At 43.5% G+C, this 1,153,433-nt stretch overlaps 10 protein-coding genes, 6 long non-coding RNA genes and 1 pseudogene across 60 annotated transcripts; 7 read left to right on the top strand and 10 right to left on the bottom strand.

Annotated features, from left to right (window-relative positions):
* The first annotated feature begins 60,661 nt into the window (after positions 1-60,661).
* LAMA4 (laminin subunit alpha 4) lies at positions 60,662-203,095 on the top strand. Of its 2 annotated transcripts, none has more exons than XM_038554984.1 (38): positions 60,662-60,865; positions 99,304-99,405; positions 108,666-108,790; positions 114,884-114,964; positions 123,831-124,045; positions 126,211-126,285; positions 128,183-128,334; positions 130,545-130,655; positions 136,983-137,094; positions 140,050-140,217; positions 142,740-142,933; positions 146,747-146,863; positions 152,755-152,903; positions 156,464-156,605; positions 157,321-157,417; positions 162,270-162,386; positions 164,281-164,460; positions 167,748-167,887; positions 170,063-170,239; positions 171,031-171,176; positions 171,629-171,791; positions 172,638-172,771; positions 173,669-173,840; positions 177,316-177,447; positions 178,563-178,705; positions 180,290-180,428; positions 180,946-181,083; positions 182,970-183,103; positions 184,049-184,213; positions 185,038-185,191; positions 190,000-190,187; positions 191,403-191,592; positions 192,364-192,519; positions 194,018-194,177; positions 195,884-196,014; positions 197,447-197,540; positions 198,032-198,151; positions 202,377-203,095. In XM_038554984.1, the coding sequence occupies exons 1-38, from the start codon at positions 60,677-60,679 to the stop codon at positions 202,520-202,522; spliced, it is 5,448 nt and encodes a 1,815-aa protein (XP_038410912.1). In that variant the 5' UTR covers positions 60,662-60,676; the 3' UTR covers positions 202,523-203,095. The 2 variants fall into 2 exon arrangements, with proteins under 2 accessions (XP_038410912.1, XP_038410911.1); XM_038554983.1 differs by having other exon boundaries at positions 126,211-126,306.
* An 866-nt stretch (positions 203,096-203,961) lies between these two features.
* On the bottom strand, positions 203,962-224,162 carry FAM229B (family with sequence similarity 229 member B). 13 transcript variants are annotated; one of them, XR_005368166.1, is made up of 6 exons: positions 224,005-224,162; positions 214,928-215,087; positions 212,977-213,115; positions 210,482-211,556; positions 204,691-204,784; positions 203,962-203,976 (listed from the first exon to the last, which is right to left on the bottom strand). XR_005368166.1 is itself a non-coding variant. In XM_038554986.1 (4 exons), exons 3-4 carry the CDS (start codon positions 213,099-213,101, stop codon positions 211,439-211,441), a joined length of 243 nt encoding a protein of 80 aa, XP_038410914.1. In that variant the 5' UTR covers positions 213,102-213,115; positions 214,928-215,087; positions 224,005-224,161; the 3' UTR covers positions 211,333-211,438. The 13 variants fall into 13 exon arrangements, 12 of the variants coding, with proteins under 12 accessions (XP_038410914.1, XP_038410916.1, XP_038410925.1 ...); XM_038554986.1 differs by lacking the exons at positions 203,962-203,976; positions 204,691-204,784 and having other exon boundaries at positions 211,333-211,556; positions 224,005-224,161; XM_038554988.1 differs by lacking the exons at positions 203,962-203,976; positions 204,691-204,784 and having other exon boundaries at positions 211,333-211,556; positions 214,928-215,084; positions 224,005-224,155.
* A 74-nt stretch (positions 224,163-224,236) lies between these two features.
* Positions 224,237-239,423, top strand: TUBE1 (tubulin epsilon 1). The gene is given in 13 exon segments (XM_038554985.1): positions 224,237-224,319; positions 224,431-224,504; positions 224,709-224,761; positions 226,233-226,290; positions 229,521-229,636; positions 230,875-230,996; positions 233,253-233,440; positions 233,660-233,835; positions 234,651-234,712; positions 234,715-234,790; positions 237,386-237,526; positions 238,100-238,274; positions 238,589-239,423. Coding segments are annotated over 13 exon segments (1,425 nt in total). The 5' UTR covers positions 224,237-224,294; the 3' UTR covers positions 238,748-239,423.
* On the bottom strand, positions 239,309-257,749 carry CCN6 (cellular communication network factor 6). Its single transcript, XM_038555060.1, has 5 exons — positions 257,547-257,749; positions 249,602-249,840; positions 245,880-246,128; positions 241,886-242,079; positions 239,309-240,818 (listed from the first exon to the last, which is right to left on the bottom strand). The coding sequence occupies exons 1-5, from the start codon at positions 257,747-257,749 to the stop codon at positions 240,537-240,539; spliced, it is 1,167 nt and encodes a 388-aa protein (XP_038410988.1). The 3' UTR covers positions 239,309-240,536.
* An 890-nt stretch (positions 257,750-258,639) lies between these two features.
* LOC111098402 lies at positions 258,640-263,523 on the bottom strand. The gene is made up of 3 exons (XR_005367492.1): positions 263,413-263,523; positions 259,110-259,351; positions 258,640-258,811 (listed from the first exon to the last, which is right to left on the bottom strand). It is a non-coding gene; the product is annotated as an uncharacterized LOC111098402 (long non-coding RNA).
* Positions 263,524-294,584: 31,061 nt separating this feature from the next.
* On the bottom strand, positions 294,585-307,754 carry LOC106559589. Of its 2 annotated transcripts, XR_005368165.1 has the most exons (4): positions 307,625-307,754; positions 299,745-299,938; positions 298,397-298,631; positions 294,585-297,867 (listed from the first exon to the last, which is right to left on the bottom strand). It is a non-coding gene; the product is annotated as an uncharacterized LOC106559589 (long non-coding RNA). The 2 variants fall into 2 exon arrangements; XR_005368164.1 differs by lacking the exons at positions 294,585-297,867; positions 298,397-298,631 and adding an exon at positions 298,650-299,116.
* An 8,770-nt stretch (positions 307,755-316,524) lies between these two features.
* On the bottom strand, positions 316,525-328,074 carry LOC111098401. 2 transcript variants are annotated; one of them, XR_005367491.1, is made up of 3 exons: positions 327,748-328,074; positions 318,155-318,358; positions 316,525-317,765 (listed from the first exon to the last, which is right to left on the bottom strand). It is a non-coding gene; the product is annotated as an uncharacterized LOC111098401 (long non-coding RNA). The 2 variants fall into 2 exon arrangements; XR_005367490.1 differs by having other exon boundaries at positions 318,183-318,358.
* A 93,956-nt stretch (positions 328,075-422,030) lies between these two features.
* Positions 422,031-633,792, top strand: FYN (FYN proto-oncogene, Src family tyrosine kinase). Of its 3 annotated transcripts, none has more exons than XM_038554982.1 (14): positions 422,031-422,396; positions 450,416-450,455; positions 515,959-516,028; positions 575,987-576,244; positions 579,794-579,890; positions 588,183-588,281; positions 591,280-591,383; positions 592,379-592,528; positions 595,796-595,951; positions 598,563-598,742; positions 600,686-600,762; positions 600,861-601,014; positions 621,974-622,105; positions 632,160-633,792. In XM_038554982.1, the coding sequence occupies exons 4-14, from the start codon at positions 575,998-576,000 to the stop codon at positions 632,366-632,368; spliced, it is 1,605 nt and encodes a 534-aa protein (XP_038410910.1). In that variant the 5' UTR covers positions 422,031-422,396; positions 450,416-450,455; positions 515,959-516,028; positions 575,987-575,997; the 3' UTR covers positions 632,369-633,792. The 3 variants fall into 3 exon arrangements, with proteins under 3 accessions (XP_038410910.1, XP_038410908.1, XP_038410909.1); XM_038554980.1 differs by lacking the exon at positions 595,796-595,951 and adding an exon at positions 595,224-595,388; XM_038554981.1 differs by lacking the exons at positions 422,031-422,396; positions 450,416-450,455; positions 515,959-516,028; positions 595,796-595,951 and adding exons at positions 535,841-535,950; positions 595,224-595,388 and having other exon boundaries at positions 632,160-632,397.
* Positions 598,784-611,715, bottom strand: LOC111098400. 2 transcript variants are annotated; one of them, XR_005368162.1, is made up of 4 exons: positions 611,613-611,703; positions 607,124-607,260; positions 601,608-601,729; positions 598,784-601,322 (listed from the first exon to the last, which is right to left on the bottom strand). It is a non-coding gene; the product is annotated as an uncharacterized LOC111098400 (long non-coding RNA). The 2 variants fall into 2 exon arrangements; XR_005368163.1 differs by lacking the exon at positions 607,124-607,260 and having other exon boundaries at positions 611,613-611,715.
* Positions 633,793-667,119: 33,327 nt separating the features above from the next.
* On the top strand, positions 667,120-708,793 carry TRAF3IP2 (TRAF3 interacting protein 2). 9 transcript variants are annotated; one of them, XM_038554967.1, is made up of 10 exons: positions 667,123-667,256; positions 667,702-667,894; positions 680,182-680,982; positions 690,875-691,061; positions 694,804-694,982; positions 697,019-697,107; positions 701,255-701,323; positions 702,566-702,682; positions 705,942-706,016; positions 708,307-708,453. In XM_038554967.1, exons 3-10 carry the CDS (start codon positions 680,190-680,192, stop codon positions 708,451-708,453), a joined length of 1,656 nt encoding a protein of 551 aa, XP_038410895.1. In that variant the 5' UTR covers positions 667,123-667,256; positions 667,702-667,894; positions 680,182-680,189. The 9 variants fall into 9 exon arrangements, with proteins under 9 accessions (XP_038410900.1, XP_038410895.1, XP_038410896.1 ...); XM_038554972.1 differs by lacking the exon at positions 705,942-706,016 and having other exon boundaries at positions 667,120-667,256; positions 708,307-708,793; XM_038554968.1 differs by lacking the exon at positions 667,123-667,256 and having other exon boundaries at positions 667,600-667,894.
* Positions 693,455-784,617, bottom strand: LOC119874234. Of its 5 annotated transcripts, none has more exons than XR_005368159.1 (5): positions 783,811-784,212; positions 783,422-783,605; positions 718,990-719,155; positions 695,211-695,389; positions 693,456-694,218 (listed from the first exon to the last, which is right to left on the bottom strand). XR_005368159.1 is itself a non-coding variant. In XM_038554978.1 (5 exons), exons 1-5 carry the CDS (start codon positions 784,604-784,606, stop codon positions 693,916-693,918), a joined length of 627 nt encoding a protein of 208 aa, XP_038410906.1. In that variant the 5' UTR covers positions 784,607-784,617; the 3' UTR covers positions 693,458-693,915. The 5 variants fall into 5 exon arrangements, 2 of the variants coding, with proteins under 2 accessions (XP_038410905.1, XP_038410906.1); XM_038554978.1 differs by lacking the exons at positions 718,990-719,155; positions 783,811-784,212 and adding an exon at positions 784,464-784,617 and having other exon boundaries at positions 693,458-693,930; positions 694,113-694,218; XM_038554977.1 differs by lacking the exons at positions 718,990-719,155; positions 783,811-784,212 and adding an exon at positions 784,464-784,617 and having other exon boundaries at positions 693,455-694,218.
* LOC119874235 lies at positions 775,617-782,431 on the top strand. The gene is made up of 3 exons (XR_005368161.1): positions 775,617-776,145; positions 780,853-780,933; positions 782,136-782,431. It is a non-coding gene; the product is annotated as an uncharacterized LOC119874235 (long non-coding RNA).
* A 590-nt stretch (positions 784,618-785,207) lies between the features above and the next one.
* On the top strand, positions 785,208-962,327 carry REV3L (REV3 like, DNA directed polymerase zeta catalytic subunit). Of its 5 annotated transcripts, none has more exons than XM_038554964.1 (32): positions 785,214-785,447; positions 837,960-838,149; positions 844,032-844,106; positions 848,903-849,063; positions 856,868-856,964; positions 860,904-860,998; positions 861,566-861,670; positions 862,699-862,783; positions 862,866-863,017; positions 871,624-871,743; positions 875,354-875,591; positions 879,695-879,837; positions 880,911-885,078; positions 888,250-889,175; positions 891,205-891,284; positions 892,585-892,710; positions 897,409-897,601; positions 899,345-899,456; positions 906,111-906,226; positions 909,110-909,228; positions 915,985-916,103; positions 925,100-925,241; positions 927,286-927,530; positions 928,541-928,649; positions 930,466-930,672; positions 940,785-940,894; positions 946,259-946,373; positions 950,244-950,381; positions 951,914-952,104; positions 952,755-953,001; positions 954,700-954,909; positions 961,186-962,327. In XM_038554964.1, the coding sequence occupies exons 1-32, from the start codon at positions 785,309-785,311 to the stop codon at positions 961,324-961,326; spliced, it is 9,414 nt and encodes a 3,137-aa protein (XP_038410892.1). In that variant the 5' UTR covers positions 785,214-785,308; the 3' UTR covers positions 961,327-962,327. The 5 variants fall into 5 exon arrangements, 3 of the variants coding, with proteins under 3 accessions (XP_038410892.1, XP_038410893.1, XP_038410894.1); XM_038554965.1 differs by having other exon boundaries at positions 785,215-785,447; positions 862,869-863,017; XM_038554966.1 differs by lacking the exon at positions 785,214-785,447 and adding an exon at positions 794,675-794,802.
* Positions 819,610-819,702, bottom strand: LOC119874342 (annotated as a pseudogene).
* Positions 962,328-981,168: 18,841 nt separating the features above from the next.
* On the bottom strand, positions 981,169-995,143 carry MFSD4B (major facilitator superfamily domain containing 4B). Its single transcript, XM_038554963.1, has 4 exons — positions 995,064-995,143; positions 993,163-993,331; positions 991,522-991,638; positions 981,169-990,236 (listed from the first exon to the last, which is right to left on the bottom strand). The coding sequence occupies exons 2-4, from the start codon at positions 993,326-993,328 to the stop codon at positions 988,993-988,995; spliced, it is 1,527 nt and encodes a 508-aa protein (XP_038410891.1). The 5' UTR covers positions 993,329-993,331; positions 995,064-995,143; the 3' UTR covers positions 981,169-988,992.
* A 549-nt stretch (positions 995,144-995,692) lies between these two features.
* Positions 995,693-1,021,107, top strand: LOC111098398. Of its 10 annotated transcripts, none has more exons than XR_005368152.1 (6): positions 995,693-995,788; positions 996,276-996,488; positions 1,009,748-1,009,846; positions 1,010,732-1,010,777; positions 1,018,992-1,019,121; positions 1,020,766-1,021,107. It is a non-coding gene; the product is annotated as an uncharacterized LOC111098398 (long non-coding RNA). The 10 variants fall into 10 exon arrangements; XR_005368149.1 differs by having other exon boundaries at positions 1,018,976-1,019,121; XR_005368146.1 differs by having other exon boundaries at positions 1,009,748-1,009,998; positions 1,018,976-1,019,121.
* SLC16A10 (solute carrier family 16 member 10) lies at positions 1,019,890-1,131,198 on the bottom strand. Of its 2 annotated transcripts, none has more exons than XM_038554959.1 (6): positions 1,130,862-1,131,198; positions 1,066,205-1,066,349; positions 1,063,351-1,063,813; positions 1,035,348-1,035,491; positions 1,025,190-1,025,418; positions 1,019,890-1,020,900 (listed from the first exon to the last, which is right to left on the bottom strand). In XM_038554959.1, the coding sequence occupies exons 1-6, from the start codon at positions 1,131,196-1,131,198 to the stop codon at positions 1,020,668-1,020,670; spliced, it is 1,551 nt and encodes a 516-aa protein (XP_038410887.1). In that variant the 3' UTR covers positions 1,019,890-1,020,667. The 2 variants fall into 2 exon arrangements, with proteins under 2 accessions (XP_038410887.1, XP_038410888.1); XM_038554960.1 differs by lacking the exon at positions 1,130,862-1,131,198 and adding an exon at positions 1,128,371-1,128,773.
* Between the last annotated feature and the right edge of the window lie 22,235 nt (positions 1,131,199-1,153,433).

The raw sequence follows: 1,153,433 nt of genomic DNA, 5'->3' as shown, positions 1-1,153,433 counted from the left end.
GGGGACGAGGGACCTTCAGTGCTGACCCCGGGACTGTCCTGGGCAAATCAAAATACTTGGTCACCCTCGTAAGGCCAAAATGTGCAAAGCACCTAAAACATTGCCTAGTCCAATTGGTCTGATGTTTCAAGATCAAAGAATCTACAGAACCAAAATATTCACTATGTAGTGAATAAAAAAAAAATCACTAAATGATATCTTAACATGCTAAAAGGCTAATGCACCTTCAGGACAGTCTGTAAACGGCTGATCAAAAATAGTTAAGTTGAGATTTAAGGAAAAAAAATGTACATCAGAAATCTGAAATATTATATGGTTTTCAAATTTTCTAAAACAGCCAAATAAGAAAGAGAAGAACTGTCAAGTCAAAACTGTAAGATTTTTCCATTATTCATGTATCTCAATTTCTATGAGCATTTTAAGGGGTGATTTGTTCTGATTTATGATGGGCTCCACATATAAGTTCGAAATCAATCATATTTGTATTTAAGAGCTGATACATCTCTGTTAACTATATTAACTTATCAGAAAGAAAGGTTGAACTTACCTATTTTTTTAAAAATGTAATTATGGCTTGCTTTAATTATAAACACAAGTTAAAAAAATCATATGAGTGATTCCAAAAATCCAAATGCTTTGGAGATTTTTTGTGGGTTTTTTTTTCTTAAGATTTTTTTTTTATTTAATCATGAGAGACACAGAGAGAGAGGCAGAGACACAGGCAGAGGGAGAAGCAGCCCCCCCACCCCTCCGGGGAGCCCGATGCGGTACTCGATCCCAGGACCCTGGGGTCACGACTTGAGCTGAAGGCAGATGCTCAACCATTGAGCCACCCAGGCATCCCATATTTTTTTGTGGTTTTGAAACTTCTTTTTAGTTGTGTGTAACAGCTTTATATATATATATAAAAAAAAAAAAAAAAAAAAAAGGCTGTGTGTAGTCACCAAACTAGATATCTAGGTATTTTAAAACAGTCTTAGATGCTCTGAAATCCTGCCAAATGTTCCCCCTATAACTAAAAATCTGAATTGGTTCCATCATGGCAAATTCAGAAAAGCATTGAAAAATATTGAAAAGCATTTTTCAAATAGTACTTAGGACATTTACAGTTAAACCAACCTAAAGCATGATGGAATTTTGATGAGCTGCTATTGCAAATTGGAAAGCTTAATACTTTATTTTGGAATGCTTCTTTATACAGTTAAGTCAGCTCATAACAATTAAATTTTCTCTTTGAAATGATAATTTCACGGTAAATACTTTACATGCATTATCTGATTTAATCCTCATAACAATGTGAAACATTATTAATTTCATTGTAAAAGATGAAGAAACTGGGTCACAGAGGGGTTTAGAATCTATGGAAGCACAAATAGTAAGAGACAATCTGATTCAGAAACTCTCACTCTTAATTACGACCCAACGCTACCTCCAACGAACTTTTAAGTGATGATACTGGGAGGGAAGCCCCTATGGGAGAGAAGCACAGCCAGGTTGGAATGGAGAAGACCAGAAGGACGTAGTGTCGGAGAAACCAAGGAAATACAGAGAGTGTTTCTAAAAAGAGAGAGTGGTCAACTTCGCCAAGTGCAACACCCAGGCCCAGAAGCTAAGGAGCAGAAAAGGATCTTGCATCTTGGCCCCCAGGGGCTTTTGGTGATGATAGTGGAGAAAAGTTAAGGGACGGTGGGGACAAAAGCCAGATATCTGTAGGAGGTAAGGAAGCAAAGTTAGGGGTCGAGTCCACCCCCTCGAACATTTGAAATCTCAAAGAAGAGAGAGCCTTGATGGTGGCTAAAGAGAAACATGGCCAGTTTGCTTCCCTGGGAACCTTGGGGAGGGAAAGGCTGGGGAGGCAGGAGAGTGGGGCCATGACTTAGGAATGAGATGCCACCAAGTTCTGAGTGGCCTGGGGGCAGTGACATGGGTCGGGGACCTACCGGACCTGGACTTGAGAAAGGAGCAAGCCAGTCCTTGAGACCAGAAGACAGATTGTTGGAACCAGCGTGGGTATGAACAGATGGAGGCATGTAGGTACCTGGCTGGTGGCTGATGGAGGGCTTACCTGGGACCTAAACGTCCTCAGTGTAGGGACGGCAAGGTCGCCTGCTGGGGCAGAAGAGGGCACTGAAGGGGGTCAGAAGGACTTTGGTGAGTGTGGGGAATCTTTGAGGGACCTGGCCCACTCTGAGCAGTACAAGCATTGGCAGGAACTTCTAAGGACCCTGCTGGGACGGGAGACCAGTTGTCTGCAGTGTCTCTGATTTGCAAGCGATGCGCCTTTTCATCCGGTGTCTACACTCCTGAGCGTGGGAGCGGAGGAGGCAGAGACACTCCGCATTCAGTTTTGTGCAGAGGCACTGAAAGGATGCAACAAGCAAGAAGTAAGATGACTGGCAGTAAGCCATTAGGGTTCTTCACCATGTTCTTCAGGCCAGATATAGAATGAGCTCCCTGCACCAGTAGCTGGAGGTCCTTTCTCGCTGTTTCCTATTTTCCAACGCCCCCATTCAAGACCTAGGCAGCCAGAAATTAAATCATATGCCCAGGAAATCTCAGGATATTCCTGAGAGAGTTCAAATATTAGAGTAGAGTGTGGGAGGTTGACCTACAAACACTGCTCCTGGTATGTAAGGAAATGAACTTTTCAATCAGAACCTTCCAGCAAAACATCAGAAACCAAGAAATGTACACTAACGTCTACACATCCTGCAGAGAAAATGGATGGCTGTGACTCTAAATTCAAAACAATATTTGTAGTGTGGTCTCCAGAAGAATTTCTCTCCCCCTGACAGTCACATTTAAGAATGTGTCCAGGTTTGACAATCACTCTACCATAAAAAGCCCTCCCTTGGTTCACATCAGTGACAGAAATGTCACATTTCCTCACCTGAAAAAAAAAAAAAAAAAGGAATCTTAGAGTTAAGAGAGAGGTATAAGATCCTTTCATTCACTGCTTTTCATTTCCAGGGAAAGAAACAGCAGCCCAAGGGGGTGTTTTGTAGCAAGAATCAGAATGAGACTCTAACCCCACTCTTAATATCCCGCTATCCCTCGAGTTAGAATTTGACTTGTCTGTTTGCTTGTTTTCTTTAAAATTGTTTGGGGTCTCATTCTTTAAAACTTTAAAAATAAGCATTTTAAAGCATTTCAGAAGACATCTAGAGACATTTTTCGGGCCCTGGTAGGTTAGATGATGATTATACGGTGCAGGCTTAATATAATAAACAGTAGGGCTTTCTAGAGACTGTGTATCATGGACCAAAAACCTGCCCCAAGACTTACTATCTGAGCGACGAAATTATTAAGCTAACCTCTCTATATCTCTATTTTCTTTTCTGTCAAGTAGGTAAACTAATACTAGTTTACAAGGTTTTTATGAAAATCATCCACCAGGTACCTGACAGACAATGGGAAACGCAGGGAGTGTTTAAAAGAAAAGCTATTGTCACTGCTCTGAAAAGGCTTTGCTCAAATTCTCTGAGATTGCAGAGAAAACAAGCCATGTTGGCTCCCACAGCAGAAGCCGTCCTCGGGCTCTAGTTGGTGCCCCTGGGACCACGGGGACGCTGCCCCTCCCAGGGGGACAGCCAGTTCTTCCTGCTAGAGCCTCAAGGACAGCACATCTGCGAGATCTCCAAGTGCTAACGTTTCCATTAAAGGTGTTTTCTTTGCATCCTAACCTCCTGATGGTGGCGGGGCTCCATTCAGTTTGCCTCTGGCCCCTCTTTCAGTCCCCGGGGTCCAGAGCGGGGTGGGGGGTGCTCCCAGCCTGTCCCGAGCACCCCCGCCCCCCTTTGCATAGCACCTGCCTCTCTCCCTCAATACGTCCTGAACCCCTCAGGGCCAAGAAAAAATTCATCTTGCTCTTACTCATCTTTTTTAGACAGCTATTGCCAGGCCTTGGGCCGATAACAAATATTGTTGAGTGATGCGTCAATGACACACCGTCCACTTTACGGTTAAAACTCTACTCCTAACCGTTTCGTTCCTATGAATCTGAGCAAGAGACCAGGTCCTGCGCCAGCCCTGCCTGGTGCTTCAGCTCTCTGGAGCACTCGGCTCCAATTCTTGATTAGCTAGTGGACATATCCGCTAATGGAACTGGGGTGTCCTCCCTGCCATCGGGGAAGGGAGCAGACAGCAGGCCACACCACCGCCCACCCCCCCACCCCCCCACCCCCGCCTCTTTCCATGCAACACGTCCTGAGCACCAGCTCATTCTGTGAGTGTCCCCATCCAGGGAGAAGCAGCTTTGGATAAGAAAGGAATCATCAAAGAGTCCGGCTGCCTAGACACAGAGCCCAGGAAGCCTTAGCTGTTTATTCCATCAGGAGTGAGACCAAGTTGGCATGGAACTTGGCTCAAATTCCTCATGGTGCCAAGAGCCCAGGTCAGGAGGTACAGTCTGACTAGGTAAGTGAGCCAAGAACAACCCACCTTTCCCGCATCGATGAGTCCTGCACTTAGGGAAGCCTGCTCAGGCAAATTGGGAAAGGGGACACAGGCCTTGTGTAGGAATGGCTAGCCCCGCAACACAGGATGAAGGCTGAAGCTTCACTCTTTCTTGAGGAGGGAAGCCAGAGAGAAAGGAATCCTCGCACGTCATCCTACTGTCGAGGTGTGAAAGTGAGGAGAGGCGGGGGTCTCCACCGACTGCCCCCCGTGCTCATTTACAAGCTACCCGCTGCCCTGAGAATGGCCCAAAAGGGCAAAAGCTGCCAGACACCTGTGCCTGTAGGATTTAACCCTTTTCTGCTCTTATTTGGACCAAGTTTCACACTGGCCAGGTGGTGGTGGCTTGGAGATGACACAGCGGACGGGGGCTCCCAGGGTGGGGGAGGTGACACAGCTGGCTGAGCCCAAGTGAATGCACTGAACCAAAGGGCAGGTGGCCCCAGCACACACCGCAAGCTGCTGAGCTTGAGGTGTCCAGTCCCCTGCCTAAGAGCCATTGGTCTGGGCAGGTTCCTCTCAATCTACTTAGTTCCATCACAATCCCAATTTTATATTTACCCCTCATGAGTTCCTTTCTTAATGTCATTTTTGGTAGAGCAGATCAGGGACATTTCTCAAGGGCTGCTTCTGGAGGCCTTCTAGGATCTCTGAATTCTGGAATACGATTACAACAAGGAATTATCCCCCCCTCCCAATCCTTTTCCCCTCCCCACTTCTTTGATGAGAGGCTAAGTAGAGGCTTGCACACCGTCAATGCCCCAGATGGGGGCAAGTGAGGCTCAGGTGCTAAGACGTAGCTTCCCACCATCCTGCTTCTGTCAAAGCCTGTGAAATTTGAATCAACTACAAATTTCTGCTTTCCATGGCCTGACAAGGTAACTTGTGAGTGACAAAAACCTCCACGTTCAGCCTGCTAAGGCCCTTACATTTACCCAAATCCGCGTGGCTGTCTTTGTGGCCCATGTGTCAGATAAATGTCAGTATTTCTGCTCAGCTTGCTTTCTGCATCCATTTATTCATTAATTCATCATTCAAGAAACCACTGGTTGAGCCCTATGTATCAAACCCACAAAATACGAAATTAAATGAAACGAAACTTCTTATCCTCGCAGACCATGCAATATACTAAGGAAAGATAAATAAAAACGTATTACAAATTGCTGTGGGCCAGAATTGTTTTGTTTTGTTTTGAGGGCGGATATTTTTTTTGTTTAAGTCAGAAGCCTACAAACAAAGTAGATTCTAAGAACAAAATCCTGGACGCAAAGCATATTTATTACCCAGGAATCATGGTAAATTATCTTAGGGAAATTGAGAATAGGGAAGTGTTCACCTTGATGCCATTTTGTACTGATTTGCACCAACTCCCTGTGATGATGGCAAATGTGGAGAATGTAAATAACCAAGGTGAGAAGCTGACCTGAAACAGTCCACAGCCAGATGCTTCCCTATAATCAAATCACAGACAGTAATGTTCACACGTTTCCCCAGGACTCATTGCAATAAAACTCATCTGGTGAGATTCCTTTGTGAACTACTTTCCTAAGAAAATTTTCGTTATAAGAGTTCACAAAAAATTTACAGTGGACGTTTGTCTCTAGCTTAGAGCCAAAAGCTGAGAATACTACTATCTTGTGGTTGTGATAAAGGACAAATACAAAGATAGAAGTAGGACAAATTGTTATAATGACATACTGTACAGTACTTTAATAATAACAGCTTTATTGAGATATATATATAATTCACATACAGAGTATACATTTCACCCATTTGAAACGTGTCATCGTTGCTAGTTTATTCACACAATTGTACAGCGATCACACAAATCAATTTTTAGAACATTTGCATCACTCTTAAAGAAACCCCATGCCCGTCAGCTGTCACTTCTTATTTGCCTCTAACCTTCTCAGTCATAGGCAACCACCAACCTACCTCCTATCTCTACGGATTTGCCTACTCTGAGCATTTTATATAAATTGATTCATACAGCAAGTGATCCTTTGTGACTGGCCTCTTCCACTCAGCATGTTTCAAGGTACATCCATGTAATAGTGTGTATCAATACTTCATTTCTTTTGATTGCCAAGTAATATTCTATTTGATGAATACACATTTCATTTATCTATTCAGCAGCTGGTGGACATCAGAGCCGTTTCCATCTTTTAGCTATTATGAATAATGCCTATGAACATTCATGCATAAGTTTTTTTTGTGTGTCGACATGCATTTTTATTTCTTTGAGGTATTTAACCAGAAGTAAAATTGTTGAATCATATGGTAACTATGTTAAGTTTTAACGAAATGGTGAGGCTGTTTTACCAAGAATCTGCACCATGTTACATTCCCACCAGCAATCTGGACCCTGTGAGCGTCCTTATTTCTCCATATCCTCAACAACACTCATTCTCACTGATTTTTTTCATAGTAGCTATCCTCATCGGTGTAAAGTGCTAGCTCATTGTGGTTTGGATGACTAATGATGTTGAGCATCTTTCCATGTGGCTATTGGCCATTTGTATGTATTCTTTAAAGAAATCTCTATTCAGATCTTTGCCCATTTTTAAATTGGATTGTTTATTTTTGTGTACAGTACTTTTAAAGTCCACAAAATACTTGCATGTTTATTATTTTCAATATCTTGTACAAACTAGTGTTTTGAGTCTTATTATTATTATTACATAAGGTAGGAGAATGGAAACTCAGAGGTGTCAACTGGCTTGTCAAGGTCACTCACCTCTCAAGTAGCAAAGCCGAAACTTGAACCCAGCAGCGGTATATCCCCTGCCATAACTGTAAGGTCTGAAAAAGGAAGAAAGACAATTTTCCTTGTATCCTACCTGATACTGACTAGGCCACTCATGATGTTCTAATGTCATTAAAGCAAATGTTACTAGAATTTCTCTACTAAATATTGCTCCCAAGGAGACAGTCAAGCCAGACAGAGCATTCAATATGGATTGCATGGATGACCACCTAGGAATATTTCTTGATGAGAGTTTTTTTTCCCAAGGCTGCCATTAAACGCTCTGAGAGCTCAGAACATAAAAATACGTTTCAGAACAGTCGTCTTGCCATGACCATCACTAGCCTAAAAATCACACTGCTCTATGAGGTCTTACAGAAGTCCTGTTTTTTATTCTTTAGCTCAGAAAGGGAATTCTTCAACGTTTTCATGATTGATAAGAACTTCTAGATGCTTCCAGATGCAGTAGGTAAGTCATTTTATAGGATCAGTGGAAACCGTCATAAAAGGTTCCGACAGTCTAGAGAGTTCCAAAGTACCTCAGAACACAAATCAAGGACCACTGAGTTCACATGATAAGCTTTGTGTCAATTTTAACATGCACATAGTACAAAAGTTACAGAGTTGAAAAAAAAAAAACATCAAAAAATGAGGTAAGGTAGAGAAATATGGACCCTGGAGTCAGGCAAAGGAGTTCAAAGGAGGGCATCTCAGTAGCTTGAACTTTAAATAAGCTATTTATTTTATATGAGACATGTTTCTGGTTCTCTTCTGTATAAATAAATAAATAAATAAATAAATAAATAAATAAATAAATTCCTCTTCCACATTGTCACAATATTAAATGAATTGTGTATATAAAGTGCTGGGAACATCATACTCAATAATGGTGCCTGATTTATGAAAGTAGAAAAGAACATTTATAAGATCTTTGCAATGTCAGTTCCATTTGAAATTAGTAGCTCTAAAAAAAAGGAATACTTTTCCAGACCCATGTCCCAAAGGGCATATTTTAATATAGGAGGGGGGAAAAAAATGTTCAAGGCAATAAGAAAGCTCTTGGCAAAAAAAATAAATAAATAAATAAATAAATAAAAAAAATAAAATAAAATAAAAAAAAAAGAAAGCTCTTGGCAACGTGGTGTAAGACTATGCTCGGCGGCTCATGTATCACTGGGAAGATCTATAACTTTGAACCAAGAATACAGACTGACAGTATAGATGCAAAGCAGTGTTTAGATGGAGACGAAATTTCTTTCTTTGTTCTTCACCTTCTTAAACAACCCATCACTCATTCTTTCAACAGGACCTGACATGATTTTACCTGTAATTCTCAGATTTTATTTTTCATTGGATGGGAGATGGCAGATATACTTTATTAAAGGCGTAACTTGATATAAACATGCCTTTGCAAGCTAATGATATTTTTAAGATTGGTGTTAGGATGCACATGCCCCCATCAGATTCTGGGAAAAAGGAAAACGTATGCCCAGAGGATACTCTCAAGCAAGTACAGTGCAGACGAGGCCCACCATTTTGGGCTCAATATGAAGGACTCCAAGCAAGCTGATCAGAATTTTTAATGGAGCCTGTTCAAAAGAAGTTTAACATACTTCTGCAACATTTCAACAGGAAAAAAATGAGACCTAAAACTAGCCACTGACTTTATTAGCGAAGAAGAACATTATACATATAATATTTACATGTTCTCTTCGGTGATTTGTATGTTTTTGAACATATATGTTTCTGTGACTTGTAGGTTTTGTATGTTTGTAATATTTTCCCATTTTCCTATTATAGTGTGTATCTTTTTCAATGTTATTTAGAGGTTTTAAGATGAGGATATTAATAGGATTGTCAAATACAAAGCAAATATTTTCCAAGTTTCTGCTTGCCTTTCCATTTCGCTTTTTAAATTATTGATGTAGGGGCACCTGGGTGGCTCAGTTAAGCGCCCAACTTGACTGCAGCTCAGGCTGTGATCTCAGGGTCTTGAGACCGAGCCCCCACTTCAGGCTTCACGCTCAGTGGGAGAGTGTCTCTCTTTTCTTCCCCTTCTCCCTCTCCCTCTCTCAAATGCACTCCCTCTCTCTCAAATAAATAATCTTTTAATAATAAATTATTGATGTAGACATACATATCCTTCGTTATAATGTAGTCAAATCTGTCTCCTCCTTTGTGATCTCTTGCATTGAAATATCTCCCTGTTTCTTCAAACCGTATTTTACAACCCTAATGGCATCTAATGTGACAGAGAGGCCTGGGAGATAAGGGTAGTGAGTAGCTATTCAATCAAATAATTAGGATGCTTTGGGTCACTTTTAGAAAGCAATTTCTGTATACTTGGGAGTTTTGACCCCAGATCGCTAGAGTATAAAAGGTAAGTCCAGATGGATATCTCAAGAGCCTTGGTATGAACGCAAATAGGCACTATCAACGTCGACGGCTAGGGAAAATGAAGAGCTGAGTTGAAGACAGCGACCTCAATCTTTTACTCTGGCAGCTGTGATGTGCCTTCAGACACACAGTGTCCTTTCCTCATGATGGCTGTGATGCTCTTTCGTGATTAACTCTATCCTCAGAAAGAAATTCTATGACCCTATATTAGGTGATATTTCAGGAGGGAGAGAGGGAGGTTACGCATCATCATGATAGTGGTCACACGTGAGCTTGAAAGCTGTGAAGTGTTTCCCTACGTTATTTCATTTTAGCTTCAAGTATCAGAAAGGGATAAGTAGAGAAGTATCATCATCTCCAACTTACAGAAGAAAATGAATTCCACAGAGTTTAAGCAACTGACGAAGCCCAACATGGTCCCCCAATGTGAAATACCAGACCATAGTCTGCTCCCCATAAACACAGATACAGTGAGTGAGACAAGATAGAAAAGGGACAATTAAGGGCGCCCAAGAGAATACACCCTAGCATCAAACGAAATACCATAAAGTACTATAATGTGCGGAACTAGTAATAAATACCCAACGGGTAGCTGAGACAGGATCATATCCCCATTGCCTGATTATTAGAGAATAGTTGATGGAAATAGGAGTATTTCAAATGGGAGTTGGATTTTGACACATAGACTGAAAGAGAGCAGTGCAGACAGGGATGAAGAGACAAAGCGTTAGCGTAGGGATGGAAGGCCTGGGGTAGGGAAGAGAGGAGCAGGGAGGAGGCAGGCCAGTTGGAATAACCTTGTTAGGAGCAGATACTCGGCTGGAGAGGTAAAGTCCACGTTTAAAGGACCTAGAATATCAGGGTGAAACATTCAAAACTGAACCCGTCAGCAACGGAGAAGCATGGCAGGTATCTTCAGGGGGGAGGGAAATGACTAAAGAGGTGTTTCTTAGGAAGACTCGCGTGTTCAGTACACGCAGAACAGAGAGAAGGAAACAGTTCTGAGAGGCTAGGAAAAAAAAAGTTAAAAAGGCTAGAACCACCCTCCAGATGTGAAGCGACGTCTTTCTGATGGCATGAGGAGAGAAAAGCACGGGGGCAAACTCAGGGTCACAGACACTCAAGAAACATCGTCCCAAGAGCTCAGTCCCAGGGGGCAGAGATTTTCCGATGCCCTCAAAGGAAGATGGGCAAAGAGATATATTTTTATAACTTTCTGATCTCTACTGTTTGGACCCCCCTCCCCCACCGTGCCCAGGTAGCAGGTGCCCAGAAAACCCCAGTTGCCGGCTCCTCGTCCAGGGCCCTGGAGATGACACAGCCCAGGGGGTCATTTGTTGAGACACCGTAACTAGACTTGTGAAAACGGATGAGCCCTCGGATGCAACACAGATGGATGTTTTTAAAAATTAAAGGCCCAAGGAGGAAGATGGGCAGAGGGGTCACAGTTACCGGCTGGGAGAAGCTAACAAAGGGGGTCCAGGGAGCAGGGCGGAGAGGCAGGCCGCTGCGACAAGTGCACAAGGGCCTCCTGTGCACTGCAAACCTGTGGAGGGCGAAGCTCATGCAGAAAGCAGAGTTATTCTGCCGAAGAGACCCATTTGAAAGGGAAATAGAGGTCAGAACCCCACTCTAACGTGGAAATGGGAAACCGCCAGATGTTCCCAGGCTGTGGTATAGTTCATAAAGGGCGGAACTGGTGGATGATGAGCCGAGCCAGCTGGCATCGTGGAATTTATGTTCCCTGTGTTATGCGAAATGTACGATCATAACAGAAACATTAAAAACCTGAGTAGGTTCAGGGAAGGGCACGGAGCCGTGTAAATCAAAGTTTACTGTAATAAATCTAGCTAACAGCAGAGGGCCCCCTTCAACGCCTGGCAAGCTCTCAAGGCAGACAAACTCCAAGGGGAGGAGCTTTCTGTTTTCTGGCAACTTCTACTAGCAGTGAATATTTTCACAGGTTGGTGGTGGTGGTGGTGGGGGGGGGGGACCCAACTAAACACATATATTAAACTAAAGTAAAATAAATAAATAAATTGCAAACATTGTTTTTGGAACTTCAGGTCCTAAGATTCCTTTCTCTGATTTTTTTTTTTTTTTAACTGTGTCTTTTGTCAATGAGAAACTATCTGAAGTTATTAATGCAAGAATTCAGGGTGGTCTGGTTATAAAATGCCTGGAGATAGTAGAGTGACAGCAAGTTACAATCCAGAACAATAAAATACTTAGTGATTATGATACTGAATCCGCCAGTAGGATTTCTTTTAAATAAATATAAAGATCTCTAGAATGGTAATATGTGCTCAACATGGGAAAGAAGCAAAAATAGAAAGAAAATCAGTAAGCTTACCCCCCAGATCTATTAATTAACATTTTCTTTTTTTCAGTCTCTTTTGTGTATAACTTTGCATCCATGTCAATATGCAGTCAGATTGATTATCATATCATATACATACAGAATGTAGAATTTTCACCTTGCTTAAATAATTAACATTTTAATAAAACATTTCATATCCTGCTACAAAATTTAACTCTTAATAATTACATAATATGCAGCCTTATATGTCCTAAAAGGTACTTAACCAAATATAGTTGGGTATCTAAGCACCTTCTAAATGTTCTTTTTACATAAATATAGTAATATCCTTTTGCTTAAAATCGTTTTTCTGTAATTGTGACAACTCCTCAGGCTAGTTTTCAAGATAAAAATCCTTAAGAAGGGAATAGGAAATAAGTAGCCTGTTTAAACAGAGCTTCTGTTGAAGTGGAGCTGGCCACTGGGTGGGGCAAGGAAATGACCATTTTCAACCTCTCTGCTGCCCCTGAAAGACAACCGATAATGACTCCTGGGAAATAACCCGCGAGCAGCACAGAAAGCACGGAAGGAGGCACAACTAGGGTTTGATAATGAACGTGAGAAGCACATTGTGGCCACACCTATATTTGTGTGTTTTTATATGGCATTCAAATTTTTTATATGTTTTTACACTGAGCTGGGAAAATGGACATAGTACATTCTGCTGTGGATGCATAACTATTCTCTTAATTCATCATATTGTTGTTTTAAGATTCTGAATTAATGGAAATACTAGCTAATATTAAAAAGAGAGATCTGATCGGGACGCCTGGGTGGCTCAGTGGTTGAGTGCCTCCCTTCGGCCCAGGGTGTGATCCTGGGGTCCCAGGATCCAGTCCCACATCAGGCTCCCTGCATGGGGCCTGTTTCTCCCTCTGCCTGTGTCTCTGCCTCTCTCTGTGTGTCTCTCCTGAATAAACAAAAAATCTTTGTTAAAAAAAAAAAAAATATCTGACCATAGAAATACATAAAAATAAAAGAATGGATGGGTTGGGTCATTAAGAGAGAGGGAGAGAGCGAGAGGGAGAGGCAGAGCTCTATTGGAGGAGTCAGGCCCCTGGACCTGTGAAAATTCTGAGGCCTGGACTGAACAGACCTCAGTCTCAGCACCTTTTCACACAGGGTATCTGCAGAGCTGGGCTTTTCCTTTTGCAGCATATTCTGAAGTGTGAGTGGTGTGATGACTGAGCACAGAAATCTGCAGTCAGAGTCAGATGATGTGGGTTCAAGTTTCTCCCTGATTATTACCAGATGTGTGATTTGGGAGGCATATAGGAATCCTTAACATTCGCTTAGGGGTATTAAAAAAAAAAAAAAAAAAAAAAGACAGTAGAGTGATTTCTATCACCCTTCTAATGTATTTCAGACCATCTACCTGATGACACAGACAGCATTTCCGTAAAATAGCCATTTTTGGCCTATAATCCCCATATCCAAACGCACAAGCTAGAAACACAAGAGGGCTGCACTCTGCAACCAGGGCCCTTTAGCAAATTGGGGTCTGGAGAGAATGGACACCTGGTTGGTTAAAAACCAAGCTGTTTCAAATCAAATTAAAATCCCCTTTAAGTTTTTTATATTTTAAAAGTTAAGTATTTTGAATCGTTTACAAAGCACATTACTCCATGTAGTGGACTATAGTTTATCCATATTTTCACCCGGCTATTTTTAATTTTTTATCAAAAATATGGATAGACTGTCTCTAAATGTTGTCATTTGATTTGCATATTGCCCTTAGAAAGGATAATGATTTTTCAAGGCAGGTTTTACTGCTAGTCAGGGATGGCCCTCATTTGAATACTGATATTTTTATTTAAATACTTATGTCTGACAGCTTCCTTGGATTCACCAAGGTACATCACTAACTACACCATGAACCAGCAAATTCCAACCCTTCAACTCACCGGCCCAATCCAGCCAGCAGCCTGTTTCTGTAGAGCCCACAAGCTAAGAATATTTTTTAAATTTTTTAACAGTTGGAAAAAAAATCAAAAGAAATATAATATTTCATGACACATACATATTCTGTGACATTCCAAGTTTAGCATCCATAAAGTTTTGAATCTCTTTAATAGAAAATTTGTGGAAATTTGTTTTCTCTCTTGTTACATAAGTACTTGCATAATATCCTCAGTTTTGCCTCTTGGCCTACAAAGCCTAAAATATTTTATTTGCTATCTGGCTCTATACAGAAAAAGTTTGCCAAACCCTGAGCTATGCCAAAACCCAAAACCATTATTCAGTGCTCTTTGGGCTCTTTATAAATAATTAAAGGCTTTGCCTCTTGAGCATTAGAAGCAAACAGTCAAGAGCAGAGGTTCCCAAAATTATCTGCACTCCGGAACGACCTGAGTAGCTGCAGAGAACACTGATGTTTGTGTCCAACCCCAGAGACTATGACTTGACTGTCTGAGGTATGCCCTCTGTTTTGAAAGTTTTAAAACACGTACAGGTGATCCTAATATGGAGTTTAGGAACCACTGATTTGGTACTTGGGCAAATTCTAGCCACCCAACTTCACCTGAGCCTTCCCTCCTGCCGATTGCCCAACATATGGCCCATTGCAGCTGCCCTAAACCCTTCAGCTCTCCTGGAGCCTCTCCTTCTCAGGGCCCCATGCTCCACTTCTAGTAGCGTGGGCACAACCCAACTGAGAAGTTCAAGGCCAATTCATTACCAAGTTTGCCAAAAAGAATTGAAGTTGATTCTGTTCTGTCCAACTCTACTAGATAGAATGCACTATGGTGATTTAAAATAGGTCTTGAGGGGCACCTGGGCGGTTTGGCCAGTTAAGCGTCTGCCCAAAGGCTCAGGTCATGATCTCAGGGTCCTGGGATCGAGCCCTAGGTCATCGGGCTCCCTGCTCAGCGGCAGCCTGTTTCTCCCTCTCCCTCTGCTGTTTCTCCCGCCTGTGCTCTCTCTCTGTCTCTGATAAATAAATGATTAAATAAATAAATAAATAAATAAAGTCTTGAATCCACCTGAATTTCAGTTCCCGTTTCTTTATTTGTAAGATATGCGAGCCCAAACAAATTGTTTAATCAGTTTGACTATCAATTTCCTCACTCATAAAGCAGGATTAAGAATAAAACCTACCTCCTGGGGACCTTTAAGAGCACTCAATGAGATTTGCTGGCTAAAGTGTGGTCCTCGGGCTAGCATCGTTAGCATCTCTTAAGCACTTATTAGAAATGCAGAGTCTCACCTTCCACCCAGAACTTCCAAATCATAGTCTGCATTTTAATGAGATCTGATAGTGATTTGTGTATACATTTAAAGTTTGAGGATCAAAGAATGCTAGCAAGATTTTATTTCACCAGGTGGCCAGGCTGAGTTTCTTCTACAACAATACCCAATAAATATGTTGGTGATGCCCTTGAGGATGGCTTTCATGTACAAAAAATTTTAAAAATTCCTTAAAGTAAAAAAATAAAATAAATTGATTTGTCAGCCATGTACAAAAATAATTTGAAATTAAGAGAAACTGGGGTAGGGGCAAGGGATGATTAAAAAGTACAGGGCCACCTTTATACAACTTAGAAAAAGATACTCCCTCTGAGCCTTCATGACCTCACAGGTGCACACCTGGTGAGCTGACGGTGTCCTTGTGCAACTCCGAATAACATACTCCTCTGAGCTGCTGTCATCCTGTTTCAGACCACACGGCTTGCCAAAAGCAGCCAAGGTCTCAGCCAGTTGTCCTGGGGCAGTATGTGGCAACACTTCAGAGGTGAGATTAGATGAAGCCCTGAAGTAGGGTGTGGTTAGTTGGAATGGAAAGAATGAAAAGCAAAGGGTGGATCCCAGAAAAAATGCCAAAATTGTGGAGGGCCATGGGAAAGAGGTAGGGTGACAAATGGGCCCAAGTTTGTTAAGAAAGGGTTCTGGGAAGAGGCAGGATTGGACACAAATCTCAAGGGTTTATATAATCGAGGTATGAGGGAGAGGTGGAGGAGTCACATATTTAATATGTTACAAGCATGGACAGCCCCAGTGGCCCAGTGGTTTAGCGTCGCCTTCAGCCCAGGGTGTGATCCTGGAGACCTGGGATGGAGTCCCACGTCGGCTCCCTGCGTGGAGCCTGCTTCTCCCTCTGCCTCTCTCTCTCTCTCTCTCTCTTTGTGTGTGTCTGTCATGAATAAATAAATAAATAAAATCTTTAAAATAATAATAATAATAATCTGTTCCAAGCAGTATTGGATGGTGAGAGAGACCATGCTTGGAGAATGGCAGGATGAACGGCAGACAAGAAGGCAAATGGGGGTATTGAAAAGTCTCAGCTCATTAGACAATAAATAGAAAGCCATGTTAGTTGCTTCCAATAACTGTCCCCAACTATGCTGACCAAGCCCCCCCACCACCACGCCACACACACACGCACAACATCTCAGCCCTAGTCCATGGGTTTCACCACTCCATTTGGTTAAGTCTTAATGTTACATCTCATTCATCATATTCTTCTCCCTTTCCCCAGCCAGAGGCATGGTTATCAGGTTCCCCCTCTCCCCTCTTTCCTCAACTATCGCCTCTAGAGTTAGAGTGGGGCAGAGTGAGGTTGCATAGCTCCCTGCTTCCTTGTGGTTCCAACATGATTCTCGCTCCCCAGCCAGCATGACCCTCCGATCGGCAGCTCTGAGCAGGGGACATTCCTTGTTCACTCGGTCCACGTCTTTGGCTGACCCCAGCTAGCATTACTGTGTCACATGCTTTTGTTCTTCCCTGCGAGATTCCTCTAGAGACAGTTGCCGCCAAACTCATCTAACTTTCTTGGCCAGTTCCCAGGCTTGCAACAAGTACATGTGTATCTTGAAAAGGGGCGCATGTCGGCTGGGGGAAGTGATGAGAAGTCTTAGTGACCTCTTCACCTGATGGTCCCCTCCCCGACGTGCAAGTGCACGCCCATCACATCTGTAAGCCCCCCCACATACACATCTAGCAGCTCAGAGGCAGTTCATCAGCTCTGCTATCGAAGCAGACATTCAACCCGGGAATGAAGTGCCAGGCTGCCCTTCCTTGGCCACCCCCAAGTTTGTGAATAATTCTCTTGGACCTCTTTCTCTTTCAGCAGAGGAAAGGGAGAGAGAAAATGAACACGTGGCTCCCCCAAAAGGCTCCTCTTCTCAGTTTTGTTTTTTGTTTGTCTTAATATCAGCAAGGGTAAGAGATAATGGAGTAATAGCAGCAGGTCTGCTGGAATAATCCTCAGTAAGCAAGGAGACAGCAGGTCCCAGCAGCTGTGGTTCTCAGGGCTTAGAATTTGAGGTACATTCTCAGCTTTGAGTCTTTGATGATTCTGGGACGACATGGAAAATCCCACTCAGCCCCTGATGTTGCACTGTTGTGGATAAAGAAATTAATTCTCAGAGAAGGGACGATGTTTGCCCAATATTAAACAAAAGATGAGATTTAGATACCAACATCATACTTCTTCCACTAGATCTTGATAAATGCAACTTACCGATCCATAACCCAAAAGCTTTTGAGCTAGATGACTCCCGGAAAATAGGAAGGAACAGGCCCATTCTGTAAGCAGAGTCATCAGTCTACCGTGGTGACTACCTTTATGTGCTTTTTACAAATTGAGGTGATTAATCATAGTGCTGGATGCTGAGCTTAACTCACTCATCAGTTACAAGCATCTCAGTGTGGGATGTTGGTTTAAGAAGAAAATTATCCACTATAGATATCACCCCACAGATCTTGACTCGCTGAAGACCGGGGTAAATACCAAAGGCTATTAACACAAACAGCTAGGAAATGAGGAAGAACTTGCCTTGGGAACACTGCTTCTTCTACATCAAGATATTCCAATGTACAGCCAAGGACAGCTCTGCTGAAGCCAGGTTCCTGTGCCATCAGAAAGGTTAAGCTGGAGATCATTTTAACCAAACATTTACTTTTAAGTTAGGCCAGGTCTATATAAGCAAAGAGAAAGAATGTTCCACCATTAGCCAAAGCATTTGGTTCTTCTCGAAGGAGCAAACCAATATCATCCTCAGACATGTTTAGAAGTAGGACACTGAACATTTACTTAAATCTTCAAGTTGCTAAATATTTTTGTAATCTTTTATTTTACGGGGGATTCGAAGGCTTGCCCATATGGAGACACTACTCTGAGCAAGCTGATGAAGACTGCGCTCAAGAGGCCTGTAAATACTGCTCAGTCAGATGAAGGCAACTCAGAGGCGATTAAATCAAACATTATTTCAGCAAACAAGTATTTACTGAGCACCTGCTCTGTGCTGGGCACTGTTGCGGGGCTTATACTTCAATACTCAGTAGAAGTCCTCTGGGAGCCAGATATTTTCTGTCGTTTTTGTTTCTAAAGGTACAAATGTAGAGATATTCTGTACAGAGATACTCAATGTAGAGAAATTCTTGACTCCTCGTCCATCCCTGTTACTGCCCTGGTCCTTGCTACCTGGGTCCAAGATCTTCGGTGCGTTCTGGTTAGGATGACTGCTTTTCCCACATTGATGTAAAGCCTCTTGATTTGGCAACAGCTGGGAAATCTTTACTTGCTTCGCTTAACTGAGCTGTCAGCTGAGATCCCAGTCCAGATTGTTTTAAAGGAAAGGGAATGGGGGAAAAGGGAAGGAAGGAACTAGGGAGAGAAGGAGGGGGGAAAGAGGAAGGAAGGAAGGAAGGAAGGAAGGAAGGAAGGAAGGAAGGAAGGAAGGAAGGAAGGAAGGAAGGAAGGAAGGAAGGGAGGAAGGAAACAACCGCTACCTTAGGGGTAGTTTTCACTCGCGGCTTCTTGGGTTGGAATCAACATGCTGTTCTCCAGATGCTTCATTTCGTGGGGAAGAAGTTCTAGAGAAATGTCCAAGAATTGCTGTTAAACTGTCAGTAAATATCTCACTGGAGTTAGATGATGCAGCTCCCCCATTTGTATGTGTATCTTCTTCCCCGTGACAAGAGGTGATCGGTAAATATTTAATGGTTAAATAAAGAAATAAAATAAGTGTCCAAGGGCAACCTAAGTGCCTCCCCACAGGAGCTAACAAGCCATGACACCTGGTAAAGGGCACAAGTCTCAGCAGAGGGGTAGAACTACCCGGACACAACGTGATTGGCCAAGGGAAAACCTGCAGGTCTATAACCTGTAAAACATGAAGCAGAAACAGTAGAAGTTTCTATACCTAGAAGCCCTTTCTTATGACCTGTAAGAATAGAAATTTAACCAGCTTTCTTTGTAGAAGCATCTCAGTCTTGTTTGATACAAAGGACCAAGCAATCAACTATCGTATTAGGAAAGATCAAAAAAAATAAATAATGCAGGAAATAGAAGAGAGAAGACAGCAAGGGAGGAGAGAGAGAGGTGAGAGGAAGGGAGCGTGGAGGAAGGAAATGTGGGGAAGAGAGAGAGAAGAATGTCTTCCTTCAGAGCTACCTGGGAGTGTACGGCCACGAAATGACGAGCGTGCCTCTACTTGAAAGGTAGCACTGTGCTCCAATCAATGGCACACTGAAAACCTCAGCGTTCTGCTAACGGCTCCGAGGAAAGATGAAGAGCTTCCGATGGGTTGGGGCAGCCTACTGAGGGCTAGCAGGCTGCCATCTGCCCAGGTGACTTCAGAAATTAAAAAAAAAAAAAAAAATTATGCAAAACAACAAAATGTAAGTTCCTCTTGGTCCCCTCAAGCTCCAGGGGAGGTTAAGGTAGCGCTGTTCCCTCTAGTGCTTTGTTTTCCAACGTGGCCTTTGTGGATCCAAGGAGAACTGACACTCAGCTCAGAAAAATGTAACCATACATAATCCAACTAATGGGCAAAAGTCTAAAGACAATGGGCTCCAAAGTCACAGGGGTTCACACATTGTCCCTCTCATGGAACATGGTCGAAATATCTGTAACTCCTGCCTGGGAAATCCTGAAGGAAAGAGAAAGCCAGCAGCCCGCTCTGGTGGCAAGCACAGGAGGAAAAGCTGTTTTCAGGTCTGGGGTTGAGAGGAAACTCTGACCCCCCTCTCCCCCCCTTGACACTGGGTCAAAAGTCTGTGGAACTCAGGGCCCACATGTGGAAGCCTACGTACGGTCGCCTGCCATGGCTCATGATCCCTCTGCAGCCACCTCCCTCCCGTTGAATGTGGGGCAGCACCTGTGATCTGCTTCTCGTTAACAGGACACGGTAAAGGGGTTGGATGTCATTCCTTTGATGCTGTCCCTTGTGTGGAAAGCCCTGGAATGCCTCTCCCTAGATTAGGCCAAGATGCTGAGATAGTCGCTCCCGTCATTATGTCCTATCACATAAGACTCCCTTTGCGAACTGGATGGAGAGCTCCAGCTTGGGTTTTTTTGAAAGAGTAAGCTGCCATCCTGTCCAAGGGCCTGTGAGAGGAACAGATGACCAAACACAACTGCAAGGAGCATTTAGGAGCCGTAAGAAGCTCCGGGGTGACCCCAGGGGACCGGGAACCTCAGTCTGACAACCACTAAGGACTGAATGCTACCAACAAACACATGAGTTTGGAGGAGGGCCCCAAGCTCCAAAAAGGCACACGGTCCATCTGACACCTTACCTGCAGCCTCATGAGACCTGAGCAGAGGACCCGGACTCCTGACCTTTGGAAACGGAGATGATAAAAGTGTGTTGCTTTAAGGCACCAAGTTTCCGGTAATTTGTAATGCAGCAATAGAACACTAACATGGTAGCCCTAGGGGCCTGCCTGGAGCGCAAAGGGACTCCCAACAACAGGAGTCTGGGGGGTGAACACCTAAAACCAGAAGCTGATTGAGGGTTGGGGGTGGCCTGCCAAGGACAGCGTGCACCGCCCGTCCCATCAGAGGCCTCGATGATGGGAGTCCCCGAGGAGCTCACAGATGGTAGGAGGAGAGGGCAGCCGTCCCACATGGTGAATTCTCCATTCCCTAATGCAGTAGGGTGTTAGTAAGACAGCTACCGGCGGGGGGCGGGGGGCGGGGGGTGGGTCAAGGCCTGGTGTATACATCTGCCATTTCCTGTGGTGTAGACACTCCCCCCATGACTGATTCCAAGCTACCAACCATTTAACAGCTCGCTCATAATTTTCGTCATACATCACAGTTGGCTGTTGGGAGCCAGGCCTCTGACACACCGGGCTCCTCTACCCCATGGAGGGAGGATCAGCCAACCTAGGGGGGCGGGCGGAGAGCAGAAGCCCAGCCTTCAACAACAGGTCCCCAGTCCAGAGGGCTGAAGGGAAGTGTTGATTCACACCCACCAGGCCGCTTAGAGCGTGGAGACCCCGTGTTGGTGACTCAAAATAACGTGGAATTGCCTATTATCTGAGGGTAAATAAAGGTCACGGGACCTGCCCAGATTTTCAAACACACACGCACATGGGCACACGCACACACACAAGGTATAACCAGATAAATTAATACTCTCCGTGGGTGAACTATCCAAGACAGAAATAAACATTGCAGAGCTACCATTGTCTTTCTTCTTTTTTCTAAAACGAAGTCTCAATATATTCTCCTCGTTTCTCAAAATGCCTTCCTAAGTGACGGGGCTCGTAAGCTCCAAAGTTCTAAACAGACGAATGAACCATCAGATGACTGACCCGATTTCCCCAATTTCCCTGCTGTTTAGAAGTGCCATGGCCTGCTCAGGAAGGCCCTGCCTTCAGGGGGCTCCTCCCCCAGGGCACCCCACTGGGACACGGCAGGAGCCAGGAGCCAGGGAGAAACCACCAGGTCTTCCAAGGCCGTGAGAACTGGGTGGCTTTGCACACCCAGAAGGACCCGACAGCTACATGGGAAGAGCCACGGGGCTAAACATGGATATTTGCTTCAGGAAACTCATAGGGTGCAGAAGAGGAAAAACACTCTAAACCTTGGATGGGGACGCCTGGGGGGCTCAGTGGTTGAGTGTCTGCCTTCAGCCCAGGGCATGATCCTAGAGACCTGGGATCGAGTCCCACGTCAGGCTCCCCGCATGGAGCCTGCTTCTCCCTCCGCCTGTGTCTCTGCCTCTCTCTCCGTGTCTCTCACGAATAAATGAATAAAATATTTTTAAAAATACAAAATAAACCTTGGATGGAACTAGGCCTCCGGGGCCAAGACGAATCAGCCCGTGTTACCTCCACGGGATTCTACTAGGAAGTTCTCAGGTGAGTCATCTGAGAGCAGTTTGAGCAGGTGCCATGGGTAACCCTCCTGTAGAACATGGTCCGAGGGATCGAAGCCCTGCAGTTTTCACCCACGTATTTCGAGTTCTGGAAGAATATTGCTCTGGGTTATACATCCAACCGCTAGACACGAGTTGTCCGGGGCGGCTCTCCTTTGCACCCATTAGTGTGGCCCTTGTCCAGCCCAACCCTTGCCTCTGTTGATTCTGTTCAAGTGAGGCTCTGGCAAACAAACGCGGCTTCATAGAAGGAGCTCAAAAGTAACACGTGTCTTTGACATATTTATATCTTCCCAAAATTGGGGGGTTATCCTTGCTCTCAGCTCCGGACCTTAATTCTCACTCCACTGAGAAAATAGAAGCAATTAGAAGGAAATTTCCACAGGCTTCTCCCAAAAGATCTACCCACATTCTCCGCATTCCCACCCGCTCCAGAGATGACAAGTCCATTCTAGGTGTCAGCTCCTCTCAGTGTGTACCAGGCCCCGTCCCTCTTGCCTAACCAAAGCGCCAGTCCACCAATTCTATGTCCACACCATTAATTTTTTACTGTTGATTGAATCATTTCTATCAGGATTCAAACATGCTATTACTTGTTCCGTCTTAAAAAGGAAAAAAGTACTTGTTCTGACCCCACTTTCCGTACCAACTCCCTTCTCTTGCTCCCCCTGCAGCAAAGGGCTTGGCAGGGTCTAGTTTCCTTCCTCCATCGTGTCTGGAATGGGCTCAGTTGGGCTTTTGCCCTCACCCTTCCCCTTGACAAAGTCATCAGTAATTGCCGTGTTAGTAAATCCGAAAGGCAGTTCTCACTGATCTTCCTACTTGTCCTTCCGTCCGCTCGGCGTGTGACCAGGTAGGTCATTCACTCCTCCTTAGCAAAGCGTCTTTATCCTGGTTTCCAGGACGGTGCACTCCCAGAGCCTCTTCTTCCTCCCAGTCACCCCTTCCTAGTCTCCTTGGTTGGTTCTGCTACTTCTCCCTGAAGACTTAGTGTTGGAGAGTCCCACGCTCAGTCCTTGGCCTCTTCTCTCCCCCGTCCACCCTCCCTCCCTTAGAGACCTCACCAAGTCCTAGGACTACCTCAGCATTTAGGTGCTGATGGTTCTCGAACGTAGACGGCCAGTGCAGGCCTCCCTCCCACATTCCAGACACGTGTAGCCAACTGCCTCTTCCGTACCCTCACAAGGATGCCTAACCTCTCAAATTTAACAGATCTCAAACTGAACTCCTGGCCATCTCCCCAAACCTTCTCCACCTGCAGTCTTCTCCATCTCTTTGAGGGCAACTCCATCTTTCTATCTGCTCTGGAGTCATCCCTCCAGCTTCCTTCCCTGATGTCCCCCACGTAACCAGTAGGAAGATGGTGCTGGCTGTGCCCTCACAATATATCAAGACTCTGACCGCTTCTCTCTACCTGCATTGCTTCCAGAACGGCCCAGTCCGTTGTCTCTCACCTGAATTACTATAATGGCCTCCCCAGTAGTCTCCTGGCATCTGCTGTTGACACTGAGAGTCTTTCATCACACAACAGCCAGAGTGATTAATCTGAAACCTAAGCTCCTCTCCTCCCCTGTAGTCCTCAAGACAACCACCCCATGGGAGGCCACAGGGCAGGTTGCTCAGGGAGGGAGACCAGCTTCCTCAATTAGGGAGGAAAAGCTCCTTCTACTGGCAGAGAAAGCAGAACGTAGAGCTTCCATTTCTTTAGTTGCGTTAAATCCACCCGTGCGCTCCCAGCCCACTTTTGGGGTCCCCAGCCCACCTCCCAACCAACACCAGAACTTCAGTAGAAGAGATCGTGAGGGGAGTTGAGCTCAGTTTACTACTTCTGGGTAGCATATCGACTGTGTCACCTAGGTCTTGATACGCTGTGTTTTTCTTGTCATTAATTTTTCCCTAGTGTGTAATTAGGGTTAATATCCTTGTCAAACCAAGAGTTGTTTGAAAGAGCGCTTTTAAATTTCTAGATGTATATATATATATATATATATATATATATATATTTTTTTTTTTTAAATAATCTATTCTTGTTAACATCTGCCTTTTTTTTTTTTTTTTTTTGCCCTGTGGTGAGACAATGCATTAGGTACAGTTTCTTCTTTCTCGAGCGTGTTAAGATTTTACTTGAGGTCTAATGCATGGATGTTGTATGTAACTGCTTCCTCTGTGTTTGAAAAGAAATGCCTTTGGTACTTTCAGGGCTGGTTAATAAATTGATTTGGCTCAGCAAATGCCCTCGAGCCTCCCATCTCTTGTGTTGACTCCATCCGTCAACCTCTGATGAAGGTACGTACATTAAGGTTTATACTTATAAATCTATAAAAACGAAACAAAAGAGGGAAAAATACCTGGAGTGGCTCCCATCTCCTACAGAGAGAAAACCCAGGCCCCTCCTGGGGCTGCACAGCCCTCCCCGCCTCCACCTCTTTCCCTGCTGCTCCTCTCCTCTCTGGCTGCTCACATCATCCTTGCCAGAAGCATCCTTGCACCTCCTCAAACATGTCCTTGGTTCTAACTGTCCCCTCTGCCCAAAAAGCTCTTCTCCAGGATCCACTCGGCTGATTCCCTCACGTCCTTCGGATCTTTGCTCCAGTCTCAACTCTTTGATGAGAGCTTCTCTCTCATTTCATTTAATGGACAACCGCTCCCCACCCTTGATTAGCAGTTTCAATCCCCCTCATCCTGCTCCATGTTTTCTTTTTCCATAACATTGGTCTCACTCCCTAACATACTGGGCAACCTGCTTACGCTGTTTATTCTTTGTTGTCTACGTCGAACTGTGCCTGGCATGTAGTAAAGCTTTGGAGACACTTGACGAATGAACGACCTATTCCTTAGACCAAGGCTTCCATTTGGGGGAATGTTCATCACATTCTAAGACTGCTCTCAACTCTCTGTTGGGGAAAATCGGTATCTACATTAGCAAGGGCTCTTGTTATGAGATCGGATCACAGTGCACCTTTTCTTTCTTTCTTTCTTTCTTTTTTTTTTTTTTTGCTATTTGAGTTAAAGAGTCATCTAATTAATATAAAAGTAGGCTATTGCTTCTCAAAAGACACCCCCATGGTCAGTGTTTCTTCATTATTCTTAGCTCACTGTCCTCTTTGAGAATTCCCAGGAAAATGCACACACACACACACACACACACACACACATATATATTATTTTTTTGCTTCAATTTCAAAGAGTCCGAGGAACCCCAATACTTCCTCATGAATCTCTGGGTGAATATTCGTGGACTTCAGTAAAAAGCTTCCTGCACATATATACTCACAGACATATATTCACTTGAGATTGAATTTACAAGGCCTCTCTGATTTTAATCTTTTAATCTTTTTTTAACTGTTTTTTTTTTTTTTTTTCCAACTTTCCCCTACGTCTTACCAAGTTGGTTTGGGGTTTTGTTTTCATTGCTGTTATTATTTCTGTTTATTGAAATCACTTTAGAGTGTGTCAGTGTCACAAAAAAAAGCTTGCAAGTGCAGGACGGCCATATGAAAATCCTGCTAGAAATATATCTTGTGTAAATTTTCACTTCAAAGTAAATGGAATGCAAAATGAAGATGTGGAAAAAAATTCCTGGGTCCATAAATATTTAATAAGCTCTGGGGCTTAGGATTGATAAGTGGCCCATTTACAGTATACTGTATTTTGAAATAAAATACACAGATTCCATGCAAGTTTTTGAGTGGAAAGGTGTTCCATTTACCATATGCCTTACACACAGGATCATGTCTGTCTTACTAATTAGTCTATTCTTAACAGTAATCATAAAAAGCAGTTCTGGCTCTAGTCTCTGAGCACGTGTTTACTACAAATGTTCAAGTCTGTGTAGGGGCCATGTCACCGGCCGGCTCCGTGTGTCCTGCAGACAAGTGGCTTTGCAACCCCCACAGGGGATGAGAGTCTCCTGTGCCACTTTACAGTGTTGAGCTTCTCGAACTCAATGACCATCCCACTGAATCGGAATCTTCCAGGTAGAGCCCAGGCATGTCATTTTGAAAAGCTTCCAAGATGAGTTTTCTAAGACAGGAATGGCAAAGCAATGGAGAGCCATGTTTTTTCTTTTCCTTTTTGTTGTTTTGCTTTGGTTTTATTTTGGATTAATATTGGATTCACACAAACGTTACTAAGTTAGTATAGAGAGTTCCCATATAGCTTTCACGTAGCTTCCCCTAATCTTAACAGTTCACATACCCATGGAACAGTTGATCAAACTAGGAAATTAACCTTGATATATCATCATTAGTTAAGCTGCAGACTTCATTCCAACTTGACCTTTTTTTCCACTAATGTCCTTTTTCTGTCCCAAGAGCCAATCCAGGGTCCCAGACTATGTTTAATCATCGCCTTCCCTTGTCTCCTCTAATCTGTGAAGATCAGATCTAATCTGTGAAGATCAGATTAATCTGTGAAGAATCAGAACGCCTGGGTGGCTTAGTCAGTTAAGCATCTGCCTTCGGCTCAGGTCGTGATCCCGGGGTCCTTGGATGGAGCCCCCCATCGGGCTCTCTGCAGGGAGCCTGCTTCTCCCTCTGCCTCTCTCGGTGTGTCTCTTATGAATAAATAAATAAAATATTTTTTTTAAGTATTAATCTGTGAAGGTTTCTTAGTCTTTCTTGTTTTGTTTTTTTTTATGACATTGACACTTTTAAGAAGTACTAGCCAGATATTTTGTGGAACAGCCTTTAGTTTCAATTGGTCTGATGTTTTCTCATGATTTGGGGAAAATCTTCAGGGGTGACATGCCCCATTCATTACATAGCATGGGGAGGGGCCCGATGTCAAAATCACCTGTCACTGCTCCCACAATTAGGGTGCTGTCTGCCAGGATTCTCCCGGATGCAGGGACACTCTTCCCCCTCTTTGAATGAATTGTCATGTTCTTGAAATAACTTTAGAGTGTTCAGTTTCCCAAGAAGCTTGCAGGTCATGACAATTCATTAGAAGAAAGTTGCTAAGAGGCACCTGGGTGGCTCAGTCAATTAAGCGTCTGCCTTTGGCTTGGGTCATGATCTCAAGGTCCTGGGTTGGAGTCCTGAGGCTCACATAGGGCTCCCTTCCCAGTGTGGAGCCTGCTTCTCCCTCTCCCTGTACTGATCCCCCTGCTGGTGCTCTCTGGCTCTGGCTCTCAAGTAAATAAATAACATCTTAAAAGAAGAAGAAAAAGAAGAGGAAGAAGAGTTGCTAAGTCTAGGCTGCATGGAAGGAATTAAGCTCCATCCCACCCCCAGAAAGATTTGCCTCTTCTCCCTTATTTATTTATGATTCAATCAGTTATTTATACTAGAATGAAATAAGGTTTTGTTTGGTTTTGTTTTTCTGGAATTGTTTCACCTCTGGCCATTTCAAGCGCTTTCAAGTTGGATCCTATGTCCTTCTGACATGCGTCATCTTTCTTTAAGAAATGCATTTCCTTTCATTCTGGCACCACAATGCCCCAGGCTCACCTTGGATTTTCCCTGACCCAGGACTGAAATCAGACATCTCTCCAAGGAGACTCGGTTCCTTTTTGTTGGAAAATGACATCTGGAAACCAGGATCTAGGTGCTGGGTATGGTTGTTGCTACTGGAGTTTTACTGCTTCTATGCCCTCTCTAAGAGCAGAGCAGGGAAATGTGTACACGTATACTAACCTTATATACACACATATCTATAATTATTTCTGTATCTCTCTGTCCAAATAAGCTAAATTTCCAATTCTAATCTGGCACCACAGGGCTTCTTCTAGCTCCCTTATTTGTAACTTCAATCCCTGACAGTGGGGAACCTGGTTCCCATTATCTACAATGTATTTACACATGCATTTAGCCCTCCTGCGCTTGTAGAGTTACAGAACAGCAGACCCCTAATCCTGTGAGAAATGAATTCACCAGAAATGAACCGAGCCAGAGCTCAGTGTTTATGTGTCGTTCTTTTTGCTTTTAGTCTTATAGTTTCTAGTAAAAAACATTATTTTCTAAAGCTACTGAAGTCAGTTCCTTTTTTTACCCTATCAGTTTGTTTTTAAGTAATATTTTTGCCTTGTGACTTAAGTCACACATGCTCAGTACAGAAAATAAGAGCTAGCAAAAAAGAAGAAAATAGAACTCATCCCGATACCATGACTCAGCAAAAACAAGATAAGCCCTACTTTCATTTTGATGTAGTGTGTGTGTGTGTGTGTGTGTGTGTGTGTGTGTGTGTGTCTTTGGGTTGTTTTTACTAACATTGGGATTATTCCTTACATTCTGTTGTATGACTCTCCCCCCGCACCCTCCCCGGCCCCATCTAATGCTACAGATCCTTAAAGAACTACAGATAGGTTTGTAAACCGAGCCATCTCCTGATAAGATGCGGATTTGGAAAGCCCAACCTAGTGGCATAGAGAGAATACAGTGGGGTGAAGGGAAGGAGGGAGATACTGAAATCAGAAACACCAGCTACGTAAGTAGAATTATCCAGACTGAGAGATTATATGTGACATATTGAAAAGAATAACAATGGGAAGAGGGGAGAGTCAATGAATCTGAGAGGCATTTCAGGAGAGACCTGCCAAGATTTTGGTGGATGATTGGCTACTGGAGTAAGGTAGGGGAGAGAGTGAAGAATTCTGACATTTTAAGGAGAATGAATCATCAACAGTGATGACATTTACTCGCATCCGTATAGAACACAAAGCAAATGATGGGTTTTCCAGAGAAGAAGATAGTTTTATTTTTGTTTATGTTGAGTTTAAGGTGCTTGAGTTCCTCCAGCTGGAGCAGTTCAAGGTCAGCTGGATGGTTGTGTCCGGTGGCCAGGTAAGAGGATCAAGCAGGAGGCCTGAACTTGCAGAACTTCTAGAAAAAAAAGGCTAGACTTCATGCCAAGAGATTGGGTGGAATCATTCAGGGTGATTTGTAAAGCTGAAGAAAGGAACAACAAATACAACTTAGATACCATTTAGGATTTGGGCAGGGGAAGAAGAGGGATTGACTCCAAGGGACAAAGAGGGAGGAAAGTAGTCCAGGTGCTGAGGAGCTGGACGGAGTTGAAAGAACCCAAAGTAGGTAGTGGCTAGGAAGTAAAACAAAAGAAAAAAAAGGAAGAGTTCAGAAAATGCAGTGGCCAACCGTCTTAGCGCCGCAGTCCCGAGGAGGAGGCTTCCAAGGAACCCAAGAGGCAAGGACGTCGAGGAAACGCACGTCAACGCTCTTTGAAGAATGCGAAAGTGAGAAAAGCCAGACCCGCCGTGTGGTCTCTTGAGGAGAAGTCAGAGTGGATGAGGGAGGCAGCGTTTCCTCTCCTTCCCTCCTTCCGCAGGACTCGGGGGCTGACAGGCCCGGGGGCTGGAGGGCCCATGACTGCGCGGGTGGAGTCTCTTGGCATTTGCCTTTGTAGCCCTCAGGCTTAGTGAGGAATTACTGCAAAACGTGAGGAGTGGAAATTCTCGGTGTGGTTTAGGGGAGGGCCGAGAAGGTGGTGAGCGTGAGCCCTCGCGCGTCAGGCACGGAGGGCGCAGGGGACACGACGGGGAAGGTCAGCCACTTGGAGCGGTGTTTGAGGGGCCGTTGTCTACCCGGTTAGAGCAACCGTTAAAAACTCTGCGATTACACGAAGAAACCCCATAATAACACAACTGGGGGCTTTGTATCCACGGTACGGGTTTTCAACCCCGTCTGTAATGCTCAGTGGCTCAAGAACAACCATACAATGTGTTTCCTGAGGGTTTCAGGCGTGCAAGGCCCTTGAGCGTAGACGAGACTCCAGCTGACCGCTCGGTGCTGTGAGAAACCTCCAAACTTCAAAAGAAAAATCTACATGGAGCCCTCACGTGGGAGTAAGGGCTGCGGCGTCCTCTAAACAGACGCTTCACCTCCTGTGTCTGCCAGGCTCCGGGAGGGATGCCGCGAAGACGGCCCCAGCCCTGGACTGAAACAGGAGATGTTTATTGACCCAACGGCCCCTTTTGGTGTGAGCCCCAGAAGGTGACGGCTCCCTTTTGTAGCAGGGCCTGGAATTTCTTGTGATGTGAAAAAGAGGTACGATGATTTCCATGTAAAGTAAAAAGTTGTTTTTTTTTTTTTTTAATTTTTTAAAATGAAGCCCACTGACCCCAGTGGCTGTGGGGGCGGCCGGAAACTGCATGGCCTGCTCGTGCTAGGCCGCTGCCCCGCGGCCGTGGGCCCAGGACGGGCGTGGGCCGAGCAGCGGGCAGCAGAGCCTGGAGGCCCGGCGCTTCGGTGCCAGAGGGCAGGGCGTTCGCTCCCCGGCTGAAGCGCATCCGCAGATCTCCTTGGCTCCCACGTCCTCTCCCCAACACGCGGGAACCCGCTCGCGTCTCCGGAGAGGACGGAGATAAGATCTGACCAGGAAACTGAGGCCAAAGAGACGCACGGCCCGGCCGAGACCCAGGACGCCCAAAGAAGCGGAGGCGGGACAGGAACTCCTCGCCCAGGCCCAAGTCCCATCTCGGCTTCCGGCCGCCTGCCCCGGGGCGCCCTCCTCGGGCTCCTCATCCTCAGAATGGGCCACAACAGCCCTGACGGCTCAGGCTCCGCCAGGAGGCCAGGAGTGAATGAGCTGCCCTCAAGCTGCGGGTCTCGAGCTGCGGGCCTGGAGCTGCGGGCCTGGAGCTGCGGAGTCTCGAGTTGCGGGTCTCAAGCTTCGGGGTCTGAGCTGCAGGCCTGGAGCTGCGGGCCTCGAGCTGCGGACCTCGAGCTGCGGGGTTAGAGCTTCGGGGTTAGAGCTGCGGGCCTGGAGCTGCAGGTCTCAAGCTGCGGGTCTCAAGCTGCGGGCCTGGAGCTGTGGAGTCTCGAGCTGCAGGTCTCAAGCTGCGGGCCTGGATCTGCGGGTCTGGAGCTGCGGGCCTGGAGCTGCGGGTCTGGAGCTGCGGGCCTGGAGCTGCGGGTCTTGAACTTCGTGCCTGAGCTGCGGAAAGTCTGAGCTGAGGCGTCTCGAGCTGTGGGCCTGCAGCTGCGGGGGCTGGGCTGAGGGTATGGCGCGCGGGCCTGGGCGCGGAGTCTCAAGCTGTGGCCTCAAGTGCTGGTCTCGAGCTGCGGCTGGAGCTGCGGAGTCTTGAGTTGGCGGGTCTCAAGCTGCGGTGGTCTCGAAGCTGCGGGCTGGAGATGCGGGGTCTGGAGCGCGGGGCCTGAGCTGCAGGGCATGGAGCTGTGGAGTCTCGAGTTGCGGGTCTCAAGCTGTGGGGTCTCAAGCTGCGGGCCCGGAGCTGCGGGTCTCGAGCTGCAGGCCTGGAGCTGCGGTATCTCGAGCTGCGGGCCCCGAGCTGCGGGTCTGGAGCTGCGGGCCTGGAGCTGCGGAGTCTCGAGCTGCGGGTCTGGAGCTGCGGGCCTGGAGCTGTGGGTCTGGAGCTTGGGCCTGGAGCGCGGTGCCCGGCCCGGGGGCAGCCACAGGGAGCGGCGGCGGCGTCGGGCTGCGCTCCTCGCAGGCGGCGGGCAGGGGCTGCAGCGGGTCAGTCACGCACGTGTGCGCGGGACCCCTGATAAAAAGGCCCCGCCCGGGGGAGGGGTGCGGATGGGGGTGCTGAAGGGGCTGAGAACCGCGCCGTCGGAGATGCCTCCTTTGCCCCGAGCCCGCGTTAGCAGGCGCGCAGCAGAACCCCGGGGGGCTCGCGCCCCAGCCCGCGCTTCCCTCCCCTTCCCTCCGCCCCCTTCCCTCCTCCCCCTTCCCTCCGCCCCCTCCCCCTCCCCCCGCCCGAGGCAGCAGGGCCCTGGCTGCTGGGCCGCCCGCTGCAGGGAGAACAGATGAGAGGGCTCCCCACTAAGCGCTGCCGCGATCCTGCTCCACCGAGGCTTCGGGGACCCCCAAGACCCCAGGCCGAGAGACCCCAGCGCCTTGGGGGATGCAAGGGACCAGCCCGGGTCCTCGGGGCGAGCGCTTCACACGGCGGGGGGGCCAGTTGTGCAACCGTTGGCGGAGGCCGGCAGGGGCGCGGGAGAGCGGGCCGAGGGCTGGGCTGCCGGGAGCAGGGCCCGGGGCGGGGAGGGGGGCGCGTGGGGGTGGGGGTGTGCGTGCGTGTGCGCATCTGTGCGCGTGCATGTGTGTGCATGTGTCTGTGCGTGTTCGCGTGGGTGCGCGTGTATCTGCGTGCGTGCCTGTGCGTGTGTGCATGTGGGGGGATGGGTGTGCGCGTACATGTGTCTGTGCGTGGGTGCGCGTGTGCGTGCATGTCTGCATGTGTGCATGCGTCTGTGCGCATGGGTGTGTGTATGTGTGTGCGTGTTTGTGTGGGTGTGCGTGTGCATGTGTGTGCCTGTGTACGTGGGTGTGCGTGTATCTGCGTGCGTGTGCACATGTGAGTGCATGCATGTGTGCGCGTGCGTGTACCTGTGCACGCGTGTGTGCATGGGTGTGTTTGCGTGTGTGCGCGTGTGCGTGTGCATGAGAGGGCATGGCTCTCAGAATGTGCTCCCGGAGGGCCCAGGGCCCCGACCTTGGGGAAGGTAGCCGGCACCTATTCTGGGGAAGCAGGGCTCAGGCAGGGAAAGGGGACCCCGAGAGTCCGGGCAACCCCCCCGTGTGGGCTGGGGACGCAGGGGGAGCTCCCCCGGCCGGGCTCCCTTGGGCCTGGGCCCCACGTGGACGTGGACGTGGCCGGGGAGCGGCCCAGCAGAGGGCCCAGCAGAGGGGGGCAAACAGCCAGGGACAGGGGTGGCTCTCTCTTAAGTTTTTCTTGCAAATCATCCCAAACCCCTGCAGTTGTCATTATTTATTCACACGAAGTGATCATGCATACCCTGATAGAATGTTCTTTCCTCTTGGGGGGGGGGGCTGGGCAGGGAGGGGGGTGTGGATGAAGAAAGAGGAATGCTGGAATTCTCTTACAGCTCATCTCTAAAACCCGCTCTCGTGGGAAGGAAGCCGCGTGCCCAGAGGTCAACGAGGCCTGGCTCCATCACTTTCTGGCTGCATTAGGGGCAGCGGGTTAACCTTTCTTCTTTTTTTTTTTTTTAAAAAAAGAAAAAAAAAAGATTTTATTTAGGGGACATCTGGGTGGCTCAGGGGGTTGAGCGTCTGCCTTTGGCTCAGGTCCTGACCCCTGGGTCCCAGGATCGAGTCCCACGTGGGGCTCCCTGCAAGGAGTCTGCTTCTCCCTCTGCTTGGGTCTCTGCCTCTCTCTCTGTCTCTCAATAATAAATAAATTAAATTTTGTAAAAAGATTTTATTTATTTGACAGAGAGAGCACAAGCAGGGGGAGCTGGAGAGGGAGAAGCAGGCTCCCTGTTCCTGAGGGGGACTCAACCTCAGGACCCCGAGACCATGACCTGTGCTCAAACCAGAAGCGTCACCAACTTAAGACACCCAGGCGCCCCTGAAGTTTTCCTGAAAGTAACAATTACCAAATTGCTAGACCCTTTCTTTAAAAAAAAAAAAAAAAAAAAAAAAAAGATTTATTTATTTATTTTAGAGAAGGAGAGCGAGCACAAGCAGGAGTCGGGGAGGGGCAGTGAGGGGCAGAAGGAGAGAGAGGATCCCAAGAAGACTCCCCACTGAGTGTGGAGCCCAGAGTGGGGCTCAGTCGCACCACCTGAGGATCATGACTTGAGCCGAAACCAAGAGTCGAATGCGTAACAGGCTGAGCCACCCTGGTGCCCTGGAACCCTTTCTTTTGTTAATGTTGATTTATTTCTCAAATTATAGACTTGTCCTTTTGATTTTTTAAATGTCAAAAGTCCCCAACCCAAAGCCCCCAGATTGAACATTTCCGTAGAACACTGAGCATTACTGACGTTTCTTTAAGAAATCATGCCCTAGATAGAAACACAGTATTTGGACACTTGCCGTTAATATCTCATTAAAGCAGAACTATATGTTTTAGTTCCGGCCTTCCCGAAATCTATTCTTGGAAGGACACCCAGACCTGTTGCAAAAAGTAGAAAATGTGGTCTTCTGCGGCCCAGGAGAGTTTATGATTTAATAAGGAAGTTGGCTGTACACAGCATCACATAAATAAACGTAACAGAAGCACGTAAGCCAACATTTATGTGTAGTTGAGCACAGCTGCATAGGTTTACACAGGTGCTAAATAATATATCAGAGAAGGAAAAATCAAGGAGGTGGTGGTTATTACAGTGCTTGGCAGCTAGAATACCGGACAACGTGAGTTTTGAAATGGCGCAGAACTACACGTGCACGGTCTTCGTGTTGCTAAATGATATGTTGAGCTCAAGGAAGCTCAGAGATGAGTGAAAAAAAAAAAAAAGAATTCTAAATTTACGGGAAGAGCAGGTCTAATGGATTGGAAGTGAGTGGTGTTAATTGTTCTTGTTGTTGGCGATTACTTCTGACAAGCGTTTGAGCGCTTCCATTGCGCCAGGAATAGCGCTTTACATGAATCGCCTCGTGTACTTCCCACGACAACCCGAAAATAGCGTGTCCTTACTCACGTTTCACAGATGAGAAAACTGAAGCTCAGAGAAATTAAGGGACTTGACCCAAATGGGTATCTAGGTATCAACAGGTGCCTGTGCTGGAATTTGAGCCTGGACCTGATTCCCAGCCTGCCCTCTGAAGCTGCTACTCCCTTGCTGTCATCAACTGAAAAGCCGAGAGAGATACAAGGAATCATTAAAAAAAAAAAAAAATAGGCCGTGAGATGGAAGACTGTGTACAAAGCCCTGAGGGCCTCACGTGAAGAGCGTGACAGGACCCAGGAAAGGTCATAGCGGAGCTAGAAGAGCCTTGGAAGAGGAGAAGCCAGCCAGCAAGAGAGGGCACCGACGGCACACGTCCATCTGCCCTCCGAAGCATTCCTGGCAAACTCTTTCTTGATTCCTAAGCAAGTTGCTTTTCCCTGAAAACTTCGACTCCCCGACGACCACCGCAGTGGCGCGATACCACACACTAGAAAGCAGGCCACCCCCACGTGCGTGCAGGGAACCGGAGAGTATTGGCCAGCCACCCAGCCATCCGATGGCTTGGCCAATGGGTAACTGAGCTGAAAAGATATCTGCTTCCCCCCACGACCTCTCTACCAGACAGTTCCCTGCACGGCATTATCGGTTAACCACCCCACCCCACCCCACCCCACCCCCTGTGAGGAAAAGAGCAAGTCTCTAGGGAAGGATGGACCCAGAATTAAGTCCAGGCTCAGATAACTCATGGTTTTGTGGCCCTCGATGAGCTTGGTATGTCCCCTAGGCATCATCCCTAACATACACATCATGACTCTATCCTCCGGTCATAGAGCACTGGCTGAGGCCACACATGTGACACACTTAGGACGCTACTTGGCCCATAACCAGTCACTCAAACATATTAGCTGTTGTTATTAAAGGTGTCGTGAGACAGATAACGCACTCCAGAAACTCTTCAAAGCAGCCAGAGCCACCCTTTCTCTCTGCTACTTTAATCAACACGGTCACTCTCACCCTGGGACTAGAAAAATCTGCCATTTACCGCCTCTGTATGATCGAACACATTTTTGCTGTGGGAAGCACCACTCAACTCCTGCAGGACACAGATCTAGTTGAGCTCAGCGCTTCGGAGCTCCAGCTGTGGGCTCCGATAGCTGCGGTGGTCTGGGGGCCCCCGTTGCCGAACGGAGTGTGTCCTCTCAGGCTCCTGGCCTCCTTCTGGCTCCCCATGATGCTCACTCAGATACCACCGCAACCAGGGTTGGCGGGGCCGTTTGATCATGTTCCCGTTGCAGGAGGCTTTGTTTGGGTGCAATTTGGTCAAAATGAGGTGGGGGCAGGGGGAGTGCAATCTGTTGCAGCTGTTCGTCATTACCCAGATAAGCTCCAGAAGCCTCCCAATTAACCTTCACGTGTAATAAAGCCAATCAGCACATGAAAACAAGAATTTCTCATTTACTAAAATGATATTTGGCTTGTAATTGCTGTCTGGGAATGTTGAACCAAGTAGAAAACATTAAGAAAATTTGCACTCCTCCCCACAAATTTAAGTTTAGTGATTATTAAGGAGGAAAAAAAAAAAAGGCCAAGGATGTTGTTTAGTAGCGTAAGCTGTTTTATCCTGATTTCAAGGTAAGAATAGAAATGTATATTATGCCTTTTGATGTAAGATAATATACTAAAATATATTTGCAATTTAAAATATATGTATGGATCAAATAAATAGTTTCATCAGTCCTCAGGGCTTAGAAATCTAAATAGCAGAAATTAATTTGAAAAATGTACTTTCCTGCGTAATGTTTCATCTTTTCAGAGAAAGAAAACAAAGAAAAAGCAGTGTTTATATAAATAAGGGGTCTATCACACATCACTGTAAAAATTAAGAAGGCTAGCAAATGATACCACGTTTTGAGATCTCACTGTGCTAGGCTGGATGGACAATATAATATTAACAGTGAAAAGACTATAAAACTCATTAATTTTGCATCTAGTAAGCCCTCAGATGTTTGGAGAAATGGAGTTTAATTGCATTGAGCTATTACGTGGACTTGAATGAAGATGATTATGAGACACTGTCACTACACTTAAACCTCCAATCTATCCAAAGACTTAAAATATAAATGCATGACATTCTAAATAATACAACTAATGAGTAACAATACATAGCTACATTTTTTTTTGAATTTTAAAACAGTAGTAGCCAACAGGAAGTTGCAAAAATAGAACATAGAGTCCCATGAACCCTTTACCCAACTTCCATGGTGCCATCTTACATGACTGTAGACAAATATCAAGAAGAAGGAATTGACATTGGTACCATACGGACGCCTGGACTACAGACTTGATTCAGTTTTCATCACTTTTTACCTGTTACTCAACTGTGTGCTGGTGTGTGGATGTAGTTCTGTGCAATTTAATCCTCCCGAGGGATTTGCACAACCACCACTACAATTAGAACACAACGATTTCATCATCACAAAGGGACCCCTAACGTTTACCCCTTTGTAATCGCACCCATTTCCATCCCCGTCCTCTGGCGTGAGTCTTGTGTTCCCTATTTCTATTATTTTGTCATTTTAAGAGTGTTATAGAAGTAGAATCATAGAGTATGTAACCTTTGGCTTCTTCATTAAGTGTAAAGCCCTTGAGATCCGTCCAAGTTGTTGCGTGGGCCAACAGTTTGTTCTTTTTTATCACTGAGTAGTAGTCTACGGTACGGACACACCAGAATCTATACAACCTTCACCCGTCGAGGGACATTTGGGTCGTTTCCAATGTGGGGCCAATTAAAGCTGCCATGAACATTTGTGCACAAGGTTTTTTGTCATCCTACATTTCCACTTCTCTGGGATAAGTGCCCAGAAGTACAAATACTGGTGTATGGTAGTTGCATCGTTGGCTTTGTAAGAAATTATACTTTCCTGCCGACTGTGTATGAGAGATCTAATTGCTCTGCATGCTCCCCAGTATTTCGTTTTCCTACTTTTTTTTTTTTTTATTTTAGCCATTCTGGTAAATGTATACTGATATCTCATTGTGATCTCCAATTTGCTTTTCCTCAATACACAAGTATAATTTAGGAGATGTCACAAGAGAGTTGATTGCCAAATTGTACAGACCAATTTTCTCCTCTATTTTGGTTGTTCTCGGTTGTGACTTTATACAGAACCACCTGGGAAGCTTTAAAACCACCCAAAATCCAGGCCATACCAATCAAATTCAATTAAATTCAAATCTCTCAGGATAGACCCAAGCTTTATGGCCTTTTTGTTAAAATTACCCAGATAATTCTCATACACAGCCAAGGTTGAGAACCGGTGTCGAATCTAATTTCTACAGATGACAGGAATCCGATCCTACTTCGAGCCCTTTGCTGACTCCTCATAACCTGGACTGCAGATAAAACCCACGCTCACTGGCGCTTCCTCCAAAGCTTGCTCCCTGCCTGTTCTCCGGCCCCGTAGACCTCCGCTTCTGTCTCACATGTTATGCTCCAGCAGTAACAAGTCATTGGTAGCCTACCACACGTATCATTATGTTTCGTGCAAAAGCCCTGCAGTCAGAACCTGAGAATTCGCATTTTTATCAAGTCCTCCCACGGATCCTGACGCAAAATAACATTTAAGAGACACTTCCACTAAGTGCTAGGCGCTTTACTTCTCTGCTCATTCCTCTCATCTTCAGTTATTCATTCATCCAACAAACATTGAGCACGTAGTATGTGCCCGGCACTGGAGCGCTTTTGGTGCAGAGGTGGAAGGGCCTAGCCGACGAGCTAAAGTGTGACATGTGGGTGGGCACACAAAGGGGTCGGGGGGCTCACAGGAGTGTCCCCCACCCAGCCAGACAGATAATAGTAGATACAGCTCAGGGTTTGAAGAATGAGGGGGAATTAGCCAGGCGGAGAGGCAAAGGAAAGGATAGAGGTTTTCTTTTCCTTTCTCTTCTTTTCTTTTTTAAAGATTTTATTTCTTTATTCATGAGAGACCCAGAGACACACACACACACACACACACACACACACACACACACAGGCAGAGGGAGAAGCAGGCCCCTTGCAGGGAGCCTCATGCAGAACTGGATCCCAGGACCCCGGACCACGACCTGAGCCAAAGGCAGACGCTCACCACTGAACCACCCAGCTGCCCCAGGAAAGAGTTTTTCTAAAAGAGAAAACAGAATGTTTGAAGACCAACCACAACACGACATGGCCTGTTGGGAAAACTTCAAAATCATTGGTATGGCTGGGGCAGGAAGAGAAAGGAATAAAGATAAATGCCAAATATTCGACTGTTTTAAATATTTTAATGTCACTCATGAAGTCGTATCAAAAAATAAGAATCAAGGGCTGTGAATGGGTAGAGTCATTTCTCTTAAGCAAACAGTAAATTCTAATCGCAGCCTGAAGGGCTTTTGCAGATTCCGTGGGAAATGGCCCTCACCCCATTAAGCCCTATTAACAACCTTTCTTTTAAGCTTCTGACCCTGCCCAGGAGTGGTTGACCTCAACTCCAGAGTCAAGAGATTTGCTTCTGACCCTTATTTCGGATGCTAACTTTCATGAGAACTAAGCACTCTCTCTTAATCCAAGTGTTCATCTCTGATGGAGGAAATGGCTCTGCTCCCTAAATGACACTAACACTTCACTTTTCAAAGCCGTGTCAGCTGTGCTGCTGAGTGTCCACAGCAGATGTCATCGTGCCTCTGAAGCTGCTCTCCCAGCAACGTGCCTGTGTGTGTGTGTGTGTGTGTGTGTGTGTGTGTGTGTGTGTCTGGCAGGGGGCGGCGGGAGCAAAACCTAGGACCCACCTGGAAGGACTTGCTGAGGGTGCCACAGCGCTCCCCCAGAACCAAAGGGGGATGGTTCTTCACCTGAGAAAAGTCATTGAGAAAAACTGGAGGGGGGAAAAATTTAAAGCAAAATTTCATTTTCAAAGATTCCCTTTAAAAAAAAAGAAAAAAAGAAAAAAATAAAGGCAAGTCTCATCTCACTGGAGAGCTTTTCTGTTCCAGAATGATTTTAAGTTCACTTAGGGATATTTTAGTTTTATTCATATTTTGGCAGAATTTATGAGCTGCAGATCATTTCCTGAAAATAGGACAGTCATACAGTCGCTGCCAACGCTGGAGTAAATTTTACTTTATCGGGCAAGGCGGTTCAGGCTCACTGTTTTATTTTTATTTTATTAAAAAAATATTTTATTTATTTATTTGGTAGAAAAAGAGAGAGCACAAGCAGGGGCAGAGGGAGAAGCAGGCTCCCCGCTGAGCAGGGAGCCTAATGCAGGACTCGATCCCAGGACTCTGGGTCATGACATGAGCCGAAGGCAGCTGCTTAACTAACTGAGCCGTCCAGGCGTCCCTAGGCTCACAATTTAAATAAAAATTACCCAATGTTATGGAGGGATTCTCCTTCCTCTGGTTCTCTGAGAACAATAAAACCCAGGTGTCCTCTCTTTTGGGTGCAGCTCTGCCACAGGACACCCTGGCCTGGCTGTCCCCATTCAACAGCCTGAATTAAGACTCGCCACTGCCTTCATCACAGAGCTTTAACTACTTCTCTGAACACGAGGCCATGTAGACAGAGCAGCTACGGGGCAGGCTTTCTGATCTGTCTGAAGACATTTCAGGGGACCACAGAGCAGAACGTCTAAAATCAGGGTTCTCTTAGAAAATCTAGGCCATATGTGTTCACTGCCCCTACCCTCAACTGACTCACAACCCAAACCATGTTGACATGGATGAAGAAGAAGAGGCCAAAGGAATAATAATCCTTGAACAGGTAAGAAACGGGATTAAGAATTTATATTCTCAACCAATTATTATGATTATTTTTTTTTACCATCAGCAACTTGCAAATCCTTAGAAGGCTCAGAAGTCTGTAACAGAAGGGAACATCAAGGAAGGTCCCATTGGCTAGCTTCTCAAGCTCCTCATCTTCGCCACTTTATACAGCAAAACTAAAAATAAGACTCTCTTAACCAGAACTGAGGCTAGGGAGGGTGTGTGTATGGGTGTGTGTGTGCACGTGCACACACACACACAAACACTGAGAAAGGTGGGAGCTTAACTATGACACTAAGGGGATTATATCGTGCCTGTATTAAATATCTTAAGCCAATAATCGTTCCATTCATGCCTGCCCTCTTGGGAGGGTAACTCTGGGAGCAGCCAGCCCTAGAATGACAGCAATCCTGGCAAGTCCCTGAGGACCACCAGAGAGTAGCAGCGTCTTTCTTTCCTCCTACCCATCCGTCCATGCTCACCCAATTTTAGCCCTTTGGTCAAAGGAGCATTCGGTACAAAAATAAGTAAAAATACCGTCCAGATACGTGTCAGCATGGAGGCAACTGGACTTCCCCAAACTCCGAGTCTATGTGCCTCTTCCCCAACCGTCTCAAAACTGAAAAAGGACAGAGGAGCCACAAATTTCAAGCCATCATGCTCTTCCCTTCCTCATCCCCCTCCCCCAGCCCTTGAGTCTCTGTCCTATGCCCTAAAAATGTCTCGTTTTTTTTTTCTCCCCATGTCATCTGGCAGCCAAGAATATTGAATGTGGCTTGAAGAAATAACATCATATTATGGAAACATCCTTTTATTGAGACAGCTGACAACATATGTCACTGCATGTACTCATTCCTTAGATTGCTATGCCATTTTTAGGGCAGAGAGGGTTTGGATACAGACTTCATGCTAGTTTTCAAATTTCATGTGCTGTGGAAAAAAAAGAGAAAGCTTGCCATATTCCGTGTTTGTACGTTTATGAGGCTCAGGGAGTATTTTCTCCATCCCATGATTTAATAGGACTTTGAAAACTGCCTGTTGACTCCCAACGAGATTCCGGTGTTGTAAAGCTCTAATAATCTCTAAAAAAAGGAAGAACAAAATATAGCTAATTAACAAGGAGTCCTTTCAGGGACTGACATGGCACATTTCTAGGGTCTGGCTCAGCAAAGATGGGAAAGGTGATCGATCCTCACCAACGTGGCAGGTTCAGGCATGTAAGCGCCCTTGTCTCTCTGCAAGCGTGAGCGCTCTTTCGAGCCCACCTCTGAAAGCCTGGCATGCTCATAAAGCGTCTCTTCTTTCCTTGCCATTCCCTCCCTCTTTTATAACCCAAACCCTTCTCTTCCGTAAGAACTAAGCTGCCGGGTGGTGAAAGGAAATGATTTCATCTGGGTGGAGAAGAGAAAAGATAGAACTTTAGTCCCAGATCCTGTAAATCAAACGTGCCATACGAGAGAAACAGCTGCCAAGCCACAGGCTGAGTCTCCTTAATTGGCAGGGCCTGCTTCCAGCAGCCCCCCCAAGGGATGGAGCGGCACAGGACCGAGGCAAGGAAGGACATAACCAAAAGTCACATCTTAATAATTCTCTTTATCCCACAGTCCTTTCTTTTTATTTTAGCAGGAACATTTCTCCCCAGAGGCCTGGAGGGCTGCCCTGGCTATCATGACTTCAAAATATAACTCTCAAAAACTGTGGGAAGAGCTAAGAAGGCAACTAATTTCTCTACCTTGGATTGTGCAAGATGTCTATTCCTTAGATCCCTGCATGATGTGCTGACTTTTAAAACGTATCTAGAAATATATTCAGAAAGTAAAATGCCTTTTAAAAAACTTGGATTTCAGAGTCTCTTCCAAACCAGAAAAAGCACAGTTAATCCCCAGGGGGAAAAGTCTTGCGAGGCGTGTGCTAATTAAACTTGCTCTAGCTTATCAGGTCACTCTTTATCTCTGACATGCTTCAAAGAGGAGGATATGCAGCATGCATTGAAATGGCCTGGGTTTTAGGGTCACAGTCACACCCAGAATGGATGTTGGTGGGTTCCCAATGCACAGCACAGAAAAGGGAGTCCCCTTCCGAGTTCATCAAGCCAGTCCTCTGAAGAGCACAGCTGTGGGAATGGTTGTGACCTTACTACTTTAAATACCAGGCTTGTTTGCGTGTGTCGGTTAATCCTTTTGGGATGGAACTCTGAATATATCCATATATCTATGCCTTCAGGAAAAGAGAACATTTGAATTATTTTAATTTTTGATGACCTGGGTCTTTATTAAAAAGTTCACCATCTAACCCACTCTTCTCTCCCCATGTTAGCTCATTTCCTTTCTAACTCTTTCTCAAGAATGGAGGCCCTTGTTGGGACGCCTGGTGGCTCAGTCAATTAAGTGTCTGCCTTGGGCTCAGGTCATGATCCCGGGGTCCTGGGATGGAGCTCTGCTCAGCAAGGATCCTGCTTCCTCCTCTCCACCCACCCCCTGCCCCGCTTCCCTACTGCTCCCCCTGTCTGTGCGCTCTCTCTCTCTCTCTCTCCCTCTCTCTCCCTCCCTCTCTCTGTCAAATAAATAAGTGAAATCTTGAAGAAGAAGAAGGAGGAAGTGGAGGAAGAGGGGAATGATGAAGGTCCTTGTTAAACTGGCCCATCCGGTCATAGATGTTGCCATTACTAGGAGGCAGAGTTGTTGTGTGCTAACAGGCCCCAACTCACTCGCACCTCCTATGGCCTTTCTAAGGCCAGAAACAAATGCATTTGCTCTTTGATATCTTTGTCCATGTGCCTATTAAGAGGGTGCATGTAAAATCTACCAGCTGGGCACTACATATTCTACTTTATTAGATTTTATCATGAAACCTTCAAGGTAAACCATGGGGTATAGACTATTACTATTTTCATTTTACAGACAGGGGAAACTGAGTCTCAAGGAATGTCAGCAGCATGCACAAGGTAAGTAGAGAGCCCACAAGCAAAAAAAAATCACTCTGTCTCTAGCCTTTGCTCTTGATTTCTGAATGACACGGCATTTCATCTCTGCCCTATCAGGACACCCCGTAAGAGCACTGATAGTCCTGCCAAGGGTCTCAGTCCCAGTGCGATCAAAGTGAAGAGTCCCTCTGTAGGCCACGCACAGCTGTATTCTGAACAGAGGCAGGAAGAAGGCCACTATCTCCCTCTTGGTTTTATGTCTTGTCGTGGCTACCAAAGCAGTCATGCTTGGGTACTTGGTTTTTAAATTTCCTCATGAAAATAATCCTTCAATTCTTTAATAACCATCCTGTCTAAGGTCAAAGTGCACATCTGTAAAGCCAAGGAAGGGACCAGTGTCTGAGAAAGGCTCCACGCCCTTCCCTCCCCGCTGTCTCCATCGAGGCACCCTTGTAAACCCACCTCCATGGGAGCAAGGAGCATGCAGGGATGGTAGCTAAAGAACAGATTTCTTACAGATCGACTCCTGGAGACCTCACTTGCTCATTTACCAGTTTCTCCTCTAACCCTCCATTGGCCCTCCAGTACAAGGAATTAGATTCATTGTAGTCCTGTTTCACGACATACTCTCATCATTGGTCAGTGCATGTTCTGATTTTATGTACTGAATTAGCTACTTAATTGAGTATTTGAAATACTTTAATAAGCACCTATGAAACTACTCCCTCAAAAAAGCTAGACCTTTGGAAATACCTACATGTATCCATATGGTTCCTCATCATCCCCTTAGCCATCCCCCTCAAAGTAGCATCACCTAGAATCCAATGTTGATCATTCCTTTGCTTTCCTTTTTAAATAGTTTTATTATGTCTATACTCATTTTAAAATGTGTGTTTTAATTTTACTTGTTATTAACCGTAAAAAGAATATCATATTATAGGTAATCTTTTGGGACTTCATGTCTTTAACTTAATATCATATTGCTGAAATCAATCCATTCATTTACACCATAATCTCCCTTTGTATAGACCACAGTTCACCCTCCCATTCTCCCATTGGCAGGCATCTGGACTGTCTTCTGTTTTCCTTGTTGTGCACAGCACCACTACGAACATTCTTAAGCACATGTCCTGTTGCACATGTGTGGGAATTTCTCCTTCAAAGACATATAGGAGAGAAATAGTTGGGAAAAATATTCTGTAACTATGCATGGTGATGGATGTTAACTGGACTTAATTGTAGTGATCATTTCACAATATATATAAATATCAAATCATTATGTGGTACACATGACACTAATATAGGGTATGTCAATTATACCTCAATAAAAAAATTAAAACTTGCTACTGACACACATACACACCAAAGAAAAGACTAAATATTTTCCATAATTCCACATATTTTGGTCTTATTAGATTCTGGAAATATTCTTTAATGTGAAAAAAATAAAACAATGCTACAAAAGCAGTGAATATAGGTTCCGGGGCATAATTTCAGAGCTATCCACAGGCTAGGGTAGATATAACCAAAGTCAGTTTTAGGACCTAAAGGAAAGTATATTTGTTCATCTGAATCAATTAGCATTTTATAAAGGCTGAATTTATCAGTTTATTTGAAAAGTCTTGGAGCATAGTTTTTCCACTTGGTGATACCTAGAAATAATAGCTTTCAGTGGAAATTAATAGATGCCACTTAGAAGCGATATCTTTAATTAATAGTTACCACTTAAAAGACAATGCTTGGTAAACCCAAGAGGGACCAAATGAGAGACAGAGTAAGATGTCTGATGATCACTTAAAAGAACTTTGAGCCACGGTGCCTGGGTGGCTTAGTCAGTTACGTGACTGATTCTTGATTTCGGCTCAGACCATGATCTCAGTGTCATGAGATCAAGCCCCACTTAAGGCTCCGCTCTCAGTGTGAGTCTGCTTAGGACTCTCTCCTTTCCCTTCTGCTCCTCCCCCCTGTTCCTTCCCTGTTTGCTCGCGTGCTCTCTCTCTCTCTAAAATAAATAAATAAATACATACATACATAAACTCTTTAAAAAAAAAGAATTTTGAGCCAAAGTAATACTAAGTATGGAATTGATTTTACCCATTTATTTTTAATGCCTGTGCATCTGTGATTACTTTCACAGTGATTATGGAACTTGCCAGCAATAAACCACACAAATGTTTGGTTTCAGAAATCAGGGACAATGTCAGACAAGAAGCCCACCACCCATTCGGCATGGATGTCACCAAACTTGGCCTTCTCATGTTGCTCGCTTCTGAATGAATTCAGTGAAATGACACATCAAAACACTTTTATTAGATAATGACATTTTTTCCATGCATGCATTTAGCAGAATATATTCCTTAACTTTTAGAGAGATGTCAAGAGCCTTCTCCTGGAAACAAGTGTTCTTTGGGCTCACAAGTGGAGAAATGCATAGGACCTGGGATTCATAATGTAAGACTCTGAGAAGTAGTATTTCATTTCTTTAACCTTTATTTCTTTTTTTAAAGATTTTATTTATTTATTCATGAGAGACACACACAGAGAAAGAGGCAGAGAGACACAGGCAGAGGGAGAAGCAGGCTCCATGCGGGGAGCCTGACATGGAACTCGATCCTGTGTCTCCAGGATCACGCCCTGAGCCGAAGTCTGCGCTAAAACACTGAGCCGCCGGGACTGCCCTCTTTATTTATTTATTATTTATTTAAACTTTATTTATTTCATTTAACCTTTAACCTTTATTTCATCCTGGTTTGTGAAATACTGCTTTAGTAGATAATAAGGACATGGCAATGGATGGGAAATGAGGTTCAAAAGAGAAAAAAAACAGTAGTAAAAAGTATGCTGCCATTTGAACCTGAATAAGCAGTAGAATGTCAGTTCTTACAACAAGAAATTGTAAGCATGCAGAAATTTGGGGGTTGGGAGAGATGATGAGTTCCATTCTGAGCGTACGGAGTTTGATAAAGATTGCTTTTGAGGTATCACTGCCCATCAGTTGGAAGTTCAGGACTAGAGCTTACTAGAATGGTCCTGACCAGAAAGGAAGATTTCATAGGCACATACAGAAGCAGTAATTAAAGCCAGGGCAAGAGATTAGTTTGGGAAGGAACTGAGAGGAAAGAAGAAAGAATGGGAAAGGCAGGACATCTCCCTGTATTTAAGGAGCCATTAGAAAGTTGAGACGAGAACCAGAGATGGATGTTCCTATTGAATCCAAGAGAGCAGGGAGTCTCAACAAGGATGAAATGCTACCATCAAATAAAGTCATCAAATGTAGTGATTTGAAGTGACAGGGGACCTTGCGGAGAACATTGTTGGCCTTGTAGTAGGGATTTAAGTCTTAGGAAAAGTGTTAAGAATTGAGGGCATGCAGAGAGTGATGGCAAGGAGCACTGACTAAGTATGTCAGAGATGGAGGAGATGAGAAAGCTAGGTTAGTAAACTTAAGAAGTAGCAGAATAGAGGAAATCCTCAAGTTTCTAGGATGTAGGATTGTCTAAGCTTTCTTGCAGGCAAAGGAAGTAAAAAAGGGATAGTTGATAAAGCAAATTTTCAAAGAGCTTGTTGGACTAGCCAGGATGTGGGTTGCTATCGGTAGAAAATAAATCAATACAGCCTTTTTAGGGAGCAATGTGACAATATATTAAAATTTTAAGTGTGTATACCCATTGGCCCAGCAATTTCATAATAAAATTCTGTCCCACAGAAAAGTCAATGCAAGGATACAAGGATATTCACTATAATACTAGTTGTAATAGCAAAAACTTGGAGCGCTTAAACGTTTTCCAATGAAAGAATGTTTAAATAAATCATGATAGACCTCTTCTACAGAAAACAATACCAGAATTAGAAATAATGAACAAAATATGTATATAGTGAAATGAAATGAAGCTCAAAATATCTTTCCAATATACTATAAAAGTTCTACCGGGGCAAGAACCATGTCTTTTTTCTCACCCTTTTATACCCATGCCCTTAGCACAGAGCTTGACCCGTAGTAGGAGCTCAATAAATACTTGTTTGTTTGCTTGTTTAAGTAATCTGCATGCCCAGCATGGGCCTTGAACTCACAAGATCAAGACCTGAGCTGAGATCAAAGGTCAGATGCTTAACCCACTGAGCCACCCAGGAGCCCTTAAGTTTTACAAACACATTACAGAATAACATCTAAATTGATTATGAAAAGATTCACATTTATTTTATATATACATATATGTGTTTACATTTGTATATGCATAGAAGAAAATTCTGGAAGAATATTCAGCAAATTAAAGTAGTTATCTTTGGAGAGTAGGATTGGATAGGAAGTGGAGGAAGAGAAGCCAGTACATTTGTATTTTAAATAATTCCATCTTCTTAAATTGTTACCATCATGAATTTGTTTTACAATTTCAATATGTCAACAAAAGGTATAAAATCACTGGAGAAAAGGGAAGGAGAGTGCAGTAGGGTGGGTTAGTCTTGGTAAGGATCAATCCCCATCTTCCTGGAAGATAGTGGTGGATGATGGTGAAGTTACAGAAAGGAGGAAGAGCTAGGGAACCTAGTCATGTGTCTCAGTAAAGTAGTCGCCGGTGTCATCCAGTGGTCATGCCAGTGGTGACAGACTGGCACCTGAGGGAGGCTGAGAAGGTTCAAACATGAACTCAGTGTTAGAGCAGGGGAGACCATTCAATACAACCACCCACTTTACACAAGGCCTGCCACAGAAAGCACAGTTTGGTGCCAGTTCGATACAACGGCCTCTAAAAATATGCAAAAGAACTCAAAACATATCAATAAATGGGTTGCAAGATATTTGGGAGGACCCTGATAGGATGAAGAGAAAGGACTTGTGGTGTAAAGCCTGCACTATGCCATGGCATTCTGTGTCAATGACAGGCAGCCTGGGAGCTGGGGCAGAGGCGAGGAGGGGCAGGCTGTGGCAGTACGGGAGGTGGTGACGAATCCCAGGAGACTGACTATTGCATCGATGACAGACAGGCCTTTAGAACTGACTGATTGACTCAAATGAGTAGCAGTCACCTGGATTGTTCCACTTTCATCCAGGGAATCCTAGCTATGCCGGTGTTATGATTAGGTAAGTGGGTAAAGGTGTTGCCCCAGTTGTAAAGTCAGCAGCCACTGACTTAATAAAACATGAAGTCTCATCAGTGAATCAAAATGTCTGGCAGTTCCCAGAATCCGGGGAGTGAATCCTGACCTACCACTTTGTGCAGGTTTAGCTAGCAGCTCAGCTTTTCATTAAGGCAGTGGCTGATTAAAGCTAAGTATCTGGGCCTCTATCCCAGGATATTTGGGCAGCCTGCTGGACGCCCTATCAATATTTACCTTCTTCCTAGATCCAACCGACTCCTGCTGGATCGATGTCCCACCACGATGTTCAACCATAGTACAGTAATGGAATTGCCAGGACAGAGAGTAGACCACAGGGTATGGTATTGTCCTCCATCCCAAGGAGGGGTCAGAGGCAACCATGAAAGTTATTGAAAGTGGGAGGAGTAGGAGGAGAAAGCAAGGCACAATGTTCTTTGCATCTCCCTGTGACTGCTTTGTATTTTAATGCTCTTGGCTTTTTGTTACTTTGTTTGTTTTAAAATTTCTTTTCTTTGTATGATTTATCTTTATATCTATGTCACACATAGACCAGAAGGATAGAGTTTGTCTGTGTCCTACTTTGGCCATATGTGCTACTAAAAGCTACATAATGGTCTTAAAATCACTGCTGTTATATTGGGTTAAATATAAATGTTTTCCTTGGAAGACTGGGTTCTATTTAGTCTAAGTAGTAGATTGCATAAAATCTGTGAGTAAATAAGGCCTCTACACACCAAATTACATAATACCAATTCCCCATGTTCCTCATCATCCTGCAATCAAGCAGATGCTCCTTGTTCTCCTATACGGTTCAGCCAAGCTGGTGTCTACACTTGGCCTTGGGCATATGAATTTCATACGCATTTTGTCCATCGTTCATCTTTTGCTTTCTACCGATTGAGATTATATATTTAACATATTCACCAAGGGCAAGGATGAAATGATTCACAGCTAAGGAAAAACATGGGCTAAAGGAAAGGAATGGAATTCTACTTCATTGAACATTACAACTCGAAAAATGCTTTTTGAATGGCCCTGCAGGTGACCTAATAGCTGACAGCAATCCCCCTTTTCTGCCAGTAGAGTCACGATTTCCTGTATCCTGTGTACTTTGCCTGGTCTTTTTCCATCTCCAGCCCTACCGATTTGATGGCCTATTGTTCTAGGAAGTACACACCATCGGGCCAGTGAAGGGCTGTATACTAGAGGGGTGAACTGAGGACAGAAGACATATTTCTAAATTCTTTTCCTTTTGTGGTCTCCAGTGGCATTATTTCCTAGCCTGTAGTTCTGAATCTGGAAGAATTTAAAATAATAACTCACATTTCTCTTCCCTTTGTTGCATTTGATTTGTTACGTTAACTGTCCACAGGATTTCCTGAGGCACCTAAAATATGAGTCCAGTCACAAATTACCAGGCTCCGGGCTTAATTGTTCCAGCAAGGAAGGCCATGGGATCACCCTGTTAGTGTTACTTTCTAAGCCATCCGTCTGCTCCTGGCCATGACCAGAACAGTCGATGTCTGGGAATAGGTCCCTTCCTAGAACTTAGGAGCCTTGAAGCTGAGTGGGACCCCAGGTGCATTTTGTCTCACTTTTCATTTTATAGAGGGAAGGGGTGAAGGCCAGGGAGCTTAGAAGACTAGCTCAAGGCTGCGACCAGTGAGAGGCAGCCCTGGGATGGAAATACCAGGTCTCCAGCTCACAGTGTAGAGCCTTTTCTCCTCCCTGTGCTTTTTCCTAGGCCCACCAGGGAGCTGCTGGTCATCACTCATCATAACACCCGGAAAAAAAACACCACTCTAGACCGTTCCCAAAGGCTGTGCAGCTGAAATAAGGACAGAAATGTTACAGGCCCGTCTTCAGCAGCTAGCTGGAAGAAATAGCTATTCCAAGGTCACTCATACTTAATCATATGCACCCAGAAGAAGAATACAAGTGTGAACTATGGAAGACCCAATCTGTAAATTTTCTGTGCTCAGATAATGCATTTAATAAATAAAGAGAATAAGCCTTCACTTTTATTCAATGATTTAATGAGGAAATGTGTCTCCTTCCAAATATGGGCTCTTTCTCTCCTCTTACCTCATAACCACTTTTTTTGGTCATTGGTATTTTCATTTTTAAATAAATATTTATTTAAGAATGATAACCAGTGAATTGTTCCTCAAAATTTGATTGACATCAATCTTGGAAAACTTCTCTTTTTATGTGCTTGCTGCTCAGCCATGACCTCATTTGAGTTATACAAGTCAAAAATGTCAAAGACTGATGACTTTGGGAGCCAAAGGGGATGGGAAGGAATCACGCTAGGCTGAGTAGCTTGAAGATCAGCCTTTGGGTCATGGTCTGCTCTCACTGATGTTTCTATCTCTCCCAGGTTCAAGTTACATGACGGTGCATGCCCTACTGAGTTGCTGGGGGAATTGCTTTGGACGGTGTGACAGCATTTTGCATGCTCGCGACGATGGAAAATGAAAACCAGTGTAAAAATGCCATAATTCTAAAAACCTTTAGTAATTACAGAGTCTGAATTTGAATGCCTGAGAATACTAGACAAGAAATTGTCCCCTAAATTATGGTCTAGTTCCCTAGAAAAGCCTGTTCTCTTCTAGTCACTTATTCCCAGGGAGTTTAAGCACGTCTGAGTCTACAAATGAAAATTCAAATAGAGAACTGAGTCAATTAAAGACATGATTCATACTGAAATCACTTTGGACTCAAAGAGTAAAGTAATTAAGGATAGTGTAGTCAGAGCCATGAATTATCTGAATGGGGCTAAGGATTAAGATGGGACCTGTAATGAGGGGCTAGAGGTTGTCTTAGATGGATAATGAGACCAGAACCGTGGATTAGCCTGGGTAGCAGCCTCCATGAGCAAGGCCAGCAAATATTAAGTACTATGTTGTTAATAAAGCATCTGCAATGAAGTTATAGCTTCCCGATATTAAAATTACTGAGAGAAAAGTGCAAAATGGTTCTTGAGTTATGCCATAGATAACAAAGAATTCTATTAACTTTGTCATTATCAGCCTGTTTTTCTCATTTTCTCCAGAATGCGTTAGTCATATGACAACAGTGATACTATTAGTGTTATTAGTAATGATAATAGCAGCTAAGGTTTATTGGGCTCTCACTATGTGCCCAGCTGGGAAGTTTATGTGCATTATCTTATTTTACCTTCACAAAAACTCTGTGACAGGTACACTTTCCTCTTTATCTCTTAAAAGTGGCTTCCCTTGGGATTGCCAATGACTCCAAAGGGAACAAAGTCTCTCTTCCATATACAAGAGAAAAAAGCTGCCCACCTCTAGAAGCTCTCTCCAAAACATCCCAGGAAAACTTTTTTTCCAGGAGGCCCTAGCAAACCTCTCCTTACATCTGGTGGCCTGTTGGTCATATGACCACTTCTGACCCTACACTTAGGTGTTCCACTGTGGGATCAGATTCTAGTGATTCATTTACATCTGATCCAAATGCCCCACACCCAGAAAAATGAGACATTGGCACAGGTAATTACTGTGTGGAGAAAGTCTGAGTTCTCCATAGAAAATAGAAGTTGTTACCAAGAGCTCTTCCAATGTCCACTAGAGTTCCCATCATCTCTATGGTCCCAGCAATGTCAGGGTAAGAATTCGTTTAGAAATCCCAACAGAGAGATTTGGCTGTATTTAAAGGTGAGTACCTGGGGCACCTGGAGTGCTCAGCGGTTGAGCGTCTGCCTTCCACCCAGGTCGTGGTCAGACAAGGTGCATGATGGACAGGATCTCATAGGATTACCATCAGGTAACACCCTCCACTGGCAGAAGAGCCAATGTACCGTGGCCCGGTCAACCGGTGAGCACGTGCGGGCTCGGGAACACTGTCAATCCCTGCTTTCTTGCCCGGCCTACCAGGCCGTCTGACCTTAAAGTTCATTAGTTGCTGGCCCTGGGTCTACTTTGACTATGTTGATTACTCCCAAATAACCCACCATTAGTTTCTTCCTTCCTTTCTCCCTTGGGCTTGCTTTCTTGTCTGTTTCTTCTTCTTTGTTGTCCTCCCTCATTTACTTTCTCAAGAATCCTACATTGACTTTAATTACATTTATCTCAAGCTAAACGCATCACTTGTCTTCTTTATTTGATTAAAAAAAAAAAAAATCTTTCCAGGATGCCTGGCTGGTTCAGTGCAAACAGCATACACTTTCCCTCCAGCTGGAGGGGCTGATTCCATTCAAGCTGAAATTCAGCTCAGCTTCAAGGAAATATTGGTCTTACAAATTGAGATGTCTGTGTGGCATCTGGGTTGCCCCAGGAATGAGGAGTTGTGTTCGGGGGACACAGCGACAGTGCGTAAGATGTTTTCTGTTTGTCGCCTGAGGCCTACAATGTTATTGCAACAATCTCCAGCTGGTCCCGGGGACTCCAGTCTCTCCACTGCAGTGCACCTTCCTCAAGGTTATCTGATTCATCCTTTTTAACTCCCCTGTGATCCTCTCTCTCCTTTCTGGTAGTAAACTAGCAATCAGATCCATACCTATCGTTTCCGTATTATCTCGTGTTCTCCACCCAAACAAACTTTGCACAATGCTTTGGCTCACCTGCCCTTGATCTTACCTGAACGTGCATGTGATTTCCCGTTCCTATGCCTGTGCCTCTGCTGTTCCATTTGTCTGAAATTCCCTTCTCCGTGCCCTTCCTCCACTCACCTTCCCATGCCTAATTCCTCTGCCCATGGGGAAATCCAGCTCCAAGCTTCTTTCTCTTCTCATTTAGCTCAAAGTAGCCTTTCCTGCTCTAACTCCCAAGAGCAATGGAGTTGTGCCCATCTTGAACACCTACTGACGAGTTATAGGTGTTGCTGTTACCTAGATGCTATAAATCCCTTATTAGACAATGAGATAAGGTTATTGCGCAGTATTATACCCAGTGCCTTGCACTGAGCAGATCCTGGTTAAAAAACATGTGTGCTTCATGTGTCATGTATGATGAATATATAATGTTTTCAAAACCAGTCTTTAAGAAAAGAAATAGAGTGTAAGAATCTAAGAGGCATCTCAAAAAAAAAAAAAAAAATGATCCCACACTAAACTTTTCATCATCTCCATTCCTCTAAACGGCTCTTCCTTTCCATTTAGTAATGACAAATCAATCATTCAACTCTTCTCAGGCCAAAAAAGATGGAGGCCTTTCTTACTCTCAATCCCTGTATCCAGAGGGTCTTATTGGTTCTACATTCAACTTAGATTGAGTGGGGATCCCTGGGTGGCTCAGCGGTTTAGCACATGCCTTTGGTCCAGGGTGTGATCCTGGAGTCCCAGGATAGAGCCTGCTTCTCTCTCTGCCTGTGTCTCTGCCCCGCCCCCTGTCTATGTCTATCATGAATAAATAAATAAAATCTTTAAAAAACAACAACAACAAATTAGAGTTTGATGACCTCTCACTTCTGTTAACATTGTGGACCAAGCCCTCATTGTCTCTACCTGAACTATTACCATAGCCTCTAAATGGTCTCCCTGGATCTTCCCTCATCTCTCTCCCTCTACCCCTGCTCTCACATGGCAGATAAAATAAGCCTGCTCACGTTACTTTCATGCACAGAACCCCTCAAATACTTCCCATTTCACTCGAGGCCAAAGTTTTTATAATTATCTTACATAATCCATTCCACACAGCCCCTGACCTTTCAGACTATTTCCAGCTACTTTGCTTTCACCACTTTATTCTCTTCCTCAACAAGGCAAGCACCTTCCACCCTCTGCAACCTGCATGCTCCACCCCCCTTACCCTGCTTATTTTTTCCCCATAGCATTTTTCATTTGACATACAATATCCCATGCAGATGTATTTCTCTTGCTTGACGGTTTATTCTCTAGGTCTTTCCTATGCTTGCCTCAGTTAGAATATAAACCTCATGAAGGCAGAAATTTTTGCCTGATTTCTACCTTGCCCTATTCTCAGGGCTGAGAAAAGTTGAGTTGCCAAGTAGACATTGTAAAATATTTTTTTTAAATATTTGTTGAATGAATGGATGATGAATAAATCTTATTTAGACGTTAAACATTCAGGAGCTATAGGCCACCTAACAGATGTGGCAGGCAATGACCTGAGAATCTTTCTCCTAGAGGTTTGAATTTGTACATCTGAACTTTTGGAATCAGATGAGTTTCTCACTTGTTAGACAAGCAATAACTGTACCTCAATTCCAGACCGTAGAGCACAGCGGAAATTGGAGACATGATTATGGTTATGATCTAGTTCTGAGATTCTTTTTCCAAAACCAATTGATTTCTCAAGGTGAGCACATCCAGCATGCATTTTCTAGAGGACAATACAAGGGATACAGAGCTAGATGACAGAGAGCTCTTGAGTTAGACTCTTACAAACCAATTTCTGCTACTGCTCGCACAAAGCAGGTTAGAACACGCTTTAACCCCCTGCCCTGCTCATATACCCACCATGGTGACAACAGTCCTTCTCTTAAGGAATCTTCTCTTCCCTTTGTGGTGCTTTGGTTGGGATGGGTCCAGGGACACAAAAACCCAGTGTCTTGGGTCTCTTCTTTTGAATGTTGCCCAATCCTCCTTAATTGTATCATTTCATGATTAAATCCCAGGAGCTATTTTATGTTAATCTCATCACTAAGCCAATGGATGTTGACACTTCTGTTCTCCGTTGATTACATTACCTCTGAGCAGCGATCACGTCCCTTTAACCTGATGAAGTAATTATCCTGGTGGACCTGAGTGATGGCCACAGCCAAGGAGGTCGACAATCCTTGTCAGGACCATTCTCTCTCATCTGTTGATTTCACCTGTTTCTCCATCAGGCTGAACCAACAGGATCAGGATGTCCTAATTGCTGTTATCATTCCCCAGCCCAATCTGAGCCCTCCTCTTCGCTGTAGGGTCCCTGCCACTGAGGCTTGCAGAGCCAATGCAAGAAGAAAGGGCTTCCCAGCCTCCCGTTGGTCTCTCAGCGAGGCCCTCTAGTCAAGGTCCCATTCATACCTGAGAATCCTCCCCAGATGCAAATCTGAACACCATGAGTTCCTCACAGAAACATATTGAGGTTACACTGACATGGAGGAAAAGCTTTAAAATAGCATGTACATTGTGATTCATTTTTGGTTTTGTTTTGTTTCTTTTTTAAAGGTTTATTTATTTATTTTAGAGAGAGAGAGAAAGAGAGTGTGCATGAGTAGGGGTGGGGCGGGGGGATCTCCAGCCGACTCCCTGCTGAGCATGGAGCCCAGTGCAGGGCCAGATCTGAGATCCTGACCCGAGCCAAAATCAAGAGTCAGACCCTCAACTGACTGAGCCACCCAGGTCCCCATTTTGATTCGTTTTTGCATGAAAAAATAGGATATGTAAAATATATTTTACGCACATACAAAATATATATCAAATAGAATACATAAAATATTTAAAAACATGGTACAGATGCAAAAAAAAAAAAAACAAAAAAAACAAAAACATTGAAACAGACACAACAGAAGTCTGTAGGCATTTAGTCCCAAAGATGGCAGGAAGGAAAAGTGGAGAGTGGTGTCTCTTTTCTGCTGACACCCCGTCCTCTCGGGGGCTGTTTCCCTGTGGACCCCTCGGGAAGGGGAAGTCCAGCCACGGGAGCAACAGCAGGAGAGCTAGGGGACGGTGGGGCCTCCGAAATACCCTTCCCCAGGAGACCCTGCACCCATATAACAATACTGTTATTGGACATTTCTAAACCAGTTGAGAGGGTTCCTCTCCTGTTCAGTTCTCACCACAATGAAATGTAAACATTCTGTTAACTTAAAAGAAGTCGCTCTTCCTGCCGTTGGTTTCCTCGGGCTTTTTGTTCAAGACATCCCTGGGACTGGGACGAGCTCCTCAATGTTGAGATCCGCACCGGGGAAGGCCCCCGCGTAGCCTAGGGCCTGGGTGGAGGAAAGACCGAGAGACCCGGAGGAGGCTGGGAAGCCCTTTCTTCTCAGGCTGTTCCAGGCCTTGAAGGCCATGAGCACACGCCCTGACCGGGCACCCAAGGAGCCTTCGGAATCCCATGGCTCTCTCACCCCTCCTGGGGCAGCAAGTGTCCGACGTGATTGCTCCTCCACACGTGCCGCCTTTCCCCCTCGTCAGGGAGGACTCAGCGGGGTCGCCCCCTTCCTCGGGCCCGTAGAGTCGGGGTCAAGGGCTGGTTCTACACGGTTGATGAGCAGCTCATCTGGACTTGGCCTCCGGATTCCCGTTAACCGCTTGGCGCTCCTGCCCGGGTCCACGCGCGGTCGGCCTCAGCGGACTCTCAGTGCCTTGGGAGCCACGGTATGGTCTTACCATCTCACCTTCAGCAGCTCACCTGCCGTTCTGGAGTGTTCGATAGACTCAGAGCACATCAATGAATAAATGAAGTAAGGAAGAGCTGGATAAGGGACGGGTGCGTGGAAAGAATGCAGAAGGCGCGTGCTAGAAGCCACATGGGGCTGCGACCAGTGTCTTAGCCCAGAGAGGAAGCTGGTCACACAGGCTGGCCACATCCTGAGCTAAAGTCTGAGAAAACAAATGGGGGGAAGAATGGCTTTTAGGAGCCCCCGCCCCCTCGCCCCGCTCTCTTGCTGCTGTTGCTCCTTCTCCCCGGAGGCGTCCACAGAGGGCAAGTGGAGCCTGAGAGGACCCCTGAGAGGAGGGGGGGCCAGCAGAAAAGAGACCCCACTCCCCACTCTTCCTTCCCGCCCCTTGGCCGGCCGAGGCCTCACGGCAGGTGATAGCTGGCCCTGCTTCTCTGACCGAGCTCGCCACCGCAGCCGGCACTAGTGCACAGCCCCACAACGATCCTAATTATGTCCCAGATTAGCGCCTAAAAAAATCCAAAATAGCATCTGACGTGACTTTCTATTTACAGAAGGGCGTGTGGGATGCATCACAACACCCTTGCTGGGCCCTCCGATGTGTGGACGGGCCCAACGAGCAAGTGCTGAAGGGAGTGGGCAGCCCTGATATTTATCTGCGGATAACTGCACCCACCCGGGGACTCGGAAGGGAATTCCAGAACCTTCTTTTGATAAGGCCTCCAAGCCAGCAGATCTGCTGCCGCCAGAACTAAAAATAGTTGGATGTGGTTGGGAGTCGGAAGGTGTGGGGGCCTCGTCCGACTTAACTGGCCTGACGTCCTTGCCATTTAACCTGTTGGCCTCCCTACGGTGTGCGGTGTGCGGTGTGCGTGGGGATCGGGGCGCAGCCCTCCGTGGATCACGAGGCAGGTGGGAGGCCAGGGGGGAGACACGGAAGGTGCAAGTATGTGGCGAGTGCCCGGCCTCAGTGTCAGGAGAGGAGCGTGGGCCGTGCTAAGAGGGCGGGCCCACTCAAGACGCTCGGGCTGGGGCTGGCTGTCGTGGGCCACTGTCCCCGACGGGAGTCCTCCACGCTCTGGGCCTCGATAGCCTGGGGGTGGCCTGTTGGTGAGGGGATGATCCCCTTCGTGCTCTTGCCTCCTCCCGTGCTGTCCTCTCCTTGCCCGGGCGCTCTGTCCTCCGGGAGGACGGGCTAGGCCCGGGTGGCAGCCACAGATGTCAACAGCTATTCTCGGCAAACGGGAGGTTACCCAGGCCACAGGATAAATAAACGTGGTTACTTCTCCTCTTTAAAAATAGTTGTTCTGTTCCTCTTATTGAGACTCTGAAAGACAGTGCAGTTGAACCGTCTATCCTGAGCCCGACTGTATGGCGGGCTGCGTTAACGCTTGGCGTCCACTGCTTCGTTTACTCTCCATCGTCTCAGTGACAGAGGTCCCACTGACCCATTTTCCATGACAGGCGAGGAATCTGACATCCACAGAGACTGTCTGTGTGCTAAGCTCCCAGAACCGTAAACGGACCTATGATCTTTTTTTAAAGATTTTATTTTGTTTATTCATGAGAGACACAGAGGGAGAGAGCCACAGGCAGAGGGAGAAGCAGGCTCCACGCAGGGAGCCCGATGCGGGACTCGATCCCGGGACCCCGGGGTCACCCCCTTAAGCCAAAGGCAGACGTTCAACCCCTGCACCATCCAGGTGCCCCCGACCCACGGTCTTGTGTATTAATTATACTGTTTGGCCTCAAAAATCATAGTATCTGCAAAAAAGAAGATGAGGAGGAGGAATGGGAAGTACATATTTAATCAATAATCAGAAGTTCGTGGGTCTTGGACAAATAGACTCCCACCACCACCATTCAGGCCTTTCTTGGAACCTGACCGTGGCCTTGTGGGCAGAGAGAAGCAGCCCGAGGTCCCATACAAAGTGTGTGATTGATTGACAGTTAGTGAGGAGCAGGACACAATCTTTCAGAAAACAAGAGGGCTGAGTCAGAATATGATGCTTATGTTATTGCTATTATTACTATTTGATTAACATCACTTAAAGTTTTTAAAAGCAAGAATGGGACAGGATAATCGAACATCATCTGTTCCTCTTGGACTCTAGCCATCTTGCCTCCCAGTATCAGTCTCTGTGAGAACCAACCAACCAGATTTGTAAGTACTTTTCACTTAATTTAGTGGGTTATCCAGTTTACGGGGCAGATGCTCATATTAGCTTACTGGTGCGTTGCAATGTTATTTTTATGCCTTAAAATGAAAACGTTACAAATCCTTGGGGATATACTAGAACCGTTGGCTTCTACCAGCTTTGGCACTTTTGTCTCACGTCGTCTCATTGTTCAACAGCAATGGCCTTAAACATCAGATAGGAGCACTTTTGCTACCTCCCCATTCCTAAAGGTATGTGATGATACTTGTCTCCTGGGGGGACAGCAGGGACAAGATTAAATGAGATAACTTATGCAAACTTTTTGGCACATAGAAAGTACTCCAAAAATAAATAAATAAATAAAAGAGGGACACTTGGGTGGCTCAGCCCTTTGGAGCCTGTCTCCAGCCCAGGGTAGGATCCCGGAGTCCTGGAATAGAGTTCCACATCGGGCTCCCTGCATGGAGCCTGCTTCTCCCTCTGCCTGTGTCTCTGCCCCTTTCTCTGTATCTCTCATGAATAAATAAATAAAATCTTAAAAAAAAAAAAAAAGGGGGAATGCCATCTCCCCTACTCCGAATCTGTGTCCTTAATTTCAGGGGTTTAAGCGTGGTGTAGATGTGAAAGACAGTTTGCGGATCAGCGATGACCCCATGCAAACGTGCACTTAGCTTTCTACCAGCTGTGGGAGGTCGGGCAAATGCCTTCGTCTCTTGGAACCTCATTTTTTTTTTTTTTTTTGTAAAATGAAAATAATAGCCCTATTTTACAGGAATGCTGTGAGGCTTACAAATAACATATGCAAAGTAGGTGACATGCAGTAGGTGCGAAATAAATGAGCGTTTGTTGTTTCCTTAGCTACAATAACTTCTGTCCTACAAAACAGGGCTAAAGATTAGGGTTGATGCAAGTGCTTTATTGCATGGATCATTTCAAACATCTAGAGACTCACTTGGGTGTCATTTCATGGTGGCTCCATCTAATCCTAAGCCGTGTTGGGGTCTTGTGGGAATGTTTAAAGCCCCATTATGAAGCCAAGGGGAGCAAAGGTACCTCTCAGCCCCGGTGACCACTGACCCATCCGCAGGGGCGCCCAGGAGAGGCTACAGGACTCCCGCCGAGCAGTGGGCAGGCGCCAGGGCTGCGGGCTGTAGGCTGCCGGGCCCTTACACTGCGGGCCTTGTTCCGGACCCCTTACAAAGCACCTCTTTAGGGTGGAAACAAGATGTTCTTTGTAAATAAAAGTTCATGCATTTGCGTAATGAAGTCATTTTCCAGCGCTGCAGTGGAGGACACTCTTCCCCCAGCCCCCCGGGTGGGGACTGTCAGGAAGGAGACGCGCCGCCGGCCGGTGCCCCAAGGGTGGCCCCGAGCGAGGCTCCCGCGTGGGCGCTGGGAAGCCTCGCCGGTGGGTGCCGCCGCCCTGAGCCGTCCCAGGGGCGCTGCCCACCCCGGCTCCCGCCCCAGGAATCCCCTTCTCGCTCCCGGGGCTGCAGACGAGCTGCAAACGAGGGGCCCCGGCCCGGGCCCGCGTGCACATCCCAGGCCAGGGCCCCCCGGGCACCCCGACCCCACAAGTGAGCGACGCGAGGGAGCAAAGGCAGACGCTGAGTGTTCCCTGGGGTCCCTTGGAGAGGCCCAGGCGCCGGGGGGAGGGCTGGAAGGTGAGCGCGAGCGGGGCGCAGGGGCGCGGGGAGCGGGCGGGGCCGCGCGGCCTGGGATGCGCCCCCCTGCGTCCGTCCGTCCGTCCGGCCCGCGGCGGAGAGAGCGCGGGACCGCAGCGAGAGGCGACCGGAGGGGGAGGGGAAAGGAGGGAGGGGGGGGAGGGGAGGGGAGGGGAGGGAGGGGAGGGAGAAGGGGCAGGCCCTCCCGCGGCCTCGCTCACTCGCGCTCTGCGACCAGGGGGCTCGTCGGGGCGCGGCGGGGCAGGAGGGGAGCGAGCCGCGGGCGCCGACGGGGACGAGCGGCGCCGGGGTCCGCGGGGAGAGTCCGCGGGGAGATGGCCCCGAGCTCCGCGCGCCGCGCCCGCCTCCCGCTCTGGCTCCTCTGGGCCGCCGCCTGCGCCGCCGCCGGGGACCGCGATGCCCGCCCCCCGGACGCCGCTCCGAGCCCAGCGCGCGGCCCGCACCGCCCGCCCGCCGCCAGCCAGCCCCAAGGGGCTCCCGGGACGCCGCCGCCCGCCGCCCAGGTAGGGCGCCCCCCCCCCCGCGCCCCTGCGCCCTCGCCCCTGCGCCCCCGCCCCTTCTCCTGCGCCGTGCGCCCCTGCCACCCCACCCCTTCCCCTGCCCCCTGCGCCCCTGCGCCCCTGCGCCCCTACCCCTTCCCCTGCGCCCCTGTGCCCCTGCCCCCTGCGCCCCCACCCCTTCCCCTGCGCCCCTGCGCCCCGACCCCTTCCCAATCCCCTGCGCCCCTACTCCTTCCTCTGCCCCCCCACCCCTTCCCCTGCGCCCCTGCGCCCCCCACCCCTTCCCTGCCCCCTGCGCCCCTGCCACCCCACCCCTTCCCCTGCCCCCTGCGCCCCTGCGCCCCCACCCCTTCCCCTGCGCCCCTGCGCCCCCACCCCTACCCCTGCGCCCCTGCGCCCCTGCTCCTTCCCCTGCCCCCTGCGCCCCCACCCCTTCCCCTGCGCCCCCTGCTCCTTCCCCTGCCCCCCCACCCCTTCCCCTGCGCCCCTGCGCCCCCACCCCTTCCCCTGCGCCCCTGCTCCCCCGCGCTGCCGCCCCCTCCACCTGCGCCCCCCGCCCCCGGGTCAGCCCAGAAACTCCGCGGGAAGAGCTCGCGTAGCCGCCGCGGGGCTCGACGGCGCGGGCGCGGCTGAGGCTGGGAGCGCGGCCCGAGGGGTGGCGGAGGCGCAGTCCCGCCGCGCACCGTCCTGGGGCCGCAGCCGCACCTCCCGCCCCCCGCCCCCACCGCGGCCGCCCTGAGCGCGCGCCCCGTGCCTCGTCCCTGCTCCCCTGGGCCGTGCGGCGGCGGCGCGACACCGGGGACCAGCGCTTTAGGGAGAATCAGAGAGGAGGTTCCGGGCAACGGGGCCGGGGAGCGAGCGGACGCGGGGGACGGGGAGGGGGGACCTGCCGCGGGGGACGGGGTGATGAGGGACCTGCCGCGGGGGATGGGGTCCCGGGGGACCTGCCGCGGGGACGAGGTGATGGGGGACCTGCCGCAGGGGACGGGGTCCTGGGGGACCTGCCGGGAGGTCGCAGAGCAGACACCTTAGTAGCCTAGAGCCACTATAGTGCAGAAGCAGAAAGTGGGGAATGGAGCACATCCCCAAAGTTCAGGGTGTGCCCTGCTGACACGTGTCGGCAGAGAGCTGCTGTGTGAACACCTGACAAGAGCTTTTATGTTGAAAGCAGCCCGAGTGTAGAAACCGGGTGAAGGAGCATGAATCCACACTAAGTGATTTCAGTCTCCTGAGTCAAGAGGGACAAGAGCATGTCCAGTGCGTGGGAGATGCTAAGTAGGAGAAAAATGAAGTCACCTAAGTTCGTGGGAAAGGAAGGAGCAATTGACCTGACAACACACACACACGCACACGCACACACGCACACAGGCTGTAGCTATGGTTATGTCAACCACAGAACCAAAACAGTGATGCGGATTGACACCATTTCTAACAGAACCCAAGTCTGCATTATTGCTATTGATCCTACTAATCGTTAGTGTAACTGTAGTTCGTGATTATTACTGCCAAATAAGGTGCATGAAGATGGTCCTTCTCCAGGAGTGAGCCCCATGCACACCCCTCCCCCCCAAAAAAGAGGGAGTGTGGGTAGCCCCAGAGCATCCCAGCCTCCCGTTGCGGCCCAAAGAGTAACTCTGTGTGGAAGAGAGGGGCATGGCTTCTGCTCAGCCACGTACTGCCCAGATATGGGGACAGGCCAGGCCAGGAGAGACACGCATCGCTTCTCCTCAGGCTTGGAATTAAGCCCCTGGGAAGCATTATTTCCACCTGTTGCTTTGAGCATGGGATGTCTCAGAATGAAACGCTTGAGGGTGGGCTTGCCAGGTAAAATACAAGACATCTCACTGAATTTGAATTTCAGATAGCAACAAGTAGATTTTTTTATGTCTCACATATTGCATGGGATGTATTTATAGTAGAAAATTATTTATTTATTTGAAATTCAGATTTCCCTAGGCATTCTGCACTTTCACCTGCTGTGGCTTTTTTTTTTTTTTTTTAAGATTTTATTTATTTATTCATGAGAGACATAGAGAGAGAGAGGCAGAGACACAAGCAGAGGGAGACGCAGGCTCCATGTAGGGAGCCCAACATGAGACTCGATCCCGGGTCTCCAGGATCCCAGCCCGGGCCGAAGGCAGCGCTAAACCACTGAGCCACCCGGGCTGCCCCTTACCTGCTGTTTTAAAGAGATGGGCACCTGTAACTTTTTATAACTCATCCCACAAAAAGTAAGAAAATAATTCTCTGATTTCCCAGGAAGCTTAGAGTTATTGCTGAGACCCTGATTTCTTAGATGCTCATATGCTCAATGAAAGACTAGGAAGGCAGCACAGCAGAGTGTTTTGGATGCCAGGCTTTGCATTCTGATGGTCCCAAGCTCAAATTTCAACTTACCTGCTCCCTTACCTTAGGCAAATTACTGATGCCCGAATTACAGAGGAAGAAACTGAGGCTTAGAGTAAGTTTTGGTGCCTACTTCATGCTTCTTACAGTTACTGTCATGAAATTTTTAAAAATTTACAGAAATTAGATAAAATATACAGGAAAAAAATGCTTAATACAGTACCTGATATAGCATAAAATTCTTTTTACGTTCTAAGCCTTAAATATAAAGTCTTAAGTCTAAAATATGCAGATGATTGGATTAAAAGAAATCCTAATTTGGGAATACTTCTCAGAACGTTATTTATATGGTGCTATCTTACTTAATATTGCTATATCTCTGTTTGTCTCTATCTTTCCAACCAGAAAGAATGTTCTACAGTGAGTTAAATTTGTAATACTGTCAGAGTCTAATAGGTTCAGAATGTCAGTTGAGACTTTGGGTTTAGGGAAACAGAAAGAAGCTATTAGTCATTCCAGAAGGGTCAAAGTATATGATGTAGAAAGGGTGGGATTGGAGTAATTACGTTCCCACTGCATAGTTTCACATAATACCTCCAGCTAGCCTCGGTCCCACGGCGATCCCAGTGCCCCGCCTTTCAGATTTCCCATGCTCTTTACAGCCAGTAAGGAGACCATAAACCAAGTACATTCTGGAAATGTAATAACTTAGTAGAACCACTCTACTGAATTGGCTCGGGAGATTGTATTTACATCTAGAGACAGAGACAAAGAGTCCACGGACACGTAGGACTCCGTATTCATGGGAGGTTCGAGATGTGGATGGAGGGACGTTCTAAATATACATTCGTTTTCTTTGACTTGGATTTATGTGAATGGTTATTCCTCGATTTTCCTTCAATGTGAAGGAAGAAAAACACTAAGGCCAGCATGGAGCAGTGGGAGGTGCTTGGCCGATGGCCCTCCAAAGGCTCTCCCAAGCTCCTTGGCAGCAAGGTCTGTGCCCTCCTCACCCCTGGGTCCTTAGCCCTGCGCACGGACCCCGGTCTCCGGCACACGGTGGTGCTCAGTGTGAGTTAGGAGATCAAAGACACTGAATGCACACTGAATAAAAGGGTGAGGAGCACTGGCTGACCCAGAAAGAAGGCCCCTCCTTTCCTTCTCCAACAAGGCCAAACTTCTCCCGGGATGCAAAGAGTTTGAAAAGAGGAGCACCCACGGGTTCCTCTGTGCTAATTGGTAGGGTTTTCCCATCTTCTGCTTTTTTACAATCTCCTGAGTCCATTATTGCTGAGTTTATAGGGAGAGCAATGGTTCTTAGTAGGGGTGGCGGGCAAAGGGGAGACTCGGTACTTGCAAAAAAGCGTATTCACTGTTCTAGTATTTTACATTCAAGAAAAGAAAGCCTTGGGACACCTGGTGGCTCAGTGGTTGAGCGTCTGCCTTCGGCTCAGGGTGTCGTCCTGGGGTCCTAGGATCAAGTCCCACATCGGGCTCCCTGCTGGGAGCCTGCTTCTCCCTCTGCCTCTCTCTCTCTCTCTGTCTCTGTCTCTCTGTGTGTGTCTCTCTCATGAATAAATACATAAAATCTTAAAAAAAAAAAAGAAAAGAAAAGAAAAGAAAAGAAAGCAAGCTGATTTTATCATCCACACTCTAGCAGGTCAAAAGTCCTCTTAAGTAATGTGGATATTTGAAAGAACTGGAAGGGGGTACAGGGATGGAGACAAGAACAGTCCCCAAGGAGAGGGTATCAGAATGTCCTTGGCAGAAATGACAGTCTTATCTGTCAGAGAGCAGCAGGCACGAATAAGGTCAAGAATACAAGGCTAGAGGTTGACACCGTGTGGCTGGGAAGAAGCCCCCACACAGAGACTCGGGAGGGTCGGGGGGCTCTGCAGGAGGGGTAGGTGGGAGGTGGGCCGTGTCACTGCCTTTGGGAGGTGATGGAGAAATTAAGGGAAATAAATGACAATATTGAGCAAATTTTTCTCAGAGAGTAAAACAGGAATTTACCTCCTGATAACCTGACTGGGCTTCGCGGCTGCTGCTGCTGTTGTTGTTAGCTTCCCTCTAAGAACATCAATGTCCCATGACCCGCATGTGCAGAGGTACCCCACACGGAGCAAACTTGCTTGCTTGCTCTAAAAAAAAAAAAGAAAGAAAAAAGGCAAAGCATGATGAACCAGACTAATTCTCAGTGACTTTCCCTCTAGACGTTTTTTAATTGTTGCTGCGTGGTCCCGTGCTCCCAAATACCTGGTGCCCTGCCTCTAAAGGATCGCAGGATCTATCAACAGGCAGCTTAGATCTCTTTTGCTGTCTGGGTGCCTTTTCCCTCTCTCGGGCCCTTACTTTGCAAACGGCCCCGTGGAGTCACGTTGAGTCACTGGCCCCGTGGGCCTGGGCCTTCCTTCTGGACTGCTGTTCAGTGGCACGGTCAGGTAAGGAGCCCCTCAGCGTGCAGCCGCTCTTTCCTTCCCTTAGTATCATGCAACAGGCAGGTCAGGAGCCTCACCGTGGACGGAGCAATAAGTAGGCGCCAGGAAGGACAGAAAGAGGCAGAGTCACATCCCTGCCCTCAGGGAGTGAGCAATCTCAGGAAGGAAAATATGTGCACAGCCAGTCTAGACAGCAGAATGAATTAGTATTCGGTGAGTGTGGCTGCAAGCTAAGGGCCGGGGGGTAAAATGGAAAAGAAGAACTTTTGAGCCAGGTCAGTGGGACACAATCACCTACTCACCAAATACCAAACAAGATTCCTGAGAAACATTATTTTAGAAGGACTAAACCCAGTAGTGGCAGCAGTAATAATAATAGCAGCACGGCCGTGGCAGGTGCACATGCTAGTCTAAGCCTTCTCCATGCATTAGTTTTTTATCCCTCCCGACACCCCAGGGGGACTTGTATAGTTACGATCTTATTTTGCAAACATGAGGCACAGAACACTTGCCCAGGTACGCTGTCCGGTAAGGGGCACAGCGCGGAAGTAATTCAACTCTGCGGGAGTATCTGGGGAGAGTGGTTGGGTACAGGAACTGTCTGTAAGCATAATCGCCGTCAAAGTTTGGGCGGTTTCTTAAAATAAGGCATATAAAATGCCATTCAAAGACTGTTTGTGCAGTGCTTGCTCGATGAGCAGCATAAGTTGCATAAAACTTTAGGATTACCGAAGAATTGAGCTCACTTCCCTTTCCTGACCGGTCTAATAGCTACTTTTTAAACTACTCACATCAGAAAGACAAAAATCACCACTTACCGATTTCTACTATGTCCCATGAAACTCCATGTATTATCTTTTTTAATACTCAGTAGTGAAATTCATACCCATTTCATAGATGATGAAATTAAGGTCTGGAGATGATAAGTACCTTGCCCGAGGTTTCCAAATTCCATTCTCTTGCCAGCATATCACTGGGTGTCCCTGATAGATTTTTTTTTTTTTTTTGAACTCTAGTGTTTTCTTGCATCACATTTTCCTTTTAAAGGCATATCCTACTATGTTTCCTCTCCATGACGCTGTGGTCCACAGTAGGAGCTCTTGATTTAGATTAATAGGTAAAGAATTCAGAACAGCACCACCTAGAGGAATATGTGGCCCATCTTACAGAATTTAATATAAAATTGCTGGAATATAAAGAATTCCATGTGCTACATAGTTCCATAGTTCTCTGATTTAACCCCAGGTTTTTTGGTTGTGGTAAGATACTCGTGACATAAAATTTTCTATTTTAACCATTTTTACGTGGCATTAGGTACATTCACCCTGTTATGCAGCCGCCGCCACCCTCCGTCTCCAAAACTTTTTCATCTTCCCAAACTGAAACTCGGTACCCATTAAACAATAACCCCCCCCTTACCTTCCCCAGAAGGAGGTAATCATTCCACTGGCAAACACCACTCCACTTGCTGTTTCTATGACTATTACTACGTGGAACCTACAGTATTTGTTCTTTTGTGCCTGACTTACTTCGTTCACCATAATGTCTTCAAAGTTCATCCATGTTGGAACATAACGTCTGAATCTCATTACTTTTTACAGCTGAATAGTATTCATGTATTACGATGACAGCTTGTCTCCCCATTCATCTGTTGATGGACGTTTGGGTCGTTTCTACCTTTTAACTGCTATGACTGGTGTCGCTGTGTACGTTGGCGTAGACATACCTGTCTTGAGTTTCTGCTTTCCATTCTTTGGAGTCCATCCCCAGAAGTGGAAATGTCGATTGTGCGGTGCAGAAAAAAATTTTAGAATTGGGATTCTTGTAGAGGCCAAGCAAAAAATACCTGGGCAGTGAAAGGAATACATTCTGCGAGTGGGAAGGCCAAGGAATAGGGGAAGAGTTGTCTCTTCCAGAGAGGCAGGTCTTCTGGTTTTTTTAAAAGAAAACAGAATCTGAGTTCTTAAGTAAAATTGCTGACTTTTTTTTTTTTTTTTTTTTAATACCCTGTGGGAGATACATCTGAAGGCCCGATTCAGCCCAAGGGCTGTTTATGTACAGTCTCTGCTTAACCACATTCAAAATTCACCTTTCGACGGAGGTACAGTGTGGGCTTCCAGCCAGACAGATGTGCTGTGAATTCAGCTCCCCTACTTTCTAGCTGTTTGACTTTAAACAAATCAGTTCATCCTTCAGAGGTTCAGTTTGTTTGTAGAATGAATAATAATGTATTTGCCTTGCAAGATCGTTGGGAAATACTATATATAAACTGCCTGACACAGTCCCTCTCTCTTCTGTACCTCCCTCCTCTCCCCTTTTCTTCCACTATCTGTTTTTATTTATCTGCAGTTTAAGATTTATCAGTCTATTTTTATCTGCATTTTTACTTATTCTGGAAATTTGATTACTCCCAACTTTTCCTTACAAATGTGCCGATTATCCAACATCTGGAGAAGAAGGAGATTATAGTTTATTATAATCATTGTATCCCTAATGATTCTTTATTTTTTAAATTTAATTTTTTAATTAATTTTTTAAATTTTTAAAAATTTTATTTATGTATTTATTTGAGAGAGAGAGAGCGCTTGCGCCTGTGCACATGGAACGTAGGGGCAGAGGGAGACGTGGACTTCCCGCTGAGCAGGGAGCCCATGCAGGGCTCCATCCCGGACCCCGAGATCATGACTTGAGCCTGAGCTGAAGGCAGACACTTAACCGACTGAGCCATCCAGGTGGCCCCCTAATGATTCTTTAACCATGGACTTTTCCTCAGTGATGACAGGATGACCTGAGCAGTAAGGGGAAATGAAGGAATTTTCCTAAATACCCAAAAAAGCTTAACAAAAACCCCAATATCTTCAATACAACAAAGACTATATAACCTTTTTTTTTCTTTTGCAATTAAATTCTCAAATCTTACTTGTCATAGTTTTTTTGGAATATGTAATGCCCAAAACATGCCTCTCATTTTGGGGTTTTCCTTGCTTCAAGTGACCATATAAATATAATGATGGCCAGACGTTGGATTGATTAGAAACCATTAGAATCAGACATTAGCAGGACATTATTGAGTTCCAGAAGTGGGCATTTCCAAACAATTCCTTATTTGTTTTCTGAAACCAGTAAATCTGCTTGTTCATTGAGATGTAGTGACCACAGAGAAGGATATTTAAATATCTACTCCAGCATTTGCCAAAGAGAAGCATTCTTTTTTCAACTGTTTTCTTTTTTGCTCCTAATGTGGTAAAGTCAAATTCTGGGAAATGGCTTACTAAAGGGAAGCTTAGCCACAGATGTTTGTAATTCCAACTTAAGTTTCCCATCAAAGTCTTAATGAAATTCAGCTGCCAGCAGTTCGGCTCTGCATCTGAGTCTTTTTATCATGAGAAACTAGGGGAAACAGCATTCCGAGGCCGAACGGTAGTGGGAAAATGTCCATAGTCAAGCCCAAATCCGCTGCATAAAGAAAAAAAAAAAAAACACATAAAGAAATGAATTCTGTTTTTTAAAAAAAGAGGAGAGAGAGAGGGGTTGGTCAGACGTACTTTGAGTAATATGCAATATGACCCTCTACACTTCCAGGACTTTCTAAGCTTGTGTGTTCTGTCTTGGAAGGAGCTGGGGGTCCAGTGTTTACCCCCCTGGAGTGGAATACCTACATTTATGGCTCCGTGAGCAGGACGAGATGCACAGGCCTCACACCAGCAGCAGCTGCACCAGCACGCGGCCCCGCAGACACACCAGTATCCGTGCCGTGTGTACTGCTGCTCCGAGGACCCTCGGGTGCAGTGCGGGCTGCGCGCGTTCCCATTTATTTAGAAATCGTGCCCTCCGCGAGGTGAAGTGCCAGGACTGCTTTAGAGGAAGTTAGGGAGTCTAGAGAGCAGAGCGGTCTTCACCAAACCCCCTCGGAGCTGCCTGTGACGCACAGTGATGTTGTCCGTGTACAAAGCCAGTTGCAACGTGGCCTACGGTCTGTAAACCAGGTGTCGGCCCCAAGGGATGTATAATACAGTCATCAGCAGAGGGTGGGGGCAGCGCCCAGGGAGCTTCATGCTGCGGGGTACCAGGGCGGTGGAACCACCTAGAATGACAGCCAGAACCAGAGCTCAGATTCAGAATCTCGGGCTTAACGCTGCGGCCAGACTCTTCCTCCGCAGTGGAGGTGTTCACGATGCCTTTCAAGCTTCAAGGCCACACAGTGTGCCCCCCATCCCCCGAGGATCAGTGGTACAATCTGACAGGCCAGGGGTGCCCTAAGTGTAACCTCTCTTCCTGCTGATCTGCGTGGAGCAGCAGGGTGATTCCTGTCATCTGTGATGCGGCCAGTGCCCGGGTCACAGGTGAGGTGCTAAGTGTATGCGACCTGGGGACTGAACAGAGTCTGAATGCCTGGAGATGAGCCAGCACGTGCGGTGCAGGAATATCTGCCTCGGTCTATTGTCCCCTTGGGACTGTGCGTTGCGATCAACGCCAGGAGACACCCTGGAATTCCGTGTACGGGGGGCAAGCCCTGAAGGCCCTATTGCAGCACGGAATTCAGCATAAAGGAGGCCTGTGTCGATGCAGAGCCGGACGGCGCTTACTGTTGCACGTATGACCCTATTGCACCTTGCGGGGTGAACCGTAAGATCAAAGGGATCGTAGGACCTTAGATCTAGAGAGAGACTTTAGAGATTCAATCCTCCCATTTTGTAGGGAAGGACACTGAGTCTCGGGGTGGGAGGCGGTTGAGGACGCAAAGCTCATTCGTTCGCGCCAGTGCCAGGAGCTGTGTCTTCTGACTTCCGGCCTCATACTCTTTCAGGGCTGTCCCAACGGACTCCTCATACACACCGTAAGATGCACACACATCTTTAGGACAAAAGCTGCTTGCTCCTAGTGTACTATTCTTCACTTTCCCCTCTACCGTTTCCATCTACCGTGGAGTTGGATGATCTGTAGGAGAATCCCGTGGAATCCAGCAGAGTGGGCCAAGCACCGGAGCGCGAGAGTCTGGAACCAACTCTCCTGGTTCTTGGCGGTGCCACTGACAACCAGACCACCTCGCCTTGACCAGTTATAGGAACCTGGGCAAGTCCCTTCACCTCCTGGGTCCTCGGTTTCTAACCGTTTAGGAAGAATAAAGCAAAATAAGCAAAAAATAAATAAATAGATAAAAAACAAGGTTACTGCTAGCAATGCAGTTCTAGAATTGTCTAACAAACACATCAAACGTGATGCTACTTGAAAGGAAGCTGGTTTAAGGAACAGAATCGGTGCGAGGCCCCACCGCGGTCCTAGTTAGAACCCCACATCCCAGGGGCCTGGAGCCTGAGGGAAGGCGGGGTCCTGATGTGGGCGTGGGCCGGGGAGGCTCTGGTGGCCGATGTCCCTGCTCCCTAGCAACTGCAGGGCTGAGTCGGAGGGTGGCGGCAGGACAGGGCCTGCGTGTCCCGGGGGGGGGGGGGGACACACCAAGGGGGCTTCTCAGCAGTAGCTGCAGACACGTATGTATGCGTGTGCCCTGAACGTCAGGTTACAGCCTGGTTCCCGCGCGCTGCCACCTGCGCTCCCCAGACCCCTCGGGGTGACCCTAAGCTGCAGCTCTGGAGTCACCAGGGGGACGACATTGAGGCACACGGAGAGCCCCGAAGGGGCGGCCTGTGTCCTTGCCCCTCATCAAGGTTAAAGGACACGTGCCGGGGGCCAGCGAGAGGAATATACTTTCTACTCGGTGCAAAAGGAAGGGGAAGCCAGTGTCGGGTTATTGATTCGTTATAAACACCAACTGAGGGCAGCTTGGGGGGCTTGGAGGTTGAGCGCGGCCTGCAGCCCAGGGCATGACCCCGGGGTCCCAGGATTGAGTCCCGCGTTGGGCTCCCTGCATGGAGCCTGCTTCTCCTTCTAGGCCTGGGTCTCTGCCTCTCTCTCTGGGTCTCTCATGAATAAATAAATAAATCATCTTTAAATAAATAAAAAAAACCTATCAACTGAAACCGCTGCATTCCTGTGATCACCCTCACCCGAGACCTCGTGGTAAGGTGAAGAGGAAGCCCAGCTTGATAACCCGCTCCAGATTGAGCAAAACACAACCTTTGGAAGCAAAAAATTTTTTTTAAGATTTTATTTATTTATTCATGAGAGCGGCCGGGAGGCAGCAGGGCCCGGAGGCGGGCTCTGGAGGTGCAGGCCCGCAGGCCCGCCCCCCCCCCCCACGGTCTCTCCAACCAGCGGTGCTTGAATTTTAATGGACTAACAGGACATTGAGAATCCAGAAAAGGAAGCTTTGTTCTCGAAAGTCGGGGGAGGCCTAAGCTAGAGAGCCGAGCTCCTGCTCAGGTACTGGCCTCTGGCCTGCCCGCCGCCCCGCACAGTAAAACTCAAGTTCAAGGCCAAGGGCTGCTGCAAGGCTCGTGGGGGAGCTGAACCCGCGGCCCGCACACCCGAGGGGCTCAGGAAGGGGTTTTTAGGACGTGAACCCATAGGGAAGGCGGCCTAGTCCCCACTGCTTCCCTGCACCCCGCCCGGAGACAGGACCCCTGCAGATCCTGTGACCTTGAGGGAAGGGGGGAGCGGGCAAGAGTTTGCTGGTGGCCCCAGCCTCAGAAGAGGGTGTTGCTCAGACTCTTCAGGAAATCGAGGAACCGTCCTGTTTCCCTCGCTGCCCAGGGAGCCTTTCTAATTCCCGAGCATGTGTCTGGTGGGGGGGTTGAGGGGGAAGCGGGGTCTTGCCTGAGTCCGGAGGCCCGAGCGGTGATGTTCAGAGATTCGGGGGAGCTCGTTCTGCAGAAGGAAAACTGCCGAGGTGACCCCCCAGCTGGTGCTTTACCACGGGGCCAGGCCTGCAGGGACGAGCCCCGGGCTGCGGTCGCGCCTGCCCCACGAGGCCGGGGCCTCTGCATCCCCCCCCACCCCCGATGCCCCATCTCCGGGCTGTGCCCCGGCCCTGACGGGGGGGCTGTTTTGTAGCAGCCTGGAGCCCCTTCTAGGCAGCCAGCAGGCTGATTGCAGACATCCTTTTAGCTTTAACCCCTGGGCATTTGATGCGCACCTCGGCGTCCCGGGCCTGGTTCTGGGCGCGGCGTGTGTGCTCCTGGTTCACGGGTTCCTCATAGTGGCGAGGAAGGCACCCCCGTTAGTACCATTTCACAGACAAGGAAACTGAGTCACAAAGAAGTCGAGTAACTCATCCAAGATCACAGCTTAGAATCTTAGCTTCAGGCTCATAGTCTTTGTCCTTTAACGACCCTCTCACATCCGTGTTTCTAAATCCCAAAGTGGCTGACAGGAGCTCCACTAACAGGGGTCCCCAGGGTCACCCAGAAATGCCAGAGAGGTCTTAGTTGACGAGTCTGTAAAGAATATATGAATTACTGGTATGTTTATATTTTGGCTTTTTTTTTTTTTGGTACTTTTTTTTTCAATTTTTTGTTGTTGTTGTTTTTTGTTTTTTGTTTTTTAGTCAGAGAGTAAACCATCTTTGTCAGCTCAGTAGAATGAGAGGTTCTTCTTTGGACACAAGAGGAATAAAAATTGACATAATTTCTGAACGTGCGTTTTCGTGTTTCTCCAGCTACGCTAAGCATTAACCATTGCAGTGGGATCCTGAGTTTACTTTGCCAACCTATGACTAAAAAGAACTCGGTAGAAGGATAAGGCAAGAAAACCAAAATGTGGTAAAGCGAGACCTTAGAAGGAATGATTAGACCCAGTGTGTCAATCTTGGGAAGACCAAGCGAAGGTTTAGAAACAGTTTATCTTCTAAAATTTTTCTTTGTGAACGGCAATAGAAAAAGGGAGTTCAGCGACGGAAAGGATTGAAGTCAGACCCGAAAGAAACGTAGGCTATTAACTCCTTTTCTAGAAAACAGTATGTCTGAAAAAAGAGAGTTATTTATTCAGCACAAAAGAACTAAGAGCCACGTGCGGAGAAGCAGCCACCAAGGCTCTGATGGGTCAGCCTGGACCAGACCAGGTGGGCTCTGTCTTCCCGGACCCGGGAAGAGCTGCAGTGATGGTCACGGGAAGGTCACTGCTACCCTGGGAGAGGGGAATGTATTACACTAGCGGCCCCCCAAATCTTCATGCTCAAGAAGCTCTACTACGTCTCCTATTCCTCTAGCCTCATGTTTTCGAAATACATTGCCTATTGTATTAGTTTGCTGGGGCTCCCACAACAAAATGCCATGGACTGGGAGGAGACAGGACACGAATTCATTTCCTCCCAGTTCTGGAGGCTAGAAGTGCAAGATCAAGGGGCCGTCAGGGTTGGCATGGTGAAGCCTCTCTTCCTAAGTCACAAATGACCATCTTCCCTCTGGGTCCTCATGTGTCCTTCATTCTGTGAGTGGGCGGAGACGGAGAGAGCGCTCTAGTGTCCCTTCCTCTTGTGTAACGACACCAGCTAACCTTTATTACCTCCTAATGGGCCCTGTCTCCCCATACGGTTCCATTGAGCATTCGAGCTTGAACATAGGACTTTGCAGGGAGACCTAATTGAGTCCGTAACTCCTACCGGGAGAGGGGTGTTAGGCAATACCTTATTTTTAAGGAGACAAATCGATTAATAACTGCCAAAGAGAGCTTCTGATGAAATCAGGCAATCGGTGTTATCACTTTGCATTACCTTCAGCCAAAAGCAAAACAAACACAAAAATTTCACACTTCATTTTCATCGTACATTTCTTATGAATGCGTCGCAATTAATTTTAGGTAGACATTTTGAGATATGGAAGTAGGATGCAAGGCCCTCTACTGCCATCCTGTATCCCTTAGGTGTCCAGGGACATTTGATTGATGAGCATCAATATCTTTTACTCTCTTATTAAAAAAAAAAAAAAATCCTACTGCTTCAGTGAGTGCCAACATAGGCTGCAAAGCTCAATAAAACACAAAGAGATGAAACAAGTACAGCAGTAGTATAATACAACTGAACTGATACGTTATAAAAACTCTTAGAAGATTTAGAAGAAACGTTCACTCCTGGTGGGAAGCTCACAGGTAACTTCTTGGGAGAGGTGGCGTTTGAGGTAAATCATTAAGATTGAGAGACACTCAAGGTGAGGGGACAGGATGAGTAAAGACAAAAGACCTGGGTTTCTTCTAGAAAGAGATATAGTCCCAGGCGGTGAGACTAGACAACAGGGAACCATTGAAGATTTCAGAGTAGAAAAGACTCCGTGAGAGTTGTGCTTCCAGACCAGCCTTAATCTGGGAACGGGCTATTGGATGCATTGGGCAGGAGGCAGCAAGAGAGCCTGGAATCCGAGCGGCCTACGTCATGCACTGGTAGGGACTCGGGAGGGAGGAAGAAAGGCCTGGACTTGAATGGCGGCTGCAGTCTGGAGAGAACAGATGCTGGGATCTTTGCAGAGATTCTATCAAGACGACTTGCTGTGTGTTTGGAGAGCAGAGGTGAGGGAGAAGTCAGAGGTGCTGCTGATGTTTGTAAGAAACATGGTACATCATGGAGAAAAAATCTCTTTGGAGGGTTCTTAACATAAGACCTACTAAGTCAGTGACTTTCGAGCTGAGGCTTTACAGAAATGCCTTGGGCATATTTTGGGGTGAGGGTGGCTGAGCAACAGAAGTTGGGGCTTCGCTTCCTTCAACCAGAGCATCCTCTTTTTTTATCTGTTTCGTAGATGAATCCCACATGCTATTTCACGGCGGGGGGCGGGAGGAGGACCTCCACTCTAATATGTTTGAGAATCATTATGCTGGGGGTTCCCATGTTGATGATACTCTAAATCGTGACAGTTGTCCGAAACGTTACCCCAAATTCTGTTCCAACTGGTTTCTCCTATGCTGTTTGCCAGTGGCGCACACACCTGCCCCAGGACCAGGCCAGGCGGCCGCTTGCACAGAGCCCCCGATGCTCTGAGCACCTCTGTAGCAGTGCCAAACATGAGCTCGAAATCTCTAAACAATTGGTACTCCTCTGAGAGTTATTTTTATGCTTCCTGTTCCTTGTCTGAAGATATTTTTGGCCCTTTCCTAGGAAATAAGGAAATTCCACTTTTGTCTCGGTTATTACCTGGGGGGTACAGAGGACAACTAACAAAGGAGTTTTGGACTAAAGGATAGGGTGGTAGTGAGTGGACCAGATAACTGATGTCTTTTGATCCGTGCAGGAATGGTCAGATGTTTGCTTGGTTTAAAATTTTTTTAATCCACTTATTCCATCACCATAAACATCATCTTATCCCAAAGCTTATGCTAAACTACAGTTTTTCACCTGCACCTGGAGCTGAAAAGTTGGCTCCTAGTCTTCCTTTTCCCTCCCTCAACACAGTCTTATACCCGTATGTGGTCCTTTATCTCCAAAGCCCAGAATACTTTCCATGTAAGTGTGATGTCTATGGCAAGGGAGAAGGTAAATGTTAAAAATTGTGCTTTCTCTTTACTTTTTCCCTTGAATAAAAATAGTGACACCTTGGGGCACCTGGGTGATTCAGTCACTTAAGCTTCTGCCTTCTGCTCGGGTCATGATCTCGGGGTCCTGGGATCCAGTCCTGCGTCAAGGTCCCCACTCAGTGGGGAGTCTGTTTCTCCAGCTCCCTCTGCCCCTCCCCACCTTGTTAGCACTCTCTCTCTCTCAAATACAGACATACATATAGTCTTAAAAAATAGTGATACTTTAATCATTTCACAGCGTCATAAAGGCAACCTTCAGCTTGTTTTATTTTGCTTTTGACATATATGCAGAACACCGAGGAAGAGCTGATCTTCCAGTGAGTTAGGAAAGCTCTATCTGTCAACCCTTGGCTTGAAGAGTCCTGCTTTTAAAAAGCTATTGTTATTGGGGACACCTGAGTGGCTCAGTTGGAGGAACGTGTGACTCCTGATTTCCAGGTCATGAGTTTGAGCTTCTTTTACTAAGAAAAATAAACCTAAAAAAAGAAAAAAAAGAAACTATCGATATTGGACAAATGTTATTCACAGTTGCCAAATATTGGAATTTCCGATGACTACTAACTCCGTGTGTTAATATTTACAAAGCTCCCATGGTTTACCAGGTGTGCTCCTGCATATTTCCACCTTTGTTTCTTGCAACCACATTATAAACCAGGCAGGCCAGGCATTATGAATCCTATTTGTGGAAACATGGAGATGTCAAATGACTTTTCCAAAGTCTGACAGCGTGTCACCTTGATGAGACCACAGGAAATTTTATACAATTATGGACTGTTGAGATGGGAAGAGCCTAGGAATCACTGTGTCACTAATGCCATTAAAAGAGAAGGGAACTGGAGCCAAGGGTTTAGTCACTTCCTCAAGTCCCACAGCAGGCTTCTAGAACGGGGGCCAGAACCAAGTTTCCTGGCCCTCAGAGGAATCCTCTTGGCCTACATCACAGCATAGATGCCATCACCAGAACAAATAAGAGGGATGAGGAACACCTGATGACCAGTGTGTTGGGACATGAAACAAGCTGGAAGAGACAAAAGTGTATCCATGTTTATTTTCCTGTTATGTCTTATGCCACCATCTATGTTTAGTCCCAAGAAATTCTCTTAGTCTCTTGATCACTATATTTGCTCCAATTTTTAATTTAACTTAGAGCCACATCATTCATACCTTTTCTTTCATTTCAGAGATTTTTGGCGCTGGCCTCATGTGGCTATTGACTCCTTAAATCATACTTTTAGCACCTATACTTAGAAAGAAAGCTTTCAAGTACAATCAGATCTCAGAATTTCTGCCTAGGATTTCCTGATGGTCATAAAAAATAAACAACGCATCCTGGATCTTAAAAGGAAGAAGGAAAAACAAAAAGAGAGATCTGTTTCAAAGACGAACAATGACCCTTTTGTTTCAAAACCATTGAAGAGCTAATTATAAAAATTCCCAGACCACATCACGTCTGCCGTTCCCCCTGCACGAGATCATCATTCAGGTTTCCACATGACTTTAAGAAATCCCCCTGTCATGCAGCAGAACAATTGTAACACGAGACACCGATGAGGAACACGAAATGGGGGAGAGCACCAGAGTGGCCTCCCCGGGCGGTCATTCCCCGCTGGGACCGTCCAGTCGGCTCTGTAACCGTTCAGGGTTTCAGCAGCTTCACTTTCGCTAATACCTGTTTCTGGAATAAAATCTGCCAATGCCCCGCAGAGCTATAGTGAAATCCGGGGACTGCCCCATGACTAGCACCTGCTCAGGGGTGCCCTGAGTCTAATAATGAGCATTTCAGGGGGTTGGGGCCGCCCCCTGCAGTCAATCTTATGGCTACCGAGAGGGCCAGAAAGCCAAGTGTTTCTACCGCCATTCTGTTGTTCATCTCACTTTGGGCAAATTTGACCAGATAGCAGAATGAAAAGGCTGAAATAAATATATCCTCTTACTACAGTTGAATGACATTCTCTCATGCATATGATACTTTATGGCCTGTGGGAGGCGGGCCCGCCCACTGCTGCCCACCCAGTGCTCCGTTTCCAAATGGCGGCCACCGCCATCCCTTGTCCTCTCCCGTGGTCTCTGATGTGAGGGGATCCTCGTACGGTGAGAGCGATACTGCGCTTAGGGTGATGCAAATACCTTTGCAAGCTTAAAGGAATAATCTTTATGAGGGAAGTATAATGTTCTTTGTAGAGTATTTAGATTCCTTGGTTTTATTGAAAGGGCTGGATACTTCCTACTCTCAAAGAGTATCTGTGATTATTTTGGCAGATGCAGCACATTTTTCCCGTGACCTGTGTTTTTGGACTCGCAATCTTTCAGAATGTTCAGTGGAAATAAGCATTTTGGTGGTGGTTTTGTTTTTGTTTTTGTTTGTGCCTGTAGAACATCTTTTCGTCTGCTCTTCCATTTTAATTATTCTGAAAGCTAACTAGTGTGGGACTCTTTTTTTTAGGTCTAAGACATTATATCTTCATCTCAGATGCTCTAAACTGTGTTTTGATTTTCCTTTGATTACAATCTCTCTCCCCTTTTTTTTTAATCTGCTAGCATAAGCTCATATTCAACGAGAAAATTTGCTCTCCTCAAAGTCATGAGTCAGCATGGATTTCCTTCAAGCACAGTTCAAATCATCTAAGAAATTTGCAGACTTCAAAAAGAAAAAAAAAACACTGAAACAGTAGTCGAGGCCTTAAATGAAGATAGTTTTCTGCTCTATTTCAGCTGCTCAGAGACTGGGCTATTGACAATAGAGTACTGAAAACCAAATGTACCAGATTCTTGCTTTAATTCTTGACAATTATCGTAGGATCTCACTCATATGTGGAATTTAAGAAACAAAACAGAGGATCATAGGAGAAGGGAAGGAAACATAAAACAAGACAAAATCAGAGAAGAAGACAAACCATAAGAGACTTGTAATCATGCGGAATAAGCCGAGGGTTGCCGGAGGGCAGGGGATGTGGGTGGGGGACAGGGTAACAGGGTGATGGACATTAAGGAGGGCACGCAATGTAATGAGCACGGGGTGTTATATAAGACTGATGAATCACTGACCCCTACCTCTGGAACTAATAATACAATATATGTTAATTGAATTTAAGTAAAATTTTTAAAAAATAAAAAAAAAATTATTGATGGGTTCTAAGTAAATTAAATCAATCTTATAGCTACTGAGAGGGCCAGAAAGCCAAGTGTTTCTACCGCCATTCTTTTGTTCATCTCACTTTGGGCAAATTTGACCAGATAGCAGAATGAAAAGGCTGAAATAAATATATATCCTCTTTCTATAGTTGAATGACATTCTCTCTATGCATAAAGTATAACTTGAAAACTGTTGTCAATTCCAAACTTCCTAGGTTCAAAGCCACATAAGTGAGCGTCACTTATAGAGTTTTGATGACCACAGAGAATTATTGAGGCTTCTAGGCTTACTGACCACTACTTTGGGGTTTAGGGGAGGCCTCTAATATTATCTATGATGTTTGGAGACAGAGAGCAGTACCTCTGTGTGACTACGGCGTAAGCTAGAAGGTGGCTCAGGATGGCGCTTGAGTTTATTTTTTTATTTTTATTTTTTTTTAACTTTTATTTATGATAGTCACACAGATTGAGAGAGAGGGGTAGAGACACAGGCAGAGGGAGAAGCAGGCTCCATGCACCGGGAGCCCGACGTGGGATTCGATCCCGGATCTCCAGGATCGCGCCCTGGGCCAAAGGCAGGCGCCAAACCGCTGCGCCACCCAGGGATCCCATGGCGCTTGAGTTTAATCGTGATATTAAACTAATCTTTCCAAAGAAGGTCCCAGAAAGCAGGAAAATAACAGGTCCATCTGGTGCCCTTACCAAGGGAGATTACCAGGAGTGAAGGATGTCTGCATTGTGCAATAAAACGACAGAAAGAACAAAAGTTTGACCCTCTGTACCTTAGTGGTGGATGACTAAGTGCCCTGTGCTTTCCAGGCTTTCAGCTTCAGCTTCCCTTCTAAAAAAAAAAAAAAAATCCTCTACACAGCAGTCACCTCCTCTGAAGAACCCTTCTCCATGTATGTCCCTCCTACCCCCACCCCACTCCCATGTGAAAAGTCCTTTCTCCTTCTTCACGCTCTCAGCATCTCTGTACGTCTCCCGTTACATTATGATTCTATGGTAAGTCACTTAAGCCCCCCCTTAAACCCCTGGAGGTCCGCAGTGTCTGTGATTTATCTTCTAATTCCCCAGATCGCCTGGCCAAGTGCCTTCAGCATGAAGTGCTCAAAAAAAAAAAAAAAAAAAAAAAAGAAAAAGAAAAAAAAAAAAAGCTAATGCCTCCCTCACTCCTTAAACGCCTGCTTTGCGCCATACCCTCATCTGGGCCCCAGGTAGACAGGGGTCCGTGAAACAAAAAGACAGAATGAATAAGTGACCGCACCAGATGCTGACAACAGTGCTGAGTCTTTTGTCTGCAGCATCTGTACACTCTGACATAATTCGGTCTCCGATCCTCATGGCCAAACGGGCCTTCAGCTTAACATCAATAGTGAACCGTGGCGGCCCTGGCCTATTCATTCCAGGAGCTCAGAGCTGCGGGTGAGAATGCCTTTTAAGCTAAAAGCTTTGTCTTTCCCACTGTATATGGAAAAATTGACTACGCGGTTTCATAGAGAAGGTCTAGCGAAGAAATGTTTATATTGGAACAAGCCCCATCTCTAAATCTGGGCTTGTTGCTGAATGGTATTTTGTTTCCTTGGATCAGGGAAGGGGTCTGGAAACATCTGTAACTGAAGTATTGTTTTAAAATCAGCACAATTTTTCCCCCTCAAATGACAGATAACAGAATGACTTTAAATCAAGCACGCTCAGCCTTCCCCATCTATTTCCGCTCATAAACGTGTATTATTTTATTGTCACTAGCGTGGCCGCGCACAGAGCAGATTGTAGCTTTCGAGGCATCGCCCGCTCCTTTGCAGTCATTTTCTTTTCATGTTAGTTTGTATGCTCTACCTTCACGTTTATAACTGTGCTCCAACGGAGTAGCGTTCAGGATTACAGGAGCTACCTGGGGCCAAATTTTGAACGCTACAGATAGTATCAGGTTGTAAAGTGATGCTGGAACCATCTCCAAGATTTGTACTAAAAAGAAACATGTGGATTACTTGTGCCATTTACAAATGTAAACTGGAATGAAGTGAAGTTTTACATCAGGCAGGGTTTTTTCACTAAAATTACAAAATAACATCTTCAGAGGAGGGAAGTTGGGGGCAGGAAAACCATACGATACAGTCCCAAATAACTAACACGACAAGGGTGGCCATTCTCTACCAATTTTGAATATCATTCATGTTCTAAAAAATTGAAGTGGCTTATGGAGAGTTCATGATATTATAGTTAAAATTTGGTTAGTAGAGTTTCACCATGTGTTGGAAAAGTCCTTTGTTTTTTTTCATTAGCTCCCTACGTCATAGAGCTTAATCTTCAGGATCTTCTAAAAGTTCCCTCCCCACGCTTTCTACGAGCACTTGGTGTTTAATGTATTTGCTTATTTGTGGACCATTTGAAAATGGCCCTGTCATCAGAGTCCCTGAACAGACTTCGATCTTGCCCTGAAGATTCATTCTTCTGAGCCTTTTAGGTGGGTGACACACGGCAGAGACGTACAATGTTAGTTTGATGACTTCTACTGCTCGCATCTTACAAATGCACAAATAAGAACACCTGAGGGTAGAGTCCCATTGCCCTTTGTCTCAGAAAATTTGTCTCATAAAACCTAGCGATGGCAGTGTGTGGGTTCAACCAACAATCTAAATTTCACGCCCATCCCGAGCCCTCCGCGGGATGTAGCCTCCTTCATGCCGAAGGACAAAGGTGTTGGTTTCGTGACTCAGTCAGAATTATAGCCGTGGTATTTTATTAGCACAATTTATGAGCCATTGTCTTCCTGTTAGGGCCAGATGTGTCGAGCTGCCATACATTCTTCCTAACCAGACATCTGCTCCTGATCCGTTAAGGGGAAACACCTGCACACATGCTGCTGTACGTTACACAGAGGGGCATCCTTTCCCAAGGCCATTGTCAGATCCCCCGATGGAACAAGAGAGGTGTCAAGGACACAGCTGGATGTCATTCGACCAGCTGCTAACAAGGCCTGACTTCTCTAATGAGCTATCTACTCGATTTGCTGTCCCTTTCTAGCTGTGCTAGGGTAGAAACTGGTAGAAACTGAAACACCAGCTACAGAGGATTATATCTAAATGAATAATAGCTGCCCTCCGCCAAATCAAGTAATTACAGAGGGCTGTTGGGCAAGGTTTCCTATCTGGACCGAGCGCCACACGCAAAGCAAACCCGAAAGAGGCTTAAAAGCATCCCCTCCCATCACCCGCCCGGCCCAGCCCTGCCCCTTCACCTGCCCCGCCTGGGGAGTGGCAGGAAGACCTTTTGATGATGTTGGCCTTCACCTGTGAAACAAGAACGTGGTGCCCGTGCAATAGCTTTAATGAGACTCTTGACGAATCTGGATACCCTGAGCAGAGTTGATTTTTACTCCAGATATACCTGTGAAAGGCAGAGGAGGACGGCGTGGGCCGTCTGCAGCCCCAGAAGATGCGAGCTTCCACGGCCCCCCTGGGGTTCTCACCATGATTCTCTTCATCATCATCAAGAAGTGTGGCTTCGCGGAAGGTGCACTGAGGTCGCCTTGACACACTCTAGGCAAACGACTTCTGATAAGTCCCTTGCTTCTCTGGGTCTCAGTTTCCCCACATGTAAATGGGCTCGACAAGGTAATCAGGTAATCCTTGCAGCTCCCAGACCCTGTGATTCTGTGACACCAGCTTGCATGTAGTAGGTATTTAGGAAGCACCTACTGTGCAAGGCCCGGAGGCCACAGTGACAAATCAGACAAATCCAGTTTCTGTTCTTGGGCAGCTAAGGGTTCTGGGGAGGAAAGACAGTGACCCGGTAGCCCCGGCTGTCATTGCTGAGCCGTGTGCCATAACCGAAGAGTTCCAGCTCCCTGCGGGGCCACCCCCCATCGTGACACAGGCACGTGTGAAGGGAAGGGAGGAAACTACGAGCCATTGAACCCCTCGCCTGCCCTTCTGTTGCACTGTAAATGCACAATATTAGTTAATCCTCGCAGCTACTCTAGGGGGTAATATTATCCATTTTTCAGAAAGGGAAACTGAGACCTCGTGTTAAATAGCCTGGGTGGTCGAACTGGAAGCCAGATCATCTCGTGCTTTCCGCTACTCCAGGGTGTCTCCGAAGGACGTGACTGTAGGGAGTTATGGCTGGTGCGAGGCACGGAGGGCAGTGTATCACATCGGTGCCCGTGGGAGATAAATCAGCGAGGTCTGGAAGCTGGGGGGATCCCAAATGCAAGCGTATTTGGAGGAGAAATTGATGCACCCGCTCAACAAATACTAACCGAACGGCTGCCAGCCAGATCTAGAGTCAACCGGTGGAAACTTGATCATCCATACACATGTGTGCATTTCTTAAAATGCATCTATGCCAGAGAGTAGATGTGCATCACATTCTGACAAGTGGGGGTGCGAAATCTAGAGAAAGGTTACCGGGAGGTACGTATCTGCATGTAGGGAGAGAAGGAGAATTTGGAGACCGTTGGAAGAATAAGAAAGAAAAGAGAACACGTTGGAGGGACTTCCTTCCCCCTCCCTATGAACTGCTCTTAATGTCCTCGTTTAACAGTTGCTTCTCTGCAGTCATGGATTGCAAACCTATCAACATGGATTATTGAAAGGGATCCTACCTTTGAATACAAACTCTCACTTGGATTTCCTGGAAAATGTGCTCCAGCAACTGAAGGGGCGGCAAATGTCACTCTTTCCAGATTCTTATAAATTAGGACGCAAGGGGTCCAAACGCGACAAGTGCAGTCTATCCGGAGAGAGAACAGTTTCAGTCCCCAGATGGATAGAATTCAATTTGTTAGCTCATTTCAGGCTGTTACTAGCTATTCCAAAAATATATCTTGTAAGAGGGCGTTTGTATCCGTGCTTCTTCCTGCCTCTGGCCCCTGGTGGGACTACTTAAAAATCTGTTGTCACTGCCACGTTAATGTTTAGAATAAATATAGCTGAAAAAGACCTTTCCCCTTCAACAAAGAATAGTTCCCTCCTAAGAGCTGATTAAATTTTTATGAAATGTAAAGTTGAGCTCAGGATGTTGGAGGAGTTAATGGGTGTTACCATCGTTTGCCTGTTCTCAGAGGCGGTGGCTGAGGAAGGTGAGGAAGGCTGAGGAAGGCGAGGAAGGCTGAGGAAGGATGAGGGAGGTGAGGAAGGCTGAGGGAGGTGAGGAAGGCTGAGGAAGGTGAGGAAGGTGAGGAAGCAGAAGGCTGAGGGAGGCGAGGAAGGCGTGGAAGGCTGAGGAAGACTGAAGAAGACTGAGGGAGGCTGAAGAAGGTGAGGAAGGTGAAGGCTGAGGAAGGCATGGAAGGCTGAGGAAGGCGAGGAAGGTGGAGGAAGGCTGAGGAAGGTGAAGGCTGAGGAAGGCGAGGAAGGTGGAGGAAGGCTGAGGAAGGTGAAGGCTGAGGAAGGCGAGGAAGGTGGAGGAAGGCTGAGGAAGGTGAGGAAGGCTGAGGAAGGTGAGGAAGGTGAGGAAGCAGAAGGCTGAGGGAGGCGAGGAAGGCGTGGAAGGCTGAGGAAGACTGAAGAAGACTAAGGGAGGCTGAGGAAGGTGAGGAAGGTGAAGGCTGAGGAAGGCGAGGAAGGTGAAGGCTGAGGAAGGTGAGGAAGGCTGAGGAAGGCGAAGGCTAAGGAAGGCGAAGGCTGAGGAAGGCGAGGAAGGTTTAGGAAGGTGAGGAAGGCTGAGGAAGGCGAGGAAGACTGAGGAAGGTGAGGAAGGCTGAGGAAGGCGAAGGCTGAGGAAGCTGAGGAAGGCTGAGGGAGGCGAGGAAGGCAAGGAAGGCTGAGGAAGTCTGAGGGAGACGAGGAAGGCTGAGGAAGGCAAGGAAGGCTGAGGAAGGCTGAGGAACAGGGCCACCTAGGAAGGAGGCACACTGCTCCCCACCAACAGAGACGGCAAGGAGGGGGCCGCGAGGCAGGTGTGATTAAAAGGCAACTGGATATCAATAATCCTAATGTTCTGGCCTGATTTTACCCCAATTCACACAGCCACAGGAATTTCTGCTCTCACATTTAATACTTTTCTAACAAAAGCTGAGTTTCCTCCTGTTTCAGGGTCTTAAAACCATGCTAATTGGTCAATTAACATTTCCTTAATGAGCCTTCAAAGACTCGGTAAAAACAACTCGGTTTTTTGGAGGGAGGCCTTGGCCTGGGACCCGCTGTCACTGTCGTTTCCCGCCCCTGCTGGACCATCAACTGGCCCCGCGAGAGCTGGCAGGTCGGGGGGGTGGGGGGGTCTCCTGCTGCTGCCCAGGCTGGGGACACTCTGCCCCTGCGCCCCCGCCCCCCAGATCCTAGCTTGGCCCTGCCCGCCTCGCTCTGCCCCAGGGGCCCAGCCTTGCAGACTGGGGAGCCCATGCTCCCTTGCCAGACCCCAAAACAGGAGAAGGAGGGGTGGGGGCAGTTCTGCTCCGTCCCTCTCTGCCTTAGGCCTTGCCTCCTGGGCTGAAGTCTCAAGACATGGGCTTTCATGGTGCCTCATCCACAGCTCCAGCCTGACCTGGGTTAGTGGAACAATCTTTTTTTCTTTGTTTCTTACTCCCCACGCCCTAGAGGTGCTAGAATTTTGTTCCCATTGCTTCTGTTCCCATTCCTTGTGCCTTAACTTCCCCATGCTTCCTTGGAACCCCTGAGGTGGATTCTGTTTCCTGCTGGGCCCCTGACTGACTGACTGACTGACTGACTGACTGACTACATCAGCGGACAGGCTCTCTTTGGAGATTCATGGCTCTTTCTCTCCCCTTTCTGCTGGGGACAACACTTTCCAAAAGCATCTGCTGCAATGAGCTGTTTCAATTCACAAACTATTGGACTTTCATGTAGGGGAATAATGAAGAAGAGACTATATCAAAAAAATTTTAGCAGACTCTAAGAACATCGTCCTAAATTTCACGATTCAGCTTCCTTTGGTTTGAGTCATTGCTCCATCTTTCCCTATTCCCCTTTCCAATGCCAAGCCAGCTGGAGAGGCCAACGCTTGGCCCCAGCCAGTGGGTCACTCCACCATGTTCTGCCCATCTAACACCCCAGGTGGGTGGGACTCCCACTTACTAGCTGTGGTGGCCCCTGAGGAGACTAGGGTCCTCTGAATTTGGATCCCAGCTCCCCTTTTAGAACAGAAAAGCAGGCTGCAAGTTCTCCTACTTGAATTTTAAACTTTAGTTTCTTGGGCATTGGGAAATGAGAGTATTTTGCACTATCCCGAGACTCCTTTACCTCTGCCTTAAATGAGAACGTCCCAACTAGAATAAATAAGCCCTCGAAAAGTACTACAGGCTGCCCAGGTAGCATAGGACATGTAGCTTTGCTGCTGGAATAATTTAGTTAGTGGAAACCAAATTAAGAAGTCTTTTAAACATTTTAGAAAAACCTAAAAGCCGATGCCTGCTTCAACTGAGACAGACGTATAGACACGTGAAAGGCTTTCCCAGGGGATGATGTAGCTGCCAGCTGTAAGATGAAAAACAAAGGAAGAACAAATTAGGAAAGGAATGTTCTTATGCTTATTTTTTAAACTTTGTATAATGATCATGGTACATAGTGAATAACAAGGAAGTTAGGGAAATTATACACAAGCATCTGAATCTATTGTCAAGGCCAGATTAGTCACTTCCCAGAGATGATGTTTTAGAGACCTCACCAGGCCTAGACATGGAAAGCCAATATCCAGCCAGGCTAAGCGGGATCTTTTGTTCTTCCTTTCATTTTTTTTTCTTCCTTTTATTTTTTCATGAGCATTTATGTGCCCTCCATAGAGCGTAAGCAGTAAAATATTGCATAAATCTATATCTATGTATATCTCCTTCCTCAATCCCATTCCCGTCTTTCCCCCTTAAATGACTGATTTCTTAGATTCCCGTTCATATCTCATACTCTCCTTTGTATGTGTGTGTCCCTACACAACGTAGAGTATAATGTTATTTTTCATGTTTCTAAATGCAGTATAAATGTAGTGTTTCTGTTCTGCAGCTGGCTTTTCTTGTTCCTCAATATTTTATTTAAAAGATTCATTCATGATTAAAGATCTTCATTTGTGAGATTTGCCAAAATGCTCTCTACAGTTCCCACACTATCTGCCCTCATTTGGTTCATTCTTTACAGATTCAAATCTACTTTTTTCAACTAACACACTTTCAAAAGCTGCTTGCTATTTGCTAATGACTCTGATAGGTGATGAGGATCCAAAGATGAACAAGACACGATTCCTGTTCTCCAAGAGCTCACGGTCATTTCAGAGAGGCAGGAGTGCAAATTAAAAACTCTAATAGCTCCATGTGCACTAATGAGATATGTGCCGAGTGCCAGGGGGACACAGAGGAAAAGCGACTGAGTCTGGGACTAAGAAAAGGATTCGTAAGTGATGGAGGGGAGAAAGCCTGCCTAAGCCTCTTATGCAAATTCAAGGTGGTCAAAAGAATGGTAAATTTGGGAGAGGAAGGAAATACGTAGTTTAAGTAGAGCAGAGGGAGCAGAGTTTAAATTGACCCCAAGGGACAGGTTGGGGTTGGATTATGAAAAAGGAGCCTTGTACATCATGCTCAAGAATTTTATTACTCATGTAGGCAATGAACGAAGAGCCACCGGGAGTTTTGAAGCAGAAAAGTAGTATTATAAGGCTTCTTAAAAATTAATTCTGGTAATAAAGAATCAGCTGGAAGGGAGAAAGTCTGATGACCAAGAGAGTAGGGTGTAGATCATTAAAATAATCCAGGAGAGAAAGGCCAAGATCCTGAACTAAATAGTGGTACTGGGAACAAGAGGGAAGAGTCGTCTTGGTAAATATCCCAGAGGCAGAGTATAAACTCTCTGAAGGACAGCGCACAAAGGGTGGCAGGACATGGGAACGGTCTAAGCCAGGTGGAGGCAATGAGAGGCACATCGTGTAGAGAGAATTTTAAAACAAAAATAAAACTTGCCGAACCACAGTCTGCTTTTTATTATCCTCAAGTGCCAGCATTTCTAAACAATGTCAATGAGAAAATTCTCCTCCCTTAAAAAATCTTTTGTTGTCTAAGTTCTACGCAGTTGCTGTGGTTACTGTTGAGTTTAAATAATATAACAAATATGTAAGCTGCAAATTAGCACATTCCAATTACTTAACCTTTAGTAAACACTGCATTCTACACAGAAATTAACTCGGAGAACTTCCCATCCTCCAGTCCGCCTAATGCAGATGGAGATATTAGTTTAGAAAGTAAGTTTATAGCCGTTGAGAATTGTGTAAGGCCCTTTCTGACTTGAGACTCTAAGCTCTGTGGCACTCCATCTGTCTCCATTTAAGCCATGGAGTGGAGATAAACAATGATAGCACAGCGGTTGTGAAAAAGAAGAGACAGACCTTGGGTACTTAAATGTTATTCTGCGTGCAAACCATTTTCTGATCTTTGAAGAGTGCATTCTTTTGGAAGCATTTCCAAAAATCACATTACTGCCAGATGTATTGATAAAATTTAAAAGTATCACTCCAGTACTTTTTCCTTTCATGTTCCATCATCTTCCTCTGAGATATAAGAAGGAAAATAGATTAGGGAGAGACAGTAATAAGGTTACTGTGGGACACATTCAACTCCATGTGCCTACAGACCTGGAGATGGGCTCGTCTAACAGGCACTTGGAAACAAGAGTGTGGCGTAAGAGAGCGAGACGAGGGATAGGCAGAGGGGCTCGGGGGCATCAGAATACAGAAGGGGGTGAAACTGTGGGAGAGGTTGACATCACAAAGTGTGTAGATAGAAAATAGAGGTAAGGAGTGATCCTGGAGAACATCAATAGTGTGGAGGCAGTAGGGCAAGAAGAACAGCGCGTCCTTCCACCCTCTCTCCCACCCCTTGAACTACTGAGAAGGATAAGCAGGAGAAAAACTGGAAGAGTCATCCTGGAAACCAAGAGAAAGGAGAATTTCAAGGAGAGAACTTCAACCATGTTCAGTACTAGAACGAGAACAAGTAAGACTGGAAACGCAAAGACACAGAGACATCACCCGACAGCTCTATCAGCTCTGCCCTGGGTCCTCTGACAGCTCTTCGGTGGCACAAGGGAGACAGAAGCCAGGCGACGGGTGGAGGCATGGGTTGGCATGAAGAAAGCAGAGCCGGTGTGATTGAATTCTCTCAGTCGTGAAGTTTGGCTGAGCAAAAGAGGAGGAGAATGAAAGGGAAGGTGTTCTTGGACTCTGAGCCCCAGGGAAGAAGTCACTGCCCATCCAACACAGGACCCAGGACCTAATTGCGCTCTGCCTCTCCTCACTCCTGTGGGTGCATTTGACGGACGGTGTGTGAGAGAAGGAGGCCAGGTGGGTCTGGGGCACAGGGTCAGGGGCACGGGTCCCAGAGCACAGAGAGAGGGCTAATCTCTTCTAATAGGAGGAGTGCTCTCTCTTCTGAGATGAGCAGAGGAAATTAGAATGAGGCAAGAACAAGATGAATTTTGAGGAGAAGAAAAAGAGATTTTCCAGCCAATGACTTCTGTTTTCTCATCGAAAGAGGAGGCAAGATTGTCTACTGAGAATAAATGGGTACAGTAGAGGCTTGGGAGGTATTTATCCTTTCCTACTAATTCACAATAGTATTTCTTCCATGATGCATAAAACCCATGAGGAAGAGCAGAAGAGAAACAGGACTGCGAGTCCCTTTGTGCTTTGCATCTTGAGTGATCCAGGGGAAGGGGAGCACTGAAGGATTAGGAGTACTTCATGACAGAAGGGCCGCATTTATTAGCAAAAGAAACTGATGGAGCCCCTCAGCCCGTCACCCTGCCTGCCCTGGGCGCTCTGAAGGGAAGCCACTGTAAGTTCATAGACCATTAAGCACCATGGTCTCCTGGTGAAAAGAAAATTTAGTCAGACATTTGCAAGACTGTGGGCCATTAAGTGGTGATGACCAAATTGGAATGTCTATAAAAAGCACTTAACTCAGTGCCTGGTGTCAGCCAATAAATATTAGCTGTTATTATTTATAAAAACCCAGTTGAAGATGACAGAAATGTCTGTCATGTCACAACGTCGATTTCCTGCCAAGTGGTTAAGGAGTCACGTAAAAATCCCCCAAATGCCTGTAACTGAAGTCATTTCTCTCTACTTGTTCTTATAGCCCTCGTACACCACAGCTCTTCCTTTCTTGGAAATGTGTCCATGGCATTTGCACCAGTAAATTAAACTGAGCCAGTTTTGAGATATTAAAAAAAAAAAAAAAAAAAAAAAAACCTGGCAAAGGTTATGTTGTGTAACCGTAGCTTGGAAGGCGGGGAGCGAAAAGAACAAGCCAGTTACATGCGATGAAGTGACGAGGACCCAGAGCAGAAAGCCAGATGTTAGCAGACTGTTTTTTTCAAGAAAATCAAAGGGAAAAAGGCACCACTAACGCCCCATTACGTTACATAAGTGCAATCGCTGCTACAAATGAGCAACTCACAAAGTTATTTAAGGCAACTTCTCAAGGAGACAATTAAAGAAATTTTCATCAGTATTAATGAACATAATCATCCCCAAAGCCAACACTTCAAAAAGAAAATCATTCTGGCTTTAGGGCTCTAAACTTTCTTGTTTGATCCTTTTAGTCATACAGCTAAAGAGAGCCAAGGGTGATGAGTACTTCCTCACAGCCTGAGTCTTGGTGTCTAGGGTCCGAATGACATTTGAGCCAGGACACGGCTTGGGAATAGTTATTTGAGATCTTAAGGGGAGCACTGGTTTCCCTGCCCACTAGAATACTCAAAAAGCCCATAAAAGGTGCTGAGGCGTAGCCACACCAGTGTGACGGCAATGCCACGATGAACACCTCTCCACTTTACAGAATTAAGGGACCTGGCTTAACTCTGGTCAAGATGGCTCTGGGCTTCTCAGGATGCCTCAGAACCCAACTCCTTGTCTCTGTTTCACTGGCGACCACCCTGAGAGCTGGAGCGCTTGGCAGGCTGGCCAGGTAGGCACACAGGTAGCTCCAAGCGCCGACAAGGAGAAACTAGTACCACCACCCTACCCTGACTTTATTAGGCCAGCAAGAAGAAGAAATGCCTTTGGACTGGATAAACCTCAGAAGAATGTTGAAACCACTTTCCTAATCAAGCTATGGTGAAATCACTGTCAAAAATCTAAAAATTAACTTCACCTATTGAAATGTGGGGAATTTCAATTACGCAAACTAGAACTTTAAAGAGACCCAAGGGAGGAGACATGGATAATTCTGTCCACATTCGTAAAATCAATCAAAGAGTCAACTTCTTGCTAACTGTAATGCGTTGCCTAACGCCTTTAACTTATCTTGGCACTTGGAGATGGTTTTATATGTGAACCAACAGGGCATGGCAAGCCCTCCGTGAAGATATATAGAGCCAAAAATTATCAATAGCTTAATTCAGGACTGCTTTCCGTCCCAGATACTTTATCTTTTATTTTTATGGACACCGAAAAAAGGGCCTGTGAGATGCCTGCCTGCCCATGTAATCAATTCATATGTTCTCAGAAGTCACTCTTCCCTAGCCAAGGCTAAATTGATCTTTCCGAATACATTCAATTGAATTATTGGTCCCTATTAAAAGGCCTCTGAGTACTGACTCTTAAGTCTGCCCAAGTTTTAAGCAGACGGAAGTCAGCATTGCGCAAGGACCAGAGACTCCGAGGAAGGGCACAAGCTGTAGCTCCTAAGTGAGCACAATATTCAATCTTAACGTGACTTTTATTATTCACTAAAAAAAAAAAAAAAAAAAAAAGAATTCACTGAAACTAGAGCTAAAATCCTTGTTGCCTGGAAACAAGAAGAAAAGTGGACTCATTATATACATACTAAAGCCTAAGCAGAAAGAGGATTGGATGTGGGCTGTTAAATTTAAAGAATATTAATTAATTTGGAAGGGAGCAATGACTCTGGACACAAGTGAATGAATTCAGAGAATTTTGGTTTGGGGTGAGTTTTTCTTTTTGTTTGTTTGTTTGTTTGTTTTTAAATGCCTTCCACATCGAGACTCAGTAAATTAAAGCAAAAACTGGTGGATCAAAATTCTAGAAGTCTAATTCCGAAAGCAAGATGTGCCTCTCATGAATAAATAAATAAAATCTTTAAAACAAACAAAAAAAAGTCAGTAGCAGCCTAAACACTAAGTCACAATGCCCATGTCATTCACCGCACTGCATCTCATCACACAGGCATTTTTTTCATCTCACATCATCACAAAAGAAGACACGTGAATATAGTACAATAAAATATTTTGAGGGGATCCCTGGGTGGCTCGGCAGTTTGGCGCCTGCTTTTGGCCCGGGGCACGGTCCTGGAGACCCAGGAAATTTCGAGAGAGATCACATTCACATAACTTTTATTATAATATGTTGTTATCATTGTTCTAATTGATTATTAGTTTTTGTGGTTAATCTCTTACTGTGCTTAATTTATAAATTAAATTTATCATGGGTATGTATGTATAGGAAAAAGCATAGTGTGCATAGGCTTCAGTACTATCTTCAATTTCAGGCATCCACTGGGGGTCCTGGAAGGTATCACCACAGATAAGGGGGGACCACTGTATGACAGGTCAAATATTTTTTTTTTCTTTCAAAGATTTTATTTTTATTCATGAAAGACACACACAGAGAAAGGCAGAGACACAGGCAGAGGGAGAAGCAGGCTCCATGCAGGGAGCCCGATGGGGCACTTGATCCCGGGACCCCAGGATCACTCCCTGAGAGGAAGGGAGATGCTCAACCGCTGAGTCACCCAGGTGCCCTATAGGTCAAATCATATTAGAATAGGCACAGGTCTGTAGAATCTGCTTTTTGCAATGGACTTTTATTATAATTAATTTGTAGTCATTTGTTGGAGCTGGAGATTAGGGTCTGATTCTCTCAGAGAGATCTCAAGATAGGTCTTACAAGCCTCATGTGACAACTTCAGACTCCCTAAGTTTGATCAATTTTTGCCGTGGTTTGTTTTAATGAGTGGTTGGGGACCTCAGATTCCTAGAGAATGCTATTCGAGCATTTAAATTGTTTAGTCAATCAGGCATTTCAACAGAAATTCTGAAAGAAAGGTTCCAGAGATTCAATATCTATGCAGAAATCGTGACTTCGGGTCAATTAATTAGCTCCTCTGTGACAGTATTTGGAGAGCCCAGTGAGACTTTTGTGAACATTTTTAACCTAAAATGGTATTACTTAGCTTGCGTTTACTATGCCCAAGGGATGCAGACTGGACTGTACCTCAAAAAAAGCATGATTTCAGAATCTTAAGAAAATTCAAAATATGTTCTGTATGATGACAATATTGTTAGTTAAAGTCACTATTCTCAAGGGACTTTTTCATATGAGGGAAAAAACTATCAAAAACTGTATAAATGTTACCTTCTTTGTTAAGAAACAATCTCACTAGGTGGGTGGCTCAGCAGTTTAGCGCCGCCTTTGGCCAGGGCATGATCCTGGGGTGCAGGTTCCCTGCATGGAGCCTGCTTCTCCGTCTGCTGTGTCTCTGCCTCTCTCTCTCTCTCTCTCTCTCTCTCTCTGTGTGTGTCTCTTGTGAATAAATAAAATTTTTAAAAAGAAAGAAAGGAAAGAGAAAGAAAGAAAGAAAGAAAGAAAGAAAGAAAGAAAGAAAGAAAGAAAGAAAAGAAAAGAAAAGAAAGAAAAGAAAAGAAAAGAAAAGAAAAGAAAAGAAAGAAAAAGGAAGGAAGGAAGGAAGGAAGGAAGGAAGGAAGGAAGGAAGGAAGGAAGGAAGGGAATCTCACTTTGCTATAATATTATCTTATGAAATAATTAATATTGTGATAATATGATGGACCTCTAGAATTCATGCCTTCTGCAATGATATCAACATATACTGTCACTACTGTTCCTCTAAATATAAGTGGCATGTGGGTATACCATAGCAATTTCCTCCTAAAGTTCCATCTAATTCTAATTTCTATAAATGTAAAATTAGTCAAGTACACCCATATTGATGTTTACTCAATAAAGACATCATACTAATGATAACAAAGTAAGTAAATAAGTAAATGGCAATCTCCACTTTTATTCTTTGAAGGCAGAAGTAAATGTTATTAATCCAATCAGTGTTTAAGCAAGAGGCAAGCTGTAATAATATAGTAGCTAATAATGGAGAGCTGTAAAAAGTCTACAAATGGTTTAAGGAAAATAGATAATTGGGCTGTAATAGATTTTTAAAGAGTAGATATTCCCATTCAATGGTTTTCATATATTAATAGCTATTTATTTTAAGCATGCATAAATTTTTTAATAATTTTTTTCTGGAGTTTAAAGGAATGATTTTACATCTTTATTCATTTCAGCCAGCTTTGGACTGTTTGTAGCAGGAAAATTTTGGAAATAACCTAAATGTCCAACAAAAGGGGTTGAATTAATACATATTAGTGGTACACCAAATGGTTAAGAGCTCACACCCAGAAGTCAAAGGATCTAAATCCTAGGTCCACCATTTCTCATCTGTGTTAATGGTTTGCATACCAAATCCTGTAAGCTACAAAGACTGATCTATAAATTGTAGGTGACAGCTCTTCCCTTATAGGGCTACTGTGGGGTAAAATGAGAGAAGGATACAACAAGACCAACGCAGTTACTTAAACGGGGTCAATATTTATGTTCAATTAACTAAAGTTTCAATTAAATCAATTTCTTTCTTTCTTTTTTCTTTCTTTCTTTCTTTCTTTCTTTCTTTCTTTCTTTCTTTCTTTTCTTTCTTTCTTCTTTCTTTCTTTCTTTCTTTCTTTCTTTCTTTCTTTCTTTCTTTCTTTCTTTCTTTCTTTCTTTCTTTCTTTCTTTCTTTCTTTCTTTCTTTCTTTCTTTCTTTCTTCCTGTCTCTTTTTTTATGAGAAACAGCATGCTATAATAGAGAAAGAAAAGATCTAGATGAATCTGAACTCTTTATAAAGTTGTGTGACACTAGATACACTTTTTTTTTTATCTCCTCTGACCCTTGGTTTGTTCATTTCCAAAATACAGATACTGATACCTAATGCACAGAGTTATTACCAAGAGCAAATCCCATAATGTGAATGAAGCACTCCTCATGCTGCTTGGTACATAGGCCCTCAATAATAATAGCTATGTTATAATTCTCTTCATTATTACCATCATTATCCTTGTTATTATTATTAATTTTTGAAGCCTGGCCACCATCCCAGGCAGTTCAAGTCTTCTGAATGCTCTCTGTTCAGCCACTCACATGTTTATACAGTTGTATGCTATAGGTCAGGTCTTCTCATACGGGTAAAAGTGGTCAGTGTGGCATCTAAAAATTGATTGTGAGACTTCTCTCGCTGACAGAGACACATATAAACATAAACACCATCTTCTTTTAATAAATTCTAGAGAATATTTCAAAAGAAGTCAGGCAAACCTTTATTTTCTCTGTGGAAGACCACTCAGCTTTCAAATTCTCTAAATAATACAAGTCTTGGAATCACCAAGTCAAGAGATTACTAACCAGGAACAAAACTAAAAATGAGTCTGCTTTCATTCTTAAAATTATCTACCTTTCAATATTATAACGAAGGTCAATTTTGCCAGTTCCTATAGAATTTCAAGAAGAGACTTAGTAAAAATTAACAGAACTTTCTGGCGCCGTGATAGACATTTCCACATGAAAGGAACAGCATTATATGGCTCTTCCTTGAAGATACTCAAACTTCTCTTGAACCACTTAAGAATTTACCATTCCAAGAAATCCTCTAAGTCTCTACAACATAAATGGTCCAAGGTAGCCAGTACGTGTAGTGGTGGCAACAGGAACTCCCCAGGCCCAGGGTTTCCATTAGCCTATATGGTGCCTTTACACAAACTTAAAAATGGTGCCCCCTCTCTGGATAGATGAATTAGAGAATATAATCTTTCAGGTGTACAAAGCCTAGCAGGAAAGAAGTTGGCTGGGTTTCCGCCTCACCTAACCCTCTCGAAGGGGGCCAAGTGACTGCTCCACATGACCCTTCCCCTGCCTCCCTTTTTCTCCCCATCTCCCACAGTTTAAGAGACCGGAGCCAAGTCAATTTCACACAAGGTCAGAGCCTTCGCCTGGGGAGTGGATAAGTGGATAATAACAGGCTCTCTGGGTGAAGTCACTTCCTGAACTTGGCATAGCATAAAGATTTCATTTAGCACAGTCCACCCTAGGCAGTGGCTGCCTGGACTGTGTTGAGAAAGATTGCAGACCAAATCCAGCCCTAGTAGGGTGCAGTGGGTATATTAGCAGCATAAACCATTGGTTTCCAACAGCACATATGCTTCAGATTTCCTATCCTGGTCCAAACCGTTTAAATCACAAGCATTCTCTGAGCAATTAACATGTACAAGGCACTGTGAGAGATGCTTTAGAGCAATCCTTCCAAACCTGATCACACATTGGAATCTTCAGGGGACTTTTAAAAAGAAAAATAAAAAACAAAAATAGATCCTTGCAACCTTTCCATAAATCTAAAGCTATTCTAAAATACAGAATTTACCAAATGTTTTTATATTGTTATTTGGGTTTTTTTCTATGTTGTGCAATTTTTTTTTTAATGAATCTCTTGATTTAGCTAGGTCCTCAAGACATAAGGGATTAACTACTGTCATATTCAAAATGATGCATGTTATTTGCTTTGCATCTTCATTTTTTGTCTTCTTCAGAAGAAAGAGCTGCAGAAATACCTGAAAGACTTGAACTGATACCGGTTTAGACTACCATTACCGAAATTTGATACCTTGGGCCAGAGGAAGGTCCTCTGGTTGATGATACGTGTAGATCTTCCTATGTTCTGTTTCCAGGCATCACTTCTAGACTCCTTGCCACCACCAGCATGCTTTTATCCTCCTAATACACCTCCAGTCTCTGCCCCACTCAGTGGGTCTCACAGAAACAGACACCAGAATGGTGGTCACAGAGGCTGAGGAGTAGGGGAAATGGGGACAGGTTGGTCAAAGAGTACAAGCTTCCAATTATGAGATTAACAAGTTCTGGACATCTAATGTACAGTCCAATGATTATAGTCAATAATACTGTATTATTTACCTGAGAGCTGCTGAGAGAGTAAACGTTAAATGTCCTCATCACAAAAAACAAATGGTAATTATGTGACATGATGGAGATGTTAGCTAAAGCTATGCTGGTAATCATTTTGCAATATATACATGCATCAAAATCAACATGTTGTACACCTTAAACTTACCCAATGCTAAATATCAATTATTATTTCAATAAAGCCGGGGGTGGTGGTGGGGGATTGATTAATTTAAATAAATACTTTTTAAAATACAATATTTATTTTATAAAAAATACAGATTTTTTTGGCCTCACTGTCAGAATTCCTGAATAAGAGACTCCCCCACATGTCCATGCATTGGCCAATTAGAAAGCTCAGAAATCGCTGTTTTGGAGGCTACTGAGATCATTAATACCAGGCCTCTCGCTATTTGTATCCATTCCTCTGATAATTAAAACCCTCTTCATGTCAAACTGCAGGATGGGTCATCAAACTTATGTCTTATAACAAGAATACGTTTTTAAATAAAATAGAGAAGTTTAAGCTATACGGCACATAGGTTAATTATTGCTTTGTGTATCTTTTTCTGATATACCTGTATATCTTTAAGTATTTACATATATATATATTACATCTGTGTACTGCATCACCATTAAAACATGTACTTTTTTTTAAGATTTTATTTTTAAGTAGTCTCTATACCCAATGTGGGCCTCAAACTGACAATCCCGAGATCAAGAGTTGCCTGCTCAACTGACTGAGGCAGCCAGGTGCCCCAAATAGGTATTTTTTATAGTTTGAAACAAAACTCAAAAACACATGAACTTAGATGGTCTGAATTAAATACTTCCTGCTGTAGTTTTAGCACTTTCCCTCTCCATTGTTCCCTAGTGGAAATTGAGAAAAAGGCTTCCTATCAACCACAAACTCTCCATGATAAATATAATCCGGTTCCCTCTCAGCCTTACTTTTTCTCACTTAGAAAGATGGAAATTCTTCACCTTTTCTTCATGGACAAATGTCATGATTCTCTATTAAACTTCCTCCCAGTTGAATATATTAGATTTTAGTTTTCGGGCCCGAACTGGTGGTGTTTTTATACCGTGAATAGTGTCTAGTGGTTCTTTCTTTACAGAGAAAAAAGCAAGAGGAAATGGGGTTTGTTAGCAGTCAGAGGGACTTCAGCCAGATATAATGAAAAATTTCCTGGTGGCTAAGATAATACAAAGTACAATGAGTCGATGAAATGGTGATGGTGGTGGTGGGGGGGGGTGATGTGAAATCTCCTACTCTGTAAGTTTGTGGAAACAACCCAGATTCTTATCTGTCTGGAATTCCTTAGAAGTGAATCTGTCTGGTGGGCAGGGAGTGGACTTCCAGGTCTCTAATGCCATTGCTGCCTTGCATCCTTAAGACATTCTGAAGAGACGTAAAATACGTATTCACAACTCCAAGCACATAAATCAGGAACAATCTCGCAAAGTTTCTCATCTGAAGCATGAGTGACATTGGCGGGGGTGGAGGGCAATTCATCATTGTGCAGGTTGACTGGTGTGTCACAAGATGGTTTGACATCACCACAACCACTTAGTACCTCTGGGTCTGATGATTTCACAGCTAGCATGAAGGAAAATAGTGTGCTCCTCACAGAGCTATGATGATAAATGAAATATTTGGACAGCACCCACTCAGGACCTGACAAGTATGAGAGCTCATTAACGTCTCTACTCCTCCCTTTAAAATTTTAGGATCTGAAGAGAAAGAATCTTTTAAGAGCCCAAGCATGAAAGACACATCTCTAAGTTGTTATGTTACAGCCAGTAATTTCTGAAACCATAGGTCTTTATTTCGTGATGTGGTTTGGTTTGGTTTGGTTTGGTTAGAAAACAACACTTCTTTCTCCTTTACTGTTACCGAAAATCTGTTTATCCTTCCTTACAATATTAAGACAGTGTTAAAATGTTCCCATTCCCCTGAAAAGTCAAAAAAATAAAAAAGGGGGGGGGATATAACTAAAAAAATTAAATATACCTCACTGAACAGCAGTATAAAGAATTCATTTGAGTACATTTTGTAAGGAAATATGTACGTAGCTTAATAGCCATCTCTTCTTATGCTCCTCAGAAAATATTGACCAAAAGAAGGCTTTTCATTAAAGGAAATGTTTCTGTTGTGTCTGTTTCAGAAATGTGGTGCTGGATTCTTTCTCGCCCAGTCAGGAGAATGTATGCCCTGTGTCTGCAACGGGAACTCTGACGAGTGCTTGGATGGCTCTGGATTCTGTGTGGTAGGTCGGGGCTCCTGTCACTTTGTCTTTACTTCACTGGGCTTCTTCATCTTCAGCGGGGATCAGATAGTCTTCCCGCACATTTGAGCGCCCCAGGAAAGAGTTAGTCAAGCTCTCTTCTTGCCCTTCACCTTGTCCTTTGAAACGCGTCATAGAAACTACTGGTGATTGTAAGTGGCCGTCAAGGCATAGGTATGACCCCGTGGGCTCCTGGAGGTGACTGACCTACTGCCCTTGGCAGCTGGTTTCCTCCCACTGGCCCATGGTGGAGGGATTGGAAACAGTACACGAAGGAGGAAATCATCCACCCAAATGCCTCTGTGATACTATAGTTTGCCATATGTTTGGCTTCACGCCACATAAACCAGGAGAATAAAACAGTTGTTTCATAGCCTATTTTACAACCTAAGATAGTCAGGTCGAGAGATCAAAATTTTTAAAAACGGGGGTGGGGGTTTGAACAGAGTAGCTAATAAAAATGAAAGCTCTGGCCTTGTGGTCTTTGTAATTCTGTAATTCTGTGCTTCAGCCCCCAGAAGACATTGTTTCCCCCTTAAGTGGGACGAATTCCCCAACAAACTGTTCTTCTGTGACGTATCACAGGGACTTGGGGAGGTGACTGAGAGGCCTCCTAGCAAAAGGTGCTTGCTACGCCTTTCCCGTGTTCACTGAAGGGACAGCTTCTTGAAAATGGCTATTGAGATATTTACCAGAAATGGCTTTCGTAGAAGTCCTAGGAGGCGTTTTTAACAGACGTTTGCCCTAAGATGGCGTTTTCCTTCATGAGCTAGACCACATGGCAGGAAAATTAGATTCTTCAAGGTCCCGAGAGGCAGAAGAGGCTTTCCAAAACTGCAAGAGTATTTTTGCATAAACTACAAGAATTCTTAATTAAATACACCCTATTTACCTCAAAATTAGTATAATTATCCCTATTAAGCCGATCATTTTGATTAGAAGTTGGTCTCCGAGGTGTGCACATGGAGGCTGTTTGGCCCGTTGTGAAGGCACTACACTGAGATGCCAATTAGAACATTTCATCTACTCTGAACCCAGGGAGGGTGAGTGTGGTGGCAAACACTGGACGCTGCCATCTCTCTGTAGTATTTGTTTAGTCCTGGGGGGTCCGTCTCCCCCTTCCCCCATCTTCTTAAATAACCGTCACATCCAGGATGTCCTCTAGCCGCGTAGGCACCCGCAGCTGCCAAAGCCTGCCCCTTTCTAAAGCTTCCATCTCCGGTTTCCTGTTATTTTAATCCCACTGACATTTGAAAAGAAGATCCCATGGATGCACTTGGACTAATAATGTACATCTCCGATAACTTGACCAACTAAAGACTCTTTGTCATCTGGTTTATTAAAGTAGAAGACAATAGGGACTGGCAGGCCCATCAGCGGCCGTCAGGAGGCCAGTAAGATGGAAGGCTGAAATACAGGGGCAAAAAGTCCCTCCTGCTAAGTCCCTCCTGCGAAGAGCTGTGACAAAGCCTACTTGTCAGAAGAGGAACTGTCATGGTTTTATCTCTGAGCTAGACATGAGCTCTGAGCCAGACAGTCATCACATTCCTTCACAGCTCCCGGGCATACAAAGGTCTAATAAAAGTTTGGAAATGGACTGGGGTGTAAACTCTTATATATCCGTTCAAGGAAGCTGCCAATCTTCCTGCAATTACTTTGTTCCAAGACAGAACTATTTTAAAAAGAAATAGCCATCCTACTCATCCTGATGGTGAGCCCCCCCCCCAACCAATTCTACCCAAAGGGAAATGGCTTGTTTCTCTGAGTGAAGTAATAGGTGCCCAATGTAAAAAACAACCAAACAAAACAATACAGCTATATGCTGTACATGAAATTCAGAGTGAAATCACCCATAATTATATGCCCCCAGAGCTAAATATATATATATATGTATATTGTTATAAATTTAATTTAGAAAGACAAAAAAGGGATGCTCGTATTTAATTAAATGTTAGTAGTGAACAGAGAGGCTTGCCAATATAGGAAGAATATTTTGTCACTTAGGATGGTAAAATATAGGGGCACCTGGGTGGCTCAGCGGTTGAGCATCTGCCTCAGGCGTGATCCTGCTCAGGGCGTGATCCTGGAGACCCGGGATCGAGTTCCACGTCGAGCTCCCTGCATGTACCCCACTTTTCCTCCCTCTGCCTGTGTCTCCACCTCTCTCTGTGTGTCTCTTATGAATAAATAAATAAAATCTTTTAAAAAAAAGTAAAAAAATTAAAAGGTGGTAAATATATTGCCAATGGAGTCCCACTGGACTCAAACTCAGATTTTCCTGTTTCCTTTGGCATCCGTATTCTGGCCTCTTAGTGGAGCAGGGCCAGTTATCAGCTCCTGCCCTATAGCTCCACCATCCAGCTCACCCACTTCTCAGGGGTTCCAAAGAAGAAGCAGTGGCTCTGAGAAACACTTCCTTGTGGCCAATTCTGGACCTGAGGTTTTTTTTTTTTTTTTTGGACCTGAGTTTGAATCAGTTCTTACTGTTTGCTTGCCTCACTCATTTCTCCCATCTAATATACACAGCCCCAAATAAAAGGCTTTCTTTTATTTCATTTTCATTTTATTTTTATTTTTGAAGGCTTACAATGGCTCCCTCCATCTTGCCTTCCCCCAGTTGTTTTTAATTCTTCGATTCCAATGTCCAATTTCAATTTGACCTGATATTTTAGACTGATTTTTAAGGAACTAAGCCATTTGATAATAAAATGTAGAGTAGACAAGCTTATGCTACCATTGTAGACATAACAAGGAAGCTTAGAGATGTCTTCATAAGAGGGATGCTTACTCTTCAAGTGCAGAAAACTGGCTAAGTGAAAAGTGGCTTCGTGAATGAAATTCAACATGTCCTGGATGTTTCCAAAATGCTACCTTGCATCTTACCAGAATTAGAATGCTCTGGGAAGGGTTCTCAGCTGACTGAGTCAGCCAGACAGGGCCCCAACAGGCAACTCCAGCGGACATGGCTGACTTTCTAGGCAAGCTCCAGAAGGAGGCATGAGAAAGAAATTAGGGGAGCAAACAGGTAGAAGCAGATAGAGGGCTGGTGGTAGGAATGCCTGGTTCCGTGGGGAGCCTGATGCTGGACTGGATCCCAGGACTCCGGGATCATGACCTGAGGCAAAGGCAGATGCTCAACCACTGAGCCACCAGGGCGCTGCTGGAACCTATATTTATCCCAAGTCTATAGGTTAGATACAGAGAATTAAGAAGAGGCCTTGACTTAGGCCAGTTCCCATCTAAAGAATCTTCTCATCATTAGAAGAAAGCCAGGAGCCCGCTGACTAGAACTAGAGTGGAGATAATCTAACTTGAAATTTACTACAGAAACAGGGCTCCTCAGGTTCCTTTAGATTAAGGATTGGTTGGTCTATTGATTTCATCTAACCATTTAACAAATAAGCTCTTTTTTGTTGTTGTTTTTTTTAACTCCACTTATGTGCCAGCACTATTCTAGCCTCCAGGTTAAGTGGCTTCCATTGTATTGGGTTCCAGGGCTGTAGAAACTGAAGCACCTACTTGAAAGTGCTTCTGGACTTGACCGATGTAGTAAAGCTCAAGGTGTGAGGACCATGGAGCTTTAGAAGCACATGCAGAAACCCCTATCTGCTCAATGACAATCAAATGAAAAATTAAAATTTCAGGGTCAGGGCACCTGGGTGCCTCAGTCAGCTAAGGGTCTGCCTTGGGCTTAGGTCATGATGCCGGTGTCCTGGGATCAGCCCCATGGTGGGCTCTCTGCTCAGCGGAGAGTCAGCTTTACCCTCTCCCTTTGCCCCTGCCCATTTGCTCTCTCTCTCTCTCAAATAAATAAATAAAATCTTTAAAAAAAAAAAAAAAAAAGATATTAGGGTCTGTGCCAGCATTGGAGGAAAATTTTTTCTAAATCTGAATGAGAATATTCAGATTTAAAACCACTAAAAGAACGGCAAAAATAAAAAAAAAAGAAATTAAAAAAAAAAAGAACGGCAAAAATATTACTGAAATCTAAAGAGATGCCCATCAAGCTGTTATCTGGCTGCTGGAAACATGGATTTTTATTTTTTTTCTTCTCACTTTACAGTATGCCTCCCCAAATCCTCTACAACTGCCAGTAATAGTTTTATAATTAAAAAGATATTGATATTCAAATGGACTTCTACCCCGCCCTGAGCATAATGGAGTAATCCTGTATATTGAAAGCTAATGAATTTTTTATTATTCTCAAAGCCTAATTAAAACTTCATTCAGGAAAGCAAAGATATTACATCTCTAATTTCTGCAGACACTAGTCTTTTTCTCATGCTTTTAAAATTCTCCTTTATTATGTGTGTGAGACAGAAATCAACTAATGTAAGTTCCTGTAAAACTAAATATGTGTGATTAATAAACCAGCACATTCATTAGATGTCCCATAACAAGGAAAAAAACGAGTTATAGAGACTTCTTTTTCCTGTTTTACTTGCAACCATAAAGTTGGTATCGAGATCAAGTGCATAAATCTTACATCAAAATTTTGATAATTTTCCAGTATATTGCAAACTTGGAAAACCCCAAAATTTCGCAAATGGTGATGGATTGGGTTCCATGCTAACTGGAGTTTTGAAACAAAGTCAGAAAATTGTTATGTCCAGAGAATTTAGAGTCCTCTGTTGCTTTGTGCCCAGGCACAGAAGAAGATTATAGGAACCAAATGTAAATAAGTTCCCTATTGGTCATTTATGTTTCTTCTTCCAACCCTAACCGTGTTCCTCTTCTTTATTCCCCATCTCAATTAATGGCAGCATCATTCTGCCAAACCGCCATGCTAAGATGTCCCAGATGCTTCATCAGTTTCCGTTTCCTCTTCCCCAACATTCAACCCCCCTGGGGTGGGGGGTGGGCAGGTTTGGGGGAGACAGCCTCTTCTCTTCTCTGCCACCCCACTGCCTAGTTCACATCCACAGCATCTCTCCCAGACCACAGCCATGACTCTCCAATGACTCATGCCCTGCTCCAGACTTTCCCCTAATCTGTCTTCCTTATCAGCAAAGGAGGCATCTTTCAACCTAATCAAGGCGTTCGCCTTTCTAAAATCTTCCAGGACTTTCTAGGCCCACCCCACTGAGCTTCTCACTGACACCAAACCTAACTCTGTACACATTCTGCATCTGAATTACTGCTCCCCTGCCCTCTACCTGGGATTCCTTGCTTATCCTTCAAGGCCTAGGTCAAATGCCATCGCCTCCATTACATCTTCTGCAACTTTCTTGGAAAAAGCCAGATGTTTCCTTCCTCTTTGTCCCATAGTAGGTGCATACTTTATGCATACCTCAGCCAGAGCCCAGCACACTATTTTATTGTTTGTTTGCCTCTCTGTCTCCTTCACAAGCTTGTGATTACTCAAAGGCAAGAACCAGATCTTTTTCATAAAATGACACATAATGACAAAATGACACATAAATGAATCTGATCTTCTTTATTTTATTTTATTTTTTGATCTTCTTTATTTTAATAGCAGTCATGGCTCATCGTCTGTCATGATATCAGCTGAATCCCGGTTTGTTACATGAATGAATGAATTAGTATAACAAACTGACAAATGCAAAAACCTTTAATTTTATAATTTATGTGACTTTGGGTCACTCTTTGTTGCAGTAAAATATGTCTTTTTATGCAAGGTATTCAGGCTCAGGCTCAGCACTGAGCAACTAGCAAACAGTGTTTCTATTTAGGCCCTGGCTTCACAAAGTATAGTCTAGACCAGTAGCACTGGGGATACCTGGGAGCTCGTAAGAAAGGCCGATACTCAGGCCCCACCCCAGACATCCTGAATCAGAACCTGCATTTTCACAAGATCCCCGGGGCATTGGTATGTCCAATGAAGTTTAAGAAGCACTCATCTAGACAGAGCAGAAGTGCTCAAACGTCTCTTCTCATGACCCCCTCGCCCTCATAAGAATTATTTTATTCAAGTTGCCAGAGAGTTTTGTTTGTGGAGATTATATCCATCCACATGTACCACATTTGAAATTTAAAACCGTAAATAAATCTTTTTTTAAAAAGGAGGTGGGGCGCCTGGGTAGTCAGTGAGTTGAGTGACCTACTCTTGGTTTTGGCTCCGGTCATGATCTCAGGGTCCTGAGGTCGAGCTCCAAGTTGGTCTCCACGCTCAGCACAGAGTCTGCTTGAGGTTCCCTCCTGTTCTCCCTCTGCGCCTCTTCTCTCCTCCACTCTCTTTCTCTCTCACTCACTCTCACTCTCTCTAAAATAAATAAATAAATAAATAAATAAATAAATAAATAAATAAATAAATAAAAAATAAATAAATAAATCTTTAAAAAATTTTAAAACTGGAAGTTTTTCTGGTTTCTTCATGTTAATTTATTTGAAAATAATAATATTAAACCCATTACACATTAATGTAAGTAACATGCTTTTATAAAATACAAACATATTTTACAAATTAAAAATATGGTTCATGTTTGGCTTAAGAGAAGGCAGCTGGATCTCATATTCCATTTCTAACACTTACTCACTTTCCTGCCATCAACTGTCTGCATGTAACTTTCTTAACAACTGCCCAAAGATTCAGAATGCTTTTTTTCATTTTTAAGTGGGGTCAGTTTTATTAAAAAATAAAGTCTCCCCAATTCAGCCTCAACAACATACTTATTTATTGTTGTCATTTTTCTTTTTTGATCTGTAAATGGCAGAGCATTGCAGGTCTAGGCATACTTGCAATCTCAGAGTAAAAGTTTCAGAGCTACAAGAAACTTCACAGACCATCTCATCTGAATTCTCATTTCATGGTTAGAGAATAGAGACCCAAAAAGGTCAAGTGACTTGTTCAAGTCTAGAAAAGCTGGAAGCAGTAGGGAGGGACCTGGTCTAACTATCTCGGCCAGTCTTTCAGAATGTACATCACTGCCTTTTAGGGAATTCCCTAACAAACCCTTTTGAAGGAAGGCAGATGAGGAAAGTCAGTGTTCACACTCTGAGCATTGAGAGGTCGGACAGATTTGGTGGCCGTGTCCTTGAGGATAATTGGGCTCTGTGGCTGCTATGGCAAACTTAGAGCCCTAACAAGGAGTCCAAAGCACCCATCAAGCCATAAGGGCACAGAAAGGAATCAGCTCATTTTTGCAGCTTAATAGGCATTAGGAAGTATGACCTAATGTCTTCCAACAAGCCTGTTTTCTTCTGCACAGATGGGCTTCATCTGTCCAACAGGGACTCAGGGAAAGTTGATTCTAGCCTATGAGCAACTGCCCCGATTGCTTATGCCTTAGATTCCTGGTCGTTGGGCAAGGCTCGTTCGTTTTCCCTGAGATGGGAGATTGCTACCAATTTTGAGCTGATTTGGGTACATCTGATTTGGGTTAATATCCCTTATGTACTCCAGACACTAATTCATTAATTCACCCTTTCCTACTTTTTCTTTTATTTTCCCCCCCCCCACAAACCTTTATTGAAGAATGACTTAGTTCTAGACACAGTATTAAGAACTGGGGGGTGAATATATTAACAACCTGTTGTCTGTGCATCATACTTTATTTTTCGCTTTCCCATTGATGTGTCAGCACTCTGAACTGGCCTCTAAATTTTATTCTGTTAACATAATTCTAATCAAGGACCAAAGATTGTCCATACCTAATGGCGGACCAAATGCCCAAAAGGTGTTCAACCGTGATAGCCTGTTGCCCACATTAGAACTTTGCCCTTTTGATTTGAAGTCCAAACTGTACATAAAATGGTATGACACCTAACGTAGTCATTTTATGACTCTTTGGGGCAAAGAGCCTTTTGTCTATCACACTGGAGAAGTGGTGTAATATGAAAATTAACAGCCTGACCTCTGGAGCCAGATGGCCTGAGTCCGAATCCACTTTTGTCTCCTTCCACTCATGTAATATATTGGGCAATTTATTGAACCTCTCTGTGCCTCCGTCTCTTCATATGTAAAATGGGGTAAAAAAAATAGTAACTTACTTTAGAATTATTCTAAGAATTAAATGTGTTAATCCATGTAACATGTTTGGAGCAGAACCTCACTGTTATTCTATTTTGAACTTCAACATAGAACACAAAGACAGAAAGAGCTCCGAGTTCACCTTGCTGTATTGCTTCATCTTGCCTTTCTTTAGGTTCTTCCACAGAGCTCTGTTTGAAAACAGTGTCTGCTGAAGCTCTTGGGCATAGATGTTACTAAGGGAATGGATCAAGCAGGAGGCTGCCTCTTGGATGGCATTCTAATTCTAATGGCATCATTTTTCACTGAGAACCCTATTCAACTTTTATACACTCTGGTGAATGTAAAGATGAAAATAATCACAGTGCTAATGGCATTGCCTTGTGCAATCCAGTTCAGTCCTGTTGGAGGAAACTATCAGACTAGCATCACTGCCTCTTAAGTGGGAATTAATCCATGAACTTGTCACTGCGGAGTTGACTCCATCCTGCTGAGTACCTATTCCAGTTTAGGCAGCAGCAGCACAGTACTGAGAGGCACAAGGTGGCCACGGGGCTGCTGAGGCTGGGAGCAGATGATAGCAGAACCATGCGGATAGTGGAAGTGGGGGTGAGGAGGAGGCATCAGAAGGAATTCCTGGAGTTTTGAGGCCTCGTACAGATCCTGAAAGATGAACAGGGAACTATCAGCAGAAAACTCAGCCTATTTGGTGCTTTTCTTTCAGTTGTCTCCACCACAAATGGAAAAGCATACAGAAAAACTAGCGTATTATTTGTCATATGTCACTCTCCAGGTTACCAACCCATTAGCTTTCATATATATTAGATAGATTAGATGTTTTTATCTACCTTTTATTCCATTTATGCTTCAGTAAAAGTTCTTCCAAGCCCATAAATCCTTAAATTGTTCCCACTGTCATGGGTAAGTATCAGGGGGATTTTTTTTTTTCATTTCATATTCATTCCAAGTCAGTAAGCAGATGTTTCTAGAACATTCAGAGTTTGATCCTTCTGGTTATTATGTTGAATTGAAATGAGAAACTGATGAATTATCCCCTCTGCATGAAAACTCTGAATTCCTCAGGCTGCTGGTTCATACACGGAAGTTCAGGATGAAGTCATCCCTCCTTGTCCACACTTTCTATCGTTGACTGGGGCCAACCTGGCTCTTTTGTGCTGACCAGTTCTGACCACACAATCAATTCCATCAGCCTGACATCCCCTTTACTTCAAGTACTATCTGGTTCCCAGATATGTTGTGTATGTAACGTTTCTTTTGTGTCTTTGTCCATCTCCCCATCGTTTCCTCACAGCACTGCCAGCGGAACACAACAGGAGAGCACTGTGAGAAATGTCTAGATGGTTATATTGGAGATTCCATCAGGGGGCCACCCCGGTTCTGCCAGCCGTGTCCCTGTCCCCTACCCTACGTGGCCAAGTAAGTTCTGAGAGAAGATGTTCTCTTCTGCTGCTTACCCTCTTAATTATGTATTTTTCATTTTGCTCTATCCAGAGTTCTCAGGTTTTCCCACCTCAGTGAAAAGACTGAACACCTCATATGGAGATGAGACTGGAAAAGCTATCGGAAAGTTCTTTAGCCTAAATACACTTTTGGGGAAACTCAAGCACTTGCAGATGAGTGATGACTCTGTTCCCCAAATATTGGGTAGCATCATAAGGCCAATGGAGTCTCTCAGGTTTTAGAAGCGAGGCTAGTTTCTTGGGCAGCCCCTGACCTAGGGAGATCGCAACTGGTAATGCCAAGAGATTCATAATCCAGTATTTTCAGTAGTGATGTTTCCTCTGCCTCTCACAGAGTAGACGTTGTCCTACATGTGGTGGCCAATTGTTCAAGCAGCATCAGAACATAGATAAACAGGATGCATGCTTTAGGCCAGTCAGCTCATAAAAGATTTCCAAGAAAACTAATTTTCGCTTCTGAAAATTCAGAAGCCATTCACTTCTGGCTATGTTTTGACCTGAGTGAGAAGTCCAAGAGAATACATGTTAATGGAAATAGTAGAATTCTTTTCAGGCGCACAAGATGTATAAGTCCAATAGTCAAGTCATGACTGGCCACTTTATTGTCTTAACAATGACAGAGTGTAGAATTAAAATGGTGGAGTGGTGTCTGGTTTTCCAAATATCAACCATTTCTCTGATTTTCTGAAGCCAAGTGGGTGTCTTACAATCAGTTCACTTCTGACAATAACTACCTGGAGTTAGTCAGTTGATGGAGAAATCAGCCATAAACGGGGCCCTTAGGCTACTCACATGTCTGCTCAGCTAACTATAAATTCAACGTACCCCCCTCAGGTTCAATCATTCTCTACAATGGCTCACAGAACTCAGGAAAGTGCTGTACTTACAATTACAGTTTTATCCTAAAGGATATAACTCAAGCCAGACTGAAGAGAGGCAGGGCAGGGAGGGAGATGGGAGGGAGATGAAGAGGGAGATGAGGGAGGGAGGGAGAAGAGGGAGATGGGAGGGAGCAGAGCTTCTATGCATTTCTGGGTTGTTCACCAACCCGAAGCTCCACAAACCTCATTTGTTAAGAGCTTTATGGATGTTTCATTACATAGTCATGATTGATTAAATTATTGGTGATTGAAACTCAATCTCCGTCCCCTCTCCCCTCCTTGAGGTTGGGGGAAGGATAGGTTTGAAAGTTCCAACCTTCTAACCAGTTAGTTTTTTCCTCTGGCAGACCAGCCCCCATCCTAAAGCTCCTTAGAGGGCCCTGGAGAGTCACCTCAGTAACATAAACTTAAGTTTATGCTGAAAGGGGTTCATTCTGAATAATAAAAGACAATCTTATCACTCAGGAAATTCCAAGAGCTTTAGGAGCTCTGTGCCAGAAACTGGGACATAAAAACAAATATATATATATTTTTTTCTTAAACCACAGGTAGAAAGAGTATTGAAATCTAGGCTCTTATCACTGCTTTGGCACAAAATAACTGTATGACCTCAGGCAAGGTACTTTCTCCCCATGTCTCACTTTCCATGGGATTTGGAGTCAAGGAGACTAGATTCAGATCTTGGCTCCATTTGTTGATTTTTTTTATCTGCTCTGGATCTCAGGGGTATTTTTTTCCCTGAGTCGTATAAGGATCTGCCTCATAGGGTTGGACTAGGATAATATGTGTGGAGCATATGAATTGGGGCCTTCTGTAGCGGAAGGTGTTTGCTAGTTACTGCCTTTATTGAACACATACTTTGTATTTTTTCTAACACCAGTATATTGCTTACTCTGTGTCAGACAACATTTTAAATGTTTGGATGTAATATTTAGTTGGTATCTAGTATAAAGATTAAATTAAATAGTGCTTATAAAATAACTTTTAAAAGGCCTGAATATCACACACACACAACTTTTTTTAAGATTTTATTTATTTATTTATTTGAGACAGAGAGAGAGAGCTTGTACATGAGTTGGGGGAGAAGCAGATGGAGAGGGAGAGGCAGGCTCCTCGCTGAGCAGGGAGCCCAACATGGGGCTCCATCCCAGGACCCTGGGATCATGACCTGAGCCAAAGGCAGATGCTTAACTGACTGAGCCACCGAGTCACCCTCACTTTCTTGTAAGACAACCAAGATGACAGCCAAATCTCTCCCTAATTTTTTTCCTGAATTGAACACCAATATCAACTAGTATTTCACCTAAAATTTTGTGATTTGTTCAAATCCTCTGATGAGTCTCACAGTGAAGAAGTCAAAGGTTTTACAGCCCCATTTTTCTTTAGAAGCCACTAAACTGCTTCAGTCCTTACTTTGTGATTTTTTTCATGTCCTATGGTATCCACAATGTGTGCAAAATGGATGGTATTGAGAGGGAGAATAGAAACCTCAAGCATTGAATGTTCTGTTATTTTCACCCAAGTGTATCCTGATTTATGAGCTCCCTTTGTCTCATGTAGGTATATTCGTTAATTGTTCATTAATATTCTGCTCTCAAACATTAGTCTTAACCATATCTGATGAGATGTTCAGCTTGCTGCTTTCTTGCCATGCTATCGTTATTTTGTTAAAAATAACCTCCAACTTTCCAGTAACAGGTTCCCCTCATTCTCCCAAATAAAGGATGCTATGTAGCATCATCTGATCAAAATAGGTTAAGGAGCCCTGAGCTGCAGAAAGGCAATCCTCTAAGTTGTATCCTCTGACTTTTGCCCTTTTTGCTTCATTCGTGCTGATGTAAGAAACAAAGGCAAAAGAAAAAATTAAATTTCCTTACTACTTACAGCCCATTGACAGGTCCTTAAAACAGCAGAGGGAACTTCCTCTGGGAGCTCAGCTGTCTTGATGTTGACAAATGGCAGTCTTAGCTTAACTTTATCCCAACCCCCCAGGATCCTGTGAGTCTGCTTTAAACATACAGAAATTCCTTTGGATACTTCCTTTATCTCTACCCCCCAGATATATGTTAGCAATCATGCTCCAAACATATGGTCCACTGACATACATCTGAAGGGTCTCGTGAGTGAGGGCTTCCCAAACAGTAATAAATGACCTTTTCCTCACAATAGCTAGTCCCCTCAGGGTCCTGAAAACCTTGTTTCCAAAATTCCTTGGAGGCTTGTACTGTCCCTAACCCCCTCCCAACCTGAAAGTATATAATCAGTCACCCATCACAACCCCAGTGCAGTTCTTTCTGCACCATGTGTCTTGTCCCCATGTTTTAATAAAACCACCTATTTGCACCAAAGGCATCTCAAGAATTCTTTCTTGACTGTTCACTCTGGACCCCAACATTTCCACATGAGTATGACAAGATGTTATCTAAATTATGACATTAATGTTTTGAGATAAGAGATTTTTGGAACCTCATTCCTATGTACTGAAAAGTTTTCTCTACATGCAATTGACAAATATATATTGAGCACTTATTAGGTGCCAGCCATCTGCTCACTAATCGCTGGTCACAGTAGTGAACAAAACAGTCAGAATGCTTTCATGAAATTATGTCAAAATGCAGCCGCATTTTAAAGCGCCTAAAGCAAATGAGCTGGGTTATCCAGTATTTGAGTTGATCAAGAAGCTCTTCTGAAGGCCCTTTCAAATAAATAAATAAATAAAGGGGAGACTTGCCAACTAGGATGATGAGCTTCCTGCCTTGAAGGAGGCAACAGTTCCTATTGGGTCACCATTCCCACTCATGTTCTTTGGGTGTGTGAGCAGATCCTGGTTCAAAGAGCAATTGGAGGTCTCAAGGAACGAGCTCTGCAGTTAGGTACCTAGTCATAGATATGAAAACTGAGGCCTCTGAAGCACACATTTGAAGTTGAAAAACCTGCTGAAAATGAACACAGAAGCAAAAATACCCCCCACGTATAAGAACATTATGTGAGAGTGTGGAGGGATTGTGAGGCACCTGCTTTCTCTGAGGTGGCAACAGTCCTATTTCCCTATTCCCTTGGGGGAAGAAACTGGCTACAAATAGGGAGGTAGGGATGGGGAGCGGAGTATAATCTGTGGCCACAGAACAAGACAAATTTGCCTGGATCCTATAAGGTTCTAGCCTTTGACATGACCTTATTATTGATTTAGTTAACTAATCTCAAACATCTTATCAAAAATCAAATACCCATTTCCTGTTTCAGCTCCTTTAGAATTCATATTGCTGCTATCTATAAAAATTAAAGTACCAAGATTTGTATTTGAGCTCAGAAAGTCATGTAATATGGAATCCAAATCACACTTTAAGAGATCCTTTAATTGAGCCTCCAGACCAGGATTTGGGTTTCTAGTTACAATCGCCACATCAGAAAGCAACGAAATTATGCTTGAGGGAGGTCCACAAGCAAACGGTGCTGAGTCTATTTTTCTTTAGATACTATAATGGTTTCCAAGAACAAAAGGCTCCCTTCCACTTGGAGAGGGTGCCATGGTTGTTAATGTGGGCTGAGAAAGGCTCAAGGTTTTCATTTCCCAGGCCAAAAAAACAGACTTTACCCTAAGAAAAATATAAACAATTAATGCTGATAAAAAAAACAAAAAAGGAATCTCAATGGTTGGCACTGCCTCTGAGTCTCCCTCCACTGAGACCAATGGTCACGCAGCTATTCCCAGGAACCATTTGCACAGAGTTCATTTATTTATTTTAGAGTTGGCCAGACATCCTCCCAAACTACTAGTAGCTACGGTAATCGCTCCAATTAAGGAAAATGTCATCTCTTTGAAGCAGCAGGACATTAGCTAAAGGCAGAGGACTCCAGACATCCAGGCAGATGCTTCAGTCCTCCAAGCCCTGGACAGGCTGCTGGGAGACACATCTTCAAAGAAACATACACGAGGGTTTGTCTACGTTCTGGACTCTTAACTGACAGTGTTTTTTGAAGTGGGGTGAAAAACAAGAACAAGCAAAATGAAGAATAAAAGCCAAAGAAGTGTAATTTTGTTGAAATGTTTTTAGCCAAACTGATAGAAAAACTAAATTGTGGATATTGCCTTTCACTGCAAAGAATGTATTGTTTTCTGGATATTCTATAAGAATATATTGATTTTAGAAATGTCTTCAAACAAAGCAAACACATCCATTTGCATTGCTCCAAAGACCATTAGGGTAAAATTGCTAATACATGCAGGAATGTGAGAGCAGCAGGTCACACTCCACTGATGGCACAATCCCTAAGCCAATTAATTTGAAAGTCTTTAAAATTTTTCACACCCCTCTCATGTGGATGGATTTATGTGTCAATGTAGAATTTTCCAAACACATGGAAATATATTCCATTTCCTCCGTCTTAATAGTTGAACAATATTTTTATTGCTTTTCTGTCCTGTGTCCAAATTTTCATTTTCTAAAAAAACAAACAAACAAACAAACAAAACAAACCACAGTAATCCAGAGAAGGGTTCCTACAGACAGGAATCCTTTTCCTGTGGGTCCTATTTACCGCTTGTGTACTAGTTTTGTGATTTTGATCAAAAGAACCAGTCCCTGCACACTTTATTCCCCACTTTTCAGGTACACAACAAAGAAATTAAGGTTCAGTGGAGATCATATAGTTTAGAAGCAGTTCATGAAAAAAAATAAAATAAAATAAAAAAAGAAGCAGTTCATGACCTTGAAGAGTGGAAGAGATCTAGTGCAGAAAAAAGAGGGAGAAACTTTCAAACTTTCTGGGTATACACAGAAAATATTCATCAAAAATTACAGGTAGCACATTTAAAAAGCTGATTATTTTATTTCTGGCTCTGGGATATGTGTTTTGGACTTGTATTAAATAGATATATATTCTAGAAATCCCACTGCTTCCAGTAAAAATAATTAAGTGCCTCTGTGGCAAAATAAGTAAGTGGATCTGGGAAATGGTCTCACCAATGGATGGGCATTTTTGGCATTTTCTGTCTGGGTCTGCCAGTCTAAACTTTCCTGAAAGGAGGAAGATTTGATATAAATAAAGCAAATGATCACACCCATTAGAACTTGACTGGGACCAAGGCAGAGATGACCAAACCGAAAGTAGGACAATCTTTTCAATGATGTATGGAGTTGACTTCTAATATTCTCTTTTAATTCTAGTTTTGCAGAATCCTGCTATAGAAAAAATGGAGCTGTTCGGTGTATTTGTAAAGAAAACTATGCTGGACCTAACTGTGAAAGGTAGGCTAATAAAATTCACTCTTTTCTGAGTGTGTTGAAGGAACTTTATGTTTGTTGCACTCATCAGCTCTATCATGCTCCCATTGAGTGGGTCTTAAGAGGAGGGAATGGAGGATCATATTTCAGACCACCTTGGGGGAGCTCTCCCAAATCTCATGCCACAAATGGAGCTATGACAATATGCTCCCCCACAACTCCAGGTCAGGGCCATATCTCAGGAGAAATGGTCAGGCGAAGAGGAAAATGATACGTATACTTTGAAAAGATTCTCGAGATGGTTTTGGTAACACCCTTCTCTCTCTCCATCATTGGGAACCTGTAGTGTAATTAATAGAGAAGCTTCCTCAGTAGGGAAAAAGGGCGGGGGGGATCCTTTACTGACTAGTAAAGCCGTACACTGACCAAGGCACGAGCCTATTATTTAGTCCATTCTTTATAACATCTCCTTCCCTGAAAAGCCAACAAATGTCAGGAGAGTTTGGATTTCCTGAATCCCCGTTGGTATTTACACCTAACACTTTTTTTTATTGGAGTTCAATTTGCCCACATATAGCATAACACCCAGTGCTCATCCCATCAAGTGCCCCCCTCAGTACCCGTCACCCAGTCACCCCAACCCCCTGCCCAGCTCTCCTTCTACCACCCCTTGTTCGTTTCCCAGAGTTAGGAGTCTCTCATGTTCTGTCTCCCTGTCTGATATTTCCCACTCATTTTTTTCTCCTTTCCCCTTTATTCCCTTTCACTATTTTTTATATTCCCCAAATGAATGAGACCATATGATATTTGTCTTTCTCCGATTGACTTATTTCACTCAGCATAATACCCTCCAGTTCCATCCACCTCGAAGCAAATGGTGGGTATTTGTCGTTTCTAATGGCTGAGGAATATTCCATTGTATACATAGACCACAGCTTCTTTATCCATTCATCTGTTGATGGACACCGAGGCTCCTCCCACAGTTTGGCTATTGTGGACATTGTTGCTATAAACATCGGGGTGCAGGTGTCCCGGCGTTTCATGGCATCTGTATCTTTGGGGTAAATACCTAGCAGTGCAATTGCTGGGTCGTAGGGCAGGTCTATTTTTACCTCTTTGAGGAACCTCCACACAGTTTTCCAGAGTAACTGCACCAGTTCACATTCCCACCAACAGTGCAGGACGGTTCCCCTTTCTCCACATCCTCTCCAACATGTGTGGTTTCCTGCCTTGTTAATTTTCCTCATTCTCACTTGGGTGATGTGGGATCTCCTTGTGGTTTTGATTTGTATTTCCCTGATGGCAAGTGACGCGGAGCATTTTCTCATGTGCATGTTGGCCACGTCTATGTCTTCCTCTGTGAGATTTCTCTTCATGTCTTTTGCCCATTTCATGATTGGATTGTTTGTTTCTTTGCTGTTGAGTTTAATAAGTTCTTTATAGATCTTGGGTACTAGCCCTTTATCTGATAGGTCATTTGCAAATCTCTTCTCCCATTCTGTAGGTTGTCTTTGAGTTTTGTTGACTGTTTCTTTTGCTGTGCAGAAGCTTCTTATCTTGATGAAGGGTTGGAACAAATTATCTTAAGATTTGTGTGGAATCAGAAAAGACCCCGAATAGCCAGGGCAGTATTAAAAAAGAAAACCGTAGCTGGGGGCATCACAATGCCAGATCTCAGGTTGTACTACAAAGCTGTGGTCATCAAGACAGTGTGGTACTGGCACAAAAACAGACACATAGATCCATGGAACAGGATAGAGAATCCAGAAGTGGCCCCTCAACTCTCTGGTCAACTAATATTCGACAAAGCAGGAAAGACTATCCACTGGAAAAAAGACAGTCTCTTCCATAAATGGTGCTGGGAAAATTGGACATCCACATGCAGAAGAATGAAACTAGACCACTCTCTTACACCAGACACAAAGATAAACTCAAAATGGATGAAACATCTAAATGTGGGACAAGAATCCATCAGAATCCTAGAGGAGAACACAGGCAACACCCTTTTTGAACTTGGCCACAGCAACTTCTTGCAAGATCCATCCACCACGAAGGCAAGAGAAACAAAAGCAAAAATGAACTATTGGGACTTCGTCAACCTAACACGTTTTTTTACAAAAGCTGCTCTGGGCTTTGCTCAAATAAGAAAGACGTTGGCGACCAGAGATGTAGGCTTCCACCGCCGGACCTCCCGGCCAACCATTTCCCGTCCCCCCACCTGTAGTTACTCAATTCTCTCAAATCAAATGGCTTTTGCTGGAAGAGCCTCACAGAGCGGTCTTCTTATTCTGAACAGAAACACCATTACCGTCGGCCTCGCCCTCGTGTTTGGGCGGCGAGGTGATGTGGGTGCCCCAGAGACAGGCCGGGGGAGCCGGGGGACCTGGTGGCCTCTGCCCCCCCCCCCCCCGCCGCCTGCAGCTCAGAGGGGAGCCCTCAGGTGACAAGCCCTGGCCTCCCAGGGAGCTCCTGGGCCCCTCACACGGCAGCTGGGGCCCTGCCCGCTGGGGACCTGCCCACTGGGGACCTGCCCGCTGGGGACTTGCCCGCTCGGTCCCCGCCAAGCCCCAGCGCCCGTGGGCCCGAGAAACCCTCCAGGCAGGACGCACCGCGCCGGTGATGATTATCGACACAAATCGTAGATGACTCTTTCACTGGAGACTTCTTAAAGGGACTTTCCTCCTTCTGGCTACGAGGGAAGAGGGGAAGGGACAGCTGGTGGCGCACAGGAATCTCGGGGCCAACTGAGGTCGGTTCTCGGCGTCTGTGCCACGCGCGTTCTGAGCTTCCCCGGGGCCGAGCCGGCGACACCCGCTTCCCGGCTGCGAGAGTCCAGAGGCCGGCAGTGAGCCAGGCCCGGGGCCTTGGCTCCAGCAGGGTGACAGCTGAGGGGCGGTGGGCGCCCCCGGCCGGCCCCGCCAGCCCCGCTGCCCCCCGCCAGGCCCAGCAGCAGGTGACCTCTGGCCCGGGGCTCCGGCCTGCGAGGCTGCGCGGGGAGAGGCCCGGGTTCAGTGGGCCAGCGCGGGGTCAGGACGGCGGCCAGACCGACGGACAGACGGAGGGTTGGAGGGGCTGAGCCTCTGGGGATGTGAGCCTCCAGGGACGTGAGCCTCCTGGACGATGAGCCTCCAGGGACATGAGCCTCGGGGAGATGAGCCTTCGAGGACATGAGCCTCCTAGACCATGAGCCTCCTGGATGATGAGCCTCCTCGGCAATGAGCCTCCAGGGACGTGAGCCTTGGGGAGATGAGCCTCCTTCCAGATGAGCCTCCCGGCGATGAGCCTCCGGGGAGGCTGCAGGAAGGCTCGGGCAGCCCTGTGGCTCCGCAGGGTCGGGGCGAGCTCCGAGGGCCGCCCCGGGCAGGGTTGCACCTCAGCTCCAGTCCTTGCCCCGCCCCCAGCCAGGTGTTCGGGTGCCAGGGCCAAGCGCCCCAACCCTGGAATGGAGGGAATGAAGACGCTGGCTCTGAGGCGGCCCGAGGGGCACCACGAGGTGCCCAGTGTGGCCCGTGGCACCAAAGGGACGCTGGGCCAGAAACGGTAGCTTTGACCTGGGGAGCACCCCTGGGTCCTCCCTGTCTCACCGTCCTCATCGCTCAAGCCCAGAACCAGCTGAGAGGAGGTGGTATTTTGTCACACGGCAGGTAAGGAAACTGAGGCGAAGGGAGGTGACCTGCTAAGTGGGGGGCCCAGGATGTACACGGCTTGGCTCAAAAACCTGGATTCTTTCTCTGTGCCCGGACCGTCTCCCCCAGAGGTCTTCCCAAAGGTCTTCTATTTCAGACTTTGACAATTAATGAAGTAGATGATGTCGGATGTTGAGGAGACACACAGTCGATCTGCTGCCAGCCTTGGCGGGGAGGCTCTGGGGGGCTGGAGGCTGAGGGGGGAGGCTGCTTCCCCAGCCGCGCTGAAGAGAGCGTCCTTCAGAGGCCTGGATCACCCCGAGCGACCTTGTCTGCTTGTCCCCTCTCCCTTGTCCACCCGTCCTCACGCCCTGCTATTTTAAGGAGGGTGTACTGGGGCCTTTTACACCGCAGATTGGCCTTGCTCCCGGGGGACTCCTCCTCCAGCTGGGAACCACCACACAGGCACGGGATACGTCAAAGACATGGTCCCTTGTCCTCGATGAAAGCCAAGGCTGGAGCAGCAACAAAGCCACACACCATCCATCACAGGGGGAAAGAGCAAAGCTTCCCCAGGGGAGCAGTGGAAGGAGGAGCTCTTCCCCGCCCAGCGGCCTGGGTCGGGGGGGGGGGGGAGCCCCCACCGCTTCTGCCTTGTGTTTGGCCCTGAGACTGGTGGGGGTGTTTCGCTTTGAGTTTAATCACCAAGTTGTTGGATCGTCCCAGTTAAGCTTCAGTCTAATCTATATTTTCAATATATTGGTGACCTGGGACTTCTCCACAAGATGTTTTCAAGATATGCTGCTGACTCATGTGGATGCCTATTTCTTTCTTTCTTTTTTTTTTATTTTGTTTATTCATGAGAGAGAGAGAGAGAGGCAGAGACACAGGCAGAGGAAGAAGCAGGCTCCATGCAGGGAGCCCGACGTGGGACTCGATCCCGGGACCCCGGGGTCACGCCCTGGGCCGAGGGCAGGAGCTTAACTGCTAAGCCACCCAGGCGTCCCCGGGTGCCTATTTCAAACAAAAATGAAATCGGTCCAAACCGAGAACACACTAGGTGTTTCTGTCCTGAGAGATCTTTTAGCCAAGGGACGGTTTTCGAATCTGACTGTAGGGGAGTATTTCCTGGAAACCTTGGATTCCTGAACCTTCCCCACCTCCCCTCTGGGCCCCACTGAGAAAGAACCTCCAGGAGGGAGGCCCCGGGGACCTGTTTTAGGGCTCTCTGCTGGGCTCTTGTACCAATCCTCACTGCCTGCGACCCGCTGCTCAGCCCCCGATAGCGCACCTGCTTGATGTGGAACACGGTTTCTCAGGCGGTTCCTTAAGACCCGCTGGTGTCCTCGGAAATATTCGTGGAGGTTCATGAGTTCTCAGGGAATGTTCAACTTCAGTGATAATCTCGAGGAAAAAGTCACTTGAAACATGTTCTGGACTTTCTGTAGAACCACTTTATGATAAAGGGAGATCTGCCTCAAAGCAGAGGAGAAAGTACCAGCCGGGGGGGGGGGGGGGTGTCAGTGACACATGCCAGACAGTTGGAGGCCAAATGGCACGACGTCAAAGCAGACAGAGTCCTCACACAGCACATGGCGGGACGTGGGTGCGGAACTCGCACCATCCCCTCCCACGTCCTGTCGCAAGTGGCCATTCAGTTGCAACAAGACAACCTCACCCATTGTCTTGAATTGATGCTATCAGTTCGAATTCAGTGGTTTCACAGTTTTGTTTGTATTTTATCTGCAGAATTTACTTTGGTTTTCAAAATGTATAAAAGCCATAGGTGTAAGGAGTTTCTACCCAGTTTTCTGTTCGATCTACTTAAAGATTTAAAGATCATTTCGGTGCACACCAGGAGAGGTGTCCTATGAAAATGTTTTCCCTTTCACAGGGATCCGTGACGCACACGAGTTTGAGAAACATAGCTCTGCAGCACAGAACATGACCCTCTTACCAAACCCTCTTCCCTTCCCTTCTCTCTTTCCGTGCAAAACACCTCAAACGCCCTCGTCTTTATAATGAGGTCCGTGTTTGTAGCCTCCCCCGGCCCCTGGCGGGCTGGTTCCCAAAGTCCTTTCCTCACCTCACACTTCAACTTCTCCACGTGGGAGCTGCTGCTCCTCAGATCCTCCAGCCCAGCTGCGGATGATGGCCTGACCAGGAGGGGAAAAATAGCAACCTTAGGGAGGCTTACCCTGTGCCTGTGCCGGCGCCTTGACAGCACTTTACATACAATGATACATTTAAACCTTAAAAAAAAAAATCCTATGAGATACCATTTTCATCCTTATTTATAGAGTAGGAAAGTGAGAGACAGAGAAATTAAGCCACATGCTCAAAATCACACATTTCAGAGTTTTGGGTTTTTGGTTTTTTTTTTTTTTTTTTTTTTTTTTTTTTTTCAGTCTCTACTATTAAAGTAGAAGCTCCTCAGCAAAAGTTGCATCTCATTCATTTCTCTGCCGCTCTCCCCTCATCACAGTATCTGGAACAAGAAAGGCACTCAGTCATTTTTGCTTAAGTAACAGCCTTTTTTGATTTAATGAAAAATCAATGACGGTACTGTTAATGTTCCTTTAAAAAGGCACCTGTAGTGACAAGCGTCAGTCATCGCCTGCTCTGTTTGCTTCCCACTCCTCTTCACGCCCAGAAAATGGAAGAGGGTGACACCGAACTGAGTGACTCAAGACACTGCCTTCTGGCTGAATAGAGGTTGCAAATGCAAGCTAGCACCTGATGCAAATGATTGTAAAGCGTACAGGCCTCATAGACAGGAGTTTTGCGATTCTCATTCTCACCCCAGTGTGACTTTTGCTCTAAATAGTACATTTTTTAACCTCATTTTTTGTTAGAGGCAGAGAGAAAGAGAGAGAAAATGCACTTGAGCACATGCATGAAGTTCACTGCCTCTGAACCTACCACCAAAAGATGTTCTCGAAACTCAAAGTAGCTTGCCACTGGGACTGAGGTTCTGACTTGCAGAATGGAGAATGTGGTTTTTCTCTTGCGGGAGACCACGAGACAACCTAAGGACACCAGATACAGTGGGATTCAACGGAGAGAAGGAAGGAAGTGGCGCCTGACCTCTGGAAGCTTGGGCAAGGTCCTTTGCACCCAGACCCCGGGATTCCCTACTCCGAGGTGGCAGGTCTGAGGCCCCTCTCAGTGGGACCAAGAGTCTAATACTCTCTGGCTGGTGAACTGCGGCGAGGGATAGGAATTCAGTCCAGCCATGTGTTCCACAGAGGAATGGTTTGTGCTGGCTTGGGAACCAGAGAAGCCATAAATCAGAGGTGCAAAGACAGGAGTATGAATAACAAAACTCACTGAACATTTCCTCCTGGGGGTGTCTCTGTGGGTTGTGTGGCACTTAACATTCATCCTTATCTTGTTCATAGACCTCGATTCCTAGAGTTTATGATATTATGTATAATTGTGCTTGATTTGTTTCCTGTTCTTTCAGGGCATGGGCTGTGTGTTTTTCCTCTTCCCCTCTCTCCACACCCTACATAAAATAGACCTGAATTGTCCCTTTGTTGGAAGAATTCATTCATTCCTTTATAGCAGCAGCACTTGGTCCAGGGTGGAGTGAAGGAAAGAACATCAGGGTCAGAAGGTGTGGGTCTTGTGCTGGGAGTTCCTTGCTACATGAGCCTGGAAAACCAAAGTAGCCTCTCAGCCTCAGAATGCCAGGCCCGTGTGGCCTACCTCCCGGGTGTCTGTGGGAACTGAATAAACTCACCTCGGCGACACTATGAGACACGATGCAAATAAAGGGCACACAGATTGAACATACGTCACCATTACAACTACACCAAAAAATTGAGACATGGGAATAAAGCCTGGAGGAACTCAGGCAAAATATCGGACAGTGATTTTGTTAGGACCTTAGGATTACAGGTGATCTTCATTTCTCTATTTTTCAAATGTTCTGAATCATGCAAGCATTTAAAAAAAAAAAAAGAAGAAGAAGAAGAAGAAAGTAATGTCTTGTTATTATTGGCCAGGTCTTCCTGATTTCCTTGGAAAGTCCTCCCTTGCTTTCCTCCCCAAGGCCAACGCCCCAGCCCAGGCCCTCCACACCCCAGCCTTGCCTCCCCATTCCAGCCCGCAGCCCACCTGCATCTGAAGCCAACACCGGCTCCCCCCACCTCTGCTTTCATCATGAAAACCTCCCTTGGCTCCCTTTCTTATTCTCTCTCACATCAGAACCCACTCCTGCGCCTGACCTTCAGCTCCACGGAGGGGTGACTGCACATTCTTTCCAGCCACTCCCAAAGCGTCTTCGGCTCCAGTTAGCCAGTCTCGACACTGCGTTGGGGTCACAGCAAAGAGGAGGCTATAGCCAGCCAGAAACATGTGTAGTTTGGCTCAGACAGTTTCTTACAAAGCTTGAGCCAGCCCTTAAAAATCGTGTTTTCACATCAAAATCCAAACTTCAGTTTTTTTCTTTAAAAATAGAGAGATCTGGCAACACAGATCCTCCATTCTCTCAAGGCTACAATCTGGAAACAGTGGACAGGAGCTGAGTAGCTGCTCCCTTGGATGGGGGCCTGTGGTCCCACCACTCACAGTGGGGCCTCTACTGTCCCACAAGGCCCCTTTGGGAAAAGTAGGGAAAGGCATTTCTTCCCCTAAGCAGAAGCAGCCTCGCCCTGAAGGCACAGCTTAACAAGTCCAGCAAAGGCTGGATGGATTTTGGTCTCTATTCTCCAACGGAGCTGGGGTCTCTCATTAAGGGCCCAGCTGGCATGAGCATAAACACCAGCTCAGCCCTCACAACAAGGCAGTTAGGCGCTCGGCCTCTGTAGGCTCACATATTAAAATGTCCACAGTAATGGCCATCTGGGCTCCAATTCCACGTATCTGTGGTACTCTCAGCCCTGCCCTCCGCTTTGTGTCCACACCGCCTTCCCTCCACCACACGATGGCTGCCAGAGCTGAGTCCTACCTGCCTCTTCATTTAGCATGTCTGACAGCTCTCGATCATATACCAGCCATGCACCCTAGTCATTGGGGTGACCCACAACACCCACACACTAGTTATATCTAGACATTCGTGCACCTGAAGTTCTGACCAAACTAAATGGACTCCATCCCAATAGGGAAGAGTGGTTCTGTAATAGGAAGATGGAAAAGTGGGAATGAATTCTGGAAGGGCAATCCACGTATATTCACTATCCTTTCTCTTGGTAGGAAAGAAGATGAAAGAGAAGAAAAACCATGGCTGCTAAATTTTTAACCTGCGATTTCTGCCTTAGATGTGCCCCTGGTTACTATGGAAACCCCTTGCTGATTGGAAGCACCTGTAAGAAATGTGACTGCAGTGGAAATTCAGATCCCAACCTGATCTTTGAAGATTGTGATGAGGTCACCGGCCAGTGTAGGAACTGCCTCCGCAACACCACGGGATTCAAGTGTGAACGCTGTGCCCCTGGCTACTATGGGGATGCCCGGATAGCCAAGAACTGTGCAGGTACGCTACTGTAGATCCCAGCCAGTGCGCACACTGAATTCAGGTGGATCAACGCTGGGGAAACTGCAAGTGCCCCCTTGTCACTTTTCCAGGGCCATGTGCATTCTTAGGAATGTGCATCCCAAACTCACCAAGGGTAGATTACTATCAAGGCTACTGGTATAAGTCAGATCATGGGTACAATAAACCATGAGACAGTCACACAAATGAACCTTCACCTTATCTTATATTCTTCTGATTTTTTTTTAAGATTTTATTTATTTATTCATGAGAGACACAGAGAGGGAGAGAGAGAGGGGCCGAGACACAGGCAGAGGGAGAAGCAGGCTCCATGCAGGGAGCCGGACGTGGGACTCGATCCCAGGTCTCCGGGGTCACGCCCTGGGCTGAAGGCGGCACAAAAATGCTGAGCCACCCAGGGATCCCCATATTCTTCTGATTTTGATCAAAGAAGTAAAACAGACTTCCACAGATTATCTATCATTGACCAGAATTCTGAAGGGAAATTTGCAAGATTTATCTCAGTTCTCTTATTCTGGAAGCCATGTTCTTTTATCAGTTATGTTTGGTAAATTTCTTAGTGAAATAGATGAGCAAGCCAAGGGTGCAGTGTAGTCATCCCCCAATTTCCTCAAATTGTCAAAGTAAAATATTGCAGGGATAGTGTAAGAAATCTTCCTGGTTAAACTTCAGCTAGACTGAAATGCACACGTGTTACTCGTGATCTCTCTAATCCACTTGCTGCATAGAGTGAAGCGCTTCGGAAACAAAGGTAAATTGCCTTCTTCTAGAAGCAAAGGAAGGTTAAGATGGAATATTTCTTACTCTTTTGTGACTTTGAGAGGAAGAGGCCTTGTGCTCTCGCGGCACGCTTCTACTGGAATCCCCCTCACTGAAGCAGATTCCCACCTGAAAAGATTTTAAGGAGCAAAGAGTTTAAAGTTGGGAAGAAGGCACATAGGATCTGCAGAAGTCACAGTAAAAGTAAACACGTCTACAAGAAAACGAAGTGCACTAAGGCATAGCTCCCGGGGCAGGAGAGGACTTCCGTGTCCAGTCCCGTCAGACTGAAGAGAGAAAACCAGCATCTGAAAGAGTGTGGGCAAAATCAAAGTTTTAGACCCTGAAGTTCCGATTCTCAAAACATTTACTAAACTTAGGTTAAACTACATCGATGCAGATCACTCTTAGGAAAGATGCTAACATTAGAAGCCATGAAGCAGGATCTCGCTGAATTGCCTAATGAATCTCCACCTTGTGGAACATTACACGGCTAAAATGTAATAAATGCACGTCCCTCTTGAAGCTAATTTTTTATGATTATTCTGTAAAGACAGTTAAGAAGTGGGGGAGAATTCACAATACCATTCCAGCTCATGGCTAGCATCGATAGCTTGGGATATCTTTTTAAAATATTACAGATTAAAAATAAATGAATAAACAAATAAATAAATAAATAAATAAATATAAAATATTATAGATTAATTGCTACTGAGAAATTTAGCGGAAAATGAACAGCCTGATGAGATTGGGGTGTTGTTTTTGGTTTTCGGTTTTTCCAAAAACCTTCTTGAAAATCATTAGTAGATTAAGAATGAGCTCTCAGGTCTTCTAAATTCACATAAATATCTTCCCGAATCTTCCCACGACATTAATCCTAGCCATCCCACTGATAGCTATCATTTGGAGGTTTGAAGTCAGCCTTGCCAAGGGTCAAGCACCGTGGGAGCCAAAAATCGCTCTTGAGCCTCCTCCCTCCCTCCCACTGGGCTGCTCCTCCCTCACACCTGGCAATGATCAACCCTAGAGTTGGATTCAACTGGAGAATCCGTCTGCAACCAAAGGAGGGCTCTCAGATTCCCGTTGAATGATGGGTCCCGGGATCGTTCTGTACTTTGTGAAACTTCCCAGGATCTTTCTGGACTGGAGCAATTGCACAGTATTGTCAGAATTCTGAAAAGTTGAGAGAGGAGTCCTAGAAAAGTTAGAGTGACTTCTGTCCCAGGACCACCTTTGACAAGGCCGCTGAGCTCACAGACTCTATAATCAATTCCCATTGGAAGAACTATCTACTGATAGCCAGTATTTCTAGAAACCCGGGAAACATTGCCATATTTGAAGCATTAAGCAACGAATCCCTAATGTCTTGTTTTTGTTTCCCACAGTGTGCAATTGCGGGGGAGGCCCGTGTGACAGCGTAACCGGAGAATGCTTGGAAGAAGGTTTTGAACCCCCTACAGGCACGGACTGCCCAACCATAAGTAAAAATAACAGTACATGATTGACTAACCCCACTCTCTCTAATGTGCTGCAGGTGTAGGATTAAGATGAGCTATGCAATCCCCTCTCTAGAAACTGCCTGAGTCCCACCCCTGGCTTTAACCCTGCCTGTGCCTCCACCAAGTGGACCCTAAGCCAAAGCGATTCGGCGCTCTACTTGATTCCAATTGGCAAACGGGTGATTGACATATTTAAGAGACTCTATTTTAGAAAACTTAAGTCATGAAGCCTTAAAGTTCAGCATCTTACCTTGTGGGTGGACCGAGTTCATTTTAGCTCCTTTTTGTATATTATTCTCAAGTCCTCAGATAACGCAGTATATATCGCACCCCCCACCATTGTCTTCAGACAATGCTTTGCAACACCAGGGAAACCAAAACACTAAGAGACTTAGGTGGCTTTTCCCAAATCACTCCTAAACTGAAGGGGCACCAGAAAGAAAATACGCAGGCCCTGTGGAGTGGAGCTGTCCTCTTACTTTCCTGGGTGTCTCTGCCTTTCTTGTCAGTCATATGATGGGCAGTCCTGACGGTGCAGGAGCCTGCTGAACCACTTCAAACAAATGCCCAGAGCTGGTCTTAATGATTTCTCAGGCATCCTTCAAGCTGTTCATCTAGAAAAGTCTATGACTGATTTTTAGAAGTATTTAAGGGAAGGTTTGCCTTAGAAAGCCCTTTTACTGAGAACATAACTAATATTTGCCTCAAAGTAGAGTGGTTTAAAGACTATTTTAACATTCAGATCCTCTCCCCCAAACAAAAGCATCTTGATCTGAGCCCAAGAGATCAATATTACCGATGATTCACACCTTAGAAGATGGTGCAGGACGTGAGGCTCAAGCAAGGCAAAGTTCACATGCTGATCAGCGAAGTCACTTTAAGGCCACCAAGATGCTTGCTCAGCCCCGCACATCTCCTCCACCAGCCCTGATGTGCTGGCTGGGGCGTCATTCCTTCAAGATAGTGTAAAAATGAGACCATGTTAAACTTCAAATAACAAATTAACATATTAACAACTATTAACGCTTCAGTCTTCCTTCATTGGTTCATTAGAAAAGAGTAGAGTCTGAGGAAGAGAGACTGGGAACAGGAAAGTTTCCAAGAGGGGTCAAGACGGGTTTCAAAGCTCGGTCTGCTGTCCTCCTGAGGGTGCCTCGAGGGGCCACTGGGCCCCCCACCCCGATGACAGCAGTAAGAGGAACTCAAATGTGAAATGCAAGGAGTTGGAAGAAACTACAGCCTACTTGACCACATGCCCAGATTGAGCAGATACACGCAAGCAGTGGCATTCTGCAGACCTCCTTATGGCTGCAGTGTTGGTCCAGATGGGCGGTCCGGCCATGCGGAGGCGCTGAGCCACCCCTGGGATAAGAGTAGGAAAGAGGAGGGTACCTGGGTGCCTACCAAACAGGCCTCTTCACCAGTGGGCACCAAGCAAAATCCCAGCAGGAAGAGAGCCATCCCAGGGGGCTGTCCTACCGCTAAAGAGAGGTGGAGAGAGTGCTTCTCCTCGCCCACCCATCTTGCCAATGGCTTGCGCTTCTATGCCTCCTTTCTTTCTCAGTTCAGTGACTGGTGTGTCCACGACAGCCTACTTTCTCTGTTGCATGCATTTTGCATGAACAAAATGCGTTCATTTTGTTATGTTTTAAGTGGGGAGAGGGCCTGACGCACAGGTTGAGTCATCTTAGGCCCTAATGTGCTTTGAACGCAAGGTCTGGTTCTGACCCCGACCAGCTCCTTGGGAAACAAACATAAAAATGATATGAACCGAGGAAGTCCGCGTAATGATCTGCTAGAGCACAAGCTTCCTGGGTGACTCCATTTTAAAAAAACGACATGTCCATTTTACCTCCAGGCTGTGATAAGTGCATCTGGGATCTGATTGATGACCTTCGGTTAGCGGCGCTGTCGATTGAAGAAAGCAAATCTGGTCTGTTGAGTGTATCGTCCGGTGCGGCTGCTCATAGGCACGTGAATGAACTCAACTCCACCATCTACCTCCTCAAAGTATGTGGCCATGTTGTACCTGCAGGCGTATCCCATGCTCGTTTGTGGAATTGCTCCTATGACTCAGTCCCTTCTATCATCCGAGGCCCATAGCTGTTACGGAGGGAGTGTTGGACTAGGAAATCAGAAAAAGTTGATTGTAATCATGAGCTTCAGCCAAAAGCAAGAGCTTCCGTCTATAAGAGAAGTTAATATGGAAAATGCAGTAACTTCAACAAACAGTATCTATGTACCAAACTACTGAGGGAAGGCAAACGCTCTTACTTCCTTGGTAAAAATGTACATTGGTGATTTGGGTCCTTACCACACACTTACCACTACCTTAACCTCAATTTATGGTGCTTTGAGGAGTTTCTCTAGTAGTTTCTCTCTCTCTCTCTCTCTCTCTCTCTCCCACCCTTCCCTTTCTTTCTTATTGATGTACAGTATCTCTCATTCCCCTCTACACACACACACACACACATGCATGCACACGCACACACACTGAAGCACGTACATGGTCAGGGTCTCCTCATGGGTCTTGTGGTTCATATCTAATAAACAAGACAACAGCCAAAAACAGTAGACTGTAACAGTACTCACATATCTAAACTTTAAGAGGTGTTTTTCCCCTCTAAATTATGGGCTTCTGTGACAAGCAACAGATTTTTTTTTTTAACAATAGTAATTAACTGGAAGGATAATGGAATTAATACTGGCACACGTTTTTTTACTTTGTCAATTTTGCATCATGGGTAAGAGCATAAACTTTGAAACCACACTGATTGCATTCAGACTATGTGACCTTGAGTACGTTACTTAATCTGTTCTTTCTTCAGTTTTCTGCACTGGCACTGAGGATAAATAATTGTACCTACCTCATGGGTTGTTGAGAGAATTCAGCAAGCGAGATAGTAGAGCAGTTACAATAGTACCTGTCCTAGAAAGTGCTCATTATTCTACTTTTTAGAAGTGCAAATAGTTGATAATCACAGCAATTGGCCAAATATGCAAAATGTAAAGCAAATCAAGAAGCACAAAATCACAGAGCTGGTTGGACTCCTAGTGAGCATCCTGTTCCAAACTTAGGAATCATTTTTATCCAAACTCATCTGTTTGGATACATGAAGGTACTACTCCTCAGAGGAGTCATCCAGACTCAGGCCTCTTGATACGGCTTGAACTCTCTTTCCTCAGCAGCACAACTTCAAGATACATATAATTATAGCCGACAGGAAATCAGAGCCAGGATTGAAAGGCTTACTCCAAAGTAATCCAGGCAAAAAGCTACATTAGCTCTCTAACTCCTCAAAAATGGAAAAGAAAGGACAAATGATCAGAAATAAAGAAAACTGCTCTGCTTCTCAAAAAATAAATAAATAAATTTCCAAACTCCATTTTACATTACATTTTACATTACATTAATCCTAGTGGGTTCATCATTTCCTCCAGGGCCTGCCAAAATTGGAATTGTAAAGGTCAGATACCCTGGGCCTCCACCAGTCTATATATGGTGCTTTGTGAAATTAGAAAAATGTGCCCTTTCTCCATGACCGGCACAACCCGGGTCAGGGTCTCTGGCCCAGTGAGCAGAGCTTGCAGAATGGTGGCCCTGTAGGCTGCTGGAACCCTTTTGCAGACCCCAATCTTCACACCAGCTTGCAGCAGCCTTCAGACCCCACAGTTTTGATAACAGATGCTCACATTCTACTCCGAGTCCTCTTACACTGAAAGTGTTGTATGTATATATATATTTTTAAAGTTTTATTTATTTGAGGACACCTGGATGGCTCAGCGGTTTAGCGCCTGACTTCAGCCCAGGGCGTGATCTTGGGGTCCTGGGATCGAGTCCCACATCGGGCTCCCCTCATGGAGCCTGCTTCTCTCTCTGCCTGTGTCTCTGCCTCTCTCTCTCTCTCTTTGTGTGTCTCTGATGAATAAATAAATAAAATCTTAAAAAAAGAAAAAGGATTTATTTGAGAGAGAGAGAGAGCATGCAGGAGGAGGGGCAGAAGGAGAGAGAGTCTTAAGCAGACTCTGCACGGAGCACAGAGCCCGACATTGGGCTCACTCTCAGGACCGTGAGTGAGATCACGACCTGGGCCAAATCCAAGAGTCAGACACCTGACTCGGTGTGGGCGACCGCACCGCCCAGGTGCCCCTTTGTGTAGATGTTTTTAAAACCTGGTGTGCACATCTGCTGAGTATTTTCAAAACTTTTTTCCCCACAGACAAAATTGTCAGAAAGAGAAAACCAGTACGTCCTAAGAAAGATACAAATCAACAATGCTGAGAACACGATGAAAAGCTTTCTGTCTGACGTGGAGGAGTTAGCTGAAAGGGTATGTATTCAGTTTCTGGGGCTGCCTTCAGAGAAAGGCTTTAGCTGGGGCCGGCCTGGCTAGTCACCAACGATTGAGGCTTAACACAGCGCAGGAAAAATGCAGTGACCCATGTGCCTTAAAATAAATCAAGGCAAGATCTGTGGAGAAAGCTAATATACTTGATCGCTACAGTCTCTTCCCATTTTGATTGCTTTCCTTGGAAAAACTATGTGTATGGGGGAACTTTCATTGTATTTGCTTCTGGTTCATGTGGTTGATATATGTTTCAATTAGGGTAGTCGGTCAGTTGTTTGCCATAATATTTTATGGCTAAGAGCTGTGGAGACTCCAGAAATAAACTTTATTGTATAGAATATATAACTTAAATGTTTGCTGAAGGATGCATTAAAGAATAAAGGAAAGAAGAATCATGCTGAGAAAACAATCTTGCAGGTGGACAGGAAAAAAAAAATCACTTTCAAATTTCACTTGATACCACATGCCAAAATAAATTCCACACAGATCAAGACTTGAGTTTAAACCTCAAATCCATAAGAAAGCAGAACTAAATATTTGTTAAACCTTGAAAAGAAATAACAGTATGCTTCAATACAGCGTGAAGAATCATGATAAAAAGAGGTAATAGATTTGACAAGATAAAATTTCAAATGCCCAGTAAAACAACTAAATCAATGAAAATTTAACTAGACTAAGAAAAATATTGAGGGAAATATGGCTTGTAAAACCTCTCACAAATTAACAAGAAAAACATTAAAACAGGAGCGGAGTCAACATTGAAAGACTATTAAATACATTCCTCAGGAGCCGAATGGAAAAATATCCATCTGTACTAATAAAGAAAAAATATAACTAAGCCACAAGGTGCCGTATTTTACATATTAAAATGTCTGACACGTTTCCCCCCCCCTGATTATTCTCTACCAGTGCTAACCAGAGTGCTCTGGAATTTCTACGTTCAAACATTGGTCTTTGGCATTATCAATTGTCAAAATTCCTCTCAAAAACAGCTCTTATTTTCTACAAAAATAAAAGTCAAAATAACTCTAATCGTCTCTTTTGACCCTGGGCCTCTTAAACGTTTAAGAGATTATGCTTTTAAAAAACGTGAATTTTCTAATCTTAGCTTTGGAAGATTCAACTACTTTGAAATGTGTATGAAGAAAAAAAATGAAAATTGTGTCCTTCATTCCCATGCAATGGTGCATATTAATCCAGCCGCAAGCGTATGTAGAAAGCGATGCAATGTCTTAAATTTCAAAGGAGGAAATACCAGGAAAGAAACCTCTGTGAAAAAACTCATTGTTTTTTCATGTCGGTACCATGGTTGGAATTTGCCCAAAGTGTCTCAATTCTTGAGAAAATATTTTCCCCAAGATTAGTTCCTCTCACAGCTCAGACACAGTTACTGATCCTTTTGTTGTACAATTTTTCCACTTCCAGTAGAAGGTAAATGCAGGCTTTCATAGGGAGGAAATAGCATGAGCTTAAAAGTGACATCACAGTAGAAAAGGCTCCTGGGCACCAAGAACAGAGGTTGGTGATAAAGCTCCTGAAACTTCCAGCTACTTCCACTGACTCTTATTGAAAATAAGGTCCTTCTAACTTTGACAACAGTCCAGATGGCATAAGAACCCGCTAAAACATTTTGAAACAAATGCCCAGAGCTTAATGACCTCTCAAGCATCCTTCAATCCTTTAGTCTAGAAAAGTCCGTGATTGATTCTTGGAAGGATTTAAGAAAAGGATTGCCTTAGAAAGTCTCCTACACATAAGTAACTAATATTTGCCTTTAAATAGAATGAAGGAGTTCACTGTAGGTTCCCACGGTGATTTTTTTTTTTTAATCACAGTAATGTTGCCTCTTGAATTTGAAAATACCTGCCTGCAAATTGGCGTTATAAACCTCGTGAGACCCGAAGCTCACAATTCACATTAACCTAAAGTTACTGGTTTTGTCCCAACCTTCACAACCAAGTCCCCTTTTGGAAAATTCTACAGCCCTTTCCTGCCCTCTGACTTCTGGGAACCCCCCGAAAGGGTGCCCGGGTGTTGGTCTTCACAGATAGGCCTGCTCTAAAGGACCTCACTCTTCCAGCCCTGCTGATCATGTCTGCAAGGAAGTGCCAAAGGCTATGTCGTGATTGCACCTTCCCATGTTCCCGAGCCACCATGCTCAGAGTGGCACTAGGCTACAAGTGAAAGTAGAGGTGGGGGCCCTCTCCCAAGCTCAGCGCTCCCCCTTACCAACCGGAACTTGACTTTGCAATGCAGAGCCCAAGGCATGGAGCCCAGTCTCCAAGGGCTGGCTCAAGGGGTGCTACACCATCCCCTCCACTTCTCCACCTCCTCCCTCTCCACCCTCCTCCTTCAGCCACAACAAAGCTCCCTGCTTATCAGTGCATCAGAGAGATGTTTAGGACCACAAGGAAAGTAGGTCAACTGTAGACATCAAAAGCGCCTGAGCCTCCTTTCTGATCCTGATAAAAATGTAGGGCAAAAAATATGTTTGAATTCCAAAAGCGTCACTTAACACCTGGTGTATAAGGGATTGTGCTGGGTGCTAGATGCTGAAACGAACATGATGATAGAGCATAAACCCTGCTCTCAAGCAGCTCACAGTCTAGCAGGGAAAACAGGCGTGTAAAATAAGATAATAATATATAGTATTCGGTAAGAGGCATGCTACAGGGCGAAAGAGAGAACTCTAAGGAAGAAATACTGAATTTGTGATACTTGAGGAAATGCTTCTCAGAGAAGGTGAGTATTGACCTATGTGTTTCCTTTTTTTTTTTTTTTCTTTTTTAAGATTTTATTTATTTATTTGATGGAGAGAGAGCACAAGCAAGGGGAGTAGCAGGCAGGGGATAGAAGGAGAAGCAGCAGGCTTCCCACAGAGCAGGGAGCCTGATGCGGAGCTCGATCCCAGGACCCTGGGGTCATGATCTGAGCCAAAGGCAGGCACTTAACCGACTGAGCCACCTGTGTATTGTTTACACATGGGTATGTATTTCAAAATGACTGGGAGTTTATCGAATACTTCCAAACAAGAGAAAATACTGCAAGAGCAGAGAGATGTTCATAGTGTGTCCTTAGAACTAGAAGACCCTTGGCCATGACCTAGTGCAGGATTAGCTGTAAGGCAAAGAGCAGGAGATACTGCTGAAGAAGTTCTCAGAAGCCAGATCACAAGGAACGTCGACCACCACGCTCAAGAACAGGCGCACTTCAGCCCGTGGACTCTGGAGAACACTGATGTATTTACACAGGACAATGAACTGCTCAGATTGGAAATTTCAAAAACATTCCTCTGCAGTAGGGATGATGGATTGGCGAGGGAAGACTCTGAAGATCCTGACTCCAGTAGTCTGGAAAATTGCCTCAGTAGTCTAGGTAAGCCAGGTTGAGTACTACCTTGCCTTCACTTGAAAGAACCTGCAGTGACTAGGAGTCAATGAGGACCGTGGTGGCACGGAACAGGAAGAGAGGCCGGAATGGCAAGCAGAATAAGAACAATGTGGTGACCAGTTGGACATGAGTAACAAGGAAGGACGCTCTGGCGTAGAGACATGACTTTTCTAGGATTACAGAATGGGGGTGCCCGGCTGGCTTGGTCAGTAGAGCATGTGATTCTTGACCTCAGGATCATGAGTCCAAGCCCCGTGTTGGGGGTAGAGATTACATTTAAAATAAATAAGTACGGGGACGCCTGGGTGTCTTAGGGGTTGAGCGTCTGCCTTTGGCTCAGGAAGTGATCCTGGAGTCCCGGAATCGCGTCCCGCATCGGGCTCCCTGCATGGAGCCTGCTTCTCCCTCTGCCTGTGTCTCTCCCTCTCTCTGTGTGTCTCTCATGGATAAATAAATAAAATCGTTTAAAAATAAAATAAGTAAGAAAATAAATAAAAAATATCAAAAAATCAAATTACAGAATGAATTACTCTGGACATTTTTCTATGGACACCCAGAGGGCAGTTAGAGAAAGAGTTGAGCCTGTAGCTCAGAGGAAAAGATTTCAGAAGCCATCCACATTCAGGAGGCAGGGACACCCACGGTAGGTATCCCTGTACACATCCTGAAATGGCACACTGGTATTCCCACTACTGTTTTGTCCAGTAACAACCTTATTTACGCTAATCTCCCAGAGTGACCACTGAAAGTTTTTCCTTTCCCTTTCAAAAGTGTCACAGTGCAAACAATAATGTATATGATCAACCTAGATATTGATTATCAACCCTCACTTAGTCTGGTTGATTTTTTTTTTTTCTAAATCAATAATCTAGATACACCACCCTTGATGCACTGTATTACCAAAGAGTTCTTGCCACTTTTTATATCAAAAAGGTACAAGGAATGTTTGAGGTCGAAGTGAGTAAATGATTCATCTATTTGTAATGTAAACCATCAACTGGTTTACAGTTGTGAGTTATTTTTTTTTTTATTTTAGCTCTTAAAGCAGGATGCCGCAGTTTTACCATGCGGTTTTACCATTATTTTTCTTCCATAAGCAAAGTTAGAGAAAAAAAATAAAACTTTCAAATAAGGCATCACTATCTATTAGAGCCAATAAATTTCCAATTTAAAGTGATGGCCGTTCTTTACCACGAATGGAGACTTTTATTAAATATATAGCGTATATCCAGGCGCCCTCTGGTGTTCGTCGGAAAGGAGTTTTTTCAGAAGTATTGCATTTTTCTCCGGCCTTTCATTGCTTCAACTTCAAAGTTTCCTTATCAAGAAATAAGTTAAATGAATACAATAATTAGGACAGGCCTTTTTCTCTGAAGGATGAAGCCAAAGTAAAAAAAAAAAAAAATTTTTTTTAAGTGTTGCGCTTTGCAAATATAACTCAAACTGAATCAAAAATAACTTGTTAAAAATTTCTAGATGTTTTAAATGTCTGCATCCATAATTTTTAAAAGCGGGGAGAACTGACATCAGAGTAAGATTCATCTTATTTTCTGCATCGTATAATATTAAAATGGCCCCAGATTTTGTGTGACTGGAAAGCATTAGAACAAGGCAGGAGGAAGACGGGCCTTGGAGGAAGGACGTGATGACTCAGATGCAGGGTCCATTCGGAGGGCCCGCTGTTTGGGGGAGCATCACCGCTGCACAGGGAGCTTTATATGGGAGACATTGGGGCTCACTTGAGAAAGCCTCTGGGGCACATGCTTGCTCTGATGCCATTTCTGCATTCTCTGTGGGTTATGCCTGGAAAGCATAAAGCATTCCATGTAAAATCATGTCATAATCCCCCGGCTGGGACACTGAGGCCTCAGAGGAGAGGATTTTGAAAAGACCCCTCCCCTGTCCTGGTGCAGCAGCAGTGGGCAGACCAGCCTGCAGTCCACTCAGATACCGCAGCCTTTTGTTAAGAGACCTGAGCCCAGAAAAGCACCAGATGAGGCCGATGGGCATCTACCAAGTGTCAGACAGGAGAATTTCCCCTCTTACACATAAGCCATGAGTCGATCTTTCCAGTGCTCCGCATCCCCAATGCCCTGCACGCAGGCCAGGGTCCCGGCCTTGAACCATTTCTTAGATGAGCTTCTGTCCTTGCACACACAGAAACACGCACGTGCACATACATACCCACTCGTCCTTCCAGAAGCTGCATTCGAGTGGGGATCTCATCTCGACAAATACTGCATGGGAGCTCTGACACGGAAGCTCCCAAGCGGAGAGGATGGAGTCTGCTTCTCAGAGAAGAGTCTCAATTCACTCTGGGCCAGATCTGCCAGGGGAGCCCTTTGTACCCAAGTGCCATCAGTGTCCCTGGGAATTTGGACTGCGGCACGGAAAACCACACTGAGCCCAGGCAGCATGATCCCTCCCACCTCTGGGGTAATTGGGTGTCAGCACTGGCTGGACCACCCAGGAGCAACCCCTGGACGCGCAAGCATTTCAAGGTCTGCCTACTTTCTCAACAGTCTCCCCCACCCCACCCCCGCCACTGGGAAACTTGACGCTCTTCCGTCCGCACAATGTCAGATTGGTCAGCAGACATGGGTAATTTCCTAGTCTGGAATCCGGAGCTACAGTAAAAATTCAAAGAGTAAATTACATATGCAAGGCGGTTGGTTTGGACTGAACCGTGACCAGCGCAGAGGACTCTGGCTGAGTTCAGAGCATCCTGCAGTTCCAAAGTGGGCCATCACGTCTGCCTGCAACGCATGAGTTCTGGGACCATTTTAGGTGTTCCAGAGCTTTCCGTGCCCAGGAACTTTGTGTGTAATGGAATACGGTATGCCCACCCGCCGCTACATGCACGTACACAACATCCCCTTCTCGTAAAGTTAAGCTGGTGTTTATATGGATTATTTGTAGGAAAGTCAAGCCTTGAGAAGGGGCAAGCTGGCTCAGAAGGAAAGCATGGATACCATTAACCACGCAACTCAACTCATGGAGCAAGCTCATGACATGAGGGATAAAATTCAAGGTAAATATATTCTCCTCTCCTACAGCTCAATGTCAAGGAATCATTCGTGTTTGTTAAAACAACAGAAATATGGTCACTCTTCATGTTTACTCTGTGCCAGGAACTGTTAGATATAAGGTAATATATATGCATTTATGGTATTTCATATATATGAAATATATGTGATCTATACACTACTCATATACAATACATACATTTTATATATACATGAAATATCATAAGTGCATATATATAATATTATATATATATTGTATATAATATGAGTAGTGTATAGATCATATATAGGTCCTCTAGTTTATATATAATATGAGTAGTGTATCTGTTATATTTGGTCTCCTAGTTTGTCCGTCTAGGAGCCCCAAGTACTCATCTCTACTTTCTATGTGTTGGTTGTCAAGAATAAATGTATAGAATCATTCCCTTTCCAGGCATTTCAAGGAGATGGAAGGCCAGATTACCTTTCCAGCAGAAGAAATGGAATTGCTATGGTGTCTCTAAAATGCAAGAGCTGAGTAGGAGTCATGTTTTCTGGACACTTTACAGCAAAAACACTGCCTTTAGAGTGGCAGGAAACTGTCCACTAATCCAAACTGTCTTAAGGTGTCTCTACGATGCCATTTCCCAAAGACCAGGCAGGCAATGTGCTCCGGTCCCCAGTCCAGAAGAAAAGCCTGGAGGAGGGGTCCCGGGGGGCATGTGAGATTTCTTTACCCTAAAGCCTTGTGGCTTTACCTTCCCTCTTAGGGGAGGACTTCTTTGTGCTCTAACTTCTGATAAGTGCTGGCTATATTTTGAGGACTGTCTTAATAGCCTACTGAAAACCAGCCTTCAATTAGCCAACAGAAAATAGGCACTTTCACTCATTATAAAAAGAATTTCCGTGGGTTACAGTCTGCTAAGGTACAGTATTTGTGTGTGTCCACAGCTTTTATCCTATGTATTAAGAGTTGGGTGACAACAACAAGTGCATCTCAGGGCACAATGGCAGTGAAGGAGCCCACAGTGGGAAGGTCATATCTTTATATTGAAGTATAAGGAGCATATTCCAGGCAAAAGGATGAATGGAGCCGAGATTAGACACTTGCTATATTTTCTTTGCTGCCTGTACTACACAATAAAAATAAATGGCATGCATTTCAGACACCCCTCAATCCCGTCCTCACTGTCTTGTGCTTTTGCATCTACCAGTAAAACATTTTTTCCTGTGACATTTTAGAGTTACTATTGATTTTTTTTTTCAAAAAGTAAGATTGAACTTAGATGAGCCGACCTCATCTAATTAAGAAATAAATGCCCCTCTAGGCAGCAAATAAAGCAAACATCCTCGTAAGCCATTCAGAGAAAATAATTCACCTTGGCTGCGGTAAATCTTTTATTCTAACATGTTTCATTTGGAAGGCATCTAAGCCCTCTATTTGACCCTTTAAGCACTGGAGAAGATGAAAGAAATACAAAAGAAATATAAATGGGAAACAATAATTTCCATCAGTTTACCTTTTAAAAATAATGTATGAATAGTCTCCAAAGACTAAGGCAAAAAAATGTTATTGCCTACATTTCCTTTTTCTAATCTACGCCAGACATGGCTAAAATAAAACAGGCCCCAATTGAACATGTAGTATTTGGAGCAAAATGCCAAAGAAGTCAGCACTGCAAGTGCTAGATCTAAGGGGGGTAGGGTGGGGAGGGGGACTGATGTTTAGCTTATTTCTGAGTTAATATTATAGATTTCACTTGAAAAGTGAATGTTTAATCCCTTCATAAGTTTTGTTTGTAGCGTATCTCGGTTTCCCTATGACTTTCTCGGTAATATTCACAACGTTAAAAGCCTCTTACCCGTTTATCTCTCTTCCTTCAGAATTTAGGAATGCTACACGGTACCAATAGTGTGTCCTGCTTTTGCCCAACCATCTGTAAAATAACTATTGGTGACCTTCAAGCTATTATCCATATAAAATACAAGGCCTTATCTGGTTTGATTTATGTGACGCCACTGTTTGTTTACCCATCTTGTCTGGCCAACCGCATAGATCATAGTAAACCACAGACACACAATCTCATTTGTGCCAGGAAGATAAAATGCTTCCTCCCAGAGCTGTCAGAGGACAAGGTGGCAATTACATAACTCTCATCTGATCATATTTAGAAGGAAGAGAAAGTCAAAGAACAATTCAGCTCTGTTGACATGTAGACAACTGGTCTCATCCCTCGGAACATCAGCAGTGCCTTTGGTTCTAAAATTCTCCACCCTACTTACGGAAGCGGGCCGAAAATGAGCCAGCATTAAAATGGCCCAGTCTTGACAGTCATACTACAGAAGGCAATTGCAGAATGTGGTGTGTATACACACAAAATTTATAAATCTATATGAACAAATAAACACTCAAACCTCTATGTCATATCTGGCCTATGGAATACTCTGAAACACCTACTTGAACTACTATCAATATGCTCTCATTTTGGTTTAGAGCTTTGGGCAGATAAATTGTGGCTAAAATAGAATTAATGCCTCTAACACATCCTATGACAGGTGCTACCTCAGACGATTTTCTCTAGTTATGTATTTTATTTAAAAAAAAAAAAAAAGGTTGATCAAAGACCCTGGATTTGTGTGTGTTAAATATTAATGTTCAGACATTACTATGGAAACCAGACACTGTGAAGTCAGGACAGACTTTACATTAATCTCATTCCCATTCTGAAGACAGCAAATGGGAAGCAGAGTTGTTTCCTCAGGTTTTAATTCTCCTTGGAATATATGGTGAACTCCAACCCTGGCGACCAGTGCTTGCAGCGTGAGCATCGGTACGCTGTCTCTGAATGAAGCCCTCTTTCCATTTTAGGATCCACCCAGCCCTTTGCCCTCACTCCCCGTGTTTTCAGTGTTTTCAGTGACTGGGAAACGCCCAGACCCCCCACTGTGCTTTCTTTCCCTCACTGTGTCCTGCCTTTCAGAGATCAACAACAAGATGCTTTACTACGGGGAAGAGCACGAACTGACCTCTGAGGAAATCTCTGAGAAGCTTGTGTTGGCCCAGAAAATGCTGGAGGAGATCAGACGCCGTCAGCCATTCTTCACACAAAGGGAGCTAGTTGATGAAGAAGTAGATGAAGCCCATGAACGTAAGTATATCCACTTGCAGAGCACGTGTCTGCTTCCGTTGTGGGTCCAAGCGAGGACACTGAGCCACGGGGGAGCATTTCTGGTCGAATCAAGCAATCCTCAATATTTGCAGCTATTTTTAAAAAAGATTTTATTCATTTATTTGAGACAGAGAGAGAGAGAGAGAGAGCATGAGTGGGGAGAGGAGCAAGAGGGACAGGGAGAAGCAGACTCCCCGTGAAGCAGGGAGCCCAACACAGGGCTGCATCCTAGGACCCGGGGATCATGACCTGAGCCAAAGACAGACACTTCACCGACTAAGCCACCCAGGTGCCCCTATTTACTGCTATTTAGAACCTTGGACATGGTCTCAGGTAATCCAAGATTTTTACATCCAGGCCCAACCTTGAGCTTTTGAAAAACAGCTGACATGCACACAGAATCTATAGACCTGAAACTCCTGAGGACAAGAAACAGGGACTTCACAGTTGATGAAAACATGTAAAATAGGGGAAGAAAACCTAAGAGGAACCAATTTTCAGAATTACAATAAAAGAAATTTTATCGAGAAGGCGGTAAAGCCACAGGCCCAGCAACATTCATGTTCTGAGGTCTGAGAAGGACTTTTAATGACTCTTAACCTCCAGTGCAAATTTAACACTTGCTTTCATGATGACTGTAGACAAGAAACCACGGTAGGATCAGGGAACCTATGACTTGGTCGCTCGATCGGTTATTAACGACTCACCCAAACATATTCATTTAAAATGATCACCATTTATTTGCTCGTGATTTCATTGGCAATTTGGGCTCAACTCAACCTGGACAGCTGATTTCTGCTCCACGTAGCACGAGCTGGCCTCCCTCCTCTGCCTGGGGCCTTAGCGGGGATGGCTGGGCCTCTCCCCCTAGTCGGGTGTTACCCTCAAGGAGCCTTGCCCAGGTTCATTCACAGGCAGCAGCCTTCCAGGAAGGCAAGAATGGAACTCAACCATGTTGTATCTATCTTACTGGCCCAGACCAGCCCAGATTAAAGGTGTGAGGAAATAGGTTCTACTCTTGATGGCAAGAGTTGTGAAGAATCCATGTCCCTTTTAATCTCTACAATCAACAAGAGAAGCCATGGACTTGGATATCAGATTTTAGCTAAACTCTTATTTCACAAGTTCTTATCTCATTAGGTTCATCAGTAATTCAAAATTATGCGGTTATGAGGCCTTGCCTCTAACTCTGGTTATTTTATGCATTAATAAGAAGCTCATGTGTTGCCATATTACCAATTTGGGTTTTTTTTTTTAATATATAGGTCTTCTTTTTAGGTCTATATATTTTATTTTACACATTTTAAAATACATTATCAGAAGGGGTCTGAAGGCTTCACTAGAAGGTAAAGGGTCCCGTGGCATAAGAAGGGTTAAGAACAAAAAAAGGGGGGGAGGGTTAAGAACACCTGAACACCTGCACTAATTTATGTCCCTGCAATAGTTCCCATCAACTTCTGCTAGAAATTATTGCCCATATTGCAGAAGAGGAACATTCTTCCCATAAAGGCATATTGTCATAGCAAATGTATGAAGTCTCAGAAACAGTGAGAACCCAAGAGGCCGGTCAGGCCCCACTTCTGATGAAGCCAGCGCTCAGGAAGGCTGGAGCTCTGACGTCACAGGCAGATGCTTCCACACTCCTTGTCTATTTGAGAATGTAACGAGGCTGCCCTGGGGAAATGAAACCAATCACATCTCCCACTTAGCCACCTTCCACGTAGTCCATGCATTTTTAACCACCTTCTTTACTCAGCCGTGAGCTTGTATCTTCTGCTCACAGTGATGAAAGGAAATACAAAACCTCAAAAAGTCAGACTGATAGTCCCTGGAGGAAAAAGAGAATTAAGGGTCAGACTCAATGCGTATTGCTTTGATCAGAGAATGAAGACATATACGGAATTTAAGAATGTATCATCGCTTGGTCATTAATATTCTTGTAGCTGAAATACAATCTTTTTAATCTTCCTACCACCCAAAATAATGGCTTATGTTGGGCCTAAAGAAGCTACCCAAAAACAATCACCTGGAGAAAATACAGAAAAATGAGTGGTTGTGAACACCACTTGTCAGTACCAGACAAGATGATTCTGGTTACTTTTAAGAGTTTTTACTATTTTTTTAAGAGTCTTTACTATTTTTTAAGAGTTTTTACTATTATATCCAAGGGTGTATATCTAAACACCCTTGTCTGGTAAAATTATTAATATCCCGGGTAACAATAAACACAGTATAATGACATGGTTTCCACAAAAAAACATAATCTCGATGGAAAAACTAATCGAACTCTCTTTCTGGCTGTCATGCAGGGGCTCCCAAACCCTACAGCACAGTCTGTCTTTCTTGGAGTATAAAACACGGGGCTATTTTTATGAACAACGGCCCCAGTCCCTGTTGCTGAGGAAGGCCCGGCCTGACGAGTTGGCACCTCCGCTAAGGGCCGGGTGGAATGAGAGGAGCCGCGCGGCCCACACTGAGTGTCTGTGCCTATCTCTTCCCAGTGCTGAACCAGGCCGAGAGCTGGCAGCGGCTGTCCAATGACACCCGCTCTCTGTTTCCTGTCGTCCTGGAGCAGCTGGATGACTACAATGCTAAGTTGTCAGACCTCCAGGAATCACTTGACCAGGCTCTTGACCACGTCAGGGATGCCGAAGACATGAACAGAGCCACAGCAGCCAGGCAGCGGGACCACGAGGTACGGTGCACGCTCCACCCGTGAATGCGTGCCAGCCATACACCACACGACGCTGCGACAGGAAGGGACACTGGGGGCCCAATTTCTTAAAATATCGGTACATTCAAATATTCCTGTTTTTTAGGCATCTGTACATTTTTGCCACCATAGGTGGCTAATAGACCTCTGTGCACCTAAAGTCGAGTTGAAACCATCATCATTGTTTGGCTTTTGCATTGATAAGGACACAACTGGTGCTTGTGTCTGCGTGTACGGATATGTGGGTTCTTGCAAGTGAGTGAGCAATGTGCTGCTCCTATGCCTACCTTTATTTTTTAAGACTTTTTTTTTTAAGATTTTATTTGTTTATTCATGAGAGACACAGTGAGAGAGAGGCAGAGAGACATTGACAGAGGGAGAAGCAGGCTCCCTGCAGGGAACCTGATGTGGGACTCGATCCCAGGACCCGGGGGTTAAGCCCTGAGCTGGAGGCAGACGCTCAACCACTGAGCCCCCCAGGCGTCCCCTATGCCTACCTTAAAAATAAAAAGAGAGAGAGAGAGCGCGCACTAGAACCCCAAAGCAACCCAGAACCACGTTTCTAGAGGGTATGGGTAATTTTGGGGAAGGCCTGATAAGCAAATCCCACAGCCTGGCTGGTCAGCAGCTGCAGAGCTGGGGAGTCCAACTCAAGCCAAAGGTCATGCAAATACAAAGAAATCCGCAGACGTAGCCATAGCTTGCAGAGGCAGCCACCCCAGTGGGGCCAGGATTTGTGCAGGCCCACTTGGGGGGCTTACATCTGGTCGGTGGTCACGGCTGTTGCGAGCAATGCAGACACCCACAACCACCCCCACCTAGGGGAGCCATACTCTGGGAGGAAGACGCGTGCGTCACTGGACATATTTATAAAGATCAGAGTGAAATAGCAATGCCAAAAAATAGGAAGCTGCCATGAGCAAATTCGTTAATTCAGCTGTTTGTTTTTGTTGTCTGCAAAACCAACTTCAGTGAGACTCTCCGCCCAGTATTCAGTCGTCACCATCTCCCAGTAGGTCACTGGAAATTTTCCTGAATGAAAGGGAATCACCTTTTAATTACCACCATTTTCCAAACAGGAGCAATCCCTTAGCCAGTAGATTTCTAGAACGATGACGGTCAAGGTAGTGACCAAAATAACCCCTCCCCGTCCGTCTCTTCCCCAGTCCGGGCCCCTTCCCACCAGGCCGCAGCACCCCGCCTGAGCCGCTGCCCCCCTCACCCTTCCCTCCGTTCCCACACCAGGCCCTGCTCGGCCGCTAACGCCCTTCGTCGTCTCCTGCTGCCTTTGACTCTGCAGCCTATGAGCCACTGGAAGGTTCTAACCAGCCGTTAAAAGAAATAAAAAGTGAAGTGTAGTTGAATAACCAGCATTGACTAGAAAGAAAATGTAGAATAGAGACTATCAAAGCGCATTATCTACAGGAAGGTGCGGTTTCATCGCATCCCTGCCTTAGTCCTGCAACTGAGATTGCATTTTTTTTTGCTGGGGGTCATGGTTCAGGACACTTGAGGCACCGTCCTGTGGCCTCTGCCCCTGCGCAGGCCGCGAGGGACCTCTGTGACCCACCCTTGCCAGGCTCCCTGGCCTCTCCTACCGCTGTGTCCCCGCCTCGCAGCTTAGCTCAGGCGATATCGCAGCCCCAGTCACCCAGTCACCCCATCGGCCTGGAACGGACACTTCTACTCCCCACTCAGTAGCCCCAGGCATCACCCCCCCCCCGGGAAGCCTACCCCCCACCCCAGGTTAGTGGGTGCCTCCTCAGCAATCCCATAACCCGCCTTGTGACCGTCCCCCCCCCCCCCACCAGGGACCTGTCTTCCCTCTGGGTGCACGTGTGGTAGCTCCACAGCTCACCCCTAGACCCACAGCACAGCTTAGAAAAGAGCAACAGCGTGTTTCCGGCCCTTTTACGAAACCAAAAATAACCACGCAGTTTAATCATCCTGATGTGTGCAAACAGCAGCCACACAACTAGTAATTACACCATTTGCTTCACCATCCTACACACCCCGAAGGGTAACAGAATGATACAAATCTTCGTCCGATGATGGTAAGATGCTATAGTTTAAAAAGCACTGTTCCGAGAGTCTCTTAAACCAGACCTCTGCCTTCCCAGGACCGTTTCTATCTTTTTTTTTTTTAAGGATCAGGAACCTTTTATTATCCTTTGCATACGTGAAACGGATACCGAACATGCCTCATCGTGCTAATTGTGTGTCGTTTTCATAATTATTGGTTTTCAAAACTCTCTTTTGTTCAAATTGACCTCCTTCCTGTGAGGAGCATCTTCGGTTTGAAGCTAATCCTGCTCATTTCTGTCTAACGCTGTGTATGATGAGTTCTGTACACGACAAGGGGGAAGCCCCTTAACCTGGCGCCCATCACCCCCAACTACTGCAAAGAACTTCGCACTCAGTGCTGTTACCTCAAGGCTTTGAAATTTGGCTCTGGCTTCAGAATGTTAGCTCTGTTCCCCCAAGGCGCCCACATACAAGAGCTTCCAACAGGGGTCATATCTCAGAGTCTGGAAAGGAAAACTGCTCTGAAGGAGCTAAATGATACCCACCTTTTTTCACCTCCTTTCCTTACAGAGTTCAATGCCCGTACTTTAAAATATTGCTTTTGTGTAGAGCTGTGTAACTACCTCTCCTCGTGGAGACAAGAATAATTAACCCAAGATAGTCACACTGTGGTAAGCTTGATGGATTTTGAGGGCAAATTGATTTTGTAATGTTCTTGCATTAAGAAGATGTTCAAATGGGATTCTATTCTGTCCTTGGACCTATATCTTCCCCCGTAGCGATGCGTTTGCAGAGGATGGCTTCCATCTTCCTTCCCACTAAATTAGAAAAGACTGCAGGGAGCACGAAAGACATTAAGATGAACTTAGGAAGTTTTAAAGTATGTCCTTCAGTATCTGGGCTTCCATAATTATTTCCCATGATATCTTCGATTGCAGCGCAAGTCATATATTTCAGCTCCCATTCAAATTACTCTTTCTAAAGTAACCTCAACTCATTTTTTTACTCCGATTGTAAAACGAGTCGTAATTTTCCCTCTTGAAGCATCGTTCTGGTTGCTTTCAAACTCCAAACTCATTTGACGTTTTCTAATATTTCCTCAGAATCACAGCATGCCTGCTTCTAGAACCCAACTGTGAGGGTAGAAATGGAAGCATTCATCAAAAAAACACTGGGGCCATTTCCCTCAAAAAATCTGAGCCTCTAACAACATAAAGAGCTCAGAGTGGCAGGAAGGAAAGTCACAATTTTATGCTTTCATAGTAGGGCCATTTAAACATTTTTTTTAAGGACTTGACGATTGTTTGCATATGCTTATTCCTATCCAAATGAGCTACTTGTGCCTGGCCTAAAGTCAGCACATGATAAATGGATTTGAGACTTAATTCATTTTCCACTTACTGCAAATATAGAGCCTCTGTGCAATCCTGCATCCAGGGTCTCACTTTACGTTTATGGAGAAAAAGTCAACGGCCCTCTCTGAAGCGGTGACTCTCTTTGAGGTGATGGTGCTGCAAGTAAGAGTCATAACTAAGTGCTTCAAAGCTCCCAAAGGGCTCACTTTTGCTACCTCCATATTATACATGAGAAAACTGAGTATGTCATGCATAGAATTACCCAAAGTCCCGCAGCCATTAGGTGGTGGGGCTGGGATAAGAACCCAGATTCGTCTGGGCACAAAGATAGGAGGAGGTGACATCGACTACCCTCCTGGATGCTTTCTCTAAAGTGACCTTCTCTTCCACTCTTGCTTGCTCCTCGTTCCCATAGAAACAATACGAGAGAGTGAGGGAACAGGTGGAAGGGGTGAATGTTTCTCTGAAGACATCCTTGGATTCTCTGACAACACCTCGGCTGACCCTTTCAGAACTTGATGACACAGTAAAGGTAAGGACGCATGTGACTTGGAGGTTTGTGTTTATAGCAGATTGGAGCAGCTGCTCAGGTCACAGAACACTAATGGAATCCACTACCGATCTGTGGAGTTAACTGGCGTTATAGAAGCAAGATTAGATGACCGAATTTTTCAGTTTCTTTCATCGTATGGTGGTGCTACTCACATACGGCTATTTAAATGTAAATTTAAGTGGCTTAAAATGAAAGAGATTAAAATTGAATTCCTCGGTTGAATTAACCGTATTTCAAGTGCTCAATAGCGCCACCCGTGGCCAGCGGCTACTGAATTGGACAGCATGGATCTCCTTGCAGAAAGTAAGTGCTGCTTAGATCCATCCTACTCAACTCTTTAGTCATGAGTTGTGTACTTCATAAAGCTAGCGTTCAAAATCAATAAGAGACACATTTTTAAAGTGGAAAATTTCCAGTAAAATGCAGTAAACCCAACCAATTCCCAAATTACTCTTAGCTTATTTTTATTACCTTTGAAAGGATACCATTTTAAAATCATCGGATCACCATCTCGTCCTATGGCTAGTTCAGCACCAAGCTCCCTGTCTTCCTCTCCATCCCTACTCCCATCACTATCTTTGGTGACATCAAAATCTAGACAGTTGAGCCCACCAGCTCTCAGACGTCTGGCTCCTGTAACTTCTCCTGGCCAATAAGCTTTTCCTCCAGCCAGCCCTGGTTATCCCTCCTAGGGCCATACCCAGGTCTTGTCATCAATAACAGTACCTCCTCCCAAATCCCAGTATCCAGCCCCTCCCTCTCTCATCTCACTTACTCTGGAATGCCCACTCCCAACAATCCTCTGGCCACATGGAGACCTCATCCAGCTCATTATCCCACTCCTCTCATATCCTCTCTCCCTCCTTAAGCACCTAAAATTATCGTTTCAGTGGTCCCTCCTTCTCCATGGTTTTGCTTTCTACGGTTTCAGTTACCCACAGTCAACCTCCGTCTAGAAGCAGATGATCCTGCTTCTGACCTATCCTCTCTAGGTGACTTGTAGCCTAACACTATGTCACAACCTGCCTGCATCAGGCACCTCACTTCATCTCATCATGTAGGCACATAATCACCTCACATAATCACAAGAAGAGCGAGTACAATAACATGTTTTGAGAGGGATCGCGTAACTTTTATTACAATACGTTGCTATAAGCCTTCAATTTTATTATTCGTTAATGTGGTTAATCTCTTACTGAGCCTAATTTACAAATTAAATTTTATTATAGGTTGGTATGCATGGGAAAACCATAGTACATCTAGGATTCGGTACCCTCTAAAGGTCTTAGAACGTGTCCCCCAAAGATAAGACGAGACTACCGTATAATCATTATTTGCAAACACCTTTAACTTGTACACCCACCACTTCCCCTACTGATTCATCCTCATATCCCAGTAAACCCAAGTAGCCCCAGCATCATGGCCATACCAGAGAAGCCAACATAATGAAAAACCCACCTCCTCTTCTGTTAGTCTGGCTGGTGAATTTACTTTGTGCTTCACTGAAAAATAGGAACAAAGAGAAGACGACTTCCCTAATCTTTCCTGCCCGGGTCCACTAGCCCACCAACATCTGTATTCCTACTTCACTCTTCCTTCCTATTATAATTAATGAAGTGTCTCGTCTCCTGGCGAAGTCCCATCTCTCCACCTGTGCTCTGAATCTCATTGTTCCTCAGCTCAAAAATGGTCACAGAGTTTCACTACCAAAAGTTTTCCCTCTTTCTTCTGTTCATCCAGTTCTCACTCTGTACTGGACCATTCCTACCAAAATGTAAACATGCTCTAAGCATTTCCTATCCTTTAAAAGAGGAAAGACCTTGCCTACATCCCTTCTAATCTCTGCCCCATTACTCTACTCTGCTCAGCTTCACAGGAAAACACCTAGAGAGTCATTTACCATTGTCATCTCCACCTCCCAGACCCCACTGTCTGCTGTATACAACCCACTCCAAATGGGACTTCACGCCCCTCCACCAAGACTGTTACCCAGGTCATCGGAGAACTCAACATAGCCAAAACTGTGGTTGTTTCTCCCTCCTCAGCATTCTTACCCTTCCTGCCAGTTAACCTTTCCTCCTTTTTTAAACACTCTGAGCTTTCATCCTGGCTCCTCCAGGACCCCATTCATCTGGTCCTCCTCCCACTTCATTGGCCATTTTTTCCCAGACTCTTCTGCCAGCTTCACCTCTACACATCCTCTATGTAGTAAATATCTTAGACTCTGCAGGCCACGTATAACCACAATCCCTTAATCTTTTTTGTTTTTTGTTTGTTTGTTTGTTTGTTTTTATTTTTTTACAACTCTTTAAAAATATAAATAATATTCTTGGCTAGGAGCTATATAAAAACAGGCCTTGAGCCATTTTTGGCACAGAGCTCTGTCCATCCCTGCTCTTGATAATGAATGGCTCAGTTCTCAGTCCTGGGCCCTCTTTGGTACTTTTAATTTCTCCCTAGTTGATCCTGTTGAATCCCATGGTTTTAAAGAACGATTATATGCATGGTCTCATAATTCATACCTCCAACCTTCATACTTCCACTGAGTTCCAAACTCATATATCCAAATGCTTACTTGAAGTTTTCAAGAACTTAATGTGATATATAGCAGAATCATAATTTTATCTATCACTTTGATGTGTAATAGACACATCAAACTTAACATATTCTGAATAAAACCTGGTCCTTCCCTAGTCTTCCCCACCTCAGTAAGTGGCACAACCCTGTTTGCTCAAATCAAAACTCAGGAGTCATTGATTTCTCCTTTCCCCTCCTTCCCATTTCAGTAAGACCTCTTGAGCTTCTCTCCAAAATGAGTCCTGATTTCTGACCACTCCGTTCTCTGTTGCTGCTCTGCAGTCCAAACCACCTCTTCTCCAGCAGGAACTGCCAAAGGAGCCTCCTACTGGTTCATTTGCCTCCAATCTTGCCCCTCAAGACTCATTCTCTATGCAGTAGCAAAACAATCCCTTAAATACATAATCAGATCACATTATTTCTCTTTCATAAAACTTCCAGTGACAGAGTAAGAAACAAGCTCATTTTACCACGGCTTGTGAGACCCTAAGTGCCCCAGCTCTGGCCCAACTCTCTACCTCATTCCATGTATCTCTCCCCAACTCATTGCCCTCCTGCCCATTCCCCTGTTACCCACCAACTCTTTTCAAACACACCTGTACTTTTCCTTAACTCTGGACCTTTGCACTTGCTGTCTCCAGATCGTCAAATGGCTGTTGTCCTTGTGAACATTCAATTCAAATGGGGTTCTTACCCTCAATCACTGTCCAATCCATCTCGCCTATTGTATTTTATTCAAAATACTCTTTACTCCCTGAAATTAACTTGTTTAATTATTTGGTCAGTTGTTTATCATCTACACATTCCCACTAGACTGTAAATTCCTGGAGAGCAGAGACTTCATTCATAGCTATGCATGCTATCCCCTAAAAGAGTGCCTGGCACATAGTGGGCATATGATGAATATTTGTTGAATGAATCAATGAGTAAAGGTGGAATGTCCGTAGTATTTTTCTTGTTTTTATAACTAAATATATTTTTTTTCAAAGTATTGTTCCCCAGATGACCTACCAAACAGCTAAACACTTAATACTGTCTCCATAGAAATAAACCCTCTGTTCTAAGGATTGTGCTACATTCTGGAAATACAAAAATAAATTAGACACAAATCTTGACTTCTACGACTATGTAGTCTGATGGGTGGAATATTCAGGTAAAATGATTATAGTAGTGTGGTAGAGGGACAATAGAAATATATGGCAACATTGAACTCATCCTGGAGAAATTAGGGATGGTTTCATAAAGGAAGTGATATTTGAGCTGAAATTGGGAGGATGAGTAGAACTTTTCCAGGTGAGTCAGAGAAAAAAGGAAACAAAGTATCATGGACAGAGAAAATATTATTTGAGAAAACACAGAGGTCAAAAAAAATCATGGAGCATTAAAACATCAGTTAGCAAAGTTTGCAGTGGTAGGTAATGGGGTGGAGGGGGTGAGAAATGATGAGATTGGTGAGAGAGGAGGGATCAGTTGATGAAGCCACTAGAGTAATCCAATTTGTTCCTGTACAGCAATTGGCTGATTTTGAGAGAGAAAATAACACGATCAGATTTGCTTAACAGAAAGATCACCATTCCTGTAGGATGGTGCACAGTGGGTTGGAAGATTGACAGTCTGGGCTGGGAGACAGGGGTTAGAGTATTCAGAAAGGAAAGGGCTGAGTCAAGACCGAGCAGCACCAACTTTTAAAGTCTCCTTCCTAGACAGTGAAACAGGAGAACCAGGAGACAGCAGTGTCACAGAAGCTAGGAAAGAGAGTTTTAAGGTAAAGGCAGCGACCAACACTGTCACAGACCAGAGATAAATCCAGCAAATACAGACAGGAAAGTGTCAAATGGGTCTGGCAATATGGTGTCTGACACTGGGGACCTTGGCAAGAACCATTTCTGTGGAATGCACTGCATCAACAAAGAAAGTAAGCTGGAGGGGCAGTTAGAGTCAAGGAGTAGGTTTTGCTTGTTTGTTTTTAGTGGGAGAGGTTAACTGGGGCATGTTTACATCTGAGAGGAGCCAGTAGCTAAGGAGCCAGAAGAACAGAGAACAGGACAGTGTACCTTATATGGAAAAGGAACACTTTTCCTTTGAAAGTATGAAGAAAATGTACATAAAGATGCAGCTATAAATAAGTGTATAGGGGTTTCTGGGTGAGGGAGGGACCGGAGGATGGTGGCAAAGAGATGTTTGCAATTCTTCTTTGTGGGTGTTGGAGTCTGTGAGGACAAGAGTACCCCCTTTCGGCTCCCAAGTTCTAAACAAGTTGAAAAATAAATAAAACAGTAAATGTAAAGTCTAAGAACATCACCTTCGTTTCCAATGCAGTCGAGGGTGTGGCTTTAGGTCTCTTAGCCAAGTGGGGTTGCTAATACTCAGACCTAGAATTAGACAGAGCTGCCCACTCAGACAGGCAGCACTGCAGGCTCGTGTGGGGCTTCTGCACAGAACAGCTTTCACTGGGGACAAACACAGGAGAGCTCAGGCTTTCTGCTGGAGCTTGCTACCAAGAGGCAGAAGGTAGAATTGAACAGAGCCTACAGTTATCCCCCCAAAACTTACCAATCAAATAAACCAGTCCCCCTCTCAGGAGCAGAGTGAGGAGAGGGGTGGAGAGGTCTGAGGTTTCACTATTTGAGCTCGCCTCATAGAGAGGAAACATCAGGAGGACAGAAAAAATGATCCCTGCTGCAGGCAGTTGATGTCTTCTAAATAAAAAAGAAAAAGTGATCTGTTGAGAATCAGATGGCGATGGAGGAAGGAAATATGATTGGCTTAAGAATGGCGACAATGATCAGAATCACTCTTTGGGTGACTGGGAGCAACGAATGACGCTCGTTAGATTTAGTAACTTAGGTATCATTCACTTGAATTTCTGTTTTGTTGGAGTAGTGAAGTAAAAACTAGACTGGGGTGGGTTCAAGAGCGAATTAAAAAGTGAGGGAATAGAGACAGCTAACATAAACACTTTTTTGTCTACATATTGCTGCGGAGGGAATAGAAAAGTAAGGTAACAACATTGGGGAGAGGTATGGGTAATGGAGGTTTTCTGTTTAGCTTCATTTTGTTTTCTTTTCACATGGGAGAAGGCAGAGAGTGTCTGAAAGCTAGGGAAGCAATCAGTAGCAATCTTTGTTGAAGATGCAAAAGAAATAGATAAAAGTCTACTTAAAGTATTTCAGACTCAAGGTAGACCTGGCCCGAAATTTACTGAACCTCATAAAAAGGAAGAAAAGAGCTCCCTGGGGGAAAGATTTTAAGACCTTCTATATTCAATTCACTTTTTAAAATATTCTCTTTAGAATGCTTCGGGGATTTATGCGGAAATAGACGGAGCCAAAAATGAACTACAAGGCAAACTAGCCAATCTCAGCAACCTTCGTCATGATTTAGTCCAAGAAGCTGTTGACCATGCACAGAACCTTCAACAAGAGGCTGATGAATTGAGCAGGTAATATCCTGGTTTTAGAAATGCAAATATCGGTATAGGCTGAATAACTCATTTTTCTTCAATTCCACATGCCAGAGTTACAGGGATACTGGTTAATGGGTTAGGTTTTGGGGTATGTTTGTGTGCTCATTTGGAGGGCGCTTGGTTGGAACCAAGCCACTCTGAGAACTGAGAACCAGCCAATCATTGTTTATTGCAATTACTTTGGGAAGAGTTTCTTGGTCTAAAAAAAAAAATCTGTCAAATTAGAGACCTGTGTTCTGAGGGGTGGTTCTGCTCCATAGTTATTAATAAAGTGAGACCTAAGACATTTGGTTAAGGGCATAACTGCTGCACAAAATACTATCAAGTAAGGGGCGTCAGGGTGGCTCACTTGGTTAAGCGGCTGACTCTTGATTTTGGCTCAGGGTCATGAGATTAAGTCCGCGTGGGGCTCCATGTACAGCATAGAATCTGCTTGAGATTCTCTCTCCCCCTCTCCCGTGGCCCCTCCTCTCTCTTTCTCTGTCTCTCTGTCTCTCTCTGTCTCAAATAATAAATAAATAAGACTTTTAAAAAAAATTACCAAGTAAATCAGATCCCTCTACAAGTCTAATTCTACCCCCATCACATATTTATTTCACAGACACCATTAGGTTTCCACACCCAAGGGTCTTAGGTAAAGCCTTGGAAGTTGGCAATACAACTGACTTCTGGTAAATACTCTAGACGCTCTACAGTTGCCCAGCAGGAAATGTTTGATTTCAACACCTGATTAAGAGAAAATCAATTGGCAATTTTCCTCACAGCATCCAGAAGAGAGTCGCACACCCTTTGGGCACTCAATTAATGTTAATTGAAATGTACTGAAAGATTGGAATTGAATTCATGACCTTGAAATGATAGGTAAATAATGAGATAATTACAGAGAATGACTACAAATCTGGCAATTAGAAATGAGATCAGTAAAGGTCATGAATAAAATAAAAACCAATAACAACTCTCTTTCAAACTTAAACTACTTTTTTATTCCTGATTGTCAAAATTTTCAAATATCCCTCCAAATCTTCTGAGAATTGAAAGAAAGAGGGGAGAGATGTAGGCAGACAGACACAGAGAAACAGATGTTATGTAAAATCTTGGTGTCCAGGATGGCGTTATAGTGTCATGCTTCCAAGAAATGTGCTTCTGATCAAGCCAATAAAATGGAGCTTAGATAGTATACTATTTGCACAATATGCTATATTAATATAATATTGTTTCTGAGATGCCTCCTATGGTTCTCTTGATTGTTCTTTTGTCATTTTAGTGACTATGTCCTGTTGACTGGGATCCCAACACATACCTTCACTAAATGACACCCTGCAACAGTGTTTATAGCGTGATTCCAAGAAAGTTGCCCATGCTTCACCTGGAAAAATGATCAGAAATATCAATCACCCTGAGCGCCTTTTGCATTTAGGATATTTTAGCCTGGATATATTCAGGGAAACCTCCAAATTTAATAGATGTCTTGCCCTCAAGATGTAAATATTCTTCATCATTTGTTGACCCAACGATTTGCTTCGCGTGCATAAAACAGAGATAAACATAATTCATCAAGAAACTTCCATTTCAAAAGCACATTTTCATTTTGTGTATTGATGCAATACCTGTTTTGTGTCTAGTAATGAAAGCAGAGTATTACAGACTGTTTCAAGCTCTTCCTAGTATCTTAACACTAGCCAGCAAAATTTTAAAATATTAATGAATACTTGTAACATTTTACTCCTTATATCCCTTCCTTTTAAAACTTCCTTAAATTTTATTATCTGTGCCATTTCTAAGGACAAGGGATTGTGGGTAGGAAAAAATAGCAATTATTTAGATTAGAATTACCTCTGCAAAGCAGAGTTGCATTATGGCTTTCCTGGGCCCTAGGTACCTTTGCGTCTGTGGGCCCTTTCCTCCATTAAAAAAAAAAAATTAAATTATACGTCATGACAGCATTGTTATAAAGATTAATGTAATCATTATTAGTATCCTCATTGTTCTTCTGATTTAAAAAAAATGAAAAAAAAATCTTATGGGGCCCTATTATGCCTAATGGATAAACCAGCCCTCTCGCAAAGGAGCCCGATGATGATGAGCTTGGACAAAAGAGAAGGAAGTAGCCAAGGGGATTCAGAGAAGTCGTTCTGAGCCTGAGAGAGCACGCAGGGGCTGAAGCTGGGTGCAGGAAGCTGAGACTCAATTGAGCTCCATAGGTCAGGGCAGTTGGAAGAGATGAGCCAGCGTGGGATCTGCAATGTCACATCCTGGGTCACAGAGAATCTTCTAGAAGTTCCTGATGATAGTAGTCATCAATGTTTGGAATGGTGGATTCAAAACTGAGTAAAATTAAGACCAAGGATTCAGGATGAGCTGCATAAATGAAGAGATGTTTATACTAAGAAGAAGCATTTGTCGATAAAGTGAATTATTCTACTAATACACTTAGAATTTGAAATTCCGGTTCAGGAAATAGTTCAGGCACAATAATAAACCCTGATGTTTATTGGATGACAGGCACGGTACCAAGCATTTCAGATATTTTATCCCTGTTGAACTTCACATCAATCCCCTGAGGCATGTGAGATCCGCCATGTGAGAGGGCCCACCGCAGGATGGGTACCATTACTATTAGATGAACCTTACCGAGGCCGCAGAGGGGTAAAGGCAGAGAACACGGTGGATAAGGCAAAGGCGGAAATGGGCATGAGTAGGGCTTCACCCTTTAAGGAAGCAGCTGGGCCGCAGGAGAGAGACAAACCATCACAAGAGCCCTGGTTCCCTCTATGAAAAGGGAATAACAATGTCTACTTCACGGGTGTGGTAAAAACTAAAGACATATCATGCAGGACAAGGCTAGGCTGGTGTCTGCACCTAGATGTTCAGTATATAGCATTCCCCTTCTTTTTTTTTTATTTTTTAAAAATTTTATTTATTCATGAGAGAGAAAGAGGCAGAGACACAGACAGAGGGAGAAGCAGCCTCCCTGCAGGGAGCCCGTTGTGGGACTCGATCCCAGGACCCCGGGATCACACCCTGAGCCGAAGGCAGGTGCTCAACCGCTGAGCCACCCAGGTGTCCCATATCATTCCCCTTCTTAAGGGAAAATATGATGTTTCATAAAGTGAACCAAAGGTTGAATGAATAGAATAAAACCAACTAATACCTGACACCATGTTGAGGCTGTGCACCTGCTCTGGGAGCCTCAGTTTCTTTTATGGAAAGGAAATAACAATGCCGATTTGGGTGCTTGAAGAGGTGCAGAGGGCTGTTTTGAAATCATCCTTCCCTTTTCCTGTGGCCTCAGCGGGGCTAACAGCTTCCATGGAGCCAGTATGGGGTAAAGTCCTGGGGGCACCAAGGCAAAGAAGAGCAAAAGATGTGCTCCTAGGAAAGGCAGCCCAGGAAGACTTGCTGAGACAGGTGATTTTGAATAACAGGAAGGAGGTCCCTGTGGTCCCAGAAGTATTCAGATCAAACCATATAAATGGCCTCATTTCCCCTAAAAAAAAGTAAGAAAGAGAAATAACGGCAAATTTGTTCTTTAACAGGAATCTGCACAGTTCAGATATGAATGGGCTGGTACAGAAGGCTTTGGATGCTTCAAACGTCTACGAAAACATCGCCAATTACGTCAATGAAGCCAATGAAACGGCAGCATGGGCTCTGAACATCACTGACCGAATTTATGATGTGAGCATTCCCTTACTTGTTTTTATGATATTTTTTAAATAAATCTCTGCACCCAGTGTGAGTCTCGAACTCACACCCCTGAGATCCAGAGTCATATGCTCCAGTGACTGAGCCAGCCAGCCGCGCTCCCCCGCCCTGAGTGTTCTCGTGTTTTAAAGTTCACTTTACATGTTGCCTTTTCCCAGCTTATGACTTTTCTGTTTTCTCGTGTAACCACTTGAGCTTCCAATGTAATACAAATGGCAGAAAGGGCAAGAGAACTAAGAAAAGACCATTTTATTTGTGTTACTATGTGCCATCCTCCTGTCAGCAAATGCCAGTTCCTTTGACAGCTTTTTTAAACCACAGTCTCTGAATAAGACATATTTAAGAATAGCCTGTGCTGGGACAGAAGACGCTTTATGCATACATTCATTTTTTTCAACTCAAAAACCTATTTATTGAGTGGCGTCTATTTGACAAGCACTTTGCTGGGGCCTTGGCCAGACACCGTTCTAGATGCACTGAATTTTCCTTGAAAAACATTTATCTTGAAAATGTCCTGGACTTTATTTTCTTGTGTTCCCACTTGACCTTGATTTTGAGCTACGGAAATGAAATTGTGTGAATTTTGCGTGATGTTTAGCAGATAAATGGTGCCATTTAAATTTTCAATCCATGAAAAGTGGATTTCTTCTGCTGTCGTTCTTACTCTTTCCACACAATTCCTTTGCAGGCTGTGAGTGGGATTGATACTCAAATCATTTACCATAAGGATGAGAGCGAGAACCTCCTCAATCAAGCCAGAGAGCTGCAAGCAAAGACAGATCCTAGTAACTATCTTCCCTTTCCTACCTTCCTTCTGATTTATAGTTGCTTCTCTCTTTTCATACACCACTTCTGCATATGGACAGAGATTTCAAAATTCTAGGATTAAAGAGCAGATGATCTTTTAACTGAATAATACATTAAGAGTTCCTGCTGAGATTCAAGGTATTGGAAAAGTGAAGATTGGATATGTTATTATGATTTTTTTAAGATTTGAAATTTCTAGTCAAGAGAGAGTGAAAGAGAGAGCAGGGGGGAGAGTAGAGAGAGGGGGGCAAGCAGACTCCACACCGAATGCAGAGCCCGACACGGGGCTGATCTCACAACTCCAAGATCAGGACTGAGAGAAACCAAGAGTTGGACACTCAACCAGGAGCCACCCAGGTGCCCTGAAGATTGGATATTATAAAATAAATTGTGGTTTAGGAAAAAACAAAAAAAACCTTCCATGTACATGAACATGTAGTAGTGGATGCTCTGGCTAATCAAATAGGCTGGTTAATAGAAATTTACCATAAATACCAAATTTCAAGGAGATAATGCCATAAAATACACTTAGCATTAAAACTATATTGTGCATAATTTTGTCTTTCTTGGACAATTCAGAAGGCCCTTTAAATTTTTACATGAAGTAATGAGTCAGCACAGGGAGTGTCAGAAGGACAAGATACCACCGAGCCATGTGGATCTTGGCACTGCCCTGTAGTTTGTGTTCTACAATTTTACTGCATTTACGCCAAGCCGAACGACCACCTGGGAAGAACCATTTCCAAGGGCTAATGTTCATCTGTAAGAGCAAGCACACCCAAGTGAGAAAAAATAAAAGCAAAATCATTTTAGTCAACTTTGACTCTTGTGAGCTACTTCTGAAAACAACTGCATTGAGTGAGAATTTCACTAAACATTACTCATCTCTAAGCTGATGAACTCGTGCCGGAGGATGGGTGTGCATTGACTAATGAGGTTGGAAATCTATTATATAGGTAACTTCTGACATCACCTAAAAACAAAGACCAAATTTGAAACAGAAAATGTCATGTAATTTTATGAAAGCAATTGATCTCAATTCTAGCCATGCATTTTCTTTTTTTTTGTTTTTACAAAGAGCGCTCTATATATAAAGAGGGGGGAAATGCATTGGTTTTTCATATGCAGGATATTTATAAAGTAACTATTATTTTCTGTTTGCTGAGTAAATAAAGGCAATAAAAATGTTCTGGTTAATTCATTATATAAATCTACTCTTGAACATACTCCTTACAAAAGAATTAGAATATTAGCAGCAACGATTTAGAATATTAAGAGTAAAATATATATTTTTATTAAAGTACGACTGACATACAGTTTTATATTAGTTTCAGGTATTACAATATAATGATTCAATAATTCTGTTGCTCAGTGCTCATAAGTGTACCCTTTTTTTTTTTAGATTTTATTTATTTATTCTTGAGAATAAATAAATGTTGAAAGACATTTATCTGAGCCAACCAGCCGTGCTTGGCTGAGAGAGAGGCAGAGAGATAGACAGAGGGAGAAGCAGACTCCCTGCAGGGAGCCCGATGCAGGACTCGATCCCGAGACTCCAGGATAATGCCCTGAGCCAAAGGCAGATGCTCAACCGCTAAGCCACCCAGGCGTCCCATAAGTGTACTCTTAAAAGTAAAATATTTTTAAGTAAATGTTGCCATATCCATGTATTGCTTTGTTTGTGATGTAAAGACCAGAATATGTGGGTCTTCATGACACAGTGACTGAAACATTTTATTCTCCTTGATAATTTGCAATACAACTTTGTCATTATTGAGCTATTGAATCTCATGAAAACAGTTTTTCTTTTCTGGTCATAATCTCTCTTCAAAGTTCTATATTTTAAGCACAGATAAAATCTCTCTACATTAATCTCTGGATATTTTACAGATCTGGGCATCTATTTCATGATCTTGTTTGGTTAAATTTTTTTCATGTATTTATTTGCCAAAGGGACGCCGATGGGAAGTTAGAACTGTGTGGATCAGAACTTGGCTCCCTTTAGATAATATATGTGTGTGATATAAATTCAGATTTTCAGATTAAACTATATTTATCTCCTGAGTTACATTATAATTTCAAATTACTGTTAATTCGTTTCCAGATGACTTTCAATGATCAGTAATCTTGATATCCCAGATTTCCTTTTCTTCATTATCTATATCAAATAGTTAGCAATCTATAATAAACTCAGGAAGCTTCTATTTAAAGGAATCTCCTACTGAATTCATCTGTAAAATGAAAAATGTTCATGTAAAACAATACGTTTTTTAAATAGGACAGAAGACTTTTTATGACACACTTTTTTTCTTATAAACACCCAGCCCCAAAAAGAATTTTTTTCACCTATTTTTATCAAGGGCTCCAAATATATTTAAACATATTCTTTCTCAGTGTATCAGTCAGCATTTTTTGAAACTACAAAACCCAAAAGGAAGAGTTGAAAAAGTTGTTTGTATTATGATATTCAAAAATTGAAAGTACAAGAGGAAGACAGGGTGTAATAAAGAACAAAGTATGTTTAAGTCCCTCCTTGAATTCTGGGAAATGTTTGGCACTACCCAGAGGCGACAAGAAAGAAATGCTTGTACTTTGTTTGCATTGTACTTGGTGACAGAGTCAACTCAGCACCCCTCATTTTATAGCCACTAAACACAAGTTGGGAAAGACAACTGAACAAGAAATCAAGTGCACGAAGACTGTATAATAGAAATGAGAAAATACGCCACGGGAGAGTATATATCTACAAGCCTTTTGGAGAGAAAGAGAAGAATACAATAGGAAGTGAAGAAATTATTTCTCTGTTGTAAAAATGCGTAAGTTTCCTGATGCTTTGGAAATAAACCAAGCAAGAACCAAGAATTCTTGGGAAAGTTCATCTTTCAGTTCAAAAAACAAGATATTACATCACGACTTGTCTGGATTTGCTCCACAATGACCCATTTTGAGACTAATGTTACAAGCGCACTTTCAAGAACATTTTTGTAAGAAAAAAACTATCAAGCCTGATATAAGAACAAATAGAAAATCTGGTAGGCCTACATGTACCTATATAATAAGTTTAATCAGTAGTTAAACCCTTCCCACAAAGAAATTTCAAGGTTCAGATGGCTTCTCCAGTGAATCCTTCCAAATATCTAAACAAATAACACCACACGTAAATAAATTTTTCCAGAAAATAGAAAAAAAAAAGGGAACCATTGTTTAATTTGTTCTGTGACGCCAACAAAACTAAGATAAAAAACCTGGCAAGGACATTATTGAAAAAGGAAAACTATAAGCTCAATTCTCTCACAAACAGAGATGCAAAAACCCTAATCAAGATATTAGCAACTAAACAAATATATATATATATACATATATATATATATATATATATATATTTTAGCAAGTAAAATCTAACACACATAGAAATGATAATACATGACCAAGTTAAGTTTATTCCAGGACTTCAGGGATAGTGTAACATTTAAAACATCAATAGTAATTCACCACATTGAAAGAATATATCAGAAAATTCATATGATCATTTCACCACATGCAGGAGGATTGTTTAACAAAACTCAATACCCATTCATGTTTTTAAAAAACTCTTAGCAAACTAAGAATCGAAGGCAACTTCTATAATCTAACAAAGAATAATAAAATAATAGCAAGCATATTAACACTAAAATATTTAAAGTTTGCCCACTAAGATTGGAAACAAGGCAAAGATACTCCACATTACCAATTCGATGCGTAAAAATGCAGTAAAACATAATTAAAAATTGACTTTTAAAAAATACACCACTTACAATAGGATAGAATAGGAAAAAGCCGATGAAAGATAAGATCTCTACACATAAAGCTATAGCATGCTACTGAAAGAAATTAAAAATTATCTAAATAAACAGATGAAAATGAGAATTTAGATCTAAAGAAGAATAAAAAGAAACTGTATTATTAACTGGAAGACTCAAATTTGTGAAAATGAGAATTCTGCCAAATTTATCTGTAGATTCAATATAATACCAACTGAAGTACCAGAACTATATGTAAATAGAGAAGATGATTCTAGAATTTCTATGCAAATGAGGTGGGAGGAGCTAAGAAGCCAGTACTGTCCTTGAAGAACAAAAACAAAGCTGGAGGACTTAAACCACCAGATATCAAGATTTACCATTACAGAAATTGAAACACATATAAAATATTTTTTAAAATTCGATACTGTATCATTTCTTTTGAATAAAGTTGAAGGACAGACATAACTAACAGATGGAGATAGAATTCAGAAAAGTGGTCATCCTCGGTTTATCATAGGGGTCCCAGGAAACCAAGTAACAATAATGTTCCACTTTCTTGACTTGGCACTGCTTACATTCTGTTTGTGAATATAAGCTCTAAGTTTGTGAAAACTCATTCATAGCGTGCACCCTTTTCTAGAGGTATCTTGTGTATCAATTAGGATTTTTTTAAATTAAGAAAAAAAGAATTATTCTAATGTAAGAGTCCTCACCATGGATATAGACAGACGTTTTTCTTTTCAGCTCTTTATCAACCGTGCTGCCAGGAGTTGTTAGTCACAGCTGTGCTGTATTTTTCAAAGACATTAGCCATTATCTCCGCACCTTTTATGAGTCGCTTTATGGCATCCTGTGACTAGTATTCTGTGGTCCCGTACCTCATTAATTGGGGCGCCACTTTCCAGAACTGGTGTTCTATGTTCACATCATAGTCAGAATAGTACAGATGACTCGATGGGACACATCAGAATTTTCCTTGTTGAAATGGAGGGGTTTTTTTCCCCCTAGCATCTTGGCTCTACTGGTACTTTCTTTGTCTTCTCCACAGGCAATGATGAGGCGGTAGCCGACACCAACAGGCGTGTGGATGGAGCTCTAGCAAGGAAGAGTGCTCTCAGAAACAGATTGAATGATGCCATTAAGCGACTGCAAGCCACAGAGAGAGGTAAGGATCACAGACAAGAGCTTACGCCTCATCTGTTTGTTCACTGGGATTAAAATAACTCGTTTGAGGAAGAAGTACATGATTCCTTTCATAAATAAATATTGTTTTCTGATGACAAAAGAAACTATGTTCATCACACACACACACACACACACACACACACACAGAGGAAAATAATCGTAAAAGCTATAATCATACCATCTAAGCATGACCATTAAATTTGAGAGCATTTTCCTCCAATTTTGTGTGTGTGTGTGTGTGTGTGTGTGTGTTTTAATAAGAGCATGCTGCTTATACTAGTTGGTAACCCACTTTCTTGTGAACATTCTTTCTTTGTTAATAAATATGCACTAATTTGGTTATTGGGTTTCCTCTGGCCCCAACTATAAATAGCTGCCCTGTGTTTCATGCCGCGTCATTCTCATAGTACAAGTAGGGAGACCAACAAGCCACCTAGAGACACGAGAGCCCTCATTTTGCCTAATCTGGAACTCCAGGACCGTAGCACACCAAAACCCCACCAGGAGGGTGTGGTCCATTGAGAATCCCTGTCCTCAGCACCATCAGAGCTAACACATGCCGGGCACTGGGCTCTGTTTTATAAACACTATGTGATGTGGGAAAGTATCACCCTTGCCTTTAGATAGCTGTGAGCCCTCAGGCTTGTCAAGGTTCAGGAACTTGCTCCAAAAGGCACAGCTCCAACAAGAGGCAGACCCGGGATTCAAAGATACACGCATCAGAGTTCAGACCGTGTGAGGTTGAATTAAATGTTTCTCCAAAAGAAGTAAAGCTACAACCTCACCTCAGTGACGCTTACAACAAAATCAATACATGATTATTACAGAAAGAGTAGAAAATACAGATAAGAAAAAGAGATAACAAAAGAAGAAAAATCTTTAATGATCTCATTACCTGGGGGGGGAAACATTTGTTGTACACCTACATCATTTCTATTTTAAATACATAACTTTTTTTTTAAAGATTTTATTTATTTATTAGAGACACAGAGAGAGAGACAGAGACAGAGACAGAGATCAAGAGAGAGACAGGCAGAGGGAGAAGCAGGCTCCATGCAGGGAGCCCGATGTGGGACTCGATCCTGGATCTCCAGGATCACGCCCTGGGCCAAAGGTGGCGCTAAACCGCTGAGCCACCGGGGCTGCCCAATTTTAAATACATAACTTTTTAGTAAAAATAGAATGTCACTATACTTTGCCATTTGGAAACTTGCTTTTACTATTTAAAAATAGTTTTCCTTACTAATTTACTTCTGTAGGAGAACATCATTTTTATGGCAAAAGCTGTTGCACATAGAAGAAAGTAACATTTACAGTGCATTCCAGACATAAACATTTTATGAGTTAAAATCTCGTATGTGTTTTCTGTGGCTTCCTCACCAGGTTTCTAACCTGAAGAAATACTAATTACTTTTTAAAAATTTACCTCTAATTTGAACGTGTTTTAAGTGGGACTACATGATTTTTAATGAGACTCTAGAGTCTCTCACTAGAGAGAGACTGAGGAAGAGGGAGAAGCAGACTCCCTGCTGACCCCGCAGCCCGGGGCTCAAGGCTCCGTCCCAGGACCTGGAGATCCTGACCTGAGCCCAAGGCAGATGCTTAACCATCTGGGCCACGTGGGTGCGCTGATGAAGAATCTAGAGTCTTTCAAGCTCACTTTTTAATTTTATTCTGCACCTTAGACCCTAATTAACCTACATTTAAAGATCTATGTTCAGCTTAAAAACCCAAAACTTAAAAAAAAACAAAACAAAACAAAAAAAAAACCTTGAGGTCTCTTTTATCCCAGTAATTAAATGGAGGTTAGTGTTCTCCACAAGCGTCCTGCTTCTCTGCCAAGTGAGCGTGATCCCTGTGCTCTGTGTGTGAAGGTGACGCTCACCAGCGCCTGGGTCAGTCGAAGCTGATCACGGAGGAGGCGAGCAAGACCACAGTGGAAGTCCAGCAGGCAGCCGCCCCGATGGCTGACAATCTAACCAACTGGTCGCAAAATCTTCAGAGTTTTGACTCTTCCGCCTACAACACCGCAGTGGACTCTGCCCAAGATGCAGGTATCACGGTTTGCAAACATCCAGTTGAGTTGCCCATTAAGCTCAACACGTCTTTCGTTAAGAAGCGAACTAGGGGTGGTAGAAGGGGAGGAGGGCGGGGGGTGGGAGTGATTGGGTGACGGGCACTGGGGGTTATTCTGTATGTTGGTAAATTGAACACTAAATAAATAAATAAATAAATAAAAAGAAGCGGGTTTTTTCATCGGGCTGTTAGATTGGAATATTGTAGAAGTTGTGCTTGCTTCAGCAGCACATATACTAAAATTGTAATATTGGAGAAGTTGGCTTAGCAAAAAAAGAAAAATTTTGCTCGGGTCGTCTATTGATAGATGTATGTGTGTGTGCACAGGAAATAGGTATATTTCACGTAAATAACCACTAGGGAGATTGGTGAAGAATCATTTTTTTCTAGATGAAACCACGGCAGCACTGATTTTTTTTTGGTCAGTGTAAATCTGTTCTCTTGGGGGAGAACGTCAATCACAAAATAATGGTTTACTTTTAGGAAAAAAATATTTACTAAACTGCACTGCTTTTTCCTTACCCGAGTAAAGCAGGTTCCCACCAACAAATACCGCCTGTGGCCAAACACAACTGAAGGTTCCCGTGAAGAAGAACAGTTTGTTGGCCAGCTTGGAGACAGACTTGTAGTAATGAAGATGAAATATTCATTTCAGTATCTGCTTCATTTGTTTAGTTACACATAGATATAAAAATCACGTATTACTGGGGCACCTGCGTGACTCAGGCAGTTAAGCATCTGACTCTCGATTTCAGCTCAGGTCATGATCTCGAGGTCGTGAGACGGAGCTCCCCACTCAGTGTGGAGCCTGCTTAGGATTTTTTCCCTTTCCCTCTCCGTACCACACCCACGCACGAGTGCTTTCTCTCTCTCTCTCTCTCTCAAAAAATAAGAAAATAAAATAAAATTACATATTACTATGCTTATTCAATTTCTTCCGCCTCTTAAGTATCAGTGTCTTTGTCATGACCAGAACTTTCTGTTCTCCAGCATGGTTTTGCTGAACATGCTACCTTCACTCCATCTGAGTTAAGAAACAATTTTATTAATCCATATATGATCTGTGTGTCACTACAAATTTTATCCCAGGTCACAAATATTCATTCCCGTAACTGGAAGACAGCTCTTTTCTGTTCATCTCTCTTTTTTTTTTTTTCTGTTCATCTCTTAAGTATGTATTTGTGAGCTCCTCCGTGTAACTTTATAAAGACTCTAATGAAAGGTGGCTCCCTTTCTCTCGGAGAATTGACGACAGGGATTTCCAAAATCAAAATCTAATGTAAGGCGTTAAATATACTTTATTATCCGTAATTTTTAAAGACTGTTATACTATAAAATGGCTATTGTGGTCAGTCATCCAAACAACAAATATTTACCTCTGTATTTGTCAATCCAATAAAGTAATAATTGCTATTATTTTACTTAATTCTGTTCCCTATGATAGAGAAAAGACATGTCCTAAATACAGAAAAAACATTCATCCTTGGTCCTCACTGACTTATCCTCCAGAACCTGAGTTTGGTTTGGCTCCAGGAAGAGGCTTACCCGTCCTCCAGCTGCTGCTGCTGCTCAATGAGCGTGGCCCTGCCCTTAGCCAGCAAAATACCCCAAAGATACTCATTTTCTAGTCCAGTGGTTCTGAAACCTTCACGTGCTTCAGAATCACCTGGGCCTCACTCCCAGAGTTTCTAAGTCAACAGGTTTGGGTCAGAGGCACAGATTTCGCATTTTTAACAAGTTCCCGGACGAGGCCGATGCTGCTGGTCTGGGGACCACACGTTTGAGAACCACTTTGAGCCTCTTCAGCAGAGGAAGTCCCGAGCGCCTGTCTGGGCCTTCAAGGGAGAGCTCTGCGTGTCAAATCACCTAAAGTGCAGTACGAGTTGTATAAAGAGGAGCCCGTGTGGGTGAGCCCATGCTGTGGCACCTGGCAGTGTAAAGTGGTAACATCTGCCTTTATTACAGATGTAAACAAAATTATTTTGGAGGGCTTTCCATTTTTTTCCCTGAGCGTTTTTTTTTTCTTGAAGTCTTGTTTTTGAGTGAAGAGAAAAATCTTAACATAAATCTTGGATGGAATTGCAGCTCGAAATAGACAGTTCAGAGTGCTATAGTTTTATTTCACGGAAGAATAAATACCTCCCAGTGGCATAAAAAATAAAAAACAATAAAAAAAAAAAAACTCTGGTCCAGTTCAGGAAAACTTAGAGAGAGTTATGGCATCTCTCTGCTGTGGGTTTCCCTCATCAATCTGTGTATATATATATTTTAAATATATATTATATTATATATGTTTTATAAATATTATATATTATATATAATTATTTATATAAATATTATAGATAATTATAGATAATTATATATAAATATTTGTATGTATAAATATTATATTATATATAATTATTTATAAAATATATATAATATATAAAATATATATAAAATTCATTCTCTTTTCTGTTTTTCTTTTAAGATTGATTGATTGATTTTTAGAAAGAGGGCATGTGAGCGGGGGGAGGAGCAGAGGGAGAGGGACAAGCAGACTCCGTACTGAGCACACATGGGACGTGGGGCTCGGCCTCACGTCTCTGAGATCATGACCTGAGCTGAAGTCAAGGGTGGGATGCTTAACCACCTACACTATCCAGGCACCCCACCCTCTTTTCCATGTGCATGTCACACCTTAAAAAAAGGAAAAACCTAACCTACAAAGTCAGGATGATGTGTTTGCACCATCACCCTTCTCTGGGGGCATAGAGCACGGCTGCCCCCCCCCCACGTTGGCACAACTGCCACTCTTCTGGGTGCCACCTGTTTCCTCCAGATAGCCTGCCTCTGGGTGGACCACGGCAGCAGCAGGGAGATGCGGGAAGAGGCGTTCTAGAAATCGATCTGTCCACCTCCTTTTGCCCGGCCTCCCTTCTGACTTGTTATATCAGTTCCATTAGAAATGCAAGCAGGCCCTGAGCTATATGGTGAAAGGAGCACCTGTACCTTTGCCGTGGATCCCGCCCTTCAGAAAAGTACATTAAAAGCCAGCTCAGTCTGCACACAACTTGTAGCCCAGTGTATATGATAAATGCCACAGAATAGGAAGCACTTACGTCTCGGGCTTACCTATTAATTTTGCAGGATTGCAGATAACTTCTTGTAGTTCTATCCAGTAACCGTATGTTCGTTGTCTCTTCACCTGGCTCCTTAACGAAGGTCAGCGTTACTTAATGTGGTTGCGATACTTACTGACGTGGTTAATTTTTGTTGCCTGCAGTACGAAATCTGACAGAAGTTGTCCCTCAGCTGCTGGATCAGCTTCGTACCGTGGAACAGAAGCGGCCCGCAAGCAACGTCTCCGCCAGCATCCAGAGGATCCGGGAGCTCATCGCCCAGACCAGGAGCGTCGCCAGCAAGGTAAGCGAGAAAGGAGGCCCCCCCAGGACTCGGGCATCTGGACGACGTGGAACCGAACTGCCACTCTTCGGGCGGCTTCCAGAGCCTGGAACCTTTCTCCCCGAGTAGCTCTGAGCACCATCTGGATCTGTCCATTAGAATCGCATGAGAAGCTTTGAAAACCAAACCAGCTCCTGGTCCCAACCCCAAAGCAATTTATCAGGCCCTCCAGAGGAGGGGCTCAGGGGCTTTGAAAAGCTTCCCAGTGATTCTTGAGTACAGGCAAGATTAAGAGCCACAGAGTTAACCTGGTCAGCAAAGCTCATAGAGCAAAAGAAATTGAGGAAAGTGAACACCAGTAGGCTTGACTTAGTATTGTCATTATTATTAATTATTTTAACAGGTGTTTTAGTGCAATGACCACTGCAGTGACTTGCCCATCTACCTCTTCAGGGACTTCTCTGGGGTAACGATGATGATTGGAAGCCTTTACTGACTCCCTCACTGGGGAATCACAGACCACATGAACTGAATAATCTCAACAAAGACCCTGTTCTGAGATGCTTGCACAGAGGCCACGTGGCGACACCAAAACTTGTGCCGGTGGTAGTGGCGGGAACACATCCTGACACAACAATTAATGATTCAATCCGGCAAACAGGGCTTGTTCTTGGCCCTCTTTTTCATTTATTTTTCATTGAAGTGTAGACCAGCATAATTTTTACAGCCAAATGAATTGGTTTCATCTTCTCAATTGCGAATTGGCCTAAACAGACCATTGGCCCTAAGTACTGACAGAGGGAGTTGGAAAGCCACTGTTTTGTAATGGAGGAGATTATTATTGGTAAATATATCCGACTTTTAAATGATATGTGATCATTGGTCCCACGCCACAAATTAACATTTTTAGATACTTTGGGGAGCATTTCAAGAAAAGCTTATCGTGGCGAAACGGCGTTTCCAAAGCTAAGTTTCTTTGGGTGCTTTCTAGTAATTTTCTATAAATGGAGAAGAATTTAGGGGACCTTAATCACCTAAAACCGTTTTCTAAAGAGAGTCTTGACAAATGCCTTTGGGAGCCCACTTGGCTCCCCAAAGTGAGAGGCTTTCTGTGCAGATATATTTCCTTTCTCAGACTCAATTTTTACAAAAAGGCTTTCATCCTGCAAACTGTTTGTTTATTAAGATGATTGATTTTTACTCAACCAGCAACATAGGATGATGTACTCTAGACATTTGGGAATATGCTCTTGAGCTTACTGACCATCAGTATTAACCAAATCAATATGAAATAATGGATGTTTAATACATCTGATTTTTCAGAAATATTGCGTGAGCAGCATGGGTATAAAAAGCCTCTCCACTTCTGAACACTCAGAAAATCATCCTGAACCAGACCAGTTCAGCTAATCGTCTCGGGCCTCTCAATAAAGGCATCTGCTGACCTGTGCTTTGTTGTGATACCTTTCTAAGAATCATTATAAGAAACATCTTAATGAACTCCTCACTAGAGTTATAATGATTATGGAGCCAGGAACTGGAAAGTACTTTATAGTTATTACCTTATTTCATTTGGCAAATTTTTTTGCCCTCCCCTTACAGGGGAAGAAACTGCAGGCTAAGGGACTTGCTCGTAGTTACACATCTAGTAAGTGGCAAAGCCAGGTTCAAGACCCCGTCTAAGACTTCAGAGCTGGGGCCAGACCCCTCCCAACTGTCTGGATGTGCTCAAGGATGTTACAGCCTTATTTCATGTTCCTCTTTTGAAGACACTGAGGAGGAAGTCCTCGCCTCATTAGTACCCAAGATTAGTTATACTTCTTCTGATCAATTAGTTGTTGTTAATCATATGGGCGTCGTGAGCTGTGTAGACCATCAATCCTATCAAGCTGTTTGGTTCCCCCCAACCAGGAGTGTAGTTCATTGTGGAATTCGTGTGTATCCTCATCTTGGATCTGCTTTTTCACCCCTCTTTTTGGCTTCCTTTCACCCCATTTTAAATTTAAATGACTGTATTATAATCCGGCTTAGCTCCTTTCTCCCACAAGGTGCGGATATTAGGAAACAAGGGCAAGGAGAGGAGTAGGGCTTACAGAGCCCATAAGGACAGAGGGAAGCCTGTTGGGCCCCACCGGGGAGAGCTATCTATGCCCACTTCTGCAGGGTGCTTTTAACAGAGACATTTTGTAACTCCAGATCCAAGTATCCATGATGTTTGATGGCCAGTCAGCAGTCGAGGTGCACCCCAAAACCAGTTTGGATGACTTAAAGACCTTCACATCCCTGAGCCTGTACATGAAACCTCCTCCCGTGAAGCAGCCGGAGCCAGCTGGGGCTGCGGACCGCTTTGTCCTGTACCTCGGAAGCAAACACGTAAGAGCATTATGTGTTTTTTTTTTTCTTTCCTCCCCCTAGTAAATTTATTTATTTGTTTATTTTTAACTTTTTCTTTTTTTAATTTAAACTCAATTAGCCAACATATAGTCCATAATTAGTTTCAGATGTAGAGTTCAATAATTCATCAGTTGCATATAACACGCAGTAGAGCGTGATGTTTTAAAAGAGAGAATAATATTAAAAGGAAAGATCGGGGCTTTTCTCTTGCCTTAACACAAAACTACCTATGCAAACAAACAAAATTCCCATCCTGGTAACTCAAAAAGTAGAGTTCACTTTAACACCAAGACTCAAGGAGTGATTTAAAGACAAGTAATTCCTTCTTATCTGCGTGGGGTATTTCTGGGGCCGCTTCAGTATCAGCCTCACGCTGCTAACTGAATGCAGCATTTCCCAGACTTTCCACACACAGAGGCCTGTTAGGTTTGAAGCCTCCTATTTGAAGATGCACAGCAATCGGCACTGGCAGGCTGCATCATGTCCCCGGGTTAACCAGACGGGATTAGCACACTCTTGGAAGCTGTCATATGTCCACAAGCCTGCAGTTCCCTGCTTCCCCAACCAGGATGCACTTGGACCAACACAGGGGGCAGCGGACCCAGGTAGCCACGGGGAGCCTGGAAAGGAAGCAGCACTTTTTGTAATAATTCAGGCCTCGTATACAGCCACGCACTTGGATGGATGGTTGTCCTTTAAAGAAATGAAAACAAAATACAATGTTCATTCATAGGGAGATTATTTATTTAAGTGACTTCTTGACATTTCAGGCCAAAAAAGAATACATGGGTCTTGCAATCAAAAATGATAACCTGGTGTACGTTTATAATCTGGGAACTAAGGATGTAGAGATTCCCCTGGACTCCAAGCCCGTCAGTTCCTGGCCTGCTTACTTCAGCATTGTCAAGATTGAAAGGTAAAGTAAGCCACAGCACAAGACTTCTGTGCACATTTCATAAGAAATCTACTGACCGCATGCATGCACATGCACGTGCACCACCCCCAACACACACACACACACAGAGCAATTTTTCCCCTTTATTGTTGCTCCACTTCCATTATTCCTCTAGTCCTTCCCAAATACCTAAGTGGAAAACAAAAGATTAGAAAAAAATACTCATCATTTCTAAGTAGCAATCTGATTATTAGATCTTTTTATCTGACCAATCCATGAGTTGATCCCAAGATGGAATGTCTTTTTTGCCTCTTTCCATTGATTGTTGACATTCTGTTAAAGCTTATAAGCCTGTGATAAAATCAAATCACCAATTCTGCGAAGAGGGAACATTAGCATTTTGACATTGAAAAAAAAAAAAACTCTATTTTCTACAAATTGTCTGGCTAACAAAGACTGAAAATTCTTAACAGGGTAGGAAAACACGGAAAGGTGTTTTTAACGGTCCCGAGTCTAAGTAGCACTGCAGAAGAAAAGTTTATTAAAAAAGGCGAATTTGCGGGAGATGACTCCTTGTTGGATCTGGACCCTGAGGACACTGTGTTTTATGTTGGTGGTGTGCCTTCAAACTTTAAGGTAAGCTAGCCAGCCAGACTTGGACTTACTGAAAATCTACACTGATTGTTTTTAAAAATCCATAAAACCTGCAGTAATTTGGAGATGAGATAGAAATCTTGATATTTCAAGAAAGAAGTTAACTCGGTGTGTGATAAAATTCTGATCTATAAATCTGGTCTCTGCCACCCATATTTTCATAGCATCACATGCTTTCAAGCTGTCGCTAACACTTGACTCAATTCATTTCGTTCCGATCCGTGCATATGTAATCGATATTACCCCCCCCCCCACTACTACAGGAGTGTGTATACCTCATGGGTCTGTACCTCGTCTTCTGGATCACAATGAAAGTTTCAAAAACTCATATTTCAACTACCACAGAAATAAAATAAAATACTTGGGATGAAAGAAGGGGTGGGTCTAGGTGGGTGTATGAGACTCGGGAAAGGGCAAACAAATGAAAGGCTCAGAAAGGGAGTTGATGTAGGATTTCAATTCCAGAGCTATTACTAGTTACTAGCACATTATTGAACCTCTCTGAGAATGACTTGCCTTCTGTTAATCTGAGAACAGGAATACCTGCCTCGCAGGGCTGCTGTAAGAATTGATTTTGGTCCTGAATTCACTATTGAGGGTGTGACTGATACATAGCACCTACTCCACAAGTCCCATCCTCTGTGCTGCATATGCACAACTGACAAATCATTGCTTATCTAAATCATTTGGCACAGAGGAGACACAGGTCTAACAAGATGTTTATACCCATAGGTCGTTCCCCTTGACCTGCTGTCTAATTTCATTGTCTGTTCTGTATCATCTGGGTGAAATGCGATCACAGGATCATTGACTTTGTCTGTCGTACAGCTCCCTGCAAGCCTCAACCTGCCTGGCTTCGTGGGCTGCCTGGAACTGGCCACTTTGAATAATGATGTGATCAGCTTGTACAACTTTAAGCACATCTATAACATGGATCCCTCCAAGTCAGTACCCTGTGCCAGGTAAGAAAGTGTTAAGAGTACTAAAGACTTCGGTAGCCAGGTGAGAGCAGCAGGTGAGACAAACGTGGATCATCAATATTCAGGTTCTCAGTTTTTTCTTTGGGGAAACCAGTTTTGAAACTGCATGATAGTCATGCCTGCAAAAAGCATTTCAGTTCTCCTCTACCACTGATGAACGTGTGCGATTATGAAAAGTGTTAAACAACATACTTGCCGCTTTAATTTAGTATTCCAGAGATTGGGGTTTCACTGGAAACTTCTGCTGTCTTACCACAAAAGGTAAAGAGGAAATCCATGTAAAATAATTCATTTAGGATAAAGAAGATGTGGTTTACGTATACATACAATGGAATTCAATGAAATCTTGCCATTTGCAACGACGTGGCTGGAGCTAGAGAGCATAATGCTGAGCGAAATGTCAGTTAGAGAAAAACAAATACCATATGATTTCACTCATCTGTGGAATTTAAGAAACATAACTTAGATGAACATGGGGGGGGAAAGAAAGGCAAACCAGAAAACAGACTCAACTATAGAGAACAAACTGAAGGTTGCTGAGGGGAGATTGGCAGGGGGATGGGCTAGATGGGTGATGGGCATTAAGGAGGGCATTTGGTGTGATGAGCACTAGGTGTTGTATGTAAGCAATGAATCACTAGATTCTAAACCTGAAACTAAAAATAATTTAAAAAAAATAAAACCATTTAACTTACCTATGAATACTTTTTCTATGTCTGCCATGAAGACATTGGGACTTCTTTTTTTTTTTTTTTTCAAGTTTTTATTTAAATTCCAGTTAGTTAACATACAGTGTAATGCTGGTTGCAGGTGTAAGGGTTAAAAGGGCCTCACGCGAAAAGCATAATGCAAACTGTCATGTTCATGTTTTTATTTCAGAGATAAACTGGCGTTCACTCAGAGTCGGGCTGCCAGCTATTTCTTCGATGGCTCTAGTTACGCCGTGGTAAGGGATATCACAAGGAGAGGGAAATTCGGTCAGGTGACTCGCTTTGACATAGAAGTTCGAACACCAGCTGACAATGGCCTCATACTCCTGATGGTCAATGGAGTGAGTACACATAAAAGTCCCTTATCTTCTCCTCTAGCTTCTTTACTTTCTGCCATGCATTTTCCTAGGAACCTTCCCAGGTTGAGTGTGTCATGCCACCAAACTGAAGTTTTAGTTTAGAAAGCAAAATTATATTTCTCTTTCTTTAGGGAAGTGATGGCAGCAAGAAGTAAAAGCAGCCCTGAAATGCATTTTGGGATGCATATTAAACATAACCGCCTTTAATAGACAAGGGAATTTTGCAGAAAATCAGCACCAAGATCTAAGTGGGTAATGTGTCTGCAGAAATTTAGCACTTTTCACATCGTATCATATGCCTTTATCAGTAAAAAAAAAAAAAATTAGTATGCTTACTATAAATATATGCATTTCTTTATTAATAATATACATAAAAATGTAAAGTAATGATGCATTTTATTAATGGTTATTAATAATTATCTTATTAAGGCATCCCTGGTGGCCCAGCGGTTTAGCGCCACCTTCGGCCCAGGGTGTGATCCTGAGACCCAGGATCGAGTCCCACGTCAGGCTCCCTGCATGGAGCCTGCTTCTCCCCCTGCCTGTGTCTCTGCCTCTCTCCCTCTCTCTCTCTCTCTCTTTCTGTGTGTGTCTGTCATGAATAAATAAATAAATCTTTAAAAAAATAATAATAATGTTATTAGAGATATAGTATTAAAAACTAGGAATAAAAGGCAATTTGTATAAAGATAAAATATTGAATAAAATAAATACAACTTTAAAATAAAGATGAAATAAAGCTCTTTTCAATTTGTTGATGGTACAAATATAAATAGCAGTGTTAGCAAGAACAATATAATTAAATATGCTTATGTATTTTTGAAAGTCTCATTAACTCCTTGGGATACAGTGATACAATAGTCTTGTCCTAAAACAAACAAACAAACAAAAAAGTCTTGTCCTGAGTCCAGTTGATTTCAGTACTAAGTTTTATTGGCTGTCAAAACTGAATAAGGTATCTTAAAAATAAAAATGTAAAATGTGTATTATTGGCTATGCTTACTGAATCTTGATACCATTTTTCAATGTCCTTCATTAATTGGTAAAAGTTGTGTTTGAATTTGGCTGGTACATTTCCATGTTTCCTGATGTCAGTTCTAGCTAGCTAATCAGATACATATCATTTTGTAAACCTCAACAAAAAAGCCCAAGACCATCAAAATCTTCATTTGAAAGATTTTTAAACAGGTTAGAAATTTTTTTCCAAAATTATTCTAGTAGCGCAGATATGAGAGTCTTCATAGGTATACACATGATTTTCATCAACAAATTCATTTAGCAATAGAAAATTTTACAAATGTGTTTTCTAAAAACCATCTCTCCAGAGAACAGCTTTCTTCAAAAAGGTTATTTTCCCTTCAGAAATCTGTTGCATTCCTATGCACTAATAATGAAGCAGCAGAAAGAGATATCAAGGAAAAGATCTCACCTACAATTGCACCAAGAATAATAAAATATCTAGAAATAAACTTAACCAAAAAGGCAAAAGGTCTGTACTTTGAGAACTATAAAATATTGATGAAAGAAATTGAAGACGACATCAAGAAATAGGAAGACATTCCATGCTCATAGAAAACCAAATATTGTTAAAACGGCTGCACTACTCAAAGCAGTTCACAGATTTAATGTGATAGCTATGAAAATGCCAGCAACATTTTTCACAGAACTAGAACAAACAATCCTAATATTCGTATGGAACCATAAAAGACCCCGAATAGCCAAAGCAATCTTGAAAAAGAAAACCAAAACTGGAGGGATCACAATTCCAGTGCAAATTCTATTACAAAGCTGTAGTCATCCAAACAGTATGGTGCTGGCAGAAAAATAGACACAAAGATCAATGGAACAGAATAGAAAACCCAGAAATAAACTCACAACTGTATAGTCCATTCGTCTTCAACAAGGGAGAAATGAATATACAATGGGGAAAAGACAGTCTCTCCAACAAACGGTAGGAAAACTGGACAGCAACATGTAAGAGAATGAAACTGGACCACATTCTCACACCATACACAAAAATAAACTCAAAATGAGTTAAAGACCTAAATGTGAGACCCGAAACCATAAAAATGCTAGAAGAGAGCACAGGCAGTGATGTCTCTGATGTTGGCCATAGCAACATATTTCTAGACGTGTCTCCTGAGACAAGGAGAAAAAAGCTAAAATAGACTATTGGGACTACATCAAAATAAAAAGCTTCTGCACAGTGGAAACAAACATCAAAACTAAAGGCAGCCAATATATTTTTTTAAATAACCGGTAAACTTCACAGTACTGAAAGACATTTGTCATCACAAATGAAGGTCAACAAATTTACAATAACCCATTTAAGAAAGAAAATGTGTAACCAACCCTCTTTAAACCTGACAGCATTTTTAGTCATTTGCAAGAAGTAATCTGCAAACATCAGTGTCTCAAAAATATTTTCACATCATTGCATCTCAATAGAAAATCATTGTAAATATTCTATTAAGTCTTCTCACGTCTAAATCCAGGTAACCTGACGCATGTAACCTGCAATAAACTACAACAGGGCTTAAAACAAAGAAGTGGGTGAGGGGCCACCACCAGCCTCCAAGCGTGAAACTCTGCCCTCAAGGCCTCACATATCATGAGAAGCCCATGAAAATCTGTCCAAAGGATAAAATGAAGGCTCAGCTCACTCCATGTATTAAATACTAAAAGTTAATTTTTTTCCTCTATTTTAGAGTTTTAAAATTAGTATAAATGGAAGTTAAAATATTTTCTTTCTTCCCCTAAGGGATTGTTTTCCATATCTCACGAGTATACAGACCCCGCTCAAGAGATCACTTTCTGATAAGTAGGAACTTTACCACAATCCTTATTTTTCAAATCCATTCAATTCTGTCTGTAAACTGTCTTCCAAAACAAGCAAGCCTGGCCAGTAAATTACTTGAGTGCTACAGAATTATTTTGATTCTCAAACATCATATGGCTCAAGTGCATAATCAATTCATGTTTATCTATGTAAATCCATTGTCTGTAAATAATACAGAAACGTCCTTTTTTCTTATACCCATATTTGCTGATAATTTTTTAAGATTCTTCCCAAAAAACTATGGAATTATTTTTCAGGATTGCCAATCTTCCTCTTAAAATGCAATCATATCTGTTAGCCTGTTAGGATATTCAGAAGTTTTCAAGATTTTTAAAAGGTCAATCAGGTAAACTTAAAATTTCATTAATTCATAAATTAAGAAACAGAAGATAGTTGTGTTAAGTTGTGTATAAGTCTTAACACTTTGGTATCTTAATGTAAGACGTAACTGCTGATATGCATGGAGTTGTGATTTTAATTTTATAATAAGAATTTCACGAGGCTTTCTTAGTCTTCAGTTTCAAGAATAAAGAATACAGCTAAGATCAAATTCAGCTAAATCTGCACTTTCATGATAGCAGATGTTTGTATCTTATAGCTTCTTCTTTCTCTCCACAGAGTATGTTTTTCAGCTTGGAAATGCGCAACGGTTACCTACATGTGTTCTATGACTTTGGATTTAGCAATGGCCCTGTGCATCTTGAGGACACATCGAAGAGAGCTCAAATTAATGATGCAAAATACCATGAGGTACAAATCATTGCAATTTGTGTGCTTTGTTTGGTTTTGTTTTACTTGTACTCTGATCTATTGATCTAATCAGATGGTCAAGTGACATAGATGGGAAAGTAATTAGACTGAACACCTTCACCTCTGAAAAGCAACTGCAGGGTCCCATCTACTCAACTCCAGGATAACATTTGCTTTAAAAGAATGAATGTTTTTGTCATATTGATATTTTCTAATAAAAGAGTCACTGAAAGATTCATTTTAATTGCTTCATTGACCAGAAGACGCCTGCTTGATTACAATGGCACTCCGTAGAACTCTCTTGCACATTTGTTGAAAATGCCAGAGTGTGGATACACAGCCATTTTTAAATGTATCCTTTGAACACTACTAAATGTACAAAGAGTAGATAGTAAGAAAATAGAGAATTTCCTTGTAAACCATTTATCTGGGCCTTAGAAGATACTAACGCAGATTTCCTTATACAGAGAGTCTGCAAGGAATCCTCTTTGACTTTGAAACAGCTGTACACGATACTGACAATATACTTCATCTATTTTCATTAACAACTACTGTGAATCTACAATTAGTAAAATGTATAAAAGGCCTATCTTTTAAGTTGAACCAAAATGCAGAGAGTAGGAGGCTTTACTTCTCTTTGCAGTTCAAAGTCCCTCGCCTCCATGAGGATGGTTTACAATGGAAGAATATCTTAACTATATCTCTGACTAGCATTTTTGCAGATTCATTAAAACTTTTCAATGTGTCACTAAAACAGTGACACCAGGTAACTTACAGTCTGGATCTCCAAAGTCCCTGTTTATCGTTTTTTCCTGAATCCCCCCAAAGGAGCAAATGAAAACAACTCGTCTCATGATAAAAAATATATATATATTGTTTGGTCTAGCTCCCTCTCCACATGAAAATCCTTCTCCAGAAAATGTGAGCTTCTGGCTACTTTAAGTGCGAGTTTCCATGTCTGTAAGAAAGGAAAATCTATTCCCCATTTTGTGAACAAACAAGCCCAAGAACACAGGGGCTCAGCTGTTATAACCTGAGTAATTACAACATATCGTCATCTTCAAAAAGTTGATTATTACACAATATCAAGACTCACTATATATTATGTCTCCTAGATCTCAATCATTTACCACAATGATAAGAAAATGATTTTGGTGGTTGACAGACGACATGTCAAGAGCATGGACAATGAAAAGATGAAAATACCTTTTACCGACATTTACATTGGAGGGGCTCCCCCAGAAATTTTACAATCCAGGTACACTTTTCTTGTTGTTAGGTGGCTGTCGTTCCTGATGATGTACGGGGCTGAGTATTCAACAGCCAGGAGAGGTCTAGTAAAAGTTTGAAGGCATGAGGGCACTCCCACTTGCTACGTGCACCCTCATGCACCCTCATGACCTCCTTAAATTAGCATCTCCTAGATGAGCTCTACAGGTTTCTTTAATTGTCGTATTAATCTTAGAACATAGTCCAATACGGCATTTCTTACCTGCAAGAGGAAAGATGGAGCATGTGTACTGTGTGAAAATGAAGCATTGTGTCCCTTTACTTTTCAGTCTTAATTTAAACTTCTTTGAACTTTCAGATAGCACCTGAGGGCACAAAAATTTTTAAGCCTATCCAAGGGGTTGTGAATTAGGTGTCATTACAATTTTATTCTCCTGTATTTAAAATTGTAACTCTCTTATTACGATCAAGTCGTAGCATCAGACACCCTTGAAACTGAGAGGCAATTTTTAGGATGTTCCAGTCTGGTCATTCTCAACCCTGGTTCTCCTTAGAAAAACCTGGAGAACTTTTATAAACACCATTGCCCATAACCACTCTCCAGAAATTCTAGTTGTTCTGGGATAAGGCCCCAACCTCAAGCTTCTTTTCCATTAGATACCCTCTTAGCTCCTTCAACAGTGCCACATGGGACCTTTAACCATTATGGTTGTCATTATATAACCCCAGTCTGTTAGTTAGCATGGTCCCCTAGCTGTGATTTTGATGGAACAGAATATAGTGAGACTGTTACTCCTTAGTCTGGCCACTAAGACTAATGGCCATTGAAGCCATTGTAATTTTATCAAAATTAATTTCATAGTCATTCCATATTTAATAATATGCTCCTAGGCACCTCCTAGATACTAGGCATAATGACAGGTACTAGAATTACAATATTAATCAAAATTTCACCCCTAATCTCAAAGATAAAGGGTTCTTACTTTCCTATTAATCCAAAAGCTCAACATTCACCTGGACATTTCTCGGGCCTTAGTCAGTTATAGTGTCTCCCAAAAAAGCCAAGAAGATGAGTTCGTGACTTCAATCCAACCCACTTGGGAATGGACTAATGGAAGACTGAACACCTGGGTTCAACTCCTAGCCTACAACTTGTGACATTAAAAAAACAAAAATAAAAAACAAACAAAACTTGATGCTTCTTAGTTTCATTTTATAGATTAAACCGTGTGAAGTTGCCAAAAGTTGACCATTTGTTAAAATGCATCAGTTCCCTGTGGTTCAACCTATTAATCAATCATCTGTAAAAGGGAAATAATAGCTTTTCCTTCCATCTCACGGAATTTTTATAAACCTAAAATGAGCTAATGTAAGTTAAAGCATCTTGAAAACTATAAAGAAGTAAACAAATTGGCTTGATGCGGCATAAAGCTGTTCTACAGGCAAAGATTAGACACTACATGTGCTTATGAAAGGAAGCATGAGAATATGAATAATTACAAAGCTACTAAAAATGACAGTATATAAAATCAAACTTCATATCCCACAGATGCAGGGCAACATCCTCCTCCTCATCATGACGATATTACTGAAGACTAATTTTCTTTTCCAGGACCCTCAGAGCACATCTTCCCCTAGATATCAACTTCAGAGGATGCATGAAGGGTTTCCAGTTCCAAAAGAAAGATTTCAATTTATTGGAGCAGACGGAAACTCTGGGAGTTGGTTATGGATGCCCAGAAGACTCTCTTGTAAGTACTAGTCAATCAAAAGCTTTTTAATAAATACACACACACACACACACACACACACACACAATAAATAGCCATGAAACTTCTCATTCTTAAAAACTGGAAAAGCTGTTTTCAGCTTCTCTGTGATCCCAGGTATACCTTGGGCTCCTTTTTCCGCCACCAGCAAAAAGGAGAATGGTTAAGCTGGAAAGGCGTGTGGGGCTTCCTCTGTGACTTGTCCATGTGCTTCGGGTTTCAAGGGCGGGGACAGGGGACGTCCAAAGCCCAGAGAAGCCGTGTGAGCTTTTTCCTCACTCAGGGTGGAGGAAGTGAAGAAGCTAAAACCCCATCAGGTAGAGGCACCCAGAAGGAAAAGTTAACATGCCTGAATTCCAGTATAAACCAGAAGTCAAAACATAAACTCTTTATTATAGAAACCAGTAGACAGGGTTTTGATGTGTGAGAAATTGGTATTTGAAGCATATGATAATTATCACAAACACTAAACACACTTTTTTTTTTCTTTGCCACGCAGATATCTCGCAGAGCATATTTCAATGGACAGAGTTTCATTGCTTCAGTTCAGAAAATGTCTTTCTTCGATGGCTTTGAAGGAGGTTTTAATTTCCGAACGTTACAGCCAAATGGGTTGCTATTCTATTATGCTTCAGGGGTAAGTATTTGTTTTTCCCTATGGGAAATTTTTTGTGATGATCATTTTTGTCTATTGAAACTACTCTTTAAGCGTCTGAAAAGTGATTTTTGCTTCAGATTAATTTTGACTCACATGAACACATAGCAGAAGGCCTCATTGCATACACTTTATAATTGCGTACATTGCAGATCAGAAGTTCTGAACCTAGGATTCATAGACCCACCCCTCAGGACTTCATGAAGAAAATTTGGTGTGTCCATGGACCTAGGTCAAAAAAATTAAGATTTTTCTTTAAAGATTTTATTTATTTATTTATGAGAGACACACAGAGAGGCAGAGACACAGGCAGAGGGAGAAGCAGGCTCCATGCAGAGAGCCCGATGCGGGACTCGATCCCAGGACCCCGGGTCACACCCTGAGCGAAAGGCAGACGCTCAACTGCTGAGCCACCCAGGGGCCCTAAGATTTTTTTTTAATTTTATTTTCTCAAACTAAAATTTAGCATTTTCTTCAATTACAAATGTTGGCAACAAATCAGAAATATTTGCAGAACCTGTTACTATATCATTAACCACAAATATATTTCATTTCACATAATAGTTGTCACGGATATCTCAAAATACCATTTTTGCTCATTGCTCCTTTTAAATGACAGTAGTTAGTAGATCTGCTGAGAGATTTTACAATTTAACACTTTAATAAAGAAGTACATATATTAAGATCACAGATATATTATTGTAATATTTTGAAAATGTATCTCAATATAATTGGTTTCCTTTGTATCCCTAGATATTTTGTTTGATGAATTTTAAAATGTTATCTTTGAAGGGGCCTGTGTATATCACCTAACTGCCAAAGGGGTCCATAGCACAAACAATATTAAGGACTTCTGTGTATATATAGAAACACACATGTGATTTAATTTGTAAAATAGTAAAAGGAACATACTTCTCTGTTCTCGGACTGGCTATGAAATACGTGAACTCAACCTTCCAAAGATATATTATTTCAAAAATAAAACAAGATATCCGGAGATTCGGTGACCCCAAGACCCAATCCCTGAAAAGGTTATCACCAATATATACACTGATAGAGCAGGTCATAATATAATTTATAAAAGCAGCTTTTCACTTTTCATACTTATTTCCTTGTATTTGTCACATTTATACTGAATTTAAATCAGTAGCAACAGTGAGAATTTACCCAAAGCACATTGTAGGACATCCACCAGCAAACCTGCCTCAGATTCCCATGGTTAGGTAACACCTGCGGTCCCCAAGAAGTGGTCATGTTGGGGGCCATGCCCTCAACTGTCGAGGTCAGCGCCTGTAGAAGGGATGAGAAGCAAGGCTGTCAATCTGCCAGTATTTTTTATTTATTTATTTTTTTTTTTAGGGAATCTGCCAGTATTTTAAGCAATCAATTAGCAAATTCAGAAAAAGAAATGTTGACTTCTGCTCTTCTTCTATTTCTCTCCCACTTCTACAGATAAAGTAAAACTCTTAAAAAGCCAGACTGGCAAATTAACCCTTGCCTGGTACTCTAGCTACATCCCCGACTCGAGATTCAAATCTTGCCTTTCCAGGAGGGGCTGGACACAGACTAGCAGGGCCCGGGGCAGGGAAAGCACTAACCCTGCGACAGACAACTCTCCGCCTGACAAAGTCACCAGAAACCCTCAGTTCAGCAGAGAGGGGCCTCCTTTCTCCGTTGAAAGGTGCCTAATGGTGTAGACGACACGAACATAAGCAATGCACTGTCGTTGTTTTCATGGATGTTCTTTTACAAGCAAACTGCCCGCACGTGGGGTGGTCCTTTACGCAATGCCATTCGGAGAAAGTGGAAAACGTGTCCTCCTTTGGGTCCCTGGCCTCCCTACATTAATGCCTGTGCTTGCACTGCAGGCTGACGTGTTCTCCATTTCTCTGGATAACGGCACGGTGGTCCTGGACGTAAAGGGCATCAAGGTGCAGTCGGCAGACAAGCAGTACAATGATGGGCTGTCCCACCTGGTCATTACCTCTGTCTCACCCGCAAGGTACAGCTCCTCGCCTCACCTCACTTCCTCCCACCAGCTGGCTCTGTTTGGAAGGCATGACCCTGCTACACGACCACGACAAGTAGTAGGCCACGCTATTGCTTTTCCAATGTTTAAAAAAAAAAAAAAAAAAAAAGACAGAGGAAACACCTTACATTCTTTTAAAAAGAAGTTGCTATTAATTAAAATTAAAATTAATAGCAACTTCTTTTTAAGATCAAGACATGCCAAATGAATCACTGTATAATTGCTTAACAGGAATAGAAAGGGTTTTTTTCCAATAAAACCACAAACCTTCTTGAGGGAAGTGCCTCCATGTAGTACTTACTGAGTGGAGGGCAGTGTTTGGCACCTAGGAGACCCGCACACATCGGTTTCATTTAGATTTTAATGAAGCAATTGAGAGCTCTACATTTCTGGCCCTATTTTAACAGCTCTAACTCTAATTTTTTTTTTTAAATAGGTGATACTGAATTTCTTTTTTATTGAGAAGAAAGCTTTCTGGAATAAGAATTAAATCTCTGTTGCAGGCAGCGTCTGTGGAGCCCTCCTGTTACAAAACAAACACGTTAATAGGCCTTTCTAGACTCCATTTCCAATTACACTCAAAACCAGTCAATGTGCTTTACAACAAAAACAGGCTCCCCAAATGTGATAAATAATCACCATGAATTATGTTGTTTTTTACACACACACACACACACACACAAATGCCGGTAACTAAACATCTGAGCTTCTTGCTTTTAGGGGTTTGGGGAGTCTTTTCCGCATATCAAAATATTCTCCTATTTTATCCTGGACTTCATGAAGAGTCTGGCAAATTACTATCTTTTCAACACCAAATTGTTACCGTTTCAGTTCCATGAGAAAAACCTGCAGCCTAGAATGGAACTGCAGGTAAAATGGTAGCAGTGTGGTGTGTAAAGAAGCTCTTTTCCTTTGCAGATATGAACTGATAGTAGATAAAAGCAGACTTGGGAGTAAGAACCCGACCAAAGGGAAAGGAGAACAGACCCAAGCAGGTGAAAAGAAGTTTTACTTTGGCGGCTCCCCCATCAGCCCCCAGTATGCTAACTTCACTGGCTGTATAAGTAATGCCTACTTCACCAGGTATGATATTTTTATTATTCATAAGTCTGCATGATCAGCTAAAAAATCAAGTCCATAATGAAAATATTTATTTTCATATAAATATTGAGAACTACGAAACGTATGAGAAGCAATAGAGGGAGGTCGTTAAAAGTTTGCACGTGCTGGAGCAACTAGACTTGGGTTTGCCTGTAGGTTTCTTGCCTTTGAATTTGTCTGGCCCTAAAAATAAATGCGTAAATAAATAAATTTGTCTGCCCTTGGCTAAGTCAGCCTTTGTTTCTTCTCTGCCAAAATGCAGAGGATAATAGTGCCTGCCCCCTCGTTACGACGATTGGATGAGAAAATGTGCGCAAGGCACCTGGCATACAGCAGCTATGGGTATCGGGGGCCATTATCTCTGTCCATATCATTCATGGTGGAGCAGAGCAACGTACCCAAACCCTTGTGAGAGGGTGAAGGGAGTCTTCTTAATTTGATGCATCACTTCAAACAAAGCCATTACTCCGGGTCCTTCACGAAGACAGGAAGGGCTCCCTGAGTACAAGAACAAAGCAGGGGAGAAACTTAATGCACGACACAGAGGTGGCACCAATCATCCAGAGCGTGGGGAGGGCGAAGATGTTCATCTGTCAGGATGTGCTGGTGCCGGGCAAAATTATCCACGGACTGTTCAACGGTCGTGCCAAGGGCTCAGATGAAGGTAGTGGTTGATAGATAAAGACCCATCACCCACACACACGCACTCACATCTCAGTTGCCAAATTCTTTCACTTCCATGGTTCCCATCATGTAGTTCTGAACAACATCCTAAGGGGTCTTTCCCCCCGTCTGTTGTTGCATAGGTTGGATAGAGATGTGGAGGTCGAAGATTTCCAGCGGTATTCGGAGAAGGTCCACACCTCTCTTTATGAGTGTCCCATCGAGTCTTCGCCGTTGTTCCTTCTCTACAAAAAAGGGAAAAATTCCTCAAAGCCTAAAGCAAGCCAGAATAAGAAGGTAAACGATGACGCCGTGCCAGATTCCCCGCCGCCCTAGTAGCCACGCTCTCCACGCTAGACACCCGTGCTTTAGGCGACCGACTTCAGTTTGCGACTGTGTGTGCACACGGAGGGGGGATCCTGGTAGCCTCTGACCTGCTGCTTTGTCAGCTTTGATCTATGGAGCTTTGCTCCCAGAGAAACCGTTTGAATCAGCTTTTACTCTGCACGGCCCACTGCTTTTCATTGCAGTCGCTAAAACTGCTCCATCCCTAACCATTTGTGCCCATAACACGTGTTATCTGGTGCTGTATTGTCATTCTCAGTATCATTTGCTTTTGTGTAGGATCTCAGGCTTCCGTCACCCTCCTGGAAGCTACTAGAGTTTCTTTTTTTTTCTTTATAAATTTATTTTTTATTTGTGTTCAATTTGCCAACATATAGAATAACACCCAGTGCTCATCCTCAAGTGCCCCCCTCAGTGCCCGTCACCCAGTCACCCCCACCCCCCGCCCACCTCCCTTTCCACCACCCCTAGTTCGTTTCCCAGAGTTAGGAATCTTTATGTTCTGTCTCCCTTTCTGATATTTCCCACTCATTTTTCTCTCCTTTCCCCTTTATTCCCTTTCACTATTTTTTCTATTCCCCAAATGAATGAGACCATATAATGTTTGTCCTTCTCCGATTGACTTACTTCACTCAGCATCATACCCTCCAGGTCCATCCACGTCGAAGCAAATGGTGGGTATTTGTCGTTTCTAATGGCTGAGGAATATTCCATTGTATACATAGACCACAGCTTCTTTATCCATTCATCTGTCATGGACACCGAGGCTCCCCCACAGTGTGGCTACTGTGGACATTGCTGCTAGAAACATCGGGGTGCAGGTGTCCTGGCGTTTCACTGCATCTGTATCTTTGGGGTAAATCCCCGTCAGTGCAATTGCTGGGTCGTAGGGCAGCTCTATTTCTAACTCTTTGAGGACCCTCCATACTGTTTTCCAGAGTGGCTGCCCCAGGTCACATTCCCAGCAACAGTGCAGGACGGTTCCCCTTGCTCCGCATCCTCTCCAACATTTGTGGTTCCCTGCCTTGTTAATTTTCCCCATTCTCACTGGGGTGAGGTGGGATCAGATAAAGGGCTAGTTTCCAAGATCTATAAAGAACTTATTAAACTCAACACCAAAGAAACAAACAATCCAATCATGAAATGGGCAAAAGACATGAACAGAAATCTCACCGAGGAAGACATAGAAGAGGCCAACACGCACATGAGAAAATGATGCTCCGCATCCCTGGCCATCAGGGAAATACAGATCAAAAGCTACTAGAGTTTCTGATCTCGCCCCCCCCCACCCCCGTTTTCCCCTCCTTCGTTGACCTTCACTCCAGGGGCTCACAGGCAGGGTTGATCTGGGGCATGGACTAGGGCTGCGATATTGAGGCCGCGCTGACTTGCGCTCCTGCGAACAGACTCGCGTTTCATCGCGGTTTTAATTGCATCTCCTGGGCCGTGAGGGCGGCTGGGCATCTTCAGAGGAAGGCCCGATCTGCCTCCAAGGCGGCTTGTGAACCACCAGCGAGAGGGAGCGATCCCCCCAGCTTCTGGCCTCCCCGGCCCTCCTATCTGGAGCGCTTCCCTGTGTATTTCAGCTTAGAGGGACCACGTTTGAGGACCTCCTTGCAACCCCTCTGTTCGCACTTATCAGTGTTAGTGGAATTAATTTTATCTCCGTGTAATCTAAATCTAGGGTTTTTCAGGATCCTTTTCTGAATGTCACGTGATTCAGGCAGAAAGATTATAGTGATTCAGGCGGCGAGATCACTGCATATGACTTTTATGAAGGCTTTTCCTAGAGGATGTTATAAAGGATTTTTTCGGAGGAGACTGAAATTCTGGTAAAATCTTACTGTCAGCTTCTCATATTGATGCTAAAAGGTTTAACCTGAAATTTTTCAGCTGAGACTTGAGCGCAGGTCAGTGGATCACTCGCAGCTGGTTAATGTCAGAGGCTGAGGAGGAAGATGCACCCACGGCACACACGTTACCCCTTCATTTTTTTTTCACTTTACCCCTTTAAATGAAGACAGTTTTCTATTTGAAGCTGTCTATCAAACGTAGTTTCCTAACAAATATTCATACTGTCAAGGTTGCAGTCAACAGCCCTTGGAACTATTAACACAAACTTTTCGATATTATAGGAAACCTCTTAGCCCTTCTTGTTAAAAAAAAAGTCTTAGAAATTCAACTTCATAATAACAGATAGAATCACTATGGATTTCACTTCTATTTATTGGCAATTAGAATGTCAAATGTTTGCTAATCTTCTCTTGTATTCACCCTTGTATCAAAAGCTTCTTAAAGAGCTACCCAGGAAAACATGTGGCCTCTGTTTTCAATTTTTATTGAGGCCGATTCAAAGCAACTTGGGTTTATAATCATTTCCTTTCACAGTGGTTTCCTAATACTCCATTTTATGGGTAGATTATATTTTATTTAACTATTAAGAGACTTTCAGTGCTTTCCAGTTTCCTCCCTTCCTGGGTGAAGATCATTGTACGTTAATCTTTGATTGCATTGCTGAATAAATCTTTACAAAATATTCCTGGAGGTACTTACCGGGTTCAAGGCAAACTACTTGCCAAAAAAGGAACACTGACTTATAGTCCCCGATGAGTACATCAGAATACCTGTCTTACCACCTATGTTCCAACCTGAAATTTCTTCATAATTTTTACGTTTTTAAATTTAAATGAGAACATAGTTTCTCATGTGATGTTTAGTGTGATCATGAAAATGTTACGTGTTATAATAGACATCATTCTGGAGTACCCAGCCAAGCACTCCCTTTTCTGAGAGTTGATTCCCTACACACAGGGTAAGCCCCATATTTTAGGCAGGTGACCTCATCCACCTGGTTATAGATATTTGGACCAGGGTAGATCATGTGAACTAAGCTGGGCTATGAGATTCCCTGCCTTAGAAACTGAGAACCCAAAGACACGAGTCTAGTCTGGTCATCGTCATCAAACGGAAAACATGTAAACCTAAGAGCTCTGCGTTAATCGTGCACAGAGAAAGCAAGCTGCTTTGTAAGAAAGAGGAAAAGGCAGAAAGCTCTCCTGCAGAGAAAGAAAAATGAAAGCAAACGGTCTGAGAAAAACAGAGCTGAGATACCAAAAACATTTGGAAAAGGAGTGCCTTGATTCTTCCTAGCTTTCCAATTCCTGATTCTTGCCCCTAGTAGCGCCCCGCTATATTATCCTAACATCCCCTGGACCGCGTAAGATACTCCCATATCCTTATAACACACGCCCTCTTGTGCTTAAGTAGCTCAACTAGTTTGGCTGTTATGTGAAACAGAAGAAACGTACTTAATTGAAACAGATGCTCAGAGAAAAAAATTACAGTGGGAAATTCAGAGTCTGGTGAGGTTCAGAAACCCACGCACGCACACAGCTACTCTAGCAGAGTAAACGGAGTCTCTGTGTTATATGGGACTCATTACATGATAACTCATTTTTTATTATCATTATTATTATTATTATTATTATTATTATTATTATTATTCAGGGCATATATCCACAGAGGGTTTAGAGTGTTTGGTCACCATATGGAAATATACCAATACCAGAATCTCTCCCCTCCTGCAGCAGACAGGAGATCCCAGCCTACGGATTCCCACATGGAAGCAGAGAAAGGCAGGGCTGCTCCAGCAGCCCTGAGCTTCGCTGACCCCCGTGGTCGGTTCGCGTTGCTCTCGTCCCCTGGCAAAGCGGACACGCTGACTGAGAGACAGTGAGATCCTCTCCATGGCAAGGGGAAGGAGGAGGAGCCCCCCTCGAGTTGGGGATGGTCCTCAACCCCTCAGCCAATCTCTCATCCCCACCCTCCTGCAAAACAAAACCTCATCCTCCTAGCAAGTCATCTAAGGTCATTTCTATCCGGCGACAGCCTGTCTCCCAATTTGCTATTTAACTGCCTGTTTTTCCAAATCAATTTTCATTTCCTTAAGAAAAAAAAAAAATACCACAACGGTTTCTCCCTCACCTTTCTGTCCCCCACCACACATGGCCCGTGGGAGGCACACAGAAATACTCATTTCCTTCCACATCATTTCTGCCTATTAGGTATTCAGTAAACATTTGCTTGGATAAATGAATGATTAGATGATCAGACTTATTTGCATTTACTTTAATATTGCTTCCAAAATTAAGACTAGATAACCACTAAATGTTAGCCTGTAGTCTCACAGCTCTAAATTTTAAAATCAGCAGTGCAATTTTAGGAGCGCAAAGTAATTTTTAAGTGTTGTTCTATGTCCCGTCACATAGAAGCTTACTAGCTATCTTATCATCAAAAATATTCTTAAATATCTTGAAGACATTACTCAATATGTTAACTTTTGTGTGTTGAAGAAATATTGTTGTCTAAGATAGGAGGGTTTTATTGACGGATTTCCTCAAGGTTATTTTATTTGTCAATATTTCCATTTTTCACCATTGGATGTGCATTTAATTGAAATGATAGAGCGGTTATGTCTGCGGCTTCAGGTTAGCTCTGCTTTACTATCACAGACTAGAATTTTGGATTTGTTAACATACTGCGTTGTTGTCATGTATTGTTCTTAGTGCTACAAAGCTCCTGCTGTCGTTTGCCTAAGGAAAGAGAGGGCCCTAATATTCTGTGAATGGAAAATGCGCAAATAATGTACACTTTCACTATTTTTTATTTTTATTGATTACTGATAAAGAAATCACAAATGAACTTCCGCTACTAGTATGTCAGGTTCATCCCTTACTATGAATTATTTCCTGTTCTTACAGGGAGAGAAAAGTAAAGATGCACCTTCCGGGGACCCTGCAGGCCTCAAGTTCCCAGAGGGGAATGCTCCAAGAGATGCTTACTGCCACCTTTCCAACAGTCCTAGGGCCATAGAGCACGCCTATCAGTACGGAGGGACCGCCAACAGCCGCCAAGAGTTTGAACACCTAAAAAGAGATTTTGGTGAAAAGTAAAGTAACACGCTATCCTTTCAGAAACTTTATGCCGTGGCTGGACTTCATCCTTATCCTCTATCTGCCATCGTTTTCCTGTGATCTTTCCTTTCTGTACCACTTAATCCTATTATTTTATTACCAGAATAAGTGCTACATGGTACAGGATCCTTCCTTTCCGATACATTACGTCCTCTGTGACTTTCTTCCCCAAAGTAAGAGGGATAAAACCGCATTCTTCTAGGAGTTTTCTGCATTCATCAAAAAGGAAAGCCAATCAAAGAAAGGCACATGGGACACATTTCATATGACTCATCATCGAACCTTGGCATTACCTTCCTTCTCCCATATAAATTGCTTTCATATCAAAAATGGGGGTGCCTCTGAACTGCTGGAAGGTTAATAAGGAAAGACACTGAAGATCCCAAACCCACTTCCATGTCTGCTAGTGCTCCAGCTGTCCGTAAAGCCCAGCCCCTCTTCCCAGTATTCCACAAATCTCCAGGTTACTTGGCACTTTTGAGGATTTCTTTTTATAGTGTGAGCACCCAAATATTCTTATATAGGTCTCATATCTTTCAAACATTCATAGAGGCGGTGCGATTCAATAAGTAACCTCTAATGCCTTTGAATTTGCTATTTGCCTAATGGGCAGTATCAGTATTTTGTATTCATTAGGAAGAATTTAGAATTAAATCAAACTGGAAATCAGCCTAATAAATGTATCTTATCTATAGGGCCTGGAGCTAAATGTCTAGAAGGTTTTGTTTAATTCCTACACATTCTGGTAGCTCTTTTTAACCTGTGATATCTACGGATTAATTTTTCCTAGGGAAAGACAGGAATACTGAATCTGTAGTTTAGATAGCACACAAATCATACTTTCTCTATGCAGATTTCTGTATGCACATTAATTACTGACTAGTATTTTATCCACATGAACAAACTAAATGCAACCCTATTTTCAAGGCAAGACGCGTTAAGTGAAACAATGCTTCCTTAAATGTGGAATGTAGCCCTGCTGTATAAAGAAGTAGGGAAAGATTTAGATTTTTGAGTTAGTCACCCTTTCCCAATATTCATTAATCATAGTAAGGTATAATTAGAAGTGATGCTGCTTGGGATTCATGGAATGGCTACTCAGCTTTCCTTACACTGTGTTGCTGTGGGAAACTAGAGACCACCTTGAGTCTCACTTTACAGATAGTAAGCTTTTTCTTTTCATTTACCAGATCTCAGTTCTCCATTCGTCTGAAAACTCGCTCCTCCCATGGGATGATTTTCTATGTCTCCGATCAAGAAGAGAATGACTTCATGACTCTATTCTTAGCCCACGGCCGCTTGGTTTTCATGTTTAATGTTGGCCACAAGAAACTAAAGATTAGAAGCCAAGAGAAATACAATGATGGAGTGTGGCATGATGTGAGTTGAAGGCAGAGGAATATTATTACCGGCAAATATTCATCGTTGTCAAATGAACTGACATTAATGCCCACTGTTGGTCTCTCTCGAAATACCCATTTTAAAACTCAGGAACTCAATTTTGAAATTTTTTTTAATTCCTTATAAAAAAAATCTTGAAGCATATTATTTAAAAAGAGATACAGGCTGAGTGTAATTTTTTTTAGCGTACTTAATTTTCACCAAAGGACCAATGGCAAACCTAACCTGAAGTTTGATTTCCAACAATTTTCTGCTTGTTTTCCCACTGCCTGGAAGTCTCTAAATTTCAGCAGCAATTGCTGAGTGTCTTTTACAGGCTAAGCTGTGGAAGATACAAAGTGAAGAGTAAATCTGTTAGGAAGATAGGATACCGTAGGGAGAATATCTAAATATCGAAGCAAATCAGTGTTATGCAATGAAAACAGTAAGAAGTGTAAGATGCATTACGATCAATTACCATAAATGTAGGAGACGGAGAAACCAAGTGGGTGGGCCAGCTGGGAAGAGCTTCATTGACGAACTCTACTAAATACATACAAGCTGTAGTCAGAAATTAAGCCTGTAGCTTTAAGTCAAGCTTTAAAGGAAAAAACAAATCTTGACTTTCAGAGAAAAGGCCAGTTTTTTTTAAAGAATTTCTGCAGATTTCCCACAGTCCTGCAGTAGCAAAGTTAGAAGAGGAGGCAACTGAGCCTTCCCCCAAATCTTGGGATGCACTTGACAGGTGCTGTTGTCCTTCTCTCCATCCAGGTGATATTTATTCGGGAGAAGAGCAGCGGCCGACTGATAATTGATGGCCTTCGAGTCCTAGAAGAGAGTCTTCCTCCTACTGGAGCTGCCTGGAACATCAAGGGTCCTATTTATTTGGGAGGTGTAGCTCCTGGAAGGGCTGTGAAAAATGTCCAGGTAGGCCTGGCATGACCAGGGAGAGCCATTGACCCCTAGAGCCGGAGGATTATTTAATCCAGGGCCTTGCTTTACTATCAGCAGATTGGCAAGAATAGAACCATAGTTTCCCTGGATATAGGCTATCAAAGTGCATATTGTCCCAGAAGAAGTCTATCTGCCCTCTGGTATTGCAAAGTCAGGAGTGATCTTCTGATTCTAAGGTAGAGGTGAGACGAAACAGTTTCAGAAGTCTAAGCTGTCGTGAGAAGTTATATCTCAAGCAGATGCTTATTTGTTCAGCAAGGACCCACGCTTTCAGTGCAAAAAATACAAAAAAGAAAGAAGAAAGAAAGAAAGAAAGAAAGAAAGAAAGAAAGAAAGAAAGAAAGAAGAAAGAAAAGAAAGAAAGAAAGAAAGAGAAAGAAAGAAAGAAGAAAGAAAGAAAGAAAGAAAGAAAGAAAGAAAGAAAGAGAAAGAAAGAAAGAAGAAAGAAAGAGAGAGAAAGAGAGAGGAAGCAAAGAAGGAAGGAAAGAAGGAAAAGAGGAAGGAAGTCACTCCATTATATATTATTGAGTCACAAAAAACTTTGGGGCCATTCTGTAGCCTATGATTTCATTTTTATTTCCTACACACACACACACAAACACACACACAATTTGTAAATGTGCAAGGAAGTGTGGTTACCCCTGCGGGGGAAGAGGCAGGAGGATACAATAAAAAATACATATTATTTTTGTGCTTTAAAAGTTAATAATATCAAAAAAAAGTTAATAATATCGCACCTTTACAAAAATATTTAGCAATAATGGAAATGTGTCAAAGGACTAAATCTTTCTTAACCTATAGATTTGACCTCAGCACGAAAAAAATCGATACATTTCTAAGATTTGCTAATCTAAGGCAAAAAAGCAGGGGGGCCATGTCATACTTAGATTTTAGGCAAGTGGTCCCAATTTCATGACAACCCCTTTAAAAGAAAGATTTGCAAAGCAGTGTGATCTCAGTCGTCCAAAGTGGCCCAAGTGTCACGTCCTGGGGTATGATAAATGCTCAACCACAAGATGAGGTAATGAAGCCAGAAATGCAAGCTTTCTGCTGTCCATCTAACCACGGGAGGTTGAACGGTTAAGAACTCCGCTAGCCCTCGTCAGCTTTGGATGATTTGGGGCCAGCTGTCATTCTTGAAGGAAACAAACTAACGGTAGTTCTCCTATTTAATTTCAAAACCATAGCTGCGACTTATTTGTCATCGTGCGTGTAGAAACCTTCATAGCTAGTGACTGCAGCCTGACATTATCGAATAGAAAAATCCCAGCTTCAAAGGACTAGTTAAAGAACCAACTACCTGGAAAATGACAGACCCCCACCCCCCCCCCCCCCACCCCGACAGCTAGATAAATAAGACCGGGGACTGCTTCGTCCCTCCCAGGACTCCAATCCCTTCGTTTTGTTTCCCTTCGGTGCGCACCTGGGGGGGTTGAGAAACTGGATTCTAAGACGTGTCTTCTTCCCTCAGATAAACTCGGTCTACAGCTTCAGTGGCTGCCTCGGCAATCTTCAGCTCAACGGGGCCTCCATCACCTCCGCTTCTCAGACGTTTAGCGTGACGCCTTGCTTTGAGGGTCCGATGGAAACAGGGACATACTTTTCAACAGAAGGAGGCTACGTGGTTCTAGGTAACAGTGCGCAGACCGCGGAATGCTTCCTTCCCGGGGGAGGGTGGCTGGCAGGGGGATCAGGCTCGGGAGCAGAACGGCAGACCCACTCAGCCCTAGGAATAGGCCTCTTCCCACGGGGATCGCCTTTGTCCCCTGCCTTTGTCCCCAAGCAGCCGGGCGTGCCCATCCCTGCGTGCCTTCCCTGACCAGAGCTGCTCCACAGCTGCCAAGCCCTCTGCCGTGGACCCTCGTGGCTCTCCTAGGACGTCCTGTGCTGCTCTGTGGTCTGATGTGTGTCCGCTCTTGGCCACCTTGCTCTTTCTCTGCTCCCTCTTAGCATGACCCCCTGACCCTGCCAAAGGAAGGCCCACTTCTTCCCTCCGCTCTGCAACCCCAGCCTTCAGAGATTATATTTCTGGATTTTTATTCCCCTTAACTCTGACTCTCTCATTCATTCAACCGAGTGTTTCTTGTGTGCCTCTGGCAGGCCCCTCCCTATGCCAAGTGATGGAACATCATGGTTCCAAAAATAAATACTTGTAGTCCTAGTAGCAGACGGCACCCAATCCCCACCCAAGCCACTGCAACATACACTCTACAGAGCAAGCGTCAGGTATGAGGAAGGCACCCCAACACCCCCTGAACGAAGGCATGACCGCCCCCGCGTCCAACAGAACACCAGAGGTCGTGTTTCCTCTCTCTGTCTGGCTCATGACCTAACTTTCCTTTCTCCTCCTTCGCCCACAATGAGGCACCTGCACTCACATTTCTCAGCCTGTCCCTGGATTTCAGTGGTGAGAGCTCGCAGGCTCGGGCAGCCTGAAATGCAGAGCAACCCGCACCGTGCATGCTCTCCGTAAACGTTAACTAAGAGCGGGAAAAAATTAAAAAGTGACTTATAAGGACACATGTCCAGTGAGTATTATGAAGATGCCCGGGTTTGCAGGGCGTGTCCTGGAGTGAGCCCGGCTCTTCTTAGTGAGCTTTCACCCTCGTCCCGCGGCCCGGCCGTCGCAGCTCCGCTTCCCTTTCCTCCGGGACACTCTGCGGCTCTGGCAACAGTTGCCTTTATTAAGACTTATTTTAGGGGCGCCCGGGAGGCTCAGTCGGGTAAGCATCTGCCTGCAGCTCGGGTCCCCATCCCGGGGTCCTGGGACGGAGCCCTGATGGCCTCCCTGCTCCGCCAGGCCTCTGCTCCTCCCTCTGCCCTCCCTCCTGTGCTCTCTCTCTCTCTCTCTCTCTCTCAAATAAATAAATAAATACCCTCGCTCAGTGGCTACAGACTAAATCCCACCTTCCCTACGTGAGCACAGCACGGCCCCTTCCCCCGTGGCTCCCAGCGAGCGTCCCCGCAGGCCTGGCCCCACTGGCCTCCGCAGCCCCTCCCGGTGTCCCGGCCTCTGCACCCCTGTTCACGCTGCTCCCCGCGCCCACGTGGCCCTTTCCCCCTCCTCACTTGGGCCATGTTAGGTGGTCCTGCGGGTTGGGACCAGTTTCTCCTCCGCCGAGCTCCCGGCCCCGGGGTGGGTGCTCGTGGTCTCACCCCCCCCCCCCCCCACTGAGCTTGGCACGGTGGCTTTGACGTGGGAAATGGCACTTTTGCTGCTTACCTAGTGAGAGACCCATCGAGGTTTCAAAACCAGAGGTAGCAACGCGTCTACGCGGTCACACGGCGGCTACAAACTCCAGGCTGCTGCCCTGAAGACCTGACTTCCTCTCCGCAGATGAGTCCTTCAATATCGGACTGAAGTTTGAGATTGCCTTCGAAGTGCGGCCCCGGAGCAGTTCGGGAACCCTCGTTCACGGCCACAGCGTCAACGGGGAGTACCTGAATGTTCACATGAAGAAGGGCCAGGTAGGGCCCTAAACACTGGTTAACTGTCTTCTTCTCTGACCCCGAATTCTAGATGGAAGCAGGACCGTTTCACAGAGCCCTTCCCCCTTTCGTAGCTGGGGGGGAAATGGTGGGGAAGCCGTACAGGAAATCTAAATGCAGGCGGTCCTTGGATTCGGATTCATATGTTGGAAATTGATTTGATTAGAGCAAAGAGCCGTGGAAACATGGCAAAGCTAAAAAACAAAATCGTCAATTATAACAATGGAATTAAAAGGCTCTAATAAAAGCATGGGAAGGAGGGATCCCTGGGTGGTGCAACGGTTTGGCGCCTGCCTTTGGCCCAGGGCGCGATCCTGGAGACCCGGGATCGAATCCCACGTTGGGCTCCCGGTGCATGGAGCCTGCTTCTCCCTCTGCCTGTGTCTCTGTGCCTCTCTCTCTCTGTGACTATCATAAATAAATTAAAAAAATTAAAAAAATAAAAGCATGGGAAGGAAACCTCCTTACAAGTGAGAGCAGCAGACATACCCGGCTGCACCAAAACGAACGAGCAGCCAAGCCCCTGTCTATGTCCGTGGGCCAGACGTGTATGTATTGATGTGCACGCGGACGCATATTGGTGTATATTTACATACATATTGTTTTCGATTGTGAGAAATCAGAAAGTTATTATGGTTATAGGCTACTTTCATCCTTAAAAGGCATGACTAAGGAACATCCATGAGGGTGTCCAACCAAATATTAAGGAAGCGGCAGCAGATTTGCGTTACCATCCCCAACCTCATAGAACTGATTTTTTTTAAGATTTTATTTATTTATTCATGAGAGACACAGAGAGAGAGAGAGAGGCAGAGACACAGGCAGAGGGAGACACAGGCTCCATGCAGGAGCCCGATGCGGGACTCGATCTCAGGTCTCCAGGGTCACACCTCAGGCTGAAGGCGGTGCTAAACCACTGGGCCCCCCCGCGCCCCTACCCGGCTGCCCCATAGAACTGATTTTTATGGGAGCTCTGGTCCTCTTGAGCCATGTGATGGCCAAGCGCTTGCGAGGGCACAGCTCCAAACCAGCAGTGAGGCCCTCGGTGGCTTGGTGGGGAGGGCTTCGCAGGTGCGTAGACGGGGGCCACGGGCTGGGCGCCCAGTCTGGCTGCACGTCCCCGCTCCCCAGCAACACCTGCACCTGCTCGGAGGGCAGCGGTAAGGATCACAGGAGCTCATGCCCGGCCCCCCCCGCCGGCCCTGTCGCTGCTCCCCCGGCTGCTCCGTCCTCTTGGGCCTCTCCCACCGTCTGCCCCCCACCACCTACCGAAGACTGACCCCGTGTTCACCCGGCAAGGCTAACCGGCCCGCAGGGGTGGACGCAGTGGCTCTCCGTGGTCCATTCAAGAAGTCTGCCTTTTGTCACTGTGAGGACGAGGGCAAGTGTGTAACATACGTGTCTTTGGCAGGTCGTAGTGAAGGTCAACAACGGCATCAGGGACTTTTCCACCTCCGTGATGCCCAAGCAGAGTCTCTGCGATGGCAGGTGGCACAGAATTACAGGTGAGAGGCACGGAGTGTCCCGGGTTCGCTCTATAGTGGGGGCCCACGTCCCCGCCGCGTGGGATGACCGTCCTGGAAGAGCTCGGACTGTAACTTGCATGATAAGATAGAGGGTGGGCAACGGCCCAAGGTGGCCAAGGAAGGAGAATCAGATGTTACTGTATGTATCATCAAACCCACATGTGGTCTGAAAATTTGAATACTCTCAAAATAATCTTTTTTTTTTCCTGCCGAAATAGTCCTAGGGAGGTTTGTTTTTGTTTTTTAATGCATAATTCATGAAGAAAAAAATAGAATATCCTAAATATTGTCCCTTGCAAAGGAAAATGTTACAGTGATCGCTTAGACGTTGACGTTTTCAATGATACAGAAGAAAGTGTGAGGTTTGTTCTGGAATACATAGAAGCCACTACGGTTACAAGTTAGTCTCTTTCGCAGGAAAAGCCATCGCTCCGGTGCCATTTATGACCAGACTTTTCCTTCTGTTTCAGTTATTAGAGATTCAAATGTGGTTCAGTTGGATGTAGACTCTGAAGTGAACCATGTGGTTGGACCCCTGAATCCAAAACCAGTTGATCACAGGGAGCCGGTGTTTGTTGGGGGTGTTCCAGGTAAGGGTCACTTGAAAAGGGACACGTTTCCAAATCCAAGAAATGGGTACGTTCTCATAACCGTTCTTGGGGTACGAAGGGCTGAGCTGCGGGTTCTCGTGATTCACCTGACAACTCAAGGGGCTCTTATATACAGGGTCCTCTCCTAGGCGATTAAGTCTCCTTATCCAAGCGTCAAAACCCAAGTAACCCAGAAGCACCACGCTTCAGCCCCCAGCCTGGTGGACATTACTCACCCTCCCCTTTAGGCATCCTCGCGTCCGCCTAGGGACACACACTGCATTTCCTCTCTGACACAGAGCACCCTCATGTACTGACACTGCTCTAGGATCTGAGAATCTGGAAGGCTGAAGGTTCGCTGGGAATCATTCCCCTTCCTCACCGGGGAGGGAATATATTCTTCTCCCCCGTCCAAGGTTGGCCCCAGTGGTGCACACAGCTGCAGACCTCGGGTTGTTCTGTTCCTACGTAGGGCCAGGCCCCAAGGGAGCATCCCAGCTGCCACCCTGCAAACCTCACCAGTCACATCGCTGCTGTCCTCTGCCGAGAAAGGTGTATAATCCAGGGTGGTGACAGGAGGAAACGGATGGACCCCCACGCCCTACCCCACCCCACCAATCATTTTTTTTTTAAAGATTTTCTTTATTTATTCATGAGACACACAGAGAGAGGCAGAGACACAGGCAGAGGGAGAAGCAGGCTCCATGCAGGGAGCCCGACACGGGACTCGATCCCGGGTCTCCAGGATCACGCCCTGGGACGAAGCCAGGTGCTAAACTGCTGAGCACCCCCTGGGACCCCCCACCAACAGTTTTAAATCTCCAGAGCAGGAACCGTGACCTATGTTGAAAATGTTTGTTATGTGCACATTTCACTAACTTGGAAAAACGGAATGTTGAAGCAAGAGAAAGAGAAAGAGAGAGGGAGGGAGACAGAAGGAGAAAACCAAACTTTTACATCTGGAATTTGGTGGTGATTTTAAGGAAAAACTTAACATGATGTTTCCTTGTGTCCTACCTGGATTATTTTAGACTGACCCATGTAAAGGCAAGTAATAATTTAAGAGTGTGTGAAAAAAAAGAGAGAGGAGAGAGAGAGAGAGAAAGCACGGATCAAATTAAGCACGTGACCTTGGGTGCTCAGAAGATAGTGGCAACTAAGCTTTCCTCTGTATTTTTCAAATGCTCGTATGGACAGTAACTCCCTGGTGAAGTGTCTGAGACCTTCATCATCTTCACGTCCACTGTCCACACGCACCTCCGTTCCCCGTCCTGTCCTCCTGGCTCCCGGCCTCAGTGCTGAGAGGGTTTCTGGCAAAGGCCCCCGCCGAACCTCCTGCAGCTGGGGTGTGCACGACGTGTCCATCACTTCCCATATTTCTGTACGCTGCTTTCTTCCTGGACACCACGGCGCCGTCTAAGATCTTTCACAGGTTCCCAAGAGCTTGCGAGGCAGGGTTCGGCAAGGCCCCTGACCCTCCGGCCCCTCCGCACCCCTGCCTCTGGACCCCCACACTCTCTGCAGTTCCCCACGTGCTTCCACGCTGCCCCCCTGGCGCCGCCGGCCTTTACGCAGCACACAGAGCCACAGTTTCTGTAAAATTTCCTTGCTCCCCTCCCTTGGTACTTCTGTGAGCAAGAACTTCTCCAACTCCTCTCCCGGGTTGACTCCTTCCTGACCCCTCAGACTCAGCCCAGCCCTCTCCTGACACATGCAATGCCCTGTCTCCCCACTTGCTGGGTCTGTGCCGCCCTCCCGTGACACCTGCCACAGGATGTTGTTGAGGTTGAAATAGTACACTCATTGCTGCCAGGCGACGCGACTCCCCTTGACACGAAGCCAGCAACTCCGGTCTGTTAGGCGCTGAGACAGGGATGGGATGGGAGTGGCCCTCCTCCCAGGCGCTCACCGGAGGTGGCTCTTCTTTGCATCAAACACACGTTTGTCGCTTCAATTTTCGTGTCTTTGCAGAGTCTGGTCCCAGCACGACGTGCTGCCGTCGTGTCTCCCACCACAAGAGTTGCTAAGCTGCGCACGCTGGGTGGGCGAGGGGTCCCTGAAGCCACATTCGGCCTGCCCGAGACCCGCTTTCGGGAACAGCAGGTCATAGCTAATGAGCAGCACATGGGCCCCGGGGGCTGGGGCAGCTCACCGCCAACCCACCACCCCCTTATGGCTTCGGGTGCCATCCAGGAACCTGCCAGCAAGCCTGGGACAAAAGCAATTATGGCTTAAGCTGAGTGTCATTAATCACACCATTCTGGGCTGTTCGACATTAATCCCACTGAAATCACATCAGAAACTGAGACATGAAAAGAAGAGTAACGAAAGGCAATTAGGCATAAATAAACCTCCGAGGGACACCCAACTCCCTCGGAAGCCCGACCAGTTCTCCTGTGTCACGCAGAACCCTGATGATATTATTTCTGTCAACGGCATGTTAATTTAATGAGCTATGTTCCCTGAAAGCCAATCTGACTGTAGAATGTAAAAATCAAAATCGGAAATTAAAAGAGGGTTCCAGATAACGTGGGTCCACAAACACACCGATCAGACCGTTCCTCTACTGAAAAGCCTGCATTAGTCTGCGGTGAAGCCGGGCTTCCAACCTGAGGAAGGTTCGCTCTTAAAATCATGGGTTGACTTTTTTTTTTTTTTAAGATTTTATTTATTTATTCATGAGAGACACAGAGAGAGAGAGGCAGAGACACAGGCAGAGGGAGAAGCAGGCTCCATGCAGGGAGCCCGATGCAGGACTCAATCCCGGGACTCCAGGATCACACCCTGGGCCGAAGGCAGGCGCCAAACCGCTGAACCACCCAGGGATCCCCATCATGGATTGACTTTTATTAATCGGTTACTTAGGGTTCTGGGGCATCTACCGTCACTACCTAGAATAAGTCGTGTGGTGCGTTGAGAAGACCGTAATAATTCTAGATGAACTACTTCCCTTCAACGACGTTCCCTGCGAACCACGGGATGGTGCGCTTGAACAGAAGCAAAAGCCATGCTCTAAAACTAGTTTCCAAAATGAGCAGAAGAAATAGATGCTCCTGCCCCTGCCCTCTTTCCCGTTCACTCATTTTTATTCTGATGGTGAAGTGCGCGGAGCGGCCTTGCCGAATATATACAGTCTTGCTAACGTAGAGACAGAGAGAAGTCCCCCGCAGCCCCTTCCAAATCTTAAAACATCATAATTAACATTCCGAAGATGAAATGCTATTTCCCTGATTTATTTTCAGTACACAGTCTCCATCTCCGCTGCTTAGAAAACTTATTACAGCTGCGTGATGGTATTTAATTCGATGTCCTGTTTTATGTTCCTTCCCGAGTTAGGGATCTCGGAGGGTTTTCTGTCTTTTATCGGCTACTGCTCACATAGCTGTTTGTAATAATAAGCTTTGACTAAATGGATTTTATTTCCGTGATGTTTCCAAGCCCTCTAAGTTGCTTTAAATTATATTGCTTCTATCGTCCGACACATTTAATTGTATCTGGACAATTAACAAGCGTAAGGCTTCTTCTAGATCTACTACAGGGCACCTGTGCCCACACAGACCAGGCCAGTGATCATTAGCCTATTTATGGTTCTTAAACCCAGAGCTCGGAAGAAATTAGAAGTCAGGTTACGTGAATTCATTATTTCCTCATTATATGGGGTGAGCTTGGCAAAAATGTGGAGGCTTAAGGGTGAAGGGTAATGATACAGATTAAACAGAAAGAGAAGCATTAACTGAGTCTAAAAATAGTAGAGAAGCTAAAATTTCTTCCTCTTTCCTGCGTCCATCACACACAACAAGTGAGACCAGGACGAAATTAACCCTAAGACGCAGAAGCATAGGGGGATCCCGAGGATGCACTCCCCAGGCTCCCCGCGTGAGGGGCGGTTCAGCCCTGGAAGCCGCTGCGCTGCGTTCAGAAAAATGATCACGGGAAATGTGGCCAAGCGGGAAAATCACCACTTGTTCCCATTACTTCAAAAGCAGACAAAGGAAAATAAATAAATAAATAAATAAATAAATAAATAAATAAATAAATAAATGCAAAAGCAGATAAAGTTCCTGAAAAAAATGAGTAAATTACCACTCTATTCCATCTTTTGACACGTAAATCATCTCGATGGCCTGAGCCCTTGCTCGTGTGTACTTTTTGCCACAGTAATGTGGGGGCCCGGGAGGGGCGCCTCTGCAATCCCTGTTTCCATTTCTTTCTTCTTTTTTTCCAGAGTCTCTGCTGACCCCACGCCTGGCCCCCGGCCGGCCCTTCACTGGCTGCATCCGTCACTTTGTGATTGACGGGCGCCCGGTAAGCTTCAGCAAGGCGGCCCTGGTCAGCGGCGCCGTGAGCATCAACTCCTGCCCGGCAGCCTGAGCCCGCAGAGTTGCTTGTGCAAAGGTCCTGGGAGCGCTGTCCGTGCAAAGGTCCTGGGAGCACTGCCCGGGAGGCGAAGCCAGCCGGGATGGGCAGCTTTTCCTCGCTGCCGGAGCTGTCATCTGGTTGAGCAGGACTTAGGTGCATCATCAGAGACTGGCAGTTTATTATTTCTCATGTGGATTCTTACCTCGGATCCCAAATCTCTGCAGTGAACAACACCCAAAGGAGCGTTACGCTTACTTGCATTGTATTATTTCCTGCTGGTGAGATTACCATTCCTGTTTCTAATAAACTAGAAGGGATTCTAAATAAATGGCACACTGGCACACATTTCTAAGTACAGCTAGATTCTCGGATTCACCTTTCTTTCAGGGACCGTGCTTTGCATTGAATACACCAAAATATCCAAGGTATACTTTTCTGTATCCCGAAAACGTTTTACTAATCTACATACAATCTAAAGTTAGATGGCAGGTTTGCTCTTAGCACTTTTGTTTGAGTGATCAGTATAACACAACTATTTTAGGCTTATAGCAGTTATAAGGTTTAATAAAGCAGATTTCTAATGAATTATTAGAAAAATGGAAGCATCCATTTTTTTCTAGAGAAGGAAAAAAGGAGTTAAACCACTTTTTCCCCCTTCTTACTTCAAAAGAAAAATAAAACAGCATAAGGAGACGCTCCTTTAACATATTATTCCTGTGTGTTCTATAGAAATCATGGAGGACATTATAGCAAAGAAAGTAGGACATAATCATAAAATTTTATTTAAAAGTATAAAAGTCCCCAAAAAGTACAACACAGCCAGCATAATTTTATGATTTTGTTAGGTGACTATGTTCATGAAGTCTAGAAAAAATAGGCTTGAGTAGCTGCTGTGTCGTTAAAATACAGAAACTGAAATAGGAGATTGTACATGAAAAGATAATCAACATTATAGACAGACTGAGAGAAAATAGGCCCTCACATCAGTAGGATTAGGGATATGTAAAAGGAATGACGTTGAGGGCAAGGAAGGGGGCGTAAAATATTTTGAGGAATTACTAAGGGAATAAAATAATGTCTGACCTGGGGGGGGAGATATATGTAAATTATTATATAAGACACATAAACATATATCTACGTCCATTCCCCCGCTACCCTCCTGTCTCAGGTGCATTAATAATAAAGTTGAAGATATCAATGATAATAGCTGGTATCGATTCCTAGAGGAGCTACCGCACTCCGGCCTCCGTGATAAGCTAAAGTTGGTTTGATCATCTCCCAGGAGGTGGCATTCGCAGGTGAGAAACCTGAGACTCAGACAAGTCAGGTGTATATTGTCAGCTGTCATTCAGCTGGACCGAAGAGCCAGGCCTCTGGCAGCCCAGTGATCCCCTGGCTTCCTGCCCCCGGAGAACTGTCTCCCGCCGTCAGCTGTTCCCTAAAGCTGGAGTCACGTACCCAAAGGCCTGCAGAGTTGGAGAGTTATCACAAAAGAGTAAAGCGGGGAGGGGGGGGGTGTCTGACTGACAAAACCAAGAGGGCACCTGCCAGACTGTATCTGGAAAGCCAGCAGGTGACTCAACTCACCTGACTCTCCCCATGAAAGAACACAAGTCTTCAAGGACCCAGAATTGCCAACAGAGGCTGAAATCTGGGGGGTTTGCAACAGCCTGATTTTTCGGTTGGTAACTAATGAAGGCGACAGCAGCCACCGGACCAGGTTGACCAAACAGAACCTTCTGAGAGCCATGTGTGACATCTAGACTAAAAACTCTACACCCAACGTCTAGAGCCTTGACAAGTCCAGATTGAACCAGTGAGCAAAACACCCCTCACACCCGCATCGCATTCCCTCCATCAGACCCAAGCGGGAAGAAGTGGTTCTGATACAACCTACCATTTTCTTTTCCAAAAGATTTTCCAGGAGCATCTCAGGGGGCCACCTACCTCCTCATTCTCACAGTAGCAGTAAGTAGACAAAACCAGCCCAGCCGTAGACCCTGCCTGGACCCGCTTAGTAGCTCTGGCAGGCACACACTTGGACCCTTATATATAGACTAAAACCACAAAAACTCTTCTACCTTTTCCACAATATACAAAGCCGCTTTGCAGAGTTAGTGTTTTACGTTCTTATACTTGACTGTTGAGAATCTACTGAATCTACTGACCCAGATACCTACCAACCACCACACGGTGACCTGAAACTTTGAATTTGCCATTCTTAAGAGTCTGATCCAGCTTTTAGATGGTACTCCATCTTCTCTCAGCTTCTATCTAGGGAGAAAAAAAAAGTCATAATCTTTTTATTTTAGTGAAATATAATATATCAGGATTTCATAGAGAGAAACATGGGTTGGGCACTCATACTAACTTTGGCCAATTGTGGTTTTGGTCCCTGCCCATTCAGAGCCCTTTCAAAACGGAGAGGTCTCCCGTGGTCCCAGGTCTTCCCGAGGTCCTATCACCTCCCCTCTTGACTACAGCTGATTGGAAAAGAGTCTTGTACTATAGCTTCCCAGGGAAGCAACATCCCATTATCTGGTGGTGTGAAAAGATGAATTCAAACAATCAGATATAAAAAAAAAAACAAAAACAAAAACGCACTGTGGTATGAAGCGCATTGCATATCCATAGCACTGAAGTAACACCAAATAAAAAATTCGAAAAAAAAAAAAAACAATCAGATATTTTCTCTTAAAACTCTGAATGGGGAACATGAAGAGAATCAAGTGCTTTAGCAGAAGTCAAGGCCAGAATAAAACTATCTGAAAGTATGGTTTTAAGTGTTTACCACACACATTTGTAAACACACACTAAGAAAGGAAGGAAGAAAGAAAGAAAGGAGAAGAAAGTAGAAAGAAAGAAAGAAAGAAAGAAAGAAAGAAAGAAAGAAAGAAAGAAAGAAAGAAAGAAAGAAAAAAGAAAGAAAGAAAGAAAGAAAGAAAGAAAGAAAGAAAGAAAGAAAGAAAGAAAGAAAGAAAGAAAGAAAGGACAGACAAAGAGCCTAGCATTCCCATTCTGTAAATGTAGGATAATACATCTACCTTCCCTTTGTCTGTATGCACCACCTCGATTCTCAGCCTGGAGTTTGGGGGGGGGGGGCGGAATGTATTTCAGAAGGTAGTAGGATCTATTTGTTCTCTGGGCCCCCGTATCCTTGCATGTAACCCGGTAGTATAGGGTGTAGAGTCTTTTCTGTTTCCCTAGGTTTGTGACCGCAGCCCAGAGCGAGGACCATAGGACAGTACATATATCACATTTGAAGCGCGAAGCCAATCCCTTCTCCCTTAGGACTGACTCAGAGAAGCCATTTCTGCATAACCAGCAATGTAACACCACACACACCCCCAATATGCCACACGCACACACACACACAAGCACGGTCTATATAAAGAGGCAAGAAGGGCAACCAAATGAGGCACCGTCTAGCATATGAGCTCCGTGAAACTCCCTGATGTGTCGTCAGAGCAACGGAAGAGCACCTGACACCTAGTTTATGCTCGATAAATATTGACTGAATTTCAGGAAAGCTGAATTTCCATAAAAGCTGCCCCTCACCTTACCTCCCAATGCAATCACTTGTAAAGTACCCGGGACTTGCAGGGGGGAAATTTCTGGTATTGACTCTCCACTTGGGGTCCTCTGACCCCCGGGGATCTCTGGTTGCCTGAGAATGTAGGGAGCACATAAAGGGGGGGTACAGCCCACCAGAGACAAGAAGCTCCCCCGCCCAGGTCTAGGGTAACCTCTCAAGTCCTGAAAAGTCGGGGACAAGGTTGGACACCTGGATAAGGCCAGCTTGGTTTTTAAGCTTCTGGGCACCAGGGGACATCGTTCCCAGAAGACACTGCTGGGGGCAAAGTGGGCAGGCCGAGGGGCTAGGGGGAGGTGAGCCTGCAGAAGGAAGGCCTGCGCCCCACTGCCGGAGCCGGGTGGGCCGCATGCTCTGGCCAGCAGGCAGCAGCCACGGCCCCCGGGAGCTCCTGAGGTGCGCCGGGCCCTGGGTGCATCTCAGGAGCTGAATCGGCCCCGTCAACACAGTGTGTTTTAAAATGATCACGTCTAAAGGTGACGCTTAATGAGCAGGTGTCCGCCTGGAGGAGGGTTGTGCAAGCACGGCACCCCCCAACCTGTTTGTATCCCCTTTACAGAAGGCCCATATCTAGCCATGACAGCAATGTGGGAAGGCATTTTACAAGACTAAAGAATTCACACTGGTTAAAAAAAAATTTTTTTAAACTTAACTGGTTTGTCTTTTTAATAATAAATTATGTCTTCATGACCTTGTTATGTCTCTATTCTCATTCTTGATATCAGTAGGTTGTGGGGGGGGGGGGGCGGGGGTGTTCCTGATAATTCTGTTTAGAGGTTTATCAGTTTTATTGACTTTTTAAAAGTACCAGCTTTTGGTTGCATTGATTCTTCTCTCTTATTTGTTTTTATTTTATTGATATCTGGTCTTTGTTATTTCTTCCTCGCTGCCTCTTTTGGGTTTAGTTTGCCCATCTTTTCAGTTTTCTTAGGGTGAAAGCTTAGATCGTTTGCTTGAGATGCTTCTTCTTTTCCAGTGAAAGAATTAATGTTTTCTAAGCACTAGTCATCTGAACCCCATCTATTTTGATATATCGTGTTTCCATTTTCATTCAGCTCAGAATACTCTAATTTCTCCTGTCATTTCTTCTTTATTCATGGGCTATTTGAAAACCTGTCATGTAGTATCCCAATATTTGGAAATTCTCCAGATATTTCTCTGACTTAATTCTAGTGGAATATGTTTGCATATCTTGCCCATTTTTCAATTTATTGAGACTTGTTCTGTTGCCTATAACATGGTGTTATTCCTGGTGAGTTTCCCAAGTGTGCTCGAAGAGAATACCCAGTTTCTGCCATAGTATCGTTCTTTTACCAGTTGTTGAAAGGGGTTGAAATCTCCAGCTATAATATGTGGGGTTGTTTCTTCTCAATTCCATCAGTTTTTGAATCGTATACTTTGAAGCTCTGCATGAGCACTTGAAATTGTTAGGACCATTTTAACACTATGAAATGCCTCTCTTTATCCCTGTTAGTATTCTTTGTTCTAAAATTACTTTGCCTGTTATTAATATAGGCTACTCCAACTTTATTTTGATTAATGTTTAAATGGTATATCTACTTTCACCTTTTATATTTTTAATTTATGTGTCTCTTAGTATTTAAAGTAGGTTCAAGTACATAGCATCTTCTTTTCTAGCCAATCTGAGAACCTCTGCCTGTTCATTGAAGTATTTAGACCTTTTGTAATTAGTGTAAATATCAATATAATTTGACTTCCACTCATTATCTTTGTTCCTTTTTCCCCCTTTTCCTGCCTTCTTTAGGATTGAGTAATATTTACTCCATTTTACCTCCACTGTTGGGTATTAGCTCTCTGTTACTGTCTTTGGAGATAACGGTGAAGTTTACAATTTACATATTTACCTTATCACAGTCTATCTTCAAATACTATTATGCCATTCCATAAATAGTCTAAAACACAAGAGTAAACTTCCATCTTCCTCCCCATGTCTTTTGGTTATTTTTATTATACATTATCCGTTTTATATAAATTATCACTGTCATTATTTTGCTTTAAACAGTCACCTGTTAAATGTTTAAAAATGAGAAAGAGGCTTTTATATTTATCCACATATTCTCCATTTCTGGTGCTCTTGATTTATTTTGCAGATCTAAATTCCTATCTAGTGTCACTTTCTTTCTGCCTAAAAAACTCCCTTTAACATACCTTTAGTACAGGTCTGCTGGTAATGAATTCACTCAGCAATTTATTTTATTTTATTTTATTTTATTTATTTTATTTATTTATTGCTGAAAAGTCTTTTCTTCATGGCTTTTGAAAGATACTTTAAAAAATTATTCCAGTGCTTTCTTGCCTAAATGGTTTCTGATGAAAATTCTGCTCTCATTATTATTTTTATTCCCCTGAATGAATTTTCTGTCACATCGTAAAATTGTCTCTTGGGGTGCCTGGGAGGCTCCGTTAAGCATCTGACTTAGGTTTAGGTCATTATCTCATGGTCTTAGAATTGAGCCCCACATCAGACTCCACCCTCAGGGAGTCTGCTTGTCCCTCTTCTCTCCCTGCTTGTTCTTGCTCTCTAATAAATAAATAGAATCTAAATTAAATAAATAAATAAGTAAGTAAGTAAGTAAATAAATAAATAAAGTATCTCTTTATCCCTGGATTCTCAGATAATTTAATTATAGGGCTCTTTTTCAATTGTTTTTGTTTTTTTTTTTTTTTCATGTTTCTTCTTATAGTTAAGCTACTTGGGTCTGTGAGTTTACAGTTTTCATCGAATATGGAAAAAATCTGGCCGTTATTTCTTCAAATATTCTTCTATCCACCTCCCTCCTCCTTCTGGGAAGTGACTTAAATATATGTTAGACTGCCTGATATGAAACACAAAATTTATGTTTCTAGTCCTTTTTAATTCATATGTCTTCAAGTTTACTTATCTTTTGCAATGTCTAATCTGTTCCTAATACCATTTTGTGCATATTTTTATTAAGATATTATATTTTTAATGTCTAGAATTTCAATTTGGACCCTTTTATACCTTCCACCTCTTTTTATGATTACACTTTTTAATCTACTACTTGAATATTTAAAGTAGCTTGTCTGCTAATGCTATCACCTGTCATTCTGATTCTGTTTCCGTTGATTAATGATTCTGACTATGGATTGTATATTCTTTTTTGCATAACTGGTAATTTTTTACTAAACACTGTTCACTGTTAATTTTACATTTTTGGTGCTGGATTTTACTGTAGTTCTTTAAATCTTTTTTTAAAATATATTTATTTATTTATTTATTTATTTATTTATTTATTTATTTATTTATTTTAGAGAGAGAGAAACAGAGAGCACATGAACGAGCAGGGGGGAGGGCAGCAGGAGAGGGAGAGAAGCAGACTCCCTGTTGAGTGTGGAGCCTGATGTGGGGCTCGATCTCATGACCCTGAGATAATGACCTGAGCCCAAATCAAGAGTCAGATGCTTAACCCACTGAGCCACCCAGGCACCCCGTAAGATTTTATTTTTAAGTAATCTCTATAGCCCATATGGGTGGGGCTCAAATTCACAATCTCAAGATGAAGAGTCTCATGCTCCACCAACTCAGCCAGCCAGGCACCCCTGTAGTTCTTTAAATCTTAAAGGTTTTGGGGTTTTTTTCCCCCTCCTTGAATGTGGTGCAGTTACTTGGAATCAGTTTTATCCTTTTAAGTCTTGCTCTTAAGTTTTGTCAGGAAAGGTCCAGAATAGCCTTTAGTCTAAAGCTATTTCTACCCTCTCCACCCCAAAGCCAACCCCACCAAGGTAATATCTTGCTGATGAATCTGTTCAATGCTCCATATATTAAAAGATCTCTTCATTTTGACTGAAACACAAGTTATTTCCTTGTATAGATTCTGAAGAATTTTTCATCACTTCTTTCTCCTTTCCTGCTATACTTTTCCCCAGCCTTGGACAATTTCCTTTCTGGATTTTGTTCTCTTGCTTTAAGAAGTATTACATTTTATTTTGGCAGGTAATTAAGTTACTTAGGAATCACTTTGACTCTCTCAAATCTTACATTTAAGCTTTGTTAAAGTTGGTGTACATTAGCTTTTAACCCATTGCTAATGTAGACCTCCTACTAAGGTGTGACCTTCTGAGGTTTCACATTTAACAAGGTCTTTCCACTCTGGCTGGTTGAACTTCAAATACCTCTGGGCACTTTGTGAATTATTCCACTTATATTATATATTATGTATTAATGTACTTTATTATACATTATATTATACAACTCTGTTTTTCCAGTTTTTTTCACTTCATGTGGTACACATGTACCTATGTCCATGTAATTATAAGCTAATAAACCTTTCATTTAAAAAGGCATATCTGTATATCTTCAGGTACGCAAGGGAGACAAGAAACTGGGGGAACTGTACCTGACCCTAAACTCAGTCTTTTGGAGAAGGCAATTTCGTGGGTTGGATGGTGGCAACCTTCAAGAGGAAACAAAAGCCAGCTGAGTTTGTTGAGACTATTGCAAAAAGAAAGGAAAAAAAAAAAAAAAAAACCATAGAGAGCTGGCCTAGACCTCAAAATGTATCCTTAGGTCTAATCAAAAAAAAAAAAAAAAAAAAATTCCACCCGAGGTCTCTCAGTATCAATTGTAGACAATTTCAAGATGAGTGGCTCTGGGACCTATGGTATAATGATGGGACATCATTCTTCATGGAAAAATAGGGGCTAGAAACACAGCCTTGACCTCATTATAATAAATTTAACAAAAAACCTGAGATCCCATATGCAAACAGTTGATGCTTTTTTTTCTTTTTTCTTTTCAGTTTAATGCTTTTCAGATTAACCACAGACTAAGAACTTTCTTTGGCATTGGGTATTCTTCCCCAAATGCACAATCTACTGGGCTCCTTTTCTTAACCAATATAATTACCGCAGAGCGTTATCAAAAGATATCAAGCCAGGAACTGGCTTAGGGTATTCAAGTGAGAGGATTCAGCTAAGTGGCAACCCAAATACAAACAAAGGACACCAGCCTAGGATACACTAAGTATTTAGAACAGGGCCTTCATGACTGATAATCAAGGTAGATTAACCTTCATCTTCAGTTATTGATATTAATGATCCACTGTGAGCAAGATGATCACTAGAGTGCATTCTAATTGTGAAATATCATTCCGTCTTATCTATCAAACATAACTGATGGCTTATCACTACACGTGTTCCAGATGACACTGTGTCTTCTCCTACTAAAAATAAAATATTTCAACTGCTGTCATCATCCAAAGGTGCCACCACTTTTATTTGTTTTACCAGATCATAAGATGATACTGGCCCATTACCCTTGACCTAGTCAAACCTCTACAAAAGACTTAATGATGCTATTTAGGATGCATTTCCTTGCTGCTTTGTGCAGGTGGCTTTCGCATTGTTGCATAGACAGTAATAGGAACATCAGTTATTGTCAGGCAATGACTTCCAGGGCATCTTCGGAGTTGCCTGAATAAAAGAGCAAATGACATGTGGTTAGATACTAAAAAAAGAGATTTTTTCAGGGCAGCAAAGTTTGAGTACATATCAAGTGTTTTAAATCATTTTGAAATCTCTGAATGTCACAATAGAATTATAACACAGTGGCACTGATGAGCCAGACATTTTAGACTCAGGTTACAAAAAGATTGTGGTTGTTGCCATACATTTAGTCACAGGAAGTTCATAAAGATAAAATAACCCTCTAGATGATAATCTGAAAGGTATGCAGTGATTGCTAAAGGGCAAAAAAAAAGCGGAGATGGGTGGTGGGGAGTGCATAGTTGTTTTTTTTTTTTTTTAAAGATTTATTTATTTATTTATGATAGACACACTGAGAGAGACAGAGAGAGAGGCAGAGACACAGGCAGAGGGAGAAGCAGGCTCCATGCCAGGAGCCCGATGCGGGTCTCGATCCTGAGACTCCAGGATCGCGCCCTGGGCCAAAGGCAGGCGCCAAACCGCTGAGCCACCCAGGGATCCCCTGCATAGTTGTAAACAGTGATAATACTATGGCAATTTATGCACACATGTACCTTAAAATCACTTCAATTGAGTGATTTAAAAACTAGAGTATTTGTGGAAAAATACAAAACTGAAAATACTATTTAATATACTATTCAAATGTTGACTGAACCTCAGGTTAAAAGAATCCTTAAATGACATCTAGTCTAAAAATACATCCCGTGCTTGAATTTCTGTTCCAACATTCCCACCAGATAATCACCTTAGACATTTTTAAAGACAAGGGCTTAGTACTTCCCAAAATAGCCTACTGCATCCTTGAATAACTCTGGTTTTTAAAGTAACTACCTTATTAGGTTCAAATCTGTGTTGTGTTCTAAAAATTTCCAAGCCGTGAAAAAATCTAACAACGTAGTATTTGATGTTTTGCAATGGTAAACAGCAGAAAAGTGGAAGAAATCCTATTCATTATAGTTTTCTTCAATTTGCAGAAATGATTTTGTTTTATAAAACATTCACACTTTGTATCACCATCTTTAGGCTAAAAGCCAAATCAAAGCCAAAGTGATACTAAATCTGAGGTTGGGGTCTTCTCATTTGTAGATGTCTGCGTAACATATAATAGCACTAAAGATTTGCTTGTTTAAATTAATGTTATCTTCTTGTAACTATCAACAACAATCTAGCTAAAAATTTACCAAAAAAAGTCTATTATTGGTCTATTATTGGACTTACAGAGGTGCCAAAAACAGACTGTGCTAAGAAACCTTGGAATCTGTTAATACTGACTTCATAATAGCAATGTTTGTTAATATAAATTTAATGGTCCTGGACTTTTTTCTTGTTAATATTGGACATCAACTAAAGCTTATGTTGGTAACAGTCATGACGCATTTCCTTAGGCATCAGGATGAGAAGACCTTACCTGGTTGGTGACATCTCTTTCCCATTACAGGCAGCACTGGAGCTCAGCCCAGATTCTAGCCCAATTGAAGAATCTCCTCCTTCCACTGGAAACCTCCTTGGCTGGGTCCCAAACCGAAAAGGCATAATTCACCGAAAACCTAGATAGAAAGTTAAAATAATGGCATAGGGCTAAGCTGTCTTTAAAAAGTTCATTGGAGTCTTTAGTGTTATTGTTTTCTCATAGGTATATAGAAATGACATTTTAAAATATCTATACCAGTATGTAAATGCTATATTACACACAACTCCCCCTTACACACAATTTGAAGTCTAGCGACAAATATAAAACAGCCATTAGATGGCAGAAGTAAACTGTGCCCTATAGTTAACATTACTGAAATCTATTTCTGCTGTGTGGGGGGGAAAAAAAACCAGTTTATTTGAAATGGGTGTTAAAATCAATAAGCTTGGGATCCCTGGGTGGTGCAGCGGTTTGGCGCCTGCCTTTGGCCCAGGGCGCGATCCTGGAGACCCGGGATCGAATCCCACATCAGGCTCCCGGTGCATGGAGCCTGCTTCTCCCTCTGCCTGTGTCTCTGCCTCTCTCTCTCTCTGTGTGACTATCATAAATAAATAAAAATTTAAAAAAAATCAATAAGCTTGAGCCCCTACTTCCACTCCCCATTGCCTCTCTGCCAAGCCCTTCTCTTCCTTTGAAGCAGAGCCAAGCCTCACATCCTCCATGAATGATCATTCATTTCCCCACCTCTCTCTATTCACAGTTTATTAGTTAAGAAAGTGCCTTGGGAAAGTTGGACCGACCAAATAATCCTAAACAAGGTACTTAACCGAGAATGTTTCTCAAGGATAAATCAGGAATAAGAGTATCTCCTTCCAGGGTAATAGTGAGGATTAAATAAGGTGATACACATAAAATGCAGTGCCTAACACATAGTTATGCTCAATCGATGTTAACTATTATTACCTAGCAGATGTTACTGGGCATTAGTAAATATATGTACACAAACACGCACATAATGTACATGTGAGATAGCCGGTAAGTATGATGCACGTACACAAACACACAATTTTTAAAATAAGCTCTTTATGGCCTACTATTGCCTCTACTTGGAGCTCTTCCCCACCCCACTGCTCCCCACCACTTACTTGCTGGGACTAACTCATTAAGTCTGAATTTACATTTCACTTTCTCAGGGAAGCCTGCCATAACCGCTCTGTTACATAAGGTTTCATGGAACTCTCTGTTTCTGATTGTAACAGTTATTACTCTAATTCAGGATTTCTCAGCTGTGACACCATGCACATTTGGAGCCAGATAGTTTTTTGTTGGGGAGAGAAGAAGTTGGCCTGTGCTTTGTCAGATATTTTGCATCATCAAGGCCTCCACCTACTATATGCTAATAGCACTCCACCCCAAAGTCGTGACAATCAAAAATGTCTCCAGACATTGCCAAATGTTCCCTGGTGGAAAAGGGGGAGAAATCACCCCCTGTTGAGAACCACTGCTGTAATTTTACGTAAATGTTTCTGCTTAATCATTGCCCCCACTTCCCCCATTTCATGCCTGTCTTTGTCACCACTAACTGAATCCTTAATACCTAGAACAGTGGCTGGCACACAGTAATTAATAAGTATTTTGTATAAATTTACATGTGTCCAACAAAAGAAAGGAAAAATGAAATAGGTCTTATGTTTTTTTATGCCTAGAACAGTATTCTATGCCTAATAATTGTTTATTGCAGTAATAAAACTGAATTATTAAAGTTTAGGAATCTGAATATCATATATAATGGTTTTTATAGACTATGTGTTTCCTTTATCAAGGAAAAAAGTGGCATGCTCGATGACAAGTTAGTTAAAACTACCGTAAAATCTATGGTTTAGTATAACTATCTAATTTATATAAGTATTAAGTTTTGGCTAATTTGACCAAGGATATGTAAACTTACCAAAATAGGCTGAGTCTGATTCCTGTAGAGGTGAATAAATCAACTGCTTCTACTGACCTTCCATAGAAGGCTGGAGTTGCCAACGGAATGATCATCAAATGTTCCAGTGACACCCAGAAATTATTACATCAGAAGATTCTTTCACATAGTTTCCTACCTGCTAAAGAATAAAATGTCACAATTCATAGCTCCAGCAGCAAGCTGAACCTCAGCGAAAAATTGTCTCTAAAGGTTGACATTGTCACTGCCTTATTCTCCAATGATATGATATTAATTATTCTCCAATGATATGAAATATTTTAATCTATGAATGAATTTATATTCTAAAGCTACAGTCTAATCTGTACAAAATCACAAGATTCTTTCCACTTTATATCCCATTTTCCTCATTATCTTTATCTTCCAGTTTTTCCTTTAACTATTAATACAAACTAATCCAATCTAACTATGTCCTCATCCCACACCAAAGGCCTCAAACTGCACCTTTACAGATTTCTCTATGGCTCTTCCTATGTGAGATTCTTTACATCTGATGCCTGGACTACCACTTCTATTTCCTCAAGAAACTTGAAATCCCCAAATGACAGAAATAAGGACAATTGAGAAAATAAGAATACATCTTGGACTGTTTCTGTTCTGTTTCCTGGACCCTGAGGCTCTCCTCTGTTTGTACCATCTTTGCCAAAGGAATGATGATGATCAAGTGTCCCAGAGACACCCTGAAATTATGACATCAGAACTCTAGCACACAGATTCCTATCTGCTCAAGAATAAAGTGTCTCAATTCACAGCCCCAGCAACAAAATGAAACTTCTCTTCTGAACTGCCCTCTCCCAACTTCTGTAGCAAGAGCTTACCTTACTGAATGTAACACTAAAGTATAACCCTTAAGCCAGAACATTGCTCTTCAGCTAATCTTTTCTCAATTTTCTTTTTTTTTTCCCTTGCCATCGTCAATTTCAATTTTCATAGTTGATGACAAAATATTACGTGACATTAAGCATTTTTTCATTTAATGGAAACCTTTTTTACTACCCACATTTTCTGCTTAAGTTTCCACTATTTCGTTTTCATATGATTTACAGCATAGAAAATTGACATTCTACGTAATTAAGTTGATGTTAGACAAAATCTTACCTCTACTTTTTCTTACTAGGGAGCTATGTGTGAATAGTTGATCACAATTTTAGCCTAGAGAAACCATTTAACTGACTGTGTCATAGACAAACTGAAATACTTGCTAGCCATTGTTAGCTAATGTATCATTAGGACCTAAACATTTGAGCCTTAGGATGGCAAAAACTTTTAATAGTTTACATTTTCTAGTGGAGGTCGCAGTGGGAAAATAATAGGTTTTGACATGAGAATTAGGTTTGAATTTTAACACCATGTTAACTCTGAGGCTTTGAGCAAATCGCTAAAAGTTTGCCTGAAAAAAATGGTATGAATTTCTACACCATAGAGTTGTTTTGAGGAATCAAAAAATCTAACATGTAATAAAGCTGATGTCTGAGATACAAAAATTCCATCAGTACACATTCTTTGTGTATAATTCTTGAAATCAGTGTGTTGAAGCATTGATTTCACTTTTTAATCATTGATATATTTTTTTAAGATTTTATTTATTTATTCATGAGAGACACACAGAGAGAGAGAGAGAGAGAGAGAGAGAGAGAGAGAGAGGCAGAGAAACCGCAGAGGGAGAAGCAGGCTCCCTGCAGGGAGCCTAATGTGGGACTCGATCCCGGGATCCAGGATCATGGCCTGGGCCAAAGGCAGACGCTCAACCGCTGAGCCACCCAGGCATCCCTAATCATTGATATATTTTTAAACTACAAAATGAAGTATCTGCATGTGAAATATTCATAAATTCCTCAAGCGTGCTATTATTTTTAACTAGTTATTTGGCACCAATACTCTCTCTTAATCCTCATAAACCTCAGAGTAATGATAATCTTTCAATCCTCAGACTATTGGTTCATGAGATGCGGAAAAGGAATAATGCTTGAACTTGTCATATCTTAAGAAAAATGACCTATTACTAGGAATAATTCATTCACACAACAAATACTTGCTGAGAATCCACCACCAGCCAGGCATATGTTAAGTGCTGAAGATAAAATATTGAGCAAAACACACACAGTGTCTATTCTAGTAGAGTTTACAGGTTAGGGTAGTGTATGTGCTAGACTAGGGTATCAAACCTAAGACTAACGAATTAGATCCTAAGTCTAGACATTAACTAGGTGAAAATAGGTGGGAAGTAAAAACACGGAGACCATTGAGGATGGGGCAAACAGAGGAAACAGCAGGTGCAAACATCATTTGCCAGTAGAGAAGACAACAGAAAATATGAAAGGCCAGCATAACTATAGCAGAGAAAATAAAAAAGAAATAAGATCAGAGAAATAAGTAGAGGCTAACCCAAGCAGGAACATGAATGCAAGTTAAAGATTTTAACCTATGAGCAAAGGAGCTCACAAAAGAATTTTAATCTTTCAGGAAACATGTTAGGTTCCATTGATTTTTCTCTGTTATTTTGCTTTGTTTGATTTCTTCTCCAACCTTTAGTATCTCCTTTTTCTGTTTACTTTGCGTTTAATTTGCTTTTCTCTTCCTAATATCTTTAAACGGAGGCCTAGATCATTGATTTGAGACTTCCCTTCTTGATATAAATATTTAATTCTATAAATTTCCATCAAAGCACAACTTTAGATTCATCCCACAAACTTTGAAATGCTGTATTTTCACTACCTTCAGGTAAAAATTTCCCTCTTGGTTACTTCTTTGACCTATGAGTTATTCAGGACTGTTATTTAGGACTATTTTGTTTTCAAATATCTGGAAATGTTCTAGCCAGTTCTCTTTTACTGATTTCTTAAGATTGAATTTTTGGCACAGACCATTCTTTGTACGAGTATAATCCTTTCATATTTATTGAGACGTGTCTTGATAAGTGCTCCTTCTACTCTTGAAAAGAGTATGGATTCAGCTGTTATTGAGTGAAGTCTTCTATCATTGGAATTACTTGGCTGAGAGAGTCGTTCAAGTCTTCTGCATTCTTCGTGATTTTCTGTATTCTTCTTCATCGATTATTGAAATAAGGATGTTGAAACCTCCAAGTATAATTATGAACGTATCTATCTCTCCTTTCTGTTCTACCAGTTTTTGCTTCATATATTTTGAAGCTCTGATATTAGGTACATTTTAAATACCCAGGAGGCTTATGTCCTTCTGATGAATTAACAACTTTATTCTTAAAAACTCTCCTTTTTATCTCTAGTAATATCCTATGCTCTGAAATCTACTTTGTCTGAAATTTATATAGTTACCTTCTATTCATTAATGTTAGTATAATGTGGCTTTCTTTCCCCATCTTTTTACTTTTAACCTATTTGGTCTTTATATTTAAGGTGGTTTTCTTATAAAGAGTATATAGTTGAATCTTGCTTTTTCTCATCTACTCTGATGATCTCTGAATTTAATTAGCATGTTTTAATCGTCTACATTTCATGCGATAGATGTAACTGAATTTGTGTGTCCTCTTGCTATTTGTATTCTATTTGTGCTATCTGTTCTTTGTTCCCTTTTTTTTTGGTCTGTTCTTTGGAAACAATTGAGTATATTTTATGAATATAAAATCTATTATCTTAGGGTTTATAAGTACACATTTTTAACGTGTTTGCCTTAAATAACATTATGCCGCTTCGCCTACATTAAAAGAAACTCGCGCTAAAAGAATCGTTCCCCCTCCCACCCTGTAGTATTTTGTCATACGTTTAACTTCTACATATAAATCCCACAACACTTGATAAGTTTCTCTTCAAGCAACTGTTTTTAAAGAACTTTTTTTTAAAAAGTTAAATCTTTTATACTTACCCACATATTTGTCACTTTCAGTGTTCTTGATCCCCTTCAGTAGGTCCAGATTTCCCTAGAATAGCATTTTCCTTTTATCTGAATGAAGATTTTCATTTAACAGCTCTGTCTACAAGCAATAAATTCATCCCATTTCAGTATGTTTTTACTCCACCTCCATTTTTGAACAGTATTTTTGCTGAGTACAAAATCCTAAATCAACAGCTTTGTTTTGTGGGGCTTAAAGATTTTTGCTCCACTTTTCTGACTTGCATTGTTTTCTAAGTCTGCTTTTATTCTTTGTTCCTCTACATACAGTGTGTCTTTTTTTTTTCTTCTGGGTGATTTTAATTTTTTTCCTAGGCACTGGTATTGATTATAATGTGCTTGGTGCAATTTTACTCCTGTTTCTTGTGTCTAAAGTTTCACTGAGCATCTTGGGTCTGTGGGCTTATAGTTTTTATCACATGTGAAAACCTTTCAGATATTATCTCTCCAAGTATGTTTTTGTTTCCTCCTTCAGGAACTCCAGTTATTGTATATAAAGCTATTTGAAGTCGTCCCACATCTCACCAATCCTTTTTTTATTCTGTTTTGGTTCTATTTTAGATAGTTTCTACTGTTAAATCTTTAAGTTCATTACTCTTTTAATTTGTAAGGTCTAATCTGCTCTTAATTCCATCCAGTGTATTTTTCATCTTAGACACTGCATTTTTTTTAAATCTCCAATGTTTGATTTGGGTCTTTTATATTTGTCTCTTCTTAATCTTTTCATGCTTCCTTCTGCCTTCTTGAATATATGGAGTATGTTTATGTTATTTTAATGTCCTCATCTTCTAATTCTTTCATTTGTGTCATTCCTTGCTTTGTTTTTACTGATTCTTTTTAACCTCATGTGGAGTGTTTTCTACATCTTCGCCAATCTTGCAATTTTTCACTGGACTTGGGACATTGTGGATTTTATGTTGTTGAATGCTAGATTTTATTTTTAGTCTTCTAAACCCTTTCAAGTTTTGATCTGGGGCACAGTTATTTGGAAATAGCTTGGCCCTTTGAAGACTAGATGAGGAGAGCCTTTTATCTATGGCTAATTTCTCTCCACCACTGAGGCAATACCCTTACTGTACTCAACACCCCCCGATATTACAGGGCTCTTCCACTAAAGATACTGGGAATATAAGCTAGTCCTAGCCTGTGTAAACCCCCCTAAATTGTTATGCGTGCTTCTTCCCAGTGGTCATTCCTCAGTCTCGGGTAGTTTCCCCATATGCATATATTGCTACTCAGTAAGGCTCAGAGAAATTCCCTGAAGATCTCCAGAGCTTTCTCTATACTCACTCCTCTCTCTGGCACTCTGCTCTGAAGATCCTAGCTGCCTTGGTCCCCCAGAACTTTCAAGTCTGTCTCTCCAACTCAGGATGGCAGTCGGGCTGTGTGTGAGCTGTGTTCACCAGAAAGAAGTTACCAGGTCTCGTCCATACTCAAGGAGAGAGAATGCTGTATTCTGATACCATGTCTGAGAATGCTTATAATGTACTTATAAATGCTGTTTATCAAATATTTCTGGCTTTCTGCCTTCTAGAAATTGCAATTCCTGCCCCCCTAAGATTACTCAGAGCCCATGTGACTAGTTTTAGCCAGTGAGTTAACAAAAGCCATCAACTACAGTGCAAGATCCTCTTGAGTTGTCTTTCCCTCTGTCACAAAAGCCAAGAATGTACCAAATAGTGGTAGTTCAGCAACCTGGGTGCCAGAGTGAGGTAAACGTAAAGCACAACTGCTGATACCTCCCAAAAGACATGGATCGTATGCAAAAATATAAACTTTTACTGCTTTACATCACTGAAATTCAGGGGTTAGTTGTTACACAACTTAGTAAAATTTATCATGACTTCTACAGACTTGGGTATAGACTTGAGCACTGCCATAACAAAAATCTAAAATATAAGTCACTAGCATAGTGATGAGGCAGCAGGTAACAAGGAAACTGTTACCGGAAGCTGGAAGGATAATTATTTATGTGGTTAATGGCAAATATACTGGGAAAACTCTTTGCAAAACTCTTGGGATAACCTAGAAGACAGATGATTCGCTAATGAACTTGAATTCTAGGGGAAGAGGTTAGAAGACAATTTTGGCAACACATTGGTTGCTATGGTTGTGTTTGTCAAGTTACATGAAAGAGAGATGGGCTCAGAAATGCAGTGTGCCAACAGGAACAAAAATGGATAGAGCCCCCACAATTTCTAATTATATTCAAGTGACAACTTGGGAAGTCAAAGGAGTATCATTTTCTTGGAACACATTTTATTCTCCCTCAGAACTCTGTAATATATTTTCAATGTCTTCCAGTACTGGCTGTGCTATGGATGAGTCTAACAAACCCTAATTGTTTTTTCTCTGCCATTTCCCCAGCCCGCTGCTGCCACCTTTGTTTCTTGCCTGGGTACCCACAGAATTCTTTTATTCTGAAAACTGAGTGACTTAACCAGGATATATCCTAGTGTTGACTGTCCTACAGAAATCTTTCCAGGGAACATGGTAGATCCCTTTCTTTTTTTAATTGAAGTATCATTAACATACAATGTTGTTATTAGTTTCAGATGTACAATATGATCCAACATTCTCTGCATTACTCAGTATTCATCATGATAAGCATTCTCTTCTTAATACTCTTCCTATAATTCTTAATCTTGTATCCTTTTCATCTAGAGATTTTTTTCTTTCCTTGGTATTTTTTAATACCAGTAGGGACATTTCTTCTTCCATTTGCTCTGTTCTCTATTTCAGGGGCACTTATTAATCTCCTGTTGAACCATCTTTGTCTCTTTCATCTATATTCTAAGAGCTTTAATACCTCTAGTCGTTGCCTCGGTATTCTCTATGATTACCTCGAGCCTCTCATCCACATCAGTAACTTGATTTTCGGCTCTCTAGTCTGTCTCTTCGTGCTTCTAACTCTTCATTTCTAAAACCAATTCTTCTACTTACAGCTATAGCGCAAAAGGTAAGTTCTATCTTTGTTCACTGTGTTTGTATCAGAGGAGGTATATCACAACCCCACTAGAGCTTTGTATAACCCTCCGGGATGGCCCTGGGTTCCTCCTAGTTTTCTGAGTTTTCGAAAGGTCTTAACTGAGGTCTCAGCGCATCTAATTAGGTGTTTATTCAGCTCCAGCATATGCTCAAATATAGGACTGCAATGTGGACTCCTGGAAAATATAAACTCTAAAGCTTTTTTTCTGCTTCTACTGGGGTCTTAGAAATGGCTAGTATATAAGGCTCTGCCTGGGTCATGAAGCACAATTGCCTCTTGGTCTGCTTCTCTCCAATCTGAAGCTATTAATGAGACTTGATAGGACTTTTTCAATTTAACCTGTCCCCGTGTACGACCTGTGCGGAATAATGCCTTGCATGCACCTAAGCACTGAATGGGAGAGAGAGCTCTGCAGAGGCCAGAACACCAGATGAGCCGACACCCTGACTCGCTGGCGCAGACCTACTAACACCACTGCCTATGCACTGGATCAAACATGGCAAGTTTTGGAAGCCCCAGGCTTTGGGACTTCAGCATCAAAACCTGAAGTGAAGTGTTGGGGGTTTCAGACTACACACTTCCACCACTGACCCCATGCTCACTAATAAGCACTTAAGAGTAAAATCTCGCAGCTGCAAAGCATTGCTGATTAAAAGTTGCCCATTGATCACAAGAGACAGAAGCACTAAAGTTAAAAACATCCAAATGGAGGACCCCTGGGGGCTCAGTGGTTGAGCACCTGCCTTCGGCCCAGGGCGTGACCCCAGGGTCCCGGGATCGAGTCCCGCGTCGGGCTCCCTGCGTGGAGCCTGCTTCTCCCTCGGCCTGTGTCTCTGCCTCTCTGTGTGTCTCATGAATAAACAAAATCTTAAAAAAAAGAAAAATCCAAATGGAAATGTGGGGAAGCCTATAAGCACCATAAATCACCCATTGCAACTGCAAACTTTACCACTGAGCGAAGAAGCGCAGTGACAACTACTACGGGCGGAGGAATATGGTGCTTCTGATCAATCTGATCAATCCGATATCATAGTTACCGTCACTGCACACTAATTGCACACGTACTTTGACTTTTCCTGGTTTTAATGCAGGTGGCTTCCCGGGATCTTTGTTGGGGCCTCAGAATTTTGTGGAGATCATTAATTTCAGCAAAGAAGGGCTGGGGTTCTTAACTGAAATCTGCTCTACGCTGATCGATTAAGCAGTTCAGAGAATTTTTCGACCGCTTGACCATTACAGGTTGCTTGGTAACGGCAGGAGCGTGAAAGAGAGAGAGAGAGGGAGAGGAGAGAGAGGGGGAGAGAGGGGAAGAGGGAGAGAGGGAAAGAGAGGGAGGAGGGAGAGATGGAAGAGAGGGGGGGGAGAGGAGGGAGGGAGGGGGAGAGAGGGGAGAGAGGCAGAGACGGAGAGGGGAGAGGGAGAGAGGGAAAGAGAGGGAGAGAGGGAGAGGGGGAGAGAGGGGGACAGAGGGGAGAGGGGGGAGGGAGAGGGAGGGAGAGGGAGAGAGGAGAGAGGAGAGAAGGGAGAGGGGGAGAGCGGAGAGGAGGGAGAGGGAGGGAGAGAAGAGAGAGGGAGAGAGGGAGAGAGGGAGGGAGAGAGGAGAGAGGGGGAGAGGGGGAGGGAGAGAGGAGAGAGGGGGGAGGGAGGAGGAGAGAGGGGGGGAGGGGAGAGAGGGAGAGGGAGATATTTATGTATTTATATATTATATTTTTTATATATTTATATATTTATATTTATATTTCTATATTTATGTATTTATATGGTATATATTTTTATATATTTATATATTTATGTATTTATATATTATATATTTTTTATAGATTTATATTTCTATATTTATGTATTTATATAGTATATATTTTTATATTTTTATATATTTATATTTATATATTTATGTATTTATATATTATAGATTTTTGTTTTTATATATTTATACTTTTATATTATATATTTATATTTATATATTTATATACATATATATGGCCCAACGCCACCCTTTGCTGCTCCAAGGCGCGGCCTGTCGGATGCTCGCCCCAAGCACAGCGTCCCGAGGACTCTCCTTAAACGGCACCAGCCCCAGCGCTCAGGATGCTCGGACTCTGAACACGAACCAAGCCTCCGACAGCCCGTACGCGCTTTTAAAGACACACGGCTGAAAGACCCCACTCCACAGCCTGGTTACCCGCCAGTTGCCCCGGCCTCCGGAGCTTGCCGAAGCTCGAAGATGTTGGCCGAAGCAGCAGGTCCCACGGGGCGGAGGACGCGTCGCTATGGGAACGGCGGGACGCGACTGCCCATGCGCCGCCTTCTCCACGGCAGGCGTTAAGGGCCGACGCCGGGGAAGGGCGTAGCGACGGTAGTGACTTGCGGCAGCAGCGTGACTTACGGCTGCCGCGCTCCCGCGGGCGCGCCGCTCGTGGGCGGGGCCGGGCCGGGAGGACGGAAGTGACGCGGACCGCGCTGCGCCGCAGCATGACCCAGTCGGTGGTGGTGCAGGGTAAGCGGCGCGGGTGAGGGCGGGGGCGGGGATGGGGGGCGCCGGGTCGCCGCGCAGCCCCTTGCGTGCCGCTTCATGGCCGCTGTGTCTCCCCCGCCTCCCTGATCGCAGTCGGCCAGTGCGGGAACCAGATCGGGTGCTGCTTCTGGGACCTGGCGCTGAGGGAGCACGCCGCGGTCAACCAGGTACCGGCCCCGCCCCGCCCCACCCCGCCTCCTCTGCACCGTCCGCCGGGCCTCGGCCGTAGCTGGTTCGGCGTCGGTGTTGCTGCGCTCGCAGCCAGGGACCAGCCATCGGGGTGTTGGGAGGTGGTTAAACCGTCCGCGCCAGGGGCAAAGCCTTAGCAGTGTTGTGATGTCTTTTTTTTTTTTTCTTTTTTTTTTTTTTAGCAGGGAGTTTATGATGAGGCAATAAGCAGCTTCTTTCGAAATGTGGATACCAGGTAAGATGGGGTGAAAGTCTCGTCACACAGCATTAGGATTCTTCCCCTGGGGCGCCCGGGGGGCTCACTGAGCACCTGCCTGCGGCCCAGGCCGTGACCCCGGGGTCCCGGATCGAGTCCCGCGTCGGGCTCCCCGCGTGGAGCCTGCTCCTCCCTCTGCCTGGGTCTCTGCCTCTCTCTCTGGGTCTCTCATGATTGAATAAATAAAAACCTTTAAATAAGTTGACTCCGTAACCACATTCTCCTCTACTCCGTTTTATAATTTAACCTGAGAGCATTCTTATTTCCCCATTCCCAAGTTTCTCCAAAAAGGGGAGATGAGTCCTGGCATTTGACTCTTGCTATGTACTAGCAACACCTACTGGCATCTGTTCCAGGAAAAAAAAAAAAAAAAAAACTTCCAAAAACAAGATCCCCTGTTTCCACTTCTTGTATACACTCCTGTATCTATTTGAGGAAACGACCATACCTTTTTAATAGCATACTAGGATTTTACCTATGCTAGGGGTTAACAGACCTTTACTGCAAAGGACCAGAGGTAAATATTCCAGGTTTTTGTCACATCTCGTGGACTCTGCTGTTGTAACAGGAATGCAGGTCTAGCTTACTAGTACGTAAGCAAGTGGGCATGGCTGTGTTTGAATAAAACTTAATTTAGGAAAATAAGCAGTTGGTCAGAGTCGGCCCAAGGATCATAGTTTACCAACCCAGCCCATAGCATCATCTGTGCTCAGTTCAGCTTCCTTTCATATTGTCTGTTTTCTTGTAAACTATATTGACCGCAATTCTGTGTTTGGTCACAGATGTAGTTACTTCAGTTCAACATGAAATTCTAGGAATAGCCTTAGATAGTCAACAGTAATATAACTGATATATCAGTTGATGTATGTTCAGCTACAGTAGAAAACCTCATTAATGGTGACTTAAGCAATAGAAGTATCCAGTTATCTCATACAAAGAAACCTGGGAATGGGATGACCTAGGCTTGGAGAAGTGTCTTCAAAGACCAAGATACTGTCATTTCATTATTCCTATTGTGTTGGTTTCTTGTCTGCATGTTTATTTTTTCCAAACTATAAAGTGGCAGCCTCCACTCCATGCATCACATTTTTATTCATATTCAAGGTGGGGAAAAGGAAGAGTTGGCACCAAGTGCATCCGAATCTCTTTATTATCAGAAAAGCCTCCCAGAATACCTCCCTTTTTATCTCATTAGTAAGAACTGGATCACATGGCCAGCCCTGACTACAAAGACAGCCAGGGGAAAAGTACCCCACTTTTCAGCCTAATGGGAGGGTGGGCAGGAGAAGAATAGGAATGGCACCTTCTATGTTGCCCTCACCCCTATGTTGTCTGCCTCACCAGGCCTGTAAGTAGCTTTATTATATAAATGGGAGTTCGCTTTATTACCTAACAGCAGTATTAGCCTCGGAAGATCTTACAACCTTTTCCCATTTTTTTTATCTTTCAGAGTGGTTGGTGATGGTGGCAGTATTTCCAAGGGGAAAATTTGTTCTCTGAAAGCACGAGTAAGATCTATATACTTGCATTCTTAACGCTGCGTGTGTTTTTAAAATAATTACACTCCTGTAACTATCATGAGAATAAAACTTTAACTTCTCAAATTAAAAAAAGAAAAAAGTATTTACTAAGCCACACTTTAGTATAAATGTAATTAAACAGACATTTATATCTATCAGAAACTTCAGGGGGGAAATATTGTGTTTAAAGTAAAAACACACTGTGTATTTAGCATTTTTTGGTAACCGTTTCGGAGGAGATCCACATCTAGATAAATGATAACAAAGGAACTTTCTTAACGCTAAGCCTGAAACACATACTAATGCAGGTTAATTTTTCATTTGAAGATAACGGAGGTTTTCTTTGCATCAGTTATACTATCCCCAGTACAAACCACAGATCCAGCCATGTTACAGTGAATACCATGGTCGTGTAAGGCCTCACGAACAAAAATGCTTCGAGTCAGTAGCCCGTATTTTGTCTTAATCTCATTCCAGTAAGACTCCTGCTGTTGTTTCTCTACAGCAAACTGCTTTTTTCCAGTTTGTTGATCAATAATTATTGTAACAAAAAAGAAAGGCGGTTTAGGTAGAAGGAATTGAGACAGTAAGGATCAGACCTGGGGTCGCGGCTGGAAGAGTGAAGAGCAGTCGTGTTGTACCCAAGCACTGTCTTCCTGTATCTGTAATCTCCAATGTCCTTGGAAAACAAAATTTAGTCACAGAGGCCATATGCTTGTAGGCTGTTCAGACGATTAACACGTGGTGCCCTGCACACTGGAGAGCACTAACATCCCAATCCAGATCTCAGAGAAAAAGTAACTGGGTTTCCTAGAGGACTCCCAATTCGAGCTCTTTCCTGCCTCCCCATCAGTGAGCGAGGTAGGAGGTGGAGGGCACACTATAGGCAAAGGATAAATCAGTGTGTTTCTGTAACCTTTGACTTGTCCTAGAAGGTACTCTTCTATTTCCCCTCTGGAGTCTTAGTAGTATGTGGCTGTGATCACTGAAGAGTCCAGGCTTCACGAGAAGATTTAGTGGTTAGGTCCCTCCTCTGTGTCCAGTATTGTAGGTCAATGTGCAAACACTCAGAGTTTTGTAAATCCTATATTAGACCTAAGGAAGAGCTCAGAGGCCAGAGAGCTATCACCAGGCTGCTCTGGCGGAAAACGATAAACCTCAGATCCTGAAAGCTGTGACTCCAGACTGTGCAGTCTTAAGTCTGTTTTGGAACAAGGCCATTATAAGCTAATATTTGTTTCTTTTGTGATCTTACTCAACATGTAGTATACCACATGCTACTACTACCATGCAGTGATGGCTCTCTTACGGCCGATTAGGTGTTTCAGTCAACACGTAAGAGAAAAATTACCATAAAATATCCTAGAAAATCCCTCAAGTGCCAGCAAGTAACCCTCTATAGTCCAGTGTATGTAAAGTATACGTCTATTGCGTGCTGCCTGTAAAAGAGCACATTTATAATACATAATTATATAGTCTTCTAACATCCTACTGTGATGTACTGTTGTACAGTTAGAAACGCAGTATTTCTGATCCACTGTGTGTAAGACTGTTTTAATTGCTTGCTTGCAGTAGCATAGCTAATTAACTACACAAACCATTTTTTTAAAGATTTTATTTTATTTGTTCATGAGAGACACAGAGAAAGGCAGAGATACAGGCAGAGGGAGAAGCAGGCTCCATGCAGGGAGCCCGACGTGGGACTCAATCCTGGGTCTCCAGGATCACACCCTGGGCCGAAGGCAGTGCTAAACCGCTGGGCCACCCGGGCTGCCCTATATAAACCATTTAATTCACAGAGTTTAAATGGGCATACGTTGCAACCCCTCGGTAGTTAGTACCCCCATAAATTTCGAACTTGACTGTGTCTTTTCAGTAGGTAGGAGAGCGTAGACTGAAGATTCTGCAGCCAAGCTAACCAGTGTGACTCTCAGCTCCACCACTTACAAGCTGGGTGATCACAGCCGAGTGATTTAGCTCTCCTAGGCCTCAGTTGTCTCGTGTAAAGCAGGACAGGTAAGTATAGTAAGCATATATAGGGTTGTAAGGACCAAAGGGGGTAATACGTGTAAAGCACGTAGGACAGGGCACCCCCGGTGGCGCAGCGGTTTAGCGCCGCCTGCAGCCCGGGGTCTGATCCTGATTCTGGAGACCCAGGATCGAGTCCCACGTCAGGCTCCCTGCATGGAGCCCACTTCTCCCTATGCCTGTGTCTCTGCCTCTCAGTCTCTCTCTGAATAAATAAATTAAAAAAAAAAAAAAAAAAAAAAAAAAAAGCACGTAGGACAGCCACAGGTAGCATTTAATGTTACAGGGTGGCAAGAACTAGAAAAGCCTGTAAACCAAGCACTTTCTTTGGGACCCTGAATCGAATAGCTAATAGCTTTGTGGTGTACTCTAAGGTTATTTCATTAGTTTTTTTGGCTTTTTTACTTAACTATTTCACTCTTTTACTCCTCTTCCTCAGTATAGAATACACAAGAAGTACGAAACAGTGGGGGCAGGGAGTATTTAATCCTACTGCCAAACTATCCCTGCCTGCTTTTTGCTGTGTTTCCCTCCAATCTTTTCTATTTTTCTTTCCATAGTTAATTTTACGTTTTATATTATCATTTTCTTCTTAGTAATAAAGGTCATCTCCTATATCAATAATGTTTGTGGTAACGAATTAGATCATCTTGGGCGTGGGGACCCTGTTGTAATCTTTGACACCTGATCCAGGGCCTCACTTGGCATGTGATAGTAAGTTTACTGATTTGAATTGGACAGTTTTGGGCTGTGATTCCTGACGAGCAGCATGGTTGCTCCTGGTGAGCAAGTGCATTAAAATACTGCACACCTTTTGAGAATTTTTTCTGGTCAGGGCACTTTTTAAATTTCCAAGCCCTTGTTCTCAAAACATTGACAATCACGTAGGCACATGAATAAAAGAATTGTTAGAAAATCAGTTGGGATTGTTCAGCTCCCGTTTTCATCCCACGTGGTATTTTGGAGTAGGATAAGAGTTTAGAATCCGTCTTTTAATTGTATCCTACCTCTTGAGCACAGTGAAATTACTTTTTCATTCTTAATAACAGATTCTACATAAAGACTTGATACACATTTGATCAAGCTTAAACTATAAAAAGAACAATGCAAGTTACAGTTCATAAATTAATTTACAGAGTGACTAGCTCTAAGGAAAAACATGCTAATTCAATGTTCTTTTTCTTTCTCAGGCTGTCTTGATTGACATGGAGGAAGGGGTAGTAAACGAAATTCTTCAGGGACCATTGAGAGATGTGTTTGATAGCAAGCAGCTCATCACTGATATTTCCGGCTCAGGAAATAATTGGTGAGAATATGCTATATGTAAAAATTGAATGTCATCTAAAAAAAAAAAAAATGAACTTCCTTTATTCTAATTGGTCCTGCTGACCTGAAAGCAAGATCTAACCTGCCAAACCTGCCTCTCAGCTTTTCGGTCCATCATCTTTTTTCTGTATAAATGATGGTGCTTTTTTAATGCTTAAAAGCCACCTGTATCATAGTTCTTTATCACTTTTTTAAAGAAAACTCATGAAAAATGGATTTACTAAATTTCTTATAAATTGATTCTTCCATAATACTAGTGACAAGAAATTTTAACTTTTTTTTTTTTTTTTTTTTTAAATTTTAACTTTTTATAAACTGTTCTCTTACCTGTATTATTTGACTCTATCAAGTTCTCCAATGGGTCAGACTTGATAGGACTGGTAAGAAGTGCAAGCCAGACCAGTGCCCCAGCATTTAAGCTCAGCCTAAGGCTGTGTTTAGCTCTTAAGTATTTAGCTGTCTGTTCTCCTTAACGGGGTAAAAAGCTTCAACAGTGATCATTTGAAAATTTACATTGAGACTGTTTTTGCTGCTTTTTAAAAATTAAGTAGCTCCTTTCCTTAGGTATAAGACTTTAGTTACATGTGATTTTTGAGTTACACAGCCAGACTGCGTGTTGTGGGGAAGTCATTCATTCATTTTTTAATCATTTAATCATTCTTTAATGCATCAAAGTGCTATTTACAAATTCGATTAATCAAAAAGATTTGCAGAGCCTTATGAATATCAGTTTTCTATTGTGTATCATTTCAGCTAATGGTAACATGATGTGACCAGTGTTTTCTCATATATTAAACCAATATGTTCCAAATTTTTTATTTTTAAGGTCCTTCTAGTTGATTATTTTCTGCTTTTTAATATGTAAAATTTACTGCAATTTGTATTTATTTTAAATGGAGATGAGAAAAAACTATGTAACTAAAGTCTTATACCAAAGGGAAAAAAAAAGAGATAAATTTAGAAAATCATAGTTTAATATCCATCAGTAATGAGCTATTTTATCAGGATATTTGAGGATTATAGATCTATATATTTTTTATATTTTCTATCTAGTATGTTTGAAATATCGTAATACGGTTTATTTGATGTGAAACAAAATTAATACAGTAAAAATGCTTTTTCAGGTTTCTCTGTAATCTTTTCATTTAGTTCAGAAATAATAAAATCTTGAAATAATAAATGCCAGAGTGTTTTTATAATTTATTTTCTTTTTTTCAGGGCTGTGGGTCACAAAGTTTTTGGCAGTCTTTATCAAGAACAGATTTTAGAGAAACTCAGAAAGTCGGCAGAGCACTGTGATTGTCTGCAGTGTTTTTTTATAATACATTCCATGGGAGGAGGTAAAGTTATTCACACATTTCCCTAAAACAATGTGAAAGTGTAAGTGGGAGTTCATTTTGCTAACAGTAGTCTGTTTTCAGACCTATGCTTTATAATAAAGTTACAACTTTTAACACTGTATGTGTTTATGAGTATATTCATAACTCTTTATTTTAAATTTTTGTCAAATTTTGTTTCTGTTACCATTGTTTTTAAACCGAAGCCCTTTTAAGAGTCAGTACTACTGAATCTGGAGTTTTTTCTTCTTCTACTTTTAGCTTCTTTTATAAAATTTCCAACTACATTTCAATATTTGTGAGCTTTTGGGGAATGCTTTCTCTTAAGAGTTTGCTTATATAGTCTCATGTCCCACCTAGAGGCTAAGCATTTCTGGCTTGTTCATAGATATCTTTTTTTTTTTTTTATTTTTTTTTAATTTTATTTTATTTTTTTTTATTTATGATAGTCACAGAGAGAGAGAGAGAGAGAGAGGCAGAGACACAAGCAGAGGGAGAAGCAGGCTCCATGCACCGGGAGCCTGACGTGGGATTCGATCCCGGGTCTCCAGGATCGTGCCCTGAGCCAAAGACAGGCGCCAAACCGCTGCGCCACCCAGGGATCCCTGTTCATAGATACCTGTGCTAAGAAATATCAATATTCTTTAAACTGCCTTCCAGCCTTTCTTGTGTCCAATAAGAGACATAGGTAAAAGAAATCTTATTAATTCCTTTAAATCACTCCTTACATGGTAATTACCTTGACCTAGAATAAATTATCTGCATTGCTTTCTGTCCCCAGGGAAGCCTATACCTTGCAAATGAAGTATTTTGCTCCTTTGTTCTATGAACTAGAAACATATCCTATTTTGCTCACTTCAAATAGAATTAGTGAGTTAAAAAAAAAATTGCCATGCTGTTTTTCTCCACGCTCAGATTAAGATTTTATATTCAGCAGGTTATATGAATTGATTTTTATACATATTATTCAATATGATAACATTTTAAAATTAAAGTTACAATGCTGTGTAGGCATGTCTTTAGAGGATCATCATCATAATCATTAAATTAAACAAATTTTCTTTGTACTAGTATAATTAACCTCCAGGTTTGGATAGGTTTTCAGAAAAAAACAATTTGATTTATAGTTCATTATGGTGCCTTTTTAAATCCCTTTGTTACTCAAAAATCTCAGAAGACTATATTCATAGTTTACTGGCAAAAATAAATAATAGTAGAGGTTAAAAACGGTCCCCTTTCCCACATCTAAATCCTAGCCTCTCTCCTCTCGGGTAATCAAGTTTGCCAATTTCTATCCTTCCAGATACTTTCTATGCCTTTAAAAATGTGTGTGTGTGTGTGTTTTAACATAAACAAGATCATGCAGTGCATATCATTCTGACATTTTTTAACTTTGTCTTTCCTGAATGTCTTTCAGTGTCTTCTCTGTCTCATAGAATTCAATTGTGTTAATATATAATAATTTTTAAAGTCTGTTTCCCATTAGTGGATGTTGTTTTAAACATTTTTTTAGCTTCTTTTATAAAATTCTAAATGGTATTTTTAGAATTTTAGGTATTTTATAAAATACTAAATGGTATTTAGTTATATAAATAATCCCCATTTGAACATCTGGTACATACAGTTCTGCTCAGTTATGCCCCTGTAGCTGTAGGTAATATTCCCAAAAGGAAAGTAGGACCAAAGAATATGTACATTTTAAATTTTGATTGATATTTATAAACACCTTCCTACATTAATTCACCAATCCATATTATTAGCACAATTTATGCAAGTTTATTTCCCCACACTGTCACTGAGTTTATGACATAAATCTAATATGTTCAAAATTAGATTGTTTTAATTTAGATATCTTTGATTAGAAAAAGGATTGAACATCCTCACATCTATTCACCATTTGATTCATTATGATTTACGTACTTTTACTCATTTTTCTGTTGTATTCCTTTTTTTTTTTTTGGTGGTTGACTGTGAGACCTCTTTATTAAAGAAATTTAGTCCATCATATGTGTTGGAGATTTTTTCTTAGTCTACCTTTTTCATTCTGTTTGTAGGTTTTATATATATATATATATATGTATTTTTATGTGTTTTTTAAGTTTTTAATGGAATCAAAGCTGTCTTCTATGTAATGCTCTGGTTATTAATGTATGTTTCTACCAAAAAAAAAAAAAAAAACAGAAAATTCCAAGTTCCTCACAATCTTATTTTGAATCACTTATGCTGGTTTGTTTTTGTTTTTGTAATTTTAATCCTCAGGAACAGGATCTGGACTTGGCACATTTCTTTTAAAGGTACTTGAGGATGAATTCCCAGAAGTATACAGATTCGTGACTTCAGTGTATCCTTCTGCTGAGGATGATGTCATAACCTCGCCTTATAATAGCATCTTGGCAATGAAGGAACTTAATGAGCATGCAGACTGTGTGTTGCCCATTGACAACCAAGTAAGAAATGACATTATAATTTATAGATGTATCATATATACATTGAGTCTCCTGTTATGTTTCTATGTGCATATGAAACATTCTCTTCCCTTTTCAGCCTTCTAATTGAAGGTAAAATAAGTTTAAATTGTTTTTCTTTCTCTTCTTTCCTTCCTGGTAGAATGTCCTCTATGTCTGCTCTTCTTAATAGCTTCTCTCCCAATATTTTTTCTTTAAAAGTCTTTATTTGACATCATTAGCAAAATTGACCTCATGGTGAATTCTGGAAAGTTGGGCACAACTATAAAGGCAAAGAGTCTGGTTACTTCAAGTGCTGGGGCTGTTAAAAAGCGGCACCAGAAGCCCTTTGATGCAATGAACAACATTGTGGCCAATTTGCTGCTGAACCTAACAAGGTAAATCCTATTGATGGCATATTTTAGGACAGTTTAAAAGCTTCCCTTGGCCTCTGAGGGTGATTGCAGTAACATTTTCATAGTTGCATTTTTTTTTTTTTTTTTAGATTTTCTAAGTCATAGGAACTTCTTTTTATTTGATTTTATTTTGTCTAGTGTTTTCAAATCTTGGAGTCATGGACCAGAATTTTCATTTCTTACTCCAAACCAGCATTCTCCCAGGGACATTCCAGAAAATAATAATAAGTGTTACAAGAAAAAAGCTGTCACAGATAAACACTTGAGAACTTGGTTAGATAACAGTAAGCATATTGTTTTGCTGTAGAACATCCTCATTTTTTAAAGCAGCTAATATTTACCTCCTTATTGTTGGTCCAAAATATCTCCTTGACTTTGCTCCAGGAAGATTGCTTTAGCATTATTTTATTCCAAACTATAGAGTACATTAAGCAGATGCTTGAGGAACGTAGTAAAGTTTATAGAATAATTAAATTATTGATCTGTATGTGTTTAACTCAAAGTCTGTTTTAAGTAAGACATTTTTGTATATGTAACGTGCAACATAATAGTGTGTTGATTGCACATCACATAATCCACAAATAAGAATTGCTGTAGATGTTGTGCATTATAATTACCTTTGTACATGATATTCATGTTACTAAATTTCACTAATACAGAAAAAAAGGAATATTCTCTACTGAAGAATAGTGTACAAAAGGATTTAAGAATGCCTGCTGAATAAGTAAAGCTGCATTCAAAAGTATAAAATCTTAACATTAAATTTTTTTCTCTTGCTTTAATGTTGATTTTTTTAGCTCTGCAAGGTTTGAAGGGTCCCTTAATATGGACCTTAATGAAATCAGCATGAATTTGGTTCCTTTCCTCAACTGCATTATCTTGTGTCAAGTCTAACACCACTGTATACGCTGGCAGATGTTAACATTCCTACCCGAAGGTAAGATGTAGTCACTTTACTCCAATTACTTGATAATTTGAGTTGTTTTTAAGAAATAACATTTTTTAAAGTTTGTAATAATGCTAGGTATTTTTTCATGTCATTTTCTTTGTGAGAGGAACATAAAATGCAACTGATGACAACCACTTTTTCATTATTTGAATGCTTATTTATAAATCATTATTTAAAAAGTATTTGAGGGATCCCTGGGTGGCACAGCGGTTTAGCGCCTGCCTTGGCCTAGGGCACGATCCTGGAGACCCAGGATCGAATCCCACGTCAGGCTCCCGGTACATGGAGCCTGCTTCTCCCTCTGCCTGTGTCTCTGCCTCTCTCTCTCTCTCTGTGTGACTATCATAAATAAATAAAAATTAAAAAAAAATAAAAATAAAAAAATAAAAAGTATTTGAAAAACTTTGAAATGTAGATTTTTAAACTAATGAAATTAATAAAGATTGGTTTTTATTGAAACAGATTTCAGGGCTTTTGAAGTCTGACATACTTAAGTCTGAATGCTAATTCTGTCACTGGGCAGGCGACAGACTTTTCTTTTAGTTTTCTCATCTGTGGAAATGAGAATCAGTGCACCTACCTTGTAGGCTTGTTGAGTATATTAAGTAAGAGTATCTTTAAAGTTCTTATCTTGGTCCAGCACCACAGAAGGCTTTTCCAGTGTGGTTTTTCGTGGTAGCTGCTATATATCATTTCCAGAGCACCTTGTTTTGTAACTGTGTACCACTTATATGCATAAAACTTAATCAGTCTAGTTAACAAAAAAATGTAGTTGAAAAATATTCTGAGCACAGACAGTGAGGACAAGCTTGAAAAGGTCTCACTGACATCCACAGTTGACAGAGGAAAAAGGTCCTGTCAAACTCTGTAAGAGGAAAGTATATAAATGATAAAGTAGAAACTAAATTAAAGATCTTCTTTATAGTTTAAGTTTGGGCAAAATAACAGTTCTGCACTGTAAATGTCACCGTGCTATTGATGAACTTTGATTTCAGCTGCTAACAAGTAACCAGTTATGCCAACTAATAGATGAGACTCTTCCTGCATGGGATGCTGATGACCTTGAGTTAAGCAGCTTGCTTTGTGTATGGAACATGGTACCCACTCACTAAATGTTCACTCTTATTATCAGCCCTGCATATTAAAAATTAGTGTATTTAAATAAAATACGCGTCTTTAATACAGACACACATGTAAATTGGTGCTAAACTATTTATTGTACAAGAGTGATAATCCAGACATTTTTACATTTAAAGTTAATTCTTAAAAAATAAAGACATGGAATTTCTAGTTAAGTTCTACATAAAGGAAACAATGTGACTTGGTCATTCAACCTGAATGTTTTAAAGCCAATTAAACTTCTTTTAATCCTGCTTTTGGATATTTTGATAAAAATTATACTGTTGCAACATTTTTTATTCATATAATCATGATTGTTACAAAGGTTTCTTTCTAATCAAAACATGTGAAAACGTATAAGGGACTTTAAAGATTTTAGCACTTAGGGAACTTGTCACAGTGTTCTATCTTTGTGTTCTTTTTTGCCCTTTTTCTGCTGTACTATAGATATTTCAGAGGCTGCCGTATCAGCACATGAACACATTTATCCTTGAGTAAGATAATAAATTGTTTTAAAATTGTTCTATTAGAAGTCGTAGTTTTAAAACACTTTAATTTCTTAGTAGTGAGAATGTCTTGGGGGTACCTTTATTAATAAATGTCAGTCCTGTACCTCGTCCCATTTTTATCACATGAAAATAATCACATATGAAGTGTGTATATTTGTTTCTTGAAATTCCATATTTCTCTATAAATAAAGATAAGTATGCCAAAATGACGAATAGCTCCTAGTTCTTACGTTTTGCGGCAGAGGATGAACCAAGAATGAGTTTGCCCACTTCTTGTACAGTAATTCTTAAGCTTTTCTGGGTTTCCTCATCTCTGTAAAAATCCCCAAAAGTGCATACACAACAAAATCTTGAACACCGTAGCAGAGGATTTATGAATCCCCACAGCTCACTTTCCCTAAAGGAGTCTTCTATTCTTGCTGTCACATAATCAAAATAGAAGGTAAGTTCCATTAGAGTAGAATTATTTTTCCATTTGAGTAGAAATTGTTCACTGCTTGGTCTCTTGCGCTTAGAATAGTGCCTGGCACACAGTAGGCATTTAGTAAATATCTGTTGAATGAGTAAGTAACACAGTGTGGTTTCTGCAGCTCTTCCCAATCATTCTGCAGATCCAGCACACAGAATCTAGAGTGATTCTGGGAACCGAATCATATTTGTATTGAGTTAAGTGAGATTTAAGAACCAGGCTGGAGCTATTTTAAAGACTAGGATGCTGTGTATTGTTAGATACAAACTTGTTGGCACCTTTTTCTTCCCCTCTTTAAATAAAGGATAAATGATGTCCTCCTCTCTTGTCGTATTTCTCAAGATTGTGTTCTGAGAAAATGATAGCTGAAACGTAGAATGTGTTTGTGTGTGAAATTTATTGACCAGAAGGTGACTGTCTTCACATTTTGTAGTTCTACAGAGAAGAAATGATATTTTGTATAAACAGTGATTTTCATTGTTCTAGGTTGGACCAGATGTTCTCAGATGCCTTTAGTAAAGATCACCAGCTAATTCGGGCTGACCCCAAACACAGTCTCTACCTCGCCTGTGCCCTTATGGTGAGAGGAAATGTACAGGTTTCAGATCTTCGCAGAAATATTGAAAGGTTTGATTTTATATTTCCATGATGATTTGTGTGTACTACTTGTGACAGTGTAGCATAGTAGTTCAGATGGCCTCTCTTCAGATTCTAGCATTGCCATTTAACTAAGGTGTGACCTTGAACAAACTACTTAGCCTCATTTAAGCCTTGTTTTTCTCACACGTAAAATACTAATGCACAAAATTGTCATTTATGAATAGTGAATGATATAGGATATGTTTTATCCTCTGAAGGTGTTCAGAAAACTTATTGGTTTCATTACTACCACACTACACTGCCTCTAAGTTTATGTTTTACTATTTTTTGACAGTCTATTTTTAGGAAAACTCTACTGACTCACAAAACAAGGAAAAATGTAGTATTTTCATTCTCTTTTTCATCCCCAGATTTAACGTCCTCCCAAGTAAATGTCCCTTAGCTCACTGGCGGGCTCTACCATGTTACTGCTAATAGTAAAACATAGATAGCTTACATTAAATACTGAGCAAAGAGAATGGTGCCTTCAGTAATACCCGCTGCCATATACGGCAGAATTTTCAGTACCTTCATTCTCACCTTTGAGCTTTTGCATCTCAGATTGAAACCTTCTCTCCGGTTCATCTCCTGGAATCAAGAAGGCTGGAAAACCAGCCTGTGCTCAGTACCGCCTGTGGGCCATTCCCATTCGTTATTAGCTCTAGCCAATAACACATGCGTGAAGCCCACCTTCATGGAACTGAGAGACAGATTCACGAGGCTCTACAAGAAAAAGGTAATTGTCAGGACACCTTCATAACTGTGTGTGATTGTTTTGGCTATTTAAGATGTCTTCTTGTGAATTACACTATTACAAGTCAGGGGCAATCCCGACTGCTGTGTTCATCGTACTGATTATAGCTGAAGAGGAGAGGTGCACTCAGACTATCTAAACGAGAGATCTCGTGAGTTCACAGGATTTGAGTTCTCATTTCTCTTGTAAAGCTGAGTGAACTATCATTTTAATGAAGAATTACTTATGTTTTAGGAGATATATTTTTTTTTCAATTTTCTGAAAATGGTCAACAGTATCCAGTTTACTATTTATAGGCTCATCTTCATCACTATCTACAAATTGAAGGGATGGAAGAAAGCTGTTTCATGGAAGCGGTGTCATCTTTATCAAGGCTCATAGAGGAATACAACCAACTGGATGCCACAAAATGCATGCCTGTGGAAGATTTACCTAGACTAAGCATAGCTATGTAAAAAATACCCCAAAAATGCAATTTTTACTTTTCTTAATTTTACATTGGTTTTCATCACCTTTCCTTTCTGTTTTGGAATGTTTGTGATTCAGAAAACCCACTTTGCACTTTTTCCTATTAGAAAGTATTTTTGTCTAAAAAAAAGAAAAAAGAGTGGTGGTTTTCATTTCATCACAATTTGTGGGTAATACCAGCCTGTGAAATTAGTGAAGTCCTATTACCTTAACTTCAAACATTTGTCTTCAGAAAATTCGCCTTTTCTAAAATTGGAAAAACAGAGTTCCTCAACATTTTTATTTATAATCTCATGTTTAGGCATTTATAAAGTGATAATTCATGTCTTTTAAAAAAATCATATACAGGTATATTTTTATATTTATTTATAATTTATTTTTTTATATCGTTTAAATTCTCCTGATTCTTTAAAAGCAAGTATGAGGAATAGCAGAACACAATATAAATACTTCTATGTAATACCCACTAACTTTACAAGGATAGGTTTTATTATAGTATGAAGGAGATTTTGTTTCTCCTTGGGGTAACCACTTGTTTGTACTCAAAAGAATCCAAATTTACATTTATTTTAACATGAATATGTATTAAATTATCTTCAAATATAATGTTATTATTAAACCAGTTGATTTCTTAATAATAAATGTCTATATTTTTAAACAGTATCGCTTGATAATTGGTTTTGTCTGTCACCATTTATATAAGCAAACAGAACATTACTTAGCTTGACATCTTCTTCCAGACTTCGCAGGAAAATGACTGTAATAGTCCAGTGACAGTGTTGCAGTTATTGTAATCTCCGGTTACAATTTTAATGTTAACTTATCCTTAAATACAATTTATATTTTAAATCCATAGGTGGAGTTATCATTTAAGGAAGTAATTTTTAGGGACAGTTTATTTTCAAGCCAAATCATCTATCTGTGCTTCCTTCAGTGTTAAGTTTTTAAGTTTTTTTACTTTTCAAAGTAAGGATACTGCTCTTGATCTTTATCTTGGAAATGTAATTTTTTACAGTATTTGGTATAAAAACTTTTAGATTACCGTGGTCACTAATGGCCAAAGAAGTTCTATTTTCTCCTTCCAAAATAAATCTTAATAAACCTGATACTCAGACTAGGGCAATGGAAGTTAAAAAGTACATTGACAGTTTAATCGTTGTCCTATTTAAGAATTAAACCTAGAATCTTACACACCATGTAATGATTATCATCTGATGGAATCCTAGGCTACATTGTCAAAGTACAGATAAAGTTGTAAAGAAGTTCCGAAAAAGTTCTAAACTTTTTACACATTTTCAACAAAGTATTCTAGATTATAGAGTAAAATGCTTTCTTGTAAATTGAATAACTTTTCCATTATGTATGGAATATGTGTGTATGTAGATGAAAGCAACTGTGTATTTCATAATTACACATTTTAAAGTAAGTTTACTTTTAAGATTTTTAACATTATATATAAATTTATATATATATATACACATATAGTTTTAGCATATATATATAAATAAATTTGGGGGGGATGCAAAAAAAGGTGGTTTTATTAAAGCACCGGGACAGGACCCATAAGCAGAAAGAGCTGCACCAAGTTTTACATATATTTTTAAGAGAACCTTTTTAATAGCTTCTAATGCCTTAAAGATAGTCATCTGAGAATAGGTAGGCATTCTTACTGTTTTAAACCAATAAGGTAGATTTGCCACCCTTTTGAAACCATTCCAATTTTCTTAGGTAATGACATAATCACCTGAACCTAACTTTTCCCACATATACTAGGTTTTATAGGATCTCGAGCTCAGAAAATATATCTCCTGGATCTCTGCAGTTTCTCTGACATACACAAGATGTAATCCACAGCATCTTCCATGTAAATGAGCCTTCATTTGGGCAATCAAATTGAATGGTGATCATTTTCGACTTATTAGGAACACAGCATCTCTTATCTACACATACTCCACAAAAAGTGGGTTTATAACTCTGAGTGCTTGAGCATCCAGAAAAGACGAATTTCTCAGCTTTGAAGAGTTGGAAAGTAGGTTGGCACGTTTTTCCTTTCGGGATCTGAAAAGGCACATAACATTAAGTCATTCTTTAATTTGAATACAACAGTTTAGAAAAAGTAGTACTATATATGGAAACACAAATGCGGAAACACAAACGCAGGGCAGTGACTTTCCGCACTCTCCTACCTTTGAAATCCCCTCGCCAGGGGTCTGTGCCCCCCTGTTCCTATCCCATCATAATGTAGGAGCCGCTCCCCAATTTTTTTTTGCTGTCCACCCTTCACTTAGTTCCACAATTTCTACAGTGAGAACTTTTCTGTCTTCTTTAATATCAAAGGCCAGGTCTTATTAAATGTTTATTTACCTAAGACAGCAAATTCCCTAACATAGGCGGTTTTGAGTGGATGAATAAATGAATACCTATCTTAATTCCTTTAAAATTGAGTTGTCAGCTTCTTACTATGATCGGGAATAACCTGGAGATGAGTTTTAGCATTCCTTAGACTTACTCTTGAGACCGTCATCTTGCCTTGCCCTAGAAGGAGGACCAGCTCTAATTATACCAAACAATTCTAGTGTGAATATGTTATCATAGTCCTTTGGCAAGTTTACTATCTAAGCACAGAGCATTTTGGAAATGGTGGGTTCCCCCTCCAACTTGGTGATCCAAGGATCAAGAACCAAGATCAGAACTTCTCTGATGTTCGTAAGGTCTGTTTCAATAATTACGATGCAACAACCAAAATCTGTTATCCATTGCCTTGACTCCACCACATAAAGTTAATATATTCTAAAAAATTGGAATCCGAAAAGGATCTGCTTTTAAAAGACCTACATGGTGGGTGTACCACAGCAAACCAGGCTGGTCAAGACCCACACTGCTAAGCTGTTAGAGCAGAATCAACAGGGTTAACATTACCCCTTCGCTGGGTAGGGATTTTCCCCATGAAGTGCAATTAGATTAATCTTTGTTCTCCTCAGAGATCATTTGACTTTAAGAGTTACCCAGGAGGTGATTTTATTTTTACAAGAGTCACACCCAATCTCTCCCCTGAAACACACTTACACTTTTTAGGACTCTTTTAATATTGAATTATAATGAAGTTACATCAAATTAAGTTTCACCTTTACTCTCTTTAATATATTACTGTCACAAGGTTGAATATAACACAGTCTTCTCTCTCTTCTCATTTCACAGTTGCTATTTTCATTGGTGACCCGATCAGATATTCCCATCCCACACGTTCTGGAGCAAGGAGTCCACTTTGTTGCTTGCACAAGACATTTTCCTTTCCAAATAAGCGGGAGGTTCCTATAAGCTAAAATAAAGGGGGGGGGGGGGGAGAGTAGATGTGTATCTAAATACATAGACAACTTTTTTTTTTTTAATTTTTATTTATTTATGATAGTCACAGAGAGAGAGAGAGGCAGAGACACAGGCAGAGGGAGAAGCAGGCTCCATGCACCGGGAGCCCGACGTGGGATTCGATCCCGGGTCTCCAGGATCGCGCCCTGGGCCAAAGGCAGGCGCCAAACCGCTGCGCCACCCAGGGATCCCCATAGACAACTTTTAATATTTTTCAGCTAATAGTTAATAGATCAGAACCTTTTATGTAATGTAATTCAGAATAAGCTTCTGGTCTAACTCGTTCTCTCCTCTTCCCACTTTCCAAATTACCTTTCAAGCAAATATTATAGTCCAATTTCTTAGGAAGAAGAAAAATCTTTATCTTTGAAAATCTGAGTAGATGCACCCACTTGCTTCGGCTTAGCTCACCAAGTATTAAACTACTGCGTTTTCTCTCATTCTCGCATCTTGCTGGATATTATTTTCAACAATGAAATAGACAGTAGTAGGATTAAGGAATTCAAGATATTAATCAGAACAATGTCTTAATGTTAAATTTCGTAATATGTTAAAACCTAAAATACAAAAGTTCTATTCGAGAATAACCTATTGAGCCCAGTTATTTTTCCTCCACTTGTTTTAATCTAGTCTTTTCTTTTTTTTTTAAGATTTTATTTATTTATTCATGAGAAACACAAAGAGGCAGAGACAGGCAGAGGGAGGAACAGGCTCCCTATAGGAGCCCTGATGCAGGACTCGATCCCAGGACCTCGGGGTCACGCCCTGAGCCGAAGGTAGACTCTCAACCACTGAGCCACCCAGGTGCCCCTTAATCTAGTCTTTTAGAAAATTCTCTGCATTACACTGAAGTAATCAGAATAGCCATAGACTAAGTCATGGCAAATGTGTAATCTATTTTATTCATTCAACTTAATTGCTACATTCCCTATGGTATCAGGCCCATGGTATTCCTTCCATGGACTAGCCATTTCAAATCAGCTCTAGAAAAAGACCTGCCAAAAGAAAAGATGGATAGATTTATGGGGGGTGGGGGGTGGGTAAGCTGGTGGTTAGATGGAGCCCCCTCCACTGATTCCTGCTTAGCAGAAGGGAGGGCAAGGGGATGAATAACGAAAATACAATGTGGTGCCGTGCAAAATAACTCTTCCACCTTCTTAGAAATCCATTGGGAGCTTCTTCTGCTCATGAATGAATTTAGCCATTTTAAGTTCATTTTAAACAAACTACACATGGGTTCATTGTCTCAAAGCATTTCCCAAATGGATGCTTGGAATAAGTCTGAGTCTGCAGTTGGACATTGCAGCATTCTGGCTACGTTACTTCAAAATGCCAGTTTAAAACTCTGAAAATGGGGCACCTGGGTGGCTCAATGCTTGAGCGTCTGCCTTCGGCTCAGGTCGTGATCCCTGGGTCCATGGATCGAGTCCCACATCGGGCTCCCCAGAGGGAGCCTGCTTCTCCCTCTGCCTGTGTCTCTGCCCCTCTCTGTCTCTCATGAATAAATAAGTAAAACCTTTTAAATAAATAAATAAATAAATAAATAAATAAATAAATAAATAAATAAATAAATAAATAAAACTCTGAAAAGACACCCTCCTCCTGCCCCCTCCCACCCACCCAGGCCCCCGCCAACTGCCTTCCTGATGGGAAACATCATCTGCTTTGAAGCATCTGCCAGCATCTGCCGTCTCTGAATAAAATGATACTTTGCAGCTCTCAGTGTTATTGCAGTTGGATCTTGCGATTGCACAAGCAGCTGAGGGAGAGGAAGCAGAAACGTGAAGATACCTGGAGAGGTAGACAACAGTTTAAAGACCTCAGTGCAGGAAGCAGATTAAAAGCCCGGCACGCATCTGCAATAAATAAAGGCAGGTTAGATGATCACCTCACCAATAACCCCCTTAAAGTTAAGCTAAGAGCTGCAGTTCAGGAAGTTAACATCCATTAAAAAGCAAGAAAACTAGAAGAGCTTCTAAAGTTAAGAGGTTATTTAGCATTTGGTGAGCAGGGAGGAAAAGCACGGGGGCATCACATCACTGCGTGCTTCATACTGAGCCGACAGAGGCTGGATCCCAACCCCAACCATGGGCTGCCTGGCGCTAAGGAAGCGTGTAAGTTACTGTCACAAATATTCCTTAAAGTGTGTGTGTGTCATTGTGCTTGATTCGAAAAACCACACCTCTGCTTGGGCCCATGAACAGTTTCAGTTAAGCAGGAGAGAGACGTACATGTCCTCTGAAACACACCCAGGCCTGTGACCTCTACGACCACAGAGCACAGTGGCAGAATTTTTTTTTTTTTTTTTTGTAGCAAAGCACTCGCCACAAAGAATGGCCACCTAACACTCCCTGCGAACCAGGTTCCAAATGAATCCTCTGGAACTGCCCTTCCGCCACAAAGGAGACCAACTGAACCTGATCCAAGGGGATTTCACTTGTGCAAACTGCTAGCCTAAGGCATTTTCTCACCAGCGAGGTTCAGACGTGGGTCCCAAGACCTCACCCTGAGCCCCTCAGATCCAATGCAGAAAATCAAGTGTTCCTGCACCTTTCGAACAAAGAAGAGTTTGGCTTATCATCTCGGAGGTTTTGGAGCATGAGTAGTGTCATGCTATTAGCTGAACAATGAAGTGTGCTGGATGCAAATTCACCACAACCTGTTCAACTGTTCCCAAATTAACTGGCGTATTGGAAGTCTCCGAGAATGTTCCTTTCCTAGAGTTCGTTTTCAAACACCTAAAACTGATTTCTCGGACCATAGTTGCTTTTATTAAATATCCACATAATAGAAGTGAACTTGAGGGTTTTCAGCGTAGATGAGTATCCCTTTTGCATCTCCACGGCGCCTTTCATTTACTAAGCTCTAAATATCTATGCAAAAAAAAAAAAAAAAAAAAAAAGGCCTTCTTGATTCCTGAGTGAAAACACAGAGACGTGAACAATAACCAGGCATGAATATGGAACCGTCTGCGTCCTTCCTCATCTGTGCTTCATTTGTTGGGGTTTTTGAAACTCCCATCCCCAAAATGCCCTGGCACTTAAATAAGCTGTTAGCTTCAAAAAAAAAAAAGTTAAATTGTTGCAAAAAAAAAAAAAAGAATGTTAGCTTCGAGCTGACCAGAACACAGACTTTATGAATACGGTGACGCTCGCGGGGTCTCCGCACGGGTGTCGGCCTCCCTCCCGCGTACCGGGGCGCCGCACCGGTGTCTCTGTAGAGAGAGGCTGGTGACTGCGGACAGAGCTCAGAGCTCTACTATCTATTCGCTCTATCTCCGAGCAAATGAAATGATGATGTCATGTCAGCAGTTTTCTGTTTTTAGAAACGACGTTCACACATTCTAAGCATATCCTCAAGTATCTTTAACCAGCAGCCTTCCAGCTCTGCCTTCATCCTGTAGCAAAGCTGCCCTGGAAAATTTTGGAGAGTGGATGGTTCTCCCTTCTGGCTCGTAACACATCGACACGAGTGCAAGTTCTCCTCAGGGTGCCCGGGAACCACGTTGGGTCCGTTTTCCTGAGAAGGGGTTGCGTGGGAAGGAGCAGAGGCCTAGAAGAGTTTCCTCTGACCGAGCAGCGCTTTGAAGCACTGGAATGTTCTACTGGAAAACTCTAAACATTATGAGACTGAGAGATGGCACAGCCAGACCAAATCACATCAGTACCTCCTGGGAACCTCTGGTTCATCAAAGGAACATGAGACAAGACCCCGAGAAGCCACACATGAACCAACAGACACGCGTCTACGCACCCGGCCTTGTTCTGTAGCTTGTTGAAAGCTGCTGTCGGGACGGCCCCCGGCCACAGTCGAGTCCGCCAGGCTTCTTTCTGTCTGGAGCCCCGGAGCAGCCGCTGTCGCTGTCGGCCGGCGTCGGAAGGAGCAGAGGTGTGCACCCAATGGCCCCGCTCACGCACAGGCAGCTAACCAGGGGGCTGGGCTGAAAGACCTGGCCATTATGATAGTGTACCCTGTTGAACTCGCACCCCACAGCCACAAGGTCTGAAAAGACAGAAGCGCAAGGTCACCGAGGAAGCCACCCCTGTTAGCCCAGGCCTCCCCGGGGGGAGCCACGGGGGACAGCTCTCTGCCTCGCGGAGCAGCGTCCTCAGTCACTTAGGCTCCCGGCCGGAGCCTCCTTCTCAGAACATGAGCCACAAGGTGAAAATGAGACATTTTCATTGTAGGCCCTCAGCCCCGGTTGGTCCCTCAGAAGTGACCGGGCACGGCCCCGTTCCGGATCACGGCGAGGATGGCGGGGGGCACGGTGACTGCAAGTCACACGGCTGGTCAGAGGTGTTCCCAGGAATCCAACAATAGCAGGGACGTAAGAAATGAGCGGCGTGAGGGCGGAAGAAGCCAGCATCGGTTAAGCTGCGGGGCTGCACGGTACCTAATGCCACCGCCGCCGGGACAACTGGAAGGGGCGCTCACTCCTCCGACAGGCATTTGTGACCTGGAGCAGCAGTTCTCAGAGACTGTGACCCTCGGACCTCTTGGCAATAGCGAGGCCCTTCCAGAGGATCTGCAAGGTCAGAGCCTTTGCTCAAAATACTAAGCTGTGCCCGGCTTTTTACCCCGCGTTGGTGTTTGTAATGGGGGCGGGAGCTGCAGCTGGAAGCTTAGCATCCACCAGACTGGACAGGGTGGTCTCCGTAGTCTGGCCTTGCCACTGCTGCTTGTCCAGAAATGTACTTTTTGGAAAAAAAAAAAAAAAGCTAACTTTACTCAATACTGTTCTGATAGCACAGCAAAAATCACTGTGTTAAATCCTAATCATCAAAAAAAAAAAAATTTAAAAATTTAAAAAATAAAAATAAATCCTAATCATCAAATATATGCCTTTTTTAATCTCCTGCGGGACACAAGGAGGTAGGCGCAGAGCAGTTTGGCAGACACGATAGCATCTTGAGGAGAAGCGCCTCTCCCATTGTTGGAGTTTGGGGCTGAACCAACCACTTCTTTAGTAGGAATTCCACCTACAGAAATGACTCACGGGTAAACCATGATCACTCGGGTTTCAGCAGACGTTTCCTTGAAAATCAACAGTGAGCCTGTGTCACTTCAAGGAAAAGAGAAGTGGCCCGTGACAGGACGGAGGCAGGCTTGCGAGCGAAAACCAGCATCCCGGGAAACCTGCATCCGCCGCGGCGGTCTCCGTAGCTGCCGACGTGCAGAGCTTCCCACGAGGTCAGCATCCACTCGCGGGATTTGTTAAAAATATTACATGATTAAGTGTATGGGTATTTGGAACAGCTACATAACCACTGTTCCAAACCAGCACTTTCCAAATAACCACTGCATGGTATCAGAAAATCACGTCTGAGGGACGCCCGGGTGGCTCAACGGTTGAGGGTCTGCCTTCAGCTCCGGTCGTGATCCCAGATTCCCAGGATCGAGTCCCACATGGGGCTCCCTGCAGGGAGCCTGCTTCTCCCTCTGCCTGTGTCTCTGCCTCTCTCTCTCTGTATCTCTCATGAATAAATAAATAAAATCTTAAAAAAAAAAAAAAAAAGAAAGAAAATCACTTCTGAGTAAAAGACACACTCTAAGTGGGTCTTGGAGAGACCAGTGCATTCCATGGTCATGGAGCTCGGCACGTTCACGGACATGGTTTCTGACTCCACGATGCAGCTAATTTCCAGGACACTACCACTTCTCAGGCTCTAATATAATATGAAAAGGAATATTCACAATTATCTGAAAACTCTGTTAAAATATTCCTGCCTTTTCCAAGGACCCCATCTGTGTGAGGCTGCGTTCCCTTCATATATTGCAACCAAAAGAACACACAGGAATAGACGGAAAGCAGAAATCTATCGATCTCCCGTTTAAGCCGGACATTGGAGAAAGGGGCATAAATGTAAAACAGTTCCATTCTTCTCACTAAATTTTTCTGCCTTTTAGAAAATAAAGTATTTTTCATAAATATATGTATTCCCGTCAAGTTGCAATGGGTTTGCTCTTTTTAAATGAATTAGTTAAGTATTTTTAAATTTCTAATCCATTTAGGGCAGCCCAGGTGGCTCAGCGATTTAGTGCCGCCTTTGGCTCAGGGCCTGATCCTGGAGACCCGGTATCGAGTCCCACGTCGGGCTCCCTGCATGGAGCCTGCTTCTCCCTCTGCCTCTCTCTCCATGTGTGTCTCTCATGAACGAATAAATAAAATCTTAAAAATAAATAAAATAAATTTCTAATCCATTTAAATGCATTAAATTCCAATAGAGGGCAGCCCCGGTGGCCCACTGGTTTAGCACCGCCTTCAGCCCAGGGTGTGATTGCTCGTCTGAGCCCAGTGCCCACATTGGGAACTGCACAGCCTAGCACTGTGGGCTGCCTGCCTGCCCCTGGGCCTTTCCCGCACGGGCCCTAATGGCCACTGACCTGGGGCTTGCTCTTCCCAGGAATCTTAATCTGGGGGGCGCCTGGGTGGCTCAGTGGGGTAAGCATCCTCCTGCGGCTCAGGTCATGATCCTGGGGTCCCGGGATGGGGCCCACGAGGGCTCCTGGCCCAGGGAGGAGGCTGGGACCCCCTCTCCCTCTGCCCTTGCCCCTGCTCTCGCTCGCTTGCTCTCTCTCTCGCTCAAATAAAGAAAATCTTAATTATTATTATTTTTTTAAGATTTTATTTATTTATTCATGAGAGATACACAGAGAGAGAGGCAGAGACACACAGGCAGAGGGAGAAGCTGGCTCCATGCAGGGAGCCTGACGTGGGACTCGATCCTGGGACCGCAGGGTCACGTCCTGGGCTGAAGGCAGACGCTCAACTGCTAAGCCACCCAGGTGTCCCAAGAAAATCTTTAAAAAAAGAAAAAAAAAGAAAGAAAAGAAAAAAATTTTAATTCTAGGTAAATTGGGATCCTGAATTTCTGTCAAGGGATAGATTGAGGTGGTCTTAAGCAGGTTCCAGAGCTAGAGCCCCTAAAGCTGGGGGTCGGGGTGTGAGTGGGGATCCCCTTGGCCTTCCTCTTCATGCATCTGCCTCAGCTAGAAACTAGATGGGGGGAAATTTTTTAAATAAATTTTTTTAAAAACCCTAGGTGGGGATCCCTGGGTGGCTCAGCGATTTAGTGCCGCCTTCGGCCCAGGGCCTGATCCTGGAGACCCAGGATCGAGCCCCACGTCGGGCTCCCTGCATGGAGCCTGCTTCTCCCTCTGCCTGTGTCTCTGCCTCTCTCTCTCTCTCTGTGAATTTCATGAATAAATAAGTAAATAATCTTTAAAAGACAAACAGACCACGACGGCCTGCGGGTTATTTGGAAAGGCTGAGGTTAAAGCGGTGCGCGCGGCGACCCACCCACCCACCCACCCTGACGGCCGAAGCACGATTAGTTTCTAGGGGCGGGAAGGCCGGCTTCGGGTTGCATCCGACGGTGGGACCGAGTCTGCAGAATCTGCCGCTTCCGCCCAGGCCCCGGGAGCCGAGACCCCGGCCCGGCCAGGCCTCCCGCCCGCGGGCCCCGCGCACTCACACGCGCACACGCCCGTCTCGAACCGCGGCCGGTCCGCCGAGTAGTCGCAGTACAGCCCCCGGTGCGGGTCGCACACGTCGGCCTCGTTGCACGCGTCGCCGTGTTGCCTGGCGCAGACCTCGCAGCACCCGCAGCCGTCGGTCAGCAGGCTCACCCCCGGGCCGCAGCGGGGCCGCGCGCCGCACTCGCAGGGCCAGCGGCACAGGGGCCGCCCCCGCCGCTCCGCCGGCTCCGCGGGCCTGCAGCACACCTCCCCGCCACCCACGCGGCGTCACGCGCGGCCACGGGGCCTCCGCACCTGCCGCCCGGCGCTCCCTCCGCTCCCTCCGCCGCCCGCCTCCCCCTGCGCCCCCTGCGCCCTCCCCGCGGCTCTCGGGTGCCTCTCCCCTCCTGCCCCTGCGCCCTCTCACCCCCCCCCCCCCCGCTATCTGGGTGCCTCTCCTCTCCTCACCCTGCGCCCTCTCCCCCCCCCCCCCCCCCGCTATCTGGGTGCCTCTCCCCTCCTGCCCCTGCGCCCTCTCTCTCCGTTATCTGGGTGCCTCTCCCATCCTCCCCCTGCGCCCTCCCCGGCGGCTCTCGGGGTGCCTCCCCCCCTCCCCCTGCGCCCTCTCCCCCCCCCCCCGCTATCTGGGTGCCTCTCCCCTCCTCCCCCTGCGCCCTCTCTCTCCGTTATCTGGGTGCCTCTCCCATCCTCTCCCTGCACCCCCTGCGCTCTCCCCTGCGGCTCTCGGGGTGCCTCTCCTCTCTCCCCCTGAACGCCCCCTAAGCGCCCCCCCCCCCCCGCTATCTGGGTGCCTCTCCCCTCCTGCCCCTGGGCCCTCTCTCTCCGTTATCTCGGTGCCTCTCCCATCCTCCCCCTGCGCCCTCCCCGTCCGCTCTCGGGGTGCCTCTCTCCCCTCCTCCCCCTGCGCCCTCTCCCCCACCCCCCCGCTATCTGGGTGCCTCTCCCCTCCTCCCCCTGCACCCTCCCCGGCGGATCTCGGGGTGCCTCTCCTCTCTCCCCCTGAACGCCCCCTGAGCCCTCTCCATCCGCTTTCAGGGTGCCTCTCCCCTCCTGCCCCTGCGCCCTCTCCCCCGGCTATCTGGGTGCCTCTCCCCTCTCCCCCTGCACCCTCCCCGGCGGATCTCGGGGTGCCTCTCCTCTCTCCCCCTGAACGCCCCCTGAGCGCCCCCCCCCCCCCCCCCCGCTATCTGGGTGCCTCTCCCCTCCTGCCCCTGGGCCCTCTCTCTCCGTTATCTCGGTGCCTCTCCCATCCTCCCCCTGCGCCCTCCCCGTCCGCTCTCGGGGTGCCTCTCTCCCCTCCTCCCCCTGCGCCCTCTCCCCCACCCCCCACCCCCCTGCTATCTGGGTGCCTCTCCCCTCCTCCCCCTGCACCCTCCCCGGCGGATCTCGGGGTGCCTCTCCTCTCTCCCCCTGAACGCCCCCTGAGCCCTCTCCATCCGCTTTCAGGGTGCCTCTCCCCTCCTGCCCCTGCGCCCTCTCCCCCGGCTATCTGGGTGCCTCTCCCCTCCTGCCCCTGGGCCCTCTCTCTCCGTTATCTCGGTGCCTCTCCCATCCTCCCCCTGCACCCTCTCCCTCCGCCTTTGGGGTGCCTCTCCCCTCTTGCCCCTGCACCCTCTCCCCCCACTATCTGGGTGCCTCTCCCCTCTCCCTGTGCCCTCTCCCCGCCTGTGCCCTCCCCGTCCACTTTCAGGGTGCCTCTCCCTTCTCCCCCCTGCGCCCTCCCTTCCGCTTTCTGGGTGCCTCTCCCCTCCTCCCCCTGCACCCTCCCCCACCACCCGTTGGCTTCTGGGTGCCCCCCTCCCTACTCAGAGCCCTCTCTGTACCTTCCCTCTCCTCTCGTCACCCCTAGTCAGGGCCCCCTACAGCGGATACCCCTTGAGGCTCCCCTCCCCTCCAGTGACCCTCAGGCTGTTTCCTCTGGTAAGAAGTCCCTCATGGTTTGTCTCTCTCTGACTTCACCTAGTTGTGTTTCTCCCTCCCTCCCCTATGATCCTCTCCTTTGTTTCTTAAATTCCACATGAGTGAAGTCACACAATCCTCGCTGACTATTTCGCTCAGCATAATACCCTCCAGCTCCATCCATGTCGTTGCAGATGGCACGATTCCATTCTTTTTGATTGCTGAGTAGTAGTACACTCACGCGTGAGCACGCGCACACACACACACACACACACCCGCCACGTCTTTACCCATTCACCTGTCGCTGGACATCCGGGCCCTTTCCATAGTTTGGCTATGGTGGACATTGCTGCTGTGAACACTGGGGTGCAGGTGCCCCTTCGGATCACTACATCTGTATCTGTGGGGTAAATACGGAGCCGTGCGATTGCTAGGCTGTAGGGCAGCTCTATTTTCAACTTGAGGAACCTCCACACTGTCTCCCAGAGTGGCTGCACCAGCCTGCATTCCCACCCGCAGCGTGAGAGGGCTCCCCTTTCTCCTCATCCTCGCCAACATCTGTTGTTTCCGTGTTGTTAATTTTAGCCATTCTGACCTGTGTGAGCTGGTGTCTCATTTTGATTTGTAATTCCCTGATGCTGAGCATTTTGCAAGCATCTGACTCTTGATTTCCACTTGGGTCACTCTGCCCCACTTGCACACATTCTCTCATTCTCTCAAAAAAGGAGGGGGGAGGAGAGGCAGGAATGTCAGAAAAGCTGAGATGATAGAAGCAGAGGCAGAAGTGCCAGGAGTGCAGGTGCCTTTAAAAGCTGCAAAAGGCAAGCAAAGGACTCTCTCCTAGGCCCTCCCTAGGCCCTCCCGAAAGAACAGAGGCCTGCTAACACTTGATTTTAGCCCTAGGAGACCCATTTGCAGACTACAGATGTCCAGAACTGAAAGATAATACACTTGTGTTGTTTTAGCCACTGAGTTTGTGGCAATTGGAAACCACACACCCCATTTTATAAATGAGTCCCCTGAAACTCAGATTATATACAAAGTAGATCATATTCAGTAAGTGGTAGGACAAGGATTTGAACAAGACCAGCAGACTTCAGAGCCTGAGCTCTCAACCCTTGCTGCCTTCCTTCCCTAGCCCAAGTCCTGGCACACACCAGCTTTGATCCTGGACAAACCACCTAATCTCTGCATCTGTCTCTCCTCTCCAGCCTGCATCTCTCTCCCTAAGCTTGCAACTCACGAATTCCCACTGGGTCTACCCACTTGATGCCCTGTGAGCATCTCATTTCCTCCCTCCCCACAACAGACTGCTCCTCAGCTAGTGGTTCCCATTTTAGTGAATGGGGAATGGGGGCACCAACCACTGAGTTCCTGTTCCCCAGGAAGCAGAAAGCCAACCTCACCTGCTCCTCCCCTTCATCCCTCACACCTGAAAGTCACTGACTTAAAGGAATAAGCCCAAACTCCAAAGCACAGCATTCAGGGGCCCTCTTCATTTCTTGCATTCCTTACATTCTAGCAAGTTCAAGTGTCTGCAGTTCCCTGCATATCCAATGCTGTTCCTTGTGCCTCGAACATACTTCCCCGACTCCCACTCCTTCACCTGGCTGGTCACATATCAACTTTTCCAGAAAACGTCTTACAACTCCCCTGCCTCCCTTTTTTATGACCTTGTACTGAAATTTCCTATGTAAGTGCCTGCCTTCTCCACGTGCTTACCACTATCCAGCCGTAGGGGCTCCTGGTTCATTTGTGGGTGTACTCTTGGCTCCTAGCACAGCACCTAGCAAGTAACTTGGATAATCAACCCTCAATTTTTATTTAATAGACTGAAGCACTTGCACTGATATAGAGATCTAAGCCTCTTTCCAACTCAAAAATCCTGCCTTTAAAAGCATTAGTTTGAAATTCCACCATTCCACCCCGGCCTTTTGTCTCATCACTGGCAAAATGTATCCCCCAGAGAAACACTTTCAGCTACAATTCAGGTTGAAGATACAATGTGAGGATGGAGTTGGAGGAAACAGTGCTGGGTTTCTGGAGAAGGAGGAGGGCGACAGAAGGAAATAGTGGAGAAGGGAGTAGAAATAGTGTCTACTTCTCAGTTTTTCCCAAGGCCTCCCTGCCAGGTTCAGTGGCGCTCAATCGGGCTCCTATTCATGGCGCCTCTATGTCATCCCCTTGTCCACATCTCTGGGGTATTTGACTCTTTCTTAATCTTCTCCTCTCCCTTGGCTTTCATGACACAAGACCTTCCCAATTCCACCCTTAACCTCTCAACATACTTTCTCAATCTCTTGTGCAGACTCCCGTTACCCCCTGAGTATGACTTACATTTAGACTAATCGATGTTTCATAACCTTAAAGGATTGCATTTCACACTCTGCACACGGTCTCTTAGCAATCTCGTCTACCCTTTGCCTTTGATTTCCACCCTGCACAAGCTTCAAAACTAAATTTCCATCCAGGATCTCTCCACCGAGCTCTAGAGCCGTATAGCTGACTACCGACTAGACATCGCCACTAGAATGTCCCATGGAAAAAGCTCATTCCCTAAACTTATCATTCCTCACCCACCTCTGCCCTTTTGGACAGCTTCTTCAAAGTTTGGAGTTAGGAAGCCAGGAGTCACCCAGGTCATCTTCCTCTCCCTCACCTCCCATAGCCGTTCAGTGACTAATACTGTCCTCCTATTTCTAGAACTAGTCACCATCTCGCCGTTTGCACTGCTGCTGAGTTGGATTGCAATATGTTCCCAACTGGTTTTCCTTCCTCAAGAATGACTTCCCAAATGAATCTACCACATTGCTGATGGAGGGATCCCTTTAAAAAACATATCTGATTCTACTACTCCTCTCTTTAAAGCCCATGAATAGTCCCCTACTGGGTATACTGTGCAGATCAAAATTATAAGCATGTTGTCGAAAGCCTGTGCTGGTTTTATGCCTTCTTCTCCAGCCTTCACTCTCAATGCACTCTCTTCCTGTGTCTTACTGCTTACTAGGCCCACCAGCTCAGTTTCCTTCTCCATGCTTTCCTCATATCGCTGCCTCTTAAGGAAATGCCTATTCTCAAAACTGCCCACCTGCGGACACTTGTTTCTCTTTCCAATCTTGAAGCATTTCTATATAATCTCTGAGGCCACAAGGCAACTTGTTGAAAACCAAAGATAAAGAAAAAAAATCTTGAAAGCAGAGTGAGAAAAGAGAAGCATTATATACAAGAGAATAACAAAAATAATGAGACCTGACTTCCAAAGAGATTAAGATGTTCTTCAGTGGGGGCCTTGGACATAGCCAGGCCATGAAATATTATGCAGTGCTAAAAAGAAATGAGTGAAAGAAGCCAATCTGAAAAGTCTAAATACTGTATGATTCCAACTACATGACATTCTGGAAAAGGGCAAAGCTGTGGAGACAGTAACAAGATCAGTAGCTGCCAGGGGTTGAGGGAAGAGGTAAATGGCTGGAGCACAGAGGATTTTTAGGGCATCAAAAATCCTCTATGATACTATAATGGTGGATACATGTCATTATACATTTGTCCAAACTCACAGGATGTACCTCACCAGAAGTGAACCCCAAGGTAAACTCTGGACTCTAGGTAATAATGTATCAACGTAGGTCCATCATTTCTGGTGGAGGATGTTAATAATGGGGGAAGCTATGCATGTGTACCAGTAGGTAGCGCACAGGAAATCTCTGTACCTTCCTCTCAAATTTGCTGTGATCTCTTTTTTAAGATGTATGTATTTATTTGAGAGACAGAGAGAGCACAAGTGGGAGGGATAGAGGGAGAGGGGGCAAGAATCTCAAGCAGTTTCCATGCTGAGCACCGAGCCTGATGCAGGGCTCCATCTCATGACCCTGAGATCATGACCTAAGCAGAAACCATGAAGTGGATGCTTAATCAACTGCACCACCCAGGCACCCCCTCAAATTTGCTGTTATCTTAAAGCTACTCTATAAAAAATTAAGTCTTGGGGCACCTGGGTGGCTCAGTGGTTGAGTGTCTGTCATTGGCTCAGGTTGTGATGCTGGAATCCCGCCATCAAGTCCACATCGGGCTTCTGGCAGGGAGCCTGCTTCTCCCTCTGCCTATGTCTCTGCCTCTCTCTCTGGGTCTCTTGTGATAAATAAAATTCAAAAAACAATGAAGTCTTTAAAAAAAAAAAAGGGGGGGAGGAGGAAGAAAACAAGACCCAGTACTGAAAGGGGAAAAAAAACCTGTCAACCTAGAATTCTATCTCCAGTGAAACTATCTTTCAAAAGTGAAAGTGAAATTTAATTTCCAATTAAACAAAAACTGAGAAAAACTGTTGCTAGCACATCTGTGTCACAAGAAATATTAAAGGAAGATCTTCCATCTAAAGAAAAATTACAATAGATAGTAATCCAGAAATACAAAGTAATGAAGAGTCCCCAAAATGGCCAATAGTGGGAAAATATAAAGATAGATAGGTCGATAGATTTCTTTTTTCTTCAGACATTTTGATCGTTTTCAAAAATCAAAATCTCAGGGCAACAAAAGAGTTAGCAGATTCTTTTGGTACGACAGAAAAGAAATGAGACAGACCTCTGTACACCAAAAGAGGCTCTTTTGGTGTAAACAGAAAGTTGACACCAGAGCTGAGCTTTGGTGGATTTTTTTTAATGATTTTATTTATTTATTCTAGCTCTGAGATCTTAAATGACTTTCTATCATTTATTTAACCTTTGAGCCTCAATCTTCCTCTGCAAAATGGAATTATTAATATCCACCTTGTAAGGTTATTTTGAGGATTAAGATAATTACTGAAGTACCTAGCTCGGTACATAGCAGATGCTCAATGAATGGTAGGTATTATTCCTCAAAAATTCATTCTGGCAAAAGTAAGCAAAATAATACTTTCTTGTCGCTGTATTTTAATGCCTTTTTATGTTTTTTTCTTTTAATTTTGGACACATCTGTCTATACTGGAATATTTGCTGCTTAGGAATACATTGTAGGCTCTCCATTCACAATAATGGCAGGACTTTTCTCAAGATGGGCAGAGTGGGAGAGAGGCATCCCCATCTCACTTCTACTGGGGAAATGTGCCCCTCCAGCCCTCAGTGAAAGTAAACTGTACCACCCACATTCTTATTAGGATTATTTTGTCATCTCAGCTCTCACCCTATAAACTATAACAACTTTCCATCTCTTTTCTCCTAAAATACAATTTACTGCCCTAATCGACTGACTATTCACTCAAAGACACTTCCGTGTTTTCCCGATCACCAGAAGCTTTCAAAAGCTCCATCCTCTGGGCAGGCAGTAACCTCCACTGTGTAAATAAACCCATAAATAAGTCATCCTGTTTTCATCTTCTTATTTAAAAAAATACGAAGGCAATGAATTGCTCCAGTTAAATTAAACTTCCCTTTGGTCTGTGGCTTGAACTATTTATTTCAAAGTCTTCATGGACGGATTCCCTTTCAGGAAAAGTGAGAGACACCTAAGCTGGGAAAAGACACAGTAATAGAATGTTTTAAAAGCGTAAATGTTGGGGCGCCTGGGTGACTCAGCAGTTGAGCGTCTGCCTCCGACGCAGGGCCTGACCCCGGGGTCCTGGGATCGAGTCCCCCATGGGATTCCCTGCGTGGGGCCTGCTTCTCCCCCTGCCTTGTCTCTGCCTCCTCCGTGTCTCTCATGAATAAATAAATAAAATCTTTAAAAAAATAAATAGAAATGTTTATCCGAAGTGCTCCTCTCCAGCAAGGAGAGGCTTAAGTGGAGAAAATTGCCAGGATCGTTTTTTTCCGGGTCGCTCTTTGCACATTCGGCCCAGGGCCCGGGAAAGCGGGAGCCCAGGCTGGGGCCTAAGGCAGAGGCCCGGCTGACCCGGCCGCCGGGCGGGGGTGGGGGTGGGGGTGGGGGTGTGGGGATGGGAGTCGCCCCCCCAGGACGGGGTGCTCAAGTCCGCGAGCCGCGCCAACACACTGGGGGCAGGACGTAGCGCCTTGACCTGGAAGGGGGAGGTGGTTGCCGCCTCCTCCCCGAGGCTACTGCGCTACAAACCCGTTACCTGGAGAACAACGTGGCTCGGTTCGGCCGGCAGCGCTTCCACAGGAACGCGTGCTCCGAGCCCTCTGCCCGCCCCCGTCCCCCCTGGCCCCGCCGCCCCCCGCCTCCGACCGAGCCCGCGGGGCCCCCTGCGCGCAGGGGGAGCTCACCTGTGCCAGCGCGGCGCCCAGCAGAGCGCAGAGGAGGCGCCCGCGCATGCTGCCCGCGCCCCGGCCCCCAGGGACCCGCCTTCCCCCTGCGCTCTCCCGCCGAGACGCCGCACGCCGCCTGGGCAGGGGCAGGGGCAGGGGCGGGGCAGGGGCGGGACCGGGGCAAGGGCAGGGGCGGGGGCGGGGGCAGGGCAGGAGCGGGGCCGGAGCCGGGGCCGGGGCAGGGGTAGAGGCAGGGCAGGGGCGGGGCAGGAGCAGGAGCGGGGCAGGGGCGGGACGGGGCAAGGGCAGGGGCGGGGGCAGGGGCTGGCGCCGGGGCAGGGGTAGAGGCAGGAGCAGGGGCGGGGCAGGGGCAAGGCAGGGGCGGGGCCGGGGCAGGGGTAGAGGCAGGGCAGGGGCGGGGCAGGGGCGGGGCCGGGGTAGAGGCAGGGCAGGGGCGGGGCCGGGGCAGGGGTAGAGGCAGGGCAGGGGCGGGGCAGGGGCGGGGCCGGGGTAGAGGCAGGAGCAGGGGCGGGGCAGGGCAGGGGTAGAGGCAGGAGCAGGGGCGGGGCCGGGGCAGGGCAGGGGTAGAGGCAGGGCAGGGTAGGGGGTGGGGCAGGGGTAGAGGCAGGGCAGGGGCGGGGCAGGGGCGGGGCCGGGGTAGAGGCAGGAGCAGGGGCGGGGCAGGGCAGGGGTAGAGGCAGGAGCAGGGGCGGGGCCGGGGCAGGGCAGGGGTAGAGGCAGGGCAGGGTAGGGGGTGGGGCAGGGGCAGGGGCGGGGCGGGCCCGGGGGCGGGGGCGGGGGCGAGGCAGGGGCGGGGGCAGGGGCGAGGCAGGGCGGGGCAGGGGCGTGCCCGCGTCCCAGGAGAGCGGGCGGGCGGGGCGGGAAGGCCGAGGGCGCTCCCGCCCGCCGCCCCGATCCGCCCTCAGCCCCCGGGTGCCCTGACTGACCCCAGGTCGGCTCCCAGGGCAGGTGGCCCCTGACGGGAACGGACGGAGGTGGCCGGGGCGGGGGCCTGGGCCTGGGGCCTGAGAGCAGACGCTGCAGCCCCGCGACCCAGGAAGCCGCGTTAAGTCCAGTCTTTGGGGCGTGGAGAAGTCCTGCTCGTGGCAGCCGCCGAAGGAGTCGAGACTGGGGGAGACCATCGATGTGTTTCAGGGCGGTGCCGCCCCGCCCCCCTGCAGCGCCCCCCGCGTTCCCCGTGTGCGGGACCGCCCTGCCCGCCTTCTCAGCCTCGGCCTCGCTGACGTCTCCACCGGCACCTGCCGCGGGTCGGGGTACCGCGGGCCCCGCCTCTGCTGCGCCCCCTGCGCCCGCTGCGCCCCCTGCGCCCCCTGCGCCCCCTGCGCCCCCGGCCGCCTTCTCTTCCCTTCCAGCCTGCACCCTCCTATCTTTCCCTTACCTGGCGGCTCCCGGGCACTCTGCTCACCTTTGCTCCTGGGAGCGCTCACAGCTCTATAAAGACGCAGGTGGTGAAGCCCGGTGCCCGGGGTCTGGGGAAAATCCGGGCTCTGCCAACGACAAGGAGCCCGGGGTCCTGCGAGGGCCAGGGGTTCCTCGAGGTGCCACCGCACAGAGTACTGAGTCGTCCACGAAGCCGTAATTGCGATCCCACCACATAGCAAGGAATACCCGGCGCGGCTGGGACCGTCGATTCCTTCTCCTTCCTTCCTAAGAAACAGGACAAAACCTCAGAACCAGCCGGGGAGGGAAAAGTGTATGTTTGGATCCAATCCAGTCTATTTCTTTAATCGTCCTGGTTTAGCACTCTTCGATCTTTGGTGATCCCGGGCCCACTGGCCGCTGGAATGGAGTGTTTCTCACCTCCTGGCCGGTCCCGCCGAAGCAGAGGAACCCCAGCCAGGCCTAGCTACGGTCCACTCCAGGCCTCCTGCTCCAGCGCCCCTGGTCCAAGTGTGATGCCCCAGGGATCTCCAAGGAGGCCCAGCCTCTTCCCATTGGCTCCCTGTGAAATGCTGGGAGCAGCCACCGTTTTTCTGGAAATGTCTTCCCTCCCTCTGTGATGTCTCTGCACAGGACAATGTCATACTCCCTGTCCTTGCCTCTCAGGAGGAGAGGAACATCTTGGTTGAGAACCAACCAGCGAGCCCCCTCCCCACCCAAGTGTACAGAACTGCGGGGCCTGGGTTACCCACTGTCACCCGTGTTTACACATCTCCAGCCATGGGCACGCTCCTAGTGAACTATGTCAAGCCTACCACAGATGGACTAAGGGAATAAGACACTTTTAGAAGTCGGGGCTGCCCTCTTCGACTTCCGGCCATGAGCGGCAACACGGGGTGCATCCTGTCCCAAGCACTTTCCTTTATTATCTCATTTAACAAAACGCTCATCTGCCTGGGAACCCCCTGCACAAGTGTTCGGCTTGTGATGTGCATCCAAACACACATGGCGCTGCGCATAGTTAATATGTGCATCGTGTCTTATGATTTACTAGGAAGTTTCACGTTATTATCTTTGGCAATTTCACAGCTCAGTGAGGTATGCAAAAGCAGTCTTAACTATCCTCATTTAACGTATTAAAAACTTGAAATTACGTGATTGTAGTTGGTCAATAAAACACGCTTCATTCCTGCCCTCTAGAGCCACCTATAACCTACTGGGAGAGAGGTCAGGAAACAAACACACCAAGTGTCCGTAACTAAAAACTGAAGAAAGGCTAATAATAAGGAGCAAGAAAATCTAAGAAAGAATGGCGGGGAGGAGGAGCTCACGGAGATGGGGAGGCAGAGAGGACGTCTCTGAGGACATGGCGCTTAATGAGTTGAAGGTGGAGCCCCCGGAGGGTTGGGGAAGGCTCCTGCTCCAGCGCCCTTTGCACGGGTGAAATGCACACCTCTGATGGTGACGAGCTCCATCTGCCAAGAGCACAGCCCCGGGCCCTTCCTGTGAGATTCCTGAAATCCTGCTATGGGGCACGTCATCACAGCTAGAATATTCCCCTTTCCTGGGAGGCTCAGCCACCTGGACAGGCAAAGGTTCAAGCCCACACCTTCTTCCTTTGTTCCTGACTCACTGGCTGTGGGAGGGAGACACTGTTGGTGTAGTAAAGCGGACTCTGCGGGAGGGTCCGCATCTGCATCGGTGAAGCTAGACACTAGCATGCAGCTCACTAATGTGTGCTCCGGGATCTCTCCATTGTGCCCAGTGCTGTGTAAGTATCGATCGGCCGGTCTGATTCAAGGCCACACAGCCGGGTGGGTGCATCTTCCTTTTATTTACCAGGCAACCGCGAGAGTATCCGCTATTCCATGCGGATAGCAGGAAACAGAGCAGACATTCCAAGCATTTACTCCCTGTGTCCTGCTACCTCTCCGCCTGGCCTCGCCATCCCATAATAATCGATAGCAGGACGATTCACGGAGATACTAATTTGCATGGAGTTCTCAACATTTTCCCGCTCCTCTCTCTAATCTCAAGAAGTTAGCGAGGCCTTTGATCCTTCTCTCTGATCCATCCTTCAAGCAGAAAATGGAAGCCACTGGAATGCTTGATCTCACTGAAGAGGGGAGGCTGAGAGAGGAGAGGGGAGGGGAGTAAATGGGAGGCAGCTGAGAAGAAGAGGAAGCAGGTGAAGCCCGTGGGCTGAGTGAGGGCTGGAGGCTCAGTCCATCTGGTGACAGCATCAAAGCCCAGAGAATCTTGGTGTCCCATGGTACTTTCTGGAGACTGACCCAGTGTCAGGGCTCCCCATCGGCAAGCTCCCTGCACACCTCCGTGCGCACGCAAAGCCTCTAGAGCCCGGGCAGCCCCGGAGGGTGTGGGCAGAAAGCTCAGAAAGCTCAGATCAAAAGCTTGGCCTCTTGTCTGGGCACCAGCTCGGCCTCCCACCGTGCCGGCATCGGGAGTGGGAGGAACCCACCAGCGAGAGCTTAGAACAGATGGAGACGGCGGAGGGGTTCTGGGCCAGCTTCAATCGTCATTTTAATTAAAGTTTAATCAATTAATTACATTTCATAAATGTTTAATTTGAAGAAAATGAAGAAATGGACTTCCTACACTCCGCTACATGATTTGAGGAGTCATTCGTACTTGCTACAAATACTCCAAGCGTCACAAAACCGCTATTCTCCTTGGATGTGTTCTCTTCCCTGACATCTTGCAGGCCCCGGAACCAAAACCAAAGCGGGGCACCTCTGGACCACACCTCTGGCTCTCTGCACCCCCAGCAGGGCCTGCGACCAGATCTCTAGTAATTCAGCGATTTTCTTCCAGCCAGGCTGGCAACGCGGGCATAATGGCGCTGGGGGCACTTACATGGCAGGTGTGCGATAAGAACTTACCGGTTATTTACACGGACTCCTGGTAACCTCCTACTCTAACCACCGCAGCTAAGCAGGACTATCCCTTTGCACACATTTATCCACCGCATCTTTTTATGCTCGTTTTTTCTATCGCTAATTGTTTCCACTTCTTGCCTTGTCCCTACAGGTCTTCATCTTAAATGCAACCAAATCTTTTTACAGAACTCCCACCTCAAGACACCCACCCCCTCATGATTTTTGTGCTTCGACCTGAGAGAGCAGGTGTCTTCTCTCCGCAGCACCCACAACCGGTGTGTGCCCCGAGGGCGGCCCTGTGGTAAGGCGCTGCCAGCGGCCCCTCCCACCCAGCTGTCAGTGAACCGGATCCAAGAACCAGCGGCCCCCCACCCCCCGACAGCCACTGCACCCCGGCCCTGCCGGCTGTCTGCTTGGGCCTCGCGCCAGCATCTCTCCAAAAACAAGCAGGTGCCCTCACCTTGTTCCCAAGGCGTCAAAAGGTCAGGCGGTGGCCCCAGGGAAACAAGGCCAAATACCTTCCTGACCTTCCTGTTCACTTTGTCGCCTGGCCTGTTGGTCTGGTTTGCAGGAGGAGCCCCGGTTGGGAAAGAGAAGGCCCCAGTTTGCATCCAGGCTCTGCTGCTTAAGAGTTCGCTGAGCTCGGAAGGTCCTCTCCCAACCCCTCCTTGGGGCTTCTTCACCCCTCCCATCCCTCCTCCACACACCTTTGACCCTGTTACCCTCCCACCTAACACCTCTCTTTCGGGGTGCCTGGCTGGCTCAGGCAGTGCGGCTCGGGACTCTTGATCTCGGGGTTGTGGGTTTGGGCCCTGCAATGAGTGTGATTACTTAAAACAAATTAAAAAAAAAAAAAAACAACGACAACTACACCCCCTTTTCTCACTCCCTTTTGCACACAGGTTGCAGTCCAGCTGCTGGGTAACCAGATGCAGCAGGCTCCCATGAGGCCCCTTCCCTCCTCACCCCGTGCTCTAGCCGCACAGACCTGCTGTGTTGTGGGTCCCCCCAGCCTCGTGCCTTCCCTTCTGCTGTCCCACCGGGAGATCCCTGCCCACCCATCACTCACCGGTCTGGTGAATCATTTGCATAAGTGGCTCCCCCCTCCCAAGAAGCCTTCCCCACCAGCACCCCAAAGTCCCTCAAGCCCTTTGTGCACCAGCACCGGGCCACGTAAAATCCGTATTGCAATCATCCGTTGCCACGTAGGGGTCCCAGATGCAGCTAGCAGCATTGCTAGGATGCCCGCTTACATTTTTTAAGTACACACAGGACGCATTTACACGAAAGCACTATTCGCGGTTGACCCGACGCTCCTTTAGCTGCCCATAGTTCGGAGGCACTTGGCCCTCCCAGGCTGAGGCCCTGAGGCTGGGGAGCCCTGCACAGCCCTGCTGCCCACCACGCGGCGGGCAGGGGCTTGACACTCACGGTTTACTTTTCTCGCCTTCAAATGATCCACCTGACAGGCAAGTGAAGAAGCACCACGCTTTTTCTTTCTTTCTTTCTTTCTTTTTTTTTTTCTTTTTTTTCTTTGCCTCTGAAAATTAGAGCCTACAGGCTGCTGGGTCCGACGGTCCAGGGCCGGCCTGCAAGGAGCGCGCACGGCCTGCAGGGGGCGCCGCGGGATCGGGGAGCGGCCGCGGGGCGCGCGGGATGGGGGGGAGGGGGAGTCGGGGGGCCGAGCAGGGATGGGGAGGGCCGAGCATGGGTGGGAGGGGCCGAGCAGAGGGTGGCCGAGTAGGGGTGGGGGGACCGAGCAGGGGTGGGCGGGCGAGTAGGGGTGGGAGGGGCCGAGCAGGGGTTGGGGGGCCGAGCAGGGGGTGGTCGAGTAGGGGTGGGAGGGGCCGAGCAGGGGTGGGAGGGGCCGAGGAGGGGTGGGGGCCGAGCAGGGGTGGGAGGGGCCGAGCAGGGATGGGGGGCCGCGCAGGGGTTGGGGGGCCGAGCAGGGGGTGGTCGAGTAGGGGTGGGAGGGGCCGAGCAGGGGTGGGGGGGCCGAGCAGGGGTGGGAGGGGCCGAGGAGGGGTGGGAGGAGCCGAGCAGGGATGGGGAGGGCCGAGCAGGGGTTGGGGGGCCGAGCAGGGGGTGGTCGAGTAGGGGTGGGAGGGGCCGAGCAGGGGTGGGAGGGGCCGAGGAGGGGTGGGGGGCCGAGCAGGGATGGGGGGGCCGAGGAGGGGTGGGGGGCCGAGCAGGGATGGGGGGGCCGAGCAGGGGGTGGTCGAGCAGGGGTGGGAGGAGCCGAGCAGGGATGGGAGGGGCCGAGGAGGGGTGGGGGGCCGAGCAGGGATGGGGGGGCCGCGCAGGGGTTGGGGGGCCGAGCAGGGGTTGGTCGAGTAGGGGTGGGAGGAGCCGAGCAGGGATGGGGAGGGCCGAGCAGGGGTGGGGAGGGCCGAGCAGGGGTGGGAGGGGCCGCCGGCATCCCCGCAGCTCCTGCCGCAGCGCCGGGCCTTGGAGAAGCTCTTCCCAGGGGCGCCCGGGGCTCGGCGGTGGAGCCCTGCCTTGGGCTCCGGGCGTGACCCCGGGGTCGCAGGATCGAGCCCCGCATCGGACTCCCTGCAGGGAGCCTGCTTCTCCCTCCACCTGTGTGTGTGTCTCTCTCTGTGTGTCTTTCATGAATAAATAAATAAAATCTTAAAAAAAAAAAAAAAAAAAAAACAGCAGCAGCAGCAGCAGGAAGCGCTGCGCGGTGCGAGGCGGCGCTGCCCGGGGCGCGCGTCACGGTCTGGGTCCCCGGGAGGTCGCGCCCTCCCCCCGGACCCCGGCTTCCTCCTCGCGGCCTGCGAACGCGGCCCCAAGGCTGCAGCTGCGTGGGGAGGCCACCGCCTCGAACGCCATCGCGATCCTAGAATCTCACCGAGCCTAAGGAGAAGGCAGGAAACACCGCGTGGGGGCGGGGTGGGGTGGGGGCGGGGGCGGGGTGGGGGCGCTCATCCCGCAGGCCTGGGAGGCGCTCAGGTGCGCAGGTGAGAGCACTTCCGATGGGAAGCAATGTCCTCGCCCTCCAGGTCGCCGCCGCTGCACGTCCAGCCGGCATTTTTGCAGGAAACCCGCAGGTTCTCTCTGAAAATCGGCGCCGCGCGGCCTGGCGGGTGGGGCTCCCCGCGGCCCCGGGGCGGCACTGCCCGCTTCCGACCGCGAGGGGGCGCTGAGACATCCGAACAAAGCGGAGGGCGGCGGGGGGCGGCGGGGGGCGGCGCGGGGGGGCGGGGGATCCCACGCCCAGAGGATGCGCGTGTCCGTGCAGGCCGCGAGCCTGCCTGCTCTTTGAACGTGGATCTGCTGCCCCGAGCGCGGCCTGTCCCCCTCCCGGCCGACGTGCACACAGTGCATCAGCCCCCGGGTCCTAGCATTCGGGCCACCTTAGTGAAATGAGACTCCAGAGAGTGCAAGGCCTCGTGACTCCAGAATCCTTCTAGATGCTGTGCGCAGGGCCAGCAGCTATCACCCAGCAGCACCCGTGAGACACCGTCCCCTGGTGGAGTCTTTCCAGAGCGGGAAAGCTTCGTTTTCATCGGCAGCACATCCCTCTTTTCTGGGGTGCTCCTGCAGCCCCCGCTCCAAGGCCAGGTGCTTATTGGAGCACAATCAGATGGAAGGGGCAGGCTCCCAAAGAAGCAAGCCCACACTGGGGGGCCTACTGAACCAACAGCCTCCCCCTGCCAGGGCAGCCTCCAGTCCTGGGGGCTGTGGGCGCTGGTATCACCAAAGGCTGGGTGGCTGACAAGCCACAGAAATTTATTTCTCACCATTGTGGAGGCTGGGTGCCCCCGGGTGAGGGTGGCAGCGTGGTTGTGCCCCTGTAGGACGCCTTCCTGCTCCATAGACTAAGGCCCCTTGCTCCCCCGGTGGCGGACACTGGGTCTCTTTTATAAAGGAAGTAATCGGATTCCCAAGGGCTCGTGACCTAACCTCTTCCCAAAGGCCCACTTCCTACATCCTCACGAAGGAGCTTAGGATTTCAGCGTATGGATTTTGAAGGGATACAAACATTGGTTCCATTCCCATCTGTCTGTTTCTCAAAGGAAATGGAGGGGGGAGGCGGTTCACTAATGGGGCCAACCAGTTACGTGGAGGCCAGTTATGAGGGCTGCTCCTTGAACTCAGAGAAGTAATAATCATCTTGCCAAACACCGATCCATATACAGCCTAACCTGTCCCTCAGCCAAGTCCACACGGAAGGTCACTGGATCAATCGCTAAATCACATGTGGTCCTAACCTAAGGACAGGACAAAACTGAGCTCACTCTAGGCCAGGCAGGGCTGGCAGCAGGTGAGGCTCAGCCACCAAACTGTCCCAAGGATGGGTGAGTCGCATGTCAACCTCAGAACATGGGAGGCAACCCTTGAGTCCTGGCTGCGGGCTGCGGGCTGCTGGAACGCCATCCGGGCCCTCAGATTGTGTGTCCAAGAATTTCAGTTCTGAAACTCATGTGCCCGACAAATAGCACGCTGTTTTAGGATCCTGTAAGTCAGGTTAAATGTGACTCCAAGTCCCCCTTCCACACAGGTGATGGGCGGTGGGGTCAGAATCCTTATCAGGCACCTGCTCCATCCTGATTTTTGTCAAGGTGCCGGGTTCCTGTAGCCCACAGGCCGCATCATTCCAGTCCCTGTGTCCATTTGGATCTGGAGTCTGCTGTTTCTGTCCCACTCCCGGGGTATGAGAATCCTCAGTGACCTGGAAGGTCCTGCCTCTGGGGTCCACCCCTCCCGGCTCGGGTCACCCCGCGGCCTGTCCGACCATCCCCACAGCGCACAGCCGAGGAGTGGAGAGCAGCCCCCACTCTCACGAGTCGCCTGCCTAGTCTTGGGGGGTATCTCTCCCTCGCTGCCCAGCTGCCTCCAGAGACATGCCTCTTTCCCTTCCCACTCCGGGGTAGAATTTTCTGTAAACGGTAACAGCTGTAAAGCCTCTTAGATGGGATCTAAAGGAACCAACGGGAAGTAGAAACAGAGTTTGTGGACTGGCGCCGCATGGAAATGAATTTTGTTCTAATAGGGACAAAGTCATGTTAAAGATTCAGAATGGTTTCAATCAAGAATATTTTGTCTTTTTGGGACAGTCATAAAAACGGGAGGATGGAAACTGCCTCAGCATGCAGAACACGGGGACTCTGTTGTTGGGTTCTGGAAGCTTCTCCACATCGAAACATGTCATTTTGTTAACCAGCATTTCCAGCTCATACATTCCTTCTGTCCCAACTGTAATTAAGCAAGTGCATTAAATTTTCAGTATCGGCCACAAATGTGCCTCCGGCCCAGGAACTTTCTATTACAGTTTGTACACCTTTTCTACTATAGGAAAGAAGTAACTCAAGTTTATATGATGCAAATATTGGCTTTGAGAAAATGAATATGGAAACAAATCAGGAATTGATCGACAGGAAGCATAGCATGGGAACGAGAACTGGAACCCGCAGCGCCCGGGAACTGGAGGGTCCCTCGAGGTTAGCAGGCCATGTTCGTTAGGGAGCTCGTTATTTCGGAAGACAGGCCATGCGGTCCGTGGAACCCCCCTGCAGCGACAGCGTTCAGCAGAACGTTCTGCAAGGATGGAAATATTGCCTACTATCGAGCTATAGTGTGCTTGCTGTTAGGCATTTAAAATATGGCTAGTGCAACAGAAACACGGAATTTTATTTAATTTTATTAAATTTATTAAAATTATTAAAATGTATTAAATAAATAAATTTCACTTAAATTTAAGTAGTCAGATGTGGGGGACGCCCAGGTGGCTCAGCAGTTGAGCGTCTGCCTTCGGCCCAGAGCGTGACCCCGGGGTCCTGGGATCCAGTCCCACATCGGGCTCCCACTAGGGAACCTGCTTCTCTCTCGGCCTACGTCTCTGCCTCTCTCTGTGTGCATCTCTCATGAATACATAAATAAAATCTTTTCATAAATAAATAAATAAATAAATAGTCCGACGTGGCTGGAGGCTATCGTGTTGGACAGCACCCCTAGGTAGTCTTTCCCTCTCTCCGTGTGTGATTTGTTCCTCACCCGCTTCCATACAGGTTCTAAGACAACTTACCAAAACGATCAAAGCGCGGCATGAAATAAGACAATTGAGATTTTCCTAATGGAAACGACAAAAGAAGAAAGGTGTTCTGGAGAAGCGAGCGGAGGCAGAGCTGTTCCCGGGCACATGGCAGGAGTTAGTCATCGCCTTGGAAAATGAAGTGGATTCCCAAATTGCTGGAGACTAAGGCAAAATGAAAAGTCACGCAAGAGGCCACACTGGGATTTGTAGTTTGGTGGTTCGGCTGCCCGCCACCCTTATTTCCTGGAGGCGGTTGGCTTCCCCCTGAAGCCTCTGGCCGTCACGCATCCCACCTACTTGGTGGTGGTGGGGCCACTTAGGGTGACACTACCCCTGGCACCTAAGCCACGCTGGCCGATCGCGGTGGTTGTCTCGAGAGGCTGGGCGTGGAGCGTAGGCGGGTGTGACCTCTCCCCGGGCTGAGGGACGGCAGGTGTGAAACTTGGGGGTCTGCAGACGTGAGGGGCAGACGACCGTGGTCTGCACCGGGGCAGGAGGACGCAGCGTGGTGAGGGTCACAGACACGGGGTTCGGGTCCACACCGATTCTCATACTTACGACTATGCGACATTGGCCACGTGCCCTAACGTCTCCAGGCTTCCTTCTTGTAAATGCAAGTGATTTCCGTTCAGATCTCCTAGAGTTGTTATAAAAAAAAAAAAAAAAATAGCGCAAACCCGTGATACGTGCTTCCGAAACATTACTATTAATTCCAGTAATATTAGTGTCAGAATCCCGCCAGCGCTCAAGTTGCTAGGTTTGTGGCATTTGCCAAGATCTCTAGCAGTCATCAGCCCCTGGGCTCCAGGAGATACACTCCTCCTCCATATGCTGAAAATCATGTTTCTCTTTGGCTTAAGCTAATTTGGGTTGGGTTTCTGGTAACTGCATCCAACGGAGATGTAACTCTGCCATTTGTTTGGCTTCCAACTTATTCTCTTCCCTCTGCAGAAAGCCGGGGGGACCTAACCTACAGCAGACTCTGACCAGGGGTGAGGGGCACCGAGTAGGGCAACTCAGGTGGACACAACCTCTAGTGGACATACGCTGTATTTTTGGTTGTCCAGTAGCCATAGCTTCTTCTTATTTGGGAATCAACCTTCCAGAACATGCATCTTGGAGGGACACAGGACACCACCTCTTACCACAGGAGCCAGAAGTTGACGAACAGTGCTCTTCTCCCTCCACTGGCAGCTCCCATGTGGATGTCTGACCTGGGCCGGGCTGATGGGATCTTCTCCCTCCACTGGCGGCCCCCAAGTGGTTGTGTGACCTGGGCCGGGCTGATGGGATCTTCTCCATCCACTGGCAGCTCCCATGTGGATGTGTGACCTGGGCCAGGCTGACGGGATGTTCTCCCTCCACTGGCGGCTCCCAAGTGGTTGTGTGACCTGGGCCGGGCTGATGGGATCTTCTCCATCCACTGGCAGCTCCCATGTGGATGTGTGACCTGGGCCAGGCTGACGGGATGTTCTCCCTCCACTGGCAGCTCCCATGTGGATGTCTGACCTGGGCCGGGCTGATGGGATCTTCTCCATCCACTGGCAGCTCCCATGTGGATGTCTGACCTGGGCCGGGCTGATGGGATCTTCTCCATCCACTGGCGGCCCCCATGTGGATGTGTGACCTGGGCCAGGGTGATGGGATCTTCTCCATCCACTGGCAGCTCCCATGTGGATGTGTGACCTGGGCCAGGGTGATGGGATCTTCTCCATCCACTGGCGGCCCCCATGTGGCTGTGTGACCTGGGCCAGGCTGATGGGATGTTCTCCATCCACTGGCAGCTCCCATGTGGTTGTGTGACCTGGGCCAGGGTGATGGGATCTTCTCCATTCACTGGCAGCTCTCATGTGGTTGTGTGACCTGGGCCGGGCTGATTGAATGCTCCCGATTGGGACTCTGGAAAGAACATAGACATGACCTGTGGTTGCCGTGGGGATGGTGGTACTGACGTCCAGAGCCATGCTGTGGGGGCAGCACCAATGGTGATATGCTGACCAGATTGCTCCTGCGGTATGACCTTCACTGCCAGGCTCGCCCTGCACAGACCCCCATGGTCCATGCCTAGTTGTGCAGCTTTCCCGTGGATCCCATGAGCTACCCAATATGTTGCCAATGAATTCCTTCTCTGAACAGCCAGGAGGGGGGTCTTTGATTTGCAACTGGGAACCCATCCTTTCCCTTTTACCCTTTTGAGTAATGAAATGACCAAAAATGAACACAGCCGGCTCCTTGGGCCTTTGCTGCATCACCACTGACAGTCCCATTCCCATCCCTGAAGTGGTCACATTTCTATTGATTCTTGTGAAGTCCTCTGTGCTTGGGCGGCCACATGGCCACATTTGGCCTGATTATCATACCATGGCACAGACTGTGACAGAAGAGGCCAGAAGGACCGTGCAGGTACCAGACATGCCGTGCTGCTGTCATCAGTCTCCGATTTGGGGCTGGTGCGCTATTCTGGAGAGAAGAAAATAAGTTGTCTTCAGGATGACTGAATTTCTACAATTATCTACTCTTCATCTTCTGTTTAGAAGGGATGTGCTGGAACATCTCCAACAGCAATCTTATCCTTTATATTAATCAATTAGTATTCTCCATTGATGACATAATTAATATATTACAGTTTCACCTTCTAATACAACATTCTCCTCCCCCTCAAAAAAAAATTGACAGTTTATCCATGATGTGTCCTTCTCCAACCTCTAGGTAGACAGGAGCACGTGTCCCCCCACCTAGCACTGTTCCTAGAGAAAAGCAGACAATAAATGTTTGTTGAACAAATGAATAAGGGAGCTAATGAGCCCACGCACAAGCAGCACAGCAGAGGAAAATGAGGAGTCGGCTCCTTGTGTTTGCTCTGGAAGGACGGACCTTCCATGAGCTTGGTGTTGGAGAAAGAACAGGGCTCACGGTCCAGAACATCTACTCGTTGCAAAGATATGAGGCTGGTCTGGGTCCGTTTGTTTTTCATTGTGAGGGAAGTCCTAAGTCCTTCTGTCCAGGTTACAAGGACACGGGATGGGAGACACTGACTCGAGCTGCAGGGCACTCATCGGCGGGGCGGGCCGTGATGGCGCACGACGGCGGAGGTAGACCTGCTAACACCCCACTGTGCAGTGAAGAGCTCATCTCTGGCGTTGGAGGGTTCTCTCTCACTCTCTCTTCATTCATCCAGCTGAGCCCTCCAGGAACACCTGGAGAGTGGGCTGTTCGGTCGCTGGCTCACATCCATTTGGATGATTCGGCCCATCTCTTAGGGCCTACACCTCCATCCCCACCCCCATTCTTTATTTCATCCAAAACAAAGCAGGAAAAAAAAAAAAAGCAGGAAAAGAACTGTTTCTGATGCCATTTGTTATCTATATAAATAAAATTAGGTTTCTGGTTCCCTCTGCTTTGACCACCTCGGGGGAACACAGCTAGACAAGATTTTCACGAATTCCAGATTGTCTAACTTAAAATGTTGGCTAACTGGGGGCGCCTGGGTGGCGCAGCGGGTTAAGCGTCAGCCTTCGGCTCGGGGCATGATCCCGGGGTCCTGGGATGGAGTCTGCATCAGGCTCCCTGACTCTCCTTCTGCACCTCCTCCCTGCTTGTGTGCTCTCTCTCTCTCTCGCTCTCTCTCTCAAATAGGTAGATAGAATCTTTAAAAAGAAATTGACCGGGCAGCCCGGGTGGCTCAGCGGTTTAACACAGCCTTCAGCCCAAGGTGTGACCCTCGGGTCTCGGGATCGAGTCCCACATCGGGCTCCCTGCATGGAGCCTGCTTCTCCCTCTGCCTGTGTCTCTGCCTCTCTCTGTGTGTGTCTCTCAGGATTAAATACATAAAATCTTAAAAAAAAAAAAAAAAAAAAGACATTGACCAACTGGTCCTTGAAAGATTCATTCTGGGGGCCCAAGGCTTGCCTCCCAGAGCTAGCCGTCATCCAGCAGGGTAGCAAACCTGAGGTTTAGGAGGCCAGGCGCCTGCTGACCGGGAGAGATGTGCCTTGGCCTGAACCTAAGTCTAGACACAGCCACACAGGCTGACGGTCTGGGTCGCAGACTTGGTTCGCTTGTCGGTTTGTTGTTTGCTTTGGGTCACAGCTTTTGAGCTGAGTGGAGCTGCTTTTCGTGGGGCGACTCTGTGTAGCCGAGTGCTTCTCCAACAAATACAAGCAGTGGGGGGCTCATGACTCAGGATCCGGGTGGGGCCGGAAATGCTGCTTTTCTTAGCGGCTCCAGGGTGGTGTCCGCGCTGGGGGTCCTCAGACCCCACCGGGAGTGGCAGGCTCAGGCTCCAAGAGGAGCAACTCAGACAGTTGTTTACGGAGCCGTGGTTGACAGCTTCCAGGGCAATTTCTGGGACAGCAGATAACTCAGTAGAGGAAACCGGGAGCACAGAAGAAAGAATTATTTTGAATATTCTCATTCCCGTCTGCCTAAAGCCGTGGCGTGGAGAAATCTCAACTTTGGCTGCAATGAGAATCACGTGGGGAGCTTCTAAGTATCCTCGGACCTGCCTCAGACCAATGCCATCAGCACCTACAGGAGTGAGATCCAGGATCCAGGACTTTAAGGCCTCCCCAGGTGATTCCAACGTGCAGCCAGAGTTGAGACCGGCTGCCCAAGGCAAACCTTTACCCGTGAGCCCCTGGGGCTAAGGGCCTGCTCTCCCTCACCCTGCTTGTCTGCGGGCCTCCTGTGCTTGCAGGGATGCTCCACCCCACCTGCCTGGGGGGCCGTGTTCCCCACCTTGGATTTGAGACTAGCCGTCATCAGCTCGACTCCCAGGAGAGCCCGTCACTCGGGCATCAAGGCGTAACTGTGGTCTTCGTGGAGGATGCAGTACCTTCCTTTAAGACCTTAAAGAATGAGTAGGATTTGGATGTGCAAGAGAGCGGAAGGAAGAGCATTTGCAGCGGAGGGAGCAGCATGAGGAAGAGCCTCAGAGCATGACCGAGTTGGGGGGGGACGGGATACAGGAGGCAGGGCACAGATGTGAGGACAGGGAGTGGACTGGCCCCAATAGAGCAGTGACGGGAACACTGAGTACATGCCAATAAAAGAGCCTGCTCGTAAGTCATGAGGTGATGCCCAATCTTCCCAATGGGATGATTTTTTTAAAAAAATTAATAGCCAAAAAAAAAATTAATAGCCAACCTGAATGTACAAACTTCAGTTGAGCTGATCAACGTGTTAGTGCAAGATGTATTAACGTCATTCCATCACTGTCGCAGGGTGAGTCGTCCGGAAGCAGATGCCAAGAGGGAGCTTGGGGTGCAAAATGTTTATCAGAGATTAAACCCCATGGAAGGAAGGAAGGGAGGAAAAGGAAGGAAGGAAGGAAGGAAGGAAGGAAGGAAGGAAGGAAGGAAGGGGAAGCAGGATTGAGAAGGAAGGCATTAATTTGTGCGATAGGCCTGACAAAGACGTCACCAACCTGCAGGGGACGGGGATGGGGGCTACTGCCTATAACGGTTACCCCAGGTAAAGCCAAGTGGCCGGGTCTTTGTCTTTCCACCTTGCTCTGTCCTGAGCTGGGAGCTGCCCGGAGAGTGAGCGCGGGGGCGGGGAGCCGTCTTCACAGAGAGGCCCGATGGCCCTGACAACTGGGAGGCAAGTGGCTCCCTAAAGGCACCTGGGCAACACATCTCTGGGTCTAATGTGTGTACCCTTCTGGAATCTTCTCTCACACAGCGTACACATGCTTGTCTCCATTCTCACTTTTTTGTAACCCAGGTTTTGAGACACCTCTTTATGTATCCCCATGTGCGTCGTTGCCATCACTTACAGTTTCGGGTCGTGCATCACAATTCACAGAGCACACCACCTTTACCGTCATCAAAGGCGCTGGACATACAGTTTGGCATAAACCTACGTGCAAAGTTGTTACTGAATGTCTTATCCAAGCTGTGATTTGCCAGTTCCATCTCTTTAGGTCTGTTTTCTTTTTTTTTTTTTTTTTCCTTTAGGTCTGTTGTTGTTGCTGCTGTCAACCTCTCTATCGTTACACACTCGTGATCTCCACACAGTGACTTCTTACTGCATACTGTATTTTTTTTAAATGACCTTTAAAAAATAATCACTTGAAAAATCTTAAAAGTGAGGTCATACCCTCAGAAGTAATTACTAAGCCATACTAAATTTCTTTTTGCTTGCCTTTTTCTTTTTTTATGACTAACTAGAAACCTTAATAAGCATCCCAAACTAGCGCTCATGTTAGCCTAATATGTGTCCTCCAGCTGGCGATCTTAGTTGAGAAAACACCCACATTACAGGTTCTCTTTACAAACTTTGTAAAGACTTCAATATAAAGTAGCTTTTCTTTTTTCTGACCGAAGGGTACTGGGAAGGAAATTTTAATTCCTGTTTTGAGCATAAATGGTAAGTTTATCCAGGTGATATGAGGCCAAGTTGCAGAAGCTTTGAAGACCACGGAGGGTTTAGGTGGAACATCCGTGTGGTTATAGAGCCGGGAAGTGACCTGATAAACACCATTTGAGGACACTCTGTGCAGCTAAAGAAATTTTCACGATGTACTCGGGGAAATATTTTGGAAGCAAGACCGTCATCTTGTTATAAACAAAAGCTAGAGTAGCTTGGGCTACAGCGATGGCACAGAAAGGGGGAGGGTGTGATGGGGGAAGAAGCGGATGGAAAAGCATGTCTAAAGAATTTTTGTTTTAATTTTTTAAAAATAAAGAAGAATTAGTAACCTGGACGGCAAGTGGGATATTGCAGGAAACGAAGAGTCAAACATGGCTTCAAGAGCTTGAAAGGAAGACTTCAAATGTGTCATTGGTATATCCTGAGAAATGACTTTATAACCATTTTATTTTTAATTTTTTTTTTTAAAGAAAAGCAGGCTACCGCGGGCAGCACCCAACACTGGGATCGGTCTGGAGTCTCCTACAAATGGACCTTGTGAGCTTGTCTGAGGGCTCTAGCAGGGAGCACGGCTACTGGTTATACCCTTGACTGAAGAACTCTGTGAGGGAGGCCATCCTCTTGAATCAAGAGAACATGAAGCTGTAGGAGCAGTGAGAGAGGAAAGAGACACCTAACCAGCCAGATGAGCTGAACCAACTCTGGCTACCAGTGGGGTGACATATATGGCAGCCACATCACCCCTACATCCAACCATTTTAGAACTACAAACTTCTAGTTGACAGATTCCTTGAAGGGGCTTTAAGCTGCCGCAGGACACGGTGCCACCTTCATGCCTGCTCAGCCGCCCCGACAATGGCTTCTTTGTCAAACATCAAATCCAGATTTATTCTCTACTGCCAGCACTGACCACCCAGAATGAAGTCATCACGATAGTAACTGCAGTAGCCCAAGCTGTGTTCACAGAATTGTTGGATTCCTCCCACGCTACCAACTTTCCAGGGCTAAGTTATTGTCCTTAACCCTATGACCCTGATGAGGAAAATTTCCTTGGGAAACCCAAGGACAGCACTTTTTTATGACTCTGATTTCTGCATTGGTAATCGTGTACATAGGTCATCATGGTAAACATGGTGGGTGTTCCACAGAAATGTAGGTGCTGACTAGTTGGTGAGTTGTTTGGTGGGTTGGGTCTCAATAGGGAAATCTGGGCTGCCTTCTGAGTTGCTCTCAAGAGTCTATTGTGGTGCTTCTCTTTGGTTAATGTGCCCATGAATCATCCGGGGGGGTGGGGGTGGGGGTCTCATTAAAATGCAGACTCTGATCCAGTGGGGCGTGGGAGGGGCCTGAGAGTGTGCATTGCTAGCAAGCCTCCGTGATGACCACGTTTGTGTAGAGAGCTTTTCCCTGTGAAGATAGCCACGACCCACTGGGGACTGACCTCGCCTGGGAGGGGGGGTGTGCACCTACCGTGCATCAGTGAGGTACACACAGTGAATTTGGAACACCCAGAAAGCTAAAGGCAACAGGACTTCAGAGCAGGCGAACATGTCCTTAAAGCTCACCTGAGAAAGCCTAATAACCAGGGTGTGGATACAACACTGACAGGGAAAGTCTAGGCCTTGGAGAAACCTGAAGAGCAACCGTCAGTCACTTGCTTCTCAAAGGAGGCCATGGAGGAGGGGTATCAATTTTGGCAAGAATGAGGACTATTTTATTATGGAGAACTCCCTAATTATGCAGTTAGAGAGCCGTGTGTGGCACATTCCAGAGCCTACACTGCTCTCATAAGGATTCCACTGTTAATTTTAAGAAGAGAAATAGCAATGCAACTTTCTCAACTCCCACACCATTCACACATTGAGTTTGTGTGCCAACTCAAAGCATACCCACTGGAAATGAAAACAGAGTTAAAGCCAACCCTCAAACTGAAGCTTGTCAAGCTACAGAGACAAACAAGGGAAGGACTTTCTCTCTCCCATTTCAAAACAAAATTCCCTCTCTGCCATTTAAAAATTTACATCAGACATACCTTTGTTGAACCCCAAATGCCAGAGCCCAAGAACCCTAACACAGGGGACTTCACACAGTAGGTGCTTGCTCCACGTTCGTTTATTGCCCGAGTGGTCTTCTGCACACCTCACCATGGACCTAAGGAGACAGCCGGAGACAACCGGCCGGGGGAGCCCCTGTTGAGCCTCAGCACGCCGGTCCGATATGGTCCCTTTGGAAATAGGAACAGGTGATGAGGATGGAGCTATGAGGTTGCAGGGTCTACAGGGCAAGGAGACAACAAATCTGGCCGCTCCAGCCTAACTCTACAGGTCAAGGGCTTTCAAAGATTCTTGACTGTGACTCTCAGCAAAACCCAAACAAAAACAAAATTATTTTACATCACATCCCAACACACACGTGAAACTAGAGCTTTATGAAATCATAGTCTTCCCTGCTATATGTGCTGTGCCTTATTTTTGAATGATGGTCTCTCCTGGTTCATCATTCAGACAATTCCCCAAACCACAATTTCTTGCATGGATTTTTTTCACAGCGGCTCTTTTGCAATCTCACGATTGTTCAAGCACCATTTCAATAATTCTTTTTTCTTTCATTATTCCCACTCAGTGCATTGCTTCCATTGTTCTCCCTTATCAAGGAGTCTCATTCTCCTCCTTCCAAACATGGGGAAGCAATTAGCACAATGATGAGTGGCACCGTCTGGAGCCAGACTCACCTCCGCCGCTGCATGACCTTGGGCAGGTTAACGTCTCGGGGTCTCGGTTCCATCATCTGTTAAAGGGTGACAATGGCGAGGCTGCCTCAGAGAGTCGTTGCAAGAATTTAATGTGTTAACACAGGCAAAGTCAGAATATCGCGGAGCACGGGGTAAGTCACCTGCTAAAACAACTGTTATTGTTCAATCCTCTCCTCTGAGAAGAGGCAGCTGCTCGGAATAGCCTCTGCTTGAAGCCTCTGCCTCTCGGGACTTACGCACCGAACCCAGACAGTGTCCCTCCTCATCCACTGGCTCTGACACGTTACGCTGCATTTTTCCCACCACTGGAGTCAACATCTTAAATATGGAGATTTTTAATCTTTTTTTAAACATCTCCAGAATGTGTTATTTAAGTCAAATGATTGCAGAAGACACTACATCTACTGTAGATTTTACTTGATCGCAAATGGTCATCATTAAAAACATCAATGATAACACCGGGCTGTATCACAGTGATACCTCTGGGACCCATGATAAAGTCCCTTTAGCAAGAGGTTTCCACGTTCCATTTGCTCCAAAGTGTGCTGTGAGTTTAGGAGCCCAGAGAAACGTTCGTTAGAAGAATGGACAAAATCATAAAAATATGTAGATTATGATTCAAGGCCTCCTCGATTAATAAAGTGCGTGCGCTTTGGTGTATCTGTTTAAGGGCATTTATTCTAGCTGACCTGGAGACACTGGTTTTCAACTATGTTCCAGATCATTGCTGCCACCCCAAAAACAGGCGTCTCACTCAGTGAGGTGTCGTTACATACTGTTCTCATGGTACTTCATGCGTGTGTGCCACCTCTCCCCAACCTGATTCTAACCAGATGGCAGAGACTATGTTTTTTATTTTGCTCCTTCGTTCACTGATTCTTTCAACAACAACAAAATGACCAAGTACTCAAGGGGCCAGGCATTATGTAGGGTGCTGGAAATAATGACAAACACGCACATGGGACTTCATAGTTGTCAAAGCTCTTCCAGGTAAATCACTTCATTTATTTCTCTAAATAGCTCTAGTAGACAAGTGATCCTACTCCTATTTAACAGACAAAAACAAAAACAAAAAAAAGGAAATAATGCACAAGAAAGAGCAAAGGGAAAAGAAAGTATTTATTAACTGACCAAAAGTCTTTTTTTTTTTTTTTTAAGATTTCATTTTTAAGTAATCTCTATACCCGTTGGGCTTGAACTCACAACCCTGAGAGCAAGAGTCACACACTCCACTGACTGAGCCAGCCAGGTGCCCCCTAACCAAACATCTTGAACATCCTTTCCACGTTGGTGTTTACAGAAGGGCAACACCCTGAGGAGCTCAGGCCTTGCTCCCTGAACTCGGTGCTTTGCCCAGCCCAGCACTGCATGTGAAAAGTCATTTGATAAGCACTTAGGAAGAAGATTATTTTGATTCTGGTGAGCTCTCAGATCATCTCTGGGGAAGGGGGAAAGGGTGGTAATGAATTCCAGGAGCCAGAAAGAAGGAGAGGATTAACAAAGCTGGTCCAAACATTGGGGCCTGGGGTGGCGGGATAACAGGCAGGACCCGAAGGAAGGTAACGAGGTTGAGGTTCATTTCAGCCCAGGGGAGAGGACAGCCCAACATAAAGGATGCGGCCCCAATGAAGACATCACAGCCCAGAGAGCGGAGACTTGGGATCCAAGGGCCGTTTCCAGGATGTTCCAAACTGGCCTCAAGAAAAAGGAAACACTCTATTCTGTGCTTTCACCAACAACTTCCAGCCAGCAAAGTGGTTCCAGATTTCTGGCAGCCTTTTAAATTAACTTCAGGCTCAAATTCAAAGCAGAAACTGCCCCAGATTCCTGTTTCTCAACATTTCCCTTTTCTGTGGCACCAGGCAGCTCCAGATACTCCTGTCCGATGAACTCGTGGGCGCTCACAGACTGACTGCTCTGTGGAGCCACGTTCTCACTGGCGATGCACTGCACGTTTGCCAAGGTGGGCTGCCGGGTAGCGAGGACCAGCATCATCGCGGGCAGCAGGCCCTGCCAACAGCAAGCACCGCACGCTGGTCTCCAGCAGCATGTTTGCGATATACTCTTGTATACCCGAGAGGGAAGTAGGATCGGATAGGCAGAGTGGGGCTACGCAACAGAAGGCCTGACGAGGGGGGAGTTTAAGTCGGAAGATTTTGTTCAAGTCTGGTGGTACAGAAGGGGTCCACATCCGTGGGATGCATGCGTGCATACGTGATTTTAAACGAGCGTACTGTCCCGGACCCAGGACACAGTCATCTCCCCTGTCATCGGTGTCAGATTGTGTCAAAACACAAGTATGATAGTCACATCCTTGTAGAATTATTCTGAGAATAGGAAAGGGTAGAGGTCTGCTGTTTTCCTGAAGATAGTGGCTTTGGGTCCCCTGAACCAATTTGATGACTTGGAAACAGAGGAGGAGAAGCCAAAAGACAACAGTGCCTTGGTACGGAATGGGTGCACCCTACTAGCTGCAGGATGGCAGAGAAATGATGGGTGAGAGAGGAAGGAAGACGCCGCCATGGCCTGATTCTCCTTCTGCCCACGCGGGGCCAGAGGGGGAGCAACTACAGAGAACGGAGAGACTGAGGAGGCAGGTTCACTCACATACACCTCATCCCTGAACAGACACTCTGCACGGACAGTCTGCGCTGACCTCTGAGTCCTAAATGCCAGGCTTCCTGTGCCTTCCTAACCCCCAAATCCTTTCTAGGGCATCTAGTGTATCTTGACAGTGTCAAAGACGTAGAGTGTGTAGAAATCCACACAGTGAGGAGTAAACTGGGTGGTTTCTAAATCTTAAGCAGGGAAGTCTTCCAGATGAAGAGTGTTCCAGTTCACAGAGGATGCTTCCAAGCAGTCTTCAGCAGAGATCCTGTCGGAGTGCTTCTGCGACGGCACAACTGTGGGTGTCACATGGTTCTCTCCTCTCCCTCCGCCTGCCCTCTCTCTGTACACAAACCATGGCCCTACGAGTAGCCGACCCTCAGGCCAGTCCTTGTGTATTGGCCCAACCTTTAATAATTTGAACATAATAACAAGAGAAAACCTACTAGGCCAAGGTCATCATCTTCATGAATAAGATGGCGGCCGCGAGTAGCAGCAGGGGGTCGTCCTTGAGGGATGTGGGGAGTCAGAGCAGTGGAACGGCAAGGCATTTCTTCCGTGGTCCCTTCTTGTCTCACACTGAGACTCAAGCCGGGCCTTTCCACGAAGGCTCTACGCTTCTGTGTTTTCTTCGTGCCACCCGACCGAACCATTGCTATCACTGGATAAGCCTGTGGCTTCACTGGATTGCACACTTTGCTGTATCGGTTGGGTTGCACTTTCTTTGGCCAATATAAAGTGGAGACTTTCAGATATATTTCCTGAGTTCAAAGTCCAAACCCATCACTCTGTCCAAGTTTCCTTGCCTTGAGGACCTAGGTAGGTATCCCGGGGCTCACTGACCTCCCAAGCCCATGCTTCCTTAAAGTGAGTTCTGAGGGCTGCGTGGAACGGAGGAGGGGAGGAGCGGCAAAGGCAGACTCAAGCCGGGCTCTTCTGGCTTTGCCTTTTGGAGGACAGCGATCACCCTACCCCCTGCCATTCACAACCCAGACTCACCATGACGCTAAAAGCCCCCCCCCAGGAGGGTGGCAGTCCTCTGACCCTTTCAGGAAGAATTAAAATCCACACCTTGACCAATGGCTGTGTCCTTTAACTGCAGTTATTTACTCTCTAAATCAAATATCTTGCCTCTCAAGGTGAGAGAACCTGTTTATTTATTGTTAAGATTTTATTTATTTATTCACAAGAGACAGAGAGGGACAGAGAGGCAGAGACACAGGCACAGGGAGAAGCAGCGTCCACGTAGGGAGCCCAATACAGGGCTCGATCGCAGGGGCCCTGAGCCGAGGGCAGACACTCAAACCCTGAGTCCCCCAGGCGTCCCGAGAGAATCTACTTAAAGACAGGTTGGAGATTTTTCTATGAGAGGAGCATTTGGAATCACCCTCTCCCACATTGGGTAAGGACCACGTCAGTTCAGTCCTGATGAACCAACAGTAGTAGCCGTGCTCCCGCTCCTCCAGAGGCAATCACCCAACACCGTCGTGGACAATCTTTTATAACTTGAGGCTTTGGTAGAGTCGACTGCTGTACAAGCACTCTAGTTGCAAGCACGTATGCACAGCAGGATGTGGTTAGCAGGTCGGAGGGGGATCCACAGGTCTTGGTGGTCCTATGAAAGCTGGACAGCATCCCAAAATGTGCAGGATTTACTGATGATGTCAGAACCCGTAGTTTAATTCAATGCATATCTCCTATATATTCATATTTATTGGATGCCTACCACGCACAATACTTGGCACTGTGGGAAGTACAAATCAAGCCAGTCCCTCCTGTGGAATAAGGGTGTAAGGTTTAAGAGACCCAGACTGAAACAAGCCTTGTCTGAGCTCCGTTCTGGAGGGCACGTGGCTTGCTGACATTTCCTGCTCTGGCCACTGCATAGATTTGAGCTAGTAAGTAGGATCCACTCCACCCAGACAACCCTCAGAAGTGATCCCTGAGAGGTTTCCGAAATCACGGGCTTTAGGAACGGACCAAACGCGTTTGCTGGGAAAAGACAGACCGACCGATCAGAATGGGAGCTAGATGGCCGTGGCCGGACAGCTCACTTAGCAATCTCTAAGCTCAGAACGTCAGGTGACCGTACGCCTTGGGGTCTGAGACCCAGGCCCACCTCTGTCATTCAAGAACTAGTGAAAACCACTTTGTTGGTTTGTGTTCTGACGTGTTCAGATATCTCTTCTCCTGTGTCGCCCTGTCTGGACTGTGTCTCCTCTGAAGCTTGGTGCCTGTTTTGGCCTCTTGCCAGGCCACTTGGCTGCTTCTTAGGTCCCACACACCTGCTCCAGGCTGGCTGCCAGCCGGGTCTTCCCCTGCCCCTTGAGGACTGGCTTCACACACACACACACACACACACACACTCTCTCTCTCTCTCTCTCTCTCTCTCTCTCTCTCTCTCTCTGCGTAGAGCTGTCCTGGGTGCACCTCTGGGCCCACCAGGGCTCTGGGCCACTGTGCCCTTTAGGATAATGGAGGAAGGGAAGAGTGTGTTGGAAAGAGCCATTTCCAGTATTTGGGACCAAGATAAAAATGGAGCCTTCCTTGAGCAGAAACGAGACTCCCAACACTACCTGTGCAACTGTTAACTGTCCAGTGACCAGTTTTCGGGCTCGATCTGGACCCCAGCTCTCATGCCGGTTGGGTGGGGGGAAGGGAACGAAAGGCATCACATTAAAAAATCACAATGAAGGGGCACAGAAAAGGAGCCTTTTGGCTTGTCCTCACTCTACCCCCTCTCGGTTCTCCTCGTCGCCGGGTAATAGGAAAGCAATCTAAATCCCGTACACGTGTATCCTCAGTCCTGTTTTTTGTTTTATGTATGAAAATATATTCAGACCTTTTCATACTTATACTTGGTGTTCCTCAGTGTAAAAGCTGCCTCTTCACCACTGCCTTCCTTGCATGGGTTTAGATCTCAGCCCTCCACGGCCTGCCCAGCCCCACTCCACAGCACCCATCGTAATTGCCCATGGGCGGGCCTCATGTCTGCCACGGTCACAGGTCATTCCCGTGCCCAGCACACGGCCCCAGCAGAATCGGAGAGCTCAGTAATTATTTGCTGATTAACTAGTGCAAAAATAAGTCATTAGGTTTCAGGCCAGTCCCAGGGTAGGGGGAACCATGCCTACCCACCACCATCCTTTATTCAGTGACGTCCCATTGTCACATTCTAAAATCTCTGAGGAGAACCAGCAAAACTGTCAAAACTACAACAGTCCATCGCACATAGAATCCACTAAAATTATGAAACATCTGGCCCAGTTCTATTTTTTCCCCCATGAAGGCAGTGAGACCAAGTACCCTGAGCATCGTATGATGGCAATAAATGCAAGTACCATAGTCAAGCATTTAGTGCCGCTCCCTGCACCACCACCTCCACGTTTCCTTTACTCCCTCCATGTAGAGGGCATAGCACATTGCACTGTCAACAGCACAGAACTGGGTTCAAGTCCTGGCTCTGCACTTACTCACCGACAGACGCTGACTATGTGCCCTTCTCAGATCCCCGTGTGGAAGTCCTAACTCCTTAGTACCTCAGGATGTGACCTTCTTTGGAAACAGGGCTGTTGGCAGATGCAATTAGTTAAGTTCAATTCAGGTCACACTAGAGTAGGGTGGGCTCATTATCCAGAATGATGGGTGTCCTTATAAAAAGGGGAAATTTGGACACAGACACACACACACGCACACACATAGGGAGACTCCCTTGTGAAGAATGGCGTTCCACTGCCACAAGCCAAGGCGCTACCAGACGCTGGAAGAGAGGCCTGGAACAGATCCTTCCCTAGTGTCTTGATAGCGAGCATGACCCTGATGCCACCTGATCTCAGACATCTGGCCTCCCGGACTGTGAGACAATAAATTTCTGTTACGTGAGCCACCCAGTTTGTAGTATATTCTGTTACAGCAGCCCTGGGAATCCTAACACAGTGGCCTTTGCAAATCAATCTTTATGTCTCGGTTCCATCTTAAAAAATGAGGTTAGTAATGGTCCCTAGCTCATGGAGTTGTTATGAAGATTAAATTAGTTGATATTTGTAGGGTGCTTAGAAATGGTACCTGGCACAGAAGGCCAATGAAGTCGTCTAATGCTCAAACGCTCCTCTTTTTCCATGCAGCGGTGATGGGAGTAGATGTCCTAAGTTCTGGCGTAGTAAGTCCCAATCTACAACTCATTGCTGGGCTGTGACATTTCATAATTTAGCTTCTGTGTAGAGCGTGGATACAAAAGAGGACTCAAGAGTTCATTGAGAGAATGATGGGTGCCGGGGTGCTTTTTGCAATTACTTTTATTCACTAGACGCTGGCTTGAGCACCTTCCCCATGCAGGGTGCAGAGCTAAGGGTCTCACATGGCCAGAGGTGACCTTGCAGGGAAGAATGTTTTAGTATTTTATTGTTTCTAATACTGAACCATTAAAAAGCAAAATGAGGGATCCCTGGGTGGCGCAGTGGTTTGGCGCCTGCCTTTGGCCCAGGGCGCAATCCTGGAGACCCAGGATCGAATCCCACATCAGGCTCCCGGTGCATGGAGCCTGCTTCTCCCTTGCCTATGTCTTTGCCTCTCTCTCTCTCTCTCTCTCTCTCTCTGACTATCAAAAAAAAACAAAACAAAAACAAAAAAACAAAATGATCGGGACGCGGTTGAGCGTCTGCCTTCAGCTTAGGTCGTAATCTTGGGGTCCTGGGATCGGGTCCCGGATCAGATCCTGCATGGAGCCTGCTTCTCCCTCTGCCTGTGTCTCTGCCTCTCTGTGTCTCTCATGAATAACTACATTAAAAAAAAAAAAAAGCAAAATGATCTTGGATTTTTATCAGTTTCTGTTGAATATTTCTTGGCTTTCCTGTAATTTATGCAGCCCTGGAAACTCAGAAGAGCAGGAGAACTTTAAGAGAAATGAAATACGTGAGAATGAAGAATGGAAACAGCAAATGGGGGAGTGGCTGAGGCCAAAGAAAATTCAGGAATTATCATTCTCTTTTTGTGTTAAACAATGGATCCTTCGCTTAATGAAAGTCCTCTGAGCTGTAGGTCGTTGAAGAACCCCAGGGAAAGCATGTGCGGGTGACACAGTCTCTTCAGGAAAGGATCGTGGGTCTCTCTCGATTCCTCTGGCCTAAGGACCACTAGGCGATTCCTTCAATCAGTCATTTGACAACTGTTTATTGAGCACGTACTAGGAGTTAGGTGCTGTTTTTGGCCTGGGGATAGGTCACGGTGTTTGGGGCGCTGGATAAAACGGAAAAAAAATAATAATAGATCTGTTTCCTCCTGGAATTTATGTTCTGGTGAGGGAAAAAGATGACAGACACAGTCAACAAGTAAAATGGATGGTCCGTGCGGTAGTTACAGCTGCTAGTGCGAATGAGAGCAGGGAGGTGCGGGTCGGGGGTCCCCGGGAGAGCCGCCTCACCCGGATGAGCGGGGGGCCTCCCTGGGACGGTGACCAGCTGGGGAGCCATGACCACGGCCCGGTCCCCCCGCAGGAGGCCATGAGGGGAGTCTGCAGTGGTCCCGACGGGGACGGTGACCCAGGACAGTAGGGCCGGTGACCGGGATCCCCAGTAGCTGGAGCAAGCAGGATGCACCAGGCGGGAGGCGAAACGTGAGGTCAAGAGAGGCCTTGCGGACGATTCCAGGGTTCGGGGCCCAGCACCGGGAAGTGCAGACTTGTCACTTTTCTGGGACAAGGAGAGCTGCGAGGAGAGCGGGTGTGCCCGGAATCCCAGGCGTGTGGTCCGGGCGGGTAGGTTTGCAGGCGCCCAGGGGATATGGTGTCAGTGTTTCCTGCGGCTGCCGTGACAACCTGCCACTAACTAGGTGGCTTCAAACAACCGAGACGTCCTTCCCGAGGTTCTAGAGGCCAGAAGCCCCAAATCGGTTTTCATGGGCCAAGATCAAGGTGTCAGAAGGGCCGTGTCCTTTCCGGGGGGCTTCAGGGAGAATCGGTCCCCTGCCTCTCCCGGCTCCCCGAGGCTGGGGCACCCCCTAGCCTGTGGCTGCCTCACCTTCAGCTCTGCCTCCACCGTCACGCTGTCTTCTCCGCTTCTGCGTGGCCGATCTCCCTGTGTGACCCTCCTGTGAAGCTGCAGGCCATTGCGTTTAGGGCCCGCCCAGGTAACCGGGGTCATCCCCCCGTCTCGACACACTCTCCCCATCCTGGACACAATCACAGCTTCCAAGTCCCCTTCCCCATTTAAGGTCACGTAACAGGTGGCAGGGACTAGGTGTGCTCTGGAGGGCCGTTCCCCAAACCGCTGGCGGAGGTGGTCCCCAGGCAATTCCTGATGCACTTGGGGGCCCCGGGAAGAGACAGGCACTGGATGTAGGAGTGTTCGGGTCCTCAGCACCGTCAGCAAATGGGTCGTATTTACTGTCGTGAGCCTGGACCACCCAGGGAGGGCGTGGACATAAGAAAGATGTCCAAACACCTGGGCCTGTGTTCAGAGGTCCGGATATTGGGAGAAATCAGCTAAGGGCACTGAGGAGCAGCTGGAGGAGCCAGAGGAAGACCGAGAGGCTTCTGAGAGGCAAGCAAAGAGCGTTTCTGAATGGTGGGCTGCGTCAAGTGCACCGATGGGTCCAGGAGAACAAGCTCTTCGAGCGCTGGGCTCGGCCACCTGCAGGTCCCCGTCGCTCTCAGCAAGAGTGGTCGGATATAGAGGTGGGGACAGAAGGTGATGCGAGAGGTCCTGGAAAAGAATAGGAAGGAGGAAGTGGAGAGAGCCCACACTGACAACTTCTCAAGGTTTTGTCCGCCCGGAAGGCAGTGCCCACAAGAATCCCTTGGCCTGCCCTCACTTGGAGAACGGCGGAGAGGAATGGCCCCTGGAACTGTCCTAGCTGGGATCCGAGGAGCCAAGGATGATGGATGCAAAGACTCAACCTGACTTTTGTCCAAAACAGTCCTTGTACTTGTTATCGCTAAGGCTGTCTACACTCTGAAACCCCCCCCCACTGACGGCGGGTCCCCGAATTTGAAACCCTTGACGGATGGCTGCGGACAGAGGGACCACATGGGAGCCCGAGCCCCGGCACAAGCAGAGATACCCAAACCCTTAGAGACGCGCTGGGCAGTGCCCCGCACGCCCCTAAGCGCTGCAAGAGCTGCTCATACAAGGTTTCTAAGTTGGTGGGAGCAAGGCAGCCCCGTGCACACACCCTGCAGATGCAGAGCTAATTAACCTCGAACGAGGCAAGTCTCCAAGTCTCTCGGAGAAGCTTATCTACGCCTCCTGAAACTGGGGGCAATAGCTGGGGCCCGATTTTAACTCTAGGTTTGAGGAAGTGTGAGGCATTGCTGTAAGGCTAATGAAAAGAGGCCTGAGTACGAGCTGTTCAAGAAAATCATCGGGGGGTCCCGTGAGCTTCTAGAAGATGCTGTAAGGGACGTACCTTTCCTAACTGGGACACGTAAGAGGACACAAGGCCAGGGGGTGATGGCGGCTGAAGCTCCTCGGGGCCTCCGGCCAGCAGTGCACGGGGCCCTGCGTGTATCACTCCATCCCCGCGGAAGCCCCGAGCGGAGCTGCTTCTGTTAGACTCACTTTACAGTCGGGAAAAAGGGGGCTCAGCTCACACCGTTCTCACACGAATAGCGGACATATGCAGAAGTGGGGGGCGGGGAGAAGGGACAAGAAGTCGGGGGTCCAGAAGCGCACCTGCTCCATTGCTGGGCATCTGAAAAATGCTTTGGCCACGGCCAATGTCCTCGGCGAGGGCCCGTTAGGAAAAGCAAAGGAAAGGCTGCCTTTGTGGACGGAGGAGGAGCCGCAGACGCGGAGAAGGTGTGGGGTGGGGATGGCTCCCTGTACGTGCACCGGTACTCACTTCTGGCCGGGGCGGCCCTCGGAGTTTATCCGAGGAACCGGGGGTCGGCTAGCTGCCAGGATACGGTGCCAAGGAGGCAAAGAACAGGGCGGCCTCCACTTCCTTCCACACAGCTCATGTGCCCAGCAGGATTTTTTTTTTTTTAATTAGCCCAGCCGTTCTTTTAACGGGTGACCTTTAACACAAGGATAGTACTGAACACCCCCAAAGACGGGATGGTGCGTGTGTAGCAGAGATTTGGTGCACGAGGACAGTAGCTGTCGGCTCCCAGAACCTTCCCGGGCTACCCAGGCCCAGGACTAAGCAAAGCTGAAAAACAACGGTTATCCTCAGCAGAGCTTCGGACCGCAGTCTTCGTCGCTGAGATGCTCCCGGGCAGCCTCAGGGGTCTGCTGCCCTCAAGTAACCCCAGCTGCCCGGCCTCTCCCCCTGGAGAGCCGCACGCTGCTCCCGCTCCTGCTGGCTCTCAGCAGAATTTGTATTCTGGGGGCGCCTGGGGGGGCTCAGTTGGTTAAGCTTCTGCCCTCGGCTCAGGTCATGACCCAGGGTCTTGGGATGGAGCCCTGGCGTTGGCATCATCGGGCTCCCTGCTTCTCCCTCTCCCTGTGTCCCTCCCCACTGCTTGTGCTCTCTCTCTCAAATAAATAAAATCCTTTTTTTTTTTTTTTTTTTAAGCAATTTGTATTCTGGGATCAATTATTTTCAGTTTCCTCCAAAGTGACAGTCAAACTGATTTTATTAGCACGGACGGCTGGGGTTTTCAGGGAGGAGAAGCACCCGTTCAAGGCACCCATACCAACTCCTCTTCCTTCATGTGGCTTCGGATCCGTCTCTGCAATGGGCCAAGCTTTCCCCGGGCTGTGTGGCATCTCCTGGGAATCCGAGAGGTGTGTGTGCACACCAAGACGTTCACGGGGAGGATCCCCTCAGATCTTTATTAGTTGAAGTGATCTGCATAGATCTAATAATTATGGAATGGGAATGCGGGTTTTTTGTTTGTTTGTTTGTTTGTTTTCAAATCCAAATGAGGTCTTACTACTAAGATAAAAATCACTCTCTGGAAAGGTTGCTTTTTCCCACCCAACCTTTCCCAGTATCAAAAAACCCCCAAAACCCCAAATGCTAGAACTCATACACCTACCTGGCCTAGTGATGAAGTGCATGTGCTCCAGCAGGGCAGAAGCAGGTTAGTACTTTGTCTCTGCTATTGGGTAACCGAGGGTCGCTGCGGAACAAGTTTCTTCATCTACAAAGTCCACAGTAGCCAGAGGACGCACCCACAGGGCTTTGCGTGGATTCGATGCCAGAGCCCTTATGAAACCCGCAGCGCAGTACTTGGCTCCCAGAGAACACGTCAAGGATCTTAGGCACGGTCTTAGCACCTGTAATAACAGCTGTGCTTAATGCGCAGTTTACCCAGGCCCAGCACCGCCCTGAGTGCTCTCCAGAAGTTAACCCTTAACCCCTCATTTTCACAACGACCCTATTGTCCCCACTCGAGAGAGGAGCAAATGGAGGCACAGAGAGAAGGGATTTGCCCAGGAAGACCGGGCGCCGCTGGCCAGGCCCCCGCCCCAAGGCCGACATCTGGCCCTGGGCCTGCACCCTTCCCTGCCAGCCCCAGCTCCGTGACACCTGCTGGGGGTCCAGGTGGCTCACCGCCTCGTATCCAAGAAAAGTGTGTCTGGGAGGCCAAGAGAAGGCCGTGAGCTGTGTCCCCAGAAGGAGAGATGATCACAAGCAATTTAAATGCGGGGGGGGGGGGTCCCCTGAAGAAAATACTCAGCTGGCCCAGCAGGAAGTGAGTCATGGGGAAACCGGTGATGCTTCTAGGGTGGGAGATTTGCAGGGTGGACGCTCCCCATCAAGAAGGGACGCAAGTCACTGTGAAGTGAGGGGCCAGAGGGATGCTCCGTGAGGGGAGCGAGGGGAAGGCAGAGGGGTGCAGGGAGGGGAGGAAGGGACCCAGCGGCAGTAAGGGAAGGCCCGCCGCCCCCGCGTCAGGGCACAGCCCGGCCCTCCTGGGACTGCCCGCTGCGGGACGCGCTCTTGAGACTCACAAAGGGAATTGTCGGTGCCCAACGTCCTTCCAGGTTGTCCGGCCACAGAGGCCGGGATGACATGGCGCGTGTGCCCCAGGGTGGCTGGTGGCGGCCTTCATTCCATTCACCCGGTCACTAGTAGGGGACGTAGGGGAAGGGCGATGGGTGGGGGAGGTGGCAGGCAAGAAACTGAGACCCCTTTGTGGAGTTTTGCCCCAAATTTTCTCTTCGACGACGCTAAAGGAAAATTTCCAACTCACGATGCTTTCGGAAAGCATCTGGTCTTTTAATAAAAAGGTGCATCAGAGGAGGAGGGCTGCACCCAGGACCTCCCAGGGAGAGGCCTGGGCCGTCCGCACCGAGCCTGCAGCCCAAGGGCCTGGGCCGCCCGCTGCTGCCCCAGGACGGCTCCGGCCAGGACCCAGCGGCACAAAGCCACGCCTCGCGGAGTGAGCACAGGTCCCCGCGGTGTTTGTCACTCGAGCCTGTCTCCACGGGGATAGAAGCCCTCGGATGGGGGCTGAACTATTATTTTCAGAAGCTGACCACTCTCCAGGAAGCTTTTTTTTTTTTTTTTTTGGTGCAAATAGTGCCTCTGGTTCCTACCAACAACTCTGAAAACTCCTAACCACTGAAGCGTGGAAGGGAATTAGTGAGTGATATTTTTCAGCTCCTTTTCCTTGCAGTTCTCCCTTTTGGGGGAAATTTTCACCTGTAAAGCAAGAGAATGGGCGGTGAGTTCTCCTCGGTGGTAAGATGCAAGCTAACCGTACGCCCCGCATGCCCGCCGTCGGGTAATCCAGAAACTCCTCACTGGGCTGCACTGAGGCCACGTGTGACCCCGGAGATGCCATCAGTGCTCCGGGACGCACACCTGCCTGGTGATCTCGGAGCTGGAGGGGGGCTCCCTGCCCCCCGGGGACCTGGCTATTCCATGCAGCTTCCTGCTCCCAGCCCAGCGCAAGGCCAAGCCGCTGCTGCCTTCGCCGCCTCTTCTGGGGGACGATGTCCCAAACGATTTCTTTGACCACACAGATAAATTCTCATTTAAATTCAGGCACAGACACCCACAGGCTGATCGACAAAGACACACCACGAATTGAATGATAAATAATACATGCAGACAAAGACAACATCAGCTCTTATTTGCAGATGAAAGAACACTAGAAATTATTTCTGATGGAAATATAAAAGATTAAATTCAAGCGGGGAGTGGGGGAGGGAGTTTTTTTTTTTTTTTTTTTTAAAGCTCCATAAGAAACAACCTCATTGTTTCACTTTCAAAAAGGCACTTTCTGTCTCGAGTTGGGAATGCAGTGGGCACTTGGTAACCCAGGCCCCGGAGGGAGATGCTTGTCCACTACCGACAGAGCCCAAGGGAGCAGGAACGGAGGCGAAATCTGAGCGAGGACACCTGGTGATGGGCAGCCGGGCTTCCATCTCCCTTCTTCTGGTAATTTCCTATCAGAAAACTATCCCCTTTCCACTCCCATTCTGTAGAGCCAAGAGGTCTTGGAGCCGGGAGCAGGGTCAGGAAGACGAACCCAGTCATCCCCGTGAGACCCTATCGCTGGACTTGGCTCTCTTTTCACCCGTTTCCAGCCAGTGGGATGTAAGCTGGGGACTGCTGGGGCTTGTGAGGTCAGGAGAGCCTGCCTGAGAGGTACAGATCCCCGGTTATGTGGTTGAGTGCCCGAATGCAGCCCTTCCTGGAGCGAGGCTGCCCTGGATGCTTCGGCTACAGAAGCCAATGAATTCCTGTTAGTGCCTACATCAGTTTCAGGGGAGTTCCCCTCACTGTGTCAAGCACCCAGTAAGGTGGACTGGTGGGTCCTGCTCAAATACGTGCGGCATACACGACCTTACACATATGTATCTGCACACCTTCATATATATGTATATCTACGTGTCTGTCCAGCTAGCTAACTAGTTACGAACGTGAAGGCAATCCTCTTGTATTAGTATGAAGTTTACCCACCGACTGGCTAACCTTCCATAGGAAAATCCAGGTTTCTCGATTGATAAATTAGGGGGTAGAGGGGTGTGTGGGTGGCTTAGTCAGTTAAGAGTCAGACTTGGGCTCAGTTCCTAGTCTCAGGGTCCTGGGATCAAGCCTCTCCTTGGACTCCTCCTCCATCAGCTGGGAGTCTGCTTGTCCCTCTGCTCGTGCACACACACACACACTGTCTCTCTCTGTCAAATATAATCTTTTTTTTTTTTTTTTAAATAAGGAGTAGTTACTTTTTTGTTAAGGATTATGCAGGATGTCTATAAAGAATTACATGACACACAAGACCCTCAGCCGAGATTGGGGGAAACGATTTTCAGAAGAAGGGGCCCATGGCCTGGAAAGATACCTCAAAAGATGTTTAATACAATATGGAAAATATAACTTATAAAGGGAAAATTAATAATAAGAATCAAATCAAAAGCGTGACCATTATGAGACTATACAATGCCGGAGACAGGTGAAAGAGAAAGTCAAGAAGGAAGAACCATGACCAGCTTGAATCATTATAACCTTGCAATTCTCTACCTCAGGGTTTAGGAAAATTCCAATAGGATAGGGGGAAGGTTTGCAAAAGAAGATTTTCACCTTCTCCTCTGTGGAGAGGAGCTGGTATTGACGGATCTTATCCTCATGTGGATGGTCCAGAACTCATGCTCAGAAGATGCACCATCTCTCCCTTCCTGTCCCCAGAGAGAGCGTCTAATCGAGCTATCTTTGGCTCCTTATCCCATAGCCAACTCATTTCATCCTTTTCATTTTATCTTCAAAAATATATATAGATTCTAGTTTATTCTTACACTTTGGTCCCAGATACCATCAGCCCTCAGTCCTCGGAGTGTCTCCCAAGTGTCCTCCCTCCTTCCACCCTTGCCCTTCTATCATCTCCTCTAGAGACCACAAAGTGAGCTTTTGCAGATACAGCTCCAATCATATCACTCCTCAGTTCAAAACCTCTCCATCTCCCCCCTCAAAAAAAAGCCAAAATTTGAATTTGATCAGAATAAAGATGGAGTGATTATGACAGCGTTCAACCACAAATGAAGGCAGAGGGGCTACATTTTGCCTCTTTTCTAACTGAAGAGCCAGTGCAAAACCCAACAGAGAATATAAGTAGATCAATATTCAAAGCTCTATGAAGGTAAAAGTAATCAAACCTTCAAAAATAAAAGCAGGTAGACTTCAAGCATTCGGGGAAAAAGAAAGACTCAGGCTGTCTGGATTCACAACCTAGCTCTACCATATGACAAGCCGTGAGTTGCTGGGCAAATTATTTCACTTTCCAGGGTCCCGATTTTCTCATCTGTGAAATGGAGATGCCAACAGTACCTACTTTATCTGGTTGTTATGAAAACAAAATAACTAATGTCCTTAGAACCTTGCCTAACATGTTGTAGGAATTGAATAAATATTAATTCTTAATATTTATTATTATTTGTGCTAAAGAAAAAATTTCAGATAAATTAGTTATGAGCAAGTATCAAAATAAGGCTTACATCATGTTTGGAAGGGAAAAAGCCTAAGGTAGGCCAAGTCAGAGATATTTTACAGGAAAAGAACATGGTGAAAATATCATTGTTAGATACAAAATAAGAAGAATGCCTGGGTTAAAGGTCCCTGAGCTCCTTTCTGACAATCAGCTGAGAGTCAGCGGGATGGGTAGATAACTGATTTCCTAGACCAGATCTTCATTCCATTAAAATTCAGCAGAAAACTGCATAAGCACTTTTTTCCAGAAGGAGGTTATAGATTTTTATCATGTAGAAAAGTTTTGCCCCAGGCCTGATTTGGGACACTTTTTCTATTATGGGAGAGAAGTGTACTAAAACACTGTGTACTCTCTCTGTTTCCTTGGAAGTGTTCTATAAGGGGAGAGTGATGATGAGTCATATTATCATTTCTATAATTATGAGAGTGAGGCCTCCCCCCGCCAAAGTAGACCAAGTTTACATGGTTAGGCCATATGACAGGACCACAGAAGAGTATACAAGGGAATCCCAGTCATGTTATCATGGAAAAGGTATAGTCTTTGAGCCAAGAAAACTTATACAATCAAATCCTGGTTTGGTCAAGTTACTCAACCTCTTTTAGTCTCCCTTTTCTCCTCTGAAAAGAAGGAGGATGATATCTATTGTGTGGTTGAGGTAAGACAGCATATATCAAGAACCCAATATGCTGATATGGAATGTAAACTTAAGATACTAATTTCCCCCTTTTCCTGCTCCCTGTTCCTCTTTGTCTTGCCCACTGTGGCTAGGAATCTTCAACTTTTATCTCAAATACAACCTGTTAAGTCCCTATTCCTCTTTGTCTTGCCCACTGTGGCTAGGAATCTTCAACTTTTATCTCAAATACAACCTGTTAAGTCCCTAAGCCAGTTGTCACACCCTCATTGCCTACATTTATTAGGGATTCTCAGGAGGGGAACAAAGAGAGCAATAATTAGCCTCTCCCATACACTCCAAATGGCCATACTTACCCTGAGAACCTAAAGCCCCATGTCACAGGCATTATGTCCTAATGGCTCCAATGTGTCCAGTCTTCAGAACTCCAGAACAGCATGAGATTCCTGATGTGGCTGAGAGAGTAGCCTTCCCCTCCACCACGCTGGGTCATGCGTTTGCAACCTGAGCTTCTGTCCACCATCTGAATGATTCCACCAGCTTCTGACATATGTCCCCCCACCCCAACCACAGCACTCACCAGCTCCCTGGGTCAGGTGGGGACAGATGTTACAGTGTCTCCTCCATCTATTTTATCTTCTTTTCTGCTCCCAATTACAAACTAGAGTTCCCATGCATTAGACTAGAGTCAAACATGGTGGTAATAAAAACAAACAAACAAATAAAAAAACATGGTGGTAACGTGTTTGGGGAAGAGGATGGAAGGAGGGTAGTTTATTGGAAGTAGTTACCCACTGCACTCAGTTATAGTATAAGCCTTTATCGAACACCATGAATTTGAATTATGTCTAAGGAGGGAAGAGAATATAGACTCAGTTCCTGTTATGATTCACGGCCAATTGGAAAGGGGAGCCTGTTCCTAAAGGCTGGGGTAGTCATGTCTCATCTCCCTTATGTCCTCCACATCCTTGCTCACAATGGAATCTCAATAACTACCAAAAGTATGAATAAATTAGTGAAAATTTCTCTTTAGCCAGCCGAATACATACTCCAAAGGCGTGATGAGGAGGATTTTAAAACACAAGCCAATATTTGTTTAATGAAGCAAATGCCTCCTTTCATAACATAGATACGGCGAGGGGATTATAACACAATTGGTACATTTATTTTGCAGTTTGGAACTCTATTATGCTGAATTTTCAAAAGATGTGATTCTTTTCAGGCCAAAACATTTATGATAAAGTATCGGGGCACTGAAAATAATGGCCCATTGTGTGAGGGAGGATAATAAAACATGTACATTGTCAAAATTAGAGATTGGGCTCAGATCAATAAAATGAGACTCAATTTCTAAAACAGCAAAGTGATTCCCAGAAGTAAAAATATGGAGCAAGTTGAGAATTGGGACTGTTGGTCTGGCTGAGCATGAGTAATAAATACTTCGGAGGTCCACAGAGGGCCCCACTACAATAGACCGTGGTGCGTCGGGCTGGGATCAGGGATTCACTCCAAGGTCAAATAGGCGCGTGTTTATTACTCTTGATTTGGCCTTCATAAGTACAAACCCGGTGGGAATACTAACTATATTCTTCCTCAAGTTGCAAATTTCAAAATCAACATAGACCCAAGGAGTTTCAAAGGAAAATGAGAACAAGAAATGGTTTTTTAAAAAGTAAGTCTTACAAGAAAACACAAATAAGAACAACTATGTTTGCTTTATGAGGAAAGAGATTAAGGGGAGCCATGAATCTTTAAGTATATAAAGTTATGGTGCAGAGAGGACAAAAATGATTTATTCTCCCCATACACAGTGGATAGTTGAAATAATAAAGGCATGGTGCCAGCATTGCTTCATGAGCACTGATAAATCTAGAAAACAGGCGATGAGGACAATTATTGGCATGGTCTGTTCCACCTTGGGCAAAGGCTGGCCTTACTTCAACCTATTACTCAAAAACTCTGCTTTTCTTCCACTAGCATAAACAAAACTATCCTCACAGAAACCTCAGAAGGAGGGAAAATTCTCTACCTTCTCACACAGAAGGTATCAAAATAAGAATAGTATATTCCAGGACAAAAACAATACGATAGAGTGGTGGAGGGAGAGGATAGACACTATTACCACCAGACGCCAGTTCCCTGTTAATCCTGCGTGTGTGAACTGGTGAGGTCTTAGGGTGCTGGGGTAGGTGGGGACGTCTGTCCTCCGTGAACTTTCTACACTTTAATTTGGTTTGTGATTCCCAAATATAGGCCTACAACCTATGTGAGTCTTACCAAGAAGCAAAGAGGAGGGTCTTTGCTCCTCCTCCCTGAATGCAGGGCAATAGGACTGTCTTCTGACCCTTCAACAGCTCCCATCTATCCCAGGGACAAAGCCACAAGCACTCTACAGGTGACCTGATGGCTTTTTTCCCCCACCCTCCTCCATCACCTGGAGCAGATCAGTCTGACCTATATCTCCATTCTGTGTCGTGTTGTCTCATACCTCGTTTCCCAAGACTCTTCCCAGCCTCTTCAGATGAATGTTCCATGTGTAGCCTCTGTGTGGCCCTCATTTCAGACATGGCTTTGGAACTTTCCTTTGGATCTCTCTTGATTCCATGCTCTGCTGTCTGAGAGCCACCTTCCCCTCCCTCCACACCTGCTCAAGCTCCTAAACCCCAGACCTGGGATCATCAGAAACACCAGTCCCAGAAGCATAAACTTGACCATGCTACCCAAGGCCGCTCTGAGTATAAATGAATCATAAGTATATAAAAGGGTTATTTGGGATGAAATGTATGAATACCTGGCCAAGATTCAGGATCTCTCAACCTGCCACTCTGTAAGATCGTGAGGGAAGTAGATGGAGGTCTCTTCCCCTTGATCAAGAAGAAACACCCCCCTCTGTTCCTGTGAGGCCTCCAGGGGTCAGAGAAGTGATGGGAATGGCTAAACTGGGACAGGCAGGGCAGTGGTGGGAAGCGTGGCCCACTGGAGAACATCCCCATGTGTCTTAGGTTACTAGAGCTGCCATAACAAAGTACCACAGGCTGGGGACATGAAACAACGGAAACGTATTTTCTCCCAGTTAGGGTTAGCCGGACACTAGAAGTACAAGATCAAGGAGTTGACGTGGCCGGTTCCTTCTGATGCTTCCCTCTTTCCCATGTGAATGGCAACCTTTTCACCATCCTCACATCGTCTCTCCTCTGTGTCCGCCTGCATGCTCATTGCCTCTTTTTCTAAGGATCTCGGTCATGCTGGATCAGTGAGCACCCTATGACCTCGTTTAACATGGTTACCTCTTGTAGACCCTATCTACACGATTAATTCCCGGGAAGACACTTTGAATCAATTTGACCTGGGCTCTGTCCCAAAGATAATCCCATAAACAGACACAGAAAAGAAAATGGTACATTTCAGAAAAGATCTGTGACTTCTCCGGGCTTCCTTCAAACCTCAGGCAGGGAAGCTGCTTCTAGGCACAGTTCAGGAACGGCGGTGGTAGAGGGACTGTAGGCCAAGAGTCCTCTTTGACCCTTAACAGGCACAACTGCGGCCGATCCTGTAGAGACCTGGAAGCCGATGTCCAACAGACACCAGAGCTGTGCGGCTGGGGCCAGGAGCTCCGAATGACGGGCAGGCTTCATCTGTCAAATGGGCAGGAGGTGGGTCAGGTGCAGAGAAGCACAGGGGAAATAGTAAAGAGAAGTCACACGGACGAAGGCCGCAATCTCATGCAGGGTTGGCAAGTAGGATGTCGCTCCTGCGCCAACTCTGATCGGTAGTGGCTGCGGGGAGTATTGGTTATGGGTTTGTACACGCTCTGCAACCTCATCGGGACACAGAAGGGAAGAGTGCGGTGATGGATTAATCCTGAGCACAGAGCGGGGAGTGGTGGTGACTGTGCCTTCCCTGCTCCAGGAGGGATGATGGGGCAATACCAATCAAACACCCAGGCTTATGGGATCTCTGGGTGGCTCAGCAGTTTGGCGCCTGCCTTCGGCCCAGGGCGTTCATCCTGAAGTCCTGGGATCGAGTCCCACGTCGGGCTCCTTGCATGGAGCCTGCTTCTCCCTCTGCCTGTGTCTCTGCCTCTCTCTCTCTCTCTTTCTGTGTCTCTAACGAATAAATAAATAAAATCTTTTTTAAAATAAAATAAAATAAAATAAAATAAAAATTAAAAAAAAAAAAACAAAAAACACCCAGGCTCGGAGATGGGAACCTGTCAAGGGTGCTTCAGCTCCCAGAGGCCAGAAGCTAGGTGAGGGTCTCAGCACAAGAAGCCAAAATAGAAACAAGGCATCTGCTTTGTACCTCCTGGAGAGCGAACCAAAAGCGTAAGCTCCGTGGAGGTCAGCGCAGAAGTGGGCAGACCTGAGGCGCTGAGTTTTAGGAGCTAACCAATAAGCTGAAAGCCCGAGAAGAGCTAAGAATGAGTAGTGCACAAAAGCCCAACGGAGCAAGAAGCCAGAGCACAGGTGCGGACGTGAGGTGGACGACGCCAGCGGTGATGGTGACCCAGGAGCACCTGGAGGACGACTGGCTCGCCAGAGGAGTCAGGCAGCAGGCAGTCCCCGGAGGATCCAGTTGTGCACACCCCGGGGGAGGACCCAGCTGCTGCTGCAGAATAAAAGGCTGGGCACTCACCGCACGGCCGGACCCAGCCTAGGGCAGGCGTTCATGCACCGGCAGCTCGCTCAGCCGCGAGAACAGCTGCCCAACAGCTGCACCGTGTCAGGAGTGAGAGGCCACAGAGCACACTTGCGTCCTTGAGGGGCTCGGGGGGAGGCCTGAACACCAGACAGGCCAAACCACAGCAGCACGTAAATGCAGCAGGCCGCAGACCCGCCGAGGCAGCCACGATTCACGGCCGCATCCGAGCCTGTTGAGCAAAGGAACCAGGACAACAAATACTTCGAGAAAGGCAACCTCATTATTATAAATGCTTCACACGTATTTACTCATGTCATCCTCCCGGGGAGGTATTTCGTTGTTACCATTCCACAGATAAAGAAACTGAGGCTCGGACATCAAGTAAGTTGCTCAAGGTCCACAGGGGGTAAGTGGCAGAGCCACAGGTCAGACCTTCATGGTCTATCCTATAGCCCATGACTGGCTGCCCCTCAAGGAAAGGGTAGACCTGGATGAAAAGGTCACTCTTGAAAGATATTTCAGGATGAAAATGGACCTTGGAGTCCATCTCGTCCAAGTGAGACATGGGATGGGGATATCTGGGCAACTGCCCTCAACCATCTTCACTTCCCAGACTGTTCTGAATCCTCTGAGACGACGGAGGCAGCCAGTGTGCTCTAGGGTTAGCATCCCTCGCACAAAATTAATGGGCGCCCAGCAAGGATGCTGTTCAATCTGAAATTAAAAGTAATCAAGGATGAATGATCAGGGTGCTGAGGGTGTCATCCCAGTATAAAGCTATGATCCCTTGCCCAGTTTATAGATCCCAGCAAGTTTTATGGACCTGCTGGAACCCAATAAAAGAGAGTCTGGGTCCAGGGAGGAAGGACCCTACAACATCAAGGCAGGTGCATCCACTAACAATCCCTCTAGTCCTTCCCCAGAGAGGCTGTGTGGCCCTATGCCTCAGGCTCACAAGGACAGGGAGACCCTGCACATGGCGAGGTCTACCAAATACAAGAGCTGACTTGACGCGGACCTTTGGAGCCTCAAAGCATCAATCTGGCCCTCCTTTTCCAATGAGGACACAGGGTTCCAGGTAATAAACGAGTGTAGCCAGGCCCCAGATTGGCTTACACTGGGCCCACTGAATCCAAGGACCCATCGGTTATCATTTCCATGGTCCCCAGATGAAAAATTGGACGCACACACACCCACACTGGTCTGTGGGAAAGCCAAGTGGAAGCCACACTCCTCCCAAACCCAGTTCAAAATAGTAAATCACAAAACAAGATAGCTTTCCGCGGGGAACGGCAGGAAGAAAACCCCTAAGGGGTCATAGGGTTGGTGAACCCCATCGTACCTCCATTCCGGTCACCAGCCTGGCTCCTGCAAAAATCAGACAGATCCTGAAGGATGACGGTTTAGGTGGCTGCCATTCAGTCGAGGCCAACGCAGCTGCTCTACCAGATGTGGCATTTTTGCTAGAGCAGATGCACAGGGCCTGGGGTATGTGGAACGCAGCCACGGGTCTGGCAAATGTATTCTTCTCCGTCTCTATCAAAAAAGAGGATCAGAAGCACATAACAGCATATTTATAGTCGGGTTTGAGGGCAATATGAACTCTCCCACCTTCTGTCCTAACAGAGTCCAAAATAAAAACCTAGACTGGTTACACATCCCACAGAATCTCACACTGGTCCTTTTATACACTAATGACATTATGCTCATGGGGTTGGATGAGCAAGAAGTGGCTAGAAAGTACGTTGCAAGCCTAACTAAGGCACGTGCCCTCAGGAGGCTAGGAAATAAGCCGTATGCAGGCTGAGGAACCCACCACATCCTTGAAAAAAGTAATAATAATAATAAAATAATAATAATAATAATAGCAACAACTTAGGTTCCCGGTGATCTAAGGAATGCCGGGGCATCCATTCCAAAATAAAGGATGAATTATTGCATGTCGCACCTCTCTCCCTGAAGAAGGAGGGCCCACAATGCCAGGTTCCAGTGATGGGTCCTAGGGACGTATGACTACCTCTGACCAGGCAGGAGGGGCAGCGCAGGCAAGGCAAGAAGAGGCTTCCGGAAGCCCCTGCCCTCAGCCACGGCTAGCAAGAATTCAACTAGCAACCGACGTGACTGCTAACCACCGAGTCCCAAGGCATTCCTAACCCCCCCCCCCCCACAGACCACCCCCTCGGCAGAATCCCAGAGGCCAGTCCAACAGCTCCCGACACAGGAGGAAGGTAGAGTGTGGATGTTTTCAGAAGTCCGTCCAGGTGAACATTGCTGGGGTGCCCTCCAGAGCCCCGGACGGGGTCTCTATGTGGGAGGGGCCACCCCAGGCCCTTAGCTTCAACAATGGCCAGGAACCAAGATGCTGAGCGTCTAGAGAGGATGGAGGAGGGCGGGTCAGGCCAGGGTGGAGCTGGAGGAGAGCGCTGGAACGTCCTCCCTAGTCCTATGGATGTAAATACTTTGACCACTACGACAACCACCAAGGCCTTTTGTTTCTCAGACTGGGTTCCGCCAGATACTCTCACAACTAGGGACAGTGGGTGAAGCCCAGGGGCTGGGAGGGGAGCCGACACCCCGTCCCCTCCGAGGACAGCGATGGAGACCAAGAGTTTGGCTCCTTAGCTGCTCCTCGGGGTGGGCGTCACAAGTATCCGGACATTCTTGCCACGGTCTAAAATCCCAGGGCTGGAGACGAGGCACAAGGGCCTGCCACTGCCGTTGTCCCCATGTGCGAATCGATGACATTCACTAGTTGGTGACTGCCGGATGGCGGGTACTATCGAACTGCACAATCACAGCGTTATTGCTTTTCCTCTCTCCTCTCACAGAGCAAGGAGGAATTTATGATATCGTAATTGTTTCCATGGCAGCAAATCATATTGTCCCAAACAGGGGATTTTATGACTTCATGGCTGGATTAAGAAAGAGGAGAAATCAGATTGGGAGTGAGAAATCTGCTCAGGCATAAATATCTTCGATGATAGCAAGGGGAATAGAGCAAATTACAGAGGCGAAATTGCCTTCGGTTTAAACGTTTTTACAAGTTCATCCCGGTGCAGAAGCCCCTTCTCCAGGCGTATAATTTGTATAATGATGCCTCTTTGCTCGAATTCACAGAAGGCTAATGGGGAAGCTCGTCTATTTCGGGAATGCTCCAGCAATGCTATTACTAATTGTTTTTGCAGCAAATATCTGGATTTCTGCTATAAGCAGTTTTGTTTGGCTTTTGTATTTGTTTGGGTTGTTTGGGGGAGTTTTCTTTTTTTTTTTACTCCCTCAAGATTTTATCTCCCCAAATTCATCTGATATAAACCTTTCCAGATAAAAATTGGCTTTATGTCATCTGAAAATCTGTCAAGAACTCTCTCCTCACTAGAGGCATCTGCTTTGCCTTCCGTGGGTTCCTATCGACTTTGTTCTCGTATTTCCAGTCTCTCATCAGTTTCTGTCTAGTGCCTGAGGAAAAAGCAAAATCTCTGCCTAATTTTGAAGCCACTTCCGTTCACCTCGGTTTCACTTAGCCATATACAACGAAGACTTGGGATGTTAAAGTTCTGGGTCTCTCTCTCTCTCACTCGCTGGCTTTTTCCTTCTCTCTCTCTCCCTAATCTCTCTTCCTTTCACTCTCTTCTCCTACTCCCCCTCCCCATCTTGCCCCAACCCCACCCACCCCTTTTTCTGCATAGACATATTTCCAGTACCTTCTAAGAGTAATGCCCCCCTCTCTTCCTCTTAACCGCCAAGTACCCAGAATCTGCAGATTCCTGCTAATTCATAAACTTCTCCGCAACCAGCTCACCCAGGAACACCGTAGTGCTTCCACCCCCTGAACACCCTGGAGACACCCTGCTCCTTACTAATGTCTCTCATGGATCCTTCCACTCTAGTTCCGAAGATTCACCCTTGCTGAATCCTGTACAACGAATTACCCCCCAATATGATTCCACGAGCAAGTGTGCCGTGATGGTCGGTTTCATGTCAGTTTGGGCAGACTATACCACCCAGTCACTGAATCAAGCAGTAATCTGGATTTTTCTCTGAAGGCATTTGGTAGAGGTGGTTAACATCCACAATAGGTGACTTTAGGGAGATGACCCTCAAGGTTGTGGTGGGCCTCGTCCAATCAGTTGAAGGCCTTCAGCACAAAAACAGGTTGCTCAAAGAGATATCGCCTCAAGATGTAACATGAAATGCTGCCTGTGTTTCTAGGCTGCTGCCTGCCCTATGGATTTAGGACTTTCCAGGCCCCCACAGTCACATTCACCGATCCTTAAAATAAGTCTCTCCGTGGGTGTTTGTGTGTTACACTTCTCAGAGGGACGCTGACCGACGCATGTACATAAAGAACACACCAGGCGTTCGGTGACATATGCTGAGCAATATGCTGTAAGAAATACAAAGGACACAAAAGATGTGGTTCGTTTCCCCCCCAAAGAGCTTACAACTCACGGGAGAACCGAGACTAACGGTGCCCAAAACAATGGCAAGTTTTTTTAAAAAATAATTAAAAACAGGATTTAGATGTTCTGTGTAGATGCCCGGGAATTCAACAGAAAGACATACCAGTGAGAACTGGGGGGCCAGGGAACATTTCCTGGAAGGAAGCGGGTGCTGAGCTGGCCCGGGGAGGAGTTGAGGAGTGACACAGGCAGAGGGGAGGCACGAAAAGCCAAGAGGAAGAAGGCACAGAGGCGGGCATCCATGCAGGCTGGTGACAGAACCAGGAGGAGACCAGTGTGACCATGCGGAGCACATTGAGAACCTGGAGAGCGAGGCTGGAGAGGCAGACTGGAGGGTGTGGGGGAGACCCCAATAAACCCTGGGAGAGTTGTTTGGGTCTTGCTGTTATAGAAGGAGATCCCAGGGCTTAGAGAGCAAGGGAACTTAGAGGCCGACGGGTTCGAGGACCCTGCCCGAGCGCCCACGGCTAATTCGCTGGCAGAGCCAGGGGAGCGGGTTTCTCCACCCTTTGCCTAATTTTGTTCCCACGACACCTCTCTGGCTCCACGCAGAATAGAGAACTGGCATCAGAGAGGAATCGTGGAGTTGGTGGCCTGCGGGAGCAGGGAGAAGGGAGGCTCCCAGGTGTGGGAGGGGACGGTCGCCACAGGGGAGCATGGGGGGAGGCATAGGATGACGGAAGGACACAGGGTCACGTAAACCCCACCGCACTTTCTCCGTCGTCACCCTGCCCGGGTCCTCCACCCTGCCTGATGTCTGCGACTCCTTCCTGACACTGCCACCCTCGTCTTCCTGACACGTCCTCCCCTCCCTCCTCTCCTCACGCCCCTTCCCTGGAGTCCTCCTCCCCCAGCACATCAATATAGGGGTTTCACAAGGAACCGTCCTGGGCCACCTCGTCTTCTCTCAACCACACCTTGGCGACCGTGGTCGGCCTCTTGACCTCCACCCTTCCCTTGGGAGGGCCTCCAGGTTGCCATTTCTGGGTCTGGCCACCGTCATGAGTTTCAGGCTCACGGGCTGAATCACCTATTAGAAAGCCCCATGCTGGATGTCCCCCGGGCCACTCTCCTCCGCACACTTGATCCTCCGGTCTTCCCCGTTTCTGGCTTGAGGCTCGGACACTTTGGGGCCCAACATCTCAGCATCACTTTTTGTGCCACGGTTCCCTCTTGTTTGTGCTCCGTGTTCACAAACTTTGGATGCCAAGTTCTGCTCATTCCACCTCGCCAGTGGCCCCGGGATCCCCCGTGCCTGGCTTCCACGTCGGCCTCTACCTCTCCCACCCACATGCGGGCGGCTGCGACTTCCAGCCTGGATGCTTGCGCCCTGTCTTGCATTTCTCATCCCCAACCCATTTCCAAGGCTGAGTTAGAACTAGATTCACTCTCCGGAAACGCAGGTCCAGTGCACTGTTCACCTGCACAGCATTTTTGAAAATCTTTCCAAGGCCTTCGAACAGAAGTAAGTGCCCTGCCTGTCTTCTTCACCTTCCTGCACACCCTTAGAGGCTCCACTCTAGGCTCCCCCCAGCTCGGTGGTCATCTTCCCTCCTCGCTGACGGCTGTCTTGCCTCTGGAGGTCTGTCCATGCTATTCCCTCTGGCCGGACGGCCAACCCCAGGGTCGACATGTCCGAGCACGACCTAACTTTCACACCCATCTCAAATGTCCCTCTTTCTCAAAGCCTCCCTGAACTCACGTGGAAGTCATTTTCTCCCCTTCTGCATCCTCGTAACTCAAATCTGTAACTCATTATTTTCCTCCTTAAATTACTATTCCTGAACATGTTTTACCTCTAAGCTTTGGTTACAAACTCCCCGAGGGTAGAAAATGAATCTTGACAGCACCAACTCCAAAGCATCCACACGGTGTTTTGCATGCACTAGGCAGTAAATAAATATTTCCTTAAATGAATTCTGAAAGAAGAAACTATGGGACTTGGTGTGGATTGGGGGAAAAAATTGTTAAGATGGGAAAAAAAAGAAATGGAAAAGTTTTTACCTTTCTTTCTAAGAAAGAAAAGTAAGAGAAAAGTTACTCCTTTCTTTCTACCTTAAGAAGTGACACTGGCAGGGGACAGTGGCTCCAACAGTGGAAGAGGATTTGGGGGCTTTAGGGGACAAGAAGACTCCTAAATGGGAAATGGCCACCAGGCAGCTGGAAATATGGGCCTGGAATTCAGATGAGATGCCAAGACAGGGGCACAGCTGTGGGAGAGAAAGCTCTGAGGGCACTCCTGGTCCCCAGCGAATAAAGTGGAGCAAGAGAAGCGCACCGGGGAAGAACCCGAGCCTTGAAAAACAGGAAAAGAGAAAACAAAGAAATCGCAATCAAAAAGTAGGAGACAAGAACTGACATCATAAAGACGACAGCATCTCCAGGAGGAAAGACATGCCAGCAGTGTGACATCTAGAGACATCTGAAAGAGACCTGGTGAATGAACGTTTATTGAACATCTTCCATGTGTCGGGCGCTGTTGGATGTGTGGAAGGTTCAGTGTTCGATGTAACAGAGCGGCCCGAAGAGTTACAAGAAAGCACAGGTAAGTATCTAGCAGGTGGCCGTGAAGTGCCATAAAGAAAAGACAGTGGGGCAAGGGGACAGAGAAAGTCAGGGGTGTCCCCTTAGCTAGGAAAGGTCTCTCACCACGGAGGTGACGTCTGAGCAGAAAGCTGAATCAAGTGAAGGAACGAGCCATGTAAACATCTGGGAAAGTGGGGCACCCGGGTGGCTCAGGTCACGATCCCGGGGTCCTGGGGTCGAGTCCCGCCTCGGGCATAGAAGGGGGACAGCCAGAACTGGGACTCTGCTCCCAGGGCACAATCCTCGCCCGGCTCACCGCCCGTCTACCTCCAGGAAAGCTGGCCCTGCCTGAGTGCCCGGCTGGCCCAGCCACCACTGGGCGGGGTCCCTGACTGAGCTTCGGAGAAATCCTTGTGGCCTCGGAGTCCTAACCCTTCCTGACCAACCCCTAGTCCAGGTCGCTGGCAAATCCCGCGGTCTTTTCCTCTCTGGCTCTGGGCGTCCCTGTCCTGTTGGCCTGTCACAGCCCCAGAACAGACCCCATCCTTTCCCAGGAGGGAGTCTTCCCCCCGTAGGCCTCTAGGCCTCGTAGGCCTCATCCGGCTGAATCTGCCTCCCCTCCCCTCGAGCCTCCCCTCCGAGCCTCCCCGCCCCAGCCACAGGCACCCTCTTCTCTTGGTGTCGCTTGTACACACCATCATCCTTATGTTGCTTTTCTTCCTTCTCGGGCTGGGATTGGGACAGCTTCCCACCTCACCGGAGCCCCGGGCGCTGAACCCTTGCACCCCGAGCCCCGAGCTCTTAGCCTCCTCCCTGGGGCCCTCTCCCTTGGCCTGAACTTGTCCCCGCCCCTGTCCCAACCCTGTTCCCAAGCCGGGCCACAGGCTCCACAGGCCCAGCCATGCCCTCTGGTCAACCTGCTGGGCGACCCCACACCTGCCGCAGGCCTCCTGGCTCCTCACCGCTCCGAGTCGCTGGGCCGCGGCCCCCGTGCGCCCCAGTCACCCCCCACCCCGCGCACGATGTCACGGCCCGAGGCTGGGCTTCAGCAGGTCACCGCTGAGGATGACCCCGCTCCCAGCCGCGCTCCCAGCCCCATCCACCGCCTGGGCGGAGGGGCCTCAAGACCCGGGAGGGCCCCGCACCCCGGCACCCGGCACCCGGCACCCCGGCACCCCGGCACCCCTGCCGCGCGCAGCTCAAGAGCACAGCAAAACACGTGAATTAAAAAACAAATAAAACGCAGCATCTCTGCTCTGAAGAAGTGGGTGCGAAGTGGGTGGGGGGCGGGGTGGGGGGCGAGCAGGGGGGCGGGGGGGCGGGGGCTTCCTGGGCCATGCCCTGCACCCAGGGCCCCTCTCCCCCGCATCCGGAGCCGCCTCCCTCCCCCGCACCCCTGCACCCCCGGGCCCTCCCCTCTCCCCCCTGCACCCCCCGGGGCCCACCCCTCTCCCCCGCACACCCCACCCCCCGCCCGCCTCCCTCCCCCGCACCCCTGCACCCCCGGGCCCGCCCCTCTCCCCCGCACCCCTGCACCCCCCGGGCCCTCCCCTCTCCCCCGCACCCCGGGCCCCGCCCCTCTCCCCCGCACCCCGGGCCCCGCCCCTCTCCCCCCGCACCCCTTCCCCCCTCCCCCCTCCCCCCCCCCCCGCACCCCGGGGCCCGCGGCGAGCTCTCCGGGTTAAGCCCCAAAGGCAACCGAGAAGCCTTTGGAAACCAGATTCCTCTTGGAGGAAACCGGCCGAGGGAAGGGCAAAACCGCGGAGCCCAGCAGCGGGCAGCGGCGGGGGGCGGGGCGGGGCGGGGGCGGGGGAGGGGGGAGGGCCCAGCCGCCCGCCCCGACCGCGGGACCCGGAGCGCCGGCTCTCGCCTTTGTTCCCCGAATTCCCGAGGACTCCCCGCCGCGTGCAGTCCCCGGGCCGCGCGCTAGAGGTCGCTGCCGTCACGCTCCGGCCGCGGGGGGTCCTCAGGGCTCCGCGCGGGGCTGCAGCCGCGCCTGCAGGGCCCGCCCCGCCCCGCCCCCGCCCCCGCCCCGGGTCAGGCGTGTCTCGACGCGTCCACCTGCAGCCCCTGTGCCCTCCGTCACCGGGGGGGGGGGGGGGGCCACCGAGGGTGCCTCCAATGAATTAGCATGTTTCAAAAGCGCTGCCTAGTGTGTGACGCTGCGAAGGCTTCCTCTTCCCGCGCCTCCCCTCCTGGGCTCCCCGCTGCATCACTTCTTCCCAGGGCGACCTACCTGCGAGCGACTCGGGGGAGGTGCAATGAGGGGGACTTGAGTGCAGGCCAGGGTTTGCACACGGGCCACACCTGCGGCCAGCCACGGCCCTGTCGCCCTGGGTCCGGGTCCCTCCCCGCTGGGTCTGTGCCCAGAGCTAAATGGGCGAGGAAATCCGACGGGGAGGAGACGGCAGAGCTGGTATCACAGGAGGTCCCTGAAGCTGCTCCTCCAAGAGCAGTGTCCGAGGGGGCCACCTGCCTTCCGAAGCCCACCTCGGCCTGGCCAGGCTCCTGCTAGTCCCCTCCTGCGGCCCCCAACCACGTTCAGCTGTCCCCCCTTCGGTCCCAAGGTGGGAGATTGCAAGTCCCTCAACACAGGCCCCGCAGAGGCGAGCGACAGGCCAGAGTGGACGGAAAAGTCAGCGGCAGGTTGGCTTCAAGGCAAGGCCCGAAGCCTGCGCTCGGCCTGGGCTGCATTTCCACCCCTGGCCTTTCCTGGGGGCCCCAGGAGAAGCTGGATGGTGGCCCAGAGTCACCGCACATGCAGACGCTGCTACAAGACAACATAATTCAGTGTTGGGATCGTCAGCATCGTGGCGCAGACCCCCAAGTCTTAGGGAGATTCCTAACAGAGCCCGGGACACCGGTGTAGACCGGGGAAGACTTCTTGCTGAACAGCACGGCTTCACCCTCCTCCTGGGGGTGGTGAAAAGGGGCCCAGAGCAGCGGGGGAGCCTGGCCCAGGTGGAGGAGCTACGGCCCAGCTGGAGGGGACGGCAGGAGCCGGGGCCGCGGCGCCCGAGCCACAGGGAGGACTCTGCACCCCTCCGTTGTGGTGGTGAAATACACATAGCGCAATAGTTACCATTTCAACCCTTGTTAAGTGTGTGGTTCAGCGGCCCAGAGTAGATCCACGTTGTGGTGCCCCCGTCACTACTCTAGAACCTCTTCCTCATCTCAAGCAGACGCTCTGCGCCCCTTCAACAGCGGCCCGTGCCCCTGTCTCCGTGACCTCTAGTCTCTGTATCTGTGAATTTGCCTATTCCGGACGGGCCCCGTGGAAGTGAAACCGTGCGGTGTTTGTGCTCTTGGGACCGGTTTAAGTAGCATAATGTCCCCAAGGATCATCCATGTCACAGTGTGGGTCCGAACTTCATTCCCTTCTGAGGCTGAAGAATATTCCATTGTATGGATATATGACATTGCGCTTGTTCATTCATCTGTAGATGGATTTTGGGGTTGTTTCCACTTTTTGGCCACTGTGAATAAGGCTGCTGTGAACACCGGTGGACAAGGATCTATCTGGGTTCCTACTTCCGGTTCTCTAGGGTAAATATATCTAGGAGTGGGATTGCTGGATCAATGCAGTAATCCCATATTTAGGTTCTCGAAGAACACGCTGTTTCCCCACAGCAGCTACGCCATCTTACATTCCCACAAGCAAGCACAGGATACCAATTTTTCCACATCCTCACCCAACACTTGTAATTTTCTGGGTTGGTTTCTTTGTTGTTGTTGTTGCTGCTTTTTCTTTTCTTTTCTTTTTTTTTTAATAATAGCCATCCTAATAGGCAAAGCGGTATCTCATTATGGTTTTTTTTTTTAATTTTTATTTATTTATGATAGTCACACAGAGAGAGAGGCAGAGACACAGGCAGAGGGAGAAGCAGGCTCCATGCACCGGGAGCCTGATGTGGGATTCGATCCCGGGTCTCCAGGATCGCGCCCTGGGCCAAAGGCAGGCGCCAAACCGCTGCGCCACCCAGGGATCCCTCATTATGGTTTTGATTGCATTTCCCTAATGATTAGTTATTATTGGACATCTTTTCTGTGCTTACTGGCCGTTTGTGTTTTCTTCAGAGAAGTGTCAAGTCCTCTGCCCACTTTTGTATCTGTGCTGCCGAAGCAAGCACACATCTGCCCACTTTTGAACGTCCGTACACTTTTGGGGTAGTATATGGCGTTTCTGTCTTGGCTTGGGCGTTTCCTAGCTGTGTGACCCAGAGCTAGTCACATAATTTCTCTCAGTTCCTTCATCCATAAGACAAAAGTAATAGTATTTACCCATAAAGGGTTGTATGGTTGAGTGGGTTTGTATGTATAACGTGCTTTGAACGATGTCATTGCAGATACTCAGTGAGCATTAGAGTCCCCGCTACACGAGGTGGCTTGGAGAGGGGAGCTGTGGAGTGCGGGGTGGTGGGGGGCAGCGGGTGCTGGTGGGGACGGCCTCAGAGCGCCTCGAGGCTAGCCTCTATATACAACAGGAAAGGAAAGAGAAGAAAGTTAGGCCCAAGAGTCCAGGGGCAAGAGGGGCCCTGGGAGCCACTGCTCAGAGTCCCAGTCCGTCCTCGGACCACACTTCCTACCGACTTCCATTCCGCCCTGCGGTGCTCTGTGAGTGTACCCACGGGATAGGACTCCAAGGTCTTCAAACCACCTCGATATCCTCTCGTGGGCAGCCTGTTGACGGGCCTGCACACGTGGTCGCCTCTGAGGCTCGGGGTGGGAGGCGGTGGGAGCAGGAGGCAGTGTTACCTCCAGGATTGCCTTGAGGAGGAAAGGGAGCCCCCCGTTCTCTCGGTGCTCGGAGCTGGCCACCCTTCTGTCAGCATCGCGGCTCCCACCTTTCCCTCCTATTTCCTGTGGGGGGGGGGGACCAACGGGAGTAGAAGACTGGGGAGTAGGGGAGCCTCTCCCAGAGAGCAGCTCCTGGGGCCTCCCCCACTTCAGACAGAGGCTGTACTGAATGGAGCCCGGCTTGCCTGTGGGTGACCCCAATTATTCTGTGCCTGCTAGCAAGTGTGACACTGCCAACTGCCTCCTGGCCCCCGTGGTAGTGGCAGGTGACACAGACTTTGGTGGGCAAATGGGCACAAGATGAGCCGCGGCCACGCCGTCTGCCAGAGGCTCCCACGGTGCCTCAGAGACAGCAGGATCCGCTCACAGCAGCTTGCCAGGACCCAGGCGCTCTGTGTCTCTAACCCGGCCTGGGCCAGGAACCCGGGCGCTCTGCGTCTCTAACCCGGCCTGGGCCAGGAACCCGGGCGCTCTGTGTCTCTAACCCGGACTGGGCCAGGACCCAGGCGCTCTGTGTCTCTAACCCGGCCTGGGCCAGGACCCGGGCGCTCTGTGTCTCTAACCCGGCCTGGGCCAGGACCCGGGCACTCTGCGTCTCTAACCCGGCCTGGGCTGCCAGGCCCTCTCCCACTCGTCGCCCCTCAGCCCCGCTTCACCTCCGGCGAGCTGCACGGCCGCACTCACACAGTCGCCTTGCTGATGATTCACATCAAATTTCCTGTTTGGCTTCCTTTAGAGACGCATGGCTCCTGGTGCTTTTACCCATCTCCTCGTGGTGCATCCGGCCCGGCCCGAGAAGGCTTATCGCGCTTGTCAGCCGCACAGCCACGCTTCTCCACCAACGCTACCCCGGGCAGCAGGAGAAAGCTTCGCACTTTAAAAAAGCCTTGATTATTTCTCCTTCCTTCGACTCTTCCCCTGTTGCTTCTAGGATTAATCATTGCAGGCCTTACAACCCCGGGGTCCCGGCACACCTTCCGTCATCGCGTGCCCGATGAGCAAGAAGCCCCAGCGGCCCCAGCACCAGGGCCTCCCCCGGGAGGATGGGGGCCAGGGGGCCCAGAGCATGCAGGGTGGTCCCCGAGGCCTGCGCTGCCATGTGGAGGAAGACGCCAGAGCTTTGGGTTGCCCAGTACACCCAGGATGATGAATGCCACCGATGTGGCTTCCACACCAGTGGTTTTCAAATTGCTCCCCGGTGGTGCCAGGAGAGAAAGAAGGGGTGGAGGACGAGGGGCAGCCAGGCTCTGGGCCCCCTCCCTTGATTCAGGGAGAGTAGCACTGAGAAAATACAAGATTTTCTCTGGAAAAAGGGCTTCGGTGGCCCCTAACATGCGAACCCACCACCGTGCTTAAGAGGACACTGTCCTGGGTGAAAAGACCTCGGTCCCAACCTAGCTCCACAGTCTTTGGCAAAGAGTTTGAGGTCTCCCTGCCATCTCCGAAATTAAAAGACTCGGGCTAGGAGATGGCTAAGGCCCTTCCCGTTGCCCGATCTCATCTTAAATGGGCCTGATAACCCTTAGACGACCGCGCCACTCTCCAGTCACAAAGACGGAGAGCTCGGGTCCAGCGCTGCCACTCATAGCTCTGCCACCTGGGCAGGAGGAGGCTCGTCCCCTGGAATCACTGATGGCATTGACGGCCTTGCTACGTTGCTATAGGGGTTAAAAATAATATAGAGAAGCCTCGGGGCACCTGGAGGGAGCTCAGCTGGTGAAGCGTCCAACTCTTAATTTCAGCTCAGGTCGTGATCTCAGGGTCATGAGTTTGAGTGGGAGTCAGGCTGGGCATAGAGCCTGCTTACCAGTCTTTCCCTCGGCCCCTGCCCCTCACCCTCTTCCCCTCCGTACCCCCTTACCCTCCCTCTCATGCATGTGTGCTTGCTTTCTCCCCTCCCCCCCAAAAAACCCAAAAACATATATAGAGAACTTTTCTCAGACCATAGTAGTTGCTCAGTGAAGGGTGGCTGTGACCTAACATGATTTTATGTGTATTCCTAGTGCTGGACATTTGACATACGGGCATCTGAGTGAATGTTCACCAAGATGTTCATACAAAGATCTTCATGGCAGCAAAATCTGTGATAAAAAAAAATTTTTTTTAAATAAAAATAAAAAAAGAGGAGGAGGAGAACAAACAGAATGTGTCCATCAATCAGGAGCTGAATAAATAAATCATGGATTTTGTGTCTCTGTATATTTGTGTTTTGTGACCATGGATAGGTTTGTTTATTGATCTGCTTTATCAAAAGCAAGATTAAAACCAATCGTTTTGTTTGTTTACCTCTTTAAACTTCTCCGTGTTAATGGTAAGCTCAATATATGTTATTTTTAATGCAACATTCTGTGTTCCATGTATATATTTGCTAGCTAAGTAAATATTACTATGATGAGGCTGATGATGCAGGTGATGATGGGTCACTTTCAGAGGTTGTAGGACTCTCAGGATGTCTTTGGGGTCAACTACCAACAAGGACCAGGCTCTTCAGATGGATGTCCTGTCCCAGTCTTTTTCTCTGACCCCATCTGTTCCACTTGACGAATTATTTGGGTCTTCCTGGGACCTTCTCCATGTGAAATAACTCTTTGGCCCTTGTTTTTATTTATTTATTTTTTTTCTGTTTTGCAGCCGGAAAACTAGGAGAAAGGACAGTTTACAATTCTTACGAGGCCTCAAAACATATAACAGAAAGCTCAGCTGAAGGCCACCAGGGTTCTCTAAGGACACAGACCCAGTTCTCAGATCCTCAGTGCTGGTTTCTCAGCACGTGGGTTTGAGTGAAGAGGCTCTCTCCATCCTCCAGCGGTTGATCTGCACCACTTGCAGAGAAATGGGCCACTGTCTTCACAAATAAAGCTCAGATCTTTGAGGTTTCTGTTTTAGTCTTAAAGTCTTTTCCACACTACCTTTAAAGTAAAATATTCGTTTTTTCAGGCACATCGGCCAGTGCTAACCAAGTATTTCCATCACACAGATAGAAACCTCCAGCCAGTGCTCGACTAAGGATGCAGAATTTCTGGCCTGGGAAAGAAATTCATAAGTGAGATTGTTTGGTGCCCTTTCCCCCCCTGTGAACATCCCACACACACGCACTGAATGTCATACTACTTCCTCTGGCTTCAGGGCCCCATTATACATCCTGTCATATCTGATTTCTTCTGAAGCGTGCCAAGCTCTTCATGACTTTCCCCTCGCCTGCCCCCAGGACCCCTACGCCCCTCCAGCTCCCCCTACCCTCCTACAAACTCAACTTTTCTCCCTCCTCCTGTAACTATCAGGAGGAAAGTGAGCTGATTCACTAATCTAATTTATGGTATGAATGACCAATGATGACCTGATAATTTTCTCCAGGGGAAAGTGAAGGTTTTATCAGAGGCATTTAATGCAAATATTTACCCTGCAGTGATGATAAATTTTTCTTCCCCCCCTCCCTCACCCAGCCCTGAATTAGATGCTGGTCCACAGTCCTATTGTCCTCGGGGTGATAATATCTCAGTTCGTGGGGACCAAGGCAGCTATCTTCTCTTGTGGTAGATTGTCCTCCTGTGGTCCCGACTCTTTCCTACCATGGATATCACATGTTTTTCATTTCCTTTCCTCTTTTTCTTCCTCCAGACCCCAGAGCCCATGAGCCTTCTCTCTCTCTCTTCCATTTTTTGGGCAGCTCACAGGCATTCTTCGGCTCTTCCAGTATTTCCTCTTTCTAGCAGCTGCTCTGGTCTCTGGCAGCAGATCACAGAGGGACTCCACTTTTACGACGGGGGTCTCCCAAATGCCAATCTTTTTGCATAGCCATGCATCCCTGGCTTGGGGTGCACAGTGCCGGGAAAAGTAGCCCAGATCTGGGCGAAGGGGCTCACCGGTGGAATCGACTGCTGCCAGTTCAGGGGCCCCTCGGGCGTCTTGAGCATGGTCTTGGGCAGCATTTATTTTCCCCGTCCTTCTGCCACAGTCCGCTCCCAGCATCTTCCTACAGGGACGCTGCATCCTGCCATCTCACAGGGACTCTGGCTACTGTTGTATTTCTCCCAGTCACAGTCTAGAGGTGGGTCCTCGTCTTACATGGTAAGCTGAAGTCCGAGACAGTTGGGCCCGCTCAGTGGCTTGGACCTGCCACGGGGACAATCTTTTCCCCTAAGTACAATGCTCATGCCCTCACGGTTTCCCTCCCCTTCGGAAGCTGGCACGAATCCCCTGGACCAGAAGACACCATGGAGCGCTGGCTGTGCAGAGCATCACCCAAACAATGCACTGATCGGGCAAAGCTGAGCCTGTTGCTACCGCGGTGAAGGAGAGCACTTGTCCGTGGAGTCTCATAGCCTCTCAGAGCGCGGGCGGCTAAGGAGGTCCTGAGATCTCAAAGTCTGACTTAAGACAGGGTTTTGGTGTGCGGTGTGCTCGGGGCCGAGGAAGGCTCATGATACCATCATCTAGTATGGATGTACAAAACAAAGCAAGGATTTTGGAAGCCAAAGGTTTAGGTTATAAGCTGTCATTGAATGCTTTTTAAAATTCAAATTAAATTAACAACTTGAGAGGCACCTGGGTGGCTCAGTCAGTTGAGCGTCAGACTCTTTGGCTCAGGTCAAAATCTCATGATCTCAGGGTCGTAGGACGGAGCCTGCAATGGGCTCCGTGCTCAGCAGGGAGTCTGCTTATCCCTTTCCCTTCCCTTCTGCTCACATGAGTATTCTCACTCTCTCTCTCTCTCTCCCCCTCTCTCTCAAATAAATAAGTTAAATCTTGTTAAAATTTTTTAAAAATAAAGAATTGATACGCCTATCGGGAAGTTCTCGCAATGGTCAATAAAATTGTCTGCAACTTCTGTCTCCCCGGATAAGCATTTTCTGTAATAATTAAGTTATGCATGTGATGAAGACACTAGAGTAGGAGAGTCATGTGTACACAGTAAGCTGTGTAGCAGGTTTGATTCTCTATAGCAGTAAATCCCAGAAGTACCAAGGGCGCCGTCTTTACCTACGTCCCTGTACAGCCAGCCCCATGCACCGTGCGCAGAATCCATAGGCCTAGGGGTTCCAGACCATTGTCTTTTCTTGTAGGGTTTCCTTCCTCATCCAGCTCGCCGCCTGCAAGGTAAAGGATTCCTGCTCTCATGCCCAGCTTGGTCTCATGCTCAGCCACACGCTGCCTCTCCTTGAAGCTCCTCCGGACCTCATGCAAACAGAATTCCTTTCAGCCTTCGGGACAGGTCCTGACAGGCCTGAATTCACACACACACACACACACACACACACACACACACACACACACTAGGGATGCAGCGTTAGCCCTTTTGCTCCACGACTTTCACAGGCAGTTGAAGGTTTTGTATAAGGGGCGAAACGTAAATGTTGGGCCTGTTCTAAAGTGGCACCGCGGTGTAAAGGACCTCAGAAAATAAGGCCCATCCATTACTCTCATTACTAAAGGAAATGAGGCAGAGACGGCTAGATGTGCATCAGCCTCTCTGCTCCCTCTCCCATGGGACTGGGTCATCACTGATCTCAGGCGAGATACGGGCAGGGCAGAAGCAGCCTGCGTCTCAGGGTCATCAAGTGGAGGAAAGCCTGCCAGGCAGGAGATGACGATGGAGAAATATACCCCTATTACGTTAACCATGAAAAAAAAAATGTCTGGTCTATTTGTTACAGCAGCGAGTACAGGAAGCAAAGCGATAATACTCCGGCAGGGAGTCAGAAGAAAATGGTCTCTGTCGTTGTTTTGTTTTTTGTTTTTTGTTTTATTTTAAGATTTTATTTATTTATTCATGATAGACATAGAGAGAGAGAGAGGCAGAGACACAGGCAGAGGGAGAAGCAGGCTCCATGCAGGGAGCCCGTCGAAGGACTCGATCCCGGGACTCCAGGATTGCACCCGGGGCCGAAGGCAGGTGCCAAACCGCTGAGCCACCCAGGGATCCCCTTTGTCGTTGTTTTGAGCTCAAAACCACACCACAGTGAAGAACCCCGGGTTCAAGCCTCGGGTGACCCTGGTGGAGAACCAGGACACATTAACTTGGCTTTGGCTATTAACCAAGTGGCAGGTATTTGTAGAATGTGTTATTAGCTGCTCATCCTTTGGAAAACCAGTTTGCTTCTTGGGGAAGGTTTGGGCAGCCGCGCATATCTGATAGTTCTCATTGTTGCCCTGCTCAGAGAAATAAACTGAGATTCCTCTTTTTTTTTTTTTTTAAGATTTATTTATTTACCTGAAAGAAAGAGAGAGAGAGAGAACACACAGGTGGGGGATGGAGGAGGGAGAAGGAGAGAAGCCGACTCCAAGCTGTGCACAGAGCCCGACGCGGGGCTGGATCCCACAACCCTGACATCATGACCTGAGCCCAAATCAAGAGTCAGATGCTTAACCAACGGAGCTACCCAGGTGCCCCCAAACTGAGATTATTCTAATTTCTGTATTTCAAATGGGAAGAAAAGTAGGGTCCAAGTCATATTCTAGCCAGAATCTTCTCAATAGTTAGGTCATTCTCCCTGGAGTTCAGTTTGCTCAGAATCCAGAGAAAACCTTCTCCCAGCACCCTTCCAGATAACCTCATGGACTGGAAGTACTCACACCCTCGTGACAAAGGAGTCCTCGCTTTCAGGGACTGTCCTGCAATTTTGCCTCCCTAAATGTAGGTGTTCAGGCTGAGTCACTCCCCCACCCAAAAAAATAAAATAAAATAAAATAAAATAAAATAAAACCCTACAAGGATAGGCAAGAGTCCTCTTTTCCCCATGTTTCTATCATGTTATAGAGAAAGACATAATGTTGACCAGGGTTCGAATCCACACTAGTTTGCCTGGGATGACAACTGTAAGAGGGCTTAGCCAAGTCGGGTTGAGGTGGGGCCCGGTTCAAAATCACTGTTGTGTGCACCAACCCCGAGCGGCGTGCATTCTGACTCCGTCACTGCAAGCATATAATCCCAGAAAGGATTCACCCACCTTCTCCACCTACCCCACCATTTTCTGTAACATAAAATTGATAAAATCGGGCAATTTCATGCAAGAGAGGTAGTTAATAGGTAGTGGAGGATTACAGACTATCATAGGAAACACAGAACAAGATATGTAAACATTACGCACATGCTCATTAGCCTCAACACCGGGACAGTTCCTCCTACGTCAAGGTATAAAGAGTCCAGTGGATTCGAAAAAAAAAAAAAAAGATCTTTTTTTTTTTTAATTTTCCTTTCTTAGTAAAACTTTTACAGTGGGAAACAAACATGGCACTTGGCTCATCCATTTGGAGTACAAAAGGATTCCGCGGGCTACAACGTTATTAGAAGAAGCCATCCAGCTCATACTTGTCCATTCACTCGTGAGAGCGTGAGAGCTGTTGAGCAAACTGGTTTTGTGACATTCTCGTGTAAGGAGGTCACACGGCCACCTTCAGCCCATTTCCACGTGTGAGTCCTGGCTTTGCTCGAGTTCTTTGTGGCCAAGGCTTATGTGAAAGCATTGGAAGGGTTGGCCCTCGGAGGTTTGGCGTGGAGTGAGAAGTTGACTTCAGGGCGAGGAGGCCTTGGAGACCTGGCCGACTCAGCAGTAGGCGCTGTTTTTGGTGGTTCTTCAACCCTGTGGACATGAAAAATGCCACGTAAAACAAGACCCTAAGGAACGGCACCCAATGGAACCATCAAAGCAACGGAAATCATCATTAAAAGCTCTTGTCTTCAATGGTCATCTTTAGTTGGTTGGTTCTACCTCTTAACTTCTCGGTAGCACCTGAGGAGCATAGGGAATGCTTTTGGATTTTATTATTTCTGATAACATGAGATTTAAAAATGAGCAATTGTATCAGTATTTGGTTTACATGTACTTTTTGTTTTAAAGTTTCTAAGTAAAAATATCACAGAAATTTAGACTGCCCGAGGGCTTATGAAGTCAGTGGGGCGAGTGTCACCTCGAACAGAATTTATGGTATTGGCTTCTCACCCTCCTGGGCTATGGTGTTGTCTCCTCACCTCCCGAGCTGTGATACTGTCTCCTCACCTCCTGGGCTGTGGTGGTGTTCTCTCACTTCCCGAGCTATGGTACGGACCCCTCATCTCCTGAGTGGTGGTGGTGTCCCCTCACCTCCTCAGCTGTGCGGTTGGCCTCTCACCTCCTAGGCTGGGGTGTGAGGAACAGCTCTTGCAGCATGGTTGCCTGCCCTCCAAGAGTGCCAGCTGTACAACGAGAAAAAGTGGCTGTCCCTGAGATTTGTTCCAGTTTGAGAAATAGAGACCCACTGAAGCCAAGTCAGATAAACAAGACCGAGTAGAGGAACACACAGGAATTGAAGAAGACATTCGACTTCCAAGGACATCCACGCACAGAAAGTATAGCTGAGCTAGGTCTTGAAAACACTACGGGGTGGTCCTGGCTTCGAGGACGCTCAGTCTAAACCCAGAGGTAGAAATTCAGAGATCTTCACTCCAAAAGCTCCAAGATCTGCCAAAACTTGTGTCTACTCATGTCACTGCTCTGCCCAAAATTCTCCATTGACTCCCCATCTCGCTCCTAGTAAAAGACTGGATTCTTACACGACCCAGAGATCCTATGTGATGTGCACCCCCACTCCCCCAGTCCCAGCAGTGTGGCTGTGCTGGCCATGCTCTCTACCCTGTGCTCCCTTAACACTGCAGGAGAAACACAGAGAAAAGGAGAAACACGGCCTGTCTCACGGGTATTGCACTTGCTGTTCCCTCTGCCTGGAGTGCTCATCCCCAGCGATATGCTTATCACTCCTGTTAGGTCTTTGCTCAGATGCCTTCTCAGTGAAGCCATCCCTCTGTCTCAAACTGTAAGCCCACCTCACCCCAACACTTCCAAGTCAACTTCCCTGGATTCTTTTTAAAATTTTAAAATCTTTTTAAAATTCTTTTTTTTTAAGATTTATTTATTCATGCTGTCATGACACACACAGAGAGAGAGAGGCAGTGATGCAGGCAGAGAGAGAAACAGGCTCCATGCAGGGAGCCCGATGTGGGACTCGACCCCAGAGCCCTCAGGATCACGACCCAAGCCAAAGATAGATGCTCAACCACTGAGCCACCCAGGTGGCCCTTAAAATTCTTTAAAGAATTTTTAACATACCCAAAATGGTACAATGAACCTCCTTCTAGTCATCATTGATCAGATGTCTACATTTCACTGATCTTGTGTCCTCTGCTCCCTTTCCTTTTTTTTTTTTTTTCCTGCGTTATTGCTAAACCTCCCAGCGTTAATCACTATCTGATACACAATTCTTATTTTTCTTGGTGATTTCATGTCTCCCCACCAGGATGCCAGCTCCATGAGGGCTGGGATTTTTCCTGCTTTGTCCACCAGCACCCACAAGAGTGCCTGATGTAGGGTATGTACTCATTAACAATGGCCCAATGAAGCAATGAAGCACTTAACCACAATGCTGCCTGCTTTCTTCCCCGACGGCCTCCCCCACCATCTGACCTGCACAGCCCAGAAGGCCCCAAGCACCCCTACTCTGACTCCACCCAGTGACTGTCAGCCACGGCACCTACTTATTCCCATCCCAGACTCTCAACAAGTCCCTGGTTCACATTCACAAGAGGCAAAACCAGATTGGCCCGGTTCTCTGTCGGCGTGCCACGTCACAGTATTGTGGCAAGTCCATGAATTAACTTCCCTGGTGTCCTCTTGCCACCATCTGGTACAGAAGTGGGTTCCCAACAGGAGCCATCGACGGGACACTGCCCTGGAAAGGGGTATGAGTAACTGACATCCTTCTTTCACCACACAAACAGTTTTCAGCAAATTTGAGGAGATTGGGCTACGTTCCTTTTTGGGTGGGTGGGTAACTCTCTCGGGCAGCCTCTACTCACTCTAGCCGTCTTGGGGTTATTGTGCATTCCACAGAGGAGATATTTTTTCCAGGCTCCACCTGTGAGGTAGAAAAAAATGCACAAGGAATGGCTCACCTCAATTCAATATCTTTCCTCTGCCACTGGTTGTCAACGAGAAAAGCCCTTTGGGCACCAGATGCTCTCCAATTAGGCCTTCAATAAAAGCCAGGAGGTGTTGCCAGCCATGATGACAAGCTAGGAACCTGAAGGACCAGTAATATGCTGGCACCCCAGCAACCACAACTAGGATCACTTGGCAGATGCTTCTTGCCAACAGTGTTTCCAGTCTACCTGCCAAGGGTGTGGCTTCCTCCTTGGCCAGCTCTGACTGTAAACCAAGCACTGACCAGGCAAGGGTAGATCCAGAAGCAACCATCACCACGTCAGAGCATGTCCCAGGGCTGTTGCATTCTTTTCAGTAAAAACTGTTCATTTTCACTGGGGCTGGGTGTCCGGGGCAGCTCTGCATCACCTGGCTGCCACTCATGACGATGTTCAAGGCCACCTTGTTTTCAGTCATCTTACAAGATTGTGGAGAGTCAGTCCCAACCGAGATTCAAATTTTTAAAATTAACTGTGTTTCCTCCTTTGGCTGTTGGATATTGACTGAGACCTCACCTGAGCATATCCTTTTTCTAGATTCTTTCAAGAGCAGGATTGATCCTCACCTGGCACAGTCTGATACAGTCATCCTGGGGCTGAAGTACTGGGATCCTTCCACACAACTTGGTGAATAGACAAAGCCCCAGACATCCCCACTCTGAAGTCTCCCACCATCTCCGCTGGCTCCTGCTCTGAGTCCTCTGGATTTGGCCCAGAAAGTAAAGGCTGGATGCCGGCCCAGCAGGGACCACGGTATCCACCGGGGTGGGTCTGCACCTGTGCTCTACTCGTTGTTCAATTGTTTGAATATCACCCCTGCTTCTACGTTAAAGGCAAGAACAACCACCACCCCTCATTTCAGACTTTTTCATTCTTGCTAATTTATAGAGAAGGCTGCAGTGGGGTTGGGATTGGATCAAGGTCCTAATCCTGCAGAGACAGGGCAGCCCGAAACAGGAATAATCATTCAAGCGGGGATGCCGTAAGCACGTCCCTCCACTGTGGGCCTCTCTCCGCCAGATCGATACCCATGTAGGATACAGATTTTTGATTTTTGTGTGGTTTGTGCTCCGCTGGATATCCCGGCACCCAGGACAGCGCTTGGCACACAGAAGGAGCTCAATAAATCGACGCAGCTCTTGAATGAAGACACGAACTCCCTGCTCTGATGGCCTCATTGTGGCCTAACGTGATGAACTTAGGTGCATCTAAAGCTTCTCGGGACATCCCCGTCTTGACCTTTTTCCTTACTGATTTAACCTCTTCCTACATGGAGGCCCACAGGGGACGCACCTATCTGTCGTGCGTGTCACCGTGCAATGTGACATCTGCGGCGTGTTCCTCTGTGGTCGTAAGCGGTTCTGGTTTGTCCAAGACCCTTGGATTTTCGCGTCCGGAACACGAGCCTCGCACACGACGCCGGCGGGGGCAGTTCAGCAGAAGGCGCTCAGGGCTCTGGGGCGGCCCAGGCGCGACAGGGGAGCAGGGGGCGCTGGCTGCGTGGCCCGGGGCCCCAGGGCAGTACAGGGCCGGAGGCAGGGGGGGTGGGCTGCAGGCCTGGGGGGGCGCCCGGGAAGCGGCCAGCAGCCTCCGAGGGGTGCGGGGGAAGCAGCAGTCTCTAGGGAAAACTTGAAAGAGGTGACAGTCGAGAATCAGCCCTCTTCCCTGTCCACCGCCGCCGGGGGAAGTGCCAGCCTCTGAACACACGTCCCACTTGCAAATCCACATTTCCCCCGTGACTGTGGCTGGAGACCGACGTGGCTCCCCACACGCAGCACAGATGGCGAGTTTGCCCTGCAGGTGACACGAGTCATGCGTCACGATGACCCCGGGCTGGCAAGCCCTTTCATCCCGGCATTGCCACGCGGTGCCCACACTTTAATTAACACCCCAGACAGAGAAGCGAGGATCGTTATCCCTGCGTCAAGGTGGGGGAAACCAAGGCACCACCGGAGGCTGCGACCCGCAGGCCAAGGCCGAGTCCGTGGGAGAGCAAGAGATCAGTCCCCGGCTCCAGCTGCCCGGGCCCTGGCCTGGCCTCCCCGGCCGCGGCCTCGCTCCCCAGAGGCCTCCCCCTCATCCACGGCTGCCAGGGCTGTCGGCCCAGGAGGGCGGAGGACACGAAGGAATGGCCCGGCGCCCATCTGACGGCATCTAGGACCTGAGACACGGTCAAGAATCCGGGCCTGACCTGAAGTTTTCTCCCAGGAATGTTGGACCACAAGCTTTCCAGAAGCTTCTCTCTGTTCTCAGAGCACTCTCAGTCCACACCTCCCTTTTCACATTTAATTGTTCTTGGTGACCGTATGAATGATTTTAACCTCCACCCTTTGTGCCCCGTCACTCGGCTTGCAACCAACCCCCTTTCTTTCCTCTCTTGCTTCCACAATACCTGCCTTGCCTCCTCTGCAAACCACCCCCGACCCACACCCCTTGGCCTAGAAGGCCTGGCCCTTGGCTCACCTTCTCTTAGGGAATCTTTCTGGCGTGTTCTAGAGAAGGAAGCCGGGAACCCATTCCACTAGAAACTAGGTTTCAGGGCAGAGGACGTTACACCGTGTAAAGGAGACACCTACATGTCTAGGCAAGTATCCAGATTGGGAGTAGGGTTCCCAGATACGGCACAAAGGACTGTTTGGGGTTTTTTTGTTTTGTTTTGTTTTAATATTTTACTTATTTATTCATGAGACACACACAGAGAGGCAGAGACACAGCAGAGGGAGAGGCAGGCTCCCTGCAAGGAGCCAGATGTGGGAATCGATCCCAGGACCCCGGGGTCACGCCCTGAGCCAGAGGCAGATGCTCAACTGCGGAGCCACCCAGGCGTCCTTGTTTTTGTATTTTTCCTGAAGGAGAAACACAAGGAAGTAGAGGACTGACAAGTTTTCAGTTAAGAGGTGGTGTGGTACAGTGGCTAAGAGGATGGGCTACACGGAGCCCAAAGGCAGCCAGCCCTGGCTGAAGCGCACATACCAGCCATGTGACGGAAGCACCTCTCTTCATTGCTTGGTGCTTCAGTTTTCGCTCTTGTGTAAATGGGTAAAGTTGTCCCTCTCCTCACGATTATTGTGAGAAGTCAGTGACTTGAGGCCTCGAAAGTTCCTAGAACAGTGTCTAGTCCTTAATAACTGTTAGAATCCAACAAACATTTCACTCAACAGTTACTCAACACCAAACGCTGTGCTAAGTACAGGAGCAGGCCCTCCAGGGGCTCCAGTGGAGGAAGGAAATAGATGGATAGATACCCATAGTACCCTGTGGTCGATCATGCCAGGGATGGGGATACACACAGGGCACTCTGAGTCTGCCTTTGTGTGAATTAGGAAATAATTCCAGCTCTAAAGGCACATGCAAGGTAGTGAACTTGGGTTGGAAATCGGAACTTGTTTCCTCAGCCGGGCAACATTATGCCGTGAAAATCCGGCACTAGTGTAGAGGATGCCATTGCAGAACAGCATCCAACCCACCCTGGTAAAGAAGACGGATGGGTCAGAGATGGGTGAGGATTGGAGAGGTGATGGCTGAATTTATCTTGATTGGGGATTCTTTCATCAAAATGGATGGGGGGTCTGAAGTGGCGTTCTAGCAAAGACAACACCATGAGCAAAAGCAAAGAGGGTGTTAGGAGCACATTATATGTAGATAAATACAAATAATTTGGTGCTGCCTCGAGCAGGGGGCAGGGAATGGCAGTCAGTGTGCTGGGCAAGGGCCGGGCAATGGGCAGGTCCACCGTGTGAATAGCAGCCCACCATATCCGAGAGAAGATGGCCAGAGATCTAATTCTTTACACTGACTGTGAGTTCTGACTTGGGCATGGTCTCCTCTTTCCTCCTCTTTCCTGTTCCACTCTGGGATTTCAGTGGGCAGTGCTGAGAGCTGGCACCTGAGGATCAGTGATCTAACAACTTTGGGCTCCCATCCCTTCTGATCATCAAGATTAGACAGGGACCCTGTGTCAAAAGGGAGTCTTTCTAATTTGTCAAGGAACACTAACTGGAAGGTTGAATTATTTGTACCCTCTCTCCTCTACAACTTCCTCTGAAACCCCACGGGAGCCTCCCTCAAAGCACTTAAACAAAAGAAGAAATGGACATACTCTGAATACAGAAATGAGAGAAACATGACCTGAGTTTTTAATCTATTAGAGACGACCAATGTTAAATGGATAAATCAAACTACCAGATGACCTGAAAAGTGCTAGAATAGAAAAATGGGCAAAGCGAATGGAAATCACAGGACCACCTTGGTGGGAAGAGTTGGGGGAGGCTTGACATAAGAGAAGGTTTTTAAGCAGACTCTCGGAGGCTGATTCAGAATTTCTTAGAGAACGAGAAGAACAATGCAGACAGAAGAAAGCACAGGGTTGTGAAAGAGTCTGGTGTTTCAGGAAACAACTCATTCCATCAGAGTGACTGTGGTGAAGGGTTGGAGGCACAGAATCACGGGAGCTGAGTACAGGAACTAGACGGTGATGCATCTTGGAGTTACATGATCAGCTTTGTTTTTTAGACAAATATTTTTGGTGGTATGATAAAGGACGAAGTGGAATGCAGGGTAAAGAGAAGCTGGAATTGCACAGATGAAACCATTGCAATCCCCAAGGTGAACGATGGTAATGCTCTGATCTAAGATAATGAAGTGGGGACCTTTATGAGATGAGATTCGCTGGCTTTGTGACTGACTGGCTACGGAAATACAAAAAAGAGAAAGATTTCAAGAATTACTGAAATTTCTGGAGCTTCTGGGTGGCTCGTTGAGTATCCAACCCTTGATCTCAGCTCAGATCTTGATCTCAGGGTTGTGAGTTCAAGGCCTGCACTGGGCTCCACGCTGGGTGTAGATCCTACTTAAAAAAAAAAAAAAAGGATTAAGAATACTTGAGGCAGAGAAAGGGTTCCATTGAGATGTATTCATTTTGAGGTGACTTAGGACAATCCAGTTGGAAGTGTCCAGGTGGTCATTGGAAATGTTTGTCTAAGCTTAGGAGAAAGATCAGGGCTAGGAATGGGGATATGGAAATTGTTATGGGTTGAACCATATGAAATTGTTAACATTTGATCACATTTTACCTACAAGAATGGCAATTTTATGTGGGAGAACATTTCATATGGAAAATATGCTGAAAAAAAAAAAAGGAAAATATGCTGAGAGAGATGAGTACCAAGGGTAGGATCTTATCTGGAAACGCTGATTTCTAACCTTGGACAGAGAAGGAGAAATGGTGAAGATACTGCACAGAATCGGTGGAAGATAGAGACGCAGGGGAAATTCAAGAGGGAGTAATGGTACAGAAGCCGGAGGAGTGCTTATCAAAAACGAGTGGGTGTTTGAGAGCTTCCAGGGCTGCAGAGGACGCAAGTGGGAGGACAGAAACAGGACTCTGCACCTGGCAGGTGGGAGGTGACTGCAACCCCAGCAAGAATTTCAGCAGAGGTGGGACAAGAGCTCGACTGTAAGAGGCCGAAAAAAAGAGAAGGCTGACCACGAGGTTTCATTTGCTTGAGTGTTTTGTCTTGAAAGGTTTGGGGAGTTTTGCATCTATTTATGCATCAAAGGGAGAAGCCAAAGAACAGAAAGCAATTGAAGATATAAGACAGAAGGAGTGAATAATCACCAGAACCAAGTCCGGAAGGAGGCAAAGGGGTAGACTTGCATGCACAGGAGAAGAGGTGTGCCCCGGTGGGAGGGCCGAGGCTCACCCTGAAAGCAGGGTTAAGTCCCTAACCATCGTATGCACTTCCAGCCACGCACTCTGACAGATCACACTTATTAGGGCTATTCTGTTGTCCGGGGACAGAAATCCTTCTCCAAGAGAAAGATGGCAAACTTTCTAATTACCAGTGCTTCTTCCCAGAGATGGACCCGAATGCCTGTGAGGTGTTCTTGGGCACGCCCACCTCGCAGCCTGCGGCCTCCCAGCTAAGCCTGTGAGCCCGCCTTCCCAAGGGGAGCCCTCCCTCAGAAAGGCCTCCAGAACAGTCCAAACAGGTGTTTGGCGGGCACAGAAAGAGGGCGTCAGTATTTACTGACTGTCAGTCTCCAAGGAGATATTTCCAGAAGGAAGACATTTCTTCGGGCTCTGGAATTAATGGTCCTGAGGCCTATCACTGAGGAGAGTTGGGGCAAAGGCCTTCCCTTTGGTTCTAGTTTCTGACATAACCAAGAGGAGAAATTCATTGCCTCGGACAGCTAGTATTTGCTTAATGATGCGTCCCAAACATAGATGTTGCCTTAAAATTCCCAGCTGATCTTGTCCTAGATCTCGTCACTCAGAGGCCAAAGTGCTGGGATTACATGGGATTCGTCCCATCAGAATGGTAGGAAAAACAGGATCAAGAACACAAGTCTCCTCATCCAGAGAAGTTAATAAGTGAAAGACCCACAAGTCCACTCCTCTAACAATTAGGTGAGGAGCCTAAGCTGCCACCTGAGCTGCCGGTAGACCTGGGTGCGTGGGGAATGTGAGCTACTGGCCACAGAGGAGACCGGGTGAGAGACCAGGGAGGTTCCCACCCAACCTCTCATACCCACATTGCACTTACAGGTATCCAACGTGTAGCTCCGTGTCTGGTTCAAGGGCTCTGTCTGTCATAAGAGATGCTCAGTAAATACGTCTCTAACAAATGAGCGAGTGAACGAACGGTGCTGTCAAGTCACCACACTATTCATCCAAACACAAGAGAGCTTGGAGTGTCTTGGTGCTTCTGCGTGCCCAGAGAGAAAATGAGGCAGGTCCTTTGGAAAGATATCTTATTACTGGTCCCTAATCTAAAATGGTGAAATCAGTTTCTTGAGAAGAGACCACAGATCTTCCGTGTGTGCGCGTGCGCGTGTGCGCACATAGACATACATAGATACACAGGAGCACACACAATGGGGAATGTAGGCATCGGTAAGACCGTAGCTTGGAGTAAGATGACCTTGTCACCCTGGAAGATGACAAGAACATGGACACCATTTGCACGTAGTAGCATCAAGAGGATTTGTACTAGTCTTTTGAAATAAATAAAACAACAATAAAACCAGTATCCCAAGAAATTCTGAATTTAGCTCCTGCCTTTTGTTCCATTCGATTCCCTCTTTTTTGTCCCCCTATAATCTTCCACGTGTTTCTTATACTGTGAAGTGATTTTGTTACTATGGAAACCACAGGGCTTGCATAAAGCTCAGATATGATGTCAACTGATAAAATGATTTAAAAATTTGTCCCATGGCTTGATAAAAAGCATTTGGAGGAATCGCCACACCCCATGTAGTGATGCGCCTATCTAAAACACAACTCTGGGAATATGCCTTTTTTTAAAAACAGGGATGGGCAATGAGGTGGGCAAGATATGATGAATGAAGAAATATCCCAGGATGCTGCTCTGAATGAAAATAAAGAGCTTGGTTAGGAAATTCCAGGTTTATAAAATCATGGTAATTATGAGTTATAGCACACAGAGTTTATTCCTCACACGCGAAGCCTTGCCTTGTTTGTAAAGCACTTAAGCCCTAGCTTTTTAAAAGAGCTCTCCCAGAAATATTCGAGAACAGCACATCAACCATTTAAGGGGGATCTTTTTTAAGTGACTTCTTGCCTGGGGGCAAAAGATAAAGCAACTCACCTCCTGGGGTCCTCTTTAGGCCAGTGAAAGTCTAATTCTCCCACTGGAGATCTTGCTCTGTTTCTCAGGCCAAGTATTGCCTCCAGACGAACACATATGTTTCTGATGTCATCATCTGGCCTTGAATCTGTACATGATTCAGTGATCGTGGAATCTGCCCTAATACTCTGAAATCACTTATTACACTGATAACCAAATGGAGCCTGGGAACCCACACCAAAAATCCACCTAGCTGACTTGAGGAAAAGCCTACAGAGCCGTGAGAGCTGTTAGACAGGAAAGACGGAACAAGCCGAATGGAAGGCAAGCCGCTCGGCTCCCTGGCCTCCCACCCTCCTCCTCGGCTCTCCTTCTCTCTGCCAAGTACTTGCAAGTATATCATCACAACAACACTCCGGAGAACATTCTTGTTGGGTAATAAGAAAGCATAATTATATGCTTCAGAGCTGCTGAGGTTTTCTCCTATTTTCAAAACAATGAATATCCTGTGGAAAGATAGCGCCGCTCATGAATAAGCCCAGATTCCTTCCCTTGAACACACACACGCACACACACACACACACACACACACACACACGGTGGTTTGGAGGGGAGACCAGAGGGCAGCTCTAGGAACGTCTTCATTCCTTGGACAACCCCTCCATGCTGTTCTGCGGGGCTCCCAGGAGCAAAGCCTCTCTGTAAACATGATCCAAAGTGGGCCGCCCTCAAAACTGAAGTCACATAGTCTCCCTCTCTCCTACCTATTCTCTGTCCCCCTCTCCCCTCATACCCGCAGGCTGTCCAGTGCTGAGAGAGACGGAATGGTTCCTAAGGCCACACTGTACCAAGCTCAAGACTGACTTCCACAAAGCATCACACGTTCCTTCAGGTATGCGTGTCTCTCACCCCAAGTGTGATCAAGGAAGAGGTGGGAACAGTCCCCCTGAGTTACACAATTCTTTCTGGGTGTGGAGCCCGAGTTGAAGCTCCGTGAGTGTGCAGTGACATATGGTTTCCAGAGGCAGAGGTTCTTCCCTGCAATTATCACACCAACATTCTTCAAAGTCCAGCAGAAAGTGCTGGAGAGTAGTGGTGGCTGGGCGGAGGAAAACAACGTGAGCATTTAGGAAGCGCCAATCCTTCTGTCTACTGAGTAGTGACATCTGATTCCACAGGTAAGAAAACCTACACCCAAAGACAGTCATAGAAATGCATAGCTCGGAGTCCTTGCTCGCACTGGGCTTCCCAGGAGCCCAGACTATTGTGTTGCTACTTAACGGGGCTGTCATTCAGAGAAGTCCGTGTTGCTTCTAAAATATCATGCGACTGTGATTATTTGTAACACGGCCCACTCACTTCCATTAAAACATGCTTTCAAGGAGAAAACATCATGCTGTTGCTTTTACAAGGCTTGGGTCACATTCTTTTGACCATAACTCTGTCCCGTGGAAATGAGAATGGTCCTTAGCTGTCAAAAAATGTTGTCCCACAAGAGGAGGCAAAGCATTCTGGGGCTCACACCACCTCTCGTCACTGCCCCTAACTCCACCAGAGCCTCAGGGAGAGTCTGGGGCCAACACTGAGGATCAGATTCCTTTCACTTTGGTGGTGGTTTGGGAAATATGACTTTTCTCCTGAGAAATCCGTTATTTGGCAGTAAATACTAAATGGAGGGGGCTGAGTCACGTTTCCTCATCCAGCTTTGTATTTTGCTTCCTAGGCAAGTGGGAAATTTTGGAAAATCCAATTTATATATATGTAGAGAGAGAGAGAGCCAATTTCCAGCAGATAATTCATATTCGTAATCTGCGGCCTTGAAGAAGACTGTCATTTTATTGGCACGAATGACTTACTGTGCAGTTTGCTGGGCGAGGGTTTAAAAAAAAATTAGGAAAAAACAAAAAAAAAGCCCAGCCCTTAAAAAAAATTAAAAAAAAAAAAAAAGCCCAGCCGTGTGCAGAAAATGCCTCGGCAGATGGAGCACATCTCTTCCAGACCCCAGGTCCTTCACTACTTAATGTCTTTCTTTTCTCGGTATTGGACCCATTCACCGGTGGGGAAGCGAAAGCCAAGAATTTCCCAATAGCACCGTTGAGGATTTCTGAAATGAAAAGAATTCTGGACTCTTGCAGGAAACTCTTCAACCAAGACAACTAGCCTGTGTTGCCTAAAGGTTAAGGGGGGGAGGGGTCTTTAACTAAGGCTGAGTCCTATACAAAAATGACTCTGAGTCTCCTTTTAATCTGTGCTTGCTCCGAGCCTCCAGATTCGGACGTCAGAAAAGTTGTTTGTAATTAAATTTCTCATTTGATTAGCTTCACTTTCTCAATCTGAAGGCAGACTACAAGAGCAGGACCACACTTAACACATAATGAATAGTCTCATTTTGTTCCAAGACCAGAACATGAGTTTTGGGGGGAAATTTTTTGATGGGGTATTTAGAAGGGGACACAATGACATACCTGCTGGTTCTCTTTCACATTCGAGTCTTAATTTCCACCAAAACTCAGTTAACATACACATATAGGCAACTTCTGTGTTTTGAATCATGTAGACACTTTGGGGAGACAAAAGCTGATCCTGATAAGCTAGCAGAGATCAGAGTGGATACACAGGCGAATGGATCATTGAAAATGCAAAGGTAACCAGAGTGAGGTGTCATAACTCATCAGAGTATAAGCATGTAACATTTTCATTATTCATTCATTCATTCAACATGTATTAACTTGGCACCTGTTATGTGTCAGGCACCTGCTCAAGGTGCAGGGAATCAAGCAGAGAACGCAAGAGACAAAAATTCTTGTCTTCACAGAGCAAGTCAGATAGGAAAATGTAGGTTAGGTATAGACAGATAAATGGTGTCTGGTGGAAATAAGTGATAAGGAGCAACATGAAGAAGAACACAAGTATGTCTGTGGTGGAGGAAGGGTTTGCAATGGAAATAGGTGTGGTTGGAGAAGCCTCATTGAGAAGGTGACAGTGGAGCAAAACCCTAAAAGCAGTAAAGAGAGGAAGAGGGGGGCCTGGGTGGCTCCGGTGGTTAAGCATCTGCCTTTGGCTCAGGCCATGATCTCAGGGTCCTGGAATCAAGCCCCACCTCAAGGAGCAGGGAGTCTGCTTCTCCCTCTCCACTGTTTGTGCTCTCTCATTCTCTCTCTCTCTCTCTCTCTCTCATAAATAAATAAAATCTTAGAAAAAAAAAGGAGGGAGGAAGAGCACTGTGGGCAGAGATAATAGCAAGTGTATGTGTCCTATGACAGGAGCGTCCCTGACATATGTGAATTGGAGCAAAGCAAACCACAGGGAACGTATAAAAGAAGGCATCCGAGAGGTCATGACGTGGGCCAGACTATGGAGGGTCATTTAGATGACATGCTAAGGATGTCTGGCCTTTATTCTGAAATGGGGCATCACTGTAGGGTTTGTTCTGTTTTGTTTTGTTTTGTTTGTGACTCACGAGCTAGGCAACCTTGGGCAAATCATATACCCACTCTGAGCCTCAGGTGTGTCACCTGTCCAATGGGGACAGTAACAGAATAATATTACTAATTCCAAGTGTGGTTGTAAAGATGAGTTTTTATTGCGGTAAAATACATACAACATAAAATTTATCATTTTAGCCATTGTTAAGTGTACAGTTCAATGGCATTAGGTACCTTCACGTTGTCATGCAACCATCCAGCTCTAGAACTTTTTTATTGTCACAAACGGAAATGCCGTGCTCGTTAACCAACTCCCCATTCCCTCTTACTGTTCATCTCCTCAACCCCTGGCAAGTATTATTCTACTTTCTGATTTCTTTATGATTTTGACTCTCTTAGGCACCTTATGTAAGTGGACTCATATCTGTCCTTTTGTGACCAGCTTATTTCATTTAGCATAATGTTCTGAAGGTTCACCTGTGTTGTGTCAAACTTTCCTTCCTTCCTAAGACTCAATAATATTCCATTGTATGGATACACGTTTTTTTTTTTTTTTAATCCATTCTACTATCAAGGGACACTTGAGCTGCTTTCACCTGTTGGCCATTGTGAATAAAGCTGCTATGAACGGAGCTGTGCAAATTTCTCTTTGAGTCTCTTTGTTTTCAATTTTTCTGGCTGTATACCCAGAAATGGAAATTTGGGATCATATGGTAATTTTATGTTTGATTTTTTTTTTTTGAGGGATCACCATACTGTTTTCCTGCATGCACCATTTTACATTTCCACCAAAAGTGCACAAGGGTTTCAATATCTCCACATCCTCACCAACACCTGTTATTTTCAGGATTTTCTGATAACAGCTATCCTAATGGGTGTGAGGTGGTATCTTGTGGTTTTGATTTGCATTTCCCTAATGATTAGTGATGTTGAACATCTTCCCATATGCTTATTGGTCATTGTGTATCTTCATTACAGAAATGTCTATTCAAGTCCTTTGCCTATTTTTTTAAGATTTTATTTATTTATTCATGAGAGGCACAGAGAGAGAGAGAGGCAGAGACACAGGCAGAGGAAGAAACAGGCTCCATGCAGGGAGCCCGATGTGGGACTTGATCCCAGGACTCCAGGATCATGCCCTGGGCCAAAGGCAGGTGCTAAACCGCTGAGCCACCCAGGGATCCCCTCCTTTGCCTATTTTTAAATTGGGTTGTTAGGTTTTTTACTGTTGAGTTATAAAGTCCTTTATATATTCTAGATATTAATACCTTATCAAATATATGATTTTAAAATATTTTCTCTCATCCTGTAAGTTGCCTTTTTTTTCACTGTCTTTCTAGTGTCCTTTGAAGCCTTGAATTTTGATGCTGTCCGGTTTTTCTATTTTTTTCTTCTGCTCCCTGTGCTTTTGGTGTTATATCCAAAATACCATTGCCAAACCAATGTTGTGAAGCTTTTCCCCTATGTTGTCTTCTAAAAGTCTTATTGTTTTAGCTCTTATGTTTAGGTCTTTGATCTATTGTAAATTAATTTTTGTATATGGTGTGAGGTAAGATCACTGGAGAGTTTTGAATAGAGGAGAAGCATGATCTGACTTTCATTTTTAAAAGACCACTCTGGTGGCAGTGTAGGGACCAAACTGCTACCAACTGTGCCCCATTTAATCCTATCACATGCCAAAAGGTAGATTCCAAAACCATATTTCAGTATGAGCTTTTAACTTTTCAGTCAGTTCTTTGTTCAACAATTGTCTAAATGATTTGACACTACTTTTGCGTTAGTGTAGGCACACCTTCTCCCAACCCCTACAAACATCCTAACATATGGGAGGAATAGAAAGACGCGTACTTGCCCCTACATGAATATTATGCCTTTATCATCTCTACCTTAATGCTACGCTTTCATTATTGTTTACTTCTGCAATATTCATTCAACAACTGTTTATTGGATGCCTACTATGAGCCAGGCATTTTCCTACGTCAAAGAGATACAGCAGTGAGAAAGGAAGATCCTATCCTCAGGGAACACACATTCTTGTTATGCATTAAAAAATTGACCTAACAAATAAATGGTCCTCATATCCAACGATTACAAAAGAATAATTAAGATCAACTATTGGAAAACCAAAATTATCACCCTTTCTATTCTCAATCTATTCTCAAAGAGTCTACTGAGATATCAAAACCAATCAATACAAAAAAAAAAAACAATCAATACAATTTGTAAATAATTCATAGAAAACTATGTTTGTTAAGCAGGGATGATTTTTTTTCCTGTGGTACAGTCAGAAAACCATATCCATGGATTCATTCGGTCCCACTTTGTTTTAAGTTCAGAATCTACTATGTGCCAGCCGCTGTTCTGGGGGCTGAATGAAGAAGACTGGAATAAGCTGAGATTGGAGAGAAAAGCAGGGCCCAGGTCACGGACGGTCCTCATAGGCCAGTGAAAAGAGTTTGCCTGCTTGGAACATTGTCCCAGGTTCAGTTATTCCAGTTGTGTTCTGTAGTGTAGAGAGGTGACTCTCAACCCAGCTGCACAGTATAACTACCTAGGGAATTTTTTTAAATGACAATACTTGGGTAATATCCTCAGAGATCCTAATTTAATTGATCCGGGTTGGGTCCAAGGTATCAGTATCTTTTATAAGGTCCCCAAGGGATTCTAAAATGCAGTGAGTGCCGTGGAACTTTGCGACTGCATTTATCTAGTCATGTATGTATTGAAGAAGTCCAGGTAGCTCTTTTTTCTCTGTAAATAACTTTCACTGCCTTATTTCTTTTCCCTTATAACCAAAGTAACATCTGATGCTCAGAATAATACATAGAAAAAAGAAACATCACCCCAAATCCTACTTCTCAGAGATTTCTTTTGTCAACATTTTGGTGTATTTTCTTCTTTGTGCATATATTTTTGCTTTTTGGCCCCAAAATGGTACCTAGTGTTTCTCATCATTAATTATGTATCACCAAGAAGTATCCAGTGTCAGAATTGAGAACTATTTTGACCCGCCTTACATTATCCCTCAGCCCTCCACACACAGAAATGAGATAGGTCTGTTCAGGCAAGTATGTTTGCTTGGCTCTAACTTTTCATAGAAGAAGCGCCTTGGTCTTATTCTCTACCTGACTTGTTATCCAATCACACCTCTCTCTGTCCTTCATCAACAACAAAGGGTATCCATACTCAGGGACTTGCCTTGAACTCTACTTTCATATATTTTTCAAAAGCTTGGTTGCCAGAGATAATATCTGCGGAGGATTGCCTGAAGGACATGAGTCTATTTATTCTTCTATGTATTCTAAAATTTATCCTTGCAGCATGCCAAAGTTGGAGGCTTGCATACATAAAGCACACTATTTTAGTTCCTTATAAAAATGCTTTTACTGGATTGAACTTCAGCTCTATATCACCAGCCTCTATTGAAGGGCACCATAAGAAACAGGTCTCTGGAGTTTATTATCACATCTATTATGAAAGTAGACTCATGATTATGCTTGGCATCATTTACTTATATCACCTAACATTCCTTTTATGAGAATCCACAAAAGTGCTCAGGAAAAGAACCACAACTTTTGTATGTTCTCTTAATCTCGTAGACCTCACTACTCTTAATTATTTGTCTCCATCTTTCCTTTGGCTGCTAGGGAGCTCCGTAAAATGATGGCCCTAACCAGCAATTACACCTAACTATAGATTACATTCATGCATTTCCTTGTAACTCCGGCGTTATGATATGTCTGTCCTCATTTTCCCTGCAACTATTTTCTCCTCAACTGTTTTGACTTCTTGCGTTGGATATATTTTTGAAGTCTTTGTGGGCAAGTGGAAGGGGGGAAAGAAAACAAGAAAGGTGACAAAGGGAAGATGAAGAATATGTAAAAGGATGAAGAGACCAGAAAGAGAATGGTGGGAAGGAAAGAAGAAAGCAGGCAGAAAGGCAATAAAGGGCAGCCTAGTGACCATCGTGAGAGCTGCTCTACGGGAGTCTTACGGAGGAAGAGATGAGCTTGTGTCTGATTGGGTGGTGCAGCGAAGTCCTGAGGAGTTTCATGGTAATGGCAAGCTAGCTCCCACAGAGAGCCTACCCTCTTCCAGGTCTGATAGATGTATCATCCCAGTTCATCTCCATAGCAACCTTTTGCGGAAGGCACTAGCATCACACCCCTTTCTCATATTTAAAAGAGTAAAACAGGGGCGCCTGGGTGGCTCAGTTGGTTAAGCAACCAACTCTTGGTTTTTGGCTCCGGTTGTGATATCGAGCCCTACATGGGGCTCCATACTGAGAATGGATCCTGCTAGAGATTCCCTCCCCCTCTCCTTCTGCACCACTCAAAAAAGGAAAACAAAACACCAGAGGTAAAAAGAGGTGCACAGTTCACACTGAGTGGTGAAACTGGTTTTCAATCCAGATCTGTATGCTAGCCACTCTACGCAGTAGTTTTAGGTTAATACGATCCCTTAAAAATGGACCCTTAAAATCTTTTAAAGAAATCAAAACTTTGGCTGAAAGACATTTCCTTCTATGAACAATCTCTTACTTTGCCACCTTGGAGTGTGTGTGTGTGTGTGTGTGTGTGAGAGAGAGAGAGAGAGAGAGAGAGGATAACTTTCCCCTTCATCCGTCTATTTCTATCTCCCAAGGAAGTGCAATTATATTGAAAATGAGATCAGGACTGGGGAGGGAGGGGGAACAGTACAGACGTGCTGGCAGGAAGAGCAAGCAGGAAAGCCAAAAGGACAAAGGGAAAGCTGACAAGACAGAAGGAAAAGAGTGAAGGATAGGAGAGCAGACGGGAAGGAGCTCTTGCAAAGAACCCAAACCCTGACTGAAGGCCAGGGAGAAAACAAAGACCATCTTGGCGGGAAGCCTGGCATGAGTAGTGGCGAACTAGAGCTAACATAACAATGAGGTGTTCAGGGAAAGGGTGAAGCCCTTAGGAGGGAAAGAGGGGCGGCCCTTCCGACCCCTCCTAGCGCAGGGGGTGGCCGAGCCCAGCAGGGCACACAAGGGCCTGCCTTACACCTTCATCACTCCAGTCAAGCCCTAACTGGGATGTTTTTAAAAATGGGAGATCCAACCATTTGTTTCTGTTTTTAGTAAAGAGAATTTTCCTTATCTCCAGCTATGCAGTTGCTCTATAGAATCTTCATTTCTCCCAAAAGCTCTTTAAAATTCAATATTCTTTAAAAATCTCTGAATCCCTGAGGGAGCTTTACGCTAATGCACAGATGAAGATGGATCTGTGCCCTCGGGTGCTGATGGACAGCTGCGCTGTGCCAGGCGTAGCCGCTGTTCACAAACGCACCAAGTTGCTTAGTGGTTCCATTAGCAGTAGAGTGGAAACTCATTGCTTTTCCCCATCGTTTTCCTTTCCTTTCCTATTTCAAATGGATCTTTTGAAAAAAATAAAAATAAAATAAAAAAAAAACTATCCCCATCACTTTACTCTACGTTGGTTGTAGAGTCGAAAGATTTCCAGCCAGGAAAGTACCCAGAAGCCCAGCATTCTGATATGCTGAATGGAAATGCTGAATGAAAATAACAACCATTCTTTTTTCTCCCCTCCCATGTTTTATCTGAAAAATGTCAAGCCTACAGGAAGGTCACAGGACAGGTACAATGAATATCCAAATACCATTCACTTGGACTGACCAGTTTTTAATATTTTGCCACATTTATGCCCTGTGTGTGTGTTTGTGATGCAAGTACATATGCACATGTACACACTCCTTTTTTGGCCAAGCCTTAGAACCTTTAGGGAGTTATTTACAGACATTATAACCCTTCACTCCGATTACTTCAACATGTACCTGCTATTAACAAAGATACCCTCTTTCATGACCACAGTACAATGATCACACTCATAAAATTTCACAATTGATATGACTATTATCTAATATACATTCGACATTCAAATGTCTCCATCTGTCCAAACATTATCTTGATAGCTGAGCTGTCAAGGATCTCAACAAGGAGCAATCATGGTATTTGGTTTCATGTGTCTTTAGCCTCCTTTAGTCTAGAAGAATATCTCAGCCTTTTTTTCTGGTTTTTTCTTTGATGATATGGACATTGTTTGAAAAGTCCAGATGAGTCATTTTGCAGAATACCCTCTGCTTAGATTTCTCTTGTTGTTTATTCCTCATTAACTTCATATTATACGACAGAAATACTGTTAGGTTGAGTCATGAAATGGTCATTTTATGTATCAAAATCAGTCAAATATCAGAAATTTCATACAATTTGTACAACTTATAATTTCAACTTAATTCATAAGGAATGTTTTGTCCCTCCTCTTATGTCACATCAAGGATACATGATGCCTGTTTATCCTGTTATTGGTGGTGTTAAGTTTGATCGTGGAGGTAAGGTGGTATCACTAGATCTGTCCATGGTAGAGGTGTTTTGTTCTTTTTATAATTAATATGAAATCTGGGAGGGGGGGGTAGGTCCTCTGAGACTGTTTAAGTGTTCTGATCCCCAACAGTCTTTCACCAAATCTTTTTAACATACATTTATGATTCTTGCCTGAATCCATTAAATACTATGGTGGCCATGAAGTGGGTGCTTTTCTGCTCTTCTGTCGTTTCCACATTTCCTAGCTAGCATTCCTCTGGAAAGCTCTTTACTCCCCTGCCATTTATAAACTTTTCGGTCAGTAAGGACTCATGGATTCTTTTTATTTGTTAGAATGTATTCCTGTGAAAAGGGAACCCTCTTACACTGTTGGTGGGAATGTGAAATGGTGCAGCCACTCTGGAAAACTGTGTGGAGGTTCCTCAGAGTTAAAAATAGATCTGCCCTACGACCCAGCGATTGCACTGCTGGGGATTTACCCCAAAGATGCAGATGCAATGAAACGCCGGGACATGGGGATCCCTGGGTAGCTCAGCGGTTTGGCGCCTGCCTTTGGCCCAGGGCGTGATCCTGGAGTCCCGGGATCGAGTCCCATGTCAGGCTCTCGGCATGGAGCCTGCTTCTCCCTCCTGTGTCTCTGTCTCTCTGTCTCTCTCTGTCTCTCTCTCTCTCTCTCTCTCTCTGTCTATCATAAATAAATAAATAAATCTTTAAAAAAAAAAAAAGAAATGCCGGGACACCTGCACCCCGATGTTTCTAGCAGCAATGTCCACAATAGCCAAACTGTGGAAGGAGCCTCGGTGTCCATTGACAGATGAATGGATAAAGAAGCTGTGGTCTATGTATACAATGGAATATTCCTCAGCCATTAGAAATGACAAATACCCACCATTTGCTTCAACGTGGATGGAACTGGAGGGTATTATGGGGAGTGAAATAAGTCAATCGGAGAAGGACACACATTATATGTTCTCATTCATTTGGGGAATATAAAAAATAGTGAAAGGGAATAGAAGGGAGGGGAGAAGAAATGGGTAGGAAATATCAGAAAGGGAGACAGACCATGAGAGACCCTTAACTCTGGGAAATGAACTAGGGGTGGTGGAAGGGGAGGAGGGCAGGGGGTGGGGTGAATGGGTGACAGGCACTGAGGGGGGCACTTGATGCGATGAGCACTGGGTGTTATTCTGTATGTTAGCAAATTGAACACCAATAAAAAATCAATTTATTATTAAAAAAAGAATGTATTCCTGTCATTATTCATTATAATTCTTTCCACATTAGAGGCTTCTTTTAACTTACCAAGTCAGTCTTGCCTTTTAATGCCAGCACGCTTACCTCCACAACGCATATTATCTGCTTTGTCAAATTTGAATCTACGTCTCCTGAGAGGTAGTGCCAGAATCAGTCAGAAAAGTGGGATTTTTAGTTTCTGTATTTGACTTGAACTTTATCTTTTTTAAATGTCTGAAGTCATTTCCCTGAATTGGATTAACACTAGCTAGGAAACTATTTTTTATTGTCATCATTTTGTAACTATCTATAGTTACATGGGATGGAAGTATGGGATGAAGGGGAAAAAAGCAGACTTGTTAGCCACACAGGTTTGGCCTGAACCCTGGCTTTGCCCCTAACGAGCTATACAAGCTTGGGCAAGTTATCTTATCTCTGTGAGCCTCAGTTTTCCCAATTTAAAAAGAAAAAGAGTGAGAGATTCTAATCCAATACATAGAGTGGTTGAGTCTTCAGGGACGAATATATGCGAAGTGACTAGCTCAGTACCTGGCATGTAGGATGTGCTCAACTAACTGGTGGTTGTTTGTGTTCTGTTTTTTTAAAAAATCATTTTTTGAGGTGGGGAGGGGCAGTGGGAGAGAAAGAATCTTAACCAGACATGAGGCTTGATGTCACTACCCTGAAGTCATGACCTGAGCTGAAATCAAGTCAGGTACTCAATCAACTGAGCCACCAGGCACCCCTAAAAGTTGTTTAAAAAAACTTTTTTAGGGATCCCTGGGTGGCGCAGCGGTTTGACGCCTGTCTTTGGCCCAGGGCGCGATCCTGGAGACCCGGGATCGAGTCCCGCGTCAGGCTCCCGGTGCATGGAGCCTGCTTCTCCCTCTGCCTGTGTCTCTGCCTCTCTCTCTCTGTGACTATCATAAATAAATAAAAAATTAAAAAAAAAAAACTTTTTTAAAGTAATCTCCATACCCAGTGTGAGGCTCAAACTCATGACCTCAAGATCAAGAGTCAGATGCTCTACTTACTGAGCCAGCAATGTGCCTCTAAGTGGTAGTTCTTAATAGCATTATTAATGTTCTTTTTTTTCCAGGCTTACATCTCTTTGCAGGTTACTTATCATGAGATAACTTTGCATTTCTAAAGTATTTTCTACAGATGCAGAATTTTGTGCTTCTCTAAAGTGAAAAGTTATTTTATTCTTTCCACTCATCTTATAAATTTACATCCTTCTGCATCCAATTGACTCGCCTTCTCGGTGTTTGCACCCCCTCCCAAACTGCAGCATCTGTAAACTTCATTTAAACCATGTTTCTTCCACTCCTTTGCAAAACGTATAACCCTAAATCTATTTTATACTCTCTTTATCCTCTCACAGAAACATCCTCTTTAAAGAAATTCATCTACAGTCACTCTGTATTTAGTTAGGAAGCTCCCTTCCTCCCTCCGTCTCTCCCTCTCTTCTCTACTCTCTCTCTCTCTCTCTCTCTCTTTTTCTCTCTTTTCCTTTCTTTCAAGTGACAGATATGTTTTGGAGCACCTGCTAGATCAAATAGTGTACAAGCAGAGTCCCAGACTTCAATCTAGTAAGAAACAGACACATAACATATGCAGCTATAATTGAAAGTAGGCCAAATGTAAGAAAGTCATAAAGTGCTGGAAAACGTAGAGGAAGACTTATAGAATGAGTAAAATCTGAATGTGTGGTGTCTTGGAAGACAATCAGTAAAAGTTCAAAACTGAACTGAATTCTAATTTAATCTCAGATAAACTTAAAATGGCCATCTAACCCTGCAAGCTCCCCAGAATTACACATATTCGGAGAGACTATACACAGAAGTACCACATCCCATTTGTAATGCCTATTGCTCTCATTCATTTCCCATATGAGACCTAGAACAGTGTGTCTGATGCTAGAAATACTAAAAAACATCATCCAGGGTCATTTTTTCCGACCTATCTTCTAATTTACTAATTCTCTCTTTATCTTCATCCATTATTTTTCACCCATGTGATGAACCTTAAGTTTCAAGTATGTTTTTTCTAAAAGTTCTACTTGGTTCTTCTCCAAAATTGTTTGGCTATTCTTCAAATTTCTTATTCTATGTGAACATGTTCAAGCTCGCCTTTTACTTCTCTAAACATAGTAAGTATGGCACTTTTATCTTTTTGAATATAATAATAATAATAATCCACTACTTGAAGCTTTTGTAGATCTATTTCTCCTGTCTGTTGTCCTATTAGTTTCTTTCAGGATGCCAATCTCCTTTTGTGCTTAGTTACTTTTTTGCTGTCAGCTGCTCATTTTCCATGGAAACTTATTTGTGGGACTTCTTTGTGGCCTATTATGAAGATGCTTTCATTCAGAGAGAATTTGCTGTTGCTTCTACCCAGTTGCCTGGGGCCACTGCCTATCCTAGACCACTTTCATCTAAATTTAGTCTTGAAGTTTTTTAACTACTCAAATGATACCAATTCATGCTAAAAAAAAAAAAGTGCAGGAGGGCAGATTTTTGTGGCTAAGATGTGTCAGGGCCAGTCCCACCCAGACTGACTGTAGTCGGAACCAAAGCTACTTTTCTTATAGTCGATCCACTGGGGGTGGGAATTGGAATGCTATGTTTATTTCTGGTACACCCTTCCCCTGAGGGTCTAGCATTTTGAGGTCCCAGTTTTCTGAGCACGGTCTCCCATTAAGACTCCTATTCTGTTCAGGCCCTGGCTTTGTTTTCTGTCTCCTCAGGCCCTTGGACCTTCAAAACAAATCCAAGTTTGCTGAGTTCAGCAGTTCAGCAAATCACTTTAGGGCAAAAATACTTTTCCTCTCAGATTTTTTTGCCTTCACTAAGATTGGCCTGACAATTTTTTTTTTACAAGATTTTAACCTTTCCATGCTTTAAAGACACTTTTGTATGCATATTATCGAGATTTTCTAATTGCTTTTAATAAGAATTATGCAAATACGTAGTAGCCCACTATAAGGACTAGAACTATGTTAGCTTCAGACAGCGTATGATCATTCTATTTCTTAAAAATGACAAAATATCACTTGCTTACAATTTCTCAATTCATAAGCATACCAACTTTTTTTTTACTAACAATGATGAAACTTCTCATTTAAAATATACTCAATGATCACAAAAATAAGTGTGTGTTCCGACAAATCCCAGAAAATAAGACCTTAGACATTGGTGGTTCGTATCATTTATTTTTTACCATAAAAATCAAAACTTCCTGGAGTAAGCAGAGGACAAAGTACACAGGATCTTACATGCATAAGAATTTATTAGTTAAATATGCAAAATGCTGTTTAATGATTCAGATTCTTGCAATATTTCTGTTACTAAAAACTATCAAAGATTTTTACAAATGTTTATTTACTTCAGGGTATCCTCTGGAAGTTGTTTAAAATAACTTATAAAAACATACATCTAATACAACAACACATCTAATGTTTATTTGCCATTTGTCTGTTTGTCATCCAAATCCAAAAGTGCGTGAGAGCAAATAGTGTTTGGTTAATTCAGAATAATAAATTAGGTGTGCTTCAGTTAATGTCAGCTTTTATTTCCAAACAATTCCTATTTTTTACACAGCATTGTGAAAATGGCCAGTATTATCCCTCTTCCACAGTCCAGCGAACAGAATGTTACTGATTGATTCAAGTAGTAAATGATCAGTTCAGTGTTTAGGTGGTTGCGCTGTGCTTTTATTTCCCCTGACACAGCTTTTGAGCAGAATTCAATCATTTTAAAAACCCTGAAAAAAGGGTGGAGTAGTAGTTCAACTGGCAAGAAAATCCAACATATAAACAGTGCAGTAGGACTTGGGAAATCTGAATCAGTGGATTCACTCAGTAATTACTTACTGTGTACCCACTTTGGAGATAGGCAGGCACCGGATGTCGTAGACACACAGTGAACAAGACAAAGTCTCTGCCTTCGAAGAACTTCATCTCCCAAGGCTGTCTAGGACCTTTGAGGTGGCCGATGAGGACAATAGCTCTCCTTCTCCACCGCTTTCCATCCTTTCTGTCTTCTGGTTGCTCTCTGCAATCGCCACTGCCCCACCCTAACCCAGGGTACAGTCTGGGGGGAATGTGATGGGAACTGAGAGGCCCTATCACCCCAGCATCTGCCTTGTCGACCCAGCCTGGTGCTATTTCCTCATCTCCTTCTCTACAAGTCCTTCCATGCCTTATCCCAGAACTGACTCATTGGCATCTGTGATGAAATGCCCAGCAGAGCCTAAGTCAGGCTTTGTTCTGAAATATGGATGCTTAGATGGATGGTCTTACGTAGCATCCAAGGCAACAGAGGTCCTCCCGACAGACACTGTTCCATCCACAAATGAGTTTGTAGGAATTGGTATCAGTGATAAGGCTAACGTAGAAAAATACGGGTGGTCTCGCTGCAAAGAGCATAGAAGACACATCCTGGCATTTCTAAAAATACCTGGAAGAAGCTTCAGCTGGGACTCTAGGTCCTTCTCATAGTCAGTGGGAGCAACAAACCAGCAAGAGGCAGGCTCTAAGGTTAATGCAATCTCATTGTTATCCAAAGGTAGGGAGAACTGCGGTTATTTGGGATACCAATGTGATCTTGCTGTGTCTAAAATGTAAATCTAAGGAGAAAAGGGGATTGGAGAGGCCTATGGGAAAGGCTCAGAGAGATTTTACTTTTTAATTCTCTTTTAAAAGCCACATGACTGCTTCACAGTTGGGTGCAGAGGGATGAAGTGACAAGATTGGGTAGGCCTAGTTAAGACCCCCCACGAAGGGTCTTAAACGAAAGGGCCTAGTTAGAAGGGATGGTGCTAGGAAATAGAAGCAAGCAGCCTGGACCTGGATGACAGCAGGGAAAAAAAGCAGGCATTGGCTAGGACCAAGAGCTCTGCCAGCAGGAAGCCTGGGCCCTCACCCCAGCTCCCACCCTCAACAGTAACTTGTCCTACCACCACCCCTAGAGGCCCATTCTCACCACTTACTCCACCCGCCACCACCATCCCCACCTCTATCTCCCACTTCATCTTAACCCAACAACCAACTTACAATTTTAGCATTGTGGCTCTCAACCTTGGCTGCATATTAGAATTAACTGGGGAGCTTTTAAAAACCCCAATGCCCAGGCCAATTAAATCAGAAGTGAAACCCAGGCATCAGAAGGTTTTAAAGCTCTCCTGGTGATTCCAGTGTGCAGCCAAAGTTGAGAACCTCTGCGTTAGGAACACAACTTATTAATAATAAATTGAATACTGCCTAGCTTTTCATCAAAAGCAGAGTGTCAAAAAGGAAAAGAAAACGGAACGGTGGGGATAGGGCAGGGGTGGAGGGCTGAAGGCAGAGTTTTGTATCAGTAATGACAGACAATGGAAGTGTGTGTGTGTGTGTGTGTGTGTGTGTGTGTGCGCTCGCGCACGCGTGCGGGTTCTCTGAAGAGCTCATTCAGATTTAGAACAAAAACAGTGAGACCTCCAAAGGGAAATGCACAAAGGTCACGAACAATTCCCACAGAGGAATACAAAGAGTAAATGAACGTGGAAAAATCCTTCTCGCCGAGAAAACCGAAATTAAAAGCAAGCTTGAGATCGCATTTCCTGACCACTGGTGTAAAAGGAGAAAAGCTTAAACGACCCTTAATCTTGGTGAGGCTGCTGTGAAACCAATACACTCACAAATTCTGATGGCACTGTAAATTGGCTTTTAAAAAAGTCTCCTTCTGGATAGCAAATGGCAACGCAGGAAAAAAATTATAAAGGTGTCTGGACCCACGGACCACTAGAGGCTTCTCTTCAGGAGGTATTTAAATGGAGGCAAAAAAGACATACACGCTAGAAAACAATCTCTGCAACGACTTGCAAAAAAAAAAAAAAAACTGGAATCCAGCTGAATTTCCAACATAGGGTAATGGTTTAATAATTCATGGTATACCAGCACCGCAGAACATTATGCAGTCATTAAGCTGACAACTATGAAGACGGTGAGGAAATGTGGAAAAAATGCTCCCCGGAGGGGCCCTGCCCCCGGCTCCGCACAGGCCGCCTCTGCCCGCCAACTGCAGGCCGCCCGCGAGGAAGCAGGCCCTGGCCCTGAGCCCCGCCGCCCCGGGGCACCTCTGGGAGCAGCTCCCGCCAGGTCTCGCCCTGTGGGGCTTCGCCACCCGGGTCCTCAGCTCGGGAGCTCTGAACGGACCCTGGCCTCCTGGGCCTCCTGCCTCCCGGAGCCTTCCAGAGCCCTCCAGAGCCTTCCCCGGCCCTCCAGAACCACGCCACCACCCCCCTAGGGTATCTCCAGCTTTCATCTCTGAGCCCCACCTTGTCACCCTACCTCGTCACCCAGCAGTCAGGAACATTCTGGAAACCTGGACTGTTGGTCGTGGCAGATCGGGCGCTGCCTTCGGCCGGGGAGCTAGGGTTCGCCGCCGAGAGCATGACCGTCCCTCACGATGAAGAATTGCTCCGGTGGCGCCAGCCATGCGATTTAGGAAAATTCCGTTTGTACCTACCAGAAGCTGGCACTGAGCGCCCTTCTCCACACAAACCCAAAGTATTTTTCTCACCATTTTTAATTTTTTAAAAGATGTATTTATTTATTTGTTTGTTGTTTATTTATTTATTTATTCATGAGAGACACAGAGAGAGGCAGAGACACAGGCAGGGGGAGAAGCAGGCTCCACGCAGGGAGCCCGAGGTAGGGCCCGATCCCAGGGTCTCTAGGGTCAGGCCCTGGGCCGAAGGCAGGCGCTAAACTGCTGGGCCACCCGGGCTGCCCTCTCACCATTTAAGAAAAACAAAACAAACCAAAAAAACCACTGAACTTTCCAGAAATAAAGCTCGCGTGTAAAGCGAGGGAAGCTTGCCCTTGCCCGGGCGCGGCCTGAGGGTGGCGCGGCCTGTCGAGACTCGCCTGGGCAGCCCCGCGCCCCGACCGCCGTGCCCCGGGCTCCCCACGGGGGCGGCCTCCTCGGGCCTCCTGGCCGCGTCCTGGCCGAGCATCTCCTGGGGTCCGGAGGGGATCCTCACCGCGAGGCGCTTCCCTCTGTGCGGGCCTTCCCTCCGTTAGGGCTCGGGAGGCGCCCGCGTCTGTCAGGGCGGGCCTCGGGCCTCGGGCCTCCCAGCCGGGCTCCTGCAGGCCGGGACCGACTGCCCCCTCGTCCCGTCACCCGGGGTCCCGGGGGGCCTGCGGGTTGCCTCCAGGGTTGCCTCCAGGGTTGCCTCCAGGGTTGCCTCCAGTGTTGCCTCCAGTGTTGCCTCCAGGGTTGCCTCCAGACCCCCCTCGGCTCTTCCCTCTGGTAAAACCGCAGTTCTTCCTGAAGGGCACGCCTGAGAGCGGCACCCAGGGCCCCGGCTGAGGTCGACTCCCAGGTCGGGCCCCTCGGTTGCGATGTCTAGCGCCTGCCCCAGTCATCCTCCTCCTAGCAAAACCTCTGTCGTCATTCCTGGAAACGGCAACCTTTCTGAGGCACCATCTACCAGCCCCTGGCTCTGTAGCTTCCTGAGCCCTCTGTCTCCACCCACCCCGGCCACCACTACGGCGGCTGTCCCCCCCCCCCCCCCCAGCACCACCAGTAATGGCACCACCTCCAGTACCACAGCTGGAAGCCTCTGCTCTGACAGCTGCCTCAGGGCCGCCCGGCTCACGCGCTCGAGCACCCTCCCTCTAGAGACCCTTAGACCTCAGTGAGACTCCCAGTTCATCGGTCCCATCATTTGTCCTCTCCCTCTCTCTCCCCCTGCCTTCTGCCCCATTCCATGTCTTTGCCTTTACCCTTACTCTTGACCAAGTTCTGATCCCGTGACACACAATTTTACACACACACACCCCTGACTCCTTTGCCCCTTGCTCCCTGCACTGTACTGTCCAACAGAGCTCCCATCCTAGTTGCACATCCCCCTTCCTCACGAACACACCACCTTGCAAACTGGTCGGCCATTAATATGACGGAACTTTCAAGTAGGCCTTCAGCGGTCCAAACCGACCGTACAGTCCTAAAACACGCCCCTAGGAAATTGACGTTCTCCCTTTCGGAGTCAACCCCCTCGTGTCTTCTCCTTGCCTCCAACCGTGGACACCGCCCTCCCCAACTCACTGATGATGGTCTGAACTCATTTCTTTGACAAAACAGATGACGTCTGATTCATTGTCCTATTAAATCTAACGACACATATAAACCTATGTGCATCATATATGACATTTTTACAAATATAAAATGGATGAACCCGACTGTTCCACTGAAGAACAACCCGCACAACTCCTGAACTGAACCCATCGGCTCTTGCCCACTTAAAGCCTTTCCCCAGAATTATTCCCCTCCCTCCCAAAACATTATTTTTCTTCTCCTGTCCAAGTCTTGAACTTGCTAGAATACATCCCCTGCTCTAGGCTACATCCTTGACAGCGGCACTCGATTTTTCCTTTGCTCCTGCTCGCAGCAAAACCCCTCCACATGTGTCCCTCGTGACGTCTCCACGTCTTCACCTCCTGTTCAGTCTCCAGCACATCTCCTTAGGATTTCATCCTCACCACACTGCCAAAGCGGCTCCTATTTAAGGTCACCAACCTCCAACTGGCTAAACCCAGTGGGTTTCTCCATCTTCTATCTTATTCCACCCCTCAGGAGCATTTGACCCCATCTGTAGTTTCCTTTTTTTTTTTAATTTTTATTTATTTATGATAGTCACACACACACAGAGAGACAGAGAGGCAGAGACACAGGCAGAGGGAGAAGCAGGCTCCATGCCGGGAGCCCGACGTGGGATTCGATCCCGGGTCTCCAGGATCGCGCCCTGGGCCAAAGGCAGGCGCTAAACCTCTGCACCACCCAGGGATCCCTAATGCTTCCTTCTTAAAGCACGTTTTCACTGCTTTCAGGATGCGACACTCTCCTATTTCTTGTCCTACCTTACTTGGCCACTCATTCTTAGTTCCCTTTACTAGGTGCTTCTCTTCTGCTCAACGTCTAAGTTAAAGTCTCCTACATTTAGCCTAATCCCCCTCTTCTCTATCTAACCAGATCTACGGTTCTTTAAATACCACCTACAAGCTTATGACTCCTGGTTTTCTGTTTAGCACCAGCTCCTCTCCCAGGTTCAGATGCCTGTCTACCACTTGGGGGCTGCCTAATAGGCATCTTGAATTTAGCATGAGCAGCACGAAATGCTTGGTGTCCCCCTCCCCACCCCATGGTCCACTCCTCCATAGCTCTTCCCGGTCACCTCTGTGGCACCATCATTTTGAGAGGTAGGGGCCCTCCCTATCAAAACTGCTATTTACAACGGAAAACACAAACATGTAGCACCTCTGTTGTCCAGAGAGTCTTGCAGATGCGTGCCACTGAGGCACAGGCCACAGGTGAATCCAGCCAGTCGGAACTCACGTGCAGGGACTCGTAAAGCTGTTGGTTACCTAGCTGCCTTAGTCATCTGATGCTGCATATAACAAACCACCCCAGAATTTGGTGACTTAAAGCACAATACTCATTTATTGGCTCACTGCTTGGCGGTTTGGGCAGCTCCTGGTACAAATGGCTCATCTGTGATCAATAGGCATCTCCTGGGGAGCCTGCCTGGGGCCGGAGGCCTCAGCCTCCGAGAAGGATTCACTCAAGGCTTAGCAAGTTGATGCAGGTTATTCAAAGGAGAATCATCGGTGGTGACTTCCATTCTTGTTGTGTGGGCTTCTCCCAGAAGCTTTTTGGACTTCCTCACAGCGGGGTGTGTTCTAAGAAGGACATGGAAGCCGCTGGTCCTCTCAAAGGATAGGTGTGAGATTGGCAGCAGGTCCCTTCCATTGCATTCCATTGGTCAGATCGACACAGGCCCAACCAAAATTCTAGGGCAGTGGATAAGCAGTGACAAAGAACTGGGGGCCGTCGTAAGTCACTACACCAGCCCTTTGGAGTGTGTTACTGGCCTGCAGTTGGCTCAGCCCTTTAGAAACAGCTACATGTTGGGACGCCTGGGTGGCTCAGTGGTTGAGCGTCTGCCTTTGGTTCGGGTCGTGATCCTGGGGTTCTGGGATTGAGTCCCACATTGGGTTCCCCGCGGGGGGCATGCTTCTCCCTCTGCCTGTGTCTTTGCCTCTCTCTCTCTGTATCTCTCATGAATAAATAAAATCTTCAAAAAAAAAAAAAAGAAGAAAGAAAGAAAGAAAGAAACAGCTACGTGCTGATAGATGCTTTCACAACTGGCTGGACTGCCCTGGGAACGTGGGGCTGTGGTGCCACACTCTCGCTGGCTCCGCAGCACGTGTGCCACACAGTGCACCCCACTAGTGTAGCCTTCAGGCCCAGGAGGGAGGCAGGGAGGCGTGAGACCCCTGCCCCGTGAGGAGTGAATACAGACTCTCCCCTGCCCCGCCTCAGCCCCCCTCCTTCAGCAAGGAAGAGCAGAGATAACGGATCTCTGACTTTTCTACTGCCCCGTCTGTAAAGTCTGTAAAGCAATCTCAAAACTAGTGGCCTTGAGAACTGAAAACGCTTTCTGAAATGCTATATGCCAAAATACAGGTTTGGGGGATCTCCCTTTTAAAAAAAAAAAAAAATCCTAAAAGCTCTCCTCTCCCTCTAAATATGCACTGTCATTGTTCTCAACTAAATGAACAGGAGCTGGAGCAGGAGAGAGGACGGCTGGCTCCCCGGCCCAGGCCTGGGGTGGATGAAAGCGTTGACTCAGGGGGTCAGAGGACCAGTCCCCCGAGACCCCCCCGCCAAGAGTGCACTGAGAAACCCGAGTTGAATCAGAAGGCAGAGGGCCCAGTGAGCGTTGTGAACGGGTGAGGGAAGGCTGTGATCGCAGGGTGGGCGGTGGGCGGTGGAGGCTGCTGGAGGGTCCAAGGCACCGCGGAGCAAGAGACAACCCAAGTCAGCCGTGAGTAATAGCTTGTCTTCTTCCTTGAGGGGGGGGAAGACCTGCTAGGGCTCAGGCCAGACAGAGCCCTTCTCGGCTCCATCCCATACTGTGGAGATGGGGCCGGGGAGGGGGTGTAGTGAAAAAACAACAAACCGGTCTATATGGTCCATAAACCTTCATCAAATCTCCTCTGGAGCTAGGAGGAGAATGGTGAGAATTAGGCTCTCCATTTTCCAGCCAAAAGAACTGATGTGAGATGAGGGAATTGTTGAAACATTATTAAGTAGATGAACAGAAGCAAAAAAACAAACAAAAAAACCCAACAAAACAAAAAACAAGTCCCTCCCCCCCAAAAACCCAAATATTTTATTCCCCTGGTCTCTCTGATGGAGAGACATCAGAGAGGATGTAGCCTGTATCTTACACGATGGTTATCTAGTTACTTTCCGTCTGGAAAAGATTTGAAAAATGAAAAAATGCCTCATCTCTAGGCTCTCCTGGGGAAAAAAAAAAAAAAAAAAAGCAGGCGAGATAAGAGGTTTTCCTATCAATGGATTACCAAGACTGACTTGCGCTAGGAACCCGGCCAATTTATCACTTCTTTCCCATTGTGAAGAAATACTATAAATGGACATGCTAAGCCCTAAAGAAACTGGTTAGAGGGGAAAGAAAAATCAAAACCCAAGTGTCGAAAGACAGGCAAGGGGGATCGGTTTGCTGGGTTTCCATCCAAATCCACCTAATTATGCGTGAGGCTTGCCTGGCAGCTTGACATCCGCTGGGCTGCGCCTGCACTCAGTAGCTAGCTGGGCACCAAATGAGCCTTCTAGAAGCAACTGGGTTTTCTGTCCTTGTGCCCAAAGGAGGCCTTTCCAAAACTCTAAATGTATTCTTCTCCTTAGAATCACTCTTTCAGAAGAATGCCCAAGACCCAGTTACTTTTTGTTCCTGCTTACGCACAGCCTAGGACGGTCCTCCCTCCCTGCCCTTGGCCCTGTCCTCTTCCTTTCCCCGCTGACCCCACCCAGAGAGGACTGTATTTCATTGTCCGTAGCTAACCCGTGCTTTCTGCACCAAGGATGGTTAAGGGGGAAGAAATGTTACCGTTCGGTGGCATGTACAGAAACATCCGAAAGAAATCCAGCGCACCTCCGTTTTGCGGTCCTCCCCCCGCAAGCACGAGCCAAGAGAAACTTTCTCCACTTTGGGTCACTTTGGAAGGCCCGCGGCCACCCTCTGCTGGTGCCCTCCCACTCTTCCCTCCCCTCCCCCTCCCCGCGCCCCTCCCTTGGGCAGCAGAGTGCAAAGGGAGCCCCCTGTCCACGCTCTCCTCCCCTCTGACCGACCTCCAGGAGGGAGGGCGGTGCTCCCCTGCAGACTGGGAGTCCACGCATGGGCAGATTCCCAGGCCCTGCCCCCCTCTTCCTCTGTGTCAGCCCCTTCTGCTTTGCCAAACCAGCTGGCTGCACCTGGACATCTCGGTCACTCTGCTCGCTCACTCTGCCTGGCGGCGAGCCAGCTTGGCATGATCCCTGCTGGGGTCTGTGCTCCACTGTGGGCAGCCAGCTGGACCTGGGTGGGGGTGGGGAGGCCTCGCGTGGTGCCGCCGGCCACACCGGTGCCGGAAGCAGCAGGCTACACTCTGCCTTCACCCAGCTTTTTTACCCAGTGTAAACCAATCTTCAGGCTTTCAGGAGAGCTTCAGAGCGTGCGCCCTCACCAAACAGCAGGCCTGCGGCAAGGTGTTTCTCTCAATGAACAGTGTGGTCAGGGTTATATCGGCGGCCGTTATCTATAGACCAAGGTGCATATTGTCATCTAAACAATGTCTTTGAAATGCCATTATGGGTGGCAGATTTTTTTCAATAGGCTTCAATCCATTTCAGGTTCTGAGATTTCCCAAAGTTCACGTCATCTCTCATTAAGTCTCCACAGAGCCACATTTCCAGGGACCAGATTGACACTGGGGTACCCATTGCAGCAGGACCCCCAAGTCTCCACCTCCTTATGTTGAGTCTTACCTGGTTATAAGCAACAGCAAACCAAATCTACTGACTTCAGCCGCAAGAGGGAATTTTCCTGCAAGAGACTTGCATAGCTCGAAGGGCCAAGTGAAGAATGTGAAGGAAGGAAAAAACGAGGTGGTGCTGAGGCCCTGGGTTGTAGGGGGTCGCCACCCCCTCCAAATGTGTTGCCCTGGTCCCGGGCATGCGTTTTCTATGGCTGCTGTAATAGGTTACCACAGACGTGGTGACTGAAAGCCACCTGAATTTCTTAGCTCACAGCTCTGTAGGTCGGATGTCTGGCTTGGCTCAACTGGGTGCTCTGCTCAGCATCTCCCAAGGCCAACACCAAGGCGTCGCCACGCTGGGCTCTTATCTGAAAGCTCTGGGGAGATTCTAAGCTCATTTAGGTTGTTGACTGAAACCACTTCATTAGCATTATAAGACCCGAGTTCCCCACTTCCTCACCTGCTGTCAGCTGGGGCCTCCTCAGCTCCTGGCGGCCACTGCAGTTTCTCCAGCCTCAAGCCATGAGTGAGGTGTCAAATCCCTCCTCGTGCTTCAGATTGCCCCAGCTTCTGCTGCTTTTAAGAGAAGAAATGGTTAGCTCGGGCTCACCCGGACCATCTCCCTATCTCCAAACCCTGCCACACAAAATAACAACCATGGGAGCCATGTCGTGTTGTATCATCTCAGCGTATTACGGTTTGGGGGGAGGGCATGAGAAATTCAACCAACCAAACTTTGACTCAGCTCCACTGACTTTTAGTCCTTGTCCGTCTAGGTCATGTTTCAAGCTCTCTAGAGAGAAACGCAGATTGACCAATTGGGTCAGGCGTCCATACCCATCACCCATCGGCTATGACTAAGGTGCAGGCTCGTATAGAGGAAGGGTCAGCACCTGGGTAGCAACAGCTGCTCTGGAACCCGGGAAGATGGTTGGGGAGATGGGCAGGGATCACGAGAGGAATCCTTCTTGCAGAGGGAAGTAAGGGAGGTGACAATAGGGAAGAGAAGGGAACCCCACGTGGCCCAGCTGGAGGACGAGCTAGCCAAACCGGGTGGAGGGCCTAAGAGGAACGCGAGCGTGGTCTGAGGGCTCAGGTGTTGTCCTCGTGTTTTCCACCTGGGTTAAAGAAGCTGTGCTTTATGTATACAATGGAATATTCCTCATCCATTAGAAACAACAAATACCCACCATTTGCTTCGACATGGATGGAACCGGATGGTATGACGCTGAGTGAAATAAGTCAATAGGAGAAGGACAGACATTATATGGTCTCATTCATTTGGGGAATATAAAAAATAGTGAAAGGGAATGAAGGGGAAAGGAGAGAAAGTGAGTGGGAAATATCAAAGAGGGAGACAGAACATCAGAGACTCCTAACTCTGGGAAATGAACAGGGGGTGGTAGAAGGGGTGGGTGGGGTGTGGGGGTGACTGGGTGACTGACAGGCACTGAGGGGGGCACTTGATGCGACGAGCTCTGGGTGTTATGCTATATGTTGGCAAATTGAACTCCAATAAAAAATAAAGTAAAAAAAAAAATCTTGGCGTTGACACGGTTGCAAAATTGAACTGTGACTTGTTAGAGTTAACAGGTCCATTCCCACAGGTCCCGGAGCTCTGATTCCATATGAGGGAGAAGATTTAAAACAGCAACCCCCACAAAGGAGGTCAACAGACAGCAATCCAGAACCAAGGAGATAGCCTTTGGATTTTTTAGGTATCGTCGTATCCTTTTGTGCCGCTCCCAAGAAAACTTGGATTTGGGGGCATCCTCTTGATGTTAAAGACTTGAAAACAAGCCCCTCGCCAAAAGCAGTGGCTCTCTTTAAAAAGGTGATTCAAAATAAGAAATAAAAAATAAAAAGGTCACTCAGCAAGGCTCGTGGAGAAAAGACCTCAGGAATGAATATTTGATAGATACTCCTCCTTACAGCGATGGTGACAAACGACCGCCCCGCTGGTGGAAGGCAGCACTTGGTACTTTTCTAAGGGAGAAGACGTCGTTGCATTACATGCCTTGTTAGGCTCATTTGGGGAGAAAGCAAATGCGCGGTGGCTGCATCTGGCAGGTGCACTTCGGGCAGAGCTCACTGGGAGAATCGGAGAGAATCGGAGAATCAAAGAGGCTTTGGGAGACCGCGGAGGAAACGGCACCACAACAAATGAAGCCTGGAACTTTGTTCCTCTTAAAATGCAACCGAGCCCCTGCAGAAGAAGCGATGCAAAGCCTCTAATATTACGAAGCCACAGTGAGATTGATTTGCACTCACCTTCAGCGTGTACAGGGCATGTCACACTCTACTACAGAGGTGAGCGCGCCCGACCCGAGCTCCAAGACCTGTGGGCATGACTTCCTGCGCTTCGCTTACCTCTGACGACGAATCTGTTCCTTGCATGAGTCTTCCCTCCTGCCCAGGAAGTTTTCCCTCCTTCTTTTAAACTCTTTTCCTTCCTGTCTTCAAAATGCATCTGAAACGATTTGTTCTATCCCCACCATCCGCCTTCCGACTTGTTATTCTCCTTCCTTCCCCAGGTACTATCTTGGTTACCAGCCACAGCTCATGACTCACCTTCTTATCTTAGGTAAGACAGACACAAGCAGCTCCGCCGGCCCGGGGCTTGGTCTCATCCTGAGAGGAGTGAGGGGGGTATAGAAAATGCCTTCCCTGACGCTGGGTGGGTATATCTGTTTTGTCTTGTTTCAGCCAGTGTGAGAGACCAAACATAATCATCTTATGGACCCCTAGTCAGTCCCTAAGGATTTTACATGGTGCTCCAGGAATGCCGCCTGAATAACTCCCACTTAGGGCAATCTATTGAAGAGTGTGGCCTACCGTACGATCAAAATTATTAAGCACATCACGGATATTGGGAAAGTACGGGCATATCATTTTCCATACCAAGTTGTCCATATGGCTGGTTAACAGGCTTATTGATGATTTCATTCAAATCCTCTGAATTCTTTCTTTTAAACTAACTCGATCTGTCAAAGATCTTCTCTTTATTTTTTAAAAATTTTAATTGTGATAAAAGACACATACCATGAACTTTACCATCCTAACCATATTTAAACGCACCATTCAGTGGCATTGACTGCATTCACCTCGTTGGACAATCATCACCACCATCCATCCACAGAACTCTTCATCTTGAAAAACTGAAACTCCGTAACCATTAAACAGTAATTCCCCACTCTCCCCTCCTCTCAGCCCCTGGAGACCACCATTCCATTTCCTGAGTTGGACCACCGTAGGTACTTCACATAAGTGGAATCATACAATATTTGTCCTTTTGTGACTGGTTTATTTCATTTACTGTGACATCCTCAAAGGTCATTTAGGTTGTAACGTGTGTCAGAATTTCCTTCCTTGAAAGGCTGAATAATATTCCATTCTCCACATATACTACATTTTGTTTTTCCATTCAACCATCGATGGGCACGTGGGTTACTTCCACTTTTTGGCTCTTGGGAATAATGCTGTTATGAACATTGGTGTACAAGTACTATTTCGGTCCCCATTTTCAGTTCTTTTGGGATTAGAAGCAGAAACAGAATTGCTGGATCATATGGTTACCCTATGTTTGATTTTTTGTGGAACCACCATCCTGTTTTTCACCATCCTGTGAGAAATGTTTACATCCCCAACAAGAGCGTGCAAGGGTTTCGATTTCTCCGCATCCTCACCAACACTTGTTATTTTGTTCTTCGGATAGTCGCCATCCTAACGAGAGTGAGGTGGTATCTTGTTACAGTCAGAACTCAAAGACCTTTTTAGAGATTTGTTAAATTTTTCCTCTACAAACTGTGGTTTCATTCACATACATTAGTTTAAAAATGTGTTTTCTGTATTTGATATGTCAGACGGGTTTGTGAATAAAAGTCAATAACGGTTGGAGCACCTGGATGGCTCAGTCAGTTGAGTGTCTGACTCTTGCTCTCAGCTCAGGTCATGATCTCAGGGCCTGGATTGAGCCCACATGGGGTTCCACACTGGACCTGGAACCAGCTGAAGATTCTCCTCCTCCTTTTTTTTTTCTTTTAAGATTTTATTTATTTATTCATGAGAGATACACAGAGAGAGAGAGAGAGGCAGAGGGAGAAGCAGGCTCCATGTGGGGAGCACAGTATGGGACTCGATCCCAGGGCTCCGGGATCACGACCTGAGCCGAAGGCAGACCCTCAACCGCTGAGCCACCCAGGCGTCCCTCTCCCCCTCCTTCTATCTTTGTCCCTCCCAGCCTCACTTGTATGCATGCGTGTTCAATCTCTCTCTCTCAAAAGAAGTTAATAACTATTGCATATTGGTTGTTTTTTGCATTTTTTTGCCCAGAAAATAACCCTATTACTCAGAAAATTGCTTCTTAAATTCCAACAGAGACTGAAGACCAAGTTTCACCTTGCTGATCAACCCCTGAGGCTGTGGCCCATGCCGGTGTCTTGCATTCATTCTCTACCTGGTGGAAATAGCAGGACCCCTCCGATCTTGAAAGGCTGTTGCACCCGCCCTGAGCCCTGCGAGAGCAGACACATAGGCTGCCTGCAGTTGAACTGTTGCTGCCTCCCACTCCACACCAGCCTGCTACTGGGATTCTGAGAGGTAGAAACCAGAAGGAACCCGCATCCCCTCACTGGTCCTCATCTTCACTTGCTCGGTTGTCAAATAGTCAATAAACACATGAGCATAGCCAGACCTTGTGCCAGGACTAGCAATGCAGCTATGGACAAGCTATTCACACAGCTCCTGTTTTCATGGATCATACAGCAGAGAAGGGAAACATTAAATAAATGGTTGCAAATAAGATACGTCCTATAAAGACAAGTACAGAGTGTTAAGCAGCATAGAAGAGCGAGCTCTAGCCTGGTTGAGGAACCAGGCAAGTCATCCCTGAGGAAGGGGCATCTCAACGGCCATATAAAGGAGCAGGCCTTCGGCAGCCACTGAAGAGCCACTGAAGATTTCTGCGGTGAGCAGCATGGCCCCTGAGCTGGGTTGCAGATCTTCAGACCCTGCCCTGGGGCTTTACCAGCCGGAGAGCTTTGGGGGAGTCATTTCACTTCTCTGCAGATAATAGTTGGCATAATTAGTTACTATGCATACCAGTTTCCGGCACATAGCAAGTACTCCACAGATGGCTATTGCTCCCTAAGCGATGTGTGTGCCTCACGTCCTGGGCGCTGTGGTGCTGCTGAGAGCATCATGGTAGGAAAACACACGTTGTCTTCACAGTCCCCGACTCGTGATGGTTCTACCTACAATTTTTTGGTTTTACGATAGTGCAAAACTAACACATATTCAGTAGAAACCATACTTGAAATTTTGAATTTTGATCTTTTCTCAGGCTAGCGGTACGTGGTGCCATCCCCGCTCGTGATGCTGGGCAGTCAGTGAGCTGCAGCTCCCAGACAACACGTGGGCAGGGGGTGAACAAGCAGTATTCTCACAACCGTCTGTACCCGTACTGCTATTCTGTATTTCACTTCCAGTATTCAAAAAAATTACATGATAGTCAACACTCTTATGAAATAAGCTTTGTGTTTGATGGTTTTGCCCAACTGTAGGCCAATTAAAGTGTTATGAACACATTTTGTTGTTTTTTTTAAAAGATGTTATTTATTTATTCATGAGACACACAGAGAGAAAGGCAGAGACACAGGCAGAGGGAGAAGCAGGCACCCTGCGGGGAGCCCGATGTGGGACTCAATCCCAGGACCCCAGAGTCACGCCCTGAGCTAAAGGCAGACACTCAACCCCTGAGCCCCCTAGGTGTCCCTCTGAACACGTTTAAGGTAGGCTACACTAAGCTATGTTTGGTGGCTTACATGTATTAAATGCACTTTTGACTTATAATATTTTCCATTTACAATGGGTTCATTGGGATGTAACCCTGTCATAAGTCAAGAAAGATCTGAATTAGAGTCATCCAAATATACCTTGGCAGGCAACATACCTCCAGAAAGGTCTAATCAGACAGTTTGTTTGTTTGTTTGTTTGTTTGTTTGTTTGTTTGTTTGTTTTAGAGAGAGAGGGACAGAGGGAAAATCTTAAATAGGCTCCACTCCCAGTGCAGAGCCCAATGCGGGGCTCAAGCTCATGATCCTGAGATCATGACCCCAGCTGAAATCAAGAGTCAGATGCTTAACCGACTGAGCCACCCAGGTGCTCCTAATTAGACAGTTTTTATCTAAAGATTCTAAAATGCCCCTATCTTTTGGCTGAACAATTACACATCTGGGGATCTATCCTAAAGAAATAAACATGCATGTGTGCACAATTTTAGCTATTTCTTATACTGAAATGTTGAGAGCACCTTAGTGTCTCACAGGAAGTCAGTTAGTTACGATACAGCATATACGATGGGGTGTGATGTATTCATCAAGAAGCTGTAGAGAAATTCTATTTGCTGACATGAGATGCGATTCAGTATCATGCATGTGAATCCCTTTTGCTAATAAGATACCCTAATTTATTTATGTTTTTAAAAAAGATTTTATTTATTTATTCATGAGAGACACAGGGAGAGAGAGGCAGAGACACAGGCAGAGGGAGAAACAGGCTCCACTCAGGGAGCCCAATTTGGGACTTGAACCCAGGACCCCGGGGTCATGCCCTGGGCGGAAGGAGGCACTAAACCGCTGAGCCACCCAGGCTGCCCGATACCCTAATTTATAGAAAGCAAGGGTGCAAGTGTTTAAACCAAGATATTAAGGTAATTGTCTTTAGGCAGATAGACCAGTTTGGAATCAAATAGAAATCAACTCTGGTAAACTTGGTGGAAGGGGAAGACTTTACTGGGAAGAGCTGCAGTAACTCAGGGAAAGGAAGGAAAAGCTGAACAACCAGGCTTTGGTTAGGACAGGCACCAGGTCATAGAAATGAGAGGACAGTCCCTGCTAAGCTATGCCATTGGTAAAAAGGCAACTTGATCCTTGTGTGTGTGTGTGTGTGTGTGTGTGTGTCCCTCTGTTTTCAACCCACTCAGATGGAGATCTCCAGAGAGTCTGCTTGATGTGGACTAGATCACGAGGCATCACACTTTGCAGTTTCAGTGATCCTGCATGCCCTGGGAAAGCCGCTGTGCCCCACAGGAAGAAGCAGGGGGAAAGGTAAAACTAACAGATGTTCCCTAGAAGGGGGGTTTAGGAATGTTACCTCTCTTTATTTTTCTATATTCATCTAGATATTTTAATTCTGCTATAATAGATACTGCTTTTATTTTTATTTTTTTAAATTTTTATTTATTTATGATAGTCACACACACAGAGAGAGAGAGAGAGAGAGAGGCAGAGACACAGGCAGAGGGAGAAGCAGGCTCCATGCACTGGGAGCCCGACGTGGGACTCGATCCCGGGTCTCCAGGATCGCGCCCCGGGCCAAAGGCAAGCGCCAAACTGCTGCGCCACCCAGGGATCCCTAGATACTGCTTTTATAACAAGGATTTTCTTTGTAATTTCAAAAACCTCAGAAGACATACAAGTTGCCACGTTCCCTGAATGGCTACTTGACAACCTATTTTCCCCTTTTGTATCCACTACATCACCTACCATAAATCTCATTCTCATCACCCCACAGCCACCCACATACCTACTTATCCACATGAATTACTTTTATGGGATTATTATTAATATAACGATACTACGATGAGCATGTAACACTACAGATAGGTACAGTTCAATAATATAAAGACAAAGAATTGTTAATGCATTACCGATGTTAGGGTCGAATTTTACAAAACATTCACTAAAAATTACAGCAAGTGTTTATTAAGTGTTTGCTCTGTGCCACGGGACGAGTCCTTTACTTACATTATGTCACCTTAATATAAAATACACAATTTGACAAACATTTCCTTCTCCAACACAGCATTCTTAGTAGATACTATCTCTTCTGAAAAATAGATTCTTTCTCTTCCAAGAACCTCAAGGCATTCCATTCGCATCGAGTAATTCATTGAAATTCTCTCATCATCCCTAAGAGGAAAGCACAGGATTGGATATGACTTATCTTTCTGTAGAGCTGCAAAAGCCACAGAGATGTAATTTCCTCAAAGTCATTCAACTACTGGTGGCATCTGAATGCTGAAGGCATTCAGAGAACAATTCTTTCATTTAATAGACATATTTTGTGGTTCTACTCTGTGTCCAGCTTCCCTGCAAGGAGACAAACACTGATTCGCTCACGTCCATCCGTGCTGTGCGCCCAGGCTGTGTCAGCAACCAGGACCAAGACGGATGCAGTCCCAGCCTCCACGATGGAGAAGTCCTACCTGTTCTCAAGTTGACAGTCAGAGGATAAATTGGGGAGCGTTTGCAAGTGAGGCGTGAGGCCTACGAAATAGAAGTAGAAGTTATGTCGGAGGAACGGGAAATACGCGTGAAAATACCGAAGTGGCAACAAAAAATATGGTAGGTACGCACAACGCAAAAAAAAAAAAAAAAAAAAAAAAAAAAAAAAAAAAAAACTCTGAGGAGATAGAGGAAAGCTACATGTGGAGGGTGAGGACATGCAGAAGCAGCGTCCAAGGACAGAGATAATAACCTGCGGAGAGTGCAGGCCACCTTGGGAGGAACTGCGTCTTCAGAGGAGGCATACAGTCTGTTGGAGGCAAACTTACAGGGCGAGGGGAAGGAAATAAAAATCTAACCTCATCCTGCATCCTCTCCTGATCTCCTGCCAGGTCTCCAGTGGCCAGGCCAAGGAGTGAGGGTGTCTGCTAATATAGTGTCATGGGTCTTCCTGGGCTGGGAGCAGGGTGGACGAGGGTGGATGATGCATCTGGAAGGGTGAACAGAAGATACCCAACACTTCCAGGTATGCTGCTAACTTTGTGTTCCTTGGCTGAGTCCTCTGCCCTCTTTGGACATCAGCTTCTTTGCTGTTCACAGCAAGGCCTCATTCTGGTCATCTCTAAGGTATCTCCCAGGGTTGGCACTATATGGAGGGAAAAAAAGTCTTTGGTCTGAATAGGCTTGCATTAAGGATTAGGGAAGGGGGGACCTGGGTGACTGAGTCAGTTAAGCGTCTGCCTTTGGATTAGCTCACGATCTCAAGGTCCTGGGATCGTGCCTGGCATCAGGCTCCCTGCTCAGCTTCTGAGAGAAGCTCAGAGGAAGTCTGCTTCTCCCTCTGCCCCTGCCCTCTGCTTGTGCTTTCTCTCTTTCTCTCTCTGATAAATAAGATCTTTTTTAAAAATTAGGGAAGATTTCCTTCTACCATCTACCAAGAGGCACTCTTTCCCACCACCTGGGCATACATGGTGTTAAATCAACTTAATAGGAACCCTCTTGACTGATAAATGGAAGAATCTACACTAAATGATGAAAGATCTGTGGACTGTAGCCCTGGAATCTTTGTGGCCATCTCAGAGGAGTCTGTCTCCCTCCTGCTACAGTAGTCAAGAAGCAGGTAAAGACACAGAAGGTCGTATCTCAGCTGGACATGTAAATACCATTTTTAAGACCAAATAATGGAGGAACAAAGAGATGGAAGGAGAAGAGAAGATTATCACCATCACTGTTGAAAGCGACATCAACCAGCTCCTGGAGGATGCTTCGTGGTAACATTGCTGAGAGGTGTAAGGTGCAGGCTGGTGGGCCAGCAGACAGGGGCTGAGTAAAGGGATTGTTGAGATCGGGGAGGCTGCATCCATGTGAAGCCAACTGCCTCTAATGGGCCTTCTGCTGTCTGGTGCAGAGCACGGTTCACTCATTAATGTGAACTAGGGACTGACACACACATTAAATGAAGAGGACAAGAACTTACCAGTGTAAAAAGAGAGAAGGGTTTCTTCCCCCATCAAAACCAGTGAGATGTCAGGGCTCATTTCCCTATGAATTCCAATAAACTTGCAGAGTTGCCTGCTCTGACTTCTTGACCTGAACAGATGGGAGAGGTGACATGACAAGGAGATGAAGGCGTGGGGATTGGAGCCAGGCTTCCTAGGTTCTGTCCTTCTCATCAAGTGACCTTAGGAAGCTGCTTAACTTTTCTGCAGCTTAGTTCCTCATCAATAAAATGAGGAGTCGTGCCTTCTCACAGGACTGTTATGAGGATTAAAGTATTTCCTAAGAGCTAATAAAGAAAGGTAGAAGAGCACCTAATATGTAGACAGTACTGTAGGTGCTTAATAAAATAAATATTCCAATGGGAGGGCAAAGAATCAAACCCAGAAACCTTCAAACTTAAATCACAGGTGGATGACACAGTTGCCTTAAAAAAAAAATAAAATGGAAGAGACAAAGATAATTCCTATTCGGTTCAAATAGGTTCCCGAGTGAATTTGAGGGGTGTTTGCTATTATGTGGTTTTTTTTTTAATTTTTATAGCTGTTAATGAATATTTGGCCTATGGTTCTCATCTACTACAGTTGTCATGCATTAATAGCTATGTGTATATAAATAGACACACACATATATGCGCCAAAGTTCTCCAAGTCCATAACTTCCTCCCTAAGGAGTGTCATTTACTTGCAGTGGGAAGAGTAATATATATGAAAGCGGGCTAAGGTTTTGATTCTCAGCCTCTTTTGGAAGACCCTAGATAAACCTAGCTTTTTCCTATCACCACCTAGATAGGAAACCATATCTCTGAGTTAATGCAAGCAAAGCACTTAGAACAGTGCTTGAGACATGATAAACACTCAAAAATATATATCCCAATGTCCCTGTCAATGACATCAGGGCACTTGTTTGCTCACAAAGGAAAGGACTGATGGACAAATCAGCCCAATGAGCAGTTCTTTCCAGGCTGAGAAAACAAAATTGCTGTAACCGTGAGAAATACACACACAAGAAAGGTTAATGAAGAGCTTGCTAACGTATCCTTGGATCCCACCTGGGATCATACCTGGGCTCTCACAGGGGTGCTACAGCTCAAGGCCGGGTTGGGCACCCCTGCCTCTGCTAAATGCAGACTTCCTGAATGGTCTCCCCCGAGGTCAACATGATGACCTCTGTACTCTATGACGTTCAGCTCCACTCAAATCACATGCGGTGCTCAGGTTTGCAAATCTAAAAAAAGAATGAATCAAAACAGGAATAGACTCTGCCCTAGAGACAGCCACGTTATAAAAAGCCTGAGGTGTCAGAATCATTTACTTTATGATTTCTCATTTGTTGAGCCCCTTATCTAAAACAAGCCTTGTCATGTCATTCTTACTCATTTAAGAGAAATTCCATCACTGCGATGGCTGCTGGCAGCTTTCTTTTGAAAACAAAAAAATTTTTTAATCTTCCTGATTATCATTATTGGCCATATACAATTGCTGCATTGCGTCTACATGTGTGTGTAGACACGTGTATGCAAAACTTTATTTCATTTCAGTAAATGCCTTGTTATTATCGTAACCTGGCTGGTGTATTGTTCTTGTTTTTTGAATGTTTTGTAAGTTAATCTTTTTTTTTTCTTTTTTCTTTTCTTCTTCTTCTTCTTTTTTTTTTTTTTCTGTTAAATCAGTCAACCTGAACATTAATTCCAATGGCCTGGAAGTCTTTGGAGAAATCAGAAACATGCTCATGCCTGATACAGGACACTGAGAGGGAAATCACTTCTGAGTAATTGAGCTCTGAGTAAAATGGAGGAAATAGTCCCTGCAAATCCATACTGCACTCTGATTTTCACCTCAAATTTTTAACCCCAGTTCGTACTACCAAGTTAGTCTGAAAATCCTTAGGCTGAAGCTGAAGCAAGAGGCTTTTAAAATAACCAAGCAGATTTTTGAACAAAAAAATAGAATTTCTAGGAGTGAAAAAGATAATAACTAAAATGATTAACTCGATGAAGAGGTGTAACAACAAAAAAGACACAGTTGAAGAGAAAATTAGAGAAGTGGAAACTGAAGAAATTATCTAGAATAAAGCACAAAGATACAGAGAGAAGGAAAATGAAGAAAAGAGGTTGAGTATGGAAAATATAGTGAGAATGCCTATATACATCTAATCAGAATGCTAATGCAAGAGAAAGAGAGAATGTTGGGACAAAAGCCATATTTGAGGAGTGCTAGCTGAGTTTCAGAATTAATAAAAGTGAAATCAGAAAAAGTAATCAATCCAAAAGAAGGCAAGAAAGGAGGGGTGGGGATGGGGGAACATGGAGAAAGTGAGATACCATAAAGTATAAAATAAGGTTAATACTAAGTCCAAATATATCAAAAATTATACTATTGGACTAAAATTTCCAATAAAAAGATAAAGGTAGGAAACCAATTTTTTAAATCCACTTACATACTTCTAACCAGAAATACCTCTAAATTATAAGAATATAAAAAAGCTCAAAGAAATGAAAAATGTGGAGCTCCTGGGTGTCTCAGTCAGTAACTGCCTTCGGCTCAGATCATGATCTCAGGGTCCTGGGATCAAGTCCCATATCTGGCTCCCTGCTCAGTGTGGAGTCTACTTCTCCCTCTGCCCATCCCCTCTCTCTTTCTCTCTCTCTCTTTCTCATAAATAAATAAAATCTTTTTAAAAAAGGAAATGAAAAATGTATATCAGGTAAATACTAATCAAAAGAAAGCTATGCTATGAATCTCACCAAAATACACTTTAAGGCAAAAAGATGTTTTCCTATATGCAGGAAGAAGGTTAAATTCACCCGGAAAATGTAATAATTCTAAATGTTTTTGTGCCTAATATCATCTCAAAGTTTAGAAAGAAAAATGGATAAAATGACATAGGAAAATAGATACATTTTACAGTCATGATAAGAGTCAGTAATCATAGATCAAGCAAACAAACAAGCATCAGTAAAGCTGCAGAAGATTTGAACAAGCAACTGGGGGACTCATGTGTAGAACACTGGACCCAACAGCTGTCCTTCAAGCCCGCAGGAGGAGTTACCAAACAGATGACACAATGGGCCATTAAAGAAGTCTCAAGAACTTTCAAAAAGCACTGAAACCATAAGGACCATATTCTCACATCACAATTCCCTTCCTCTTCAGTCTGGGCCGGATTTGGTGACTCATTTCTAACAAAACAAGAAACAAAAGCAAAAGTGATGGTGTGAGCCGTTGGAGACTCGGTCACACAGGCACTGGAACTTCCTGTGTTCTCTCCCTCTGGATCAGTCTCCCTGGGGGAAGCCAGCTGGCATGGTGTGAGGACACTGAGGAGCCCTGTGGAGAGGTCCACATGGTAAGGAGCTGAGGTCCCCAGTCCCCAGCTGGGAGAGTGGCCAGCTTGGGAGCCCCCGTCGAGCCTTCCTAGATGACAGTTCTGGGCAACACCTTGACTGCCTGCAGCCTCGTGAGAGATCTGAACCAGAACCACCTGACCCAGAACCACTTAGCTACGGAGCTCCTGGATCCCTAACCCCCGACACCGTATGAGACAATGTTTGTTGTTTCAAGAGGCTGAGTTTGGGGGTAATTCGTTACCTAGCTTTACAGAACTGGTCCAATAGGGGTGGAGTCCCTGGTCTACTTACTCTGAGACCCAGAATAATGACAAGAAACACACATTAGAGAACAAGACCACACGCAATGAGGTGCTGAAGTACCTACAAGAGGAAACGAGACGAGACGGTGCACAGAGATGATCTGTCTAAAGTATGAGAAATAAGTTGGAGGAGGAAGATACCAATTCCCCCAAGAGAGAAAGTTGAGGCGGCATTCAGTACTTCATTCATCCATGCAACAAGTAAATTGAACCCAACTACGTGCGATATGCTGAGCCAGGAAATTGAACTACAGAGACAGATGCCTCAGCAATGATTCCCACCCTCAAAAACTCACAAGTTTAGTGGAAAAACGATAAGCTAACAAAAAATTACATGGTGGGTGTCGAGGGCTCTTTGATAGCACCCTACAGTTTTTGGAGAGTAGGGAACGCTTCCCAGATGAAGCAATATCCACAGGGAAACATGAGCGTTGGGGTTGCATTAGTCAAGCCAGGCGGGGGAGGCGAAGCACAATGTCCTAGGCCAAGGACACAGCACGTGCAAAGGCAGGAGGTCAGAAAGCAGAGCTCGCTGAGCATCCAAATGAACGTTGAGGATGTGTGCAGGCCTGCACTGAGAGAGTCCAGGATGGGGAGAGCGGAGGGGGTGCTGCAGAGCTCGGGAGCGCTTTCAAGAGTCTGTGCTACGCCAGGAGCAAGGGGGAGCCTCCAAAAAGTTTTAAACTCCAAAGTCTGGGCAAAGTAAAGAGGAGAGAGCAGCGCCCTTGCAAGGTGCCCACGGTTTAGGGGTCTTCAAAGACTCCTCGGCCCCCATCCTAAGGACTCATCCGCAGGTAGGGATGGTTCACAGGTCTGTAAGGAAGACAGCGGGCTCAGAGTCAGGCAGCAGGTGTGAGGCGCCGAGCTGCAGCTTACAAGCGAACAGGCAAAGAGGGAGGAGGAAGGGGGGAAAGAAAGGGCCCACAGGTAGGCAACCAGATGGGCAGGACCGCACGAAGGACACTATTATATTTTAAAAGCCAACTTTATCTATTATCGTAACAGACTTTCTTTAAAAAGTCGCCTTGCGGGAGGGGTGCGACCGTGTGGGATGCACGGGGGACCCCTTGTAATTACAGAGGGCTAGAAACCACGCTGACAGGCTCCCACTGCTTTCTCTCTAAGGGCACGTGCCCAGCGACCTGTCTCGGCGTCCCCGATCTCACGACAATGCCCAAGTGACAGATGCCACTCAGATGCCATTTAGTAGGTGTGTGATGCCAAGGGGCGGGGGGGGGGGGGGCGGGGAGAGACCAGCAGGGTTCCCCGGTGCTCCCCCCACACCCCCCACCCCGCCTGCCTCCAGACTGCTGCACCCTGAGGAGCCCTCCTGCCTTGTGTGGAAAAGAAACAAAAGCAGAAGCGTGCCTGCTGAGCAAAAAGGCCTTTTTAAAAACCCTAACTGGAAAAGAAAAAAGAAAAAAAAAACCTTAGATGCATTCCTAAGAGTGCTATTTATCATTTTCTCCAGGCCTTTCATTTACATAATTTACCTAAGTATAAATTCTCAATTACTCTCCAGAATTTCCACCGAGAGGCTTACAAAACAGCAACGTGAAATTCATTTGTAACCAAAACTGTTGTAATGAGTAGCAGATTGTCCTTACACCAAATCAAATGTCTGGGTGCATGTTTGAGATTTTCCTTTCTTTCTTTCTTTCTTTCTTTCTTTCTTTCTTTCTTTCTTTCTTTCTTTCTTTTTTTAAAGTATCCTGCTTTTCATTTGTCTTTAATATTTTAGTGGTAGGAGAGGAAGAAAATTAATATCTACCATGGGAAATAGGAAAAGGCTGAGAAAGATGAAAGAGAGTAGGATTAAGGCAAGATACATTTTTCTACATTTGACGGATCTGTTAATATGCAGGCTAAAGGAAAATGCAAATAAAAAATGAGTTCATTTGTAATGGAGAGATCTCCTTGATAATACCTGAACCCTGTAATCAATCTCAGTCTCAGAATCACCAAAAAACAATGGCCAATCAGACTTTATCCGCCTCAAAATGTCATGCAACAGAAAGTACGTGGCACCACTTGGAAGCTAAAAAATTGAATGTGGACCTAATGAAGGCTCCAGACCTGCTTACCCATTTACAGGAAATAGAGGACCGAGGTATGCATTAAATGACACCAAAGAGAAAAAAAAAATGACACCACAGAGAAGCAATTAGCTAAATCCAAAATATGGGATATTCTTCAGGACAAATGACTTGTTTTCTGTCACAAATCAATAGCACCAGAAAAAAAAAAAAAAAAAAAAAAGGACAGGGGCAAATGATAGAGACTTGAAAGAAACAGAACAACCAGACACAACATGTGGACTTGGATTCATCCCGATTTAGATGAACCAATTATAAAGACACTGAGGTAGGAAAAGATGTTAGAGCTCGAAGCCAATGGCCAAGAAAGAATTCTTGGGACGTCTTTGGTGCAAAAGGTGATTAAATTAGAGCACGGGGCGGGGGGTGGGGGAGGGACAGGACCCGTGGGCAGAAAGAGCTGCACCGGGTGTGGGGGGGGGCCGGTGAGAAGTGGCCCGTTATATACCTGGTTAGGGAGAGCGTAAGTCTCTAAGGAATTTTGGAAGAGAGGTTTCCAGGACCTCAAGGGGAGTAGCTATTGGGAAAAGGTCACTTATTACCGTCTAATAAAACCATAGTCATGAGGCCCTTCAGATGTGTATCAGTGGGACATGTGCTTGGGGGATGATTGTCAACATGTATCTGGGGGGTTTAGAGATAAAGGAAGTTTCCAAAGGAATTTTTATATGTTAAAGGAGACTTACAGGGTCTTTGAGGTCGGGCTAAGGTTGCCTTTTGCCCTCAGCAAAGTATCAATATGGAGGCAGTTGCGTCCCAAAAGGATGTCACTCTGCCTGTTTCCAAGGACTTGTCAATGGGCTGTAGATAGTAAGGAAATTCAATAATTTCTCTTCTGCCTTTGTTTCCCCACATCAGACACCTTTGAGGAAATCAGTGCATTTGAATAGGGTAGGGGTAATACATGCTATTGAGAAGTGTTGGTGAATTTTGTTAGGTGTCATAAAGGCATGGTGCCGATGTCTTTGTGATTTTAATCTCTACCGGTTAGAGACACTAAAATGTGTACTGGTGAAATAACATACCTGGGATTTAGTTTTAAAATACTGCAGGTCATTTTTATTTTATTTATTTTTATTTTTGCAGATCATTTTTAAAAGAAGGTCTAGAGGAGGGCCGCCTGGGTGGCTCAGTGATTGAGTGGCTGCCTTCAGCTCAGGGTGTGATCCCAGGGACCTGGGATTGAGTCCCCCATGAGATTCCCTGCAGGGAGCCCGCTTCTCCCTCTGCCTGTCTCTGCCTCTGTGTGTCTGTCATGAATAAATAAATAAAGAAGAAGAAGGAGAAGGAGAAGGAGAAGGAGAAGGAGAAGGAGAAGGAGAAGGAGAAGGAGAAGGAGAAGGAGAAGAAGGAGGCTGGAGGAGACAAGATGGACAAAATGTTGGTCTGGTTGGGGCTGGTTTATGGCATATGAGGGTTCATTATATTATTCTCTCTATTTTGGTGTGTGTTTAAAATTTTTCATCATTAAAATTAAAGGGAAAAATGAACTCACTTAAAGATCGATTTCTGTGACAAGGCATGGCCATATGGTGGTTTAATCTCATTTAGGTCACTTATAAACTAAATGACCTTGGAAGTAAAGACTCTCGGAGCCCGACAAGACCTCAGGGGTTTTTTGTCCCTTGAATTGCAGATGAGAAAGTTGATGTCAAAGTTTTAAGTGAGCGATCTTGGACCTCCAGCCCGTCCTTAGCCAGCCCGTGGACGACCAGGAGTAAAATCCAGAGTCTCAGTCCAGTTTTCTTTCTTCTCGAATGAACATGTGGCGGACCAACTACTTATTCTTCCCGGAGCTCAGTGTCTTCCTCCCTAAAATGAAAGCGTCACTACTTACTTTACCTAATTCGTTCACAACTACCCCGGGGAGGTGAGAGGGCTTTGCAAAAACTCTTCACAGCTGTCAGACGTCCTTCTTGTATTTTCACATTTACTCAGGGTAGCATGGCAACACTCTGAGTGCACTGAGGAAGGGGCTGCGGAGGAGGGGCGGTGGTGGAGAGGAAGAAAGAACAACAGAACAACAGATTGGCTTCAATGATGCCAAGACAAATTCAGGGCCACCTCCCCATGAATGAACATGATTGGAAGACGAGCAAACAATGGCTCCAAACTAAACCTGCCACGGAAGACGGCTCATCTTGCATGTTTACCTGAGAGAAGCACTCAGAGGGGCCTCCACCTGATGGGAGTTGCCCTGGGGGGTACTCCCTTGTTCCTCTCCGGCAAACCCTTTGCGCCCCGAAAGCCATATGGCTCCCTGCTGGGGGCCCAGGCACAATAGTGAGCCTGCCAACCAGGAGGTGTGACTTCTCTAATTGGCAAAGTCTGTTCAAGTGTCTGGCCACCAGCTGACAGACGCCAATGTTGACAGTGGGGAGGGGGAATCCGAGGCTGTGCCAGGGGGAGGGGGAGCGTATGATGTCTGAGGCAGCACTCTCCCATTACATTGACTCATCTTTTTCCCTTCCCCCATCTTTGGAGTTGAGGGACACCAGCAACCTAATTGGCTGTTCGGGTGAAAGAGATGACAGTAAGAAAAGTCGGATGCCCTCTGAGGAACATCTGCTCTGCAGAGTGTCTACAAAAATAGCTCCAGGCCCATGAGAGACAGGCTGAGGTTGTTGAGTCCCAGAGGAAGGCAGGAGGAGGAAACACAAGTGGAGAATTTTGCTGCTTGACCAAATCTACTATTCCGTGCTGGCAAGCGACGGGTGGTAGTGATGAACAGACGGAGCCATGTTTCCAAGGGCAGCAGAGGAAGCCTTTCTTTCTGTAAAACTTGTGCCATGATTCCAAACACTTGGAAAAGAGAAGGCCTGCATGGAGTGCAAAGAGCCCTAGTGTGGGAGTCTGACAGCTTAGCTGCTTTCATTCATTTTGTCACTCAACAAACATTTGTTAGGCTCTTCCTCTGTGCCCGGTACAGATTAGGTGCTGAGATCCAAAGCTAACGTGAGGGCTAGGGAATGAACAGAGTTTATGGCTCTTGGGAGACGCAGAAAGGAACAGAGTCCTCACAGTAGAACTGAACCCTGGTTTCTGTGGAGGCATCTAAGTCAGACACGAGTGCTTGAATCTAGGCTCCTCGTTGACTCGCCGGGTGGCCTTGTTTCAGCCCCCTAATCTTCCTGAGCTTTGTGTCCTTAGCTGTAAAACAGCAGGAAACCTGCTTTTCCCTGTAATAGGAGGCTCCAGGGAGATCCTATGCATGAGAGACTTGTAGGTGTAAGTTTGCTTTACTAGTTGTGCTGTGTCTTCTCTATGTAAGGAAGGCCACAGATTTCCAGAAAATTATGTTACCAGTTTGGTCTCTAGCTCCTGAGGTGCGTAAGACCTCCACAAAGAGAAAAGAATCACTTGACAATGATTCCCCACATAAAGAGAGATACCTGTGAAGAAACAGTTGGTTCACTTGATGTGTGTCCCTAACTACGGCAATGGCTGCCATATATTTAGCATTCACTTCATTTACCAGGCACTACGCTATGTGTCTTACACACATGCGCACGTCTCCTTTCACGTCTAAAACAGACCAGTGAGTCAGCTTCATTATCATTTTATGAGTGAGGCAACTGAGATCCAGAGGAATTAAGCAGCTTGCCCAAGATCACACAGCTAGTAAGCAGAGGCACCTGGGTTCCAACCCAAACCTACCCGCCTCTGGGGTCCTTGTGGTCAAGCCCCAGACTGCATCATCTCCACTGCTGGTGGGAAAAGACGAAACCATGACTCCAGCAAGCCAGCAGAGCAATACGTGGAGCCATGAAGAGATAGCACTGGAAGCAATCGTCAAGATCACGTGCTCTTTTTCTGCAACCCAACCCATTTTATATAAGAGGAAAACAGGTCACAAAAAGATGAAGTGTGCTCTTGGGGAAGGTCATCCATAATCCCATGATCTTCCCACCATATGGTGTGGCCCTGGATGCAGGTCACTGATCAGGAAGAGGGATTTACGAGGGGTGACTTCTTAAGGACCAGAGCAGTCAAGGATCAGAAGCTGGCCATTTCCAGGCCTCTCCTCCCTGACTTATCTCCTCTAATTCCCAGCCTCCCCTCTGGCTTTTTGGAAAGCACACTGTGGGCCAGTGGTTCTCAAACTATAGCAGGCCTCAGAATCACCTGGAAGGCTTGTTACAATCCAGATTGCTGGGCTCCACCCCAAGCTTCTGATTCGGGAACTTTGGGAAGGGGGACAGACGGTGGGAAGTCGAATTTTTATCAAGTTCCAGGTGATGCTGATACTGTTGGGCTGGAGACCAGGCTTTAGGAACCACTGGCACAGAGCACTGGTCTTGAGGATGCAGAGGCATTTGATGTGACATTTAGTCAAAAACCACTGGTTGCTCACTATTACCTAGTCTCCCCTACGTCGCAAGTAATAGGACCTGATGACTTAGCTGAGCACATAGCTGACCGAAATAGAGGCAACATTTTCTAGGTCCCTTGCAGCCGAGTGGACACTTGTAGACCATGTGATCCAGTAAGAGCTGCTGGTGTACGAGCCGTAGTGATGCGTGCCCGCGTCCAGATGCACTTAGCGGGGCGCAGCAGGCCCTTTGCCCATGCTGGCTGGAATGCAGGCATGGAGAAGAGTCACCCTTAGACTACCCAGGAGGAGGGGACACTGATGACTTAGCGGAACAGCATCATTAGCCATCTTGGGGAAATAAACTATCTTTATTTATCCCACTGTTACTTTGGATCTCTGTCGCTTGGAGCCCAGTCTATATTCTAACAGTCTATATTCTAGACATACTAATATTTCTAGACATTAGAATGCCAGAAAATGAGGTAGATGGGTAGATCGCTAGAGTAGCTAAACAGATCATTGAAGGAGATGATCGGTCCACAGTCAGAACCCCATATGCAACAAGACACACGATCTGGAGAGCGGGCTATGCAGATAGATCACCAATCCGCTTCACTTGGCGTAGCCAAGGTTTAACTCTGCCAGAAGTCATTTAGCTGTTTTTAAAGATTTCATTTCCATTTACAATTATAGACAGTGTTCCCCATTCATTTTATTGCCCTGCCCTACATTATGCCTATAATCTTCCTGACTTGGATTGTTATCGGATGCACAATTATGTTTCTAAAAGACTAGGATCTCTGCAGATGATTTAAAATAAAAGTCAAATGGATATAATTTGTGTTTATTTTTGTCTTATTGAAACCAAATACTATAGAAGTGTCAATTTCACAGGGATGATTTGAGCCAAGTAGATGTAGTTTCCCTTTAAATAGCATCTTTGAGGAAAGCACACGCGGATGAAACTATAATTGTCCAAGGAAGGAAGGAAAGGGAAAAGGTCAGGTTGCACCACGGCCAGGTTCTGTTCCCGCAGCTCCACTTGTGTCCGGATGTTACTTTCCAACACTGTGGCCCCTGTACTGGTCTTTAAAAAAAAAAAAAAAGATTTTATTTATTTATTCACGAGAGGCACAGAGAGGGAGAGAGGCAGAGACACAGGCAGAGGGAGAAGCAAGGATCCATGCAGGGAGCCGGACGTGGGGACGTGGGACTCCATCCCGGGACTCCAGGATCACGCCCTGGGCTGAAGGCATCACTAAACCACTGAGCCCACCGGGGCTGCCCTTGTACTGGTCTTTGAAAAGAATCCAGAGTCAGAAGAAATAGCCAAAACCAAAGCACCTCAATGTTGATGAATAGCAACAGAAAACTTTATACGTTTCTCCAGTATCTCAGACTTCGCACAGCCTTGCACATCACATTATCACATCCCCAGACGCCAGATGCCAGAGGTTGTTTTTTCTTTCCTTTTTAAATCAATTGCCAATAGCGATCACCCACAATTACATGAAGTAGCTGGCTGATGGTGCCACGTCGAAGTTGTAGAGGAACAAACTTAATTCACCAGATTGGCCGCTAACTCCCCGCCTCAGTAACATATAGCTCATCTTGAGTTGTGCCCAATTGGATCAGTTGAGTGGATTTGGACTGAAAACTTTGGATAAGCTGTTTTCTGACCCTTCTGCCTACTTTTAGAACCTAGAATAGTGTCTGACATAGAGATATGAGGAAAAGAAAGGAAGAAAGAGGAAGAAAGAAGTGAAGGAAGGAAGGAAGGAAGGAAGGAAGGAAGGAAGGAAGGAAGGAAGGAAGGAAGGAAGGAAGGAAGGAGGGAGGGAGAAGGCAGCACACAGAGAGGCAAGCCTAAATTGAGATGAACAGCGTGGAAATCTCAGCATCCCACAAAGCAATGTACCTTATGAGGGACCACGGAGGTGGTTAAGAAAAATCCCATCTTTTCCTTTGCAATTAAGTCTTCAGCAGAGCCCAAGGTGATTAAAGGTGACCACGTTCGTGGCTGGCATGCAGTTCCATGGAGTAATTATGAAGCGGATGAGCATTTACAAAAGCCATAGACGATACTTAGGGTCTGACCACGTATCCATGCTAATTATAATTCGTCAGCAGTACCTAGGAATATATATTTAAAAGAAGATACTAACCAAGCAGTTTTGAAATAATCTTCAAATTTCAGCCAGGATGTCTCTTGCAACACCCGCTGTGATTTCATCAGATTCTAACTGTAACTTTCAAATTAGACTGCGACCAGAGACCTCCCCAAAGTCTGATGTCATCAATGGCAGATAGTTTCACTGCTCTGTGTTTACCTAACCAGCTAAAAATAAAGTCTTTTTTACAACCTTGAAAATTACAGTGACTACATACCCTCCCGGAATATTAATCATTCCAGTTGAATATCTAAATCTGATTTTATTAAGGTCTAGAGAAAATGAATTAATGGAAGAGACGTACTGGGCAATTAAGGGAAAGAAGGGTGGCCTAGGCTCACCCCCACTGGGAAGCTGACCCTCCCACGGTGCATTGCTAATTGTGACCGTCAGAGATGAACCGTGGAGGGCTCTAGAGGCATCTTTAGGTGTCGTTGTGATTATATCACCATTAAGAAACTTAGTTCCATAAGAAAACACTGCTGAAAGCTCAAGAAGGTAGCAATCCATCATGAAGATTTTTTAAATAAAGAAATGAAAGGCGGGGGGATGCCTGGGTGGCTCAGCGGTTGGGCATCTGCCTTCGGCTCAGATTGTGACCCCAGGGTCCTGGGATCGAATCCTACGTCGGGCTCCCTGGGAGGACCCTGCTTCTCCCTTTGCCTGTGTCTCTGCCTCTCTCTTTCTCTCTCATGAATAAATATATAAAATCTTCAAAAAAATAAAAAACCAAAGAAATGAAAGGGTATTTGGCTACAAGATACCACTCTTCTCACATGTTCCTGGATACTTAAGCAACATGCACAGCAGAGCTCATCTTGTTCCAAGAAGATGGAAAACAAGAGGGCTAATTACAGGATGTTTTAAAAAAATAATACTCGAGCAATTTTTTTGTATTTGTCAACCTGATGGCAAGCCATAAGAAGTGATTAAAATCCTCATTGTGCTGTAATTTCTTTATAATTTGGTATTTTTAGAGTCATGTTTCCAAATGATAGCATCTCAGGGACTCTCAGAATTTAGATGCAAAATTTAAAAGCTCTTGTACAGCAAAACAAGTATTTACCAGTAGCTAGTTTTTACCAATGCAAGATAAAGCAGGCTTCGCGGCTCGTCAGGCCATAGGCAGTTCATCAGAAGAGGAAAGCTTTGGAGATGTAGCGCTTTGACCCAGGCCTGAATCGGTGACCAGCAGCCGCAGGAACCCAGCATCTGGCTGGGCTCAGGAATATTTAGGAGCTGAGCCCAAAGATCCAATCCTGGAGGGACTTGGTGCTCTTAGGTGCTTGTCACTGGCCCAGGGGATGAAAGGACCTTAGAGGCTTCCCAGGTGGCTGGTGGTGGATGGTTCTAAACTTGTGACTTTGGGCAGCCCGGGTGGCCCAGCCCTTGAGAGCCACCTTCGGCCCAGGGCTTGATCCTGGAGACCCGGGCTCGAGTCCCACATTGGGCTCCCTGCATGGAGCCTGCTTCTTCCTCTGCCTGTGTCTCTGCCTCTCTCTCTCTCTGTCTCTCATGAATAAATAAATAAAATCTTAAAATAAAATAAACTTATGACTTTAATGACTGAATTTTGCAGTGCCCTTTTCCAAAGCTGATCCTCAAACGCCCCCTAACCAGCTCCCCTTCCTTCGAGGATACCAAGCCCTCCCACTGCCTGGCACCTGTGAACCCAAGGTCTGTGCCACCGGACGGGCTCTCCTCCTTTTTCGCTTGGGGCAGGCAGTTGTTGTGACACAAAAGCCTAAGGGAGAAACTTACAGGCTTGTACATCCGAGCTGGTGAAGACGGTTCCTTGCAGGTTCAGCTCCCTGAGAAGACCTCAGAGAGGTCAGGACTTCTCTGCCTTTTCCCGGCATCTGACACTCCCCGGGGCCATCAGGCAGGGAGGACTCAGGGGGCAGGAGTCACTGTGGGCAAAAGGGCAGATGGATGTGGGTGGGGTTAGGGGTCAGGGATAAGACTCAGAACTTGGAAAGGAGGAGACGGCTCCCCCCGCAGTTTTTGAGACCACGCAGCATGTTCATAATAAGTTGGGATGTGTGGCCTAAACCAGAGGGAGTAGCCGTTTTATACAGGTGCAGATTCCCTGGGGGCCACCTGTTCCCTCCTTTCCATGATACAGGTTTAAGGGGGCTACGTTCAGGTGTCAAAAAATGTAAACACATATCACCCATTTTTTAGTCAATTTTGTTCTATTAATCAAAATTCAATGTTTTCTTTCTTTCTTTCTTTCTTTCTTTCTTTCTTTCTTTCTTTCTTTCTTTCTTTTTTTCTTTCTTTTTTTTTTTAGATCTTATTTATTTACTCATGAGAGACACAGAGAGAGGCAGAGACATAGAGATAGAAGCAGGCTCCATGCAGGGAACCTGATTCGGAACTCGATCCCGGGACTCCAGGATCATGCCCTGGGCTGGAGGCAGGCGCTCCAATGCTGAGCCCCTCATGTGCTCCCCAAATTCAGTATTTTCCGAAATAAATGTTGGAGGTGCTACAGTGGGGAGACCCAAATGGATTGCCAGTAACGTTTACACCCGGAGAGAGCTCTACCGTTTACAAACGAATCCTGTGATTTAGTCCTACGACCAGGCTGTGGTGGGATCAGACACCTCCACCCTGCACCCCTCCCTTCCACGCACCACGTACCGCCGAGCAGATGGGGTCCGGAGGCTCAAGGGCCGGCAAGATGGCCCAGCCAGCAGGCGTGAACCCCGACCCTGGCCAGGCGCCGGGCCGTACACACCCACCCACTTGTCGGCTCATGCGGCCGGTGCTTACGCGTTTGATAGTGGGCCCACAGATATCAAATTTGTACAGTTTTCCCACTTTTTCAGGAAGCAAAGTGCCAGAAAAATCACCTTGGACCCCTGAGCAGCGGCCCCTCGGGGAGTGGGGTCCAGGAGTCACCCAGTGAGGCCTGAAGGCGGCCTCCCCGAAAGTCAGGGGCAGAGCCAGCGGCTCCTTGTCCAGGGAAAGGCCTCGGTGTGTGTGTGGGGGGGGAGGGGGCAGCCCGTGGGCCCCGGACAGAAGCGAGGCTGGGAGCTCTGGGTGCTGGGATGGGGGCAGAACCTGACCGAGCGGCCGGGCCTGAGGAGCAGGGGGCATGTGACCCCAAGAGGAGGCCCCGGAATGAAGGAGGCGGCCTCCCTCTACGGTGGAGGCCAGATGTCCCGGCACCTGGGCACCTGGGCACCTGGGCACCTGCGCCCTCCGCAGGGCGGCCGTGGGCCCCTTGGTGGTTGGCACCTGAGGAAGGCCTGGGCCAGCCCGGGGGCGCAGAGCCCAGCGGGGGGTGCGGCCCCGTGGGTGTCCCTTCCAGCTCCGCCCCGAGGGGCAGGCGGTAGGCCCCGGCTGAGCAAGGCCGCGCAGGAGCCACGGGCCGCCCGCACCATCGGCGCCTGCGGGATCGCCCTGCCTGTCCCCCAGGCCTGTCCCTCCAGCCGGTTCAGGGGAGACGCCGGCCCTGGGACAGCAGCCAGCAGAACGGGCTCGCCACCGCCTGCCGACGGCGAAGGTCCTCCGAGGCCCTTAGAGGTTTTAACAATTGTGCTTTGCTTTCATTACAGTGAAAACGATCTCCCGTGTGCCAGGGACACTCCTAAACTCTCCCTTCTGTTCTTCCTTTGCCGCATTTTTAAAAATTTATTCATGAGACAGGCCGAGACACAGGCCAAGGGAGAAGCAGAGGGGGAGGCGGGCTCCCCGCAGGGAGGCCCATGCGGGCCTTGATCCCGGGCCCGGGGGCACAGCCTGGGCCGAGGGCAGGTGCCAGCCGCTGAGCCCCCGGGCGCCCCCCTTTCCCGCGGGGCCAGCACGGAGCTGGGTTCTGGGGCCTCCAGCCTTGCGTCCTGGGCTTCGCAGAGAGCGGGGCGGCCTGGGCCAGGACTGCCTTCCCCGGAGCCCGCGCCCACGACAGACCCACACGAGGTGCCCGCAGCCTGCGCCCCTAGGCGTCCAGAGGCAGGCAGGGCCGCGATCACCCGGCCGGTGGCGAGGCTCGGGCCTGCTCTGGCCCAGCCCAGGTGGGCACACCCGCGGGGACGCGTGCAGCTGGCCTCCCTGCCAGCCTGGCGGCAGCAGCGGCAAGCCTCAGCGCGGGAATTTCATCTGATTAACAAAATTACACGTCTCTACACCTAAATTTGAAGTTGGCGATTCACCTGCATCATGCGCGCCACCCATGGAGACACCGGCCCCTCCAGCGGAGGTCACACGGTGACTCATTAGGAGGAACAGCCGCTGGACAGTCGCACGAGGCACAAGGGGTACCTGTGACTGGAGGAGCGCGCGGGATTGCTCGGATCCACCAGGTGCTGCGCACCGATGACGGGAACCCTTATCCCCTACCTTCCTAGCCACGTCCCTGCCTCCATCAGCAACCTGTCAGGCTGACAGCTTCGAAAGTTGGCAATGGCTCAGCGTAGAAAGTCTGGATCAATGAACGTAATTATAAGTAGAGAAGGGAGATCACTTACCCTTGGCCTTTCCAACTAAATACACCCCTGACCTGGATTCCTTGGTGCTGGCTAAGCGCAGCAGGTGCCAGACCCTGGAGATGCCCAAGCCTGGGTTCAAAGCCTCGTTCTGCCACTGACGGGCTCTGTGACCTCTCACGAATGGCTTGATCTCTTACAGCCTCAGTTTCTTCATCTGTAAAACATGAAGGATGCTGCTGAACACGCCGTGAGGTCCTCGTGAAGATCAGATATGCGTCCAAGCTCTTGGACCTACGCCTGGTACTTGGTAAGCCCTGCATACTTGTTAGCTTTTACGTGTTTTCATTGATGTAGAACCTTATGTAGTCTCATACTTAGCAGGTCAAGTTCCCAGGCAGCCATCAACGGCCTCATTCCTTTCTCTGAGGAACCTATTGAAATATATATATTTTTTTATTTTAATTTTAAGGAGACACCACCCAACGTGGGGCTTGAACTCACAATCCTAAGATCAAGAGTCCCATGCTGTGCTGACTGAACCAGCCAGGCACCCCCTAAATATATATTTTTATAGACAGATTCATTATGATTTGTGATGCATTGCCAACTTTTATTTTGAATAACATTTCTTTGGTTTTTATTGACTCATTTTTCCGGTAATGCTCTGTTTTGGCAAGTAATACGGGTTTTCGTTTGTGAAAGTTAATAAACTTTCATTTAAATAAAATTATTTTAGTTCAAAAAAAGATAAGTCCATATAAGGTTATTAGATAAATAACCGTACAAAGATTATACCACTAAGTCCAAAATCATGATGCCGCTAGGACAGGGTTCTGGAAACTCAACCAAATGCTTCCTAAGCCTACTTTCCTTTCTAACACCCTATTATTTCAGTCGACTTTTGTTCTTTCCTCCCCCCAGCTTTATTGAAGTACAACTGATAAATAAAAACTCTTTATTTAGGTTGTACAACATAATTTTTTGGAGTATAACATGATGCTTTAATTATGTATACATTTTGAAGCGATTACCACAATGTAGTTAATTAATTTACCCATCATCTCACATGGTTCTCATTTTTTTTGGTGTGTATAGTGAGAACAATGAAGATCAACTTTCTTAGCAAATTTCAAGGGTGCAATACACTATTTTTAACGATAACCACCGGGCGGGCTGTACATTAGGCTCCCAGAATGCATTCATCTCGTACCCTTGGACTAACATTTCCCCCCATTCCGTAGCCCCTGGCAACCACCGTGCTACACTCTGGTTTGTGAGATCCACTTTTTTAGATTCCACATTTAGTGAGATGATACAATATTTGTCTTTCTCCACCTGACTTATTTTACTCGGCATGATATCCTCAAGTTTCATCCATGTTGTCACAAACGGCAGGATTTCCTTCTTAGCTATAGCTGAATAAAATTTCTAGGTAGACAGGTAGGGAGAGATAGATTGCACTTTTTTTTTTTTTAGGATTTTATTTATTTCTTTGAGAGAGAGTGTGTGTGGGCCAGAGGAGGGGCAGAGGGAAAGGGAGAAGCAGGCTCGCTCCCCTGAGTGGGGAGCCTCACGTGGGGCTCGATCCCAGGACTCTGGGATCACAACCTGAGCAGAAGGCAGACACTTAACCAACTGAGCCACCCCCGTGTATCAATAGCCTATTTTCTTGATCCATACATCCGTTAATGGCACTGACATCATTTCTGTGTCTTGGCTACTGTGAATAATGCTGCAGTGACTATAAGGGTAGAGGTATCTCTTCAAGATCCTGATTTAATTTCCTTCGGATATGTACCCAGAAGTGGAATTGCTAGATCATATGATAGCTCTATTTTTAATTATTTGGAGACCCTCCACTGTTTTCCATAGTGGCTGTACCGGTTTTCCTTCCCACCAACAGTGCATGAGGGTTCCCTTTTCTTCACCTCCTCCCCAACACAAGTTATCTCTTGCCTTTTTTGATAATAGCCATCCTACCAGGTGTGAGGCAATATCTCATTATGGTTTTGAATTGCATTTCCCTGGTAATTAGTGTTGTTGAGCACCTTTTCATATACTTGTTGGTCATTTGTATGCCTTCTTTGGAAAAATGCCTAGTCAGGTCTTTTTCAGCCAGGCTACTTGTTCTTTTCACTATTATATGAGTTATATGAGTTCCTTATGTATTTTGGATATTTACCCCTCATCATATATATGGTTTGCAAATATCTTCTCCCATTCCATAGGTTGCCTTCTCCGTTTGTTAATGGTATCCTTTGCTGTACAGTAGCTTGCTCTTTTGGTATAGTCCCACTGGTTTATTTTTTTCTTTTGATGTGTGTGCTTCTGGTGTCATACCCAAAAATCATTGCCAGGACCAATGTCAAGGAAATTGTCCTATATGCTTTCTTCCAGGTATTTTAAGGCATTAGGTCTTACATTTAGATCTTTAATCCATTTCAGGTTAATTTTTATATTATAAGAGAGGGGTCCAAGTTTCATTCTTTTGCATATGAAAATATAATTTTCCTGACACCATTTATTGAAAAGACCATTCTTTCCACATTGTGTATTCTTGGCACCCTTGTCCCAAGATTAGTTGACTTATTGCCCTTTAAATTTTTTTTCTAGCATTTTATAGTATCTAATGACTTGTGGTTGGAAAATGGAAGAAAAGCTTAAAAGGAAAAGATGCTATTTCATTAACCTCTAAAGCTGTACTTCCCAAACTTTAGCATGTATACAAAATTACCTGCAGATTTTAAAATGCATATTCTGATTCAATAGGTCTGGGGTGAAAGCCCGTGGATTTGAACTTATTTCTTTATTTTATTAAGCTTTTCATTTTAAATCCAGCATAAAGATTTGAATTTCTAACAAGGTCTCAGGTGATGCTAATGCTATTGATCTGAGGATCACACTTTGCGTAAAACAGGTGCTAGATGTACATAGAGAGAGAGGAGCTGTTTGATGTGCCAAGATAACTGTTAATATAATTTAAAGAGATGTGTCTTTGACTTTAAGATTAATCATGGTTCTTTTATATTAAAAGTTGAAAAGTTCATTTTCTCAGTAGGATATGGACAAAGAAATATATTTTCCAAATTTCATGAGAATATTTCTGTCTAGAAATTCTAGAACATTCAACTGAAAAATTCAAAATTAGCAAGAGAACTCAATCATACAGCCATTTGTAGAAAAAAATCAATAGATTCCGTCTAAGCCAGTAAGAAGCAGTTAGAAAATTTAACAGTATATGGGTATGGGACAAGGAAGAGGAATTTCATTCACAAAAGTAACCAAAATACAAAGTGCTTGGTACACCTGACTGGCTTAGAGTAAACCATGTTACTCTTGATCTCAGGGTTGTGAGTTCAAGTCCCAGTTGGATATAGAGATGATTTAAAAATAAAATCTTTTTAAAAAAATACAAAGTGCCTAAGGCTTAGATTAGCCAAAAATATGCAGAATCCATAAGAATAAAATAAAATTAGAATTTAACTGAGACATATCCACATGCAAAAGTAAAGTTAGACCCTTGCCTTACACCATATACAAAAATTAACTCAAAGTAGATCATCTTGGGGTGCCTGGCTGGCTTAGTTGGAAGAACATGCAACTCTTGATCTTGGGATTGTGAGTTTGAATCCCATGCTGGGTGTAGAGATTGCTTAAAAATAAAATATTTTTTAAAAAGATCAACTAAATTTAAGAGCTAAAACTTTAAAACTCCTTTTTTTTTTTTTTTGAAGATTTATTTACTTGGGGAGGAGGGCAGAGAATCTCCAAGCAGACTCCTTGCTGAGCATGAAATCCAGTGGGGCTCTCGATCCCATGACAGATGAGATGACAACCTGAGCCAAAACCAAGAGTCAGATGCTCAACCGACTGAGCCATCTAGGCACCTCAGACTTTAAAACTCTTTAGAAAAATAAAGGGAAATCTTTATGACCTTGAAGTTGGTGATGATGTCTTAAATATGACACCAAAAGTAAAAGCAACAAAAAAGACAAGACAATGTGACTTCATCAAAATTTTAAAACTTTTGTGCATCAAAGACACTATCAAGAGTGAATAGTCAACCCATGGAATGAGGAAATAGTTTCGAATCATAGGTTTGATAAGAGGCTAATATCTGAATGTGTAAAGAACTCCAATAACTCAACAACAAAAGAAACATAACAACTTGATTTTAAAATGGGCAAAGGACTTGAACATAGATATCTCAAGAGAAGATATGCAAGTTACCTACAAGCACACACGCAAAAAAAGATTAGTGACGTTCATTAGGGAAATGCGAATCAAGATTACAATGAAATGTCATCTCACACTTATTATGATTGGAACTATAAAAATAAAACATTACAAGAGTTCACAAGGATTTAGAAAAATTAGGGCCCTTGGGGCACCTGGGCTCAGGTGCTCAGTCGCTTGAGTATCTGACTCTTGGTTTCAGCTCAGGTCACGATCTCATGGGTTGTAAGACCGAGCTCTACACGGAGCTCCCACATTCACCAGGGAATCTCTTGAAGAGTCTATCCCTCTGCCCCTCCCCCTGATGTCTCTGTCTCTCTCTCAAATAAATAAATCTATTTAGAAAACTAGAAAAATCGGAGCCCTTATGCACTGTAGGTGGGAATGTAAAATGGTGTGGCTGCTAATGAAAAACAGTAGGACAATTCCTCAAAATAAATAAATAAGTAAATAAAAAATAGACTTGCCATGTGATCCAGTGATTCTACTTCTGAGTATATATCCAAAAGAATTGAAAGCAGAGACTCAGAAAGCAAGACTCATTAGAAAAGACGCTGGAGATACACATGTGTTCACAGCATTATCTGCAATAGCCAAAATGTGGAATCAACCCAAGTTTCTATGAGGTGCTGAATGGATAAACAAAACAGAGTATTATTCAGGCTTAAAAAGAAAGGAAATTCTGACACATGCTACAATGTGGATTAGTTTTGAGGGCATTATTCCAAGTGCAATAAACTAATAACCTAGGAATAACCCTTCCACTCATGTGAGGTCCCTAGAGTGGTCAAATTCATAGAAACAGAAAATAGAATGGTGGGTGCCCAGGACTGGGCGGAGGGAGAATGGAAGGGAATGAGGGGGGTCATTGTTTAATGGGTAGAGTTTCAGTTGTGCAAGATGAAAAGAGTTCTGGGGGTGGATGATGGTGATGGTTGCCCCAAAATGCGAATGTACTAAATGCCACTGAACTGTACAAGTGATGAAAAGTGATTAAGATGACAAATTTTACGTTAAGTGTGTTTTACCACAATTAAAAAATATTTAAGGAACATGGACAAAGAATTGAATAACTGGACAGATATTCCAGCTTCTTGGATAAGAGGACTGATCATGAGAAGAGGCAAATTTTGCCTCAGATTGATCTATAAATTTAAACCAGTTGAAATATCAATAAGATTGTGTGTGTGTGTGTGTGTGTGTGTGTGTGTGTATGCATGTGCAGGCAGAAATAAACTTGACAAATAATGATTCTGAATAAAGAACAACTGAAAAAGAAGAACAACTAATAATATTTCAAAAAGGGAGACTAAGGAAGGATATGTTTAACTAGAAATAAAAATATGCTATAAAATAAAAGATTGGTAAGCTGGACTACAAAAGTTTTAGAACTTTAGTTGTTTTGTTTTTTTTTAAGATTTTATTTATTTACTCCTGAGAGACACAGAGAGAGGCAGAGACACAGGCAGAGGGAAAAGCAGGCTCCCTGAGGGGAGCCCCATGTGGAACTTGATCCTAGGACCCCGGGGTCACACCCTGAGCCAAAGGCAGACGCTCAACTGCTGAGCCACCCAGGTGTCCCTAGAACTTTAGTTGTTAAAATAAATAAATAAATAAATAAATAAATAAATAAATAAATAAATAAATACAGAGATAAGCAAATATAAACTGGGGGGAATGTTTATATAAGTATGGCGAAGAGCTAACAAGCTTAACATATAAAAACCCTTGTAGGGATCCCTGGGTGGCGCAGCGGTTTGGCGCCTGCCTTTGGCCCGGGGCGCGATCCTGGAGACCCGGGATCGAATCCCACGTCGGGCTCCCGGTGCATGGAGCCTGCTTCTCCCTCTGCCTGTGTCTCTGCCTCTCTCTCTCTCTGTGACTATCATGAATAAATAAATAAAATCTTTAAAAAAAAATAAAATAAAAAAAAAAAATAAAAAATAAAAAAAAAAAATAAATAAAAAAATAAAAACCCTTGTAAATCAACATGAGAGACTCAATCATACAGAAAACGAACAAAGAGGGGAAAAAAGATCATTCATAAGAGGAAAAGTGCAATGGCCAAAAAGTCGTGAAAAAGTTCCTATTTCACTAGTAAAGTAATGCAAGTTAACACATCTATCCAATTGCACTGATTTTTTTAAAAAATTATAATATTCATTGTAAAGTTACAGAGAATGTAGCACTTTTGTACATTAGTGAGGGAGAATTAGAAGAGAGAGAAACTGGTACAAATTTCTTGGGCCAGTATAGCAATACAATTTTTCCTACCCTTTAACCTAGAAAGTTTATTATTAGATATGTGTAGCGTGCAAAGATTAAGCTAAAAATCATCCTTCACAGTGCTACTTTTGTAATAACAAAAACATGAAAACTTCTTAAGTGTCCCAAACTCTGACTTCGGTTCAATATGGTACGTCGTCCATGAAATAGAATACAATGCGTTTTAGAAATGACATTTAGAAAAACATTAAATGAACTGGAAATGGGTGCGAATGCATCGAACGGGAAAAGCAGATTATAAAGAGTAGAAGCAGCATACACACATTGAAAAATTACTGGTGGTTTGTACCAAAATTTAACAGCGATCATGTAAGAAAGTGAACTATAAATTGTTTTTCCTCTCTTTTCTCTAGCTGTGTCTTCTATCTTTATTTTTTGTAAGATACTTGACTTATTTTCGTATCAAAAATAAGCAGCTTAAAAGATAATAAAACCACCCCTAGATAAATCTTGAAGACTCTAATGATTCACTGACACGTATCAGGAGATGTCCACTTTAGATTTTTTTTTTAGTTTAAATTCAATCAGCCAACATATAGTCCATCATTAGTTTCCTGTATAGAGTTCAATAATTCATCAGTTGTATAAAACATCTGGTGATTTTTTCATTGCTTCTTAAAAAATCGTATTTATTCATGAGAGACACACAGAGAGAGGCAGAGACACAGGCAGATGGAGAAGCAGGTGCCTCACAGGGACCCTGATGGGGGACTCAATCCCGGGACCCCAGGATCACACCCTGAGCAGATACTCAACCGCTGAGCCCCCCAGATGTCCCCACATCCAGTGCTTTTTAAATGCTAACGCAGTAAGGAAAGAGTGGGTCTAACTCATCCTTTTGAAAATAAAGACACAAGTGTACAGACATCAAGTAAACTGATAGAAGCCTCTGTTACTTGAGATTCAGTTTGGTTGAGAATAAAAGAGCCCCAAATAACAGCACTTTGGGTACAAGATCTTATTCAGTCAAGTTAAATGCCTGGAGCTGAATAGCAACTAGGGCTAAAGTCATAGTCTGTGGAATTTCAGGGAACAGGTTTTGAGCCTGTAGCTCCACTAATCTCTGTGGTCAGCAGCCACCTAACAACAATGTCGCTGTCACAGCTCCGGCCATCATGTCTGCCTTCCAGAGAGCTGGAAATACAAAGAGAGGAAAACCTACCCTATCTTTTCAAGGACATGGTAATTGCACATAAATGCAATTTTTATTCACAGAATTTTTATGCACAGGGCTAGAATACACCGTCTTTACTGCACAGGCCTCTCTGCTCAGCTCAACATTTGGAGATCCGTTAGTAAGGAAGAAGAGGAAAGATAGGAGGGTTCAGCTCTCTGTCTCTGCCAGTGCCTCACTGCCTGCAGGAGTCAGGCGACAGATGGACTGGAGTGCTCGCTCTCTCTCCTGCATATTTCCCTGCAAAGAGGAGCGCACTGAAACACTCACTCTGAGCACGCAGAGTGGGAAAATCGCCACATTCCTGGATATGGAATTTATTTTCAAGTTCTAGTTGCTAGAATTTTAAATTCGAATATATTTAGCCAACATTACAGTAAAATATAAGCAAACATCAAGACAATTACATATATATATATAGAAAGATACAAAAACGAAGGCATCCCTTCTCCACAAATACCTGGTTACCAGCTTCTATGACCTCTTCCGTGACCTGCTTTTACACAATTATATCCTCTACGATGTGTGTACGGGATGCTGATCACCATGTAACGCTGCATTATGTCTTTCACTTAATGGTATTTAACTTCTTCACGCGTCCATAGAGTCCACACGGCTACCCTGTTGATGCCAAGGTGTAGAATCAAGATCCTATTTAGACCTATAATACCAGTTAGAGGATGTTTCCATTATTTCCAGTTTGTCTTGTGTTATTTCTTTGTCACTACCACTAGACCAGCTATAAACATCTTAGTGCAGACAGACATTTCTTTCTCACGAGTATTTCTCTAGGATATGCTTTCACACACGGTATCAGGGCAAGGACTATGACCGATTTGATGGCTCCTCTACGAGCCATATTCTCCCCAGGAAGTTCTCTAATTTTCAAGATTTCTCTACCATTTAGTGAAACTATATTGTCGCGGTCCTGGCTCACCTAGAATCCCTACCACGCTTGATAGTTTCTAGTTTGCTGGAGACACAACAGTATCAATAAATCGTTTGGATTTCAATATCTTTAAATTTGTTTTTTAGCTGAACATTGTCCGTGTGTATTTACTTATGTTTTGAATCCCTTTGAGTCTTGTGCCCATTCGTGCTTTTTGCAATCAAACTATCATAAGAAACTGATGTTGTCAGTTCTTCTTACCTTCCGAGTCCTAAATTTGTTCCTATCATTTTTATGATAGATGATTTTTTTCCCTTCCGTTCTTTTTTTTGTTCCCCCTTAGGGCAGCTCACGTGATGGTGAAAGGGTTAAAAGCAATATTTATTAGAAGGCACGACAATGCACGTGTCTCGGCTCAACTGGGAATCTGCTCTGTGCTGGGCCCCAGGCAGGGAGGTACGTTCAGAAGTTGCCTCTGCTGCCTGCAGAAACGGCAGGACTTGGGATGCAGGAGAGTGGGAACCCAAAATGAAACACCAGTAAAGGAAGCAAGAGAGCCTTTCCAGATGTGCTACGCACATGATGGCAAGTACCTTCCAGGGAGCCTCTTGCAGTGCATGTGACATATTCCCGAAAAGCCTTGTCAATCTGGATGTCTGAAAATCACACGTGAGCGCCTGTCTTACGGATTGGGGGAAAGCTGGTTTATACCCAAGGAGGATAAAACCTAGTGAATCCCAAAATGTTGATACCTGAGGTGCTGCCTCTCTCGGGCCTGGCCTACTCAGGGGACTGAAGAGAGAACACGGAGTCAAGTGTCTCCCCCTTGTTTGCACCCCTTTCCCTGATCCCTTGAGAGTCTCTAGCAAAGGGTCATGAAGCCCTCAGTCTTTAAACTTGACCCCTGAGACCCAATGGTGAACAGGGGTGGGGGTGGTACCTCTTTTCTAGCACAGAGATGGGCAAAGCACAGATAAACCTATAAAAACAAAAATCTTTAAAGCCAGCAAGTAAAGAGGCATGATGATTACCAACTGTGATCCGTGCGATAAGGGAGGTAGGAGGATGTAAGAAAGTGTAACTGGGGGTGGTGCTATTTGAGATAAGACAGTCCGAGAGGGGGCCCTGGGAGGGGGGCATTTGAGCTAAGGCGTGAGGATGCTAGACCACACGAAGAGCAGGAAAGAGCATGCGGGTGAGAGACGGCGAGGCCTGGGCTCCTGAGATGGGCAAGGGAGGGGAGGAGGTGGTCCAGGAACAGAAAGGCCAGAGTGCAGGAGGGAAAAGGAGGGAGCTCGAGGGAAGGGAGCAGGAGCCACATCTTGGATAGTTTTAGAGACAGCGGCAAAGACCTAAAATTTTATTCCATAAGAAACAGGAAGTCAAACGCTAAAGAAATATATGATTGGGCAAAGCGGGATTTCCAGTGCTACCTAAACAGGCTGTTTCCTCTTTGGATACACCATATACTCGACTGGATTCATTGCATCTAATTATACAGATAACTTAAACACGTATATATTATACGAGAATATGTAATTTTTTAAAATATCTATTTTTAAATACTTTTTTTTTTAGAAGAGATGTTTTAGGTTCACCACAGAATTGGCAGGGAGGTAGAGAGATTTCCCATGTGTCCCTGCCCCCCCTACACACACACAGCTTCCCCCACTATCAACATCCCCACCAGAGTGGTGCATTGGTTATAGCTAATGGACCTACATTGACTCTCTTTTTTTTTTTAAGATTTTATTTATTTATTTATTTATTTATTTATTTATTTATTTATTTATTTATTTATAAAAGACATGGAGAGAGAGAGGCAGAGACACAGGCAAAGGGAGACGCAGGCTCCCTGGGGAGCCCAATGAGGGACTCGATCGCAGGACCCCGGGGTCACACCCTGAGCCCAAGGCAGATGCTCAACCACTGAGCCCCCCAGGCGTCCCCTTACATGGACTCTTGATAATCTCCCATAGTTTACGTCAGACGTCTCTCTCGGTGATGTACAGTCTATGGGTTTGGACCATTGTCTAACGCCATGTCCGCATCATTATAGGGGACTCTTTTACCACCTAAAATCCTCTGTATCCTCCCTATTCGTGCCTCCCCGAAGCTCCAAGGCCTGGCAACCCCTGATCTTTCTACTGTCCCCCTAGTTTTGTCTTTTCCAGAATGTCACATAGATGGAATCATACAGTTGTCAGATTGTTTTCTCTCAGGCATCTACATTTCCTCCGTATGCTCTCATGGCTCAATAGGTCGTTTCTTTTTCGTGCTGAGTAACGTTCTGCTGTCTGGATGTACCACAGTGTATCTATCATCCAGTTGCTGACTGAAGAGCATCTCAGTTGCTTTCACATTCGGCAATTATAAATTATTTATCCAAATAATGGCAACTATCCATTATTACGGATAAAGCTGCTATCCGCATCCAGGTTACGTGTATTTTTAGATCACTAAGTCTACTTCGTCACAAGTGATTTATCCATTTTCTTAATGGACAAAAGATTAAATTTTTCTTCGCCATTGTAGAAAGGGCATTCTCTTGTTTGCTTGTAGGGGTTTTACGAACATTTTATCGTTAGCCCATATTAAACCCATACACACTTTACTGGGACGCCAGCTTCTTTTCCCTCTGTGTGTGCGCAGCAGGGATCGTCTTGATCTGATCCCATATTCAGACTAAGACTTGATAACATTTGTGGTTATCCGGAATACTAAGTACTATTTTCTATCTTAGGCATTAGGTTGACAGTAAACCAGTGGCTCTCCAGAGGATTGCTCCTCCCATTACTTTATTTGTTGATTCACTTTTCCCCCAGCCATTAACTCAATCTCTTTTTCTTTAGTATCTATTATGAGCTGGGTACTATATTATCACTGGGGACATAAAGATGAGTAAGATCATTTCTTCCCTGAAGGAGCTCACATCCAGGTAGGAGAGACAAATACTACACCAATAATAATGGTGTAGTGCGATATTTCTATGATTCCAATAGCAAGTATGCGCAGAGTGCAAGGGTAACCCCAAGTGTGTGGGGGGGTTATGCTTGGGGAGCCTGGCACAAACTTTGGCATATGACCTCGTCTTAGAGACTCGAGAAAGATTCCATGGGCAGAGCTGAGAAGAAGGCTTCCCGTAAGGAGGAAACAGGACAAAGAGGAGAAGCAAATATGTATTTTTGAGACATTTTAATATTTTTATCAGAATAGTACACGCACATAGCTTTAAAGTGTCGTTTTTAAGAAGGGATGCTCATGGGAAGCCCCTCCCCCCACACCTTCATGCCTTCTCTGCCCCCAGGAACAAACTTCTCCTTTTTTTTTTCCTGATAACCTTTCTGTTTTGAACGGTTCAACATGTGAGATGATTGGACTCTGCAGGAGTCCCGTTCAAAAGACCAGTGTCCTCCTCCCTCCGACTTTTCCTGCACTTGCAAGTTTAAGCCTCTTTTATTCTTGCAAAGATTTTTAGCAGACTTTCTGAAGATTCACTGTCAACTTGCATGCTTATCTTTCACCTGAACAAGGCGGAAGCATCTGAATGGTTAAGAGCTCAATAGGCCTGCCTTTACATTCCACCCTCATCGCTGCCTCTAATTTACTCAACCTTTTGTGACCTTGACCTCCTCTGTGTAAAACGGGGCTCAGGCTACCCACCTCGTTGGGTTGCCGGAAGGAGCAAATGAAATCTTTACGTTTGGCACAGTGCCTGAGGTCAGTGACTCTAATAAATGTTAGTGCCTGCGTCCCATGGGTGAGAAAGGATTTTCGTATGGTGGAAAGAAGGTGGGGGTATGAGGCCCAAAAAGTCAGATTGGTTAAAAGGAGAGAAATTATCTCAGCTACAAATGACTCAGAGGAGAGAGGAGGTGAGGAAATCAGCCCAAAAACTATTGCGAGCCTGAGAGAGACCTGGCAAGGCCATGAACCACAAAAGTGGGCACTGTTGGTAAAAAAAAAAAAAAAAAAAAAAAAGGATGACATTGATTACAGCTACGTTGAAGTGGTTCTCAACCCTGGGTGCACATCATCATCATCCCCGGGAAGGGGTTTTTTGTTGTTGTTGTTGTTGTTGTTGTTCTTTCTTTTTTGGTCTTAGTTTTAATATCGGTGCTCGGATCCTACAGCCAGACCACTGGATCAGAATGTCTGGAAGCGGATCGTGCACCCATGTTTGTAAAGTCTTCCAAGTGATCCGAATAGGCATCCAGGCTTGGCAAACGCTCGTGTAGGTGATGGAAGGCATAGGACGGCTCCAGTGATTGTCAGAGGGCGCTAAAGAAGTCCAGAACCACTGCCAGGTTTCTGGTTTGGCTCATTTGGGTGGAGCTGGGTCTTTGGAATATGTTTAGGGGGTAGTTCATCCTGCTGCAACTTTTTATCCAACCTCCGTTGCCTAGAGACAGAAGTTGGGATGTCTGATTAAGCTCAAAATAAGTACATTCCTAATTATCCCTCACCTGTTCCACCTTTAAGGAGAGTGAAATGTTGGCACACTTCTCCCCATTGCGATTGCAGCTGCCCAGGGCACGCAGCCAGAGCTGCAGGGGGCCCCCCACCCTGAGTCACTGTAAGCCCACGGGATGGGTGGTAGAGAACGGTTACAGATCACAGTTCTTGACAGGAGAATCCGGGCTTGGTTGCGGTAGTCTTATTCCCTTAGGATTTACAACCTGCTTACTTTCACGAGGATCTAAGGGGGCTTATCAGATTACGCTGAAGCTTATGATCAGGAAATCAAAACAGAGACCACCAAAGGACCTGGAAGAAATAGATGCTTCCATTCACTGACATCAGCTGGTCTCTGTAGGCCGTGATGTGGGCTACAGTGTCCTTCTCCAGAGGACACTGTGGGTTGTTGAGTTCTCAGGTTTTAGACTCTCAAAAATGCACACCCTCTTCCAGAAGATGGAGCTTTTTTTTCATGAGACACGACTTGAAGAGGGCTCCCTGCAAGTATCTATCCTTCCCTGAATACGAGTTTCTGGAAGGAGGAAGGGAAAGAGGGGGGTAAGTAGAGGGCCCAGGTACTTAGAGACTCAGCAGGTGTAAAACTCATAGCCCGTGACTGGGAGTCAGGTCAGGGCTCTCTATCAATAGGTCACTTGAGCTTCTTTATCTGCAAAAAGAACAATATTCAATAGATACATTTTCATCTCTGCCTCTTGAAATCATTCATTCGTGACTAAATCAGGAAGGCAGGCTAGCTCTAGACATTCACTACGTTTTATCGTCAATAAATCCTCAAAATTCTCTCTTTCAAATATTAAGCTCATCAGTTGAGTCCTGAATATGTGCTGGAAGAGTTCATTTACGGCCAAATCTCCAACAAGGATCTGTAGTGTAACATTTATCTTCTTGGTAAAGTAAGAACCAAATAATTTAGACGTCGGGTGTGAAAAGGACACACTGTATTATAGTCTCCGTCAAAATGCAAAGTCAGCCCACATCAACTTGAGAGTGGGCAGGAAGGACTCCGGCAGGCAGAGCCAGTGCTTTATTCAAGAAAGTGTTGGCTCTCCATAAGAATCTGCAAAATGGGGGTGCCTGGGTGGCTCAATGGGGTAAGCATATGACTCTTGATTTTGGCTCAGGTCGTGATCTGGGGGTCATGAGATTGTGCCCTATGTCAGGCTCCATGCTGAACGTGGAGCCTGCTTAAGATTCTCTCTCTATAAAAAAAAAAGAAAAAAACAATCTGGAAAATGGAAAAGAAATTAATGTTTACTGGATTCCAAGTCCTATTCTACAAGGTGATAGGTACACACGTATCTCCAGAGCCAGTGCCTGCCCCTCACCCCAGGGGCTCCAGCTGACTTGGCTGGTGCTATATATACCCTATTTCACTTAAACTTCACAAATGTGAGGCAGGCATAGATTTCCCCATTTTACACTTGAGGAAACCGTTTCAGCAATCTGCCCAATGTTCTTTTTTTTAAGTTTTTTTTTTTTTTTAAGATTTTATTTATTCACGACAGACACAGAGAAAGAGGCAGAGACACAGACAGAGGGAGAAGCAGGCTCCATGCAGGGAGCCCAATGCAGGACTCCATCCCAGGACCTGGGGTCACAACCTGAGCCAAAGGCAGATGCTCCACTGCTGAGCTACCCAGGTGCCCCCTTTTTTAAACTTTTATTTAACTAGTTCCAGTTAGTTAACATACACTGTTATATTAGTTTAAGGTGTACAATGTAGTGATTCCACAATTCTCCACATTACTCAGTGCTCACAACAGCAAGTGCACTCCTTAATCTCCTTCACCTAATTGACCCACCCCCTTCCTCCCCTCTGGCAACCATCAGCTTGTTCTCTATAATTAAGACTCTCTTTCTTGTTTTGTCTCTCTTTTTTACCCCCTTTATTTTGTTTCTCAAATTCCACATACCAGTGAGATCATATGGTGTTTGTCTTTCTGTGACTGACTTATTTCACTTAGCACTGTATTCTCTAGCTCCATCCATTGTTGTAAATGGCAAGATTTCATTCTTTTATACGGCCAAATAATATTCCATTGTATATATACACCTCTGCTTCTTTATCTATTCATCAATCTATGGACACATGGGCTGCTTCCATAATTTGACTATTGTAAATAATATTACAATGAACACAGGGGTGCATATATTCTTTTGAATTAGTGTTTTTATTTTTTTATTTTTTAAAAGATTTTATTTATTTATTCATGAGAGACACAGAGAGAGGCAGAGACACAGGCAGTGGGAGAAGCAGGCCCCCTGTGGGGAGCCCAATGTGGGACTCGATCCCAGGACCCTGGGATCACGCCCTGAGCCGAAGGCAGATGCTCAGCCCCTGAGCCCCCCAGGTGCCCTGAGTTAGTGTTTTTTTTTTTTTAAGAGAATATCTTTTTTTTTTAATTTTTATTTATTTATGATAGTCACAGAGAAAGAGAGAGAGAGAGAGAGAGAGGCAGAGACACAGGCAGAGGGAGAAGCAGGCTCCATGCACCGGGAGCCTGACGTGGGATTCGATCCCGGGTCTCCAGGATCGTGCCCTGGGCCAAAGGCAGGCGCCAAACCGCTGCACCACCCAGGGATCCCCTGAGTTAGTGTTTTTATATTCTTTGAGCAAATACCGAGTAGCGTGATTGATGGATCGTAGGTTAGTTCTATTTTTAACTCCTTGAGGAGCCTCCATACTGTTTTCCTAACCCAGTGCTCCTCAGACTGGACCCAAACTCAAGTCAGTGTTATTTCCAAGCCCCTGACATTTCCCATACCCTCTTGATTGTCAGTGTAACTCGGTTGAGTATCTAAAGTTCTGGCTCATACAGCAGGGAAACTGCTATTTTCTGCAGATTTCTTCGTTAAAATTGTAAGAGCACGTTCAAAAGACTTGGACATGAACCTATACTACCTGCTACATTTGGATAATTCTCGTCAATGTTTTTAAAGGTCTTCAAATCTATGAGTTTTTTTTTTTTATTATTTTCCCAACAATTCCATGAGTTGGCTCAGGGCCGGTGGAATTAATCGTGCTTGACCTTATGGAAAAACCGAGGCCCTAGAAGTTAAGTGAGTAGCACAAGGGAGTCAGTTGATGAACAGGCCAAGAACTAACCTGCTCCATTACAAAACCAGCCATGCCTCCACCTCTGCAAAGCTCCCCATTCCTCGGTCCGGCCGTAATAATGCCGCTGTCTCTGATGAGGGACTGTATCGTGTGTCAGAAGTGGTTTTACCTATATCTATTTTACCAGGTGTCAGAATAATACAGTCATCTGGTAATAGGAAGCGTAAGAGGATGGGAACTGGCCCCACAAGGCCAAGAAAATGTGCAGGGCTAGCAGTACAGGAGGTGAGAGTTTCCAGAGCCAAACAGCCAGGGCCATATCCAGCTAATTCTCCTGGTGAGGACCAACTCCCTTCTCCCTGTGGCTGAGGGGGCCAGAGCACGAGATGGAGAGAGTGATGATTCTCTACTCCACCAAAGTCCTTCACCCCTGATTTACGATCTCCTCAGCCCCTGGACTGGCAGGTTCCTGCAAACAAATAATAGAAACATTGCTTTTTGCACTCGATTCCTCTTTCCCACAAAGGAACTTGCATTTTTGGGTATTCCCTTCTATTGGGCAAGCATTTGTATTGAACACGGAGGTTAGCACCATGCTGGTGTTGGGGGGAATTGCTATTGCTATTATTATGTACATGGAATATTATGAAAGTGCAGTGCGTTTGTCTCAAATTAAATATCAGGGCAATACATGGTGTTTGCACAGCAGCACAGAGAAGACAAACCAGGGGCTTACACTGTAACCCAGCAAGAGAGGTTCAGAGGGCAGATTTGGGAGCCCAGGCGAGGACCCAGAAGAACTGTCCGGCACCTTCGCAACTTCTAGCGAAAATGAGCAACAGGACTTCGAGAATGCTTTACGAGGTCAACTGACTTGAAATCCTCCATATGTAGGGAAACTAAAATTATATCTCAAATGGCAAAGGGGATCAAGATAAATCTTTCTGAGAGAAAAAAAAAGGGGGGGGGTGTTTCGGAGCTTATACCGAGTTTCCAGCATCCTACTGAAAAATGTGAAACTAAGTAATTTTTTAGAGTACAAGCCTTATGAATAATCAATAATAAATAATTCAAGCAGAACTCTTACCCTTTGGGGTCTGGTTTGTTCCGAATACAGGTTCCTATGATGTACATCTGGTGTTCTCTCCGGGGCTGGAGGTCGCCGGGCACTAGGGAGAAGGTCGAATGCATGACCCCGTCGAACCACAGAGGAAGGGCCACGGCTCATCTTTGTACGGCTTGTTCGGTGCACACTGCACGTAGACACACATGTTGCACCCAGTGTTACCCCGCATTGTGCGTGTCAGAAGAAATGCAGCATGTAAGCTCCAGGGTCCGGGGCTTGGCCAGTTGCCACAGCCGGTGCCTGGGTCCCCTCGGCCAGCGTCTTTGTCCTCTGGGACCCGGGTTTCATCTGCCCAGTGGCGGGTGCCCGCAGCTCCGGCATTGCACATGGTCAATCACTAATAGCTCGGGGGCCTGCCGGGCCACAGACCCCGTGCTGGGTACCAGAGACAGCCCAGAGGTGATGCTGTGCGAGCCACGTGGTCACAAAACCTTGGTTCCTGCCATGGCCTGTCACTAGGGGCTGTGGAGCTCTCCTGAGACAGTGCTGTCAGGGCGACCTACTATTTTTACCCCCCAAAACGCCATATTTTAAGAGGAAATCTTAACCTGTTTTCCCCAACCCAAAATAGCAAGGGGGACCATACTGTTAGGCCTATTATTATCCTCTGCATGTCACATGCAGCGATGCTGGAGCAGATGAACCAAAGGGAGAATCCGGCATGAGCTCCAAGCATTCTGCTCCCTGAAGGGCTCTCCTTGCTCAACATTTGGGGCAGCATTTTCCAAAATGTGTTCCGTAGTACCCTAGTTTTTCAGAATGTTAATGTGTGTTGTGAAAGAAGTCTCCAGCACTACAGGCATTGGAAGAAGACTAGGCAAAAAAAAATGTTAAACAGTTTTTCTTGGAGCAGGTTTTCCTGATGCCTGGTGTCATGTAATGCGACTAAAAGAGCAGAGAGAAGAGGCACTAACCACATTTATTTGACCGCAGTACTTGCCTGTTTTGCAGAGCATCCCATGGGGCTAGTCCTCTAGGGAACTTGGGATTTTTGTGAAAGTAGTTATTTCTACTGAAATAGATGATGTCTTGGGTGCCTCAGTGGCTCAGTCACTTAAGCATCTGCCTTCAGCTGAGGTCATGATCCCGGGGTCCTGGGACGGAGCCCTATGTTGGGCTCTGTGCTCCGTGGGGAGTCTGCTTCTCCCTCTCCCTCTCCCTCTGCCCCTCCCCCTGCTCATGCTTTCTCTCTCTCAAATGAATAAATAAAAAATCTTAAAAAAATAAAGATAACAATGCATGTCTTTCATGCAAAAACTTGTACATGAACTTTCATCACATTGTATTCATAATAGTCCACAAGCACATATAACCCAAACGTCCCTCACCTGATTAATGGATAAATAGAACGTGGTCTTGCCATGCAGTGGATTATTATTTAGCCACAAAAAGGAATGAAGTACTGAAATGATATGAATGAACTTCAAAAACACAACAAATGGAAAGATGCCAAACATGAAAGAGCGCATGGTCTATGATTCCGTTCATATGAAATACAAATCCATATAGACAGAAAGTAGAGGAGTGTTTGCTAGGGATCGGAGGTAGGAAAGACTATGAAGCAACAGCTAATGGGTATGGGGCTTCTTGGGTGATGGTAGGTAGGGGGAAGGGTTGCTGAAAATGTTTCTTCTTTTTTTTTTTTTTTTTTTTAGCTGAAAATGTTTCAAAGCTATATTGTGGTGATGGTTATACAACTCTACATATACGGAAAAAAATTTTTTTATATTTGACATTTTTATTTTAGGCTGCAAAAACAAAAACAAGCAAACAAGCAATAACAACAAAAAACTCGAAATAGGCTTGTCAAATGATGTAAATTCATCCTTTCCAGGGAAGCAGAAGGTAGACCGGTGCAGGTTATCCTCAAGGCCACATACATCCTGCTTCACTGCTGCTTGCACTCTGCTGGGTTTTGATCCTTCTTTGAGTCATAGTCTGGATCATTTTCCTCATCTCCTTCTTCTTCCCCTTCCTCATCCGCATCTTCACCTTCTTCATCATAATCATCATCATCATCTTCAATAGCTTCTCCAGTAAAGTATAACACTGATCTTGGGATTATACGCTCACGTACAAAGTGACCAATTTCAAAGTCTGCAGCAAGGATAGCTTCAGCAGCATCATCCAAATCTCCACTCTCAGGAACCTCAAGTAGGGCAAAAAAATTAAAGAAAGAATCATTGGAAACTGTTTTGGTCACAGTATGAACGGTCCCACGTCCCTTGTGTTTCTGCTTCTTCTGAATGGTTTTCAAAGTGACATTCTTTCCTTTTTTCCAATCTATCTGGCACCCTGTTCAACCCATAATTTCTGGTCCATCAAGTGTATACTTTAAGTATAAAAGTGTTACAGCACGTGACTTATAGCTCAATAAAGCCATTAATAAGCACATGTCTTTGTAAAAAGAAAAGGAAGGAAGGGAAGAAGGAAGGAAGGAAGCAAGCAAGCAAGCCAAAAAAATTATCCAGAGGGGGTCGGGCCTATTTTTTTGAGCGCTCTCCATCTACAGTTACAATTCATTGTCTTAGAGGTTTGCAAGCTGAAGCAAAAGGAGCCAACCTGGCTTAAAACCCACTGTACCAATTGGTGATCAAGCAACTATGGAGAAATCCTAACCTCTCTAAGTCTTCCCTTATCTCTAGGAATAATAACAGGACCAGCGTGAAGATTGATGAAATCACGTTTGGAAGTTCTTGGAAAAGTGTAAACCTCTTAATGCATGCCAGCTATTCTTTTACCATAAATGATGAAAGGACCATTGGGTGAGAAGCCTGGGTGCTGTTTCTAGGGTTCGGTTTCCTTCTCTGCAATAATCAAACACCTTCTTTGCTGGGTTGTCATGAGAATTCAATGAGTTAATACGTGTAACACTCTTCAAGTAGTGTCTAACATTTGGTAGGCATTCTGTATTTATAGTTTAACTTCTTATTTCTCTTTCCAGGCTTACTTACCAACATGGTTTTCACACACATTGTACTTTCTTATTTCATTCTTCTCTTGCCTCGATGGCTTTGACCACATCTAATATATTACTCCTCCTTTCCTTTTTAGTGGCTCTCAGTTATTTATAAATCACCGTATCCTTGTTTTCCTGCCATTCTTCTAGGGTGTGCATGCCAAATTATTTTCGTTGCTTCTTAAACATATGCCCTTTAACCCATATTGTAGTTTGTTTGGCAGGTCTCCAATGTGTCAGCAACCTCTTTGCTCATCGGTTTAGTTTTCTGCATGGTGATCTCGATGATAATTAGAAGAAAACGTCTATAAAGAAAAGGGAAAAAGTGAATGAAAATTCTATCTGAGAAATACGTATTATCTTCTCCCTTTTAAGGAAGAATAGTTTTGAAACGGCCAACAAAAAGTGGCATGCTAAGTACTGGCAAGACACATTGTGCATTCATAAGTCAGTACCAGTGAGCTGAGCCCAGAGGAGTAGTAAGCATACTACACCTCTCCTCTAACAGTCAATATGTCAACTTTTTTTTAAAAAAGTAATCTCTGTCCCAATGTGGGGATTGAACTCACAAACCCTGATATCGAGAGTCATCTACTCTACCGACTGAACCAGCCAGGTGCCCCCTTAATAGTCAGTATGTTAATGCCTTTGTATAATTTGGTCACTTTCTGGTGAGAACTTCATAACAATGACACCTCCCTTTAACCAGATGAGAAATATGGAAAAAAAAGTTTTCAGAAAGCACAAAAAGGGAAAAGAAATAGGACTCAAGAGAGCTGTATACAAGTTTTAATTTCTCCTCTATAGCCTGGACATTCAGTCAGATCCCAGTTAGCATTACAACTCTGTGATCCTAACATAAATTAGGAGATTAGATTCACCACTCATTAATAATTCATTCAATAAACACATATTTATAGAGGACTAGAATATACCAGAATAGAACATTTGTGATAAGTCCTACGTGAGAGGAAACCTCACAGGAAGGCACCTTAACCAGACCAAGGATAGAGCATCTTCCTGGTTGATGTGACATTGAACTAGGTCCTAAAGAAAACAGGTAAGGTAGATAGTTGAGGGGAAGAAGAGCATTCCAGGAAGAAGGGGAGTTTATGCAAACAACAAAAGCCTGAGAATAGCCAACACATTCCAGGAAGACACCGGTACTTATTTATAAATGCATAGTACAATGTGGCTGGTATGAAAGTTTGTAAAGATACTCTATTGTGTGCCTAGTGTGTTGCTTCGCATGTCAGAGTTTGGATTTTTTTTTCCAGCAGGCAACAGGGAACAGAGGTTTTTAAATGGGTAAGTGACAGGATTACATTTGCATTTTAGAAATACTTGAAAAACATATGACAAAGAAGTAAGAGACCAGGTGTAGAGGCTGGAAGACCAGCTAGGATGAAAGAAACGATAGTGGTAGGAAGTAAGGTGGACACACTGGGACTAGGAGGCATTGAGGACAGATCTGAGCCATGTTCAAGAAGATATAACTAACCTGGGTGACAAATTTGATGCACAGGCTAAAGGAGAAGGAGGAGCCAAGAAATTGTCCCAGGTTCCTCTTGGGTGATGGAGTAGAGTTACTGATCTCCCATATGGAGGGTATTTGAGTAGGAATGGAGAGAGGAACAATTCTGTTTTAAACATGTTTGATTCGAAGCGACGACAAAAAAATATTCCAGTAGAAATGTCTGAGTCTAGAACCCGAAAGATCTGGGATGGACTTCTGGTTGTTGTGGTCATTAGCACGTATGTAAAAGTCATTATCACTAGACTGCAAGCTCAGTGGGCAAGAACTCTGCCTTATTTACAGCAGGAACTCAAAAAATATTTGAATGAGTACAAATGCAATCCCAAAGGGAGCGGGAACACTGAAGTACAAGCGTGAGGTGGCTAACATTTGAAGTTGAAGATCATAGAAGAGCACACAAGAGAGAATGAGAAGACACAAGAGGAGAAATAGGAGGACACCCAGGAGAGAACCAAGTCATGGATGTCCAAGGAGGAAAATGTTTTAAGGAGAGCATTCCAGCAGGGTCAAAGAATACCGGAGGGTCTGATAAAAGGAATCCAAAGCGTGTGTAGTGGATTTCATATCAAGGAGTTGGTGACTCAAGGGAAATAGTGCTGCTTCCATAAAGGAGGGACCATCCTTTTGAAGAATCTTAGTGGGGTACCTGGGTGGCACAGTTGGTTGAATGACCCACTCTTGGTTTCAGCTGGGGTTGTAATCTCAGGGTGGTGGGGTCAAGCTTCGGGCTCTGTGCTCAGCCCAGAGTCGGCTTGAGACTCCCTGGCCCACCCCCCTGTGCTCACAGAGGGGTGGGGAAGAGGGCGAGGGAAAGACAGAAGTCTCCAGCAGACTCCCTGCAGAGTTCAGACCCCAACATGGGGCTTGCGGCTCCATCTCACGACCCTGAGATTATAACCTGAGCCGAAATCAAGAGTCAGGTGCTTAACCAACTGAGCCAGGTGCCCCCCAAAAATAAATCTTAAAAAAAAAAGAATCTTAGTGGTGAAGGGGCGGGGGGAAGAGTAGGAGCTAGTGGAGACATTTTAGTGAGGAGGGTTCTTCCTTTGTTTTAAGATGAAACTGCACAATTAAGTCTATTTGATGAGAAGGAAAAACTAGCATAATAAAAAGGCTGAGTCCTTTCTAAAAGAGAATTAATAAAATGAGTTAAATGAAAATATTCCTAATTAGAGTCCTCTAAATGGGAGGCTCCTCATGGGCCTGTAAATTGTCGTATGATTTGCAAAAGGAATAGATTTACATCTCTTAGAGGAAGCACCTCAGTTGTAGAAATCAAGAAATACTTGTGGGGCTGCTGTATCACCTATAAGAAATGCCCATGTATCTAAGTTTCATATTTTTAATTATACAGTGAGATTATGCCCATTAATTCTATCTCCTCTCCCTTCAGCCCTGTTTCCCTCTCTCCCTTCATGCCTAAACAATGATGTGTATGTATTCCGAGCTCCAAATGGAAGGAGATGCATCTATTCTCGGCCTCCATCCGTTCCAACCCAAGGGCTTTTAGGTTTTCAATTTACAGGCTGAATCTGAAACAGGAAAAAGAAATCCCACTGAAGCCATGCATACAATCCTGTGGCAAGAGTGTTCCAGGAGCTCAGATGAGACAATAGTATTCTTGAAAGCCAGGCCCAAAGCTCCTGTTGGTGGTAGGAAGACCATAGCCCCAATCAAAAGCAAATGAGGAAATCTCAGAACAGAAAAAGAAGAAATGCAACACGGTGTGTCCATGTTTGCAGCACTGAAGTCCAACTTCCCCTGGCACTACATGGCCACCATCATCTTGTCCACCTTTCTCTCTGAATGGACAGGCCTGGTATTGCAGTCTTGGGGCTGGGGGAGGGACACTCTAGAGAACAGGATTTCTTTAATTCCTTCTTTCTACCTCTCTTCATCTTTATGTGAAGTACTAAAGTAGCTCATTTAAAGCATCGTATCTACTCAACAGCTTACAAGTTGAATCACTTATTTGTTTTTTTAAATAAAATTGCTATAAAAAGTTCCAATAGAACAGATGATATTAAGCAAACAATAAAAGCCCCTCCAGCCTGTCATGGTCCTAGGACTGCTCCTAAGAGGAAACCGTTATCAGTAGTTACTGGGTATCCTGCCAGGAATTCCCTAAGGAGTTGTGAGCCAAAAAAAAAAAAATTATATATATTTACATTTCATTTGAAATGATCATGGTGGTAATAATCATCTGGGCCCTACACTGTCACACTTCCAGGCTTTTGTTTCCAGATCTGCAAGTGAGCAGGCCTGTGTTTTTCTTTCCAACTGCATTAGCTGAAATGAGCCCACCAACCGTACATTGCTCCCTTGGTTCAGGAGTGATAAGTCCTAAGTAGGTTTTAGAAGTGCGGTGAGGGAACCTTAACCCTCTGATCCTCCTCTTTCTCTTCCAAAAGGGAAGAGTAGCTTTGAAAAGTTGAACCCCTGCTGAGGTCCATCTCTGACTCCCCCCAGGGCTTCTCTCTGGAAGGTCCATCCTCTTCCTGGCTGGAGCCCCTCCTCCTCCAATGGGGAAAGCATCCTGCTGCTGCCTTGGCTTTACTGAGTATCCAATTAAACAGAAAGCCGGAACCCTCCTTTCTGAAGACAAGAGAGACCTGGGATTGAAAATACCATGAACTAGGAAGAAAATGAGGAAGACTCAGAATTTCAGTAAAAGTAGCAGCAGTAATAGTAATAATCAATGATAAAAAAATATTTTTTTATATTCTCAGAATGAGTTGTTTCCGCACATGTTATTTTTCATGGGTCTGCCTGAGAGCTCTCCTTTCTTCACACCGAATAGTTATAACACCGCTTTACAAGGTGCAAACCTGTGCATTTGCTTGCTTCTACTGACACAAGATAAGCTTCGTATCTTTTCTGGCCTCAGACTTTCCAGTCTTCAGTGAACTGAGCAAGTAGATGAGCAAAGGGGGAAAACAGGCTGGCTCATACTTTTTGGCATCGACCCAATTTTCCAATCTTCAAAATTCTCAGCCAGTTTCCCTCTCTTCATCATTGCATTGTGCTATTTGAAAGACACAGTGGAAATAGCTATGGGAACACAAAGAAAGAAAGAACACACACCATGGGGTTAGCAGAGAGGAAACCCTCTTAATAGATTTCAAAAGAATAAATCCTGGAGCAATCCTGGGTCTTAAAAGATTTACCAGAAATGTAGGCAGAACTCCAAGACCATGTTGCTGGAAAAAATTACAATATATTGTAAGATAGAAGATAAGGAGAAGAGAAATTCCAAATGACTTAATAATTAAATTCATGTATGGCTTCTTGTTCACAAGGTCCTACCAAGAACCGTAAGATCCAACCTTGTTACCCACTTAGCTGGAATAAATATGGTGTAGTACTTGCTAAAGCAATCTGTATCATCTTATTTCTAAAATAACCTTGGGACTCTGGGCCTTTAAGGTAGTCCAGTTCTGTGCAAAGTAAGTTTTCCAGTGATTTTTTTTTTTCAGAGAGAGAGAAGGGGCGGGAGGAGAGGGGGAAGGAGACAGAGAATCTTAAGCAGGCTCCACGCCTAGCACGGAGCCCGACACGAGGCTCCATCCCACAACCCCGAGATCATGACCTGAACCAAAATCCAGTCGGTTGCTTAACCGACTGAGTCACCCAGACATTCCTCCAGGGTTTTTTTTTTTTTTTTTTTTTTGATCAGTGATTTCCCATCAATATATCATCTGGCCTGTCAAGTTCTCTCTTTTTTTTTTTTTTTAATTTTTAAAGTAAACTCTACCCCCAGCATAGGGCTCGAACCACAACCCTGAGATCAAGAGTTACATGCTTTACTGACTGAGCCATCCGGATGCCCCTGTCTCGTTCTGACTATGCTTTCCCTGGAATATTGAAATCTATAACCTGAATGGACCACAGCTGTGTCCTCAGTAATTATTCTCTGTCTTATGAGCTCGTGAGGAATACATTCATAGCAAAGAAAGCACTAGAAACTGAACTATAATAAGAATCTACCTAAAGATGTCTCAAGAGAAATAAGCTGCATTCAGAAGTCTATGTTTCCTTTATTCCAGTGTGGGCTCTGGCAACATATAAGGGCTTTTAATATATAATCCGGATTTATTGGCTTTTTCTTTAAAGGTTGCAAAGATAGATGCATTTTATGAATGTATGTGACCAATATGCAAGTTTCAATAAACTTCAAATTATATTACAAGTTTAATAGCTTGGCTGCAAACCAAAAATACTCATCAGTCATTCAGGGTTTATTGGCTTTTTGGTGTGTAAGACTCTGGGGGTGATAAAGCAGATAAAAGAGTAATATTTTTAACTAATTAGTGAATAGATTTACCTAAAATAGAGACTCAGCAATCCTGTGCTGGGGGATTCTGGGTAGAAAGCAAGAGGTGGACAAGGAGGTCTTTCCGCCTGGCTATTCGTAGGCCGGCCCAATCTGCCCACCCTCTGCCATTTCTGGTCTTTGAATAATGTGAAGCTTTCGGCCCTGGCAGCCATACAGCAACCAGGAAAGGATGAGTCCTCGGGAAAAGCCAACATGGTAAAAACAGAAGGAATAGAAAGAGTCTGGGGTTTTAATGGCCCCATTGAGAAGATGAACCAAGGCCAGCAGCTGGCGATCTCTAGACTTCCAGATATGAGAACGATAAATCCATTTGTTTTAACCACTGTTCCTCAATTTTTTTCTGTTATTTGCAGCTGAAAGCATTCCTAGTTACTAAGGAAATTATAATCTTGGTTCTAAAACCAAACCTTGGGATCCCTGGGTGGCGCAGCGGTTTGGCGCCTGCTTTTGGCCCAGGGCACGATCCTGGAGACCCGGGATCGAATTCCACATCGGGCTCCCGGTGCATGGAGCCTGCTTCTCCCTCTGCCTGTGTCTCTGTGCCTCTCTTTCTCTGTGACTATCATAAATAAATAAAAATTAAAAAAAAATAAATAAATAAATAAAACCAAACCTTGGCATGACATGGAGGAAAAAAAAAAAAAGACCTTGTTTAAAAAAAATACAATGAATAACCTCTCAAATCCTGTTTCCTTATTTATAAAATGAGGAATTAAGAGCCCAAATAATCACTGTGATCTTTTCAAGATAAACAAAATAGTTTACATCTCGGAGATAATTAAGAACAGATATTTTGGGCTCCCACCTAACACATTTTGAAGTCTTCCCTGGCCCCATGTCAAGGGTTTAGTCCACATTATCTCATTTAATATTCCAACAATCCTTTAAAGTGAATGAGAAAACCTCGATGGAGAGGGGCTGAGTAATGTGCCCAAGGCCACACAACTACTAAGTAGCAGAGCCAAGACGCATGGGAGGTCTCTTTCCTGCATCTGAAAGCACTAACCACCTAGAGCAATACAGTGAAAAGGTGTCCTAACCTTCATGCTTTGAGGGAGGCCTCACACCTTATGGACACTCAGGTGATATTTATTGTTTTACATGTCAAGAGATAGGACTTGACTATGGTATAAACCAAACTGTGTAATAGCTACCTCCTCCCACCTCTACAACCTTCATACAGACAAGGGCTGAGACTGCCCCAAGGGGTCAAGATTCTCCTAAGGAAATAATTTTGAATTTATTCTGATATATCCACAAACATGTCCTTGGGGCACTGAAGTTCTATGTCATCAAGTGTGTAACAATTTTTGTGTTTTTGTTTTTTTGGTTTTTTTGTTTTGTTTTGTTTTGTTTTGTAACAATTTTGGTTTAGAGGAACTTAGAATGTGAGAATAATCAGGGCTTGGAGATCCCTGGGTGGCTCAGCGGTTTAGCACCTGCCTTTGGCACAGGGCGTGATCTTGGAATCCCAGGATCGAGTCCCGCGTCGGGCTGCCTGCATGGAGCCTGCTTCTCCCTCTGCCTGTGTCTCCGCCTCTCTCTCTCTCTCTCTCTCTCTGTGTCTCTCATGAATAAATAAATAAAGTCTTAAAAAAAAAAGAATAATCAGGGCCTACCTGCATCATGCAGAGAACTCTCAGGAAAGCTCCCAAACATAGAATGTCTGTCATTAAGGGTCTTCCTGGTACCAGCTGAAATAAACTGCATAATCCATTCTACGTAGTAACTGCACTGAACGGACTGTCCGTTACAGGGGTAGCAACTACATCAGTGAGAATTGAGGGGACCCCTTCCATTTAACTTCCAGAAAAAGATGACTTTGTTTTTGAAATTATGATCAATTACCCACTTTTTAAAGGCAGAAATTAGGCCACAGGTCCATTTGTCTATTAAGGCATATGATAATTCATGATATTAAAACCTTGTCCTCTGCATATGAAAAAAACACATTTATTCTTTGAAGTTATTATATTACTAAAACAATACGTTTCTTTTGTAGCATATCTTTAAAATTATGGATAAGAAAGGGATGCCTGGGTGGCTCAGTGGTTGAGTGTCTGCCTTTGACTCAGGGCATGATCCCAAGGTCTGGGATCAAATCCCACGTCGGGCTCCCTGTATGGAGCCTGCTTCTCCCTCTGCCTGTGTCTCTGCCTCTTTCTCTCTCTGTTTCTCATGAATAAATAAATAAAATCTTTTAAAAAATATGGATAAGAAAACAAAACAGAAAGAAGATCACCTACAGCTCCACCACAAGATGTAACATTTTGAATTCATTCTGGGTTCATTCACTGAATGAATATATATACCATTGCTTGTTAGTAAAAATGAAATATCGGTAAGACGTGATGTTTTTGTCACGTATTAGCTGCAAAGCCCGGGGCAAGTTTCTCTAACCAATCTTGGCTTTGGTTTCCTTACCTATAAAATGGGAATAATAATACTACCGACTTCCAAGGGTGGGTTTTTAGTGACCATTAAATGGATTACTTGATGTAAAGCACTAGTAATAGCGCTGGTACCTGCAAAGCCTAAACAAACGAGAGCCGTGCTATGCTTGCAGCGCGTGCTATCCTCTCTTCCCTGTTGTTCCGTAGTCTTCTGCAACATGATTTTGAGTGACTGCGAAGAATTGAACAATATATTATAATTTAACCGGGCTCTTATTGTGGAACATTTCAGTTGTTTCCAACATGTCACTATGTTATACGCCTTACGCCGTGACAAAAATACTTAACAGCCAAAGTTTGGCGCACACCCCTGATGCTTTCCTGCAGGTGTACTCCTAGGAATAAGATTGCTGAGTCAGAATCACGAATACAAAGCTACGTTTCCAGACATGTTGCATGAATTTGCAATTCCTTTAGAATGTGTGCCACCCGCCCCCTCCTTACAAAATATTCAGTATTTTGTCAATTTGATAGTTTACAAGTGATTTGCCCTTTCTGTTTTAGTTTTTCATGGGTTACCCCTGAAGTGAAATGCTTGGACACGCTTGTGCTGTGTCCACGAGACTTGCCTGTTCTAGCACTGCCGCAGGGCCAATGGCTTAGAGAGGGGTGTGCACACAGGCCTCCACCTCCCCGTTGTTCATGGACCTCCCAGCCCACCCCCCACCCACCACCAATTACCTCCACGTCGCCTAAATCTGGGATCGTTGTCCTGATCTCGTTTCCCTACTTCTGGAAACATTGGACTCTCCTGTCTTGCCCTCTGAGATACCATTTCTTTCCGTCTCCCTGACCATTCTCCCCCCACTCTCCTCTCTCTGACCCCTTGTGACCTAATCCTGGGCCCTGTCTAGGTCATCTCGCTCACCTTCCATTTAGTGACCACATCCGCTAATTATATCTCCAACCAAAAGCTTCCCTCCTGAGCTCCAGACTCATTCACTTGACTGTAACGTCTCTACTTGCATGTACCACAGGAACCTCAAATTCAACATGTTCTAAAAAGAAACAGGGATTCCCTCTTCTCTTTCCTCGGTCTTCCTTGACTTACAAATGTCACTACTACTTTCAGAGCTACTCTGGTTAGAAACCAGGGTCATTCCCGGTTGCTTTCCCCTTTCCCATTGGGCCCTCCCTCCTCATTTATAAGCCAGCTCTATCGTTTCTATTTCCAAAATAGATCTTAACCCTTCTCCTCCTCTCCCTCCTCCATAGACCTCAATCCCAGTCAACGCCAGCTAGCCTCGCCTCCATCACTACCATAACTTGTTTATTCTCTTGTATGCCTCCAACCTGTTGTCTGTAAAGTAGATTATGTTTTTTTCAAGTGGAAATGTGATCATGTTATTCCTGCTTAAAGCCCTTTGTTGGATTCCCGTCAATTTCCAAATAAATTCCAAGCTAGTTACTGCAATAGAGAAGGCTCTGCATGACTTGATGCTCGTCTTCCTCTTCCATTTCATTTCTTTTTTTTTAAGATTTTGTTTATTCATGAGAGACACAGAGAGAGAGAGAGAGAGACGGAGACACAGGCAGAGGGAGAAGCAGTCTTCATGCAGGGAGCCTGACGTGGGACTTGATCCTGGGACTCCAGGATCACCCCCTAGGCCGAAGGCAGGCGCCAAACTGCTGAGCCACCCAGGGGTCCCCCTTCCTTCCTTCCTTCTTTCCTTCCTTCCTTCCTTCCTTCCTTCCTTCCTTCCTTCCTTCCTTTATTTATTGGTGTTCAATTTGCCAACATATAGCATAACACCCAGTGCTCATCCCACCAAGTGCCCCCCTCAGTGCCATCACCCAGTCACCCCAACCCCCTGCCCACCTCCCCTTCCACTACCCCTTGTTCATTTCCCAGAGTTAGGTGTCTCTCATGTTTTGTCACCCTCACTGACATTTTCACTCCTTTCCCTTTACTCCCTTTCACTAATTTTTATATTCCCCAAATGAATGAGACCATTTGATGTCTGTCCTTCTCCAATTGACTTACCTCACTCAGCATAATACCCTCCAGGTCCATCCACATCGAAGCAAATGGGGGATTTGTTGTTTCTAATGGCTGAGGAATATTCCATTGTCCACATAGACCACAGCTCCTTTATCCATCATCTTTCAATGGACACCGAGGCTCCTTCCACAGTGTGACTACTGTGGACATTGCTGCTAGAAACATCAGGGTGCAGGTGTCTCGGCGTTTCACTGCATCTGTATCTTTGGGGTAAATCCCCAGCAGTGCAGTTGCTGGGTCGTAGGGCAGATCTATTTTTAACTTCTTTGAGGACCCTCCACACAGTCTTCCAGAGTGGCTGCACCAGTTCACATTCCCACCCACAGTGCAGGAGGGTTCCCCTTGCTCCACATCCTCTCCAACATTTGTGGTTTCCTGTCTTGTTAATTTTCCCCATTCTCACTGGAGTGACATGGGATCTCATTGTGGTTTTGATCTGTATTTCCCTGATGGCCAGTAACGCAGAGCATTTTCTCATGTGCATGTTGGCCATGTCTGTGTCTTCCTCTGTGAGATTTCTGTTCATGTCTTTTGCCCATTTCATGATTGGATTGTTTATTTCTTTGCTGTTGAGTTTAATAAGTTCTTTATAGATCTTGGATCCCTTATCTGATAGGTCATTTGCAAATATCTTCTCCCATTCTGTAGGTTGTCTTGTAGTTTTGTTGACTGTTTCTTTTGCTGTGCAGAAGCTTCTTATCTTGATGAAGTCCCAATAATTCATTTTTGCTTTTGTTTCTCTTGCCTTCATGGATGTATCTTGCAAGAAGTTGCTGTGGCCAAGTTCAGAAAGGGTGTTGCCTGTGTTCTCCTCTAGGATTTTGATGGATTCTTGTCTCACATTTAGATCTTTCATCCATTTTGAGTTTATCTTTGTGTATGGTGCAAGACAATGGTCTAGTTTCATTCTTCTGCACGTGGCCATATCAGTTGGCCATAAAGTTGAGGGTCCACTTCTGGACTCTCTATTCTGTTCCATTGATCTATGTGTCTGTTTTTGTGCCAGTACCACACTGTCTTGATGACCACAGCTTTGTAGTACAACCTGAAATCTGGCATTGTGATGCCTCCTGCTCTGGTTTTCTTTTTTAAAATTCCCCTGGCTATTCAGGGTCTTTTCTGATTCCACACAAATCTTAAGATGATTTGTTCCAACTCTCTGAAGAAAGTCCATGGTATTTTGATGGGGATTGCATTAAATGTGTAAATTGCCCTGGGTAGCATTGACATTTTCACAATATTAATTCTTCCAATCCATGAGAATGGAATATTTTTCCATCTCTTTGTGTCTTCCTCAATTTCTTTCAGAAGTGTTCTGTAATTTTTAGGGTATAGATCCTTTACCTCTTTGGTTAGGTTTATTCCTAGGTATCTTATGCTTTTGGGTGCAATTGTAAATTGGATTGACTCCTTAATTTCTCTTTCTTCAGTCTCATTGTTAGCATATAGAAATGTCACTGATTTCTGGGCATTGATTTTGTATCCTGCCACACTGCTGAATTGCTGTATGAGTTCTAGCAATCTTGGGGTGGAGTCTTTTGGGTTTCCTATGTACAGTATCATGTCATCTGCGAAGAGGGAGAGTTTGACTCCTTCTTTGCCAATTTGAACGCCTTTTATTTCTTTTTGTTGCCTGATTGCTGAGGCTAGGCCTTCCAGTACTATGTTGAATAGCAGTGGTGAGAGTGGACATTCCTGTTGTGTTCCTGATCTTAGGGGAAAGGCTCCCAGTGTTTCCCCATTGAGAATGATATTTGCTGTGGGCTTTTCGTAGATGGTTTTTAAGATGTCGAGGAATGTTCCCTCTATCCCTACACTCTGAAGAGTTTTGATCAGGAATGGATGCTGTATTTTGTCAAATGCTTTCTCTGCATCTATTGAGAGGATCATATGGTTCTTGTGTTTTCTCTTGTTGATATGATCTATCACATTGATTGCTTTACAAATGTTGAACCAGCCTTAAATTCCACTTGGTCATGGTGAATAATCTTCTTAATGTATTGTTGGATCCTATTGGCTAGTATCTTGTTGAGAACTTTTGCATCCATGTTCATCAGGGATATTGGTCTATAATTCTCCTTTTTGGTGGGGTCTTTGTCTGGTTTTGGAATTAAGGTGATGCTGGCCTCACAGAACGAGTTTGGAAGTATTCCATCTCTTTCTATCTTTCTGAACAGCTTTAGTAGAATAGGTATGGTTTCTTCTTTAAACGTTTGATAGAATTCCCCTGGGAAGCCATCTGGCCCTGGACTTTTGTGTCTTGGGAGGTTTTTGATGACTGCTTCAATTTCCTCCATGGTTATCGGCCTGTTCAGGTTTTCTATTTCTTCCTGTTCCAGTTTTGGTAGTTTGTGGTTTTCCAGAAATGTGTCCATTTCTTCTAGATTGCCTAATTTATTGGCATATAGCTGCTCATAATAAGTATTTTAAATCGTTTGTATTTCCTTGGTATTGGTGGTAATCTCTCCTTTCTCATTCATGATTTTATTAATTTGAGAGGGATCCCCCTTCCATTTCATTTCTTACCACACTCTCCCTGCTCTCTCCCTCATACCTATCACATTGGCCTCCTTTCCATTCCTGCAGGGCCTTTGCACATGCCGTTGTGTGCCTACCAGAATGCTCCCTCCACTTCCTCTCCTCTCCACTCAGAAGTCTCCTTCTCATCCCAAAGCTCTTGGTTTGTGTACAGCTCCTCAGAGAAGCCTCACTTGATCAAAGTCCTTCCATTCCATTCTCCCTGTTCTCTTCGTAGCACACCTTCTCCCATAGAACAGGCTTTCAAGCAATACTTGTTGAACAATGGATGGACAGGTACTTTGCCCACTTTAATTTTTTTTTTTTAGTGTTTTAATATCTTTGTATTGATTTTCTAGAACTTCAAGCACTTTTTATATATTAAGTATAGTAATGCTTTCTCTTTTATCTTCTGCTCTGTTCTGTCTGTCATGTTTTAGGTCAATAGATGTTTTTCACTTTTATGTACTCAATTCTATCATTTCTGTCCTCTAAGAGTCTATCTCAGGTGTCAAGCTCAGGCTGGACTTACCCATTCTATTCACCCTCATTTGTTCTATCTGGTACTTTACTACTTCACTTATTTATATTTTAATCTTAAATCCATGAGGAATTTGTTTTGCCGTAAGACACGATGTAAGGTTTAACTTATATCAATAACGTTTATCCAGTATTCCTTTCATTTATGGATGATTTGAAATGCTATGGGTAATGTATATTATATGCTAATAAATATTTGAGTGTGTGCCTGCAATCTTTACAATATTCCCTTTGTTTGCCTTTCTATCCCTGCACCAGTACCATTCTTTTATTATCTGGTAAAGCCAATACGTTCTACTTATTCAAAGGGTTTTCAAAGGTAATATTGACTACATGAAAGTTTTCAAACAATTTAAACAATTCTGACTCATTTTTTTCCTGCTGGATAAACTTAAAATAAAAGAAGACCCAGTAGAATTTTAATTGGAATTATATTTGATTCATAGTTTAATTTGGGGAAAACTAAAATCTTAACATCATTAAGTCTTTCCTCCCAGGAACACGGTCCATCTCTCCATTTAAATTCGTAAATTTATAATTCTCAGTAAAAATGTATGGTTTTATTTATATAGGTGCCACTCTTTTCCAGGTTAACATGTGGTAGGCACTGCTGGTGCCCTGCCTACCAAATGACTCTGGCATTCCTGTCTACGTGCCAAGCAAGGGCTGCTTACGGGGCATCCCTGGGATGAGAGACCTTTTGTACAAGAAGCCTTTTCTGGCCATAAGAGCACATTAGGACTGCCGGCAGGGCCAGCTGGAAATCTGGAGCTCATGTCCCTAGACATATGTTCATGCCGTCCCACCTCAGAGGGACTCAGTGGGGTGAGGCTCTATCTTCCCCCAGAAATATTAGCTGGATGATGCCCCTCTATTGACTTTCCTCTCCTGCCCATCTCTCTTTCTCATTCCCAGACTAGATTCCCCAGGATCAGTCTTCAGTAAACAACTCTAACACTCATCCTTGTCTCAGAGTCAGCTTCTAAAGAAACCCCAATCAACGCATAACCTCTAACCATTTTTAGTTGCTATCGTAAATGGAACTTTTTAAAAAAATGATAATTCCAAACTAGCAACATAAGTCACTGATTTTTTTTCTGTCTATGGTAGAAATATATTCACTTGTAATAATATATTCAAACATTAGTTTTGCCATGAAAAAATGAGTCCCATTAAATTGCTTTACATATGTACTCTGCAAATACTGTATGTATTACACACCTACACAGATATAGTACACAGAGTTGCATATACAACCTCCATGTATAGAGTATCTCAGGGGCAATTTGGAGAATTTTAAAGGGTGATTTTGCCTATGCTCAACTTTTACCTTGCTCACTCTCATTAGAACCTCATGATCTCTGACTACTGGCTTCCTTACTGAATTCATGTATTAGTTTTAATAGCATTTCAATTGATTCTCTTAGTCTTTCCAGGTAGACAATCACATCAACAGGAAATAAAAAGAATTTTGTCTCCTTTTCATTATTTATACATGTGGTTTCCTCATCTCGTTTTATTGCAGTTGCTAGAATTTTCAGGACAATATTAAGTATTAGTGGTGAAAGGAATGTCCTTGTCTAATTTCAGATCTGAATAGAAATAGAATGTTTCACTTCCTATTGAGATGGTGTGTGTGTGGGAAAGTGTTTGGGGAATGCATACAGTTTATCCAAAGGCAATTAAATAAAATAAATGACAAATTAAACGGAATTAAAGTAAATGATACATTGGATGCAGGACAGACTTTCAGTTTTATACCGGCATGAAATATTTTCCTATTTTCCAGTAGACCATTTCTAATAAACTTGATTTTCTTCATTTAATATCAGTATAACTTCTGTAAGCTCCTTTAACTCTATCTGAGATTTTTCCTGGATGCTTTGTTTTCACTGAACTTTGGATTTCATGGATCATATGAAGAAGTTGCTTCTTCAGATTGGTCTGGGACTTCCAAAGTTCAGGGCAGCTGACCTTGATTTATAAGCTAGAAAAATCAAGCCTCTAAAATGTGACAGGGATCTGGGATTCCACACCCACACTTGCCAAATACACACTCCATGTAACTGTTTCTGCTCTTATGATTGGTTCTGAGAGACCCACGTGTTTTCACATAAACACAAATTACAAAAAAGTAAGATGACTTTAAGACTTGGAAGTAGTACCAGCTATCATCCCCCCAATTTCACTTTGGGTGTTTCTTTACTAACTGGGGCAGCATTTTGTTTTGTTTGTTTTAAACCTAGCACTCTTCATTAAAGCCAGACAGCAGGAGAGCAAGACATGGTTTTGCCAGGCATAGGTGAGATGGCACCAATTTTAAGTTAGCATCCCTATCTGTTCTTGGTATGTTCAGGGCAAAAGTTCTTCCTCCAGGAATCCGAGGTGCAATGTTCTATTCCTCAAAACTTTTCAAGTTCTATTTCTCATGCACGTATTTTCAAAATTCCACGGTTTACCTTACTCTTTTCCCAACCCCTTATTTTCCCCAGATTAGTGAAGGCAGGTTCTGGGTCAGCCATGCTAACTAAAGTGGAAGGTGAAGGGGAAATAAATACTTCCCACCAGGTCTAAAAAAATAATAATAATAATTTAGTCTGTTTTAAGGCACAAAGAATTTCAAGTACATTAATTTGTTTATTTCAGACCAATCTGAAAGTAAATTATTTATTATTTATCTGGGAATTTATCCTGTGGACATTTAAGATGTCCAAACTTTTGAGATTCAAACATGCTGAATTAACTGTCCTTATACATACACCGTTCTGCACACACATAAACATACCTGGCTAGCCGGACCATGAGGAGTTATGTATCAGACAATACTGAGATATTTTGGTGGATCTAAGAAGGAGTTGACTAATCAAATTAGGGGAAGAGAAGCCAAAATGCTAAAGGAACCTCAGCAGTAGGACTTTGTAGATCGTCTCCCCAGAGCACTGCTCAGTTTTACCATTTCACAGTGTGGCAGGCACACTGGCTGGATACTCACCAAAGCCATTTCTTCTTTTTCCTGCCAACGCCAACAAGACTACACTTCCCAGCTCGTTTTGCCTATGGGAGTAGCTTTGTAACTATTTCTAGACAATGGAATGTGAGCCGAAATGCTGTATGTCACTCTTACGTGGAGTCCTAAAACCTGGAGTGCAATTTTCCTCTCTTTTCCCTTGTTTCCCAGTGGTATGAAGAGAATCCAGTGAAATCCGGGTTGAAGGGTCCCTGAATCACTTTGCAGAAAGTTGTCCAAGAAAAACCCAAGCAAATGTTTGCTATGTAAAGCCACAGAGGTTTGGGGATGGTTTGATATGGCCGTTGGCTTTTCCCGTGACTACATCCAAGTCAGTACATCTCTGCCCTAATTTTCAAATTCTTGGTAAACAATACTTGGCTCTTTATGGGATAAGTGCCTACCTCTGATGGCCACGGCTGGGCTGTGCTCTTGCGTGGTCACTTCATAAAGACATGGTCTCTAGAAGCCCACTTCTGGGTTTTGGGAGCTAATCCCCAAAAGTGGGAATGACTGTGATCTGGGAAGCCACTGTAAGAATGTCTCCTACATGAAGGATGAGAATAAACAGGAAGAGGCTAGAGCCAACAGAGCCTCTTATGAGCCGCTTATGCTGCCTCTCAGGGTAGGAGCCAGGGTAAAAATTCTACCCATGTTCCCATTCCTCAGAGGCTTCACATCCCTATAAGATCTGTCAGAAATCCTTCACTCTCGGAGACAATAAACTCTCCCACGTGAATGTGGAATAAGTGAAAATTAAAGATCATTCATGTGAGACTCTATCTTCAAGAAGATATTGTGTACCTTGCTGGAGAAATATAAGTGTGGAACGTAGCCTGTCACACCTCTTGCCAGAAAACAGAATCATAACTGGAAAGGAAGAGATGTTTGTTAAATGAGCAGTGACACTTGATCATGAAAAGTTGAGGTTCATAGAGATGGGGGGAATAACTAGAGGGGGGCACAGCCATTTTTAAAATTTGGGTGCAATATCCTGCTTCCCCTCCTGTTTTGGGAAGAGTCCTATCATCTGAGTTGGTTGGGGGCAAGTTCTGATCATCTTCCATGGACGCTAAAGGAAGCTGGATACCTGTTCCCCTCCTCTGCCCCCTGCTTTCCAACCCCCGTGACAGCTCTAGTACCACCAGCCTGCAGGATGCTACCCCCAAGAATTTGAGTCTTCAGCAAGTGAGATGCGAATAGAGACAGCATAGACTCCACCTCCAGCAGTAGCAGAAGTCCTTGGCGGTGGAAGGGCCCTGACGGAGCATCCTAACTAGCCCTCCGATGTGCTTCTGGGTGGTGATTCCTGACTCCTGCTTATTTGCTGAGTCTATATTTCGAGTCCTCTCCCTGATTCTATGAATTACCCAACATCTTTCTAATAAACTCCTTTTCTGCTTACACTAGACATGGTTTCTAACATTTGCAACCAAGACCCTTGACTGATAAAATAATTTACTTCTCTCTGTTCATTTTTTTCCCTTTGACAACCTGACACATAGAATATTTGAACTCTTGAAAGTAGCAAGATAAATGTTATAAAATCCACATTTCATACAGATGTAGATCACTAAAGTAATTAGAAAGCTTTTTTTTTCTTTAGGACTACAGCAGGCTACAACCAAAAAATATCTGAATCATCAAGGGCCCATTCTAGGGGCTCCACCAGATGAAACACACACACACACACACACACACACACACACACACACACACAGAGCTTCTGTTGGGCCTCACTGTGTAGGTCTTGAATGTCTCCCCAGGGATGGTAAATCAGGTTCGGGTCACCCAGCAATGAGGCCTAGCCAACCTATGCCTGCAAACAGAGAAGTCTGAGGGCTTCTGATCCAGTTAGCTACACCAGTGGCTCAGTCATACTGGAGGAGCCTCAAGCACCATCACTGCATAGAATGGAATCAGAACATAAATAAAAGTGAGCAGTCAAGCCTGCTCAAGTCAGAGTGGGAGAGACAGCCAGTTAAGATGCAAGAGAAAGGGACAGGCTAGCTTATGACAAGAGAGCCTCTCTTGTTAGACTCCTGCAAGGGCTTCTGTAGGATATCTGTTGCAAAACAGATATGTTCCCATTGGGACCTTCCAAGTTGACTTAGTCCTATCCCCAGACACTTAAACCACACCAGACAATAATCCAGGCCTCTCTTGGCGAGTCAAGCAAAGAATCAAAGAAGACCATCCATATCCATCACCAACCACCCTTCCTTCCACTCCCTATGGTTTGGATGGGATATGGCCTCTCTTCCTTTATAAGCCAAATCGCTTCTTTCTAACAAGCCTTGTTTGCCCAGTAATAACCCTGACACATTAAGAGCATGCAACAGAGGTCATTGGACCCAGTCTCTAAAACTTCATTCATAACAACTCCTGTTGATTTAGCCCAGTTTCCATCTTTTTAAGAGGGAAGGGAGCTGAAAAGCCATACGCCAGGAAAGCTCTGACATAAACTGCCAGGAGGAGCAACTATCCAGTTTGGATAAAATGGAACATGAGAGAGCTGGAATAAAGTACTACCAGAAACCCAGCCTCCAGAGCTTGGCTGGGCCTCTTCCAAAGGCAGGTCTAACACCACCTACTCCTACCCCTTCCTGAGCTCAGGCTGGGCTGTAGTATGGAAGGTCTTTCCCATTCTACATGAGATTTTCCCAGGACCATCTCCTACTATTGGTTATATTCTGAACATGATGGATTTTAAAATATGTCGCTCTTTCGATAAGAACTTGATGATATGAGATGTCAGAAGCAAGAATTTCACAGTGAGCCAAGTGTGCCAGATACAGAGAGGTTAGCCCTGGGACCAGTTTCCCAGCACTCTCCCGCTCTCAGAGTAAGTTAAACTTTTTGAGAATCATTCTTACAAGTCCCAAGGAGGTCCATCAGAAGTTAGAAGGGTGGGCGTGGGCATGTGGGAGCAGGGAGCCTGTCCTGGATACCAGCCCTGTGGCAAGGCTCCTTCAAAAGGGAAAAATCAGCAAGGAAAATGAAGGAAGATAAAGGGGAAAATTAAAGTAGCAAAGACAGGAAAAAGTTTAAGTTTTATGGTTTCTTCTGTTAAATAATAGGTGGCTGATACAAAAAAGTTCAGAAAATTAAGAAGCAGATAAAATAGATAAAAAATAATTTGATAACTTGGAGAAAAACACTTAAAATTTCTGCATATGTACTTGCATACTTTCTATGAAAATCTACGTGGACAGATAAATTTTAGAACAATGGAATACGTCTGCATAAAAATATATAGAGAGACATATACACACATATTAATTTATTGTGAAAATCCTTCATAAAAAAAATACATGACCTCATCATCATTTTCTTGGCTATGTAGTTTTCTATTATAGCATAGTTTACACACCCAATCTCTTACCAATGGACTTTTCTCCAATTGTTCACTATTATAAACAATGTTCTGATTACTCACGTCATTGGTATATCTTTGCAAACTTGTTGCATTCTTTCCCAGAACACAACTGCTGGGTCAGAGGCATACACTTTTCGAAATACTTTTCAGAAATGTTATTAAATTGTCTCCCAGAAGTGCTATGTCGATTAATATTAGGGTGTGGGTATCCAGTTCCCCTCATCCTTTTATGTCTTTGGCCAACTGTGCAGGAGAAAAAATTATCTTTGTATTGCTTTTGTGTTACAAGTGAAGCTGAATCTCTTTTCATGTTTACTGGCCATTTTGAGATGCCTTTCCTTTGCCCATGTTTTTCAATTGGAGTGTTCATCTTTATTCTCTTGTTGATTTGTAAGGACTCTATAGTCTGGATTCCCCTTGCCATATGTGTTGCTACTCTGTTAACATTTAAGAGAAAATTAAAACTAAAATGTGACAATAAGACAAGAAAATATTTTAACTGATAAAATAAAAAATACAGAAAATGTTACTTTAAACGGGAAAGGATAAGAAATTCAGGTGAGACAAAATAAAGTCCAGAGAGAAATAGGAAACTTTAAGGTAAAGAAATAGAAAAGTAAAAATAACCAGTACCAATGAAATCAAAGCAAAATTCTAGAACAATCCCTACATTCTAATTTGTGTAATATAAACTGTTCATAAGAAAATGCAAAAAAAAAAAAAATTCAGGGGTGCAGAGGATGATATGACTTATCCCAAGTAGGGCAGGGACAGTGCCACAGACCTTTAATCGAGGTGTCTGCAGAGACCTGCACAGTGGATCAAAATGGGGAATAGTATCCAAATCCTTCAGAGTACTCTATATACTTGTTCAGGCCATTAGCAAATCCTCCTGAGGAGGCCAAATCCATTTAAAGTGACTTTTAAGAAGGGCAACAGATAAAAAGGTAGTCAAGGAAAGAATTACAAAAACAGGATGGAGTCGTGATGGAAGCAGGTTAATCTGTCATTTTAATTGCATTGTCTCTTCTTTTTTGTTCACTAATTAGATCAAGAAGCTATTAGAGTTACAGACGCTAAAAAGTGACTCTTCTTGAAGAAACCTTAAACAAGGAGATCACCCACTCCAGGTTTCACGTAAGATAAATTAATCCAACATGGGATACCAAGGAGATCCATATCTTAAGAGTGGTATTTCTGAGAATACATGACAGTTTATCTTTAAAAAGGCAGAAAGTATGCATAAACTGCTTCTTTCTATGCTTCTATGTCCATTTAGTCTTCACAGAGCAGTATGAGATCAGTTTTACTATTTCCCCATTTTATACATGAGAATGCAAAGGTCCACAAAGGCTAAGTGATTTGCCTCATCGAGGTGCTAAAAGCGTGTGCTATGGAGCTGGAATCAGAAACTCTAGGCCATTGCTATTCGATAGAAATGTAATGCAAGCCATATATGCTATTTAAAATTCTGGAAAAAAAACAAATAAAATTCTCTGGTAGTGGGGCTCCTGGGTTGGTTTGGTCAGTTCAGTGTCCTCTTCTTGGTTTCAGCTCAGGTCACGAGCTCAGGGTCCGGTGATCGAGCCCCACCTTGGGCTCGACTCCTCCTCAGGCCTAGGCCCCATGCTACGCAGGGAGTCTACTTGAGACTTTTTCTCCTTTTCCCTCTGCCCTCCCCCCTGTGCTCTTTCTCTCAAGTAAATAAATAAATCTTTAGAAAGAATTCTTTAGTAGCTACATTTAAAAATAAAAACAAAAATGTGAAATAAAATTTAATAATATACTTTATTGAGCACAACGCAGACTATTATCTTAACGTGTAATCAATATAAAAATTAATCAGATGTTTTACATTTCTATTTTCATGCTGGATATTTAAATCCAATATGTCTTTTACATTTACAGCATACCTTACTCTGCACCAGCCACATTTCGAATACACAAGTACATTTCAAGTACTTAACAGCCACCTAGGCTAGTGGTTGCCTCATTGGACAGCCCGGTTCTAGACCAGTGGTTCTCAAGATGTGGTATCCAGACCAGTTGCATCAGCATCACCAGGAAACTGTGAGAAGTACAGATCCTCAGGCCCCATTCCAAACCTACTGAATCAGACCCTCTGGGAGTGGGAAACACCAGTCTGTATTTTAACAAGTCCCTTCTGGTAATTCTGAAAGATGCTAAGGTTTGAGAATCATTGTTCTAGACAATTGCCTCTCCTGTCGCAATTCAAATCTAGGACAGAGGCTAGTACTAAGGAAGAGGAGCCCCTTCTCTCGAGATCAACAATTTTTGGCTAGATGACGTTGGCATTCTCTTGTAATGGAAACCTTTTATGCGTTGTTGTGGTTCCATTTCTTGGGACCGTGGAACGAATTCCCAGACACATAATTTGAATATGGCATCATTTATCACTTTAAGGAGGAAACAACACCCCGCAGTAATCACCCTATACTATCCCCTGGAGTTTAGTTACTAAGTTCTCTTGCCCTCAGTTTCTTCATCCATAAGATGGAGATCCATTAATAATGTTGGTAATTTTTTTTGAAAGTTTTCATTTATTTTTTTTAGTAATCTCTACACCCAACATTGCGCTCGGACTCAGGACCCCCAGATCAAGAGTCACATACTCTTCTGACTGAGCCACCCAGGCACGGGGGCAATGTTTTTCAAAGTACTGTGTACAAAAAAAAGTCAGCAAAAGTGACTGATATTTTTAAATTCTGGTTAAAAAACTAGTGGGCAGGAAAGGTAATATAGATTTTGAGCATAGAATCAGAAGCTAATTCACTTCTATTTCTCAGAACATTAGATTTGCTGAGGGGGAAGGGTAGGGTTCTTGCCAAAAGCACTAAGGAGAATGACTCTGAGCATGCCTTAAAGGAGAATTTTCAGTAAACAGGAATTACCTATAAAGAAAATCAGGAAGCCAACGTGTTTCTTTTTATGAAGTTACATCCTGCCATAGAAAAGCTGGATAGGAAATAAAGACTGATGCACTCCGAACTGTATACTTAACCGGCTATTAGTTCATCAAGGAAAATCTGAGCAAAAGCTGAGATTTGGTGAAGGGGAGGGGGGGGAACCATGAGTAGCGAAATGTCACGAGAAACCAAAGACAACCAACAGCTACAATTATACATGGTTTTGGGGGGAAAAAAACTATACAAACAAATCTCTACTCTGTGATTTCAGATTCCTAAGTCGCCACCTGCCCTCTCCACCCCTCCCCCTATTTCAATACTACTTCTTCCAGGCTTTTGCTTGAAAATAAATGTGTGCGTCCACGGAAATGCAAGAGTAATAGATTAATCTTAATCTCCTCCTTCTCTTTATTATTATTGATATTAACTGTGCGTTTCCAGGGTTCTCCGGGTCTTTCGGAGTTCCTGGGATTGGATCTTACCTTGCTCCACACTCCCCAGTGTGATGAGCGGCAACATCCTCACCACCTAACCCTTTCCCAGTTTACCCTCCCACCTTCAAATGAAAAGGCAGCAGAAGGGCAAGAGAGCCCTTTCTCCAGGCAGGTTCCCCTGGTTTTGGGTGCGGGGGGTGGGGGGGGGTGGGATGGCAGATGCCTTTCTGCAGTGGCAGCTGCAACCTCCCGCAAAGCAGGAGCTGCAGCTCGCACTGTCCCCTCCTTCCCCCGCCCGAGCCCACGACCTCGCGAGTCCACGCGATCCCCCGGAGCACACACAACTCCTCCAGCCTCGCATCCCCTCTCGCAGCCCACTCGGCACGCGCGCCAGGACGCCTGCTGCCACAGTAACGCCCCGCCCACTCGGCGGCCCCGCCCCCGCCGCGGCCCCGCCCCCGCCGCGGCGGCCCCGCCCCCCGCGCCGCGGGCACCAATGGCCGCCGGCCGCAGCTCCGCACGCGTGCTGCGATAGGCCGGCGCGGCCTGCCAGTCTCCGCGCGCGTCCCGCCCCGTCCTCACTCCGGGGCTGGGGCTGGAGGGGCCGGAGCATCCGCGCGAGTAGCTGCGAGCAGCCGCGGCGGCGGCGGCGCGTCCCTGCAGTTGCGCCATCTGTCAGGAGCCGAGCGGCGGGGAGGGGGCTGCCGCGCGGGAGGAGGAGGGGGCGCCGTGAGCGGAGGCCGCCCGCGAAGGCAGAGGCGGGCTGCCCCGGGACGGAGGAGCACGCGCGGCGCTGCAGCCCCCGCGCCCCGGCAGCGCCCGCCGCGCACAAAGCCGGCGAGAGGGATCCGGCCGCCGGCCCGGGCACACGCGGCGCCGCCCCCTCGGCGCCCTCGGGAGGCCCCCGGCTCCCGGGCCCGCCGAGCCGCCTCGGCCGCGCCGGAGGAGGGCGGGGAGGACCATGTGCATGGGCTCCGGAGCCTGAGCGCCGCGCAGGTAAGCGGCCGCGGGGGGCGGGGGATGCTGCGGAGACGCCCGCCCCCGCCCGGCGCTGCAGTCTCGCCGCCGCCGCCGCCGCCGCCTCCGGGGCGCCCCGCGGGGCTGCCGGGCTCCGGGCCGGCGCGGAGCGGAGCGGAGCGGGGGACGCCTCTGCGGGGCGCGGCCCGGGGGGCGCGGGGATGCGCGGGGGGCGAGGCCGGCCCGGGCTCCACCCTCGCCCTCCTTTCGGGGGCCCCCGCGGGGACCCGGCTGTGCGTGTGCGCGCGCGCGCGCGCGCGTGTGTGTGTGTGTGTGTTGTCCTAATGTCAGGGATGATGTAATCACTTAATAATTGATGCCCCGTGCTGCTCCCCTCCCCAGCGCACCCCACCCCTGCCCCACTCCCCCTCGGCCTCCTCCCGCGGCCGTCGCCGTCCTCAGCGCATCCTCCTGCCTATTTCTGGCACCTCCCTAGCACTTCCCCCATCCTCCCCTTCACTCTTCCTGTGCCACCACCCACCCAGCCTCCCCCGGCCCCCGTGCTGGAGCCCTCGGCCTCCTTCCTCTGCCTCCCCACCCCTTCTGCTCCCCCAGGCTCCCTTCTCCTCCCATCCCTGCCCGCTGGGCTTCCTCTCCACTTCCCCACATCGAGGACTGTTTTTTGTCTGGTCGCCTCCGCCGCTCTTATCTCTGCGGCCACAGGCGGAGGGGACCCGGCCAGAAAGAGGCCACCGAGGCTGGGCCCAGGCGGAGATTTGCTGGGACTCCGTGAGAAGAGGGATAATAAAAATCACCCTTCTTGCCCCTCCTCCCCTTAATAAATCACACAGACTCGCCGGGTGTGTGTGTGTGTGTGTGTGTGTGTGTGTGTGTGACACAAAGAGCCCTTTCAGTGCACAGAGAGGAGACGCACAAAGTACCCAAGGATGGGCACGATGATTCTTATTTCTCTTCACTAGGGCTTCCCTTTCTCTCAGATAAAGCAGTTGATTTTCTCTCCGAGAGTCTTTCCTGCCACATTGACCAGAATAAATAAATAAATAAAAGGCCCCAGATGCTGCAGGGTGGCAGGTGCTGTCATTTTGCCACATTCATGGACCCAGTGCTGTTGACTGGCAGCTGCAGTGTTCCTTAGATTTAAGGGGGAAATGATGCCAGCCGTCTCCAGAGTTGCTTCACTGTCAAGGTAGCCCTCCTCTGCCTTGTTTTAACCTCCTCTCTTCGGGGGATAGGTACTCAAGAGCTGGGGTGCAAAACATGGGTGTGGGGGCAGAAGAATTTTGCTTCTGCATCAGATAATTGGCGTTTAGTAAGAGCGAGGCAGCCAGACTTCTTCTCTGAAGTCTTAAGAAATGCTGAAGTCTTGAAATGAAATTTCGTCTGCCCAGTGGTGTTGTGTTGGCCTTATATTTAAACAAGTTTCTGGGGACATCAAAAAAACATGGCCTAAGTTGGTATTTGGAAGACCACTGGAGACCGTGCCTCTTCCCTGCTTCAGAGTAGCCTTCAGACACCCACATCCTTCCTCTCACCACCCAAGCGATGGCAATACTTTCCACCCTTTGTGCTCTTTCTCCTGAGTCCTGATCCCATGGGTACTGTGCTTGCAGATGTAGGGACTCAAAGGCTTTTGGAGGAAGTGGTTTGTTAACTATCTCATGTTTGGGCACACTTAAATGAGAGCAAAGGATGTAGAGAATCTTGTGAAGGAACTTTGAACCATCTGTTTGGTGTTCCTCTCAAAGAGGAAATGTTAATGTAAATCTAGAGGCTTAATGTTCCATTTTGTAAGCCGGTGACCATTACATGCTTAATCGATAATGTGAAAACTTAGTTTGAACCCCATTGATTCCTAAGAACATGGCTCCTTGACTATTGTAAGGAATCCGTTTCAAGTTTGTGCTTCAAGAATTTTATCAGAAAAGAGTTATGATTCACTAAACATTTACTTCTCCACTTTCTAAGGACATTCATCGTGGACCTTTTTATATTAAAAAAAAAAAAGCAATAGGGTTAATGAGTGTACTGTAAAAACAAAGGGTTGTTTGTTTGATGCCAGACCCAGGAAGGAAAGTCAGTGCACAATAAGCTCACACTGTGTTGACCAAGCTAAAGAGACTTAATGATAAGGTTGAATGTGAACAAATGCACACTCTGCTTTCTGTATTTACTCTATGCTTTGTACTGGGTCTGGACTCTCCAATCCCATCTGATTTTCTTGGGTTCTATTTAACCTTTCGGGCTCAGCTCAAAAGTCTGATGCTTTTTCCATCCTCCCCTCCAAACAAATCACCACGCCTCCAATTTTGTTTTCAGACTTCAGCAGTAGGCATTACGTTTGGCATGTCTCTGTTCCCATCATTAGTCGGTCAGCACATTGAGAGAAGGAAGCTGGACTTACTTATCCTATATCAATAAATGTAAATTAGGTCTTTGGTATGTGCCAGGCACCTGGACTCATTAAGCTAATTTTAGCAGCTATAACAAATAGGCCTGCAAAAATGTAATGGCTCAAAAGCAATAGATGTTTATTATTCCTCATGTAGTAGTCTACTTTTTAAATGCCTTGGCCTGGAAATGACACCCATCACCTCCACTCACATCCTGTAACATGAGGGTGAGTTATTTGGCCACATTTAATTGCTGGGGAGCCGAGGAATCACAGGTTAGCCCCTTGACAAAGAAAAGAGATCAAGAAGAAGTGTATTTTGGGCCAGCAGCTTTGCCATGTGTTGGCACTCAACGAGGCACAGTCATTGCCCTCAAGGAGCTTGCAGGCTGATGAGAATTAAAATATATGGAAACCTGGAGCCTGTACCCATCAGTGTTTTATTCTTTTGATTTCCTGAGTTCAGACCTTTTTATTTTACACGTGTTTTAAAAAACTTTGCTTTTTGTCGGTTCAAGCAGCTAGTTCCCACTCAGTGACTACTTTTAATACAGGGATCTCATGCCTCTGCTGTTGACTTTGATATGGTTCTTTCACTCCAGGAGCACCTATTTTTGGCCCAGGGTTGTTGTTGTGTTTTTTTGTTTCTGTTTTCTTGCTGATTTTTAGACTCCCCACGTGGCTAGGAGGATCCTTAGAAATCACAGTTCCACCTTGGCAAGCAGACTGCAGAGGAGGAACTTCTTGCCTGGGGCCATGCTAGTGGGAAGGGAGCCCCAGCAGGCCCAGATCTCCCTCCACCTGGGCCCCCTTCGCCACACAGCTGCCCTGACTTGGTGACTGTGACTGCTGTGTATTCCCTGGAGACTGAGTGAGCTTCCAGACCTCCAGGAGCAGGGCAAACTGCTAGTGTTCTGGATAGTGTCTGTTCTCCACAGGCCTCCAAAGTGTTGGAGCAATGCAGTCCATACTATTCATCATACTTAATAATGCACATATTTTTGCTACAAGCAGTTCATTATATTCATCTGTTCTGCAAACATTAGCCAAGTGTGTTATTGTGTGCAAGGCACTGGGAGATAGGGTCATGAAAATGAATGCTTCTGCTGTCTTTGCTCTTCCAGGGCTCACAATCTGCTAGAGGAGATGAAAACAGATAAATAGTAGCTAACTTTTATTGAGCATTTACTATGTGCCAAGCAGTGTTGAAGTTCTAGACCTTTTTTTTTTTTTTTTAAAGATATTATTTATTTATTCATGAGAGATATGAGGGGTGGGGGCCGAGACACGGGCAGAGGGAGAAGCAGGCTCCATGCAGGGAGCCCGACATGGGACTCCATCCTGGGACTCCAGGATCACGCCTTGGGCCGAAGGCAGGCGCTTAACCGCTGAGCCACCCAGGGATCCCCTGAAGTTCTAGTCTTAACAATAATGACATGATGTGGTTTCACTTGTCCCCATCTTACAGATGGGAAATTGAAGCAGGGCAGATTAAGTAACTCAAGATCACACAGTTATTGGGTGGTAGAGTCACGATTCGGGCCCAATTAGTTTGGTTTCAGAGCCCTTGCTTTTTAGCCACTAGGCAATATGCAAAATATTATATGTGGATATAATGATATTAAAATAAATTATAGGCCTTAAGGGGGGAGAGCTAAATGCTATGGAAATTGATACTTCTAGTTGCTGTGAAACGACTTTATATTTAAATTTTTTAAAAAGTAAAAAAAAAAAATGAGAAAGCAAAGAATGTTGATAGTGGTAATACTTTTACTCTGTGTGATTCCTATTTTAAGCTGGGTCCTTCTGTGGGACACAGAGAGGTCTGTGTGTGTGTGAATTGTCCTACGTATATGCTTTGCAGCATTCATTCGTTGTATTGACCATGCCAGACATTGAACTAGATGCCTCAGGGGCAGAGTACGTGTAATCCTGCTCCAAAGAACTTACCTGGTTGAAGGAAGTGATTCTAGGGGTTGTCTCAAGAGAACACATAGAAAGGGGCATCAACTCTGCAAAGAGGTGGGAAAGTGGGCCAGCCAGGCTGAAAAGGTTTGGAGGAGGATCTTTGAGATGAAGAGTAGGTGTCTGCTAGTAGAGTGTTGTAGGAAGGCCATTGCCCCAGAAGGCAAAGGCAAGGACCTTTTGGGAAACTGCAAGTAGTTCAGAGTAGGCGGGGGTTGTAGAGAGATGGACAGAGGAAGAAGATGGGGCTAGAGGAAAATTGAGAATGTTCCTGTAAGTACAGTTGACCTTTGAACAACGTGGGTTTGAACTGCGCTGTCCACTTAGGTGTAGATTTTTCTTTGATAGATACATTACAATATTGCAAATGTATTTTCCTCACAACTTTCTTAACATTTTTTTTCTCCAGCTTACTTTATTGTCAGAATATAGTATATAATACATGTATCATACAAAATATGTGTTAATCAGCTCTTTATGTTATCAGCACCTTCAACAGTAGGCTGTAAGTGGTTAAGTTTTGGGGGAGTCAAAAATTACACACAGATTTTTAGACTGCCTGGGGATTGGCTCCCCTAACTCCTATGTTGTTCAAAGGGCCAGAATGTCAGAATGCTGTTTAAGAGTTGTAAGTGGAGATGACACTTTGATCTAATTCGTATTTTATGAAAGATCATCTGGCCACCATGTGGGCTGTTGACCAGAGGCAATCAAGACCAATGTAGGGAAGGTAGTTATGGAAACTCACATGAGCCATAAGATGAAGCTCTAAATGGAAGGAATAGAAGGTGGAAATGGAACAAAAAGGAATAAGAGAGGGGGTGAGACAGCATATGAGGGGTGTGCAGAAGAAGGGTCCTGGAAATTAGGTGGAAAGAGACACGTAGCAGGTAATAAAGAAAAAGAGAGGGCACATGTGTAAAATGATGAGTTTATCATGGCCACTTGGGGCTTTTGGGTCAGGGTGTGTCGTAGGCAGTTGAATATTTGGGTCTGGAGGGATGACTAGGACTTAAATATAAGTCTGTTAGCAGCAAATCAGAAACTCCTTGAAACAATGGATGTGGGCAATATCGTGGAGGGAGTTTGTAGGAGACTCGCCGAGGAATGGAGGAGGAAGAGGAGCCCAGGTCCCCAATGGGAGGGGAACAGCCAGAGAGTTGAAAAGGCCCAGGGGAGAAAATATAGACCATTCTCAAAATACAATGGTGGTACACAGTTAAGACCAGGGGAAGTGCAGCATGTTTCAACACCAGGGGAGAGAGCTGTCCCTGATCCCCAGGAGGGGAGGGTTATGCCCCACAGATTAAGCACAGTTAAGAATGAAAACTGTAGTTTGGTTTTTTTTAAGATTTTATATATTTATTTGACAGAGCAAGTGAGAGCACACAAGCATGGGGAGCTGCAGGCAGAGGGAGAAGGAGAAGCAGGGGGCCTGATGCAGGGCTCGATCCCAGGATCCTGAGCTGAGCCCAAGGCAGATGCCTAACTGACTGAGCCACCCAGGCGCCCCTGGAAAGTGTGGTTTGATTTAGCACCAGAGATCTCTGAATCCGGCCACAGCAGCACCAGGGGAATAAGGAACGGAAGTCGAGCACTCTGCTGCTCCCCAGACCAAGGCAAAGACATCAGAACCACAGAACGTGTAACCATAAGGGACTAGAGATCACAGAGTCCAGCATGTCTGTTTACTTACAAGGAAACATGAGGCCCAGAGAGGCCAAGTGACTTGTCTAAGGTGGAGAGTCACCACTTAAAAGCCGGACGTCAGGTGAGGGGCTTGGTCCTGGCTCCCCTCCAGCTGCGTGAACCGGGCCAAGTTACCTAAACTCTCCGTGCCTCCCTTTTTTCCACCCTTACATTGGAGATAATAGTTCCTTCCTCAGAGCTTTGCTGTGAGGAGTCAGTGAGATAATAAATGTAGAGCAGTCGGGATAGTGCCCCACACGTGGAGACGCTGGGAGTGTGCTGCTGCTGTTCCGTGTGTGTGTGTGTGTGTGTGTGTGCGTACACACATCCGTGTAGCATATTTACATACGTATCCCTTAGGGAAGGGAGGATGAAGAGGTACTGTCTGCACGAAAAGAAATTGTGAATATTTTAGAAAGAGATTTGGGCGACTGGTCAGGTCTTGGGTCAAGAATTATTGGAAAGGTAGGAAAGTTTATATAGTATGACTGAAAAACAGCATGTTGAGTAAGTTTTCCTGAGAAACGCAGAGCCTTTTTTATTCTTGAGAATAGAAAACATAAAAGCACTTTGAAGTTAGCCCTATCAAAGAGTGTCTTGGTTTTAGTCAGACAACCAGAATTTTAACCTAGTTATGATGCAAATCCTTTGAATTTGACTTAGGAATTTCATCAGACTTCCTGAAGGCAGAGACTACAGAGAAAACGTGAGTTATGGCTTTTAGGCACTTGGTTCTTACGAGAATAGGGTGATTTGGATTATTTCGAGAAATATCCTTTTTTTTCCCCTCAATGTAGCAAATCTAATTTTTAGCTGCCAAAACACCCGAGTAGCCCAAACACTATTACCCCAATGGACTTGGGTGACAGGCAGTATAGACAGCCTAGGAATAAGTGGCACTCTGGACTTGATTAGAACACAGTAATCCTAGAAGGATATAAATTGAACTGGATTTATGGTCTAATAAAAACGTGGGAAGAAAAGATAATGCTTACTGACTCATGAAACTTTAACAACGTTTGTGAGGCTCTGAGTTGTCGTAATGTTTGGATGAGAGCATTTTCCCATTCGTCTCAGCGCTTCCAGGATGACCTACAGGATGTAAAGCTGACTTGGGTCCATCCTGGGTATCTTTAGGAAGCAGAGATCACCACGTTATTTCTGCCCTTGTAGACCTGTGGCCTCAGGCAGCCCCTTGTTGGTTTGGACAAATATGTGTCGAACATCAATTAACTATAAATTTGGGGGAGAAAAATGTACAGTGTGGGAAAGTCTTAGCCCATTGCTTATTTCAATTCGTAAGGCTTCTTCTGACGGCTGCTTATTTCTGGCCTTCTGATAATGTCAAAAAAAAAAAAAAAAAAAAGGCATGTAGCACGCCACATGTGCTACTTACCCCTCCTTAAATATACCATAAAAATAATAATACCTACCACTTTTATTGCACCCTGGAGGCCTCGTTAAGTGCTTTACATACAGTAATTTACTTAATTATAACAACTCTGTAAGGCAGGTGTTATTATCCCCATTGATCAAATGGGAAGACCGAGGCTCAGAAAGGTTAAGGAACTTGAGTGTGGTCACCCAGCTAATTACTAGAGAAGCCAGTCTGTGTGGTTCCTAAGCTCATGCCTGCTTTTGCTCCGAAGCTGTGGTGGTTCCTCGCTCCCTGCCCTGCTTTCTAATGTCCTTACCTTTGCTTTGCAGTTGCTTCTGGGTTAAGTGTTGGAGGATATAAAGACACCTTCCCCCCCTAGTGGAAACCTCACTCCTTCATTGCTCCACTCAAGGCCTACCTTCTGGGAAGTCCCCTCTTGGTCCTCTTTCTGGGCCCCCATAGCACTTGGTTAACACCTCGTCATCACCCTCATCATGGTCTGACTTTAAAAAAAAAAAAGAGCAAAATGGAGTCAGCTGGGTGAGAGAATGGGCGGATACTGTTTTTTTTTTTTTTATGGACCTGTGAGCTCTTTGGAAGTCAGGGACTATATATATCCATGGTCGATTGGCCGGCACGACACCCAGCATTATTCCATGATGTACTATCATTATTATTCCCATTTAATAGAGGGGGAAGCTGAGGTATAGGACGTTAAGTGGTTTAGTCAGACTCACACAGCTCGTAAGCAGCAGAGCTGGAATCTGAACCCAGGCAGTCAGTCTGACTCCAGAATCTCTGCTCCCAAGACTGAATTTGTTCTGTTTCTCAAGTGAGCTTGTAAACTGTAAGGACAGAGACTGTGCGTATCACCTCCTAGCCCAGTGCATTCACAGTCCACACCCCGTAAACATCAGCCCTCGTCGTCTTCCATCCACACCGGCAGCACAACCAACAGAATATATTGAACTAGGCCTTAGCTCATAAGAATAATAAGGAGAAAGCTTTAGGGCCATGGTTACATGAATATTCTCTGAGGATCTTAGAGAATGCATATTCCCAGGCCCTCTTCTGACTCCGTAGGTCTGGGGCGGGCAGACCTGACACTGAAATCTCTTCTAGGTATGAGCATGGCAGCGGGGATGGACCCACCAGGGAGGCAGCTTCTGAAAGACAAGGAATGAGGCAAGCATAGTGACTCTGAGCCTCACTGATGAGAGCAGGCCGTGAAGTGGTGGAGAATCATCAATCAGCGGAGCCAGAGCCAGCAGCCACCCAGGGGAGGCTGGGGATCAGAAATCAATCACAGGAAGACCACTTACTTTGTATTTTTAAGATTTCTAAGTACCTGCTTCTTTTGAATGTGCTGGTGGGATTTTATCTGATGAATTTAAACACTTTTTTTTTTTTCAGAGCTTCCATCTTTGAGGCTCCCAAAAATAGTAGGCTTTTCATGGAGTTGTGTAAGGATTCCATCTGCTTTATACCGAAAAGTAGGGCTTTAATGGAAAATTAAAAATGAGCCAGATCGCCTTTCCCACAACAAAGCCCAGGGCACTTTTCCCAATCCTTTCTTCTTTTAATCCCCAGAAAAAGTTACTGAATCTGTATTTCTTCTGTGAGATTTACCCCCCACCCCCCAATTTAAATTCTACTGAAAAGGCAAATAAACCCTAAACAAGTTTCTTCATTTCCACACATTGTCCTATCTATTTAAAAGCCAATAATGGTTTCAAATACTGTCATTTGTAAAATTTGATTTTCAATTTTCTTTTTATTCCAGAACTGTGTGATATGTTGCCTATAACTAGGCACAAGCATGCAAGGGTACTCGAAAAGTGCTGATTTCTGTTAAAGGTTTCTCTTATTTGCTCTCAGAGTTTGGATGCTTTCACCTTTCGTTGTGGAGTTTACTGTCCAACCTACAGATACAAACAGAGCGCGTCACTGTTTTCAGATGTAACAGCTGAGTTATCAGTGAACAGCAACATCCCGTCATTCTTTTATCATCTTCTCTTACTCGAAAATGCCAATCCTGCGGCTGTCCTTGATGTATACCTTTGCCCCATCTATAGTCTCTTAATAGGTTACGTCCTTCGGGCTCTCCCGTGGTTTGCAAATCACGACTGCATTGCTTCATCCCTATACCTTCTAAATTGAGTGAGGAGGTGTTAATCCGTGTAAACTGGATGTGCTGACTGATGTGGATACTGGTTCTCTTGCCTTGTCCCTTTACGAACAACCCAATGAATAGGAGAAAGGCCACATTCCTTAGGCTGGCATTCAACACCTCCCAGCGTCTCCACATCCTTGGTCATACCTGGCTCACTTCATTCACCACTGCACTAACACTCGATGAGCCGGATGTCAGTCTATTAATGAGTCTATCTCATTAATAGGAAGTATGTGTTCCGGCCTTCGTTTTCCCTCCTGGAGTCCCCTAATGCTTCTTTTCCCTCAGAATTCTACTCGTTTTTCAAGGCCCCGCTGAAATCTCAACTCTGGGAAGATTCCCTTGATCTCTCCGTCCTCTTGCATTGAACCTTTGCAAGCAATCGTCTCCTCATGAATGATGCTTTATGTTGTTAAATTCTCATACGCAGAATCCAAGGTGCAGAGAAATTTTGTGACTTGCCCAAGGTCATACATCCAGTAATTTAGTTTAGACCAGAATCCAGGTCTCTGAGGAATCTATGTATACAGGCCCTGTTTTCTCAAGAGACTCTTGGCCTCCTGTGTGCCAAAATGTTGCTGGCCGCCCATCCTCCCTTTTTGTCCCCCCTGTACCGTGTAGCACAATGTCATTCATACTGCAGATATTCAGTGGATGTTCATTCAGACGGGCCCCGGAGCAGGGCACTGGAATATGTAGCTGGTTTCCCAGCCATCCGTGGGGCTAGGCTAGCATCTTCTTGGACGTTGAGCTTCTGTAGTTTCTAATGGCACCAGATTCACTTTGGACCAACCCATGTGGTTTAGGGTAATGATTGTCACAGACTGTTTCCAGGAACCACCATTGTATTTTGAGAATGGTCTATATTTGAAGATCTTTTCCTCATAACTTTGAGCTTTTTGTTAGAAATTTAGAGTGGTCAGAGAAGTGGGGGAGAGGGGGTCGCCTGGGTGACTCAGTTGGTTAAGCATCCAACTCTTGATTTTGGCTCAGGTCGTGATCTCAGGGTTGTGGGATCCAGCCCTGCATCGGGCTCTGTACTCAGCAGGGAGTCGGCTGGAGATTCTCTCTCCCTCTGCCCTTCCCTCTGCTTGCTCTCTCTGTTATACACACACACAAATATTTAAAAAAAAGAATTTAGAGAGGTCAAGGAAATAGTTACTTCTTTGTCCTCTGCCATTAGATTTTCACCAATAAGATTTTCACAGAAACCATAGAGTTACCAGTGATGCAATGACATCCAAGACCAGGGGAAGTGCAGCATGTTTCAACACCAGGAGTGCAGAGGGGCCATCAGTGTTGTGCCCGGAAGCCTGTGAGGACTAGTGAAGGTGGGTGCCCACCCATGTCTGCACCTCTCAGATCAGCATCTACCTGAGTCCCTCAGCTCTGGGATACCCAGCTGTGGCTGTGAGAGTGCCTCCCCCATCTGTGTTAATGTCGTTCACTTGGTGGTGTCATCATCTGAAGAGTCTCCCTAGTAGGGGAGGAAGTTTCCATGGACTTAAGGTCCTACAAAGTAATGACTAACACTGTATCCCAACCAGAGCTTCTATATATCCTTCAAAAGAATGGCTAAAAATAAACCTTATAAAATGGTTTCCACGGTTAGGATCATTACTCGAGTCATTTCTGTAACCAAACGCACAACAGTCAGTGTTTGCCAGCCGCTTATTAAGAGTCTTCTCAGCTACCTATGAAAAGTTGTCCATGATTCCTCATTAATGTGCCCCCAGCCTAGCCCTCACCTGGATGTCAAGTTTAAGGTATCTGAGGGATAGAGAATAACAACACTTTCTATGGATGTAGACCAACTGCTGCAGCCAAGAGGGGGAAGGCGAGGCACCTGGTGCCTCACTGTTTGAAAGGCCATTATGGTCCTTGGAAAGTGGTGGTGAACTTTTTTCCCCTTTCTTAACCAAACATATTCTATGGTTTGAGCACACCCCCTCCCCTACTACCACAACCACCTCCTTAAATGTGGGGGATCACGTACCGCTGTCAAAATATACTTTGTCCTTGGCTAGCATGTAATGCCACCACTTTGTGTATTTATCCAGTTTGTTCATGTTCAGTCACTTCTGTGCATGTCACCATCAATATTGTCCATTTTCAGGAGCATGCTTCCAGAAGGCTGAAAGCCCACCATATTTATTTCGCTTTGCACTATGTGCTACTACACTGAACTGTGTGTGTATTAAATGCTTGTTGTTTATGGTTCTCAGCTTCCAAGTTGGGCGGCCTTACACATGTTTTCAGTACTTCTGGAATGAGATGCATCTCAAATAAATCTTCCTGTAAGTAGCACATTAGGTCTTTCTGCATCGGTAGATCCTCAGAGTCATGTTTAGAATCCAGATTTTGGTCGCACAGTGTTTTAGGTTCCACTTAGATTCTACTTCCTTGGGTGAAAACGCAGTGATGCCAACTTCTAATCCAGTCTGCAACTTAGGGCCAGAGCATAGTTAGATAATGGGTCAATACCACACCCTTCTTTTCATATAGGTGTAGTTGCCCATATAATTCCCACTGTATTATAGTCATTATTCCACAGATTCTTGATTTCAGACTGCGAAGAATCGGAGGTGATTCTGAAAATCACTTAGCCGAGAATTGCTCAGGGAAGTCCAGTGACGTGTGGCTGGGAAGGACCTATAAGGACTACAGTAGAATGAGCAGAGGCAGATGTTTCTGTGGGTGCCAGCAGTTCCAGGGAAGTTCGGGTTCGTTTATACCTAAGTGTGATACAAGGAGGATTTGTGCCTGGAAAACTGCAGCCCCAAACATTCTTTGATTGCACCTTGGCCCAAGTATGCCATATGAGGAAGAGTCCAGTGTGGGAAGGTAAGCATCCCTGACCAGGGTGCCTGAGGCAAACTCCACTGCCTTCCCTGATCTCCTGCCCCTCACTGTGACAAAGGTTTTGTTTGTAGAGGGTAAAGTACCCCAACCTCCACTTGCACCCTAATGCTCAATAATGCTCCCAGGCACTTGAGAGTCAGAACTGCCACTGGGAAGAGCCCTGCTCTGTGCTCCCTACCAGGACACTCAGCTGGGCTTTCAGAACCATGAGCTGGAGCACGCAGAAATGATCCATCAATGAGGGTGACGTTGGTGAGACTAGAGAAGAAGGGATACTGGTTAGGAGAGGATCAGCAACAGGTTTGCAGGGGCAAGATCTTGATGGACATAGAAGGAACACTTGTCTTAGTTTCCTGTGGCTGCAACAGATTAGCCCAAGCTAGGTGCCTTAAAAAAGCAGGAAAATTTCTCTTACACTTCTAGAGTCCAAAAGTCTTGAAATCAAGGTGTCACTGCAGTTGGCTCTTCCTGGAGGCTCTGAGGGAGAGTCAGTTCCATGCTGCTTTCCTAGCTCCTGGGCTGCTGGCAGTCCTTGGTATCCTTTGGCTTTAGACCCATCACTACGATTTCTGCCTCCAACACGTGAGATTCTCCTCTGAGCATCTTTGCATGGCCTTCTCCTCATATAAGGACACTTGCCACTGGATTTAGGGGCCAGCCTAATCCAAGATGATCTCATCTCAAGATCCTTGATTATATCTTCAGAGACCTTTTCTCCCTCTGAGGCCACATTCACAGATTCCAGATTGGCATATTTTATTATGGGAAGGGGGCCACTTTTCAACCCACTGTAGCTTTTACAGGAATAAAAATTACCAGTCTCTTGGAGTAAGAAAGAACACACAGAAAAGTATTTGCAAGTTTGAATGCCTACCAAGGGGAAGGCCCAGTATTTTTCATATGTGGTTTCTGTCACTGCAAGGCAGATGAAGATACTGACACATGGGGGTCCTGAAGCTTTTCAGTAACATTGGAGGCTGAGCCATCATCCAAGGTTGGAAGGTTTGGGTATAGGAGAGGGGCTTGGAGAATCTAGAAAAAGTCCAAACAGCCATGAAAATATAGGATAACATGTTAGCAGGTGGATAAAAAGTATTACAGAGAGGAGTGCCTGGCTGACTCTGTTGGTGGAACGTGTGACTTTTGGTGTTGGTGTTTGTGGGTTTGAGCCCCACACTGGGTTTAGAGCTTACTTAAAAATGAAGTCTTTAAAAAAAGTGTTACAGAGAAATAGTGAGGCCCCATTGGAATTTGTAGGTATTTTTTATGGTTCGCTTTAGGCCAGTTTTGTGATTTTTTGCCTGGTAGTACTTGTTACTTTGGAATGGAAAATCTGACCTTGTAGTGACCTAGAGTTGAGAATTGATTTGAACAGTCAAGTGAGGAGGATATTCTAAGAGACTAAAGAAAACATCAGTTGAATCAGCTGCAAGTAGGATTCAGGCTGGGTAGGGGAGCAAGCTGGAATTGGGGTGGTGGGTACAGTAAGGAAGGAACTGAAGTTTTAGGGATGTGATGAGTGAAAACAGCAGGTATGGATTAGGGGAAACAAAGTCAGGAAGGCCTTGGCAAGAGGAAATCCAGGGGAGTGGAGAGTTCTAAAATGATGCTGCACAAGGGTGGCTTCTTGTTGAATGGATCTCCACTCAAATGTCGAATAGCGATTAAGGACATTAGATATAGGGATCCCTGGGTGGCGCAGCGGTTTGGCGCCTGCCTTTGGCCCAGGGCGCGATCCTGGAGACCCGGGATCGAGTCCCACATCGGGCTCCCGGTGCATGGAGCCTGCTTCTCCCTCTGCCTGTGTCTCTGCCTCTCTCTCTCTCTCTCTGTGACTATCATGAATAAATAAAAAAATCTTTAAAAAAAAAAAAAAAAAAAAAAGGACATTAGATATAAATACTTCAAGAAACCACAGGCCATAGTCCTCTTTTGCCCTTGGTTCAAATATGTATGCAGTTGACCTCTGAGCAACAGAGATTAGGGGTGCTGACCCCTTGGCAGTCAAAAATCTACGTATAACTTCTGACCTACCGAAAAGTTAACTATTAATAGCTGTTGACTAGAAGCCTACTGATCAACAGTGGGTTCATGTATTTCATATGTTTTATATACAGTGTACCGTACACTTGCAATAAACTAGAGAAAATATTAAGAAAATTAACCGTAAGAGAATACGTTTACAGTACCATACAGTATTTATTGAAAAAGATCCAGGTTATGAGTGGACCTATACAGTTCAAACCCATGTTGTCCAAGGGTTGACTGTCTTCTAGTAGAAGGATGACATGTCAACATGTTGCACTTTCAAAAAAAATCCTAGATGATGGGGCACCTGTTGGGCTCAGTCAGCAGAGCCTGCAAGTCTTGATCTTGGGGTCATGAGTTCTAGCCCCTTGTTGAGTGTAGAATTTACTTAAAAAAAATAAAAATAAATCCTGGAGGAGTGTTCCGGGATCTCTGAAACCTTGCATTATGATGAGCTGCTTTAGTGGTGATAATATCTTAAACTAGTATTCAATTTACTTTCCCTTCCTTCTAATTCTTGTTGCCCTGGGAGTCTCCCCCATTGAGGCTAAGGATTCCATTACTTCAGGGGGAGGACCGAATATGGTCTAGGACAAAGAAGACGTTGTTCAGCTTTTGACTTTCAAAACAGGCCCTCGAAGCATGTTTCAGAGACCAGAGTTAGCCCAGGCCTTCACTCAAAAGAGGCAGGCTTTGTTAGAGGACAAATGATCGTGGATTCCAAGGAGGCAGATCTCAGAAGGCCCGGGAAGGCCCGGCATATATTGTACAGTGAGCCAGGCAGGAAGGAGGCTGCGGGAAGGAAGAAATGCCTCCCTGGGATGGAGCATGGAGCCCGTAGAGATTAGAGGAGACTAGAGATAAATGAATGGGTGGCTGACATTCCCCCGCTCCAGGAGGGTGCAGGGGAATCTGCCTCCGTCTGGAACCCTGGGAGGAAGCCACCCGTGGTGTGTGCCCTGCAGTGGGGCACGTTTAGGCGGGAACAAGCCCTGACATGCTGTCTGCACCAGTTCCCCAAAGCCTACATGTGGCACAGGAGGGATGCCAAGGGCCTGCAGGCCCCTGCGGGCACCTGTGGAGGTGCAGAGGGAGCTGGGTGGGAGAGGCTTGGAGGCAGAGCGAAGGCGGCACCGAGTGAAGCATGGACGCTAGTTGGGTTCCATCTACCAGTCACAGCAGCAGAACCAGACCAACACCCAAAGACAAAGGGAAGAAACATCCAACGGAGGCCAGGGAGGGCACGGAGGGCAGTGCCCGGACTAGGTCGGCCCCTATCCTGTGGTGGTCTGTCGTCTGACTCTGGAGCAGGGGTTGGGGGGGAGAAGGGCAAGGAAGGGAAAGGAGCACAGCCCGGAGACACAGGTTGAGGTAGATTTAATTTGACTAATTGCCTTGAAGCAACTAGAATTTTTAAATCTTTCTGAAAGTGGCAAGATTGTCTTTTCTGCCACAATCAGAAATGCAGTGGTCCTGATCAAATTGAATTTTAACTGTGAGGAAATGGAGTCACATTCTTTAAAAATTTATTTATGTACGTAAGTCAGCTCTATGTCCATGGGGTGGGACTCCGGACCCTGAGATCCAGAGTCCCACGCTCCACCGACCGAGCCCACCAGGTGTCCCAGAAATAACATTTTTTTTTTGCCTGTAGCTGAGCAGTAGGTGTAAATCCCAATCCTGCCGCACCACACGTTGATGCTGATGATGACGACGATGGCAGCACTTTCGCTTGCTTGTATTCCTACAACACACTTGTCCCTTTGAGTCCGCCATGCCTTAGTGTAACGGTATCAGGTTCCTTTCGGGCAAGAAGTGGGAAGATGTGCCCTCTCAAGGAGCAGAGTTGTGTACCAGATATCCCAAAGCAAAGCGGGGTTTTCGGCTTCCCCTTGTTGAGCTTGTGGCAGTTCTTCCGAGTGCCCTGCAAGGAAGGACTTCAGTTGCCATGGAGCCTCAGGTCAGTGGAAGGTACTAGAATTTCAGGCCTTTCTTTAATGAGTTTACTGTCATGCTGGAGACTAGACAAACAATTTTTACTGGGTACGATCCTTCAGTTCCATAGTTTAAAGGTTACAGTCTGTGAGGGGAGAAGCTCTTCATTTTTATTCAAGTCCTCATGTGCTAAATAAAGAATGAGTTTATGAAGGGATTCATTTTCAAGTATAATTCATAAGTAGTTACCAGAACACTAAATGAGAGAGGGGGAAACAAACCAGTTAGCTCTTTTTAATTATGTTTCATCTCTCTTTGACGTTCATACAAGGATGATGCTGCATTTAAGATGTTTTAAAACCTGCTGTTTCTTGAAATGCCTAGTAATTTGGGAAGGGAATTCTTTAGTCTTTTTTTTTTTTTTTTTTTGGGTCTTGCTTTAAAAAGTGTGGGTTTGGCGGTATGGTAAGGATACTGCTTATGTATTTTTCTACTAGAGAATTACTGTGACACTTTGAGCAAATCTTCTCAAAACATAAACGCATCTCATATTTCCCTTCATCTGTCAGTGGGAGCCAAGAGAGCTAGAGATGTGAGATCATAACATTATGGAGAGGAGTCACTGAAGTAATGTTATAGAATTTTTAAAAAGTTGATTTATTAAGTGACATCATTTCAATAATATTTTGGACCTTGGAAACAGTTCTATTCAAAATCTCAAAAACAAAATGTCAAAAAAATTAAAAACATGTCCATATACATTAGAGCAAAAAAAAAATCTTAAAAAAAAAAGATTTTATTTATTTGAGAGAGAATGAGAGAGTGAGTGTGAGAGCATGAATTTGTCCCAGCGGGAGGGACAGAGGGAGAAGCAGGGAGCCTGACCCGGGGCTCCATCCCAGGACCCTGAGATCATGACTTGAACTAAAGGCTAACACTTAACCCACCCAGGCACCCCCAGAAAACTTTTTTATACTGATTGATTAAGCATTTAAAAGAACATAAGACCATAATTATTTGAGGTATATATTCACTCTAATCCATTTTTAGCCATCTATCTCCAATACCCACGTCATATATTTTTTTTTATGAAGAATGAACTGCTTTAGATTTTCTCGTAGACTTGCCTGCATTCTCCTTCAAAGTTGTGTTTTGTAGTCAATATTTGAAATTGTCACTATCTTCAGTTGGCATTTATGTATACATCACAATATTTTTCACTGAGAAAATAGCTCTTTCTACAGACGCACATAAGCTCAGAGCAAATTCTGCTAAACGGAGGCTTTTCAACGACTAATTTTTTTCACATTGAAATGTGTTAGTATTCTAGCATGGATATTTTCACCCCCATGGCACCCCCATTCAGGATTTTTATCACTAATAAATATCTTTACAGGGGTACCTGAGTGGCTCAGTCTGCAATCAGCAAGGAGTCTGCTTGAGATCCTTTCCCTCTCCCTCTGCACTCCCCCAACCCTGCTGCTTGCACTCACACGCTCTCTCTCTCACACACACAAATCTTTTTTTCTTTTTTTTAAACATTTTTTTGCAAAGTTCCTGAAAATAAATTCCTCTGTGGTCCTTTTGAATGTCTTCTCACGTTTAGATGACACAAATCCTAGAGCTTCATGATTTCACCCCATTCTGATTCCTAATATCAGTGTATCCACTTAAAACGAGGGGCCCCATCAAAAGATCACCTCAAGTCGAGATCCATCAAAACACCATGATTTCAGTATTAAAGCTTGGACACTGTGTTTAGTCCCTCCTTTGCTTTGTTGGGATAAATTTCAACATCTTCCTTTTTGCAAGCCTTGTTTTCGAGAACTGCAATTGGCTAAAGGCTTTAAAAGCTGAAGTGTTGTGGCGCTCCATTCACTGCTTTGATGAAAGATTTCCAACTGTTTTGGAACAGAACGCACCCAAACTTTACAGGATTCATCTATCATACGGTTATGGAACAACTAGGTTGATTTAGAGAGTCGTTTCTCAAACATTTCTAGAACTTGGTTGCTGATGACAGGTGGCAAAATAGAAGGCACATACTATGGTGCTGAAGTGTTTATAGTATTTCTGTAGTTCAGTTTTCCTATTTGCCAATTCTAAAGTTTTGTTTGCATTTGGTAGGATATGGCCACTTACTTGAATTGGCAGTTATGAATTACACATATGCCATACGCAATTCCAAGTGACTTTCTCTGCTCCGTAGGTTTCTTGATTTAGTGAGGACGTTTGTTTCTAGCCTCATAAAATTTGTATTTCACTGCAAAAACAACTTCATCTCTCATGTTAAACTTTTGGCAATTTACAGTAGTATTCACAGTAACAGATGTTTCACCAGTGACAGAATGAACTTCCACAAGCTTTATTTGATCCCAGGAAATAGATGGGGAAAAAAAAAAATCAAACCACTATTGGAATTAATTGATTTCTCTGCTTAAAATTCCTGTTAATTCTAACATAACACTGGAATCCTTTAACTGTTAAATGTTTTTCTTCTGCTAAAGAAGCCAACGCATTAAAAGCTATTTCTTTACTTTTCGTATGTGCACAAAAAAACTTGAACTCAGAAATAAGCAGAAGCAAGTTAGAAGAGCAGTTACTTGACCTAAAGGAAAAGTCCTGCTTCCTAGAGCTCTATGTTAGTGAACCTGCGTGTGTTACATTGTCATCCTCGGGCATAGCCTTGTCACAATTGAGGTAGTTGCTGATTTGTGCTTCTGCAGGTCTGTGGCTGTGGCTCATATCCCACTGTGGCTCCCATGGTAGTTAACAAATATCAGCAAACGTTTTGTGTGGGTTAACATTTCATCATCAGCTTTCTTCAAAAATGGTAATTTAGTGCTTATTTTTTCACTCAAAGTAAAATAGATAACCATCAATAAATGACAAAAACACTGTAATGAAAGCATTGAGAAGGGTCATTTCCCAAAAATATCTCATGTACCCTAACCTGTCATTTTCTGTTTCCCATCGGCCCTTCTGATGGGTGTCTTGTGCAACTCTGGCCACAGCATGGGTCCCAACACCACTGGTCGTCGCATCCAGGGTCTGGGAGGGGCACCACCCATTGAAAGTGGGAGGCGTTAACTGCCCTTAGCTGCTCATGCCTAAGTGCTCTTCACTTTATTGGTGAGCATCCTGCATGTTCCCCTTGAAAGGGAGGTGTTTACTTAGGCCAAGATCAGAAAAGGACAGGAAAAAGAGATGTCACTGGTCACCTTTCAGGCTTAATCACATTAGGGTACAATTCTCTTTACCATGGAGTCATCCATCGACAGGCAAGCCTATGGCAGAAGCTGGAAATGCAAAGCGGAGTTTACCAAATTCAATCTTGGTGCATTTTGTGACATAACAGTTAATAATACTTGGTTTAAAAATGAAACATCCGGACAGATGTTTAATCTGACGGGCTCCCAGGACACTAGGCGTAATCCAGCACTTTCACAGGGGAGCCAAGGTGTAAAGTCATCCTGGTGAGTGATGATATTTCTCCATCTGCTTTGTACTGTCCTCTCTTGTTGAGGACAGTTCTGATAACATCACTGCTCTGCGCACCTCTGCTGTTGACTCCCAGTCCCACTTCCCACCACAGCTGAGTGAGCTTTTAAAAATTCCTGGGAGATCACCTTGCTGGGTAACACCACTCCATTGTCTTCCTGTTGCAGTTGGATTGAAAATCCAGCTCTGCACCCAAGCCCAGGAGGCCTTTCATGCTCCCACCCTCACCCAGATGGCCCCACCAGATTTTAAGCTTTCAGGAGACCCGTAGCTTGCCTATTTTCTTTGCCAGCATGGCACATGAGAGCTACTTATTGTCTTACCTCAGAGGAATAAAGGTGATTTACTTGGGGTTAATGAAAGGAAAAAAGTGGGAACATCTTGCTAATCGGTGGCAATAAGAAAAACGAGTCTAAATCTCTGTGCCCTCAGTGTGACTTTTCTCTCTCATAACCAAGTTGGATGGCAGAAGGTGTCACAGGACTAAGTCCTTCGCATTAGCAGAGGTGTTGTGATGCCTACAGACCATTCTGCTCCTGTGGTCTCCCAGCCCCACCCCTCCCGGGCCAAGTACGTGTGCATTATAGGGAGTCTGTCATTTTCACCAACATCAGATCAGAGATCTTGTGTCAGGTACTCTTGGCGTACAAGAGGAGGAAAGATGCCTCTCCAGTTGACTTGGGGGGTGGGGTGGGTGGGAGAACTGGGACATATGGTGGTGGTGGTGTAGATAGAACACTTTGAAGTCACGATTTTGAGATCCTGTGGTGTTCTTACACAACTGCTCTCTATTGGATTTCTTTTTAAAACATGCCACTGTTCAGTTTTTATCATGAATGCCTTTCCAAGGACAGTAAATGGTTTTACACACTATGACATCGTTTCCATGGCAACTAATGTATTTTAGCAAAGAGACACTGCTCAAAGTAGGCTAAAAAGGACAAATACAGAAATGGCACAGTGCAGAATGTGGGGCAATGTGTGTTGTAGTAAAGATTGTTTTTTTTTTTTTTTTTTTGACTTCTTGTTTAGGCAAACCTGTATAACTAGATCTTGGCTTCTTAACTCTTACTAATAAAATTTTTACTGCACCCAATACTGTCTAGTATTTTGCTGACATAATTCCTTTACTTGGTACTTGGGTGTTTGGTTGGTTGGTTTGTTTACAGTAGCATCATGCTCCTTCCATCACCACATAGACATTTGTGATTTCATCCATTTTTAAGATACACTGTGGGCAGCCCCCGTGGCTTAGCGTTTAGCGCCGCCTTCAGCCCAGGGCGTGATCCTGGAGATCTAGGATTGAGTCCCACATCGGGCTCCCCGCACGGAGCCTACTTCTCCCTCTACCTGTGTCTCTGTCCCTCTTTCTCTCTGTGTCTCTAATAAATAAATAAAATGTTTTAAAAAAAAAAAAGGATACACTGTGTTTACCTCCTGTTCTCATGTAGCAGCCACCTCACTGCTCTGCTGCCCTTTCTTGCAGTGCTTCTTGAGGGGGTTGTCTACACCACCTGTCTCTACACAGTGTGTGTTAAAAAAAAGTCCAAGCCTTTCCACTCAGGCTTCCACCCCACCACTGGATTCAGTTGGTCACACCTTCATCCTCTAAGGCTATTACAATTACCACTTTTGTTTATTTAGAGGCTAACGTGTAATTATACATTTCAAATAATTCCACAAAACATGAAGCCCCATGGTATTAACGTTTACGTAAACCCAAGGGATCACATTACCCCGCCTTGTGCATCTGAATATGCTTGGACTATTTTGTTACATGATAATAAAAACCCCTTCTATGCTCTTAAATAACCCCAAGGGGCAGATAGCAGCCAATTCCATGTTTAATATTAAAAGAATCCAAGGGCTAGATCTTATGACTTAAAAAGATAGCAAACCAGTCTACGGGTTGGGTTTTACCCTCGTTTATGATGTTTTGTTAGGCCACATGATGCATTTAAAAAATTAAACTAACACTTTAAAATCGGGCAGTTTTGTATAAACACTGAGATTTCCGTTTCTTTTGAAGAAAATTGGAAGGTCCAGCAAAACCAAGCCCGCATTCTCCCATGAGAGCAGCTTGCCTCAGCAGGGCTACAGCTGTCCTCTTGGGATGGGGCAGGGCTCTTCAGCTCACCCCAGCCTCCCCTCACTGGCTTCATTCATTTGATTTACCTGCCTGCACCTGTGGGTTATTTGGTATGTGACCCCTCCCACGCCCCTTCCCTCACCCAGTCACAGGACAAATAAATAGATCTAGGGAGAGAACGTGCTCCAAGTGCTTCCTCCCTGGCTGTGGACCAAAATTCTCTGTTTTTGAGAGTAATTCATAGGTCATATGTGGTGAGAGGCATCATTAGGGGAGATGCAGCCTCTGTTTTGCACCTTACTCCTCACCTTGCAGAGACCCTGCAATTAATTGTACAAGGTACATTGTTCATTGGGGGTACCTCCCCCATATGCCTCTATCAGAAGTAACTGGTATGTGCCGTCAGCTGTGACATGCGAGGTGGAGGTGCTGTAGAAGAGGTGAACATTTACATAAGCGTAGAAAAACAGGGCCAGAAGGGGAAAGTGCCAACATCCTAACAGGGGTTCCAGATTTTCAGTGAGCATCGATTGCCTTTCCAATGAGGTAAATAGATGTTTATATAGAAGAAATAAGAAGGAGGTAGTAGGACAAAAGTCCTAGGACTTTGGTGGAACTCCATCCTGGCTTCCCGGCACAGGATACCCAAAGGCCATCCCCAGCCACCTTTGCTGTCCTCTCTGAGACGAGACCCTTTCCTTCAGACTTCTTCAGGAGTCTCAACTTGTTAACCAACCTCGTCATGGCCTTGTGCCCTTCACCGTTGTGGACATGGGCCCATCACTGCACCTTTGCCCAGGGGGGTGGGGTGGGGTGGGGTGGGCTGGGGTTGGGGGACGGGTCAGATGAGAGAAAGAGTTGTGGTTGTGCCATCTTGAACCTTGTTAGAAGGTGGATGAAGGGAGGACACAGGAGAATGAGCTAGTCTGGAGCCAGAGTGAGTGGCTAGAGGAAAATGCATTTTTCCTGGGGAAACCACGCCATGAGGAATACCCCACACCAAAAGGGCCTTGTCTGAGCTGGCTCCTGTCTCCGGGGCCTGCCCCCGTAGTTGGGCACACAGGAGATTGTGGTGACCTTGAGTGTGGATGGCCCCAAACACTGCACTGCGTGTCTGTGTGCAGCTGTGGAGGCCTCAGGGAGCCCACTGAGAGAGTGGGCCTGTTCCGAGGCTTCAGGCAGGGAGCCAGGGGCTGCCCCTTCACCAGGGAACATTGAGGGGCTTCTGTGTATGCTCTGTATGTGTCTCAGCTTTCTTTGGAATTATGGCAGAGTCTGGCCCTGCCTGGTCTTTTTGTGCCTTGGATCCCAAGTTAATACCCGAAGGAACAGTGCCCCTGTTGACATACTTGATATGGAAGTTGCTGTCCAAGGGCCGTTTTATCCTCGTTGCCACTGACATCACACCACGTACAGTTCTGAGGTTCTCACTTTAGTTTTGATTGAATAGAGCTGTGATCGTTGGAGCAGAAAGAAGCCATTCAGATGTGAATAGACGTGTCTAGCAACATGCAGATGTTTTTTGGCAGGTTGATGAATATTTTAAGTCTTTTTCAAGAAGTAGAAAAGGGTCAAACTGGAAATAGAGAAGATTCTGTGGCAAGGGAAAAGTAGATTTCATTTCTCTCCCTATCTTCCTTTTCTTAAAATAATCAAACAAAAAGCAGAACCAGGATTTAAATCTTGGATTTGTCATATCCCTTAAGTCTCCCTCACATGGGAGTTGTGATTAGGACTCTCACATACTGAACCTCAGCTTCTTAGCCCCCAATTTTTTTTTTTTTAAGTAAAAAGGAAACACTGGCTAATATTAAAAATAACAGCAGAATCTCCAGATTGGATCTCTGTCACTTATTTATAGGTCGTAACCCAGGACAGAGTGGAAAGCAGGGCCATGCCCTGGTTGTCCGTATGCTATGTGTGGTATGTGGGCACACCCTGGGCCTCCGTCGCCCACCCCTCCCCAACACACGCACACCCCCCCCCCGCCGAACTTGCAGCTTGAGTCAGCGTGCGGCTTCGCTTCCTTCACCCCCGTTGGGTGGGTTCTTCCCCGGCCACGGTCACCGGCCCTCCCCCCGCCCCCCTCGGTCAGCAGAGCTGGCCCAGGCCCCCGTGGCGTGCAGCACGGCCCTGACCCCGCACACGCCGGCCTGCGAGCAGGGGACACCGTGGAACAGGTACTGCATAGCGTGCTGGAGCAACACGGACGCGAGGAAGTCTCGCTCTGCACAGAAGTGGGACCAAAGGGAAGCAGGAGCGGAAAGGCGATCTCTGCCCCGGGCCCCCGACAGCCCCAGCTGCCTGGGAGGAAGCTAGACTCACCGGGCAGGTTGGTGAGTTTGGAGTGACAGCTGGTGCTAGGAGTCTGCTGGGGGCTGCGCCTAGTTTTCTGGCCCTTCCCAGGACAGAGGCGAGTAGAAAAGACGGGGTCACTGCAGGAGGGTGCTTCCCACTGGCTGGCTCCTTAGCCAGCCTCTGCCTCAATTTCCCACCTTCCACCAGCCTCTTAACCCCCAGTCTGCCCTGTGGCCCTGCTGAGCCTCTTGCCCCTTCTCTGAACGTGCGGCTGACGCCCCTTTGTGCCTGTGCGTTCCTCTGCCCTGTGGTAAGGTGCCCGTGGGGGGCGCCACGGGAGATGTCCCCTGGGAGGCTGGAAACAGGAGAGCGGCGGGGCCGCAGGGTGGGCTGCATCAAGGGAGAACTCCGAGCTGAAGGCCTCTCAGTTCTATTTTTAGAGTTTTCTCTAAAAACAAAGCTCTCTCTGCATCCTCCCAAAGATAGAGGATTTGATCGGATCTAAATAGTTGGGAGCAGCTCGTTTTTTTGGCCAGGGCCTTGTCCTCTGGCTTCCCTCCCTGCAGGCAGTCACACGTTTGCAACATCCATGGATCAGCCTTTTCCACTGGGGAATCTGGGTCACTTCAGTCATGTTTCTCAAACAAAACATTAGCACGACTTCAGCAGGAAGAATTAAAGCATGGAAAGTGCCCTGATGCCCACAAGCCCGCGGCGGAATGCAGAGTCAACTATTGAAAATGTCTGTAGACCTACATGCGCCTGTGTCCACACAGACACGTACACACACGGGGAAGGAGAGGTCCGTCTTGCCTTAAAGCCTTGGAAACTCAAAACTTGAATATCTCAAAAGTTTAGTTTTAGAATAGAAATCAAGTAGAAAAATTGATCATTTTTTGAAGAATAATTTTTTTGAATGTAAGACAAAAGGTACTTCTGTCTTTTTTTTTTTTTTTTTTAATGTAAGACAAAAGGTACTTCTGTCTTTTTTCTTTTAAAGATTTACTTACCTATTTTAGAGAGTGCACTTGGCGGGGAGGGAAAGGGAGTCCGAGGATCGTGAGATCGCAACCTGAGCCAAAACCGAGAGTTGGACGCTCAACCAACTGTGCCACCCAGGCGCCCCAAATAAAAGGTGCTTCTAGTTCACTTCAACGTCTGATGACAAAATTTATTTATTCTCAACTTTTCAGAAACACACCCTTTATTTCCGACAGATATACCTGGTTTTAAAAACAAATGACACCCTTCATACCAGACAGTGTTTGCCCTGTGAATTTTACTTTCTGGCAATTTTATCTCACCAAAGCATATCCTCTTTGAAACAATGGAGCTAATGCCTAAAAATATCTCAGGCTGTGCTTGCTGGGAGTCTTTGAAGTTAAAGCTGTGACATCCTTCTAGGTTATGGCTGCAGGATGATGCATACATGTATTGTCTTTGTTAATTAACTCCATCTGTTTTATAAGCCTGAAAAAGAAATTGGATGAAGCTGCCTATATGGAGGGATAGATGATATTCCCTGTGCCATAGTGAGCCAGCAGCCCCGGACAGGTTTTCAGTTTTCCTTTTTGCTACCAGTTGCTCAAGTGCCATGGAGCCAAGGCTCATTCTTTGAGAGCCTGTTGTTGAACCGGGCATCCCGCGCAGTTGCACTTGTGCTGTCTGTAGGAGAGAGGTTAAGTTTCCTCACTACTTTGGAAAGGGCTAATGATTCTCCCAGGTGCTCTTTCTGTGGCAGATGAGGGCATCTCTCACCTTGCAAATAGAAAATTCCGTTCTGTGAATCAGAACGACAACCTTCCTAAACCTCTTTTGGGAAATGTTCAAGTGGAAGCCAGAGTTCCACTGTATGTATGTTCCCTTTGGTGAAAAGGTTTGTTTGATTGATTGATTACGGGGGAGGGGAGCAGGGGCAGAGGGAAAAGAAGAGAGACCTCCAATGCAGGGCTTGACCTCATGACCCTGAGATCCTAACCGTAGCCAAAAACCAAGAGTCAGCTGCTTAACCGACTGTGCCACGGGGGCACCCCTGGTGAAGAGCTTTCATGGTACCGAATTACTCTTTGCTGGTTATAGGGAGGCTAGTTAAAAATTTTGGACAATATGGATTCCCTTTTTTTTTTTTTTTTTTTTTTTTACAACTCAGCAGGATCTGCATCCTCAGTGGGTTAGCCAGGAGAAAGGCATGTATTGCCAGGTGGCATTTCCCTGGTTAGGCCAGGACAGCAGGTCAGAAGCAAGCAGGAGATGGGGCCATGTGGGTTGCTAAGGTACGGCCGCAGTGGCATGCTCATTAGCACATTCTCTCCCTCCAGCCCCATGCTAGTTCTCCTTCATGTCTGCAGTGAGTTCATGATTTGAATACCCATCTGCAGAAGACAATATATGAGTTTCTAATTCTCTTCCCCATGGTCATTTTTTTTTTCTTCCCTTCATTCTGAGTCATCTTTGATTAAACAAAACAAAGATGTTACTGTTAATTATGCACCCTTTCAAACAGTTCAAAAATTCTTTTGTGCGTGTGTGGGGATGGATGGTTTTGATGGGGATAGTGATCTATGATGACAGTATTTTAAACTGTGGACCGGGATGCTAGGGATCCTAATGGAAAAAAATGTGTAAGTCTCTACTAAGATAGGAAAAATCGTCTCTGCTTTTTTATTCTCATTCCTCAAACCTTTTCCTTTCTGCCCTCACATGGTCAACATAATTCCATTCAAGCATCTGTATTCTCTTTAGACATCTTATTAAAACTTAGTTCATGGGGATCCCTCGGTGGCTCAGCGGTTTAGCACCTGCCTTCAGCCCAGGGCGTGATCCTGGAGTCCCAGGATCGAGTCCCGCATTGGGCTCCCTGCATGGAGCCTGCTTCTATCTCTATGTCTCTGCCTCTCTCTGTGTCTCTCATGAATAAATAAATAAAATCTTTAAAAAAATAAAACAGTTCAAACAGCTAAAATTGCAAATAATAAATGAGGTACCATCATACTGGCAGGTTGTAGGCAGAGTGCATGAGCAAACTGGAAATCCGCCGTCGTCCTCGTGGCACTTTAAAGATTAATGTGACATGGGCAGGGGTGCTACAAAATCAGTACCCAGCTCTGCCGGGCGGTGTTGGCACAGGTTCTAAGGTAATCCTGGGGCTGGAGTCCCGTGGACACGTTGGTGCAGGCTGGGGGGTTGGCACACCTCCCCTAGAGGGGAACTCCAGCTGATGGGAAAGAGGGACCATACCAAGAAGGTGGTTTTGACAGCGAGGCCCACCCACAGTCTAGGAAGTGGGGCACAGATGGGTTGAGGTCTAAGGGAAGATTTAAGCCAAGAGATGAGTTGAATAAGACCTTGGAAGGCTCTTTTTTTTTTTTTTTTTTTTAATATATCCCAACTATGGATGACTTGTAGGAACCCAGAAGGGGTGTGTGTGTGTGTGTGTGTCTGTGTCTGTGTCAGGCCTCCATCTTTATTTTTCCTGACTCCAGAAACTCAAAATCTTGTGTTGGCCTCCTCTGTTGGTACAAGGCCAGGTCTTTGCAGTTGCAGGCAGGTGTTCATGGCAGCTGTGACTTAGCAACAATTGTGTGAATGAGGAAAAAAAAAAAAAGAGTTGTGGGCAAGTTGATTGTCTGCAGCAAATGGAAATTCTATGGTGGTACTTTGTGGGAGGTTTATAGGCAAAGAGTGTTCAGTTCTCTTTTGATGTCTGTTTTTTTTTTTTCTTCTTCTACAGTTTTTTGAAGAAGCAGGATGCTGATCTAGACGTGGAAAAAGTAAGTTGACAAGTTCTGCCCTGAGAGCACATGCCTTGTAAATCAGAAAGTGTGTCCCATTGGGACCCAGGACTCGGTCCACTTTTGAACTCTGAGCCTGTAGGTTTCTAAGAGAGACGTTGAGTTGGGAGATGGAGCTGGCACATGAATAGAAAGTCTCACCCCACTTAGGTGCATCTACGATTTCCCCCTCCTCTTAGTTGTAATGCTCGATTTTGGTAATTATGGGAACGTGTAGATGTTTAGCCGTAAGATGTGTCTCTTTACCCCAGAAATAGAAGGGAACAGCTGTCCTGGGGCTGATGCCTTCAGGGGCTGCTGAGGGGTGGGCAGCGCTCTGCCTTCAGACTGGTTAAGGAAGATCCCCTTCCGTCCATCCGTTTTTGTTTTTTTTTTTCCTACTGGAGATAACTCCTGCTTACCTCTGCCCTAGTTGTGCCTTCAGTTTGTAGTCACCGTGTCGCGGGTCATCCTTTCATTCACTTAACATTTTTCTGATGCCCACTGGGTGTTAGGCACCATGCTGGAATCTGTGGAGACAAGAATGGATGTGACTGACAAGTACACAGGCGATTATATACGTCGCAATAGGAATGTGCAGAAGGGGCTCTGGAGGCTCAGCCTGAGGCTGCGCTGTCCGGAAAAGCTCCTGGACGGAGGGCCTGTGTGAAGGAGCCCCGTAGCCACTGCGTCGGCAAATGTTTGCTGAGTCTTCTCTGCTTGTACTTCTCATCTCCCAGCTGCCTTGGGTTCCCAGGAGCGATTCCCGTGAACGGCTGGACGGACAGGGTCTCCCTGGCCACCCACGGGATCCTGTTCTGCCCCAGTCTCAGCAGCTCAGAGTGACGGTCCTCCGTCCCCTGGCCACTCAGGGGCCCCACTTCATCATCAAAGAATGACTTGGGGTTATTTCTCCTTTAGACTTTGTGTGTAAGAGAAGTTCTTCTCCCAGAACTAGAGGCACACTCCGCATGCAGCCAGTGTCCTTCACGCTGCGGAAGTGTGCCATCCGGAATCGCATTCCGGAATGATTATGGGCAACCCCTGGCTTCTGCAGAATGGCCTGCCGTCTTTCGGTCACAGCCTTTCCTGCTCGTGCAAACCCAGGCGACTCAGGCTCTCACCAGGCCTGGGTTGGACGGGAGGCGTTGTGAAATCCTGGCTGCTAAAGTTTTGGCTGTGGAAGCCAGGGGCTAGCGAAGGCACTGCTGGGTACTGTGGCCCTCGTGGGCCCCACAGCCAGCGAGAGCCTTGGGGTGCCGGGAGCCACCTCAGGACGGGGTGGCGCAGAAGAGCGGGGCGGGACGGCTCCGGGAATCCTGGAGCTGTTCCAGGGTGCAGGGCTTGCCCTGCCTTGTGCCGCCCAGGCCGTGGCCCGAGGTGAATCCTCCCACCGTGAGAGGGGGAGGGAGGTCCAGTTTATGGGGGAGGCGGGTCTGTTCATTGTGTTCTCAGTACAACCCAATGCCAGGCAGACAAGAGGGCTCAGCAAACGGGGTGGGAAAGCCCTGAGCCGAATGAATTAGCGTCTTGCTTCAGCTCTGCTGTTCACTTGCCCTACGACCTTGGGCAGATCTTTTCTCCTGTGAGAGCCCCATTTCTCTCATCCGTAACACGGTCCCATTCCCCGTTTCAAGTTAAAATCCTTCATTTTTTCACTTAAAAAATACAGAAGCCACACGTATTTCTTTGTTTTCTGACTTGGGCTTTATCCCAAGAAGGTTGTAAAGGGCTGTTGGCCACGAGTCTGAAGGATGCTTAATAAGGCCCAGCAGAGGTTGGGAGTTCCTTGAAGGTGCGGCCTTGTCCGTTGTTGGCGCGCCCGGGACCACACTGTCGGCAGCGAGTGCCTAGTGAAGGAAGGAGCTTGACCAACCCGTCCTGTGGGCTGGGGGTTTGTAAGTACTGAGGGAATTCAGAATAAGAGAAGCTGAAAGTGTGGTAGGAGGTGCTTCTTGGACTGCGTCAACCTGAGCTGCCTGCAAGGGACTCTTCCCGCTGCACCCTCTTGGGCACGTAATTAATGACCTGGAAGACGTTCAACCGCCCTAGAGGAGTTCAGCATTTTAAAAGTTCTAATTCAAAAGCCCCAATTCCAGAATTTTTTTCTGATGCTGATAGAAGGCTGTGGAGCACAGAGGTATAAACTGTCTTCGCCTATGTTTGTATATCTGCCGAGAAGAATCTAGAGTGTGCCTCCGTTGTGTAACTAAGGGATACCTGCTGGCCAACCCAAGTGAAGAAAAATCACAGAAGTCATGGTGTGTTTTTTCCTAAACGGATTTGTGAGCTTTCTCTGTCATTTGGACATTTTTGTAAAGATAGAACTATGAATGGAAAATTAGCCTTATCGTGACACGTCAAAGAATAAACTCTAATTATTAATTATTCCTTGTAGGTTATTGAGATTATGCTACATACTGAGTGCTTTCTGTGTGCCACACTAGACAACAATCTTGTGAAGGAACCATGGCCCTTACCATGAGTCGCTTGAGGCACCACAGCAAGAACAAAGATTCTAGTTATATCTGTCTGGGTCTAGAGCCTTCTCTTTCTCATAACCCTAGCTTACCTTGCAATTGATACAATATTCAAGACAATATATTTCTGTGACCTCTTTTTAAAAGGTTTTAGGAGTAATAAAAAAGCAATGTTACTTTCTAGAAGACGTCTGAATGGGGTTGCCCTGCCACCACGCACTTCTTCAAAGCCGTCATTGTTGTATAGTTATTTGTGCAGTAACCATCTCGTATCGGTGTTCCCTATTGAACCGTAAGCTTTGTCAGATCTGAATCTTTACGTGTGCTAAGCCTAGTGCCTGGCTTCTAGATTGCCCTCTTAAAATGTTGACCACTGGCACATGACCAAATTAGAGTCCATGAGAGCCACTTTGGTAGGTGGCAAAGTAAAAAAATCTTACTGTGTACTCCAGAAATCATGTTTGTCTTCTCCATCTATAGGTTTTATCTGTGGAAACCATGCCAGTTAATAGCATTATATGGAGATAAGACAATCACTCCTTGGCGTCCTCTTCAAAAGTACCAAGTTTCAAGCAGACAGATGAATAGATACTTCTTGAGAATGAAGTAATCCGTGCAAAAGCAAAGTAACTCTAAGGATAGAAGAGGGAGGAGCAGTAAGAGCACAAGGGAGACATTAATACTGCTTTTTTTTTTTTTTTTTGTCTCAAAAGAATCTTCTTGCATTATTAAGGGATACACTTCTGAGTATGGTTTATACAAATCACTGATTTAAATATATACAGTGTATCTTCCAAAAGTAAAACCCATACTCAACTGAATTTTAAAGAATATGTAATCAGGTTAGGTCAGAAGGACAAAAAAAATGTACTTTTTGAAAAATAAAACTGATTAAATTGATTTATCCTATTTGGTAATTTAAATCATGATTTAAATGGACTTGATTAAAATAATAACTACTTTGGTCATAATGACTTTCAGAGGGCTAAGGAGTGAGGTTTGATTTCCATGTATCCTACATGATTTTCATGTATCCTGCATGGCCTCTATTTAGCATGATTGCAAGTATTTGACAGTTGTCTTGAGAGAGACCCATCATTGTTGTAGTTTCAGTGAGAACAACAATCTCTGTATTGCTGTTCTGTTTGCAGGGTTTAGATAAGCTGTCTTCAAGCCACGAATATGGCCATAGATAGACATACTGTCTATTTGATAGACACAGAGGCCACCCCAAATAAAAATTGTCATTCAAAAGAAAAGTAAATAGAATTCTTTAGAATGTTTCCTTTATCCCAGCAAATTCCTTAAAATGTGTTCATCCATAAATGTAGAATATATATAGAAGTTGCTCCATTTTTCAATGTTTCTTTTGTTTTAATAAGTCCCAAGAGAAATGATAATAATATCCTAGTTTCTTATTGTGGGGTTAATAGTTCTTATTAAAAAAAGAAAATGAAAAAAATAATAAAAAAAATTTTTAAAAAAGAAAACGTGGTTCTATACAATTGGCTCACAATTTGAGACTGCATCTGGAATCAAGCTTTAAAGCCATATGTATGTGATTCCTACATAGCTGCTTGAGAGATGGAAAAATTAATTCATGTAAGATTTTTCTTTAGTAGAGGAATAGGATTTTCAGGGGTTACAAGGTCAGCAGTGCCTATATGGGGAGTCCAAAGGCATGAGGATGTGTCTCTAGTGAGACTGTGTGTGTGTACTGGGGGGGGAGGCGATGTAGCGTTTCACTGTGTATGCTGGTTGCCATAAGGAGGTAGAAAGCATGAAGAAGAAGAGGGAAGAACACCCATAAGCAGAACTCCTTGCCCTCTGTAGAAGCCATTGCTTCTAAATGGAGTGCAAGTCTCACTAGGTGGTGTGGGGACCAGCCCTGGTCCGTCCCCAGATGGAACTAGCTACTCCTTAGGCCTTCTCTGATCCACACACTTAGAGCTGTCATCCCTGGGGCCTATGGGATGCCCAGTTGTGTCTCATTCTCCAGCCTCTTACTGAGTAAAGGCTGGGCTTCCCACAGCCTGCTTTCCTAGTCACTAGGGATCAGGAAAAAGGGATGATTTTGGTGGGTGGTGGTGGGGGACGGGGACAGGGGAGGGGGGTTGGTGTTTGGGAGGGAGGAACTTGCGTAGAGCTCTGTTTTAGGTTGAAGAGCAAACAGTTTTAGTCCTGTACCAAAAACAGTTGTTCTATATCACCCATAATGCCTGACCAACTTTCTTTTATATAATTCTCTGGATTATAAACCTGCTGCTGTGGAAGAGAAACAGCAGTGCTGCTGTGAAAGAGAAAACACGCCCTCTGCCAATTCGAATTTCTGAGATAATAAAAGACCCCTCTTCCTAGACATGATAAACTCTGGCAGATGTTGATGACCATTGGAAGAAATACAAATAACAAAATTTATGTTGTGATCAAGGAAAAAGTTGAAAAAAAAATCAGGGTGAATTGTCTAGTCTTGGATGAAGAACATATAATTCATTTGTTCCTCAAACATTACCTAACACCTATGGGCTAACCACGGTCCCACGCCACATGTTATCTTACTCAGTTGCCCTATTTTATATGTGAGGGAAATGAAGCTGAACAGAAGTGAAATGATTTGCCCAAGGACTTACATGTAGGAAGTGGTAAGAACCAAAAGTAGCTCTTAAACTTGGGATACCCTTCTGTTTCCACTCAACAGTGGATATTCTCTTGTACTGAAGCTCAAAAGAGCAGAAGACAAATGAACAACCATCATCAGCTTCATGCAGTTTAACTGGTAGTTTTATACGCATCTTTCCTTTTTCTCTTCCCTGAATTTAAAGGGACTTTCACCGTTATTTGTTTAAAAATAGTAATTAATGATGTTTTTTATCAAAGAGAAATTAGAAACTTAGAAGAACCATCTCTTTGAATCTGACATGGTCCCACCAGGTGGTCCCATGGGGGTGACAGAGGCGGCAAGAGAGTGACTTCCCACGATGGCATTCTACAGGAATGGGAGTCCAGGGAGGCCTGTTCCTGGGCTCAGGATGATCTCATTGTCCTCATCTCTGTAGCATTTATCATCCTGCAAGGAGAGAGCTGGATGCTGCCAGGAGAGAACGGGGAGAAATGCAGCCCACTTGACAATGAAGAGTCAAGACAAGCTCCCACCTACTCGGTAGTCTTTCTTCTGTAGCCCAATTGCCGCATAATTTCTTCTATTGCAGCCAGGCCTGCTGGGGAGAGGTTGGAATCACTCGGTTGTCTGCCTTGCATAGATTTATTGTCTGCTGAAATCCCCTGTGAAGGAGAGATTATTAGTAAAATAAGTGTAAAGAATGGCTTCGAAGATACTTTTGACACTGCCCCGAAACACTTTCCAAAGCAGAGCTGCGCTGCTTCTGGGCTGGCGTGTGTGTATGGGGATGCGACCATCAAAATACTCAAAAATTCAGGCTTTTCCCCTAACACGGGTTACCACGGCCCACTTTGGGGCAACACCAAAAGTGTAAGCAGAAAACCTTCGTGTTTGTTTGCTGCGGCCGCCATAGGAAGTGACCACACACTTGAAGGCTGCAAACAACAGATTTCTTCTCTCACAGTTTTGGGGGTCAGAGTTCACAGCAGGAGGTCGGGAGTGTGTCCCCTCAAGAGGCTTTGGGGGAAACCTTTGCTTACCTCTTTCAGCTCCTGGTGGCGACAGACGTTACTTTGATTTATGACCGTGTCACTCCAGCCTCTGCCTTTCCCTTCAAGTTCTCTTCTCCTCTGTGTGTCTCCCGACCATCCCTCTCCTAAGGATGCCTGCGATGGCTTTCAGAACCCACCAGATAATCCAGGATGAGCTCCTCCTCCCAAGATCCTTAACTTCGTCATACCCTACCATTGCATTCCGTACGAGGTGGCAGCCACAGATTGCAAGGATTAGGAAGTGAACATCTTGGGGAGGGGGTGGACATTTTTCTGCCTCCCACACCTTCTCTTTTCAGAATTTCTACATTTCTCATGTCCTGAAACATACAGCTTATGATCACTGGTTTCACACATTACTTCAGCGAGCTTAATTTTTTCCTAGAAGGGGGCCCTTGGGAGTCTTAAGAACCAACCTGGTCTCCCAGGCCACAGAACAGGCAAGGCCAGGCCTATCATCTTCCTTAGATTGAAGTGATTGTAAGGATGAGGAATCATGGGCGCTGAGAGCAGGGAGGGGCCTTCGAAACCATAGCCTCCCAGACTTCGGGGGGAGACTCAGGCCAGAGATGCAGGGTCACTCGAGTCTAGAGTGGAGATGGGATCAGCACCTACTGCCTCAGCCCACCTCTTCTGCTGTGTCCCTTTGTGAGTCCAAGCTGTCCTCCATCGTATATGTCTCCTCCTCATCCTTCATGTGACAGTTCTTTAGTACCTGAGAACCCCAACCCTGCAAATCCCCCTTTCCTTGGCCAACAGCCCTGTTCTTACAAATATTCTTACATTACCCGATATCAGGCATTCTGCTGTTCTGGTTACATCCCCCTAGAGGTGTTCCCTTTATGTCATTGTCTCTTTAAGAACATAGCGCTGAGATATGAACAATACTTCTGAGATGGCGTGCCCAGCGTAGGGCAAGGACTCTACTCCTAGAACTGTTAGGTCTTGTGAGATGCACATGTTTTCTGCATCATTACGTGCTACACTTAGAGGAACCAAGGTCACACTTCCATTTAGCCACCCTGTCACACTTTTCAGCTCGCATTGAACTCAGGTTCAGTAAACATCCTTAAGACTTTAAAATATGAATTGCTTTAGACCTCTCCCCTTTGCCCCTGCCAGGAAGAAGAGCTGGGTTTCTGTCTGTAGCAGTATGGGATCAGTTTGGGACCCAGAGTAGAGTCCAGATAGAGATCCAGAGAACAGATATATCCATGGGCTGGGGCATGCTCACATGGATGGTACCAGCAGCAGACAGCAAACAGAAGGCAGTTAGGACAATTTGGTGAAGCATAGAACTGGAGAAAGTCTTGTGTAGGTGGCAGTCTAGCTGGACAGATATTGGGAGCAGAATTGTCCCGCTGAAAGGGCAGATAGGAGGCACACTGGTATGGAGGGACGAGGCTCCAACCAGGGAGCTGATGAAAAGAGTTGAGTCCTGAAGAATGAGTTAGAGTCAACTCCCAAAGCAGGGGAGGGCCCAAGATGGGAGCTTGAGTCCAGAGACCCAAAGGAAGCCCCTAGTCTGAAGTCAGAGTCACAACACGGATGTGCGTCTGTGAATCTGTGGCCTGGAGCCTCCCCTGCTCAGAGCCTGGGGTCAAGGTCACGTGACAGAACTTGTGAACAGGGCTCTGTTGTCCCAGTTGAGCAGATTGGAGGGTGCAGGGCAGGTGATGACACCCTCCTATCTATACGCAGTTGATTTCTTACTATGAAAAGTAGGGTTTTATTCCCGTGAATTCTTTGGATTCTTTTTTGCCGGTGGTTTGGTCAGTTGTGGCAGTCACTGCAGCCCGTTGAAATGTTTTAAGATCTCTGTTCTTTCCTCTAGTTGATTGACTGTCCCCTCAGTTGTGAATTATTTGTGATATCTCTAAGCACATCTTGCTGAAAACCTCACCAGGGATGACCTACAAAGTCCTGCTGTGCAAGGACCTCCCTCAGGTCAGTGTTGCTCCTCTGTGATGTTGGCACCCCTGGGTATGGTTGCTCAGTCACCTCTGAGGCCTTCAAACTGAATTGTCCCTTAGCCCAGGCTTTCCCACCTCAGGCAGCTACGCTTGGCGCACCTGTCAGATGCTCTGCTGACATCTAGGTGCTCAGTGTCTATAACTCTGATAGTCTTGCAGAAAGAGCATGAGATAAGGGCAGGGCCCCAGGAAGGGAGAGTGGGTAGCATGTTTGGTCACTCGCTGCTTTGCGGGCAGAGGTCCCCAGTTGTTCGCACTGACACCCATGGGTTTCAATCCTAAGTCCCACTTCCTGTAACATACTTGTGGGTGTTAGCCCGTGGGTGATTTTTAAAGCAGAACTAGAAGCCAGTATTCAGATGCAGAGTCCTAATCTCCATTTCTAGTGTTCACCTCTTCTAAAGACATCCTTCTTTGCAGATTACGTGTAGTGTATAAAAAGCAGACCCTACAGTTGGGTGCGTAAGGCCATTTCTTAGAAGATGTAGGAGTGTTCATTAAGTTGTGAAATGTGCCACTACTAAATGTAGTCAGCGTGTAAAGTGAAGGAAAGGAAGTGAGATGCTGTGTGGATCATTTATGTTAACAGAAGAAGGGGGGTAAAACAATTCACTCATTTGCATAGTCCTTCCAAATAAGCCTGCCAAGACCAAGTGAGATGGTTTCAGGGTCAGTCACGAGGCGGCATGATGTAGTGGAAAGAGTGTGTGGGCCTCAGGGGCTTAAGTAAGTCCTGCTGTGCCACCAAAAAGCTATATGATGTTGGCTGTGGGGGAACAGATAGTCAGATGACGAATTGCAACGGTGGTGAGTGTCTGAGGGAAGGTACAGGGAAAATGATGCAGGAGGATCCCAAATAGCAGTTCACAACTTCTGTTGGTTGTTCCCCCTGCTTTGGGCAATACTGGCCAAGGATTGGATAACTTCCAAGTGTGACAGGAAACAGATCCATACTTGGGCTGGAAGAATGGGAAGGGGAGAGAAGGTTCCTTTCCACGACATTATTTTTTCTGTTGCTCTTCATCAAGATTTAATGCCACAGTAATTTAAAACAAACAGAACCTGTGCTTGTGGGTGGGAGGCAGATTTTGCTCATCTTTGGAAGAATATTCTGAAACGTAGTCCTAAACTGGTAGTATTGGAAGCAGTAGTTATAAAAAGCAAAGTAACCACCACTTTGCCCGTCATACAGTTATCAAATAAGGGGAAAAACTTTTTTTTTTCCTTTACCAGAGAGCTTGACCTATGTGTCAAGGTGATACTTATTGCAAAAAAAAAAAAAAAGTAAATTTGATAATGGGGTTAAAAGTTTGAACAGCCCATAGGTATTAAAAATGAAATAATTTATAAAACTCACAAAGTTTGGAAGTCCTCACAGTGATCCACAGGGAAGTTTTAGGTGTGGGAGAGGCCTCGTTGGCAAAATGTCAGCGCTTTTTTTTATGTATTACCTATGACTGGAAGAACAAAAAAAATTTGACAGTTACTATAATATTTACTGTATTTTCTCATATTTGGTTATACTTATTAATACAAATACTGGCTACTAGCCAATCTTGTAACTTTTTTATTATTCTATTTATACAGTGGCTTAGAGGAAAATATAAGTAGGCTTCCATGTTTTCTAGGTAGTAAATACAACAACAAGATGTCATGTAATGTTTTTGAAGGCAAAAGTAGAAAGCTTCAGAAACAATTTCAGAGCCAACGGAGCAAGATGTATGAGGGCAGGAAAAAGCACTTGTTTGGTTTGGTGTTTTTTTAAAAGGTTTGTTTTTTTTTTAATAGACTTTATTTTTTAGAGCAGTTCATATCAAAATTGAGGGGAGAGTACAGAGATTTCCCATATACCCATGCCCCCACACATGCACAGTGTCCCTCATTATCAGCATTCCCATCAGAGTTGTACAGTTGTTACAACTGATGAGCCTATGTTGACACAGTGTCCTCACCCCAAATCCTTAGTTTACATTAGTGTTCACTCTTAGTGTTGTACGCGTTACATGTTTGGGTAAACATACAGCCATGCGTGTCCACCATTATGCTATTATATAGGGTATTTTCATTGCCCTAACGATCCTCTGTGCTCTGCGTGGCTCTGCACCCCTAACTTCTGGCAACCACTGAATTTTTTTTTTATTTATTTTTATTTTTTTTTACTGTCTCTATGGTTTGTTCTTTTACAAGATGTCATGTATTTGGAATCATACGCTAGGTGGCCTTTTCAGATTGGCTTCTTTCACTTAGCTATATGCATTTAAGTTTTCTTCATGTCTTTCCATGGCCTATTAGCCCATTTCTTTTTAGCGCTAAATAATATTCCGTTGTCTAGATGTACCACAGTTTATTTATCCACTCACCTCCTGGAGAACATTTTGGTTGCTTCCAAATTTTGGCAATTGTAAATAAAGCCACTATAAATATCTGTGTAGAGGGTTTTATGTAGACACAAGTTTTCAGATCCCTCAGGTAAATACCATAGAGCATGATGAAAAGCACTTGCTCTTTGTTGGAATTTAGAAATTGTTTTGTATTTCCTTAGGGGAAGAGCCCAAATCACTTCTTGCCATAGGCTTGTTTGCATGTAAATTTAGTCAGCCACCATTTCACCTGATGCTTTAACCCATAAACATCCATTGTTGTGTATCTGCTCAAATTTGAATGGTGAATGACAGAGTTTTGTGTTTTCTTTTGTATCACATATCTTCCAGCTCCATGATCATTGAGAGCTCTCTTCACCCAAACTGAAGGATGCTTTTCTCCAAAGGTCTTCCTTTTTTCTGTTTCTTTTCCCCACAGTTGGGTCTGAGTCAAGTTATTACCTCTCACTTTGGAATCACCTTTGCTGGCTTGGTAGTTCAGACCCGTCTTCAGTTCCTCTTTTTATTGCTGAATTCGGCATTCTCTGTTGAGTTGTGCACTTAGCTCAGCCCCTTGACTATAACAACATCGTGCCCCTCAGAGGCTGAGTGTAGGGTTTACTTTGCAGTATCTTACCACCTCTTTGCATAAACCTTTCCTTACTTTTTTTCATAATTTTTTTCATATTCATTCTTCACTTAGTGTGTCTTCTATGGTCAAATGACAATTGGCCCATTAAAGCAAAAATGGAGACGTGCTATTCTTTTATGTCACAATGAAGATGGTATGAAACATTTTTCAATATTTTTTATATTCCCCAAATGAATGAGACCAATAGTGAAAGGGAATAAAGGGGAAAGGAGAAAAATGAGTGGGAAATATCAGAAAGGGAGACAGAACATGAAAGATTCCTAAGTCTGGGAAACGCACTAGGGGTGGTGGTCACTGGGTGACGGGCACTGAGGTGGGCACTTGATGGGATGAACACTGGGTGTTATTCTCTATGTTGTCAAATTGAACACCAATAAAAAATAAATTTATAGGAAAAAAAATAGAACCTTCTGATAAGAGAAAAAAAAAGAAACATTTTTCAAGAAAATCAAATTCTCTAAACTCAGATCTTTAGGACGGTGGTATAGTTTATGCATTTTTTTTCTACAAGTAGTCTGCTAAATAGGAGGAAAAACCAGTGTAAAACAACTTTGCCAAATTCATTTGCTTTTGAAATAACCTATCAATTTTAATTTTTAAGTAGAAAATAGGAAAAGCTTTTAGAATAAACATTACTGAACTAGAACAAATTCAATAAGAATTCTTATTTTGTCTAAATTATGGCTTTGGTACCAAGATCAGGGACTTTTGAGGGTGTCTAAGGTTAGAGTAGAAAAATAATCTCAGAGCTTACCCTTAAAAGAAGTAGAAATGATGAAGCATCATATTAAGGTTGGAAGCCTGGGTGTCTGAGAGAGGGATGGAATTAAGATTATTTTGTAGGAAGAAAGGAAGAGTGGTTTGGGGCAGTCAGATGGGTAGGAGTAACGCAGTGGAGCAAGCTTGGCAAGCTTGTGTTGGGTGGTTGGGTCAGGTTGGGAGATGGAGGCCAGCACTGCTACTTGCAGCAATTTGGTATAATGTAGCAAACAGCCATTGCATTCTGGGTGGCATTTCAGGTCCCCTTGCAGTACAGTTACCTCTGAATGAGACATCACCACAGAGTTTACCTCCCCATCAATGGTGGCCTGAATGAATGCTCCACATGAGTCTGTGGAGAGAATAAAGGATGCCACGTTGGGTCTGCAGTGGTCGTTGTATTTGATTGGGGGAGGGAGTTGGACAGAGTAAGCACTCAAGTCTAAGGACAGAGTTCTGAGCTGTAGGGCTCCACAAGGGTCAGAATGCCTGGAAGGAGGCGCTAGGGAGTCAGATCCAGAGCTTGCAGTGACATGGAAAATCATGATAATAATGATGATGTCTACAAAGGAATACACACACACACACACACACACACACAAGGAAGTGTTTGTCTGGGTCAGTTATATACATACATGCATATGCAGAAAGGAGAGTGGAGGGAAAAGGGAGTAAGACCCTTGTACCCATCCTGCAACATAAGAACTGGAATACCAATATTACCTTGGGAGTGCTTATGTGTTCCTGGCCATACTCCTCTCTCCCGGCACCTCTACTGAATTTTGTCTTTGTCATTTCCTGGCTTGCCTGTGTGTTTCCCTATGGCTTTTCTGTGTAATCTATTAAGTTTGTTTGGCTTGGGCAGACAAAAATACTAATATCCATATAGTATTCTTGTATCATTTGCTTTTTTCCAGTCTTTTTTTTTAAGATTCATCCTTGTTGATGCATGAAATGACATATATGAAATTCACTTATCTCCACTGCTCTACGGTTTTGAATTGTGGGAACATACTACAGTTTATTTATCCAGTCTTTTCTCAACAGACATTTGGGTCATTTCCAATTTTGGGCTATTTTAAACAGTGCTGCGAACTTTCTTATATGTACATCCCGCTGTAAACAATTTCTCTAGGACAGGTGCCTAAGAATGTTGGGGTCTTAGAGTATGTGCATCTTCAACTTTACTGGATAATACCAAATTGTTTTCCAAAGTGGTTATGTTTGGACATTCCATTTGATCTTCCCATGAGTAAACCTATTACCTTTTAAGAGAAAGGGAAGTCTGAAGTGCAGGATTGTCTAAACATTGAAGAAGAAAAAGGATATCATTAGAGTCTGATGAAATATAACCCTGCCATCAAAGTGTAGGGTATAGAGAGCTGGGGATATGAAGAAAAACATAAGGGTTTTAAATAGGCACTACGGGTAGGGTGAAAGGTTATCTTGCAAGGACTGTGGTCAAGGTGTCATTAAGAGGCATATTCCATCTCAATAGGACTGAATTTCCCAGTTCCCCCTTTTTTACTCTGCTCTTCCTGAGGAGGAGGAATCACTAGTGCTCCCTCTGGGGAGCAGAAAGATGCTTCCAGGCATAGAAGTGTGCTCCTCCCACATCACACTGATGGTGGCATGGATTCTACCAAAGTTTTCAAAACACACATGGAGGCCTACAAATATTTTGGATATTACTCTCCTCCCAATGTAGGAGATTTTTGTGACAGCCATGTTTTATACTTTATAAATTCAGTGAACTCACACAGGGTCGGACATTGCTGTCTCTTTTACATCATAGGGTTATTTGCTTAAAAACTCAGAGCTACTCCCTTGTTGCTCAGTCACTAGACCTGAGAAAAATGGTAAATTAATTATGAAATAGGACATGGTCCTGGGTGAGCATGTTGACCTCATTTGTAAGTTTCAACCACTCTGACACATAAAGCTGATAAGATTTTTTTTTTCCAAAGGATTTTCCATTCCTCCACATCTAGATTTTAGGAAGGATGACTTCTTTGGTTGGCATTCCTAGGAAACTGAAAGTAGAGCACTAACCCATTCACAGCACATGTTGTCTGGAGTCTCAGAAGTACAGCCTTTTTTAACTTGTTATTTTTGGGTCACCCTTCATTAATAGCATTCATCAGATTTATTTGACTCTAGGCCTAAGAGCTCAGGGATGGTGGCATTTTCAAAATACTTTAATCATAGTTTTTTTATATATATATATATATAAATCACCTGTCGATTGGTATTGTCTATTTGAAACTTCCGGCGGTGACTTTGGGAAGGCAGCATGGTATACTCAAAATAACACCATGCTTTGCCCCCAAAAGTGAAAAGAACATCAGCATTCCACAGTTTGAGGTCTCATTATGTAAACTATGACATGGCTACTCATGGAATATAATATATTAATTAAAATGATTAGAAAGGGACGCCTGGGTGGCTCAGTGGTTGAGCATCTGCCTTTGGCCCAGGGCATGATCCTGGAGTCCTGGGATCGAGTCCCACATCGGGCTCCCTGCAGGGAGCCTGCTTCTCCTCTCTCTGCCTGTGTCTCTGCCTTTCTCTCTGTGTTTCTCATGAATAAATAAATAAAATCTTAAAAAAAATAAAATGATTAGAAAAATTGTTAAACGAGTTAGACAAATATTTAGTTTTGCTAAGTGGAAAAAAGCAGGATACCAAATTGTGGACTATGAGCATAATTTTGCAAAGCATAATGCATGCATAGTGAAAGCCTACAAAAACTATACCAAATGCTAACAGTTGTATTTGGGTTATGAGATTATAGGGATTTTTGCCTCCATGTTTGTTAATGTGGTTATATTACTTTTATAATAGAATTAATTAAAAGGCTGGACTTAAGAGAGATCAATCTGGATTCAAATTGCCACTCTACCATCAACCAGCTGTTTGACGTTAGGTAAGCTACTTAACTGGCTTCCTCAGGAGCTGAAGATGTTATATCTACCCCCAGAGAGTTGTTGCTAGTCAAACGAAGTCATATTCCCAAGCATCCCGCCCCCAGTCCAAGTAGCTGGTATGGTGGTTCCTACCCTCTGCAGTTTCCCCTTCTCTTGTGAAACAAGCCTTGCCCGGTACACACCCAACAACCATGAGTGGTGCTCTCTTATTATCTGGTTTCTATTTTGTCCAGTTGGGGCCCACTCTGATGTTAGCAAACACTTTTGGCCTCTTGGGACTTCTGTTTTAGCAGTGACAACTGATGGTTATTTTAGAGAAGTGATTGGTGAGTAAGAATGTTTGGCATTATGTGGAAGGAGGGGAAATTTGAAGAACTAGACTTCCTAAATGTTGGAGAATTTCAGCTGTTCAAATATATATCTATATTGGATTGACACAAATATGCTTGCTTATTTGAGGACATCTTTATTAACATCCCTTGGCTAGTAAGGAGAGAATATGTTATATGCTTGCTAAACAGGCTGGTGATTTTATGGCCCTGCCAAGTTCTTCTAAGAGACAAATACAAATAATATATAAGAGAAGATTTAGCAGGATCCCCAGGGGCTGTGTGTGAGCCCTACAATGTTAAACAAGCTTTATGATGATAGAAGATGATCATGTTCAGCAGTTGGTGTAAGCAGGGTCAGAGATGCTCAATGAAATCCTGGTTTTTAACTTATTTCAGGATAAGTTTATTCAGGCAGGGAGAGGAAAACTCATTTCTTTTTACTTTTTTAAAGATTTTATTTTTAAGTAAAAATTTATTTAAGTAATCCCTATACCCCAGTGTGGGGTTTGAACTCAGGACCATGAGATCAAGAGTCACATGCTCTATCAACTGAGCCAACCAGACACCCTGAAAACTCATTTCTTAAGAGTAATAGCCAGCTACAGCTTGGCTAGGTACTGGAAAATGTTATCTTGCTCTAGTTTAGCAAAGGTCCAAAAAAAGATGCCCATGTTCACAGCGCCCAAGTCATCCCATCTACTTGGACCAGCACTCAGAGTATCTGAGATCTCCCCTAGACTCTTAGCCTTACAGTCTGAAGATAGGAGTACATTCCTGACCTACTCAAGTCTAGAATCCAGGTCTGTGCACTCCCCGGTCATGTCCTGTTTAGAATAGCAGACTCTCCCTTCTGCCTCCAGCTGCCTTTGTACAAGTCATTGGACATGCTGAGCCTCACTTTTGTTATAAGAGGCGAAGTTTAATAGCTAAGGACCCTTCTGGCTCAAAAGTCCAAAAATTCTGTAATTCCTTTGGGTCTTCCTTTCTTTCTTTCTTCTTTTAACATGTCAGCATCTTGAGAGGTACACATAATTAAACTACAGGAAATCAACTATAAATTCTTGTTCCTTCAAGTTTGAGGCTCTGAATCAGGCCCCCTGTCTTTTGTGGATAGCTTGAAGGGATCAGAATATTTCTCCAAAGACCACAGTTGCCCATGGCATAGTCTTCTTGGCCCTACAAAGGTCAAAAAAAAAAAAAAAAAAAAAAAACACCAGGCCAACTGGAATGCAGTGGTAGGAGGTTCCTTGCTGATGAAACAAGCTGTTGTAGCCCTTTAAGAAGGTGACTAGAACAAGAACAAGAAATGAAGGGCATACGAGCTGGATGGGAAGAAGTACAGTTCTCTTTACTTGCAGGTGACATGGCTGTTTATATAGACAAATCCTAAGGAATGTATAAAACTACTTCTAGAAAGAGCTAATAAATGAATTCAGTGAAGTCATAGGATACAAGGCCAATATACGGAAATCAATTGTATTTCTATATGTTAGCAGCTAATAGGTAGAAAATGAAGCTGAAGAAACAATTCTTTATATAATAGTAACAGAAGAACATAAAACACTTAGAAATAAATGTAACAAAACTATCAATTGGCACTATCTCTGAGGGCACTTAAGGGTAATGGGTGCTAACAGTCCCAGACAGTTCCCTGGGGAGTGGACTTTGTTTTTGTAGCTCTTATCATTTCTCAAGGGAAAAAGCTATATCAACCTGCATGGTTGTTGTTTAGCATCATCAAGATGTGGACTGTAATGTCAGATTGTACTCAAGAAGCCATGCAGCACTCCTGGGGCCATTTCATAATCTATCTGATACCAAGCATATCTCCATTGCACTTTGGGTATAGAGTGAAGTCCTGAGTGATTTACGGGGCCTGATTAAATCTCAGGCATAAGATACTCAGAAAGTTGATTTTTTCTTTATCCTTTGTTCTTACTTCTCTCTAGGGTGTGATGAGTCATTTAATCCATCAGACAGCAGGACGGACCTATGTAATGAATTTTTACATGCCCTGGTCATTTTAATGTAATCGTCCTTGTTCTAAAAGGCTTCGTTAAGTCTATTGTTAGGATGGTAAAACTACCTAAGAGAGACAGGAGGGCTTTTCCCATTTTCAGAATTCAACAGACAGTTTCTTAATTGCACTGCTTTGGGTGAATGGTAATTAAATGGGTTGGGAGAATGTGCAGTATTTATTTATAGTAACAGGCATGTCATGTATTTATAGTCACTACTGCGCAGTGTACTTGATAACATCCTTTTGGGGGAAAAAGGGTCATGACTATTAAAGTAGTTTCAACAACTGTTTTTGGCAGGCCTTTGAATCTAGCTGTGAATATTAACAGATCCAGGTACTTTTATATTAAAATACCATACATAGCAAACCTTTTGCAAGGAACCTGCACTTGCACAATTCTAAATATACTTTTAACATTTTTAATTTAAAATATTTCGGGACGCCTGGGCGGCTCAGTGGTTGAGAATCTGTCTTCAGTTCAGGGCGTGACCCCGGGGTCCTAGGATCCAGTCCCGCATCCCTGCAGGGAGCCTGCTTCTCCCGCTGCCTATCTCTGACTCTCTCTGTCTCTCTCTCTGTCTCTGATGAATAAATAAATAAAATATTTTTTAAAAATTAAAATCCTTAAATATGTTTGCCAGTGTCAGTAGTCTTTGGAGTTTTATAAAGTACCTTAATTGTGATAAGATGATAGGTGAGTGACTCTTCCTTGGTTCTTAAATTTGGTGATAAATGCAATTTTAACACCTTCCCCTTAATGTGCTCTGACATGGTAGATTCATCAAGCAGATAGAGAAATTTTCCATCCACTGTCAAGGATCTTAGTACCAAGGAAACCACTGTTGGGGGGCCTTTTATTTTATTATTATTTTATTATTGGAGTTGAATTTGCCAGCATATAGCAGAACACCCAGTGCTCATCCCGCCAAGTGCCCCCCTCAGTGCCTGTCACCCAGTCACCCCAACCCCCCCCCTTCCACTACCCCTTGTTCGTTTCCCAGAGTTAGGTGTCTCTCATGGTCTGTCACTCTCACTGACACTTCACTCATTTTCTCTCCTTTTATTGGGGGCCTTTTAGAGGACCGGGTGAAAGCTAGGGAAATCCTCCATCAAGAAAAACGTGGGCACACATACACCGAAACGCAAATACACTTCTCTACCTCAGGCGGTCTGTGGACTCCCCGAGTGCCTCTCCCCGGACCCACGATGTGAGTCCCTGACCCAAGTGCAGCTTGTGCAAATAGCCCCTTCCGTTTTGCACATCCCTCGTGTCTGCTCTCTCCCCTGCCCACGCCTGCAAATTCACTTCCGTTTCTACCTCTTCTCCGTAGGCCATTTGTCCTCAGTGTCTCCAGTACCAGTTCAGTCTAAGTGTGGCAGAAACAGAGATCCTTTCCCACCACTACCGATTCCCAGCCCGTCTCCTCATTTCTTCAGTCCTTGTAGGTGGTCACCAGCGTCTCCCCCGAAGCCGGAGCCGCGTGCCGTCTTGCTCCGTCCAGCCCCGTCCAGCCCCGTCCAGCCAACACACTGATGACCTTTGGTCACGCGTCCTCCTCACGGCTTCCACCCCGTCTGCGGTTTACCACCGCGGCCCTGGGGCAGGCCTCAGACCTCTGTCCTTTAAGCCGCCCCGGCCTCCCCCCGCTCCCCCGGGACCCGCGCTCCCCAGGCACACCTGGCCCCTGCCGCACCCCCGGGACACCCTGGGGCCTCTCTGGCCTGGCGCGCGGAGGTTACAAAGCACCAGCTCCTCCCTGTGGGGCCGACTCCTGCCGCGTCCCCCCAGTCTGCTGCCGTCCCCCGGGGCCTTGCTCTCCCGTCTCCCCGGGCGGCCCGCATTCTGTCCTCCGCCCGGAGCTGGCACAGGCGGTCAGCGGGCCGGTCGGTAGGCGGCGGCCCGGCCTCTCGTTTTCTGGGAGTCACCGACCCCGGCGGGAGTCGGCACCTCCGGTCACTTGGCAGCTTGGTCCCCAGCATGTCGCTCAGTCGAGTGGGGACTGCAGCAAGGCAGCTTTGCAAACACCTTGTTTAGGAGAGCGTGGGGCAGGGGCCCAGGGAGCAAAGCCGCCGGCAGCCCGCACGGGAGCCTGGGGCCTGCTCGTCTCCACGCGGAGCGGAGCACAGCGAGGCAGGGGCGGCCCGGGTCGGGGAGGAGGCCTGCGGGTGCGTAGCGCGGCCCGCTCCGCGTTTGACAGACCCAGAGCTGCAAGTGGCCTCACCCCTCACCTGGCAGGTGGGCAGGCAGAGACGGGGAGGTTAAGCGACCTGTCCCAGGTCAGGCAGCAATAAAACCAGCTCTTGAACTGATGTTTTTGGACTCTCCTCTCTTTGCTCACGGCCAGTGCTCCGCGCCCCAGTCTTCTTTCTCCCTCCTCCTTCCTCCCTGTGCTTATTCGTGCCTGGTTGGTGCCCACAGATATTCTGAGCTCTTCATGCTGCCTTCATTGTCCTCTGCACTTAAATAAGCATAAGTACTTAGTAATTATCTTACATTTTGAGCAGCACTTGGTACTTTTCAGGTTCTTTGACATCCGTTTTTCCATTAGATTTCACCACAGACCAGTTAGATAGGTTGAGCTAGTATTAGTCTCATATATCAGACGAGATAAAAGTGGTGACTCGTTTGAGACCAAGACCATGTGGCTAACAAGTGACACAGTTGAGGATACAGTCTGGTTCTCCTCATCCAGAGGAGGATAGCAAGTTAAAACTGTTTTGAAAATCTGGCTTTGGGCTCTGGAATCCTGCCTTCCTTGATGTAAATATTAAAAATATGTATATATATATTGGATTTCCTATTTTCTAACAGTTTCCAGTTTAGTGGCTCATTTCCTAAAGTATGTTGTGAAGCACACTGGTCCCACGAGATATGCAGTGAAAAGTGGGTTTCGTGGCCAGATAAGCTGGGCAAAGCTGCCTGCTATATGTCCCTCTTGGCAAGTCCCAATGCATATTAGCATTTAAAGGTTCTGACAAGGGCAGCCCGGGTGGCTCAGCGGTTGAGCATCTGCCTTCAGCCCAGGGCGTGATCCTGGAGACCCGGGATCGAATTCTGCGCCGGGCTCCCTGCATGGAGCCTGCTTCTCCCTCTGCCTGTGTCTCTGCCTCTCTCTCTCTCTCTCTCTGTGTCTCTCATGAATAAATAAATAAAATATTTTTAAAAATAAAGGTTCTGACAAGTCCTACTGTAAAGATGACCATTGAATGTACTTTTTTAAATTTCAGTAAAGTACACGTGATGTAAAAATTTACCATCTTAGCCATTTTTCATGGTACAGTTTGTTTTTTTATTTTATTTTTTTAAAGATTTTATTTATTTATTCATGAGACAGAGATAGGCAGAAACACAGGCAGAGGGAAAAGCAGGCTCCCTTCAAGGAGCCTGATGCAGGACTCAATCCCAGGACCCTGGGATCACAACCTGGGACGGAGGCAGACGCTCAACCTCTGAGCCACCCTTATTGTACAGTTTAGTATAGTCGCTTATTTTGTTCAGCTGTTCTCCAGAACTGTCTTCGTCTTTGAAAGCTGGAACTCAGCACCATTTAAATAACACTCCATCCTCCCCTCCCCTAGTCTCTGGCAACCACCATTCTACTTTCTATCACTATGAACTTGAATACGTCACATCAGTGGAATCATACAGTATTGCTTTTTATCACTGGCTTATTTCACTTAGCATCATGCTGTCAAGACTCATCCCTGTTGTAGCATGTGTCAGACCTTCCTTCTTCTTAAGGCTGAGTAATATTCCATTATATGGATATTCCACATCTGTTTATCCATCCAACACAACACTTGAGTCGCTGCCAGCTTCTGGCTATAGAGAATAATACTGTTACCAACATGGGTGTACAAATATCTCTTCAAGAATTTGCTTTCAAGGGCGCTGAGTGGCTCAGTTGGTTAAGCATTCAACTCTTGATTTTGGCTCAGGTCATGATCTGAGAGTCATGAGATTGAGCCCCACATGGGGCTCCGCACTAGGCATGGAGCCTGCCTAAGATTGTCTCTCTCCCTCTCCCTTTCCCTCCACCCCAACCCCCTCTCTCTCACAAAAAATTTACTTTCATTCCTTTTGGAGATATATATATATATATATATATATATATATATATATATATATCCAGAATTAGAATACTGGATCCTATGGTAATTCTGCTTTAAGACTTTTATGCAACACTATTGTTTAACATATTTTTCCACCCAAGTCTCACAGATTCCATTTGATCACAGAATTCTTTTTCCGCATTATACCTTCAAGCATCCCCCAGAGCATTGGGCCTCCCGGAAAACACTGGGAAGTCCTGAGCCTATGGGGTTCCTTCTGCTTGTTCTAAGGATTTCCACCTGTTCCAAGGAGCCAGCAAACCTCAGGAGGCTGGTGGGACGTTGTAGCCACAAAGCTCCCAGCCCACGGGCAAGGTCAGCAGCGTGGTCCCAGGAACTGCAAGAGCAGAGGAAGCTCACAGGATACACGACAGACTGTAGCAAGTGTTCCTCTGCCTGGAACTGACGCTGTAAACTTGGCACAGGTGAAGAGGCTGCTGTGGCACTGACGTCAGTTAGGCAGCTCCGGTTAGGTTGGGACCTTTGCTCAACAGGAGAATAAAGAAGAGCAAACCCCCTGCCTATGTGCAGTAAGGGGCCTGAGAGGCCTTTCTGGTGAAGAGTGTTGGGATCCACCGTTTCCCTCCTTCCTCAAGGAGCAAGGAATGACACCTGGTCAAAGCCATGGATCAAAGGGCTCCGCCACAGGGCTTGCTGTGTTGACTCACACTAATGGGCCCTTAATGTGGTTCCTAAATAACTGAGGGGCAGTTGTAAATACTATAACTGTGTGGGGTAGGTAAGAATGCCAACAGAGCGGATCTGCTTTCCGTAGACGGAAAAGGAAGGGGGTATGTGGGGCAAAGGCAGCAAAGCAATGAAAGAAGAAGAATCCCAACCCCAAAAGCTGCTGTGTACCTCAGATGGCCTTGCGGTCAGCCTGTCTCCACGACAAGCTCAGGAAGGCCCAGCCCTTGGCGACCTGAGGTGACACTACATGATCCAACACCCCACATGCCCAGTGTTGTCTCTCCATACATTGGTTTGAAAGTTGGCGTGTGCCTGAATGGTTTTGGGGTTAGGGGGAGGAGGGTGGCGCTTGAAAGAGAACAAACTGGGAGGTTATTATAGCTGCTGAAGCTTTGTCAGGCTATTTGTGATGCTGATAAGGATGAAGGATGCAGAATCTAAAACCACAGAGCGGATATGTAGCCCCAGAGCGCCTGACCCAGCCTGCAGTGAGGCCGCAGAGCACCCAGAGCACCCAGCCTCAGTGCCCTTGCACCAGAGCATGTAATGATACCTGGCACCGTGGGTGGAGAATTTCATCAGATCCTTAGATGAAAGCAGCTACTGATGCACAAATTATTATCATTATAGGAGATTTTATGTTCTGCAAATAAATACTATAGCTTATTCTTTCAAACCCTTTTGCTTGAAATGAGTTCAGATTTGACCTCGCTCACTGGCCAGCTTCCAGCCAAACTGCTTCCTCCTTCCCCCCGCTAATCGCAGTTCCATGCGGAGGTGCCGAGGTGAAGTGAAAGGAGCACTGGTGAAACCGTATGACCTGAGGCAATTCACTTCCCCTCACGGGGCCTCTGTTTTCTCATCACTGACCGTCCTTTCCTGACATTCCTTCCAGCTCTGTAGCTTGATGATTTTGTGAAAGAGTAAGCAAAAAAAAAAAAAAAAAAATAGAATTCAGCTTCAAATTACAAATGTTTATCAAGTGCCTTTTATGAGCCAGGCACTGTGGTAGGTGCTTGGGATAAATCCCTGAACGAGACAGCTTATTCCAGTTGGGGGGAAAAGAAAGACAATCAGCAGTAAATGCTAATGCATAAATACATCCTATAGTTGTTAGAAGGTGGTATGTTCTGTCCAAGAACAAAATAGGGCGGTAAGAGCAATCGAGAAACGGAGGCAGGAGTGCAATTTAAAAAATGTAGCAAAGAGGAGCTTTTCCATTATGAGAGTTGTTAGAAAATCAAGTACATCATTAATCGGAAGCTGTAAACCTCTCCCTTGGAGATTTTAGGAAAAGAAAATTCTACTCATATGTTTAGATGCAGGGATATGCCTGTTCAGATGTAGCAGGATTAACCACACGATTCTTTTGAAGGCTTTCTTTTTCAGTGATTTGGTCATTTGTGCAAGGACAGCTCCAGAATGCGTGTGTGTGCACGCACGCGTAGGCACACATGTATAGATAGGTGTTTACACACGTGCACACACGCGCGCACGTACTTCTGTTTAAGGAGCACTACAAGCCAGAGTTGGGTAAACTCAGCTGCTGTGTACCCCCCAGCAAACTTTTAAAAGGTCAGCTGCTGGGCCATAATAACAGCCCTCCCATCCTGCCATTTTACAAGGGAAGAACCGAAACACAGAAATGCTAATGACTCACCAGAATCCGAATGAATCAGGGATGGGTAATAGGGCCTGGCTCCGGCCCCTGGACCATCCGTCACCCGCCTCCAGGTCCTCCCTACATTCCTTTTACAATGAGGCAGGCAGCGTGGTGGTTTTGACTTCCCCTTCCCTTTGGCTTATGAGCCACCTCCACTCCCAAGTCTGGATAATTAAATACTAACACTGGCATAATAACTCACTCTAACCCTTGTGCATCCGGAGCTGCACGATCCAGCCTCGGGATGATGATAGAATCAAACAAATACGGTCCAGTGGTGACAATTTCAAATGCAGACTCTTGTATCTGGCAGTGCCCTCGTGGGGATATGCAGTCCATAGCGATACTTCAAGTCCCTCACCCTCCGACCAGATTTCCTCACGCTCTGCGGCACTTACCAAGGTACAGACTTTTCCCAACCAGGGCCCACTTGCTTTGCTACCTTCCCGCCTCATTCCGCATCATACAACAGCTCCCAGAGAGGCCAGGATCAAGATGTTTGCAGAGTGTAGGCCAGGGGAAGAACCAGGAAGGCAAAGTCAGCATCGCTGAGGGAAGAGAGCCTGAAAGCAGGCCCTCCTGATTTCCGTGCCCCTCACTCCACTCACTGTCGTTCTTCTGTGGTCCCTCATATGATGTCGGCCTCACAGAAATCCTGTGTGGTAGGTATTGATATCCTCATTTTGCTGATGGGAAAAAAACTGAAGCCCGAGAAGTCAAGTAACTTGCCTCGTATGCCATGTGGAGAACGCTAGGATTTGAGCCCAGTTCTGTGTGGTCATAAAAACCATGTTCTTTGTCCTATGTGGTGCTGCCCCTAAGGAATACAAATCCCAGAGGCTCCGTGTTGTTTCAGTTGCAGATTTGTTTGGGTGGGAAGCACAGTCACAAAACTAAGTCTTTGATGTTGGTTTGAGGCACTGGAAATCTGTGTTCAGCAATGATCTTGAAAGCATAGCAGGAGTGTTTATATATTTAAATGGAGAAGAGGATGTTCCCCCAAAGGGGAGTGGAATCTTTGTCTTGTTTGGAAACAGAGAGAACGGTCTGGGGCTCTTTGCCCACAGCCCAGAGGGATGCCAGTAAGCTCTGAGGACCACTGGCCCCACACATCCGAGGCCATGACTTCCTGACTCGGTCTTGTAGCGCATTTTGCAGCCCGCAAGCGCTGGGCCTGGCAGTCTAAGGAAATGTCTGCAGTGCACAGAGATGGGGATTGGAAGGAGCTTTCAAAAATACAGGAAACTTTAAGCAGTTCCTTTGTCACAAGCATAAAATACGTTTTCTGACAAACACGCTGCTTCAGCGTATGAAATTTGTCAACTTAATAAAGATAAGAACCTTAGGGGTAAGGATATACAAAGCATGCATTTTGTAGCCACCTCATTTGGGCGGGGAGGAGAAAGGATCCTAAACGGAAGGAGGGACAAGGGACCAGAGAGGCAAAATAGGTAGACCTCAACCAATGCAAATACAAAATAATGAACAGGAGCAAGTAAGCAAGTAAGGGAAACAGAGGAGACAGAGCGAACAGGGAAAGACAAGCTAGAGCAGAGCTACGTGTGAGCTGAAGACAAGGGACATGAGACAGAGATGTACTGAAAAAGCCACAGAGCCACAGGCAAGCAGGTCACACAGCTTTAAAGATGCTGAAGTAAGGGGTGGGGGTGGGGGTGGGGGTCAGATTTTCCCCTGAGTTTCAGTGGAAAGTTAAGCCTCGTATACAGAGGGCTTTCACATAAGCTCCTCCACATGCCCGAGAATTACATGCCTGTATTTGTTGGGTCAGGAGAAGAATCATTTGAAAGGAGAGGCACTTATATTTATCATCATCCCAACTGCCCCTTAATAAACTAGGAGAACTAGAGCAAAGTGAAATGAGCTTAAAATAGATTCTATGGCAATGACCCAGCCAATGATGTTATCACACATGAGTCACGACCAAATAGACTCCTCACATCTTGCAATAGATGTTTTTCAGTTTTCAAAAGTTTGCAATGAAGATTTTTTTTTAAACGCTGTGCACTCACGTAAGAGTATCAGTTGTTGATACCCTTCTTTTGTGGGGATGCCGTGCTTTTCTGTTTTCCCAGTTAAAAATACTATTTGAATTCTGAATGTTCTGTATCCATAGTCGGTGACTTTATGTACTCGTTGCTTCCAGTTCCTGAGGCAAAGCGATATGATGAACTGATTAAAAATAACATTCTAATGAAATTGTTGGGTGTGTTGTTGTAATATAAGTCAGCTGCAAATGGGAAGTTCTTTCCTGAGGAAATTTGATAAACTGAAAGTCCACTTGAGTGTTTATATATTTTCTGTGAGAATTTTGGGTCCTTCCTCATGTTTTCTTTTCAAAAAATGACCCGTTAATTTGTGCTTCCCACCCAAACACATATTTTAACACTTGTAATAGTTAGCTGAGGTCCGTTATGTCAGCATGATACAAGAGTGTGGACTAAACGTTTGCCAGTAGAGTTTGTGAGTGTGTAGAGTTTTTTAAAGATTTTATTATTTTATTTGAGAGACAGAGCACAAGCAAGGGAAGGGGCAGAGGGAGAAGGAGAAGCAGATTCCCCGTTGAGCTCAGAACCAGATGTGGGGCTCTGAGATCGTGACCTGAGCCAAAGGCAGACTGGGCCACCCAGGTGCCCCATGAGTGTGTAGACTCCTTTCTCTTTTTTAAGATTTTATATATTTATTCATGAGAGATACAGATAGAGGCAGAGACACAGGCAGAGGGAGAAGCAGGCTCCATGCAGGGAGCCCGATGCAGGACTCCATCCCAGGACCCCGGGATCACGACCTGAGCTAAAAGGTGGACGCTCAACCACTGAGCCATCCAGGCACCTGTGTAGACTATTAAAGGCAAGCAAAGTGAGCCTTTTTTTTTGTTCAAGTATTGAATATTTAAAAAAAATAAGAGAATGGTTTTTACCCATCAGGTCAGTAAAGAGTAAACTTAGCCTAGCAACATGTGAAAAACTCTCATTCTAGAAGGAAGAAAAAAAGGAAAAGAAGAGCAAAGAAAAAAAAGAAAAGAGTAAAAATTTTTACTTGACATTTTCTCTTCAATGCCAAACTTGAAAGGGTCAAAATGCTAGAGGTGGCCCACAGGCATATTTTGGCTAATCCAGTGTTTTGTTGTTGTTGTTTTTTAATTTGAGCCAGCATTTAAAAGTCAAGCTATTTCACACTTAAAAAAAAAAAAATCCAGATTTATGGCTTCTCTTTAAAAATAAGATGACCTGGCAACATTGGGCAAATGTCACCACTTGGTGGCCTTTAACTGGAGATGGAGCTGCATAGCAGCCACCCCATCAGTTGTTCCTAGGCAGTCTGTCAGGTTCTTGGTGGGTCCCCACTCCTGAAGTCTGTGGCTACAAGTGTTAGTTGCCATTCATGCTCACATTTGTGCTGTTGAGTCTCACAAAACAGACAAGTTTTTTTGGGGGGGAGGGGAGGGAGTACCCATTTGTCCACATGGAAGAGACGGAGGGGGCAGCTTGCTCCCAGTTCACTTCATTCATGCATGTTACCTGTCCTGTGGCATTTGCTCCCCTGTGGCTGCTCATCCCATCTTCACACCCCACCTTCACTCTGCTGCACCCTTACTTCCATGGCTGCATGTATCCCTAAGTAGAGAGTCCTCCTCCTTCAGAGCATGTCCTTTCTTGTCTCCTTGTTCCCCTCCACCTTGGTAGGCAGTCTGATGATTTGGTTGACCAGCACTCTCTCCCAACACTGACCTCCACTGGCTTCTATGACTCCACCCTCCTCTGGATTTCCTTTGACTTGGATCTCCTCTCAGTTGGCCTTGCTGGATCCTCCTGTGCTCTCTGCCTCAGTTGCTCATTTCCTCAGTAGTCAAGTGTTACATGAACATACAGCTTACTTTAAAAATTCAGACAATAACAGAAGTACATAAAGCATAAAGAGAAAACCTTTTTTTAAAACCATGTTCGTTTCTACCCACCCTGCCCCCATCCCAGAGGCAAATGGGTCTCTCTTCCTGACCCATTCCATGTCATCTGGTTTGTCTGTTGTTGTTCCACATGAATAGGATCATTTTATACATACTGCTTTTTGATTTGGAGATGACCCTGGTCAGGGTAAATAGATCTCCATCATACCCATTTTATGATTCATCAGCTTCTTAAGTGTGGGTGTTTCCAAGCAAAGCCAACTGAGTAATTATAGTAGTTAACATAATGTTGTTTTTATGGTCGTGTATCTGTTTTCTCTAAGGCTCCAAGATGGTAGGGACAGCGTGTCTTCGTATTCCCCTATCAAAGCACCTGTCAATAAACGTTCAGTGAGTGAATGAACATTGGTATTTTTGCCCATTCGATTAGATCATTCTAATTTATATGTAATATTAAATTATAGCTTACATTCAAATTCAAATGTCCTAAGCTCTATAGTCAGTATCTTAGTGCAGTTATCATAAGATGCAGTTAATATATTTCTCGGGTCATTTTCTAACAGTAACATTAATTTTGCTTTCCTCATTAAGATCACCCTACTATGCAGAAGAGAATTCTGTACATCCCTTGTTTTGTTTGGAAGAAGTGTTGGTAGCTGGTTGTTTTTGTTTTGTGTATTTTAACTGTGTATGTTGGCATCTTTCCAAGGTAGATAGTATTTTGTGTGCAATTCATTCTTCATACAAGTATCGTTTATCTTTAAAGAGAACATAAATACATAATGGTTGTATAAACAGAAGTGACTTAATACAACATCTCTTCAGTAGGAAGATAGTTGAGGCTTATAAAGTGAGCCTTGTCAGATACAATTTGAGCTCTTTTGCTGAGGGTTTTCATTCAGTATCCTGCTGCTGTTAATAGCCCTGATTTAAGGAGAAACCAATGAAAACATCTATCATCTGATCGCCATGGGATGTCATCCAAGCTTGTGTCATGGTCGCATAATGTTCGTGGGTTTGTGGGGTGAAGAAAATAACACTTGGGTGTATGGAATTTATTCTTAAGCAGTTTTTGTCAGGGGTGGATGAATTTCTTGCTCCTGAGTTGAAATGGGGCTTTTAAATACTCTTAGTAACTCTTTCATCACTGGACCCTCTGGAGGAGACACCAAGGGTGAGTGTGTAGGAATAATATTCTAATATTTTTGTGTTTCAAAAAGTGAAGGGGGGCGGTAGGACTAACCTGTCATCAGTAGTGAGCTGAAGTCTGTCGGTCACTAATAGTCCATGACATGATCCCTACGTATACTAATTTGGGAAATAAGTAAACACAAATTAGAAAATAAAGAAGCAGGAAAATGGAAACTACATAAAGACTTCTCCAATGCACATATGTGTTAAACTAATTAAAATTCTGCCCAAGGGTTTACTGGAGTGGCTAAAACTCCATTTAATCTGGGTCAAGGTCTTGAGGAAGGTGGTTCAAGTGCTGTGTTTTTAAAGAAAGGCTTTTAGAGGAAAGGACTATCATGAAACAACAGTCATGATCTAGTTGGAGATTACAGAAGGATTTAAATACTGGAAGAAGAGTTTGAATGACTTCAACAGGGAACAGAAATGAAGTAAAATGATTATGCCCATACTGACATGTTGTATTTGTATGTCATACTGTGGTTTATAGACTCCTTTTAGGAATGTTATTTTATTAAATCTGTATTAAATCTTGATGAATTGCAAGCATTTTTGAGGACTGAATCTCGAGGGTTGATGGAGGCAGGCTGCCCGGATGTAGGGGAATGAGATAAGGGAAAGAGACGACAGGACTGGGTTTCTCAGCCCAGGAAGGTATCTGCCTCTGACTAAAGCGAACGCGTAGAGAAGATGATCGAGCCTTGCCACACTGGCAGCAAAAGCCACAGACAGTGTTCAACTCTTAAGAACAAGGAAGGTTAACTTGCTGGTGAACTTTATAAGAACCTTTTCTGTAGCCTGGTGACCTTGAGAGCCAGGGTCCCGGGACGGGGTTGGGGAAGGGTAGAGGCCACAGAGGTTGCTGATAAACTAAAGGTAAAAGCAGGAAAGAAGTGACTGGAAGGGAAAAGTGAGTGTCAAATGATACTTGTAAATCAGGGAGCTGCCACAATGCCTCAATCTAGAGGAACAGCAGCATGACAGCACGAAATCATGTTTTGTATTGTTTATTTGCCATGTGTTGAGTTTTATATCCCTCAGGAAATAGCTGTGGCTCAGAAGCTGACAGGTCTAAGCAGACAAGGCACATGACAGCAGCATCAGAGAAAACTAGTCAGTGGCAACCACCAGGTGAAAGATCAAGCACCTGTCACCCTGATGGAGCCCCGCTCCCGAGGCGGGCCGTGGTCTGGGCTCCTTTCTCAGGAGGCCCCCAGGCTGTCCGAGCATCTTGTAAGTGAGTGGTATCGCCATCCAACAGGTGTGATTACAAACTACCACCACCACTGAACGTGTACTCAGAGCTCATGCCGGTTGGCTTGTCTTCATATACAGTAGTACCTTTAAAAAAAAAAAAAAAAGGATTTGCAACATTAAATCCATAACCTACTTGATCAGATCAAGCCAGTCACCCTCATGCCTGGTGTTTAGAATGCTTTTCATACTGGGTGTCTGCTGTCAGTGTCCCCAACACCCACCTGGACCGATGGATAGCACACCCAGGAACCGCAAGGAGGGAGCCGTAGATGTGCGCGGTCTTCCGGCATTCCGGCTCTCTTCTCTCAGCCCTCTATCGTACTCTTATGCTGGACGTGATCACTCGGGAGAAGGTACGACAAGACCAGACTATGTAGCCTATATCTTGACTTGATGAAACCATGCCTTGGCGTGGCATGTGTCATCAGCAAATTTCCGTACTTTCAGATAAGTGGCATCGAGAAGAGGCAGCTTATCAGTCATCAGCTCATGTGGTCTCTCTCACAGTTGGCTGATTCTTCAGGGCACATGTGCACACATGCGGTGTCCGTTGGCTGTGCCTCCTGCCTTCACAGGCTGCCCAGAATCGCAGCCGGGCACCGTTGTAAGCAGACAGTGCCCCCAACAGAGGAATCACGTTGCTCTTTTTGGACTCCAAAGAGAGACACTTTGTCATTTGTTTATCAGGAATGCTTGTATTTTCTCCTGGACTGAAAGAAAAATAAAATCACCAGAAGCCATTAGTTATTAATACAAACTGTCTGCTTTTAAACTCAATCCAGTGTTGAAGAAAAGCAGTGTTTCTCTGCCAAATAACTTGCAGGCCTTTGTGTACAGAGCTGACAGATGGAGTCTGTTGATGGTGCGTACACTTGAACGCACGCAGCGCCCAAGACAGCGCCCCCAGGCTACGGGGTCGGCCAGAGAGTTAACAAGGGTGAGTTCAGAAGGGTTGTGGACAGAGAGAGTCAAAATAGTGAAACATCGCGCATTGAGATGTTCTCTCCAGTGTAACAGTCACCAGGACGTCGACTCAGTGTTTTAAAAACAGATGTGCCTCGCGTTCATCCTGCTTCGGGCCTGCCACAGGAGCAAGTTGCAGGAAAGAGAACGTCTAGCACCGCAGTGTCGGAGAAATCAAGGGAAAAGGAGTTGTCTTGAATTAACGGCCTCTGAACGTCATCTGTTAGTAGCGGTATCCTTCTCCATAGTTTGGGTGGTTGGGATAAAAGTTCAAAGAATTGGATTCTCCTCAGCCAAGTAGAAAATATGTAGCTATTTATTTTAAAATAAATCCAAATAATAGAGAAAGGCATTAAAAAATGAACATTTCATAAATCCCATCTCTCCTGTCATTCTGCACATACGTATGTCATTCTGCATACATACACACACACACACACACACACACACACACACAGGTGGATGTACGAATGACTCCCTCTGAATGGAATCATACAACGTAGGCTAGTCTGTAATCTGTTTCGATCACTTAACAAAATGCGGTGGACTCCATTCTGTGTTGAATAAAGCTCTACATCAGGGGTGTTAATGGCAGCATAAAATTCAGTCATCTAGCTGTGCCCTGTTAATTTATTCATCACAGATATTTATTTTTACCTCCACATGTAGATGCTGCTGAATTCTGGGGATGAGCAGCAAACTGCCCATCAAAGGAAATTTAGGTTATCACTGGTTTTCCCGTGTTTATAAGCAACATTGCACCGAACGGCAACTACTGCAACATTTACCTTTGCATACATAACCTAATGTTCTCCTTAGAATAAGTCCCTAGCAAGAGAATTGGCTGGTCGGTGGTTTACACATTTTGAAGCTTGATCCATGTTTATTGTCTAACCACTCTCCACTAAAAGCTTACAATGATGCCAGTTTTTCAATACTCTTATGATACTACTTTTCATTGGTTATCATCTTTGTCAATGTGACGGGGGAAAAATGATGCTCCACTGTTTTAACTTCTGTATCTTTGATTTCTGTTGTTCTTGGATGGGAGTTAGAGCCACCAGGAAATCGACCTCCATATATGGTCTATGGAGTACCATTTTCTGGGAGTCCTAACTTTACACCTCTTAAAAAGGAAAACTTTTTTTTTTTTTTACTTTATTCTTCAGAGTCAGAATCAGTGAGGAGGTTGTCTCCTTTAGATAATAAAATCCTCACTGAAATAATTGATCTAAGTCCAGTTCATTGGTTTCAGCATCATGTAATATTTTATTTCCTTTTATTTTCAAATAGATGCTATACCTTTGAAAATAGCAACACACACAAAAAAACCATAGTTGCTAAACTTAAGGAATATCTAATAAAAAAAACCTTAAACATAAATGCCTAGAAGTATATCGTCTCCATTCACTCTTCACCTGGCTGTGTAGCATTTAAATTTACTTTTGTTTATCTTCTGGCCACAAAAGAAGTTCTGTTGCAGCAGAATAGTAATGACACAGGCAGGCCTGGGTTCCAGTTCCCACCCCTCCAGTGTTACTGGCCTGGGTTTCTGCTTCCACATCTGCAGAGATAATAGTAATACCCGGCTCGTGCAGATGTAAGCGCTCTAGGAGATGCAGAAGCGACTTGGATACAGCCTGGCCTCTAATACGTGCTCAGTGAATATTACATTTTTTACTGTAGGAAATTTTAGCAAAATCAGAAACACTCTGATTTTTACTGTAGGAAATTTTAGCAAAATCAGAAACACTCAGAAAAAGGATATAATCCCTTTACTGAAATTCCACCAGAGATGACCAGTCTTTCCGATTAGGGAGGTATTTTATTCCAGTCTTTTTTCCTTCTAGATACCTATTTTACCAAAGTGAGACCATACTAAAATTGTGCAAGATGTTGAATTTCAGCAAATGTGTATGCTTAATTTTTCAAGAAGGGGGGAGGGAGTAGGTTACCCAGATTGATTTTTTCCCCCTATTGTTGTTTAATTGAGAATTTTGTTTGTGTTGCTATTTATTTGTAATACATGTTTTCTTAGAGTGAGAATTAAGTGTAATTGAAAGACATTTTGGACAATTAAAACTATAAACATTGCAGTTCCTCTGAATTCATCATTCAGAGCTTGTTATGCAATTAAATAATGTGGCCATTTTTTTCATTATTTCTGAAGATGTTTAAACAGTTTACTGACTCCAGGAGGCTGAAGCTGTAGCCTGTCTACACTGCTTCCTCTCTGGGAGAACAGCAAGGCGATCTTGCATTGACCAAACGTGGACTGAAGCTTTCTCAGCTCTCTATGTCTCATCCCATGTGGCTGAGCTGGATTTCATGAGATAATTATGTTACTGTTGTGTTGAAATTAAGGTTTTGTTACCACATTTCTTTTAAGATCTTTAAATTCATTTGAAGCCAATCTTCAAAGAAGCCTCCTTGTGAATCTTTTTTAAAGTGTGTGCACACAGTCACATACACACACACACACACACACACAACTGTGAACTCACCAGTTTATCTGCCTTGCATGTTGAGATTATCCAGGAATTACATTTCATAAATTTTCTGAAAGGCGGGAACTCAAATATTCTCTGTACTCATACTTCTGTGTTCTGCAGTCAAATCCTGGCTTATATTTCTGCCGTCCTAGGATTTCCATGTGAATTTATTTTAGTTGAAAAATCATCTTAATTTTACTGCCATTTTCCTTTTTATCTTCTTTTTTTTTTTTTTTCCCTAGAACAAGTATGGCGTTGTTTAAAGGCTTAAACCAAATAAATGTTTTAAAAATATTTAGTTTAGGGATCCCTGGGTGGCTCAGCAGTTTAGCGCCTGCCTTGGGCCCAGGGCGTGATCCTGGAGTTCCGGGATCGAGTCCCGCATCGGGCTCCCTGCATGGAGCCTGCTTCTCCCTCTGCCTGGGTCTCTGCCTCTCTCTCTCTCTGTGTGTCTCTCATGAATAAATAAATAAATAAAATCTTTAAAAAATATATTTTGTTTAGGAATACTCCTTGAAAATATTATGTCACTATGAGAAATTCATAATTTAGGTATGTACCTCCTTAATTCTACACATAGTATACATTTTATGTACCATGTATATACAAATTTTTGCATAAACTTTCTCCATCTCAGGTTCTGAATTATTTCCAACCTTTTGGCAAAAGAGAAGATCAAAATTAACTCGCGTAAAATTTATAGCTCTGGACGTATCTTTCTCCTTCTAGGAAATTCCAAAATCTTGCAGAAAAAGATCTTTACATGCTTTAGGCTTTTATTTCATTCTGTTTTTGATGAGAATCTGGGACCTCGTCAGTAGGACGTGGCTTTCTCATCTCCTCCACACTTTTGTCTTTAGGATCAAAACTTAGTTTATAAAACCAAAGTCACTTCTGAAACTAACCCAGTGTTTAGGGTTTGTTTTCTCTCCACCATTTTGACCTATTTTTAAAGTACTTTAATAAGAACAGTGTTAAAATTCATCCAAAGTGTGGGATTTGCCCCTTTAGTTTTGAAACTCATCTGGAGCAAACACTGTGCTTTCCCTTTACAGAATCAACATAAATCAGATGGTATTGAGGCACTCCCACGTTGGGATGTGGTGAGAAATTAAGGTTCACTTGTGCTGCTTCCAAAGTGACCTGCACTCTCCCCTTCAGCTCACGTCTTGCTGGGACAGACTTAGAAGGATGATCCATCTCCCTCAAGTTCTTTGGCACCTCTGCTTTCTGCCTAGCAAGGGCAACAGAGCCCCAGTGGGAACACAGAAGTAGCAGGGTCTCCTCATTCTCAACCCACTTTCGAGCTTCAGTAACACCTCTTTGATGACCCTCTGACTTCCAGGCCATTTCCTTTTCCACACAATAAAGATACCTGTATTAGCTAATATTCATGGAGTCCTTACCCTTACCATATGCTAAGACCTTTACTGTTTCACTTGGAAATCCTGTGAGATAAATGGTATTATCATCTCTGTTTGGTAGATGACAAAACCAGGGCCCAGAAAGGTAAAGTCGCTGATCCAAGACCAAGGCTGACACAGCATGGTGGGGGACTTTGAGTCCAAAGTGCTAGCTCCAACTGCCTCTTCCTTCCTTCAAGCAAATTCTGATGGAGTCCAAGTTCAGCTCCATAGAAAGTATTTGAGCATCCTTGGAATTCGTTTTATCAGGATTTGACCTGTATCATCCCTGGGGGTTCCATTAAGAGAGAAAGTTTGTAAATCAGTCTAACACAGTATGATTATTCTTTCAGGGTTGCATTTCATAAACCAGGGTGTTTGTCTTTGCCGTATTATCGAGTTTTCCATAAAGTCATTGGATTGGGAGTGTGTATGTTATCTACCTAAAATTGCCACTGTATTAGTCCTGGGGGAAAAGCTCATCCAGGTTAGATGAGGGAGTTCTTTGAACTCTTTGAAATCACTAAACTTTAGATCATCACAAATACAGAAGTGGGAAAATACCCCACTGGTAAATTTTGTGAACTGTTTAATTTTTAAACACAAATCCAGCTGTGTATCTTGGAGATTACTTGCAACATACTAGGTCTATGATTTTAGAACATAATTGTAGGTGTCTTCTGATTTAAATTATTCCGTGGAAACAAAGGGTTGCAGAAGGGGAGGTGGGTGAGGGGATACGGTAACTGGGTGCTGGGCACTAAGGAGGGCACACGATGAGATGAGCACCGCGTGTTATACTGTGTGTTGGCAAATTGAATTTAAATAAATTATTCCATGGTCTGGAACATACCAAATGCTCAGTAAATAATTGTTTCACCAGTGGATTAGTTGCATTGTTTATATAATTTCGAGGAACTAAAAATAATGAACAATAAGCAATCTCCATGTGTATCTGAGGGCAATGATCACATATGATGTGTACTCAGTATTTTATAGAGGGCATGACTGTCTCCGTAAAAACATGTTGTGTGTTCATAATATCTTTTATCTCAAGAACTAATTAATTCTCCAAATACCACTCTGAGGAAGATGAGTGACACACTCTTCTTTTATAGACGAAGAGTTTGTGGTTAATATTGGTTAAGTATGACTAACTCAAGATTGATTAACTCTAGTTGTAGGATACTTGTCTCCAGCCCCATTCTGTGCCTGCGACCTACTATTTGACCTTTCAAAGCTGTGTGGCCTCCTACTGTCCAGCATTGCCCCCCCTTATTAAAAAAGGGGGGGCATTTTAAACTAATTACCCACATTAAAGGAAACGTAATAATTTAGCTGTGTAAGCATTTTTGGTTTCTAAGTATACAACTAAAGTATTTCTAGACATTTGGCCCCAAACACTTTTTTCTCTTCACACAGTTCCACAAAGTGCACAGTAAAGCAGATGGTGCAGACAAGCACATGGTTTATTTACAGCCAGTACAGTAGACGGAGGCATATGTGCTAAGGCCTCTTACACCCGCTCCATGGGAGCCATTAACACATCCATTTAGATGGAAGAGTCTTGGGGTTTTGCCCTGGGCATTTCTGTTCGCTCCCCTGAAGCATCACAATCTGCCGGGCCTCCTTTCCGAGGCCCCGACACCCTCCCTTCTTGCCCAGCCAGTCCCTGGCCTCTTCTTCAGAACGCCCTTCGTTCACTTAGACAGTGCTGACAGCTGCCCCTCCGTTCTTCACTCAAACCGGTTTTGCTCAAAGCCTGTCCGACTTCCACCCAAGGCTGCTCTGGGGCCAGGCTCCGTCCCACAGTTTACGTAGACTCGTCTGAGCACCTTCCACAGGCCACCTTGGGGCCTGGGGTGCAGAGGGTCCTCTGACATGTTCCCTGGGAGCTGGCACATATGCTGCTGCTTTGTAGTCTAATTTCAAGGCTGCAGCTTTCCTTGTCGCCTGCGAGGCCTGGAGAGCCAGCAGCTGTTGGCCTGCAGGACTTCACGCATCCGATGAACCAAGCAGTAGCCCCTGCTTTCTGCACCTCTCATCAAGGAATTAGGTACAGGCTTTTCTTCCTCTTCAAATGCTCTCCCTAGGTGAATGATTATTAATTGTATTTAAAGAGCAGTGATTCGGAACAGTTTTCTACCCAAAATGTTTTTGGGGAAAACGAAGAATTTTGTGGATGAGATCATCTAGCCATTTCTATTTATTACCCCCTTCCCGAAATTAAAAGAAATGTTTAAAAAGCCTTTCAGCTGGAATGATCTGTCAACTTAGCAGCCCATAGCTAACCAGTAACAGCTTCTCCACTTTCTAGTTCCAAATTCCTGGCAGAGCAATCTGATTGGCTTAACTTATCTTTTTAAGCCAAGCCGTGCTGCTTGTAGGTTCCTAGCCAGCACTTGTGGGTGGGCCTCCTTCAGTTGAATGGCAAGAGCTGGATTTTGCCAGTTTCTTTTCATTGTTGCAAATTTATGTTATTGCTGAATGGAGTATTTATAAGCTGGCCTTGAGCGTGCATAGAGCATGAGTATCAGACTTTTTTTTTTTTTTACCTCCTAGAAATTTGAAGTAAATGTGTTTGTGCTGTCTGATTAGACAGTCATTGGTGTCTTGCCACAGTGTTTGAAAATCACTGCAGAGGAGAGTCAAAGCAGCAGTTAGGACTTTGCGTAGAACTCACATGTGCCACATGTGTGTCTGGCATTTGGGTTACAACCTTTTTCTTCTTGTCCGAAAACTTCACGTGTAACCATTGGTGTGCACGATTAGGTGAGGACTTGGGATCTGCGGGGACATTTATGAGTCTTCCTTAAGACCAGCCTGTACAAGCACCATCAGAAAGATCTCTTCCTCCGAGAGCATCTAATCCTCAGTGGATGATTCTTAACTTCCATCCCTCTAGCATTTGCTCTGGGAGCTCCTCGTATTCTTTGATATTCAGTAATTTCATTTGTACACTTTGTCCAATCGTACGTTGCTGGATTAGCTATGCTCACATGGTTTGCTGCTGAGCCATTAGCAGGACAGATTCCCAGAGAACAGGACAAGGTTGGGGCAGACACCCCAAAACATGTACAGGTATGATTTGGGGAGGCCTTAAACATAAAACTATAGTTACTCTTTGTCCTCAAACAAGTCTCTTTATGACACTGGGTTCTGTTAGAATAAGGAGCATAGCAGTATCTTGATCTGTATTGTATTGCCCAGTATTCACTATAAGTCTAAATGCTGTTATAGGAACCTCCTCCCCCCCCGCCAACAAAAAAGTAAGCCACTACCTATTATGACATGTTTTAAGCCATTTTGTTTGAATCTAAATTTTAGAATTTAAGAAAAATTAGAGTCGGCTTATTTCCTATAATTCTAGCAACCGAGTGATTTAAAGAATTCTGCAAACGAAATCATACAGCACAAAGTAGCATTCCTTTATCTTATGTGGCTACAACTGGGGTCCCAGAATTAAAGTTCTGACGGCTAGCACATCCAGCAAGGGCAGAAGGCCGAGGACTCCATGTCTGCAACATACATCAGCTGGTGCTGGGCAAGGTCTGGTCCCTGTGCCAAGTAACTCCAATTATTCTTTGGTAAACACCCTTTTATTCATTGAGGAGCACTTGTTTGCCAATGTATCATACAATTATAGAGTGAATGGAGAACAATAGATGCATTGTAGAAATATTTTTAAAGCAAGTAAACAGCAGACAGTGCATAGGGAAAGGGCCCCAGCCCCTGAGTGTCTGCTGACGTGTGATATTTAGCAAAGTGCGATTGTAAATAAGCACTCGGAAGGACACAGCACACTTTGTTGCAAACGCTTCTTTCTGGAATGAGCCTGGCAGCATTCGTTTCTGGCTCTACCCCCAAGGTGGGTTTGCAGGTGGGGACAAGTGTTCATGCAGGTGTATGCACAAGCAGGTGTGAGTGTACCCTCGCGCATGCATGGCTTTCTCATGCTCGTGATCATAAGAGGAAAAAAGGCACCTTGCATTGGGTGATTTCATGTTTCCTGAGATCTTGACTTGAACATAAATGTAAACTTTTCAGCAGGTTAGAATTTGGGGGTGAATTTGACAAGCTTGAAACAAAACAGGGCTTGGGTAAAATGCCCTAAGAGCGGCACAGTTCGCGTAGGAAGGGCCCGTTGACCACGTCTTCCCTGATCAGCACCACGGAATATTTTTGCAGTATCTTTACCAAACATCAAAAGGGTTGACTGACCATGACAGCTTGCTTTTGTAATTTACTCTGCCTGAGTGGCCCTGGAATACTGTCAGTGAGTCTTCCGTGAACGAGGGAAGGCTTTTCTCCTTACATTACAGAGAATGCCAAAGGCCCTCTTGTCAGACCCGATGAGAACAGCATTCACCTATCTTCTTCTCCCTTCATAATTTATTATGCCGTATTTCCATCCTACGGTAGGATGCCGTATAAATGTTTAATAGTCCTCACAGGCATCTCCATTAAGAACAAGATAGAATTCGGGTTACAAAGCAATTTTACTAAATGTTTATTGTACTCTCTTTGAGCTGCAGCCCTCTGACCAGAACTACTACCTTCAATGGAAGAATTGTTTGTTTACAAGACAATAAAATTACTCATTATTGCTACTTGACGGCAGTTGAACTAAACACCTAGGTCTCTCTCTGTGACTCATGAGGTCTGCTTGGCATTAGATCAGTGTTTCTCAGACTCTCGCCATTTGTATACCACCTGCATTGCCTTCTCCATTATCTATGTGCCAGCTGTGTGATTTATATGATAGCCCTTAATTTTTTATACTAAACCAAACTTATTTTAAAAGGGAACTTTGCAGGGCACCTGGGTGGCTCAGTCGGTCAAGCATCTGCCTTCTCTCAGGTCATGATCTCAGGGTTCTGGGATCAAGTCCCACATTGGGCTCCCTGCTCGGCAGAGTCTGCATCTCTCTCTCTCCCTCTCCCTGCCTCCCACTCCTGTGCGTGCTCTCTCTCTCTCAAATAAATAAAATCTTTAAAATAAAAAATAAAAGGGAATTTTGTGACCTCTCAAGTAGAAACCCAGTATCATTTGATGCAAATAGATGATTATCATTAAAATAAATATGTGAATTAAGACAAGAACCCAAGGCCATCCCCCCCCCCCAAGGTAAGAGGGGCCTTGGCAGGTGTTATAGAGAGAGCTATCCTAGACACACAGCATCCAGCTGAGACTTGGGTGTTTGAGAAGACTCAAAGCACTGAAAAAGGAACAAGGTTTTTGTTTTGTAATTCTGTGAGGCGCCTCTGAAGTCACCTGGGGTGTCCCTGGTGGCAGACACTGCTGTACCCCATGGCCAACCCAGAGAACTCACGAGACTGGTTCCTTCACTGATGCCAGTGAACCAGGTGAATGTGGAGACTGTGAGACCCAACAGTCGTTTATTGAACACCCAGGGAAGATGACCTTAGTGGACGCGGTGATCAAACGTGATGCCTCGTGAGAACTTGTTACGTTTCGTGGAACCAAGGTTAGTTGGGTGGAAGCCGAAGGATGGAATAAATCAGCCCTCAGCCTGTTTGTTTTAGGCCACCTCACCTCACATTCTGTGTGTAAATCGTCTGCTTATACACAGGTAAACCCTAGCTGGAAAATCACATATATTAAAAGTGGGGGAAAGTCACTTTTTGCTATAGGCTGTGAGTACATGCAAAAGTTCAATTTATCCACTTTAAAAATCTGAGATATTTTCCTTTTCCATAGTATATTTATTTTGACTTTTTTTTTTAAAGAAAAAATAGCAACGGGCGCTTCACTCAACCCTACAAATACGTCTCTCAGCAGTAGCCCTATGGAGTCCAGCATGAAAGACACCAAGGCCTTTACTTCTAAAGTGTGAAATATCACATCTTTCATGGAATTGGTGCTCAGTAGATCCTTGAGAGGTACATCTGTGGACTCATTTTTTAAATACTTCCCAGGACAAAGTTGTGTCCTTCCTGTGGTTATCTATCCCACAAGGTGCTCTCGAGAGTGGGCATGGCAGGGCATAGATGCTCAGCGTTTGCAGGCGGAATGTGGCCCTCTGTGGTGGTGGCAAGTGCTTCACACTCTGTTGTATGGTTTCTGTAAGATTTCTGTAGCGGGGTTGTCGTACCACACATCTTCCCTTTGCTCCTCTAGGTCCAGACACTGTCCTCCCTCCTCCGCTCAGTTCTGTGCCCCTCAAAAATTGACTTCTGTGCATGGCTTTGGTGGACTCCATTGCCTCTCGTTCCTAGTTGGGTTCAGCAAGGGGAGCACTTGAGCCTGGAAGGCGGAAGTGAGGTCAGGTCAGGATCCTTATGTTCTGTGGGATTTCTCAGGCACTGGCTCTTAAAGGATGGTCATAGCTCCTGTCAGCACCGTCCACCAGCATTTCTATCCCAGGTTCAGGTATCTACCCTCTCATCTTGCCCCTTCAGCCTTGGGGTGTGAAAGAGCCCATCCTACCAAGTCCCCCCCGTTATTAGCCCAGGGGACTGCACTATGTCTTGTGGCTTTCCTGCACCCCATCCATTTCTTTGTAAATAGCCCCTTTATTAAATTGCCTGCAAATTATCAGAATTCAAGAATGTTGCCTGCTTCCAGCTGGAACCTTGACTTATAAGGTGGGCATATGCAGATTTCTTTGCAACACAGCCAAGCGGACTGGTTCCAAACGGACTGACCTCTGACCTCAGCTTTAAAGGCAATGTGTCATATACCAGAATGGTCCCTAAACTTAAGGGTGCTTCAGGATAACCTAGGGATGTTTGAAAATGCAGGTTCCTGGGCCTCAGCCTCCAACTCCAAGGCCCTTGTGATTTTTGACCTTTTGCTCACTAGACACAGAATGTGATCATTTATAGTACCCCAAACCAGGTGGCCTTCTGAACAGATAACTGGTTCAAGGGCACTGGACCCCTACCTTTTGTGCCATGTTTTACTGTTCCCTGGCAGTAAGTGAGAGAAACATCTGATGGTGGTAAATACAGATTCTCCTGAAAAATACAGTTCAACAAGAAAGAAAATAGAACTAAATCTGAAAAAGGAGAATAACTTCTCTCTTAACTCCTTGTTAACAAGAGTAAACTTGATGCATCAGCGGGAATGGCCAGACTTCATGCAAGATTTGGAAAGGACGAGACCACTGCCTGTTTCCCAGGAAGAAAGCCTCATGTCTCTTTTGTCATGGAGTTCCTCACCATCATCTGTTAAGGAAAGAAAATCTTGACTCCCAAAGTGTAACTCAAGATACAAAATATGATTCTCTAAATACTGGACACTTTCTGCAAAAAAAAAAAGTTATAAATCCTGTGTTAAAGTAAATTCCTCAGTAGAGCCCCTGTTATTTATAAGCCTATAAAATGCCTCGTCAGTCAGTGACCACACTCTGAAAAAGCATCAGCATTCACACTCCCGAGGGAAAGTGAGATCAGGGCTCAAGACCCTGAATAAAATGGCCTCGCGGGCAATAGGGAGTGTCCAGAAGCCACAAGTTCAAATCCTGCTTGGACCAAGTGTGAGATTCTCATTGTCATTCCCTGCCCCCCAACCCCCACCTGAACTGCTGTCCCCACCAGAACTCTGTTATCATCTTTAAAAAAAAAAAAAAAATTCACATCCCTAATCTCAGGGCAGTTACAAAGATGTAAAGATAATTGCAAAGTGTAATCAGCTGAGTCATTGGGGTGGACCCCAGGTGCCACCATCTGCCCTGCAATGGGGCTTGCAAAATCATAAGAGCCTTTCTCAGTCCCAAGTTAAGTAGTAATTCCTCTCACCTGAGTAGTGAGCCGGGCCACGTGGCAGTTCTGTCTTCCCCAAGGGTTGAGTGAGGGGTACTCCGCCGAGAGCTAATTGCCAGGGAAGAATAATAAATCATCCGTTATATAATATTGTGCCATTTTGTTCATTTTAAGCCTTTTCCTCTTAATGGTTTGGCAAAGTGCTTTTAGCTGACTGGTCGTCGAGATTAAGATGAAAGGTCGTCTTGAGTAGAACAGCCTAGGAGCAGAGAGATCCTTTCCAGGAGGGCAGAGCCGGGCCAGGAGGAGTTCAGTTGACCCGCTTGGAAGTGCTTGAGCAATTCTGACCGAAGTGTGTCCCACGGCCTCGAGCCACCCCTTGCCTCTCCAGGTTGGCTCTCAGAACCATCTAGACTACCGTGCCCTGGAAAGGCAGAGGTGGTTCTTAAGGCCCCCGGAATTACTTTGGCCAGCGCTCAGGAGCCAGGAGTTACAAGTGTGTACAAGTGTGTGCCGTGTTTCATCCCTCAACACACGGTGCTCAGAAAGGAGAAAGGCCGGTCAGGCTTTGTGCTTCCCACAGTCTGACTCAATGAGATACGCTAGGGAACCCCCCGAGGATCGGCTCTTGGTGACCGGGAGGGTGGCTGCAGGCAGGGGCAGTGTGGGGACCACTCTCCTGGTAGTCAGCACACCCACACCCCCATTTCCTACTCCACCCCGTGCCACTCCACCCTTCCCCTTATCCCTTCTCCACAGGGAGAAGCTACCACGAGAGCTGCTGTGCACCCAGAAGACAAAAGGAACAGGCTAGAAAAAGCAGGAACAGTTTAGAGAAACTGCAGTGAGACCCAGCAGGAGGGGGGCCCGCTAGCCCTCCCCCAACACGCACCCCCCCTCCCCGCCCACCATGCTATTTTCTTCCACACAGGCTATTGTTTTTTCACTTCAATTTTTGATGGCCTACAATTCAATCATTTTGACTTAAGGTCGTAAGTGACCTTTAAAAAGAAAAAAAAGTTTCTTCAGAAGAGGTTGATGACTCATGAAATGATCAGTTGACACGTGTCCATGAATTAATTTGATCAGATTTCCCAGCCAGGGGGAAGGGGAGTGTGATTGGAAAGTGGTCAGTAGACAATTTGGGTGCCTCGGGGACACCCAGGGAGGGTATGTGGTGTAGAAGGCCAACAGCAGGACTAGAAGGGGGTGGCTTGGGAGCGCTGAGAGGATTAGGGAGGAATAAAACCCTTAACCACATGGAGTCTTGTCCCTAAGACCCAGAAGTCAGGCCAGCAGTGGCTTTGGGTTGTGTAAGGCTGGTTTGGTGTCTAAGGCCGCCAACAGCACCGCCTATCACGTGTGGGGTTGCCAAATTTAGCAAATAAATAAAATCGTAAAATAAACGATGCCTAACTGAATTTGAATTTCAGATAAACAAAAGTCATTTTTTAGAGCGTAGGTCTGTCCCAGATTGCCCAGAATCCAGATTCAACTGGGTGCCCTGAGATTTCTCCGGCAGCCTTGGGAGGGCTGAGCGCGGTTCTGAGACGTCGTGGGCCCCGCGGCCGGGAGGGACGGGGCCCGACGCCTCTGGGCTGGTGGGAGAACCTGCAGAAGCTGGCGCCCCGGCCCGGGGAGCACGCGGGAGCCCCCCGGCAGGTGCTCACGGCCCGTGGCAGGAGGGCCCTGGAGGAGGTGAGGGGCCCGGGCCGGAGGCCTGGAAGGGCTTCCTCCCGCGAGGGGGACCGACGGCTGCGTGACCGCCTGGCGCAGGGAGGGCGAAGCTGGGGGCAGCCGCGTTCTCCCCCGGGGCTCTCCCCGGCCCTCGGGCCACCTGGCGGGGGACTGCGCCCTGCTTAGGAGTCACTGCCCTGTCGTCTTCTCCTCGGGCGGAGAGCCTCCTGGGCGGCCCCTGGTCGCTGGCGGCAGGGTCATGTGTCCCATCGGTTAACAGCAGACCGGGGAGCACAAACATCCAGGTTTTGCCGTGCGTCGCATCAGGTGCTACTTGGGGCAGTTACGGATGTTTCCAGAATGAGGCTCGTCGGGAGCCAGGGAGGGAAACCTGAGGTCTTGCTTCTTTCTGGCTTCCGTGCTTGCCAGGGACTTGGCGGGAGCGTCCATTCCTGCCCGGGGCCGGAGTGGGGGGACTCGGCGGGCGGGGGGCCCTCCACGACGCCCAGCTGGGGACAGGCCTGCCCGGCGGGGAGCACGTCGCCCGGCTCACAGCAAACCGTCCGGGTCCCTCCAGGGCCTGGGGGCTCCGCCCTGCTTCTTGAGGCGCAGCCTTAAGCCCGGCCTTCCCGTGTTTCGGGACCAGCGCCTTCTCCGGACTTCTACCCACGCGGGAACCAATGGCCTTTTTAAGCCCACTTTGTTTATGTCAGCAGCTCCTGACATCAGCTGGATTTGAGGAGAATACCTCGGGGAACCGTCGCTGGGGCTCATCCTCTCGCTAAACTAGCACGTGGGAAACTATTTAGAGGGGAGAAGGTCATTTATGGGAAAGAAGCCGCTCTTCTGTTTGCCCCGTTCCCGACACGCTGGATGTCTGCGATGTTTCCTTGGAAAGCCGCGTGTCCCCCACGAGCGGAGCTGAAATCCCGCACGCTGCTCCCCCCCCCCCCCCCGCCTCCTCCTCCCCAGGGAGGCTGTTTCTCCAGGTAGCCCCGCAGTTCGCGCCCTTTGCTGCAGGAACGAAATGAGCCTCCGCAGACTGTCCCCTCCTCAGCCCGGGCGCCGCGGCGTTCAACGTGAACCAGAGCCGTAGGCAGAGCCCCCGTCACGCAGGTTTCTCCCTTGCCCTTTACCTCCGTGGCCTCCACCACCCCCAGCCACGCCGGCCGAAGAGCGGGTCACTTCCTTCCCCGGGGTCGGAAGAACCGGGCTCGACCGTTTGCAGCTTGGAGGAGGTGAACCCAAGAGGCCGAGGCCCCGCGATGCGCGAACTGGCGCTCGGGGCAGCTCGGGAGTGAGCGAGCCTCCTGGACGCTCATTAATGCTGCCTGCTGCCGTCCAGGGGTGCTCCGCGGGGTGAGGGAGCCCCACTTCCAGAGGCAAGCCGCGACAGCAGCTCGGGTTGGAAAGGAAATGGTGTGTTTGTTGTTTTTTTTTTTTAAATGAAGCCCAAATACTTAAACTTGATTGAACTCGTACTTTTAAAAGAGCCAAATAAATATGTACCCCCTGAAAGGTACCTGACTTGGAAAATCCAAAAGACTACGCCCCAGCCCAGACCGGCGGGCGCTCAGAGGATGCAGCAGCAGCGCACGCCCTTGGGACGCCCAGGGGCCTCCGAAGGTCAGTGGAAACTTGCTGTTTTGAGGCAGATGGTGGATCCGGGAAACAGTTCCCAAAGCGGATGGGGCCTTTTTTTCTGGAGAAAAGTGGGTAAACAGCGAGGCCACTTAGTTGTCACTTTTCTCACTTAGAGGAACTTCTGCTGGATTCTGGTCATCTTCTGGTCCAAAACGTTATAGGTTCCCAGCCAAGAAAAACACGTACGGTTGGGAAATCTAGGAGTCTTTACCCAGTTTCTTCAAAACCCACGTCTGCATCGATCTCGGCAAACGGTCCGTGGTTAAGTCTTGGCGTTGGTGGGTTGACCTGGCGGGCGGATACAGCTCAGATACCTTGAAAGCTAACACGGCTTCGGATACTTTACTCTCTTCACTCGCTATTTGTGTAATTAGTTCGTGTGTTTCTAGTGTGATCTGGACCATGGGAGTGGTCCCCTCAGTTTTCTGGTAATTCATAGAATGGAATGGAGTGGACCCCTCAGTTTTCTGGTAATTCATAGAATGACTTATTCCGTTCCCCGTTACGTCCAAGTGGCCAGTATAGAAGTTCTCTTGAATCGGTCCCCGTTTGCCCAGCCCGCAGCCTTCTCCGCCTGTAAAGATTTGTTCAGTTAAACTACGGATCATCGACAACTTCTGGATTCCTCCTTCGGGTATTCCGTGTCGGCAGCGATCACAGGAGGAGCTCCTTTGAGCGCTCTCTGACCCTGCATAAAATGCACACCGCGCACAGACCCCCGCCTTGGTTATCTTGGAAATGGCTTAAATGCAAGAATGTCTAAATGCAAGACCTTTAAAATTCCACAGAGCTCTGAAAGCTGCCGAGTGGGAGGTCACAGGTGAGCCACACCGTCAGGGCGCGACCCCGCCCCCGTTGCTGCCGGAGGCTGGAGGGTTGCTTGACCACAGCGGCATCACAGGTGACGCAGAGGGCGCTCCCGCATCCCTTCGACGTAATGCCAGGCTCTCCGGGGCTACAGCAGATTCCCCTTACATCTGCCACTGGGTCTGGTCTTTGATGTTACGGGGCCTTACTTGCTGGCAGCGGCCTCCTTGGGATCTGCGAAGCCTTTGGATGAAATCGCAAGGAGGTGTGAGGTGATGAAGTATGGAGCAGCAGACTCCGAGGAGATCCTGGGAATTGTAATCTGTCTTCTTTCCAAATGATAGAATTTCGACACTTGCGATTTACGCTTACTTGTCTCTGCTGCAGCCCCCATGGCATCCCACCCCATCCTCACAGGGTATCCAGCCCTGGCACCTCGTTTCCCGTGAGGACAGACCTGCAGGCCTGGGGCAAGAGAGGGTTAAATCTGAAGCTAAGTTTCCAGAAATTGAAGGCAGGGCTTTTTGTGTCACTGCGAACTAACCTATTCATTAGGAATCCTGCTGCATCATCCCTGGAACTTAAATCCCCATTTTCATCTTGGTGGGTATTTTTGGAAGTCAATGAACAGTATTAGCTTATGCTCTGGAAAAAAAAAAAAAAAGAAATGGAATGATCCCGTGACAGATTTAAGGAGCATGCTGCAGTCACTCCCGTTTTAGATTATAGTAAACTCCTCCTGCGTCAGGCTCGCCCCTTGTGAGTTCCGCTTCCTCCCTTCATCACGTTCGACGCCGGGAGGACCTCTCCCCTCCCGCAGGGCCTCGGGCAGGCCTCCGACCAGCTGAGCGCCCCCTCTGCCGCCGCCGCACCCCCCGGCCCCCCACCCCGCGGGGAGACCTGGGCCTAAATTTCAGCTCTTCTGCGGTTCATGTGTCCTTACTTAGGGGAAAAAAAATTAGCAAGTATTTTACGTTGCTTGTTATAAATCATTCATCGAAGCGCCACTAAACCCAAGCAATTTATTCTCTCATTGATGTGTGCGTAACTCCCATTAACATTCGTAAAATTGTTTAGAATCAAAGAACCTGCAGGAGCCGGTGACAGAGGATCCGCTTTGATCCTGCTTTTTACAAAGTGACTCATACCCACGGGGCATCGGCAAGCATTTTAAATATGATTTTTACAACTCCTTTTTAAAAAGTAGAGCAATTACTGGCTCTATCATCGCAGTGTGCCTACGTCCTTGGGGATAGCTGGTGGCTTCCAGTCGTACAGGCCTCCCCACCCGGGCTGCAGGCTGGCGACACGGGCGCTGTCCCCGCTGGAGATTGAACCCTGGCTGCCGCTCCTGCACGCGGCCCTCCACCGCGGGGCTGCTGAGCCTGTGCCACCCAGAGTCACAGCCCCGCACAAGGTGCCCGAGCAGTGAGAAGGGGGCCACTGTCACCCACAGGACAGCCAGGAGGAAATGGAGGCTCTGGCTTCACCTGAGCTATCTGTGTGGTTGCGACAGATAACATCGCCGAAATGAGCAGCCGAGGGTGGAAGGGGCTCAGTCCGGATTCGCGTAAAGCCGTTGAAACCCTCCGTTTGCCAGTCCTTCCTGGGGTGGAAGGTCCACGACGCGGCGGAAGGCATTACAGAAACAAAGCTGAGAATACTCAAGGCCGAGGCCTTGGCGCTGCGCTTCCTCGCTACGTGGGTCTGTGCGGCGCTTGCGTGGGCCCCTGATAACCCACAAAGGGACCCACAGAGGGTCTCCCCTGACGCGCCCCGTGTCTAGGCCTCCGCGTGTCTCCTTCTGTCTTCCCTGCTCCTTCCCCACCTCCGCTTCTGCCTGTCACAGGGCCTTGCTGCACAAGTCTTCCCAAAGCTTGGAAAGAGGGGTTCCGTTTGGGTGAGACATGGTCACCTTTGGGTCCGACTTGGGCGGCACACCCGGCCGGTATCCTTGCAGCGCCCCTCAGCCTGTCTTAGAGATGTTAAAATTTTATGACGCTTAGATTAACCCTGGTTCGTTTCTAAATGTTGCTCCTCAGAAAATCATCCTACCAAACAGGCGGACATGGGAAACTGTAAGTTAATTTTATTAGATTTTGCAGCGCCGGTTATAATTGAATTATTTCCCTAAAGACTGGCAGCTCCTCACCTAGTTCTGTCCTTGGAATGTCGGCAGACCTTGCAAGAACTTCCAGTCTCCTCTGCCTTTGTCGGAGGTTGAGAAACAAGTTTTCATCTCTGTAATTGTTCATCTGGATATTCTGAGGAAGAAGAATACAGAATATTCCTTTAACCACTGAACCTCATTTCCAACCTTTTTCTTTTTTGGTAAAGAATAAATACACAGTTTCCAAAGGAAGGAAGCAATGCTGGCTATTAACAGGTAGACTCCATCTGGCACTGAACAGATAGAAACAAGCCCGGAATGCTTTTTACTTATTCTTCACCACGGCGCTGGGAACTGGGTCAGGATCATTCTTGTTTTACAAATGAGGCTGCTGGCGCTGAGGAGGTGAAGCCAGCCTGTCTCAGGGCCACAGATCCCCGCCCAGAAGAGGTGGGAGGATTGAGGGCAGGCCTGCACGATTATACTGCCCACCCCTGCGTGCTGCTGGATCGTAGCTAGAGTCAGGATGCGCAGGCCCAGGGTCAGCCCGAGGGTCCCTTGTTCCCAGAGACCCGACTGGACCCTTTAGCACCTAACAGAGCACTTGGAGCATGACAGGCACTCAATAAATGCTTGTTGAATGAAAGTATTGTCAAAGCCAAGTAATTCATTATAATTCATCATCACATCCTCGTGACTGCCCCGGCCACGGCCAAATCTATTTTGAAACTTCTTTGCAGATATGTTTAAAAAATACATGTTTTTTAAAAGAAATTTTTTTAATAACATTACCAGAATGTGCCATATGGGTCAATGTGGCCAAAGGGCCCTGGCAGCCAGGACCATCAACAAGTCAAGAGAGGTGCAATGAGGATACCATATGCAAACTTTCTCTTTGATATAAGATTATTTCTAATAAGGGGGGCACCCGGGTGGCTCAGTTGGTCGGGCATCTGCCTTCGGCTTAGGGTCGTGATCTCAGGGTCCTGGATTCGAGCCCCATGTCGGGCTCCCTGCTCGGTGGGGAGCCTGCTTCTCCCTCTGCCTCTACCCCTCCCCACTTGTATTCTCTTTCTCAGTCTCTTTCTCTCTCTCTCTCAAATAAATAATCTTTAAAAAAATTTATTTCTAATGGTTATTTTTTCCTGACTTTAAAAATACACTCATTGTAGAAAATTTAGTGAGATGTAAAGAAAATTAGGGATGCCTGGGTGGCTCAGCGGTTTAGCGCCTACCTTTGGCCCAGGTGTGATCCTGGGGTTCCGGGAAAGAGTCCCACATCGGGCTCCCTGCATGGAGCCTGCCTCTCCCTCTGCCTGTGTCTCTGCCTCTCTCTCTGTCTTTCATGAATAAACAAATAAAATCTTTAAAAAAAAAAAGGGGAAATTAAAACATCTCGTAATCACACTCCGTTGAGATAACAATGTTAAGCTCATACTTATTTCCCCTCCTTTGTGTTGGGGATGTGCTTCATAAATACACATATGAGGTTTGGATCCTGATTTAATTTAATATTAAATTGTGATCATTTTTTAATCTAATTAAATAATGACTATGGAGTTTTCTGTTGTACGAATAGACGTAATTAAACATTCACCATCCTATTACTGTGCGGTTACATTTTCTCATATTTGGTATTATAAATAACATATAGTAATCATTTTGGTATCTAAATATTTGCTTATCTCCTTATTTCTTAATGAAAGCATAGACTTGACTTAAAAATATGAAGTTTCTATACATGTAAGATCCTTTTTTAAAAAAAAAAAAGATTTTGTTTACTCATGAGAGACACAAAGAGGGAGAAGCAGGCTCCATGTAGGGAGCCCAATATGGGACTTGATCCCGGGACTCCAGGATCACGCCCTGGGCCGTAGGCAGGCACTAAACTGCTGAGCCACCAAGGCTGCCCTATACATGCAAAATCCTAAATAAAGACAAAGGAACCATAGGAAAAAATACTTGCCACAAATCTATTAAAATTCTTAACACTCCATGCACTGGTTTCCTTTCACTCAGAATAGTTTTTCTCACATTCTCATGACCAGGCATTCGTTATAATTTCCTCACCATTGTACTGGTATCTCATCTGATTTAGCTAAAATTCTTCCCACTAAGTGCTTAGTTCTTTGCTCACGTGCTTGGTATCATGCGACAGTATCTATCCTCTTGAGACTTCCCAAGGACTGTCTGAATCTTGTCATTACATCTGACTTGCAAGTCCCTGAGTAACCTCCATACGTCTCTCTTGAAAACAACTTAAAAATAAAAAAATAAATTCAAACTGCTGTGCCAAGCACTAAGGGTGATATTTAAAGTACGACACAGCCCCAGCCATGGACGGATTTCCAGTCAGTTTGGGGACAACATGCCCACGTGATAAGTAAACCTGCATATCAGAGATATTAAGTAAAATTTCTATATAGTAAACCTTACCCACCTTGCTCCGTTATCTACAATTTCTTCGGTTTCATTGAATCTTACTCATGACACACACAAGGTGGTTTCGATCACCATGGTAATGGTAATATCCTTAAAGTCTTATCCAAATGGTCACCATAATGGCAAGAATTCTGTTTTGTTCATTATTGTATCCCTACTGCCCCACCACCACCACCACCGCCGGCCCCAGAGCAGGGCCTGGCATATGGTATGTGTTCAGTTGATTATTTACTGTATATATGAACAAAAAGTGTGCATCTTTTTTTCTTCACATGGAAACTACCGGCAAACAGTTATATGCTTAGGTTGACAATAAGTATAGTCAGGTCAAAGGAGAGATTGTGGTAGGCAAGAGTTCTAGCTCAAATATCAGAGCATTTAGGGTTCAAATCCTGGGCCTGCAATTTACCAGCTTTGTAACCTGGGGCAACTTAATTAATTTTTTCCAGACTTCCTGAGAATCATGGAAAACAACCTCCTCAGTGGGTTGTTAATAAGGATGAAGTGAGGTCGTTTATGTAAAGCATAGCACAGTACCTGGCACATAGGAAGTGTTTAGTAAGTGCTAGTTGTTATGTGTATTTTCCCCTTTCTTTTGATCCCTTGGTATTGTCAAACTACAGCCTATTCTCAGGGACTTAGAAGTACGAACTGGTTCATGATGAGGGATAGTACACCATCGGCCTTGGAGTCAGGCCTGGCCCTGCTACCTGAGCCCCGCTCCGTGATTTTGTACCTGGCATGTGTGCCTCTCTCCGGTGTGGTGTTCGTAAACTTATTTTTGATCTAACACACAGAATTTAATGCATTTTTATATCACAACCATATCACATGCATATGTGACTGAAAAAAAAAATTTCATCAAATAATATTATGTATGATGCCTATATTAGTTTCCTAGGGGCGCCAAACAGAGTACCACAAACTGAGTGGTGGTAAACAACAGAAATGTATTTTCTCATAGTTCTGGAGCCTGGAGATCCAAGACCAAGGTGTCAGCAAGGTCGATTTCTTCTGAGGCCTCTCTCCTTGGCTTGCAGATGGCCATCTTTGGCCTTTGTCCCTCACGTGGCCTCTCTTCTGTGCATGTCTTAATCTCCCCTATTAAGTACACCAGTCATAGGACCCCTGGGTGGTTCAGCGGTTGAGCGTCTGCCTTCGGCTCAGGGTGTGATCCTGGGATCATGCGATCGAGTCCTGTATCGGGCTCCTTACAGGGAGCCTGCTTCTCCCTCTGCCTGTGTCTCTCAAATAAATAAGTAAAATCTTAAAAAAAAAAAAAAAAAAAAAAAAAAAGACACCAGTCCTGTTGGATCAGAGCCCACCTTGAGACCTCATTTGGCCTTAATTGCCTCTTTAGGGCAGCCCCAGTGGCCCAGCAGTTTAGTGCCACCCTCGGCCCGGGGCGTGATCCTGGAGATCCAGGATCGAGTCCCATGTCAGTCTCCCTGCATGCAGCCTGTTTCTCCCTCTGCCTGTGTCTCTGCCTCTCTCTCTCTCTGTGAGTCTGTCGTGAATAAATAAATTTTAAAAATCTTTTTTTAAAAAATGCCTCTTTAAAGGCCCTACCTCCAAACACAGTTGAATTCTGAGGTGCTGGGAGTTAGGACTTCAACATATGAATTGGCAAAGGGGACATAATTCAATCCCTAATAGTGCCCTTGATATTTTTTTTCTCTTTTATTTTGTCAAAGAAAATGCTGAGTACAACCAACTCAGTAGATCTTTGCAGCCCACTGTATTGATTGCCAGACCACAGGTCGAAAGGTACTGCTCTGGTGGGTGGTATTGGTTAGTGTGATATTGGCACCGGCATTAGGAGGACTTGCCTTGGACGGATTGTAGAAATAGCTCAGAGGCTCAAAACGGGTAAAAGAGAGTAAGAAGATCAGAGGGGACAACCTTCTGCAAGTGCATAACAGCTAGCTAGGCTTAGGGGTAGCAAACTTCTGTGAATAGCCAGATAGTAAGTATTTTTGACTTTGTGGGCCATACGACCTTTGCCAGGGCAGCTCTGTTGTATCGTGTGACAGCAGCCAGAGACAACAGGTAAACTAACTAATGGGTATGGCTTGTTCCAATACAAATTCATTTATACGCCCTAAAATTTGAACTTCTAATATTTTTCACATGCCATAAAATATTCTTTTGACTTCCTCCCCCCAACAACTTAAAAATGTAAAAACCATTCTTAGTTCATGGGCTGTGCCCAAAGCAGGGAGGGGGCCATATCTGGCCCACAGGCTTTAGTGTGCACCCCTTCCCTGGCTGGTAGAGACCAATCACCTAGCTAAAAGGCTCTCAAGGAATTTGGCCTGGACAATTTTCCTCAGTCCATGTAAATGCTGAAAAATCTCCATGGTTACTCATGATTAAAATAATAATAATAATCTAAAAAGCAAGGTTTTTTGGGTTTTTTGTGTGTGGTTTTTTTTTTTTTTTTCAATTTTTTTTTTTTACCAACGGGAACTCTAATGGGGATGTGGAAACATTCTTAAAGCGCCCAGAAAGTCATTATGTGTAAAGCAGTAAAGTTAGGAATAGAATTAGCATGGAAAGTCTGCACAAAAACCGACAGAGCCCGAATCTAAAAAGGAGTCCCTTCAGTAAGTTGATATTTAGGGAAATGTAGTGGCCAGAGAAAGACCCAGATTTTCTCAAGGTGGATGGAGGATGGCAGCTCAGCTCCAGAACCCCGGTCCCCATGCTTTTCTCTGAGGGGGAGGGGGAGTGAGGGCTCCCCCAGCCCCCCATCCTCCATGGTCCCCTCACCCTCTAGGCCATGGGGGGGGGGTGGCCATCTCCCATTTCCTGTGGGGACCGCCTGCAGCCGCAGGATGCCCTGTAAGCTGCGGGCCAGGGGGTCTGAGAACAGACTGGCCACCTGGTTTCTACGCCCCGAGGGAGTGTTTCGGTGGCAGCTGGAGCAGCTGTACAGAGCACGCACTCAGGACGATGAACGCGCCCCCCACAGACGCCAGGAGGGGGAGAAGGCCTAGCGGGAGACGCTGAGCTGCCCCAGGACAAGGGGCCCGAGTGCTCCCTTCCAATGCTAACCCGCTGAGGGACATCGGTCGGGACTCCGCCTGGTGACCCTGGGCATTGCGTGGCGGGAATCCTAAGAGCCGTAGACCTCGTCAAAGTCTGGAGTGGTGTCCTGGGAGTTATATTCAGTATTTTAGACTGTCCGGTGGCAACATTTACCCACAACCAGGCTGCACAGGCAAGAATTGCTGTTGCTTCCTTTGGCAGGAAGGAGCTGATCTCACGTGGTGACTCTGGAAGGGCGACGTTGAGGGCCTGCGTGTGCCACAGAGAGAAAGCACCTTTATCCCCAGAGTTTCCCCTGCAGGGACTCTTCAGACTCTGAACCAAGGACCCAGAAAACTGCTCGTGTAATTGACATGAAAAAATTTTTAAATTGGGCTTAATATCTAAATGTTCACTTGAAGAAATCAGATAAAACTAAAATGTGTTATTTCATTTTGAAACTGTGTTTGTTTCATTCCATGTAATAATAACTATAATTCCATATAATAATAAATAATAACGCGTAATAATAAAGTAGCATTGGCATGAGAGTCCTCTTAAGTGAATAAAAAACACAATTTAATGAAATGGCACTTTTTAAGCTTTTAGCAAAGCAAATTTTTAAATTATCTTGCTTAAATTAAATTGCTGTGCTCTCTTCTCTCAGTACTTATAACAGCCCCGTTTTGTTTCTGGTTTCACGGCATTAACCATCAAGATTTTTTTTTTTAATTGAAGTATAACATTCATACAGAAAAGCACAGAAATTAAGTGCACTGATACTGAATTTTCATGAAGTGAGCATTGCTGTGTCAACAGCAGCCAGATGGAGAAAGAATGTCACCCAAATACCCGAAGCCCCTTAGACCCCTTTTTAGTCCGTAACCACCCCCACTCCAACCAAAGGTAACTAATAGCATTATTTCTAGTGACATTGATTTTGTCTATTTTTGAACTTCATTTAAATAAAATTGTACTATGTAATCTTGTATCCCCCTTAACATTATATTTGGAAGATCCCTCCATGTTGTTATAAGTTGTACTTTGTTCATTCTCATTGCTGTGTAATGTTGTATAACCACACCACAATTTATTTAATGCTTCTAGTATCCTGCATGGACTTTTATGTTGTTTCCAGTTTGGGACTATCACAAAGAGAGCTGCTAGGAACATTCTCGTACATGTCGGTGGGTGAGCATATGTAACATGTCCGTAGGGTAGATCCCTTGATGACGAGACCTTGGGTCATAGGTATGGGCGTGGTCAGCTTTCAGATACTTCGAGTTTTCTAGCATCTTTATCAATTTACTCTCATCAGCGTGGATATGAGGGTTCCACTTACCCCATATCCTCAGCAACACTTTGTCGTTTTAGACAGTTTGGTTGGTGTGTAGTGGTAATGCATTGTGACTTTACTTTTCTTCAACTACTAAAGCATCTTTTAATCTGTTTTTAATGGACATTTGGATTTCCTTTTTTGTGAAATTTCTTCTGAAGTATTTGCCTGTTTCTTTATTGGGTGTCTACCTTTTCCTTATGGATTTGCAGGAGTTCTTTGCTGGATATAGTATTGTAATCATCTTCCCCTGTGTGCATGCCTTTTGATTCTGTTGATGTCATTTGACAGAGATACTTAATTTTAATATACTACAAACTACTGTATTTCCCCTTTATGATTAGAATTTACTTAGGTTCTGTTCCTTAAAAATCTTCACCTCTTGCAAAGTGTATTTTACCTTTCACATGTAGCTCTACCATCCATGCAGAATTAATCTTTACATGGTGTAGAGATTAAGAATAATTTTTTCATATGGATACTCAGTATGTTCATCAACTAGGACTTCCATAACAAAGCACCACAAACTGCATGGCTTAAAACCTCAGAAATTTATTCTTTCCTAGCTCTGGAGGCTAGAAGTCCAAAATCAAAGTGTGAGTGGGGCCAAGTTCCCTTTGAAGGCTCTAAGGAAGAATCCTTCTTAGCTTCTAGGTGGTAGCCAGTAAATCCTTGGCACTTCTTGCCTTGCAGCTGCATTGATCCGATCTCTGTGTCTATAACCATAACCCGATTCCCCTTATGTCTCTCTCTGCCTAAATGGCCTTCTTCTTATAAGAACACCAGTCATATTGGACTAAGGCCCCATCCTAATCTACTGTGACCTCATTTTAATGAATTACGCCTCCTAGACCCTTTTTCCAAATAAGGTCACCTGCTCAGGTACAAGAGAGAAGAGGGGATTAGTACTTTAGTGTATCCTCCTGGGGCACACAGTTCAACCCACAACACCCGGTGAACCCAGCACCATTTATTGAACTTCAGTGTCATCTTTGTCATAATTTAGATGACTATCTGCATAGGTCTATTTGAGGCCTTCTTTTTTGTTCTATTGGCCTATTTATCCTTTAACAAATACCATGTTATCTTACTTACTATTATTTTATAATGAATTTTGAATCTGATAGAATAAGTCTTCCAGCTGTGTTGTTCTTCAGGATTATCTTGGCTCCTAGCACTTTGCATTCCCATATAAGTTTTTGACTTTGCTTGTCAGTTTCCACCAGAAAAACAACAATAAAACAAAGCAAAAATAACTTTTTTTAATTGAAATTGCATTGAAAAAAATTTTGAGATTTTTTTTTCAAGTTTTATTTTTATTTAATCTCTACACCCAAAATGGGGCTTGAATTCACAACCCCGAGATCAAGAGTTGCGCACTCCTCTGACTGAGCCAGTCACATGCCTGGGGAGAACCAACATCTTAAAAACAGTGAGATTTCCAGTCCATATACATGCATAACCCTCCATTATTTAGGTCTTTAATTTCTCTCAGTGTTTTGTGTCGGACTTATCCTTTGTTGGACTTACTCTTAGGTATTTGATGTTTTTTGTTTTTTTTTTTTGTTGTTGTTGTTGTTGTTGTTGTTGTTGTTGGAATTGGTTTGAAGAAATAGGAAGGTGAGGAAAAGAAAGAAGCTTCTACTGGGTTTCTACTTCTACTTTACATTATTAGGAAATGTTCCTAAGTTAATCAAGCACAGCAGGACTAAGGTTTAAATTGAGGTCTCACTGACTGATTCCAAATAAGACCTAGGCAAATAAATTAGTTATCACTTCAGGAATGGAAGCTTGATGAGAGGTAAAATCGTTCATAATGTGGAGTCCTTGGGGGTGGATAAAATAGGTCCTTGGTAGAGAAAAGGTGGAGGTGTTTGGTCACCCACCCTGCCACATGGCGAACCTGTGTTCAGGCTGGAAGAGATGAAGACAACATGCAGAACCTGGGTGGGGGTAGGGAACTAGATCTGAGATTTTCAGAGTTCTTAGAACATTAGGGCTCCCCCAGAAGAGCCAGATGGGCCAGCAGGATGGCCCAGGTGGTGGCGTTTTGAGTCCTTCTTCCCCTTGAGCCAGGACTGTTCTGTTCTACTTTCATCTAATACACTGTTGGCATTTAGTATAAACCTTGAAAATGTACACCACATGTGTATGGATTCACAAGGTTCTTGTACTAAAGAGATTGTATTAAATCTACCAGGCTGGATATTCTTTAACATTTCATTCATCCTTAGGATTCTGGGATTCTCATACTGTATGTAGCCAACCTCCACTCCAGGGGCTCTGTACACATCATTATGAACCTTGATCTTGGCAGCATTGTGATACCATGTGCATTTCGCAGGCCTTCCCAGGAGCCACTGCAGAATGTTTGCTTGGAGGGCCTTGGGAGGAGTATTCAAGTTGGAAGGGAGCTCAGGGACGTGTCCAGCAGCTGCACCTGCAAAGCCGTGTTTCCATTGAGGCTCTGGACGGCAGATCCCTAGAAATAGCTTCATCTACAAGGACATGTCAGAAATAATTCAAGTGTACTACAAAAACAGTTTCGATTTTCTTTTTACCTGATATGTAAATGATGTGATTCCCTGACAGAAACTCATTGTTCATTCTTTAACTCGTTTAGCAAAAGACATGATTATTATAAATATATACTTCATTCTCATGAGTCTTATAGAAGCAGAATCTTTATTTTTCCTTCTGAGAGCCAACTAATTAGACATTCCAGTGGCATTTATTTCTCCCCCGAATAAACTAGAGGTCTTTAGCCCAAAGATTTAAACTTAATAATTTATTACTATAATTATTAGAAATTATATCATTACTACTCCTACTTGGGGCAGATGGGGATGACAGGGAGCGAGGGGGAGCCCTAAAGCCCCACCCAACCCCTCCAGCCATCCCCTTTGCATGACTCAGTCCAACCATTTGTGCCAGTGAGCTCAAAATATATACCTCCCTAGTCTGACTTCAGAGCTGGCCTGTTGGGCAGCTGAGGATAAGCTCATTCGCTGGTTTGGTGGTGCCTCCAATTCTCTGAGCTGGCGTTTTGTAGTTCTTCCTTCCTACTCTCTTATTCTGTGGTCAGTGATTTCTTTCTGCTGGCCGAGTGCCTTCTCTGTTCATCTCTTTTTCTGTCCATCTCTCTTCCTCCTCATTTCTTCTGCCGTTTACTCCCCCTCCAGCAAATAATAAAACGGGCAACAACCAAGCCTCACTTGAGCCTCCCCAGCTTGTTGGAGTGAGGCCAGAAGAAATAGGGCCTTGCAGGCGAGGGAAGCAGATGGGTCAGCCGGTGCCTTCTCAGAGCACCCGTTCCTCCTCCCCCAAGAGGACCGAAGGCCACAGTCAGTCATGAAGCAGGCTCGGTTTTCTAGGCAACCCTGTGTTCTCTGGTTCCCATCCTCCCCTCTTGTGATTGGGCTCTGTGTGCTGGCTTGTTTAATGCATTATCCCACCATTTGGAACGCTTTAATTTTTCAGACAATTGACTTTAGACTTGCAGAGAATATGGTAGCATAGAAAGAGGATTGTATTTCAAATCTATTGTTACTTTTGTGCACAAGCTGCCCAGCTTGGACCTCACGCCATGCAGGACAGCAGTGGCCCCCTAGGGGGGGGGCGGGGATGTCATTCTCCCCACCCACACATTCCTTGATTTTGAAAATAAGACTCAGCAAAGACTCCCACAGCTGTTTCTTAGCAAGTGGGCTCCAGGAGTGTGTCCTGGCTTTATCATCAGCCTGTACTGTCTAGAGGAAGACTTGGAATCTCCAGATTTTATATACTTTATATACAGAATTTATATACCTTGGTTACAGAGGTGAACTAAAAAGGTTAATGCCCTTTGAATGCAACAAAATAAGTGGAAGTGCCTCTTCTGTGCAAGGCCCTGGGCCAGGCACAGTGCCAGTGGCTCAAAGATAGATTTAGAGTAGGTTCCTGCCCTCAAGGAGCTGTTGGCTCTTTCCCTCGAAGCAGATGGCATGGGGAGTTCTATAGTAGAGGTACAAATAGAATGAGATTAATTCCAGTGGAGGAAACTGGACGAGAACTTCAGGAAGGGATTTATATTAGAGTCAGGCTAGAGGGATGGGTTGGTTCTCCATTCTTGCAGGTGGAGGGAAGAGCACCTAATGGGGAAGAAACAAGGCATATGAAGGCCTAGGAGAGGAGCAAGTGCAGGGAACAGTAAGTGCTTTGGTAAGACTGGGCATGAAGGAGGAAGAAGAAATGGAAGATAAGGTTGAGGTGGGTTTGGAATAATAGTGGAAATTGGAAAATAGTAGCTCTGAGTACAAAGCTGAAGAGTTTGAGTTTATGAAAGTCATTGGGTGTTTTGTTTTGTTTTGTTTTGTTTTGTTTTGTTTCGTTTTGCAATGCCACCAAACCCTGAAGTCCTAAGAGGTGGCTCAGAAGCACTGCAGGGGCAGAGGTCCAGATCAGCTCCTCTCTTTTGCATTTTATGTACTGGGGAATTGTCTGTCTTTAAAGAGTATTCCATTTTAAGAGAAATGGAAACCCAGTGGTATATGCAAAAGAGAACCATTCATTTATCCAGTCAGTTAACAAATATTGAGTGACTCCTACATACTTAGTCCTGTACTAGGTTTGGCTGAAAGACCATTGACGATCTCAAACTAATCAGTGGCGTGGTAGCAAGAGCCCACTGGGTTAGCATCCTAACTTAGAATCCTGTCTCTGCTGCCCACTATTTATATGAACTTAGGCAAGTCTCTCGGTCTCACTGGGATCAGAGTCTCACCTGGAAAATACAGGGCTGGACTGATAAGTCATTTCCAGCTGGGGCATTCTAGGGCTGATGTGATCAGAGCTATGATCCAGAGCTTGTTGACAGAGTGGGAAAAGGACAGACCAAAGTCAGAGAGGCCAGTTAGGAGGTGATGGCAGGAACTTCTGAGAGCCATCCTAAGACTCTGAGCGGGGGGCAGATTTCATTTACTCAGGCAACAAACGTGTAACACTCAGTGCCAGCCACTGTGTGCTAAGCTAAGCATTGATAATATAGCAGCGACCGAAACCAAGTCCCTGCCTTCCAAGTACTTTGTGTCTAGGAGGCAGCAGGAGGGACTGGGAACATGGGTGATAGATGTAAGGATGTGATTTGAAACTCATGACAAGGGATGCTGGTTGGAGCTATGGAAGTATAGGAGGCACCAGAGAAGAGAAAACAAAATTATTTGGAGAGAAAAAGAGACCTGCAGTGATAGAACCTAAGGAACATTCTGTGGAGAACCAACTGATTTCACTCCGTGATAGCGCATTCTTCATCAAGCCAACACAACAAACCTGTCCCTCAAAATATCCGGTTGTAGGCTAAGAAGCTGTAGCACACAGAAGAGATAATGTCCGTTTAGACAGCAGCCCTCCTTGACTACGTACATCACTCCTGTATATGAAGTAAAATTACCCCAAAGTCGTATATGGTTTTATGCAAGAGCAGGTCTATTTGGTTTCCTCAGAATGGTCTTTAAGAAATACCAGTGTATGTAAAAATGCTATAGGTGACGGCCCAAGTTGCTGGCCTCTCCAATCTTTTCCTAGACCAGCTGGCTTTTTTTTACTTTTCCCCAAGTTATTGGAGTGGATCCAGGAGCAGATTCTGAGATCCTCAAGCTTTTCCTTATTTACCCTGCCAGTAATTACATGTCACAGGTTGTCTTCACTACTGGAGTCTGAGAGCTGAGCAATTAGTCTCCCATTGTCTTTACAGGAAATGACATCCATGTGGCTTCTGGGGAAAACAACTGTTGACCGCTCTGGTTAAAATAATTTGGAAAGCGTTCAGCACTTCCTCTGGTTGATCATTTAAACCGGCTGATTTAGAAAGCCTTTGGAAATGAGCAAAGCTAACAAAGGTTGTTAGAACCAGAAATACTCCTGAATCAGTTCCCCCAAAGAAAACAAGTCTCTAAACTGTTGCTCTGGTCTCTCAATGCACCATCTTGTCCAGACTCTTCAGCATGCAGCTGAGCCCAATGCCTCGGTGTTCTGTTCCTTTTATAATGCTTTATTGGGCAGTGATTAATCAAGATGCTTTCCAGCTACAGATAATTGAAAACCCAACTCAAGGAGTCCTGAAAAATAAGAAATTTACTGGAGCTCCATTGATTCTACAGACTTCAGAGTTGGACCTAATGCAGTCACGCCAACTCTGCTTCCCTGGGACATTTTGTCTTTGCTTTCCTCTCTGGGCCCGCTTTATCATCAGACTAGAGCGACGTAGCTACAGAAGTCCTAGGCATCGTATCCCACACAACATGCAGAAGGGGGCAGTTTATCTCAAAATGAGGAGAAGCTCCCAGCAAAACATTCTTCACATCCTGACGGCCTGATTTGGGTCACATGCCCAATCTTGAACCAGTCCCTGACAAGAGGAATGTGTTCCCCTTACATCAGTGCATTTGAAACCCTGTGGACGCGCAGATCACCTGGGGACCTTGTAGAACAGATTCTGATTCAGTAGATTTGGGCCGGGGCCTCAGAGCTGACATGTCTCAGAAGCTCCCTGGTGATGCTGATGTTGCTGGGTGGCACACCGCAAGGCCTTAGGCCCTTCAGGTCCCCACCCTCCAGCTGGGAGACACTGTGGCTGAGGAATCTAGGGGATCTGTTAGGAAAAAGGGATAAGGAATGACCCATGCAGATGGGGACTGTTTCCAGGGGTAATGAGAATGTTAACCTTTAAACCAGGAGTTGCTTAGGGTCTATGGTATGTATTAGAAGCAAAAAGTACATGCAGGGCAACGTATTATATGGGAATGCCTATAATTATTTACTATTTATGAAGACGTATATGTCATAATTTTTTGAAGATTATTTATTAGAGAGAGTATTAGTGGGGGAGTTGGGAGAGAGGGAGAGAAGCAGACTCCTTGCTGAGTGCGGAGCCTGAGCGGGGCTCCATCTCAGGACCCCAAGATCATGACCTGAGCCGAAGGCAGATGCTTAATTGACTGAGCCACCCAGGCACCCCATATGTCATAATTCTTGAAACGAAAGCTTAAACACTCACTATCACACAGTTCTTTTTTTTTAATACCATATATCTAGTGTGTCTCAAAAAGTGCAAATTCAAATGAAATAGATGTAAATGTCCTTAAGTTTAAAAAGAGTGTGCCAGGCCCAGCCTTTGAGCTGCGTGAATATGTCATCTTAGTCCTCAGGGAGAGACTATACCTTCACTGTCCTAAGAGTCCCTTGATATGATGTTGAGCATGAAAAATACTGTCAGTGGTTGAATTCATGCGAAAGCAAATAATCACAATGCCTTTATGAGTGATTTTCAGTGGAGAAAATTATACTCTCATCATTTGAAAAGAAAAAACTGTTTTGGTATTTTTTTTAAGTTCACTTTTTTAAGAGATCTCTACACCAGAGTGGGGCTCAAACCCATGACCCTGAGATCAAGAGTCGCATCTATTATTTTTAAATTTTTCTTAACAAAGATACACAGGAATCCTGAGCTGCAGCTGTTTAGGGAGAAAGCTGATAAGACCAAAGGACTGGTGTCTATCCTGAAGCAGATCTATCATAGACCCAATGGGGCTCAGAGTGAACTACACAGCCAGGTGTTGAGTAGGCCCTCCTGAGACAGTCTCTTTTTGGTGGTGGTGTTATCTCTGACCTCATATGCAAGGACAAGCATCACTGGGGAAGGAAGATGACATTTTATCACTCCATCTCCCGGAACCCCCAGCTCACATATGTGAGACCTATGGGAGAAGCCGGAGCAACTCTTAACTGGCCTTGCCTGCATAGGTCACCAAGGTGCACATACTTAGGAAATCACCGGAGATTTCTCATCTTTGCAAAAGCCCTGCAGGTTGAGAGATTCCCAGGTACTCTGCACTCGGTACTCTGTGAAGGCAGGGACTGTGCTTGTGTGACGGGATAGTGGAACCGCTGGTCCCTTCCCAGGAGATCTGTCAGCAGCACTGACTGAGCATCCACTCTCTAAAGAGAAGTAAAAGAAGAGAACATTTTGTTACCTAACTTCAGTAATTGATACTCTAAATATGAAGTGTTTAGGTGTAGGACCTCACAGCCTGCCAAAGAGACATGAAATAAAAGTCATAGTAGCTGTCCTGTATGGGGCAGGCGAGAAAGCCCTTGGACTTGCTGATTGATTCAAACAGTGCCGGCCGCATGCTTTCCCACCTGGATGTGCAGTGAAGCAAGCATTATTAGCCAAGGGAGGGGGAAAAAAAGAGTATGTTCCCTTATAGCTTAAAAGGTAGGATACAGTAAGTGTATTTCAAGTATCTGTATCGAATAAAACATAGTTTTTGAAAGGACAAAAAAAGGGGTAAGATCATAGCCATTGGGAAAATCAAGGTAGAAAGGGCTCAAGAAGAAGAAAGTTGAGCCAGGCCTAAAAGCGGGGGCTCATGACCTGGGGTCCGGGAACGGAATTCGGGGCTCTGTGAACTTAGATGGGGGGGAATTGTTTTCACTAACCCTTAACCAAAATCTAACATTTCCTTCTATTACAAAAGCAGCATTGCATTAGTTCTTTGTCACCAATAGAAATTACAGGTATTTTCATATTACATTATGGTTATAGAGACTTCCTAAAATATCATTTATGTCCAACAGGACTTCAAATTACAGTAATTATTAGACTTCTGCTGGAACTTATTTAAATATGGAAAGAAACATAGTTTTGTCATATATTTTGATAACTGTATATCAACATACTTCTTTGGAATCCTGTTCACGTATTAATTTCAAGCATTTAAAAACATTATTCTGAGAAACGTGTCTCTAGACAGCCTACGGCACAGAAAGGGTAAAGAAAAATGGCCCAGACGATGGCTTGGCCTCCTACCAGCAGTTATGAGACAGAGACTTTCGGGAGGACCTGGCAGGCCCATGGACGCGGGCCAGGATAGGTGACTGGATGCTACGGCTTCCGGTGGAAAGATGTGGAGATAGAGCAGAGGGGAGCTGGAGTCCCAGGCTAATGTAATTTCACAGATAAATTTGTAGGTCATGGGAAGCCATGGAAGGTGTTTCTGCAAGGCCTCTTAAGTTGTGTTTGGGAAGGATGCCTTGCAGAGCCACGAGAGTAGGATTGGAAGGGAAGAAACCGGGGGCCAGGGAACCGGTTCCTGCCAGGAGCAATGCCAGGCGGTGTAATGATAAGATAGAGAGAAGGCGATGAGTTCCAGCACGACCGCAGGACTAGAAGGGCAGGCTGGGACCTGGCTTTACCCAGGAGGTGAGGAAGGCCGTGTTTGTTTCCAGGCCCGGGTGATTAGGAGACAGATAATAGCTCCTTGCATGCCCTAAGTGTTTACTGCATGTCAGGTGCTGTTTTAAGCCTTGCTGTGACATTTATATGTCATTATATTTATCACATTTAATCTCCATAACCACCCTGGGAGGTCAGTTCAATAATCCCTATTTTACAGATAAGAAAACGAAGTCTAGAAATGAACGGTGAGTGTCTCACGGCCAGCAGTTGCAAAGAGAGTGTGTTATTGAAGGAAATAGGGAAGAGAATTGGCCTGGGGGGAAGACTTTCCATGAGTTCAATTTTAGATCTTCTTGCATTGTTTTGTCTTCCATTATTTTAAAGGGCTGAAAATTCAGGTATAGTGTGAGCAATAGTTTCTGGCTTATTTCATTGTCCAGATTTTTATTCGTTTGTTATTATGAGTGCCGAGTTAATTTGTAAATTGGTTTCACCTTCCTTTGAAAAACAAGATGCATCCAGCAGTAAGTGTTTGGTACGTTGACGAGTGCCCCCAAAGAAGGACAACTGTGTGCTTTCCAGAAGAGTAATTAATTCTGTGTAGAGATGCATTTTTCCTTTTGTTGTGGTTTGTCTTTCAGGACTGGTCCAGCAGCTGTATTAGAAGACATGTGGTGTGTATAAAGTTTGTGATACTTGGGGGAAATTTTGGTAAGTGTTGCTGCTTTTACTTCTGATACCTTTTGTGGTAAAATGGTGTCCCAAAGAGAAGCCATTGCCTCGTTTTGTGCATCTTTTAAATCTGCACTCAACTTGGACAGAATGGGACTTTATAATTAGATGTGACATTCAATCACTACTTGTTGACAGTATGACATTTTTTTTCCTGTTATTGCTGATGTTATTAAGAAATATGGAGTTTTCTAAGATTTAGTAAGAAGTCTAGATTTAGGGAAGCTTCTGGATGCGGGGTGAAGAATACCCTTGACAGTTTAGCTTATGGTCCAGGTAACCCATGGAATATAAGAGTAATAAAGTGCAGAACAGTAGAAAAACAACAATAAAAATTCTCCACAGCAGAGAAATCCTTATGGCTTCTCTGTTGAAATGAAAAATGGGCAGTTCGCTGTTTGGGGAATGGAAAATTGAAGGAAATCAAGAATCCCATCGTGTGGGAGCCAGTCCCAGCATGATGACAGTGGCCCAAGAGACCAAGCACATTAAGTTCAGTAACCACCCAGAATACTTTGCTAGCAGTAATAAAAGTCTTCAGGGTCAGGTGACCTGGCTTAAAATTTAGTTCTCCACTAACTGATTGTTACATACACTCTCTGAGCCTCAGTTTCCTCATCTGTAAAATGAGGCTTATAATGTTACCTACCTCATATGGTTGTTATGAGAATAAAATGAGCTAAGTGGTACTGGGGCATGGTAGGTGCTCAATAAAGCAGTTATTTTTGATAACAGGACAATCTTATTTGGAAATTGGACATTTACCACTGAAGTCAAACTACCAAAAGGTGTACATATCTCCCAGCAGGAGGGCCACCAAGGGTGGGTTGGTCACACCACATGTGCTGTCACAAGGGATGTCCCAGCTGGTCACCACAGCCCATCCTCCAGAATCCACTCTGCGGCAACCCCAAGACATTTGTCATCTTCTCCACTGCTGTCCACCCATTCTTAGACAAGCGTGGCTAATTTAAGTTCCCTTCCCTGCCACCTTTACAGCTAAGTGCAGTCATCTTTGTTAGAGTTTTGTCTGGTTTTGAAGTTAATGTTACTTTGAACCAAAATAATGAAAAGGGGAAAAAGAGTCGAGGAGTAGCTGGCACCCCTGGTTTGGGCTCAGTTGCCATATTTAGGCTTTCATTTCCAAACCTTTCTTTGGATTTTTAAAAAAATCTATGCTTATTATGTACCCTTCCCAGAGATCCAGTTATTGAACTGAAATTTTTAAGCTTTGACTAAAAGAATTTGACTTTGTGGTAGGGCTTATATCTGTGGTTGGAGGGAATCAACCGTGTCACTGCAGGTGGGCTGGTGTTTAAGATCGGTGGCCCCAGGTGGCCCCTTCCAGTTTCATGGACTCAAAGAGACGGACACAACCTCAGGGATTGTCTGGCCCCACTAGCCCCAACAAAGTCTCTTCTACAGAACCCGTGACCGAGGGGAGTCCAAATTCTCTCAGAGGTGAGGAGCTTGCTACTGTGCAGAGCAGCTTGCTCCAATTAAATAATTAAGGGGCACAGGGAAAGTTTAGGGGGTGATGAAATTATTTGTGGCAGTGTTTATATGGGTGTATGTTTCATGCAAATTCATGGAACTCTACAATGAAAGGGTGAATTTTCCATAATTAAACCTTAGCTTTTAAAATGGAACAAACAAACAAACCCCCAAGCAGACAAATACATAGACATGTAGCTCCAATTGTTAAAAAGAAGAGGGAAGGGAGGAGGGAAGGAGAGAGGGAAGGAAAGCAATCTAGTCCTTCCACTGAAGGGTAGGTGCTTCATGAGGCGTGAACTTGGTCTTCTTCCTTCCTCTGGTCTCAGTGACTGGGCGGTGCCTGGCATGCAGAAGGCCTCTGATAAATATCTCTTGAGCCATCTATGCTTGTAGTCACTTTATAAGCAAACAGAAACACATCTCCGCAGTCTCTCACACAGCAGCCCTTTGGGTATTTGAAGACCCTCTCCCTCATCGTTATTCGGCTTTTCTCCTCTGGGTGGAATTTAACCATGTTCCATCCACGTACTGTTTCCCTCCTGATGTTACATCCCTCGCCCTCCCCCAGCCTGCCTCTCCAGCATTAGAAACTCTGCCCCTGAGGTGATCCAGCCCTCGAGCAGTACCCGGGGCTGTTGCTTCTGTAGACCATGTCAATAGATTCCAACCCTAATCTTCTTCCTTTGCAATCAGTACCAAGTGCCTGGTAATGGATCGTGAAAGATTTCTAAAACAAAAACAAAACACACACACACACACACACACAGTAGTCGTCTATGAATGGGGCGGGAGGGAAAGGTAGGGAGGATAGCCACCCAAGAGATAGGGTGATGACATATCCATCCTCTTAAGCGTCTTGACCGAAATGAGGCCAGGTCTCGCCCCCCTTTGTTTAAAACAGCAGTAGTGCTGTGTATAAATCTTTCAAGGTAGCACCGTATCACATCCTGACTCTTCATTATGAGTCATAGGAAGTTTGAAATTCTTAAAAAAAACTTGAGTGCCTTGAAAAATCTAGTTTTTTTTTTTTTTTTTTACCCCCTAGCCATGCCATGGGGAGATGTATGAATACATAAATATAAAGAGAGTGGTGGTTCTCAACCTGAGTTAATTTTGTTTCTCCCAAAGGAGGAGGCATGGTATTTTGGTTGTCACACCTGGGTGGTGGGAGAATGTGTGCTCCTGGCCTAGTGGGTGGAGGCCTCGGATGCTGCTATAACTATCTTACGGTGCACAGGACAGCATCCGCCACACCCAGTGATCAGGCCTGAGGTGTTGAAAATGCTGAGACCGAGAAACCTGATATGGAAGTAATAAAAAAAAAATTAATGTTCAAAGTGCTATTACTTTGAAGGTTTAAAATTTTAAATACTTTGACATTTAAATATCTGTAAATATAGAACTAGAAAACATCAAGAAGTTTGGTCACAGACCTCGTAAGGGACTGTCTCTTACACTACCCGTAACTCCGAGCAAGAACCGACTTCCATGGATTCAGGCAGACAGATGGGCATCTGAAGGCTTAGGCTGATGACTGTTGACTTAGAAGCGAGACTCACACAACACGATCCCCGCATTCACACAAAGGAGGTTGTCTCCTGTTTTGATTTCAGCCCCAGTTTCTTCAGAAGAGGCTGCCTTTAGATGGTCTCTGAGATGAAATGATATTTCAATCTGGGGCCAGTCCTTCCTTTTGAAGCAAGGGCAGCGATTCTGCTGTGATGAAAATGTGCTTAGGGAGGAGAGAGATCTCATTACCGACGACTGAGATTGGGTATTTTGGTCCACGGGGCTGTTTATCTGCATCAGTTTCCTAGTGACACCACAGTCTGGTTTAAATGTAAGTTGTTGAGAGCTTTTGTAGCCCAAGATGGCTACACTTGCTGAAGCTGGGAGAGTAAAGCAACATATGTCAAGTTGTGATATAGCACAAGCCACTTGAAAAAGACTTTAATTATAGGGCTTGTTTTAGGAGGGTAACTGTGCTTTTTTGTGAGGTATATTTTGGGATCCACTAACCCAGCTTCAGGGCTAGTAATATCTTCCCAGAAAGGGTGTGGCTTGTGCTCGTGAACATAAATATTCTCTTACCAAAGCCTTTGGTGTAATATTCCTTCGACTTCGCTACCCTCCATGTTTCTGGTTCTGATAATCTGTCCCTTCGCAAGGCTGCTGTGAAAATGTGTTCTGGAAAGTTGGAGAAGAAAAGGGTAAAAGATCTCATTTCAGATGGCCAAGTCCAGAGATTTAGAGACTTTACATTATCAGCCTGCTGTTTTTAAGATGAATAGAATGTGGAGGAGTGCACCAAAGCTGAATAGTAAGCAGCGTCGGGTGAGACAGCAAGAATGCTGAATATCCTGATGTAAGGAACTATAGGAAGCTACACATGTATAGCTCCTTCCCTGCCGGCACTGCCTCTCCAACGCCCGGGTAACTCTCGTGGGCCGCCTCAGTGCCCTTTTACCGCAGCGAAGGCCCTCGAGCATGGGTATCCACCTGCACGTAGCTCTTCAAGACTCTCGCCTCTGGCGGCCTCCTTCACTTCCCTCTTAGTACCTGAGGCCTTTGGGCTCCTTCAGAGGAAGGGTTGGAACTTTCTGTCCAGTCAGCGTTTCCTCGTCCTCCTTTGAAAGCGAAGGATAAAAGGAGAAATCAGATCAACACAATAAAACCAGCTTTTCATCTACGCAGTGTGTGTGGCAGGTGGGCAGGGAGGAGGAACAGAGGTAGAGTAAGAATGATTTTTTTTTTTAATCAAAAAGAACCAACCATACCTGAGGGCACAGAAGCACTTTTGCCTAAATTCTAAGTCTCGAAGGGAGTAAAATGAGAGCGAGAAGGCCCCAGGAGGGAGATTGAAGGCAAAGCCTGCTAACTGTAGAAGTCTCTGGAGAGGTGGCCCCTGTTCTCCCAGGGCTGTCTGCGGCCTGCATCTGAATCACCCAGAGAGATTGCTTAAGGGTGCAGGTCCCTGGGCCCAGTCGAGGTGGATGGAATCTGAACCCTTGTAGCAGGTGTGTTCTTCACGTCACGCTCCAGGTGGCTGCTGTGCACACTCACAGGCCGCCCTGCCCAGCCTCTAAGATTCCCTTCCCTGAGCAAGGCTGAAGAATGCAAAGAACAGATCTGCTATTTTGAAGGTCGAGGCTGCGCATGTTGCTCCTTGCTCCGCTGTGCGTGGGCCGATAGAGCACCATGTTCTGCTACCCTGTTCTCTTGATCCTTGAAGTTGCTCCTTGCTCACCAAGAGGAGTGTCCTTCTCATTCCAGATTAGACTGAGTGCCATCCTAAGCCAGATTCTTTGAAGCTGCTTTGAGACCGGCGTCCATCTCGTATGCTCCCGTGTCTCTGCCGTCAGCCCTCACGCAAAAATCTACACTGCAGCTTGGGTTTTGTCTGCAGTAGTGCTTATTTCCCATTTACGGAGGGGAAGCGTTTTCAGACTGAGTTGGCTGTTGCATACTCTAGTACGTGGCTGGACAGCTAACACCGGGTAATAGATCCCACCTGGGATTCCAGGTATTTGGACCAAGTCTATAGCCCTGCCTCTAACTGGAAAGGCTGCCCGTGCAAACGGGTATTATGATATCATTTGTATAGCTGATGCAAGGGTAGAAGGAGCTGCAGCATTTTTGCTCCTCCCAAATCGCCGCTTAGGTGGTGGAACAGGTATTAACCCCTGATAAAATCAGTGACTCCAGGAATGTAGCCTATGTCTTAGGCAGGAGGCCCTTGGGAGTTGTGGGGGTGTTCGTTGTCCTCTTCTCAAAGTCGGGAGGCAGTGTTGGCATGTGGGGGTGTGGAGAGTCGGGTAGGGTTGGTAAATGTCCTATGGTGTCTGAGACAGCCCTGCCCAGTGAAGAGTTGCACCCCAACTAAGAAACCCTGCTCTGCAGCTGTACATCCGACGCGGGCAGTAGAGCCAGGTGTGTATCTATGCTCTCTGAATCCAGGCCCCCCCCTTTTTTATTTATTCATAGAGACACACACACACACACACAGAGAAGCGGGTTCCATGCAGGGAGCCCGATGGGAGCCCGACGGTAGGTGGGACTCACTCGATCCCGGGTCTCCAGGATCACACCCTGGGCTGCAGGCAGCGCTAAACGGCTTTGCCACTGGGGCTGCCCTGAATCCAGGCCCTTTACGGCCCTGTCCGTGTTAAAGGCATCACAGAATTAATTCCTGCTTCACTGGGAGTTCTCACTGCATTAAAAATTGAATTCTGAGTGATTGTTCTTTGGGTTGAGCCTTTGCTACTCTGCACCAGAACGCGGGCACAGCATGCTCTATGTGCAAGCAGCCTTTCTGAAACCTCAGTAGCCCTGCTTGACCAGCACCCTGTACCTGTCTTTTTTTTTTTTTTTCTTTTAATGCCCGGCCCAGCCAGAAAGATTAAAGCCCAAGAGGATGCTCTCCACCTAGAGCCTTTGATCCAGTCTTATTGGCTTAAAAACCATCCAGATAGGGAATTAGGTGTCAATTTCAGGAGTTTTTTGATATGGTATCTCTGGCTTCCTACCTACCTGGTACACTTCTAGGGCCTACTATGGGAGCTTTATTTAAAGTTTGGTTTTGATGTCTGCCAACAAAGCAGCCAAAACAGTGGCTACATCAGCTTGAATGAGCACACATGAAATTTATTAAAGTGGTAAAAATATCACCATACTGAATGAAAAGGCACACAGTGAAGCTGACCTGAATATAAATATATCAGGATTATAAAAAGAGGAGAGAGTGATATTATGTGATTTTTTTCCCCTCTCATTTTTTTTTCTTTCTCTCTCCCAGTTTCCTTCTCAACTTTTTATTCTGAACAAAGCCACTAGTTTGAGAGGATGGCAAAACCAACACCTATGTGCCCTTTACCTGTAAGATTCGTCAATTGTTCTGAATTTGCCATATTTGCTTTCTTTATTCCTTTTTCCAATTATTTATACACATATATATCTATATGTATTATATATAACACATATGGCATACCTTACATAAATTTTTGCTACACCATTTGAAAGTTAAAAACATCTTGGCACTTGACCTCTACACATTTCATTGTGTATCTCCTATGGGTTCCTCTGCACAACCACGATATTATACCTAAGATCTTTACAGTAATTTCATGACATCATCTAACATGCATTCCACATTCAGACAGCTCCCTGTTGGCCAGGCTGCAGGTGGTACAGAGCATCCTGCACTCTGGCCGTGCCTGTTTCTGCATAGTGTCGTTCAGCTTGCTCCTTCTTCCTTGCTGAAAATTGTTAGCTCTCGAGGCTTGGTATTCGATGCAGGGTAAACATCTTCTGCGGCAAGAATACTCCACAGGTGATAATGCATGCTTGATGCTACATCACGGCAGGAGGCCATTGATGTCACATTGTCCCACCATCCACAGAGCCTAGTTTGACCTCTTAAGCAGGGTGTGCTAACCAGACCTCACCCTTGTCCAGATACACTTTGAGTCAGTAAAGGCATCTGTGGGCTGGTTCATGGATCCTTTATGGACATCCTGTCACCCACCTGCCTTGCGTCCTCGAGTATCAATGGATAATCCTCACCTGGATCCGCTACTATGTTGGGATGGTGTCTGACATTTTTTCCCCTTTGCTTTCTCTGCCTCGGTTCTTGATAGTGAATGACCTAGGCCTTCATATTTTTTACAGTGACGAATTAGACACTTCCCAGGTGGTCAGCTAGATTTTGCTGTGATAATAGATTATGCTAACCACATTTCTTTCTAGTCTCTAGGATAAGAAGGAATAACTCTAACAAAGCTATTCACTACCTGCCAGCGTACCACCTGGGCTCCTTAACTGTAGAGCTTCTTTCCCTTCTTTCCCCACAGCAGCTCAGACTAGCAAGGAAAGGGACTTGCTCAGGGTCACCCAGCTCCTCTGTTGGCGCCGAGATCAAGCCAGAGTGATCAGGCTCAGAGCCAGGGGTTTTCCACTTTGCTCTGTTCCCTCTGATCCCCTACCCTGTCCGTGTCTCACACCTGCAGTTCTTGCCTTAGACAAATGCCTTCCTGACTGGGTCGGTCTGTAAAACAAGGCATAAGCCGGGGAGGGTGTTGCTGTGCCGCTGCAGAAGCAAGCCACACACACCTAAAAGATGCATGTGCTACTGGGCCCAGAACTCTCCGAAATCTCCATCCATATTGTAACCATCCCAAGTTTTTCATGCTGGTAGCTGATTTATATATTCTGACACTCGACAGCAGAATCGCTAGTTTTCAGCACCTGCGCTGCAGCCGGCTGAGGCCCCTCAGGTCAGCCAAGGCTTTGTTTAGAAGTGGAATTCTGTGCCTGTTTTTAACATACTCTTTCAAACAGAAATTCATGGTCTTGAAATTTGATTTGAGGGGCGTTTGGTTTTTGAAGAGGGGGAACGTGGGGTTTTATAGACGTATTCTATAACTGAAGTATTCTGCCCGACGTGGGATTCGATCCCGGGTCTCCAGGATCGCGCCCTGGGCCAAAGGCAGGCGCCAAACCGCTGCGCCACCCAGGGATCCCCACTGAAGTATTCTTAGAAAACCTTGGATTTCTTACTTAGTAGGTTAATAGCACAGTAGCAGACTTTTCATCTGTGGCTTTGAATGAAAGCAAATACATTTCCCTCTGAATCTCATCTGCATGATTTTTCTGTTTGAAATTGTTCTCTGAGGTGCGGCTGGGCAGCTCAGTTAGTTAAACATCTGCCTTCGGCTCAGGTCATGATCTTGGGGAGCTGGGATCGAGTCTCACCTCGGGCTCCCTGCTCAGTGGGGAGTCTGCTTCTCCCTCTGCCTCTGCCCTTTCCTGCCTCAGTCTGCTTTTTCTCGCTCTCTCTCGCTCTTTCTCAGATAAATAAATAAAATCTTTTACAAGAAAACATTAAAATTGTTCTCTCAGTCCTTACCAGGGAGGCGAAGTGTGTATGTTTTACCAAACGCCTCGCACTCCTGTTCTTTGTGTGTCTTTAACTACAGTAACGAGTCACAGAAGAAACTGTGCACTTGTTCCCATGAGGGGAACGGAAGCAGAGCTGACACAGATGAATAGCTGTGCTCCTCAGCCTGGGCCTCAGTAGTCACAGTGTAAGGGCTGATTACATTAACGCTAATCTTCCTTTTTTTTTTTTTTAAGATTGTATTTATTATCTGAGAAAGAGCGAGAGAGAGCGAGAAAAAGCAGACTGAGGCAGGAAAGGGCAGAGGTAGAGGGAAAAGCAGACTCTGTGCTGAGCAAGGGGCCCAGTGTAGGACTCGATCCCAGGACCTTGGGATCATGATGTGAGCCAAAGGCAGACGCTTAACCGACTGAGCCACCCAGGTGCCCCAACTCTAATCATTTGTAGCAGAAATCATCCTCAAGCTTGGAGTGATGGGGAACCAATTTTGGAGTGATGGGGAACTGATCGCAGGTAGAGGCCTCCTCTGGTTTCACTTCATGCCACAGGAATTTAGTCCTGCCCTCCCATTTTCCAGATTAACAACCTGAGGCAGAGGCAGATTGAGTCGGGCCCGGGTCAGACCTAATTAAGCTTGAGAGTCTCTTGTGCCCCCTCGTCACGTCTCCTGAAGCTAAAGTTTTCAGTCAGCAAGTACCAGCCACGATGCTTCACCCCCGGCATGACGCTCATCCCACAGAAACACAAGACGTTTCTTCCGTTGCTAACCCTCCACAGCCCAGCCTCCCTTCGCCAGAAACAGCTACCAAGTGAAGAAGCGAAGGTCTCAATCCCTGCTGTCCAATAGAGAGAGAAGGCAAAGAGCATGTATGCCTTAAAATTTTCTAGTAGCCAAAAAAAAAAAAAAAAATTTCTAGTAGCCATGTGAAATGAAAGTAAAAAGAAATATGTGGAATCAATCTTAATAATATACTTTGACCTGAGATGTATCTAAACTATCCTATCATCATGCAACCAGTATTAAAAATCATGGAAATAGTTGTGTGCTAAGTCCTAGAAATCTCCGTGTGTGTTCGACTCGTAAGAGCACATCTCCGTTTGGACAAGCCACCTTTCAGGCGCTCCACGGGGCTCGCAGCTATTAGTGGGGGCCACTCCCAGGGAGATCCTTTCACTGAATCTCTTGAGAGAAACTTAATCAGCTGTCTTGTCCTCCCCCACCCCGTCTGAGGCCACATATTTCTATCCTCTGTGTGCCACTTTTTCCCCCAGCTAACTCTAATTACAGGGAGCCGCTTGGTTTGGCCATAACGGCTGGCTCAGCAGTTTCCCACCCGTCCTGGCAGCTGGCGAGACCAACGTACCCTGCCTTGTAAATGATAGTGGGAAGCGTGCTTCCAAACGTGTCCACGGCAGTTTCCATGATTTCCTTTTCTCTGAGGGGGTAACTTGATGGCATTTTGCAAAACCAGGGTGATTTGTTGTCGTTGTCGTTAAATTCACCCTTTCTGAAAGACCCATTTTAATTAATGGACTATTAAAATACACGCAGGCTTGTAGTCTCCCAGGACCTCAGCAGAACAAGTAGGCGTTGTACATTTTTGTGCATTTTTTTGGCTGTTTTTACACCAAGTTTATATACCTCCGTTTTGATTCATGATGGTTTCTTCTTCTTCCTCTTCCTCTTCTTCTTTTTTTTTTTTTTTTTTTTTTGGCTAGTCAAACACTAGTCAATACATCAGCCCCATTTTGAGCATTATTCACAATGAAACCAAGATTATTCACAATGAAACATTAGTAAAGGTCAGATTCCATTTCCACTAAATGTCAAGTCTCCTGGCCATTGACCCTATCACTGGAAGTATTTGGATCATAATACAATCGTGGGGCGGGGGGCCGATGACAGAAGAAGGGTGATAGGCCTCTGGACTTGGGTATGATGGATTTCACCCAAACAGAAATGTTGATTTGTAAAAATAGAAATCTGAATAGGGTAAAGATTGCCCCATATTATTAATTAGAGGCCAGACTCCACATAGTCCAACAGTCTCAACTAAGTAAAGGATAGAGAAGATAATATCTTTTGTCCCCCTTATCCCATGTCTCTTCCAGTCATTGAAGGATGACACCATAAAACCAGAGAAATGAATTTCCCCTATTTTCCTTCAATAGTGTATTCCTTAGGTTTTGACCTTGTGTCGATCTCTCTTAATCACAGAGCCCCTGAATCTTTAGGTGTCACGTTGCATTTGGAATCAAACTAATGTGTTTTGTAAGAGCAATTTTCTTCTCTCACCCCACCCCTTCCCTACATTAATCCTCAGTCTCCATTTAAATCACAGCACCTCCCCCCCCCCTTTTTTTTAAGGATTTTTATTCATTTATTTGACACAGAGAGAGTGTGCACTAGTAGGTCGAGCAGCAGGCAGAGGCAGAGGGAGAAGCAGGCTCCCCAATGAGCAGTGAGCCCCGATGCAGGGTGGATCCCTGGACCTGGGATCATGACCCAGGTCAAAGGCAGACGCTTAACCGACTGAGCCACCCAGGTACCCCAATCACAGCCCTTTTATTCACTCTGATTCAAAGCCATTTTCATGTCTTTGAGTGGCTATCTCATGTTCATTTCAAAAATATCATTTACTAGCTCTGTTTCTTCTAAACAACCAGAAATCATACTTGACTCCAGCCAAGTGTTTTATTTCTAGTGGGGTACCGAGTAGAAATGTTTCGGTTTCATCTTCAGTATTAATAGTTGACTGAGAGTGATGGATGGGGGACTGAGGAAAGGAGAGGAAATCCAGAATACAGTGGCAGAGGACCATCCACTCCAAGGATTCTTCTCTGAATCACCAGAGGAGTTATTAAAAACCCTGGCCTCACAGGCAGAGGCCCTGGAGGGACAGGACCCAAGCAAGTATTTAAGAACCACCTCCCCTCACTCAGTTGTGTCCATTTGTCAAAATTCAGGGACAGTTTCACTCTCTGTAAACTATACCTTAACAAACTTAATATCCTGAGGTATATTTATATATGCACACATTGTAAGTTTTGAAATTTTTGACACTTACTATGGGGAATATTTTAACTACCAAACTGGACTCTGAGATAAAGCTCGCAGTCCAAAGAAGCTCGCAGTCGTTCATTCAGTAAACATTTAGGAGCAGTGCTGGGCATTGTTCCTGCCTTGGGAAAACAGAGGTACATTGAGACACAGTACATGACAAGGGTTTTGTTTTATGGGTGAGACCAAACTCCACCAATTAGGACACAAAACGGAAAGTATAATATGAGTGTTTCTATGGAGCACAAAAGGAAAAGCAGATCCCCAGTACACACACGTGCACACACACACATTCCCACACACACATTCCCAGTTCTACCCCCACTGCCTTCTTGAAGATGGAATAGGGTAGGCAGTGTTAGGAAAATTTCACAGGGAAGCCACAGAACATGAGTCCTGGGGCGTGATTAAGCAAGGAAGTGGAAAATATTATGCCTGTTTTTCAAAGGAATGACTCTCAAAATTTGGTTTGAAAGTTAAAAAAAAAAAAAGTTATTATGGCATCACTTTTTTTTTTTTAAGGATTTTATTTACTTATTTGACAGAGAGAGACAGAGATAGTAAGGGAAGGGAGGAGAGGGAGAAGCAAGCTCCCCCCTGAGCAGGGAGCCCGATGCAGGACTCAATCCCAGGACTCTGGGATCATGACGTGAGCCCAAGGCAGACGCTCAATCGACTGAGCCACCCAGGTGTTCTGCATCAATTGTTTTTTTTTTTTGTTTTTTTTTTTTAAATTTATTTATGATAGTCACACACACAGAGAGAGAGAGAGAGGCAGAGACACAGGCAGAGGGAGAAGCAGGCTCCATGCACCGGGAGCCTGACGTGGGATTCAATCCTGGGTCTCCAGGATCGCGCCCTGGGCCAAAGGCAGGCGCCAAACCGCTGCGCCACCCAGGGATCCCGCATCAATTGTTTTTAAAGTGATTTCAAGGGACGCCTGGGTGGCTCAGTGGTTCAGTGTCTGCCCTCACCCCAGGGCATGATCCTGGGGTCCCGGGATCGAGTCCCACATCGGGCTCCCTGCAGGGAACCTGCTTCTCCCTCTGCCTGTGTCTCTGCCTCTCATGAATAAATAAATAAAATCTTTAAACATAAATAAAGTGATTTCAGTAACCTTTCATACTGTTCAGTTTTTTTATCCTGATCTATCTGGTCACAGTGCCTGACACACAGTAGGTGTGCTGAATTGAATTGATGCTTTCAGTCTGCCTTTCCCTGACAAACTATCATACACAGTTGTCTCTTAGGATAATAAAGTCATGTATAATTTTCAAAACAGAACCCACATTACCCCTGTGAGCACTGCTTCCTAAATACTAAAAATGTTTGCCCTTGAAGGAAAGAGCATACAAGACCATTTAAGTGGTTCCTGACGGTACATGTCACAGTATGATTTGATTTTTATATTTAAGGAACATTAACTCTTCTTTCTAACCCAGTTTTTTTTATTCTTTTTCATTTTTAAATATATCCAAGGTTTTGGATAAGCAGCTGAGCCAAAAGAAATGATCATGGCCTCTCCTACCCAGTTTGACCTTCCACCAGATCCAGGACATAGCACCGTGTTTTCCTGGGTCTCGGATGCTCTTTCAGGAGTTGGGGAGCAAAGAGTAGTTGAGAGCAGCTGTTGATACTGAATTGAAAAAAATACAGTCAGTGCAGGGCGTCCGCTCGCCCAGGACAAGTGCTCTCCCTACACATTTTTTTTTTTTAAAGCTCAATCTACTCTGACAATCGAGTTGTTTCCATAGATTTTTATTTTATTTATTTATTCCTGAGACACAGAGAGAGAAAGAGGCAGAGACACGGCAGAGGGAGAAGCAGGCTCCATGCAGGGAGCCCGATGCGGGACTCCATCCTGGGACCCCGGGGTCACGCCCTGGGCTGAAGGGGGCGCTACCCCGCTGAGCCCCCCAGGCGCCCCTCTGCCTACACATTTTGCAGCTGATCTGCGAGTTACCATTATGGGATACTCTGATACCGCCAAACATAGCAGGAACGGTCGTCACGCTGTGTGGTGACGAGGCGGGCCGGGGACCAGCTGGCGTATTGCTTCTTTTGGAAGGCCGAGTAGCATTTCTAGAGGTGCTCGGTGCGTTGGAAGCTCTCACGGCCGTTCTACCTACGTCCCGAGCCTAAACGAAACGTGCATTCCGGTCTCCGTTCCAATTACTAGCCCTTCTGGCTGCAGGGAAAGTAGATGAAGCCACAAGAAGCGGGTTTAGGGTTTTAAATGGCAGAATGGACAGGCCGCTCTCCGTGGCGCTGGGCGTGTGATAGGGATCCGAGCTCCCCTCTGCAAGCCAGCTGCGGGGTCTTGGTCCCTGACTCTCCCCTTCCTACTTTCCAGGGTGGGGTGGGGGGAGTCCGGAATCGCAGGAGCTGAGATGTGGTGCTCGGGTGATGCCCGGCACCATTATATGCTTATTCCGTGTCAGGCCTCGTGCCTTTGGCCTTGTGAGCACACAGATCGATTCTTGCCATCTTCTTGTTTAAAAGCTGTCCAGGGGTGACAAAACATGAGAGATACCTGACTCTGGGAAACGAACAAGGGGTAGTGGAAGGGGAAGTGGGCAGGGGGTTGGGGTGATGGGGTGATGGGCACCGAGGGGAGCACTTGGCGGGATGAGCAATGGGTGTTCTGCTGTATGTTGGCAAATTGAACTCCAATAAAAAAAATTTTTTTAATAAATAAATAAAAGCTGTCCAGGGTTCCCAGCAGCCTCTGAGAAAGGCCTGAACGTTGTCCCCCGACGTCCAAGGCCCTTCAGCATGCATCTGTCTGAACTGGCTTTCTGCTGACCTTAGGCTTCGTACCCGCCCGACCGCAAGAGCAGACCGCCCCTCGGGGGGCCTCGGGCCCTCGCTGTCCTCCTCCAGGATGCCTTCCTTCCATCTCTTACAGTCTGCTGCAAGGGTCGTCTCAAATGCCACTCCTTCCAGTCCTTCAGGCTGCAAAAGTCACCTCTTTGTCCGACGCTGTGTCCCTCTCTCGGGGGGCTCCAAGAGGCCTCTTCTGGTGGAGCCTCTGTTCTCTGCAAGGAGGCCTGCAGAAGGCCACCTCACTGTCCTCACGTGGTCTCTCTGTACAGATGCATCCCTTGTGAGCACAGCAGACCGATGGGACTAGAGCCCTATCCTATGGCTTCACTGAACCTTAATTATCTCTTTAAAAGGCCTGTCTTCCAACATAGTGACACTGGGGGTTAGGACTTCAGGATATGAATTTTGGGGAGACCCTGTCCTGTCAGTAATGCATGGATACAAAAATACTGCCAGCCCCTCTGAGGGAGCATGTGCACATTTGGGCTCCCGTGCATGCTCTGTGACCAGCTTTCTTCTTCCCTGCCCTCGTGCAGAAGGCCCACAGGGCCCCGGATGGCTTTGTGGCTCACCTGCAGCAGCCCTGCCGGGCTGGTTGGGTCCAGCTGCTTCCACCCCTCCAGGACCCTGCCTCTGCTGCCACTGCGAGGGCTCCCAGACACACGCACCATGTCACTGCACACAGAGGTCCTCCCGCAGACCCTCAAGGCCCCTGGCCGCCAGGGAAGGGGAACAAGAGAAAAGGAACCACGGCACAGAGGGGAAGGAATCAGGGTACAAGAACAGGAGGGTGACATTTTGGGGGTAAAAGAAAGAAACGAAGCCTTTTCCTTTTACTTCTCTGTTAAACATGTCCACGGGTGTTTTTTCTTCTCTCCAGGATTCTCCAGGTCCTCGATTCTGAAAGCGGCTAAGGAACCCCTTGCCCTTAGCTCTAGTAGTTTAGACCGTTGAGAAGGGATGTAGGAGAAGGCAGTCTAATCGGGGCCTTTGGTAACCCACCTCTGGCTTACAGAGAAAGGCTGTTCAGTTACAAATAATTTTTATTCTGCTAAATCAGAGGCTCCTCAAGCTGTCATCTGCCTGCAAATTGGCTGGAGGCACGACTTCTGCATTATGCAAAGTATTTATTCTCACAATTAAGATGCTGGAAAGTGTGGTTTCACACTTTTCTGCCAGTATAAAGGTTCTCACCCAGTAGTGAACCAAAGTCACCTGGGGGGGGGGGGGGATTTACAACATACCTAAGCCCTTTGCTTCTGCTTCCCTTCCCGCCTATGCGGGTGAGATGACCCAGGGCCTCTCTCAACCTGTACTATTAACCACCGTGTCATCATCTATCTTATTACTTCCTTAGAGGTTTCTGATTACATTTTTCAAATGTAGGATTCCTTTTTTTTTTCCTTAACAAAATCCAGTGATGAATTCATTTTTTAATATTTTGTTCCATTATGGAAATTTTCAAATTTATAGAAAATACACAGTGTAGCCTCATGTACACTCCCCCCCACGAATCCCTCACCCAGCTCCAACAGTTATCCACATCCTCCCATTCTTATTTCGTCTGTACCTAGATTACTATTGCTATTTATTTTATTTTATTTATTTGTTCATGAGAGACAGAGAGAGAGAGAGAGAGAGGGAGGCAGAGACACAGGCAGAGGGAGAAGTAGGCTCCATGCAGGGAGCCTGACGCGGACTCGATCCCAGGACCCTGGGGTCACACCCTGAGCCACCCAAGTGCCCCTGTTGTTACTATTTTTTGACTCTGCAGTTTTGTTTCATAGGAGAGAGAGCACGCCTTGCTTATGCCTTGTTTTTGAACTAAAAACTGGTTCCACGTCCTTACAGGCGCTTCCCCCATCATTTTGCATTTAATCCTCACGGCCCCCCAAGGCATTGTTACCCACATTCTATGACTGTGGAAACTGAAGCGCTAGGAAATCAGACGCACGTGCAGCCCCCCAGCTAGTAGGTGCTCAAGCAGGGATTCACTGCCGCAGGTGTCCTAAAGCCATGCTTTTACCCCCAAGCTACACCTTGGAAGAATAAAGACCATTAAAATAAATTTTTTTAAAAATGTGTAGATAAGCTTTACGGTTTGGCTAGATGGATCCACTATATGATAAAGCAAATATGGTATAATGTTAATGTGAGAACTAGGTAGTCAATGTAAAACTACTAAAGCTGCGTATTTGAAGTTTTTCACAGTAAAATATTGGTGGAGGGTAATTTCAACAGAAGCCGACTTTGCCTTACCCATCAAGCAGTGGACAAAACACATAAGCTATTTTGTTACCCATCCTCTTCAGGTCTGCTCCAAAGAGCCAAAGAGACGGATTTGAAACTTGGTTGAATTTTGATTTTAGAAACGTCAAGCCAGGGCAGCCCGGGTGGCTCAGTGGTTTAGCGCCACCTTCAGCCCAGGGCATGATCCTGGGGTCCCGGGATCGAGTCCCACGTCGGGCTCCCTGCATGGAGCCTGCTTCTCCCTCTGCCTGTGTCTCTGCCTCTCTCTCTCTCTCTCTCTCTGTGTGTGTGTGTTTCTCATGATTAAATAAATAATATCTTTAAAAAGAAAGAAAGAAACGTCAAGCCAGGGAGAGAAATCACTCGGAGGTGTACCGGGCGAGGTCCGAGAGAACTCAGAAAACTGATTCGGGCACAGGGTCACCCCAGCGGGGGCAGGGGGGGCGGATACATGTCAGCTGACAGCTCGGGAAGCCTCCTCGCTCTTGCTGCTCTTGCAAGGCTAGAGCTGGTTATAACGACGGACAGTTCTCCTTTCCCAGTTCTGGCCACTTCGGTGGGATCCCATCCTCTACCCAAAGGAACATTCCGCGTCCATACAAACAGCGGAATGAAAGGATGTAATCGATTGCTTTCACCAAACGACATCAAACAGGAGCTGCCCACACCGCTCTACTGTGTGACACGGGCCCCGCGTCGATGGTGACCTGGCCTGGCCGCCAACTGCTGAGCGCTCTCTACTCTCTCAGGGGTAAAGGGATCCCTGGGGGCGTTTCATTGCTGAAGGTATAGCCCACGGGCTCCCTCCCACTCCGCCGAGAGCCCCGTGAGTCCTGGCGGCCCCAGTGTGGCTGCCATTGGCATTACTCAACCTGCCTTTCCAGCTTTCCCCTGCTCTGGAGGAGGAAGCTGCTTAGAGATAGGACAGCCATCTCTCCAGGATCCCCCAGAGTCCCCACAAATTGTGAAACTGTGGTCCCATGAGGAAACCAAGAAGTTTCTAGTAACCCACCTTTCCCACTGACTGCCAAAGTTCTGATGGAGCCTTGGGGCCCATGTGACTCACTGACGTCCATAGCATCACGCTGCCCTCCTTTTGCCGTTACCCTAAACACATAAGCTATTTTGAATTTATGAGGGCTATAAGAATTTAAAGCCCTCAAAAAGTACCCGTCTCTTGAGTTAAGTAATCCATCAGCTTCCTTCATCTGGAAACGTTCAGGCAGTCCTGGTTAAAAGGAAGAACGGGCTTTGCGATCATGCTGGATGCGGACCCCCAACTTCCACCATTCCTGGATGGGAGACATGGGGAAAAGTGCCCTACCTCGTTGAGCCTAGCTCATGGGATTGTTGGAAGATGCAAGCTCAGATAGAAAGTATGTGAAGCCGCCTAACAGTGTCCCTAAGCTAATGTCACTAAGCAGTGGTTTCCCTTCCTCTCCTGTGTGATACGTTGCAAGGTATGAGAGGAGGGCTCGCATCCCTGCCACCAGCTGGTGGTATGAGCACACCTGGTCTCTCCGCATCTGTCCACCTAAGTCTCCTCATCTAAAAATGGACTGTCTGCTCCAAGATGCTGTGACTTTAAAAAAAATAAATAAATCACACTAATTGCTCCTTAGGAGGCTCCTTCCGACTGTGGGGGGCATGGGGGAAATTCCTACACATGTGGCAGCCCAGAGAGAGTGAAGACTCGGGACTGGTGAGCTCGAGGTAGGGATCGCAGGGGAGAGATGATCAAAATGACCCCAGAATCAAAAGCTAAGGTCGCCCACTTGGGTATCAAGGCCGAGTTACAGCGCACTGAGGGGTGTGGGTGTCTGCACTTCTGGTCATTTGCCCAGAGGAAGGCGACTGCGGCCTCCCCCCCTCCGGGCCCCTGCCCGGGGGAGGCTCCTAGGCTGCTTCAGACGAGCCCACCGCTGCAGCACCCCTGCCCACGCGCGTGACCTCTGCCCTCCTCCCGACACTGATTTCCGTCACCATTTCGCGTGCTCTCGAACCACAACAGGTTGTCTGCTCAGTTTTGCGTACCAGGCGTCGAATCCGTAGTTCACGTGGCCCGGCAGCCTGGCCTGTGGACCTTCTGTCCTCGTGGCTGGCCCCGCACGTCCTTCCTCCCCGGCCTGCAGCCGCGCGGAGCCTGGAGCTGGGCTGAGCTGGGAGCGAGGGAAGGAACGGGGTGTGGGCTTGCTCCCTCCGTGGGCGCGTGGCTGTTCTTGCTCGTTTGTCTCTTATATCTGGGTTTTGTCGGGCTCTCGGCTTTCTTTTCGGGCTGTATTTTGCTGCTGGTCGCAGGAACTTGCAAAATGGGGTGACTTCGTTGCTTATCGTTTGGGATCAAACTTTCCCCAGCGAGATACAGAGAACGCGCGTGGGGAGGATGATGGTGCCTCGCAGGGGTGACGTGTTCTACCGTCTGAAGAGCGCTCTCCCATACACTACGGTCCCGTTTTGTCTGCGTTAAACTCGGAAAGAGACGAAGGCCCCACTCGCCCTGCTAGAGCGGGAGCTCTTCGTTGTCTTTACACCATCTCTGTAGTCAAACCACAAAGGGGAGAGTTACGGCAGCCTTCTGCTCCGTTCCTTTTCTCCTTCTAGCTTCAGCTTCATGTCCTCCAGACGTTTTCCCAGCGCACTGCTGGATTGTCTGGACACTTAAACAGTTGTTGACCGATGACATGTGCCATCAGGGAGCTTCCGATCCAGTGGGGGAAAGAGCCCTCCATCCGTGAGTGTAAGCAACAGAGCCCCCCACGCAGAAGGCACTCGGTAGCCAGATGCTGAACGAGCGGGGAAGAGATGAATGGCTAGCGTAACCCACCAGAGTCCTGAAAAGCAAGGAGAAGAGCCGGGGAGGAACTGGAAAAGACATGATCCTCCATGGGAACAGGCACAGGGGTGCAGCACCCCAGGGTGGGGGTGCCTGGGAGCAAGAAGGCAGGAGGACCAGGCACCCCCAGGGATTGTCTGCGCTAGTGATTCACCATCCGTTAGCGCGGCTAAATGCGAGTTGAAGATGTTGGAGGAAGCCACATGGGTAGGGGCTGAGAAGAACGAGCAGGAAAACTGTCGTCCTCTGCCCTGTCGGGTGGGACAAGCAGAAAGAGGGAAGCAGCAGGCAGACAGACTGGAGGGTCGAGCCCGCCGTGTCGGAGCCCGTGCTAGGAGCTGGGCGAAGGCCATGGGGACAATCAAAGCAGCAGCACAAGCCTCGGCCCCAGCCGTTCAGAGACCCTGCCATGCACAGGAAACAGTGAACCGGTGTGACTGTCCCACCCCCACATGATCAAGCGTGGGGGATAAGCCAAGGAACCGAGACACTATGAGATCAATGTGAGCCCGAGGAGCTAAAAGGAAGGCTTCCGGAGGGTAAGATCAGCTTGAGGCCGGGCACATGAGTGGCCGGCTGTGGGGAGATGTGTGCCCTCCTGGGTGGAGATGGTGCCGGGGCACTGGGAGATGGTGCAGGAGGCGTGGGGGCCCTCCCGTGGGAGGCCCGGAAGCCAGGCTGGAGAGCTGAGGAAGGGAGCGGGCCAGGAAAGCGAGGTTACGTGGAATCCTTGTCCCGAGGCCCCGGAGGCTGGGCTCTGCACCTCCCCTGGCCCACGGTGCGAGAGAGAGCCGGGGGAAGCAGGCTCCTCCTTGGCACAGGCACGGAGCCCTCTCGGTGGCTCCTGGGGGTCCTGACCTACTCCAGCCCAGCTGCTACCCCCCTGGCAGTAGAACAGGAGGAAGTCAAGGTCCTCTGCTGTGGCTGTCAGGAGGCACTGTTTCTGTCGGTCGTTTTCGCTGCCATGAAGCTCACTGCGTTCGAGTGTTTTTGGAGAGCCCCAGAAGCTTGTGCTGTGTGAGCTCTAGGCACTTTGATCATAGTGAGGTTTATTTAATTGTCAGTCTGTCTGGCTGTTTATTAATTATCAAAGTGTAGCTGACATACAGTGTCGCATATTTTCAGGTGTGCAACGTAGTGATTCCGCTTCTCTGTGCACCACAAGTCTCTCTCACCACACGGTGCTATCACCATACCATTGACTATATTCCCTGTGATGAACCTTTTATCCCCGTGACTTATTCTTTCCATAACTGGGAGCCTGTATCTCCCACTGCCCCTCACCCATTCTGCCCGTCCACCCCCCACCCCTCGTCTCTGGCAACCACCAGTTCTCTGTACTTATGGCTCGGTCTCTTTTTCTTTGTTGATTCATTCATTTTTGTTTGTTTTGTTCTGTTTTTGGATTCCACGTACAAGTGAAATCACAGGGTATTTGTCTTTCTGTATCTAGCATATTTCATTTAGCGTAATGTCCATCCACGTTGTCACGAATGTCATTATGGTGAGTTTCTTACGATAACATCCGCATTGATACGCGCCCTCGGTGTACAGTACTTAGAAAATACAGAAAAGCACAAAGGACAAAAAGAGTCACTATTATTCCATCACTCAGAAATTATCACACATGTTGTTAGTATCTTTGTCCAGTGTCCAAACTTGGAAGTTTTTTTAAGTGATTTCAAATTGCACTTAATGTTTTACATCTTATTTTTATAACTTGGCACTGTACCATGAATATTATCATGTCAGTAGTGTCAATAAGTTTATTTTACAGTGTGATTCCAGGGCTATCTCCTATCCCACTCTAGGAATGTGCCGTAGTTTATTTAATCACATAGGAAACCAACCTCTATTTTTGCTTATTTTGGTTGTTTCGAAAGACTTGGGTTTTAACCATTTTTAAAAACAACGTCATACTATACCATTTTCAGATAACCTTGTTTTCATTGAGTGAATTGCCCAGTCAGGTTCAAGCAAACAAAAAAAGTTCTTCATAAAGTTTTATCTCATTTTTTGTTGTCATTTTATCAAAATGATAATCAACCCCTGAGTGGAAAAGAATTGTATGTGCCATAGCTTGCCGCTCTAAGAAAATGCAAGCAGACCAAGCCCCGTGCTGATGGATACACCCAAGTATAGAATAAGTTTAGGGATCTCAGGTGTAGCAGGTAGTTCTTAGATGTTAAATATCATCCTGTGCTTGATATAGTGAAATTTCAATTAAAAAAAATTTTTTTTGAGTAACCCTCAGTATTCAGGTAGATGAAGAGCTTTCTTAACCCTCTCTACCTACCTACATCTCACTCAGCGCCTCTCTCTTCAAGACATCTGTCTCCTTCCCGATGTGGGATGCCATTTGAAAGGCTGGCTCCTGCTCACTTTATTGTAAGCTGTGGGGAAGAGAAGGTGTCAAGCCTATTTTCCCTTTGAGGCAGAGTTTGAATTGCAGAGGCCTGGAGCTTCCTGTTTGTGTTTCTTTTCCAGTAATACGTGTGATTCACCACAGTTCAAGGTAACCCCCATCTACAACGCCTCATTTTTTTTTTCAAATGGAATTTTTCTGTGGGAACCATAGAATAGAGAGGAATCCTGAAAGTCTTCCATGAAATTGTGCTCGCGGCATCTCATAATTTTGCAACGTAATTAGTTACCTGTTTTTCTTTATTATTTTTTAATCAGTCTATGCTCATACAAACAAGGTATGCATCATAGAGCAGGAAATGAAGGTCAAGAAAAATAAGTATTGTATTTTTTTGAAAAAAATTACTTTGTTGCTGGTACATGGGAGCAGAATTTTTCATATTGAACTAATAGCAGTTTGCTAAGGCCTTTTGTCAATTCTAATAATTTATCTGTAATTTTTCTTAGGTCTGTGTAACCAGTGTCATCCATAAATAACCATCAGATTTAGTTCTCCCTTTGCAACATTTATTTATTTGTTTATCTTTCTTATTTTAACCCCTCTGCCTAGGACCCACAGTACAGTGTTAAGCAAAATAGAGAGAGCACACCTCCTTGACTTGTTCTTAATTTTAAAGGGAAGGCTGAAAAAAAAAGGGGGAAGCGGGGGGAGGCTGCTAGCATTTTGCCATTGAACATGATGCTTACTGTTGGGATTTGGTTAATACTCTTTTTTTAAGTTAAGAGAGTTACCTTCTGATCCTAGTTTGCTAATAAGAGTTTCTGTTTTTTTTTAAATCACAAATAAGTGTTGAATTTTACTCAGTGCTGTTTCTGCATCCATTGATAAGATCGAGGGTTTTTCTCTGTTAATCTGATAATGGGGAAATTGCTGTCAGCAACTTTCTTAAGTTCAATCGTCCTAGCATTATTGGTACAAATCCAAGTTAGCCATGATATGTTTAATGCACTGTTGGGTTCATTTGCTAACGTATTTTTAGGATTTTTATTTGTATTTATATCTGAAATTGGTCTATAGTTTTCCTTTCCCCTACTACCCTTGTCTGGTTTTGATAGTAAGATTCTCTATCTCTGAAAGCGTGCATCTTTTTTTCTCTAAAACTATCTGAACCTACTGCTTATTAGTTTTGTTTTCTTTGATGGAGAGATGAGTAGATTTTTAACCGATACATCAATTCATTTAACGGTTATAAGACTGTGTTTTTCTGAAATTCTTCATTTCAGTGAAATTTTCAAACTTAATGATATACAGCTGTTCCATAGTACATTCTTATTTTTTGTTCTCTGCTGGATCTATAGTTATATTCTCTCTTTTACCCCTAATTTTTTTTAATATTCCCTGTGTTTTTCTTGATCAGTTTTGCTGACTTACCTATCAGCCTTTTCAAATAAACAGATTTTGCTTTGTTAATCTTCTGTAGTATGTCTTGGTTTACTGATTTTCTTAGTTTCTACCCTTTATTATTCCTTTCTTCCACTTACTTTGGATTTATTCTCATTCACTTTCTTACATCCTGAATTGGATACTCATTAGTTTTCCATCTCTTTTCCTTTCTAGGATAAAAATTTAAGTATTTTCCTTAAGTATACCATTAGTGGAATCTGCCCAGTTTTATTTTGGAATGTTATCATTACCATAATTGTTTCATCTTTGATTTCATGAGTTACTAGCAGTGTCATTTTAAATTCCCAAACGAGTGAGAGTTCTTTAGTAACCATTGTGTTTAGGAGTCTAACTTTTTAAAAATCTGTTATTAGAGAATGTTGTTTTTATGAAACCAGTTCCACAAAATTTATTGAGACTTGGTTCATGGCCTGGTGTGTGATCGATTTCTTAAAAACATTCCGTGAATATTTTTTTTAATGGATATTCTCTGATGGGTGCTGGGGAGATAGAGCTTCACACATTAGATGAAACCTCTTAACCATGTTGTTCAAATCTTTTATGTACTTTTTAACTCATCAGTCATTAAGAGAGGTATTGTTAAAATCTCTCACTGTGTTTGTCATTCTATCCTTACCGTTCTGACAATTTGCTTTAATCCTGGAGGAGTATCAAAGAGCCTTTTGCTGACACCATCCTCTTTCTCTCAGAACATGGATTCCCTTCTTTGGCTTCTAAGTAACTATGAATCTAGTTTCCCAGAAGCCCTGAGTTCAAGGCAGTCACCTTCAGATTACCTTGTTAGATTTAACACTGTGGGCTATTTCAGAGGAAAAGAAAAGAACTGCTATGCTCGAAAGAGCCTTAAAGTTCATCTAGCTCCACCAGTATCTGTTTATCTAAACTCTGCTAGAACAGCTCCATTGTCACACAGTCTCTACCCTCTTTGGGAAGCTCTCATTATTAAAACAAGTCATAAGAAAATAATTCTTCTATGTAACAACCCATCAGTTTTTTTAGATTGCTTAAATGTCTTCTTTTACTTAAAGCAAAATAATCTTAACATAATTCCAGGTCTTTTTGATATCTATTATTTTCTGAACAAGTTCTAGATTCTTTCCTTTTTTAAAAAAAGAATTTAGGGATCCCTGGGTGGCGCAGCGGTTTGGCGCCTGCCTTTGGCTGGGGCGTGATCCTGGAGACCCGGGATCGAATCCCACGTCGGGCTCCCAGTGCATGGAGCCTGCTTCTCCCTCTGCCTGTGTCTCTGCCTTTCTCTCTCTCTCTCTCTGTGTGACTATCATAAATAAATTAATTAATTAAACATTTTTAAAAAGTCAAAAAAATAAAAAAAGAATTTCTTTATTCATGAGCAATACACAGAAAGAGGCAGAGACATAGGCAGAGAGAGAAGTAGGCTCCCTGTGGGGAGCCCAATAAGGGACTCAATCCCAGGACCCCGGGATCATGCCCTGCGCCAAAGGCAGACACTCAATCACTGAGCCACCCAGGCTCCCTCGAGTTCTAGATTCTATATAGTCATGGCTTGAGAGACTAAAATATCTCATTGGATAACTACCAAGGAACCCCTCCAAAAAATTACATTATATGGAGGCTAAAACTCACTGACTCCGTCATATAAGAACTCTCTCTTAAGAGAAACAGTTGAGATGAGACTGTGCCTCTAGTCTGTTATTCTTAAGGTATACACCAAGATCCACGCAGTCCTTGTCCTGAAGATCAGCAGCAGCTACCGGAGGAAGGAAAACAATACATGGCAACAAATTTCCTGTTATTAAAAAAAAAATCCAACTTTCTTTAGAAATTTTGCTGGCTTGCTTTCTATGTTTCTAATAGATAATAGGGAAAATCTTGCCTTTCATTTGCTGACATAAAGGTAAATGTTATGTTTGGAAGTTGCAGAATTCACAATTTATACACTGAGGGAATGGTAAGAGGAGTCAGAAGGTCTCATCCTCCCATGGGAATAGTACCCTATTGTGTTTGCAGGGAGTCAGCTGTAAATCACGGGCACTCCACCCCCTTTCCTTCAGGATCCTCTCCTACCATCAAGAAGGGAAACCTCAGCTTAAGGCCCAGAACTATTCAGACAGTTAAGGAGTCCCATCTTCAAGCAGATAAAATGCAAGTAATATCTTAATTACTTAGGAAAATGCTTAGGATTTACTTAATGCGGAACAGAGAGACAACATTGCCCTTTTAAATTGTCTCTATCTAAAAAAAAAAAAATTAAAAAATTAAAAAATAAATTGTCTCTATCTCTTGGTGCCTCAAATTTCATTATCGTTGCAATTTAAAGACTCAAAATTCAGATTTGCTAAGAATAGGTAAATAGAACCTCTAGTGTGACTACTCCTTCATTGTGATTAACCTCCTTCGCTCAGCCTAACTAAAGGGAAGACCTCCATGATAATCAGCAAAACCTCTTCTCTTGGTTAAGACCAGCTAGGTTTGGTAAGTAATTTTTACCCAACATATTTATGTCAAAAGGTCCCAGGTTTCTAAGTGTTTCTGAGACTTACCTAAAGTGAGGCCAGACCTAATGCTATTTTCAGCAAACTGCGTTAGATCACACCGGCTTTCCTGCAGCCATGTCAAACAATTGACTCAAATTGAAATTACTCAACTAACACCCACCCCCCCAATCTTTTTCACACGTGCTGCTGCTCAAACCCACACATCCACCTTCCTGTACTTACATAACATTTTTTTTTCAGGCAGGCCCTCAAATTTTCCTCACTAATTTTACCATCTCCATTCTGGCCTTAGTACCCTAGGCTAGCAAGATATTTTTGTGTCCTGAGGTTGTCACTTGTTACATTTCTGATTCCTCCAAAAGTTTGTCTCATCTGAATATTTTACCAAGCAAATTTTCCATGTCTTCATGTAAGATGTTGGCAAAGTTGTTGGCGAGCTCAGAGCCCTGTTTTATGCCCACTAGAGGCCACCTTCTAAGTGAACATGAACTCACTGATCAGCCCCATTTAGATATTATCATTCATTGCATTGCCCTGGTATCCAGGCCATAGTTTCCTGTCTCCCAAGGGAATATGAGAAGCCTTTTTGGATGATGCATTGCTGAAGCGCACGTAGAACCACATTTCTCTGATCTCTTTCAAAACTGAAAGTCGGTTAACCATCCCTATCCTATATGAAACCAAATGCTGAAACACTTTAACGGGATTACCCAAATTAGGCTTTTCTCTCTAGCACTCCTTGATACTTTTTCCATAAGACCAATCTATTTTAATAAGACCAATTAATGTTGAGATTTCAGATATGGAAATGGGACTGAATTTTATCCAAAGCTATTTTCACCCCTGTTTTTGTGGGCATTTGGTTTAACAATTTTCTTCATGTGTGCTGAACTATTAAGTACTAGAACGTGTCAGCTAGAACGTTAGAGATAAACTAAGACCCCCCCAGCGCCATTCTGCCCGTTGCAACCCTGTATGCCCCTCTACCCCACCCTCCCCACCACCTTCCTAAATCAATATTAATTAATCAATCCTGGCTTGGTTCACCAAAACTGCTTCTTAGCTGTGTACCCTTCTTCTGGGTTCTCCCTTTGCTGAGCCATTCTGCCTAGAGCTAGCAGACCAAGTCACTCGCTCAGAGCCCTTCAGGGTCCTCCTTCCACACTCCAAACTAGGTCCTGTCCTGCTCCCTTGGCTGGCAGTCTGCTCAGAGCCACCTCCCGATTCCTCAGACTTAACACCACCTAGTGCAGTCATGACTCTTCCTTGAATGTCTCCTCTGCCTCCCTGATTCCCTGATGCCATGCTTGCTGCCCGTGTTCTGAGGTGGGGAATGTTCCAATCCATTTCTAAATTTAGAAATCTTGCTCCTCTCTCAAGCAATAACCTAAATGCTTCTCCTTAATGAAGTCTTGACTGATCCCTCCATTGAAAGTGATTTGTTCCTCTACTGAGCTCCTGGTAGTACTTGTAACTTCCAAGTGAGAGTCATATAGGACTGTCTGTATACTTGTTTTATCAAAAGCCGCTCCAGTGCTGGGACGATAGCTTATTCATCTTTTTAGTTCACAAAGGGCCAGGTGCCTAGTAGATGGGACAGGTTGGTTGGCTGGTTGGTTGAATGCGTGGATGGATGGTGTTGAAATTCAAGAGATAACTTGTCAAGATCACAAGGTTTTGAGTAATAGATTTGATAATAGAATCAGTTTCCAAATTCAGTGATAAGATGTTTGCCCAACACTGCACCACATTCTATCCCCTGGTTTTGCTTTGATCTTTTTGTGGAAGTATTAGTCATTAAACATCCAGTTTTAAGAATTAGACAGAAGTCCCATATTTAATTGTAATACCTCTTGATTTTGCACATTTAGAAATAAATGCTTGGGGAAAAGGCACGGTGGGCTTTTCTTACCACATTCTTTGAACTTCCTAAATAATTTATGCCACTTTGGAATCTTTGTGCCACACAGCTTAAAACATCTGCAAAAACATTGGAAATATTGGTCTTACCAACTCTAAAAAATCAGAATTCTCTTAACAGAAGAATGCACTTGAATCATACTGTGTCAGCAGTTTTTTGTTTGTTTTTTTGGTTTTATTTTGAGTGAGGAGTGGGCTAGGAATCTGATGTTAAAAATAAGAATTTAAGCCCAGGGATGAAATGGTTACCCACGAGAGAGGTGGCTGAGAGAGGTGGTGGTTCTGGCTTTCTCAGGCTGCAGTGTAACAAAGGCATGATGTTGTCAACCTGAGGTAGGGCTGATTAGCCTCATTTGAATCTGAAAGGGAGCCCACATCCTTCCTGTTGCCACGCAAAGATGCTGAAAAGAACTCACAGAGAAAACAGATGGACTAATATGTGTTATGTTTCCCAGACGTCCTGTCCCCAGTGCCCCCCAAAACAGTGCAATAATTGGGAATGAGGTTGAACGAGAAAAGAACAAAGGAATGAAAGTATAAAATGCCGAGGAAAAGCCAGCCAGAAGCTATTCTTTTTAATCTGCTTCTCTTAGTGCTTTTTCAAATGTGGTTCTGTAGATAGTGGCAAAGGAAAAGAAATGCAGGGTCATTTTTTCCGTTTTCACGTCAAATTGTTATCTTGCACAATAGACCCACCGGGACTTGCTCTCATTCATGGGTTGACCAACTCCCACTCCACCAGTTTCAAAAGTGAAGGTGGCCAAGCTGTCCTTTTGTTGTTCTGTGATGTTGGAGCCTCTTTCTTGCTTTTTAAAATAAGTCCCCCCCCCCCCCCGCAAGTCCAGAATGGCTGAAGCCTAGGCCATTTATTTTAACAATTCAGTCAAAATTTCCAATTTTCCTTCAATGTTAATTTAAAAGAAAAAAAAAAGGCATGACTTATAGCAACATGGTTATGGATAGACAAAAAAAGAAAGGAGGGGAAGAGCCTGCATGTCTAACATTCTTTTTCTTACCAAGTATTTATTGGGTTACCTCTAGTACAGGCAAGATTCATCAGTATTAGTGACATTAGGGTCATGTTAGAGAAAGTCATAATGGAAGGAATCTAGAGTCCTCTACATAAAGGCAAGAACTGCTTCAAAATGGGCAAGTATCGCTTGTCACTACATGTTCAGAAGTTAAAGGTCTCAGATTTAAATTAGATATAACAGGGAGTCATACAGAAAAGGGGATGTAAATTCTAGGATTCTTTCCAGGGAAAATCATGCAGTATTTCTGGAGGTCTTCACAATAAGCAAGATTTCCATCCCTACGCACAGACATTTATTCCTACAGTCTCTTAATTCCAAATTTGTTTCCACACATAGATTTTTGAACAACATTTGCTTAAAATATTCACAGGGTCACGAATGTTGTCTTGCATTGTGCTGAAACTTTACCTTGTTATAATTGAGTTATTTAAACTGAATTTTTTTTTACCTTTTAAGGAAAAACTCTAGAAACATCTTAAAAAGTGTATAATTTTCCTGAGAGATACAGAATAGCTTCCGACAGATGATTAGATGCTTTGAAAATAAAAAGAAACAGGGCAGAACCTGAACTAAAAGGAATAACTGGTTCTCTTTGCCCTCTCCTGGGATATTTTATAACGTTTTGGGTTTGCCTTTTGGTGTCTGTTGAGTTAAGGAGCTCTTAAATTCTTCCATATTAGGAATATAGTCTTGTCATATAAAACCCACTTATTTGGGTACACAGGCAAATGGCATCATCCTTCCTTTCGGGTAGCCCAGTCTGTCTGTTATAAACATGATTATTATCACCATTACATTTTAGCTGTTGCTCCAGAAAAAGACAAAGATGTGTCACATGTGAAAGATCAGCAGTCAACATTAGAGCTGCAAATGTTTGGGGTTTTTTTATTATTACTATTATTTACCTTCACCCATGAGTTAACAACCCTTAGGAATTTGCCACAGATATAAAATATGAGCACTAGAAGAAATATTCAAGATTATCTGGATCAGAGACACTGAATGGCTCAGTAGGTTAAGCATCCGACTCTTGATTTCCACTCAGGTCACAACCTCGGGATCGTGAGATCGAATCCTGCATCAGGCTCCGCACCAGGCTCTACACTGGGCATGGAGCCTGCTCAAGATTCTCTCTCCCTCTCCCTCTAACTCTGGAACCCCCACCTTAAAAAAAAAAAAAAGCTTATCTAGATCAACCATTGTAGAGGCGAGGCCCAGGGAGAATGAGTGGCTTATCTGAGGTCACCAGTGGGTCAGCAGAACAGCAGTGCACATGTTTGCTTTTTAAATTATCCTACTCACCTATTAGGGAACATATTTCAATGCAGATGGTTTACCACTTTTAATCAAATGCGTCATATTTTTAACTTGGGTTAATCCTTTCAATTACTGAATACATTAACCAGTGCTGTCAATAGGTCTATAATGCAAATCGCAAAAGCAGGTAACACAGGTAATTTTAAAGTTTCTAGTAGCCATGATGAAAAAGCAAAAAGAAACACAATAAAATTGTAATAATACATTTTATTTAGGATGACATAGCCAAAATATTATCATTTCATTATGCAGTCAATAATTTAAAATTTATTTTTTTTTAATTTATTTTTTATTGGTGTTCAATTTACTAACATACAGAATAACCCCCAAATTTAAAATTTATTAATGACATACTTTACATCCTTGTCTTCATACTAAGTCTTGGAAATCTGGCTATGTACTTTGTACTTACATCACATCTCAGTATGGACCAATCACATGCAGTTAGAGATCACGTACCACGTTGGGCAGCTCAGGTCCCTACAGCTGACCAGACCTAAGCTTTGCACCAAACCCCAGGCTCCTAGCCTTTGAAATTCTAAATATCCCTGAGTCGATTTCACATTTCTTTTGAATTTTTGCTCTTAACATGCCAAGCTTGTCTCCTGAAAACCCAAGAGAAGTAAGCAAGCACAAACTGCTGTAAAATGAGTGTATCTACTGAAAACATAGTCCGGCTCTTGCTAAGATAGTGTTACTGTGTGATATATGATTCCTGCCTTCCTCTAATTCCATGAAGTTCTGCATTTCCTTAATGTCAGAAGTTCCCTTACCAGCTGCAGCTGTTTCCTGTGGATAATGCTCTAAGTGGCTTTTATTTATGAGATGTCTTGTGCTGTAACTGCCATCAGAATGAATATGTATTCCGAAGCCTGTACCCCGAGTCAGCCTAATTAACGATCTTCTAAGAAATAATTGTTAAACTTTAGCTGTAGCTCTCCACAGTGATATCTCTCACTTTGACCTAATTACAAAATTTAATGTTAAAATATGTAAGGGGGGTTGGTTGGAGATCAAAGAAGAGGATCATTTTGCTTTCTGTTTGTTCAGCATCATCTTTCACATCTCCCAACCCCCACTGCCAAGCAGACAGGCAAAGGCAACACATGGAATAGTAATGAATGACTGTAGAAGCTGTGGCTATGTCTTATTTCCCTCACCATCCAAGCAGGAGGAAGAAGAGCTCCTACCTACCTCAAGGGCTCGTGAGAATGAAGTACAAAGCACAGTATCTGGCGCATAGTGCTCAGCAAAAATGATAACTGTTATTATTTACTTTGCAGTTGCTTCAAAAAAAATGGTTAGGCAAAATAGAAAGCAAGTAGGTGTGTCTAGTCTGAAAAATGGAAAGGGAGCCTGCCAGCTCTTTGTAGCACATTATGCACATGATTCTTGGAACCAAACCAGGCTCCACCCAGAGCTGAGAGCTTTGTGTTTCCAGTGTGTCTTCAGCATGACTGTGAACCAGCATCCCTTTCAGTGAGGATGGGAATGTTGGAGCCAAAATGACTAGTTCATTTCAAAGGACAGGCATTGTATAGCGACGGCGGGGAGGAGCCGACCCAAATGGTGTGTTTGGAGTCATCAGAACAGTATTCATATCTGATTTTCATAGGGACTTGTGACAGATGTACAGAGGAGGACTGAATAAGTGTTTTGGATGCCATTTGGATTCTTTTGTGATGCTTCTTTACACAGTTCCACAGAGTAAGGACGTTTGCCTGTGCTGCCCAATAAACCCCTTAGCTGGAGCTCGTTGACGCTCCTTGAAGCCTCCGGATATCATCTCCCAGTTGAACACAACCGCAGTCTCGCTGCTTAGTTGCTTGGCACACATGGGTGCACTCCTCCTGTTGGAAACGGGGAGCCCTAAGAGGATTTCTGAATCACTCCCTCTCTCCGCTGACCTCCCTCAGACCCTTACTGAAGTGCCCCTTGTGGCGGGAACAACATAGACTCCTAGGCTATGTCCAAGACTCCATGGACATACTGTTCTGAAGGAATGCTTTGGTTACCTAAATCATTCATCTAACCATTCATCCCGAGTACCTGAATTCTCAGCAAGTTGGCTTCTCCCTTTTGGGGACCATTTCTCATCTGTTTCTATGACCCAGACATCCAGCAGTAAGAGAATACAAAGGGTGGTCTCTCTCTTGGTTTTCTTGATTTTCTTGAAGTCTTAGCCCATAGTTCAAGGTCCCAAAGACCAAACTGGCTCAGGAGGTCAGCGCCACTTCACCTGACCTTACACACTGTGCCTTTCTTTTTTGCTTTGCCTTGGTTAAGCACTTGCACACCCCAGCAAAAGGGAGGGCTGTTCAGAACATGCCAAGTAATGTTATATTCACACCATGGAGTATGGCTCAGTAATGAAAACTACTGTAGCGAATAAAGCAATAAAAACTACTGTACTGCTCAGCAATGATAAACTAGTGAAAGGCATTTTATTGTGGATAAATGGCAAAAATAAGTAAATAGAGAAAGTACTCACTGTAGGACTGCATTTATATGGAGTTCCACGCCAGACAAAACTCATCTATGTGGTAGAAATCACAACGGGGATTCTTTTTGCATGGGTCTGATGGCAAGGGGCACTGATGGATCTTTCTAGGGTGATGAAAATGTTCTCTACGTTGAGAGGGGTTTAGGTTACACAGGCACATTTGTCAGAATTCATTGAACTGTGCACTTGAAATCCATACATTGCGCCATGTGTGAGTTATACCTAGACTAGAAAGAAACTGGGGTGCCTGTGGGGCACAGCCTGTGAAGCCTCGGATTCTTGGTTTTGGCTCAGGTTGTCATCTCAGGGTCACGGGATCAAGCCCTGCACTGGGCTCAGCATGGAGCATGGCATCTGCTTGGGAATCTCTTTTCTCTCTCCCTCTGCTCCTCCCCTTCCATTCCCCCCACCCAACCATGCACACACGTTCTCTCTCTCTTAAAAAAAAAAAAAAGGAAAGAAAGGTAACTAAAAAGTCCATAATCCTTGCTAGCCCTCCCCCAATTATGAGAAATTCTCTTTTCATTTCTGAGATCTATATTTTCTCCAAAGCGAGCTCCCAGGTAGCTGTTCATCACCCTCTTTATATCCCAGGTACATAGTAGGGCAGCAGTTTCCTATTTCTTTTGGACCCTTCCTGGTGCCACAGTTTACAAATGGTCAGCCACATTTCAGAAGCATAGAATGACTCCCTTTTCACAATGATTGTTCCAGATTATATGCGAAATCAGTGTTTTCTAAGTTGTGCAAGGGAAATTTATTACTTGAAGAATAGTTTCTGGAAGGCGTTGACTATTCATTTCCCAAATTTGAGATTGGCTCTATTAATTTAGAATTTGGAGGATTGCTCTTACACCAATAAAGTGTCCAGTGTTGTGAAACGCAGATGTTTACATTAGATTTTAAATCTGTTTCCTACCCCCCACCCTGTCCCTCCAGTCTGTCCTCCCTGCTGTTAAGTAATCTTTCTGAAATACCGATCTGTTGTGTAATCCTTGCTCAGAAGCTTTGATGGCCTGCTCCTGCTTTCACATTTAGGCCCCTGCCCAGCTTTCTAGTTGCCCATCTCCACTCTTTGGCTTTCATCACACCAAACAAGGCTGCTCTCTGAGATGTTCCTTCTAGACTCTGCGTTTGTAAGAGCTGGAGAACATCTAGTTCAGCCCGTCCCTCACCGGTCCTTCCTGCGGGCCCAGCTCACATGCCTGTGCTCTGAGAACCTGTCCCAGCCTCCTCAAGGTAGGGATGACCCACATGCTCAAGCTCCCAGAGCACATGTGTATTTCTCTGGAGAACACACTTAACCACGTTAGAGCGGACAAATACTTTGCACGTCTGCCTTAGCTTGGCTGGTCTCTCCTCAGCAAGGGGACTAGCGTTTTGCATCTTTCTATTCTGTGCATGTTGCTAGATACACGCTATTGGCCAATAAAAGGAGGGTGGTTGGGTGTTTGGATTCATTCCTTCCTTCATTCAGCCCTGCAGCAGTAGCCTTCTTAGTATGGACCCCTGACGAGGAGGCCAGTAGGACGAGAACGTTGCGTGTCCCTAGCAAAAGCAGACTTTCTGGGGCATTGGCACAGTGTTCTGGTCCTGCATTTTTTACTTTCCTTTTCTAAGTATTAACAAGACTCTGATGGTGATCTCTGCCTGAGTTGTACTTACTACCCCGTCCTCTACGTGAAGGAATTCCTACCTAGTTTGGAGGAAGAAAACCAGAACGTACCAATGTCATGTAAACCAGGGTAGGAAAAAAATGCGAAGCCCAATACAAATACCACCTAACGATAAATTAGCTTTTTTATATTTTCCAAATACCTTCACATACACCACCTTGTTTTATCTTCACAAAAACCCCATGAATTAAGCAAAGAAGGGACCGTTATGCCAGCAGGCAAATGAGAAAAACTGAGGTGAAGTAAAGGCCAGATGATTTACCCAAAGTCACACGTCTGGTTAGTGATAATGCTGAGACCAGAATAGAAGTCCATGTGCTCCCACCAGGCTGGGAGATTTTCAAAAGTACGAGTTCCCAGGAAAGATCAAATAATTGCTGGAAAAGCACTTCCGATCTCCAACGAAAACAGATCTTTCCAGCTGAGTGCCCTCCCTAAGGCCTGAAGAGTATTATCTGCCAAGTAGCTATTCTTTTGTCTTCTGCATGAACTACCCCAGGCTGAAGGCCACTGTGAAATCTGTGAGAATCAACAGCGGCCACACACTGCCAAAATATATTTGCAGCTTATGGAATAAATGTCCATTTGGGTAGAAATTAGGGAATGCCTTTTCTTAAATCCCTGCTGGGACACAGGTATGGTGCTAATGCTAAATGCAGACACGGAGCTTTGTCACTTGCTGCATGTGTGTGAGTGTGTGTGTGTCTGTGACAGAGAGAGAGCAAGAGGGAGACAGGGAGAGAGAGAGGGAGACACGAGACCTCTCTTTCTGCTAGGCCAGTAATATTTAAAAGCAAATATTTAACCGCGGGATAATGGCTGCAGAAACTGCACTTGCAGCTGCAGCAGCATCATTCCTCTGGGGAAGGCAAGATGGCCATTTTCCAAACTGCTCATAAAGGGCGAGAGTCGGGAATGAAAAGACAGCTTGCTCACACTTAATACTGCACAGTCCGGCCTTGTGTCTTGCATTAGAGACCTAGCTCGGAAGCTGACTGCAGAGACAGCTCATTGGCTCTGAGACCCAGGGTTCATTCTACAAGATCTTTCAGACCTCCTTTTTTCTATTATAAACAAACTTCCACGCATTTTATCGAGAGTGAAAGAGCCATATCTTTACAGACATTAAGCAATGAGGGGCTGTGAATTTGGTCCACGTAACCGATTGGTGCACAGTCACCCCAAACCTTCAACATGTTCATAACTGTTTAGAGCCAAGTTGCCTCTGATAGCAAATTTTAACCACTCTCGGGGCCCATCTTTGGGATCCTCTTGTCCTTTCTTCACATCCACTGTCCCATTCCCTCTTTCCCACTTAACCTTTCTTTCAAGGTCTCCACTGGCCAGCTTTGCTAGCCAAAATGTACAGACGTTTCACTCACCACAGGTAGAAAATGAGCTCCTGAAGGAAGAGGCGCCAAAGGATCCTTGGGAACAGCACAGGAAGGAACTCATCTTGGGCACCATCTTGGTCAAAGCCCTTATTCTTCTGATTCTATAGCCAGAATTACACAAGTATTTCCTTTTATTTTCATACCTATTTCAAACCTATTTACACAGCTGTTTCAAGGATCTGGAATAAAACATAAGGGGGAAAATCATGAAGTGAAATAAGAAATACAGAGAGAAAGATGAAGAAAACCACCTTTTTTGTTGCTGCTGCTGCTGCTCCTGAAATAACTCACTAATATTTAACCTTGTACTTCACTTGGAATTTGGGCCAAAACTGTAATGTTAAAGAATGTCATCAAGGCCCTTTACCATTATAATATTAACAGAGCTTTATTTTTTTTTTAAGATTTATTTATTCATGAGATACAGAGAGAGAGAAAGAGAGAGGCACAGACACAGGCAGAGGGAGAAGCAGGCTCCATGCAGCAAGGAGCCCAATGTGGGACTCGATCCCAGGTCTCCCAGACCACACCCTGGGCTGAAGGCAGCTCTAAACTGCTGAGCCACCCAGGCTGCCCAACAGAGCTTTCTCAAATGTGGATTGAGTGTGACCACAATAATAGGACAAATTGTGACTCATTGACTATGTGGGTGTTTGTAGGTATATGTGACCTTGTCACGTAGATTTTGTTCTCATTAATTTCCTCATCAATAAATAAAAAGGGAGCGATAATTAATGTCTACGTTACTTTTTACCTAAAATGGTAAATGACACATTCTCATACTTGGCTTTTGGCCTTCGGATTGAAATTGAGTTCTTCAACTAGTGGGACAGTTCGGTTCAGCTGCAAAGCCTGTTTGGTTCTATTCCCACAGAGCATGTGTGAATTCTTCCTTTTGTCAGAAGCTGAGATTGATGAGTTCTCCCTTCCCAGTTATTTCACAGATGATTTGCAGTGAGCTAGGCATGGACTCAAATCATCTCGACTGTGAGGGTCTGAGTTGGAAGTTGCTGAATATCATGTAAATGAATAAACCTTGGCTTCAAGCCCAGAGAAAAGGTTGGATGTTAATATTGTTGTACACACCTTCAGTATCTTTGGGAGCATGACATTATATTAATACTTCTTGGGGGTGTTTGTTTCTGCATTGGGAGACATTGATTTGCCACATTGAATGCCACCAGTGACAGCTTTTCCTTCTTTTCTGAAGGTTGGGGAAGGAGCATGGACTTTATATAGTCAGATAGACATGAATTTGAAATCTGTCTCCATCATTCCCTAGCTGTTTGCTCTCAGACAAGTTTCTTCATCCCTCTGAGTAGCTTAGGTTTCTGGCGGGAAAACAGATTAAGCAAACAAAATGGAGATCCATCTAGGACAGTGCCTGGTATAGAGTAGGCTCTCAGAATTGTTAATCCCTGTCTCCTTTCCTTCTTTGCATTAGGAACTCTGAGGAGTGAGCCTAAAAGATGGGGTTTTAAAAATTAATTTTTTGATTGAAGGTATTGTTTTAATCACTACTGTTCCTACAAAAAGAGTAAGACCTTTCTGAGGGAGTCATGAAAGGCAACATGGCATAGCCTAGTGGTTCTCAAAGTATGGACCCAGACCAGCAGCTTCGAAATCATTCAGGATCTTGTCAGAAATGCAGGTTCTCAGGCCCTTCCCCAGACCCCGCAGTCTGTATTTGCAAGCCTTTCCAGATAATTCTCATGTGTGTTAAGTTTGAGAACCACTGGTGCAGTGAGAAGAACACCAGACTAATTGTTACGTGTTCTACACTATGAGCCATTTCCTGGCTCGGCCTCGACCTCCTCACCTCTGAAATGAGAGGTGAGAGGGACCAAATGGTCTCTACATTCTTTTCCAGTTCTGGCCTTGTGGTTCTAATTTCCGGCTAGCTGTACCCAGGCAACATTCTCACAGTGATCGTACTCTAAAACAGAGGGAAAACTTTGTTTTCATTATTTCAAAAGTAGTATATTAGTGTTGTAGAAAATAAAAATGAGCAAAATGAAGAAACTTAAAACCATCCAGAAACTCAGTATCCCCATCCAAGGCACAGGGATTTCATCCTGGGCTCTTCTAGTCCTTCCTTTTTTTTTTTTTTTGTTTTTTTTTTGTTTTTTTTTTTTTAATGTGAATGCACCTCTGCACATTAACCTATCTGTATGTATAGAAGCATCTACCTATAGTCATTCAGTATCCATGGTTGTATAGTCAAGAACAGGCTTTGCTCCTGTGGAACTTTCATTCTCATGGAGGGAGGTAGACAGTAAACAAATAAGTAACTAAATAAATAAGACCATTTCTTAGAGTATTAGGTATATGAAGGAAATAAAACAGAGTGCTACGAGGGGCATCTGGGTGGCCTGGTCAGTTGAGCATCTGACTCTTGACTTCAGCTCAGGTCATGATCTCAGGGTCATGAGATTGAACCCCATGTTGGGCTCTGTGCTCAGTGTGCAGTCTGCTTGTCCCTCTCCCTCTGCTTGTTCCTCTGTTCATTCTCTCTCTTTCTCTCTCTCTCTCTCTCAAATAAATAAATAAATAAATAAATAAATAAATAAATAAATAAAATCTAAAAAATAAAAAACAAGACTGATATGATACAGTGACCGGGCTGTAGTCAGTTAAGAGCAGGTGACATTTGAGCTGTGACTTGAATCTTAGGAACAACCCAGCTATGTGGGTATTGGAGGGGGGAAGCCTTTCAAGCAAAGGGAGAAGCTTGTGTGGAGGCCCATCTGGCTAAGGGGAAAGAGATGTGGAAGGGAGAGCCGTAGAAGAGGAGGCCAGAGAGATAGGCAGGAGCCAGAACAGGGACAGCTGTAGAGTTTAAATTTATTCTGCATATAATAGTAAACTACACTAAGACTAGGAGAAACTTGGAGGGAAAAAAGATCACAAAAGATTGCTACATAGAGGATGGATTGTAGAAGGCAACAATGGAAGCAGGAGAAGCAGATTCGTATTTCCACCTAGTGTTTTTGCAACTTGCATGTTTCCCTTGACTTTAACATGAACATCTTTTAGGATTATTAAGTTCTGCTGCACTATTATTTTTAATGGCTATAATTTGAAGACTTTTTTGAGTCTGTTAGTTGGTTTCCTGTAATTATATAACTGGCATCCCCTGGTCATTTAACATCTTTAGTTGATATATTTTTACTTGGCTGGGGGGCCAGAGGGAAGCAAGTGAGGCATTCTCCTGGGGTGCATGATTTAAAGGCACCCAAAAAATCCTCAGTAATCAAAAGAAATAATATATTAATGCTATTTTTTTAATCCCAATTACCAAGCCTTCTGGCATCTCTTTATTTTGCTCCCAGGGCAGGTACCTTGCTCACTTTATCCTAGGCCTGGCCCTTGCACTTTTATACAAGAAAAACATAAGAAAGTAATTATTTGTCTCTAGGCTTGATTCTTCTTTTACTTACCCTCTTACAGAATTATATCATTAACTTAATTGTTAGCTACATGTTAACCGTGCATCTTCCCATCACCATCTTCATTCTTAAGCAATTAGAAAACACAAATACACAACAGGTTATGGGTTTAGACCCATATTCTTCATTTTCCCCTGACTCATGAATGGCTATGATCAAGTATCTGCTCCCCTGTCCTGCTCAGTTGCCCTGGAGGTTATACTGAGGAGGTCTACATGGCTCCTGTGTGGAAGTCACCTAGGAACCCACAGGGTGTCTAACTAGCCTCACCGTATAGTTCCAGTAGTGGCCAGTCGTTCCCTCCTTTCTGCTCAGACTTTTTAATTCTCTCCACCTCAGGAAAACTGGAGAGCCAAAAAAAAAAAAGTTAAAGTTGGAGGCTTTTTCTATTTAAACAGAAAAGAGAAATTCGCCAGAATCCAAAAGAAAAAGCCCTTCGAGTAACCAAATAAGTCTTCCATTTACATGTTGGTGTCTTTCTCTGCATCACCCCAACACTTGGTCTTCATGTGGTAGTTGGGCTCTTTTCAGCAAATAATTAAAGACAAAGGTGGGATCTTTGTATCTATAGAAGCAGTCACCCTCCCACTCCCCAACCACAGGGCCTGTGTGCTTGTGGCACTGTCGACCTTGGATACTCAGACCTCTATCCCACGGCTGGTGTCAGCTACACACGTTCCAGGCAGCCCATCACACCACGGAGCGAGGGCCCCCATTGACACTCTGGAGCTTCTCCAGGCTCCACCAAGCAAACTGTCTTTCTCTGCTGTCATTTACTCCTTTTCGTTACTGAATCCAGTGAGACTATTTTCAGCAAACAAATAAGTGTTGGGTATATGGGTCAGTGGGTAGATGGTTAGCAGGAATGATTATCATCAGAAAAGCCAAAGGTCCAAAAACTGTTAACCCAAAATGTTGCAAAGTCGTATCCCTCTAGACTCTAGACCACCCAGTTCAAAGGCTCAGTGTCTGATGTGTCTAATGTGGTTGGAAGAGTCCCCTGCTCTTACCTCAGCACAGGTAAAGGAGAAGACCCAGGTGACCTTGCTCTAATGCCTTTGAGATGGGGGGGGGGGCCATTCCCAGCATCTGGTGCCTGATTGAATCCAGCCCCCCCACGGGCCTGTGGAAGTCCCAGAGCACAAGGGAAGGTCCTGTGTTCCGGTGACAGGAGCCCTATGGGCATGGACAGCGTAATGGGAAGTGCTGATGACACTTCACGGAGCCACCGAAGCCATCTGTGAGGAATCAGAATGTGGCTGCCCCGAACCCACCTGTTCCTTAGTCCCTTTGAGCTTTCCGATCATATCAGGCCAACGGGACTATGCCAGAAGGACCAGGGCTTTCTGAACTGTCTCCTTGTGGCTTTGAGGAAGTAGTGGAGCTAAATATAACTCCTTCTGCCTGAGACCCATTTGCTTTTCTCTGGGTCATCAGTCATCGGAGTACAGCTTCTGAGAAATCTGTGCTTTGAACATTAGTATTTATGTGAAAATTAGCTTAGTAGATGCAAAAATGCTGTCTGACAGGAGTGCTGGCGTTTTAGTGACCCCTGAAATGAGCCCTTTGGTGGTGTGATTCATACTGAGATTTTTAGCCCCAGAGTTACACTAGAAGCTCCTTTTCTTTCTCTCTAAAACCAAACAACCCTCCATCCCCACCTTCCAACTGACACATGAGCAATGTGGCTGTCGTGCAAATGTCGTGGTTCCTTTTGAAAACTCTAAGGCAGTGGATTCTTTCCTGAGTTGAAACCAAATGAAGACTTAGACGGAAATGCAGCTCTCCCCCTTCTTTATTTTCTTTTCTTATTGTCTTTTAATTTTTATCAGGATAATTCATTTTGTTTGTCTCCTCAGCTAAACTCACAAAATGCTTTGATCCATAGCGATGAGTTTGGCAGTGTAGCCGGACACCAGTAATGGCAGATGGGCGCTGCTCCTGGGCAGCTGGGACGTCACTGGATGTCATTTGTGCCTGGGGTAGAAAGGCCAGCCATAACCCCAGGAGCACCCCCAGCTCCAGCAGTGCCTGCGCCCTTTACACACCTTACGTGCCCGTGCCTATTAAACCTGCAGTGTACTGAGCACCTGCTCTGTGGCCAGTTAATGGTCTAGACGTTACCTACTAATTTGATCCATATGAAGCTGATGTTTCCTTTTTTTCAGGTCAAAGATGCTCCGGGAACAAACTTCCTATTAGTAATTAATAGTAGAATGTCTATTCTTCTAAACACCGGCATAATACCCATTTTAGGGGGGGAAAAGCCAGAGTACTTTTAGCCATCTACTCAAGGTATAAATTCTAACCCTCCATCATGGCTTTAGAATTCTACCCTCTGACACCCGAAGGCAATGAGAAAGGAAGGAAGGAGGAAAAAAAAAAAAAAGAGGGGAGAATTAGAAGACAACTCATTTTAGAACTAAAGGAGTGCATTTGAAGCCATTAAAAGAAAAATCACTCCTGTCTCTCTCCTACATGCCCAAATAATGAGCTGCCTGGCAGGGGCCTCTCTTGAGACGTTTGGCTGGGCAGGCACAGGCTGCTGCAGCGGGGACCACAGCAGCCTCGAGTGAGAGACGAACCCTGGCAGGGCCGTGGGAACAAGGCCGAGTCGCACAGAGATGGGCTCTGCGTGGCCTCCCTGAAATCCAACCCAGACTCCATTTCTGTTTACATCACATCAGCATCTTGATTTCCTCCCAACATAACATCATCATCTCCCACACATATTGCATCTCGCCGGAACACCCACATTATTAGGAGTTAATAATGATTTAAAACTAAACAAATTGCCGGGGCGCCTGGGAGGCTCAGCGGTTGAGCGCCTGCCATCGGCCCAGGGCGTGACCCCGGGGTCCCGGGATCGAGTCCCACGTCGGGCTCCCTGGGTGAAACCTGCTTCTCCCTCTGCCTGTGTCTCTGCCTCTGTCTCTGTGTGTGTGTGTCTCATGAAAAAATAAAATCTTAAAGATAAAATAATAAAACATCTTTAAAAAAATAAAGAAATTGCCTCCACCCTCGGTACGCCCCTGAGGCTGAATAACAACAGGGCAGGTTTCAGGTGCCTCGTGGAATCTGTAAAACGTTCGACGACACCTTGCAGATATTTTTAAGCCTAAAAGAGCGATAGCCACGTGGCCATCAGTGCTTTGCCCCAGGGATCTATCAGTCTCAACGTAGGAAGCTTACGGGCTTGGACAAACGGAGGGAGGTCATCTGGCCAAGCCACGCACTTTCCCCATTTGTTTGCCAGAGATGGGGGGGGGGGGCAGTGGAAGCCACGCTGGGCATCAGGAGGAGAAATGAGCATAAGGGAGGGTGACAGGGACCACCGTGCACCGCCTCCCCGAGTGAGACCAGACAGGGCAGTGGGAAGGTGGAGGGCGGCCGCACACCAGAAGGCATGAGGCTGCTTTCACTTCTTTAGAAGAGGTTCCTGATCTCCCTTTCTAGTCACTGTCACTTGGAAGTACGTACTCAAAGCCAGGTTGCACCGGCGCTGTGCGTAGGTCGGCCTCAGTAGGCCAAGAATCGCAAACATGGGCCCCCAGCCCCCCAAGAGGCTTGCACCGGGAAGAAGACCCACGGCTCTTCCCCAGGGCTCAGCCTTCAGCCTTGTGTCCTGCAGCCTCACCTAGAGGTTTCTTCTCACCCCTGGCACGGAAGGGCACCTGCAGAGCAGCACCCTGTCTGGGGAGGGGGTTGCATTGAAGACGAGGATGCCGGCCCTCCTGACTCCAAGCTCCTCCCCAGACGAGGTGGAGTTTGCATCGGGGCACACAAGCCCAACCTCGCCTGGGCAGCCGGGGCTGAGAGAGGAAGGGGAAATGACGGCGACCTTTGCCAGCTCCTCGGGCCGGCTGTCTCTGACCAGGGAGCAGCACCCCCGGCATAGTTACCTCGCAGGCTGGTGCCTCTCCCATCACTCTTCTCCAGTGAGCTTCCCTGTGGCCGAAACCACAGGCCTTGGAGGGGACCCAGCTCCAAAGATAGATCTGAGCTGGTGGTGTAAGCCCTCACCCCGGGCCCTTGCCGGGAAGTAAGGCCCACATTGCCTCTGGAACTGGGAAAAATACGGACTCCCGGCTCTCCCTCAGACCGCGGGGACACGCGTCCTCTGGCCCACAGAGGCATGTGTCTTCAGGATTTCCGCCTAGGAGTGGAACTGTGACTCAGAGGCCAGATGCATCTTCATCTTCACTAAATAATATAACATTGTTTTTGCAAAGTAATCCTAGCAGTTTACATCCCACCGGCAGTGTTTTAGGGAGTCCGTTATTCCACATTTTTACCAGTACTTTGTATCATCAGACTGAAAAATCCGTCGATGGCATCACTTCTCTGTGCTAGAATTACAATGGAGAAACGAAGGGGCACGGTTTGGGGTAGGTTTGGTTTGGTTTGGTTTGGTTTGGTTTAAAAGTAAGTGATATTTTGTTACCTGACCTAAATGAGAATACAGAAATGCTCTGATCCCCAAAAAAAGTGATGAATTTTGTTTGTTGTTTGGCCACGGGAAACAGAGCCAAAAGTGAAAAAGAGAAATTTAGTTGAGGCATTATTTTAGGCTGAAGGAGAGTCCGATGTTTGAGGCACAAAAGAAATAATGGGGGAGAAATGGAAAGGGAGATTAACCAGCCAGCGTATTAGGACAGACACAGATTTAAAACAGTTGAGATATGGTTAAGAAAAAAACAAACTTAGGGGGACCTGGGTGGCTCAGTGGGTTAAGCATCTGCCGTTGGCTCAGGTCATGATCTCAGGGTCCTGGGATTGAGCCCTGTGTCAGGTTCCCAGCTCAGCGAGGAGCCTGCTTCTCCCTCTCCCTCTGCATGCTGCTCCCCTTGCTCATGCATGCTCTCTCTTGCTCTCTCGCTCGCTCGCTCTCTCAAACACATAAATTCAAAAAAAAAAAAAACAATTTAGTAAACAGCTTAGTGGGTTTGGGAAGGGAGGAATTGGTACCAATGATCAATTTTCTATAAGAGATACGGAGATCCAGTAACTTTTAGCAACATTTTTAAATCTTAGCGATGAAACCTGTGTAGAAAGTGCAAATCTTGAGAAGCAAGTTGCGTAGGGAATTAAGAGGGGTCTTGGTGGAGCGGGCATTCGGAGAATGTGTGTCCAGATTAAAGATGAACCCTCTCTCTGCATGGAGCCTGCTTCTCCCTCTGCCTGTGTCTCTCTCTCTGTGTGTCTCTATGAATAAATAAATAAAATCTTTAAAAAAATAAAAAAATAATTAGTATTAAAAAAAAAAAAGATGAACCCTGGCAGAAACCAAGAGTGTGCAGGCTGGTTTAACCGCGGGACCTTTTGTCCTCCCTCCCCGCTGCCTGGGCTGATGATTAGCATGTCAGGTCGGCCTTTGTCAAAAGAGAATTATGGCAGAGCTGGTGCCCAGGCTCAGTGCAAGTACGTACCATTTTCATTCGCCCAGTCAGCTGGGGTCGCATGGAACCAGGACTGGGGCACAGCAGGAGGCCATACTTGGGTCACTGTCACCTGGAGTCTGTAGGGCTATTGCACAGGAGCGCGGCCTGGGCGCTGGGGACAGGCTAGCTCTGCCTGGTGCTGCTGCTCAGAGCTGCTGACTGGTGACCCTTGCTGGTGGATGGGCAGTCTCCGTCCCCTGACTGTGGTGAGCTTGTAGATGTGAGCAGAGCTGTCATAGCCAAAATATAAGCCATCGTCTTCTGACATCAGCCTAAAAATAAAAAAAAAAAGTGTCCATATTACATATTCCATGCAAAACTGAGACGTAACCGCCGCTTCTGCCAAAAGCCGTTGCTATTTGGCTTGGTGCAACAAACCGTCTGTGGTTGGAGGGGGACCTCACACGGACCTGCACCTCTACCCCTAGCCCCTTCCGCAGGCTCCCCTTGCGGACATCGGAGGTCATCAGTCCGTTGTTGCGCAGTAGCTGTTACGTGCCCTTCTGAGTGGACAGGTGTCATCTTTTTCCAGATGCCGTGCATCGCAGGTGTCCATCTGTCTCTATTGTTGTCTGTCCTTGTCACACTTAGGCAACCGTCTACCCAGCTGCACATTTCCCCCTCCTGCCAGCCCTAAAAGATCTCGGGCTTCTCTTAGCGACAGGCGCCTCTGAACATGTCACTTAACGTGGTCCCATAGTAAACCGGCTTGGCTGCAGGACAGTTTTAGATCTGCATTCTCGCTTGCAGCAAAAGCTACAGTGTCGCCGTGGTCGCGGGTGATTCATGAGGTAGGAAGCAGGCAGAGATGGGAGCTAGAAATGGGTCGTTTGCCCAGCTGAAAAAGTCACATCTTACTCAGATGCACCGTCCACCCGCGTGCAGGCTTCTCCCACTCTCGGCTTCCGTGTCTGGCTCCCCCGTGCTTCTCCTCTCCCGGCCCCATTCCAGTACGTGTCTGTCACGACCCAGTCCCTCTCCCGCTTAATCCTGAGCATCGGCTAGTTAGTGTGTAAGTCCTTCAGCCCTATTAGCACACGTTTAAGATTATGTCTTAGGCTCAACTGTGGGTTGCAATCCAGTGCGGCCTAGCTGGGGGGCTTTAGGCACGTAACTTGCGCCCCTACCCTTGTCCCCTCATCTGTAAGAAGCTGCCAGTGAGAATAATGCCCAGTTCACAAGGCTGTTGATGGATCAGAGGAGATCGTTTGCTTATCACGCACAGCACAGCTTCGGGGACTCTAGTGAGCGCTCAGTAAAGTGGACGCGTCGTTGTTTGTGATCTGGCCTCATTTCCAGCCACCTTCCCAGCTGCTTCTAGCCATTGCGTTGAACTACCAGCTCCTTCTTGAGCGGGAGCCTGGTGCCTTCATTCGTAGAGCCTTGCAAGAGGCCGGGCACACGTTTCAGTGCTCTGGAAACGCAGAAACAAATCCCGTAAGCCACATGGAACTGTGTCCTACCCCACGTCTGTGCTCTCGTGCACTGTGCCGCCCTCTCCTCACCTGGACCAGGTACCTCACGGTTGCCGGCCTGGATCAATTCAGGTCCCTCGGTGCTCCCTCCCCAACCCAAGTCCAGATTTGACGGTCTCCCTCCTAAGGAGCTATAAGCACCTCGCGGGCAGGGTCTTGTTTACTTGAGTCCGTGCCCACAGCCCTCTGTGCAGTGCCTGTCACACACGATCAATATTGTTTGCTGCATAAAGGCTGGCGGTAGGGCTGGATGTAAATAAGAAGAGAGATGAAAATGCACGGAAAGTGAAACCATCAAAAACTAGTGATTTGTCACTATGGTGATTCCTGAGTAACTCTTGTTTTGGGGGAGGGTGGGGGAAGTTTCTTTGTTCTGTGTAACCCCCTCACCTCCAGCAACTCAGGAGAACAGCTATACCTGGCAATCCCAGGAAGGACTCAGAGAGAATCGGGGCCTCCCTGTGAGGAGGGGGCCGTAGGTCAGGACCAGAGCCTATCTCGAATACCTGAGCTGGTGGTGCCGTGTCGTGAGCCGTCCTTCACTTGAGCAGCAGAGGGAAGTGGAGGGGATGGTTGGGTCTTCTGAAAACCACATGAGAAAGAGCATTTTAAACCATCGTGCAAAAAAAAAAATAAAAGCTGTAGGGCATAGCCATGCCTGGTTCTTATCATGTCGTAAAAACTCTCACGATATGCCACGGTCCAGGCCCTGGCCATGGCCGAGGGACAGCTGAGCATTCACAGCCACACCTGACCACTTAGGTCACTCCCTAGGTCCTCAGGATCAATAACGTTCATCTAGGGCTGCGGAGAGTGGAGACCCCTGGGCCTGTTCACAGACTCAGTTCTGCTCAAATGTGTACAGGAGGGCTGGGCTCCTTCAGGAATGTTGGGCCTGGTATAAGAGCTCCTTCTTGAGGCCTGTTGCTGGACCGACAAGGAAACAGGCCTCCACGGTGTCAGGGGATATGCTCCGGACCACGGGGCACCTCACAGCCTTGCCCCAGGCTCTGCCACTGCTCCCACGCCTTCTCTAATCCGGGACCCGGTTCTCCAGGACTGAGGTGTCCTGGGGACTTCGGAGCCAGCCCTAAGCTGGACCGCTGTAAAGAGAAGAACACTGAAAGAGCACGTTCAGCCCTAGTGCAAAACATAAAATATCGGTGGGACACAGCAATGCCCAGCGCCTGTCACACCATTAAATTTCTCATCCTGGGTTCCTTTCAAAAAGAATGATGAAAATGGCGAGGAGCGAAGCATGCTCCTCAAAAGGAAACACGGGGCCGTAGGAAGAGGATGTGATCGCATTAGACATGGATCCGGGTCCCACTGACTGGGTAACCCCAGGCAAGTCAACTTGAACCCTGTGAGCCCGAGATTCCTTAACTGTGAAATACCCTTCCGAGGTGGTTCGGAAAATTGACTGAGATACCGTACGTGAAGTGCCAAGCACAAGATAAGTTTTCAATAAATGGTAGCCATTGTCACGGCTTGTTGCCACTATCCGACTAACCTGCTTTCACTTGAGTTTAACTGTTGGTATCGAAGGAGGTTAGAAGCTATGGCGGAGAAAGAAACCAAGTAAGTGAGCAGTAGAGCCACCTTCGACCTCTATGCTAGATTTCCTTCCTTCTTGTGTTAGGGCACAGGCTGCCTGTTAGAACAAAAAGACCCGGCCCACTCCTCCCTGCAAACATCCAGTGGCTCCCACGAGATGGGCACTCATGCCTCTCGTGCTGGGTCCGAGACCACAGCTCTGAGGCCGATGAGCAGCCGTGCTCCACAAGACCATCTGGGGCTCAGGTTCCCCTGTGCTGCCGTTCAGCCATCCGCTGTTGAGTTGCCATCCTCTGCCTGCCTGAGGCCAACTCACCAGCAGCACGTCCACTTTCCAGCCCACAGGCAGTGGGAAGGAGGATGGAGAGCACCCCACTCCCTTTTAGAAGACCCAGGGGTTGAACATACCAGCTCCATTCCCAACCCGTTGACCAGAATTTGCCTTGGCCAAGCCCAGCTGCAGGGGAGTGCGAAGTGGAGTTTGCAGGTGCCTGGCCATGGGGTCGCTGCCGAGGGAGGGGGTGGGGCTGTGGCACAGCGAGCCCTGGGCCGCACCCTTCTCACCACCCCCCCACCTAGGCCCCTTCTCAGTGTGCGGAGTTGGGCCTCAAGGCTGCGTGTCCCTTGCCCCTCGGGCCACGGGCAGCCGTATCCGGTACCAGAAGCTGCCAGGGGACCATGTGGGCCGTCTTCTCTAAGGACATAAACCCCAGGCTCACCTACTGCTCAAGACAAGGCTCTGAAAGCACGCTCTGCCGCTTTCACGCGCCCAGTGGGAGGCCGCCGTTGGATGGCTTTATGGTAAACGTAAGCCATGGTGTCTACGCAACTATGCTGGTATGGAAACCGCAGCTTTCCTTTTCAGATTTGTTAACAGCAACCTGGCAGGATTTCTCTCTGGTGCCAAGTAGGTCATCAGCCGGTGGTCTCGGCACACGTGTTCCTCCCACAGAGCGGCCACAGCCCGGGGCCGGGGCAAGCATCGCTGCCTGCCCTCGGCGGGTGCACGTTCCCTTCCTCTCACTTGTTACCTCCCGCTGCTAATCTCCTCATGCCTCTGTGGGCACCCGGCCTGCAGGCTCGCTTTCATGGGCGCAGACCTCCTGTGAAAGCCTCTCTGACGCAACCACCGCATCGTCAGGTGAGAAGAGTCATCTGAGGGGAAGGCAGAGACAGTCGCGCTCCCTTTAGGCGCGGGGGCCGTAGGAGGAGGCTGGCTAGAGCCCCGCCGGCCTCTGGTTCCTTTGTTCCCATCCTCACTGTCCCTGTTGTTCCTCGTCCCAGGAAAGGCCTAGAGTTAGGGGCACTTCTGCAGGCCGACTTTATCAGCATTCACACCAAAGCAGCTGCCAAGGAGCTTTGAAATTCTAGACCCCTGCAAGGGATGCAAAAGTTACGGCTTGGAGTGTTGCACATTCCTTGCAACTTTAGAAAACGCCAACATAAAGATCCAGGGGAGGGGGGACAGGGCTTCATGTCGGTCTTCAAAGAAAAGACATCTGCCTCAGTGCCAAAAACACAACGCAAGTGGCTTCACAACCAAATTCTCAGGACGGTGGATTTTGATGCGCTCCGACTCCATAACCAGACAAGTCATCAGTGGAAAGGGGGTCTCCCGGGGACATGAACACAAACATGAGCTCGAGGGCAAAAAAAAAAAAAAAGAAAAAAAGAAAAGGAAAAGGAAAATTTCCTTATTCAAAGTCCATTCTGTTTCTTCAAAGGAGTAGAGCTTCTTGACTGGAACTGATGAATTAAAGGGAAAAAGAATTCACTGTTTTCTGAAAGGATGAGGCCACTTTTGCAGAATCATCTGGCGAGAAACCTCCACAGAGACTAGAAAGATTGGCAGAGAGGGTCTTTGTTTGGCCTTGGAGAGTGAACCTCCTTCGCGTTCACTCTCCACATTGGCGGGCAGGGGGCATTGATGACGCCTGTTCACACAGCTGCATTGTGCTAATGTGCTTTCTTGTGGCTCCGCCAGGTGACACCCTGACCCTTGGGCCCTTGGCCAGTTCAGCCCAGAAAGCCAGGCTCTGCCACTGTGGCCCAGATGTGACACTGACTCTCCTGTTTCCTTTGGCCGGTTCGTGAAAGGAAGCCTACATTTTTATTTTTGTTTTCCTCTGGTTGTTTTTATATAATGGGACCAAGGAGAGTAGAAAGATACTTGACCAAGTACCAACATTAATTAGGAAGAAGCATCTTTGTTGAATCCTAGATGTTTTTGAAAAACTTTAGGCCACATGAACCAGCGTTGGTTACTATTCTGTGCCCTGCTTGGAAAACACCAAATTCTAAGGACTGGAGAATTCTAGTCAAAGTCCAAAGCCAAACCATCAAAATGCCAGGCTGAATGTCCCAACAGGAAAGAGTGAGGGTAACAAGAGGAAAATGCAGAATTTTTCTGCCTGCCTCCCTGAGCAAGTCGTCTTGTGTCCACCAACAGCAAGCATCCAGAGAAAAATGTGTTTCGCTTCATTCTCCCCACCTAGAGCCATGCCCGCGTGTGGTCTTCAGGCCCTCACTCACAGAGAGGTCTTGCAGGCACCTTAATAACCAGAACTCCTTGGTGGTATTCCAACGTTGACTTGTTCAGAGCACGATCATACTGACTTCATTGGGTTTCCCCAGGTACCTAGGAGCTTGGGACCTGAAGGCTCTCAAGAACCCACTAATCTAGCCACCCCACTTCTGGTTCTGGTATCCCAGATTCTACTCCTTGCCACCTGCGTGGTCCTCTGAGTAGATTGTACGCTGTGGCTTTGCTTACTCTGTGCCCTTAATTAGATGTTCATGGCCGCGCATCTGTGTACATTCACCACCCCACCCCCAGCACTGCTCCCTCACTGCCCCCTTCCCAGCGCAGATGTTATGAAGACTCACTCAGAAACTTCTCTGCCCTAGGGGCGCCTGGGTGGCTCAGTTGGCTAAGCAGACGACTGTCGACTTAGGTTCAGGTCATGACCTCAGGGTCCTGGGATCGGGCCCTGCATCGGGCTCTACACTCAACGGGGAGTCTGCTTGAGGATTCTGTACCCGCACCCCCCCCCATAAATAAATTAATTTAAAAGTAAAATAGAAGAGGAAATCTGTTCTTCGGTACCTTTCACCTTTCAAACCTTCCAGGAGGAGAGGTTGCTTTTTTTTTTTTTTTTTTTTTTTTTTTGAGAGGTTGCTTCTTAATAGATGTTAGAATCAGTCCGTCTCACTCTCAACCTCTCGTTAATGTTTCAGTTCACAAAGCATACTTCATCCATGTGTGGTTATATACTTCTATACAAATTATATCAGCAACTGATGAAATTAAAGAGATCTTTCCTGTTTAAAAAAATGCTTTATTATAAAAATTGTGCTTTCTTAGTATAGAAAAGCTGAGGGGGAAAAAAAAAAAAACAGAAGAAAGAATAGTCACACGTGGTGTTATCCTGCCACACACCACCAACAAGCATCTTGGTATCTTTCCCTCCAAACAGTTTTTAAGGCATTGGTCATATAGTCACAATCATGTGATCCTTCTTACTATGATATGAGCATTTTTCCATATTACTAATAATTTTCCATAAGCATAAGTGTTCATTTCTGTCTTACTTTACTTGATGGGCATGCCTCACCATTTACTTAGCCATCATCTTCTTGTTAAGTAATAAGCAAGTTTTCTAACTTTCAAATTATAAGTAATGTATCATAGGATGTCTTCATGTGTCATTTTTCAGAAAGCGTTTTTTCAGCACAGATTCACAAAGAGCAGGCCCATTTTTAAGGGTTTTTTTTATGATATTGTCAGATTGGTTCTTGAAAAGGTTATACACTAATTCCTTGTCTTCTGTCAGCGATATATGAGAATAGGCATTTCAGGTCACTATTGTCAGACTTCCTTTTGAAATTTGGTTAATCTGAGAGGTGAAAGTCTCTCATTAGTCTACATTGTGCTTCTTTGATTACTACTGAAGGTAACATTTTCCCAGAAGCTTCACAAGTCCTGTTTTCCTTTCTTTGAATTACCAACTAACATGCCTTCCCATTTACCTAATCATAGTGGGGTTTTTTAATCTATATACATTCCTTACATATTAAAATATTAACCCAAGAAAATTGAAAGCATATGTTCACATAAAAGCTTATGCATGAATGTTCATAGCAGCATTATTTCATACAGCCAAGAAGTGGCAACAATCCAAAAGTCGATCAACTGATGATCAGTAAAAAACTAGAGGTATATCCATACAACGGAATGTTTTCAGCCATGAAAAGGAATGAAGTACTGATTCATGCTACAGTATGAATGAACCTTGAAAACTGTGTGCCGGCTGAAAGAAGCCGGTCACCGAAGGCCCCACATTATATGATTGCATTCGTATGAAATGTGTCCAAAAAGGCAAATCTGTGAAGACATAAAACCATTGATTGTCAGGGGTGAAGCTGCGAGGGGAATGAGAAGTAACTGCTTAATGAGTTCAGGTTCCTTTTGGGGGTAATGAAAATGTCCTAGAGATTAGATATGGCAGTGGTTTCCTTTGTATATTAAGCATACAGGTTAATACATCATGCATATGTAATATGTAGATATATTAAAATATATTTAAAAACCACCGAACTGTATACTTTAAGAGGGTGGATTTTATGGTATGTGAATTAAATATCAATAAAAATAAGATAAAAATTCAAACTAGTAACCACAAAAGCACTTTTTTTCTTCCCAAACGGGTGGGAGAAGACCTGAAAAACTTCACAATCTGTGCTCTCCTTCTGAACCCTTTGACATAGAGACGCTTAAAACATTTCTTTCTTTCTTTCTTTTTTTTAATTAACATTTTGCTCTTGTCTTAACTCTGGGATCTGAAGCGAAGTGAATGTAAGAAGAAAATGTTCTTCCCTCCTTTTGGAGCCTTTCCACGGTTTGATGTTAAAACCTCATTTGGCCATTTGTGTTTGGGACTTGTTCCAGCTTCTCGTTGACTGCAGTGTTAAACCTCACCATTGGGGTCTAATGCTTCCATTTCTTTTTTTTATTAAGTGCTTTTGAATCTCCGGGCATTGGGGAATGGAAGGTTTTACAGAAGGGAAAGGAGAATACGCTACAGGGTGTGAGCCACTGCTTCTTGGCCTGGCCGTCATTTGAACAAGATAAGCCAGGGAGGTAGCCAAAAAATATTCTAGGTGCCAGGAATATGGGTTTTTTTTTCCTTAAAGTAATGTGACATTTGTGAGCATGATTTATAGTAGTTCAGCTCCTTTGCTGTGCAGTACGGAACAAGATCCATCCTTCTCACCCTCCAGAGGACCTTGCAGCGTCATGCACAAATGATCATCCAACAGCACCTCTTATTATTTCCAAAGCAAAGCTTTCATTTGATTTTTAAATAGGATCCGTTCTCCTACTATTGCATGTGGCCAGCATCTGCACTGTATATGTACCTGCGTTGGCATCACCTCAAAGATGTGACGTGGTATTGCTTGTGGGGTGGGAGGGGGGCTCTCCCTTATGGGACTCCACCAAGAGTAGAGATCTGTTATTTTGTGCCTGGAGGAGGCATTGCTTGTGCTCTGTTTATACAGTAAATATGTTCCAGCAAGTTTTGCCTGTACAGCAAATCATGTCAGTGCTCACTCCTTTGTGGTGTGTATAAACACTCACTGCATTAGGACCTGTCAGGAGCTTCGGTGCCATCGGTTCAAATGCTCATGGAGACCCTACACCACATGAAGGAAGCCCGTGACTCACCACACGCGGCATGGTCCCCGAACCCTTACAGAGCCCACGGTCTTGAGGCAGGATGTAATGCAGGGGAGTGAGGCCCAGTGCCTAATGTCAGGGTCCCCAGTAGTCATGCCCATGAAGCTGAGCTCTGTAGAACCAGGAGGCCATCCCCACAGGCCTCTCCCTCCCCTCCTTTCACCACACACCCACACCCCTACGTGGACTAGCCAGGAGTCCACAGGGCAAAAGGCAACTCTGATCTACAGGCTCCGTGCACCAGCCATGGAATCAGTCTGACTGCCTTCAGATCTCATCTCCACCCCTGACTGAGCTGTGGGCAAAGTCTCAAACCTCTCTGTTCCTCTGTTGTAAAACAAGGGGACATCATGATACCTCTGTCTTAGCATTGTCCTGAGAACCTAGTGAGACAGTATGTTCCAGTACATAGGATAGTGCCTGGCTTGCAGTGAGCCCTCATTGGACATTGGTCATCACCACCAAGATTGGAGCCTTTATCTCACTGCTGCCCATTCCACCAAAATAGGGATTAGTTTTCTCTTGCTGTGTCACAAATTACTACAGACGTAGCAGCTTAAACAGCCCCCATCTATTAGCTCACAGTTCTGAGCATCTGGGCATGGTGTGGCTGACCTCTCTGCTCCCAAGGCTGTGTTGGCCAACAGCATTCTCATCTCAAGCCTCAAGGGAAGAATCCACCTCCAGGTTCCTGGCCCAGTTCAAGTCCTTACAGTTGTAGGGCTGAGGTCCCCGTTTCTTGGCTTCTTGCAGCCGGGAACTGTTCTCAGGCCCCAAAGGCCACCCGCATTTCTGGCCACATGGTCCCCTCTATCTGCAAAGCCAGCAGCGGAGAACATCCCTCCCCTTGAATGCCTCTTACATTTTGTTATCTACTTCTCCAGAGAGAGCCCAGTCCCTTTCAAAGGCTCACTTGATGAGGTCAGGTCCACCTGGGATAATTTCTCTCTGTTGAAGTCAACCATGCCAAATAAAATAGCCTAATCGAGGGAGTGATTATCCCATCAGTCATGAGTCCTAGGACTCATACAGGGTTTGTAGCACCAAGGGCAGGAATCTGGGGCACACCTTGGAGTTCTGCTGACCACACCACGTTTTTAGCAAGGCACATGTTTTCACCCCTTCCTTCCATTTGGCAGCAAAGAAGCAGAGTCCTGTGTATTCTTTTTTTATAGCCAGTCTGGGATTACTGGCTGGACCCCATACCAATGCTGTCTGTGCTTCAGGCCTCGGGTATTTACATGCCCAACATACCATCCCATCTGTGACCTTTTCCCTGCCTTGGGACCGTGGGGAGTGTCTGTGCTCCCTCTAATAATGTTCTGCTTTTTCTCCAGCCTCCCCGGTCGGCACTGGCCCTTCTGCCCTGGGTGTCCTCAAAAGACAACACCACCTGTACTCTCTTGTGGGGTGTTAGGACCCAATGTCCTCCAAAGAGGAAAAGTCCCATCGTAAAGAATTGAAAGTGCTGGGAAATTTGGTTGACAGGTTCTGTGTCCCAGTGGCCATTGCCATCAACATGGCCCTCTCTGTCTCTAAATGTCCTGCTTCCAGCAGTTATGTGGTGAAAACCAAAGCAAGCCTTCCCTAGACTTTCAAGGGATTCATTTTCTCGATGGAGAACATAGCAAGATACCGCAGGTTGATTCTTGTGGATGTTTCCAATTTGACAAGGATTAAGAACCCCCTGCCATGGCTCTTCTACCCAGAAGTCAAGGCCTTTGTGATGTGTTTCTGAGACCTCTCACCCTTTTGCCTCATGTAATTACTATTGACCAGAAAAGGGTGGTGGTTGCTCATTAAACTACCAGTTTTTGCTGTGTTTCCCAAGAAGTGTATGAGACTGTGCAGTTGATCTACAATTCAGCTTTCAATTCTTTTTTCAACTGCCCCTATCTCAGTTGCTTTGTTTGGTTTCTAGGTTCTCTTGTTCCTTCACTTTTACTATGATTTGCACCCAGGTAAAGTGGAGACCAGCTAAAGGGAAGGTGAATGATACCACCAAGAAACATGTCACATCAGGGTACAGTAAGAGTGTGGCTTTCTACCTGTCACTCTTCAAAGTCTGCACTGTCAGCAGCAAGGATGGCAACCTATGCCTCAGGGCTCTCACTTCCCCACACCCACCTAGGTTGGTTTCCAAGACAAAAGTGCTCTCGCTGCTGAAATTAAAATTATTTGTTGTCACTTTCACCTTTCTTCCTCCTGCCATCCCTCCTCTGCCTGCAAGTTTATATGTCTCAAGAGAAGGTAATTTGCTTTTGCAGAAGACTGCCAGTGGCCTTTTCCCCCTCTTTGGTATTTAGTTCTCTGAAATCTTTTCGGAAGTCCTGTGGCGTTAGGACCTGAGTATATACAGGTGTTGCTTTAATGATTGGCATACGGGGAAATGGGAGCTTACCTTTTGTTTTATCTGTGTTTAATGTGCACCTAGGAGACTGGACTGTGGTCTGTGGCATGGGTGGAGGGAGTGTATGTTCAACCAGACTCATTCTGCATCAAAGCAGCCCATGCCCAGAGTCGTGGATAGATTCCATCTTTGATGGCAGCTTCAGTCGATCACTCGAGGGCTTATGTGAAGAAGAACTCTGAGGCCACACGTGGCATAGCACCAGAAAGTGCTGTGATGGGTTGATTGCCATGCTCACAGGAACAGGGTGTGGCAATTCTCGGATTCTCTCTGACAACTCTTCCCTGAGTTGCTTAATGCTGTTGGCACATATAAGATCCACAGGACTAAGGAAATTTCACGTGTCAGGTTTTCCTTGCGTAACAGAAAGAGCCCTTCAGTCTTGCCAAAGGATTGAAGACAGGGAAGGCTTTGTGGCTGTAATCCAGACACCTCAACCACGGTTACAGGATCTTATTGGTCAAAGTGCTTGTCCACCAGCTTCTCTAGGCATAGCAGCATGCAGAGAAGGATGGTCATGAGTTCATGGTGTGTGATTTACTAGTCAGAGTAATTCCAAAGTCCCACTTCCGGAATAGCATTATGCAGTGTTTCCCGGTGCCCCACGGATCTTGTGCCAGTATATTAGTACATTATACATTCATAATGGACCTACGGCATTGGCCATAAATGCCACACCACAGAACTATATGTAATAAAGGATTTTTTTTTTAATTTTAACTCAAATGCTCAGAAGTTTGTCTCATGGCATGGCAAGGAATCTGAAGTCATGTTGAGTACAGCTCATAGAGTGTCTTCCGACTTTTCCATCAGGAAATGGTTAGTCTAACTGCCCCAAGTGGGAGGAAGAAGACCACAAGTTCTTACACAAATATTTTCATTGTGATCAACTTTTAATGTCTTGAGCCTGCATTTACTGATTTATTTCAGTGTCTTCATATTTGCAAACAAGGGGAAGAGAGGAAGCAAGACCTGTGCAGAAACCTCTTACTCGAAACTGCCAATGTGTAAGGTAGTAACAGAGCTATCCCTTCTACAAAAGAGGATTGTTTCCTCCAAAATTGTTTTGACCAACTTTTGTTTTTTTGCATTTTAATCATTTAATAAATATGTATTGAGCTCTACAATATAGCATGCAACAATATTCTAGATAATAAAACAAAACCAAAAAATAATCCCTGCCATCAGGGAGCTTACCATTTGTTTCCTTTCGTTTTTTCATAGTTATATATGTGGTGTTAGTTGTTTATTTCCAGTGGTGATACTTTTTCTTAGTGGATTGTGAAAGATTAGTTTTTTTTCTTAGAGTGGTTTAGATATAAGGCCCTATTTTCAGTGGGGTTCTGATGTGTCATTTTTGTTTTGTTTTGTTTTGTTTTGTTGGACTTGCAAGAGTAGTTTGTATTGGGAGTTCTCTTTGGTTCAGATTCTTTTCTCTGTGGAAAGGAACAAGCTTCTAGGGAAGAATCAGCATTTCTTATCAATTTTTAAATTGATACCTAGCCTACCTAGCCTGCCTGTTCTCCTAGGAAAGGCATCGTGAATTGCACATTGATCACACATATAAGGGAAACCGCTGTTACATACAATTTCAGAAATCTAGATATAAATTCTTTCTCCTCCATAAATCAGGATTTCACAACCTTGATGCTATTAACATTTGGAGCCGATTAGTTCTTTGTCATTGGAGGCTGTCCTGTTCATTGCAGAATGTTTAGCAGCATCCCTGGTCTCTACTAAATACAGTAGTACCTCTTATCCCTAAGTTTCAGCAACCAAAAGTGTCTCCAGACATTGCCTGTTATGTCCCTTTGTGGGGATGAGAAGAGTAAAGTTGACCCCCGCTGAGAATCGCTGATGTAAATGGTGTGATTCCGTGATTCGGGTCTCACACCTTCTAATTAGAGTAAGCCAGTGAAATCCCTGAAAAAAGTGCCTGGGACAAGAACTATCTCTGTCTGGCCTTTGTGGAAGCTCAAAGCAACTCTCTTCCATGAAAAAGTTAATATAAAGTGAGCAAGTTATTTATCAGTCTTGTGAAGCAATACCAACCACAAATGATGAAATTCCTTCAATAAATCATGCCTTGGAGATAGTTTGCATTTCCTATTGGAAATTTGTTAAAATGGCATTCATCTACCATAAGTTAGAGAGCATGTTGGACCCAGTGTACTGTAAGTTAGTCTCAAGAGATTTATGCGTAAATGTGTTCCAGATTGGGTGATCTCAGCTCAAGCAGTAGGCGGCTCAATTTCCAGACATTTCCATTCTCAGGAACTGCCATTGAATTCAATAAGTATTTATTGAAATGTGTAATGTAAGAGGACTTTAGAGCACTCTTATGCTGCTTTCATGTCCTTTTTCCCCAGAAAAGCAGAGCTCAGAACAGTGCCTGCCGCCAAGAAGAGTCTCTCTATCTGATGTGGCACTCCACACTTTGGATCACAAAATACTCAGAAAAACTAAGATACTCAGAAAAACTGGCTCCCTCATTCTTCTCCACTACTGCAAGCCCCTTCTCTTCCTGTACCAGCTTTGCCCTCCCCAGTGAACACATGTAATTACACATGATGTCATGCATTTCTTATTTGATCCTTGGGTTTCATATAGGCCACTTTTCAGAGTTTTGGAAGCCCTTTCCCATCCATTGCATGTTCAGCCTACCTCCATCAACCCGACAGGGTATTACAGTCCAAAGTACGATCATTTAACCAACTTAACCTTGTATTTCTGAATTCTCCTTATTTGTCACAAATAGCAATAGATTAAAAAATTCAGGATCAGCCACTACTGTAAGTCACTGAGAGCAGAGTTGGTCTTGATGCAGAAAGAAAGAGTGAAAGACAAACATACTAGGCTAGAGAATCTTCACTCATTTGACTGCTGTTTGTTGAGCACTTGTGCATGCCAAGCACTAGCATTAGAACTATGATAAAAGTGGACAGGGCACTGCTTTCCCGGAACCCACAGTCCACTGGGCAATGAGAGAAGTGGACAGACCATGTTTTAATATGGCACAATAGGTGGAAAATCAAGATGCCATGGGAGCACTTAGAAAGAGCATCACCCCAGCCTTGGAAGGAGGGTATGGGACCAGAGAAGGCTTCGTGGAGGAAGCAGTGTCTTACCTGGAACATGAAGGATATGTTGCACATCAGGAAAGAATGTTCGAGTCCAGGGAACATTGAACCTTTAAGGAACTGAGAAGCTTGCATGTTTGTATAGTAGAGTGTGAGACAGGGAAAGTGAGAAGTAAAAAGGAAACAGCTAAGGTTGCTTCTCAGAATTGTGGCTCGAGCAAGTCAGTCATTGATGGTGGTGGCATTTCAAAGATGAGCATAGAAGTAGGTTTGGAGGAGGGTGGTGTGACAATGACCTGAGTTTTTAATCTACCACTCACTCTAGAACGTGGGATTGATTTTTTTAAATATTTTTGAAAGATGTCAAAAGCTAATGGAAATTTGGAAAGTTAATTAGCAGCTTTAAATGATTTTGTTACTGTAGGCTATCATGACATCTGGCAAATATGGTCGGACCTCTTAGTTTCTTCTGCCTATTTTATTTTATTTTATTTTATTTATTATATTTTTTTTTTAGAGGAGGGAAGAGGCAAAGGGAGAGGGAAAGAGAGAGAATCTTGAACAGAGTCCACGCCCAGCCCAGAACCCTATGTGGAACTGGATCTCACGACCCTGAGATCATGACCTGAGCCAAAGTCAAGAGTCAGACACTTAACCGACTTGAGTCACCCAGGCCCTCCTAATTTTATTTTTTCATCCAGCAGCTGTTTCTTAATATTGATACTTATCACCATCTTACTGCTTAAAATCTACCAGGAATGTGCCTGAAGAATGGGTAGCCATGAAAAAAAAGAAGTATGGCGAGCTGTTTAGAGGCTGTATTCCGGCTTTTCCAACATTCTTCCACCTTCTTCCTTAGATTTTTTGTTGTTGCCATAATGGAGATTTTTATTCTAATATTGCATAGACTTTCTAGAGCATACATTATTCTTTTAGATGACTAAATAAAAGCATAATATGTAGTATTGGACTCTCTTTAAGCAGGGTGTGATGTTAGAGGATTTTAAGGGGTGCAGGCCTCATCCGAGGCAATTGCTGCCTGGTAACCATACCCTGTGTGGTTCCCGACACCTAGAGCAGATGGGGAACAAATGCGATTGTCAAGTTAAAGGCCATGAGATTGCTTCTAACCATCAACCTAAGCCACTGCTTTCCCTCATGTCCCTTTCAGGCCTGAATAGCCAGGCGTGAGCCTGACAAATGATTCCTCTTTAATCCAGCAACCCAGCAACTGAGGAGCATCCAAGTTCACATGCTTCCTTTTTGTGTTCAACAGGAATTTAGATAATGGGCTGTGTGCAATGTAAGGATAAAGAAGCAACAAAACTGACAGAGGAGAGGGATGGCAGCCTGAACCAGAGCTCCGGGTACCGCTATGGCACAGACCCCACTCCTCAGCACTACCCCAGCTTCGGCGTGACCTCCATCCCAAACTACAACAACTTCCACGCGGCCGGAGGCCAAGGACTCACTGTCTTTGGGGGTGTGAACTCTTCATCTCATACCGGGACCTTGCGTACCAGGGGAGGAACGGGTAAGCATTAAGCCATTCTTAATTCTTTTGTCAATTGAACATTTGTGTTCCAGGCAGCTCCCTTTGACAAAGGATTTAACATTCGGTTTTTCATCAGTCCCCATCTATCCAAGGCAGATGAAGGGCTATTAAAAAAAAAAAAAAAAAAAAAAAAAACAAAACCAGAGCTTGATGGACAAATGAAAATGCTATCTATAGTGGTACAGGGGGACCTCAGGTTGCTGCTCTGTGAGGATGCTGCATGGGTTGAGAGGTACAGCTTCTGCTAAGGTAGTCTAGGCCAGTCAGTGGTCTCAACCGTGACTGGCAGACTCAACCGTGGCTGGCTGAGTAACAGCTTTTTTGGAATACTGATTCCCATCCCAGATCTTTTGCATCAGAAGCTTTCAGGACTGGATCTGAGAATGTATGTTTTGAGTTCTCCAGATATCAGTGCACTTCCTCCCACCCCTCAGTTAAGAGCCACTTTGTGGGCGGGGGGGGGTGGGGGCAGCACCTCCTCCCTCATCTTCCACCTGGCACCTCTCTCATCTTCCACTGGCACCTCCCAGCCAGTGCAGACATTGGGTAGCATTAGTTTTTGGCCATTCATCTTCGTTAATTCTGTTTCTGATCTTCCCATCATCTTCCATATGACTGAGTTTATCAGCCCTCAAGTATATCATGTATTCTTGTATTTTAAAATCGAATCTCATGTATCCTTAAGGGATCCTTCTCAGCTTTGGTTTTGTTTTGCTTTTTAAGTTTCCTTCTCTTTCCCACCACAAGGCTCTGTTTTACTGCCATGTACATTTGCTGACTTAGCTAATACTTCATAAAATATCTGGCATACATTCTCAGACATATGTTTTGCAAAATATTTGTAAGTTATCTCATGCATCCTTAGCCTTCCAAATCTTCTTCCCAGCATGTGAATCATGGTAACTAGATATTTGACATTATTTGTTCCATACTGTTTTGTTTATTAGAAAAGTTTAAAGAAATGTACATCAGCCAATTATGCTCTTGGCTCATCATGTCTTATATAAGAACCCACTGTGCCTTTTTACCTGGGGAGTTGGCCCTATTGAGGCATTAACAGGTTTGGTTGATTGTTGCCCTTACCCCCACCTCTGCCTACGATAAAGCAGCATAGTTATATCCAAGGCGCCTGATCCAGAGTTTTGGGCATTTTATCATTATATTGTAGTGGTTCCAACTTTCTCTTTAAAGTCAGCCTCACATGAGCAAGTGGATGTTAGTACACTCACCTATCCTTCCTACCTTCCTGGAATGGAGGGAGGAAGGGAGGAGGCATTTTATGGAAGTCTGTCTCTGAGGATACAAGAGGGGGATAAAAAAGAGCCAAAAATGCACCAGCACACACTTCTGTGCCTGCTGAGTTCTTTGCCAACCAGACTGAATTCTGCTGACGCAGACATCGACCTTGTTTGTTCATTCATTCATGAATGCTGGATATGAATCCCTGTGTCTGCAGGTGTCATTCATAAGGTCACTAGAAAGGGCTACTCACCTTGAACATGGGAGTCTATACTGTAGTTAGGGACAATCTTAGTATGAGGCTGCCTGGTCCCTTTTAAGATTTGGAAGTTAAAACATAGTACTCCCAAATGTTGGCACACTCTTCAGGCCTTGTATTATTTGGCTTTGCTGTGTGTGCATGTGTGTCTCTCCGCCACTGCTTTTAGTGCTTTAAGGCCAAGAACAGTGCCTGTGTGCCCCTGTGACCTCCTTTGACTCTCCCCTCCATCCTTAGAAGATTAAAAACCCCAGTAAGAACTTGCCAGCTGATGCAGGGGAGATAGTGGGAGATTGGAAGTATCCGCCCTCATGTGCCTTGTCTTCCTCACGGTGGAGCTAGGGCTTGTTTTTAAATTATGTAACAAAAGGAATCTGTTAATAGAGTGTTCAGTGAGAACAGACATGATCTTATAGGCTTCCACTTCTTTGTTTTAAGCCAGTCTCTTTTTCAGGCTTTCAAAGAAATTTAAAGTTGCCAAATGAGCCCTGCTGCTTTGCATGGTCAGACCTTCTGGGTGCCAGGTCTCCTATAGGAAGCCCCATTTGGGATGGGGTAGAAAAACAAGCCCCAGCTCCTTCTCTGGTTTTTGAATAGTCCCAAAGGCACATGTGCTCCCTCGGAACTACCAACGTGGCAAAATGGCAGCCTGGTAAAGAGTGAAATCCATGTTGTGCGTTCTTTAGGCCACATCAGGCACTGTGAAATGTGTGGAGATCCAAATGAGGAGCCAGAGAGCCGAGAAATGGAATGTACTCATTAACAATTGCTGCATAACATACCGCAAACTCAGCAGCTTTAAAACAATACATATTTATGATCTCACAGTTCCTGTGGGTCAGAAATCCAGGAATAACTTAACTAGATCCCCCTTTTCAGAACTTCTCACCGGCTGCAATCAAGGTGTATTGGCTGGGCCATAGTCACCTCACAGTCCAACTGAGAAAGATCTGTTGCCAAGCTCATGTGGTGCTGGCAGGACTCAGTTCCTCGTTGGCTCTCAGCCAGAGGCCACCCTCAGCTCTTTGTCATGTGTGCCTTTCCAACATGGCAGTTTACTTCATCAAAGTGTTTAAGCCAAAAGTGGCAATACAGAGAGTCTGCTGGGAAGATAGAAATCACAATCTTTTGGAGCCTAATCACTCATGGGACGTCCCATCACCTTTGCCATGTCCTATTGGTTAGAAGCAAGTCACTAGGTTTGCCCACACTCCAGGGAAGGGAATAACACAAGAGCATGAATACCAGGAGGTTGGAGTCCTTGAGGACTATCTTAGAAGTCTGCCTACTGTATGAAGGAGGTCCTAGGCCACATGGGATGCTGGAGATTTGTCATAGTTGACACCAGACCTGCGCAAAGCAGGAGGGGCCTCTGTGGGGAGCCCCTCAGATAAGAAGACATAGAGTGGGTATGAGGAGGAATAAGTGCAAATCAATGCAAGGATAGGCAAATTTATGATAGGAGAGAGGGAGTCCCAGAGCAACTGCAGATGCCAAGAGCAAGACATCGTCTAATTGGGGTGAACTTAATGGAGTAGGTCTTCTCAGTCCCAGGCTGCAGAAGGAGTTTCCTGTTACATTCTACATTACTGTCAGGTCATGGGAAGAAGTGCTCTGTTTTACCCTGGACTAACGTGGGCTCCTGAGAGGAGGAGAATTTGTGTCAGATAAAAGATGTCTTTAATTGCTGCAGACCTCCGCAGATCTGAGCGGTAACACTGCTGCTGCCCCCTTGGCTGTGGACATGATGTTAATGCCCATCTCTTCCCGAGGACTCATTCAGAGGTGCACAGAGAAGTGCACCTCCAGCTCTAGGTTTTGGTCGGGTCAAATAATGCTTCCCCTACAAAGACCGAGGCAGAAATTCCGCCCTGCAACTCTGCTATCACACATTAATCACATCACCGCACTGTGTTATCAGTGCTGATTAGATGTAGTTTTTGAGAATGAGATTTGAGTGAAGATTTAATTTCTTGGAATGAATTTCCCCTTGAGTAATAATCTCTCCCCTTTTGATTTTGTTTTCTCAGGAGTGACCCTGTTTGTAGCCCTTTATGATTATGAAGCACGGACAGAAGATGACCTGAGTTTTCACAAAGGAGAGAAATTCCAAATACTGAACAGCTCGTAAGTTCGGAGAGGGAAATGGGGGGGGGGGGGGGGCGGGGGGAGTATGTTCAGATTGGGAAAGAATACTTGTGTTACCAGTCTGTGTCTTTTTAGTATCTGAAATGCTAAAGGAACACCTGCTAACCTCATTAATGAGTAGATACTGAACTTATGAAGAATTGATGAATCAGTGCAGTATTATGGTGTCCAAGGAGCTTTTTGGAGGACACCATAAAGTAGCAGAGTTGATAGTTTTGATTCAAAGGTTGGAAAAATTCCCATACCGCCCCCTGCAGATCTGCATTTTCAGATAATTGGCACAAAGCTTGGCTACCCACATTACCCTCTCTCTCTCTGCCTAGAGATTTTTTTTGTTTTTGTTTTTGTTTTTTGCCTTTCACAAGTTGCACTAGCTGAGCCCTCACTTAGAGCTGGTAACAAGTACCTTCTGTTTTCAAAACTGTTAAATATTCCAATTGGTGAAGCCTGTGGAGGCGTTTCCCCATAGTGAAAATTTGCGAGTGACTGAAATCTTTGTGAGATGGAAGGAGAAGTGACTTCGCCCACTTGTGTATGACTACAATGTGTGCATTTTAGACGTGACCAGTAGGAACAACAGTTACACAGGCATTGGGGAAATTTCAAGGGTAAGAATCACTCAGTTTTCACTCACTACATTTAATATCTCCATTAAGATGAGTATATATAGGGATCCCTGGGTAGCTCAGTGGTTTAGCACCTGCCTTCAGCCCACGGCGTGATCCTGGAGACCCAGGATCGAGTCCCACATTGGGCTCCCTGCATGGAGCCTGCTTCTCCCTCTGCCTATGTCTCTCTCTCTCTCTCTCTCTCTCTCTGTCTCTCATGAAAAAATAAATAATTTTTTTTAAAAAGAGTAAATATAGGTATATATGGCATCACATATAGGGAAACAGATTTCCCTTAGTTTTTAAATATTGCCCCTATTAGGTTAAGGCAGTGTGGCTGCCTGAAAACTTCAGGCTTCAAAGAAAATAGTGGTGGGGGCACCTGGCTGGCTCAGTCAGTAGAGCATGCAACTCTTGATCTTGAAGTCGTGAGTCCAAGCCCAACATTGAGGATAGGGTTTACTTAAAACACACACGCACACGCACACACGCACACACGCACGCACACAAAGGGCTCCTGGGGGTTCAGTCATTTACGCTTTGGACTCTTGATTTCAGCTCAGGTCACGATCTCATGGTTGTGAGATCGAGCCCCAACATGGAGCCCTTAAGAGTCTCTCTCTACTTCTCCCTCTACCCTCCCCCCAGTAGAAAAAAAAAAGGAAAATGATGATGTCCATCAGCAACTCAGGCCTCCTCCCCATTCCTCAAGTTTTCCTTGTGAGCACTTCCCAGTGACCTGGGAGGAATGCCACTCCAAGGCTGAAGGCCTGCCAGGAAGTGTTTCTGTGCCGCCAGATCCAATTGCTCCCTACTCCATTCCCTGAGCAAACTGTAATGGCAGAAGGACCAGTCAAAGCCCGGCTCTTCAGCTTTGCTGAGAGCTCCAGGGAGAAGAGAGGGGAGCAAGAGGAGGGAGAGGCGCCCCAGGGCATCCCTGTCCTAGGAAAGAGACATAGGGAACTCCTTTGTCATAGGGAGCTCCATCAGGCCTGAAAACTGCCTCCTTGGGAAGCCCCATCCTTCCTTCCCTGGGATGCCCCCAACACTCAGAATACACCGCCTTTCAAGGACAAGAGCTAGATTCCCCCCAGAAGAGACTAGTGACTCCACTGGACCTCAGAAAGCAGTGTCTACATAGGAGCCACCAGGTTGTTGGGACTATTTTTAATTAGTATTATTGTCATCATTAATGGGTGTGGTTGGGTTTTTTTTTAACTAATTAAATACAGAAAACGACATATCAGAAGTGTGCGTGGTGGTCATGCAACAATGTGAATGTGCTTAGTGCTATCCAACTTCACACTTAAGAATGGTTGAGATGGTAAATTTTGCTGTGCATATTTTACCACAATGTTTTAAAAGTGTGCACTTTGCTGTATTTGCACAAACTGAACATGCCTGTGCAACCAGCACTGAGAGCCAGAAGAACATTACCTGCTCCCTACAAGCCCCCTTATAGCCACAGAGATTTAAAAAAAAAAAAAATAGCAAACAGCTGCCATTAATTGAAGGCTCCTATCACCAGCCATGTACAAGTTGCAAATGTTCCCATTTATTCTTCATGGCAGTTGTCTGAGATGCGCCTCGGTGTCATCGTTTGACATATGAGGGGCCAGAGGCTCAAGTTAAGGAGCTTCCCAGGTGCACAGAGGAGCCGAGGGTGGGGTGTGGGGATGGCATCCTGAGGACCATGTCAGGTTTAGTCTTAGAAGGGCCCAGAGGACCACCCCCCACCCCAGAAGGGACTGAACCTTTCAAGATACATGAAAGTTTGGAAGGTTGGCGGGGAAGAGGGGAATTTGGCTTTGATCTCTTCTGATCTGTGATTCCTTATTGTTAGTTTGATTCTCAGATGAATGCTTCTCCTTAGAGTCTACTTACTTTGAAATTCCAAAATACCCTCCACTTCCCCTCCCCATCCTGTGTAATATTCTCTCAGTCCCGAAGTTGGTTGGAACTTTTAACCAACTTCCGAAAGGTAAGAACTGAGAAGCGGTAGGGAGTACCACACAGCTGTTGTTCTGCGGGTTTTGTCCACACTGCCAGGGTATCTACACATTGGATCACAGGCTACTTGGAAAGCCAGTCCTCGCCAAGGTCAAACTGGTGACTTCTTCCTTCGTTCATCTGGATAGGATATACAGTGGCATTCAATTGAAATTTTGGAGAAACAGTCCAGGAGGATCCAGTCTATCTCAGACTGTATTTGAGGATTTGCATGCATGGCCTTTAGTGTTTACAGACTTCCAGCCTCGGGCCCGCTTCTCTTAGAAGAAAATATTGCAAAGGTTTTGTTTTTTTTCACCCTTAATGTTCTTCCTTCTTGCCAGTGGAATTCCTCATCCTACATGCCATTTAAATGCCCTTTTTCAAGGTTGTCGGGGGAAAAAAATAAGATTTTTACAACAAATACAGTATCTTGAAGTAAAGGGTAATGACGGGGAAGAGGAAATTGTGAAGGACAAACCAAGCAGTAATTGGGAACCAGATGGCAGAAGGAGCCCCCTCCCCCAGCCTCTCCCAGCCCCCGGCTCCCCCGCTGGCGGGGAGGGGGACGGTGCTCTGTTCTCTCCTCCAAGGGAGTGTGCCCTCCCACCCCATACCCTGTCAGGAGGCAGAAATGGGAGGTGGCAGGGCTGGCCTTTGTGTTCTCAAGGGCAGCAGGAAGCATGTGGTACCCCTGTGTGCCATGGGCCCAGAGCCAGTGACACCACCGCCCCACATGGGGTAAGGGTTCTTCCCCGACCTACTACAAGTGCTCAGTGCAGTATATTTGGACATTATTAAACTTGAGCCCATTTAGCAAACTATTTAAATTCATCTTATTTTATTCCCTATTTTCACATTTCATGACTAGTGATTTACCACCTAAAACTAGTGACTCTTTAAAATATAATACAGGGACGCCTGGTTGGGTCAGAGGTTGAGCATCTGCCTTCGGCTCAGGGCATGATCCTGGAGTTCTGGGATCGAGTCCCCATTGGGTTCCCTGCAGGGAGCCTGCTTCTCCCTCTGCCTGTGTCTCTGCCTCTCTCTCTGGGTCTCTCATGAATGAATGAGTGAATGAATGAATGAATGAATAAATAAATAAATAAATAAATAAAAAAAATCAATAAAATACAATATACATGTTGCACAGAGTGGAATAGTGCCTAGGGTACTGACTCCCTGCAAAGTTCTTTTCATCTTGATAAGGAGAAATTCTGGTTTACAGTCCCCTCCAAGCACACAATAGAATTGTTACGGATACTCTGACAGTAAGATGACAGTAACCAAATTTGAAAATAATATAGCATTTATAATAAAAATGCTCCACAGCTCAACAGACCAGACCAACTTCTTTTTGCAAACACCACTTCCGGCTGCATCAGGGCCCTAGGCTCCTGGGGCCAACAAACTTTATGAGCAAATTGGGGGACTGAAAACAGGCTCTCTTAATAAGTCTTTAAATCAGAGGACGAAAAATAAATAAATCAGAGGACGAGGGGAAGCTGCTATAAAAACTTAAAAGTCATTCTAAACCAGAGCCTTAAATCACATATTTCAATCAAAACAAGATAACAGTTAAAGAAAAACCTCACCAACTCTAAATTCATGAAATAATCTGAACTGTAAGAACAGGTGGTTTTTTTTTTAAGTGCAGTTTTGAAAACGTTCATTACAATAATTCAAGAAGTAGAAAGTACCATAGTCCAGATTCTGTTTTCCTGAATCAAGGTGAATGATTTATAAAAAGTATCATTTATCTGTGGGTGAATTGGCCTCTAATGTATTAAAAAGAGGATTTATTCATTTGCTCAAAGGTTTTGGGGGTTTTTTTGTTTTGTTTTGCTTTTGTTTATTTATTTTATTTATTTATTTATTTTATTTATTTTTAATATTTCGAGTCTACCAGCCTTTCTGGGCACAACCTGTGAGGCTTACTATATAATACATTGTTGCCTTGTCACCTTATATCTCCTTTGATGGAAAAAGTGACCCTAGATGGCCTCAAAAAATAAAAAGAATTTTATCTTTCTCATGAGTAACTGAAAACCCTTGTGAGATTAATGGAGTCACTTAAAAGAAAAATCATGAATTCCTGATACATGACTTTAAGATGAGCTGATAGTTGGATTCTAATCTGTGCTAAACTATCTAGGTGCCAACACCAAAATGAGACATCAATGCTGGGTTTGAAATGGGAAATTATAGTTGACCCTCGAACAATGGGGGAGGGCTAGGGACACCAGCTCCCGCCACTCACCACATGCTGTCAAAAAACTGCATCTAACCTTGACGCCCCCAAAAACTTAACTTCTAATCTTCTAGTACTGACTGGAAGCCTTACCAATAACAGGTAAGGACTATTAACAGTCCGTTAACATACATTTTCTATGTTATCTGTATTATATGCAATGTTCTTAAGAATAAAATGAGAGTAAAGGAAATGTTATTAAGAAAATCCTAAGAAGAGAGTACATTTACTGGTTTTATTGGAAAAGATCTGCATGCAGGAGGACCTGTGTAGTTCAACCTATGTGGTTCAAGGGTCGACCTTACTTTTTTCTTTTTTTTTAAGATTTATTTATTTATTCATGAGAGACACAGAGAGAGAGGCAGAGACACAGGCAGAGGGAGAAGCAGGCTCTCTGCGGGGAGCCCGACGTGGGACTCGATCCCGGATCCTGGGATCATGACCTGAGCCAATGGCAGGCACCCAACTGCTGAGCCACCCAGGCGTCCCAAGAGTCGACCTTACTTGATTAATCCCAGATCATCTGAATCAGACTTGGGCTTGTCCCTGCCCCAAAAAATGTATTGGCTTCCTGCCTCAGATGACATTTCCATGTTCCCCAACCCTGATATTAGACTTTCTTCCTCTTCATTTAAGTCGATTAGAACTCACTTGATGAAGGTTGCACTAAAAGATAAGCTTCTGCTGAAAGCTCTTGATTTTTTGCTATTCTGGAGCATTTCCTGGGTGTGGGGTTTGGGAAGTAGAGTAAGGGAGAGAGAAAGAAGAGGGTGGAGAGGTGGTGGGTATTGTTATTCTTTTTAATAATGAAATGTCTCCATCTAGTGGAATTTCGGAGCAGTAAACATGTCACCATTTTAAAGCCTCCAAAACCATTTCTTAGCATGTGTCCCAAAGGAAAAAAAAAAAAAAAAACAACTTCCACATGTGTTCCTAGGTGATGTACTGAACAAGGGCGCGTATTTCTTTTGGAGGACGCAGAGATAAACCAATACAAACTGTTCAAACATGAACCAGTTTGAATTTCGTGATGTGAGCCCCAAAAGGCAGAGGAATGCAATAGGGGAACAGCATGGAGTAGATTTCATATGATCAGTAAAGACGCAGCTCTTCGGTCGGGTGTGGGTCCACAGGTGTTCATATGCACACATATCCTTTGGTACATACCAGTCATTTCATAAGACAGATCTGGACGTAAACTAAATTTAAGATTGATTAACAAAGGGCTTCCTAGGTGTGAGAAGTTATCTCCCCGTTTTGGTGGATGTATCTGTTTAAATTTGTTAAACAGGCTCAAAAAGGGAAAGACCGAAAAGTGAATTAAAACGTAAGCTTTTAGGGGCACCTGGGTAGCACAGTAGGTTAAGCGTCTGACTCTTGGTTTCAGCTCAGGTCATGTGACCTCAGGGTCGTGGGATGGAGCCTTGTATCTCAGAGCCTGCTTCAGATTTGCTCTCTCCTTCCCCCTCTGCCTCTCCCCTCTTAAAATAAATAAGTTAATTAAAAAACTAACAACCAGGGGATCCCTGGGTGGCTCAGCGGTTTGGCGCCTGCCTTTGGCCCAGGGCGCAATCCTGGAGTCCCGGGATCGAGTCCCGCGTCGGGCTCCCAGCATGGAGCCTGCTTCTCCCTCTGCCTGTGTCTCTGCCTCTCTCTCCCTATGTCCGTCATGAATAAATAAATAAAATCTTAAAAAACATACAAACAAACAACCAGACATGAGAGTCTTTAAAAGCCTTTGCCAGCACCCCATTTTCTCATGAGCTGTTCTGTGCCACCAGTGCCACCAAGCACTGCCCCCAAAACCACACCCAGAATACGTGTGGGCTTGTCATCATTGTCTGTTGCTTTATTAAATTCTATCTAGAGTTACTGCTCATCAGTCACCTCACGCAGAATCAGTCTGCAGAACGGGGCTCTGGAGTAAGGCTTCTGGTCATACAGAGGCTGGTCATTCTCTGCCTAATGCTGTCAGTCTGAGGGAGATCTTGACCAGGGCCAGAAGCCAACACACAACATCATTTTATGGCTGAGGGTTTTGACACAGAGTCCAGCCATAAAATGATTTAAAAAAAAAAAAAAAAAGGCTAGGGATTTCTCTTGCTGCCTCCATGGACCAAAAAAGGAAGGCGAGACGGCGCCGGACCCCTGCTGGAGAGCAATCGGGCAGGCCCGGGGTGCTGAAGGGTGCTGGCCCGGGCAGGTGCAGGTTCTGGGGGTGTCGCACTGGCGGGGCCGCAGCCCCGCGCCGCTGTGTGGAGGGGGCACACGCTCCGTCCGCGCTCTCCGTCACACATCCGTGGCCCTGAGCCTAAACACATGACCTCTCACCGCCAACCTGAGCCGTCTTGTCCTAAGCTGATGGGGCGCTACAGGCCTGCAGCACGGCCCTCTGTCCCCCACCCGCAGGCTGAGACAGGCCAGGCCGCCTCCTGGAACGCTGGGTGTCCCGCGGCGCTGAGACTCAACCTCAGGCCCGGCCACTGTCTGTTCCCCCCGTGCACCCGCACGCACGCGGCTCCCCACGCTTCCCTCCGGCCCAGCAGACTCAGGTCAGCGCTGTGGGCGGCCGAGGAACGAACCGCAGGCTGCACACTCTGAGCAAGCTCAGCCTGTCCTGTGCTGTAAGGATTCGACCCATTGTCTTGACGGCAAGCACGGCAGGCCCGGGGTGAGCTTTCATCCGGGCCTGGGCCTCCTGACAGGCTTCCCCTCTCAGACCGTCGGCAGCTGCCCTGTTCTGTTCTTTTCTGATACATCCGTTCCGTGGCGAGCAAAACAACACTAGAGCCAGGCGACCGGTGTGCATCTCCCCAGCAGTACCAGAGGATGCCGGTTGCCTCGGGATGTGCGACCGCGGCGGGACTGTGAGCTAAATTAGCAGAGGCCGTGCATGCTCTGCCTTTCCTCGAGCTCTGCTGAGATGTCACTGACACACCACACTGTGTACCTTGCGATGGGTCGTGTACGGTGTGACAGGTTGTGCGGTGTGGACAGTGTGGCCGGTTGACCCGTGCACGTGTCGTGAACGTCTACCACGATCACACGTCCCGCACCTCCCATAACTACCAGTTGGTTCCTCGTTACAGGGTTTTTCTAACGTAGCCTGAGGCCGAGTACCCTTCCCCTCTGTCCAAGCTGGGGACCCTTACCAAGCACAATGCCCGTCCACCCCCCAGGAGAACCCCCTCGTGGCCAGGGTCCTACATTCCTAATTTGCAAGTTAAATAAGAGATGAGAGACAAGCCCTGGATTCGAGTCACAGCTGACGTCGATGGTAGCCGCATGACCCTCGCAGAGGCCTATGTTGGAATTTGCAGAAATCAGCCAATGAGATGACTGAGAGATAGTCTTTGATACCCTAACGGCGTTGGCATTAAAATGATCTGCGCACTCACTTCCTTTTCTCCTTGTTCTCTGCAGGGAAGGAGATTGGTGGGAAGCCCGCTCCTTGACAACCGGAGAGACTGGTTACATTCCCAGCAATTACGTGGCTCCAGTCGACTCAATCCAGGCAGAAGAGTATGTTTTGTTTCTGTTGTTTTCACTCAACTATTTGCTTTTAAAAGTTAGCTGTCACAGTGAAATGCCATTAACTTTGTGCAGGTTGCGGGGAGAAGAAGTTCTCTAGAGCGACTTCAGGGTTGAGAGAGTATGCTGATGCCATGTTCTCCCAGGCGTTGTGCTGCGGCCTGTGCCCTGTCTGTGGGATACTTGTACTATTATTGACGTAATAATACGTCAATACAGTTTGAAAGGGAGCATTACATCCCAAGTCTATTGAAAACCCAATAGTATTTAGTATTAGTATTTGCCACAGATACAAAGTAATCGGGAAAATGTGATGCAATTCTGGCCAGAGCATATATTATTACTGTGAACCCAAGGCTCTAAGCCTATAATATAGTCCACTGGAAAAAAAAAGAGAGAGGAAGGGAGAAAGAATGGGAGTGGGGAGGGAAAAAGAAAGGCAAGGGGGACAGGGAGGGGGGTGATCAAGGAGGCAAACAATTATCAAAGATCAGATTGAGTTCTTTCTTAGAGTAATGGGAAATATTAAGGGGGTACTGAAGACATACCTTCCATGCCCAGGTAGAAATATCTCACCTATGGCATGTTCCACAGCTCAGGGAATCCTCTGATGATGCATTTCTTTTATTTTTTTTTAAGATTGATTGATTGATTGATTGATTGATTGATTTATGATAGAGAGAGAGAGAGAGGCAGAGACAAAGGAGGAGGGAGAAGCAGGCTCCATGCCAGGAGCCTGACGTGGGACTCGATCCTGGGATTCCAGGATCGCGCCCTGGGCCAAAGGCAGGCGCCAAACCGCTGAGCCCCCCAGGGATCCCCTGATGATGCATTTCAAATGCTCCTCTCCTTTGAGTTGCCATCTTGGTTGGTTTCTGTGATGGTAAATCGTGACTCGCAGTTAACTGTCAGACCAAGGACTTCACTGGTACCGGTCTGGGAAGATGGTTGGCAGGCTGAGGGCATTCTAGAGGGGACAACCATCGTTCCTTCTCCTGGCCTGCGCAGAGTCATGGTCGCTTCCAAAAGGGAGAACTAATGAGAGTGGCCCGTGTGGCAACCCTCATTTCTGAACTGAGGGAAAGAAAACTGGCCCATGACTCCCAGATCCGGGGAACCTGTCCTCCTCCCTGACACCCTGGGCATCTGCCTCTTCTGGTGGCCTTGCCTGACCAGTAAGGGGGGCAAGGAGAGTCAGCCACGAAGCCCGCCATCCTTTGGCTCTGATATGGCATTTTGCCCTGGATTTGTTTAAGCACGACGGGGAGGATTAGACGGTGCACCCCAACCAAATTCCCAACAGGATCACTGTCTTGCCTTTAATTCCTTTATATTTGCTCTAAGGAGACCGGTTTTGTTTCCCACTCTCAAATACTCAGTTTTTTCTCCTAGGGAGTGTGTTTTATCATCAGAGAATAAAGGAATTTGTATTGAATTTTTATTTTGGGGGGCAGATTTGCCAACATCTGTGCGTTCTTTCAGAATAAAAGGTACCACTAAAAGGTGGCAATACTTTGATTTAACTGAGAACCTACCGACTATATATTTAAGCTATATTTGTAATGGTCAGTTTTTAAAATACGTGGTTCTTAAAGAATAAATTAGCATCTTAAGAAGATAACGCCTATGGCTTTACATAGGCAATTAATTACCATTATCTTAAAATGCTATTGTCTTGGTTCAGCCCATTGTTCCAACTGTTCTCTTTTCACCACCATTTGCATTTATACTGCGTTTTCATCCGGCAACCGATGCAAACCCAGAAAGTCATTTCTCGTAAATAATTGTTGTGATTCTCTTTATACCGTCTAGCGCTAAGTTAGGATTGTTGCACAGTCTGGTGCCTTTAAAAGTCACCGAGGAGCTCGCTTGGAGTGTGTCTTTTCTTATCTTCAGCGAGGCTCCTTCATTCACAAAAGAATTTGACAGTGAACACATAATAGCTATGTTCAAGTATAGTGAATTAAAATTTCATTTTAGAAATTGGATCCTCTCACAGTTGAATATTCTAAAATTGTGTCTGTGCACAGATTCCGACGGGGTTCTCCTGAATTCTGTCGTGGATTCCCACGGCACCTGCTGCTGCTCCCTCAGCAGCTAGTTGCAGAAACGTTAGCTAATTGCCAAGCCATGGTTAGGGCTAGAGAGCGGAAGGGAAGATAAAAGATGAACAGCAGAGATTGTGAGGTGACTTGACGCGACGCCTTCTCACACGGCACCAGGGTGTTGTCACGGGGAGGATAGGAAACAGCTGCAACAGCCAGTCGTTTGTGAGGCCGTGCTCGTTGACTGTGTAGTGACCTGTCCCTGCAGCTGAGCCAGAGCACACATGCGCAGATCCCCACCCATCTGCTGGGCAGATCTTCCATTTACACAAGTCCTCACACCTGCTGGCCAGGAAGAGCATGAAAGCAAGCATCCAAAGGCAGCAGTCATCTCAAATTAGGGGTAGTCTTGACAGCTTCTTTTTTTTTTTTTTTTTCCAAAATCACTGTAGGTACGAAGTTACTGAAAATATCACGTTTCTGTTCTTTATCCATCCTGACTTTTTTTTTTTCAATGCTTGATTAATGATCTTTACTTAGACTAAGGCTGCAGTTTCGTTATTTCCCAGGTGTTGTAATTATGCTCAGAAATCCAGGGTCTTATAGACATGCACGGAAAGGGTCTGCTGCACTTGCCATTTCAAAACAAGGTCTTAGATTTCTCTTCTTGTGAATGCAGGTGGCAGTGTTAACACAAACCAGTTCTTGTCACCTCTGGAAGAGAAGGAAAATCGCCCACGATTCCAATCTGATTTATTTTCTTCAAAGACTGAAAAAGATGGATTAGGGATGGAATCGGGAGCAGACTGAAAGGGAACTAGATGAGGCTAGGAAAACGTGGAAGGGGAAAGGCTAGGGATGCGATCGGAGGTGAGGAGGATCACTACTGCAGTTTTGTAAATGATCCCTTACAAAATGTTTCCTTCCCTTGATCTCATTTAAAGGTGGTACTTTGGAAAACTTGGCCGAAAAGATGCTGAGCGACAGCTTTTGTCCTTTGGAAACCCGAGAGGTACCTTTCTTATCCGTGAAAGTGAAACCACCAAAGGTAAGATAAGGAGTTGAAGAACTTGGTTGTCATTCAAATCTGTGGATTAGTCAGAGCAGATGAAAAGGCTTCTCTCTAACGTACAAGGATTTTTAAATGGCACATATCCTCCCCACCTTGTGAGCAGAGTCCTATTTTCAGTTTCCCCCCCAGGCTCTAGAACCACAGACAGCTCCAAAAGAACTGTAGAGGCTCAGAATCAAGCCCTTTCTCCCAAAACAGGGGCCAGGCAGCTTCACTCCTGCAGACATGCAAGATGATAGAATTCACGGCAGTTCTTTAGAGTTACTGATTTCTACAGCTTGTGGTTCCTCAGGCACCAATCCTACAGGTTATTTTTGCATTCCTTTTGTTTTTTCAAATCTGAGGACTGCTCTTCCTCCAACCACTGGCCTTCCATTATTTAACCACCCACACATCAGAGCCCACAAAAGGGAGCTGGGCCAAGGGAAAGGAGGAGCAGTGGCCTTCTAGCTTGATCTACTAGCCATGGTTATGTGCTCCTGAGACAGTGAAGTGGAATCTGAAGGCTCCCTTCTAGAGAAACGGTCCTTACCCTTCTTCAACACACGTGGCCACTGCCTCTGCAGCACTCCAGGGGTAAGGAAGATGAGGACAGAGACCCCAGCCTGCCTGTGTGTCTGTGTTTCTCTTCATCCGCCCCCAGGGGAGTTGGGTCTAATACCATATTAGGCAACACTAGGGTACTGAAGAGGGTCAGGACGCTTTCATTCTCAAGGATAAAATGACTTAATTGCTAATAACTTCTGGCATTTGCAAGAAAGATGTGTTTTCTTCTTCTGTTACTGAGTAGGAAGAGTGTGTGTGCATGCACATTTGCATGTGTGCAGATGCGCATGTGCAAACGTGCATGCACACATGCGTGTGTGTGTTCTCTTCATATTGATTAATCAGAATAGTCAGGTAAGTGAGACCCAAAAAACAAATGAGCTTTCAAAATTATTGGAGCTGCTAATGCTTTGCATATTTACCAGGTGCCTATTCACTGTCGATCCGAGATTGGGATGATATGAAAGGAGACCATGTCAAACATTATAAAATTCGCAAACTTGACAATGGTGGATACTATATTACCACCCGGGCCCAGTTTGAAACACTTCAGCAGCTTGTACAACATTACTCAGGTAACCCTGACTCTAGCTACTCACCACCGGGACACTGGAGGGAACGGGAGGCTCCTAGGGAGGTCGGGCGGGGAGGAGGTACAAGCATGAGCAAGGTCAGCAGTGGCATAGTTTTCTTTGCAGCCAGGCAAGGTGGGGCTTAGCTGAATAGGTTCTGTTGATGTCTTTTTACCATGGTTGTTATTAGTTCCACGCATTTGTCAAAAGATTCTAAAACATTCTAGTTCTCAAGTACGAAGCAATAGGTTAAATTGTAAATGTTGTCATCTTTTCCTGTTCCCCTGGGTCTGTAATCAGAAACCGTGACAGGAGAGGGAGCAGTGTCTGGGAGGGAACTCACGGTTGGGGGCGGGGGGGCTCCTGTCGAGGGTCCCCAGTTCACACTCAGCACTCACGGGACTGGCTGCACATGCTTTTCATTCCCATGACCAGATGCATTTTGCAGTCCATTTATCACGTTCCACTCCTCCACCACTTCGGCTATTTCCTAACTAGATGTAGACTGTGTGGCCCACAGCTCCTAGATCTGTTATAGCTATTGTATTAAATCCAGCTTACAAACAGTAACTAGATCAGTCGCTGTCCTAACACCCAGAGGTCACTGTTAGTGTGTTGTTCCTAGAAATATATGCTTATGAGGTATTTAGGTGTACAGTCCGCACATTTTAGTAAAGAATATGGTCTTATATACAAGTGTCAAAACGATTACTTTCTAAGATTAGCAAGGCTATCGCACCACATAACATATACACACAGGTGGATTTTTACATAGATGCACATGCATATACAGATCTATGTCCCATTGATCCCTGTAGTTTTTTCTGTGATCTGTATATGTGTGTGTGTGTATTATGTGTACACACATAATATATGCATACATATATATATATATATATATACACATTATATACTGTTCTTCAGGACAGTAACAAAACCCCAAAATAGTACATGGCTTGACCTCAACTATTGCTCTGTGCACACTCATTTTTTTTTTTTAAAATTGTGTATAATTTTTTAGCACCGAGAAAAAAGCAATCTTTTGAAAGTGGCAATAAGAAATACCTATCGATTCATCCTGGGCACTAATGAAAAAGTGAAAAATTAACAGGACTTGGAGTACTCGTTGATTAGGGCATTGGATAGGTTTAGTTTATATGGATTCTAATGAAATATTTGGGAGAAATGAAGCAGAATATCTCCCTGAGCTTAAGCGACATACTCAAAGTGCCTGCACATGTAAGGATTTTTCAAATGCCGAAATATATTTCATTACAGCCAAACATCAGCAGGATCCCCAGGGTTTGGATCATTTGAAAATATTGTGTTGGAAAGGGCACGTTAATAACATCGTAAAGCTGGAGGAGAGAAAGGATATGAAGAGCAATAGACGTTTTTTAATCTCAAAAAAAAAAATTCCATCTCAAGTTAGATTTGTTTTTATATTGGCTTTGCCTCTTCCCTCTTTCTCTCTCTCATGCAATAAAGTGCCTCTGAAATATTGACACATAAATAATTTCCTGCCTAAACATCTCAGAACCTGGTTCTACCATAAAGGAATAAAAAATAACTTAAGGCTGGTTCCTGGAGAAAAGACAACCACCCTCCACAGGATTTCCCTGGATCCAAGGGGCCTCCGGTGGGACGTGGCGGGTGGGGCGCTGTCCATTGCACACGCCAGGCGCTCTACAGCTTTTGTCACTGCTCCGATCCCTTATTCTTTGTTACTTTTTCTTACCTGGCAGACACTTAACCTGACATTTAGGCAATTTCCCCTCACCACTGTTATATTCTAAAAGGTATATTCCTTAAAAAAAAAAAAAAAAAAAAGGAAAGAAAGAAAGGAAAAGAAAAAAAACGAAGAGAAAAAGAAAGAAAAGAGAGAAGGGGAAAAAATTCCAAATAGCCCATAAGTGATAACTTGTTTCCTTTGTCTTTTTTTCATAGGAAATAGGATTCTTTCTCAGCCTTGAGTTTCTGCAGATTTCAGTTTCCTTTCTTTCTGCTTTGAAACCAGATTTCTAAATTATGCATTGGAGACGGTTATAAAGATTTTTTTTTAATGGGAAATATCAAAGAAGCAAGAGTATCTGACGGCTAGAATAGAGTCAGTTAAAATGCCAAAGAAATCCCTAGAGAAATGTGACCTCTTTTTTCCCCGGCCAGGTATAATCTTCAGTCTTCCTGGCTTGTAACAGTCTAACATTCTATGGAAAAATCCTGAATTAAAGTCACAATTTTAAATATGTTCAAACCAAAGAAAGTCCCTGAACCCTTGATATTAGAAAGGGAGAGGATAGTCATGCTGATGTTCTGTCTTCCAAAGGTAACTTCTGAAGTCACTGGAGAGATCTCCAGGGCTCCAGAGACATGTCATTAGCATCTCGGACAGAAAACATTTTTCTTCGTTAGCGAGTATAGAAACCAAAACAGCCGTACCTGTACCTGTGTATGTGTGTAGCCTATATACTACCTGGAGGCATGGAGCAGTCCATGTTTAAAATGTCTTTCCTGTTCTACCTCCAATGAACATGTTTCAACGTGTGGTGTCTAATCTTCCAAGATACGTGCAGTTCTCCGCCGACGTAGCCCTGTTTTGAGCAATGCTGTGCGCTCGCTGGGTTTGTGCAACTGTTAAGTGTCGTTTCACATGTTCTGCTTTTCTCTCCCTCTCCTGCTGCTGTCTCCACTCCATCAGAGAGAGCCGCAGGTCTCTGCTGCCGCCTAGTTGTTCCCTGTCATAAAGGGATGCCAAGGCTTACCGATCTGTCTGTCAAAACCAAAGATGTCTGGGAAATCCCTCGAGAATCCCTGCAGTTGATCAAGAGACTGGGAAATGGGCAGTTTGGGGAAGTATGGATGGGTATGCTGAGACTCAATTATTCTATTAGTAGCTCTCTCGTTTGGGAAGTCCCAAACATCAAAGATGGAAGGTGAAAATAAAGACTTTGTGACCCGGAAGGAAGAAGGTTTAAATTACTAATAGTGGGGAATTATACATTTGATTTTGATTTCAGAATTCCAGAATTTCCAAAAGAGAAGTAGTGGTCATGATTGGCAGATGGCTCAAATTATGCTATCATATGAGTCTCAATTCATAAGCCAGAAGATAGTACGAGGAACATTCCAGCCCTTCATTTTCAAGTGCAAACATTTGCCCAGTGAACTCAGTGTCGCCCTAAGGGGCAAGTCACCTTCCATCTTCCCTAGTGCATGCATGATTATGGATTATAAGGACTGTGTTTTCTTTATTAATTCCCTTTCCTGTAGACAAAGCTGATGGTTTGTGCTTTAACTTAACTGTGATTGCATCAAGTTGTACCCCACAAACTTCTGGATTGGCTAAAGATGCTTGGGAAGTTGCACGTGATTCGTTGTTTCTGGAGAAGAAGCTGGGTCAGGGGTGTTTCGCTGAAGTGTGGCTTGGTAAGGCAGAGGGCGCATTGCATTTTGGCTGCACCTCAGAGCCAATTAAAAAGACAGTTTGGGACAAACACACACACACACACACAGTTTTTGGGACCAAGACATTTAACCTGGGTAGCCGGTCAGGCACAGGACATCCAGATTTTGAGAGTACAGCAATACTTCGCTGTACTCCTCTATCCTCCATCACGTGGTTAACGAAGGCAGGCGTGCACAGAACGAGAAACCAATACAGTAAGAATCCATTGTTTCCTCTTCCTAAGACCTGAGAAGGTAAGATACAATGGACGGGTGACTATAGGGAAAGACCATGGGCTTTTTTTTTTCCTTTTTTTTTTTTTTTTTTTTTTCTCAGTGGGCCTGCATTTGAACCTTTCCTAGCTGATTAACCATGGGCAAGGGGCTAAGTTAATGTCTTTGAGCCTTAGTTCCCTCATCTGTAAAATTGGAATGATATCTACTTCACAGGATTGAGGATGACATGGACAATATACCCAGAACCCCTGCACGTAGTGGATGCTCAGTAGACCACTCAGACCTCTCTTAATTTGGTTGTCGTGTCATTGATAAGGCTGAATGCCCTGGGCCCGTCCCACTTCTTTTATAACAGCCTTTGGTCCATGGCAGCTTGGCTTAGAGAAAATCCTTGAATTTGGCCCCACCCAAACACATCTCTCCGTCAGTGAGACAGATGTTGGTGCTTATGGAATCCGCCTTCTTCCTTTCTTAGATTCAATTAAAAACAATAAAGATAGGTACCTGTTGCTATGTGTAGCTCTAAGTGTTTAGGGGTGGTCAACATTAAAAGATTTAGCACAGGGAAAGCACTTGGAACAGAACCTGGCAAGGAATAAGTATTACGTAGCTGTAGATAGAGCAGTAAGGTTAGAGACAGACAAGCAGACATGCACATATATGTGTGTATAAGCTACTATATAATAAGTATATATGAATATCTGTATATGGCCTTCCTCTCCTTCATCTGCTCAATTTATAACTGAAGTTGCGGGTGCCAAGATTTTAATTCATTTATGCAGTCAGGAAGAATTGGACATTCCACGAAGATTTATTTTCAAAATGCATAATTATCAACTTGAAGTCATTATGCTGTACTATTAAGAATTTGTTTCCTACTGAACATAAAACACCACGTTATGGTGGAAATGCCAGTGAGACTAACTGGGTTGTTACCAGAGAAGAAAAAATCTCTATTTAAAATTTTGGGATGCTGACAGCGCTCAAATAGCAAAGACCACTTACATACAGATTGTCACCTTCTCCACTTATATGTAGCAGTCAGATATTTTATAATTTGAATGAACTCTTCTATAAGCCACTGCTCTTTCCTAACTCAGATTTTTCTAGGCTGCATGTCGTCATTATATGAACCATGCCTTGAACAGAGTACCCAAGGGTTACAGAATTTTTTAATTCTAAAATCAGTTATATTAAATATAAAAATTAATCTTCATTTAAACCAGTTTTCTTTACAAATAGTAAAGGCATAATCTAACTCAGCAGATTTTTTTAAAGATTTTATTTATTTATTCATGAGACACAGAGAGAAAGGCACAGGGAGAAACAGGCTCCCTGTGGGGAGCCTGATCTGAGACTCCATCCCAGGACCGGAGCCAAAGGCAGATGCTTAACCACTGAACCACCCAGGTGCCCCTCCCTTAGAGTTTTAATTCATAGTTATAAGACTAATAATGGAATACACATTGAACCTAGATTTTTTTTTTTTAATTCTGGAGCTGAAAGAGATTCAAAAGATAATCCAGTTCCGTTCCTATATTTTATAGATGAGGCAACCTGTGATCATAAACCAGGCCTGTCTCTGTATCTACTTGATTTTAACATGTTATGCCTAAATACTTCTGTTCCCTCTTTGCTGCTGTTTAATTTTTTCACTCTAACTGATAGAAGCTATTGTTCTTGTGGCTGACCATCAGTTAACATGAGGAACTTTCCTTACCTGGTTGAAGTATGGGACAAGTAGGCTGTGAGCTTCTTGCCAAAGCTCAATAGCATACTTGTAATCTTACCTATGTATCAGCTGTTCAAGGACTCGGTCAAGTAGCCCATCCACTGCAGACAGTTGAAAGTCTAGAGGAAATTTCCAGACATCCTCAGTGTGTTGCCATGTGTTTTTTTTTAATGGCACTCTTCATAAAATGGCTTCTTCCATGCTCACTCTACTGCCGAAGGGATAGCTATGGGATGGCCAGGCCTGTTCTAATGACCTTTGGGCTTTCATCCTTGTAAAGAAGTGTCCAGAGCTTTTGGTAACAATTTGTAATCACATGAGTGAGCCCCAGAAAAGGAAAGTCGCATAATATCGAAATCAGAAAAAAGTAATACGGCCAAAGGTAAACGCATTTTTCCTGTTGAAAATATTTGACAGAGTCCTTACATTTGATTGTCCTCATTCAACAAAAAAAAAAAAAAAAGAGAGATTAAGTTTTTAAGTTATAAAAAAAAAAGGAAAAAAAAAAGTTTTTAAGTTAAACTCTAACTTTATGTAAGGAGCTATTGATTGAAAAGCTTTTTTGTTGTTGTTTCCTTCAAAAGAGGAGCTTTGATTTGACTCAGTATTGTGGGATGTGTGCAGGTACCTGGAATGGAAACACAAAAGTAGCCATAAAGACTCTTAAACCAGGCACAATGTCCCCTGAGTCCTTCCTGGAGGAGGCACAGATCATGAAGAAGTTGAAACACGACAAGTTGGTCCAGCTCTACGCGGTGGTGTCCGAGGAGCCAATCTACATTGTCACCGAGTACATGAATAAAGGTTGGGATCCCTCTCACAGTTGACCCACAGGGGTTGTTTTGGGGAGGGAAATGGTGGTGCCTGCTTGCTTTTTCCCTGCTTTCTGCATGAGTCAAGCATTCCCGTCAGGAAGCACAAATTGCTCATTAATAAAAACAGTTTTAAAACAGACCATGACCTTGAGTGTGCTCCCACCCCTAGGTCCTTATGAAACACAGCACCTTTTACACGCTGCACATGTCAGGAGTCTCAGCTCCTCTCCGTAACGAAAGCATTCATTTTTAATGTCAAGGGTGGTGGCGAGGGCTGTGATCATTTGCTGTCATTTCGGATGGCATGCCTTGTGCTAAATTTCCTTTTTCAGGGCTGAAGGGTTCATATCAGACACAGGTCTCTGGGTTCATTTTGTCTCCATCTTCTCAGCACCTTTGTTTTTCCAACTCTCTTAAATATCAGATGAAGAAAGACATGCTTTTAAAGAGCACATTTTTTTTAAGATTTATTTATTTATTAGAGAGAAAGAGAATACAACCGGGAGGGGCAGAAGGAGAAGGAGAGAGAGTCTCAAGCAGACTCCCTGCTGAGTGCAGAGCCTGATGCAGGGCTCGATCTCACGACCCGGAGATCATGACCTGAGCCGAAACCAAGAGCCAGGCGTTCAATCAACTGCAGCACCCAAGCGGCCTAGAGAGCGCATTTTATTCTCATTCTCTCTCTGTCTTTCTAATCAAAAGCAGTATTGCCAGGGATAAGGCCAAAGATCACTTTGTTTCGGAAAAATAGACGAACCAAACAAGAAACAACCTTAAAAGGCAATGAATGCATCATACAACAGAGGACCCCAGTGTAATTTTTTCCTTTCCATGTACTTTGTTTTTAAATATATTCGGAAAAAATGTTTTTTCCTGGCAGATTGCTTGTCTTTTGTCTCCAGGGTTATTTGGTCAATAACTTTGTGATTAAAGCATGCAAGCAATCACCAGTGACCATCACAAGCCTCCGGCCTCTGCGCAGGATTGTTCGAGCCCTGGTGTTGGTCCTAAGCAACTTAGGCCGTGCTGTCACGGTGGCTCTGAGGCGTCAAATATCCGGAAGGCCTGGCTGGCCATGATCCAACGAGGGGAGCTACCTGCCCCACTCTATATTCCTCAGATATTCTTTCCTTGATTTAAAAATCTGTAAATAAGCTAGGCCAGTGCTTCTCAAACTTTGCTATGTATCAAGATCACCCAGCAGGCTTCTCACACTGCACGTTTCCAGGCCCCGCCTCCTGAGTTTCTGATTCTGATTCTGGCACACAACCTGAGAGTTTCTAACAGATTCCCCGAGGGATGCAATCCCTGCTGGTCCCAGAACCACACTTTGGGAACCACTTGGCGGGCAGCGTCTTCCCCATGTCGGTGGGGGCTGCTGGGGATGAAGCAAAGTGGTGCAGCTCCCCACGTATCCCCACATGTCCCCACGTGCCCTTCTTTGTGACATAAAGGGAATCATATCCCACGCATTATGCTTTTTTCAAACTTTTGTTGTTTTTTTTTTTAAGATTTTATTTATTTATTCACGAGAGACACAGAGAGAGAGGCAGAGACACAGGCAGAGGGAGAAGCAGGCTCCCTGCAGGGACCTGATGCGTGACTCGATCCCAGGATCCCGGGATCACACCCTGAGCCAAAGGCAGATGCTCCACCACTGAACAACCCAGGCATCCCCAAACTTTTGTTCTTAGAAATGAAGTCACCATTGTCTGTGCTGAAATCTGAAATCTGAAAGATAAAACCGCTGCCTCTCAAACAAGAGTTTTTTCTACCCTCCTTTTTTTTTTTGTATGAATCTCTTTTTTCTTCATCAACGGCATCATCTATTCAATCACCTCATTATTTCTAATAAGAAAACCAAATGCAGCCCTTTGTCAGGCATTTTTATCTTCCAGAGTAAATTGAAATGGTTTTATGTTTTGTCCACAGGAAGTTTACTCGATTTCTTAAAAGACGGGGAAGGAAGAGCTCTGAAATTACCAAACCTCGTGGATATGGCAGCACAGGTAGGCTGCGTGGTCCTCTGACGCCCGCCTCAGGCGTAAGGCCGTGTGAGCCCGTGGAGTCGTGGTGTGACGTGCGTCCTGTTCCTCCGTTCCTACAGGTTGCCGCGGGAATGGCTTACATCGAGCGCATGAATTACATCCACAGGGACCTGCGGTCAGCAAACATCCTAGTGGGGAACGGACTAATATGCAAGATTGCTGACTTTGGATTGGCGAGGTTGATCGAAGACAATGAGTACACAGCAAGACAAGGTGGGCATTTATATGGGATGGCTCATGATCACATCCGAGACAACAGTCGCTTGCGGCACCATCCTTCCTCTCTCCTTCCCTTCCCCACCTCCAGAAAAATATTTGGAATGGCGTCCTCCAGCTGAGGTGTTTCTTCTTGCTCTGGCAGGGATCCGATAGCTCTACAGGTGGGAGACTATAGTGGGTTCAATGGATGGACAGCATGTTGCCTTCTGGTGACTGAGCGTCCACTGATGTGGTCTTCCTGGCTCAGGCTGGCCCCCGCACAGCGTCCAAGCCTCGGACGCTTTGCCTTTGGGGAAAGAGGGCTGTGGAAAGCCAAGAGATACATCAAATCATAGCTTGTCGTTCCATCCAAGTCTCAGCAGAGGACAGAAACATGCTCATTGGAGAATTTAATAAAGGAGTTCTTTATAAAGGCATGGGCAGGGTTAGGGAAACCAACAAGGCATGCTGTGATGTCCCGGAGCTCAAGGGTGACAGCCGTCACCGACTGAGGCCAGAAGGGCAGTGGGCACGGAGCAGGCACCAGGGCTAAGAACGAGAGGCCACGTTGCAGAGAAAGGCCAGGCTTGGATCGGGCGATTTCGTACCTGAGCCTGCCCTTGGGGCTCCTCCAGATTTGCCGCCAAACCCGGGGGGGAATCCAGGGGTCAGAGGAGCCCACTGAGGAGCCCAGCTGGGTTGAGAACCAGGAGACAAGCAGAAGAGGGATCTAGAGGAAGGATGGGAAATAACCGTGTCAGCTGAGCACCCCACCCCTCTAAATCATCTCCCTCCGCTCTCCCTCCCCCAAAGATTTGTAGAAATCAGACTCTAGATTAAACACACCCCAGGCCCGCAGCCGCTCCGGTGGGGAGCTTTTCGGCTACTTTTAGAGCACCCGATGCCAGGGAGGGAATTCCCAGGGCTGTTTTCCTCCTTCCCGGATGTGCACACCGCGGTGAGCAAGGTACGTGTGTGGAATTAGGAGTGCCGTTCGCAGCGGAGCGTAGGCCTGTCGCGTAGAAGGTAACGCTGGCGTCTGAAGGGAGCGGGGAGGCTGCGTGGCTGTTGTTTTTCACCAAGCCTAGGCCTTCGGAGCAAGGCGAAGCGGGACTGGAATGTATGGCAGGGCAGTGCTTCCTACTGGATTTCAGAACGGCCACCCTGGGACTCCCGTCCTTTCTTTCTTTTTAAATTCTTTCATTCCGTGTCAGTTCTCCCCTCCTCATTCTCGGCAGCCTCAAGCGAGGAGGAAAGCGCTTAAACGAAGACCCTGGTTGGTGCAGATACCGTCCAAATGCTCACTCTCACGTCGGTCAGACAGCTTGGCTGTTTGAATTTCCCCAACACGTGGCAGCTCTTGTGCTGGAGCCAAATGCCCACACCGCGAGCGTGCCCATGCGTGTGCGCACGCACATACACATGCACACACACGCTACTGCGCGGCCAGATGGCAGGCCCTGTCCCTAATCAAAAGCACACGAGCAGCTGTGATTGGCACTGGTCATCCGGACAGAAATGTGGCCGTGATTTTGAGTCAAGGGTCTGCAGCGTCCCTGGGTCTGAGACCTGGCCCTAAATGAGACAGTTTGCCCTGCAGCAAACCCATCAGGTCCCAACTCACAGACCCAGAAGCTGGGGGGCCGCGTGGGGAGCAGGTGAAGGTTTGGAGACATGAATATTTAATTCAGGAAGGGGCGAGATGGGAGTCGGTCTCGGCAGTCGGTCGTGTAAGTGTGCTCGCGGGAGTGAGTAGAGTCCGGGTGCTGGGTGGGGCGGTCCAGGGTGTGCCTCTCCCCTCTCCCACACTTTGGACTCCACAGAGTGTGTGGCTACAGATTCTTGCCTTGAACCACCCATAAGTTAGAAGTTGCAGGGCAGAAACCAAGGACGTTGGGAAGGGTGCCGTGGACAGGGCTTCGAAGGTTAGTCCACGGAGTGGGGTCGTCGGGCTGTGGCCCTGGGTGACTGGAGCCCGAGGGACAGCGTGCACGCGGCCACCCTCGGCCCTGGCCATGCAGTCCCACCCTCCTCCACGGTCGGCTGTCCTGATCACCCTTCTGCTGGCTTCCGCACCCCCCCATCACGTTCCCGGATGCTGCCCCCGACGCCTTCTGTAAGAATCCACTCATACCCTTCGTACCGTATTTCCTTTGCTTAACTTCCAAATAGAGCGTCCCGCCCACTCCCTCTCTCTTCCCTTTCACAAATGTCCTCCCGTCCATGCCAAACACCGGAAAGAGACAAATAAGGAGAAGGAAATGAGGTGGAGAACTGCACTCGGGGATAAGCAAAGGCTGTGGGGCTCCAGGATCTGCGAGGAGAATAGAAGCAATGGTCGCCTGCAGCAGAGGGAGAGGAAGGAGCCGGGGCATCTACAGGGGGACCCTATGGAGGGCCGGGCCCGGGAGCCTAAATGTGAAGAGTCGGGAGGGAAGCGAGAGAAAGAGACTCGGGTTGAGCACCTTGCACAAAGGCAGGCAGCTAGTCAAAGGGCAGAGGCAAGATCGGAGTCTCCAGGTGTGGCCGGCAGCATTGCTTCCCCTCTCTTCAGCTGTGCCCACTGCCGCTCAGCCAGACAGTGATTTAAAAAACAAAAACAAAAACTAACAGTCATAAGTCCCTTTTCCCCTTTATTGTGTGGGAAAGTGTTTTTAAGGGGGAGCCTCTCATGTGCAAGTGTGAGGGAGCTTGAAAGAGCTGCATCTTGGAGCTCTGGGCCTGCTGCCCCCAGGGCCTGGCCCGCCCCGGCCTCTGCAAGAGGCCGAAGGGGCCGGCGTGTAGCTGTCATGCGCTGCACGCTGAGGTTTCTGCTGGGGACTCATCGGCTCCTCCAGACAGCTGGCCCGCGAGCCTGGTAGTATTTACAAGCCGGGTTTTATGTTACCCCCAGGCCACGGCCAGGGGAGATCCTGATTATGGAAGTGAGGGCAGAGTTCAGAAGCAAGCGCCGAACACAGGTATTTGGGGACTCTGAGCGGCAGTGGTTTCTCCGCACGGTTGAGGGTTTCCCAGCTAGGGGCGCACCGAAGCGTCTGTCACCATCCCCCGGCCCTGGGTAGATGCAGTGACATTCCCCAGGGCACAGAATTGGATTTGGACACGCGTCCAGCAGCCCTCCCTGCGTTGCTCTCCCCCTACCGCCCCCCGCCCCCCTGGACTGTGAGCAGAAGCCCCCGTCAGGGAGGAGGTCAGCGCCAGGGTCAGAGCCGGTGAGGGTGGTCCTCTACCAACAGCCTTCTAGAGGCGACCAGAGATCACTTGGCGCTGCTCTGTTACCCGCACGGCTCCCTCCATCACAGCAGGTCGTCTTTGGTCATAAACTCGTTGCTAAATTCTGTGCAATCAGAGTCTCTAAGTAACGCCACCATTAACTCCGTGAATGCCTCGTCTGGGAGAGGGATTTTGCTGGGAGCTACTGCTCTAAGGAAGCAGGACGCACCCCGGGGGCAGGGGTGGGGGTGGGGGTGCGTCCCTGCAGGAGAGCAGAGGGACACACAGGTCCGGCGCTGAAGCCACATAAAACCATCGCCTCGGCCAAGTTATTTCACTTCTCTGCATCTCAGTTTGCTTCCCTGTAAAGTGGAAATATATTTTACCTGCTTCGTGCTTTAATTTTTGCCAAGACAGCTAAAAGCAATGTAAAGTCTCAGCACAGGGCCCGGAACATGGCAGGCGGTGAATACATACCCTTGTCATTGTGCCTCGTACGTGGTGACAGCCCTTGGGGAGCACACCCAGGGCAAGAGTGGGCTGTAGACGCCCTGGAGAGGCTCCAACACTGTGGAGGACAGGGAGAGGCGAGGGCAGTTCCCGCGTAGCCAGATGCAGGTTATAGGAGACTGGAATCGCCAGCGACAGAAATAAGGGAGTCGGAGTCGGAGAGAGGGGCTCATTTTTCAGAGAAAGAGGAGGAGTTTGGTTCTGGGTTTGCGGAGCTGGAGGTGGTTGTGGTGGTGGATCCCCAGGCAGCGTCCAATCCCTCACTGCTGCCCCGTCGCCCTGCCCCGGGTCCTCACCTCCCAGCGCCTCTCCCCCCACCCCCCATCCCCCCCAGACTCCCGCTGGCCTCTCTCCCCACTCCCCACCCCCCATGCCCCCAGGCTCCCACTGGCCTCTCCCCCTCCTCCATCCCCTCCCCCAGGCTCCCACTGGCCTCTCTCCCCACCCCCATCCCCCCAGGCTCCCACTGGCCTCTCCCCCTCCTCCATCCCCTCCCCCAGGCTCCCACTGGCCTCTCTCCCCACCCCCCATCCCCCCAGGCTCCCACTGGCCTCTCCCCCTCCTCCATCCCCTCCCCCAAGCTCCCACTGGCCTCTCCCCCACCCCCCATCCCCCCCAGGCTCCCACTGGCCTCTTCCCCCACCTCCATCCCCTCCCCCAGGCTCCTGCTGGCCTCTCCCCCCACCTCCATCCCCCCCCAGGCTCCCGCTGGCCTCTCCCCCTACCCCCTATGCCCCCAGGCTCCCACTGGCCTCTCCCCGTCCTCCATCCCCTCCCCCAGGCTCCCGCTGGCCTCTACCCCCCACCCCCCATCCCCCCAGGCTCCCACTGGCCTCTACCCCCTCCTCCATCCCCTCCCCCAGGCTCCCGCTGGCCTCTCCCCCTACCTGCAGGGTCACCTGAGGTCCAATCTCAGCCGTGTCCCTACTGCAGCATCACCTCCTCCCATAACCACCAGCGTGGGCGGCTGTCACCGAGCCTTGCTTTCTAACTGGTGCAGTTCCCCTCCACCCAGCAGCTCCTTCAGAGCTCACGCAGACAGGCAGGAAGAGTTCTTGATCGACCCCATTCTCTTCTTGAGCTTTCAGGAAGCTCAGTGCTGACTAGGCCCGATCTAAACCTAACACGTTCGGGTCGACTTGGATTGTGTAGAAGAACGGCCTGCTTTTGTCGACACTTATTTATTTTTATTGAGCCATAACATACAGACGACAAAATGAGTAACGGCAAAGTGTACAACCCAGTAAGTTCTTACACACGTGTCTGCCCCTGAAACCACCCATGGATGAAGACACAGGCCACACCGCCAGCACCCCAGAACCCCGCTCGGCCCCCTTCCAACCACAGCCGCCTGCCTGGGTAGCCACTGTTCCTACCTGCGCCCAGAGATTCCTTCTTCTGGTGGTGGCACCTTGTCTAAATGAGCCATGTAGCATTGCTCCCCTGTGTCCAGCTTCTTTCCCACCTTCTTACGTCTGCAGGGGCTCATCCCTGCTGCTGCGTGCATCAGCGCTTTCCCTTCTCTTGCTGAGCCGTATTCCACCCTACAAATTGTATCAGTTTATCTGTTCTACTGGTATTTCTGATTTGGGGTCATTATGGACTAGGCTGCCGTGGCGGAGGACAAAGGTCCCTCTGTCTCGTGGTTAGGTCCCAGGAATAGAACTGTCGGGGCGCCTGGGTAACACAGTCGGTTTGGCATCCACTTCTTGATTTCGGCTCAGGTCATGGTCTCCGGGTCATGACATCGAGCCCCACATCAGGCTCTGTGCTCAGCACGGAGTCTACTTGAGATTCTCTCTCTCTCCCTCCGCCCCTTCTGCTCATGCACTCTCTCTATATATATATCTCAAATAAATAAATAAATCTTCAGGGGGATCCCTGGGTGGCTCAGCGGTTTAGCGCTTGCCTTTGGCCCAGGGCGCGATCCTGGAGTCCCGGGATCAAGTCCCACATCGGGCTCCCTGCATGGAGCCTGCTTCTCCCTCCTCCTGTGTCTCTGCCTCTCTCTCTCTGTGTCTATCTCTATAATAAATAGATAAATAAATCCTTAAAAATCAATCAATCAATCAATCTTTAAAACATGTGTCTCTGCCTCTCTCTCTCTCTCTGTGACTATCATGAATAAATAAATAAAATCTTAAAAAAAAAAAAGATTAAAAAAAATAATAATAAAAAAATAAAACATAAAAAGAACCATTAGTCCTCGGGCAAGCCTAGTTTGCATTTATAGATACTGCCCTGCAGACTTTGCCTTTAGAGGTGTAATACAAGGTTGCTGTGTTACCTGCTGGTGGGACACTTCGAAGAAGCCAGGACTAGAGGTTACAAGGCCTGGGTTTGAACAAACTCACTTACAAATCACTTGACCTTTGTGAAATGGAAAAGTGAAAATAGCTACCTCATGTAATTAGCACAGGACTCCTCAGGCTGTCTATGAAAGCTCTTCAAGGGCGGTGGAATGTAAAAACCATCCTTATGACCCAAACTTCTTGTGTCTGATGTACATTATCCTTGAAAAGTCTCTTTCTTTCTTACCTTAAAAAAGAAGTTAAGAAAAAGACTACTAGTAATCAGGAAAGAAGAATCAATCTTTTAAGACAAAAAAAAAAAAAATTAGTTCTTTAATTTTACAGCCAGCTGTGCCTGGGCCGTCACCACGTATTACCTACATGCCCCGAGGTCCCCCCCATCCCCCGCCAGCCCGAGCATAACTGCAAACCAGAGGCTCCAGCAGCGGCTCTGATGGTTGTGCCTGCGTGTGCGTGAGCACACACATAAATGCACGAGCGCTGTCGGAGCAATCCTCCCATGTGTCTGCGGGCCCAGTCTCACCGCTCCTCCATAGAGGTAATTCGGCCTGAAGATCAGCACTGAGCATAGGTACTTAATAGATACCTGCTTACAGCAGCGAAAATAGCCAAACTCACTGTCCCCTCTGCACACTCCTCCCAGACCTGCTCCCCTGCCCTCTGGGCAGCGGGCACAGCTCTCCCTGTGGGCATCGGACACCCTGGTGACCGCAAGACCCTCCAGAGAGGACGGTGTGCTAGGCCAGCGCTCCCTGCACGCAACAGCAAGGTTGTCTTGGGGTAATGGGAAGTGCAGGAGCCTTGGAGTTGGGTGGTCTGGGTGCAGATCCCGACTCTGCATTTCCTGCTCGTTTGTTCGTTTGTTCGTGGACTTTGCATAAGCTCGAGCTTCAGGGAGCTTCAGCTTTTTTCTCCTCCCTGGAGAACCAGGGCCGGTGTTGGCCACCTTGCAGGCGGTTGTGAGGATCAGGGAAGAAGCTCTCGGGGTTTTCACTCCTTCCTGTGCTCCTGGCAGCTCCTTGCTTTATGTCTTTCTGGATAGCCCGACCCCGCTTTCCTTCTCACACACACACACACACACACACACACACACGCACACACATGCTCCCAAAGATGAGAGGGACTGAATGGGTTAAGAGCACGACTTATGAAATCAAATGATCTTAGTGTAAATCTTAGCATCATTTCGAAGTAGCTGTAAATTTTGGACAAGTTACCCAACCTCCCTGGGTCTCCATCCCCACCTGGTCTCCATCACAGGACTGGGAATATCCGTAAAGCGCTCAGCACAGAGCAGACGCTGAGCTGATAGTTGTACAGTTGTTAGTAGTAATAGTGACGTCACTACTACTGATCCAGTGGGGTGATAGTAGCTGTTTGTGTGTATCTCACTCCGGCCCTCCCCTCCATCCCCCCCCCCCCCACACACACACACAGGCACACCCTACACACGCCTGCCTTCCTGCAGAGCACACACCCTCTCGTCTTTCCAGCCGGGTCACCTGCCTACTTAACTCTCTCCACTGCTGATTTGAATCATCACAAAGACAGGAACATAGAATTGCTCTGTGTGTTGGTTTTTTTTTTGTTGTTGTTGTTTTTTGTTTTTTTTTTTTTTAAGGATCACTGTGGGGAAGCGAATGTCAAAGCAATTTAATCTCTGGATCTTTGGAATGTAGATAGAAACCGGGGCTCCTGTGACTTTGTATAAGACCTGCTTGGGGGGGGGGGGGAGACCTGCCGTGAGTTTAGGTTTGTGTGTTAAATAGAGGAAGAAAAATGCGTCTGTTCAAATGCTCCCAGTATCGCAGATTTAAGTTGAATAGATTATTATCTGGAGGAAAATTCACATATAAATTAGACTGCGAAGAATTCATAATCGTTGCAGTTTTCATGTTAATTATTTCATGTTAAAAAATTGTTACTGCATAAATTAACACATTCTTTCATGGTGAACATATTTTAGAAAGATTTGTTACTTTAATAACTCTTTGTGTATTAGAAATCCCAGATGCCTGTACTAATTAAATATAATCAGATTTTGGATTCAAAAAGCACAGTAGCCATTTAACACAAACAAGGAGGCAGCTAGGTTGACAAACACAGCCAGGAAGAAGCGGATCCCGGTTTTCTTTCGAATTTTGAATCTCACGATTCAGAACTGTGAATTCAATTTCTGTCCTCCCTTTGTGTTACAATGACTGGGGATTATCAGCCTCCGAACACCAGCCTCCCAGCTCAAGGGCTCCTGCAGAATTATTAATCAGCCTCGTCCGAGGCCTCTGTAATCCGGTGGCACATCAAGGCTGATCTCGCCAGGAGATGCCCGCCCCCCCCCGCCCCCGCCCCCGTGGGCGGCACATGGGTTCTTGTTCTCTGTCAACAGCAGCACTGCCATTGCCATTCCCACACAGCGCGCCGTGACCCGAACGGCAAATGTCAGCCACGGGGAGGCGGCCGGGGACCCGTTTTTTTCATCATTGGATTTAATCTAATTCTCCCCCTACTGGAGAAGCAAACCACCCTTTGACGAAAAGCAAACCCTTCCCAAAGCACCCATTGTTTTAAGGACTGAGCAGGAAGCGTGTTTGTTTGCACTGACCCCCTCCCAGAGCCCCAGGGGGTGCCGTGGCTGAGAGCCACGGGAGCTGCTCCCCTGCTGAGAGCCCGGGAGCCTCCTGCCTGCTGCTGAGCCACCCGGAGCCGCGGGGGCCACCCCGATTGTGCCCCCGGGAAGGAGCACGAATTGTGCACACCATCCATCCCGCTCCCAGAGAGGACGCGCGGAAAGCCAAAGATCACAATGAAAAGAAAGGGACTTTAACCCACCCTCGGCCACCCCAGACTCTCTTTTAAGATGAAACCCGCAGGCGGGCGACGGCCTGGGTCCTTCCACCGCCCGCCGGCCCCGGGGAGACAGATGGGACCGCGGCGAGCCCCGGTCGCTGACAGCCCGCTCCGCTCCTCTGAATATCTTTCCTCTTTATCTGCACCGGCCAGTCACGTGTTACACGCCGGGTGGGTGTCTTTCTCCTTTGTGCTGTCTCGGGCAGAGCAATTTGGCGGTGGTTTCTGAATGGTCAAGAGCATGTCCTTGGTCTGTGCATCCCGCGTTTCTTAGCAATCAGCAAGGAGGAAGCAGATGGTCACCCTCTGTGATTTTAAAGTGTGTAAATAGGAACTGCAGACTGCCATCAAACATCAAAAATGTCACTTGGCTTCCTCGTCTTGCCTTGCTGGCAGGAGGAACTCCTTCATTTGCATCATCTGGATAATCAGGGACAGGCAGTGCAGATGAAAACTGCCCCACGCTTCGAGGCCTCCATGTCTTCCAGCTGGAGGGAGGGGCACAGCCGCATGGTGCTGGGCTCCCCAGAGGCCCCGGCGCTGTGTGGGGGCAGTCCGGAAAAGCAACCCCAAAGTGCCTATTGTCTTCCGCACATCCTCTCTTGCTTTGATTTCTTCCTCACTGCAGCCAAACCCTCAATATGACCACCAGCTGTTCCCCAAGCCCCGGCGCTTGTCCCCGCTGCCTCGCATGCTTCGTGGCCTGATGTCAGACTGCCCCTCCTGGGGGTGGCCGGATTCCTGGAATAATTTCTGTGTTGAGCTGCCTCCCAGACACGCGTTTATTACTGAGGTCTGAGTTCTCACCACCCTGAGCAGCAGCGTGCCCGTGGCTGCAAAACCGTACACCAGCGTTCTTGTCTTTTACTCTGGACAAAAGCCCACGGAGGTAGGTGTCCCTCCGACCCGGGACCGTGAATCAGGATCGTTATTCTGATTTCACTTCTCTGTCTGGCTCTTGGAAAGCTGGGAGGATCGCTGCAATTGTTCAGAGCTTTGGTGTTCTGGAATAGCCTGCAGGGTTCCTCCCTCCTTTCCTCACCTCTGCCTGAGAGAATCACTTCAATCCACCCCACCCCACCCCCGTCCTAATGCAGTCTGTGCTTCAAGCAGAGTCCTCTCGAGGAGGAGTCTTAGATTTCCTTCCGAAAAGTACGGGGACCAAATACCCATGGTTTCAGGAGCTGCCAATGCATCCCGTTCTTTTGAGCTGCCAGGGACCGTTATCGCGCGTTGCCACTGGTCACCACCGGGAAGAGAGTGGTGGGGAAACGGGCAGCCAGACCACCCTCCCCTCACCTGCTGGCGATCCCCCACAGGTCGCAGAAGAAATGTCCCTGCCTGCCCCTCCTCAACTCCAGGGTGCCAGGAGCAGAGCCCTGGCTGCAGCCGCATCCCCCTCTCCCCGCGGGCTGGGTCTCCCTCCTTCAGTTGTCCTGAGTAGGTTTTTGATACCCACTGATGGACCTGGACCTTGCACCCCCCCTTCCCTGTCTGGGCCTCCATTCTGGGCTTCCCTTGAGACTCTCCTCACCCTCTCAGCCTGAACATCCCTTCCGTGCATTTAGCCGCACCAGACCTCGGATCCGTGGCCCAGCTAATCAGCCCTTGTCTGTAGGACGTGTCCTGGCCCTGCCTCTGGCCCCTGGCTCTTGTCTTCTCTGGCTGGGCTTGGTCTTCCTCCACCCACATCCCTGATGGGACCGCGCTCCTCCCTCCTCTACTGCTTACCTCCTTCCTTCCTTCCTTCTCAGATTCCCTGCTCACCATTGTGCATTTCAGATGGGACATCATGTGAATTCACTGTACCGTTCACCTCTCCCCTACTTTTACTTTTAAAACACGGTGCTGAAATCTTATGAACCTCAAGTAGAAATTTCAACACAATGCGTCACCAGAGATAACTGGAAAACACACAGTTGTATTGCTCCAGACACATTCGGGGAACTTGAAAGTCATTCCTTTGGCCTCGTGTGAAAAATCGGAATTTTGCTCTGCCTGTTTTTATTGGGTTTGAAATCATTGTTTTGTTTGAACAACCGCAGAGCTCCAGGTCAGGTCAGCTTTGATTTCACCTCTCCTGCAGGATATCCCGTCCTCGTCCTGACGTGTCACCCCTCCCCGCCAACATAATCAGCTTCCTGTTGCTGGCACAGTTTGTGATTTCTTCTCCTTTATTCCGCAGGGTGACTTTAAAGTTGACGTCCTGCACATTATTTAATTCTGGATGTAATAATTTGCAGAGTCTGTGGCTTCCTAATTAAAGGGGACCCTGGATGGATCTTTGGTTCAGAAAAACAGTGTCTGTTGTTGACGCTAATGCCTTTCCCCCTTGAAAATGCTCTTGGGGCACCACTGGAGTCTCTGTCAGAAGGACTTGGCTGCTTTTATTCCATACTGGCTTTGCCTTCTCCACCTTGGCCCAGTTTCTGTAGCCGGAGGGGATGTTTTCTGAGACAGGGCTGTGGAATTGGCCTGGTCACCAGCAGAGGAAGTAAGGTTTGACAGCCCAACTGGCCACCAAGAGCCAATAATGTGAATGGCCCCCCCACCCTCGGCCTGTCCTGGCTCCCGAGCTGAGCCTCTCCCAGGGAGAACCACGGGTCACATTGCAGCATTTCAGTGCGGCCACCTCTATCCAGAGCCCCCGTTCCCTGTGCATTTCCTCTTTCCCTCTCTCCTGAGCCCTCTTTTTTCCTAAAACCAGTGTCCCAACCTATTCAGCTGTCTGTTGGGTCTGCCTGTGAACTCTGTCTCCCCAGCTGCCTACAACGACACATGGCAGGAGGCAAGACCATGTTTGGTCTTCTCAGGAGGCCCTCCGCCTGTGCCGGGCTCTCCCTGGATGCTCAGTAAGTTCTCAGTGATTGATGAGTGCATTGGGTTTTCTTTATCCTCTTTCCCTCTCTTAAAGTTTGAAGAGCTTCAGCTAACCAGATGCAACTGCAACTTAGTGCCTTTGCATTACCGTCCAAATAGAATAATAGGGACGCCTGGGTGGCTCAGTGGTTGAGCATCTGCCTTTGGCTCAGGGCATGATCCCACAGTCCCGAGATCAAGTCCCCCATCAGGCTCCATTCATGGAGTCTGCATCTCCCTCTGCCTATGTCTCTCCGTACCCCTCTCTCTGTGTCTCTCATGAATAAACATATAAAATCTTAAAAAAAACAAAAAACAAATAGAATAATAATTGGCATTTATTCAGCTGTTACAGTGTGCCAGAGGCTGTGCTGAGCCCCTTACATTATTTATAATTCTCACCACAACCTCATCAGGTTATCATCATCCCGATTTACAGACACAGAGACTGAGACTGGGGGCAGTTTTAAGTGGTCACCCAGCAAATGGGACGTGCAAGCCCAGATCTACTGACTCCAAAGCTCCCTTCATAAATAGCCATCCTGGGCCTTCCACAAATGGCCCCTCGATCCCAGCACAGCCCATGGGGTGCACCCCTTTGCACTCTCACTTAAGAGCACTTTCTCCCTGATTCCTGGCCAACTTACATGCACTAAGTGTAGACTTGGGAGTGGAAGTCTCTGCCATTTTCATTTGAATATTCCAGGGCCACTGCCATCATCTTAATGCATGAAGATGCATGAAATATAGGAAGTAACCAAATCAAGTAAGAACCGCTTCTGTTTGAGGCGAAGAAAACAGCTTGCCTGGCCACTAGGGATAGAGAACCTTCATTAACCGGACTGGATCCTGGGGGTTGGGATGAGCCATCCTGACTTAATGAATTTAACTGGCCTTCCTGCTTTCACTTAAAAATCAAGAGCATTTGGTCAGACCATCCTACAGTAGGGTAAGGATGCCTTTATTCCTGTAACACTAGGGGTGAAAACAATCACTAGTTGTTACACTGCCGTGTATTTGCTCTTTTCTTTTTTTTGGTTTGATTAAACATGCATGAAAGAAGGGAATTTCTTTGGATAAATTGCTGGAATAAATTGCCTTTAGTCCGTTAAAGATTAGTTGAGCAGTTGCTCTTTTAGCAGCTGTAGGCGAGGTACTGTCAAGGAATGGAAGTATTAAACATGGTCTCCAACCTCAAAGGATTTGCATTCTACTTAAGGAGACAAAAAAATAACACATGCAGAACTAGCAGAAGGACATGTTGGGGACATGGGCATTGCAGCATGGGGTATCGTGTTCAAGGACTTGGACTCTGGAACCAGACTCCCTTGGTTCAAATCCAGCTCCGCCGTTTCCACACGGTCTTTGGCATATCACTTTACCTCCCCGTGTTCAGTTTTCTCATCTGGAGAACAGGACTATTACTGGCATCTACCTCCTGCGTGTAAAGCACTTAGCCTGATGCCTGACACTTAGCAAGCACTCAGTGCATGTTTAGCTGTTGTTGTGGCTACTACTGTCAAGCATTCGACGGTTATTTATAACGTTGGCTCCAAGTGCGTTGGAGAGATCGATGAAAGCTGGAGTAATCACAGATGACTTCATGAGGAAGGTGGGAAGGGAGAGGAGTATGTTTCAGCTTAGCAAGTGGAAGAGAAGAAGACATTTAGAACAAGCTAACAAGCAGCAGGCACGATTATGCCAAGTGCAGGGTACAGATTCTGGGAAAGCAAACCAGAAGAGAAGTTGTGTTTGGGGTTGCAAGAGCTCAAGTTGGATAGGTACGTGGGTGTGAAAACCAGGTGGGGGATTTTGCCTTAATGCCGTGGGGGACCCGCTCTGTGGTGGGTAAGGGGAGTATCATGAGGCTGAGGTTTAAGTGACTCATTGGAAGGACAATGAGCCAAAGGCAGGGCACGATCCATGAACTGTGACGGGAAGGCTGACCAGAGGGACAAGGCCCCAAGACAAGTTTCAGCAAAGAGCTTAAACCAGAAATGGCAAATGTGGGGTGCCTGGGTGGCTCAGTGGTCGAGCATCTGCCTTTGGCTCGAGTCGTGAATCTGTGGTCGCAGAATTGAGTCCTGCATTGGGCTCCCTGCATGGAGCCTGCTTCTCCCTCTGCCTGTGTCTCTGCCTCTCTCTCTCTCTCTCATGAATAAATAAATAAATAAATAAATAAATAAATAAATAAATAAATAAATAAATAAATAAATAAAAATCTTAAAAAAAAAAGAAAGGGCAGATGTGGGAGGCCTGTTACAGAGGGAAAGAGGGAGCCTTGGTGATACTGGGGGCCTGGCTGGCTCAGTCAGTAAAGCATATGACTCTTGATCTCAAGGTCATGAGCTCGAACCCCACTTTGGGCATAGAGATTATTTAAAAAAAAAAAAGGAAAAGAAAGAAACCTTGGTGATAGATCAGCTCTGAGGTTGCAAGAAAAGGAGAAGTTCCAGCTGGCTTTCAGGCTTTTCACTTTGAACCCCGGCAGAATGATGATCTGACCCCCGGGAAAGGGATAGCATAAAAAAATTTTTTTTTAATTAAAAAGGCACTCCACTCGCATCCTAAAATATTAAAATGAGAAGAAACTTAAGTCAGATCAGTCGTTTAGTAAAATTTTCTGCCTTATACAGGAATCTCTTTTATGATAAAATGTCGTCTTCATAGTAAGATGATTTGGTAAAATAATGCATTTAGACGCCTAGTTGCCACAATCGAGAGACAGGTGGGGATCCCCAGAGGCTGTGTCCCTTTGACGTTTGCAAATCAAGAACTGGGACATCTGATGACAAACAGGGTCTGTGTGGTGTTTCCAGCCCAGAGGTGGTGGGCCGGGGTGGGGGGGGGGGGGCGGGGGGAGCCAGAGACAGGGTGTGGCCCCCCCACCCCAGGGAATGAACGGAGAGGGAGGAGCCTCACTCAGAGACACGAGGAGGCTTGGACTCAGAGATGATTAATTCATTCCTCCCGAAGATGTCTGAGCTTTGCAAAGCGCCTGAGTACGCTAAGTTTCACTCCTTTGTGGCTGAGATCATTAGTATCATTCAACCATGAGAAGTGTGCTAAAATAGTGCAGATGTGTCTAGAGCCACTCTTTAAACGAACATGACGTCGGAAGTGACGATAGAAGGCCGGCCCACCCGACGCTAATGCTCCTTCACCCATGGGCCTTGAAGGTGTCGTGATGCTTCCCGAGAGTGTTGAAAAGTCAAAATGCTTTGCACTCTTTCTCATCCCAAACTGTTCTCAAGGTAGTGACATATTATCCTCCACTTTTGAAAGACAAGGAGAAGGAATGAGGTGGGATGTCATCATATTCTGCTCCCAAGCCCCAGTGGCTTCCCATCACAGGACGGGAGCCAAAGGCTTTAGCGGGGCTGGCGAAAGCCCCATAAAACCTGTCCTTGTGGCCCATTTTATTATTCTTCATGGCATTTGTCACCGTCTGACCCGTATCACGGCCACTCAGTTAGTATATCTCCTTCCCAGACTAAGCGGCACGCCCCGTGGGAGCCAGGGATTGAGTTCACTGCTGTGCTCCTAGCACCAGGTACAGTGCCAGGCACGCGGGGAAAGCTCAGAAAGACTTATGGCGGGAAACGAGAGTGAGCAAAAGCAGCCAGCAGCAGTGGGGGTTGATGTCGTTCTGTGACCAAACTGATGCCTGCATAAACCCACAGCCCTCTCCTTTCTCTTACCGAAAGCCTGGGTGACTGTTCACCTCATTCCACCTGAGAAGGACCAGGGCCCGTGAGTGTGCATGATTGGCATCCAGTTACCTGCTTGGTCTCATTCTATTTCCACTTTCTTTTGCTGTGAACCCCCCCACCAAGGCCTCTGGCCCACCCACCCCTGTCCCCAGCTGCAACTCCAGCGATCTAGGCGTCCCGCTCCTCACAGAGCAAAGTGGGGGGGGGGGGGGGGTGTGCTCCTTCCACCTCGGACAGATTCACTGCACACTTTGGCCCGAAAAGCACAGGAGTTTCCAGGGGTTTCTAAGTGTCATTAGTGTGTGACAGATGCTTTTCCACTGCAGTCGGTGGTTGTTAGATCCTGATAAGGGCTTCCAGATGGTGACGGACGATGACACCGGTCACCGAGGACAAAGAGGGGCCCTGCCGAAGAGCAGGGAACTAATAATAAGCCTCATAAGGAGCCATGGTGATTCGGCCCAGAAAGGAAGCTTGGAGGGCTAATCAGCTGCCCAGTCACTCAGTCATTCAACACACCTTTATCTCATTTCTTCCGTACCAGGCACTGGTCTCAGCACCGGAGACACAGTGGCCGTCCAGAACGAGGCTCTCTAAGGGGAGGGGGCACGGTGCTCGGGCACCCCCCCTCCCCTGCCTCTGTGTGTCAAGCAAAGGCTCCCTGTGCAAATAACACTTGGGCTGAGAACGGAGGAGCAGGAGTTAGCCGTGGGTGGGCGCCTCAGCAAAGGGAGCAGCCTGCCCGGTGGCCCTGCCGCAGGTAGCAACCTTCAGAGGAGGGCAGTGGAGAGGCTGGGGGGGGGGGGGGGCAGGCCCAGGACGACGAGAAGAGGCAGGACCAGCCTGTGCGCGTGGGCCCAGCCCCAGGGCCCTTGCCAGGAGCGCAGGCAGACTACAGAGAGTGAGGAAGGGCTAGCGCGAGGGTGGCGAGGACGCCCGGACACCCAGACACCTTCCCAGGAGTGAGGTGGCCGCAGCGCCGAGAGTGACAAAGCAGCAGGACCTGCAGAGGACACGGGGCGGATGTCCTGAGCTCCTTCCCCACGCAGGCCCTGCGCTGCCCCGGGAGGCCGGGTGATGGGCAGGTAGACGCAGCTCCAGGGAAGGAGGGAAGGAGGGCTCTTGGCATTCTGGTCTCATCAGCCGGGCGGTTTGCTAGGCAGCAAACCGTGAAAGAGAAGCAGAATTCTGGAGAAGGTAAATTTTGGCTGTTATATTTGAGAGGCCCTCTGAGGCCTCCCCGCGGAGACACGGAGGAGAGAATCCATTTTACAGGTCAGGGATCCAGGAGGGAGGGCCCATCGGATGATCCGGGGCAGGTGCCGCGGGAGTCAGGAGAGGGGTCGAAGCCAAGAGACGGAGCACAATCCCCGTCAGTGCACAGCGTTTATGATCACTCAGTTCATACCCCCACAGGATCTGGAGAAACAGGATTGAGGTGTCGGTGACAGACTATTATTTAAAACACTGGCGTGTTTACGCACCACGGAAAGTGGCTTGGCCTAAGGCTCACTGGCCCTCGCTATGATTACAGGAAGGTCAACGGCAGAAGCCTGGATGCTGTGGCTCCATGACGCTGGCCTCGGTGACAGCACCAAGTCAGGCTTTCAGCAAGGGCTTCACCCTGGGAGGCACAACGCCCTAGGCCCCGCCTGGAAAACACTCCGTGGAAAAGACGTTTCAAGTCCACGCGTTAAATACACACATATTATGGACAGCCTTTGTCTAGCGGCCTCGAAGAATCGTAAATGTGTTAACGTAATTCAGTCAGAAATAAAAGCTATAGGGTGACGATAACTCCTTTACCTTTCGGGTTCATCTAAACAGTGAACAAGTTGGCTGAGCGTCACCGTGTCCTCCAGGGCCCGTGACACCCGTGACACAGATTATCCTACCTGCGGAGTCTGCTACCTTTCCTGCGACAAAATGCAAAGGGGAGGACATTGCGTGGGCATCTGAATCCTCCTCCCAAAGGGGAGAATTTCAAGGAGAGCGAGTCAGCTGGTGACATACCAGAGCCCAAGTCCATTGTAGTGCAGGCCTCTGGACACCGCCTCCTTTTTTCTACAAAACCATCCTGCTTAGAAGACAGCTTTGATCCTGACTTGACTGCCTGTCATGATGTCTTCAAAAATATATCTATTTTTATATATATACGGAGGGACAGAACTTTATTTTCAAGGGAAAGAGAGTATTTACACCCAGGAGATCCTCCTTCCAGGTTTCTGAGCTTTCTTGACTCCACCTGAGGCGAGAGCCCACCACGGCCCCCAGCAGGGCCACCCACGGATTGTGTAGGTAGTTCTCCAGCCAGCGCTGGGGACCCTGTTCTCAGAGCCTGGGGTTTGCAGTGTGCAACCTGCCTGGCCCTGGACAGACAGACAGACACACATACACACACCCACCACCTGCCACAAACCGTCTGGAGCTGCATCTGTGCAGCTGTCCACCCCCCACCCCCACCCCGCCGCCCCGGGAGGTGGGAAACCAAGGCAAGGGGAAGTAGAGGTAATGAGATGAGTAAAAGAGCGGACACCCATCAGTTCTCTTGTTGAAACTATAGTTAACGATCAACAGACTATCGCTGCCCTCGTTTATTAACCTTCTCCTGCCTTCAGGAGGAAAATATGAGGTATCTTTAGGGAAGCTGCTTCTGTCAACAGTGGCTGCTATTTTAAGACTGAGAAGAAGTAGGAGAAATTGGGCAAAGACAGTCTTTATTTTCTTTTTTCTTCCAAAATGTGTACTGGGTGTAAATATATTGCTTATCTTAGAAAGAAAACTAACACAAAATAAATTTATCTACGGGAGCTCCCGCTAATAAGTCTCAGAGCACATATCCACCAACGGTTTCCTATCAGAGATCCCTTGCAGCCTTTGTTTGAATTGATCTGTTGAAGGTTTACATATTCTTCTAATTCTTGTTGTAGATGACGTAATGAAAAAAAAAAAAAAAACAGTAAAGCCCGACTAACACAACGGGTTGATATATTGATGTTTGTTTCAGCTTTTATTAACCCTCACATTGTGAGATCTCCTCTCAGAAAATCCAAAATGACTTTATCCAAATCTTGAACGGTTTACTTTCAGCAACACACGCACGCACACACACCTTCACAAATGTTGAATGATTCCGAGGAGGGAAGAAAAGCTCCTTTCGCTTGTCATTTTACTTACAGGCTTTGTGTCGGCACGGGGGAGGGAAAAAAAAAAAAAGTTCTTTTTGCTTTCGAGATGGACATGGATTTCCAAGCCATTTGGCTCAAGAGATAGTTTAAATAGGAATGAATTTAATATACCTTTAATTCTCTGAAATAAGAGAACTCCAGCTGAGGTCTGGTCCAGGGCAGAGTCTGTTCTCGACACTGAAGAAAATCTATCACATTAATCCCCGCGGCTCAGAGTCCAAAGCTGCGTGAACAGAATGCTCGAGGGTAGGTTCTCACACAGCAGAACGCTTTGAAAGAAAACTTTAAAAACAAAACGACTGTTCGGAGAATACCAGGCCTTGTGTGGAATCATGCAGCACGTAAGAAAAGATAGAAATAATTATGCTTGAGAAACACAGCTAATTAAAAATAACTCAGTGCATAAAAGGAAAACTATAGAATAACTTCTCCGCTCCAGCGTAAATGTGAGATGCCACATAATGAAATAGTAGGATTTTTTAAATTTCATTTCACACTGGCATAAAAGAGATGGAGAGGAAAATTACATCGCCACAAAATGCCAGGGTAGATTTGCTAAAGACGTTATCATGTACTGTGTTTAAAACAAAAATCTAATTGCTGTAATTTATCATAGCTCTTGTTATTAAAACCATGCTAATTTAAGGATTTTAATTATTTGCCACTTTTGCGTATTGTGACTTTTCGTAGAAGATACCATGAAAATTTCTGATTCTATCAGCCTTTGTATGATTTTTTCCTTTTTTTTTAAGGAGCTCCTAAGGAAAATTAACATGCTTTCAACATACAATCGTGTTTCCATCGGTAATAAAAACTCCCTGTGTTTTTCTTCTGGTTTGTTCAGTGAAATATCTGGAACTGCTTTATAATTGCTGAGCTTGATATGTGAGAGCACAGGCTGCCGAATCAATTTTATTTTATTTATTTATTTTTTTTTGCCGAATCAATTTTAATTCCCCGTACACACATCTAGCCTTAGAGCAGGGTGGACGCCGCCCTTCCTTTTGGATTGGAGAGAGGATTCTCCAAATGATCCGAGAAATTTCTTTTTTTTTTTTTTTTTTTTTTTTTTTTTTTTTTTTTGATCCGAGAAATTTTCAAAGAAAAGGTTCTACTGACTGGGGCATGAATTTGTCGCTTGGTCTTGAGAAATCAGACTCGTAAGACAGTCATTGAGGCAAGATTGCTCTTTAAGAACAAACATTAAACAGCACCCTCCCGGCCGGCCAGTAGGAGAAAGGTAGGGAGGGAAGCGAGGAATCCTAGAGTATAAAAGAAAAAAACTACCCCGGGAGTAAAGAGGGCCACTATCAGCGATGGGGGGAGAGGTGGAGGGAAGGAGCCAGAGGCAAAATCATTTCTCTGCCGTGCGTATGGAAGGCCTTGTGGAAATAGAGCCCATTGCAACAAAATACATGGGCTGCAGCAAATTGTCTTTGCCTTGGGAGAAGCATGGTGGTCTGATTTGGTTTTTATGCACCTCATAAGAGCACACCATGGTCTCCTGTGCCAAGGAATCCGTGAGAGTAGTGTTATGATTTGATACTTTATGCATTAATTAAAATACAACATCATGGGACACCTGGGTGGCTCAGCGGTGGAGCGCCTGCCTTCGGCCCAGGTTGTGATCCCAGGATCGAGTCTCACGTCGGGCTCCCTGTGGAGAACCTGCTTCTCTCTCTTCCTATGTCTCTGCCTCTCTCTCTGTGTCTCTCTTGAATAAATAAATAAAACCTTTTTTTTTTTAAGATTTTATTTATTTACTCATAGAGACACAGAGAGAGAATGTGAGGCCAAGACACAGGCAGAGGGAGAAGCAGGGCTTCATGCGGGGAGCCCGACGTGGGACTCGATCCAGGGTCTCCAGGATCACACCCTGGGCTGCAGGTGGCCCTAAACCGCTGCGCCACCGGGGATGCCCGATACATAAAATCTTTAAAAAAAATAAAATGCGACATCGTTTCAAAGCAAAGGAAAAAACGTGTATAAAATTAGTTTCCTAAGTCACAAGTCAGCCCTACATCCAGACCAAACCCATGACATTCGGTGTGGTCAGAGATTCAAGTTCTAGAAGCCAGAGCTTTTTAAGGAGCTTTTCAGTCCAATCTTTTAATGGGAAAATTAAAATTAGACTAGCTTGCTGGAGGTCCCAGAGCCAGGACCAGCTGCTCTGTTGTAGGTCGCTCTTGCTCACTGCCTTCCCATCCCCCTCTACGGGCTTGCTCCTGTGGAAGTGGCTTCCTAGCACTTCCCACCATCACCCCCAACCCCATACCGGGCGCCGTCCTCCCCGCCAGTCGCCAGTCGAGTAACCCATGTGTTCTTTCTGCAGGTGCAAAGTTCCCCATTAAGTGGACGGCCCCCGAGGCAGCCCTGTACGGGAGGTTCACGATCAAGTCTGACGTGTGGTCTTTCGGAATCTTACTCACAGAGCTGGTCACCAAAGGAAGAGTGCCATACCCAGGTAAGAGTGGGACCTGGCAGAGATGGGCCCCTGCCTGGATGCTCTCTTAACGCTTTTGCCTTTTGAAGCCCCATCCTCGACTTTCTGCCAAGCGTGAGTTTGAGGAACACGGGCAGGTATTTAGCCAGGGAGGAGCAGAACCGGGAGCCACCGTGGGCATCGTGGAGACAAGCAGCTACCGTGCACTGTGTGCACTGTGTGCAGGCTCCACGTAAACGGCAGCTCGGATGAGCGCTTCCGTCCACCCCAGTTCACGGAGCCTGCTCTCTCAGTGTCAGCATGCAGCCTCGGCTCCTGGAATAGATATGGTCCTGGCACAGCCTCACCCCAAATAGGGTTTACAGACACTTCCAGGAAGAGGAGGAGAAGAGCCCCCATTGCCTTTCTGATTACACTGTAGCACTGACCCATGGCGTGAGCCTGGCAAGAAAATGCCAGGACCTGCTCTCTCCGCAGACCCCGCTCCAGATGGCCAGAGGTACATGGGAAACGCAGCTTAGAAGCTACCCATTGCCCGTTTCCAAACAGTCAAAATGTGCTCCACAATAGCAAGTGTAATGTCAAGAAACTGGAGATTCTTCTTAGGCCCTGGAAATTTCCTAGACTATCAGACTCCTGCCTTTCAAAGAAACCTCAGGTTTAGGTTATCCACGCTTAAATTCATTAATTTCAACAGATGGTGACGTAAAGGACACTCGTGCCATTTCACCTCCACGCTTTAGTGGTTATACTATAGCACATGGACGATCTGCTTTCTGAAATGTTAAGGACATATTTTTCAGTTACTGTTGAGGGAAGAAAGAACATAGCTCCCCCTCGTTCCCTGCCTAAGAAAGGAGCTTAAAAAAAAAAAAAAAAGCCACGATAGAAACGATAGTGGAGATTAATGAGGAATCGAGGTCTCTTGCAAATCCTGGGTTTTGTAATTCTATCTTCACAGTCAGAGGAGACAGCGAGGGCAGATTAATTTGTAATCCCTTTGTTCGTTTTTTTATGATTATTTCTGGTCATCTTCGGAGAATGCAGAGAAGCAAAGAGGATCTCTTTTCAGGTCGGCGTGGCCTTGAGACTCCTAGGGGAGCCGGGTTGGCACAGAGACAAAATGGACAAAATTCCGTGTCTCTCAAGTGCCAGCCCTGGGCGTTTGGAGATGCGGGTGGAAGTCGGCTGCTCCCAGCACCCCCAGCCGCCCGGAGCGCCCGGAGAGCGGCCAACCAGCAGGGACGAAGGGGCGTCCGGCGCGGCCTGCAGCGCAGCCTGGGCATTTTTGAGTTGCTTCTTGGGGGAGGCAATGCGCAGGTCCTTGGGATTTTGAAGATATGAAAGCACCTTTTTTTTTTTTTTTTTTGGCCTGAATTTCAAACTAATTTCTCCCTGAGTCCCCCAGGGTCACAGTCAGCCAGTGTGTTGAACGCAACGGAGGGGAAAAGGTTAATGTTGTTTAGCCTTTCTCAGAAGGCTTTCCCCTCAGTGACACAAAGCCAGTTTTTGTTCCTGCGGGTGCAGGCGGATCCAAGACAAAGGGGCGGGGGGGGGGGGGGGGGGGGGTGCCCGGACGAGGCCGGCAGGTGTGCGCTTCTGACCCAGAGTCTTTTACCAAGTTTGGTCCTACGTACCCAAGGAGAATGGCCTCGTTTTATAACTGAGGCTAAGATCGGGTCATTGAGCAGAGCCTCCCGTGAGGACGCCTTGCTGTACCTAGGAAGGAAGCACAAAGAAGACATTCACGCTCTGCGGAGCTGGTCAGAAGCTTCCTAGGAGCTAGGCCTGTGTCGCCGGCTGGGGCTAGAGCAACGGCAAGATACACGGATTCGGTCCCGGCGCTCACGGACCTTACGGTCAGGTAGATGGGATAGGCATCGAATTTAGGAAGAAATCAGTCTTTTCTGTTCCTTACTTATTATTTGAGGAAATCGTCCTCATGGGATGAATTAACTGGAATCTACCCACGGTGGGCCTCGAATTTTGATCGGATAATGGGGGCGGGGGCGCGTGATTCGGGTCTACAGAGCGGGCCCTCCCTCAGAATCCCGTGAGGGCGGCGGGGGGGAAACGAGACCTACGTCCACCTGCTTCTGCATCGCTCTGTCCTACGAGCGGCCGCTGACAGGCCCGGGGAGGCGCCAGGGCCCAGGAGGACGGAGCTCACTCGAGGAGTTGGAGGGCCCAAGTCTGGAAGCGCACCTGGAACGGCCGCCGGAGCCGTGGCCTCCCGAGCTCGGTGTCGCCCAGCTTCCCGCGGACGTCACGGTGACGGGAAGGACCTTCCTGTCCACGTAGTCACGGCCGGTGTGGCCACGTCAGCCAGCGTGGGCCCGGGCCCTGCCTCCCTGCTGCGCTGCGGCCTGCTCGTGGTGTACGTGGGCGCCCCCCGGCCCCCGCCAGCGTGGACGTCTCCACCCACGCGGACATTTCTCAGGGGGCTCCGGCGTACTTTTAAGTGATTCCTTTTTCGAGAACAGCAGGTCGGTATCTTTCCGGATTCTTTCATACCTGAGCGTGACCCGCCGTCACCCTGACCCAGAGGAAAGGCAACTGGTAGACGAGGATGGAGGTCGAGGGAGGGGAGGGGCCTCCTCCCCGGGTTCATCGAGCCTTCACGAGAGAAGTTCCAGAAGTAGGAATCAGAGAAGGGGCCCAGGGTGGAGGGAGGCGGGACCACATGAGGAGCAGAGGGTCAAGGAGACGCGAGACGCGGGGTCGGCAGGTCAGTCCCTGAAAGGAGCGGACCCAACGGAAGGCAGGAAGGACGACCTCACTGGGAGTGACAGCTTTGGAGCCAGGGGAAAAAAAAGAAAAAAAAATACACTGGGATGTGACACGGAGACGGGCGTGGGGGAGCAGAGGGGAGTCGCACGCGCCCCTCCCGGGCAGAGGCCGCTGCCCGTGCGCGTCCCGGAGGCGCCGCGGGTCCAAAGGGCAGCTGTGCCCCCCACAGTCCCCGGCTGCTGCGGGCGCCAAGGCCAGAGCCCCTGTCTGCAGCGGCGGCGGCACGTGTACCCGAGGGGACCGACGGCGCTCGCGGGCAGGGGCTCTCCCTCTCCGGGGCTGCTGCAGAGGACGGGAGTCCGGCTCCCTGCCCGTCACTGGCCTCCAGCGCCTCCCGCCACGTCCTTCCTTCGCTCTTTGCCTCCGCTGCCCCGTGTCAGGCCGCCACCCGCTGTGCCGTGACCCCTTCGTGGGACTTCCTGCTTCGGTTTCTCCTCCCCGCTCACCCCTTCTGTCACTGTCACCGCCGGGTTGTTATCCTAGAAAACAGAGACACGGTTATCTCACTCTCCTAGTTAGAAGCATCTGGAAGGTGTGGTTTCCCTTCCCCTTCCAGAGAAACTCCAGAAGCCTTAGCTTCGCGTCCTCCTTAGTAACCCTTTCTTTGAGGGGAGTGTGGTCGGGGAGTGGAGGGGGGTGGAGGAGACTCCTTGAGTCGCTCCACAAATATTTATTGAGCACCTACTGTATGCCAGGCCTGGTTCAAGCACTGACCCGTGCCCTCATGAGCATTTATTCTTCTTGGACAAGACAGACAATAAACAAAGATAGGCAAACTCTGTTTGTGTGGGGGGCGGGTGGGGTGGGGGGGTGAGAGGAAAACAAAACGAGGAAGGGGATGGAGAGAGGCAAGGGAAGGGCCCACAGGGAGGGCGGCACCTGAGGAAGGACCTGCAGGACGCAGGCTCCAGGGAGCTGTGTGGCAGGGCGTCCTCCCTCCCGGCAGCAGCGTGGCTGGAGCAGAGGGAACGGGAGGCCCAAGGGGCCCGGGGAGACCACAGAGGGCCTCCCAGGTCACTGTGAGGACTGGGGCTGTTGTCCTTAGTGAGGTGGGGGGTCACTGACGGGCCTGAGTGGGAGAGTGACATGACCTGGCGGCGAGTTCCTTCTTGCCACCCCCGGCCCTCACCCTGGGCCATCCCGCTGACCCAAGTCGCTCCTCTCGGCTCCACTGTCGGCCTCACCGTCCTTCAGAGCCCAGCCCAGACATCGCCTTCTCCACGTCCACCCCAAATGACCCGCCCCGTCTGCTTGCCTCCGTGCCACCCGGGGCCCAGCGGCGTCTGCCCATGCAGACTCTCAGTGAGCGTAAGCCCACACAGGGTGGGTGGGTGGGTGGGATAGCAAAAAGAGACGGGCGGAGGGCAGGGGAGATTATTCCGATGAGTTTTTTGAGACAAGCTCTCCTTCAGGTTGGCTGATGGCCTGCAAAGCCTTTTAACTCTGTTGCCCCACCTGCACCATAAAGAAACGCAGCGCGTGTTGGCCCATCGCGAGCTGGCCTCTGCCCTCAGAGTTGCCCCGGGAAGCCCGCGTCCCAGCTCCGGTCCAGGCAGGCAGTCCCGCCGTCCTGTGCCCCGGCTCTAGCCTGCACAGCTGCTCCGTGAATTCGGCAGGATCCGGAGAGGCAGGAGCGGGCCCTGAAGCCCGGCACATTGACCCCTGCACTTGAAGCACTTTTGAATCTTTCCCTGAGTGGCAGCTCCTGGCTTTCGCGAATGTATGAATGTATCCAGCCGCCCGACGGGGACTTAAAGCGACAGGGGAAACTAGGGAAACCAGCAGGTCTCCTCCTTAGAGAATTGCAAGCCCCACCCGTCCCCCGCCGCCCACCCCACCGCCCCACTGGGACACCCGCGGCCCTGGACCCCACGCACATTGCTCTGTGCTCAGCAGCCACCTTCACCACCTGCCTTCTCACCTCCTGCTAGGCTCAGCGTGCCCACCGAGCAGATTTTTCTGGGGGTAGGAAAAGAGGAGACTCTCGGGCCAGGAACCTGGGAAGCAGGAGGGAAGCGCGACTCTCAGCCAAGGGTGCTCTGCCCTCCGCCCCCATCCACCTCCCGGGCTCCTCTGCTCAGCTCCCGAGTGCCCCCCAGAGAGGGAAGCCAGCCTGGAGTTGCCGCCCTTCCCTACGGGGTTTCTCGGGGCCAGCTGGCTGCGGAGAGGGGGGAGTGGGGAGGAGAAGGCACCCGGAGAGGGCAGCCAGAGAGAAGCTTTCTGCTCCTGAGCCCCAGTCCCGCTGCCCTTCGTGGTCAGCTCAGTGTTTCCAGGGCCTTCCCCGTGGACACCCTGGCGCTCTTCCTCCCGTCTCCTCCTCTGGGACAGTTCTTCATGGTGCTGCGTGATCCACGTCAAACAGCCCTGCTGTACCATGGCACCTGAGTAGCTGTCCTTTCCACATCCGTTAGTACGGTGGGCTTAATAAAACCGGCTGCCCTGAGGTTATCAGGGAAGATGAGGCAAGAGAAACAAAACTAGTCGTTCTTGTGCCTTCCCAAAGTCACTCCTTCATTTTCGCCTCTGCTCTTTGATGAGCATCTGTCTGCCCTAAAGTGGCACTTTGATCCTTCACCAGACCTAACAGGACACCTCCCGACTGCTGCCCAGAGCCCGGGACGGTCTGGGGTACCACAGGCTCCTCGCCGTTAACTTTGCCCTCGGTCCCCTGGCAGACACAGGCGAGTAAACAGAAGGAGCTTCCCACAGGGTTTATGCAGAGAAGCCAGGGGGAGCCTCCGGAGAAAGCCTTCTGCACAAGAGAGCATAAGTTCTCTGAATGCAAAGCTCAGCTTGCAAAAAGCAACCCCAACGTCTGATAACCTCACATCGTTCCCGTTGCGAGAGGCTCCCTTTCCCCGTGGCACAAAATCCAGGTTCTTGAGACCCGTCGTCTAATCCAGATGTGGCCTTGATCCGCCAACGGATCGTGCAGAGCTGGCCCCTCAGAGATCCGCATTAGGAAGCTGCACAAATGGGAAGCCATAAAACCCAACACTCCCCTTTCATAGGAGACCCGTTTTTTGGGTTTTTTGGGGTTTGTTTTGTTTTGTTTTGTTTCAAACAGCTGCAAGCACAGTGAATGTTGACAAACGAAGAAACTGAGGCCAGGGGTGGTCAGGTCATCAGTTAGAGGTGCAGAGTTGGAAGTAGTGAAGTGGCTCCGCTGGGGGAAATGAGGTTTCTTCCCCTTCTCTAAAGAATCTGAAAGAAAAGGGGGATGAGGCTCTGTGGAGTTAGTGGGTAGCTCGAAGGAGAGGAACGGGAAAAATCTAAAAGAAGAAGAGGTGGAAAGACAAGGGGAGAAGGGAAGGGAACGCACGCACGTGTAAGCGGGAGGGTCGGACGCGTGGCCCCGGTTGGGAAGCCGGAGCAAGGCAGCCCAATGACTCAGGAAGGGTTCTGTGGTGGTGACGGCAGGAAGGGAGTAGGCGCGGGGGGCGCAGAGGCTCGGCCGCCCGCTGGAAATGGGGCTCTCTCCGTGACCGCCCCCGAAGGCCCGAAATCCATGGTGACGGGAGGCCCCGGGGAGGATCTAGGGAAGACGGATTGGAAGGCAAACCCCGGCACGGTCCACGTCCGTGGAGCTGTGACCCGTGGGAATGGCCCATTCTGCAGACGCAGCGAGAGGGCAGAGGCCGCCCGCAGAGGCCAGGTGGGGCCAAGCTGGCCGCCCAGCCCCGCGTCCTTCCTGACTGTGACACCTCCCAGGCCGGCCACCGCCCACCACAGGGACCACCCTCGGCTGAGAAACGGTCTCCCAGCAGCTCCCACTGGAAACCTGGAGGCCCGAGCGGTCCAAGGCAGTGTCACCCGGAAACGCGCCCACAGGCCGTGTTTTAAAGCCTCTGGCTCTTCTGTTTCTCTGCCAGCATCTCCCCCATGAAAAGGGAGGGAAAAGAAAAAAAACACTCCAGCACCCTCCTGCCTCCCTGCCTCCTCCACAGGAGGTATGGTGACCACTTCCCCTGGCCTGGTGTCCCCGCCGCCCTCCAGGCCCCGCCGCCGGCCTGCGTGGCCCCTGCCGGGCCCTTCCCGCACCGCCCAGGTGCTAGGTGCAGCCAGTGTCTTGGGAAAAGTGGCTCAAGGAGGGCAGCTCCCAAGTCCTTTTGGTAACAAAAATATGAAACCGTCGAAAAAGAAAAAAGGAAAATAGTCTCATTTCTATCGTAGTGTGGAGAGTAAAACCCACTTTTGCTAAAAAAAGAAATTCTTGAAACAATTGATCAAAATTCTTAGAGCTGGGAATACTTTTTTTTTTTTTTTTTTTAATATGAACACAATCCGCTTCATCTGGCTGTCGTTTGTAGAGTCAAAACTAGCCCAGGGTGCCTGGGGGGCTCAGTCAGTTAAGCCTGAGACCCGGGGGTGTCACAGATCGAGCCCCATGTCAGGCCCCCTGCTCAGCAGGGAGCCTGCTCCTCCCTCTCCTGCTCCCCCGGCTTGTGCTCACTCTCCCTCCCTCTCTCTGTCAAATAAATAAGTAAAATCTAAAAAAAAAAAAACAAAACTCTCCCCAGCCTTGCCCAGCGGCATCTCCAGATCGCGGGGTGCTGTGGAGGAGCATCTGCGGCTCCGCCCAGCCAGCCACGGCTCATGCGCGGCGGGAAGAGCTGATCCCGCTCGCGCCGTCCATTGTCCCCCGAATGTGCATTGTCTGTCTTCCCCACTTTTCTGGCCACACCGTCATTGGTATGTCTCGGCTTGGCCCAGGGAGCAGACTTGGTTACATATGGTCCCCATGCTTTGAGGAAGGCACGAGAAGAGACGAAGAGGAGGCGCGGGAGGAAGGGACCTGGAGCGAGGAAAGCGGCGGGCGTGTGACCGTGGGCCCGCGTGGGGGACCCTGGCCACCGCCGCCCAGGAAGCGGCCGTCTCGGGGATGCTGCGGGCACAGGGTCAAGGGGCTCTATCTGCCGTGGCTGGGACTTGGGCAGCGCCCTGGAAAAATAGGCCTGACCCAAGTGGCCAATTAAACTTTCCATTGGCAGAGATTGCACTAGGAGTCTTAAAAAAAAAAAAAAGAAAAATACGTGAAATCTTTCCATTTGAGTAGTTTGTTTTTTAACGAAAGGAAACATTTCCTGACATAAGCTCCACAGAGCAACAGGAGAATGATTAATTAAACTGCGCGGTGCCACTTCGGACAGTCTCCGCGCCAGAATAAAGCATTAGAAGGGGCTGGGGTGGGGGGTGAAACGCCTTCCAGGAGGGCCTGGCGGGCCTCCTGAGGTGCAGGCCTTGTGCCTCGTCTTTCCTCTTTGTCCCTACAGGCTCCTGGGGTGGGGGGGGGTGCAGGACCGGGGAGGTTCCCGCCTCTGAGATGGGAGCCAAGGACTGTGTAGGGCCCAAAGCAAAGGCTCTAGGGAACGCGGGTCCTCATGCACCTCCCGGTCCCTCCGGGCTGGTGGCCACGGGCCACGCTCAGGCCACAGCCCAAACTCGGGCCGGATGTGCTTCAGGACCAGGCTTCTGTAGACAGCACCGTAGGGCGCATGGACCGGTTAGCACGACGTCCTAGGAGGGCCCGAGGCCACGCTCCATACTCCGATACCTTCTCACTGCCCTAGCAGTTTGTACGAACAAATAAAAACAGTAAACAGCCTCAGGTTTTATGGCCAAGTGACGCCCGTTCGGGTCAGTTGTGCGGCCAGGTGAGTCACCAGAACTTCCCAGAGCTTGTTGGATTTAGGGATCGTGGATAAGGATGCGCTGGGCCCTGTCCCTCACCCGGTGTGTCCAGGGCACCGCAGGACGTTCTGCTGGCAGCACCACTCTCTGCCCCTTGCTTCCAGCTCCCCGCCCCATCCTGGGTTTTCGAAATGAGTTTTCAGCGGTTGGTGGAGGATTTAAGGTAACCAGCCACAGAGCTGACCCAGCACCCGACTGAGGAGGGTCCCTCCCAAATGTGAGCAAAGCTGATGTTAGAATAATTCCATCGAAGGCCTCCTTCAGCAGCAGGGATGATACATGGATTTTATCCCAAGAAGTTTCACTGGCTGAGAACAAGCAAGCATCCTGAAAGCGCTCGAGCAAGCATGTGACCGACGGGGCCGTGGCCGGTCCGGACAGGAGCCAGGACAAGCCCGGTTCCAAAAGCAACAACAGAGAGAAGGGCCACAGACCCCAGAAGTCAGGTCAGGGTTGCGCCGCGGGCCTCACGGGAGCTGCTGCGTGCATACGCTGGGTCCCCTGCTTTTATCTCTGAGACCCAGGGGAGGAAATCTAGGTTTCTGTGTGGCTTGAAATCAGGCCCTTGATTTTGTAAATGAAGCAGGTCAGCAGTTGGGGAGGATTCCAGATTACAAGCCTGGGGCCAAGCAGCAGCCAAAACACACAAGGGCTTGGCGGCAGTGGCAGGATGTGACACAGTGGGGAAAGGGAGGGGGAGGAGGACAGGAGCATGTCCGGCAGTGACCGGAGGAGGGGCCAGGCTTGGCCTCAGCCCACCTAGCTGGTCCCTGCGCTTCCTGCTCCGTCCGTCTCCCCCAGCGTCTCCTGTTGGGGCTGCGCAGCCTGGGGTTTCACCAGCAGGTCTCAGACGACAGATGGCCTGTCCAAGGCGGGCGGTGAGCACAGCCGCGGAGGCGCCCCGGCTCCCGTCAGAGTCCCCAAACCGCAGGGCACCGCGGGGTCACTGGGCCAGACGGTCCCGCCGTGATGACACGATGGCAGGTCTCGGCCGGTGGGACACCCAAAGCTGGCCCAGGCGTAAGCAGAACCATTTTACGAAGTCCATAGATGGAGGCTATAGACTCTATAAACAAGGGACAGTATCGCTTTCATTCCACCGATTTCTTTTCTTTCTTTCTGTCCGCCTCATTCACCGTTTTTGATCAGTTTAATTAAATCAAAATTTACAGGGGCCCCTGGGTGGCTCAGCGGTTAAGTGTCTGCCTTGGGCTCAGGGCGTGACCCCAGAGTCCCAGGATCGAGTCCCGCGTCGGGCTTCCTGCAGGAGCCTGCTTCTCCCTCTGCTGTGTCTCTGCCTCTCTCTCTGGGTCTCATGAATAAATAAATAAGATCTTTAAGAATACATAATGTACACGGCAGAGATCCTGTGCAGCCCCTCGCAGGCGCCCCCGCCGCTCACCCTGGCGGCCAGTCCTCCGCTCCCCACCCCCGTCGCTTGGCCCTTCCCAGAACTCGACACAAGCGCGTCACCCGCGTGGCCCATCGGCCTGGCCCCCTGCTTAGAGCGGCCCCGCCGTCCTGGGCGCCCCCGAGGGGCAGGCCGAGGCAGGGGAGCACGCCCGGCTCACGCACGCCCTGCCGTGTCTTGCAGGCATGAACAACCGCGAGGTGCTGGAGCAGGTGGAGCGCGGCTACAGGATGCCCTGCCCGCAGGACTGCCCCATCTCCCTCCACGAGCTCATGATCCACTGCTGGAAGAAGGACCCCGAGGAACGGCCCACCTTCGAGTACTTGCAGGGCTTCCTGGAAGACTACTTCACGGCCACGGAGCCCCAGTACCAGCCCGGCGAGAACCTGTGAGCCCGGGTCTGCAGGCTTCCCCCCCCCCATTAGCTTTCAGTTCCGTAGCCGCAGCTGCTCGAGCAGTGAGAGCCGTCCTGGACCAGATTGCATGTGACTCCGAAGCTGACGAACTTCCGCGGCCCTCACTCATGACACTTGTCCCCAAATCCGAACCTCCTCTGTGAAGCATACGAGACAGAACCTTGTTATTTCTCAGACTTTGGAAAATTGCATTGTATCGATGTTTATGTAAAAGGCCAAACCTCTGTTCAGTGTAAATAGTTAACTCCAGTGCCAACGATCCTAGTGCTTTCCTTTTTTTAAAATGCGAATCCTATGTGATTTTAACTGTCTTCACCTGATTCAACTAAAAAAAAAAAAAAAAAAGGTATTATTTTCCAAAAGTGGCCTCTTTGTCTAAAACAATAAAATTTTTTTTCATGTTTTAACAAAAACCAATCAGGACAGGTGTTTGGGTTTTTTTTTTCTTTTTTACAAAAAAATATATATATACTATCTATGTCCCTGTACATACACCATGTGGGTGCTAACGTGGAGACCATGGCCAACCTGGGCCATAAAGCCTCGGGGACCCAGAGTGAGGATTTTACTGCCAAATCAGCATAAAAGCACTGGTGTTATTCTGCAAACCAGTGGCCTCCTTTTTGGCTTTTGCAAAGCATGATCCCTTTTTTTTTTCCTCTCTTCTTAATTTGGATTGCACTTTTTTGGTTCATGACTGTACCTATAGATGGCTGTTACTTTGACTCTTTTCCGCAGCCGCAGAGCTGAATTCACAAGTTCTGTTTCCAGTATTTGCTTTGACTTCCTGCGATTCGTTCTTGAAACCTAAAAGTATACTTAAGCAAGCAAATGGCCAATACTACCAGGGGAACTGGAAGATGGATACCACACATGCTTCTTGTATAAAGATATGAATGCTGAAATGTTTCAACCTTTTTTTTATTTAATAAACCTTGTAACCACATTTAAATGGTCTAAAACCCATAGCATTAGAGTCATGGCAACCTGCTAAACTTTCTCATGCAACTAAAACTTTATGAGGGTGGGGGTTGTACATTTCCCATTGTAAAATAAGTGTTTTAAACGTCCTGTACTGCTAATGAAATGACTTTCTATATGTCCAAGAAGTCTCCAGTGGAATAACTATGCACTACTTTACATTTCATGGGGATGCACCAAAAAAGGAAAAAAAAAAAAAAAGAAAAAAAAAAGTATTACATTTTTAGTTGCTGTTTGTACCAACCTTGAATTACATGTTTAACAACAACAAATCAAAAAAAAGCCTATTTCTATTAAGTTTTTAATACTGGGTAGCAACTCTGAAATCTTAATTCCTTTTTTGTTATGATTTATTTGTGAGTTTACATTTTTAAATTGTTTAACTTTCTTAATTTAGTAATTAAAAAGAGAGCATTTTACATTTGAATTTTTTTTGTTCATTTGTTTAAATCATGGAAGTTACTCCAGTAGTGACATATCTGTCCCACACCAGGTGATAAGGAATCCTCTGGTGAATTTAACCATCGTGCAGTGATTTCCAAATGACAGAAACACTCAGAACACCAGGACTGGGGTTCCCTCCCCACCGCCCCCGCCCCTAGAAAGGCCAGGCTGTTGTTGAGCTATTTCAGAGGATCATTAAAGCAAGATTAAGCATCCTTTAACATTTTAATTTATCAGACATTGTCTCTAACTGGAACATCCTGTATCCTACCTATAGAAGGGCAATTACAAAAAGACTTTGTTGCCCTAGAATCAGTATATGTACTTCCCGTGGTCCTCTACCTCTGTAACCAGGGAAACAACCTGGTGGTAGTAGGGGCCGGGGGTGGACTGCTCCAGCTGTCCGGGCCTGGCTGCACACTCATGCAGCTGCGGGACCTTGGAGCCATCTGGCGCCTCTGTTTTAGGTACTGTCTATGGAAATGAGGGGGTTGGATGAGATTTGCTGTAGGTTCCCACAGATCTAAGATCCTGTGATTCGGAGATCGCTGCCGTCAGGTGGAGTTCCACAGCAGGAGAGTTTTCTTGCTGAAACAACCTTTATACTTAGAAAGGGTTCCCAACATTAAAAAAAAAAAAAAAATCATGAAACAAAGGGATTTTCTGGTTAGCCAAGTCTTTCTGGTATGGTTTTTGGTATTAATGAGATTGCTAAATTGATTTTAAAAAAATTTCAAAGATCTTCTACAATTACTAGGCAATTTATTAATGTGTTTGAGATATTTTTAAAGATAACTTTTTCATCTTCACATCCCACTCGGATAATTTGCAAACATTCTCTGGAGGGTTGTTGTTTGTGTTTTTGACTGGGTCATTCAAAAAAATCTGAAAACGTTATAACTTGCTTTAGACAGAGACTCCTTAAGAGAAAACTTTGGTTTCTTCAAGCCAAAGCGTAGCCTTTGATTCATCAGCTGCGTTTGTTGTGGAGTCTGTCCTGTGAAGCAGAGCTAAGGGCTTGGGGAACCCGAGGGCGCCCGGAAAAGGCGGCGCGGGCACCGCTCTGAGAGCCGGCGGGGAGGCGCGGGGAAGGCAGAGCCCGTGCTGCCCGGAGATGGTCCCGAGGTCGGCCAGGCCAGGCCAACGAAGACCGCTCACCGGGTTCCCAACACCGCCCAAGAAGCTCTCTCCCTCCCAAGCTGCAGGAGTTTGGAGCCAGGAAACTGAATTCACCAGAAAGATGTCTTGTTAGGAACGAGGAACACGGGCACCCCCAGGGACAGAGCAGGTCCCAGCGCAGACCACCCCGGCAGAGCAACTGTCTCAACAGAGCAAGTTCATGAATGTTTCGGTTTCCCGGTACACATGAAGCCTCTGCTTACACTGTCCCGTAGTTTCGCAAGTGTGCAAGAGCGTGTCCGAAAAGTACATACACTTACCTTAAAAATCTTACTTAAAAAGTGCTAATTCTCATCTGAACTTCCAGGGAGCTGCAAGAACCGATCCCAGCTCATCATAACCAATAGGATAATGAAACGTTGCGAGAATTCGCAATGTGACAGGGACACGCGAAGTGAGCGACGCGTGTTGGAGAGGGGGCGCCGACAGACTCCGCTCTGCGCGGGGTGCCGCAGCCCTCAGTGTGCAAAAACGACGTGCAGCGAAGCACGCCAGGAGGCGGCACGCCTGGGTCTTGCAAGGTGCCTTAGCAGCAGGTGTCGCTGAATGGCTTGGGGTCTCCAGGCGCCAGGGAGTGAGTGAGTACACCCCCTGCTGCCCCGGGGGAGCGGGCGCCTTGCCGGGGCGCTGGGGGCTACACGATTCTTTCTATTATTAACTATTAATCTTGATCAACTGTTAATTGAATCACGGAGCTACCGGACGACCATCTGACGAAGCTGACACTTGGCCAATGTGCCGACGTGATTCCCATGCAACGGTGCTCACCCCCTCCGGGGCCCTGGTTCTGGGCCCTGGGGGGCCGGAAGGACCAGCGAGTTGGGTGGGGGGAGCCTTGTGTGGGGGCGTCAGGGTGTAGATGAAAGCTAATGATGCATTTGGCTCTGACTTGGTTCGTGGCAAAGAAGGGGCTGTGGGGAAGCCAGACGTTCCCCCCGGAAAGCTCAGGGTGCTCCTAGGCCCTCAAGTACAGCCACGCGACCGCCGGTTTTCTGACAAGCGCCAGAGGGTGTTTACCTGCCCTGAGAAGGACAGGAGTCCTCCGTGGCTAAATCTTGGCCCCAGAGGGTCTCTAGCTGCGAAACTTCAGCCGAGGTCTCCTGTGGGACCTGCACTGACTGGTTCTTCCACGGCCTGGACAGGAGGTGAGGTTCTCAGCAGCACGCAGAGGGGCGCCGCCTGTGCCGGCTCCAAGGGACAAGGGACCTCCCTTGACAGAACTGGCGTTGCCCAACCAGTTACACTTGCATAAAATGGTCTTTGGGCAGTTTGTTCCTGAAATGTATTTTAATCGGTTTAGGTGGCTTTGGTTGGCTTCTCTACCACTAGGTGCTGTACCATGGGGCTTCGGTTAGGCTGCCCCAAATATCTACTGGGAGGAAGTGGAGGGGGGGAGGAAAGAAGACAATAACCTGGGGGTACAGGGAAAGGAGCTCAAAAATGTCTTATTCTACAAATGACACTGTGGGGCACAGATTTACCAAGCAAGGCCCAGTAACATACGTTTATTCATTTCTCCAAAATGATGACAACTACAGAGCAGAAAATAAGGAAACATTAGCATCTTTGATACCTTTGAAATACCAAACAGACCTTTCCAATTTGTAACATACCTCCATTCCCAGAAACTTTTCAGAGTACATTCCTAAATCATGCCTCATTTTTTTTTTCAAACACGCAGAATATCCATGATCCCCTGGGGGGCAGGGGGAGCCAGGCCTCTATTTTTAAAATTCTAGGGACTGAAATTAAGTGTTTTCCCAGCTTGGCAGGGACTATTCTAAGGAGAAGGTGATCCCACCAGGGGCAGAGTACCCTGCTCCTCTCTGGAATACTTGCTACTCTTCTAATACCGGGTTTGCCAATATGACTCTTTTTTGACTGCATCTCCCCTGCCGGACCGCGAGCGCCTCGGGAACGTAAGTGCCTAACTGGCTCGCCATCGTTCTCCCAGCACCGAGAGCAATGGTGAGCTGCTGCACGAGGTTGGACGGAACAATGGTGGCTCCATGGGTGATGGCTTCAGGTGTAGCAAACAGTTGACCTGCAAATGACACAGTGACCTAGGCCCCAGGCCGAGCGTCCTGGGAGGCATAACCCTGCCCCCTTGCAAATGTGTGGTCACCAGTCAGCAATATATGACTCAAAGGCCCAGTAACCCCATGAGTGCTTCCCAAAATTTTGCCCAGAGCTCACCCCAACATTAATGGGAATAAGCTTGTACGCCCTGGGACCTGGGGCCTTCAAGGTCACATTCTAACTTTGTCCTTTTATGAAAATTTGATATTGTCCCTACAATATCCATTCCTTATCTTCACATAAAATTATCTTTCCAGGCCTTCAGGTGGTGTGTTGTTCAGCAGGCTATGACTTATAGGATTCCTGGCACCCTTCTGCATGACCCAGGGGTACCTGGGCCCTGCTTGAGAATCACAGCATGAAGATGTGGTCCATAAAATATTACCATTAACATAAAAATAATGTATTTGGGAGAGGTGACATTAACCCCCATTAATGTGGATTCTCTTAACTGATTCCCTTTTTTCACCCAGCGAAGAACAGCCCCCTGACGGAGAATGGGACAGAAGACAGGAGGGTTTGATAGTGGGAAGAAGAAAACCAGCCAAAGCCACCAGAAGTGAACGTCTGGTCTGGCCAACCTGCTGGTCCAAGATGGCAGCAAATGGGAATAAACAGGATGGAGACACTGGACGAGGCAGAAGAAACCAGAGCTGGGTAGAGAGGAGTCCTTTGCCAAGGCTGTTCAAGGTGGTGGGATAATGGTAGAAATGACTATGGATATATACATATATAAGGACTCAGCATCCATTCCTTCTCCAAACACTTGCTGAGTGCTTATTATTGTTATTATTAATAGATTATATTATTAAAAGTCAGAGAGACGATGAATATTCCCAGTTCAGTGAGGATGGTGACCCATAAAAGATCATTGCAATAAGCTCTCTGTGGGGCGCCTCTGTGGCTCAGTCCACAGAGCATGTGACTCTTTTTTTTTAAGATTTTTTTTTTTTTTAAGTAATCTCAATGCCCAATGTGGGGCTCGAACTTACAACCCTGAGGTCCAGAGTCACACACTCTACCAACTGAGGCAGCCAGGCACTCCTAGAGCATTGGACTATTGATCTCAGGGTTGTGAGTTTAAGCCCCACACTGGGGATAGAGTTTACTTTAAAAAAAAAAAAAATGTAAAAAAAAAAAAAAAAGGTAGTAGCAAAGGAGTGCTGTCCAGCCAGGAATGGAGAGTGTAGGGAAGGCTTCCTGGAGGAGGTGAGGTGATGCCTGAACTGAATCTTAAAGGACAAGTAGAAATGGATTATGTACTGCTTAATGGGAGAACCAGTGTTCTTTGCCTTTGGATGTGTTTCCTTCTGATTCCCAACCCCCATTAGGGGCTAGTGCATGTTTTAAATCTAGAAGGTGCTCAGCAAATGCATCTAAATGAAGAAAAACAAAACAAATCTAAGTCAATCTCTCTCTCTCACACACACACACACAAAAAAAAAAAAAAAAGAAAAGAAAAGAAAACCTACAGGTGCATCAGTTATTCTGATTACTGAGCTGCTAAGACGATGGTGGACAACAGCATGGAAGGACAGAGAGCCTCGGGCAGGGCATCGGCTCCAGCGTCCCAGCTGGACTGGTCCAGGCGCCGGAAATATATTCACAGAGTATGAGAATCAAGAAGTGGCAGGGGAAGGGGCTCATGATAGCTCCCCTTTAACAGCAGTGGGGGGGCGGCCTTCGTCCCTGTGTGAACCCACCGGCTTCCTTGCTGTCCTTCCGGTGACGTGGCTGTCGTGCCTGAACCCCCGCGCAACACGTCAACTCCTGAAAGAAGATATATAGGGCCGGTCGCGGGATGTTCTCTGGTGGTTTTGTTTTGGAATTTTTTTCCCCTTTGGTTCATTATCAAGCGTTTGGAACGTAGTCATCAATGAGTGGCTAATTAGAAGCAGGAGAGAATGAAATGGTTATTAGTCAGATAGTGTTTTTAACGAAAACCGCACATGGAATTCCGTGGGGAAATACTACCAAATAGCAAGAGGCTGCTGCTTCTCCCTTTTCTTCTCTTTCTCCTTCTTCTCCTTCTTTCTTCTTCTTCTTCTTCTTCTTCTTCTTCTTCTTCTTCTTCTTCTTCTTCTTCTTCTTCTTTCTTTTCTTCTTCTTCTCCTTCTCCTCCTCCTCCTTCTTTCTTCTTCTTCTTTCTTTGTCTTCGTCGTCGTCTTTGTCTTCATCTTTACAAAAGGATTCACTTAAAGCCACTCATAAACTAAACCCGGGTATGTGAATCCTTTCATTTTTAGACTCTTCCCGAGGGGCGAGTGCTGGAAGACCCCAGGGAGGCAGGGCCTCTGGAGAAGGCTCTGGAACCCAACCCACCCAAACGGAGCCGGAAGGTCGGTCAGGTCCCGGAGAGCAGTGGCCTCGAGAATTAGGGAATGGATAACACTGCTTTCTGGTAAATTAACCGTATTATGCTGTGCACAGTAAAGTGATGGAAAAACCCTGTTAAAAATTGAATAATAATTTGCCCACATCACTTATGGAAAATGCATAATTTTTCTCCTTCAGTGGACTTTAGTTTGATTTAAAATATGAGCAGCTCCCGCACTGCTCACCGGAGCAGAGTTTGTGCGGTAACTGGGAAGGGCGAGGAGTCCCCCCCCCTCCTCACGGATCATTCCCAACACGCTTCTCCTTCTAAGGCTCCGTTTAAGTCCTACTTGCCTTAGCTCTGGCTGGACAGCCTGGGCCACCGCATCAGGCTCCGCACCCACCAGCTGGGGGGACACCGCAGCTGGTGGCCAGGGAGGACACTGCGGCTGGTGGCCAGGGGGACACCTCACCTGCTGACCTGGGGGGGACACTGCACCTGCCGGCCGGAGGGGGGTGACACCGCAGCTGGTGGCCGGGTACCCAGGGCACGGCCAGGCCATCCTCCTCTCGGCCCAGCAGCCGGGCGGCTGAGCGTGGCCCCGGAGAGCACATCCTGGCCCGACGAGGCCGAGGGACCTGGGCTCAGTCCCCAAGCGCAGGGGAGCCAGATCCAGAGTCGATGGGCGCAGCTCCGCCGCAAGCCCATGACCAACGTACAGGACACACAGGCCTGTCCTTCATGCGAAAGCCCTGGGTTTCTAAATGAAACCGGTAAAAAACAAAAAACAAAAACCAGAACGCATTGAAAACTCCTGTCAGGGGATCCCTGGGTGGCTCAGTGGTTTAGCGCCTGCCTTTGGCCCAGGCATGATCCTGGAGACCTGGGATCGAGTCCCGGGTTGGGCTCCCTGCATGGAGCCTGCTTCTCCCTCTGCCTGTGTCTCTGCCTCTTTCTCTCTCTCTCTCTCTCTCTCTCTCTCTCTCTGTGTCTCTCATGAATAAATAAATAAAATCTTTAAAAAAAAAATTCATGTCCCCGACCACGTCCTCTGCACGAGAAGGAGGTCGCCGTATGGAGTGGCCTGGGCCCGCCCTGTGGAGGGATGCCCTGCCTCACTCCTTATGCCCACTTTTTTCTTTTTTTTTTTTTTTAAGATTTTTTATTTATTCATGAGAGAGACACAGGCAGAGGGAGAAGAGGCAGAGGAGGCTCTCCTGCAGGGAGCCCAACACAGGACTCGAACCCAGGACCCCAGGGTCACCAACTGAGCCCAAGGCTGATGCTCAACCGCTGAGCCCCCCGGGCTCCTCTGATACCCACTTTTGATACTGTAACTATCTCAAGGGCCCCCCCACCCTCCAGAGATTCAGAGGTGCCCCCCACCCCACCCGCGGCAGATGGAAGCGGGTGGGAGAAGCGCAGGAAGCCCAGGGGACTTTCTCCAGAAGCCCAATGACGCCAGGGCTTCTGCGCCCATCGGGCTCCCTGAAGACTGAATAGCCCTTGGGCAAAGTCGTCAGCTCCCTCCCACGCCTTCCCCACCCCCTCCCACGCCCTCCCACGCCCTCCCACACCTGGGGCAATCCTGTAGCTTGTCTGGGGCCCTGGCTCCTAAGGCCACCCGGCTGGCTGCGTCCTTGCGCTCCCCACTGACTCAGGCAGCCGAGGGAACAGGGTCTGAAATTTTAGTCAAATGCAGACTGCTGTGGCCTCCTGACCCTGGGGCAAGACCCAGAAATCAACATTTTTCAATATATACAATTTTTTCTTTCTAAGGCATAAATCCGTGCCGTTGTTGAGCCCTAACCCCCAATACCTCAGTGTGACGATCGCATGTCAGACGTAAGATGTGTTAGAACCCGTCTAAACCCGTAACAGTAGACGGACAGAATGACTTTTAAAAATTTCCAACTGCTTTACTGAGACAGAATTCATATACCATACAATTCACTCACTTCAAGTGTGCAATTTAATGGCCTTTTGTGTATTCACACAGTTTTAGGACCATTATCACAATCAATTCTAGAACATTTTCATTACCCAAAAAGAAACCACACTCCCTAGCCAGCACTCCCCCAATCCCTTCTCGTTCCCGTACTCCTAGGCAGCCACTGATCTTTTTCTTCATTGTTTTTATTTTATTTTACTTTATTTTTTTTTTTTTTATCTGACAGAGAGAGAGAAAGAGCACACAAGCAGGGGGAGCAGGAGAGGGAGGAGCAGCTTCCCCCCTGAGCAGGGAGCCCGACTCGGGCTCCATCCCAGGACCCTGGGACCATGACCTGAGCCAAAGGCAGACGCCTAACCAACTCAGCCACCCAAGTGCCCCTAGGTAGCCACTAATCTGTTTTCTGTCTCTATAGATTAGCCTATTCTGGACATTGTATTTAAGTGGAATCATACAATATATGGTCGTTTGTGACCGACTTCTTTCACTTGGCGTAATGTTTTCTAGGTTCATCCATGTTGTAGCATTCACTAGTACTTTTTAAACAAGTTCATTTAGTTAAAATAAAAATAAAAGTTTATCTCCATGCCCAACTTAGGGCTCAAACTCATGACCCTGAAATCAAGAGTCACATGCTCTTTTAACTGAGCCACTAACGGTACTTATTTTTTAAATTGCCAAATAATATCCCATTGTATGAATAGACCACATTTCCCTATCCATTCATCAGCTGATAGACATTTGAATTGTTTCTACTTTTTGCCTATTGTGACTAATACTGCTTTGAACATTCAGGTACAAATTTCTCTGTACCCATTTTTTTAAGATTTTATTTACTTATTTATTTGAGAGAGAGACAGAAAGGGCATGAGTGGGAGTAGAGGCAACCAGGGAGGGACAAGCAGACTCCCAGCTGAGCACAGAGCTGACTTGGGGCTCCAGGCAGGACTCAAGTTGGGGCTTGACCCCAAGACCCCTAGATCATGACCCAAGCCACAGTCAGATGCCTAACCAACTGAGCCACCCAGGTGCCCCGACACATATGTTTTCAGTTCTCTTGGGTATATATCTAGGAGTGGAATTACTAGGTCATATTGGTACTTTATCCTTAGCCACTTGGAAACACTGTTTTACTCAAATTATTCTTACTCAAACTAAATCATTGAGAAGAGATATTCTATCTTCATAGATTAAAAATTTTAATAATATTATCAGTTTTCTCTACATTGATCCATCAAGTCAAGGCCACTCAATCAAAATCTCAGCAAAACAACTATGGAAATTGACAAAATTTGAGAATTTATAAGAAATGCAAAGGACTTAGAACGACTGTAACCATTCTGACAAGCATAACAAAGTTGGAGAACTTACACTACCAATGTGAAGACTTACTATAAAACTAACTATAAGACAGAGTATTGGTATTGGTATTGGGCCACGGATAAAAAAATAGACCAATGGAACAGAATAGAGACTCCAGAAATAAACCCCTACATGTATACTGGCATTTGATTTGCAACAAAGGCACCAGTGCAATCTAATAGGAAAGGAATGGTCTTTCCAGAATAATGGTGCCAAATCATTTGCATATCTGTATGGGAAAAAATGAACAATTCACACTTACACCATACATAAAAATTAACTTGAAGCTGGATCATATGGAAGATATGATACATATGAAAGGTAAAATAATAGTCCTTTATTCTTACGATTTTATTTATTTATTCATGAGAGACACAGAGATGGAGGCAGAGACACAGGCAGAAGGAGAAGCAGGCTCCCTGTGGGGAGCCTGATGTGGGAACTCGATCTTGGGACCCCAGGGGTCACGCCCTGAGCCGAAGGCAGACGCTCACCTGCTGAGCCACCCAGGCATCCCAAAATAGTAGTCCTTTAGAGGAAAACAGAATAGAATATCTTCATGACCCTGGAGTAAGGAGAGACTTCCTTAAAACATTTCAACTATTAAATAATAATAATAATTAATAAAAGATTTCAATTATTAAAATAATAATAATTAAAGATGTCAACTATTAAAGTAAAACATGATAAACGTGGATCTTATTAAACATAAGAACTTATGTTCATCAGAAACAACATTAAGTAAATGAATATGCTTGGAGTCCAGTCCAAGTCCCAGGCTTGGAGCAGATATTTACCACATCTATTTTTTAAAGATTTATTTATTTTATTTTAGAAAGAGAGCACTGCTCGCATAGGCATGGCTCCCGTAGGGGAGGGGGATGGGTAGAGGGAGAGACTCTCAGACTCTTCAGTGAGCCGGGAGCCCTGACTCGACTCAAGGCTCGATCTCACCGCCCCGAGATCACGACCTGAGCCACTCAGGGGTCCCCAACATCTATTTTTTACAAAGTACTCATACCCAGAATATATTAAGAACTACCAATCTATAAGAAAAGACCATTCATTTTAAAATGGGTCACGAAACTTGAACAGGCCCTTCATAAAAGAGGACATCTAGATGGCCAATAAGCATAGGAAAAGGTATTCAACAGCATTACTCATCAAGGAAATGCAGATTAAAATCACAGTGGAAGGGGATCCCTGGGTGGCTCAGTGATTTAGTGCCTCCCTTTGGCCCAGGGCGTGATCATGAAGACCTGGGATCGAGTCCCACATCGGGCTCCCCGCATGGAGCCTGCTTCTCCCTCTGCCTGTGTCTCTGCCTCTTGCTCTCTGTCTCTCATGAATAAATAAATAAGATCTTTTTAAAATATATATAAATAAATAATAAAATCACAGTGGAATAGCACCGAAGAGCCAACAACAGAAGGACTGACAGTACCAATGCTGGGTGAGGAACAACTAGAAGGTCATTCACTGCCCATAAGGGTCTAAATTGGTTCCCCCACTTTGGAAAACCAGCAGTAAGGTTAAACATGTGCCCACTACCCTACATCCAAGCAATCTCACTCTTGGGTATCTATCCAAGAGACCTCAGTACATCCACATACAAAAAGACCTGTACATGAATATTCAAGCAACTTTACTCATCATAGCCCCAAACTGGAAACAATCCAAAGGGTCATCAACACAAGGAGGGATCAGTGAGTTGTGGATAAATTTATACAGCAGAATTCAGGAGGGCACATGATGAGATGAGCACTGGGTGTTATACCATATGTTGTCAAATTGAAGTTAAATAAAAAAATTTTTAAATTCATACAGTGGAACATACTACACAGCAATGAAAAAGACAGTATTGAGATAAGCTGTAATGTGGATAAGATCTCAAAATTATAATATTGAGTGAAAGAAGCCAGACATAAAGAGTATGTTGCCTAGGATTCCATTTATACGAGGTTCAAAAATACACAGAACTCATCCACGGTAATAGAAGTCCGCCATGTGGTTTTCTTGGGGTGGAGGGATATTAACTGGGAGAGGGCATGGGAACCTTCTGGAATGAAGGAAATGCTCTGAATCAGGTTCAGGTTGGTGCTCATATTAGTCTATACGTAAGTCAAAGTCCACTGAGCTGTGCGCTTTATACTAGTGCTCGTTACTGAATGGAAATTGTTCCTCAATGGAAAATAAAATAATTGAGAGAGACTGCTCGTATTAAAAGAGATGTTAGAAGGACCTAATTTTAAGTCTTCTCTCTCTTTGGAGGGGGCAGGTTGACCTTCTAAGCGTCAGCTTGTCATCTATAACAGAGATAACACCTACTCCATATATATCAATTTGAGGAGGTAATGTACACAAAATACATCATCTACCCATTCTGCCTTAGTTTCCCCATCTGCATACTAGCTGTAAAAGTAGTAACCGCTTCCTATCAGAAGGTAGTTCTGAGCCATTTCACATAAAACTCTAAGAACGGTGACACAGGGGGCACCTGGCTGGCTCAGTCAGTAGAGCATGTGACTCTTGATCTCAGGGTTGTGAGTTCGAGTCCCACATTGGCTGCACAGATTACTTATAAGGAAATCTTAAAAAAAAAAAAAAAAGAACAGGGATATAGGAAGCTTTCAATATTGAGGGTAACAGTTGTTACCACTATTGTCGATATTATAAATATGGACCAGATTAACCTCAAGGCCCCAGTCAGCTGCTGGAGGCATCTAGAGATAAATGAGAGGCAGGAAGCTTTGGTATATATATATGGCCCATGCCTCTTGCAACAGGGCTGAGATGGAAAACAGGTCCCTTGACTCCCCACCAGGGTCTTTCCAGCACCTGCCTGGGAAAAAAAGAGAGAGACAGAGAGAGAGAGAGAGAAAGAGAGAGAGGACAATCAAAGAAGTATTAATTCTGCATTGATTTGCATGTGTCTGCCAAAAAAAAAGTTTGTGTGTTCATGAAGTACAATGTGGCCTCAAGCAGGCAGGTGGGGCGGGCCGGCATTTCCCTTTCTCTCCCTGCACCCGCTCAGACTGACTCCTCCGACTCCAAATTAACCCCTGAGATACCAGGTTCCCTTTTAATTACGTGTAATAAGGCTACCATCCCGATGTCATCGTTGAGAGAACTGGAACCGGGGTGGCTGAGTGACTCGGCCAAGGTCAGGCGGCTGCTAAGAGGGGGAAGCCTGAATGGAGGGCTCCCTGCCTGCTGCTGGACTCCCCTGCCGTCGTCTCTGCGTGGCTGCCTCCTCTCTGGGTCCCAGGGTGCTGCCTTCGGTGTCACAGATCTCCTGTGCCCCCAGACCTCCTCCCCTTGGAGGCTGCTGTAGCGGGATGGCGATGGATGCTGCGAGAGCGGCTGCCTGCGGCCTGCACACGTGGGTTTGTGTTCCGTTGGCTCCTGAGGCCTCCCGCGGACACAACCTGCGATCTGCTAATGGGGTGAGCGCTGCTGAAGGGCCCGGCCTTGCTGCCTGTCGCCACAGGAACCCCGCTCTCCCCAGGCCCATATTTCCGTCCATCGGGCGTGCACCTTACACGGCAGTACCTTGCTGCTGCTGACACTGATTTGCTCCCGAGGTGCGGGACCGCGGGAGGCGGCCCTTCAGGAGATCTGTGCTAACAGAACCTCACAGAAAGACGCCCCCGCCCAGTCTAAGCGACTCCCTCTGAGTGAGGCACAGAGGTCTGGGGGGAGCCTCTCCGAGACCCAAGTGGCAGAGGGGTCTCCCGTTTGGCTGTAAAGCCTGACAGCTGGAAAACAGGGGAGGCCTCAGAAGTAGATCCCGCTTGTTTTTGTGGATGGCAGAGAACCCACGTGCGAGATCTTTCCTTTCGGACCGACACACACCCCAAAAGAGGCTAGACATACTGAAAGGGGAAAAAATGAAGAGGAAAAATGTATACTCACATACCATCTACGTAATCATACACGTATATTTAACTACGGAAGACAATACATTTTCTCAGCATTTGTGGGAGCACCAATCTGCCTCTGCCCTTCGGTGAATAACAGGGACAATGGAGCTCAGACCCCGGGCCTCTTCCGGGGCCGCACGGCGTGGACAGGAGTGCCGTTCCCTGATGCAGCGGAGGCTGAGCCGTGGCAGGAGAGTGGTCCCCTCTTGCACCAGGACAAGTTCTCCGTTCACCGAGGCCAGCCGTGGGCCTCCTTGTCACACCTGTTTGTATCCACAGCTGACTCCCAGAAGTGGGAAGAGAATGTGCCCTGCTGTCCATCCTCAGCGAGTCTTTGTCCTGTTCGTTAGGGAAATCTACTTGCCACGCTTGCCTTCGAGAGTGGGTCATGGAAAAGTGTCTGGGGAGAAATGGAACCAAAGAGAATATCGATCCTGTATTCTCTAGCTTCTTCACTGTGACAAGCTCAAAAAAAAAAAAAAAAAAAAAAAGGAATAATGGGTATTATGTCTCTGCTATTTCAGTTTAAGACAGGCTGTCCTGGGGGTAGGGGTCTTAATTTACCTGGTGGTCCAGCCAGGGAAATTAATACGACCTGCACTGACAAAAATCCCCAAAGTCTCAGAGACTTAACGCGATATAGTCACATTCTAGTTTAATGTGAGTTGAACCGCTCTCCTGAGGATCTCACCTGGGAGCCATGACCAGGCTCTCTCTCTGTTAGGAGACCACCATACATACCTTCGAGCTTCTCTGGAGCCTGCTACTTAATCTCCTGCCTTCAGCTGGTCACCAGTGAAGGGACAGTGAACGGATATTCTAATGGGACATTTTAGGGGCCGGATCTAGAAGTAGCATTTATTACTTCTTCTCACATTCTATTTATTCATCAGGACTCGTTGCAGGCTTCACCTAGAAGCCGGGAGTCTGAGGAATGTTGTCTCTGCATGTGCTTGCCAGAAGAAGTGAAATTAGTGGGAATGTAGCCAGTTCCAGCAACATCTAAGAACGGAGGCAAACTAAGAGCTTGAGCTTGAGCCAGCATCCCCTGTCCACCCAGAAGCAACGTTTAATGATCCCCCTTAATGTGGATTCTGTCAACTACCCAGAGTAATTTCCAGACTGTCAGAAGGCTCTCCTACTCCAACATACCTTCCCTGGCCTACCTTATGTAACACTAGAGAAGCCCAATGGGCTCAACTGACCCTGATCTTTTCTTTCTCTTCTAAAATGTGTGCCAGTTATCATTTATTGCTTCTGAACTCCAAATTCATCCTTCATCGTCTGCTATTCAAAAACAGACGTGCACCCTTTAAGTATTTTTCCTTTGCAGGTGGCACCTGCAGGTTAGGCTTTGTCAGCAAGGATACTGGAGAGATACTGCAGGAGGAAGGGGTTCTCTGTCCTAGTTTCCTTGGGCTTGCTTGGCAGACTCCTGCACTTGACCAGGCCCCAGGACCCCTGGTAGCGTCTCCAGTGCTTGGCTTCTCTAAGGCCCAGTGGCCCTCTCAGCCCCCAGTAGCCAGCAGCTTCCCTGACACTTCCCCACCCTCATGTGGTTTTGCAGCAGAGCACCTCCAGTGAGAGAGCTCCCTATGATCATCTTTCCTAACACCCTAGAAAGCAGACTTCCAGCAAGTTCTACCAGTACAGCCTCCCAGAGTCTCCTCTGCCATCCTGTGAGCCACAGCCGTGACCTCATCAATAAGGTGTGAATCTTGACTCAAGAGGCCTCTTGCTGGAGCACTCCATCTCAGCCCTGAGGGCAGTTGTTTCTCATCCTCCATTCTTACGTTTTTTTAAAGAGTTCTCTTTACTTCTTACTCTTTGTTACTTTAACCCCCTGTTACAGTTAGTAATTCTTTGTATTACACTTTCCCTGTCCCAATTACTGCGTAGATTCTCTCTCCTTATTGGATCCGGATTGATGTAAAATGCAAATGTCCTCAGGGTAGGATTCACAAAAGGTCAATGACACTTTAGTGTAAAATAGTTTGCTTGGGTTTCCTGGCACCTAGAGAGCAGTGGTGCCCTGGAGCTAAGAGAGGGGACAGAAGAAAGACCCAGCAAAGGGATGATGGAAAAATCTTAATGACAAACTTTGCCTATTTGACAGTTTTGCCGTGGGCTGACACTAGAGCTGTTAAGTGTTCATCTTAGTTTCAGTGCAAAACATCTTTGGTTTCCCAAGGTCAGCCTAACAGCACCAGAAATAGAATGAAAACTAGTTTTTCTGGTGAAGCAGCACCTATTGTAGTTTGATAAGCTTAGTACGTTCTTCCCTTTGTTGTTTTGTTGCTTAATCACATACAAAAATGTGTTGCTGGGGATCCCTGGGTGGCGCAGCGGTTTGGCTCCTGCCTTTGGCCCAGGGCGCGATCCTGGAGACCCAGGATCGAGTCCCACGTCGGGCTCCCGGTGCATGGAGCCTGCTTCTCCCTCTGCCTGTGTCTCTGCCTCTCTCTCTCTCTCTCTCTGTGTGACTATCATAAATAAATAAAGAAAGAAAAAAAAATATGTTGCTATATAAAACATAAAGAGAACAGCTCTGGATATTTAACTTCATTGAACAGAGCCCGTCTACTCCCTGAGTGTACATCAGCTCTTTCAGACAGGACATTAGCACCTTCAGGCTGCAAGGAAAATATGAATCAAAACCATGAAGATTGTCAGACAATGAAGTGGCTCCATTAAGGAGAGGTTAGTGTTGCCTTTCTCTAAGGATTATTTAAAATAGGGTGGCACCTTGTGTCTCTCAGATGGTGTAAGTGTGGTCTTGATTAAAATCTGAAGGAACAGAGAACTACAAAACAACCAGAAAACAATTAGCAAAATGGCAATCAGTACCTATCTATCAATAATTATTTTGAATGTAAATGGATTAAATGCCCCATTCAAAAGACACAGGGTGGCTGAATGGATTAAAAACAAACAAACAAACAGTAAGACCCCTTCTCTGTGTGGACGCCTGGGTGGCTCAGCCATTGAGGACCTGCCTTTGGCCCACAGTGTGATCCCCTCAGGGAGACTGCTTTTCTTTCTGCCTGTGTCTCTGCCTCTGTCTGTGTCTCTCATGAATAAATAAATAAAATCTTAAAAAAAAAAAAAAAAAAGACCCATCTGTATGATGCCTACAAGAGACTCACTTCAAATCTGAAGACACACGGGGCACCTAGATGGCTCAGTTAAGTGTTGGCCTTCGGCTCAGTTCATGATCCCAGGGATCCTGGGATGGATGGAGCTGCATGTCCTGCTTCCTAGTCAGCAGGGAGCCTGCTTCTCCCTCTCCCTCTACCCCTCCTCCTGCTTATGCACGTGCTCTCCTTCTCTCTCTCTCTCTCTCTCTTTCTCAAATAAATAAATAAAATCTCAAAAAAAAAAAATCTGAAGACACACATAAACTAAAAGTGAAGGGCTGGAAAAAGATGTTCCATCCAAATGGAAATGAAAAGAAGGGCAGGGTTAGACAAACAGACTTTAAAACAAAGATTGTAACAAAAGACTTCATAACTAAAGAAACTTAAAAAAAAGAAGAACAAACAAAGCCCAAAGTTAGAAGGAAGGAAACAATAAAGATCAAAACAGAAATAAATAAACAGAGCTTTAAAAAAAGACAAAAGATGACTAAAACTAAATGCTGGTTCTTTGAAAAGATAAACAAAATTGAATTGATAAACCTCTAGCTAAACTCATCAATAACAAAAGTGCCCAAATAAATAAAATCAGAAATGAAGAAGTTACAGCTGATACCACAGAACTACAAAGGATCATAAGCGACTGCTATGAATAGCTACATACCAATAAATTTAAAAATCTAGAAAAAAAGGATAAATCCCTAGAAAGACACAACTTTCCAAGACTGATTAAAAAAGCAACAGAAAATCAGAATTGACCAATTAGAAGTGATGAAATTGAATCAGTAATTTAAAAATTCCCCCAAAAAATCAAAATTCCAAAACTAGACATCTTCATAGATTAAGTCTACCAAACATTTAAAGAAGAGTTAGAATCTGTCCTTCTCAAATTATTCCCAAAATATTAAAGAGAAAAAATGCTTCCAAACTCATTTTACACGGGCAGCATTACCTTGTTATCAAAATCGGAAAAGACATCACACAAAAAAGAAAATTATAGGCCATTGTCCCTGATGAACATAAATGCAAAATTTCTCCATAATATATTAGCAAACCAAATTCAACAATACATTAATTAAAAGGATCATGCACCACAATCAAGTGGGATTTATTCTAGGGATACAAGAATGATTCAACATTAACAAATCAATCAACGTGGGGCGCCTGGATGGCTCAGCGGTTTGGTGCCTACCTTTGGCCCAGAGCATGATCCTGGAGTCCCAGGATCAAGTCCCACATCAAGCTCCCTGCATGGAGCCTGCTTCTCCCTCTGCCTATGTCTCTGCCTCTCTCTCTGTGTTTTTCATGAATAAATAAATAAAGTCTTTAAAAAAAAAACAACAATCAATGTGATACACCACACAAAATGAAAGATAAAAAGTCATATAACTATCTCAATAGATGCAGAAACAGCATTTGACAAAATTCAATATCTGCATTTGACAAAATTTAATATCTATTTATGATAAAAGCTCTCAACAAAGTGGGTATAGAAGGAAACTACCTCAACATAATAAAGGCCATATGTGACAAATCCACCGCTAATATCCAACTCAGTACTGAAAAGCTAAAAGCTTTTTCTCTAAGATCAAGAACAAGACAAGGATGCCCATGCTGGCTATTTTTATTCAACATAATTTTGCAAGTCCTAGCCACAGCAATTAGGCAAGAAAAAGAAATAAAAGGCATCCAAATTGGAAAGGAAGAAGAAAACTGTCACTATTTGCAGATGACATGATACTAAATATAGAAAAGCCTAAAAATTCCACCAAAAAACTACTAGTACTACTACTAAATGAATTCAGTAAAGTCACAGGACACAACATTAACACACAGAAATTGGTTGCATTTCTATATACTAATAACAAGCTATCAGAAATTTTTTAAAATCCCATTTACAATTGCATCAAAAAAGAATAAAATACCTATTTTATTTAACCAAGGAGAATCTATTTAACCAAGGAGATGAAAGACCTGTACAATGAAAACTATAAGATTAATGAAAGAAATTGAAGACAACATGAATAAATGGAAAGAAATGCTGTCTCACAGATTGGAAAAACTAACATTCTATGCCCTATATTGGGCATAGAGCTTATTTAAAATTAATTAATTAATCAAAATAAGATACATTCTTTTAAAAAAAAATACTAACGGCATTTACCACAAAACTAGAACAAAAAAAATCCTAAAGTTTGTATGGAACCACAAAAAACCCCAAATAGCCAAGGAAATCTTAAGAATAATGAAGCTAAGGTATTACACTCCCCGATTTCAAACTATACTACAAATCTGTAGTAATCAAAACATATCAAACTGGCATGAAAACAGACACATAAATCAACAGAAGAAAATAGAAAGTCCAGAAAATAATCCATGCATATACCATCAATTAATCTATGACAAAGGGGACAAGAATACATAATGGGGAAAGACAGTCTTCAATAAAGAGTGTTGGGAAATCTGGACAAGGACATGCAATAGAATAAAACTGGAGCACCCTCTTATACCATATACAAAAATAAATGCAAAATGGATTAAAGACTTGAACGTAAGACTTGAAACCATACAACACCTAGAAGAAACCCAGGCAGAAAGCCCTTTAACACCATTTTTAGCAATATATTTTGTTTTTTGGACCAATATCCTCAGGAAAGGGCAACGAAAGCTAAAATAAACAAATGAAATTACATCAAACAGAAAAGCTTTTGCACAGCAAAGGAAACCACCAACAAAATGAAAAGGCAACCTACAGAATGGAAGAATAGATCTGCAAACCATACAGACAACAAGGGGTTAATATCCAAACTATATAAAGAACTTACACAATTTAATATCAATAAAACAAACAACCCAATTTAAAAATAGAGGACTTAAATAAAAAGACATACAGGTGGCCAGCAGGAACGTGAAAAAGATGCTCCACACCACTACTCATCAGGGAAATGCAAATCCATCAGAAGGAGATGCCACCTCACAGCTTTCAGACTGGCTGTTATCAAAAAGGCAAAAAGTAACAAGTGTTGGTGAGGATGGAGAAATTGGAGCCCTTGCACATGGTGGTGGGAACATAAACTGGTGCAGGCACTATGGAAAACAGGATGGAGGGTTCTCAAAGACTTAAAAAATATAACTACCATGTGATCCAGCGATTGCACTTCTGGGTATTTACCTGAAGAAAACAAGAACACACCTTGAAAAGATCCATGCACCCATGTTCATTGCATTATTTACAACAGCCAAGACATGGAAGTGACATAAGTGTCCACTGACAGATGACTGGATAAAGAAGATTTGGTATGTATGTATACGTGTGTATACCCACACGCACGATGGAATATTACTTGGTCATAAAAAAGAATTAAAATTTTGCCATTTGTAACAACCTAAATGGAACTAGCAGGTATTAGGGTCAGTGAGATAAGGTCAGAAAGAGAAAGACAAAAGCCACACGATTTCACTTCTATGTAAAATCTAAAACAAACAAACAAACAAAATATAAACAGACTCATAGATACAAGAAATGAATTATTGGTTACCAGAAGGGGACGGGTTGGGGAGGACAAAATAGGTGAAGGGGATTACGAGGCACAAACTTCCAGTCATAAAACAAATAAGTCATGGGGGTGTAATGTACAGCTTAGGGAAGCTAGTCGATAATATTGTAATGACTTTGTGTGCTGGCAGAGGGTGACTAGACTTACCATGGGGATCGTTTCATGTATAAAAATATCAAATCACTAAGATCTATACCTGAAACTAACAAGATATTGTATATCAATTATACTTCAATTAAAAAAAAAACCGGGTAGGAACAAGACAACAAAGATCCCTTCTAACCATATATATTTTTTTTATTTTATTTTATTTTTTTTTACCAGAGTAATAGATCTACACAATTTAAAATAATAGACAGGACTTCTTGGGATCCCTGGGTGGCGCAGCGGTTTGGCGCCTGCCTTTGGCCCAGGGCGTGATCCTGGAGACCCGGGATCGAATCCCACATCAGGCTCCTGGTGCATGGAGCCTGCTTCTCCTTCTGCCTGTGTCTCTGCCTCTCTCTCTCTCTCTCTGTGACTATCATAAATAAATAAAAAAAAATTTAAAATAAAATAAAATAAATAAAATAAAATAATAGACAGGACTTCTTTAGCAAACCAACTGTCCTTTCTTCTTACCTTCTTTCTCCCACTGTCCACAGATTCCTGCTTCTCAGTTTTCCTTCTTTTTTTCTTTTTTCAGTTCTCTTCATGTTGTGGGGTTACTTACACCTTTTTCACATTCCTTCATTATCATTTTAATGGGCCCTTGAAAGGGAGCATATTAGAAAACCCACGTGCGCATCTTGAAAAATAAGCCTTTCTCTCAACATTGACTATTTTTTTTCCTTAGGCAAGACTATAAAAAGCAGGATCCATTGTTTTGAAAATTCTCTGCTTACGAAGTCAAAATGCATACACATGTGTGCCATTTAAGCCTGCGAGGCAGACATACTCCCTCCCTCTAGTCTAGTCCTTATGACCTTCTGGATATTTCTCTATCCTGTTGCCCACATGGGTTCAGAACCCAGGCCTTTTGTCCTCATCCGTCTGGCGCTCTTTGGACCAACATTAGCCTGAAGATCTACATTTTAATGAAAGCTTTTGGTACAGACCCACCGTTACACTCACGGGCTGTACTACTACCCGAAGAAAAACAGCAACGTCACGGACAATGTATTGGCTACAGGTCCAGAGTGCTGGGCCCCGGGGAGGGCGACACGGTGGCAAAGCAGCTGGAGCCAGGGTGGCTGAAGCACGGGGTCCTCACTCCCCCGGGGATGCTAACCCGTGGGCGCGCCCCTCTGCCGGCTCCACCTGCGGTACCTGCCGTGTCTGCCCCTCCCGACGGACAACTGGAGACCTGGGCAGAGCATAGAGGAGAAAAATTAAACTAAACTGATCTCTCTCCTCCGTCACTGCCAGTTAACCCGTCTCTACTTTGCTTCGTCCCAACCTCACCCCGCCCTGGCTGCTGCACACCCGGGGAGGCCCTGCCTCTAAGGACCAAATAAACCGAAGCCCGTCTCCGCTGGGCAGCAACTGCGCACCTAGGCTCCTGCAGGCTCGCGGCCGCGGCTCTAGCATCTTTGTTTATCAACAAACTGCTTTGCAGAGAGCGGAGTAGATGACACTCAGGGGATGCACCTTCAGGGGATGCACCTTTACCTGGGTGAGCCTTGGTGAATGTGGGAAAAGCTAAGACATCTTCTTGGCAAAAAAAAAAAAAAAAAAGAAAAAAAAAAAGCATCGAAGCTCCTTAGCACATAATGCATTTCAGCAATCAGAGCCAGAACCCAAACGCATACTAAAGAAAAGCGAGTGAAAATGCCTGTAATCGTCATTTTTGAAAGGCCTTACTTCCTGCCAATCTTATATTCGTTCCCAGAGACGCAAAAGTTGCCCACTCCGCCAGCGCCTTTGTCAGCCGCCAGCTGTTACTTCCCCGGAAAGGGGGTCAGAAGGCTGCTGGCAGCTAATCGCCAGCCAGGCGCCGGGAGCAACGACCGTCCCTCGTGGGCTCGAGCTGCTGGCTGATTGTCAGCCGAGAGCTACAAGTTCTGGTTTGATAAAAGCCAGCTATAGATTCCAAACGCTTTTTTTTTCCCCCTTTTTCCATTTGTGCTCTGAAATTGTCGTGCACTCCAAATGGAACTCTGCGAGCGCGAGCACGCGGGCCTTTGTTCTGCCTTGTTAGGCACCAGCAGTTAGAGTCCTCCGCAGTCCCTTTGCGGGGAAGGCCAGCGGCTGAGGCAAAGCGGGGGAGGCGGGCGGAGAGGGCCGCGGGATGCCCAAGGCACAGGTGCAGCCCTGAGTGGGGACGGGCCCCGCAGGGAGGGTTCCCGCTCTGAGACACAAGCTCGGACTCCGGCTGGGGGTGCGCTGGGATGTGCTTGTAAGTCAGACTCACAATTTATTGACTGAAGCCCCCCGAAACGAAGCGAGTCACCCGCTCGATGCAGCAGGCACGAACTCCAAACCTTCAACGGCCCCAAGGCTCCCAACTCCCCCCTAGGCCGGCGGTGAGAATTAGCTTCTCTGGGACCCGGCGTGGAAGTCAGAGCTCTGTAGGTTTCCGGGGGTCGGGCAAGAAGAAGGGGGGCGGCAGGGATGCCGTACAGTGGTGTGCCTTAAAAACAGATGCTTAGGGGCTGTCATGTGCCCTGCCTCACTGGTGAAAAATAAACACCCAGCAGAAGCTGCCTTTGAGTTAAGGCAAGTGCACAATAAATTTCAACTGGTTACATTAATCGCTCGCTGCTTGTTGTGAATATTAATCCCAGGGAGGGAGCTGGCTTCAGCCCAATCAAAAGACAGGTGAAAGCTGAAAACAGCACAACATTTGGGATCTTGAGAGGGAAGGCCTACCTGTGCGCCAGGCGTGGATGCGGAGTCCCGGTGAGAAGCAGAGCCGGACGCGCCGCCCCCTCCGGCTTCACGGGCTGCGCGTGGAAGCCACGATCCCGCCCCGGCCGCGGACCTCACCTGTCCCCTCCAGGGCTCTCCAGGGATGTGTATGGAGAAGAGTCTTGCCTGAGGGTGTGGAAGATCAAAGAGCAGAGACTCCTAATTTGATTTTTTTTGTTACTGTGGCAAAATATACATAAACATAAAATGTACCATTTCAACCACGTCCAAGCCTGCAAACGGCATTGGGCAGCCACCGCCGCTGTCGACTTCCAGAATCTGCTCATCATCCCAAACAGAAACTCTGCACCCCGGTGAACAACAGCTCCTCTTTCTTCCCTTTTGTGGTAACTTTTCTTCTAGCTTCTGTCTCTAGGAATATGACTACTTTTCAGGTAGCTCATATAAATGAAATCAAATGATATCTGTTCTCGTATGTCTGCCTCGTTTCACGTTTCACGTAGGTTAATGTCTTCAAGGTTCATCCATGTTGTAACATGTATCAGTACCTCATTCCTTTTTAGGGCTGAACAACATTCCATGTTATGGATACACTACATTTTGTTCATCCATTTGTCTGTTTTGCTTTTTGGGTTTTTTTTGTTTTGTTTTGTTTTTTTGCTTTTTTTTTTTTTTTTTAAGTAGGCCCCATGTCCAATGTGGAGCCCGATGTGGGGCTTGAATTCACAACCCTGAGATCAAGAGCTAAGCTGAGATCAAGAGTCCGATGCTTCACCAACTGAGCCACCCAGGCGCCCCTATCGTTCATCTCTTGATGGACGATTGGATTGTTTCCACTCTTTGACTACTATGAGTGGTGTTGCTGTGGACATGTGTATACAGGCAACTGTTCAAGTCCCTGATTTCAATTCTTTCAGGTAGCATGTTTCTTTCTGAGGAATCACCAAACTGTTTCCTAAGTTGTGTATAATATTCCTGGAATTTCTGAAATAACAGAAAGAAAAAAAACCCATCATTACAAAGAAGATAAAATGATGGTTACTTTCAGCATTTAGGGGATAGTATCGATCCCAGTGGGAGATGGCTGTTTATGGAATGACCCTAATGGGATGTGTTTGGCTCAAAAGGGGAGACCCTTTACAATGGTCCAGAAGGAGAAAGTCACTGCCAAGAAAAAGAGGCAGATGGTACAGCCTTGATAAAGTCGCAAAACTGTTGTCTTCCCCGGGTGGTGCTGAGACAAGCGTGTAGGGCCGGGAAAGGAGGGAGAGAAGAGGTCTCTGGAGAGAGGGAGCCACGCCAAGACCGGGGATCCTGAGGTGAAAGATGGCCAATGAAGCTAGCACGCCTCAGAGTCGGTTTTAGATTGCTGACTTGGTGCGCCCCGGGCTGTCATCCCCCTGCATGGTCCCCCAACCTTCAGCTAAAGTCTGGGATAGTGGCCCTTTGAGCAAATAAGGAGAATGGGAGGGACGGGGGAGTGAGCCGGGGGCTCCAGATTGGGGACGTCGAACTGTCCCCCCACTCAGTGCGAGCAGGAAATCAGAGTGCCAGGTGGCTGCGGGGCTCCAGAAACCCCATCGGGGATGAGGCGGGGGTGTAACGACCCGGAGTGGATATTGAAGGGATAGGCAGTTGCAGACCGTGGAAGACTTGGGGCTTTCCAGGCTAAACTGAGGCTGTGCCTCTGAGCAGGAAAACCAGAGCCACCCTAGGTAAAGCCCCGGTGTCAGAGCAAGAGAAGTCCTGCTCAGGGAATGTTCCATGCAGGCCGGAAACCGAGGCTCACCCTCTCTGTGGCAAGTTTAATCAAAATGCGCAGCCCGTTAAACAGAACTCTGTGGGTTTCAGGGAGCCGGGGAGCCTGGGCAGCCTAGATGAGGTCTCACTTCCCATCTCTACGAGGAACAGCCCCAAACAAGTGGGTGCCGGTGTCGGGACTGGCCTTGAAATGCGAGCTCGCTCAGATAGAGCCCTCCCTGCCCCGTGACAGGACGGCGTAAAGGACCGTCGGCGTGGGTATCAGAACGTTGGCTCGGAGGCACATAGGGCCCCCCTGTCCAGAGAGCCAGCGCAGGGGAGGTTTCTTGAATAAAAACTTGAGGCAACAAAAGATTTGTTGGCAGTGATTGAACCCACACTCTGTAGGAAGAATCAGGTGTGGTTTTATTAATCTTGAGTTAAATTTTTTTTAAGATTTTATTTATTTATTTGACAGAGAGAGCGCCCAAGCAGGCAGAGCGGCAGGCAGAGGGGGAGGGAGAAGCAGGGAGCCCGATGCGGGACTCGATCCCAGGACCCTGGGATCATGACCTGAGCCGAAGGCAGCCGCTTAACCGGCTGAGCACCCCCAGGCGCCGCTTGGGTTCAACTTTCACAGAACAAACTATGAGAGACTTTCACTATTGTTTCAGTTCTGAGACAAGTCCTGCATCGCCAAGGGCCCGGGGCTAACAGCCTGTGTGCCCCAGGGATTAACCTCTGGGCTTCCTCGCCTGGCCCCCCTGCACGTCCTCACCCCGCATCCTCCGCTCAGTGTGGGTCACGCACACCCACATCAGGACCTGCGCTGGGTCTCGGTCTTTGCCCACGTAACGGAAAAGGAAGACAACTGAGACAGACAATACATCACTGCGTGTGTGTCTAAATATCTAGAGGCATGGGGGGGGGGGCAGGGGGAGCAGAAAGAAAGTGGCTTGGTTCATTCAGGAAAACTCTTGTTGGTTCTAAAAGGTGAGCCACCCTCCCCCCCCCCCCCCCACCCCAAGCAGAGTCTGGAAGGAGAGCTGAAGTGACCCACATAAGGAAATGGCAGGAATTTGGGGATTTCCCCCAGGCACCAAGGGAGACTGTGACCCCATTACCCACAATATGTTGAAAGGGGTCAGAATAGGCTCCAAAAAATGGCTAAGGTCACGGCTTATGGAGAAAGGTCACTGCAGAGAGAAGTTCTCCATGGCAGGCCAAGCCGGTGTCCTCAGCATCGCAGTCCCGCCCTGGGACCCGGTGCTTCCGATCCTGCTGCTCAAACTGTGGTCCACACGGGAGCAGCATCAGTAGCTCCCGGGAGCTTGTCAGGAGTCAGGGGCCCCGGCCTCAGCGCGGACTGAACCAGATTCTGTCGCTTAAAACAGCGCCAGGCAACTCACACGCCCACTCGATTTTGACCAGAGGTGCCTTGGAGTCCCGGTCTGCAACTTCGGCCGTAACGTAGCAATTACCTAGGAAACTGGCTTTTTTAATGCATTTTTTTCTTTTTTAAAATTTTATTTATTTATTCATGAGAGACACAGAGAGAGAAGCAGAGACACAGGCAGAGGGAGAGCAGGCTCCATGTAGGGAGCCCGATGTGGGGCCCGATCCCAGGACCCCAGGATCACACCCTGAGCCGAAGGCAGGTGCTGAGCCCCCCAGGGATCCCCCTAGGAAACTTTTTAAAGTTTTGGCAGCCCAGTACCAGAGCTCTCTGGTGATTCTCATTTGTAGCAAAACCTGAGAACCACTGCTGTAGAGGCTTCGGCGCCGGCTGCGTCCCCTGTGCTGGGGTGACGTGTCCAAAGGCCAGTGGTGTACTGATACACAGGCTTTCCAGAGAAAAACAAAAAACAAAAAAACAAAAAACAAAACAAAAACCACAAACAAAACCTGACTTACAAAGTTTGAAAGTTGGAGGTGCCAGTCCTTGTGCGTGTGCTCCCACCACGCCGCGGCTGATGTCAGGCTGTGAGGACGAGCGCGCAGGGCGCAGTCCGGGAGGCACGACTTGGCTCTCGGGCACCTGCGCAGCCAGCACGGGCTTGGGGCCACCGGGGTGGGGCCGCCCCCAGCCTCTCCCCTCCTCCGAGGCCGTAGACTCGCCTGATCCCGGGCAGGCCTCTTCTCCAAGGGGGTGGTACGGAGTTTAAACCCGGCCAGGGTGTCCACTCGTGAGGCCCCCCGGGAGCAGCTGGCGTTAGGAGGAGCATGGGAAGGGGTGAGAGCGGGATGGGCCTGCAGCCGTCGGGCCCCGTTGGACTCTGCAGCTGTTTGCCGAGCTCCGCGACGGTGTGGCAACCCTCCGCCCGCCACCAGACCTCCCCGGTCCCTAGGCGCAGCTTTCACCCACTAGTTTGGGGCTTAGGTGCTGTCTTAAAAAAAAAGGGGGGGGTGGATTGAAGACAAACATCACCTCCTTCCCAGGTGTTATTCTCACCAGCCTTCCGCCCACTCACCCAAATGTCAGGTAATAGTTCTTTTACTTATTTTTTTTTAAAGATTTTCTTTTCTTTTCTTTTTTAAAGATTTTATTTATTTATTCCGAGAGAGAGAGAGAGGCAGAGGCACAGGCAGAGAGAGAAGCAGGCTCCATGCAGGGAGCCTGATGTGGGACTCGATCCCAGGACCCCGGGGTCACGCCCTGGGCCAAACGCAGGCGCTAAACGGCTGAGCCACCCAGGGATCCTCTTGAGACTATTAATCATGGAAATGCCCACAACACTCAAGAAAAGTCGTTCTCCTACCTGAGGCTGTTGGAGGGGATGAGGGGTTGAGAAAAGGCAAATCAAAGTCAGATATGAGTCCTACACTATTTCATACCTGGAATATAAGGTTCTGGCGCCACCAGGGACCCAGACTACTTCCATCTTGCTGCTCTACCATTCGTGGGATGTTACTGTCAACCACATGGTCCCCCAAAGCTTACACCCACAGCTAAATCCATGGCCTAGCCAATGATAAGGAGAAAAAAGAGGAAAGCATGCCTCTTCCCTTGAAGGGCATGACGCCTTCATACCTTACGGGTCAGAACTTAGTCCCCACGGCCACACGGATCTGCCGGGAAGGCTGGGCAGCATAGTCTTCATGCTGAGCAGCCATTTGCCCAAATGAAGGTTCTCTTACTGCGGCAGAAGAAGAGATTGAGGTTCACTCTCCGGCGCTGCTGCAAACATCAACAGCCCAAATTGGGTTGAGCTGAAATCAGGTCTATTTCCTTGAGAAATCGTCCTCCAGAAGGGGAGGAACAGGTCAGCCTACCCTTCCAGGAAAGCCAAAGGGAGCATTCAGGGGGGACTTGCTTGTCATGCATCTTCATCATCTTCAGATGAAAGCAAGGGGCTCAGCGAGACAGACTATTTGCACAGAGAACAGGAAAGCCCAACGGGGGGCCTGAGGCCCTGCTCCACTACCAGGAAGACACGCGGGCTCTCCTCGACCTCCAGACCCTATCTTGAAGGGAAAGAGGAAGAAATGCCAAGAGACTGAATAATTGCCAAGAAGAGAGTGAACTGAGTCTGAATTACTCGGACTGGAAGCATGAGGCTTTCCCGACTCTGGAGTGGGACGGGAGCTCGTGAGGACCGACTAGATCATAGGAATAAAGGGCTTGCAGGGTTTTGGTTTCTTTTGTGTTTTGGCTTAATCTACTAATGAAATCTGTCTCTCTGTCACACACACACACACACACACACACACACACAATTTCCTGACCTTATGGTTCTTAAGATGTAAATCTAAGAACATCTTTCTTGTAGATAGCATCACTGCCGCTGTTCACTCTTACTTCTCTAATGCGTCCTGCCAAGTAGGCAAGGCTGAAAGGGATGAGCTTTTAAATGAAAAGAATCCATATTCTCTCTCTCTCTCTCTCTCTCTCTCTCTCTCTCTGCCAGGAAGGTGTGTCACCAAGGCAGCAAGCTCTAAGCTCTCTCAGAGACAAGACAACTCGGCTTTCAGGGGCCTAGAGGTCAAGTGGTTAGTCTGTGCCCGGAACAGGGTGCAGAGCAGGGCAGACAAAAGCCCTCACCAGGTACGCGGTGAGACCTTCGGTTTTTCTCCACCTCGGTCCTCACGTGTGGTTGGAGGCTGTGATCCGTAGTACGTTCTCTGACACTCATGCTCCCTTGTTTAATGGTTACTGTCAAGGTAGTCGGCCTGCTGCACGTGACTTTTGTTTTCTCTCCTATGTTGTAGTCTTGCCCCTTAGGGGGTTGACCCGTAACTGACTGAGTCACGCGTTTATTCGGTGGTTCACGTTTATGATGATGACAGCAGCGACTATCTCCTGAGCGCGATGCCAGACACCGCCGCACAGATGATTCCACCTCGTCCTCGTGAGAACCCCCCGGGCTGCAGGGTCCGCTTGTGTCATGTGTGCCCAGCTGGGCAGGCACGTCGGGCTAGAAATCCACCCTTGGTCCGCCCTTACCGAGGCGCCTTCCACGCCCTGGAGCAAAAACAACCCCAGTGTGTTCTTCATGCAAAGACAGCAGCCAGAACTTCTCTATTTGGAGCCCTGATTCCTGCGAAAGAGATGCCCCACTAGTCCCATCCCAGAGATGAAGAAACCAAGGTACAAAGAAGTTAAGAAACTTCCCGAAGGTCGCACAACCGGCCGGCAGCGGAGCAGGGACCCGAATCCGAGGAGGCCGGACTCGGAGCCGAGGCTCCTAACCCGTTTGCTGGAGGTGGACACTGGGAATTCCCAGGGTCGGGGTGTGAGCGCCCGGAAGACAGTCTCTTGCATCCACAGGATTTGCCGTCGAGTCTACAGGACGTGCGCGAGTGCATTCCTGACCCCAAAGGAATGATGGCTCAGACCCCGGGCCGGGCCCTCCAGGTGCTGCGGCGGCTGCTTTAGACTGCGGGCGGCGGCGAGGAGCGGCCAGGCCTGGAGAGCTGTCCCGGAGATGCTGCCCTGAGCAGGGCCTGGCCGCCGAGTCGCTGGAAGGCGGGGACTGTCACCAAGCAGCGTCCGCACCCTTGGGGGCCTGGGAGATCCGTGTGGCCCTGAAGCAGGACTGCCCGCCCCCCCGGGTGCCTAACGTTTGCACCCCGTATTGCGTTCCTCTGGGTCAGGGTGGCCCGGCCGCCGCCGCCCCGCACGTCCTCCCCGCTCGCCCCCAGGCCCCCGAGACACCCCCCTTTAACACGGAGCAAAGGCTTTCATTGGGAGAGGGGGACGAGGCTTAGAATGCGAGCCCCCGTCGGCGAGGCGGACGCTGGTCTGAATTCCCACCCGCGACTCAGGTGTGAAGGCGGCTCGGGGGCTTTCTTCCTGCGGGCACCTTTTGATGTGGGGAAGGCAGCGGAGAGAATAAGATACTAGGAGAAGCAGCGTTGGAAGAAGGGTGGTCTAGAGAAAGCAAAGGGCAGGAGAGCAGCTGAGCCCCTGGGCTCCAGCACATTCCGCGGCCTGGGCCTGCGGGTCACGGGCGGCTCATGGGGCAGCAGCGCGGCCTCCTTCAAGGGGCCCTGGGCCGTGGCAGCCGCTTACCTGCTCTGCACCTTCATTTCCGGGCCCGTTAAACGAGGTTAATAAAACCCGTTGTGTGCACAACTGCTTTGGGGACTTTTATTTATTTCATTTTGTATTTTACTGAGGTGAAATACACGGAAGACACCACTTCCCATCTTAACCATTCTCCAGGGAGCAGTCGGGTGGCATTCAGTGCACCCAGGCCTCTGTGCGACCGTCCCCACCATCCATCTCTAAGACTCTTTCCATCTTGCAACACCGCGAGTCTGTGCGTGAAACGGTGACTCCCCGCTCCCCGCCTGCTCAGCCCCTGGCGACCACCATCCTAATTCCCGTCCCCTTGGTAGCTTGTGCAAATGGAATTACAGAGCATTTGTCCTCTTAGGACTGGTGTACGTCACTCACCATACAATCTTCCAGGGTTAGCCATGTCGCAGCACGTGTCAGAGTTTCCTTCCTTTTTTAAGGCTGAATAGTATTCCATTATATGGATTTATCACACTTTGCTTATCGACTCATCCACTGATGGACGGTTATGTTGTTTCTACCTCCTGGTCATTGTGAATGATCCTGCTAGGGACATGGATATACAAACATCTCTTTGAGATCCTGTTTTCAATTCTTTTGGGGTGTACACCCAGAAGTGGACTGGCTAGATCATGTGGCGACTGTGTTTTTACTTTTCTGAGGAGCCATCATATTGTTTTCCACCGTGGCTGCCCCACTTAACATTCCCACAGACCGTGCACGAGGGTTCCCTCTTCTCCACATCCTTGCCAACACTCAATCTCTCTCCTTCTCCTCCTCCTCCTCCTCCTCCTTGCGGTAACCATCCTAATTATTAAATGCAACTTACACAGTTTTTGCTTCTGAAAGGCACACAGGAACATGTTGAGGGGACCCCTGGGTGGTTCAGTGGTTGAGCATCTACCTTCAGCTCAGGGTGTGATCCTGGGGTCCCAGGATCGAGTCCCACGTCGGGCTCCCCGCATAGAGCCTGCTTCTCCCTCTGCCTGTGTCTCTGCCTCTCTTTCTCTCTCTCTCTGTGTCTCTCATGAATAAATAAATAAAATCTTAAAAAAAAATAGAAGAACAAGTTGAGAATCTTTCAGTTTGCACGCCCTAGTGTATGTCTGGAATAAGGCAAGCTGCCGCTAAAGGTTTGGGCACTGGAATACCCAGAGTAGCAGGACTAGGCCCTGGGAGCCTGGGTGTTTCCCATCATCCTGCCATCGTCCAAAGAGCCATGCTGCACAGTTGTTAGCCAGCAGCGCGTGAGCACCAGACACCCTCTGAACAAGGGCCATCCTCCGGGAGCGTCCTCGCAGTGTGCCACACTTTCACTCTACCCTTTCAGCATTTGAAATGGTACCATCTAAAAATGGAAAATCAAGGCTCGTCCAAGGAATGAGTCTTTTCCGTTTTCCTTTCTTTTCAGGGATTAATACAGAGAGTTTCTGAACACCAGGTCCAAATGGCTGTATTTTGTCTTGTTTATGGAGGTGGGGAGAGCTGACTTGCATCTAATTATGCCTTTTGCAAGAATCCTGAGCAACTCTAGAAGCTGGCAAACACAAATCCTCCCCTCCTAGACATTTAACTGGGGGAAGAGGACCGCCCCACACCTTGGCCACCCTACCTACTAAGTACCCAGCAGCCAGCACCGTGTACACACACACACACACACACACACACACGCGGTGCCATCAACTGGCAGTCTCAGCGCCACCCTCTTATCTACACCTTTTTCCTTTTTTTTTTTTTTTTTTTTTTTTTACATTTTTCCCTTCTTGAGCGTTGTCAAGAGTTGTGCAAAGGAAGCAAGTCACCTGTGCTCACCCGAGCCTGTAGGAAGGATGCTCACAACACGGGCAAGAAGGGACAAGAAGGAACATCCACCCTGAAGTAAGACGGTTCTGGAATCCTCTTCCATAGACTAGCAGTGGAAACACGGAGAAGTTACTCCACGTCTCTGAGCCTTGGAGTCCTCAAAGGCAAAGTGGGAATGACAGTAAATGCCTTTCTCAGGACCGCCGGAGGATTAAATGTGCTGACAGGGAGTGCAGGTAGGTCCTCAGTGAAGCGTCCCTCTCCTGTGACGGCAGCTAAAGGGTGTGGGTGTTAGTCTGAAAACACCAGTGGGGACTCCTGGGGGACACAGGTGCCCCTTTCCCAGACTCCCTGACACTTCTCCGGCACCCACATTTCACTATAACTGGCTCCGGCACATGCAGGCAGGACTTTCTTTTTCCTTTTCATTTTTTAAGATTTTATTCATCTATTCATGAGTCAGAGGGAGAAGCAGAGACACAGGCAGAGGGAGAAGCAGAATCCCTGGGGGTGGGGGCGGGCAAGCCCCATGTAGGACTCGAATCCAGAACCCTGGGATCATCCCCTGAACCAAAGCCAGACGCTCCACCACGGAGCCACCCAGATGCCCCCAGATGGGACTTTCTCCTGTTCAAACACTCTCTCTGAACAGTTTACAGCGTTAGGCTGCTTTTCAGTGAGGGCCGCAGCAGAGGCCCGAGGGAGGAAGCATTAACCCATTCTTCCAAGTGCAGGCCTTTCTGTTCAGGATAAACGAGGAAGGCCCGGAAGGCCCAGCTAACAGCAATTAAGAGCACCCAGGTCAGCTCTTGGTTATCTTCCCACAGGGCCCCTCAGGCCTCTCATCTGGGGAAACGGTAGGAGAAATAGGGAAAAAAAAAATTCTCCCTATCCTTCCTGACGGGTCGTATTCCAAAGGTTAACACTTGACAAAAGCATCTTCCGGGCTTTTCCCAGTGCATTGAAGGGATCTAAGAGAAACGAAAATGATTTTCACCCCGCCTCTTTCCTTGGCTCTCCTTGTTTCCTCCCCTTGACATTCTTTTCTTCTCTGTTCTCCAAGTATCCTGGTGCCAGCTGCTGCAACAGAGTATACTATTTTTCCCTAAGCTAAAAAAGATTATCATCATAATAATTTTGAGGCATGAAGTTCAAGGCCAAAGTAATAAATATTATTTTTTAAGAAATATGCTTGCAGAAAAAAAGAATCAAATAGCCCATAGGTGTAAATAGTATAAAAGTCCTCCATTCTCACGCATTCCCCTCAATCTCAGTCCCTAGAGGTGACAACCGCTTAACAGTTTGCATGCATATTTCCAGACATTTATGATTTATTCATTCGACAGATACAGAATGATTGCCTACTATCTTCTGGGCACTGTGTCAGGTCCTCAGCAGCAGAAAACAAACACCAATCTACGTATGTAAGTACATGGACATGTGTATGTGGCATATATATTGGCAAAAATGAGATCACGTTTCTCAATAAATAATATCCCAGAGCCACTTTTCCGAGTTAGAATGTAGAAACACATGCATACGTACTTATGATTTTTCACAGCTGCATAATATGCCGTTGTAAGAATATATATGTATATATGTAACATTAATATTTATATATATATATACACACACACAGCCTGTTATGTTATTTTAAAAACCAGCCGTGTTTCCTCTGCTCACAGAATGAAGAGCAGCCCATTGCACGGGACCTACCCGAGCAGAAGCCGGCAGTCTGGAAGGGGGTGCTGTAGGGTCTGTCCCCTGCAGGAGGGTGGAGAGCCGGCCAGCTGCCCGGGCTGACCCTTGGGCCTCTCCCACGGGCAGGCAGGGCCAGCCCCAGAAGCACGCAGTCCCTGCCCAGGCACCTGGCTGGAGGGCCCGGCCACATCCTTGTGACTCCGGAGCCCTGGCGGCCACAGCTCCCATCACACTTGGCTGCCCCGGTCATCCCGTCTCCAGCATCCCCTTTGACCTTCACTTCTGCAAGTTGAACAAGGAGCAGGAAAGAGAAGAAATAAAGGTGAGTGAGGTCGTGAACAACACAGCCAGAGGAGGACAGTGCGCATATACGTGCAGGTGTGTTTTCTTAAAAGGTGTCACCTTTTCAGGCCTGTCGACGGCAGGGCGCGTGTGCCCGCGTGTGTGCAGGCTGGGAGAGGGGGGGCGAGCCCAGCCAGAGGTCGGTGGTGAGCAGCCCTGGCCTCGCAGGGCACCGGGTTACCTGCCCCCAGCCTCCACCTCCGTAACCTCCAAGTTCACCCCACCCCATCCTCCCAGGCCCCCTCCTGGCTGGGGCGAGGGCCCCGACGTGCGGGCCGTGTAGACATTCCTCCACGGTTACTTAGCTGGGTGGTGGGAGCACAAATGCACCCTAATTGGCCAGTCCGGGGCCTTTTCTAGGGAATGAAGGAGGTTTCTGTTTCAAGAAATAAGTGACTTCTCGGCTGTTGATTCACTGCCCGCAGGGAGATTTTTCAGCGGAGGCTTCCGAGCCTCTCTAGAAATTTGCATACAACTTCCCCTTCCTGCCGCGGAGCCTGCTCGGCCGCGTACCTGGCCGGGAGGGAGCGGGAGGCGGGAGCCGCCCAGGTGGAGCCCGGGAAGGAGGGAGCCGACCACCGCGGCCCTCGTCGTCCGTCTGTCCCCGGGGGCGCCAAGGTAAGCCGTCAGAGCTGTCGCCGGCCTCGCCTTGCTTCCTGGCCGCTGACCCTCTCCCCACACCCTGTGTCCTCCTTTGCTCCCCCCACCTGCCCCTCCCCACCTTGAACTTGCCCGCCCTGGGCCGACGGTCCAGGCCGGAGGAGACCGTGCTGGTGGCTGAGGTTTCGGGCCGGCAGGGGCCGAGAGGGACTCTCGGAGGAGGGGTCGGTGCCCCCCGCTGTGCTGGCTGGGAGCCACCTGGGAGCTACCTGGGAGCCACCCGGGAGCCGGCCGGGGCAGGCCTCAGTGTCCCCGCGAGCCCCGGGGAGGATCCAGCCCCACGTCCCCAGGAGGGAGCCCGGCCCGGCAAAACTTAAGTCGTTGGCCTCCAGCCCCGGGACACGTCAGTGGCAAAGATGGAAGGAAAACGCACAGTTTTCTGGAACCTCGTTTCCTGCAGGGAAGAGTTGGACCCCGCTTCCCGGGCGGGGAGGCTCAGGCCAGCTCCCTGCCGGCTGCCCGCCCCCACCCCCCCCAAGCAGCCCCGACGTTTACTGGCAAGGAAAACCCGGGGGAGAAATGCTTGTTCTTGATCTCAGCAGCTAATCAAGCTTTGGGTGACTTCCAAGTCCAAAACGATCTCTTAGAATAGGGGGATTTTTAAAAAAGATTTTATTTATTTATTCATCAGAGACACAGAGACGCAGAGACACAGGCAGAGGGAGAAGCAGGCTCCCTGTGGGGACCCCAAGGGGGGGGACTTGATCCGGAGCCCCCCAAGGCAGACGCTCAACCACTGAGCCACCCAGGCATCCCTAGAATAGGGGAAATCTTTTTAAGGGATGAGGGGAAAAATACTAATTTTCCTATTAAACAAATATCTCAAAAAGAGGACAGGGAACTTGGTTTCAAGTCCTCACTCCACTCCTTGCTGGCTCTGTGACTTAGTTCACTTTGGTTTCCCTAGGCCTGGATTTCGTCAACAATAAAATGTGTGTGAGGGTGGACCAACATGATTTTGTCTGAATTCCCTCTAACAAAAATAAAGCAGGAGTCGTGGGAGTCACAGAGGGGGAGCCGTAATGGGTGGTCTTGGAAGACTTGTTTTGTTTACTGACTATTCAAATATATTAATTTTACCGCCTGCTACTACTACATGGTTAGTTCCTTGAGGAACAGGATTGTTGCTTCTTAATCCTCTTCCACCCTCCTCCACCCAGTATAGGATCAAACGCTTCATAGGTGCCCAAGCTCTTTTCTCGCAGCAACGTAAGCTGCTTTGATTTCTATTTCACTCACCTGCTCCCAAGGCACAAGGTAAAAAGCACGGTCAGGGCCAAAGACCGGGGGTGGCTGGGCGGCCACGTGGCTCTGCGTGACGGCTGCCCGGAATCCAGGCGTGTTTATTGGCTCTTGCTACAATAAAACAGGGGGTTTCTTGGATTAGTTCATGTCCCAATTGAGTTCCCCAGGAAAAACCATCCTGTGCTCTTGCCCACAGAGTCCAGGCAGGCGGGAGGACTGGCAGGCCGGCCTGTCTCCAGGAGGCTGCAATCCTCACTTAGCTGGAGCTGAAAACCACTTGTGGGCGTGGGCGAGACCAATCACTGGGGGAGGCTGGGGGAACTTTAATGGGAGGTGAAAGGAAGCCGCAAAGCCCACCCTGATACCATGTAAGGGTGATGACCGTGATCCGACACGTCAGATGACAGACACAGGCGCCTCAACCTTTTCCAAACCACTACTTTATTATTATTTCTTTGGGGCAGTTCTGTATTTGTCTATACAGACAGGCTCTGGCGACTGGGACGGGCTGACTCAGGGCATTAAGCATTGCTTAACCGGTTTGTTGGAAAGGCCCTGGTACAGTCACTGTCATGTTCTCACTGGCTTTCTCTCCCTCCCTCGCCCCCGCCCCCGGAATGAGAGGACAGAAATGTCAAGATGCTTCAACTGCGACGAGTTGCCGATTGTATTTTCAAATAAGTATTTTCAAATAACGCAGCCCCATTATCGGAACCGAGGCTCGCTGCTGCGGGGCCAGCCTCGCTTTCACCCAGAAAGACCACCCACCGTCATTCCTAATCTGGTGTTGCAGCTCCAAGGGGTGCCGGGACTGCTCCCTGCTCCTCCGGTGCGGGGTGGGCTGTGGGGTGGGCCGCGGGGTGGGCTGACTAGGAGTGAAGTCAGGGCAAGGAACCCACGTGTAGGGGGGAGGGTTGGGAAGAAGATCCCTAACTGGAGGATACTCACGCTTGGAGGCTTTGAGCCTGCTTCTCCCAGGATTAAGGAGCCAGTGACTTTCAAATGCTCTGAAAACAGGAGGAGAAGGCAGTCCTCTTTGCAGCTGCTCTCTAACAGGCATTCAGAAAAGATGGATTATGTGGGTAATTTGTCTAAATGAAATCTGTTTTACACGGCGCAGAATCGAAAGCTCAGAAACACCCTGAATTCAACCATTTTTCTAGGGCAGGCAATTTCAGATTAGCCCGTAAAAAACGTGTAAGGATCGCAGGCGGTTGCTGGGTGGGGGAGGGGGTGGTGATGGGGGGGATGCAGATGAGCCAGATGAGGCACATTAAACTTTAAATTCCTTTCAGATCCAATGAAATGACCCCTCGTGTTTGATCACATTTCCTTATCAAAACAACCCTGCCATCCGCCCCTCCGTCCCTCGTCCCTCCGTGAGAAAGCATCTGAGGCCTGGAATCCAGCAGCTCTCCCCCTGGGCCTCTCCGGTTTCTTCTCAGTGCTGTCACCGAGATATTTTTAGTTCATGAAACCCCAGCTGTCCCTTCTCACCACCCCCCCCGCCCCAAAATCTTCACGTCTTGTCACGAGCAGGCCTCTACGGGCCTCAGGGATGGAGGCCTTCTTGGGGGGCTGTGAGCTGTAAGCTGGATGACGTGGGGGGGCCTTTCGTCGCCCGAGTGACCCCCCTAGAGTTGTGCCAGTTTGGCTGGGCTCCCCTGATGAGGCAGGGGAGCCGTTCGGGGGTGAGGGAACGGCAGGGTGCCCCCAGCCTGCGTGCCCCCCATCCTTCCCCCCCGAGGATCGAGGCTGGCCGGGGTCTTGCCAGCACCCCCTTCTGCCCCCCCCAAGATGGGGGAAACTTGGCTCTTCTCTGCCTCATTGTTTCCCTGCCCTCTGGGGTTCCAGCGTTTTTCCATCTTCCCCTCCGAGGGTCGCCGGGCCTCCCTGCCCTGCCTCATGTGTCTCCCTCCCCTGGGCGGCTGTCTAGACCCTTCGAGGCCCACCGGCTGACCTCCAACCTCTTGCCGCTCACCTGTGCTCATTCTTTCCCGCCCCCTGCAGCTGCCCCTTCTCACAGCCAATGATCCTTCACAATCACAACGGAAATAAATCTCCCTCCTGCACCAACACAGGGCCCAGTTTTTACAGTGGCCTTCAAGGCGTCCCCACTTTCTCGTGTCTCTCCTTTTCCATGCTCCTGTCTTGCCTACTGTCCCTTCTTCTTGCCCTTTCTGCCCCCTTGTCCTTCACGCTGGGGCTTGGACTGACGTTCGGGATCACAGATACGCGCTTAGAGAAACCTTATCTGAAACCAAAGGAACAAAACCCTGGGCTGGTTTGAGGTGGTTCTCCAAACGTTTACCACCAGCCAGCAGCAGAGCGGAATCCGTCCGTTCCCATCAGTCCGCGGTCTCCTGGTTGGGCAGCTCAGAGGAGCTCCAGGGCGACCTGGAAGCAGGTCAGGTCACGCCGTGCTGCCTGGAGCCTGGTGGGAGCCGTACCGTGCGGGGGGCGAACAAGGGCCAGTAAATGCCCCCTTGTCTCCTGGGCTCACCGCTGCTTCCAGTCCTCTGGCAAACCACATGGAAGAGCTTCTCTGGGAAATTCTGCAAGTAAACTTGGAAGTATTTACTCACTGGAATTTGAACGGGAGCCAAACAGTTCACTCCAAACCAGCTTCCACTGAGCAAACTGACATTGTGAAAGTTTGCATGCATTTGGCAGTAAACAAAGGACATTAATGAGTTTAAAGATTTTTTTTTTAATACGTGACTTTCAGACTTTTTTTTTTTTAATACTCCCCGAGGAATGAAGTAAGACCTTGAGAATTGGTAACTGAAAGTATCTGATCCAAATTGGATCTGAGGATCTCTCTAGCTGTAAATTTATATATTTATTTATTGTGTCCACCTGAAATATTCATGTTGTGTGACTCTTTAACCCTATTGTTGACCCAAAGAATCCTTTAAAAAAAAAAAAATCAAGCAGTTGGTGAACAGCAAGCCTTGATTGTTTAGGAGCTGGTAATGTGGTTTATTAATTACTCAGGCTGCTCACTCCTGCCCTTCCTCTGTTTCTTGCTATGCTATTTGTCTTCTTCCAGGGACATAACACCTTCATTAAATCCCATCCGTCCTTGCCTCAGAGGCGTCCCCTGGAAGATATCCCCTCTCTAGATGCATCACCATTTATCATCACCCTTTGTTTGTGCTCTGTCAACCAGTTTTCAATTTATTTTGAATTCGGTTTATGATTAAAATTTAATGAGATCCAATCAACTGCTTTTCTCAAATCAAGATGCCTCTGCAGTCTCACCCGTGTCCTCTATTGTAACGGCATGAAGGAAAGCCACCGCAGGTTTCCCGCCTGGTAATCCTTTATAAAACACGGGTGGCCTGTCTCCATGCCTCCTTAGCTTCAAGGTGAATGGTTCCGAAACATATTCATTCTGGAAGCTTCCAGGGGTTACTCAGCTCCCCTAATCCCCATCCTTCCTCTTCCCTTCATATAGCTGCATCAGTCAGGATTCCCAACCAACCAACGAATTGTTAAGTGCACAGGTTCTGGTGCTCTGCTTGGATCTGAATCCTGTCTATGCTACTTACTGACCATGTGATCTTGGGAAAGTTGCTTAACCTCCGTGGGTCTCAGTTTCCCCGTCTGTAAAAGGAGATTGCCAACAGTACCTACCAAATAAGGTAGCTGCGAGGATGAAATCATACGTGAAAAGTACTTGGAGCAATATTTGACACATTATAAACACTCAGTAAATATTAACAATTACTACTAATGAAGGGGAAGGTTTCTTTTTGAGAGAGAAAACGTGCAAGTGGGCGGCAGGCGGGCGAGGGAGAGAACCGTGAGCAGGCTCCACGCCCAGTGCTGAGCCCCATGCAGGGCTCAATCCTGTGACCCTGCGATCATGACCTAAGCCAAGGGTCAGACACTTAACTGACTGAGCCACTGGGACACCCTCGGGGGAAGTTTCTTTTCTTTTCTTTTCTTTCTTTTCTTTCTTTCTTTTATTTTTTTGAAGGTTTCTTTCTATTTTGATCAGTGTAGTCTATATCAGCGGTTTGTAAATTATAACCCTTGGGCCATATGTGGCCGGTGGATTTTTTTTTTTTTTTTTTTTTACTACAGCATATCGCTAAGAATGGTTTTTATATTTTTAAAATGTTTGAAAACAAATTTTAAAAAGCAGAGTATGAGACAGAGACCATATGTGGTCCATAAAGCATGAACTATTTACTATCTGGACCTTTACAGAAAATGTTTGCCAAGCCTCTGATCTCTGTGGTTTAATGGAAAGAGCTAGGATTCCGCTGTGACTTTGGAAAGCTACGTAATGTATCTAAACCTCTGTGAAATAGGGATGGGAGAGTGATAGCACACACCCAGCTTGTTTAAAGACGAGAGACAAGAGGCCATGTGCATCGAATGTGCCAGAAACACACGTTAGTTAAAAAGATTTAATCTCCACTCACTAGGTTCATATGATAGCATTAACATTCTATCATAGTCTAGAACATAGTGTAGAAGAAAGTTCTAAAGCCGAGTCACTTGTAAAAATAATAATAAAGCGATGGGCCGCCCGGGTCGCTCAGTCAGTTAAGCATCTTCTTTTGACTCAGGTCATGATCCCGGGGTCCTGGGGTCGAGCCCTGTGTTGGGCTCAGTGCTCAGTGGGGAGTCTGCTTCTCCCTCTCCCTCTATCCCTCCCCTCTGCTCATGTTCTCTCTCTCAAACAAATAAATAAGATCTTCAGGAAAATAATAATAACAAGATGGGTTTGGGTTTTTGAGAGCCTGATGTGGTCAGTATTTTTTAAAAGATTTATCTATTCATTTTTGAGAGATAGCGAGAGCAAGCATGGGTGGGAGGAGGGGATGAGGGAGAGAATCTCAAGCAGGCTCCCCTCTAAGTGCGGAGCCCGTGTGGGGCTTGATCTCATGACCCTGAGATGACTGGAGCGTCCCGAGACCAAGAGTGGGACGCTCAAGTGACTGAGCCCTCCAGGCGCCCGTGCACTCAGCATTTTATGTACATCTTCTTTTATCCCCACGAGATGCCTGTAAAGCAAATGTTATTTCTCCCATTTCACGCGTTAGCAAAAGGAGGCCCAGAGAAGTAATTTTCTCAGGGTCCCACATCTAGTCACGGAGCCGGCAGAGAAAGAACTAAAACGTAGGGAGTTTGAATCCAGAGCCTGTGCATTTGAACACTGCACGTTGTCCTACATCCTCGACCTCCGTGCGGCTCCAGGGTAAGGCCGCCTGGGAAGCCGAGGCCGCCGGTCACCTTGGATCTCTCTGCGTGTGCCCGACAGACGGGCCAGGGCGGGGTGTCACGGACGTGCAGAAAGGGAGGCGGGGAGGATGGAAGGAGAAGAAGCTTTCTGGCAGGCCTGTGAGATCAGAAAGTTAGTGCGTGAAGACTTCACAGGCTCTGTTTTGAGAAACGAAGAATTTAAGGCGGGATGCGCTGGGGGAGAAAAAGATTGCTGGGAACAGAAACGAGCACTCAGGGGGATTGAGTGGAAGCTGCGAGCTGGAAAGGGGGGAGGAGAGGGGAAGTTCTGTGAAGGGGACCCCAGGGAGCACGGTCACATCGGAAGTGGGAGCTGCTGCCATCTGGATGAGGTCCTATCTGCAAGATCAGGCCACTGCTGGTAGAGTGGGTTTGCTAAGAGGAGGGTTTCAGGCTGGGGGAGACAGAAAGGAAGCCCCCAAACCGGAGGCGTGGACAGACAAAACCCGGCAGATTCGGGGACGAGTGCGGTCAGAATCCAAGGGCTGGAACCACAGCTCCCGGCCGAGGGGCAACGAGGTTCAAGAGGAGGCAAGTCGTGTGTCTCGGGTCAACTCCGAGCGAGTGAGAAGCAGGCTCCCGTGCACAAGGGCCCCAGCCCAGCCGTGCGCCCCGGACCAGCCCTCCGCCCTCGGCCTGTGCCAACCCCCCGCCCCCACCCCGGGCATGCGCTGGTCTTTTGTGTTTTAGGGGACACGTTCTTTCCCTTGAGCGGTTTCAGGAATGCCTACTTCCTTCTCTTTGGTTCTTCATCTTCGTGAACCTCAGACGTACTCTGGAGCTATGATTATTTCTTCTTCTTTCTCTTCCTCTTCTTCTTCTGGAGCTATTCCTTTTCTTTTCTCTTCTTTCTCTTCTTCTTTTTCTTCTTCTATTTCTTCTTCTATTTCTTCCTCTTTTCTTCTTCTTTTTCTTCTTCTTTTCTTCTTCTTCTTCTCCTTCTCCTTCTTCTCCTCCTCCTTCTCCCTTTTCATTGTTCAAGTAGGTCTACAAGGTGTAAAATGCCCCCAGAAAGCAAGCCTCCCCCCATCCCCATTCTCAGCCATGTGGTTCCCTTTGCAGAGCGACACTATTCCAGGTCTCAGACGAGGCGCCATGTAGCGCACACGACCTCAGGCCATACAAGGGGCAGCAAATGCTGCACGTTGTCTGCTCTTTATTTTTCCTACCTCCACGGATAAATCCTGGAGATGCATCCACATTGGCTCACGCAGCATTCCCTCAGTCCTTTTTTTTTTTTTTAAGCTTTTATATATTTATTCATGAGATACACAAAGAGAGAGAGAGGCAGAGACAGACAGAGGAAGAAGCGGGCTCCATGCAGGGAGCCTGATGTGGGACTCGATCCAGGGACCCCAGGATCACACCCTGGGCCAAAGGCAGATGCTCAACCACTGAGCCACCCAGACGTCCCTTTTTTTTTTTTTTTTTTTTAAGACACAGAGAAGTCATCGTTTGGCTGGACCACCGTCTTACAAAAGCAGAACCTTTCTGGGCGGGTGGGTTGTTTCTGGCCTTTGCCATTGCACACGAGGCTGCATCGCCCCTCTTCTGAGCCTCTCCATCTCGCACAGAGTGAAGTAGCCCCTGGAGGAGATCCTTGGGCGTGAACGGAGCAGGTCAGAGGGCGTCAGCTTGAGCGAGCCTGACCGTTCCTGCCGCAGGGCACAGGCTACACTCCCCTTGGTAAGAGCTGACACCCTGTGCTCACCTGCAGGGTTAAGATCCACAGGAGCCCTGAGCTCACCTCAGAATCTCCGGGCGGGGGGCCTGAGCACCTGTCCTGTGAGCCCCAGAAGAGCTTCTGAGCCAGGACTCCCTTGAGCTGAGTCTCCTCGGCCTCCAGCCTCTGCCTTCCCCAGGCTTCCTGAGCCGGGCTGGACGCTGCTGAGCCCCCTGCAGCCCCCGGGCCCCCGTGGCACAGCCTTCTCCTCTCGGGCCCTGGGAGGAAACCGCGATTTCCGCTTCCTCCAAGTGTCGCCCCCCGTTAGGGGCCAGAGCGCAGCCCAGGCCAGCGCTGTAACGTGTGCTCACCACGTGGGAAAGCCCTGGGGTAAAACAGGGGGAGATGGAAACACCAGGAGTGATGAGATATGGAGTGATTTTCTTTTTTAATGTATTTCTCACAATATTGACATTAAAGACCAAAAACAAAGCTGCCGTTTCCAACACCACCCGTTAACCTGCCCCTGGCCCTCTGATGTGGCATCTGTGTGTAGTTGTCCTCTGTGACACCGTCGTGGCGGGGCAGGGGGGGGGGGGGCAGCGGGCTTTGTCGCGCCAGTTCTGGTAGGGCGGCTGGGGCCGGGAGGAGCCCATGGGGTGGCTCTAGGCCTGCCCACCCTCTGTTGTTGTGGGCGAAGCCCTCAGGATGCAGAACAGACCAGCTCCCCGTCTGGAACAAAATAGCAAATGTTCCTATTACACTGGGTGGTAGAATCAGCTTTATTCTGCAAAATGAGGGTCATGGTCAGCTCTGCCCGCGGGTGGGACCTTTTCAGCATGGCCCAGACTCACCTTGGAGCCTGACAAGTAGTGAACACAAGTGAAGCAAGGAAGGGGGAAGGGTTCCCATGTAGTATATACATATTTTTAAAGATTTTTTTAAGATTTATTTGAGAGAAAGAGAAAGAGCACAAGCAGGGGGAGGGGCAGAGGGAGAGGGAGAAGCAGGCTCCCCGCTGAGCAGGGAGCCCGACTCGGGGCTCAATCCTGGGGTCATGACCTGAGTGGAAGGCAGACACCAAACCAACTGAGCCAGCCAGGTACCCCTATTTTTTTTTGAGAGAGAGAAAGAGAAGTGGGTGAGGGAGGAGGAGCAGAAGGAAAGGGAGAGAGAGAGAGAGAGAGAATCCTAAGCATGGAGCTCGAGCTCATGACCTGAGCAGAAATCAAGAGCTGGACACTCAATGACTGAACCACCCAGGGCTCCTCCATGTGTTGCGACTTCAAGAACTCTGAGCACGTGGCCGACCAAATGTTCCTTGCTACCTGCCAAGGAATGTGTTAGATATCTGTATTTATGATGTGCATTTTGTAATATGTGGAATGGTGGTGATTGCTGGAGAGGATGGTGAAGCAAGGGAGGACGGGCAGTGAGAAGGGCATGTAAACATTTTAGGGAGGGTGGCCAGGGCGACCTCAGTCAGAGAAGATCACAGCTGAGTAAAGAAAGGTCTGAAGGAGAAAGGCAGCAGGCCATGCAGATGTGTTGGGGGGAGGAGTGTTCAGGGAAGAAGGAACAGCAAGTGCAAAGGCCCTGAGGTAGGGTCTCTGATTTCCTGTATTAGTTTTTGCTCTTGATCTGGATCACAAGCAACATGGAGGTAGGAATAATGCTTTTTAAGTCTTTAGAAATACTTTGGATTACCATTCACCGTATACCCTTTTGTACTCTTGAATTTCACGTCACTTGTAGGTGTCACCTATTGTTTAAAAAAGGTTTCATTCGGCTCACGCCTCAGGAGGAGGATGCACAGGCCAGAGCTGGACAGACAGTAGGGTTCAGTAATCATGTGCCGTTTGAATATTTGATAGTGACACGTATGCACCACGAGGGTCAGATTTATCTTTATGGACTGCCAATCCCGGAGCTTTCCTGAGGGGCCGTTCATTGCCGCGTGGCCCTTCCCACCTTCGGAGGGGCCGTTTGTTCCCCCTCAGCCCGGTTTTAACTGTAGAATTCCCACCGTAAGGTAGACCTTAGCCGTTCAGCTCTGTGAGATGACCCCACCTGTCACCTTTTCCATTAGCTCCCTCTGAGCCCCTGCAGGCTCCCTGGCCAGAAGAGACTTTGCAACTTTTGCCACTTTTTAGGGAAATACTCGTAAGGCCTTTAAAAGCCCAGGGACAACGCAAACAGTGACACCCGAAGTGTGGGGCCGAGGGGAGTGGATCACAGGACAAGAGAGGGCGGACGCGCTGCAGCCGTTTTGCTGGCTGACTGGCGCCGTTCAGCCCCTGCCTCCCCCGCAGCGGGGCCGCCCGGGTGCTCGCAGGAGCTCACACCACCCCCGGCCAGGCCTTCAGCAAAGACTCGCCGTCCCTGGCCAGCTGAAGAGCGTGTTGGGTGGCGTACCCACTGCCATAGCTACAGAAGAGGAAAGAGAGGAAAACCAACAGTAAGCGTTCAAAAATATTCATGGATGGTTTCAACTATTTGCTGAAAACACTTGTGTTTGCGGTAGATTCCTGTTCAATTTTGCAAGGTCTAATCCACGGAGGTGATGAAATCTTTCCTCTCTCTCTCTCTCTTTTTTTTTTTTTTGCAGAGGCCACGGGCTAACAGCTGCCTAGAAGGGAGGTTGGTGGCAGGGGGGAGGCAGGTAGCCTGAGGCAGGGAGGGAGGGCCAGCCAGGAATGAGAAGCTAAAGGGGTTTCCTCTTGTGCCAGAGTGCAGCACGAAGGTGGCTGGCAGCAGGTGGGTAGGTTTGGTGCCGGGCGAGGGTCAGAGAAGGGCTAGCGTTCGCTCCTGGGCCGGGAGCCGAGGGGCAGTGGGGGGTGCCGGTCTCTGGGCACTGAGGATGATTTGGCAGCGCGCTCGGGATGCCATGGGGTTGGGTGCGGGGCTCCAGGGAAGGGGAGTTCTTAGAGCCGTAAGGGCAGGATGAGAGGCCCAGCAGGCCCTCGGCGAGCGTGTGGTTGGAGCTCCACGTGCAGCGGATTGTGCATTTACACCCCTGCATGCAGCACCCCCCGTGTGTGCTCTGGGTTTCGAGGCAAACCCCCAGCAAGGCCCACGTGGAATGAGCCCATGTGTCCTGGGGCATCGTCCAGCCGATGGGGAGGCCAATGCTCTCTCTCGGTTTGTCGTGTTGATTAAAAGTTCTATTTTTATAGGTAAGATCAGTATCCCCGGCCTGCGGGCTAGGGGCCGGGCTGGAGCCCCGCAGACCAGCTGGTCCCGGCTACCCTGACTGCGGGCGCGGCGCCGCAGGGAACGACGTCGCGCAAACCATCTACAGTTGTTAAGTGGAAAATGTCACTATGACCTTTTCTCAATGCTTTTTAACTCACGCTTTCTTTTTTCTATTTTTTTTTAGATCGTGTGTGTGTGTATGTGTGTGTGTGTGTGTGTGTGATGAGGCAATAGCCATACAGCAAAACTGTTGATGTTTAAAAGGTGAAAACTCTCTCCCTCCTTCACTCCATCCTCAAGGGCAACCCACATGCCGATGTCTTGTGTATCCTCCTCCACACGCGACTTCTGCATCTACACCCACCCACGAGGCAGCCCACGTGATAATGTCTCTTTCCTCCATACTTTGTTGTTTTTTAAAGATTTTATTTATTTATTCACAAGAGACACAGAGAGAGAGGCAGAGACCCAGGTAGAGGGAGAAGCAGGCTCCCTACGGGGAGCCTGATGGGGGACTCGATCCCGGGACCCTGGGGTCCCGCCCTGGGCGGAGGGCAGCCGCTCAGCCGTGCGCCCCCAGACGCCCCCTGCATACTAACGGTTGATTCCGTCTGTCCTCCCGCCGTGCCGTCTACCACGTGACCGTCGCTCACATCCTTTGAGTCTCCTTCCGTAGAAAAATATCTTAATAAGCATTTGAGCCTTTGCCTGGAGAGTGAGTGAACAACCCTGTGTGACCTTGACCGGGGCTTTGAAGCACGTTGGTGTCACAGTGCCATTAAATTGAAACCACATCTTGAATGAGGTCCCTTAAGGTCATAAAGTAGAGACTCCAAGAAATGATCTGTCTTCTAAGGCTGTGGCATGTTTGCTCTTGTTCCAGAAACTAGAATGAACCGAAGCGTCCCCGTGGAGGTCGATGAATCCGAACCATACCCCAGCCAGTCACTGAAGCCGATCCCCGGCGATTCCCTGGAGGAGGAGTCGGAGCCACCTGCTCCAGACCGAGGGGACATGGCCCCCCACGGCTCGTCTGCGCCCCCGGCCCCTCATTGCTCTGCAGGAGACTTTTCTCAGGCCCACCCACCCCTGAAACTTTCGAAGCACCTCCGGCCTGTGTCCCAGCAGGTCACCTGCCTGCGCACTAAAATCCTGGAGGAGACGGAAGACAGCTTCTGGAGGAGACACCCGGCCCCGGGCAAAGACCGGCCCTTTGGGGTCGGAGCGTCCCCTCCCGGGCAGCAGTTTTCATTTATGGAAGAACGGAATCGATGGCCAGGATCTCAGCTTTCAGCGGCCTCCCCTGACACTGGCCATGACTCCGACCACTCAGACCACAGTTGCCCCAGCGCCTCGGCCGGCGCCTGGCCCAGCAGCCACGACACGGTGCAGCGGCCCCGGCCCCGCAGGAGCCCAGCGGCCCGGGACCCGCCCACGGTAGACACGGGCTACGACTCCCAGCCCCAGGACGTGCTGGGCATCCGGCAGCTGGAGAGGCCCCTGCCCCTCACCTCCGTGTGTTACCCCCAGGACCTCCCCGGGCCGCTCAGGTCCCGGGAGTTCCCTCAGTTCGAACCTCAGAGGTACCCGGCGTGTGCGCAGCTGCTGCCTCCCAACCCTCCCCCGCATGCTCCGTGGAACTGTCACCACCACTGTCCCGGAGGTCCCTATCACCAGGTGCCATGTAAGTGAACGCCACCCTTCTGGACATTCCGGGCTGGGTCACTAAGGAAACCGGGGCTTCGTGTCGGTGCCAGGGCCCCAGACGGCCCAGACCGGTCGGGGCAGCGAGGCCGGCTCTGCTTCCCGGGGGCGACTGTCCCCGAGCGCCTGGACCTGCCGGGAGCCTTAGGAGGATGCTTCATCCTAGCCCAGCGCCTGCCCCACTGGGAACCTACTCTCCGTGAAACTTCCAGGGGAAACAGACCCCTCCGTCTCGGTTAGTTTAGCTGACACCTGCCTACAGGTGGGGAGACGGCCCAAGCGGCTTCTAGGGTATATTTTTGTCATCTTAATGCTTGGGCATCCGGGTTCTTCCTTCACTGCGTGCTTCTAACCTATCTGAGATTTGGCAAAGAGGCCTTCAGTCAAAATTCCCAGAATGTTCTTGATGCTCTGGATTCATGCCTTTACCTGGAGATTGAGTTGCTCCTGAGATGCTATTGCTTAAATACCTCTGGATGCTCCAGCCACCAGCCTTTACCTGACACCCTGGCCACCCCCACCCCCGAGGACCACAGTCCCCAGACCCCGGCTACCTGCTTCACACCTGCAAGTGCTCGCCCTTGCTCTTCCCTATCCAGGATGTTCTTCCCCTCCTTGCACATTTAACCCAGCTCTACGCCCCCCTTTTTTTAACAGCTTTATTGCGATCTAATTTACAAACTGTGAAGTTCGCCTTTGACCCAGTTAGGTGTACAATTCAGTGTATGCTTGCAGACCTAATCCAACCATCATCATATACACCTTGTAAGACTTCGTTCAAGGGTCCCTCTGGAAAGCTCCTCAGATCAATCCCTCCTTCAGGCTCTCAGTTTCCTGGCGCTCTACCGCTTGGAACACCTAGTATCAGTATGGCATCTAGTCATGGACTTGTCCACCTCTCCATCCAGCACATCAAGCATATCAGCAAAGGTATATTATTATTATTATTATTATTATTATTATTATTATTATTATTATTTTAGAGAGAGAGAGTGAGCACACGTGCACACGAAGTGAGGAAGGGGAGGGTGCAGAAGCAGAGGCAGAGGGAGAGAGAATCCTAAGCCAGATCCACACCCAGTCTGGAACCCAGAGCAGGTCTCAGTCTCATGACCAAGAACCAGGAGCTTAACCATTGAGCCACCCAGGTGCCCCAGCAAAGGTATATTTTTAATCCATAATTCTCCAGCATTTAGCACAGTGACCAGCATATACTAGACTCTTAGTAAATTATTTCTGGGTAAATACATTGTGTCATTGCAGTAAGCATTTCTGAAAGTGATCAAGTCTCAGATTGAGACAAAAGGTCCATTACAATTCCTTTTTTTTTTTTTAAAGGTTTTATTTATTTGACAGAGAGTGAGAGAGAGAGCGAGCACAAGCAGGCGGAGCGGCAGGCAGAGGGAGAGAGAAGCAGGTGTCCCGCTGAGCAGGGGGCCCGATGCAGGGTTTGATCCCAGGACCCTGGGACCATGACCTGAGCTGATGGAGAACACTTACCGGACTGAGCCACCCAGGTGCTCTGGTCCGTTTTTGATTTTTTTTTTTTTTTTTAATTTATGATAGACAGAGAGAGAGAGAGAGAGGCAGAGACACAGGCAGAGGGAGAAGCAGACCCCATGCAGGGAGCCCAACGTGGGACTCGATCCCGGGACTCTAGGATCGCGCCCTGGGCCAAAGGCAGGCACCAAACCGCTGAGCCACCCAGGGATCCCCATATTTTATGTTAAGTCTCCGCCGAGGCCACTGGGAAATAACAGGGCTATGAGATATGATAGTTTTCTTAACAAATAAATGTTGTACAAAAAGCAGTTCAAATGGTCAGACCAGAATCTGACCAAAGGCCTGATGCCTGGCTTTAAAATAAATTATAGAAATAACCCAAAATGCTGTAACCATCACAATTATTTACATATTGGTCCATGTACAATGCATATAGAGCTTCCTAAAGTGAATGGACCAGCAGCGTAATTCATAATTTTTTTTTAAAAAAGAGGGAGAGATTTTTGTCTTGATGTACGAAAGCTTCCGTTCTGGAGGGAGAGGTAGGCCTGGGCGGTCTGTGAGCAGATGCCATACTGACGTCAGGCGTTGTGACAGGCAGCGCACGAGGAAATGGAGCCTGAAGGAGGCATGGGTCTGGGAGCTTTCCAGAGGGACCCTGGAGCTGAGTCGTAAAGGAACTTAGAAGATAAGGTTGCAAGAAAAAAGGAGGAATGAATGTGAGGTTAAGGGTGAGGCCAGGAGCTGTGGAAGCAGCAGGGCTCAGGGAGAAGGAGCCTCTGAGGCCTAAAACCGGGACCCTGAGTCTTGGAGGTTGGGAAGTCACCAGTTGGGGGTTGTGGACACCACTGCTTGCTCTAAGTGCCCAGTAATAGGACGGGTGTGGTTGCAGAGTTCCTTAGGGATGAATCACTGAGGAGTGAACCTTGGTAGCGTCAGGGCGGATTTATTTCTCCATGATTTCCAGGTTCAAAGGGGATAATTCTGTGAGGATAATGCCATAAACTACTTTCTAACATTCTACAATCTGCATTTAAAGATCATTTTCCTGATCCGCAACAATATATGTTTGCTGGCAAAATTGAAATGTGCCTAAACGTCCCATCCCTATTTCCATCTCCTAACTATAATTCCTTATTGGGATTTGACTTAAAAAAAAAAAATATATATATATATATATATATATATATATATAAATAGATTATATGTATTTGATGTAAAGTTAAAATAATTCCCAGTGACTTTCCGTCACTTCTTCCAGCATCATTTAAAAATTCTGCGCCGTATTTTATCGGATGGATTCCATCAACTTGTTTTTGAAGCTACTCTCTGTTACTGGACAATGTAAATAGTTTCCAGTTTCTGATCCAGTAAGCAAAGCTAGGACGAACATCAGGTACATACTTTTTTATCTGCATTTCCGATTAATTCCTTAGATTAACGTGTAGAAGTCTGAATACTTAGGGCTTTGTGCTATTAAGTCCCAGGCAGTTCCCTTTATCCGCTAACAGGAGAAAGCCTCATTGTGACAGACAAAGAAAGCATTAACTCAGTATGATTTGAGGATCCCAGATAGATCTTCCCACTTGCAAATATTTTGTGTGTGTGTTGATGCCTGAAATGACACCATGAGCAGTCCAGTCTTGGGAGGTGAGCACAAATTGCCCCCTCTGGGCAGACTCTTTGAAAATGCAAACATCCCTGACTGGAGACTCTTTCAGGCTCTAATATCTGCTATGAGATTTCTCTCTTGTCAGCTGTGTTGTCCTCCCCGGGTACCCTATTCCCTTCCACTGAAGTGGGGAGGAGAGGGCTGCTGGGGGCCCTGGGAGGGAGGAGAGTTGATGAAAGGCAGAGGAGAGAATTCGGGCAGGAGAAGGGAATAATGCACAGAAGACATACGAACATTAAGCATGTGAAACCAAGCTAAATTTAATTTAATTACTAAATTTAAGAAAAATGTACGGATGCAAAATTTTTTTAAGATATCCTTTTCCTAATGAGGTGTGCAAAACAGAGAGAAAAAAAAAAAAAAGAACCCTCGGATGACCTCCACAGTTACTGGGGTTATGGGGAAACGAACACCCCCACCTATTCTTCGTAGGAGGGTTGATTGGTACAATCTTCTGGAAGGCAGTCTCACTGTTTATCAGAATTCTAACTCTGCTTCCCTGGCCTAGCAGTCGCACTTCTGGGATCTCTCCCTCAGAAACCCTAAATGGGCCTATAAAAACCCATGGGCAGCCCCAGTGGCTCAGCGGTTTAGCGCCGCCTGCAGCCCAGGGCGTGATCCTGGAGACCCTGGATCGGGTCCCACGTCAGATTCTTTGTATGATGCCTGCTTCTCCCTCTGCCCGTGTCTCTGCTTCTCTCTCTCTGTGTCTATCATGAATAAATAAATAAAATCTTAAAAAAAAAAAAAAAAAACCATGAACAAGGAGGTTTGGTAAAGCATCGGTGTAGTAGAGTGAAAAGGGAAACAACTCAGATGCCACTCAGTCGGGGACAGACGAGTAGGTTGTGGTTTATTGATACAGCGGACTGCTAGGCCGGTGTTACTTAGAATAAAATACGTAATTCTGACATAAAAAAGATGAAGTGGGAAAGCAAGATGCAGTGCTGATTCCATATGTGTTATTTTTAAAAGCTATAGAGGCTTAAACACCGTGAAAAGTCTGGAAGGATGGCCTCAACTGCTGCCAGTGATCCTGGCGTGGGGTGAGGGGCAGGGGATTCAGGCTTTTCCTTCTAACTTTATATACTTTTCTTAAATTGGTTACAGCAAAAAGGTATTATTTTTTTATAATTAAAAATAAGTAGACGTTGAAGAAAGAAAAATATGGGGAAATGAGAGTGTGCAGCAGCCTCATTCCCCTGAGCCTGTCTTTGGCCTGGCCTGGCTGCCAGAAGCATCTAATCCCAGGGGAGGGGGGTCAGGGTTGGGCCAGCTTTGTCCGGGAAGCCCCGGGCTTCAGTTTTTCCTCAGGGCACTGCAAGCCAGGAAAGCTTTATGAGGCCTCGGGCACCAATGGCCCCCGGGAAGGTCACTCTGAAGATTAAATGAGATAATATGCTGGTAGGCACCGGATGGGAAGGGTCAGGGTCATCGGTCCTCTTATTACTGTTATCACTTACGTGGATCCTGCAGCCCCCTCCCAGGTCCCTCCCGCCGACACAGATTTTAAGCATTCGAGGCAGGTGTACAAATGCTTAGTTTCCTGTCAGGACTATAACTGCACTTAATTGCCAACAAAACCACTTCAAAAGAGCTGTTCACCTAAGGGATGCTCGTGCCCTTGGAAACCATGGCTACGTGGTTCTACTTGGCTTTACAAGAGCATTACTTCCTCATCCGTTAATGAAAATATAAATAAATAATGATCGCCATGCAAATGGCATACTTTCGTCTTTGCAAGCTAAAGCAGAGATGGTTCCTGGTCACCCCTTTTATGTAAAAAAAAAAAAAAAAAAAAGTTCAAAGCCGGTGAAAATGAGCAGAGAATAAGCAGAAATAGAATGAGCTCGTGTTTTCCCTCCTGCCCCCCGACCGCCCCCCGAGAAGGGTCTCAGAATCCTGGGATTGTCTCGGAATCCTTCCACTGAAGGTCACCAGAATGGAGATCATGGCTCTGCAATCAAATGAAACCCATGATGCAAATAATTGGGGGCGGGGGGCGGGGGAGGATGTATTAAATCTAAAGAGCCCTTATTTTACTATAAAAATGTTTGCTTTCTCTACCAAGAAGACTGGATAAAATAAAACTGTGGGCATACGCCCACTATTGCTCATAGGAACCCGAAAAAGTGATTATTTGTCTGCCAGAGTGCATGTACAATTACAAGTAAGGGGAAAAAAATTTACCCAGATGGAAGAAATGATAAAGAAAGGAGCTGCCTTTCAGGAACCACAGCTGTAACCAGCTGTGGCTGTTCCGGTCACAGTGTGTGTTGGTCATTTTGTTTCCTGGCCAAACTGATTGCGTCCTATCATCGTGCTTTTTGACAACTTGAACATCGGCTTTTATTTCCCCTCTCGCACTCCCCTAATACCATTCTTAATAAGGAAGAAAAATGTGGGATGTTTTGACTGGTAAGTGGAAAACCTCGTTTGGGATTTGGTTTACAAATTCCAAGTGGTGAGGAGGCTAGTAGCGTGAGGACCGGGTGTGCCCAGGCCAGGAGGATCACGGGATTGGTGAACGACACACAGTTCTGGGCACCCATGTACGAGTGTGCAAGATTTGGGTTTTTGTCCTGTGATTAACCCTGCCCGGGTGGAGGAGCCCCCGCGCTCGCCAATCACTGTCCCACCGTCCGTCCCACCTTCTATCCTCCAGCTCCTGCAGGATAAAGTCTCTGGATGGGATCGTAGGGACCGAGGACAGAGTCAGTGGGGGAGATATTTCGGGGCCGTGTTTCTTCAGTCTACCAAGTAGGCGGCTGCCGACTTGCACGCCTCCCCTTCTCACATACTAACAAGTGTGGGTTTGTGTTTCAAAACAGACACCCACAGACACACAGATTTTCTCTTTCTCCCTATTTTAGCTACTCAGAGAAACTGTATCCTGTTTATCTATGTTCACTGCATGGCTAGCAAGAGAAGTTCAACAAATATTTGTTGAATGAACACAAAGAAGCCTGTCCCCTGCCTCCCGGGGAGAGGAGTCCTCCCTAATGGGGAGCACGGCCCTCGTGATGTCAAGGCCCGGAAAGGCCGTCTTTAATGATCTCAGGGAGGAGGAGAGAGGTGAATGGACTTGGCCACAGCACCCGTCCATTCATTTATCAATTTATTCAACAAATATTTATGTCCTCAGGCCGCCGCTAGGCCCCGGGGGTGCGGCAATTAAGGCACAGGTGGCCCTTCCCAGAGGCCGCAGTCGCCTGGGGAGCCAGGAAGCAGGGAGCAACGAAGAAAACCGGTTGGAAGCACTGGGAAGGAAAAAACCGGCTGTTGGGCACGAATAGGACAGTGAGAGGAGACCCCTTTGGGAGGACGCATGTGAGCTGAAATCGGAAGGGTAGGAAGGGGCGGGAAACCGGGAGGCTGGCCTGGTGCAGGCCCGAGGAGCAGGCCGCGGCCCGGAGCAAGGCGAGCTGCGCAGCGGTGAAGGACCGAGCAGCGCTCGGGCACGGGCTGGGGTCTAAGTCAGGCTTCCGGAAAACAGAAAAGTGAACTCCATCATCCCAAACGAGGAACTTAGCCCAGTACCCGGCATGTGGCGAGTGTTCAGGAAGTGCCAGCCACGATGGCCTATTGGCGGTTTTGACCAAACGGGCGAGGTTTGGTCAAAATCGTGGAACAGAATGACTAAAACACGAGCAACGAAAAGATACTCCTTCATCTGATAAACGTTTCCCTTGAGCCAATTCCCCACGCAACCAGATTTCACTTACAAAAGGGAAGGCTGGTTTTTGATGGACCCTCTGGGGTTCAATATTTCTTTGTTTTAAACAATCAAAGCCACGGCATCGGGGGCCCTACTGTCAATTTTTTTAAAGACTGGTAAGGTGCAGCATTTCATCTGCTCGCCTAAGTAAGCCGGTGCAGTCGCTACCGCAGGTGGCCATTTCAGAAATGAAAGTCACAGCTAATCAAACCTTAGCCCACATGCCTTAGTGATTTTAATGACACGATTTGTTGCTATGAGACAAAAACATGTTGTGCGGGAAATAATCTGTTAGAAATCATATGACCTTGATTCAAAGGCTTTTGATTAAGAGCATGAACATCCGCTCTCTAGAAAAGAAACAAACCCTATGATTAGAGCCTGGTAGTCCTTTTTAAAGCAAATAAAACATTATTAGCCACTTATTAATGGATACGGGGATTTTAAAAAATGGCTGCAAACATTAAAAACTTCCAAGGCCACTGGCAGAGTTTCTCCTCTTTTACCTTGTCTTTCTCCTTCCTACATTGGAGGGAGAAAAATACCAAAAAAAACCAAAAAAAAAAAAAAAAGTGGGGACTGCAGATAAGTAGCCAATCTCGTGTCTTCTCTGTGTGTGGGGAGTTGGCTTTGAAACCATTCAGTGTCCGTTGGTTTGTTGGTGGAGCATCCCTGTGGGCCAGCGCGGTGCTCGGAGACGTGCAGCCAGCGGACACAGCCTGTGCTTCCACGGAGCTTACAGGCTAGTAGGGAAGGCGGACAAAAAGGTGACAAGAGTCCTGCTTATTCAAACATATGAGAAATGCTATAAAGGAAATAAAGTGGGGATGGTGGGGTGGGTAGGATAAGGCAACTGGGTGAGGGGGTGAGCCTCTCTGCACAGGTGGTATCTGAGCTGAGCCCAGAACCACAAGAAGCTGGTCTGTAAAGATAGAGTGCAAACTCATTCCAGGCGGAGAGGATGGCCATCTCCTGGTGCCAGAGGTAGGGACAGGCTTGGGGTGCTCAAGAAGAAGGATGACCAGGGAGGATAGCTGGGGCTTGGTAAGCATATGAGGGGCTAAGGGCAAGGGCAGGGGCAGGGATCCAATCGTGCAGGGAGGATTTTAAATGCACGAGGAGATCTCCTTGTAGCTGCAGCTGGTTTTGTAAGTGGTCCACTCGTCCAAGATTCATCTAAAAGCAGGGCTGGGCCTCCACCAGGTGACCTGATGGCAGGGGCACTCTTCCCCTTTTCTAGCAACCTGTCCTGCTGCCCTGAAATCCCACCTGACCATCCGGACCTCTTGGAATGTATGTGACCTGCCCCCCCCCACTCCCCCACCCCCCGGGAAGGCCAGGAAACAAATTCTTGTGGGCTATCTCATCTTGTGGTCCTGTGTTCCCCACTCTTGGAGGTGCTCTCCACGTCCTCTATAAGCCAGGGAGCTGGCACGGATCCCAGAGCATCCCTTCATCCTCCTGCCCTTCCTTCAGCCCCTACCATTGAGGCCAGGCCTAAGCAATTGCAGGGCAGGCATCGGGGGCAGCACCAGGACACAGCCCAGGTTGGAGAGACGGACAGGAAGGACCTGGCTGGTGTCCCGTGTCAAAGCAGACAATAGATTGAACCCAGGGAACGTGACCACGTTTGGGAGACTGGCTTGGACACATTTCCAGGCCCACCCAGCCCAGTTCCCTGAGTCAGATGGTGGAGACCCGGAGGCAGTGACTTGAGGTTATGTCCCCAGGCACGTCAATGGCTGCTGGCTGCCACTCGAAGAATAGAATCCTCAGCCACATTCCCACCCCCACTACCTTCTGGTTCCCACCTACCTTGTCTGTGATTTGCTTGGTTGCTAGTTTTATTTCGATTTACCTTCCTGCATGTGTCCTACCCTCACAGCAAGAAAACTATATTATCATCATCATCATCATCATCATCATTATCAGAAAAAGGATACAGGCCAGTAAATGTTGTCTTGAAATGCAAGGTTCCTTCTTGTTGTAACTTGCTAAGCCTCCTGGGTCATCCAACTTCTTGGGCAAAGGTGGCAGTGCTTGGATCACTAGGAGGTACTCAGGGTTTACACTGCAGGACTATCCATTCACTTGCTTCTCTCCAACCCTTGTGTAGGCTAGACCCACCCCTAAGGCGCATCTCCATGCGTAGCCTTCCCACTCCTGAGCCCCTGGGGACCTGGGCAGTTCCCTCAAGGGAAGCCCTCTCACCCTTCCTGGTTGTCTTGCATTCCTCCTCTGGCCTTCGGTTCTCTTCTTTCATGAGCTCAGGCAGGCGCCCTTCTTCCCTTGGGACCCTGCTGCTCCAGGGCCTGGCCGGGACCCATTTTCTCTTAGGTTACATGTTCCCGTAAGTCCCCACCAGCCCTGGCTGTGCCCCAAGGCCTGCCCTGTTCCCTCTGCTATGGCCTGGAGTGCGTGTCAATTTTAACAAGAGAAGACCAAGTAAGTTGGGAGGTGTTGCCAACTGGTTAGTGACTTCCCAGAGGTACGAGCCAAGTTTTCATCACTCATTTACTTTTTCCTAAGGCAATGGTTTACGTGTGTGTGTGAGATGTCCCGTTGGGGGGAAGGAAAGAAGAAGAGTAGCTGAAGCATCTACTCTGGAGATAATTTCTCCTAGTCTCAGATTCCAGAAACTTGGAAAATTATGGTAGGGATGGTGGTGTGAGAGAGGATTTCCATGGTTGGATTATCTTAAGTATCTTATTAAAATAGAGGCCTGCGTGGAGCTCTGTGCTTTCCAATTAGAACAGCAAACTCGTGATTTCGCAGATGTTTTTATTTAGGGAAAAAATGACTCGACTTAACAAAAACTATCAAGTAAATAATAGTACAGAAATATGGCAAACATTACAGAGGTGGTAAGTGATATCTGGAACCCGCCGTACGGAGACAAACACTGGCAGTGAGCTTAGTCCTTCCCACGAAGGAGCTGGAGTTATTCCGCCCTGATCACTTTGCTGTCTTCGCCTACAGGTGGCCCCGACCACCCTCGAGCGGCCTACCAGCAAGTGGTCCAGCCGGCTGTGCGTGGGCAGCCCCTCCCCGGAGCCAGCGTCAGGGGCCCGCACCCCGTGCAGAAGGTCCTCCTCAACTACCCCAGCCCCTGGGACCAGGACCAGAGGCCCACGCAGAGAGACCACTCCTCCCCGGGGCTCCCGAGGTACTGCTATGACAGGGCCAACGTTCAGAACTTTTTTCCTTTTTTTAAAAGATTTTATTTATTTATCCATGAGAAACACAGAGAAGCAGAGACACAGGCAGAGAGAGAAGCAGGCTCCCTGCAGGGAGCCTAACGTGGGACTCGATCCCAAGACCCCGGGGTCACGCCCTGAGCCAAAGGCAGACGCTCAACCACTGAGCCACCCAGGGGCCCCTCAGACTTTTTTTAATGGGAAAAAGAATGACGCCAATGGGATCAAGATGTGTCAAAACTCTCCGTTGGTTTGCCACCCAGGGTAGAGATCAAGCCCCACAGGGGCATAGACTCTTTGAGTCAGGTCGAAATGGAAGCTGATGGATGAGAATCTGTTCACCAGACACACAAAACCACTGGTTACTTGGCAAAATTCTCTCCAAGAAAAGGCCCCTAAGATGCCACGTGACACCCCCTCCTTTTGCTGCCAGGTCACCTGGCCTCTGAGCCCAGAAAGAGATTTTTATTTTTACTGTGATTAACTTCCACCAGTAGGAAATTCTTGCTTCTATCCCTCGTTGCTACACTCATTTAAACCCAGGTTTTACTTTGGAATTGTACCCTCTGTTAGCTCTCAGTAGCATTTTTTAAAAGCCCATTGTTATCTCTTATAATCTAAGCATCCACTTGCATGGGATGCCATTGTCAGGTCTTCCCTATACCTTCTTCCAGAAAACCATTTCTGGTTTTGCTTGACCAGACCAGTTGTCTAATCTGACCTTCAGGCATCTCTCCCCTCCTTGTTCTCCTTTGATCCCTTCTTCACATTTTCCCTTTCTCTTGATTTACAGATCTAAAATACAGAGGAGGGACTCCTAGAAATGGAACTTCTTAATTTAAGACAAAATCGAAGAGTAGATGAAATGTTTGCTCTTGCTGAAGCACAATTTTTATATACGCTCAGTGCAAAATTATATTCTGTTTTAAGAACAGAATGAGATACAAAGGTCCTATTTAAGCAGATTTTTCAGAAATGCAAAAGTTGGTAATTAGCTCAGACAGTCCATTAAAAGAAAAAAGCTCATTCTATTTACAATGGCTGATAAGGCACACGCCCTCTTCCCCTGTTCCTCAAAAGCCCACACATTCCAGATTTTCTTTCCAGAAAGGTCCTTTATTTTTTGAGAACAGAATCGCATGGAATTGGGGAGCCTGGCTGGCTCAAGCACAGAATCATGTAACTGTTGATCTCAGGGTTGTGAATTCAAGCCCTACATTGGGTGTAGAGATTTAAATAAACTTCGAAAAAATCACATGGAGTTTAAATAATGAAATTAAGAAAATGTGATTTTTACGACCAGGTAAGGCAAGAACTCTTGCATAAGAAATATCTAAATGTCCAAGAAAACAAAATTTAAGCATCTTTATGAAACACGCCCACTGGCACTGAACAGGGGAAGCAATAGTAATTTCTTTTAGGACATTTATTTTGAAATATTTTTAGGTTTACAGAAGAATTGCAAAGTTAGTACAGAGTAATTGTTCTTGTAAGATCAATTTAAGCCTGCTATGGTCTCCTTGGGTTTATTTTATCATTTTAGGAATAATGAAAAATAAGTTCAGGTAATGAAGCCAATCCTCCTCTTACTGATAAATTTGAAAGGGAACCTGGACACGGAAACTTTACTGTCATTAACATCCATGATATTGTTTTTACACAGAAGATTTTTAAATTAATGAAGCTTTAACATTTTTTTATCAAATGAGTAATTGTCCTTTATAACAACCAAGCAACTCTCAGTACAATGGAATTTAATGCAAAAAGGATATGGAACTGGATCCCCATTAGATGAAGGCATATTTTATAGGGCTTTTTTCCCCTATATATTAATAAAAATCTAAAATAAAAATAATGTCCTCAAACAGTCACACTTTCGAAATATAGCACACTTGGGATTATGTGCAATTTTATTTTAAGTCCTGTTGCATAAGACTTTCAAAAATTGTATTTATTGCTCTTTTGGGTAAAAATATAAGCATATGCAACAATCTATAAAAACTGGGTCATATGCACATCGATTTTGTAATCAAAACAGTTTTTAAAATTTAGAACATAAAACAACCTTGGGGCGCCTGGGTGGCTCAGTCGGTTAGGCGTCCACCTTCATCGGCTCAGGTCATGATCCTGGGGTCCTGGGATCGAGCCCCATGTCAGGCTCCCGGCTAAGTGGGGAGCCTGCTTCTCCCTCTGCCCCTCACCCCACTTGCTCATGCTCTCTTGCTCTCTCTGAAATAAATAAATAAAGTCTTTTTTAAAAATTATAAAATAGGGACACCTGGGTGGCTCAGTGGTTGAGCGTCTGCCTTCTGCTCAGGGTGTGACCCCGGGGTCCTGGGATCAAGTCCCACATCGGGCTCCCCACAGGGAGCCTGCTTCTCCCTCTATCTCTGCCTCTCTCTATCTGTGTCTCTCATGAAAAATTAATAATATCTTAAAAAAAAACATTATAACACAATCTCAAACATACAACAAATAACAAACATCCATGTTCCTGCTCCCTGGAGTTTTAAACGTTAACATTTTGCCACATGTCCTTCAGAGTTTTTTTTTTAAGGAAATAAAACATTATAAATTGAGTGGTGGTCCCCCTATCAGTCAGGGTTCAGTTACAGAAAACAACCAACTCGAGTTATTTTCAGCAGAAGGGATTTCACACAGGGAAGAGGGCACTTACAGGATTGCTGGAGGTCGGAGGAGCAAGCTTTAGGCCAGGCTTCCAGGAATGACCCCAGAGCAGCACCACACGACAGGACACCCAAGAAGCTGCTTCCTCCGTCACCGTGAGAGACGCACAAGATCAGAAGGCCCCTAGAGAGCTCTTCATGTGAGGCCATGCTGCCAGGGAACAGTCTAGAATCAGGAAGCCACCGCCGCTGGAGGTGTTGGATCCATCCTATGCCTGCTAGCTCTGCACTGGCCAAGGATGGATGCCTGTGTCCTCCCCTTGACATGGGAAGCTGGTTAATAGGACACTGGGATGCTTCCTGAGGAGCTCAGCACCTTACGGCAGCACTTACCAACAGAAGCCCCGGAGGTGGCAGGAGCGAGGCTTCCACTTCTCCTGGTTTTCCAAATCTCACACGAGGGCTTCTGGTCATTCTCAGCACAGTGTTCATGGGAACACTGGCAACCAAAAAAATAATAAAGATGCCACTTAACAAGTTGGTAGAAACTTCTCTAAAGGGTCTTCCAAATCAGATTTTGATCCATATATTAGCAACAACATAAAGACCTGAAACCCGCAAGTCCTTTTCTACCTTTTGATACATAATTAAATGTTATCTATCATGAGCTAAAAGTCCTGTCTTTCCATCTGAATGCCTAGAACATCAACCTGTATGTCACCCATTATACTACTTGGTTTTATTGGTGACCATGTCTGCCTTTGTACACACCACTTATCTTCCCAATTAGACAGTCCTTGAATGGAGAAATCGAATCCCGCTCCCTCTTTCGACCCCTAGCACGGGTCCTTACATATGGCAGCCAGCCCGGATTACTTATTGACTAAAATTCAATGAAGCAACACTCATCCCTCTGGCTCAGAAAAGAAGCGGAGGCAGAGGAGAGATAGCTGGCTCACCGGTATCTTAAAGGCTTTCTTTCCCTCTGGGTCTGCCTTTGTAAAACAAAAAATAATTAATTCAGTAATTAATTAATTTTTTAAAAACCCTACGAAAATTCTACTATAAGTGTATTCTTTTCCAGGGACCAACTGTATAACCAGCCACCAAATCGAGCCGGAGTTCCTGAGGAGTCCTTGGAGTGTCCTGCCGAGTTGAGACCACAAGGTCCCCAGGCTCCACCCCCAGCTGCTGTCCCTAGACCCCCTAGTAACCTTCCAGCCAGAGGAACTCTGAAAACCAGCAACTTGCCAGAAGAATTACGTAAGTTGTTTGCAATGTTGTTTTTCCTTCTTTTTGTCAGGTCTTATACTTTGAGAGTACTTGATGTTTATTCATCTATGATCTCGGGGATTTCTCATACACACAGTGGAATAAACTTTACTTTTTTACTTTTTGCTAAAAAAAAAAAAAAAAAAACAAAGTAATTGGCATTTTGTGTGGATGTTTTTAGGATCCTGACAGTACCAGCCATACTCACAAAATGCTTACCACGAGATTTTCTTAAACATAAACTCCAACGACAAGTAACCCCAGTGCTTCTCTCTTCTAAATGATGCTCTTGAGTGGACCTGTCCCTGGGTAAATTGATTGGATGTCCATGTGGTATTGGCCAGGGACCTAGCGTTTCGCCATAAATTAGCAGCAGCCATCAAGAACGAGGTCATTTCCTGTAGGAATGAGCAATCTTGTTTGGAAAAAGTGGTCTCACATTCTCCATACTGCTTTACAACCAAATGCAAAGTAAGGCTTTTATTTAAAGAAACATTCGACTAAGTGTCAGGTGATGATTCTTTTTCCATATTTTGCAGCCAGAACCAGAAATGTTGAAATATCACCAAGATGTTCTCATATTAAGGTCAGGCAGGACAGTAAGTTCCAGAAATCTTATGAAAAGAGCCACTGCTTGTGAAATTGTAATATTCTGTTGTGCTTGCTAGAGAAGTTCAGGTGATTCCAAGAAGCCCTTTGCAAACCCGGGTGCCTCTTTGAACTAGACGTGAAAATTAAGCCTTTTGCATTTGCTAACGCCTATCCGGGGAGTCTGTGCTCGCTAGTCATTTAGGATTCTGGAAGATTTGTATGGCAAGGATCATTCAAAATATATATATTTTTTTTAATCTTCTTGAAATCTTACACATTTTAATCTTGAGCATTTCTGGAGAATGGATGTTGCCTGGCATGGGCTCTAAGCCGGATGTCCGTCTGTAGATCATATTGATCTTACTATAATCTGTAAAGGAGTCCCCAAATTCTTACACGGGGACTGGATGAGTGTTAGGTGTTAAGAATACAGTGAGTGCTGTCAGTGTGCCTGGCTGCTTTAATGAGTCAATGTGACCGGGTGCTCACGGCTATTTGAGATATTTGCTTCAAAAAAAACCCAGAGCCCAAGCATAGATGAATGCATACGCACTTGTATTTTCTCTCTAGCCTTCCTTTCTCCCCCAGCCTCTGCCCCAGGGACTTCCTGAGGTTGAGCCTGTCCAAACCGACAAAAAGCCAACAACACCGAGATTACCCATCTATCACATTAACACGCTAGCCAGATAACGTCCCAGAAGATTTCAGCCCGAGAAAACACGGGTTTGCATCCTGCCCGGGTCACACTGTGGGCACCACGCCATCTGTTTGCTCCAGGCTGACCCAGGGAGGAGGCAGGGAGCCGGTGCCGCTGGGTGCCCAGAGGTGGCATCTGTTTTTCAAGCCCCCGGGGTTCTGGGCTGTGCTTTAGTGCGCCCCAGCTTCCTGGCCTCTCTCCCACCAGCAAGTGGATAAGGGGAGGGAGGGGGCAAGGAGCCACTTTCTCCCTCTCCCCTAATTGGCCTTGTCGAGCAAGGGTTCGGGGCAGCAGAGAGCATCGAGCAGAAGAGGACACTGCTGGGTGGCCCCTTAGCAAGGTTCAGCTTCTTGGCCCGCTGTGAGTCCTCCTTAGGCCCTGTGCCAAGTGTGTCTAAGTCACCGGGAGGTGGCCTGATCCTAAGGACCGGCGGGTTCTGGGTGACGGATTTTGTTCACGCATCATGTGGTTTCTCAGCAGACCTCCTTGGCTTGTCTCGGGCTGCCAGCATTCTTCTTTCCCTGCGTTCCCTTCCAGGGACCCCGGCCCGCCGGGACCTGAACATCTCTGTCCTGAGAACAGCAATTCCCACAGCTGCAGGCATAAGCCCTGGGACCACCCCCATCCCAGAGTTTCACTCTATTATTCTAGAGAGACAAAAGCCACTGCATGTGATTTACAAGTGTTTGGAATAGAATCATTTGACGAGTCTCTATTAAATGTGAAAAATCTCTCTTAGGGAAAGTCTTTATCACTTATTCTATGGACACAGCCATGGAGGTGGTGAAGTTTGTGAACTTTTTGCTGGTCAATGGCTTCCAAACTGCAGTAAGTATTTTACCCAGGGAGAAGACGGAACAATGAAAGTGAGTATAGTGAGAAGAAAAACAGAGGGAGGGGAAAAAAAAAAAAAATATATATATATATGTATGTAACTGTTGAGGTTTTAAACGGTATTGCCCGAATTCTGTGATGATGGACTAAAAGCCTAAGGATGTGGGTAACTGCGTCTAGACCTCTAACCCTCCGGAGTCTCCGGCGCTCCTTCTTGCACACTTCTTGGGCTGCCCACCCGGGTACCTGCGAACAGGCCAGCACGGGGTTACTCCCTGCTGACCAGCAGCGCAGCTCGGCCCCCGCCGGAGGAGGACGCCGGGCTCTCCTTCGCCCTTTCCCGCCGAGCCGACAGTGCTCTGGCCCGGACTCCTGTGACACGGAGGCCGCAGGCTCCTCGGCCACCTGCTGCTGCACCAGGCCCGTCTGCGGGGCGGTGGCCTGGGAGGCCTGGGGTTCGAGGCCCCGGGCCTGGCCTCCTTCCAGGCCTTGGGGCGGCTGCGGCGCTTCGGGGCCAGGAACACAGGGGCCAGGTTCTCAGCTGGTGGCGTCCAGCCCCGGGGAGTTGGGCGACCCCGCCCTGCATCCACCGTGACCCCGGCCCCAGAGATCTCAGCCAGCACACGCCCAAGTCGCCTGCAGCGCCTTCCAGCAGCACAGCTTAGTCATGTGCGTTCTTCTGTAGGATAAATAAAATACCTTGGGAGGCCGCTCAGGGGGCTGGCTTTCCTAAAACACTGAGATCACTTCTTTCCCTTCCCAGAGACCCGCTCTGGGTATTCGGTGACAGTGAATTCTAGAAGGTGATGAAAAACTAAGGAAAATATCCAGGAATCGGAATGTTGAAGGATAAAAAAAAAAAAAAAAAAAGGAATACTTAGTAGCTACGTGTCCATTTTAATGATTGCGTAGCATCATTTAACAGTTTTCATCGAATTCTTTTCTTTATTCTGTGATTTTTTTTTTAAACAGGAGTGTCTGCGAGTTTAAAATGCTTACGCTGTATACATTCCAACTTATATGACTGTGTAGAAACCAACATTTCAGTTTCTCATTTCTAGATTAAGAAAGCACCGTGGCAACCATGACATAAAATCAAATTACAGGTTATAAGACCCACATTTCAGAAATATCTTACTTATTGGTCATTTCCAAATAAGCATACTGATTGGAGGAGAGGACAGGTTTTTATGACCTTAACAATCAGGTGGCTACTTAGAATTTAAATCTGTCCCTGATCCTGATGACTGTGAAGCCTTGGAGTAGAATCGCAGAGCCCGCCCTGGACAGCTACATTACTATGTTGATACATTGAGAGCCCCTTAGTTGGGGGAGGAGTGGGGAAGATAGAAAGCACTTAATGGATAATTTAAGGAAAGTTCAATGAAAGGACTATTTTTCAAAGCTCTGGGTAAATTTCAAGAAATCCACAGGGAACAGAGCAATATCCTGGGACCGGCAACCACAGGGATCGCTACCACCCCAGGTCTAAAGAGGCAAGAAGAGTGGTTACGGTGACAATAGAAATTTATTTCCTCATAGTTCTGGAGGCTGGACATCTAAGACTGAGGTGTCGGCAACACTGGTTTCTTTCTGGGCCTCCTCCTTGGCTTGTGTATGTGAGCACAGCTTCCTCGGCTCGGAGACGGCCGTCTTCTTCCCGTGTCTTCACCTGGTCTTTGCTCTGTGTGTGTCCTAATCTCCTCTTCTAAGGACACCAAGTCGTATCAGATCAGGGCCCACCCAGATGACCCCATTTTATCTCACCTCTTTAAAGTCTCTGTCTCCAAATACAGTCACGCTGAGGCACTGGGGGTTAAGACTTCAAGTAACAAGTTTGGGGTTGGGGGTGGGGGTGGGGGGGACACAGCTTGGCCTGTAACAGTCGCTGTGTGGAGAAGTTGGCCTTATAGAAGCTGTAGACTTTGGCGGAGATCTGGAGAGACCAATGAGAGATGTCCAGCACATGTGCCTCCCAGGAAGTCCATCCACCTCAGTAACGAGGAATGGTTTAGGTGCTAGGGTAACAATAAATATAACCATGTATTGAGTACTTTCTTCAAACGTGGCTTTATGGTACACCTTTTCCATGTCCAATTGTTTTAATCCTCACAACCATCCTGGGAAGTAGGTTTAGTAACCACATATTACAAATAAGGGTAATAAGACTTAGAGAGTTTCGGTGATGTTTTTAAAGTTATGCAAGTGGCAAGTGCAGAAGCCAACAGTAGAACCAAGGGTAGAGCCAAGCTGTCTGTGTCTTCTCAACCCTGACCCCGTACTGCTTCTGTCTCATGTAATAGAAGTGGATTACGGACCCAGTCGCAGAAATCCGCACGAGCTTTCGCAAGATTACCTCATGTGGTCTTTGGCCATAGATGTTTTATTTTTTGTTTTTTTAACATTTTCTTTATTTATTCATGAGAGACACAGAGAGATAGAGAGAGAGGCAGAGACACAGGCAGAGGGAGAAGCAGGCTCCATGCAGGGGGAGCCCGATGTGGGGCTTAATCCTGGGTCTCCAGGATCACGACCTGAGCCAAAGGCAGAAGCTCAACAACTGAGCCACCCAGGCACCCGCCATAGATGTTTTAAAGCAGGGATCCTCCAAACCAAAAGGATCATCCAGGAATCCCTGGGTGGCGCAGCGGTTTAGCGCCTGCCTTTGGCCCAGGGTGTGATCCTGGAGACCCGGGATCGAATCCCAAGTAGGGCTCCCAGTGCATGGAGCCTGCTTCTCCCTCTCCCTGTGTCTCTGCCTCTCTCTCTCTCTCTCTCTCTCTCTCTGTGTGACTATCACAAATAAATAAAAATTAAAAAAAAAAAGATCATCCAAACCAAAAGGAGAGCCATTTGTTTCATTTGCGATATGCCATCAGTAAAGAGACATCTTCTGACCTAGCGATGTGTTGCGTACCGTAGGTACTGGACAGTTTGGTGCACTCGAGGCACTTTCTCCTTCTGCAGGAAGAGTGGAGCCAGGCTGAAGAGTTAAGGCAGACATAAATGAGATATCCAGCAAATGAAAGGATGTTGTAATAATGTGTGGACTGTCCAGTACCACTGGCCACAATGGGGCGGAGGCGGGTGAGGTGAGGACGAGGGGGTCAGCGTGTGAGGAGGATTCACAGGGGGCAGGGAGGCGCGTGCTGTGCTTTCAGGGTGCCAGGGAGTCAAGTAGACAGGGCACGTGAGGGAAAGGGGGAAGGAAGCCTGGGCCATGGACGGCGTGCCGAGCTTGCCCAATGGCTAGGACTCGATCCGTCTCAAATGGTGGAGTGACGTTTAGGACAATTGATCTCAGAGCAGTGTGGCTGCGTCAAATAAGCCGTCCTCAAGGTCGCTCTCCCCGAGTTACCCATTCTAGTATATGGTCCACCTTGTAAACCAGAACACCTCGTACGCAGGTACATTCCCCTCTGGCTGCAGGACAGGCCTGAGCCCCAGCAAGGCCTTCCGATTTGGCCTTCTGAAAAATAGGAAAGAGCTGGTTTTTCTCCCCTTCGGATATTCCTCCGAAGACTTGACATTTAATATGTCTTCTCGAGGCCTGAGAGTTCTGCTTCTTGACTTTCATCATAAACCCGTTCCCACCAACTCCGTAGTTGTTTCCATGACAGTTTCCTTGGATTTGCCCCAAGTTTCATACAATGCTTTTTAAACGTATAGACCGAAACGGGACTTGATACCATAATAATGACCTGGCTAAGGCAAGGAAAGCACCAGAATTGTATCTCAGTACTTGCACACCACACACTCATTAAAATGTTCCAGCATCATATCGTGTTTGCCTTTCAAATTACAGATACATGTATATTTCCGGCTTCTATCCAACGCGGTTCACTATGTGTCTCAGATTTTTTTTTTAGACGTAATTATTGCGTAAGCATAGGTACATTTTGGTGGGTACCACTGTATCCTAATTATGGATATGAAATGCTTAAATGCCTACTAATGTTGAAACAGGGAACACTTTAAGAAAAATTGCATTTTTGTTTTTCAGACTTGTATGTTCCTCCCTGCAGAAAGAATTCGTGATTTCTCCAATCTTAAATACATAGAGTCTCTTGTGTTTTCTCTTGCTCTGCAACTAGAGAAAGCTTCTCGTTAAGAGCCACCTCCCACCTCTTTTTTCTCGTAGATTGACATATTTGAGGATAGAATCCGAGGCATTGATATCATTAAGTGGATGGAACGCTACCTTAGAGATGTAAGTACATTCCCAAATTCTGAGCTTGTTTTCTGGTGAAAAAGACCATCAGCTTGCAGAGTTATTTTATGAGAGAAGCACTGGCAGGCGCACCAAGTCCAAAGCTGAGAAAGTCCCAACAAAGCCTCCCTTGTTGGCAGCCGTGCAAAGACCTGGAAAGGAAGGATGGGGTCACCCTCGTGGACATGCACCGGCAGGAAATAACGGTCAAACCAGACACAGGTGGTTGATAACAATCAGAGCAAACAATTTTTTTGAGCAGAAAAGGAAAAGAGGAAATGAAGGCAGGGAGTAGGGAGGCAGAGACAGAATTCAATTTAATCTGAAGCCACCCCAAGCGTTTTGCGGGATTGGGCTCAAGAGCTGTCCCGGGAGGCTGCCCGGGTAGTGCACCCCCCACCCCGGCCGCCACCCCGGCCCCCGCCCGGGCGCCCTCTCGCAGCCCTGTGATTTGTTTTCCACTGACAGAATCTATACTGACCACTGGGACACTTTGTGCTTTAACAAGATAGAAATTGATTGCTGCCAGTGTGTCCGTGTCGGCAGCTTCAGCCGCTTCTTTTGGAGGGAGAGGTGGGGGACAGTCTCGGCAGCCTGGGGGTTTGTGGCTTTTCCTTGTGTCTGCAGCCTGGTGTTTGCTTTGTGCTAAAGAGGCTGCCGCTCCTGGCTGTGCAGACACGTCCACACGTCCACGGCCAGGGGGGCGGCCGGGAGCACAGTCACTGAGGTCTCCCGCAGCCGCCCCAGGGAGGGGGCTTGCAGACCAGCAGGGCAGTGGGGAGCACAGTCACCGAGGCCTCCTGCAGCCGCCCCAGGGAGGGGGCTTGCAGGCCAGCAGGGCAGCGGGGAGCACAGTCTCTGAGGCCTCCTTCCAGCACCCCAGGGAGGGGGCCTGAGCGGTGCTGTTGCACAGCCTTTTTGCCACGATGCAGAAGCGCTTCGTGATTCAGGCTTATGAGACGTTTGTCAGGGATGCTTGTGGGGAAAGAGGGGCCAAAGTGCCTCCATGTAGCAGAGCCGTTTGCTCTGTGTTTGAAGGGAGCGGGAGGGAGACAGGGGGCAGCGGGGGAGACGGGAGTCCGCCGACGGGGGCCCCCGGTGCCCGAGACTGTCCGTGCGTCTGTCCGCAGACAGCCCGGGAGTCTGTCAGCGCGCCCGGCCCCGCTGGCCCCTTGCCAGCCCGCCTGCACCAAATGGACCGCACTTTACACTCCCATAAACATGCTTCTCTCTCATTAACAGAAGACAGTGATGATAATTGTAGCAATCAGCCCCAAATACAAACAGGATGTGGAAGGTGCCGAGTCGCAGCTGGACGAGGACGAGCACGGCCTACATACTAAGTACATCCATCGGCTGGTGAGCGGGCAGAGCGCGGGAGGCCGCGCGGGCGGGGCTGGCGGGCGGGCAGGTGACCAAGCCCCGGGCCTCGCCTCCTGCCTGTGGCCGGGCGGGGTTCACGTGAGATCTCTCACTCCCGGGCCCCAGAAAACGGGGCTCTGCTGACTCTGCGGTCCACCCGCGGGCTGGGAGGCCGCCCCGGGCGCCGCACGCTGTTGTGTCACATGGACGTGGCTCAAGTCCTGCTTCCTCGCGCGTCGTGGTGGGACCGGGCCAACCGCCCGAAGCTCGCCGTGCCTCTGTGTCCCTGATCACACGACGGGTCGCTGACACTTACGGGCTGTTGCGAAGAGTCCGTGAAATGGTGCCTGTGAAGCGCAGGGTACATCTCGGTGCTCAGGTCCCGGGAAGGGATCCTCCCTCGTCCGTGCAGTCCGGCCGCGGCCACAGCTGACCTCGGGGCTCGGCCAGGCCAAAGCCCGTGGGACAAATGTATCAGGGAGCCAGGCTTGCTCGGAGCCTGATAGAACATTCGGACCGGAAAGATCACCCAGCTTTGGAACTGGCTCCTCTGCGGGTCTGCGATCCCCACGCCTGTCGGGATGACAGAGACGCTGCGGGGAGACGCTACTTGCTTGGCTGGAACGCCGGACAAGACGTGTGACTTGCAAAATGTCCCGCGGAGCCCCCAGTGGGTGCTCACAGGTGCTGGGGCCAGGGCGGCTCGGGGCCTCCCAGCCCATCTCAGCCAGAGCTGGCTCGCCCTTTTGGGCTTGTGTGCTTCCCAAGGATTCTGAGGTTTGTTTTTTTTTTTTTAAGATTTTATTTATTTATTCGTGAGACACAGAGAGAGAGAGGCAGAGACACAGGCGGAGGGAGAAGCAGGCTCCCTGCGGGGAGCCCAATGCGGGACTCGATCCCAGGACCCTGTGGTCACACCCTGGGTCAAGGGTAGGTGTCCAACCACTGAGCCCCCCGGGGGCCCAGATTCTGAGATTTAAAAAGGCTTGACATCCATGGGACCAGAACTTGCAGGCTCCGTTTCAACAGCAACGGTCCACAGGCATCGGCAATGGGCAGAAAGCATCAGGGACTAAGACAGGAGAGTGGGGCAGGACGCCTAAGAGGGCCGGACGGACCCCGTAAGCGGCACAGGGCAGGACGCCAGCCAGCGCGGGACAGGCCGCTTCACCTCGGGGGGGCCAGCCTAGGTCCGGGTCCATCCGGCGGACCAGGAGCTCGGGAAAAGGGGCCTGATGGGTGGGTGGACGGGGTTCCCCACCCGCCGACCACTGATCTGAGCTTAGAACCAACCCAAAGTCAAAGCCGAGGCCAGGGGGTGCAGGCGGAGCGTCGGGCCAGGAGGCAGCCCGCTCCGTCCTCTCCCGGGGCCCAGGGGAGGGTCCGGCTTCTGCTCGCCTCTGCAAGGCCCCAAAGCCCTCGGTGTCCCCCGGGGTGTCTCTAGGAAGCTGCCAGGCCTGGGAGGCGACCTGGTGTGTGGGAAGGGCTCCGGGTCCCACCAGCCCCCGAGGAAAGCCGTCGAGCGCTGTCGGCGTGCGTGGCCGTGGAGCAGCTCGGCCTCGGCGCTCACCCGACGCCACCCAGCCGCGAACCAGACTGTCTCCGAACTCCTGGGGACAACGGTGCTTGGGCCCTTCCTTATCCCTGGAGGGGCGACGAGGCCAGCTAAGACCACGTCCGGGCGCCCTCCAGGCAGCAGAGGCCTCGAGGCCCGAGGCGGCGAGGAGGTAGCCGCGAGTAACCGCACCCGAGGGCCACCGACTTGGCCAGAAGCCCGTGTCGGACCAGGAGAGGAAGTGACAACACACGGCCGCCGTGGGGCCTGCCGGCAGGTCGGGCACCCTGCTGCACGAGCAAGACTTTACGGATTCAGGGTCCTGGACGCCAGAGGCGACGTCCACTTCTTCACTTACAACTTGCAAACCCCGGGCCCTTCCTCCCACGTGTTTGTCCTGGTGATTGGTGCTTCCCCGGTGCACGGGGCACGGATCCTTCTGAAAATACGCATTTGGGCCTCTGAATTTTAAAAGACAGTGGTTCTGAAAAAAGAAAAAACAAACCTCGTGAAGCGTTTGTGTGTGAGTGTGCATGTGTGTGTGTGTGTGTTTATGAGGGGGTTTCTATGGTGACTTCAATAACCAGCTGTCACCGCTGTCACTTTCTTCTCTGTCCTGTTTTTATTCCCCTGCACGGCGAAGACTTCTCAGTCATAAAAATCAATTGGAAGATGAGGTACTTGGGAACACATGATTCCTCGTCTCCTTGTCATCCGATGACTGAAAGCCTGGTGCTGGTCACAGCATTGGGAAGACTCCAGCCCCCCTCACCTTGGAGATTCTGGGGGTGATAGAGTGCTCGGCGGCTGAGGCCTGAGCGACGTGTCAGAGCGAGCTGGAACTGTGTGGGGAACCTACAGGGTGGCGCGCAGAGCTCCTCGCAGTTGACCCCCAGCCTCATCTCCCGCTGCCTCCCTAGCCCAGCTGCTCCACCTGCAAGCGATGCTTGCTGGTCCCAACCCCGGCCAACATTCGCGGGCACCTCCAGACATTGCTTGTGCTGTTGGCTCTGCTGAGAATGCCCTTCGCCTCACCCCTACTTCCTCGGCCTGACCAGATCCTTCTTGTCGTTCAGTATCTAAGTGACCCCTCCCTCATAACCGTCCTTCAGATCACCGATGAGGATGGATGGCCCTCATTTTGGGCTTCCGCGGCAATTTGTTCTTACTTCTCACACTGCCCTGTGGTGGGCGGTCTATCCTTCTCCCTGCTTACCAGTCTGCTGGCTTCGAGAGGATAGTGATGGTGACGGTAGTGTTCTGGTGAGCTGGTTCTCAAAAATACTGATTTGTAGGATTTTCCCATTTCCATGGTATAGATGCTCTCCTTACAGCCAATTCCAAGCTACCAGTGTAAAGTCACTGAACGCAGAACTGGGAAGGGATGCACACAACTGGCTCTCGTGAGCCGATGTGAGCCAGCCCAGCTCACCCCGAAAGGTTGTCCGAATCCTTGAAACCCGAGGTCCCGCACAGAGCGTGACTTTTCGTAGCCTTCAATAAACAATGAGTGAGTGAGTGGCGTGCGTGTGTAATGGGGAGCGCTTAAAAACACGGGTGTGTGTGTGGCCCTCAAAGGAGATCGGATTAAAAAAAAAACAAAGGAGATCGGAATAAAAACGCCGGGTGGGCCTGCGTGGTGGGGGGTGCCATGAACTCCTCCTCGTTCCCCAAGTCAAACCTTCCGACTCTGTGTTCCAGATGCAGATTGAGTTCATAAAACAAGGAAGCATGAACTTCAGATTCATCCCTGTGCTCTTCCCAAATGCGAAGAAGGTAAACCAACAAACAAAACCACCTTACGATTCTAGCTTTGGTTGGCTTGCTATCTGGGATGTTACGTGCAGAGCTGGTGAACCCTTTCTCAGTCCTTAGAGATAACCGTGTTACCGGAAAGATCCACAGGTTGCAGCGCTCAACTCAGCAGCATGCATCAGGAAGGTTTTAAGGTGTTATCTGATGGACCATCGCTGTCCTAATTGTGCAAACAGCCATTACACACAAAGCAGTCGTTTGTGTTTTAACTCATGAGAGAGAAAAAAAAAAAAAAAGACTGTTCATCTGATACTTCTTATCTCTCATACATAAAAGTCAAGACGTGTAGGGTTTTTTTGCTGACTGTCCGCAGAAGTATTTTGCTGCAGAGTTCAGCTCCCAAATCTGTAGATGACAGCAATTAGATCTACAGAGTTGCCAAAGTGAGGGTTTGCTGTGGTTCATATGAAGGTTTTTTTACACCAGAAGAACATTCTGGCAGGGGAGGGAGGGGGACAAAGAATCACCCCGAGGCCATGCTCCAGGCTCGGCAGAGGGAAGACAGAGGTGTGATAAAGGTCTTGAGCGTCCCACAGCACCCTGCCTCGTCCCACCGCACCCTGCCTCGGGCCCAGCTGCACCCGGGGCGGGGGTCCCCGGAGCGTCAGGGCTGCAGGTCTTCTGCGAGGAAGGGGGCAGAGGCCCACTGACATGAGAGGGATGTGGGGATCCCGAGGGTCACACCCTGTGCGACAGCATGCATTTCTGGGCTCTCGCTGCTCCCGCTGCAGGGCCCCCTTACTGGTCTCCCTGTGTCCTTTGACCCTGCACTAGCCGTCCTCTCCCTGCCCTCAAAGAGGAACGTCTGAACCGGAGACCTGGTCTGTCTCTCTCCAGCTGAGAGGCCTTGGGGTGGGAAAGATCGAGCACGCCTCTCCCCGCCTCACAGACGGGGCCCCGGCTGTGCAGCGGGCTGTGCCCACGGCTCGGCCTCCCGGCCTCCCCGCCCCGGGCAGGCGCAGCGCCTCTGTGCTCTGGTCCTCCTGGACTGGGCCCGCGCCCGCGCCCTCGCCCGCGCCCTTGCCCACGCCCCCGCCGCGATCTTTCTCGTTCCCGCGCCTTCGCACTGTCTGTTCCCCGTTCGTGATGCCCTTCCCTGTCTGTGTGCCCCCACCCCCGCTCAGCCTTCTACCGCCCCGTCCGCCTAGACTCCTCTGACCTCCCGTCCCCTTTGCCAATAGACCGGATTATCCTTCTGCTGAGCACTTTGGCTACAGGGCCTTGGCTCCCCCAGGACGTGCTTCGGGGAGGAGACTGGCGGGAACGTGGTGATGGAAAAGGAGACCGGCTCCTGGTTGGCTTTTATTCATGTTTTTAAGACTTTTTCCGACAATCCCCTTGTCACCTGTGCTCGGGGCCGACTGCTCCCACCTCCCGCCCCTTCGGCCCACTGCTGCCTAGCACACGGTTTCTTTACATTTTCGTTTAGACCCCATCTTAGATGCTGGACTCCTCCAGGCAGGAACTGTGTCTTTTTCATTTGGGTGTCGTCGACACCCAGTGTGACGTGATGCCTGGCGTGTAGCAGAGGCTGCTTCTGAGCTTCTTCTGCAATCCCCAAAGGGATCCGATCCGCTCAGAGAAAAAACCTGCAAGGCCCCATCTGGCACGGGCCCCTCTGCTTCCAGGCCTGCTCGCCTGCGCTGTCTCACGGCCTCCTCTCTGGCCACACAGGCCGGCCGCTCCTCGAACAGGCCCGGCACGGCCCCGCCACAGGGCCTTTGCACTGCCCGGACCCAGACATCCACAGAGCTGGCCCCCTCTGCTCCCGTAGGTGTCGGCTCATTTGCTCAGCGAGGCCTTTCCTAAACACGCGAGTGAGAGCCGCCGACCTTTCAGCCCCGCCCCGGCGCCGCCTCCCTTTCCCCTTTCTCCGTCTTATTTTTCTCCCTGGCGTGTACGGGCATCAGACACCCCTGTACGTCGCTTATTTGTTATGTGTCCCCCAGCAGAACGTCCACTCCGGGAGGGCGGTGTGAGGCGCGCCCTCGGGGTCCCCGGCTCACAGCTTCGGCTTTCCCCGAAGGGGAAAAGGATAAAGGGGCATAGGATAAAGGATGCGGAGTTCGGGTCAGCATGCTGCTCCTCAAGCCGCGAGGACCCCCAGGCCTCCCTGAGGGGAGGCACGGCTCGCACCCGAGCGCCTCGGCCTAAGCCCTTCCAGGAGCCCAGCGGGCTGGGGACCGAGCCTGGGGTCCGGGGTCCAGGCTCCTGCCTAAAGGCCGCCCCTCGGGCCCCCTCTCGCCCCCAGGAGCACGTGCCCACCTGGCTGCAGAACACTCACGTCTACAGCTGGCCCAAGAACAAGAAGAACATCCTGCTGCGGCTGCTCCGAGAGGAGGAGTACATAGCCCCTCCCCGGGGGCCCCTGCCCACCCTCCAGGTGGTGCCCCTGTGACGCCCGCGGCCCTCACCCCAGGCCCGGGGCCATGCCGCTCCCACGAGACCCTTCAGGCCCAGGCTGTGCGGCCCCAGGGGACTGTCCTCCTCTGCGATTTCTGACCCCCCTACCCGCCCCCCCCCCCCCCCCCAGTCCGTTGCTCCTGACCGGCTGCGGCGTCCGCTCTGGGCCTCGCCCTGCTTGGCTCGTAGGCGACATGACTGACGCCGCAGTAGATGGAAGGAGCACAAACACCCTCCGTTGCTTAGAGCTACTTCTGTGACTCAGCCAGATGCCCGGGTGCCCTCAGACCAAGCCTGATTCCTGTGCCAATAATAAAATATTGAGTCTTTTGTAAGGTGGCTTTTTACTTCTCTCAAAGGAGATAGATGGGCGCTAATTCCTCATGGCGCGGGCAGTTGCTTCAGGTAAGCTGCTTAGATGTAGCGTCAGATGCATGTAACCGACTGGTCTCTATGAAGATTAGAGCCAGAGTTACGCAGCCCCTTTGAGCGTGATCTTCAAAGCTTTACTCTCTTCCACAGAAACCGCTCTGTACAACGCACAACCGTGATTCTACATAAGAGGGCCTGGCTCTGCAGGTCCGTGCCTGCGATGGGAGCAGAGGAGGCGGCAGGTGGGGGGGCTGCGGTGGTGGTGGTGCTCTGCGCTCTGGTCCTGCTCCTACCGCCAGCTAGCCGTGTGACCTTAAGCAGGTCCTTTCACTTGCCTGAAAGCCTGAGGACTCGCTTCTGAAACGACATGGACAAAAATATCTCTAGGGTCCTAAATGGCTTAAGGTCTGGGACCGAAGTCCTAGACACTTTTTATAAAAATTCATATTTTATTTATTTATTCATGAGAGACACAGAGAGAGAGGCAGAGACACAGGCAGAGGCAGAAGCAGGCTCCCTGCAGGGAACCCCATGTGGGACTGGATCCCAGGACCCCAGGATCACACCCTGGGCTGATGGCAGGTGCTAAACCACTGAGCCACCCAGGTGCCCCTAGATACTCTTTAGAAGGATGACTGACTTTTCATAATTCTATCTCCCAGAGGATAAAATTACATTTCCTTAACAGAGACATTTTCTTCTTTTTTAAGTCTCTTCAACAGCACCCTCACATTTGTAATTTTAGAAACATAGATACCTTGTTCATCTGATCTTGAGAAAGCATAAACATATCTGTATATGAAATATATATACATATGTGTGTGTGTGTGTATAAAATCTACATAAGCTATAGCACAAAGTGGGCTGACGTTAGTTATGGCCTAAGTAGTAAGCTAATATGAAGATTTGGAGGGGGGGTGGTTACTGCTTCCTGCTACCCATCCACCTAATCTCTGAAACTAGGCTCAGTTGTGCTGTGAGCTAGTTCAGGCCTCGGATGTGACTGTAGGGAAAGGACAAACACCAACTATAAACAGGAAAGTTTGCTGATGAATTGCAAAGAACACAACTTCATTTACATTGCTACCTAGAGAGTCTACTGGGTGGTAAAGGTGAATGTCTTCATTTAAAAAAAAACAGCACAAAATAAATAAATAAAAAATAAAATAAAAAAAAACAACAACAACATGGATCCCTGGGTGGCTCAGCGGTTTAGCGCCTGCCTTCGGCCCAGGTCATGATCCTGGGGTCCAGGGATCGAGTCCCGTGTTGGGTCTCTTGCATGGAGCCTGCTTCTCCCTCTGCTTGTGTCTCTGCCTCTCTCTCTCTCTCTCTCCCCCTCTCTTTCTCTCTCTCTCTCTGTGTCTCTCATGAATAAATAAATAAAAATCCTTTAAAAATTTAATTAAAAAAATAAACAACAACAACAGGAAAGGGGGGAAAGCTAGCATACCTGAAGTCATCATTACCCAGAGTAAGACTATCACAAGCATCTTTCGCACTGTAGCATTTGGGACCTGGTGGGACTATCTTGTGTGATTAACTCAAAATGCCTAAGAAATGCCCCAGACACAAACTTCTTTCTCTCTCTTTATTATCCTTTTTGGAGGCGACACCATCTTTTTTTATTATTATCTTTTTTTGGAGGTGACACCGAATTAAGGATTCACCCGATTGTAAGTAAAATGACATCAGCGATTACTTCTCTGAAATGTTTCTAGTTTGCAAGGGTTTAATAATGTGATGGTGTTACCCCTCCTCCCTTCAGAGACCTGTCCTGAGGTCTCAGCCACCGTTCTCACCCCCCAGGCATGCCAAAGGAAGGTCCCTGGTGTTCCGCAAGTAGTCATTAAAGTGTTACAGCTGGTGGCACTTGTAGCAAAAAAAAAAAAAAAAAAAGGAAAACAAGAAGTACACACACACACACTCAACACCTGGCCAGGTGATGAAAAGTCTGACCCTTGAAGTTTCTATGAAATCTGATGACCATGGACATCAAAGGAATTTTAACAACTATTTGAGAGCACTGACACCAAGATTAACACTTGGTTAATTTAGATGTTATCCCTGCCCTGGTGCATTCATCTGCAGATATTTTGGGGGTGGAAGTTGGGTAGGGCTGACTCAGTAAAAATAACCTCTTAGCCTCAAGGCTTTATTTAGACCGAAACTGATCTCCAGGGAGAGGTGTGCAGAATGCAAGGTTAGATTCTTGTCTACTATTTGGTGACGGACTTAACATTTGAGATGTAATTTTTAATGAATATACCTACATATGCCTGGTTAGTTTGACTTAACCTCTATATCACCCAAAGCCATCTCGGCACCTGGCTACGATCTAAGTAGGTATTAGACTGACTATTTCTCAGTTGGGTGCTCAGAAAAAATTATTGTTGTTGATACTCTTTCCTTTTTTTTCCCCAATGAAATGAATTACCTATTTAAAGATATGGAGTTTTTCTCAGTCATCTCAGCAAGGGAGGCCAGCCCTCCGCTTTGGGCATTCCAGACCTTGTTTCGAGATGTTTTGCCAAGAGCATTTTTTTCTTAACCTCAGCCACTTCATTATCCACCTCCACCACTTTGCCAAACACCCCATTGTCACCATCACCTTTGCCAAAGGGATTGCAAAGTCCTGTGATCATTGGGAAATGATCCAGAAAGAGTTTCTCAAAACACAGGATCTTTCTGTTTCTTCCTAATGAACCAAAAAGAATCAGTGAGCCCCACCTCCTCGTGGCGAGTGAAAAGAGAAGGAAGGTTAGTTAGACTGTGGGAAAATACGACAAGGAAGAGATGCCTCTCATCCCGAAGAATGATGCGTTACTCTTCGAGATAAATAGCTCTATGTGAGCCCACCCGCCAAGTAAAAACAAAAACCAGGAAGGAAGAGAGAAGGCACTAAAATAAATTTTATTCTTAAATCATTTGTTTCTGGGACCATTTGGAATTTCCAACCTGAAAAGGCCCCTAGAAATCATGCACCTCTGCAGCATCGTTCCTCCCGTGGGAATGCTGAGGCCCACAGAAACCAGGGCTTGTTTAAATTCACCCCAGGACTAGAACCCAGATATCCTGGCTTCTGGTCTGCAGACATGTATTTGGCAAACTTAGAAAACGTTCTGGCTTTTGACGGTACATTTGCTCAACAAATGACCTAGGATCTCCCAGAGGGTAAAATGAGCCTTAGGAACCTAGGAGGCCTGAGGGAAGATGCCCCTCTGTCCTCTGGCAGCGGGAGGATTAAATGATCATGTTGCAACTTGTTCTAGGGGAAATTCTTTGGGGAATTAATTATTGCTGTGATTAGACGGAGTGTGACTTTTCTTGAGGTAGTCTGGCCTATTTATTTTATACTAGTATTATAGAAAACCAAAGCACAACCTAAAGGACTTTGGCACCTCCCCGAAGCTTACAGATAAAATCTGCTCTTTGGTCAATTTTGTTTCAGTTTTATCTGGCTAATCTCCAGATCAAAAACAATGGAAAATGCTTTTATTTTTAAATACTGTAATATTCATCTTTCCCCCCGTGCTTCTGATTCTTACAAGAGTAGCATTCGTTGGAATAATACAAAGGTGTTTGGGAAATCGGCAGTACCTTTCAGATGAAGAAATGAGAAAGGTACGGGTCATGATAACTCTCCTTTGAGTTGGGGGGGGGATCTGCGGGAAAGGTCCCCTTTACCAGGAGGTACATCAATAATGCCAAGAGCCTCGCCCAGTTCATAGAGCTGGTATTTGGGGAGGCCTTGCACCCAGGCAGGAGAGCATCTTCCTAACTTTGTTCTGATTTGTTCCATTTTCTATTGGAAAAAGCTTTCAGATAGAGTCACAGGATACTTGGTGGGAGCAGGGAAGCTTCGGGGGGCCCTGGGCACTCACGAGCTGCCCACTCACCCCCCTGTCAGGCACCACAACCCCTCCCTCTGTGCCTGTGCATTTGCTCCCAAGTCCTTGTCCTTAGCCTCAAGCCAAACAGGTGGGACCCATGAGAGGGACACTCAGTGTCGCTGAGATCCCTATCTCACTTCTCAAGGAGCATAGGAGCGTGGGTCCCGTCCTGTTCACCAGGGTGTTTAAGGAAGTGATATTCGAGCCTCTGCTAAACAAGGAGAGAGTCGTGGACCACGGTGGACCTGGGCCAAGGTGACCGTGCGCTGGGCCGGCCTGCTCTTTTCCAGAAACACTCGAATGGAAGGAAGAATCGCAGCCCCCCCAGATCTCCCAGCACTTGTAACTGAAACCACGAGGGCACCCATGTCTTGTCCCTGGCCTGACCTCCCTCTGCCCCCTTCGCCAGGAAGGCGCTGATGGAGGGGGGGACGAGCGAGAGAACTCAGGCCTGATGGATCCCATTAGGCTTAGTGTGCAAAGCAAGTTGAGATGAAGTAGCTGCTCTGGTATGCGTCCAAACTGCTGTTCTATTTTTAGCCTCCCCCGCGTGCTTCTTAGCCTCGCACTGAGCGCCTGGGCACCTGGATCGGCAGCAAAACGTGGAACTGAGCCACTCATTTGTAAAACTGGAAGGAAGGAGGCCATTGATGCAGGGCTTGTTTATCGCCGACAGGCGAACGGGGACCTGGAATGTTAATGAGGACGGCTCTCTGAAGCGTGCCTCGCGGTTAGCCAGGAGTTCAAAGGAGAAGGGAGCCTCAGTCGTCCGCCCAACAAATGTAAACCGTTGATAGAGGGAAGGAGAAATCAATTATGCTGTCGCAGGCTTCCATGTCATTGTGTCGGAGTTGTTAGGAAAGGTAGGACAAGGACCAGATCTCAAAAGGAAACAAAGCCACATGGCCTTGAAGTATAACGAGTTTGCCATGGCAACTGATGGAAATGAGCCTCCCGGGCACTGAGCAGGTGTGTTATCTTACAGAATAAACATACTTCTCTCACTCCCCGGTTTTTATAATAAAACCTGTGTTTGGATTACTTTCCCCTCCTCTTTGTTACCCGGAGAAGTTGGCGGTCGCTCAATCAGCCCAAGGCCCTGGTGGGGGAAACGTAATCAGTGTTATCAAAAGGGCTGCTCTGGAAACGCTGGCGCGGGGCCTGGCCGGGGCGTGGGCCGCTCGGCAGCAGCTGGGCCGCAGGTACCCGCCCGGCCTTTGCCACCTGGCAGGCGATGCCCCCCAGAAGGTTCGCGCACCCATCGGGCCGGGCGGGGAGGCCGGGGCGGCTGGGCTCTCGTGCTGGCGGGGGCCAAAGGAGGAGGAAAGGAGAAAAGCGTTGAGGTGGGGCTGCGGCCTGACCCATTTGCAGCATCCTGGGGCCGCCGGGACGCGGGCCAAGGCCTTGAGTTCAGGGATTAACTGATTCTATCTTCCAATCTGTTGTTCTCTACGGGGCTCAGTTGCTCAGAAACTCGCAGATTGGCCGCCTCCCTGGGCTTTGGACCCCCCTGGGATGGGCTGGGCCGTGGAAGGTGCTCAAGCCCAACACGGGCCCCAAACGTGGAGGGTCTCTAAAATCCTCCCCGGCTCCAACGAGCGGCTGACCCTCTGTTACTGTTACAACGCCCGCAAGGAGCGGCAGGAGCACAGGCCCACTTTCATTGTTCCCACCTTGTCACCACGAGAAAACCTCTCCTGTTCTAGCTTCGTCGGCGTCCCAGCCAGGCCGCTCATCCACCGCAGACTCCGGGAACACGGGACTTTCTAAACCACGCGTGCAAAATGACCCAGCTGGGGAGAACTCGGGCAAAGCCCCCGAGCTGACAATTGAGCGGCTTGTGACCCCCTCCCTGCCCCTGCCCGTGCTCCCGCTCGTCCTCCCCCAGGGTGCTCCCGCCCCATTCGTCAGGCCCCAGGCCCCCAGACGATGCCCTGGTGGCCCCTTCACACGTCACCTTCCCTTTGACCCTAATAAATAAATAAAATAAATTTTAAAAATGAATGTCTGGAGAAATAATTTAAGCTCTGGTGTCAGTGGTGGGGAAAGTCTCATGCACTACCCCCCTCCCCCCCCCCCCCCCCCCCAGCAAAAGAGCCTCACAAAGTTCAGGCGCTAACCCGTGCTGGGCGGTGACTGAAGGCGGGGGGGTCCCAAACCGGGTGGACAGGGGCCTTTCCACATCCACCTTTTTTAAAATTCAAGATTCTAAACTAGGTCTTTGGCTACCAGCATGCAGTTATTCATTGAAGAGGCACACGAAGCAGAAGGCGGCCCAGGGTGAGCATGAAGGTTCTGGTTCCACACCTACCATTTCTGATGAGATGGTTATTCGAAAGCTGGTCCCAGACAGTTTACACGCAGTGGGAGCTAAGCAGCAGCCAGAGCTCAGCAACCGGTCTACAATTAGTTATTAAATGCCTACTGTGTGCAAGGTACTATGCTTGGCACAAAGATGGGTGATATACGCTCTTGCCCTCAAATTTTTTAATATCTCGGATGTGGTGGGGGGGCGTCTGCCTGGGTAGCTCCGTCGGTGGAGCATCCGACTCTTGGGGGGTGAGATGAGATGGAGGCCTTCATGGGGCTCTGTGCTCAGCAGGGAGTCTGCTTCCCTCCCTCTCCCTCTGCTTCTCCCACTGCTTGAGCGGGAGCCTATAGGAGCGCGCACTCTTCTCTTTAATGAATAAATAGATCTTTACAAACTAAATGAAGAAATCAAAGTAAAATCTGGGATATAGACAAAATTATTGAAAACCCAGGATAGGATGTGACACGTGAAAAGACCAAATCAAGACAGCACACGGTAAATGCTTAGCGAGGGGGCAGCTGCCCCCATTCCCTGACCCTCACTATGACCCAGGACTGAGCCCACATTCATGCAGTTTCAAGGTCAGATCCTCCAACAAGCCGATGACTGGATGTTTTTCCGAATAAGCAGAAGACTTGCTCATTCCTCCTCCCCCCACCGATTATAATTTTCAAAAGTCCCCCTAAAATCCATCACATGGATGAGATCGAAGATGAGGGGACACGATGTAAGAAACAGGAAAGTGGAGAAGCAGTGCGGGACGAATGTCTCCAGCGGCGAGGATGCAGTCTGCAGGGCCACCCGCGCTCTAGAGCAGCCCGAGCCGGGAGGGGAAAGGCAAGGACACGCTCCTCACCCTGCACCCTCCCCTGGCCTGGGAGGGCGGCCCCCGTAGGCGCTGGGACCCACTGGGAGGCAGGAACTGGGCTTCCACCCTCCGCCGGTGGGAGTGGGAACGAGTGAGGCCGAGGCTGGAGGCTAACTCTACAGACAACCAAGTGGGAAAGCAGAAAATGGTAAATCGCTGAAATGGGCAAGGACGCCCTCTCCATGAATGAACATTGGCGCTGTCCAATTTCCCGAGCGAAGGATGTGGCGGGAGCGCTGAGCGCGCTGGATCTGTCTTAACAAGCTTATTAGCAAGCGTCTTAACGAGGGTGTCCCTTGCACCGAGTAGCTCTGCCGTCCAACCTGAGCGTGGGCCCCGGTCACTTGAGGACAATCGTGTGACCTTAGGCATGTTACTTAATCTCAGCTCTAAAGTCAAGACGACAGAAAGGGTTCCCAGGAAGACTGTCAGGATAAGGTAAGACGGATGATAGAAATCTAGAACAGCGCCTGGCAGGTGGTAAGGACTCAGTGAATGTTCCTTCCTTGCCCTTTCCTTCTTGCTTTCTCCCTCACAACCGGTGATTACTTATGGGGACTTGGAATATTTTCCTATTTCTGAAAAGTAAAAGAGCAAATCCTAACCCCCCCCCCAAAATAGAGAGAGAGAAAGAAAGGAAGAAAGAAAGAAAAGAAAGAAAGAAAGAAAGAAAGAAAGAAAGAAAGAAAGAAAGAAAGAAAGAAAGAAAGAAAGAAAGAAAGAAAGAAAGAAAGAAAGAAAGAAAGAAAGAAAGAAAGAAAGAAAGAAAGAAAATTTAGTCTCTCGTTTTAAAAATGAAGTCTTAGGAGAGTCAATAGATGAGCTTTTAAGCTAAAAAACCCTTCCATCTAGTTTTTCAGAGGAGATAATTAGTTTGTTTTCTTACTAAGGCCTGGACCACAGCAGACTCCCAGACCAATCACGGCTTCTGGAAACGGCCTTCCTCCCTCTGTCAGGTTGCTAAGGAGCAAGACTCTCGGCAGCACTGGCTGGGATGATGAAAGGTGTAACATCTCAGATTTGGCAGTGATGTTTGACTTTAAAGGAAACTGACTTTAGAGATTCACAATGGGCCCTCAAAAATAGGATAATGGATTTGAAAAACTTTTGAAAAGTAATTTGAAAGGCAGTATTGTGTTCATATTACACCTATTATTAAGAAGGAGATTTTGAATTCAGGTCGGGAAAACTGCTACCCTCTCCCTTGGCTCTCCTTTCTCAAGAAATGAGGTATCACTGTCACCTCCAAAACAGCCCACTCCTCGCTATCTAGCCTGGAAGGAAAAGTGGGGAGAGTTGGGTAATCAAACATTTAAATTGAAACATAGTTGCCGTATTGATTAGTGTTTCTCAAACCTTTTCTTTTTCCCCCACAAAGGAATAAGTTCTCTTTGAAACTTCTCCCATGTTGGCTTAAGCAATTTTCATTATATGGTTCCTTAAATATGTACCAATATGCAATCAGGTATAAATGTTTTTTGTACTCGTAGCTCACTAAAAGCTATGAGAATACAGAATGAAAAAGTTCTAGAGATCTGCACGACAATGTGAATATACTTAACGCTACCAAACGGTACACTTAAAATTGGTTAAGATGGTGAATTTTACGTTATGTGTTTTTTACGACTTAAAAAAAACTATAAGAGCAAGTCAAACTTACAAATTAGATAAAATTGACATCACGGGATAAATTCAAATAACAGTAATGTAGTGTAAAAGTGGTAACATTCTGCTGAAACCAATTAGCCAAAATTGGGTTTAATTTATACATGTCATCATAAAACCATATGAAGATGCTTTTTTCCGCATTTTACCTTTCTTTTTTTTTTTTTTCGCATTTTACCTTTCAATTGTTCACTTAAATATTTGATGGCGAGAGTGACGGACAGTCTGACTCACAATCATTCTCGTTATTATAATTTTTCCTCCCATTGGGTTACTCGTTTGAAAACTATCAGTTGATTATTTTCGTTGGTCCAACCGATTTAAAAATGGTTTGCTCCAAAATATAATCCTGATAAATCATTTTTTAAAAAAGCTCCTAACAAAAAGTCCTTCAAGGAGAACATTTGCAAGCTGGTGGTATGTCATACAAACACGGAATCAAACCAACACATCTGCTTATAATCTGAATTAAGTGACTGCTTTTCCTGACTTCTTTTGAATTCAGCCTATGTTACCATGAGACCTGTAATGACTCAATTTTCTCTCCATTTTTCTCTCTTTGAACTACTGTAAAACTTCATTTATGCTGGTGCCACGATTCCTTTGGCCTTCACTTTGCATGAACGCATCATTTGTGGGTTAAGCCAGCCCAGCTCCTTTCTCATTAGCCTGTGACAATTAAAGTAGCATGGCTATGTTTGTGATGGAAAATCAAAATTAATTTATTAAATACATTAAGAGACTCAACTTAATTGCATCTTACCATTGAAAAAGAGCAACTTTGCCTTCCTAATTAGTCAGATAATTCACTATGATTTTCATCAAACAGAAAGCAAGATTTTTTTTTTTTATTTTGATGTCAGGAATGCCAATCTAAAGATCACCAACTCATCAGAAGTTGAATACGGCCACATAAGCAATCACGTGGTGCCAATCCAATTTTAAACACAAAGCACCGACGCTAAGAGTGTGTGGCTATAAAATAAACATCTCAGTTGAACCAAATAAGCTTATATTTTATTATCTAAGTGTTTCTAGATTGTTGCTGAAATGAAAACAGTATTTGATGGACCGTCAAAAATATATACAGAGACTTCTATAGTTTGAGGAAAAACTGATATGTAGAGAGATAATACAAATCTTTTCAGAATTAGAACACCAGAAATTTGGGGTGAGGAGGGCATCTTCATGAGAGGGAGGCCTGGTGCTGGGTGTTGGGCCCAAGCCACTCAGGCAGGGGGAGGAAGGGGTGCATTCCTGCAGAAGGTTGGCTTGGCTCAGTGTCAGAACTAAAGCAGGCTGAGTGGATGGCCCAGTGCAGGTTGCTGGATCCCAGGTGGGTTGAGGATTGGGAATTGGGGGTTGGGGGGCAGCTCAGCATGGGGCTTCAGAGCCTGCACAGGGTAAGGGGATTGTTCTTACCAAGGGAAGCCTCATGTAATGGGGTGTTTGAGTCCAGGCAGGGTGAAGAGGACATCCCTGCAGAGAGATAACTCAGCATAGAATTTCAGAGCCCAGGACGGGTGAGAAGAGTCATCTGTAGGAAGGTGGTCCAGCATGGCTTGTTACAGCAACACAGGTGTGCTAGCTAATAACACACAACAAGAAGGATACAGCATCACTTCCATGGTGTTCTTGACAAAGACATAGAACTTAATCATGAGAAAACATCAAAAACAAATGGAAGGACATTCTACAAAATGACTGGTCTGTAGTCTTTAAAAGTGTCAAGAATAGGGCACCTGGGTGGCTCAGTGGTTGAGCATCTGCCTTTGGCTCGGGTCGTGATCCAGGGGTCCTGGGATGGAGTCCTACATTGGGCTCCCCCCAGGAAGCCTGCTTCTCCTTATGCCTGTATCTCTGCTTCTCTCTGTGTGTCTCTCAGGAATAAATAAATAAAATCTTTTTTAAAAAAGTGTCAAGAATATAGAAGTCAAAGAAAGAAGGAGGAAATATTCTAAACTGAAGGAGACTAAAGAGTTATGAGGAATAATTGCATCATGTGGTTCTGAACTAGAATTCCTTTGCTGTAAAGAACATTATTGGGCCATGGAGAAACTTGACTAGAGTCTGTCTGTTAGACCCCAATGTGTCAGTGTTAATTTTCCAATTTTGCTGTTTGGACTGGAGTTCTAGAAGGAAATGTTTCTGTTTGAGGAAATGTGTGCTATGATATTCAGCAGTGATGGGGGGAATCAGATTGGCAAGGTCCTTTCAAAGAGGGTTTGGGGAAGAAGGGTCTTTGTACCTTACAACCTTTCCGAAAATCTGACATCGTCTCAAAATTTAAAATTTAATGATACGATGTTAAGTTAAAAGGATAAAAATCTACTATGAAGTATGACCAGCTATGGAGAAATATCTTGCAAAATAGTAAGAATTCTCATATGGAGCATTTATTATGTGTCAGATACTGGGCGAAGTAGTTTGTATGTTTTATCTCCTTTAAATTTCACACCAATCTTACAAAGTGGGTGTTACTAGTTTGTTTTATAGATGAGGAATCTGAGGCTTGGAGAGGTTAAGTAACTTGCCCAGGTTCTTAACTAAACTATTGTACTGCTCAGAGAAAAGATTGGGAAAAAATTTCTAAAAAGGTTATATAGGGAATGAGATCCCTGAATGGCTCAGCAGGTTAGAGCCAGCCTTTGGCCCAGGGCATGATCCTGGAATCCAGGGATTGAGTCCCACATCGGGCTCCCTGCATGGAGCCTGCTTCTGCTCTCTCTCTCTCTCTCTCTCTCTCTCATGAATAAATAAAGTCTTTAAAATAAAATAAAATTCTTTTAAAAAAATAAATAAAAAATAAATTAAAAGATTATATAATCTAAGGCATGGTCTTAAGCATGGTCTAAGGACTAAGGCATGGTCCTCCTCATATGGGTCACTTGGGCATGAAGATTATTCTCAGTTGAAGGCAGTCAAGGCCCTATAGGCTCAAGAGAAGCCTTTGTCCCTTCCCTAACTACATAGAAGAATCTAAACTGGGGGTCCTTCCCAGAGTAAGGGTTATTAGCAGAGATAAATTTTACCTGGGTGACCCATCTGTACGACAGGGCCAACATCTAATTACCAATCGTCTGCTCTTCTTATCACCCTGTGAAGTACACTCCTTTCCTCTGAAGTCCCAGACCTCTACCCACTTCTTAGATCAGAATGACAAAAATGGAGACCTCATTTTGCCCGCCTTTGGAATTTCCATGTCTGTGTGGATTCCTTGTACGTATGCTATTAAATTTGATTTTCTCCTGTTTATTTGTCTTGTGTTAGTTTGATTCTTAGTTTGGCTAGAAGGATCATGGAAGGTGACAGGAATTCTTGCTTCCTGACAATTGGAAAAGTTCGAAACAGAACTGCTACTGGGCAGTGGGACTATGAGTGACTTTTAGTGTTTCCTTTGGTCATTTTCAGGATTTTCCAAAATATCTACAATGGCATGTTGCTTTTGCAATTAAAAAAAAGAGAGAGAGAGAAAGTTTTCATTTTAAAAGTAAATTTTAAAAAATAAAATAAAAAAATCCTTTGTTATGGAGCAATGTTGTAAAAATGCTGATTATTCACTACCATATTGAATAACCCAAACTATAAATGTTGATATTATCTTTTAGTAGTGGTATTATCGGTGACTTTCAGTTTTAATTTTTCGCTTCTCTGTAATTTATTGTTTCCATAATTAATTCATTCTGCAAATACAGAACATTTGCTATGATTTATTTTTATAAGAAAAAAAATTTTTAATGTATTATAGAAGTCCAAAGTCATAAATTTTATTCAAAAAAGCAGAAAGGAAGGATATGTATGCTTAGAGAAAGACTGGGCACCAAAATATTAATGGCAGTTATGTTTTAGTGGAAATTCTATCTTTTAAAAATACTTTTCTATGCTTTCCCAGTTTTCAAAGATATGAATTACTTATATATTCTATTCATGGCTGTGTCTTCAGTGCCTAGAACCTTAGAAGCACTGGCATACGCATGGGAGTTCAAGAAGATTTGTTGAATGAATGAATGCTTTTGAGTGCAAATACTCCAACTATACGGTTTTTAAAAATATCATTGACCTTTACTTATTCCTTCCCTTATGGTATTTGAAAACTTTGCATTCAACCTGTGGTCTCTTCTGCTGGGAGTTCTAGGGCCATTCACTGGGTGGTAGCGATGGAGAGAGCCATGTTACAGGAAGACAGTGTGAGCAGAAAGAGGGGTCACACCATTCAGAAGAACGTCACAATGTTGTTTTGTTAAGATTTCTACTCAAATGATTTCTCAGAGGATTGGGGGTGACATATCACCATACTAGTGTCCACTGAGGATAGACCTCATGTTGCAATAAGTGGGTTTCTTGGAGTGATATCTAAGGTTCACAGCAGAATGAGGGGGTGGGATGAGGTGAGGATGACTCAATCATAAGCTCCTTTTCTGCTTGTAATTATGAAGTTCGTTTCTCTGGTTTTACAAATGAGCTTGGATCACAAACCTCAAGGGACAGCACGTATCTGGCCTCTGTGGGGAAATAAGTCCCTTAGCTGATGCCTAACTCAAGCTGACTGCCCAGGATTCACATCTCCACTTGGCTGTCCAACTCTCAATTCATTTATGGAGGAGATTACACACTATGGTGATATTGCCAAACGTGAAGGTTCTAAAAAAACCACACAAGGTAATCCTCATGTATATCCAGGGATTTCTAGAGGAGACAAAGCTTTGAAGTCATTCCAGAATCTTCTCTTTTAGCAATACGCTGGCAAATTCTGTTGGTTCTACCTTCAAACTCTACCCAGAATCTGACCATCACCCAACCATCCCTTACCTCACTTGGATTATTGAAAAAAGCCTCTTAACTGCTCCCTGCTTGGACCCACATAGCAACCATAAGTATCATTTTAAAACCCAGTTCAGGCCATGTCTTTACACAAAAAATTGCAATGGCCACAGCCCATGTCATAGGGCGCTACCTGGTGTCCTACGACCCTGTGACCTCTCTGACCTAATTTCCTACAGCTTTCCCCTTGCTCACTTCATACTAGCCACCTCAATTTGCAATCCCTCACACATGCCAGGCGCACTTAGCCTGTGCTGCATCTTCTGCAGGAAGCAGTCTCCACCCCCACCCAAATGGCTCTCTCTTTCTCTCTCTCTTTTTTTTTTTAATTTTTATTTATTTATGATAGTCACAGAGAGAGAGAGAGAGGCAGAGACACAGGCAGAGGGAGAAGCAGGCTCCATGCACCGGGAGCCTGATGTGGGATTTGATCCCGGGTCTCCAGGATCACGCCCTGGGCCAAAGGCAGGCGCCAAACCGCTGTGCCACCCAGGGATCCCTCTCTTTCTCTCTCTTAAACTCATATGTCACCTTATCAGACAGACCTTTCCTGACCCTCTGGCCAAGCAGAAACCACCTATCCATACACCATCTCCTCCACTTTGCTTTTTAGCTTCGCAGCAATTGTTACCACCTGGGCCAGTTCTGTGCACAGAGCGTGTCTGAGTTTCCCAGACATTTGGCATGACTGCACTTCCTGGCCCTTTGAGGCTGGATGCGGCCGCGTGACTTGCGTTGCCCGGTGACATGTGAGGAGAAGTGCCATGTGTCACCTTCAGGCATAAGCGTGAAGGCCCAGTGTGTTACTCACTGCTCCGGGAGTGGTTCTCGGGCGACCCAGGCTCGGGGCCAGGGCGCACACAGCCCCAGCCCACCTGCAATGAACACGCAGTGCCTGTGAGAAAGAAACTATGCTTTTGAGCCACTGAGATGGGTTGATTATTGCCACAAATAACCAGCCTATCCTGACCGACACACTCTGACATCTCACGTATTGGCTTACTGCCTCCCCCCTCCCCTTCTAGAATGTACTTTTTTTTTTTTAAGTGATGCCAGGACTGTCTGTCCACTGTTTCACCTCCAGTGCCTGGATCAGGGCCTGGCACAAGGGAGGGGCTCTGGGAATATTTGTCGTCTGACCGAATGAGTGATGACTGGGTTGCACCGCCTGGAATAGGAAGCTTTAGCGAAGACAGGCGAGTTAATCCTGGCCTCACCTAAAGAGCCTGCATGGTGCCTGCCCTGAACGTGAACCAAGCTGCCCGGCCTCGAGAGCAGAAGTGCAGCTGCTGCTCTCACCGGGAGCAGTTTGCACGCACAAACCGCAACACAGCGAGGCACAAGAGCCCGGAGAGCAGCTAAAGTCACAAGGCCAATGGAGCTCTGGCCCATGGCCGAGGGGACTCGGCGACAACCATAAGTAACAAGCATCAGCAGAGTCAGTGTCGGTGCTGAATCCCAGTGCTGCTCCCTTGCCCGCGTGGACACTAGCGCTTGCGATGCACCGGGCTTCGGAGCACCGGGGTTTGATCTGCCATCATCACAAACCGGCATGTGAGCCCCTCTCAGGACTTTTGCAAAAAGCTGTGTGTGCTTTTGTGAGCTGCTTTCTTTTTCCGTGCTTCCTCCTGGTATGTCTGAATTTGGACGGGGATAATGCGTTTCCTGTATCATGCAGCACCGCACAAGGAAACTCATTGTGTCCCTGCAGAGGAAGAGTACATCTGTAAGTAGTTTTTAAGAGTCTACTGAAGGATCTTGTTAGGGTGACTTATTCTCCCAGTTGCATTTGGTTGATGGAGTGGGTCACGTGACTGCCGTGCATAATGAACCGCTTCAGCTGCTGCCAGTGGGAAGCGCAGCCTATAAAACACGAAATCTCCTGGCCTCATTGAGGGCATGGCAAGCTGATCACATGAGAGAAGCCTGCCTCATTCTGAGCTGTCATTTCTTGCTGCCGCACACAATGCAGCAGTGTTGCTAGGCTTTTGCTTTTACGCTCCCCCAAAGTAACTGCCTCTCCAGCTTACTCCCAATTCACCCCAGAAAGGTGCTTCTTTCCGCACGCAATACCCTAAAAAGCCGACATTATTAGGATGTGCAAGTCATCATCTATTAAACCACACATGCAAAGGAGTCTTTATGTTGTGTCGTTAAAAAGGGAAATGTATTTACATCAGAGAGTAGGATTGGTGGGTTGTTTTTTCTTTTTTCTTTTTTTTGTTTTTTGTCTGTCTCTTCCCCATCTCTTTTCCTCTCATCCTTTTCTATATTTGTTTTCTTTCTCTGTTCCATTACTTATTTCTTCCTCTTTATTCTCATTGGTAATTCCCTAATGACTGCAATCATAAGGGATGTAATTTGTCTCTCATTCTCCATGGTTGGTAGAGAATGGTGATGTCCAAGCCAAAAAACACAAATGATGAGCCTATTCCAGGAGTGATCCAGCTTGCAGCTCACTCTGGATGCTTGTGAGTCACTGAGGGACATATAGTGAATGGAGAAATAAAACCCCAGCTTTCAATAGGATAATAGAAGAAATCATGAAAAAGGCTGTGTCAGTTCCACTGGCTTCTACCATAAAGTGTTCACACGCATTCACCACTATGCGAGGCACCGTGCAGGGAGCTGAAGAGAACATGTGACCCTTGACTTGGAAAAAAGTTAGTGACTCAATGATGGTGTACATGATATATCCAAATGCCGTGGCAGCTGCACACTTGAGAGGGCTTTGGGTGGTCCCAGAAGGAAGACCTCAGTGAGGACTTAGGTTGTCAGGCAGGGCTTTGGGCTGGAGGCAGGAACTGAGCTAGACCTTGAAGGACAGGTAAGGTTTAGGATGCCATCAAAAGAGCAATATACTGTATGATAAAGAAGTCAAGAGTGCATGACATCTTGATCGAATTCAGCTGTCTGGGGCACCTCACTTCATATCCCTGGTTCCCCCAGTAACCATACATGGCAGCTGTGCAGGTTATCTCACGAATGTTAGCAACAAATAGTCATCAGGTGTTAGCGTAGGCAATTAATCACAACATAAAGTACCAAGATGTCACAGCTGTAAGCTTTAAATTGATGATGAAGACAGCAAAATTGTTTTATATACCAATGAGTGTCATGGATTAAAAGCGCTGCTGAACTTAAAGAAAATAGAAAACATAATCTGGGAAATGAAAGCTTACTCTTCTTCTAGTAGAAAAACAGCTTACAAAACTTCTTTTGGAGACCTTTAAATATCAGATTTGGCTTCAGCAAGTTGAGTGAATTTTCCTTTGTTGGCAGAAAGCTGGCACTGGGGCACTACAGAAACCCCCCTGGCACCTCAGCTACTTCCTTCTGACTTTGATGCTGGCTGGCAGCCCCGGGTGAAAATCCCTGGCGCTCTTCCGCAGAGGAGTGGCAAGACTTGGCAGCAACTGTTGTGTTCACAGAGAGTCGGGAGTGATGTGTTCTCAGGGTCAGCGAGGGTGGGGGTGAGAGGCGGCTCAAGGCCAACAGTTTGACTTCCTGACCCTTCCAGAAAAGTATAGCACTCTTTAATTTATTCCTAATTGGAATATTTTGCTGTGGTTTTCCTGGCCACAAAACATGCCCCTTTAACCATTTCTTCTCAATAGACCTTTGTTAGATTTGATGTCATTGTTTCTGTATCAAAATAACTTCCATGTAAAAGTCAGTACCAAAAATGCCCCGTATTCCTGTTCCCCATAACTCAGTAATATGGTTTCTGAGGTTCTTGAGGCCAGGATGTTTAGGTCTTTTGGTTCTGAGGGTTTGGAAGGAAAAATTAAGTAGACTTTATGAAAAATAGAAAACCCTTTGGGACCATCTCCCTCGTTCTGAATGTGCGTGTACATGCACATGGTTGGCGTATGCTCGTCTGCATGCATACACACACATCCTCACACATCCCCTATTTTATTGAAAAATACTATGACAGAAAACTTTAGTCTTTAGGTCCTGGTTGCAGCCCTTCACTGATGGGCACCTGAGAAGCATATGTTTGCAGGCAGCAGGGGGTAAGGCTAAATGGTCTGGCTACAACAGAAAGTGAGGTTGAGTTGATGATTCTACTGGGAGAGATTTTTTTCCCTGTGTTTTCATTCCCAAACTTTGTCACCCCCGCTGCCTAAGGGACTGAAGTCATGGTAGACAGTACTCAAAAGTAATGACTCCCCAGAGTCTCTCCCTGGAAAATCAGCATGCAAAAGGCAGTTGGCCCCAGAAGCCAAGGACTCCTGGCTACAGGAGTAGAATGTTAAAGCCACACAGCAGTAAAAGAAATCTGGGTTTCCTATATTTAAAATGGTCTATTGTTTCAGTCTTAGCTTTAGTGAAATCCAGAGAATAAATCCAAACTCTTGGTTTCAGAGTCTTTTTAACAGTAAGATGTTTTTGTTGTTATTCCTTACAAGATGATGAAAACGAGGTGCTGAAATTTAGATGCCTTCTGAAAATGACTTGGAATAATTATGTTTGTTAAACTGGGCAGCCCTGATATTGTCTGCTATATAAATCAACTTTCATTATTCTTTAATGACTCTTTGCAATTCTTTTTTCTCAAACTTTGCAAGCTTGACTTGTGTTCACCTTGCTGTGGAATGCTTTAAAGGGCATTTCATCTAATAGCACAGGGAAATGATAAATTATAGATGCCAAATCATATAGTAGTGATTTAAGTAGCACTGGGGTAAGGTTGTAAGCAATAAAACAAAAATTTTCCCAATCAACCTCTATATTAGGAGCAAGAAAGAAATAGCTATCTGCATAATTAAAGAGCAACATGTCAACATGCTTGTTAATATGCTAATCTTGACGGCTTTTTTAAAAAAAATTGAAATCACAAAGCAGAATACTGGGAATATTTATCAGTTTAAGTGAAGAAGTTCTGTATTTATGAATGAGTATGAGGTAATTTTGTTGTACGCGTGCTCTGGAAATGCAGATACCAAGGAAGGAAGAAAAAGGAACTCGGTCTCAATCTCTTAAGCATTTGTGGAGTCAGGACCATGAGGTGGTTAAAAGTGACCTGGGTCTAAATTTTGGCCAAGTCCCTACTAGCTGTGTGATCTCCGGCAAGGTACTTAACCTCTTTGGGCCTGTAAAATGGGGAAGATAGCGTTCCGTCCCAGGACCTCTGCAGATACTGCTCCCCTGCCTTGAAAGTTGTCCCTTGGACATTCTCATTGCTGGCGAGGCACTTCCATCCAGTCTTTACTTCAAAAACACCTTCTATGAAATTTTCTTCAGACTGCTATCTAGGATTTCAACAGCTTGACCCCACTGATATTTTATGGTCCTCTTTCCTGCCTTGTTTTTCCCCATAGCACTACTTCCTAATAATACTAGATAACTAATTTATATTGTTTGTTTTCTACATCTCCCACCAGAACCTAAACTCCAAGAATGCAGGGATTTCTGTTTTAGTCACTGCTGCATCGGTAGTGCCTAGAACTGTTCTTGTCACAGTAGCAACTCTCAATAAATATTTGAAGGCTGAATGATGTCCCTTAGTTTCCAAAAGGTAACAATTTGGGCAGCCCCAGTGGCTCAGCAGTTTAGCACCGCCTTCGGCCCAGGGCGTGATCCTGGAGACCCAGGATTGAGTCCCGCGTCGGCCTCCCTGCATGGAGCCTGCTTCTCCCTCTGCCTTTCTCTCTCTCTCTCTCTCTGTGTGTGTGTGTGTGTCTCTAATAAATAAATAAAATCTTAAAAAAATAAAAATGAAAAGTAATAATTCTACGGGCACCTGGCTGGCTCAGTTGGAAGGATGTGCAACTCTTGGTCTCAGGATTATGAGTTTGGGCCCCACATTGGAAGCAGAAATTACTAAAAAACTAAACTTAAAAAAATAATAATTCTATCCCACACATATATTTCCTCATTCCGAAGTTTAATGAAGTGTAATTTTTTTGCCACATAATTTTTTCTTGGTTGTGATGATGACTTTTAACCCTGAGTACAGTGACAACCACCCCTTAGAGGCCTGATAACTACATATGGAAAGTGAAAGGTGCCAGGTTAGACCACCCTGGCCATGACGCAGCTGTTTTTCTAAGTCTCCAGCAGTTCACCTGGAGGAAGCGATGATGCTGCTTGCTGGACCTCCCTATTTCCTAGTCCTTTATCCACAGATAAACCAGGGACAAGGTCTGATTTACCCTTTCTACCTTGTCCTTTTACTAGCTAAGTGAGGATGCTTATGTAAATATGGCACATTATTTCCAAAATCTGAAGGTGTGCAAGGGCAGAGTATATAAAATACTATGAGTTCTCTCTCTCCCCCCCCCTCATCCTCCTTCCCTCCCTCCCTTGATCTTCCCCTCACCCCACAAGGGTTTTGTTTTTTTTTTTTAAAGTATTGCTAAACATTGGCCTGCTAAGGGAATCAGGCAGGGAGATGGAGTGTAAGATTTCCTGAATGCCTACTGTGCTCCAGACATTACACCAGGGGCTTCACATACTACATCTAACGCATTCCCTCCACATGGTCCTACAAGGGAGATACTATTAGCCCCAATCTCTAGACAAGGAACTAAGGTGAGACCAAGGTACAGAGTGGGTGAGGGACCTGCTCGGGGCCACCTGACTAATAAGTGGCAGAGCAAGACGGAGCGTTTATCAGAAACATGACAACCACTTACATTTTCTCTTTGCCCCTGTAAGCCGTTTCCTAAGCATTAGACCAATTTGTGGGTCTTGAGCCAACAACTTCTGAATTAGAAAGTTAGTGTTCATGATGGACTTTCACAGCAGCTGAAAGCTATTGGGATCTCAGCAGCTTCTCCTCTCATCAGAGAGGCAAGGACCTACCCTGCACGCCAGGGACAGGCTGACGTCAGAGGAAGAGCGGCTGTGCCTCCCATTAGTAACCAGATGTGATCTCTCCCTCCCTCCTCATTTTACTTCTTTGATGGCACTTATGCTGCTCTGCTTTGTTTGATAAAAATGTATGTATTCATCTTATTTTAAACCCCTGGTGGGCACAAGTGCTCCCCTCTACCTGATGCCAGGTAAGATTCCACTGCCGGAAGGGGGAATAGCCCCTGCATCCAACACCAGACAATGTTAGAGTGGGAAGAGATCACCCCTTCTAATTACCTGATGCTACTAATGGCAAGAGTGAAGCCTAGCAAGGATATGTAACTTGGTCAAAGTCACAGAGTGGAGACCAGAGCCCTGGTTTTCTTAGTTCCTTAGTTTTCCATTATACTGCACTATCTCCCTTGTCTTTAAGCAGAAATACAATATGAATGGAATGTGCTTCAAGAAAAAAGCTTTAGGGGTGCCTCAGTGGCTCAGTTGGTTAAGCGTCTGACTCTTGATTTTGGCTCAGGTCATGATCTCAGGGTTGTGAGATCAAGCTCCATGTTGGGCTCCACTCTGGGCACAGAGCCTGCTTGGGATTCTCTCTTTCCTCTGCCCCTCCCACCCCCTGTAGTGTGTGTGTGTGTGTGTGTGTGTGTGTGTGTGTGTGTGTGTGTGTCAAAAAAAAAAGCTATGTGGTAAAAGCTGTGTAGGCAGCACAGGGTTCTGCAAAGACAGCAGTGGGGACAGAATAGCAATAGTTCAGGAAATAAAATAGCAATCACTTAACTAGGTTGGTGGCTGCAGAAATGGAAAAAGAAATGCAAATGCAAGGAACATCATGATATGGATCTGCTAGGACTCATAACTGATTTGGGCGATAATAAGTTCATGGGGTGATGAAAGGAAAGTCAAAGTTGAAGCAAGAGCAAGTATGGTGTAGTGGTTAAGCCGGATCTGTTTTCAAATACCAGATCCTATGTGTTTGTTTTATGACCCTCTGTTCATTCGGTAAATATTGAACACCAGTATGGGCCAGACATTGTTCTAGTCATTTGGGCTACATCAGAGAATAAAATTGGCAAAGATCCTGGAGCTTATATTCTAGCTATGTCTTAACCTTGCTAATAACCCTTTGTTTCCTCAGACATAAAGTAGAAGGACTAGTAGCCATTCATATGGTTGTTGTGAGGATTAAGTACTCAACAAATATTAGAGATCTGTATGCCCAAGTTTTGAGTCTGGGTAACTATGGTAAAAGTAATATTAAACAAATCATGAAACTGGAAGCATAAGATGGTCTTGAAGCAAGATTCAGTATGGGCATATCAAGTTACAGTCCTTTATCATCTCAAGTTTCTGATAACATATGTGACCCAGGATGGCTACAGAGTTTGGTCTGTATGATTAGTACCTTGGGGATTGGAATTTGCCTCTATGCCCCGATTCTTCTTTAAATAAAAGAAGTTGATATTATTCCCCAAATCCCGGATTCTCGAGTCTGGCCTGTGCTAGGTAGGAATAAGAAGCCTCAATGGAAGAACACTCACTGGGTGCTGCTGGGCCTGGGCTCTGTCTTGATATGCAAGAGCCCCGGGGGCGCTGGGAACCAGGTGGTGTGTGGCTGGCCCACGGGCAAAGATGAACACCCAACCGCTCCCTGAGAAGAACGATGGAGCTCTGCTATCAGTACTTGAGACTGCGCAACAAGCCATCTTCAAGAGGGCAGAGGAAACTGAAGACTCGAGGCTGAAAAAGGACTCCTGGGCAGCAAACCAACACTGATGGCAGTCGTGTGTCGTCAGGAGAGAGAGATTTTGGGGGGTGTCTACCAATTCTGCCTGGGTTCAGATGGGAAAGGAACCAAAACAGCCAACACGGTCCAAGAACACCCAGATTACCAAGCGCTACACATCTTAGCCACCAGCGATTCTAGGAGTGTGGTCCCCAGACCAGGACTATCGGTGTCACCCGGGAACTTGTTAGAAATTCAGATTCTTAGGTCCTGTCCCAGGACCTTGCTCCCAGAATCTCTGGGGATGCAGCCCAGCAATCTTTGTTTTCACAAGCATCCAGATGATTCTCTGATAGTAAAGTCTGACAGCTACTGAGACATACTGTTTAACTCTGAGTTCCCTTCCTAGCTGGTGTCTCCAGCCGCCATTGCCTGCCTCCCAAAATGTATCTTCCTTGATCGCCTCTGTGTTTCCGTATTTTCAGGGTGTTTTGTTTTTTTTTTCTATACAAGATTCTGTGAGGAGGAGAAATGATAAATAGTAGGTCCCACTGGGGCTCGAGTCAGTGAAGACCCTGAACTTTATCCTCTCACTCAAAATCTGACAAGACGGTTGCATGCAGATATTTATCCCTGTTGAATTTTCCACTTATTTTCATGCTCATTAGTAAGCTACTTCTGATTTTTTAGTCTTCTCTGTAGGACTATGAACAGAATCAAATTGGGCCTTAAACCCAAGGTGAATTAAAGGAATCATGGATAATAAAAATAAAAATAGCAGCTATAATTGAACACTCATTCCATCATAGGCACTGTGCTGTATTTTACATGACTTACTCAATCCTCTAACCACCCTATATTAAACTTTTTTTAATTAGTTTTTATTTATTTTATTTTATTTTTATTTATTTATTTATTTTTTTAGCAATCTTTACATCCAACATGGGGCTTGAACTCACTAAGAGTCTCATGCTCTTCCCACTAAGCCAGTCAGGTGCCCCTACATTAAACTCTTATTAACATATCTTACAGTTGAGATCATTGAGGCTCAAACAGCTTAAATATATTGTCTAAGGTCAAATGCCATGATGTGCATATCTGTAGGGTGAGCCCAGGCAATTTGACTCCAGAACCAAAGTTTTAGTCACTATATCATTGGTCTATTACATTAGAATCATCAGGGAGCATTCCAAAAATATTCATGCTGGGTCCCACCAGACAGTCTAATAATTTAATTGGTCTGGGTTGGGGCCCAGACAGGATACCTTTCAAAAGCATCTAGGTGACTCTACCACAGGCAGGTTGAAAACCTCAACATAACATAGTCTCCATGTCTCCATGCTTACACTAGGGTACACCACCCAAGACCAGCTGCTAGTAAGTAGTGGAGCTGGGTTCTGAATTCAAATCTGTATGGACTCAGAGTTTAGTTCAATCATCATCATCACCTTGACCAGTACTTCTACCATTTCCACTCCAACACCACTTTATATTTGAAGATTTACAATTTACACAGCATAATCAAAGACAGAAAAATATTTCTCCAGTCAGCATATCTAATAAAAGATGTTGCTTTCAAATATTTTTATGACTTCTTAAATAATCTGAAGTTGTCATCATCATCATCTTTTTCTTCTTCTTTTAAAGGTTTGGCTTGTAGAAAGTATTCCAACTATAATGGCAAAGCACTCAGTTTTCCTATGAGCTTATAAATTGAAGTGGTTCTCTGGGATAAACAAAAAATCTTTTCATCTAAAAATTTAATTGAGACCAATTCAGTGCCCTGGGAGTTAGTTCCAATGTTTGGCAAAGGTTTCTGGCACTGAGCACTGGGCCTTGGCCTCAAGCCTGCACTGGGTCACCTTACAGCTGCACCTCAGGGCTATTTGCCAAGAAGCTGGTCTCATGGCAGCACTACCCTATGGCTTACCAGAACACTGAGCCTCGATACCCAATCCGGCTGAAAGCAATTCACATGACTACAACTCTGTTTAGCAAACAACCTACAGGAGTCATCTCGTGGAACATTGTAGCTCCCTCTGACATTTCTGGAAGAAAAGAGGACTAGTTTTCAGTAGTTTGTCTAGGATCAGGGAAGGGCGATCTCAAAGTTTAATATATAACCAGAAAGTTACAGATTGATGTCACCATCGCATAAAAGGGAAAACATCTGTCACTTCCATTTGTAGCCAGGTTTCTAGCAGCTTTTTCAAAAAGGAAGAAGATGAGGAACCAGTTATCCTGGTTCAGAGGCAAGAGAGATCGGGATTTGAAAACTGGTCTTCCCACTAACCAAGTGAATTTAGGCAGAGAGCATAATCTCATTAGGCCTCAGTTTCTTCATCTATATATTAAGGTTTGGGCTCATTAAATAAATTCTAAGTATCAGTCCTAAAATTATATTTTATGTATGAATATATACTTATAGTTTTTCTAATTTGCTACAACCACTTGAAACATCCCCTTACTAGAGAAAATGTGAATTTCTAAAAACCTGAGGTTGACATTAAGGATGGAACTTAAGAACCAGAAATTGTATCTTTTTAGCTGTACGAGGCTATTTAGATAATGTACTCCAACTTGCTCATTTTATCTTCTCCCTCTCTGTCTTCTCTTTCCTTTTTTCTTTTTAAAATTCAAGAAATCTTTTTTCTCTTTTTTAAAGATTTTATTTATTTGTTCATGAGAGACACACAGAGAAAGGCAGAGACATAGGCAGAGGGAGAAGCAAGATATCTGCAGAGAGCCCAATGTGGGACTCAATCCCAGGACCGGGGATCATGACCTGAGCCAAAGGCAGATGCTCAACCACTGAGCCACCCAGGCATCCCCTCAAGAAATCTTTTCTAAGTTCTGCTGTGTACCAGGCACTGAACCAAGTGCTGGAAACCAAGACTGAGTCCTTGGTCTTAAAGAATTTCCAGTACAGTAGGCACAAGTAAGCATGTTATTAACACACAATGAAGAAAGTGCTACAGCAGAGGTGAGGAGAGGGTACAATGACAGAGGCTTAGTCTCAGGGTGGGGAAGGGGTGGGAGTCAGGCCAGGGTTCCTGGAGAAGTGACATCTAAGCTAAGACCAGGAGAAGAGCCACTTTTCTAGGCAGAAAAGCAGCATAGGTATTTAAATATTACAGGGGGAACTCTGAAATAGTGGGGAGGATTGCCCAAGGGCATGCATCTGGCCAGTGGCAGTGCTGGAGCTCAAGGCCCCAACCTCCAAATTATAGCCTTGGTTGATTGTCAATGACATGAATTAATAGCTTTTGTGGGGTTTTTTGGCTAGGTGAAACATTAGAGTGCATGCCTTTGCTGCCACCAACTGAGTTAAGATTCAGGGCTCTTTCTGGGCTCTCTAGGCTTAGGATCTCCCCTGTCTGGCTCCAGTGTCTTCATCAGTAACTCATCAACACAACCACATCACAGGCCCATCAACTGAGAAACACCACCACCAATCTGCTCTAGGGATGAGGCTCCTCCAGCTGCGGAATAGTGTAGATGGATACAGCTCCTGCTGTGACTGGTTCAGGAGACAAGTCTTGGTTAGTAACAGCTCAGTCCTATGAGGACTGTCTTCCAATATTTAAAGGGTTGTAGGAGGGATTAGATCTATGCCATGTGGGGTGAAAGGGAAGAATAAGAATCAAATGAATGTATAGGTACAGGTAAGTATATTTCCCTAAATGAAAAGAACTTGAGGCTGGATGCACTTTTAAGTAATGGATGTCCCTCCACCTAAAGTATTTAAAACAAGGCAGAATGACCATTTCACTGGGATGTTACAAAGGGGACATAGGATTTGATCTATAGAGGTCTAGTCAAATCCTTCCAGCTTGGGGCTTCTGCATTTTCACAGTTGGCCCAGGCCAACTGAGGTCTAATTGTTCTAGTTTCTTATCTATTCCTCACAAAGTATTTACTCTTAGTTCTAGTTAATTAACATTTGCGAGCACATTATTTTTTACATTTCCGAGCAAAGAAAAACTTATCGTGTAGTATGATATTTAAGAAGGCAGTTTAGTGGGGTTCCCCTCCCCCTCATAAAGCATTAATATATATATACTGCTAGGTAGTGAAACTGCTATATTTATGTGAGGAAATGGGCAGTTTGGCCCGCGTGTGTACCACACGCACCTATCCAGTCTGGTGCACGGGTACTGTTTTATTTTAGGTGTATTCTATCGCTGTCCATACATGCTGTTCACGCTATGGTCCATCGTGTGTTCCATACCCAAAGGAAACTTTATCAAGTCTTCCTTTCCTTTCTCCCACCTTTGTTTTTCTTTGTGGAAACTGTGCCACTGCTTCATTAGTCTAAAGATATGGAGAGAGAAGGGAGAGTGTAGTCAGTGAAAACTGAAGATATTACTGGCAGTTCTGACAGGTGCAATTTAGATTTTGTTAACCCCGAATTACTTTCAGAGAGCAGTGGTAAAAGATGATTTATATTGTTTTGTGAGGCAGACTCCTCTGTTAGTAACATAGTAAAATAAAACATATAATTTGTTTTTACCTGCTTTCTATGCTTGGTGCATGTAATGTGTTATAAATCAACTATATTAAAAATATTTTGTTTTAAATTAGTATTTGGATAATATATTACCTGAGGTCTAAAATATGTATGTTCTAAAACAACATAATAGCTTTTTCAAAAAAAAGAGAAAAAGAATTGCAAGCCCATTTTCTGAGCGTTCAAAATCAGACAACATTAAAAGGACCAGCCAAAATGAGCTGGCTCTTCCCTATGAGCCATGGAACATAAATTACTTTAACATGTTATGCAAAGGAACTTGTCCTGCCCTAGCTCCTATAGTCTACCTTAGAGAGAAGCTTAGGCTCAACTACACATTGAAAAAATAGAAGTTCCATAGCTGCTGCAGGTGATCCTGCACCTGGAGCAATGCGGGCCATGCCTCAGACGGTCCCTAAGCTGCTACAGGTGATCATGCACCTGGAGCAATGCGGGCCATGCCTCAGACGGTCCCTAAGCACTCTGTAGAGTTACAGGGACTGGCCTCTGCTATAGCTGTTTACTGTGCATGGGATGAATAAATCATTTTCCTCAAGGTAATCCTGCGGAGGGCTTCCCCTCAAAGAGTCACAATCATCCGGGCTCTGCATGCAACATAAAATTATGGCTTTATAGTACACTGCTATGGTAGCGTGTTGAGAAGAGCTCCACCAGGTACGCCTGGGGGGCTCAGGGGTTGGGCGTCTGCCTTTGGCCCAGGGTGTGATCCCAGAGACCTGGGATCGAGTCCCACATTGGGCTCCCTGCAGGGAGCCTGCTTCTCCCTCTGCCTGTGTCTCCACCTCTCTCTCTCTGTGTGTCTCTCATGAATAAATAAATACAATCTTAAAAAAAAAAAAAAAAAAAAAAAAACTCCACCAAAAATGACAAGCCGAACTTGAAGGGCAGCAGCAAGCAGCTGATAGACTTTGCTTTTTTTCCTTCCAGTTGTTCTTCATATGGCAAAAATGTTTTTATTGGTGATTTCTTTTACCGTATAGGATGGTAAAAGCAAGGGGACACCAGGCAAAGTCCCTTGCAATCAGTGCAAGGACAGAGCCTGAACTCAGGTGGGGGCACTGGTCAGAAGAGGGCAGTGGGCCATTTTGGGAGGAAGAAAAGACAACTGGGAGCAGACGAGGGGACTGTCTGCTAAGCAAGGGAGCAGATGACACAGAAGATTCTACAGCTGCTTGCTGCAGCTGTTCTAATAGCCTCTTCGGCTTCAGAATAGAGGCAAATGTGTTTAGAAATGAAAGCAAGAGGGGATAGGAAAAATGTACCTTCCATTTCTAACCAACTGGAGTATATTCTTCACAAAGCTCACTCTGTTCTCATGAGGAGGCTATTTTTAGGATTCAAATATAGGCAAAACACTAACCAGCACACTCTATGTGCTTCTTAGCTGCAAACACAATTGGGTACGCCCAAATTACGCTGCAATTTCTAAGGGCAAACTTGTAGTTGGAGCCCTGAACATTAGAAATGGTAGCAATTTAGTAATATGATAGTTTATGGCCCTGCCCGGCTATTTCTGAACTCATAAAATGCTCTGTCACATGTAGCCTTAATTTTTAGATGCTTTAGGGCACACGCTGGCTTTAAGCCATTATTTCTTGTTTTAAAACGCGAATAAAGGTAGTTGATCCCCCTACTCTGAGATGATTTCCAAGAACTCCTGGCCCTCCGGACTATCTGAAGGACTGGCTGTGGCTGACTTGAAATCCTATCCTCAGGAAATAAATACACGGTTGGGGACAAAGGAGGTCAGGGCCCGGCCAACTCCATCTACCCGCATGTTTTCTTCAGGATCCACAGGCGTCCTAAACGACAGGGTGTGCACCTTCTTGATAACAGAGAGCATTTACAATCAGAAAAAGATGTTCCTCAAAAATGTCAGGGACCGAGAGAAGTCACAAAAGAGGAGAGAGTTAATAGTAACTGCTTGATTCCTGGGCTGTTTTATGGATTAAAAAAAATAAAAGTCTCGTAAAGTTTAGTAATTAAAGTCACATGTGAGGGTCAGAAGTCAATAAAGATCTGTGAACACCAAACTTCTACGATTGCAAGAAGGCCTGAGGGGTGGCAGGGGTAGTGAAGGTGGCTATGGGGGTTGGGGGGGAGGATCTCAAAATTCTGCAGAGCTCTTCCCTCATAGGGTTTATGAGAGAGAGAGAGAGAGAGAGAGAGAGAGAGAGCATGTCACCGATTCCAAAGGGTGCAGCTATTTCTCAGGCTCTCTGCCTTGGTGGGCAGGGGGCTCTCCCTGAGTCCATGGAGGCCGAGGGCCAACAGCTGCCTGATTTCCCAGCTCAACTAGGCATGACCCGTCCCCAGAAGGGAGAGCAGCCCTCCGAGGATGTTGTGGTCTGAGCAGCCTCAAGGAAAACAACCATGCTACTAAATGCAAAGCACTTAGTTCTGTGGAGATGTGTCCTGTAAACATGGTTAGGGAAAGGGAAATGAGACGACTTCGACGAGCAGTTCAGCTAACAGACCAGTAACGCTGGCCTCCAGCACGGAGCCAGAGTCCTAATCTGAGCCCCTGTCTGATCCCCAAGTCTGTCCCGTGACTCCCCCACCGCTGTCTGTGCCAGAGAGGATGTCTCTTCATTGTTCCCACATGCTTCCCTCATTCCTGCCTTCATGCCCCAGCTGCTGAGGAGTCCTCAGGCCAAAATGCCTTCCCCACGCCCCACCCAGCCGATCCTGCCGTCTCTCAAGGCCCGTGTCACACCCACCTCTCCTCCACTGAGTCTGCCTTGGTGGCTCCAGTCCGCAGCGGCCTCCCAACGCCGAGCAGTTATCACAGGATCTCCACTCCCATGTTCATATCTGATTATGTCCAACTTCGAATGTGGCCGTGAGGGGCTCTCTAAACTTTCATTAACTCATCTTTGGAAATCCTGCCAGTTGCCAAACTGTAAGCATCTGTTGACCTACTAAAATGACTGGCAAAGCAAGCACCAGGGCAGCGTTTCCTAACCTCAAATCTATTCTTTGAGTTTAAACCAGATGTGAGCTGAGGAATGCTGTCCTTTGAGACTCAACTAAATTGGCTCAAATCCTGTTCCTTTGTGTGGTGGGAGCCCCAAATTCCTTCCTTTTGGGGATTCTGGAAGGGGGTGGGGGTAGTTTACAATTTCTTTGCGTGGTCACCTCTGGCTCTGAGTTCTTGCCTTCTGTGGACTTAGTTCAGTGGCTGGAATGAGTGTTTTGCTCTCTCTGAATCCAATATCTCCAGAGAGGGAACTCAGCTCCTTTTTTTGCTTCAGTAAAATGGGCTAAAGCAGGAGTGATGTCCCCTTGGGAGAAAAACCCGAAGTGAGGCACATGTGTCCTAGGTCTCTAAATATTGATACTTCACATTATACATACTATTTGCTTTTGAAGATTTAGAAGAAAAAAACTTTGTATTGATTAACTCTTCATTGCATAGCGTAGAATGCTAGAATTTTCTTTGCCATTTTCTAAGTGACTGATTTATTTCTTGTGCCATGGCAAAAAAATAAATGAAAGCTGCTTCATTATTTTTCATATAGGACATCCTAGTAATTGCTAATTAAACATATACAGACTTTTGAAGTTAATTATAATTTTTCCTCAAGTAGATATGTGTGTTTCCGTTTCTGTGTTCCAAATGGGATGCTTCTTGTTGAGAGGAGCTCTGACATCAGACTGTGTGGATTCATATCCTGTCCTACCACTTAGTACATATGTGAATCTGGACCAACTGCTTAACTCTCAGTAACAAATATGGGTAAGAATAGTACCTAGCTCATATGGATTAAATGAACATGTGTAAAGGGTTTTACAAAGTGTTTGACCCATACTAAACACTACATAGGGGTTCTTTTCTTTTTTATTTGGTATCGCAGGGTTTATGCTACAAGTGCACCGTTATGGGCTGACTTGTGTCTCCTCAAATTCATGTGTTGAAACCCAAGCCCTTAGGATCTCAAAATGTGACTGTATTTGGAGATAGGGCCTTTAAAGAGGTAATTAAGTTCAAATGGGCTCATTAATCCAAAATGACTAGAGTCCTCAATAAGAAGTGGAGATTATGACACAAACAACAGAGAGAGAGGGATGACGAAGTGAGGACACAGAAAGAGGACAGCTATCTGCGAGCCAGGGAGGGAGGCCTCAGAAGAAACCAAACCTGCCGCTACCTAGATCTCGGACTTCCAGTCTCCGAAGCTGTGAGAAAATAATCTTCTGTTGTTTAAACCACTCAATCTGTGGTATTTTGTTATAGGAGCCCTAACAAACTCACATTTGCATCAAAAGTAAATTTACTAAAAAAAAATTTTTTAATCAAATATGATGAGAAACTAATGGACTGTCATTATAATTGAAGTTGGTAGGATATCTCTAAAAGGTTTTGATTTTTGTGAGGCTGAAACCTAGTGATTAAGAGCACTGGGCTTGGGACACCTGGGTGGCTCAGCAGTTGAGCGTCTGCCTTCAGCCCAGGGCGTGATCCTGGAGTCCCGGGATCGAGTCCCATGTCGGGCTCCCTGCAGGGAGCCTGCTTCTCCCTCTGCCTGTGTCTCTGCCTCTCTCTGTGTCTCTCATGAATAAATAAATAAAATCTTAAAAAAAAAAAAAAAAAAAAAAACAAGAGCACTGGGCTCTAGTCCTGGTTCTGCCACTTTCTGGCCATATACCTGTAGGCACACAACCTAGACACATATGTAAGGACTGTATGAGCTCCAGGACTTCGTGGGTGTGTAAGAGTAAATGAGAGAATATATAGCACAATGCCTGGCACATAAGAAATGCTAAATTAATAAAATTCTGTCTATCTAACTATCTATTTAAATTCTCTTAATAGCAGTGGTAGTAGAACAGGGAAAACATTTTCTCAGGACTGACATTTTCTTTCTTTTTTAGATTTTATTTTTTTATTTGAGACAGAGAAAGTGGATGAGTGGGGGTGGGGGCAGAGGCAGAAGGAGAGGGAGAAGCAGACTCCCCACTGTGCAGGGAGCCCAACGTGAGGCTCAATCCTACGACCCCGGGATCAAGCCCTCAACCGAAGGCAAACATTCAACTGACTGAACCACCAGATGCCCCAGGACCTGACATTTTCTGCTTTGGGTGTGTGTGTGTGCGTGCGTGTGTGTGTGTGTGTGTGTGTGTGTGTTTAAATCCTGATAGAAATTAGAAATTAAGTAATTTCTCCAAGGTTATAAAGAGTATGACGGAGATAGGATTTGTAGGAAGGGGTACCTGACTCCAAGACCCATTCTCTTTCCATGCTATAGATTACCTTTCCCATTAATTTTTCTACAACTTGTAGGTTCTAGTATGCTGTCCACGGTATTCACCTAATTTGTGCTTTCCAGTGTGTGTGTGTGTGTGTGTGTGTGTTTTATTTGTTAGGAATCATGGGCCCAGAGCAATAGAAAATTAAATATTCTCAAAGGGTCTTCCCATATATAAAAGAAAAACAAAAAAGAAAAAAATAAGGGGATCCCTGGGTGGCGCAGCGGTTTGGCGCCTACCTTTGGCCCAGGGCACGATCCTGGAGATCCGGGGTCGAGTCCCACGTCAGGCTCCCGGTGCATGGAGCCTGCTTCTCCCTCTGCCTGTGTCTCTGCCTCTCTCTCTCTGTGACTATCATAAATAAATAAAAAATTAAAAAAAAATAAGTAGAACCCAACCTTCAGATAGAAGCAATCCTAGTTTTGGTAACTCTCCTGTGCTGTAATAGATACAGCCAGGGTATAATGGCCTCATAAGAACATGGCATAAGTGATTATATTCTCACATTGCAGTGTCCTGATTTGAACCAACAGACTATGATTTCTAAAGGATTATAACTTGTGCTGCTATTGGACGAACCCCAATGTCTAATTTTAGCACTGAACTTGTTCCAGTGGTACTTAGTCCTAGTTAAATAAGCAAACTGTGTTCTTAGTTGCTAGATGATAGCTCTTCGTTTCATTTTGTAACTTGTCCATACCACCAGTTAGGAATCATACACCAGCTACCTATGGAAATATTTTTAAATACCCAAACAATGTGTTTTTCCAACTAGGTTCTTTAACAAAGAAACAAATAAAACAATAAGGTAATAATTTCTTGAATCATTTAGTTTTCACTAAATTATCTCCCAGAAAATATTCCATTCCATCACGTAGGCAGTTATTTACTGAATTAATGTGTGAGCACGTATTTACTTTATTTTTGTCAAAAATAGACTGCTTCTCAAAGAAGATGATACCATATAATCCTAGTTTTTAAATGTCACAATGAGAATGGCCACATAAACATCACTCCCTCTTTAATTAAAAACAGAAGACCAGGGGCACCTGGATGGCTCAATTAGAAGAATAAGAGACTCTTGATCTCAGAGTTATGAGTTTGAGCCCCACGCTAGGTGTAGAGACTACTAAAAATAAACAAATAAATGTAAGAAAATAATAAAAATAAAAACAAAAGACCAAAGCTGAATTTTTCTATATAGAGCTAAAATGGTTAGTGTGAGCTACTTCTCTCTAGGTAATATTTTTGCTACTTCATTAGTTTTATACTATGGCAGAGGCTCGTTTTGCATAACATTTTTTTAAGTTTATTTATTTAAGTAGTCTCTACATCCAATGTCGGGCATGAATTCACAACTCTGAGATCAAGAGTGCCATGCCCTTCAGACTGACCCAGCCAAGAACCCCAGTTTGCATAAAAATTTAGATACTTGGGTTTAAAATGCAAAAATCCTTATTTTCAAAAACTTATTAACCCAGTAAAAATATTTTAAATATTCACTATAAATCACAATACAAATCTGCAAGACAATTAATTGAATTACTATTTTTAACAGAATGGAAGAACAAAAAACTGAAAATTGTTTTTAAAAAATCTTCATATCTAAAAGAATACAGATAAAGCATAGTTTGAGGCAAACAAGTTTATTTTCCAAAAACATTGTATAGCTTGTAGTTTTCTCTCTATATAAAACTTCGAATTCTATAAAGAAAAAAACTAGTTTAAATAACCAAAATGCTTTTCTCTTCTGGCTGTTTACCATTTTTTAAAATTAATTAATTAATTTTAGAGCAAATGTGTGTGTATGTGAGGGAGGGAAGGGGCAGAGGAGAGGGAGAGGGAGAGGAGAGAATCTCAAACAGACCCCCTGCTGAGCACAGCCCAATATGGGGCTTGATCTCCTGACCCTGAGATCACGACCTGAGCCCAAATCAAGAGTCAGACACTTAACTGACTGAGCCACTCAGGTGCCCTGTGGCTCTTTACTATTTTAATGTCAATGTAAAAGCCATTTTGTATCAATTGAAATATTTATACTGAAAAAAATTGTTCCTTTTGCCTAATTTCAGGGGTAGTAACTCTTTGGGAGGGCTCCAAATTTATTACAGAGAATCTGAAAATCCTGATGTTCTCCAAAACCAGACTGAGGTTTTCATTAAAAAGAACCTAACATATCACCTTACACCTGTCAGAGTAGCTAAGAATCAAGAAGAAAAGAAATAACAAGTGTTGTCAAGGACATGGAGAAAATGAAACTCTTGTGCACTGTTGGTAGGAATGTAAATTGGTGCAGCCATTGTGGAAAACAGTATGGAGGTTGCTCACAAAACTAAAAATAGAACTACCTTATGATCCAGTAATTCCACTGGTTATTTACCCAAAGAAAACGAAAATACTAACTGGAAAAGCTACATGCACCCCTATGTTTACTGCAGCATTATTTACAATAACCAAGATATGGAAGCAACCCAAGTTGAAAGGATAGATATATATAGATAGATGAAAGGACAGATATATATATAGATAGATGAAAGGTTAATATATATATTATATATATAATGGAATATTACTCAGAGATAAAAAGGATGGGATCTTGCCATTTGCAACAACATGAATGGACCTAGAGGGTATTATGCTAAGTGAAATAAGTCAGACAGAAAAACAAATACTGTATGATTTCACTTATATGTGGAATCTAAAAAACAAAAATAAGCAAACAAAAAGCAGAACCAGACCCATAAATACAGAGAACAAAACTGATGGTTGCCAGAGGGGAAGGGAGGTAAGGGAATGGGTAAAATGGGTGAAGGGGAGTGGGAGATACAGGCTTCCAGTTATGGAAAAGGATGAGTATTAGGGATAAAAGGTACAGCACAGGGAATATAGTCAATGGTACTGCAAGTGTTGTACAGTGACTGGTGGTAAATGACTTGTGGTGAGCATTGCTTACCGTATAAACTTATTCAATCACAATCTTGTACACCAGAAACTAATGTAGCATTGTGTGTCAACTGTACTTCAATTAAAAAAAAAGAGAGAGAGAACTTATTAGACCGGGAAGGAAAAGACCTCTCGTTTTCAAAGAGGTTGGCAATCATTGCTCCTTCACCTCCCTTTGACTTTCCTCGTCTGCTCTTCAGGAGTGGAGGAATAAGCAAAAGAAAGTATCTAGAAGCAGAGGTAAAGGTGATGGTAAGGCACGGACTTATACTATTTCATTAAGCAGATGATGTAGGTTAGAGCACTTAGAATATGATCTCTTTTTTTGTTCTATTCTAACTCAAATGCTGAGTTACAATGCCTTCAGAAAAAGAATTGAACCACTGTATGGACAATGACTGCATTTCGCTTGAATTTCCATGATTTGGGAATCCCTCAAAATGACTGAAAGGGCTATGAGAGCTTCTAAATAAAGCAGGCTGTTATATTACATTATTTTGTAAACTAAATATCAAATTGAAAAAGAATCAGCAGAATTTCCAGTCAAGGTGGCATGGTAAATTCATGCTTCAATTCATCCTGTATGCTCTACACACACAGTAATGACAGATACAATAGAAAAAGAGAAAACAAAAAGGTCATTTTTGGGCTCAAAAAATGAGATAAACATCTTTGTGGACCAGAAATGCAACAGAAATGCAAAGCAGTGAGCTGGGCTCATGCTGAGACTATCAGGCTCTGAGTGTTAAAGCAGCTGGTGGCAAGTGGAATACTAGGGTGGAATATTGGGGTTAAAACGCTCTGCTTAAGATGGAGACCCAAACCAGCAAGGTTACTGAAAGCCAGGAACTGGGGCACACCAAGCATCCTGGTTTTCCCAAGACTCTCCCTGTTTTAGCCCTAAAAATCCCAAATCCCAGGAAACCCCTTAGCTCTGGGCAAACAGCAATGATTGGTCACCCGACTTTCTCTAGCCCCATGAAAGGAACCTAAATAAAACAACTGCCAATATACTGCCTGGAACGGTGGATTTATGTGGAGCAGTGGACCCAGGAAAGCGAAAGGATGAAAGACTAACAACACAACAGCAAATGAATTGAGATACCAGCTGGCTTAGATACTAGATTAGCCATATTCCTAAAATGGTTAAGAAGCATTAGTGGCCTCTAAAGCCATTCTAAGATCTTGTTCTAGACTGGGGCATGGCATGGAGATAAGGGCAGGTGGAAATATTCATGAAATTGGAGATGGGATAAGAAAGGATGACAGAAATATCCCCCACTCAAAGTGATTATGCAAATCAAAATTCCAAAAAATACAAGGTTAATGCTAAAAAAGACAGTTGGGCAATGATGGAATAAGTGGCTCCAGACCAGTGTTTCTGCTATAAAAAGTTATAAAAATATATAATATATGTAAACAACCATTTTCAGAAATTGAACAACAAGCAGTAAGAGACTGTGATTCCTGGGAGAAACAAAAACAAATGAGTTCCCCAAATGCCCTAGTTTTCTGCCTGGAGGCTCTCTGTGGATTGACATACAGAAAGCCAGAACTCAGGGGCACCTAGGTGGCTCAGCTGGTTGAGCACCTGCCTTTAGTTTGGGTCATGGTCCCAGGGTCCTAGGATTGAGCCCCACATCAGTCTCCCTGCTTGGCAGGGAGCCTGCTTCTCCCTCTGCCTGCTGTTCTCCCTGCCTTTGCTGTCTCTCCTGCTCTGTCAAATGAATAAATAAAATCTTTAAAAGAAAGAAAGGGGCAGCCTGGTTGGCTCAGTGGTTTGGTGCCTGCCTTTGGTCCAGGGCATGATCCTGAAGACTTGGCATCGAGTCCCACGTCGGGCTCCCAGCATGGAGCCTGATTCTTCCTCTGCCTGTGTCTCTGACTCTCTCTCTCTCTCTCTCAAGAATAAATAAATAAAATCTAGAAAGAAAGAAAGAAAGAAAAGAAAGAAAGAAAGAAGGAAGGAAGGAAGGAAGGAAGGAAGGAAGGAAGGAAGGAAGGAAGGAAGAAAGAAAGAAAGAAAGAAAGAAAGAAAGAAAGAAAGAAAGAAAGAAAGAAAGAAAGAGAACTCAAGCACAGCACAGTGGTTTAAAAGCTAGTGGCTCAGGTCATGATCCCCTGGGAGTCATGGGGTTTTAAGCCTTGCATCAGGCTCCCTGCTCTGTGGGGAGTCTGCTTGGAATTCTCTCTCTCTCTCCCTCCGCCCCTTCCCTCCCCTGTGCACTCTCTCTTCTCTCTCAAATAAATAAATAAATTTTTTTTTTTAAAGAAAAAAAGAGCCAGTGGAACTCAGGAAGGTGACCACAATTTGAGTAACAATGTATCAGAGAGGAGAAAGATGTGCAGAAACAGAGTTCCAGAAATCTGTATAAGGATCATCTTGAGTATTTGTTTGAATATTAAAATGCATAAGCATAAGGGAAGACCCCATAAACCCAGGCAAAAAAACTCCTGGAAGATGAAAAACTCTTGGGGAAAGAATTTCTGGGGATCTGAGACTTGTGCAACACTTTCACAGGTTGGGAAGCATTTGAGTTCCAACCAGGGACGAGTCTTCTTAAACACAGGGTGGGGGTTGTGTGCTAAGAGGCAATCTTCCTGGGATCCCTGGGGGGCTCGGCAGTTTAGTGCCTGCCTTCGGCCCAGGGCATAATCCTGGGGTCCCAGGATTGAGTCCCACATCAGCCTCCCTGCATGAAGCCTGTTTCTCCCTCTGCCTGTGTCTCTGCCCCTCTCTCTCTCTCTTTCTCTGTCTCTCATGAGTAAATAAAATCTTTTAAAAAAAGAGAGAGACAATCTTCTGTGACATGTCGTCATGTCTTGTGACAACTTTTGCCCCAACTCTCTTTCCAAGGATATTTGTATGGTCAATAACCTTTGGAAGGTATAGGATAGTGTTGCCTTCCAGGAGAAAGGGCAAATTTGTTTCCTGACCAGGATAATAGAAAATGCCTCCTTCCAGGGCAAAGTCTGGGCAGATTTGCTAGCAGCTATCTTATAAAATGAGAGGTTTTCTAAGTTCAAGATTCCTCAGCTATGATTCAGACCCTCTGTGAGTGTAACGTCCACTTGGATCCACCCTGCATTTGCCTCCATGAGGTCTGGGGGACAAGGGAAACCAATGAGAATGGAGCCCATGCTGCCTGCTATGCTTTGAGTAATAAAGTCCTTTGTCTCTGACCCAGGAGTCTCATGTCTTCTGCCAGCATCTAGGCAACACTACAGGCTTGCAAGTAGGGTAAAATCTCGGACACTGAATATAACCCCTGACCTGACAGCAGGCATTTAATAGACACCCTCAAAAAGGCCATCTACCTCACAAACTAAATCCAATCCATAGCTTGGTTTTGTCTATAGCTTTTGAGCAAAGAAAAAATTTTTTTTTACATTTTTAAAGGGATGTAAAAAAAAAAAAACCCAAGAATTTGCAGGAGACTGTATATAGCCTGTAATGCCTAAAATACTTACTACTTGGCCCTTTAAAGAAAATGTTGTCTACTTCTACTTTAGAACCATCTTAACAAAGCTTTAAAACATGACTTGAAAGGATCAAACTGATGTGCAAGTAAATTAACTGCCGGCTGAAAAAACGTATTTTTGAAAAGACCAAAAAAAAAAAAAAAAATCTAGAAATTCAGCAGCATGCTAAACAGTGTCCAGCACAAATAAAAAAATTATTAGACATGTAAAGAAACAGGAAATGTGACTCATAATCAGGATAAAATCAGTCAATAGAAACAGACTCAGAATCGATAGAAACAGTAAAATTAATAGAAAAGGACTGTAAAGCAGTTCTTATAAATGTGTTTAAGGATGTAATGGAAAGCATGAAATAATTTGGAAACAAATAAGGTTATCTCAACAGAGACAGGAAAGGAATTTTTAAAAAGTACTATTTATAACTTTTGGAGCTGAAAATACATGATCTAAAATAAAAATTTTAAATTTCACTGGATGGGCTTAAAAGCAGCAGATTATACACTACAGCAGGGCAGTTAACCTGAAAAATGAGCAATGGGAATTTTACAACCTGGAGCGCAGAGGAGAAATGTAAAAAAGAACAGAGCCTCGGTGAGGGACAATACCAAGGAGTATGATTCAGAAGAAGAGAGAAAGAGCAGAAAAAAATATCTGAAGAAATAAAGGTTGAAATGTTCCCAAATTAGGTGAGAACTTTAAACTCACAGATCCAAGAAATTTCATTTCTATGGAAACAAGAAAAAAAGAAAAGTTAATGATTGGAACAGATTATAATCCCAGTTTCTGAGTTCTGAAGGTAGCTAGTTGAGATTTCGAGACGTCAGGCTCGAAGTATCTTCAAATGGAGTGAGGGCAGGCAGCGGCAATCTGATAGATTCCCTGGTTTGCAGTTTGCATGCCTCTGGCGACCTGTCTGAGTGGCCTACACAGCAACAGGCACGAGGACTGTCCATACATCAGCTGTTGTGATTTCTCCTAAATTTATATAAAGCCCCACTTTAATTTTCATGGCTTCAGGGAAAGGGCAGTTTTAGTTTTCAATGCTCCCAAGCCAGAAGGGTGGGCGAGAAAATGAAAATGTTAGTTTGAAGAGTTGTAGCCCAGTATTGGAGGAAATAAGAAGAATTTGGGGTCTAATATAAAACGAAACCTCAGACACAATGAACAGAACTGGAATAGAATCTAATATCCATGAGTATGTATTATTCTACTGAAACATAATTTTTCTCTCTACAACCACTCCCATTTCTGTCAAATATAATCATAATTAGACCAATTTGTTTCCGATTAAGTCTGGTTTCAATAAACTTGGCCTGATTATTTACATTAAGTACAACAAAAATAGTGATTGACCATAGAGGTCTTAAGTCGGCTTCTTTAGAACTTTTCACAAGGAATCTCAAATTGAATTTTCAAAGGCCTCTCAAGACTAGGAAGCCAAGCCGAGGACTCATCATCAGATTTTGTCTGCAATACCTATTGATTTGGGTGAATTCTTCCCTTTTTGAGGTCCCCCCAAATATCTTGAGGTTCCTGTGCCTACCAGGAAGTAGCCTTCCTTACCTTGCAAGGCTGCTGGGAGCAGTAGAAGCAAGGTGGCAGGCCAATGCTTCCAAGGGGCTTTGGTGGCTCCATAAAATCAACATTAGTTCCTGAAAGTGGTCTGGTCACATCTAAGTCTATACATATCTCTCTCAAATATGACAATTCATTCAAAGCCTTGGTGATATAAGAATGTTTCTAAGTATGTCCTGTTACAAGGAGAACAGATTCTCATTGAGCTTATGCAAATAACTATATTGCCATGAAAATAAGAATACTCGCTGAGGGTTTCTGAATCCCAGAGGGATCAGGCAGGGGGAAAAAAAGTAATTGTTTCATCTGTGTTCACAAAGATACTTTACCAAATTGCTGTAAGTAATAGCTAGCTAGCTAGCTCACTAAAAGAAATGAAAAAGTTTCCTTAAATCTAGGAAGCAAAAGATTAAAGAACCAGCGATGTTTCAAACAAGAATCCTATAAAATTAGAACCATTCTCATTCAGTCTTATGTAATTAATTCTTGATCTTGATCTTTTGTAAGCAGTTTTATAAATCCAGTGTTTCCTTAGTGTTCTGTAAATTCTTACCCTGTTTGGTGTATGATCTGAAAATTATCGGAAACCTATACTTGTCAGAGTCCTTTCCATGAATCACCTTGAAGATGAACCACTTTTGCAAAAGCATCAGAGTAGAACAATAGAAGTCTGTAAATGACAAAAGACTTAAAAATGCCCGTTTAAGATCTGATGAGAGTTCATTATGTTACTGACAGAGAAATTTGGTTATTTCTATGACATACATTTTAAGATAGTAACTAGAATTACGAATGTTTTGAGAGAGAGCATGAGAGAACAAATCTTTTGAGATGTTCCAGGGACTCTCTAAAACTCCCAAGTTAGGGGGCCCCTGGGTGGCTCAGCGGTGTGGCTCCTGCCTTTGGCCCAGGGCGCGATCCTGGAGACCTGGGATTGAGTCCCACGTCGGGCTCCCTGCATGGAGCCTACTTCTCCCTCTGCCTGTGTCTCTGCCTCTCTCTCTCTCTGTGTCTGTCATGAATAAATAAATAAATAAAATCTTAAAAAAAAAAAACTCCCAAGTTAGTATGAAATTAAAAATACTCCATTAGAATTTGAATTTTGTGAGATTTGTCAAAATATCAAAAAGGATGTTTTTTGATATTTTGTATTGGATGCAATACTTAAATATCCATTTCAGGAGACAAAAACTATTTCAAAAGCAAATATAGGAGGTTACATAGTTCTGGGCAAAACTTAGGTCTTTTATTTATTTATTTATTTAAAAGATTTTATTTATTTATTTGAGAGACTGAGTGAGAGAGAGAGAGCACATATGAGCAGGGGCAGAGGGAGAGGGAGAAGTAGACTCCCTTGCTGAGCAGGGAGCCCAATGTGCGGCACAATCCTAGGACCCTGGGATCATGACCTAGGCTGAAGGCAGACGCTTAACTGACTGAGCCACCCAGGCGCCCCCAAACTTAGCTCTTTTAATAGAGGCGACATGGCTTAGGTAATCAAAGATCTGACTGAGACAGAGTGAAGACACAAAATCTTTGCTTTCCACACTGATTACTTATAAGGTAAAGAAAAGCTTTTGTTTAAATTTCTTGTTAAGAGCAGACCAATAATCTAAGAAAACTGTCTTTTTTGGCAGATGAAATAAAAATTCGTTTTACATAAGAACATGATTGGTATTAAAGCTGAATTTTAAAATCCTTATAATAAGAATTCAATTTTTAGCCAACTTGACCACACAAGATTCCTTCTCTCTGTCCCCACCACCCCCTTCCCTTCCTCCCTTCTTTGTATGTCTATCGTTTGTCCTTCATTTTCTTCTTTCTCATTCTGAAATAACCAGCTTTATTTTAGAACAAACACTTTCATTTCCCTCAACAAAACTGCATCTCCATATCTCATACCTTTTCTAACCAAAAAAAGGGGGAAAAAACCAACATAAAACCCCACACATCTTACTTTTATTTTTTAAGATTAATTTATTTATCCATGAGAGACATACAGAGAGAAGCAGAGACATAGACAGAGGGAGAAGCAGGCTCCTCGTAGGGAGCCTGATGTGGGATCTGATCCTGGATTCCAGGATCATGCCCTGAGCCAAACGCAGGCACTCAGACACTTGAGCCACCCAGCAGTCCCCCTATTTTTCTTACATACAGAGTTGTTTCCTGTATAATTTCTAGTAGTTTTAATTACATATATTAGAATTCTTAACCTTTAGAAAACTTAATTTCTAGTGAAAACCAAGTAGAAATTGTGAACTTGTTACACCAGCATTGTTTAGATTGGCAAATTTATTAATACATTTCATGATTTCTAGAAGCACACATTTCCTCATAGTATTTTTTTAATGTGGCACAACACATGTTTAGTAACAGACCCAAATATCTTTATTTCCTCTGCAATAAGAGGTCAAATGTAGGTAAACTTAGACTTGTTTAGCAATTAGTGTTTTGGTATTTTATCTTATTTGGAAATGATGAAGACATTCAATGAATTCCCATCATTTAATTTAACTTAGCAAAATTTTAAGGATAGACGTTACCAAAGGTTTGCGAAACTCTTTGGGGTGGGGGTGGGGGACTAGTTTTAAGTAGACATAACAATTATGTTAAGACCACCCATGAAAACTTCATCAGACTCTAGACAAAGTCAGTCATCATACCAAGCTACTTTTCTTGCTGACAAATTTTGTAATAGAGCTAACATGAATTTATTTGACTAGTAAACCCAGGCAGGATAAAAGCTGTTATCTCCATAATATTTAATGCTGACATCCTTGGAGACAAACCTATTTCAATTAAACCAAAATTAAACTAGCTTTTATTTACCAAGGAATATGCCAGATTGCATGAATTTGAACAACATTTGGGTTAGCTTCCATATTTCTGAGTTTTAGAAATACCTAATACATAAGTGCTTATTTTTAAGCCAATTAAATAGGGTTCCTTTACTAATTCATTTTAGCAATTCCATCCAGAGTAAGAAAGAAAAAGAAAGTCACGTACATAACTTACATCCACAGACATACATAAACACACAGATATAAACAGAAACCCTATAAAGCTTCCATTTCAAAATTTTAGCCATGAGTCAGGTACAATATTCAGTAGTTTATAAACTACTTCTATCAGAGGAACAAGCTAAGGTGACTTACCCCTCAAATGGCTGAAGTTTTGTTTTTTTTTTTTACTATTTATGGAGGAGACTTTTAAGAATCTTGCTGATCTTAGGGAGGCTGCAGACTAGAGTTTGGACAAGAGAGCTTTCACAGCAATTTTTATTTTCTTATTTTTTAAAGATTTTACTTATTTATTCATGAGAGACACACAGAGAGAGGCAGAGATACAGGCAGAGGGAGAGGCAGGCTCCATGCAGAGAGCCCAATGCGGAACTCGATCCCAAGACCCAGGATCACACCCTTGGCTGAAGGGGGCGCTAACCTGCTGAGCCACCCGGGCTGCCCCAGCGATTTTTATTTTAAAAGGCCTTTTATGGGATCCCTGGGTGGCGCAGCGGTTTGGCGCCTGCCTTTGGCCCAGGGCGCGATCCTGGAGACCCGGGATCGAATCCCACGTTGGGCTCCCGGTGCATGGAGCCTGCTTCTCCCTCTGCCTGTGTCTCTGCCTCTCTCTCTCTCTCTCTGTGTGACTATCATAAATAAAAAAATTAAAAAAAAAAAAAAAAGAAAATTATTAAAAGGCCTTTTACCTCTGCCCCTCTTTTTTCCTTTGGTCTCTGGCAAAGTTTTAGCTACTTCCTGGGGTGTTTATCTTACAAAGACACAGTGAGATTTACATCTTCAAGGGACAGAGAAAGAATGTAAGTTTTCTCCAAGGAGTTCCAGTGCTTTTTGGATGGTTTTGGCAATATCCACAAAATGTAGTAATCACTCCGTAATTAGGGGGAGCACCCTGTAAAAACAATTCTTGGGGTGACATGGGGCCTCTTCAGGTTAGAAATGAAGAAGGGGTCACGGTGGTCATGGAAATGATGAACCAATTGGACCACAACAATTTTGTGCAGCTGGAGATGGGCTTCCTCTGTGAGCCTTAGCAAAGATCACTGTGCTGGAAGGATGGGTACAGTGCCAGGCAGCATATGTCCAAGTGAGGAGAGGGAGGGCTCGGGTGGGAGTTTCAGTGGCTCTGGGGGCCTTTGTCTTCCCTTTTTCTCCCTCTTCCTCCTCCTCCTCCTCCTCCTCCTCCTCCTCCTCCTCAGGAAAGGCCTCCATAACCTGTCAGCTCTTTCCTTGGTGGCAAGGGCACCTCATGAGGCGTGCTGGTAGAGGAAAACTCTTCTGTGGAAAGCAAGGGTGCTCAGAATCTGTGGTATCTCAAAAAGAATGAGCATGTAGCTTGGATGGATCTCTGAGAAAGTTATGGATTTTCATGTCTTTAGATACTGGCCAGTTAATGCATTTTGGCCACTGCGAGGGACTTAGAGCTGGTTCCAAACAAGAAAACGATAGCCAATTAGCTATAATTAGCCATAAAATCTTTAAGAAATGTTTGAATTTCATTAAGGTATAGTTTGGTTTTTTTGTTTTTTGTTTTTTGTTTTTTTTAATCTGTTTCTACTTGTTTTTCTCCTGTTTCCTTAATCTTATGTGCAGTTACCAGAAAATTTGGGATGACATTACTGTAAGTCCTCTTTATAGGTGGCTGCTTTCTTTTCCAGGGTGTCCCAAGAGACCTCTCTAGGATCAGAGTCTGCCTTCAGTAGTGTGATGTGCACAAGGTCTTTGGGACAAGTCCCTAGGCCTCTGGAGCATAAGCCAGAGTCTTGGCAGGTTGGCATGCATGACACTGAATCATACCTAGTTAGAACCCTTGGGGTTTTGCATTTATCAAAGAGCTGGTGTGCCTCCCCAAGGTTCTTAGGAGGTGCTGGCACCAGATGTTCAGGACCTTTATATGTGTCCATTAATCTTTTAGCAACATCACACCAAGGAATTAAACCCCCAATATCTCATTGGGTCAGGGGACAAAGGGCAATAATAGTGAGTGAAGCAGTGGCACAGAGACGGTAGGCCTCTGTTATATGCTCCCTTGTTGTGGCATTGGCTTCCAATTGAAAGGCTATTTCACTTTTCTGGGTTAGGACATGGAGTCCAGGCACAACCCACTGACTCAGTGGTTGCAGGCAGAGGTCTCCCATCCTCCTCACCTCACCTGTAGGAATCTTTTCGTTGTGCCTTTAGCCCAGAGCCCTCCTTGGGCAGTGACAACAGCCTTCCAATCTAATCCATCCTCCTTAACTCTCCTTAGTGTGGAGGACCCTTCTGCACATTAATAGTCAATTAAGGTCTTTAGAACTAGTGGTCTAATCATCTTGTTAGACCATATGGCCTTGATCACACTGCTCTGGGAGGATTATTGGATTGTTATGGCAGTCCTGACCTTTTGCACCGGATACTGTAGGCAACACACGACAGAGGCAGTATGTGAAAACATATAGCAGCATGACTGACCCCCGCTAGCTGTGCTTCTTCCTCAGATGCTGTCACCCACCTGAGTTTGGCGGTTAGTAAGTAAGTTGCAGGTAAGGGCATTTCCCTCAGTTAACTGCAAGGGCAGCCATGCAATCCTGCCAACTAGGCCAATTGTGTGTTGTTCTCAGCCTGTCAGCCAGTGTTGTGCCTAGAGTGGTTGTTGTGGTTCTGACCATCGCAAGATGCCCTTCAGCAATAATTATCAGGAAACTTTGAAAAAAAAAAAAAGGTTTATTATTTAGAGGACTTAGAAATTACACAGCACACTTGGGGGCCACACAGGGAGGTCTTGGCTAGAAAAAGAGAGCACAGTGAGTGCAGGGACCTGGGGTTCTGCTTTTATTGAGGGTGAAGGTGGGAGTCTAAGGTTTCACCTCACTCTTTATTGGTGATTTTAAAATGTAAAAGCAGGAATTTAAAGCCTGGGAAGAGAAAAGAAAACAAGTGGCCCAAATGGTCAGTTATCAAGATCAACCAAGATCTCTAAAACAAAGGAGCCTCACTCAATGTGAGGGAGGCGGCCATCTAGATGTGTGGCTGGCCCTGTGTTTGCTGCAAATAGCCATCTTTGAAATGGATGCAATCAAAGCTTAAATCAGGTATTTGCATTATAAAAACAAACCCCAAACAACCAAAAAAGAAAAACAAAAAACAGCTATCAGAGCTTATACTACACCCACATTATTTTCCAGTTACACTTTCATAAAGACAGGTTCATTTTTAAACAGATATTTATTGAGCATTTACTATGTATAGGGAATATATCTATAACATGGTAAGTAGGTAAAAAGGGGAAAAATCCCACCCACTCATGGATCTTACCTGGGGTGGCAGTTAGGGGCAAACAGACTGTATAAACAACAATTCAGTGAAAACATACAGTATATCACCACCTGAAGATAAGTGAAAAATAGAGCAGAGGAGGTGGGGGGAGGTATAATTTTCAAGAGTGGGCAGGAAAGACCTTATTGAGAAGGTGATGTTAGAGGAAAGATCAGGAAAGGAAGGGCACAATCTCTGTGAGGAGCTGGTGCGCGTGGTATGTAGCATCAGCGCGGCTGGTGCTGGAAGAGCCAGGAGGAGAAGCAGGAGGTGAAGTGCAAGTGATCAAGGGAGGGAGTGGGCAGGGAGGACCAAGCAGGGCCACACACACCTCCGCGGGGACTCCAGCTTTCATGCTCAGTGAGAGGTGAAGCCTCCGGAGGGTTTTGAGCAAAGGAGTGACAAGATCTTAGATTTCCACAGAAGCATGCCGGCTGTTGAGATAAATACAGGCTAAAGGGGCGCAGAAGGTGAAAGAGGGTGGCCAGTTAGGAGGCGCCTAGAGGATCCAGGAGAGAGTGATGATTGGTTCCCCCAACGGGGTAGTCGTTTACACCAAAGGGAACAACCAGGTAGAGAAGGTGGAAATGATGTCGCAGGGGAGAGGAAAGAGCTGCTGATTCACATCTTTGAGCAGGGGAAGGGATGGGACAGGCTGCAGAGAAGTGGAGCTAGGAAAGATCTCGTTCACAGTAACGGGCAGGTGGCTGATATGGGCACAGATGCCGGTAGGTGACGGTGACACCAGTGGTGGGGTCTGTGAAAGTTCTTTCGGGTTATTCCTATTTCTCAGGGAAATAGGAAATCAGGGCTAATAAGGAAGGGTGGGTGGTGTTGGTGACTTGACAAAGAGAAGGTATAAAACAGTGGATTAGGAGAGTAAGAAAATGAAGTTTGGATTTGCCACAGTTGGTCTTTTTAACCCAACGTACATGGGAAACAGCTCTCTCAACGTCTTGCTCCTAAATCTACGGACATAAAGAAAGCATCATTTTGAGGCCAAGTAATCAGCAATGTCTATCCACCCTTATGAGGCCTAGTCTCCGGAGAGAGAGGGGGACAATTCTGTCCTCTAGGAAGGGTAGACGTGCCTCAGAAATGTATGGCTCAGTGTGAACAGAACGCTGGCAGATTTGTAGCTTTCTTGTGCTTTCGCAGAAACTAGATTGCATTTGTTTTGAATTCCTTCTTTAATACAAGACTCCTTTCAAAAGAGAATTAGCATTATAAACATAAATGTACTTATCAGTGTATTTCCCTATTCCCCTAAAATTACAACTGAAGTAAACACTTTAAGGAGAAGTCAATGTCATAGAGGGGAAAATGCTTATTTAAAGGGCTGGATTATTAGAAGTTTTTTCAAAAAGGCCATGAGACTTTCTTTTTTCCCTTTTAGATTTTTATTTATTTATTCACAAGAGACACAGGGAGAGATGCAGAGACACAGGCAGAGGGAGAAGCAGGTTCCTTGAGGGGAGGTGGATGTGGGACTGCATCCCAGGACCAGGGATCACGCCCTGAGCCGAAGGCAGATAGATGCTCAGCCACTGAGCCACCCAGGTGTCCCAGGCCATGAAACTGTCTAATGACCACCTGATATCAAAAGCTTAGAAAAAAAAATGAGTGGCCATTTTTTGACAGTCTGCAGATAGCATCTAATAGTTCATCTCAAATAAATAAGGGTGCAAGTTGTGTCATAAATATGCTTTACATCGGGACGCCTGGGTGGCTCAGTGGTTGAGCACCTCCCTTCGGCCCAGGGTGTGATCCTGGAGACTCAGGATCGAGTCCCACGTTGGGCTCCCTGCATGGAACCTGCTCCTCCCTCTGCCTGTGTCTTTGCCTCTCTCTCTCTCTGTGTCTCTCATGAATAGATAAATAAAATCTTTAAAAAATATATGCTTTACATCAAAATTATTAATCTAGAAAACCTAATGATGAGGTGACAAGAAGACTAATTATCATTTTGTATTTTTTCTATTGATGCACCTCAGGAAAAGAGAAAAGCAATCTTAGTGTTTTAGGAGACATGAGCAGTGTGTTGATTCTCCTAAAACGTCTTTTTCCCCTAAAACTCTGTATTTGAAGGGGGACAAAAATCATACTTAAATTACATTACTGGACTACATTTACATGTACATATTTTTCCTGAATCTAAACCTTTTGTAACTGTCTCATCATCCCCAATCCCTCCATTAGGGGATCTTTATAATTGGTATTCCAAGATAGGAATTGCCTGCATTCTGCAACATGGGGATCTGAAGGACATGTATCTTTACAACAGCTATATATATTTTTTAAAGATTTATTTACTTGAGAAAAAGAGAGTGTACGCTAACACACACAAGAGGAGGAGCAGAGGGAGAGACAAGCAGACTCCATGCTGAGCACAGAGCCTAACAGGGGGCTCCATCCCAGGACCCTGCGATCACAACCCAAGCCAAAATCAAGAGTTGGTCGCTTAACCCAACTGAGCCATGCAGGAGCCCCATCACAGACATATTTTTAACAGGGAAATAACAAATTTTCCTTTTGTGTAGGGGGGATGGCAAATTATTATTTTAAAAAATTAGGCCACTTCCTATAAATAATTACTGTTCATGTTTGGGAATGAGATCTTTTAAAAAAGTCATTGGGAATAGTGGCACCTGGGTGGCTCAGTCAGTTAAGGGTCTGACTCTTGGTTTTGGCACAGGTCATGCTCTCAGGGTCCGAGTCCTGAGATTGAGTCCTGAGTAGAGTCCCCTGTTGAGCCCTATGTCAATCCCCCGGGGGAGCCCATGATGAGCCCCATGTTCAGCCAGAAGTCTGCTTGAGATTCTCTCCCTCTGCCCCTCCTCCCACACCACGACCTCAAATAAATAAATCCTAAAAAAAAAAAAAATCATTAGGAATATTCAAAGCCAACCGGAAGACTCAATATGTTCTACTTTTTGGTATGAATGAAGCAAAATCAGTGAAATAAACTCACTGCTTGCTAGCAAACATTTAAGGTTCTAGAAATGCTGTTCCACTCACTTTTTTTTTGTTGTTGTTGTTCCACTCACTCTTAAAGACAGAGGAAAGCAGTTATAATTTTTAGGCAGAACTATTTCTTTTGCTTAGTTCAAGTTTTAGTTTTGAATGGCTAAAAGCAGTTTTTACTCCTGGGCAGGCCCATTCAGCCATTCTCAGGTAGCTTTGACTTTCTCCAGATGGGCAATTTAAAAAATACTGGCTGAAAATGAACAGTACAAATGTTCAGATTAGATCCAACCCATGATCACATGGGCCACTGGGTCTGTGCATGTAGTGAGGGACAGGTTAAGAATGCACACCAAAGCAACCTAGATTCCTTTAATACTATATTGTAAGTGGTTGAAACATTACAGCAGGAGAGCAGGGGGAGACCCAGATTTTAACTAAAAAAAAAAAAAATTGTAATGGATTGTTTATATTTTCAGCCTATACTGCCTCTTGAAGTCAAAGAATTTTCATAATTCCCTGAAAAGCTTTATTATTTATTCCAAATTTGTCTTTTCATTCCCTCACAGAAGGAAATGTAATGCCGATAAGAACAAATTTTAGTCGTGATGCCTCTGGTGTAAGATATTCTTGATAAATAAGTTTAAAAAATAATCACCAAAATGAGCTTTTTGTTTTATTCATAGCTTTTAATCACCTCAGCACCTCTTGCCCCTCATTTGCACACATAATTGAAGGTTGATGGTGCTGCTGCCACACTCTGAATTTCATTCTGCTGCCATCAACCATGTTCAAAGTTCCAAAGTTTCTCAGCTCTAGACGTCTTTGCTTTCTGATAATAGTGTCTTTTGTGTGAGAGAGGATAACATTCCTTACATTGGTTATTTAAATAAATTAATCCTAAAGCTTTATTTGTATCATTAGAATGCCAAACAGGAGCTATAAGACCTGGGGAAACTCAGAGCCAGCCCAACAACCCTTCAGGTGAGGAGCTCCTCTGATTCTTCCTCAGGAAAATGGAGCCTCTGTTGGCCTCTGCGTTAGTGAATCTTCTGTCAACAGGACTCCGGGGGTTCTGTTGCTGACCCGCTGCTGTGATCCTCAGCCTCTTCAGGGGATGTGCCCCATTGCAGTCACTTACCTATCACGGAAGCACCTATTCAACATTTACAGAGCTGAAGTGCTGAATCCATCTTTGTCAAATTGATGAATAATTCCGTAAGACAAGGAGTTTTGACTTGATGATCTCAGTTTCCTATCTAAAAGTTTATGATTTTCATTTGCCTCAACCTCTACCTAGATTTTCAGGACTCCTATGAATGTTGATGTGAATACACAAAAGTTGCCAGTTTGGTCATTAAGGGAGTGTTAATCCTTTTCCTGTATTATGTTGGTGATTTAAGACCCAGAGTGAAGTAAAATCCTGTTCATAGTTCTTCTAGATCAGTGCTATCCAATAAAAATGTAATACAAGCCAAAAATGCAAACCACAAATGTAATTCAAATTTTTCTAGTAGCCACATTAAAATGGGAAATGAAACGTGTGAAATTAATTTTAATGATATATTTTAACACCATATGTCCAAAAGACTATATTTCAACATATACTTAATATAAAATAATTGTTAAGATGTTTTACATTCTTTGTGTGTGTGTGTGTTAAGTCTTCAAAAGCCAGTGTGTATTTTATCTTTGTACATCTCAATTCTGACTAGCCACATTTCAACTACTTAAGACCACATGTGACTAATTAGTGGCTGCTTTCTTGACAGTAGTACTTTTAGAGTCCTGATACTCAAAGTCCTCCGTGGACCAGGAGCGCTGGGATCATGTGGGAGCTTGTTAGAAATGCAAATTTTTGTAATGAGAATCTGCATCTCAACAAGCACTCCAGGTGATTTGTATGGACTTTAAGAAGCACTATTCTGGAGGGTATATTCAAATTCTTTTCTCAGTGAATCTTAGTTTTGAATATTCTTATAAGGTACACATTTCTAATTTGTATACATTTTTAATACATTTTTTAATGAGTCGATATGCTTCCAGGTCTCTGTCACCCCTTTTTAAAAAGTAACTCGTTTTTTCTAGTTATAAAGCATGACTTGTTTATACTGAAAAACTAGAAACTACAAAAATAAGAAAAAAGCCACTTGTCATCCCGTCAACTAGAGATAATTACTATTAACATTTATGGGTGTTTATCCTTTTGGTATCTAAAATATTGTTCATTTCTTAATAATACATAAATTTTTACAAAAAAAATCATATAGTACCATATAAAATAAGGTCTCTTAAACTACTTCCCGAAATGCAGTCTCTGCCTGAGCCACTCATCAGGTGAAGAACATTTGGGTTGTTTCCAGTTTTGGCATTTATGAATACAGTTGCTATAAACTGGCCTCTAGGTTTTGGAGTAAATACACAGGAGTGGGATCGCTATTAAAAAACATCTTTTTTTTTTTAATACTGCATTGTACCTCAGGACTTGAATATACATGAAGATATATTTATTCATTCAATCAGCAAATACTAGATATTTACACTGTATTAGGCCATAAGAATATAGTGAACCTAGTGTTGGTCAGTATTGGACCCAGTCCTCATAGAGTTTGTTTTTAATCGAATCCCTATTAATAGACATTGAAGTTATTTCTGATTTATCATAAACGTGTTTTAAAATTTCAGTTCGGTCATGACGGATCATCTGCTATTTGCCCAAAATTTTCCTAGGAGTTTTCAAAGAAAATAATGAGTAATGAGGCAGTAGTCTTGGTTGGACGAGTCACTGAACTCTGACTACTGAGCTCTAGTCCCAGGCAGGTGTTGCAGGTTAACTCTAGGTTAATGTGGAGAACCTGAGATTATCCTTCATCCTCCTAGGCCAGTGGTCTTCAAACTTCAGCTTACATCAGGACCATGTGAATGGTTTGTTAAACCACAGATTTCTGGGTCCCACTTTCGATTTAGTAGGTCTGGGATGGGGCCCAATAATTTGCATCTTTAACAAGTTCCCAGGTGAGGCTAATGCTGCTGGTCCCAGGAACATAGCTTGCGAACAGCCCCCTGCTATTTCTGGGAGTTTCTGACTCTGATATAGTTTGGACTCTCCTTCATCAGCAGTTAGAATTCAGAGATCTAGAAGTAGCTATCTTTACAGTTACTAGAGAAGTTACTGATGCAGAAAAAACTTTCATGCACCTAGAAGCTCCTGGTAGGATCCCCTGATGATTCCAGTTCCTCGCATTTTATTTCTATTCCTCTTGAGTTACTACCTTCATGCAGGCTCTTCACTGGGTTGCACTGGTTGGTGGGAGAACTTATCCTTTGGCACTCTCAACACCACTGGTCAGCAGGGAGGGGCTTCACACTTGAAGAGTTCTTCTGAAACAGTGTGTCTTGATATCAAGCTCCAGAGTTTACTCATCCGGGTTAGAGAAGATTGGGTTTCTAGCTGCAGGAGCCTTCTGAGAGAAGCAGGCCATCCTCATGAGATTTCAGAAGAGCTGGGAAGGGACAGGCTTACCCTGGATTTGGGCGGGGCCGGGGGGGCTGGCGGGCGGTGGTGTTGGAGGAGATCTTGAGAAAATGAGCTACCTCTGGGAGTTTCAAGGGTCCAGGTCCCACGGGCAGAGGAGCCAGAGTTCTTAGGGTTGCTGGTGAGTATAAAGCTAACTGCAGAGAAGCCCTCTTGGTTTTTTTCTCCTTAGTTTTGTGGACAGGTTTAAATAAGGGATCTGTATGTAGTCCAACTCTCTCATAGCAGAGTTGAACGTAGTTTTACCGTTCACTAGCTCCATCACTAAGGTTCTTAGGAAATTTTCTCATCTGTAAAATGTAGACAATACCTCTGTCCTCAGGGTTACTGTGGGGATTCCTACAGTAACATGTAAAGGACCTCATTACTGTGCTACTTAACCCACAGTAGGCCCCTCCTTATCTGATGGGAGCATGGATCAGTAGTGAGGCTATGGTTACCATGCTGCAGGACCTTTGGACACATCACAAAGTATGCCTGGTTCTTTCTGTACTTAGGAAAGAACAATGCCTGGCATTGCTCCCTCTGGAAAATGAAGCTAGCTAACTTTGGGGGCCTGCTATCAAGCACTCACAAGCATAACATGGAACCTAACAGCTGAGAGGGTAACAGTCCTACTGCACTTTTAGAGACTTCGCAGGATCTAGGGTGACTATTCACAGATGGGACTTTTAGAACTAGAACTAGGGCTAATTCATTTCACTACCTTAGTAGGTTAAGTGGCTGTCTCTGGCTCACAGACAATTGTAATGTTTGGAGTTCCTAACTCTGAGCTGGCCTTGTTTTCAGCTATTCCACACTTTCTGGATCTTGACCCTGTTGCTCTACCCATAAAGCACTTGCTTTATTTCCCTTTTTCAATCAGTTTGCAAACAAAATGGAAAGAAGTTGATGAACACAGTTTTGTGGCTCCAAGTTCTTGCTTAGAGAAGGGTTTTGGAAGAGTAAGAATTTAAGGTCAATTTGAAACAGTGTGAGTATAGGATGGCATGACTAAAGCATCAGAGCACATCTTTCTTCATCATTCCCAGATACTCTAAAAGGTTAATAATATTTATAGGTTCACTACAAACATTATTGCAACAGTCTGATTTATAGGCAAGTTAATACTTCTGTTTATATTCTAATTTTCTGTTTTAGTAGTCAGGAATCTTTTCTTATTGTCTTAGGTATATCTCAGCAGTGAAAATAATTTTCTCCTATGTCAGAAACTTAAAGAAGAAAATCAGAAGCCTACTTTTAAAAGTCTGTAACATGTACACTTTAGATACAACATGGAGTATTGTATCCATACAAATAAAGGAAGATAAACCTTCCTTATAAAGGAAGGTTTCTTTCTTTTTTTTTTTAAGCAAGCATTTTTAATTTTTGTAGCAAGAGTGTGCTCCAGGAGGGGAAGCAAGAAGGAGAATATTTTTAAAAAGATTTTATTTGTTTTGAGAGAGAGTGCCAGTGGGGGGAGGGGCAGGAGGCGAGGGAGAGAGAGAATCCCAAGCAGACTCCCAACTGAGCACAGAGCCCAACACAGGGCTTGTTCTCATGACCGTGAGGTCATGACCTGAGCCGAAATCAAGAGTTGTATGCTTAACTAACTGAGCTTTTAATTTTTCTTTAAAAGCAAAAACGCCTTTAAAAAACACAAAAACATGGGGCTCCTGAGTGGCTCAGTTGGTTAAGTGTCTGCCTTCAGTGCAGGTCATGATCCCAGGGACCTAGGACCACAGGGAGCCTCTGCTTCTTCCTCTGCCTACTACTCCCTCTGCTTGTGCTTGCTCTGTCAAATAAATAAAATCTTTTTTAAAAAGGCACACCAAAAACTCAACTAGCTGAAGAAAAGGTAAATAATTTCAGAATGGTATGTACAGAATGCACTCCTATCCCTACACCCTTTTACTGTCAGAGTTCCCATGGTTTTGCTGGGAGAATCAAAACACATTATGGATGTGAATCTCCATCACAGGACCTTGACTCTCCACTTTTCTGTCCCCCATACTTAGTAAAAGGGAAGATGGGTAGCAGTTGTTCTGTAGTATTCCAATTGCAAGACAGGCATTATCTCATTGAAACAATGTTAAAAGAGGTGCATGGGCTTCACTTAACGCGAATTAGATAAATTACTGAGTGTTGGCCTGAATAGCAAAGTCATTTTAAGATTATTTCTATGAGGATCATATTTGTAGGTCCAAAAATTGGTTGACCATCAACAAACATTTGAAATAACAATCTGTCATAGGTTGGGAAATGGTTGGATACTTTTAAAAATTTGATTTATATGAATTCTTTCAAGTGCGCATTAAGCTACAACTATTCGGAGTTCTTGAACATCTGTTGTATTAATAAGTGAAACACCTATATTAATATATCACTTAAAGCTCAAACATAACTTGGGGGTTCATTATACTGTTTGTTCTACTTAAGTATGTTTGAAATTTTTTATACTAAAAAGACTAAAAAAAAAAAAACAAAAAACCACCAAACCCTTCAGATGTAAATTTCAAAATTCCCAAAGGATTAACCAAGGGGAAAATTGGGAGGCAATATAAAAACTCCTAAGAAGAAGTATATACTTGGGACACCTGGTGGCTCAGTGGTTGAGTGTCTGCCTTCGGCTGAGAGTGTGATCCTGGGGTCCTGGGATCCAGTCCCACATTGGGCTCCTTGTGGGGAGCCTATGTCTCTGCATCTCTCTCTCTCTCTCTCTCTCTCTCTGTCTCTCATGAATAAATACAGAAAATCTTTATTTTTTTAAAATAAAAGTATTTAAATAAAAAAGTAAATACTTGAATTTTTTAATTTCTAAAATTTTATTTTTTAAAAAACTTAAATTTTTAATTGCAACCATTGTGTAGACAGCAAACCAGCTATCAAAACACTGAAAACATTTCAAATAATGGACCTATTTTAAAGCCTCCAAATCTCACGTTACTGTTGTTTATAATTAAGAATATCTTTCAATATCTTTTCATTGTAAAAAATCATTGCAATTAATATAAAAAGAGGAAAATTAGATTCAGAGTTTAAGCATCTGTTTTAACCACATTTATCTCTTTAAAACGTAGCTTAATACAAGTTGATTAGACTTCCTAAGATATAATATTAAATTCAGAGTTAAAACATTTACTCTTTAGCTATCTCTAGTCACCTAATTTTCTGTAATATCCTTTCATATCTTTTATAAACAAAATATTTTAAAGACCTACAATGGCATGATATAAAAGAGTAATAATTACAGTAGACAAAATAATAAATGAAATATGATATGCCGTCTGCTATATACCTATGAGTTTTACAGAATAATCATTACAACAGATGTCCTTAGAGAACAAAAGAGAATGAGAAAATATACAGGTAGAGGAAGGCATGGAAGATATTTTCTGTTATCTTCTACTGTGTGGTCTCTAGCTGCACCGTTCTTTAAACAAAAAAAGGTCTCCGCAAGGGCAGGTCCTGTTTCAAATGTCCCCTTACCCTTCTGACTAGAGAATAATGTGTTTGTGTAGGATATGATTACACCAGACAAGGCTGTGAACACATGTGACTTACTCAATGATCCTATTCTGCTTCCTTTTAAAGATAAAGAATGCATTTAAGTCGATTGTGTATGAGACTCTAGTAATTCCTTAGAAGGCTCCATTCGAAAAGAGAATATTACCTTATTTTCAAACGTTAAGAGCATAACCATTTCCTGCATTTTCATTTTCTTTCCAGAAGATACGAATTAATACTTCCATTTATTTTGAAAGAGAAAAATATGACACATGTAATTACTTCAAAATAGTTTTAATTTTTCTTTGTATAAGCAAAATAGTGGCATAGAACATTTACTTTTCAAAAATATTTATATACAAATAACTGTGTAAGATAGAAAAAAACGACTAAAGACAACATGACCACCAACACAACAGCTCTTAACAGTAGGCCAGGTCAGGGTGCAGATCTCATGAAAACAAGCTGCTCACATTCCCAGAACCACAGTCCCCTGGGAAGAATCTTGTCCTGTGTAACTCACTGGGTGGTGGAGCCCAGAGGAATTAACTCAAACTATGAAAATCCCAATGCATGGTCACCTATGGGGAAATGAGACAGATAGGACTTGAGCATGGTAATTATTTTCTTGTAACAGTAAAGAAAACAGCCTTAAATGGTAAAGATTTTGTGGGCTTCATATTTAACAGGTAGCTAGCTGATTGTCTATATATTTACCAAAGATAGCATTTGTTAGCTATGGTGGAAAACATACTATGTATGCTTGCCATTTGTCTTTAATATTCTCCAGAGCACTCACATTTACTGATTAAATAAATACTACTTTCCATGCATCTATAAAGATTTTATTTATTTGAGAGAGAGCGGGAGGGAGAAAGAGCGTGTGTGCACAAACAGGGGTTGGGGAGAGAGGTAGAAGCTGACTCCCCACTGAGCAGGGAGCCAGCACCACATGGGACTCGATCCCAGGACCTTACTCCACTGAGCCACCCGGGCACTGGGAAGGTGGTATTTAAAATACTAAAACATAGCCAACATTTGACGGTTTACTGTGTATTAGACATACTGTTCTAGGTACTTCAGCTGGTTTGTCTCACCTAATTTCCACAATAACCCTATGAAGTAAGAACTATTATTATTTCTATTTTACAAAGAGCTAAGGCACAGGGAAATTAAAGATCACACAAATAGATTCAAGACCAGGTGCCTTGTTTGCAGAGCTCTTGCTTTTAATTTAGCTCCAGTGCTGTAATGTGAAATTGGATTTTTAAACCTCCATTATCACACAAAACTATTCTTCCAAGATTGTAAATTCCATTTCTTTGTGAACTTCCACCTCTTAATACCTCTCTGACTCACTGTTCACCTTCTGTCTCCCAATTCACCTTCTGGTTTCACCTGCTTCCCTATACAATCTGGATCCCCCATCATTTCAATTATACCCCAAACTCCTGCCCCAATCTCTTCTACTGAAGTCAGACCAAGGTGGTCGCCTGCACCAGCAATCTCTGTTACTACTACTGCTTCCTAGCAGTGAAACATTACAGTTGATTTAATCCAAGAAAAAGTGATGCTTCCTGTTGCTAAGTGGGCCTTCAATGCTGCTCAGCAATCCTTTGACATCTCGCAGTATCCATAGCAGCTGTTCCCAACTTCTTCCATGATTAAATCCCCAAATGCACCCATCTATCCCTTTGTAGATTATCTTACTATATATTTACTTAAAATTTAACCAAAGGAGGGTTGCCAGATAAGATACAGGATGCCCAGTTAAACTTGAGTTTCATATAAACAAGGAATCATATTTTAGTATAAGTATGTCTCAAATATTGCATTACAGAAATATCTAAGTAGCATTTAAAATAATAAACTCCAGCAAACTATGTACTGAGAGTCTACCAAATACTGTACAGAACATACTTAACGCTAAAAATGTATTGTTTACCTGAAGTTCAAATTTTACTAGACATCTTGCATTTTAATTTGCTAAATCTAATCCAATCAAATTCCCTTTTTTCCATTCCCAGAAGTATCCTTCCTTTTTTCAAAGGTTAATTCTCTGAGCTATGGTACAGATCTTTCTTCTTGGCTCACTTTCTTCTTTGTTCTACATGTTTCTTCCCTTCTACTTTCAAGCATGCTCAGGTCATCCCTACTATGGTATGCATGATCCCAATTCTATACCCCTCCATGAGCCCACCCACACCCTTTGCCATGTCACTTTGCCATTTCTCTGCAAAGGTAAATTCTATTTCCCCACCCCTTAAAACTGCCACATAACCTGATCTGGCCAACAGAATGAGGCAGAAGTGTCAGTTTGTCAGTTTGGAGTCAAGGATTCAAGGGACCTTGTATGTTTTTGCTTGTTCTCTTAAAATTCTTCTTTCATCTCCATGGGAAGGGATGCCTAGCTAAGCCAGACAGGAGGAGGATGACCTGTGGAATAGAGTCCAGTGTGGAACAAAGCTCTCCAGTGGCCTTATAGATGCACAGGCAAGCCCTGCTGAGATCAGCCAACCCTCAGACACAAGCCGTAATAATAACTACAGTCTTAAACCTCTGAGTTTTCAACTGTTTGCTATGCAGCAAAAGCTAACTGAAATATCTACCCTGAGAAAGCTCTTCTTGACCTTATTATCCTTTCTTTCTTGCACTCCCAAACTGCTGCAAAAAGTATCTTTTATTTTGCCTGTGTTCTCTCATCACTTATTCTTGTTATCTGTATCACTCCTCTTGACACCAAAAACCTAACAGGGACTCCTATAGCTGTAACTCTACGCTTATCCATCCTGATCTGTATAGCACTTGAAACTGTAGATCACCTGCAACCTGTTACATTTCCCCCTCCCTGATTGTACAGCACTAGTCTCAATTTCTTTGATTGTTTGTTTCATCTATTTCAGGGCCTTATTCTCTCTTCTATTCTTGAAGTTTATTCATTCCTTCAATAGCAATTGAAGGAATTTAATTATATTGACTCACACATCTTTATCTCCACCCCAAATCTCCCTTCTAGTTAAGTTGGTTCTCAAACTTCACTGGCATTAGAATCACCTGGAGGGCATACTAATGTTCAGATTGTTAGGGTCCCACTGCTGGAGTTTCATATTCAGTAAATCTGGAGTGAAGCCTAAGAATTTACATTATTAGTTCTCAGGTGATGCTGATGCATGACTTTGAGAACCACTCTTCTAGTTTCATATTTCCTACTGCCTAACAATTGCCTCCTGATTATCCACAGGTGACTCAGACATTGCATACAGTGTCAATTAGGGTGGGTTTTTGTTGTAGTGTTGTTTGTTTTTAATTGTAAGCCCTAGGAACCAATTTGGGCTAGCTAAATAAAGCAAAACCAAAAATTTATCAGGGAGCTCAGGGAATCCATGTGAAGGCTGGTGAACCATGTTCCAAATAAGGAAACTAGAAAACAGACTACTTGACAATAGGAGCATTACCTCTAATCTGAAAAAGTGAACAGAGTTTCTTGTGTTTTTGAGTGCCTCCATTCAAGATTCAATTCCAGGAACACATGGTAGCTCTGTCATTTGAGCGTCCCACTCTTGATTTTGGCCGGAGTCGTGATCTCAGGGTCCTGGGATCAAGCCCAGTGTCCTCTTGGGCACTCAGCTGGGAGTCTGCTTGAGGAGTCTCTCTCCCTCTGCTCCCACCACCACCCTCAAATCACTCTCTCAAAAAAAAAAAAAAAAAAAAAAAAATCAGTTCTAAATGAGAGTCCCTTACCCATCCCTTAGTTGAACCAGGGCAGGGATAGAAAGGGTTATAGTGGAAGTAGCCACCAATGATTGCTCTTGTTTCATACTCTCTTTGTTCAGGCCCTCACAATGAAGCACGTGGATAACTACAACAACCTCTTAACTGGTTTTCTTGCTCCTAACCTAACCTCCAATTCATTTTCCACATCATCTTCAGTTATCTCTTTAAAACACATGTCATTTTCTTCTTTGCCTTGTCTGGTAGTGTTCCTGTCTTATCTTGTTTTAAGTAATAAATTGCTTTTCTTTATGTGCAAGTGGATGGGATACTTTCGCCTTAGCAGACTCATGAAATGGGAAAGTAGTTTTAGAAGGTAGGTAATATATCTCATTGTTAAATGAGGACCTATCCCTTGGTAACCAGGCAAGGGTCAGAAGTGGTCCCAAAATAGAGACTCCTCTAGGAGCCTTTAACAGATCAATGTCTCACTAGATTGAACACCCCTGCATGACGAGGAGTTCATCTTTATTGCATCACCAGCACCTCACTCACAGCAGGCAGTTAATGAAATGAATATAGTCGTCATCTCCAGGCCCTCCCTACTTTAGATTACTGTATTAGTCTCCTAACTGATTGCCTGGTCTGCAGTCTCTGCCTATCTCCTCACTACCAACATTTTCTTGTATATCACTGTTTAAATCAAGCCAATTATTATTTCTTGCTCAAAACTTTCTGATTTCCCAGTATGTTTGCCAACTCTAAATTCTCTATACTCAAAGCCTTCCATAATCTGGTTCCAACCAGTTTTTTTAGGCTTTCTTCCATTTTTACTTATACCGTCAAGCAATCTAGATAAATAAGATTCTTAAAACATAACTTACTTTTTCTGTTCCTGTTCTACTTTTCGGAATGCCTTTCTCCCATGGTGTTTATCCCACCCTACCTTCAAGTCTATTAACTTAACCTATCAGTATTCTCAATCTTTTTAAATCCATGACCCACTACCCTAGGTTCTTTTGGTCATGTCCCTTTATACTCTATATCCCTAACTCCCTGGTTAGAAATCTTTCTATTTGGAGCTTTTTTTTTTTTTTTTTAAGATTTTATTTATTCATTCATGACAGACACACACAGACACAGAGAGGCAGAGACACAGGCAGAGGGAGAAGCAGGCTCCATGCAGGGAGCCCGACGCAGGACTCGATCCCGGGTCTCCAGGATCAGGCTCCGGGCCGAAGGCATTGCCAAACCATTGAGCCACTGGGGCTGCCCTATTTGTAGCTTTTGGACGCCTGGGTGGCTCAGTCAGTTAACGGTCCAACTCTTGCTCTTAGCTCAGGCCTTGAGCTCAAGGTTGTGAGTTCAAGCCCTACATTGGGTTCCACGCTAGGCATGGAGCCTACAGAAAGGCTTGCTGAAGGAAATCTTTCTATTTGAAGCTTTTGTTAATTGATGTCTTGCATGTATACATACTTCATAAGAGTTGAACACATACTATCTTAAATTATCACAATATACTTTTTATTTGTTCAACCAGATTTTTAGGGGGGTTTCTATCACTAATTAATCTTCTCTATTCCTCCAGAAACTACTCTGGTGGTTTACACATAGTACTGATGAATGAAATCTGTTAAATAGATGAATAATCAGATGTTTATAATATGAGACTAGTATTTGGGACTGGTCTCCTTGAGCCAGCAGCCAATGGCTGTGCTAGCAATTCCAGAACTGCTAGAATCAAGTGGTATAAATCTTGGTAGCTTGGAAGTAGGAGAGTCTAAACCAAAGATGATCAGATTGAGCAGAGTCAAGTGCCAAGAAACCAAAAATAAGCATTAAGTAAAAAGATCCAAAGGCCAAACCTGAGATGAAGTGTAGAACAAAGGGTTTAGAATCAGGCAAAGACACAGTATAAGCAAAAGTAGTTTACTGAGAGGTTGATGGGGATCTGGAATGGTAGACTTCCTTTAGGGCCTTGTGCACAGCATTTATAGAATCAAAATGAGTGGTTTATTGGTAATATGGAGTTGCCTAAGACTCAGAAGTTGGGTGGGCAGCCATTTATCATTTTTTTTTCCATTTATCATTTCTAGCAAAGAAATAAATGTCTAATAGCAAACATAGTGAAATATAAATAGGCCTACTTTGAGAGGTAGATTTCATTTGAGCTCCATTTTCTTTCTCTGCTCTGTCATCTTAATGTTTCACATTTGTATAAGTTCACAGCCAAGTTCTAATGCATTTTTTTAATTCCTCTATATTATGGATAAAGAAAAACATTTTAGGAGATATAATATCATAGTACCTAATACTGAAGACAAAAACTCAGAATTTGTTTTTGCTATATTTTTTAGACTTTCAATTTACCAATCAATAAAGCTATACAATAAGAACACTATACCTAATAACCACTGAACTTTTTTTTTTTTACATTAACTGTTTATAGACTGGAAAATTCAAAGAACCATTTACAAAGGTTTTTTGTTTTGTTTTTAAAAAACTTAAAAGAGGGCACCTGGGTGGCTTAGTTGGTTAAGCGTCCAACCCTTGATTTCGGCTCAGGTCATTATCTCAGGGTAATGAGGTTGGCCCCAGGTCAGGCCCCGTTACCAGCTCCCTGCTCAAGAGTAGAGTCTGTTTGTCCCTTTCCCTCTGCTCCTCCCCGGGTTCACACAAGCACATGTGCATGCTCTCTTACTTGCTCATGCTCTCTCTCAAATAAATAAAATCTTTTTTAAAAATTTAAAAACTTAAGATGTAAAACAAAAAATCCTACTTATATAAAATGCATATTTTATTATTGAGAGCTGTACGAAGTTTAATTCCCACAGCTACCTTTCCCAATAAAGCATTTGTTTGTTTTCAATCTGTGAGGTTGGGTTAAGCAGCTCTCTGCCACACACACAGTGTTTTCCTTGTACTAATTGGCAGCAAGTATTGTGCCAAAGTGCAAGTATTGTGGACAAAGACTAATGTCCACATGACAAGCACAGCAAAATTCACTTTAAATCTTATTGTAAATGTGCAATAGTCCTTTGCATGAATTGTACAATAGATTTTGCTATTTTGAATTAAAAAATGAGTAAAGTACACTTTTCAAGTCTATATTATTCTTCCTGATAGTACTGAGAGGAGGATAAACTCCCATATTCCACGAAAAGTTAATATATTTGGCAGGTCACATAGAAGAATAGGAAGATCACTTACCAAGCAGCTAGGTGACCTTGATCCTACCTATTCTGTGGGGTCTTAGTCAAGTCATTCATTTATTCTAAGTCTCACTCTCCTTATCATAAAATATAAAGACTTGAATTATTTCAGTGTTTCTTGCAAGGAAGACTGCATTGGGATTGCCTGTGGACATTTTATTTTGACTTGGTAGATGTAAGAAGGGAGAGCCTGGGTAACTTGCAGCTTTACAACACTTCGTAAGTGACTCTGATGCATAGTACTGGTTAAAAACCAATGGTCTAAATAATTTCTTGAGTCTTTTGCAATTCTAAAAGTCTACTTTTTATATCCAATCAATGGAATTTTAATAGCTTCTAGCTTTCATCATTAGTCTCTTCTTGTAACGAATAAATGTATTTTAGGAAATAGAGAAGCTGCCTCTAAATTATGAATAATAGCTTAACAGTTTCTGAGTGCTTACCAGTTCTAAAGTATTAACTCATTTAATATATGTAATTCAATCCTCCAACACTGAGTGGTGGGTACTAGTATTATCATCTATATAACACAGACGGGAAAAATGAGGCACAGAGAGTAATTTGCCCAAAGTTACAGAGCAGGGAAGTAGGGAAACTGGGTGTAGAGCCTACACCCTTAACCAGTATGCTACTGCCATTTAATTTTTTTTTTTTTAATTTATTTATGATAGTCACAGAGAGAGAGAGAGAGAGAGGCAGAGACACAGGCAGAGGGAGAAGCAGGCCCCATGCACCGGGAGCCCGACGTGGGATTCGATCCAGGGTCTCCAGGATCGCGCCCTGGGCCAAAGGCAGGCGCCAAACCGCTGCGCCACCCAGGGATCCCGCTACTGCCATTTAATACATGTGACTTACACCTGCAAACAGCACTCTGCACTGCTTCACACTTGAGGGGCACTGCTTTCTCTGTTACTTTAGGAAAAAAGCAGCATCTGTAGCTGAAATGAGGGAAGCGGGAAGCTGGACATGCAAGAATGAAATGACCCAAGGGAGCTGAGCCTAAGGCCCAGGCCCTGAGTTACAACAACTGAAGACTACTTAGATTCACAAAAGCCCCCTATAAAAAGGGTAATCATCCCTAGGAGTGATTTTCCTTTGGTTGTCACTACATTCAGTAATGTTTGAGACATGTTCTTTTTGACTGATCAAATAGTAATTTAAAAAACTTTAGAAATTTACCTTGTTGGGTGAACTAGGCCCAAACTATAAAGTTAAAACAGGAAAGTAAAGTACAAAAGCTTATGTTAGAGACTCAGAGGGTAACGACATTTGAAATTATCCAGCCTATTACTAATTTTGGGTATACAAAGGAGAATTTGTAACAACTATACCTTGGCATATGGAGTAGAGTCTAGTGCATTATAAGGATAACCTTCCCTTCTCTTCCCAATAATACGAACAGAGTGACCTAACTGGTCTGTGTTCCTGAATGTACAATGTTAAATGCCCACCTACATAGCAGTGCTATTTTTTCTAACTGGGTGCACTTAGCAATCTGGGTTTGGGCACCCAGTTAGAGCTGGTGTTTTGCCAGATTACTGACGGCAGGGCAAGCAGGGCAAAGGTGATGTGGTTTCTGGCAAGAGAGTGGTAATTTAAAATAGAATGCAGCAAAAAAAAAAAAAAAAAATCAAAGGAAGTGAAGGCAGGAGAAGGCTGATAAGGAGAAAAAAAGAGAAGTATGGATTGGAAGTCCCACATCAGAGAAATCTGAGAGGGACGAAAGACTGACATCAAGAAAGGAAGAGCACTGGAGACATCAGGGAAGTGAGAATGATGTATTGGGAGGTACTGAGTGGAGAGCCAGGATGCATGTTGTGGCTGGAGAAGGTGAAGTCTGCATTTATGGAGTTAGAGGTGAAACAGATTGGGTATATGACAAGATCTAGGGTGTGGCAAGAGAAATGAGTGGCTAAGATCTCTGGAGATGAGATGGTCAAGGAACTCTGGTGGATGGTATTGTGTCTACTTTGGTAATGAATTCACTCAGAATGAGGGTAGCAGTTAAGGAAAACAGGAAGACTGTAAGCCATGTGTCAGTCTTTAATAATTTGAGTCTTTGGATATGCTTAGTATAGGGAGCTGGGTATTCTAGAAAGGGGATCCTTCCCTCATCTATGAGTTTTCAGTCTAAAAACAGTTCATACTAATGCAGAAGCAAGCAGGCTTAAGAAAAATGAGTAATGTTTCCCTTCATTCTTAAGACTAATCTTTGCTCCACTTTTCTGACTTGGTAAGAACCTGTATTTCACATTTTCATCTTAGGGCTAGCTTAGTATTTTTGCTAAAGTTGAATAGAGAATGAAATTATTGCTAATGTAGGCAAGAAAAATCTCAGCTCCCTGCTCTCATAAATTTGTAAAAGTAAATGTTTAAAAAATAAATTACAACTCAGTTGCCCCAGTCCTGAGACCCTGGGTACAGCTTCCTATTACTTTTTTTTTGTTAAGTGTAAAAAATACATGTACAAAGGTTTCTTATAATCTTGAAAGAACAGGCTGGCATGCTATTTACTGACAGGCTGACCTTTACACAAAGAACCTCCACCTTCAACAAGCTGAAATTACTGTTACTGATGCCTTCAGAATATGATTGTCTCAGAAAGCGGCATGTTTTGTCCAAGTCATACAGAAGTAGTTAGACAGACACCATTTGGTCACCAAATGGTGCAATGCAGAGGGCAGGGGAAAATTATTTCTATAGTACCAACCATATGTCTGATACTGTGCAAGGAAAAAAAGGAAATGTCAAGTATGATTCCTAATTTCAAGAAGCTTACAATTTATTGGTCAATTACATAATACTTGAGCCCAGAGCTGTGTCTTACATTATTTAAAGTTGCTCACACCATCTAAGATAGGACTTTAGAGATACCAACAAGTTAATAACAAAACAATACAAAAAGTTTAGAATTAAGTAATAAAATGCGCTTAACATAGGTGAGAGAAAACAGTTGAGCCAGTGTCAATGTAATCTATGAAAAAATCTTGTTCCTATTGTATTTTGAGCAGGTCCTGACATTAGAAGGTCCCTATTCCTACTCACTGAAACCTCTAGGAAGAAAAAAAAAAATAGGTCAGCTTTTCCTACAAGTAGAAATTGGAAGGTCAGGCTTATTCTGTGCCAGGGCATCAAGAGTGGATGAGTCCTTACCTGTATCTTTTCCCAGATGGCCAAGGAAACTAATGCTGAGCAATAGCTCTTTTAAGTATGCAAAACTATTGACCAACCTGTTATTGAAACTCTCTCCCTCTTGGATTCTTTGATTTTATATTGTTATCCTTTCTTTCACCAAAAAAATTATTGAGCACCTACTACATAGCAGCAATTGTTTCTATCTCTTTTACTTCTTTACTACGTCTGCATTCTCTACCCTATCATTCCCAACAATTCTTACTCAGCCCTCAGCTCTAGTCTTCTTTCCCTCTCTCTCCCTCTCTCTCTACATGTTTTATCCTTCAAAAAGTACATCATTTCACTGAGGTTCATGTAGCCCTTAGGCTAAGATCTCCCAACCAACATATCCTACACATACTGATGGAAGAGGTTAGAGTGTCTGCAAGGTCTTAAACTTCCTGCTACTCCTATGCCTCCTTGATTGTCCCTTCTCAGTCTTTCCTACTGTCACCTCTTCCTCCTGGGAGTACTAGGTTTCACAAATTTGTCTTTTCTAAATCTGTCTTTTCACTCTATATTCTTACAATTTCCTCCCTGTCAATCTCCAAGCTTAAGAATGAATCTCTATTCTTGTTCTTTCTATACTTTAAGTCTTCACAGTTTGTTGCCCCTCCTTTATCTGGATAATTCTTCTTCTTCCTTAAATTTTAAAGTCCTATTCCTTAAGAAGTCTTTGTTCCTTTCCCTAAACTAGGTTAGACAGCTCTGCCATGTGACTTTATTGCATCCTGTCCTTTTCTTTTGAAGGACATCTCATATGATCTGTTTAATGGCTGTCTTGTCCCACATTCAGCCCCACTGCATGTTTTATTGGAATCTAGACACACTCTATGATTGACGAATGCTTTTGCATTTCAATGGCAAAGTTGAGTAGTTGTAAGAAGCTACACAGCCTGAAAACCCCAAATATTTATTATCTGTCCTGTTACAGGAATAGTTTGCCAACTGTTGCATTAGACTATAAGCACCATGAAGACTGAAATCATGCCTGTTCTCATTTCTAAATTCCTAGCACTTCAAGTAATGCCTGACACGTAAGTATTTCTGGACTAATTGTATTTCAATCTCAAGCTATAACCCATCTTGTCAGTAATACAAATGAGATCACATTAATTGGCTTGTGTTTATAACATTTTAATCACTGCTTATCCAGATAATGATTGTAGTATTCTACTTCAGGCTGGGGGGGGGGGGGGCAGAAATTAACCAAATAAAATACAAATGAATAGTTTATTACAACTAGAGCTAAGGGCTAAGGAAAAAAGGAACACTGTACAATTAGAATATGTCATAGAAAACCATAATCAAATATAAAGTTTGGGAAGACTTCCTAGAGAAAGTGACCTTTGACCTGAAATCTAAAGAATGAACTAAGTGGGCAAACAGGTGGAGAGAAGGAACATGGCACATTCTAGGGGTTAATGTTCTTGTCAAGTAATAATGAACTATAAAGTAAGTTCCTTGAAAAGTTAAGGGTAGGATCCAAAATGGAACAATTGCTTAGTGGGATATTTCTTACAATGTAAAATTTGAAACACCGTGTTATTGGCCTACTGTGGGAAAGTGGTAAACTATCATATGTCCATAGCGCAGTATATTCTGTACCCATTAAAAATAATGGATATGAAGAATTTTATTTTATTTTATTTTTAAGAATTTTAATTTGTATGGAAAATGCTTCTCCTATAACGTATAGTAAAAAAAAAAGTGGGACATTGTTTCCACTAATATATTTATAGAAAAATTTTCTAAAAGAAAAATAGACTAAAATGTTAATTATAACTGCCTCTGGGTGGGATTGCAATCCTGTATTTTATGGTTTTCTGTATTTCCTATGCTGTATTTCTTAAAAACTTTTAAGATTGGAAAAATACATTTTATTGAGAAAATAAAAATAAGTGTTAATCTCTATCTACACATTTGAGAATACTCTTTCCTAAACCCTGGAATGAGGAGCAAAGCCCAGGGGAGTTCACTATTAATACACAGATTATTAGTGGAAGCTTTCCTGGAATGTGATTTAAACTGTAGATATAAAAGTACAGTGAGGACATTGGGGCCAAGGAAAACTACCGTGAGATATGCTGTTCTATATAGACACCTTGCTTCTGAGATTCTGCATCTTATGTTACTTAAATTGGGAACTTAATCTAACCTTACTCCACATGTGTTTGGTGTCTTCCTGCCTAGCCATAATTCATCAGAAATGCTCTGGTTTCAATTCTGGATACATAATTTAAATGAGGGTCCTGGAGAGCTCATGCATCAGCTCTAATATTACTCTATTCTGAAAGCTTCTTTTATTTTTTGTTCCTCAAACATCATCTTTAATTTACAGGCTCATTGGTCTCTCCCTTAAAACTATTACTGATAATTTATGGAAGTGGGTGACTTGAGAGTTGTTTTTAGGAAGTTTTGCTTCTTCCTGTAACTGAAATAAAAAGATAAGAACAGAAATTCTCACCATGATGATTAATTGGACTTCCCTTTAGCTTTGAAAAAAAAAAAAAAAAAAAGAAAAGAAACAAAGCCCCATTCTTTAAGTTAAAATATATTTTATTAATCACTCAAGCAATACATATTTGTGTGCCTATCTTACACCCAGGCAGGCCCTATGAATCCATTGGGGAAACCTGCATGAAGTCTTTTGAGAGTGTGTAGTTGATAGCAATTGCCTCTAGAGTTTACCAAACAGGGGTTCCAAATCCCTTCTTGGGGGGCAATGAGTTTCTTTTCTATCCTGGTACCATAGAGACAACACAGTGGATGAAAGGCTGAGTAAAAATTTCCCTTAGACTAGATTAGGGCTTTTCAACTCTGGCACTACTGACATTTTGGGTCAGATAATTCTCTCTGCTATGGGAGCTACCCTATTCATTGTAAGATATTTAGCTGCATCCCAGGACTCCTACCTATTTGATACAGGTAGCAGTCCTTCAGCTGTGATCATCAAAAATGTCTCCAGACATTTTACCAAATGTCCTCCAGGGGTGGGGAGGAACAAATAATTTACCTTGACTTTCACTGAATTACCTAGAAAACCAACAAAAGCAACCAAATAATTGAGTAAGAAAGAACATACAAATTTTCCTGGATCACTATGCCCTTCTGCTTATTCTCTAGATTTTAAGTGAATAGAAAGACACTGATAAGACCGTTTCCTACAACAGAAATGACTAGCATATAGACACTACTCAGAAGATTCTCTATAGTAAAGGAGTGAAAGTAATAGATGTGGAGTTAGAAGGCTTGGGATCTCACTAAATAGCTTCATTTCTTTGGGCCTCAGTGTCCTGACCTGTAAATTGGAGGTGTCATGGGAAAGCATAGAGAAGAGTTGTAAATAAATCTTTAAAATTTTTAATTCAATAAATGTTGAAGACATAGGCTATGTCTTCATATACTAGCCATTATACATGGAACTAATATATAAAAACTAAAAAGGCAAGGTCCCTACCTTCAAGGAGATTATAGTCTATCAGAATGATAACCTAATAAACAACTGCAGTAATCTAAGAGTTATAACAGAAGCATATACCAAAAAAAAAGTGGAAGCCTAGAAAGAACACCTACATTTTTTTGAGGACATCAGGGAGATCTTTAGAAGGGAAGCAGCATTTTAACTAAAACTTGAAAGATGAACAAAAATTTTGGCAGGAGACAAGAAAAGGGAAGATATTCCAGTTAGAAAGGCAAGGCAAAGAAATTTGATGCTTTCTCAAAAAAAAAAAAAAAAGTATATTTGCAGAACTAAAAGTACTCCAATGGTGCTGAAAGGATATGTGAAAAAGATGAAACAGTCATCTACAATATATAACTATTATATTGTAGATGATAATTTAAAATTTATGTGATAGACCACTCTTGCCATAGTGTAGGAATTAAGTTTGGAGGGAATGAGGCAAAAGGCCAATCAAGTGACTATTGTAATAATAGTCCAACTAAAGGTAGTGAAAGGCTACCGAAGGCCAGTTATGTGGACAGCAATGGGAACTATTTAAATATTCAGAGAGGGAATGGGTAAAACTTGAGGTCAGAATGTTGGAGGGATTATAGCTAAGACTGATTGAGGACTTTTTGAAAGTATCCAACAGCTCATTTAATCCTTATTATAAGCCTAACAGGGATGGGAAAACAGTTCAATTTGCTAAAAGTTAATTTGCCAAAGAATCAAGTAGTTAAATTTACCAAATACTTATTTTACAGAAAATTCACCTTGAATTTAACAAACATATTCTTTGGTAAAACTACTTTTTAGTGAATTGGCTTTTGGTAAAATGACTTCCAACCTAAGATAATATACTATTATCCTCATTGTATTGAGGAGAAAACTGAGATTCAGCATTAGCAAAGGCAAGGCCAGGTCTATATAGCTAGAGCTTTTAATCTATAGGGATAAAGGAAATAAATGATCTAGAATATCTTATTTCAACTCTAGTATGTTATGATGTTAATATATATATATTTTTAAGATTTTATTTATTTATTTATTCATGAGAGATTGGGGGGGGGGGGCAGAGACACAGGCAGAGGTAAAAGCAGGCTCCGTGCAGGGAGCCCGATGTGGGACTAGATCCCGAGTCTCCAGGATCAGGCCCTGGGCTGAAGGTGGTGCTAAACTGCTGAGCCACCCGGGCTGCTCCCCACTGATCACTTTTAAACTTTCATCCCAAATACCTGTTTCATCACCAATGCAGACAGTATTATTTTTCTGACCATGGGAAAAAGGTCACCATAATTCTCTCAGGTATGAGACTTCTGAAATCTTTTAAACTCAACTCTGTATTTTTTCCTGCCTGAGAATCACTAGCAGAAACTGTACATGACCTTTTTTGGATCTGTAATGACCATGGTTCCCAGCTACAGACAGTGGAGTGCACTCCAGGAGTTCAGTAACTCCTCTTGGAGGGCATTTTTGTCAGAGTAGCATGTAGTGCCCAGGGGCCAGGGATGTTAAATATCCTGCACAATGTAGAACTGCTTCACCTAACACATCAGGAGAAGCCCCTTGAGAAACAATGAGCTCGGGGTCAACTTCATGGGCATGCAAACTGTGCAGTTCTAAGGGGCACCGTGCTTGGTTTAGTGTTCTGCAATCGCCATTTTGAAAATCTTCATACTTTTATGTTTGAAAGTTTAATAAATGAAGTCCAGTGGCACAATGGATCATACAAGCAAGCACAGGAAGCACTGTGTGCATCTTTTCTTCCTTGCCACCCTACTTGCATATAGTCTTTGTGGTGTGTCATAAACACAGCATTGATAGACCTATGAGGTGTAGGAACTCAGGGAGTCACAGTGACGACAGGCAAGCATATTACAAAAAGAAGGCAGTGGCATCCTAAAAAATACAAGCGACAGATGAACCCTATCATATTCTCATATTAGCATTTACTTCCCCATATTAGCATTTACGCTGAGAATGATGACATAGAAGGAAGGGGAAAGGTAGGGCAACTCATGGTTTCCTTTCTTTTCACTCCTTCCCTACTCAAATTGTGAGGATGTGTGCCTATCAAGAAGGGAAACAAAAACAGCTGAGTTGGTTCTGTGCAGCGTTTACACTGTTCTGATAAGCACAAAATGCATATGCATGTATAAACTAGGAAATATGAATTGTGTAATTTTGGTGAGTCTATGTAGGAGTTAAATGCTTTTATATTTGCATTTATAAATGGCATTGCACAAAATAAAGATGAATGGTAAAATTCATTCTAATTTAAAATTCTAATTTTCCTTAGAATGACATTAAAAACCAAATAAAAAACATCATTACAAGTCAAGAGAGAGATGACAGAAGAAAGAAAAAGCTTTATATTTTAGTAAGTATAATGGCACCTTTTTCCTGCTTTTTGAACAAGGGGGCCCCACATTTTTCCTTTTGCTCTGGGCTCAGCAAATTATGTAGCTGGCCGTGACTGAGCTAGTTTAAGCAGAAAGGGATTAAAGGACAGATCTCTGAGCGAACCAGGCTTGGATAATAACACTGCTAGAAACAACATCTAGGAAAAAACAAACCAGAAAGTACCTCATCCCACATCACAGGGCAATTCTAGTGGAAACCCCTTCCAATACCACCTGCCAGTCAGCGCCCATGACTCTAAAAATGGATGTGAGAACTCTTCCCCCAGCTACCCAGAACCAAGTATCTCCACCATATAGTGTTTGCCAGAAAAATCCCATCTCCCTGAGTGCAGCTGAGGCATCATGTTGCTTACTTTCATACCTATGTCTTGAATGGGTGCATCTGATTGCTGGAAACTAGGTCATATGCACTGGTATGCTGAAGGAAGCCAGCTACTGATTGTTAGCATCTTTTCCAAGTAACTCCACATTCAGTGAAGTCATTTTTGGTAGCCTGGGAATATTCATACCATGAAGACTGGCTACAACAAATCAGTTGTTCCTCTCCCCCAGCCATTAGTTTTTGTTTTTTTTTTTTTTAATATTTATTTATTTATTATGATAGTCACAGAGAGAGAGAGAGGCAGAGACACAGGCAGAAGGAGAAGCAGGCCCCATGCATCGGGAGCCTGATGTGGGATTCGATCCCGGGTCTCCAGGATCACGCCCTGGGCCAAAGGCAGGCACCAAACCGCTGCGCCACCCAGGGATCCCTCTCCCCCAGCCATTAGTAAACATTTACCAGCACACCATCATTTAGCTGCAAGAGAGTCTAGAAACTGTAGTTTTTAATTTTCTAGCTTCTAAAGTGCAGAAAAGCAAGCTAGGAGGGGATTGGATGAGTGCTGGGTAAGCCATTTTACAATACCTGGTGAAAGATAATGGTGGCCATTGCCTTCTGTTCTATTATAAATTGCTAATAGGCAAATACTGATAGACACTCAACAGTATTGATACAGAAGGTTTGGTGGGCTTTTACCAAAAGCATGACATGATGAGTGTAGGTCAGTGGACTAGAAGAGATGAAATGTCAATTGATGCTTATGATGGTAGACTAGAAACTATCAAGTCTGTCTGAAAGTATAAAGTCACCTGTTTTGTCTATCTCTCAAACCACCAGGCAAACAGAAGCCACTGGACAGTAACAACAAAAAAAGAGATACTTAAGGATACAGAGTTCAATTTTGACATTTCTCTCCTACTGCGTAGAAAAGACAATTTCAAATGATTTACTCCTTTTGAATGAGTTAAACTTCTGGATGTCAACTGTATATGATGATACTTTCACATGCCTTACCGCATATGAGCCTGTACCATCCCTGAGATATTAAAGAAGGAATTACTGTCCATTCCATTGATGAGGAAACCGACTCCAGAAAATGAAATGATCTATCCGAAATCATTTAGCTAATAAATGATGGCTTAAAATTTTCATTTTCTGACTCAAAGTTCCAGAACTCTTTCTTACTTACACATTTGATAGTGATTAATTAGGGAAGTATTGTCAGGTGTTCAATTTCAGCAACAAGTTAAACTCAATTACATGCAATGGACAAAATATCCTAATTTCATGCTGCAGATGCTTTTCCCAAGACTGAACATTCTTTCCTTGGTGGGTTGGAAAGATGTGAGTTGTGGTTGCAACTGCCTTTTCTTAGTCAATGATGCTGTTTCAAGAAGTAGGGGGAAGGAAACCCTTTTCTAGAGACAAGTAATCCATGAATTTGATGCTTTTACCTTTTCCTAGTTAGGACTAGTATAATTTAAGTATTATGGGTGTACTTGGATTATAATATAGTACAGGGACTCTCAATTTTATAGGACTTTAGAATCATGAGTGGTGAGGGAGGTTGCTAAGACAGATTTCGAGGCCTCATCCCTACAGAGGTGACTTAGTAAGGGCCAAAATATTAAATCAACAACAACAACAACAACAACTCTAGTGCCATGGAATATTATGAGAATCACTGGCGTTGTGCATCTGGCATTCAGCTTGCCCAAAAACATCTGTTTTATGAGAAAATGCATTTTAACACAGTAATGCTATTTTTAAATCCCTTCCATCGCCTTCTAAAACTTAAATCAATTTGAGATTTGCCTCTTAAAAATATTAGGTAATTTCCTTTATATTAGAAATCTTGCTACCTATGTTTATTATAATCATGCTCTGAGGTTGAAAACTGCAAGCTAATTTACTGTGGTAATCAGCCTCAAATCCCTTGGAGCATAAATTCTTATTAGCAGTATATGTTATGGAATTCATAGACGCTGCCTACCAGGGACCTGTCCCCCCACCCCACCTTGGAGCCTCCTGATTTTCCTATTTGAGGAACCACAACGGTTCCAGAGGAGGACCCCTCACACCACTTAAAATACACGGCAACCTACTAAGCCATTAAAACACACCTGTATCCTACGTGAGCGTGACCGATCTCTAATTAGGCTGAAAATGTCCAAAGTCTCCATTCGGTGCCGTACTTCGAACTGGAAACCACGGTTTACGCCTCCCACTGCGTCAATCTTTTTGTTGGGAAGAAACCTTCGGGTTTTGTTCTGTGCCACTCTCGTTCCACGGAGGCGGAAACGGGTCCTGAGAAACCAAATTATTTGTCCAAGGTCACACCCAGTATTTAGTGACCGAGTCAGACAAAAACCCGTCGGTTCCAACAGGAGGGCCAACCCAGCGGCTCGTTACTACCTTTTTTTTTTTTTTCCCCGATTTCACAACTGCACCCCTCCCCACCTTTTTTTTTGGGGGGGGGGGGAAGTTGTTTTGTTGAACACTTCTTCCCTACCTCCTTTTGCCTTTAGGTAATGGGTAACGGGTGTCCGCGTCTGACGCGGTGACTTTCACGGGGGCTCTACACCTCCGGCCGAACGCTTCTCTGAAAGGCTCTTAATCCTGAATTCCGCGGGGGGAGGTCGGTCACCCAGCGCGGACAAGTGCTTCCTCGGACGCGCACGCGCACAGACGCGCACACGGACGCGCACACGGACGCGCACACAACCGCGCACGCGCGCGCCCGGGCCGCAGCCTGAGGCGCTGAGGAGGAACCCGAGGAAGGATCTGTTCGCGCGGGAGGACGACGCCGCGGTGGGAAACCCCGGATCTGCCCGGCCCTGCCCGGCCCTGCCCGGCCCAGCTAAGCGGAGCCGAGCGGGAACACGTCCCTCCGGGGGGCCGCGCGCAGACACCGCAGCGCCGCGGGAAGGAGGGGGCGCCGGGGCCGCCCTCCTATAGGCCGAGGCCCGCGCCCGCGCGCCCCCGCCCCTCGCGCCGCCCCCGGGCCACGCGCGGAGCCGCCGCGATACCTGAGAAGGGCCGGCTGCGTCCGCCTCCGCCTCCGCGCCCGGCCCCGCCCGCCCTCCCGCGAGGCCGCGGCGGCACGAGATCTGCGCCCCGCCGCCCGCCGCCCGCCTCCCGCCTCCCGCGGGCGGGCTTTCTTACCTCGTAAAACGCCGTCTCGGCGGCCGCCCCCGCCTCCTCCGCAGGATGTGAAATGGCGGTCGCCTAGGCGAGCGCGAGCGATCCCCGGCCAATCCCGCCGAGCCGCCCGAGCGGCCCCGACCCCCCTCCCGCATCCATGACATCGGCGCTCCGCCCCCCCCCCCCCACGCAGGTGGCCGTGCCCACCGGCCGAGTCATCGATCCCCGCGCCCGGCGCGGGCCCAGCCTCCCCGCCCCCCCCCCCCCCCGCGGCCTCCTCCCTCGCTGCGAGCCCGGGGGGGCGGGGGAGAAAACACCTCCTCGGCCCCCGCCGGGGTGTCCCGCTCGGGTGCCCGCCCCGCTCCCTCCCTTTCCCGCCGCGTCCCCTCCCCCCGCCCCCCCACGCGCACACACACACACGCACGCACGCGCGCGCGCACTCGCGCACCCCCCCCCGCCCCCCCGCCTCCCCTCCCCCAGTGGTTGCGTCCGTGACATCATCATCATGGCAACAAGAGCTGCAGCCTGGGACCGAGGAGCCCGTGTGATTCCCGGCGGCGGCGGCAGCGGCGGCAGCAGCAGCACGGACGGAAGCGCCAGGGCGTCTCTGCTGTCGCCCGTCGCCGGGTGCTCGTGAGGAGGCGGCGGCAGCAGTGCCAGCAGCGAGCGCCCCGCCCGCCGCCCGCCGCCCGCTCGCCGCGTCTGTGTGTGAGGGGAGGGGGCCGAGCCGAAGCGGGGAGGGGGCGCCGCCGCCGTGGGGCCGTCGCTGCGGAGGAAGCCGCCGCCGCCGCCGCCGCCGCTGCTGCCGCCGCCAGATCGCCCGTGAGGAGGAGGAGGAGGAGGAGGCGGTGGCGGCGGCGGCGAACATGTTTTCAGTGAGGATAGTGACCGCCGACTACTACATGGCCAGCCCGCTGCGGGGCCTGGACACCTGCCTGTGCCCCCTCACCCAGGCCCCTGTCAAGAAGGTGCCGGTGGTGCGAGTCTTCGGAGCGACCCCGGCAGGTAAGCGGGCGCGGGGCGCGGGCGGGAGCCGGCGGGGCGCCCGGGCTGCCCTCCCCTCGCCGCCGCGCACTCGCGCGCTCGCCGCCGCCTCCCCTCCCTCCCTCCCTCCCTCCGCGCCTCTCCCCGGGTGCGTGACAAGAGGCGCCGCGACGTGGGTCCGCGCGGCCGCCGCGCCCCCTCCTCCCGGGCGCCGGGTGTTGGCAGCGCGCGCGGCGGCCGGGAGCCGGAGCCGCAGCGCGGGCCGCGGGGGCGGGCGGGGGGGCAGGTGGCCGCGCCGTGTCCTCCGGGACGCGCTGAGGTCGCCCGCCGGGGGGACTGCGGTGGCCGCCCCGCTGCCGCCCCGCCGCCTCCCCCGTCTGGAGGGGGCCCTGAGGGGCCGAGGAAGGGTCAGCGCTCCCCGCGCGGCCTCACGCCGCCGCCCGCCGCCGCCCGCCTCTGCCCCTTCCGGAGCGCGGCGCCTGAGGAATCCCGCCCCCTGAGGGGACCGTGGGGCTCCGCGGCGAGCGCGGGTCGGGGACGACTCCTCGGAGACCCGAGCCTCCGGGGCCCCGGGCGGCGGCCGCTCGAGGGAAGGGGCGCGTCGTCGCTCGCCCGGCGGCCGCACCTCGCGCCCGGTGGCGCGAACGCCTGAGGAGCCGCGGCCCCCGTCGGAGACGTGCCCCCCACGCCGAGCCGCGGGGCCGCGTGTAAAGACACGTCATCCTGACCGCAAGAACCGCTCGGATGCCCGAGTGGGGTCGGGCCGGCGGGGGGGGGCAGTGACGGGAGCTCTTGGGGACGTGGGGTCACGCCGCTAAGGGCGGGGGCCAGATGGGCAGGGCCTCGCGTGGCCGTGGAGGGGTGCGCGCTGTGAGCCGCCTGCAGCTCCCGGAGGCCGCGCTCCCCTCCGCTGCGGGCTGCGGGCTGCCCTGCGCCTGCGGGGTCTGGGGCAGCGTTTCCCACTTGATGCTCCGCGCCCCGGTCGCGCTGGGTCTTCCTCCTCCCGTTTCTGCGGGGCCACGCGAGATAACGGCTCTACCCAACACAGGCGCTCGTTGTTGTTGTTTTTTTTTTCCCAAGCAGTTCCCTTTTTAACGTCAATTCTCTTTGTTGCAAATTTCAGTGTTGTGAGATTTTGATGCAGTATCCCCCCTCCCAGAGTGATGAAATGATGGTTTTGGTGATAGGGACCTGGGAAGATGAGAAATGTGAGTGCTGTTGATTTGGGGAAAGGAGAAACACCTGAAACTTTGGAGGCTGGAAAATAGAGGCAATAAAGTTCTGAGAGATTTTTCCCCCTCCCCTTTCCAGATATATTGGTGACTCTTTGTTTCCAGTTGCAATTTCAGTGTCGCACACCGTTTGTTCTCACTTCCAGTACAGAGAAAGAATTAGAAGGTTGATAGAGCTCTGTTCAGCCAGATTTCGGAATTCTAAAGTGACGTGCTAATAGGATATACTGTGGCATCTCTGTGTATTAACGTTTGTATGGTTTGGATTACTTTTCTACGCACAGATGTGTTCCCCCCTCCCCCCCCCCACGCAAGTCATTAAATATGTATCCCTGAATGATTTTCAGGCTTATAGAAAAGTTTTGTTTGTGGAATAGGTGAATTTCACTGTGAGCTAGCAGTAAGCCTATAACGTAAGAAAACATTCTTTAAAAAAGATGATGGAGGTACTTTTGTGTTTTTCAGTATAAAAGAACACACGGGTATTCTATGATAAATCTATTCTTCCCTCCTGGATATGTTACAGTAGATCACCAGCTTCCCCCTTCTGCCTTAAAAAACAAAAACAAAAAACAAAAGCTTAAAGGATATATTTTGAAACGTATAATGTAAATGAATGTGGAAGTAAGACATTTTTGTACATTAAAGGATATACAACGATACAAAGAAACTGAAACTTGAAGTTGTTAAGAAGTATCAAGTTGAGTTTACCGTAAATAGAGTTCACAGTTTCACATATAAAGACTTTTGTGTTTTTTCAACAGGTGAAAAAATTTGAAGTCACTGGCATACATTTGGGAGTATATAGCTTTCAGAAAGCCAGCATTTTAACATGTTAGAAACTCCCAGGAAAGTTAGCATTAATTAAATGTAAACAAAATTGTACAATTATCTGCTTCTGAATTCTCTCCCCAAAGAAAACTAGTCCAGCTCACCCATTAAAATACATTTGAAAATAATTAATATAAAATATAGGCCAATCTGACTTAGTAAAAATCTGAGTGATAGAATTTTTAATGAACAGTTTTATTGTTTGAAAGCACAGCTATGTTTATATATTTACCAATTAGTAAAGTAAATTAGTGAAAAATAGTAACATGATAAATCTATGTTACATAAAGTACCATAACTTTAAGCCTTTCATATATAATAATTTTGGAAGTCCTTAATTCTTAATCTTGGTTTAAAGAAAAGGTATTTTTAAACTGAGTTTGCTTTGTAAATGAGTCCTGAAAAATAGCAGCAGAAGAAATTGTTTCTCAAAGAGGGTGTTTCATATTGGTATTATAAATTCTGAACTGATTAGGTTTCTTACATTTTTACTAGTTCAGTTTTTCTATTCATAAAAGGTATTTTTCTGCTTTAGAAAACAGTCCAGTTGACTTCTGATTGTCCTGTGTTTTGAGGGCATATCTTGAATAACATATAAGAAATTGTCTTAGATTTAAAAGCTCTCATATCTTGAGTTGGTGAAATTTGAAAAGGTATTTTAAAAAGTGGCATATTCAGATTTGAACGGTAAATCCTGACTGATTTAATCCCTTGCTGATTGAGGATAATGTTATTCCTGAGAGAATCACTTAAATTTTCTTCATGTGAGTAATGGAATTACTTTTTAAAAAACCTCTTTTGCGTTTTCTTCACTCATTTAAAAATGTCTTGAATGCTGTTTTGCTATAACAACGTATTGAGTGGTGTAACAACGTTTCAGTAACCTGTTTTAATGGAGAGAAACAAGGTTATAGATGACTAAAGCACAGGGCGGTGTTTTTTCACTTAGATTTGAATACAGGTGTTAACTGCTCTGGGAATTCACTTCAAATAAAATCCTAAGGCTTCATCGTGAAGATCCGACTCAGGTGGATCTGGGAAGCTGTCGGGTTTCCACATCCCAACCCTTGCTTATTGGTTGCTTGATGTAACTCACTTCACGTGGAGTTTAGAAAGCTCTCAGTTTTCTCAGCACCAGGTTAAACAGAATTATCCTCTCAGAAAGCCTCCCTGCTGAGATGCAGAGTGGGAGTAAATAGAAGAGTGTGAGTGAGATGTTCACACAGCAAGTAATTAAAGTAGGCCAAACAGACTATAGAGGGAGCTGCTTGTCTTTAAGATTACTGTAAGGAACTCTTGCCACTACCCCCTCTAGTCTTCCTCCAGGTAGTGAAAATTTTAGTAGATTGTTCTAGATGCTAATTGTTAAACATAAAATTGAATTTTTCAACATAAGAAATTGGTCATTCTCCAGTGCTGTATAAATTTATGTAGTTGGTTAATAACTTCATTTTTTTGTAAATTGGATTAAGTTTGAAATGAATACAGTTTTGAAAACTATAGCATTTACCAGCAACTCAGATTACAAGTAATTTCTTGTTTGTTCATAGCCTTTTTTTTTTTTTTTTTTTGCTAAGCCATTTAAAAATATTTTAAGATCTCATAAAACCTATTTGATACAATTACCAGAAAGGTTTTTCAGGAGCACTACAGAAATTTAGTGATTTACCACAAACAAAATTAGTCACTTTTTTTAGTAGGCATTTGAAGCCCCGAGTAGCAAATTCTGTTAGCTCTCTGTATTATATTTGGTTTAAAATCACAATTAGTAAATCAGAGCATGAAGCAGGACCCTCTTAAATCTGTCCATAGTAGAATTCAGTGAACACTTAATGAGAACCTACTATGTATGTTGAGCTATTTTTGGTGTCATTATGAACAACTTTTGCCCTCCAGACTCTTAACAGTATAGTAGAGGTGACACAGACGTAAGTCAAGCATAGTTTGATGGGAGTATGACAGAAATGTGTATAAGAAAACAAGGGCTCAAAGGAGGACATGTCAGTGACCAACTAGCAGGCAAAAAGGGGAGTCAGGGAAGGCTTCATGAAGGAAGTATGGATTAAGTCATTTTAAAGGAATTTCAAAAGAATTTCAAAATTCTGATGGAGGAACAGATACAAGGTAATTCACAAACGAAAACTGCTCTTGGCAGGGCAGCTTGGCAATGCATATTATAATTCTCAAAATGTTTTTTGACCCAGTACTAGTTTTAGAGATTTTAATCTATGAATGTAAATCTTTTGGCAAAATCTGATTATCTTTTGAATCCATCTACTTCTTTTCATTATCCATCACCACCCTAGTCTAAACTACTAGCATTTTTGGATGCACTTACAATAGCCTCCTAATCTTGGCCTACCCCAGTCCACTCTCTTCCCTTCTAATCTGTTTTCTACACTGTAATCAGAGGGATCTTTTCAAAATGCAAACCTGATTATATCACCCTACTACTTGATATGCTTCAGTAGCTTTCCATTGCATTTAGGATAAGGACAAAACTACATGTCTTATGTGGTGGCGTCTACATGTCTTACAAGGTCTTGCATAGTCTGGCCCCTACCTTTCTATCTAGTCATGGCTTGAGCCATGTTCTTCTTGCCTTGCTCTTTGTGTTCCAGCCATATTGGCCTTATTTCAGTCCCTTTTCTTGCCATGCTCCCTTCCACAATGAGGCCTTTGTACATGCTGTTCCCTCTGCCTAGAATGTTTTTCCTTTTCCTTCACCTAAACTCTGATTTATCTTTCCTCAGGGAAGCCTTCCCTATCATAGACTCTCAAAACTCCATAAAACTCTCCTTCATAACACTTGGCTGTAATTGTAATTTTATATATGTTGGAGATTAACGTCTGTTTTTCCCAATAACCTCCATAAATGCTGGTAATGTGTTCATTTTTGCTCACCATTATACAATCGATACTACCACAGTGCTTGAAACTCAAGCATTTTTGTAGGAATCAATAGATAATAGTCATCAGCAGGGCGCAACCTCAAATATTCAACAGCTGGGAAATGGTTACATCAATTGGGCATATTCATACAGTAGAATTTATTAAAATAAAATTTTATAAGAATATAAAAATATGGGACAATGCTCAGTATATTATGTGAAAAAAATCAGTTTGTGAAATAGTCATGTATTAAAATGCATAAAAATATACAAAAATATAAAGGTTGGTTATCTCTAAGATGTGTGTTTTGAAATTTTTAGATTTTCTTATGGAGAGAATGTATTGATTTTATAATTTGGGAAAAAGCTATGTACAAAATTAAGGGAAAACTGGCTTTCTAGGTACGGTTCAGAAATACAGCAAAAGAGACTTGAAGTTCATACTGGGCCCCGAAATAAGTATCCACCCGAATGCATGATTGTGTGATGATAGTATTGAACTTGATTATATAAATTCAATTTAGGAACTACAGAATGATTCTTAAATTAAAGCAAGCCAGTAATTTCTGGCTTTTTAAAAAAATGATACTCATTTATATGTAAACTGATTTTAATTTTAAAATGTTTTGAAAAGTAGTGTGGTTTTGGCTCATAGCAACAATGAAACAGAGTGGAGGCTAGAAACTGACTTAAACTAGATAAGAATTTACTATATGAAAATGGATGCTACCTGTACCTCTTAGTATGGAAAGAAAAATAAACAGTGTTGAGATAACCTGTTAATTATCTGGAAAAATAAAAAGTTGACTTCCAGGTGAATCAGAAGGTTTAAATTTGAGAACAAAACAACATAGGATAAATATTTTTAGTATAATCTGGGAATGGCAAAGAGCTTTCAAGGTATACAGTAACTGGAGCCAGGTTAGAGATCCTCACAATATAAAAAATTCAGTATAGAGAAAGAAAATTATAAAGTGAAAAGACACAGACTAGTAAAACTTGTATACTTTTCATGAAGGACTAATGTCCTCTTAATATACAAAGAGCTCCTAGAAAATAATCTAATAGAAAAAAACGAGCAAAATTCATATGAAAAGGGGTATAATTTTATTCATAAAGGAGATATAAATTCAATCTACAACATACTATTTACCACTTATCAAATTAGGAAAAATTGATTACATAGTAAGAGTTGGAGAGAAGGAAAGGAAGGGGAAATCGGCATTCTCATATTGCTGGTGGGAATATAAAATGTTCTTTTTCTATGGAAAAGCAATTTGGAAATCATTTTCAAAATTAAAGATACACATATATTTTGATCTGGCAATTTCATTCAAGGATTTTATCTTTAAATATTTTATGTACGTGTTAACCTGTAATTTGTGGCAGCATTGTTTGTCATTGCAAAAAACTGGAAATAACCTAAACATAAATCCGTTAAGGGAGTGGTTAAGTAAATAATGGTATATCTATTCAATGGAATACTAGGCAACTCTTAAAGTAACGAAGCAACACTATGTGCACTCCTGTTGTGCCATGTATAAGATATATTAAAGAGGGGGAAAAATGTGTAAGAGGTATAGTATGCTGCCATTCATGTGTTTTATATATATATATATATATATATATAAAATATATATGTACGTGTGTGTGTGTATAAATATCAAAGGATGTATGACAGTTTGGTGACAGTGGTTGCCTTCAGTGAGGGGAACTGGTGGCCTAAAGGACAAAGGTGGGAGACTGAATCTTTTTTTTTGTTTTTTTTTTAGTATATCGTTTGGTAATTTTGGGATATTTTTTTACTATGTGCATGTAATACCTATTCAAAGTTTTAAGTTGTGTTTGAAGGAATTGGTAAAGAAGAACAAAAACACACGCAAAAAAACTAATAGTTGTGAACAATTATCAAATGATTACTCCAGTACTGTTTAATTTTAGATTTTGCTAGAGGTCGGATTCAGAGCTTCCCGTTGATGTTATGTGGCTCACTGGAGGGTGGCCCTGGAGTGGAGGCTAAAGGAAGGCTGTGGGTTCCTTTAAGCAGATAACATCATGAGCAATAACTTACAGTTACTGCTCCTTTTGATATCTTCAGTCCATTAAAGGAGGTGCTTTATTACTTGGAATCTACTTCAGTTAGCCACAGAGTATGCAGCTGCCTCTTGTGGAGAATGGACCATGGAGCTACTACTGGAGTTTATATTCCGAGTGCCTGAGGAATATGTCACCCAGTGCAGAGTGTAGCCCACTGATATTGAGAGCACAGGGTGGCAGGGATGTTGGTTGCCCTGGGGAGCACAGTTCTAGGCCTGAATTTCTGTATTTGCTGTATTGGATCTCCTAGGCATGTGCATCTGATGTGTCATTTAGCTTGCTGCAAGGTGGTTGCCTAATGGTGCATGTATATTCCACAAAAATAAACATCATTATTATTTTGAAATATTATTCCTTATGTGAAAAAGGTTGGATTTGAAATTCATACTATTAAAAATCTCACTTAAGTTTTAATTTTCTTCTGTAGTTATATAAGGAAAATGATAATTTAAAAAAAAATTTTTTTTTACCAAGTACCATGTTGATGCTTCTAAATGTCCTTTTGTTGGTCTGTGTGCTGAACAAATATTATTTACAATATGGAAAAAGTTGGGAAACACTGTTCTGGTCAAATCCTCTCATTTTATGTAAAGAGAACTGAAATCTAGATAAGAAAGTGCAAGGATTTGTCCTGTGTCCTATAGTTGGTTGTGTGGGCTAGGTATGAAAACTAAGGATCTATGACTCTTAGCTCTCTCTGCTTCACACTGGCCCCCCAAACCTGAGGAAGAATTGGAAGAAGACATTGATGATAATTTAAAGGTGAATGTACTGAATCTTAGAGGAATGATTAGAAGACCTGCACGTACACAGTTTAGAAATCTTTAAGGTCATACTCTGTCCAGTAGTGCTTAGAATCTTCTTGTAGGATAGGCTGTAGCAGGATTTGTTTTGTGTTGACCGTAGTTCTTTCCTTAAACAAAACAAAGGCTAGAGTGTATAGCAAGTGGAATTTAGGGCAGATATAAACAAAAATTGATACTAGGATTGAACGTATATAGTTTTCCAAAGAGAAAGGGAATGTGCCAGGAGATCTTTCAAGTTCCTCTAGTGCTATAATTTTCTCTTGTCTTGTTTTTGATTGGATGAGAATTTGTTCAATAAAAAAAGTGAAAATCGATTCAGGTTTAAGGAGGTTGGGGTTAAACAGATTTCAAAGGATATTGTCATTAGCCCTAGACATTTCAAAGAAATACTTAGCAACTTATTAAGATGTGGGATATAGTATGTTGTATATTACTTTGGTACCTGGCTGTCATTTTAACACCAATAATAATAAGAAATAATAAGAATAAATAAGAAAGGAAATATTGGGAGGTAAGGTAAACTTTGGGTAAATTGTGTTAACTTATAGGTTCCAGGTAAGATACAGATAAAGCAGGATAGGTGTCTTAGGCAATTAAACTCCACTGTTTAAATATAAAGGAGATACATTTTTGAGAATAAAACAAATCATAAGTAAAAATAAAACCCTCTTAATAAGTCTGTTTAATCTTTTGGTGTGTGGGTGGTTTTTTTGTTTGTTTTTTTTTGTTTGTTTTTTTGTCATTTCTTTTTAAGTTTTTCAGATGACCTTCTGTGTTCCAGTTCTCTGTAGCTTTTTAAATATTTTTTTTCAATGAAAATTATTTTGTTGCTTAATGAGTATTGGCAAACTGGACTGTTTTCTGCAGCAGAAATTGAATGTATGCCTAGCAAAGAAATTCTGTGAAAAAAAGAGTGGTAATTGTTGTTGTAAATGTTAGGGTTTTTTTGGTCCAATTATGTTTTCTTTTAGTACCATAGTTGTGGGAAATACTAAGAACTTGAGGTCCATTTCCTTGGGGGTAGTTTTTTAATTTTCTTTGGGCTGAGAGAGCATTTACTATATAAACGACTCCAACAATAAAAGAGAGCGTGTTACCTCAAAAATGCTTGTGTAATAAGTAACAATATACCGAGAGTTTTCTATTTTTCTTCCATTTATTACAATTACCAAGGAAATATAACAATAATTAAAAGAAATATCTTATTTTGCATATATATTTACACTTCAAAGTAATTTATATATTAAATTAGGTTTTGTTTGAGATGGTGAAACGAAAGGTTTTGTAAGTAAGAATACATGTTGATATGTGAAAAAATGTGAAGTTAAAACATGTTGGCATACTCTTAGTTTCTCAGAACAAGAAAATGACTAATCTAAATTTCATTTCAGAATAAAAACCAAGACAAGCCACATAAAAGCAACCTAAAAATTAAACAGTCATCATATTATTTGTTTTAAAACTATGGAATAATATATCTGAGGAAGATTTCTCTCAAAATTGTTTTTCTCAATTTCAAGTAAGTAATTTATTTTGGTTAATATATTGGGGATGAGGGGGGTTGGGGGTAAGCCTTGGCATTGAAGTTGATAAATCCTACTCATCCTTAAAGTAACAACTCAGATATTAACCTCTTTAAAGCCTTTTGTGACTCCTCTGCCCATTCCCAAAAGGTTATCTCTTTGGCTTCTCATAGTCTTAGCCCCCTTTCACATTGCTGATGAAGGACTTAACTACACTTAGTGTTGTGTTTGCCTGTAGGGATAGTCACATGGCACTGCCCTGTGTGCTTCCCTGCCCCTGCTCCATACCCTCCTACACTGTCTTTTGCTGAGAGACTCTGGTCAAGTTACTTTACTTCTTTGAGCCTTAATTTCCTCCTCTGTAAAATGAGTTTTGTTTTGTTTTTTAAAAGATTTTATTTATTTGAGAGAGAGAGAGCATGAGCAGGGGACGAGGCAGACTCCCACTTAGAAGGGCAGGGCTCCATCCCAGGCCCCAGGATCAAGACCTGAGCAGAAGGCAGACGCTTAACTGGCTGAGCCACCCAGATGTTCCTAAAATGAGTTTTTTTTTTAAAGATTATATTTATTTATTAATGAGAGACACACAGAGAGAGAGGCAGAAACACAGGCAGAGGGAGAAGCAGGCTCCATGCAGGGAATCCGACATGGTAATAAGTTTTACCTCATTGGATTATTATGATTAAACAATAATCAGCAAATGTGTGGCATGATATCAATATGTGTTACTTTCTTTACCCTTCTAACTCCAGAATCTGCCACATTATTTCACATATACTAAGCACTCTTTAAAATAATTGAATTGAAATGAAAAATGGAATTTTTTTAGCATTTATTAATTATTCACAATAGAGCAAACGAAAATACCTGCACATTGTGGTATAAAGCTTTTTGTTGTTGGTCACTAACTCATATGTCTTCAGGCTAGGTAATTAACCTGTTTAAGAGGCAATGTTAAGCCATTGATCCAAGGAATAACTAAAATTTTCCAATACTGCAGATTAGGTTATGTTTATTTCTTCAGAAAGAGCCTTGTTTTCCAAAGCCTTCAGCAGTGCCGCCTTTATTAAAGATGGTGGTAGAAAGAATTGAAAGTATGTGTGCCAGAGGTCACAAAAGTGACAATAGGATTTATTGCTCTCTTGTTTTTGCCTCTTGTGAATTCATAAAACACAAAAATTGAAGCTTTTGGTTTTTAAACCTATTTAGGATTGTGGAATGTGGGCCAGGTGAATTCATTATTGCCTGGAGTTTCAATTTCTTCATATTTTCCCTATATGTATGTTTTGTTTTGGTTTTTAACAACATTGTCTTTTAACTTTTTTCATGAAGTCATTAGAAAGATTTTTAAATTAATTTTGATGAATCACACCTTTGTTGATGATGCTTAATGATTTTAAAATAGAAACCAGGTCAGTCAAAAGACATTACTTTTAAATCATTCTATTAACAGATTATAGGCCATTTATTGACCCTTTACTATGTGCCCAGTTCTACGTATTTTAATTTTTACAGCTCTATAAAATGGGTACTATTATCCCCATTTTACAGTTGAGGAAATGAGGCTTGGAGAGGTTAATTAACTTTTGCCTAAAGTTATTCAGCATATATTTACCTCATAGCATGTGAGGTTTAAAATGAGGGAATGTGTATTAGCCTAAACAGAAGAAGTAGGAAAGCAAAATCTCAGATGTATGTGACCTAACACTTTGGAATTTGATAATGGCTGTTACTGAGACATGACCGTGACCATGAATACATACTTACTCACTTTTTTGTGTGTGTATTATAGTATACCCTGCTACTCTGTACTGACCCTTTTATTTCCTGAGCAATATTAATGTCTCCTCTCAAATTCATGTTCCCATTTGGACTGGATTGTTTTGTTTTATGTATATGTGTTCCTAAGGTGATAGTGGGACTTGACTCTAATATCAGTCGGATATAAAATATCTCTATAAGTTTAGTTTGGTTAAACAAGTAGCATATATTCTCATTGTGAAATTTAACAAACAGGTAAAACATAAATTTTCCTTTATCACCACCAATCCTATTCCCCTATCCACTCGTATCGGTTTTTGCATGACAAACCTTCCCAAAACATAGTGGTATAAAATAAACTATTTGTTAGCGTATGATTCTGGGATGGGCTCAAGTAAGCAGTTTTGCCCCTGCTGCTGGCTGGGCTGCTTACGTGGTGCTTATGTGGAAGCTGGTTGGTCTAGGATGGCTTCATTCATATGTATGGGTATTGGTGCGAGCTTTGGCCATGTGTCTCCCGCAGGCTAGCCTTCAGCTGGAGGCAGCAGTAGGGTTTACGGAAGCAGCAAGTGAAGGCAAGCCCCATATATTTTATCTTGTCCCATGGGCCAAAGCATATCACATGGCCAAGCCCAGAGCAGTGTGGAAGAGGTTTCCTAAGAGTATGTGACTCATTATTGTAATAATCTATACCACTGTTGCCAGCTGACTCATGTTCAGGAAACATTTGTCACTGTGTCAGTGCCTTACCCTTGAAAAAGATAGTGTTTAAAAATTTATTCAATAATTCAGATAAATTTAGCTAATCCCTTGTTCTTGTTTTATTCCATTCTCATCGTTGCTCAGCATTATTCCTGGTCCCATTTAATCAACAAATATATACTGAGCACTCACTAAGTGCACAATAAGGTATCAGGTGGGCAGCAGATGGAACAAGATTACTATGTTCATCATCCAAGTTTCTTAAACTTCCCTACCTATCTGCTCTGTTATATGAATAGAATTCTATAAAAGCAGGCAATTAGAGCAGTTTTCTGAAAATGACCAACAGCCCACACAAGACAAAATATATCTTGCGTACTATATTTTGAAATGTCTTACAAGAATATCTTCAAGAGAAGGAAAAGTGTAACACAGAGGTTGTTTTGATCTGTACTCCCACCAGCAATATGAGACTTTTTCCATCTCTTCACCAAGATTATGTTCTCAAATGTTTTGATCTTTGCCAATCTAATAGATAAAAACATGGATCGCTGTGTAGTTAATTTGCATTTATTTATTACAAGTGAAATATAGTGTCTTTCCATATGCTCGAGAGCCATTTGTACTTCCCTTTCAGTGTACTACATGTTTATCTTTTATTCACTTTTTTGGGTCTTTTGTTTATTGATTCCAAGGAGCTCTTCATGTAATAAGAAAATTGGTCTCTATGCATTGACTTTGAATATTTTTCCCAGTTTGTTTATTGTTATGGTAAATACATTTTATTTAAATATTTTTTCATTTTATAAAGAACTTTTATATCTCAAATGAGACTTTAGATCACATTTAGTTGAGTTTTAAATATTGGGTATGAGAGTGGAAGAAAAAGATACTATCACTTATTTAGAGAACTTTTAAAGTGCTGTGACTTAAAATGAATAGTTTCAGAAGGATCTTATCTTTTGTTTACTTTTTTCTTCTCAAGTTGTGTTCTATCCTGAGACCACCACCCCTCTTGGGGTTATTTTAAGATGAATAGACCGTGTAGCATAGGTGGAAAAAAACTTTGTATTATTAGGATAACTGGTGAATCCTGTTGCTCTGAGTCTTGTCTAGTTTAGTTTGTGTGTGTGTGCGCGTGCGCACGTGTGCGCAATATATACAACACATACATATATGGTAGTAGTGGTTCAAGCAGTGCTCTAACTCATATATAACTCTTCACCTATTCAGCCAAGAGGTCAGCTGGAAGCTGGTTGGTCTAGGATGGCTTCATTTACCTAATCAACCAGATAGCTGTATTAGGGTGCCTAGGTTAGGCTAGCCTTTACCCAGTGGGCCAAACAGAGGAAAAACAACGGACTCTGACCTTTTTTGAGAAGGCAGTAATTCTGCCCACAATCCAAACAATGTCCTACATTTTTGGTAAGGTGGTAGGGAGCTAGGAAGAAGGTAGCAAAAGCATCTGTGACCTCCTGTGCGGCATCTAACATTGTGAAATACTTTGATTTCCCACCCCACCCCTTCTGTATAAAAGGGGATTAGAAAACCACAAGGCTGTAGAGATGAGTGTGTTTTGAGTCTTTTAATGTAGTTTTCATAAGTTTTTAAAGTTGGCAAGCCCTTACTTCATACATAATTCTGCCCAGCAGCATCCAAAAACAAACAGAAATCCTTAAGTGATCTCTAGTGGGGAATGGTAGAATACCAGTTTTTGCCATGCTTTAGTTTTAATTTTTCAAAGTTGTTGAAGTGTTCTTTAGGGTCTGTTATCTCATCAATATCTTTATAAATGTTTCATTGATAATTAAAAAGTTTTCCAGATGGTAACAATAATTAAATGATAGCATTTCATAATGTATATAATTGTTCAATCACTGTTGTGTACCTGAAACTAGTATAATATTGTATGTCAACTATACAGTAAAAAAAAAAAAAGTTTTTCATTTATTTGATAAATTGTGGACATACTATTTCCTTGACTAAAAGAAATTTTAACATTTCTGAGGTTGTAATACATCTTACAATGTATACATTTAATACAGTAATTTTCCCTTCTGAAAAGCTGATGTTAAACTTATGGGGTGTCTTGTAATATATCACTTCCTAAAGAAAATTTGACATTTCATAATTTGTTTTTATCCTCTGTGCACTTATTTTTTTTATGTAATATGTCATGGAATGAAATTGCTTCCCACTTTATTTTGTTCTTCATTTTTACCTTGCATCTTTCATTGTTTTAACTTTGTATATTTTGATGTTGAGTTATTTGGCACATAAAACTTCATAACAGATCTCTTATGGCTGTGCTTTTCAAACTATTTGTGGTAAAGAATCTAGCTTTTTCCTGATACTTTTAATAAAATACATTAGAAGTGAATTACTAGAAAAATAAAACAAAGAAAAACCAATAAGCGAAATACAAGCTTTTATTATTATTATTATTATTATTATTATTGTATTAAACAGATATACAATTCCTCTGCCAAATTGCTGTAAGAGTATTCTAAATGCTTGCTTCCAAGTTTTATACTTACCTTGTTCTAGACCTGTAACAGCTAGCTAGGTCTTGGACTATATTTGAGTAACTCTATAAACATCTTTATTTCAATTTAAAGAGACCCTTTAATTCTTTTTTCTCTTGAATCTTACTTCTTGTCCCACATAAAAGTAGTTATTCCTGTTTCCTCTTAGTATTATTATTTCCATGATACTATCATTGCCTGTCACTATTTTTAACCTTTCTTTATGTCATTTCATTTTTTTAACCCCATCTGAGGCTCTTTCCAATAGAAAGGTTTTAGACAATAAAAATTTGTTATAATTGATATGCTTGATTTTTATTCCTATAATGTTATATTTTCTAATAATTTTGTTTTACTCTGCTGTTTGCAGTATAGATTTTAAAAAAACAGATCAGAAATCATCTTAAAAGCATATATATAGAAATGTAGTTGTAATTTAAAAATTTAAGAACAAATAAAAATATTCTTTTATGAAATACAAGGAATTTAGCTTTTTTTTTTTACACTCTCAGCTTCCCAAGTTAATCTTTAAGACTAACTTATAAATTTTGATTATTTTAAATTGTGTATCTCCTCTTTCAAAAAAAAATTAAGCTTCTGTATTAAATTTCAGTAGAACAATTTGGACTCCGCTCTACATATTAATTTGATATGGAGTACTACCACAAATCTGTTTATACCATACCTCTTATACCCATTCTTGAGTTCCAATTTAAATTTCCTTCTTTTGCCACAAATATGTTTTCAGGTACTATTTTTTGGGAGATATTCATGTGGATTACTTTTTTCTGAGTCCTTGAATATCTGAAAATGGCTTTTTGTTGCCTGCATGTGTTAATGACAGCATGGCTCAATATGAAAGTCCCAGACTTTCCCTTTACAATTCTCTGACCATTATTCTGGTCTCTTTTACTTTGAGACAAGAAGGTTCTTTTGATGTAGAGATGCTGGTGCTTTTTATTTTGGGATATTTCTTCTATTATACCTTTGAATATTGCTTTCATTTGTTAAGGCTTTTTTTTTTTTTAATTACTTGTTATTGGTGGATTGGTTCACATTTCTTTTTTATACCTGTTTTCCTTCTTATTTTTAACTTTGTCTTTTTGCATTCTTGGTGAACATTTTTATTTTCATCTTCTACATTACTGATAGGTTTTTGCAATATTGAGTCTTTTCTTTTTTATCACTAGTGGAATTTATTTTTGTTGTTTATTCCTTTCTTTTTTCTTACCTCTTAGAGTTCCATAGGTTTATATCTTACTCTGCATATGTCTATTATGTTTTTATTTGTTCCTGGTCTTTTTAATTAGTATCTTTCCTTATAAAAGATGCTTTATAGGAAATTAATTTTCTTGTCTCTTCCTGAGACACACAGCAGATACTTTCTACATTTCTTCTTTTTCTTTTTTTATTTCTTCTTTTTCTTAATGTAAATTATCACAGATTCTTTTCATTGACAATTTAAGATGTTTTATCCATTCTGCTGAATGTATAGGTCCCATGCTTATCCATCTATGAACAAGAGGCTATTTATCCGTTCTTGGTATTTGCCAGGAGGCAGAGTATGGAAAGTCTACTTAGTTGTCTTTGTTTTCCACTGCTAAGCTGATAGAATCACCCTTCCAGATACTTAGAATTAATAATTGTGCACAGCCCACTTAGATAAAAGCATTCATCATGTATGCCTCTCCTGGGTTGAGGTTTAAGTTTTTCCCCTGTTCTTACTGCACATCCTTTCTGTCATGTGGAAGAAAACTTATTCCTGCATAATATGAGATGATGTTTCTGTTTTCATTTATTTTCTATTCTGTAATTTTTAAAAGATTTTATTTATTTGACAGCACATGCACTGAGCCATCCAGGTGTCCCCATTTTTTGTTTTGTTTTTGACCAGAGCATTCATTATTTGAAAGTCTCCAGATTGTAAAGGCCCTTAGGACTTCGGTGATTTTATCAATGATGGAAACTAATTTAACATCCAGAATGGAGAGAACTATGCTCCATGGGTTTAAGTTTTTAGGTGTAAAACATTCCCTGGGTGTGATAACTCTTAACCAAGTCTGTTTTGTGGCTTAGGAAACTGTCCATCGGACTGGAGATAGTTGTTGCTATTTGGTATTCCTAAGCTAGGATAGTTATGGCACCAGTCCTCATGATCTCATCCTCTTGTACTTACCTGTTACCTGAGGAAGGCCAAAGGGAATATCCCCTGAATTGCTGTGAAGACTCCTGATGAAAAGAAACTACCTCACACTGCTTTGCTTGCACATTGTTTCATGTTTTATATCCACTTGGTTATAAAACCAAGTGGCTTTTATAAGTTATGTGAGTCTGAATGTTTAGTTGGGCCTAATGTGTTATATTTGTATTTCATGATTTTTTTTGGCTTGTTCTTAATATTTTGCTGAGTGAATCTGTGTTTATTGCTTATTCTTTGTAAGCATTTCAAATTATAAATATGTCATATAGATACTCTCTATGTATAATATAGATTAATATATGTAAAGAATATAACAATAGAATATATCAGTTTTAATACTTAGGGTAAGACATAGACTATTACAGATATCTTTGAAGTATTTGATTGCTTCCTCCTCTCCTATCTAATAATTTTGGTTAATCATTTCTTTGCTTTTCCTTACAGTTTTACCTCATGTGTATATATATATCCCTAAACATTATATTGTTTAGTTTTATCTTTTTGGAACTTATGCTTGTTCTGTGATTTTTTTTTTTTTTCCTCCCAACATTGTTTTTTGGACATCATCCATGTGGAATTATATAGCTGTAGTTCATTCATTTTCACTGTTATATAGTATTCCATTGTATGAAATACCATAATTTTATTTTTTCATTCGCCTGTCTTTGGACATTTGAGTTGTTTCCTGTTCTTTATCCCCAGTTACAAACAATGCTGTTATGAAAACTGTTGTGCATGTCTGTAAAAATTTATAAGTTTATACTAGGGGTAGAATTGCTGAGGGTAGAGTGTGCATACCTCTCCTTTACTAAGTAATGCCAAATTATTTTCTAAAGAGGTTCTACCAAACTGTATTCCCACCAGCAGAGTGTGAGAGTTCTGATGCTCTACATTGTCACCAACATTTAGAATTGTCAGACTTCTTAAGTTCTAAATTACTTCTTACAGGTATAAATGATATCTCATTATGAGTTTGTATGTTTTCTCTCATAGTAAAGTTGAATTTTCCCATATCTTTATCATCTTCTTGTTTCAGCAAAGATTGAGAGAGATGTGTTGAATTCTCCACCTTGTGGATTTGTCTGTCTCTGTTTTAGTTCTGTCTGTTTTTGCTTCATGTATTTTGAAGTTTTGTTAGGGCCTTATATATTTAGAATTATTATGTCTTCTTGGTGGTGAGGTGGCCTCTTTATCCCTGTAATATTCCTTATTCTGAAATCTTCCTTGTCTGTTGTTAGTATAGCCATTCCAGCTTTTTTTTTTATATTAATGTTAACAGGATATATCAAGATTTTATTTTTAAGATTTTATTTATTTATTCATGAGAGAGACAGAGAGGCAGAGACACAGGCAGAGGGAGAAGCAGGCTCCCTGCAGGGAGCCCGATGTAGAACTCAATCCCAGGATCACAACCTGAGCCAAAGGCAGATGCTCAACCACTGAGCCACCTAGGTGCCCCAGAATACATCAAGAATTTGAAGGGCCTGAAATTTTACCTTCTTGCAAGCTAACGAGTTAATTTGTCAGAAATTTCATAGATCCTGGCAGTAGACATGAGATTCCTGGATCTCCATATTATTCACTATTAATAAGGAAGAACTGCAGATGGGAGATGGTTTCAGGTTAAAGTACTTAGAAGGAGGTTCAAAAACTGCTACCACAACAGAGACCCATGGAGAATTGCCTCCCAAAATATCTTTTTTTGTTCTTTTCCTTTCAACTCATTTATGTTTTTATATGGATTTCCTTTGTAGAAAGCGTATCGTTGGAGTTACTCATTTAGTCTAATAATCTTTATCTTTCATTTGTGTTAAGATTGTTTACATTTAATGCAATTGGTAATATGATTGGACTAAAAATTTATCACTGAGCTAGCTGTTTTCTATTGTCTCTGTTCTTTGATTTGTTTTTCCTCTTTTGGACTATTTGGATATTATATATTTCCTTTTTCTCCAATATTTGCTTATTTATTTATACCTTTTGAAATTAATTTAATGGCAGCCCTAGGGTTTGAAATATACATTTGTAAATGCTAACCAAAGACTTCTATCACATAGAATTGTACATTGTTTCTTATGTACTTAGAAGACTCCCAATTCTTTCTGATTATCTTTTGTACTTTTGTTATACATTTTACTTTTATATATGCTATCAACATACAATATGTTGGTACTATTTTTACTTTAGTTATCTTTTAAGGGCAATTACAAATAAATGAAGTTTTGTATTTACTTTTTTTGTTTTTTTGTTTTTGTTTTTGTATTTACTTTCATTTATGTCACACTTAGTGGTATTGATTTCTTTGTGTGGATCCAAGTTTCTGTCTGGTATCATACTCCATCTGTGTGAAGAACTTCCTTTAACATTTATTTTATTGTAGGGCAAAACTGGTGCCCTGTCTCAGTTTTTGTTTTTCTGAAAAATTTTATCTTTCCTTTTTATGAAATATTTTTTTTGCTGAGTATAGAATTGTAGATTGCCTTTTTTTTTTTTCTTTTGAAAGATACCACTCTGTTGTCTGGCTCGTTGTAGTTTTGCTGTAATTCTTACCTTTGATTCTCTGTGTATAAAGTATCTTTTTATTTCCCCCCCTCTTTTTTCTTTGTCTTTGGATATGGTTTGCCTTTACCTTTTTTTTTTTTTTTAAGATTTTATTATTTATTAGAGAATGAGATGGCAGAGGGAGAAGGAAAAACAGGCTCCCCACTGAGCAGGGAGCCTGATTGTGGGGCTTGATCTTAGGACTCTGGGATCATGATCTGAGCTGGAGGCAGAGGCACCCAGGCACCCCAGTTTGCCTTTGCTTTTGAACATGATGTCTTTTTGCCTTTTTTTTTTTCTTTTTTTTTTTTTTTGGTCTTTTTGCTTTTTTTTTGGTGTTCTCTGAACTGTTTGGTTCTTTGGTTTGGTATCTTTTATTTAATGAGGAAAACTCTCAGCCATTATCTCTTCATGTTATTTCTTTTGAATTGTCCTCTCTTCTCTATGTAATTTTAGTTAAATGGATGTTAGACTGTAAGATGCTGTCTCATAGCTTTTATACGATTCGTTATAAGTTTTTTCTTATTTCCCCCTCAATCTTTTTATCTTTTTTTTCTGATATGAGATTATCTTTTAGGGAGATTTCCTTGATCATAATCATTGTTGCTATTCCTGAAGTATTGCTATTTATCTTTTAAGATCTTATTTATTTATTCATGAGAGACACACAGAGAGAGAGGCAGAGACACAGGCAGAGGGAGAAGCAGGCTTCATGTAGGGAGCCTTATGTGGGATTCGATCCCAGGTCTCCAGGATCTTGACCTAGACTGAAGGCGGCGTTAAACCGCTGAGCCACCCGGGCTGCTCGAAGTATTGCTATTTTAGAAGGCGAAGCTATCCTATAAAGGCATGTACTTTTTTGGGCATGTCCTGAGATCTTTGATTATTAGTAAAATATGTTGATATATTTTGTACCAACTAAAAAGCAGTCTGATTAGATTTAAGGATAATGAGATATGGCCCAAGATTATGGCTACTGTTGTGAAGATAGAATATAATGTAATAATTTCAGTGACTTGGCAGCTAAAGTACATTTTAATTTTATGTCTTATTTTTCTGTGTTAATCACTTGAAATTTACTGGTTTTCATTCTGAATTATACCTTAAGTTATTGTAGTAGAATATATTTAATTTGGAATTAAAAATTAATACTATGTATTATCCAGTAGCTAGACCCAGATACATTTAATCTCCTAGGACTATGTAGAATTAACTAGACATGAAGTAAAGTACAAGTAAGTAATCAATTTTAGTATTTTGGGTTTTTGTGGTCTATTAATTGAGAAGGTGTTTTGGAAGTATAGATGAGATGCCTTTTTTTTTTTTTTTAAGGAGGTTTTTTTTTTTAATGCATGTAAGCTTTGAGATCACTAAAAACTAATAAACCAACCAATATAAATGAAACTTAGAAATTTCATAGCGTGGGAAAGTTTTTTGAATATATACATATGTTTCAAATGATCAGAAGTGATAAATAAGATCTCTCTGGTTTTGAAAAAATATGATATATGAATAAAGGAATGTTATCTCAAAAGGAAAGTAAGATATGCTTCTAATTTTTTTCATTTACACTAATTGAGGATTGTCAGATTTACTAAAGAATCTTAGTGATATGTGTGATTCAAGAACCTAATATTTAATTATAAAAAAAGCCCTTCTTTTTGAAATCTGAAGCTTAATGGTATTAGTATAAAAAAAAGATAGTAGGGGGAACTGGTTCATTGTAAGCATTTTTTATGTGAGCTCCGCTTTACCTAGTAAGATTCCTTGTCATGATACATTATACTTTTTCATAGAAAGGAAAAATGTTTTGTTTGACCCATGTTTCAGTAGCTGGCAGATTTTGAAATGGGGACATCTCCAAGTTGATATTGGACACTAGCCACATAAAAGGACAAGGAGCCAAATGCATGAAACATTTGCTTTTTTTGGCAGAAAGCCCCAGTATATGCTTCAATTTTCTTTTAAAAAATTGAAGTAAACCTGATCATGGGCAGTTTCTTGTTTAGTGTGTTAAATTCCCACCACAGCCCCAGCATGTAACTTGAGAACAGAGGGTCAAGCTTTTGTTGACGACTATGACACTTTCTGGCTCTGCTTCTGCAGTTGTAGAATCAGAACAGGGAATTGTTTTTCCTCTGATAAAAAGGAAGACTGAATTCCTTAAATGCAATTGGAACCCTGATCCTACACGTACATGTACACACAGAGAAGTACATATGCATAGTGTTCTTTTTATCCTGATATGTTTTATCTCCGTAATTACTCTTTGATACATTGCAGTGCTTTGGTAAATATTTATTGAAGAAAAGGAATTATTTTTTTGTATATAGTCTTACACAGATGACAAATCTTTACATGTAGATTGTAGACTTTCAAATCCATTCTCTGTCCATTTCCATTGTTAATACTTTAATTGAGGTCTCATTATATTAGCTTGGCCCATCATAATAGTCTTTCAGCTTGTCTCTGAATTCACTTCTTTTCAAATTCAGCCCGTATAAAGTCACTGGAGTGATCTTTCTAAAACCCAGATTTTGTCCAAATGAGGACATATTGACAGTGGTACAGGAGAAAGTAGGTGAAAAACTGCAAATAACCTAAGTGTTAAAAAATGAAGAGTAGTTCCATCTATATGTTACATATGGTCTGCCATATAGTCCTCAAAAATCTAAGAAAGAATATAGAGGGGAAATGTTCCCTTGTGTGGCTAAGTGAAGAAAATAGGCTTCAAAATAGTCTGTATAATATGATCCTTCTGTTTAAAAGTGCATATAATATAAACAGAAATAATGAAACAGTATGAATATGGTAGATTTGAGTAATGTTTTTCTTTTCTGTGCTTTTTCATATATTATAAAAGCATATATTACTTTATAAATAAGGGGGAAATTAATAAACCAAAACATACGACCTATTCATATTATTCTTTTTTAAAAAATTTATTTATGATAGAGAGAGAGAGAGGGGCAGAGACATAGGCAGAGGGAGAAGCAGGCTCCATGCACCGGGAGCCCGATGTGGGATTCGATCCCAGGTCTCCAGGATCGCGCCCTGGGCCAAAGGCAGGCGCCAAACCGCTGCACCACCCAGGGATCCCATATTATTCTCTTTTGAAGCCATCATTAGCTTTCTGTATTTTACAGAGGTATTCCCAAAAAGTAGTCCATGGATATGACTGTATTAGAATCACCTGGAGGTATTCAGATTCCTGAGGTCTATCCCAGACATGAAACGAAAACCTCTGCGGTTGTCTAGGAATATGTACTTCTGGCAGATGCCACCATTAAGTTCTGAAACTGGCCTACAGTATAGAATAAAACACTAGATGACTTTTCTATGATCTGCTACCTGAATGCCTTCCCAGCCTCATTTCTTCCCCAGGCACTTTGCTTGTTAGTCTGAACTGCTTGCTCTTCCTCAGAGGTATATCTCATGGTTCTGTATTTACTTATAGCTTAAGGAAAGCCAAGACACCCTGGCTGTGGTAGGTATGGAGCACTGGTGATAGTGTTGCTCCTCATTAAAGGTTTGATGAATGAATGAATGTCATTCCTCTGGATTAAATGACAATGTCCATTCAGTGAATTCTTCCTATTTTAAAATGCCCTGAGACATCACCTCCGTTGTGAAACGCTCCTGACTTTCCTCAAAGTTAATTAATCCTTTGTGCCACCATTGTACTTTGTGCCTCTCTTAGAGCTGTTATCACACTGACATGCAAGTAGTTGTTTTTGACTTATCTGACTTCCCTATTGGAGTGTAAGTTTTGTGAGGACAGGTGAGTATGTTTGCCAGTCTTTGTGTCCTCAGTGCTTGGTTGGTGCCTAGATATGCAGTAAAAATTAGTAGGAAAAAACTTATGACAGAAGGACAAATCTTGTATGACTCCACTTGTATGAGGTATCTGGAATAGTTAAATTCATAGAGAAAGTAAATTAGTGATTACTAGGGGCTGGGGAAAGGGGAGATGGGGATTTATTGTTAAGTGGGTGCAGAGTTTCAGTTTGGGTTGATGAAAATATTCTAGAAATGGATAATGATAATAGTTATACAATAGTGTGAATGCGCTTATAATGGTTATACAACAATGTGAATGTGCTTATTAATATGACTGAATTATACACTCAGAAAGTTAAAATGGTAAGTTTTATGTATATTGTCTCACACAGATACACAAACCACCTCTTGAAGGTAAAGACCTTGGCTGTTCACTCAGCTTTGTTCTCTATAGTTCTTAATGTTGTTTTGCTTCACTGTGTCTTATTTTGACTTGATTTTAAAGATGTTTGAAATTAAGTCAAATGTACAGAGAAAGCACATAGGAAATCTTTTAACAAGTCAACAGAATTTATAAAGAGGAAAACCTAGCATACTGCTTTCTAAAAATCACATATTTAAAGAAAATATCATGATATTACAAATAGTAATTAAAATTGAAGTGGCTATCACCTACTACTAACAGGTAGATAGTGGTGAAACAGAAGCAATATAGAATCATGGAACTTCAAACTTGATATGGTTAAAGGATCTTTTTTTTTCTTTACTTAGAATTGTCTCCCTACTCAAGTCCAGGATGATTGGCAAGCAATACATTGAGTACCTTGGCAGTATCCTAAGTGGTTTTTGCAGATGATCTCATTTGAGCTGCTTACATCTCCATGAAGTAATGATGATTCTGTGTTTTCATAAGGAAATCACATATGCTATTTAATACTATTCACTTGGAGCAGTTGCAAACCTTGTGTGTGTGTATACACACAAGCACGTGCGTATGTGTATATTCCTTCTAGTACAGTGATTCTCTGTGATTCAGTTTGCAAAATAATTTTTTTTAAGAGGGGAAGCAGACAGGGAGAGAGAGAATCCTAAGCAGACTCCAGGCCCAGCACAGAGTCCCATGCAGGGTTCGGTCTCACAACCCTGAGATTAGTATCTGAGCTGAAATTTTAAGAGTCAGTCACTTAACCAAATATGCCACCTAGGTGCCCCCTAAAGATTTTTAAGTAATCTCTACACCCAACGTGGGGCTCGAACTCACAATCCTGAGTCAAGTCATATGTTCTACTGACTGAGCCATGCACTCCACAAAATAATTTCTTTGGGAGCAATTTAAAAGGGAGATTTGGGGACTTTGCACCTAGAGTTTCTGACAGAAAAGGTCTGGAATGCTTCTCTTCTAGATAGTCTTAGAACATAAAGAAATACTATTACAATGGAACATATTTTGGACTGATAAAGATCTATTTTAGAAGCAAATCTCATTTTTGGAATGATTGAAATCTAATAAAAATGGCATATTCTTATGACTGCATCATTCCTATCAACTCCCTGTTCTTGTCAATGATTTCCATATCTGTACTTCCTACCTACTGCCATTTTCTGTGACGCATTGAGAAATCCTGGTGAGTGACTGATAAGATGAAGATTTGTTCATTCTTTGGTTCTTTTTCCTTAATTTTATTGAGGTATGACTTACATGAAACAAAATTGACCAATCTTAAGTATATAAATAGATGAGTTTTGGCAAATGTAGCAATCCTGTAACTACCATCACCACAATCATGATATATAGAACATTTCTATTACCCTAAAAAGTTTCCTTGTGTCCCTTTCAATCAAACCTCCCTCCCTCCTACCTCCAGCAACCACATCCGCCTTGTCGCTATAATTACTACATCTAATTACAATATACATTATAATTACTATAGTTTTGCCTTTTCCAGAATTTCATGTAAATGGAATCAGAATATGTAGTCATTTGTACCCTCCTCCATATTCTTGCATGTATGAGTAGTATGTTCCTTTATATTGCTAAGGATATAGCAATCCCATTATGTGGATATACTATTCACAAGGATCTGGACATTTAGATGGTTTCTGGTTTGGACTGTTACAAATAAAGCTGCTGTGAGCAGTCATGTTACAAGTCTTTGTGTGAATGTATTTTTTCATTTCTCTTACAGATACTTAGGGATGAGATGGCGGGTCATATAGTTTACTTCATGAGAAACCACCAAACTCTTTTCCAAAGTAGCATTTCATTCTGCATTACCTCCAACAGTGTATGAGAGGTCCAATTTCTCCATATTCTTAACATTTGGTTCTGGTTTAGTCTTTTTTAAATTGTATCCTTTCTAGTGGGAATGAAATCCTACCTTACTGTTTTAATTTTCATTTCTAAGGACTAAGGATACTGCACATCTTTTCATGTGCTTATTTGCCACTCACATATCTTCTCTGATAAAGTATCTGTTTAAATCTTTTGCCATAAAAAAAGAGTTGTTTTCCTTCTGCTGAGCACCAGCACCCCCTTAGACTCCCCACCTGCCCCAGATTCCATTACTTGGCCTTACTCTCTTTCCCTTTGTGTTCTTTGGACATCTGGCGGCTTAGACTTAGAACTTTCCCAACTCTCAGCTTAGGCCCAGGCATTTCCTTACTATTCATGTAGAACTATGAATCTCTATTATCTTACGTGAGAATTCTTTATGGTTCCATCCTTTCTACAGTGCTCCTTAAAACCCATGTGGGATAAATTTAATAGTTTCTTGGGCGCTTACTCTTGTGAGCTGACTAGAATAGTTTTTAGGTAATCTCTTACTTTGCTCTTGAGTACTCTCAAGAGTTACAGAACCAATACTATGCTGTCTCCTTTTTTAAACTTAGTCATTTTACCCAGGAGATGCTATCTTAGCTTTTTTGGGTGTATTAACTTCTACATAACACAGATTGGTTGGTTGTCTTTCCCAGCCAAAACAACATGAGCAACAGATTGAGCAGAGGCAGATACGAGAACCCAGCTTTCTCTTAGTAAGCCAGACATTAGAGAGATTTACAAAAATGTAAAACAGTTTCTATCTTCCGACCAATTTTTTTCTTCTGAAAAATAAAATGAAATGCTATTCATGTTAACATGTAATAGGTTTATTGTTTTTAATGAATGAAAATGTTAATATTTTATATATTTCTCAGGTTTAAAGAAATTAAATATGGTAATTATTAACAGATATTACCCAGGTAAAATTCTTCAGGGTCCACCATAACTTTTAAGAGTGAAAAGCAGTCCTGAGACCAAAAGATTTGAGAACTGCTGTAGCCAGTATTTATTAAGCACTTAATACGTGCCAAAGTACTTTACATGTTTTAACTCCTTTAATTATCAAAACAGCCCTGTTACTTAGGTACTGCTATTATCTTCAGTTTACTAGTGAGGAAATGAAGGCAGAGAGAGATTAAATAACCTATCCAAGTTCAAATAGTAAATAGAGAAGCTGAGATTCAAACTTAGTCTTATCCTTTTCAAAACTTCAACCTCTAACATTCTCCTTTCCAGTATATAGTTAATCATGAATTCCTATTATTTCTTTAAAATATTCTCACTTCTCTCTTCTTTTCTTACCATTACATACTAATCCTGGTCCTTTCTTAGAGTCAGCAGCTTCTACCTAGGTTACTTGTCTGCCATTGTCAGATTTATAGCCAGATGTACGGCTTTTATCATTTCTTTCCTCTTCTCCATAATCTGTTACAGCTTGCTCTTATGCACTACTTTAAGCCCATACTTTCCTCTTTTTTTTTTTTTTTTGTAATTTTATATAGCACTTATCCTCCCATCTTGAGGACTCCTATTACACATATGTGTCTGTTTCAAGTTGTTGCATAGGTTACTAATGTTTTGATCTTTTTTTTTTTTTTTCAGGCTTATTTTGTGCCTCATTTGGGGTAATTTCTATTGCTTTTAAGTTTTTAATCTTTAATTCTGGCATTTCTAATGTGCTATTAATTCCATCCATTGTACTTTTCATCTCAGACATTTTTCATCTCTGGTAAGATGTAAATTTTGATTCACATTCTTTTTATATTGTCTGCATCTCTGCTTAATGTGTCCAAGCATTCCTCCACTTCCTTCAGCGTATGGATTTATAGTCAAGAGAGTTATCTTGGTATCTTTGCTGATCCCAGTACTTACCAGTTCTTGGCTTGTTTCTATTGCTGCTTTTTCTTCTCATTATGGGCCATATTATTCTATTTCCATGCCTGATAATTTTTTATTAGATGTCAGACATTATGAATTTAACCTTATGTTTGGGTTATTTTGTATTTCTAGAAATATTCTTGAGTTTTATTCCAGGACGCTGTTACTTGGAAATCGTTTGACACTTTCAGTGCTATTTTTATGCTTGTTCAGGTGAAACCAGAGTAGACTTTATATAGGGCTAATTTTGCTCCATTACTGATGGAGTGACCTTGTGATTATCCTGCCTGATGTCCTGTGAAGGATGAGACTTTTTCCTTTCTGGATGAAACACATTATTCCTGCCACTGACCCCCTGAAATTGTTCCTTCTGCTCCTTTTAGTTCTTTTGCTGCTTTGAGTAGGTTCCTCACAAGCATGTGCTGATACTACTCAGTAAGTCTTCAGGGAGCCCTCCCCAGGTCTACTCTACTCTCTCTCTGCAACTGTCTCCTCTCTGGTACTTGACCACGCATGTTCCAGCAAACTTGGACTCATGCTTCCTCAGGTTGCTGGTCTCCACTCGGCTTCCTTCTACCTCTGCTCCCTGGAGGCTCCCTCTAAGCAGGTAGCTATTAGAAGAGGGCTCACTTTGTTTCCCCTCTGTCAGGGATTACTCTTCTTACCAGCCATTGTCTAATGTCTGAAAACTTGGGGTTTGTTGTTGTTTTTGTTTCAGGCAGGAGGGTAAATCTGTTCCTTATTACTCCATGTAGACTGGAATCTCCATGTCTGTTCATTTTTTTAAAAAATTCAGCTCAAATACTAACTCCTCTCCAAAATGTTTCATAATCCATTTTCTAGTCAGGAATTGTTTAACTGCAAAGAACAGAAGCCCTTTCAAAGAAGCTCTAATAAAAAGGAGATTTATTATTATAATAGAGAAATCTCTTAGATCTTCACTGCATGGTACAAACAGGTCTGTCTTCTCTTCCATTCTCTTCTCTGCACACCAGTCTTCTCTGCAGGGTTCTTTCCACCTGCTTTTGACTCTCACTTGCCATGGTATTAACTCTGGCTTTAACTCAACATGACCTTTCAGCTCTAGTCCTTATACTGTGTAATCAGATTACCTATTTATGTAAATGGCCCCAAGGAGCCAGAAAATTAGTATTAATCTTTGGTAAGCAAAGTTCAGTAGTGACATGACCATGATTAATATTACAATTAATGTGTTTTAAATGAAAAAAAAAGTTTTAGAAATAAGTATTTCTCACGCAAAATAACTAGGAAGTTAGTCTCAAATAATATTGAGTAAACACAATGTACCAAGATAGCTCAGACATTTCGCTTATGTTTTTTGATTAAATAATATGGTTCATCTGTGAACATTTTCAGAGCACATATTATGTACCAGACACTGCCAAAAACAAGAATAATACAAAGGAGCTTATACTCTCATACAGCCCATAGAACCAAATCCAGCCCCACCACCTGTTTTTGTAAGTAAAGTTTTATTGGATCACAGCCCCTTCCATTTATTTCCATACTACCTGTAGCTGTTTTTGTGCTTTAGAAGGTATAGATATTTGCAGCAGAGACTCTATGGTCCATAAAGCCTAAAAATGTACTATTTGTCCTGTTAGAGAAAAAGTTGGCCAACCTGTGGTATTAGGTGGTTACAAGTATTTTTTAATATCAAAAGTTTGATTTCTTTTTGCAGTGTCAAGACCTTCTTTATCAGGTCTTAGACTTTGACCAGAATGAATATTTAGAAGTTAAAGGAATGCCTGGGTGGCTCAGCGGTTGAGCATCTGTCTGCCTTCGGCTCAGGATGTGATCCCAGAGTTCTGGGATGGAGTCCCACATTGGGCTCCCTCTGGGGAGCCTGCTTCTCCCTATGCCTGTGTCTCTGTGTCTCTCATGAATAAATAAATAAGATCTTAAAAAAAAAAAAAAGTTAAATTATTTTCCTACAGTCCTGACATTAGCCATTTAAAGCTCTTTCCTCCTCTCCCCCATTTTTAAGAAGGTCTTGGCTTCATTCATGAAAACCATAGGATTGTTTTGTCTCTTAATTAATTTCTGGTTGGATTTGGAGTACCTCACATGAGGGCATCTGGGTTTACTGGTGATTCAGAACACATGCGGTATGGTATTTGGCAAGAGGTCAAAGGCCAAGTGTTGCAGCCACCCACATAACAATCTTTTGCAAACGATCAAGTGTTTTCTGTAATTGTAGCAAAACAGATTTTTCTTCTCTCGTACTATATTAAAACAAAAGCAATATGCTTTGAAATGGTTGAAAATTAACTAGTTTTCAAATTAAACACAGAAACTCAGGGAATACCATCTAAGGTCTACATGTGCTTGTGAGGTTAGTAACCAATATGTATAGTTCCTCTTGTGTTCATGGTTATCATTAGTTAAGGTAAAGAAGTCTGACACAGATTTGCATGAAGTCATTCACCCTTCAAGTCTCTGCTACTATAAAAATAGTTGTTATTCATTTTTAATATGTGTCTCTTTAAAATGCCATAGTTACGAATCTCAATATCAAATGCTAGATTCTCCTCCTGCTCCACAGTAGGAGTTTGCCACTGAAAAGAATATAAGAAAGGAGTCCGTTTGATTTTGGGAGTTTTTATAACTAGTTTAACCATTCATCCCAGTTTGCTTGGAATGTTCCTAATTTATACTAGCATAATTATTAATAGTGCCTCTGTTTATTCAGAAAAATCCCAGTTTAGATGACAAATGGTCACCCTATTTATCTATAATCATGTTGACCATTGAGCAGCTGGATCTGCTTTAAAATTTAGCATTTACTGGGGATCCCTGGGTGGCGCAGTGGTTTGGCGCCTGCCTTTGGCCCAGGGCGCGATCCTGGAGACCCGGGATCGAGTCCCACGTCGGGCTCCCGGTGCATGGAGCCTGCTTCTCCCCTCTGCCTGTGTCTCTGCCTCTCTTTCTCTCTCTCTCTGTGACTATCATAAATAAAAAAATAAAAAAATAAAAAAAATTTAGCATTTACCCAGCTTTTACATTTATTCTGATTCTAAATTTCAAAGGACCATTGGTAATTGATGACTGCAAGACAGCACAGTTGTTAAAGTGAAATTTAACTTGTGTGCAGGCTTATCTGATAGTTAAGAACCTAGATTGTGTTTCTAAGGCTCAAAATAATTTGAATCTTTACTGCTAAAAATGAACTTATGGTGTAGTGTTTAGGGACTCCTCAGTCTCTTTTCCAATCTGCTTCTCTAGGCTTTTCTCATTTTTCTCTTTATCACGAACTCTAGATTTCCATCTCACTTAGACACTTGGATTTTCCTGAATATATCCTACACTTTTTTCTAACATACCTTTCTTATAGTATTCCTTCTATTTTTTTTTTTGCACTACCTTTTCCTGTCTATGCCTATTAAATTCTTGCCCATTCTTTAAAGTCCAGTACAAATATCACTTCTAAGAAACCTTTTTTGCCATACCCGTGTTCTAATTAATTTTTCTTTTCTCTAGGTTCCCTAAGCATTTTGTTTCCATCTGTTATATATTTGACTTGGTGCCCCAACCCTATTCCCGGCTAGAGTTGAGACAAGAGACTATATTAAATTCATTTTAAAATCACATTATTGGGGCACCTAGGTGGCTCAGTCCATTAAGCCTCTGCTTTCGGCTCAGGTCATGACCTCAGGGTCCTGGGATCTAGCCACATTGGGCTTCCTGCTCAGCAGGGAGTCTGGTTCTCCCTCTGCCCCTGCCCTACCTCCCTGCTTGTGTGCATATTTGCTCTTTCTCAAATAAATAAAGTCTTCTAAAAATATAAATAAAATCACAGTACCTATACAACATCATTTATGTACTAGGTGTTCAGTAAAAATATATGGTTGATTGTTGGCTTATTCTCCTAATTTCTTTAGGACAACTAGGCCAGAAAATATTTTCAAAAGATACTTTCTTCGTAAGCTTTGTAAGGGTAACTCTAGTACTCCAATTTCTAAGTTTATTTACTACTTTTACTTGTCTTTATTTTATCTAGATTTTTGTTAACACTTTTTTTCCTTCCGAGAGTATATTCTCATTGACACTTTAACTAGAACCAAAAGTTTCTGTTTTTCCTTCCCTTCCAAGGCGGTTTGCCAGGTTCCACGTCCTTCTTACATTCTTTCCCCATTGCCATCTTATTATCTTCTGCTAATTCTTGAAGATGATGAGATGACCAGTTGTCTGACTACTTACATTAGTTCTCTGGATTAATCATTGCCTTCCACAAATTTCCTTTATTTTGGCCACTATATTTTTAAGGAAGAAGAAGGATGAAAAGTATTAAGGAGTTCAGGAAAGTATACCTTACACATTAACCTACTTTGTAAAATTTTTCTAATGGCACAAAGGAAAAATGAGCAGGTGACATTACAGCCCTGGCATTTCTTTTTCTTTCAAGTCTAATATCATTAGACTTGGAGTGTAGCTCTTTAGGCATGTTATCTTGGCTATATCAAAATTTTTTATTTTGTTTGGATGAAAGAAGAAGTTCACAGGAATTTTCAGAACCTAAACCAAAAGGTGAAGCCAAGTGCTAAACAGCTGTCTTTGCCATAGCTGTTAATCAAACCATCATTTGTCCTTGATGTAGTGACTGGCAGTTGGGAAGTTTTGTTATAGAATTGTATTCAGTGCTCTGAACACATGTGAAACCTTTCATTTTCTTCACTCCAAATAATAATTAGCATTTTAGTTTACATAAATTATGAGCTAAAGATTGTGACTTGTAAATGAAATATAGGATAAGTCAATTGGTCTCATCTACCTTGTTTGTGTTACAGACTAAGTTCTTGGGTCATCGTATATATGATAGATTGATGAAGTCTAAATTTAATCTGTTCTCTCACATAAGGAAAATTAAATAATAACCCCTAACTTGTGGGAGCATCAAGGTATACTTTATATTTCACCATGTTCTTGTGAGATGGATGTTATTTTGGAATACATGAGATATCTAAAAAACCTATTAGAAGGGAACCTTACAATGGAGGTTACATAAAATATTACAGATCCATAGATTCGTTCATAGCTTTTGACAAAGAGCTCTCAAATTCTCTGTTACTCTCTCTATTACTTCATCTTCGGGAAGTTCAGCTAGATTGGGCCAACATGCAGGGTGTTTGGGGCAGTAGGAGAGGTAGTGGGACAACATTGCCTAATGGCAGTCTCACTCTTTGTGTTCTGCTTTTGGCCCTTCAGTTCATAGCAGTGAGTTAAGGTCACCTTGAATGGTACTACCATACACTTTTATCATGAGGGGTAAGTAGTCAGCATTTCACAGTACAGAAAAATTACTGTCCTTAGATCAGAATTAGTAAGTTAATTGTGGTTTGAGAAGGAGCTTAAAGATTATGGGTTGAAGAAAAACTGTCTTTTTTGTTATGTTTTAAAGAGAGAGAGATTGATAGGTTTTCTAAATAGGGAATTAGATGATTTGACAGACTTGAGAGACTCAAAAGGCTAAAAATTGCCTAGAAATGCTAAAATTAGGCGAGTACTCCTCTTGGTAGTTTATAGGTTTAAACTGAAGAAATTAATGAATGTATAAATTACTTTCACTGAAAACTGATTATAAGGTAAATGTTTAAGAGATCTTTAAGAAATGTCAAGTAAATTTGAAATCAGCATTGGTAGAAGGATTAGGAAGGAGTATGGATTATAGAAGAAATGCCAGTGTTAACTGTTATTCTTAAAGGTCTGATACTAAAAATATTTGCATTTGATTCAATAACCTTTTAATTTGGGATATTTAAAAAAAATAATAATTTTGGATATTTTTCATTTCCTGTTAAGAACTCATTGGAGGGGTGCCTGGGTGGCTCAGTCAGTTAGGTGTCTGCCTTCAGCTCAGGTCATGATCCTAGGGTCCTGGGATCGAGCCCCACATAGTACTCTGTTCAAGTAAGGAAACTGCTTCTCCCCCTCCCTCTGCCTGCAACTCCTGCTGCTTGTGCATGCACGCATACTCTCTCTCTGTCAAATAAAATCTTTAAAAAAAAAAAAAACTCATTGGAAAGTATCACAGTGATAATTTTGAAAAATATCACATCTGTGATGTGATTACATATAGGTAGTTCCTTATCACTAAATATGATAAAAATATATCCCTGGAGTTTTTGTTATTTTTTAAAGATTTATTTTATTTTATTTTAAAAGATTTTATTTATTTATTCATGAGAGACACAGAGAGAGAGGCAGAGATGCAGGCAGAGGAAGGAGCAGGCTCCATGCAGGGAGCCCAATGTGGGTCTTGATCCCGGGTCTCCAGGATTACCCCCTGGACTGAAGGTGGCACTAAACCGCTGAGCCACCGGGGCTGCCCTTTAGAGATTTATTTTAGACAGTGTGCTTGTGAGTGGGTTGGGGGGGGGGGTGGCCAGAGGAAAAGGGAAAAGGAAAGACTCTCAAGCAGACTCCCTGCTGAGCATGGAGCCCAATGTGGGACTTGATCTCATGACCCTGAGATCATGATCTGAGCCGAAATCAAGAGTTAGATGCTTAACTAACTGAGCCACCCAGGTGCCTTAGTTATTTTTAAAATTTGTTTGAGTGGTACTTTGCTAAAGTGAAAAGAACACCAAACCAAGAATCAAGAGTTTAGAATACTTCTGGTTCTGAGGTCCTTGGAATTCTTATCCAGTTAACTGTGTGACTTGAGGTACTCCTGAATCTTTTATCTCATATATAAGATGGGTAAACAAACTGATATCTTCATACAAGGAGTTACTATGGAACAACAAAAACGAATGAACTACTCATAATGTGGTATCCTGGATGAACATTAAAATAGTGCTGGGTGAAAGAAATCAGACATAAAAGAATATGCCATTTTTATGAAGTGCTAGACAAAACTATTGTGAAAAATCAGAACAGTGATTGCTTCAGAGGAGGTGGGGATTGACTAAAAAGCAGCACAAGGGAATTTTGGAGGTGATGAAAGTGGGAATTGTTCCATAACTCATCAAATTACATACATTTGTCAAAATTAATAAGATGCAGTTAGTATTTGTGCATTTTATTATCTGGAAATTTTACCACTCCTCCTCTCTTTGCCCACCCCCCTCCCCTGAAAAGAACAAAAAACAAGTATTCCATGTCATCCTTGTGCAAGGACCATGCTAATCTATCATTCCAATTTTATTAGATGTACTTTTCTCAGTGGTAGTGGATAGGAGTTCTGAAACTACTTTTTATGTTTTTAAGGATTGTGCAAACAATACAGTAAGGAAAATGGGAACCAGGTTTCTTACTGTTGAACAAAAGAGAAACATGGACATAGGGACAACTAGAATGTTTCTAGGATATTGGGTTGGAATTGGAGGTATCAAATGAAAAAAGGAATTGGAGGTATGAGTATAGTTTTTATCATATACAGAGAAGGATGGATGGATAGATAGAGAAATAAATATAGGGTATGTGTATGTATATAAATATATAAATTTCCTAGTATGTGCTCATGGATTCTAGAAGTAATGATACCCGCTTAGCATTGAGGATACTTTGTGTCCAGATCTTGATTTCTAAATAATATTCTCCACTAAAAGTAACCAAGACTCCCTTGGGAAAAGTGCAAGATGAACCTGAACACCTTCTTGTTTCAGAAAATAAAAAAGTGTTCAAGGAATGATGAGAATCTAAAGGACATTGAATTCAGGTTTCCACTCAGACATGAAAGAAATTAGAAGTTGTCACTCTTGTCCTTATAGTAGGAACAAAGTTAAACTAAAAAGCAACAGTTCTTCTTAGATCCATCAGAGAACTGAGATCACAGAGTAAACTAATGCCCCCAAAACTGGAGAGACAGGCAAATACAAAGAATCACAGCTTGCTGGGAGCATAAGCTAATGAAGCCAGGAACTAGTAGGAAAACTTAACTGTAACTGATGACCTGCCAGAAGCTGAGTGTGGATTAGCTTGATAGTTAAACACTCCTGGGGGTCCAGTTTTAGGATGGCTCCCACGCTCTTGTGAGTTTTTCCTCCACAGGCTCCACCAGGTTCTCACTGTTAAGATCGGAAGGCAGGTGGATTTCCTCATGCTTCCCGCAGGAGAGGAATAGTAACCATTTTGAAATAAGCCCACAGCATTCTGTTTTTTCCCTGCTTAAAAGGGAAACCACCAGAGCCCAACCAGCTTGGGGAAACCAACTTTTTCTCTAGCCTTGCTGTCTCTCTAAGAGAGGAAAAACTGCTGAGAGGCACTTTCAAAAGCCACAGCCAGGAATACAGACCCACTAAAAGACTCAGACCTCATCCTTGGATTATGGAATAGTTCCCCTCTCCCCACACTTTACCTCTACATCAACAGGGCTCCTGTATAATAATAGAGGATTACAGACGAAAGAACTGCAGGGTTTGTACTTTATTTAGGGAGTTTCTAGGGAAACCCAAAGACAAGGACGTTAGAGGAAATTTTAGTTTTGATACCCATAGCTACAGTAAATACAGCCTAACTCCTAGTCAGATACGACAGAGATTTTGGAATTGTCAGACTGGAAATTTAAAATAACTATGATCAATATGCTAAGGGCTCTAATGGAAAAAGTGAACAACATGTAAGAACAGATGGGTAATGTAAGCAGAGAGATTGAAATTCTAAGAAAAAAGTCAAAAGAAAATACTAGCAATCAAAAGCACTGTAACAAGTAAGGAATGCCTTTGATAGAGAAGAGAGAAAGGAGCAAAACAAATATTTGAAATGCTAATAGCTAAGAGTTGAAAACTCCAAACTACCAATCCAGGAAGCTCAGAGGACACCAAATATGACAAATACCGAATCTACACCTGGTAGTGTAGAAGTGTTGAAAGAAAAAAAATCACCAACCTAGAATTCCATATATATTGAAATGGTCTTTCAAAGTGAAAGAAAAATGAAAACTTTCTCAGGCATAAAAATTGAGGGAACTGTCACCAATAAGAGCTGTTACTTGCCTTGCAAGAAATGTTAAAAGAAGCTTTTCAGAGAAAAGGAGAGTTAGTGAAGGAATAAATGAAGGTGTAAAATAAAACCTTTTGTTTTCTATCCTAAGTGGATATAATAGATAATACACACAATGTATTGGGTGATTATAGCTTATAGTTAAGTGAAATTTGAAGCAATGTTACAAGGGGTAGGAGAGAGAATTTGGAATACTGTTTTAAGGTACTACCTGTGAAATGCAATATAATGCTATTTGACAGTGGTTGTAGATTAAATGTAAACAGCAACCTCTAAAGCAACCACTAAAAAAGTTCAGTTTTAATACTTTTTTTTTCAGTTTTAATACTTTAAAGATGACGCTCCACTGACTTCTGGTTTGCATTGTTTTTGATATGTTTGGCAATATGTTTTTGTCCAACATTTCATAATTTTCATGACTTATAACTGCCTTATTCAGGCTCCCCTATAACCAGTTTTATGCTTAGTAGAGCTAACTGGCCATATCGGTCTGATACTGTTAAGTAACTGAATGTAGTTCTAAGAAAACTTCCATTGAATTCTTGTACAATATTTTTGGATGGGGTGGTTTGAGGGGTGCGAGGAGGCTATGCTGCTTCTACCTTTCGACAGAGCAACTATTAAGTGTGTATGGTAGGTCAGTTTTATTAAGTTTATTGTCTGAAAGTTTTATTATCTAAAAACTTTCTTACATTGACAGTTTTTAATCTTTAATTGCTTTATCTGTTTTTGGTAATGATCACTTTAAGTAGAACATTGCTAATTGACAACATATCTTAATGTGATTGAATGTTTAAAATAGTATACTTAGTGCATCATCAAGTGGAAATAGAGACATATAAGTGGTTTTAGAAGCTAATGTTTGTATTTCTCTTAATTTAGTCATAATTTATTTCTGTGATGCAAATCTAATAATTCATTTTAATGAATGCATTGATTTTTTAAAAATTTTTATTTATTTATGATAGTCACAGAGAGAGAGGGGGGGGGGGCAGAGACATAGGCAGAGGGAGAAGCAGGCTCCATGCACCAGGAGCCTGACGTGGGATTCGATCCCAGATCTCCAGGATCGCGCCCTGGGCCAAAGGCGGGCGCCAAACCGCTGCGCCACCCAGGGATCCCGAATGCATTGATTTTAATGGTATATTCAAAATTAGGTCTTTTCATTAGAGACCTCCAGAAAAAAGAAAATCCAGTGAGCATGAATGGGCTAAAAAAATTATTTAAGAGCTTTATTCAGATACAGTTTACAGTTTGCCTGTTCATCCATGTTGTATCAGTACTTCATTCCTTTTAATGGCTGAATAAATATCCCATTGTATGGATAGTCCATGTTATATTTATCCATCAGTTAATGGACATTTGGGTTATTACTACCTTTTGGCTGTTAGGAAAAAATGTTACTATGAACATTCATGTACAAGTTTTTGTGGGTATATATTTTCATTTATCTTGGGCATATAACTAGGAATAGAATTGCTGATCATATGATAACTTCGTGTTTAATCTTTTGAGGAACTACCAGCCTATTTTCCAAAGCAGCTATACATTTAACATTCTTAACAGCGATATATGAGGTTTCCAGTTTTTCAACAACACTTGTTATTGCCTCACTTTTTTTTTTTTATTATAGCTGTCTAGTGGATATGAAGTGTATTTCATTGTAGTTTTGATTTGCATTTATCCCATTGATGGCTATTGATAATGAGCCATCTTTTCATGTACTTGCCATTTTTATATCTTCTTGGAGAAATGCCTATTTATTTTACCCATTTTAAAATTAGGTTGTCTTTTTAATATTGAGGTGAAAGAGTTATTCTAGATACAAGTCCTTTATCAAACAGGATTCCTAAATAGTTTCTCTTATTCCATGTGTTGTCTTTTTACTTTCTTGTATAGGTAAAATTTTAAAGTCCTTCAGTGTTCAACTACCATTAAGTATGATTGAACAGTTTACTAGATTTGCATTAATTTAATTACCTGTAACATTTTATTGATGTGTCTTTAAAAGAAAATTCAGGCATTTACATACAAATTTGACTGGATAGTAACTTTATCTTGATTAGCTATTAATACTGTTTTATATCACTGGAGGTGAATTTTCAGATAGTAATCGGATTATTAATTTTACTTCAACCTTGGATTACTTACCTCTGAATTGAAATACCACAAAGATTAACATGTGTGACTATTCTGGCTGTAAAACATCTGAAACTAAAACAATATTTGTTTTTTTGTTTTTTAAGTAGGCTTCACACCCAGTGTGGGGCTTGAACTCATGAACCTGAGACTGAGCCAGCCAGGCGCCCCAAAGCAGTATTTGTTTTACAAGCCAGAATTTTATTTTTAGCAAAGGTTATAAACACTAGTTATTTTTATGACATTTATGAAAGGTAAACATTTTCTTGGAGATTCTGGCTTGAAAACAGTTTAGTTTTTTTTTGTTTGTTTTGTTTTTTTGTTTTTTTAAGGCTAGACTTTTTAGAAAAATGTGATGGTATACCATATTGTGTAAGCCAGTAGTAGTACCTGAACTGACATTTGCAATCACTGTGAAACTCAAAGTAATTACTGGTTTCCTTTCCTTGTTTATTTGTTTTTTTTTTTTTTTTTAAGATTTTATTTATTCATGAGAGACACAGAGAGAGGCAGAGGGAGAAGCAGCTCCCCACAGGGAGGGGACCCCGATGCAGGGCTCAATCCCAGAACCCCGGGATCACACCCTGAGCTGAAGGCAGATGCGCAGCCACTGAGCCACCCAGGCGTCCCTTACTGGTTTCCCTTCTATAGTAATAATTGCAAACTAAATTACACATGAATTTTGGACATGCCATTTCATCACATTCTTAATCTTAGAAACATTTGTATTTTTTGCTGTTAGTTTACTGTTTAATATGGAAAGTTGATCCTTAATTCATCCCTTCTCATCCCCTTTCAAATAGGAAAAGATAGGAAGATATTATAAATATCTTTGTTAGCTTTTGAAAAGAAATTATAAAGAGAGAAAAGTAAAGGCAGTCAAAGACTAAGACTAGTCAAAGACTAAGATGAAAGCCCTCTTCAAAAGGTAGTATCATTATGTTGGTTTTCCAGCAATAAATTCTCAATTCTCTGACATCAGCTGTGGGTGTTCTGTAACTCATTTCAGTTATGGCACTACCTGAAATTAGTGCAGATCCCCATAGGGTAAGGGATCAGTTCTATAAGATTGCTCCTGCTTCAGATGCCAGCCACAAATGGATACCCAGGCTACTTGCACTTTTGCCTGGCCAATTACAAATTTGGGGATTCTTTCAATCCTCCCCCTACCCTCAGGTTCAATAATTTACTAGAACAATCTACAGAACTCAGGAAAACACTGTATTTATACAGTATATTATAAAGAAGACAAATGAATAGCCAGGTCAAGACCTACATAGGGTAAGGTTTAGAAAGGTCCTGAGCCTCAGATGTGTCTGAAAAGTGTGTATGCACAACCAGTTAGCTTTCCCAAACCTCATTGTTCCAGAGTTTCTATTGAAGTTTCATCACAAATGCATGATTAAATCATTGGCCATTGGTGAACTAAATTTTAAGTCCTTCTCCACTCTCTGGAGGTGAGGTGGCAGGTAGGCCATGGGATTGAAAACTCCAACCCTGTAATGATATGATTGATTCCTCTGGCAACCAACTTCTGTTCTGAAGCTGTCTTAAGACCCGATCAAGAGTCACCTCATTAATGTAAATTCAGTTATGATAGAAGGGGTTTGTATGAGTAACAAAATACTCCTATTGCTCAGGAAATACCAAGGGTTTTAGGAGCTCTGTGCCGGGAATAAGACACAAAGACCAAATATATATATTATGCCACATATGCTTATCTAGCGTGGATCAAACACCCTCTGTATTTAGACTCTCTGCCAAGCATTGAGAATAGGAAGAAGAAGACATGATGCATGTATTCATGGAACTCACACTGTAGGTATGGAGACAGAGACAGTGAAGTTGCATCTTACGTGGGAAGTAGATTTGAAGCAAAAGTATGAGATTAAAACCTTTTTTAGAATTAGGCAGTATTTCCCTTGATAGTCTCTTGAATTGCATGAATTCTACCTCAGTATCTTTCACCAAGCCCAGCAGCTTAATTTTCCTGACTTACAGACCCAGACACTAGTCACTTTTCTTCAGCTGAGCTCTAGTTGAAATAGTTGGCCCATGATCAGGGCCATGGTTTATGAAAACTATGAACTTCATCTTTTAAACAGAAGCACACTCAGTTGCCTCTTCTCAATACAAGATACTTCCACTTTAGATATACCAAGGAATTCAGAGACACTAAGGAATAACAGATTTATATACCCTATCTCATGATGCTAGATAAGTTTATTGACTGGGCACACTAGCACCATTTAATTGTGTTCCCACATTCATTCTCTCTCCACCTGAGTCCCTTGATTCCTTCCTATACAGTGAATAAAATGCTCATATGATGTGATTCCACTGTATATAAACATATGTATAACAAGTTCATAATATATTTTTATAAGTGCTCTGAAGACATAAATGAGGAAACAAGTTGTGCACTTACTTTTATAGGTAAAGGAAGGTGTATAAAGTTGAAATAGCAAGGGAGCTAGCTGGTCCCTAAAGAATGAGAAGCAGTTATAGTATTTTCCATCTAAATACTAATCATATAAATATTTTTTGAAGATAATAAAAAATCAGCCCGTTTCCTATTTTTCCTCAGTGAAGAATTCTTCTGGTTACAGAGTATGTTAATTAATTCAAGGAAATATATTGAGCATGTTTAAGACATGACTGAGGCAAAGGATTCCAGTCCTGTGTCTTCTTTGGCTTATATGATGCTTGTATAAGTTCTCTTCATTTTGCGTAGCACCCCAAATTGTACTGGTGAATGTAAAATGGGAAAATTGATCTTTCCCATTGAGTTGAGAGAGATATGGCAAAATAATGTGTCCTTTGACTACCTGCCAGTTCTGGGTAGTTGTACATCTGCCATTTGTTATTTGTTTTTTTCTGTGTCTTATGCTCTTTTGTTTTATTCTTCCATTATAGTCTTCTTATATGCTAAGTAGATATTTTCTAGTATACTACTTTAATTCCATTTTTCTTCCTTCTTCCCTTTCTTCCCTCCCTCCCTCCCTCCCTCCCTCCCTCCCTCTCTCTTTTTCTGTTTTTTAGTTACTTTTTTCATGGTTACTCTGGGTATTACACTTAACATCTTAATTTAAGACATCTTAGTTTGGATTAATCCCAATTTAATTTTCATCCAGGCATATCTCATTGTCCTTCACTTTGCTGTGTTTTGCAGATACTTTTTTTTTTTTTTCTTTTCAACAAATTAAAGGTTTGTGGCAGCCCTGCATTAAGCAAGTCTGTCAGCACCATTTTTCCAACAGCACTTGATCATTTGGTATCTGCATCACGTTTTGGTAACTTGCATTTTGAACTTTCATTATTGTATTTGCTATGGTGATCCGTGATCAGTGATTATGACTTGCTGAAAGCCCAGATGATGGCTAGTATTTTTTAGCAAGGAAATATTTTTTTTTTTGCAAGGAAATATTTTTTAAGGTGCATATATCATTTTTAAAAATATAATGCTATTGCGCATTTAATAGACTATATTATAGTGTGGAACATAACTTTTGTATGTACCAGGAAACCAAAAAATGCATTTGAATCACTTTATTGCAGTATTTGCTTTATTGCAGTGGTCTGAAACAGAACCCACAATATTGCTATGCCTGTATATATAAAACCATTGTTCCATTATAACATCATTTGTGCAAATAACATCATTACACGTTATAAGCCCATCAATACAATCTTATAATTATAACTTTTGCATCTGTCTTAAATGAGATAGAAGGAAAGAATTACAAAAATACATGTTTATTATCTTTTGTGTTTACCTAAATAGTCATCTTTATGGGTATTCTTTACTGCTTAGTGTGGATTTAAGATGTTGTCTGTCTATTATCCTTTTGTTTTAGCCTGGAATGAAATCCCCTTTACTATTTCTTATAGGTCAGGCCTGCTAGTGAAAGATTCTCTCAATTGTCATTTAGCTGGGAATATCTTAATTTCTTCTTTCTTCCTATCTCACCCATATCTCCTTTGTTTTTAAAGAGTAGTTTTGCTAGATATCAAATTCTTGCTTAACAGTCTTTTTCTTTCAGGGCACCTGGGTGGCTCAGTAGGTTGTCTGCCTTGGCTCAGGTCATGATCCCAGGGTCCTGGGTTCGAGCTCCCTGCTTAGTGGGGAGCCTGCTTCTCCCTCTCCCACTCCCCCTGCTTGTGCATGTGCTCTCTCTTTCTTTTTCTCAAATAAATAAGATCTTAAAAAAAAAAAAACATCTTCTTTCATTACTTGGACTATGTCATCCTACTGGCTTCCATGTTTTCTAATGAGATGTCAGCTCTTAACCTTATTGAGGAAATTTTGTGCATGATGAATTGCTTTTGTCACTTTCAAGATTTTGTCTTTGGCAGTTTGGTTATGATGCATCTTGGCATGGATCTATTTGAGTTTCTCCTACTTGCAATTTTTTGAGCTTAGATACACAGATTGTTTCCATCGAATTTGGGAATTTTTTGCCATTCTGTTTTCAGATATTCATTCCATCTTTCTCGGTCTCCTCTTCTGCTGAAGCTCATGTTATGTATATGTTGACAGAATCCCATAAATCTCTGACACCCTGTTACTTTTTCTTCATTCTTTTTTTTTTTTTTTTTGTTCCTCAGATTGGAGAATGTCAACTGACCTGTCTTCAAGTTTACTGATTCTTCTACCAGTTCAGATGTGCTCTTTACTTTCTTTAGTAAATTTTTCATTTCATGTTGCCCTTCTAACACCAAAATTTCTTTTTTTAACACCAACATTTCTATTTCATTCTTTTTTATTTTGTTTTGTTTGACAGAGCACAAGCAGGGGGAGTGGCAGGCAGAGAGAGAGGGAGAAGCAGGCTCCCTAATGAGCAAGGAGCCGGTTCCGGGCCTCAATCCCAGGACCCTGGGCTCATGATCTGAGTCGAGGGCAGACACTTTACCAACCGAGCCACACAGGCGCCCCTAATTCTTTTTTTATAATTTTTGTCTATTCATTTATATCTTCTGTTAGGTAAGACATGATTGTCAAACGTTCCTTTAATTCTTAGACATAATCTTTTCTTTAAAATTTCTTTTTTAAGATTTTATTTGAGAGAGTTTAGGCATGGGGAGAGGAACAAAGGGAGAGGGAGAGAGAGAGACTCTCAAGTAGAGTCCTCACTGAGTACAGAGCCTGATGCAGGACTCAATCTTACAACCCTGAGATCCCGACCTGAACTGGAACCAAGAGTCAGCTGCTTAACTGACTGAGCCACCAGGTGCCCTTGTTCTTTGAAATGTTTTTAATAGCTGGTTTAAAGTCTTTGTCTAGGGCAGCCCCGGTGGCACAGCAGTTTAGTGCTGCCTGCAGCCCAGGGTGTGATCCTTGGGACCTGGGATTGAGTCCCATGTCAGGCTCCCTGAATGGAGCCTGCTTCTCCCTCTGTCTGTGTCTCTGCCTCTCTCTCTCTGTGTCTCTATGAATAAATAAATAAAATCTTTAAAAAAAAAGAAAAAGAAAGTCTTTGTCTAGTAAGATGAATTTTTGAGCTTTCTCAGAGGCAGTTTTATTGACTTCTTTTTTCCCTGTGTATGGGTCATGCTTCTCTCTTTTTTTTATATGTCTTATCATTTTTTTGTTGTTAGAAACTAGACATTTTAAATATTTTGATAGTTAAGGAAATCATATTCTTCCCTATCCCCAGGTTTGTTCTTGCTCTGTTGTTGGTGATGTTATTTATTTAGTGCCTTTCTTAGATTAATCCTGTACAGTGTCTATTCTTTGAAGACCCTACTCATCCAACCTATTGGTTAGTTAATGGTTGGCCAGAGATTCTTTTAAATACCTTGAGCCAATAGGCATCCTTCCACCTTTTGTTGAGGAGCTCTGTATATGTGTGTGTGTGAGTGCAAAGCCTCAAGTTCAGCCATCTTGAAAGATTAGGGCCTTTTCAGCTTTTTTGAGCATGCAGACAGCTCCAACATGTGCATAGCCTTCTAAATTTCCAGGGCTATGTCAAAACCTTGTAAGTTCTCATGGACATGTTAGTCCTCAGTTTTTCCTTTTAAGTTTGTGTTCAGCCTCTTACTAGCTGCAACTGATAAAAACTGCCTTAGGTAACTGTGATGTTAAACAGTTGCTGCTAATTGTTTTCCATAAAGATACTGCAGATAGGACTATACCCAGGGAGTAAGCTCTGAGTCTGATCAAATAAAGTCCTGAGAATGGAGCTTTTCAATGAGCTGCCAGGCAGGTCACATGGTGACAGTTTTCTGTGATTGGGCTTTTGGGGAACTGCAAATCTATTTTGGTCTCTCCATTGCCTGCTTGCCTGGCTGTTTTCACAGCTGTTCTGGAGCTCATGGCAGGGTAGGGATAGGTAGATGAGATTGGATTACCAGGGCAAGTTAGAACACCATAAAACTTGTTGTTCTTGCTAAGATTCACCTGCTTTTCTTGAATAAACACTCTGGATTATCACAAGCCTTTTAGTTTATTTCCAAAATGCTGAAAAAAGTTGATTTCAACAGAATATGCCAGTGTTCTTGTTGCCTTTATGGAGAAGCAGGTTTTTTAAGGTTGTTCTTCTGCCATTCTGAAGTGTTTCTATATAGTTTATCTGTGTCCTTCCAGTTTCTTATCCAGCCTCTCATAGCTTGCATTTCTCTTGTGCGTTTCTCCTGGCCCTTGGAACTCTCTGGTTCCATGGCTAACAAACTTATATTTTCAGGTATTCACTGTTACTTCTCTTTCTTGACTGGCAGCCCTCCCAGGGGCTCATTCTCTCATATCCTACATAAATCAAAATCCTTTTATTCCTTCCTTAAATATTAGTATTCCTCAAGTTTCTGACCTATGCCCCTTCTTTTGTCTGTGTATTCTCTTGAGCATTTTTTTATCCATCTGTTATTCAGACTCCCCAATCTGTTGTCTTCTCTACCCAGATCTCTTTCTTAAGCTCTACATTTGTGTACCTAATTGTGTTTAATGTAAATCTCCATTTGGAAATTCTTTAAACATGTAAAATTCCACAAGTTCAAAATAGAAATCAGCCTACTCTCCTTTCTCAGTTTTCTTTGAATGACATTCATAATCTATCCAGTTGCCTAAACCAGAAGTTTGCATCATCCTTGATTCTTTCTCTTTTACTCTACTCCCAAATTCCAATCAGTTATCTCTAAATTCTGTGCCCTAAGTCCTTCTTGGTGTTTTCTCCATCAATACTGACATTTCTCTCCTGAATTACTCCAGTAACCTCCTAAACATATTTTCCTATTAAAATGCTGTCCCTAGTTTCTCCACAGTGTGTCCACCAGGGAACTTTATAAAATGCAAACTCACATAGGTCACAGAATCTACACACACACACACACACACACACACACACACACACACACACACTCACACTCACATTTACACATGCATACTTGTCCTTTCTCTCCCTTGCACTCTTTGCTCCTTCCTAACTACATTTTTCCTGTTCCCATACCATGTATATTCTCATTTGCTTTCAGATTTTGTATGTACTGCAACATTCTTTCTCACTTTGCTCTTCTGAGTTGCTTCCTCTGGGAAGCCTTTCTATGTTCTTACAAATCTGAGATACTTTTGAACATAGACTTGTCATACTGTAATTGCCTGTTTACTCATCTCTATCTCTGAGTAGAATGTAAAAAGTTCATGAGTTCAAGGACTATGATTATGAGCAGCCCAGGTCTAACACCTAATATTGGACTTTAATAAAGAGTTTGAAGAATGGAGAATTTATGCCTGTGTTTATGAATAATAAAACCAATTGTGTTTAGCACTGGAAAAACAAAGATGTGTTAGACAAATGTATAAATAAAATAGACCTTTGAAACATCTGGTGCTTGAGAGATATAGTTCTGTTAGTAATGTGGGATTGGTAACTTAAAGCCAATGATTCTTTTTTTCTAAGATTTTATTTTCTTGAGAGAGGAATGAAAGAGTGGGGGGAGGATCAGAGGGAGAGGGACAAGCAGACTCCATCCTGAGCATGGAGCCCAATGTGGGACTTGATCCCACAACATTGAGATCATGACCTGAGCCAGAATCAAGAGTTAGATGCTCAAGCATGCAGGCACCCCAAAGCCAATGATCCTGAATAAAGCCATGTACGCTTTAGTTGGAGAAATAAATGGCATGAATAAATATGAAACCCCAAAGCATTATTTACAAATGAAAAGAGAAAATGAAGAGAAACTGAGAACAGAAAGTTATATACATATGCCCTTTGTAAAGTTAATTATTATACTTAGGTTTTTGTTGGTGGATGGGTTTTTTGTTTTTTGTTTTTTTTTAATTTCTAGGTCATTTAGAAGTAGGTGACTTCTTCCTGCCTTTCTCTTTCAGAAATTATATAATATGTAGAAAAAATACATATACAAAAAGAAAATTTTAAATTATCTCCCTTAATGTGTTATACATATTTTTATAATTGAAATAAGCCTGAATATCACCTGAAATAAATATATCATAAATATCTCTTCATGCCAAGAAATATACTGCAACACCATCTGTTGCTGAGGTTGGCAAACTTTCTGTAAAGGGCATATAGTATATATTTTAGGCTTTGGAAGCTAGAAGGTCTCTGTTGGAACTACTCAACTCTGCCAGTAGCAAAGCAGCAAGAGACCATTCCAAATGGATGTGGTATAATAAATTTGTATTTACAAAAACAGGCAGTAAGCAAATTGGTATGAGAGTCATAGACGTGATGTAGATAGATCATAATTTCCTATTTTTGAAAATTTACAATTTTTTTTACTATTGGTAATATTGTCTAAGCATCTTAATATTTAAATCTCTGTGTACATTCTTAATTTTTTTCTTAGATGATGGGTGATATAACACTGCTTTCTTAAGTGACTTTGAGTTTTGCTTGGTTCATTTTGCAGTTTTATGGGAATGGGGAAAGAAAGAGTGAAACTTTAGAAAGAAGCAAAGACAGACTTTGCTTGGAGGGATACAGACTGAGGTAATGACAGTGATATAAAACTTAAAAAGATATTCTAGGAAGAAAATATGAAAAACTCGATAAATAAACCTTTCCTGTTCACACACCAAGTTTTTCTATTTGATAGCTCTGGAGAGTTTTGTTTAAAATCTTGTGTATATTGAGTTTGAGATTTGGGAGATGGGATTGCAAGTTACAGAATAAGCATTTCTTACTCCGTTTTCTAGGATACTCTTGAGCCAGTGTGATTTTGATTATGGTGACCAGTCATCTTATTTTAAAAAGAAAAGAAAAAAGAAGATGTTAAGCTTTTCTGTTCTGGGTGAAGGCTAATCAGTTAGAGCAGGGATTGGCATAACTACTCTCCATGGACCAAATCTCTCCCACTGCCTGTTTTCATAAATGAAATCTTATTGGAACAACATGGTTATGCCCATTCACTTACATATATACTGTCTGTGGCTGCTTTTGGGCTACAGTGGCAGAGTTAAGGAGTTGTTTCACAACAGTATGGCCCATAAGGTCTAAAATATGTTACTTTACAGAAAACTTTGCAGACCTAGAACTAGAGGAATGGTACATGTTAGTCTGTTTATCAAAAATGTATCTGCAAAAAATACAGGTAATTTTCCTATGGATAAACTAGTAAGATTTTAGATGCACCATTTAATGAAGAGACCAAACCTAGGCATTTAAAATGCAGAAGAAAATGTGGGAAAATGGCATAAGAAATGTTGAAATACAGAGGACTTAATGTTTAGTGTACACCTAAATTCTATAAAAGATTAGATTCATGGGCAGCTGGGTGGCTCAGAGGTTTAGCGCCGCCTTCAGCCCAGGGTGTGATCCTGGGGTCCTGTGATCGAGTCCCATGTCGGGCTCCCTGCATGGAGCCTGCTTCTCCCTCTGCCTGGGTCTCTGCCTCTCTCTCTGTCTCAGTCTCTCATGAATTAATAAATAAAATCTTAAAAAAAAAAAAAAAGATTAGATTCATAGTATGTACCTAAGTCCTGGCTGTTATAGAGACACCTACCTTAGTTAGAGAAGCCCTGCTTACATAGAGTTGGTAAGTAGCCAGCTCCACACAGTTTTGCCATGGCGTCTTTAAAAGCCAGCAGTTATGCTGTGACAAGTCTGTGTGGAGCTTTCCTGAAACAGCTTTATTGCAATTTCTGAATTAGTCAACAGCAGTCAAACTGGAAAGCCCAAACTCTTCAAAACTTTTGAAACCTGTGTGTGTAGGCTTAGTCTCCCAACCACAGTCTCCATTCCTACTGAGTGTGCTGCCTTAATTCAGTTTGACCTGACAGTAAGAGAGGACATTCAGAAATTAGAGACATGAAGAATGCCAGTTGCTTGCTTGCTTTGGATCCACATGTTACTTAGACATAGCTTAATATTCTTTTTTTTTTTAAGGTTTTATTTATTTATTCATGAGAGAGGCAAAAGGAGAAGCAGGCTCCCTGTGGGGAGCCTGATGGACTCAATCCCAGGACCCCAGATCATGACCTGAGCCAAAGGCAGATGCTCAACCACTGAGCCACCCAGGCGCCCCAGAGCTTAATGTTCTAAACTGTTTAAGAAAGAATCCCAAATCACTTAGCAAGGTTTCAAAATAGCAAAGCTTTTGCTAATTTTATTCTTTTTTTTTTTTTTTTTAAGATTTTATTTATTTATTCATGAGAGACAGAGGCAGAGGGAGAGGCGGGATCCCTGCAGGGAGCCCGATGTGGGACTCGATCCCGGAACTCTGGGATCATGCCCTGGGCCAAAGGCAGATGCTCAACCACTGAGCCACCCAGACGTCCCACTTTCACTAATTTTATAAAAACATTCTTAATCCTGTGTGTGGAGCTCTTTGGAGTATAGTGAGAGAGCCTCTGGATTGAAGTCACAAGTCACTAACTAGATGTTGCAGAAACCTGAGTACACAGCACCAGCGACCTGCCTCTGAACTTATTTTATGAGAGAAACCATTAATTGAATGTTTAAGCCACTGATTTGAGGGTGTTTTCTCTATAGCTGAATCTACTTCTAACTGATGAGGGGTAGGATAGCTTATCTCGAAGGGACTTTACTATGTGTGGCCCCACACATTTGTGTTGGGGTAGAGCTGATGGAGGGAAATTTATAGAAGTGGTCTGTATCTTGTCAAAAATAAAGCAGTGCTATTATGGAACTACAAATTTTACAATAATAAGAGACCACTGTTGCCAAAGAGAAATTGACTCTCACATTCATTTTTATGTATTTTATTCCTTGTTAACTTTTTGAATTTATTTTATCTTGTTTCTCATCATTTTCTTTTCTGTGATACTCATTCTGTATTAGAGCCATTAAGTACAATGCCAACAATTCGTGCTGTGTTCTTCAGGAGGTTGTTCTTAGGGAAAGGTGGTAAGGCACTGAGCCATCCCTAGCTGCTGGAGAACCAGAGGGAGGTACATCTGTGTTGATGTAGTGATTGCAGCTTTGCCTGGGACTGTGGGTTATTCAGGGTAATAAGGTGCTATAAGCTAGGGACTCTTCCCAACACCCATGTCCCCCTATAATTGTGTTATCCTTAGTTGTATCAAAGTCCCTCTATTTTCACAGATTCATTTTTTCAGATACTCAAGACTTTTACATGCTTGTTTCTCCTTAAGGAGTTACTCTATTTTGCTAAGTGTTTGTTCATCCATTTAATAAATATTAATCACATGTTAGGTGCTTTGTGCTGGGTCCTGGGGATATTATAATCATTCAAACAGGGTACCAACTCCAAAGAATTTTCAAATGGGAGAGTCAAATAAAACAGGCATTTATATTACAAAATAAGAACTGAGGAGTTAAAGATTAAGGAAACCAACATTTACTTTTTTAAAAATTGAAGCAAAAAATAAATAATTGAAGCAGCATGGTTAGATTTTATTGATCTGCTTCTAAATTTTGATTCAGTTATCTAGTAGATATGTGATTTTAGGAAAGTTAACCTTTATGATACTTGAAAGGTTGTTAAATGTTTTAGAAATAAATGTATGTAAAGCACTTAGTTCACTGTCTACTGAGTAAATCATTTCTGCTTTTTTCCCCTAAATCATACACCACAAATTATTGTAATTTTAAAGCCTCCATAGAAAGATACTATCTTTGGCCACTGCTTCATAGGAGACCTGAAAAGTGGCGATTAAAAAAAAAAAAAAATTCTGTGAACTTTGAACATCCGCCCTGTGAAGAAACTTAGAAGAAATCAGATTTTATAATTATTTCTTGTAAAATTTCTCCAAATTTCCATTATTGAGATATATGGACTGTAAAATTATTATCTTAGGAACTTAGAAAATTGCTTATAAAATAAACTATAACATTAACTCTTGTTTTGTTTTTTAAAGATTTATTTATTCAAGAGAGAGAATGCACGGAGTGAGGGGTGGAGAGAGTCTTAAGCAGACTCCACACTGAATGCAGAACCCAATGCCAGGCTGGATCTCACAACCCTGAGATCAGGACCTTAGGCCAAAACCAAGAGTTGGACACTCAACCGACTATACCACCTAGGCACCCCACTATTACACTAATTCCGTAATCACTGGTCTCAGATTTGTTTGTCAACTTAAAAGAGAATACTTCTCTGTCTCCCCACCTTCCTTACTCCATGTTTAGCATGCCACTTGCTCTTAACTAAATTGTGGCTTGGTTTAGTGTCCTCAGTGATCATGGGTATAACATTTTTTCATGAAATGTTTAAAAAGCATTCAAGTAGATCATCAGTAAATTAATATATTTTTAAAGACTCATTCATTGTTACAATTTTATTTTTTTCTATTTTAAAAATTAAGAAACTAAAAAAAAAAAAAGAATTAAGAAACTACAGTATTTGGGAGATGGTACCATGTTTGAAATGAAACAAAATAATCAAAGAATTTGCTTTTAACTGAAAGTCTTTTTCTCCCCATTCCTTTGAAATTAAGCAACATAACTGCTGCTAAAAATAGAAACTGGTCTAACAGCAGCACAATTTGTAATTCTTCAGAGGTGTGAAAGTTGGTAGTTGAAATCGGATTACCACACTTTAGAGGGTATAGATCTTATTCCATTGTATGATTGGTCTTTCCAATTTTGCTATGCCGTATCTAATAACTGCTCCAGATTTGTTAATTCTGTTACAGCTGTACCTTAAAAGTAAGATACACTGATGTTCATTGTAGAAAGTATGAAATATAACAGTAGAACTTAGAATTAGTCTCTGTGTATTTTATCTAAATCATTCTAAGTTATAAATAGGAAAAAGTACGCAAACAAATAGTTTCCTACCAAAAAAGAGAAAAAGCCCAGTGAAACAGTGGGATAAGGGTTGGGGAAGGAGTGTAAGGATTGTGCTAGCAGGCAGTATAGTGATAGCACATGAGAAAATGGTATCTTCTTCCATCACTGCCATTCTCTCTGTTTGAAGTCGACAAATGGCATGTACCCCCGAGGAACTAGGGACAGAGCTCTGAGGACAGGAGCCACTTCTATACAGCCCTGCCAGATTCAGGAGAGTAATGGTGCATCTGTTTTCTGTTGCTGCTGGTGTTACTTAACCTTGTCATGGATGTGTTACTGTTTCTGTGGCACTCCTTTTGTGGGTTCTTACCCATATTACTTTCTTTATCATGGCTGTACCTGATTGTCTGTTTGCAGGTCAGCACCATTTACCCCTTTTGCACCCTTGCCTGATATAACAGCTTCCTGGGAAGTGTGCATGCTTGTTTTTTCACCTCTCATTGTGTCTCCTCCTCTGCCACTCCACCAAATGTGCAATTTAGATATCTAGAAATCTATTACAGACAAATGATCTGTAGGGGTTTTCTTTTTATTTTTGTCTTGGGTTTTTTTTTTTTTTTTCCCTAATAGCAAAATGTCATGTTTACCCTTTCCAAAATCCTTCTTCCCACCCTTCTAGCAAAAATTCCACATACTAGAACTGCTGTTACCCTCTCCTTTCTCCCAGAGCAGTCTCTGTCTCAGGGAAGTCTCTTGTTTGAAAACCTGTATGCCAAGACAGACATGCATTGATTTATTTAATAAACTTTCAGTGACTTTTTGTCAGCTTCATAACACTGTGCTAAGTGGTATTATTATAGGGTAAATCAGTGAAGTATATTAATATAAAGCCGGTTAGATTGTAAGGTAAAATATTCAAACATATTTTCACCAAACTACTATTTCAGTCATACTGTAATGCTTATGTTTACAAAATGCTTCTAAATGTTCTGTTGTGAAATGTAGTTAATATAGGTGGCTTTAATTATGGGTTAATTTTCTTCAACTCTTATCCTAAGTAAAGCTGTGTTATCATTAGAACATTAAAATGATTTGCATTCTGATCTTCATAATGTTAAAATTTTAAAATGCATTTCAAGACTAAACTTTATAATGTGTTACATTTTAGGTCAGAAGACATGTCTTCATCTGCATGGCATCTTTCCTTACCTCTATGTGCCATACGATGGTTATGGACAGCAGCCAGAAAGCTATCTTTCTCAGATGGCATTCAGTATCGACAGAGCACTTAATGTGGCTTTAGGCAATCCATCTTCCACTGCTCAGCACGTGTTCAAAGTGTCATTAGTATCAGGAATGTAAGTATATGTTAACATCTTTTTAAATTTCTGTATTTAAAAATCTGTATTTTTAGTACTATTTCAAGTAAAGGAAACCTATTTGATTCAAAGATACTCTCTCTTCTAATCTGATGGAAATGGGGCAAATTTTATGCTGTAATTTTTTAAAGTAAATTTTTATGATAGTAAAAGATAGATGGTTTAACCTTTTCCATTTCTCCACTTCTTAGAACTGTAGAAGTTCGTGTAATTTGTTTATCACATAATTTACTGAGCACCTTCCATGTGCTAGGCACTTTTCTAGGTGCTTGGGATATATTGGTGAACAAAAAGATTCCTGCCCCCATGAAGGTATAATGGGAAACAGAAAATAACCAACAGATATGAAATAGATTCATTTATTTATTACATGGTTGTATTATGGAACAAAGATGGAGAAGCAGTATATGAAGGATCAGGAGTGAAGGGTAGGGAAGTGGACTGGTAGCAGTTTTATATAGGGTAATCAGGGAGGGTGTCATTGACAAAGTAAATGACATTTGAGCAAAGACTTGAAGGTAAGGAAGTAGGAATAACATGGAGATGACTTGAAGGGAGGGAAAATAGAGTAGGACAAAATGTGGTTAGAGAGGGATGAATGGATGGATATTATATGTTGACCAATAGTTCTTTTTTGTTGTTGTTGTTTGTGTTTTAAAGATTTTATTTCTTTATTCATGAGGGAGAGAGAGACAGAGACATAGGCAGAGGGAGAAGCTGGCTCCATGCAGGGAACCTGATGGGGGACTCGATCCCTGGTCTCCAGTATCAGGCCCTGGGCTGAAGGCGGCACTAAACTGCTGAGCCACTGGGCTGCTCTGGCCAGTGGTTCTTAAAGTATGGTTTCCAGGATCACCAACATAAGCTTTACCTGATTTGACAACTATGAGAATGTACCTGTCAGTTCTCTAAATACAGGGAAAGTAATTGAACAATGGCCCCACTACCACCCTGAAATCTTTCTATTATTCCATTTGAACTGAAGCTGCTTTTCATAGATGACTCCTAGCCAGTGACTAAGCCTAATAAGGATACTAAGGCAGGCCTGTTTCTGGGAGACCCTTGAAGACTCTGAAGGCCTTTCTGCGCTTTGATTAAAATCACACTGCAATAGAAGACATTTCTACTGATCTTCGCTCTGTCCCTCTCTCATTCACTTGAGATCAGATGTGTAAGTTTGGTGGCTATCCTAGCTTCTCCTGGGTCCCTCCTCATTTTCTTTCACAAGTGTTTCCCCTAATAAATTTCTTGTACATATTGGCATCTACTTCTCAGAGGATTCAGAATAACATACTTGGGAACTTATTTAGAATATATTCTTGGGTCCCACTCTAGACCTAATGAATCAGGAACTCTGGTGATAGAGCCCAGCAATTTGTTTTAATAATAAGCCTTTGTAATGATTCTGATGCAGTTTGAGAACCACTGCGATAGGCTGTTGTGAGGACTTAACTTTTACTCTGAGCTACTGTAGGAATTTGAATATCCACTCTAACTTAAACTTGAAAGGATTACTTTAGCAGTTCTGTGAAGAGTAGATCATTGGGGGATAAAGATAAAAGCAAGAGAGAGCATTAGGACTCTGTTTGATTAATATGGGTGAAATGAGAAAATATGGTAGCTTGCACTTGAGTAGTAATGGAAATAATGAGATGTGGTCAGCTTCTGGGTCTGTTCTTGGGGGTTAATAAGCTTTGCTATCTGATTGGATGAAGGTTGTGCCAGGGGTCAAAGATGACTATAAAATTTTGAGTCCATGCTGCTAAAAGGATGGAAGGCAGGCAGAGCATGCTGGCAGGAAAGATTTGGAGCTCATACTAGAACACTCTGAATTGATATGTTCATATGAAATCTATCTTAAATCTGTCTACTTCCACCTTAATTTAGGCTTTCCTCTGGACCACCACAGTATCCTTTTAATTGAATTTTCTTCTATTTTTGTCTTGCTCTAGAGCCATAAAAATACTCCTCGTATAACATACATTGAATCCTTTAAAAATCATTTAAAATATTTAAATGGGTTCATATTGCTCATAGAATAAATTTAAGCTTCTAACCACAGCCTATATGATCTGACCCTTTCCTGCCTCTGTAATTTAGTTTATTATGTTCCATCTAGAAACATAGGTCTTCTTTCAGTTCCTCTAATGGACTGAGCTCTTTCCCAGCTTTGTACATGCAATTTGTTTTCCTTAGGTGCTCTACCCGTCTCTAATCCTTCAAATCCTTCACCTCTCCAGAGAAGTTTTCTCTGACTTCCCTACTTAAAATAGGTGTCATTATTATTATTCTGATGTCTGCCCATTTTTTGTTTCCTTCAGCACTAATATAGTTGGAGTTGTTCTGTTTGTTCACTTAATTATGTATTTCTCCCACCAGCATGTAAACTCCACAAGAAAAAGGACCGTGTTTGTCTTGTCCACCGTTACATCCTTAGTACTTGTATGGTGTTGGGCATTTAGTAGGTATGGCTCAGTAACTATTTTGGTTGCATAAATGAATGAGGTAGAAGTTCACATTTGTCCTATGAGAGTCACAATTAGATTAAAGATAATTATCAACTTTATATTCCAATTTTTTTGTGTTTAATAGTTTCTAGGAACTTTGATATGCATATTCTCATTTCAAAGTTGAATTTCCAAGCAACCTAGTAAAATAAATAGTTACCAGTCCTTTCTTTTCTTTTTTTTCCCCAAAGTAAGCTCTTCCCCCAATGTGGGTCTTAAACTCAAGACTTTGAGATCAAGAGTTGTATGCTCTACCAACTGAGCCAGCCAGACAACCCAGTCACCAGTCTTTCTGTATTTTTGATGATTATTTTCTTAAAGACGTCATCATATTTTTAAGAATCTGAATCCCGAGGCAAAAGATGAGCTGTTCTATATAGCTGCCATTCTCTTTTTCCTTTTATTCTAATTTTTTCCTAAACTGGATCTCTTTTTGCTTACCATACATTCTAGCTTCTATTATTATTCTAGTCCTTCAATTTTTCCTACTTTAAGGTAGACAGTGTTGCATCTAGCTACCAAATTAAACTACAGGTTTAATTCTAGTCTTTTTAGATAATGCATTATCCTGAGGCTAGGTCAAGAGATAGGATATGACCTTAGGCTCTTTCTGGAATTCCTTACCACTCAGCTACCATGATTCTCAAAATCTCCTATAAAGAGATTTTTAATCTATCTAAGTTTATTGGGATCTTTTGCTATCCATTTTCATTTTCTTTCTCACTGTTATATTAAAAAACAATTATCAGATATAATTTTAAGCATAAAATATCTATACAAACTCTGTTCCATTCTACTTTCTTCTGTCCAAAGGGTCTCCCTCTTGAGGAATACTTTTGGCAAAATCAGCTGAAGCCAACAGCAGGAAGTAAGGGTTGCAGGTTAAGTTATATAGAAGCATAAAATGGAATTTATAGAATTTCCAGGCTATATTTTGGAGAAGTAGATGTGAAAACAGAATCCTAGGGTGCCTGGGTGTCTCAAGTTGGTTAAGTATTTGCTTTCGGCTCAGGTTATGATCTCAGAGTCCGGGGATCAAGTCCTTCATCGGGCTCCTCTGCCTGCCCCTCTCTCTCTCTCTCTCTCTCTCTCTCTCTCTGTCTCTCATGAATAAATAAATAAAATATTTAAAAATATTTAAATTTAACATTTAAAAATATTAAAATATTTAAAAATATTTAAATTTAACATTTAAAAATATTAAAATATTTAATAAAAATATTAATCTAAAATGCACCAGAATCCTAAATTTATAAAGACTTAACTTATATTCAGTTTTTGAAATTTATGAAATTTTAATTGGAAAACCCTAAAGATTGTTAGTAAAACCAAAGCAAAGATAGCATGTACTACACTACATACTTTTTTTTCCTATTTATCTGGCTAAAAATAACTCATGTCTCCAGTTAGCTATATTTACATGAAAAATACCATAGCACGAGGACTAAATAGTTGAATTTTGCCAGTGAGAGAGAATGAAATCATTCATGTAATGTGTCTTTGTTTCATGGCAACAGAAATGAGATAAAGAGCAGCAAAGTAGACGGGAAGTGGTTGTGTTTTTTTTGTTGTTTTTTTTTTAAAGGGTGGACCCTTTTTGGGGGAGAAAAAGAAGGGCAAGGAATTAGGAATTATGGTCAGAGGTGACTTTTCTGAGGAGGTGAGTCTGAGTAGAAATCTGAATGAAGATCAAAAGCAAACCATACCAGGGTTAAGGGCAAGCTTTCCAGGCAGAGAGGATGGCAAGTTACTTGAGAGTGGATCAAGTTAGAGGAACTAAAATGTTTAGAATTTCTAAAGGAAGAGTTATAGGACCTAAGATTGGAGTGAGTAGCAAGAACAAGATAACTTTTTAGGCCTTGGTAAATAGTTGGACTTTTTTTGGATAGAAATTGCTTTACAGGGTGCCTGGGTGGCTCAGTCCGTTAAGCATCTGCTTTTGGCTTCGGTCATGGTCCCGGGGTACTGGTATCCAGCCACCCCATTAGGCTCTCTGCTCAGTAGAGAGCCTGCTTCTCCCTCTCCCTCTGCCCCTCCCCCAACTCGTGTTCTCTTTTTCTTGAATAAAGTCTTTAAAGAAAGAAGAAGAAATGGCTTTACAACAATCGTATAGCTGGCTCTTACCTAAAAGCTTAAAATAGCTAGGGTGAAAAAAAAAAAAGTTTATACTCCAAATAATGACTTTACTGCCAAATTACTTCTGTATTTGATGTCTACTACTCTGTCAGACATGACAGAAATGATGTCCTTATGAGGGTAAGTTCTATCTAGTGTCCATTATAAAGGGACAATATTTTTTACATGAAAGTTGAATGGGTTTATCTACCTAAAGGCTTAACCAGCCACTTATTTACAGATAAACTCCGGGGAGATACAAAACTTTTTATTTTTTGTGCATATTCATACTTGTTTATATTTATACTTTAATTCTATTGTCTTTGAGAGGGATAGTCTAGGGCTGGCTCAGTTGGTGGAGCGTGTGATTCTTGATCTCAGGGTTGTAAGTTCAAGCCCCACTTTGGGCATGGAGCATACTTAAAAAAAAAAAGAATAAGAAAATAGTAGTCTGTATATCAGAAGTACTAGTATGGTTTCATATCCTCCTGCAGTGATGTAACATGATATTCCAACTTATTTTATCTTGCACTGAAGACTGGTACCTTACCATGTAGATTTTTCCTTCTTCCTTTTTCCATTCCAGCTAATGCTCTTGAGAAAATTCCAGCCTCAACATAATTAGGGTCCTTAAGTAAGGCTATGGTCTTTTCAATCTCTTAAGTTCCTGTCTACACAGTTTTCATAGCCTTTGTTGGATTTGGATATGTGTTATGTACACACACTCACATGTGTACATATATGATAGGTAAATTATCTCTGGCTAGTGAACTTGCAAAATTAATAATAAACAGAAACAAATAAGCAAAGTAACATGAATGCTGTTAATTTAAGGACTTTATTAATGAAGAATTTATCGCTTTTGACAGAAAGAAATGGGAAATAGGTGAACGTGCTTAAAAGATCTGTTTTTCTCATACATGGTTAGAGTAAAGAGAAAAGATCTATTTTTTAATAGTCCTTATGATTGAAATTAAGGTATAAATAGTTTGCCACCCTTTTTGTCTCTAGTTTTTTGAGAGTAGTATTTCTAAACTTTAATTTCCGTATTATACATATGGTTTATGTAGGTTTAATTGAAAGGTTTTGGAATGGTTTTGTTTGTTTGGTTTTTGGGGTTTTGGATAATATGTATAAATAAGTGAATTAGGTCAGCTGAATCTAATTAGGGCAGTAAGTTGCATTACTTCATCTCTTAATGCTGAAAATAATTTGAAATATCTTTTTCCTTTATTTCAGGCCTTTTTATGGTTATCATGAGAAGGAAAAACACTTTATGAAGATCTATCTTTACAATCCTGCAATGGTGAAAAGGTACAAAGAGAAAAATGTGGATAGCTGTCACTTAAGTATTTTAATAATGAAAAGAAAAATCTAGATGACAGGATTATATCATTTGTAGCATTATTAAAGAAAGAGCTCATAATATGTGTATATTTATGTGCGTGCAAAGAGAGAGCTATGGCTTGGCCTCTAGGAAGGATATTTTAAGAGTGAAAGGGACCTTGCTTTATAGCCCCTTACTGCTGCTTTTTTGTCTTATGTTTAGAAAGCTTGTACAAGTAGATAAAAAATGATGGCTGCCTTGTAGGATGCCCTGCCAGCCAGAGCAAATGTTCAGTACCAGGAGAAACTTGCTATTTAGTTTCAAAGCAAAAAGAAATGTGTGAGAGTGAGGCCAGAGTGTAAGGGCTTCAGATAACTCAAAATCCTGTTGACTCTTTATTAATATTAATGAAATTTTATATCCCAGGCTTTTTGTTTATGTTTCTGGTTTTGTTTTGTTTTTTCCTTCTCCCAGTAAGTCTCTGTATCTTATTTTGTTAATGGTCCTGGAGCCTAAGTTATTGATGTCAGGAAGGGCAATATATAAAGAAGACTTCAGTCATCCTCTGGGGCTCAAAACAAGGGTTTCCACTCTGTGTGGTGATGAGCTAGGGTAAAAGCATCCTTGGAGAAGTGCTATTTTTTTTTTTTTTTTTTGGAAGATCTCTTTGCTAGTAAGTACTAGGTTTCAGAAGGTAACCTTTTTCTGTGAGACACAAAGTGAATGTTTCCCAGAGTGAATTTAGGCACTAAGAGAGGCACGACAACCAAGGATGTGAGGTTTATTCTGAATTAGGCCAACTGAATGCTTCACTGAAGCACTGCCCTAATCCCAGTGGTTAAGCCCTTCTTCAAGTAAGTAACCAGTGAAAACTAGTTTTCTCTATAATCTGCTCCTACCCTTATCCCAAACAGCTTCTATTATGTAGGGTACCAAAACAGTTTTTTCAGAATAGGCACTTAACAAGCAATGATGTGTCTTGTACCACTTCCCCTTGGTCACACTTTCACATATCCATGGAGTCCAAAAGATCAATCCCTGTGAATTTTTACCCTCTCTTGCACACACAGTGGTAAGAGAGTAAACATTAATCATTTTTAATCTTTCTCATTCCCAAGTATGCTAGAGGGGTGCCATGAATAAAATTTGCTTACATCTTTAAAAATAATTCTATGTGAAGTATAAATCTAATCTGTTTTTCTTCCTTATGCCTATAGCAATCAAGTACTTATTAAACTATTTCCAGTAAGTTTGCTTTAAATAACATAGTTTATCACTGTGCCAATCTGAAATTCCCTGATTTATTGAGAGATTTATTTATTCATTCATTTCAAAATAAATATTTGTAAAATGCCTACATTATTTAATGCACTATGGAGTTTGCTGGGTAAACAGTGAACAAAGTTTGCATGGTTCCTGCCCTTAGGGATCTTATAGCATATAAGAAGATAGAAACAGTAAACAAATAACCCAAATATATAACAGGAAGTTGTGATACATGCCATGAAGGAAAAGGATTCTATGACAGAAAATATTTTCCTCCCTTTTGATTATTTTTTAATACCTTTATACACGAATCATTTATGTTATACTATTTAACTAGTATGGAATGCAGTGGTTAGTGTAGATTCTGAAACCAGATTACCTGTATTCAAAATCTGGCTCTGCTATTTACCTGCTAGGAGACCTTAGGCAAGTTATTTAATCTCTCTGTGACATATTTTCTCATCTGTAAGTAGGATTGATGTTAATGCATGTTGTTCTGATAATCAAATGGTCTTAATATCTGTAAATCGCTCAGAACAGTACCTGGCATATTATAAGTGCTGTGTTGGCTATACTATATATGCAACACATTACAGTACAACTTACCTTTACCCTTGGTCTTAACTTTTTTCCTAGAGGCAGATAAATTTTTAAGAATGTGGTATGCCCTTCTTTTCATACATAATATATGTACATATGTGCACATATTTAATCTTTAAAAAGATTCAAAAAAAAAAATTCCACATACAGGAGCGCCTGGGTGGCTCAGTCAGTTGAGCATCTGCCTTTGGCTCAGGTCATGATCCCAGGGGCCTGGGATCAAGCCCCTGAGTCAGGCTCCCTGCTCAGCAGAGAGTCTGCTTCTCCTTCTGCCCTTCCCTCTGGCTCCTTCTCTCTTTCTCTCTCTCTTTCTCAAATTAATAAAAATCTTTTAAAAAAATTTCGACATATAATTAGTGTCCTGCTAGAATGTAAGTCTACAAAGATTTTTTTCTGCTATATTTGCTGCTTAATCGTCAATGTTTAGAATGTATGTCTAGTATATAGTAGTCAATAACTTTTTGTAGAATGAATATTGTTTAGAGACTGGCCTCTTGCTTTCTCTACTTGCTCATCTCCTGTGAGCTTTACTTCCATTCTTCTTAAACTACCTACTCACTACACCCTGGAATTTGTTCTACCTCTGAGATTTTAAATGCAAACATCTTGCATTCTCTCTAGGATAGAGAAATCACTACAGATTGTTGCCACTATGAATTCATGGTCTTCAACTTCACCTGGGCCCTGCCCTGCCTTATTTCTGTTTTTCTCTAATCCTTTTCATCTTTCTCCACCCTCTTACTCAAATGTTAAGCCCCTTCTATGGCTTTGCCTCCCTACTTCATAGTGAAAGTGGAACCCATCAGTCTAGAAAAGTGATTGTCAAAGTGTGTGCATCAGGGATTCCTTTGACCCTTTCAGAGGATCTGTGTGGTCAAAATCAGACTCCTATGTTGCTAAATCCAGTTAACACCTTTTTGTCCTTAATTTTGACCTTATGTCTGTGCTAATAGTTTAAAATAACCCCAGGTGTTAAATTTCTTTGCTGTAAGCCTCTTTTGATTTTCCTTTTACCTGTCTGAGCATTCATATTCCATTTTGTTCCTCATTTAACATCTGCAGCTGTGCTTGGGGTTATATGTCTTATGCTTTTATCTTTTCTCCCTATCCTCTCTTCTCACTGTCCAGCCTTATCTACTCTTATGGCTTAGTTTTTTCTTTTTGTTAATCTTTATGCATTCGATATCCAGATATATATATCAATAGCCTAAATTTTCCTTCAGGGCTCTGGATCAATGTATCAGACCATCTGCTGGGTAAATAAAATAGGTCTACACTTAAAAGTAAAGGCTCAAAAAAAAAAAAAAAAAAAGTAAAGGCTCACAAAGCAGAGAATATTTTAATTTTAGCTCTTCCATTTTTAATTTATATGATTTTGGACAACTTTTTAATCTAAGACTCAGTTTCTCTATAAAGTGGGAATAATAATATAGGGTGTAGTGAGGATTACTTGAAATTAAACATTTAAAACACCTAACATAATGTCCAGTACATACTCCTTAAATATATGTTAGCTACCTCTGCTGTGTAAATAAAGTTATTCTTACCCTCATTTTTCACTGTCCTTCATGGTCAGTATTTTCATGGAAATCTACCTGGATACCCCACAATACCTAAACCCCAGTATTCTTATTCCCCCTCTAAAAATATCTGCAAAGAAGCCTGTTTTCTTCCAGTCCTTTCTATTTCAGTAAACGTGGCACCACCAAGAAATCTAAGCATCTCCTCAACCCCTTTTCTACCACATCCTCTACATCTAGTCAGTCATCGAGGCCTGACTGTCTCATTCCGTGTATGTCCCCTGAATCAACATATTGCTATGATCAAGCCACCATCATCTTAGTTTTTTCACAGTAGCCTTCTGATTTCCTGTCTCTAGTCCTGTGTATTTTCTAGCTAACTTGGTCATTTTTCTTTCATGCTGTGTACTTCAAAGGCAAATTCTGCTATCTCTTCAAATGTCTTAGTAGGCTTTACATGACCTGACTTTGCATTCGCTCTCTAGCCCACACTCCGAGACATACCACAACCTCTGTCACTAAGCCCACTCAGTGATTTCAGTTCCCAAGTAAGCCGTATTTTCTTATGACCCTTTACATGTCTAATTTTGTTTGTGTGAAAAATAGTACTCTTCCCTTTCTTCAGAAAAGTATCTTTAATTCGTCATTTAGTCTCCTCTTGGAGATTTCTCTTCAAGAAGACTTCGCAGAAACAACCTCTATACCTTCATCTTATTAATATCCCTTCTAGATGTTTCCTATACTTCCCTTGTATAGCATTTACACTTTTTATAATTGCCTATTGTTTGTATTCCCCATCATGAAGGAAAAATAACTCAAGAGAAGAAAAATGGTAATATTTCTGAGTGGTGGATTTGGGTCATAAATCCTTTTTTGGAACTTTTTATAATCTTTTAAAATGTTTTTCTCAATTTTAAAAGGGAAAAGCTCTTTTTGTTGTTGTTGTTTTTTGTTGTTGTTTTTTAAGATTTTATTTTTAAGTAATCTCTATACCCAACGTGGAACTCAAACTTAGAACCCTGCGATCAAGAGTCACATGTTCCACTGACTGAGCCAGGCAGCTGCCCCAGGAAAAGCTCATATTTTAAAAACTTCTGACATTTTGGTTCTTTAATATTTAGTATATTAATATATATAGTAACTAATATATACAAGTTAGTTTTAGAAGTCAAAATACTCATCCACGAAGTTTTTTGAAATTTTCTTTGAGTGTGCAGCTTACTTTAAAACTTAACCTAAACTAGTAATTTCTAACAAGGTACACATTTCCAGTGAAATTGAAATAAAAAATTTGTAAGCTAATACAATGGATTTCATTCTCTATAGTAGTGTAATGTTTCACTTAACATTTTAGGAACCATAATTTTGTGATACAACCTTTTTTTTTTCTAATTTAGGATATGTGAACTTTTGCAAAGTGGAGCCATAATGAATAAATTTTACCAGCCTCATGAAGCGCATATTCCCTACCTCCTACAGCTGTTCATTGACTACAATCTCTATGGAATGAATTTAATAAATCTGGCTGCTGTCAAGTTCCGAAAAGCGAGAAGGAAAAGTAAGGTTAATTTCCCAAGTTCAAATTAAAGCTTTGAAACAAGGATTATGTAATTGATGATTTATAAAATCAACATATATATAGGAAATAACTGCTGGACAAAGAATAAAAAGAAATACACAAAATGGTATAAGGATTTATTCGAAAAAGAATCTCAAAAGAAATTTTTTGGGTAATAACTATTGAAATATAATTCACATACCATACAACTCATTTAAAATGGACAATTCATTGGCTTTTAGAATTTTCACAGAGTTGTACAACCATCATCACAGTCAAATTTAGAACATTTTCAACACCTCTTAAAGAAACCCTGTAGTCTTTAGCAGTCACCTCTATTCCTCCCATGCCTCCCACCCCTAAATTAACAACTAATCTATTTTCTGTCTCTATATGTTTGCCAGCCTGCACATTTTCCATAAATGGAATCATATGGGGTGTTTTTCTCACTTAGCCTGACGTTTTCAAGGTTCATCCATGTTGTAACATATATTAGTGTTTTATTCCTTTTTATGGCCAAATAATGCTCTATTTTATGAACATACTACATTTTGTTCATTCATCAACTGATGGAAATTTTGGGTTTCCACTTTTTGGCTATGATGAACAATGCTGTTCTGAACATTCGTGTACAAATATTTGTGTAGACATGTATTTTCACTTCTCTTGGACACATACCTACGAATATAATTTCTGGGATCAGATGGTCTACCATCTTTTGTTTTTGTTCTCATTGAATTCATTTTCTTCTGCTTGAAACAAAATGAACCCAACACTTTTTTTCTGCCAACTCTATTGTCCTTTTTAACTGTTAGGATTTTTTTTTTTCCTTTTCCTTTCACTGCCAAACTTCTTAGACCAGAGGTTAACTTTTTTTATTTTTTAATCTCATAGTTTACTAGTTATTCTTTTTTGATTTAACTTCTTATATTTCTTCCATAATACCCAAACTGAGCTCTGAAAAGTAACCAGGGAGGATTTTCTTCCCCCATGAATAGTGGATTAGTTATCGTAATCAGCTTTCCTATTAAAAATATTTTAAGGGTTAGGAAGATTAAAAAAATATCTTAAATGGATCAAAGAGATTACAAAACAATAAAATACTGGCCAAAAGAGGAAATAGAGTGCTGAAAATCAACCCTTGCCCTGAAGGGTTTGCTAATCCTGGAAAATTTGGAGTCTCCATTAAGACAACCATATCAAATGGAGAGGCAGAAACAAAACCCAAGGTCTCCTAGATAGGTTGGAACCCTCCACAGAGTAATATAGGGGTCTTACTGTCTTACGATCTGATAGAGTTTGTAAGATGCCCTTCCTTACAAAATAGGAAGTGGAATAACCTTTGAAGACATTTCAACCCAGTTTGAATTCCTTGGAACTAAAAGAGATTGCCAGATCTTTAAACTTTGAAATCTCTCCCTTGATCTGAGGGTCATATGCTCAGATGTAGTAGAGGCAAATTCTTCTAGTAGAGGAATTTTCTTTCTTTACTTAGTAGAGGTTTTTAATTATTCCTAAAAATAATATTTCAAATATAATATAGTCCCACAATTTAGAATATATCAGTCATACAAGAAAACTGTTTCTATGGGCAAAACCTAGCGAACACCAATGTGTACACACATGCACAGGCACCCCCAGACCTACAAAGAATTCAAATATTGGAATTACAGATATAGTTTAAAAAACTATAATTCAGAATCCTTATCAAATACAGTGCTATTTATAATGCTGTAATATAATGTTATATTCACTTATAAGTGAATAAGTTTCACAGAGTGTCTCTCCATGATGCTAATAATACCCTTATGTGAATTGATGCAATAATGCTTCTTCTGAAAAGAGAATATTTTGTATTGACAACTTATATTAAATATTACATTTTTTTAAATGCACAAAGATTGAAGCATTGAGACTAAACATGTCTCCCCTTTTGAGAGGCCAAAATAATTCATTTGTTCATAACTAATTGTATTAGATAGTAATCTCAATTTTATTTTTTTTATTTTTTAAAAGATTTTATTTATTTATTCATGGGAGACACAGAGAGAGAGAGAGAGGCAGAGACACAGGCAGAGGGAGAAGCAGGCTCCATGCAGGGAGCCCGATGTGGGACTCCATCGCGGGACTCCAGGATCAGGCCCTGGATTGAAGGTGGCGCTAAACTGCTGAGCCACCCGGGCTGCCCAGTAATCTCAATTTTAGATGACAACTTAGAGTTTAACTAAATGCCACTTTCTCTCATGTCAAAATCATAGAATTTTATAAAGTTCTAAATAAACCAAGCTGTGTAAATGATCCTTTGGATCCCCAAGAGAGAAGCCCTCTAATAAAAGATGAAGTAAGCTATCTGCCTAATATCTTTCTTTTTTTCTCCAGAGAAAAAGACTAGAAAATAAAGGCAGAGAAAGGGAGATACAAGAAAGATAGGAGAGAGATAACTCCACTGCTTAACTTTCTTGCCTACAGGAATTGTTTCCTCAAATTTTCATGAGGACTGTGTTATTTCTTATCTGGGAGATCCTTTTTTTTTTTTTTTTTAAGCAATGTAGAGATTTTCAAGAGTAAAGGAATCACATTACACAATTTCAAGACTTATTATAAAGCTACAATAATCAAGACGGCATGGTATTGGCAAAAGGATGGACATATGTATAGACTGATGGAACAGAAGAGAACCCAGAAATAGACCCACACAAATAACATCAACTTATCTTTGGCAAAGGTACAATGGTAATTCAGTGAAGAAAAGATTGTTTTTTCAGCAAATGGTACTGGAATCATTGGATGCCAGAAAATAAAAATAAAAGAACACAGACACATACTTCATATTTTATATAAAAATTAATTCAAAATGTATAATAGACTTAAATGTGAAATATAAAACTATCAGACTTAGAAGAAAACAAAGGGAAAATCTGCCTGACCTTGGATTTGGGAGTGAGGTTGTAGGTAGAATACAAAAAATATCCATGAAAAGAAAAATTGCTAAGTTGATTTTGTCAAAATTGAAAACTTTTGTTGTGTGGAAAATACGATTAATGACAAGCCACAGACTGGGAGAAACCATTTTCAGATTACATATCAGATAAGGTACTTGCATCTAGAATATATAAATAACTCTTAAGAGAGCAAACAACCCAATTAAAAATGGTCAAAAGAGGGGTGCCTAGGTTGCTCAGTCAGTTGAACATCTGACACTTGTTTTTGGCTCATGTCATGATCTCATGGGTCATGGGATTGAGCCCTACCACAGACTCTGAGCTCAGCAGGGAATCTGCTTGAAGATTCTCCCCTCTGACCCTCTCTCAATGCATGTTCTCTCAAATAAGTAATTTTTTTAAAAAAGGTCAAAAGACCTGGACAGATTCTAGCAAAGAAGAAGATGTAAGAATGGCAAACACATGAAAAGATGATTGTTGACTATATATTATACATATATAATATGTATCATTTGATTATATATATATATGATATATATAATATATTATATATATATATATATATATAAAAAAAACATATCATTAGGGAAATGCAAAATACACCCACAGAGAGCTACCACTTCATACCTATTAGAATGGCTAAAATCCAAAAACTAGCAATACATGCTGGTAAGGATGTGGAACAACAGTAACTCTCATTCATTCCTGATGGGAATGCAAAATAGTGCATCCACTTTGGAATACGATTTTAGCAGTTTCTCATAATGTTACACATAGGTTTACCACATGACTCATTGATTGCGCTCCTCTGCATTTACCCAAGTGATTTAAAAGTTATGTCTCCCCAAGAACCTGTATGCAAATGTTTATAGCAGCTTTATTCATAATTGCTAAAAGGCTAAAGGAACCAAGATGTCTACTCATCGGAGTAATGGATAAACTGTGATATAACAATACAGCGGAATACTATTTATCAATAAAAAGCATCAAGCTATTGATTCATATATTGATGAATCTTTTATATTTATTTATTTATTTTTTAAAGGTTTTATTTATTTATTCATGAGACACAGAGAGAAAGAGAGAGAGAGAGAGAGAGAGAGAGAGAGGCGGGCAGAGACACAGGCAGAAGGAGAAGCAGGCTCCATGCAGGAAGCCCGACATGGGACTCGATCCTAGGTCTCCAGGATCAGGCCCTGGGCTGAAGGTGGCGCTAAACCACTGAGCCACCCGGGCTGCCTGAATCTTTTTTATTTAAATTCAGTTTGTCAACATATAGCACATCATTTGTTTCAGATGTAGTTTTCAGTAATTCATCAGTTGCATATAATACTCAGTGCTCATCACATCACATGCCCTCCTTAATGCCTGTCACCCAGTTATCCCATCCCCCCACACACTTCCCTTTCAGCAGCCCTCAGTTTGTTTACCAGAGTTAAGAGTCTCTCATGGTTTGTCTTCTATGACTTTTCCCCATTAAGTTTCTTCTCCTTCCCTTATGGTCTCTTGCACTATTTCTTATATTCCGTATATGAGTGAAACCATATGATAATTGTCTTCTCCATTTGACTTACTTCACTTAGTGTAATAACCACCAGTTCCATCCACGTCGATGTAAATGGTAGGTATTCATCCTTACTGATGGCTGAGTAATCTTTAATGCATTTTACTGAGTGAGAGAAGCCAAACCCAAAAGCCTACTAATTGGATGATTTCATATAACATTGTGGAAAAGGCAGAAATGGAAAACATATTAGTGGTTGCCAGGGATTGGAGGAGAGGGGAGTATTGACTACAAAGCAAATGTACAGGGGAACTTTTAGGGTGAAGGAATTATTCTGTATGGTATTGGCATGGGTTTGTGTATTTATCAAGCCCATAGAACTATACCTACCCAAATGCTGAAAGTTTATTTCCTCAGTGGTGTCATGTAGATATTGTGTACCCCCTCACGTGATGTGATAAGGAGGACATTTCATTTCTGTGGTATTTCAAAAACCTGTTACCACAGTCTAGTGATGAAAAAAAAACATCAGACAAACCCAGACATGGGGGGGGGATGTTCCACAGGTTACCTGGCCAATACTCCTGACTCTCAAGGCCATGCAAAACAAGGAAAGACTGAGAAACAGACCAGACGAGACTTAGGGAGATGGGAGAACTAAATGCAGTATGGTGTCTTTGATTGGATCCTGAAATAGAAAGCAGACAACAGTGGGAAAACTGGTGAAATTGAAATAGAAATGTATAATTTAGTTAATGTGTGTCAGTTTCTTTGACAAATGTACTCTTGTAATGTAAAATGTTAACAGTAGGGGAGACCTGGTAAGGAATACACAGAAACTCTGTACTACCCTTGCAACATCTCTGTAAATGTAAAATTATTCCAAAACAAAAGGATTTTTTGGGGAAAAATAGAATATTACAGGTTGGTTATCAGTATCAAATATAGAAGAGTGTTCAATTAGGATTGAGAAATGGAAAAGATTCTAGACTATGAACAGGAGGTATTTATAGGAAAAGAAGGTAATTTTCACAAAAGTTTATTTCCAGTAGGTAAAAAGCATGAGAAAAGTTTGAGTTCCCAAATACAGGTAAACCATTTATTTTAGTTATAGAAGTTAGATGAGTATTAGAATGTTAATTAAAAAGGAATTTTTTTCAAGATATGGAAAATTTTTACAATTTGAAGGCAGGAATATGTGGAATTTAGTTGGGACAAATTAAAAGCAAGGAAATCACTGTAAGTATGATGAAATAAAATTTATATCTTAATTCATTATACTAAATGGCCCTCAGGTTTTGGTTTGTTGTGTTTTGCTTGTTTTGTATAAAAAAGGTTGTAGTGAAATCATGGAAAAATAAGTGAATTACTTTTTTTTTTTTTTTTTTAATTTATTTGACAGAGCACAAGCAGGGAGCGTGGCAGGCAGAGGGAGAGGGGAGAAGCAGGTTCTCCACTAAGCAGGGAGCTCCATGCAGAGCTAGATCCCAGGACTCTGGGATCATGACCTAAGTCAAAGGCAGACACTTAACTGACTGAGCCACTCAGACGCCCCGTGAATTACTTTAATATTTTATTTTGTCCGTTTCTCAGAGATACTAGGTAAATTGATGGTTAACTTTTTATGGTAAATTAATATATATTATATATATACACACATAATTTAAGATTTTTATTTTATAAGACAAGTTAATATACATAATGTCTTACTTCTGAAAATGGAGTACATTCAAAAGTGAAAAAGATTTAGAAATTTTAATATCCTGTATCCATATTACAGTTTTTTTTTCTGTGTTTCAGTTATATGATCAGGTATCAGATGAAAAGTGCTAATTACTATAGCTGTTAAGGTGAAGTATATAAAGTAAATAAAGTAAATATTTTGAGGACCACAGAGGTATTTTATATTACATTTTTTACCATCTGTAATTGAAAAATTATATACATATACATATACACGCATACATATTTTAATTAGGGAGTTTTCATGTTCTTTAAGGAAATATACTAAAATGCATAAAAAGGTAAAATGTGAATTTTTATAATATCAATAATTTTCAGTAAATTTGTGTAGATTTTTTCATGTGAATTTATTAGAAAATAAATTTGTAGTAATTTTACAAGTTACAAAGTAATGTCCTATTAATGCTCTAGACACCTAACAGCAAAGTCTAAAAACTTATAAAGGTATGTAAAATTAGTTACATTACTACATGTTTTGGCATGTGTTTTGTTGAAATAACAAAGATTTTAATACCGGATCTCAGTCTTAATTACACTATTTTGTGATCAAGCTAACCAAATAAGAAAATAAAAGTACTAGGGCACCTGGGTGGTTCATTTGGTTGAGCATCCGACTCTTAATCTCAGCTCAGGTTTTAATCTCAGGGTCGTGAGTTCAGGCCCCATGATGGGCTCCACACTGGGCATGGTGCCTACTTAAAACAACAACAAAAAAGCTTTAGATGGCACCTGGGTAGCTTGGTTGACCATCTGCCTTTGGTTAGGTGATGAACCTGGGGTCCTGGGATTGAGTCCCGCATCAGACTCTCTGTGGGGAGCCTGCTTCTCCCTCTGCCTAGGTCTGCCTCTCTTTCTGTGTCTCTCATGAATAAATAAATTTTGAAAATCTTTTTTAAAAACGTATTAAATTTAGCTGGAGAAGGTTACAAATTTAATATCTTTCTTAATGTTAGGATTCTTTCAATGCTACTCATTTAAGCTTTCTCTTAGAATTTAAATTCCCACAAGAGATCCCAGAAAAGTTGTTAATATAGAGACTAAAGTATGACCCCAGGACTCAGTTCCTGAAACCCAGACAACTAAGCCAACATGCATAGTCCATTCAGCTACTGCTAGTCAAATTATATTTGCATTTGCCCCAGGTTTCCACTCACTGTTAATTGCCATCACTTCTGGAATGTGTTGCATTTTTTTTTCAGGGATTAATGTTAAAGTATATTTTGAATCTTACCTGGAGTTGGATTTCCACTAGAATTTTAGATGAGACTCCTACAGGATACTCTAGGAATTTAAAGTCCATAAAAATTCTTAATTTTTCATTATTTTCAAACTGAGATTTTAATCATACCTACCACAATAGCACAACTTAAATGTGTTATACTTTTATTCTAATATGTAAGTATTGTAGCTGTTTGTCACATCCATATTACAGATACTTTTCTCCTCTCTTAGTTTGGGACCATTATTCTCAGCTGTGCATAATATTCCTTGTGTGTATGAATTTTAAGGGCACAGCTTTAGGAACTAGTTACATGGGTTATATATTATTTTAGTTAAAGGGTAATTATATGCAAGTTAAAATAGAACTTATCTTCTTTTACCTTTCTATTCTTAGGTAATCAGTTGCATACAACTGGATCTTGCAAGGATCGGCTACCAGGAAATTCTCTTACTGGTACCTTATTTCGGTGGGAAGAAGATGAAATACCAAGGTTAGTTAATGTTGTAAAAGAAAAAAAACCCTATTTTACATATATACTACTGTATTCAGAAATTAATGGTTACTGTAATTTAATTTTAACATTAAATTTGTTCTTTTAATCTATGTCAGAAAAGCAAATCTCAACATCAGTATGCCACATGGAATCACAAATTTTAAAAACAGACCTTGAAAATAGGGTGAAAATAGAACTAGTTATTACATAATTAATAAAAGTAATTTGGGTATAAATTTTTATACTTCTCTCCAACATTTGTCTTCATGATGCATTATTGATATCCTAGAACTCATCAAAATCACATAGTAAAAATAGTAATTTAAATGTAAATAGCAAATATTTTTAATAAAAATAACCCCAAAATTTCTAAATATTTTTATGGGAAAAAGTATGTTGACATACTCTGTATAAATAATGTAGTTTGTGATTTCTTTTGACCAAGTGTATTACTATTAAACTTTCTGGGGGAGGTAACATATTCCAAATGTTTAGATTTCCCTAACATAAACAGATATATAATTACTATGTCTCTATATTAATAATAACAGTTTTATACATAGAATTCAGAAAGGTTTATCTTTTACACCACAAAGTTTTGCCCAAGCTTTCTTGATCATTCTATTTATCTGTTGGGTATTGGCAGGGTCATTGTAGCTTTCCTCTTTTCACATAATACATGTGTACCTCTTGGTTCCTTCTCAGATACAGCAGAATTGTTTATAATCATGTTGAAGTGGTATTGAGTTTAGACAGTATTATTTACCACATCAAATTCAAATTCTAATCAATCCAGAGCAAAGTGACCAAGAAGCTACTTGCTGCCTTCATTTTTTATGTCTGTGATAAGTTCCTCTATCTCTCTGAAATTTGAGATCAACTTGATCCAAGGATTTTACCTATTCACTAGAGCCCTTAGTTTTCAAAGGTCTATATTTAATAACTTATGTTTTGCTTGATCAGATTAAGACTAGAGTTTATTAATATTTGAAATCCTTTTATAAGCAAACACCTTTCTAGTTAGGTCATAGTAAAGCTTCACTTGTTAGAAGTAAGAAGTTTGCATTTTAGAATGTTTTAGGGGAGCTTATTTTAGTATTCTTAACTGACAAATTATGAGCAAAGATATGAGTAGGCAAACTAGTGAAATTAGACAAGGTACTTGAAGTTAGAAGTTATAAATAGCAGATAGTGGGACACCTGGGTGGCTCAGCGGTTGAACATCTGCCTTTGGCTCAGGGCGTGATCCCATGGTCCCGGGATCCAGTCCCACATCAGGCTCCTTGCATGGAGCCTGCTTCTCCCTCTGCCTGTGTCTCTGCCTCTCTCTATGTTTCTCATGGATAAATAAAATCTATGAATGAATGATAGCTATATATTTTTGTCTCAGATTATGCCACATTTTTGTATTTTGGGGATACTTATATTGTAATAAACATGAGAATCTATTGTTTCACCAAGTGCAAATACCATAATGTAAAAAAATTTTGCCATGAATTAGTACTCTTAGATTTTGTTAGTTTCATTTCTGTCCGCAGTGCTGCAAGCACTTTCTTGCTGGGTACCTTTTTTTTTTTTTTTTTTAAGAAAGAAATGTTTTATATTCCTTCACAAACATTGAAAGGACCATGTAACAAAGTCATAGGAGATGAGAGTGCTGAGTTAGCAGTTTCTACTAATCCAACTTGTTAACTCATTGTAAATTACCACATACTGTGGACCTTCAAGATCCTTCGCCAGAGTGTTGAATCCATAAAAGTCAAGTGTACTGGAGTAATCTCAACCCTGGGTGCCCATCATTTGATCTGAAGAGACTTTTTAAATTATAGGTGTCCGAGCTCCACCCTCGGATCTATTAGAATCACCTATTTAGTGATTCTAAATAGTGTGTCTGTTTTGTTAAGCTAAAAACAGAAAGGTTCAGAGAGGCACAATTGTCTAGTTACTGTCATATTGCTTATCTACTTTTCATGACTATAATGAATAGTTTACATGTTTTGCTGACTCAAAATTTTTACTTACAATTTTTCTATCTACTGGAAACAAATTTTTAATTGTAAAAACTACTTCCTTTCCCTAGGAACATTTCCTTTTCTGAATGTCTAAAGTAGTTTTGTAATAAGGATAAAAAATAGTTGTAAATTATTATTATGAGATTGCATTTTTTTAATGCTATTGTTTCCCTCCTTTATCACAAATATACTAATCTTGGGGACGCCTGGGTGGCTCAGCAGTTGAGCATCTGCCTTGGGTTCAGGGCGTGGTCCCACATCAGGTCCCTGTGAGGAACCTGCTTCTCCCTCTGCCTGTGTCTGCCTCTCTCTGTGTCTCTCATAAATAAATACATAAAATCTTAAAAAAAAAAAAAAGGCAAAAAATATACTAATCCTGGAAAACTCACCCTTCAAATTTGCACTATAATTCTTGCAAAAATTGTGAAACTTTTCAGTATAAGGAGAAAACTATTGACCAAAAGACTCTTTATCTACTATTTCAGTTCGTGGCAAAACTGCTTTTATTATTTATTATGAATAAAACAGACAAACCACATTGATAATTATTTTTTCTGAAAGTAAAAGGGATATATTGTGATACGTTGGCTACTATGTCCCTTCCATATCACTGGTAAAAAGATATATGTGTCTATTTTTTATCTACATGTATATGTACATACATACAGTGATTTTTCCTTAGGGAGAGACAGTGGAAAATTAGATTTTGCTAATATGTTTCTCTTAAAACAAAAGAAAAATCTTTCAACTAAAAATGTTAATGAAATCCATTATCACCCACTTTCTGGTAAAAGTTCTCCAATTCATTTGGGATCTGTGTTTGTAGGAGATCTAAATTTTGGAATGAGCAAACTGGTATCCATATTGGATATTGTACGTTCATTCTCTAAAATGGATGGTTTCCTAATCTTTTTTGCAGCTCTGATGAAAAAAAAAAAAAAAAAGCTATTGAGAAAAGAGCATTGGTGGGGAACAACCCTCTGTAGTTGTCATAAGAATTAATGGCCTAATGGTATCACTTTTCTTAGCTATGATCCCACTGTTGAACTCCTGTTGTTTCTTAGCTCTATAGTTAGAGACTTTTAAAGCGTTCCTCAGCTCAGCAGTAATTGAGGGCGGGGATAACAGTATCATTTGCCCACTTTTTATTTTTTTTATTTTTTTAAGACTTATTTATTTATTCATGAGAGACAGAGAGGCAGAGACACAGGCAGAGGGAGAAGCAGGCTCCATGCAGGGAGCCCAACGCGGGACTCGATCCTGGGTCTCCAGGATCACACCCTGGGTGGAAGGCAGACGCTCAACCACTGAGCCATCCAGGCGTCCCTGCCCACTTTTTAGTATGCTCACTTTCCCTTACCTCTTGTTGCATATTCCATCCTCATTTTTTACATCTATGATTGCTGAGAAAGATGTCTCTGGGCAAGTGATTACAAAGGTATATGGTTTCTATATCCCTCTGTTGTCTCTCTGTTATCTGATCCCACTCAACCCTAGATATGACCCACATGCTAAAACATTATACATTCCTTGTGTATAAAATATAATGAACCAAAATATATAAAATAAACTGGAAAAGGATCTCAATAGAATTGTCAGTACAACAGGTTTTGTATTTTTCTCTTCCTGTTTTTTATTTTTTTATATGTATATGCACAGTATCAATTGTGTCATGAATAATTGTGACTTACTATGATATTACTGAACATGAAAAAATAAGAAAAATCTTCAAAAAATTTGCTTTTACATGATTAAGATACATACACATATAAATATTGTGACTCTATTATTTATTTGTATTTTAAGTAATCACTATCCAATGTGGAGTTTGAATTCACGGCCTGAAGATTAAGAGTTGCATGCTTTACCGACTAAGCTACCCAGGTGCCCTGATTTTATATTTTTTGATATCTTCTTAATACAGCTCTTTAATACTGGAAGGTGTTGAACCTCAGAGTACATGTGAATTAGAAGTGGATGCCGTAGCTGCTGATATCTTAAATCGGCTGGATATTGAAGGTATATACATAGTTATTAATATGTGTTTTTATTTTTAAAATTTAACGACCGAAGTAGAGTGGAGAAAGGGAAGAAAACATTAGTAGAGAAGTAACATGTTCTATATAGCAGGAAGATGCAAAATGTTACAAAGATTTCTTCTGTACCTCTGATGAGATGGTCATTTTTTCATTAATATTTTTATTCATGTCAATATGTTAGCATAGACATGAGCCTAAAGTAAATGTGACACTGAATACATTAGCCATCATAAGAGAATTTAATATACTCTGCCTTTTAATTTTTTAATTTTCAGGTTATATACTAGGGAGGGGACTCTAAAGTATGTTGGCTGTCATCAGATGTTTGAATCTTATTTGCTGGGTTTTGGGGAGCCAGTAGGAAGAAAACTAAAAAAGGAATAATGTAATAATGTAGGTTGGGAGTGTTTGGTCATTTTATTACACAAAGCAGGTAATTCTTTGGTTTTTTTAAGGCAGTATTTATTTTCTTTTAAGTTTGAAATTTTTTTTTTTTTTTGAGAAAGTATTTTTCACTTTGACTCTTGACATATTGTTTTGATTATAGCTCAAATTGGTGGGAACCCTGGACTGCAGGCCATATGGGAAGATGAAAAGCAACGGCGAAGAAACCGAAATGAAACCTCTCAAATTAACCAACCTGAATCACAAGGTATCAACCTAATAGTACTCTGGTGATTTTTTTTTTTTTTTTTTTTTTTTTACACACTAGATACTCTAATGGAAAAGTTTTAAGCCATTGAGTTTTTATCTTGACATTAAATTTTACTTTTCAAATTGCCTTTAAGTGTTCTAGTTTATTTCCTATTGTCATTGCTCTGAACTGTAATTCTTTACCTCCAAAGTGTCACTGATTGTTCTCTCCCTTCACCCACATGCCCCATCCCCATAGAAATTAGCATCTTCGTTATCCTTCATTTTCACCTTGCCTTGTCTCTTGCTCACTTCTTTGCTCCTTTTTTTTTCCTAGTATGTTCTAGCCTTTTGTATTTCCAAATGAGCTAAAATACAGAAGATATGAGTCCCAACTTAGAAAAACTATATTTTGTTCATTAAGCTTTGAAAACGTAACCCATGAAATACTGCCCTTAAACTATTTTCTGAGCATGTCATATAAACTCTAATTTTGATCATCTTGTACAGCTCTGAAGAAAATACTCATTTTATGTATTATTAAATTCTGCTACATTCAAAAAAAATTTGAGGGCTTAAATGCTGTGAATACAATAAAAATTTTTAAATAAAAGTAAAAGAATCAAAGACATAATTCAGAAGGTAAATATATTTGAAAGTCCAATTAAAATTTTTATTATGTGTTAGACATTAAAAATGCTGTGATAAATTTTGAATGCCTTCTAAAATAGACATGTCTTATAAGGGGAGAATTTCTGGGTTCAGAGTGTATGAGTGTATGACACATTTATAGGTAGAGAACAGTGTTTTTGTTTTAGGAATAGGTTATAATTATAGAACTTAATCTTGAGCTGACTTTAAGTACTTAATTTCATAGCTTCAATAACCATTTCTCCTTAATTTTATAATAGGCTACTTTTAGGTAGTATTATATGTGTCAAGAGAAAGATAGGAAATTGTTACCATTTTAAAAGCTACTCTAAGAGAAAGGAAAATACTTCGTTCATTTGTCATCTGCATTTTTTAATGCACTTTCAAAATTCAAAGATCGCAGGTTTGTGCCAGCAACAGAAAGTGAAAAAAATTTTCAGAAGAGACTTCAGGAAATTCTCAAACAGAATGATTTCTCTGTGTAAGTGGTTATTTATTATATCTCAGAACTAATTTTATTGCTTTGTAATGTAGTTTGTTATAAAGGATATGTTTTAATTAAGCAGAACATTATCAGGATCAGTGGACTACAGCGATGGATCTCAGGAGTTCTCTGCTGAGTTAACACTGCACTCTGAAGTTCTGTCTCCTGATACTCTTCAGTGTACACCGGCTAATATGGTAGAAGTCCACAAAGATACAGAGTTGGGCAAAGGTGAGGTTATCAAGTATACAGAGAAAAATAGACATCTGTATACCTAGCACCGAGATATTAGTATTTGGTCGAGTTAGTTAGGTTTCTTCCATTCTTTTACCTTTTCTTCATTTCTAGAGGTAAACACTATTCTGAAGTTGGCGTAAATTGTTATGATACATGATTCTATATTTTCTTATGTATGTGTGTCATTATATATACTGATATTTTAGGTTTTTTAAGATTTTATTTATTTATTCATGAGAGACACAGAGAGAGGCAGAGACCTAGGCAGAGGGAGAAGTAGGCTTGCTACGGGTAGATGGATATGGGACTCATCCCAGGACCCTAGGGAGCACGCCCTGGCCAAAGGCAGATGCTCAACTGCTGAGCTGCCCACATGTCCCTATTCTAGGTTTTAAATTTCACATAAATGGTAAAGTTTATCCTTAAATGGTAAGTTAAGCAACTTGCTTTTTTCATTCAGCCTTTTAAAAATAATTGAATCGAGGAGGCACCTGGGTGTCTTGGTCAGTTAAGCATTCAACTCTTGATCTCAGTTCAGGTCTTGATCTCTGGGTATGAGTTCAAGCTCCATGTTGGAGCCTATTTAACAAAAATAATAATAAAATTTAATTAATTGAGGTATAATTTGTATAACATAAGTGCACTCATTTTAAGTGTACAATTCAGTGATTTCGTAAGTTTAGAGTTATGCAGACATCCCCATAATTCAATTTTAGAACATTTCCTTCACCTCAGAAGATTCCTGTGTCTATTTGCAATCACATCAGTTCCCACCTCCAACCCTGAGTAAACAGTTATCCACTTTCTTGTCTTCCAAGATTTGCTTTTTCTAAAGAGAGATCATCACCAATACCAAGGAAATACAAACAATTTAAAAAACTTACTATGATCAGCTATATGCCAATAAATTAGGCAATATAGAAGAAATGGACACATTTCTGGAAAACCACAAACTACCAAAACTGGAACAGGAAGAAATAGAAAACCTGAACAGGCCGATAACCAGGGAGGAAATTGAAGCAGTCATCAAAACCTTCCCAAGACACAAAAGTCCAGGGCCAAATGGCTTCCCAGGGGAATTCTATCAAACGTTTAAAGAAGAAACAATACCTATTCTACTAAAGCTGTTCCAAAAGATAGAAAGAGATGGAATACTTCCAAACTCGTTCTATGAGGCCAGCATCACCTTAATTCCAAAACCAAAGACCCCACCAAAAAGGAGAATTATAGACCAATATCCCTGACGAACACAGATGCAAAAATCTTCAGCAAGATACTGGCCAATAGGTCCAACAGTACATTAAGAAGATTATTCACCATGACCAAGTGGTATTTATCCCCGGGATGCAAGGCTGGTTCAACATTCGTAAAGCAATCAATGTGATAGATCACATCAACAAGAGAAAAAACAAGAATCATATGATCCTCTCAATAGATGCAGAGAAAGCATTTGACAAAATACAGCATTCATTCCTGATCAAAACTGTTGAGAGTGTAGGGATAGAGGAAACATTCCTCAGCATCTTAAAAGCCATCTATGAAAGGCCCACAGCAAATATCATTCTCAATGGGGAAACACTGGGAACCTTTCCCCGAAGATCAGGAACACAACAGGAATGTCCACTCTCACCACTGCTATTCAGCATAGTACTAGAAGTCCTAGCCTCAGCAATCAGGCAACAAAAAGAAATAAAGGAATTCAAATTGGCAAAGAAGGAGTCAAACTCTCCCTCTTTGCAGATGACATGATACTGTATATAGAAAACCCAAAGACTCCACCCCAAGATTGCTAGAACTCATACGGCAGTTCGGCAATGTGGCAGGATACAAAATCAGTGCCCAGAAATCTGGCATTTCTATACGCTAACAATGAGAGTGAAGAAAGAAATTAAGAAGTCAATCCCATTTACAATTGCACCCAAAAGCATAAGATACCTAGGAATAAACCTAACCAAAGAGGTAAAGGATCTATACCCTAAAAACTACAGAACACTTTTAAAAGAAATTGAGGAAGACACAGAGATGGAAAAATATTCCATGCTCATAGATTGGAAGAATTAATATTGTGAACGTGTCAATGCTACCCAGGGCAATTTACACATTTAATGCAATCCCTATCAAAATACCATGGACTTTCTTCAGAGAGTTGGAGGAATATTCCATCTTAAGATTTGTGTGGAATCAGAAAAGACCCCAAATAGCCAGGGGAATATTAAAAAAGAAAACCAGAGCTGGGGGCATCACAATGCCAGATTTCAGGTTGTACTACAAAGCTGTGGTCATCAAGACAGTGTGGTACTGCCACAAAAACACACATAGATCAGTGGAACAGAATGGAGAATCCAGAAGTGGACCCTCAACTTTATGGTCAACTAATATTCAACAAAGCAGGAAAGACTGTCCACTGGAAAAAAGACAGTCTCTTCAATAAATGGTGCTGGGAAAATTGAACACCACACACAGAAGAATGAAACTAGACCATTCTCTTACACCAGAAACAAAAATAAACTCAAAATGGATGAAAGATCTTAATGTGAGACAAGAATCCATCAGAATCCTAGAGGAGAACACAGGCAACACCCTTTTTGAACTTGGCCACAGCAACTTCTTGCAAGATACATCCATAAAGGCAAGGGAAACAAAAGCAAAAATGAATTATTGAGACTTCATCAAGATAAAAAGCTTCTGCACAGCAAAAGAAACAGTCAACAAAACTCAAAGTACAACCTACAGAATGGGAGAAGATATATGCAAATGACCTATCAGATAAAAGACTAGTATCCAAGATCTATAAAGAACTTATTAGACTCAACAGCAAAGAAACAAACGATCCTATCATGAAATGGGCAAAAGACATGAACAGAAATTTCACAGAGGAAGACATAGACATGGCCAACAAGCACATGAGAAAATGCTCCGTGTCACTGGCTGTCAGGGAAATACAAATCAAAACCACAATGAGATCCCATGTCACCCCAGTGAGAATGGGGAAAATTAACAAGGGAGAAAACAACAAATGTTGGAGAGAATGTGGGGAAAGGGGAACCCTCTTGCATTGTTGCTGGGAATGTGAACTGGTGCAGCCACTCCTCTGGAAAACTGTGTGGAGGTTCCTCAAAGAGTTAGATATAGACCTGCCCTACGACCCAGCAATTGCACTGCTGGGGATTTACCCCAAAGATACAGATGCAGTGAAACGCCAGGACACCTGCACCCCGATATTTATAGCAGCAATGTCCACAATAGCCACACTGTGGAAGGAGCCTCAGTGTCCTTTGAAGGATGAATGGATAAAGAAGTTGTGGTTTATGTATACAATGGAATATTCCTCGGCCATTAGAAACGACAAATACCCACCGTTTGCTTTGACGTGGATGGAACTGGAGGGTATTATGCTGAGTGAAATGTCAGTCAGAGAAGGACAGACATTATATGGTCTCGTTCATTTGGGGAATATAAAAATTAGTGAAGGGGAATAAAGGGGAAAAGAGAGAAAATGAGTGAAAATATCAGTGAGGGTGACAAAAAGTCAGAGACACCTCTAACTCTAGGAAATGAAAAAGGGGTAGTGGAACGGGAGGTGGGCGGGGGTTGGGGTGACTGGGTGTGATGGGCACTGAGGGGAGCACTTGGTGGGATGAGCTCTAGGTGTTATGCTATATGTTGGCAAATTGAACTCCAATAAAAAAAATAATTATAAAAAAGGAAAAAAGATTTGCTTTTTCTAGATAAACATATAAATGAAATTACACAATATATGATCTTTTATGTCTTCTTTCATTTAGTGTTATATTTCAGGTTTATCCATATTGTAGTATCTATCAATATTTCATTTGCTTTTATTTTATTACCAGACAGTATTGCCTTGTGTGGATATTACCATATTTTGTTAATTTGTTCATCAGTTAATGGATATTTAAGCTGTTTCACTTTTTTGGCTCTTAAACATAATGCTGCTGTGAACACTTATATGTAAGTCTTTGTGTGGATGTATATTTTCATTTTTCTTTGAGAGACATCAAGAGTGGAATTGCGGGTCATTTGGTAAACTTGTACTTAACTTCTGTTTTCCAAGGTTACCACCAGCAGTGTGTGAAGGTTTCAGTGACCCTGCATCCTCACTAACACTTGTTATTTGTTTTTTTTATATAGCCATCCTCGTGCATGTGAAATGCCATCTCCTTATGGTTTTAATTATCATTTCCCTCATTACTAATGGTGTTGAATATCTTTTATGTTAACATAACTTTGAAATCTGTCCTTGTTCATACATGTTTCTAGTTCCCTCATTTTAGCTGCTGATTAGTGTTCTTTTGTAGGACTAAACATGTTTAGCTGCTTTCTACAACTATTAGATAGCTTCCACTTTTGCACTGTTATTAATAATGTTATTTCTATCATCTTGTGGCCAGTTTCTCTATAGAAAATGTATAGAAGTGTAACTTGCGAGATATTAACGGTGTAGGTACTCTCCCTAGATAGCATCTGTTCTCACAGGATCTCTGTAATGTAGTTAGCTTCTACGCTATTGGTAAATAAAAGAATGATGAAAGTTTTACTCCAAAGTCACATAGTTTCATATGCAATTTTTCTAGGCAAGTGGAACCAGAATAGCAGGAGTAGAATTACAGCTTTCAGCAGGAATGAAAAAGCCTCCTTTACCATATAGCTTTAGCAGCAGAGGCTCTTCTGACTATATTAAACTACAATTCAAAATGAGCATCTACATCCAGGGCTTCCTCTCTCCCTAGGAGTTGCATCCCAGCATTGTGCCATCTCTGACTCATGGCAGATTGCACCTGAGGTTTCTAGGTGCATTGCTCACCTCACTGGCAACCTACTGGCTCCGAGTTCTACTTGCATTTGCTTTGTCTTAGCATCTGCCAGCCCCATTCTAATCAAAATGTATCCAGCATTTCCATGTTATTATTTCCTGTGCATTTTAATATCCACTATGACAGTCTCTAGCCACACTGGCCTCTTGCCTGACTGATCAGTTATCTCCTCAGGTACCAATTACTGATTTTATTAGTGTTCTGGTTACAAAGTTGCATAAGTTTTGCTTTAACCTTTTTTCCTATATAAATCCTGTTATTTTTAGAGCTCCATTTTTCAGGTTTTGAAGTATGTTAATAATAAAAATAACACTTTATAGTAGTAATACCATATTATAAAATTGCTTTGTAAAATGATCATATCTAAGTTTATATTCCCATAGTGTACTAGATTATATTTCCCCTATATCCTCAACAGCATTTGATAATATCAAATGTAAAAGTCTTTTGCTATTCTGATTCTTTGAAATGGTACCTCCTTAGTTTAATTTGTATTTCCTGATTACTAATAAGTTTGAGTATTTGTATTTTGTTATCTGAGAATTGCTTATTCATGTTCTTGGCTCATTTTCTGGTGGGTCCTTCCCTATAGTGATATAGTGCAAGTTTTTATCCCTATAGCTTATGTGTGCTTACAGTTTGGTTTTTCACATTTAGGTCGTAATGCTTATATGAAATTTTACTTGTATATGAAATAAGGATCTAATTATATCTAATTTTTTAAGAAGGGGAGTGGGGAGGGACAGTGGGAGGAAAGAGAAAATCTTAAGCAGACTTCCTGCCCAGCATGGAGCCCAACTTGGGCTTGATGTCATGGCTTGAGCTGAAATCAAGAGTCAGACACTTAACCAACAGAGCCACCCGGGCACTGCATATTTTACTAACTAGCTAGTAGTGCAGCATATTTACTACAAAAAATTTTTTTCCACTGCATTCTTCTACCTCAGTCATGTTCCCCTATATGTCAATATCATATTTTTGTAATTACTATTGATTTATAAGTATTGATATATATCAGGGACAGATCTTACCTTGTTCAACTACAAAATTGTCTTGTCTACCTTTGATCTTTTAAAGAAGCTCTTGCCATATTAATTTTAGGACCAGATTGCTCATTTCTGGGAAGAATCCTGTTCAGGTTTTATTGGGAATTTCCTGAATTTATAGATTGATTTAAGAACATTTTTTTAATCTTTAATAAAGCCAGATCATCTCATCTATGAACATGATGTGTTTCTCATTTTACTTGGTCTTCTTTCATATCTTTCAGTAGAGTTTTGCCATTTTCTTTGTAAAATGTGATCTTAGATATACTCCAGGTGCCTTGTAATTGTTGCAATTACAAGTTTATCTTTCAAAAATTACATCTAATTGATGGTATTTAGGAACTTCACTGACCTTTGCATATCAGTCTTATATACAGCAACTCTTATTAGCACTAATAGTTTGTCTTTTCTGTTGGATTTTTTTTGGTATAGAGTCATCATCTGTAAATAATTGTATTTCTTCTCTTCCCCTCTTCATACTCTAAAAAAAAAAAAAAAAAAAAAAAACTTAAGGCACTGCTTAAGAACTCAGATAATGGTCTTTTTCCTGGCTGAAGGAAGTGCTTCTATATTTCACCATTACATATGAAATTTACTACAGGGTGTTGATAGACAACTTTAATTAGGTTAATATATTTCCTATTTCTTGCTTACTATGAAATTTAGTTTTTTAAAAGGCATAAAGGGATATTAAGTTAAATTTTACTAGATATTCTTTTCTGGATTTATTGAAATGATTGCATCTTTTTCCTTTTACTCTGATAATGTAGTTACAGTAAAATTATTTTTTTATTTCCTAATGTTAAACTGTGCACTCCTGAAATAAACCTTTCTTTGTCACAATGTGATATTTTTAAATCATTGCTATATCTACTTTGTTTGGAATTTATTCTCAGCCATACTTTGCCCCATTAAATGAGTTATGGAGTTTTCTATTTGAATCCTTCAAGAATTTTAATAATGTATAGAATCGTCAAATCACCACATTGTACACATGAAACTAATATACTGTATGTCAACTGTACTTCCCCCCCCCAAAAAAAAAAAAAACCCTAGAATTTATAGATTTGTATAATCTATTTCTTGGAGATTTGATGTATCTCATCTATAAAAACATCCAGACTATAAATAGTTTCTTTTAGGTGAATTTTGTGTTAGGGAACGGAAAATAGGGAGGATTTTAAAATACTAATTGGATTTCCATTACTGTTGCAGGTCTACTCAAGATTTCTATTTTCTTTCAATCTTCATTGATTCATTCATTCATTTGAGAGAGAGCGTGTGCCTGAGCAAGGGCATGGGTGAAGGAAGAGGTAGAGGAAGGGGGAAAGAATCTCAAGCAAACTCCGCTCGCTGATTGTGAAGCCCAAGCAGGGTCCAGTCTCACAACCCTGAGATGACCACCCAAGCCAAAACCAAGAGTTGGTCACCTAGCCTACTGAGCCATTCAGGCACCCCTCAAGATTTCTGTTTGTTTGAATTAGGTTTTATATCTATTTTCCTTAAGAAATTACCCATTTTATCTGATTTTTCCATGTTTTTGATGTCAAGTTGTTCATAGTTTAACATCTTTCTTTTATTTTTGGTACTTCCCCTTTTATTTCTAGCATTATTTATGCCTTCTATTTTGTTTTGACCATTCCTGACAAGCTTGTCTATTTTATTATTAGTTTCTCAGAACCAGCTCTTGTTTTTACGGATTCTTTCCGTTGTCTTTTGTTTGAGGATGAGCTGTTTTTCTCAGGTTTTGTTTGTTTATTCTTTTGTTTTGATTAAATGCTCTTTATTAGCCCAATATGTCCTAAAATGTGTTAAGAATACTTCTTCCTGGAGCTTTTCATTCTTTTAAAAACCATTGAAAGCACCTAGTTCTTTAAAAGTCTGGAATATCAGAAGCAGAAAAAATAGAACTGTTTTCCAGTTAGCTCTAACTTCCATTTCCTGCTATAGAGTTTTATTTCCTGTTTGCCTTTTGTCTCTCCTTTCACTAGATTGAGACTCATTTTATCTATTCTTAAAATTATTTAATCCAGCTATTCAAATTAGACTTATAAAAATCACATGTTGAAAGACAAATTTTTAGATCATGAGTTGAAAGCCGAGAAATTTAAAATTAATTTGTCATTTTTAAACCATAGAGAATAAAGAATTGTACTACTCTTTTCCTTTTATATATTTTAATGTGTGATAATTTTAATCAGAGTAATTTAACTATACAAACTAGGTAGGACCAAAGAGGCTAAAAAGATTATAAAATATGTAGTGATTTGCAGATTGGGAGGCTTGGAGGGTTTTTAAAGTTTTTTTAAAGATGTATTTATTTGAGAGCGAGTACACGCACGTGAATGTGAGCGAGAGGAGGGGGGGGAGGGATAGAAAGTCTTAAGTAGACTCCTCACTGAGCACAGAGCAATGCAGGTCTCCTTACAACCCTGAGATCATAACCTGAGCTGAAACCAAGAGTCAGAAACTTAACAGACTGTATCACCCCGGTGCTGTTGGTTGGTTGGTTGGTTTTTTAAATTACTCCAAGTGACTGGTTAGATATTCCTGTGGCTTTTACTAAGTTTTATTAAGTTCTTATTTAATATATATCACTAACACTTGAAGATTTTAAATAGGTTTGTATTGTCATGCTTCCTAATTTATACAAATCTAAATAATAAATTTTAAATTTAAGTGATTGCTTTAATGTTTCTGTATTCTTTGTCGTTTTAAGGTCATGCTGTGTACAAAGTGGAGGAAGCTCTCATTAATGAAGAAGCAATTTTGAACCTCATGGAAAATAGTCAGACTTTTCAGCCTTTGACCCAAAGACTGAGTGAGTCACCTGTTTTCCGTAAGTAACAATTCTACCATAAATTTTCAGTATATTTTAATCAATGAAAGTATGTTATGTGAGGCAGTATTTTTCCTTTGGTTTGAAGAGGCTAGTGTTACATGTTCAATAAATCCTTACTGTAAGTATAAAATAAAGCCTTGAATTAAATGAAGTAGCTTTGTTTTTTGTTTTCTACACAGCTTTTTCTAAAAAACATTTGTGAAAGAAAATAATCCCTTCCCCCCTCCCCTTTTTTTTAACTTTGGATGAAAATCCTATTGCTTTAGGGGGGGAAATGCATTTGTTTTGACTTAAAATTCTCCAAAGTTGAGTATATTAATAAAATACCATATTTCTTTCTTGGTGAGTATCAGAAATTTCCCTGGACAATCTTTTTATGCCATTAATTTTTGGCTAATGTAGACCATGACAGTTATTTCTGCATGTCTTTACATTTCCCTAAATGCATTTTCATTAGTATCGTAAAGCATTTACTAGATTTCATTTCATTAATATAATCTAAATTATTGACATCTTTTTCAGAAATTTATTTAAAATTTCATTGCAAAAAGTGAGATGTCATTGAATTTCATGTCTCTTGTTTTGCTTGTTTTAATGATTTTGTTTCTTTTTTTTGTAAACTATTTCTTCATTTTTATTGTATCAAATGAGAGATAGTATCAAATGTTGTTCTTAGCTCTCTACAATGTCGTCTCTGTTATCTTCATTTTCATTTGAATGGAAAACAGATTGACTGACTAGGAACAATACCAAAATTATTGTATACAGTCCTATATTAAGAACATTTGAGGAATCCCTGGGTGGCTCAGTGGTTTAGCACCTGCCTTCCGCCCAGGGCATGATCCTGGAGTCCCGGGATAGAGTCCTGCATCAAGCTCCCTGCTTGGAGCCTGCTTCTCCCTCTGCCTGTGTCTCTGTCCCTCTCTGTCCCTCTCTCTCTCTCTCTCTCTCTCTCTCTGTCTCTCATGAATAAATAAATAACATCTTTAAAAAAAAAAAAATTGAGACAGGAGTAGAAAACTTTTTTCCTTTATAAATGAATGGCAAGTGCAGAAAGCAATGATCCAAAGAAAAAATAAGCAACTGAAAGAAAATGAAGGACATTTGACAAATGACAGAGAAAGCAAATGAATTGAAAAAAAGGCTGAGAGAAACATATCCTTATTTCATTACATTAGGCAAATAGAATGTTTCATCAGTAGATAAATTCCACATTGCCTAAGGTTGCAAAAGTGCAATCTCAGTGTCAAAGACCTGAGAGTCAAATATCTATAATTCATTTGTTAATATTAATCTTAAGATTTTATTTATTCATGAGAGACACAGAGAGAGAGAGGCCAGAGACACAGGCAGAGGGAGAAGCAGGCTCCCTGCAGGGAGAAGCAGGCTCCCTGCAGGGAGCCCGACGTGGGACTCAATCCCAGGACCCCAGAATCATGCCCTGGTCCAAAGGCAGGCCCTAAACCGCTGAGCCACCCAGGCGTCCCTGCTAATATTAATCTTATTTTAAGAATAAAATAGGAAGGCAGCCCCAGTGGCTCAGCGGTTTGGTGCCACCTTCAGCCCAGGGCGTGATCCTGGAGACCCAGGATCGAATCCCACACTGGGCTCCCTGCATGGGGCCTGCTTCTCCCTCTGCCTGTGTCTCTGCTTCTCTCTCTCTCTCTCTCTCTCTCTCTCTCATAAATAAATATTAAAAAAAGAATAAAATAGGAAAAATGAACTGCAGTTTTAGGTTTAAGAAGAGCTCTTTGCCAAAATGGCTCTTTAAGCAAATATCTTTATTTTTGCCTTATATTTGGTAGCATAATGTAAGCAGTTTCTTTAATGTCAATGAGGAAAACCTGAAAATGTTGTGTATTAACTTAAAAAAAAAAAAAACCTCTATCTTCATGGTCTTTTTTTTTTTTTTAAGGTTTATTATTTTAGAGAGAGTGTGTGCACAGGGGGAAAGGAGCAAAGGGAGAGGAAGATAGAGAATCTCAAGCAGACTCCTTGCAGAGTGTGAAGCCCAGTGTGGGGCTTGATCTCCCTACTCCTAGATCATGACTTGAGCTGAAAATAAGAGTAGGATGTTTAACTGACTGAGATCCCCAGGCATAACCCCCCACCTTTTTTTAATAATACCTTTTATTGAGATATTTCACATACCAGAAAATTTACCTTCTAATGTGTACAGTTTAGTGACTTTTTAAAAAAGGTATTTATTTATATGTTTATTTATTTATTTGAGAGAGAGAGAAAGAATGAGTACAAGCAGAGGAAGAACAGAGAGGCAGAGGGAGAATGTTAAGCAGACTCCCTGCTGAGCAGGGAACCTGATGCAGAGCTCAATCCAGGACCCTGAAATCATGACCTGAGCCAAAGGCAGAGACTTAACTGACTGAGCCACCCAGGCACTCCCAGTACATTGATTTTTATCATGTTGACAACCATTTTTGGTTTTGCAACCATTACCACTGTCTAATTCCAGGACATTTTTGTTACCCTAAAAAGCAATCCCATAGCCATTAGCAGTCGCTCCTCATTCTCTCCTCTCAGCTCTTGGCAACCACTGATCTCTTCTCTTTTTTACTGGATTTACCTATTTGGGTCATTTCATATAATTGGAATAATATAACCTCTTGTTTGTGGCTTCTTTCACTTAGCATAATGTTTTCAAGGTTCATCCAAGTGTAGCATGTATCAGTACTTCATTGCTTTTCACCACTGAATAATATTCCATCATATGGATATACCATAGTTCATTTATCCATTCTTCAGATGATGGATATGTGAGTTGTTTACACTTTTTTGGCAATTACAAATGATGTTGCTGTAATTATTCATGTATAGATTTTTATGTGGACATGTTTTTAGCTATTTTGGCTATATACCAAGAGTAGAATTGCTATATCATACGGTAACTATGTTTAACATTTTAACAAACCATCAAACTTTTTTCCAAAGCTGCTGTACCATTTTATAGTCTGACCAGCAATGTAGGAAGGTTCCAGTGTCTTCCATTTTGTTGCCAATACTTAATACTTGTCTTTGATTTGGCAAGTGTAGTGCATATGAAGTAGCATCTCATTGTAGTCTTCAAGGTTTTTTAAGTAAAGCCCTCTTGTGTTTTCAACCATAGGTTTCATTTAGCCATCCTGTGAGCTAAATAAAACTTAAGTGACCATAAAGTGTTCATATGTATTGTTTTTAAGGCACTTCTTCCTTAGCATTAATTCATATATTTATCATGTATTTTAATTTTGTTTTGAACACTGTTGACCCTATTTAGTTTAGTGCCTCCTCAAGCTTAATTGTGCAGTAAGAACTTGGACAGCTTGTTAAAATGCATGTTCCTGGGTCCTAATTTGGAAATTCTGATTCAAGAGATAGAGGATGGGTTCTGGGAATCTTCTTTTAACAAGGACACAAAACCCTCTTAATGCAGAGTCCAAGGATAATCACACTTTGTTAAAAGAGCTACATCAACACAAAAGTCTTTACAATAGCTGTATTCTTTCATTATGTGCCAGGATCTGTTAATTTTTTTTTGTTTTGTAATTGATCTGAATTGTTGTATTATTTAGAAAAGTTATGTGTTAGTGATGCTTCACTTGTTTTATAGTGGACAGTAGTCCTGATGAGGCTCTGGTACGTCTTCTTGCTGGTTTGGAAAATGATGGATATCAGGGGGGAAGAAATAGGATGCCATCACCATGTCATTTCTTTGGAAACACTAAAAATCCCCAAAATAGTGATGATGAAGAAAATGAACCACAGATTGAAAAAGAAGAAATGGAGCTTAGTTTGGTGATGTCTCAGAGATGGGACAGCAATATTGAAGAACCTTGTGCCAAAAAGAGGTAACTTTTTAGCTATTTCAGTTACTTTAATCATTTCCTGCTGTAATTATCACTGCTCTTTAATTAGAAATTATTTTTACTATTATTCATAATATAAATACCTTGTAAACTAAATTGTCTTCTTTTAAATCCCTTTAAAGTAGTGCTTTGTTTTTCATATGGCATTAAACTTCATATTCTAAGCAAAATAAGATTTTGCTACACTTAAAAATATTAAATCTAGGTGTTTTTTCCAAGTTTTATTAAAAGATTAAAGTGGTTTTTTTTTTCAAGTTTTATTGAGATGCAATTGACCTACATCACTTTGAGTTTCAGTTGTACAGCATAAAAATTTGACTTCACATACATTATGAAATCATGACCACAAAGAAGTTAACATTCATCATTTCATATAGATAAAATAAAAGAAATGGAGAGAAAAAGGGGAAGAAAATTCTGCTTGTAATGAGAACTCTAAGGATTCCCTCTAACAACTTTCCTTTTTAATCCTACAAGAATGGTAACTATAGTCCTCATCTTGTACATTATATCCATAGTATTTATCTAATAATTGTAAGTTTGTACCTTTTGACCACTTCCTCCAGTTCCCTCTCCCCCTATAAATCTAACTTTTAGAAATTACAGATGTAGTATTAATATATGTGGATAATAAATGGGGCAAAGTAGAAGTGCCTCCTTATACCTGAACCTGAGGAAAAGAATGCCCTTTGAGAGTTAAACTGTTACAGGTTACAGCAACAGTTACAGAGTCAGCTTGAAGACAAGGAATAGCTTTTAGGTCTGATTAGACTGAAGAAATTAAATATTAAAAATAAGAGTCTCAGAAACAGACCCCAGTGTTCTGGTTCATTTCTCAAGCTAAATGAATAAGATGGCTCTGTGTGTAGAAAAAGATTAGGTGTCTGAACCCAAAATAATGAATATACCTCTCCTTTAAACTTATACAGACAGTACTGAAACTTCTGAACTCTTTGTTTGAAATTTTCACCCCCAAAGTCATTTTTAAAGGGTGAAAGAGGTTAATCCATAAATGTGAAATATACATGTGGTATTTGCTCTAGTTTCTCAATACTGCTTAATATAAAAAATAAAGTTTCTTATCCCTTCTTTGTTATCAGGGCATAGATCAGAACCCTTCTATATTTTCATAGTATGCTCCTACAAAGAATTCCAATTTTCATTCTATGAGTGGAGAATTCCAAACCTGCAAAATACTATTTCATACTTATCCTAGGTTCATGTACTCCGTTTCCTTTGCTGTAACAGTGAGAATCATTCAAAGGCTCAGCCCTTGACCTTTGAAGAACTAATGCTACCAGACAGAATCAATGTTTGATTTCCTGATAGATTTGACTCTCAACAATGTCATAAAATGTCTTTAGTCCATATTTCCTATCTGTTAAAAAAAATTAGGTGAAAGACAAAATTTTCGTAGCTTTTCTGTAAGTTTTTTCAATTTTGTAGTGTAAACTTAGTAAGTCTTTCCATGAAATGTACTACTGGAAAATGACTCAACTACATCTACCTATAAAATGGTTTTGTTCTTGTTTCTCTGTTTTAAATTCCCTCCCCTCCCCTCCCCTCCCCCCAACTTCTGGAAGTTTGCAACTTCAGTGTTGTATTTTACTTGCCCCCCTGTGTTCTGTCCTTCCACCCCACGTCCTTCCCAAGGTAATATCCTAGTTTGGGACTTCATTAATCATTTATCTGGAATACTGTGATTCATTTTTTAACTGGTCTCCTTGCCTCCAGTCCTCCTTTATAATAGGGGTAATAATTATGATTATTAAATAAACATTTTATGGGCACTTAGAAAAAGGAAGCAGAGAATATCAGGAACCTTCATTAGTCTCTATATCCTTTTTAAATATTAAGGGAATATTATATTGAGTCTTAATTTCAACCACACATTTAGTAAAGTCTTACATAAGTAACATCCTTGTAGATAAGAATATATACGACAGTTGTGACCAATTAGATGAGTTCACAAGAACTTAAATGACTTTGCATTGCATTTAAAAACAACTTCAGTGCTTGAATGCTATGTATCATGCTAGGTTGGATTGAGATTGTCACAAATATTAGAGATTGGTAATTCATTGGATGACAGAATATAGATTCAAAAATACCTATAAACTAAGTAGGTGATGCCCAATAAAGTATAGAGTCATGTTTAGATTCAGGCAGTCAGCTTTATAAATACAGACTACATAGACCTTCATTCTTGGCTTCACAATTTCTATGGGAACCATGGTTTTAGTTTATTAAGGGCATAATAAGTCTTTAGTGTTGTATGGTTGCCAAAATAGTGAATTTAATTATTGGCTACCAGCTGTACCTAGGATAACACTTATTCTAAAGATTTTGGATTTTATTAATGAAATAATTACAGTATTACTTGCTATATTTAAGTTGCTGTAATAAATTGGATCGCTTGTTTCATATTTAGCAAAGTATTGACTATTTGATATTTCTTTTTGATCTTGTGGCATTTCACTTCTTATTTCCATTAGTTTTTCTCTTTCTTGATTATTTTATTTTGGTATTGTTTCTTTGATTTTACCTTCAATGTATCATTAGCATTTTTTTCTACAGTTTAGATATCTTGTTTAAGCTGTTTATACTTTTATACCTGTATTAAGTAGATATGCATTCAAATATATAAAATTCTTAGAAAGTCACTATCTACTTGTTATCAGTAGTGTCATTTTGTTTAAAATAATAGGCATGGTTTGTCCCATGATTAATTAATGTTTATATGTTTATTGATTAGACCAATTCTGTGAAAACCATGCCCAAGTCAGCCTTGAGAAAACCGAAACATTTCATAAATGCATATTAGAGATTAAAAAATAGAACTATAGGGTCTAAAAAGAGGAGTCTATTAATTGTATTTGGATGTTATATTCTGACCTGAGTACCGTATTTTAAGAATCCTAAGAAAGGACAGGAAAGGGAAAGGAGAGGAAGAAAAGGATCTATGAACACCGTCACTTTTAAAGAACAGGAGGAGGAATAGATGATGTTTAGTCTAATTAGAGAGGAATTATGGAACAAATGATAAATGCCTTCAAATATCTTAGAGTTGTGTGGAAAATAGCATAGACAGGCTACATATAGCAACAAAGGACAAATAATGTGTGGAAGTTGGAAAGTTTTGTGTAATAAAGGAAGAAAATCACTAATAATTAACAGTGGAGGAGATTAACCTATGAGACAGCAAGCCTTTTGCACTGAGAATGTAAAAGTAGAGATTTTGTTATTTGTTAAAAATAAGATTTTTGCATTGAGTAGAAAGGTGGACTAGATGACCTCTAATAATTCTTTTGGGACAAATTGTGATTTTGTAAAGGCTAAATGGAGAAACTGTTGTATGTATAATTAAGGGACATTTTCAAGTTTTTGAGATGAAAGAGAGAAAAACCTAGGTATGGATAGAAAGTTAAGTGCGCCCATCCAGATAGAAAGGAAAGTATCAGGCTAGGACCTAGTGAAAAAATTTAAATTGATAAGAGATGAAACCTGAAGAGAGTATCTATCTGGACTTCACAGTGCATCTGAATTCCTTAGGAACCCGCTCATAGCCACTGCTGGGGTTGACTCAACACTTGTACCACTTCCTAGCCCCTCTCTGATCCCCGTATTCTCTTTCAGCCTGACCTAAGTACCCACTTGCTTACCTCTTTGTTTTTTTCCAGTCACAGTGTAGAGATAGTATATTTGTGGACACCTCTTAAAAATATACGGGGATGCCACCTTTTTAGAAGTTATTGGGATCTCACCCAAGCTATTATATGTCTATATCTAATGATAGGATGAAGGGGAGACTATAAGGAAGAACATGATTAGGTACAATAATCCAGGATATTGTGTAGTTTTGGATACAGGAATGATGGTATCTTCTAGGTCACATGAAAAGAATTCTAAGTCTGTCTGCAATAACTTTTTATAGGACATGATACTAAAGCAAAATAAATCTGCTTTTCTTTTGAAAATTATAATTTTCAGATCTTTTCAATTTTACTATTATAACCTCAAATTAGGCAAAATTTTTAATCTTTTTTCTATGATCATAATCACTAGTGAATCTTAATATTCTCTAGATCACTGTGTAGAAATACCCGTAGAAGCTCAACTGAAGAAGATGATTCATCCTCAGAAGAAGAAATGGAATGGAGTAATAACAGTTTGCTTCTGGCCAATCTTTCTATACCTCAGTTAGATGGAACTGCAGATGAAAATAGTGGTAAGTAAACTAATATACTGAGGGCATTTCTTGATTTAGTGATTAAAAATGTATTTGATTTTAAAACTGTAATCACATTTATAAAATTGGCTAAGTGTGAGGCTCTGATAATACTATTACATTTTATCTTTCTCCAAGATTTTATTTTTTTAAAGAATGTGGATATATGATTATTTCTCATTTCTAAGAGGATAACATTTGTAAATCACTGATTTAAAACTTCATAAACTTTAAATAGTTTATCATGTTAATGTTTAAGTAGCATAAGAAACTAAGAAATAGGCTCAAATGTTAACTAACTGGAATTTAAATAAAAAGTTGAAAAAATGCTCAGCTTATTTGAAGTGATAATACAAAGAAGCATATTTTATGAAAATTTTTCAAGCTGATAGTATTTTTCCCTGTTCCTCACAAAGACACTGAATATTAATACAATTTCTTTTTTTTAATTTTTATTTATTTATGATAGTCACAGAAAGAGAGAGGCAGAGACACAGGCAAAGGGAGAAGCAGGCTCCATGCACCGGGAGCCTGATGTGGGATTCGATCCAGGGTCTCCAGGATCGCGCCCTGGGCCAAAGGCAGGCGCCAAACCACTGCGCCACCCAGGGATCCCCACAATTTATTTCTTTTTTAAAAATATTTTTTGTTTTGAGAGAGAGAGCATGAGCAGGAGGAGAGGGGCAAGAGGAGGAGAGAAAGAGAATCTCAAGCAGGCTCCACACTCCATGCAGAGCTTGATGCAGGGCTCCATCCCAGGACCCTAAGATTATGACCTGAGCTGAAATCAAGAGTCAGATGCTCAACCAACTGAGCCACCCAGGCACCCCTAATATAATTTATTTCTGATCAAAGGAATATGTAATTAAAATAATGAGTAATAATCAAGTGTAACTGACTCTTGACTATTTTAGATTGAGTTACTATGTTAATGATAGGAGTGACCTTTTTGTTGAGATAACCATTTTAAATATAGAAACTTAATTTCATACAGTTTCATTCATGTGATAGTTGGGAAAATATTTTAAAAATTAAAAGTACATAAGTGAAATAAATTCTTTTCCCCATTTCAGACAATCCATTGAACAACGAAAATTCTAGGACCCACTCTTCTGTGATTGCAACGAGCAAGCTATCAGTAAAACCTTCCATCTTTCACAAAGATGCTGCTACATTAGAACCCCCATCTTCTGCTAAGATTACCTTTCAGTGTAAACACACAAGTGCCCTTTCTTCCCATGTTTTGAACAAGGAAGATTTAATTGAAGACCTTCCACAGCCAAACAACATAGAAAAATGTATAGATCATTCAGTTGCTTCTTTTACGAATGAAAGCACTTACTCTATGAAATACCCTGGATCTTTGAGCAGTTCTGTCCATTCAGAAAACTCTCATAAAGAAAGTAGTAAGAAAGATATCCTCCCAGTATCTTCCTGTGAAAGTAGTATTTTTGATTACGAAGAAGATATTCCATCTGTTCCAAGACAAGTACCAAGTAGAAAGTATACGAATATTAGAAAAATTGATAAGGATACCCCTTTTATACACATGAACCGTCATAGTAGTGAAAATACATTGGGCAAAAATTCTTTCAACTTTTCTGACCTAAGTCATCCAAAAAATAAATTACCCTCTGAAGGAAATGAAAAAGGAAACAGCACAGCTCTGAATAGTTTATTCCCTTCATCATTAACTGAAAATTGTGAATTGCTATCATGCTCAGGAGAGAATAGAACTATGGTACATTCTCTTGATAGCATTGCTGATGAAAGTGGGCTAAATAAACTTAAAATTAGATATGAAGAGTTTCAGGAACATAAAACAGAAAAGCCAAGCCTCAGCCAGCAAGCAGCACATTATATGTTTTTTCCCAGTGTTGTTCTATCTAACTGTCTGAGTAGACCACAGAAACTCTCTCCTGTCACATACAAACTACAACCCAGCAGTAAACAGTCCCGGTTAAAAATTAATAAAAAGAAGCTTATAGGTCATCAAGAGACTTCTACCAAAACTAGTGAGACTGTATCCACAAAAGATAATTGTATACAAAATAATCCTTGTAATAGTAATCCTGAGAAGGATAATGTATTGGCCAGTGATTTAATTAAAGTCACCCGCGGAGCTTTTGAAAATAAAACACCCATAGACAGTTTTATAGACTGTCACTTTGGAGATGGAACCTTAGAAACTGAGCAGTCCTTTGGATTGTATGGAAATAAATATACACTTAGAGCCAAACGCAAGGTAAATTATGAGACTGAAGATAGTGAATCAAGTTTTGTAACACACAACTCAAAAATTAGCCTACCTCATTCCATGGAAATTGGTGAAAGTTTAGATGGAACTCTCAAATCTCGAAAACGAAGAAAAATGTCTAAAAAGCTACCCCCTGTCATCATAAAGTATATTATTATTAACAGATTTAGAGGGAGAAAAAATATGCTTGTGAAGCTAGGAAAAATAGACTCTAAAGAAAAACAAGTTATATTGACAGAGGAAAAAATGGAACTGTATAAGAAGCTTGCACCTTTGAAGGATTTTTGGCCAAAAGTTCCTGACTCTCCTGCAACCAAATATCCCATTTATCCACTAACACCAAAGAAAAGTCACAGAAGAAAATCAAAACATAAGTCTGCTAAGAAAAAAACTGGTAAGCAACAAAGGACAAATAGTGAAAATATTAAAAGAACTTTGTCTTTTAGGCGAAAACGATCACATGCTATCCTGTCTCCTCCCTCACCATCTTACAACGCTGAAACCGAAGACTGTGACTTGAATTATAGTGATGTTATGTCTAAACTAGGTTTTCTTTCTGAAAGAAGCACAAGTCCCATAAATTCTTCTCCCCCTCGCTGCTGGTCTCCCACAGATCCAAGAGCTGAAGAAATGATGGCTGCTGTAGATAAAGAAACAATGCTTTTTAAGGGTCCTAATGCATGTATTAACAAGACTGCTAATTCTCGTGTGGAAAAAAATAGTCGAGCAAGAGCGCAGGTTAAGAAATCGAAAACTAAACTTGTTAATCCCTCTGTAGTTACTAAGAAAAGGAACAAACGAAATCAGACAAATAAAGTAGGAGATGATGGAAAAAAGAAACCGAGAGCAAAACAGAAACAAAAAACAAATGAGAAAGGTATGTCAAGAAAGCATATAACAATTAAAGATGAAAAAATAAAATCTCAGCCTGGTGCTGAAGTTAAGTTTGTGCTGAAACATCAGAATGTGTCTGAGACCTCAAATAGTTCTGGAGGCTCTCAACTACTTTTCAAACAGAAAGATGTGTCACTAATGGGCTCTACTATAGATCATCCCCTTTCTGCTCCCCTGCCCACTGGAATTCATGCACAACAGAATTTGTCTGGCTGCTTTTCTTCTTTTTTAGAAAGCAAGAAGCCTGTAGATTTGCAAACATTCCCCAGCTCACGGGATGATTTGCATTCATCAGTTGTTTGTAGTTCTTTGGGACCTGGAATCTCAAAAATTAATGTTCAGAGGTCTCATAATCAAAGTGCTATGTTTACTCTAAAGGAATCAACCTTGATTCAAAAAAATATATTTGATCTTTCCAACCACTTGTCTCAGGTAGCACAGAATACACAGATATCTTCGGGTATAACATCTCCAAAGACAGAAGAGAATGCAAATACACAAAAAAACTATTTGTCATCTATCGGAAAGTTAAATGAATATCGTAATTCTTTAGAATCAAAGCCAGACCAGGCATATGCCCCTAATTTTTTGCATTGCAAAGACAGTCAGCAGCAGATTGTGTGCGGGTCAGAACAGTCAAAGCACAACGAAACTTGTTCTCCAGGAAATGCAGCTGCAGAGGAAAGCCAAATGCCTAATAATTGCTTTGTAACTTCCTTAAGAAGTCCAATCAAACAAATAGCATGGGAGCAAAAACAAAGGGGCTTTATTTTAGATATGTCAAATTTTAAACCTGAAAGGGTAAAACAGAGGTCGTTGTCAGAAGCAATTTCACAAACCAAAGCACTTTCTCAGTGTAAAAGTCGAAATGTGTCAACACCTTCAGCATTTGGTGAAGGCCAGTCTGGACTGGCAGTTCTAAAAGAATTGTTACAGAAAAGACAGCAGAAAGCACAAAATGCAAATATTATGCAAGACCCATTATCTAATAAACATCAACCAAACAAAAATATTTCTGGTTCCCTCGAGCAAAACAAAACAGTTAAAAGAACACGATCAGTAACATCTTCAAGAAAACCTCGAACTCCAAGAAGTACGAAACCTAAAGAAAAAATTCCCAAACTTATTAAAGTAGACTCTCTAAATTTACAAAACTCTGTCCAGTTGGATAATTCTCTATCAGATGATAGTCCCATCTTTTTTTCAGATCCAGGTTTTGAGAGTTGTTATTCACTTGAAGATAGCTTGTCTCCTGAACATAATTATAATTTTGATATTAATACAATAGGTCAAACTGGATTTTGTAGTTTTTATTCTGGAAGTCAGTTTGTCCCAGCTGATCAGAATTTGCCTCAGAAGTTCCTAAGTGATGCAGTTCAGGATCTTTTCCCAGGACAAGCTATAGAAAAAAATGAGTTTTTAAGTCATGATAACCAGAAGTGTGATGAAGACAAACATCATGCCTCCGACTCAACCTCGTGGATTAGATCTAGTACTTTAAGTCCTGAACTATTTGAGAAATCATCCATAGATAACAATGAGAATCATCGCCATAACCAGTGGAAAAGTAGCTTTCATCCTCTAACAACTCGCTCTAATTCAATAATGGATTCTTTCTGTGTCCAGCAGGCAGAGGATTGTCTAAATGAAAAGTCCAGATTGAATAGGAGTTCAGTAAGCAAAGAAGTGTTTCTTAGCCTCTCACAGCCAGGTACTTCAGACTGGATTCAAGGTCATACCAGAAAAGAGATGCAACAGTCTCTTGACTCAGTCAATACCTCTTTTACTACAATACTATCGTCCCCTGATGGTGAACTTGTGGATGCAGCCTCTGAAGATTTAGAATTGTATGTGTCCAGAAACAATGATATGTTAACACCAACTCCTGATAGCTCCCCAAGGTCTACCAGCTCTCCCTCACAATCTAAAAACGGCAGTTTCACCCCTCGAACTGCTCACATTCTGAAACCACTTATGTCCCCACCAAGTAGGGAAGAAATTATGGCAACTTTGTTGGATCATGACCTCTCAGAAACTATTTACCAGGAACCATTTTGCAGTAATCCTTCAGATGTACCAGAAAAGCCCAGGTAATCAGAATTATTTTTTCCTTTGAGTCACTCTGAATAACTATAATGAATGTAACACTGGTACCCAACTGCTAGTTTTCTGGCTGTAATAGACTGTATTTATAGGTAAATTGTTGTAAAAGCTGTTCATAATTACGGACTTTTGGGAAAATTCACAAACTAGCTGGATGGTGAGAACTTTAAGTTGATGAGTGTTGGTCTTAGTCTACTCTTAACACTGTGTCAGCATTAAGGATGAGAGATGCAGGTGCTCACTGTGACATGATGCCAGATTAAGAAGGATGTCCTAATACTTGAAAAGTACATTTATTGTTTTTAAAATGATATTTGTTTCTAAAATTGTAAACTTTTACGGTTTTCAAAAGAACTTGATTTTTTAAACATGTTTGAAAATGAGCATACATGTTTTAAGTACTTCTATGCTATATCTCTAAATGAAGATTATTTTAAATTTGTATTAGAATACATCACTTTCTATTCATGTTGCCACATCTTCAATCATATTGTTACTATTATTTTGTAGAATTATTAGGGATGCAAGATGGACTTCACTTCCCCTTATCTCTCCTTTTTTTTTTTTTTAAAGAATCTTTTCAGAGAGGCAACAGACAGATGCATACACACACACACGCACACACAGCCAATAGCAAAATGCAAAGGCATCAGTTCTGGTTTATTTATAAACCAGTAGTTAAGTAGGTGTTCTGTACCTCTTGCATCACCAAGGTAAAACGTAACTGATAGGAACTAAGTTAGGGAACATGACTTAATCCAGGTCGTTTAAGTGATGATTTTTGTTCCTGCCCCCCTGTGTCTGTGATCTCATTTACCTAACCAGTTGCAAGGATAGGGCAATTCATTTCAGCCATCCAGTCAGAAGCAGAGGAGGCCGACTTAACTTAGTCTAAATGATGGAAGAGATACGAAGAGACAGCTAAAGCAAGAAACCATACGATGTGTGTACACTACCCTTCAGCAGCACCATGTTCCTGATCCTAGTAAAAAAGACACAGTGAATGCCAGGTTTTTACCCAGCAGATCAGCAGTAATTCTTGTAGGAGTCTGCTTAAGAAGGGGTTGAGAAAAAGTGATCAGGAAATATAGGGTAGAAGTTTCCTCCTCTAAAAACTTGAAGACAATTTCCTCCCTGCCCTTCCTAATACACAGTTTTACAGTTTTGTTTTATTTTGTTTAGTACCTATATGTGATCTTTTAACACAAATTGGACTCTTTCTCTTTATTTAACTCCAGGTTGTATGAATGTCTATTCCTTAGACATTAATTTCCATTATTTGGGGGGTTTTGGCTTTATCAGTAGTGCTTATGGTATATTTTTTAATTGAACTATTTTTTCTGCCTTGGCCTTACACATCTAATTTTTAATTCTCTGTTAACTTGCCATGTGTTAGTCATTAACTGTGTTGCTGTTAGTTATTGTCCAACTTTGAGACTGTTCCTGCAGCTGAAATAAAAGGATGATAGTCATTATTTTTGAAAAACAGTTTTTCATACAAGACTATTTAATCAGTACAGTAAATTTAGGAGCTATAAAAGAATAAAAATCATGCCATTTCTCTACTTAACAACAACTGCTCTTAATATTTTAATGTGTTTTTTAATTTTTTTAAGTGTATAGTTTTTATTTTGTGATCTTACTACAGTAATAGTATTTTATGTAGATTTTTTCACTTATTATGTATGAGTTTAATGAATGAGTTTAATGAATGAATAACTAAATGTATGAGTTTCTTGAAACATTTTAATGACTACATAACAATCATATGTATATATTATTGGACAAAGTTTGTTCCCTATTCTGCCACGATAGATAATTATGTGATTATTGTTTTCTTTATGAAACATTTCTTGTATTTTGGCATTTTTCCATATAGCCTTAGGAGTAGGATTACTAAAAAATTTAAGGCACTTGATATATATTATGATATGAGTTATAGCAATTACCACGCTGCTGACAAAATTTGAGAGAGCTAAATTTACCACACCTCACCAATCTTTGTTATTTTTTACTTCATTATGATCTCTGTATAATTGATATTAGAGTTGGCTGTGTCCCATAACATGTACTCATTTTCTTTAGTAACGATAATTCTGCTTCTAATTTTTCATATAGGTGGAAGGTAGGTGCAGGAAAGGTGCTAGATTTTACTTACGGAGTTAGCTAATAAAGACCAAAGTCTTGCCACGTAAAGGGGAAAAGGAACTGTGGCAACCCTTCATTCAGCTCCAAATCAGAAAACGTGAATCTAGTTCATTGAGTTTTATGTACAGAATGACGAGGATGTTTGGAAAAAACATGCCCTAGGAGAAGTAATTGAAAAAAACTAAGAACTCATCTTTATATCCATGAAAGAGGTACCATAAGGAAAAAGAAGTAGACTTCTCTTGCTACAGGAGACAGAAATCGTGCCAGTGGATATATGTTAGAGAAAGAGGTTTAGTTTGATACTTAATAACTATTGAAAACTAAACCAGGCTACCTTTTAATAGTGGTTCCCCAGGTACACATACATTATCAACATTTATGCTATGTATTTCATGGGCTCTCCCAACTTAAAGTTCTTATGTTAGTGTTAAACCTTACCACGTAAAGGGGAGAAAGAATTAAGGTAATTTATCTTAATTGTGTGTGATTTTTTTTTTTTAATGTTTGAGGGGAGAAGGGGGAGTACAAAGATATTTTTGAACTGACTGATTTTTATTAGACTCCTGTAGCTATAGAGAATGTTTAGAGAGGCTATAGATAAAATAAATGCAGGGATGTAATTTCTAATGATAAATTTTTCCATTGTTTTTATTCATATGTGGTGACGGTGGAAAGTTGAGTAGAGGAAAAGAATGTGATCAGTTTGTGCCATCTTGAAGAAGAGAAGGCCTCATGGGGAATTTAAAACAAAAAATACCTTTTCCCTGGTATTGATGATTCCCTCTAAAGGAAATTAATCAGTAGCATATAGCTGTGACAAAAAACATATTAAGACTAAAGAGAGTTTACCTGCATAAAACACATAGGGAAAGGGAATAGAGAGGGAAGAAATGGGCATTTTTAAGAATCCAAAAGCGACTTTAAGAAAATCTCTGGGATAGGGAGCTAAATATTTTGGTAATTGTTCTTTGAGACAAAACAGTTGTTCTAAAATATGTTGTTTATAGGGAGATCGGTGGACGGCTTCTCATGGTAGAGACTCGACTTCCAAATGATCTGGCTGAGTTTGAGGGAGACTTTTCCTTGGAAGGACTTCGTCTGTGGAAAACAGCATTCTCAGCAATGACTCAGAATCCAAGACCAGGGTCACCCCTTCGCAATGGCCAGGCAGTGGTCAATAAAGGGTCAAGTAATAGCTCTAAAATGGCTGAAGATAAAAAAATTGTGATTATGCCTTGCAAATGTGCCCCAAGTCGACAACTGGTTCAAGCATGGCTTCAAGCCAAAGAAGAATACGAACGTTCCAAGAAACTGTCTAAAAATGAGCCAACTGGAGTTGTAAAATCTGCTGAGAACTTCAGCTCTTCAGTTAACCCAGATGACAAACCTGTAGTGCCTCCAAAAATGAGTACAACTCCACATATACTCCCCACTACAGCACATACCAAGGAAGATGTTGATAACTCTCAGTTTGCTTTACAAGCCGTAACCACAGGATGTAGTCAAACTGTAAGTGAAAGTCAGACACTGCCACCAGTTGCTTCTGCAGATGATCCTGAAAAAGGTGAAGATGATGATGATGATGATAATGACGACTATTATGTTAGTTATAGCTCCCCTGATTCTCCAGTAATTCCACCTTGGCAACAAGCAACATCCCCAGATTCCAAAATATTAAATGGAGATGAGAGACCCATATCACCAGTAAAGGAACTGCATTCCCTGAATATTGAGAACTTCTTAAAACCAGTAAAAGATGGTATACAGAAAAGTCCAAGCAGTGAGCCACTAGAGCCTCTAGTGATATCTCCAATTAATGTTAGGGCAAGAACTGGAATATGTGAATCACTTTGCCTTCATAGTACACCAATTGTCCAGAGGAAATTTCTGGAAAGGCTTCCTGAAGCAAGTAGCCTGAGCCCTTTATCAACAGGTGAGTTTACAAATAATAGGAAAGCTTCAAAATTCTTTTTCAAAGATTAGAAATGAAAACATTAGACCATGTAATGAAAATCAGAGTTTTTTTTAAATGAAATTTTAACTCCACTAATGAGAAGTTGTTATTATTTGGTCATATCTTGTAAAGTCATCAGTTATCACATGGAAACTTTTTAAATCTTTCTGCTTTGAAATCTATTTATCTATGCTTCCCTCCTATCTTCTTGCCTTCTGGGTAAAAAAAAAAAAAACTCTCAGAAACCTTACTTTTTCTCAACTTGAATTTTCCAACTTGCTTTAATACATACCCAAGTCTCTCCCACCCTTTAAGATATAAAGAAAACCAAAACCTGCTTTGACCTTATATCTGCAGCTTCTGCTCTTTATCTTCCTCTTCAAAGCCAGATACCTTAAAGATTTCTGTAATTTGACAACTCCATTTCTTTACCTCCTACTTATTTCTCAGCCCACTCAGCACTGGATTCTGCCACGATCATTCCACTAGTATGGCTCTTGTAAAAATTTTCAGTAAGTTTCATGTAACTAAAGCCAGTGTATATTTGTTGGTGTTCCCATCACATGCCCTCTTTAAACAGCCATTTCTGTCAACCATACCTTTCTTCTTGGAGCTTCTCCCCTTGGCTTTTCTCTTACTCCTGGATTTCTGCTTGCTTGCTTTCCTTTGAAGCCTTATTCTCTCCATAAATGAATGAATTCCTGTCCACAGGATTACTACAGATAACTCACAAATTTAAATTTCTAGCTCAGAAGAACCTCTAATCTAGCTGTCTATTTGGCATTTCTACTTGAATGCTCAAAGGCACCACAAGGTCAATATTTTCTTCTTTCTTTTTTTCCCCCCCCTTGGGTGGGCAGGGGAGGAAAAGAGAGAATCCGGAATCTGAAACAGGCTCCACACCCAGTAAGGAGCCCAGTGGCAGGGCTCAATCCTAAGACCCTGAGATCATAACCTGAGCCGAAATCAAATCAGATGTCAACTGACTGAGCCATTCAATCCCATAAATGTGGATTATGAGGATACAAATACATTAACTGATTACTGGCAAAATCAGAACAATCCAATGACGGCAGAGCTTAATATTTTTAAAACTCCATTCACAATCTCACAGCTGTACACCTGCCACCAGTCACCCACTGTACTCATATACACACAAACATACATGCCCACACATAGAAACCCATGTGTTCTCTTTTGGTTTTCCTTACTTCAGTGAATAGTACCACCATCTCTCTGTTGCTGAGTTACACAAGTCAGAAATTTGGGATTAATTTGTAACACCCACCTGATTCCCTCACCACCCACCCATCCTGTGGTTCCCAGTCCATTACCAACCAAGTCCTGTCACTTTTGTTTCCTAAATTACCCAAATCTACTATTTTCTCTACCTCTGCCACCACAACCTTAGGCCAAGCTATCATCATTTCTCACCTGGACTTCTATCCTAGCCTTCTGACTAGGAAGCAGTTTTCACTTTTGCTTGGTCATCACAGAAAATCTTTACTCTGTTCCTAGTAAATTACTACTCTTTCTTCTGATTTTTAGCACAAAAAAGCCTTCCTAATCTCCCTGACTAGTAAAAACTCCTAATTATATTCCCCTTTGTTGTACTTATCTCAGTTATAATTTTATTTTTCCTGTATGCATTTGATGAATATCTGATTCTCACTCTAGACCCTATAAGGGAAAAGACTGTATTTTTCCCTCATCATAAATACTTGATAAATAAGTAAATAAATGAGTTAAACGATTGCCTAGGATATAACTGAGGCATAAAACTCAATAATTAAAATAGAAATGTTTTATTTAAAAATGTTAAAGTTATTTTGGTGGGGATCAGAGATTTGAATTAGTTTTATTTTTAAATTATGAAGTTTTTTGGGGGGAACTAATAGGATAGTACTCACAAATGGTACTCAAGAGTTTGGAATGATAAAAATTAAAAAGCAAATTAAAAAGCAGACAATTTTGATGAATGTGTTAAATATGACCTTTCTTTCTACAGAACCAAAAACCCAGAAATTGAGTCATAAGAAAGGAAGTAATACTGACACTTTTAGAAGAATACTCTTAACACAAGCAAAGGTAACTAAGCTAAACATATTTAATGTTCAATGGAAGATCCATTCTTATCTTAGATTTCAGTTAGATAATTGATAACATTGTATCTCAGTTTTTAAAAATTTTATTATATTTTTGCATCATTTTATTTACATATCTTTGAGACAACAAGAAATTGCCTAATTTTTTTTAGTTTTTTTTGTTGTTGGGATCTAAAAGATTCTTATATGTAAATACAAATATTACAGAGAAAGTGAATATGATAGCCAAAATGTGGATTATGAGGATACAAATACATTAACTGATTACTGGCAAAATCAGAACAATCCAATGACAGCAGAGCTCAAGTAAGTGATTTTTGATCCCACCAAAAATATATCCTTTTTCTTGGTTTATTACTTTTTTTCTCAGATATAACATTGATTTTTTTCAGTTCATTTTACTAAGTAGCAAAGGAAAACAACACTATTTACTACTGAAACTGAAAAATCATATATATCTTTATTCAAATACTAAAAATATGGTAATACTTAGAAATATATGATTATGTAAAAAGAAGTATACGTTAGACATGTATCCTTAAAAATAGATGACAGAAATCACTTCCATATTGGCTATGTCTCATTAATTTTAACCACATAAAATATGTTTCAATATTTCTATTTTAACACTAAATAATTTTTTAAAACTTTCATTTTAAAATCAGTGTTGTTGAATTACAAGCTATTTATATTAAAAAATAAGTACAAGTGTGTTGTGAACATAAATCAACACTTGGGGGAAATGGTTAATGGATTTGGAAATAAGAAAAAATATATTCTATTTTTTCTAAGCCCTTCAAGATTAATGTTTTCTTTCAGACACATGTTGAGTTAAGGTAAAATACAAACCCGCAATTTCAAATCTTTTATAAACTTTAACAAACTGGTTCCAAATATATTGTCTGCTTTTTTGCCATGCTTCCAAGAAAGGTCAGGATAAATGTTCATGTGGTGTGAATGTCAACTCTCTAACAAGACTTATTTTCATTATTTGGGGTTTATAAACTGGAAGATCAATATACGGTTTGCTTACAGGTTATATCAGATATTTTTACATATACCCAGTTCTGATATCTTGAATTACTGGCATGAAAAGAACGTTCTTAAAATATTTAGTTTCTTCTTGGACCCGAAAAGATGGTATTAGTTTATCATGTATTACTTAAACACAAAAAGCAGATTATCTAAGTAGGAATAAGTGATCAAAAGAAAGAAAATGATTGCTCATTTATCTTTTTCTGGCTATGTGTTGTTGTTTTTTTTTTGTTTTTTTTTTTTAATAGAATCAATTTGCAGCAGTAAATACCCCAAAGAAAGAAACTTCTCAGATTGATGGACCATCTTTAAACAATACTTATGGTTTCAAAGTCAGCGTACAAAACTTACAGGAGGCAAAAGCTTTACATGAGGTAAAACTGCAACAGTAAGGACACATAACCCTACTTAACTCTCATGTCTTATTCTATGGAACAGGTATGAAAATTTACTGAGGGAGGAATACATTGAATTCTGTACCTGTCAATCTTCATTTTGTTAATATTTTATTTATCTCTATAAAATAAAGAAACTTTAAAGCAGCCATCAGTTATTAAGACTGCTTTGTGATTTCACAATTTTCACAAATCTTGTAGCTGAAATTTGGTTTATAGAAGCTAAAATTAGAAAAGTTTTTATAACTACTCTGTGTTATTCTGAGATTATTATATTCAGATGTTATATAATATCCTAAATGAGATATTTACTTGTATTTTCTCTTTGGTTGGTTCACTGCATCAGTGTTTGCTAATTCATTTGCTATGATTCATTGTTCACATAATCTCCATATAACCCAGTTACCTTCACAGCACAGACCATATGCCAAAGAGTAGGAAGTAGTCGTCTTGTAAAAATGCACATCAGTCATAGGGTAGACTAGAGAATATGTGTGAAAGGGTCACTGAAAATTTATCTGTATTAAAGAAAACACACCTCAGAGCATATATTTGACAGGCAGTAAGGTAGAAATTGAGTATATTTTCATTGTTTATATCTATGCAGTCAATATGTTCATTGTTTATACCCCTGCTGACTACCACTAATGATGTTGCTACTGAGATTTTTTTTTTTTTTTGGCTATTGAGAATTTAAAATTTGCCTTATCCATCTTAGAAGTGGATTCTAAATTTTACTTAATTTTGAATAATTTAGATTTAAAAATTGACACTTCTTTATTAGAAAATTTTTCAGTACGTTTGGAACAACTTACATATTTAAAACTACTTTTTCAATTATAAAGTTTGTATCTAAATAGAGACCAGGTATTTTCATATAAAAATTTAGCATTGACCCAGAAATGTACTATAAATGTAAAAAATGCACACTGATTTTGAAGACTTAATAGGAACAAAGAATGTAAAATATTCTATTAGTAATTTTTTACATTGATTACATGTTGAAAGGGTAACATTTTAGATGTATTAAATGAAACTCTTTTTAAATTAACCTATTTAATTTTTTTTTAATGTAACGACTAGAAAATTTAAAATCACAGTGACTTTCATGTTATTTCTGTTGAACATTTGGGTTAGAGCTTTGCCCTTAGAACACAAAAGTTGATTTTTTAATTTTTGTGTTTTTGTTCTCAAGTCATTTCTATCTTAAACTGTTCCAAGGATTGGATGAGCATAGACTAAGAGAAAAATTGAAATATTGTCCTAATTTTTACCCTAAGTTTGAACTAAGATTTGTACTTTATTAGAAGTAGATTGGAACATAATCTAATTCCCTAATTATTCGAACATTTTTTCATTCAACAGCATTTAGTTCCTGCTTTATACCTACATTGCCCTGTACTATCCCCTGAAGCCTAGATAAATTAAGTAATAAACTCAAGAATACATATCTTACGAAGTACACATCCAAAATTAGAAGAAAAAAATCCTGTGATAAATATATTAAAGCAAACTTGGTAGACCTTAGCAAAGACTTATTAAATTTAATTATCCTTTAATTATTTGAAGAACATAATCTTCTCCTTATGCTCTTACTTTATTTCTACATAACCCCTTTGAGGATCATGGGCCCACCTGAAGTTAAAATCACTTGGGAGGACTGGTGGGTTGCTCAGAGATTCTTCCCTATGCAGACCTTCATCTCAAGGCATACTCCAGTCACCTGGTGGTCACATAGGGAATGAGCCAAAAATGTCTGCACTATGTATGCTGTTCCTTTTTCTAGGAAATTGTGTTCATAGCATTTTTTCTTCTGTGTCCTGTTATGTTGCGCTAATTTCCCTCTCTTCTGCGTATAAATGCTCAGAGCAGAAGAGAAGGGTTATAATCTTCATCCCCCTTTGTCACCTACCTCTTTCTTAGTCACTCTCAGTGAATCTCTTCCCCATCTCTTCATTTCATGTTTGCTTTAAAAAAAAAAAAAAATGCCCCTAAGATCAGTAATGCATTTTATATCAAGGAATAGAAAGGTAAAATTTGAATGCTCAGTTTGACCTACTAAATAAATAAATCAACCTCCACAAATCTTTTGACCTGAAATTGTCTTCAGTCTTCTTCATAGTCTTTTCACATATTCATCCTTTTCTAACTAAACTGTTTTTGGATTTTGTTTTGTGTTTAGGAAGAGGTTTTCCTTTTTTTTTATTTACCAAATCAACATGTGATTATTGTTTAAAAAAAAAAAATTAAACCTGCGGCCCCTGAGTGGCTCAGTCAGTTAAGTGGCTGCCTTTGGCTCAGGTCATGATCCCAGAGTCCTGGGATTGAGCCCACATCAGGCTCCCTGCTCATTTTGCAGCCTGCTTCTCCCTCTCCACAACTTGTGCTTTCTCGTGCTCTCAAATAAAAATCTTAAAAAAAAACAAAAACATGAAGAGCATACATTTAAAAGTAGAAGTTCTTGGGCACCCCGGGTGGCTCAGCGGTTTAGTGCCACCTTCAGCCCAGGGCATGATCCTGGAGACCTGGGATCGAGTCCCACGTCAGGCTCCCTGCATGGAACCTGCTTCTCTCTCTGCCTGTGTCTCTGCCCCTCCCCTCCCTCTCTCTGCCTCTCATGAATAAATAAATCTTGAAAAAAAAAAGTTCTTCCCATCAGCTCCCCATTTTATTTGGTTTGATTTTTTTTTTAAGATTTTATTTATTTATTCATGAGAGACACAGCAAGAGAGAGGCAGAGACACAGGCAGAGGGAGAAGCAGGCTCCACGCAGGGAGTTCTATATGGGACTCCACGATCAGGCCCTGGGCTGAAGGCGGCACTAAACCGCTGAGCCACTGGGCTGCCCCTGATTTCTTTTTTTAATACGTAGAAATAGCAGTATATATTTAAGGAAAGTGGTAAATTTGTGGATATTTGTTTTATTCCTATTATTTATATATGAATAATTAATGTTCTTTACATTTTAAAAAGTACTTAATTATAAATTTACTAATGAATGCATGCATTATTACACATATATGGAAAAGAATTCAGGACAAAAAGATTTACAGTAAAAATTAAGCTTCCCTGCCACCTCGGACTAAGCAGTCTCCTTCCCCAAAGGCAGTATAGCAGTTCTTTGTTTTTATGTCTCTTTGCAGAAATTTTCTATGCATGTGCTTTAACACTTTTTGTATATATAAACACATACCACTCGTTCCATTTTTCAGTGTATGATGGTGATCTTTCCATATTATGACATTTAGATCTTGTTCATTCTTTTGAAAATTTTGAAGGTTATAAAGAGTATTCCATTGAATGTAGCCTTTATGAGATGTCATATAATTTATGTAACCAGTCCCCAACAGATAGACATTTATGTTTTTAGTCTTTTATGAATTAAAAAGACTAGAAATATAATTTTTAATGAACATCTTCATACTAAATATTGGCTACATGTGAATAAATCTGCAGGATATATTCTCAGGAGTAGAATTGCTAGATCAAAGGATATGTCCATTTTTAATTTTGATAGATATTTTTAAATTGTCCTCCAAAGAGGTTTTCTAAATTCTACTTCCATCACTAGTGAGAGCCTTGTATTTACATTTCTTCATGCAAAATAAATACAGAATACAGTCCTTCATTAAATTTATATGATTTCAGTAATTACCAGTACTGTAACAGTAGTCTCCTGTTTTCCATTGCCAGGTATATGTACATTACCAGTACAGTCAGTGATGGCTGTAATGTAATCATGAATCCAATCTATGTCTTATTTTTTTTACCCAGAGTTTCTGCTTTTTTCTTGATTTTTTTTAAAAAAAACTAAGGATTACATCTCAGTTTTATTAGCATAGGAAAATAAGTATAAAAAGCAACGTATTTTATTGCATATATGTTAAAAGAGAAAATATACATGGGCAAAAATCTACCTATTGGTAGTTGACGCCATATAATTCTTAAGATATATTTTCAGGAAAAACTATAATTAAAAACTTGCCTAGTGGAACACCTGGGTGGCTCTGCGGTTAAGCGTCTGCCTTCAGCTCAGGGGTGTGATCCTGGAATCCCAGGATCGAGTCCCACATCGGGCTCCCTGCATGGAGCCTGCTTCTCCCTCTGCCTGTGTCTCTGCCTCTCTCTTTCTCTCTCTCTCTCTCTCTCTCTCTCTGTCTCTTTGTGTCTCCCATGAATAAATAAATAAATTAAAAAAAAAAACTTGCCTAGTACATACAGAAGTAAATTTGTAATAGAGAATTAATAAGAGCTTCAAAAGAAAATACATCTCTCTTTTTAAACTGTAAGTGAAACCATGGTTAACCAGGTAGAAAGTAAAAGGTAACAGACTCTGACTTGAATGTCCAACCACCTGGACTAGTCATTCTTTTTCTCAAATGGTTGAGAAAATTGAGAGGTGGCACTGCATGTATTTTAGAGAAACAATTTTAGGTCTATGTTGTCACTGAGAAATTATAGCACAAGCAGTGTTTCTAAAATAAAAACATGAATTGATTTAATCTGATATTGAAAGTAAAAATCTTTAGTTTTTTCTGTGGAGTATTAAATTATGACTCCTTTATGGCCATTTTTTTTCTGTAATTTTACACATAGTTCTTTGGAGTCTTAGGAAACATTTCTTTCAACATGTCTCAAAAAGTTATCTAAAATCATAATTTTTATTTCCTTTTACAGATACAAAATCTTACCCTAATCAGTGTGGAGTTACATGCTCGAACGAGACGAGACTTAGAACCAGATCCTGAATTTGACCCCATCTGTGCTCTGTTTTACTGCATCTCCTCTGACACCCCACTACCAGATACAGACAAAACAGAACTCACGGGTGTAATAGTAATTGATAAAGACAAGACTGTCTCCAGCCAAGGTATTGTTCATTTTTGTTAATTTTATACCTACCCACTCTAGGATGAACCTTTTAATGGGGCAGTTTCTGTGCTGGTGATGTAAACCAAGCAAGTATCAGGAACTCCTTTTTAAAATGTAATAGTAGGAAGTATTGTGTATTGCTTTGTCCTGGATTCATTATTCTCACTTGAATTATTGTTGAAAGTCAGAAGCAATTAATAGATATTAATAAAATTTCCAGTTAACATATCTAATTTGTTCTAAATATTATTTTATAAAATATTGCTAATACTGAATTAAGATGACTATCTCTAGGTTGGGTGGATTATCTTATGTATGCATTGCTGGTATTTTGCTCCTAATATAGAGTTTTACTTTGCTTTTAAGAAGTTACTACTATAAGTTAGTGGAGAATAAGAGACTTTTCAGATATATTTCAATTTTGTTTATATCTCTTCCTAAACATATACATTTTTTTAAATAATAAATTTATTTTTTATTGGTGTTCAATTTGCCAACATACAGAATAACACCCAGTGTTCATCCCGTCAAGTGCCCCCCCTCAGTGCCTGTCACCCATTCACCCCCACCCCTCACCCTCCTCCCCTTCCACCACCCCTAGTTCGTTTCCCAGAGTTAGGAGTCTTTATGTTCTGTCTCCTTTTCTGATATTTCCTACCCATTTCTTCTCCCTTCCCTTCTATTCCCTTTCACTATTATTTATATTCCCCAAATGAATGAGAATATATAATGTTTGTCCTTCTCCGATTGACTCATTTCACTCAGCATAATACCCTCCAGTTCCATCCATATTGAAGCAAATGGTGGGTATTTGTCATTTCTAATGGCTGAGTAATATTCCATTGTATACATAAACCACATCTTCTTTATCGATTCATAAACCGAGGCTCCTTCCTCAGTTTCGATGGACACCGAGGCTCCTTCCACATATACCACATAAAGGCGTTTTATAAACTATGAAGTGTCCTGCAGTTTTGAATAGTAATACATGAATTCAATCAACTGAGGAGGAAGTCTTAGCATGGAACAAAATCATTGAGGAATTTGCAGTTTAATCAGTGGTGTACTTCAGCAGACTTGTACCAGCTCACAAGCCAGTTGTTAAATTTTTTTTTCAGTTGTTAAATTTTTATGAAATTTTTGAACTAGCTCATGTCACATTGGTAGTTTGAAATCTGCCATGGTGGGGAGTCTTTACATAATGGAAATAGGCAAGCACTACAAAGCAGGGTTGTTTTGGGTTTTTTTTAACTTGAGAGGTAGTTGTAAACTTTTTTTTTTAATAAAATGCTTTCTAAGTTCTAAACCAATGTTTCCAAAAAGCTTTGGTGTGCAGTCTGTTTATAAATAATAGGACTATATGGTACATAATCTTTTGTAATACATAATTCCTTAAATCTCAGCCTACCACTGATTAAAATATTCTCTTTTAAGCAAAACTCTTTCCATAGGAAGAGTAAAGACAGAAGCAAGGTAATAAAATTTCTTTTTGGGTGACATGTTATTATTTGAGGAATTTGAGAAATGTAGACTTTTCAGGAAAATAACTGAAAAAATGAAATTTGAATTTTCAGTTGCATATTAAACTAGAAAACCTTTAAGAAAGCTTTCAAGAAATTGAGTTAATTGTGTATTTATTTTGGGGAATACTCTGTTAATTTGAAGTATTTCAGTAACGTAATTTCACCCAAAAGTAAGAGATTTATAATTATATGTAATAAACATTTTGCTTGTTTCTTAGATATCAGGTATCAGACCCCATTGCTGATTAGATCTGGAATTACAGGACTAGAAGTTACCTATGCACCCGATGAGAAGGCACTTTTTCAAGAAATTGCAGATATAATAAAGAGGTATTGTTCTGTATTTTCTGATTTTTCCAGTTTTTGTTCAGAGTCTTTTCTTGCTATTGATTAACATGGGCAAAGGTAGGAAAAAGGAAGAGAATTTCTTCCTATGGCCCTTAAGTAGGGTTATCCTTGGAAAGATTTTGCCCATACATCCCACCACCATTGCATTTCCAGCAGATTAGAGGTGGCAAAAGAATATTCTATTCTCAAGATTGAAGGGTTGATGAAAGAAATACTGGCTTAACCTCTAGCTTTTCCAGTTGGATTTTAGCATGACTTTTCTATGGTGGTGAAATAATTGGGAACTATACTAAATTTAAATTGTATTATTCATTAAGTAGGTATCTACCTTGGGAATGAGCCATCCTTTCACTATCTTTTGTTTTTTCTTAAATGTTTTCTGAGTTATAAACCAAGTTTCCAAAAAGCTTTGGCACGCAATCTGTTCATAAATATAGGACTATGTGATACATAACTCATTTGTAATACATGGATCTTTAAAAATCTCTGTTGATCATTTGATAGTTGGCCTGGATGTTTGATAGTAAAATCTTGTCAAAATTTATGAAAAGGATTTTTTAAAACAAAAGTATTTTAATTTAAAAAATATAGTGAGTAAATCTTGCATTTCCTCAAGATTATAACTTTTGGTAGCTATGGACCCTCTTATTAAATGCTTCACTTTTCTAGAAACTTAAGATTTCTTCCCATTGCTAGGCTTAGGTTTTTAAATACTTAAAGCAGGCTAGAAAATACTCTTTGGGTCTTAATGTATGAATAAAATCCGTCCTTGAGCATGTTGTTACACTCAACCCTTTCTGTTCTGCCTTTTTTTTTTTTTTTAAGATTTTATTTATTCATGAGAGGCAGGCAGAGACCTAGGCAAAGGGAGAAGCAGGCTTCATGCAGGGAGCCCGATGGTGGGACTCGATCCCAGGACTCCGGAATCACAGCCTAAGCCGCAGACGCTCAACCACTGAGCCACCCAGGCATCCCTGTTCTGCTTTCTATAGTTGAACTCTTTCTGTTAAAATTGAAACAATAAAAAAAAATAAAAAAAAAAAATAAATAAAATTGAAACAATATTCTGCATGAAAGATAAAGATGATATTCTACAGACCGAATATCTGAATCCTACTAGATGGGTTAAAATAAACCATTTTGAAATTTAGAATGCCAGAAAATGTTTTAAACAAAATAAGATTAAATGTCAGGGCATCAAAAATAATATACTGCTACCCACTGCTCCAGGGAGGTAAAAAGAGGGAAAGTGTTTTTACTACTTATAGCACTGATGACTAGATGGATTCCTATCCATTTGAGTGTTACCATTGTCATTCCTACCTTTTATCTTCTCACAGAGGTTATCATCAACATATCAGATGCTTCCTAGTGCCCACACTTTTATTTTCGCAATCAACTTAGCAAAAAGAACATGAAGAGTTTCAGTCAATACCATTTTGTGTACCAGCACACCTCCAGTAATGTCTCTGGGCTTTGTTATGCTTGTGTTCTCCTTGTTAAATATATTCCCAACAGGCTTATCTGCCAACATTGAGAATTTTGTCAATCATTTGCAAGTATAGTAAATTTCTTCATGTCCATAACGTGAATTATATTAGTCGTTAGGAAAAATATGGTAAACAAAATAAAAGCAATTTCTGGTTCTTATTCTAAAAGGTCATATTATTATAAAGAGAAGAGTGCTTAAATATCGGCATTTCGATTCTGTATCATCTTTTATATATTATCCTAAATAACCCCTAAAAGATTATTTCATTCTTTCAGCTCATTTGTTGAATACCTACTCAATATAGACTTTTTTTTTTTTTAAGATTTTATTTATTCCTGAGAGAGAGAGAGGGAGGCAGAGATACAGGCAGAAGAAGAAGCAGGCTCCCTGCAGGAGTCTGATTGGGGACTCAATCCCAGGCCCCCCGGATCACACCCTGAGCCAAAGGCAGATGCTTAACCACCAAGCCCCCCAGGTGCCCCACAATACAGGCTTTGTTAAGAGCATAGACTTGGGGATCCCTGGGTGGCTCAGCGGTTTAGTGCCTGCCTTTGGCCCAGGGCGCGATCCTGGAGACCCGGGATCGAATCCCACGTTGGGCTCCCAGCATGGAGCCTGCTTCTCCCTCCTCCTGTGTCTCTGCCTCTCTCTCTCTCTCTCTCTCTCTCTCTCTCTCTCTCTCTCTCTATGTCTATCGTAAATAAATAAATAAATCTTTAAAAAAAAAAAAAGAGCATAGACTAGAGTCACCCAGCTCTGTAATTTTTTTTAAAGAACATGGCTTTTATTATATGTTTCTACATCTATATTTTAAACATGTATGTCTTTTTTTTTTTTAAGATTTTATTTATTTGAGAGAAAGAGAGAGCATACAAGCAGGGAGAGGGGCAGAGGGAGAAGCAGACTCTCCACCAAGCGGGGAGCCTGACTTGGGGCTCAGTCCCAGGACCCTGGGATCACAACCTGAGCCGAAGGCAGATGCTTAAACAACTGAGCCACCCAGGTGCCAGAAAATTTGTATATCTTTATGAATGGAAGATGTTACTTGAAGGACAGGGTGGGTTTTTTTTTTTTTCAAGATTTTTTAATTCCAGTTAGTTAACAGTGTTATATTAAGTGTTATATTAAGTTTCAGGTGTGCAATATAGTAATTCAACACTTCCATATAACATCCAGTGCTCGTCACAGCAGCTACACTCTTTAATCACCTTCATCTATTTTCACCTGTCCTCTCACCCACATCCCTTCTGGTAACCATCAGTTTGTTTCCTATACCTAAGAGCCTGTTTCTTGGTTTGTCTGTCTCTTTTTTTTCCCCTTTGCTCATTGGTTTCTTAAAGTCTGCATATGAGTGAAATCATACGGTATTTGTCTCTGACTTATTTTGCTTAGCATAATACACTCTAGCTCTGCCCATGTCATTCCATCTATATTTTTATCTTGAGCAAGTAACTTATCTCTCTAAGCTTTAGTTTCCTCATTTGTAAAATGCATAATAGATATAAAAGTTAAATGAAGGGTGTGTGGGTGGCTCATTTGGTTAAGTGGCCAACTCTTGATTTCAGCTCAGGTCATATCTCAGGTTTGTGAGATCAAGCCCCTCACTGGGCTCTGCCCTGAGTGTGGAGCCTACTTAAGATCTCTCTCTCCCTCTCCATCTGTCCCTTGCCACACCCCCCAAAAAAAAGAAGAAGAAAAAGAAAGTTAAATGAGATAATGCACGTAAAACTCTTAGCCAGGTCAATACATAAATGTTAACTCTGAGTGTAAGGTATAGTTTTAGGTACTAAATATAAATGCATATTAGAAGCATATCTTCAGAGTTTTATTGTCTTTGTTTTTACACTCTTAATATTTACCTCCTCAGATGGCAAACATAAAAAGTCTTATGAAGTGATATAAAAAAATAAAACCAAATCCATTGTTTTCTGGTCACAATCATTGTTCTGTTTTTCCTTGAACTATTAATAATTTTACATTTTCCCCAGTCTCCCTAACTTAAATATAAGCTTTGATTTCTCCTTTTTTTCTTCCCTCATCCATACATTTTATCCATTTAACCTCAGAATTATGTTTCAAGATCATCCCATCATCCCTTTCCCCCGTTGCCCACCCATTGCCACTACCCTAGTTAGAACCCCTTTATCTCTCTTGTGTACAGAAATAAAAGGTTATTTAAAATCTGTTGTGAAGCAGCTTTTATCTACCTGTGCAAATAAATCATTTTCATATTTCTGCTACTTGCTTTTTCTCCAGTTTTTTCCTTCACCACTAATCCCATCTACCCAACCTTATTCTTTCCATAACTTTTAGAAACTAGATAAAGTAGATTAAATTCACCAGAATTGAAGAACAAGTCACAAAGATTTTGTTACTGTAAGCACACGTTTTCATAGAAGAAATGAAATCCTTGAGATTTTGAACTTGAGACATGATTTATCAGCGTTGGAGTCTCTTAAGACAAAATGGCCTCTAATTCAAAAAACAAATATACAGGGATCCCTGGGTGGCTCAGCGGTTTAGCGCCTGCCTTTGGCCCAGGGCACGATCCTGGAGTCCCGGGATCGAGTCCCGCATCGAGCTCCTCACATGGAGCCTGCTTATTCCTCTGCCTGTGTCTCTGCCTCTCTCTCTTTAGGTCTATAATTAATTAATTAATTAATTAATTAATCTTTTTTAAAAAAACAAATATACATAACAGGATCTGGAAAATATTGAAACAACTACCCAGTTCTTCTAAGGGGATAAAATCTGGGACGTCTGGATGGCTCAGTGGTTGAACGTCTGCCTTTGGCTTAGGTTGTGATCCTGGAGTCCTGGGATCAAGTTCCACATCAGGCTCCCCATAGGGAGCCTGCTTCTCCCTCTCCCTGTATCTTTGCCTCTCTGTGTCTCTCATTAATAAATAAATTTTTAAAATAAGATTTATCAAAGAAGGGCTCTGTAACCGTCTTGCAGCCTCTTCATGTACCTGTGCTTAGAAGAAGTAGGAACTCCAACAATCTTCCAGATTCTTCTCTGAAGATCAAGGCCAACCATGGCCACATTGCAATGCCTAGTCTGAGTTACTCTTGGTACTAAAGCAGTCAGCTGCCTCTGTTCTTTCGTATGTGTATGGGAATCCTTCAAATCTTTTATCCCTGATGATCCATAGAGTCACTTGGTATGATATTTCTGCCTCACTTTCTCAAATTTAGACAGTATATAGTTTTCAGGGAGATGCACTTGTCATTCAGATAACTGCCCTGTAAAGACTTTAACCTTATTGGAAGAATTGATGAAGTTGCTATCCACAAAGTTATGTTAACATATTAGATACTATGTTAGAAGACTAAGCAGGAAGAGTGTGGGAAACCTCTTCTTTTCTTGAGTGCCCTAGGATTTTTCTGAACTAAGTATTAGTGTCCTGTTTAGCCTCTGATCTCTGAGACTATTTACCTCATTGTTGCATATTGCCTTGTTTTCTTTTGCTTCCCCATGATCATGCATTACCCCTACTCTTTGTTCCAGAATTACCAGCCATGTGGCACTTTATGCTAAGAAAGTACTTTTTATAGGTTGGTGAAAAGGTCCATTTGGCTGTTCTATTAAATTAGTCCATCGGTGATCATTAAATTAAGTGGTTTTCCCAGAAATTTCAACCCTATTTGTATAGAGAAAAATATATGGACATTATCTTTTTCTCCTGATAAGTTTGAGGGCCACTCTCTAAGCATGTAGTATAATAGTGGATCACAAGCAGATTACTAGATGTTGAAATTTATATTCTAGAATGTATTTTGATAGGGCCTCTAAGGAATAAAGATAATAAAAAGAATGCTATTGCAGACATTTGAACCGGGTTCTTTTGACATCACCATTTAAACCTTCAGGATTAAAAGTAAGGACACATTTTTGTGGCATTCTGATTTTTGTTAACTAAGTGAAAACTAAAGCCATTCAGCCCCATCATTTTAAGAAAGCAGCTATGAAAGTATGATAAAATATTAGCAAGCTGGTTTTAAAAATAGATCTTCTGCTTATGATCCATTGTTCTACCACAGACTTGCAGAGTAGCCATATATACCTTCCATCAGTAAATTAGTATAATCCTACCCTACAGACTTTGGATGATACTTCAAGTGTTAAATGACACACTTTGGACAGGCTGCATATCCCACAGTTCAGAGTGACTACAACCAGCGATGTAAAACCTAACTTTATAAGTTTTTGTAATCTTTCAGTCTGCTTTTTGGCTTTTATAAATAAGACAACAGAATAATTTGGAGCATTATTGTTGTTTTGCTTTCCAGGTTTTGTTCTCAAATTGTGAATATAATCATTTTCTCTCTTCCTCATACAATTTTTCCATTGATGCAGATCTTCAAGTATATTTTCCCTTGTACTATAACCAAACATATTTCTATGGTGGTCACCATGAAAGTACTAAGAGGAGCCACAAGAAGGCTATTTCTGGGTTGGATGCACATTGTCAGTTCAGTTTTACCAGTGCAACTGTGTGACTGCAATGAGCACATTTTTCATTTTTCTTCTAGTTTCTAATGCTTAACTTCCCCACATTAATCTCACCTCTATTAATATTTCATGATTCCATTAAACTGAGTCACCTCTTAAGTTTAAAGGACAAACTTGTCATTACTGAGGCCTTACTTCATGTGAGGACCAAGTCATTAAAATTGAGAAAAGGAAGACATTTTCATTTTCTCTCTCAGCATTAAAACTGTGTAAGATAGTATAGGTTACAGAGGTAGAGAAGTGACAACAAAACCTGGGGGGGAGGGGGAATCTTTTTCAAAACAGTATCCACACATGCCCTCACACCTCACTCTGCCCCTGCGCACAATATAATCTCAATCATATGCTCACTCTTATACTTGAGTGGTAATGCCTCTCTCCCACCCCAATTTCAATCAGCTTCTTCCCTAAGTCATATCAAATATAGCCTCAGTAAAAACTATAATTGCCTTACAAAAGTAGCTTAAAATCCGGCACTCTAATTGCCCTGTTCCTTCCTGTATCCATTATATCACCCCTTCTCCAACCGAGAAGCCTAATAGATTTTTTATTTTTTGTATTTTTCATCATGAAGAAATAATTAAAGATTCAAGTGTTTGGTCTTCGTTTAACTTTTTCATTCCTTTTAGGTATGATCCTGATATTTTGCTAGGATATGAAATTCAGATGCATTCCTGGGGTTACCTCTTACAAAGGGCTGCTGCCTTAAGTGTTGACTTAGGTCAGATGATCTCTCGGGTGCCAGGTACGAAGCATTGTGAATATTTTATCACTCAATACCAGAGCAAATTACAAAGTAAATAAAGACGATGTTTAAAAAGTACTGTTCTAATTTTTAATATAAATTGTGTAAGTTCTAGATATATCATAACTCCATTATGGACAAATTCAAAAATCAAAAGTAAAAGAAAAAATACCCCCATTTCACTACTATATATGCTGTTAATATACATGTAGGGTTTTTTTTCTTTCAGTCATTTTTCATGTGTGTATATATATATAGGCCTCTTATTATATAACTTTAATAACACATATATCCCATTTTTGTTATGCTTCCTTCATCCTGCATCTTATTAAGTATTTTTCTACATTATGAGGTAGACTTTATAATCATTATGAAACACAAAACGTATAATTTTATTTTGTCTGGTTCTATGTTTTATCCTTCCGGTTATTATAAAGAAGGAGAAGATAGTAGAGGAACACTCTTGATTTTTATTTAGGTATCAGGCTGAAAAGTTGCATGAATTTTGAAGGCTGTTTCCCATAAGTCTGATTCTGTTTGAAGGACAGGAGCAAAAATAACATCATAATTATAAAGCACTTTTCAGAATTATGTTTTTCTTTATAACTACAGAATTTTTAATAACTTTGTTTTAAAGTCACTGATCAAACTATGACCAACAGTGGAATAAAGTAAAATAAAATGCTTCATTTACTGAAATACAGGAGAGAACTTTAATAACCATAAAAAGAAATATATTTGTCACACTTGTACCTAAAATAAAAAATAAATAAAGTCACTGATCTAACTAGGACAAAAGCATTTACTTTGATTATATTGGTGAAAATAGAGAACTCCTGGGAGAGGTTATGACTTCAATACAGTATCTTAAGTGGTAGTAACTTTAAAGGGAAAGGCTGAAGCTGAAGCTAGAAGATTCAAGGACAAGAAGTATTTTGAGCTTTGCAAAAAGCTTGGAACAAAAAGGCGGAAATAATTTTAGTTTTTCATTGCACAAATTTTTCATAGCTTCTGTGTCCCTTGAGTGCTAGGAATAGTGGCATATCTCCATTTTTTCAACACTTTTTTTTTTTTTAAGATTTTATTTATTTGAAAGAGAGCAGAGCTAGAGAGAGCATGAGTTAGGAGGAGCAGTAGAGGTAGGGAGCCTGACTCCAGGCAAGGCTAGATCCCAGGACTGCAGGAACATGACCTGAGCCGAAGGCAGGCACTTCCTTAAGACTGAGCCACCAGGCACCCCTCGGTTTTTTCAACATTTCTTTTGGGGTAGGTTTCTGAATACTCAGGATCATCAGTGTGAGTGTTCAGGTCTACTTATTAATCAGTTTAATTAGCTATAACAGGTAAGGTATATGACTTCAGATCAGAAACGTGAATGACACTTGGGTAGCTCAGTTGGTGGCGTGGCCAACTCTTGATTTTGGCTCAGGTTATGATCTCAGGGTCCCCTTGCTTAGCAGGGTTTCTGTTTGAGGATTCTCCCTCCTTCTCTTCCCCTCCCCACCTCATGTGCACATGTGCTCTCTCTCTATGCTCTAAAATAAATAAATTAGAAAAGAAAAGTGAATGAAAGCTCTTGTCCATTTATTTATTTACTTATCTGTCTGTCTTTAAGTAGGCTCCACTCCCAAGGTGGGGCTTGAACTCCTGACCCTGGAATCAAGAATCACATGCTCTACCAACTGAGCCAATCAGGCACTCCCAACTTCTAGCCTTATAGAACACTACTGAAACCATTTTTATGAGGCAGCATGGTATAATAAAAAGGGAATGGTTAGGCAGTAAAGAGCACAGGTGCTGGAGAAAGATTGCCAGGGTTCAATTCCTGACTGTCCTGCTCACTAGTTATGTGATGTCAAACAAGTTACTTAACCTAGTCACACTTCAGTTTGTTCATCTGTAAAATGAGGATGAAATAGAACTTATCTCATAGAGCAATTGTAAAGTACTTAGAACAGTGCCTAAGAACATAGTAAACATTATATAAATGTTAAATGAAATCAACTTTTAAACATCATCTCTTTAAAGAAAGAGGGATGAGTATATGTAAATGTTCTCCGGAATCAAGTAACCCTGGTTTACAATATTGGTTCTGTTACTGTATGACCTGGGCCAAGATAATAAGATTTCTGAGTAGAATTTACTACAATGCAAAATGAAGATTACACTAACATTATAAAGTGGCTAGGTTAAAATAAAAGAAATAATAAAGTTTTTAGAAGATAGTAGACATTCAATATATGCTAAATATATATATGTGTGTGTATGTGTATATATATGTATATAGACATATATATTATTATAGATCCTCTAACTTTTGTATATACCCAGTGTTATATAAGAGAAACACATTTTAATTTATATTTTAGGTAAAGTCATCTAAGAAACTAGACTCAGAACTCTACTCTTCATCTAGTTATCCATACAAAGGAGAAATTCATTCCAAATATGAACATCATCAACTGATGTCAATAAATTTTTAGAGAGTTGTTTAGGTTAAAAACTCTACTATGTTTTCCAAGAAATGACCAGTATAACAATAAACATATTCATCCTAACACCAAAGAAATGCTGTAGTGTTAGGTGTTCATAAAAATAGCACCAGAAATTACCAAATTTAAAGTGCAAAAGATTTATTATTTAAAAAATGTGTTTATACACATTTTTATTATTTAAAAAGTATATAATTTTCAGAGACATTTCACAAAATTCATAACTTAGAGGGAAAAATTGTTTTAATCAAAATAACGATTATTCTCTAATACAAAATAGATGATTATATTTCATCTTTAATCTTTTAAAATTTTATTCTCATTTTATTTGGCATAATTTGCTTGGAAATTTGGTTTCTTTGAGTAATGCAATCTGTATTCATTTCTGTAGATGACAAAATTGAGAATAGATTTGCACCTGAAAGAGATGACTATGGATCAGAAACAATGAGTGAAATAAATATTGTTGGCCGAATTACACTAAATCTTTGGAGAATCATGAGAAATGAGGTAACGTGCTTCATCTAAAATTTTATTGGAAATAAGAGATTAGGATGGTATAAGTATTTTAGTTATCGTAGAGTTTTAAGTATAGCCTACTATGTAATTTATGCTTCATTGTGAATTATTTTTGTTATACTTACAAAAATAAACACTACATTCTAAAATTCAAAGCCACAGGAGTACTTAATGTTATTGATGTATGTTAATTTTTTTCATTTGTGTCTAATTAGCAGTAGCTAGAAAAGTCTACAACTATCAAAGTTTTATGTTGTATGTGTCAAATGTATAATTTCAGTATTTTTTGTACTTAATGCCAGATGAATTCAGCTTGGTCTTTCTGATTTATTAAATAAGAAAAATTTAGTCTACACATAGAAGGGAACTAAGGACATTTAAAAACTGATTCAGACTAAGAAGGTAAATTGGAAAGACAGTACTTGGAAATAGTTAATAGCAGCTTCTAGTTGAGGCTTTGGGGGTCCAGATAAGGATTTTTGGTAGTATAATTCTCAATAAATTATCTTATTTGCAATCACTCAGAGAAATAATTATTTTACCAAAGATATAAGATCATAGGATCTTACATCATATTTCCATTCTTGAAGTTGCCTAATTTCTTTCATTAAAATGTATAAAAACACCCACTGTAAATTGGTCCATTCTCAGATTTTGGACTTGGGATAATTAGATAAAATGTTTATATTTAAAAGAAAACAGTATTCTTCTCCTATTTGATACAGTATGATCTTTCTTGATCTTTTAGATTTATGTAAAACATTGGACTTTCCAAGCATTCCTCTGCAATTCTTTTGGGCAACAGCACATAGTAATTCTTTCACATAAGGAAATATGTTCTTTATATAAAATTCAGAAGTCCTTATTTTTATTCCTCTTTACACCATGAGTCTAAAGTTATAATACCATTTCATCTAATTTGAAAATGTATCATATATACTGCTTGGTGATAATTTTATTGTTTTCTCCTTAAAATATTATCAGAGCACAGGAATCCCTAGTGACTTCAAAATAGTTCCTAATGACATAGCATAGGAAATGGAAGGTATAGAAACTATGGTGTATTTGGTTTTTACATTCTATTATATATTTCAAACTGCAGTTTCTGAACTGTCTGTGATGAACACATTAATTGATTATGTAAACACAGAATTAAATTATCGAATCTAAATTTCATCCCTGAAGATCCAAAGCCAGCTGTACACTTATCCACTGTTAAAGTCACAAATTGGGGAGTAAATTTTTCAAAGTTTAGAGCTTTCTTTAATCCTTACTGAGAATTCAGGGTCAAAGCCTTTCTCTAATTCTAGGTTTAATATACAGAATATCTGATCTTTATTTGTAAATATGGAAACAACTGTGAGAAAGTCATGAGTTGGATAACTTACCACACCTCCCCCCTACCTAGATGGGCCAAATTGAATAGTCACTTTTTTTTTTCCCTAACCCAAAGTATTCCTGGAAATTTCTGGGAAATCCTGAATGAAGTTGTGGGAAGTACTGTCTTATATCTCAAGTTGTTTTGTAACTTTAAGGTTTATGACTTTGGAAAGAAACTGGCTCTGAGAATTTCGTATTAGAGATCCTCAAACTCTCTGGTAGCAGCATGAAAGAGGACAAGACTGGTAAGGAAACCAGTGAGTGAGATTATTGGGGTAGCACAAATGAAAGTTGGCAGTTGTATAAGGATTCAAAAAACAATTTAGAAGATAAATCCACAAGAATTAGATGTACAAAAAGATGAAGAGGAGAAAGTGTCAAGAATAACTTTTAGGGTTCTGGCATAGATACAAGATCACAGGTGGAAAAATCTAGAGCATGAAATATCAATCATATAACCAGGTATAAATAGGAAAGTCCCAAATATGAGGTAAAGGTCTAAATCAGAGATAGAGCCTTGGAAGTCACATGAAAGTGGATGAATTCGTCAATGAGCTAATGGAGAGAGTAATCAGGATTTTGCCAAAAGTCATTTTTGTGGACAAAAATGTTTCAAGGAGCAGACAGAGGAATCAGATCCTAAGAATCAGTCATAAGATGAAGAACCAGAAGAGAACACTCCCAACAGAGCCTCTAGGAAAGTCAGATGTTTCCACACAAGCATGTAAACCTCCCATTATCTCAGTTTGGCTACATCAGAATCTGTTTCTAATGTTCCCTATTACAATTTTAGTCTGTCAATAAGCATGTCAGGTGTTTTTAAATTTATTTAAATTTAACAAATAATAAACACTCTCTCCACAGTGTTGTAGGCAATGAAGCTTATGTAGAAGTAGAATAATGTACTCATGCCCATTCATATATTGTTTTATCATCTATAAGGCACTTTTACAGACTTGTCACTTTTTTAAGATTTATTTATTCATGAGAGAGACAGACAGGCAGAGACATAGGCAGAGGGAGAAGCAGGCTCCCTGTGGGGAGCCCCATGTGAGACTCTATCCCAGAACCAAAGGGGTCACACCCTGAACCAAAGGCAGATGCTCAAACACTGAGCCACCCCCGTGCCCCCAGACTTGTCATTTAAGTTTTGATACAAACTTGCAGCGTATAAATAAAACCACAAAGTAGTGAGGTACTATTCCAAATAGAGAAAACTGAAGGGGGACGCCTTCTCAGAGATTTAGTGACTTTTATTAAAAGCCTCATTAGCTAGTAAGGGATCAAGACTCAGACTCATTGTAGGCATGCTGTCTGTCTTCAGAGAGCTTAGTGTATATTTTATTATAAGTATATATAAAATAAATATATAAATACATGATATATTCTTGACAGTCTTCCAGTGTCCTAGAAATTTCTTATCTTCATATGGGTGGTGGTTATATGGTTGTACATATACATAAAAATTCATAAGTTCACCTTAAATTTTTGTACATTTTTTTAAAAATATTTTATTTATTCATGATAGTCACAGAGAGAGAAAGAGAGAGGCAGAGACACAGGCAGAGGGAGAAGCAGGCTCCATGCAGGGAGCCCGACGTGGGATTCGGTCCTGGGTCTCCAGGATCGTGCCCTGGGCCAAAAGGCAGGCGCTAAACCACTGCACCGCCCAGGGATCCCCATTTTTTTATGTAAAGTATGTGTCAATCAAAAATTTTTAATTGAAGACTCAGGTAATGAGGACAACTGAGGGAATAAAGTGGTGAAGGATATAGGGCACAGATAGTTAAAATCTCCTTCCATTTTTTAAAATTTCATCTTTATTTTCTCTGTTCTGCTGCACTAATTCTGACCACCTCTCCCAGTTCTGAGTATAAATTTATTACTGAAGTGATTAACTGTTGTGTTTTGCACATTGACTACAGCTGTGAATGGAAAGTGTAACCATACCTCTGTCAGACCATTCCTTTATCAATAAATAAATGTACAAGCATTGTAACACTTTATATCAATTCTGGCTCTGATCTACATAGTACATTTATCTATTGTTTAACTTAAATTTGGGGGGGCACTTGACGGGATGAGCACACTGGGTGTTATTCTGTATGTTGGTAAATTGAACACCAATAAAAAATAAATTTATTTTTTTAAAAAATTGTAACTATGAAAAAAAAACACGTTTTAACAGCCAAAAAAATAATAATAATAAAGAAGCACAGTTACCAAAGTATTAAAATTTTATAATACAAAAAAAAAATTCCCTTGAAAACAAGCAACAAACTCCTACTTCATATTTCTGGATTCATATTTCAATTTCTAAAGTAAATCACTCCCTAAAAATTGAAACGTTCTAAAGGTAGATCATGTTAATTTTAGAGTTCATGTTTCCTTCCTTTAGTTTTACTCACAGCTGAAATTATATTTATGCTCCTGTGACACCAAGAGGACTTAGAGTGGATATCATAAGGTTATACTATGTTTAGTCTTAGTCCAATTTGTGAAATTGTTCTGTTTGAAATAAAATCAACCCAGACTATAGATCTGCCATCTGTCTCAGATATTGGGGACCAGTTTCTTAAGATTTTATTGTTTGATTTGAGTCACAAAAATCCCCTAGTTAATCTTTATGGGTGAACTTACGTGGCAAGCTTCACAATTTTCCCTAATGAGAGAGCTACAGACAATAAGGTGACCTTTTCTGTAGAGATTTTTTTTTTTGATTGCTTGTGTTTTTTTGTTGTTGTTATTTTTTGTTTTTGATTGCTTGTGTTAATGAGGATGTATACTCCAGCAAAAGTTTAGCTTTGATCTAAAGTGCTGTACTCTGTGTTAGGTAGTCATGTAACTACCAAAGATCAGGTATTTGGCTCCATTTTCTATAACACTAAACGGAAATTAAAAACAAAACAAAAAACCAACCAAATAAAAATATTCATTAGCAGGTAGAAGAGTCACTCAAATATAAGGAATGGATAATAAAACAAGTTATTCACTTATGTTTGAGGAAGTACTCCAGACCAGTAGTGATTGTTGGGAAAAAATGATGATTTACTTCTGAGAAAATGGGTTAGTACCTGCTTTATACTGGTGACTCTAGAATAGGTTTGTTCCAAAGTTTAAAACTCTGAGTGTATGCATGTCGTGTGCTTGCTAGTATACTAATTGCAGTGCTGTCGTTTTGGAGATTGATAGAAATTGTAGATAAAGTAAGACCAGTTTGGGTCACTGCATTGAAATGAGCCTTTAAAATTCAATCCTTGTTTTATACCTGCTGGATTGTAGAAATGGAAAAGAAAAGATCTTAAAATTACAATGTACAAATGTGAACTGCTTTTAAATTATTCCTCAGAATCCCAAGCTGACCTAAAAATGAGGACTGCAGATTCCTCAGTTTCCATTTTGCATAGACACGCCTGCCATTGTCTAGATTGCTTATGTCTTGTAGTTATTTCTGAGACAGCATCTAGGTAGAGGTATATTTTATGAATTTAGACCCATTTTTAGTATTCTTTTTCCATTAAATACTTTTTCCTACATATATTTTTTTTAAGATTTGTTTATTTGAGAGACAGCATGCACATGTACACTCTATAACAAGTGGGGGGGGGGGGCGCGGAGCGGGGGAGAGAGAGAGGATCTTCAAGCAGACTCCCTGCTGAGTATGGAGCCCAAGGCAGTGCTCCTTCTCACAACCCGTGAAGTCACTACCTTATCTGAAACTGCACCAGCCAGGTGCCCCTTTTTCCTACATATTTTGAGGAAGGAGAAAACATTTCTGCTATTTACTTTTAGTCTTTTGCCTCTGGAATGAAATTAATGTCATAATATTAATGTCCATAATAATGTCCATAATATTAATGTCCATAATGTCAACGTATTGGGTCCTAGTACCAGTGTAATTCTTGAAAGCAGGGTGAGTGCCTGCCCTTAACTAGATAACTCATTTTTGAATCTGTGGAATTCTGTTAATCATTATGCCATTACCAACCAAAAAGTAAGTATGGAAAGAACAGAAAATTAACTTACTTAAAAGTGTTTTGTTTTTTTCCCATGGCAATCCACATTTATTTAACTACTGATATACTAAGTTATACAAAATTGCACCATTTTTTTAAAAAAAAGATTTTATTTATTTATTCATGAGAGACAGAGAGAGGCAGAGACATAGGCAGAGGGAGAAGCAGGCTCCTCGCAGGGAGCCTGATGTGGAACTCGATCCCAGACCTGGGATCATGCCCTGAGTGGAAGGCAGATGTTTAACCACTGAGCCACCCAGGCGTCCTGAAATTGCACCACTTTAAGGCTTTTACTTTACATTTGGCCACCTCAAAGTAGTTGTAACATTAGGTTGGTCTGTTTAAATACTGTGGCTCCCTGTTGGATTGACACACAATCTTACACCCAAACGGTTAATGTATACAAAACAACTAGGCATTGTTGAATAAAACAGCGATAGTTAATGCAATTTAGGCCTGTGACCAATTATATATGATTAAAATTACTTCCTACATTCACATCCATTATACTTTTCCACCATTTAACATTTCAGCCAAAATGGTTGTACATGTGAAACAGTAATAGGCAAAAATACTAAACCTGAATATTTGATATTGCAAATACATTTATGCATGAGCAAGCAAGGGGTTCACAGTGAGACTATAGCTGCAGAACCCTGAAAATGACTTACAAAAATTGTTAAATCATTAAAAAGTTGTTTGAAAATATATACTTATTGTAGGACCCCCACTATAACACAACTATAAACATTGTTCAAAAAATTGTTCAAAAACAAAAAAGGGAACCTATAATAAAAAATTTGAAAAGTCTGGGCTTTCCTTCCCAACAGATATTAAAGGAGGTGTCTTTAAGACATACTAAAAGGATTGTAATACTCTAAAAATGCTTCTGTCGGGGGTGCCTGGCTGGCTCAGTCAGAAGAATATGTGACTTTTGATCTCAGGGTCATGAGTTCAAGCCCCACGTTGGATATAGAGATTACTATAAAGAAAAAAAAATAACTTATAAAAAGTTTTTTTAAATGCTTCTGTCAGTGTTTGTATTGGCATAGAGTATAAAAAGAAATGATAAAAACCGATCTCTCGAGCATGTCATGACAAAGGTGAACTCATCAGGTCTGATTGTTTTCTAATTAAATATTATAAGTATTTCTGTCTAGAAGGTTGTATATACATAGTTTTAAATTATTTCTGATTCAGTTGTAACATCATTTTTATGGATAGCTTTCATGTCTGCTGTGAAAAGTTTGAAGTAATATTTTGGATCTTTTAGAACCATATTTGCACATAAATGCAAGCATTATTAAAGTCTTGGTTTTGTTTGTTTTGTTTTTGTTTTTGTTTTTTTTAGGTGGCTTTAACTAACTACACCTTTGAAAATGTGAGCTTTCATGTTCTTCATCAGCGTTTTCCCCTCTTTACCTTTCGAGTCTTATCAGATTGGTTTGATAACAAGACAGATCTGTACAGGTAATGTTTTATAACCCTGAAGAGGATAATAGCTCTTTGTTAAAATCAATATTATTATTAGAGTATAATTTACATAGAAAGAAGTGGACACATTTAAATTGTATTGTCATGACTTTAAAAAATGTATACATTTTGTAACCACTACCCCAATCTAAGATAGTGATCATTTCAAACACCCATTGTAAGCTTTGCAGTCAACCTACCTATCCCTTAACCACCCAGGTAAGTACTAATTGAATTTCTATTACTATAGATCAGTTTTGCCCACTCTAGAATTATTTACAATCTACACCTTTTTGTCTGGCTTCTTTCAAGAAGGCATAATATTTTTTTGAGATTCAGCCATGTTGTTGCATAGACCAGTAAATTGTTCGTTTTTATTACTCAGTAACAGTTGTATGAATATACCACAATATATTTATCCAGTCACCTACTGATGGACAGTTGGGTTGTTCCTCATTTGAGGTTGTTATGAATAAAACCAAATGCAAGTCTTTTTGTGAACATACATTTTCATTTCTCTGGAAGTGGAATTGCAGGGTCACATGGATAGTATGTTTAATATTTTAAGAAACTGCTAAATTGTTTTCTTTGGCAATTCTTCTGTAAGTCTGCTGACAACAAATTTTCTCAGCCTTTAATCATCTTAAAATGTCGTTATCACACCCTTATATTTGAAAGATATATATTTTAAAGATATTTCAGTGTCTAATTCTGGGGTTGAGATTTTTTTTCTTCTTCTTCTACTACCATTTTAAAGATTTCACTTCCTTTTCTTCTGGCTTTCGTTTCTGATGAGAAATCAACCGTCATTCTCATTTTTCCAATATATTCAGTGCATTTTTTCAAAGTCCAGCTTCATGAACAGTTGACTGCTTTTCCTCTTTGTAAGGCTTATAATGAAGGCAGGGGGATTACTCAGCTCTCCTGGTCCATAGTCTTTAGAGGTTTATGTCCTCCTCAGGCTCAGGGATGAGGCTTTCTCAACAGTCCTGTACTTCCCACAGTGCATTAGACCTCTGCTCTGTACTATTGGCAGGTCTTGGTCCCAAGCAGGTTTCCTGACTACCCCAAGGGAAGATGGTTCTTTGCTTCTATTCCTGCCTTAGCAGTGCTGTTTCTTTGCCTGGAATCTATGATAGAAAGATTTCCTGCCTCTTTTTCAGTAGTAGACAGCTGTTGCTTGTACTTAGTACAAAGCCCACAGTTGGAACGGGAGGTTGCCTGTCCCTCCTTCAGGTGCAGCTTTAGCTTCTACTCCTTTCCCAGAAGCACACATCTTTTGCATTGTTGTTTCCCCAGAGATAGTGGATTTCTGCTTAAATCCTGAGTATTAGAGTTTCCTTCCAGTTCCACAGCAGCTCAAGCCTTTGCTTCATATGAGAGAAAAAGTCAGAGGAAGATCCAGGATTTCATTCTTTTGTGCCCTGCCCTCCCACCCAGTCTTGGGGGTGGGGAGGGCATGGGAAAAAACACTCCCAGTATCTGGATTTCCCAGCAATTATAAACTGCCATGCTGGGCTATTCATGACCTTTAAGAATTTATTAACATTTTTTAAAAAAGAAAAAAAGAATTTATTAACATTTTAATTGTTTCACTCCTAAGTGCTTTTATGGCAGCTACCTCTGCTGCCAGTACTCTGCCAAAGAAGAAATAAATTATATCTCCTATCTATCTTTAGATGTATTTGTCACCCTGTAAAATTAAGTTTACCTGATTCTCTTGTAACCTCAACTTTCTGATGGCCTCAAGGAAACGATTTTAGGGATGCCTGGGTGGCTCAGCGGTTGAGCATCTGCCTTTGGATCAGGTCATGATCCCGGGATCCTGGGATCAAGTCCCACATCGGGCTCCCCACAGGGAGCTTGCTTCTCCCTCTGCCTATGTCTCTGCCTCTCTCTGTGTGTCTCTCATGAATAAATAAGTAAAATCTTTAAAAAGGAAAACATGATTCTGTAGATTATGCAGCTATTTGTTAAACTGGAGTGTTGTCATTTTGCAGCTTTTTTTAATCTGAAACAGAATTCTGTGATCCCCCCCCCCCCCCGGCTGGTTTCAAGGTTTTTCCCTTTGCCTTGGTTTTCAGTAATTTTACTATGATATTCCTAGATGTGGATTTTTAAGAATTTGTTTAGCTTTCTTGGTGTTTGCTGTGCCTCTTAGATCTTTAAATTGATATTTTTCATCAAATTTAGGAAATTTTTGGCTATTTCTTTAAATTTTTTTTTTTGCCCCCCACTTTTTTCTTTCGAAGACTCCAAATTACATGTGTACTAAACTATATTACAGTGTCATACAAATCTCTGAGGCTCTGTACATTTTTCCTCAGTCTTTTACTGGACTTCCTTCTGTCATCACTAGTCTCCTGTTAAGGCCAACTGATACATATTGTATTTCAGTTATTGCATTTTTACCTCCTAAATTCTCATTTGATTCTTTTTATAGTTTCTATATTTTGTTGTTCTGTCTATTCACTCATTAAGACTATATTTTTCTTTTAATATTTTGAATATTTTTTCTTTAGATTCCTGAACATATCTATAATAGTTAATCCAACATCTGGCTATCTCTGTGTTAATTGTTGTTTAACTGCTTTTTTTTCTTAACTAGGTCATATGTTTTGTTTGTTTCTTTGCATGATTATGTAATGGATATTGTTGATGTTCTTTTGTGCAAATTCTGGATTTTATCTTCCTGTGAAGCATGTTTATTTTTGCTCAAATTGGCAATTTAGTTATTGGCTGATCACCTTGAACTTACACAAACTTGGTTTTTATACCTTTTTTAAGATGATTATCTGGAAAGCCAAGGTGTTTTCTAAGTCCCTCAAACTTGGCAGGACTCAATCTCCAAACTATTGCATATTGCTATATATAGCATATAAATATGTATAGCATATAAATAAATATAGCATATTATAAATAGAATATTGCATATTGCTAGTGCTTGGTTTTAGGTTTGTCTATAGTAGGCCTGACTCTACAGCAAAGGCCTCCTAAGCTGGATGCCCAACTTGTTAACAAAGAGGTAATGAGGTCTGTCCTCTCTGGCATTACTAGGCCTTCAACCCCAGCACCGTCTAAATAGTTCTATTCCAAATCCAAGTTCATAGCAGCTGCTCTTTAGAAGCCTCATCTTCCTCATTTTCAGCACAGCCCTGGGCCAGTCACTCACAAGAAATCCCCACCAGTGTTCCTAACTGCTAACCTCTGCTGCTTGCACCAATAACTCTGCCCCACAGATTCTAGCTACGAACTGCCTGCACTCTGATCTTTGCCTCCTAAGCTTAGCAAGATGGCCATGCTCTACTTAGATTCTAGCATGCTGCAGTATATTTAGGAAATTGCCTCTGCATGGGCTGGGCTTCACTTCACAGGTTTTTTTTTCCCTCAAGGAGCACGGCCTTACATTGCCTATTGTTTGTTGCCCAGAAACAATTACCTACTGTTTTATCAAAGTAGGAAAGCTAGTCCAGTACCATTTATTACATCATAGAAGTGAAAGTTCTCACCTCTACTTTTATTTAAGTTGAAGGTAAAATGATAGTAATAAGCTTAGATAATAGCTATATAAAGAATAAAACCTTGAAATTAATGTGTCTGATGTTTGAAATGAATGAAACTCTGCTTACTGAATAATAAGGTCACATGACAGTGAGGATGGAAATAGAGCCTTAAAAACAACTTGATATATTTAGGGGCACTGCTTTCTGAGCCTGTCTTTTGAGGAATCTCAAGGAAGTAAAGTGAAGTCACAGAAAGCACTAAGCTTAAGATCAAAGCCTTATAGAATAGAAGTTTAGGAGAAGTAATCTATCAATAAATAAAATGAAACTTTTATTTTATTGAGAGAGCATGCATTAGTGGGAGAAGGAGTAAAGAGAGAGGAGAGAATCTCCAGCAGATTCACCACTGAGCATGGAGCCCATTGCAGTGCTCGATCTCACAACGCTGAGATCATATGACCTGAGCCGAAACCAGGAGTCAGATGCTCAACTGATTGAGCCATCCAGGCACCCCAAAATGAATATTTTAATATTAATACTAAACTGAACATTGAAAACTACATTTGGTGGTTCATTTATAAGCCCTGGGATGTTTAAATGTATATTTTGCTACCCTAATTAGGCATTATCTGGGGTAAATAATTGCTTTTGCCAAGTGAACTAGAGAACTGACCTAACATAATACATAAAGGACTTGCACTAGACATTGGACCATTTATGTTAGTTAGCTAGTGTTACATGGAGAGACCATACATTCTTTCTTTGGAGATACTTTGGAAGATCACACAATTTTATTTTTAAATTTAAGTGAATTTTTACAAAGTAAGTCATACTTTGTAATTGGCATTTGCTTTGTACAGTGTTTTAAGTAAGAAGACACATTTTTTAATAAATTGCCTCAGGAATTAAAGTAACTTGCCAATCAAGAATTTCTTATATTTAATGTGTTTGTAAGGCATGAAGTAGCCTCGTTATCATCATTTTGTTTTTGGAAGTTCAGATTTGGTCTCCTGAAAGCCCTTAATTCTTATAAATGAGTTATGTTCTCAAAGTTGTGTTGTTAGAATGTATTTTTTCATAAAATGTTAGGTTTCTTGTTTAGATTCTTCAATCAGCTTTAAAAAAACTTCCTAGTCCCTAATATTAATGATCAAGGGAACTCATAGTAGCATTCTGATTTCATCTGCTTTCCAAGCAATAGTTTTTTAATACTATTCCAGTTTCTGAGGTAAGAACTATGTGTTGATAGTAGAAGGTGATGTAGCTTCTACTAAAAAAGAAAAAAAAAATTTTTTTCTTCATTTCCTGGATGTAGCACCAATCCAAGGAATAAACTTCAAAATAAATGAGTTTTTACTTGGAATTCTTAAGTCTCCTTTTTTGTAACCTTCTTTTTAGATGTGCTATCAGGAGTAGCTTATGCTTTGTATTTCTCTTTCTCTTCCCCAAATAAAAACTTGTATTTGCTTATTATACTTGAGTTTCATAGTGTTAGGAGGATGGCATAATTCTTTAACAACAAAATTATCTAACTGAATTTTACTTTGTCACATTTTTTTTCCATTCTCTTTTTATACCATGTGGTGAGCCAAATAGGACCAGAAAGTAGGAACAAAGGTGATCTGATTTTTATTTATTTTTTAAAGATTTATTTATTTATTTATTTTAGAGAGAGCAAGCAAACAGGAAGGAGAGATAGAAAGAGAGTTCCAAGCAGACTCCAAGCTAAGCACAGAACCTGACACGGGGCTTGATCTCATGACCCTGAGATCGTGACCTGAGCTGAAACCAAGAGTAGGTCGCTTAACCAACTGAGCCACCCAGGCACCCCATGAAGGTGATCTTATTTTAAAAGATTTTTTTTTTTAATGTAAAAAGTCCGCTTTTTAAATACTTTAAAAATGTTAAGAAAGATATGGAGTAACATCAGCAAGATGGTACAGTAGGAAGCCCTAGATCCTCCTTTTTTTTTATAAACAATGATTCAGCAACAATTCGCAGATTCCCTTTGTGAGAAACCCAGAAACTAATTGAAAGATCCTGCACCCTGGATGATAAATACAGAACCAGACTCACCAAAGCTGGTAGGAAGATTTAGGACACCCTCTTGCCAGAGTCCCTGCCTCTGGCCCAGAGCCATATGATCAGGAAAAGGCCCCTAGCTCTCTGTTTTTCCCAGAGGAGGAGAGGGGGTGATTTGCATGTCTGGCACCCCAACTTTTCCAAAGGAGTTCTCACAAGTCTAGCCCAGTCTAGCTGGCAGAGCCAAATGGAGACAGTGGCATGGGCTGGTAGATGCCATACATCCTCCTCAGCACAAAATGAGTGAATGAAAAATCCCACCTCTCAGCTTACCTCTGGAAAGAGAAATCCATGCATCCAGTACCCCAACTCCACAGCTATACAAAAACTGCCATCTGTCTTTCTAGTCTTGGAGCTCTGACAGGTTCAACACAGTCTAAGTGCCTAGAGGAGAACAAAGACTGTGGTTTGGACTGGCAGACACCATAACTCTGCCTTCTGCTCAACACAGAGTGGGTGAACAGAAACCACAGCTGCCTGCTTCTTCCTCGGAAAGGAAAGAGTTGGTAAAGGCTCCCAGAATCTCTAACTAAAATGATTGGTGGAAGTCTTCTGTATAAGGCTAGTCCATGAAGACTGGGAGACATGCCTACTTCGTCTAATGTAGGGCACCAACATAGAAAAGTCAAAGAAAATGAAGAACCAGGCAAAGATTCTCCAAACAAAAGAAAAAGTTAAATCTCTAGAAACTGACCATAATGAAACAGTTATATGATTTACCTGACCAAGAATTCAAAATAACAGTCATAAAGATGCTCATTAAGGTCAAGAGAGCAGTACATGAGCAAAATAAGAATTTTATCAGAGATAGAAAATATTAAAAAGTACTAAACAAATCATGGAGCTGAAGAACACAATAACTGAACTGAAAAATTTATTAGAGTAGTTCAGCAGTAGGCCAGATTAAGCAGAAGAAGGAATTAGGGAACTCCCAAAACAGGTCATTGACCATCCATGTGGTCTATAGAAAGGATGTCATTAGATCCATTTTGTTTTATTTTAAAGGGACTGACTAAATCGACACATAACATTACCTCAGATTCACATTGACAAATCTATATTATTGAAGAATTACCTTAATAATCTAAAACAAAAATACATTAAAATGTGATATAATTCTTTTGCCTATCAAACTAGTAATAACTTAATAACTTAAAAATTATTGAGTTGACAAAGATGAAAAGCAAACAAGCACTTTATCATGACTAGCTTGAATGTCAATTTTTTCTTATTTAAATTCAGTTAGCCAACATAAAGTACATATTTAGTTTCAGATGTAGTGTTCAATGGTAACATGTTCTGGAAAGCAGTGTGTTACTACATCTTAAAAACTAAATCAAGGCAGCCCAGGTGGCTCCTGCCTTCAGCCCAGGGCCTGATCCTGGAGACCCGGGATCGAGTCCCACGTCGGGCTCCCTGCAAGGAGCCTGCTTCTCCCTTTGCCTGTGTCTCTGCCTCTCTCTCTCTCTCTCTTTCTGTCTCTCTTTCTGTCTCTGTCTCTCCTGAATAAATAAATAAAATCTTAAAAAAAAAAAAAAAAACTAAATCATAGCAAGCCTTTTGAACATATCTAGGAATTTATCCTAAGGAAATATTTCAGCATCAGTACATAGCCATAAGGATGTTCATCACAGCATTGCATATAGTAATAGAAGATACTCAGTAACAGAGCCATTAAATTATAATTATATAATAGTATACTCAGCTATAAAAATATGTAAGTATAGAGAAATAGTCACAATATATTGTTAGAAACATGTTTTATAGGACAGTATTTCTGTTTATTTTATTTAAAAATTGAATATAAAGTTTTTAGGATAGCTTTTTTTAAATTCTTTTTAACAGTTTTGTTCTGATACAATTCACATACCATATAATTCATCCATTTAAAGTGTACAATTCATTGATTTTCATATATTCAGTTGTGTAGCATTACCATAGTAAATCTTAGTATTTGCATTGTCCTAAAAAAGGAACCTGCATCAACTAGCCATCACCCTCCAGGCTTCCCTTTTCTACCCCCACCCCTATGAATCTGCTTTCTGTCTCCATAGATTTACCTGTTTGGGACATTCCTTATAAATAGAACCATATAATATGTTGCCTTTTGTGACTGACTTCTTTTAGTATATGTTGACCATATACATTCATACTGTAGCACGTGTCAGTACTTCATTTCCTTTTATTGCCAAATAATATTCCATTATGTGGATATATACCACATTTTGTTCAATCATCAGTTGATGGACACAGGTTATTTCCACTTTTTTGGCTGTTTCAAATAGTGCTGTTAAGAGCATTTGGGTATAGGTTTTTGTGTAGATGTATGTTTCCATGTTTGGATATATACTGAGCAGTGGAATCAGTGAATTATATGGTAACTCTTTGTTTAACAATTTGAGGAATTGCCAGACTGTTTGCCAATGCAACTATACTGTTTTACTTTCCCATCAGCATTGTATGAGGGTTATAATTTTTCCACACTCTTGCTAATACTGGTTATTATCAGACCCTTTTATTATAGGGTGAGTTCATTTTCTATAGTTTTTCTCTGTGAATTAATCAGGTATCATGGCTTTTAAAACTTTTTTATCGAAAATTTTGTGACTGTATTCTAAAAGCCATATAATTAAAGGTTGTGATGTATTTGAACCTTAATATTCTTTAAATGAATAAATATTATTCTTTATGATATACCTTTGGATTGTTTTTACATTTTAGTATTCAATCAGAACTTTTGTTCATGGCTTTGGTGGAAGGTTTTTTGTTGTTGTTTGCTTATTTTCTTAACAAAAAAGGCAGGGTAAAGAGGTTAATTTGTGTAAAGATTTAAATCAAAGAACAGAATGTATTTACACAGAAAATACTGATTTGACACACACTTAGCACAGGTATAACCTCATTAAAGTTATTTTCCTAAATAGTTACCAAATTACTAAAAAAAAATAGTTACCAGATTACTGATTTTTTTTCCCCATGAACAGATAATGCATACTTTTAGACTGGTATTTACAGTGATAACCCAAAATCTCCATGTTCTTTAAAAACTCATAGATATGATAAATTAGAATTGTATAATTATTGCATCAGAAGCAGCATCTAAGAGGGTGTTAATTTTTTATAATAAAAATAGAGTAACATCAAACGAAATGCTGAAAATAATTATTAGACTTACTACCTTATCACAAGTACTGTTTTAAACTTTGTATATTTTCACTAAGTTTTATGCCCTTGAAATATATGAGATTTTCTAATGTTTAACTTCTGTACATATTTTGCTGAAGGCTCACATCATGATTACCTTCTTAAATCCTCATTTTTAATATGTAGGTTTTGGCAGAATTAATACTAGTTTCCAACGTCCACATTTTTCCATAATGTTCATGGCACGTATTCTCTTTTTAACAGATGGAAAATGGTTGATCACTACATTAGCCGTGTCCGTGGAAATCTCCAAATGTTAGAACAGTTGGACCTGATTGGGAAAACCAGTGAAATGGCTAGACTCTTTGGCATCCAGTTTTTACATGTACTGACAAGGGGTTCACAGGTAGGAAATCAGTTTCTTACATACTTGAAAGTTCTGTTAGTGACATACTTACTTTTGAGATGTTTGAAGTGATTTAATATTTTGAACTTTCTATGTGGTACCATTATATAGCTGGTTAATAAAATCTTGTTATTTTCTAGAAAAGCTTTAATTTCACTTAACAGCTTTACTTTTTATTTTCTCTCCATACCAACTTTCTGGCCACTACTAAATTTTTATGCTATTAAAAAAAAAAAACAAATGGCTATGTCCCTGGGGTGATATTTTGCTCCTGAATACTGTCCGTGTGATTAGAGATACCTTCAAAGGCCCCTTAAACTAGGGAAGAGGCCCCAAAGAAAGCCTTCCTCTCTTGCTTTATATTCTTAATTTCAGCATACTCTATCTAACTCCCAACAAATAAGTTTCATGTAAAAAGGAAGAAGAAAATTTAGTAACCAATATAAGTGGCTGTATCACTTTTTTAAGAAGTTAAAGAAAAATAGGACCTTAGAAATAATTTAATTCATAACTTTTTAATTAATTTCCCAAGAATATGAGAGATTTGTCAAATGCATCACCCAAAAAGATTTCATGCATTCATTCAACAAATATTTATTAGTGTGTTGAACACTGTGCTAGGCATCTGAGATACTACATTAATTCACTCAGGTTCTTTAACCTCATAAAATTTTTAATTACTTTAATTACTGTAAGTTTATAACAATCCCCCAATCTACTATTTCAGTAAATATGGCAAAAATTGCATTCTAATTATTTTGGCATATTTATTTAATTATATTGCTTATAAGCTATTTATACCCCATCAAGTTTTAAAAGCGATTTGAGCTGGCTTTATAATCAAAGGTAAAGATACCTTAAAACAACATGAGAATATATAAACCTATGCTGGTTCTTGTGCTTTCCTTTTCTAATACTCCAAACTGTCTGCTTAATAATGGTTATTATAAACAATCAGTAATAGCTTGATTCAATTTTGTGAGAGATTGGTATTAATCTGACTACCTTTCAATTCTGGAATCTTTGTTTCCATCTTGGAAAATTGGAATACAATTTATCCATCTCAAGTCTCCTGACTTTCATTCTCTAATTTTCTCAAAAAATTTCTCAAAGGGAGGGGATCCCTGGGTGGCTCAGCAGTTTAGCATCTGCCTTTGGCCCAGGGCGCGATCCTGGAGTCCCGGGATCGAGTCCCACGTCAGGCTCCCAGCATGGGCCTGCTTCTCCCTCCTCCTGTGCCTCTCTCTCTCTCTCTCTCTATGTCTATCATAAATAAATAAACCTTTAAAAAAAATTCTCAAAGGTCATTGGCCAACTTTTCAAATGAAACTGTTAAACTGTACAGTCTTTCCTACAGCTGTTTATTATTATTACAGATGTTTTTAAATACAAGAAGAAATCTAATTTTGTCTTTCCAAAATTGCATATTGTATAAGTTATTTGATATATTTTGCAGTTTTTATAAAAGTTATAAGAATACAGAAAAGGGATTTATGAACGTCTTCTACAGACACCTGAAAGCTGACTAAATAACAAGTAGTATATAACTATATTGTAAGAATGCATCCTTGGGGCGCCTTGGTGGCTCAGTCAGTTAAGCATCTGACTCTTGATCTCAGCTCAGGTCTTGATCTCAGGATCGTAAGTTCAAGCCCCATGTTGGGGTCCTCCACTCTGGGTATGGAGCCTACTTAAAAAACCTATAAGGGGGTTCCCTGGGTGGCTCAGCGGTTTGGTGCCTGCCTTTGGCCCAAGGCGCAATCCTGGAGTCCCTGGATCAAGTCCCACGTCGGGCTCCCAGCATGGAGCCTGCTTCTCCCTCTGCTTGTGTCTCTGCCTCTCTCTCCCTCTATGTCTATCATGAATAAATAAATAAATAAAATATTTTATTTTTTTTTTAAATAAAATATTTAAAAAAAAACCTATAAGAATGCAGCTTTATTCAGAAGAATGTCCCCTAATGATTATCATATTCAAAGACCAATGTATTTAACAATTTAAACTGTTTCTTCTTTTCTTCTTACTTCCACCTCTCTGCCTGCAGTACCGTGTGGAATCAATGATGTTGCGTATTGCTAAACCAATGAACTATATTCCTGTGACACCTAGTGTACAGCAAAGATCCCAAATGAGAGCCCCACAGTGTGTTCCCCTAATTATGGAGCCTGAATCTCGCTTCTATAGCAACTCTGTTCTCGTTTTGGATTTCCAGTCACTATATCCTTCGATTGTGATTGCGTACAACTACTGTTTTTCCACCTGCCTTGGCCATGTGGAGAACCTGGGAAAGTAAGGGTTGTTTTGTTTTGTTTTTTCATAATTATGTTGTTGTGCTTTGTACTTGTTACTAAAATTAGATTTTGAGTGTCTCTTTGCACTTGATACTGTCCTTTTGAGCAAGATGAATGGGCTGTAGCACAGCTAATTCATTCTTTGTAGTTACCTTACTAATTGATGTGGATGTGGAAAACTGTAGGACTAATTCAGCATCATGAATGGATGACTCAAATGAAGAAGATCATGAATAAATCAGTCTTGCAACTTATTTCATTCTCCACATCTTGTAATCTCTTTAAATGAGAGTTATATTTAATTTGTTGATAAAAACCACTTTTCATTGGAATAGTTTGAGGATTATGATCTATCTCCCTCCAGCTGTAACCTCCTCTTGACTTCTCTTAGAGATATTTTAAGTTAAATTGTTAAATCTTAATCTTAGGTTTTAGCTGTTCATGTCAACCGAATTTTATAAAATGCATGAGAATAATATCTTTAATGTTCAAAGGAGTATATATTTTTCTCATAAGAAATACAGAGTCTTCCTTTATAATGATTTTTGTGTATTTAAAACCAAGTTATAGTGCTAGCTTAGAGTATACTTCCTTCCTTCATAGTATTCATGGAAATTATATTGGTAATCCTGTCTTTTTATTAAGAACAGAAATTTGGAAAAGTTATTTACAATATTTTTATTTAAAGCTTAAATTTTTCTCTAAGGAACTTCCTGTAAAGTGGTCATATGTTGAATTGAAATCTGGTATTTAAGTATAGATTTTCCATAAGTTTTAGGATAATCCCAAATAAAAAATGTTTCTTTTAATAAATTGTGACTATTTGAAGAACTGCTGTTTGGAAATTAGACATATATATTACTAAGTAAATGAATTCATGTTTAAATATTTAAAAATGAATTTCTACTGGAGTTCTTTAGTTCTTTCTACTAAAGATTCCTAAAATTGTCTAGTATCACTATTGTATGACTTGAGAAAGTATATGCTTAATGTTTTCTTTCTTAATAGGTATGATGAGTTCAAATTTGGCTGTACCTCTCTAAGAGTACCTCCAGATTTACTTTACCAAATTAGGCATGATATCACAGTGTCCCCCAATGGAATAGCTTTTGTCAAGGTAATACTCTCTTGTAAGTGAAAGGTATCGACTGTGGCTTAACCTTTGAAGAGTTGATTTAGATGCTGTTGGCATGTAATATAAAGAAAAAAAAAGTCTTCTTGAATATCTTATCTTTAAAAATAAAGATATGGGAATCTAAGAAATTACTTTTTAAAAACCATTTATCTTGTTTTGCATGAATTTAAAGTTTTTTAATTGTTAGATTTTAGTTTTTAATGAAATACTGAAAGAAATGTGCATATATACCTTCTGACCTCTGTTAGCATCTTGAGACTTAAATAGCTATTTGACAATCACAACGATGGTAACAGAAAGATTTAAATTGCTTTAATGTGTAAACTCTTAGTTGTTCTTCTACATTATTTTAAATTAAGACCATCTTAGAAGTGATATTCTCATGCATTTATTGATTGCATTTTTAAGATATCCAGATTAATAATAGAATCTCTTTTCTTTCTTCCTTATCTCCCCTTAAGAGAGACTAAGGAGAGCCTTATAAATGAATAAAGACAAATAGAGAGATCTAGGAGAAGATTATATTGCCTCTCTTATGCCAACTTCATTCCTTTTTTTTTTTTTTTTCCTCTATTTCCTTAGCAGTGAGTCTGACTAGATCATGGTACAGTAGGGTGGTTGATGGTAGCATGGACCCCACAAGCCCTCAGATTCATTCTGGTGTACTTAGCAAAAATAGCATCATTTTCTACCAATAAGAAGATGCTGTGTTCAAAGACTACCCTAAAATTAGCTATTTAGATAGGAGGAAAATTCTCACCAGAGACTTCATGACCTATTCCTTTTGGAAAATACTACCTCTTTAACCTAATAACATATATTACATCTTAACATTATGACTGCTTCATAAGGTACACAGAATGAATTAGAGGTTAGAATATGTTTTTGTTGTCACATATGTAGTGGCTTGTTATATTATCTCCCTTTAACAACATTTTTAAAACTTGCATCTACATTTTGACCCAATATGTAAAGCTTAATAAAACTAAGATTTTTTAATATTCAGAAGTGTGATTATCCTATATTTGAGGTTTTAATTGTTCAGTCCGACATGCATTACCTTGCACGTGTCTGTGAATCATCTTCAAAGTTAATACTGTTTTGTGGTTTTCATTCCTACTGGAGTTCTCATAAATTCTCCCTAGTCTTGATTAATACAAATGATTTTTTTTTTGGCATCAACAAATTTTATCACCTCACTATTCATCCCCTCTTCCAGATTGCTAATAAATATAGGCCGGAGGGGATGGCTTAGTGGTCTAAGCATCACATTTGAAATACCTAGAGTCCCTGGAACTGCAGGTTTGAATGTCAGCAGAGTCAACCCAGCTCATCATTCTTCCAAGGTAGATAAATGGAGTTCCATGCAGATTACTGTGTGGGGTCATTAGGACGAGATCTTTAAAAACCGAGGTTTGTTATGAGTGATACAAATCCCGTGTGTCTTTCTGAAAGAGTGGGGGTTTGATCAAAGTTTTGCACAAAATTTCCCTCTGAACTTGTTGTATGGTCTCTTATGCACTAGTCGACATCCTCCTTCCTGGAGGTCTCTGAACTCACATAGTAGTGCTACATTAGAGTTATAAACATTATAGGAACCTTTTAGGAGAAAAGTCCTCTTCAAAAGAAAGAAAATGTGATGATTTTGTATTGATGGCCACTGGCCCTGTGGCCACTCAGTTGCTAGTATGTTTCAATTCATGACAGTTGGCCATTGTTAAACTTTGTGCTTCCTTCTTAATTATCTAAATATATAACTTTTAAGGGATTTTAAATATTCTTTTTTTCTTTATGATAGCCTTCAGTAAGAAAGGGTGTGCTACCAAGAATGCTTGAAGAAATTTTGAAGACTAGACTCATGGTGAAACAGTCAATGAAGGCTTACAAGCAAGACAGAGCCCTTTCACGAATGCTCGATGCACGTCAACTAGGACTTAAGCTTATAGCAAATGTCACATTTGGCTATACAGCTGCGAATTTTTCTGGGAGAATGCCATGCATTGAGGTAAGTGATACAAAGCTGTAGTTTTTTCCAAGAGACTTAGCAGCATTAAATGAATATCTATTCATTGAAGTATTTTGTTTTGTTTAGACTAGAGTTTCATTTTCATGACATAAGATCAGTTTTTCTCATGCATACATACAGGATATTGGGGGTTTGGGGGTTTTCTCTGAGAACTCCTTATCATATACATATTTCTACATACCTAGATGAGCATACTGTAGCAAATTATTAGCATGAGATTTTAGTGCCACATTAATAGCAGTGCTTACATCCTTTGTACTAATTAATTCCATTTTAACGTATTGACAGATCTGATGTTAGGTTGGCCTCTACAAATGTCAGAATGACCAAACATTCCATGTTTACTAATGTACAATAGATATAAAGCGAAACCTTTGCAGAGGTAGTTGTAATTGAAAGACATTTTTCACAGAATAAGACTAATTTTTGCTATTTACTAAATTAGGGCGTTAATTTAACATGAATACAATATAGTGTGACAAAGAAATACAGTAACTTACCTAGTGATTGAGAATAGAGTAGACTTGTTTTATTGGTGATCTTTTTATGCCAAATGAAAGCCAGAACATGTTATACCATTTTATTCGTAGTAGTTCAAAAGGGGAAAGCAATGGAAGGATAAAGTCCCCACGCAGCACATAATGGGCAGAATAAACTATAAATACCTGTATAGCATGTAAGAAGCTCAAAGTTTCCACTTTTTTTCCGCAAGTAAAAAGCTGAACATACTGAAAAATCCAACAACTCTTCTTTAGAAATGAGGTCACAGGGCAAACCACTACCCCCAAAATTGAAGAGTCCAACAGGTAAATACAAGCAATCACAATTCACAAGAACAGAAACCCAAGAGCACAAACCTCTGCAGGAACCATGTTGTTCAGGAAATCTGAACTATAACTGATGAATTGCTGGAAATTCACTTTGGATAAGTCTGAGAGATTAAGACTCCAGGGCATCCAGTCATCAGGACCTCCACAGTTTTGTGAATTTTACCTCTAGGAGCTCAACCAGGTTCTTACAGGTTTTCTCCCACAGGAGAGAAATTCCCTTGTGCTTCTGGCACAGGGAGGGGAAAGGAGCCACTTTGAAATACACCAGAGCATTCTTTTCTTAACAAGATCTGCCTTCAGGCACAACTATTTAACTGGAGCCTAACTAACCTGAGAGGAAGAAAATACCCAGCTCCAAGTACTCTTGTCTTCTGTGTGAAGGAAGGGGAATATGCCAGCCCACTCTAACATCCTGTCCCACCAAAAATGGGGGAAAACCAGAAGCACATGCAAAGTCCCCAGTCCACAGAGATACAGTTTGACTGAAAGAACAAGACCTACTCATTGAGCTATAGAATACTTCCCCTCCCTCCACAGATTACCACCATTTAAAGACCTATATATAGTAGTCCTTTTTATCTGATACATCATATTCAGCTATCCAAAAAAAAACAAAAATTATAAGACATACCGAAAACCAAAAAACAGAATTTGAAGAGACAGAACAAGCATCAGAACCAAACTTAGATGTGACAGGGATGTTGGAATTCTCAAACCGCAAATTTAAAACAACTATTAGAATGCTAAGAACTCTAAAACAAAAACAAAAGGATGCTAAGAGCTCTAAATGGATCAAGTACACACACCCATGCAAGAACTGATGGGCAATGCAAACAGAGACACGCAGACACTAAGAAAGAACCAAAAAGAAATATGCTAGATATCAAAAACACTTCAACAGAAATGAAGAATGTCTTTGATAGGCTTATTATTGGTAGATTAGGTATGGCTGAGAAAAGAATCTCTGAATTTGAAGAAATCTCAATCAAAACTGATAAAACTGAAAAGCAAAGAGAAAAAAAGACTGAAAAAAGGACAGAATGTCCTAACCCTGGAGCAACTACAGAAATTGCTATTACATATAGCAGTTAGGGATTCCAGAAGGAGAAGTAAGAAAGGAACAAAAAATATTTGACACAGTAGTGACTGAGAATTTCCCCAAATTAATGTCAGACACCATAGATCCAGGAATTCAAAGAACACCAAACAGGATAAATGCTCATTTTCATAATACAGAAAATCAATAGTAAAATAAAAATCCTAAAAGAAGACAGGGGATAAAACATCTTGCCTGTACAGAAGCATAGATTAAGATTTACAACCAGGGCAGCCCCGGTGGCCCACCGGTTTAGCGCCACCTTCAGCCCAGGGTGTAATCCTGGAGACCCCGGATCGAGTCCCACATCAGGCTCCCTGCTTGGAGCCTGCTTCTCCCTCTGTCTCTCTCTCTGTCTCTCTCTCTCTCTCTCTCTCTCTCTCTGTCATGAATAAATAAAATCTTTATAAAAAAAATTATAACCAACTTTTCCTCTGAAACATGCAAGAAGAGAATGTAGTAAATATTTAAAGTGTTGAGAGAAAAACACTCCAGCTTAGAAATCCATACCCTAAAAAATTATTGTCCAAAAGTGAAGGAGAAATGAAGACTTTCTCAGACAAAAATTGAGGGAATTTGTTGGTGATAGACCTGCCTTGCAAGAAATGTTATAAGAAATTCTTTAGAGGGAAGGAAAATGATAGGTGAGAAACTCAGATCTATATTAAAAAAACACAATAGTGAAGTCAAAATAAACACTTATTTTTCTTATTCTTAACTAATCTAACAGATAACAATATCTTTGAAAATAATAACAACAATGTATTTGATTATATGTATGCTTATGTATGAGTAAAATGAATGATAGAAATGACAAAAGGGTTGGGAGGAATTTGGATTATTTCATTATTATAAAGTACTTGCACTACTGTGGACTAGTGTAGTATTTGAAAGTGGTATATTCCAAGGCCAAAACAAAGCAAAGAAAAAACTACTCATCAGAACCCAGCACAATTTACTCAGAATTATAAGTGAAATAAATTACTGTTTTAAACCAAAAAAAAAAAAAAAAGAGTCAACTCAACATTTAACTCACTAGGTATTTGTTTGCTGACAGCTTCTCCTAAAATACAATTTGGTTTCATGTTTATTTAATAATTTAATAGTTTAACATAGCTATTTTATTGAGGTTATTTTAACCATTTCAAACAAAGCCCAGAGAAAAATCCAAAGGTCCTTGGCAATAAAACACAATCTTGATTCTCAAAAAAAAAAGTGATATATTGAAAGTAAATGTATATTGCAAAATCTAAGGCAACCACTTTTGTAAAAAGAGAAATAAAAATAATTGATGTGTAAGAAAGAGAAAATGGAATCCTATCAAAAAATGAAAACCACAAAAGGCAGAAAAAGAGTGGAAAACAAAAATAACAAAAAGGACAACATGTAGGAAAAAAAACTAATAAGAATGAAGTTTAACTCAACAGCATAACCAACTGAATATAGTGGGCACTTATAGACTGCTTCATACAACACCCAAATATGCATTCTTCTCAAGCTCACATGGAATATGCACCAAGACAGACCACATTCTGGGTCATAAGACACACCTTAACAAATTTAAAAGAACATAAATCATATAATGTCTACTCTTAAATCACAGTACAATTAAACTAGGTATCAGTAACAGAAAGAGCTGGAAAATCCCCACATGTTTAGAGATTAAACACCACATCTCTAAATAACACATGGGTCAAAGAAAAAAATTTTTTTAATATTTTTAACTAAAGGAAAACACAACTTATCACAGTTTGTGGGAATCAGCAAAAGTAGCCCTTGAGGGAAATTTATAATATTGAATCCGTTATTAGAAAAAAAAAATCTAAAACTAATTATCTAAGCTTCCACCTTAGAAAACTAGAAAAACAATAAATTAAATCCAAAGTGAACTGAAGAAAAGTAATAATAAAAATTATATCAGAAATCAGGATGCCTGGGTGGTTCACTAGTTGGGCACCTGCCCTTGGCTCAGGTCGTGATCCTGGGATCTGCGATCGAGTCCCGCATCAGATTCCCTGCAAGGAGCCTGCTTCTCCCTCTGCCTGTCTCTCTCAGTCTGTGTCTCTCATGAATAAATAAATAAATCTTTTTTTAAAAATGTATCAGAAATCAATGAAATTGCAAACAAATCAAGTGAGAAAATCAAAGAACCCCAAAGCTAGTTCTTTGAAAAGACTTAATAAAATCAATAAGCCTTCAGCCAGCCTAAGAAAAAGAAGAAAGAGGACACAAATTGCTAATATCAGAAATGAAAGAAGAGACATCACTTTAGGTCCCATGAACATTAGAAAGACAATCCAAGGATACTACAAACACAAATTTGATATCCTAGATGAAATGACCAATTATTTAAAAGTTGTAATCTGTCAAAACTTACACAGAAAGAGTCTGAATAGGCTTATATCTCTTAAAGAAATTAAATTAATAACCTTCCAAAATAGAAGGTACCAGACCCAGATGGGTTTACTGGTAAATTCTACCAAACATTTAATGGAAAAAATTTTACCAATTCTCTACAATCTCTTTCAGAAAATAGAAGCAGAAGGAATACTTTTTTTTTTTAACTAATTTATTTATTTATTTATGATAGTCACAGAGAGAGAGAGAGAGAGAGAGAGAGAGGCAGAGACACAGGCAGAGGGAGAAGCAGGCTCCATGCACCGGGAGCCCGATGTGGGACTCGATCCTGGGTCTCCAGGATCGTGCCCTGGGCCAAAGGCAGGCACCAAACCACTGCGCCACCCAGGGATCCAGAAGGAATACTTTCTAACACATTTTGTGAGGCCAGCATAATCCTAATACCAAAACCAAAGACATTACAAGAAAACCAGACACCAGTATCTCTCATGAACATAGCTGTAAAAATTTTTAACGAATGTTAGCAACTCAAATCCAGCAATGTATAAAAACAATTATATACCACAACCAAGTGGGGTTTATCCCAGGCATGCAAGGCTGATAAAACATTCAAAAATCAACTAGTGAGTTCCAACACATCATACACAGGCTAAGTAATAAAAGCTACATGAGGGACACCTGGGTGGCTCAGCGATTGAGCATCTGCCTTTGGCTCAGGATGTGATCCCAGAGTCCCAGGATCGAGTTCCATATCAGGCAGGCTCCTTGCATGGAGCCTGCATCTCCTATCTCTCTCTCTCTCTCTCTCTCTCTCTAATGAATAAGTAAATAAAATCTTGAAAAGAAAAGCTACATGATCATAACAACAGATACAGAGAAAGCATTTGACAAAATCCAATCATAAAAACCTTCAGTAAACTAGGAAGAGAGGAACTTTCTCAGCTTTATAAAGAATATACAAAAAAACAAAAAACAAAACAAAACCCCACAAGCTTACAGCTAATATCATACTTAGCTATGAAAACCTTGAAGCTTTCCCACTGAGGTTGGGAACAAGGCAGGAATGACCCCTCTCACCACCACTGATTTTCAGCATCATAGAAGAACTGGAAGCTAGGGGATCCCTGGGTGGCGCAGCGGTTTAGCACCTGCCTTTGGCCCAGGGCGCGATCCTGGAGACCCAGGATCGAATCCCACGTTGGGCTCCCGGTGCATGGAGCCTGCTTCTCCCTCTGCCTGTGTCTCTGCCCCTCTCTCTCTCTCACTGTGTGCCTATCATAAATAAATAAAATTAAAAAAAAAAAAAGAACTGGAAGCTAATGCAGTAAGACAAATAAAGGACTTAAAAGGTATACAGATTGGGAAGGAAGAAATAAAACTATCTTTGTTATATATGGCATAATTTTCTATGTAGAAAATCCAAAAGAATTAACAAAAAATCCTAAACCTAATAAGCAGTTATAGCAGGGTTGCAGAATACAGGGTTAGTACAACAGAAGTCAGTCACTTTCCTGTATACCAGCAATGAACAAATGAAACTTGAAATTAAAAATGTAACACCATTTATATTAAGTACCCCCCAAAATGAAATACTTCAGTATAAATCTAACAAAGTATGTATGAGATCTCTGAGGAAAATGACACAACTAGTGAAAGAAATGCAAGAAGAGCTAAATAAAAGGAAAAATATTCCATGTTGATAGATAAGAAGACTCTGTATTGTCAAGATGTCAGTTCATATCAATTTGATGTATAAATTGAATGCAATCCTAGTCAAAATACCAGCAAGTTATTTTATGGATATTGACTAACTGATTTTAAAGTTTACATGAAGAGGTAAAAGGTCTAGAATAGACAAGATAATTTTGAAGAATAAACTCATAGGACTAACAGTACCTGACTTTAAGACTTATTATAAAGCTACACGAATCAAGGTAGTGTGTAGTATTGGCCAAAGAGCAGATAAATAGATTAGTGGATCTATTTATAGATAAATAGAGTAGAGATTACAGAAGTAGACCCACATAAATACAGTCATCTGATCTTTAACAGAGGAGCAAAAGCAATATGATGTAGTGAAGATAGAAAAAGGTTTTTTCAATAAATGGTGCTAGGATATCCACAAACAAGAAAGAGAATCTAGACACAGACCTTATACCCGTCACAAATATTAACTCAAATTGGATCACAGAACTAAATATAAAACACAAAACTATAAATATAAAACTTCTAGAAAAAACAGGAAAAAATCTAGATGATCTTGAATTTGGTAATGGCTTTTTAGGTGCAATGCCAAAGGTACAGTGTATAAAAGAAAAGATTGATAAGCTGAACTTCATTAAAATAATTTTCTGCTCGGGATCCCTGGGTGGCGCAGCGGTTTGGCGCCTGCCTTTGGCCCAGGCGCGATCCTGGAGACCCGGGATCGAATCCCACGTCGGGCTCCCGGTGCATGGAGTCTGCTTCTCCCTCTGCCTGTGTCTCTGCCTCTCTCTCTCTCTCTCTGTGACTATCATAAAAAAAATAAAAAATAAAAAAATAATTTTCTGCTCTGCAAAGGACACTCAGGTGTGAAAAGATAAAAACATGAACTTGGAGAATGCAGGGGTTGGTGGCACTGACCCCCTATGGAGTCAAAAAATCCATGAATAACTGTTGATTCTCCAAAATTTAACTACAAATAGTCCAGTAGTCTTAATGATAACATAAACAACACATATTTTGTATGTCATGTGTATTATGTGTGGTATTCTTAAAATTAAGTTAGAAAAATGAAAATGTTACTAAAATAAAAGAAAATATATTTTCAATACCATATAGTATTTATTGGAAAAACCCACATATAAGGGGACCCATACAGCTCAAGCCTGTGTTCAAGAGTCAGCTGTATATACACCACATTTTCTTTATCCATTCATCTGTCAGTACACACTTAGGTTGCTTCCACGTCTTGGCTATTGTAAATAATGCTGCAGTGAACCTAGGGGTGCAGATATCATTTACAGGTATTGTTTTCATTTCCATCAGATATATACCCAGTAGTGGAATTGCTGGATCACTTGGTATTTCTGTTTTTAATTTTTTGAGGAACCTCCACATTGTTCTCTGTAGTGGCTACACCAGTTTGCAGTCCCACCATTGGTAACAAGGGTTCCCTTTTTTCCACATCCTTGCCAACACTCCTCTTCAGGGAATTTTCACCTTAAATATTTTTCTCATTATAACTTTTCAGGATCCCAACTAAACTGTAAAGCCCAGTTATTTTCCTTTTTTTTTTTTTTAAATCCTCTTAGCCCTGTAACGTTTGTAATGTTCAAACTGGAACCATCTGGCACAAAGTAGCAGAATCACTTTTAATTACCACTCCTTCCTTCCTTCCCTCTTCCCCCTCCTGCTGCTGACTCCTTGGCCCTGCAAGGTCTTGCGGGCAGCTGCAAGAATTCAGACTCTTCAGTGTAATTAAAATAGGCCAGAGTAGGCAGTGGGAGGCAGACATTTAGGATCAGCATGTGTATGTCTCAAAGCATATTTGACTCTGACACTAGATGGCTCACCCTTCCAGCTATTTGCCAGCATATATTTTAAAGTTTATCTTGTTTTGAAAGTGGCAACAGGGATCCCTGCGTGGCGCAGCGGTTTAGCGCCTGCCTTTGGCCCAGGGCGCGATCCTGGAGACCCGGGATCGAATCCCATGTCGGGCTCCCGGTGCATGGAGCCTGCTTCTCCCTCTGCCTGTGTCTCTGCCCCTCTCTCTCTCTCTCTCTCTGTGACTATCATTCATAAATAAATAAATAAATAAATAAATAAATAAATAAATAAATGCAACAGATGACATTGAATCTTTCATTCAAACTTGAATTTCAACTAGATAACATGATTTTTAAAAAATCTCAGGATATAGTTCATATTCTCAAGGTTATCTTTTTTTTTTTTTAAGATTTTATTTATTTATTCATGAGAGACGCACAGAGGTAGAAACATGAGCAGAGGCAGAAGCAGGCTCCCTGTGGGGAACCCAATGCAGGACTCATTCCCATGATCCTGGGATCACAACTTGAGCCAAGGCAGACGCTCAACCACTGAGCCACCCAGGCGCCCCTCAGGATTTTCTTAATACCCAAATTACATTTCTGCTACCATTTAGTCTTTTGTTCATTTAATATTTCCTTTTAAAAGCAGCTATAAATAGCCTTTAAAACACATATTCAATCCTACATTTAATTCAGGTGATTCAAATTTCATAGTAAAAGGAGGATAATTGTTACTATTGTTTGCTTCTTAACACAAAAATGCATGATTCTTATTTTAAAATTTTTAAAGGAAAGCTCCATTTATGCCAAAGGGCAATTTTCCCAAACCCTTAGCTTTTATGAGTTTAATAAATGAAGCAGCAGTCCTATGCTGGTATCTTTACTTAACTATAAAATATAATTAGTTTGTCATATTTGTCAAGATCTACTATCTTTTTTGTTAGCTTATGACATGATCTTTGTTTCACTAATCACTAATGAAAGTACCCTTGTTAGGGGCACCTAGCTGGCTCAGTTGGTGAAGCATGCAACTCGAGCTTGAGTTCAGGCCCCATGTTGGGTGGAGAGATCACTTAAAAAAAAAAAAAAAAGGTATCCTTGTTAGACATATATCTGCTACTTAATTTAAATTGAACACTTGAGGGATCCCTGGATGGCTCGGCGGTTTAGCGCTTGCCTTCGGCCCTGGGCCTGATCCTGGAGACCCAGGATCGTGTCCCTCATCGGGCTCCCTGCATGGGGCCTACTTCTCCCTCTGCCTGTGTCTCTGCCTCTCTCTCGCTCTCTCTGTGTCTCTCATAAATCAATAAATAAAATCTTTTTAATAAATAAATAAATTGAACACTTGATTTTCCATCATATAATGATACATTTTTCCTTGTATTCTGTATTACCTAAAAATTATATATAACCAATCATTGAGATTGAAGTTCAGACATTGACTTTTATGATAACTGAAGAAATGTATAACACTACAAAAAATTTTTTTAAGATATGCATACACACACTCAAGCACATACATGGAACAATTTCCTGGCTAATTGATTATAAAGGCATATAAGGAAGTCCTTGAATAAACAAGGCTTATTCTTCCAGGAATCAAATGAAGCTTTGTACCTTGTTTTGCTTTTGGTGGGTTTTTATTTTAGATTTTATTTATTTATTCATGAGAGACAGAGAGAGGGAAGCAGAGATAGAGGGGAGAAGTAGGCTCCCCACAGAGTGTGGAGTCTGAAGTGGGGCTTAGTCCCAGGACCTTAGGGTCATGACCTGAGCTGAAGGCAGACACTTAACCAACTGAGCCACCCAGGTGCCCCAAAGCTGCGTACCTTGTGTAAAGTGCAATCTGTTTTACTTACTAATACACTGACAGACGAGTCTGTGTATTGATAGGTTCCTTTCTTTAAATTCTTTACCTTAAGATGCCTGGGTGGCTCAGTCAGTTATGCATCTGGGGTTCTGGGATCAAGTCTCATGTTGGGCTCCCTGCTCCATGGGGAGCCTGCTTCTCCCTCTGCCTCTGCTGCTCCCCTTGCTTGTACTCACTCTCTCTGTCAAATAAGTAAAATTTTTTTTTAATTCTATACCTTATTTTCTTCTTGAGTCCTTATAGAAAGAATGACACAGAAGATTGTTTTGTTTTCTTTTTTACATCCTTTTCTCTTTGTTTCATTTTTAGGAATATTTAGTAATGAAAATTAAGTATTCTATGTTAAAACCTATTGATTTATACTAAGCTATGTTAAGAAATTACTTCCGATGTGTTTGTACCAACAGGTTGGTGATAGTATTGTTCACAAAGCCAGAGAGACCTTGGAGCGAGCTATTAAACTGGTGAATGATACCAAGAAATGGGGCGCTAGGGTTGTATATGGAGATACTGACAGGTAATGAACTTTCTGCTTTGGGAATCTCTTCAGATGCTCATTCCAGTGTTTCAAATGGCTTAAGGGTAATCTTTCCTAAAAACAGAATTCTCCTTAAGTCCTTCCCAGTCCTTACGATTTTGTGATCAGAATTAGCACAAGTCCTGAATTAACAGAAAATTTAAGTGTCCTGAGCCACAGACTTGTAGAGATTCCTGTGGCATCCCTGTAGGTAGCCAGGTAGATAACAATCTGCAAAAATACTGTATACACAAGAGTCTAGTCTTTAAAGAAACCGCTTTTAAGTTAAGTTGGCATGATTCTGATTGTAGTTAGTTTGTTTAGCTGTTTAGCCTTTAAGATCTTGAAAAATTCAGGGACACCTGGGTGGCTCAGTCAATTACTGACTTCGGCTCAGCTCATGATCTCAGGGTCATGAGATCATGCCCCGTATAAGACTCCACCCTCATCATGGAGTCTGCTGTCCCGCTGTCTGCTCCTCTCCTGCCACTTTGGCACTCACCCTCTCTCTCAGATAAATAAATAGAATCTTAAAAAAAACAAAAACAAAAACAGATCTTTAAGAATTCAAACCAAAAAACACAAACTCACAGAATGTCAGAACTGAAGAGAACTCTGGTGCTATTCAGGTCAGCAGTTTTCACATTGTTGGGAAAGACCATCAGAGACACATTCTCAGGTGTTGCCTAAAAGCAGATTCCCCAGACAAGAAACTTGTCTAAAATCATCCAACTAGTCAGCAGTGATGCCATAAATCAATACTTAGTGCTTTTTTTATTCCTAGCTAGTACTTTCTCATTGTCAGAATCCATAGGTATTTTGATTCTAATCAAAGAAATGTGTTCACAGTATTCGAGCTTTTGCTGTCCATTCACTATCTGATTCATTCAACAAATGTTTATTGAAATATACTGTATGATGGCAAGTCACTCTAGAACTTGCATTATCAATAGGAACAGTATCACTAATAGGGTACAAATTGGTTCCTAGGAAGCAAAACTTAAATAGTACAATGTGTTTGGGCCCCACAGAGTTCAACCCCATCCAACAATATTTTTTAATCCTTAGTAATTATTTTCTCTTATTAAATTACTTTTAACTTTTCCTTTGAGAAGACAATAAAAGTTTGAGAAACACTGCTTCAGGAATAATAATGCTTAGTAAAGTGAAAAGTTCTTAACTGAGAGGCGATCTGAATTCTCTTTTCTAGCTGTACTCCTGATTGTATGGTCATTAACAAATCACTTAGCCTCTCTGATCAGAATGAAGGAAATCCGATAGATGATGGTGAATGACCATTGCCTCCCTCCAATTTCATGACTGCTAATTTTATGAATCTTGAGGTCTAGCTAAGGGAAATCAGTTACGAAAACGTCAAAATTAGTGTTTGAAGAGTGTTGCTCTTTCTAAAGCAGTTATGCATTATTGTCCATTTAGAAAGTATAATAAACACACTGAATTCTTTTTTTCAATTAAATATTTTTTATTAAAATATAATTGACATACAGTATTAGCTTCTGGTGTACAATGCAGTGATCTGACAATTATATCCATTGTAAAATGTTCACCATGATAAGTGTAGCTACCAGTTGTCACCTAAAAAGTTATTACAGTATTATTAATTAGTGGTTCAAACAATTATTTTATACAATAGTGCTTCGCAATTATATTTATTGCTCCCTAATGGAATATGATTTCCCATCATCTAGAGTTCTCTAGAATCTCTTGGGTCAACTGTACTCAAATTTTTAAAATTATTTTTTGAAAAAGAATCTCTTGGGAAATTCATCTGAGTATAATTGAGAAAGGCCTCCTAAGTTATTCTAATAGCCCCATTCACCCCCTACCATGTGACAGTCACTGTTCTATATGTATACTTGAATCTCCCAACACAAAGATAAATGTTATTTAACTAGATTAAAAGCACCAGTGACAAACTCACTTTAAAACATTTTTCTCTTTTTGTAGGCTAATCACCTCCATTCTGTTAAGTGACCTTCCCTTAGTCTTGGCCACCTGTCTTGAAGCTTAGCTAAAATAAAACTGGCCAAAACAACATAGATGGACTGAAACCCACTAACTACTGGGTAAAATCTCATATATATACCCTATAATAATAATTTTTAAGCTCTCAACTCCATCGAAGTATAATTTTGAACAAAAAAATGCACTATTTTTAAAAAGAAAATGCACAGTGTATACATAGTTCAGTATACACATGTATAGATCTATTTGACCAGTCACCACCTCAGTTAGGGTGCAGAACATTTTTATCAATGTAGAAAGTTCCATCTACCCTTTCACAGTCCCTCACTTTAATTGCCTACCACCAGGCAACCACTTACCTGATTTCTATTACCACAGCTTAGTTTCTCCTGTCCTAGAAATAAAAATGTGTACATAGGAACTTTAATTTCAAAGTGTCTTCATCATCACTGTGCCTGACCATTTTAAGCATAGTGATCTTTTAAAAAAACAAAAGTTTGGTAGTTATATCTCAAATCAAACATACCCTTAGCATATGACTTAACAATTCTACTCCTGGATAGTTACCTAAATGAAATTTAAATTTAGGTCCACACAAAGACTTGATACAAATGTTTATTGCAGCTTTATTTATAATAGTCCAAAACCACAAACAATACAAATTTCCACCAAAGGGTGAATGAATAAACAAACATGGCATATCTATACAATGGAATACTACTCAGCAATAAAAAAGGAATCAGTTACTGTTACTTCAGCAACATAGATGAATCTCAAAAATATGCTGAAAGAAGCCAGACATAAGAGAGTACACACTGTATGGTTCCATTAATATGAAATTCTTAGAGGGGGGAAAAAAACACCTAATCTATAGTAACGAAAAGCAGGTCTTCTGTTGCCTATGGCCAGGAGTGGAGAACTATTACAAAAGAGTACAGGGGAATTTTGGGGGGGTGATGAAAATTTCCTTAGTTTTTTAAGGCTATCATAGATTTAGTGGCTTAAACAACAGAAATTTACTTTCTCATAGTTCTAGAGGCTTGAAGTTCAAGATCAAGTGTTGGGAAATACGGTTTCTCTTGAAGCCTCTCTGTTTAGCTTGCAGGTGGTCACCTTCTTTCTGTGTCCTCACATGACCTTTCCTTTGTTCATGAGCATGCCTGGTGTTCTTTTGTATATTCAGATATTCCCTATTTATAACACCAGTAACAGTAGGCTCATCCTAACCACCTAACTTAGAGCCTCCTTTTAACTTAATCACCTCTTTGAAGGTCCTATCTCCAAGTATACTTGGATTCTGAGGTACTGGGGTTAGGGCTTCAGCATATGAATTTTAGGGGGACCCAGTGCAGCCCGTAACAAGTCTGTGCATTTGTCAGCATGAAACTGTACACTTAAGATGTATTCATTTTATTATATGCAAATTATATCTCAGCAAAGTTGATTTTTGAAAATCTTTCAAAAGGAGATTTTAAATCTATTTTAAAAATAAAGCTTTATTGATAAAATCAGATGGGCCTAACAAAAAAATATTATAGAAAGCTTCAAGTGTTTCAGAGTATATTAAAATTTAGATTAAGACCAGTTTTATTTTAAAGATCTTAATACTGAATAAATATTCATTTTTCTTACGCTTTTCATATCAGACTCTAAATACTATCTTCAGTATTGACAAAGCAAGAGCTTTTCCAAAGAAACCATCCAAATGAGATTTAAAGTCCAATATAAAAACATTTAAGAAATATGAGATTGGTTTATGTGGCCCCAAGACTAGGAACAAGAATCTTAAGGTCATGTTTCAAAATATTTTTCATTTCTACTATTTAATATCTTTCCATTAAAATTATAAGTGAAGGGGCACTTGGGTGGCTCAGTCAGTTAAACATCTGACTCTTGATTTCAGCTCAGTGTGGAGTCTGCCTGAGATTTTTCTTTCCCTCTCTGCCCTCCCTCCCTCCCTCCCTCTCTCTCTCTCTCTCTCTCTCTCTCTCTCTCCAAATAAATAAAATTTACAAAAAAATTATATGTGAAGATCAACTTTATAATCTCCCTTTTTAAAATATATTTATTGACCATTATCTCTGTTAGTCACAGATTGTGCTATTATAAAGTTAACTAGATTATGTTAGAGAAAAATGCCCAGTGCTTTAGTTTTTTGGTTTTGTGGTGTATTTTTTTTTTGTTGCTTTTTTTTGGGGGGGTAAGATTGATTGATTGATTGATTGATTGATTGATTGATTGATGAGACACAGAGAGAGAGAGAGTCAGAGACATAGAGGGAGAAAAGCAGGTTCCCTGCAGGGAGCCTGATGTGGGACTCAATCCAAGGACCCCGGGATCACGTCCTGAGCCAAAGGCAGACATTCAACCACTGAGCTAACCAGGTGTCCTGGTATTTTGTTTTTATTAGGGTTTTTATTGTTTTTTGTTTTATTTTTTGTATTGCAGGTTTTTATTTATATTAGAAATCCTTCATTGTTGACCTGCATATACTGCCGTTGGAATTGTACATTAGAAATAATGTTTCTGAAAACCAGATTGACCATATCTTTCAAAAAATATTTTTAGTGTATACCATTTACCCAGAAATTTCACTGATAGAAATTTGTTCTAAGCATACAATGTAAGTTCTTTCTATATAAAAGATATTATGCTAGGAGAGGTATGCCAAATTATCATATATGAAATATTTAGCAAAAGAATTTAACCAAATTTCAATGATGGAAGTTTAGTTAAATTATAATCTACCCATACATTGAAATATAGTACTACTGTTAAAATAATGTAAAAGAACTAAGTGACATGGGAATGTGTTAAGATGTACAATTAAATGAAAGGAGAAAGTTATCCAACAATAATGATCTGTGATCCCAAATGAGAAGAGATTTACAGGTATACCCAGAAAGGTTTGTAGTACCTTTTTTCTGAATGATAAGATTAGGTGGTTATTGCTCTTTATGTTTTCTAGCATTTCTTCAGTGAACATATATTACAAAATATATGTGTGTCTTTTTTAAGCTGGGTGGTTCTAGAAGGAAATTTCCTCCCATATCACAAGTAATCTTTATAATCACATTCTCTCTTATTTTATGACTGATGTAATTTTATGTTCTATGAAGCCATTATTGTCTAGGAATCACTCCAAGACCTTTTTGGCAGCTCTGATAGCTGAGCTGATCTGTGGTAGCCAAACTAGAAATGTTAGATGTGTTAAAGATCTGTAATAAGATATACAAGGAAAGTGTAGTAAAACTAGAAAGCAACTTAATAAGGAAGAGTAAGGGGGGTAAAGTTCTTTGGTATTAGACTATTAGCCAGAAAAGTTACTCTTGATGAAATTTTTTGTTACAATGACTTCCTTGTTTTTAATCCTCTTAGTATGTTTGTGCTACTGAAAGGAGCCACTAAGGAGCAGTCTTTTAAGATTGGTCAGGAAATTGCTGAAGCTGTAACTGCTACCAATCCTAAACCAGTGAAATTGAAGTTTGAAAAGGTAAGAGAAATGTAATAAATGCTAGTAAGCACATAAAATTCACATACCTTCTAGAGATTTTGTACTTGCACAATACATTTTTAGAATCAATAACAGTATATGGGTCTACAAGGTGTTAAATTATTTTCCCTTAGTCTTGTGCAATTTTCTCAAAAATTTTTTAGTAATGTCTGTAAAGAAAAAGGTTGTTCCAGTTGACTGTAACTGTGTAACAGACCACACCCAAACTTAATGGTGTAAAACAGTTACCCTTTTTATTATGCTTAAAGATTTTATGGGTCAGGAATTCAGAAAGGGTGCTGCATAGCTGGCGTTGCTCCACAATGCCTAGGTCCTTAGCTAGGAAAACTTAAAGGTTGAATGAAGGTGATCCAACCAACAGCTAATGGCTGAAATCACCCAAAGCTTTGCTCACTCTAATGTCTAGGGGTTGATGCTGGCTCCTCTTTGGCACATCATCTAAGGCTGTCAGCTGGGACGCCTACACTGACTGGTCTTTCCCTGGGACATGTGTTCTTCCTCATAGCATTATGGGACTGAGTTCCAGGAATGAGCATCCCAAAGAAAAACAGACAAAAGCTGTTTTGCTTTTTATGACCTTGTCCCAAAGTCACATAGCCTGTCTAGATTTAAGAGAGAACATAGACTCCCATCTCTTAATGGGAAGAATGTCAGAGTCACACTTGTTAAGGCCATGTAAGATGGCAGATATTATTTCTTTGGACAATACGGTCTGCCATAAGGACCTTAGATTTTTCACTTTACTTTAGATATCAAATATGTATTTAGTTCTTTCTATATAAAAGATATTATGCTAGGAGAGGTGCACCATGCAAAGAAGCATAAGACCCAGTCCCACTCTCTAAGAGCCAGTAGCCTAAAAGGAAAGATTAGACTCTTTTATTTTTAACTTACAGAAGTCTTAAAAAAAAAAAAAAAAAAAAAACTTACAGAAGTCTTATGAGAGCAGTCTCCCTAAACACTGTAAGAGCACAAATAAAAGTCCTCCTGGGCTGGATGGGGAAACTATATAGGAGGTAATATTGCACTGTGCCTCAGAAAATAGAATTTCAGTAGGCAGCAATGGGGCTGCAGTCATTCTGCATAGAAGAAAATGGTATGTAGGAGAATATGGAGTTGGAAAAGTATAATATGGGAACATAGAGTACAGGGAGTGTGTCTTGAATACCAAGCTAAAGTATTTAAACTTGATTAAGAAAAGTTTATCAAACAAGAGCATGACATGATCAAAGCTGTGTGGGGAGGACTGGCCCCACAGTGGTATACAAGATGGATTAGGAAGAGGAGAATCTCAAGATAGGATGCAACCTGTATAGCCTCAACTAGGGAAAATAAAGGACAACTCAAGGGATTGAGAAAGAAGGATGAGTAGGAGTTTAAAGTGGTTAATTTAAGAGAACAGGTGTGAAAAGGGTAAAAATACCTACTTTGAAGCAAGAATTGTGTTTGGAGGACTGGATATGGTATCTGCCTTGAAGAGTGAGCATTCTAATTGGTGCAGAGACGGGGAGAACAGCTAGAAAACAGAATGAGTGCTGTCCTAGAAGTATAGGCAACGTGCCTTGGACACTCAACCCATCTAGCAAAGTGAAGAGCATGACATGCTTAGAAAATAACACCAGACATGAAAATGTACCTGAAATACAGATCATAGACCTTAACATAAAAGCAAAACTGCAAAACTTCTTAAAGAAAATAAACATTTATTTAAAAAATAAACAGTTAAGGATTAAGCTTTATATGTTCATGATGAATATTGGTCTGTAGTTTTTTTCTTGCTGGCTTTGGGACCAAAAAAAAAAAAAAAAAAAAAAAACTAGTTTCATAAAATGAGTTGGAAATGCTTCCATGTATGTAAGGTTAATACAATTATTTCTTTCTTAAATGGTTGATGGAATTTACCAATGAAGCTCTCTGGTCCTGACATTTTATTGGGAGTGGAGGGCATAAATTTTTAATGACAAATTAAACATCTTTAATATATATTGAAATATTCGGATTTTCTTAGGCCAGTTTTGATAACTTGCAGTTGTTCAAAGGAATTTGTCCATTTCTCCTAGGTTATCAGATTTAGTGGCATGAATTATTTATATATGCTTACTGTGATTTTGAGATCTATAAGATCTTTAGTGACATCCCTCCTTTCAGTTTTAATATTGATAATTTGTTTTTTCTTTTTTCCTTGATCATCTAGATAGAGGTTTATCCATTTACTGAACTTTTTTGAAGAACCATTTCATTAATTTCCATTCCTTACTATTTCTTTCCTTTTACTTACTTTGGGTTTAGTGCTTTTCTTTTCCTGTCTTCTTAATTTAGAAGTTTGAATTATTGATATTAAATATTTTTAATGTAAGTATTTTAAGATACACATTTCCTTCTAAATACTACTTTAGCTTCGAATTTTGGTATCTTGTATTTTCATTATTCATTTGTTTCAATGATAAAGACTTACATGTCATTTAGAATTGTGTTAAGTTCCAAACATTTAAGGATATTCTAGAAATCTTTTTGTTACTATTTCTAATTTAATTCCATTGTGGTCAAAAAACACACTCTATGATTTTAATGCTTTTAAGTTTATTGAAATTTGTCCTTTGGTCCAGCCTATGGCCTTAGTGAATATTCCCCGGTGACCTTAAAAGCTATCTATATTCTGCTTATTGAAATGTCCTATAACTGTCACTTAGGTTAGTAGTGGTGGTATTGAAGCCTTCTTAATGATTTTCTGTCAATTTCTAAGAGGTGCTAAAGTCTCTAAGTGTATAATCATGGATTTCCATGTTTCTTCCTTGTTATCCTGCCAATTTTTATTTCATACATTTTGAAGTTTTCTTATTAAGTATATACACATTCAGGATTATCTTCTTGATAAATTGATACTTGTATCTTTGATATTTTTCTTGAAATCTGCTTTTTTTGGTATTAATATAACCACTCTAGCTTTGCTTTGATTAGTATTAGCATGTGTATCTTCTTCCATTTTTATTTCTAACCTTTCTATGTCCTTACATTTAAAGTGTACTTTTAGTAGTTTATTGCTGTGTCTCACCTTTTGATCAGATCCAATCTGATCACTTCTGCTTTTTAATTGGGATGTTTAGACTCTTTACATTTAGTGCAATTATTGATAAAGCTTGGGGACAGAGGAAAGGACCGATTTGGTAGCATTAAGAGGATGGAGGGCACACAACGATTAATCTAGAAACTTATCCAGTAGATTAATCCATGCAGTGTTGTTCACTGGAACACTATTTATAATGCCAAAAGATTGGAAACATCCTAAATGACCCACAGTTCTAGTAACTAGTTAAATAAATTTCAGTACCCTCCCATAATTGACTACTGTGTATCTACAAAATAAACTTAGCTTTCTGTACTAGGATGGGATGCTCACCAACATACATTATTATTAAGTTAAATAAGCAAAGTACAGAATGATATATAATGTAAGCTGCCATTATGTGTATAAGTATCTCTGGAAGGGTACACAGGAAATCAAGAATAGAGGATGCCTCCAGGACAGGAAAGTAGAGGTAGGAGGACCAGGGCTTTTCATTGTATATTCTCTTATAACTTTAATTTTGTACTTAAAACTTTTAAATATGTAGGTGTTGAAGTAATTCAATTGTTTAAATAGATACGATTGATGGCTTTTGAGAGAACAGTGCCAGCTACAGCAGGGGCAAAATTTGGTAGTGCATACAAAGGAGTGGAGTGGTTAGAAAGTAAAGACAACTCATTTTGTGTGTAATTAATATTTGGTTAAAGAGAGAAAAAGACATAAAAATAAGATATCCATGGTAGGGGAAAATGGTTATTGAGAGGCATTTTGTTAATCCATTGCAGGTATATTTGCCCTGTGTCTTACAAACAAAAAAGAGGTATGTGGGTTACATGTATGAAACACTGGATCAAAAGGACCCGGTATTTGATGCAAAAGGAATAGAAACAGTCAGAAGAGATTCCTGCCCTGCTGTTTCTAAGGTAAATTTTATTTATCTTGTTTTCATCTTTAAGAAATAAGTAGCTAAGGAATCTGGTGAAAATCCTTAAGCACACATCACGGTGCCCCCCCCCCCCCCCCCCCCCCCGCAGCCTCAGTGACTATGTATAACTATCGGAGGAACTATATGGATGATTTGTGAAAATTTCCTTACTAATGAAAACAACTGACTTGATTTTAGTCCTTAGTTTCTGACTTCTTCCCACGCCTTACTTTTTATCACGATTACTAAAAAATAACACATGAACTTGATAAGAATTTCTGATCTATCACCTGGAGATGATAATATGTTATCATATAACAACACTCAAAACCTAGGGAGCAGGATAAAGAATCTAGGGACAGAATAATTTTATAAGTAATCCATTCTAGATAAACTGAAATTTTATTTACTTGAATGATTAAATACTAGTTAGAAGGATTTCTGAACAGTAGTACCATAAATTACCTAAATTTCTCAACCACAGTGATTTTAACCATATTTTATACTTTTTCTCTATTCAGGCCCAGATTCCTTCTATAATAAACCAAAAATAAGTAGTATAAATGAAACAGTACTCTACACACTGAGTTTTATAAGGGTATAAAAAGCACAATAGATTGTTGTCAGTGTCAGTATATTATGCTATTTATATATATATGTGTGTGTATATATATATATAATATGTGAATTTGAAATATTATTTAATACTAGTTTCTGGAAGAGATATCATCCAATGCATTCTTTCTCCGAGGGTGGAATCATACTTAAGCCAAATTAGCAAAACTAAATGAGTAAATATGTATTGGTATTCATAAGATATAGAACTTTCACTTAGAACTAATTTAATTCAATCCACTACATATATCCACTGTATGTCGGTCATTTACTAGTAGAAACATTTCTAGCATAGAAAATTCCATCACAGGGCAGCCCTGGTGGCTCAGCCGTTTAGCGCTGCCTTCAATTCAGGGTGTGATCCTGGAAACCTGGGATCGAGTCCCACATCAGGTTCCCTGCATGGAGCCTGCTTCTCCCTCTGCCTGTGTCTGTGTCTTTCATGAATAAATAAATAAAATCTTCTTAAAAAAAAGAAAATTCCATTGTAACTAATACATACTTATTGACACTATGAAAAAGCAAAAGGCTGATTTTGATTGCTTGGTGATATGACACTTAAACTTTTGTCTGTCCACCTGAGTCTATAACAGGCCAAAAAAAAAAAAAAAACACTACATGTAATTATGTCTGGCTTCTTGTGCTTAAGTGTTTCATGTTACACTTTACCTAGCAAATGTTTTATTTGCATGTTATTTTGATATGATGTTCCTCAAACTACATGATATTCTATTTTTAGAAATAGCAAACTATATAAGATCTCCAAAATACTTTAATTTTTATTATCCAGTTACTATAAATAGCCAATTGTTTAGGTAGATGGGCAAATTACCCAGTAGTTACATAATTGAAAATATAATAATGATGAAATGTACTAGGCGATATTTTTATGAGCGTATCCTTTTTTTTTTTAAGATACTTGAGCGTTCTCTAAAGCTGCTATTTGAAACAAGAGATATAAGTTTAATTAAACAGTATGTTCAGCGACAATGTATGAAACTTCTGGAAGGAAAAGCCAGCATCCAAGATTTTATCTTTGCCAAGGAATACAGAGGAAGTTCCTCTTATAAACCTGGAGCTTGTGTGCCAGCCCTTGAACTTACAAGGTAATGATGCACACAACAGCACCACTCTCAGTACCTACCTAGGATTCTGAATGGTTTGGAATAGATGTAAAGACAGCTAGTTCATAGTTTCTTCACCTGTCCAGAAGAAGCCTCACTAAAGATAAATTAAAGCTCTCCCATACTTTTTAAACTCCAAAGAAGAAAAAGGAACTCCTCTTCTGGTCTTCCCTTGAGAAACTATATTCGGTGAAATCATAATCTGGAACAGAGCTTGAATTGTTTATCCACATCAAAATCACCAGTTAGTCTTTAATGTGGGTCTACCAAAGCACTTAGATGATATCATTCTAAAATCAGATCATTTAACCAGCTAAAATTTATGATAGTTAAAGTTCTTAAAATTTAAGAACTATTTATGATAGTTCTTCCTCTTAGGAGATAGAAAACATTTTAAGCTAGTTGATATCTGGCACCTCTTACTGTTTTTCAAGTAGCAATGACTTACAGAGTAAATTTGAAGCTCTTGTGTCTGCTTGGTGCTAAGTCAAGTGCATAGAGGCCTCAGAAAAGTTGTAACTCTAACTTCAAGGTACTCCTTGTACTCTCATGGTTTCATAATTGTTTCTTAATTTTCTGGTAAGATGCCTTTATAATAGTTTTTGAGTGAATATTTATGTGAATTTAAATAGGAAAATGCTTACTTACGATCGGCGCTCTGAGCCTCGAGTTGGAGAGCGAGTGCCATACGTCATCATTTATGGGACCCCCGGAGTACCACTTATCCAGCTAGTGAGGCGCCCAGTGGAAGTGCTGCAGGACCCGACTCTGAGACTGAATGCCACTTACTACATCACCAAGCAAATCCTGCCACCCCTGGCAAGAATCTTCTCACTTATTGGTATTGATGTCTTCAACTGGTATCATGAATTACCAAGGGTAAGCTTACTAAATAGTATACCTGTGCTGTGACTGTAAAGAGAAGTCATTTGCAATTTCCAGTAGAACTAAAGATTTCATTTATGTGCTATGAGAAGTAACACAGATGCTCTGTTATCCTAAACTGGCAAAAGTGCCACACTCTTCTGATTTCCTAAAAGAAACAATTTTAAGTTTTCTACAAACACCTTCCCAGTTTCTGTCACATTGGCCAAATTACAGGATATTAAAATAAATTCTGCAACTATTTCAGTGGTAAAAAGTTAAGTAAAAAATAACTCATAATAAACTCATAATAATTCATAATAAAAAGTAAATGAAGGAAAGCAAAAAATTCCTTCAAAATGGGTAGTTAAGAAATGTATATAGTATGTAGTATCTAGACATAGTGCTAAAGAAATCAGACTAAAGAAATAATGTTAAAAGAGCATTTTGCTAAAGTAAAACCTGGAACTTAGAATCTGGGCCAAGGGAGTTTGGCGTAACTTGCAGCTCACTGGAAGCCTGAAGGAGCAATCTGTGGCTGGCTCATAATCTGGGATACATTAGTCTCAGAGAAGAGCAGTTTATATCTGCTGTTTGGAATTGGACCTGCTCAGTCATTTGCTGTTATCTCAGACTATAAAAGACTGATAGCATTTCAGGCAAACTTGTAAAAGTTGATCCTCAAATTACTTTACCTTCTCAACAAGCACATGTGGCCTCAAAGGATAGAATAAGATAGAAACTGAGGTTGAAGCTGTGCTTCCGAGAAGCTGTGCTGGCTGAAGTCTGTCATGTCGTGTCCTGGCTCTGCACCAGAAAGCTAGGACTACTTCTCATCAGCAGAAAGAATGTTAAACCAATGGCAATCGCAAGAAGCTGACCTAGTAACTTTTATGCAAAGTGATTAGAAGATACCAAGAGAAGACCAAGGGTATAATCACGACATGATAATGTTATTTCAGTGTCAAAAGAAGACAGATCTCTGAGGCCAGGATTAACTTCAAATGAAGAATGCTTAGGTGACACATATCTAATTACATTTGGAATGCTCCACATTTACATTTGCTTGAATTTTGCACCCTACTGCCTAACAAGTTATTTTTAGCCTTCTACTTGCCTTGTTTCCATGGCCCAGTTTTGTAGCCTTAAACAGAATCCACTCTCAACCTGAATTTCTACTATTGTCTTCTCTAATCTCCAGTGTCCTGTATGATCTCCTGTATCTGTATATCTCAACCAAAAAACTGGGTAGCAGACCATTTTTTTCCCAAAAGAAATATATATATAGATATACATATAGATATATGTATATAGATAGATAGATATCTGATGATATTAACACTTATGTTCTGTGAAAGGAAGCATTTTGTTCATTTCTATAGCCCCATTATCTAGAACAGTACCTGACGTATAGTAGCTACTCAGTATTTGTTAGATGAATGAAATAATGCCTTACAAAGGTTTTGTAAACCTGTAATTAGCATGACAGCAACTCAGCTGTGAAGCTGGATCAGACATTTTTTAAGGTTTTCATTTTAATTCCAATATGGTTGACATTACAGCATTCTTTTAGTTTCAGGTATACAATATATATATATAGTGATTCAACAATTCTATCCATTACTCAGTGCTCATTATAATAAGTGTCTTTAATCCTAATCATCCATTTCACCCATCTCCCTGAGACTTACTTCTGAATTGCTGTTTTTATAGATCCAGAAAGCCACCAGCTCCTCTCGAAGTGAACCTGAAGGGCGAAAAGGCACTATTTCACAATATTTCACTACTTTACACTGTCCCGTGTGTGATGACCTAACCCAGCATGGCATCTGTAGTAAATGTCGGAGCCAACCTCAGCATGTTGCAGTCATCCTTAACCAAGAAATTCGAGAGTTGGAACGTAAACAGGAACAACTTGTAAAGGTATGACCTTATTTGATAGAATCCCAAGCAATCTGATTCTTTAGGGAAATGTCAGTGCTTGAGATACAGTTTGAGATATGAAACTGGTGTGAAAAGTGGAATAAAGGTTCTAAGTTAATAAATTTTAAAATATTAAAAATATCATAATTGAACTAAATTATTTAAAGATGGCTTGATTTTGGGATACTAACCCTTTATCAGATATGTCATAGGTTGCCTTTTAGTTTTGTTTCATAATTTAATTTTGTTTTTATGGAATAGTGTATTGTGTTTATTAAAACTTAGAACTACAATGTTCTATCCAATTTCTCTATCATATCTACTTAATATTCTCCCAAAAATCTGGTTGTCCTAGAGAATTCCTCATAAACTTGGAATGTTCACAGGTCTGAGAGTCCAGATAGAAAATAGTTGACATGATTGAGTCTTAATCTACGTCAGAGAACTCTTACAAATGAGCAAACTGACACAGAGGGGTTAAGTAATTTGCCCTATGTGACACTGCTAATGAGCAGCCAGGCTGCAATACAGACATAAAAGGCAGGGATGATTTTTCAAATGTGGGAAAGCTAGCAGCAACAGAAGTCTCTTGGAATAAGTTGGAAAATCTGAAGAAAAATTATCTAGCACATATTTTAAGAACAAAGTAGTATATTTCTTAAAGGAATGATTATTGTATCTCATACCATCATATTTCATGTGACATTTTTAGCTTTAAGACTAGAGAAAATTCTGGAGTGGAGTTTGTTTTGTTCTGTCTTGTTTTAGAAGAGCAATATATAAAGTTATTGAAATGTTTGAAAACCAGCCAAAATAATCGAGAGGCAGTGTGATTTAGTGGAAATGAATCAGGCTTATAATAAAGACATCAGGATTCTAGTTTGGACTTCATAATATTGTCCTTGTCCTTTGGCCTGTTTTATCAGAATGCTCTTCGAGAGGCCCCGTCTAGCTGCAGCATCGTAAATTCTTTTATACAATCATTCCTCGGCAGTCCTAATGTGATCCAGACCCGTGTGTGAAGGCCAGGCTCGTGTGAAGGCCAGGCTCCGCACCTTGTCCTCAGGGTAAAGAAGCCTTTGAACCAAGATAGAGTATCAGTCCACAATTTCTTAGTCAAACTTAGCTGCCATGAAGGTGAACGAGGGGAAAGAAACAGTGTCTTAGGAGACTAGGCTCTTAAGAATTTGAATATCACATAGATGATTAAGGGTTGATAAAGCACAGACTATTTCTCCTCCACCGTTCTAACTGCTACAGTTTGTACCGGCAGAAAATTCTTATGTTTTAGAGAGGACAGCCAGTCATCCAGAGTCCATTAAATAGACTCATTAAGGAAGGTAGAATCATAAATGTATGATTATTTTGATGCAACCACAGAAGCCTAGCTTGTTGAAATAAGTTGATTTTTCCCTCTCCCTTGCACCTCCTAAGTAGTTCTTAAATACCCTCACTTTCCTTCTTCCCTTGTTATCATCCTAGTCCAAACTGCCATTCTCACTCCTAAACTACAACAGCCTCCTACTCACACCCTCTGCCATGCTCTCCATTCTTTAAAAAAAAAAAAAAAAAATTGGGGCAGCCTGGGTGGCTTAGCGGTTTGGTGGCTTAGCGGTTTAGTGCCTCCTTCAGCCCAGGGCATGATCCTGGAGACCCGGGATCGAGTCCCACGTCGGGCTCCCCGCATGAAGCCTGCTTCTCCCTCTGCCTGTGTGTGTGTGTCTCATCAGTAGATAAGTAAAATATTTTTTTTTTTAATGTATTTCTTTGAGAGAGGAGAGTGTGCATGTGCAAACAGGAGGGGCAGAGGGGAGAGAGAGAAGCAGACTCTCTGCTGAACACAGAGCCTGACCCTGGGCTCAGTCTCACGACCCTGAGACCATGACCTGAGCTGAAATCGAGTTAGAGGCTTAACCCACTGAGCTACCCAGGCGTCCGGTCTTCATTCTTGACACTAGCTAGAGTGATATTTTAAAAGTACAAGTCTGGTGCTTTTTCTCTCTCTGATAAAATTCAGACTCCTTAGTATGCTTTATACATCCGTCTCCGTTCTGGTGCCTGCCTGCCACCTCTCCATCAGATTGCTCACCCGTCCCCCTGTTAACACTACGCTCCATGCATACCATACTGACGTCCTTTAGGTCCTTGTACACACTTTAATTTCTCCCCTCTTCTGGCCTTTAAAAATCCTATTCCTTCTGTCCAGACTGCTTTCCTCTACCACCATTAATCATCATCTGTGAGGATCAGCTTAAACCCCTAGACCAGGGATCCCTGGGTGGCGCAGCGATTTAGCGCCTGCCTTTGGCTCAGGGCGCGATCCTGGAGACCCGGGATCGAATCCCATGTCGGGCTCCCGGTGCATGGAGCCTGCTTCTCCCTCTGCCTGTGTCTCTGACTCTCTCTCTCTGTGTGACTATCGTAAATAAATAAAAATTAAAAAAAACAAAAAACAAAACCCTAGGGATCCCTGGGTGGCGCAGCGGTTTGGCGCCTGCCTTTGGCCCAGGGCGCGATCCTGGAGACCCGGGATCGAATCCCACATCAGGCTCCCGGTGCATGGAGCCTGCTTCTCCCTCTGCCTCTCTCTCTCTCTCTCCCTCTCTGTGACTATCATAAATAAATAAAAATTTAAAAAAAAAAAAAAAAAAAAAAAAAAAACCCTAGACCAGGTGAAGCCCCCCCTGCAGTGAGCCCCTGCTGTAACCCCTTCTGCTTTGCTGTGGGGATGTGTATGCCCCTCTTCCCCCACTAAACAGTAGATGAGCCCAGTGAGGGTAGAGGCCCTGCCATTCTGCTGCTGCTGAGACGGCTATGCCTGAGCAGAGGCCAGCCGTGATGGCAGTCTGTAAAAATCTATTGAATGAACGACCAACTTCCTGCTGAATGCATAGTTGAAGCCGCAGTATGTCACTGGAGTGATTTACCAACCAGTTTTCAGCCACTTTAATAGTTTCATGGTTCCAGTCAGTGCAACCACTGAAGTCACTGGGTGTTCCCAGCTTCTGTTTTATAGGTTGCTGCCCTGGTAATAGCAACCAACCCTCATAGAAAGTTCTCTTGTTGGCTTCTATTACAAGGCGCAAATGTGAGCAGGACCTCCAGAGCACCACTGAAGTCAAAGGCTGTGATTGGTCTCTTCCCCCGACCTTCTATCTTCTGCCGTCAGTAACATAAACTGCACTAGTTGGCACCATCAATTTAACTAGAACCTCTGTTAATATTAGGTCTTATTTTATATTAAAATACAGTTGTTGGGGCAGCCCGAGTGGCTCAGCGGTTTAGCACCATCTTCAGCCCAGGGCCTGATTCTGGAGTCCCAGGATCGAGTCCCACATCAGCCTCCCTGCATGGAGCCTGCTTTTCCCTCTGCCTGTGTGTCTCTACCTCTCTCTCTGTCTCTCATTAATAAATAAAATCTTAAAATAAATTAAATTAAATTAAATACAGTTTTTGGGGCACCTGGGTGGCTCAGCAGTCGAGCATCTGCCTTCAGCTCAGGGTGTGATCCCAGGGTCTTGGGATCGAGTCCCACATCGGGCTCCCTGCATGGAGCCTGCTTCTCTCTCTGCCTGTGTCTCTGCCTCTCTGTGTCTCTCAGGATTAAAAATAAAATAAAATAAAACACAGTTGTTCTTTTCATCAGGATGACTTTATATATATTATTTGTTGTTTGGGAGGGAGTGAGAAAACAAAGAGGGAGTGGGGGGCACAGCAGAGGGAGAGGGAGAAACAGGCAACCTGCTGAGCAGGGAGCCAGACACGGGGCTCAATCCCAGGACCTTGGGAGCATGACCTTAACCGAAGGCAGATGCTTAACCAACTGAGCCATTCAGGTGCCCCAAAAATACAGTTTAAAAGAAGGGATGCTGTTTATAAATAAGTATGGTTCATCATCTTTCAAAAGATATTTTAAACTTTGAAGTTTTTTAAAAGAATTAAAATGTGTATGTCCTGTGTACTAAATAATCTGTAGAAATATTCATAAAGCAGAAATTATAGGAGACATAAGAAATAGGAATATGAGTAATAGATTTCATATGCCTCTCACTCAGCCCAAGAACAATCAGGTGATCAAAAAAGTACAGTTATAGAAGATATAAACAACGTAAGGTAAACCTTATAATTATCAAACTCTGAAACCCAGTATTATAGAACACAACTTTTTTTCCCAAGCATTACAGAATATTAAAAAACTGACCCTATCTTGTCTGTAAAGAAAGCTTTAATAGATTTCAAAAAGTTAGAAATATTACATTTTATCAGTACAGTGCTATAAAGCTAGTAATTCATCATAGACAGCCATAGCAGATCTCACAGAAAAATTCATCACCTTAAACACTTTTAATAATAAACATGAATGAATGAAAATGAATGAAATAAGCATCTGAGGACACCTGGGTGGCTCCGAGGTTGAGCATCTGCCTTTGGCTCAGGGCGTGACCCCGGGGTCCCGAGATCGAGTGCCGCATCAGGCTTCCCACAGGGAGCCTGCTTCTCCCTCTGCCTGTGTCTCTGCCTCTCTCTGTGTGTCTCTCGGGAAAAAGTAAATAAAATCTTAAAAAAAAAAAAAAAACAGCATCTGATTGGCTTACTTTCATATTTTTTCAAAACTTCTCAAAGGATAGCAAAAAGAAAGACTAAAGCAGACTTTTTTTTTTTAATGTCCACCTCCTTATGAGCTAAAAAGTTAAGTATCCAGGTTGTGGTGTTTCAAGTTTTAAACAAAAGCTGAATTGAGCTAGGGTGCTCAGGGTTTAAATCACCAGTAATGGATCTTGACACTAAACATTGAGTTAAATTTAAAGAGGCAAGTAATTCCATCCTAGCTTATTTATCAGATAAGCACGGAGTGCATAAATATTGATCCATTTGGCCTGGCACCTGACTACGGCTACAGCACATGGAGCTGCAATACAGAAGTTCTATATTTGGGAATAGATTGGAATCTCCTGGCATAGACTCCTTAGTGAAAGGCTTTCTAGCAAAACAGCCTCCTTAGTCTTCAGAGAGCTCCCTGCGTAAGTACAGTTTCTCAGCACTTGTCTTGGGCAGTATCTTCATCTTGATACAGTGACCAGTGTGCTCAGGAAGACGTGCCCTTTAATTGACTGGAAGATACTGGGGCAGAGAACAAAAATGCTGAGACCTCTCTAAAACAGAAGCTCTTTGATACAGATCAGAGAACTACCTAGAGCGTGTTTGATTTCCCTCCTAGAAGATCATCTTGAGGCGAGGCAGAGCTATTTGGTATCCATTTTGTAAATCACTTGGATAAACTATTCAAATAAAAAGTCCAGCCTGTATTTGCTTGACCCTTGGGTCCACACTAATATCCTTTTTAATTTTTTAGTATTTTTCATGTTTTACAATCTTTTTAATATATATGTGACTTGAGACTTTAAAATCCGATCATTGTGTTAGGACATTATAATGCTTCTCTGTAAAAATTGCCTTATTACCTTTAGATCAAATATTAAACATCAGAATCACTTACAGGCCCTAAAAAGTACAGATCCTTAGGCTCTTTCACCGGGGAGTTTCATTGGTGGGATGGGGCTCGGGTGTTAATATATTCTTAAGCTCATATACACAGCACGGTATGAGAACTGCTGGTCTAGGCTACTACTCTCTGATTCCTATCTTTTGGTTTTTTTCCAAACTGACATTTTTTTTCTTTTCTGAAATAAGAAAAATGGATAACTTTTTTATTATTGACGTCTGAAAAAATCTGAGTAATGTGGAAAAAATAGTGTTTATATTTCATTTTAATGGTAATTGGGTAGCTTATTATGATCTTAATATCCCATTGACCCTTGAACAACATACGGGTTGGGGTAATTACCCCCTCCCAGTCAAAAATCCACATAGGAATTTTCATGTCCCAAAAACTTAATAGCCTCCTGTTGACTGGAAGCCTTACTGAGAACATAAATAGTTAACTCACATTTTGTATGTTACATGGATTATATACTGTGTTGTTAGAGAAAAACTTTTTTCTCTAGTTCATTTTAGTGTAAGAATTTTGTGACATTTGTAAGAGTATTGTAACAATTATAGTAGTGTACTGTGAAAGAAAAAAACAATCCGCATATAATGGACCTGTGCAGTTCAAACCCATGTTGTTGAAGGGGTCCTGTAATATCTGTCAGGGTAGGCTAAGCTTCAGAGATGAAAATTAATGAACCTTTCTGTAATGATTGTCATTTGTCTGCCAGTAAACACGTATACGTAGGAACTTTCCTCTTGTTTTATGTATTCCTCTTATACTTTCAGATATGCAAGAACTGTACAGGGTGCTTTGACCGACATATCCCGTGTGTTTCTCTCAACTGCCCAGTACTTTTCAAACTCTCCCGAGTAAATAGAGAATTATCCAAGGCACCATATCTCCGGCAATTACTAGACCAGTTTTAAATTGTCAATATCACAAAATTCCAGGTGCTATTTTTTTCAGTGTTTACCACTAAACTGTTGTGCATGGTGCTTTCTCAATTTTCATCGAGTCAAGTATGTTCACTGTCTATTATCTGAAGACTATGAAGGCTTTCATGCTAACTGAATTAAAAATTGTCCTTGTTGATCTCTGAATAGCTCACTTCTTACAATGTACAAATTCTTCATCCTTTTATAATGTATGTGTTGAATTTGCTCCAGTAAGTGTAACATCTTGTAAATCCATTTGAGTAGATCATATTTACTTCCCTGTGGAAGGAGCACTGAAAACCTCTTTAAAAAAAACAAACAAAAAAAAACAAAAACAAAAAAACATTCGTGTGTTTTCCTTGAACTGTCTGTATCAAGACGTGTTACTTAGAGATACCCATTCACTTTATAATTTTGACTGCGAAATATTTTGTAAATACACTTTTTTACTTTTCAAACAACTGAGTAAAATAATGTGCAATGAATTTTATACAGATGATTTTCAAGTTGTTAGGTATATTTCCTCTAGGTTTTGCTTGACTCAAAGTAGAGTTGTTATTTTGATCAAACTGTGCAAACAATAGTACCATGTGTAGCATTTTGAAACGTTATTTTCTAAAACAGCTGTCTTGCTTTAGCTATTCCTGGGGCATTGTGAGGAACTGTGCAAAGACATTTTTGTTACAAACCTGTGGGCCTGTTGCAATACTTTAAAAATAAAAAATTTTATTCCATTTTTGCTTGTTTTGTATAGACATTTCTATTGCTTCTAAATAATGCTTAAAATATTTTCTTTCCTTATGTACTGTACAGTTAATCTTATTTGCCATCATCTTGAACACAAAATGTGTATTTAGAATATTTGTATAACTGTATAAAATAAAGGAATTATGTGGTCAGTGCATTGTTTTCTAAACTGGAAATCATTTTGTTTTAAAAGTTAATAATGGAAACCATATTAAAGTTGAATAAAATATGAAATATGGCTATGATTTTATCTTGCTATAAATGATATTCTCCATCTGTTTTATAAGCCTCTGTTGGTTACATCTCAACCCTACTCTTTTTTGAATTTTGATGCTGCAAATTCCCTGACCCAAGGATTGAGGATTTTTAAAAAAGTAGCAGAAGTAGTCTAGAAAAAATTGAGCTCTCATCCTTTTTTTGTTTGTGTGCACTTTCATTAATATACAATTAATTGTGAAGCCAGGACTTTTCGGAGGGAAAGCAATAACTACACTATTCCTTTTTAAAAATTAAATGCCCGGGGATCCCTGGGTGGCGCAGCGGTTTGGCGCCTGCCTTTGGCCCAGGGCGTGATCCTGGAGACCTGGGATCGAATCCCACGTTGGGCTCCCTGTGCATGGAGTCTGCTTCTCCCTCTACCTGTGTCTCTGCCTCTCTCTCTCTGTGTGACTATCATAAATAAATAAAAAAATTAAAAAATAAAAATTAAATGCCCATTTTTTTAATAGAAAACAGTTCTTATTTTAACATAGAAAGCTTATCTGGTTATATACCAGAAAGAGATCTTCCGTTGCCAAGTCAGGACTGCCAAATACTGGGGGAATTCGCTTCTAGAAATTAGAATCAGAGAGATAGATGCTTGCTTCTACCTTGCTTCTGCACATATTTCCCCGAAGTTCTGCAGAGACAAACCCCACTTTGAAGGATTTTGTGCGGGAGCCTGGGACTGGCCTTCAGAATTGGGATTTTCTTACCCTTGCATGGCGGTCGCTGGTGCCAGGAGTCCCACTTGCCACGGCCTTCTCAACAGAATAACCTCTCGAGCTCCTCATTACTGAGCACAGCCAGACTGGTCGGTGGTTATCAGACCGCGCGCCCCAGCTCTAGTTCTCCCCCTTCCCGTGGGAAGTCCGCCCCGCGGACACTGTCCTCACGATCTGTGGCCTGCCTTTTAATGAGATTAATTCGCTGTTTCAGTAACTGTCATGAGTGTTGAAACTTGGCCTTATTTGACCAAAAAAAATATTTTGCAAGAAGCTTGCACACTCATAATCCTTTCCCTGCCTTTTCAATCAGCTGTTAACAGCTCTCTCACCCAGGCCACAGAAAGAAAACTTCATCTCTGAGTAACGCTGGAGCGACAATATCCTTAAATATCCCCGTAGGTTTTTTAAGACCTCATCTTCTCACCAGTGCCTTTCCCTAGACATGAAGTATTAACAAAAGCGACTTACTGCCCCTGCAGACCCGGTTGGCAGTGGAAGGCAGACAGGTGCTGAACCTGGAATGTTCCATTCTGTTAAGTGTTGGAGGAAGGCTGGTCCAATGGGGAAAACCTAAAGATGTGAATGCAGGGCAGTTCGAGAACATTTAGGGGCGGAGTCCCATGAGGGCCGGGGCCACCTCTCCCTCAGCCTCAGCAGGTACACGGGCCCCACCACCAGGCACGCTGCTCTGATGACCTAAAATTCTCTTCCAGGGCTAGATTTTATGCAGGAAATTCTTAGAGCTATGTCATCTCGATCTTCCCATCTACTCCGCTTTCATTTCCGTAATAACCGACCTACAGGAATATTCCTTTAGGGCTTGTCGAATACGCTTTTAAGTTCATTTCTCAATTTCAGAGGAGTATTTCTTAAGATGTTTACATATTTGATTTTATGAAGGAACGTGGCTGCAAATGGCATTAGGCTGTGCCAGGAACAGAGGAGCACGAAGGCAGTGGTGCACAGGAGCTAGTTTTAGGCTACATATATCCCAGGCTCAGCAAGACTTGGAGGCCAGTGCCTGGTGTGCGCTCCGGAGACATGCCATAGTCCCTTGTCAATTTCCCCTGATAGGAAGAGATGCGTTGCCTTTAGCCATTTGGGGTTTCATAAAAGTGAATGAAATCTAATATCATTAGTGCCCCAGAGTTCTGCTTAATAAATAGCTTTTTACAGGAACAGTCATGAATGGTTTCTAGCATTTAAGGTCTGAGGAAGAAATCATAAGCACTGAACCCACTGTGTCTGGGTCTTGTAGCCCTGTCCATACCCGCAGCTGTTATGTCACTTTGGCCAAGTTCCAAGAGTGGCTTATAGAACAGAAATAGGGGAATGGCTCGGATTTATAAAATCAGGTTCTGTGTATACCTGGGGAGGAGAGAATGTGACCAGGAAGATTGAGGAGGTGTTTTTAAGTCAAAATGCCTTCTTCTTGCCTGAATCTTCACCTGAACCTGCTACTGATGCCGTCGCAGGTGCCTTCATTGGAGGAAAGGACTGGGAGGTTCCAAGGGAATAGCAGGCCAGAACTAAGGAGACCCATGCCCTTCTTTCTCATTATTCCTACTGGGAATGCAACCTCTTGGAAAAGGCACTAATTTGGACATAGAGATTAGGAAGTTTAAAAACAATCATTCTTTGAAAACAGGATAATCCCACTTGCCCTGATTACTTGATGGAGGCTTTATGAATGGGAATATGGGTGGAAAGTTACACAAATGTTAAAGTATTAGTTATTCAATATTTACTGAGAACCTAAGAGGTACCGTGAATTTTGCTCATCTAGAAATACCAAGATAATCCGCTATACTCAAGTATGTCACAGTCTATTGGGAGAGACAGAGAAGTAATGACATTGGTTTCAAGAGGATAAAATAAAAGATGCCTTTGCCTCTCTCTTCTATTGAATGAACCCCAACAAAAAAGAAAGCCAGTATTAGCAAACTCCAGAAAAGCTTAGCAACAGAAGACCCCAATTACTAAAAGGGACCGGGTAGACCTCATGGACCACCTTGACTCCTCATATCCAGGTGACCGCCCCCGCCCCCCCACATACACACACACACAGGTGAGTCCTACTCTATAGCAAATGAGAACCAGAGAGGCACTAAACTTGGAGACACTGGGCACTGATGGGGGCAGACCTAGATACACCCCAGACGGAGATTAACTGGAAGTCCGCACCCTCAGCAGTGAAATGAGACCCTCTGCCCCACACCCTGCCAACGTGCAAAACACCAAAAGCCAAGTCTACGTTCCTGTATCACTGTGTGCTGCTTTGGCTCATATTACAGTTGATAATGTGTGCCGCCGACATTTGATGTCTGTCCATTAAATTCTATATATCACGAAGTCAGAGATCATGTCATTACCCACCACTAGCATAATACTCTCGGATGACTGATAACTGTAGTTGAAAGGTTTAAACTGCCCACCTGGTGAAAAACTGACACTGATTCCCCTATGGCCAGGAACACGACAGGGATGTTTACTCTCACTACTATTATTTAACAAAGTACTAGAAGTCCTAGCCTCAGCAATCAGACGAGGAAGGAAAAAAAGACATCCAAATTGGTAAGGAAGAAGTAGAACTTTCACCATTTGCAGGTGACACGGTACTATATATATAAAACCCTAAAAACTCAACCAAAAAACTACTAGAACTGATAAATGAACTCAGTAGGGTTGCAGGATAAAAAATCAATATACAGCAATCCATTGTATATCTACACACTAATAATAAAGGAGCAGAAAGAGAAGTTAAGAAAACAATCCCACTTTCAATTGAACCAAAAACAATTAAAACCTAGGAAAAAAACTTAACCGAGGAGGTAAAAAACCTGTACTCTGAATACTATAAAACACTAATGAGAGAAATTGAAGATGATGCAAATAAAAAGATATCCCATGCTCATGGATTAGAAGAACAAATATTGTTAAAATACCTGTACTACCCAAAATAATCTACAGATTTAATAAAATCTCTTTCAAAATACCAATAGCATTTTTTCACAGAACTAGAATAAGTAATCCTAAAATTTGTATGGAACCAAAAAAGACCTCAAATAGCCAAAGCAACATTCAAAAAGAACAAAACTGGGGGTATCACAATCCCAGACTATAAGACATACTATGAAGCTGTAGTAATCAAAACAGTATGGTACTGGCACAAAAAATAGACACATAAATCAAGAGAACAGAATAGAGAGCCTAGAAATAAATCCTTGGTTATATGGTTAATCTTCTACAAAGGAGGCAAGAATATGCAATGGGAAAAATACAGTCTCTTCAACAAATGCTGTTGGGGAAAACTGGAAGCAACATGCAAAAGAATGAAACTGGACCACTTTCTTATGCCATACATAAACACAAAATGGAGTAAAATGCAAAATATGAAACCTGGAACCATAAAAATCCTAGGAAACAACACAGGCAGTAATTTCTCCAACACTAGTCATAGCAAACTCTTTCTAGATAGGTCTCTCGAGGCAAGAGAAACAAAATCAAAAATAAACTATTGGGACTACATCAAAATAAAAAGCTACACAGCAAAGGAAACAATCAACAAAACTAAAAGACAACCTACTGAATAGGAGAAGACATTTACAAATGATATATCCCATCAAGGGCTAGTATTCAAGTATATAAAGAATTTATACAACTCAAAAAACAAATAATCCAATTTTTAAAATGGGCAAAAGACATGAACAGACATTTCTCCAAGGAAGACAGCCAGATGACCAACAGACACATGAAAAGATGCTCAACATCATTATCCTGAGGGAAATGCAAATCAAAACCATAATGACATATCACCGGACTCCTGTCAGAATGGCTAAAATCAAAAATACAAAAAACAAGTGTTGGCAGAGATGTGGGGAAAAAGGAATCCTCAAACACTATTAGTGGGAACACAAATTGGTGCAGCCACTGTGGAAGTATGGAAGTTCCTCAGAAAGTTAAAAAAAGAATTACTATATGATCCAGTAATTCCATTACTGGGTATGTACCCAAAGAAGATGAAACACAAATTCAAAAAGATATATGCAGCTTTATGTTTATTGCAGCATTATTTACAATAGCCAAATTGCAGAAGCAGCCCAAGTGTCCAATGAAATGTTATTCAGTCACTAAAATAGAATAAAATCTTGCCATTTGCAATGACATGGATGGATCTAGAGGGTATAATGTTAAATGAATAGGTCAAAGACAAATACCTATGATTTCACTCATATGTGGAATTTAAGAAAAAAAAGAGAAGTCAAAAAAACAGACTCTTAAATATATAGAACAAAATGCTGGTTACCAGAGGGGAACAAACTGGTAGAGGGATGGGTGAAATAGGTAAAGGAGATTAAAATTATGCTTATGATGAGCACTGACCAATGTACAGAATTGCTGAATCACTATATTGTACACCTGAAACAAATATAACACCATGGGTTATCTGAGAGACAACCAAGAGCTAGGAAGGATTAAATGAACGATAAAGTTCATTTCCTGTAGAAAATGACTCCTTTAAGATAAGAGGTGGTTGTTTTATCTAGAAACCAACACAGAGAGCCAAAGAAAATGAATTATCAGAGGAATATGTTACTAACAAAAGAACAAGATAAAACCCCAGAAAAAGGTCTTAATGAAACAGAGATAAATGATTTACCTGATAAATAGTTAAAATAAGTCATAAAGGGATCCCTGGGTGGTGCAGCAGTTTAGCGCCTGCCTTTGGCCCAGGGCACAATCCTGGAGACCCGGGATCGAATCCCACATTGGGCTTCCGGTGCATGGAGCCTGCTTCTCCCTCTGCCTATGTCTCTGCCTCTCTCTCTCTCTCTCTCTCTCTCTCTCTGTGCGTGACTATCATAAATAAATAAAAATTAAAAAAAAAACTTAAAAAAAAAAAAGTCATGAAGATGCTCTCACCAAGGTCAAAAGAGCAATGCATAAACAAAGAGAAAATTTCAACAAAAAGATACAAAATATAAGAAAGTACCAAACAGAAGTCACAAAGCTGAAGAGCACAATAACTGAACTGAAAAAATACTCTTAGCGGGGTTCAATAACAGACTAGGTGAAGCCGAATAAAGGACCAGTGAGTTCAAAGACATGGCAGTGCAATTCAACCAATCAGAGTAACAAAAAGAAAAAAGAATTAGGAAAAAAAAGAATTTAAAACAATGAAGATAGTTTATGAGACTTAGGAAACATCAGGAGGACCAATATTTGCAGTATAGGAGCCTCAGAAAGAGAAGAGAGAGAGAAAGGAGTAGAAAACTCGAAGAAACAATGGCTGAAAACTTTCTTAACCTGGGGAAGGGGACAGATAACCAAATCCAGGAATCCCAGAGAGCTCCAAGTAAGATGAATATAAACAAATCCCACACCAAGACAGATTATAATCAAATTGTCAAAAGTTAAAGAAAAGGAGAGGATCTGAAAAGCAGCAAGAGAAAAACTTGTGTATAAGAACACACCATTAATACTATCAGCAGTTTTCATCAGGCCAAAAGGGAGTGGCATGATACACTCAAAGTGCTGAAAGAACAAACTGCCATACAGGAATACTCTACCCAGCAAAGCTGACCTTCAGAACTGAATGAGAGATAAGTGTCCTCCAGACAAGCAAAAGCTGAATGAGTCAACACCACTAGACCAACCTTCCAAGAAATGTTAAAAAAATAATCAGAACTATAATGATTTGTTACCGGATACACAAGATAAAAAGATTTAAATTGTGACATCAAAAACAAAATGTAGGGTGGGGAAGAGTAAAAATAGGGAGCTCTAAAATGCATTCAAATGACACTCCCGTGGAAGATGGTGGCAGAGTAGGAGGACACTGGCTCACCTCATCCTGCAGATACAACTAGATAACTAACAAGTCATCCTAAATACTCCCAGAAACCGATCTGAAGATTGGGAGGACAAATGCCACAACTAAAGGTGAAGAAGAGGCCACACTAAAGAAAAGGAGGAAATGTGGGGACACAGCTTGGGAGAGAAATGGATCATAGCCACTGCAGCGGGGAGGAGCCATGGCTGTAGAAAAGGGCAAGAGACAGTTTAGCACATGGGGGAGTGCATGGGAAAAACATCCCCATAGGAACGGTCTTAGAACACAAGAGAACCTGAATTTCATGAATTCTTGAAACCAGTGGGTCTTAAAGCCTGGAGTTTTAAAGGACATCATGCGGAACACCTGGGTGGCTCAGTGGTTGAGCATCTGCCTTGGGCTCAGGCCATAATCCTAGAGTCGTGGGATCGAGTCTCACTTTGGGCTCCCTGCATGGAGCCTGCTTCTCCTCTCTCTGCCTATGTCTCTGCCTCTCTCTAGTAAGTAAGTAAGTAAGTAAGTAAGTAAGTAAGTAAGTAAGTAAGTAAATAAATAAATAAATAAATAAATAAATAAATAAATAAATAAATAAATAAAATCATGCTTGGCCCTGGAAGAGCTTGGAGGACATTGGAGCTGCCCTTGGAGAAAGCACTAAGCAAACAGCCCGCAGACGTGCAGTGTGGAAACAGCAATCTAAAGAGCACCTATGGGACACAGGGGGAAGGTTAGTTGCTCATTTCAGAGCATGTCCCAGAGAAGGAGCATTTACGGTGAGATGCCTCTGAGAATAACGGAACTGCCAGGTGCTATTTCCTCCCCTTGCCCCTCAGCATAAACAGAGACACCTGAGGGAACCAGTGCAGGGAGGACCAACGCTCACTATCTAACTTGCTTATGCCAACCTCTGCCCCACTGCACTCCAGAAGAACCACCTTAAGACTCTCAGTTATGCTTGCCTCAGTCCCAGCATGGTGGGCCCTCTCCCCATGAAGACCAGCCCAAACCCCTCCCAACACCACCTCTCCCAACCTGGGGGTTTTGAGAGGCTTCAGTTCTAGTGGCAGTGGCGATGGGTCTCATTTCACAAGCAGACCAGAGCACATCTAATTAAAATTTGCCACATTCGGGCCAAGAACCAAACACTGCCCACAGCAGGCAAAGAGCGAAAGAGCACCCCTGCAGATAACGGGCCTGAAGGATAAAGCAGCCAGGACACAATAGCAGAAAGTACACAGCACACATTACAGACACTCCCATAAGTGGCAGGGCCTGGAGAATGGGGGACACCACACTGCAGGGCACTACAGCACCTCTTCTTCACAAAGCCATTACCATCAAGAACAGGAGATGTAGTGGACTTTCCCAACACATAAAAATGGGCACAGAGACTTAGACATAATGAGAAGACACAGGAGTTTGTCCCAAATGAAAGAACAGGGAAGGCCACAGCCAGAGATCTAAGTGAAACAGATATAAGTAACACACCTGATGAAGAATTTGAAGCAATGATAATAAGGGAACTCACCGGACTTGAGAAAAGAAGAGTGAGACCAGCAACACCAAGATAAGGAATAATATAGCAGAGATAAAGGGCTTAATAAGTGAAAAAAGAAACGTTCTTGAGGAATGAACAACAGCCTGGAAGATGCAGAAGAACTGATTATTGACTTAGAAGCCAGAGTAATGGAAAATAATCAAGCTGCACAAAAGAGAGAAAAAAGAATTATACAAGATGAGATTAGACTTAAGGAATTCAGTGACTCCATCAAAGATAATAACATTTGTATTATAGGAATCCCAGAAGAAGACAGAGAAAAGTCATACCATGCACCTTTTTTGGTCACAATACTATGAAACTAGAGTCAACCACAAGAAAAAATCTGGAAAGACCACAAATACATGGAGGTTAAATAATATGCTACTAAACAATAAATGGATCATCCAGGAAATAAAAGAAGAATTTTTAAAGTACATGAAAACAAAGGAAAATGAAAACAACAGTTGAAAGCCTTTAAGAGCAACAGCAGCTCTGAGAGGGAGGTTTGTAGCAATACAGACTTACATCAAGAAGCAAGAAAAATCTCATATAAGCAACCCAACCTTACACCTAAAGGATCTAGGAAAAAATAAACAAAACCTAATACCAGCAGAAGGAAGGAGATAATAAATATTACAACAGAAATAAATTATATATCACTAAAAAAAAAAAAACAAAAGAACAGATCAATGAAAGCAGAAGCTGATCCTTTGAAAAAAAATCAATAAAACTGATAAGCCTCTAGACAGACTTATCAAAAAAAAAAAAAAGAGAAAGGACCCAAATAAATAATACCACAAATGAGAGGGGAAATAACCAATACCACGGAAATACAATTATAAGAGAGTATTAGGAAGAACTATATGTCAAGAAATTGGACAACCCAGAAGGGGATAAATTCCTAGAAACACATACCCTACCAAAACTGAAACAGGAAGAAATAGAAAATAGAAAATTTGAACAGACCAATTACCAGCAAAGAAATCGAATCAGTAATCAAAAAACTCCTATCAAACAAAAGTCCAGGACAGATGGCTTCATAGCCAAATTCTACAAACATTTAAAGAGCTAATACTTACTCTTCTCAAACTATTCCAGAAAATAGAAGATGAAGCTCCAAATGCATTCTATGAGGCCAGCATTACCCTGATACCAAAACCAGATAAAGACATTACCAAAAAAAGACAACTTTAGAACAGTATCTCTGGTGAACATAGACTCAAAAATCCTCCACAAAGTATTAGCAAACCAAATCCAACAGTACATTTTTTTAAAAATCATTCACCCCTGTCATGTGGGATTTATTCTTGGGTTATAAGAGAAGCTCAATATTTGCAAGTCAATCAATAATATATCACAATAAGAACCATTTGATCATTTCCATAGATGCAAAAAAAAAAAAAAGCATTTGACAAAGTACAACACTCATTCATTATAAAACAAAACAAAAACAAAAAACCCTCAACAAAAGTAGGTTTCAGGGATCCCTGGGTGGCGCAGCGGTTTGGCGCCTGCCTTTGGCCCAGGGCGCGATCCTGGAGACCCGGGATCGAATCCCATATCGGGCTCCCGGTGCATGGAGCCTGCTTCTCCCTCTGCCTATGTCTCTGCCTCTCTCTCTCTCTATCTCTGTGTGACTATCATAAATAAATAAAAATTAAAAAAAAAAAAACGTTTTCAAAAGTAGGTTTCAAGGGAACATACCTCAACATAATAAAGGCCATCTAGGAAAAAGCCACAGCCAACATAATCCTTAATGGAGGGAAAACTAAGAGCCTTTCCCCTAAGGTCAGGAACAAGGCAAGGATGTCCATTCTCATCACTTTTATTCATCAGAGTACTGGAAGTCCTATCACAGCAATCAGACAACAAAAAGAAATAAAAGGCATTCAAGTTAATAATGAAGTAAAACTTTCACTGTTTGCAGATGACATGACACTATGTGTAGAAAACCCAAAAGACTCCATCAAAAAACTGCTAGGACTGATAAAGAATTCAGTAGTCACAGGATACAAAATCAATATTCAGAAATCCATTGCATACTTCCAACCCATACACTAAAAATGAAGGACCAGAAAGAGAAATTAAGAAAACGATCATATGTACAATTGGACCAAAAATAGTAAGATACCTAGGAATAAATCTACCCAAAAGGTGAAAGACCTATACTCTAAAAACTAAGGTGACACAAAGATATGGAAAGACATTCCTTGCTCATGACTTGGAAGAATGTTGTTAAAAGGTCTATACTACCCAAAGCAATCTACACAATTAATGCAATCCCTTATCAAATACCAAGAGCATTTCTCATAGAACTAGAAGAAATAATCCTAAAATTTGTATAGAACCACAAAAGATCCAGAATAACCAAAGGTATCTTGAAAAATGAAAGCAGAAAAAAAAAAAAAAAGAAAGAAAAATGAAAGCAGGGTGCTGGATATTAAAGAGGGTACTAGTTGTGATGATCACTGGGTGTTATATGTAAGTGATAAATCACTAAATTCTACTCCTTAACTGAATATTATACTACATATTAACTAACTAGAATTTAAATAGAAACTCAAAACATTAAAAAAAAAAAAAGAAAAGAAAATGAAGAGCAAAGATGGAGGTATCACATTCTAGACTTCAAGTTATATTATAAAGCTATAGTCATCAAGACAGTATGGTACTGGCACAAAAATAGACACAGAGATCAATGGAGCAGAACAGAAAACCCAGAAATAAACTCAAAATTATATGGTGCAATTGACAAAGCAGGAAAGAATATCCAATGGGGGAAAAGACAGTATCCTCAACAATGGGAAAACTGGACAACAACTGCAAAAGAATAAAACTGAACCACTTTTTTATACCATACACATTAAAGACCTAAATGTGAAACCTGAAACCATAGAAATCCCAGAGAGAGCACAGGCAGTAATTTCTCTGACATCAGCTGTAGCAATTTTATTCTAGATCAGTCCCACGAAGCAAGAGAAACAAAAGCAAAAATAAACTACTGGGACTACATCAAAATAAAAAGCTTCTGCACAGCAAAGGAAACAATCAACAAAACTAAGAGGCTAACTACACAATGAAAGAAAATATTTGCAAATGACATATCCCATCAATGGTTAGTATCCAAATGTATAAAGAACGCAAGACCCAAAAAACAAATAATCCAATTAAAAATTGAGCAGAAGACATGAACAGACATTCCTCCAAAGAAGACATCCAGATGGCCAACAGACACATGAAAAGATGCTCAATGTCACTCATCATCAGGGAAATGCAAATCAAAAGAACAATGAGGGGCAACCCGCTCAGTCCCCTCCCTCTTTAGCCCTCTTTAGGAGCTTTGTATTATCACTCAATAAACCTTGATATTGCTCAATAAACTTTACTTCGCTGCCTGCCAAAAAACAAAAACAAAACACCACAATGAAATATTACCTCACACTTGTCAGAATGGCTAAAATCAACAACACAAGAAACAGGTGTTGGTGAGGATATGGAGGAAAAGGAACCCTCGTGCACTGTTGGTGGGAATACAAACTGGTGCAGCCACTGTGGAAAACAATATGGAGGTTCCTCAAAAAGTTAAAAACAGAACTACCCTACGATCCCCCAGTCACACTAGTGGATATTTACCCAAAGAATAGAAAAACATTAATTCAAAGGGATATATGCACTTCTATGTTTATCGCAGCATTATTTATAATAGCCGAGATATGGAAGCAACTCAAGTGTCCATCAACTGATGGACGGATAAAGAAGATGTGGTAATATACACGATGGAATATTACTCAGCCATCAAAAAGAATGAAATCTTGCCATTTGGAACAACTTGGGTGGAGCTAGAGTACAATGCTAAATAAAGTCAGTCAGAGAAAGACAAATACCATATGATTTCACTCATATGTGGAGCTTAAGAAACAAAACAACTGAGCAAAGGGGAAAAAAAGAGAGAAACAAACCAGAAACAGACTCTATAGAGACTAACATGTTTGTTACCAGAGGGGAGGTGGATGAAATAGGTGATGGGTATTAAAGAGTGCACTTGTGATGAGCACTGGATGATTAAAATAAAACCATTAAAAAATATGCATTTGGGGACATCTGGGTGGCTCAGCAGTTGAGTGTCTGCCTCCAGCTCAGGGCGTGACCCTGATCCAGGGATTGAGTCCCACATCCAGCTCCCTGCGAGGAGCCTGCTCCTCCCTCTGCCTGTGTCTCTGCCTCTCTCTGTGTCTCTCATGAATAAATAAAATCTTTAAAAAAATATGCATTCAAACTGAAGTTATCAATTTTAAATAGACTTACAAATATAAGGTGTTTTATGTAGGCTTCATGGTAATCATAAGCAAAAACCTATTTTATGCAAAAGGAATCTAGGGTGCCTGCATGGCTCAGTGAGGTAGGCATCCAACTCTTGGTTTCGGCTAATGTCATGATCTCAGGGTTGTGACATCAAGCCCCCCATGGGGCTCTGCGCTCAGTGAAGAGTCTGCTTGAGATTCTCTGCCTCTCCCTCTCCCTTTATCCTCCCCTTCCTCTGTCTCTCTCAAATAAATAAATACAACCTTTTAAAAAAGGAATCTAGGGACGACGCCTGGGTGGCTCAATGGTTGAGCGCCTGCCTTCAGTCAGGGTGTGACCCCGGGGTCCTGGGACCGAGTCCCACGTCGGGCTCCCTGCATGGAGCCTGCTTCTCCCTCTGCCTGTGTCTCTGCCTCTCTCTCTGTGTCTCACGAATAAATAAATAAAATATTTTTTTAAATAAAAAAATAAAAATGGAATCTAAGGATACCGCTACAGAAATTTATCAAATCACAAAGAAACAAATAAATTACAAAACAGAGAACGATTAACAAGATCGCAATAAGTACATACCTACCAATAACTACTTATTGTAGTTAATGAGCTACAATTTAATGTAAATGAACTAAATGTAAACATTTCTACACACTAATAATGAACTTCCAGAAAAAGAAATTAAGAAAGTAATCCCATTTACAACTGCACCAAAAGAATAAAATACCTAGGAATAAATTTAATCAAGGAGGCGGTGCCTGAGCAGTTCAGTTGGTCAAGCACCTGACTCTCACTTTGGGCTAAGGTCATGATATCGGGTCCTGGGATGGAGCCCGAGTTGGGTTTCGTGCTCAGCTCAGGTGAGTCTGTTTCAATAGTCTCTCCCTCTGTCCCTCCCCCTGCTTGTGTGCACAGTCTTTCTCAAATAAAAAAATATATATATTTTTTAATTTGACAGAGAGAGCACAAACGGGGGAGAGGCAGGTAGAGGGAGAGGGAGGAGCAGGCTCCCCACTATGCTGGGAGCCCAATGCAGGGCTTGATCCCAGAACCCTGGGATCATGACCCCAGATGAAGGCAGACATTTAACCAACTGAGCTACTCAGCTGCCCCAAATAAATCTTTATTTATTTCTAAAGATTTTATATATTTATTCATGAGAGACACAGAGAGAGAGGCAGAGACACAGGCAGAGGGAAAAGCAGCCTCTGTGCGGGGAGCCCGATGTGGGACTCGATCCCAGGACCCCAGGATCACAACCCAAGCTGAAGGCAGTCAACCACTGAGCCACCCAGGCATCCCAAAATAAATATTTAAAAAACAAATTTTTTAACCAAGGAGGTGAAAGACCTGTACTCTGAAAGCTATATGACGTTGATGAAACAAAATGAAAAAGACAAAATAAATGGAAATATATTTCATGCTTATGGATCAGAATTAATATTGTTAAAATGTTCATAATTCGGAAAGTAATCTAGAATTCAATGCCATCTCTATCAGAATTCCAGATATGGCATTTCTCACAGGACTAGAACAAAAGAATCCTAAAATTTTTATGGAACCACAAGTAGCCAAAGCAATTTTGGAAAGAAAAACGAAGCCAGAGGCATCAGATTCCCTGATTTCAAACTATTTTACAAAGCTAGATTAATCAAAACACTATGATATTGGCACAAAATCAGACATATAGATCAATGGAATAGAATAAAGAGCCTAGGAAAAAAAAAACCCACACATATATTATCAAGTATTCACAACAAAGGAACCAAGAAGATACAGTGGAGGAAGAACAGGCCCTTGAATAGATGGTGTTGACAAAACTGGACAGTGACATGCAAAAGAAGGAAACCGGACCACCGCCTTACACCATACACAAAATCAACTCAAAATTCTCCCTCTGCCTGTGTCTCGGCCTCTCTCTGTGTGTCTCTCATGAACAAATAAATACAATCTTTAAAAAAAAAAAATCTTAAAAAAACTTTAACCGTATGGTTTCAAAGACCCGAAACCATAAAATGCCTAGAAAAAAAAAAAAAAAGGTGATAAGCTCCTAGACATCAGTGTTGGTGATGATTTCCTACATTTGACACCAAAACCAAAAATAAACAAGAGGGACTATATCAAACACAAGGGAAATCTTAAGCAAACTAGAAAGATCATCTATTAAGTGAGAGTATTTGCAAACCATATATCTGATAAGGGGTTAATACCCAAAATATATAAAGAACTCAAACAACCCAATAAAAAAGCAAAAAAGAAAAAGATCCAATTTAAAAAACAGGCAGAGGATCTGGATATTTTTTCCAAAGAACACAATAAGATGGCCAACGAGCACAGGAAACGATGCCATGTGATACGCTGACGAACTTGAGGGCACCATGGTAAGTGAAATAAGTCAGACAGGAAAAGACATATGCTATATGACAAATCACTTATATGTGGAATTTGTCAAAAAAACTTTTTTAAAGATTCTATTTATTTATTCATGAGAGACACACAGAGAGAGGCAGAGACACAGGCAGAGGGAGAAGCAGGCTCCATGCAGGGAGCCCGACGTGGGACTCGATCCCGGGACTCCAGGATCACGACCTGAGCCAAAGGCAGATGCTCAACCGCTGAGCCACCCAGGCGTCCCTCAAAAATTTTTTAATTAAAAAAAAAATTAAAACAACAAACCTGAACTTCTAGATAGAACAGATTGACGGTTATTAGGGGTGAGGGGTAGGGGGTAGACAGAGTGAGTGAAGGGGGTCAAAGAGCACAAACTTTTAGTTAAAAAAAATGTCCCAAGGATAGATAGTATTGTTAACTATAGTTAACTATACTGTATTGTATATTTGAAAGTTGCTAAGAGAGTAAATTTTTTTTTTTTAGATTTTATTTATTTATTCATGAGAGACACAGAGAGAGAGACACAGACACAGGCAGAGGGAGAAGCAGGCTCCATGCAGGGGGCCTGATGTGGGACTCAATCCCAGGACCCTGGGATCACGCCCTGAGCCAAAGGCAGACGCTCAGCCACTGAGCCACCCAGGCGTCCCAGCTAAGACAATCTTAAAAGTTCTCATTGCATGAAAAAAATATTTCTAACCAAATATGGTGACGGATGATCTTAACCTAGAGGTGATCATTTTACGATGCATACATACATCGTTATGTTGTACACCTACAACAAATACAATGTTACAGATCAATTACTTCTTAATATAGAATTATAGAATATATTAATTTATATTCATTGTATATATGTACATATAAGCACCTTTTTGTATGTACACAGATATCTCTAGAAGACGCACAGAAATGACAGTAAGGATGGCTGGTTAGGGGCGCCTGGGTGGCTCAGTCGGTTGAGTGTACGACTCTTGGCTTCAGCTCAGGTCATGGTCTCAGGGTCGTGGAGTTGAGCCCCATGTCGGGCTCCCTGTTCAGTGCAGATTCTGAGGAAGATTCTCTCTTTCTCTCTCTCTCTCTTCCTCTGCTCTCACTCTGTCTCTCAAATAAAATAAATTAAAAAAAAAAAAAGAATGGTTGCTTTAAGAGCAAATATGATCTACTTTTTAATTTACCTTTGTAGTATCTAATTACTGCGTACGTACACTATCCATTAAAAAGTTATGTGCTGGGATCCCTGGGTGGCGCAGCGGTTTGGCGCCTGCCTTTGGCCCAGGGCGCGATCCTGGAGACCCGGGATCAAATCCCACGTCGGGCTCCCGGTGCATGGAGCCTGCTTCTCCCTCTGCCTGTGTCTCTGTCTCTCTCTCTCTCTCTCTCTGTGACTATCATAAATAAAGAAAAAAAATAAAAAAATAAAAAGTTATGTGCTTTTGCTATTTCTCACCCTTTTATTGCTCGTGGGCTCCATTTATCTTAACTATTTGGTTGGGTCCAAGGAAGGCCATCCTTTGTGTGGTACCTGAGCAGAGACTCCCCAGGCCAGGTGTGTGAACTCTCAGCCCACATGTCTTCTTCCTGTTTTGTTTTTATTTTTTAAGATTTACTTATTTTAGAGAGACACACACAGAAGAGAGAGAATGCAAGCAGGAGGTGGGGCAGAGGGCGGGGGAGAGAAAATCTCAAGGAGACTCCCTGCAGAGAGGAGCCTGATGAAGGGCTTGATCCCACAACCTCAAGATCGTAACCAAAGCCGCAATCAAGAGGCGGCCACTTAACCAACTGAGCCACCCAGGCACCCCTTGGCCACAGGTCTTCTTACTGACGTGTCACGACAGCTAAATATTCTTGGGACCCATAACCTTATTAGCTTAGTTAGGGTGTCCAGCCAGGCCTTCACACCCACAGGTGTTATTAAAAAACTCTTACTATTTCCCTTTTGTGGTTAGTCTCTTTTACTAAATTAGTGAATATTACTTTATGAATAAAGTTTCTCATATGTGGCCACTTCATTTTGTCCTTTGGCTGAGTAGTTTGGAAACAATAATAAGAATAGTAACTAGTAACTAAGCCCTCATTCCTCTGTGTCTTCGTTTGCTGTGGCTGCTGTAACGAAGTACCACAGACGGAGCGGCTCAAACAAGAGAAATCCTCCCCAGGATTCTGGAAGCTGGACGGCTGAGATCAAGGCACTGGAGAGCTGGCCGCCTCTGCAGCCTCTCTCCCGGGCTCGTAGATGGTCATCTTTCTCCCTGTGCCTTCACGTGGTCCTCCCTCCGTGCCAGTCTGTGTCCTAATTCCTTCCTCTTTAAGGATACCGATCATGTGGGGGGATTAGGGCCCCCCGCTAATGACTCATGTTAGCTTGACTGCCTCTTTAAAGACCCTATCTCCAAATACTCAATCTGGGCCACTAGAGGTTAGGACTTCAACATAGGGGGTGGGGTGGGGTGGGGTGTAGCAACACAATTCAGCCCGTAAATGTGTGGATGATGCAATATGCCAGGTGCTTTACAAACATTATTTCAAGGACGCCTGGGTGGCTCAGAGGCTGAGTGTCTGCCTTCGGCGCAGGGCGTGACCCCAGGGTCCCGGGATCGAGTTCCGCATCGGGCTCCCTGCGTGGAGCCTGCTTCTCCCTCTGCCTATGTCTCTGTGTCTCTCAGGAATAAATAAATAAAGTCTTTAAAAAACAAAATAAAACATATTTCATCGACGTCTCACTGCCTCTACTCCATGAAAGAAAATAGAGGCCAAGAGATTACAGCAATGTGACCAAGGTGGTAGGTGGCAGAGAATTCACATCCAGGCCGACAGGCTCCACACCCCACATTTAACCATTACAGCACACGTGAGCTCCTCTCTCTATAGGGTCCATTGAAGTTTCCCAAAGGAGAGAGAATGAAATGGTCGCTAGAGTGAGCAAATAGAAAAATCCCATTCTCCCTTCCAGTGGGCAGTAGCAGGAGCCCCAGCCAATTCTCAGGTCTGGGTCCTTGTAAACCACAGGGTCCTACCCCAGCCTTCCCGCCCAGGGAACCCTTAGGAACAGAGGCCGTGGTCACTCAGCCCCCTCTCAAGCTCAACCAAATCCCTGGGAGATGAAGCAGGAGTGTAACCATAAACCAAGGCCCCGCTTCCTCGGGGAAGGCACTGGGGACCCTGGATATCACAGTTGCTTATACTTGAAATCCTATCGTATCTGGCCCAATGCCAAAGCTGCTCGGGTTCTGTAGTGAGAAGGAGCCAGAAAAGCCAAGCTCTGCCCAGAGTCCTGGCAAGGTGCAAAGGTACAAGAAGATCCCTGCCCCGGGCAAGGTGCGCAGCTGTGGCCTTAGATGACGGAAGGCAGGGATGGCAGCAGTCAAATAAGGACACCCCCGGCGTCATTACTGCTAGGACGAGAGAGGGTGCCATTTCACTTCTCTCAGCTCAAACGTTCCCACTTTAAAAATAACTTCTCCCAAGGCTCCGGCAAAGTGTGAAGGGGGTGGAGACGTTGCTGTACACATGAATCACGCTCCAGGCTAGAAGCATTTAACCAGATTATCCCTACAGTTGTTCTAAGCGAGACAGAAAGGGCTGCGGTCACTAATAGCACTTTCAGCTGCGGGTTCTTTATAGAAGGGAAGCAACGAGAAGCTCCCCAGTTCCTGCTTGATGTGCAATTCTGAAAACTTCCTTTCCGTCCCGAAACAAGGACATAACTGTAATCCTCTTAATTAGGAGATTATTATTCAGGTAAAACATTAACTAAGATACCCAGCTGGCAACAGCTGCTTCGGTGGACTTGTGAATTTAGAAACTAGATCATAAACTTAAGAGAAACGGAGGAGCCAGAAATGTTAGAGGTCATCAAAGATGTTAGATGTCATTTCTAAAATATCCATGGGAACTTAAAAATAACACACTATTCACACTTTAGGAACCCAAGACAACTACCACATACATTTTTGGAGCACTCACAACCTAAAATCTGGAAATATTCTTGACAAATTTCTGGTGAGATGCCAAAGCACCCATGAAATGAAACACAATTTTATCTTAAATCAACAGTGTTATTTATTTATATCAATATGTTATTCAAACAAGCTTTTTCATTGTACAAAGCCATGTAAGTGTGAGCAGTCTTAAATACAGATGTAATCAATCTACAAGGCCATCCCTACCCCATTAAGCCCCCCAAATCAAAACTGACTGGTGAAAACCTGTCTAGAAAAACAACCTCCCACAGGTCCAGGTTTGGTTTCATTACAGGTAAGATTTCAAAGTGAGCTCGCAAACACTTGCTCAATGACTGAATAAAAACTGAAAGCAAATATAACAAAACTTTGAGGTAGATGTCGGACATAACCTTTCACTACTCTGCGTGTGGGTGACACTAAGCTGATTGATTATAATGGGCTAAAAGTCTGCCTAGAGTTTGAAGCAATATGACTAAATGCATGGGTTTCTCTATCTTCTTCCTCTAGCCAGTTTCTTCTGGAAAAACGGATTTAGGACAATATCTAAGTCAAATAATGAAAGCACCCAAAAACATTAAAAACAGAACTAACACATGAGCCAGCAGTCAGACTTGTGGGGACACCCAAAAGCATTGAAAGCAGAAATTCAAACAGGTATGTGTACATTCAATTTTCACAGCAGCATTATTCCCAATCGCCAAAAGGTGGAAGCAACTCAAACGTCCCTAACAGATACATGCGTAAGCAAAGTATACATTCAGGAGACTATTACTCCACCTTACAGAGGAAATCCTGACAGGCTACAACCTGGATGAAACTTGAAGATAATACGCGGAGTGAAATAAGCCGGTCACAATAGGACAAATACCGTCTAATGCCATTTATATGAAGTACTTAGAGTAGTGAAAATTGTAGAGATAGGAAGTAGACTGCTCTTTTGTCAGGGCTCATACGAGGGTGTAATGGAGAGATACGGTGTTTAATGGGTTACAGAGTTTCAGTGTTTTGGGGTTTTTTTTGTATATTTTTTTATTAGAGTTCGATTTGCCAACATATAGCATAATACCCAGTGCTCATCAGAGTTTCAGTTTTGTGAATGAGGCAGTTATGGTTGCACAATAATGTGAGCGTAGGAATGCCACCGAATTTATACACTTAAAAATGGCTAAGACGGTACATGTTATGTCTATTTTATCACACTTGAAAATAAATGATTTTAAAAAACACCTTGCAATCTCAACAAGTTGTTCAGAGGCTAAAAAGCTCACCACCTTAAGTCACTCATGTCATCGAACAACTTCAACTCTTCTCCAGGCCACCCATTAACTAACATAATCGAACACATCGAAGGCAAGTTGCCATAAAGTCAGAGACCGGACACGAAAGGCATTTTTGCAAGTAAAAATATAAGCCAAAAGAAAAACAATACATTAAGAATTAACAACTACACTGCAAGAACCTAAGGGATCTTCTCTGCAAGAACTGAAAGAAAGAAACAAGGCAGAAAATAGAGGACATGACAACACATGATGAAGACAATCACCAAAAAATGTTGGAAGATGCAGGGGAAAAAATGCACAAAACTTCTCTTTGCAAAAATTCAGTGTTATAAAATTTTAACTCATTAAGTATGAAACTATTTATAGCTAAATAAAAATCCAAGTCAAGTTCAACCTAGCTCAAATGCCAACTAGCCAAAGTGCATAAAGGGAAGGGGTTTAAATCCTCCTGACAACCAAGGTGCCCGGCCTTGGTTTGCTTCCACAACACACAAGGAAAGGCAAAGCTTCTCCTTTGGATCACTAAACACCACTGTCTACCATTAGGACCCAGTAAAACCAGCCTTTCCTTAGGTCCCGTGATAATTTATATCATGCCATTTGAGAAGGCATCTAACACAACCTTTCTGACCCCAGATACTTGTAAATTTCTAATATAACAAAATAAAGACTTCCTGGAAACACCTTGTGTGATTACTTGTTTGATATCTTGTTTCCTCCACTAGACCTGTGTTATCCAGGGACGCCTGGGTGGCTCAGTGGTTGCACATCTGCCTCTGGCTCAGGGCGTGACCCCGGAGTCCCGGGATAGAGCCCCACATCGGACCCCTTGCGTGGAGCCTGCTTCTCCCTCTTGAGTGTCCCTACCACTCTCTCATGAATAAATAAATAAAATCTTAAAAAAAAAAAAAGACCATGTTATCCAATATAGCAGCCATCAGCTAAGGTAGATATTTAAATTAAAAAATTCATTTTCTGGGCAGCCCCGGTGGGCGCAGCGGTTTAGTGCCGCCTGCAGCCCAGGGCGTGATCCTGGAGACCCTGGATCGAGTCCCACGTCAGGTTCTCTGCATGGTGACTGCTCTCTCTCTCTCTCTCTGTCTCTATGAATAAATAAGTAAATAATCTTTTTAAAAAATTCCATTTTCTGTGTCTTACTAGCCATATTTCAAGGAGTCAATTCACCACGTGTGGCCAGTGGCTACTTGGCAGTGCAGATATAAAATATTCCCATCACTGTGGGAAATTCTACTGGACGGTATTTCTATAGAGGGTATGTTCCATGGAGGCAGGAACCTTCTGACCTTTCCACCAATGTACACATAGCACCTCTCACAGAGACTGCCAAATAGGAGGCATTCAACAGACATAAGAAATAAATATTCAACAGTCAGTGCAGTAAATGGAGAGGATTGAAGAGAATTCAGAATAGAGTCCTAGAGTTTGTGTGCAAGAGAGAGAAGGGGGTGCATGGGAACTACAGACTCCTACAGATTTAAGGTCAGATTAAGAAAAGCAAAAACAAAACAAACTGAATTCCCAAAAGTAGCAAAGAATTTGACCCTCTCAAAAAGTGAATCCTGCTACCCGAAATGTGGTCAGTCCACAGGGCAACAGCTCCCCATCCATAAGAGCTCGTTAGACATACGGAATCCCAGCGCCTACCCCAGGTGCTATTCAATTAGAATCTGTATTTTAGGGGATCCTGGGTGGCGCAGCGGTTTGGCACCTGCCTTTGGCCCAGGGCGCGATCCTAGAGACCCGGGATCGAATCCCACATTGGGCTCCCTGCATGGAGCCTGCTTCTCCCTCTGCCTGTGTCTCTGCCCCTCTCTCTCTCTCTCTCTCTCTCTCTGTGTGACTATCATGAATAAATAAATAAAATCTTTAAAAAAAAAAAGAATCTGTATTTTAATAAGCAATTCAAATGCACATTAAACTATGAGAAGCATTAGTCTAGTTCTCTACCCTCCAGATTGAGCAAGTAGCCCTGCTCAGCAAATTTGTAAAAAAAAAAAAGAAAAAGAAAACAAAAGAAACCCTACGCACAATTGCATGTAAATCTATAATAATCGCTATAACAATTTCAATGAAAAAAGAGCCATTTCTAACAAACTTGGAATCATAAACTTTTTTGTATCTCTTCTCGACTACCTTTACCCCCACTGCGCCCCCCCAATGTAGGAGAACATGAAACACATGTAATATCTGTGAGTTCACATATGCAAACACATTCACAGCACTATGAACAAAACAAGCGGCACGTAACAAACACAGATACAGGGTATCCCAGAGGGACATGGCTACTGCCATCAAGCACTTTAAGCTCGGGACCCCTGGGTGGCTCAGTGGTAGAGCATCTGCCTATGGCTCGGGTCGTGACCCCAGGGTCCTGGGATCAAGTCCCGCATCAGGCTCCTTGCATGGAGCCTGTTTCTCTTTCTGCCAATGTCTCTGCCTCTCTCTGTATCTCTCATGAATAAATAAAATCTTAAAAACAAACAAACAAACAAACAACAAAGAACTTTTAAGTGGCAGGAGTGATACACTGCTATGGTAAACAAAAAGTTCTGGTTATGAGACAGCTATCCTCATTATTTAATGGTTCTACCTGAAACGAACTCACTTTACATGTAATCCCGGGCTCACACAGTCTTCAGGAGTGTGTTGCTACAGTGATCAATTAGGCTTGTTGTGTGTGTGTTTTTTAAATAAATTACAATTCTTCAAACTAATAACCAGTCCATTGGCTACAGTGTTAATGCAATCTGGACACAAAAATTCAAGTTGTTTCTGAAACTTTATCTGGTAGGGGGGAGGTTTTTTTTTTTTATCCCTTTACCCTGGAAATTATGTTGATGAGAAATGTTAAGAAATTTTCTAGGTGTTTAGAATTATAAATTACTTACACAAGGGCACCTGGCTGATTCAGTTGTTAGAGCAGACAACTACTGATCTTGGGTCGTGAGTCCAAGCCCTACACTGGGCATAGAGCTTACTTTAAAAAAATAAATAAAAACTCGATATAAATTTTTATACCTGTCCCTTTCATTTTTATGTACTTCCCTAATCTTCCAGCATGACTTTTTTTTAACATCTTCACTATTTTTATGATAAAAACTGATTTTTTTTTTAAAAAGCATTTCTCTTTAAAAAATAAGAGTAACCAAAAGATGCTCTCAAAAGTGTTCTTGGACTTTACTATGAAAATACAACTCAAGTGAAATGTACCTATTTCCCTCACAGAAAGCTGCATCTGAACAAGTTAAAAGTGGGAAAGACCATAAAATGTCAAGTGGGAAAAAGTGCCTAACTCTGAGTGAACCCATCTATTGCCCCACAGAGTCTCCTCTACCAGGTTCGTGGGCCTGCCATACGGGGAGCCTTCCGCGCCCACACTAGCTCACTCAGTTTGGTATCTGTAATCACTCGTGATGACTGCTGAGGGCTTCTTGTCCCCAGCTCAAACTTTTTAGTTCTCTTGAACCTCGGTTTTTCAGGTACCAGATTGTAGCAAACTCACTCTAGGGGGGCCCAGATGAGTCACATCTCTGTACTAGCCTCTCCCCTTGAGTTTGGGTAGAACCGTGACTTGCTTCTAGCCAAGATTATATGGCAAAGGTGATGGGACGCCACTCCTGGGATTATATCATGTTATAGAAGGCTTTAGCTTAGCAGACCCAGGTGAGAGATTCCCCTGCTGGCTTTGAAGAAATAGGATGCCATGTTGTGAGAGGTCTGCAGAGGGCTGCATGGCCCTAGGTGGTTGGTTCTAGGAATGGTGAACTGTCAACCAACTGGTGACAGTTCACAGCCAGACAAAAAACAGGGGCCTCAGCCTAACCACAGCAAGGAACTGAATACTGTCAACAACCACATAACAGGGTACTTGAAGAGAACCCAAATCTCCAAAAAAGAGCACAGCTCTATCCAACAGCTTGACTGCAGTCCTATGAGACACTGAGCAGAGGACCTAGGGAAGTCATGCCCAAATTCCTGACCCAAGAAACTGTGAGATAAAAAATGTCTGTTGTTGGGGTGCCCGGGTGGTTTGGTCAGTTAGGCAACCAACTCTCGATCTCAGCTCAGGTCTCGATCTCATGGCTGTGAGTTCAAGCCCCATGCTGGGCTCCGCACTGGGCATGGAGCCTACTTAAAAATGTCTGTTGTTGTAAACTGATAAATCTGTTATTCAGCAATAGAATACTTCAGTATTGGCTACTTGTGCATCAGCAGACACCTACCTAAGAACTGATTATTAGAATGAATGCTAATTCTTGGAATTGTACTAAGTCTTATCCTTCCAATATGGAAATACATCATCAAACTTTAACAATGCCTGTAATCTCATATGGCCATTCACATTTTGGTTTGTGGAACTCCAGTGGATTTTCCAGTGAGGATTTCCAAATTTCCGGCCATGTTCTTATAATCGTCCCTCTCTCCCTGAGCCACATCTTCTACCCCTTAAATGTAGATGCTGCAGATTGAATCCCTGTTCTAGCAAGCCTCCCAGCTGCCAAATAGCATCTACTGCCTAACTTCCAACAACCTGAGAAAAAGCATATATGGAACACAGGTGGTCTCCAAGGTCTAGCTATGAGAAAAGCAAAGTACAAAAAAGAGCAAGAATAGAATTTTTACTGTTAATTTCTCCAACGGCCCTCTCTAAAATTGCTAGATTATATACAAACTCATATTGTGGTATAGAAGGTGGATGGGCAGTGGTCAAAACAGATACTGTATTTCACTCCAGAAAAAACAAACGCAAACTTGTAGAAATTAGATAAATAAGAGAAGGCAAAGAATGCAAACAGGTAGAAATTAAATGTTCTTCACCATAAAACGTGGTAAAGAGAAGTAAACAAAAGCTGCCATCAGTGCTTTATCAAAAGAGAGCTCACGGGGTGCCTGGGTGGCTCTGTTAGTTAAGCCTCTGCCTTTGATTCAGGTCATGATCTCAGGGTCCTGGGATCAAGCCCTACATCAGGCTCCCTGCTCAGCGGCGAGTCTGCTTCTGCCTCTTCCTCTCCCTTTGTGATCGCTCTTGTTCTCACTCTTTCTCTAATAAATAAATACAATCTTTAAAAAAAAAAAACAAAAAACAAAAGAGAGCTCACACCAGCTTTGCCACACTCATACGAAGTACCCTTTGCGATCCCTGACTCCTAGCCACCAAGCCCCTTTCTAATCATTATTTGGTCTCCCGGGTATTTCAAACTCCAGAAGAACCCTACGTGGGTGATACAAATAATCCAAACACTGCAAAAGACTGTGCCTCTTTGTAAATTAAACTGCAGCCTAGTTCACAGCGCTTACAATGTGATTACCAGCCGGACGCAATGAGGAGCAAGTCCTGGAAGAGCAAGGCTCAGACTCAGACTCCATTACCAATTACTCACCCTATTACTAACCTAGTAACTCTGAAACAGCCTGTAAAGTCGGAACATTGCATCTCCAAACCCCATTTGAACATCAAGAAAATCAGCATATAAAAATAACTTTTCTTTTTAAAATATCTGTAAAAATAGTAAAATCTCCTAATTGAATGAATTACTGTAAGACACTGATTGTAACATGCAACATTGCTTTGGATATGTATACGGATAAACTGTCGATTAAATTTCTTCACGATGTTAAGTGACTACTGACTTTAAGACATATTCTGATTTCAGAGATGTTAAAATTGTGGAAAAAAGGTAGAAAAGGGTGCATCTTAGAACTGATGAAACACAATACTGAAAAATGTGTTTTGCAGATAGTCATTAAACACGGAGTCTCTGAAACGGGCATAGATTCATAATCAGTAGTATTCTTAAAACTATCAATTTTGTTTCACTTCTCATTTGAAATGAAGAATGGATGGCACATGTGAATTTCTGACATCTTGCACAAACTTTTTTTTTTCTTGCACAAACTTTAAAACGTAAGGATTCCTAGTTTGAAAATCATCTCACTTTCACTGATAAAATCACAGATCAGGAGACAGATAAGCAAGGCCCTACTCAAGTAAAGTGACCGAGTGCAGGGCCGGAAAACTAGTAAGCAGCAGTCAAGGTTTGCAGCCAGGTCTCTGGGGTCCTGCTCTGTGTTCTCTTCACAGAAATCAGAAATCAAATGAGGCATGAGCATTCTCTGGTGCAACACTACAGCGAGGGCAAAGCAATGAATAAAACTCTGTCCGTTTTCAAAGTTGTTCTTTTTAAGAAACAACACTCCTCAACTTCCCTGATAGAATGCTGATGACTGATCATTTGTTCAGCTACTCGGCTCAACTACTAGAGGGTTTCAAGCTATGAGAACGGCACCCAGCTTCTCAACAACACCTTCTCTGCGTGCTCGGAGGGGTGGAGATCGTAACACATTACCTCATCAGCCACATGCCAAACACTAGCCTCACAAGACCCTGCTGTACGAGACCAAGGCCATTCATTCTTTATGGAAAACTCTGGGAATTACAGAACCTTGCAAAACTTTGTAGCATCTGCTATACTCTGACCTAGGAATTTTGATCCCCAGAGCATGTTGAAAATCTGTTAATGCTCTGCTTTAACTGGCTTCTTTAGAACCAGAGGTTATTCAAGGAGGTCAGTAAATAATCCATCTTCTCTCGGCGTTAGTCCCTTTTACACTGGTTTCTTGCAAGGTGACTTACAGGGGACTTGCCACTGTTAGCTGGAGAGGACTCGAACACCATTGCACTGGAGTGGGATTGACTGGAGATTTCAGCTACGGGCTTTGTCAGGACATTTCTAGATGTCTCTATTACAGAATTTCTCATTGTATCATTCATTTCAATCACTTCAAAATCCATTTCATTCCATTTCTCTGCATCTTCTTCTTCATTCTCTTCCTCGTAGTCATTTAGCTCAGAACTAGACAGCAAAGCTTTCTGGTCCTCGCTTTTTCTGTGTTCTTTTCGCTGTTGATTGAGAGGGGAGGTGGCTAACTTATAGAGCACGGGAAATAAAACAGCAGTGGCTACCGAGGCCCCCAAAATGGTGTACAGAACTACAGGCAAATCAGGGTACTGCCCTTGAAGAATTCCAATCACCGCAGGAATAGCCATTTCTCCCAAGGCAGCACCAACGACAAAAAATGCGGCAGATTTCCCATGGATGGTCGTGTACTGCTCAATCCAAGAAACACCACTAGGAAACGTGGTTGCCATCGAGGCCCCGTACACCGAAGTCGCTATCCAGAGGCAAACTGGGCTCTTGTCGAAAAGCACCAGCAGTAAGGATGATGCCAGGCTGCCGACGTTGCTTAACACAATCATGGTTCCAGGTTGTAAACATGTAGCAAAAAAGATTGCTAGGCCCCTGCAGGCTGCAAAGGTGCCCCAGAAGACGGAGTTCAACAGCGCCGCTTCACTTTCTTTCATGCCAGCATGGGTGGTCGCAAACGAGAAAACGTAAGAACCGTACGTTACCTCGGCTCCAACGTAGAAAAAGAAGAACAGAAAAAGGAGGCAAAGAAGGGCATTGTGGTATTTAGCTCTTCGAGACCTCTGAGCAGATGCTTTGGCTTTCTCCTGCCTTGAGCTTTTCTTAAAAAGCAGAGCGAAAAAAAAGAGAGAAACTACAAAAATGTAAGTACCGATAATAGCGTAGGCCCACAGTAAATTCATATTGTCAGGTACTCTGAAGAGAGATTCGGAGTCCGCTTCAGATGACTGGTTGAGAGCAGAGTGGTTAGAGTCGGCCTCTGTGTGGTTTGCAGCAGACACCGTCGTCGTGCCCAGGGCCAATTTAGCCAGCAGTGGAGCCAAAAAGGCACCCAAGGCAAAACTGAAGTGTAAGGCCTGCATGTGTGGGGCTCCTTTGTCCCCCCAAATAGCCAAGATTAGGACGTTACCACCTACCAACAAAAGATGAGGAAAATGATTTAATCATAGTAACTTAACAAAAAACAGTGCATTACTATCAGAAAGAGGATTAGTATATTTTTTGTGGCACAAGGACTAAGATATTCTCCGTCATCAAATGTTATAACTCAGTCAATTTTATGATCAAGGAATTCCACCGGAGAATTCTAAGCATCGTAACATCACATCGTCACAAATGGATTCTGCAAGCTAGTAAACCACTACCTCCTAGAGCCAGGCACAGTAGCCCAAGGCTTTTTTTTTATAAGACAGTTTTAATATGTGGCTGGCGGGGGTGGGAGTGGGGGTGGGGTGCGAGGGGGGCGGGGAGTGGGAAAGAGGTGGATATTTATTTGTTTGTAAACATCTTCAATATATATTATCATCAGATAATGGCCAAATTACCAGTTGAGGAAAATTATCTATCTCGTAGATGCAAAACATAGGTTCAAAAACCTGAACACTGTAGAATTCTGCTGGGCCCATTACAGGAAACAAAAGTAAAAGGCAAGAAGCATCAAATGTTGTGTTTTCTCTTTCTCTTTTTTTAAAAAAAAAAAAAAAACAAACATATTTGCAGATAAACATACAATTGTACCCCATAATTTCACAACCAAACTAAGCCTAAAGTATAAAATATCCCCAACCTATCAGGTAACAGTAGAGCAGGGGAAGAAGAGACCTGGGTTTCGGGGGGAGACAAATGCCAAGTATGTTATTTAGTAGGTTTTATAAGATACCAATACTCATGGAGGGGATTTCCTGCAGGAAGGCAGGAGCTTTTGAGAGAGGGGAAAAAAAAAGAGAAGGAAAATAATACACTGCACAGGTTTCTCTTAGTTCAAAAGGCAGAGTGCTTTTCAAATTGGATAGCTGCTTCTAGGATTCCTCAGCCAAATCCGGTTCCAAAGCTGATTTAACCTATTAAGCCATCAATTCCTCCCATACTACACTGATAAAGTTCTATCCCAAAATGGAAGCCCACTCACCTATACCGTAATTACCCACATGGGGGACCCTTTCCTGTTTGGATACTGTAAATCAATAATCTCTCACTGAACAAAATTCTTTAAATTCACTCCATGGTTGGCTGCTCAAAAGCAGGCACCCTACTTGGCAAGAAGAAGAGTTGCCAGAGGGTGGTTCTGACTGGGTGACCCCATGAGCAATTCGGTAGGTCGGTGTCATTTCACACTGCAAATGACAAGTTGATGTCACCTGCTCTTTTTCTAGTAGAAAGTCTCTATTCCCAGAGATGACACTGAAGGGCTCACTGACCTGTATCCAGAATGCCAATTGAAACACCAAAGACGGACATCATGATGATCAATAACACCGCTGTCTTACAAAATGGAACAAGATAAAGACCAACTGTGGTAGCCAACATTGACATTCCTGAGAAGAAAGGTAAAAGTCAGCTATAAAAAACAGTATTCACACAAAGAGTCGTGAATCAAGTCAACATCATAAACCCTCCCATAAATGCAAAGCAGGTCAAATTACAATTGAGTAACAGTAAGTGAATGAGAGGTTCAGCATCTACAAACAGTTATTTCCTTTGCAAGCTTTCCTAATCTTTATGGACCATAAAATATAAGTTATCCTAAAATGAGTACATTTCCAGCATTGCTGATAATCAAACCACATCCTACAGGGCAAAGTTTTATAGCAAAGCAGATAATGCAAAAATTATTTATTTAAATATTTCATATTTTTAAAAGAGATGTTAAGGGACGCCTGGGTGGCTCAGCGGTTGAGCGCCTGCCTTTGGCTCAGGTCATGATCCCGGGATCCGGGATCGAGTCCTGCATCAGGCTCCCTGCATGGAGCCTGCTTCTCCCTCTGCTTGTGTCTCTGCCTCTATCTCTCAGTCTGTGTCTCTCATGAATAAGTAAATAAATCTTTTTAAAAATATTTTTTAAATAAATAAAAAGAGACGTTTAGATATGAGATTAAAAAATTAGGAGAAAAAAATAAATAAATAAATAATAAATTAAAAATTAGGAGAAAAATAAAATGCTGTCACAATAGTTTGTAGGAGAAATGTATTAAGCAATTTAGCTTGAGAGTAGGGAAGGAAATACAAGAGATCTGTATGTTCTCAACCCACCTGGGAAATCTGAGTGATTATTCATTTATTCATCAACAAGAGTAAATTATTCTCCTTACTTCCAAAGCAGTTTTATCTCATTAATCCAGATTTTCTTTCAACGTGTCTATTTATTCAAAAAAGAGCAAGTTAGGGATGCCTGGGTGGCTTAGCGGTTTAGTGCCTGCCTTCGACCCAGGGGTCCCGGGATCGGGTCCCACATCGGGCTCCCTGCATGGAGCCTGCTTCTCCCTCTGCCTGTGTCTCTGCCTTTCTCTGTGTCTCTCATGAATAAATAAACAATATTAAAAAAAAAAAAAAAGAGCAAGTTAAAAGCTTTGCCATCTAATTCAAGGGTGAGGTAGAGAGGTCTGGAAGCATCATTAATATGCGCATCCGAGACAAAAATTTAGCCTATGTCATTTTGCCCCCAGTACTTCCCACCTTCATTCTCAGTCCAGGGTCTAGCCGGGGCAAGTTCAAGGAATTCACTTCTGACCTATGGTGGCTCCAGCAGATCAGCCCTAAACCCTGACAGGCAGAGTTCTGGACTAGTATGTGATCCTAGGGGTGGCGCCTAAACTACACTGAGAGCCAGGAAGGCTAAGGATAGTGACACATTCTAGGGCTAATCTAAATTTCCAGAGTGGCCCAGCACAGATTCCCTATAACTGCTGAGATGAAAACAGGCACCAAGGAGACCTGATTTCCACTGAGAATGCCTGGCAAACACTACCCATTTGAGTTGTCAAACACAACATATTTCATATTTAAAAACAAATTGTAAATTCCTTGAAAGTCATAAAAAGCTAAAATTGGTCTTTACTCACCCAAAAGTAGAAAATGATTCATATTGTCGAGAAGAATTCCACCAATCACAGAGCCACTCAAAAATCCAAAAGCACGGCCCACAAAAATCAGAGAAAGACTGCTAATGTTGCGGTTCACGTTTGTTGCCAAATCTTGAAAAGTCGGTCCCAGTATAGCAACACTCATTCCCTAGAATTTAAAAAGACAAAATCTTTTATTTACAATCAGTAAAATAACATCTGCCTATGTGGCAGCTTAAAATATTATTCCTGGTTTTTGATGTTGTCAAAACGGCAGTATTTCTGGGTTGCACAGTATCCTTCCTCTGATACACACAAAATACACAGGAGACAGACAATTTAAACATTTCTAAACCTAGATTTTTCTTCAAAGCAAATCCCAAGCTATGAGAGAATATTTGTTGGAAACTTAAAAAAAAAAAAAACTTTTAGGACACCTGGGTGGGATCAGTTGCTGAGCGGCTGCCTTCAGCACAGGGCGTGATCCCGGGGTCCTAGGATCGAGTCCTGCATCAAGCTCCTTGCATGGAGCCTGCTTCTCTCTTTGCCTGTGTCTCTGCCTCTCTGTGTCTCTCATGAATAAATAAATAATTTTTTTAATGTTTCTAATGGGTCTATGCTTCAAGAATAATTTATCCTACTGGCATCTGGGTGGCTCAGCTGGTTGAGTCAGTCTTGGGCTCAGGTGGTGATCCCGCGGTCCTGGGATCCAGCCCAGTGTCAGGCTCTCTACTCCTCTGCCACTCTGCCTGTGCATGCACACTCACTCACTTACTGTCAAATAAATAAAATCTTAAAAAAAAAAAAAAAAAAAAAGAATTCCTTCTAATTGGACTGCTCTGCTTGAAACACTTGGGTGTGCGTCCTGCCCAAGCCGGAGCAGTCCCAAACTGAGAGCTGAGCAAGCACTTGGTATGGGGAGGGGAGGCTGAGCTGCATCTGCAATCCAATCACTTCCTGCCTGCAAAGCACCCAAAACAGGACCTGGCACCAGTGCCCTGCAATGATTTTTCTTTTTTCATATCATCAAAATCCTCCAAGAATCCGTTGTGGTTCAAGAGAAAGACGCTGAGTGACCAGGGATGACTGTCCTCAGAGGACTCACCCTAGTGAATCCCCAAGATCCCCATTCATCAGGCCGGGGATGACAGGGAGACCTCCACAAATAAGGGAGTCGTGGGGCAGCCACGGGGGTGTCAGAAGGCGGTTCTAGGGATCCCTGCGGGGCTCAGCGGTTGAGCGCCCGCCTTTGGCCCAGGGCGTGACCCTGGAGACCCGGGATCGAGTCCCACGTCGGGCTCCCTGCGTGGGGCCTGCTTCGGCCTCTGTCTCTGCCTCCGTGTGTGTGTCTCATGAATAAATAAATACAATCTAAAAAAAAAAAAAAAGAAGAAGAAGAAGAAGAAGGCGCTTCTAGCCCTGCAGTTTGCTCTAAGGAAGACGCGGGGGACCTAAAGGTCTGTCTGTGCACGGCTGCGGGCAGAACGAGAGCTTATTCCTGGCTCCCGCACGGAAAGCCGGCTGCGTGGTGCAGAAAAGTCCTTTTCCCTCTCGGGTCCTGTTTCCTCCACCTGCAAACATAAGGAGTCGGCTGAATCTGGCCAGACAAGGAAGAGGAAATCCCAGGGAAGCAGCTTTGGGGGATAACTTGGCATCTGCGTGGGCTGGAGGGGCAGGGGCTCCACACCCGACCCCCCCCCCCCCCCGGGAGGTGCCCAGATCTCGGGGGAAAACCAACTTCGCACTGAACAGCGCTCGGGCGGCGGGGCTGTGCCCGTTCTGCAGATTCGGCCCCGAAGGCCGGCGCCGACGACCGCGCCCAAGGTCACCAGCCGGCGGGCGGCGGAGGCGAGCCGCGAACCTCCCGCCCCGGCCCCGCAGCCTCGGGCCCCCGCGCTCACCAGCCCCAGGAAGGCGGCGCACAGCACCGCGGTGATGAGCCAGCGCAGCCTGCGCCCGGCCCCGCGGCCCCGCCGGGAGCCCGCCGCCGCCGCCGCCGCCGCCTCATTCTCCGCTGCGGCCGCGGCCTGGAGGAGCCGCTGCCCGGCAGCCGGCGCCCCGGCCCCGCGCACGTCCAGCTCCAGGTCCAGCTCCAGCTCGGCGGCTGCGGAGAAGCGCTCAGGCGGCCGCCCCGCCGCGCCTCGGGGACCCGCCGCCGAGCCCCGCCCCCAGGCCCGGAGGCCCCGCCCCTCCAGGCCTGGCGGCGCCTCGAGAACCGGCCGCCGAGCCCTGGCCCCGCCCCCCACAGGCCCGGAGGCCCCGCCCCACACACGACGGCCCCGCTCCCTGCCCCGCCTCCCCGCGCGGCGGCCCATCCGCGCCTCAGGGACCGGCCGCCGAGCCCCAGCCCCGCCCCTCCAGGCCCCGCCCCCCGGACTTCCGAACTCGCGACGCCCGCCCCTCAGCACGCCCGGGGGCCGCGCGGGGTCACGTGGCGGAAGTGCGGCCTCCCGCCCGCCGCGGCCGCTCGCTCCCAAACCGGAAGTTTATGTGGTTGCCTGGGAGACCGGACGGGGCGCCCCGGGCGGCCCCGTGACACGCGCGGCGGAGCCCACGGAGGCCGGGCGAGCGGGCGCCCCGCGGCGGAGGGAGCGGCAGCTGCAGCCCGGGGCGCGGGGACGGTGAGGTAAGACGCGGCCGCGCCCCGGTACCGAGGGGAAGGCTGAGCCCCGGGACAGCGTCCAGGCGTGCCGTCCTCCTCCGCGCCCCTTGGAGATGCTCGCCCGCTGTCGGCCGCGTGCGGAAGCGTCTCCGGGAACCCCGAGGCAGCCCTGCAGGTGCGCTGCTCCGCGTGCGGCCGGACGGTTAAGTCGGGCTGAGCAGCGGCTTGCCCCGGGCAGGCAGACGGGGCGGGGGGCGGCCGGAGCTCAGCCCAGGGCGGTTGCAGGCTCCGGCCCCGGCCCCGGCCCCGCAAACCACGCCGCCGTCGTCGCCCAGCGCAGCGGGACGCGGATTTCCAGGGGCCCGGGCCGCAGGTGCGCCAGCGGGGACGGCAGGCCTGGTCCTCCTGATCCGATTCCAGCTCTCCGTTGCCTTTCTGCTCTTTGACCAAATGTTTGTTTTATTACCCGTTGGAAATGTTCTTCTGCACCCGACTGCCTCTCCCCACTTAGGCTCCCGGACTACAGACCCTTCCAGCCCAGCCAGCTCTCCAGCCCCCTGCACTGGGTCATGAAGCCCTTCCCAGTTTACCTCCAAGCACAGATGCTGTGCCGTAGGAGAACCTGCTTTAGACGTCAGGGTCACGGAAGGCCGCTTTGAGAGGAGACTGATGTGGCTGAAACTGCAGGCGTCTGTATTAAAGAGCAGAGCAGGTTATGTGAAAGGTGGGTTAGGCCCGAATTACAAAGGATTTCGGGTGCCTCCTCCATGGAGGAGTTCTGTCTTCAGACTGGCTCACTGAGATTTCATACAAGCAAAAATATTCTGCAGGAACTCATGCTTCACAGTGTTTCATGTTTATCACCTAAAACCAAACTCTCCCCCCCCCCCAAATAAATTTGCCCCTGCTCTGCGTTCTGGGCAAATACTCCACGCTGACATCACCACCCACCTGTCATCTTTGTAAGGAATGGGAGATCCTGCCTTGATGCTTCTTTCTTTATCTCTCCTCACCAAGTCCTGACCATTTTACCTCTGTAGGTATTTCTAAAACCCAGCCTCTAGGCTATTATCACAGCCTACTTTAAAGATTTTATTTATTTGAGAGAGAGAGAACGCACACCAGCAGGGGGAGCTGCAGGCAGAGGGAGCAGCAGGCTCCCCGCCAAGCAGGGAGCCCGACGTGGGACTCGACCCTAGGACCCTGGAATCATGACCTGAGCTGATGGCAGATGATTAACTGACTGAGCCACCCAGGTGCCCTTATCACCGCCTACATTTGAAACTTTTTTGGGACAAGCAGATGGGCGTCTTCCTTCGGCTCGGGGCCTGGTCCCAGGAGACAGGATCGAGTCCCACGTCGGGCTCCCTGCAAGGATCCTGCTTCTCCCTCTTCCTTATGTCTCTGCCTCTCTCTCTATGTCTCTCATGAATAAATAAATAAATCTTTAAAAAATAAAACTTTTTCACCTCTCACCAAAACTATTCCCCTAGCTCCTAATTGGTTTCCCCCCCGCCTAGTCTTCTGTTCTCCCACCTTTCACCCCTGAGTAGCTCCCTGAAATAAAAATCTGCTGCATAAAACCTTTGGAGAATATAATCCGACTTCATTTGCTCCCACCCACCACTCTAGCTCTGTCTCTTTGTTCACATTCCAATATCAGTATTGCTATTAGTCCCTTACGTGTGGTTTCTCGCTTCCTGTGATCGCATCATCCCCTGGATCCAGAATGCCTCCTTTGTCTTTCACCTCCTGTGGGAGAGGCTGCTAGCTATCCATCAAAATCCATTTGCCCTTTCTTCCTAAGCGCTTAAGTTCTAACCCAGAGCATGACTACCCCAGCTCTGCTACATTTCCCAGCCGAATTTGCAGTTACGGATGCCAATAGAATGTGAGCAGAAAGCCCAGAGAGAATTCTTCCCTCTGACTGTTAAAAAACCTGTTGGTTTTTTTCAACCTGGATGGAGCTAGAGGGTATTAATGCTAAGCGGAAATAAGGCAATCAGAGAAAGGCAATCATCATATGATCTCACCCATATGTGGAATTTAAGAAACAAAACAGAAGGTCATAGGGGAAGAGGAAAAAATAAAACCAATAATACATTATATGTTAATTAAATTTAAATTTAAAAATTGAAAATAAGACCTCTTTTTTAAAAAGTTTTATTTATTTATTTTTAGAGAGTTGGGGAGGGGGAGAGAGAGAGTGAGAGTCTCAAGCAGACTACCTGATGAGTATGGAGCCAATGTGGGGCTCGATCTCACAACTGAGACCATGACCTGAGCCAAAATCTAGAGTCGTGTGTTTAACCTACTGAGCCACCCAGGTGCCCCCAAACCTTGTTGCTTAAATCACTGAATCTTTGTGACAGTAGCTTAGTCTCCCCTAAGAGCACCTGCCTTATTCCTGCCTATCTTCTCAATAATCATACATATTTTAAAGAATTTAAGAGAAAAAATAAGGATTTTTATATTAACCCAGATAGTTAAATTCTCTGTTGCTCTTCCTTCACTCCTAAACATCCAGGTCTTCCTCTGGTGTCCTTTCCCTTCATTCCCAGCACTTTTTTTTTTTTTTTTTTACACTGGTTCTGTTGACAATAGCTTTCTGAGTTTTCCTTCATCTCAGAATGTCTTTATTTCACCTTCATTACCGAGAATATTTTCACTGGCTATAGGCTTCTGATTCATGGTCCCTTAGTTTCCACAGTCAGATGTGTTATTCCAGTGTCGTCTGGCTACCCTGGATTCTGCATTCAATCTTTGCTCTTTATATAGTTTGGTTTAGAGACATCTAGGCATGGTTTTCTTTGAATTTAAGTGCCAGAGTTCACCAAGATCCTGGAATCCGTAAATATATGTCTTTCACCAAATCTGGGAAGTTTTTAGCCATTACTTTTTCACATAATTTTCCTCAACCTCTTTCACCTTTCTGGGACTCCAGTGACTTGTATGTTAGACCTTTTGATAATTGTTGCACAAGTCCCTGATGCTCCTGAGTCCTGTTTTTTTCCAGGCTTTTTATCCCATTCTGCTCTTTAGCTTACATCATTTCTGTTGACTAATCTATCTTCAAGTTCACTGCCGCTTTCTTTCATCATCTCCGTTGTGCTATTACACCTATCCAGTGAACTTGTTTCTTTCAGACACTGTACTTTTCAGTTCAAAATTTCCACTTGGTTCTTTTTCATACTTTTTTCCTCTGCTGAAAGTGTCTTTCTTTACATTTATTTCATGTGTGTTTGTCTCTCCCCCGCCCCCCCATACATCATAGCTGCTTTAGCATCTTAGTCTGAACATTCCAACACCTCACCTGTGTTATCTCAGGGTTGTTACAGTGATTGCCTTTTCCCTCAGGATTTGGCCACATTTTCCTGGTTCTTTGTATGACAGGTGTTAACCTTGAGGCTCCGTGGTTGAGCGTCTGCCTTCAGCTCAGGGTGTGACCCCAAAGTCCCAAGATCATAGGGCTCACTGCAGGGGGCCTATTTCTCCTCCCTCTGCCTATGTCTCTGTGTCTCTCATGAATAAATAAAATCTTTAAAAAATAAGTAGGGATCCCTGGGTGGCGCAGTGGTTTAGCGCCTGCCTTTGGCCCAGGGCACGATCCTGGAGACCCAGGATCGAATCCCATGTCGGGCTCCCAGTGCATGGAGTCTGCTTCTCCCTCTGCCTGTGTCTCTGCCTCTCTCTCTCTCTCTCTCTCTCTCTCTGTGACTATCATAAATAAATAAAAATTTTTAAAAAATTAAAAAAAAAATAAGTGAATGAGATTTTACCAGCAAAAAAATGAATTTATTTGGGAATAGCAGAGAATTGCAGTCTGGGACAAGAAGCTGTGGGAAAACCATTAGCAAGTCTGGAGAACAAAGGAGAAGACTCGTCTTTTATAGAGGAAAAGGGGAAGTTGAGAGAACTGTTATAAACCAGTGTTTGCTGGAGGAAACTGGGAATTCAGAGTACAGTAGCTTTTCAGTGGCTGAGTTGTAACAGTCTCACTGGCTGGGCTGTTGCCAGAGGAGGAGGAAAACCTCTCCGCCTTCCTGCTGGGATATAGTAAGGTTGTAATCAGAAGTAGTAACCAGCTTGCCCCCAACAAGGTATGTTTTCTGATGTTGGTCTGCAACTGACCGCGAGTGGCAGGGCCTGAGAGCCCCCCTGCTGGCCTCCAGACTTCATTTTATACAGGGTTCCTGGGGATCCCTGGGTGGCTCAGCGGTTTAGCGCCTGCCTTTGGCCCAGGGCGTGATCCTGGAGTCCCGGGATCGAGTCCCACGTCAGGCTCCCAGCATGGAGCCTGCTTCTCCCTGCTTCTCCCTCTCCCTCTGCCTGTGTCTCTGCCTCTCTCTCTCTGTCTACGTCTATCATGAATAAATAAATATAATCTTAAAAATATATATATATCAAATAAATAAATAAACAGGGTTTCTTCTATCGCAAGCCATTTTCTTTTGCATCCCAGACCGTGTAACCATTAATGTTGTGCTGACTCTGGATCCTGTTAAAATCCTCCTCTGGAGAATGTATGTTTGTTTAAGCAGGCAATCAACCTGGCTGAGTTCACAGTACACGTATCACCTTCCGTGGGTGATGGTTTCTATCTCAGTTCAGCTTTCCCAGCCTCTGGGTCTGTCCGGAACAGGTGCCACTCGGGCAAGTCTGAGCTTTGGCCTACGGTGTTCGACAGCTAGCTGTCAGGGCCTCTGCTGTGCTGCGTTGGGTGTCTTGCAGACAAGGGCGACTCAGTAGAGAATCGAAGATTTACGGTGGTTCCCACACAAAATTAGGCCTTCTGTACCCTGTCCTCTCCCTCGTCCCTACTCACTTCCCAACTCACAGAGGACCCTTTCCTCAGTTCCCTGGATGGAGGGACAGGGTTTCTATCACAGTGTTAGCTACCCGTGCAGCTACCCAGCCGTCCTCACATTAGACCTCTCAGGACAAAACTGCAAGAAAAAAAGAGGAAAATAGGCCAGGAAGCCCATCCTCTTCCAGGTTTCTTTTCCAAGGCCTCCCCTTCACAGTGTTTTACTTTTCAGAGTCCTCGGGCAGTTGTTACCTGAATTTTGTCATGAGTTTTTAGTTGTTAGTGGGAGAGATGGACGAGAGTAGGCTTATGATGCCAAAGCTGGACCAGAACTCTTCTATCTTTAAGAATCCACTTAGGCAAGGGGCACCTGGGTGGCTCGGTCGGTTTTGGCTCAGGTTGTGACCTCAGGATCTTGGGATTGAGCCCCACGTGGAGACCAGAGGTGGAGATGTTCCCCTTCATCTCCCCTTCTGTCCCTCCCCAGGCTTGTGCTCTGTCTCTAAATAAATAAATGAAACCTTAAAAAAAAAAAAAAAAAAAGAATCCACTTAGGTGTTACTTCCTCTAACAAGCCTTTCCTGACCCTCCTCTCCTCTCTGTCTCGAGGCTGTTTTAGTTCCGCTCCTTAGTGTGTAATTCTAAGAGTCCACCTACTTCATACAGAATGTTCCTATTTATGTGTCATCTTCCCTACATACTCGGTGTCTGAAGGGAAGGCACTGTATCTAATTTGTCCCTTAGCATAGTGCCTGGCACACATGGGTCTTCAGTAAATGTTTGTTGAATGTATAGACTTTCTCCAATCATCCTAGCCAAAAATCTGAATTCCTGGATAGTTATGCCACTCAATTTTCTTACACATTCTAGCTTGTATTATAAATATCTTAGCGCTTAGCTTTAGTTTCCTAATAGATTGTAAGCTCAAAGTTGTGTGTCTCTATCTCCCCTGCAGGCATTGAAGTATATACTTAATAAATATTACTTAAGTGAATTAAAATCAGTAAACTAATTTTAAAGTTAAATGTTTTATTTCACCCTGATTAAACTTGCAAAAAAACAAAAACCCTGGAGGGTATTATGCTGAGTGAAGTAAGTCAGTCGGAGAAGGACAAACATTATATGTTCTCATTCATTTGGGGAATATAAATAATAGTGAAAGGGAATATAAGGGAAGGGAGAAGAAATGTGTGGGAAATATCAGAAAGGGAGACAGAACGTAAAGACTGCTAACTCTGGGAAACGAACTAGGGGTGGTAGAAGGGGAGGAGGGCGGGGGGTGGGAGTGAATGGGTGACGGGCACTGGGGGTTATTCTGTATGTTAGTAAATTGAACACCAATAAAAAAATTAAAAAACAAAACAAAACAAAACAAAAAAACAAAAACCGCTAAATGGAAGGATCTACTACTTTCTAATTCTCCCCCCTTCTTCAGTTCTGAAAGTGGCAGGTACTTTTTCCAATTGCCTCCAGAGGTCACTCACCACCTTTTAAGAGAAAAAGGATGATTAAAATAGCATACTGCTTTGTGCAGGTTTCTCTTTAGGCTAATAGTGAGGATAAATTTTTTGTGAGACAATTTAGGAAAAATAAAGATGTTGATGGGCCATTTTTTCAGTTGAAAATAGATAAGGCTTTTTTTTTTAATGTTTTATTTATTTAATTTTTATTTATTTGTGATAGTCACACAGAGAGAGAGAGAGAGAGAGGCAGAGACACAGGCAGAGGGAGAAGCAGGCTCCATGCACCGGGAGCCCGACGTGGGATTCGATCCCAGGTCCCCAGGATCGCGCCCTGGGCCAAAGGCAGGCGCCAAACCACTGCGCCACCCAGGGATCCCTAGATAAGGCTTTTGTTTTAAAAAGAGATCTATCTATTTGAGAAAGAAAGAGTACATGTGAGCAGGGAGAGGGACAAAGAGGGAGAGAATCTCAAGCAGACTCCCCACCAAGCATGGACCCCAACGTGGAGCTTGACCCCACACCCAGAGATCATGGCCTGAGCTGAAACCAAGAATCCCAGCTCAACTGCTGAGCCACCCAAGCACCCCTCAGTAAGGTAACTTTTGTTTACACTATGTACTTTGAAAAGTTCAAAGTAATACTGAAAGAATCTCACATGGGTGTCTGATGAACTTTTTAAAAATCTCGTTAAAAATAAAAACTTAGGGATGCCTGGGTGGCTTAGATCATGATCTTAGGGTCCTGAGATTGAGCCCAATGTTGGGCTCTCTGCTCAGCAGGGAGTCAGCTTCTCCCTCTGTCCCTCTCCCCTGCTCATGCTCTCTCAAATAAATAAATAAAATCTATTTATTTTTTTTAAAGACTTTATTTATTTATTCACGAGAGACACACAGAGAGAGGCAGAGACATAGAGGGAGAAGCAGGCTCCATGCAGGGAGCCCGATGTGGGACTCGATCCCAGGACTCCAGGATCACGCACGCCATGAGCCGAAGGCAGGCACTCACCCGCTGAGCCCCCCAGGCGTCCCAAATAAAATCTTTTTAAAAAAATAAAGTTTAAAAATACTGATTTTTAAATTTCCTTTTTTAAAAAGACATAAATTTAGGATTTCCTTTACCTGGATTGTATTGTAACATTCAAGACTACAGGACTCTGACCTGCCATCATAATAGTCTCTTATGCTGTTTTGATCAGATAAAAATCTTTGGCCTACCGTACTGTTATTGGTCAAAATCAAGTTAATCAAGAGAATAAAAACAAAGCAACCCAAGGTGAGAGATTGGCTACTTTAGGCTCCAATAGAAATGAACTAACATTTCTTCAGGTATTAAGTGCTTCAGGAGCAATTAGAGTCATCTGCATGAAAAAGGAAACTACTTTAGAGCTTTAAGTGCCCTTCGAGATAGGATCTTCCCTGTGGGTAAGTGGAGGAGGCCACTTCTCCAGGGCTGGGTACCACTCTGCCCTGGAGCAAAGCCATTCTGGTCTAATCCCTGCCATCTAATACCACGCTTGCTACGTCTACTTGGGAGAAGTCCAACCCCTTTGCAGACATCCCCACAATGACAAGGACTGTTGTGTTGCCAAACTAGGAACAAACACCAGTAGCAGGATTTTTTTTTTTTTAATTTCTACGCAAACTACAGAAAAGCCCACCTGTTCATTGATTTAGTCATTAAATAATTACTAAATACCTAGTCTGTGCCAGGCACAGATCTAACGGTGACAAAAAGCAGACGAAAGTTCTTGCCCTCGTGGACAAGGTAGAAAATTGACAAACGCGTGTGTAATACGTCGATAGTGGTAAGCACCCTAAGGAAAAATAAAGGAGAATGAAGGGGATAGCTAGTGATGGAAAGGGGTTATTTTAATTTAAGGTAGTGTTGGGGCAGGCGCCCCTGAGTGACATTTGCACAGAACCCCTACTGCAGCGAGGGACCCAGCCCCGCAGGGAGGAGAGCAGGCCGGAGCGAAGAGTAGGAGTAGGAGTAGGAGTAGGGCAAGTTGGTAGAAACCCCCCCCCCCCCCCCCCCCGGGAGAGCCAGCGGGGTTCCTGGGTGTGTGGGCCTTCTGTTAAGGACTTTCCGGGTGTGTTGGAAGATACACGAGAGAGAGGAGCAGGAGGGAGGGCCGAGAGAGCTGTTTTAATAATTCTTTAACAAAATTTCTATAACCCAAACTGGGATCTAAAAAGAGTCACTGGAAAGTTCCATTGTGGACATTTGGAAGGATTGAGAGTGAACCCTAGATCAGGGAAGGAAGGAGGTAATAAAATCCAAGGTAAACAAATTATTCAAAATATGTCAAAGTAAAGAGTTACGGCAGAAGCAGCTTGGGAATTTGCACAGAGACGTCCTGGTGGAGTAGCTGGAGGGCAGAGAGAAAGGCAAGCATTGTGTACACCAGACCCCAGGTTGGGGGTCAGAAGACACGTGAGACCTGAGTCGGGGTTGGGTGGGAAAGGGCTTTAAGAGAGGCCCAAAGGTGAGGAACCACCCAAAGTGGGTTGAAAAATAATGAGTTGACCCCTTTTACCCAGTGGAAAGTTCTTTCAGAGTAATAGGTAAGTCTGGAAAGGTATCGGGGGGCCAGACTGTGAAGGACTTTGAAGACCAAACTGAAGACATAACCTTTTGACTTTAGGAAGCCATAATAGGCTTCTGAGGAGTGAGAATACCATGATGAAAGCAGAGGACTAAGAACTCAGGGTCAGTACTGCCAGTTGGACCGCCGTAGGAAGAAACTAGAGAAAGGAGAATAACTTTAATGGTTTTATGACACAGATTAGCGAAGTGATCGCTATATTTGCCCCACACTGGCTTGGTAAGAATGGAAGGGTGGGAACGGAGGCACCAGATCCCATGACCGTGTGTGTGTGTGTGTGTGTGTGTGTGTGTGTGTGTGTGTGTGTGTGTGTGTTCTCTGCGTACACGCCCAACGGTGGCTCCTGAAGTTCTCTAGAAGGCGTAAGATAGCAATCCGGTTGGAAGGTGGGGAGAGTTAGGGGATTTGTATTCAAGATAAACCATTTTTGGGATCCCTGGGTGGCGCAGCAGTTTGGCGCCTGCCTTTGGCCCAGGGCGCGATCCTGGAGACCCGGGATCGAATCCCACGTCGGGCTCCCGGTGCATGGAGCCTGCTTCTCCCTCTGCTTGTGTCTCTGCCTCTGTCTCTCTCTGTGTGACTATCATAAATAAATTTAAAAAATTTAAAAAAAAAAAAAAGATAAACCATTTTTACTTCAACCTTAGGTTTATTTAGAGTGGCTGAGGGTAAGGGGCTAAAGGAGATTTTAAGTGGGCTAAACCGTTCCCTCTCCCACCCCATGCCACCCATTGGTACTAATCTTGATACAGTCAAGGTGAAAAGTGGTGTGAAAAATATGGCCCGAGGGACTTGACTCTAACTCTGAGGTCTCTTGAGAGAAAATTATGTACAGTGGAAAATGTTCCCCTAACCCAGGTCTTGAGGAGGAGGCTGGGGCAGGGTCAGCTCAGTCACCCGTCACCTTAGGACAGAAACTCTTATTTATTATTTCAGTGGGTGGACCTGCTGGGAGCCCAGCAAAGGGAGCTGAAGTAGTCAGAATCCATGCAAATAAGTCAAACTGAGTCATCAAGCAAAAGGGCCTAGTGAAGAACAGGAGCTGAGCTGATCAGCCAGAGCAAGGGGCTCGGGAAGCCACAAGACTGAGGCATGAAGACCAGGACGCGGACCCAGCTCCCAAATAGCACATGCATAATGCCCAACTTCCATCTGGGTTATATAATGTCAGTTACCATGAATAATTTATCATATAACCGCGTCCCTTGACAATTAGGGAACATTAATTATACCCTGGAAAGCATTGCTCGGTAACAGTGCACTGGAGCTCCCTGGTTAGGTTTTCAACTCCTTCCTGGTTTCTTTGATGACAATTTCATACAGAAACAAAAATAATCTGCTCTGGACTGAATTGTATCCCTGCCCTGCAGGGTTATGTTGATGCCTCTCCCTCCACGTGCTAGTATTTGAAGGTGGGCCATCTGGGAGGTAATTAGGTTTAGATGAGGTCATGAGGGTGGGGCCCCACGGTGGGATTAGCGCCCTTATGAGAAGAGGAAGAAAGACCAGAGCCAATGAGCTCTCTTGTGAGGACGCGGGAGGCAACCTTCCCAAAGCCAGGAGGAAGGCCTTCCCTAGGAACCGAGTTAGCCAGCACCTTGATCTTGGCCTTCCAGTCCGAGCTGTGAGAGAGAAATTCCTGTTGTTTAAGCCTCCCAGTCTGGCGTGCTTAGTTTTGGAAGCCCAAGCTGGCTAGAGTAAAATTTTTCATAAGGTTTTGTGTTTTTAATGCAGGTGACAACTCTTCATGGTAATACCTGGACTGTTATAACTGAGTATTTTCTCTTATACTCCAATATTTTACATGTCGACCGATTATTAAACCTAGAAAAAAGCAGCCCTGTTTGGTTAGTAGAATGTACTTAAACCCTATTAATAATAAAGATGGGGGGGGATCCCTGGGTGGCTCAGTGGTTTAGCTCCTGCCTTTGGCCCAGGGGGTGATCCTGGAGTCCCGGGATATTGTTCTGCGTCAGGCTCCCTGCATGGAGCCTACTTCTCCCTCTGCCTGTGCCTCTGCCTCTTTCTCTCTCTCTGTGTCTATCATGAATGAATGAATGAATGAATGAATGAATGAATGAATGAATTAGCATAAGGGGCTGTCATTTAGAGACTATGAAAGGAGGAAGAGAGATTGAGAGAGTGATAAATGAATGAGACAGATGAGCCACTCAAGCTAGACCAAGGTCAAGTCTCTTCGGGAATCAACTTTCCAAAGTTAGGGACTCAACTGTTCATCCGGAACTGATCAGTTCCCAGAAAACTGACCGATATGACCAGACCCCAAGATGCTGATCTGTGGTATGCCCTGTATCTAGGATTCTCAAGATTCCCAAGACACCCCTTCCCACTTAGTTGGTTAGCTGCACCAATCTGGACATCAAATAATAGGTTAGCTAGAGGTCAGCAAGCTAAAGCCCACAGGCCATATCTGGCCACATCCTGTTTTTGTAAATCAAGTTTTCCTGGAGCACAGCCACACATGTTTATTTAGTATTATCTGTGGTCTGGTTTTGCACCATATGTGATTGAATTGAGTAGTTGTGACAGAGACCTAATAGCCTGAAAAGCTGAAAATATTCACCAGCTGGCCCTTCACAGAAAAAGTTTGCTGACCACTACTTCAAGTTTCTCTATTACAGCAAAAAATTGGGAAGGGATTTTGCTATGTCCTTAGAATCCAGGGGCGCCTGGGTGGCTCAGTGGTTGAGCGTCTGCCTTCGGCCCAGGGCATGACCCCAGGGTCCCAGGATCGAGTCCCACGTCGGGCTCCCTGCACAGAGCCTGCTTCTCCCTCTGCCTGTGTCTCTGCCTCTCTGTGTCTCTCATAAATAAATTAAAAAAAAAAAAAAAAAAACTTTAGAACCAGATAAATTGTCCTTTTCCATTGTCAGGCGAATTTTTTTGGCTGTATTAGCAAAATCAGAATCCCAGAAGTGTTAGGGATGTAGTGACAAATTCCTGTCCTCTAAAATGCTCTTTTTAAAAGTATCCTTGACTTCTGAATTCTGAGTCTTCCCATCCATTTAGCCCTGGTTGTTAGGATTTAAAATATTTGTCTCTCCTTTCAGGGAGATGACTTAGACCTGTCTGAGATTTAGATTGTGCCCTGGTCTTAGCAGCAATATCTTTAGAAGTCATTACTATAGTATGTTATTTTCGCAGGTTTCCACAGATAGCCACTCCTATCCATATCAGCTGGATTCTTAGTAGTTTCAAAATGTGAATCTTACCCCTCCCATTTTAGGGGTAAGATTTTCTGACTTTGTCCACAGATTCTTTTTTTTTTTTTTTAATTTTTATTTATTTATGATAGTCACAGAGAGAGAGAGAGAGAGGCAGAGACATAAGCAGGCTCCATGCACCGGGAGCCCGACGCGGGACTCGATCCTGGGTCTCCAGGATCACGCCCTGGGCCAAAGGCAGGCGCCAAACCGCTGCGCCACCCAGGGATCCCTGTCCACAGATTCTTAGAATGTGTTCCATCGGTACCCCACAGCATGTACGGACTATCTGAGTTTATCAATACTTAATCCTAAAAAGAAGTAAATTCTCCCACAGGTCAGGAGGGTCACAGGAGCACTCGGTTAAACCTCTCAGTAGGGAGCACTGGAGAGACATGGTAGGAAGGGGGCCTCTGGTGGCCCCGGGTCGCATTTTGCTTTCTCTTGCCCTTGCTGCATGATCTAACACCCATCAGGGTGAGGTGGGGGTATCCCCACAGCTGTGGCAGGGTCCCGGACCTTGTGGGCCCAGTAACCACCTTTCCCCAGTCTTTCCAGAAGCTGACCCCAGTCACCAGGCTAGCAGTAGCTCCCTAACCCTGTTTGCACATCTGCTCACCAGCCTCAGCTCACTCGTGCCCCAGAGGGTTTTTTCCGCTGCCCTCCCAACCCAGACCTCACCCCCCGACCAGGCCACCCCACCCTGCCAGCAAGCCCACTCCTGATGCCTTCCATATACACCTATATATACCACATTCTCCAGTCCCCGTGCATCACCAGAGCATCTGGTCTAGCTTCCCTTCTCCAGCAGGGGAAGCCTCAACATACTCACCTGTTCAAGCCCCATCTGTGGAATCAGTCTCCTGACTATGTGGGCCCTTTCCTTGGCCTTGGGGCAGCCATGCCAGCAAAGCTCTCCCCAGTCTTGATCCTACTGTGGCCAACTCACTCCAACTACACTGGCTGAGTTCTCTGGGGAAATGTTCCCAAGGTAGAGAAAGTCAATATGTTCATGTTGATATGTTGGGAAACCATTTATTCAACAAATAATTACTGCGCACCTTCTCTGTGCCAGGAATTTATCTAAGGGTTGGAGATAAAACAAAAACTCTACCCGTGGGGCACCTGGGCAGCTTAGTCGGCTGAGCTACTGACTCTTGACCTCAGCTCAGCTCATGATCTTAGGGCAATGAGACAGACCCCACATCAGGCCCGGACCCCACATCAGGCCCTGTGCTGGATGGAGCCTGCTTAAGATTCGCTCTCCCTTTCCTCTACCTCCCCCCGCCCCCGCGCCACTCTTTCTCCCTCTCTCTATATATACATATATTTAAAAATTTAGATAATAGAATTATGGTTAATGCCCACAACCCCCCCCCCAAAAAAAACCTACCCTAGTGGAACTTAACAGTCTAGTGGAAAAGCCAAACAATAAAGAAGATAGATGAAACATAAATTGCTAGTGATAACTGCTAGCTAAGAGAGAAAAAAATTAACTTGGGGGTGGGGTAGAGAAGAGTCAGGGAGGGGGGATTAAGTCTTACTTGGTTAGGGAAGGACTCCCAGAGAAGATTCTTCAGCAAAGCCCCAAAGGACATGGCAGGGCAGCCCACGCAAGGGGCGGCAATGCCAGGAAGGAAGTGGAAGGCCGCAGGTGGCTCAGGAATAGAGGGTGCGGTGGGGGGGGGGGGCGCTTAGAGACCCAACAGGTATAACAGGTGCCAGAGCAGGGGCCAGAATGTGCCAGCCGGCTGGTCACGGCAAGGACTTCGGCTTTTGCCTTTTCTTTTTTTTTTTTTTTTTGGCAAAGTCATTGTTTTTATTTTTATATATGTATTTTTGACTTAATCTTTTCTTTCTTTTTTCTTTTCTCTATCACTCAAGTCAGTTAACATATAGCGTGGAACCGGCTTCTGGGCTTTTTCTGAGAGAAATCGGTAGCGGCGGGAAGATCCTGAGCAGAGGACTGACTGCACCTGACAGGTTCTGACTGGGTCGTGCTGGCTGTTCTGTGGAGAATCGCCGGAGGGGAAGCAAGGGAAGGGAACAAAGGACAAAGGAGATCAGGGCGGTGCAGCTCAGCGTGGTAGCAGGTGGCAACAGTGAGGAGCGCGGCCCCTGGACGGATGTTGGAGGTAGAGCCAGGAGGACCTGCTGGCGGACCAGAAGTGGCTGGGAGAGTAGGAGAGAGGGCGTGAGGATACCTCCAAGCTTTGCACTCCACACCACCAGAAAAATAAAGTTGCCATTCACTGGAACGAGGAGAGCTGCCAAAGAAGCAAATTTTGGAGGGAATATCAGGAGCCCAGTTTGGGATATGCTAAATTGGGAGATTCTTTTTAGTCATGCGCTTAGAGGTGTTAGGTGAGCAGTTGGATCTAAGGGTCTGGAGAGGTACGTGCTCCATTGCTGATGTAGGTGGCAACTCAAGTCATGAGCCTGGCGGGGGGTGGGGGGTGGGGGGTGGGGTATGTAGGTAGAGTAGAGAAGGGGTTCCAAAACTAAGCTGTGCTGTATTCCCAGTGTCCAGAGCTAGGAGAGAAATCAAAGGAGAATATGAGCTAAAAATTGAAGAGAGTGAGTAGAATTTTTTTTTCAAAGTTTGATTTTTTTGGTCTTTTCTAAATGGATGGGAAGTAATGAGGCAGCTGCAGGAGGCACATGGGTTTAAGAGGTCTTTTCTCCTCCCAAAATGGGAGAACTAATAGCATTTGCATATGCTAATGAAGATGATCCAGTAGAGAGGGAAAAACTGATAGGAGAGAAAAGACAGTTGAGGAAGTGAGAAGTGTTTAATTTGAGGGGTAGGAGATGTAGGGGCAACTAGTGAGCTGAATTTTCAGAGAGCTGTTTGGATTCTTTTTTTAGATCCCAGGAGCAAGGGTGGGGGACAGATCGAAGAGGAACAGATCTGGTAGGTTGAGAGTGAGGGGGGATCGGGAGGAGGGAGTAACAGGAAGGAGAGCTCAGAGTTGAAGAGCAGGCCAAACGGAAGTGAGAAACAGGGATGATATTGAAAATTTCAAAGATGAAGCCATTTCCAGAAACGACAAAGTTCCAAGTGTTGTTATTGAGTGTGAGTGGAAATAAAGTTGCTCCCCATGAGTATTGAACGTTGGACCACAAGCCATTTGCTGAGCAACTGACAAGTACAAGAGTGACCAGGGAGGTCCACAGATGCCTGCGACAAGGACAGGTGGTTAAGCTGAATGGGGCGAGTGTGGGAAGCAAAGGGTCCAACTATGGAGGAGACCACTATTTGGGGTAGGGATAGGGAGCTTCCTGTCCCTGGAAGAGTTCAAGAAGACACTTGTGACTCAAGGATTTTAAAAAAGAATTTGTTTAGATTCATTAGTAGGAGATTTGAGAACTTGCTGTCTTAAGCCAGATAACTGTAATTATTTGATTTGAGCAATAGCTCTAGAAAAATGTTTCCTGTATATATTAGAATTTTTTTTTCTATAAAAATTATTTTTCCAGGAGAGTGAATTTTGTCCTGCTTTGGATCAGTAGTTTGTCATATCCATTCTTTCCTGGTTCTCTTAAAAGCCCTCCAGTGGCCTGCACGTTCTGGCACCTATGTGCAGGCATGTAAATAACTATCAGAGTTGGGGCGCCTGGGTGGCTCAGCCGGCTAAGCATCTGCCTCCAGCTCAGGTCATGATCCCAGGGTCCTGGGATGGAGCCGTGTCTGGCAACCTTGTTCAGCAGGAGTCTGCTTCTCTCTGTGCCCACCCCTGATCGCCCCCTCCCCATTCATGCTTGCTCTAACAAATAGAATATTTTGAAAAAATAAGATCATAATTATTGGAGTAAATGATATATCACAATCCCACATTCTTGAGTTTAATGTAGAAAATCTCTTTAGCACCATCAAATGTAAATAATGATTTGCTTTGTAGTTAGGGCACATCCAATCATCATCTTCTGACTGCAGAGTCAGTTTTTCTCACTGCCTATCCACCAAAATTCCAACCTGGTTCTTGATCATCCCCTGAAACTGTCAGTGAGTCAGAGGTTCCAAGTAACGGCTGAATGTAATAAGTTGAATCAGCCTAAGTAACATAGGAATGTAAGTCAGCCTACAAAAAAAGAGTGTCAGAAATCCTTTTTGGACTCTCCAGTGCTTTGGGATCATTTCTATCCCCATCACTTGCCCAGGAGAGAGAATGGTAATGACACCCAAACACACTTGGAATAAATACATGCATGCAGCTTAAAAAGCACACAGCTTATTTTTTTTTTTATTCCATGCAGATGGTTTCCTTCAGTAACTTTTCCTTCCCTCATCTCCCCAGGGAATTCCATAAATATAATCACAAAGCCTCACAGAAATTTGCTAAAAATTTTTTATTGTATTTACTGAGGATATCACATTGTTCTACAGTAAAATGATTTTATTCTCTAAATGATTACAAAGCTCTTCCCATTAAAAAGGTTTTGGTTACCTATATGAAATTGCACATTATAAAAAAATCAATCATAAATTATACTCTTTAAAAAGAAAAAATCATTTTTTAAAGGCAAGTACTAAAATACTGCATACTGATCAAATCCAGCATAATCATTTCACACAGTGATCTATATTTAAACAACTATTGTGCCAAAAATGGCATTCTGTGTAGGCAGAGAAGCAGAGCCTCACTGCAGTCTACAGCGTGCACTTGGAATAACTTGGTTTTGATGTCTACGATATAGCATGTTTTTCTAACTTGGAAAATATGCAAATAATTTAGAATTTACTTTTCAGATAAACATGAAAATAAGTTGACGTGAAAAATGTCATATTATATGAGGAGATACTTAAAAAATCCAAGCTCTCTCTTAATACTGCAGGGTTCTGTGCTGTAGCTATAATTTTCAGGCTAAAATAAACTGATAGGAGAACAAACCAAGAAAATAAAAAGTTACCAAGCACTGAACAGTGCCTTTGCAATCTTCCAGCTCTCAAACCACCTAAATTAAGTCACATCAGAAGTTAGTAAAGGGATATTTAATCTCACTGTACAGTAACTTCTGATTAACAAGCCCCCATTCTCCTTTCCACATAGAAGTCATGTGAGCAGAAGGAGTTATTATTTCAGAGAATCCAGTATACTCTAGTAGATTCTAAACGTATGGTTTTCCTCATTTCCTACAGCGTATCATTTTCCTGATTTATATTTGTAAAATCCTCATAGAGTAAGACAGTCTATAAAAGTCAGCAGGATTAAATAAAAACCTGTTGTCCTCACTTCACCAGAATCCTACTTATAAGACATGAAGACTCAGAGGTCCATGTGGAATTTTAGTTGGGTGTCATAGTCGGCTGCAACCATGATGCTGAGAACCCTTTAATAAATCTTAGGTCTGAGATCGTGGACGTTAACCTAGATGTAGCCCTTACTGACTTAAGTCTTTATGCTAAATCTGAAAGATGAACAATGATACTTCCAGTGAGAAGTTTTGTTTAAATGTAGCTCATTATCCAAGTTTAAAGACTGATGACTCCCCTCTACTTTTAGCCTGAAAAAATAGCTTAAAATACCTAAAGTTCATTAGAAAGCTATTTTGTACATATGTAAATATATATACAATAAAATATACATAAAACTTTTTCTATACACCCTCAGAGTTACAGAATACTTTAAATAGCTAACTTTGTGCTAGAAACATTGACAAGGGACTTTTTATTTTTTGAGATACAACATTGTATGGGACTTTTTCCTTAAAGTTACTACCTTAGGGGGTATATTCATTACTAAGTTTTCATTTAGTGATCATTTTCTTATCAGTTTTATACTTTAAAGCCTTATGTGTTAACAAAAATTATATACCTCTAAGCAGATTTGGGAATTCCATTGCTTTTTATAGGTGAGGTTTTTGTCCTTAAATGTATATACAGAATACAACATGCATAATACTGCTGGATCTATACATTTCCTGTTGTGATATACATATATTAAAAAAGAAAAAAATCATTTTAAAAGGAACGTGAAATTTAGCACCAATTTTGATCTAATTTTTCTTTGGTACGAAAAAAAGGCACCAACTATAAAGTCTGCTCATTGCAATGGGGTCAAAAAATAGCACTCAAGAAACCCTCAGTCCCTGAAATACTATTCCAATATAGACTAAATTATGAGACTACGGTTAGGGAAGATCATAAGAGAAAAATATTTAAAATATTTAACAAATTGGCTCTTCTAATAATGGACAGATACTAAAAAGTATTATTTGTTAAAGAATAAAAGTCATACGTCAGAGGCTCCAGAATAGTATGACAGATTTAATCATATTTCCAATAGTTATTTTATACTGATAGTTCCCACCACACACACATGGTTAGTGACATTCAACTCCAAAATACTGTACAGCACTCACTGAAAGGCTAGAAACATCTTTAATAGATTGGGAACTTGTGGGTTAACTCCTACACCATTGCCACACTCAATGATAGCATTTTTTAAAACTCCAGTGAGAGGAAAGATCATTGCCACGGGCCCTGTTCCACTAGGAAAGGGGTGCGTCCTGCAGGAGTTTAACATGTAAGCGGTAAGGTTAAGGCACAAGTGCATAGTCTGTTGTCAGTGATTATCCATTTTCCTGCCAAAGAAAACAAATGAAAACAAAACTTCATCATCAAGCTGCCAGTATAGTATGAAAAGCCACCAGTGAAGCATTTTCCTAAGTGTTCATTACTATATATTATAAATTTCTTGAGTTTTCCTATTTCAGATTATCCACAGGCCACATTAGAAGATACTTTTTTGTTCCTCTTATGTCCACTTATTAGAACAAAGCCCTTAAGAAATTTTACTGATACTGTGGCCCCTTTACCACTTGCACTCCCTTGCCTTTTAATCTCAGTCACCACTAGCTCCCTTCTGATTAAGCAAGAATTGATTAAGCTGGGCTTTTAGTCGGACACTGAAAGCTGAGGTAGGTGGACTGTCATGATCAAGTTATTTAGAGAGGTTTTACTTCATTCCCAATGTCTTTCTAACACACTGAAAAGAAATTGAAATCTTCTGTTTCATAAATGAGGTAGCCTCCTATGTATGTCAAGAAAACAGTACCATGGGAAATTTCCTTGAATGTATAGAGGTCAAGATGATTAATGTTTATTATTTAAAATAATTTAAAAGGACCATTTTAAAAAGGACAAGCTGGGATCCCTGGGTGGCGCAGCGGTTTAGCGCCTGCCTTTGGCCCAGGGCGCGATCCTGGAGACCTGGGATCGAATCCCACGTCAGGCTCCCGGTGCATGGAGCCTGCTTCTCCCTCTGCCTGTGTCTCTGCACCTCTCTCTCTCTGTGTGTGTGTGTAACTATCATAAATAAATAAAAATTAAAAAAAAAAAAAAAAAAAAAAAAAGGACAAGCTAAGAAAACTAGATCTTAAGTTTCAAGGTTTCTTTGAGTGATTCAAAGACGTGGTAATGAATCCTTTTGTGGGTCTTTACTGTCTCAGAAGGAGTCATCTGATTAAATCCACATTTATGTAAGTTCAGTAATTGTGGTTAAGTTGTATGCAGGTTTCCCGTTTGCTATGGGCATTTGGCCCTTTATTTTTGGGGTTGTAACCTATCACTCCATAGGGTGTTTATAAAACAAAGCATTAGTGTCTGCCCACAAATAAACTGATACAAAGGGCTATGACTGTGAAATTATAATGAGCCCATGAGCTGTCTCCTGTTGCTCCCCACCTGGTTATTCTTTGCCCCACAAACCATTCTCAAACTCAGCTCGAAATGGTCTTTTTGTCTCCTTTATACCTAAGTATCACCAAAAATCAGTGAGTGTAATATGAGCAGAATTAATGATTGTCAAGCCTTCCCTCTCTCCTGTGTTCTTACTCCACATTTCCACATCACCATTACAAATGGCAAACCTGAAAAAAACAAACAACAACAACAACAAAAAAAAAAACGGCAAACCTGTTCTCTTTTAGTAACAAGGCAAAAACTTTGTGTTTTTAAGAGTTAAACTATGATGATGATACATTTTTCTACCAGCCAAGACAACACTTGTCTTTCAAATTAAAGAATGTAAATGTAAAACAAGAACATTTCACTTCCTTCTCCTTTTCACACATTTGAAAAAAAGCAACAATTTTCAGTCTAATGCAAAAATTGCTCCTCCGTGTTTATGCCGGCGACAATGAAGTTTTCAGTGTTAGAAGTTTCCTAAGGAGTTTGAAACTTAAATTGTTTACATAATTTGAAACTGGGGCTAATGAACGTGTCCTTTCCACTTGTATCTCTAGACTCTGGGAATTCACTCTTAACACCATTTACCATAAAGCGTAACACGGCCTAAGGCAGATTCATTAGGAACCGCAGCTGAGGGGCCCACTATTTTCCAAAGCATCCTCCACAATGTGCTCTCAGGACCAACATTTAGCAAAACTTGAATGGAATATGAAAATCAAAGTAAAAAATTATGCCCTCTTAAAATACGCATATTAAGAACTTGACAGCTTCTCTTCTCTGAAAGTGCGACCTTAAATGTTTAAATAAACTCTTATATGTTAGCACAAAAGATGCCAATTGTATAAGAAGCATATTACTTCCTCCCCAGATTTTTATCACGTAACTAATTTTTTCAACGTGGACCAACAGAACTCTATGCTGAAGGCTGAGAGCAAGCCATTCACCAGGTTATGTGAACTGGATGGGATTCCATCCTCTGAAGCCACAGGGACCAGTTATTAGGGCAGCCAGGCAGCCAGCGGAACTAGGCAAGGTTAATGGACTCCTCAGGTTTTTGAAGGATAGGAGGAAGTAAAGAGAAAAAGAAAAAGAAAAAAAAAGAGAGAGAAAAAGAATGATAAGGAGAAAGAGACCAGGAAGAGCAAGCAGATAAGCCTAAGAAAGGGTGGGAAGGAGGACCCCTCGGTGCACCCACGCCCCTGATCACTGCCAATGCAAGCCCTCTGCGGTTTATAAATAACAAAGGTACAAATTAAAATATTCTTCAGTGCAGCTAAAAGGATTAGAATTACCAGAAGTTAAAAACAAACCTCTGCGGTTTATAAATAACAAAGGTACAAATTAAAATATTCTTCAGTGCAGCTAAAAGGATTAGAATTACCAGAAGTTAAAAACAAACCTGAGTTTACAGCTAAATGTACGTTTACTTTAAACGTGGAGAAAGCTGAAGCTGACAGAGCTAAGGTTTTCTCCATACGTGGGCAGAGCCCACAGGAGCTTCTGCACACAGGTGGAAACAGATTCTGGGGCTCGGGACGTATAGATGAAGTCCTGTGTCTGATTATGAAGAGCCTTTGAAGCTTCATGCAGCACTATGCAATCTTAAGTGGACATTACAATCTCTTAGTAGGACTGGAGACTAAGGATTGCACCTGTGATCAAAAAAAACATAAATTTTGAATAAAGTATCAATCTGGGTGGTTTATTATTACTGAAATGGATGGATTCCCAACAGTATCTACTGCAATAAAATTTAAAATGTTTCTGGAATATCCATGGGTGTCTGTTACAATGGTATCTAATTCAGTCTCCATAAAGAGGAATAATTGCTCCCTTTCTTACCTTGTTGGCCTCAAATGCTAGAAGCTTTTGAATTTGAGAATTTGCTGAGTGTTACCAGAATTAGGATGATGAGATAGAAAGCAGGGTTCTGACTCTGCTCTTTTCCTCTCAATGAAATGTCTAGATTGAACAAAAAAATTTAGGCCCACCAGGTCACTTTATTGCAATAACACTATGTTCAGAAATTAGAAAGGATTTACTTTGAAAGATTAAGGTAATGTTTCTTGGTCGAAAACACAACTCCTTATGAATATTTGTATTTTTCATTTTCTAAGTTTGTAGAACTTTAAAAACTTGACTTCTAGGACTTTCTGTACCAAACATGTTATGAAATATACATTTTATAGAAATTAGCATCTTTTTTATGCTTTTTAAATTTTTATTTTGACAGATCAGAACTCACGCTCCATAACAGGCTATGATAGTGGAGCTTTTTCAGTGTCATAGAACCTGCTTAATTCGTTGCATCAGACTGGAAACTGCTTGCATGTAATATTGTACACAAACACAATATTCTGAAATCTTTTACTATAGATACTTCAGCTACTTTGCCTTTAAAAAAAAAAAAAAGTAGGCTCCACGCCCAGCATAGAGCCCAACATGGGGCTCAATCTCAGGACCCTGAGATCAACACCTGAGCTGAGATTAAGAGTCTGGGCTTAACCAACTGAGCCACCCAGGTGCCCCACTTTGCTCTTTTATTATGGAACCTAATCAAGTAAGATCAAGTCTTTGAGTTTCAGATTATTACTTTTTTTTCCTCTCTAAAATCAGCCAAAATTTGAAAGGGAAAACATTTTGGAGGTCTTTACAGAGTAAATATTCTTGTTTAGAATTCTTTCTGTAAAATTGGCAGGGGTGAGGACAAGTCTTAGGAGTCTGCGATGAAACTATAATAAAAAAAAAAAACAATTTACAATGGCAGGGTTGATGATTGGTCTTAGTTGTAAGTTTTTGCTTACATAACTGGGTATGAATAAATGAAGAACACAATATCATTTCTAAGTTGTGGGGGTTTTTGCTTTCTTTTCTTTTCTTTCTTTCTTTTTTTTTTAGAAAGCATGTGCCTATGGGGTTGGGATGGAGAAGGTCGGACAGAGGGAGAGGGAGAGAAACTCAAGCAGGCTCCATGCCCAGCGCGGAGCCTGATGTGAGGCTTGAACTCATGACCCTGAGATCATGACCTGAGCTGAAATCGACAGTTGGTCACTTAACTGGGCCACCCGGGTACTCCTCTAAGTCACTTTCTCAAAGTTTAAAGTAAGAATATGAATATGAAAGGGCAGTATTGTCAAAATATAGCTGTTTTTTTAGGCAATAGAACCTTCCAAGAAAACAAATTACCCAAGTTTCCTAAATATGAAAATATAGAAGTACTGAAAGGTGCAACCATGTGTATGTCATAGTAAACTGCTGAATGTCTTCACAATCAAAAGTCGTTTTAAATCCAATTAAAAATAAATTCCATATTTAAGCATTCCTACTTTGAAGTTTTGGGTTTTCTGTTTAATTAAATTAACTGCCTCAGTTCCCTCCATGTGTCCCCATCAACAACTGCAAATCCATATGCTCTTCAGGTTTCTATATCCTCAGCTAAAGATGAAGAAAGAACAGAAGCTGAAAGGAAAAGAAGGGAGATAAGAGATAAGTTTCTGTCCTTCCAGAGAAGTTTGAAACAGATGGATCCTGGAGGTGTTTTAGAAAGAGACCGCATTCTTCCCAGGTGAACAAGCTACATTTGAGGAGGCTCCAATACACATTTATGCTTAAGATTTAAATATACTTCGCATATTACTAACTTTCAAAGACAAATAAGAAACATGTACTAAAGTATAATTTCAGGATGAGGAAAGTGTTCCTATTTTTTATAGATGAGTTTAGGTCATGGTATGACTTTGGTTTTAATTTTAGGTCTTTGAAACTTGAATAGCTTACATACAAGTGTCTTCATATAAATGGAAAAAATACTGGGAATATTCACGGAGAGCATGCTTGGATAAATACCAATGAGTGCAAATTTTTGCCAGAAAGCTTTGGAAATACAGAAGTTGTTTCTTTTTATAAGTGCTTTTAACCTTTCAAGACCTATTAAACCAATTTGAGCAGTTGTTTCTGTCAGAAATATTTTCTGCACGAATAGAAAGATACCCCCCCCCCCGCCACTTGTACCTGAAACCGCAACTTGATACCATGCTCCCTAAGCCTCTGTTGATCTTTTTTTTTTTTTTTTTTTTTTAATTTTTATTTATTTATGATAGTCACAGAGAGAGAGAGAGAGAGGCAGAGACACAGGCAGAGGGAGAAGCAGGCTCCATGCACCGGGAGCCTGACGTGGGATTCGATCCTGGGTCTCCAGGATCGCGCCCTGGGCCAAAGGCAGGCGCCAAACCACTGCGCCACCCAGGGATCCCCCTAAGCCTCTGTTGAAATGTCAAGTCCTACTGCTAACAAATCCCAAAGTCAGAAAAATTCTACGTTAAAATTGCCAGAATCTTTCATTCATTCTATTTATTGTTACACTTTAAACAAGTTCAGAAATTTGGGAGGTTTCTGGCTACTTGAGTAAAACACACTGCAAACCGAAAGAGAACAAACGTTAAGTGGAAGAAACGCCTGACTTCTGAGTTGCTCTGCCCTCCTGCACAGTAGCCTTTCCACATCACTGAATCTGAACACAGCGTTACCATCTGCTCCAAGCAGTTCCCCTGACACTGGAGCAAGTCAGAATAAGTTAATCTCATGTCTTATTTAACAGCAGGCAAGCAACTTTAACAGAGACTTGAGGCTTAGGCAGATCTCACATGGTCTAGAATCCAGGCTTAGATTTTGTAAAAAGTTTTCAAACAGAAGAAATTAGAGACACCAGGATTTAAAACCTCATAGGAGACAACAAACAGTATTTCCAGTCCTAACCAAATTGCAACCCTTTCATTATAGCTTGAGGTATTTGAAAATATTTGTACAAGCTTATTAGCATTCACAGTTTCCAAAGTTGCTTTTTACTGAGATCGCTTCAATTCTCACAATATTTGACTTTCTGACGTAAGTTTTCATACACCAGCGTCTCTGCCCCCACACTCACGGAAATATCAGACAGCCAGCTATTCAGTGGCAGAAAATGGTTCTTGTAGTAATAAGGGTTCTAGTTCCCAATTATTGTGCTATTCTTAGGATGTAATTAAAAAAATAAGAAATTTGTAATTCATATAAAAGGAAAACTTGCTTAAATTTCCGAAAGCAAGTCCAGTCTGGTGGAGGTATATAAGACATTAAATAACAGAGTCAGATTCCTTCTTAAAGATTCCAGATGAGCTTGACAGCAGAGAGTTCTGGTTCTCCAACATTTTCTCCATCTTTTCTCCTCCAGTGGTTTTATCAAGCTCTCTCTGCTTCTTCCCGTGGATCCAGGGGATAAGACAAAGGACAGCGCCCCCAATCAGGGGAGGGACTCCAGCGAGGTAAAATGCCACATCATAGGAGCCCAGCTTGTCACGAAGTAACCCTGGGAAGGGAAAAAACTGTCACGGAGAGAAGGAGTGTGGCTCTGTGGTCCCAGATCAGTCACACATTCCTTACAAAACAGGTCTGAAGTATAAGCCTTTCCTGATACGAGAAAGGAAGAAAACGTAGCTCTTTAGCCTTGTCACAGACTATAGGCCTGTGGGTTTGTGTACCGAGATATTACATGGAAAAAAATATTTGCAACCAAGCTTTGGCTCTTTCTTTCCTTCCTTTTTTTTTTTTTTTTTTAAGATTTTATTTATTGATTCATGAGAGACACAGAGAGAGAGAGAGAGAGAGAGAGAGGCAGAGACACAGGCAGAGGGAGAAGCAGGCTCCCTGCAAGGAGTTTGACGATCCCGGGTCTCCAGGATCTGGCCCTGGGCTGAAGGCGGCGCCAAACCGCTGGGCCATCAGGGCTGCCCAGCTTTGGCTCTTTCAAAACCATTCAGAGGCCTCTGGGGTGTTCAGACTCACGGTATAATGTCCCCTATTTCAGGGGAAGGTGGTTAAACCACCGACCTGAAACTTCTCTCATACACACATACCCCACAATGTCTACATTTCAAACCTTTCTTGGGCCTATTTGTTTATGAAATAACATGAAACTACTTCAAATTGTAATTCACAATCACGAAAAAAAACTATAGATCTGAGAGGTAAGATGAAAAAGTTAGATTGTTAAATATATTTGTCAGTACATGGGAGTAAAATGTTGGCATTCTGATAGATCCTTGAGCTCTGCCTCTAAAAACTGTTATTAAGAATATTCCTTATTTCTAATTTCTCTAACAAAATTCAGATTTTTTATTTATTTTATTTTATTTTTATTTTTATTTTTTAATTTTAGTTATTTATTCATGAGAGAGAGAGAGAAAGAGGCAGAGACACAGGCAGAGGGAGAAGCAGGCTCCATGCAGGGAGCCCGACATGGGACTCAATCCTGGGTCTCCAGGGTCACGCCCAGGGCTGAAGGCAGTGCTAAACCGCTGAGCCACCCGGGCTGCCCAAAATTCAGATTTTTTAATTAAAGATTTATTTATTTATTCATGAGAGACACAGAGAGAGGCAGAGAGACACAGGCAGAGTCAGAAGCAGGCTCCATGCAGGGAGCCCGATGTGGGACTTGATCCCGGGACTCCAGGATCACACCCTGGGCCAAAGGTAAGCACTAAATCACTGAGCTACCCAGGTGTCCCTAAAATTCAGATTTTTCAAAAGTTTTATTTCTTTTTTATTTTCTCTTCTTTTTTTTTTTTTTTTTTAAGTTTTATTTCTTAAGTAATCTCTACACCCACCGTGGGCCTCAAACTCCCAACCCTGAGATCAAGAGTCACATGCTCTACCAACTGAGCCGACCAGGCACCCCATAAAAACCTAGATTTAAGAGTTATCTTAGTGTTTTTAAACTTTTATAACTTTTGCTATAAAAGTTCAAGTTATCTGAAATGTCCAAGGAACATATTGAGTATTTAACTTTTCAAAATAAACAGCTGAGAATTTGTCCAGTTAAGTACCGACACATTAAAGACATGTATGTTTATTCTAGAGAGAAGCTTAAAACATATAATATATCCAAACATCCAATCTTCCTGTCTTCTGAATCAGAATATTCTGTATATGAGTAAACCTTTCCTCCTTACGAACACTGGTTATCATATTTGGCTGTAATACTATGACCCCTCAGCCTCCCGGTGAGTCCAGAGCTCTCTGCTCCCAGTTGCTGTGTATTGTTCTGCCTACTTTGGAAGTTTCCGATTATCGCCTTTGTTATTGATCTGTTATCAGTTATTTCTCATCGGAAACACCATTCCTACCAAAGTGCTGCTTATAATCTGTTGTAGACTTGGAAACCCTAAAAATCTAGTCTTCCAAGGTATAAAAATAGTGTAAATAGTGTTTTACTTGGGGGACAGGGTTCTCCTATAGGGAGATGGGGGGGCAGGGGGAGGTCTGGAGGGAGATTGGGGAGCAGGGGGAGGGCTGGAGGGAGATGGGGGCCTGGGAGGGCTGGAGGGAGATGGGGAGCAGGAGGAGGGCTGGAGGGAGATGGGGCGCAGGGGAGGGCTGGAGGGAGATGGGGAGCAGGAGGAGGGCTGGAGGGAGATGGGGGACAGGGGAGGGCTGGAGGGAGATGGGGAGCAGGAGGAGGGCTGGAGGGAGATGGGGGCAGGGGGAGGGCTGGAGGGAGGAGGGGAGCAGGGGGAGGGCTGGAGGGAAGGTTCTCCTGTAGGGAGACTGTGACCTTTAGTGACTGCCCACTTGATTCATGACTAGGTCCCCAGTTGGCAAAGGTGCTGATTGGTAGTGTGGTCCTAGACCTGAGAGTGAACTGTCACTGAGCCTCTCACATGCCAGACACAGATGACAATACATACATTTGAATTTTATCCTAATTTTATCGAATCGTAACCTAATAATTCACATTGGCACCCAAGTCTTATTGAACACGAGGCATCTTTATACTACTCAGAAGATTCTATTTTTTTTTTTTTTAATTTTTATTTATTTATGATAGTCACAGATTGAGAGAGAGAGGCAGAGACACAGGCAGAGGGAGAAGCAGGCTCCATGCACCGGGAGCCTGACGTGGGATTCGATCCGGGGTCTCCAGGATCGCGCCCTGGGCCAAAGGCAGGCGCTAAACCACTGCGCCACCCAGGGATCCCTACTCAGAAGATTCTAAAGGTGAAATTCCTATAACATAAAATTAACCATTTCCGTGGTGTTTACCACATTCACAGTGTTGTCCAACCACCACCTCTATTTAGTCCCAAAATGTTTTTATCACGCCAGAAGGAAGCACCCTACCCATGAAGCAGTTACTCCCTAATTCATTACTCTTCCCTCCCCCTGGAAGCCCCCAATCTGCACTCTGCCTCTGTGGATTTACCTATTCTGGATATTTCATATAAATAAAACCACACAGTATGTGGCCTTTTGTATCCAACTTCTTTTACTTAGCATAATGTTCTCAAGACTCACCTATGGGGTGGCATGTATTGGTACAGTACTTCATTCCTTTTTATGGCTGCGTAATATCCCCTTGTATAGCTACACCACATTCTCTTTATCCATTCATCGACTCATGGACATTTGAATTTTTTCCACTTAGTGTTATTTTCCATTAGTTATTTCTAGGGAGGATATGATTTCTGACACAAAGCATATTTAGAAATCGTTCAGGGACCCCTGGGAGGCTGAGCGGTCGAGCATCTGCCTTTGGCTCAGGGCATGATCTTGGAGTCCCAGGATCGAGTCCCATGTTGGTCTCCCTGCATGGAGCCTGCTTCTCCCTCTGCCTGTGTCTCTGTCTCTCTCTGTGTCTCTCATGAATAAATAAATGAAGTCTTTAAGAAAAAAAATAGAAATCTTCCAGAATCTTCATCTTTTTTTTTTTTTTAATTTTTATTTATTTATGATAGTCACAGAGAGAGAGAGAGAGAGAGAGGCAGAGACACAGGCAGAGGGAGAAGCAGGCTCCATGCACTGGGAGCCCGACGTGGGACTTGATCCCGGGTCTCCAGGATCGCGCCCTGAGCCAAAGGCAGGCGCCAAACCGCTGCGCCACCCAGAGATCCCTTCATCTCTTTTTTATTTTATTTTATTTTATTTTTTATTTATTTTTTTTAAATTTTTATTTATTTATGATAGTCACACAGAGATAGAGAGGTAGAGACACAGGCAGAGGGAGAAGCAGGCTCCATGCACCGGGAGCCTGACGTGGGATTCGATCCTGGGTCTCCAGGATCGCGCCCTGGGCCAAAGGCAGGCACTAAACCGCTGCGCCACCCAGGGATCCCCATCTCTTTTTTAAAAGCAACCATGATTCTATTTCTTCAAAACACGTACTAAATGAGATATAGGAATTGTAAAAGCTTAAAGCCCAGAAGATTACAATTATACATTTTATAGAGTGTGTCATGTATCAGTAAGGATAAGAGGGATTTCTCATCAAACTTTTTCAACCTGTCATCCAAGGCTGGTCTCATCAAAAATGTTACCAGGGATCCCTGGGTGGCGCAGCGGTTTAGCGCCTGCCTTTGGCCCAGGGCGCGATCCTGGAGACCCGGGATCGAGTCCCCCGTCCGGTTCCCTGCATGGAGCCTGCTTCTCCCTCTGCCTGTGTCTCTGCCTCTCTCTCTGTGTGACTATCATGAATGAATAAATAAAATTTAAAAAAATATTTTAAAAAATGTTACCAATAAGGCACACGCAAAAGCAAAAGACCAGTAACCAATAAATCATAATATATTTTACACATAATTACTGGAGAATCATTACATTTACCTGCAATAGGTGGTCCCACCGTCATGGGTATAGACATGAATCCAAGTAGAAATCCAATTGCTTGAGAAACATCCTGGGCACCAACTAATTCAAAGGCAATGGGGGCCATAATGGAAATGAAGCATCCATCGAAGAGACCCATGATGAGACAGACAGCAATGAGGGCCCCAAAGACCCTACACAGGGGAATCATCATGGACATCAGACCAATGAAGAGAAAGGAGAGTACCTAGGACAAGACACCACAATGTCAACTCTGTTCTCAGGAAAGGTGAATGTTATAATTACTGAGCAACCTGCTTGGGACTTGTAGCTGACCACCGGTTAGTTGCCTCCCTGGCCCAATTCACCTTGATTTTATATATATGAACTCCCATAATCATCTCCCCTAAGTTCTAGCACTTTCTCAAAATTTCCACAACAGGAGAGAATAAAATAAATATTTTTATATATTACTTTCCCTTCTAGCCTGTAAGTTCTTTGAGGTCAGAATCTGTACAAAAAATCATCTTTGGTCTAGATATTCTAAGGTTTAAGAATCTTGTACCTGGTCAGTACTCAATAAATATTTGTTCTTTGAAAATCAGCTCAAATTCATTCATCAAACATCCGACTTTGAAATTGCATATACCCTACTGGTGTTAGTCCTTCATAAAAGGAAAATACGCCAGCAAGATTCATACTTCAGGGCACCTGGGTGTCTCAGTCCGTTAAGCATCTGCCTTGGGCTCAGGTCCTGATCCCAGAGGCCTAGGACTGGGTCCTGCACTGGGCTCCCTGCTCAGAGGGGGGCCCGCCCGGTTCTCCCCCTCCCTCTGCCCCTACCCAACTCAGGTTCACTCTCCCTCTTTCTCTCTCAAAATAAATAAAATCTTAAAAAAAAAAAAAAAAAAAAATCAGTACTTCACATCACAGAGCTTCCAGTTTGATAATGACAGAAGGTTTAGATATTTAAATAATTAAGAATATATTGCCTGCCAATATTCCAGACATACTCTGGATATTCAGACCAAGTGAGAGATTAAAATAACTATGATTTGATATGCATTACATAAGTATGTACTGAGTTTTGATTATTCAAATTCCAATTAAGTTTTGACTATCATAGGAAATATGTATAATATGCAAATGAAAACATAAACATATCCTACTAAGAACATCCTAAGAACTAATTATGTAATCCAATTTTACTTGATAGTGTAAATCAATATGATTATCAAGTGATACTTTCAGACACTGTCTTCTGGTGACATAGCACAATCAGACCCTATTTAAGCCCCTAGAGTTAAGGCTGAGGCATATTTTGAGCCACAGGACACTTTCATGTAGCCTCAGTTAGTAGGACCCAACACTTGATTTTGCCGTCTGGCAGCTCCTGTGCTCTGTGCTGTGGTATGTGCAGAAGACCTGGGTCCTACCCGTGGGTTGTGGGGAGATGAACATGTAAAACGAGTACCCATCAAGTGTTCTAGATGGTGCCATAATTGTATATTCAGAGTATGGTGGGTACAAAAAAAGGAGCAGACAATTCAATAATTCTCTTAGGCAAAGAACTAAATAAAACTGGACAGGTCACTAGTCAGCAGAAGAAATGTTTTTAAAAAGCATCAGGGGCAGCCCGGGTGGCTCAGCGGTTTAGCACTGCCTCTAGCCCAGGGTGTGATCCTGGAGACCCCGGATCGAGTCCGGCGTCGGGCTCCCCGCATGGAGCCTGCTTCTTCCTCTGCCTGTGTCTCTGCCTCTCTCTCTCTCTCTCTCTCTGTGTCTCTCATGAATAAATAAATAAAATCTTTTTTAAAAATTTAAAAATAAATAAAAATAAAAAAATAAAAAAGCATCAGTCTTTCTAAAAATATGTGTATAATAGCAGCTATCCTTTCTTTAGTGTTTACTAAATGCCAGGCACTGTTCTAAGCACTTTAGCTAATGATCTCCCAACAACTCTGTGAGGTGGGCACTAAGGTTATGCCCATGTTACAGATGCAGAGAGTGATGCCAGGAGACGTTTAGTAATGTGCCTAAATGTGCCCCCCGCCCCGAGAACCATGGTCTGCACAAGCAGTAGCAGATGGCACGGTCCCAGAGGGTATCCCCCAAGGACAAGGGGCCTGGGGAAGGGAGAGACCATGTAAGCAGCAGCCAGCTGCATCACCATCTTCGGTTCTGTCTTTCCTAGGACCCAAAAGGCACACCTTTGGCACACCAAACTTGGTGGCTCGCCTCAGGACAGCCCCTCACAACCTCGTCTGCAGCAGGATCACCTGAGGAGCACCTGACGCCACAGACTGTGTAGGGACACAGGACACACAGTTTTGCCAAGTTCTCCAGCTGCCTTTAACACAAGTGGCCCGGTGACCCCACAAAAAAGTTTCAGGGGACCCTGGGTGGCTCAGTCAGTTAGCGTCTGCCTTCAGCTCAGGTCATGATCCCAGGGTCCTGGGATCGAGTCCCACATCGGGCTCCGTGCTCAGTGAGGAGTCTGCTTCTCCCTCTCCCCCACCCCTGCTCATGCTCTCTCGCTCGCTCTCTCTCTCTCAAATAAATAGAATCTTAAAAAAAAGTTTCAAACTCCAGGTCAGATCTCTTTTGACACCATCATACCATACAGTCGAGTAAGTTTTTCTCCTTCATTATTGAAATATGACTTTATGGTATGATTATTAGTTTAAAACGCTTGAGTTAGTTATTTGATAAGTCTGGCACCTCATATTTTCTAAAGAACACAATCTCCCATTCTCCTGATGTTTTTCTTTTTTAAACATTTTATTTATTCATTTGAGAGACAGAACGAGAGAGAGAGCAGGGGGTTGTGCTGGGGGTGGGGTGCAGAGGGAGAAGCAGGCTCCCCGCTGAGCAGGGACCCAGAAGCCCGGTCACGACTTGAGTGGAAGCCAGACGCTTAACCTAACCAACTGAGCCAGGTGCCCCTTTTTATTTTCTACTTAAACGTTTTCTCCAACTCAACTTCACTGAAAACACATGCATAATCTCTTCGTGTGGGTAATTAGTGGACTGCAGCCTGGCAGGCTGGAGAACTAAGGTTCAGAGGAACAAGACCAGGTTCCTTCCAGTTCTCTGTGACCTTGAGCAAGTGAAAAGGCTTCCTGGTGTTTCCCATCTACACAGAAAGACCTAAAATAAATCGCAATGTAGAAAGTGGTTTGAAATTCATAAGCAGGGAAAGATTTCAAGAGTGTTGTCACTGATAAACTAACCACACTTGAATAGTCTTAATTATACAGACATTTTTAACTCTACCTACAAACATAAAGAGAGATAAACCTGGAAAATCATTTGACTCTTAGAAACTTACCTATTATCACAAACCCCAGAGAATCTAGAATAAAACTTCAGGACACCGTGTGGGGCCACATTCAACGGATTTAATTGGTAAAGCCACAGACCAAACATTCCCAACCATGCCACTGTGACTGCACAAGGTTAACTTTCAAGAATATTTTGTTCTTTGAATAGGTTTCCTATTCTTTTACTGTTTTGTTCAGTAAGAGTCTCTTCCAAGATATGAGAACCAGAGTGATTTATTGAAAGCCTAGCATGCTATTTGGACAAAGTCAACTGTGCTCAATAAACAAATGTTTTTCTCAAATTTATGTAACATGAGACCCAGGTGCTTTACTCTTGGTAGTTATCCTGATTTTTCTATACATTTTTGGCCCCTTCCAATTTTTGTCCTTTGGTTCATTTTGTAAAAACAAAACAAAACAAAACTTCACTTAAGTGTTTCAAATTTAGGGGTGTCTAGGTGGCTCAGTCGGTTAAGCATCGGATTCTTGATTTCAGCTCAAGTCATGACCTCAGGGTCATGAGATCGACCCCATGTCGCCTCTGCACTGGGCATGGAGCCTGCTTAAGATTCTCTTTCCCTCTGCCTCTCCCCACCTCTCTAAAATAAAAAAAAGTCTCAAATTTATTATTATATATTTGAGCATATAACTTTATTATTATTTTCCATTACTATTCATTTTAAATATCCTAAAAGATGTGCCTTCCCCTCACATGTGCAAACTGTCTTTCTCAGTCCTAGTTCTACTCTCTAGGGCTGAAAAGACTATTGTTTTGCCTGTGCCTTGCTTTCTCATTTGTTTTTCTTTTTTCCCTTGCAAAACTTTTTTTTTTTTTTTTTTAGAATCTGGAAAGACAAAAAAAAAAAAAAAGAATCTGGAATGACATTTATATAGGTGAATAACCTATTTCTACTTATTTGAACCTAGAATCTAACTCTGATTTACACAAAGACAAAATATTTTTGTAGAATTTTAAAACATCAGAATATGCCAGGAATGCAACTGCTGTGTACATCAAGGGGAAATTACACTTTGCTTTATCCAAAAGAAAAAAAGAACCGTGCACCCTTGTGGAAAACTCGCCTGAGTGACAGCAACAGGGCTCATGTTATCTAAGTCCGCCCAAACGACCCCTCTGCACCTGCCTTCATAGCTGTTACAGTCACAGTACTTAATCTGTCAGCAATTTCTGGTAACAAGCCAGTCATTCTCCCCCATGAGCATATAATTCCTTAATACTTTACCTGACTACAAGTTCTCCTCAGTTCAAATGATAGCAACTATATTCTTTTTTCAATTCGTTGACAATAATCATTAGTTGTTACTCAAAATTGGTAAGTTTTAATAGCTTAAATAGAAATTGTTATTTAAAAAGGAATAAAGGGGAAAGGAGAAAAAAATGAGTGGGAAATATCAGAAAGGGAGACAGAACATGAGAGACTCCTAACTCTGGGAAACGAACTAGGGGTGGTGGAAGGAGAGGTGGGCGGGGGGTGGGGGTGACGGGCACTGAGGGGGGCACTTGATGGGATGAGCACTGGGTGTTATTCTATATGTTGGCAAGTTGAACACCAATAAAAAATAAATTTATAAAAAATTTATTTAAAAGTAAAATTTCTTGGTTTTTCTTTAAGAATTAAGTTCATAGGCGTTTACGCACTTATCCTTTAGCATCTCTCAGAAAACAGCTAGCGAATTGTTCATATGGGATTTTCCGTACTTTATCAGGTCCCCAAATAAGTATTGCTCCATCCATCAATTACTGATTTGTAAATACTGCGCTCCAGTTTGACAAATAAATTTAGTATTACTACGAGCATTTTTCCCCTCCTCAAACACAGCAGCTCTGGTTAGGTTTACATGAGGTATTTAAAGGTCCATAATTCTCTTCTAGTCTCCGGCACTGAGATTTAATAAGGCATTGACAGTATTTCTTGCTTTTGGTTTCTTAAAACCATCCAAGGAAAATCTTCTTTCACAATATTATAGGTTCTATTACAGAAGGTCCTTGCTTGAGTTAGTTTATATAAGGACAAAAAAAAATTGTTTGCTTTTTTTGCTATTATCCTTCCCCATTTCTATCACAAGGAGAATATTCTTGGAGAAACGTCAGTTTAAATGTTGCTCAGGAATCTAAGTATAGCTCAAGAAGAAAAATGAACTGCACCTGAATAAGCAGAAGGCATTTTCAGAGGCAGACACACAGTTAGAGTCAGTGTTGCTCCTACTAATTTATTCAATATAAAGTTTCCAGGCTTTCAGAGACTTCGGCCAGGAACCCAGAGCAGAAACCTTTAACCATTATTATTCCATAAAATGCAGTTTAGTCATCTCTTTGCTCAGAATTTAAAATGGTCAGGCTGGGGATCCCTGGGTGGCTCGGCGGTTCAGCGCCTGCCTTCGGCCCAGGGTGTCATCCTGGAGACCCGGGATCAAGTCCCACGTTGGGCTCCCTGCAGGGAGTCTGCTTCTCCCTCTGCCTGTGTGTGTCTCTGCCTCTCTCTCTCTCTCTGTATCATGAATAAATAAAATCTTATAAAATAAATAATAAAATAAAATAGACTGAAAATACCTGGAAACCAGGACCTTGATAGAGTTTAAATTCAGAAGCAAAAGTGTGAGACTCTTTCTTTTAAAGATTTTATTTATTTATTCACGAGAGACACACAGAGAGAGGCAGAGACACAGGCAGAGGGAGAAGCAGGCTCCATGCAGGGATGTGGGACTTGATCCCTGAACTCCAGGATCACGGCCTGAGCCAAAGGCAGGTGCTAAACCACTGAGCCCCCCAGGCGTCCGAAGTGTGAGACTCCTCAACAGGGCTGAAGAATCTATCCATAAGCAAAGGTCTCTGGGGCACCTGGCTGGCTCACTCAGTGGAACACCAACTCTTGACCTCAGGGCTGTGAGTCTGAGCCTCCCGTTGGGTGTCCAGATTACTTAAAAAAAAAAAAAAAATTAAAAGCAAAGATTTCTAGTTCAGGATAACTAAGGTCTCCTTTCATGAGACCTGTTCCGAATCAGGATCTGCTTCAGTATTTGACAATATTAAAACATAATAAAAGGAAGGGTTTATTAATCGTCCACCGTGGGCCGACGCTTTATGTAAGTCGTCGTCATGAATCCTTCCCACAGCCCTCTGCCGGTTCTGGAGACAGCTGGTGATGAGATCTGGGGTGAACTCCTCTCTCACTCCAGAGCCTGTGCTCTTCTGCTCCGCAGCCTCCCAAACCCAAGGTCACTGTGGCCAGAAATTAGACCACGTGGGAGGTTGTGAAGTGTATTCTGTGCCCGGCTGCTGGGAGGCGGGAAGGGGAGAGAACTGTCACAGCCCCCCGGGGTCGGGCTCTCGCAGACCAGAGTGGGGAGCGGGTACATCTGCACCAGCGGTGACAGGAAGGTAAGGAAGGTAGGCAGTGGGGGCATTCCACCTCTAGAGGTGAGGCCAGAAGGCAGACGGCCAGCGAGGGAAAGAGGAACAAGCAAACAGGCAGAGCTGGAGTTGGCTGCAGCAGAGAACAGCCAAGAATCAAAAACCACACGGGATGGCTGGGAGTTGGGCAGGGAAGCCAGGAAAAAGGAGAGATAGAGGAGGGGAGTGACAGAAAGGGGCGAGTCCAGTAGCCACATGGGTTAGGCCTGTGTTGGCTCCTGTGCCACTGCGTTCCCAGGAGGGGCCCACTGGTGGCCCCGCAGCCGCAGGACACACCGAAGGCCGCCTTTCTCCTCCACGGGCCTCTCTGAGATGCAGTCCTCTCACCTGGGACTCAGCATATGCTACTGTGGAGAACGGATGACTGCTCCCGTCCCAGCAATCTCTCCTCCACATACAACCACAGTGACCTTAAAATATGAAATCGAGGGCGCCGGGGTGGCTCAGTCGGTTAAGCATCTGACTCTGGATCTCGGCTCAGGTCACGATCTCAGGGTTGTGAGATCAAGCCCTGTGTCGGGCTCTGCACTCACTAAGGGGTCTGCTTGAGATTCCCTCCCTCTGCCCTCCCTCAAATAAATAAATAAATAAATAAATATTTTTTTAAAAATGATTTTTATTTATTTATTCATGAGAGACACAGAGAGAGAAAGGCAGAGACACAGGCAAAGGAAGAAGCAGGCTCCATGCAGGGAGCCCGATGTGGGACTCGAACCTGAGAATCCGGGATCACACCCTGAGCAAAAGGCAGGCGCTTGACTGCTGAGCCACTCAGGCATCCCTCTTTTTTTTTTTTTTTTTCAACATGAAATCAGACCACGTCATTCTCCAACAAAGACCTACTACACTTAAAGTAACATCTCTTCCTCTTGGCTCTGAAGGCCGTGTATAATCTGGCCCTGCCTAGCTTTCCAACCTCTCCCCTCGTCCTCTCCCTCCCCTCTTGAGCTCTTCATCCTCCCTGCCCCCAGATGGCCCCCAGATGGCTCCAGGAACTCCAGGAACTCAGACTCAGTGTCTTGTTGGCCTCACCCCGCCAGGGTCTAGGTGGAGCACAGAGGACACAATCTTTGGAAAGCAGGAAAGGAAGCTGAAGGTCTGTAATGCAACAAGCGTCCATTAGAGGGTTCTCTCGGCCCTCGAGAACAAGACCAAAGCTTCCACAAGAATGTCCACAGTTCGGTCTTAGCAAGAGGGGATGATCGTACAGCAAATGCTTTCAGATGTAGCTACTCTCCCAGCTATCTACACTGCCTTCCACTCCTTCGTCCAGCTGTCTGCCGGGACCTCACGCAGACGCCCGCCGTGGGGCACCTCCCTACGGTGTGGAGGGAACCCCGAGAGGCCCCGAGGGCTGGGCGGAGCAATAACACTGCACGTGGGCACGAGGCTCACTGTTGGCACATGGGGCCCTGTCAGTAAGTGGTGGCTGTTGTTATTTCACATCAATTAATGGAAGTTGCTTTATCTGTAATAAATGTCTCCTCATCATTTTCCTGTGCCCAAATCCCACCTCTCCTCCGACGCCCAGTTCAAATACTGCCTCCCATCCGTATAGTGAGCAGACACGATTCCCCAATCCCAAACGCCCCCTCCCCGGGCTCCCCTTCACCTTCCTTCCACAGCTAAGCTTTTGGCCTAACTCGTCTACACCGCCGCTTACCCAGGGATTGAGATCAATCTTCAGCACCTGCCACTTCACTGAAACTGTGGCTAAATCCAATGAAAACCTTTAAGTCTGTAACGTGCTTGCCCTCTCGCCAGCTGCTCACACGGCTGACCACTCCTGTCCCTGGACGCACCCTGTGCCCTGCTTCCTTCCCACCCGCCTGGCCGCCCCGTTCATCCTCTGCTACTCCTGCCACATGAAGGCCGAAGTCCCACAGGTCTCGCAGACTCTCTCAGGGGCTCCAGACTCGGCTCTCCCACAAGCACCACAAATTTAAAATGGCAAAGATGAACCCAGCGTCTCACTCCCATTTACGAACTACCGATCTTTATGAAACAGCACAACCGTCCACTGTTGACGGAGCCACAAATCTGAGACGCAGCCTAGGTGGCTCCATCAGACTCTCATTCCCAGTGTCCCTATTTTACTGTTTGATCCCAGTGTTCCCACCTGAACCCCTCCTGTCTGGACTACTTCACTAGGCTCCAGCAAGTACCTTGGCCTCCACTTAAAAAAAAAAAAAAAAAAAACCTTTACGGAGATATAAATTCACCTACCATAAAATTCACCCATTTTAAAGTACATAATTAGTGGGCTTTGGTTAACAAAGTCATACAACCGTCACTCCTGCCTAATTGTACATTTACATCATCCCCAAAAACTATCCCCCCGCCCCCAGTGACACCCCCTTGCCCCCCAAGACCCAGGCAACCACCGACCTGACATCTGCCTCTGTGGCGCAGCCTGTTCTGGAGATGGGGCTGTACGGGATGTAGCCTCTGTGCCCGTCCTCCACCTCATCCCACCCTTCGCAGTCACTGGATTGAGCTTAATAAAATCCAACTCCTGTCCCCCGTTGCTTGGTTCGGACCCTCCGAGGGCTCCTGGTAGATTTTGGGATAGTGTTCATCCTCTTACTGACCTGGCCCCTGCTTCTCCCTCCAGACGGTCGATTTTCTGCTCTCCCTTTATGCCCCTTCATCTCCTTTTACTCAGTTTCCCAGACACAACATACTGTGTCACACCTCCACCTCTCTGCCCATGTGGTTTCCTCGGCTTGGAACACACTTCTCTGCCTTCCTTATCTACCTGTCTACCACTCACCTCTTAGCCCCCCAGCAGCCCTGGAGGCCTGCTCCGACCCTCACTAGTGATCCAGATGTTTCTATGGCACCCATCTATTATTATAGTCATTATTCCGCCGCGCTGCAGCACCATGAGACCATTAGCAACTAACTGAGGGCACAGACCATGGCTCACGCTTCATCCGCAGCATTTAGCACGGTGTGTGGCACGAAGGAGTCATTTAGGTACTTGTCGAATGAGTGTCGGTACAATCTGGAATTACCGTTAGTGTAGCGCGCACCCCTCAATCCCAGGAGGCAATCGGCAATAAAGAAGCTCAAGAGAAACACACACCCCTGAATTTCACAAGATATTGCAAAAGGCACATGACTGTGAGAGCTGTGCCAAAAATAAAACATTCTTCTTAGAAAAAGCAATGGGCGAAAAACATTCTGATTTGGTGGAGTTCCATGACAAAACAAATAAGGTTGCTGTTTGAGCGCCAATCTCCCAAGTTGAAAACCCAAAACTCAACCAATGTTGCCCTTGAAAGACTGCTGGTAGAAGTTAGGGTCTAGAAAATATTTGTCATTTTTACAGAAGAATTTAAGCAAGTAAATACCTATAACAAGACATGAGGTGATAAAGAGAATTTTGCTGGGAGGATAAGTGGCCTAAGAAAGTACCTGAAGGTAGACCTTCTTCACACCAGGCACATAATCTGCAATCCGGCCAAAGAGCAGCCGTCCGACTCCTGAAGTGATGCCAATGCACATGAGAATCACTTCTTTATTTTTTCCATCTTGAAATCTTTCATTCACGTGTTTCATCTGTGGACCGAAGAGAAAGAAGCAACACTAAATACGGCGGGGAAAACTGACAAGTTTTGACACAAAATGCTTTTGTGTCTCCACCATGTGATGGACTCTCACCTCCTTCCAAATCCAAATATTTATAAAGTTTCTTCTGTGATAATTTTTCATCAGAACGTATGAAGCCAAGGCTAACCTGATTTAGCTCGCATAAAAGAAAACAAGGATCCTCATGGGAGGTCTTATTTCAAAAAAGGGTGACCGATGACACATTTCCTAAGGTAACATGGAGCCATTCGCCGGAGGAGGAGAACCCTCCTATAACCCCGCTCTCTCAAGGTTATCTAAGGGCCCCATTCTCTGCTCTCCCTAAAGGCAGTTTTGCATCTTCTAGAACCTGAACCCAACTGACACCCCTGAAATAAGTCGCCCCGGGGCTTCCAGGGTAAGAGCATCAGGTTCCCTCCCTGTGAATTTGGCTGTCGTGTGGCATCAAGACAGACAGACGCTGAGGCGGTTAACACGGCAGGTAAGAGAGAAGCCTCTCCGAGAGACTGCTTGGGTTCAAGTCTAGGTTCTATCCCTTATCAGCCTGGTGACCTTGAGTAAGTTCTTAACCTCTAGGTCCTCAGTTTCCTTGTCTGTAGACTGGAGATAGTAACAGTACCTCAAGGGGTGGCTGTGAAGATTAAGGGATCTGCGTGAAGAACCTAGAACAGTGCCTGACACAGTTAATAATGATCAGATATTAATGTTAGCCTATTTTTTTAAAGGACCTTTCCTCTTAATTTACAGTGTCCCTAGAATAGTGACTGTAAAACGGCCACCTGACAACGTTTTGAAAGGCAGCGTGACCAGGCAGGTGTTATACTGGGCGACAAAACACGCAGCTCAGCACCCACTGCCATAAGCTTTGCTCCACGGCCCCTAAGGGTCACCCCTGTGCTAGCACTTCCATTCTCTCAATGATCATCTGTGCTCACAAGGAGGAGAGAAAGCATGTCTGTACTCCCACTGTTTGCTCTGAAATCACAGAGACGTTTGAACAAATCCAAACAGCTGTTTGAGACAATCACTTACTGTTCCCTACGCCAAACTTTGGCCGGAATTCCAGAAGCCTGCAAAGCAAATTACCCTACAAGTTCAATGGCCCAATGGTTCCCAGGTGGTCCTAGTAGCCTTGGGGATGAATGACATCCCCTTAAGAGACTTCCATTTCGCATTTTTATGCCCACTTGGATGTGCCAACACCACCACATCTGTCTTTTCCTTTTCAAAACTGCTAACCCTTCTCCCTAACTTCTGTATTTTCATGCTGGTCCAGAACAATCCTTCTAAATAGGAGTTTAATCTCATCAATCCCTTAGTCATCAGCTGCCTACCGCCTACATTTATATTCTCTAGTTTGGTATCAGAAGCCCTTCATAATCTGTCACCAGTCTATCCTTGTGCCTTTATTACCTACTGATCCTCGACTCAAAAGCAGAAAATGCAAATACCTACAGGACTCCGGCAAGTAACATTAAGGAGGGAAACAGTCTCGTTGGAGAGAGGGAGCACGTATTTAAGTTGATTTTCACCATGTAGGACCACCACGTTGCCAAGTCTGTCTCCCAGCCCCCTTTCATTTTAAAGGAAAGTCAGAAATTTTTTGTGTGGAAATGTTGGCACCTACCTAATATTTAGAACGCTGCATGATCCAACCCCACGCAAGCCAAACAAAACATGTCTGCAAACTGCATTAGACCCGCTTTGATCTCAGCCCTAATCCCATCTGGCCCAGCAGGACAGGTTTATTCGGTGTCGCTTAAACACGTCTCATAGACTCATACTTTCTTCCCTCTCTACAATTCTGTTGCCTCTTCTGTTATCTTTGACTTTCTGAATCCTACCCATTCTTTAATTGAACTCTGCTCAGATCCCACCTTTTCTATAAAGCTGTCCTTGATTACCTCAGTCTTACGTCCCCTTCTTGTTACTGCCTAACGTTTTCCTTGGCACTTTAAGTACCGAATGTTCCTACCCAGTCTTTCTAGCTTCTAAGGCTACAGTCTCTTGTGTGAACTCTTACACGTCAAACGAGACCTATCCACCTGCCAGAGACGCCTCAAAGGCAGCATGGGCCATGCTGAACCCCTCTCCCCTGCGCCAACCTGCCCTCCCTCCATTCAGGTAACACTTCGACTGCTGGCCCAACGACGCAAAGGAGAAGCCTGACAACCGTCCCAGATTACTCCGTCTCCTAAGACCCAGGAGCCACCCCCAAATTCTGATGATTTTACCCCCTACCCCCCTCAGACACACTTCCTTTGGTCTGTGTTTCTTATGTTTTAGTTCAGGTTCCTATCACTCCTCACTTAGACAAACAGCAGCCTCCTAGCATGCTTCTTGCTTGAGGCCCCAACTCCTGAATCTCTAATTTATATTCTCGGAGACTGCCAAGAATTAAAATTAAAAACACTTCTCTGCCTAACATCCTTTGATGGCTCCCATAGTGTTTGGGGGTGAAGCTCTAACTCCTGGTTTGACAGGTAAAAGCCTCACCTCCAGCTATCTCCTTACACACACCATGTTAACACTGTGCCGTCCCACATGGTGGCTACTAGCCACCTGGGGACTACTGACCACTCACAATGTAGCTAACTCAAACTGAGATGGGCTAGGTAGAAAACACACAGCAAATTTAGAAGACTTGGTGAAAAGAAAGCATGCAAAATATCTCAATGATTTTAACTGATTCCATGTTGAAATATTTTGCTTATGTTAAATAAAACGTACTGTGAAACTAATTTCGTGTTTTTAAAAATATTTTTTTTAAATATAGAAACTAGAAAACTATAAATTACATATGTGGTTGCCTTATATTTCTACTGAACGGTGCTCGTCCACGAAATCCACTTGTGGCTGCAAAGATAAGACAGCTGTTGATAAGGGTAACCTCAACCTGGCTTATTCCTCCCAGACCCTGATCACTCCCCAGTAAGTGAAATTTAGACAAAGTGGAAAGATGGATTCCAGCTCAATTCTGAAGAAAATGAATAACATGATTTAAGGCAGGTGGGACATAATTATGTGTAGTCATCAGCTTTATTCTGGAATTTGAATCCAGTTTTAATGTACTAATCTACTTCAGTAAGTACCCAAAGGATCTAATATAACTTTTTAAAAGACATTCTTTAGTATTAAAAAAAACAAAACTAAATTTACCAGTCATTCTTTTGATGAAACTAAGAACAGCTGCCTGCCAAACTGCTATTATCCTTTATTAGCGGTTTATTTTTTCCCCTTGCTCTACTTTATAATCCTTAAAAGGAATAAGGTGAAATGTTTTGGGTCTTTTGAAACTGGTGAAGTTTGGTAAATTCAAATTATGCTTAAATGGAAATAGTTCTCCAACTATTAGGGGGTTATTTCATTAAAATTTGTTGCTGTTAAAATAAAACAAGAACTTCAGCTTCTAATACCTCCTCCTCACCCTCACCAAAATCTACAAGCTAAAAAGGTTTCTCTGGTCAGTAAGTAAGGAGATTGGGGGGTCAGAGAACAGAATCTAGGGAGGCTGGATCTCTGGGTCCTTCTTCCTCATTGAGGTACCAGACCTAGAAGATCTGGGGCGTTCCACTTGCAGCCCAGGGCTCCCAGGATTGCTGCAGACTATTTTATTATTATCTGCCCATGTCTCATCCTCTGGAGACTGGCATGCACTTTAGCAGAAAGCATAACTATTAGGCAAAGTTGATATTTCTAATAGAGTTATTGGATAAAGACATGAGAATGATGGACAGATGTTTCCATATTTAATCTAAAACTCTTTAATTTTTTTTGAGAGAGAGGGTGAGCAGGGGCAGGGGCAGGGGGAGAGATAGAGAGAAGCCCAAGCAGGCTCCACACCCAGCACAGAGCCCGATATGGGGCTCCATCCCACCACCCTCAGATCATGACCTGAGCCAAAATCAAGAGCTGGACGCTCAACCGATAAGCTGCCTCTTAATCTTTTATGAGTGGTTTTTTTTTTTTTAAGATTTGTTTATCTTAGAGTGTGTGCCCACATACTAGCTCACACAGGGGGTTAAGGGCAAAAGGAGAATCTCAAGCAGACTCCTCGATGAGCAGAACCCAAGATGGGGCTTGATCCCATGACCCTGAGGTCATGAGGTGGACCCTCAACTGACCGAGCCACCCAGGCTCCCTTAATCTACCTTTTTAAACCAATACAGAGCTTATAACAAGAGGCCACTATCTGCGTAAGAAACAACATCACTCTGTAGAGCAGTTGTTTCAGGTGGACTTTGGATGTAGAAGAACCTTCCGGGCAGGAGTCTATTATTTATGTTCTGAAACACGTGCTTATTCCAGGGCTGCACACCTCTCCGAGATTACCAGAACCTTGCTGACAGTTTGATTGCCGTCTGCTCCGGAAACATTTTTCATTATCCAAGCAACCTTTGTTAACCATAGAAGCCACTTTTGGATTGTGTGAAATCCTATTTATTGTTTTGTTATCCAAAGTAACCAAGAATTCATACCCCTAAATATCTGCTCATTCTACATCACGGGTGAAAGAAAAAAGAAGAAGAAGAAAGGGCAAAGTAGTTCACAGTTTGCCCTTCCTCCCAACCATCTCCCACTTCAAGTAAATGGTGATTCAACGCGGATCTGCGGATGATCTGTTTCCGACCAGCCGACTCCAAGGGAGAGCTTCCTCTTCCCTCACTCGAGCCCAGAAGCAGGTTCCTTTTGGAGAGGCTGGGATGGGAGCCTAAGAACGTCAGCTGCCGAGCTGGCTTCTCTCCCCTATGCACCTCTGCCCTGCGGAGGAGCCACAGAGCCACAGGGAGACCTCAGACGTGCTGTTCCTCCACGGAGGCCCCAGGCTGAGTCCTTGGGCTTTAGTCAGCTAAAGTGAGGGCCCAGATACAAAACCAGCTCCCATAAAGCTGATGCAAGTGCAGCAGAATTTCCAGCTTCTCCTTAACAAATAGCTGCACAGTAGAGGAGTACCCAAGAGAAGGGACCCTGAATCACTTCATTTGCAGAAACCCTGGAAACCCGGTGGTGGCACAAGACAGCAAAGCAAGGAGGTCATTGGACAAAAAGGTCGATAACTACCTGCAGTATTTTCTACAAGCGTGTGACGTGGCCAATGCCATGAAGGTCCTCAACCTCAGCTGCCCCTGCCTCCAACTTTTTAAGGGGTGGGTGGTTTTTGCTCAGTGACTTCTATGTACCATTCACATAACTTATTACATAAAGATGATGATCAAACTTTTGTTTTTTGTTTTTGTTTTTTTTTTTTGATCAAACTTTTGTACATAGAGGTTAAACTACGTATCTTTGGGGGATAAAGAAGAACGACTACGGGACACTTCAAGATAATGATTTCTGATGCGGATCTGCAGGAACAGCTGCTGACTCAAGTTCTGAGTGCTAAAAAACAAACAAACAAACAAACAAAAACAAAAGCAAAACCCAAAAGGCAGTAATGTAGGGAGGCCGGGAAAGCAAGACGGAAAGAGCTCCAACGGCGCGCTGCCGGCCGCGGCACAGAGAAGTCCAGCTACCCGGGCACACTGACGGGGGACGTGGACAGTACCTGTCCCCCACGGCTGTCGCAGTTACTGTGCCCTGTGACAGAGAAATTCCAGGAACGCAGCCATGGTCTGTCCCGGCCTGGGAGGATTCCGATTCCCCGATCTGCTGCCTTCCCTCTTCAGACCCACATCCTCAAACTGGACAACAGGCCCTCATTTTGCCCCTCCGGAGTATAGACTCTTGTGGCCAGGTCAGGGGCCTGGATCTTTTACGTTATACGCGACATCCCAAAACAGGGTGATAAAGGCCGCACAGCATTTTCAGTGATTCTGTAATAAAGAACTCTTTATGATAAAGACTGCTTTATTACAGAATGCAATGTAAACATTCCTTATGACAAAAGCAGCTCCCTACTTGCCAAGAGGGACGCAGAGTCCAGAGCACTGGTACTTGCTCTTCACCCCAGGGAGCAGCAGCTCCAGCCGCTGCCTCACCTGCACGCAGCTAAGACTAGTCTCTAACACATCCCTTCAACATTTGAAAAGTTATCCCATCGCTCTGGAAGACGGCTGTGCTGAAAATATACTTCTTTAAAGATAAACTCCGAGAAAAGAGCCTGGTCCCTTTAAAACTTACAAAGGGAGTAGGAAGCCTGCTAGAGTAGTTAATGGATAATCTTAGAATTTGCTGCAAATCAAAAATTTGCACTACCCTTGGACTTCAAAGTAAGATGAATAGACATCTGAATGGAATGAGCGTTTGCTTTTTTTTCCTTGTCTTTTTTAAACAACTATGTTTTCTCTGTTTTTGCTAAGGAGGTAAATTAAAACAAGTGGGGCATTCACTTAGAAAGCCTCACCAGCAACCCCACTGAGGTGATCAGAGGGGGAAAACTAAACTCGCAGATTTGCAAACATAAGATTAAGCCCTTTACGTCGTACAATATTGAAACAGGACCTTACGGCTGTTCAAAGCCATTCCTTAATTATCAGGTCAGCCTCAGATGTCGTTTCAGCTCGGCAGGTTGGTCACCTGTGCCTGAGCCTACAACAGCACTAAGATTTGCTTGAAATGAAAACATAAAATCCTTTGCCTCCCACCGTTTTTGAGAACCACCGTCCGCAGGTGGCCTCGTGTCTATTTACTAACAAGATGTTTGAGTCGTGATGGGGGGGGGGGGGCGCGGCAGGTACCGCTGCCCCCTCAGCGGCTGACCAGGGAGCGAGCAGACCTTTGGCCTCACAGGACTTCAGGAGGCACCGGGAGCTGGCTCTGCTGGTTTTCTTAAACGGCCAGTCTTTCCATTTCACGAAGATGGGCTTCCACGGTGTTAGCAATCACACGTTGCACTGTTAATCCACGTAAAGGTCAGGACTGAGAAAACAGACGCAAGAGTTTCCAGAGTGAAGATTACTTCACAGCCACCAAGAAGCAGAAACACTAGAGTTTCCAGAAGGGAGAAAGATAGCTGATGGCTTAAAAAAAAAAAAAAAAAAAAAATCTTGATCTAACTTTGAAAACATTTTCTAACTCTAAAATTTCTTTAGGGATCCCTGGGTGGCGCAGCAGTTTAGCGCCTGCCTTTGGCCCAGGGCACGATCCTGGAGACCCGGGATCGAATCCCACATCGGGCTCCCGGTGCATGGAGCCTGCTTCTCCCTCTGCCTATGTCTCTGCCTCTCTCTCTCTCTCTCTCTCTCTCTCTGTGTGACTATCATAAATAAATAAAAAAACTTTAAAAAAAAAAATTAAAAAAAAATAAAATTTCTTTAAAGTATTTACTTTTCCTTTAAACATTTTTTTTCCTTAAAGAAAAAAGCAAAACAAAAAACATTAAAAAAAAAAATCCACCCCTGACATAGCATTAACTACATCAGATCTAGATTTGGCTAAATATTCTGAAGGAATTATCAATCAAAAGCAATTTGGATTTGGATGCCAGTTCAAATAATCCTGCATTTTATTTATTTATTTTTTAAAGATTTTATTTATTTATTCATGAGAGATACAGAGAGAGGCAGAGACACAGGCAGAGGGTGAAGCAGGCTCCATTCAGGGAGCCTGATGTGGGACTCGATCCTGGGACCCCAGGATCACACCCTGGGCTGAAGGCAGCGCTAAACCGCTGAGCCACCTGGGATGCCCTAATCCTGAATTTTAGAAGATGGACTTCAATGCAAAATAGAACATAAATCACTAGGGTTTTGGGGTAATGTGAAATTTAGCGACGCTGACAATTTCTATGCCAGATGTTTCACAAATTAACAAGAACTGTTCTAGTCCTTCCTGAACAATGAAAGATGTTTAATCTGTTGATTTATATTTTATTTATTCCACCTAAATCCAAATTTGATTCTAAGCAGTTTTCTTCTGGGGGTCTGTTGGCCCAGATTCAGCCCTCTCAGACCCTTGGTCCCTAATTTGGATGAACACAATGCACTGTGAATTAAGACCGTGTCTGTCTGGGGCCACCTGGGTGGCTCAGTCGGTTAGGCATCTGCTCAGTTTAGCTCAGGTCATGATCTCTGAGTTGTGAGATCAAGCCCTGCACTGGGGTCAGGCTCTATGCTGGGTGTGCAGCCTGCTTGGGATTCTCTCTCTCCCTGCTCACCTCCCCCAATTAAAAAAAAAAAAGAAAAGAAAACCAGTGTCTGGTCTGCAAAGGAGCTAGACGGTCTCCCCTCTGGTAAAATGCCTTAGACGGCTCAGCCGCAGTCCAGTGCCTGCCCGAGCGACTAACACTTCGAAGAGCACTTCGTGGCACAGCAGCTCTGCAGGTGCAGATTCCTGTTTGTGATGAATGCTCTTTTGAGGTACTGTGTGTTTCCAGGTTTGCATCCGTTTTAAATGATGTGAACAGGCTCATTAAGCAACCAACCCTGAAACAACCAGAGGCCCGAACTGGCCAATGACAATCAGGCACAGGTCCTAAGATGACCATACAAGGGACAATTTCCTAAGTCCCCGAACTCCATCACTCTGCCTTCTAACTGTGGCCCCTCACCACCACCACCTCATCCAAGACAGTCCCTCCCTTGCTGTCCTGCCCGCGGCTCCCTTGCAGCATATTCAGTCAACTCCTATCCTTCCTGTTCTGCCTTGGGTGAATTCTTTCACACCTGCACCACTGGGACGCCCCACATTTGGTGGCCCATATGGGGACCCTCTGTTGGCTCTGGAAATTTCTTAGGACTTTCCCTCAGGGAACCAACTCCAGTGGTGTTGGAGATCTGATGACCTCTGGCCAAAGTTACTCCTTGGTGAGGATCTGAAGCCCACAGGGAACCACCAGGCCACCCCCCGCCCAAAAGGGTGAGGGATCCTTCCCTCCCTCTTTTTCTTTCCAGCTCTTGGCAGTCTAACCCTAGTACTCCTCAGACAACCAAAGGTCCCTGAACAGGACAGCTCCCTGGTGTGGTCCAAAGGTCTGAGGGCAAAGAGGCTGCACTGGCCATGCCCATGAGGGCTAAGGACCCCTTTCCTCTCCTCTCCCACTTCATCTACAGCTCCTCCAGAGCGAATCTGCGTACATTATGGACTCAGGACCCTTTCCTGACACTCAGCTACCTTGCTCCCCCTTTTCCTTTGTTTTGGTAGGTCCAGCCACCATCTTGATCTATAGGCAAAACACATTCCCACACTCTGCGTGGTGAGTCCTCTCCCCTCTTTTTCCACCCCGGTTTGGCAGTCAGGTGTCAGGCTTTCGCTGCTGCAGGGGACACCCCCATTTGCTGTGACCTTCTTCTGGGTGGGATGCCCCAGTAGACTCAGTCTCTCTGCATAAGGTCCCATCTTTTTTCAGGTCAGAGGGACGCCCTGACTGAAATTACAACCAGGAGTCAGAGTTTCGTTCCTTTTGGTGGGATACCTCTTGGAAATCAGCAGCCAGTCCTTCCCACTCAGGGACAAACCCCCTCTTTGAGTTCCTTTGGACTCCCTCTTGGGCTGTATTCTTAAAAACTGGAACAAATTTGACCCCCAAAGCCTGAGGAAAAACGCCTCATCTTTTTATGTAGGGTTTCCTGGCCTCAGTACAAATTCCCAGACCAAAAGGTAAGACCCCTCCACAGAACTCTTTCTTATAATACTGTTTTCCAGCTTGCCCTTTTTTGCTGGAATTCTTCCAAATGGCCAGAGGTCTCAAATGTACAAGCCTTCATGGCACTGTCCCCAAAATCCTGACTTCCACAAAAACTGTAGAATGTGTCTTGCTCAGTTTCATGGCCCATCTGACCCTGTGTATAACTTTCAAAGTCTTTGGGAACTTGAAATCTTACAGTTTGGCTTGGATGATGAATTGAATTGAATTCACTGGACAGCAAAGTTGTTTCCAAAAAATATAAAATACTAAAGAATTGATTACTAAATACTAAATATAGGCTTATGCTTTTGGCTTCTTATTGCAGAAAAACTAAAGATAACTTGAATCTGTTGGAAAACATGCTTTGTGCCTTATTGAAAGAATGTCCTATGGAAAAGTTATGTTTTTTAAAATTATGAAATGTATTCATAAATATCAGATCTAAAGAATTCTGGTGTAGCAATTCACAAGTTACCAAGTTAGTTACTACTTAGTTTTCACTGCAGACAAGTTTCTAAGTTAAAATCCTGCTAAATGTAATTAGGATTGATGGAAATAAGGAAAACAACTCTGCACGTAGAAAATTAGGAGAGGGATCCCTGGGTGGCACAGTGGTTTGGCGCCTGCCTTTGGCCCAGGGCGCGATCCTGGAGACCCAGGATCGAATCCCACGTCGGGCCCTCGGTGCATGGAGCCTGCTTCTCCCTCTATCATAAATAAATAAAAATTTAAAAAAAAAAAAAAAAAAAGAAAATTAGGAGATATGTGAGGAAGATATAAGGAATGAGAACACATTTTTGTTGAAGGAAAAAAAAAATTTGTCCTATAATGAGACTGGCTGTTTGGAGAGAAAAAGTCTGGAACAAAAATCTGAATGCAAAAGTTGTAGAAGGTCTGAGAAGGCAAAGCTTCAGTAAAGACTTTTGGGGGCACCTAGGTGCCTCAATCAGTTAAGCATCCAACTTTTGAATTCAACTCAGGTCATGGTCTCAGGGTTGTAAGATTAAGCCCCATGTCCGGTTCCTCACTTAGTGGGGAGTCTGCTTGAGATTCTCTCTCTCCCCTTCTCCCTCTGCCCTTCTCTCCCCACCATCCCTGCGTGCACACACTTTTTCTTTTTTTTTTTAATAATTTTAGGGGCACCCGGATGGCTCAGTTGGTTAAGTGTCTGCCTTTAGCTCAGGTCATGATCCTGGAGTTTTGGGAGCAAGCACAGCATCAGGTTCCCTGCTCAGCAGGGAGTGTGCTTCTCCCTCTCCCTCTCCCCTCTTCCTCTTTCTCTCTCTCAAATAAAATCTTTAAGAATAGTAAAAATTAAAAAAATTTTATGTGTGGTCAGGACAGACTGAGATTGAAATGAATAGATTTTTAAAAGTACACTGGTGTGAGATTAAAATTCTGCTTTACTCTGTTAAAATGACAAAGTTTTCTTGGATTGTTAGTCTGCTCTTGATACGAAAATGGAACAGAGGGCTTTTTTTTTTCTTCTCTTTATCTGCCTAGAAAACCAAAGTTTCTATTTGTCTTTATCAGGTCTTTCATTACTTCAGAGAACTAAAACTTCTCACTATTAAAGGAGCTAAGTTTTGCTAATAACTATAAAACCTTATTTGCCTTTGGAATCTTATTGCCACTTTGGTTAAATAAATAATTTTTTTTTTTTTTTGGTTAAATAAATAATTAAGTTTTGGGATCCCTGGGTGGCTCAGCGGTTGAGCGTCGGCCTTCAGCCCAGGGCGTGATACTGGAGTCCCAGGATCAAGTCCCACATCAGGCTCCCGGCATGGACCCTGCTTTTCTCTCTGGCTTTCTCTCTGTGTCTCTCATGAATAAATAAAATCATAAATAAATAAATAAATAAATAAATAAATAATAAATAAATAAATAAATAAATAAATAAATAAATAAATAAATAAAAATTTAAGTTTTGTGATGATCTGTAATCCTACTTAGGCATGTGCTTTATAACTTCTTGAGGTTTTGTTTTTTTTTTAAAACAAAATTCCCAAGATTCAAATTCTAAATGAAATCTTTTTGAGTAATTGAGCTTGTTTATTTGGTACGTTAAGTTGCTCCAGAAGAACTGTTAAATAATGACTTAGCCTTAGGTTACGTTGTTTGGGCAAATGCTATAACTATTTTAGCAATTATATCAAATTCCTAAAGCTTTAATATGTTTTGGCATAAGGTCATTGCTTGACATTCTAATTATTAAAATTCTAGGTGTCACAGAAATAGCCAGATTTCCTTGTCTGCTGCATTATAATGAACTCTTCTATGAAATCTTTAATCATGTCCATTTCTGAGGGGTTTTTTTGTCATTTATAGTTGTTCTGATGCTCTCGCAAAATGAGTTTTGTCTTCAAGGAGATTCAAAAGGACTTTTTGACAAATACAGGTTTTTGAGGTCTTTAAAATTACAAAACTAAAATGGGTAAGAATGTCCAGACCTAAAAACCACTGCATTTGAATTGAACAAGAATAACATGGGACTAAGTGAACTGAGGAAGATGATTATAGTTTTTGTGACTCCTGTTTAAAACACTGCTGGTTCTCTAATGTTTGCTCTTCCAGATTAAGGAAATTTCCTCTTAAAATATCTATCCTTTGCGAATAAGTTGAAACATTTAACTTTTCTCCCTACCTGAATCCTATGAAATTCAAAACCTCTGAGTATTCTTTCTTTCATGGCATTTATAGTTATTTGCCTAAGTTCAAGAAGAATCTGTTCCCCTTGTAACAGGACACCAATGGAAACATCGGTTATTTTACCAAGGCTTTGACGGGAATGTCACAGTTGAGAGAGACATGCATAGACTCCAATATGCCCAAACAGCTTTAAGAAATAAGGCTGACTTTACAGAGCCAATAAAGCCCCTTGGAAATGTCCTGATATTTTGCTTACAAGTTCCCAGCAGCCTTACCAGATGAGTCAAGAATGTCACTTCCTGGCAGGTGTGGGAAACTTAGGATGTTTTAGGGATATCAAGAAGAGGAATTCACCCAAATCTATAGGTATTGAAGACATATCTGAATGAATGAATTTGGTTTGGCCATTAAAAGTTCAATCTAGAGATTCCCTATAAAAAGTTCCAGCAAAGCAGATTTTAAAGAATCTATATGATCAATCACTATTCTTGCTGAGTTTATGTAAATAATTAGGCTAAATGTGTTAAAACTGGACTTGTTTTACAAACACATTAGTGTTGAGGTGCCCGGCTGGCTCAGTTGTGGAGCAGAAGACTCTTGATCTTGAAGTCCTGAGTTCAAACCCCAGATTGGTGTAGAGATTATTTATATAAAACTTCAAACAAATACATGAATTAGTCTTGACTTGGCTATCTGGAAATAATGGTGAATTCAGAGAAAAATTATGTTTCAAGAACACATTCTTATGGATGTTAGATTCTAATTTTGATTAACTTTTTTTAATGGGGGGGGGGAAGAGGAGGAGGAGAGAGAATTTTAAGCAGGCTCCACACCCAGCATGGAGCCCGACATGGGGCTGGATCACAACCCTGAGGTCATGACCTGCGCGGAGTCAGAGACTTAACTGACTGAGCCACCCAGGCGCCCCTGACTAACAGTCTTTAATTGTTTGTTGTTTGCCTAAGCTGGACAACTTGAGGTAAAATTCAGAGAAACTGCCACAACAGCTCATGTATAGACAGTCTTCCTGCTTGTCATTCTGTAGGGATATTAGCGGGACCCCATGGGCATATGATTACTTGAATAGCTGAAAAATGGAATGGATTTTCCAACAATAGTTTCCGTCACTGCCAACTTCAGGCTGGCAGATGATCCTCTCTACTCATCTGCAGGGAGAGTCACACCTGCAGTTTACCTTGGACTCAGCTGCCTCCGCCCTTCATAATTCCTATACATAAGTTCTCAACTAACCAATACTGACCCACAGCTACGGACATCTCCATGTCCCTCATTCAGCAAAAAGAAGCTACTGATGATGAGACCCCTGCCCAAATGCCAAAGATTTGCCACTGTTGATCTGTTAGAGGGGAACGCAGAGGTCACTTTGAGGCAACAGGTTTGAGCACTGGAAACTTGAGCAAGACAAAAGGGTCCGCAGGGTTAGGAGCTGAAGCAAACAGCCTCGTTAAGTGAGCAACATTGAAACAGCCAGAGGCCCGAACTGACCAATGACAACCAGGCACAGGTCCTAAGATGACGAAAAAAGGAGAAATTCCCAAGTCCCCATACTCTATCACTCTGCCAGTTTGGTCCCTCACCACCATCTCACCACAGTGTCTCCTTTGCTGTCCTGCCTGCTGCTTCCTTGCAGTGTTTCCAATAAAATTCTATCTCCTTTGTTCTACCTTGGGTGAACTCTTTCACACCTGCACCAGTGGCCCCCACCCAGTTGAGACCCCCACATTTGGTGGCCCCCTATCCAATTGGAGCACTCCACATCAACTTTCAAAATATACATGATTTTATTAAAAATTGTTATTAAAATTTTTATTAAAAATTACTTTTCATTTCTTATGTTAAAGATGGGCATTATTTTCTTTAAGTTATGGGTAGCTTTTATGATCTAGGCATTTTATTTCAGCAGTTAAAAGGAAGTCCTGGGTCTGATACATTGCTCTAGACACGTGATAGGGTTGCCCTAAAGGGCAACGTGACACAGAGCTTAGAGAGCACCTCATAAGAAAAAGTGGGACAGGGATCCCTGGGTGGCGCAGCGGTTTGGCGTCTGCCTTTGGCCCAGGGCGCGGTCCTGGAGACCCGGGATCGAATCCCACATCGGGCTCCCGGTGCATGGAGCCTGCTTCTCCCTCTGCCTGTGTCTCTGCCTCTCTCTCTCTCTCTCTCTGTGACTATCATAAACAAATAAAAATTAAAAAAATAAAATCTTAAGAAAAAAAAAAGACTTAAAAAGAAAAAGTGGGACAGAAACACTAGGACTGAGTAATCCTGACCCCAAGCTAAAGAGCAAGAGCAAAGAGACATGTGGCAAGAAACTGTAAAAAAGTCCCTGGGGCAGTTCCTGAGGAGTTAGAAACATATAAACCATGTGTTCGGTAAATAGAGATACAATTAAATAGGCACAGGCACACCTGATTTATGTTGAGGCTATTAAAATGTTTCGTAAATCCAATAATCAATATATGGTGATATTTTAAACTCCACAAATGTGTGCAAGGGTCAAGAGAGGCATGAACATCTGTTAGCCTACTTGTGGGGCTGTCATCCCAATCTTCTGGAAGCAGCTAGGAGAAGGTACAAGGCACAGCAGGTGCCATCTCAGCTCAACACTCATGCTTCAACACTATGTACCTCTTACCACTGGATTTCCATGTATTTAAATAACTCCACATTGAAACCAGACAAGGGTACTTTGATTTCTATTATTTAAACTACACCCTCACACTGAAGGTGTGAGACGAGAGAAAGTCTCTAAACCAACTAATGTCCTTCCCTATAGAGGAAAATTTAAAAAAAAACAAAAGAAACTCCTCACCTTCAGGGTTTATTATACTGAAGATCAAAAGAAAGAAAGAACTTAAAGAACATAAAGCGCTGTTAGAGTGAGAACAGTCACAAGAGAAATTAGTAGAACACATACTTCAGCAAGTCAACCAATCTACAAGCTCAGGGTAAAACTGGTCAAAAAGTATTTTGAGTGCTATGCATGCATAGGCTAGGTGCTGGGGGAGAAGCAAAGAAGAGGGGGTTCAGTCTCCGCCCTTGTGATGTCTCCAGTCTACCCATCTATTATTTACCATTTCCTGAGGTGTCAGGACAACTCCCACCCAAAACTCAATGTATTTTGTAGAAAATTCCAGTTTTCACCAGCCTTTCCCATACTTACATTGAATATATTATATACTATTAGGGCCTGACAAAAATATGCTATTGCTGGTTTCAACTGAAGTTAAAAAGGTGTCTGTGGATTTCTTTCTCCCCTATAAATTCAAAATCTCTCAGCAGTTTGGGGCTTATATTCTAGGGATAATTTTCATGACTGAAAAAACTGTGTACCGCTTCTAAAAACTACTGAATTATCTACAAATACTTACTTTTGTCTAACTAAATATAATTTGGAATTCATGACAACTTACTCTGCCTTACTAAAAGCAGCAGCTCTGTTTTAGTTTACTCATTTGTAAATGATCAGTTTTCTAGGTTTCTTACGTATTAATTATTGCCCTGTTCTATCAAGTTCCTATATTAGTATATTATACTTTGAAAGAGGAAAAAAAAAAACCTAGAAAAACTAAAAACCTCAACTAGTTTGTTTTGATGACTGTTCTGTAGATATTTAACTTCCACCATTAATGAATTATAAGTGGCCAGAAGTAAAGCTCCTTATTCATCTTAAGTAGGAGAATACTGGTGAATACTGCCTTAGGCACAAAACTGATAAATGGGCAAATTTTCACTAACCTGAGTAGTCAAATTGCAGCAGATGTTGAGATCTGCAGGAAAATAAATGCAAGGTCAGAAAAGCAAGAAAAGCACAGATGCCACTGGAAAAAAATCGGAAAAAAGTGGGGATAAGATGAAGGAGAGAAGAGGTCTAATCATTAACACAATAACCACATGAGAACTGAGAAAAAGCAGTGTATTCTTAGAAGATATAAGTAGTGAGTAAATTATCTGGAAAAAAAATAGCAATGCTTGGGCCCTATGCAAGAATTTTAAATTTTCAACATGCAGATTCCAATACACCAGATAAAAATAAGTTGGATAAAAAAAATTCATCAACTCTTGGCTGGCCTTAAAGATAGGAACTAGAGAAATTCTCTATATAGGCTTCCCAAAGGCAATAGGAAGTGCTCTTATTTTTGTATCTTCCACATATCTAATCCTTCCACAAATCTAATCCACCAGTAGAATGCACTGTCACCGCCTCAAAGGGGCTGTACCAGACTTCCCAAATTGAAGTGACCCCCCACCATCACCTTCCATTGCATTTTCTTAAGATTTTATTTATTTATTCATGAGACACACACAGAGAGAGAGGCAGAGACACAGGCAGAGGGAGAAGCAGGCTCCATGCAGGGAGCCCGACGTGGGACTCGATCCCTGGACTCCAGGATCACACCCTGAGCCGAGGGCAGACGCTCAACCACTGAGCCTCATTTTATTTTCTTCAAAGAAAATATCACTATTTGAAAACGACCTTGTTTACTTATTTATCAAGCTCTGTGGGAACACAGATCGTATCTGTTCTCACCACTGCATCCCCATACCTCCGATGTTAATGGCACCCAAGTGCTCAGTGGATATGTGTCAAATGAACGAATGCCTGAATCTGTTCAACTGAGTTCTAATTAGAGGACGTCACACGTATGCAGGGAAAAAAAAGGTCAGAAAAATGGAATAGCCCATTCTAATTCTAGCAAGACCCCTGGCACTAACTGTGCAACCTTGAGCAAAATAAAATCTCTCCAATTGTCAACGTTCTTAATCCATTCAGTATCAGTGCTGCTTTCCTCATAAAAGGTTGCTGTGAGAATTGAATTAAAAAAATGTATGAAACAAACTAAGGGTTGCTGGAGGGGAAGTGGAGGGGGGAATGGGGTCATGGGGTGATGAGCATTAAGGAGATGTAATGAGCATTGTTATACGTAACTCATGAATCACTGAATTCTAACCCTGACACTGATAATTTTAAAAAACATATGTGTGGAGAGTGTCTGGGCTGGCTCAGTTGGTAAAGTATGTGACTCCTGATCTTGGGGTTGTGAGTTCAAGCCCCACACAGAGATTTAAAAAAAAATTATTGTGAAACGAGTTATTTTCATATCATTTTTGGAAGTTCTCTGGGAAAATAAAATGAATGAAATGAATGAGACATTTCCAGACCACCTCACAACAAAAAACCCTGCAAGAAATGTTAAGTGTTATACACATACACAGTGTGTACACAGTAAATCTCAATGGATAAATTCTGATGTTTAAATTAATCCACTATATAAAGAAATATCCTTGCATCAATGAAATTTATAAGCCTATTTTTAAATGAGAAATAGAAGAATTAAAAATTACACTTGACCCTTGAACAACATGGGTTTTAAACTGTGTAGGTCCACTTAATACCCAGAATTTTAAAAATAAATACAGTATAGTAATGTAAATGTATTTTCTTAAACTTCCATTTATTGGGGATCCCTGGGTGGCTCAGCGGTTTAGCACCTGCCTTTGGCCCAGGGCGCGATCCTGGAGTCCCGGGATCGAGTCCTGCGTCAGGCTCCTGGCATGGAGCCTGGTTCTCCCTCCTCCTGTGTCTCTGCCTCTCTCTCTGTGTCTATCATAAATAAATAAATAAATAAATCTTTAAAAGAATTAAATAAACTTCCATTTATTAAGCAATCTCTACATCCAACATGGGGCTCAAACTTATAACCCCAAGATCAATAGTCACATGCTCTATCAACTAAGCCAGCCAGGCCCCACTCTTATAATCTTAACATTTTACTTTCTCTAGCTTATTTTATTGTAAGATTACAGTAGATGAAACAGATAACGTACACAATATTTTTTAACTATTATCAGTAAGGCTTCCTGTTAACAGTACGCTCTTAGTAAAAAAGTATCTGCAGATTTCTGAGTATGAGGGGGTCCAGGGTCCCGTAACCCCTGCACTGTTCAAGGGTCAGCTGCACTTAAATTAGAAAGTTTGGTGAAAAAACCATGTAATTACTCCTTATTCTGCAAAGTACCAACACAGTCGGCATTAGCTAACAAATGCCAAAGGAACAATCAACATAATTAGAATAAACCAAAACCAAGAAGAAAAAGAAGGGAGAAAATATAACTGTTAGGCCCTGGTATTTAGTCTCCAGGGTTAGCCTCTAGATTAAAAACAAAATTTAAATGTTAACTCCATATTAGGCTTAATCTGATTTTAGAGCAAGTAAGACTGATGAGGAAAGTCTTCACACTAGACAATTCTATCATAAATGAATTTTAAAATATTTCCAAAGCACAGCAACCGTGCTCCCCACGGCTGGGGATGTGAATGGGCCCCACAGCTTTCATCCCGTTAGGCCCTTACCGTGATCCGTGATATGTGCAGCAGGAGAGGTCAGCTCAGCAGCCCGCAGCCCGGGTCTGGCACGGCACGCAGTAACCTCTGGTTTACAAGGAGACTAACTGCAAGGCCTGTGTTCTCAGGGACATCCTTGACCCCGAGTTCCAAATATGTCCACAAAAGATAGACAACGCCAGTATAACTGCTACTGGCAACTCTGAGGAACTGCAGTGTGTCACAATGGAAAGGCAACCTCTGACTAGGAAGTGAGTCCTGAGTTGGCTAGGCTTATGTTACATAGGAAAACTATTTCGTCTCTCTAAAAATTCTGTTTCTATTATGTACATACTTACATTTTAGGCTATGATAAGCTTCCATTTATTTTCCATGGAAATTCTTGGATGTTGTGCTGTTTTTTTTACCATGTGATGTTTGGCAAGCAACTTACACTTTCTGTGCCTTACTTCCTTTACTAGTCTAATAAAAAAAAAAAAAAGTGCAATTAAATCACCCATACAGGGCAGCCCGGGTGGTTCAGCGGTTTAGTGCCGCCTTCAGCCCCAGGGCGTGACCCTGAGGTCCTGGGATCAAGTCCCACATCAGGCTCCCTGCATGGAGCCTGCTTCTCTCTCTCCCTGAGTCTCTGCCTCTCTCTCTCTCTCTCTCTGTCTCTCTCATGAATAAATAAAATCTTTTTTTTAAATAAATAAAATCTTAAAAAAAAAATCACCCGTACAATCCCTTTCAACTCCTAAATTACTGTTACATATCTTTGCAGGTATGTAAATAACTTATTTAAAAGCCACAGTCTTGGGGCACCCTGGGTGGCTCAGTCGGTTAAGCATCTGCCTTCAGCTAGGGTCACGATCCCAGGGTCCTGGGATCAAGCCCCACATAAGGCTCCCTGCTCAGCAGGGAGTCTGCTTCTCCCTCTCCTTGTCATACTCTCTGCTTGTGCTGTCAAATAATTAAACCCTTAAAGAAAAAAAAAGCCACACTCTTAAGAGGAGCTGGGCTCAAGCCCAGGCTACACCAGGTAGAAGCCCAGCCTCATGCCTATCCCGCAGTGTGGCCCTGAGGCTCCAGGGAAAAATCACGTTTGTGGAGCTTCCTGTAAACTGATAGTAAAGATGTGGGAAGTCGATAAAGGTTACATCTGTTTAAAAGAAACTTGCAGTTGAAAGCCAAGCCCTGAGTGGCCATAAGGACCGGACATGCAGAGTCTTAAACCATGCTCCGGAGCTCTGGCTGCTGCAGTTGCTCCTGCCGTGCCCCTCCAAGAATGAATCTGCTCAATTGGACACGGCTGCACACACAGCTGGATTGCACATCCGCACACCGGCTGTCCATGTTCGCGGCTTCGCCGCCAAATGGTCGGTACCACCTCCCATTAAACAAGCTTTTCTCCAATTTGTTACAAGGGAGTATACACGTCCTGATTACAACGGGTGATGGGTAGGGGAAGGTCAAAAGCTCAGTAGAGACAATGGGGACAGAAAGGAAAAGCAGAGGGGAAAACGGACAGCGGCACGGCAGTCTGGGGGCCGATACACAAGACATGTGCAGCCCTCCAACTTTCCGGGCGCTAAAGACTCTTCCCTGCAGGACAATTATGTAACCTAAGGCCTGTTTCCTCTTATGCTCTGTGATCCTTGGAGTTAGTGTCTGCCAGGGTTTCTCCAAAGAGATGCTCTGGAACTCAGAAGGTAAGGTTAAACGAGCAGAAACGTACTCTCAATGGATCAGATCACTCTCCACCCATCACAACCCCCTGATAAATATGGGGTAAAGCCAATGTCCAAATATAGCCTCACGGGGCAGCCCTGGTGGCTCAGCGTGTTTAGCGCCGCCTCCAGCCCAAGGTGTGATCCCGGAGACCTGGGATGGAGTCCCACATCGGGCTCCCTGCATGGAGCCTGCTTCTCTCTCTGCCTGTGTCTCTGCCTCTCTCTCTCTCTCTCTTTCTGTGTGTGTCTCTCTAAATAAATAAATAAATAAAATGTTTCCAAAAAAAAAAGCTTTAAATGGCATTCTTTAGGGAAAAAAAAACAAAAAACAAATATAGCCTCACAAAGGGAAGATTCTTCAAATTCAGATTTCTGTTTGTATTCATCTTCTATCATACTGACTTTTTTTTCTGATTGACCTAAAAATCACAATAGGACCCTTACCTAAATTAGGTTCTTCAAACTTCAACAAACTTTGATACTAATCCAAGCATTTGAGGGATAAGCAAACATCCACATAACAGTTAAATTTTGAAATTATTCAAAAAGTGTGTTTTAGCCAATAAAACCTGAGATTCTTAAAAACAAAACGAAAAAAACCTGGTGAAATTGACACATTCACAAGACAGAAGGTACAGCTTTCCAGCACAAGGACTCTTTAGGGCCTTCTCAGGACACTAATGATCTATCGGTGACCTCAGAGTTTATATGTAACTCTAAAATATAAGCTATTTTTTCCTGTCTTCCTATAATAGTGCTTATGTTAACCAAATATATGACAGATCTTGCTATAAATTTTTATATATGTCCATTTTTTTTCTTCTGCTATGCTTGATGTTTATTGTAGAAATCAAAACCTAAGACCGTGTATGCCATGTTCTGCTTGTCACAGAGTATGTTTGTGATAAGCAACTCAGTTTTCTCACATTCGCAATGTGCTAGAGATCAGAAGAGGAGATGAAGGGGCTGGAAATGTGGTTACGTGACACCCTCTGATTCACACATTACATTAGGGCAGAAGCCCATTTCCTCCACCGTCCTCTCCACGGGCTCCGAGTGCTGGGGTGGATCCAGCACTGCCTCTCTTCTTCATGCTGAGAATGGAAGGGAAACTTGCAAAGCAAAGAAGACTTTGCCTGATAACAAGCAGCACTTCAACTGTGAGGTGACTTGATGAAGGAACAGCAGACTCTTTCATAGAAAGAACATGAGTCCAACATCTGTGTTCAAATCCCAGCTCTGAGCGTAACTCAGTGAGTGGTCTTGAACAAGTATAATTTAGCAGCTGAGTCATTTCCTTAGCCTGAAGTTTCTAGTTATTTATTATACTTGACACACTCATTCTTGTGATGGCTACATGAGATTTTGTGAAGATGCTCAACAGGCTGTAGATTCCGGACAAATGTTACCTGAATCTCCCTCCTAGGAAGCCACAAATGGAATGAAAGCATGTATACTGTTCCTGTTTGCATGGCTCAGCACCCTGAGCTCTGGCTTGGAGCAGATTCCTGCTTTCACAATATGATCACAGGGGCTCTGACCAGTGAGGTCTAATGGTGACATTCCTGTATTGACTCACAACAGCATATGGCATTAATCAAAGCTATAAAATGCCTCACGTGTTGGCATGTTTGTCTCAAAATTTCATATCTAGTTTAAAAATACAACTTGTTCGTTTCCAATTGAAACTGGACTTGGTGTCTACTTAATTGCCCTGTCAGCAGGCAAATGGTTGGGTCTTTAATCACAGCATTAGATAAATGGGTCCTTCTAACAGATCAAAGTTTCTTTTGAGAACAATCACTTCCCGACACAAAACTGACACATCCCTAGCTTATCACCAAATTTTCGAAATAGGCTAATAAACAATATATATTACAGATTACAACATACATCAGTCATCTTCTCTTTGATAGAAAACTATGTGGGTCTAAAGCTTAAAAACTAAAATTTGACCCAACTACCTTATGTTCTAGAGTCAACGAACACAGGTACTCAACAGCTGCTTTTCAAGGTGAGTAGGAACGGAAGAGATGTGGAAGTAATAAAAACTAAAGCACCTTTGTACTGAGGACGGAGCACTTCACGTCACTGAGAAAAGTTACATTATCATTGTCATTCCTAGGGATTTATCAGTCATCTGACTGATGTGTCCCTGTGCCTAGCAAACCAGATTTTGGTCAGGCCATGGCCTGTGAATCCAACCCTACTCTTACACACATCACCCAGGGCTTTTTGAGATTTTTCGGTTGCTACCCAGTAGGGCAGACACCAACTGTCTAGCTTTCCTCATTAATAGGGATGGCCACCAAGTATTCCTATTTCCTCCTTCCGTATACTTAAAATAGTGACAGAGATGTAGAAATCTCTTCTATTTATCAATTGACAATTTCAACATAAACATATAAAGGTGTGGGTCAAAGCAAAACACATCAATTCTTTTCTCCATTAACAGATGGCATTAATGTTAATTACTCTGGAGGTTTGCCAAGTTTGAGTTATTAACTTTAATGAGTAGGAACACCATTATATCCTATAAAATGTGAAAATGTAAAAAATCATTATGGCATCAGAGACAACTTTAAAGACTGAAATGGAAAGAAAATGAATATTGTTTACATAGTGTAGCTTTAGACTTACCCATAATATGTTTAGTCATTAGACAAATACTTGAGGACCCACCGTGCACTAGGCATTGTGGGATCGCTCACTGAACAAAACATAAAGATCCTTAGCCTCATGAGGTTTATACTCTAGCAGAGATATACATATAGACAGCAAATAATAATAATAATAAATTATGTAATATGTTAGAAGGTATTAGGTGCAATGGAAAAAGAAAAAGAGCAGCATGAGGGGTTTTGGGAATGCTGTGGAGAGGGGAGGGGAGCAAAGGGAGTTTGAACCAGGTGGTCAAGCTATTCCTCATTAAAAGGTGAATAGAGGGGTACCCGGCTGGCTCAATCAGAGGAGTGTGAAACTCTTGATCTTGGGGTTGTGGGTACAAGCCCCACATTGGGTGTAGAGATTACTTCAAAATAAAATCTTTTAAAAACAAAAAGAACAGTGTGGCAGGAGCAGAGTGAGCAAGGGAGGCAAAGTCATAAGGTGAGATCAGAGAGAAAAGAGGGGCCAGATCAAGGGAGTACCTTGTAGTCCACTATAAGGACAGGAGTTCTTACTCTCAAAGAAATGGAGAGCCAGCCAGTAAAGGATTTTGAGCAGAGTTTGACTCATGTGTTGAAAGGACACTGGTGGCTTCTGTGTAGAGAACAGGTTGCAGTGGGCAGGGAACTTAGCAGGGAGCCCAGTTACGTGACAAGGGCAGGGATTCAGGCTAGGGACAATGGTGGCCTGGTCAATGGAACGGTAGTGAGGATGATGAAAGGTGGTCAGATCCTAGAAGAACCACCAGAATTTCCAGACTGGATCAGGAGTGTGGCATAGAAGAAAGAAGAGCCAAGGATGATTCCAAGGTTTTGGGCCTGATCAATTACAGGGATGAAATTGTCATCTTCTAAGATGGGAAGGGCTGGGGGCAAAGCAGGGTTGTGAAGGGGTAAGACCAGGACTTCAGGATTGGATGTATTAAATCAGAAACACCTAGCAGTCCTGCAAGTGGAGATATTAAGTAGGCAGTTAGTTCTAAATGTCTGGTAGAGGGGAGCACCTGAGTGGCTCAGTGGTTGAGCGTATGCCTTTGGTTCAGGGCATGATCCTGGGGTCCTGGGATTGAGTTCCACATCAGGCTCTTCCCAGGGAGCCTTCTTCTCCCTCTGCCTGTGTCTCTGCCTCTGTGTGTCTCTCATGAATAAATAAATAAAATCTTTTAAAAAAATAAAATAAAAGTCTGGTAGAGAATTTAGGAAAGTGATCTGAGTAAGAAATACAAATTTAGAGTGACTGGCCTATATATAATGTTTGAACTCACGAGACTGGATGAAACTACCAGTGGAATGAGTAGATAAAAACATCAGGGACAAGCCCTAGGACACATTGATATTAAGGGTCAGGGTGAAAAAAGAACCGGCAAAGATATTAAGGGGTGAGGGAGAGGTTAAGAAGAAAACTAAGAGAGTGTTATGCTTCTGGAAGCAAATGAAGAAAAACTAAATAAGGAGAAACCAAAAATATGTAGCCCAGAAAACAAAGCAAAACAACTCCCAGGCAAAAGGGGCAAATAACTAAAAACTAAAGCAGCTGCCACTAACAATGGTTATTTAGAAAGTTAGGCCTTGGGGCCTTGAGTGGCTCAGTCGGTTAAGAGTCTGCCTTTGGCTCAGGTTATGATCCCAGGGGCCTGGGCTTGAGTCTTGAGTCGAGCTTCCTGCTCAGTGGGGAGCTTTTCCCTCTCCCTCTGCCCGCCCCTCCACTGCTCATGTTCGCACGGGCACACACACTCACTCCCTCAAATTTTTAAAATCTTAAAGTTAGGCCTCATCTAAATTGATCTATAAGATTTGTAGCCTCACAATGGAGATTATAAGTGGGTAGGCCTAAAAGTGAGATCACCTGACAGCTTTGGGGAAGCAATAGGATTCATCTTAAAAGTCAACTACTGAAAGATAAAACCTTCAACCCACTGCAAAAGCAAGACTGACACAAACCATATATATTCTCTCTCAAATCATGTATATTCTAAATTCTAAAATCTCAGAATTTTTAACTTAACTAATTTATTGTACTTCTGAATCTTCAAGGAAGACCTAGATAAGTGAGTTGATTAAGAATCTGAATTTAACACCAAGTCTCATGCTCAAGGCCCAACTCCAATCCTGCAAAGCTTTTACTAACCACTTTTCCAAATGGATATCATCTTTCTCCTTTGACTCTTCTATAGCCCTCACTTAAAAACTACTCAATCGGCAATCACATGGTCTTTAAATTAAAATAACTCTCATTGTTTACACCAGAACTGGATAGATGCTTTACATACATTTCCTCTAACCCTTAAAACAACTCTACAGAATTGGGTTTATCCCTATTTGATAGATGAAGAAACTGATTCTCACGGACGGACGTTACTCAAGGTCACGCAGCTAGTCGGGGACAAAACCCAGATCTGTCTTACCACAGATCTTTTACCTTCACCCAATATATAAATAACACTGTCTCTGGAAGAAAAGTGCCACACCAATAATTACCAGTCACTATTTCTGTGACCCGGGGCAAGTTTTTAAATTTCTCAGTTGCTCAGTCTTTTCATCAGTGAAATGAAGATACTATATCACAGGTACTCCATTGCTGTGAAGATTAAATAAGATAATGTATGTAAAAGTTATAAACTATAACAGCTTTTATTCTTACATTTACTAGATTTTATGCTCCTTTGACAGGTTCTTAAACGTCACACGTGTATCCTTCCGACACCCAGTAAAGGGTTTAACATGAGTTGGATATCATCTATTTACGTTTGGAAAGATGTGAGGCATCTTTTCCTCCTCTAAGGGGAAGACTGGGTTAAGCAAGTATCTACAATCCAAACCTTAATTTACAACACAGTGACAAACTCAGTGCACACATCTAACATGAGACCTAAATAGCCCACAAGGCATTTAACTGTGTGGTGTTTCCTCTCCAATATGGCTTTTAGTGCTGTAACAGTTTAACAAAGGAAAAAAAAAAAAATCACAAACGAGAAATATCAATACGTTTTGTAAGAAAACATGCCTAGAAGGAGGGAAAGCAGAAAAAAAGACGTGGTTTGTTATCAGAATTAACAGACTTTAATGTTCTGTGTGCTATCTGATTTACAGCTTCCTGATGACATTAATATTTATAATCCTGTCTAACTCATCATTCATCATGAAATTTGATTTAAGAAGATCAGTAACATAGTTATTAAATTTCCTTAAGGCATACTCATTTCACTTAACATCCCTGCTAATGATGGATCTGTTTTCCAGCCTCTACAATGTGGGCTAATATTGTTTATTATGCCTACTTCACAGGTTTTGTGTGTGTGTGTGTGTGTGTGTGTGTGTGATGAAATAATATATGTCAAATTATTTTACAAATTATATTACCAGAAATAACTAGAAAGTCACCCACCACTTATCCTTCGGGAAATGTCTAGTATTAACAAAACAGATACTGATTTCTCTGCGTGTGCTCACTTAGTAGCACCAATGAAAACATTTTTTAAAAGTCTACTCATCTTTGAGAAGGACATCACAAATGTTTTAACCATAGAAGCAATGGAAGGGGTAGTTGGTAAAGTAGATCCTTCCACAATGCATCTATATTCCAACAAAAAACAGCTTCAGATGGTTTCGACACGCCTTCCTAAAAGTGTAAAAATGGACTATCAGGTCAAGACGTAGCCATATACTACATATCTGACAGGGGTCACATACTAGGTTATTTTACCTAGTAGCTCGGTCTCTGCAAAATACCAAGTTGACTCAAGAGTACTAAAAACTAGTCCTTCTCCCTGTCTCCCATTGGTCATCTCAGTTGCTTCATTAACACTTGTAGCAAAACGAGAATAAGAGGAATTGAGAAATCAAAATTATTCTTAGGTCCAGGACTGCTTACCATTTCTTTCTGTTTCCTTGACTTAATTCCTTTCCAAATCAAGCATTGGAACCCACAAAAAGTTGATCACATAGTTTACTAGCTGATTCTTTGAGCCCCAAATTCCTTGAGTTCTTACCAACTTCCACCAAAACTTTAAAGAAAAATTGTATGAATGTCCAAAAGTAGACTAAAAGCTAGAAAAGATCCAAGGTCATACACATAGAATACATACAAAAGTATGTCCTAGCATCATTTTTGTTTATGATCTACCAAGTATGTTGAACTGTAAATACATTTTTAGCCCCAACAGTAAGAAAAAAGGAAGAACTTTTGAAGAAATCCTGCCAGGTGCAAATATTCAGATACTGCTAATTTTTGTTTCAGTATCAAGAGGCTTAAATTTGCCTTTGAAATAGAAGTAAACAATATAAATTGCTTGAGCACTTGAATTCTTAATTTCCTGTGAAATTCCTATTCTCCCCTCATTTAGAACTTGCTAACATTTCTTAAATAATCCTCTGAAAAGGATTCCCATTTTCCCAGAAGTATCCCACAATTATATGTAGTGCTTCTTTGTGTCAAGGTCACTGGCTTTTTACAATTTACCGAATTTCTGTACCCTTTTGTCAAAAAAGAGTTTATTGATGTTGACAAAAATCACTGCACTGTCTCTGTCCCTGATTATGATTTGTAAGCTATTTGAAAGATACGTGAGCTATTAAGTTTTTGTATTGATGATATTTGTTCTAGTATTCTAGCCTTTTTTTTTTTTAAGTGTTTATTTAGGTTTGGCAATTTTTAAAATACCAAAGCACACCATGAAACATACCCTCTTATTTAATGATCTGATGGTTGTGTTGCCCTTGTTTAAGGGAACTTGAATTTCAAGAGTCCCTGAATTACAACCAGGATGATGTCTAAGGCCAACTTCAACGTGATCTATCTTGCTCTTCTAAGAACTTTTCTTATATGAAATAACAATATCTGTTACTAGCAAAGCCAAAGGAGCATACTCACCAAGTGAACATAAGGCACAAAATATCCAAAAAGTGCAAGTGGTATTCCAACTGCCCAAACTGCATAAGCTGTCACCTTGAAGATGGCAAAATTGAAAACTTTTTTTGGAGGACTAAACTTCCTCCTGGAAAAGAGGGAGAATCTGTTGCTTCCTTTTGTTCCACTCTCTTTATCTTTGGCATTTGGAGCAAGAGGTCGGTAAGTAAAGCTAGCCAGAAACAGAACAAACATGAAGATGCAGAGGACCCTCAGTGTGTAGAAGAAGCTCACATTGTCAGTCAGGAACCTTAAAAGGAAAGGCAGCAAAATTGTGAAGATGCTGCTGCCGGCGGTGACAATGCCATTCACCAGTCCAAGGCGCTTCTTGAAATAATGTCCCAAAATGACCAGCGAAGGCTGGTATGCAAAGGAGCAGCCACAGGCAAATATGATGCCATAGGTCAGGTACAGAGGCTCGATGGAGCTGTGGAAAGATGAAAAAGACGGAAAGTAGCTTTCATTATTTTTATCAAGTGCTTAGCAGAATAGCAACCTCATAGTAAAAGTGGATTTTAGTTCACTGACGCCGTCTATGCAAATACTCACCAAAAAGAGGTGACAGACTTAATAAATCAAGAATACAACACTAAAAATATTTTAATTCAATCGGAATGGATAATAAGACGCCTTGAGTATGTGAAAAATGACCACTAAGGCCAACTATGATCTTGTTCCTCTTCCTCTTTCTACGCATTTCAGGTGAACCAAGCAGCACTTGGGAAGAACTGCTGTGCTCTCCACAACTCAGAAAGCACAGTGCCAGGAAGGGCCTCAGTAAAATTGACAGTGATTACACTAACAACCGAAAAGCCTGGTCTCAATAAGAGTTTTGAAAAATCATCATTTTACTATGAAAACTCATTTTATTGAGATTTCCCAGGCACTTACTAAGCAATCTATTCAAAGGAAAAGCTGCATTTGATGTTTTCTCCCCAAGGTTATATCAGAAACATTTGCACAGAAGAGCAGCTGTATCTCATTTTTGCTGGCCTAAGGGCTGTAGACCAACCTTCGCCCTGTATTGCGTGGCTCTCAGTGTTGCACAAGATAACAAGAAATCATATTCTGATTGCAGAAAGACTAAGTGAAGTGTGTTATTTGTGATCCCACCTTGTAAGTTTTAAGGCCATGTATACCCCTAAAGAATAATAAAGGATTAATAATTTTATAGTTTAACCCAAAATAATATCATTACACATCTTTTATGAATATAAAGGATATTATTACGTTCTTTGAAACAAGGTAAGGAATAAAACTGGTTTTTTTCTTTTGAAAAATCCATTCAAAAGGCTATAGATCAGTAGGTAAAGGCAAATTATTTATTAGAAACTAACACAGATAAAGTTGGTTAATAATTAAATTTTGAACAATAATACTAGTTTAGCAATATGCTAAAGTAATCATAAGGAACTCTAGAATCTGATAAAATCAAGGCATGCTGGCAATTCTCTAACATGTCCTTCCCCCTCTAGTAATCCACAGTTCGCACAATCTCCAAATGAGGCTCAAGAGTCACTTCTAGGCTTTCCCAAATTAATTTTACCTCACTCTGATCACCCTTAACTGAATCTCCACTCTATTCCATAACATATATTGAGCAGCTATGTTCCAGGTACTTAATGGGAAAAAATATTAAAACTGTGAAAATGCCCTGCTCATAATCTGCTTAGTGAAACAAGACATCTACCTCAAATAATATAGAACAAAATATAAATAATACTTTATTCATTCAGCCTCAGTTGTTGTACATAAGTAGTTTTCCAGATAACTGCAACTTACTTCTTAAGGTGTTAATTTATTTTTATTTAACAATTTTAAAGGGAAAAAATCTAGATCTATTATATATTTCTCTGCCATTTTCAAAGCATACATTAAAAATAGTACTGGGCAGCCCGGGTGGCTCAGCGGTTTAGCGCAGCCTTCAGCCCAGGGTCTGATCTTGGAGTCCCAGGACTGAGTCCCATGTTGGGCTCCCTGCATGGAGCCTGCTTCTCCCTGTGCCTGTGTCTCTGCCTCTCTCTCTCTGTCTCTTATGAATAAATAAATAAAATATTTTTTAAAAATTTAAAAATATTTTTAAAATATTTTTAAAATAAATAAATATGCTTTCTCCCTCTGCCTATGTCTTTGCCTCTCTCTGTGTGTGCATGTGTGTGTGTGTGTGTGTGTATTTCATGAATAAATAAATAAAATCTTAAAAAAAGAGTGAGAGATTCCAGACCATTGTCTGAATGAATGAATGAATGCCAGGTGATGTTAGCTTCATATTTCTCCTACAGAGTAAAGCACATAAGCACAAACAATGGCATTTCACTGCTACTGAGCTTCTTTTACTTCTAAATTCTCACCGCAGTAACAGCTGGTTCAAATCGTTGAAGTTTGACAACTGAAGAAGTGCAGTGCAAATCAGTAAATACCAATCATGTGTATAAAGAGAATTCCAAGAAGGAATACTGATGTGACCTGGAGTTGCCAGAGAAGGCTTTCCTAAGAAATCAGGACTGGGATCACAGGAAGGTGGGTTCAACACCTGAACTTACACTACATTTCTCCCCACTCCTCTGAAAGCTTGGTAGCTCTTGATCAGTGGGTCAAAAAATGAAATTTAATTAAAAAATATGAGAGAGCTACAAGTAAAAGCATTCAAATTATGAAGCTTGGACTACGGCTAACACTGTGGTAAGTAAGTCACACTGCTTAAAAGCTTTTGCAATGGAAAGGAAGATTTTTCCTTGTAAACAGTAAAGTTTCTGAAAGCACAACTTTATAGTAACTAACAGTTCTTGAAAAGCAGCAGGAACAATCAAGTCCTTACCTTACAAAAGAACTGGACATGAGTCCAATGAATCCAACAGCAGCACCCACAACAGCTGTCTTCCGACATCCAAACATGTCTGTGAAGACACTGGCTATTGGGCAGCAAAAGAAAATCATCCCCATGGACAGAGAACTTACCCATGCTGTAAAAGAGGCACAAAAGGAACATTATGACATGGCAAACTGCATTTGTACTTATCCCATAGGACATAATACATATTTAGAACAATAGCAGTGCAAAAAAAGCTATTACTTTTTGGGATGGGAGGAAGTTGGAATAAAATAGAAACATACCTGAATCACAGCTCAAAGGACTGGCCGATATTAATTATAATTAGCACAGCAATTATTTGTGTGTGTGTGTGTGTGTGTGTGTGTGTGTCTGTGTTTTAAAGATTTTATTTATTCATGAGAGAGACAGAGAGAGAGAGGCAGAGACTTAGGCAGAGGGAGAAGCAGGCTCCCTGCGGGGAGCCCAATGGGGGACTTGATCCCAGCACCCTGGGATCATGCCTGGAGCCAAAGGCAGATGCTCAACCCCTGAGCCACCCCGGCATCCCCAATTATTTGTGTTTAACTGAATTCTTGAAAAGCTTGTATTATTAATCAAATCATTCTCTTATGACCCAAACACTATTAATGCTAAGCTGTTACCTATGGTTTTAAGCAACTTCTAGTCTACAGAAAGGAAGTCATTTAAAAAATGAGATAATTTAGGAATGCATGTGTTTATGTTGTATTTGTATAGGTGTGTGTATATGTGTGTGTGTGTGTACAAACACACCTACCCACACACACATTCTCTATCCATTCACCTACAGATAAACATTTGGGTTGTTTCCATTATCTCAAACAATGCAATCTTGACTAAGGTGTTGGTGGTGGGGGATTAAGAAGTGGAGAGTACAAAGAGGAGATTGGCCAGATTAGTAATACAACTCCAGTCCCAGATGTGCAGAGCTGTTCAGGATGGGTCTACTTAAGGAGAAGCAGGGAAAAGTAAAATTTTAGTCTATTATCTTATATAAAAAACATCATGAATTTATAATAATTTATTTTCATTTAAAAAGTTTAGTCACCTGTCATATTTCTTTATGAAATAAATAATCTAGGCAAAATAGATTTTTATTTATTTTTTATTTATTTATTCATGATAGACAGAGAGAGAGAGAGAGGCAGAGACACAGGCAGAGGGAGAAGCAGGCCCCATGCCAGGAGCCCGACGTGGGACTCAATCCCGGGACTCCAGGATCCCGCCCTGGGCCAAAGGCAGGTGCCAAACCGCTGAGCCACCCAGGGATCCCCCAAAATAGAAGAATAATATCTATTTTTTGATAAAGGCACTTTATAACAAAGTGAAACACCAACATGAAATAGAATATCACGTTAAGAAATCCAAGAGCGTACATTTATATATAGTGCATGTAATGTTCGCATAAGTCAAAGTACTTTTAAGAATAAAACAAGATTTTATGCCTTAAAAAAACAAGTCTTTATGTATTACTGTTTAAATTTTGATCTGCTCTACCAAATATGAAAAAGTTTAAATTTTTATGCCCATTGAACAAGCACTAACTGCAGGATATAATCAAATACAACTATATTTTTGTCTCAACTATCCTCGTAAAATTCATGCAGGGGAAAAATGTTCCCTTGCAGCTGGGTGACCACTTCAGCAGGCCCATATAATTCTTCCAGCCAACACTAAAAGCAGGAAGGCCTATGGTCACTTTTAGTAACAGACCAATCTTCACATGGTCATCAAATCTTTTTTTCCCAACCCCGGCTTTGTTTCTTTTTTACGACCTCTTCCCCCGCTCCCCAGCTGCCATACTCTCTAAAATAGGCATGGGAAAGAGCGAAGCTGGGACAAGGCAGGCTAAGAGATTCCAACTTAAGTGGTCCCGCCAAAAGATGTCTGATCGTGTCTGAAGCAGACTTTTTTTCTCAGATGCACTTTTGTGGATTCTTCAGTCTCACCTCAGAGATCTTGTGACTGTAGCTCCACTGTCAACGATAATTCATTTTCCTCCTGACGGTCTTGCTGTCACTTAAAAGACCAACTGTTGGAGCTTCATTGTCCTTAATCAAAACAGCTCCAGACTGCCCCCCTCTCCTCCACTAGGCCTGCCTCTGACGTATAGGAAACATTCAGATTGCTTTGTCCTGACAAATGTGGGAGTGTAGACAAATTCCAACACAACCAACTCTTGGATAGCTTTGCCTACGGGAGTGGTTAGCCAGCTATACTCCTCTCCTTGTTGGATTTCTCAGGGGATTCAGACCCCACTCCTCTCTGCCCCCTAACCGAAAAGAACTCTTTAAATCTCTGAATGGTCCCTCTAAAGTTCATCTCACTAGATATCAAGTGTGAGAGTATGCACTCCTACTTCTCCCATGTCGTAAGAAGAGGCCATAGCATAATTCTGAAAGAATCCTCACAAAATGTTCTTCCTTGACCCATAAGTGTCCTTCTTATGGGTTTTAGAGCCTTTAACTGGTTCTTGAACATGAAATACATCACTTTTGAATTTCACACCTTAGTGCCTTGGCTAAAATCCCAACAGCCCATTCTGTTACAATAATAATCAGCAACAGATGAAGTTAGGTTGATCTTTTGATCAAATTCAAGGAGAGGGACGCCTGGGTGGCTCAGTGGTTCAGGGCATGATCCTGGGGTCCAGGATCCAGTCCCACATCAGCCTCCCTGCAAGGAGCCTGCTTCTCCCTCCACCTGTGTCTCTGACTCTCTCTCTCTGTGTGTCTCTCATGAATAAATAAATAAAATCATAAAAAAAAATTTCAAGGAGAAATTAATTCTTGAATGAATAATTAGTTGCCATTGTTAACTCATAAAATTTCTAGCTTTTATAAAGTTTTAACATGGCAACCCAGAGAATGCAAAGTCTTATGGGTTATGACACACAACATAAAAATAAAAGACTGCTACTGCCCTTCACCCCTGCCAAGTCTGATTGTATTATTACTAAAAATCAGTAAAAAAAAAAAAAAAGAAAAAAACTCAGTAATATTTTGAGATCATTTATATACTCAGAGATGATTATATTATTTAATCCCCAAAACTCTGTAGGTAGGTACTCTTTTTTTTTTTTTTTTTTAAGATTTTATTTATTTATTCATGAGAGACAGAGACAGACAGAAAGAGAGGGGTGGGGTGGGGCAGAGACATAGGCAGAGGGAGAAGCAGGCTCCATGCAGGGAGCCCGATGCAGGACTCTATCCCGGGACTCCAGGATCACACCGAGCTAGAAGGCAGACGCTCAATCGCTGAGCCACCAAGATGTCCCAATAGGTACTCTTATTAAGTTCATTTAACAATTGAGAAACTGAAATACATAGTTACTATACCCAGTATGGTAAAATTTTTATTTAAAACATGCAAACTAGCCCTAGTCCCTTGATGTAATTAAACCAAACACCCACACAGGGTTTCCTAATATTGTTGAGAAAACAAATCTTTTTCAATAGAAGAAGTGCTATTTAAATCATGGATTAGCAGGATCCCTGGGTGACTCAGCAGTTTAGCACCTGCCTTTGGCCCAGGGCATGATCCTGAAGTCCCGGGATCAAGTCTCGCATTGGGCTCCCTGCATGGAGCCTGCTTCTCCCTCTGCCTGAGTCTCTGCCTCTGTGTGTGTGTGTGTGTGTGTGTGTGTGTGTGTCTCTCATGAATAAATAAATTTTAAAAATCTAAAAAAAATAATAAATAAATTATGGAATAGCAATATTCTCTCCCTTCCTATTAAAAGTGCCTATTACAAATTCTAGGCACTATCCCAGGCTGTTGAGAATATAAAACAACTAAGAGACTTCTCTACCTTCCAATAACTTCAGCCTAGCAACACATATGCAAAAAAAAAAAAAAGATCCAATAAGAACACTACATAGAATGTGATAAATGCCTTAAGAGATATAGATGTCTGGGAGATCCCTGGGTGGCTCAGCAGTTTAGCGCCTGCCTTTGGCCCAGGGCGCGGTCCTGGAGTCCCGGGATCGAGTCCCGTGTGGGGCTCCCTGCATGGAGCCTGCTTCTCCCTCTGCCTGTGTCTCTGCCTCTCTCTCTCTCTCTCTCTCTCTCATGAATAAATAAATAAAATCCTTAAAAAAAAGAGAGAGAGATGTCAAAAAATGTATAAAAATGTCTTTAGAAAGTGTTTGCATACTCTTAATTTTATGTGTGTGTGATATTATAGGGACATCAGAGAAAGGCCATGTGGGGAATCTTTTTAAAAAATACCAGGAAGAGGGATCCCTGGGTGGCGCAGCGGTTTGGCGCCTGCCTTTGGCCCAGGGCGCAATCCTGGAGACCCAGGATCGATTCCCACGTCGGGCTCCCGGTGCATGGAGCCTGCTTCTCCCTCTGCCTGTGTCTCTGCCTCTCTTTCTCTCTCTGTGACTATCATAAATAAACAAAAATTTAAAAATATATTAAAAAAAAAAAAACCAGGAAGCAGGTAGCCCCAGTGGCCCAGCAATTTAACGCCACCTTCAGCTGGAGGTGTGATCCTGGAGACCTGGGATCGAGTCCCACATCAGGCTCCCAGCATGGAGCCTGCTTCTCCCTTTGCCTGTGTCTCTGTCTCTGTCTCTCTCTCTGTGTCTATCATGAATAAATAAAATCTTGAAAAAAAAAAATACCAGGAAGCTTTCCAATTTTCCCATTCAGATCCTTTGTTTCTTACCCCTTACCGAGAATGAATCTTAGCTCTTGGTATATGGCTAAAGGAGAATGCAAATTACTCAAAGGAAGTGGTTAGGTTTAATACATAAGATTTTCCTGCAGGGGTACCTGGGTGGCTCGATTCGCTAAGCATCTGTCCTTAGCTCAGATCATGATCTCATGGTCCTGGGATCAAACCCCCTTGCTTCACCTCTCCCTCTGCCCCTCCTCTCTCTCATGCTCATGCCCTCTCAAATAAATAAAATCTTTAAAAATAAAAAAAGAAGAATTTCTTGCACATTAAGTTAAATAAAGGTGTTATAATTATGTAGATGTAAATGATTGCAAGGGCAAAGTGTTTACAATTGAAAATATTTAAAGAGAAGAACTACTGTGGTTAAAGGTTGATATCATTTCGCCCTTTTTCGGTAGCTCCAACCCCCATTTCCACTTATCTTGGCTTCTTTCAAGATAGCTTTGCTCTGTAATATCTCAACATTGGTCTAATACTTTCAAATAAAATGAAACCATACTATACGGGGACGCCTCAGTGGCTCAGTCTGCCTTTGACTGAGGTCAGGATCTCAGGGTCATGGGATTGAGTCCCACATCGGGCTCCCCACAGGGAAACTGCTTCTCCCTCTACCTATGTCTCTGCCTCTCTGTGTCTCTCTCATGAATACATAAATCTTTAAAAAAAAAAAAAAGAAACCATACAAAACTGAGATTAAAATGTAAAATATTGGGATGCCTGGGTAGTTAAGCAGTTGAGCATCGGCCTTCGGCTCAGGGCATGATCCTGGGATCCTGGGATCGAGTACCATGTCAGGCTCCTTGCAGGGAGCCTGCTTCTCCCTCTGCCTATGTCTCTGCCTCTCTCTCTCTCTTTCCTCTCTCATGAATAAATAAATAAATCTTTTTTAAAAATAAAATAAAATGTAAAATACTATTTAACAAAGTTCCAACAACTCTTGGAGCCTTGAGCTGTCTGGCAACTACATAAAAATTTAATAATAAGTAGACTATACTTGCCCATTTCATTGCCACCCTAAATTTTATTTGGTAGTTATAGTTCCACTAAGGAGTGGCTTTTAAATTATTTGCATTTGGGGCACTTAGGTGGCTCAGTCGGTTGAGCATCTGACTATTGATTTTGGCTCAGGTCATGATCTTAGGGTTGTAAGATCAAACCCTCTGTCATACTCTGTGCTCAGTGAGGAGTCGGCTCCAAACTCTCTCTCTGCCTCTGACCCCACGCACAGGTGGGTGGTTTCTAAAATAAATAGATCCTTAGAGATCCCTGGGTGGATCAGTTGTTAAGTGTATCTGCCTTTGGCTCAGGGAGTGGTCCTGGAGTCCCAAGATTGAGTCCTGCATCAGGCTTCTTGCATGGAGCCTGCTTCTCCCTCTGCCTCTCTGTGTCTCTCATGAATAAATAAATAAATACTTTTTTAAAAAATAGGCCCTTAAAAATTTATGTACTATCCACTTCTGTTAATAGTATCAGAGTACAGTGGTCAAGCAAAACACCCTAAAGAGAATAATTATAACATGTGTTGAAAAAAAGTATTTATCACACTGGAAAATGTCTAACACTGAAGGTGAAGGAGAGTTCACCCTTGAAAAGCTGAAACTGAAAGAAAAATTGTAAGTCTGTGGGCTTTTTTGAGAATCATCAAACTATACAGGTACTGGATAGACCAGTTAGAGGCCAGACTAAAGAAAGTAGCAGCTGAAAGCTGTAAGAAATGAGCAAAAATTACCAGCTGCTGCATAGCACAAAGTGACAGAGTTTACAGTTTGAATCCAGGCAAGCTGACTGCCTACCAGGAACAAAAACTCAGTAATTCTTGGAAGAACACAATAGAATCAGAATTGCTTCAAAATATTATCTACAATATCCATGTTTCAACCTAAGGTTATTAGACAAAGAAATAAGTAATATTAATTGACCTTGAATGGGCTAGATGTTGCATTTAGCAAAGATTCCAGAATTTTTATTATAAATATGTTAGAAGTATTAAAGGATAGCATTTTCAAATAATTGAATACCTATTGTCTTATTTAGCATGCAGATAGGAAATCTCAACAGTAAAATGGAAACTACAAAAAAAAAAAAAAAAAAAGGAAGCTCCAGAGTTGAAGAGTTGAAAGGCACCATAACTAAAGAATGCATTATAGGCTCACTAGCATACTAACAACAAAAAATAAAAAACATATAAATCTGAAGACAGGAAATACCCAATATCAAGAAGAGAGAGAAAAATAATAATAAAAATGAACAAAATCTTAGAGATCTGTGAGACAAAAATCAAAAGGCCCAACACATGTACAACTGAAGTCCTAGAAGGGAAAAAGAAAAAGGAGGGACAATATATATGAATAATTAAGGGACCTCCCAAATCACAAATTTTGTGAAAAACATTAACTTACAGATCTAAGAAGCTCAAAGAACCTCTTAAGCAAATCAATCCTAATCATAAACTTCACAATGCCAAAGATAAAAAGAAAATTTCGAAAGCAGCAAAAGAAAAAAATGAACTATTATATCCAAGGGGAAACGATACCATTATCAGTTGGCCACTCCTAAAAAATAACGGAGGACAGAAGACACTGGAACTGTCATATTCAATGTGCTGAAGACAAAAAACTGTCAACCATGGATTTTATATACAGCTAAACTATCCTTCAAAAATGAAGGCAAAATAACATTTTTTGATAATAAAAACAGAATTTGTCATTGGGGGGCCTTACACTACAAGAAATATTAAAGAAAGTGTTTAGGCTGAAGGGAAATGATACCAGCTGGCAAACTTGGGTGCAAAGGAAAGTGACATACCCATACATATGCTTTTTCCACATAATTTCATTATAGAAACTTATGTGATTATTAAGGCAAATTATAACACTGTATATATGATTATAGCACTAAAAATGGAGATAAATGTTATATATTGTTGTGAGCTTCCTATATTTCACTGGAAGCAATTCTGTATTAATTTAAAATGCATTTGGGTAACTTAAAGATGCATATTACCCAGAGAAAGCATTAAAAAATAATGCAAAGAGATATAGCCAAACAGCCAACAGAGAAGTTAAAATTGATTACTAAAATTATTTGATTAATGCAAAGAAAGCAAAAGAGAAGGAATAGAATAACAAAAAACAGAAACAAGTAAAAAACAAACAGCAAAATGTCAGACCTAAATATGACCATATCAGTAATTACATTAAATAAAAGTAGATTTAAAAAACTCTAGTCAAATGGCAAAAATTATCTGACTAGATTTAAAAACAAGAATTATAGGGACGCCTGGGCGGCCCAGCGGTTTAGCGCCTGCCTTCAGCCCAGGGAGTGGTCCTGGAGTCCTGGGATCGAGTCCCACGTTGGGCTCCCTGCATGGAGCCTGCTTCTCTCTCTCTGCCTGTGTCTCTGCCTCTCCATGTGTGTGTGTGTCTCTCATGAATAGATAAATAAAAATCTTTAAAAAAAAAAAAACAGGAATTATATCCTCTTTAAAGAGATGCTTTTAAATACAAATACACAAATAAATAGAAAATAAAAACAGGAAAAAATATGCCATGTAAATAACCCTATGAACCCTAGACAAAACAGACTAAGAAGTATTATAAGGGCAGCCAAGGTGGCCCAGCAGTTTAGCGCCGCCTTCAGCCCAGGGCGTGATCCTAGAGATCTGGAATTGAGTCCCATGTCAGGCTTCCTGTATGGAGCCTGCTTCTCCCTCTGCCTGTGTCTCTGCCTCTCTCTCTCTCTGTCTCTCATGAATAAATAAATAAAATATTTTTTAAAAAAGTATTATTAGAAACAAAGAGGAATATTTTATAATGATAAAAGTGTCAATGCATCAGGAAGATATAACAATGATAAATTTACACTCAATAACAAAGCTTCAGAAATACAGGAAGCAATAAAATTTGATCTTTATTTCACACCATATGTAAAAATTACCTCAAAATAGGTAAAATTTAAATGTGAAACTGAAAACTATCAAAGTTATAGAAGAAAACATTGGAAGAAATCTTTGTGACCTTGGGTTAGGCAAAGATTTCTTAAATACAATATTTAAAACAATCCATAAAATAAACCTCATTAAAACTAAGAACTTTTCTTTGAAAGACACTGTTAAGAGGATGAAAAGGGAAATGTAAATTTAAAAAACAATGAAAAACCACACATACCTATTAGAATGGCTAAAATGAAAAGGACTAATCATACAAGTGCTGAGGAGGACATAAAGCAACTGAAACCAACTACTGAAACTGTCACATGCTGCTACTGGGAATATTAAATTGTTCAACCACTTTGGAAATCAGTTTAGGATTATTTATTTATTTATTTATTTGAGAGAACTAATGGGGGGAGGGGCAGAGGGAGAAGCAACAGGCTCTCCACTGAGCAGGGAGCCCGACACTGGGCTCAATCTCAGGACCCTGGGATCATGACCTGAGCCAAAGGCAGATGCTTTAACCGACTAAGGCACCCAGGTGCCCCAGTAATTTTGAAGTTAAACTATCCCCTACCATATGACCCAGCCATTCTGCTCCTAGGTATATACCTAAGAGAACCAAGTATATATCCATACAAAAACTTGTATACAGCATTTATAGCTCATTTCTAATAGTCAAAAACTAGAAGAAATCTAATGTCCACAAAGAAGTGTCTATATAAACAAATTAAGGTGTATTCATATAATGGAATACGACCCAGCAATGTAAACAGGAGTGAACTCCTGATAAAGACAACATGGATGAACACCAAAATAATCACACTTAGAGAAAGAAGATCCAAAGAGTACATAAAGTATGCTTCCATTTATACAAAATTCTAAAAAATACAAATTAATATATAGTGAGAGGAAGCATATCAGTGTTTACCTGGAGGAGGGAAGGAGCTGGAAGAGGGATTATACCAAGAGCCACAAAAAAAACCTTTCAGGGTGATGGTTATGTTCATTAGCTTGACTTTAGTAGTGGTTTCACTGGTGCATACACATGACAAAATACATCAAATTACATCCTTTAAACATGCAGTTTATTACATATCAATTATACCTCAATAATGCTGATTAAGAAATGAACCTATATGGAAGATTTCAACAACAACAAAAAGATGTCATAAAAAACAAACACATAAAACAAAACTAACAGAACTAGACAATCCACAATCACAGTTGTAATTTAGCACATCTGTCTCAGTAACAGAAATAAGGCCAAAAAAAATCATTGAACTATAAAAGTCTGAGGATGCTATAAACCATTTTAGCCTGACATTTATAGCATACTATATCCAACAACAAATGCAGAGAATTGTTTGCTCTGCCAGGAAAAGTGTTAATCACCAATGGGAGGGGTGAGGACAGATGGAAAAGAGAACATTTCTGGAATGTCTGCTAATCCATGGAAAGGACCTACAAGAATTGTCATTAGCTCCTCAGGCAATCCTGTGAGGTATTATCTTCATTTTAAAGACGGGTAAAATGAGATTAGGGATCCTAGGCAACTTGCCAAGTATACAACTTTGGTGGGATTCAAACATCCAGGTTGGAAACACGAGTAAGAAGACATGCCCTAGAGCCCTTCATAAAAAAACACCCACCAGGCACCCACAGCCAGGCACCATGTTTGAAGTTGTTGATAAAAAGTTATCCTTTCCTGGAGAAGCTCACAATCTAGTTAAAGTAAGACAAAATCCAGACCTCAGTCAAGATGGCACAGTGAATTCATAGTTCCATGCATCATCCTCTGTTCCAAACACAAAGTAATGATACAATTAGAAAACACACACACATACACACATTTAATGATACAAAAAAGACCTAGTTATGGGCTACAGACTACCTGCAAAAAGGAATGGACTAAGTTGGGTCTGCCTTCTGGAATCCAGGTCTGGAAGCAGGCATTGGCCATTGTTAAAAGGACTAAAAGTACTCCCTTTAACACAGAAATAAGCCAAGCTCACTAAGGCCAGAGCTGGAATGCCCCACACCTTGCGAAAAGGAGACTGGAGGCAAGTGTGAGCTGGATGGGAATTTAGTGATTTCTGTTCAGATTAAAGATTTAGAATCCTACAAACCTCTAGGGGAAGGAGGATACAGCCTCAGCCTCATGACTAGGCCTGAAACAAGGTCACCACTGACTCTCTGGCTGGTCTGTGAGATTTTTAGTGTTACTGTGGAACAAGAAGTTTAAAAGACGTTGTCTAAACTGGGAGTTCAGGGAGCGAGATAGAAGACCCATGACGGAGGGAGGGTGAGGAAAGAGGGAATCAAACAAAACATTATACCTCCTACTCAGAATGATTCTGTAAACTCAAATTCCAAAAAATTGAAGCCAAGTCCCATGCTAACAAAGACAGCCCACAAACCACCAATTAGCAATATAGTCACTCCAGATGAAATTAATTCTGTAGACCATGTGACTACCACTCCAAAATGAATGTTTAGAACTTTCAAAGAAATAAAAGATATTTTCACTTTAAAAAACCATGAAACAAGCAAAAATAAAACACAGGCAAGTGCATTTTAAAAAAAGAGTATTAATTAGAACTCCTGGATATGAAAAAATAGTCCCTGAAATAAAAAATTCAATACATGGAGAAAACTTTTTATTTCAGATTACAATCTAAATATGAAAATTACAAACCTTAAAAAAAAAGAAAAGAAAAAAAGAGTATCTTTTTTATAATATTTTATTTACTTATTTGAGAGAGTGAGCAAGAGAGAGCATGAGAGAATAAGTGGGGGGAAGGGCAGAGCAGGAAGTCCAACCCCGAAGACTCCAGGATCATGACCTGAGCCTAAGGCAGGCTCCCAATGAACTGAGCTGCCCAGGCGTCCTCCTCACCCCAAAGATTATCTTGAACTCATGGTAGAAAAGTATTTCCAGACATAAGCACAAAGAAAAATACAGATAAAATTTACAATTCCTATGCAAAAAGAGGCACTAGAACTAAAGCAAAAGGAGACAAGTCATAGGGGTGACTGCAGAATGGGGGTCACTGCAGGCCATATACATATGTAGTAAATTATTATCATCTTGCATTTACAAAGACGGGCTACAAATCAGTAGGGAAAAAGACAACTCAATAGAAAAATAGGCAAAAGAGTTCACAGGAAATATACAGAAAAGAAAACCCAACAGCCAGTTGACATTTACAAAAATGCTCATTAATCAGAAAAATGCAAATTAAAAGAAAAATAACAGAATATAATTTGGCAACAAATAATAAGAATGACTATACCAAGTTTTAATGAGGCTATGGGAAAGTGGGAATTCCTATGCACTCCGACATTAATTGAAATAGCCACGGTGAATAGCAATTTAGCAGCATCTAGGAAAGCCAAGGATATGCATATTCCACATTCTAGCAATTCCACTCCCAGTCATGTACTCCAGAGAAATTTTATACATGTGCACCAGAAGACATGAATAAGAATGTCCACTGAAAAGTTGTTTGTAATAGTAAAAACAACCTAAATATCCATTAGCATTAGAATAAAGAAATGCTGGTATTAATATCCACTGGGATACAGATTCACACGCATGTAGTAATAGTACAAAACATGATGAGAATAAACGTGTAAAACATCACAGCACAGTGATTACTTCTGGGAAAGCACAGATGAGGATCATAAATGAAGGGATAAAGAGGTGACTACAATCGAGTAGTAGTTATATAGAACATGTATTTCTTGTATTACCCTCTACTTTTTTTTTTGAAATATTGAATAAAAAAATACATAAAGTTAGTTTTCAGATCCTCAAAAGGTTCCTCACAAGTACTCCTCTAGAATACTGGAGGAGATAGAATAACTTTATAAAAAGGGGCTAACAAACGGGGTTGCCTGGGTGGTGCAGCTGGTTGAGCATCCAACTCTTGGTTTCGGCTCAGGTCATGATATCGAGGCCGGTGACAGGCTGACTCAATGTGGAGTCTGCTGAAGGTTCTCTCTCCCTCTCCATCTGCCCCTCCCACTCATGTGCGCACCCGAACTCCCCTTCTCAAATAAGTGTTTTTTTTTTTAAAGGGGCTAACATGAGGAAAACAACTTCAAACTCTTTCGTTTATAAAGCTCATTGTAAAAATAACCGACTACTCTGGTAAAATTGAAATCTTCAATCCCATATATTCCACTGCTCTGGAATTAAAGCTTCTTTTCACATTGTATTAATAGTTCTTTTAAAACATCAAATATATATTTAAAATAAATATTTAAAACACTGAATTGAAAAACACCAAATAACAATAAAAGAGCTATTATCCAGAAGTGATGGAGGCATCATTTCTGTATAGCCATTTCATGGTGCTTACAAATGAGACTTTTTTTCCCCTCTGTAAGTTCACAGGTGCTGGCAGTTAGGAGCATAGTTCTAACACTTGCTGTGGCTTAGATCTGCCCTAAAATTACAGGTTGTAGTTTGAGGTTATACTCTATGGTTTCACTGATACTGACTTCTTAGCTAACTTGTATCTACAACTCTTGGACACTCTATTCTCAAATTAAAAATACCCAAGTCTTATCTCAACAGTAAGATAAAAACTTGAGATTTCTCTACTTTTTATTTTTTAAAGATTATTTTATATAGAGACAGCAAGTGAGCAAGCATGAGTGGGGGGGGAAGGGCAGAGGGAGAGGAAGAAGGAAGGAAGCAGAACCCTGAGATCATGACCAAGAGTCAGATGCTCAAGCGACTGAGCTAAGCAGGCGCCCTTGACTTCTTTACTTTTTTATTTATTTTTTATAAATTTATTTTTTATTGGTGTTCAATTTGCCAACATATAGAATAACACCCAGTGCTCATCCCATCCAGTGCCCTCCTCAGTGCCTGCCACCCAGTCACCCCCATCCCCCACCCACCTCCCCTTCCACCACCCCTAGTTCGTTTCCCAGAGTTAGGAGTCTCTCATGTTCTGTCTCCCTTTCTGATATTTCCCACTCGTTTTTCTCCTTTCCCCTTTATTCCCTTTCACTATTTTTTAGAATAGTGTTAGATTTATTTTTAAAATTGTGAAAACAATACAGAGAAGGCCCATATATACTCCACATCCAGTCTCCCCTACTGTTATCATCTTTTATTAGTATGGTAGATTTGTCACAATTAATGAGCCAATACTGATACGTTATTCAGTCTATACAAAGCCCATACTTTATTTATATTTCATTAGTTTTCACCTAATGTCCTTTTTCTGTTCTGGGTTGCCACATTATATTTAGGCATCATGTCTCCTCAGACTCCTCCTAGCTGTGAGTTTGCCTGACTTTTGTTTTTGAAGTCCTTGACAGTATCAAGGAGTACTGATCAAGTATTTTGTAGACTGTCTCTCAATTGGGATTTGTCTGATATTTTTCTCATGGTTAGATTGCAGTTAATGAGCGTTTGGGAAGAAGATCACAGAAGTGGTCTTTCATTTCATCACATCATATCAGGAATACATAGTATCACAACATGACTTATTACTTTTGATATTAACCTTGATCACCTGGATGATAGTGTTTGTCAGGTCTCTCCACTGTGAAGTTTACCTTTCGCCTTTTTCATACTGCTTTCTTGGAAGTCACGAAGTACAACCTACACTTAAGGAGTAGAGAATTACACTGTACCTCTCTGAAGGCAAAGTATCCACCTACATAAATTATTTGAGATTCTTCTGCAAGGAGATTTGTCTATTCTCTCACATTTACTTATATGTTCAATGATTTATTTATATCGGTACAGACTAATGGGTATCTATTTTATACTCTTATAATCCAATAATACCTTATTTATTTTGTTGGCCATTGGGAACTCTTTCAGTTGGCTCCTGTGATCCTTTGACATACCCCAAATACTGTGGAGTATATTTTCTGCACCAGTCCTAGAATCAACCACTTCTGTAAAGAGCCCTGGTTCCTTTTATCAGAGAATGATATTAGAAACCAAGACCTGGCTGCTTAGTGTGCTTGTTGCTATACAAGCATCATTGCTTCTAGGCCCTCTCAGTTCAGAGAGCTAGGTAATGCATCAATACATGTACATACACATTTCTAGAAACACCTCCTATACATAACCATCCAGATCTACATTAAACTAAACAAATTCACATAGATTTCTACAACCCTAATCCATTATCATATAAATCATTCTAGCCTTCTCCATTGCTTGTCCATAACCTTCCACTCTCACAGTGAAAAATCTCAGAATCTCCTATTTTTCACCACAGAAAGTTATACAAGTCAAAGGAGAAATGAACTTATGCTTTAAGAGGAAATTACTTCTCCAAATAACCATATTTCTTCTGTTTGGTAATATCAAGATTCTGTAAATAAAGGACTTTAAAGAAACACTAAGTTCATCTGAATGTTTATCCCAATATTTCCAGGTTTTGGCATATATAGAAAATAATAACACCTGTACAGACCATTGAGGTATAATGGACAAGGCTGCTCATGGCTGCAGACAATGGCTCAAAGCTTGGGACTCAAGAGTGGGGAGGATATCAACACTGACGCTAACCTGCAACCATTCACCTCGCTTGGGAGGAGGGGGAGTGAACTAACATGGCTCTAACAACTACAGAGATAGATTTCTGGAATCGTGTATTACATACTACTTCAAAAATATGAAAAGTAACAAAGTCCAAGGTTAAAATATTCACAACACATCATATTCATATCAACTGCTGGGTCTCCAGGGTTATCTTTAATTCACAGCTCTCAGAAATTCAAAGTAGTATACAGATGGTTCTGAGTTTGTGGAAATTTTTTTTTTCACTCCTTAGATTCACAATTCCAGCCTCAAATCCAAAGCTCCTCACTCCAATTTACTGAAACTCACACTAAGAGCAACGAACATTTTCTAACCTTGCCATTGTTCAGAGCAGAAGACAATATCCTCCAGCCCACATCCAAAAGGCAGTGTGCTGGTCATACAGCTAACTGTGAGTCGGCTGAGGCTTCTCATGAGAGGATGCCAACCTGGCAGTCTGCTGGTTTGGTCTCTAAAGGAGATTAATCCAGTGTAATTTAAAATACCCACAGCACAAGTGCTGAACTCCTGGGCAGCGCTTATCACAAGCCCTGTTGAAAGCAATGACATTTAAAGATGGGGAAACTGTGCAGTGGACTCTCCACATTACCCTAAGATTACGCCAGACCTGGAACCTGTGAACTCAGATCTCACGGGCCACTGAGAGCACTGCTTTCAGAGTTGTCTCTTGATGTCATAGCCTCAGGTGTCATCAAGACACCTAGAAAATCCACCTGATGAAATCTATTATTACATCTACCACAAGGGTAATGCCAACCTTTCATTCATTCCTCAGTGCTTCCTACAAGAGGCTAAGGGTTAGGAAAACACTTCACTTGCTTGAGTAATAAGTAAATTTTCTCCTCTTTAACCACCTCCATCATGTCTCCCTTCTCATTCTGGTTGCCGGGAAGCCTAAAGTCATTTTTGTTATTATATTATAACAATACAGGCCCTTAATGGTTTACGAATTATTTAGGTACTATTTTCCCTGGTCTTTTTTTTTTTTTAAATAAATTTATTTTTTATTGGTGTTCAATTTACCAACATACAGAATAACAACCAGTGCTCATCCCATCAAGTGCCCCCCTCAGTGCCCGTCACCCATTCACCCCCACCCCCCGCCCTCCTCCCCTTCCACCACCCCTAATTCGTTTCCCTGGTCTTAACCACATACCATATATTTTTAATGGCTCCTGAGTTCTTATTTTCTGCTCCTATCTTACCATTTTTATTTGTGTAGTATTCCATGCCTCTGAAAACCACCTCAAATCCTTTGTGGAATGAGGTAGCAAAAATTAATACACATATAATCCTATTATTACTATAGTATTGTAAACTTTGCAGTAATGACAGGATTAATGGCCTACAGTGGACAGCTTGACTAAGAGGTAAATTTTTTACTACATTCTTGTAGAAGAGATTGAAAAATATTCTCCAAAACAAAAAGAAAACAAACAACTGTTCTTTCCCTGAACATCATTTTCTTATAAGACACAATGACGTAATTTAAATTCTAGGCCTTCAAGAAAAATGCTTTTCTATTTAGATCCCCTTCAAACACCCATTTTTCTCTATACTCACTTCCGTGTACCTCTTCTCCACCATGGTGAACTTTTATCTCTTTTCTTAATTGCAAGAATTACACAGATGGTGGCCATACCAAGAATTAAAATCATATCTAATAACTGTCAGTGGGAACACTAAAAATATACTCAGGACAAGCATCTTGTCTTTGTAGGGAGAAAGGAAAACTAACATTTAGTGAGCACCTACCACGTAGCAGACAATACGTGGGGCACTTTATATACACTACTTGATTCCATTTTTGAAGCAACCCCCAAATATAGACAATATCCCAATATTACAGTGCCTGAAATAGCCAAACCTCAGAGATAAAGTGATGTGCCTAAGGGTGCTCAGCTATTTGAGTGGAAGTCTCTAGATTCACACTCCATACTGTCTGGTCTAAAGCTCTGCTCCACCCATTCCTTCACCCCTTGGAAACAAACATACTGCTCTTGTAAGCTCTTGTCATTGTACCTAAGCTAGGGAACATTTTAAAGCTAGAACAAGTTAGTAACCCTTCAACAGGGTGATTAAGACCTATAAAAATGCTTTTATGAAGCATAGGTTAGAACCAAGCTTATCCAACTGGCCTTCAGTGTTCTCTCTCATGTTTTATGTGTTTGTTTTTTATGACATCTTTTTGTTGTTGTTGAAATCTTCCATATAGGTTCATTTCTTAATCAGCATTATTGAGGTATAATTGATATATAATAAAATTAAATGGACAGATATGAATGGAGAGGGGATATACAGCTTTATTCATGCAATAAATACTCATGTATTGAGTCACAGACTTCTCTGGGCACTGGGGATCTCAAGTCCCTAATCTCAAGAAGCTCATAATCAGGAGAGACAGACAGAAAAGGACAGAGCATGATAGCTGACCAAGGTATGAACCACGTATTGGGACCACTTAGAAGGGGTACCCACCCCAGGAGGGAAGGAGCTGTCAGACACACTTTCCTCAGGGTAACACCCAAACTATCTTAAAGGATGAACAGGCCTTAGTCAGGCAAGGATGGAGGAAAAGAGGCAGGAATATTCCATGTAGAGAGAACAGCACGTAGAAAATTAACATCTATATTAATAGATGTAATACCGTGGTTGCCTAAACGTACACCTAGAATCACAGTATGGCTGTATCTGTTGTTCTAAGAAATACAGACTTCATATGTTAGACGTTAAGAACTCATCATTAAGCTTTAACCTGGAGGGCGCGTGGGTGGCTCAGTTAAGCATCTACCTTCGGTTCGGGTCCAGATCTTAGGGTCCTGGGATCAAGCCCCTCGTCGGGTTCTCTGCTCTGCAGGGAGTCTGCTTCTCTCTCTTTCTCTCAAATAAATACATAAAATCTTTTTTAAAAAAGTTTTAACCTGGGAATTACACAATCAGATGTAGAAACTTCACTCTGTGAATGCTTTAGAGAGCGGATACTCATGGGGGAGACTGGGAGAGGCAGCTGCAGGCTGCCACAAGTGGCAGATGACAATGGTGCTAACTCAGAAGTAGCAGAGAATTCAAAGGGACAGGCTGGAGATTGGAGATGTGACTGGTGGAATCAACAGAACTTAGACTGATTAGTTATAAAAAATAAAATTTTAAATTTAAAAAAAAAAATGAAGGGAGTAGCAATCAGGTTGATTCTTAAGAGACCTGGCCAGGAGACAAAGTGAAGGGGAGGCAGAGGCAGAGTCTAAGAACGGGGGAAATGAATGGGTTTGGGGAGTAGGGAAAGGGGAAATGCCACCAACTACTCAATGTGCCTGAATGTAAGGCAAGTTTCTTCTTCCACAATTTTTCCTCAGGAATAACTGAAATAATTGCTTTATATTAAAGCAGTAGTTGCTTCATACTAAATTTCTCTTTCAAAATTTTCCACACGTGGGATACTTTTCTCAATATCTAGATTGGTTTTTTAAAGATTTTATTTATTTATTTGAGAGAAAGGGAGATGGGGGGAAGAGAGAGAGAAGGAAAAGCAGACTCCCCACCATCGGACTCCATTCCAGGATGCTGGGATCATGACCTGAGCTGAAGGCAGATGCTCAACCAAGTGAGCCACCCAGGTGCCCTCAACTTGAGATTTTGAACAAATTATCGTTAGGGGGGGTTACATGTAAGCCTCAAACTACTACCCATTGTTGTTGGTTTTTAGATAGTCACCCAGAGGTCATCTCATGGACAAAATTGGTAAAAAGGAACAAAAAAGTTTAACATGTTCATATATTTTCCTGAGAGCGTACTTCAAACTTGCATGTTTGGATGTTGCGAATTTCAAAAAGCAATACAGTGAGTAAGCACTTATGTTGTGGAAATCACAAATACGCACCCACAGGACAAAACATCTGTTCTAATAATACACCAGTAGAGACTTGCCACAAGGAACCTTCCTCGTTCCCTTGCCTTTTGTTTCCATTCAGGGACTTCCCAGCAGAGGCAAGGCCTGTCTCCACCCTCTCGGCATCTATTCCTAGGGAAGAGGACTATCTGCTTGGTGCCTTCGGTGGGAGGAATGGAACGTGCCCAGTCAGTCCCTTCTGGGCCGCAATGTTTAGTGGCGGTCTGTCCTCAAGAGGACCAAATTCTCTGATCATCCATGATATAGGCTCCCAAGGCAGAGCCCCCAAGAGAGATTTACAGCTGACCTGGAACTGCCACACCAGCCCTGTCCTTTAAATGCAGAGGGATATATTAGGTGGCCACAGATCATAATGATACTGATGATGATGGCAGCCGGAATTTACTTAAAACTCACCAGGTGCTGGACACTCTACATGCTTCACATATATTAAGTCATTAAAATCCACAGCAATTCCATGAGGAAGGTTCCTCCTGAGAAAATTGAGACATTGAGGTATAAAAACTTGCTAAAAATCACACAAATCTAGTGGGTGGAAAGGTTGCAATTCAAGCCCAAAGTCCTCATTCTTAGCACTAGTCTATACTGACTTTGAAATGATTTAACCAAAAATCGTAATATTAAAAGGATGAGAAAAGGGGTAGTATAAAAGAGTCATATCTTCATCCTCCATAGAAGTGTGTAAATCAGGTGGAAAATTCAAAATTTAGCCATATTTTGTAGAAATTTTTTTCTAGAAATATGAAAATAACCATAAGAAACTGTTAAACAAGTTGAAAGCAGTGCCTTTGGAACAGGGTAACCAGGATGAGGGGCAGTGGGATAAGGCAATGCTACTTTTTATTAGAAGACTTATAGGAGTCTTTTATACTAAATACATATACAACTGGTAATCCTAAAAATTAATTTTAGAAAATTGATACCAAACTTTGTTAGAATTAATCAGAGTATATGTCTAATCTGCTTTTAAAAATCATATAACCCCATTATGATGGAACAACTTAATAAAACTACCCAGCAGACAGCCCCAGCTGAGAAGATACCACTGGGAAAAAGGGGCTCATAGTGGTGATATAGCCTGGCTCAAGATCTGACAAATCTGATCCAAATTCCTAGGAAGAGATGAAACCTATGGTTTAGATATCAAAGAAAAAGGTAGGTTCCCTAACCCCAGTCAAAACACAGCTTGTCCTGATTGGGGGCTGCAGGGGTAAAAAGAAACAGTCTTATGCTAGCTCAATCAGGTAAGTGTCTCCCTTTGGCTCAGGTCATGATCCCTGCATGTCCTGGCTGGGATGGAGCCCCACATCCATCCTGCTCCTTGCTCAATGGGGAGCCTGCTTCTCCCTCCGCCCCTCCCTCTGCTCCCCACCCCTGACTTGGGAGAATTTGAAATCATAAAGCTTTACGCCTTGCTATTTAATACTTAATAGTATTAAGCAACATGTGTTGTTTTAAAAGGTAAAAAAGGAATATTAGACCTCAAAGAACTGAGTAACAAAGGTCATTCCAGACCGCTACAATACCCTTGGTTCCCTTCAAGTGGGAAGACAGACCTGTTTACTCCTTTTGGGTGGGTGGGGGTTATCTGAGTACAAGTAATGTAGGTAGGTCTACGACAAACTCCAAGGTAAAATTTCCAGTTAATCTCAAACCATCACCCCTTCGGTAGCACAGAACTTTGTATACATTTCCTACAGAGTTTTGTGCTAAAGTAGCATTTATTTATGCTTACAATGTGCCAGGACCTGTGTACCTGTTTATATGCAAAACCTGTTTAATCCTTACAACAATCCTGATGAAAATACTCTTGCTATCCTTGTATAAAGGAGGAAACTGAGACAAAGAATAAACTACTTGCCCCAGACAAGCTACAGAGCGGAAGGAGGGAACCCAGATAGTCCGGAGGCCATGTTCTTAGCCTCTACACACTACCCACCAAGAACCCAGCTTTTGTAAAGGGCTACAGCAAACCTTTTGGAGACACACGGAAGCACTTCCTCCTAAAACTGTCATGTACAAACAAGTCTTGATATTCTAAGAAAGCATCAACCCACACAAGTAAGTTTGTACCTAACAGATGGATTTCTGTCTCAGTAAATCAAATGCCTCCTTGCCCTGCCCTAAGTACCAACTAAACAAAGATGCTCTGATAAGAACATTCCTAGCCACAAGTAATTCTCTCAGGGAGTTATTTACTATTGAATGGCAGGAAATTATGAGAGAAGTTAAACTGCCAAGATTAACCACAAACTGCATATATGCCCGGGTTGCAAGCCACGGCTCTCACTCACATTCCTCCCTGACTGGATTTTGGACCCAGATCATCTTTTATATGAAGAATTTATAAAGACAGGTTGAATTGATGAATGAGAAAAAAAAAGATACTTCAAAGGATACCAAAACGACTCATCCTTTGCTCTGTTCTACTACATTTAGAAATCTTGATCTTGCCATAGCAGAAGAGGAAAGATTAGTCTTAGCCAAGTCAAAACTCTCTCTGCCATTCTGTTTAATCTTAAAATCAATTTACATAAGCATCTACTTAAAGTATTAACAGTGAAAAAGTAGACTCAGGATCAAGTAAGGCCTAAAAAAGGGTAGGCTATGATCAGAAGCAGTCCCTTAGGGCCCCACAGAGGGACCCCAGCCCTAGACCCCTGCAGATCACAGATGCACACGCTCACACAAATCTCATTAAAGAACACACGGACGCTCAGTACTGACACAGTGAGACTTGTAACTCTGAACACATGCTCTTGTTCAGGCCTCAGAGAAGAACATCTCCATATCTGTTGTCCTATGTCCACAAAACAAAAGGGGATCTCATCTAAACACCATGCAGTTGCAGCTGTGCCACTGCAAAAGTACACTGGGTAAGAAAAAAAGCAAATTAACTTATAAAATCCTTCTTCCAAGAGAACATGATTGCCATAACTTCTTGCACAATGAAGTTTCACTTCCCAGTAGAGTGAGGTGTTCATTTTCTTGCTTTTCTTCCTGCTCCAATTCATGGTTCGGACAGTACTAATTAGCATGAAATTCACAATCATTAAACATGGAGAAAAACATCTTTGCAGCATTAAACACTTCATTATCACTCTTAGATACATACGTATGTTATTGGATCTATAATGAGTGGAATCTGACAGATTGTGTATATTGGGAATTAATACACCCTAAATGTTAGAACAATTTTGATTTTATAAAACTCTTTAATAAGACTTACTAAATTTCAAAAATAGATCAAGGGATCCCTGGGTGGCGCAGCGGTTTAGCGCCTGCCTTTGGCCCAGGGCACGATCCTGGAGACCCGGGGTCCCGGTGCATGGAGCCTGCTTCTCCCTCTGCCTATGTCTCTGCCTCTCTCTCTCTCTCTCACTGTGTGACTATCATAAATAAAAATAAAAATAAAAAAATAGATCAAGTCCAGAGCGCCTGGATGGCTCAGCAGGTTAAGCATCTGACTTGGGCTCAGGTCATGATCTCAAGGTCCTGGGATGGCCCCGTGTCAGACTCCCGGCTCAGTGGAGTCTGCGAGACCCTCTCCCTCTGCCTGTGTCCCTCCCTGCACTGTGCTCTCTCAAATAGATAACTTGGCATAAAGTATGGGTGAAGTGGAGTCATTTTGCTCACTTTGTTCATATATGAATTCAGCTTTTGGAGGATCTGAGTCAAGCCCTGAAACTCTCCAGGATCCTCACTCCCTCAGGCCACTAGGGATCTTCTGCATACATTACCTCCAATACGGTCAGAGGAACTGGGAACGAATGAAGAGAAAAGAAACATCCAAGTGGCACTCTGGTAGGCCAGACATAGGGCCAAGGGCTTTCCATTCATATGTGTTATTTAACCCTTGTAGTAATTCTGTCGGAGTGGGAGTACTGACTCCATTTCACTGGTAGGAAAACTGAGGCTTGCAAAGATTAAGTAATTCTCCAAAAGGCCACAGAGCTAGTTAGTAAAACAATAGCTCAAAGCCAGCTTGCTGAAGATTCATTCATCAAATATACCAAATATATTAATTTATCAAAGCCGGAAGAAAGATCTAGAAATTGGAGAAACAAGCAAACCATCATGATGAGTAAGACAAAACAGTCTAGAGGGAGTTCAAAGATCAGATTCTACTCTCAGCTCCTTGACATCACACACCTCCCCGCCTGAAATACACCCCTGCCATCCCAACGAGCCCATTTATTTATTCATTCCAACTCTTACTAAGGAATACAAAATTCTCCAAGTTTTCTATGTTAGTGTATTTCTTTTATAATTAGGGGGAAAAGTCTTTACTATGTATTTATATAATGTTTACCATATGCTAGACACAGTCCTAAGTGTTTTATAAATATTAACTAATTTAATCTTTGTAACAACCCTATGAGGAGAGCATTCCAAGTACACCCTTTTTACCTAAGGAAACCAAGGCACACAGAGATCAAGTAACTTACCTGAGATTACACAGGCGGTAAGTAACCCGGCCAGGATTTAAACACAGTTTGGATCGTGCTCTTAAATACTGCACATGACAGCCTATTAAAAACCAGATTCTTCTAGGAAAAGGTACTCTAGTATCCTAGTGGATTCCGTTAGAGCAGAGATGGGCAGGTGAGAGCGTGGATGATGGCTACACTGGGGCCCAGGGAGGAGAGTGGGGAGTGTGTGCAGAAGCAGAGGTGTCTGATAAACAGCAACAGCAAAACGTGAGTGGCCTTTCTGCCTGCTGAGGCTGCAGCCTTCCTGAGGGCAGATGTAATGTCTACCAAGCCACAAGGCATCTCTCTCGCACACAACAGGATGTCTGGTGCTCAAAGTACAACAGTGATCATTCAACTAGAGCATCCAAAAAAAAAAAAAAAAGGTAGAGGCGACCAAGACAAGAACAGTTCATGAAAAGATGCTTTTTTTCTAGTCACTGTTTAAATGTAAACACAAGGGAAACGGCCAGATGCCAGTGAACAGGTTCCCTGAAGACTATCACATAAGTAAGTTTCCGTAGTAGAGAAGGAAGCCTTTATGTGAATTTAACAGGAAGACCTGCTCCCCCAGAAATCAAACTGTGCTGACTCCACTGTTGTGGCATCCTCCCTGACCTATATACATGCTCCAAGGTCAACACCTGCCTCAAATTTTTGTTACGACAAAAGTAGGGGGGACAGCTTAGACAATACACAAAGAAATGTTCCAAAGCAAACTATATATTCTGATATAACATGTCCTGTAAGTAAATATTCCAGTTTATAACTCAACTATTGGTATCCTTAAATTGTAATGGCCTGAATTTAACAATAAAACCTGACTTTGAAAAAAAAAATAAAATAAAAATAAAAACAAAAAACAAAACAAAACAAAAAAACCTGACTTTGGAATCTTCTCATTTTGGAAATGTCCCAGGGATATGCTGTGTAAGAGGACTTCAATAAGATCAAACCAAGTGTGCAAAAGCCTAAAAAATCATAATAGTAATTACTTTGAATTTTACTTACTTTATAAAGGAGAAAAAGGAAACAAGTATCTCTATCAATTGTCCTAGGCCTTCTCCAAACAAGTTTAACAGGATTTCTACTTTGTCCTGTTGCCTTTCACTCAAGTCACCTCTTGTCCCATCCAGAGGCATAAGAGCAAAGGCCAATTTGGTAGGAGAGCTATCAGGAAAGATCCTAAATATGGGATTCCATCCTTTATGGTGCTTAGAATTTGACCATGGATGCCTCTGAATGCATGTGGCTGGTCTACAGTCATATGAATTTGAAAGTTAAAAACCACTTTGAATTAAACTGAATTTAAATATAGAATAACAGCTTTATCGCTAAAATAGTATTTGTCAAGTACTCTGTGCTTCCACTCTCATAAAACTAAATTTGTAACCAATAAGTAACTATTAAAGCCACTGAAAAGAGCAAAATACTGGTGATTTTGACAAACTATAATGCATTCCCTAGCCACTAAAGCTTTGCCATCATTTCAAGTCCCATGTCAGGGAAGGCCTGTCTTCCCTCTCTCCCAACGCGGAGCTGAACCAGCTTGTTAGTTTCACACGGGCTCCAAATCACTGTGTTTTTCCATTTCTCCCCTGGCTTTCTTGGAAGCCTGACAGACTGGATGGAAAGATGAAGACTTTCCAAGGTCCAAACACACAGCTGCTCCTTCCAAGGCCAGCTCCAAAACTGACGTGGCTGTTTGGTAGGCATTGCCCCCAACTGATCATGAATGCCTTGGAGCCTTTCATATTCCAGTCTTTTCGTTTTCACTGGAAAGACTTATTGCCTAACTTAAAAACCCATTATAACAAAATGTTAAGTGAAAAATTAATGCTCTACAACTATGTACAAGTTATATATAAATAAATAAGAACTTCAAGTGCCCGTGAAGAGATAAAAGCAGTTTGCTGTGGTAAACATTTTTCTTTTTTTATCAATTATTTTTTATTATATTGTTTGTACAATTAAAAACCACTAAAGTTGGGGCACCTGGGTGGCTCAGTCAGTCAAGCATCCAACTCTTGATTTCAGAGTTGTGATCTCAGAGTTGTGAGATCAAGCCCTTGCTTAAGATGCTCTCCCTCTCCCACTGCCCCTCCAACCACCCAACCCCCCACTTGAGAGTGTGTGCTCTCTCTCTCTCTCTCTCAAAAAGGATAAACCACTAAAGAGATAATAATCACAATATATCACTGGTAAGACCTCTTCTATAAGGGGACAACACATCCTCTTTTGAGGTATCAGTTCTCTCCTCAATATACAGCCTTCCTAAATGCACGTCACTTCATGTGGTTTGCAGGTGAATTCTTCAAAATAGGAAGGTGTAACAGTATGGTTCAATGGAATTAACTTCCATATTTCTTAAAACCAACTGGTATCATCTTCATCAAGCAGGCTAGATTCTCCAATAGAAGAGGGTCACCCCTTCTTATCAGACTACTAAATAGTCAATAAATAACTTAAATATGAAAGAATGTGAAGAAGCAACTAAGAATATCATGTTTACTCTACAATTAAGCATAGGGTTGAGCCCTGAGCTTCAGTGACCTGCTCTGGGACCACACACAGATTACTCAACGTCTCTGTGCCTCATTTTCCTTATCAGTAAAAGTGCAAGGTTAGCAGCACCTACCTCAGAAGGTTTAAGGATTAATAGAATAATGTTGGTAAAAGAGCTTGAAACTAACTCCTAGTAAGGACTCAATAAATGTTAGCCACCATTATAATTATATAGGATTATGTTAATGAATCAATTATCATGGTGACACTATGGAGTGAGTCAAAGAAATAAATGCCCAAGGGACAAGAACTTTGTCCTAAAAAGAAAACACAATGGTATTGCTGCCCCTTTTGGCCTCAAAGAAGATGGAAAAACTGCCAACATCTCAGGATGCAGAACCAAGGCAGCTGTATCTGGGCTGCACTGCCTGGATTCATGATGAGCCCGGGAGAAACATGGCCCAGCCTGCACAGATGCACCCACGCCACCTCAAGAAGCCACAGTTTAAACAGCATCCTTCATCTCCCTGCACAACAGGCTCTTGCTTTATCCTTCACCGCGCTACCTCCTAATCTCTACTTCAGATCCAGTGTTCAGAAATTGCCTTTTTACCATTTCCCCCCCACTCTATCTCCACCCTCAATGCCCTTCAGACTGTTAGAGAAGCAGATTCATTGATAGATAACAAAAATCATAATGTCAACTGAGAGATGACTGCTGTGAGAATACATGATAAATAGCATCCATGATCAGATTAGGAGTACAGCAGCAGCAACACTGCGCGGTGCTCTGACTGCTATCTGCTCAGTGCTAGTTTTAGGACACAGAAGACTCTAAACTACAGGAAGACAGAAAGGGTTCATCTATACCTTTCTTTCCCAATACCTCCCTAGTGCTTGCCCAAAACTGAACATATCCTCCCCCCTTCCTCCTGCTCAAAAACCCAACACCGAGAAACCCATGCTCTTTTCCGTGGCTTACAAACCCTATACAGTCCTCCCCGCACCTCTCCACACTGGACAGACAATGTCTTTCTGCTCTGTGCCGCCCTTACCCTGCCCCTCAACCTTTGCACTTCTGTTTTCCTCCTCCTGGAAGGCTGTCTCCCCAGAGCTTCACATTACCATGGCCACTTGAGTCTCAGATCAAGTTCCACTGTCTCCAACAGGACTTCCCAACTAAGAATGCCCCTTTTAAGCATTGTCCCATTTTACCTTCCTCAAAGTTCTTGTCACTCCATGAAATTCTTATTGACTCATTAATCCTTTCTACCACTAAAATGTAATAAATGCTATTAGAGTAAGGACCTATGCGTCTAGTTCCCCATCATGTACCTGATGCCTAGCCCAGTGACTGGCACAGAAAAGGGGCTCTCAGTTTTTGTTGAGATAAATAAATGAGTAATCACCTCTTAAGAGGATAATGGTACCTAATATTTATTATGAACCGTGTCTACCCATAATCTCATTTAAACTCCTCAGTAAGCTTATAAGATCCCCTATTTTACAGATTAGAATACCCAGGCTTAGAGAGAGGAACTTGCTGCAAGGTTACTCAAGTAGGAATTGGCAGAGCCAGGCTTCTGGTCTGATTCATAAAAGAATACATAAAAAAATAAAAGCTTGTATTTTTTAAAGATTTTTATTTATTTATTCATGAGAGAGAGAGAGAAAGAGGCAGAGACACAAGCAGAGGGAGAAGCAGACTCCATGCTGGGAGCCTGAGACGTGGGACTCGATCCCAGGTCTCCAGGATCAGGCCCTGGACTGAAGGCGGCACTAAACCGCTGAGCCACCTGGGCTGCCCCAAAAGCTTGTATTCTTAACCATGGTGCTATACTTTCTTTAAGTCATATTTCTTTATTTGTAATACAACAATAATCATGTCGTCTCACTTAACAGGTTTATTGTGAAGAGTAAATGTATAAAAAAAAAAACATTAAAAAGTATAAAGTGCTATGCAATGTAGTACAGTATCCTAAAATAGTCACAGACTTCCTAACATGAATCTAACTAGGTCAAAAAAAAAATAAGTAAGCAATAAAATTCTTTAATCTCACACTTCATCTCTGGCACAGCCAGCAGTAGTAGCGTAAATCTGACACTCCTAGATATATATTTCAATATAAGTCAATACGTGTTATGTCCACCTATCCTTTAGCTGCAACTGCATAAATATAAAGTATGGGAAGAAGCTGACCAAAATATTGGCATCAAAAAGAAAACATATAAATACCAAGAAAATACTCTTGGCGAAGTCAGTCTTATCTTTATAACCAAACACCAGCACATTGGCTCCACATGGAAAAAAAAAAAAAAAAAAAAGAGATAAAACCCAATTTGGAACACTGCTTTGAACAGTCTTCGAAATCTTAACATCTCTTATTCTAGGACCTTAACATAATTCTCACTAAAATAGTAAGTGGTTCTCAACTATAAATCCAAAAATAAGGCACTATTGGGGTGCCTGGGTGGCTTACTCAGGCATCTGACTCCTGATTTCAGCTCAGGTCATGGTCTCAGGGTTGTGAGATCAAGCCCTGGAGGGGCTCTGGGTTCAGCGGGGAGTCGGCTGGAGATTCTCTCCTTTCGTCTCCATCTCCCTCTCCCTCTCCTCACCTCGGCACACACACTCTCTCTAAAATATATAAATCTCTTTGGGACGCCTGGGTGGCTCAGCAGTTGGGCGTCTACCTTCGGCTTAGGGCGTGATCCTGGGGTCCAGGGATCGAGTCCTACATCGGGCTCCCTGTATGGAGCCTGCTTCTCCCTCTGCCTGTGTCTCTGCCCCTCTCTCTGTGTCTCTCATGAATAAATAAAATCTTTAAAAATAATAAAATAAAATAAAATAAAATAAAATAAATCCTTTTTTTAATTTATTTTTTATTGGTGTTCAATTTACCAACATACAGAACAACCCCCAGTGCCCATCACCCATTCACTCCCACCCCCCGCCCTCCTCCCCTTCCCAACACCCCCAGTTCGTTTCCCAGAGTTAGCAGTCTTTACGTTCTGTCTCCCTTTCTGATATTTCCCACACATCTCTTCTCCCTTCCCTTATATTCCCTTTCACTATTATTTTAGAAATAATGAAACTAAGGCACTACTGATTATAATTCTGACATTTATGACATATACTGCACACATAGAAACATCTACCATAAAATACACACATGCCTGAGTCTGAACAAAGCCACTACTGATTCAAGCTACTAATTACCGTGTCTGTCTTCACTAAGATTTCATAGTGTAAATCACTACAACACTATTCAGTACAGAGCAGTAGAAGGAAAATGGCGTTTGGAGTCCAAAGATCTAGGTTTCAGGTACCTGTTTGATCTAGGCAATCTGAGCCTTAGTTCCTCATCTATACAGTGAGAATGATGATAATAATACCACCATCCTACATGTTGGTCAAGTCAGGATTTAGGGTGTTATTTATGTGAAAATACATCAGAAAGTGTGAACAGATTTTATATTTGTTATATAGCAATTGACTGCAATTCTAACAGCAAATATACAGTATACATATAAAGTTTTACTTATATTCAGAATAAAGAGAGTTGTAGGAAATACGTAACCATAGAAACATCTAAGAAATTACATTTCCTTATTCAGACTGTCCAGGAAAACTTAACAGAGGCAAAGGGATTTCAAGGACAGTTTGATGAGACACAGAGAGAGTAGTTTTTGGAGAACTCATCAAGTCAGGTGGTTTTTCAAGAAGTCTTAATCATAACATCTTACTGTAAATGTGTCCCTGTTTTCCAGAAGTTTCATGTGAGGTAAGTGATAACGACTCCATGCCCAGATATATGTATCAATGCACAATACCATTTCTACAAAGATTCACCCCAAACTACTCCCACTAGCCCCCAGAAATAATCTAATAAATTATCTATCACTTAAGAACACTGCTTTTAATGCTGGTGTGATCTTTAGAGTGGTTAATTATAGAAGCAAAAAGGTCTTTCAGCTAAAATAAGTCTGCAGATTTCATGACCTATTTAGGTCTAGCTGAGGAATTTAGAAACAAAAATGAAAGTCATGGTTAAAATTAGTTTTATTAATAAAATTAAAAATACTTTAACAAAATATTTTTCAGACTGTATTTCTTCCTCTTCCTAGTATAAAAGTACTAAGGCTAAAGTATGACTATCTTTAATGAATGTGCCACTTAGCCATCAGTACTTATGATTCAAAGTCTTACTAATTAACAGTGAGGAAAATTTCGAGATACTGTGCAATGAACTGAACTTGAACTCTGACAGTCATTAATGGATAAAATTGCAGAGATAGGAAAAACAAATAGTTGATAAGCAGAGTTTATAAACATTTATTTTTCCTATAGAAAGTCTAATAAAGAACATTTTCTACTTCAAGTTTTCAGAGATTTATTTTTACATCAAACTAAAGATCACACTAAAAATCATTATACTCTCAGGACACCTGTGTGGATCAGCGGTTGAGCCTCTGCCTTCAGCTCAGGACATGATCCTGGAGTCCTGGGATCAAGTCCCACATCGGGCTCCCTGCATGGAACCTGCTTCTCCCTCTGCCTGTATCTCTGCCTCTCTCTGTGTGTGTCTTTCATGAATAAATAAAATCTTTAAAAATAATAATAATAAATTTAAAAAATAAAAAATAAATAAAAATTATTATACTCTCTCATTTCTACTCAATAACCTGAACCAGAATAAAATTTTAGGGAGTCAGTGGAGGAAAAGCACCTTTTTGGGGAAAATTAAAAACTTAATATTTTTTTCAAACTAAGTACACAAGTCCATCTCTTAGCCAATGGCCAAACCCAAATAATTAGGTTCAGAATAAACAGATAAAAGGCCCTAACTGAAGAAGAGTAGAAAGCATAGGGTCCTTTGTATTTCTTTTTTTTTTTTTTTTTTTTTTGTCCTTTGTATTTCTAAGGTCAATCCCATCGCTCAAGGTTTACTTACTTTGTGGCAACTAAAAAGCCCACTGCTCATCAAGAACCTCTCCATCTTATATCTTAGAATGAAATTATCTTGGATTTCGGGCAATTTTCTCTGAGGATCTCAGAGTGTTTTGTTTGTTCTTCATGCAGCCTCTCAACATGCCCTGGAGTAGAGAGGTACTGGAGCCCGTGGCCCTTTCCCACCTCTGGCTGTCCTACTTTCCTGTTTCTTCTGATCCAGTCCTGACCCCTAACTCTGGGACTTCCTTCCTGGAGATTTGAAAGGGGAAAAAAAAGAGAAAGGGTGGGATTTAAGCCAGTGTCTCCCTAATGATAACGTAATGCAAACTGTTTTGTTTTTTTTTTTACTGACGAACATCAGTGCCTCCATCAGGAGGGCTTCTAGGTGAGAAATGACCCCTTGAGCTAAGGGTCACAGAAGTTAGTATGAGGGAGGACAAAGACTCAGATCTAGTACCCTTGAGAAACTATCTCTGATGAGGGGCTCCAATTCAGACTACCATTTGCCCCTTAGACCTACCCTGGAATATTCAGGAACTTGTATTAGTTATTAGTCTATCAAAACACAATAGAATCAGACAAAGATTACCTCCTGGTTCTAGGACTCAAATAGTAAACCAGGTAACTGTGGGAGCAGCGCATCTTAGCCAACAGGTCTCCCTGATTTCAGTCACTAAATTAGGCCCCGAGGAAGGAGGCTGATATCAGACACAGATCCTTCTCCACCGTCTCAGAGCTACACTAACACATACCTGAGTGTGGACATGAATTACACAAGTAAATAAATAATTGATCCAGTAAGCAATGAGAGGCTGAAAGGGAAAGGATTCTCTTACGCTCTAGTAATCTGAAGAGACTTCCTTGTAAGCATCAAAACATCCTGGGCTGTGGCCCTCACACCAGGCTTGCCAGGTTGCTTGTGACAGAATTATATTTGATAGGGAAGGCAAGAGAAGGTAGGATGAAGAAATAAAACTCCAGGGACGACTGGGTGGCTCAGCGGTTGAGCACCTGCCTTCAGCCCAGGGCATGACCCCAGGGTCCTGGGATCGAGTCCCCCATCAGGCTCCCTACATAGAGCCTGCTTCTCCCTCTGCCTGTGTCTCTGCCCCTCTCTCTCTGTCTCTCATGAATAAATAAAATCTGAAAGAAAGGAAGAAAGAAAGAAAACTCCAAAAGCAAAGTTACTATGGAACCAAGCAGAGAGCAGCCTGACAAGATGATGACAAATGGGAGGTATGGGCTAGAGTCCAAAGAAGCACCTGATGATAAAAACATGCATGGAGAGTAATAAGATCCAAATCACACCAGGCTCCAAGATCATGCTGATCTTCTCAGAAGGAAAGTTAATATGCAACATGTGAGTGAAAAGCAAGTGCAAAAATATTATGCCATGAACAGGTGAGGCAATGTTTATTTTCCAAATCAGTAATGATGAACTGGCAGTAAATAAAATACCAGCAGCAGGATCTAGTGATTACACTCGGCACCCCTCTCCCAGGAGATGGGTGACAGCCGGCAACCGAGGGTGAACTCCAGCCATGCAGAACGACCTAAAACAGAACCCACCAGCTCTCTCTGGGGAAGCAGGAAGCAGGAGCTGTGCTGAGTGTGATAAGAACTTGATAAAAACTGGGTAACAAGAGCCCTTACCTAAACCAGGTAGTATGTCTGCACAGAAAACCTGCACCTCCAGGATCCCAGTGGTGCCCTGGACGTTTTAAAGAGCGCAGTGAGAGAGAAGGCCAGTGCTCCTCCCCAGCAGCCCATGGTGGAGAAGGGAGTCCTCGCTGGTGGGCAGTCCAAGAATTAAAGGTTCTCCTGCCTGGCAAATCAGTGACCCAGTCCTGCCAGAATCTGAGCTCCTTTCTGAGAGCATACTGGGTTCCATGTTTAAAATCCCAAAGCATCTCCTTGTCCACGGAGCCAGGCTGAGTTTCTAGGGAACACTGAGAAGCAGACTAAAGCCTAAGGACAGGGTCGGGTCCACGTTCAGAACACACAAGAGCAAGGCACAGGAGGCTGTCAACGAGGGGAATGAACGAATGGAGGGGGCCACATCTTCAAGGCCAGGCGACTCACAGGCAAAAATAAATGCAAGCCATAATCAGAAGAACCCATGAGCATCCAAAGTCAGAAACCAGGAAGCTGACAAGCACAGGGAAAGGAAAGAATCTCAGTTTGAAGAGGAAATCATCCTGGCATTACATGTACACATAAAAACCACATGATTATAGTAAAGATGTGTTCTATCAGAATATACTGGATATAGTACAAATATAGTAAACTGAGTAAGACTGACTCTTCTGACCAAAAAGCCTCACTGGTCCAGTTTATCACACATCAGATTTCAAGTATGTTTGTATAACTCAACTTGAAGATAGCTTATCTTTTTCTCTCTGAAACATACTAGAAGAGGCCACTGATACTGTCCAGAGTCACAGTGAAGAAAAATTAAAATGTGTAATTATTAGCATGAGTTTTGCCATTATCTTTATGGTATGCAATGCTACCCTTAAATGCAAATATAAGAGCATTAAACTAGGGCAGCCCGGGTGGCTGGGTGGTTTAGCGTCGCCTTCAGCCCAGGGCGTGATCCTGGAGACCTGGGATCGAGTCCCGCATCGGGCTCCCTGCATGGAGCCTGCTTCTCCCTCTGCCAGTGTCTCTGCCTCTCTCTTTTTCTCTGTCTCTCATGAATAAATAAAATATTTTTTTAAAAGAGCACTAAATTCATATGCAGAATCACTGACATTATACAATTTATATTTCATAGCTCGTTCCCAGAGGGTACCCTCAAGCCAGCCAGAAGAGACAAATTCAAGCTAGACTCAAGAAGGTTCGAAGGAGGAGAAGAGGGTGCCCCAAGCACGTAGCTGACTCAATGGAGTACTGCTTTGGGCACAAGAATATTCATGGGAAAAGTTCACACCTTTAAGGGACTGAGGATGGCGGCTGAAAGTAGATGCTCAGGCCTGATGGCTGCTGGGCTTTCCCTTCAGACTACCTACCAGACTGAGGGCAAATAAAGCCAGCCACTGTCCCCGCCCATTGGCCAGCCACCAGAATCTATGACAAGAGAAGTCACAGATTTTTAAACCTCCACACCTGGACATACTAGATCCCTAGATCGGGGGTAAGCTAGAGACTAGCCCACCAAGTGTGCCACTGTGCTGCCAGCCTGGGGCAGGTTGGCTATCACCACTCCCCACAACACTGTAACTGACCCCACCCCTCTCTAAGCCTGTGCCCAGGCCCCAGCAGAAGCTGCAGGGTAACAGAACATGGGCCTCCTCCTCCCTAACATGACCCAGTTACCACATCAGGTGAAGGGTGCAGGCAGACGGGGCAGTGGCTGAGAAGGCGAAGCAGAACAGGGCCTGGAGAGGTAGAAAGGCAGACCTGTACATGAGCCGAGGCTCCCAGCACAGGCTCCACTGTCCCATCAGACTCCATTTACAAAAAAAGATCAAACATAAAATTAAGAATCTCAAGATGCTGATAGTAAAGCATTAAACCAAACAGGCATAGAGTCCTGCATGACTGCATAGGCTGTATGCCCAGGAAGCTTGGCTCGCCTGGTTCTCTACTGTAACATGAAAATCAAAGGTAAAGGAGGTGAGTTTGTAGCTTTCTACAAAGCTTCTTGAAATTACACTTGAAATGGAAGTAGAAGAGTAACACAGAATTTTCTAAAAACTCTGTCTTCCAAACATAGTGGTGTGCTGGTGCCAAAAAACTAAGCTAATCTAGGCCCATGGGGTAACCATGCTGCCTCGAATCCTTCAACACGGGAGGGAAGCATGTGTGGTATATTTTACATGTCATGTTTTGACCTATGGCTCATTTAAACCAGGGTTTTAAGGAGCTGGTTGTATTGTATATTCCAAAATCACTTGGCAATAAACATTCCAAATATACTTTGAATGTATGAATGAAAAAAATAGATGAACAAAAATATGTGACAGAACACTTTATATTCTTTCATAAGGGAAATAAAATTCCTACTTGCCTTATATCCACATACATTTTAAAAAGTATTTCCCCACAAAATAAGCTTTATTTCAGAGTAGTTTGGTTTACACCAAAGTGCTAAAAGAGTAAAAATAACTGATACCTTAAGATACTGTCAAACAAGGGATGCCTGGGTGGCTCAGCAGTTGAGTGTCTTGTCTGCCTTTGGCTCAGGGCATGATCCTGGGGTCCCAGGATTGAGTCCCACATCGGGCTCCCTGCATGGAGCCTGCTTATCCCTCTGCCTGTGTTTCTGACTCTCTCTCTCTCTCTCTCTGTGTGTCTCTCATGAATAAAAAAAATTTTTTAAATCTTTTTAAAAACAAAGATACAGTCAAATAATTCTTAAAAAAAAACAAACCCACATTACTCCGTAGTGACTGGGACAACTCTAATCTCTTGTTCAAATGCTAAAAATCAGTACTATAACATGATGTCACCCTCTCTGTCAAAAGGCTGTCAAATAATCTGTACTACCTGTTGGTGCACAGTCACAGTCATTAAATCCAATGCTTAAAGTGATCCATGGATGGGTGCCAGTCTATAAACTAATAACCAGTTCACAATACCATGCACACAATAACAGATTCCAATTGGCATTTTACTTTACTTCCATTTAAAAATGTGAAATTTATATTGTGTAGAAACTATAGAAGAGCTTTTTGAAAAAGCAAAGGCTACCAAGAGTTATCTGGCCCTACGCTAGTTCATAAACTTAGTTAAGTCTCTTAAACAGAAAAAAAAAAAAAAAAAGTCTCTTAAACAGTGACATGCAGGAAAACATTAGTCAACTTCAACCTCTGATTTAGGGGCCCATATTTGGGTGTTTGTGCTTATTTTTAAACGCTACTGATGAGCACTTTTCATACTGAGTATAGGCCTGTGATCTATAAGCAGACTTAGAGGAAAATGCCTTGATTATTTATCTAAGAATCTGAAAAGTGTTACACACAGAAAAAGGGGAAATGGAAAAAATGCTTCATGACCCAAGTTAGGGATGTTGGAAGAACAATGTCAGTATGTTTGTCTGAATACCAATGTGATTCTGCAATATGAAGACATGTGCAAATCAGCTTTTCTGGAAATAGATGCAGGCGTTATAGTTATGACCACATTTTTCATATTTCTAAATATTTTAAATTAATATCTATGATGGATGTCCCCATTAATACTACTTAATGGTTTAAGTCCATTTCACATTTAAAAATTATACCTAACCAGCTTTAAAAAATTCCTTTATCATAAAAATTATGCATTAGAGACATAAAATATTTGAAAGAAACATCCAAATTGATAAAAGTAAGGACCAAAAATCCTGCCAGTACCATAGTCTCCAAACCAGTAAGGTTATAATGCCCCTCTGCAATGTTATTTAGTTTCCAAAATTCCAAGTGGTAGGTAGGGCCTGGATATCATCAAGTTCTAGACAAAATTAAATACAGTCATCATAACTGGTTTTTGTGGAGTTTTTGTGGGGTTTTGAGAGCCATACTTTAACAGCCATGGCACCAAGAGGTAGCAGCAATTATTTAAGTCCAAAATCAATGTGTCCTATTTTATTTGGTTTATTTACCCCTTATACTAAGAGGTGAAACCCTGCTTCTTCCCTTCTTAACTGCTCTTCTGATATCCTAAGCCACACTTGTGGATTTAATTTTAAACTCTAAATACAAAATATTCACAGTTCATCCACCAGTACATCATGTCTTCAAGATGCCCCAAATAGAAGCAAACAGCAACAAATGCCATAAGCAAAAGCAAAAAACAAATGACAAACTGCCAAAAGTACTTGCAACTCATATCACTGACAAATGGCTGAGACTGTCAATAAATTAGGAATTTCTACTAACCTATAAAAGAAAGCCAATATCCCAGTAGAAAAATGGAGGATATAACAGTTCACAAAAATGAAATACAAATAAGTAATACTTTATACACAAGAGAAGATCTTCAACCATAAGAAAAATGCAAGGTATAAGAAAATATCATTCTTTCCCTAAACAGGCTGTCAAAAAGTGCTAATGGGATGAGCACTGGCTGTTATACTATATGTTGGCAAATTGAACTTAGATTAAAAAAGATTATTTTAAAGGCTAACGTAATTGTGTTGAAGTTCAGAGTACATCACATTCTCATGCACTACTTTAGGAAACGTAAAGTGGCAATATAAAGACAGCATGGTAATTTTTTATTAAAGTCAGAAGTATAGACCAAAAAAGGACATAATTGGGTCAAATGGCAAAATTGGAATATGGATTATATATTAAAGAAATGTATCTGTGTTCAATTTACATAACTATAAGTTATCAATTTCATTAAGAGAATATATTTTTTAAAGATTTTATTACACAGAGAGAGAGAAAGAGAGAGAGAGAGAGAGAGAGGGAGAGAGCAGAGACACACAGGCAGAGGGAGAAGCAGGCTCCATGCAGGGAGCCCAAGGTGGGACTCGATCCTAGGTCTCCAGGATCACACCCTGGGCTGAAGGCGGTGCTAAACCGCTGGGCCACCAGGGCTGCCCCTGTAAGAGAATATTTTGAGGAAATACACACTTAAGCATTTAGAAGGAAAAGGCCACAATATATTCAACTATCTTTTTCAACTTAAATGGTTTGGAAAAAAATTTTCCCACATTTATATAGGGGTCTGTATATACATATACACATCAGAAAGAGAATATACAAGTATGCACAAATGGTAATGCAAATGGAATAAGATGTTAGGGGATGATAAAGGGTTTAGATATTTTTATACTATTCTTATTTTCGCAACTTTAATAAAAACTTTTTAAGTGAAAAAATACACATAACACTTTGACCCAGAACTTTTTTTTAAATATTTTTTTTAATTTTTATTTATTTATGATAGTCACAGAGAGAGAGAGAGAGAGAGGCAGAGACACAGGCAGAGGGAGAAGCAGGTTCCATGCACCGGGAGCCCGATGTGGGATTCGATCCCGGGTCTCCAGGTTCGCACCCCGGGCCAAAGGCAGGCGCCAAACCGCTGCGCCACCCAGGGATCTCCTGACCCAGAACTTTCACTTCCAAAATGTATCTACAAATGTATATATGCTAATATGTTAATAAATTACATGGATAAAATAAAAATGTTTGTTATAACATTGTAAAAGCAGAAGAATTGGAAACCACCAAAGTCCATCAATGGGAACCAGTTTATTACGGGACATCTATACAATGGAACATTGCAGAGCTGCACAATAGAAGTAGCTATTGCGGACTTTCCACCTAATATTCAATTCAGTTCCCAGAAAACTTTTAAGTATGCTTGGAACAAATTATGTGTGTGAATTCATCTTTCCCAACTGAACATTTTAAGAAATCTAAATACAAGATCAGTATCAAGCATCCAAATTGGAATGTGCTGTAAATGTAAAACACACAAAGAATTTGAAAGATTTAATATGAAAAAAAGAATGTAAAATATCTCACCAATAATCTTTTACACTGATTACATCTTAAAATAATAGCACTGAGATATATTAAAATACAGTATTAATTTTACCTGTTTGTCTACTCTTTAAAGTATGGATACTAGAAGATATTTACATATATGGCTTGTGTTATATTTCTATTGGCAGCGCTGCTATCGAGCAGCAATAAACAAACCATTGCCTGCAGACCAAATCTGGCCTGCTGTCTGTTTTTATACAGTCCAAAAGCTAAAAATGGTTTTAACATATTCAAATGGTTGGGGGCAAAAAAAATCAAAAGAAGAATATGTCATAACAAATTATTACATAAAATTCAAATGTCAGTGTCCAATAAAGTTTTATTGAAACACAGTCATACCCATCCATTTACATGTTGTGTATGGCTGCTTTTCTGCTACAACAGCATAGCTGAGTAGTTGTGAAAGAGACTGACCTACACTGACATATTTACCATGTGGCCCTTTACAAAGAACATTTGCCCATTCTTGATACAGAAGAGAATGAGGCATTCCTATATGGTCTGACTGGGCGCACCTCTAAAATATATAATTTTGTTAAAAAATAACACTGAATATTTATTATTTTTACCCTGCTTACTTCCAAGTGGATTTGAGGGGAGCTATTTTTGTGTCAGTAATATTAAAATATTAAGTTCAATCCTCTTATCAGAACTCCTGCGCTGGTTTAGGCCAGATGATAAGGTCTGTTCAGAGATGTGGCACACAGTTACCAAGGACAGAATAACCCACTCGGTCCCCTTACTTGGCTTCACAGAACCATACTTGGCTTCAGAGTTACAACACAGTCCAACCCGTCATCAGCATAACACCCACCAATAACTATACTTTGGTCCCTTTCCTATTCTGATGATTCTCTTTCCTTGGCTCTGTCTTCCTGGGGCCCTGCAGTAATCTGCTGAATGGGGAGGAGGGCATTCCTTTAGTCAGATCTGAACCAGTTTCTCTATTCGTGTAGAGTGCAGGAGGAAAGGACAATCAGGTGCCAATACCTAGTGTCAACTGCTCTGAGCCCTTCACAGCTTCCTTCCCAGTGGTGCACTGTCTACAAACACCTGAGACAGGGCACCTGGTTGGCTCTGTGGTTGAGCATCTGCCTTCGGCTAGGGTTGTGATCCCGGGGTCCCAGGTTCGGGTCCCACATTAGGCTCCCTGCAGGGAGCCTGCTTCTCCCTCTGCCTGTGTCTCTGTCTCTCTGTGTCTCTCATGAATAAATAAATAAAATCTTTAAAAAGAAAAAAAAAAAAACACCTGAGATAATGCATCTATGGATGCCAGATAGGATTGAATGAATGAGTAAATAAGAGGTTTCAAGCTACCATGAGTTTCATGAAATTTCTTGACCAGGCTGCCTTCATCTTTTACCATTTACATTGCAGTTTTCCATTATAATTACATTTCCTAAAATTAGAGTAGATTGCTAACAAAAAGCCCTGTAAAGCCAATTTTTTTTTTGCCAATGGTCTTAATAATGAAGTATGTAAATTTTTTACCTTGAGATAGCAATATGTATTTATTATCTACACTTCAATTGTATTGCATATTTTTTCATGTTTATTACATTTCTTTTTTGGTGAATTGTCTGTTCATGTCTTTTACCTATTTTTGTTTGGGGGTGCCAGTTTTTGTAAAAACGTTTAGACAATAATGACATCAAGTCCAATGTTCTGTCCTTTTGAAAAAGTGGCCTCTAAAATGTCAATAATTTGGCTCTGCTCTCCCTTTCCCTCCTCCTCTCCTTGCAGTACAACAGAAGGGGCATTAGATTTGAAATCCTAAGACAGGTTCATTGCTGCCTCTCTGGTATTTATTTACTTACCTGTGAAGTTGAAGAAGCGGGATTAATTGGTTAGCAAGGCCCTGGAGGTCTAAAAGTTTTTCAGTCTATTACTCTCTTTCTATTCCCTCTTCAGCCATCACCAGCCCCAGTCTACCTTTGATGGCAAGATGATTTTACTGTGAGTTAACTACGGGGCTTTTTTTGGTAGCTATAAATCCATGGCTATATAAAAATCAAGAACAAGTACAGGGGAAAAAAATGGTTGTCATGCAAAAGGTTCGGTTTCTATATAAATGATTCTACCCCTCAGAGTCTGACTGTGGCTCTCCTGAGGATGTTAATGGCATTATTGCAAACAAATAGCTTCAAAGCAAATAACCAAATATTGACTAAAGCAGACACAGTCCCAAAATCTGGTTTATTTGGTCGTGCAAAAGAATAAGCCAGTCACACTGGCTTTGATCCTCCCACTTCTTTTTACCAATCCTCTTCAATATTTTGATTTCCACACAATTGCACTAAGCCAACTTACTTTGAAAAGGCAAAATTAAATAATCAACATGCCCAGTGCAAAAGCAAACCTGGTTTCAAATGTTTTAGTTTCATCTTCAAAAGGGCCATTACACTTTTAGTTTTCTGGTATCCTCCAACATACCATCTGCCGTTTTCTTAAAGAGAAATTCAAATTTTTCCTTAAAGGATCTGGCTCTCCCCCCCCCAAAAAATAAGCACATTTTTTTTAACAAAAGGTGAGGGGAGAGATATACTCAAAATTATACCATTTTAATACAACTATTTTTTGGTTTTGTTTTTCCATATTCCCTTCATCTTTGTTCATGCTCACATGCATTTCTGGAGTCATAGCATGGTACATCTGCTCTTTTCACCAAACATTTCCTATGTTGCTACATAGCAATCATGATCATTTATAGCTGCAATATGATCCATAAAACAGATTGTCATCATTTAATGAGCTATTTCTATATGTAGGGACATTTAAATTGAATCCAAAGCTTCACTTTTTTATAGTAATAGTATAGTGGAGATCTTCATGCATATAGCTTTTTCTTTCTCACGAGTCATTAGAAGATCTTAGGGAAGGAGATTTTGGGTCAAAGAGTATGACTATAGTTGGCACTTTTTTATAGATCTTGCCAAATTTTATTTTAATCAAATGGTAAGGACTATTAAACATCTAAGCAGGATACTAGGATAATATTATGGGATATGAAAAATATTGTTTTAATGCATATAGGAGGTTAAGGACCCCTAAAATAGCATGGAAAAACAACATCCCTTTCAGCCCCTAGATTCCTCACTGCTTGGGGCATAATAAGCAAACATCCTCCTGCAGTCCTTTCATCTGGTGGTAGCAGGGTAAAACTGAAACACTTTTTAGGTTTTAGTAAAAGGATAAGAAAAAAAAAAGTTCGTAAGCTTCATGAGTCTATTTTAAAAGTCTCTTTATCAGATTTCTAGGCACGATAGTACTTTTTCTTTTTCTTTTTTTTTTTAAGTAAGCTCTACGCCCAACATGGGGGCTGGAACACACAACTTCGAGATCAAGAGTCTATGCTCCACCAACTGACAGTACTGACTTTTGTTCATCTTGTACCATTCTTATTCTGACTTCTCTAGACACCTTATGACTAAGAAAGAAAGATAAGGGAACAACCAGAAAGATGGCTTCAAAGAAACAAAAAAATGGAAACATTTTCTTACTACTTATTAACATCAAGAAATGCCAACCAATCCTATTCATTCTGTTGACATGTTTATCATTAAAAACCTTGCCCTTTATATCATTACTAGGACAATACATGATGCGTCTCTTAATTCACACACAAAAATGGAAATGTAGAAAGCCCCCCCAGCCTTCCCACAACAGCAGGAGCAACAACAAAACCTGCTGTGGTAGGACAGACCTAGGAAAAAAGCTGAAAGAACACAAAATCAAATACTACTAGAAGATAAAATAGGATCTACTATATATAGACTTTTGCAACTTGCTTTTTATGTAGCTTTTAAGTATATAATTTTCATTATGAAACAGCATACAGAGAATTATAGGAATTCACCAACCAGCTTTGTCTAGTCTTAACTTTTGCAATATTTGTTTTAGATTTTGAAAAATAAATTATAGGGTTGAAGCCCGTGTGGCCCTGCTCTCTACCTTTCCTCCCTCCCTTCCAGAGATAAACTACATCCTGAATTGGCTATATATCATTTGTATGCATGTTTTTATATTTTTATTACATAAAGTACATCTCAAAAAAATATATCTACCTTATTTCTTCAATTCTAAGATCCATTTTTTTCTTTCTTTTTAAAAAGATTCCATCTATTTATTCATGAGAGACACAGAGAGAGAGGCAGAGACACAGGCAGAGGGAGAAGCAGGCTCCACGCAGGGAGCCTGACGTGGGACTCGATCCCGGGACTCCAGGATCAGGCCCTGAGCTGGAAGGCAGACGCTTAACTGCTGAGCCACCCAGGCGTCCCTAAAATCCATTTTTTTCATATTAAAACATCTATAATTTTAGGGTGCATCTTATAATCAATAAATTCAGTGTATGTAAAATAGTGGTGCATCTTAGCATCAATAGTGTTTTAGATTCTATGAAATATGGTACTATTTTACATGTTTTTAAATGTAAATGGTATCATATTAAACATTCTACAACTCCATATCTTTTTAAAATTTTTATTTATTTATTCATGGGAGACACAGAGAGAGGCAGGAACATAGGCAGAGGGAGAAGCAGGCTGAAGGCAGACGCTCAACGGCTGAGCCACCCAGGTGCCCCTGTAACTCCGTATTTTCACTCAGTACTATGTTCTTGAGATTTACCAAGGTTATCCATGAACGGGACACCTTTCAGTGTCTCAATTCACCATTACACACCACAGGATTAGAAGTCAATGAGGTAAGGAGGGAGTCCTATGCTTGCTAGTGGAAATGGTAACCTCTGTATTTAAACGTGCCTGCTTGACTAAAGCAAAGGAGTAAAAGACAAGATAGAAATAGGGGGGAAAAAAAAGAAAAGAAAAGGAAGGAAAGACCAACAGAAGAAGCTGCTTGCTTGATTTCTGAGTAACTGGCAAGTAACTGGCAACACCAGACATCTAGATCTGAGTAACTAAACATGATGACTCAGGAATAAAAACGATGACAAGGAAATTTGTTTCCTGGCAATCTGTGTTACTGTTACCCCAGAGCCGCCGCAGACCTCGCGGTGGAGGGACAGAGCAGGGACAGAGCAGGGACAGAGCAGGGACAGAGCTGCATTCACACGGCCAAGCCGGAGCCTGGGCTCTGTCCCCTGGGATCCCGCTCCTCCCTGCCCACGCACCCCCCTTGCTGTTACCTTAGTGGAGGAGGTCCGTCCCTAACCTATGTCTTCTGTCTGTCTGCGCTCGCGCTCGCTCTCTCTCTCTCTCTCTCTCTCTCTCACTGAAAAGCCTTAGTAATCACTCAGGATTGAATTTTGCTGATGGTACATAAGAAAATTTCCATTACTGCTCTTAAAACCAAACTCCAGCTTCAGCTTATTGAGAGTGAAAAAGGGTAAGAAAATGATAGAACAAGAGGTCCTAATAGCTTTTCTTTATTCCTTCCACATGATCCAAAAAATACCTTACTGAAGGCAGATTCTTTTTTTTAAAGGCCTCGATGGGTTTTTCTACACACACAGAAATCAGAATCAGAGGACATAGTGTGATTATTCCTAGAGGGGTGTTATTATATTGCTAACTAATTGTTATATGTGTATTTTACCCCTCTGTATCCATTTAAACATAAGCTAGTTGTGGAAAAAATGATACTTAACTAATACCAGTTAACAGAAATGCCCATATTTGTGCACATTTCTCAATAAAAATATTAGTGAATCTATTAATAAATATAATTCTAAAAGAAAAATACAATTCCTAAGTTATTAATATATTAACTCTGTATCTTTAATAAAGGTACTATTTTAAGCTCTAGTGTTTTTTATTTCTTACAGGGTAATAGTACCAAACAGCCCCAAACAATTTAATAGGTTTTCTTTCTCCAAAACATTACATAAGCCATAAAATCCACTGGCATTCTGCTGTTTTGGAGTAACCTGCAACTACAGTTCCTGTTACCTGCTGATATATTTGAAGTGTGTGTGAACATAAATTATTGGAACATTCCTTCAACTCTCAAATTTGATTAACTCGCTTTCCATCAAGTTATCCTAATTAACCTACCGCCTTCAAGCTTTGGGATTATTGCTGCCAATTCTGTACAACCATTTGTTTAATGCACAATCTTCTCTAATACCTTCCAAGGTGAAATTGCAAATATAAGCCCTTTTTGATTTCTACTAATTAACTAGACACTGGAATGTGGCATGCCCTATAATCTGTATTAATGTGTGAATACAAGTTTTGCCTACTTTATATGAAGGATTCAGAAAGAACTTATTAAACTAAAATAAATTATTTCAGTGAAGGACTTTCATGTGTTCAAAAACTCCACTGAACGCCTACTACGTGTCAAGCACTATGCCAGGCAGGATATATAAACGAGACACAGAGAGCATCTACGTTCAGGGACCTTACAGGCCTAGTAAGGAAGACAGATGGTAACAAATAACTACAACTAAATATTGAGAAAACTAATGCCATGATTTGTGCCTCCCACAGAGCCTGCCAAAAGTTAAGCTCTGTACCTACTGTCATCAAAATCTCAGTCTCAAAAATGCAAATACTGTATCCAGTAAAGGACTATGTTGAATTTATAGATCAGGAGTAGTACAATGGAAGGGAACGAGAGAATTCATGCCTCAATTTAAAATTGTAGTGATGGGTACACAACATTGTGAATATACTTAATGCGACTCAATTGTACACTTAATAGTGGTTAAAACTGGGATCCTGGGATCCCTGGGTGGCGCAGCGGTTTGGCGCCTGTCTTGGGCCCAGGGCGTAATCCTGGAGACCCGGGATCGAATCCCACATCGGGCTCCAGGTGCATGGAGCCTGCTTCTCCCTCTGCCTGTGTTTCTGCCTCTCTCTCTCTCTCTGCGACTATCATAAATAAAAAAAAAATAAAAAATAAATAAAAAATAAAAAAATAAAACTGGGATCCTTGGGTGGCTCAGTGGTTGAGTGTCTGCCTTTGGCTCAAGGTGTGATCCAAGGATCCAGGATGGAGTCCCGCATCGGGCTCCCTACAGGGAGCCTGCTTCTCCTCTGCCTGTGTCTCTGCCTCTCTCTCTGTCTCTTTCATGAATAAATAAATAAAATCTTAAAAAAAAAATAGTGGTTAAAATGGTAAATTTTGTTACATATATTTTAAAAATGTAAAAAACTACATTTGGGTGTTACCTGTTTAATCAACTTTACCAAAAACCTGAGGAGTATAAAAGGTAGAGAGAAGAGGAAGCCACACAGCATATGGCTGAAAACAGACAAAAATGTAAAGTTACTTTGCTTTGATTCTTTTCCAACTTTACATCAATTGTTCTGTTCACTTTCCCTGGTCACTTATCAGGCTTCAGAGCACGGTTGGGGGGCGGGGGGGAAGCCACAATCTTAGAAACTGGTTTCACCACAAAAATCATGTTTTCCAATCTTGGTTGAGTTCTCAAAGCTGTTATCACTCCTCTTCCTTCTCACTACTCAGCTCCCAAACCTCTGTCACTCTCTTCAGATCTGCTCCTCTACCCCAATACATGACACTTAACAAGTAACTTCTCAGAGAAAACAAAAGCCCCCTTGGCTTCCTTCCTCAACAATCCTGCCTCCACTTGCTCCTAGTTTTTACTTTCTTCTTTCTTTTACTTTCTTCTTTCCAGATCTAGAAGAGGTGGCCCCTCTGGCAACCCGCCCCACCACCATCACCACCAGCAGCGCTTGGATTCCATAGCTCACTTGCTCATGAACATTATTCTTTTAATTAGCTGCTTGGTCACTTCATCTTCTTCTCTACTCTCTCTCCTCAAGCTACTCCTACCTTTTATAAAGTAAATGATCATTCCCCCCTGAGGCGAATCCTCCCCTAGCTACCACCCTATTTCTCCTCTTGTCAACTTTCTCACTTCTTGGGGTGCACTCCTATCTCTACGCCTCATACTAATCAACCTCCACTCACCTCCACCCACACCAATGAGTGTGAGCTAGGGGATTTCCCTCAGACTCCTTTCAATGGATCATCTTCAGTCTTTTTTTTAAAAGTAGGACATTTCAGGGGCACCTGGGTAGCTCAGTCAGTTAAACATCCAACTCTTGATTTTGGCTCAGGTCATGATCTCAGGATCATAGGATGAAGTCCTAGTGGGGCTCCGCACTCAGTGAGGAGACTGCATCTCTCGCTCCCTCTGCCCCTCAAAAGGAAATTTCAGCCACTTGATTGGGAATACCACCATTCACCCAATTACCCAAGTGAAAAAAATCTGTCTTTCTAGAGCCCTCCACCCACTGTTTCACTTAGACAACAATTTCTTTTAATTAAAAAAAAAAAACATAATATCATCCTCTTGTGAAATTTAAAAATACAGATAAGCATACAGAATAAAATTTAAATGAAAATAAGGTACACAGGAGACATGAGACATGAGAACATAGGTACCTACACACAAAGCAGCACTAATCATAACAGGCAAAAACTCGAAACAACCCAAACGTCCATCAAGATGTGAACGGATAAACTGCAGGATAAGCATACAACAGAATACTACTCAGCAATAAAAAGAAATGAACTACTAATATATGCAACAACATGGGTGAATCTTCAAAACCATCATACTGACTGAGCACCAGAGACAAAGAAAAATACTGTATGATTCTATTTATACAAAATTTTAGAGCAAGCAAAACCACAGCGACAGAAAACAGATCAGTGGTTGCCAGGGACCAGGGTAAAGGGGAAGACTGACTACAAGGAGACACAAGAGGATACATTGGGGGTGATGGAAAGGCTCTATCATGATTGTCATGGTGTTTGCAAGACTGTTAGGCATTTGTCAGAACTTATCAAATCGTAGCCTTAAAATTAGTGAATTTTATATGAAATTATCCCTCAATAAAGTTGGATTTTCAAAATTAATTGAGCCAGGGAGCCGGGGTTGCTCAGTCAGTTAAGCGACTCTTGATTTCGGCTCTGGTTCTGATCTCAGGGTCGTGAGACTGAGCCTCATCTGGGGCTCAGAGCTTGGCTCCATGCTCAGCAGGGAGAGAATGTGTGTGTGTCTCTCTCTCCCTCTGCCCCTCCCCTCTGCTCTCATGCTCTAAAATAAATAAATCTTTAAAAAAATTGAGGGGCACCTGGGTGGCTCAGTTGACTAAGCATCTGCCTTCAGCTCCAGTCATGATCCCAGAGTCCTTGGATCAAACCACATAGGGCTCCCTGCATGGTAAGCCTGCTTCTCCCTCTCCCTCTGTTCTCTCTCTCTCAAATAAATGGATAAACATCTTTTAAAAATCTTTAGAAAATTAAAAAAAATTTAAAATTGAGACTTCTAAAATGTATACTAGTTAAGATTTCTACACCTTCAATTGTTTTCTAAAGTCCTAATTTATATTTTGGTTCTAAAGTCAGTCAGTCCCATATACAGTCTTATGTTTCCCATAATGACACAAATCCTTCCCTAGTGATTGGAAACAATACTTAGCAGAATTCTGTTTTGTTTCCAGAAGCTTTATAAAAGCAACAATTTGTAGCATATGCAGGTGAATTTTATTATTAAAATGTCATTACTTTCATTAAAAAAATAAAATTAAAAAATTAAATGACATTACTTTGATTGTGAGAAATAAGTAATACGTTTCTGACTGCACCCACATAACAACTTCATCTACTCTTAAATATAAAGATTCTTTGGGAACCCCATGAATGAGGACCTCAAACTCCAAAAAGTGAGTATTAGTGTGCATTTGAGATACTGTACCCATGCTGAAAACACAAGGCTAGGACTTTCTCTTTATTTTTTTTTAATTCCTTTGGGAGTGAAATGAATAACTTTCTTTATTCCCATCCCCGTCACCAGCATCTGATACAGTACTTACACAACTTAACTTCTTCAAAATATTTATTCAGTGCACAAGTAAATGGAATTGCCATCCCCAAAAGACCCATTTCCAAACAACCTATATTCAAGCCAATGTTGTAATGTAATTAACTTGCCTAATTCTAGTAACCAAAACCACATACATGGGTCATAAGCCTTTATCTGTTAATGGCAACTATGTTAATCCTCAACTAACAGGCTTTGAATGTCCACTTGAAAACCACAAGGTAGTTTATTAATATATTTTCCTGTTGTCCCATTTACAGTGTCCAGAGTTTTAGAATGATCATGCTACAATACAGGACAGAAAGGGCTGCAGGCAACTAGTTTCCATTCACTTATTATTAGACTTAGAAAAGCTGATCAATTTTGACAGTTCTACTAACTCACTGACTTGCTTTCCAAAAAACTAAGGATATTTCCAGCTAAATAGAGTAATTATCCAAAGATTAGTGACCAATGATTAATTTATCCTCTTAAGTGACCATAAATAATGGGGATTACATTGCCTTGACATTTTTCCATAACCCATTCTCAGTTGCCACCAGACACCTGAAGTTATCATAATGAATTAGAGGAAGAAGACAGATTAATTGGATTAAGCATCACTTTTACTAGATTTTTTCCCAAAAAAACGATAATAGTCTACCTTTTGATTTAAGTGACTCATTACGTTTCCTAATCAAAGTCACAAAAAAAAAAAAAAACTACCACATATACAAACCTAAAACAGCATGCATATAGCAAATGAATGCTTAGTTACAGAAAAGTGTGTTCTGAAGTCAATACGGAAAACCTACATTGCTCTTTTGTGATTCCTGACCTTTGCTACTGGCAAGTCTTTTTTCTGCCTGGTATGTTGCCATGGAATTTAAAAGACCACATGGCTTCTGTTTATCACACTCGGAGGAAAGAATGCTTTAGTTGAACTTCCCTTTTCCTCCTCTCTCCATAACCATTAGATATCAAATGTGCTGGTCAGCAAACCAGTATGTGCAGTTCATCCCAGCGAGCGCAACAGGAGCTAAGCCTGGTCAAAATACCGCCTGAACCCCTGACATCTGTTTTAATACAGACCTTGCGGATGAAGTCAAGTGGTATCAAAAACAAACCAGTTACTGGAAAGAAAAGTGTGTCTTCCCAAACAAGACAGATTCCCTCTCCTTACACAACTCAACTCCCTTTCATCCGCCCCCTGCGTTGACAGGTTCCTCCACCAAGGTCACTGTCCTTCCGAAACCTTCGAAACCTTCGGCGGGACTCCAATCACAAGGGCGCAATCAGGCCCTGAGTTCCCACTGATTACAGCACAGCACGTGAGTCAACACACGCCCACACACAGACACTGGGCCCAGCTGCTCAATAACAGCACTGTTGGGCATAACCGCGTGCACCCAAAAGCACGTTGACATCCTGTTACCTTGCGGCTACGCTCGGGACACACAACTAAGGCAAAATGCACCTGGGGGTAGCCGGACAGCCGGTTAGGGTCTGAGTTAGGACCAGCGCCACCAGGGCCAGCAGGACACGAGGACGCCTCCTCCCCCTGCCAAGCCTCGGCCATCTAGTGCGAGGGACTTGGCAAAGTCAGTCCTGTTTCTTTTTTTTTTTTTTTTTAATTTTTATTTATTTATGATAGTCACACAGAGAGAGGGAGAGAGAGGCAGAGACACAGGCAGAGGGAGAAGCAGGCTCCACGCAGGGAGCCCGACGTGGGATTCGATCCTGAGTCTCCAGGATCGTGCCCTGGGCCAAAGGCAGGCGCCAAACCACTGCGCCACCCAGGGATCCCGTCAGTCCTGTTTCTTAACTGTGCGATAGTCCACCCGACTCCTGGTCAGAGAACTTGAATTCATTTATACCAGTTTCCTAGTTTTCCTAGACAATTTCTTAAAAAGGGAGCCTACAGTGAAAAGAGTTAGCTGTTTTCATCATGAACTGTAAATGAGGAAGCTGACTCAGTTACTGAACTCTGCGAAGACAGATCTACAGGATAACATCTGCCTGTTGGACGGGTTTTCCACCATGTCAATACTTTACATTTAAATCTGAAATACATAAATTGATTAAAATTATTCTAAGCTATTCTCATAGGCTCTCGGTCTAGAGCATCTTGAAAATAAGACTTACAGACTGAATTACATCATGGATGAGAGAGAGTAAATGCCAATAGCCTCAGAGACTGTGCTAAATTACAGGAAAAAAAATAACGAAGTCTTAGGACTACACTTTGGAAATACTTCGATAATGATAATACAATTCTGACCTTTGGGAAGTTGCAGATCTAAAAGAGAGAACTCTAAATGCTAGAAAGACTTTTAAAGGAATTAAGTTTTGTTACTTATAAATGAGTTCAATGGGGGATCCCTGGGTGGCGCAGCGGTTTGGCTCCTGCCTTTGGCCCAGGGCGCGGTCCTGGAGACCTGGGATCGAATCCCACGTCGGGCTCCTGGTGCATGGAGCCTGCTTCTCCCTCTGCCAGTGTCTCTGCCTCTCTCTCTCTCTGTGACTATCATAAATAAATAAAAATTAAAAAAATAATAATAAATAAATAAATAAATAAATGAGTTCAATGGACACTAACTAAACTACCTAGGAGCAGCCCCCAGGGTCTGCTTGAGACAGATTTTCTGGGTTTCTCTTATTACATCATGTTCCTCTCAGAGACACCCGCTGTTTCCAAAGCTCTACCTCTGGCTTCAGCTTCCCTCCGAGGCTCCAGGTCTACATTTCCAGTTATCTGCTTCCCATCATCCCCTGATGTCCTGCTGGCATTTGCACTCAAATGTCTGACATATGAGTCAGTCTTTCCCTGTTAATTCCTCTTCCTCGTGCCCCTGGTCCTGACAGTGGCACCATCCAGAACTGTCTACACAATCTGTAGCACCAGTACAGAATGAAAATGTGGGACTCCCAGTTAAAAAAGTTTTAAGATGCAGACTCCAGATGCAGGCATCTTCTCTGCTTCCATGTCACCATCATGTCACCATCTACACCCACCGTTTGCTAAAATTCCTTTGATCTGTCCTTTAAAATGTCTCACATCTGTCCCTTCCCATTTGACTGTGACTCAAATCTCACCCAGCTCTCTACTCTGTAATTGGAGTTCCTCTTATTTCTTTCCCTCTGCAACCCAGTCACATTTTTTAAGGCACTATTTCCGGCACCTTCGATATCTCCCCAGTGCCTATTAAATCACATCCAAACTTCTTAACTCAGCATTCAAAACTTCCATTCCCCAGCTCCACCATTCTTTTCCAGTCTTATCTGCTATGACTTTCCTTACACACATATCCTTGGCTCTAGGCAAGCCAAACACCTTGCATTCACCTAGTAAGTCCAGTGTGTACTCAGGTATATCAAGAGCCTGGTTCTTGATCCAAGAGAGCTGAGTTCAAATCCAGCTCCCCACTAGCTCACTAGCCACAGCTGCCTATTTAAAACATGACAATCATGGGGCAGCCCAGGTGGCTCAGCAGTTTAGCGCCGCCTTCAGCCCAGGGTGTGATCCTGGAGACCTGGGATCGAGTCCCATGTCGGGCTCCCTGCATGGAGTCTGCTTCTCCCTCTGCCTGTGTCTCTGCCTCTCTCTCTCTCTCGTGAATAAATAAATAAAATCTTTTAAAAAAAAATGACAATCATAATAGCAGTTATATAATTACTGGATAGATGAAACAAGATAAAATATAGAGAAAAAGCACAGTAAAACATCCATTATTAGGCTGCTTCGTAGCCCTTACCTAGGCCTCATACTGAAATACCGGAAATACCTTCTCTGCTAAATCTGCTGAAGAGTCTACCAATATGTTAAAGCTGAACTCGAAAGCTATCTCCATGAAGCCTTGCCTGATTGGCTCAGAAGTCATTTTGTCTTCCTCTAAAATCCTTCATCTTATTTATACTGCATTTAACATGTATAGCATATTGCCTTAGAATTATTTACGTAGCATTTTTGCCTCCTCTCATAACCTCTCATGTGTATGTAATAAGTCAAATGTATTCATTTCTTGCATGACCCCTACCACATAGTTTGTGCTCAATAAATGATTTCTATATCTTTTTTTGAAATAAGGAAAAGCAAAAAATTTTTAAGTACACATATACCCAAATAAATTATTAAAGCTATTTTCAGTTAAATTGGCTAGGTCGGGAGGAGGCAGGGGCAAGACAACAGCACATAGAATGAGAAGGGCTGCTCTGGCAGACTGATCCTCTGAAGGACGAGGTGTCATCCTGAAGAGTTAGGAAGTCCTTCCAGCTAAGTCTCCAGATGGTTAATTTCCATCTCTACTTTTAACCCCAAAAGAAGGTCTTGATCAACACCTGTGCTGAGAGCAGAGGCAGGGGAACAAGGGTGTGCCCCACCTGCCAGTTGTGTCAGGTGAGAATCTAAAAACAAGAATAATCTCAGACCTTGTATTCCCATCTATGGTAACAAATTTACTTTAACATATTTACTGGTATGTGTCCCCTTGTATTTCCAGGTATCATATATGATTGACAGACCATCTTGCATTTCTAAAGGGCTCTAAAACTGGGAAAACACACAGCCCTGAAAGCAATGTAATATAACTGAAAATTAATTTTTAAAAATAGCATTGGCAATTATCAAATTAGCAAATATTAATAAAAATAAAACTTAACATTTATAGGGTTTTCAGGAAACCAATATATATATTGCTGGCAGTAAATTGGCTGATGTGCTCCAAAGACAATCTGGCAAAGTGTAACAAGTGTTATAAAATTGTTCATACATACTCTTTGAACTAGTAATCTCACTTTTGGACATATACCCCAAGGAAGCAATCCAAGGGAGAAAAAAAAAAAAAAAAAGGAAACAACAATTTGTTCATAGATGTATATAGATAGGATTCTTGTATTGCATAATACTGACTGCAATTGAAACATCCAGCAAAGGAGGCCTGGTTAGTAACCTAGGATAGACCACTACAGCAGAAAACCACACTTACTGAAAACCTTAAGTAGGTGTAATAGGTGATACAGAAAAATGTACCTTAAAAAGAATGTTTATTGAGAAATTGAAAACAAAAGTAAATATTTACATATAAATCTACAACTACATATCAGCAATTCTGAAATCCCAACCCTAAGTTTTCTGTAAGATGGTATTAGCACTTACTTGAAAGCAAAATATAATCTGAACTGAGATGAAAATATTTATGGTCTTAATTTGTCTACTTGCTCTGAATACCCATAGACTTCGCTGCAGAAATATCAGTGTATTTACAGGGTGCTGTTTCAGACTCCCCTGTGAGGTATTAAAAAATAGAGATGTAGGTCATTTACTTTTTAAAATCCAAAAAATCTGAACCTCAAACATATGTGACCCCAAGAGTGTCAGATAAGAGATTGTGGCTCTGTACTAAATGACATCTATACATAGGCAAGAACATTTTATTATGTATCTGTTATAAATTTAAAGTAAAAGAGTTGGGATCCCTGGGTGGCGCAGGGGTTTGGCGCCTGCCTTTGGCCCAGGGCGTGATCCTGGAGACCCGGGATCAAATCCCACGTCAGGCTCCCGGTGCATGGAGCCTGCTTCTCCCTCTGCCTGTGTCTCTGCCTCTCTCTCTGTATGACTATCATAAATAAATTAAAAAAATAAATAAATAAAAATAAAGTAAAAGAGTTAAAGTTTGGTATTCCCTGGCTCTCCATTTCTAGTCTATTCCATAATTAACGTTTTTCTCTGAGTTGCAGGAGACAAAACCTAACACGTACAACTAAAACCCCACCTATCTATCATTGATTCCTATAAAACAACTTATTCTTAGGGCAAGTTTACTATTATAGTCATGAAAGTTAATATTTCTAATGCTAGTGATGAATTACGTTTAATATTAATATGTTTATTATTATAAAGGTAACATTTGTTGAACAGGAAAAACTTAGAAGCCACAGATAAACCAACAGAAAGTAAGAAATCCAAAAACCTGGCACTCAAGGATAACTAGGGAGTTGGGGTTGAGTGTTACATTAGTATAGAATTTGCTGCCAAAATTTGAATGTTACATTAGTATAGAATAACAATAGCAACACTCTGCTCCCATTTGCACTAAAACATCAATTAACTTTGTGGAATGTTGTTGTTTAAACAACTATTGACAAATGTGAATCCTTTGAGAGGCTGCCATTTGAAAACTGGAACATGAAGTCAAAACTAATAAAAAGGATAATTAAGCAAGATGAAAAGGTTTTTACTATTACAAAGTCACCAGACTAACCCACTCGAGTTGGCATGAATACCAGTCTACTCAGAAGAGTCAAGAAATCTCTCTCCATTTAATGAGTAGTGGTTTTCTGCTTTTAAAAAAGCACATCTCAGAATTGGTTTCAGATTCAGTATAAAAAAAAATCTATTTAGCAAAAAAAAATAAATTAACAGCTGAACAACAGACAAATGCATAAGCTCTAGTCACCGACTCTCTTCCTTATGGGGGAGCAATGTTTCTGACCGACTTTGTTCTCTCTTGATAAATACAGAGGTCTCATAATCCTTGCAAACTCTGATGCACACCTCCAAGGGTAGTTTACCTTTCAAGTGAGAAACTCTAACATCCAGAAGTTAAAGCCATGCTTCTGTATTTATCCACCAGCTAAGATTTTGTCATTTTATTTTTAGTTGCATTATGGAAATAATTAGGACTCTTTTGTTTTTTAAATACAAAATAACAACCTTTGACTCTGCTTTTTTAAACCAAATATGCCTTGGGGCACTTGGCGTTGGTTAAGCATCTGCCTCTAGGTCAGGTCATGATCCCAGGATCCTAAGATCCACATGGGGCTCCGTGCTCTCGTGAGCCTGAGTCTCCTTCTCCCTCTGCCCCTCTCCCCTGCTCAAGCTTCCTCACTCTCTCGCTCTCTCTCTCAAATAAATAAATAAACTCTTAAAAAAAAAAAACCTAACTAAATATGCCTCTCTGGAACTTCTGATCTGCTCCTCCCAGTGGAGGAAAACTGGGCTGCCTTCTCAGACCTATACACCTTTCTGGACTTAATTTAAGCAGAAACACTGCTTTGGTCCATGTGTATTATTTCACATCTGTATTTCATATGTATCCCCATAACTAAAAATTAGTGAAACGAAAAAAAGACTTTCAACTTGGAAATAAGGCATGTCATTTCCTCAATTCTTCTAGCTCTAGCTCCTGTAAGCAAGTTAGGGAGTTGTTACTGACGATACCTTAGCAAAGAAAGTATGATCATGCACATTTGGTACATGTACATCTGAAAGCACTGCTTTCCTCCATCATCCAAGTCTCAGAGGGACTGGCTCTTGTGTGGGGGTTTGCATAACTCCCCAAGAGTGCTGGAGCCGCTCATTCTGAATCACTGCCAATAAAAACATCACAGTTCATTGGTGGCACCAGGCTATGCTGGTGCTCAGAGCTGTGGTAAGCCAACTGTTCACATACTGTTTGGGAGTTTGTTTTTGTTAAGGTTTGTTTGTTTAATTTGAATATGAGATCAGATCTCTAACTGGATTGTAATAACTCTAAATTGAATTCTATTCCATGGGGATCCCTGGGTGGCTCAGTGGTCTAGCACCTGCCTTTGGTCGGCCCAGGGCGTGATCCTGGAGTCCCGGGGTCGAGTCCCACATCAGGCTCCCTGCATGGAGCCTGCTTCTCCCTCTGCCTGTGTCTCTGCCTCTCTCTCTCTCTCTGTGTCTCTCATAAATAAATAAATGAAATCTTTTAAAAAAATAAAAAAGAAATAAAAAAGAATTCTATTCCAAAAGCAACTTCCCAGGATTTCTGCTAACTTAGGAAGAAGATACTATTAAGGTTCTAGAAAATATACAGGTAAATAGAAAACAGTTCCAAGGGAAAAAAAAGACAGGGCCCCACATTTCAGGACTACTTTAACATAAGAACAAATTTTTACTGAGCTGAAAAGATGTTCTTAAATTCAACATAATAGATGTAAATACTGGCATCATGTTCCCCAACCCTAAACTATAGTTATAGCACATTGCAAGGCTACTCTAAAAAAAACAATGTATGAATATGTACGAATGTATGCGAAAGCTCTTAATTATGATAAAGGACTATATAAATTATCACTTAGACAAAGATAGGTTATCTTTAAGATGCCATTCACAGAATGGTAGATTAGAATAGGATGTAATTAGATTCTCTGTCTTCCACTTTCAAGGTTTTTTTGGTTTGGTTTGGTTTTTAAGTAATCTCTAACCCCAACATGGGGCTCAAACTCACCACTGGGAGATCGAGTCACATGCTCTACAGACAGAGCCAGCCAGGCACTCCCTCCTTCTTCCACTTTAAACTTAATAACTTATTTGAATTCATGCTACCCCCCAAACATTCCAAGTGCATCAAAAATGTAACAACGGTTGTATAGAATCATTGTTTTGTTCCTGATTAGGACAAAAGGAATAAAACAGCCATTTCATCAGAATCTTACAAGGATTAACAACCATACTAGAGAGGAGTGGCACACATAAAGGCACAGAGGCAAAAGATAACAGAAGTTTGGAAAAGTTCAAGGCTTCAGCGTGGCCAGAACACAAAGAGCAAGAAGGGAGAGAGGTGAGAGGCAAGGCCAATGGGTCAGGCAAGGGCCAAAACTTGAAGGCCTTTGCTATATGGAGTCTGACGTTTTAATGAGTATCACTGATGTCTTTTAAACAGAAAAATGATAAGGTCCTCTGTTTTAGAGAAATCACTCAAGTGTATAACTGAAGACAGGGAGATCGGTTAAAGCATTACGACAATAATTGAGGCCAAAATTAATGAAGGCATGAATCAAGGCAGCACTAAAGGAAAGGATTTATGAGGCATTAAGGAGGTAAATGTAAAAGGATTTGGTCTAGTTTAACAAGATGGGAAAAGGGAGAAATAAGAAATTAAGATGAATTCCAGGTTTCTGACTCAAGCAACCGGAGGTGTCAGGCACTGAGAGAATTCAGAAGGAAGGATGTGTTTATTCGCAAGTGAGCTGTTGTTTCTGGTGGTAGAAGATTGGAGTGGCTAAAAAATGCATTCATTTTGGATATGACACACCTGTGTATCCAAATGGAATTGTCCAGATATAATAAATGTGATTCATGAACATAGAGAAGCAACTTGGAAATAACAACCCCAAATGCTAATATAGTGGCTAAAGCCACGGGGCGTGTGAGACACTCAAGGAAGGTAGGAAAAGTGAAGCCAAGTACATGGCCTGGGATGAAGCCTCGAGGATTTGCAATACGGATAAACAAAAATCCATACCAAAAAAAAAAAAAAAAAAAACACAAATCACAAGAGTACAGGGTACAATTTATTCTAAAAGATACATCAAAACCCCTCCTTGAAGGGACACCTGGGTGGTTCAGCGGCTGGGTGCCTGCCTTCGGCTCATCCTGGGATCTGGGATCGAGTCCCCCATCGGGCTCCCTGCAAGGAGCCTGTTTCTTTCTCTGCCTGTGTCTCTGCCTCTCTCTGTGTGTCTCTCATGAATAAATAAATCTTTAAAAAAAAACCCTCCTGAAGTAATTCTGATATGCTTTTATTTTTTATTGATTTCATTCTTTGAGCAGCTAATTTTATTGGTAAAAATTCAATGACAAAACACCACAGGAATACTCATTATTGTATTTGACCAGAATTTATTATATACTATTCACACTGTTCCATATTGCTCTAAATTCAGAAACGTTCTGGAAATGGAGTAAAAAATGCTCACATCACACTCATTTTTTTTTTAAGATTTTATTTATTTCTTTGATAGAGAGAGAGAGCACAAGCAGGGGAAGTGGCAGAGGGAGAGGGAGAAGCAGGCTCCCCGCTGAGCAGACACGGGGCTCGGATCCTAGGAGCCTGGGATCCTGATCTGAGCCGAAGACAGACATTAACCAACTGAGCCACCCCGGTGCCCCCATACTTATTTATTATTCCAAAATCCTGGAACCATTTTTGCGATCTAATTATTTTAACAGGCAGTCCTGATGAATTTACATGGAATATAAGGTGGAATGTTTTAAGATGGAGGAGGCATGAAGGAGATTCGAGCATAACAGCCATACAGTGAGTTCTTAGTTTTCCAACCTCTCTTCCAGTGTAAATAACAGGTATTTTTCTTACAGTAAAAGATGTACTGGACCATGAACCAGATCATCCCTTCACCGTAATCAGCTCAACAAAGCACAATCACTATAAACCTTCCCAGGATGATATAGACATTATTAGTTGTCCCGGCAGCTTTCTGCACCAAAAACAAACAAACCCTCTGAGCATTAAGGGCAGGCACAGCAGTTCCATTCTGAACTATAATCAACCTCCTATAAGTTTAGGTGTAGTAAAAAACTGCAGTGTGTAGATACTAGCATAACTGTAAATGTGAGAACTTTTTTTAAAAAAAACCTTCAAGAACATGAACTGACTTGAAATTTCAGAGGTGCCAGTAGCACTATACTGAGAGATGTTACAAGATGCATGGTTCCCTGAATGCTATTGAAAATTCTACTTTGTGATTATAACTAAAGAGCAATCTAGCAATCTACCTCATACAGGGAAGCAGAGCTGCATTAACGATTGTAGCCAGAGAGCCACTCTTTTGGGACCTTTCTGATAATCTACTTTTCTTGAAAACTACTAAATTTTTAATACTTTGATTTGTACTTTAAATATCCACGAAAGGAGGGTAATGTGCAGTGTTTCCCAAACTTATTTAACCACAGACCTCCACTTTAAAGAAAGGCTATTAAAGAACACATTTTGGGAATTACTGAAAGAAGCAAGGGTGTACTTGACCAAGCCCCTAGACCACAAAGACATAGTATCTCCAAAAGGATATCATTACCCTAAATATTGATTCTGAAAATATACTTGTTTTAAATATAGTTTAGAAGTCAAATACCATTAAAATATTTCTTTCTCCAGGAAGAAAACAAGTAAGTAACTAGACCAATACCCTAGTAAGATCCCGGAATGTGCTATGGACACGCAGTCCATAGCACCCTATCTGAGGATACAAGAACGCTTGATTCTTTATCAGTTCCATGAAAGAACTAAAAATGGGCTTTCCAGGGGCACCTGGGTGACTCAGTGGTTGAGCATCTGCCTTTGGCTAGGGCATGATCTTGGGGTCCAGGGATCAAGTCCCATATCAGGCTCCTCGCAGGGAGCCCACTTCTCCCACTGCCTATGTCTCTGCCTCTCACTGTGTGTCTCTTATGGATAAATAAAATCTTTCAAAATAAAGAAAATAAAAATGGGTTTTTCCAATACCCAACACAGCTGTGATTTCTAAGGGAAAGTAAGGTTTCAGTTCATTGTAGTAACTGTTTTAGGTTTCCTAAAAGCATCTAGTTTACCTGTACACATGTTAACAGGTAAAAGTTTAACAGAAAACCTCAAGTGCAGCTTGCTCACGTTCATGCAGCAGTATATGTGAGGTACATCTCTGAGTATTATGTCAGTTGGCAGCTAGGATAACATAGTAGGGCTCTGATGCACTCAACATTTTTCATTCATTCTATTGCCTAACATAGTTCAGCTTGCTTCCCCTTTCCAAAGTCTTGAATGCACAAAGTAAAATTTATTATCATAAAGAAAGAGGCCATCAAACTGCCTTTCCCAGCCCCTACCACTCACAGGAATTCCCTTAGAATTTCAGCTTTTAAAAATAAGATTTGAGTCCTGATATATTGCAAATGTCTCAGGAAAATATTCTGTTTACTCATTTGTATCCCACAGAATTTCAAAAAATCCTTGGGAACTGCTGACCTTGTTTCTTCTCTCAATTACCATCTCCAGTGTCCAGCACAGAGAGTGTCAGAAAACCTTGGTAAACATTTGTAGAATGAATAAGAAGTAAAATTAAGATGTATAAAGTAGGGGCACCTTGGTGACTCAGTGGTTGAGCATCTGCCTTTGGCTCAAGTAGAGATCCCAGGGTCCTGGGATCAAAACCGTCATCAGGTTCCCGGTGGGGGAGGAGCCAGGAACCTGGCTTCTCTCTCTCTGCCTATGTCCCTGCCCCTCTCTCTGTGCCTCTCTCATGAATAAATAAAATCTTTTTTAAAAAAATGTATCAACTAACCTATATCTTAGTGTGAATGAATTTCTTTAGAGCCTTTCCTGAGAAATTTTGGGTAGATCATCAATTGCATAGGAAGAGTTAAGATAGCCCTGAAGAGAAGAAAGCCTGAGAAAGGCTCCTTTTCAGTTCTATCTGAAAACATCATCCTACCATGGATCAGTCTGAAGGAACATGGTTCTTCAAAAGAAACCCCAGACTTCTGCTGAATGCCATATGAAATTATCTTGTTTGTTTCTCCATGGCAGTCCCTCTACAAAAATCTATTTCAATGAGACATTAACAATTGGCAATTGTTTATTGACAGCAAAGTAAGATCAAGAAACAGAGACCCTAATCTTTCAGACTTAGAAAAAAATTTTCTAACCCTAGAATTCCTGGTATAGTACTCAATCAATTGCTATGCTTGAATTAAGCAACAACATAAAGAACGCCAGATTAGCGGAATGTTATCCAGCCAATGCAAATGATCAATCATTAAACCCAGTTTCTGGAGTCAGATAAACCTGGTGATTGAGTCCTGGCTCCACTGCTTACTCTATAAGACTGAGTTTCCACATATGAAAAGAAAGATATTAAATTAAGCCCATATCATGGGGCTGCAGTAAGGATTAAATAGTGCAGTGCTTTGCACTGGGCCTGGTACATAGTTCTGGAGAAAAGTGAGCCATCAGTTAGAAACCTAGATTCACATTCCACCACTATTTGCCTACGTATCTTGGGCTCATCACTAGAAAGCCGCCAATGAAAGCATGAAAACAAAATTAAGTGCTCCTTAGTGCTGGGATTATCAGTCATACATAAGGTAATAGAAAATGGACCAAAACTTTGAAAGATAAAAGCTATAAACAATTCAGATATTTTTTGGCATTGTACTTGAAGCTTGCATATGTTTAATCACAGATGACTCAGCAACCGAATATCAAAAGGAAAAAGCCTGAACAAGAAACCTTCAGGTATTCTCAAATACTTCAGTGCCTGTTGTGGAGGAAGGACTTTATGAAACACCCGCGTGTGTGTGTGTGTGTGCGCACGCGCGTGTGTGTGCTGGGGGTGGGGGGGTGAGTCTCAGTATTAACTGGCTTAAAGACAATCCTGTTACTTTTTTTTTCCCCCACAGATGAGGTTACATCTTTTTTTTTCTTTCTTAGATCTTAAAATTTATCAGCTATCAGCTCTGCAGAGCATAGCATCCAAGTAAAAGTCACTGTTCCATCTAGCTGCTGTTATTCCCGCGTAAGCAGGCACCCAGAGCACAGGCGGGTTTCCAGTCACCACTTACCCTGAGGTGGGCACCTTTGTGCAAGGCCACAACCTTAACACAGCAGTCATGCAGACAAGCACAAAGATCTTCAGTATTTAACTGGCCGACCCATATAACTATTTATACAACATACACCCGCGCATATGCAAACACGACTGAAAGTTGTGGAAGGATTTAACGGAGAAAATGGAGAAGGATATTCACCAAAAGTGAAAATACAGAGCTTCAAAAAAGTTCAAGAGGGCAGGTCTCTGTCCCCTCCTTCACCCTCAGCTGGCTGGGACATTGCAGCCAACAGGAACTCTGGGGATGGAAGGGAGGTAGGCAGAGGCTTCAACACTGTAAAACTCCCATCCCTGGCAAAACTGTCTTTCCCCAGCAGATGCTCATTCACACACACACACTCTCTCTCTCTCTCATAAAATGAAAGAAAAAAAAACCCACAGATAACAAACGACCTACTCACCGGAGTTTGCAAAAACAGGGGTAAACAAAAGACAGTTGTCTTGTTGTTTTAACTGCATTAAAAATTTGTAATCCCAGGCAAGAATAGGCTAAATGCTGAAGGAACCAGTCTTGACATGCTGTCAGTTCTGCCTCTTTGAGCTTTTTACTACCAGATACCTGATGCTAAGATTAAAAAAACGATTTTTGAACAATATCATATATGCATATCAATCCTGCTTTACGATCCAAAGTTTACAACAGTTGTCTTCCATTACAAATAAATACAGGACGCTACACGTTCAACACTGTGACCTGTGTAACAGTGGTTCAAGAGCTATTTAAGGAACAGAAATTCCAGGTTAAATATGGTATATTATCACATGTGCAAAGAGACAATGTACAAGAACATTCACTGCAGCATTGTTTATATATTAAGTCTGGAAGTAATCTAAATGGTTATTAAAGGGAGAATGCATTAGTAAAGCGTAATACATTCATACAGTGGAAAACCTGAGTAAAAATGTAAAGAATTTAGGCTACCAAGCTCAAAATGAGGTATTATGTGGATAAACTGCAAACAACATGGGGTAGAAGAAAAGCAAGCTGCAGAAGGATCATGTAATACTATTTATATAAGGCTTTAAAACTCCCAACCCGACCTCTGCCTTAGAGGCAGAAGAATTAGAATTTGTTAGAACAGTCTTGCATATCCCTTGTATGCACACTAAAGACCTAAGGAATAGTCCTTCTAAAAATAGAAAATTAAGGTTAAAAAAAAAAGACTATTAATCATATAAAGTTTCCCAAATGGCAGGGAGGAGCCTTATTTAGTAATGGAAATCACTTAGCCCCTTAAGTCGGAAGATGTGCGTTCTATGTCCATTTTGCTACTCACCAAGACACTATTTTACCAAGATTCAGTTTGCTCACCCAAATGGGGTTGGTAACACCTGCCTCGCAGGTGGAAGTGAAATAGGTTATGTAGAAGAGTTACACCAAAGGTCTTGGGCTTGTTTTTTGCCTACCAGTCAAGAGATCAATCACATAAGAACTCTCTACAGGAAAAAAAAAAAAAAGAAGGTTGAATCTGCACTTTTTCATCTAGGCTAGTATATCGTCAAATATGACAAAGAACACAACAGGAAAGGGTAACCCCTCACCTTCCTCCTCCCCGTCCCCCACCTGGCTGCCTCCTGGGTTTCTATCCTTAGCACACAGTGCTGCCCCCCAAACAACAAACCAACAAACACGAAACCGTGGCTCTTCAGGGTTCCCTCGGGAGCTCCCGCGACCTTGCAGTGAATGTGCCCTGTGGCCAGCCCCACTCCCCTCCGCGCCCGCGCCCCTCGCCTGCCCCAACCGCCGCGGCCACCTCGGAGCCCGCAAAAGGCACAGCCCGAGGCCGCAGGGTCCGCAAGGTCGCGTTCGTCCGCAAAAGTTAGGAGGACAGTGTAGACGGCGGACCCTCAGCCCTCCTCGAAGTCTGGGCGGCTCGGGGCCGCGGCTTGCGCCCGCACTCGCCCAGCTCTCGCCCGCCCGGCCCACGGCGGGCTCCGCGGGCACCGGGCACAGCGGGGGGGGGGGGGGGACCCGGCACAGCGGGGCCCCGGGCGGCAGGCTCCTCTGCACCAGGACCCCGCGGGACCCTCCGAGGGGCACAACCTGCCCCCGCCCCTCGCGATCCTCCGAGGGCACAGCCCGCCCCCTGCACGCGGGGACCCTCCGAGGGCACAGCCCGCGCCCCCCGACCCCCCGGGACCCTCCGAGGGGCACAACCCGCCCCCCGCCCCCTGCACGCGGGGACCCTCCGAGGGCACAGCCCGCGCCCCCCAACCCCCTGGGACCCTACGAGGGGCACAACCCGCCCCCCGCCCCCTGCACGCGGGGACCCTCCGAGGGGCACAGCACCCCCTCCGCCCCCCGGGACCCTCCGAGGGGCACAGCACCCCCTCCGCTCCCCGCCCCCCGGGACCCTCCGAGGGGCACTGCACCCCCTCCCCCCCGCACCCGGGGACCCTCCAAGGGGCACAGCACCCCCTCCCCCCCGCACCCGGGGACCCTCCGAGGGGCACTGCACCCCCCCCCCCCCGCACCCGGGGACCCTCCAAGGGGCACAGCACCCCCTCCCCCCCCGCACCCGGGGACCCTCCGAGGGGCACTGCACCTCCTCCCCCCCCGCACCCGGAGACCCTCCGAGGGGCACAGCACCCCCTCCGCCCCCGCCCCCCGGGACCCTCCGAGGGGCACAGCACCCCCTCCGCCCCCCGGGACCCTCCGAGGGGCACAGCACCCCCTCCGCCCCCCGGGACCCTCCGAGGGGCACAGCACCCCCTCCCCCCCGCACCCGGGGACCCTCCGAGGGGCACAGCACCCCCTCCGCCCCCGCCCCCCGGGACCCTCCGAGGGGCACAGCCCCGCCCCGCCCCGCCCCGCCCCGCCCCCGGGATGCGCGCCGAGGCCCCGCGCCCGCCCTCCCCGACTCCCGGCGGGCGCGGCGGGCTCCCGCTCACCTGTCTTGAAGACCATCTTGTCGTCGTCCTTGGTCACGAAGGTCTTGAGCATGGCCACGAAGAGCACCCCGCAGGCGTTCTGGATGCCGAACACCGACCCGTTGCACCACATGGCGGCCAGCATCACCAGCCAGCCCCAGCCGCCCTCGGGAGGCTGCGGGGGCTCCGCGCCCGCCGGCCCCGCCAGCTCCACCTCCACCCTCTCCCCCGCCGCCTCGGGGCGGTCCGCGGGTCCCGGGCAGGGCAGCGGAGCGGCGCCCCCCGGGGTGGCGGGGCCCGGCGGCTGCGCCTCGCTCGTGCCCCGCGCGGCGGCGGGCTCCTCGGGGAAGGGCACCATGGCCCCGGGCGGGCCCCCGGGCGCCAGGGAGCGCGGCGGCGGCGAGTCCCCGGGGAGGCCGGGGCGGCCGGGGCGCGGGCGGCGGCGGCGGCGGCGGCGGCGGCGGGCACCTCGGAGCTCGCGACCCAGGCCTCGGTCCGCAGCCCCGCACCCGCCACTGCGGCTCGGCCCGCCGGCCGCCTCTTAAGGACGCCCCCAGCCCGGGCCCGGGGGCGTGGCCGGAGCGGGACGCGCCCCAGACTCTCCCCTGATTGGGCTTCGGGGCGGCGGGGGCGGGGCCAGCCGCGGGGAGCAGCCGGGCCCCAGGTGCCCGCGGGGGGCGGCCGAGCGCGCGCCTGCCGCAGGGCCGCGTCCTGCTCCCCGCCGGGCACCGAGTGCGGGTCCCCGGGCCTCCCGGGACTCACGGAAGGGGCGCGGGCCCTCCCGGTGCAGCCTGGCTGCGCCCCCACGCCGCAGGACGCGGCCCCCCGCAGCCTCAGCTCACGGACAGCTGCCTCTTTGTTTTTTTGTTTTGCTCTTCGGCATTCACCTCCTACCACTAATTACAATATGCAGGCTACGCAATGCCACCTGCTTACTTAAAAGAAAGAAGACGACTTATTTCATGTCTCCTGCTTGCATACACGATTTCCTATAAATACTTGGCGCATTAAAGACGCCCATGTGGCAAGGGGCGGACCTATGTAATACCTAAGCTTTCAAGTGACATTTTTGGCAACACAGCTGGAAAAGTACTTTTGCACGACAGCGCAGGTGTTTGCACTTTAGACAAAACCCTGCACGTAAAGTCTGCCTCCCTGAAGCATGGAGCAGCAATGTATGTGAAAGGGAGGAAGAACAGCCATGCAATCTTGAGCACACTTCTTAATTGTTCAGTTAGATTCTTCACCTCAAACTCAAAATATACTAGTTATTTTATGCGCTCACCACTACGGTGGGGCACATAGATGGGTGTGATTGGTCGTATTTCTTCCTCTACCCCTTAATAAACTAGTGGGAGAAAATCCTGGGATAGGATAGGAGGCTCAGAGGATGAATGTTATACATGCACAACAAAGAGAAGTGGGATGGAGCCATGCAATTCTCTTCAAAACACCACAGAAGAGCTGTCGCAAGTCACCGCGGAGCTCAGCCCTGAATCAAACAGGGAACTTGAGTGGGCAAAGATAGAGGAAGAGTGTTCTAGGTAGAGAAAATCACCTAAGCTGTGGAAAGCAGGGTGTGCTTGGAGAACAGGGGACATAGCTCAGATATAATGTGTCTGAGGGAGGGGTAGGAATCATAGACCAAGGGACGCCTGGGTGGCTCAGCGGTTGGGTGTCTGCCTTCAGCTCAGGTCATGATCCCAGAGTTCCCCTGATGATGTCCCACACGGGGCTCCCTGCAGAGAGCCTGCTTCTTCTCCCTCTACCTGTGTCTCTGCCTCTCTCTGTCTCTCTCATGAATAAATAAATAAATAAATCTTAAAAAAAAAAAGAGTCATAGACCAAGACTAGTCATACAAGTGCACAAGGATGTTAATCCAGCATTGTTGGAAATAAGGGAAAAGGGGACGCAAAGATATGCATCAGTGGCTGGTTGATTAAATACATTCTACATCATCTCTAGAAGTTATGTTGTTTACCTCCAGTGACTTTGAAAGTTATTATCCAAAAAAAAAAAAAAAAGAAAGTTATTATCCACAACATTTTATTTAGCAAAGAAAACATATCATTTAAAAAAGGTATGGTTTATAACACAAAATATAAAATAAATATCCATGAGTCAATAGTGATATAAGTAAATGATTAAGTATATTAAGTCTTCCTTTCAAAACCTATAATCCCAGTCTAATCATTAAAAAAAAAGAATTAGGGGCACCTGGGTGGCTCAGTTCGTTAAGCCTCAGACTCTTGATTTCAGCTCAGATTAGGATCTCAAGGTTGTGATACTGAGCCCCTGATCAGGTTCTGTGTTGGGTGTGCAGCCTGCTTAAGATTCTCTCTCTGCCCCTACCCCTGTTCACACAGGCGCAAGCTCATTCTCTCTTAAAAAAAAAAAAAAAAAAAATTAGGGACTCCTAGGTGGCTTAGTTGGTTAAGAGTCTGACTTGGGCTCAGGTCATGATCTTGGGGTCCTGGGATGGAGCTCCACCAGGGCCCCTGTCAGACCCCGAGCTCAGCAGGAAGTCTGCTTCTCCCTCTCCCTATGCCCCTCCCACTGCTCTTGCTCACACATCCTCTCTCTCAAATAAATAAATAAAATATTTTTTAAAAAATTAGACAAATCCCAACTGAGGGATATTCTACAAAGTGCCAGACCAGTACTTCTTAATACTGTTGAGGTCATCAAAAACAAGGAATGTCTCAGAAACTGTCAAATCCAAGAGAAAATGAAGGCAATGTGACAACTAAATGAAATGGGGCATCCTAGACAGGATCCCAGAACAGAAAAAGGTTAGTAGGTAAAACTAAGGATATCTGAATAAAATAAAACAAATTACTAATATAGGCTCATTAATTGTAACAAATGTGGAATAGAAATTAAGATGTTAATAATAGGAGAAACTGGGTGAAGAGGTATGGGAATTCTGTATTATCCTTGCAATTTTTCTATGAATCTAAAATATTCAGTAGAGAAAAGACAATATCTTTAATAAATGGTGTTAGGAAAACTGAATGGTTACATACAAAAGAATAAAACTGGACCACTATCTTACACCATATACAAAAATAAGTTCAGAATGGATTTAAGATTCAAATATAAGACCTAAAATCATTAAACTCTTAGAAGAAAATATAGGCAGTAAGCTCGTTGACATTAGTTTTAGCTATTTTTTTGGACTAGTCTTTAGGCAAGGCAACAAAAGCTGAAATAAACAAACTGAATTACATCAAATAAAAACCTTTTGCACAGCAAAATAAATCATCAACAGAATGAAAAGTCAAACCTGCTGAGTGGGACAAGATATTTGCAAGCCATATACCCATGAAGGGGCTAATATAAAAAATATATAAAGAATTTATACAAGTTAATATAAAAAAAAAAAAACCAAACGACCCAACTTAAAAATGGGCAGAGGACTTGAATATACATTTTTCCTTTTTTTTTTTTTTTTTTGAATATACATTTTTCCAATGAAGATATGCAGATGGCCAACAGACACATGAAAACATGGTCAAAATCACTAATCAAGGAAATGCAAGTCAAAACCACAATGAGATATCATCTCACACCCGTCAAAATGGCTAAAATCAACAACACAGGAAACAACAGGTGTTGGCAAGGATGTTGAGAAAAGGGAACCCTGGTGCACTGTTGGTGGAAATGTAAATTATTGCAGCCACTGTGGAAAATGGTATGGAGGTTCCTCAAAAAAATTAAAAATAGAACCACTATATAATCTAGCGATTCCACTTCTAAGTATTTATCAAAGAAAACAAAAATATTCAAAGAGATAGATGTATATATATGCATCCCCATGTAATGCAGCATTATTTACAATAGCCAAGATACGGAAGCAACCTAAGCGTCCATCAGTAGATGAAAGGATTACTAAGATGCCATATGTGTGCGTGTGTGTGTGTGTATATAGGAAGGATATAATGGAATATTATATACATAAAGTATATGATGGAATATTATATACATAAAGTATTATGTATGGAATACATAAAGTATATGAGGTCCACATAGATGGACCTAGAGAGTATTATGCTAAGTGAAATAAGTCATACAGAGGAAGAAAATACTGTATTATTTCATTTATCTGTGGAACCTAAAAAAAACAAATGAACAGACAAAACAGAAACACTCATAGACAGGAGAGTGGGGAGCGGTTGGGAGTTGGAGAATGGGTGAAATAGGTGAAAGGGGGATAAAGAGGTGCAAACTTCCAGTTATACCCATAAGGATATACTGTACAGCATAGGGAATATAGTCAATAATATTATAATAGCTGTATGGTGACAGATGGTAACAAGACTTAGGGTGGAGGTCATTCTTAATGTTGAATAATATTCAATCACTATAAAGCACACCTGAAACCAATAGAATATTGTATGTCAATTATATTTCAATTAAAAAATTAATCTGAGGGACGCCTGGGTGGCTCAGCGGTTGAGCATCATGCCTGACACAGGCAGAGGGAGAAGCAGGCTCCCTTCAGGGAGCACGATGGAGACTCGATCCTAGGACCCCGGGATCACACCCTGAGCCTAAGGCAGATGCTCAACTGCTGAGCCCCCCGGGGCGTCCCTCCATGCTCTTTGATAATGGACCCTCAATTGGAAGGACTTTTCTGGGTTGAAATCTTACTATTAAATCTGGCAAGTTTGTGCTTGGCGTGTTGTTTTTCTATACCAAAGGGGGAAACTTGAATCAGATTTTCTTGTCTGAATGTTTTTTACAAGAAAGTTTTTACTTCTAAATGCAAATAAGCTGCTGACTGAAGCAAACACTTGGGTGGGAAGAGAAACTATGTTCTATTTCCATGTGGACACCTGCCACTAACTTCCATCTCGTTATTGGATTGACCTCTTGCTTCACCTTCTCCATCTGAAAATATGGAACTGTTTCTATATAACTACCTCCCGATAATGGTATGTTCCTTAATGAGTTTCTATTTATTAAGCACTTTGTGATCTTGAGATAAAAGGATTTATAAAATGTGAAACACTATAATTGTTCTTTAACTCTAAATGCCAGCAGTAACTTCACGGGTAGGCCTTTTCATCTGTAGTTTATGTTGAACTTATTATTTTTAAACTAACTATTAAAATATCCTTACTTGACTCCTCACTCTTGTCAGAAATGTTATTCTTTCCTGTTTAGGGGGGTCTCATTTTTTAGCTAAGTATTAACACTTTCACTCTCCAAGAAATGTTCTCCATCTAGTCCAGTTCAGCATAAATGCTCCTTAAACATCTGCGTTGAATTGAACATACTAAATACTAAAGTACTAAATCATGTAGTCGTGGATTTCCAGGGATGCGGTATGTAATCCAGTACATAATACCTGCTCTGATGTCATTTTAATTACTGTTTTAAATCTAGTGGCTAACAGTAGCTATGGCCTGCCCTAGTGGTTATGGACAAATTCTAACCCATAATCTTTCCATGTCTCTATTCTCCAAATCACACATAGGAATAGTACTACGGTGGTGATTATTTGGTAGGAAGTAGGGAGTATTGGGTAGGAAGTTAGTAACTGCTATCATCAAATTTAAACACACATATACACATATGTGACCTAGAAATCTTTTTTGTGAATACTTTGATTAAAAACACGTGCACAGAGATTCTTCAACACTGACTTGAATAAATGACAAAGGAGGACTTTGACGCTTAAAACTGAACTCTATAAGTGATACTGAATTAACTCTCTGACCTCCACTTCCTCATATCTTTCAAAAATCCTCTCAATCTGCTCCTCCCCTAGAATCCCCCTTATCTTGCCAAATACAGGCTAATTAAATCAAGACTCCTCCTTTATATACCTCTCCCCTAGGTAGGGGCCCAGGGCAGGCCACAGGGCAAATGTACCCCCGGGACATATTGATTATTTTGAATTGAAGCTACTCAGAAAACAATGGCACAAGCACACTCGGACTCTCCTGTCTCCCTGAAAGCAGGAAATAAATCTCACATGTGAAAAATACCCTCCCTATACTAAGAAGTAAAAAAAAGAAAGAAAAAAAAAGAAAAGAAAAGAAAAGAAAAAGAAAAAAAAGAAAGAAAAAAGAAAAGAAAGAAAAGAAAGAAAAGAAAAGAAAAGAAAAGAAAAGAAGAAAAGAAAAAAGAAAAGAAAAGAAAAGAAAAGAAAAGAAAAAAGAAAAGAAAAGAAAAGAAAAAAAGAAATCCTTATCTCCAGAGTTAGGGACTTTAAAGTTGAGAAGCCGTAAAAGAAAACTTGTTAGATAGCCTGGGTTGCTCAGCAGTTTAGCGCTGCCTTCGGCCCAGGGTGTGATCCTGGGGTCCTGGGATCAAATCCCACGTCGGGTTCCCTGCATGGAGCCTGCTTCTCCCTCTGCCTCTTTCTCTGTGTCTCTCATAAATAAATAAATAAAATCTTTAAAAAAAAAAAAGAAAGAAAACTTGTTACTTTTTACTAACTACTTCAACTCAAGTTCCACTTTGAATTCCTTTCTTTTTCTTTTTTAAAGATTTTATTTATTCATGAGATGCAGAGAGAGAGAGGCAGAGACACAGGCAGAGGGAGAAGCAGGCTCCTGCAGGGACCCTGATGTGGGACTCGATCCCGGATCTCCAGGATCACACCCTGGGCCGAAGGCAGCACTAAACCGCTGCACCACCAGGGCTGCCCAGATTTCCTTTCTAATTAAAAATCCCAAACACCTGTTTTCCTTATCCCATAGATTCCTCACAAATTTATTGTCTCTTTGTCGAAAATATATAAAAATTGCCTGCCTTGGTCATTTCTTTAGGTCTCACTTTCATTACCGGGCCTCCATGTGCACAGAATAAACCTTTGCCTTTTTGCTCCTGTTAAATCTGTCTCCTGTCAATTGAATTCTTACTCCAGCTGGAAGAACTGGAAGGGTGGAGAAAGAATTCTCCCTCCCCTACACCTCGTTCCCCCAAATACAATCCTGCCAATTCCAGCCCCAGAACGTCTGCTGACTGGCCTCCTCCACTCCATCCAGCTGCTGGTTCCCTAACGATTCCTCATCATTTCACGTGGCCACCAAAGTGACCTCCTGACTAGTCTTGCTACCAAAATCTCTGCCTCCACCAATTCATCCTCTTCCCTATCTCTGCCCAAACTATGTTCTTTAGGCTTAAGACCAGCTCCTTGTTGAAAGAACAGGCATAAACACCTCTGTGCCGGACACCCTGCAGCCCCTGCTTTTGACATGACTTCATTTCCCCTTTTCTGAATGGTGACATCTTACTCAACATTCAAGGCTTGACTCCAAAATGGAAGTCACGTCTGGGAAGCCTTTAGCAATTCAGTGGTTTTCAGTCTCCTTCACTAGACTAAGAATTTTCAGACAAGTCAAATCAGCTCATGAAGCTTTGACCTACAGCACCAAGCACAACATAGGTGCACAACAAATATTTGTCGAGCCAAATTGAATAGAATTCCAAAAAAAATTTTGAAGATTCACAAAGCATGAAATTGAGAACATCAAGTCTGGTCCCATATTTTCAGGTGGAAATTTTTCAACATTTTTTAAACAACACGGGTTTGTTTCCTAATTATAAAAGTAATACAGGGATCCCTGGGTGGCGCAGCGGTTTGGCGCCTGCCTTTGGCCCAGGGCGCGATCCTGGAGACCCGGGATCGAATCCCACATCGGGCTCCTGGTGCATGGAGCCTGCTTCTCCCTCTGCCTATGTCTCTGCCCCTCTCTCTCTCTCTCTCTGTGACTATAATAAATAAATAAAAGTTTAAAAAAAAAAGTAATACATGCTCATTATAGCAAATGCCATAAAAAAAAAACAGGAAATCAAGATAATTTATTATTGTACCACTCAAATAACTTCTCTTAAACTTTAATTTTTTTATAATTTATGTACTTACAGGAGATAGTTTTGTAAATTCCTTTGTAGCCTATTTCCTCCATAAAATATAGGTTTGGTATAACCAAAAAAATTTAAATGACTCTTAACCCTTAATGAAAATTACTGGGCAGCCCCAGTGGCCCAGCTGTTTAGCGCCGCCTTCAGCCCAGGGTGTGATCCTGGAGACCCAGGATCAAGTCCCACGTCAGATTCCCTGCGTGGAGCCTGCTTCTCCCTCTGCCTGTGTCTCTGCCACTCTCTCTCTCTCTCATGAATAAATAAAAAATCTTAAAAAAAAAAAAAAAAAGAAAATTACTGTATCCAAAATGATGAGTGAAACATAAAAAAGCCTGTTATGAGGTGATGATGCCCAATGGGCTGCCAGAGTCACTTACTAAATAGGGGATCTTACTACATGTGACTCAGATTTGTACGTCAGCAAAGCTATTTGCCAATTACCACATCTTAAAATTTTTCAGCATTGCTCACAAAGCCTCAGATCTACTATATGTCCTTCTAGGTTATTTTCTGTGCATTTTTAAGTAAAATCAGAATCACAGCATTGTGGACTAAATTGTGCCCCTCAAAATTCGTATGTTGAAACTCTAAACCCCAAAACCTTAGAATATGACTGTATTTGGAGATAGGATCTATAAAAAGGAAATTAAGTTAGAATGAGTTCATTAGAGTACGCCCTAATATAACTTAACTGGTGTTTTCTTCTTTTTTTATATATAAAAGAAGAAAAGGCTCTTCTCTATTTAAGGTAGAATTTTTATTTTTAAGATTTTATTTATTTATTTGAGAGAGAGAGAGAGAGAGAGAGCATGAGCAGGATGGGAGGGGAGGAGAAGAGGAAGATGGAGAGGAAGAAGCAGCTTCCCCCCTGAACCGGGAGCCCAACTCAGAGCTTAACCCCTAGACCCTGAGATCATGACCTGAGCCAAAGGCAGTTGCTTCATCAGCTGAGCCACCCAGGTGCTCCTCTTTGTTGTTGTTTTTAATTTTTATTTATTTATGATAGTCACACAGAGAGAGAGAGAGAGAGAGAGAGGCAGAGACATAGACAGAGGGAGAAGCAGGCTCCATGCACCAGGAGCCCAACGTGGGACTCAATCCCGGGTCTCCAGGATCGCGCCCTGGGCCAAAGGCAGGCGCCAAAACCGCTGCGCCACCCAGGGATCCCTGTTGTTGTTTTTTAAAGGATTTATTTATTTACTTTAGAGCACTCAAATGGGAGGGGCAGAGGGACGGGGAGAGAGACAAACGCAAGCAGACTACCCACTGAGGGCAGAGCCTGATGTGGGGCTCCATCTCACAACCCTGAGACCGAAGTGTTAGATGTTTAAGCGACTGGGACACCCAGGTGTCCCTAACTGGGGTTTTTCTAAGAAGATATTAAGACATACAATGAGAGACACCAGGAAAGGGCCATGTGAAGACAGAGGAGGAGGGAACCATTTTGAGCCAAAGAGAATGGCCTCAGAAGAAACCAAACTTGCTGACATCTCGATCCTGGACTTCTAGCTTCCAGAGCTGTGAGAAAGTTTTGTGTTGTTTGGGCACCTGAGATTGTGATATTTTATTATGGAAGTCCTAGTAAACTAAAATACATCATAAAAGCACAATTTTATATCTTGCATTTTCTCCATTTAACCCTCATATCACAAATAATTTCCTATGTTATTAATATTCTTCATCACCTGGGTGGCCTAGTTGGTTGAGTGTCTGACTCTTGGTTTCAACTCAGGTTGTGATCTTGGGGTTGTGAGATGGAGTCCCAAGTTGGGCTCCCAGCTTAGCATGGAGTCTGCTTGAGATTCTTTCTCCCACTCCTGCTTGTGCTTGCTCGCTCGCTCTCTCTCTCTCTCCAAAATAAGTAAATAAATCTTTAAAAAATATTCCTCAATAATACGATGTTTGGTGTCTATAAAGTGTTCTACTATAGAGATGGACCATAATTTACTTAATCATTTCCTATCACTGCATATATCAGTTATTTCAGGTTTTCACTATGATAAATAATATTGCAATAAACATCCTGGCACACAAACCTTTGTCTACGTCTCTGATAATTTTGTAGGATAGAGTTCTAGATGTGGGATTACTGACAAAAACAAAAACAAAAACAAAAAACAAAACAAAACCATGAATACTTTAAGGCTCTCAATACATTGCTAAATTTTAAAGCAACTTTATCAATTTATACTCCCACCATTTAGAATGACCATGTTAGGGGTGCCTGGCTGGCTCAGTTGGTGGAGCACGCAATTCTTGATCTCAGGGTTGTGAACTCGATCCCCACATTGGGTGTAGAGGTTACTTAAAATCTTTTTATAAAAAGAGAGGGAATACCCAGATTAATGTATCTCAGGAAGTATTGAATAATATGATTACTTTTAAATCCTGCCAAGTTAGGATTAAAATGAAATCTCAGTTTATTTTTCAGATCTGCAGTTATAAGTGAGAAAGATCAAATTTATTAACCACTTCTATATCCTTTTTAATAAATCATCTCTAGTTATTCTCCACATTTTCCAACAGGGAAATTTATATCTTTCTTATTGATATTTCTCCATATAGGTCCCATGTATTTCTTGCTAGGGTTAGTCCCAGACATTTCATTTGTATGTTGTGTTCCTGTTCTTGTGAATGAATTTTTTCCATGAGAACTTCTAACTGGTTATTGCTAATAGGCTAAAAGGCAATTACATTTTTATATAGTTATCTGATCCCACCGCTCTATTACATTTTTGAGAAACCTGGAGAAATTTAAATATAGTGCTTCAATTAGAATGAAATGGCTGTTTTTACTTTGACAGTAAAGCAAGCTCCACTAGATTAAGATAATACAAGCCTAATTAAAAACTTTGATCACGGGATCCCTGGGTGGCGCAGCGGTTTGGCGCCTGCCTTTGGCCCAGGGCACAATCCTGGAGACCCGGGATCGAATCCCACGTCGGGCTTCTGGTGCATGGAGCTTGCTTCTCCCTCTGCCTGTGTCTCTGCCTCTCTCTCTCTCTCTCACTGTGTGCCTATCATAAATAAATAAAAAATTAAAAAAAAAATTAAAAAAAAAAAAACTTTGATCACTTCACAGCATGTGTTAGATCCTAATTCTACAATCTAAATGGATAAGTTTGAATGATGTGTATATATTTACGCAGTTTACATTTCTAGTTGAAAATAACTTCAACATTTTCTTTTTTTCTAATGCAAACAATTTTTAACAAAACGACTTGTCTTCAAATACTTGGTTCTTAAACAAAGTACCTTTAAAAGCAAAATATTGTGCATCGGTGTTTATACTGTTGACCATTCCTTTGGCCTTCTCAAACTCTGTGCTGTGGTGTTCTGTAGGGCAGGGCAGAGACTGGCCTGGGGCTTGCTGGACACTGCCCAGACTAAGTCTGATCACCAGCACCCTGCTGGGTGCAGTGTGGGTCCAGAGTCTGGTCTTCAGCTCTTTACGTTCCAGAATTCAATTATTTCCCCTCACCAGGGTCATTTATCTTCTGGAGAGTGACTCAATCAAAGTAAATCCATAATAAAACTAATTAAGAACCTGGGATATAGTTTTAAAATGTAATTTCATATACTTTCAGGCCAACTTGAATATTCTTATGGGTTGCACAGTGCCTTGTTTTCCCAGAGGGAAGAATATGCATCACAAAACCTATTACCATCAAGATGCTATTAGGGTTTCCTAAGCCAGGTTAAGAAGGTTAAATAATTCTCAGAGAAAGTGTGTTTAAACCTATGCTACCCTGATGCCCCCCTAATTTCATTATAGAGGACACAGGATATTATGGCAAGAACATTTGGAATCAGAAAATGAACTTCTTTCACTTTACTGTGTGTCTGACCTCGTTCCAGTCACTTTCTTTCAAGAGCCTATCTGCAGGTCAGTGCAGGAGACCCAAACACAATTCCTCAGCATCTAACCCCAATCCACCTACCCTGCACCCTCCATCCTTCCAGCATGATGGCATTACCTAAGCCATATTTTAGTATCAAGCATATTTTACCTCAAGCATATTTTAGTATCATTTAAGATATTTGAAGGGAGCCCTCCTTTCTTTCTTTTTCTTTCTTTCTTTTTTCTTTCTCTTTCTTCTTCCTCTTAGAAAGTGGGATCTAGATAGATTTTGAGGAATGGAAACCCATTCTTCAGTAGCATTATCTTTGTAAATATTCTGGAATGAGAACGTGTGCACTTTAGATGCTAAATCAGCTTCATTGCAGAGGATAACATTGTCCAACCCTATCCTAAATTTTAGGAGTGTGCCCTATGGCCTGTGGCTCTCCCTGCCTTGTCCATCTATACCTAGTGTCCCCAAAGTATGGCTGCTCAACAAAAATCTCTTGAGTTCAGCATCCTACCTTTAGCACAGACCCTGCTAATGTTTGTCGAAGTGTACTTAGCACAATTAAATTTATTGTCATGAGAAGAAAAAAATGTATTTGATAATTTAGATTTGATAACAATAATCCCTGTCCATGTGGTACAGTGGAATTCAAGAGAGTTTTGGAGGAAGAGATTTGAACTCAAGTTCAGGCTCGGCTTCTCCAGAGCTGCCGACCTAAGGTCCCAGCACAGCTGAGATGGAGTGGGATGATAACCTCTGTGCCCTGTGCCTCACTGTGGCACTGTGGAGAGGCTGATGTCATTATTGTTGCTGGAAGAATGTCCTCAGTTACAATTATTTATTGAAACTTTGAATTCCTGGAATCATAGAGTATTACCTCTAGAGAAGGGATTCTATGATTTTCCTCAACTTCCTGCTTAAAGTAAAAATCTCTTCTAAGCATCATAGTGAAACCAAAGAGGCTACAATGTGCAAGAAGTATTGTCCACGTACATAAAAATCCTCAAGTTGTCATGGAATCAGCAATGATGTTTAACAACACGCCTCTCCTCAGCTTCTGAGGATCTGTTTGTGTCATGGTCTCTAAACAGAGACTGCTTGCTTGGGTTTAGGGTGTGGGGGTAGCATCTGGAAACTTACTCTCCCAAACCACCATGGAGATAAAGCCCTAAGGAATACCTTTTGCAGACACAGGGAAACCTAAACACCAAGCAGAAGGAACCTCAGGAATCATGAATTCCCATGTTTTTAAAATAATGTTTACTACATTTTAAATTTTTTTTTAATTTATTTATGATAGTCACAGAGAGAGAAAGAGAGAGAGGCAGAGACATAGGCAGAGGGAGAAGCAGGCTCCATGCACCGGGAGCCGGATGTGGGATTCGATTCCGGGTCTCCAGGATAGTGCCCTGGGCCAAAGGCAGGCACCAAACCGCTGCGCCACCCAGGGATCCCGTTTACTATATTTTAATCCACAGTTAGAAACACATCTGATGTCATAACCCAATGTGCACATACACACAGACATTGGAACAAAAGCTTAACAAAACAATATTTATCTTACAAATCACGTTCTAATCTATTTGATTTTTTTTTTTAATTTTTATTTATTTATGATAGTCACACAGAGAGAAAGAGAGGCAGAGACACAGGCAGAGGGAGAAGCAGGCTCCATGCACCGGGAGCCTGACGTGGGATTCGATCCTGGGTCTCCAGGATCGCGCCCTAGGCCAAAGGCAGGCGCCAAACTGCTGCGCCACCCAGGGATCCCTCTATTTGATTTCATTTAAAAAAAAAAAAACTGGCTAATCTTAAAACTGAACATCCAGTTATTTTACCAGCAAATGGCTTTACTCAGGGAGAGCAGAGAATTGCAATTTGGGAGTCAGGAGGAATGGCAAAACAGTAGGCAAGTCTAGAAAACAAAGAAGAGCAACACTTTTAAAGAGGAAAGGAGGAAAGGGGAGAGTTGCTATGAACAAAGAGGCCATCGGGGTAAACTGGCTTTTCATTGGCTGAGTTGTGACAGTCTCTCATTGGCTGGGCTGTTTCCAGGCAAGGGGAAAAAGCTTCCTCTTCCTGCTGGGGCAGTCGACTATGGGCTCCTTCCTCTTGGACCTGCAAGGGGCTGAGGAGGAATGGTAAGGCACAAGAGCTTCTCCTGCTCCATTTTAAATGAGGTTGTCCTTTATTGATTTTCATGAGTTGCTGGCGAAAATCCTAAATTGATATTTGCAGCCTACTAATGAATTTGGATTTGAAGTTTGAGAAACACTCCAATTCAATCCAATGCTCTCATCTTCTAAGTGAAAAAACTGATGCTGGTAAAGAGGAAATGGCTGTATTGACTGCTCCGTGAATACACATATGTCAGTGCCTGAGAGTGACAAGACTCTAGGCCTTCTGATCCTCATCCTGGCCTTCCCTCAGAACTTCCTAAGACTTCTCTTGCCTTCATGTATAGAGACAAAATTCTTTCTATTTTAAGAGCTATCTAAGCTTAAAATAAAGCTAGATAAAATTCAAAATTCAGTCTCTCATTCTCTTTAGTCACATTTTCAAATGCCCAATAACTCTATGGGACTATTTAGACCCTCATACTGGACAGCACAGAAATGGAATATTTCCATCATAACAGAAATTTCTGTTGGACAACACTGATCTAATGAGCAAGGTAATAAAGAGAACGCCTCCACTCAAATGCATTCAATCAGTCCTGGGCATTCCTGTTCAAATGAAGCACAAAGAGAAAAAAGACAAATCAGAAAAAGATAACCACGAAGCTAAAAAACATCATTTGACAAATTATTCAAAAGATCAGAATTAGTCTGGAGAAGATGAAAACACACTGTAAATGTGAAGATTATCTTCAAGTATCAAAGGACTGTCATATGAAGAAAGAATTAGTATTATTTGGTGACTTAAGGAATAGAATTAAACCCATGGGTCAGAGTTAGAGGGTAAAAGATTCTGGTTCAACAGAAGGAGGAACTTCTTGCATGACAGAGCTATCCAAAGGCAGAATGGACTGCCTCATAGAGGAGTGAGCTCAACAGTCTGAGAATGTTCAAGCAAAGTCTGAACATTTGCCTGCCATATAAATACTTAAAAAAAAAAAAATTGGGACACCTGGTGTGGCTCAGCGGTTGAGCATCTGCCTTTGGCTCAGGGCATGATCCTGGGGTCCTGGGATGGAGTCCCACGTCGGGCTCCTTGTGGAGAGCCTGCTTCTCCCTTTGCCTGTGTCTCTGCCTCTCTCAGTGTGTGTGTGTGTCTTCATGAATAAATAAACAAAATCTTCTAAAAAATTTAAAAATTTAAAAAACTATGGAAAGAAGGAAGTTATTTGTCAAGTATATCAGGGAGGAGGTAGGAATCCAAACATAAATGAGTAGTTGGACTTGATGATCTTTGGAACTTCTTTAAACTCAAATAACTTGTCCTATCTCCTCTGATTGGTTTTCAGCCTCTGATGGAGAGATTCTGGATATCATGGGTAAAGTACTGAGTGTTCTGGACTATTTTGAGCAAGATCAGGTCAAAACTCAAGAATATAACAGGGTCGGGGGCAGGAGTACCTGGCTGGCTCAGTTGGTAGAGCATGCAACTCTTGATCTCGGGGTTGTGAGTGTGAGTCCCACGTTGGACATACAGCTTACCTTAAAAAAATGAAACAGGGGCACCTGCCTGGCTCAGTACATTTAGTGTCCAACTCTTGATTTTGGCTCCAGTTGTGATCTCAGGGTTGTGATATCCAGGCCCACATCAAGCTCCACACCTTATGATTCTTTCTCTCCCTCTCCTTCTGCCCCTCCCCACTCCCTCTCCAAAAAATAATAAAAATAAAATAAAACAAAAATAGGGATCCCTGGGTGGCGCAGCGGTTTGGCGCCTGCCTTTGGCCCAGGGCGCGATCCTGGAGACCCGGGATCGAATCCCACGTCGGGCTCCCGGTGCATGGAGCCTGCTTCTCTCCCTCTGCCTATGTTTCTGCCTCTCTCTCTCTCTCTGTATGACTATCATAAATTTAAAAAAAAATTATAAAACAAAAATAATTTGGGGAGCCTGGCTGGCTCACTTGGTACAGCATGTAACTCTCAAGCTCAGGGCTGTGAGTCCAAGTCCTACACTGGGCATGCAGCCTACTTAAAAAAAAAAAAAAAAAAAAAAGAATATGACAGCGTCAGAGCCCCAGAGAAAGAGAGAGAAAGAAGGTGAATGAGTAAGCATGTAACTGAAATTAAATGGAACAGAGGGACAGAAAAGAAGATGTAGGAGAAAAAGGAGATCTTGAGAAAAAGGAAAGACAGAAGAAAAAACCTGGGATGGAGAAAAAGAATAAGATACTTGTAAGAGATCTGGAATAAAAGGCACCTATAGAAGTGTTAATTTTGATTCTCCCTGACTCAATGAGTGAACTAATAAGTTTTTTTTTAAGATTTTATTTATTCATGAGAGACACAGAGAGAGAGGCAGAGACACAGGCAGAGGGAGAAGCAGGCTCCATGCAGGGAGCCTGACGTGGGACTTGATCCCAAGACTCCAGGATCACACCCTGGGCCGAAGGCAGCGCTAAACCACTGGGCCACCCAGGCGTCCCAAGCAAACTGGTTCTTGATTTTAATAAAGAATACTTAATAGATTAAGTGGATCACTTGACATTATCACTCAGCAAACAATTCAAAAAACACTTATGAGGAGTAAGCACAGGAAACAGGAACTCAAGTTCTCTGACCTCAATTAATACCATTCAAATATAATATGAAGTACCATATTAAACATGTCTTAAAAAATTAAATAAACATGTCTTAAGATCAGGGTTGTTTTTCTTTTCAAAGTTTTCATTTTCCTTTGTATTATAATTTTTTAAAGAGGGGGAGGGGGAAGAGGGAGAGAGAGAATCTTAAGCAGGCTCCACGCCCAGCACAGAGCCTGACAGAGGGCTCAGTCTCATGACCCTGAAGATCATGACCTGAGCCAAAAGACAAGAGTCAGATGCTTAACCCATTGAGCCAACCAGGGGCCCCATGTATTTACAATTTATTTTAAAAAAAAAGGTCAGCCTCCACCTCCACTCCTTTTCAGGTGCTCCTTCTTCTGGTACAGGGATATGAATGTAAACTTCTGATCTCAGGTTCTGAGTATTTTTCCAGTTACAAATAGTATAATCCCATTCTTTATTTTTAAAAGTATGTGTGTGTTTTTCCCTGCAGGATAGGATTTTGAAGGTTTTTCTCCCCTGTTTTTTTTATCCACATTTTCTAACTTTTCAGTAGTAAACATTTATTTATCATATAATGAAATACATCAAAATATTTTAATGGAAAACAAATCCTTATGATAAATTTACTGCCCAAATGATCTCTCTGTTAGAAAACTTAGAAGTACTATTTAATTTCCACAATAGTAGTTAGTGCATGTCTGTACTATCTGATAGCTTCAAGTAATAATTGTAGTCATAAAGTCTTTATGAGATTGTAAGATTAAATTTTGACTCCTCTTTGACTCATTCTGGACTGGAAGAACTGTTAAACTCCTCTGCACTGTGGTTTCTGGCCACATTTCACTGTGGGAGTTCTACCCCAAACCTGGCACAAATTAAGAATGATATGGGCTTTGATGGTCAAACAGCCTTTGAAAGCTTTCTATTTATTATATTTATATCTGCCAATGGTCACCTACTGATAAAAAAAAATTGAGGGAGTTAATATGGCAGTTATAATTCTCTCAAAACTAATAAGTCCCAAAACTTGACTAGCTAATTAGTGTCCAAATTAGCTACTAAAATCCTCATTGCAGCTTCCTGAAGGTCAACCGGGTGAAAGACAGAAGCTAACGTAAGCACCAGCGTAAGGTTATAATTTAACCAGTGGTTCCCATTTGAGATGACCACAATTCCTACACAGAAAACGAAATGTTTGTTCAACAGTTTATCTGTTTTCTTCCAGGGGATTTTAAGTTATTTACAACTGAGAATCAGGAATGTATTATTCTAGCTCTAGCTACTTTCTTTAACAGACTTCAGCATGGATCCAATTCACACATAAAGCCCATCAAAGGTGGTAGTCTGATATTTTGCTGTACTCCTTGACTCAACCCCAGAAAGATTAAGTCACCCAAGGTCACTTAGTTATGAGAAGAGGAAGGATTAGAACACAGAGTTCCCAGTCTCTGGGATAATCAAGGAGCCCTGTTTGGTGTTTTACTGAATCATGCAATCCCCCTTTTAGTTTACAACCATGACAGTCTCCAGTTCTCACATATCGCAGCTCGCTGTTTCAGTCCCTTGCCCTCTTCATTCACTCAACAGCCATTTTTGAGCATCTGCTCCTTGTCAGTCACTGTATTAAGCATTGATAAGATAACCAACACATTATAGTGTTGTGCCATTTACAAGCCACTGTCACACATACCATATCATTTGGTCTGTAGTGTGAATAGTGTGACCTATTCAAAGTCAAGAACTTGGACTCATTCATTCTTGCATCATCCGAGACTTAGTTCAGTGCTTGAACAATGTACCAAACATTCATTGAATGGATGAATAAATGCAGGAGAGAATGAAGGGGTGAATGAATATAGAAGTCCTCATATCTCTGGTCTATGCCATTTTTTATTTGGGATTGGCAAGCATTCACTTTCCTCTTTAACTCTTTTTCCTTTTGGAAAAGCTTTCTGGTTCTATCTACCCATTTCTTTCTCTCCTATAGAGTAACACCTCCTAATTATGCTCAGAGGCAAACCTCAGGTACCCAGAAGTCCCTAAAAACTCCTATCTTTTTTCCTTGGCTAGGACCCTTGCCATTAATTTGGCAATTGAATTATAACACAAATTCTTGTCACTTGTCTTACTACTTAAGAATAATTTTAATTGGGGATGCCTGGATGACTCAGTGGTCGAGCATTTGCCTTTGGCTCTGGGCATGATCCTGGGATCTGGGATCAAGTCCCACATCAGGCTTCCTGCATGGAGCCTTGCTTCTCCCTCTGACTATGTCTCTGCCTCTCTCAGTCTCTCTCTCTCTCAGTCTGTGTGTGCTGTGTGTGTGTGTGTGTGTGTGTCATGAATAAATAATAAATCATTTAAAAAAAAAGATAATTTTCATTGGAATAAAAGCTGTGAAATTAGGTTTCCTTGTTAGATTTAGAAACCCAGAAAGCAACAAGTCAAGGATCCTAGAAAAAAAACGGTGGAAACCATACCTAAGCTGTGTACAGTTAGTGCTCAAGGTGAGGTCAACAGACAGAATCAGAAAGTGGCCTGTGTCCAAGGATTGCTAAAAGAGTTTAAGCAATTATTTATTAGTCACACAAACAGAAAGCTTTTTTTCTTTTCTTTTTTTTTTTTTTACATACTTCCCAGATTACCACAAGATTTAAAAATTTTCAGGGCAATCACCATGAAAACAGCCCTGAGGACAGTTAAGGCCCCAAGAAAAACAATGGGCACCTTTCCCCACCTAAAGTGGCAGTGGTCAACTTCCAGGGAAGGTGGCAGAGTAGGAGGATCCTAGGCTCACCTCATCTCATGGATACATCCCAATAACACCCACATCAATGTAAATAACCAATAAAATGACTCATAGAGAAGCAGAATATGCCTCTACACAGCCAACAGAGAGAGAGGGCCATATTGGCAAAGGGTAGAAGGGTGGGAGATGCAGTCAGGAGCCAAACGGACCCATGGGACTGTCCACAGGAGGGAAAGGACCTACCGGCCACAGAGAGGGGGAGAGGAAGCAGATCATATCCCAGGCATGAGGGGACCCACATTGGGAAGACAAATTGCCATACATTTGTTCTAAAAACCTGAGGGGGCCCAACTTTGTGGGTTCTTACAATCAGTGGGGCTTAATACTTGAAATTTAAAAAGCAGCAGCCATGGCTCTGAAGAGCCAGAGGGCAATGGAATCTGAGCCCTTACCCTTAAAGAGCTAGCACAACAAAGAGCTCTGCTGAGATACAACACAGAAGCAGCAGGTTTGAAAGGACACCTGGGGTGTATGGGAGGAGATATGTTCTTAATCTTGGGGCCTGTGCTAAAGGTGGGAGGGGATCTTTCGGGAGACTTCTCCAAGAACAAAGGAGTTGTCAGGCATCATTTCCCTCTCACACTCAGTTTATTTTTTATTTTTTATTTTTATTTTTTTATTTTTATTTTTTATTTATGATAGTCCACCACAGAGAGAGAGGCAGAGACATAGGCAGAGGGAGCAGGCTCCATGCACCGGGACCCCGACATGGGATTCGATCCCGGGTGTCCAGGATTGCGCCCTGGGCCAAAGGCAGGCGCTAAACTGCTGTGCCACCCAGGGATCCCCTCACACTCAGTTTAGACACAAGAACACCTGTGGGAATCAGCACAGCACAGCACCAACACTCTCCACCTAGCCTGCTAACTGTGCGTCCCACCCCCCACACTCTTCCAGGACCAACCCTCTCCAGCCAGCCTCCTCCCAACAGCAGACCAGTACAAATTTTGCTAACGCTGCACTTCTTACCCTGCATTCTCCTATGGACTTGCCCCCTCCACAACACACCTGGTAGGGGTCCATCCAAGCTGCCCCACATGGTAGTGTGCAAACAGCCCCCACAGAGGTCAGCATCACCCCAAATTGATTCCTGCCCTAGGAAAAGAGGGAAAAAAACACACAAACCAGTTGACTGTGGTGCTACTGGGGGCTGGGGACAGACAACTGGTGTGACTGCAGACCTTGGCAACCAACTAAACCTTCTTGTGGAACGACTCAGGGAGAGTGCTCTATAGTTCAGTGCTACCACAGCTCTGACCAAAGCCTAATATGACCCAACTCAAGGCACAAGGCACAAGGCAGCTCCAGACTGGCCCACTGACAACACAGAGAACAAATCCTGGCCACAACAAGCAAAGAAAGACATTGCAGATGACTAAACTGAAGGCAAATGCAGCTCAGCCATAATAGTAGGGTGAACACAACACACATAGGACCCTTCTAAAGCACCGGGTTCCGGTGAACAAGAGACATTGTACTGCAGGACACTGCTGTAGGACCCCTTTTCATAAGGCCACTTTCTTTCTTTCTTTCTTCTTTTCTTTTTCTTTCTTCTTTCTTTCTTTCTTTTTCTTTCTTCTTTTTTCTTTTTTTTTTTTTTCTTTTCTTTCTTTTTTTTTTTCTTTCCTTTTGTTTTTTTTTCTTTCTTTCTTCTTTTCTCTTTTCTTTCATTTTTTTTTTCTTTCTTTCTTTTAATTGGGTTAAGAGAAATTTATTATCGCACAATTTGGAGGCTCAGAGTCTGAATCAAGGCATTGGCAAGATTGGTTCCTTCTAAGGGCTATATAGGAGAATCTGCTCTAAACCTTCTTCCTTAGCTTCTGGTGGCTTCAGGTATCCCTTGCCTTATAGATGGTGTTCTTCCTATGTCTTTACATGATCTCTTCTCTTTGTACATATCTGTCTCTGTTTTCATATTTCCCCTTTTATCAAGGACACAGTCTGTTGGATTAAGGCCCATCCTAATGACTTCATTTTGACTTGATCATCACATTCCCAGTACCAGTTAGGATTTCAACATTTTGAGGTGGAAAATAATTCACCCCTAACAAGGCCACTACTTTCAAGAGTAGTAGACATAGCTGACTTTCCTAACACATGGAAACAGACACAAAATTAGACAAAATGAGAAATAGAGAATACGTCCCAAAAGAAAGAATGGGACAAAATCACAGGAAGAAGCGATGTGAAAAGGAGATAAGTAATATACCTGATAGAGAATTTAAAGTAGTGGTCATAAAATGCTCACAGGACTCCAAAAAGGATTGAGGACCTCAACAAGACCTTGAACAGAGATAGAAAACTATAAAAAAAGAACCGATCAAGATAAAGCACTTAATAACTGAAATTAAATACACTAGAGTGAATAAATTGTAGATTAGAGGAAGCAGAAGAAGGATGAGCAATCTGGAAGACCATTAATGGAAAACAATCAAGAACAGAGAGAGGGGATGCTGGGTGGCTCAGTGGTTGAGTGTCTGCCTTTGGCTCAGGTCTTGATCCCGGGGTCCCAGGATTGAGTCCCACATTGGGCTTCCTGCATGGAGCCTGCTTCTCCTCTTCCTATGTCTCTGCTCTCTCTCTGTGTCTCTCTCATATAATAAATAAAATATTTAAAAATAAAATAATATTAAAAAAGAATAATAAAAAATGAAATAGATTAAGAAAACTCAATGACACCATCAAGAGTATAACATTCACATTATAGAGATCCCAGAAAAAGAAGAGAAAGGAAAGGGGACAGAAAATGTATTTGAAGAAATAATAGCTAAAAACTTCCTAAATCTGAGGAAGAAACTGATATCCAGGTACAGATGCACAGAGAGACCCCAGCAAAATCAACTCAAGGAGATCCACATCAAGACATAGTACTAAAATGGCAAAAAAGGAGTGATAAAGAAATTTTTAAAGCACCAAAGGAAAAAAACAAAAGTTACATACTCAAGAGAAACCCATAAGGCCATCAGCTTATTTTTCAGTAGAAACTGCAGGCCAGAAGAACGTGGAATGTATATCAAGTACTAAAGAAAAAAACCTGCAACCAAGCAAGAATACTTTCTCCAGAAAGTTTATCATTCAGAATAGAAAGAGATAAAGAGTTTCCCAGGCAACAAAAGTTAAAGGTACTCATCACCACTAACCAGCTCTACAAAAATGTTACAGGGATTCCCTGAGTGGAACGGAAAGACTGAGCAAAGTAAGAAAGATAGAAGCACAAAGCGGTAAAATTAAGTATATCTATAAAAATCAGTTAATGGAGGGATTCATGAATTTAAAAGATGTAAAAAATGCTACCATATACCTAAAACATGAGGGGGGGGTAAAAATT

Source organism: Canis lupus, chromosome 12 (genome assembly GCF_011100685.1).
Source record: "Canis lupus familiaris isolate Mischka breed German Shepherd chromosome 12, alternate assembly UU_Cfam_GSD_1.0, whole genome shotgun sequence".
Taxonomy (NCBI): domain Eukaryota; kingdom Metazoa; phylum Chordata; class Mammalia; order Carnivora; family Canidae; genus Canis; species Canis lupus.
Note: the sequence above shows the minus strand (reverse complement) of the source record. Positions and strands in the feature narration are given on the sequence as shown.

What these genes read in the sequence shown, in the direction of transcription:
- MFSD4B (XM_038554963.1), bottom strand. Translation starts at nt 993,328, where the DNA reads ATGAGTGTTGCTATACTGGGACCGACTTTTCAAGATTTGGCAACAAAC. An exon ending in GAATCATTTTCTACTTTTGG is followed by an intron (nt 991,639 to 993,162) that starts GTGAGTAAAGAC and finishes CTTTCTTCTCAG; the next exon opens with GAATGTCAATGTTGGCTACC. An exon ending in AATTGGCATTCTGGATACAG is followed by an intron (nt 990,237 to 991,521) that starts GTCAGTGAGCCC and finishes TTTTGTTGGTAG; the next exon opens with GTGGTAACGTCCTAATCTTG.
- SLC16A10 (XM_038554959.1), bottom strand. Translation starts at nt 1,131,198, where the DNA reads ATGGTGCCCTTCCCCGAGGAGCCCGCCGCCGCGCGGGGCACGAGCGAG. An exon ending in CAAGATGGTCTTCAAGACAG is followed by an intron (nt 1,066,350 to 1,130,861) that starts GTGAGCGGGAGC and finishes CCTCTTTTACAG; the next exon opens with CATGGGTAAGTTCTCTGTCC. An exon ending in GGTGGGACCACCTATTGCAG is followed by an intron (nt 1,020,901 to 1,025,189) that starts GTAAATGTAATG and finishes TTCCCTTCCCAG; the next exon opens with GGTTACTTCGTGACAAGCTG.
- FYN (XM_038554980.1), top strand. Translation starts at nt 575,998, where the DNA reads ATGGGCTGTGTGCAATGTAAGGATAAAGAAGCAACAAAACTGACAGAG. An exon ending in GACTCAATCCAGGCAGAAGA is followed by an intron (nt 588,282 to 591,279) that starts GTATGTTTTGTT and finishes TCTCATTTAAAG; the next exon opens with GTGGTACTTTGGAAAACTTG. An exon ending in TGAGTACACAGCAAGACAAG is followed by an intron (nt 601,015 to 621,973) that starts GTGGGCATTTAT and finishes TTCTTTCTGCAG; the next exon opens with GTGCAAAGTTCCCCATTAAG.
- REV3L (XM_038554964.1), top strand. Translation starts at nt 785,309, where the DNA reads ATGTTTTCAGTGAGGATAGTGACCGCCGACTACTACATGGCCAGCCCG. An exon ending in AACTGCAGATGAAAATAGTG is followed by an intron (nt 879,838 to 880,910) that starts GTAAGTAAACTA and finishes TCCCCATTTCAG; the next exon opens with ACAATCCATTGAACAACGAA. An exon ending in GTATATGGAGATACTGACAG is followed by an intron (nt 940,895 to 946,258) that starts GTAATGAACTTT and finishes TAATCCTCTTAG; the next exon opens with TATGTTTGTGCTACTGAAAG.
- LAMA4 (XM_038554983.1), top strand. Translation starts at nt 60,677, where the DNA reads ATGGCCCCGAGCTCCGCGCGCCGCGCCCGCCTCCCGCTCTGGCTCCTC. An exon ending in GCTGGACCTAACTGTGAAAG is followed by an intron (nt 114,965 to 123,830) that starts GTAGGCTAATAA and finishes TTTCTGCCTTAG; the next exon opens with ATGTGCCCCTGGTTACTATG. An exon ending in AAGCAAGCCAGAATAAGAAG is followed by an intron (nt 185,192 to 189,999) that starts GTAAACGATGAC and finishes CTGTTCTTACAG; the next exon opens with GGAGAGAAAAGTAAAGATGC.
- FAM229B (XM_038554986.1), bottom strand. Translation starts at nt 213,101, where the DNA reads ATGCCTTTTCGGTTTGGGACCCAGCCAAGGAGGTTTCCAGTGGAAGGA. An exon ending in AAAGAGATGTCACCAACCAG is followed by an intron (nt 211,557 to 212,976) that starts GTAAGGTCTTCT and finishes TCTTTTATTCAG; the next exon opens with GCAACTCCGAAGATGCCCTG.
- TRAF3IP2 (XM_038554971.1), top strand. Translation starts at nt 680,190, where the DNA reads ATGAACCGAAGCGTCCCCGTGGAGGTCGATGAATCCGAACCATACCCC. An exon ending in TCCCTATCACCAGGTGCCAT is followed by an intron (nt 680,983 to 690,874) that starts GTAAGTGAACGC and finishes CTTCGCCTACAG; the next exon opens with GTGGCCCCGACCACCCTCGA. An exon ending in TGGAACGCTACCTTAGAGAT is followed by an intron (nt 701,324 to 702,565) that starts GTAAGTACATTC and finishes TCTCATTAACAG; the next exon opens with AAGACAGTGATGATAATTGT.
- CCN6 (XM_038555060.1), bottom strand. Translation starts at nt 257,749, where the DNA reads ATGCGCGGGCGCCTCCTCTGCGCTCTGCTGGGCGCCGCGCTGGCACAG. An exon ending in CGTTGTTCTCCAGGTAACGG is followed by an intron (nt 249,841 to 257,546) that starts GTTTGTAGCGCA and finishes GGTGTGCTGCAG; the next exon opens with GCCCGCGGAGCCGGCGGAGC. An exon ending in CGAGACGGGCGTGTGCGCGT is followed by an intron (nt 246,129 to 249,601) that starts GTGAGTGCGCGG and finishes CTGTCTTTTCAG; the next exon opens with ACCTTGTGGCTGTGGGGTGC.
- LOC119874234 (XM_038554977.1), bottom strand. Translation starts at nt 784,606, where the DNA reads ATGTCATGGATGCGGGAGGGGGGTCGGGGCCGCTCGGGCGGCTCGGCG. An exon ending in CCGAGACGGCGTTTTACGAG is followed by an intron (nt 783,606 to 784,463) that starts GTAAGAAAGCCC and finishes TTGGTTTCTCAG; the next exon opens with GACCCGTTTCCGCCTCCGTG. An exon ending in ATGTTTAAGAAAATCTCGTG is followed by an intron (nt 694,219 to 695,210) that starts GTAAGCATTTTG and finishes TTTGGTTGCCAG; the next exon opens with TGTTCCCATGAACACTGTGC.